This window comes from Mauremys reevesii, linkage group 2 (assembly GCF_016161935.1).
Source record: "Mauremys reevesii isolate NIE-2019 linkage group 2, ASM1616193v1, whole genome shotgun sequence".
In the NCBI taxonomy this organism is placed as follows: Eukaryota; Metazoa; Chordata; order Testudines; family Geoemydidae; genus Mauremys; species Mauremys reevesii.
The window spans coordinates 187292510-188445942 of NC_052624.1; the positions used below are offsets into that span (position 1 = coordinate 187292510).

General features: G+C 41.8%; 3 protein-coding genes and 4 long non-coding RNA genes across 24 annotated transcripts; 4 read left to right on the forward strand and 3 right to left on the reverse strand.

Annotated features, from left to right (window-relative positions):
- Positions 1-79074: 79074 nt before the first annotated feature.
- Positions 79075-88623, forward strand: LOC120399380. The gene is made up of 3 exons (XR_005595117.1): positions 79075-79268; positions 83785-83959; positions 87397-88623. It is a non-coding gene; the product is annotated as an uncharacterized LOC120399380 (long non-coding RNA).
- Positions 88624-91612: 2989 nt separating this feature from the next.
- Positions 91613-272008, forward strand: LOC120399379 (myelin basic protein). 3 transcript variants are annotated; one of them, XM_039527581.1, is made up of 9 exons: positions 91613-92259; positions 129007-129082; positions 183279-183384; positions 235561-235991; positions 259575-259679; positions 261099-261134; positions 261796-261828; positions 265078-265203; positions 269076-272008. In XM_039527581.1, the coding sequence occupies exons 2-9, from the start codon at positions 129032-129034 to the stop codon at positions 269130-269132; spliced, it is 945 nt and encodes a 314-aa protein (XP_039383515.1). In that variant the 5' UTR covers positions 91613-92259; positions 129007-129031; the 3' UTR covers positions 269133-272008. The 3 variants fall into 3 exon arrangements, with proteins under 3 accessions (XP_039383515.1, XP_039383517.1, XP_039383516.1); XM_039527582.1 differs by lacking the exon at positions 91613-92259 and adding an exon at positions 93029-93243; XM_039527583.1 differs by lacking the exon at positions 261796-261828 and having other exon boundaries at positions 91637-92259.
- On the reverse strand, positions 237983-269159 carry LOC120399381. Its single transcript, XR_005595118.1, has 4 exons — positions 269040-269159; positions 250159-250305; positions 240904-241017; positions 237983-238069 (listed from the first exon to the last, which is right to left on the reverse strand). It is a non-coding gene; the product is annotated as an uncharacterized LOC120399381 (long non-coding RNA).
- Positions 272009-282927: 10919 nt separating the features above from the next.
- On the reverse strand, positions 282928-475920 carry ZNF236 (zinc finger protein 236). 9 transcript variants are annotated; one of them, XM_039521523.1, is made up of 34 exons: positions 475880-475920; positions 460487-460560; positions 457267-457409; positions 455188-455352; positions 451569-451747; positions 444688-444812; positions 442199-442371; positions 436549-436695; positions 423999-424070; positions 411768-411971; positions 410454-410682; positions 403542-403814; positions 399283-399486; positions 394448-394592; positions 392189-392449; positions 391613-391863; positions 390824-390925; positions 378252-378403; positions 376754-376857; positions 361572-361723; positions 361182-361394; positions 359746-360028; positions 359038-359141; positions 352710-353075; positions 350583-350728; positions 347184-347427; positions 345078-345257; positions 339705-339860; positions 328574-328761; positions 324379-324510; positions 316044-316238; positions 309733-309862; positions 283998-284174; positions 282928-283662 (listed from the first exon to the last, which is right to left on the reverse strand). In XM_039521523.1, the coding sequence occupies exons 1-34, from the start codon at positions 475903-475905 to the stop codon at positions 283535-283537; spliced, it is 5823 nt and encodes a 1940-aa protein (XP_039377457.1). In that variant the 5' UTR covers positions 475906-475920; the 3' UTR covers positions 282928-283534. The 9 variants fall into 9 exon arrangements, with proteins under 9 accessions (XP_039377457.1, XP_039377463.1, XP_039377462.1 ...); XM_039521529.1 differs by lacking the exon at positions 475880-475920 and adding an exon at positions 470430-470536; XM_039521528.1 differs by lacking the exon at positions 475880-475920 and adding an exon at positions 469235-469349.
- Positions 475921-478996: 3076 nt separating this feature from the next.
- On the forward strand, positions 478997-772505 carry ZNF516 (zinc finger protein 516). 7 transcript variants are annotated; one of them, XM_039521536.1, is made up of 7 exons: positions 478997-479014; positions 551680-551729; positions 688690-690713; positions 752485-753966; positions 760274-760378; positions 761282-761349; positions 769213-772505. In XM_039521536.1, exons 3-7 carry the CDS (start codon positions 688811-688813, stop codon positions 769270-769272), a joined length of 3618 nt encoding a protein of 1205 aa, XP_039377470.1. In that variant the 5' UTR covers positions 478997-479014; positions 551680-551729; positions 688690-688810; the 3' UTR covers positions 769273-772505. The 7 variants fall into 7 exon arrangements, with proteins under 7 accessions (XP_039377470.1, XP_039377469.1, XP_039377468.1 ...); XM_039521534.1 differs by lacking the exons at positions 478997-479014; positions 551680-551729 and adding exons at positions 633233-633319; positions 652196-652282; XM_039521533.1 differs by lacking the exons at positions 478997-479014; positions 551680-551729 and adding exons at positions 637391-637519; positions 652196-652282.
- Positions 555047-557008, reverse strand: LOC120396565. The gene is made up of 4 exons (XR_005593229.1): positions 556979-557008; positions 556645-556797; positions 556311-556368; positions 555047-555534 (listed from the first exon to the last, which is right to left on the reverse strand). It is a non-coding gene; the product is annotated as an uncharacterized LOC120396565 (long non-coding RNA).
- Positions 772506-833762: 61257 nt separating the features above from the next.
- LOC120399571 lies at positions 833763-854602 on the forward strand. Of its 2 annotated transcripts, none has more exons than XR_005595233.1 (3): positions 833763-834095; positions 835190-835436; positions 854287-854602. It is a non-coding gene; the product is annotated as an uncharacterized LOC120399571 (long non-coding RNA). The 2 variants fall into 2 exon arrangements; XR_005595232.1 differs by lacking the exon at positions 854287-854602 and adding an exon at positions 836019-836462.
- Positions 854603-1153433: the final 298831 nt, after the last annotated feature.

A 1153433-nucleotide genomic window follows, 5' to 3' on the forward strand; every position in this document is an offset into this window, starting at 1 on the left:
GTAATTAAAACTGTCATAATGTTTATATGCAAAAGTTGTGCATGTAATCTTTATGTTCACATTTCTTAAGTCTTTAGTCTACTTATATTTTCAACCTTAATGTAATACTAGCATAATTGTTTTATTGATTATAAAGGGGAATATCTGAGACAAATTGCTTTTAAAGGGAGGCTTTAGGCATTTGATTATGATCCTTCTACTTAATAGGACATCAAACCAATACTAATAATGTTATCATTGTAATTTTAGATAAGCAGCAGAAAATCTACCACAAGAATGTTTTAAGATTTATGAGTTGATGCTTTGGCATGCTGATAGCAATTCAATAGCTGAATAATACACAACCTTTAATGATTGCATAATATGAGAAATATGCTTGCAGTTTATCAGAGAGGATTGAACTTGGTCCTTCTCATGGATATGAATTGTTTTTTATGCAGTACCATTCTTCTGAATTCCCACAGTTTGAATGAATGTTTACCTCTAACCCTCCCACAATAAATCTTCTATATCAACATTCTTTTATGTCATATCTCCTTTGTTGTCTTTGGCAATAACTCTTTAAATGATACTGAAAGCAAAGAACGTATAAATAAAATCCGGGAAATTCCAAGGAAGCAACAGAGCATTTTGTTTGCCAAAACCCTAATTTTTTTATGTGACAATCTGTTTCTGCAATTGTTTCATTATTCAAAAAGATCCATTTCTAAAGACCAAAAAATGTAGGGGCAAAAAGAGAGACACTAACTTTCTTTGAAGAAATTTCCTGCCACAACCTGCCACTTTCTGTAAGAATGAGGTAAAGAAAACATTAAGACATTCCTGTTTCTTTGTGCTCCCTCTTGATGACTAGACACTATGGAAATGGGTGCTAGAAAGACACACTTACTTCACATGCTAGCCCTATCCTATATATATATATATAGGGTGTGACTTGTAAAAGGAAGGGTATGACCGATTCCTGAGCTTAGACTAAATGTATTGACAAGTCAGAAAAAGGGCATACCTTGAGAGAATCTGCCTTAAAGGTGGAGAATATAATATATTATTTACTTATTTTATTATATCCTATTTTTTTGATCCCAGAATTGAGTCCCATGTCCCAGGTTACACAGTGGATTGGTCTGCTACTCTTTTAATCTCTGCAGACTTGTTTTTAAACCAATTCTAGACTTTGTTACTAATGTACATTATTTTGATGGGCTGACCCTAGTGTTAGTATTTGACATAAGTCCACTTCTCAAAGCCACATTGCAGGAGAGGAAGGATGGCCTAGTGGTTAGGGCCCAAGACTAGAACTCAAGAAAACTGGGTTCAAGTTCTTGCTCTTGCATGGGTTTCCTATATGATGATAAGGAAGTCACTTATCTCTATGCAACAACACCACTTTCCTAATTCTCTGGTAAGGCTAAATACAGTAAACATTGTGAGGTGCTTTGAAACTATGAAAGCCGTATAAGTAGACAGAATTAGGCACTTTTTTTTCGGGACAAGTTTCAGACTGCAATGACAGGTGTGTTGCAAATTGGTTCTCTGCTCACATTTATGAGCTCTAATTTCACACACACACACACACACACACACACACACACACACACACACACACACACACACAAAATAAGTTTCCCACATCCATATTTACAAAGTGGAAGTGAATAATACAAAGATGTCTGGACACCATATTTGAATTGCAGAGATCTCTGTGTGAGCTTGGAAGCTTGTCTCTCTCATCAACAGAAGTTGGTGCAGTAAAAGACATTATCTCATCCAGCTTGTTCAGCATTTTGACCCTCTCAATTTCCTCTTTTTCGGTAATTCCAGAACCTCTTCCGGGAATTTTTTTTAATTCTAATTGAGTAAAAAAGATTCTTCCCCCTCCCCCCCCGCTCCAGACACACACACACTCTTTAACACTGCAGTACAGAGGAAGTTGTTCATAAGATTTACAAAAAAAAGGTATCTATGATCATACACATTGGAATCCCTTCAGATTTTTTGAGGACTATGAATGAATGGCCAAATAGGCATAAAATATGCTAAACTCTGTGTACATTTGGACCCTACAAACACTTCTTCACCTGCTTAACTTTATGACCATGAGTAACCCCTTTGATTTCAACAGCACAATTCAGAGTAGTACAGTGAAGCATGTGCATATGTGTTTGCAGGATCAGGGCCTTGGAAACCATTTCATTAGTGCACTCCCCACATCATGGTCTCTAGCAAGTTCTCAATCTGGATAGTTTTAGTTCTCATCTGATTTTCCTTTGAAACTCTTCAAACTTTTCTGTCCAAGTATTTCTCCATTGCTAAAGAAGTTTCCTTTCAAGCAATACACTTTTATCATTAACATGCCAAATCTCTGGCCCTTGGGTGGGGGTGGGGCTGGTACAGGAGGGTGGAATTAGTCTTTGACCACAGAGAAAGATTTGTAAAGGGATAGCTTTTGTGTAGCCTGGAAGAGAAAAGGCCTCTATTAGCCATCTCAGATGCCAAATCTTGGCTGACCTGTGACATCAGCTCTTAAAGATGAGAGAGCATAAGTTGTCATTAGTGTATGTTTCAGCCTACTGACACTACCTCCTACCTGAAATAAAAAATATACATGGAAGTACAATATTTAGAGAAGAAGCAAGAGAGACCAAGGAACAACTCACTTTGATTGTGGCTTCATAGTGCCCTTTGAGTGCCTTTCAGAAAAAAGAAAATTCTCAGGTTCACTTAGGAATACATTCTGGTAAACCTTTATGCCCAGGCAAGTCTCTCTGTGGGATCAGTTGTTCAGTAAAATCCTGAAATATCAATATGAACTAGCAATGGAAGAAACGTCTCCATATTCAGACTAAACTCAAGGACCATAAGTAATGCAGAACGCACTGCTGAAACAGTGGGCCAAATTCACTGCCAATGAAAGGGGGTAAAACCCCACACAAGTTAGTGGAGCAACACCCATTTACATCAGCAGTGAAGTAGGTCCTATATCTAAGAGTGATGTAAAAATTTTTGCATGTAAAAGAAATGTGTTCATTTGGACTTTTTGCCCATCTTGCAAAAAGGCAACAAGCTCAATTTTGCACCATTAAAGTCACTGGTCTTTTTTCCATAAATTTGAATAGGAGCAAAATCATTACCTTTTGACATGAATGCTTATGGTTTTCACACCTGGTGAAAATTAAACTTGAGTCCAAGTAGATAAATTCCAATTGCCCCGACATTTTTTGCTGGCTGACTTTGTACACATGGGATTTGCAATCTTCATACTCAAACTCAGGACAGGATGATAAAGAGAGAGATGGTGTTTTTGGAAACAGTATCTTGGGGAAAACATCTATGAACCGTTTTAGATCAGTTTTCCTATTAAGTGACAAAGATCTGCAGTTGTTATTGTTTCATTTTTGGACACAGAAATTAAAAAAAAATGTGTCTTTGGGATTTTGTTGTTCTACTTGCTAAATTAATCAGAGGAAAGCAAATCCATCTGCCTTCTGAACAAAATACTTCTCATTCCAGTCACTCACCTGTTCCCCCACTCTGGTGATGTGCCACTTATTTCTTCTGCTAGTTCAAGGCTTAAAGTGGCTGAGCTGTGAGAAGAACACAAGTCACCCATTAAGGTCAAAGGTTCTGAACAATGCTAATTTTAGGGACTTGGTCAACAATTGCATTCAGAGAGTCAGAGCAAGTCCTATTGCACATGCTAGTTCATTAGGGACCCACTCCTGCAAGACGCTCAGCACCTTCTGCGAGGTGTGGCACACCCTCATTTCCCATTAAGATAATGTACCTAATTAGAGCCATAGACAGAGACTATACTTTGAAAGACAGGAGTAATGTGCACAATTAGAATTAGAAGAATATGTCACAGTCGGCAGAAGGAATTTTAAGTATCAAGTCACATAAGTGATAAGGCAACAATGACTTGATCATAATTATGGCCATGAAGCCTTTTTATTATAGCATGAAGCCTTTTTTAGTGCAGTAAGAGGTCAAGAAGGCCTATATGGGTTGTGGTTAATGTAAAATTTTAAGCTAGTTATTACAAATATGTTCAGCTAATGGGCCAAATTCTGCTCTCAGTTAGACCAGTGTTATTCTGCTGATTTCGGTGCCAAACCGGGCCCTAAAACTTATGTTTGTAACATTTGTTCTCATCATAAATGCTACAAAACACTACAGTGGAATTAAGGGGAAACTACAACTGCGACTACCAAATCTGTTTTAGACACTTCATTTATGAGGCCAGATAAAATTACTGTTAACAGGCTGACAAATACCCAGTTGATTCATGAATATCAGAGCTTAGGCATCTCCTGATTTTATGCATCTTTATCTCAGTGCATCCTTGAATTATTGGATAACACAAAATTAAATGATACTGAACTGTCAAGTTCAGGTCAGAGTATATAAATATACAGGGAATAAAGTGGTATTGGTTAATTCATTACTTTTATTCAATCTGTTCTCCTTCATAGTCGTTTCAAAGGCTTCCTCTACATCTAAATTTATTCCTGATGCTTTACTCATTATTTTCCTTCCATGAATGTCATCGTAGTGTGCCAAATTCAGCTCTGGTGAAACTGGACTCAAATCTATTGAACTCAATGGGGTTTACACCTGCTAAAACCAGGGCTCAATTTAGTCATATAACTTTAAGCTAAACGCCATATCCAAAAATCCATGCACCTACTTGGACAAAATTATTATTACCAAACAACTATGAGCTGTTCAAACTTTTCCACAGTAAATTGGCTGCTAGTAAATTGGCCATTGTGTTTATTTAAAAGGTTACTATTTCTTTGAGTGGTATATGAAAGATAATCTATTAGGTGGGCAAATAGTGGGCTCAGCACAAAAAAGAAACAGGATGAAGTCTGCAGTGTAAGGGATGAAACTTCCTTTTACAAAGGCATATAATGGATCTTAAATACCTTGGGATAACGCAATGCACTCTAAAGGTCTGGGGCCAATTCAGCCCTGGCTTTGAGCTCACTTGAATTGGGGTCTGGCCTCAATTCTGCTAAACTATTAAGCATCTGATTAATTCCATCCCTGTTAAGCACACCACCTAAGCACACGCTTAACTTTAACAGGTCTCAAGCATATGCTTAAGTATTTTGCTGAATAACAGTCCCTGCCCTTTGTGCACAACTTCTTAGAGGGACAAGTGGCATTCAGGCACCCGAGATTGAGCAATAACAGGTCTGTGATGCCCTTAGATGTCCAGGGCTGCACGCGCGCTACATTGACTGGCTCAGCGTGTGTCTACCCTACGCCGACAGGTGCAGGTAACCTGTTGAACCCCATTCGTGATGGGGATCAGGGATTGCAATTATTCCCCGTGAACGAGGAATTCCCAGTAAGTGCGGGTCATAAGCTCGCATTGATTAAGTTCCTGCCCTTTGTACACAACTTCTTAGAGGGACAAGCGGCATTCAGCCACCCGAGATTGAGACTAAATGTGGATTGACACATAGGATGCGTGTAATGCTCCCTCCCCATCCTGGTTGGAGGGAAGCCACTCAGACTAGTCCTGTTGGGTCAGGACCAGAGTCTGTAAGACAGTCGAATAGTTAATACCAGGCTTCAACCTGGACTGGGTCACCTCAGGTAGTCAGCCCTCACCTACAGTCTATCAGGGCTGGCTTGGCCTGGGCGGAGCTCAGGCAACTACCAAGCAAACAGTCTTTCAGGGGCTGGCTTTAGCTGGAGTGGAGCTCAGGCAGCAGTCTTTCAGGGGCTGGCTTTAGCCTGAGTGGAGCTCAGGCAGCCAGCAATCAAACAGTCTCTAAGGTGAGTGGTGAAGGAACTCCTATTCTGGGCTAGAGCCTCTTGCACCGGGTATGGGGTCCGCCACCTGGGGTGGGGTGGTAAGGAGACTGTGGCCCACCTGACTCCACTGCATCCCAGCCCAAGGCCCTGGCAAGGGCAGGATTGGCTGCCCCTGTGTTGGCGGGGATCCAGCTACAACATGCCAACTGAGCCACACCAGGCTCTGCAGCCGGCTGCTCCGTGGCTGTCCTTGGGCTACTTCCTGCCTCCCCAGGGTTTGGTACCTGAGGCCTCCAGGCCTCTTCCAGCTCTTCAGGGTAAATGGCAGTGGATACTCCGGGCCAGTCCTCATTCACGCTGGGGGATCAGGAACTGCCAGGCACAGTTTCCTCTCGGGGCCTCTGGAGAACAGACCGAGCGTCATCCTTCATTGTAGGCTCTCCCTCAACTGAGCTGCCGGGCCGGCCTTTTATACTTCCGGCCCCGCCCCGGTACTTCTGGCGAGGGGGACGGGGTGATCTAGGCTCTACCCTCCAAAGGACATCTAATGCTCCCTCCCCCTCCTGGTCAGAGGGAGGCCATTCAGCCTCACTACAATGATGTTGACATGTTTTGCCTTAGCTGTCAAGTAGAGTTTAATGGCAACAGCTCCTGGTTCTGTGTCTGTACATAACTGGTACAATTTTGGACAAATCCAGTGCAAAGTAAGTGACTTAATCAGGAATAATTTAAAATTGAGCATAGTATTTATTACTCTGAGTAACCCCATTGAAGCCAGTGGGACTACTTGGGGTAATAAGCACTATGCTCATTGGTGGATCTGCCCTTACATTTTCTTAATAGAGAAGGACCAAAAATATCCCAGAAATCTGAAGGTAAAGGAGCACTTCCACAAGTGCTCTGTAATTTGCATCACATCCAGGTTGATGACCCTGTTATGTGATGCCTATAGAAAATTCAGGCAATTGTTATGGTCCATTGTATCCTTTTTAACACCAAAGGCAGATTCACAAGACTCATCTTCAAAGATTTAAAATGACAGTTTAGAAGAGAATTAATGAGAAAAACGGATTTGAGCAATGCTTTTCCTGAGTGCCCCTATTAATCATCACTGCCGAAATTCACTTAGGCTCCAGGGCTAAAGAAGTTTATTTCAGTGGGAAATGATGCTTAGCTTTTCTCTATCACTGAGAACATTTACTGCATTATTAAAAGTCAGTACTCTTTTATATTTTATTTAATTATGTAAAAAATAAAGAGATAACAATTATTCCAGACACTTTGCAATACAAATCTACAATGGTTAATAATAAAATCAATCCATGTCTGAAAATTAATAATGGGATGCTGTGACTTGAGGAAAGTAGGGTCAGTGAAAAAAAGAACCCAAGAAGTTATATATTCTTCCCTCATCCCTTTGCCCCTAACATCTAAATCATGTTTACAGATAACAATCTTAACTGAAGGCAAACTCAATTAAATTTAGCTATATTAGTTTTGCCAGATGTACACTCCAGACAGGCATAATCTAGCTGTTTTAGATATTATGGAGAGCAGTACCTCAGTGTAGTTAAGCTTCCATTGTAATGGCCAATTTTAGCCTTTCACTTTTTGTACTGATCCACTTCTGTACACACTTACAGTATCTGAAACTCAAATGACAGACAGATACAATGACTCTCTGCCTGAACCTTGAATCTTCTGGTTTTGTAAATGTCATTATTGAGAGAGAAAGGTGGGGGGGGCGGGGTTTGGGAGAAGCAAGGGGCGGGTTGTGTGTGTTCTGGTCAGGAAATTGAAGTGTCTGGATAGTAATTGTTTAGAATACATCAGGTAAAATGACAGAATAATACACTTCTTTGAAATGATAATAAGTGTTGTAGCCAGTGGAGAACACAAATTAATATTAAAGCAATCTTTTTTTAAAAAATCAAAGGAATAAGCAGCAAAAGAGTTATGCACTGTATAACTGTGGCTGAACAATCATAACCAGAAAGTGTTCACTGAGCAAGAACTTCAATTTATTCCTTGTTTTATACTGCAAATACTCACCAGCCTCTAAATAACAATGTCATAACACCCTGAATGGAATGTGTTTAAAAGTTCAAAAACAGACTCTTCATAGCTATACCACTCATTCAGTACTCTAGATGACATAAGAGTAGCAAAAGGCTACCAACTAAATCTGATCATTGTTCTCTCCTTGAATTGACTGGTTACAAAACGCTTATAAGTGATGGAGGTCAGTTGTGTAAGGGTTCCTTGTTTAAAAACAAAGCAAGCTCTGCATCTTTTTTACTTTAGTTTTAAAAATCAGGGACTATTTTGAACGACAATTTGACCAAAATACAGAGTCCAGTTTGGTGATTCCCAGGATCTATTTATGTCATCCTGTCTTCTGGAAAATTATTTTAGAATCTTCATCCAACTCTAAATGTTACTCAAACATTCTTCATTGTTGTTCAGTTCTGTTGTTATCCAACAGAATGACATAATCACTAACAACATATTCCATTCTTCAGTTCTTATTTTTGTAAGTAGTTATAAGTCACAGCAGTTCCACTGATGCTAATGGATAGAGCTGGTTAGAAAATATTTTTTGCAAACATTTCAAAGGAAATTTCCATTTTTCAAACATTTCAATTGTTTTATTAGTAGGAATAAGATTTAGTCACATGAGAAAGGGTTGCAGGATCTGTTCCTCTGTTTAATTTCCTTCATGTAAATCAGCCAGTAAGAACATCATGGCAGGATGAAGCTTCCAAGTATTTCTCATTATTTGGTTTTCATACAATAGACAGAGTGAAATAATCTCTGAAAGACAGAGGGAAAGGAACTTCTGTGAAGTCATATGGCCAAGTTCTGCCCTGACTTATATACCTTGTGTAACACTGTTGACGTTTTAATGAGGTTGTAAATTACTGAAGAATTTCCCATCATGTCAGCAAGGGGGAATAAAGCAAAGTGAAGATTATTTAGGGGTTTTCTACTTGGTGAGGTAATGCACTCTGCAGGGGTGTGCTATCTAACGTGCACTAACATTCTGCCCATTAATTGGTCTGTGTAGGCCCTGCTGGAGCACTTTAATGTAGTCCTGTTTGCAACAGTGCTACCATAAAGCATACTAGGGAACCTTTAGTGTGCACCAGCAGGGTCTACACAGACCATTTAATGTGTAACATTAGTGCACTTTAAAAACTGCAAGACCTTCATTCCCCTACCATGTAGACAATGCCATCTGAGAGATAGTATTTAACTCTGTTCTTAGCAGTACAAGATTTTCTACAGTGAGGAAATCAATTCAACTGACCAAGAAAAATCCGACAGTTGCAAAATCCCAGAAACCACATAAACTCTAATAGCATATTCCAGTAGTGCCCACTGTATTGAAAATAACTCACTTCAGTGAAAAGCAGAAAAGAAGCTACAAGGCTATGAGACTAGAAAAATGTGCTCATCCTATGTTAAAAACAGATTTTACACAATATCTTTTATTTAGGAACTATATGGGGTCAATTTTATTATAAGAATGTATTGGAAGTACTGATTATAAACATGGCATATGTGTGAGGTATAATTTTAGCAAAACAATAAACAAAAATTAGAACATTTTTCTTTAGTCTCAGAAGCACAACTGACTTCCAGCCTGGTCGCTAGGCAACCCAGCAAACTCAGCTAGGCCCTGTGAGCCTTCTCCAAACTCTCATGCCTCCTAATTGGGAAGGGAACCTGCAGCCTACTACTTGAGTCTTGCAGAGGCTGCACAGCCTGCAGCTGCATTTGCCCTGCTCCTGCTTCCAGTCCTTACTCCAGCCTGGCTCCCAATCTTGACTCAGGATCCAACCTTTGACTTGGTTTCTCAACACTGACTTCAGTTTACCTTTCAGATTGATGTCCTAATCTGACCCCAGTTCTGGCCTGTCACTTGGCTCCTTGACAACAATTCCAACTTCACTCTCAGCCTGGTGCTTGATTCCTGGATCTGCGCTCACCACTACTCCAAATGTCCACTACAAATACCAGATACCGTCCTGCTGCACCAACTCGGTAGGATGCCCAAGCTCCAGCAGGTTATACAGTAACTCCTCACTTAAAGTCGTCCCGCTTAACATTGTTTCGTTGTTGATCAATTAGGGAACATACTCATTTAAAGTTGTGCAATGCTCCACTCTTACGTTATTTGGCTGTCTGCTTTCTCCCAGAGCCTCCCGCCTGCCAGCAGACCCTGCAGATCAGCGCCTTCCTCCTCCTCTCCCCGCCTCCTGCCCCCGGCAATCAGCTGGCTTGCAGCATTTTGGAGGGAGGAGAGAGGAGTGAAGACTTGGAGTTCCTCCCCCCTCCCTCTCCTGTCTGCCGAATGTGGCAATCAGCTGGCTTGCGGTGTTTAGAAGGGAGGGGAAGGAGGGGGGAAGAGCCAGGATGCAGTGTGCGAAGTAAAGGAGGAGGAGGTGGGGGGGAAGAACAGGCGGGTCAAGAGTGGGGGCTTGGGTGGAGTGGGCGGGCTGAGGGTTGAGCCCCCCACCCCTGGTGCTTGCAGAGTAGGGGAAGCTGCCCTGGAACCTAACCCCCCCCTATTTACATTAATTCTTATGGGGAAATTAGATTCATTTAACATTGTTTCACTTAAAGTCACATTTTTCAGAAACATAACTACAACATTAAGTGAGGAGTTACTGTAGATTCTAAAGCCATAAGGGACCAGTGTGATCGTATAATCTGACCCATATAACCCTGTATAACACAGGCCATAAACTTCCCCAAAATAATTTCCTTGGAAAGAGAGCATATCTTTTAAAGTTAAAGCAATACTGAGGCAGAATTAGAAGAGAGATTTTCTTAATATTCAAGATGGAAAAAGTAGTCTTGAATGCAGTTGTTCTTTTGAAAGGAATGTGCCCTCTGAGACTTCCACAAGACTGAGCCAATATTGAGAAGCTAGTGTAATTTACTCCTATCATTCACCTTTCAGAGCTTCAGAAGGTGCTGAAAAAAAGATAGGAATATCATTTTCCAAGGCTTGTTTTACAGTTGAAAACAGCAGAATGAAAATCAATCAAAAAGGAAATTCATGCATGTCATGTTTTGTTCAAGCAAAAAATTGTTAAACATCCACATATTATCAAATATGTACCTGTATATTTATACATTGCTTGTATTACTCCTAAATAGCTTTGCAAGCACATGAGGCCAGAGATCTGATTTCTGCTCAGAGCTCAACAGTTAAAATAACAATTTGCAGAAACCATGTCCCCTCCCCCTCTTTTTGCAATGGTGCTATCTGCTGCAAACAAAATTATTTCAGTTACATCAGCACAATACCTATTAAAGTCAATGAGAGTTGCATCTATATAACTGACAGCAGAATTTGAACAAAGATATTATTTAAATGATTTTTTTCTCTTCCCTGCATAATTTTCTCTGATTGGGAAGGATCTTTGGTTCAGCCTCAAATTGTCTTCAGTTTCTGGCCTGAAGCATTTTAATGAAAGTGGAGTAGGTCCTCCAGAATTGTGGAGGTGAAATATCAATTTCAGCCTGGCCCATCTCGATAATTACTTTGTCCACTCTAGCTTGTTTATCATAATTACACAGCATTAATATGCTTATCCTGATCTCTTCTATTGCTTACTGGTCCTTCTTCCCTCTCCTCTCTTCAGATAATCTGTATCTTAAAGTTAATATTAACTTTGACTGTTCAAAGAACTTCTTATTTAATTCAAGTCTCTTGCAGACTCTTACATTAGAAGTTTTGGTGCATTATGTTAACTTTTTAAAAGCTGTGGTTATACACACTGCTATTTTTCTGTGGGTGGCTATGTAAGCAGGTACTATTCTCACCCCACTTCTAACATTGTTTACACACAATGGATCTGGCCGAAGCTTTCCCCTTTTAAGGTTTGGCTTTACCTTTAACTTAAATAACAACAAAACAAACATAACCCTCAGCCTATGCTTGGTTGCTCTTAGGGTTTTCCCTGTAGTACCCAACTGTCTCTGCCCCTTTTTCCTGCCAGGTCAGAGCTAATAGGTCCTGCCAGGTGTCATAAACAGTTAGTTAAGGGTTAAATTCTCTTTTACCTGTAAAGGGTTAACAAGCTCAGTAACCTGAGGAACACCTGACCAGAGGACCAATCAAGGGACAGGATAATTTCAAATCTCTGTGGAGGGAAGGCTTTGTCTGTGTTCCTTGTTTGCTCTGTGTGCTCTCTTTGGATCTAAGAGAGGCCAGACATGTCTCCAAGTTCTCCTGGAGTATTTCCTACTATCCAGTATAGTGAGTATTAGAAAGGTGAATTAGTCTTATAATTTGATTTCTACATTTGCAATTGTGTGTTTGCTGAAGGAAATTCTTTATTTCTGTTGCTGTTACTGATTATTCTGAGGAGGAGGGAGGGGGAAGTCTCTCCAGTTTTTATAAGTTAGACCCTGTATTTTTGCATCCTGGTAATACAGAGAGAGTGTACTTTTTTTCTTTCTTTAATAAAATCTTTTCTTTTTAAAACTTGATTGATTTCTTCCCTTGTTTGGATTTTCAGGGGAAGGGGAGGGGGAAAAAGTGAATCCCTCTTTGTTTGATTCAAGGAGTTTGAATCAGGTATCTCTCCTAAGCACTAGGAGAGGGGAGGAGGGAAATGGTTTGTTTCCCTTTGTGTTGAGATTCAGGTTTGAATCTGTGTTCCCCAGGGGAAGTTTTTGGGGGACCAGGGAGTGTGTCAGACACTTAAAACTGACTGGTGGCAGCGAGAACCAGATCTAAACTAGGATTTTAGTTTAGAGGAGTCCATGCAGGTCCCCATCTTGGAACCCAAAAGCTCCGAGTGGGGGAGAAAACCTATGACACCAGGTCTGGCTGCATAGGTGATTCAGCAAAAATAACTCCATCTCTTTTAAGAGTTCAGAACTTCATTTTTGAAGGCTGTCAACACTGAAGAATCACAGAGGAGATTGGAAAAAGAAGCTGATCTGTGCTGCTTTGAGATTAGTTAGACCATCATCTGGTTTATTACAAATCTGTTAAATTTAAAGCCCAGTCCTACAAACACATACTGATGTCTACCCGTTGTGAATAGAACTGACTTTCCATAGTTCTTACTACTCACAGTTGGAAGAAATCATAATGCCTGGTAGTGAGTGAATGCAATATCAGGCATAGGCGGCAGGTTCGTATAATTTTTGGTGGGGCCCAAAATGGTGCGCCCCCCCCCCACGCTCTCACCCTGTAAACTGATATAAAATGAAGCTACAATGCGTCAGCACCACAAGATTACAAGGGTCAATTAAAAGTGGAAAGTCAGAAGCAGCACTTGCCTATTAATACCTAATATACGGTATTAAATTTTGTTGCACCTGTTGTGACAAAGTGGGAATGTTCTTAATGTTTTCTCTGAATACTGTGTAGGTGCCTCAGTTTCCCCTGCAAAGTGCCAACTGACGGTGTTGGGGACAAAGAGATCAGGTGGCCTCCTTGTCAGGAAGAGACACAAAGGCCAGATGAGGGAGTGTCAGTTTGGAGCTGGCTGGGGAAATCGGGAGAGGCCCAGAACTTGGGTCTGGGCTCCCCACCCCCCAAGATGGACCTGACTGAGGGGTCCTGTTTTCTGTACTTACAAGCTCTGTTTTAGACTGTATCCCTGTCATCTAATAAACCTTCTGTTTTACTGTCTGGCTGACAGTCACATCTGACTGCGGAGTTGGGGTGCAGGGACCTCTGGTTGCCCCAGGACCTGCCTGGGCAGACTCGCTGCGGAAAGTGCACAGTGTGGAAGGGCATGCTGAATGCTCCGAGGTCAGACCCAGGAAGGTGTAAGCTTCTTGCCCTGGAGACAGCCTGCTCCGAGAGAGGAGGCTCCCCCAGAGTCCTGACTGGCTTTGTATGGAGTTGTTCCAAAGCATCACAGCATCCCCTTCCACACCATGCGCTTCCCAGAAGTCCGCACAGGCACTGACACTCCCTCCTCTGGCCTTTGTCTCTTTTCCAAGCATTAGGAGGCCACCTGATCTCTTTGTTCTCCAACACCTTCAGTTGGCACCTTGCAGGAGAGTGGCCCAGGCCATCAGTTGCCTGGAGGCAGGGTTGCAGCCATTCTCTGTGCAGATGGCATCACACTGGCCCTCTAGGGCTTTACAACAATCACACCCCCTTATCCCACCAGCTAGAGCCTTAAGAAATGCATTGGGGAAACTGAGGCACACAGTATTCAGAGAAAACACCTGTATACAACCAGTTACATACTTTGAAGGGTGTAAAATAATCAAATATTGTGCTCAATACAATGATACTCCAAACTGACCACCAAATTTAAGTTGCATGTTTTTCCCCTCAGGTGAGGGTTCTGGGGTGGGGCTGGGGATGAGGGGTTCACAGTGCAGGAGCGTGCTCGGTGCTGGGGGTGCAGGCTTTGGGGTGAGGCAGGGCTGAGGATGAGGAACTTGGGGTGCAGACAGGCTGCCCCAGGGCTAGGGCCAGAGAGGACTCCCCATCACCACCACTGGCAGCAGCAAGCTCCAGGGGAGGGACCCCTCCTGCCCCCCATGGCACACACACTCTGCACATGCTCCTAGAGCCCCTCTCAGGTCCAGAAAGCTCACTCACCTCCCCTATGATGGGTACTGGGGGGGGGCACAGGTGGCCTTCTATGTTGCTGCCCCTCACCATAACTTCACTGTGGATGGGGGATGGGGCTGCACCTTGCCCAGCATGGGGCAGAAGTGGGGTAGGCAGGGTGGTGGCTGGCTATGGGGTGGGGGAGCAGGGTGTCATAAAATTCACCCAAGCCCCAGCTGCTCAGGTCTAGGAAGCCTCCCTCTCCCATCCCTCCTGTGGCGGGTGGGTTGGTGGGTGCTGGGGGAGGGGTCATTGCCTTCACCTGTGGCTTCCTGCCTCCCCTGTGCAGCCTGCTGTGCCTCACTGGGGGTAGGAGTAGGGGCTGGGACTGGGGCTGGGGCAGGGGGGGAATCATAGGGTCAAACACTCAAACATAATAAAAAATCATAGGGTCAAACACTCACGGAAGCCCCAACAGCTGCTAAGGTGAGTGATGTCTGTCTCCTGGCCCGTTTGTGTCCCCTCCAGGTAGGGGCAGGAGAGGGGAGGGGAGGCCCCCTCCACTCCCCTCCCCCTCCTGAGTGCTTCAGCAGTAGTTAGCACATTCCTCTTATGCTAATGCTGCAGCCCTTAGGCTACCGGCAGCAGCAGCAGCAAAGGAGAGAGAGAGACGCTGTGCGCTCTCTTTACATTCAGGCAGGGAAACTCCGGGGAGGGGGAAAAATCTAGCTCCAAATATTGGTGGAGCAGAGCCCCTGATTATGAATATTCCTGGGGCTTTAGCTCCAAGAGCCCATATAAGTTGGCGCCCATGAGATCAGGTGCTTAGAATGGAAACTTCTTGGATTAGGCATCATGTTGTCCAAAATCTTTCTGCTGGTGGTATCAGACTCAGATGATGAAAATGAACATGCATCGGTCCACTCTGTTTTGGATCGTTATCGAGCAGAACCCATCATCAGCATGGACCCATGTCCTCTGGAATTGTGGTTAAAGCATAAAGGGACATAAGAATCTTTAGTGCATCTTGCACGTAAATATCTTGTGACACCCAGCTACACCATTGCCATGCAAACACCTGTTCTCACTTTCAGATGACATTGTAATCAAGAAGCGGACAGCATTATCGCCTGCAAATTGTAACCAAACTTGTTTGTCTGAGCGATTGGCTGAAGTAGGACTGAGTGGACACGTAGGCTCTAAAGTTTTACATTGTTTTATTTTTAATGCAGTTGGTTTTTTTACTTATTTCTATATTTGTAAGTTCAATTTTCATGATGAAGAGATTGCATTACAGTACTTGTAGGTGAATTGAAAAACACTATTTGTTTTTTACAGTGCAAATATTTGTAATCAAAACTAAATATAAAGTGAGCACTGTACACTTTGTATTCTGTATTGTAATTGAAATCAATATATTTGAAAATATAGAAAACATCCAAAAATATTTAAATAAATGGTATTCTGTTATTGTTTCAGCACAATTAATCGTGATAAATTTTTTTATCGTGATTACTTTGTTAAATTGCTTGTGAATTTTTAAAGTGCATTTTGTTGATTAGTACTGAAAACGTCTCTTGTTCGCCTTCCCTGACCGCTGTCTATTTGTTTCTTTGTCCTTCCTTAACTGTGAACTCCTACGGATACGAACCATCTCTTCTGGAATCTCTGAAAAGAGCTTGACATTAGTTATTACTAATAATAATATACCAAAATATGTTAAATGTAACAATGGGTTTTACTGTACATCCCTAAATGGCTGGGAACCTAAGGCCTCATCCAAAGCCCTGAAATCAATGGGAGTCCATCTAATTACTTCACTGGGCTTTGGATCATAGTTACCTGAGAAACAGTCTCTCTCCCTGTACAATATTGCTGCAATTGAGGTCCACAGAGGCCTCAAGCCGGACGCCCTCATTTTAAAATGAAGAGAGCTACTGGCAGTGTGTTCTCCATGAATTCTCAGTTTTGGAATTCTTTGCCTTACTTTTCATCCACTGGATTTGATAGCCTTCTTAGCCCATTGTAACTTGAATTTTTTTTTCCCCTGGGAATTTGGGACTGGGCATGCTGCAGTCAGAGTGGTTTTATTGTGCCTGCTACAGAAGGGCTTTTATTACTATGTCTACTGGTGGGTATTGATTTCTTAAAGTGAGATGACCAGGCTGTTTATATGATATTTTGAACAATCATCTCTGTTTCTTTGCATATCACTGCTAGGACTCAAATGAATTGGGCATATCCTCTCGCCTTTTAAGTTCCTTTTGAAAACCATGCTGTCTCACTTCTGCCATGCTGCCTAAAGTGAATTTTGTTGATTAGTACTGAAAATGTCTCTTGTTCCCCTTCCCTGACCGCTGTCTACTTGTCTGTTTGTCCTTCCTTAACTGTGAACTCCTACGGATAGGAACCATCTCTTCTGGAATCTCTGAAAAGAGCTTGATATGTTGTAGATGCTACCACAACTAAATAAGAACACCGTGAACATTAAACTATGTAATATAGATTGGGTGTTTATTGATTTATATATTGGAATGATCAATAATTAATACATTCAATTCTTTATATTCTTAGTTTAGGCATGTGATTGAGTCCTGAAGTATTCCATTCTGGGTCAGGGCAAGAAGGGGTTAATGGTCCGCTCAAGGGACAGTTGTTCAATCTCTTATTTACACTTATGTAGTTCTTTTGTGGGTAGTCTCATTCAGTTCAATGGGTGCTACTCATGTTAGCAACAGTTGCACACCTGAGGATTATGGAACCAGTACTGGAGTTCAGTTTATTATTTTTGTGTATTTTTTAAGTAGAAAAAGGAGTCCAGAGGAAAGGTTTTGTCAGGGTATGGTGCTCTATAGATTGATGCTATCAGCTTTATTCACAACACAGGGGAAAATGATTGTTTGACAATGACAAAAGACCCACATCAGAAATGACTCATGTGTGTAAACTTTGATCCAGAGATAATAGCAATGGAGAATAAATGTCAACTTAATAAGAATCTGTTTTCTTTGAGAACCAAATTTTTAATAAACCTCTAAACACTTAGTAGGCAACATGCATCTACTGGGCATTTTCTGCATTCTAATCCTCACACAGTCAGTACAAAACCCAACTTGTGCATGTCCCACAGGCATTACAGGTACATTTTCTTTCAGGGGCAAATTGATAATTTGGCCTTTAGAATTTCACATGTCTCTTGGTACGTAGGAATCAACAAAACAATCAGATATGAAGGGCCTCTTAGAATCATAGAATATCAGGGTTGGAAGGGACCTCAGGAGGTCATCTAGTCCAACCCCCTGCTCAAAGCAGGACCAATTCCCAACTAAATCATCCCAGCCAGGGCTTTGTCAAGCCTGACCTTAAAAACCTCTAAGGAAGGAGATTCCACCACCTCCCTAGGTAACCCATTCCAGTGCTTCACCATTCCCTGGGTGAAGTTTTTCCTAATATCCAACCTAAACCTCCCCCACTGCAACTTGAGACCGTTACTCCTTGTTCTGTCATCAGGTACCACTGAGAACAGTCTTGATCCATCCTCTTTGGAACCCACTTTCAGGTAGTTGAAAGCAGCTATCAAATCCCTCCTCATTCTTCTCTTCTGCAGACTAAATAATCCCAGTTCCCTCAGCCTCTCCTCATAAGTCATGTGCTTCAGCCGCCTCATCATTTTTGTTGCCCTCCGCTGGATTCTTTCCAATTTTTCCATATCCTTCTTGTAGTGTGGAGCCCAAAACTGGACACAGTACTCCAGCTGAGGCCTCACCAATGTCGAATAGAGGGGAATGATCACATCCCTCGATCTGCTGGCAATGCTCCTACTTATACAGCCCAAAATGCCGTTAGCCTTCTTGGCAACAAGGGCACACTGTTGACTCATATCCAGCTTCTCGTCCACTGTAACCCCTAGAGTTACACTGTTACCCTTTTCTGCAGAACTGCTTCCTAGCCATTCGGTCCCTAGTCTGTAACAGTGAATGGGATTCTTCCGTCCTAAGTGCAGGACTCTGCACTTGTCCTTGTTGAACCTCGTCAGATTTCTTTTGGCCCAGTCCTCTAATTTGTCTAGGTCTCTCTGTATCCTATCCCTACCCTCCAGCATATCTACCACTCCTCCTCTTATCCTTAGAGCTTTCACTCTTCTCCCTAACTTGTTACTTATAACATTTCTAGGCCTGGCAAGAAGTTCCATAGGGTGACCAAAATTCTGACTTCACAATATTTCCCTCTGCAGATACCCTCATCAGTGTAAAATTGCCAGTGTAAGGGACTGGACCTGTATGTGGAATTTGAATGTTTTAACTTCTTTGGCAGCTTTGTTAGTCACCTATCTATACTCTCCGGTGTTTTAAGCTGCACAGTCCTGGTTTTGTCTGGTATTATTGTGGATGCATGGAGGATGCCATTTTGCAGACTGTGCTGATCTGCCGGCACTGGTGTGACCTCATGTCCTTGGTGCTCTGCAGTATGGTGTCCTCAGTGCAGGGTGAAATCACACCAGTGGGGGTGTGGTCACACAGGCAAGGGTGACTTCATACCATTCTGGAAGCCCTGTATTTTGGGGGTGCATCAGTGGCCTACCTACTTTAAGGAAACATGGAAAAAAACACTGTAAGAAATGTAAGTTTCTTCGCTCAGAAAAGTTATCCTCTTGACCGAGTATCCTTGTATACATTCAACACATGCACAGTCATTTTTCATGGACTTTTGCACTTATAACTCCTCTGAGAAGATACCATATATCTTAAATGACCTGAGCAGAGGCATAAGTTCTGAATTTCTTCTTTACTTAGTGCCACTGAGATTAAAATGAAATGAAGAACGGAAAGCTTCCTTGACGTGAAATAAAAATCTATGTGGAAATTGAAGTTAGTAAGTGTGACTACTATTTACAAAGTCATCCTGGAGAAACCTCTGTAATCCACTCTGAATGAAACTAGTATTAGATAAATCCTTAACCCCTCCCTCCAACATGCCCAAGTTTCAATAGAATATATTGACATTCACTGACAGCTCAAGTACCCTTCCAAACCATTTATAGGTGCCCAGCCAGATAATTCAGGTTGGGATTTTCAAAAGCATTCAATTTTGGCTTAACTAGTCCCATTGAAGCCAATGTTAAAACTCTAACTGACTTCACTGGGCACAGAGTTAGGACAATTCTGTGTGATTTTGAAAATCCCATACTCAGTCACTCTGGGTCTGAGTTTCCTTATCTGTAAAATTGGGGATACCTACTTACATAACTAGATGTCATGAGGCTTATTTCATTGATATTTGTAAATACTTGGTATACTTGGACAGAAGGTGATATAGGATTATAGGGTATGTCTACACAGCAAGGAAGAATCTGTGGCTGGCCCGTGCCAATTCAGGGTGGCAGGTCTGTGTAGACTTCTGGGCTCAGGCTGGAGCCAGGCTCTAGGATCCTGTGAGGTGGGAGGGTCCCAGAATTCAGGCTCCAGCCCAAGCCCAGAAGTCTACGCAGCAATGAAACAGCCCTGCGAGCCTGAGTCAGCTCGCATGAGCCAGCCACAGGTTTTTCTTTGCTGTGTAGCCATACCCATAGAAGAGGGAAATAGGCACATAGGGATAGGGGCAGGGATTTCAAATGCACAAAGGATATTAAATGCCCTCTTCCCCTTTGTGCCTTTGAAAATCTCCCCCTTGCCCTCTAGGAAACAAACTTTAATCAACACAAAGAGATGTCAACATTTGAAATATGATAGCACAGCTTGCATGGTGAAAATTAACAGGAATATTTGAGTGCACCCTTATTCCTAAGTGATTATGAAGAAAATAGTATGCAGAGTCACAAACATAAGCATGTTCTGTCCATCTTGGAGCAAACACAGAACCATGCATTAGAATATTACAATTAGAGCTGGATGAAATATCTCTTAAAAATCATTAAAATTTGAAATCCTTTTTCATCCCACTAGTTTTTGAAACAGACCATGCAAAAGGGGTTGTTAGTCCTTTAAGGACAGGTAAAGGCTCAACACTTCTGTTACTATCTTGTCCTGCTAAGGAAAGGCATTCTAAGGATGCTAGTTCCCAGAGGAAGGATAGAAACTGTAGGATGGAAACAGTGCATGATGGGGAAGGGAGCAGGAATGTAAAAAAGATTCATTTGCCATAGTGTAGAGATATCCTTGGTGATAAGAGGAGGAGAAGGAGCTGCTGAAGCAGCTGCTGCTTTCTTATAAAGCTTTCCAGTAACCAGTCCAGGCCAGCAGAGAGGTTCCTAGTGGAGACAAGGAACAATCCCAGCAGAAGATGTGGTGAAGTAGCCAGGGAGATGGCCTGAGAGATAGGCAGGCAAACATGGGAAGTGGCATTGGGGAAGAAAGGGAAGCGGGAACAATGGAGTTTGGAGTGATTAGCTGCTTCACAGTGACTAGCTGTTTAGGAAGACAACTAGAATATTCACCAGAGATACTGTGTGATTGACAAAAGATGTTACTGCCGATAAAGGGAGAGCCACAAGTAAGCAACATCAAACTGCAGCTCCTTTCCTTCCTTGCCTGGATATTAACTACATTCTCATCTACTCAAGGAAGTTCTATAAAGTCTTCTTAAAAAGACTCCAGATGCAAAGCACAAGCTTTGGTCAAAGTCACTCTGTATTAGTGTATTATCTGCTCTCAATTGGAATTCTACTCATCAATAAAACAGCCTCCTATTTAAAAAAAAACAAAAAAAATAGTAGTCTCTTTGGCAGGAGTACAATCATATATGCTATGCATTTTTTTCTTAAACACTAATAGAAAGAAAGAGAATAACATTTTCTAAAAATCTAGGGGGAATATTTAACAAAACTTTGATAACCATTTCACATCCCAGAAAGGGTCACAAAAACAATTATACTTCAATGTATTTCTCAGCCATCAGTTTGATATGCATTTGGTTTTTGTGTGCACTAAAGGAGGACTGTTAGATTTGGATTTTCTGTGGTTTATTTACTTTCTGGTGAATTCTATTTTTCAATGCAATGTGCCTGGAACAGGTGTCCACGTCATAATTCTTTGAAATTACAACAGGACTAGTTGGCCAAGTGTAGGCCACAAAGCCAGGTGACCAACGGCAGGCCTCCAGATTAGATGACATCAGTTCTAAAGAAGATACTGTCTGAAGCAGTCTGTGGCATTAAAGAAAGAATAATGGAGGTGTCAGACTGTTCCTCCTCCAGCTGAATTTTCTTTGTGACTTTGAAATCTGATTATCTAATTTTATCTGTGTGGGATTCTTTCAGCATTCTGCAGTTAGATGCCTTGGCTCATCTGAAACATTCACCTAAAGCTGTCTAAAGCATTCATCTGTGAATACTGAACAGTATCCACTTACTGGGAAAATGTTCCTGTTGTATTTTAGTTCTGAATCTTCTACTTCACAGTTTCAAATGATGAAAGAATAATTGGAGCAGGGCGACTGGACCTTGGAGCAGCACCACTTTGGTGCCCTATCCACTGGAGTGCAGAGTCATTCTCTCTTGCTCTCTCTCTCTAGCCCAATGATATGGGAGAAGCCAGATCCAGTCCCCTTGCTCCAATCACTCTTTCATTATTTATCCACAGTTGAACAGCTTCAATAGGAGAGACTGAGAGAGCCTGTGACGGGGTGTACCAGCCCCAACCACCAGCTTTGCAGGCTAAGGAAGCCCTGCTCCTCCGACTCTGCAGGATACGCTCAGCCTGGAGGCAGAGCATAAAAGGAAGCAGCCCAGCTCAGTCTCGGTAGGCTGCTGAAGGGGGAGGACGCAGACTGCAGGCGCTCTCCAGGGAGCTGCTACAGGCTCCTAGTACAGAGCCACGGCACACAGAGTTCTAGATGGACTCCAGGCTGCCTGATGAGCCTGGAGAAGAAACCACCGCTGGCAGGAGCTACGCCACCCAAGGACCCTGGAGACCAGGGAGAAAGTGTAGGAGCAGCCTAGGGAACTTAGACTCCTGTCCGGTGAGTGAGCCGGGGAACCAGTCAGCGTGTTTCAGGAAGATCCCTACTGACTCAGTGGTGAGCATCACTGCCAGGGCCCTGGGCTGGGACTCAGAGGAGCAGAGAGGGCCTGAGTTCCCCTACCCTGGCGCCACATCCCTCTAAGTAGCGCCCCATTTCCCCAATGGACCAATAGGCTGCACAATCCCACAGAGGTGGGCTACTCTATTGACTCCAGCCATTAGGCTGTGCTACCCTAGGAGGAAGAGTTGCTTTATTGACTCCAGCCATTAGGCCACACTGCCTTAGGAGGAAGGGCTGCTTTATTGTCATTAGGTCATACTACCACATTTGATAGTCAGGGTCATGAACGAGGGACTTAACCGGCTGCTATACAGTTATTTTCTCCTTCTCCGCACCATACGTGACCTGGCACCTGTGACAGAGTGTACCTACCCAGTGACAAAGCCCCACACCGCAATACCCCATAGCTCAGTAGTTAGAGCATTTTCCTAAGTTTTGGGAGACCCCTGTTCAACCCCTAACTCTTTTCGGGCATCAAGGCCTCAGGACCTGCTCTGATACCAAGCAACAAGTCCCACAGAAAACCAGTAAGATGCAATTTAACTAAGTACACAGATTCTCTTGTTTCTGAGACAGCAGCGGCTTGTTTTGTCTTTGATGTTCTCTGTGGTATCTTACAGAAAATGTGAATTAAGTAATCTTTATAATGTCCAAGTAGCATTCTTGGTGAGTTGCAGCACTACATTGAGTTGAGAAATGTCAGGTACTTAAGGTATGCAGAGACAAAAGCAGTGGCAACATTGTCTTCTGTAAATTTTCAAGAAAGGAAATTGCTATTGTAGATGAGTTGGCTTTGTGGATAAGAGCGTATGTTATCACAGAGAAGAATGATATGTTCTCTCATTAATGCAACCATATTGTTTGTGGTAAGAGATACAATACTAACCACTTCCTTTGGTTAAAGATTCTGTAGAATTGAACATGAATGAAACCAACAGGGTTCTATAGAAGTTACTCCTAAGTATAGAACTTAAAGAATTCTACATCTTTTTTGAATCTTTTAAATCAATCGGCATTCAAGAGCAGAGTTACTAGGAACTGAGCTAGTTCAGCTAGAGTCAATTAAGTTTCTCTTAAATTATACAGGGTGGTTTAAAAATTCTGTAGAAAGGATCACACTGCATGTGTCTTCTGTACATCAATATATCAAGCTTAACATGCATGAACCACATACATGAATTTTCTTTGTGCATGGTCTTAATCCTAAAGAATGGACAAATGTAATGGTAAAAATTGACAGCTGTCACAGGGCAAAGCTCCTCTCCCGCTTTCTTCCACACAGAAGCAGCACAGATTCCAGTGGTTGTGCCTCCACTGTATTCTTTTATTTTAAGTTCCCTCCACCATGTCCACAACAATCCCCATACAGCAGTCTATTTACAGTGCCAACAGTGCTTTTTGGCCCTCTCCCCGGGACCTGAGTGGCTCTCCTTTGAGCCCACCATGTTACTGAGCTCAACTAGCCCTAGTCTCACCTCTCTCTCTCTCTCTCTCTCTCTCTCTCGCTTTCTCTCTCTCTCATATATGATCCTGGCACATCCTTCCTGCCTCTTTATCAGCCTTGGGCTGATGGGGTAATTGGCTCCTTAGACCATCCAGCAGGCCAGCCTGATTGTCTAATTGTCCCCATCAGCTTTCTCAATGGGAACTAGTTAACATCCGAGTGGTCACACTGCAGGCTTACCTGTTTGCATTCTGTCGCAACAGCACAAAACTTAATAGCATGTGCAGTATTTAGGAAGTGTGTAGGGTATAAAAATCTATAAGCACTTGATAGCATATCACAAGACTTACAACTGCTATTGACATAGTGCTGTCTGTTTCTCAAAACCATCAGATATTTGTATTGGGCTGAATTTGAGATTGACTGTGATGAGTTGTATTGGTAAATGAACAGCATTTAAGTATGAAGCTAGCTGAGGGACTGGGTGTATAGTATTAGGGAACAGAAAACTTTCAGCCTCTATGCTAGCGGTTCTCACATTTTTTCATATTATCAGCCAATTCTTAAGATATAGAAACACACCACAACACACCGATGCTGGAGCTTCTAGAGTGATTGGTTACATGGGGAAAATGTTAACCTTGTATTAAGACAAAATAAAAATAAACTCTTTAATTTCTCGCTTGTAAAATGGTCTCAAACATTTAGCAGACATAAAAACAACTCATCCACACTTAATGGAATGGTGGCGATTTTTTTTCCTTTTTGCTATTTGATTTTCCCCTTCAACAAAAACTTTCTTGTCATTGTTCAGTGGGTGAGTAGAATATTTGAAAGGCTTTTTTTCTGCAACATCCATTGTGTACCTCTATTTATTTGTTCCCCCGTGGTGTATAACATTATTAGAAGTGAATCGCCTATTGTTTCTTTATGGCTCTCTGCTCTAAACCCTCCAGGTCTCTTTACAGTTTGAATCTGTTCTTTGTAATTCCTTAAGTGTTGGTGTCATTACCAGGCTTAATTCACAACAAAGAAAGGCATGATGGAACCATAAAGGGTGCAGAATTCATTGACTTACTTTTAGGTGTTTGGCTGGTTAAACAGGTTTTTGAAAGTGGAAAGCCTAAGAATCTTAGCTGTAAGTAGGAATCAGTACCACTGTGGTAGAAGCACCATCAATCATGAAAGGCCATGTCTGTGAACCACAGCTTGAAAACAGAGGGGCAAGGTTATCCTTGTGCTAATGTGAGGACTGGTGCAAGACTGAGAGGAGGCAGCTTATGCTTCCTAAATTTTGTGGCTGAGGGAGCTAGTTCATCCCCTGGTACAGACCCCTTGCTGCTTGTGCTCCTTGCTGCTGTAGCATATGCCAGAGCCTTGCTGCAACAAGGGTCTTGGAGCCATGGGGAATTTCCAGGGTGAAGGACTTCCCCAGTCTCCCAGAATGCCACCTGCACTGTGGGCTGCTGTGGAGGCAGTGTAGAGGGCCACTGTGCTGGTGATATTCGTCTAGAAAGCCTTAACTTGCCATACAGCATACCTTGTGCTATAGGGCAAGTATGTATCTGACCTCATTACTCTACATCATATTGGTTTATAATCTTCACTTTACGCTATTGGTGATCAAAAGTAATTTCCATCTGATGCCTGCATGAAAGAGATTTGTGGTCACAGCAAAGTTCCTCCTTGTTAGGTGTCACAAAACCCACCAAGGATTTAACAGGAATGTCTCCCTCTAGCTCTGGATTAAGTCAAATGGACAAAGCTTGACCTGTCATCATCCCTCTAGTAGCTGTTCTTTGAACAGACAGAGGACTCCAGATTCCAGTGTGGTAAACCCCAAATCTTTAGTCAGCACTGAATTCACTTTCCATTTTTTTAAAAAGAGGCTACAACTAATATGAATATTTTCAAGGCTTGGATTTTCTCCACAGCACAAAGCTGAATATATTAATAGTAAACTGTTTTTTTTATTCTTGGGGCTCAAACTGAGTCATGATAGCATTTATTCCATTCTGGCACATCTTCATAGATTTTAAGGCCCATTATCATAACTTATCTTGACTTCTTGCTTAACACAGACCCTAGAACTCTACTCTGTTTTCTGCATTGAGGCCAGTATCTTGTGGTTGAACAAGAGTGTATCTCTTAGGAAAACAAGAAGTCTCGATTTAATGACTCCAAGTGATGGAGACTCTACCACATCCCATTGTTCCCACTACCCCATTGTTACAAACATGCACCTCATTTCCAGTTAGAATTTTTCTAGCTTCAGCTTCCTGATGTTGAAGCTTGTTATGCCTTTTGTCTGCTACATTAAAGAGTCCTCTAGAATTTAATTTGTGTGGACAAAACATGCAGCTGCAGCTATACCAACTCTGAGGGACTTTGTAAAGTTAAAATCTTCTGCTCAGCATTTGGCCCATGTAGCCACGTTAGAACCACCTGGAATATAGAATTTTCTTTCCAAGAAAAATGTCAATTTAAAAAAAATGCATTCCAATTTGGGACAAAGTCAAAAACTTGACCTTTTTTAATGGGAAGGAAAATCTAGAAAAAAATATTTTGGGAGAACTGAAATAGAAATTGTTTGGCTACCTGGTGGACAGTCTGGGGAGTCAGGGAGCCCAGGGAACCTGAGAGCTGACCAGGGAGGCTCCTGGCAAATTTGAGGAGATGCCCAGCTAGGGAGCTGGCTTTCTGGCTGCCTAGGAAGCCCCAGCAGCCTGCCAAGCAAGGAACTGGGCAGCATGAGGAACCTGAGAACCCACCAGGAAATGAGCTGAGGAGCCCAGGCAACTTGAAAGCCTACCAGGCAGGCAGCTGGGCTTCTCTGGTTCTCCTGAAGCCCACCATGCAGGAGCCTGGGAGCTGGGCAATCCCAAAAGCCTGGCAGCCCACCATATGGCTAGCTGGTGAGTGGTCTGGCAGGAAACCAAACATAGAGGCAGGCTGGTTGAAAGTATTGGTGGAATTTACACACTCCTGTTGGAAAATGTTTGACCAGTTCTAACATGTATAGGAGAAGGAATCCTTCCCACAAGCCACAAGGCTGCTCTGTGGCATGTACTCTAACTCAAAGACTGAGGTAGGCTCTGTGGCCCCTAACATAGCTCCCTCAATGCATGGAAAACAAGAGGATCAGTGATAGATTCCCTGCCCCTGCTCCTATGTGACATCCTTACGTTCAGCCCATCCCTTGTGCCATGGAACTACATTGTTCTGCTGTCTGAGGAACCTATGTATCAACCTAGATGGGGGCTGGATTTTAGTCTAAATCCATAGAAGAGGTCCTTATCTCATACTATGTTCCAGCAACACAAGACCTTGGGGTGCCCTTAGGACTTAGAAGGGAGTAGGTATGTTGGAAGTCTATAAAGAAACTGCACTGTAAAGTCCATTTCCCACAATAGGAGTATATGGCAATAAAGAATCCACCTGGAGAGAATGGAGGTCTAGGAGAGTCAAAGGAAGGAGAGTAATGTTGGTTGCAAGGGGGTAGTACTGGAACGTTCTTTTAGCCAGATGAAACACTGAATATTCTCATGTTCTTAAAATTAAATTATCATACTAAATGCCCTTGACTAATGTACTGTATACAGTTTGAAAGAACTGTAAGCACAGCTTGGAGCCTGCTGTATGCGGCTTTAAAATATAAATGTTCTAAAATATAACCTTCCACTCTGCAGAATGTCACCAGGAACATCTGCACATCTTCAGTTCCCTCTAATCTGATTACATTTATGGCAGTCCTGAAACTCAGTGTTTTATAGTGACAAAGGGTTTCTTTCTCAACAAATACAATTCCTGAACAAGGAAGGAGATCTGGTTTCACATTTGATCATTCCTCTGCTGGAGAAATACTCCAGCAGAATGACAGCAGTAATTTTGTCATCAGAGCATTATTCTGTGTAGCAGCATTTTAAGAGCCAATTTAAGAGCAAATAAAAGCAATTATACATTGTTTAAAATAAGAGGGTGGGGAAGCTTCTGATTCTCCCCAGCACTTGGAGTCATGTGATTATGCGAGTATCTCAGCTTTTTTTTTTTTTTTAGTAAGTTACTAGCCCTTGTGGTTGCAGAGAGAAGTTTGAAAACATGAACACTAAAGGCTCAAAATCCAGAAGGGCATATAAAAACACCCATATTTTATTTGTACAAATCTCATGAGTTTTATAACAGGGTAGTCTCTTACCTTTGAAGGGTAATGAGGACTGACGCTAGCCAACCCCTGTTCAGGGTCATAATTCTTCAGTGGCCCAGGAATTCTGGAGCAGATGAGGGCCAAGGGAATGGCAGAGGTGGATGCTGGGGAGAGGGGAAGTGGTCCCAGCATAATAGTTAGGGAAACCTGGGTTATTTTTTCTTTAAGAGCCTGGGACCAGGAGCCTTGTAGGGTAAGGTGGGGCAAGATTTCCCTTTCTCTCAGTCAGCCAGGACATGGTCTGGGAAAGAGAGCTGTATGTAATCTGTTTCTTCCCTCTTCTCATAAGTGGGGGACATGGGCTGGAAGAGGTTAATAGGTCCCCCACCTAAGGAAGAAAGGACTGAGATGGTGAGACCCGGCCTCCAATTTGTGGCAGAAGGCTGAAAGACTCCTGGCAGAGATGCCTGGGAGGAAAGGACTTTTGTTATGAAGGTTGTGTTTTGCCTCCTGTTTGTGTGAAAGACTTTGCTGTCAGTTCAGATGGAACTGGATGAGGGTAATTTTAAAGGGGCCCGCTGGGAGAAGTTGGCCGGAAGCAGAGCACGGCCCCGCAAAGGAAGGCTGTAGGATTCCTTGACTAGAAGGAAAAGGTTTGGGGTTTGGAAGGCCAATAGAAACTGTTCACAAAGACTCAATAAATGACACACACACACCCAGAACCACAAAGGGAATGCTGTTTTAAGTACTCTGGACTGTTTTTGGGAGACTCAGGAGGGAACTAAGGGAGGGGCACCTGCAGAACCACCCGTGACCATTGAGAGGGCATGATCTGGAGGTGGCCTGTAACAATTTTCAAGACAATCTCATGATTTCAGGGGATGGGGGCTGACTCCTGATTTTTGAACACTTAGGGTTGGCAATACTGTAATGATAATAAAAATAATAGCAGTAATAAAGAAGCTACTGATGCATTGGGATAGCCTATGAGCCTCTTACTTCTGGAAATCCAGCTTCAAAATCTGACCTTCTACAAGTGATGGGTGAGTTTGATGGCATGTAAGTCCCCACACACAGTCCGACACACCCATCACACTCTCTACCAAGCCCCAAGACCTGGAACTGTAATGGTATCACACAGGGGTCAGACTGTGGGCTACCATAAGTGGAGGTTTTCTCAGCTCTCTGCTGACTGGTGAAATATAGATGGTCCAGCTCTCCATAAGAAATAATTTAGGTTTTTATAGCATGCCCATCATGGCGGTAAATGATTGTCCCTTTTTCTTGGATGCTTTCACCAGAACTGATATGTAACCACTGTACTTAAGTCTTAATGCCACAAGATGAACATGAGCATTTCATACCTCGCAAAGCTCTTGTTTCAGGGTGTGTGTAAAATCAAGCAGAGGTCACTGCATTGGTTTCCATGTGATTTGCATTTTGAAGGTTTTCCTTTCAGTCACAAGGACTAGTAATTTTATTTATTTGAGATGCAGCCACCAGGAACAACTGACAGCTTATCACGCGGCTTCAAGCCAGCCCCTTTCAACTGCTGGCGTGGCAATGCATATCCATTTTGTGGTACATTGGCAAAGATGAATGGTAATTTGTAGAGTGCCTAGTTCAAGCAAATGATATTAGTCCATTACTTTCATGTCTGAATTAATTCACCATTTAAAATAAAGGATTTAAAGTTTAGAAAATTAATTTTTCCTCTGTAGCAGACATCTCCAATTACTGCTTCAGTCTTGTAATGTTACTTCAGGGCCCAGTCTTTCTCAGATTAGAGTAAACTGCAATATTGTTATTGAATTCAATGGAAGCAGATGGGGCCCAATGGATCAGATTCTCAGCTGGGCCCCAGAAGCACTTGACAAAGCAGCAGGGAGGGGGCAAGGAATCATGTGCGTCTCATCCTGGCCTCCCAATGCTGGAGCCAGTTCTGTGCTGGCTCTGCCCTGACATAGTTTAGAATAGTGGTTTACAAAATGGCAGAAAAACTATCCTATGACTCACTATACCTCACAAGACTTTGTGAGTGCAAAGGGTTGTGGGATTGGGTTCACAAGACATCTTTTTCGGCCCTATTAGGGGTTTAAAATTTGAAAGTGAGAGTCAGATGGTGCTCTTGGAATGGAAGTAGGACTGGTTGACAACAGGCATCAGGAGCCATTCTGGCAGCCAGGCAACAAAGGGTCTCAAGAAAGCCTTTTCTGTCAATCATACTCCATGAGCCAGGGGCTTCACACCACCCAAGAATGTCTCTGTATTGAGGAAATCCTCTACCATGCAGGTTGGATGGGCTTAACACTTTTTCCAGTACAAATCTTGAGAGAGAAATACAGAATTTATGGTGAATTCACAAATTAATTTACAATGGAAACATGGAGTAACTAAAATGGCATAGACTATTGTAATGAATTAGTGTTTTGTGTGCTTCTTTTGTGGGTAGACTCAGGAATTGCTTAACTGTAGCAAACTATAATGGAGACTTCTTTATCTGCCATGTGCTCCTGGAGCAGAAGGAATTTGGGTTGGTCAAGGCACACAAGTAAATGAGGACAGAGGCAAGGATGGATTTAAGTGTGTTAGGGTTTGATTTAGATTTCTGATGAGATGTCAGATAACACAGGTTCAATCAGTTCATTAATCAAAGTGATGGGAGAAGCTGCAGGACTCCAGGCACAACACCCTGAACCAGCACCCAACACTCCTCCTAGGGGGAGTCCTGTGACCATGCAGGAGGGGAACAGTGAGTCCAAGGTTGTGCCTGAAGACCAGCATGTATCCAGCCCTCAAAGCCCGCACAGGAGATACCCCCATTTGTCCCCTGTTGACTGTTTTCCACAGCCATTTCCCTCTTACATGGTGAGGGTTTCCTCCCTTTTCTGGGGGATGGGGAGATCAGTTCTTCAGTTCTAAAAAATATACTGTCTGAAGCAGTCTGTGGCATTAAAGAAAGAATAATGGAGGTGTCAGACTGTTCCTCCTCCAGCTGAATTTTCTTTGTGACTTTAAAATCTGACTATCTAATTTTATCTGTGTGGGATTCTTTCAGCATTCTGCAGTTAGATGCCTTGGGGAGATCGAGGCCAAGTATATGGGATTGTATGCAATAAAGTTTTAATGTTCTTCAGGGAATCTGATCCATTCTGTTTTTCATTCACAGTTACTTTTTTACAAAAACTCAGAGTTTTGCTATCTTTACTCATTTCACTAAATGTTATTTTTGTTGACTAATGTATGGATCCTTTGTTTGGGCTGGAAGAAAGGGTAATTTTTTTTTCTTCAGCTTTGGTCCCCGCCAATGGGTGCTTCAAGTCATGTAACTTGGTTCAGGGCCAGATCTAGGTTTTTTGCTGCCCCAAGCCAAAAAAAAAAAAAAGAGCGGTTGGAATGCCGCCCCTGAAATTGTGCCACCCCAAGCATGTGCTTGATTTGCTGGTGCCTAGAGCCGGCCCTACTTCATTGTGGTTGTTTGATGATGGATTCCAGTGTAGGGAAGTAGGTGACAACTAGGAGTGTGCGATCAGAGGGGGTTTTATTCTGTATTGAAGCAGGTTCTCTTGGGACATTTGGGTGGCCCATTCCATGATGTATTGAGGGTTATAGAGGACGACTTGTTTGCTTCCTGGGCAAATGCAAGAATGTTGCTTCCTTTTTCTTTATGTTGTGGAGTTTCCATTTCAAGTGGCTAAATTTGATATCTTCCGTTGTTATATGTATACACTGCATATGGTAAGCCAGAGACCTGTAGAAAGTGCATTGTGCATGGATATAACATAACTTTATTAACTGGAGAAGAAAAAGAAAAGCAGGGCCGCCCAGAGGATTCCGGGGGCCCTTGGTCTTCGGCGGCGGGGGGCCCTTCCGTTCCGGGACCCGCCGCCAAAGTGCCCCGAAGACCCGCGGCGGGAGCCCCCCGCCGCCGAATTACCGCCGAAGCGGGACCCGCCGCCCGGTCTTCGGCGGTAATTCGGTGGCGAGGGGTCCCGCCGCGGGCCTCGGGGCACTTCGCGGCGGGTCCCGGAACAGAAGGCCCCCGCCGAAGACCGGGCTGCGCTTCGATGGCGGTGGGTCCCGCTTCCCCCCTCCGCCCGGCCCCGGCCGCCGCTTCTCCATCCCCCCCCCCGCCTGGCCCCGGCTTCTCCCCGGCCTCGGCCTCTTACCGAGCGCGTCGCCGGCAGGGCCTGAGCTCCGTCCCGCTCAGAGCCGCGTGGTGAGGGGGCGGGGCTGGGAGCTCCACGCCGAGCGGAGGCAGCTGCCCCGCCCCCTCCCCACGCCGCTCTGAGCGGGGCGGGGCTCAGGCCCCGTTGGAGCTCCCAGCCCTGCCTCCTCACCACGCAGATCGGGGCGGGGCTCAGGGGCTCGGCCGGAGTCTCGGCGCTTGATGCGCCGAGGCTCCAGGAGAGGGGCGGAGGCGGGAGCCTCCGCTCTTCTCTTGGGGGCCCCTGCGGAGCCCGGGGCCCGGGGCAAATTGCCCCCTTTGCCCCCCCCCTCTGGGCGGCCCTGAAGAAAAGGGAGGATAAAGTTCCCTGTGGGTATTTGACAACACCGAGAACAGAAAAGTAACAGTGCCACAACTTACTGAACAGCACTAAAATGGCCCTTTCTCAACTCTGAACCCCAACCCAAAACCCATGACCATTTTGAATCCTGGGGCTACTCACAGTTAACTGTTGGAAAGTGCCCTTGTCTCTGCACACGATCACAATGTCCAGAAATAAGTTGTAAAAGTTCTTCCCAATGGCTCCAATAACTGTTCTCAGAGTCCTTCAAACACTGACTAATCACCCCCAAACTGCAGTCTGACTAACGGTTGTGAACCGTAACATAAAATTAAAGAACAATAACTTCCATTTAACTGAGCAGATATCCTCAGCATAACAATCACAAACCAGAAGGTGTTATATCTGAGGAGGTGCCCTCTCGCAATTACCCACAACAAATTATTACCAAAATGACCATCTAAAGACCATTAGCAGGAGGGGAACTAAACTGTGTACTGAAACACAAATGAGTGGGAAAATTCCCTATGGTATTTTTACAGCAGCTGTGCGGGGTGTGGCACTTTACTTGGGACCAGGCCAAGGTCACCCTCTGCCTGCCTGCTGCTGTTAAGCTATACAAAGCACACAAGATCTTTTACAGGGGAGAAGGCAAAAATGCTGCATTTACTGAGAATACAGAAGCTAGCATATGCTTTTCAATCACACACACATACCATGCACACAGTCCCGCCAGTCGATGTTTATAGTTACCAGCCCAGAGTCTGGATCAATCTAGTGGCCAGCCAGATTGGTCGCAGAGGGGAGCCGGGCTCTGTCAGTCATGATTAGATGCTCCTGGAGTAGTGGCAAGATGAACCCAAAGTCCCATGGCAAAGCACCCTGTTCTTATAGTCTTTTTTCTCTGTTGAAGTTTATGGATTTTGCTGTGTCAATTTATAACCGGTTACTCCTTAATTGGTGTTATCTTTTGATGTAAACGTTCCAAAACACCTCCGAGAGGGTCATCCTGTCCTGGATTTGGTTTAATGAGCCTCCACCTCAGAGTTGTCAATCTGCCCTTCCTCAATCATGGATGCGCATGGATGGTTCTCTGGCATCAATATGTGCCTAGAGATGTGTCCCTACTGCGTGGTTCTGTAGTGGCAGGCAGGGAGAGGCATACCCATTTGCGAGGGTCCCACTCTGTACACTGTCATGTGTCCAATAATCTTTTCTCTTTCCCAGCCAACTGACCCATAATGCGAGGTAACCAGAACGATCCCATGGCCAATTTCGGTAGTGGACTGACTTTCCATAGCTCTGTCTCCACAGATTGTTGATGGGCAATTTTGATAATTATTTCTCCTAATAACAATTCAGGCTTAACCCTGCTGGAGACATACTGTATCCATTCATGTTTATATGTATCAAACAGAGATCTTTTTCGTTGTTTTAAAAGATGCTCCAGCACTTTAACATTGCCTGATGTTACCCAGAACATTTCATGTTCAAGTGATGCTAGACTAAGAATTTGCATTTCAGTGCATCCCAGGGCTAAGGCAGTTCTATCTCCCAATTCCAGCTGTTCTTTGTATAATAGCTAGGTGGTGGTGGTGTTTAACCATTTCTACAGATTCCATGTCACTTTCAGATTGCCTAAGCCTATTTGCACCATATCCATATTAGCATCTGCCTGTTCGTGTATAAGACTCTCCTGCAGTTGTGATAAGGCACTCAATTTATTTCTAATTACCTCTAAATCTACTGTATTCATAATCCCTGCTCCAAAACCAACCCCTCCTAATATGGTGCCTACAACATCTCGCTTAGATCGACGATACAGGCTTCGGTGTGTCTTTATACATGCTTTCAAAATAGGAAGGGCATAAGGCAAACATTTTGGCTCTACTCTTGACACATTCAATTGGGTCCAATCCATATTAAAGTTAATTTCTACTAACAAAGGATTCAGAAGGACCCTTATGGGGTCACTTTGTGTTACAAACAACTTGGGTTTCTTCATCCTGATCGGGGTGTTCCTTTTAAAAGCAACATCTTTGGTCCAAGTCTTAGTGCACGTGTCTGGAAACCAACGGTTTGATTCTCCACTGGGTATTGGACATATCCTGCTATGACCATTAGTATTGTTCCTGTCTTAACAGGCTCATCCCACTGATCTGGTAGTCATGGGTAGTTGGCACTCCAGGTCGTGTCCCCACAGGGACCCTCTATTTTAACCCCTATTTCCCAGTGGTTTGGTATTTCTGTGATGTTTGTAAGGTGAAGCTTGAGTCCCACTTCCCCTTCCCAGGCATAGATATCAGTATTCCCTAGCAGTCTCAGAATTCGATTTGTATTTTTATCATACCATTCTAAGAGGATCCCTGGTTCCTAGATGGGGATACACGATCGATTAGTTAGGTGGTAATTATCCTTGGCTGGGGAGAGATAGCAGTGGGCTTCCCCAAGATATCCTTAAATATCTGGGACATGCAGGCCCCCAAGAATGGGGACTGCCAAACCTTATACTGAGGTTTCATGGATTTGGAAGTAGTAGTGGTCGAGCAGCATCTCATGTTCTGAATCCCAGGAGTCCTTTCCTGTAAAAAGTCCAAGACATTATTAATCATGCAAAAGGTTTAATTTGTGAAACATGTACCCAATTCAATTTTCCATCCTTCTCAATACGGTATTCCAGTGGGCTGAGGCGGTCCACTATGGAATAGGGGCCTGACCATTTTGATTCCAGGGAGTGGCCCCTTTTTCCCAATTTGAGGTACATAACTTGATCCCCCATATCCCATAGGCTGCTTCAGTATGCTTCTGTGCATGAATTTTTTTATTCATTTGTTCAATAGCTTGATTGACCCTACATTGCAGAGTGGTTTTGTCTTCTTGTAGCTGCTTAAGCCACTGCAAATGTTCATGCTGTGTTACATTAGGGGTTTCCCCCGATCTTGTATTAGGTGGCTAGGGTCCATCATAAGGTGCATGGAGTGTCCAAACATAATTTGGAATGTCTGGATTTTGGGTTTTAGTCTGCTGCTGCTGCTGCAGATAGCTGCAAGGATCAGAGGCAGCTTGTCTGGCCAATCTTTTCCAGTGTGGTTTACTACCTTCGGCAGTGCCTCCCTAATGGTGTGGTTCATGCGTTCTAACTGACCTGAGGATTGGGGTCGGTATGATATATGAAACTTTTGTAAAGCTTGTAACATTCATGTGAAAATTTCTCCCACAAAGGTGCCCCTCCTCCCCCCATTATCGGAATCTGTTATTTCAGAGGTACCATATCAACACACCACCTCATTAAAAAACTTCCTAGCCACCACCTTGGTGCTGTTGGTTTTGCTAGGAAATGCCTCTACCCATCCTGAAAAAGAATCAGTTATTACCAACAGGTATTGAAATCCTTCTTTACATCTAGGCAACTTGTCAATAAAATCAATCTGGACCCTATGTCTGGGCCCGAGCCTCCATTGGTGCATCATGGGTTGCCAGTGAGGAGGCTGTGCTTTATCCTGTGCACACCGAATACAATTCCTTACCCATGTTCTAACATCATCCTCCAGGGTTTTCCACTCTGCAACTTGTTTCACCCTATTCAAGGTTCCCTTTACTCCCTCATGCATGAGCTGATGGACTATATTAATCAGTTCTTGCCTCTCCTCCTTTCCTGGAGTTTGGTGATTTACAGCATCATCCATTGGCTCAGGGGCCTCGGTGGGGGTGCTTTTGGCTTGGCTTGTAGTTACAATTGCTATCCTGTGTTGCGGGCTATGTTATCTACCCGACTGTTCCAGATGGCTTCCTCGCTCGTTCCCTTGTTATGGGCTTTTACACGCCAGATTTTCAGTTGTTTAGGATTCTCTGTTACCCACTGATAAATCCACTTCCATTCATCTAGATATGTAATATCTTTACCATCTGCTGCCCTCCACTCATTTCTTTTCCAGTCCTGCATCCAGAACTGAATTCCATTTACACAGAAGTCTCTATCAGCGTAAATATACACTGGTCATGGGGAATGCTCATTGTTTCAGAACCTGATGAATTGCATGTAATTCAGCATGTTGGGCTGACCCATGGTCCAGCTGGCCCTGAATAACTTCTTATCAAAATTGATAGCTACATATTTTACACACTTTTTTTCCATTTATCACCATTGCACTTCCATCAGTGAACCAAATATGCTTCTCTTTCCCTACTGTATCCAATTCCTCCAGTGGAGGTGCTTCTACTAAAGCAATTCTTTGCTCCAGAGGGATCTCTGGACAGTCGTGTCAGTTTCTTTTCTCAATTAAAGCATGTGTTAGCATGTCTGGTTTAAACACTGTTTCTGTGTTCACCCCAACCCCTCTGTTAATTGAAATCAGAGTCCATTGTGCCATTCGGGTATTAGAGACTTTCTTTTCCTGATAGAATGCATTTTAGTGGAGTCTGAATAGCGATTGGAGCTATTCCTCAAAAGATTGCACTGCCCAGACGGCTGCCAGGCATTTGCATTCACAGGGATCAAAATTTATCTCAGCTCCTTGTAACTTCCTGGATTCATACACTACTAGAACCAATTTTCCCTCCTCATTATTTTGTAATAGTGTAGCAGCCAAGGCCGTATTGTTGGCAGCCAAGCAAAGAACAAAAGGCTGATTCATCAGGGAAGTGTAGTGCCGGAGCTGGGAGAGATTTTTGCTTTAGGAGCCTTAAAGCAGCGTCCTGCTCCTCTCCCCATTCCTATTTGGCCTTTTACTTTAATAATCACCACAAGGGGTGTGTGATTTCAGCATACTTGTAAATGTGTGATCCCAGAAAACTGAAACCTCCCAACAGTACTCTCAGGGAGTGAGCGTCAGTAGGAGCCGGCATTTCTGCTCAGTCTCTCACTTTGCACTGGTCTATTTGCCTTCCTTCTTGTCCGATAATTATACCCAAATATGTAACTTGGGGCTGCACCAATTGAGCCTTATCCAAGGCTACCTTAAATCCTGTTTCTTGAATTAATGCTAACACTTTCTTAGTTATCATCTGTGTCTGTGCCTCAATTTCCCCAAAGACCAAAATATCATCCACATATGAAAACACAAATGGTCTATCTTGTGGGCTTAATCTGTCCAGCACATCTACCACATGCCTGTGTGCGATTACTGGACTATTGTGGTACCCTTGGGGCAATCGACAAAAAGTCCATTGCTGTTCCTTCCTAGTAAAGGCAAACCGATCCTGTGAGTCAGGGTGTAGAGGGATAGCAAAGAAACAACTGGCTAAATCAATTACTGAAAAATATTTTGATGTGGCTTGGACCTTTTGTATGACCTGTGTCATGTCTGCCACAACAGGAACCAGGGGTATTGTACCTTTTGTAGTCAATCCTATTGTACAATCCTTCTGTAGTCAATTGTTAGGCACCAGGACTGGCCGTCTGCTTTTAGTACCAGCCATACAGGGGAGTTGAAGTGAATTTGTTTTTCAGATTGCTCCCTGTTGTTCCAGTTCCTGGATAGTTTGTACCAATTGGGCCTCTGCCTCCTCTGGGTAAGAATATTGTTTCTGGGGATGCACTAATTCCCCAACAATTTTTACACAGGCATTAATTTTACCACAATCTGTTTTCTTTTGAGTCCAGACCCAGGGGAATTTCTGGCGCCATTCTTCAATTTGCTGGGCCGATAATGCTGCAACTGGTCTCCCTTCCCCTTTTGCTAGTAATATCTTTTGGTCAATTTTCCCAGAATGGGGAGGGGGAATATCAACTTTCCATAAGATACCCTTGGGCATATCTATTACTATATTATTGGTGAACAACCAATCTGAGCTCAAAATGATTTCATCAGTCATGTCAGGAGTTTGGATAAGGTCCCCGAAGGTTTTTAATCCTTGTACTGAAAAGGGGACCTGGGCCCATTCCCAACCAATGCTGGGATTACCTTGGAAGGAGTTCAGGGTTACCTGTTTAATCTGCCTTCCTGCTTTTGGAGGGTTTTAAATTAGAGACACAGTGGCTCCTGTGTCTATTAAAGCTAATGTAATAGGTAATAATTGGAGATATACCAATCTTGTAGAACTGGAAAGGACCTTGAAAGGTCATTGAGTCCAGCCTCCTGCCTTCACTAGCAGGACCTATTTTTGCCCCAGATCCCTAAGTGGCCTCCTCAAGGATTGAACTCACAATGCTGGGTTTAACAGGCCAATGCTCAAACCACTGAGCTATCCCCCCCCTCTGCAGTGGTGTTGATGGTGGGGGTGTGCTGGGGTTACACAGTCTTACATAAGATTACTCCCTTATGGATATTCTGTAACCTTGTAGCTTCTCTAACTAAATCAGATGTGGCTGCCCCATCCCACTGTGTACGGTTGGCTCCGTACTGCATCAGGGTTTGCCAGGCTAGTTGGTGGATGTCATTATCAGTTAGCTCTCTCTCTCTTCTCCCCCTTCCTTCTGTCTAGGGGTGTTGGACTGATCTTGCTGGAGATCTGGGTATATCTGATCCCCCTTCCAACCCCTATTCCCTCGTCCTCAGGACCAACCCCTAGCATATCCTCCCTGGTTCCCAAATGATCCCTTCTGTACCACTTTCATTTGTATATGTAACTGCTTGTTCTATTGCTGCCACATAAGAGACCCTTTCTTTCTTTCTTTCTTTCTTTCTTTCTTTCTTTCTTTCTTTCTGTATAGTGGGTCGTGGTCCAGAGTGAGTGGTTATTTGTTGGACCAATCCCCTTAGTTCCCCCCAGGGCCACCCACGGGGGGCGGGGGCAAGTGGGACAATTTGCCCCAGGGCCCGGGCCCCGCAGGGGCCCTGCAAACCCTGGTCGAGAATCCTTTCCCTGGCTAGAGGGGCATTTTTTATTTTTACTTACCCAGCGGCGGTCCGGGTCTTCGGCGGCACTTCGGCAGTGGGCCCTTCACTCACTCCGCGTCTTCGGCGGCAGGTCCTTCAGTGCTGCCGAAGACGCCGAGTGAGTGAAGGACCCGCCACCGCTGAAGACTCGGAGCGCAGCCCAGTGAGTACAAGTGCCGCAGCGGGTGTCGCTTTTTTTGCGTCCACTCCCCCACTTTGCCCCAGGCCCCCTGAATCCTCTGGGCAGCCCTGATTCCCCCAGGTTAACTGGGAGATTATCCTGCCAAACTGCAAGTTTACCAGAGTAATACGGGGCCAAAGAGGCAGCGCAATCTCTTAAGGATTGAACACTGAGTGCTAACTCTTCTATCGGGGTGGCACCATTGACTGCCACCAAGCCAGCCATTAGTTGCATCAGAGCCCATCAGGTTAAGTAATTCTCAGGGTCCTCGTTAGGCTCCTGGGTGGAGGCTACAGTTGGTGCTATGAAGTTACGCCTGCCTATTCATTCCCCAAATGTTGCCATCAGGGCCAGGAGGCCATCGCTGTTGGTGACTGCTATCCTATCCAGGGTGGGTCTAATCTCTGGGGCCACACATACCGCCATGAGTCGGTAGACTTCTGGGATAGTTAGCCCTTCTCTGCCTGCCAGTAAGACTGCCTTGGTGCACCATCTAGAAAAGGTGTCTCGGTTCAGGGTCCCCAAATAATCAGCCATTGCTTTTAAATCGGTGGCTAACATTGGAACTGTAGTAACAGTCGTGCTACACCCACCATTTACAGGGGTTGTCACCATGCGTCATTGGATAGCTGCTCCCAGGCTATGGGAGTGGGAGTGCACCCATCATGTAGACATTCGTTTGGATTATCCCAAATGTCTCCCTCCCAGGTTTCCCTGGGGCCCCATATTTCTTCCTCCCAGTCCGGGTTTCCCCTGGACAGTGTTTGAACCCATTCTCCTGCTGTCACTGCTGCAACCTGCCAGGTTGCAAAGTCTAGCTTCTGCTTAAGCTGCTTGATAATTGATTCACAGTGGTTATGGCTTGCAGGAACACTGCTTTGCTCTAATGTTAGTTTCTTTACCATGCCCTGTAGGACCTGGTTTTCTCTTACAACTTTGTCTTTTTCCTCTACCTGTTCCAGTAATCCCTTTTCTTTTGTTTTCAGTTCTCTCACGGTATCTTTAAGCACATCTAATTGGCCGTGAACCCCCGTAGTCATTATTTTCAAGTTTTCTGCATGTTGCTCACTCACACTGAGCTTTTCATGCAGTGCTGTGTTTCTCTTCTTGGCAATGGCCAGCCGAAGGAACACCTCATTACAGGCTTCCCACAATAGCCAGAGTGCAGCCAAATCCTTTTTTGCTGGGTTTGAAGGTTTATAAATCAACAAATATTTTTCCAATTTATCCTCAAAGTCTGCTATTGTGTGGACATCGGCTATTGCTTGTTCTGTCCATGAGCTGTGGCCAAATTTCTGCAAGATTTGTTTAAAAGGAGTGATCTCTTGCACAAATGGCAGCTTTTTTACCTCTGCCTGAGTATTGTCCTTAAAGGATTCTTTTTGTCTGAAAAGATATTTGGTTGTTATTCTTATCAAGATCTTATGTTTGCCCATGCCAGTGCCAGGGCTTACAAGTTCCTTTCTTCACCCTGTTGCCCATGCCAGTGCTGGGGCTTATGATTTTTACCGGGGGTGAAAGTCACTTAAAGGACTTACCGGTACTCTGGAGACCTTATGAGGGGGCGGGGCCTTAACCAGAAGACGCGGGGCCTCTACCGGAAGAGGTGGGACCTTTAAATCCCCAGGCACTTTAAATCAGCATCGGAGGGTGCTCCCGGCTGCCACCACCACCCCGGGGCCCCAGCCTCCAGCGGAGCTTTAAAGGGCCCAGGGCTCTGCTGCAGTAGTGGTAGCCGGGAGCCCCATGTCCTTTAAATCACTGCCAGAGCCCCACCTCCACTACCCCAGGGCTCCAGCAGCGAGGCTTGGGTGGCAATTTAAAGGGCTCCAGAGGGTAGCGGCAGTGGGAGCCCCGGGCCCTTTAAATTGCCACCTGAGCCCTGCTACTGGAGCCCCAGGGTAGTAGCAGCAGCTGGGGGCTTGGGCAGTGATTTAAAGGGCCCGGGGCTCCGGCTGCCGCTGCCACCACCACCCCGGGCCCTTTAAATCATCCCCGGAGCCCTGCTGCCAGGGCCCTGGGGTAGTGACGGCGGGGCTCCGGCGGCAAGTTAAAGGGCCCAGGACAGTAGCGGCAGCTGAGCCTCTGGCCCTTTAAATCACCGCTGGAGCCCGGCCACCACTAACCCAGGGCTCCGGCAGGCTCCGGGGACGATTTAAAGGGCCTGGGGTGGTAGTGGCTACCGGAGCCCCAGACCCTTTAAATCGTCCCCGGATCCCTGCTGCCGGAGCCCTGGGGAGGCGGTGGCAGATCTCTGGTGGCCATTTTAAGGGCCGAGGTGGTAGCAGCTGCCAAAGCCCCGACCCTTTAAATAGCCGCCAGAGCCCCACTGCCACTACCCCAGGGCTCCAGGGACGATTTAAAGGGCTCAGAACAGTAGCTGTGGCAGGAGCCCTGGGCCCTTTAGATTGCCACCCGAGCCCCACTGGCCCTTCCCCAGGGCTCCGGCAGCACGGCTCTGGCAGCAATTTAAAGGGCCTGGAGTTCCAGCCACTGCTAGGAGCCCCAGGCCCTTTAAATTGCCGCCAGGGGAAGCAGATCCGCCCCGGTACAGCGCACTGCCTCTTGCCGGTACACCGTACCAGGGCGTACCAGCTTACTTTCACCTCTGATTTTAACCCACTGTGGGCCAGAGGGAGAGACGTTAAGCCTCCCTCTGTATTACTTGACCTACTACCACTGGTTCATACACCAAATATAAAAAACCCCTCCCAGGGATCAGAGTGAGAAACCCTAAGTTCTTCTCTTGTGCTCAGTCTTGCTACAGTTGAGGGTGTATGCACCTAGAATTCTTTGGTTTGGAGTGAGGATCTCTACGTCCTGCTCCTCCTACTGCCTGATCATACTACGACCGGCGGGTATACCCACCTCCAATTATTTCCCCCCCAGCAGTCCTGGGTGGAGAGAGAGATGCTAAACCTCTCCTATTTCTCAGCCCTGCTACGACTGAGGGTGTGCATACCTGTCATAAAAATTCTCAATTCATAAAATACCAACAGTGAATACAATATTAACCACACCTGGTTCCCTGTTTACTGCCCGGTATCTCTATGACTGGGAGTGTGCACACCTGAATGATCAATCACCTTTAAAGGTATGGTATACCTTCTAAGCAGTATTGTCAATCATTACAGCGCATATTCTCTTCCCACTTTTGCAATTCTCCACCAAAAATGTTATGCTATACAAAGTACATGAGATCTTTTATAGGGGAGAAGGCAAAAATGCCACATGTACTGAGAATACAGCAGTTAACATATGCTTTTCAATCACACACACACACCATGCACACAGTCCCACCAGTCGATGTTTATAGTTACCAGCCCAGAGTCTGGATCAATCTAGTGGCCAGCCAGATTGGTTGCAGAGGGGAGCCGGGCTATGTCAGTCCCAATCTGATGCTCCTGGAGTAGTGGCAAGACGAACCCAAAGTCCCATGGCAAAGCACCCTGTTCTTATAGACTTTTTTCTCTGTTGAAGTCTATGGATTTTGCTGTGTCAGTTTATGACCGGTTACTCCTTAATTGGTGTTATCTTTTTATGTAAAAGTTCCAAAACACCTCCGAGAGGGTTATCCTGTCCTGGATTTGATTTAATCAATTGTCCTTAGGGGTGCCAGCCTCCACCTCAGAGTCATCATTCTGCCCTTCCTCAATCATGGATGCGCATTGAAGGTTCTCTGGCGTCAATACATTTCTATAAGTGTCTTCGCTCCTCCTTTCTTGACCATCTTGTTAACAATGGCCTTCACACCTTATCTTTTCCTGATGCATGCATTCCTCATTCACACAAACAGTCTTTTACAGAGACCTTTGAAAATACAAACAGCATCATTTTATATTGAACAAAAGACATTGAAAATTAACTCTTCCTAAATCTTATAATCAAAACAATTCACATTGGGGTCCAGGCCTTCAACGTTCCTCTAATCTACATAACATAGACACAATACAGGGTCCTGTCTCTTACTAACTAAGCTATAAAAGAAAGAACTAAAAGGGCCCAATTTGTAATGTGTATGGGAAACAGAATCCCATAGTCCCAGAGGGTCATTCCTTTCTGCTAGAATGAGTGAGGAGTAACCTTTTCAATGGATGTACTCACTCCTTTCGGTGGTCAAAGCATGGGGATGTGACTGCCATCAATGGTTCCCACGCAGTTCATAAACCCCATTCTCTGGAACTCTCCTATAATGCCTGGAACTTAGGCACTGGCAACCACCCAAGGGTAAATGAAAGTACTGATAGCTTCATAAACCTGCACCACCATGTGTCCAACAGCAGACTTCCCCATCCCAAAGTGGTTTGCAACTGACCAGTAGCTGTCTAGTTTTGCCAGCTTCCAGAGGGAAGAAACCACCCACTTCTGCACTGGTATTGATCTACTGCAGTGGCTCTTAATCTTTCCAGACTACTGTATCCTTTTCAGGAGTCTGATTTGTCTTGTGTACCGCCAAGTTTCACCTCACTTAAAAACTACTTGCTTACAAAATCAGATATGCAAAGATAAGTGTCCCAGCACACTAATACTGGAAAATTGCTTACTTTCTCATTTTACCATATAGTTCTAGAATACATCAATTGGAATATAAATGATGTACTTGGTGTATAGTAAATAGAACACTATAAACAAGTAATTGTTTGTATGAAATTTTAGTTTGTACAGACTTCACTAATGGTTTTTATGTAGCCTGTGGTAAAACTAGGCAAATATCTAGATGAGTTGATGGACCCCCTGGAAGACCTCTCCATACCCCCAGATTGTAACACTGGTTGAGAAACACTGGTCTACAGAACCAAGTATTTTGCCCCATCGTTCTGCAGCCACTGGTCATCATACCAAGCTTCCAGAACAAGGTGATCCCACTATACTGTGCTGATTCTCCTCATCCAGAAGTGGTGGTTCACCTATGGACATACAGTCACAAAACTGGCAGTTTCCTGCATCTGAGTGATGGGGTGACAGCGGATCAGTCACGGTCCCCATCACCCATCTTCAGCTTCTGAGAAAGATCCGAGTCCATTTGCCCAAGATTCTCACCAGTCACATACTGCATAAACACACACATTTGTCACACAAGAAAGAGCAGAAACACATCAGTCACTTGCTCCATGTCTTTTGTCAAATTGGGCCGCAAAGAGGGGTGAGCAGGAACTTCCACTGGCAAGTATGTGGAGGCAGCATACAGTACCAACACCACACTGGAATGAAGTTCCTAGAGTATCTTCTGTGATGCACAGAACCCTGAGATACAGCCCCTGAAATATAAACACCAAATGTGAATACCAAAAAGGGGCAGTGTGGATGAGGATATGCAACTTATACCAGTGTCCAGCACAGCACAAGTGGATCAGCACTGGTATGGGGTACATGTATGAGTAGATACATGGGTACATACACAAGTATGTGCACCAGTGTAAATGTAGCCATAGCCTTTTCAGTTCTGCTACTAAACTAAATGTGCTGGGTAGTCCTGGTCCTCCAGGTTCCAAAGAGGACCTTTGTGGTCAGGAAATTCTCTCTCCCTGTCGCATTACAAGGGGAAGTGATATTGAACAAGGCAGTGACATACAAAGGTTCTAGGAAAAGCTTAGACCCCTGGAAATTCTTCCTTCAGGTAAAGAGAGGATGAAAGGGGACAGCAGGTTCCTACTTAAGTCTGAGTCACTGTTTGTATGCTGGCCCCTTGGAGCATTGCTCCCATATTTATTGGGGAGGTAATGGGGTTTGATTATGACAGAGGCACACAGGAAGTCAAGCCTCTACAAACTGTTTCGTTATCTGATAACCAACCCATTGGGTATGGGTGGCCTCTGCTGTCTGGCCTAAAAACAAGCTAGTGACTTTTTATTGTAATCTAAACAGTAAATGTGAAAGCCTCTTTAACAAAAAGAGTTTACTTTTCTCTTAGGAAAACACTCTAGTGTAATAGGAGGTGACTAAAAGCAGGGTCTATCCACAGGTGACAGATACTGCATGGGTTATTCTTTACAATAGGTGTTCTAATGTGATATGAGAGACTATATTACACTGTTAAGAAATATCATTGAATTGACCTGGAGTGTCTTGTATGTCTGCTCTTTGGATTTTGATACAATTAAAATTCAGTCTCTGAATTAAAAGGCCCTCAAGCAGTTACCTCCTTTGTAATTAGAGAAACTGATCAAAGTCTGGATATGCTGCCCATGGAGGCAGACTGCCACAGTGCAGTCAGACCAGGATGGCCTCATTGTGTGGATTTTATCAGTTTTTGGTTTTATTTTCTGCTATATATAATATCTAAAAAATACTATATGTATCTTTTCTGAAAAGCTGATTCTCATGTAAATCACACGCAAATTCAAAAGCAACTGTATCCATCAACAAAAGAGTCTTGATACACTTGCTTAAAGCTAAGCATGTGCTTGGGTCTCATCAACTTCAGTGGCGCTTATGCCCACACTTAAAGTTACAATTATTTATCTACCCAAGGAGCATGAGCAGATTGGTGGATAAGAAGATGCCATTTTTATGTAGTCATTCTCAGAAGCAGAACTTCACTTCAGACCTAAAGAGCCTAGGAGTGTGTCTAGACTAGGGAATTTTGCACTGATGTAGTTACATCAGTGTAGTTACACCAGTGCAAATCCCTACAGTAGACACTTGGCACCAGTGCAAAATGGACCTTGCACAGATGCAGCTTACCCAATAACGCAGTTTACATTGGTGTAACTGAGATGAGTATCTGGCTCTGTGTTTGGAGAAACAGCCAGCAGCAAGTAAACAAGTTATGTAACCATTCTCAGAACTCTGGAAACACCAGACCACTGACGATGACATAATCAATACTGTATTACTAATGCAAAAATCAAAAGTTTTTAAAAGTTACCTTACATTGTCACAACCTGTGCCACCATGGACTTCACAGATGTAACACTGCACACCATGGCTACTCAGAATTTCATGGCTGCAGCAACAGGCATTAAAACCACATCCTCCTGCTCCAAAAGCACAAGTCTCAGCCCCTTACACTAAAGATAATTTCTTTTAACTGTTAGCAATATGGAGTCTATGCCACATGGAGGAGCAGTTCTAATTCCATGCAGTATAGGGCAGTGGACACACACAGATAACAATTTAATTAAATACCACAGTGCAGTTGGAAAGACTAGCAATATTTGCCACATTTAAAAGGATAAAATTGGCAGTAATTATGGATGACTCAGTTAGTGCCACCTATAGTTAAGGTTACCCAACACTTCCTATTACAACCTTAATTCTGTCATTTCCTAACTTCAGTCCTTGACTTTGCAACCTTAACATTCTTTTAATATTTTTGTAATAAGTATATTTTATGAAATTAAGGTACTTGACTGCCTCACTTTTTAGAGTTATGGATTTCATCAGATATTAGGAGCAGCCAATTTGAAACATGAGGGCCATATTCTCTCATTAGTTAACAATACACAACCATTGTTATAAACAAAACCTCTAAATATTCTAAATACAGCATTATTTTTTGACACCGCTACTAGTCTCCTACAAAAAGTACTGTGCTACTCAGATTATCCCACACATAGATGAAATAGGATTCTGAGTGAATAGCCATCAGTTCTACTTTGAATACAATAATCTTTCAAAGGTTGTTTTTATTTCAAACTGATTTTTTTTGCATTAGAGTGTAGTTTTTAAATTAGTTTAACCTTGAGATTTGTACTGCTGCATATACATGGTAAACAAAGTACTCCAATGAATTATAAGACTTCATGTGTCTGCTTTTTGGATGCAGGGTAAACAAGATTTCAATCAAAGTAAAAATTATTACAATATGCATAATCTAGTTCTACCAGAGATAGGCTCAAGGTAGGAGGTTGAAATCCACATCTGAACTCTCCAAATATGTTCTGGTTCCCACTCATCTGATTGCATTACTGGGTGGCTGGTACTTGCCTTGGGTGTATTGTGAGGAATTAGACCAGAATTTGCAATTCTTCAGCCACCCAAGAATTGCAAAACAGTACCAGCCCTCCCAGGGCTCCCCAGAGGGGGGGGAAGCAAGTGGGGCAATTTGCCCCAGGCCCCGGGCCCCACAGGGGCCCCCAAAGAGAATATAGTATTCTATAGTACTGCAACTTTTTTATGGAAGGGGACCCCAAAATTGCTTTGCCCCGGGCCCTCTGAATCCTCTGGGCAGCCCTGAGCCCTCCCACGGCTTATTGCTCTTCTTCATTACCAATTTTAATTTTTTAATGGAAGGGGTCTGATGAGCAGAGGTTGAGAAAGATTAATGCAACGTAACTTTCCTCTAATAGTTTCTTTTCTCCTTTTACCGACATCTATTTTCATAATGGAAAGAAGCTCTTTTTACATATTTACTTTGAATATATTTATTTTTTTCTAATATTCTTCTTTCTCATTTCCTCCTCTCTCTTTCATTATGATGATTTGGATTACCTTCTTCTGACTACCCCCAAAAGCTCACCTACCCTTTCATCAGCACTTTATGGTTCAAGTACTTCCAACTCACTTTTTATTATAAAATATAAATTTGGAAGTGTGAATCTGTGGAGAGTCATTTGCAATATAGTGATTTTAGTATTTGTAACAGAAAGTAGGCTAAAATGGTTAAATATCCACAAATGAGCTCAAAGAAAACAGGAAGAAAAAATTGTCTTTTTTAAACCCCACAAAACAGCAAACAAAACTTAAGTTTATTAGCAGTTAGAAGGATACTTTTTATTCTTAAATCATCTACCTTTCCATCAATTTTTCCATGGTAAAAATCAGCACTAAAATATTGAATTAATCTCTTATCAGGTCACTAAATATTATCAAACCCACAATAAACCCTTAGACAAATACAATATGATTGCCCAGGAATAAAGATAATAGTAGACAAACATGCAAAGAAATGATCATATGTATCTGCTAAGTGGTACATACAGTAGCCTAGATTCTCTGCTGTTCAAGCTCAAAGACATCTGCCAGTATCATTCCTAACATTGCCCAGTTAGTTGAACCTAGAACTGAGCCTATGTGAAATATTAATTTAATTTGCATTGACTGAATTTCTTTGAGTTTTTGTGATATGAGCAGGGTGTGTTCTTTATTCTTTCTTGTTATGTTCCCAGCTCATTTCAAGAAGTGAAGTTTAATGTTATAGTTCAGATTCCTTTGCCACTTAGATGTGACAGTAATAACTACAGTAGGTTTCACATGAATCGAAATTTAAAAGCTTGGTAGTGACAACAGGTCATGAAAGGCATCGCTTTGCTATCAAGCTGAAGAGAAGTGCCCCCTTTTTTCCATGTTGTCATGTGTGCTAACAAATTGAACAGAACCAGCATAGCTTTCTCTGCTGGGCAAAGAGAAAGAAATACATTCATCTCCATGCTCTATTACTTGACAGTGATTAAAACCAATGGATGGTTATCAAGCTTTGGACAGAATAATGCCACTGAACTACATTAGCTGAGTAGTACGAAGTCTTCTCCCATGAGTCTGATACACCTGCAATAGGAAAATAGTATCCATTTATTACCCAGGGGCTAGATTTTTATTTTCAAGCAGGCCGTCTCCTAACAGCTGTGTCAGTTTCTTCCCTCATGCTTACTAAGCATCCTTGCAGCCAATTACCAGGAGTTCAGTATAAACAAAACGAGGAATAGAAGTTAAGAGGGAGATTATTATTATTCTATACATTCCTTAAGGTGTAACCCTGCCACAAAGCAACTGCTGTGGACTATTATGACAAAATGGAATTCACTTTTAAGGGTATTAACTGTGACATGTTCTATCTCCATAGCCTTCACAAATCAAGCCTATAACCCGCTGTTGGAGAAAAGACTGACATGACTTCTGATCCTTTTATGCCACAGGGTCCTCTTCTTTGTTATGGTTCTGTTGTTTTCCTGCACTGGGGAACCAACTCATACAATGGATAATGAACGCAATGCCTGAAACCTCTGGCTGTTGAGCCATATTAAATATTATCTTTGTGTGTAAGTGGCAAGAATCTGAGGCCTCATGAGGTGTTCAAAATGAAAATTCAAGTTATTAATAATATCTCAGAATAAGGCAACCAGGATTGCTAGATCTGGTTTAAGGCAATTTTCTAATTGCAGTATGTTACTCACAAGTTCTTCTTTGTTTGTTCAGAACTTGTGCAACCTAAAAGACTATTTATAATTAGGAAATTGAATATAATTCTACATTGTTAAATAATCATGTTCATAGTTCATGTTCCTCAGAGAAATACCAGCGGCCTGTTCACCGCTGTGTTTTATGCTGGTACAGCTCCAGTTACATCAGTGTAAAACTGAAGTAATTGTGGATCAGACCAAATAAAACCTGATCTGTTTGAAACATTCCTTTTAATGTGACATTAGGGGCTCTAAGGTGCTTTAAAAAATCTATGATAACCACTTAATTTCTGTTTAGAATCAGATAATTCTTATTCTTTTGTATCAATAAGTAACTCTTGCCAAAATCCATGGATGAAAAAATTATTTCATTTCTAATCATAATCATTAAAAGCGAGACTGAATTTTAGCACCATCTGAAAGACAAAATACCCACCACAACTCGTAAGAGGTTATGCTGGTGGCTTAGCCAGCCAGCAAAATATAAATTAAACAGCAATTATTTTCTAAAAATCAGAAAGTGTTTTATATTGTGGGTTGGTTTTTTCAGTAATCTGTTAACTAAAGACTTTCCAAACACAGCAGTTTAAAAATAAAGCGCACACAAACCATGAATAAAGTTGATAAAAAGGTAGTCATTTTGTAAACCTTAAGGCTTATAAAGCAGAATTAGGAGTTTTACTTTGCTTTTCTCTCTGCTTTGTATGTTGGCCATTGAATTTGGTTTTTACTACTAATAACCTTCAAAATTACAAACACGTACCCAGCAGTATAACAGATTAATGCTACACAAATTAATTTCTTACTAAAATCCAAGCTCTGAAATGTAGACCTCAAAATATAGTATGCCAGGTGCTTTTTTCCTTTGCTGGGATAATGAGGAGGAGACATATTACATATCTCGATCTACATTAGTTACACAAGGAGGGAGTATCTAATTAAAAAGAGGTGATAGAATGTGATAAATTCAAATAGAATGTATGTCTAATGTACAGTTCTGTAATAATTAGAGGTCTCAATATCTGCTTACTGAAGCAGGGACAAATATATTCATTCTAAAACCACTAGAGTCTGACTGGTAAATGACTAGTTAACAGTTCTGAGAGCTCTACTTTTCTTTGGGGCCAGCAATGGCAGATGGGTCTGGCTCATAGGCAGAGTCAGCGGATAAGAAATAGTCTTTAAATAACTACAGGAATCCAAGCCAAGCCAGCAAGCCAGGGGTCTCTTATGAACACACACTCTCACAAAAAGAGATCCTAAGCTGAAGTTCAGTGTGCTTGAATCCTATACAAAGCAAAGTTCAACCCCTGCCTCAGCCACTCCTTCTCTTGAGAATTCTCTGAACCAGCTGGATGAGGAAGGCACCTGCCAGCAGGAAATCACAAAAATGACCACGGTATATATATGGCTCTTAGTTCTCAAAAGAAGTGTGAGGTGCATGCAGATCAGACCACAGTTGGTAGTCAATTTCAGCTCCCCAAAGGAGTAAAATATTACTAAACTGAGCAGTGAATCCTTCTCTCATTAGGCCCGACAAATCTTCCATGGGCTGGAAAAGTAGATCAAACTGAAAAGCAAATTGTGGGTGTATAAATGGACAACAAGAGTATTGAGTTATGATATTACTAACAATGTTTGGAAGATTTCATGCTGTGGTATTAACCAGGGTACAATCTGGACTGAAAGCTGTGTACCTGCAATTCTCCAACCTGGGGTGCCTTTTACACTGCTTCGCTGTGACAGCAGCCAGTCCTGGTCTGATCACACACTGCCTCCAGCAGGTAAATTATTCTCAGCTATGCTGTATGAGTGCTTTGATCAGCCACTCTTGAATTACACTGCAGAGTAACACCAGCAAATTCCAAATCCCAGGCTTCCTTCCCCCCCCCACCCCCAAAACATGTGTTTTATACTGCCCAGCCCTCTCCTGGACAATACAAGCACATATAAAATCTGTCATCCTTTTATCCTACATGGAGTTGCCCAAACACTTCAATCCAACCACACTGGTTTAGCTAAAACAATAAAACAAGTTTATTAACTATAAAAAGATAGATTTTAAGTGATTACTAGTAATGAGGCATAAAAGTCAGAATTGGTTACAAAGAAATAAAAGATAAAACAGAACTAATACCTAACTTAACAAGCTAAGTGAATTCAATGCAGAAGTCTCTCTCACCACATCCATCAGCAGTCTTACTAGCTGAATTCCTTTCAGGCAGGATCCCTCCCTCAGTACAAAGCTGTTTCTTTGTTCCTCGGGTGATATGGCAGCAGTGGGTAGAGAGAAAGGGAGGAATGACCTGGGGTGTCGCCCATTTTTATCCTTTTTCCTCTTCTTTGAGAATCATCTCCAGCTGGGGTTCAGGATACAAAGTCTGGGGGGGATGGGAACCTCCAGCTGTTTCTTTACCAAGAATTTCTCACTCACTTCCTTTTTTCCTGCCAAAGAATGGCCACTTAACCAGGTGATGGTCTATTTGATTTCATTGACACCTGGCTGAGGTGTCAGTTTGCCTTTTGTCTCAGAAGAACTGGTTTGTGGCTGCTTCCCCAGATTTGGAATATGTCTTAGCAACATCATCATCGTAGAATCTTATAACTTCACATAATGTTGCTACACATTTTACCAGGACAATAATGATAACAAATCATGAGTTTTCAATGATACTTTACAGGGCTTAATTTGTTCAAAATTTATTATAGTCTTGAAAAGGAGGTGAACATAGGGATACAGACCCTCACACATGCTTCAGCGTATAAACCAGGGGTAGGCAACCTATGGCACGTGTGCCGAAGGCGGCACATGAGCTGATTTTCAGTGGCACTCACACTACACAGGTCCTGGCCACTGGTTTAGGGGCCTCTGCATTTTAATTTAATTTTAAATGAAGCTTCTTAAACATTTAAAAAAACTTATTTACTTTGCATACAACAATAGTTTAGTTATATATTATAGACTTATAGAAAGAGACCTTCTAAAAATGTTAAAATGTATGACCAGCACGCGAAACCTTAAATTAGAGTGAATAAATGAAGACTCGGCACACCACTTCTGAAAGGTTGCCGATCCCTGATATAAACCAACTTATAGCTATCAAGCATTAGGATTAAACTTTCATTAAGGGCAGGTTATCCCACATCTGTCTACCAGGGGGTTTCTTGCATGTTCCACAGAAGCATTTGGAGCTGGGCCACTGTTGGGCACAGGATACTGGACTAGATAGACCTCCGGTGGATACAGTATGGCAATTCCTAACTCAAGACACAGTTTATATTGTGGAATCCTTCTCAGACTTTCCTTCCCTTTCCTCTCAGGGGAAGAGCACTGGCTGAAGCGCCAGGATGAGCAAGAGGGATGCAGGGAGCTCCTTAATAAGCTCTGACTCTCTCAGTCCCTTCAATACTGTTGTGTTCTTCCCCTTTGTTCTGTGCACTCACCCATCCCCATCTTTCACTAGCTTAGTCCAGGAGGAAAAGAAGGAGCAACTGACTGCAAAATTGAATGTTTCCTTTTTCAGTGAACACTAATAGTGGGGGGGGGGGGTTCCCTCCTTAGATAAACTTTGACTCTATGATGAGTCTCACAGGAGTAAGACATAACAAGAAATCATGGATTTAATAATAATGTGTTAAATACCATTCCTCTTTCACTTGTTTTTTTTGTTCCATCATTTCTTATGTTTGTACTGTCCAGTTAGATCATATATTCTGTAAGGCTGGGACTTTATTCTCATGTTGGTCTCTATATAAAACCAAATGCATGCTAGAAATATTAAATACATTAGACTAGGTTGCACCACAATGACAACATTTTTATCAACTTTTTTCATGGTTTGTGTGTGCATTATTTTAAACTGCTGTGTTTAGAAAATCTTCAAGTAACCGATTACTTAAAAAAAACCCCACAATATAAAACAATTTCTGATTTTTAGAAAATAATTGCTTTTTAATTTATTATCTTTTACAGGCATAACCTCTCACCAGCTGTGCTGTGTGTTCTGTCTTTCAGATGGTGCTAAAATTCAGTCTTGCCTTTAATGATTATGATTTGAAATGAAATCATTTTTCATCCAGGGATTTAAATGGATATTGGCAAAAGATTCTTATGGCATAACCGCAAAATTCTGTGATGATCATATTTGAATGACTGCAGCTGCTAGTATGTATTTAGGTAAGCACATAGCTAGAGAGAGCCATGAGTGTATTTGGACCAAAGACTGAAACATCAGTGTGGAAATTATTTGTATTCTCCTGAGTAACATTCTCTTTCCAGTGGGATAGAGCAGAGCTACCTGGCCTCAAGGGCAGCAATGAATGACCATCACCTTAGAGTCTGTGCCACTGGAAAATATTTGGGTTTTTAGAACATTTTATACTCCAGCATATTGATATCTGCCATTTTGTCAAAAGAACTGGATGAAAAATTGTGCTTTGTGTGTGGTGCCGGTTCTGGAGTCTGTACATGAGGTCATGAATTGTCAAAAATGTCTGTTGCTTAGAGTCTTCTTACTACCTGCCAACTTTCACATTTTGGGTTTTTTTCCCCTTTCCTTTTTTTTTTGTGGGGGGCGTGTCTTATGCTGCTCCTGGAATTACATCCTGTAACTGCAGGGGAAGCTGATTACTAAATAAAACTCAGGGACCAGGTGTAAATAAGAAATGAGTGATGGAACAAAACTTCCAAATCTAAAACTGTGTGTGGAAGTTTCAGATTTGAAGCACCAAGTTCTGCTTTGTTTCCAGTTTGGATTCAAAACCATAGGGAGTAGGTGCCCACTCTCCAGTTCAGTAGGAAGGGGGGAGAAGTTCTCATTCCTCCTCTGACCGCATGCTGACAGCCTCCATCCTATTGCCCAGGGATGAGGATTTGCCCCAACTTCTCTTCCAGCAAAAGGACATCACTCTGTGTAGGAACAAGCCCCATAACTCCAAACTAAAAAGAACTTCAACTACATAAAACTATTGGCCTAACACCTCCATTAGCAGCAGCACCACTATTCACTTTTAGGAGAAAGTCAGTGGCCACGGAGATGCTTCTGTGCAGGCTGGTGCTCTGTAGCTTTTAAGGATTGGAAACGTGGAAAAGCCGGAGGGACAAACTTTCATCTCCCGACCCTGCAGAAAGCACTCTGGATCCAAACTTCCCCAAAGTCAGAGGGTTTAAAGATGAAGTTTTGTTTCAGGTCATCTCTAGTTACATTCTTATTGAAATAAGATCTGGATTTTATTCACAGCTATGCTACTGACCTGCTGTGTGAAGATGGGCAAGACATTTCACCTCTCTGTGCCAGTTTTCCCCTCCCACTCTTTAAGAACATAAGAACGGCCATGCTGGGTCAGACCAAAGGTCCATCTAGCCCAGTATTCTGTCTTCTGACAGTGGCCAATGCCAGGTGCCCCAGAGGGAATGAACAGAACAGGTAATCACCAAATGATCCATCCCGTCGCCCCTTCCCCTTTGTCTTGGCTATCCTTCAGGGCAGGGCTGTCTATTACTATTTGTTTGTACAGTGCCTAACACAGTGGAAGGGGCTGATCTTGGCTCTGGCTATAAGCATTACTGTAAAACAAATAATACAATAATAAATTTAGGCCCAGATAGTAATGTTATAATTATTTTTTCCATAAAGTTTGCAGGACAATTAGGTGTCGGGGGGGTGTGGGGAAAGGCTTGTGTTCTTGTCTCTGAACAGCAAGCCTCACCATATTAAACCAACACTTTAAAAAAAGGAGAGTAGATGAGAGGAAGGCGAGGAGGATAGAAGTCCACTTTCAGTCTGTGGACTTATGAGATACAGAACGATACTGCAGGGTTGATGTCAGCTACATATAGAGATTTCCCCATGTCAGTTTTGATTGAAATTATAAGCTTTCTCCATTTTACAAATCTCAAAATGCACTGCAGATTGTTGTCGTTATGCTTTCCAGGAAGCAGAAATCCCCTGGGGGCGGGGAGGGGGAATATGCCGAGAGCAACACAATTGAACGCCTTAGGTTTAGCCCTGCTGCATTGTGGGAAGATGCTCCATGAATCAGTATACCTGCAACAAGCATTCACTGCCCTCTGCCATAGCTAGCATTTCAAAATCACTAGCTGTTGCTGAGCCTCTTAAGAAGATTTCTTTTTAAAACTCTTCTTTCTGCTACTAATGCAATGGAAGCCAATGATGATGCTAATAGTGTCAGGGCCATGAAACTGTACATAGCATTTGAAAAAAACTGCAGAGAATGAGTATTTCCCAGGAGAGAGATGAACTGAAATTGGCCTTGTAAAGGTAGCTTCAGCCACTTGAGTAATAATAACAAAAAATCCCTTTCTGTCAAGTTAAATAGAAATGCTGGAGACTCAAGCTCCATGTAAAAAAAGCTGGCTTCTTGCTGTTTAAGAGAGAGTTGAAGTAACCGAGACAATTGAGGGGAACTTTTAGGATAACTCTGCAATTACTGGAAGCTGGCCTTGACCTTTCTTTATTAAGTGTGCAGATACCAAATTCTCTCTCAAGTGATGGTAAAATGGTTGAAACAACACCTGAAATTAATGCTTCAGGTAGGAAAACAGTGTATGCTAAGTAGAGCTGAATGAATATTTGAAAGCAAATAACTTACATGATGGCTTAAATCTCATTTTCTTTTCAAGTAGTGTCCATGCACAGATCATCACTTCCTCAAATGTTTGTTTAAATTTACTAAACAATTTTTAACAGAATGAATTCTTTGTAAACAGTTTGCTATATTTGATCAGTCTGATTCAAAATTCAGGCTGTTGCTTATTGGTGATTGATAAGATAAGGCAATGATATTGTTTCTGTTGCCTGATCAGTTTATCATAAAACATACTGGGTCTGATTCTGCAAAGCATGCAACTTTAACCATGTTGTTAAGTTACGCTTCAGTCACTGGCATTTAAGCACATGTTTAAGTGCTTGGCTGAATGAAGACAGGCTTAAGAACTTGCTGAAGTGCTTTGGTGGATTGGGGCCACAACTAGAAGGGAGGCATAAAGAAGCCAATGCGCTTTTGAGTCCCTCAGGGGAAGAAGACAGCTGTATAGGGACTGGCATGCAGGGGCGGCTCTAGCTTTTTTGCTGTCCCAAGCACGGTAGTCAGGCTGCCTTCAGCAGCGCACCTGTGGGAGGTCCGCCGGTCCTGTGGCTTCAGCATACCCACCGAAGGCAGCCTGACTGCCGCCCTCACAGGGACGGGCAGGGCGCCCCCCGCGGCTCACCGCCCCAGGCACGCGCTTGGAGTGCTGATGCCCGGAGCCGTCGCTGCCAGCATGGGTACAACATTTAGGAAATGTTATATAAGCCTTGCCTGAGGCATCATTCATAGAAGAATTAAGCAACTCTTAGATGTATTGGCTGAGCATGCTGTTGAATTTTCTCTTGTCTCTTGTCACAGTCAGACAACATAGATGCAAATACATGAGCATTCCCAGTAGCGAATTATGAGGTTGGATCTTTTGCTGGCATGATGAATTGCCTTTTGTGCCAGAGCTCTGACAAGGGATTTGGAACCTTGTCCCTTTGCTGTGTCAAGCAGTGTCTGCTCATCTATAAAACACTAGTGAGAGTGATTGTCAATGGGTATTTTAAATTACCCATCTGAATACCAGAGCAGACAAACTTAAAATATGCTTTACACAAATAGGAAATCACAACCATTGATGTGCTTATGGAAAGTGACTATAAAATGGAATATAAAAGTGAATAAGAATGGCTGAAACCAATTATTTTTTAAACGTGGGTGAACACTCATAGAAAACATTTGCAGTATCTGCCCAGCTCTACTGCTGACTGTGGTATTTACTTGTCCCTCGGATAGAGATCAAATTTTGGTTATTTTGCGGGGCAATGGAGAGGCAGAACAAACAATGTAGTTTCATAATAGATGCAGGTTGATCTTTCCACTCCTCAGTTGGCCCATGCATCAGAGAAAGCAGCGTCTGGTTGGTTGACTTCTGATACAGTCTAGTTGCTAGGAGATGCATCATCAAAAACTACAGGTGGTCACATTTTTTTGTCAAATGTTTGTTTCTGAGGAAAACACCATTTTGACAAAAATGAAAAATTATTATTTAGGTCAAATATTTTTAGTAAAAATTTCAAAACACGTTAGTTCTGGTACAGGAAACACTTTTGCTGCTCTCTCTTCCCTCCCTCCTGCCCCATCCTTCTCTATCTTTTTTCCCAATACGAGGAAAAAAAGAAAATGTTATGGCTTTTTTCCCCACTAAAACAAAATGTTTCAAAAAGAAAATTTTGTTCAAAATTTTTTAAAAATACATTTCACGGCATTCCAAATGAAAAGTAAATTTTGCATTTTTTTAAAAAAATACTGTGAAATATACATACAATCTCAAAAGCCAAGAGCTGCATGGGGCCATAGGGCAGAGGTTCCCAAACTGTGAGGTGCACCGCCTTAAGGGGGCATGGAGGAATATCGGGGGGGGGCAGCGGGGCTCCGACCAGCCCCCGTGGAGGGGGAGGGAGTGCCACCAAGCCCCTCCTCTCCCCCAGCTCTGCTCTGGTTCCAACCCCAGCCATGTCCCCGCCCCCCCAGCTCCGCGTCTGGCCCTGTTCCCTGGTCTTGTCCCCAGCCTTGGTATGGCTCCTCTCCCAGCCCTGCACCATCCCCCAGCCTTGGCCACTGGCTGCAGCCCCACTCCCAGCCCCACCCCTAGCTGTGGCCCTAGCCTCAGGCTCCTTGCTCCTGTCCGCGCCCCCTCCCTCCCCCAGAGCCTGGGTGCAGACCGGGGTAAGTGGGGGTATGACCCTCAAAAGTTTGGGGACTGCCGTCATAGGGACTGAAATACTCTTCTGAGAGAACAGGGACTAAAGGCTTGACTTGGAAGGCACAAAGTGTCTTCAGCTCCCATTGTATAATTTCAACAGGAAGTGTTTTTCCAGAAACATTTTTCTTCGCCCAGCATTGACAGTTTGTAGTGACATGCACAACACCTGCAAAGAGTGGCTTCAGCTGTTTTATTCCAAATGATGGAAAACAAATTAATGACTAAGCTGTGAAAACAAAACACTCTGAATTTTGTCAAAACAGAGTAGTTGTTCCAGCATCCTTGTAAATTAGATTGTATTGGAGATACCAAGTTGTGCCAGAATAGCAACAGGTAGTCGTCATTCGTTTAAAAATGATGCCTCATTTTCAAACAAGATTTGCATGAGCTAGTATAATCCCACAGCATGAGAAACTGATGTATACAAAACTAAAGACCTACTCTGATATTAAAATATAATAAAGGCATGACTTGTGATTAGTATTACCATTGCACCTTGGATCCCCAGTCATGGTCAGGACCCCATTCTTCTGGGCGATGTACACACAGAACAGTCCCTGTCCCAAAGAGCTTACAATCCAAGTATAAAGCAAGACAACAGATAGATAGATGGGGAAGTACAAGTAAACAATGAGACAATATTGGTCTGGATGAGAGGCAGTAGCATCAGTGGCCTAAGTGGTGGCTGGGACACTTGCAAGCAACTTGACAAGGAGGGTTTTGAAGGAGGATAATAAGGGAGCTGTTTATGGGGAGAATTGAAGGTGCACGTACTCCAAAGGGTCAAGGCCATAGTTAGTGTTTGTGGGCATCATGGTGTTTGTTTTTTAATGATCATCCCTAATTTGTTTTCAAGGAACACTCATGTACATACATTTATGTACAAGAGATTTTGATTGTAAGGGGTATTACATACGTTACTCGGGGGGGGGGGGGGTAAAATAGGGGAGTGGTGTCAGTTACCAGTCTGTATTTCCTGTTATATAAAATGTAAGCTGGTTTGAGTTGAGTTAGGGGAGCAGGTTATTGCTGTCAGAAAAACCATCATTGTTCCCCAATAGGTCTTTCTACAATAAGTTCTAATATTCTGCATGCTACAATATGTCCTTTTCTTTGATTACATCATTGTCTCATGCTGTGGGATCCTGACAATTCATGCAAAAATTGTGCACTATCTACATTATTAAGAACATGACAACCACCTGCTATTCTAGCACAGGCTGCTGCCTGCAGTGCAAACTAATTCACAATAGTATAGGAACAGAAATTCTCTCTGAACAAAGTTCACATTGTTTTGTTTTACACCTATTTGGTTGTTTTTTTCCCACCATATAGAATAAAATATCTTTCTTTGCTCATCCTTTAAAAAATATTCCTTGTGCATTTAATTGCAAACTGCCTATATTGTATGAAGAAAAATTGTACAGAATAATGTTTCTTCATATTTTTTATGGTTTATAAACTCAAACTTTAAGGTCAGAAGGGACCATCATGATTATCTAGTCTGACCTCCACAGAACTTTACCCACCTGTTCCAGTAATAGACCCATAAAACTCTGGCTGAGTTACCGAAGTCCTCAAATCATGATTTAAAGAATTCAAGTTACAGAGAATCCACCACTTACACTAGTTTAAACCTGCAAGTGACCTGTGAAACATGCTGCGGAGGAAGGTAAAAAATGCCCAAGGTCTCTGCCAATCTGACCCAGGGGAAAAATTCCTTCCCAACCTCAAATATGGTGATCAGTTAGACCCTGAGCATGTGGGCAAGACCCACCAGCCAGATACCTGGGAAAGAATTTTCTGTAGTAACTCAGAGCCCGCCCCATCTAGTGTCCCATCACCAGCCATTGAAGATATTTCTGCTAGCAGTCACAGATTAGCTACCTGCCATTGTAGGCATCCCCTCCATCGTACCATCCCCTCCATAAACTTATCAAGCTCAGTCTTGAAGCCAGTTAGGTTTTTGCCCCCACTGCTCCCCTTGGAAGGCTGTTCCAGAACTTCATTCCTCTGATGTTTAGAAACCTTTTTCTAATTTTAAGCCTAAACTTGTTGATGGCCAGTTTATATCCATTTGTTCTTGGGTACGCTTTGGTGCTTAATTTAAATAACTCCTCTCCCTCCCTAGTATTAATCCCTCTGATATATTTATAGAGAGCTATCCTATCTCCCCTCAGAATTCTTTTGGCTAGGCTAAAGAAAACTTTAAAAGCCTTTTGACCATTAAAATATTTTATTGGAGTATATGGAAGATATTTAACAAGAGAAAAATAACCATAGCCCAAAATCACATGAAGGTAGATAAAAATTTAGTCTGAAAGTGGGAGAGAGAGTAGAAGATAAACAATGGATTATTATACATGAATACAAACATTTTCAGAAAATGGAATCTGAAGATCTATATGTTGGAATCAAAACTCAATAGTTTTTAAAGAGATTGACAAAGTTTTCTATGTGTTGTTTCAGACAAGGATGAAGACAGAGCCCAAATCAAATATGGATGTTCTCAGTAAAAGACCAACTTTGACAAAGGATAAACTATTATGATTCCAATTTACAAAGCATTTCTCACCTGGGTAGGTTTCTAGTGCTAGATTTAGTCATTGGCAACTGTTCAGCTGGGAACTGCTTTTCCAATAATTTACCTCTATTACTATAAAAATTGTTGTCTGTTACTTACAATATTGTCCCCTTAATATATCTTAGTAACTTGTAAATTTATACTGCTTAGGTTTTTGTTTTGTATTTGTTTGTTTCATTTTTGTCAAATTTAATTAAGGTGGTCGTCAAGTTCGCTCATTCTCTTCTCAGCTGCAAACCTTAGAACTTGTATGTCTTCAAAAAGACCCCGTGCATGTGTGGTTTTTATTTGTTGTACAGTTAATACAAGAACAATCTTTTTTTTGAGAAATGTCTCCATACACTGAAAATCCTGCACTACCTCCATACTTCCATGGGTTCTGTATTTTTATTTATATTATCATAGCATGTAGGAGTCTTAATCATGGGCCAGGACCCTTTTGTGCCAGGAGCTGTACAAACACAGACCAAAAAGATGGTATAAATATATATAATAAATATATTAAATAGATAAAAGGCTACAATCCCATTGACTTACATTGAGAGTTTGGTGCCTAAGGGTATGTCTACACTGTAGTTAAACACCCACAGCTGGCCCATATCAGCTGACTCAGGTTTCCATGGCTTGGGCTAAGGGGCTGGTTATTTGCATTGTAGATGTTCAGGCTCGAGCTGGAGCCTAGCCCAAATGTCTACACCACAATTAAACAGGCCCTTAGCCTGAGCCTTGTGAGCCCAAATCAGCTGACATGGGCCAGCCACTGGTATTTAATTGCAATGTAGTCAAATCCATTGTGACTAAGACATTTTACTAGGGTAGAATTTTACTAGATTGTTTATTGGTAGAACACTTAGAACTGTGAAACTGCATTCATAATTTCAGTCTTTTGGAGAAATCACAATTTTGATAATAGCATACTTTTGTGGAACATTTCACTAGAAATATTGACAATTTGTAAATCCTTAGCCACATCTAGCAAAGATTTTCTACAATGTAAACTGCTTCTGGCAGAAATAAAAATAATAGGAAAAAATAACAGAAAAGTCATTCCCTGTTTTTAGAAAGTTAATAATATTGAAACAGATGGCTTTCACTGGCTGCCATATTCCTACTTAAATTTCAGATAATTTAACATCTGTTTCAATCTCTTAAATGTTAAGGAAGGATTTTTATATTATGAATTTAAATGCAGAAAAGAATGAGCAGCATGTTGAGATTTGTGCAAATGATGTTGAGAGGGAAGATTTTTTGCAACTCTGTTCTGTCTTTATGAAATAATTAACAAATAACTTTAGTAAATTCACCACAGTTTAGCTCGGAATTGTCTCTATTGGTTTCTTCAAATTAGTCCTTTTCATTTCATGAGTCCAAAAGGAAAAAAAATCATGTATCCCATAACAAAAGTGGAAATATAATAAGAGACGTTTCAGTTTTATGACAGCAATAAACCTATGAATCCTTTTAAGTGATGAATTTCATGTATTTGCATAAGATTGGGAAGAATAGTGGTTTCATAAATCTCAATGTTTTTGGTAATGTCATCCACCTAGTTTAACCCATTTGCTCCTCGCCAGTTTCCTATAATATCCCAAGTCAGACCTGTCATTACAAACAATTTTATCTGTAAAGATCAGTGTGTAAGTGAGAGAATGAGTGAGAAAATATACTAGCAGGGTGTTGTTAAACAGAACATTCTTTACATGAGGCATATCCACCTATACTCGTGAAGGACTCTGATGCATCTCTTGAGTCTTCAGTGTACATGCTTCTCTCACATTTTATAACAATTGACTTTGGTACCAATGTCATAGTAGCAAATACCCTAGCATCTGACTGTAGTGCGCAAAATCTAAACACTAAAAGTGTCATTCCTTTACCCAAATATAGCAGATTTTTATACTACATTTACATAGTTAGTGTTGCCCCTTCTTTCAATACCAGTGTCCTGTTCTCACACCATTGTCTCTCCTCTGCCAAGTGGGAGCAGATGTCTGAGGCCTTGCAGATCAGCTTCTCAGTGGAAGAGAAACCAGTGATATAAGGACAGGGTATATTCTAAGCATAATTTTTATTTACATATATGCAACAAAACACACTTGGTCTATTTACATGTGTATAAACCCAGACAGGAGGTGGTCTAACAGAATGCAGACAATCCCTTCTTTCATGAATCTTAGCCCAGTGTCCCGTTCTCAGAGAGCAAATCAGTCTCAGAAATTGACTCTAATCAGAGACCAAAGCAGAAAGCAAATGTTCCAGCTGCTTAGACAGTTCCCTCTGCAGGAATTGACATTGACAGCTACCTCTCCTCTCAACAGAACTTTGCATGTGACAAAAGTAACACAGTATGTCTTCCCAAGACTGAACATTTTCTCATAGGCTAAAGAAAAGCACTTGGAAGACTATCTATGTGCAACTGTGCTACCTGGTGACACCCGCCATAAAGATAGCATGACTCACTGTAGGGTGAATTATAGCCTGGTACTTTCATTGCATTCATTAACCTATTAAGTCAACATTTCCCAGATACTTTTGTAATGATCCTCATCTAGTCCTTTTTGTTACAGAAACACAAAGCATCGTGCTATGTGGAATTCTATGGGTTCAGCCACACAATTAGGATTTTATGTCTTTTTATTACTCCAGTTTCATTGATAACAGTTGGATTTGCTAAATAGGACAGTAAAATGGATTGCAGTTCCTAAAGCAGATCATATTAGTGTACCATATTGACATTTACCTTTCTAAAATGTGACTGTTTATGTAACATTATATATGGCCAATATTTTCAAAAGGAGCCTAGAGTTAAGCTCCTAACTCCATATGTAGGCACTTAATAAATGGCCTGAATTTTCAAAACTGCAGAGCACCCAATAGCTCCAACTGATGTTAATAGAAGCTGCTGAATGTTCATTACTTTTGAAAGTCAAGCCACTTATTACAGTGCTTAAATATGGAGTTAGGAGCTTAATTTTACGGTCTTTCTTCTGAAAATTTTAGCCCATGTGTTTGTATCAGAGACATACTATATAAATTAACATAGGAGTAATTTATATAGAGAGATAAAACAGGTCAAGGTTTTAAAGTATGAAACAGAACTTAATAAACTCTTGCCTTCTCCCTGCCCAGTCATTTTGTAATAATAACACGTTTCTTTAACAGAAACCTTGCAGTACCAAATACAGACAGCAGAGGGCCTCAGTAAGTTGTGCAGACAGCCAGGTTGAGTCCTAATGCTGTTACCAAATTGGTACATTACAATGGTCTGTTTGCTGCAAATAAGCCAGGTTGCAATAAATGAAAAACGATTCAAAGCTGAACCAAGAAGAACTTTAAAATTCAAAAGTTTAACTGATTTTTAGTCATTGCTAAGAAAATTTGAATGGTAAATCTAACAAATCAATGACAACTGACTCTTTCTCCCATACCATCAACAAAGTCCAGACTAAGAGTTTGTTTGACTGAATGATTTGCCCAGACAGTTCTTATTACAGGCTATGGGTGTCATCTCACCCATCTTCCATCATGCACTATATTGTTCAGAGTCATCTGAATCAAATTCAGTTTTGTTTGCATTGTATCTTTATTACCTTTTTATATCCATTCTCCTGTCTGCACTCATGTCCATGTGGGGCTTGGGTTCTATCCAAATCCTCACCTCTCCCAAGAGAGGGCAAGCCAAACGAAAGAGCTTGTGTCATCTACCTCGTTCTGTCCAAGAGTCTTAAAACCTTGCTTTAAAATTTTCCTATTCACTTTAGCCTATGGCTCACATTAAACCCCACATTTCCCTCTACACCTCCCATTACTGCCACCTTCCATTCTGTTACTATAAGTGGTGTGCAAAGATATATACTCAGATCTTCTGTTTTTTATATATCAGCTTTCTTTTCTTTTACTCATCTTTGTGCATCAAAGTTCTCACTTCTATTTTTATCCTTTCCTTGCCTCTTCAGTTGCTTATGACACTGTGAATCAATTTCCTTGACTACTTGACACATAGTACTTTTCTCTCTCTGCACTCTTAATGATTTTCTTTCTACTTAACTGACCAATCTTCTAAGATATCCTAAAATTATGATGTTTCTTTCAATTATCTTCTCTTGCTGGGTATTTCTCACAGCTCTGACTTGGGTCCCTTACTCTTTTCTCTTTAACCTCTCCTTTGTGGTAACATAATTTTTGCTAATGCCTCACTATACCGTTTGTATGCTGATAATACTCCGTTTTATTCCTCTCTCTTCTGTCCTTTCCCTGTTCCTATACTAACCACATCACCATGGTACTCAAGCACCTTCCCAACATGTGAGCAAGATATCCATAGTTCTGTTTTGATCCATACATTATTTGTATTGTAGTAGTGCCTACAGCCCCAGTCATGGATCTGTACTACTGTACAAAACCACAAGTTGGTCCTTGCCCCCAAAGAGCTTGTTTTTTGAGGCTAGCCAACATAATTTGTCTGTCATTTTTAATTTATCTTTTACCAACAATTATTTTTTTAAGAACATAAGAACATAAGAATGGCCGTACCGGGTCAGACCAAAGGTCCATCTAGCCCAGTATCTGTCTACCGACAGTGGCCAATGCCAGGTGCCCCAGAGGGAGTGAACCTAACAGGCAATGATCAAGTGATCTCTCTCCTGCCATCCATCTCCATCCTCTGACGAACAGAGGCTAGGGACACCATTCTTACCCATCCTGGCTAATAGCCATTTATGGACTTAGCCACCATGAATTTATCCAGTTCCTTTTTAAACATTGTTATAGTCCTAGCCTTCACAACCTCCTCAGGTAAGGAGTTCCACAAGTTGACTGTGCGCTGCGTGAAGAAGAACTTCCTTTTATTTGTTTTAAACCTGCTGCCTATTAATTTCATTTGGTGACCCCTAGTTCTTGTATTATGGGAATAAGTAAATAACTTTTCCTTATCCACTTTCTCAACATCACTCATGATTTTATATACCTCTATCATATCCCCCCTTAGTCTCCTCTTTTCCAAGCTGAAGAGTCCTAGCCTCTTTAATCTTTCCTCGTATGGGACCCTCTCCAAACCCCTAATCATTTTAGTTGCCCTTTTCTGAACCTTTTCTAGTGCTAGAATATCTTTTTTGAGGTGAGGAGACCACATCTGTACACAGTATTCGAGATGTGGGCATACCATGGATTTATATAAGGGCAATAATATATTCTCAGTCTTATTCTCTATCCCCTTTTTAATGATTCCTAACATTCTGTTTGCTTTTTTGACCGCCTCTGCACATTGCATGGACATCTTCAGAGAACTATCCATGATGACTCCAAGATCTTTTTCCTTACTCGTTGTAGCTAAATTAGCCCCCATCATGTTGTATGTATAGTTGGGATTATTTTTTCCAATGTGCATTACTTTACATTTATCCATATTAAATTTCATTTGCCATTTTGTTGCCCAGTCACTTAGTTTTGTGAGATCTTTTTGAAGTTCTTCACAATCTGCTTTGGTCTTAACTATCTTGAGCAGTTTAGTATCATCTGCAAACTTTGCCACCTCACTGTTTACCCCTTTCTCCAGATCATTTATGAATAAATTGAATAGGATTGGTCCTAGGACTGACCCTTGGGGAACACCACTAGTTACCCCTCTCCATTCTGAGAATTTACCATTAATTCCTACCCTTTGTTCCCTGTCTTTTAACCAGTTCTCAATCCATGAAAGGACCTTCCCTTTTATCCCATGACAGCTTAATTTACATAAGAGCCTTTGGTGAGGGACCTCGTCAAAGGCTTTCTGGAAATCTAAGTACACTATGTACACTGGATCCCCCTTGTCCACATTTTCTTTTTCGATGCTCACTTTTCTTGCTATCAGAAACAACTAGAATAAAGGGAGTAACTCCTGGAAATAGGCTGCCTAAGTTCAGTTATACCAGTTCTACATTGGCACGCCTCCATGAATTCATAGAATCATAGATATGTAAGACTGGAAAGGAATGTCAATAGGTCGTCCAGACCTCTGCCCTGAGCCTAGACCATCTCTGGCAGGTATTTGTCTAACTTATTCTTAAAAACCTCCAATTTTGGAGATTCCACAACCTCCTTGCTCCAGTGCTTAATTACCCTGACAGGTAGGAAGTTTTTTTCTAATGTCTAACCTAAATCTTCCTTGCTGAAATTTAAGCCTATTTCTTCTTGTCCTGTCTTCAGTGGTTAAGGAGAACAATTTATCACTGTCTTCTTTATAACAATCTTTTACAAACTTATGTCCCCAGTCTTCTCTTCTCCAGACTAAAAAACAACATTTTTTTCAATTCCTCATAGGTCATTTTCTAGATCTTTAATCATTTTTGTTGCTCTCCTCTGGGCTTTCTCTAGTTTATCCACATTTTTCCCAGAACTAGACACAATACTCCAGTTGAGGCCTCATCAGCCTGGAGTATAGTGGAAGAATTACTCTTCGTGTCTTGTTTACAACACTCCTATTAATACATCCCAGAATGGTGTTTGCTTTTTTGCAACAGTATTACATTGTTCACTCATTTAGTTTGTGATCCACTATAACCCCCAGATCCTTTTCTGCAGTACTCCTTCACAGGCAGTCATTTCCCATTTTATATTTGTGCAATTGGTTAATTCTTCCTAGAATAGTACTTTGCATTTTTATATTGATTTTCATCCTACTTATTTCAGACCATTTCTCCAGTTTGTCAAGATCATTTTGAATTCTAATCCTGTCTTCCAAAGTACTTGCAACCACTCCCAGTTTGGTATAATCCACAAACTTTATGAGTACTTTCTGTTCCATTTTCCAAATAATTTATGAAGATATTGAATAGAACCAGACCACAGACAGATCCCTGTGGGCCCCACTTGATGTGCCCTTCCAGCTTAATTGTGAACCATTTATAGCTACTCTCTGAATATGGCTTTCCAACCAGTTGTTCACACACCTTACAGTAGGTTTGTCTAGGCTATATTTGTGCAGTATAAGAGAAGAGCATGTGAAACAGTATCAAAAGCCTTACTAAAGTTGAGATATATCACATCTACTGATTCCCCCCATCCACAAGGCTTATTACCTGTCAATAAGGATATTAGGTTGGTTTGACACAATTTATTCTTGACAAATCCATATTGACTGTTACTTATCACCTTTATTTTCTTCTAGGTGCTTACAAATTGTTTGTTTGTTTGCTCCATTATCATTCCACAAATGCAGACAGAAAAGTAACAGTATCTGGAAAAATACTGAAAACACTTTCACACACAATAAGAGGACTCTCAAATAAGATAAGGAAGGTTATATTACTTCTGAATTTGGAACTGGTGTGACCACTACTGGAATACCATGTCCAATACTGGTGTCCACACTTCAGTAACAATACTGATAAATCGGGGAGCGTTCAGCTAAAACAGAATGATTCCAGGTTTGGAAAACACCCTGGATGGGGTCAGGGATCAACTGGAAGCCAGAGTCAGGGAGAGAAACAGATAAGATGAAGAGGTGGGGACAGGACTGGGAATGGTTGGGGGACTGGGATGGACAGTATGGGGCACTGAGACTTCTCCTTGCTGGGTAAAGAGAATGGGAGTGGGATATGAAGCCTGAGGAGTGGAAACTGGGACTCGTAGGTGAGGAAAATGGAACTGGGGCAAGGATCTGGGCATGGGGAAGAGATAAGAGTGGGACAGGGACAGGTTAGAGGGGAGGGCAGAAGGGGATCATGCTTGAGGTGAATGGGCAGAAGAATTTGTGCCTCCTAGAGCACACTCTACTCCAGAATCCAGCATGGAACTCATGATTCCTAAGTCTCACCATTCATCTGATGTCAGCAAATACCTGTGAAATCCTCTGGCAAAGTGCCACATCCCCATCTAGTGCTGGCCCATATATATAAGATAACCTACTATTGCTATCAGTTATTCTCTTAGGTCCATGAGGAAATTCTGTCTTCTGAGCAGGGTTTGAATAGTGAACAGTAAAAAATGCTTGGGGGCCACATATTGGACAAAGATTATTCAAAATATTGAACAGCCGCTCAGTCAGTGCACCATCCATTCTGTGCACTGACTGAGGCAGGGGCCCTGTGGAAAAGAAAAAAAAAAAGAAAGAAAAAACGGAGGGAAAAATCACACGATGATGTAATTAAAGACTGTATAACAATGCATATGACAAAGCGACCTTAATTCTGTAACTTTTGAATGCTTTACCTGGTGACTTTAATAATGTTCTTTTAATCTAGGTTATTTTCTGTGTGTAATATATACCTTAACATACCAGAGAGAAAACAGACATTTCTCAAAAGTCGAGTACTTTCTTATCTTAAGACAGTAACGGGAGACAAAAACTCTTCCCCATTATCACCAGCTTCAATAAGGAACCATTACTCCTGTAATGCGCATGTTCATGTAGGGGCACAGTAGATTATCCAGGGGAATTTTTGGGATGTGGGGGTGGAAGGAGATATAGTTAGGTCCTGAGCCAATATGTAGATATACTGCCATCAGTAATTGCAAGATGTTCCTTGGGTAAAACTCACTGCCGGCAACATGCCACCATCTCTCCTACATTAGCTCCCATTAGGGATGTAAGAACCTAAAAGCGAAGGTAGGTTTGAGGCTTTACTGTGTAGTGACCTCCTCTGTTGTGGATTGTATTTGCACCTTCACCTCAACATGGTGCCCACTGGGGCTGTCCTAGGCATTTTTGGCATAGACCCCTAAAATGAGCAGAAGGGTGTAAGTTTTGCTGAGGGATGAAGGGAATGAGCTGAATGGAGGTGAAATGAGCTGGGGAAGGGATCTGCGGTTGTATGTGTGCAAGCAAGTGGGAGGGGAGGTGTGTGTGGGGAATTGGTGAAATTAGCAAGGAAGATGGTGATTTTTGAGGGTGAGGGTATCTGGGTCCCAAAACTTGGGGAAGGGTTGTGGGGAGACCTCTGAATTGGGTGTTCTGTGGCCAGAAAGCAAAACTACTTCAGTCATGCTTTTCTGATACATGGAGGTTGAATAAACGCTGTCATGTCATATCTCATGAATACCTGAATTTCGAAATGGAAAACTTGGCTTATTCAGACCTATATTTGATCTAGGGTGAGATTTTCAATATGGGAATTAGGAGCCCAGCTTTCATAGATTTTCAACAGGAGTGAGGCAACTAACTTGATTTAACCATTTGAGTATTGGGCCTACATATGTTGGTAGTTAATAACTGCTGAATTAGAAACATCTGGATAATCATTAGACCTCATAGGGTCTGGCAGAGGCCTTAGACCCTGGGAATATGTTAAGAGAAGTGAAGAAAACAATTACTTTAGTAGGGAGGGGATTATAATTGATTTCTAGTGAACTCTGTTATGTTTTGTTATAATTATTTTTACTTTCATTTTTACACTTAGTCTTTTATTTATGTTAAATTTCCCACAGTTAACTTCCCAGATACAAAACTTGAAGCACTTACCATATGGTAGTGCCACTCACCCTCTTCACCATCCTCTCTGAAATTGGGATTGACTCCAGCGTGAAGTGTGTGTTGCTGGTACAGTGCCACACACACACTAATTGCTGCCAAGTGACTGTCTCCTTTTATTTGGCTGCTGTATAAATTATACCTAGTCTGAGTCAGTGCACAGCAGTTGCTACACAGTGGTCACCTGGACTGCCGGATTGACGTGTAGACAAACTAGGCACATGCCTAGTGCCCAAATGCATGGGGATAACCCCAGACTCATAGGTCAGAATCCTTCTCCTCTGCCCTCACCCTGACCACCCACAGCAGGACCCTTTGCCCTAGCACCATAATCCCAACCTTGTACAGATGGGAGGCCTCTGGGTAAGGGGAGGAAGAGGTTGGCCTCTGAGAGTGAGCCCACCCTGCAGAGCTGAGCCTAGCTCCCTGTTCCGGGTGTTGCAACCTGAAGCATTTGGTCACAGCGCCACTCAGGTTTGACAGAGAAGTAGCCAGGCCAAACCTGTATGGTTTTGTGACCTCACATAGCAGGTTGCAATTAGGGTTGCCAACTTTGTACTCACACAAAACCAAACATCCCTTCCCTGTCCCCTGCCCTGCACCTTCTCCAAGGCCCCACCCCCTGCCTACTCCATTCCCCCCCTCCCATAGTTCGCTCTCCCCACCCTCACTCACTCACTCATTTTCACCAGGTTGGCTCAGGGTGTTTGGGTGCGAGAGGGCATGAGGAATCCATCTGGGGGTGCGGGCTCTGGGGTGGATCCAGAAATGAGGAGTTCAGGGTACGGGAGGGGCTTCAAGCAGCTCCGGTCTGAGGCAGTGGGTTGGAACATGAGAGGTGGTTAGGGCTCCGGCTGGGGGTTCGGGATGTGGGGTGGGGCTAGGGAAGAGGGGATTGGGGTGCAGACGGGGGCACTGGGCTGGGGGGTGGAGACGAGGGGTTCGGAGTATGAAAGGGTGCTCTGGGCTGAGGAAGAGGGTTGGGATGTGGGAGGGAATACAGGCTCTGGGCTGGGGGTGCGGGTTCCGGGGTGGGGCCAGAAATGAGGGGTCCGGGGTCTGGGCTGGGGTGTGAGGGCTCCAACGGGGAGTGTGGGCTCTGGTGTGGGGCTGGGGATGTGGGGTTTGGGGTGCAGGAGGGGCTCTGGACTGAGGCAGGGGATTGGGGCATGGGGGGGTGAGGGCTCCAATGGGGAGTGTGGGCTCTGGGGTGGGGCTGGGGATGAGGGGCTTGGGGTGCAGGAGGGGGCTCTGGACTGAGGCAGGGGATTGGGGCATGGGGGGGTGAGGGCTCTGGCTGGGGGTGCAGGCTCTGGGGTGGGGCTGGGGATGAGGGGCTTGGGATACAGGAGGGTGTTCTGGGATCAAGGGGTTTAGAGGGTAGGAGGGGGATCAGGGCTAGGGCAGGGGATTGGGGTGTGCGGGGGGGGGGGGGTGCAGGCTCCAGGTGGCACTTACCTCAAGCAGCTCCTGGAAGCAGCCATATGTCCCCCGTCCGGCTCCTATGTGGAGGTGTGGCCAGGCAGTTCTATGTGCTGCCCCGTCTGCAGGCACTGCCCCTGCAGCTCCCATTGGCCACGGTTCCTGGCCAATGGGGGCTGTAAAGCCGGCGCTTGGGGTGGGGGCAGCGTGCAGAGCCCCCTGGCTGCCCCTATGTGTAGGAGCTGGAGTGAGGATATGCTGCTACTTCTGGGAGCCATGGCAGACAGGGAGCCTGCCTTAACCACACTGTGATGTTGACCGGACTTTTAATGGTCTGACTGGAGCTGCCAGGGTCCCTTTTCGACCAGGCATTCTAGTTGAAAACCAGACACTGAGCAATCCTAGTTGCAATGCCACTCACTCAAATTTGGCCTGGCCAATCCCCTGTCATGACAGAGGGGTGGCCATGCCAAAGCTGAGTGATGCTGTGGCCACACACGTCAGGTCACAATGCCTGGAGCCTGGCCTAGCCCTCCAGGACAGGAGTTGCTGCTGGTGGTGAGTGTGAGACTGGGAGAAGTTGGATGTTTGGTTAGGGCCCAGTGAAGGGTAAATCCATCTCTGGTCACCTAGTGTAGGCATTCACAGGCACAATCTCTGATACTGCCATTTCCACTTACATTCCTTTAAAAATGTCATGACAGCAACATTTTCAAGACATGCCTCTACCATGTCCCTTTTGGCAGGTGTAGCTCACTTATACCCCAATTTCACTCTCCTGTTGAGAAAATCTAGCAGGCACCAATTCTTCTTGCTCCTGTTAACCTTCAATTTAGTGTCTTAACCTCTGGAAATTTAGATTTTGGGAGACAGAAGTGCTGGGCAATCATAATTCCACATGAAGGCAATGGGAGAAACAAGGGTTCAGCCCTTCATTAATGTGCAATGTAACGGTAGCTGGAACACATTCTTATTTACGTTATGTTCATTGTTTTATCTGATCAGTGACAGAGAAAAATAGTGAGAATGAACAGAACACAGGCATGATCTGCTGTGAGAAAGAGCTTCCACAATGGGGGGAAAAATAGGAAGCACTGAAAAAAAAGACATGTCCTATGATGTTACCATACTGCATATAGAATCGTAGGACTGGAAGGGACCTCGATATGTTTTCTAGTCCAGTCCCTTGCACTCAAGGCGGGACAAAGTATTATCTAGACCATCCATGACAGATGACTGTCTAACCCAGTGGTGGGTAACCTGCGGCCCACGGGCTGCACACAGCCCATCAGGGTAATCCGGTGGAGGGCCACGAGACTGTTTACATGGACCGTGCGCAGGCATGGCCACCTGCAGCTCCCAGTGGCCGCAGTTCATTGTTCCCGGCCAATGGGAGCTGCGGGAAGCGGCGGCCAGCCCTTCTCTGGATTACCCTGATGTACCAAGTGTGGCCACCACTGGTCTAACCTGTTCTTAAAAACCTCCAATGACGGAGATTCCACAACCTTCCTAGGCAATTTATTCCACTGTTTAACTATCCTGACAGTTAGGAAGTTTTTCCTAATGTCCAACCTAAACTGCCCTTCCTGCATTTTAAGCCCGCTGCTTCTTGTCAGAGATTAAGGAGAATCATTTGTCTTCCTCTTCCTTAGAACATTTATTCTGAAATCTGTTTTTTGTTTGTTTGTTTTTTAATCCTTCCAGAGCACAAAGCACTAGGTCAGAAAATGAAGTGAAGTAATAGAACATATCTGCAAAGCTTGAGCCCAGCTGTAAAATCTGAATTTGATTGTTGTTGGGAAAAAAATCTCATTTCAATTGGAAAATCTAAAAATATTTCTAACAAGTTGATATGGCAGCAGGTGTATATTTATCATGGGGTATATTTATTTTCATTGCCTCTGTTTTTCCCTTATTGTGTCAGCTTTCAGTAGCTAGCAATAAAGCAGGGCCTTGCAGATTTCTGTCCACACAGTCACTGTAGCTTTTGTTCCCTTAGCAACTGGAGAAAATGTAATATAATCATGCCTCAGATAAAAAGAATATACTTCATTTAGTTTAAAACCCGAGTGAACACATATGAAATTCTCTCATAAAAATAAATTACACAGCATCTTTTGCTTTCTGGTTTCTAGCTATATTAGCTTCAAACAGTGCTTAATTGAGAAGTATGTGACCAAGAATAATATGCAGGGAAAGTTTAAGTCCTGATAGAATTTCATTATATTTATCTAGAATTGTGCTCTATCCAAGAAAATAAAAGTATTTTATAAAGTCCCTAGTTCTAATATCATCATTTCAAGATCTTTCAGGCCTTCCACTGTAAAGCTCCATTTTGGTGGCCTTGATAAAGTTGCTCTGACCAGAAATTTGACATGCATGGTCTTGGTCTAAAAGTACACTTTAAAAAGGGTTGATAAGCAAAATATTTAGCCTTTTTTTAAGTTGTAGGTGTGTAAAACTAATCAATTTTGTTATTTTATAGTGGTCACCAGCCAATGACTGCTGTAGTTATTGTTGCTAGAACAGTTTCTGTTCGATCAGGTTTTCAGTTGTCCATACTTTCTGAAATTTTATTGGTTTAGTTTCAAGGTGATTTTTTTTTTAATTTGGGCAAAACACTTCTGCTTTATTTGAGTATGAGCAAAATGAAATGTATACTTTTTCCATTATCAAATATTACCACAAGAAAGTCTACCTCCTTGCTCTTTCTTCAAAGACCTCTATCTCTTTCACATACATAGTCTTCTACTCACCACTGGGGACCCTGGCCAGCCTCCAGAAGAAGATCTTGGAGTTTGTCTGGCTGGGACTGCACTGAGTCTCTGTGGGTGTCCTGAGCATCCCTTTGAGGGAAGGCAGACAGGGTCTGGGCTGCATCTGCAGCCAGGACCACAACTTTCATCTTCAGGCCGGGCTAAGTCTTGGTTAAAGTGCAGGTAGCATGCTGGCACACTCCTTCCTCGGCTGCCTCCGAAGGCTCCAATGTGACTGGCAGCTCTTTCATCTCCACACAAGAGGTCTCACCTGAGGCCTCTCTGAGCTGCTGGTCATTTAGCAGGACCTCCTCAGGAGCTGACAGCTAGTTTCAGTGACTCAATGACCTCTGTAGCAGCTGCTGAGGGAAAGAACCTCCTCCTAGAACCCCTGCTACACAGTCCTCATCTCTGTGTGAGGTGGTGGAGTCCCACTTGGTGCACCAAAGGTTGGTCCTGTCTAGTACCACAGATGCTGAGACCTCCTGGAATATGATCAATGGGACTGACGTGACCCTACATTATTTGGCCAGTACATGGGGTTGTCCTCCAACGTGTGAAGGCACCCTTTGTTCCTGCTGTGATGCTGGCAGACCAGGTCATGCAGGGTATTTTCAGGTCAATTAACTTGTGTATTAGTATAGATCAAAGTGAGTGTTGAAGGTAGAAGAGTGTATTTGGTGTTTTGACTTCATAAAACTAATGGAACATTACATGCGTTGTTTTCTCTTATCTATATCTTGTTATGATGCAGCAGCAAACATTTACCTTGTGTATATGCCTTTAACTAAATAACCCATCAAAAAAAGCCTTGCAAATTAATGAAAATCTTTTCTGTTAAAGTGCTAATTTCAAAGCAAATGTCCATTGTGTGTGATGACCAGAGCTCAGAGCTCAAAGTGCATTTCTCACTCACCATCATCAAAGGAAAAGCTCATGTGGGTATGTGGGTAGAGACACTGTCAGCTTGCTTTCTGTCAGAAGAAGTTATAAATATGGATTCAAGGAAAGATCATTTCTGAACCGTTTGGACTCTTACAGGGAAGTGTGCTGTATGCAAAGCAGAAATCCCCAGAGACAACCTGGGTATCCTGAAAAGACTTTGGGGAAACTGGCAGTTTATTACATCACTGTCACCATTTGGAGTTACAAACTGTGATTCACCTGTGTGTATATTTTACCTGTTCTAACCTCTCAGTAACTCTCATTTCCTTTTAACTACTAAACCTATAGTTAGTTTACTATAGAATTGGCTGTCACGTTGTCTTTGGCGTAAGATCCAGAGTGTTGGGACTTGGGACTGGGAGTTTGGGGTGTCTACCCCGTTTTCTGACGGTCCTCTGAGATAGGCATTCACGGTCGTGAGCCACTCCAGACAGCATGACACCTGGTTTCCTCATTTTCCTCAATCAGGCCCTGCGGGAGGGTGCTCCCCGCTCACCCTTCACCCCTGGCCCTCCAGAACTCACCATCGGGCCCCTAGCCATGCCAGCAAGCCTCCCTGGCCACCCCAAACATGCCACCTGAGCCAGCTGCACAAAATCCAGTTGGTCCCACCTCTGAACTGTGCCCAGAGAACATCTGAATGGGCTCATGGGTCACACCATCTACTTCCTCACCCTCATGTTCTGCCCTGACACCAAGTGGCAGGACCCGTTAACACCTGAGGAAGGCAAGGAATCCTGGTTGCCCAGTCAGTACTCCACTCTGGTTCTACAGCCCACCTGAGATATTAGTTGGTGGCTCCTCCATGGAGCTGTGAGCATGGGCATGTACCTGGCATGATTCATGAACACTCACAAGATCTGTCCCCTTTTGTGGTCAGAAGAACACCCAAACACACATCATACTTTCTGGCTGCACTTCTCTCAGCACCTCCTCATTTATGCATACCCCTTCCATGACCCTACAGAGGTGCGGGACTTTCTTGTCACCCTCCTCCTGGCACTGGCCAAGATGGCCATCCATCAGTCCACAAGGAGGAGGCTGGACAGGCTATTGACTGTGATTGTGGAGCCTATTTCTGCTTCCTTGTTCAGTCACGTCTCCAGGCAGATCTCCTCTGGGCAGCATTGAGTGACTCTCTAGATACCTTGAAGGAGCAATGGGTGCTGTCTGTGATTCTCTGTTTGATGTCCCCTTCCGCTTCCTTGATTTTCAGTCTTTGACCTCATTCCCATTTCTGTTTTTTCCTTTTTTCCCTGTGCCTGACTCAGTGGTTCCTCCCCTTAATTGAGAGTGAGGGCCTTTAGGTTTGGACTGGCCTGTCTATTTCCAGTCCTTCGGATAGTGCACACAATCTTCTGCAGCCATCAGGAGAGCCTACCCTACTATTTATATAAACAAACATGTTTTGGCTTGACCTGCTTTACTGACCCTTTGGGACTGATCCTGCTTCGATCAAAGTTAATGAGAGCTCTTCCATTAGGCCACACCTAATGAGAGTGCTGGGCCTGAGACAGGTATATTGTTAGGGTGACCAGGTGTCCGGTTTTGGATGGGAACACCTGGTCAAAAAGGAATCCTGGGGACTCTGCTCTGCACCGCTGACTGGGCGGTTGACTTTCTGGTTGGTGGCACCGCTGTGCTGCACAGCAAAGCTGGCAGGCTCCCTGCTAGCTGCTGCGCCGTGCGGCTCCCGGGTTGGGAAGCAACTGGCATGTCCAGCTCCTAGCCTTAGGGGCAGTCCGGGGGGTCCACATGCTGCCCCACCCGCAGGCACAGCTTCTATTGGCTGGGTCAGGGCAGGGGAGGAACTAGCATAAGCGTGATTCACGAGCGCTCATCAAGTGGCTGTTGAGGGGTCGTGTGGCGCATGCCCCTCCCACTGCTGCCCAGCCCTCTTCTCCTTGCGTGGCTGGGCTCAAGCTGCGGTGCGTGCCCTGAGGTAAACCGCAGTCTGTCTGTTGCCCCATCGCTGGCACCCAGGAGTTCGAGGTATGTGTATCCCCATCTCCGAGTGCTGGCAATGGGGCTGCACCCTCATCCCCCTCACTGCATCCCTCCTCGTCCCACCCCCCATCCCCCTCACCACATCCCTCCCTCATCCCATTCTGTCCTGCCCTCCACACCTACCCATCCCAGCCCTGTACCCCTTACAGTGCTCTCCCACCCATCCTCTCCATCTCCCAGAGCCGCCATCCCCATGTCCCTCACCCCCCACAGCCCTGCATCCCATTCACCTCCATATACTGCTACACTCCCATTATGTCCCTATATGCCCCTGTGCCCCCGACATCCTCATGCACCTGTAGCCTTCTGCCTCCCCCTGCATCCCCATCTGCCCCACATACCCCCCCCACGCCCACACCTCTCTCCTTCACTGCCCCCTCTCACCCCACCCTGCTCTCTTCCTTGGCCTCTTTCCCTCCCCATCCTCTCTCCTCCACCCTCTCACCCCCATCTTTTCCCCTCCAGCCCACGCTCCTCCCTTCCTGGTTGGGTGATTCAGGCAGCCCCTGGAAAAGTGTATGAAAAAGTGTCACTCTATAGGCAAGTGTGTGCATGCATGCATTGTATGTGTGTAAGAGACTGTGTCTTTGTGTAGGGAGGTGTGTGTATTGCCGCATGTGTGTATACCTATGTGAATAGAATTTGAAGCCTAACTCTTTGACTTTTATTCCTTTTGCTGGCGTGTGCACAAAAAATGATCACATAAAATAAGTGTATATTCATTTCATAACAAGTTTTTAAAAGAGCAGGGAACTCTAAAAGAAATGTATTATTTCTTTAAAAGTGAATGTTGTTGACTTGTATTGCAGAAGAGGCAATATATCATACATTTCTCCCCACCTTTGTCTAGCTACATTATAAACTCTTTGTTGCAGATGCTCTCTTTTAATGTGTATGTCCAGCATCTACCACCCTGGAGCCCTGATCTTATTTGCGGTCTTTAGGCACTAAACAACAATTGTAATACTAAATAATGTGGAAGTATATCTTTAAATATCAATATTTTATGCCCAGCAATGGGCAGGCGGTGATATCAGACATTCTTTGTCTGAGAAGATAGCCATTACTTTTGTTTCATCTGTCACAGCTTTCGTCCAACAGGGATTCATTAACATGCTCTGTTTACTGGAAATAAGATTTTCTTTCAGATCCCTAACTGCTGAGTCATTTTAACTTTGACCACAAAGTCATAGTTCTTTACATGTACAGGAATTCCTCAAATACATATATATTGCAAGTTCTGGCAAGATTTTCTGCAGACTTACAGGGCTAGCTGCTCCTCTGATCTCTTTCTGATCTGAGGCTGTCTACACTACTACTTATGCTGGTATAACTTATGTCACTCAGGGGCATGAATAAGGGTGCCTGGCCCCTTTCAGGAGAGTCTGGGCCCTATTTACCACCAAGGACTTCTGTAAGGTGAACGAGCCCATCTCTACCACCTGCAAGTAACTAACTGGTGGCTGAGTGGCAGCTAATTGACTAACCAGCACCTGGGCCTGATGAAATGCTACAAGAGCTCAGTTGAATGAAGGTACTGAGGAGAGGAGGGTGCCTGTTTGCACATTGCTCTAATTTGAGGGGAGAAAGGACTGAGTTGGGAAAAGGGACTAGTTAGGCCAAGTTGGTTGAAGTCCTTGGGTGGCCTAAGTTACAGGCCAGCTCTAAGAGGAGAGCTGGGACTCCTGATCCAAAGAAAGGGTGATCATTTACAACCCAGCTTCGGGAGGAGGGCTATCATACTCCTGAATATGAGGGTAAGCCTAAGTGAACCCTTATACAGACCCCAGAAGGGCTGGGACTTGATGGGTTAAAGAAAAGATTTGTATCCTGTAATAAGAGTTAATAACTCAGACCTCCACAAAAAGGGAGTATCTGTTTGAAGTACTGTGGTCAGAGTAAAGGGGAGAGGATTGAAAGCAGTATACTGGGAAGGGAATGTTCCAGGGTGGTGGCTTACCACAAGTCTACATGTCTGTCTTACCTAAAGCTCTACCATCCTGTGATGGTAGCCTAGCTTCTCCAGCAGATACTGTTAGCAGCAGGGCCAGCACCAGCTCGGCAAGCAGGTGCTTGGGGTGGCCAAGGGGAAGGGGTGGCACTTCGGGCTCTTCTGTGACAATTTGGTGGCGGGTCCCTCTCGGAGGGAAGGACCTGCCACTGAATTGCTACCAAATAAGAAAGTGGCGTGGTGGAGCTGCCACCAATCACAATCGCAGCTTTCTTTCCCCCCCCCCCCCTGCTGCTTGGGGTGGCAAAAACCCTGGAGCCAGCCCTGGTTAGCAGGGGCTCCAGGTCTTTGTCTGGTTCCCCTGAACAACTAATCTGTCTTGATAGTTCCTTTTTAAACCTAGCAGTAGCTGATCCTTATTCTTCTCTGTTCCTGGGCTTTGACCCTTTGTGTGAAAACCAGTCCTGTAGGTTCAGCAAAAGATTAAGCCAGTGATTCTGGCATTGTCCCTTAACAATTCTCAAGTGTTTGCTGAGCAGTAGCTTATCTTATGCTATTATTTTTCCTTCCTGCCTGTTCTTCCAGATGCTCTTGTTAAGTTAAACCAATATAGTCCTATAGAGAACTCTGATAATCAGGCCAATATATAGTCTTCACAAAAATATTACAGAGCATCTCCAAACCCATCACAGACCTCTATATGATAATTACATGTAAAATGTTTCCTTCAGTGGTTTTGCTCTCTGCCATCATTTTGTCATTTCATCATCTTTTACTACAACAACATAAATACCTGTGGGTTCAACCTGCTTTCAAGATTAATTGCATCTATATATTCCACTCTGTTTAATGAAGACAGGAAACCTTGCCAGCTGTGTGAATTTGCATTTAAGGTATCTAAGATCTGTAAGTACCAGTTTGTCATGCAGTGTATGGAACCAACTTCTATTTAGTGAACTTAAACAGATGCCTTTGTTTGGTCTCCTTTTCTCTCTCAGCAACGGAGGCTAGTAGTGGCCCAAAAATTCTTTCTTCTGTATTTTTTTTCTGTCTAGCTTCTATACACTTACTGCAACAGTATTTATTGGCTTCTAGTAACGAGTTCTAAAGAGTTCTGTAATAGCAAGTCTTTTGGAGGCAATGGTCACTGTGAAATTCAGTGCTAGGCCCATTGTGCCACTTAAGTCTTACACTTATTCCTATCAGCACCTATGTATGCTGATGTGTCTATGGACTTCCTTCAAGCCACAAAAATGGTCTCCAAATGGGTACCTCATAGGTGCAGATTAGAGGGACTTACATTGATGTGCCTCTCTGTACAGCAGCTCTGACCTGTTTACAGGGGTGAGCTTCACCTCCCTCAATTCTTCCCACTCATCCACCCCTCCCCCACCACACCATATAAAGCTTGATCACTTGGGCTACATATGGGTGGAATAGACTACACCCTCTGTGAACAATGGAGCAAAATAGCTTTTGTGGTGGTTGGTATTCTGACAGTAGAGCCTTAGGTAATGCCTACGCTACCACTTAGGTCAGCAAAACGTATATTGCTTAGGGATGTGAAAAAAAACATTCCCCCTGAGCAAGAAGTTTCGCTGGCATAAGTGGTAGTGTGCACAGTACTATGTCAATGAGAGAGCCCTCTCCTGTTGGTGTAGAGCGGCTACGTGAGCAATCATGCAGGTGCGTCGGTACCGCTATGCCACTGTAAGCTCTCTAGTGTAGATATAGCCTTGATTTTCACTGCTTTGCCCTGGTGTAATCATTTTAACTGCAAAGTGAATGCAAAGGTCTGTTTTGTACAGGTGTAAATGAGATGCAATAGAGCACTGGGGCTCAGGAGAGCTGGGTTCTATTCCTGGCTCAGCCATTGGCCTGCTGGGTGACCTGGGGCAAGTCCCTTCTCATCTCTGTGCCCCCATTTCCACATCTGTAAAATGTGGATAATAAGTGACTTCCTTTGTGAAGTGCTTTGAGATCTGATGAAAAGCACAATAGAAGAGCTAGGGGTATTATCTTGCAGTCCTTGGGCAGAAAAACTTCCTACTGATGTCAGCAGTAATTCTGCCTGCTTAAGAATATCCAGTTTGGGCCCAGATATGCCCCTATGATGATTTCTAGGAGACTGGGAGCTCTCCTATCCAGTTTCTATCTGTCAAATGTCAGCGTATGAAGTCAGCACTATTGTGTTACAGGGAATGGATTTCTTCAGTTAGTGAATTCACCTAGACTAACTCCATAGCGCCCCGACACCAAGTGGCGGGACCTCTTGCCACCTGTGGAGGGTGAGGAGCCCCGGTGGGCCAGCCTGTACTCCACCCTGGTCCCGAGGCCCGCCGGGGATATCAGCTGGCGGCTCCTTCACGGGGCTGTGAGCACGGGCGTGTACTTGGCGCGGTTCACCCCTGTCCCGGACACCTGCCCCTTCTGCGGCGTGAGGGAGACCCTGGCGCATGTTTACCTAGAGTGCGCCAGGCTGCAGCCCCTATACCGGCTCCTCACCGACATTCTGTTACGTTTCTGGCTGCACTTTTCCCCTCACCTCCTTATCCATGCACTCCCTATCCGTGGCCCCACAAAGTCGCGGGACCTCCTGGTCAACCTCCTCCTCGCCCTGGCTAAAAAGGCCATCCACGTGACCAGGGAGAGGAGGTTGGCCGACGGAGACTCCTGCGACTGTGGGGCTTGTTTCCGGTCCCTCGTCCGCTCACGTCTCCGGGCGGAGTTCCTCTGGGCGGCGTCCGCTGGCTCCCTTGACGCCTTCGAGGAGCAGTGGGCGCTGTCCGGGGTTCTCTGCTCGGTGTCCCCATCAGGCTCCCTCCTTATGACCCTTTGACCTCACTCCTGTCCCTGTTCTTTTATTAGTTGTCCCCCGCACTTAGTGGGTTTCCGTGGCCCTGTGGATCCTCCCCTTAGGCTGGGGGGGGATCCGTTAGCATGGGGCGGGCTTCCGCCCGCCCCCTCTCCCGGATAACCCAATAGTACAATTGCTAGCTATGACTCTTACAAGTATATCCAAGACTGCAAATGACTAGGGCCTTCGTAGTGACAATGCTGTGTGACACACACACTGCAGTAAAAGGCAACTTAGCTTTCTGACAGGAGCCAAATCTAGGGAAAGGAGACTAATGCCTGGTTATCAGGTTTCCAAACAAAGAAGGTATTTAAGAAAATGAATGCTAGGTACTAATCTTCTGTGATTTCTATCAAAGGCAAAGATAAAACAATTGCCTCTTAAGGTTTGGGCTGATACCCCATTCTTAAATCCCACCACTGAAACAGGAAGCACCAGAGTGTATTAAATCTTTACTTAGGTACCTAAACAAATGACCTGCTTTTCAAAGGTGTTGAGTACCTGCAGCTGTCTGGGAGCTGTGGCTGCTCAGCATCACTGAAAATCTATTATATAAAGGCACAAACTTCAAATCAGGCACAACACTCATTAAAGTGATCCTCTTGGCACTGGCTGTTTTGCCTGAATAAGGATTTCGGGACTGGGTCTTTAATCTCTATATGATGTTGTTGCAATCTGTCTTAGGGAGCATCACAATGATCACAAAAATACGCATAACTTTTATGAAATATTTCCACAATCCTTCAAACTTTGAACAAACTAGGCCCTTTGCTAACCAGCTCACCACAGGGCCTGATGCCGATTTCTCACACCAGTATAAAACAGAGGGGTTACCATGGCAGTCCATTCAGTTGCATGCATCAGTGTAAAACTGATGCGAGATCACAATTGGGCCTGTACAGTTTTCCTTTTATGTAGAGCCTGACATTCTTGGTCTAGCATGGATAGTCATTCAGAGTTGCTTACTATGGGGCTACTCATCAAGATGTTTTTTCAGTTCTTTAAACTGAGAAGTTATTCCTTGGTCTAAAATCAGTTATATGCCGATGAGTTTTAATTCATTCTTTGAGTTTGTATGACACGTAATTGGTCATGATGAGGCTGAAATACTACGTTTCAAAACAAGTCTCATCTATACTGTCCTACAGAAGGACTAGGTCAACCATTTTTTGCTGTCAGTAGTTAATCATCCATTCTGGTGTATGCATCTGTATATGCAAATTCCACTCTCCCTCCATTTCCCCACTCCACTTTCTCGGATTTGCACAAAGAAACACTTTGTACTTAGACTTCAGTAGTCTTGACGAGACAGTTAATTAAGGATACCAATTTTTTTATTGATCACATTCTGTTTAACATTTTCAATAATTCAGATATAGACATTTATTATGGTCCATGAAACTGAGGGTACAAATGATATTTATAAGGTATTAAAAATTGCAATATGCTGTCTTGCATGCAACAGGAAGGAAACAGGAGGAAATGCTCTTGCCTTGTAGACCAGATACACAGAACATGGATGGATGGCTGAACATGTATGCTGCCTTTTCAGATAGTGACCTTGGATGGACTGACAGCATTAGCAGGACTATACAGGACACTATTACAATATATGAATTCAGTCCTGCAAACACTTAGAGGTGAGTAACTTTACAATGGGAGTAGCAGTGATGCCAACAGGGCTACTTCATGACTAAAATTAGCCCCCTGCATAAGTGATTTCAGGATCATAGAAATGTAGAGCTAGAAGAGACATCAAGAAGTCATTAAGTCAACCCCCCTGTGTTGTGATAGGACCTAGCAAACCTACACCATTCTTGACAGGAGTTTGTCTAGCCTGTTCTTAAAAATCTCTGATGATGGGGATTCCACAACCTCCCTTGGAAACCTATTTCAGAGCTACCCTTATAATTAGGTTAGATATTAGGGAAAACTTTCTAAATTTCCCTTGCTGCAGATTAAGCCCCTTACTACTTGTCTTAACCTTAGTGGACATAGAGAGAAATTGATCACAGTCCTCTTTATAGCAGCCCTTAACATATTTGAAGACTTATCATGTCTCTCCTCAGTTGTCTTTTCTCTAAACATGCCCAGGTTTTTTAAATCTTTCTCCATAGGTCAGGTTTTCTAAATCTTATCATTTTTGTTGCTCTCCTCTAGACTCTCTCCAATTTGTCCACATCTTTTCCTAAAGTGTGGTGCCCAGATTTGGATATAGTACTCCAACTGAGGCCTTATCAGTGCCAACTAGAGTGGGACAATTACCTCCTGTGTCTTACGTAGGACAATCCTGTTAATACATCCCAGAATATCAGACTTTTTTGCAGGTGCATCATATTGTTCACTCATGTTCAACTTGTGATCCTCAATCCCCACATCCTTTTCAGTAGTACTACCACCTGGCTAGTTATTTGATATTTTTTTCCTGCATAAGTGAAGTACTTTGTACTTCATTGGCTTTCATTTTGTTGACTTCTGACCAATTCTCCAGTTTAGCAAGTTCTTTTTAAATTCTGATTCTGTTCTCCAAAGTGCTTGCAACCCCTCCTAGCTTGGTGTCATCTGCAAATTTTATAAGCATATTCTCTACTCCATTATCCAAGTCATTAATGAAAATATTGAATAGTACCAGACCCAGGATTGACCCCCTAAAGACCTCACAAAATACACCCTCCCAGTTTGATAAACAAGTATAGAGTATGGTCTTGCAACAAGCTGTGCACCCACTTTATGCACCCACCTATTAACTTTATCTAGACCAGTGGTCCCCAACCTTTTCGGCTGGCGGGCGCCAGCTCAAGGACCACTGCGACGGTGGAGCACCCACTGAAATGCCGCCGAATTTCGGCGGCATTTCAGTGGGGACGCCTTTCGATGTCACTTGCCGTCGACAAGCAACATCATCGAGAGGCATCCCCGCCGAAATTCGGGAGCAATGCCTCTCGATGACATCACTTGTCGGTGACAAGCGTCGTCATCGAGAGGCGTCCCCACCAAAATGCCGCAGCGTCATTTCAGTGGGTGCTCTCCTGGGGGTCAGGACGTGGGCACATTAAGATGCCCCCACGGGCACCGCGTTGGGGACCCCTGATCTAGACCATGTTTCCCTAATTTGCTTATGAGAATGTCATGTGGCACTGTGTCAAAAGCCTTACTAAAATCAAAACATTTCTCACTGACTGCTTTCCTCCATCTGTTAGGTCAGTAATTCTGCCAAAGAAGGAAATTAGGTTGGTTTGGCATGATTGTTCTTGACAAAACCACACCGGCTATTCCTTATAACCTTCTTATCCTCCAGGGGCTTACAAATTGATTTTTATACCTGGAAAGATGCAGGAAAAAATATTAAGTTAGGCTAACTGGTCTATAACTCCTTGGGTCCTCTTTGTTTCCCTTGTTAGGTGTTGTGTGCCCATCTTCTGGGACCTCCAGGGGTTCTAAAGATAACCGTTCCAAGATTGCTTCAGCCAGTTCCTTAAGTACCCTAGGATATATTCAAGTTAGCAGGTTCTGGTTCAATTTCTTTAACTTGTCTAAACAGTCTTTAACATGTTCTTTCCCTATTTTGGCTTGGATTCCTGGCCCCTTGTTGTTAATGTTAATGGTGTTGAGTATCTGGAGACCATTAACCTTTTCAGTGAAGACTGAGCAAAATAGGCATTCAACACGTCAGCTTCCTTGATGGTATCTGTTAGCTCTCCTTCCCTGCTAAATGGAGAACCTATGCCTTCCTTCATCTTTCTCTTGCTCCAAATGTATTGAAAGGATTTTTCTTATATCCGTTAATGTCCCTTGCTAGGTCTAACTCATTTTGTACTTTAAACTTTCTGATTTTGTTCCTGCTATTCTTTTTTGTTGTACTCCTTAGCGTTTTCTCCAGGCTTCTGCTTTTTGTAGCAGCCTATCTCCACTTCACGGAGCAGCCAGTTATCCTTCCTCATATGGTGGTGTCGTAGTCATTTGTAGTTGGCTAGCATCCTTCATCCCAGATGTCTGCATGTACATCCTTTCGATGAAGTCCTTGTGCTCCTGGATACTATGCAAATGAACCATCTCCTCCTGCAGCTCTCTTACTTGTTTCCTGAGTGACTCCACCAACAGACCTCACCTGATGGTTCCCTTTGCCTGGATTTTGTTGGTGGGGAAATGCAGGCCATATTCCCATCAAGATTAAGCCTGGGGAGAAGCCTCCCGGGGTCAGGATGCCTGTCTGGCAGGGGACCCCATAGATGCAGGCAAACTAAGGACTAGGACTGGTGTTGGTGAGATGCTATTTTTCTCCCATGCCAGATTCTCCCTTGTAGCGCACCTGCAAGTTAAGGAAACAAACACAACCCTATCCCCCTCAGCTGGCAACTCCCTTAGTCTCCCAGATACCTTTGACTTGCCAGCCACTAGAAGCCTGCATGTTTTTTAAAGCCTGGGCCCCACACAGTTAGAATGGGTGGCTCAACATCCCTTACTCAGCCACCTCTAACCACTGGCCTATTCAATCACAAGGGGCATTGCTCTCATTTCAAAAGAACTCCTACTAGAAAGCAGCGGCTAACATACCTAACTGCAGGGCAACCTAGCCCAGACAGTCAGCAACCAAGTCTAGATTCTAAAACACAGCAACCAACCCAGCTTCCTACCAAGTTTCATGGCAAGTTATTTGCATAGCACAGCAAGTGCTATTATTTTCTCCCCCCCCCCCCCCCCCGTTTAGGTCTCAGGTCTCCAGCTGTCACCTCTCCATGGGCAGAGACCTGTGTCCTTCTCCTTTCAGCCTGGGAATTCAGACTTGCAGTCTCCCTGCAATTTCTTATGTTTATCCCAGCAGGTCTGATCTTAGTCCAGCACCCGGGCTGGATTACCCAATAGGCAGACTAAGCACATGCTTAGGGCACCAGCAAAGCAGGGGGCACCAAAAAAATTAGATTTTTTTTTTTAAATTAATATTTGATATTTCAAAAAAAGCATTGAAGTAGTCATCATGGGAAAAATCAGAACTTTGTTAAACTTCTTTACACTCCACTACACGCTCTTCCCCCATGTTTCTATTCTCATTTTTATTACTTATCTTCACCTAAACCAGGAGGACATCCTACTAATGTACATTGAAATAATGCGAGGAAATTGGAGACTGTAACTGATCATCCTACTCCTGATGGTAAAACAGACATTGTTCTAGATGGTGTGGATGTGTCAGGGACTGAACCTGCTCAGGCTGTAAATAATAGGAGATAAGATCCTGGTATGTGGGTTGATTTCAGTACTGATGATGTAGCTTACTGGATAGATTGTGGACCAAATCACTGTCAACACCACACTGGGGCATTTGAGAAATCACGTCGGACTTGATGGCAAACAAACAAGATATTGTCCAAAAAATATGTTTCAGCATGAAAGCGAATGGTGAGAAATACACTCGAGAATGGCTACTGTATTTACCATCAACAGGGTCTGTGTACTGTTCTGTTTGCAAACTTTTTGCATATAAACCTTCAACATCCCGGTTTGCTGCAGATGGATTTAGTGACTGGCGGAATACTGTTTTAATTGAACAACATTAAAATAGCACTATTCACAGAGATTCAATGTTGACATATTTAAATCAAAGACAGGGCTTTGGACTGACACAAAAATTGGAAGAACAAATTAAAGAGGAGCGTGAACACTGGCAATATGTCTTGCTGTGTGTTTATAACTGTTATTTAAAACATTAGCTGAATGTAGTCTGCCTTTCCGGGGATCAAATGACACATTTGGATCATTGCAGAATGGAAATTTCTTGGGATTATTGGAGCTTGTGGCTCTGTTTGACCCATTTTTAGCAGGCAAAAGTAACCCATCATACTTATCCAAGACAATATGTGATGGACTCATTGGTCTAATGAGTGACAAAGGTCGTTCAGCTATTGTGGATGAAATAAGTACTGCTGGGTACTTCAGTTTCTGCCGACTCTACACCTGATTTTTCACATATTGATCAGTTGAGTATTGTACTAAGATATGTGTCTCCCACAGATGGAAAACCAGTTGAATGAGTTATAACATTCCTCAATTTGAAAAGCCACACTGGTGAAGAAATGGCAAATCAAGTACTGCATTCTGTGACAAGTTTGCAAAATAGATTTCTCAAAGTGCAGAGGTCAATCTTAGGACAATGCTGCCAACATGTCAGGGGGTTATCGAGGAATGCAGGAGAAGCTCTTAGAACAGAACAAATATCCCATATTCATACCATGTGTTGCACACTCTCTCAATCCTGTAGGCCGCAGTGCTGTTGGTGGTTGTTCGGTGGCAGTAAGGTTTTTCTCAACAGTCCAGTTACTTTATACGTTTTTTTCTGCCTCAACACACCGATGGGCAGTTCTTAAAACATATTTGGACAATGATCATGTGTTGAAATCTCTTTCTAATACTCGCTAGGAGGCACATGCAGTGGCAACAAGTGCAATTCTGCAGTCCTCCTCAAAGATTGTGGATACATTAGAAATTATAGCTGAAGACCAATCACAAAAGGGAGAAACTATACGAGAGGCAGAAAACCATTGGAAACAAGATGCAAGAACTAGAGTTTGTATTCATGTTGACGATGTGGAATGAAATTTTACACTTTTACCATACAATTCAAGCTCCCCAAGAAAAAGAATTGGATTTGAAAACATGTGCAGATCTCTATCAATCATTAACTGACCACTTACACACTTTGAGGCATGATTCAAAGGGATAGCTCAGTGGTGTCAGCATTAACCTCCTAAACCCAGGATTGTGAGTTCAATCCTTGAGGAGGCCACTTAAAGATCTGGGGCAAAAACCAGTACTTGGGCCTGCTAGTGAAGGCAGGGGGCTGGACTTGATGACCTTTCAGGGTCCCTTCCGGTTCTATGAGATAAATATATCTCCATATATTTGAAGACATATCAAAAGATATCTTGCCTGATACTAACTACAAAGAAGCCCAGTCCCCGGGACCTGAGCTAATTCAGGTTGACCTTCTATACCAAAAGTCCTTTCTTTATCTGCTGGACCTCTTAAACCTGGTCTGAACCAAAATATGCAATTTCCCCCAAGAGGTGGTATTTTTCTGGAGTTATCTGTCCTGGATTTTGCAGTAAGTCCCCCTCTCCCTTGATTTTTAGTTCCTAGAGCAAGCTTGGTAATCCTCCCCTACCAAGGTACAACACCATACCTAGCTTACAAATATACTATTTATAGATACAGAAGCTTGAATATTCCTGGGCCTGCAGCGTCTAGCACACTTCAATATAAGTCTTTCTGTGCTTCTATAAGAAATTTGTGCTTCGAAGGAGTGTCATCTGTCCCAATTTTAAAGTTACTGAACTTTAATTTATAAAAACGGTGAGACTGTTTGTATGTTCAACGGTAAACACGCAAGTCTTTGCAAGATGGTAGTCAAACTTTCCTCATAAATATGCTTCTAATTACAAGATTTAAATTGGGGGAGTATTCATTTTTGGGAGAGATTTTTATAAGGTGTTTTAAGTCAAAGTAGTATTCAGTGTTTCCTAAATATAAAATGAACAGAACTTTTGCATGGGCTAATGTTTGAGATACTTCTACCTCCTCTTTTTCCTTCCCCAGTTTTACGATCTAGGATTTCCCCCCCCCCCCCTTCATCTCATGGTGGTGATGTAGTATTTTGTTTTGCTGGCTTAATTTTTAGCATGCTATAATGCTGCAATTTTGATATTAAAGGGCTGCATTATGAACCCATTACTCCCAATAGAAAAAAGTCGTCACACTGGCTTCAATGGGACTAATTGTGCAAAAATTGCTCATTAATGAGAGTGATGGCTTCACAAACTGATCCCAAATCTTCAAAGGCTACCTTACCCCCTGTCTAAACTGCTTCTGCTTGCTTTTATTTATCACAAATGTTTAGGTAACATCTCTATTTGCTGTTGCAAATAAAGTGGGTAATGATCAGTACCACTAAAAATTATGGAATTAGGAGGGCTGCGTACCCTAACTCTCCACCTGTTAAGGCCTACACATGGTACATAAGGTAGGACAAAGACCCAACTAGACGGACAGCAGAAAAATAATAGCCTAAAGGAGCTCAGATGTTAAAGTGTGTGACTGTGACTTCCTGATTTTGCAATTCTGAGTAAATTTGCAAAAATAAAATTGCTTGACTACACCTTGGTTACTTGATCTCTTGAATATATTTCATAACAAACCAATTTTAGTCATGTTTATTAAGATGCTACAGGAAAAGGTTCCATATATACCAGTCTCCAAAGAGCACTCCTATGCAACATTCATCTCATGCAGAAGGTATGCTACCCAACTTAGATATTTCAGCTGACATTATTTATATGATTTTGTAAGTTAGCCATTTCTTTACACGTTACTAAACTCCAAGCCCTCAGTTTGTTCCACTTCCCTAACTTGTTTTGTTCCTTCCTTATCTTTGTTTTGGATACTAGCATTCCAGGTACTGACTCATGAAGCTACTTCCCCAGCTTGTACTAAGATATAGATTGGTTCTATCTTAATTTTTGACAAGTTTCCTATCTGCTTGTGCCAAATGCTTGCTTCAGCAAAGGCAAGGTACTATGGGATACATAGCATAAATGAACAAGATCATGGTATAGGCCAGTCAAGGTTACATCACTGTTGTATACACACATGGAGTATGCATTAAGCACAAATATTGGATTATGTGTATATGTTGTGCAGATAATACATATTTATTATATATATTTATATGCCAGCAGCATATTAGTCAACTGGCCCCCAACTCAGGCTTGGCTTAAAACTTTTTTTTTAAATACACTTTGGGTTTTGATTTGCTTTCTAGTTTTTTGACCCTTTAGGGTCAGTGTTTTAAAACTCTTCTCTAGACATGCAAGGGCTAGAAATTTGCTGAGCCTCTCATATAATAACAGGATGCTTAGTTCTGGAGCTTTAAGAAACACCCCATGCCCTATGAGGCTAGCAATAAAACTATGACTTATCAACACTGGATCCTGAAAGCAGTAGTTCCATTACACTCAATCTGATTACAGGTGGTGTAGTGAGTGGGATACATATCTGCTGGTGCTGCAGGGCCTTGATCCTAACATGAAAGATCCCCTGTGTCTGGACAGTAAATGCATTCAGTGTGTCCCTTGAAGATTTGCACAGACCGAGCACTATGCAGTATGTGTGCTTTATTTACTACAGAGCTGAGATCTATTCCAATCCTAGCCTTTTTGCAAACCTGTGTGTGTTTCCTTTAAAGGTGAAGTATATCATTTCCCTTCTCTCCCCCACCCCCGTTTCCGCTTCCTTACACACTGCACTACCTCTGACAGGTATCAGAGGTTTCTTCTGCCTCGCTTGCCCAGCCCCAGAAGGGCTTATCCCACTGCATGGGCCATTGCTTTCATTTCCCATAATGCTCTTTGATGCTCAACTACACTATACTCGAAACGCTGAGCAGCGAGCCAGGAGCTTCATCTTGTCTGTGTCTTTCTAGTTCTTCCTGGTTTGGAGCGGCGCGGCAGCCCCGCCCCGCCCAGCCCTGACATGACACCCGCGCGGCCCGCCTGAGCCCAGGTGCAGCACTTTACCCCGGCTGGAGCGAGCCGGCGGCGGCGGGTGACTTTACCTTGCAGCAGGAGGAGCTGCCTGGGGGTGGCTGCGGCAGGCAGGCGCCTGGGCTCGCTACCACCTTGGGAAGAACCTGGGCGACAGCAGCAACGCCGGCAATTGTATCTCAAACCCACAAAGCCGCAGCTCCTGGCTGAGCGACGGAAGCGCCCAGGGTTTGCTGGGGGAGTGAGGCGCTTCGTCCCTCCCCTCTGTGGCGGCGGGTGCAGCCTGTACCCCCCGCTTGGGTGGGTTGCTGCGGGGGGGGTGTCTCCCCCCCCCCGTGTCGCTCTCCACGTCGCCTCTCCGCTGGTGGATGCCGCAGACCCCGCCGGAGCCCGAGAGGACGCGCTGGGTGCGTTGTTACTGTTTTTCATGGCTTTGGCTCTGCTCAGCCCCGCGGGGGGTGGGGGGGATGCCCCTGCCCGGCGGCGGGGGCCGCACACGTGTCTGTTGTCCGCCGCGATGGGCTCTTCATTAGCAGCGGGCGGGGGGAGAACGTGGTGGGTCTGTCGCGGGGGACGGGGGTGGTGTTTGCCTCGCTGCCCCCGTGCAGAGACCTCCGCCGGGGGGAGGGCGGCAGGGGGAGAGGCCGGCCCCTGGGATGCCTGCGCGCTGGCACAGGTGTCCCCAGCACCGGGCCGGGCAGGTGCAGGTGCCCGGCTTCACTTCCCTGCTGGGCGGCTGCCAAGGGGCAAAGCACCGTGCTGGTGTTCCCGGGCATCTGGCCCGCTCCTGCGCTGGCAGCAAAGGTGTTTCCGGGGGGGGAGAGGCCGCCAGCCTGGCTGCGGGCCGGGCCGGAGAAGGGGTCCGCGCAGAGGGGACGGGAGGGCAGGTCCTGGCCCGCTGCTCGGCCCGGCGTTACGCGGGGTGTGTGTGTTAGGAGCGGGTAGCGGCCCCAGACGTGGCTCAGGCTGAACTCGTGCTACGCTGCCCGCCCCACCAGCATTTTCGGGTTTGCTGTCAAACCGACTATCCGGCCCCTGCACCACCTCGGGGCGGGCCCGGCCATACGAGCCCGAGAGGCAGAGGGATCACGCCCGTGGATTTCCGGTTTCAGCTCAGGGCTGTGTCAGGACCGAGTAAAAACGAAACAAAACAAACCCCATCGCCTAGTGCAACCAGCTGCAGCCCAGCCGCAAGCGCCAGCTAATGAGGGGGCGGGGCCTCCCGCCTGCCACCGCTGCCCAGCTCACCTGGCCGCCTCCGGCCAGCCGGAGCTTCGCCATGCGCTTGAACTTTACTTGATACTTTACTTACAAAGCTACTGGGCTCCGTAGCAGGAACGTGCTTGTCCCGCCCTCGCTGCTAGCTGCCGAAGGGTGGTGTATCGCCCAGTGTAAGTGCATTTGTGGTTCCTTCTGTCAACACTCGCAGGAAACGCACTCCCTTTTGGGGTCTTTGAATGCTTACATGGTGGCCATTGCTCTCTCTCTTGCTGTCATCAGTGTTTTCTGTTTGCGTGTTGCACTGGGATCTCTGGTAGGGTGAGCCTCTATAGCAACTCTAGTTCATTGCATTGCTGTCAAAGCTCTCACTCGAGGATTTATTTGATTTTTGTAAGTGGCTTATGCATTTGTAGCTGTGGACTTGGCAATTTTAAAGTATTTTTGTGTTAACCTGTTCGTTCTGTAGCAACAGTAGGTGTGTTGATCTTACACTTACAAATAAGTAGCACACATATGCAAGAAGTCAATGTGTGATTTTTCTTTTATCCTTAGAGAGGAAATGATAAATGTGTATACTGTTGTTTTAAATCAAATGCAGAGGGGAGTGGATAGTGCATTGGGAGCATCCAATCCAGTCTTTCAGCTGATCAGATATTACATTTGAGGGTTTGGTGTTCCCCCCTCCCCCCGCCCATATGGAGAAAGTTACCAAAAGAAAGTGCATAATAAAATCACCAAAATCAGAAACACCAAAGACATGATCCTGCATCAGTGGAGGTTTCCCCTCTCAGTTTAATGGGAGCAGGATTGATCCTCAGGTGATAAGAATATATTAAAATGTATTCATTTTATATGGATTTTTACAATATTAGTTTAACATTTCGATACTGCTGAGATTAATAAGATGTGTGGAACACTGCTAGGTCACTGTGGTTTGTAAAGTGGTGTAGCTGTTGGACAGCCCAGCACAAGGACTTGAAATTCATGAGTGGGAGGAAGAGGTTGAAGTGCTCAAAGTCATACAAGATGTATAATAATGGACCAGTAAAACACATCTCTCTTACCTTAGAACAGTATCGATTTGTGTTGGCAGATGAGCTGAAAATAAAAGAAGACATAAAAATATCTCCAAAGTAGTTAATTGGCAAGGAAAATGTTGGCCACAGCTGTCAGGAGTGTGGATTATATATTTTTCATATTTTAAACTAATGAGCATTGAGAAAGTAGATGGGTAACTGGGCAGGTGGATCTATGGGTTGTACAGATTTTACTGAGAGCCAAGAGAATATAGTATAATACTGCACATGTGACAATTAGAGGATCAAAAATGAATAAAGAACCATTTAAATTAGTGCCTTAAGTGGACTTACATTAAGCTTTGATTGTATTAGACCAGGGGTCGGCAACCTTTCAGAAGTGGTGTGCCGAGTCTTCATTTATTTACTCTAGTTTAAGGTTTCGCATGCCAGTAATACATTTTAACATTTTTAGGTCTCTTTCTATAAGTCTATAATCTATAGCTAAACTATTGTTGTATGTAAAGTAAATAAGGTTTTTAATATGTTTAAGAAGCTTCATTTAAAATTAAATTAAAATGCAGAGCCCCCCGGACTGGTGGCCAGGACCCGGGCAGTGTGAGTCACTGAAAATCAGCTCATGTGCCGCTTTCGGCACATGTGCCATAAGTTGCCTACCCCTGTATTAGACCATAGATCAAGCAGTTAAAGGAACCTGATATGTCATGAGAAAAAGACAAAGATTAGCTGTTTGTTGTTTTGTCATGACAAACAACTCTGCAAAGGTGGGAGAAACTCCATAAATAAAATATAATGTTATTTTATAGGCCAAGTGAGGCTAATAACAAGTACAACGCAAAGGACAAAAGGGAAAATACTTAAGTTCATCATTCACCCTGAAAACCAAAAAATAATTGAGGCCTAGTTTTGCAAAAATAGTTGAATTACCACAGATTATAACAGTAACTAGTCACAGTTTGACTTGGCATTGTTGCCTTGGCTCTTTCCCAAAATCTACCATGTTATGCTTAATGACTAGACGTTCCAATATGTTCTTGTTTAAATCACTAATATGCAAACTGAGCTGTTTAGTCTTGGATGCCAATGAGAATTCTCAGAACAAACTTTCATTCCTAAATGGTGACTCCTAAACCCAGCTCCATGTGCCTATTGAATGAGATGCAATGCTTTGGTTCATAGTCACCTAATCGCTTATATCCTCTTCAAAAAAACACAGGTACCGTAATTACAATAAGTACCCGTCACCACTCCCTCCATATATAATACTTTTCATCCATAGGTTTTTAAAGTGCTTTACAAACATGGGCAAGTATTATTTCTGTTTTCACTTATGGGGTAACAGATGTTAAATGATTTGTCCAAGGTTCCACAATTACTCAGTGGCAGAGTCAGGACTAAATTTCAGATCTCCTGACTCTAAACTCTATGATCCGTGCAGTAGGCCTCAACTACAGCTGTCACCAAAATATAGATATGAATAAACTACAAATGCGCACAATCACAGTGCTGCATATATTAAAATTTTTGCCAAATACTTTAGACTTGCAAATTTAGTGACACTGGTACTGATTAGATTAAATTTAAAAAAAAAATCATCTGAAAAAGAGAGAGAGAGAAGAGAGATTTCCTTGAAAGATATTAGTGTTGCAGATAACCGAAACCTAGATAACTTAGGATAGGGTTGTCTGAGATCTCTGCAGATTGGATCTGCACTGTGATCTGGCTCGCTTTTCAGTTACAGCTTACTGATTGTTTTTCTTAATACTATCGTGTATTGTCACTGGTGGAAAGATTGATTGGCATTGTGATTTTTATTTCCTTTTGCTAGTTATGAATGTGGTTGAGTAACTTTTTAAGTTTCATGTCTAGTTCAGTGTGTACATGTAATGGCTTTTATTTAGAGATGGGATGGATATATTGTTTTTACTCACTTTGTACACAAATTCCAAGTGAATCCTAAAACTAGTGAATCATGTCAGACTAAATGATTATAGTAACATCTGCATGCAGCATGGACCATTGGCATGCTGTGTATTTTTGAAATATTGGTTTGTCCTTGTTTCTTAATGCAGTGGAATACTGTGTTTTAGGGCTTGAAGGAGCCATATCAGGAAAGAAAGCAGAAGTGGGGTCATCATTGAAAAACTAAACAAAGAAGTGAGTTTTGAGAGTTTGCTAAAGGATTAGAAACTGATTGCATTATGCACAGGATCCGAGAGGGCATTATTTATTATTTTTTAGCCCAAAACGGTGCTAGACGGTACACAGTACAGGTGAAATAACAAAGTCCCTGCCCTGAAGAGTTTACGATATAAGGCTATGTCTACACTACACACCTTTTAGCGACACAGCTGTCAAGAAGGTGTGAGTAACAGCAGGAGGAAATTAGTATTGGGGGAAAATAGATGATGGCATCTATCACATTGGTAGTTCATGTGCCAGCAATGCTCCTCTGCCATGTACATTGGCCAAATCGGACAGTTTCTACGCAAAAGAATAAATGGACACATCTGACATCAGGAATCCTAACATTAAAAAACCAGTAGGAGAAAACTTCAGTCTCTCGGGTCACTCAATAACAGACCTAAAAGTGGCAATTCTTCAACCAAAAAAACCCTTCAAAAACAGACTCCAGTGTGAAACTGCAGAACTGGAATTAATTTGCAAACTGGACACTATCCTTTCATGTATTTATACCTGCTCCTGTATTTTCCACTTCATGCATCTGATGAAGTGGGTTCTAGCACACGAACACTTATGCCCAAATAAATTTGTTAGTCTCTAAGGTGCCACAAGGACTCCTCATTGTTTTTGCTGATACAGACGAACGCAGCTACCACTCTGAAATTAGGGTAGAGGTAAGCATATATTTAAATGCTTTGTTGATTTGAGGCCTCAGATACTGGAATGATGGGCTTGGTAGAAAAGCCTAGGTAGATTATATTAAACCCTCAGTGATATATTTGCAATAATTTGTTGTATTAATGCTCATCCTGTGGGGCATGCTAGCTGCTGCAAACAGTTTAAAATGCAAGACAATTCAGTGGTCAATATAAAAAGCCAAGCAGTTTTTTTTGAGACCCTGATCAAATTCCTACTGAAGTCAGTGGTACTCTTTCCATAGACTTCAGTGGGAATTGGATTGTTGTTGTTCGTATTACGGGAACACCTAGGGCCCCCAGTCATGGAGCAGGGCCCCATTGTGCTAAACAAAGACTGTCCTTGACCCGAGGTGCTTGCAATCTAAGTGTAAGGTGGATACAACAAACAGATTGGGGAAGCACAAGAAAACAGTGAGACAAAACTGATCCACATGATGAGCACACCAGCTGCTAAACCATTGTCAAGTTGTTTTGTAGGCATCATAGTAGATGGGAATTTTTAAGGAAGGATTTGAACAAGGAAAATGAGGTGGCTTTGCAGATGGTTACAGAGAGCAACTTGCATGCATGGGGGGCAGCATGAGAGCAAGAGCAAAGGTGCTTTGTTTGGAAATTAACAGATGGGTGGTGAAGGCCAGTATCATAGGCAGAGCAGAGTTGTGAGTAGACATCTTGATAGTGTACAAAAGATGGTAGGTGGAGCAGAGAGAGGTTGTAAAGAGCTTTATAAATTTAGGGTACGGCTACACTTGAGAGTTGCAGCGCTGGGAGTTACAGCGCTGGTCGTACAGCTGTGTAGGGAAAGTGCTGGTGTGTGGCCACACTCACAGCTACCAGCTGCAGTGTGGCCACATTTGCAGCATTTGGGAGTGATGCATTATGGGTAGCTGCACCCAGTGGGGTGCAGTGTGACAGGGACCGGGGGAGAGAGAGAGAGTGGATTTTTGGAGCCGACACTGTGTATCAACTCCCTGCCTTGCAAAATCAGAAAATTTTCCCGACCCCTTACTCTTAATTGCAAACAGCCTGCAGACCAGATAAGCAGCTGCTCCAACGGACTCCCTTTCTCTCCCTCCCTCCGCTGTTTCTCTCGTCAAGCAAACACTCTTCCCCGTGCCTGCCTCATTCACAGCAAGGTAGTGGGTTTATCTCATTTGATTGTTCAGTCAGTTACAGATTGATCACGGCAAACAGGAGCTGTGTTTGTTTTTTAGATAAGCAGCTCCCGGAGCCCCGAGTTCACAACAAAACAAAGGGAGTAATTTAGTTAAAAGCATTCTGGGATATATCTTTATACCCTGGAGGCCAATAACAGCGCTGGTGTGTGGCCACACTTTACGACCAGTGCTGCAGCACCAGCGCTGCAATGCTTATACTCCAAGCAGACCCAGGTGTACGGCCAGCGCTGCAGCCTGGGAGTTGCAGCGCTGGATGTGCCCTGCAGGTGTGGACAGTTACTAAGTTGCAGCGCTGGAAAGCCTCCACCAGCGCTGCAAATCTCAAGTGTAGCCATACCCTAAGACATAGTTTGTCTGATGTAATAGAGAAGAGTGAGTTAAAAAGAGAAGTGACGTGATTGAAGCAACAAATCTGAACAATGACACATGCAGCAATGTTTTGAAAAGATAGAAGTGGCATAATATGAGATTGTCAAAACTAGAGAAAAGGAAGTTGCAATAGTAGACACACAAGATGATGATGAACTTGGATGAGAGTTTTAGTTTCGTGGACACAGAGGAAAGGCCATAATCTTAGAGGAGTTATTCAGGAAAATGCAGCAAGATTAACACACAGCCTGAATGTGAGGATTGAGTTGACAATGACACCCTGATTGACAGGGAGGATAGTGGGCATTTTTTTTTAATGAGTGTCATAAGCATGAAAGCAGCAAAGAATCCTGTGGCACCTTATAGACTAACAGACGTTTTGCAGCATGAGCTTTCGTGGGTGAATACCCACTTCTTCTTCTTTCGTATTCGCCCACGAAAGCTCATGCTGCAAAACGTCTGTTAGTCTATAAGGTGCCACAGGATTCTTTGCTGCTTTTACAGATCCAGACTAACACGGCTACCCCTCTGATACTTGATAAGCATGAAAGTATGTCTTCTGGAATGGTGGCTGAAGCATGAAGGGACATAAGCATTTATATGTAGCATAATATCTGGCAGCGCGACTGCTACACAATTACACAAGGCAGCCTGTTCTCTCTTTCTGGTGATGTAAATAAGAAGTGGGCAGCATTATCTCCCATAAATGTAAACAAAGTTGTTTGTCTTAGCAATTGGCTGAACGAGAAGTAGGACTGAGTGGACTTGTAGGCTCTAAAGCTTTGAATTGTTTTGTTTTTGAGTGCAGTTATGTAACAAAATCTACATTTGTAAGTTGCACTTTCACGATAGAAGATTGCACTACAGTACTTGTATGAGGTGGACTGAAAAATAGTTTCTTTTGTTTATCATTTTACAGTGAAAATATTTGTAATAAAAATAATATAGTGAGTAGTGTACACTTTGTATTCTATGTTGTAATTGAAATCAATATATTTGAAAATGTAGAAGAACATCCAAAAATATTTAATAAATTTCAATTGGTATTCTATTGTTTAACAAGATGGTTAAAACTGATGATTTTTTTAATTGTAATTAATTTTTTAGTTGTGTGAGTTAACTGTGATTGATCTACAGTCCTAGTGTGTGTGTATATATTTAACCATTTATGAACATTTGTTTGATATATATATATATATATATAATTTTAAACATTTCTCTCACCTTAGAGAGTTGCTATTTTGTGTATAGGCTATTTCTAGTCACTACTGCAAGATTTTTCACAAAACTGCACAGTAATGTTTAAACATTTTAAACATCTAGGAGTTCTCATGGCTTTACAGATAAACATTTAATGGATGTTGATACAATGTAATTTAACTATTATCCACCAAGGTAAAAATGCTGTGAAAGAAAAGTATCAGATTGCATGTTTTTTGTTTTTGTTTTCCTAATTAAATATTAATTTTATTGATCATATTATGTTGTAGACATTTTTATAAAGTCAAAACTGAAATCTTGGGCCTAAACCAAGGTGACTATTTTTACCAATAAAGACTGGATAATACTATATCTGAATGATGTATCTTTTGGTCAGTGAAAAATTTATATCCAAGTGTCATTTAATATTACAGGCCACACCTGGGTGGCATAGTGGCTAAATGTTTAATCTCTGTAGACATGGGTTTTGAAAGTTGCTTAGGTCACAAATATTGTACAAATTAAACCTAGTGTCTAATGGGTTTTTGCCCATATCATAAATAAGGATGTAAATAGCATTTTTAAACATTTAACTGATACAATTTTAATAATTTAAACAGTTTCTTTTTAAACATGGAGTTCACAACATAGGTATAGGAACTAGGGTTGTGGGTGTGTGTGTGGGTGCTAAAGCACCCCCCGCACCCGTAGTTCCCGTGCCTACGACGTCAGTTCCATAGCAATGGTCCCGACTCCTAACAGTGCGAAACCTAGTTCCAGATATGCTATGAAATGGTATTGCTGTGGCATTTTTAATGTGCACATTAGGCATTTAAACATTAACTGAATACGTTACTGGTAACCCTGATGCTTATCGGTTAACCAGTTAACATTTTACTTCCCTAATCACAAAGCCACCTGAGAATTTGGCGTGATATGAATTTTCTGCTCAAAACAGTTTAGAGTTCTACAGGAACATTGTAGGTCAGGATTCGAGTGGATTAGCAACACACTATGAAAAAACTTCTCAGCAAGGTCCTTCGTGTTTTTAGTGCTAGGCAATGTTAGTGTATGGCTTTCATTTTAGTGAGCACTAAATTAAGGATGTGGTAAATCCACTTTAAAAAAAAAAAAAAAAGCTTTGTTGAATGCAAACTATCAGATGTTGTGATAAGACATCACCTAAGACATTGTGCATTTTCTTTGCCTCTGGAGAATCTGTTTTGCTGTATTAGTGTTGCATACAGAAGTTCCTCTGATCTTACCTTCTGATAGGGAGAGCAATGATCTCAAACAAAACCATAATGGAAGCCCTTGTGTCCATAGGTGGCGTGTTATGAGCGTGTGGTGCTCTACCAATATTTAGGAACATGGGCCCGGCTACACCAATGTTTGGGCTTACCGTGCTTCGGGAGATGCTGGATGTAGGGTGGCCTGGGAGGGTTGCAGGGGACCTGGTGCTGGCACCAGCAAGCAACCCAGCCCCAGCCTGCCCCGCTCTGCTTCTCCCCGCCCCGCCAGCTCCCAGCATCGCTCGGGGGAGGGGGCAGAAGCTGGAAAGAGGTGAGGCGGTGGAATGGGGGTGGGGAGGGGCCGGAGCAAGGGTGGCTGTGGCTGGGTCTCTCGTTGCTGCTGGCACCAGGCCCCCCACTAACTCCCCAGGTCACCCTGGACCCTGCATCCCCCTGAAGCACGGGGCCCCCCAAAGCACAGGGCGGGGTGGTTGCCCCGGTCTGTCCTATGGATGGGACAGCTCTGCTTGGATCCGTTCTGGGCACCACCAAAAATTATACAAACGTAGCACCATACTTGTGTCAAACTTCTGCCTGATTGATTGGTTTTGAATGCTATGTTCAGCTGGACTGAGGCTGAATATATAGCAATATCAGGTTCTCATCTGACTTTACCCTCGCTGTTTTTTGTTTTTAGTTTTGTTTTTAAGAATGCCTGAACAATTCTAAATAACTTCACTATTAGTAGATTTGTGTTCATAACAAATACAAATTGGGGATTCATCCATATGCTTTTAGAATAAGACTGTGAAAGCTAATTGGGTAGATGGAAATGTGTCAGTTCTGTTGGCTCTGTTGAACAAGGAATTACACTCTTGGCAAGAAAAAATTATTTTCAAACCTCTCCTAACTATGTTAAGAGCTGATCTTATTAATTGCTCAGTGCACCCTGTTAGCACGCTCAACAGGTATCAGTCAGCCTCGTGTCTGTTTGCTATGCAGCATACTTCCAGTTGTGAGATCCTCACTGACTGAGGCATGTGACAGGTAGATCATAAATGCTTTAACCTTCACCCGATAGGCCAGAATGCAGTGTCATACTCATTTGTATTAAAAGACTCAGGTACTGTACAGGTACAAAGGAAAACATTCTTGGCCATGAGGAAATTACAAAATAGGATTATTAAGCCAAAAGTTGTTGTGTTCTACTTAGTTTTGGTATAAATTGCTGAACACCAGAATGTTTTTTAATTTTTTTTTTTAATGATTGGTTTAAAAATCTTGGGCCAGATTTTCAGTTGTTATCAACTGGTGTAGCTCCATCTGTAGTCTCATGTTAGTGGCAGTAAGCATGAAATCCCAGCTCTGCCGTCCGGTATAATTGTACGTCTTGGACACAGCCCAACAGAGCAACTTTTCAAATGAAGTTGAAATAATTCTATTGATGAAGTTTGAAGGTTATATGGAAAACTATACTTCGCCATTGATTATTTCTAAAGACAGAGTAATGTTAAGGCAGTAGAAGGGGAGAAAACGAGAGATGGTAAGTCTGAAAAGGTAAATCAAATCAGGGTTTTTCTCTCTGTCACTCACACAGAGAGAAATACACAATATGGAGCCTTTTTTTCTAATTTACTAACCCATAATACTCAGTTCTGTTTCCTTGTTTTATACCTTTGAGAAAGTAGGATTTTCTTTAAAACCACTTGAATTGTATGTTTGTTTTTTGTTTTTCTTTTAAATTTTTGAAAGTGTTAGTGTTTTTCAGTCTTTGGAGTCCAAAATCAGTGTTTGATATCCTGCCCTTGCAGACAGGTGGAGTTAAGGATGTAAGCAGTTTTTTTTTTGTCTCTAACTATTATGATCCTAAAATGGGGGAGGGAGGACAAAATAAAATTGCAGTGAACACTTTAAAGAATAATGTAATAAGTTGTTGGTGTATATATTAAAGGGCTCAGCATATTATGTATTTGTTAGTACATTTGCTAAATTGAGTTCAAAATTTTGGATCACAAGTGAACATGGATTTGGACTTGGTCTAATCCCTATTTAAAATGTATCACAAGTTGGCACAGTCACACAGTTTGGTATGGTTAGCAGTATTTGATTTGTAACGGGCGGGAGAGGGAGCAGGAGCAGGGCTGGTAGAAGAGGGTGTATTATAGGTCAGCATTAAGATGCAATTGTAGAGCTGTTCTCGAGAAAGCTTCTGCATCACGTATGAGCACTGTATCTGGTCTTAACTTGTGCTCTTGATCCTTCATTTTCATGGAAAAGAGGCTGTTCGGTAGAAAAAAAGAAAACATGAATTAACAACAACCAAAGATTCTTACAAGTTCCCCATGATTGGTGATGCATTTTTTCACTTGTTTCATTCTGATCTTTCTTGTGAGTACATGCAGGAGAGCATGAAAAGTTAACAAACTAATTAGAATAATTTTGTTCTGACTTCAGATTTTTTCTTTAGATTTAGGATTTGTAAAGTGCAAACACAAAGTATAATTGTTTCCAAGAAAATATATATATTTCCTTGATATGTAGAAGGAATGAAACAAAGCCTATACACAGGCTCCGAGCACCCTGCCAGTTGTTTAAAATTACAAAACCAAACACAGTCAAACTCGCCTCTTCTACTAAGAAGCAGCATATAAATACTAACATCCCATTCACCACCCCCTACCTCTTTTTCAAAAGCCAAGTGAAACAAATGGGATCTGTAGCATGTCCTGAAAGTCAGCCAATCAGGCTATTTCAGATCAGGGGTGGAGAGGGCATTTCAGAGCCCTAAGGTCCTTACAGAGAACACCATGCCAGCTGCTGCTCCTCTGTAATATCAAAGCAATTCTAACATGAGTGCAACCACCTGTGGCAGTGTATCATGGTGTCAGAGGCCATCTGTCAGGTAGGCTGGTCCAAGGTCATTTAGTATTTCACTGGTCAAAACAAACACCATTAAAAAAAATCTATCTAGAAGTTCACAGTTAACCAGTGCAAAACTCTGAGGGCAGGTGTCAGGTGCTTTCTGTGGAATGCCCTGCAAATCAAGTGGGCCGCTGCCTCCTGTACCAGTTCTGGCTTCTCATTTGATTTAAGATGGAGTTCCATGTAGACCACATTGCAGTAATCTAATGTGACAAAGGCACAGGTGATAGTAGCAAGATCCTCATCCAAAACAAAAGGCTGGCCCTGCCTAGCCAGGCACAGTTTGTGTAAAATGCCTTTCTGACCTCTTCTGGCATGTGACCTTCTAAGTGCAGCTGTTAGTCTTGACTAGGGTGACCAGATGTCCTGTTTTTAAAGGGACAATCCTGTTTTTTTGGGACTTTTTCTTATATAGGCGCCTATTACCCACCACCCCCTGTCCCAACTATTTTAAGTTGGTCTTTTAAGCAATTAGTCATTGAAAAATACTATAATTAGGGATTTGATGTCTGGACCTCTGATCAGCTCCTCAAGTAATTTAGTTCAGCAGGAGTATCTGTACAAGAATGGACATGAAGCAATAATTATGAAAAGGCCTAGTTTTGATTATATTTGCCTGGCGTGATTCATGAGTCAGCAGCACCTGTTCTTCCTTTCCTGAGGTGGGCAGCTTTTCAGTGTTGCCTTTAGAAAAGCAGAAGGAGAATGAAATATTGATATTTTGTTCATGGCATTTTTTTTTTTTAAGTTTTAGTTTCAGAACTGACATTTAGAAGAAAACATAACTTTATTTACCAGATACTTTGCCTCTTGTTGGGGAGATTAGCATTGTACTCTTCAATATGCTTCCTCTCCAAGGTTTGACCGAAGTGGTGATTGCTACTGTATCATTTCCTGGGGGCTTCTTGTTAAATAATATTTGTGGTTGCTGCAAATAGAATCTTTCCCAACACTGACTTCTTGAAAGTTTTTATCTGCACTATTGCTTTGCCGTCAGTTGTTTGTGGAAAGTAGAGAGATATGTACTGAAGTTTTTGCATAGCTTTCATCAGTACAATCTGACCCAGCACTATTCACCTGGAGAGTATGGAATAATTCTCTTCCCCACCTCCCTCTTTTTTTTTTTTTAAGATAACCTTGTCCAGTAGATCAGGGCCTGAAATGAAGAAAACAGAGCAAACCCTCCCGGAAAACTTACCTTCAAATTAGCTTTTTAACAGCATGTCAGTAGCTCTTTGAACTGTTGCCATTGAAAAGCTAGTCTTAATTTTGGCTTGCAAAACAGTAATACTGACTTGTGAACTGTGGGTTGCAGTCTTTTTTTTTTCTTTTTTTTTCTTTCTTTCCCTGCTTGACGAGAATCAGATGATCCTATATTAAAATAGTATTACAGTTTATGTATATGTTTCTCTCGTTCCTGAATGATAGGATCTCTTTAACCAGTTGACTGCAGGTGGAATTTTAATCCCCAGGGGAGACTTGAACTAGTAGCCACAAAAGAAGAGTTGCAGTTGTATTGTGTGTGCTAGAGAAATCCATATGTTTTATGTATGGTACAAGTTTTGGGGAGAGGCTCAAATGGTATTCCTCACTGCTTGTAATCATGATTTGCTTTGCAAGGTCTTTTGTTTTTCATCTTTTCTGTATAGTGTGGTATCCCTCTGCGGGGCTTCAGTGAAAAGGGAAAGACACACTTAATAAAGATAACATGCAACAGCAACAGAGATTTATGCCTATTGATGGAACGTAGTAGTGTCTGGTACATTTGATGCAGACCACAATGCTCAGGATTCTTAATATATTTTTAAATTTTCCATAATAGGAGAGATGTCATTATCAATTACAAATAGTATAATGACCATCTGTAGCCTTTCCCTTCTTACGGTGTGGCTCGGATTTTCTATTTGTATGATTGCTGTTCCACTGAGATGATTTTTTTTGATTCAGAGGCATAGCCATCCCCAGGCATTACAAATAATGAGCTAATCCTGGAAAATCATAATATTGGCTTAAAAGTCATATTTTTTTTAAAAGCAACAAAGAATCCTGTGGCACCTTATAGACTAACAGACGTTCTGCAGCATGAGCTTTCGTGGGTGAATACCCACTTCTTCAGATGCAAGTAATATTCACACCGTAATATTTTTTTTAATGTTTTGGGTTCTTTTTATTTGCCTTCTGGTTTTGAGCCTTTAGGTTTATGCTTTAAAACTTTTCTCTACAACCATGAGAACCTAGAAACTTACTTTAACAATGAAAACTGAGATTCTCATGTAATTGCATCACCCAAGAGCTGGGGATTAGAAGAAAAACACCAAATATCATGAGACTCAATAAAATTGGGAGTTGGTAAAGCTGAACTCATTCTGTGGTCTGAAAGAACAACCTCCTGCAAGGTGCTGAGCACAGCTTGCCTGGTACTGAGCATCATCAATTCACAGTGATTACACTGACTGCTGAGCATGTCCAAAACCTCACAAGAGGCACTCTGCACCTTTCAGGGTCGTACCTTAAATGTCAGCTTCCTCTTGCTCCTTGATAAAGTTATCATTGTTCATGGGCTCAATTTATGTATTTTGTGAAAGTGATTCCACCACATGATCATAGTCGAACTTTTGTCTATGCGTGATTATGAACTACATTGTAGATGCTCATTTTATGCCATGCATTATAATTTAGGCTACGAAAACCCCCAGGTATTCAAGTCGTGGTGGATGACATTTAATGAACCTTAAAGTGCCATCTATAAAGTTAGGCTGTGAATATTTCATGACATTTTTCTCATGGTAACCTCCCATGAGAAATGACCGGATGGTTACTAATGTGCACTATAAAAGGGGTTCTTAGAAATGTAATTGCAACAGACAGATCAGAGATGAGATGGAAAGTGAATTAAATGATGGACTCAGAGGTTATTTTTATTTTAAAAGAATGCGCTTTTTGGAGTTATCTTGTAGTATGTTCCAAATCTTAGTGCATGTGTTTCTCTGATTCCCGAAGTCTTCACCACCAAAATAGATATCGGATTAAAACATTCAAAATAAGGACTGCACTTTTAGTGGTGTAGAGGCGGGCAGAGGGAAGGGCAAGGTGTTAACATATAAAAATTCTGTGACAGATTTAAGGGCATTTTATAAATGTTCATCTCCTCTGTTTTGCTATTTTGTTTTGCCACATAGATTATTTCTGAAGTATGAAATTGCATGGAATACCAGAGCTTGGGAAAGAAAGTAATAATTTTATAATCATGTGCATTGCAATAATATTTGTGGCATATGACAGAGGGGCTAACCCTTTAGTGCCTTCCTCATGCAAAATAATCCCATTGATTTCAGTGTGACTACATGCATGAGTAAATATTGCTCGCATGAGTAAAATTAAGCACAGATCAGCCCATAAATATAATTATGGACATAATGAGACCAAAATCACTCTGATATCTCTGAGTTTTAATTATGGGGTTTTTTGTGTATATAGAAGAAAGATTTCGAGCATTCGTGTTTACAGTCAAACGACGGTTCTAGATAGATTACTAAAGAAGAGTGAAAAGCATCTGCCTTGCTAGTGAGGTATCAATTTACTTATGATACTAAAGGTAAAGATCTTATGATAGGTTTTTTTTTGTTTTTGTTTTTTTTGTTTTTTGCAATTGCAGAGGTGTTAACCCCAATGCTCCGGTTAAATTCCAACTAGATAATTACATTCTGCCTACTTAAAAAGTCCCTTTGTGGCATCAGTTGAGTAAGGTGATAGTCGTTTTCTCTTCCAAAGTTTCTTTCCATCCCAAAGATGGCTGCATTTTATCTGTAAATACTGGGATCCTCTTGCTTGAAAGGGATTAACTAAATTTAAATATTTATCCTTACTGAAAGTGGCACAAATGACAAACAGGGCCCCTTATTAAAATAGCAAATAGACAAATACTACAGTGTTTTACAATAATCATCCAGAATGTTATATCTGACATCAGAGATGAGATGGAAAGTGAATTAAATGATGGACTCAGAGGTTATTTTTATTTTAAAAGAATGCGCTTTTTGGAGTTATCTTGTAGTATGTTCCAAATCTTAGTGCATGTGTTTCTCTGATTCCCGAAGTCTTCACCACCAAAATAGATATCGGATTAAAACATTCAAAATAAGGACTGCACTTTTAGTGGTGTAGAGGCGGGCAGAGGGAAGGGCAAGGTGTTAACATATAAAAATTCTGTGACAGATTTAAGGGCATTTTATAAATGTTCATCTCCTCTGTTTTGCTATTTTGTTTTGCCACATAGATTATTTCTGAAGTATGAAATTGCATGGAATACCAGAGCTTGGGAAAGAAAGTAATAATTTTATAATCATGTGCATTGCAATAATATTTGTGGCATATGACAGAGGGGCTGACCCTTTAGTGCCTTCCTCATGCAAAATAATCCCATTGATTTCAGTGTGACTACATGCATGAGTAAATATTGCTCGCATGAGTAAAATTAAGCACAGATCAGCCCATAAATATAATTATGGACATAATGAGACCAAAATCACTCTGATATCTCTGAGTTTTAATTATGGGGTTTTTTGTGTATATAGAAGAAAGATTTCGAGCATTCGTGTTTACAGTCAAACGACGGTTCTAGATAGATTACTAAAGAAGAGTGAAAAGCATCTGCCTTGCTAGTGAGGTATCAATTTACTTATGATTCTAAAGGTAAAGATCTTATGATAGGTTTTTTTTTGTTTGTTTTTTGCAATTGCAGAGGTGTTAACCCCAATGCTCCGGTTAAATTCCAACTAGATAATTACATTCTGCCTACTTAAAAAGTCCCTTTGTGGCATCAGTTGAGTAAGGTGATAGTCGTTTTCTCTTCCAAAGTTTCTTTCCATCCCAAAGATGGCTGCATTTTATCTGTAAATACTGGGATCCTCTTGCTTGAAAGGGATTAACTAAATTTAAATATTTATCCTTACTGAAAGTGGCACAAATGACAAACAGGGCCCCTTATTAAAATAGCAAATAGACAAATACTACAGTGTTTTACAATAATCATCCAGAATGTTATATCTGACATCAGTAATACCAGTGTTTTGGGCCCTTCCTGTAGAATAATGTCGTATAAAGGGCTATTAACACTCAGATTTCTGGAGAAAGAAAGTCTAATAAGCTGCCATCAGATAAAACCAAGGGATACATTCAAAGCATAAAATTCTGCCGCATTCATATCTTTTCCTTTTGCCAGCTGTATTGCCAGAACCAAGGCCATCTGTAAGAATGAAATAAATACGGTTGTCACTGACATAATGATAATTCATAGCAAAGAGCCCAAAATAGGGGAGTGACTAGCAAGACACTCGGAAGTAGGACCAATTCATATGAAGTACAGAAGATTAAAATGATCAGCAGCAAGGCTGAGGCAGGAAATTGCTGAGTCCAGATGGAGAAAAATTCTGAGGAGTGTTTGTTGCCAGCTGGCACATATAGCATGATCCTGAATTGCTCTGGCTTAATGTTAGTCATGACACACTTTTACTTGAAAATCAAGTAGAAGCATATTTAGCTGTTTTATGTTTCAGTCACAACTATGCAGGATCACTAGTGTATATGTCTGCATGTATTTATATGTAGATAGAACACTTGCTGGAATTTTGATGTGTGTGTTTGCCCTCAAAAATGGTGAAAGAGATAGGAGTGGGGATTTATATTTATAAGCAGTATGCTGGGTCTCACGCTTGTAGCCCAATTCTCTGAACACATGTTCGTCTGTATTCTGGGTCATAATAATGAATCCTCTTCAGCTTGATTTATGCTTTCAAAATTAATTTGTTTATGGTCAGTGACATATAGACGCTCTCTTCTGATTAGAATAAAATGTCATAAAGTTCAGAAACAATGAAAAATGAACATCTGGTTGGCAAAAATAGCATGTTTTGAGTCTTTTGTCTTTGGTTGCTGTTAGGACAGTGATACAGTTATCTGAGGGCTGGTCTGTACAACACAGTTATATCGACATAAGGCAGCTTATACTGACTTAATTATGTCTGTGTCTACGCTGCAACTTTCCTCCCACTGATGGATGTGCCCTACTACGCTGACATGACAACTCCACCTCCATGAGAGGCACAAGGCTTATATCGGTGTAGTTAGGGTGACGCAGTGTCTGTGTAGACACTGCCTTACTTACGTCAGCTATTCTCTGTCTTGTCAGTTTCACAACAGGCGCTCCCCTGGAGAGCTGGTTGGCTTCCCCACCCCAGCTGCCAGCCAGGGTGAGAAGCCTGCACCCATACGCTCCCCCATCCAGAGCCTGGCAGCCTTGTCAATTTAGGTGAAATTGATAGAAGCCAGGGAAGCAGGACTTCCTGGGGTTGAGAAGCCCTTGGGGGCTTCCCCTCCCCCTTTACCCACCCCCAGTGGGGAACAGGGTGGTGAGATGCCCTGGTTGGCTTCTGGGAGCAGAGAGGGGGCAGCCCACTGGGAGCCTGTGGGACAACTGGACTCCTGGCAGGGAGCTGCTGGCGGAGCTAAGAGACAGTGCTCTCAGCTTCCCACACTGCCCCTCTTAGGTTGGTGGGCGCACTCCTGGTGAGGATGCGCACCACCGACCCAAGGAAGGTGGTGTGAACATGCACCCAGGAGCGCCGGAACAGGCAGGGCCTTGGGGTCATGGCCCATCACTTTTAAAAGTGAGGACATACTGGTCATAAAGACGAGTGATGGGGGAGGCGGGAGTGGGGGATTGGGCCTTGTGGAGGCGGGGGAGAGCAGCATGAGAGGGGGCATGGTTTGGGCGCCGGTGGCCTTCCCAGCTTTAGGGAGCTTCCACTGCTCCTGTATGCGCCACTGCAGTAATTACTGATATAGGTTGACTTACGTTTCTATTGTAGACGTACCCTGAGAAAAAAATCATAAAATGAGTCATCTTGTCAGTATTAGAGAAGTGTGAAAAATCTACAGTGAAATCTGCAACTGCAAAACTCACATCATGGTTGTGTGACAATGGTAAAGAATCAAATATTGTTTCTTCTAATGCTTACCCAGGAATTTTATTAGAATAAAGAAAATAGGAAAACCTAAAGTAACTCTTTTTCCTCTGCTTCACTTTAGATCTTTTCCTCTACAGCTCCTACTCTTTGGCTTCCTGCTACTGATTTAAAAAAACAAAAAAACAAAAACGGTGCAAATATTCTCACACTTGTTTGTTTAGCTAAAAACTGAGGACAAGTTGGTCAAAAGATTTGTGAGACAGAACTTTGAGGAAATCTGGACTGATATGTGGGTTAGCATTTAAACTCTTCAAAAATAGCTGTTTCACATGTTTTTGATGCAAAAAAACAAGTTAAACTTAATAGTTTTGTCTGAATTACAAAGTGGATTTAAGAGATATGAACTTGTGTGAACCCAAGCCAATTAAAATGTTCATAGGAAATCCTACAAAGTGAAACTGCTATGGTTAGTACTACTCAGTTTGCTTTATTAAAAAAGCAAAATGCTTTTAATTAATACTTTTCAACATCTTTATTTGGCAAGAAAAGACCTATAAAATATTATGTGCTGTAATGTATGAGGTATAATAATATCTGGGGAAAGCTTTGGGAGATTTTAGCCCACCAGCCCTAAATGTATGAATAATTACATACATTATTGGTAGGGAATTTACTGATAGTGTGTTTTTGGAAGAGTGAATGGAAGGTGGTGAGTAGTGGTATTAAATGTATTGGATAGTCTCCAAAAATAAAAGAATTAATCTATTAGCATTATCCAGACAAGAGCTCCCATGCAAAAATAATGTATGGTTTAAAAATATCAAATGCAAAATATTAAGGGCAAAATTGCGTACAGCCAGGCAGTGCACAAGGGAAAGCAGAGGATGCAATGAGCCTTTGCCCACCACTGCAAAGGGGGCTATCCACAGTGTGTCTGGAGAGCAGAGCCCTTGCTACAACATGCTTCCCAAAGTAACCAAACCCACTGAAAACTGTAATACTCCTGTTTCCAGTAATATAAAATATATTTTAAAACCATTTGACAATATCTTGGAAAAAATAGTACAACTTCATAGCTTGCAAATCGATCAACCTCATTACAGTTAATAACTGAGCTGTTTTATGGAAGGTTCTGCACACTAATTGACTTCCCTCTGTGTGTCCCCCCCCCCCCCGACAGTTGGAATAATAATGCATAGTTCATACAAGTGTTTACGTTAGTTATCAGTTGTTTCTGACTGAAGTATCCTGTATCGATACTTCAAAAAAAGAATGTGCTGTGTTATTGGTCTAGGAATTAGTATTAACATGCACTGCTGCTTGAAAAGTTCAGAGCTTTATATTATTTTATTGCAAATATTTGCACTATAAAAAAGATAAAGAAAAGAGTATTTATCAGTTCACCTCATACAAGTAGTGCAGTCTCTATCGTGAAATTCTACAAATGTAGAATTATTATTTCTTTTTACATAATGGCATTCAAAAACAAAACAATGTAAAACTTTAGAGCCGACAAGTCAAAACATGAAGTGACATATGGATGCTTAGTGTATCTGACATGTAAATACCTTGCAATGCAAGCTACAACAGTGCCATGTGAACACCTGTCCTCACTTTCAGGTGATGTAAATAAGAAGTGAGTAGCATTATCTCTCGTAAATCTAAACAAACTTTTGTCTTAGTGATTTGCTGAACAAGAAATAGAACTGAGTGGACTTGTATGAGGTGAATTGAAAATTGCTATTTATTTTATTTATCTTTTTACAGTGCAAATATTTGTAATAAAAATATAGTGAGCACCGTACACTGTGTATTCTGTGTTGTAATTGAAATCAATATATTAGAAAATGTAGAAAAGCATCCACAATATTTATTTATAATAAATTAAAATTGGTATTCTATTATTTAAGTGCGCAGTTAAAACTGAGTTGCAACAATAATTTTTAATTAGTTAATTGCAGCTAATGCATGTGATTAACACCAAACAAATTAAATGACAATCCTGGTACATACTGCTGAACTGTTCTGTCTACGCAAAGTTAAGTTTCTGGGTCAGGTGAGTCATTTTGCTGTCACTTCTGTCTCTGGCGCACCTTTGCTAATTGCCAAACAGGAAGCTGCCTTTGAAGTACATTCATGTACAACTCTGGGTATGCCTTGTGTTACCAATTACTGCAAAGACAGGTTTTCTCTATGTTTGTATAATGAAATATTAATTGAGAAGGCTGCCATGTTCATTAGGGAGCCTTATGCCACCCTCCTGGCCTAAGAAAGGGGAAACGAGAATATACTGTTCTTCATCTGGAGAGAATTCATCCTCTGACAAAAGAGGAAATGGGAGGAAGATTTGAGAGTCTTGCAGATATCTTGGGTTTGTTTTGTTTTTTGTTTCTCTTTATCCTCTAACAGGTGTTAGATCTCCTTTTGAGCTCTCAGTATGTTAATCTCAAACACTGTAAATCTGAGTTAAAATGGACTAAGGTGTGAAATGTTAGTAAATATCTTGCTGTCATTTCAATTTTTTCCCATTTTCTCTGATGCTTTTCACATTGTCTATGAAAATTCACATTTCCAGCAAATGGAAGTGCATGTGGCTAGAATAGATATATTGGGTCCTGACAGAAGTATATGACTGTTGTAATAAACCATTTTAAAATCTGGATTTTGCCATCATTTATTGATGTTTTAACATCTGTCCCATGTGATCACATAGGTATATCCTTATAGCACTTGAAAATAGCAGTCTGACAGTTACTATAGTATTTACAGTGTATCAGACTTGTATATTAAAAAAATGAACCTTCATGTTTTGGACTCAGGTCTATGCTGTTTCAAAAACAGTACATTAAACTAAAGGATATTAAAAGACTGAGGTTTGGACCTAAATATTTCTTCTGCTGGGAAGGAAGCATATGGTCCAATATGCTCCAGCAATGTTTGTAAGCACTTTTCTTAAAGACAATGTGGATAATATACTTTGATATTTATTAAACAAACACACTTCAGCATGGAAAGATCTTTTGGCCTTAAAGATATCTTTTTCAAGTAGTGTATTAATAGTTTATAAGGGAAGTAACATTTACGTAAGATGGTCTGTGTTGCTCTTTTTAATGTCCTAGCATAAAGAGATTTATATTTATGGTCAAGTATAATATGTTTACATCAATGTTGCTGAAAGGTGTTCGGTGAAAACTTCTCCTGAAGAATTTATTTTTAAAAACCTTGATAAATTCATAACACATACTATATGAAAAAATATAAATAATTATAACATGGAAAAGAGAAAAAAATTAGAAACTAAACACCAAGGTTGTTTCAATATCTATGAGGCCTATTATCCACAGTTTGTGGAGGGGAGGGTGAAGGGTTGAAGGAAGAAAAAAACAAAGAAGGTATAAAATTCCTGCAACTGTCACTGTCCAACAATTTCATTATAATTCCACAGAGTATCATCTGTAATTATGAGAGAGACTAGTTAGATGAGCTAATATCTTTTATTGGACCAACTTCTGTAATTATGTTTAGATTGTCAACTACACATCATGGTAGTGTCACTGAAAATGCCATACTTAAAAGGGAACAATTACATGATCCTCTCCATGTGAGGCATGTAGGGGGAAAAAAAATTCAAAAACCAGCTAGCTGATGCCTTAAAAACGGAGGTCCTATCTACTTTGTATATGCCATTACACTTCCTGGATGACCTAGTGGTTGCCCCAGTGTTCTCTGCCAAAATCTCCCCTTTTCCACTATTGTGAAATGTGGTTTCTTCTTTCCACAAGTGTGTGAAATGGAGTGATGTCATCCAAAAGATACCAAAATCATTTAGAGTAAGATACTATATATTTGTATATAAGTCTGAATTTGTATATATTTGTATGAGAGTCTGAATTTCTTATCTTTTCAGGTAAATTGTATTACAGTATATGCTTGGTCTAGTTCTTGGGAGGAAAACATTTTAGGTCCGGCCTTATCAGAGCTGAAGGACATGTTATTTATTAATAAACATTTATATTACAGTAGTGTCTAAAATGTAACCAAATCAGGGCCTTATTGTGCAAGTCACTGTACAAACATAGTATAATACTTGTCACTTCTGAATTACCCCGAGCTTTGCTGCCACCAAGATGGGAAAATCCTGGCCTTAACTATTCATATTTCTGGCATCTCTTGCATTACATCTAGAATTACCCATTTTTTCCCTTTAAAGACTGCTTTTTTTTATTTTAACTTTGTTTTCAGTCAAATATTCATTTGATGAAATGATGGATAATGAGAATTTCCAGTTAATTGAATAAGGAAAAAATCCCTCTGTACTGCGTGAAATAATCCAACAGCTAATTCAAGAAGGTGGAGATGTTAGCGAGGAACTTGCCCTATGGGCAAATTATTCGATAACTGCTCATTATGAGATTTCCTTGTACCTTCCTCTGAAGTGTGTGGCACTGGCCACTGATCAAAGTAATTGCTGAACTAAATGGACCACTGGTCTGCTCCAATTTGACAACTTTTCTACTATACTTGAGGTTGTGATGGTGACACAATTCTGGGGAGACCATTCCGAATATTTCCTCCTTAACTTTGCATGATTTAAACCTCCTCTAAAGTGATCTCTGCTCAGAAAGAAGGGTATACAATTTAAATTCCAAAATCCTCTCAAGTATTTCCCGTGTGCTGCCAGTCCAAATATTAGCCATCTGAGCCCACCTGGTCCCCAAGAAGCCACCCAGTTTGGGATATTTTTAAAATTTTCTTTTCAAATCAGTGTGGGTTGTTTTTGGGTTTTTATGTATAGAGAATATAGTTTTTATTATATAAAGTTACATCTGTAAGAGTACAGTATCACCAAAATGTAGACACAGCTTGCACATTTTCTTGGCACAAGTTCATCCACATCTATTTTTATCTTATCAGAGTTGAATATAACAGCATCAATATCTGTTTCCGTTGGGGTTCCTTAATTTATCTTGGGAAAAAATATTTCTATTTAAATGTACCCCTCCAAATACCTTAATTTTTCTGTGGTGACTGTTCACCAGGGTGGTGAAGGGTAATAAAATGTAGTCTTGCAACTCTCCACTCTGATTCATCCATATCAGACCATGATGAATTTGAAGTCTATACAGAGTAATATTTACGATCTGATTCTTGAAAACACTTATGCATTTACATAACTTTACTCCATGTCCATAATCCCACTGAGTCACATACGCAAGCATGTGGGAACCTGCAGATTTGAGCCTTAAATTTACACACCTGATTAGACTACTATTCAGGGATAATATTAAAATACTAGTTAGAAGCATCTGTGCCCTGAGAATTGCAGTTAATATATTTTAAAACTTAGATGACTTAATGTGCAGTTAAGATTGAAAAAAATATATAGTGTTGCTGCTTTGAGATTCATTCATGGTCATTGCAAAATAGCTTCAGAGTTTACTTTTTATACCGAGAATATATACAAAATTAACTTTATTATATCTGATATTATTTACAGACCTCTGAATCTATCATTCAAGCCTTGGGATTTTTTGCAATGATGATTGTTCAGACTCCACTTCAGTGTGTGTGTGAAAATATTTCCTCACAATTTGTAGTTAGAATATCATAATCTCAAAAATGTGGCACTGCTGTATTTCATTAAAATACTCTAATTTAGATAAAAACCAAGAGAAGCATTTGCTTTCTAAGATGCCCTCATCTGGCTCTTTCAATAACGTTGTAGCTAAATTTTAAAGTGACACTTGTTTTGGATGGCTGATAAAATGTTTTCTTCCCTACCCTAAATACCCATTTAATTTCAAAAGGCTTAAAATGGGCACTTTAACAAAAGAAAACTTTCCAGTTATTTAAAAAAGAATAATATTTAACCAAGTGTTCCACCTGTAGAGTATACTGAGGTCCTTCTCTCACTCTTGTTTTATTTTCATGTTTCTTTTGCTTGGGTAATAACATGCTTGGGCGTGAAGTGAGCTTCCCATCAATTTTTTGTTTGTTTAGACAGCAGAGAAGTGAGAGTTGCTGTGGTTTTATTCTTATGGCATTGTTTGGATATGGCTCCATGTGGGGAGGCTATGGGGTGGCATGTGTGATTTCCTCTACAAATTAGGGTGTTGGTCACCTCACTGACAATCCTCAGCTGCTATAAGAAGCACCTTGCTCCTTGCCATACCATCATTGTTTCTAAGCTGGGCAGCCACTGTGCTGTAAGGGTGATGTCTTGGAGTTGAGATAGTGGAGATGCAGACCTGGGAGAAGACTGCAAAAGAGTTCCCTGTAGCCTCATTATCTTCTGCACTAAGATTTTATGTGGCTGTACAGAAGAACTGTTACTGAGGCCAAAAGTCTTCAGCTAATATGCCAGATGGTCCAAACTGATTCTTTCTGACTGATGCAAAGTTAATCAGATTAGAAGCTCCTTTTAGGAGTTTTAAATGTTCTGAAACAAAATGCATCCTATCCATACAGAACGATGCCTCTGCAGGGTTCCAGTGGATTGTTTTCCTCTGTTTGGGTTCACACCGGTTCTGATTGGGGGTGTGGCCATGTTGGTTTCCTGATATTTACTACCTGCAGTTCTAATCTTTGGGGCCTAAAGCATTATGAGCATAGGGTCATTACTGGGAGGCATCAGCAGTTTTTGCTTCAGAACGGGAAGGTGCCAGGTATCACTCTTTAAATAAATAGGCAGAGATCTGTTGCCATTTCAAGATGCCATTCCTTGACACTGAAGGGATTGCTAATTATAGTGCACCTTGAAGAAAGAGTTTTATATCATCACCAGCCTACTCCCATGAGTATCCCTACTGACTAGTACAATTTGTGCCTTAAATTTTAAACTTCTTGGGGGGAGATAGAGAAATACACAGGCTCTGTGTTGCACAGCACAAACCATACTCTGAGTGCCCAGTAAATATGATTTCAGTTGTTCCAATGTATTATTTATTACCTGTGGCAAGAGTTGTGCTAAGAAGTTGTCACATGAGTTTATCATCGTTCATTATTTATTACTCAACAGAAAACGAATGTGCTTCAAATTAATGCATTATGCACTTGCACGGAGCTGTCATCTTTTGTTACATAATTACAAGCATACCAATCGGAATGACAAAGTAACATTACCAGTAAGGGCAACATCACAGGGCTAAATTAACACTCTCACTATCCGTTTAAAAAAAATAATCTTTCAGATTTTGAAATGGTTATTTGAGACCTCTGTGCTATGAAGACCTTACATACATGCTTAACTTTATGCAGTGTCAGTAATCCCATTTAAATCAGTAGTGCTACTTATGGTGTGTAAAGTTAAGCACATGCTTCAGTCTTCCCAGAATTGGGGTTTTATATGCTCATATTTCTACTAAATGTTTTAGAAGTAAGGATGACAATAAGGATAAGAAACATTCTTTATATTTTAATCAGCAGCTTTTATTTATATAGCTACTGAAAACATGACCTTACTCAATTAAATATTTCTTCTGCCTGAATGAGGACTGAAGGATGGGATCTTATATATGTTCCTATTCACTTCGGTTTATTTTGGTGAACGTTCATATGCTCATACAAATTCACGTACATGAATATATATTTATATATGTAATCAGCACCGTACATTTTCATTTTTAATTGTCCATGTTAGATTTTGCAGATGAATTTTTTCAGAAGACTCCAGTTTTTTTCATGTCATAGTTAGGAGGAGGTCCATGATTATAGCATGTTTTTGCTAATCAGCTGTGTTGCTTTTGTTTCTTAGGCTGAAAAGTGAATCTGTCTTTAGTAATGTTCTCTTTAAAAATCATAGTCCCTTAGGTATACGTAAAAAAAATTATTGCAGGTAGGTATATAAAAATATCTGATTTAGAATTTAGTATTAAACATTTGCGTTCATTTATGTATGAATACGATCAGGTGAAATCTGATCATTTTATAGTACTTCAGTTCCTAAGGTGGAGGAAATAAATGTAACACAATCTTGTCTTATTTTGGCCATATGCTTGTCTCCCTGAGACATTAAAAAGAGAATTAAAAACATAAGTGCAGAGTTATGGGTTTACTCAAAGATGACTGATTTCAACTTTAGTCATGTTCCTGCAGAACCCAAATACACAACCTTATTTAATTCCACTCTCAAACCATACTCCTGAATTTCTGTATAGAGCTTTGCTCTTCTACTATGCAAGATTTTTTTTCCTTTTTCTTTTCCATTTCCTTTGTATTTAATCAGCGTACATTAAACAGCTAAAACAATTTGCTGAAGAAATGATCCACATTGGAATCATGAGCTCATTGCTTAGTAGTTGATTTCAGATGATTCCATGTGCTTATCAAATTGTATTTTCTCTTAATTTGATTAGCTGCACAAGCTAACGGTCTATGGCCATCTAGATCATTTCATCCTGCATATGGTTTCTTTCATTGTCGTTAGCCTGCTGGTCATGTTGCATATTTGGTTCAGTTAGCTCTCCATCAATCTATACATTGCTGTTCATAAAATACACGGGTGTGTGTGTGTGTGTGTGTGTTCTATTGCAGTAGAGCCTATGGACCCAAATGAGACTGGGGCCATATTTGTGCTAGATACACTAAAAACAGACAGTCCTACTCCAAGAACTTACTTTCCCCCACCTTTGTTTCCCTTATTTACTTAGGGTACGTCTACACTACGGGATTATTCTGATTTTACGTAAAACAGATTGTATAAAGTCGAGTGCACGCGGCCATACTAAGCACATTAATTCGGTGGTGTGCATCCATGGTCCGAGGCTAGCATCGATTTCTGGAGCGTTGCACTGTGGGTAGCTATTCTGTAGCTATCCCATAGTTCCCGCAGTCTCCCCCGCCCCTTGGAATTCTGGGTTGAGATCCCAGTGCCTGATGGGGCAAAAATCATTGTCGTGGGTGGTTCTGGGTAAATGTCGTCAGTCATTCCTTCCTCTGGGAAAGCAACGGCAGACAATCATTTCGCGCCCTTTTTCCCTGGATTGCCCTGGCAGACGCCATAGCATGGCAACCATGGAGCCTGTTTTGCCTTTTGTCACTGTCACCGTATGTGTACTGGATGCCGCTGACAGAGGCGATACAGCAGCGCTACACAGCAGCATTCATTTGCTTTTGCATGATAGCAGAGACGGTTATCAGTCGTTCTGTACCGTCTGCTGCTGTCATGGGTGCCCCTGGCTGAGGTCGGCCAGGGGCGCAAAAGACAAAAATGGGAATGACTCCCCGAGTCAATCCCTCCTTTATGGTATCTAAAAATAGAATCAGTCCTGCCTAGAATATGGGGCAAGTGTACTAGAGAACCAGAGAGCACAGCTGCTCCATGTCAGATCCCGCAGACATGATGAGCTGCATGCCATTCACAGGGGGTGCCCCTGCAACAACCCCACATGTTGCTTCCCTCCTCCCCCAGCCTTCCAGGGCTACCGTTGCAGTGTCCCCCCATTTGTGTGATGAAGTAATAAAGAATGCAGGAATAAGAAACAGTGACTTGTTAGTGAGATAAAATGAGGGGAAGGCAGCCTCCAGCTGCTATGATAGTCCAGGCAGTACAGAATATTTTCTTTACACATGAAGGGCGAGGGCTGATGGAGCTCAGCCCCCAGTTGCTATGATGAAGACGGTTACCAGGCGTTCTGTACCATCTACCCAGGCACCCCCGGCCGACCTCACCTGAGGCCAGCGAGGAGCACTCACGGGCTAATGATGAGGATGGATACCAGTCCTTCTGCACTGTACCGTCTGCCACCAGGCTGATGATGATGATGGATAGCAGTCATATTGTACCATCTGCCACCAGGGAGGGGGGAAAAGGATGCTGCAGTTCACTGCCGCAGCATCGCGTCTACCAGCAGCATTCAGTAGACATAGGGTGACATTTAAAAAAGTCGAGAGATGATTTTTTTCCCTTTTACTTCTGGGGGTGGGTGGGAGGGGTAAATTGACGAGCTATGCCCTGAACCACCCCGGACAATGTGTTTGACCCTACAGGCACTGGGAGCTCAGCCAAGAATGCAAATGCTTTTCGGAGACTGCAGGAACTGTGGGATAGCTTGAGTCCTCAGTACCCGCTCCCTCCCTCCATGAGCGTCCATTTGATTCTTTGGCTTTCCGTTACGCTTGTCACGCAGCAGTGTGCTGAGTCCCTGCTGTGGCCTCTGTCTGGAGATTTTTTTTAAAATGCTTTGGAATTTCGTCTTCTGTAATGGAGCTCTGATAGAACAGATCTGTCTGCCCAGACAGCGATCACATCCGTATGGTCCATGCTGGAGCTCTTTTTGGATTTGGGACTGCATTGCCACCCGTGCTGATCGGAGCTCCACGCTGGGCAAACAGGAAATGATATTCAAAAGTTCGCGGGGCTTTTCCTGTCTACTTGGCCACTGCATCCGAGTTCAGATTGCTGTCCAGAGCGGTCACAGTGGTGCACTGTGGGATACCGCCTGGAGGCCAATACCGTCGATTTGCGGCCACACTAACCCTAATCCGATATGGTAATACCGATATTAGCGCTGCTCCTCTCGTTGGGGAGGAGTACAGAAACCGGTTTAAAGAGCCCTTTATATTGATATAAAGGGCCTCTTAGTGTGGACGGGTGCGGCGTTAAATTAGTTTAACGCTCCTAAAATTGGTTTAAACGCGTAGTGTAGACCAGGCCTTAGACTGTAAGGCGGAAGCAACATTCAAACAGGATGATAGATTGCAAATGTCACATTAGCGCCACATTCTTCCTTTGCTTCCTTTGTTCAGTGGTGGTGGTGTTTCTATCTATGACTGCCAAGATAAGGCTTATCATAGCTTTATTTAAATACTTGACCTATATTGAATTGTTCCCTTAAAAGGTTTTTACTATTCTTTATGTAACAGAGAAAGGCAGGAAATGGATATTAATTTCTTCAAGTTATGCCTGGCTTACTGTAGTAATCATCATATACCAGATTATTCCTTTACTCGTTCCTTTTTCTCACCAGAGAACTATATGTGTAAGGTCTGACTTCTAAGGTATATGATCCCATGTCCCCTCCAAATGTTTTTAGAATAATGCATTTAAATACAGCTTTAAGTTTAGGTGTGGGGTTCCCTCCCCCCCCCCCTTTTTTTCTTCTATATTGCATTTATCCTCCTATTTTCATTTTCTTTTTCTTTTCTAGTTGTTTACTCCCATCTCTCCTCATACTTTCTTCCTATGTCCTTGTTCCCATTTCTCTCTGCTTCTACTACCCTCTCAAGCCTATCCCCATTCCCCCTGTTTCTTTTTCTGTACCCTAATATTCTTATCTTCCTCATGCCTAATCTTGATTTTCCTTCTTAACCTCCTATTCCCACACCTGTCCTTCTCTTGTTCATGTTCCAAAGGAGAGACTCTCAGAGCTTAGCACCAAACCATTAATTGTAGAGTAGAGGCCTGTTGGAAGATCACCTGATCTAGAATCTTTTTAATGCTGTCAGTAGTGTTTGCATTGATCTCCTAGCAGTGGAGAAGTCAGGTATTTTTTATTCTTTTAGAACTGTCAGCAGCCTCTGCTATGCTGTTGACCATCTGTGAACTCTAACTAGTGTGAACATGATTGCTCTTGAAGGTAACACAACACGCCCACCATTTTACACATATTAAAAGGGCCAGAGACAATCCATGTAATCTCTGTGCTTGGGGAAGCACATGGACTGCTGTTCCTTGGGACAAAAATCAACCAAAGTAGCTGTGACTAAAGCCTAATCTTTCCTGTGTATTGGCCACAACAAGGAATAGTCCCCAGTCCCTTCTCAAATATCCAACTGTAGTAGTGGAGTTTTCTGTCACACCCCGCCCCAGTTTAAAGTTGAGTCTAATGGCACAGTTTAGCTCAGAGTTGGTTGAAAGGTGTGGTGAGGTCTCAGATTATTAAAACTTCACAGTGTACTAGTAAATATACTGTAGTGTAATGAAGTATTTGTCACAAGGAATGAAAACTAAATTGTTAAGAAAATGCCGTTGGTGAGTGGAGAGTGCATATTTTTTGTAATTTATGTATCTTTCCTGAAGATAATGTTACTTTCAGTGCATCACATTACCTTCAGTTACACACCTGTGCCACCAGTGACTGCAGGTGTCTTAAATGTCACAAATGTTTTCTAACAGAAAAACATGCAAGCATAACCACATTAGCCAACCAAAAGCTATAGTCTAAGCATTGCGGTTTAACCTACATAAACACTATTTAAGTTGAAACATAGCAAGAAGAGAGAAAATGAGACATAAAGGTTGACATTCCATCCTTTCATGGCTTGTCATTGAAGGAGGCATTTTATATAACATTGTATCTTATCCCCAGACACATCCAATAGCAAATTAAGGACACTGTCACTATTGAACCCTAAAATGTTAATTGCGTTTTATATAATTTGAAAATGTTAGTCCCGAGGAGTTCTTTGATTGACATTAATTTCTGTTGTTTTGTATTGACCTTTTTTGGGGGGGCATGTGTAAGTATATATGTGTACAATAAACTCGTACAAATAGATTTTATATTCTATTATTCGTTTGTCACAAACTTCCTGTTAAACGCATTTTTCTTTGTTTATGCACATTTTTGAAAAGAGGAGAGAATCTTTCTGAAATTAATGAGATTTGCTGAAATAAGCCAAGTGATCATGATCTTGTAATATAAAAATGCTTTGAGGATTTACTAAATAAGTCAGCTGATTTTGACTCGGGTCGTATGTCAAAGCAATGACTGAACAATCTAAGTGGTGTTTTCAGGATTTTACCCATGGTTTAATTCTGTGCTGAACAGCGTACTTTGCTCTAGTAGTTTCCCAGGTATCAATGTATATAACATTCAGTTTGTGAATACCTGGAGGATGAAGGGGTGGTCATTAGCAGCCAGCATGGATTTACATTCCAAACCAGTTTTATTTCCCTCTCTGACAGGGTAACTGGTTTGATGGATAGGGGGAATGTGGTGGACATAATACACTGGGACTTCAGCAGGGCTTTTGACACAGTCCTACGTGACATTCTGATAAGTAAGTTGTGAAGAAGTGTGGGCTCGATGGAACTACTAGTAAGTGGATACAGAATTGGTTCAACAACAACAAAGAGTAACCATTAATGGAATGATGTTGGATTGGAGGGAGGTCTCAAGTGGGGTTCCACAGGGATGTGTTCTGGGTCCGGTGTTGTTTAATTTGCAGATGACCCCAACCTATGGAGGTTGCCAACACTTTGTAGGATAGCTAAAATTCAGAGGGATTTTGATAGATTGAAGAACTGGGCTTTAGACAACAAAATGAAATTCAACAAAGACAAATGGAAGGTGCTACACTTAAGGAAGAAAAACCAAATGCACAATTACAGAATCGGGGATAACTGGCTTTGCAGCTGCATAGCTGAGAAGGACATGAATCAGCAGTTCGATGCTGTGGCAAAAGAAGCAAATGCAATTTTAGGTTGCACTAACAGAGGCATAGTAGGCAAGTCATGGGAGGTGATAGTACTGCTCTACTTGGCTTTGGTTAGGCCTCAGCTAAAGTACTGTATCCAATTTTGGTCACCAATCTATAGAAAGGAGGATGTAGAGAAACTGGAAAGGATCCAGAGGTGAGCAACAAAGATGATCAAAGGGACAGAATGCAAGCTATCTGAGCAAAAGCTGAAGGAACTAGATATATTTAGTTTGGAAAAGAGGAGATAAAGGGGGGATATGATAGTGGTCTTCAAATACTTGAAAGGCTGCAATTAAAAAGATGGAGAAAAGTTGCCACAGAGGGCAGAATAAGAGGCAATGGGTTCAAACTACAGAGTAGCAGATTTAGATTAAATCTCAGGAGAAACTTCCTAACTGTAAGAACAATAGGACAAGGGAGCAGACTGCTTCGGGAGATTTTGAAAACGCATTCACAGGAGGTTTTCAAAAGGAGGCTTGAGAGCAATTTGTCTTGGATGGTTTAGAGACAACAAATCCCTGCATCTTGGCAGGGGGTTAGACTACATGACCCTTGTGGTTCCTTCTAACCCTTATATGAATATTCTTTCTACTATAAGCAATCAGTCTACATCTCTTTCTCTTCTTCTCAGCTATGCTTGCCTAACTCACACTCTGACAACCAATAGGAGGTACTTGTTAACATCCAACTGTCTTCATCCCCTATGCTGCTAGAAAAATAATGCCTTAATTGTTTCTAAAATTCCATAGAGAGTTTATATTAAGGGTTTGATTGGTAATTGGAAAATGTTTGTGTTCTATGGGTATGGATTTCCAGCTAAGTGAATGCATAGGAAATTTTGTTTCATCCCTACAGTAAATGATATGGAATTAATTACATGGAAGTTGTATTGGTTGATCACAGGATGACTATGAGCCACCAATGTGATGTGGCTATAAAAAAGGCTAATGTATTCCTAGGATGCATTGGGTGAGGTATTTCCAGTAGAGACACAGAAGTGTTAGTATTCCAGATGAAGTCTTGCCAATGCCTTGTATAATGGTACAATGTGCAATTCTGGTCTCCCATGTTTAAGAAAGATTAATTCAAACTGGAACAGGTGCAGAGAAGGGATACTAGAATGACCTGAGGAATGGAAAACCTATTTTTATGAGAGGAGACTGAAAGAGCTTGGCTTGTTTAAATTTTGCTGACCAAAAGAAAGCTGAGAGGAGATATGATTGCTCTCTCTAAATACATTAGAGGGATAAATACCAGGGAGGGAAAAGAGTTATTTAAGTTAAGCACCAGTGCTGTCACAAGAACAAATGGATATAAACTGGCCATCAACAAGTTTAGGCTTGAAATTAGATGAAGGTTTCTAACCATTAGAGGAGTGAAATTCTGGAAGAGCCTTCCAAAGGGAGCAGTGGGGACAAAAATCCTATCAGGCTTCAAGACTGAGTTCGATAAGTTTATGAAGGGGATGGTATGATGGGACTGCCTATAATGGCATGTGGCCCATCAGCAGCTGCCAGTAGCAAAAATCCCCAATGGCTAATGATGGGATGCTAGGCTCTGAGTTACTACTGAGAATTCTTTCCTAGGTGTCTGGCTGGTGGGTCTTGCCCACATGCTCAGGGTCTAACTGATCACTATAGTTGAGGTTGGGAAGGAATTTTCCCCTGGGTCATATTGGCAGAGACCCTGGGGTTTTTTCACCTTCCCTCTGCAGCATGTGGCACAGGTCACTTGCAGGTTAAAACTACATAAGAACATAAGAATGGATATACCTGGTCAGACCAAAGGTCCATCTAGCCCAGTATCCTGTCTACCGACAGTGGCCAATGCCAGGTTCCCCAGAGGGAGTGAACCTAACAGGCAATGATCAAGTGATCTCTTTCCTGCCATCCATCTCCATCCTCTGACAAACAGAGGCTAGGGAAACCATTCCTTACCCATCCTGGCTAATAGCCATTTATGGACTTAACCACCATGAATGTATCCAGTTCCCTTTTTAACGCTGTTATAGTCCTAGCCTTCACAACCTCCTCAGGTAAGGAGTTCCACAAGTTGACTGTGCACTACATGAAGAAGAACTTCCTTTTATTTGTTTTAAACCTGCTGCCTATTAATTTCATTTGGTGACCCCTAGTTCTTATATAATGGGAATAAGTAAATAACTTTTCCTTATCCACTTTCTCCACATCACTCATGATTTTATATACCTCTATCATATGCCCCCTTAGTCTCCTCTTTTCCAAGCTGAAGTGTCCTAGCCTCTTTAATCTTTCCTCATATGGGACCCTCTTCAAACCCCTAATCATTTTAGTTGCCCTTTCCTGAACCTTTTCTGGTGCCAGTATATCATTTTTGAGATGTGGAGACCACATCTGTACGCAGTATTCTAGATGTGGGCATACCATTGATTTATATAAGGGCAATAATATATTCTCAGTCTTATTCTCTATCCCCTTTTTAATGATTCCTAACATCCTGTTTGCTTTTTTGACTGCCTCTGCACACTGCATGCACATCTTCAGAGAACTATCCACGATGACTCCAAGATCTTTTTCCTGACTCGTTGTAGCTAAATTAGCCCCCATCATGTTGTATGTATAGTTGGGGTTATTTTTTCCAATGTGCATTACTTTACATTTATCCACATTAAATTTCGTTTGCCATTTTGTTGCCCAATCACTTAGTTTTGTGAGATCTTTTTTAAGTTCTTCACAATCTGCTTTGGTCTTAACTATCTTGAGCAGTTTAGTATCATCTGCAAACTTTGCCACCTCACTGTTTACCCCTTTCTCCAGATCATTTATGAATAAGTTGAATAAGATTGGTCCTAGGACAGACCCTTGGGGAACACCACTAGTTACCCCTCTCCATTCTGAGAATTTACCATTCATTCCTACCCTTTGTTCCCTGTCTTTTAACCAGTTCTCAGTCCATGAAAGGACCTTCTCTTTTATCCCATGTGTACTAGTGTAATGGTGGATTCTCTGTAACTTGAAGCCTTTAAATCATGATTTGAAGACTTCAGTAACTCAGCCAGAGGTTAGGGGTCTATTTCAGGAGGGTGGGTGAGGTTCTGTGGCCTACAGTATGCAGGACTAGATGATTCTTATGGTCTCTTCTGACCTTGAAGTCTGAATTACTGATTTTTCATTTAAAAATCCTTTAAACCAGGGGTCCCCAGTGCGGTGCCTGTGGGCACCATGGCACCTGCCAGGGCATCTAAGTGCACCTGCGTACTGGCCGGCGGATGAGCATCTGCCGAAATGCCGCTGACAAGCTGCGTCATCCAGAGGCGTCGCTGCTGACATACCGCCAAAAATTGGTAGCATTATGTCGGCAGCGATGCCTCTGGATGACACAGCTTGTTGGCGGCATTTCAGCGGCAACTCCTATTGGCATTGCTGCTTGATGGTGGAATTTCAGTAGATGCTTGTCCACCGCCACGGTCCTCCGTGGCTTGTCGTCTGGCACCTGCCAGACAAAAAGGTTGGGGACCACTGCTTTAAACAGTTTTACATAAAAACATTCTGTGGTTGGTTGTGGCCTCTGAACACTTTGGAGAAACAGTTAATTTTCCCTTAGTCTTTTTGGGTATTGGCCTATGATCCACAAATATTGTTATGAGAAAGATAAGCTTTCAGGTTCAAATGCACACAGTGAATAAACAAAGCAAATAATCAGTTAAAAGCTGGAAGTTCAATTAAAAGTAAGATTTGAGTCATCAAGTATTGTTTAAGCTACAGTTCATATCCCCCATGTTCACAAGTGCAACAGTGGGAGCTGCTGTGTGATGAACAATCTGGTCCTTAAACTGTAGCTGGGAAGATCTACTCAGGGTTCATTTTGGGGACTGTACCAGTCATCTCAAGTATGCCCAACAGATTGGGAGTTACTATGGCTTCAGCACAAGGGAAGGAGGTTGGGTTCTGTTGGTGGAAAGAATCAGGCCTATGATATCCAGAAGGACCTGAGAATCTTCAGATCTTTGCAAAGGTTCAGATGCTTCCAGAAATGAAAGGCTTGAAAGCAGCCACCCTTTTTTTTTTTTTTTGCATCGTTATCCTCTCCAGCAATTCTTCTTTTCCACTAAAAATGGAAATCCTGAGCAAAAATAATTCCAATGAGTAATTCAGCATTGAGAGACTCAAGACATTCAACCCCATTTCAAATCACTCAGTAATCTCAGAGATAAGGCCACTCAACTCAGGTCTTGTCTTTATTAGGAGTGTTCTTACCTCATGTTAGCTAACACATGGCAATTAACAAAAGTTAAAATCCTACTGAATATCTTTCCAGTCAAGGTTGAGAGGTCAAGCAAGGCAGTTATAGTTTTAACATGTTAGCAGGTCAAGGTAAATCCTGAAGAGCTCACTTCTCTTTTCCATCAACATGCTATCACAGGTGAAAACTGTAACTGCCTTATCTTGACTAGGATTTAACCATGTTGGTGACCCTGTGTTAGCTACGAAAACACCTTTCCCTCCTCCTCCCCCCCCCCCCCAAGTGAGGCCGCACCCTGAAAGATAATGGGAGTTTAATATCTAACTCATGTAGGCTGCTTTGAAAATCCCAGCCTGGAACTGTAGAAATACTGTGTCACTGATAACTGTAGCACAAGAAAGGCCGTTTGGTAGGTGTGAGAAAAAATCACTTTAAAAGTTCCAAAATTTCTTTTGAAATCCATGTTTAGTTTTTCAAAAATGTTTTGTTTTTGTTTTTATTTTAGTTTCTGAAGAGCTGAGTGGCTTGCCATGGGGAACCATGTAGGAAAACGAGATCAGAGCGCTGAGAAGCCTATTAAGGTAAGAGGTGAAAAAAAAATACTACAAGAGGAAGATTATAATATCAAGAAAAGTGTATGTGATGAAATGCCAATACACTTGCTAAGCTTATTGTTACTACTATTATTTTATTATAATAATTATATATACACCTCTACTTCGATATAATGCTGTCCTTGGGAGCCAAAAAATCTTACCGCGTTATAGGCGAAACTGCGTTATATCGAACTTGCTTTGATCTGCCAGAGTGCGCAGCTCTTCCCCCCCCCCCCGATCACTGCTTTACCGCGTTATATCCGAATTCGTGTTATATCGGGGTAGAGGTGTATATAATTTCTTAAAAGTGGAAAAAAGCCCCCATGCAATATAGTGAAAAATGGGGTTCTGCTTTAGTGAATTTCATGATAAATGTTGTATCTTAGCATTCTGCATGCCTGGAATGCACACTGGATCTGAAGCCAGCTAGTTGTGGTGGGGAACGGACTCTGAGACCTGAAAGAATAGAAATGCAGCACATATTTAAGAAGCAATGTGCTGAGTAAAATGTTACTTGTTAACCTAGCTAACCTAGCATTTTGTCAAAGTCACTAGATTTAACTATCATACCTTTAATACGGGAACTATATAAAAGACTGATAGTAAATAAGAGTATATTAGAAATGAAAGATTGTAATGAAAGCTGAGATTTTCTCCTAATCACATCACTAGGAGCTAGGACTTTAAGAAAAACACCTAATACTGTGACCCAATAAAATCAGGAGTGTTGGCCACGCAATTAAGAAGCTCTACAGAGTTTGTTGATACTGGTTATTTTCCAGAGAGGGGTAATCAAAAGCTTTCTGCTTTCTCATGGTGCTTTTTTGTTGTGTGTGTTAAATTTGACTGAGAAAAAACAGAATGCACAGAAATGATTTTATCTAGGAGAAAAATTAGTGTTGTTCCCTTTTTGTTAGTTGCTATTACTCATTTTGACACCAGAAAGGCTCCAGTGTACAAACTTTCTCCAGAAAATGACCATACCTATTGGACAGGTGAGCTGTACAGCTTCATCTGGAGGAATACTGGTATTTCACATTGTTATGGAACAAGTGACCAATATGCCCCCAGAAATAAGAGTGGAAGTTGTAAAGAGATGGTCAGACTTTCAATATGTCCTTTTAGAAGGCAGGGCTAAGTGGTCAGAACATAAGTAAACATGCTGGAGGGAAGAGGGAGAAAATAGAAAAATAGTACTATCAAGAGGGGATTGTGCTGCTTTCTTTACATGTAGCCATAGTTGATGTGTTTATGCCGTGCCTAGCACAATGGGACTGTAGCCCTTAGGTTCAACTCTAATACAAATAGTAACAAGGTGTTCGACCCCATTGTAGTTGATGCATCAACTACATGGATTACTGCTTATTTTACTCTTTAAGAAATTATGTTGTCTTAATTTAGCTAGGTGAAGTCCACTCATGTAGGCACACTGCACGAGTGTTTTTTTTTTTGTTGTTGTTTTTTTTAAAGCAGATATGTGGAGACTGCTGATAAGGAAAGGAGACGTAAGGTGAATGAGCAGCTAGAATGTTGTATTTCTTATAACTCTTTAGTTTATGGATCACCTTTCCTTCCTGAGTATTTGTAGTTACAATCAGAGCGTTGAAATTTACTTGCAAAAAAACCCCTTTTGTTAAGGTGGCGTTAAAGTTGTTGCTGTTCAGCAGTGAACTCTGCCTGCCATTTGGAATGTGGGATTTCAAAACCCATACTCAAATATTAGAAAACGAGAAATGTTCAGTTAAGATATCTCCATGCATCTCTGAAAACAGTGTTAGCATTACTTGAAAAGACAAGCTTGAGACTTACAAAAAAAACAGGAAATGCCTGGTTAAGGTACTGCTATGCACGCAATGCAGCCAGACCATTGTAACTCTGCTCCATGGCAATAGGAACTGAAAACATCACAGTACTATACCCCTTGTTAGCAAAAAAAAATCTGTTTTGTTTTGTTTTCTTTGCACACTATAGTTCTAAATCTAGTCTCACTTTCCTACAATCCCACAATGTGAAGTGCAGAGCAGTTGCTATTGGTTGACAGAGATAAACCTAGAGATACTGAGCTTTTTCTCCTGCCTTGCTGTTGCACAACCACAATTTAAAAAAAAAAATCTAACAATGCATTGGTGGATTTCCAAAAATTAATTTCTTGCAGCTTTAGGCTAATTATATGCCATGTCCAAAAGAATGATGCAACAAGAAACTGTATCTCACTATCTGAACCCCTTCAGCAAACGAACTCAAATTTGCACCACACACTCTACTCTAGGTTCTGAACTGACATTTTGATTTTTTTTTCAAGATGATTTCACAGTGTATATTGGTGGGTTTTTTTGTTTCTTTTTTAAAGGGAGGTTTTAAAGAGAAACCATGTTTAAACTTTAACTCTGGGGTGGCTACTTGCATTCTTGTAATACCTTTATTGACTCCAGTCACTAAGATTTTGTTTCCTTTCAATGAATCTGGATATTTTCTAATGACTGAAACTAGGGGGATAGAGCCATAAGATGATGATTGCATCAAACTACTGTAGTCAGACCAGAAGACTTTCAGTTAGGCAGATTCCCAGGAGACAATTTCCGTACTTTGACATTAACTTGAAAATGTTGCAGTTAATTTTGTCTTATAAGTGCACCATGCTAAAAGGTGTAATCCATAAATAATAAGAGGAACTGTATGAGTAGAGTTGGCAGAATTCCATGTTTTTTAAATAATTTCAGTGGATAACATCAATGTTTATTTTTAAGTGTGTTTTTTTTTTTTAAGACTTGTCTGTCTTCCCCACAAGTGTGAAAATTATGGGATGAGGGTCAGACATTCTCAATAGACATTGAGATTCAAGAACTTAAAGCTTTATAAACTGTTCAAACACAACAACATATACTAAGTAAATATACTAAGTCAAAATATACTAAGTAAATATTCTTAAATCAAGAAATCATTAGTCCACGTATAACAAGCCTAATTTAAGTGTCTAAAACACTGCATTTTCTCAAGTACCGTTTTTCTTTCTTTACGTCTGTACATTTTGATTTTTATCAATGGAAATATTTTTCGTCAGCTTATGCGTACAGTGAAATCAACGTTTACTGATAAAAATCTAATCCTTCCAAGCCTATATATGACTTACCAGCTGCATATGAAAACATCTGGTATAAGTGGGATAAAACTTTATAATTAAACAATATGTATATTTACTCTAATCAGTAACTTATTCTGCCTCATCTCTCTTGTTAGTCTCTTATCTGACACCTGCACTTGTACAGTTTTTGTAAGATTACAGTAAGTTATTCAATTTCTCTTAATTACTTTTACTTCAGTGGAAGCTGCTGGGTGCTTGCTGCTTTTCAAAATCATGCCATTTTATTTATGCAACAAAATAAAGATTTAGGTACCCAGTTTTGAAAAACCTTGGCCTATCTCTATGTGAATATATTCAGCATTGGGGAGTCTTAAAGAATGGACTTTTCTTCACTGGCCTGAATTTTACCCAAGACTCTGAAAAATAACAAGGTGCTGATGAAGTGGAGATTGCTCTGGATTATTGAATTTGTATTGGTCTTAATTCTGAGCCATTATTATAGTTCACCTTAAATTGATGCCATTAGTACAGCTGCAAACCACAACAAACTCCGTCTCGATAACTGCTAGTAGCCACCCTTAATGCAACATTGGCTGAATTTCCCACTGATGACTCCTTTTGGCTTCCCCAGAGAGTAAGCACATCATCATCTCCTCAAAGCGCATGGCCCCTGTTAGCACATTAGGCAAAGTTCTATCTTAACTTCACTTCCCTCATGATTGATAGCTGAACTACAACTGGAGGTATCACATCACCTGGCCATTCTCATATTCTTGATAGACTGGTTGAATACGTGGTAAAGTACGTTAGCTTGAAACTGTGACAAAATAAATCAGATGATGCTTCAAGCCTCTAGCTTTGCCTGAGAATTTGGGGGAAATTTGTTTGTTCCAGTACATTAATTTTTCACAGGCAGAAATTTAAAACAGTTGTAACAGTTTACTTTTTTTTTTTTTTTAAATCTACCAACAGTCTGTTTTACCGGATCTCTAAGTCGTGGTTTTAAAATGAAATTTTATAAAACGTTAATTCATACCAGAGAGCAAGACATCCTATGTTCTTTCGAGAACTGTTTGCAGTGGTTTATGAAATACTGCAGCTTATCGGAAAAATCATTAATGGCTAGATTATACTTAAATATTTTAACCCTGTGCAAGGGGTGGTAGATAGCAGCACGGCTCTAGGAGCACCACTGAGAAAATGGTCCCTGAAAGTGTTCCCAGGGGCAGTAATTTGCTACTGTCCCATACCCGTAGCAGATTTCTTCCCCTGTCCCATGACTCAATCATGTTGGCTGGTGCATCATTCCTTTCTGCCCACTTTGCACCAAACAAGAGAAGTACTTAGGGTCAGCCCTTGTTTATCAAACCCATACACACTTGTGGCAGAGATGTGAAGAGGCTGTGCAGGGAGGTTGAAGTGGGATTTACACCCTATGTAGGCTTGGCCATGATGTGTTCCTTGTAACTTCTTAAATTGCATGTTAACTGTCTTAAGTGTACAGGTAAATTATGAAACAAAAGATGTTGCTTCTGACTACCTTATCTGTCTATCTCTGTTCAAAGACTGTGTTCCACACCAATGTCTCACTAAATTAGATAGTTTGATTAGATGGTAAACATTTCCAAGAAATGCTAAGAAGTTATCTGTTTTCACTATGTAAAAAGAAATAACTCAGGTTTAAACTTCTTTAACTGAGTTAAGTATCGATCTTCCCACTACTGAAGCACTACTCATTTTCCATTGCCTCCTTTTCTTCTCCCCTCTCTCTTACCAGTTTTTAGGAGCTTTACCTGCCATGTGCTTTGTTTGAGCCCACACCTGCTTCCTGTTGAAGTCAATGGAGAGCTCTGCAGTTGAGGAGGAGAGATGAAACCTTTGGAAATGACTGGATCAATATTATAGCTGTACTAGCCATTTCATAAGCATTGCAGATGTACAAATGAAAGAATTAACACACTATCATTTCTTTTACCTCATTTCATGCTTTTCAAGTTGCCTAAGACCCAGACCAGCTGTGTGGTTTTACCAGGTGTTTCCGCTTGGTGTGCAGTACAGTGTGGCAACCTGCAGAAAAACAGAAGCAGCATTTTGATTTTGAACTTTATTTCTTACTGTTAAATAACATTTTTGTGGAAGAAGTAAAATCAACAAAAAGGATGTATTATTTTTCTTTAGTGCAAGAGGTATTTGAAGAAGAGATTAAAAACATTTTGGGAATGTTATTTTAATATTTTTTTAAGGTAAAGCAGTCCATATAAAGAATGTGTTTGGCTTCCTGATTTGGGTACTGTTACAGAGCAATTCCTACTCCCATGCATAAAACAAGCGGGGCGCAGATTTGACTCTTCAACTCAGAATACAAATAGAAAGTTTGACTGAGAAAGTTTATAACAATATTTGTCCCTTCCCCGTTCTGCATGGCTGTGGGTTTTTCCTGTGGTTTTGCTGTTCTTTGCAGCAATGGGGTGCATATAATGGTTTATTCTTTTTTGTAATTGGAGGAAGTGATTTAAAATATCCCTCATTTAAACAAGTATTTTCCTTTGAAAGCACGAGATAACAGAAAAATAAGTCAGGAGGATGAGAGACTGGATTAAAAAAATGTAAAAGAGGAGGGTAGAGGAAGTTGTCTGTTTTGAGATTTAATGGGCATTTTTCACCAATGTGTGTCTCAGCTTATTCTGAAAAGAGAAGTCGGTTGGGAGTGGAGTGGAAGAAAAATGCTTTTCTTGGGATGGAAACAAAGTCCCAGGCTTATCCAGTGAGTGAACTAGGAGTATGTCTACGCTGTGTCTGGGAGTGAGGTTCCCGGCCCAGACTTTGCAGAGACAAAAATAGCTGTGTCAACAATGGGGCTCAGGCTCTGAAGCCTGGTTCCTCCCCGAGCAGCAGTGTCAAAGCGCTGTTTCCACTGCTGCTATTAGTGCACTAGCACAAGCCCTGTTACCACAAGTCTTTGGACCTGAGCTGGGAGGCTCGCTCCCAGATATAGTGTAGACATAGCCTACAGTGATATGGGCTTAGGTTTAGTGTGGCTAGGGTAGCGAATTGGGACTCAAGAAAACTGAGATTCTCTTCTGGTTCTACCATTGAGCTTGTATGTGACTTTGAGCAAGTCCTTTCACTTCTCTGTGCCTCTGTTTCTCTTTCCCCGTTTTATCTAGCCTGTCTGATTAGATTGTAAGTTGATCAGGGCACTAACTGTCCCATTATGTATTCATGGTGGAGTGCTTAGAGCCGTCTTGACTGGGAACTACTGTAATACTAACCAGGTGATACCATATTAGCATAGAAGTGACTATGCTAGGTACCAGCATGAAGCCTCTGAGAACGTCCATTGTGTGGTAGTTGTTTCCAGGGCCTGAGCAGACTCAGGCTGAGCTGGGTGCTTGTGCAGTTAACTCAAAGTGATGTGCCTACTCTCTTGATAAATCTGACTCCAAGGCTCTGGTTTGGCAAGATACTTAAGCACATGCCTAACTTAAGTGTGACAGTAGCCCTTCTGAAGTCAATAGGACGGTTCATGTGTTTCACTATCTTGCTGAACTGAGGCCTGAGTGCTTATTAAACTTTATAACCATTGGATTGGACAGAGATTATCATTATTATATATTTATTAGTCAAGTATCCTTAAATATGCTAAGTGGCTCACATATACCCGTAAAAGATATGGCCCCTTCCCCAAAGAACGTACAATCTTAGGCCTCAATCTTCCAATGAGCTCTGTTCATGTGAACCCCATTGAAGTCAGTGTGGTTCCATGTAGAACAATTTTCAGGATAGTTAGCGGGGCAAGAAACCTGATACGAGAGAGGAGCAGATATTGGTAGAAAGTCAGAATTTAAGTGTCTACTGTTCATCATAATTATTATTTATTAATAGAGTTGGCTGATGCATTCTAAAATGTGCAGTATTGACAATTTTTCATCAATTTTGAATTTCAGTGAAAAAAATGGGTACAATTTTTAAATGAAATTTGTTGTGAAGACTTCATACTGCTTTTCATCCAGCTCTGACTATTAATTGTTAATAACTTAGGACATGATGTGGCTGAGTATGCAGGGTTGTAAAAGTAAGGGGAGAAACCAGCCATAGTTACAGTCTTTGTGGTTCCTTGTGTGGAGGGGGTAGGGCCATTGCCTTGTCCTCCCATCCCCTCCTCAGTTTGTAGAGTTGACCAGCTGCAGAAGGAAGTGGCCCACTTCAGTCTTGTAAGGGTTGGTGCATCCAGCAGCTTCCCCTTGTGGCATTATGTCTCTTTAATGCAGAATGCTTTCTGCTAGTTCCTTTTAGCTTTGAAATGCCCCCACTTTGGAGTCAGATGGATGCCTTTTCAAACAAGGGTGTAATGACATTTTTCACTTGAATCAGTAAGGATATGGAAGAATTCAGGGTTTACACAGAGCCACATTTTCTGGTAACTTCACACCGGAAAATAATAAAAGCAAATAATGAATGAAATGTACAATGTTTTATATTTGTGAATCTTAACAAGGCAGGAAGTGGTGTGTGCATGGCAAAGATGGTGTGAAACAGAGATCTGGGGGTGAGAAGCAAGGATCTATGTCCCTCCCCATATTACTTCAGTGTACCTTGAACACTCTAGTGCAAGGGTTCCCAAACTTGGTTTGCAGCTTGTTTAGGGTTAGGCCCTGGCGGGCCCCAAGAGACTTTGTTTACCTGAGCATCCGCAGGTACGGCCGCTTGCAGCTCCCAGTGGCCGTGGTTCGCCATTCCCAGCCAGTGGGAGCTGCGAGCAGCCGTACTTGTGGACGCTCAGGTAAACAAAGCATCTCACGTCCCACCAGGGGCTTACCCTGAACAAGCTGCGAACTAAGTTTGGGAACCCCTGCTCTAGTGGTTCTCCGATCAACATGCTATGTTACATGCTGGAACGTGTTGCAGTACCTTATGTGAAACAGAGTGAGCAAGTCAGTGACGAGCAGGAATTTTCCCATATATAGTTGTTAATTTTTAGAATGTAGTTTTTAAAATTGTAAAACTAGTGCTTCATTACTCCCTTCTTAAACTAGTATCTAATTATTTATGTAACTAGTACAAATGTTACAAATTCTCAGTGTGAATCCCTAATAAGCAGGCTTTGCACAGGGGTTATTTGCAGCCAGAGTGAGAGAGAATATTCACCTCATCCCACAACATGGAGCAGAACTGTTCTATGACTCGTGCCATCCTCCACCAGGTGCAAGGTTGACTGGTGTATCTATGTCTCTAGAACCATTCTCTTTGTTACTGCAGATGAAGCCCGTGCTGACCTGGGTATAGATCCCCTCTGTACAGGGGCTCTGCAGTTTGCCCTGACTCTCCTCCCCTACAGTGGAATTTACTGTTTCTTCTGCTTTTCATGCACCCATACTGGGGTAGGGAGAAGAAGAATTTGGGCCATATTATTTCTGTCTCCTCTGAACTAAATCTGCTTGAATTTCTGAGATATTACCATCAGGAGAGCTGAGTCAGTATAACTAATGTTTAGCTAGATTCTGCATTATGCACCACGATAAAAATCTCAACCTCTTCTAACTTCAGGGCTTACAGTATGGCCATAGCTAGGAAAAAATGTTTTAACTTGTAAATTCAGCAAATATGGCATGGAAGTCCGTGCAAGGGAATAAATATAGAGACGCCTGCACACACTGTAACTTTTTTTTCCTAACCATAGTCACTCTTTAAAGACTGATGTTTAAGGTTGGACAAAGAAGGGTGTCTTCACGTAATTAGTATTCTTTGTGTACTCAGTAGATTGATTTTTATCTGCTATTGCAGATCTGAAAACATGTTTGTTTCAGTTCTAAAAACCATGCCTTCATTTATGAGTGTCTTTTCCACTTTGAGCTGTTAAAAAATGTTTTGCGATATTTTACTTATTAAACTGCATGTGGGTTTTCCCTTCCCTCTACTGTAAGATGATGGGAACAAATTTGTTGGTGTTAATTGAAAAAGCTTTTGCAGAAGGAGATTGAGTGTTTAAAGCACAATGTTATAGGTTATCTTCAGTACATCTCAGTGTAGGCCAGCAGACAGGATTGGGAGTCAGAAGTCTTGAGATTTACTCTCAGTTCTGCAACTGACTCAATATATGATGTTAAGTAAGTCATTTAGGTCAAAAAGTGGCCACTGCTTTTGAGTGCCTCAATTTTTGGGTGCCCATTTGAAACCTCTTGAATCATAACTTCAGAAGCAATCAGCACTCCTCACTACAGTAGGAGCTCCTGCTGCTCAGAATGCCTGAAAAGCAAACACAGGGTGTCTCAGGCTGGATATCTAAAAACTGAGAGAGCCGGAATCAGCAGCCACTCTGAAAAAATTGGGCTTTAACCTCTGTGTGCCTTCCTGTTCCCTATCTGTGCAAATATGGTTAATATTTACCCACCTTTTTGAGATACGTATCTAGTCTCTTGTGCCTATAGATTATAAGGCAAGGTGGGCAAACTTTTTGGACCGAGGGCCACATCTGGGAATAGAAATTGTATGGCGGGCCATAAATGCTCACAAAATTGGGGTTGGGATGTGGGGGGGGGCAGGGTGAGGGCTCTGGTTGGGGGTGCAGGCTCTGGGATGGGGCCAGAAATGAGTTGAGGGTGTGGGAGCAGGCTCTGGGCTGGGGTGGGAGAGTGGGGTGCGGAGGGGGGGTGAGGGCTCCAGCTGGGGGTGCGGGCTCTGGAGTGAGGATGAAGAGTTTGGGGTTTGGAGGGTGTTCTGGGCTGGGATCGTGAGGTTTGGAGGGCGGGAGGGGGATCAGTGCTGGGGCAGGGGTTTGGGCGTGGGGGGATGAGGGCTCCATCTGGGAGCATGGGCTCTGGGGTGGGGCTGGGGATGAGAGATTTGGGGGTAGGATGGTGGGGCTGGGGAGAGGTTCCGGGGTGTAGGCTCCGGGTGGCATTTGCCTCAAGTGGCTCCCAGAAGCAGTGACATGTCCCTTCTCTGGCTCTGCCTGCTGCACTGTCCGCAGGCACTGCTCCCGCAGCTCCCGCTGGCTGTGATTCCCGGCCAATGGGAGCTGCAGGAGGCAGCGCTTGGGGAGGAGGCAGCATGCAGAGTGGAGCCCCCTGGCTACCTCTACATGTAGGAGCCAGAGTGGGGCCATGCTTCTGCTTCTGGGAGCAGCCCCCGATCCTGCTCCCCCGCTGGAGCATCGGAGTGGGGCAGGCCCCAGACACCGCTCCCCAGTGGGGGCTCGAGGGCCAGATTAAAATGGCTGGCAGGCCGGATGCGGCCCGAGGGCCGTAGTTTGCCCACCCGTGTTCTAAGGCCAGAAGGACCACTGTGATCACTTAGTCTAACCTCCTGCATAACACAGGCTGGATAACTTCCATAAAATAAAACCTAGGGTATGTCTGCACTGCAGCAACAAGGTGTAATTCCCGGTGTGGGTAGACAGACTTGTGCTAGCTCTGCTCCAGTTAGTGAGCTAAATCTAGCAGTGTGGCTGTTGCCATGAGGACAGTGGCTTGGGCTAACTGCCTGAGTCCAAGCCTGTCCAAGTTCAGGTGGCTAACTTGATTTGCTGTCGGTGCTGCAACGTCCACACTGTTATGTTTAGAGTTCTAGCTCGAGCAGAGCTAGTGCAAAACTGTCTTACTGTACTGGGAATCACACCTTCCAGCTGCAGAGTAGACATACCTGTACTGTCTAGGGATCACTGTGTTTACCAGTTACTATGTTTCTTAAATTGTTTATAACAGTGAAGTAAATTTATTCAAGGAGCATTGCATCTTCAGAGTTGCCTTATTGATTCAATAATCACTTATGTGAGGTAACTTGAGAATAAATAGAGCCCCCCCCGCAACTACTGTCACTTTAACAGTAACTTTTTCTGACCATAATTATGGTCCTCTGTCTTGACTTCTTTTCTGCAGGACTACTATAACCACTACTGTACACACATTTTCTGCAGAAATAAAAACAGATTATTTAAATGACAAAATGTACTCTATGCGCCTGATTACTGAAGTTTATTAACTTAATGAAGTTACCAATATAAACTTGAATGGAGTTATCCCCAATTTACTCCACCAGGAAATCAGAATCGAGCTGTGTGCATGTGTGATCTAAAAGCCACTGTGAGCTAATAGGGATTTTACAAGAGCTGCTGGTACAAACCCATTCTCTTGATATTAGAGAAGTAAAATACAGATGACGCTAATGGTTGAATAAAATTCAAAGGATATTTACTTTTAAACTTGGATCTGACGTCTAGGGCTTGATTTTCCTCCAGTGAGGATTTTGCTCTTTACTTCTAGGGGAACAAGATAGGGTTTTTAGCAGTGCTTATTCAAATAGGCCTGATTCTGTAGCCCTGCTCAGTTAATTTGGATCATTCACAGTATTACCCAGTGTGAGTTCGGATTGCAAAATTGGGCTCAGTGTTGGACAGGTCCTAAGGTCTACACATCATTCATGATGATAATCTTTTAGATGAGCAGATATCCTGATTTACCAGAAATGTCACAGTTTAAAGGGACTGTCCCAGCTAGTTATAATGAAAGTTGTGATCTCTTGTTTTTTGTCATAATTGACCTACTAGATGTCTGTCACACTCTCCCACTTCTTCTTCTTCTCCCACTCTTCCTTCCTTCCTTCCTTCCCCTTTACCTGCCTGCTAACTTTTCTCACGATTACCCGCATCAGCTTGTGTCTGTACACCCATTTCCTGCTACAACCAGCTGCCTCTGGGCTGAGCCCAAATGCCTCATCTTCCTCTTTGTGGTCTTCTTCCTGTGACATTTAGAATGCAACATCATATTTTGGCTTATGGGGTGTCTTGGATGGTTCCTCATAAGCAAAACCATAGTTACGTACCCGGAGAACAATGTGGAGGCAACTTGCTGATGTATAGCTTGTATAGTTTGTATAGCTGAGCTTGTTGTCATGGTTAAGGGAGAGGCAGGAACCACTGCAGGCAGGGCTGGTGCAAGGATGTTTTGCCTAGGGCGCGAAACTTCCACCTTGCACCCCCCTATGCCCCCACCCTGAGGTGCCCCCCTTGCGGCAGCTCCCCACCCTCCACCCTAAGACCCCCCCCACCCCTGCCCCGCCTCCTCCCCAAGCACGCCGTGGCTGCTTCACTTCTCCCGCCTTCCAGGCTTGCGGCGCCAATCAGCTTAGGCACCGCAAGCCTGGGAGGTGGGAGAAGTGAAGCAGCCATGGTGTGCTCGGGGAGGAGGCGGGGCAGGGGTGAGCTGGGGCGGGGAGTTCCCCTGCATGCCGCCCCCCACCCTTACTTGCCGCAGGTGGCCCTCCCCACGTTCCCCTGCCCCAGCTCCCTCCGCCTAAATGCCGACAGCGACCGGGGTGGCCAAAGATCTGGCCGCTGCAGTCACTGCCGAAGAAAATGGTGCCCCCCAAATCCCAGTGTCCTAGGCAACTGCCTAGGTCACCTAAATGGTTGCTGACTGCAGGAGAAATTTAGAGGGAAAGTTGTCTCTCTAAGGAGGGTATTTCTCTTTGTGAAAATGTTCTACCCAAACCAACCTCCTCCCACCTTTCACAGGGGTATGAACCTTATGCAGGTTCATACCCCAGTTGCCAAAACTTTCTGTGTACTCAATCCTGCCATGATAGGTTGCTAGCCCAAGCTATTAAAATACTCCTTTATTAATAGTGTGATATATGAAGTTCTAGAGCAGGGGTCCCCAACGTGGTGCCCGCGGGCACCATGGTGCCTGCGGGGGCCTCTAAATGCGCCTGCATCCTGGCCGGCAGTGGAGGATCCACCAAAATGCCGCCGAATTTCGGCGGCAACGCCTCTCAATGACGCTGCTTGCCGCTGACAAGCGGTGTCATTGAGAGGCATTGCCGCCGAAATTCGGCAGCATTTCGGTGGATGCTCTACCGCCACCACGGTTCTTCGTCTGGTTGGGGACCACTGATCTAGGGAATCTCGGGATCTCCCCAGACAATCCACCAACATTTAGGTTTTGTGTCATCACAACAGTTTGTTTCTCTTGCCTCATATCTCACAGATACCTGTGTGGTGCACCCTCTTGCACTCTGTAAATTCTTATTTCTGCTGGGCCTTTCACATCCTTATCTGCTCGTTTATTGAATTTATGGTCTGTTGGTTGGCAGTACATAGCTAGCTGATCAAGAGAAATAAAAAAAAAAGTTGATCTATTATCCAACCAATAGTAGCCATTAACTAACTGCAGGCAAAGAGCCATGGAACTCTTGAAGGTGCCAGCTGCTACCATCTTACTCCTTTGGCTCCAGATTATTGACTTTGTTGTTTCCTGCTGAGCCACACCAGCTGACTCATCAAAAGTTCAGATGTGTCCCAGAATCCTCTTCATCAGATGCTTCAAAGGAAGTTTCAAATAAAAACAGTTGATTAGCTACATGCTTTGCAAAACGGTCTCTAGATATCTCTGAAGCACAGACTACCTGTGCATTACTAACTGATTTTCCCTGTTGAAACTCACATCAGATGTGTAGCCAAGCCTTAGAACTGCAAAAGGAAAACACATGCACTATAAATACAGCTTCAAATGTTATTACAAATTAACAAAACCATAGAAAGCTAAAGTTTATAATAAATGGAAAACAGTTCTGCTTTAAAAAAACAGAAGTTGAATGTCTGATTTGCATGGTGGATATTAACCAGCTTTTGATGATAAATGCTTGTAAGATCTGAATTTTGGGTGAAACTTGCCTCTCTGTAGAAGAGCAGCACAAGGCCTGTAATAATTGGAGATATACCTATCTCCTAGAACTGGAAGGGACCTTGAAAGGTCATCGAGTCCAGCCCCCTGCCTTCACTAGTAGGACCAAGTACTGATTTTTGCCGCAGATCCCTAAGCGGCCCCCTCAAGGATTGAATTCACAACCCTGGGTTTAGCAGGCCAATGCTCAAACCATTGAGCTATCCCTCCCCCGCTCTTCCACCTAAGCTGAATTTTGAAAGTTTAAATGTTACAAAGGCCTTTATGCTGGCCCTCTGCACAGGAGTAAGTTTCACCGTTAACAGCAGGGCTGTTGTGCTGTCACTGAGAAGGTTAACCCTTTTTAAAAAAAAAAAAGTGTTTGAGGACCAAGAGTCTTTGGCAGGTTTTTTTGTTTTTGTTTTTCCACTGTAATAGATGACAAGAATTATTGTGATTCACAGTTCTACGTTTTTCATTTCAGTTCAGAGACATGCACTGCTTTAGGTACTTGAAGTAGGAGCTACTGCTCCTACCTTTTTTTTTTTTAAGACAATCTTTTAATCCATTAAGGTCTTCAGGAGATCATCTCTACAGCTATACACCTTAGGAGGTGTGCAGAGGGAAACCCCATTCCTGTAGGCCCCAAGGAAAATGAAAAGTTCCAATAGGTGTCTACCCTGCTGAGCACATAAGCTCCAGAGCCCTGGTTCTGTGGAATTTGAAGCTCTTCTGGGAAGATGCTCTTTAACTTCCCTCCCCGCTTCCACCCAGCTGCCCCTTTGTTTCCTTTCTGGTCCCCTCCACAGTTACCCTGAGAGATGGGCCTGCAATTTCAGGCTACGTCGACATTTTTACAGAGCCACTACTGTGCGAAAGCTCCGCTAAAGGGGGAAACCCGGGGAACTGCTGGCTGGGGGCTGCCTTGGTCAACCTATTGTAGCCATGCAGCCTGGAAGCCTGATGGGGGTGTGTGGAAGGACAGAGTACCCCAAAGCTAGTGCACAGGCACAGTTTCTGTGCAGATCCCTTGCCCCTCCCCCCCATCCATGGTTTTTTATGATTGGAAGTAGCCTCACTCCCTGGTGAGTCGTACCATCTATCCTGGTGTTTGACTGGACACTTAGGCCAAATGCTTCCTTACAGTTACTCTGTCTATTTACACTAGGAATGAATTTGGCCTCATGGTGTTCTGTCAGAAAATCCTGATTCTTAATTAAATACATAAATAATTAGTGCTGTGTCTTCAATGTAACTTGTTTATTTTTATGAGAGCTGGTAGCTGAGAGGGAATCAACTGTGGGATTCTTGGCTGGCATCTGAGAAAGTGGGGGAAGTGTGTTTACATCTAATTAAATAGATTTACTGTGAGAGGGAAGTGCTTGGCACTCCATGGTAGATGAGATGCAGAGTATAGAATGGATTTTTATATTAACTCCACACCCATAACACAGCAAATCTAATGTGTTTAGGAGGGTTGATGATCTTTGAGGAGCTGTATGTCATAGGGAAATGCAACCTAGATGGAGCTACTATAAGGTGGGTGCAAAACTGGTTGGAAAACTGTTCCCAGAGAGTAATTATCAGTGGTTCACAGTCATGCTGGAAGGGCATAACAAATGGGATCCCGCAGGGATCAGTTCTGGGTCTGGTTCTGTTCAATATCTTCATCAATGATTTAGATAACGGTATAGAGAGTACACTTATAAAGTTTGCCGATGATACCAAGCTGGGAGGGGTTGCAAGTGCTTTGGAGAATGATCTGGACAAACTAGAGCAGGGATCGGCAACCTTTCAGAAGTGGTGTGCCAAGTCTTCATTTATTCACTCTAATTTAAGGTTTCGCGTGCCAGTAATGCATGTTAATGTTTTTAGAAGGTCTCTTTCTATAAGTCTATAATATATAACTAAACTATTGTTGTATGTAAAGTAAATAAGGTTTTTAAAATGTTTAAGAAGATTCATTTAAAATTAAATTAAAATGCAGACCCCCCCGACAGGTGGCCAGGACCTGGGCAGTGTGAGTGCCACTGAAAATCGTGCCATAGTTTGCCTACCCTGAACTAGAGAAATGGTCTGAAGTAAATAGGATGAAATTCAACAAGGATAAAAGCAAAGTACTCTGCTAGGAAGGAACAATCAGTTGCATACATAAAAATGGGAAATGACTGGCTAGGAAGGAGTACTGCGGAAAGGGATCTGGGGATCATAGTGGACCACAAGCTAAATATGAGTCAACAACGTAACACTGCTGCAAAAAAATCAAACATAATTCTGGGATGTATTAGCAGGAGTATTGTAAGCAAGACACGAAAAGTAATTCTTCCGCTCTAGTATCAGAGGGGTAGCCGTGTTAGTCTGGATCTGTAAAAGCAGCAAAGAATCCTGTGGCACCTTATAGACTAACAGACGTCTGTTAGTCTATAAGGTGCCACAGGATTCTTTGCTGCTCTTCCGCTCTACTCCGCGCTGATTAGGCCTCAACTGGAGTATTGTGTCCAGTTCTGGGCATCACATTTCAGGAAAAATGTGGACAAATTGGAGTAAGTCCAGAGAAGAGCAACAAAAATGATTAAAGGTCTAGAAAACATGACCTATGTAGGAAGATTGAAAAAACTGGGTTTGTTAAGTCTGGAAAAGAGAAGATTGAGAGGGGACATGATTACCGTTTTCAAGTACGTAAAAGGTTGTTACAAGGAGAAGGGAGAAAAATCATTCTTCTTAACCTCTGAGGATAGAACAAGAAGCAATGGGCTTAAATTGCAGCAAGGGAGGTTGAGGTTGGACATTAGGAAAAGCTTCCTAACTGTCAGAATGGTTAAGCACTGGAATAAATTGCCTAGGGAGGTTGTGGAATCTCCATCCTTGGAGATTTTTAAGAGCAGGGTTAGTCAAACACCTGTCAGGAATGGTCCAGATAACACTCTATCCTGCCTTGAGTGCAGGGGCCTGGACTAGACAACTTCTTGAGATCCCTTCCAGTCCTATGATTCCATGATTCTATATACGGAGAGATTTTAGGTAAAAAAGCCTTAGATAATGAAGCAGAATGTGGCCGATATTTCCACTAAAATTGAAGAAATAACGTGTCCTGCAGTGCATGGCAAACTGATCTTGTGCTGATTTTTCACTCTTCCAGGAATCAGGTCTGCATACAGATAAAACACATTGATTTTTTTTACTCTGGGCTGGACCATCAGTGAGTGTAAATCAGCACGGTCAACCAGAAATGCAGTGGAACTGTGTTGATTTACAGCAGCTGAAGATCTGGACCTGTGACTTTTAATGTGGGTTTTGGTCAGTCACAAGGTATTTCTGTAGATACACTTGCCTTGGTAAAGTTTTTTGTTTTTTATCCAGGCTTTTCATTTAATTTTTGTCTTTGAGGGACTTCTTCCTCTCACACCCTTCCAAAAGAGGGATGAGTCTAATGTTTAAAAAGAGGCGATGTTTCAGATTCTTTCAGATACCTGTCTGCTTACTAGTGATAATTAAGTAGATTGGTAGCTAAACTGAACAGAAAGAGAATTTCTGCTCCAAAATTAAATAATCCACGTTTCCCTCCTTCTTTTCTTTGGCTCCATCCTCTGTACTCATCTGAGACTATTTTTAGGGGAAAGAGGCCCTCTAATGTAACCTATACTTGAATTTCTTTGTATCCCTTCTGACTGTTCTCCTCTCCCCCCCCACTCCATTTTCTATCCTGCTGTGCTGTATTTCTTCTCCCTTTCTGTTACTTGCTTGTTTTTACCTTTTTTCTCTTCTCTTTCCATATTTCACCTTTTCTTCACCCCCCACGATATATGCTCTATACTGTCTCCTACTGTTTGATGGCTTCTGCAGCATCCTAGGAGGTTTTCCTTCACATCCCATGGGAAGAGCTGTCTTCTAGCTCATTTTGCTGCTGCACGTGAAGGGGAGGAGCTGAACATGATGAATTGGGGGCTCAGTTCCACTCTTGATAACCACTGTAGTTTGGGTCAGTTGGCATGGGTTCATTGCCCACCACTCAACACTAGCTTCAGCATAATGGAGAGTGTTGCTCAATTCTATCCCTGCATAGCTCTTTTAACCACTTAGGCTAGTAACTAGGGTCTGGGGGTGGTAAGGAGGAACAGAGCTGGTTTCTTCCTCCAGAGGTCCATCTGGCTAGCTAATTGGACCAATCACTGAGTCAAGCCTAAACCAAGCCTCTTGCTTGGATCTCGGTTTCACTGCTTGGATACCTGTTGCTTGGGGAAAGGCAGCAACCATAAGGTTTTGCAGTTCTCTTGATTAGAGGCTAATGCAGCTAATTTAAAACCTTGAAATGGCTCACAATTGATTTTTCCCCTTGAAAGAAAGAATCAGGTGCTGCCTAGGTACAATGAGAGCAGGCTTAGTGACCTGACCTAGGTAATTTTGAATCATTACAGCATTAGTAGCAAGATGGTACAATTGCAGCCTAAGAGTTTTTGGTATATTAAATCTGTGGTTCTCAACCAGGGGTCTATGTACCCCAGGGATATGTAGCGGTCTTCCAGGGGGTACATCAACTAATCTAGATGTTTGGCTAGATTTACAACAGGGTACATAAAAAGCACTAGCCAAGTAGTACAAACTAAGATTTCATACAGACAATGGCTTGTTTATACTGCTCTATATACTATCCACTGAAATGTAAGTACAATATTTATATTCCAATTGATTTTATTTTATAATTATATGGTAAAAATGACAAAGTCTGCTGTGACACTTTGGTATGTTTGTTTGATTTTGTAAGCAAATAGTTTTTAAGTGAGGTGAAAGTAGGGTATATGCAAGACAGACTCCTGAAAGGGGTACAGTAGTCTGGAAAGGTTGAGAGCCGCTGTATAAGACGGTTACGCATCTTTGTAACTGTTGCTCTTCGAGATGTGTTGCTCATATCCATTCCAATTAGGTGTGCGCGCACTGCATGCACGATAGTCGGGAGATTTTTACCCTAGCAACACTTGGTGGGTTGGCTGAGGCGCTCCTTGGAGTGGCGCCCTTACGGCGCCAGATATATACCCCAGCCGACCCAGCGCCCCCTCAGTTCCTTCTTGCTGGCTACTCTGACAGAGGGCAGGTTTGGAATGGCTATGAGCAACACATCTCGAAGAACAACGGTTACAAAGGTGAGTAACCATCTTTTCTTCGGGTGCTTGCTCATATCGATTCCAATTAGGTGACTTCCAAGCCTTACCTAGGCAGTGGGGTCGGAGTGAGATGTTGCGGAGTGAAGGACCGCTGAGCCAAATGCAGCATCACCCCTGGACTGCTGCACTATCGCATAGTGGGCGGCAAAGGTATGCACCAATGACCAAGTCACTGCCCTACATATCTCCTGAATGGGCACATGCGCCAGGAAAGCAGAGGATGAAGCCTGAGCCCGCATGGAGTGGGGTGGTAAGATGCGTAGATGGGACACCAGCCAAGTCATAGCACTCACGGATGCATGATGTGATCCAGGACGAGATGCGCTGGGAGGAGACCGGAAGGCCCTTCATCCGGTCTGCCACAGCAACAAACAGCTGTGACGTTTTCCTGAAGGGTTTCATTCGATCAGTGTAGAAGACCAGGGCCCTACGAACGTCTAGGGAGTGCAGCTGTTGCTCCCGTCGAGAGGCGTGCGGCCTTAGGTAGAAAACAGGGAGGAATATGTCCTGGTTGACATGGAAGGCAGACACCACCTTAGGGAGGAAGGCTGGGTGGGGTCGCAGCTGTACCTTGTCCTTGTGGAGCACCATATACGGTGGTTCCGATGTGAGTGCCCTGAGCTCAGACACGCGCCTCGCCGAGGTGATAGCTACGAGGAAGGCGGTCTTCCAGGAAAGATACAGGAGCGAGCAGGTGGCCATCGGCTTGAACTGGGCACCCATGAGTCTGGATAGGACCAGGTTAAGATCCCACGTAGGGACTGGTTGTCGAATTCATGGGGACCGGTTGTCGAATTTGTGGGAACAGGTGCTCCAACCCCTTGAGAAATCTGCTGACCATGGGATTGGAGAAGACAGAGTGCCCGTTTTTGCATGGGTGGAAAGCCGAAATAGCTGCCAGGTGCACCCTGATGGAAGATATTGCCAAGCCCTGCTGCTTTAAGGACAGGAGATAGTCCAAGATGATAGGTACTGATGCCTGTAGGGGGATCGTATGATTCCGGGCGCACTAGCAGGAAAAATGCTTCCACTTGGTCAAGTATGTGGACCTGGTAGAGGGCTTCCTGCTAGCCAAAAGGATCTTATGGACTGAGGTGAGAACAGCACAGCTCAGACTGATTTAGCCATGCAGCATCCACGCTGTGAAGTGGAGAGAGTGCAGGTTGGGATGGCAGAGTCAAACGTGATCCTGAGTGATCAGGTCTGGCTACAGCGGGAGTGGAATCGGGGTGTCCACCAACCACTGTAGGAGAGTGGTATACCAGGGCTGTCTGGGCCATGCCGGGGTGACCAGAATCGGATGGGCTCTGTCCCTGTGCAGCTTGATTAGGACCCTGTGGACTAGCAGGATTGGAGGAAAGGCGTAGTCCCCAGCACTGCCTCATCAGGCGAGGATGAAGAAGATACCCCTGGGACTAAGGTCCTGTGTGAGGTCCTCTTGTGGAGGATCTTGTTGCTCAAGGTCCATCATGCTAGGAGTGTGGGCCTGCATTGGCACTGGAGCAGTTGCCTCAGAGCCTCCCTGGGGAGGGCGAGTCACCGTCGCCTCCAGTACTCGGGGCTCTGAAGAGGCGGAATGGGAAGCCCCTGAAGGGGAGCCCCCTGGGCTTGATGGTATGCCCAGGGGATCCAAAAGGACCACTGTGGGTGTTCGTGGCCCGGGTCCAGGCCTCCTTCTAGCCACTGGCCTGTACCGCCCTCGCCCTGGTCCTGGGCATGTTAGCCACTTTGCGAGTGCAACGATGCAGAGGCGGAGGGAGATCGCCTAGGCAGTGCTGTACGCGCTGGTGCCGAGTACCCTGGTGCTGTACGGTGCCGTGGTGCCGAGGACTGGTGCCATGAGGCAGAACGGTACCGAGATGTCGATTGGTGCCTGTATTGGTACCAGGAGCCTGATCTGGATCTTGATGGTGACCCTGGTGAGATCGGCGTCAGGATCAGCTTCAGGTTGAGTGCCGCTCTGAGCGGTGCCAGGAGTCGGAGCGGTGCCGGCCATAATGCAATTTGGATCTCCGCGAGCCGGAGTGGATTCGCGAGTATGACCAGCGCCAAGAACGAAAATGGTGCTGGGACTGCAAGCGACGCCATGATGGATGCTGGGAAGAAGAAGATTGAGACCGGTGTTGTCCTTATGCAATCACCATCGCTGAATGAAGGAGGGACGGCTTTCCCTTCGACAGCACTGTCCATGCCGGAGGTGTTGCTGGCTGCAGAGGACTCAGCTCTGTGAACGCGATCAAGTCCTGTGCCGTTGAAAAGGTCTCCGGTGTGGAGGGTAGTCTCAGCTCGACCGCGTTGTGCACCAGACTCGACGGCCCCTCCGGCGCTGGAGTCGACAGTGCAGGAGCCAATATTTGTCCTATGCGCCCTGGCAATGGATGTGGCTCCAACTGTGGTGCGGGAAGTGTCGGCGGCTGTCGCACCAACAAACAAGAAGTGGCTGGCACCTGCTTGTGCAGCTGCTTCTTCTGGCTCGGAGATAGAGACCTGTGCCATGGTGGTGGAGGTGCCGGGGAGATCTGGCACCGCGTTCGGACTCTACCAAAGACTCGCAGCCGGGGAGATCTGGCACCGTGAGTCTTTGGTAGAGTCCGAACGCGGTGCCAGACCAGTCAGTGCCGCGGGGGCATTCAGTACCAAGGATGTAGGTGCCAAGTCTCAGTGTGTGAAGGAAGGGAGCGGGCTAAGTGCTGCCTCCATAAGGAGCTGCTTCAGTCTAAAGTCCTGCTCCTTCCTGGTCCTCGGCTTGAAGGCTTTGCAAATGCGACACTTGTCTGCTTGGTGGGATTCCCCCAGACACCTTAGGCAAGAGTCATGGGGGTCTCCTGTTGGCATCGGCCTCTGTTAAGCCGACCAGGGTTTGAAGCCCGGAGACCCAGGCGTGGGCCTGGGTACCGGGATAGGGGAGAAGGGAGAAGACCCCATTCCCTCCTGCTAATTAAACTATAACTATACTAAATAATTCACAACTATTAACAACTAATCAGAAACTATTAACAGGTACTAAAGCAAATGCTAGAGAGAGTAGAGATCAGCTAAGCTGTGCTCCACGGTTCCAACGACCATCACGGGCGGTAAGAAGGAACTGAGGGGGCGCTGAGTCGGCCGGGGCATATATCCGGCGCCATAAAGGCACCACTCCCGGGGGCGCCTCAGCCGACCCACCGAATGTTGCTAGGGTAAAAATCTCCCAACGATCATGCATGCAGAGCGCACACACCTAATTGGAATCGATATGAGCAATTACTCAAAGAAGAATAAATATTACAGCTTTGGCAATTGTAACTGAATCCTCTGCAGGTATCAGCAATACCACAACTGACATGTTTTTTTATGCAATTTTAGTAAAATAAATCTAACTAAATATAAATAAACGTAGTGCCAAATTCAACCTGGGGTTTGTTCTGCTAGAGGGCCCCGTTGTCAGAAATAAACCAGGGGAAGAGGTTGTGATGGAACAAAGCAACTACAGGTTCCCTTATTCCAGTGCTTGGGGCCAGCATTGATTGGAATAGAAATTGTTGTGTGCCATTGTTCAGTGCCTCCCTGCAGTAATTCCTGCTCCTGGAAGGAGTTAAAGCCACCCCCTTTCCTTTATGGGATCTCCGAGGCAGGGTAACAGTCAAACCACCACCTGCCCTCTTTCTCTCTCATGGTACGTTCTCTGACTGGGGGAGCATTTAACCTCAGTGGTGCAAATATAATGCATACCTCCCTACATCAGGTTTTCTGATTCTGTCCCATCTACAGTATTTGGCATAAATATTCACACCATAATGTGTTTGCAGTAATGCAAAATTCTGCTTATGCACAAGGGTTACTAAGCTACAGTTGCTGTAGGAAACAGAATTTTGAACTCTAATGTCTGTGCATGTAAAATTGCAACTCAGACATTGCATTAACATAGGTTTTCCACATGTAATTATTGTAATCAGAATGCTGTGAGCTGTGCATAAGCAAAAACAGAGAGCCTTGTGCAAAAAAAGCAACAGCTCGCAAGAGCTAAGCAAACCCCAAGAACCTGAAAGACGTCCCCTGCAGCAGCTGGAGCAGCAGCAGTAGTATTGAGGACAGGAGACAAAATCCAGCCTTTCCACGTTTCCTGATCTACTTGAGAGATGAGTGTGTGCTCGCTCTCGCGCTCTCTCTCTCTCTCTCTGCGCCAAACTGCCATAACATAGCAAAAGTGCATGAGCTGCAGTCCCATTGGTATAGATGAGAATGTGCTGTTGCTGGCTGATCATTTGCTGAGGAATCCACAACTTGGGAATTCATTCTCTAGATACAAAGCTAATTCCCCACTTTCCCCTACCCCAACTCCGCCCTAACAATACTGGGAGGCGAGAAGGGAATTTGTTGGGATGGGAGGGTGGCATGAGACTTTAGGTTATTGGTAGTGGATTATATTTACTTATGCTTCTGCACTTCAGGTATATTTGGGCATTAATTTTGTTGAATTTTTAAATTCTATCAGAGATGCCTAGAGCTTATGGGTATATACTCTTTATTTAGTGTGTGTACCTAAATCTATAATAGCAGCTATGTATTGTTATAATACTGTGAATAACTTTTTTTTTTTAATTCTTGTGGAACTAAGCAACATTCTTTGTTAACAACAGAGAAGTAATATAGCTGTGTGACTTAATAATTAATGGTGCTTAGTGGGACTTAATGGCCAGTATTTGTCATTGTCATGTCAATCAATGTCATTTGTCATCAGCGTGTAATATAATCTAGGCAAAATTCTTCTCACCAATGGCAATTGATCTTCCCCTTTAGTCATTTCACTAACAGTATCAGTGTCATAAAGGCTGGTATGTTGATTTTTATGCCTGGGATGGTAAATGTACCTGGCACTTTGCCGCGCTGTTGTTCTAAGGTATTGTCTAGTTATTTTTCTTGCCTGGATGTGAGATGGTATTGTCGTGGTTCAGGTCTAACTGCACTTCTGGGCCCTTCTGTGGTGTCTCTCTCTCTCTAAGAGCACCCCTTCCAGGTTTGAGACCGTAACCCTTTACCAGGGTCCCTGGAGTGGAATCCTGTGATTCTCCCACTCTTAGACTGAGTGCTGGGCTTCTGTTCTCCATGTACCAACTGTGAATGCTCAGCAGTTTTTTTCCCTTAGGGAGCTTGGACCAGTGTGGAATGCAGTGACCCAAAACAGCCTTTTCTAAATAAAGTGGTGTTTAATCTCAGCAGTAGGAACAAAGGATAAGGAGAGAAAAGGGTTCTTAACACAACACACAGAGTCTACATGCATATTTTTCTTAGCAAGAATCGCCCCATTGGTAGTCTTATAGGTTTATCTTCCCAGATGCCCCTACTTCTGGGGACTGTGGTTCATTCTCCTTTCTGTCAGTTTTTGTCTCTCCCCCTTGTGTTTCAGGCTTGTCCATTTATCAGCCCCAAAGTTCATTCTTCCAGTTTCCCACATGGAGGCCCCCTGTGTATACCACCCCCCATTCCTGGGGTTATCAGCCAGACAGGTGACCTTAGCATGATCTGAGGTAAACTTTGAAGGAAATGATGCCTGTATTGTCCCTTTAAATATGGGTAAATGGGGCTTTCTGAAATGCCTGTCCCCTTTCCTGCAGAAATTCCTGCTGGAATTAAGCCCTGGTAGTTCTACAATGACTAGCAAAATAACAGAGGGGCATATAATATTCATAAAATATTACAGGCAGCTCCCATGTCTTTCACAGGTAATGTCTTCATTTAGTTAAACTGGCAGAAGCTCCTGCGGGTGCCTGTCCGATTAGAGGAAGATCATGTCCAATTATCAAGTAGCATTGTGATTTGTGTAATCTGTTGAAAGGATGTAGTGACTCTTATAGCTATTGGATTCTATTTACATTATTTTTGTCTCTTTGCAGAAGAATATATTACATTCCAGCTAACACTTTATTCTGCAGCTGTAGGCTGCCTGTACTTGTGTGCCTGCTTGTTCCAGATTGCCTTGCATGCTCGGTTTTGCAGCTGTGGCTGGTCTGTCATTTAACTGCCAAGGCATTTTAGTTAAATGATTTCCTTCTCCTGCAACAACTAAAAGGGGCACAGTTCTGTTGTTGGACAGCTTCCCAGGTGCACTAACCAGCCAGCATAGACTGAACCCCATGCTATTTAGTAGTACTCGAGTAAAGATGCAGAAATTTTGTCATATCTTGCTAGTAATCAATCCAAAGAAATATGAGCTGCTGTGCTCACTTAAGGACCAGATCCTCCCTGTTATTCTGTGGGTGGTGTGTGTGTGTGTGTGGGGGAATTGTTCCAGGCTCTGGAGCCTCTCTGTGGCCGCTACTGGCCTGAGGCCACAGAATGCCCTTCTGCCCCCTATCTCTTAGTCTGTGGGAGGCATTGGGGTTGGAGCAGGAGAAGTTGCCATTGGTTCCACCAGCATCACCCCAGCTACCCTCTCACCCTGATTATCCTTGCACTATTCCTCAGAGCCTCATTATGTTGATATATGGGGGGAGTCTCTAAGGGTATGTGTATGTAGCAAAAGCTGTGAATGAGCTAGTCTACCTGAGCTAATGTGAATCCACCTCATATGGGTAACATACAAGTGACGGCAGCTGGCTTTAGCATGAGTAGCGCAAACCCAGCGCAGACCCTGGGTATGTAATCTGTTTGCTAGCCCACTCTGAAGCCTGAATTGTTCTGACTTCATTGATATTGTTACCCAGCTTAGGCAGCTTCAAGCTAGCTTGGGTGGGCTAGCCTGTGAACCATTTTTTGTTGTGCAGACCTACCTTACAACTCCTAAGTACCCCGCTGTTCAGCCTCACAAATCCTGTCCAAATCCAGCATATACACTTCATTGGCCTCTCTTTATTTGTGGTGGCTGGGGAAGGGCTTGTGCCCAACACATTCATTATGCTTTATTTGCCAACCAAGTTACAGTACAAAAGCCTTTAGTTAATATTTAAAGATCACTTTATTTTTCATGGCTAGAGATGACAGTTTTTAATTGGTACACCTTTAAAATATACCTTCAGATTGGGGTCACAAATGTTGTTATACACAGCCCTAGTAGGCCTAAAATAGGTCACAAAAATACCCACCCGTGGAGCTAATCAGCGTGAAGTACATGTGTGAATAGAGTTATAGAGAGTGGGCTTGGAATTAGTAAGGATGTTTTAACGTCAGGTCTTCTACCCTGAATGTATCAGAGCATGAGCTTACATGCTGAGGTTTCTTTATTCTAGGTCACAGGGTCTCAGTCAATGATTAGCTGATCAGGTGTACTAAAAATTATCTTCTGGTCAGATACTGTAGTAAGAGGGAAATGGGAAGAAACTACTATAAATCCTATCAGTTTTTTTCTCAGCCATATTTTGTTTGTCCGTCTGAGAAGTAATAAATATCTGTATTGTATAGGATATTTTCTTAAAGAAAGAGGTAGACATTAGGGTGTTCATGTTCTAGAAAATATAAAGCAGCATATTTTTCTATTTCACATGCACATGAGCACATGCACACATCGAGTAAGGCACAGTCATATGTAAGGGATGGACTAGATAACTTCATGGGCCTTTTTCCATATCTAATTTTTAGGATTCTGTGATCATCATCTCCACTGAGGCAGTACACCTAGACCATCCCTGGTAGGTGTTTGTTGAACTTGTTTGTTAAAACCTCCAGTGACATGGATTCCACCATCTCCCTTGGCTATCTATTCCAGTACTTAACTATCCTTAAGGTTAAGTACGTTTTTTTCCCCCTTCATATGCAACCTAAATCTCCCTTGTTGCAGATTAAGCCAATTACTAACTTGACCTGCCTTCAGTGGATATGGAGAACATCATCCTCTTTATAACAGCCCTTAATGTATTTTGAAGACTGGTATTGGTTCCGCCCCCTCAGTCATCTTTTCTCGAGACAAAACATAACCCTGTGTTCCTCATAGGTCAGGTTTTCTAAACCTCTGATCATTTTTGTTGCTCTCCTCTGGACTCTCTCCAATTTGTCCACACCTTTCTAAAAGTATGATGCCAAAAACTGGCCACAATACTCCAGCTGAAGTCTTACCAGTGCGCAGTACAGTGGAACATTTACCTCCTATAGCTTATATATTGCACTCCTGCTAATATGCCCCAGAATATTAACCCTTTTTTGCAACTCAGTCACATTGTTTGTTCATATTCAGTTTGATATCCGCTACAATTCAGAGAACCTTTTCTGAAGTATTGCTGTGTAGTCAGTTATTCCCCATTTTGTGTTTGTGTATTTGGCTTTTTCCTTCCTAAGTGTTACACTGTGCACTTATAAAAAAAATTTTTTCAGACCATTTCTCCAATTTCTCAAGGTCATCTTGCAACCCCTCCCAGTTGGTGTCATCTACATGTTTCAAAAGGATACTTTCCGCTCTATTTTCCAAGTCATTAATGTAAATATTGAATTGTACCAGACCTGAACCCGGTAGGACCCCACTAGTTACACCCTCCCAGTTTGAATGCAAACCTTTGATAAGTATTTCTTTGCATATGATTTTTCAACCAATAGTACACCCACTTTACATTAATTTCGTTCAGACCACATTTCCCTGGTTTGCTTAAGAAAATGTTGTGTGGGACTGTGTCAAAAGCTTTACTAAAACCAAGATATATCATGTCTACTGCTCCTGTCTAAGAAGGAAATTAGGTTGATTTAGCACAATATTTTTCCTGACAAATTCATGTTAGCTGTTACTCATCAGCTTATCCTCTAGTTGTTTGATAGTTTAATAATTTATTCCAGTATCTTTCCAGCTATTAAAGTTAGGCTAACTGGTCTACAGTTCGCTGGGACCTCTGTTCTCCTTTAAAAAAGAGATCCTATGTTTGCCCTTCTCCAGTCATCTGGGACCTCACCCATACTCTGTGAGTTCTCAAAGATGGCTTCAGCTAGCTCCTTAAGTACCCTAGGATGGATTTAGTCAGGCTTCCCCTGACATCTAACTTCTCTAAACAGTCTTTAACCTGTTCTTTCCCTATTCTGCTTTATGTTCCTTTCCCCTTCTTGTATGTTAATTATATTAAGCATCTGGTCACAATTAATATTTTTAATTAACACTGAAGCAAAATAGGCATTGAACACCTCAGTCTTTTTGGTGTCATCCATCATTAGCTCTCCTTCCCTGCAAAGTAGTAAATGCCTGTTTCTGTTTGCTCCTGGTATTACTGCTGCTTCTCTCTTACGTGTGCCTGGATCTTCCATTGCCATCAAGTCTATGAATTCTGTATATTACTAAAACAGGGGCCAAATACTGTACATTTTTACAGTAAATCAAAATTTCTGTATTTCCCAGGTCTGTCTCTTGTTTTGACTCTAAATATCTGGGCAGTATTTCCAGAGGCAAATTAAAGCAGGGACTTTAGGGGCTGCAGCCCAGGGCCCCGGCTCAAGGGGGGGCCCCCACAAAAATAAAACACAGATGGCGATCTCTGGGTCGCTAAAAGGGCACTCAGGCTGTCTGCTTGCATGCTGTTGCCCCATGCCACTCCCAGAAGTGGCTGGCTACTGGCACATCTCTGTGGCTCCAGGCAGGGGAGGTGGCTCCGCGTGCTGCCCTTGCCCCCAGCATCATCCCCACAGCTCCCATCGGCCGGGAACCGGTCAACGGGAGCTACGGGGGCAGCACTTGCAAGCACATGCAGCTCATGGAGACCCACTCCCCTCCCTGTAGGGGCCGCAGAGATGTGTTAGCAGCCAGCTGCTTCTAGGAGCGGAGTGGGGTTATGACATGCAGGCTCCACTGGCCAGGAGTTGCCTGTGGTAAGTGCCTGCGCCTCGCACTCCCTCCCTTACCCCAACCTCCTGCCCCAGATCAGAATCCCCCTCCCCACCCAAATTCCCTCCTGCACCCCAATCCCCTGCCCTAGTCCCCTCCTGTACCCCAACCCCCTGTAGCAGGTTAGAATCCCCTCCTGTGCCCAAACTCCCTCCCCAACTGCACGCTCCCTCCTGCACCCCACTTCCCTGCCCCAGCCCCCTCCTGCACCAAACTCCTCCCAAGGAAAAAGACTTGTATACAGGGGCCCCACAAAATCTAATAGCCCCAGGCCCAAAGGAGAATTAATCTGGCGCTGAGTTTTTCATATCCTCCTGAACCACAGTATATTATAAGAGTGCTTCTTTGCTTCCTCAAAAATTTGCCCTTGAGGCATTCAGGAGGGGTGAGAGCAATTTTTGTATTATGAAACATATGTCTTGCTATTTGAAAGATATGAAAGAAGAATGCTTTCTTGCCATGGTCTTGTTTTGTGATGCAGATGAAACCTGTTAATGTAGTAGAGAAACTGTCCCTATTTCCAGATGAGTAATAGTGTCTATTTGCAGATGAATCAGCTGTCACCTGGGAGTGGGAGGCACTCCCAGGTATGATATTTGAGTGAATCATTTCCCGGACACGCAATCCTTGCCTTAACTCAAGTTCATAGTAATATACAAGAGAGAGAATTAATTGTTTTGTTTTATTTCTTATACTTTACAGATCTAAAAACTTGTTCATTGTTGCTAATGAAGAACTAAATTTGACATAGCATGTTGCTAGTTTGGAATACGTTTTCATGATTTCTCTTTTTACTTGAAGTTTAGGTAAATATTAACATGATTTCATTTGTAAACTTTGTCATTCATATTATACTGAGTCTATACTGTATTACTTAATGTACATACCAGAAGAGGGCAGCCTTCTCCACAGGAGGCCTGCTTTAAGTAATGGTTTGGAAACAGAAACTTTTGAATTCAAATCCCAGCTCTGACACTGGTGAACTGTGTGGCCTTGGCAAATCCATATGTGTCTGTATCTCTTTCTTTCTCCATCTATGAACTGTGAAGAGTATTATTTTCTTATCCATCTAAAAGGGTCTATCTGAGGATTAATTGATGTTTGCACAGTGCAGTCTGTCAAAGGGTCAACTAAACATTGATGGTGAAGTTGGCTAAAAATAAATCATTAGAAAATCTGTCTGTCTCTGGGGACCTGCCCAGAGTGAGCATTTATACAGCACTTGTAATTTCATCCTTGGTAATTTTTACCTCTGAGACTTCCCTATTCCCTTCTGAGAGATGTGGGAGTTTCATTGTTTGTGCAAAAGTGCTAACGTATTCCATTTAATATTGCCACTTTTGTTAACCTTTCAGTCGTGTGTTGCAAAGATTATCTGGAGACTTAGATTAATCTGTTTACAGTCATACAGTCTGTAATCCTCTGTGCTGTTGCATTTGGTAACTGTAGCTGAGAGCTCTGCCCCACGCTCTAACAGCCACGTTATCATTTTATCAGTCTTGTTTCTCCACTGAGTTCAAAAAAACAAAACCAGAAAAGTAAAACACTGGTTGGTTTTGCATGAGTCACTGATGTGATGACCTTTACACAGAGGTCTCTAACATTTTTGTTCCCTAGGCATTAACCATGCTGCCCATGCGAAAGTTCTTCTGTGTAGGTAGGTAGTAAGGTTATTAGTAAGGTTATTGTGACAGTCAGCTTCCATCATTTGGAGTCTAGAGTCATGATTTTCACTTCTGGGAGCACCACAAAATGTCCCTTTCTAAGCCCCTGCTCCTGCCATTAAACCTATATGTGCAGTCCTACTTTCCTGTGATGAGTCCTGTTGAAACCAGTGGGGCTCGTTGCAGATGCTGGCATCTGTCTGGATATATCCAGTTACAGGACCGGACCTGACTGAGTACCTGATACAGATGTTGAGAGCAGGCCATATTGCATCTGGAGGAGAATTGGGTATCCTAATGTCTCAATAAATATTATAAAACTACAGTATAATTGCTCAGTTAAGCACGGCAATCTTGCTGATACAGAGGCACCATATGGGGAAATGGTTACATCAGTAAGGGCTTATTCTTCACCTGACACTGGTTTCTGAAGCCATCTTTATAAAAGAACCGTATGAAACCAAAAAGGGAAGTAGGGTTGGCCCTCTCTATCCATCTTGCTTGTTTGCTTTTAATTGGCTCATTTTTCTTATAATGAAGTGTTCGGTGGGGAGGGTTCTGTTGCATTGTTTGCCTCTTTATATTAGGAGGGGGCATCTTATATTACTGATCCTCAAGCATCAAAATTAATCCAGACATTTCCCAGAATAGTGCACGACAGCTGGAAAAATTCAGTAACACATCTGCTCTTTAAATGTGCATTTTTTCTTTGTAGGGTGGGCTTGTTGGTTGGGATTTTATTTTTGTCACTTTATTTCAGTTTACAAGATTATCAGTTTAGTTCTACATGGCCCATTGTAATCACCCAATATTCATCTAATCTGCTGTTTATTTAATAGTGTGTAGTTATATGTTTTAGTGCGAGTGCTCCTGGGCTCTATGATACTTTTCTTGTGTGTATGGTAAGGAGAGCAGGAATAGGCCCTTACATGACCTAGCCAGACCCAAATCCAGACCCTGTGCTTGTCCATATTGCATTTTGTTATGGCATTCTTGTTTGCCCTTAGTGCCTGGATCCTTAATCCAGTGAATTCATTAGAAGTCTAAGTCGAAAGACTGTAAGCTCTTTGAGTCAGGAAGTCTATTTGTATTGTTAAAAAAGTGCTTGTAAATAGGTAGGGTTTACAAACACAGAATAGGTATGTTAAGGAACCTCAACGTTAAAAGAATATTAATGATGCAAAGTCAAGCACTCAAAAGTTAGGAAATTAGAGAAATACAGTTGTCAGCATGACATCAGTTCAACCCCATCATGTATGCTCTATGACGGGGTGGGCAAACTTTTTGGCCCAAGGGCCACATTGGGGTTGCAAAACTGGATGGAGGGCCGGCTGTGCCTCCCCAAACAGCCTGGCCCCCGCTCCCTCCCCCTCCCACTTCCTGCCTCCTGACTGCCCCCCTCAGAACCCTGACCTATCAACCTCCCCGTGCTCCTTGTCCCCTAACTGCCCCTTCCCGGGACCCCCTGCCCCTAACCACCCCCTGGGACCCCACCCCCTATCCACCCACCCTGCTCCCAGTCCCCTGACTGTCCTGACCCCATCCACACCCTCGCCCCCGACAGGCCCCCTGGGAACCTCCCAGTCCCCTGACCACCCCCACCCCGAACCTCTGCCCCGTTCAACCGCCCCCTGTCCCCTGACTGCCCCCCCGGGGTCCCCTGCCCCTTATACAACGCCCCGGTCCTGGCCCACTTACCATGCCAAGCAGAACAGCATGTCTGGTTGCCACGCCGGCTGGAGCTAGACACGCCGTCACTCTGCTCGGCAGGAGCACGCAGCTCCACTGCCCAGAGCGCTGCCCGCGTGGCTATGTGACTCTGCGGGGGAGGCAGGAACGGTGGGGGAGGGGACGGGGCCTAGCCTTCCCAGCCGGGAGCTCAAGAGCCAGGCAGGATGGTTCCATGGGCCAGATGTGGCCCATGAGCCATAGTTTGCCCATCTCTGCTCTATGATAATTTTTAACTACATGGTCCCATGCTGTTTTTTCCACATGTCCCCTGCTTCATTCAGTGACTGACTAGTCAATTCATTATTTCTGTCACATTTAATACACACTATCCAAATTCTGTTCTGAATACATAATTACTGATTTCTTCATGGGTGTTTCTATGGTCCTTTGGCCATATTATGTGAGTGCTTCATAAGCATTAATTAAGTCATCTTCCCATTTTACAGGCGGAGAACTGAGGCAGAGTGATTAGAACAAAAATTGTCTTGAGACCTCTAGACTGATTTTTCTGCATACTTTGGGCATTTTATATGTTTGAAGTACAGATCAAGTTGATTTCAGTTGCATTTGTGAGTGCTCAGCACTTCTGCAAATTTAGCCCCAAGTATCTCACATTGGGCATCCAAAAAAATGAGGAACACAATAGAAAAATCTGTCAAGTATCAGAGGGGTAGCCGTGTTAGTCTGGATCTGTAAAAGCAGCAAAGAATCCTGTGGCACCTTATAGACTAACAGACGTTTTGCAGCATGAGCTTTCGTGGGTGAATACCCACTTCTTCGGATGCAAGTAGTGGAAATTTCCAGGGGCAGGTGTGTGTGTGTGTGTATATATATGCATATATATGCAAGCAAGAAGCAAGCTAGAGATAACGAGGTTAGTTCAATCAGGGAGGATGAGGCCCTGTTCTAGCAGTAGAGGTGTGAAAACCAAGGGCGGAGAAACTGGTTCTGTACTTGGCAAGCCATTCACAGTCTTTGTTTAATCCTGAGCTGATGGTGTCAAATTTGCAGATTTGACTGCTGAGCTTCAGTTCATCTGCAAATTTGACACCATCAGTTCAGGATTAAACAAAGACTGTGAATGGCTTGCCAACTACAAAAGCAGTTTCTCCTCCCTTGGTTTTCACACCTCTACTGCTAGAACAGGGCCTCATCCTCCCTGATTGAACTAACCTCGTTATCTCTAGGTTGCTTCTTGCTTGCATATGCATATATATGCATATATATATATATATACACACACACACACACCTGCCCCTGGAAATTTCCACTACTTGCATCCGACGAAGTGGGTATTCACCCACGAAAGCTCATGCTGCAAAACGTCTGTTAGTCTATAAGGTGCCACTGGATTCTTTGCTGCTTTTAGAAAAATGTGAAAATTTTTGTTTAAATTCCTTGCCCACCGTTACACAAGAAATCTGTAGCAGAGGCAGGGATAGAATCCAGTTCTCCAGGGCAGGAAACCATCTTTCTCTTCCTATAATTCCCTACTTTTTCATTGCACACCTTCCAACATTTGCCACAAATGGAGCAGAGATCCCACAGACTGAAGCCTCATTCCTTACACAGTCCTGATTCATTTGCGTTCTGTCCATCCAGTGCAGTGAACGAGCCAGAGGTCCTATGGAGGGGGGAAAAAGTATATATGATCATAATGCATATGCACCAGGAGAGAGCATTATGGTTGCACGGATAAGCTTAATTCTAGCATTTGCTAACTTCAAGTGCTTGACTTTGCAACCTTAATCATGTTCTTCTAATGTAGTTTGTTGTTGTTTGTTTGTGTGTGCAATTTCCTATTTAAAAAAATAAAAAAGCCCTGCTTCCCATCCCCAAATGAAGAAAACAGAATTTCCATCATGAGGAACCATATTAATCCACAGATTGGGACATCACCAGGGCTTAGACCTTAAAATCTACAGCATGGATCTCTATCACTTGAGCTAATATAGGAATGCTATTAGTAGTAGGCTGTTATCCTGTATGTGAAAGAGGCTGGAAAAGAGGATGGGACATTTTGTCAGTGTGTTGCAGAGAGATTTGCTGACAGCAGAGGCATGGTGAGAGTGAGGAGTCCTGGGTTCAGTTCTAGGTTATGTAAGGGAGTGTGCTACAGTGGTTACAGGCCCATTTACCTGTCTCTGTACCCGTCTGCTCATAACCACTCCACCCTGGCTCCTGTCCTCTTCTTCTCTTATCCACCCCTGCAGCTCCTCCCTCCCACCTACCTCCTTTCCTACCCTTCTTCCCCATCAGCTCCTATCCAACTCCCCATTGTGGCTCCTGCCTCCCTCCCCTTCTGTTCCTATTCCAACTCCTTCATCTTTCTCCCTACCCATTCCTCACCCCTTTCTGGATTCCACTGTGACTGTCTCTCTTTTGTGGTCAATGTCCCCACTGCAGAGGAGGCAGCAAAGAGGAGGGAGCAGTTTTCCTGCTCTCGGTTCCTGTGATGCCACAACGGCTCATAGCAGCTGGAAGCAGAAATTTACCAGGAAAGTCCTGCTCAGCTCCTGCATCCCTGGGCTAGAGCATGCTCAGCCCTGATTGAATCTTCTGAGAATTTAGCTGCCAAACTCTGACTTAAAGTCCCTACTGAGTGTGTGCAAACTGCTATTTTTCATAGGGTTAAAACTTAGCCTAATTTGTGTGTGTGTGGGGGGGGGGGGGGTTCACAGGTGCAAGGCAAAAGGCACATCCCTCACACAAGGGTAGGGATTCTGCCAAATTGAAGGGACCCGCCTCAAAGTATGGAGGCACTAGAGTTTCTCAGTGAAAAGGTTGTAAGAATTTGAAAATGGGGGAAAAATGATGTATTTTTCTTTCATCTTGTTCTCAGAAACAGCTGAACTGCTTTAGCTGAAGCTTTTTTATTTTATTTTTTTTAAAATCACTTGGCATGGAAAACTTTATCCAACATGGCTAAAGTTTGGCAAAGTTCTGACCTGCTAAGAACAGGGTCTTATAACGGGGAGTGTCAAGCAATCTTTACTATATATGCAGCAACCCCTTGCTCCCTTGTGCCAGTTACCTGTGCCACAGAGCTGCTACATTATCCCTCACCTTTCCCATGAAGTTGGGCAATAATGTGCAGAACCCTGGCTTTTCCCAAACCAAATACATTAGCTAGCATAGCCACATGGGTATGCTGGAAGAACAATGCTGCATGAGTATAGGTCTGCCCCTGGGGTAGTGTCAGTATGCCCCTTTCTCAGAACTCATGGCAAAACCACAACTGAGCCCACAGAGTGTAAGCTTTATAGACCCAGTCTATACTTGGGACTATGTAAACTTTAAATAATAATTTTCCAAGGCGCTCTGAAGCCATGGCTTATGTGCAACACATCAATTTTAAATCTTAAGAGTATATTTTTTTCCTTTCGAAAAGTCTGATCAGAAGCTCATTGTTGTTAATAGAATGACTCTCACTCATCTGAGGAGCCTTGGTTGATGTCCTAAAACTTTTAGTACCAAACTGCAGTTAAAGTACATTCTGGCTATTTTCTCATATTCTAATAACTTGTTTTATTTAAACGTTAGTGACAACGAACTGTGTTGCTCATATGTTATGGTTCAGACTCCTGACATTTGCCTAAAAAATGTTATGGACTTCTGCTGTGGGAGAAAATCTGAGAGACCTGACACCTTTTCTGATCATATGACTATTGGTGAGCCTAACACACTGTTACCTAAGGACTACGCTCCTGCACCTGTGTGGAAGAGCGCCTCTGAGGGTACGTCTACACTACGGGACTATTCCGAATTTGCATAAACTGGTTTTGTAAAACAGATTGTATAAAATCGAGTGCGCGCGGCCACACTAAACACATTAAATCGGTGGTGTGCGTCCACGGTCCGAGGCTAGCATCGACTTCTGGAGCGTTGCACTGTGGGTAGCTATTCCGTAGCTATCCCATAGTTCCCGCAGCCTCCCCCGCCCCTTGGAATTTCCGGGTTGAGATCCCAGTGCCTGATGGGGCAAAAATCATTGTCGCGGGTGGTTCTGGGTAAATGTAGTCAGTCACTCCTTCCTCTGGGAAAGCAACGGCAGACAAGCATTTCGCGCCTTTTTTCCCTGGATTGCCCTGGCAGATGCCATAGCATGGCAATCATGGAGCCTGTTTTGCCTTTTGTGACTGTCACCGTATGTGTACTAGATGCCGCTGACAGAGGCGATTCAGCAGCGCTACACAGCAGCATGCTTTTGGTTTTGCATGACAGCAGAGATGGTTACCAGCCATACTGCACCATCTACCAATCCATAAATTGGTAAAAAGATGATGATGGCTACCAGTTGTTTTGCACCATTTGCTGCTGTCATAAGTGCCCCTGGCTGCTCTTAGCCAGGGCGCAAAAACAATGGGAATGACTCCCAGAGTCAATCCCTCCTTTTTGGTATCTAAAAATAGAATCAGTCCTGCCTAGAATATGGGCAAGTGTACTAGAGAACCACTGTATCAGAGAGCACAGCTGCTCTGTGTCAGATCCTGCAGAAATTATGAGCTGTATGCTATTCACAGGGGGTGCTCCTGCAACAACCCCACCTGTTGATTCCGTTCTTCCCCCAGCCTTCCTGGGCTACTGTAGCATTGTCCCCCCACTTGTGTGATGAAGTAATAAAGAATGCAGGAATAAGACACACTGACTTGTTAGTGAGAAATGAGTGGAAGGCAGCCTCCAGCTGCTATGATAGTCCAGACAGGACAGTAAGGAGTGTGGAGGAGAGGAGCCCAGCATCCCTCTGCTAGTCCAGGGGCAATTGAATCTTTTTTTTACACATGAAGGGTGGGGGGTGACAGAGCTCAGCCCCCTGTTGCTATGATGACGATGGTTATCAGCCATACTGCACCATCTACCAGGAAAAATTAGGGCCAGGCGCCCTTGATCGACCTGACGGATGCTAGTCAGCATGGTTACTAGCCCTTTTGCACTGCCCCATGTGCCAATAGGCTGATGATGAGGATGGGTACCAGTCGTTTTGCACCATCAGCCACCCATGGCGGGGGGGGGGGAGAGCAAGGATGTTGGTGTTCAGTGCTGCAGCATCGCGTCTATCTGCAGCATTCAGTAAAGATAGGGTGACATGTAAAAGAGTCAAGAGAGGATTGTTTTCCCTTTCACTTCTGGGGGTGGGTGGGGGGTGCGTAAATTGCCGAGCTATGCCCTGACCCACCGCGGACACTGTGTTTGACCCTAGAAGCATTTGGAGCTCAGCCAAGAATGCAAATGCTTTTCAGAGAGACTGCAGGAACTGTGGGATAGCTTGAGTCCTCCAGTCCATGAGCGTCCATTTGATTCTTGGGCTTTCCGTTATGTTTGTCACGCAGCAGTGCGCTGAGCCCCTGCTATGGCGTCTGTCTGGAGATTTTTTAAAAATGTTTTTTAATTCGTCTTCTGTAACGGAGCGCTGATAGAACAGATTTGCCTGCCCTTACAGCGATCACGTCCGCATGGTCCATGCGGGAGCTCTTTCTTTATTTTGATTTTTAACTGCATCGCCACACGTGCTGATCTGAGCTCCACGCTGGGCAAACAGGAAATATTCAAAAGTTCGGGGGGCTTTTCCTGTCTACCTGGCCACTGCATCCGAGTTCAGATTGCTGTCCAGAGCAGTCAGTGGTGCACTGTGGGATACCGCCCGGAGGCCAATACCGTCAATCTGCGGCCACACTAACCCTAATCCGATATGGTAATACCGATATTAGTGCTACTCCTCTCGTTAGGGAGGAGTACAGAAACCGGTTTAAAGAGCCCTTTATACCGATATAAAGGGCCTCTTAGTGTGGACGGGTGTGGCGTTAAATCGGTTTAATGCTCCTAAAACCGGTTTAAACGCGTAGTGTAGACCAGGCCTGAGACTAGGCTTCCATGAGTTTGAGATCAGAATTTGGTTCTTATAGTTTAAACCTCCCTTTGCTTAGATTTCCTGACTACTATGATAGAATATCAACTGAAGTTGTTTCAGAACACAGTGTTGAGGATTTGCTAGACAAAATATCTCTTTTTTTTTTTTTAAATTGCTCTTTGTGTAATCTCCAGTTGAATGTGGTGGTGGGATTTAAAATGTGAAAAGTGGACAGGTCTCTTAGAAACTGATAAGATACCGCTGTTAGAATAAAAGATACCACAACCTGCTGCCAGTGTAAGTTAGTACATGTAGCTGTTTCTGCTGCCTAATCTTAGTGATCCTAGTCCCCAAAGCTTTAATCATATCATACTTTGAATCCTTTTTTGTGTGCATAGGTAGTAATGCCAGAGGAACGTGGCTGAATTTGTGTTTGTTTACCCACTGTGTGGAGGCCTTTTGAAGCAGAGAGAGACCTTTTAGGCTGCAAAAGCATCAAAAATATGTTTTCCAAGACCAATTGTTTGCAGTTCTCTTTTCTCTTCCTTCTGTACCCCTTTGAATTACAGAACAAAAGAGCATGCCTTTTTATGTTACAGCTGTATTATTTCTTTAGAATATACTCAGAACTACATTTGAGTATCTAAGGTTCAAATTATCTGATGCAACTCCATTGACTTGGAGAGAGAAGGGAAACAGAGTTACTGACCTTCAATGGAATTTAAAAAATTGTGTGTGTATTATTTGTTTTGAGCAGTCTAGCTGTATGTCTCTCCTTTAGAAAGAATAGACCATGCTAATAATGCTAAAAATCACTTTTTGACCAACCCTACTTTGGTCATATGAAAAGCAGGAAAATCAGTAGCTGGTAGTTATCGAACCTGCTGCATTTATAAATAAATGGCAAGATTTTCAAAAGTGACTTGTGATTATGGGTACCTCTATTTTGGGGTTTGCCCCCAGTTGTGACATTAGAAAATGATCTGATTTTCACAAATACTGTGCACCCAATGTCTGAAAATCAGGCCCCTCCTTAGGGTGTCTTGAGTGCCTAAACACTGAGATGCCCCAAATCACTAGTCACTTTTAAAAATCTTGACCTTAGCTTTTGATTGTGGAGTGTGCAGTTTTCAGTATTTCCTCAATTGTCTATTTAAGGAAAAACAATTCAACTCATTTATCTAAAACTGTATCCATATTAATATGAAATACGTGAGGCAAATTTTCAGTTGGCATAAATTAGCATATATATACTAGGGGAAAAAGTCTCTATTCTAGGCAATGGAGATATTTCAAGCACTGTCCATTATTGGAAAATGTGGAACAGAATATCATTCTTACCAATTGACATATTCCAACATAGGATACGAAATGAAATTTAACTAAGTGCATTATTGTCAGCTTTTATTAATTAAAGGTAAAATGTTTGCCAAATCTTATATTTACGTATTTATTAACGGTACGATCTGGATGAATTTGATAGCTTGGGGTTCACTCTTACTTAAGCAAAACTCCACCTGATTTCACTGAAAAGTTTTGCCTAAGTGAGGGAATCCATCGCTGAGCATTTTTCCTATGACATTATTACTGTGACTTGTTAAAACACTGTGGGAAGGGTTGGATCAAACAGAAATATCAAGTTAAAATATGCAGCAGATATTTGTATTTGCTACATGCCTAATGTTCTTCATGTCTCTCTCTAGCATTGTCTCAGGGCTTGTATAGGTTAGGACTCAAACTTTTGTGGGTAATTACATTTTATATAGCAATAGATATAGAGATATAGATGCTATATAGATAAATATATATAGATATGTCTTATCGGTATGAAAAAACCTTTTGTACCACATATTTATATTTTTGGGATCCCTGAAAGAATTTTCTAGGTGTTTTGTTCCCTGACTGTGAAATTGATTGAACCAGTAAAAGCAAAGAAGTGATGAGCCATTGCATCCTGTTAGCTCACCAATTTATGCTTCAGTGTCACAGCACGAGGTATTTTAGTCTACAATGTCCTCACACTGTGTACTGCAGTTCTTAGACACAAAAAAGAAATGGGAGCAGCTGTAAGTAGCTGTAATTTTGTTGCTGTTATTGATTTGTCATAACCTGAACATAATTTTTTGTTCTTGGGGTTTTATATTTCAATTTCCTCCATCTTTTTATAAAGCCAGATCACATTAGTCATTTTTGGACCATTTAGACCTGAATTTTTAATGTATGGCAAACGTCGTCATTTTGCTATTTTCCCCTCTTCTAATAATCCTGATGTTGATGCTTTATCTGCCTAACTGTGGCACACATACACTGTCCTTTTAGCCTGTTCTTTTTGGATAAGGCTATTGAGAAGTTTGTGGAGTGACAACTCTAGATGAATTAGGGTGCTCAGATTTCTGTGACTGCTCTCAATCCTACTTGATATATTCAGATTGCACTGGTCTCAGTGGTTGATGATCTCCTAGTGAAGAGTAAGTGTCAGAGAGTCTGAATGGACATATTAGATTTAATCAGCAGCCTGCAATATACCATTGATTTGACTCTGATCCTGGCTGGAAGAAAGATAATTGCTTTTGGTATTTGCTATTACCGTTCACAGAGATCCCAGATAGCGGTATTAAAGGCAATTGCTCATCCACTGGAAGAATGCTCAGGAGCAGTTTCACGGAGTCCTTTGCTGTCATCTCTCTTGTTCAGTGTGTATGTAAGGCCACTAAAAATCATTTTAAGGCAATTTGGACTGCAGTGTTATCATTCTGCTGATGGCCCATGGCCTACACTTTCTTTTCATCAAATGTAGAGGGCAGAGTATTGTTACTCAGCTAAAATAAGGGCTTGCATGAGAACAAACTGACAAAGACTCAATCCAGATAAGATGGAGAGTATGGTTGGTTGGTGGAAGCATCCAGGTGGCAGAAATGCCTGTCCACCCACTTGGTATAGGAGATTATCCCACCCTTTATAAAAGAGGTTCATTTCCCCAGGTACACTTAGAGACTTTTGTGACTAGAAATTCCTGTTTCCACTTGCTTTTCCCCAAAATATTATGGCCATTTCTCTCTGATGTGGCCCTTGATGCACTCAATCCTGTGACCTCCAAATTAGATTGCTGTAAAGTGCTCTACATGGGCCCTACCTGTGAAGCCCACCCAGTCACTAGAGCTGATGCAGAACAGAGTGCTTGTTTAGTGATGTTAGTCACAGGTCACCCATTACACTGGCACGCCAGATGTTGCACTGGTTCCCTATTCAATTCCAAATACAATTTCTGGTGCTGATATTGATCTTTAATTCCCTGTATGGTATGTGCCACTTCAGTTAAAAACAGCTGATGTGCTTTTGCTCCTTGTCCATGGATTTGAGCATCCGTGGTGGCATGTAGTGGACATGTAGCTATGTGCTACAGTGAATAGCACACTGCGTCCATGCTGTGATGTGTAGCTGAGCATGTCAGGCAAAGGCTTCAGCTGCTCCCCTTTGCCAGAGCCTTTCACTGTGGTGAGGAAAGGATCTGGTTGTGGGGGAGGCAGTGGGGAATGGCTACTTATACCCATGTTGGGGGGGCTACCCAAGTACATATTTTACACAGCCCCAAAAGAAGCGTGCAGTGTAGATGTAGTCTTAGTTGACGGGGGGGTCTCCACTCTGATCCTCAGGAAATCATGTAAAGTCTATCTATTGCTCAGTGCTATGCATGAGGGTATGATGGTGGTTGTTTGCATCTCTGCCTGTACTTGTTTGGGGGTTGAATTTCTTATGATTCAGTTGCTATTAATCAATTTCCTTTGTATGTTCTCACAATTTATGCATATAGATATACATATCTATCTATCTATCCATCTATATAATATATCCACAAAAGGTTAGCATATTGGAGAAGTCAATATGCAACAGGGTAATAGGGGACAAAGTATGGAGGCATACTGTAGCAATGATGGAAATTATGTATCGTACTGACAGTGATGAAGGGAAGCAATTTGCCTAGGAGATGGACTTGAGCAGTTTTATTGTGGCTTCTTGGTATCTTTTAGAACAAAAATAATTTAAAATATACTAACTCTATCTTCAAAGGTTTGGGAAGATGTCCCTTTTCAGCATGTATCACAGCTGGTCTTTGTGATACCATAGAGTTTGCAGTTACTTTTTGTTTGGAGTCCTTTCTTTGAATTTGGGTTGTTGGTGAAATTAGCAGCTGTAGCACCACAGTGAGGAACATGGGATTTAAATGCAATGGGGAACTGCAATTGTTAACACTGAGGAACTTTTTTGTTTTGTTACATGGTATGCTTGATGAGGTTTTTTCACTCACCTCATACAAGGCTTTATTGATAGTGGCATTCACCACATATACTGTGGATGTCAGTTTTGATCTGATGGACAGTTCTGAGATTTCACTGGGGGATCTTGAAACTTGGCTATGTAGTGATACCATAGCTAATTAGGCTCAAGTGTCTGCAGTTGTGCGGCATACAGACTTTTAGAAGTGAAAATCAGACTTCCCAGTGAATGAAGAGAGAAGGAGATTACACCAGAAAACTATTTGGGAATGATGGTGTGGGGGGAGAATTCAGCGAATGTGGTTTACCTACTGTTTAAAACAAATTCCATTATTTCACTTTTCCTGCAAATTATTGAGAGAGACTGAAACTCATCATGACATTGGAGGCTTTAATGACTTTCAGCAAATATCCAAATACTGAACTAAACCTGAGAGCATTAGAAATATCTTAAGAATGCAAAGCATTGGTAAGAATCTGAGACTAGAATTCTATGTAAAATGGCAGAAGATATCACTGAGACAGAAATAATGTACTGGTGTGGAGTCAGTAAACGTTACCGTGTGTGGGGGGGACGGGGGGGGGCGGCACTTGGTCTTATGTGATATCTGTAAGTGTCTATATTCAAAGAAATGTGGGATTTTTTTGAGTTAGTGATGACAGAATTTGAAAGTTTAACATCTGAATTGAGTTCATTGGATAAAGAACCAGGGGAGATCTGACCACTATTTCAGGAAGGCCATCTAGAAAAAAAGATTCCTCTTGTTTCAGGTAAGACCACAATAACAGTTGGGACCAAGTTTAAAACTGTTCTGTGATCCTGGACTGCACACCTAACATTCATCACAAAACAGATGTGGGTCATCTTGAGGTTCATGGACATCACTTTGACTGAAGCATCAGGGAACATTTTTCTGGTATTCTGTGAACAGGGCAAGTATTAACAGAGACGTTTCTTCATGAGGAATGTAATTTATAGACTAGTGAAGAAAGATGGCGATAGTACTGGCAAAGAAAATAAAACTAGCATGTACAGTCTCATAAAAGTGCCAAATTCTAGAGCTGTTTACGTCCCATATAATTTCTATGAAATGAACATGTTTGTCACTGATGGAGCCTGTTCCTCAGAAATTGCTCAGGCAGTTCTCAGAAGCTCTGTGATGTATGCCTCTTCACCCACATTGTTGTTTAGTGTAGAAATAGTACATAGCCATGACTCCAAAGATTATTTCTGGAACTCATTAGCAATACATGATTGAATCTGTGCAGGCAGTTGATTATCAGCTGAAAAATGTTCAAGCTGCACTGTTAGAGATGTGGAAAATATTGAAACCAACATACTCTGAATTGCATACAGGTATTACCACAATGCTAAATGATGTGCAGCCCTATATTTTGATTTTGAGCCAGTCAGTTTGGTATATGTACTTGCTGAAGTGGACTGTCAGGAAGGTCTTGCCAGAATGCTTCAACTGACATGTCTGGCTCAGTTAGAATTCTTGATACAAGTTACTTTTGTGGGTGTATTCTTTTTGATACTATTGGGATGGCACAAGAATTAAATGTATTATTTGAATTCCCTGAGATAAACAAGTAAAAAGGTTGATGATGAAGGGTAGGGTAAAATAAAAAAGCAAAATACAAATTCAAAAATTGTTTCTTCAGTACATTGCTGGATACAACACTCACTAATCTTCTGAATGTTCTCATCTAGTATCTGAATTCCAAAATTCATACATTTTGGTGTTCTTCGCAGAAACAAATCCTGTAGTAATCTTTCTGTGCATGAAGTGAGAGGAAAGTGTGGAGCTCTCAGGAAAAAAAAATGGACCAAACTAATATCCATTTAGGTGTAGATACAGAGCTGGCAACATAACTACAAAATCTTTCTAAAATGAGCCAGACTGCAAGTTCACCAGGACAAGAAATCCTAACATTTCCACAGGAAATAAATGTATGGAAATAAAACAGATGTAGCTGTGTTGTACTGCATGTTTTCTGTCTCTGTCTTTTACTGTAGCCTCTGCAGAATGAACCTGTTCATAGCTTACACTGGTAAAAAGACATTCCTCACTGAATCAAGGAAGATTCTCAAGATTTGCACTGATAGAAGCAGAATGTTAATTCTCAAATACATTTATTTATCAGACTGTAATACATAAAGCTATATCCAAAAAAGCACAGAAGTTCCATATCACTATTGAAATTGCCTGGGTTGGTGGTTTGCAAATACTTCATCATCCTGACAAATTCAAAATGGGCATGGCCTCCTTGCTGATCGAGCATCACCCAGATCCATCTCTAGCTAGGTCCTCAAGATGGTCCGGCTGCGTATTAAGTTTATATCTATCACTGGTGATAAATTACACCTCTGAAGCTTTTGGTGATGATGTGATTGCTGGCCTGGTAGCAGCATTCCTCTGTAAATGCGCTTTGGAATTTGTTGGAATTCATTGCAAATATTTTTAATTTAGTAATTTAATATTTTTCGACTCTAGCCATTTTCAAAATAAAAAGTTGCTTATAAAAATAGAGAATGTTAATTTACATTTAATGCATGGTGGGATGTGAACACGGTGGGGCAAGGCAAGGATTTTTTTTGTTGCGGGGACAGAAGGAGTTTAAAAAAAAAATTGCAGGTGTGTGAAACTAGGAAAATATTTAACATAAGTCTGGCTCCACTGCAGCTTTTATTTTGTGTACACGTTCATTGAAGCTAGTTCTGCTGGAATAGATGCTTCTTTTTTTAAAACTTTCATAATAGGAGATCATCTGAATAGTTTTCAGAGAACTCTCTTTCAGTTGAATGTAAATAAAGTATATTCAAGGGTTTTGGTTACTACCATCTGTCATGACCCATGGGCATTGGCTTGTGTGTTAGGGTCTCTGTAAAATTCTGGAATGAAATTTGGACTTGTTCAGATGGGACATAACAAATGTATATCAATTTTGTCTCAACAGTCTATGTGATTTTGCTCTCTTGGTCATAGTGGAATGGAGCACGGGCCCCAAGACTTTGTGTGATTGTGCATAAGTGAAGATTAACCCTGATTCAGGAATCCTAAGCATGTGCTTAAGGCCATCTCTGTTCAGAAAAACACTTTAACCACATCTCAGATTTAATTCATGTGCTTAAAGTTAAGCAGATATTTAAGCACCCTTCCTGAAGAGGGATGCTGTCATGAATCAGGGCCTAAATGTTCCACCTTCTGTAAATCTCATCCTAAATGGGGGAGAAGGCTGTAGGTCTTATAGAGCATTCATACAAAATAAGCATATTTTACCCCTGTCCCCCAAATTGCATTTTGAATCTAACCTGAAAGTCACAGTTAACTTCAGTGGAGTTATAGTAGAGATGACATATATAATGTACCTTTATTTTAAAATCTACCACAAGCACTTTGTGGCCATGGATGAAGGAATCCCTCTAAGCACAGCTCAGGCAACGTGAGGGAATATGTTTTCACAGTTCTATTCATTAGATCAGGTGGCATGTTAGGACACCAGAATGGGGAATTAAAACAGCTGGCTACAACCAGATTTTAAATTCCTTCTCTGTAATGGAAAAATGCTTTTAGAGCATCTGGTCCACACGGGACCATTCTGTTTTTATACAAAGCTGCAAATTTCACTTATGCCAGTAATCAAGTGCTTTACTAAATAGTCTTATAAATATTTTTTATTTAAATATTATGTAAAATTTAATTTCCATGTTTGTGAAAGAAGTCATGTCATGCAGGTGTACTTAATGCTTTCTGCTCTGCCTTGTGCTAGACTTGGGATCTTGTCCGGGTCCCCGTCTAGGGCCTTATAGAGCTGATGTCTGTTGATACCAACTGTCTGTGCTTGTTCCTAGAAGAGGTTCAGCACAAATAACAATGAAAACTTAGATTCCACCGACTTGGAAACCTGAGGGCCCCATTCTCACATTCTGGGGTGCAGTTGAGACCAGTGAGAGGTTGTGTCACCACTTGTATTATAACGCTGAATGCCTCAAAATGCTTCTGCTACTTGTGGCTCCCTGCCTGGGACATGCACATAACTAGCAGCCACCATGTACTCTCTGGTCGGTATGCTGTACCGCTCTGATTCAACCAGTTTGAATCCAACAGCCTGCCATCAGTTATCACAGATGCATTTTTGTCTTTAACAGACTTGGTTCATATTAGACGGTGACCCCAACACTCGCCTAATAGTGAACTGCCCCAGACGTGTGTAGTCTTGTTAAGGCTGCCAACCCTGACTGAAGCTATTCTGGGAGATTTTATTTCCCCAACATGACGTAATGTTGTTTTCTTAAAATCTCCAGGATTGCTTTCAATCGTCAACAGGAGATTGATGCCAATTCTCAGAGACTCCAGGCCAATCCTTGTCCAGCTTTCTCCTGCAACATTCAGAGAGATAATAAAATCTGTTTGATCCTTTAAGGAGACAAAACCCACCAGCTTGCCATGTTAACTGGATTTGACATTCACTTTAGTACAAACAGAGCACTGTTGGTTTAGATTAATAGTAAATCAAGTTTGGTAACAAAAGAAGATTACATTTTAAGTGAGTTAAAGTATAAGAGAGAAAGTTAGAAATGGTTACAAGCATATAAAAGTGAAAACACATCTAAATCTAAAATTTAATTTAGCAAGCTTTAGTTCAAGGTTTTGTATGTAATTTGAAGTAAACACACATTCCTTTGTTTTAGAATAGGCCTGTTTAAAAACTTTTGCTGAGCCAAGGCTGTCTGGTTTTCAACAGGCAACATCATACAGGGGAATTCATAACCTTTACATATGACGTTGCTGCATATATTTACCCTGGTAGTATTGGCTTGTGAGTTATTATTTTTCAAGTGATACCTCTCATGACATTCCAGTGTGCAATCCAGGTCAGCGAGGGGCTGTGTCACTCCTGCCCTGTGATCTTGGGTGCCTCCCAATGCTTTCCTTTTGTAGCATCCAACTCACTCACAAGCAGCCTGCCAGCATGCAGATCACATCCTGAGTGACTCTGTTTAACTACAGCCCTGGTTCAGCAGCTCTGATCCCAGTGGCCTGTTCAGCATACACGCTCTGGCTTCCAGTAATGTTGGTTCTTCGAGTGTTTGTGTGCTCATGTCGATTCCAAGTAGGTGTGTGTGCACCACATGTACAGTTGTCGGAAGGTTTTTCCCTTAACGGTATCCGTCTGTTCGGCTATGGAGCCCCCTGGAGTCGTGCCTTTATGGTGGTGTGTATAGGCCTCTGCCAATCCACTGCCTCTTCAGTTCCTTCACAGGCGGTAAGATGGTTGTTGGAGCTGCTCCCTTCTCTTTCTACGGCAAATGATCCCCTTGTACTTTTTCTCTTTGTACCTGTAAATAGTTAACTTAGTGTTTAGTGTTTTAAGTAGTTTACAGAGTTAGATAAGTTTCTGTTGGGGTTTCATCCACTGCGTTTTCCCCTCCCAGGGACCGGGGCATGCCTCAGTCTCACAGGTTCAAACCAGGTGGGTCCTGCCAGAAGCCTATGCCCAGGGGCAACCCCCACGACTCTTTTTTAAAGTGGTGGGCCTCCTCCAAGCAGACTGACAGGTGCAAGATATGCAAAGGCTTCTGCCCAAGAACCAAAAAGGAGAGAGACTTTAGGTTAAAGCTACTCCTCATGGAGTCAGCTCTCTGTCCCCAGCTGGCACAGCTTGCGTTGGACCCTAAGCCCAGCACTTTGATTTGGAGAGCACTGGCCTTAGTGAGAGAGACTGCGGCTCTGAAAAAGGACTCTGGGTCCAGAGATCCTCTGCACTGCCACTCCCTGGCACCGAAGACCTTCACCATGGTGACTTGTCACCACTCGCACTCAGCAGTACCCCGCTACTACAGAGCACTCGCCAGTGCCATGCAAGAACCAGAAGAAAGCTGAGGGGTGGGGGTGCTTGCCCACAATTAGAGCAGGAGTATGCTATCGGAGTGTGTCCTGCACCTAGACACTCAGCCCCATCTCTGGCTAAGCCAGCACCATCAACTCTGGCCTTGCAGAGAGGTCCGTCGAGTCCGGAAATGGTGGACACTCCGACATGTGAGAGTCCAGTAGAGGAGCTGGATCTTCCATCTGCCCCGGGAATGTTCAAGATGGCCAGGCACCTCATAGCTATGACAGCTCCTCAGTGCCGTACCTTCCAAGGGCAAACTGGCCATGATGCAGCACTGGTCGCCGTCCCCTCGACACTGCTCCTTGGTACCACCCTGTTTGGCACTGCTGTGGTCCCTGGGCTCAGAGTCGTCTTCCGGTTCAGAGCCAGAGTCGTATGTCTCGAAATGGAGCTGGCACCGCTTGCAGCACTGTTCGAGACAGGAGGAGGGACAGCAGTTCAGCATGATGCCCTGGCCACCGCAATGGCAGGTGCTGACGCAGTGGCACTTCTGGACTCCGTGGCCGTTCCACCAAGCTCTGGGGCTGGGCTCCAGATCTCTGTTGGCTGCCTTGGAAAGGTGGGATGCCCCAACATCCTGTATGGCCCAGGAACCACTGTGAGCCTCCAATACCAAGGTCAAAGCCACCAATGAGACCAGGGCCAATACAGCCCCTGGCGCCGTGCAAGAGACATCAGGCAAGGAGGCATAGAAGCTGAACCTCTTCAACCAAAAGGTCTGCTCTACCAGAGGGCTCCAGCTTCAGATTGTCAACCAGGAAGTGGTCCTCAGCAGCTACAGTTTCAATTCTTGGAACACTCTAAGTTTAAGGAGTTGCTCCCAACTGAATCCCAGTCAGAGTTTGGGGCCATCATCGAAAAGGGCAAGGTTATAGTTAGGACCTCCTTGCCAAGCCACACTTGACTCAGCGGGCTCGGCAACCTGCACAACGTTGACCGCTGTAGCCATGTGAAGGAGCTTGTGGCTGCAGGCTTCGGGCCTCCAGCACGAGGTCCAACAGACAATTCAGGATTTGCCCTTCGATGGATCAGGGCCATTCTCAGAGAAAACGGACCCCCAAGTTCCACAGTCTCAGAGGCTCACGAATGACATTTAAAATCTGGGGCTCCATTCACCAGCCCCACAAAGGAAGCATTTCAAACCTCAGGTTCCCCCACACTTCTATCCTATTTATTCTAGACAGGATAACAGGAAGCAGGGCAGAAATAATAGGAGATGGCCATCTCCACCCTCTTCCAACCAGAGCCAGGGCTTGGCAAGACCGTCTTTGGACCCCGAGCAAAATTTTTGAAGATATATCCGGGGGCAATGCACCAGGCATAATCCTGGATCCTTTTCCCCTGTTTTGTGAACCATCTATCTCATTTCTACCATGCCTAGGCCCGGATCATGTTGAACTAATGGGTCTTACAAATGGTAGAATTGGGATATTTTCTCCAAATCTGTTCCCCCGTCCCTCTTCAGGGACCCTTCTCATGAGCAACTCCTCATATAGGAGGTGTAAACACTGCTAGAAGATGGAGCAATAGAGGAGGTCCCTCAGGAATTCGGGGCAAGGGATTTTATTCCCAATATGTCCTAATCCTGAAGGCCAAAGGTAGGGTCAAGCATATTCTAGATCTGTGAAACCTCAACATATTCATGAAAAAGCTGAAGTTCTGCATGGTTTCAATGGCTTCCATTATCCCCTCCCTGGATCTGGGGGACTGGTACGCTGCCCTCTACTTGAAGGATGCATACTTTCACGTGTTGATAGTCCCGTCCCACAGGCGGTTCCTCCATTTCGTGGTCAACACCATTATCAATTTATGGTTCTCCCCTTTGCGCTATTGGTGGCTTCTTGGGTGTTCACCAAGTGCATGTCGGTCGTAACTGCCTTCCCGAGTTGGCGACAGGTACAAGTACTCCCATACCTAGATGACTGGCTGATCAAAGGCCATACCAGAGCTCAGGTGGAGGAGCAGGTGACCCTGGTAAGGTCGACTTTTGACAGGCTCAGACTGATACTGTATGTGACACATTCAACTCTAACCCCAACTCAGAGGATCGAGTTCATTGGAGCTCTCCTAGACTCAAGTCAAGCCAAAGCATTCCTTCCGAAATCGTGTTTTCTGATTATGGGTGCCATCAGAGAGGACTTACAATAATACCCCACTACTACAGAGCGAAATTGGCTGAAGCTGCTTGGGCGTAGGGCTGCTTGTACGTATGTAGTTCAGCATGGAGACCGTGGCTCCGACCTCTTAAGGCCTGGCTGGCCTCAGTATACAGGCCAAACGGGACTGTCTAGACAAGATAGTCAGTCATTCTTCCTCCTCCTCCAGTTATCGAGTCCCTCCTGTGGTGGGTCAACCAGCAAGCAGTGTGTGCAGGAGTACCCTTCTTCAGGCCCCAACTCTCGCTGTCTCTAGTCACGGATGCAATGGGATGGTGAACACACCTAGGAAGACTCAGAACTCAAGGTCTCTGGTCCCAGGCAGAGCTCCCTGACATGGATGTGCAATGAAAGTTAAGAGCAGTTCACTCTGCTTGCCAGATGTTCCAAACCATCTGGAAGGAAGATCTGTATTGGTATTGACTGACAATACAACAGTGATGTTCTATATAAACAGACAGTACGGTGCTTGCTCCTCTTCCCTGTGCCAGGTTCATGGAGGTTAGGTCCATCAATGGCTATTAGCCAGGATGGGCAGGGATGGTGTCCCTAGCCTCTGTTTCCCAGAAACTGGGAATGGGCAACAGGGGCTGGATCACTTGATGATTACCTGTTCTGTTCATTCCCTCTGTGGCACCTGGCATTGACCACTGTCAGAAGACAAGATACTGGTCTGACCCAGTATGGCTGTTCTTGCATTGCAAGGTGAAATTCTTCCCACAGGTTTTTAATACATTGCTGACCAAACTTTCAGGCCAGGATCTGCTCCCAAGGGCCACGGCTGTTTCTTTCATCATCTTAGATATTTATGCCTATCAATTTTATAGTTCAGTCACCCTTTGAAATGCATTTTCCTGCAAGTGACCCCTAGGGAAAGTTCTTGCAAGCTGAGAGCAAGAAGGGAGGAGGCTTCAAGCTGTTTCTTTTCACCTGTGTATGCTGCAGTGCAGATTTTCTTTATCTTCTTTCTTTCCCCTCTTTCTGTCTGAGGTTTCTGTTTACAGCCTAATAGGCAAACTGAGGTGCACACACATCCCATTAAGACCTGCTTGACTAGTCCTTCCTACATGGGGCTGCATGGGTTCGAACATGTGCCACCAGCATAATTCAGGGAGAATTCATAACTCTGCATATAATGTTGCTGCATACATTCCACTGTGATGTTATTGACCGGTACATTATTAGTTTTCAAATTATACCTCCCAAAGCATATTTTGTGCAAGGTGAGAGTACAGGATTCTTTGAATCACACCCATGAATAGTCAGCCCTTGGCATATCTGTTGAGACTGTCACGAGATGCAAATTGGAATATGGGCATCAGTCTACTAGGAATTTAGATACGTTCCAGCAGCTTGTTTCATATTAGCCACTGAGAAGCCATCAGATTATACTTCATTACTGACCTGTGCCAAAAGTGGTATCCTCAAAGTGAAGTATTCTGTAGCTAATTAATTACTAATCCAGTGAATCATCCAGTTCTTTGTATGGAATAGCATTCTCAGTGATCAGCTATTTGAGTAGTTTAATATACTGTCTGCTCTTGAAAATTGGGGTAAAAGCCTTTTGATGTTTCTTTCTCTCTTCTCTTTTTAGCTCTTAATAAACCCTTTCCAGAAATACTTAATACTGCATTAGTCATTCTGGGCCCTTTTCCAAATATTTGGTCATGCATGCCAGACTTCCTATCTGCATGCATCTGTTTTGAGTACCTGACTGGTATATACAATGCCAGTACACAATGCTATAAGGTGGGTGTTTATGATTGTCATTATTATTACTTAGCTGTCAATGAGGCACATAGCAATGAGGTTAGCACGGGAACTGAATGCACAGTATGCTCCCATTACAGAACTGTCAGTTTTAAAAGTTGTTAAACTAATCTTAAGGTGAAAACTTTATAAAGTTCACACATAAAATGAACAAGTTTTTGCTAAATTTCCTAAATACATATAAAATTTCTTCTTGATGTTTTGAGAGAACCAGTTTTATCAGGTTAAACGAGATCAATGAAAAATGAGCTGTTTTTGGCCGGTCTTACTCCTTATTAACAGCTTATTTCAGTAGCACCCAGAGGCCTCCATCTTGATGGCCCCATTGTATTAGGTGCTGTAGGAACACAGACGAAAACATGGGGCAAATCCTGGTCTTCTTCTAGTTAATGTGAGTTTTGCCAATGACTGACCTCACTGCGGTCAGGATTTCTCCCATGATTTAAACTCTAAAGAGGGGGGAGGGATAGCTCAGTGGTTTGAGCATTGGCCTGCTAAACTCAGGGTTGTGAGTTCAATCCTTGAGGGGGCCACTTAGGGATCTGGGGCAAAATCAGTACTTGGTCCTGCTAGTGAAGGCAGGGGGCTGGACTCAATGACCCTTCAGGGTCCCTTCCAGTTCTAGGAGATAGGTGTATCTCCATTAATTTAATTTAAATTTTTACAGTCTAAATGGACACGAAAAACAGGGTATGTCTACACTGCATACTAAGCCCAAGATCCTCTTCCTTCCCTATATAAATCAGGCAGACTCGGGTCAGCAGGCACTCAGGATCCAGATCCTGGGATCCTGCTAATGGGGTGGGTCAGAGCCTGTGTCCTACTGTGACTTGTGTCCAAGCCCTGTCATTTTGTGATGCGGCTGCAGCTCAAGCTGCAGACCAAAGTCAGAAGGTCTATGTAGTGAGGTACGGATGCGTTAGCATGTCTGAGAGACCCGGGCCCAGTTTACAATGTAGTGTGGACACTCAAGCATTGGCTCAGAAACACTGAGGGTATGGCGACGCTGCTTTAGACATCCGCAGCTGGCCTGTACCAGCTGACTTGTGCTACGGGGATCAGGCTAAGGGGCTGTTTAATTGCGGTGTAGATGCTCGGGCTCTAGCATGAGCTCTGGGACCTCACAAGTTCCTAGAGCCCAGGCCCCAGCTGGAGCCTGAACTTATGCACCAGGGTTAAACAGCCTGAGCCCTGAGAGCCTGAGTCAGTTGGAACAGGGCAGCTGCAGGTTTTTTAACTCTAGTGTAGACGTTCCCTTCATCCACAAGCCTGGGCTCCGCAGGCCTGGGTTCATGGTGCTGTGTAGACATGCTCCTAGTAATGGACAAAATCTGTGCAGAATGTCAAAGGCCCATATCTTCCTAGTTACTGTGTGGTGGTTTCTCCCCAAATCATCCCCTTATTCCTCATGTTCTCCCCTCTGTCCAGGTGTCTCAGACACATTGTCGTGACTGGGGGGAATGAAAGGAATGTGACATCACATATTACAATTGTATAAATATTATTATCGCTATTGCTGTTCGTTTGTATTACAATGTTACCTACAGGCCCTAAACAGACTGATGTCCTATGCTGCTAGGTCCTCCTCGGACCTAAACGAAGAGAGAGTACCTGCCTCAAGGAGCGTGTAATTTTAGTTTTTTACAGTATAGAATATTGGATTACAGAAATAAGAGAGAGTGAAGACAAGTAATACAACCATGTTGCTGACAGTAACCATAACTATCTAAAATGGCTTCCAATGAAGGGAGTGGGGGAAAAAAAATTTCTTTATAAAATAATCCCTGGTGGAAAATGCAGAGCAGATGCATCAATTTGGGTTTACCACACATAATTAGAAAGTGACAGAAAGAAGAGGAGCTTCCAGTGAGCTGTTAGATTGCTCCAAACTCATGAAAATAGTAAAACAAACAAACAAACAAAAAAACAGTGGTTTATTTTCTATATATTCAGTATATATGCATGCATGTGCATGAAATTGTAAAAGCACTGTTTCATCATTTACATAAGAATGTATCCATTTCATAAAAACATATTTAAGAGAAATATATTTGTTTCAGAGGGGTTTGGGTTTTCTGGTTTTGGTTGGTTTTTTGCTGATGAATAATGTCAATAATATTCCTTGCAGCTGCTACCTGAAATGGTATATCTAAAGAAGTATTTGTGTTACAGGAGACAAAAGTGGAAGAAGTGGAGGAAGTGGAAGAAGCTGAAAATAAAGCAAGCCCTAAAGCAGCCAGACTAACCAAACAACCCTCAGAAGATAATGAAGTGTTTGGTATGTATCTGAAGAACTGGAAAATAAAGTTTGCACTGTAGCACAGTAGTGTACTATTACTATGTAAAGAATTTATTCATATTCTTTCATGCTTACAGATCTTTCTTATACTAAACATTTTCTCCTGCTTTAAGACTGTGATTAGGAAAAGAAACAATGGTTTTGTGGCAGTGTAAGTCCATTAAAGCCAGTGATGATGATAGTGTGGAGAATGACGTCAAAGGTTTTCAGCCAATGGATCTGTGGGCAGCACTGCTTTCTAGAGCAGGAACTTTAGGAATCTGGGGAAATTAAGGCAGCCTTACTGCACCGGTTTTAAGAATTTTGGAGAGTTCTAACTAATTGTGAAATGCAGCATGGAATTCATTATTCCTAGGGTGTAAAAGGAGTAGAAACTGAGTAATTAAATTTCTTTTACTAAATGCGGAAATGATGCATTTGATAATTTAAACCTGCAGTGGATAAAATTAATTTTCAGAGTCAATTCTTCAGTCCACTGTAAAGTCCTCTGAAGACTGCCACATCTGTTTTCAGGGTGTTATTACTGCCATGGATGCTCCCAGCTTTCGTCTTCTATTCTATCTATGGTTTCTGGGCTTCCCTAGAGAGTTTCATCGGGGGCGGGGGGGAAATGCAAGGGGGGTTATTATAAGAAAATGAATTCTATCTCAGTGTATGTTTGGTTCTCTCTATACTTGTTTGTTGACAGAACAGCTGCAAAATTAAGCGGTGTTCCTATCATCTTAGTTTAAGAATCCCCTATAGCCCTTGTAATGCTTGTGCAGTCCTATGGTGTGCATGTCTGTCTTACGTTTAAGTTAATTTTGTCACACGCTTTCAAGCCATTCTATTGGGGCTGGGGCTTGGTGCTGATGAGTCCGTCATTGCTGGCTTACTAGGGATATGGGAGTAGTGTCGAGTGTGTTCTAGTGGATCCAAGTGCTCTTGGAGAGAACTCTTTTTGGAATGGGTCTGCACATGAGATGCCTGGAAAATGTAGCTAATAAAATTAGCCTCTCCTGTAGCTGGGGGAAGAGATTTCTGAGCAAAGCCTCTCATGTATTCCACATAAATCAGTGAGCTAAAAAGAGCTGGCTGCACCCTTTATTTTAAAGAAAAAAATTTGTATTTATTCAGGTGTCAGCTGTTTGTTTTTTGTCCCCCCCACCCCAAGAATTAGTTAGCTTATTGTTATGTTTAACCCAAACACTGAGGGCACCCAAAATTACCAGTTGGTACTTTTGAAATATGTATGCACCTGGCCAAGATTTTTCCAAAAGAATCAGGTAATTTTGGGTACCAAAACTTCTGTAGGCCGAACTTTGAGGTACCTTGAAGGATCCTGATTTTCAGAATTTGCTGAGCACCTGTCCTCTGGAATTGGGCCTCTTGAAGATGTCTGCAGATGGACATCTGAAAACTTGAAGCACCCAGAAACCACTAGTAATTTCTGAAAATATTGGCTATATATCTTGAGTAGAACTTCTGTTTAAAAAAATGCATTCAGTTGTATCTTTCTTGTTCTGTTTAGATCTATATTATTGGTTGTTTGCCTTTATTTTATTGTTTGTAAAAAGGCATAAGTTTGAGTGACTTGCAACTCCTATTTAAATGATCCTCCCAATGGCCCCCCATTTTCTACGTGTATCTCTTGCACTTGTGGACCTGTTATAAACAACTGTAGAGAGTACAATACAGTTTTTGGAAACTTAGTCTTGTACAATTTTATGAGAGTTTGTGGCACTTACAGCTCTATTCAGGGCTGGTTCCAGCGTTTTTGCCGCCCCAAGCGGCCAAAAAAAGCAAGCAAACAAACAAAAAAACCGCGATCGGCGGCACTTCGGCGGCAGCTCTACCGCCGCTGCTTCATTCTTCGGCAGCAGGTCCTTCCCTCCGACAGGGACTGACGGACCCGCCACCGAAGAGCCGGACCTTTCGATTGGCCACCCCAAGCACCTGCTTGCTGTGCTGGTGCCTGGAGCTGGCCCTGGCTCTATTGAATTCATTTGACTGTACGTGAACTTTTGCTATTGGGGAAGAAGTGTGAATTAAGGGAAGCAGCATTGTCCATAGGGGACTTGACTGGGAGCCAAGAAACCTGGGAGCTATGCTAGTTCTGCCACGGACCTTTTGTGTGAATTTCACTCAACTCTCTGCCTTAATTTCTGCTCCCACCATTGGTCTGTCTCATCTATGTAAACTCTTCAGAGTGAGACAGGAACCGCCTCTTATTATACATTTGGACCATAATCCAGTTGGGCTGTTCACACTGGCCAGGTGAAGAAGGCAAACAATGCTGCACCCTTTCAAAGGCTGGAGGAGCAGCGCCTCTTGTGTGTTGTTTCCCAGAAACTTTGAAGAAAAAATTGCCAGACAGATTTCCTTCCTTGGAATTATATAGTAGCATGATTCCTCCCTGCACCTTCCCAATGCAGACCAATTTCTAAAATGCATAATACAGTTCTTAGAAAATAATGATAAAAAAGACAATCTTAGGGTGTGTGTTCCCTGTGTTTGTCATTCTTTGTTTTTAAATATTTAGATTACAGACTCTGTTAACATTTTTTTACTCCCACAATTTATCTAACCTTTATTTCTTGCCTGTATTTCATAGTAATCAGAACAATAGAAATGTAGGGCTGCAAGGGACCTAGAGAGGTTTTCTAGTTCAGCTACTTGCATGGAGGCAGGACCAAGTATACCTAGACCATCCATGACAGGTGTTTGTCTAATCTGTTCTTTAAAACCTCCAATAATGGGGATTCCCTTGGAAGCCTATTCCATAACTTAGCTACCTAGTTAGAAAGCTGTTCCCAGTATCTAACTTAAATCTCCTTTGCCATGGATTAAGCTGCTTTTGTCTTGTCCCTGTCTTCAGTGGACTTGGAGAACAGTTGATCACAGTCCTCTCTGTAGCAGCCCTTAACATATCTGAAGACTGTTATCAGATCCCCCTCAGTCTTCTTTTCTTAAGATTAAACATGACTAGTTTTTGTGACCTTTCCTCATAAGTCAGGTTTTCTAAATTTTTTGTTGTGTATTGGTGGCATACTCTGAACGAAGGACTGAATTTTAGTTTTAATACACAGTCTTGCATTTGAGTGTTTGCTTGGAGGGACCACATGGCAGCAGGAGCCCCATAGGAGTTTTGGCAGAATTCTTCCTCCAAGGGAGTTTGAACACCTTTGCCACCTTTTTAAAGGGTGCAGCATGTAACTCCCAGCCAGCTCTCTTTCCCTCCATGGCCTCAGCCTCATCCTACCATTTCTATCACCTATATCAGTGATCCCCAAACTATGGGGTGTGCCCCCATGAGGGCATGGAGGAATGTTTTGGGAGGGTGCAACGGGGCCCCGGCCAGCCCCCACTGGGGTCAGGGAGGGAGTGCCACCCAACCCCGCTCTGCCCCCAGCTCTGCCTCGGCCTCATCCTCCAGCCGCAGCCCCACTCTCCAGCTGCGGCCCCAGCCTTGGCCCCTGGCTCCTAGCCCAGCTGCCAGCCTTGACCATGGCCTGGCTGTGGCTCTACTTCCAGCTCTGCCCCCTGGCCTTGGCTCCCTTATCCCAGCTATGCCCCCTCTCCTGGCCCTGGTTCCTGACCGTGACTCCTGGCGGGGGGTGGGGGAATGCAGAGAGGAGTAAGGGGTGGCACAATGTGAAAAGTTTGGGGATCACTGGCCTATATAAAGAGGCTAGCAAAACTGCTGGCTCTAGGAAGAAACAGTAGCACTGATCCCTTGTGGTTGACCCCTCCACAGGAATGAATGGGTGGGGCTCCCCTTCCACCTCCTCCCATTTGTACACATATGCAGAGCCTGCCACATTCTGACTTCAGGCAAGTCGTTCCAAAATCATAGGCTGGCATTCATAAATCAGCCACAAGGGGGCAGTACTTGCCTTTCCCCTGGAGAGTCCAAGTAGATAATCGCATATCGTTTAAAGCATTGCATTAGAGACTTGGAGTTCCTGTGTTCTAGGTTCCCCTTCTCTAAAATAATAAATATATTTTGTTACACTAGGCCAGACAGCATTATGTTTAACCTGGAAAGTAGAGAATGTTCTATACCCTTTATAGCATTTGACATACAGGATCGTTAGGACAGAAATGCAGTAATTTAAGTGAAGAGTTAAGAGAAACCTTTTGTGGCAGTTCAAGCATTTTTGATTTTCCGTAAACCTTTTTTTCTCTAGAAGGTTCAGTTAGCTTGAATTTGGCTGGCCAAATACAACATAATCTGAATTTTTTTTTGTTTCTTTGATCCTTGTCAGTTGGGCTTCATACAGAGGCACGGGATAGGAGACTACACTGACCTCCTTGACTGATAATCCACTGCTGGGAATGGATAAGGTTTAGGTGTTCATTCCATTTCTGTTATATCCGTTAGAACCGTTTTGATGTGAATGCCCATCAGGAGTCGTTGATTCATTTGCAGAGCCCAGTGGTGCTTTACATTCCTTCCAGTCAGAAATCACTCTGAGTGGTTATTCTTTATTCACTTATCTTATGGTAGTGCTGAAATGCCTCCATCAGCATTGGGGCCCTGTCATGCTGAGCATTGATCTATATAAATAGAGGTAGACGTGGTCCATGTGCAGAGGGCTTACCGTACAGGTAGGGTGACTGCTCCAGCATCTGTTGTGGATGTTGCAGGTGTATATATATTGGCGCTCCAGAGCTGCAGGCTTTCAATGAACAGTGAGTCAACCACAATAGGGAAACTTTCAAAAATGTCCATAACTTGCCTGAGCCACATATGCTCATTAAATTATGGTGTCTCCCTGAAATGTTGACTTAAATGCTCTTTTTATGGTGATCTGCAGAGTTTCATCTTTTCATGCAAACTACTTAACATGTTGTATAAAGCCAGACTGAAAGCTATTTGGAGGTGTGCTACCCTGAGTACACCTATTCTGTTGCTCTCTCTATCTCTTTTTATATTCAACTTAGATAATGTGGTCTCTTTTTATTTGAGCCAGCCAATAGGAAAGCTATCTTACATGAAAGTTCAGTACACATAAGATGGGGGGTAATGGTAAACATATGGAGAAACTGACCAGGAAGTGACTGCTCGCTCAAGTTCTAATGACTGAGTAGCCTGAGGGTCTTATTCGGGCCATACTCTTTAGGATTCCCAGGTGAAAGCAGTGGCCCAAAATGCCTTTAATCGTTTGCTCTCCAGTATGACTCTGTCACACCTAGGCTAGACTGAGATGCATTGTACTGGTGGGTTTTCCCTTGGCCTCAGCTTGCAAAGAATTAGAATAGAGCGAAAACCAGAATTTCCATCTTGGGGAAAATTCTGATATTTTGACATTTGTTTTCAATGTATGATGAAAAGTCAAAATTTTGACATTTTTCCATAGAACAAAAAGTTTAAGGAAAAAAATCATTTTGGAAATGTCGAAACAAAACATTTTGATGTTCCTGAATCAAAACATTTCACTTGGGTTTGTTGCAAAAAATCAAAATATTTTTTTTTTCTAGTCAGTTCAGAATTAAACTGTATCTGCCTAAAATGCCATAGTGCCTCACTGGAGTTTTAGTTCAGGAGCCACATTCCCCTAATCTTACCTAAAGGCCAGGCTCCGTGGCTGGACTATATCTCCCAGGGTCCATTGTGATCATGTGACTCCCCTGTTGCCATATGGCTCTGTCAGAAATATTTCAGGGTCAAGCCTAACTGCACCAAAACATTTCATTTTGATGCTCGTCATGGAAAACCAAAAAATTATGGCACAATTTGAAATTTCACCAGGGAAAATTTCAATTTTATGGAAGCTACATGTTCCATTTAAAAAAAAAAAAAAAGTTGACAGAAAATTTCCAGTCAACTCTACAAAGAACATGTTTGCTCACCTATGAAATAGGGCAGCCTGATAATGTAAGCCTGTAACAGCCGTTCTCCCCAGTGTGTACTACCTTCCTGTTTATTTCTGGTACAATTTAAGGTATTTATATGTAAAACCCTATATGGTCTTGAGAACCTGCTCTATCTACAATGCTTCTCCTTCTACCATGTGGCAATTACAGTTGTCTGGAATGTTCGTGTTTCCTCTCTTTCAGGGGTAAACTCCAAGCCAGATGGTAACACATTCTAAGAGGGGGATATGATGAGGTCTATAAAATCATGACTGATGTGGAGAAAGTAAATAAGGTGGTGTTGTTTACTCCTTCTCATAACACAAGAACTAGTGGGTCACCAAATGAAATTAATAGGCAGCTGGTTTAAAACAAACAAAAGGAAGTATTTTTTCACACAACGCACAGTCAACCTGTGGAACTCCTTGCTAGAGGATGTTGTGAAGGCCAAGACTATAACAAGGTTCAAAAAAGAACTAGATAAATTTATGGAGGATTGGTCCATCAGTGGCTGTTAGCCAGAATGGGCAGGGATGGTGTCCTTAGCCTCTGTTTGCCAGAAGCTGGGAATGAGTGACAGGGGATGGATCACTTGATTACCTGTTCTGTTCATTCTCTTTGGTGCACCTGGCATTGGTCACTGTCAGAAGACAGAATACTGGGCTAGATAGACCTTTGGTCTGACTCAGTATGGCCTTATGTTCTTATGTGTCCATCTCTGAAACACAGTCCTGCTTGAGCCTCACCAAAGCCCAAGTTGAGTAGCTTTCTGGGTACAATATATAAAAATATGAGTGGTCATACTGGGTCAGACCAGTAGTCCATCTAGCCCAGTATCCTGTGTTCCATCAGTGGCCACTGTCGGATGCTTCGGCGGGAATGAACAGAACAAGGCAATTATCGAGTGAGCTGCCCTCTGTCATTCAGTCCCACCTTCTGGCAGTCAGAGGCTTAGGGACTCCTAAAGCATGGGGTAGCATCCCTGCCCATCTTGACTAATAGCTGTTGATGGACCTTTGCCCACAGCAGTAGATTATAAGTACCTCTTACACATTAGCAAACTGGTTGACCTAGTACACCCACAATTTGGAAATATAATGCATGCATAAAATATGTGTTCACAAGATTCTCATGTTCACACTTCAGCTCTTACAAGAAAACCCCCAAAAGAGGAGACCAAGGGAATCCAGCAGTATACGTTAACCTACCTGAACAATCCATTTATCTGTGGACTGTGTTGTTATGTACTGGACAAAAGCTGTGAGGTTATTGCAGTTCACATTGACCTTTCTGGGAAGCTTGTCTTATCTATTGTAAACATAACCAGCCCTGGAAAACAAGCTGTGACTCTAATGCCAAGTGATGGCAAACTAACACAAAAATTTTCTGGTGAGACAACCTATAGTTCTAAAGCTAGATGTTATCAGCATGACACAATTCTTCTATTTTGCTACATTATAAGGTGAGTGTGTACTGATGCTTGTATTCAAGTTGTCCATACATTTCCACCCTAAAGAGTGTGGGGCTTTTTGGTTGTGACTTTTACAGAGTTTTACCTTTCTGACTGAAATTTGGCATACTTGCTCCCTATCAGAAACTTCTGAAAATTTAACTGAAAACAGTGGAGTCACTGTCAATCACAGAGAGAGTGGGAGGATGGGGACGGGGAAGAGAAACTGCAGACTTTCTGCCAGAAAAAAAAATGCAAATACTGTGCTTTGACCACAGTGGGAAGAGATGGAAAATTGAAATTTGGCACAGAAAGATTTTCCTCCTCATGGCTGCATCTATTAGTGCTTTAGTGAAAATGAGGTTATTAGAGTTTAAAAGCTAATTGACACATGAACATTAGTTTTCGTTTGTAATAAAAATAACATCCTGCCAGCATTCCATTAGCACTGCACATGCAAATGGGTAAACTGCACATGGGTAAACTGAGTGGAAATTTTCATTGAATAGACTTTTTTCCCCCAGTACTCCATTTAGATTTCTGCATTCATACATAAGGAAATTGATCAGAATTAGCTAGCCTCTAACTCTGCCTACTCAGAAAATGTATTTGTGCAAGCAAACAGCATTTGCGTTTGACTTGCCAATTCCATGTAGACATTTTGGTGAGTGCACATGGTTTTGCATCAATACTACTGATGCATATATACAGTCTGTTTTGGAAACTGTGGCCTTATCTGACTCAGTCTACATAGTATTTGTGTAACTAGTCCATTTCTAAGGAAATTTCTGCTTTTTAAAAATATATTGCAGCCTTAAAATAAAATGGGAAATACTTAATTTTGCTCAGTAGAAACATACATACAAGGGGATACTGATATCCAAGGATTTCGTTTTTGGTTACTTATTATAAAGGAGACCTGCATAGGATATGATTGGTTAGTAACTATCTTTCATGAATTCAGATAAAACTCCAAGGACATAGCCAGATTCTCACCTGGTGTTCCTGGGAAATGCTTGCAGGAATGGTAGCTCCACCTGCCTTTGAAATAGGGCACCTTGCACCTCACTCTATTGCTCTACATTTGGTGCTCTTTGATTGGGTTAATGGTAAATGGCACTTCTGTGATCCTCTTGATGTTCAGAGGTTTTATGGGAATCATGGGTAGACACTGGAAACTACTCAATTCTCCTCTTTCTCCAAGAGTTTTCTCTGGGATAAAAGATTTTGTGCCAACAGTATATAAACAGTATTACTGTATTTCCAATGGGCCAGAAGGGCTAAGGTTTAGAGAACTGTACCTGAAGAGAGACATCCAGCTGTCAGGAAAGACACACAACTAGTTAAAAGATACTCATGGTTTTTTTTTCCATAAATATTTCTGTGTTCCGGTTTGACTCAATTGCTTGTTCAGTTGTGGCTCATTTGATGGCTGTCTAATCTCCTGGAGAGTGCCCTATGCACATGTTGACTTAATAGGCCAGATTTTTAAAAGAGGACTCTAATTTTGTACCTGCAATTGGTTGTGGGCACAAATAATTGTGGGCATAAATGATACAGTAATTTCTAGATATCTAACTACCTGATAAGTGAATTCAGTCAGTTAGTGGTCTAAACACTATCATTTAAGTCCATAAGATTGCATTCAACCTCAGTTGATTTGGGGCACAAAACTAGAGGCCAAGCTGAAGGCACGTAACAGTTTGACCCAATATGATTTTTCCTTCTCCATCTCTCACGTTTGCATGTGTATTAGAAGTTTTGTATCTATGATTAATTGAATATCCTTGGCAGTTCTTGCTAAACTCAATAGCATGTACGGTTGTTAAGCAATTAAAAAAATTAATTGTGCAATTAATCGCACTGTTAATAATAGAATACCATTTATTTAAATATTTTTGGATGTTTTCTACATTTTCAAATATATTGATTTCAATTGCAAAACAACACACAGAGTACAGTACTCACTATATTTTTATTACAAATATTTGTACTGTAAAAAAGAAATAGTATTTTTCAGTTTACCTCATACAAGTTCTATAGTGCAATCTCTGTATCGTGAAAGCTGAACTTACAAATGTAGAATTATGTACAAAAAAACCCCTGCATTATAAAATAAAACAATGCAAAACTTTAGAGCCTACAAGTCCACTCAGTCCTACTACTTCTTCAGCTAGTCACTCAGAAATACAAGTTTGTTTACATTTGTAGGAGATAATGCTGCCCGCTTCTTGTTTACAACGTCCCCTAAAAGTGAGAACAGGCGTTCACATGGCACTGTTGTAGCTGGAGTCGCAAGATATTTATGTGCCAGATGCACCAAAGATTCATGTGTCTCTTCACTTTCAACCACTATTCCAGAGGACATGCGTCCATGCTGATGGTGGGTTCTGCTTGATAATGATCCAAAGCAGTGCAGACCAATACTTTCATCATCTGAGTCAGGTGCCACCAGCAGAAGATTGATTTTCTTATTTGGTGGTTTGGGTTCTGTAGTTTCTGTATTGGAGTGTTGCTCTTTTAAGACTTCTGAAAGCATGCACCACACCTCAGCCCTCTCAGATTTTGGCAGACACTTCAGATTCTTAAATCTTGGGTCGAGTGCAGTAGCTATGTTTACAAATCTCACATTGGTGCCTTCTTTGTGTTTTGTCAAATCTGCAAATGACAGAGCCAGAAATAGAACCCACAGTCCCGTGCACCTCTGGTCCCATGCACTATCCACAGGACCAAACTGCCTCACTTGAATCAAGTTCAGTATCACGGCTTGTTAATGGTACAGGATGTAGACGTTTATATTTCTTTGATTTGTAATTTTTGTTGTGCATTTTTGATCATTAAGCAACATACACATTGTTTTACATTTCGATTGGAAAGATGTGAGGGTGAGAAGATTTTAAAACAAAAATAAAATCAGGTTGGCAGTATCCCTTTAAGGAATAGTCCACAGTGTGAAAAAGTTTGGTTGAAAACAAACAGTGGGCTCCACAGGGAGCAGATGTGAAAATGCTGGCCAGGTGTAAGCAGAGAGTGAAGGAGGCATGTGAGAGTTCTGAGAACAGCAGCCCTTCCTTGTAAACAACACTTCTGAGCTTCTCTGCATGGTTCTGGGAGGCACAGCTAGCACTGCCAGGGAATAGCAATCCATGAGCTACTGTCCCAGTCAGACTGGGTAGGATTGTGAAGTAGAGACTGGGAAATCAATGGCAGCCTGGAAGCAGAAGTCTAGAAGGAGCTTCGAGGGTCCGCCCCTCTGAATGGATGCACCAAAACTTGGAGGGTTGGAAGAGAAATGTTTTGTGTGCGTACACACCTCAAGCTCTGTGCAACCACAAGACTCCAAGCCCTGCCGCTTAAGAACTGCAACTGACCCCTGGCCTCAGGGGATATAATGTCTTTGGGTTTTCAAATGTTTCACACTTACAGATTTTAGTAGTATTTTAAAGAGGTTTGACCTATGGAACAGGATGAGTTGGCCCCTGCTTTAATTCCTTAAGGTAAGACCAATAGCCTGGCAGAATTTGTGCTCAATTCTGAGGGCATGACAGTGTCCCTTTTAAGCACGGTAAGGAGATATACAATAGAAATCCATGTCTGAGGATTTTATTTTTAACAATGAAAATAGAAGTGAAAAGAACTAGTATTTTCTGCTACACACACTGGTACTTGTGTAGAAACATCCTGGTAGTGACAAGACTGCAGTCCCTTACAAGCCTTGCAAGTATCACAGCAGAGCCCTGATAATGCTCTCCTTTATTTCAGTGTTCAGAGCAGGCTCACTCTGTAGTGCTTTCCCTATGCTTTCCTTTTCCATCTCCAATGAAATGCCTGGATTTCTCAAGGTCTTTTAACACCCCTCCTTAATATGGGGCTATACTTTCATTCTGATATAAAGCCACTCCATCACAACAGGATTTGTAAGTTAGTCCCCAGCTGGTTCAGACTCTGTGGTGCTAGCATACTGTGAAGTTCCACTGTGATTTTTCTCTTTTTGCTTTTGAGGCATCTTAAAATAATAACAACAACATAACCAACAGAACTGCAGAGCAGAACTGTAGACAATGGAAATGGACCTTCCTTAGTTCCACCCTGTTTGACTTAGACAGGATGAAAAGTTTTATCCTAACACACACATCATGTATGTGGCATTGCCCCCCAAAAAAAAAAAATCTTTGCGTTAACTAAGATTAATGGAAATTGGCAAAAAAGTAAAAAGGTTCCATCATAGATGCACTCTCCCTAATTTCTATTTAGAAGTTTTTGATTGAATTTCCTTGTTGATTTTTTTTAACTTACTCTTACTTAAACTATTCCTTCAGTGAAGAGTATATGGCTAAGGAAAGCAACAGATTTGTGTTACATATACTAGACCAGATCCTGATGTGGTGTAAATCAGCATAGCCATGCTGCTTAAACAATATTTGATGCCTAGAAAACGTTTCCTTCCTTTATTTTTCCACTTGATGGGATGTCATGGATGTAAATCCGGGTAGAGGTAGACCCAGCTGGCCTGGTTCATCATTGCACTGCTCCCATTTTACACCAGTGTGTCTCTGGAATAATGAAGTGATTAGTCAGGCTCTAGTATTTAACGAGGAAGAATCCAATCTTAGATCTATTGTATATCTGGCTCTTGGGTCTTCTAAACCGTTAAGAATAGAGTCCCTCATTTCTAGTGTTACAGGATAGTTCCAAAGAAAGTAGGGACATTCCATTTCCCAGCTTGCAAATGTTTTGCAAAAGAGAGCCAAATGAATAATTGTAAATTCTCTAATCCAAATATGTTCATCTATTTTGCAGAGCTCTATTCTTGAACTTTTAAGAATCTCTAAAGGCCAAATGCAGCTCTGATTTGAATGGGTGGACTTTACTGAAATCAACCACAAAAACGCAAAAATACCAGGGTTGAATTTGGTCCAGAGATTATGTATTTTTGCTTCTTCATTTGGAGTTCATCCATTTGAGAGGACAAAACTTTTATAATGTTTCAGCGTAGAAGTTAACAAGATGATATCAAACCACCATAGGAGTTTTCAGTTTTTGAAACACATTGATCTATCACTTATTTTTCTTTCCAGCTGTGTTTTCATTTCTCATCTCTTCAAACCATCTTGCAAATAATCCTGTCATTTATGAAGTTACTGCATACAGTGTGCCATCACTGCTTTGTTCAGCCCTCCAGGTTTTGCAGCTAGCCTCTGAGCACAAAGACATTATCTTCAGAGTTGCTTGAAGAAAGCTTCCTTTATAGCTGGAGTTTTGAATGTAGGCATATTTCAGGCATACCACATGCAGATTCAACAAATTATCCCAAAAAATCAGTGGGTTTTCAATGCAAGCTGAAAGGAGAGCTTTTGGTGTATGCATGCACTCATCCTTTCTCATCCTGCTTGAGGAATTTAGAGTATGGGAAATCAGAACAAAAATGGGCATATGGTGGTATCATGCTGATTTGTACTAATTAAATTACCAATTTAAATTTTAGTTCAATGTTTTCTATATTTTAAGTGTTAATGTTCCTAATGTGCAAAAGAAATACAGTAAGTCTTAATGTTAAAATTTGCACCTTATTAGCCCTCCCATACACAAGAAACAAAACTAGAGGAAAAACTACATTATGATAAGATTTTAACGTAAAATGCAAGTCTTCAAGCATAAATATGGAGATTGTTAATGCCTAAATTATATTGTTGGGTGAGGTTTTATTTTTGTAATGATCACTGTGACCAGAAGTAATTATATTTGCTACTCACTACTAAGACTCTCTAGTAGCAACATGAAAGCAGGATGATCCATTAAGCGGTGTGATCCAGCAACTGCGGGTTCTCCTCGGGTGCTGCCTCTCAGGTTGTAAGCATGCCACCCCTGCTCAGCAGGTTGTCATGCTGCACTGTGGGCTCTGTGTTTTGACCGATTCCCAGTGCCTGGTTGAATTCCTCATGGTGGGGGAAGGTAGCCAGGCAATTCCCCGATGTACGATTCCCATCCTTCATTTTGCAATGGGTGGTCTTGAGGCACTTAACTCACTCCCAGCCTTGATTGCTGGTCTGGTGGATCCCCAACACCGCCAGCTTCTTTGGTATGCTTTCATAAACATGCTTGTTTCTTGTGTTCTTGCCAGAATCATGGCTCCCCTCTCTCCATGTTCACCAAAATCTTGGCATGTTCTTCTGGTCAGCTAGCACGGGGGACATCTTCTCCTCAGTTTTTGAACAAGGTAGTCTTAACTGTGCTTGCAGTGGTGCCATCTGTGTGGAAAGGCAGGGTTAAACACTGAGCATCTGTATTTGAACCTGGATGTTTCTTCTGGTTGCAGGGAGTTGAGTGGAAAGTTTGGGGAGAGAAGAGCCGGGACATACAGGCCCAGGGGGTTGTGGGATAGCCCTGACAGACTCTCTCGGAACGGGAGCCTGGCAACACAGGCCTTCTGCTACATCCCAACTGCAAAGTGAGTGGGCTTGGAAGCGTGCTACAGCGGGATGCAGGCTTAGATCCATATCCCTGGGTGAGCCAGCAGGTCCGTGTTCTGGAACATGTCAGAAGGCTTTGTGTGTGGACAGTTGAGGGGTGGGGGCTGGACTTAAACCTGAATCAGTTCCTGGGTTTGCTATGCAGTGTAGACATTTTCTAAATCTTCCAGGGGTGTCTCATGGCTAAAGAATCCCTTATTTCCTGAGCTTAGACTAGTGGTTTTCAATCTTTTATTTATTTGCAGACCCCTACAAAATTTCGAATGGAGGTGCGGACCCCTCTGGAAATCTTAGACCTAGTGTACAGACCCCCAAGGGTTCATGGACCACAGGTTGAATACCACTGTTCTATGATAATGACACCCTTCTGTGGCCCCCTTAGACATAGTCTGTGGACCCCCAGGAGTCCGTGGACTACAAGTTAAAACCACTGGCTTTGTATTTTCTTTGTTAGCCAGTTTTGGTCTTCCTGTCTCAGACCAACTTGTCTCCTTTGAAAAGTTGTTGCACAGCTGGGATGATCATTAAGCAGTTGGTTGATTTGATTGCGAGGCTAAAAATTTTTATTAAAAAAACCATCCATTTCTTGAACAAAGTTTTTGTAAAACTCCGGAGTGGTTGTACAAAATAGAGGCAAAGTGTGGTCCGTGCACAGAGAGAGAATAAAAATAGGTTGTCTGGCAAGATCCCAAGGACACTTCACTTTATTTCTCTATAATAAATGGCATTACATGATTTGAGGTGACTATTTCTAGTATGGTTAAAGCTCTCTGATATACATTATATAAATTTTTTCTTATTATTTAGGATGGTTGTTTAAGCCCAGTAACTATGATTTATTAACCTGGGATGGGAGAACTTCTGTGGCTATGTCTTTACTGCACAAGAGGGATGCTTTTATTGCTGAATAACATGCATTAGCTATTTCACTGTAAAAGCCTAGTGGAGAAAAGGCATTATAGTTTTTACAACAAGGCAGTTAGCTAAGGCCAGTGCTATACCCCCACCTGGGGCTGACATCTCTTACTTAATATCATGATTAAAACTCCAGTGTCCTGTCTGCGCTAGTATTTTACAGCAGCATAGTTAACACATGGTAGTTATCCTGGAGTAAAAACTCACCTTTTTGGCAGTGAAGACCAAGCTTAATGTACTGTGCTTAGCTCTAGGGCAGAAAAATGGAAGTGTCTTGCATATTTCATAAGCTTCTCCTGTAGCTGATTTACAAGTGTTGCTGAGAGGCTCCAAAGTAAGCCCTACCAGTCCTTTTGTTGCAAGGATGGTAGCAATGATATAGGGCTTGTCTTCATTGCCTGTCTGGCTGGTTGGGGGTTATAGCCCTCAGCTTGAGTTATCACAATTTGTCATCTGCAACCACTCTGTGCTGCTAATACAGTCGCTCTGTGCAGTTCGTGTTATTTTGCAGTTTGGCCACATTCTCACCCGAGTTAGGTTGACTGAAGAGGAGATAACTCTGTAGTGAAGACACAGATTGTGCATGATCGAGGGCTTGGAGGATTTGAAGTATGATGCTGGAAGGAGTGACAATGCAAATATCAGAGTCACTTATAGGTTTATACTGTATAGTGTCAGTGTCAGTCTCTCGCAGAAGTTGTGCATGATACCATATTTTGCCAATATCCTATTACTTAAGAGTCAGGCTAAGGAGTTTTACCGAACAATGCAAGAATCTATGACCTCAGAGCAATTGGGATTCCTGAAAACAAATAGATTGGGGAATAAGAAGATTACATGCTTTTTTGGAAAATAGAACACAGCCGAACAACCTTGGAACTTGTCTTCCAGCAAGTACGTCTGGGTTATCTCTTACTCTACCCAAAGTGATTTTTATATGTAGGACGTAATCTGTAATCCATTGTAGATAGAAAAAGATAAATTCTTCATAATTGGCTTTCTGTAGCCATCTAGATTGCATCATAAGGGCTCAATGATCTTTCTAGCTTTACTCAGGCAAAATTGATCTAGAAGGTTCTGGTCCAAGTTCTGTAGGAAATGCTTTAATATTCTAAGTCCCTAGAGGAAGCCTTTATTCTTTGAGCCTTTATTTATGCTTTCTAGAGAACCTGAGAATGACTGTCTCCTGTAAAACCTGATGAGAAGTGGGAATGTTTTACTGCAGTTGGGCTGAAATGAGACAGAACTAATCTCTTACAGCATTTTTAAAAATTGAACATTATTTTTTCTGGGTCCACAGCTGCTCAGCTTTTTCTTAACAGTGAGCTGCACTGGCTGGGTCATTACAAGAAATAATCTCCCATCACCTGTTGAGTATGGGCCATCCACCCTGATGGAATTGGCATTGTTAGCACTACAAAAAGTAATTTTTACCTTGTTGACATTCCTACCTTCTTGTCAACTGTTGGGAATGGGACACATCCACCATGATTGGATCATTGACACCCCCCCAAACACTTGGTAAGGCAACTCCTCTCTTTTCTTGTATTATATATTTGTGTGCCCACTGTAATTTTCACTCCATACTTCTGAAGAAGTGGGTCATAGCCAACGAAAGCTTATGCTCTAATAAATTTGTTAGTCTTTAAAGTGCCATAAGACTCCTCTTTGTTTTTGCTGAAACAGACTAACACGGCTGCCCCTCTGAAACTCGTCACCTTTCAGGTATAGTTAAAGAGGTGCAATTTTTTTGGGTAGACAAGGCTTTAGTTTCAGTATTAGGACTTGTCTACATAGGGAAATTGGCAGAGCTATACTGGCATAATTATACCTCTGTAGACATGCTTGTATAAATTTCCTGTTTGAACACTCTGTTTTGTGATAATGAATGGATGAATTAATAATGAAAGTTACTTTTATTCCAAAATAGTGTCCGGATAGGGAAAGATAGCAGTATGGCTATAGTGATAAAATTATACCGCTATTGTCCTGCCAGTCAATTTTCTTGTAGGCAAGACAGTAAGTTATATTTCTGGCCTGATAACTGCCACTTTCTTTTCATTCGCTTGTGATCTTTCTTCACTGTGAGTGATATACAATTATATTTGAACTGGCTTTCTAGTTTTTTAGTTAACATTTTTCTCCACCCACTTTGTGCTGCTTAACATATCGAAAGGAAGATGCCCTCATAGTGTGAAAATACATGACTATTTATACTTAGGGTTGACTAGTCGAATGCCCGGTTGAAAAGGCACCTTGGCAACTCCGGTCAGCACAGTTCAAAGGCACATCTTAGTCTCTTTGTGTGTGTGGAGTGTGTGTATGTGGCTTTTTATCTCCCTGATTACTATTATTAAATGCTTTGGGCCAAATTCTGCCCTCAAATTCACATGCAGTGTTTTGTGCTTTTGAGTGCAGTTATATTTAAAAATAAATAAATAGAGATGTAGAATTTTTTTTATTCAAGTTGCACTTCCACAATAAAGAGATTACACTACAGTACTTGCAGGAGTTGAATTGAAAAATACTATTTATTTTTTCTTTTTTACAGTGCAAATATTTATAATCATAATATAAAGTGAGCGCTGTATCCTTTTTTTGTGTTGTAATTGAAATCAGCATATTTGAAAATATAGAAAAAATACAAAAATATTTATAATTTTAAATTGGTATTATATTTAACAGTGAGATTAAAACTGCGATTAATTGCAGTTATTTTTAATGTAGTTAGTTTGTTTTGTATTAATCGCTTGAATTAACTGCAATTAATTGGCAGCCCTAAAAATTTACACAGTAGTTCTTTTGATGATGATATTTTATAGACTGCCTCAAATGACAGCACCATAATGAATAAGGATCTCCTTGGGAAAAATAAATAAATAATGAAAACCCAGACCAGAACAAAACAATGCCGAGGGACAGATCCTGCAAAGCTTATACTCGGCCTTACCTCTGTGAATAGTTACATTGATGATATTAAGATTAGTCTGGTGAGTAGCAGTTACTCTTGCAAGTTAGGGTTGCAGAGTCAGGCCCTAAAATCTGTGAAACCAAATTAACAGAAACAACTAATCTCTCTAAAATAGAGAAGTAAATGATAAATACAACTGTCCATAATTTCCATTCCAAGTTTGTCTTATTTCCTAGAACTCACAATGTTGCAATCTCTGCCTGAAGCTGAATCACTCTGTTACTGAGGGAACTTTCAGCTGGGATTAGAATGTGACTTCTTGTTTTTGGATTGGGTTAGTGGAATGTACTCTGGTGATTTGTAATGTGATCGTTGAGTTGTCAGAAGTAATTAGACAAAAGGATATCAATAGTCACTGGAAAAAAACACTTCTCCTGTAGAAATGTCACAGAAATAGTTTAACCTTGAACCTTATTGCAAAGTACAAGTGATTTTGTAAAGTGTTTGGAAGGAAGTCTTTTTTGTAATTGACTAGTAGTAATTTACATTGTGACTTTGATTAAGCTACTGACAAAGTGGGTATTTACCTATGAAAGCTTATGCTCCAGTACATCTGTTAGTCTTTAAGGTGCCACAGGACTCATTGTTGCTTGCTACAGCAAAAATAATTCCTCATAATGTAAATTAAGGTAGTTTGAAATGATTTTATCATTAGGATCATGGATCTAGCTGTACATAATGATTTCCCTCAAAGTTTCAAGAAATTGGTATTGACTTGCCATCTGCCTTCTCCGCATGTAACAGAACTTTTGGCTAATATGTCATGGCTGAATGTGCAGATTCAAAGGAAGAGAAGAATTAGCTAAGTGAAGAACTTTTAGTTAATTTTTAAAGCTGTTTATTCATGAGTAACTGGCTCAGTTGTGGAAATTCCTCTTCTTTTGAATCTGCACACACTATAATACTTAGCTTTTAATATAGTACAGTACACTCTCACAATCATCTCTCTCTGTGTGGTATATATCACTATTAGATAGTATTCATCTGATCTTATGTGGTAAAATTCTCTGTCTCTATATCTGGGTGATATAACCATTTACATATATGTCCACATCACCAAGTAGAAGGGGAAACAAAAGAGGTTTCACTGAATTAACTCTTTAGAAAGCCTTCTTGGTATTTATACAAGATAGTTTCTTCAATATTACTCCAGTAAATGTATTCCTAGTTCTATTATGCTCTTTTAAGGGACTAACTGAAAAGCATTTAAGAAAGCAAGGAACTAAAGCAACGTTGGTAATGGGATATGATATAATTATTATAGCTGCATAATGAAACTAGCCCTGGTAAGTCCTAATAACCCTACAGACACTTGGCTAAAGTGAAGGGATATTTTACTAGGGGCGGCAGAAAAAGAAAGGTTGCACATACCCTGTATGGTGGTTTAAATAGTTCCACTTCTTGGAGTGATAATCCCTATATGAATTCCAACCAAGGGTGCACATGAACGTCATGATCAGAGCTGGAACAGCTTTGTAGAAGTAGTGTCCATTGACCCACACGTGCATTGTGTTGTCTGTGTGGTCTCATCTGAGGCTATAAGAAGCCGTGCAGGTTGATGCCACTCCAGTTCCCTCTTACCACATCATGCTCGCTGGCAACCAATGTCTTATTCCAACAAGACTCCTGGCTCCAGTCGTCTGGGTTCCCTAAAGAGGTCCTGAACACTCTTGAGGACCTGGCCTTTGATAACCAGAAACTTTTTAGTGACAAGTTGGATGAATCCCTACATTCCCTCAAAGATTCTTGTGCTACTCCATCGTTGTTTGGCATTTGCACCCCAGCTCTGATCCAGGCATAGCAGCGGTCATCCTATCACCATGAATTGCATGCAGCTTAGCGTAGAAGTGGCATGTTTTCGGCCCTGCCCTGGACCTTCCGTTTGCTGCTTTGGTTTTCTGGTAGGCTTGTCTGAGCTCCTTAACTTTCACACGGCACTGTACTGAGTCCCTGGTGTGGCCTCTCTGCATCATGGCCTTGGAAATTTTTTCAAATGTTTTTTCATTTCGTCTTTTGGAACGCAGTTCTGTTAGCACGGAATCCTCTGCCCATACAGCGATCAGATGCAGTACCTCCCGTGCAGTCCATGCTGGAGCTCTTTTTCGATTCTCAAGAGACTGCATTGTTACCTGTGCTGATGAGCTCTGCGTGGTCACCTGTGCTGGTGAGCTCTCCACGCTGGGCAAACAGGAAATGAAATTCAAAAGTTCGCGGGGCTTTTCCTGTCTACTTGGCCAGTGCAGCTGAGTTCAGATGGCTTTCCAGAGCGATCACAATGGTGCACTGTGGGATACCGCCCGGAGGCCAATACTGTCGAATTGCGGCCACACTAACCCTAATCCGACATGGCAATACCTATTTCAGCGCTACTCCTCTCATCGGGGAGGAGTACAGAAATCGGTTTTAAAAGCCCTTTATGTCGATATAAAGGGCTTCATTGTGTGGACGGGTGCAGGGTTAAATCGGTTTAACGCTGCTAAATTCGGTATAAACGCGTAGTATAGAACAGGCCTTAGTTTATGGAGGGGAGGAAATGAGAATCAATAGACAGAAAACTGGTACATCCTCAAAATGTGGTGGTGTGTTGAGACCAAGAGGAAGGTAAGCTCATCCTGTGTCTGAATAGGGAAAGGGCATCTAAGCCAGTTGTGTAAAAATAGGGATATCTCTCGCCACCCTAAAATAGAATTTTGCCATAAGAAATCCCATCACACACCCAGCGTACAGTTAGTCTATAAGGTGCCACAGGACTCTGTCGCTTTTTACAGATCCAAACTAACACGGCTACCCCTCTGATACATGTTCATAGTGGTTATTTCTGGCCTTAAAATGTATCAGATCTATACAAATCCTGCCCCTATTTTTTTTTTAAATGTAGAGTTTTGACCCTGCTTGCTGATACTAGAAATAGAGCACCCATTTGGCTTAATCACCTTCTTAAAATAGACAAAAAAAACCCTCTCTTTTGTGCAAATGAGGAGAAAATTAACCTGGAAACGAAAATTTCATCTTTCTTGTGTCACTGTAAAAGTTTAATGGAGTACAGTTAAGAAATGTGACAGTCTCTATAGAAATATGAAAATAAACGTGCTTGTAAGTCAGAGTCAAGCTTTGTACTTCCCAGTTCTTCCAAGTACTTGCACCTTAAAAATTACCTTTTATGTACTATACAAGAAAATCGTTTATTATAGAATCAGAGGACTGGAAGGGACCTCAAGAGGTCATCTAGTCCAGTCCCCTGTACTCACGGCAGGGCTAAGTATTATCTAGAGCATCCGTGATAGGTGTTTTGTCTAACCTATAGTGCAAAATCAAATTTTATAATCTTATGTCAAGATGCCTGTAATAAAGTGTTTTTAGGGTTGTTAAATTATTTAAAAAAAAGTTGGGATTATTTGCAGTTTTAATTGTACTGTTAAACCAATTTAAATTTATTATAAATATTTTAGATGTTTTTTCTGCATTTTCAAATATATTTATTTCAATTACAACACAATAGGAAGTGTACAAAGCTCACTTTGTTTTTTATTATAAATATTTACACTGTAAAAAACATAGAATAGTGAATTTTCAATTTACCTCATACAAATACTGTAGTGCAGTCTTTATCGTGAAAGTGCAGTTTACAAACGTAGAATTTTTTTTAACTTCACTCAAAAACAAGGCAATGTAAAACTTTAGAACCTATAAATCAAAGCCTAAAGGGGCATACAGATGCTTAGCATATCTGTCACGTAAACACAGTAGAACCTCAGAGTTATGAACATCTTAGGAATGGAGGTGGTTCATAACTCTGAAATGTTCGTAACTCTGAACAAAATGTTACCGTTCTTTCAAAAGTTTACAACTGAATATTGATTTAGTACAGTTTTGAAACTTTACTATGCAGAAGAAAAATGCTGCTTTTAGCCCTCTTAATATAAATAAAAACAAGTACAGAAACAGTTTCCTTACCTTGTCAATTTTTCTACATTTTCCCTTTATTTTTAATAGTTTACATTTAATACACTATGGTACTGTTCAGTATTTGCTTTTTGAGGGGTCTCTTTCTGATTGTGTAGTTCCAGTTCCAAGTGAGGTGTGTGTGTGTGGTTAACCAGTCAGTTGGTAACTCTGGTGTTCATACCTGAGGTTCTACTGTATCTTGCAATGCTGGCTACAATAGTGCCTTGAGAAGGCCTGTTCTCACTTTCAGATGACATTGTAAATAAGAAGTGGGCAGCATTATTGCCAGTAAATGTAAACAATCTTGTTTGTCTTAGCGATTGGCTGAACAAGAAGTAAGACTAAGTGGACATGTATGAGGTGAATTGAAAAATACTATTTTTCTTGTTTATCTTTTTTACAGAGCAAATAAAATGAGCACAGTACGCTTGGTATTCTGTGTTGTAATGAAATCAATCTATTTGAAAATAGAAAAACATCTAAAATATTTATAATTTGAATGGGAATTCTATTGTTTAACAGTGCAATTACAACTGTGATTAATTGTGACTATTTTTAATTCTAGTTAATTTGTTTCTGTTAATCGCATGCATTAACTGCAATTAATTGACAGCCCTAGTTTATTTTATAAGTTCCATTCTGGATACTGTGCAAGTACCAAAAGACCCTGAGAAGCTGATATAACCATGCAAAATGAACCAGAATGATGGAAGATTGTTTGAGAGTGTTCTGAATTGTGCATGTTTTTCTGCCACGTGGATTCAAAATTGGCTAAAATGCCCTAGGGCGCCAAAAAAAAAAGTGTGAAGGGATAATAAGATAATGAATTAAAGTTAAGCACAGGTGCTGAAATGCTTTTGCTGGATTGAGGCCAAGTGCTCGCTATCATGCAGGATTGAACCTTTAGGTAACTTCATTAAGAATCTAGAAGAGGGAGTAAACCTTGAACTGAATTGATTATATGAAATTGCGGGGAAGCTGCAAATACCAGTGGAGGGAGAGAAACAATACAGAGGGATCTAGAGAGATTAGAAACATGGGCAGAAAGTAGCAAAATGAGATTCTCCTTGGAAAATTGAAACTAGTATATGTAGGGAAGAACAATCCAAAAATACATACTCAGTGGAGGGTAATCTGATTGTGAATGAGATCTGCAGGTCATGGTGAACAGCAGATTAGACAGGAGTTTGCAATGCATTGTGGCTGGAAAAAGGCCCGTGCAGTTTTGAACACTATACAGAAAGGCATCCCGCCATGGGGCAGGCAAGTTCTTCTCTATACAGGTTTGGTGTGACTGGAACATTGTTTTATATAGTTGAATTGTTAAGTGGTATTTTGCTATATACTGTGTTACTGCACTGTTTCATGCTGTATTCTGCAGAAGAAAAGTCACAGCTCTGCGCCCAATGGTATACAAGGGAACAGAGCCTGATTAAAAGAGTTTCGTTAGTATGAAAATGTGCTGAAACAGAGTGGAACTGACAGAAGGAATTGTCCTCCCCAGTGCATGTTTCAGGGCCTCTGTGTCTATGTGCTGCTGGAAGTTTAGGAGTAGATTGAGTGGGTGAACTGCTCCTCTCCTACACTGGTTTTGGGCCATTTGGATCCACACTGACACTTTGCCTCAATATAATGCCTCTTAGATTATGGTGTTGCTCTTTCTGGTTGGAAAGACTCTTTAGTAGATCAGAAATACAGAATCATAGAAATATAGGACTGGAAGTGACCTCAAAATGTTGTCCAGTCTATCCCCCCCAGGATGAGGCAGGGTACACTATTCAGAAATTTAAATGAGAAACTTAAAATGTTTTGAAATAATTTATTTAAATCCACTTTTAAGTGGCCCCAGGATTTGTCCTGTTGACAAAATTACTCTAACTCAGAGTTTTCCAGTGAGGATTGTATCCTGCAATGAGCCTTGGCACCTATACGGAGCCTCGGTGGGGTTTGAAATGGGTGCAAAGGGCCAGCCTGTGTCATTTTTATTGCAGGAGTGAAATGCAGGTAGGTCGGTCACAGATGTCAAGGCAGGTTTAATTTGCAGAGCTGATAACCATTAATAAAGTGCAATGGCAACCTGTACTCTCACGAACTTGCCAGCATCATGGATATAATTTCACAAGGATGATCTGTTTTTAAAAATGTAATCAATGTTTGAGACAGATCATTTTTTCTTTGCAATCACGTATAAATGTCTTTGTTTTCCACCAATTAAAAAATATGTTTCTGTTAAAACTTTCCATTTTGTCTTCAGACAAGAGAAGCAAAATAGATGATAGTGAGAAAAATACATATGAGTAAAATATGCAATTCTAGTAAATAGAGTATTTAATTGGAATTACATTTGTAAACTGACCGTAACAAGTTAGCATCAGATTTTTTTTAATTGAACAAACTAAGTATGTAGTGTAGCCACTGTACATAAAAATACCAGTTTCTATTTCTGGTTGTTTAATCTAGGTCTTTCCCATCAGGTGGATCTATATTACAACATTTCAGATATGTTGATCTCCTTTTTAATGAATAGTGCATAGAGAATGTACCTATCCATTTGAACAGACATATTGCCAGAAATTAAGTCATACATGTAAGTCATAGACTATTGAATGAGGTCTCCCTTTTGTAATGTAACTAGTGTTACTTGTATTCTATACAGTTTCATTTGCTCTGCTCCTTTTTCATTAATGAAATTGAAGCAGATAGCATTACTTCTCCACCCCAGTATTAATCTATTTGTGTATTATTTAAATAGCTGGTAGTTTTTGAAACTGTTCATCACTGTTTGACAGTTCTCCTGGGTGTTCTTTTTTTAAAGTCTTTTGGTTTTCAAGTACTGTGCACTGCAATCTAATATCAACTTTTCATTTTATATATATATAGGCTGTAGCATGTCCTGCTTGGCTTCAGAATTACTCACTATGGCTAAATCCAGCCACGTTAGACTTAAAGATGTGGTTTCTTCTTCTCTCTGTCCAGAGTGGTCTGTGTACGAGGTTACTACATGTTCATTCTTCACACAAATGAGTCAATCGGTTTAATTAAAAACCTAATTCTACCACACTAGAATTAATAATTTCCCCACAGTAAAGAAATTGCTAAGGTTCTTTTGTTTGTTTGTTCTATCTGTAATAAAAATTAAAGATTGTTAGTAACTCCCTGATCCTTGCAGTGGGAACTCAATATGAGTTTTGTCTGAATAGGGACCAGTGGCTAGTGTTTAAAACTATAAAAACGTTGAAACAATTTAAAATCTTATTCTTTTGTGTCCCTTTTAAATTTAACGTTATGGGGCTGGAGCCTCAGTGCCAGTACTATACCCATTGTGGCTAAGGGGAGGACAAAGGTGCTCTATGCCATCTTTTACAGCCCCCCTGATTTGGGCTGGTTGAGCCCCTGGCACAACTTGGAGCACTCATAGAGCTGCTTCTAAATTGAACGCCACTTCAACAGCCCACAAGGGGCCATTCCAACAGACAGGCTCTGGTGGAGGACAAAGACACTTTTCTTCCAACTACACTCTACTCCTATAAAGGAGGCTTTCCCAGGGGTGGTAGGGAGCCATTTACACTAAGCAGGGAATCCAGAGATTGCCAGTTTTGCAGTGCTGGAGTTCAGGGGATTAATGGCTCTGATTTGACACCTCTTGATCTATTGAGTCATCTTCTGTCCTCTCTCACCAGTTTTATATGAGTGCCCCATCATTGGCCTATGGGGTGATGCCATTGTGCCGCTCTGGGTGCATAGGGAGATGTGCTATGTTCTGGTGGAACAACAGATGCCTTTGCTTCTACCCACCCCACTTGTATTCTCCTCACTAAACAGTGTGTGTCCAGACATGAGGCCAGACTCAAGTGTTGAATTAAGCAGCACTCGAATGCTTAGTTTCTCTGTCAATGAATATCTGCACAGTAGTGGTCAGAATGAAGAATTTGTGTTTGTTCTTGTTCTGATTCTCTTGTGATGGACATCTAATACAATTAATTTTCTGATGACATCCAGCTTTAGGAGCCAAAGTCTGGCTCTTACTCAAACTTTTCTTGGTCTTTGGAAGTCACTGGAATGGCTATGGCATACCGCTTGCATTTTAAGTCTCATTAGGTAGTATCTTGCTTCAGGTTTGTAATTTAAATAAAGATGAGATGCAGAAGTATAGTTAATTAACAATGTGCTACCATATCCACTAGTGTGCAAAACTGATGGAAAAAATAGAAGAATGTCACAGTTTAGGGCAACTGCTCTTGTTTCCCCTTTGTGGTCCATCAGGGTACCCACTCTGAGGCTCTGGTTCCCCAGCTGTAATCTTACTCACACAAAAACCCTTGCGTCTCTCTCTATCCTGACTAGGGTATTTTCAAGCTACATAGTTCCCTTCCTACATTGTGAATCCCCCAGCAAGTCAGGCTGTCTCAGCAAGCCTGCTATCCTACTGGTTACTTTAGCAACCGATCGTGCTTGGCATGACGGTGCTAATTTCCTCTCTTGCATCACTTTTTATTTTTTTGAGCCCCTCCCCCCCAATTAATCCTCTTGGGTTGATTGGATAATTTAACCAACATTATTCCAAGAGCAGAAATTAACAGCTTCTGCTTTGCTGCCAGCTCATCCCTTCAGATGAGTGTCAAACAGAGCTTATTTTGAGTGGGGGTGTGAGGTGGCTGTGAGGTTGGATCACAGAAACCCCCTTGGGAACTGCCAACTGATGTGCCAAGACTACTTCTGCCCCTGTTTTCCTGCCCTGGCAGCTTGGGACTTCATGCCCTGCCTGGTTTGAGCCAGACCCGCTAGTCTGCTGCAAATTCAGACCCAGGTCTGAACCCCGTCCCCTAACAGCTGTAGGCTTAAACTGAAAGCAGCTTAAGAAGTGTTCCTGTCTTTAACATTCAGATGCCCAACTCCCAAAATAAATCTGTTTACCCTGTATAAGCTTTATACAAGGTAAAACTCATAAATTGTTTGCCCTCTATAACAATGATAGAGAGAGATGCACAGCATACACATACATACAAATAGGATGAATAAATTCAGTAGATCATAACCTTTACAGAGATATGTTACATGGCATATGTAGCATAAGATCTATTCCAGTTATGTCATATATACATTCATAAGCATATTTCCATAAAGCCTCATGGGGTGCAACGTCACAGTGGGTAAGGTGGTTTGTTTGTTGAGGTATTTTTAAGTTCTGTCTGACTTTATTGCCAGAAGCACCCTGAGTCAGCCTCATCTAGGTTGACAGAAAAACCCATTTAACAACAGTTAAAGATGCTTAGCTTATAAAGAACATTTCTCCTGGGTTTTGAGCCAGGAAGAGCTGCTGTTAAATGTCCACTGGATTTTTTTTCCCCCGACTATTAGTTCTGTGATGTTTCTTTCTTCAGACATCTAGCTGTTTCAGTTCTTCATGTACTACACACAGAGTAAGCATATTTTGTCTGATTCTGAAAGCAAGCACATTACACAATTTACAACTAGAGAAGTGGGGAATTTTTATATGCTTACAGGAAAAAAAAAGGATTGTACAATTATGTGGTATGAATTTATGTTAGTGGATAAATAATGGACCTGATTCTTCTCCAATTTACTCCTGGTTTGAGGATTGTGCTGTGTGTGGTTGAATACTGACTATGGCCATGGGTAGAAGGATTCCACTATCTGGCTAATTCCATTCAGACTAAAAAAAACAGGAGTACTTGTGGCACCTTAAAGACTAACAAATTTATTTTAGCATGAGCTTTCGTGAGCTGCAGCTCACTTCTTTGGATGCATAGAATGGAACACACAGACAGGGGATATTTATACATTCAGACTGTCTGTCTACTAGTTGGCAGACACAATACCAGCAAGTATACATATCCTAAATGGGGAAGGGAAAAGTCAGATTAAGGACAGCTCTTATCGTAGACTTCACAGTGGCTAAGGTTAATTGCTACAAGTTTGATTTTTTTTTGTTAAAGTTTTAAGTTTATTTTATACAGGACCCATTTAAAAATTACAAGGGGAACATAATTAATAGCCTTTATTCTATGGTATAAACGTGGTCAATTTTTAAAAAATTTTTGATTTTGTTGCAGAATTTTGTTGATCTAAAATTCATGTTGAAAATTCTCAATGAATTTTCTAAACAAATGTTGACAAACACTTTTTAAAATGTATTCATTTCAAAGTTGTGGACAAATTTCATTCTCTGTTACTTTATTTACTTTATCCCCTTATTTTTCTAGAGGAAAAAATCATTTTTTAAAATTGTTCACAAAACATACCTTTTATGACCAGCTTTGCTCTGAGGCTTTGGTTGGGTCTTATTCTAGGACTTGGGGCCAAAAATTTTTAAAAGTGACCTCAATTTTTGGATGCCCAATTTGAGACCCCTTAAAGGGACCTGATTTTCATAAAATGAAAATTGAGCTTTTGAAAGTGTCTTAATAGAGCTCCCCAAACTATTCAGTTTTGAAAATCTTTTCCTGTAATTTTGTTTGCTTGTTTTCGCCACTAGTTATAGTTCTTGACTCTTTTCAGAAAAGATCATGTTCATAAGTTATTATTCAACAGAAGCCCAATTTTAATGAATATTCTTACCTTATTGGATCAAGCACTGTGAATTCATTGTGAGACTGAATGACTTGAGTACCAAGATCTTGCCATTGAGTATATTTATGCCACAGTGTTTAAACATGCCAAGGAGGATGAGAGATTGCTTTTCCAATGTGGTAGCCATGTTAGTCTATATAAGCAAAAAGAACGAGGAGTACTTGTGGCACCTTAGAGACTAACAAATTTATTTGGGCATAAATTTTGTAGGTCCAAACCCACTTCATCAGATGCATGCAGAGGAAAATACAGTAGGAAGATATATAACTCACACCCACACCATGAAAAAATGGGTGTTGCCATACCAGCTATAGTGAGAGTAATCAATTAAGGTGGGCTATTATCAGCAAGAGATAAAAAACTTCAAAAACAGCCTCCAACGAGAAACTGCAGAATTGGAATTAATATGCAAACTGGACACCATTAAACTAGGCTTGAATAAAGACTGGGAGTGAATAGGTCATTACACAAAGTAAAAACTATTTTCCTGTGCTAATTTTTTCCCCTACTGTTACTCACGCCTTCTTGTCAACTATTGGAAATGGCCCATCCTGATTATCACCAGGGGCGGCTCTATGTTTTTTGCCGCCCCAAGTACGGCAGGGAGGTGGCTTTCGGCGGCATGCCTATGGGAGGTCCGCTGGTGCCACACCATCAGCGTCCCCACTGCTGAATTGCCGCCAAAGCTGCAGCACCGGCGGACTGCCCGCAAGCACACCACTGAAAGCTAGCTGCCTGCCTGCCGCCCTCACAGCAACCACCAGGCTGCTCCCCGCAACTTGCTGCCCCAAGCAGGCACTTGCTGTGCTGGTGCCTGGAGCCGCCCCTGATGATCACTACAAAAGTTTTTGTCTCCTGCTAACTTTTTCTTTCATTAGTTTATAATTTTACAGTTACTGAGCTTTGAACTGTAGATTTCATTTTGAATCTTCTTTGGTCGGCTTCAGAGCTGAATATTTTGCATTTGCTTTTGTGACATGTACAGATCTGAACACTGCCTGCTTGTGGTTCAAGCAACAGCTAGTTAAAATTCGTGCTTGAAAATGCCTAGAAAACATTAGCTGGACTTCCCTGTTATCCTTACCTGAATAATCACAATATTTCCTAATTGGGAATAATGTTACCTGAAACAATTCATGTTTGAACTGGAAAGCCAGTCATAACAGTTAAGAGGAAAGTTTGTTCATGAAGAACTGCCCTGCAAGCTAAACAAATGGGTTAAAGATGATGCAATATTTTTTGATCGATAATGGTAATAGTATTTAGCACCTACCTAGCACATTACAACTTCAGAGCACTGAACACTCAATCATTAATGTGGGATTCTCTGTCAAGTAATTTTTACTGTAACCAGGAGGTTGGAAGCATTCTGTCGCATGTGGTATGCATCACAGTTAAGTGTGGGAGGAAAAAAAGTAACCCATGTGACTTGTAACAAAACATAAGTTAGCTGTGGCATAAGAAAAGTAAATGTCAAGTTACATGGAACAGCCACAAATCAGGCTATCCTATTCCTTTCACTTCGTTGATGCAAAAACCACATTTCCTGTAAAGATAACTCATATTTGTCAATTGGCTTTGGAATTATCAGATAATTTGACAATTTCTGATTTTGACGGAATGGTGCCAACTTTACCAGAGAATTTGGCTGTTTTTACTCCTATTTCATGTACACTAAAAATATTTTCACTGTTTTATACTTTATATATTAGATCAGAGTCATAGAAAATCTCTCTATTTAGAAATTAGGTGGATGTAATTTTCTTCTGTTCCTAATATCAAGTGTCTCTCCTAGCTTCTCATCTCTGCCTGATGTGCCTCTGTTACATAATGTAATGAAATGAGCCATCCAGAAAAGCAAATATTGAAAAAAGGTTTGTTTTAGGACTTGCCTCCCATTGTGCTTGGTTCTTTCTGATGCCATCTGAAAAGCAGGTGTCCAGATAAGCATGCACTTATCTGCACTCTGAACTGCTTATATGTTTTTAAACAAAGAAATATGCTGTTTCTGTGTTCAGTCTCTGCTCACTTGCTCTTTGACATGCACATACTATGAGACTGACACCACAATACAGTGATTGCCTTCTGAATTAGATTCCATACCGTCCTAGTCCCTCTGGCTTCTGCATTGATTGATATTTCTGTGGTAGCTCAGTGGTGAAGTTTTATCACTTCAGCTTATTTGAAGTCACTCTTTATGATGGGCATGACCCAGAGTTCATTGCAATAAATGGAAGGACTCCATTGACTTCAGTAGGCTTTGTCTCAGGTTTTGTTTGCATAATGAATGTTTTCTTTTTAGCTCACCTCACAGAGTTAGTGTTTTTTGCCAGCTTCTTCACCAGTGTTCTCCAAAAGGGTTACTGTTTCCACAGGTGCTATAATGATTAGAGAAATATACATTGTTAGAATTAAGACTAAATGTCAAGCGTAAAGGTTAATTGCACAGTTTTTGTATCTTGCTATGTTTGGTGCCTGCAGTAAAAGGTTTTCCACTGTTGTGATGTTTATTAGATTGTAGATTAAAATGCCTCCTCTTAATTTAACACAATTGCTCTACCCACAGTAATTTAATTAGCAAGACTTTGATAACAGTTTGACAGCCAGACACTTTGCATGAAAAACACAGTAATTCCAGATGCAAGCTGATTCTCCACTAAACGAAACTGGTTAAAATTTCCTGATGGATTTGATAACAAAACAGGCTTAGTTCAAGAAACAGAAGAGAAGGATGAGGAGTTTCTCTATCAGGGTGGACTAGTCAGGAAGACTCGATTTAATCTTGGATTTCTACATAAAAGTGCATTCTTGTTGGTTGTTATAACCTTAATACATATTCTTCACAACTCAGAGATAGATGTAGGTTTTATTTTTAGAAGGTACACACTATACACATTTTTCAAGTGATTTATTTTGAAAACTTCAGATTAGTTTTACAGCTATATCAGAAAATGTATGATTGTTTGCTTCAATTACCTTTGGTAAATGAAATAACCAGATAGTTCACCTCCAAGTGACTTCATAAATATTTCCAATTCAACAGGTTAATCGTTAATATTTGGAGAATTTTCTTGCCATGCTGTATTAGGAGGAGAACATCACCAGACAGACATTTAAATTGTTTTATTTAATTAAAACAACAGCATTATGTATTCTGGTTTTTTTCTTCAACAGCAAACATATAATATTTTAACAAAACAAGCACATAAATTTTTGAATTTAAACATTCAAGTTTTTTAAAATCAGGTTTGTTTTTGTTAAAATTGTTTTTAACTAAAATAGTTAAATAAAATATATTTTAAAAAAAAACAACCAAAAATTACATCGACTGTGTTAGCCAGGTCAACATGAGAAAGTTAAAATATTGGCTTCTGCAGCTAACTCAGTCGTCTTCACCTTCATTTTCCTGTTTGTTCATAATCTGGAAAAGAAAAACAAGCTTTCCTGATTTTTTTCAGGTCCCAAACAATTTCTCTGTGACAGTGCCATCTATTTTTTTTCACAATTTTGTTCACAAACTGTCATCAGATTTGGCCAGTTCTTGATATAATGCTCAAAACAGTCAATATTGAGTTCCATCGCACGTCTTGTGGGAGAGTTAGCTTGGTTCCTCGCACTTTTTTTTCGAGCAGTTGCTGCAAAGTGGTTGTTACAGAAGTCTGGTCCTGAAGTTTTTTTGCTGCAGGAAACCATCACAGGACCTAACCAGATCAGCCACACCATCACCGGTTCATTCACCTGCACGTCCACCAATGTAATATATGCCATCATATGCCAGCAATGCCCCTCTGCTATGTACATCGGCCAAACTGGACAGTCTCTAAGGAAAAGGATAAATGGACACAAATCAGATATTAGGAATGGCAATATACAAAAACCTGTAGGAGAACACTTCAACCTCCCTGGCCACACAATAGCAGATCTTAAGGTGGCCATCCTGCAGCAAGACTTCAAAGAGAAACTGCTGAGCTCCAGTTCATCTGCAAATTTGACACCATCAGCTCAGGATTAAACAAAGACTGTGAATGGCTTGCCAACTACAGAACCAGTTTCTCCTCTCTTGGTTTTCACTCAACTGCTAGAACAGGGCCTCATCCTCCCTGATTGAACTAACCTCGTTATCTCTAGCTTGCTTCTTGCTTGCATATATAAACCTGCCCCTGGAAATTTCCACTACTTGCATCCGAAGAAGTGGGTATTCACCCACGAAAGCTCATGCTGCAAAACGTCTGTTAGTCTATAAGGTGCCACAGGATTATTTGCTGCTTATATATGGTTGTTTCTGGATGATGGGAATTTTTTTTTCTTTTTGCTACAGGTGATATAGTGTGGCTATGTGACATACATGATGTGACTGAAACACTATCATTGGCAGATAACTCTGAAACTATTGAAAATGATGATGATCTTGAAGGTGGATAGTCTTCAGAATCCTGTATGTTGAGGATGGATTCTCCTAAACAAAATAAGTCAGTGCAGTTATTAAATTATTACCGTACTGCTCATTTAATATTACTCATTGCATTCACTGACACTCAGTACAACTTTAAAGGTGAAATTGTAAAAGGAAAATCTGCCTATTTCAGCTATTTATTTTTTTATCACAACTGCATCTAAATGATAGTGCCATAGAGTAACAACATATTTTTGCTCAAACATGAGAATTCAGGAATAGTCCTGAAGGAAGACAGGCAGTCCTTAAGAAAGAAATATGGAAAAAAAAAGTTTACCAACCTGAAGATCCTGCATATTCAGACATGTTCCTTGTGTAATCATTCAACTAAGAACCCAAATATGCACACACTGGTGGACGTATTTGTTAAAATGAGTAGTTACTTTTTAGAATTTTGCCATTTATTTATTTATTAAATAAAAAAAGGAAGCTTGGGTTCCTTGTAATCTCTTGATTTCAGGAGTTGAGACTTTTGACACACAAAATCATGAGATCATGGCACCTCTGTCTTTAGACCTATCAGAAAGCATCATAGTAAGTATTATGTTTAATTGGATCAACTGTTGTTGTGCATCTGATTAATGTAGGGAATCATAGAATCTCAGGGTTGGAAGGGACCTCAGGAGGTCATCTAGTCCAACCCCCTGCTCAAAGCAGGACCAAACCCAACTAAATCATCCCAGCCAGGGCTTTGTCAAGCCTGACCTTAAAAACCTCTAAGGAAGGAGATTCCACCACCTCCCTAGGTAACCCATTCCAGTTCTTCACCACCCTACTAGTGAAAAAGTTTTTCCTAATATCCAATCTAAACCTCCCCCTCTGCAACTTGAGACCATGACTCCTTGTTCTGTCATCTTCTACCACTGAGAACAGTCTAGATCCATCCTCTTTGGAACCCCCTTTCAGGTAGTTGAAAGCAACTATCAAATCCCCCCCCTCATTCTTCTCTTCTGCAGGCTAAACAATCCCAGTTCCCTCAGCCTCTCCTCATAAGTCATGTGCTCCATTCCCCTAATCATTTTTGTTGCCCTCCGCTGGACTCTCTCCAATTTATCCACATCCTTCTTGTAGTATGGGGCCCAAAACTGGACACAGTACTCCAAATGAGGCCTCACCAGTGCTGAGTAGAGGGGAATGATCACATCCCTCGATCTGCTGGAAATGCCCCTACTTATACAACCCAAAATGCCATTAGCCTTCTTGGCAACAAGGGCACACTGTTGACTCATATTCAGCTTTTCATCCACTGTAACCCCTAGGTCCTTTTCTGTAGAACTGCTGCCCAGCCATTCGGTCCCTAGTCTGTAGCAGTGCATGGGATTCTTCCGTCCTAAGTGCAGGACTCTGCACTTGTCCTTGTTGAACCTCATCATATTTCTTTTGGCCCAATCCTCTAATTTGTCTAGGTCCCTCTGTATCCTATCCCTACCCTCCAGCGTATCAACCACTCCTCCCAGTTTAGTGTCATCTGCAGACTTGCTAAGGGTGCAGTCCACACCATCCTCCAGATCGTTAATGAAGATATTGAATAAAACCAGCCCCAGCACTGACCCTTGGGGCACCCCACTTGATACCGGCTGCCAACTAGACATGAAACCATTGATCACTACCCGTTGAGCCCGACCATCTAGCCAGTTTTCTATCCACCTTACTGTCCATTCATCCAGCCCATATTTCTTTAGGAAGGAACCTAATAACTATTTAGAATTAAAATCTATGGTCCCTTGCTCCGGGGTAGTCCACCACATAGGTGTCGACTCCGTAGGTGCACTGTGGCTGGAGCACCCACTCACCCCCCCACCTCATTTCCCCTGCCTCTCTCCCCCCCCCCCCCCGAGCGTGCTGCCAAACAGCTCTAGTAAGCTCTGGGAGAGAGGAGCAGGCACATGGCGTGCTCAGGGGAGGAGGTGGGGCCAAGGTTGGGATTTGAGGAAGGAGTCGGAATAGGGACGGAGTTGGGGCGGGGACTTTGGGGAAGAGGTTGGAATGGGGGAGGGGCAGGGGTGGAGTCGGGATGGGGTGGAGGCAGAGGGGTTTGAGCACTACTGGTGCCAGTAGACATTGGCGCCTATGGTCCACCAGACTGAGTGCCCTGGGCTCCATTCTCTTCTGAGGAGAATTTCAAACTGTTGATTTTCATTCTGAATCAGAATGAAGCCAAATGTCAAAATATTGAAATCATCCACAAAATGTTAATACTTTTCTCTATCTAGCTCTAATTAGTATATAAAAGTTCCAATAAGTTACAGCTGTTGGTATTTTGTAAATCATTATGGACTTACAGAAATGTATCTGTTTGTTTTTAGTTTATTTGCCCAATGGGTGTGTTTATAAATGTTAGTTTATTTTTTTTAGGCTGCTGTCTGTTAAATAAATTAGTACATAATATCTATTTAAAAAAATTCTATCGTCTTTAAGGTTAGAATAACCCACAAAGTGTAGGAGGGCTTTTAAGATAATTGTACTTAATAGACTTGGAATGACAATTAGGTCATCACTGATTTATTTTTTTATTTAGGCTGTTAAATTAAATGCAAGTTACTAATCATTCCCTGTGTTTGTGTGCTTCAAAACTGATTTCATGAGATGAGACTGAACTAAAATGTGAACCACCTCATTAGACAAATCTCTTCATCTGCCACCCTATATTGAAATATAATTTTATTTATTTTAACAAGAAATGCCTGTCCTAATTTCTGAGCACCCAGCGGGCTTGTCTACACTGGCACTTTACAGTGCTGACAGTGCACCAGTGCTGGGAGCCGCCCCTCATGGAGGTGGTTGGGTTTTTTTTGAGAGCTGGAAGAGCTCTGCCGCGACCACACAAGCCATGTTAAAGCGCTGCCTTGTCCAAACTGGCCTATCAAGTCTCACTTAAACCTCTAAGTAGCCTGAACTGGTTTTAAACTAGTTCAGCGAACATGGTTTTGGCCCCAGTCGCTGCATCTTCACCAGAAAACAGTTCTCCACTTTTTTGCAAAAGTGCAGCTGCACTGGTATTGGCAGTGGTATAAGCACTGGCATAGACAGGGTTCGAGCATATTCAGCACTGTATAATGGTCGTGCTTTCATGACACTGTGCTGAAAATGCCCTGTCTTCACTCTTGCACACATCATTGCTGGCACTGATGTAGCTGCCATGTGGCTGGAGATGGGCATTATATTTTTTTTAGTGTAGACAAGTGTGGATGGATGAGGGTTTTCCGGTGATCAAGAAAAGTGTGGCGGTAACTTAACCAAATTTCTACCATGTGAAAAGATACTAATCTGAGTTGATCAATAATAAAGGATAATTCTGAAGTCTTTTAAAGACTAACGGGGTACCTTTGCATTAGTTTGTAGCTATAAGTGGCTAGGAGGAACTTACAGGACTAAGAATTGGAAAATATCTCAATTTTTAAATTTTTGTTAAAAAAAAATTTCATTGTACTCTCACAGTTAATTCTTCAAACCCATATTAGTTTTCTTGCGGTATATGTGTTTTTTATGTTACACTGAAGATGACTTTATACATATTTGAAAAGCAAGATAAATTATAAAGGTTGGTTTTTTTTAAATAGCAGTAACTCCCACTAACTGGTACAAGGCTTGGTACTGTGCAAGCAGTTTCTCACTCTTAGAATGCAGTTACTGAAAAGCAGATATTGTGTGAAGTACCATCGATCACTGCCTCTGTTTTATACAGTTTGTCACCATTGTTCTTCGTATAGCATTGAGTCACATTTAGAACTATAATACAGATTGCAAGTGTTGGGGGCAGGGAAAGGAATGTTAAAATAACCCCCTTGTTTTTTAAATAATTGTATATCAATATATCTGTGTCTACATAGAAAATATGACTAACTGAAATAGCCCTCTCATACAGTAGGCTAGAACGGGCTTACTTTATGTGTATGTGTCTGTATACATGTGAATAAAGGTGCACAATACTCTTTGCAGGTACAGTGACACTGAATTTCAAAAGGTTTGCAATATCTGAAGTTAGATCTGAAAGCTTTTAGACAGAAGTCTGAATGCTATGCTTGCCTTTTGATTAGCTAATGAAGTGAATGTGAATCTAGGCTGTACACATAGTTTTACTTTTCAATAGGTTTTGGATCCCATATGCATCCCCCCCTAGTTTATTCTTAGTGAATACCAGTGACAAGTAAACAATTTCTAGTGTGTAGAGTTAAAAGCCTTGCAGGTTGCATTTAATTAAACAGTCTGTTAAACAAAGGTCCAAGATGATGCACCACGGTCCCACTTCTTGACTTGTTTCTGTAGTTTTTTTTAGTTGATTTTTGGCTTCTGTGTCAGACTGGTATTCCTGCAATTCTGATGACCACTTGGGGCTCATTGTATTTATCATCTGGAGGCCTTTTGTCTTATTGTTCTTTCTCAATTTATAACACCTTTGTGGTATGTTCTGGGTTCAGATTTCTCCATTTATGTTAGATTCAAATTATTTGTCAATATGTGACATTAATTTAATCAAATTATTTTCCTATAGGCTTGCTTTATAGTTTTGGGGGGTGTTTTTTTTGTTTTGTTTTTTGCCTCTCACCGGTTTTATTTTCCTTCCATTTGACAGATATTCTGCTTGCTTTGACTGCATAATTTACCATCACTGCTTTCTGTGTACTATACATAGTTTTATTTCTCTTGTACTAAGTACACAAAGTTAAAAAATAGTTACTGTGTATACATGCTGCAGTTGGGCTATAAACATTACTTACTATAATGTTGTACATTTGGATGGTGGGTGGGGAAAATTATGCCTAGCCTGAGAGCCTGAAAAATCTGTTTCTTTTAAAAATGAAATATTCTTAACCTTGACAAGATAGAGCATCTAAACTGTCTTCGTGATGTTGGTGGAGAGGTTTGATTTTGGGAAAGAGTAGTTCTGCATTCATATATTATAAATGAATAAAGTGATGTTTCCTTCCCTGCTATCCTCCCCCCACCAAGCAAAGTTGCATGCAGATTGACGTAAGCTGTCATCTTGCATTGAGAATCCAGTCCTGCTCCCCCTAAGTCAATGAAATAATTCTATTGACTTCAGTGAAGCAGGATTGGCCCTTGAACACTTAAATCTCTAAATTTGGTTAAATCTCTAACCACATAATTCATGTTCAGCAAATGCAAACGTGGAGACTCATAAAAATGTTGTAAAATAAAATTATCAGACAGTAAAAGAAATATTTAAATAAAAAGCTAAGGCAGCAGTATAAGATCCCTGAGTAATTACTAGAGCAAGACCAGGCCCATGACAGTCTGTAGCTTCTATAATCACCCAAGTGGGACTGAACATATTGACAGCAAGTGGAAAAAAAAACTTGGACACAATCCATCCGAAGAAAATAAATCCAAGTGCATTCAGAAGAAAGTAAAGGGAAAAGGAAGAGTTAGCAGTTGAATAAAGCACTCTGGCTAAGTGAAGTTAGCATGCAGACTTGTTAAGCAAGCAGAGATGACAGTTAGAAAAATGTCCTTTGAAAAGCACACCAGCATTCATTCACAGTTTTTAAGGCCAGAGGGAACCATCATCTAGTCTGACCTTTTCTCTATCACAGGCCATCGAACTTGCTCATACTAATTGACACCCAAATGTTACAATGAGCAGGAGGTGGGGGATCAGGGGCAGAAGATTGTGCTCAAGCAAAATATATGCACCAAGGTCATAGAGTGATTTCTTCTAACTTCCAGTGTATTGTTGTTCTTTACCTTGTGTCCTTGCCCTGAAGAGCTTATAGTCTAAAAATTAGCTCACCAGTAGCTGTCACGGTGCTTGTTACTTAGGCAATTACTTTAAACGTTGTGGTCACTGCCCACCAGAGTTGTGTCTCCAGGATCAGAAATAAGGAAACCTAACCAACTTTGCTTCTGCTCACCTCCCATGCCACCCGTTTTCAGATGTAAATGGTTGGTTATGCACTGTGGCTGAAACTCGCCCTTGCGGAGAGGACCTGTACAAGGCTACGCACCACTTTTGTTTCACTCAGGCCCTCAAAATAGGGCTCCAGTGAGGCTCAAGTAGCACATAGGGCTTGTGTGGGCCTAGTTCACTGGGGTGAATTTCACTCCATGCAAACAGTGGCAGTACATGGCAGGACCCACCTTAAAAATATGCACTGTGGTTTTGCCACTGTGACGGGCACAGAAAGCTTCTATCTACCTCTTTGTGTACCTTGTTGAAGAAGAGTTGTCCTAAGTGATTGAGATGGTGGAGCTCTATTTTCAATTGTGGAGGGTGGGGGTGGGGGAGGAGGAGAGGTAATTAAATCATGTATAGTGTTAGTAAAGCTTTTGTAGGTTCCTTGGGAAAGGCCAAGAAATAAGGTATATTCTGTGTGTAGGGAGAGAGGGGGAACAAAGAGCTCTTAAAAAAAAATCTAGTTGAACAGGAATATGTTACCTCTGTGACATCAGCTGCCAGGGAGATCTTTAGAGCCGATAATGGGAATGTAATTAGAAGATGGACTGGTAATACTGTGGCTATTTATAGACATGTAATGGACTGATACACCATAGAATTGGAAGGCATTGTGTGAAACGTTCATGTAACATCTCTAAAGGAGGCCAGTATCACAGGAATAGATCAGAAATCCAGCTTTTTAACATTGCCTAAATGTAGACTTACACAATAGCCTAACGACACTTCTGAAGAGTGCACAATTTAAACAAAATATGTTCAGAAAGTACACTGTGTGCCTAGTGGGCAGTGGGTATGACTGGACAAACAATACACAGTTTGTATCCACATTTACATTTAAACAAGGGAACATGTAAGGTTTCCATGACAATTTAATCCTTAGAATGTCACTGAACTTAATTTCCAGATGAAAATTAGGTATGTATGAGGTAAGAGGGGGAGATTGGGGTCTCCTCAGAAATGGGGTTGAATGTACTGGTTTTAATCAGGAGGGATTTCAGGGCAGGGCTGTTGCGCGCATAGGGATAATCTGGAATGTTGTCTTGAAGAGGCTTGTGAGAAGATTCTTCCGTATGGTGGGGATCAAGGTTTTTGTGGGAGTGGTTAAACTGAAAGGAAGTGAGATTGGAAAAAGAGTTTATTGGGACAGTTTGGAGAGTACATTGGGACCAGGATTTTAAATGGGAAGAGGTGGCAGGAAGGATTGGCAGATGGTGGGGGAGGTCAGAACAGAGACTGGCTGCTTGTCATGGGAGGGTAGCAGAAGGGATTGAGAAACTGGAACATTGCATATTGTACTTGTCTTCGGGGTGGGAAATCCAAACATTTAATATTATGTGAACATAGGATTTTGTGGTTCATGATAGAAATATTTTTAGAATCTTCTGTATCCTATGTAAGTGCTTTGATTCCCTGTTCTATGGGAAGAAATTTATTTCAGGAATACAGGCAAGTTTATTAGTACTGAGTTTTGAATGGTTGAATTAATGTTTCTTTCCCTTGCCTTTTAGTCATCAAAACAAATAGTCCTCTCTCTCTCTGTCTGATATCGCTCTTTTCAAACATTTCATTCACAGTTCTCTTCTATTATTTAAATTATTTCTGTAGAACATTCTATTTGTCCTACGACGCTGCCAATTTTGATCAGCTCACAGCTGCTTTAGCCATTTTGTATTCATTGTTCCTTTTGTTGTAACTTCCTGTTTGTTTTCAGGTATTGTCACTTCTGATTTTAGGAATGCATTGAGGCCACTGTAAAGAGATTGCCTCCTGCCTAAAATAAATTATGGAGATAGGCTTTACAACTAACATACCTTTTTCTTAGGCAGCCAGACATTTTAAATCAAATTTAGTATCAGTTTTTGAGACATCTGAAAAATGTTGCCTCAAATATTAAGTCTTTCCATAGAGGAAATCTGTTTTTCCCCCCACTACAGTATATTCAATATTTTCAGAAATCCTTTAAATAAATATTGTTAAGGGGGGAGGGAAGGGAGAAGAGAGAAGAAAGAGGGTAGATTTAAAATCTCCCCTATATTACCTTCAAAATTATGTTACAAAGAGTCTTCTAGATTTTACAAATCTTGGGAATTTACAACCATCAGTGTTGAGAAATGTACACTTTAACAAAATATCCACTGTTTGTGGTAGGACTTGCAATATTTTTGTTCCCTCTGCTCAATCTGCAACAGCAATTAACAAAGTCTAAAACCAGAGCTATGCTGACAGACTTGATTATGCAGCTACCAAAAGAAATCTTGACAAGCCAGGTAGGGCACTATGGCAAAAAACAAAACAAAAAAAAACCACACATCCCCTCTCCCTACACAATAGTCAATAGGATGTGAAATGGATCATATACTGCGGTGCTTTGCTCCTTGTGGCTTGTGGCTCTGTGTGGAGGGGCATTTTAAAACATGCTGGAATGGATAATAGAAACCACCCAGTGGCCTGATGGAGAGGAATCTACACCCCTTGCCCCCAAAACTCATTTCTTCATGTTGGTCATAAGGGATGGCATTTGCCTCAAAATGTGTAGAATTTAGCTGTAGAGGCAACAGCCAGGTAACTTCAACTCAATTCAAAATACAGAACAATCCCCTCCCCTACTTTTTTTTTAAAGTATAAAATCAATAAGGAATAAGTATTTTCAAACTTCTAAGAGCAAAAGCTAAAAACTTAAATACTATTAGAAGTTACTTGACTATCTTTTCAGAAGGCTGATCTATGGAATACTGTTTCCTGTTTGTTTTGTAGTTTTCCACAGCTCTGCCAATGGTCTGTCCTCTGTAAACAGAGGGGAGGCATCTTATGTTTCAGTAATGGATGTAATATATATTTCTTGCATATATCAGTCCCTTAATTTCTAAGATGACATAAATGTTTTAGTAACTATTCTACGTTTGTCCTAAAATGACACTTTGACTTGCTTTACTGCCATTAGCAACAAAGAATCTTGTGGCACCTTATAGACTAACAGATGTATTGGAGCATATGCTTTTGTGGGTGAATGCCCACTTTGTCAGATGCATGCCATTGGTAACTGGATAGCTAAATGTCCTGAAATTCATAACTAATAAAGGTGACTATAGGCTACAGAATCATTTATAATGTGCTTTTAAACATCTCATTTGTATTCCTTCAGAATTGATATACTATAGATGGTTTTAAATTGACAATCTAACTAACATTTTTGTCATTGTAGACCTTGTTTCAGTTTTGAAGACCACAGAGAGCATATAATCTTGCCTCCTGAAAAGTTCTGCTTTGTTTCCAAGGGGTTTTATAAGGTGTCTATCATACTGGTATCTAATTATTGACAATTTTAGACCACCCTTAAATCTGAACTCTTAAAAAAAAAAAAAAAGGGTAAGTTTAGTTTAGTATAGTTTGCTGGTTTTCCTTAGACTATCTTGGTATCAAATTAATTAGGTATTTGTGCAGCAGCCTAGTATAACTACTGATGTGGATCCCAGTAACTAGGCTATGTAGCCAAACTGGTACTTGAGAATTTTCTGGCTGGTACTCTACAAAGCTAATCCCTAGGAGTCTCTGTGCTGGGCCATGTAAAGTCTTGGCTTTCTGTACTGGAATTTAGAATATTCTTTTGCCATATTACCTTACCTCTAGACAGGCACCCGCAATTTCCATTTACTTCAATGGGAGTTTTGCCTTATCAAGGACAGCAGGGTATGGGCCTACATCTGCTTGGTATTTTTCTCTAATTGGCATGGAAAGCAGTGGCATGTTAGGATGTGTCCAATAGGTGCATTATGCCAAGCAGGTACCTGGAATGTTCAGCAGCAGACTTGGAATTAAACATGCTAATATATTCCAAAGCTCTACAGAGCAAAGCTAATTGTGACACCTGGACTCAAATATTAAGGGCTTTGGACTTTTGTGGGCTGGGGAGGGGAGGCAGCAAAATGATCAGAAGGATCTGTGCACCAGTAGCAGGTCTCAGAGGTGCATTGTGCTTGAGACAGGCACAATACCCCTAGGACAAATGTACATATTGACAGTATATTATATAACTGCTACACAGGCTCTATCACATGCTTCACACTGCACAACCCAGCATCATTAGCTGATGTGGCAGCGAGGCAGAGAAATGGCTCCACTGTTTCTTGCCCTGTCTGAGATTCCTAGCACCACTGTCGTCTCTAGAATACCCAAGTTATTTAGTGCTGGGAGTGCAAGGATTTTTCTTGTGCCTGGTCTCTCTGCATTCATGCAGGGCTAGCCAGTCTCGCCCTAAGCAAAGCAAGTTAATTTGTATTAGTTCCCCTAATAAAAGGACAGCTGCTTTGGGAGCTACACCGGGGGAAAGGGGAAGAGGTGGGAGAATAGACTGTAGCACTAGGGGAAGCAAGGCTGCAGGCTGTAGACCCCTGCTGCTCCACTCTTTCTTCAGCCAGTCATCTCAGTGATGAAGAGCTCCATACCTGCAGGTTGCTAAAGACTGAAGCTCTGTTCCTGGTTGCTCACAGACTCAGAAGGAGGAGAGCTCCTCTGTAGGTTGGGGATTGGCTGGAAGATGAATGGAGGCTGTCAATCATCTGGAGAGCCAGCCAGGCAGCACTACTTCAGTGTGCTGAGCTGCCAGTTAGTTATCCAAAGGTGGTCAGCATTTCTGAGACCTCTGGATAATCCAGATCCTATTATACAAAATGTGTAGGGCAGTCATTGGAATCTACTGCCACAGAATGTCATAAGCTAAATATTGTGGCTGACTGTAAAGAGGGTGGTCATGAAGTGAACCAGCCAACAATATATGGGATCCTGGTCCAGGACTAAGGCTCCTAGGTATCATGGTAATACAAATAATAAATCGTAATTGTTGTAGCTATGAAAGCTAAGGAATGAGCCACATGTTTGATACTGCAATGGGTAAAGGGATCGGGAAGGATATTTTGGCTTAAGTGCATTATGGGGTATTCCTCACCCTTCATCAGGTGTTGATCACAGCCACCTTAGAAGAACTAATGAGCTGGGCCAGCATGGCAGATCTTAGAATTCTACATTCAGAAAACAGATTCCATCGAATTTCTGATAACTCAAAATGGTCGTCTTACTTATTTTATATACTGCATGGCTCATAATCTCCGCTTCATGCTCTGCACAAGTTGTGCCTCCATCCCCGGTGCTGCTACTCCCCACACTTCAATCTTTTCTCTTCTGCTACTGTCCCCCAGCCGTTCGTGTTAATTCCACAAGAGTTGCTCTCGCTTCCCATACCAGTGGCCTTCTTTATTTCACTTCCAGAATAGCTTTCCTATATTCGCCAGCTAAGGACTGGAGGTATTGACAGCTTACATTTTTAATTTGTTGTGGTTGCATCATATCCAGGAATGACAGAGTTGTGAAATAGATTACATTTCTATTTCATTTTGTAATCCATGTGATACAACATAGTGTTTCACAATAGTGCATTTAAAGCCTTGTAAAGTAGCAGCTTTTAGTGTTTGTTAGAAATCAAAGGGGGAAAGAAAAACAAACATGGTGATGGCAGTAGCTTTGATCTTGTTGTTAGTTTCACAAAGTGAGAGTAAAAGCAGATATACAAATAGCAACATTAAAACTTTTATGAAGGAAGAAAATGTCAGGATTCCAAGAGGAAATAGCCCATGTGCTGTAGGAAAGCAATTACCATTGAAGAGGGCTTTAACCTAGTTTTATAAAACCTGGTGTTATTCAGACAGTGTGTTTTATGGACTGAATGCAATTAGGGATTGAGAGATCCCCATTTTCAGTTCTGCTTCCTTTTTTCCTTCCCCCATCAATCCAAAGTGAAAATTTTAATCCGAAGTGCAGTTAATCTAACAAAGATTGCTGATCTGGGATTAGATCAGGAGACTGTCTGATGGTTGGGGAATCAGCTAAATGAGCTAAGCTGTGCTCTTGAACAAATGTAGTCTATAGTTTTGTTAACAAAATGTTTAAATTGTTCATTATTAGAACTGTAGAGTGTACTGGACTTTTCTGGAATGAAGGACTCTTAATCCAGAGAACCCATGGTGTTGAAGAGTCTTTATGGCCAAAAGGTATAGCACTTATTTAAATGGAAGTTTTTAAACACTGGTAATACCAAAAAACTACTGGCACCCCAATGTATATATGAAATGTGCATGAGAAATCCAAGCATGTCCATTTCTAGTTACCCTGAATATAACATACAGCTATGCCACCGTCTCTCCTGCACTTGGGCAGTGTGCAAATGTACATTATTCTGAACTAGAACTCACTTATGCTTTGACGTCTAGGGTGTTTAAAAAAAAAAAGCCACATCTCCATCTTACTTCCAGAATAACTTTTTAGATATTTTTCTTAACATTATGCATTAAACTTGCATAATGATGGCTTATTTTGAAAAAAAAGTTTAACTATGTGGGAAATACTTCCAAAAAGTAATACACAGATTATTTTTGAATAATTTGATCGTTCCTTAGTTACTTTCTTGTGCTTGTCCATCTTAAAAGCATTCATTGACTATCCTGTAACTTGTTTTGATGCTGGCAAGGTTTGCAATCTGGCTATTCAATACAAGGTCAGTAATGCATTGAGACAGAGAGAGAGAGAGTGAGCATGTAAGCATTTTTTATTTAATACAAGTCAATCAAACTATTTCTGTAAGAAATTCTATTTATTCCAATAAGCAACTCAATCTTGCAATATAAAATAAGAGTATGATCATTAAACACTGTAAATGATGCCCTTTGCTTACTCTACTGTGGGAGGGCTCTTATGTGTGAAATATTTACGATAAATAAAAAATATATGTTCTGTTAACACAAAACAACAATTCTGTTTGAAGCTAGTGGGTGGATAAAATTCACTCGTTAAAGTTTTTTAAAAAATCTCTGCGGGTTGTATGGAGAGCTGCCACATGCCTCTCATAGATTCCAAATATATGCCATGGCAAATCCCACTAGCTTCAACCACAGGCTTTTTTGTTTTCTGTGCTCTCCTTTGTAACCCTAAGCAAACAGTGTGAATGCCAGAAGTATTTAGAAAACAAGAAGGATATGCTACAGACCAGGCCTACACTTCAGAATTCCACTGCGATATCAGCCACCCTGTGGGCATCATTTTAGATCTTCATTGTAAGTTGACAGCGGACATAGTGAACTGACCATGTGAAACAATGCAGAGTGCTTAAGGTTTCCTGCAAGCTAGTTATTTTGAATTTAATCTAAGATGATGAATTGCTTTTAGTTACAGAATTAAAATTATAAAAAAAAAATCTTTACTTTTTCCCCAGGGACTATGTTTTAACTTTTTGAATGCCTATTTTATTTAAAATAGTAAGTAAAGGCTAGAATGTGTTTCCCCAATGCAGCTAAAAGGCAAGTGGAAAGTTCCAAGACTATTTTCTGGCTATTGTGGTCTGTGCCTGAGTGTTTAGAATTGCATGCTTTGTTTACATGTAGATGGTCAGTGCAGTTATGTAAAGGCCTAGGACTCTCTCTAATTGTAATAGTTTGTAGTATTTAATGCGATGTACTGCGTTGGATTTGCAGAAGCATACATAAGTCTTTACTGTAGAGCATATTTAATTGTTTTGGAAAACAATTCTCAAGTAACCTCAGCACAGGGATTATATACACTTTTTTTCTTATTTATGCTGTTTCCTGCTCTTCAACTGAGGAGTGGTAGTGTGTGCGTCTGTGCATGTGCACATTCTACTTTTATAGTAACTGTAAAGTAATTTTTCACTAACCCTGCAGCATGCGAATCTCTGCTCTCTAGAAGAGTGTCCTTATCAGCCGTAGTGGAGGTATATGTATGGTCACTCCACAATGTTTTTTGAATATCCATGATATTACAAATCTCTCTGCTCTGCTTGGCTACTGCCCTCTGAACCTCCCCTGTTTGACTACTGCCCTCCAAACTCCAAAGAGTGTAGGGTGAGAGAATTTTAACCACATTTCACAAACAGTAATTTGAAGGTACTACTTGTAAATTGCTTGATCTTTGGAGTTTATTGCTGGATGTGGTTATTCTGACAGATTGAATTTTCATCTTACATTTTCATCTAATTAACCATTGTGAATGAAAATCATAGTGGCTGATGATGTTTGGTGACATTTCTTATATTTGATAGGGTTTGTCAAGTAAGAGGGGAAAAGGCTATTGATGCTGATAAACCAAATAAAAAATACTGATTAATTTTAATCCCATCACTATTATTTAAACTGTGGTAGCTTCCAAATGATCCAGTCAGGAAGAGACTGTGCAACACTATACTAGATTCTGTGTAGTATGATCTGGTCCCCGCCCCAGGGAATGTACAATGTGTCTGTATGCCAGTTTCATCGAAACTGACCTTCCTGTACAATCTGCTTAAGGTACAGCCCTCAAATATGAAATCTTGTCAGTGTGCATGGTCATGTTATGTTAAGTTTGATGATTACCAATATCAGAAAGAGACAAAGAAAGAATAAAACTGTAGAATCTTTTCCTTTTTTAAAAAAAAATCAATTTCCCTGTTCCCGCTCTGCTGCACATCTCCAAGAACACTACTTTTTATTTTTAGTCAATAATTAAATTGAATAGCTGGCTTTTAGCCTTTAAAATGGAAAAACAAATGAAGCCTTGCTAATTAATCTACTACATGGTGTGTAGTAGCAATAATTCCCTCAGCATCACCCTCAGACCTGTATAGTTAGCAACTTATTTTTATAAGAGATCCCTTGTTATGCTGAGGGATGACCTATGACTGTCCACAGAGAAGAGAAATATAATCTACAATCATCTTGCTGGATACATCTGTGAAATTTGATAATACTGCTCATGTCTTCTCAGAGAAGCTGCAGTGCTGAACAGAAATGGCCTGGACCAGCTGTGGCCCTTGCTTTCGCACCCAGCCTTGAGGGCTGTCATTATTATTCCCCCTCACCTACCTAATAATCTCACAAGCCTCAGTCATCTCCCCCTTATTAATCAGTACTTCTGTATGAAGGGCTGGTGAGCCTAGCGGTATGCAGTGGGCACCAGCTCTGTGTTTTCTGTGTCAAATATAATAAACAGCACACTTTTAGTGCTTAGCCAAAGGCAACAATTAGACGAAGAACAGCAGGCTAAGAGCTTGAGGTGATGCTAGCAGAGAGAAATACTTTGAAGAACTTGCCTTGACATTAGCATTACTGATATGCTTGGGCATAGAGCTAGGTAGAAGAATGCAGAAACTTTTTCAGTCTCAATTCTTTTCATTAGAATTTTGAATTTTTGGAAGAATTTGAGTACTCTGTAAGCTGGCCAAATAGGATTTTTGAGAAATTTGTTGCAATTTTGAAAAGCCAAAGGTGTGTGTTTGTGCTCCACTCAGCACTGTTTGCAAGATCAGGCTGCCTAATGCCAGTAGTGTATAGAAATTGCAGTATTACTTCCCTGTTTCTCAAGTCTTTTTAGAAATCGGCATAAAAATGTTAGATACTGAGAGAACAAATGTGAAATTTTTAATTATGCTGCTCAGGCTGGTGGATGCATAATTATACTGACCTAACCCCCCCAGTGTAGATAGTGCCATCGACCTACTGCTTCTTGGGGAGGGGTTCTCCTGTCAGTGTAGGTAGTGCCTACATTGAAACGCTGCAGTGGTGCACATGCGGTTGTATTATTTCAGTGCAGACAAGCCGTTAAATCACTTGCTCAGCCATACAATAAGAAAACATTTGGATTCTGACAATCATGCTCTTCCTAAAGAATTAAATAGAGATCAGATCAAATGCCTGTTCTGAGAGTGTAATTAATATTTCATGATCAGTTCCCATGATTAAGGCTAAGATTTTGTCATGGATATTTTTAGTGACAGCATTATAAATGCTGGATGCAAAGCAGGGTCTCGACCTCCAGTTTGAGAACTCCTGCACTAGGCCAACAAAGAGTTTTTGAAAATCTCTCGCTTAAATTTGTTTGCCTATTCCAAATCTACTTTTCCCCTTACAATGTTGTTAAACAAGAAACTAAATCAAATGAGCAAGTTCAGCTCTTTAAGGTAAGATAGGAGCAGTACTGCTTGGTTGTAGAGGGTACCTGATAAGTATGTTTGGAAGATGTAAAAATACAGCATTGCTCCAGGAATTGCTGCCTCTTTAAAAAACTGTTCAGATTTCTCCTTTTCTGTACATGCTGGAATTCCTACAGCTCTCTCCCCCTTATTTTGGAAGTCAACACAATTGGTGCACAACCTTTCAGGAGTGTTCAGAATGCATTGCCTACAGTCACTGGCCAGTTCCACTGGCCCTTGCTGAGAAGTGCAGGACCATAATTCCACCTCCTTCCTACTGCTTTCGGGGTGGTTGCTCACCAGGGCGATGCAGGGGGCTCCTTACGCCCATCTCCCTTGCACAGCCACATTGTCACAGTCTGGCCCGATATTTTGTTTAAAGTAGGTATTGTAATAATCTTGGGATAAAGTCTATGGAATGCTCCATGCCATAATTATAGCCAAAATTACCATATTTTGCAAAAGGATTCTCTCTTTTTTGGCAAAGATTATAAGGCTTCTTTTTTTCCTACACAATATATCTTAGGTTACTGCAGCAAGGAAAAACTTCTCTCTTTCACTACTGTAAGTGGCACATACCATTTCCCTCACCTGAAGGAAAAAAAGGAAAATCAGTGTTACAGCCAGCTGAATTCATGATGGAGTATTTTTCTTTAATTTTAAACTTGTAGCTTTCTTATAAACCAATACTGAAATGCAGTTTAGCAGACCTTTTATTAGTAATTCCATAGATCATACCTAATAAGTAGCTCTGTCATTAATATATATTATCATATACACAGACTTTGGAAAAGGAATTCATGGCTACTGTTGATTAATATTGCTCAAATATAGACACTATATTTTCCATTGTACATTTTTGCTGAACATTTAAATGGGGTTTTTACACTGTAAAAATGTAAAGGAAAAATTAAATGCATGATTTCATTGCTAAACTAAAAGCATACAGAAAAGATTTATAACTTTTTATAGCTCACTGCTTATGTGTTGAGAGAAGCTACTTTTGTGGCACAAATGCCCTTCTTTGTTTCTTACAAATAACTGTATTCATTGACACAAAGCACAACTGTTATAAAAGTATTAGTATGCAGATGCTCTGCTGTTTTGTTAATGCATTTAATTAAATACAATATCACTATTGTCTTTCTCCTTAGTTGAATTTGTACGATGGTATAGAATCTAAACCAGTGTTAAATAATTTAAAATTAGTTATTGTTTCTGTTGCATGCAAAACCACATCTTGCTTCACTCCATCAAGAAAGCTATGGTGATAAACTAACAAAATCTGGTAAAGTTTTGATCCTTCAAGGCACCAATGTGTAAGTACCCTGGGAATATTCAGCATAAAAATAAATACACTGCAGAAAGCAAAAGAACATACTGCAATATTTTTAATAAACAGGTTTCTTTTTTCAGTTCAGAAAGCCTTAATTGATCATTGCGGCTGCTTAAATATTTTATCCCTGAAGACAATTCTTAATCATTTTTAAGTGGAGGGAAGAACTGAACTTCCTTTCTAGCTAGTTGATGTATTTTCAATTCAGGTAATAGCCAAAATTGCATGCCTTACACATTAGCCTTCTCCAGGAAGTTAAACTGTAGCTTATTTACTAATTTATACTTGTCAGGTTATAATTTGTTGTAGGTCTGTATTTGCAGATTAATTCTGTTATACAGATAAAATTACTCCAAGCAGATGAATTTTATTGCCCAGTGTTTGCAATATGATCAGTTGTGCCTTGTTCTGAATCCATCCTTATTAAAACTACTTTAATAAACTTTTTTTTTTAAATAAAAGAAAGATAACCCCAGAATGCTCTTCTAAAGTGCTGGGTTGAATCAGCAAAGGGCAAGCACTTAGAAAAGCACACATCACAGCATAGTCAGATCCAGATCCCTTCTCAGTGCAACAACTACCAAATCAAATTGTGGAATTTCATGAGGTAATCAAGACATCAAAAATACCATATACCCAGTTATTCCTGATCCTACTGAAGTCAGTGGAAGTTTTGTCAATGACTTGAGTTTATTTCCTCAGCCTGATCCCAGCTGAATAATCACTTCTAATAATGTTGCTTTGCAATCAATCAGAAGCCTCATTTATTTCATACATTTCTTAAAAAAAAAAAAAAAAAAAAAGCCCGAGTTACTAATTTACTACTACTCTTCATTGGAAATTAGCTTGATTTTGCAGTACATAGTCTACACCAACTCACATTTTTCAATGGAAGTGGGAGCTGCTGAGTGTCACAGCATGGGTAGACAGACTTGAGCCAGTGCACTAAAAATAGCAGTGTGGACATTATGGCACAGCTGGAGCTTGGACCCAGGAAGGTCAGCCAGGGTGGCTTGGCTCAGGTAGCCAGCCTGAGCTGCCATCAGGGCTGAACCTTTAAGCTGAGCAAGTGTAAGCCTGCCCATTGCTGAAAATCATATCTCCCAGCTGCAGTGTAGACATTCCCTCTGACTTCCAGATAGCATACTGAAGCACATTAGAATGTAACCCAACTTAGAAAAGTTGGCATGAGTGTAATGTTTGTCATTTTACTAAACAGCAGCAGGCTGGGCCCTTCACTGAGGGTGTGTGTGAGGGAAAAGGAGGGTAAGATGTTTCTTACAAGCAGACCTGTAAGTATAACTAACACAAGAGATAAGACTATGTGGACGGCAATATGATTAGCCGAAGTGAAAACCTGTTTGCATTCCCCCATCACCTCTTCAATATGTGGCTTTTACATTTGGAAGAAACGGGGGAACAAATCAGGCAGAGAGAGGTTTTCTCTTTAATGTACAAATCCCCATTGAATCTGAGCTACACTACTTAAAGAATGCTAATAGACTCATACCATGGGAGTTCCATCCTGTACAACATTGAGCTTAGAGTTAGAAAAGTTGTAATGCCATGCAGAGAGGGGTTTAAGTGGAAATACAGCCCTGTACAGTGGTCTTTAGAAATAGTGAGAAGAGTGGTCAATATAAAGAATTTCTCACCTTACATCAAGTACAGATATGGCAATTGGAGACATTGACAATAAAGCAGAGTTATCACCTACAACATAAACATTGAGGTGATTTGATAGGCTATAATTGCAATCATTTACAACACATTGCAGCTATAATAATAATAATATAATTGGAGATATACCAATCTCCTAGAACTGGAAGGGACCTTGAAAAGTCATTGAGTCCAGCCCCCTGCCTTCACTAGCAGGACCAATTTTTGCCCCAGATCCCTAAGTGGCCCCCTCAAGGATTGAACTCACAACGCTGGGTTTAGCAGGCCAATGCTCAAACCACTGAGCTATCCCTCTCTATTTTTGTTAACCTATTTCCAAACACTTTTTTAATTATAAACATACTGACCACCATTCTAATTTTAAAACCTAAAAGAAGTCATGTAGTCCCAGTGCAAGTTAAATGTGAGAACACAGTTCAGTTGCAAGTTAGATTAATTCGCTGAAAGGCATTTGGAGAGAGAGAACATATTCTATGGATTTTGCATGAAACAACTCTCTCAAGGCAAGTGAAAGAAAGCAGCATTGTTCCAGTGATCTGTTTTTCATAGGCCTGTATTCATATCTCATTCTTGTTGTTTGTAGGAGAGGCAGATGTGAACCAGAACAATGGGACCTCCACTAAGAGCACAGCGGTGACAGACTCCACGGGCACAGCAGACTCAAAGAATGCCTGGAAGGAGGCCAACCCAGCTGACACGGTTGGTCGCCCCCACTTGATCCGCCTCTTTTCCCGAGATGCCCCAGGAAGGGAGGACAACACCTTCAAAGATCGGCCCTCAGAGTCAGACGAGCTACAGACCATTCAAGAGGACAGTGCTGCAACTTCAGAGAACTCGGATTTGATGGCTTCACAGAAACGCTCCTCTTTCCGGCACGGATCAAAAATGGCAACTGCAAGCACCATAGACCATGCGAGACATGGATCTCCAAGGCACAGAGACTCGGGTCTACTTGACTCGCTGGGCAGATTCTTTGGAGGTGAAAAACAAGTTCCCAGGAGGGGCTCGGGCAAGGTGAGCTCTGAGGAATAGAACAGCTACAGCAACATAAAATACAAATTATAAAAAGGAAAGGGTGGGAGAAAAAAAGAAAGGTGAACTAGGTAACCACCATAGAGCAAGAGTTGATTCAGCTAGCAGGAAGGTATTACATATGTCTGATATGATGTTTGGCTTCAATAAGAAATACAATAGCATAGCACTAGAAAATGTTATGAGCTTGCGACAGAGCACATTTATCAGTTTCTAGGCAGAACCACTCTTCCAGTGTCTGGAAATGAAGAGTATTTATAAATCAGGGTGTGGCTCTGGAGACCTTCCTGAGAGACTTGTGAACATTTTATAAGTGGTGTATTATCTGTATATTGAACAACTTAGGGACAAGCTTCAGGCTGCTTTTGTAATTTTTTTTTTCTTTCAAGACCATTTTATCTCAAATGTTTCTCAAAATTAACAGGCACAGAAGCATGAGACAATCTTATGACAATTCTGCACTAGTACTGGGGATGAACTTGAAAATGGGTCTTTTTCCTTCTCTAATTTCTATGAGTGATTCTTTTGTTGGAGTCTGCCTCACCAGCCTGTATTGTAAAATCAGCACAGCTTTGTAAGACATGTGAATGTGGTTGCTGTTGGGATAATGTGTCAGAAATTCTCCTGAACCATGAACTGCCTATGGTCAAGCTATTTGATCCTGAGTGCAAGGGAGGAAGGAATAAATCACAATTGTACCTTCAAACATCTGTGGATTGAATACCAGAACTTCTGTGACCTCTTGACTGTTAACAATTATGAAATTTAGCATAAGAAAACATCTCACTCATGCAGGAAACAGGTGGTCAGAGATGTAGAAAGTAGTGTATACTCCTGCCTATTCCAGAATTAGTATTCAGTTTTATAAGGGTGCTGATATTTCCTTAAAGCTTTGGTTCCTTGATCTGTTGTTTGAGCTTAAATTTAAAGTTTGCATAGTCTGTTGCTGTATGAATGTAACAGATGTGGGTATGTCTTGATTTGTGTTTGATCTGTTTTTTGCTACAATAATCTAGAGTGGGCACTTTGCTTTAAGAAAATATCACACTGGTGGGTAGCCGAAGAAGTGAAGTTCATCCCTATGTGCCATGTAGTATAAAATACTCACTTTGGGGGCAGTTTCTTATAATCCTCTTCCAACAGCAGGTTATTACTTGCAAATTTTCATTGAGGGGAGTACCACAGACATGTTAAATTAGCTAATAAACTAAACAGCTGTAATCCCATTTTGTTGTGCAGAGCACTTGAGAAGTTCAGATTATAATAAAACCATACTCATCAAATCACAATTTTTTTTAATCAAACATACTTACTGTACATGTGATGTGTAGCTTGCATTAATTTCCATTAGCAATATGGCCTAGTGTGTCAGACACTGGACTGGGAGTCAGGTTCTATTCCTGGACCTACCATTGACTTTCTGGGTGATGATATTAGGTGAGTCATTTAACATCTCTGTTCCTCTATCTGTAACTGAGGGATTATAATGTTTGCCCACCTATGAAAAAGCTCTATGTAAGGGCAAAACATTACAATGTTGTTTGTGCAGTGAGCAGTCATTGTCTTGCTGAGGGGGAAATTCTTTTCTTAGAATCCCTTGGTGAGTTTCTTTCATTGCAACAGGCATGAGTCACTCCTGATATTGATGGTGATTTGAAATGGATTCTTGAATGTGGTTGGCTAGCTTCAACTCTTGCTATTAATGTGTAATTACAGCATTGAGTTATATAAAGAGAATTAATATACTGGTTTTTAGATATCAGGGGATCAATGTAAAATAGTATTAGAATCTGCATGCAGAAAAAATAAAGCAGGTATTTTTTGTGTAGCAATAAAAATGAAATCAATTTTCAGTGGTGGTGGTAGTGATCTAAATTGGGTGCAAATTGTAGATTCCTGTATTTACCAATCATTGGAATCTATTTACCTTGAGGAGTTAGTATATAGTCGTGTTCTAGACAATGAAGTACCTTCTCTCTTGTATCTTGGTTGATCTTCAGTGCTCTGTCAGATTAAGGGCAGGAATGACTGGAGTGGAAAATCTCAACAGCAAACAGTGTCTGCAGAGCAAAACAAAGCTTTCTGCATGAGTCCAAACAATTTTTAAGCCATGAATAAAACTGCTTTTTTAAACAAGTGCTTTTAATGTTTTAAAGTGCTGCCTTACAGAGTTAAGCTGTAAGCACATAGGAACTGGTATCTTGGCCAAAGTCAGTGATAATCTTTGAACTACCAACACTGACTTCTAGTGCCAAAGCATTTTGTTGTTGTCCTCAGAAACAATAACGCTGATGAATAAAAACCATATTTTAGGAATCCACTCCAGGAATCCAACAAGTTCCCCGGCCTTTTGTTTCAATTAGGGTTTCATGAAGCTTAAAATCAGTGTCATACAGTCATCTTAAATAGTTTGGGTGTCAGGAAAGGTTTGTGCTCCATATGCTTGTGTATAAATAAGAGGAGATCTAGATGTCTGATATTCTCATTTGTACGCAAACCAAAAGAAATTAATTGCTGAATTATATAGAATGGTAGAAAAAGACTGAGTGCACCCTGAAAGCATTTTTAAAAAAAAGCCCAAAAGAACTCAGGCCATTTTCCAGATTTGCTGTGTAAGATATTGCAGAAGATGCTTCCTAGAGTGAATTATAATGTATTTTGGGGGCTGTGTTTATGTTGCTTGAATTAGTTTTGTAACAAGTGTGCAGCTTTGTGCGTTTAAGAGCTATTCTGCTGCTGCCTTTGTTGTGGTCTCTCCCCAGCTATTGCCATCCCATGCACCACTAGGAGCATATATCTGAACTGCCCACACCAGTAAATACTGGAATGTAGAGAAAACAGTTGTTCTTTGTGCAGACTGAGGGCTGACATTCAGGCATAACACATTATAAATTCCTCATGGAGGCATATTCTTCTTAGACCAATGGGTGACAAGTACATAATGTTCTCTATTGTTTAAAGAGAGGTGGGATGGGAACAAAATAATATCTGTTTTGTGGCCTCCAGGGAACGAGTTCTCCCTTACCCTGGAATTTTGGAGCTGTGTTATGGAAGGTGGGAGTTCTGGGGGAGTAAAATAAAAATAGACCCTCTAGAATGTAAGGAGAGATTGTCTCCTTTCAATGGCAACAGCTGTGTTTGCCATTTTTTTTCTTCGTTCTACCAAGATTTTTGATAACTGAACCATATCAATCTCACACACATGAGTTTTGTATTTTTTTTTAAGTAAAAATAATCCTCATGAAGCCAGTGTTATGTAATCATGTAGGGCCCGGATCTGCTGTGCTTGTGGCACAATCATTATCACTACTGGTGGAGTAAGGCTAAGTAAGAATGACAGAATCAAGGCCCTACAAAGATACTCAAGGTTTTTCCCAATGCCAGACAGTTTCTTTGAGGTGTTAGTGGTAGCTATTAGTAGTGTTTCCTTTTTCATCTCTCTAGAATTTAACAGGGCAAATTTCAATTTTTAAAATAGATTAAAACAATTTGGAACAGTCAGGATGATCAGATCTGTCCAATCCCCATTTAAAGTTTGTGCTTATAAAGTGTTTTTTCAAAAGACTAAATTTGTAAATTACATTATCAGAATTTTTATTTCTTGATTTTAATGGTGAAATTATTTTGTTTTCTACCACATCTTGGATTGTTAGCCAGTAAATTTTATACCCCAAACTTTAACATTATCTGCTAGCCTAGTAAACTTGAACTAGGTTTGTATGGTATGGTGGAACCTATGAAAAACACCTTAAATAACAACTCAAGGGCCAGACTTGATTACTAATACAGACTTTGGCATTTCAAAGCCATTTGTATCTCCTGTTTGCATTACTGCTCAGTAAGTACACATTTTTACATTCACACTTTCTCATGTGCTATCTGCATAGGGCCTACATTTCTCATATAGCCAAAGGAAGTTACAGGGGTGTAACGAATACAGCATCAGGACATAGGATTTCCTTTCCCAATGCGTGAAGCAGTATATAGAGTGTTTATTACATTGAGCTCATCGATAAATTGGGCAAAATGGTGGTTTTAATACTGCAAACAAAGTTTGTTCACCAAGCAGAATGCCCAGCAGAAATCTTCAAATAATAAATGTACATAGATTTGCTAGAATCACGGCTATTTAATTGTGTTCTTTTAACAGAAAAATCCTTTTATTCCATATCTCAATGTGTAAACCCCACCCTACTGTCTCTTTTGTTCAAGAGTCTAACACAATACACCCAGTGCACTGAGGGTCTGGAAAAATATCAGCTCAGTCTATGCTTGTTCTAATTTAAAGTTGTGTTATCATAATGAGCAACAGACTTCCAAAGTATAGGAAATGCTCAGATTGTAATTATTTACTGTGACCTTCCTCTTAATTCTTAGCTGTCTTGGGGGGGAAAATCCTCTTGTGTTATCCACTGTTTTTGTATGCTGACCTCATGTATAAATGATGGGCTTGTAAAAACAACAACAACAAAAAAGTATTTGATGTATTCAATGATACTAGCTTTATGGGGGCTGTAATATAACATGATTTTGTTTTCATCTTTTGCTTTATATGTGCTTCAACATTTATATTCATTTATTAAAATCACAGATCTGGTGTACTAATTCCTTAGTTTGTTTTTAACTATCTTATTGTATTAACAATGCAGCTAGTACCTTTAATTTTTACTCATTATACACTGTGATACATGTGAAATGGTCGCCAGCATCAGGGGACAGAAAAAGATAGATCCACCAACTTAAGCAGCTTAACAGTCAAAACTCATTAATGAGAGAGGCTGAATATTAGATTTAGCTGAGCTCAAGGAAAAAATCAGTGTGAATTAGGAATGTGTACGTTTTTGGTGAATATCATGGGACTATTGATGTTCAACAATTCATATTTCTAATTTACCTTCGTCAGAGTAGGATTGGGTCCTTATTCGGTAAAGATTGCCATCTCAGCACACTGGAGTGATTGGTGAGGGAGTTGGAGGCACTCTTGGTGGAACATTCCAGAGTTATTTCTCTTTGGAAAATATTAAAATAGTGAATATATACTCAGCAAAAGAACACAAAGAATGATCTACAGTGGGGTTCTCGGACTTTTGTACTGGTGACCCTTCACACAGCAAACCTCTGAGTGCGACCCCCCCCCACATTAAAAACACTTTTTTATATATTTAACACCATTATAAATGCTGGAGGCAAAGCGAGGTTTGGGGTGGAGGCTGACAGTTCCCAACTCCCAGTTTGAGAACCTCTGATCTACAGTGAATAAATGCATGTTGTCTGGGCTGCCACTTCTGGTTAGGGTTTCATATCATTTGTAACTTTGGTGCCAGCACCATTTCAGATTTGCTCTGTAGTTGTCTGGTCTCTATTTTTATATTGCAAGTCAGAGGCAATTCTCATTATCATGTATTAAATTACACAAAACATTACATATTGATGGCAACTACTGCAAATTACCAGACAAAGGAAAAGATATGCTGCAGTGTACAAAAATGTAGCACAAGCCAACAACTAAGGAGAGCAGGGACCATGACAACTGCATTTTGTTTGTGCCTATGAACCATTTGACTTGTATTATTAGAAATTGCCAAGATTATTACCCAGAGCAAGTACTATTTGGAAACCAGACTAGAGGAGGAGGGGTTGAAAATCGAGAATTGTTTGAATGGATAATTTTGAAAACATGAAGTGACAGACTGCAAGAGTCCATTTGGCTATACACACATTTTACATTTGATCTAAATCTATGCTTCCTGCTCTGTGAATTGTTTCCTCTTTCTCTGAAGCTCAGCAATGTATTCCATAAGCTATTCTTTGACACAGTTCTGCCCGAACAACCATTATACTCTTCAAAAAATTTTAAGGTCTGTCTCTCTTTGTCTTGAGCCCTCTGCCAGTAAAAGGACCTTCTTCATCACATCCCTCCAGAAGACAACATCCTCTCAGATGAATCTGTTCTAAAAAAGAATAAACTGGCCTCTGTTAGTATCTGATTGGAACAAAGGCTTTTCCTTGGTCACTCTTGTTGTCAGATCAGCGATGACAGCTTCAGCACCTGAGCCAGGGTATTGGGTAGAGGGCCTCTGGAACTCATTCTGATGTTTTGCCAGATGCTGGGCCTGTCCAACTTCAGGAAGCAAAGCAAGACTTGACCAGGCCCTGTCACCCAACCAAGCATGAGGATATATTGATTTTATTTTGCTATGATATACCCAGCGTTTGAGGCATTTATATTTAAATAAATACAGAGAACCCTCCCCGGAGCAACAGTAACCTTCCTATAAGGTGAACAAACTATACACACAAAGGGTGAATATCACCCTGTGCAGAGGGCTTGGGTACAAACTAATCCCACTCAAGATCAAATGGTGAGATTTATGTGATACAAAAGACTTCTTTACGCAGGAGTGAATTTCACCCACTATGCACTAGAGGGCATCATATCATCCAGTACGCTCTTTGTTCCTTAATTCAGCCATAAATTTGCCCTACTGTTGTAGTGTAGACTAGATTAGACTGCCTTAAATTGTATTTTCTACTCACTGGCCCAGCTGACCCGGTATCTAACTATAGTAGTTCTTTATTATTTGCTGGGTCCCCAATTTTTATAATCAATTATTCTTCTCTCAGATGCCACAGCACCTTCCATCCCAGGATCGCAAAGTGCTTTACAGAAAATGACCATATCTGCAGCACTCTTGTGAGGTAGATATTATTAACCTATGGAGAAAACTCAGAGGTTAAATGACTTGTCCAAGATCATGCCACAAGCCTGCAGTAGTCAAGAATCCAGACCAGGTTTCCTGCCCTTTAGTACCATGATTGTAGGTATAATTAGCAAAGTTTTCTGGCATTCATTTGAAATTTTCATCCAAGTTTTTTACATGCACTGTTTTATAAAACTCTGAAATTCCAGGCCTTAACCAGGCCCTCATAATAATACCCACTGTCCAGCCAGAAATGTTGCTTTTCAGAGCTACTCATTTCATATTTGAGTAATTGAGTTCAACTTTCCATCCAATAATCTTTTTTCCTTTAACTCTTTTACTAGGACCTCCATGCTGTTGCAAGTTTTCTCTGTTGAAGCAATTTGACAATGACCGTGAAATACACTGTTACATTGTGTAGAGAAAGATAGAATGCTTGATCCCTACCTGTTTAACAAACCCCTTCTCTCTAGTTCCCCTCTTTCCTTTACAGTTGTCAAAATACCTTTGGGCAGCTAAAAGCATAAGCAAGTTCTCTCCAATATTTTTCACACCCTAAAACCACATGGATAGTAGAAAACAAGCTTGGGTAAAACTAGGTAGCTGAAATATGGGGGGCGGGGGAGGAGGCGCGTGAAGGTAGAAAAGCTATGCTAGCATTTTCTAGGTGCCAGGTTCAACTCTCAAACATTTTCTGGATGAATGAATTATTCAAGATCCATCACAAAGCAACAATGTCCAAATGGTTCACAAAGCAAATATTAGAACTTGTGGTGTCTCATGTAATCCTCAATGAACTGTAGAACAACACAGTTCAGTGAAAATGTGACTCAAGATCATCACTATTACCTTTCTGCCTGTCTGTTTCTGCAGTCAACTGTATTACTGTTTACTCTGTCATCATCTCTCTCTATCATTTATTCTCTCCACCTATCTTTTTGGCTCTATCATTATCTTTCCCAGGAAGATAAATATTCATTACTGGGCTAGGACTCCTAAAGTCATCTTATTTCTCTAGCAAATGACCTGCTGTGCCACCTTGTGGAAGTCACTTTACCTATCTGCCTTAGTTTCCTCAAACCAGGATAATATCATGCTTACCCACCTCACTGGGGAGTTGTGGGGCTCAGTGAGTTAATTTTTGTAAAGAAGTGAAAGATGAAATAAATTATACAATTGTTAACTCTTTATTTTATGTCAGTTTCAGGCCAGCAGGTGGAGAAAAGAAAAGCATCCTGCTGACACACTGAAATACTATGCTAGCAGTGTCTTCACTAGATTTTTGTCAAAGGCAAACCACAAACATTTGTGGAGTGTCTAGAATAGCATCTGCAAAGGTGTTAGCTAACAAGTTAATTGGCACTCAAGTTAAAATGAGAGCACCACCTCTTGTCTAAATGTACCCATAGTTCTGCAATGCTGATATGTAAAGCAATAGGGGTTCAGCCTCATCTAAAATCAATGCCATCCCACTGTTTGCTCATTAAGGGAGCTAAATAACAGTCAGGGGGTGAGGCTCCTGAAATGCAGTACCAAATTCTACTATTTGCAACCAACATGAATGCTGATCCCATTGTCACCTGTGCCCAAGCCTTGGGGTGGCAGCAAATTTTTGGTGCTGCTAAGGAGACTGGGCCATATTTTCCATGAAGGAAATAGGTGTTCTTATCAAAAGGTAGTGTGTGCACACTGAACACGCTGACACCTGAATTCACATGTTCAAAATGAGTATTTCTAATCTGCATCTACCCACCAGGCAACCACGAGTTTGTCAAGGTAAGCACTAAGTGAAGGAATGACTAAGGAGCTCAGGTTTGGGCACCAAGTTTCACCCTATTCACACACGCACAATTCCTCTCTGTAAATCTCTATTCAGGAATCAAGGATTTGGCATTATGTTTTGAGGCGGGTCTAATGCACGAAGTTCAAATCTGAATCTGAACTCTCCGGAGGAGAATTTGGATCCAGGGTTTAATTCAGTTAGCTCAGATTTAATACAATGTTCGAACCAAACTTCCCCAAACTTCAGAAGCATGTTCTATACTGCTGTATTATAAGTTAAGGTGAAATTCACCCCTGTGTAGAAGACCAGCATAAATCCTGTCCACCACTTAAACGCCTCAGAGCTGATTTTATTTCATTAATCACTATCAATATGAACTTGGGTTTAACCATTAGCTACTGCACATTTCATAAGCGGGTTTGATACTAATGGTAGAGATCCAGGCAACTTGTTCATAACTTTTACTACACTCTTGGGTAATATCACATATTAGATACTTGTTGCCAATAAGCAATTCCATTGTTGCTTTCATTCTGAGTGAAGGCCATAACCTTTACTCTTCCTGTTTGATGAACTTTAGATCAGCAGTTTTTGTGTTTCTTACACATACCATGATGGAAACACAGTCTGACATTCTTTTTAGCAAATTTTTACCTTTCAAAACAGGATCATCAACCAACAAAAGGAAGAGATTATATAGTACACATAGAATTAATTGTATACAAGAGTAAAAACACTTGAATTCAACACTTAGACTCACTCTGAATATATTATATTCTTTCAATGTAAGATGGAATCTCAACTATATATATTCCTGTATGGCTCAGAAAGACCTGAGGGGTTTTTAATTTTCCCAAATTGCACAAAACACTCACCTTAAGCACCAGAAAGATGATTTGGATTCATTGCACTGCTTAATGAAAACAGAAAAAGACCAACAACTTCCAGTCTGTAAGGATATTACTAACTCCAGCATAGCTACTTAGATGGTTTTTACCCGGTATTAAGAACACTTAAGTGATTTTCTTAATCATGGACATTGTCTGCAAAATTTTTTCCTAATCTTCCAAAGAAACATTAATGATACAATAAAATAGACTAAACTGACGGTAACTTTGGGGAAATCTTTTAAAGTACTCGTTAAGAATGTTCTATCATCAAAGATGGACACTAATCATCACTTGATTATAACAGGCTTCTGTAGTGTTTCCTATCACACAAGGTGTGATAACCCCACTGGTCCCTTTCATTACAGCAAATCTGTTGAGTTCAGTATACTGTGAGAGGTAGCTTTCCTTTGATTCACTTTATTAGGTATAATAATCCATTCTCACATTTTCTTTAGATAACATTCTGGTACTTTCCCCCCTGCCTGATTCACTTGTGCAAGTCTCTCTGATTTGGAAACCAGGAGGAAGGAAAGATAAGTGTAGCTCACCCTGACTTTTATGCAATTTTTTCCCCAAAAATGAACCCATCAAAGGCCTACCAAAAAAAAAAAAAAGCATTAAAACTTCACTCCAAAGCACAAATAAGTTTAGCAGAGATCTCTGTGACAAAGGGTCTCACTAGCCCGATTGAGTCCACTGATTATGATAGTGCATAATTCTATAACTTGTAAATGCTATGGATTTCATCAATTGTACTGAGACCTGTAACATTATTGATACTGGATTTGGGGATGTTTTCAGCCATTCAGGAAGCACCCACTGAATTGCACAGAGGGGGGAATATTTTAATAGGTAAGTTTAAATGACTAATGCTGAATACCACCCACAGACTTATTAACAGGTACATGCTGCACAGAAATCTGTTTAACTCAGTATTTGCTGTGTAGTTCAACCTCTAACATTTTAGGTCAAATATTAGTCTTCTGAAAATCAAGCCACTTATTTAGAAGGGCCCTACCTTGGATTTAGATACTCTGCTTTTAGCCACAAACTCAAGTTGGCATGTGTCCCTTGACTTATTGTGCTATTGCCCCTTTCATGGCTTTTTGGCTATTCAGGAACTGTCTTACACCGTGTTTATACAGTGCCTAGCACAATGGGACTCCAATTTCAGTTGGGGGTCTCTAGATGCTACTTTAATATAAATAATAATTCTATCAGCTTCTTGCAGAATATACACAACTCTATTAAATAAACAGGCTTGCACTATGAGGTAATCTAACCTCTCTACTTCTACTCAAGATTCCCGTTTATGCATCCAAGGACTGAATTAGCCCTTTTGGCCACAGCATCGCACAGGGAGCATACGTTCAGCTGATTATACACCACAAATCCCAAAAATTTTTTCATTATTACTGCTTCCCAGGATACAGTTCCCCCATCCTGTAAGTATAGCCTGCATTCTCTGTTCATAGCTGTATACGTTTGTTACTATTAAAACACACATTGTTTGTTTGCACCCAGCTCAATGAAAATAACTAGTTCATTTCCATCCTCCACATGGAGAAACTCAAAAAGTAAACAATAGCATACATTGTGAAAAGTAAATTAGATTATAAAAATGACTTCAGTTTTCCTCATCTAAATTCCAGATGTGTTATTTATACCAAAGGTTAAAAATGGTTTTAAAATTAATTTAAGCCTGATCTTCAGAATATTATTGCCACTAATACATTTTAAATATTTACAGATAATTAGGGGTTTGATACTACATTTACTTGCCATTATTTATTTATTATGTATTTATAGGAGCAATCCTGTTAACAGCAGTACAAATTTTCAAAGGTACAAATGGCAGTTCACTCCCATTAAAAGTTTTTGTGTGTTTGAAAATGTACTTTGTTGAACTGCATGAGTAGGCATTGCAGGATTTATCGTCATGTTTGTACCAAGGGAAGTCAGACAAGTATTTTGTGGAATATGTTTTAGTACCACCACTTATATGCCTGCTACTGATTATGATCAAACAACCACAAAAGGATGACAAGTGCTAGTAAGCATAGTATTGGTTTCTCGGTGAAGTGTTGAATAAGACAGTGAAACGGATGTGATATGTACACTAACAGATTATGGTTTATAAACCAGCGTAAATGGAGAGCTGTTTTATGCAAATATTAAATTAAGCACCCATTTTACCTGAAAATCCTACTGTGTCATGGCAGAGGTATAAATACTAAATTAGAAACTTCCTCACTTTGCCCAAAACCCAATGTGATTGAATGAGGATGAACCCTTGATTCACAGTACTGTGTTGAAAAGTGGGTTTTGCTGTTTCTCTAAGACAGCCCCTGGAGTATGTTAATGTGGGCAGTGTCAATACATAAGTTACAGGATGGAGGTAAATTTTTAGCACAGGGAGGACATATAATGGTAAGACTGCTGTTAATAATTAAAGTGCTTGTCTGTCAATTTCCCTCTGCAACAAACTCAAGGTTATTTCTTTCGGTCTGTCTGACTAAGAGCCCAATTATACAAGGTTGTAAAGCCAATATTCATGAAATTTAAAAGAAACAGTGGCAGAATGCAACTTTGCTGTCTGACACAAAAAAGACATTTTACTGCTCAAATCTGCACGGGTAATTTGTAGCATGAAACTAGTCAAACAGAGGGACCTTTGCTTTTCACCTCTCTCTGGAATACAGAGCAGGGTTCATTCACTATGATCAGCTAATTGAGGCCCCGACACCAAGCTTCCTGCGAATATTGGGGAATGGAGTCTTTGGGTATGCCTACTCTACAAGCACTATGGTGGCGCTGCTGCAATGTAAATGCTTGCTGCAGTGATGGAAGGGGTTTTTCCCACCCCCTCGAGAAGCTTAGCTAGGTTGACAGAAGAATTCTTCCATCGACATAGCAGTGTCTACACCAGGTCTTAGTTTCGATTAACTATGTCTCTCAGGGGTGTTAATTTTTCACATCCCTGAGCAGGGTAGCTATGTTGGCCTAAGTTTTTAGATGTAAACCAGGTCTCTGTTTCTTAATGCGCCGTTTGGACAGAAGGCTGCCTCTTTGTAAAGTATTCAGTGAGCGTAAAACTCACACACTTCTCTTATGTCAGCAAACTATTTTAAAATGTACCTGCAAGCAAATGGCCAAATCCCTCTGAGTTTACAAAGCAATTCATTAATTCAAAGGGTCTCAATTCAAGACTAGACTTTGTGAACATGTACATTGAATGTAACATACGGAAACTAATCTTGCCTTATTAATGATTACCCGAAGAGCTGCAAGTGGTGCACAATATTAAAACTGATGTAGAAGTTTAACATTTATAATAGGTATGAGGCATGGAAAATCCTGTGAAATTGCCTGATAAGGTGCTGCAAACTTTAACTGGTAATCTGTGTGTCACAGCTCCATCTAGTGATAAAGACTAATATCACACTGTATGGAGTGGAAACTTCCGGTATCACAAGGAAGCAACAAAGGGTAAATATGGCCTCTTTTAAAAATATCGTTGATGTACAGTGTGCCCTTCATATTTATTAGGTTTTCGTATTGGTGCCAATCACTTCAATTAGTGCATAGCACCTACTTCAAAAGTAAACTAGGGTATTGCAGTCTTCAGCATGTATTGATATAAAACTCATTGACTGGATGAACTAATTTAAAATTGTATAACAGCAAGAATTAAGTAAATAACTCAGCAGGGTTATTTCTTTTTTTAAACACCCTCAGACAATGCACTATAGCCTTTCAGTGAACTGATTTTCATTGGTTGTAGGTTTTGTTGTTTGTTTTTTGTGATTCTAAAAAATGGTTTTCCAATTTTACTTTCTTTTTCATTGATTTTGAGTCTTAGAGCCTGCAGAGTAATAAAAAGCATAAAGTGCAGCTCAGAAAGGGAGTAAATACAGTAGTTTACAAATGCACCCTAAATTAAGAGGAAATAAGGTAATGAATTACCTGTTGCTTCAAATTTAGAATAATATATTTACGGAGGTTAATACATGAAGAAAGCGTTGCATCTGGAAAACTGATAAACACAAGTTGTTGAACTCTGTCACAGGACGGTCAGCAGGAACAACAGCCTAGTTCCTGGTTTTAGGTCCCATGACTAGCTCATCCCTCTTAAAAACGACCATATCAAAAAAACTAACCATTGTAATGAAATTTTTGGCACTACAAACAGCAGAATCTATGTCCATAATACTTAATTTGCTGTATACTTTGCATGATATCCTTTTCAATAAACCAGATTACTGGCATATGCTGTATACCAGTAACTGATTATAGACCTAGATGGTGATTTACACCTAATTTTTAAGTCATTATTAACATATAGAAAATAAGTAATCTTATTCATGACAATTTCCACAGCTCACTTTCTAATTCCACTTTATTTACTCTGCAAAGAACCAGGATTTTACAAGCCTCTAGCCAGTGACATCACATATACCACTGCAGAATGTCTAGTTAAGTCTAATTAATGAAGGCTTGGAGGTTGTTTTTTTTTTGTTTTTTTTTAAACTAGATAACTGCATGATAAAATCATAGCAAAATGGTTAAAATATAATTTAGCTCAAGATGGAGGAAGGGAGCTGGGAATGATTTAAAACAGTGGCACTTCAGGATTCATTTTGGGACATGAAACATGCTTGAGCACTCATTTTTATTCCTTGGGAGTATGAATAAGTGAAGCTTTGCCATTTAAATTCCTACCTGCTGTCTCTTGTTCATAAGGACTGAATATAAAATATAGAGTGGTTACTTACCTTGTGGTAGCTGTGGTTCTTTGAGATATCTGCACACGTGGATCCCAGTCATGGTGTGTGGTGGCCTCAGTGCAATAGCTTGGAACATTTTCACTAGTAGTGTCCAATAGAGGTCATGCTTGTTCTCAAGTCCTCATGATCCGCCTCCTAAGGGCACAAAAAACAGTGACTTCAACTGCCACTCAGTTCCTTCACCACCCAGAATCCATTGTGTAAGATTCTGAATTGCAAGAAGGAAAGTGGGCCATAGGAGCAATATGTCCAGACTTCTCAAAGAACCACAGTTACTATGAGGTAAATAATCACTCTTTCTTCTTTAAGTACTGCACAAGTGCATCCCAGTCATGGTGATTAGCTAGCAGTCACCCTAAACTGAGGTGAGTGCGAAGAGTTAATTGAAAAGACTGCAGAACCTCCCTTCCAAAATGGGCAACCAATCGAGAAGCATTCATTAACAAATAATGCTTTGTAAATTTATGAGCTCAAGTTCTGCAAATCTCCAGTATTGGCTCTCAAACTTAGATATGCAACCGATGTTGCTTGTCAATGAATTAGAATGTTTAAAGGACTTATTAATATCATATACAGTCCTAATACAATCAGATGCCCATTTTGAAAGCTTTTGAGATGAAATAGCCATCCCTTTAGATTTATTTCTATAATCAATAAAAAGTCTTGAAGTCTTACAAAAAGATTTTGTTTTATCCAGATAGTATAACAATGACCGTTTGACACTGAAGATACACATGTAATTTAACTTCAGCTGAGATGAATGAGGTCATGGAGAGAAGACTGGTAAAATAATAAACTGATATGAAAGTCCAATAATACTTTTGGAATGAAGGACAGATGATGTCTCAGTCACCCTCTCTATATGAAAAGCCTTGTAAGGAGGGTTTATAATTAATGCTTGTAGTTCACTTATTCTACTTGCTGAGGTAATAGCCACCAAAAATGCCACTTTCATTGCCAAAACTGCTGAATTGGGAAGCTTGCTAGAGATTCAAAAGGGAGTTCCATTAGAGAAGAAAGCACTAGATTTAAATCCCATGTTGGAGCAATCTCTCTTACAGGACTAACAACTCGAACTAAGCCCCTCAAAAATCTGCTCACTGATGAGAGAAAACTGAACCCCCTTCCACTGGTGGATGAAATGCTGAAATCACTGCCAAATCTAACTAAAGCAACAGATAGACCCAAGTGCTTTAAATGTAATAAGTAATCCAAGATTATTGGAATACAACACACCAAGAAGGTATGTGATCCTAAAATATGCCCAGAATAAGACAGATCACTTGCAGAATATGTTATTTCCTGCTCTGAAGTTAGATATTCTGTACTGCTGAAGAAAATTATCTAACAATGACATCCAGAAACCATCCAAACAATGAGATGTAGTGACACTGGATTTGAGTGTAGGAGTAGGCTGTGATTTTGCGATATGTCATTCTGAATCAGCAGCGTGGCAAATTGTTGACTGGACACTATTAGAAGACCAGAGAACAAGAACTGATGAGGCCAATTAGGAGCTATCAGTATAACCCAGGGGTAGGCAACCTATGGCACGTGCGCCAGAGGCGGCACGCGAGCTGATTTTCAGTGGCACTCACACTGCCCGGGTCCTAGCCACCGGTCCAGGGGGCTCTGCATTTTGATTTAATTTTAAATGAAGCTGCTTATACATTTTTAAAACCTTATTTACTTTACATACAGCAATAGTTTAGTTATATACTATAGACTTACAGAAAGAGACCTTCTAAAAACGTTAAAATATACTACTGGCACGCAAAACCTTAAATTAGAGTGAATAAATGAAGACTCGGCACACCACTCCTGAAAGGTTGCCGACCCCTGGTATAACCCAAGCTTTTTCTTGCCTTATCTTCCTTAACACCCTTGGAATTAAAGGAAAAGTAGGGAAGGCATACATCAAATGGTGTGACCAGCAAATTGTGAAAGTGTCTGCTATGGATCCCAGATTCTTTCCTGTTCAATAACAAAACAGACACTTTTTGTTCTGATTCAAAGCAAACAGGTCTGTTTAGGGAAACCTCCACTTTTGGAAGATTTGGTCCAGTAATTAATCTTTTAATTCCCATTCATTGAACAAGGTCACTTTTCTGCTTAGTGAATCTGCTAAACCATTGCTCTTCCCTGGAAGATGAAGAGTTGTCAGACTGATACAATTCTGGATACATCATTCCCATATAGAACACAGAAGGTCTGATCTTGCACCTCTCTGCCTGTTCATATGGTATGGATAGGCACTTGGTGAACATCCTCAGAGCAGATGAAATCCCAAAGGGCAGTACTTGGAATTCATAATTATTTGCTAAAGCCACAAATTGAAGATACTTCTTGTGTGCAGAATGTGTCGACACATGAAAATATGCTTCCTGCACGTTGAGGGTCATGAACAAATCCATGGGTTCTAGAGTGGGAATAACTGAAGCAAGAGTTACCATACAAGACTTGTCGTGCTGAATGTATTTGTTTGGATTCCCAAAATCTAAGATCGGACACCAACCTCCTTTATTTTTTTATATGAGAAAAATAGAAGCCCTTTTCCACAAATTCTTCAGGTACCTATCAACCTGTCCTAGGTTGATTAAGTCATCTAATTCTTGATGTACCCTTGGGAGAAAAGGGATCAGTTATGGGTGGGAGGCAGAGACTGAAACATAACCATCTTAAGAAGTTGAAGGGCCCATTGATCTGTGATGATTCCAATACAAGTCTCTTGGGAAAAGAAAAAGCAGAATAAAAAAGGAGGGAGGAATAGGTATTGCTCCTTGTAGATTAGTCCAAGATCCTCAACCATCGCATCAAATCTGATGTCTCTGTCTCTGTCCTGGTTGTGAGGTTACCAAAGAGGACAATAGAATTCATCTTCTCTTTTGATATCTTAATCTCTTCTTGGATTGGTCAAAAGATCTCTGCTGATAAAAGTATGAGAAAGTTTAGTATATCTTGAGGAGGAAGAACGTGGACAACACTGTTTCTTTCTAAATGCAGGTGTATATAAACCTAGAGATCTAAAAGTGGATCTTAAATCTTTTAATGAACTCAAGGTCTCATCTGTTTTAGTACTAAACAAGATCAATCCATCAAACGGCAAATCTTCAGTGGTTGTCTGTACCTCCCTGTATCAATCTGATAAAGAAAACCATGATGCACATCTCATAACAATAGCTTTAGCCGTTGAACAGACACCAGTATCAGTTGCATCCAGAGCAGCTTAAAGAGATTTTAGAAATCAACTAGCCTCCATAAATTGATCTGAGCTCATCTCTAATTTTGTAGGTAATTTGTCCTTAAAGTCAGATGTTTGTTCTATTGTAGATAATCATATTTAGATAGCATAGCTTGATAATTAGTTATTCTAACTTGCAGACAGGCTGATGAATAAATTTTCCTCCCAAAAGTGTCTATTCTGTTTGGTTTTCTCTCTTTGGGAGTTGACTTTCCCAATTGTTTCGACTCTTCATTTGCAGCAGTAACAACCAACAAAGATGGAGATGGATGAGTATATAAATACTCAAAACCTTCGGACGGTACTTGATATCTACAATCAGCATGTTTTGAAATAGCTGAAATCAAGGAAGTAATCTAAAGCTCTTTTTCTATTCTAAAATGCCTCACTGATAGGAAGAGCAACTCTATTTTGAGATGCTGGTTATAAAGTATCAAAAGTTTATGCCTTTTCCTGTGCCATTTCTTATAGTGTTTCCCCTTCTGCACTTCAATAATTCCTGAAACATTTTGAATTTATCAATTGTCAGAGGCACAGTAGATGAAATAGCCTCCTCAGGTGAAGAAAAAGAAGAAGAATGTGACATCCAGCTTAATCTTCCTGTTGAACTGATAACTCTCCATCACTAGAATGATGCTGTTCCTCTGTTTCCATAAACTGAACAGGAAATGATGTGGCACTTGAAAAATTGAATTAGTTGATTTACACATATATGGCATTTACTGTGGGGGAACTTACCCTGGATCCTGCAGATAGTGCTACCACAGAGACCAATATGGCCAAGGTTGTTGACCATGTGGTAAGACACATTCCTTAGTGTCCCCCAAATTGGATGAGAGTAATTAGAATTTAAACCCTTAAAAGCTCCTTTGTATTATCTTTTCTGTTTTTATTTTCTTTTTGCTGGCTTCTTAGGTGGAGGGCTCCCACTGCAATTTGATGAGAATCCTTCAATTGATAGGACAACAGATTTTAAAATTTGAGTAGGACCTCTACTCACAACCCTACTGTTCTGCTGATGAAGAGAAATCTTTCTCACAGGTATTTTTGATCTTTCATGGAGAGGAGATTTAGATGGTGCAAAACTAGAAGATTTTAACAATGGTAAACCAGGCTCTGGAGTTATTCTGATATCCAAGGGAGATGTAAACAAATCTTTTAGTGCTGTGGAATCCCCTTCAAAAGACATCTGAGTTGAGGAAGCCTGTCTCAGTTATCTGCTTTGAAGGCTCTGAAATGCGGAAACTGCCCATGCCGAGTGAGAGAGGTGAGGGAGGTAATATCTTTTATTGGACCAACTTCTGTTGGTGAGAGAGACAAGCTTTCGAGCCACACAGAGCTCTTCTCGTCTCTCTGATGACAGAAGTTGGTCCAATAAAAGATATTCCCTTACCCACCTTCTCTCTCTAATATCTAACATGGCTACAATTATACTGCAACATGCCGAGTGAGAAGCTCTCATCAAAACCAGTGCTTCTAAAGACTGCCAAGGAAGACTGTAATTGATGCACTGGTGCTAAGATGGATGGTTTCGGTAAGTCCTGAGTCATTGTTTTAGGACTTTCATTTCTATGTGCTCTGGCACTGATTTCCTCTGTGCTGACTTCATTGAGTTTTTTAGGACAACTTTCTCCTGCCAGGCACCAGAGATAGAGAAGAGTCATAACAGATTTAGTCTCTCACTTTTCGGACAGCGGGGATTTCTGACTGCTCCAAAATAATTTGCAAAGCCTCTCTAGGTCTTTCTGTTGCTCTTGAGCTTGGTGTCACATCTCTGGTGACTAGATCATAAACAGATTGTGTTGGTAGAGAGCAACTTCCTCAGCATCGTCTTGGCTTAGGATCTGACAGTGCCCTTGTACTTTTCCATGAAAAAGAACTTTCACCTGGACTGTCACTCTTTCTGTGTGAGCATTTTAGAAGATTTACAGATCACATGCTTAGCGACAACAATAAAGACACTTACCATGAGTGTCCGTTAGGGGAATGGCACTCCCTTCCCCCACATAGAGGGGCATAATTTAAAGCCTGGGGAATCTCAGTTCTGCCATATCTCAACTAAAATCCTAATACACTAATTAAAACAGAAATAAAGTTAAAATGTAACTCTCTTCCTTTAAAAAAAAAAGGAGGTAACATTAGGGTTAAGTCTACACTATGAACTAGGAGTGTGATTTCCCTTGCTTGTGTACACATACTTGTGCTATCTTGACAAGAGCTAGCACAAGTATAAATAGCAGAGTGGCTGCAGCAGCACAAGTAGTGGCAGCAGAGGCATGGCTTAGCTGTGCTGAGTATGTACCCACCCATTTCAGGTGGATTAATACTTGGAACAGCTAAGCCAAGCCTCTGCTGCCACTACTTGTACTACCGTGGTTACGCTGCATGTGTACATAAGCAGGGGAATATCACATTTATCTTGTAGCATAAAGGCAGCCTAACACTGTTGAACACGAAAGCTACAATAAATAAAAAGTAACTATCCAAATTAACTAAATAAAATGGGGACACTATTGTTCTGGCTGTTCTGCCTAGGTCCAACCAAAGGAACTGAGCGGTGGATGGCATCACTGCGCTCTTTGTGTACTCGGGACAGGGAGTGCAAGGTTGTGAGGAGTGTGACCCCTACTGGACACTAAGAGTAAAAGTGTTCTGAACTACTGCGCTGGGGCATCCACACACCAGGAGTGGGATCCACATTGCCGGTTTGGAAAAAAATAATCACTGTTTGACTGTGATCCTTTCTTTATTAGCTACAGATTTTAAAATAAATAACTTCCTCCCCGACCTCTAATCTCAAATGCCCTTCATATATTCTGTTTTCATTCTTCCTCTCTTTGCATATGAAAAGTTTGCAGTAGAATAATAACCACTTTATCTTCAGTAACATAGCAGTAGAGGCAACTGCAACGTCACCTGCAACACTTCTTCTTCCTCTTTTTCACTCCCAGTGGAGCATAAGGCGTCAACCATTCTCCTCCATTCATTTCGTTCTTGAGCGAGGCAGCAAATTTCATCCCACTTCATTCCCATGCCTTTCATTTCCTCTTCAATGGTCCTTCGCCATGTCCCCAATGGTCTACCTCTCCTCCTTCTTCCTTGTGGTGTCCATCGTAGGGCAATATGAGGGTGTCTATCAGCACCCATTCTTAACACATGCCCCAACCATCTCCATCTTCGTTGTTTGGCTTCATCCACTATGTTGTTAATGCCCGTTAATCGGCTCACTTCAACATTGGTGATACGCTGGGGCCAGTGTATGTTAAGAATTCGCCTAAGACACCTTCCTTCAAAACCCCGAAGCCGACTTTCTATCTTCTTGTTGGTCCTCCATGTTTCCGCCGCATAAAGCAACACAGAGCGGACGTTCGACCTGTAGATCTCTACCTTGGTTTTCATTTGCAAGATGGCCGACCTCCAAATGTTCTGAAGTCTATAGAATGCAGTTGCTGCAAGACCGATTCTGGTAGATATCTCCTTCTGAATATTACCATCAGCTGATATGTAACTACTAAGATATTTCAAATCGTTCACGTCCTCCAATTCTACGTCACATACTACTGTCGTCGTCGAGCTGGCTGTTTTTACTTTCATTGTTTTGCTCTTACTCGCGTGGATATTAAGTCCCACGCATCTTGCTGCTCTACCTACTCAATCAGTCTTCTCTTGGAGGTCCATCTGAGAGCTTGAAATCAGGGCGATGTCATCCGCAAAGTCACAATCTTCAATATGACCAGAGGGTCCCCATGCGATCCCTCTTGGCCTATCTTCGGTGGCTTTCCGCATCACCCAGTCTATAACCACAAGAAATAGGATGGGCGAAATAACACATCCTTGTCTAACTCCCGTTCTCACATGGAACCACTCGCTCCGCCGTTGCTTGGTCCCAAGCCCAAGATGTGAAAGGAGGAGGGTTGTGCGTTGGGTTGGCAACCCACCACGTAAACAAAAAAAAAAAAAAAAAAAGTGCCACAGAAACGTCAATCAAATCTCCAGAAATTCACAAAATCGTGGGTAGCCAGCCAGAGATGCCAAATATGACAAACAGGGATCAAAGCCGAAAGGAAGTCCCTGTTTCGATGGAGTCTCTGGTTAAACCCAAAAAACCTGCAACACTAGCCAGGGAAAAATAAGAGAAAGGAGGTTCATGGAAGCGATGTCCCAAAAACAAAGAAAAGTTTAATTTGGAACATGCACTGAAAACAGCAATCAACCCAACAAATACGACCACCTATATTTGTATGCTGCTATCCTTTTGGTTTAAAAAAAAAAAGTCATGTAAGCTAAAACTGGACATTCTAACATTGTCATAGCCTTAAGTAGGCCATTTTTCATTCACTGCTAGCCGTTATTTTTCTGTCACCCTGTAATATGAATCCATAGCTCTGGCTATCACCTAAAAAGTGGAAAAGTAAAGCTAATTGTGGGAGGAAGTGCAGGATGATTGCATAATGTTATAAAAATCGCATAGTCCCAATAAAATCCATTAAAGTCCTACTTTTTAAGTGGTATAATCATATACACCATCGGCACGGGGAGAGCAAACCTAATAAATATTGAGCTGAACTTTCCTGCAATAACTAATTTGAAACTCGTTTTTCCTAAGGATTATATTACATGCAATACACATCATTATAGCAAGAGGAACAATGCTTTTTATTTTCATTCAGATTAAAAAAAAAAAAACTCCCAGCCCTGATAGGTTGGGTGATCTTTGGCAAACAACAACTATGGGCCAAGACTTTTAAAGATACTTTGGCAACTAAAGATGCAGATAGGTGCCTAGTGGGATTTTCAAAAGTGCCCATTCATCCCCATTAGGAGTTAGACAGCTAGGTGTTTTTGAAAATCCCACTAGGTGCTTATCTGCATATTTAGGTGCCGAAATATCTTTAAAAGTCTGGCCCAGAGTGGTTAAGTTATTTGTCAAAGATCATACAATCAGTCAGCAGCAGGGCTGGGGATAAAACTCAGGAGTTGGGTCCATGTCCAGTGCTTTGACAAGTAGATTACCTTGTCTCATTAGATAGGTTATATAGAAAGGTTGTGTGTTTTGCAGTTAATGACAAATAAAATCAGAGTTAACTCATTTGTCTATCTTTTCATATTATTTTAGAGACTCTACTTTTTTTCACTGCACAGATATGCTTGATCTTAAGTGAGTAGCAAGAAATGTACCATCCTTTATCGCCACTAGATATTCAGGGAAGTAGTCATACTTGGTGGGACCTTTATGTCACCTTCTTTTCAGGGTTTTCGCTATTCCCTGGTGATTTAGTTTGGTTCTGTTGGAGTTTCTGGTGTGGCCTTTGGATATTATGTTTATCAAGAGGGAAAGCTGTACCTTCTACTGTTCATGAATTTAACATTGATCAGTCACATCTAACTATCCTTATTTCCATCCTTGTGATACTAATGCAAGATGTAGCACCAATTGCACATAACGGAGCAGACACCATTTTCACATTTATCACAGGTAACTGTGTTGTGCTAATTAGTCTCTATGAATTTAATAGCCTTGTTCGCTCTTGTTCTGCCTCTGCTTTTTGGATTTTTCTCATCATCACGTGAAGCACTGCTGAGGCGACATAGTGCCATCAGTTGCACTTACGTCTCCTCAGCCTCAAATAGAGCTGCTCTTTCATTGACAGACTGTTCGAAATTTGTGCTGCACATTAGAAATGAAAAGAGGTGCTACTCTGCTCATTACTGCTGTGGCACAGAGATTGACTCCAAGACCTAAGAAGCCTTTCTCCACCTCAGTTCCCACCTCTAATTTTATGATTCCACTTATAAGGAAAGCAAATATTTAACTTCTGTTACTGAACCACCTCAGCCTAACACTGGCGATATTGGACTTAATAATGTTAAAGGTAGGTGTGTGTGTGTGTATACAAACACACACTCACTCAGATATGGACACAAGATGCATATGTATTACTTAACTGTGCTGTTCTATAAAGAGTGCATGGGCTTTTATAGCACTAAAGACACTGGATCATAAACTCTGTAGATTTCTTATGTGTTTTACTGTCAGTTTTTTTCCCCTTTTCTTTTAGTTTTATTCTGAGAGCATGCCTCTTGGTGTATTTTCTTTTCAAACGGTCATCATTTATCTTGGTCTTCTCAGTGCACTTACTAATATATCCACCCTGCATTTCAGGACATACATGCAGCCAGAGCTAGCCATGTAGGTTCCATGCCCCAAAGGTCTCAGCATGGGCGGCCTGGTGATGACAACCCAGTAGTCCATTTCTTCAAGAACATCGTAAGTTTCTCCTTCCCTTTATGGTTCTCTAGCAGAGTTAAATGTAATTTGAGATTCAATGGCAGCTAAACAGTACCTGAAGGTTATCCATTTTGTTGCAATTGAGACTGTAGATAAAATGTTCTGTCTCTGCCTTTGAGGGAATAATTATATTTTTTTATATCCAAATTATTTTACTTTGATATTACAACTTCTAGTTTTGTGTAGCAAAAATTTTCTGGATGGAAGTGGGTGAGTCTTCCATTAATGTGCTGAATTTCCAACATTAATCACTGATACTATCAAACAGCTTTACCATTTGCAAGTTCTTTATTTGCCTTTCTTGAAATAAGGCACTTTCAAATTTTTGTTTTGTTTAAAAAAGGTCAGTGGTGCTTTAGGCATAGTCCATTTTAAATAGCACTTACTAGATTTAATAAATTAATTCTATTCTAAGAGAGAAGCTAGACTCAGGCATTTCTTTTCAAGGCCTAAACAAAAAAAGCCCAGATTTGATTCCCTTCCCGAGTGATGCTATTTGAGGAGAAGGATTTTCTTCAGCTTTGAATCTGGATATCTTCATACGAATATGAAAAAAAGAGAACCCACACACAAAATCAGAGAAACAACTATAGAGCTGTATCTCCCTCAAACATTCTACGAAATGGTATCCCTGAGTACTGTGCAAAGATATCATCAAAAACTTTGCTGCCTGAGCCTAATAATACTTGAAAGCACTTCAGAATGCTTCCCACTAGAGAGGTCACCTCAAATGTATCACAGCTGTGAAATAATCACTGCACCACAGATAATCCCTTTTCTCTTCTTCATGCTCTTTGAAGCAGACCTTTCCATCTACTGAGGCCCAAAAGTGGGACAAAGACCCAAAAGAGAGACGTGAGAAAGATAATATTGCAAGAAACCTTAAACAGCATAGGCAAATGGATTTGGATTAATTAATACTAGTTCTATTAATATCAGCTCCACCAGATCAACATTCCTGGTGTTAATATTTTCAGTCAGGAAAGGAAGGTACCACCAATGTGTTGTAGGATGGAGAAAAATTGAGTAGGGGGTTGGACTAGATGACCTCCTGAGGTCCCTTCCAACCCTGAGATTCTATGATTCTATGATTCATACCTAAAATGACGAACATATAGTGCGTGCACTTAAAAAGTTCATTCCAATCCTAAACATATTATTGGCTCTAATATATTTTTCATTTTTTATGATGGGGAATACCCATAAAACTGGAATTAACTTTTAAAAATATGTCCACTGTATATTCTATTGAGAAAGCTGATAGGTATTCTTACAGCAATGTGAAGGTAGATGAAATCAGACATTATCCAAATTATAGGATGAAGAACAAACCTTTGATGGTTGTACTGGATCTATTGCTGCTGCTGTTTTATAATTTTTTTTTCTATTGTTCTGTAGGTGTCACCTAGGACACCACCCCCAGTGCAGGCAAAGGTAAGTGTATTCCCCAAGATCCCATCTAATTATTGTGGTTAAATATGTACCTGTTCATCTGGCCATTTTAGTTTACTCAGTGTTTAGAACAGGGGAGTAAGAGTCAGGAGACCTGAGCTCTATTCCTGATTTTAACACTGACTTGCTGCGTGACCCCAGGTTAGCCATCTGTAAAATGACAATAATACTGCTTGCCCACTGATCTAAAGCATGTTGAGATTCTTTCATAAAAGCTGATAATTAAATGTAAATTATTATTCATAATATTTTAAAACATATTCTTCAGCCAAACCCTGAGAATATCTATAAGTAGCTGGTGAAATTACAAGAAGATCCATGTGGTTAATTGTAAGTAAATTGAGTTCTTAAACCAAAGCTGGTAAAATAAATTTTGCAAATAATTCTAATTGTGAATTTTGTCTTGTTTTTCCATTCAAATAATCATTTAAGAAACTTTTTGTATTATTTAATTAACTTTATAGATCAAATAATATAAATTGTGAATGTTGGTTTTAATAGAATGACTGTTCACAAATGTATGCGTCTATTATTTGACCAGCTCTGTTCGCTGTTTCTTTTTTCTTTTCTCTCTCACGTATCTTGAACATCCTTTGTTTCATGGTGATCATCATATCACTGTTTCTGTTTCTTACATATGCAGGGGAGAGGATTATCCCTCGCCAGATTTAGCTGGGTAGGTGATGAATGTGCTTTCATTCGCAGCCATTTTGGTCTACCAAGGCCAAAGTATATCTTTCACCATTGCCTTTCGAGCCGCTGCAGCAACTTGACATTCATGTTTCGGTCTTGATTTTGGTGTTTGTTTTGCTTTATTCCTTTTGATCCACTTTCCCCCTCCTACACAGCAGTTTGTTTATGGTCGTAATTTTGTTGCTTGCTCTTATCCAGAAGCTTGTCAACCTTACAGTGACATAATCTCTTTTGCTTTAGCACAAATGGAGCACGTCTGCTGCATGGCAAAACTACCTCTTTTCCTTTAAGGCTCCTGGAAGACTTAACTGCTTTGTCTTTTCTTTTTGCGGGGAGGGGAAGAATTAGGGATAGGGTTGAAAGAGCTGGGGAACTTTTTACATAAGCCTGATTTTTCTATATGCTAATATTGTCTCTGGTATGTACATTTTGGTCATATGTTTTTGCAGTCCCTTTTAAAAAGAAGAGATCAATATTACTGCTTATTATGTAGGCTCTTTCTACAGTTATGTTTTAAAACACGGACAGTGTTGAGTAGCAGAGATGCACAGTTATCTCACAGCTAACTAAATCCTATTTTCTGCTTCACTACAGCTTGCATTACACACACGGGCAGATTATTATAGTGTCTTAAATGGTATATTAAAGCTTCTAAAATGCTAAAGGTTTCTATCAGTATAGTTATTTCCTAGAACACAAAAGTTATTTTGTCAAAAATCAGAGGTTTTGTGTTCTTTGTGCTCATAACATGGTAGAAATCATTTAACCAATGGGATGGCTGAAGAGTCTAATGTGTGAATTCTTAAAATCACACTGTCAAGAGTTTTCTCTAAGGTTTTTCTTATTTATTTTTGAAATTCTCCATTAGGCTTAAATCCTGGAGCTAATACTCAAATAACACTCCCCTTGAAGTCAGTAATATATGGGAATTTTGAAGGACTAAGTTTTGGTTTTGGAAAGCCCAATCCTCAATTTCCACCTACAATGTAATAAGGTGAATGGGAGTGAAGGGCATTCAACACTTCGCAACATCAGGCTCAATATTTGTAACAGCCTATTAAAAGACTGAAAAAAACCCCAGTTCTTTTGCTAATTACTTTGCCTTCCATTTGACAAACAATTTATATAGTTTTTTTATTTTATTGCTTCTGTTCTTGTAGTAGGAACAAAATCTTGAAAGAGGCTGAGCATCAGGTGAAAGCGTGCTCAGTCCTTTCACAAGAAGGTCCTATCTAACTCAAGTGTTGGTGATGTTCCTCACCACACAGAATTGGACCCACTGCGATAGGACTGGTGGGGTCAGCAGAAACATTAATAGCTTTGGCAACACAGCAGTGGACTTCCCAGCTGTTGGGTATGGCATTCTCTCTAAAACATTAAATCTAGATTTGGCAGTGGCTCTGTTTGCATGACTCCCACTGAAGCCAATGCAAGTTCTGAAGGGCTGCATCATCAGGTTCACACAGTAACGCAACTGAGAGCTGAGAGTATTAAAAAAGTGCAGAACTGAATCCAGAGCAGGCCAAACCTATTGAGATGAAGTGGCATTTTGCCACTAACATCAGTGCAAGCATGATCAAGCCCAATGACTTCGGGGAAACTGCTGCTACAGAATATGGGATTTAATAAAAGTTAAGAGATTTAGAAACGAAGGATATTCCTTGCCAAGTTTATAACAATTTCAAACTAGGTCATCTTGGCAGCAACTCTTATACACAAATAAGTTCAGATAGTAATTTCTACCTTCTTTATTAACTTGATCGATAGCTGTAATTTTGTATCTGAACAGACCTGTGAATGTATTCATTCTACTTTATTGTTTAACAACAAAAGGCTATCTGAATGGATCAAATACAAAGTTGGCTCTTAGAACAGAGAGAAAAATCAGGAAAGCAGGATTCCGTATCAACTTCACTCGTGCTTTGTGAATGAATTAGGGATGCAAAATTGCCAACACACTCTCACTGTCCTTTGATTATCTGTCTCTTGCCTTTCAACTATCTTTTAGACAGACCTTGCTACTTCCTTTGCTCCAGAACAGTTTTTCTCAAATTATGAGGTTTCCCCCTTGGGGAGGCTTCAACCTTTTTCAGAAGATGTACACTGAAAATCAGGGAAGAGGGTATTCTTTTTTCCATTTCTTATAGGAATTATTACTGAGGACTCTGCAAAAGCAGACCTGTTTGTTGAAGGGCAATTGGGTAGTTCAGGAGACAGGATAACAAATTAGGACTTTTTCCCCCCCCCTTACTGCTGTGCTACTCATTTGATTCCACGTTGACTCCGAAAATCTTTACTATTTGGCACCTTGTGAACTGATTTGATGGTCTCTTAATGGATACATTTTCTCATCACATTTGGCAGCAGGAGAGTATCGATAGTTTCCATAAACAGGCCAGTGAGTGATTAGGCATGGACAGTGAATTGCACTATAGCTTGCACCTGGAGGTATCTAGTGCCTAGGACTTTCAATCTGGTAACTTTAATAAGCATTAAATTCATTAAAATAGTATTTAAAAAAATCCAAGTTTACAGTTCTATTTTTGCTGAGCCTAAAGTGGAAATTACTCAGCAAAAAAGTAAACTGCTGCCCGGGATTGCCACCAAAAATCACAACTTGTAAACAATGTCTTCAACAAGAGGTTGGTGGGAGGTGTCTATCCCTAGCTGTATAAGGGTACAATGTTTGAGAAACTCTGTTCTAGTATTCCTCTTCCTCCTCAGGCAGTTACTTTGTAATAAAACAAAATGACTTTCACAAGCAACTTTTTTTCACCAGTGATCTTAGTACTTAAGTGTAAGTGTTTGAAAAGCTCTTGAAAATGTAATGTATACTTTTAGGAGAAATTCAGCTGCATGTAAAATCTCCATCTTGATCAAGAGATTTTTGTTCTTCCTACCCTTTTGTGCTATTTGGTATTATTTTCTAAAGGGGATAAAACATTTTTAAGTCAATAGGTTTCTTTTTCAAGACTCACAGTTGTATTCTTCCTTTTTCATTTTCCCTTTACATTACACATTTGACAGTACAACATTCCTGTTCTGATTATTGATTTCTCTGTTACAGACCAAAGTTTGGGACTCAGATTTCCATGTTGTTCACTATTTAGAATTTTTTTCCTCCCACACTTTCAACTACTTGACTAAGTTGAAAGCATTACATTCCAGCAGTCGCAAATGAAGGTAACTGGTGTGAACAACACACCTGAGATATCTGTGATCTCTCTTCTAGGGAGGTGAAGGACACAAGCCAGGGTATGGAGGAAGTGGCAAATTCTCCGAGCATAAATCTGCTTATAAGGGACATAAGGGATCATACCATGATGGCCAGGGCACTCTTTCCAAAATCTTTAAACTGGTAAAGTACAAGTAAACTTACAATAAGTGAAAAATTGAGCCTACAAAAAAAGCATAAATGCCTCTCTAGATCAATCTATTTAATATCAGTCACATTCAAATATTCTTGAGTAAAACCTGTCTTGAGTTACAAAAAAAACTGAGCAGATACTATGTTTGTATGAAACCAAGTTGTGCTTGACATTGTTTTATATACCACATTCACAACTGAACTCCAATAGAAATGTACTGATTTCTGATTTGATTGATCATGCTAATCAAAAGTCAGGGGATCAAATCCTGCTCTCATTGGTGTAAGTGTGGGAGTCCTCCTTAGATATCAATGAAGTTACTTTGGATTTACATCAGAATATCTAAGAGTAGAATTTGGCCCCACATTTTCTTCTCTGCAACAATAGTAAAAACATATTTGTAATATGCCCCAAGATTAACTATCTCTGGGTCCCTAACAAACATTTAGAATAAAAATAAAAAGGCAGTGTATGGCCAAATAGTTTCCAAAGAAGGGCGGCGGGAAGACAAATGAACAATCTAAACTGATTACATCCATATCCAAACAAAAAATAATATGAGACCTTCATTTTTGTTCCTCTAAGGCCAGACACAATGATTTCCCACTACTAGTGTTGTGTTCTCAGTAAATAATGCAATCAGCAGTGAGGCTACTTTCCAGATGGAAAGTAGAAAAATGAATCATTTCCATCTCTAGCATATCCTCCAAGAACAGACACAGCAGCACTTTCACCAGTAGTCATAATTGAAATAAGCCTACATAAGCCAATAAAGAGATAAATATGTATGTCTGCTTTAGTGCAAGATAGTACATAGACGTGTGGCACTATGAAGAGAAGTTTTAATTCCTCTGTGGTGCATGATAGGGTATGTCTACACTACGGGATTATTCCGATTTTACAGAAATCGTTTTTTAAAAACAGATTGCATAAAGTTGAGTGCACGCGGCCACACTAAGCACATTAATTCGGCGGTGTGTGTCCATGTACTGAGGTAGCGTCAATTTCCAGAGCGTTGCAGTGTGGGTAGCTATCCCATAGTTCCCGCACTCTCCCCTGCCCATTGGAATTCTGGGTTGAGATCACAAATGCATGATGGAGCAAAAACAGTGTCGCAGGTGATTCTGGGTAAATGTCGTCACTCAATCCTTCCTCCGTGAAAGCAACAGCAGACAATCATTTTGCGCCCTTTTTCTCTGGATTGCCCTGGCAGACGCCATAGCATGGTAACCATGGAGGCCGTTTAGCCTTTTTTCACTGTCACCATGTGTGTACTGGATGCTGCTGACAGACACGGTACTGCAGTGCTACACAGCAGCATTCATTTGCCTTTGCAAGGTAGCAGAGAGGGTTACCAGCCCTATTGCACCATCTGCTGCTTTGGAAATTGGCGATGACTGTTACCAGTCATATTGTACTGTCTGCTGCTGTCATGGGTGCTCCTGGCTGGCCTCACTGAGGTCGGCCGGGGGCGCATGGACAAAAATGGGAATGACTTCCCAGGTCATTCCCTTCTTTATGTTTTGTCTAAAAATAGAGTCAGTCCTGCCTAGAATATGGGGCAAGTCTACTAAAGAACCAGAGAGCACAGCCACTCCAGGTCAGAGCCCCAGATATCCCGCAGAAATGATGAGCTGCATGCCATTCTAGGGGGTGCCCCTGCAACAACCCCACCCCTTGCTTCTCTCCTCCCACACCCCTCTTGGGCTACCATGGCAGTTATCCCCCACATTTGTGTGATGAAGTAATAAAGAATGCAGGAATAAGAAACACTGACTTTTTAGTGAGATAAAATGAGGGGGGAGGCAGCCTCCAGCTGCTATGATATTCCAGGCAGGACCTCTCCATTACTCATTAAAGGGTGTGGGGGGGAGAGGATCTCAGCCTCCAGCTGCTATGATGAGGACGGTTACCAGCCCGATTGCACTATCTGCCAGGACTGAATCTCCAGGACACAAAGCTTAAAGAAGGGAATGACCAGGAGTCATTCCCATTTTTGCCCAGGCGCCCCCGGCTGACCTCACCGAGGCCAGCGAGGAGCACTCACAGGATGATGATGAGGACGGCTATCAGTCATATTGTACCGTACCGTCTGCCACCGGGGAGGGGAGGGGAGAGGAGAGGCTGCTGCTGTTTAGCGCTGCAGCACCCCGTCTACCAGCAGCATCCAGTAGACATACGGTGACATTGAAAAGAGGCGAGAAACGATTTTTTTCCCCTTTTCTTTGGGGGGGGGGGGGAGGAGGGAAGGGTAAATTGATGACATATTCCCTGAACCACTGGTGACAATGTTTTTGACCCTTCAGGCATTGGGAGCTCAGCCAAGAATGCAAATGCTTTTTGGAGACTGCAGGAACTGTGGGATAGCTCGAGTCCTCAGTCCCCCCTCCTTCTCTCCATGAGCGTCCATTTGATTCTTTGGCTTTCCATTACGCTTGTCACACAGCACTGTGTTGAGTCCCTGCTGTGGCCTCTGTCTATCATAGCCTGGAGATTTTTTCAAATGCTTTGGCATTTCGTCTTCTGGAATGGAACTCTGATAGAACAGATTTGTCTCCCCATACAGCGATCAGATCTAGTATCTCCCGTACGGTCCATGCTGGAGCTCTTTTTGGATTTGGGACTGCATGGCAACCTGTGCTGATCAGCGCTCCATGCTGGGCAAACAGGAAATGAAATTCAAAAGTTCGCGGGGCTTTTCCTGTCTACCTGGCCAGTGCATCTGAGTTCAGATTGCTTTCCAGAGCGGTCACAATGGTGCACTGTGGGATATCGCCCGGAGGCCAATACCGTTGATTTGCGGCCACACTAACATGGCAATACCGATTTCAGCGCTACTCCCCTCGTCGGGGAGGAGTACAGAAATCGGTTTTAAGAGCCCTTTATATCGATATAAAGGGCTTCGTTGTGTGGATGGGTGCAGGGTTAAATCGGTTTAACACTGCTAAATTTGTTATAAATGCGTAGTGTAGACCAGGCCATAGTTTTTGACTTGGAAGGAGCTTTAAGGAAAGTAATGAGGTTCTACACATGTCTAGGGAAAGCCAAAAGAAGCATTCACAGTTGGAGTCTGATTTTCATATTGGCCCCAATCTGCCCCCCCCCGTTCCCCCCCCACACACACACTTGTGTCATCACTTGCATAAGAACTGATAGATACAGTTAAGATTTTGTTATTCCCTTTCCTGTTAATTTGTTGTTTTCTAATTATATGCAAAATGGGCCAGATATTCAGCCTTCAACCTCATCCTTCCACAAACCTGTACCTATACTTTACAGGTGCTACCACTTGAGCTTGTCCTTTAAAAAGGCTCACAATTGTGCAATTGCAAGTGTTAATGTGGATTTTGTGGATGCAAATAATTATACTCCGGCATGCTCAGCTATTAGGCTATTCACAGGGTATATGCCCATGTTATAACTTTTCCAAAGGGTGTGCACCTTCAAAATGCAGGGATAGCCCCAGGTCAAGTTTCTTTTTGTCACCGTCTTTACCAGCAATCTCAATTTCCCTGGCTTCACTTTAAGACTCCACTCACTGGAAACAAATTGTTATTACAAAAGTGCTAGCGATGGAGGTGCTTAATTAGAACTCATCCTACTTGAAAATTCAATTATCAAAAGTGATCATCCCTTTGAAACAAAGCTGAAATTTCAAGCATTCAGTTAATTTAGTGATATAATACACAGGCTTATCTAAAGATAGTCACTAGAAACAATGGACTCTCGACTGTACTACCAGTTTATAATACTGGAATCTAGCTTTTTAGAATTAGAATGTGTGTGCGCGTGCACACACGCACACACACACACACACGTACCATACCTTTCTAATCAAATTGATTTTATTCTTCTTTCACAGGGAGGATCTGGTTCCCGACCTGGATCACGGTCTGGTTCTCCAGTTGCTAGACGCTGAAGTTCTAAGACGTCATTCAAGGACCATGCACTCTGCTTCATAAGATAACTGCCTAAAATTTTAATAATAATTGCAAGAATTACATAGATAGAAACAATCTGTTACTTAATGTCATTTGAGTTGTGCATGCATTAGGATTATATAAACTTCTATTGGCAATCCCTGACCAACAGTTGAATGAATGAAACACACAAAGTAGCTTTATTTGCTATCTTCATTTTTTAAGTAAAATAGCAAGATCCCCCACTTTATTCATTCTTCTTCAGGATGTCCCAACTGCATGATAGATTTTATTTATTTTTTCTCCAAGCCCCACAAGTCTTCTGATTTTTTTTCACTGAACACCACAATTGCAAATGCAGAACAACTGTCTTGGTTTTTGAGCACTGCCATTAAAGGATTTCTTAAACACTGCTGTAAAAACATGTGCAGAAGTTGCAAGGACTGTTTATCCGAACACTTTTTATTTGGGTTTATTTTTGTTTAATGTCACTTCTCTCAGAATATTTTACTTTTCATAACAGGATTAGGCAGTCATGGAAAGGTTTAATAAACTTTGGGAGTTCAAGGTATGTGAAATGTGGGAGAGGGCAGCTGTTACAGTATCAATGAGATGTAAAGCAATAGTAATAAGGAAATTCCTTATTTTTACAAATTGCTCATCACACCCAAGCCATTAGAATTAAGTGTGGCCGAGAGAGAGAAAGAGAGGATTTCAAACTTGGGTTAGACTAATGTCTTACAACAAAACACAAGGAACATTCCCAGAGAAGAAATATCTAAGATTGCACGTGACCACTGCATGTCACTGTTGCTCCATGCAGACACTGCTACAACAGCATTTCTTTAGCAGTTAAAGAATAAAACAAAAATAGTCTAATTTCTGAAAGAAATAAAGCCCTTCAGCATTGAGATTTCAGATAGTCCTGCACATCTCAAGTTAGAATTCTTACTAGTTTTCTTGTTACTGCAGCAGTGTTAAACTTGGTAAGCTTGTCTTATGACAAAATAGATGCCTTTAATGGCAGTGCACCAAAGCAAACTACTAGTAAACTACTGTGAACATTTAACTGTTGCATTGTAGTTGCCTTATAGAAATTAAATCTAATTCATTAGTTAGCGTTTAACATTGTTCACAAATCTACTAAAATGTATACATGTGGCAATGGTATTTCCAACCATATGTAGGAAAAAAGCTCTTCTGAATTGCACTATTTTCTAACAAATGTTAATATTTTGTGAGATTACCCTCCTTTACTGATTCAGTGTTTTTTATTTTAGCATATACATTGTAGACTATATTTAATGCTAAGTTGGCACTCAGTTTCAGCTACATTACTAACTGTCAGGAGTAGCCAATGTTAATGCCAACTGACACATACCATGTGTTGTTAATTCTATTTTGTCTCTAAATCTACTGTAGATTTAAAGCACTGTCCGTTAATATGCAGTGGTGAAAGATGAGAGGGTAGGAAAACATAGAAACAAAAGAAATGGAAAAACAACAAAATTGTTAAACACACACCTATTACATCTTCCTTATGCTATATTGTTGTCTGGCTATAACTGGAAGGACAGGAGACGGTGAATATGGTTTAACCAGGCTGCAATTTTATTAGATGTCAGGGACTACCCGTCAGATAAAAGTGTACAGTGCAGGTAACACCATGATCATTTCAATATTTTCCTGGGGACTTCTGCCAGCCCCCGACCCCTTTTTTTCCATCCTGATCCCCAGCCAGTCCATTGCTGGGACCTTACCATCATCCCACTCTCAAATGAGGGTTAAGGTGGGCTATAAAGAAAGATCCCAGTCATCGGCATGCCACCCCTCCCTCCCCTCAGCCCATTCCATTTCTTTAACAAACACCTCCTTTAAGTTGTTTATCAGACCATTTATATGATCACTGTATCCCTTCCCTGTGGAGTGCCTACACTGGACATCTGCCCCATACTTACATAATGAGTTGCGACATCATAGCCTAACTTCCTTCCCTACTCACCATTACAACACCGCCACCCCCGGCCACTGCCCTCCGGAACATGCTGTGAGGGATGCAAAAATCTCCCACTCCAGTTTGGCTAATCTGGTGGTGAGGGGGAAAATTCCTTCCCAGCCTCCCAAGAAAGGAGTGGCTAGTGCAGTGCCCACTGTGATACTGACCAAACCTGCTTTTTTGCCACATCCAAGGTTGTGAGGCTGGGTGCTACTCCATCTGGTCCAGGGAAAAGGGTCTTCTGCTGAGCTTGCCCTTTATCAACTCCCCAGCTTTTCCGGTCCCTGAGGGATGAGTCAGCATTGCAACACTGACCCACTCTGCTTTTGCAGCAGTATATGTGCCTCTCCCCCCTACTCCCCAAAAGTGAAATACCCCTTCCCCTGGCAAGCTGGACCATGCTCCCCCCCACCCAAACTGTGGTGCAGTCATTGGCTATGTGTATTTTTCTATATGTAGCTTCACTCAGATGTATACTCCACAACACAATAGTAAATTTAATTTAAATGTGTACTATTCACAAAAGTGTAGGAATACAGCTTTTAAAAACATTCATTAGTGAAAGAAAATAATCAACTTGTAATGACATTTGGACCAGTTTGGCTTTTTTAAGCTTTATAGAATACTGTATGCATATGTGTGTTTTTCTGTAAAATAACACTTTTGGTAACAGGTAAAAAATAGAATAAAAAATTAAATTAAAAAATATACAATCTCTGCATGAATTATGTGAAAACTATGTTGATTTTTAAAGACAGCCTTCAAATATACTTAATGAAAAGGTGTTTAAGGTGATTTCTGAAGGTAAATACTTTTTTTTCCCCAAAATGTTGCTTCATGCTGTTTAACAAGACCTTCCCGCCCCTCGCAAAAAACAAACAAACCAACCACCTTTTTCAAAGGCTGGTATACTTCTTGTTTTGCCTTCTCTGAAAATGAGACCATCAAGATATTTTTCATACATTTAAAAAATATGGTTTACCTCACTATTATAGATAATAGTTCTTTATAAGCTTGAGACTGAAATCCACTTCCTCTTCTCTATGCATCACAAGAGACTGGGCATCTACACTACTTCCAAGCAAGGGGGTTTTAGTGGGATGGAAGAAACCAGGATCTGAAAGTAGGCATGTGTCCACCCTTCATTCCACACATGGAGGGAGAAGTATAAGCCAAAAGAAATACAGCTCTGAGGCTACACTGGTGGCCATCAAGCAGCTCTACTGCCACATCATGATCTGGAAAAGGAAGGGAGGATTCCTACCCTTCCACTTCTTTGGGAAACCTTCCCGGCAACTAAAATGCACAACCTGGCTCTTCAGGCTACAGCTGGGAACTGTTTTCCCCTTCCTTCTGAAAATCCTGCTCTCAAATTCCAGGAAAATGCAGACAAAAATATGGCTTGTGAGACAGTCCATTACATCACTCACAAGAGGCCTGAATCTCCAGATCAAATACCCCTGAACTGTGGTGATCTGTCCTTTCCTCATTCTTCCCTCCCAGCACTGGCCTCAATCTCCAGCTCTTGTCTTAAGTACATGCCACCTGCTTCCTCTCATCTCATTCCCCCATTCATCCTCATCTACTACAGTTCCCTTGTTAAATCCTCTGACTTCACTGTTTTTCACCTTCTCTCTGACTCTCTCAGGTCTGGATCAGTTCCATAAATCACTGGTACAGTCAGCCTCTTGACCTAGTCTTTACTTACAACTACTCTCTGAGTTATCCCTTTCTGTCAATTAATTATTAGAGAGGGTATTACTTCATATTCTTTAATATTGCTCACTTTCATGTATAATCCTTCTAAAATTGAATTCGACTTCAGTGGCTTTTATGGAGACGCCAAATCATACTGTCATAGGTCAAGGCCACCAAGGAGTCCATGTTTGAGGTGGGATTAGAAAACATGTTCTCAAATACAATGCAGCATCTGATACTATTAAACTGCCCTTTTCTGGGCAGAGGTCACATAGGCTGCTCAGCAGAGGAATCACCTTAGCTACAGGGAGCTAGCTGGATGACTGTGGTAGCCTTCAGGGGTGGCTCTATGTATTTTGCCGCCCTAAGCACAGCAGTCAGGCGGCTTTCAGCAGCGGGCCTGTGGGAGGTCTGCTGGTAATGCGGATTCGGCGGCATGCCTGTGGGAGGTCCGCTGGTCCCGTGCCTTTGGCATACCCACCGTCAAATTGCCGCCGAAACCGCGGGACTGGCGGACCTCCCGCAGGTGCACTGCCGAAGGCAGCCTGACTGCCGCCCTCACGGCAACCCCGCCCCCCGGGGCTTGCTGCCCCAGGCATGGGCTTGCTGCGCTGCTGCCTGGAGCCACCCCTGATAGCCTTGGGCCTCTAATGACAGTGTTGGAAGTGCTGTCCATGAAGCTACAAACTGATCATGAGCCTTTCCCTAAAATCAAGGGAAACATGGTCATGATTTTCCCAGACTCCAAAAAATAACCACAGGGAGCTGTAGGTGGTGGTATATAATAAATAATCTGATCATTAGGAAAAATTGGGGAGAGGATTTAAACCCTTGCGATCAGTTGACATATCCCAGACTCTTTTTATAAGGAATTTGGTGAGAAATTTACTTTTAAAAAAATGCAAGTGCTGAGATCATTCTCTAATTTCTAGGTCTTGCACATTTGGGGGGATAACAGGAGATGCTGCAATCATGGGCTCTGCAGGTCCCACAGCCCAATTCTGCTATAGAGACCCATAGCCATGTTCAATTTATACCATCCGAAAGCTCACTATGGACAACTGTTTTTCAATGACAGAAGTATTCTGTATTTTAGCTGATTGGAGCACTACATTCTGTGTATTAGACAAGATGGTAGAGACTGTTCTGAGTCATAGAATATCATTAGATATCATTAATGACAAATGATGAGATTCAAGTTAATAGTGAATTAAACATTTCCTGATGTAATAAAGGTGATGGAAAAATTGTTACCTGATGATTTCCAATGTGGGACTCACTTCTCCTCCAGTCTAATGCATTTAGGCTGTTTCTCTCTTCCTGCAAATATCAGAAGCAGTTCAGAGTTGTCCACAAGACACTGGGGCTTAGGCATGTTATTTTTTCTGCCCTCATGCTGGAGTATTTCCAAAGCTGTATGAAAACACTGGATTCTTACTATTAGCTAAATACAAGCTTCTTTACTATAAAGTGTGACCATTATTATTAAAGTTCTGTTTATAAAGAGTTGATAGTTAATAATGTTTTGATATATATTTAATCAATTGTTATGGATTATTTTAGAGTTCAAGAGGTTGCTTATAACCATCTAATATCATCTACCATTTTTTTAACATGTACAATGCATCTGATGTCTGTAGCATGCTTATAACATGTATCAATCATTTACTATCCTTTATAAACAATTTATTAAATTAAACTCTAAGTGCAACCCAATTCTGTATTTCTTAACTGTGTTAACTATACACACAGACTCTTAAAAGGCCATTATACTGATCATCAGAGACATCTCAGGTAGGGCAGACTGGGAAGAGGTCCCAGAAGGGAATTCACTAGACAACAAATTTTCCCTTCTGCATCCTGACTTCTTCCTCAGTCTGAGGACTGGGCTACACCACTGCTTAAGTCGATATAACTTATGTCACCAGACACGCTGCAGCTGTGCTGATGTATCACTCATGTAGACTTACCCTGAGATAATTACAGTGAGCAATAAGGGAAAAAATAGTAGGAAAGCAGGAATAAGCAGGATTAATGGTTTCTACTTTCCCTAATATGAGTAGCATAGGTACAGTATATAACAGCTTGGGGCCCCTTTCGGCCAAAGGATGCTTCTGCAGCAGAGTCAGGCCCGCCGACGAGGAGGCAATTGCTCAGGGGCCCCTGGCCACCGCCACTGCTGCAGTAGCAGCAACTATGAGTCTTGGGCCCTTTTAAATCACCCAGATGGGCCACAGGGCTCCTAGGAGCGCGCGACCGCTCCGGGGCCGGACCTCATGGGCCAGCATAGGGTTGGTCCCAGAAGTGAAGGATTTGTCACTTCCCCCTGGGTTCCACCCCCACTAAGGATGGCCCTGGCATCCAGAATTCCTGTTGGCAGGCCTGAGCAGGGTGAAAGTCAAGCTTGCAGTACTTCATAAGTACTGATGGGCAACAATTTTGCAAGATTTTCTTTGTGGTGGCTAGCACCCCTTCTGCCCCGGAAGTTCTGATGGAGCATGCTGAAGGAGTTCTGACTCTTTGGGCAGTCTGTTTATTTGCATCTAACATGCTCCAAGTGATCTGGGTTTTAGTCCCTCAGCCAGATGAACTAAATTACTCTGGATACTATTTTCACTTTCCTTTGCATCTCCTGTTGAAAATGGTTCCAGGCCTATAAAAGGAATCTATGAAGCACTGCCACACGCAGTCTAGCCCGTGGATTAATCTGTATGCATGAGACAAGACTAACAAAGAGCAGTGAGAGAGGGAGGATGCTCACTTCCATGACACTCCAAGAATCGCTATCTGGAAATTGCCAAACATTTCTTGTGATGGAAATTCTTTTGCTCTCCTTATATCTATCTAAATAACTTTTAGATGAATGATGCTATGTGAGGGGATCAGCAATGATGACAATCTGTCTGACAATTCTCAAAGTCAGAACTAAATCCAGGGAAACTAATGCAATGCTATAGAAGTTGCTTGACCTAAAGTGGTTGCCAACGTTTTCTTAAAAAAAGCAAAGACTGCACAACAGTTGTACATCAAGATCCTTAAACTGACTACTTTGTCTCTCCTCTCAATTTATTTAATTTAATCTGTTCCATTATTTCAGTGTTGGCATGCTCTCCTGCTTCTTCATGGCCTGATTTTCAAAAGTGTTCAGTGCCTGCAAATCCCCCTAAAGTCAATTGGAGCTGCAGGTGTTCAGAACTTTTGAAAATCAGGCCATTATACTTTGGCAATTTGTGTCCCTTTCCTTCTGTGGCCATATTGTTTCCAAAACACAAAGATATTATAGGCAGCAGTGTTCAACAAAACTTTCCCCATTGTTGGTCTGTCGTGGGATACCATGTCTGACCATAACATGCTCATATGTAGAATTATCATACCCAATTGGTGCATTTAGATCTCCCATAAGAATAACTGTTATATTTATTGATCTTGCCAAGGCCACTCTGCCATCTTTCACAGAAACCGTGTTTGACTTGTTCATCGCTATAATTTATTGCACATAACACTGAACTGTCACAAAGCAAGTAGTCAATATGTCTGAGTTTACAGGTTCCTACTTCTTTGATGCTTTAGTAGCTTCCTTACTCAATAACAAGCCTATGTCTTCCTGCTGTTTGCTATCCTCTCTTCCAGAATAAAAAAATAAAGTCACACTTTCCAATGGTAGTTTACCTTGTCTAGTCCATCTCATCTCATTTCAGTCCAACTAGACTTAAGCCAAAGAATTTCATTTCTCTGAAATAGTCTACCGTGTTGCAAAGTAAGCTAACATGGCAACTCCCAATTCTTGTCTTAACCTTAGCTGTAAAGATATCCCATTTCAGACAAAGAACCTCCTTGGGGATTTGATTTTCCCTCAATTGACAAGATCAAATGACGGCTTCACCCAGAAAGAGCTTGACCACATTGCCATTAATAGGCATTGCAGAAGATCACTGTTGAACACCAGCGTGTATACGAGTACTGATATTGGAAGTGACAACCATCTTGTTATTGGGAGAATCAAAATAAAACTAAAGAAGGCACTACCACATAAGGCAGACAGCATGATACTCAAAAACCAGTAGTTCTTCTTCAAGTGATGGTATTCCACTGAGGGTTATGCGCATACGCCGAGCCAGAGCTTTTAAAAAGTAGTAGTGTCCGGTGATCCATACACGCACCCTTGTTTTGACTCATGATATCGACCAAGGTGATTAATGGCAGGGTGGACTGACTGCGCTCTCAGTTCCTTCTCCCCACTGCATGGTCCAAGTCAAAGCTTCTGCTGTTCTCTCATCCTTTGTGAGGCACTTCACAAACTTTGCATAAAAAACTGTTCTTTTACAAAGTTAGCATTTTATTTTTTGTAGTACACCCCTACCTCGATATAACACTGTCCTCGGGAGTCAAAAAATCTTACCGCGTTATAGGTGAAACCGTGTTATATCGAACTTGCTTTGATCTACCAGACTGTGCAGCCCCCCGAGCACTGCTTTACCGCGTTATATCTGAATTCGTGTTATATCGGGTCGCGTTATATTGAGGTAGAGGTGTACTAGTTTTTACTGTTAGAAGCAGTTTTCCCTAGGATTTAAGGAGCTTGGGAACACTGCTTCGGTGGTTTCCCATCAGCCCTCCCCACTGAGCACCCAGGCCTGGGTACTGGATTAGGACGAAGACAATGGGGTTCAAGATTTGCGCTTCCTGCCCTTGCTCATTTTCGATCAGTGATGACCACCAGCACTGCCTATACTGCTTGGGGGGAGCCCAGCTTGTGTCCAAGTGCAGTATCTGCCTCTTCTTCCCTGCCCGTACCTGGGAAGGCGGAGTTCTTTTACCTTAAGCAGCATCACCACATGGTCTGCTGTCATATCCAGGCTGGAGACACCCCTCGCATCCCCCCCCCCCCCCAGTCAGACGTCGGCCTGAGCAAATCAAGGAGTGCACCTCCTACTGCACAGCTCCAGTCCAGTTCCACCAGTACCAGGTGTTATGGACCCCATGCTGGGGTCTAGCCATGAGGCAAGGAAGCATGTGCATAAGCATGCCAGAAAGTCTTCCTCGAGGCCCAAGAAAGACGCTGCATCATCCATGAGTTCCAGCCACCGAGAAGCAGAGAACAATAATGGCAGTTTTTTCAATGAAGTGTGAATGCAGCCTGGACTACAGTAAGAGTGAGAAGATCTAAGAAAGAAGAATGTAAATATTAAAGAAGAGAATTCAACAAGAATAAGATGGAACTAAAACAGTTATTCTACAGCAAGAACATGGGGTCAAAGACAAGTAAGTCAGAAGATCAGCCAGAAGAAATAAGTGAGAAGGGACAGAAAACAAAGCAAGAGAAGCTGAGAAGGCATGCTAGCGAGGGGTTTCCAAAAAACTTTTTCTAATATCCTATGAGAGGTACAATTTTAGTCACAGAGAATGGAACATTTCTAGGCTGTGCTCAACTACCCAGAACCACTAACAGTGGACTTACTAATATCACTAAGAGCAGTTGCTTTTGAGGAAGTAACTAAGGTCATAAACCAACTAAGGAGTGATAAAACACCAGGCTGTGGTAAGAAACATGCTAAAAGCTCAAAAAGAAATGATGTTGAGTTACATATCCAGGTTGTACAGAATGGTTTTGGAAAAGTAGACCTTTCCTAACTGGAGAAGAGGTGTTATCTGTGAAATCCCTAAAAAGGTGGATTAATTTATTTGTGATAACAGGAGATAGGTGACACTCCAATCTGTACCTGGAAAAGAGTTTTGCATTATCATTTTGAATAGGATGAAAACAGCTGTTGACAAAGTACTCAGAGATAAGCAGGCTGGATTTTGATTTGATAGGTCATGTTCAGATCAGATTTTTACCTTGAGAAGACTTATTGAGCAAGGTTTAGAATACTGGCAGAAGACGGTTTTTAACTTCACTGATTTTTCAGAAGTGTTTGATAGTGTTCACGGACAAGCCTTCTGGAAGATCCTGAAACACTATGGAATTCCAGCAGATTGTTAATAGGATAAAAGCTTGGTAGAATGAGTCTGCATGCTGTCAGAACAAAAAATGGCTTAAGATTGTTACTGGTGTAAAGCAAGGTTGAGCACTATCCCCACTTCTGCATTGCTATAGACTTTGAGATGAGAAAAGCAACAGCTGATGTTGAGGCCACTGGCATTGTCTGGACAAGAGATGAGCTGCAGGATCTAGTTTTTTTCAGATGACAAAGTCAGACTGGATATTAGCTTTGAGGAACTGAAAAAAAACTCTTTATGAGTGTAAGAGTAGAAGCTACCAAAATGGGAGTTTGAGACCAAGCGTATGGAAATAGGAGAGAATATGGTCAACATTGACAGATAAGTGAGTGATGGAGAAGAGTACAAAAGGTTTACGACTGTTTTCTTTTTAAATCTAGGAAGTAAAGTATTTCTGCTAATGGTCAGCTCATAAAAGAATTGAGGGCAAGAATTGGCAAAGCCAGTGGATCAATTACTTGTTTGCCAAACACCTGGAAGAGTAGCAGGATACAACTACACCTTGACGTGAGATTGTACAATGGTATTGTCCTTCCAACATTACTGTATGCCTTGGCAGAATCTGGCAGTAGTACACAATAAGAAGCTGAATGCATTTCACCAGCATTGTTTGAGAAGGATTTTGGGAATTCATTGGAGCATAACCAACGTGGCATCACTGCACTGCACAGGTCAGCAGACTGTGGACTTAATCAGCTAGAAAACACTCTAGTGGTTTGCCCATGTCATCAGGCTACTCCATGGGAGAAGCACAAGCTACATCTTAGATTGCATTCCAACTGGATGGAAAAAAGAAGGCATGGAGGAGAAAGTATGACCTATCCTAGAACAATTGAAAAGGATGTTGCTATCATGGAGACAACTTATGATGGACAACAGTGGGAAAAATGGGTTGCCTCATGTGCCACTCCTACAAAAAAAAGTACTGTTTCTGGTAACTCTCAATCACTGAGCACAGCCATTAGGATTTTGGATTGATTTGTCCACCCCCACAGAAAAAGTAGAGGGACTCCCCTCCCACACACTTGGCTGCTCTGACATCTACTATCACAAACTTCTTCCATGCCACCATGGTCAGGAGGCTCCATGGAAAATACATGCTTGGGCTATACCACATTTTCTGCAAAAATTTCACAACTGCAGCCTGCCCACTCAGCCCCACAGCCTGTACAGTCTCCAACCCTCTCCAGTATAAACCTCAGATGAAATGAGAATCACTGCAGGGTTCTGGAGAGGCAGCTCAGTCCCCTCTACTCTGTGGAAGTGGAAAGAGCCACAGGCAGCCCTCCATGCACAAATCCAGGCGGTATGATTTGGGTTGAAGTCAGCATTTAAATCACAATTAGGAATTGAAGCTCACAACACATAGGGTGATAAACTAGGGAAGGGATGAGTTCTCTCCTCTGCTGAATACTATTTGGCTGAAGATAGGTTGGCTTCTTGCAGAAAACTATTTACATTGTGATGGCTTATATCTACAATCTAAAAAGATAGAAACAATCAAAAATTGCAGGATTCATGATATGATTTTTTTTCCTAGTGATTTATTCTTGTTTATGTTAAGGAGGATTTGAGAGTTTCTTCTTTGGAGGTTACCACTGTGTATTCCAATAAAAGATTCACAGTGTCTCTCATACAAGTCTCTTCCAGGTTGGGTATAGAAAATACAAAATATCATAAATGGGCTGCAGTAGCCAATTAAGGCACGGTCATAAAATGGTGTTCATATCAGTTTAAAAAAAACAACTTAAAATACAAGAGTAAAAATAGTAAGACAAGGCAAAATTAAATTGATTTATTGCTAATAACTACGTCTCAGCTATCAACGGTGTCTGATGCTTTTACCCAGAGAGCCCAATTGCCACAGTAAGATGGACTACGGCGTCTAGGACACAAGGTTTATTTTTGATCTTACCTTTCTCTAGTGTGATGCTGGTAGGGCATGGTCCACATTACATTTCTTTATTTTAGCAAGAAACTTCCTGAACAACCTGATCTTGCCCTGGACACCAATGTAATAGTCACAACCTCGTCACTACTACAGAGCATCAGCAGATATAATGCATTTGGAAGTTTCCAATTCAAACTTATCCAAGTAATCTGGAGCAGCTCCTATGTTTAAAGGAAGGACATTAAACACCTTTGTGTCAGGCAGAAGACATTCAAGGCATGATTCTAAAATATATATTGTATCTTATTAAAAGGATTAAAAGGATATTTACCATAATTGGCATGACTCTCGCTATTGTGGTGGGTTGAGAACTCAAGAAAAAAAGGTAAGTCTCCCTATTTATTTGTTACTTACTATCTTACAAATATCCACTCATTATGTGATTGGTATATGATCAAGAGTCTTAAAGCATTGCTCTCTGAAAAATGACTACGTATTTCAAATGACACCTCCTTATTGAAAAGTTCTGCTTATTTGCAACCTCTTGGTTTCCAGCAAAAGGTTGCCATTATCCAGAAGTTACCAATATGTGTAAGGCAGGTTTGCACGGGCAAACAACTTATCTGGAATGAGATGCACTGCTGAAATGAAAGGAGAACTTCAGTCCTCTATGTTTAAAATTGAGCTGCATAATTTTAGTCATCCACATTTTCCTTGAAATAACTAAGAATATCCATTTAAAATTGTCTTTTAAAAACAACATACACAAAGCAAAGTTGGAAAAAATTAATATTATTAACATTTCTGACTTAAATATTTCCACATAACAAAAATGTTATTTTTTTGTCACCAGCTATATTACTTATATACATATGCAAAGAGTTAACAAAAGAAATAAGAGATTCCCTATCAAAAACAACAGTGATTTCTTTCTTCAGGAATCTGAAATGACTAGGTTTTATAGCAGACAAAGTATAGATAATATTTACCAAAAGGGGAAAAAAGTGTTTTTTGGATCTGAGAGCAAATAAAAGGCGATTATTTTGCAAAGGGTAAAATAAAACCCAACTCTATTTTACATTACAATGAATCCAATATTGATCTAGAAGTACTCATATGAACTTGAAAACTTAATGAAAACTTCCTGCAATTGGGATTACTATTTACAAAATATACTGATCAGCCACATAGAGGCCCATATATTTTTATATATACATACATATATATAACATATAAATAAATTCAAAGGAACAAAGTAAAAGTAAGCAAAGAGCTTTCTGTCTTTGGAATGTATAAAACATGACTTAAGTTTTACTCCAGTGTTTCTTTGTTATGAATACACTTAACAAGTGGCAGCTTTCAGAGCAGTACTAAGGCTATGTCTACACTTACAGCGGCAAGTAGAGTAAAGGCACTACACGTGTAGCTACACGCCATGGCGAAAGGCAGGTGGCATCCACACTCATCACTAAAGTGAGTAGCTACATACTGCTGTGTGCAGGCAGCAACGAAAAGGCTCTGGCAATGGAGAGGCAGTGGGACACTACCTACAGAAATTAGCAACATAGACATGGGAGGCCGTGCTTGGATTTATACCCTGAGGGCTGAGTTGTGTAGGGCACTCTACGCTACTCACCTAAACCATGCCTCACCATCTACACTGCTATTTACACCCCTGCTAGCTGGGGATGCTGTGTCTCTACTCTACCCACTGCCATAGCTGTAGATGTACCTTAAGTTAACTAGGTAGTTTTACTGAAAAAATAATTTAAAAAAACCAAAAAACCAAAAATAAAACCACACCCCCCCCCCACCACCACCATGGTAAAATGCTTTCAGAATAGATGCATGAGAAAATAATGATGCTTTTACAGATTCGGAACTAAAAATCTCTACAGTACAGATTACTTTTATGTTAATTGAGGTGACCTGTACTGCAGCTTACTTCCCATCTGCTATTAAAATGTACAATTTTAGGTTACCTCCCAACTTTAGAATATGGCTTGTGCTTTCCACAAATACTCAAGTATCTGCCTGCTGATCCTTACAGCAAACCTAAAAACGGGGGTGTTCAATCAGTTTAATCTCTTTAGTTTGGATTTTCTTTGAATATTTATTGCTGAATTTGAAGCCTCAGACATTTTGAGGGAAAAAACTAATGACTGTCTCTACAACTGGAATGGAAATAGCCCGGTCACCTCTCAAGAGATTAGCTACATAAATACCATTTAATGCAAGGGCAATTCACTTTCCAAAATTCCTCAAAAGCACCAAAAGAAACTAAGAACAGACTTTTAACACTTTACTGTGCATTGTAAAAATTAATTCTGTACTGCATGCATCTCTATCATAACACTTTTCTTTCTAACCTCAAACATTTTTGCTATACATTAAAAAAATAAAATAAAAAAGTAAATGACAATTTTCATGGTTTTCCCATGAAGTTACTTTTCATCTTCTTTACTAATACAAGGGAATCACTCTTTCCTGATATGAAGTTCCAGTTAATTGTTCAACTAGATATACTGTCTGTGGGTTAGAAGATGAAACCGCATGTAGTATTACCTGAGTTCATTGATTTGTAGACAACTTAACACAGATTAATTGATGTTTTTTCAATATTTTCCCACAAGCTTACAAAAACAATGATTCTTTTTAAGTACTTTTTGTAAATAATTAAAAAAACTATAATATATTATTCTATTGTTAATATTTTCAATGCTTGAAGCATCAACTGTAAAATCCATATGCTTTACTTTTTTCAAAACATATGTTGAGAAATTCAAGTCCTGAAAGCAAAGCTTTCAACTAAGGTGTCATCGAAATACATTGCTTATACTCTGCCATTCATTTGAAGATTCTTGAACAACCTCTTCTAAATTCAAAGCACGATTAATATCTTCCCCTTCTTGTTCTTGCTGACTGGCAGATTCTTGTATAGTACCTATTGTAATGCAACAGAGAAAGAAAGGAATGACTAATACAGATAATGTAAGACTACTGCAAATACAACAAAAACAACGAATGAGGAAGATGCACAAATTACTTTGGTTCATAAAGCAGAACATGTCTTTGAAAAGGAAAAAAAAACAGTCAAAGGGAATGGAGCATTTCACTAGAACTGGATAACACCAGTTGTGCAAAACTGTATATCATCTTCATTCTATGTTTTAGATTGTCCCCACCTACACTACAGAGCCAAAGGGATACTGAAGCCACTCACTGATCCCTGCTTCAAAAAAATGTGCGCTTAACATTAATACGTATCATGTTACATACCAGCATAGCCATGAGCTCGTTTCATATGGAGTTTCATATTGCTTTTCTGTGTAAAGCCCATTGCACAGTAATCACATTTGTAAGGCCTCTCTCCCGTGTGCTTTTTCATATGCACCTGAAGGGCACTCTTCTGGTTAAAAGCTTTATCACACAGTGTACACTGAAATGGACGTTCCCCTGGACAACGGAAAAATGTACTTAGTAACTTTTCAGGTAACAAAACTACATGGGACAGAATACATTTATAATCCTTGAAGAAAGCCTTAACATTTCTACTTTATATTCATGATTTTGTTAAGTTTGACAAATTTATGTTTTAGAATACCAAGTGATAAAAAAGCTTACAAGTTTGATACTTTTTGCCCTACCTCAGAAAGGTAATATAAATTAGGCCATTTTATTAATTTCTACAAAACTGAACTACTCTCAGACTTGAAAGTTGTGCCATTAAAAAATCATTTCTGCTAGATTTGCAATAAAATACTAAATGTGACCCATGTCCTTTGTGCCAAGAGGTGAATGATCTCCATACAAGTACACCCCTACCCCGATATAACGCTGTCCTCGGGAGCCAAAAAAATCTTACTGCGTTCTAGGTGAAACTGCGTTATATTGAACTTGCTTTGATCCACTGGAATATGCAGGCCCACTCCCCCGGTGCACTGTTTTACCGCGTTATATCCGAATTTGTGTTATATCGGGTCGCATTGTATCGGAGTAGAGGTGTAATATAAAAGCAAATAAACTTTTCCCTATTTGGCTAGACTTGTTTTTTTATTTACAAGAATAAACTCAATTTCAATTAGAACTTATTCATTTCTAAACAAACTTATATACCCCAAACACACCATTACTTAGATGGTAGGTCTACACACATTTTGTTTTTTTATATTATATATAAATTATAGCACAGTGCTATAGCTCTGCTATAGTTAATGTTAAGTGTGTGTATCAAATAGTTTGTTTTCTTTAACGGTTTATGAAGCACCTTTTAAATATACAAATGTAAAGTATTTTTCTTATTGAAGAGTGCAATCAACGAAATCTTATCTGGTAATTTTCTGTTAGTAGCTTCCCTCTTCATTAATCACTAATGGGTAAATGCTACCCCAACCAGGGTGGATAAAATCTGTAATTTTAAAAATTGAATTTTTTAAGTTAAATCTTTTTTTTTTTTTTTTTACTTAAATTGGATTTTTGTTTAAATTAAATCATTTTTCTTTAAAAAAACCCCTATTTTAAATTAAAACATATATTAAAGCCCAAACTTACTATAATCTAGTAAAACCATTTAAATTAAATTTTTAAAACATATTTAAGCAGTAAATATTTGCTGCTGAAGTTTTAAAGAAAGTCAATCAAGTCTAAATCACTGGCTAAGCACCTGGAACCAGAGTTTGCCAAAATGCTAAACCAGGTATAATCTAATTTAAGCATCAAGACAACCTGATATAATGCATTAATTAATCTTAAGAGAATATGTCTACGTTTTCCTTTAGAGAAAGATTTCCATTTGTAGTCTGGTCATTTACTAGACCGGGATAGGCAACCTATGGCATGTGTGCCAAAGGCGGAACATGAGCTGATTTTCAGTGGCACTCACACTGCGGCTCCTGGCAACCAGTCCGGGGGGGCTCTGCATTTTAAATTTAATTTAAAATGAAGTTTCTTGAACATTTTTAAAACCTTATTTACTTTACAAACAACAATAGTTCATTTATATATATTATAGACTTATAGAAAAAGATCCTCTAAAAACATTAAAATGTATTACTGGCACACAAAACCTTAAATTAAAGTGAATAAATGAAGACTCGGCACACCACTTCTGAAAGGTTGCCGACCCCTGTACTAGACTATACAAGTGGGCTGAATGAGGAGAGAAGCTACACAACAGAAAGACAATTATCAGGTAAATTACATATTCTGTTGCGCAGCTTCTCTCCTCATACATCACATACAGAAGAAGCGAGCAGTGAATCACAGAAGTATGGGGCAGAACAAGCAGAGTTTTAATTATTATAGTAGAACAACAGGCAGGAATGACAAGGCATTATGTGGGAACCAACTCAGCTGCAACTTCCTACCAAAGGAAGCAAAGGAATGGAAAAAACGTACTTTTAAAATTGTCCTCAGACTAGGCTCATGACTTGTGAATAAGTTCTGCTGGTTGGCTAGCATACCAGCTGGTGCATGATTTTAACATCTTGCCTGAGGCAATTCTGAGGCCTTAAGGCCTTAGCATTTTGGACTGAATGAAATGAAAAGAGACACATGGCACGTGAACTCCATATGTTTGAGGTATCTTTTAAGTCCCATGAAAACCCATTTATGTCATGCTCTTCCAAAGGAATACTAATGGTTCGAACAAAATGATGGAAGAACTATTTCCAGGAATAGTGGAAAAAGGAACTTACTTGAATAGAAAATTGTCTGAAGCTACAAACGTAATTTTATATTGTGGTTCTTTTAGAGACAGGGGAATCAATTCCAAAAACTACCTATTAGAGGTAATGAGAGAGAGTCAGAGGCCTGGTCTACACTACACGTTTAAACCGGTTTTAGGAGCGTTAAACCGATTTAACGCCACACCCGTCCACACTAAGGTCTGGTCTACACTAGGCGTTTAAATCGGTTTTAGGAGCGTAAAACCGATTTAACGCCAAAACCGTCCACACTAGGAGGCACCTTATATCGATTTTAATGGCTCTTTAAACCGGTTTCTGTACTCCTCCCTAACGAGAGGAGTAACGCTAGTATCGGTATTAACATATCGGATTAGGGTTAGTGTGGACACTGATCGACGGTATTGGCCTCCGGAAGCTATCCCACAGTGCACCAGTGACCGCTCTGGACCGCAATCTGAACTCGGATGCAGTGGTCAGGTAAACAGGAAAAGCCCCGCGAACTTTTGAATATTTCCTGTTTGCCCAGCGTGGCGCTCCGATCAGCACGGGTGGTGATGCAGTCCGAAATCAAAATAAAAAAAGAGCTCCCGCATGGACCATGCGGATGTGATCGCTGTAAGGGCAGGCAAATCCGTTCTATCAGCGCTCCGTTACAGAAGATGAAATTCAGAATCCTTTTTTAAAAATCTCCAGACAGACGCCATAGCAGGGACTCAGCGCACTGCAGCGTGACAAGCGTAACGGAAAGCCAAAGAATCAAATGGATGCTCGTGGACTGGAGGACTGAAGCTATCCCACAGTTCCTGCAGCCTCCGAAAAGTATTTGCATTCTTGGCTGAGCTCCAAATGCTTCTAGGGTCAAACACAGTGTCCGCGGGTCAGGGCATAGCTTGGCAATCTACTCACCCACCCCCCACCCACCCCCAGAAGCGAAAGGTAAAACAATCCTCTGACTCTTTTACATGTCACCCTATCTTTACTGAATGCTGCAGATAGACGCGATAGTGCAGCACTCAACACCAACATCCTTGCTCCCCCCCCCGCCATGGGCGGCTGATGGTACAATACGATGGAAATCCATCCTCATCATCAGCCTCAGCTGATGGTACAATAAGCTGGAAATCCATCCTCATCATCAGTCTCAGCTGATGGTACAAAAGGACTGGTAACCGTCCTCATCATCAGCCTATTGGCCCTAATTTTTTCTGGTGGATGGATGGTGCAATATGGCTGGTAACCATCCTCATCATAGCAACAGGGGGCTGAGCTCCATCAGCCCCCACCCTTCATGTGTAAAGAAAAGATTCAGTTGCCCCTGGACTAGCAGTGGGATGCTGGGCTTCTCTCCTACACACTGCTTAATGTCCTGTCTGGACTATCATAGCAGCTGGAGGCTGCCTTCCACTCATTTCTCACTAACAAGTCAGTGTGTCTTATTCCTGCATTCTTTATTAATTCATCACACAAGTGGGGGGACAATGCTACGGTAGCCAAGAAAGGCTGGGGGAAGAACGGAATCAACAGGTGGGGTTGTTACAGGAGCACCCCCTGTGAATAGCATACAGATCATAATTTCTGCAGGCTCTGACACAGAGCAGCTGTGCTCTCTGGTTCTATGATACGGTGGTTCTCTAGTACAGTTGCCTATATTAGGCAGCACTGATTCTATTTTTAGATACCAAAAAGGAGGGATTGACTCAGGGAGTCATTCCCAATTTTTGCTTTTGCGCCCCTGGCTGATTGGCCAGGGGCACTTATGACAGCAGCTAATGGTACAAAACGATGGAAGGTGCAATATGGCTAGTAACCAATCTTGGCTTTTGCGCCCCTGGCTGATCGGCCGGGGCACTAGCAGCAAATGGTACAAAAGGACTGGTAGCCATGATCATCCTCAGTTCCAATTTATGGAAGGGTTTGGATGGTGCAATATGGCTAGTAACCATCTCTGCTGTCATGCAAAAGCAAAAGCATGCTTCTGTGTAGCGCTGCTGAATCGCCTCTGTGAGCGGCATCTAGTACACATACGGTGAGAGTCACAAACGGCAAAACAAGCTCCATGATTGCCATGCTATGGCATCTGCCAGGGCAATCCAGGGGGAAAAGGCACAAAATGCTTGTCTGCCGTTGCTTTCCCAGACGAAGGAGTGACTGACGACATTTACCCAGAACCACCCGCGACAATGATTTTTGCCCCATCAGGCACTGGGATCTCAACCTGGAAGTTCCAAGGGGCGAGGGAGGCTGCGGGAACTATGGGATAGCTAGGGAATAGCTACCCACAGTGCAACGCTCCAGAAATCGACGCTAGCCACGGACCATGGACGCACACCACCGATTTAATGTGCTTAGTATGGCCGCGCTCCACCCGATTTTATAAATTCTGTTTTACAAAACCGGTTTATGCAAATTCGGAATAATCCCGTAGTGTAGACGTACCCTAAGAGGCGGAGGGGAGGGATAGCTCAGTGGTTTGAGCATTGGCCTGCTAAACCCAGGGTTGTGAGTTCAATCCTTGAGGGGGCCACTTAGGGATCTGGGGCAAAAATTGGTCCTGCTAGTGAAGGCAGGGGGCTGGACTTGATGACCTTTCAAGGTCCCTTCCAGTTCTAGGAGATTGGTATATCTCCAATTATTACCTTTATTATTACCCTTTATATCGATATAAAGGGCTCTTTAAACCGGTTTCTGTACTCCTCCCTAACGAGAGGAGTAGCGCTAATATCGGTATTACCATATCGGTTTAGGGTTAGTGTGGCCGCAAATCGATGGTACTGGCCTCCGGGCGGTATCCCACAGTGCACCACTGACCGCTCTGGACAGCAATCTGAACTCAGATGCAGTGGCCAGGTAGACAGGAAAAGCCCCGCGAACTTTTGAATATAATTTCCTGTTTGCCCAGCATGGAGCTCCAATCAGCCCGGGTGGCGATGCAGTCCGAAATCAAAATCCAAAAAGAGCTCCAGCATGGACCGTATGGATGTGATCGCTATATGGGCAGGCAAATCTGTTCTATCAGAGCTCCGTTACAGAAGACGAAATTCCAAAGCATTTTTAAAAAATCTCCAGACAGACGCCATAGCAGGGACTCAGCGCACTGCTGCGTGACAAGCGTAACGGAAAGCCAAAGAATCAAATGGATGCTCATGGAGGGAGGGGGGACTGAGGACTCAAGCTATCCCACAGTTCCTGCAGTCTCCGAAAAGCATTTGCATTCTTGGCTGAGCTCCAAATGCCTGTAGGGTCAAACACATTGTCCGCGGTGGTTCAGGGCATAGCTCGTCAATTTACAGCCCCCAACCCACCCCCAGAAGTAACAGGGAAAAAAATTGTCTCTTGACTCTTCTAAATGTCACCCTATGTCTACTGAATGCTTCTGGTACACGCGATGCTGCGGCACTCAATTGCAGTATCCTCTTTCCCCCTCACTGGTGGTAGATGGTGCAATATGACTGGTAACCGTCTCTGCTTGTCTTTTGCGCCCCCGGCCGATCTCAGCCAGGGGCACCTATGACAGCAGCAGAGGATACAGCACAAAAGGACTGGTAACCGTCATCTCATAGCCAATTTACAAGGGTATGGTAGATGGTACAGAACAGCTGATAACCATCTCTGCTATCATGCAAAAGCAAATGAATGCTGCTGTGTAGCGCTGCTGAATTGCCTCTGTCAGCGGCATCTATTACACATACGGTGATAGTGACAAGAGGCAAAACAGGCTCCATGGTTGCCATGCTATGGCGTCTGCCAGGGCAATCCAGGGAAAAAGGGCGCGAAATGATTGTCTGCCGTTGCTTTTCCGGAGGAAGGAATGAGTGACGACATTTACCCAGAACCACCCGCGACAATGATTTTTGCCCCATCAGGCACTGGGATCTCAACCCAGAATTCCAAGGGGCAGGGGAGACTGCGGGAACTATGGGATAGCTACGGGATAGCTACCCACAGTGCAACGCTCCAGAAATCGATGCTAGCCTCGGACCGTGGACGCACACCACCGAATTAATGTGCTTAGTGTGGCCGCGTGCACTCGATTTTATACAATCTGTTTTACTAAACCGGTTTATGTAAAATCGGAATAATCCCGTAGTGTAGACGTACCCAGAGGCATGGCTAGTCTTCTATTGATTAATTTTGGCATCTGATACTCAAATGGAGAGTCTGATGTGCTACATACAGAATACCACTAGGGCTGGTACCCACATTTCTTTTGTGCTTGGTTGTAGGGCTCCTATCGACCATTCTAGAGAAACAATAAGGTAGCTGAGATCACTAGAACTTTGTGATTATTATTATAATTCCCTGCTACATAGTTTCTTACATACTTCTGGAACAGCTGGTACTGGCCAATGCTATTGTCAGGATTTTGGACTCAGTAGACCATTGGTCTGATCCCATATGGCCATGTTTGTGGGGAGTGAGGTTTGCATTATTATTTTGGGGGGGGGGTGTTCAGAGACACCACTGAAAGTTGCTGAAGTGAACTAAAAGGACGTATACTCAGATTTTGGAAATTTGTTTTCTAGATAGGCTCCCCACCTTACAAAACTTGCTTACACAGTGAATACGCAATGGTCTAGAATGAGAATTAAGTTGACTTTCTGCATGTTATTTGTACTTAAACTGCCTGTTGGGATTCCCTCCGAGACTTCTTTCCACTCAGCTTCCCAAGAACTCAGTTCGACTTCAGATTTTTTCACTGAGGTATTTTTATTTGGCATACAGCAAAGCTACACTGAGTTGATCAGACTCAAGAGTAGTGGGTGGGTATAGGAAATACTACACATTCAAAGTTACACAGAAAATCTTTTCCTTTATATAGATTTACACATTATATTGTATTTACTATATATTGTATCACCCATTTTGGAACTGGCTTGGTCACTTTGTAGGAACCAATCCCTGTACAGCATGCTCTGTCCACATGCTGACTATTTGGATATGATGTTGGAATTACACTAATTTTGCATTATATAAGGTGTGTGGTTCCACATTCTCAGAAGGAATTTCTGCACTTCATTTTGAGAAATCCACTCCGCGAAAGAAGCCAATGTACAACACCAGCAATCCTAGCTATTGGAGATAAATGGCTATAGATGACCACTGCCAAGAAAGCAGGGGCGGCTTTAGGCACCAGCAAAGCAAGCAGCTGCTTGAGGCAGCCCATTTGCAGGGGCGGCAGCTAGCAGGGATCGAGACTGGGAGCTGAGAACCAACAGTGGGCCCCGGGAGCTGTCGTTCCTTGGTTAGCTCCCTGCCTACAGAACCAGACCTGGAGCAGAGAAAGAACTACATTTCCCAGCATTCCCTTGTCCACTACCAACAGGAAACGGGGGGAGGGAGTATGGTAGCTGAAACCTCATGCTGCAGCTTGAGCTCACTGCTAGAGCGGGATGGCACTGTGAATGGGGAACAAGTGTGCCCAAGGAGTAGAAGGCTTTGGCCCAGATATCCCCTTCAGAAGACATCCCCAGACTGGCTTAGGGATACTTGTGTGACCTCACCTCGCAGCCCCCAAAGAAGGAATTAGGTGGACTAAACGGACAGTGCACCTCTCCATCTGAAGCCTAGCAAGGGAGGTACGTGGATCCCACTAGAATTTAAAATGAAAAGTAAGGGATGGGAGGCTCTACTGGACCTGGGCAGCTTTAGATACAGTAACAGGCACTTAGGAGGATTTCCATTTCTGGGCCATGGAAGCAGAAATTGACTTTTCCTTTCCAGATTTAGCTAATATTCAGAAAGGGAATCTAGCACCTGCCTTCCAGATTTGAACACCTCAAAATTCAGAAGTGCTCAAGCTCAATTTTGGCAGCTGTTACTTCATTTCTCCCAAATCAAATATACTGATCCACTGTAATTTGCTGTAGAAAAAGTAGATAAAATTGAGCAAGAAATGCTTCCCAGTGGTTTTTAGGACTGGAATTGCTATTTTCAACAGCCATTGCCTTTTTTTTTAAGTTGTTTAAAAGGTAAACAGTGATATTGCATTGGCAAATTCCCCATAGAAACAAAGAGTGGAACAAAAGAATAATAAAGGCACCTTGACTTTTCCTCATTTATGGAGAACAGTCTTATAATATGCATCCAGATATCCTCCAATCACACAAGCTGAAAATTGTTGCACTTTACTGCAGTTCTGTAACCATAGGGGAACCAATCCTGTCTGTGTTCTGTGCACATCCAAAATTCCTGCTGAATGACCCGCCCTGGGAGCAAGTCACCAGTGACCCAGGGCTGGGGCAGAAGGAGGGTGCAGGTGGGGGAGGGGGGGAAGAGCTGGGGCAGCAGGGGTGGGGGGCACTGGTGGGAGGAAAGGAGGGTGCCCAGTGCTGGTGCATCACGAGGGTGTGTGTGAGCCCAGACCTGGGGTGCCAGGGGTGCGGGTGGCGGGAGAGCCCAGGGCTGGGGCGGCAGGGGGGTGCGGGAAGGGGGAGGCCCAGAGCACAGAGCCGCAGAGGGTGCACATGGGGGGGGGGGGAGAGCCCAGGGCTGGGGCAGCAGGGGGGGGAGCCCAGGGCTGGGATGGGGGCAACCAAATTGTATTTTGCTTGGGGCGGCAAAAAACCTAGAGCCGGCCTTGCGAGAAAGGACTGATGCAATGAAGCTCTGGATGAATGCAATGAATCTTTTCCATGATGGTAAAATTATGGCCAGAGATATGTCTTCGTCCCCTGCGTGAGCAATTCTCTACATTTGGTTCAAAAGTTTCTCTTGATTTCAAAAAATTGGTAGGTATGAATTCTCTCCAGCAGCTCTCTAGTTATGAATAGGTCTGCTTCACTGGACAGGACACTGACTGGCTTGTTGTGTAAGTGTGTATCTTCAGATCTATGCCTGTGCTGTGACTACCACCAGTTTTTTCTTAAGACTGGAAGCAGCAGGTGGATCAGAAGAAAGAGTGTTGTGCAGGAATCATGAGCGCTCCCTCACAAATGCTTTTTTTGTCTTTGTCATGCTGACAATTTTGTTGGCTTGGAAGAAAATGCATCTAGATTTCCTTGGAAATTTCTGCTTCAGATTTTTACTTCCATTAAGGCAACGGTCTCTTCTTGGACACCTCCAGTACTGGTAGCGACTGATGGACTGCTATGCTGGCTTTGACAGTGAGGTCAGAGGCCACTGTGCTATTTCAGCTGCTAATTTCTCTAATGTTCTTGGAAAAGCAACTCACCTCTAAATTTGGATGCACAAGATATTTGTTTAAAGATGACTGATTGCTATTCATGGGTATAATATTGCTTCTTCTAGCTGCCAAGTCAGAAGCCATTGCTCATCACAGATCACATCAAAGGTTTGATGAGGTCAGCACATGAGATGTTCAACTCCAGACAAGGATTATACTTCTAGATGAACCACCTGTTTGCCATCAACTAGGTTTTCTTTACTAAGTATATGAAAAACCTCTGGTGTGAATGGCTATAGTTGAGGCTTTGAAACTGCTGCACTGTATATCCTCTCTCTTATGGTCCTTTGGAAAAAAGCTCCCTTCTGAAGATGTGCCTGTCTTTCACTGGGGAAGCTATTGCTGCACCAGCCTTAGGTTTCCAAAACATATGAAATGTCTTTGTTATATAACATTTAGATTAAAATTTAGTTTTGATCAGACATCTTCATTTGGATCCTAAGATGTTCTTAACAGAGGTGGCTAAGAAAAACCGTCTATTTAATAATGTTTGAAAGAGAAGATACTTTGTTGCAAGCCACTGTCCTCTTGTCCGGTCTTGCACGTGGTGGTGCATGTGGTACTTCCCTAGGCTGTTTACATGCTACTGTCCTGGCCTGGAGGACTACTCAGCTGAGGAGGGATACTGGTACAAATATTTCAATTCAATTGTAGAAGTAGCTTGCTAGATGTTCCCAGGAACATGAAAGGTTGCCTGCCTGCTCCCCCAGGATAGCTAACACCCAAGTACTGTAGGAACAACCTAGCTCTCTCAGGGCTTTACTTAGTAAATCAGGATAATTTTGAACATAGAAAGGGATTTCTCACTTAACCATTGTAATCCCATGATGGTGCAGCTTTGTGGGGAGTGGAATCTCACAGTCAGCATGGATGTGTCAAGAAAAAATTGTGTCAAACCAACTCAATAGCTTTCTTTGACAGGGTAACAAGCATTGTGGATACAGAGGAGGCAGTAGACGTGGTATATCTTGACTTTAGTTAAGTTTTTGATACTGTCTTGCATGACCTTCTCATAAACAAACTAGGGAAATGCAACCTAGATGGAGCTACTATAAGGTGGGTGCAAAACTGGTTGGAAACTCGTTCCCAGAGTAGTTATCAGTGGTTCACAGTCATGCTGGAAGGACATAACAAGTGGGGTCCTGCAGGAATCAGTTCTGGGTCCGGTTCTGTTCAATATCTTCATCAATGATTTAGATAATGGCACAGAGAGTACACTGATAAAGTTTGTGAACAATACCAAGCTGGGAGGGGTTGCAAGTGCTTTGGAGGATAGGATTAAAATTCAAAATGATCTGGACAAACTGGAGAAATGGTCTGAAGTAAATAGGATGAAATTCAATAAGGACAAATGCAAAGTACTCCATTTAGTAAGGAATAATCAATTGCACACATACAAAATGGGAAATGACTGCCTTGGAAGGAGTACTACGGAAAGGGATCTGGGGGTCATAGTGGACCACAAGCTAAATATGAGTCAACAGTGTAACGCTGTTGCAAAAAAAGCAAACATCGTTCTGGGATGTATTAGCAGGAATGTTGTAAGCAAGACACAAGAAGTAATTCTTCCGCTCTACTTCTGCGCTTATTAGGCCTCAACTGGAGTACTGTGTCCAGTTCTGGGTGCCACGTTTCAGGAAGGATGTGGACAAATTGGAGAGTCCAGAAAAGAGCAACAAAAATGATTAAAGGCCTAGAAAACATGAGGTAGGAGGGAAGATTGAAAAAAAAGACGGTTACTCACCTTTGTAACTGTTGTTCTTCGAGATGTGTTGCTCATATACATTCCAGTTAGGTGTGCACACGCTGCGTGCACGTTTGTCGGAAGACTTTTACCCTAGCAACACTCGGTGGGTCGGCCGGGCGCCCCCTGGAGTGGCGCCACTATGGCACCGGATATATACCCCGGCCGACCCATCCACCCCTCAGTTCCTTCTTGCCGGCTACTCCGACAGTGGGGAAGGAGGGTGGGTTTGGAATGGATATGAGCAACACAACTCAAAGAACAACAGTTACAAAGGTGAGTAACCGTCTTTTCTTCTTCGAGTGCTTGCTCATATCCATTCCAGTTAGGTGATTCCCAAGCCTTACCTAGGCGGTGGGGTCGGAGTGAGATGTGGCGGAGTGCAGAACCGCCGAGGCAAAGGCTGCATCATCTCTGGATTGTTGGACCAGAGCATAGTGCGAAGCAAAGGTGTGGACCGATGACCAGGTAGCTGCGCGACATATCTCCTGGATTGGTGCATGGGCCAGGAAGGCGGCTGATGAAGCCTGAGCTCTGGTAGAATGGGCGGTGAGATGCCCCGAAGGAATGAGCCAAGTCATAGCACGTGTGTATGCACGCCGTTAACCAAGAGGAGATCCTCTGTGAGGAGACGGGCAGGCCTTTCATCCGGTTGGCCACTGCAACAAATAGTTGGGGGGACTTGCGGAACGGCTTTGTCCGATCAATATAAAAAGCGAGCGCCCTACGCACATCTAGGGAGCGTAGCTGCTGCTCCCGTGGGGATGAATGAGGCTTCGGGAAGAAAACCGGGAGGAAGATGTCCTGATTGGTATGGAAGGCCGATACCACCTTTGGGAGGAATGTGGGATGTGGTCACAACTGCACCTTGTCCTTGTGAAAAACAGTATACGGCGGGTCAACCGTAAGAGCTCGAAGTTCAGAGACCCTCCTCGCCGAGGTAATGGCTACTAGGAAAACTGTCTTCCAGGACAGGTATAGTAGTGAGCAAGTGGCCAGTGGTTCAAACGGAGGAATTATAAGCCTATTGAGGACTAGGTTGAGGTCCCAGGTAGGGTGGCGTACCTGGGGGTAGAGGCGCTCGAGTCCCTTACGAAATCGAGTAACTAAGGGGTGTGAAAACACTGAGTGCCCACTTTCCCCTGGGTGGAGTGCGGAGATGGCCGCCAAGTGCACCCGTAAGGACGACAACGCCAAGTCCTGCTGCTTGAGGGACCAGAGGTAGTCCAAGATAGTAGGGATGGAGACCTCTGAGGGAGAAGCATTTCGCGCCTCACACCAGCAAGAGAAGCGCTTCCACTTGGCTAGATATGTGGATCGAGCGGAAGGTTTTCTGCTACTCAAGAGGATATGCTGTACCGGAGAGGAGCAGCGTAACTCTGATACGTCTAGCCACGCAGGAGCCACGCCGTGAGATGGAGGGCCTGCAGGTCCGGGTGGCGGAGATTGCCGTGATCTTGGGTTATGAGATCCGGGTGGAGTGGCAGAGTAATTGGGCTGGCAATGGAAAGGGTGAGCAGTGTGGTGTACCAGTGCTGTCTGGGCCACGCTGGCGCGATCATAATGAGATGCGCTTTCTCCTGGAGGAGTTTTAACAGGACTCTGTGAACCAAGGGGAATGGTGGGAAGGCATAGAGCAGTCGGTGCTTCCATGACATGAGGAACGCGTCCGATATCGATCCCGGTGAAAGACCCTGGAAGGAGCAGAACACTTGGCACTTCCTGTTCACGTGAGACGCAAACAGGTCTATGTGGGGAAAGCCCCACTTCTGGAAAATCGCATGAATAACATCTGGTCTCAGCGACCATTCGTGACACAGGAAGGATCTGCTCAGTCGATCCGCTAGGGTGTTCCGAACCCATGGGAGAAAGGATGCCACCAGGTCTATTGAATGGGCTATGCAGAATTCCCAAAGACGGATGGTCTCCTGACAGAGGAGGGAAGATCGAGTCCCTCCCTGCTTGTTTATATAATACATGGCCGTTGTGTTGTCTGTCAACACTGAGACACAACGGCTGTGCAGGTGGTTCTGGAATGTCTGGCACGCCAGGCGGACCGCTCTTCTGACAAAATGTCTCTTCTGACATTGATGTGAAGCGTTAATTCCTGTGATGACCAAAGGCCCTGGGTGCGAAGGCGTCCAAGGTGAGCTCCCCATCCGAGGGACGATGCGTCTGTCGTCAGGGATAGTGAGGGTTGGGGCGGATGGAACGGTAGCCCTGCACACACTTGGGATGGGGTTAGCCACCAGTCCAGGGAGCGTAGGGCACTCGGTGGAATGGTGAGTATTGTGTCCAATGGGTCCCTGCCCAGACGATAGACCGAATTCAGCCACGTTTGGAGGGAGCAAAGGCGGAGCCTGGTGTATTTGGTCACATAAGTGCAGGCCGCCATGTGACCTAGAAGGCTGAGACAGGTACGAACCGAGGTCGTGGGGAAGGTCTGCAGACCTCGTATGATTGCTGCCATTGCCTGGAATCGAAGCTGAGGCAGGTAGGCCTTGACTAGAGTGGAGTCCAGGGTAGCTCCTATGAAGTCTAGCTGCTGAGTGGGGACCAGAGTGGACTTTTCGGTATTGAGCATCAGGCCTAGACGCGTAAATAGGTCCCTGACGATGCCTACGTGGTGCTGGACTTGCGCTTCAGAGGTCCCCCTGATAAGCCAGTCGTCCAGATAAGGGAACATGCGAATCCCCCGTTGGCGGAGGTGTGCAGCGACGACGGCCATGCACTTTGTGAACACCCTTGGGGCTGTGGAGACGCCAAAGGGAAGTACTGTAAATTGGAAATGTCGATAGTTGGCTACAAAACGAAGATACCTCCTGTGGGGAGGAAAAATGGCGATGTGAAAGTACACATCCTTCATATCAAGGGCAGCCTACCAGTCTCCAGGATCCAAGGATGGGATAATGGTCCCCAGGGAGACCATGCGGAACTTCAACTTTGTCATGAACTTGTTGAGGCCCCGCAGGTCTAGGATAGGCCTGAGGCCCCCTTTTGACGTGGGGATCAGGAAGTAACGTGAGTAAACCCCCCTGCCCCTTTCCTCTGTTGGTACCTCCTCTATTGCTCCAATGGTGAGGAGTGACTGCACCTCTTGTAAGAGGAATTGCTCGTGAGAGGGGTCCCTGAAGAGGGACCGGGATTGGGGGTGGAAAGGCGGGGTTGAAACAAATTGGAGGTGGTATCCTTGTTTTACGGTGCGTAGCACCCAGATGTCTGAGGTCAGTTGGGACCACGCTGGGAGGAAGTAGGAAAGGTGGTTGGAGAAGGGAGGAAAAGGATCCTGTCCAGAAACTGGTACGCCGTCCTCGAGCGAACCTTCAAAAAGGTAGACTTAGGACCCCCCTGAGGTTTGGAAGGACCATGGTTTTGGCCCGTCTGGGGTCCTGACTGGCGCCGACGCCCACCTCGACCGCGTCGCCTAGAAAAATCTTGTCTGTGCCTAGGCACGAAGTACGGACGGTAAGGTTGGGGGCGGAAAGGTCTGTGTTGGGTCACGGGAGTATGCATGCCCAAAGTGCGTATGATAACCCTATTGTCCTTTAAGCTTTGGAGCCTGGGGTCCATCTTCTCTGAGAACAGACCTTTCCCATCAAAGGGCAAGTCCTGGATCGTATACTGTAACTCCGGTGGGAGGTTGGAGACTTGCAGCCAGGAGATGCGCCTCATGGTGACACCGGAGGCCAGAGTTCTGGCTGCCGAATCGGCCGCATCTAAGGAGGCCTGAAGGGAGGTTCGAGCCACCTTCTTCCCTTCCTCCAGGAAAGCAGCAAATTCTTGGCGTGAGTCCTGTGGGAGTAGCTCTTGAAATCTGCCGAGCTCTGCCCAGGTGTTAGGACTATACCGGCTCAGTAGTGCCTGCTGGTTTGCTACCCGGAGTTGTAGGGCGCCTGCAGAGTATACCTTCCGACCGAGCAGGTCCATTCGCCTAGCCTCTTTAGACTTTGGGGCTGGTGCTTGTTGGCCATGGCGCTCCCTCTCGTTGACCGATTGGACAGCTAAGGAGGAGGGAGGAGGATGGACGTATAGGTATTCGTACCCCCGAGAGGGTACCATGTATTTACGCTCAACACTTTTCGCTGTAGGGGGGATGGAGGCGGGGGACTGCCATAAGGTGTCAGCGTTAGCTTGGATTGTTTTGATAAACGGCAGAGACACTCTGGTGGGAGTGTCTGCGGACAAAATGCTGACTACTGGGTCTTCCACCTCCGGGACCTCCTCCACCTGCAGATTCATATTTAGTGCGACCCTCCTCAGGAGGTCCTGATGGGCCCTTAGGTCTATCGGTGGTGGACCCGAGGAGGAGGTCCCTGCCACTGCCTCATCTGGTGAGGAAGAGGATGAAGCACCTGGGACGAGCAGGTCCTGTACAACCTCTTGGTCCTGAACCGGTTCCTGCCCGAGCGATACCGGGGAATTCGGAGGATGGGCTAGCGGGTCATCCATCTCAGTCAGAGGCGGACGGCTAACTGTGGCCTCAGGAGCATGGTGCTCCGACAACGCAGCGTTGTCAACGCAGCGGGAGGCAACGGAGCACCTTGGGCCTGGTGGTATGCCCAAGGCGTCCAAAAGCCCCATTGTTGAGGGCCTTGATCTGGATGCCGGGCTTCTTGGAAGACCCCGGCGGGGACATCCAAATCACGCTCCTCAGCGTAGTAGCTGTCCACTCGGGACGACACCGATGTGTGTCTGGAGGGCCAGGGAGGAGCAGAAAAGCCTTGGGCAGATGTGCCAACGGATCTTGTTCCCCTACGCACCAGGGATCGGTGCCATGAAATGTCTCGGTAGCGAGAGAGAGATCGGGACCTGCGACCGAGCCGGTGCCGGGAGGTCGACCGAGATCTCGAATTCTGGCGTCGTGAGTGGCTCTGGGAGGTACGGTGCCTGGAGCGGTACCGGGATCTGGAGCGGTGCCGGGAGTAGCGAGCCGGGGAACGAGAGAAAGATCGGTGCCGCGAGTCTGACCAGTGCCGTGCGACTGAACGGTGCCGGGACTGTGAGCGGTGTTGAGATCGGCGATGAGAGCGGGAGCGTCGTCGAGACCTGGAGCGTCCGTGAGACTGCGATCGTGAGCGGTGCCAGTCTGCTGCGCTGACAGACGGAGGTCTAATCAAGGCTGGCTTGCCAATCGATTGGATCACCCTCACCAGCGGTGCCGGGGGTGGAGGCAATGCCGAGTCTGTCAGGGCGATCAGGTCTTTCGCCGCTGCGAATGCCTCCGGTGTGGACGGTATGGTGAGCTCTACCGCGGCATGTGCCGGGGAGGTCACCGGTGACGGACTCGACGGCCTTTGCGGGGCCAGAGTCGGCGGTGCCGGCCTAGTCGGCGCCGCGGCGGGTGTCGGCGCCGGGCGTTCTGACCTAGGCGCACTCTCTGGCCTCGATTCAGGTGGTGCCGAGGCGGCAGTGGGCTTCGCTCTCTTTACCCTTGGGGAGAGGGAGCGCCTCGGGCCCGATTTTGGTGCTGGCGATGTCCGGTGCCGAGAGGTCTTGGGTAGACTGGTACGGCCTGGTGCCGAGGCGGTGCTCCTAGTCTCCGACTGAGCAGCGCTCAGTGCCGAAGATGGAGGGGTGAGAGCCGCCTCCATGAGAAGCTGTCTAAGTCTTATGTCCCGCCCCTTTTTAGTGCGTGGCTTGAACGCTCTGCAAATGGGGCACTTAGCAGTTAAGTGCGATTCCCCGAGGCACTTCAAACAGGAGTCGTGTGGATCTTCTGTTGGCATCGGCCTGTGGCAGGCCGAGCACGGCTTGAAACCCGGGGAGCCGGGCATGTGCTCCGGCACCGGGTGCAGGGAAGGAGCTAATCCCCGAACCCCTCTAACTAATACTACTCTAACTATACTATTAAACAGTAAATATAACTATATAATATATATAAGTAACTATATACACAATAATGAACGAGAAAACTACAAGGAAGCTAGGGAAGTGGAGGTCAGCTAAGCCGCGCTCCACTGTTCCAACGACTGACATGGGCGGTAAGAAGGAACTGAGGGATGGATGGGTCGGCCGGGGTATATATCCAGTGCCATAGTGGCACCACTTCAGGGGGCGCCCGGCCGACCCACTGAGTGTTGCTAGGGTAAAAGTCTTCCGACGAACGTGCACGCGGCGCGCACACACCTAACTGGAATGGATATGAGCAAGCACTCGAAGAAGAACTGGGTTTTTCTGTCTGGAAAAGAGAAGACTGAGTGGGGACATTATAACAGTTTTCAAGTACTTAAAAGGTTGCTACGAGGAGGAGGGAGAAAAATTGTTTTTCTTAACCTCCGAGGATAGGACAAGAAGCAACGAGCTTAAATTGCAGCAAGGGAGTTTTAGGAAAAACTTACTATCAGGGTGGTTAAATACTGGAATAAATTGGCTACGGAGGAATGTGCAATCTCCATCATTGGGGATTTTTAAGAGCGGATTAGACAATACCTGTCAGAAATGGTTTAGACAATACTTAGGCCTTGTCTACACTACAGGGAAAAGTCAATCTAAACTATACAATTTGAGTTACGTGAATATGGATTCTTCCCTGCAGCCCACATCTGTGGTAGTCACCTCATCTCACCCTGCTCCCTGAGCTGGCTAGACAGAATTTTCTTCATCTTTAAATTCTCTCTCCCTCTCTCCTTCTGAAGTGCTCAGAAGCTCCTGCCTGGGCTTTTCTGCATTCGAGTCATGGCTCCTGGAAGCAAAGGGAGGATTTGACTTATGGATCCAAATCTGAGGCCTGTACCCTGGGGTCAGCTTGCTGTGAATATGCAGTGCAAGATTTGCCCTTTGCAGAACCTGTAAATGCTGCCATAGGGAGCACTGTTTGCATAGCCTGGTGTTTGAAGACATTGCAATCCTGGAGACAAGGTGCTGCAGCAGATTGAAACCACCATGCTGCCAAATACCTGCTTGAGGGTGGGCAGATAATTCACTATTTCAAGAAAATGAATAAAAATTAAAGTTATAAAACAAAATTGTCAAGAGAAACTGAACCACCAGTTCAAGGCCAGGGCTTTGTCCTGGGCCCTCCAGCAACACAATGCACCACCTCTGAATTGTCCCTCACTTGTACATTAACCCATTAGTGATGAACGATGAGAAATATAAAGTACATCTTATAATAAAATTCTTTTACAGCACTTACCACCATAAAACTTGAGACCATTTTTTTCCTATTTAAGTATAGTAATTAAAGCCCTGAGAGCTATTCTCATGCAAATTCTACATATTAAAATGTCATCTGAATGACACCTGATAGACACACAGACTTCCAGCACTTCATCAAGAAGACTGTTCCTATAAACACTTTTTTTTTTGTGGCATTGCAGAACAGTCCTAATTAGAAGAAAGCAATTTTCTCAAAATTATATTGCCTAATTCATCTATAAACACCTTTGGAATCTCTGGATGTCTCTATTCCAAGTATTCATGGGCTTCTACTTGGTGAACCAATCACATTTCAGACTACTTTAATTTTATTTCTTCATGAACTCCAAGTGAAATTGTAGCTAGAAACCATATAGAAATCTAGCTACTTAGACTAGAAAAAAGGCCAACAAGCTAAAATGGAATAAGAAGCCCAAAGTTCCCTTTTATTCTGGGATATCAAGAAATATCAGAAATAAAAACTTTTTGTCTGATAACATCAAGGAACTTTTTCTATTGGTCCCAATTGAAGCATGAATGGACACTGTTGCCTAGTTAATGGAAAAGGATGGAGGAGAAGGAGTTAGTATAGTATGGAGTGAAACTGAATAGAAAAAGTTCATTTATTTCCAAAATTCACTTATCTGAGACAATTCCAGTTCATGTCACTCAAAAGAAGGATGAAACGTACTCAAAAGGGACTGAAGGAGGGAATAAGTCCACACAGCACAATTCAAGGTTCTTATTAATTGGGTTTGTGTAAAATGGTACTGTAACTAAAACTGCAACTTGAAAAATCAATTAATAAGGAGTATAGCAGTAGGAATATACTACCGACCACTTGACCAGGATGGTGAGTGACTGAAACGCTCAAGGAAATTAGAGAGACTACAAAAACAGAAAACCCAATAATAATGGGGATTTCAACTAACCCTATGCTTACTAGGTTACTCACTACAGGACAGGATGCAGAAATAAAATTTCTAGACACAATTAATGACTGCTTCTTGGAGCAGCTAGTTCTGGAACCCACAAAAGGAGAGGCAATATTTGATTTAGTCCTAAATGGAGCATAAGATCTGGTCCAAAAGGTGAATATAGCTGAACCACTTGGTGATAGCGACCACAATGTAATTTAATTTAACAATCGGAAGGCAGAAGGGGGGGAAGAACAACAAAAGAACCCACCATAGTAGAATTTAACTTCAAAAAGGGGGAACTATAAAAAAAATGAGGGAGACAGTTAAATGGAAATTAAAAGGAACATTCAGAAGAGTTAAATGCCTGCAAGCTGCATGGAAAAAAAGACCATAAATACAGGGTAAACTAAATGTATACCCAAATGAAAAACAAAAACAGTAAGAGGACCAAAATAATACCAACATGGTTAAACAGCTGAGTAAAAGACACAGCTAGAAACAAAAAGGCATCCTTTAAAAAAATGGAAGTCAAATCCTACAGAGGAAAATAGAAAGGAGCATAAAGTCCAGAAGGTCAAGTGTAAAATAATTAGGCAGATCAAAAAAAAATTTGAAGAGCAAATAGCAAAATACACAAAAACTAACACCAATTTTTTAAAGTACATCAGATGCAGGAAGCCTGCCAACAATGAGTGGGGCCACTGGACAATCATGGTACTAAAGGAGCACTCAAGAAAGACGAGGCCATTGTGGAGAAGCTAAGTGAATTCTTTCCTTTAGTCTTCATTGCAGTGAATGGGAGAGAGATACCCAACCCTGAGCCACTCTTTTTCGATAAAAAATCTGAGTAACTGCTGCACGCTGAGGTTTCAGTAGAGTATATTTTGGAACAAACTGAGAAATTAAACGGTAATAAAATCACTAGGACCAGATGGTATTCCCCCAAGAGTTTTGAAGGAACTCAGATATAATACTGAAGAACTCACTGTGGAACATAACCTATCAATTAAATCAGCCTCTATACCAGATGACTGTAGAATTACTCACATAATGCCAATTTAAACAAACAAAAAGGCTCCAGAGACAATTTTAGCAAATAAAGGCCGGTAAGCCTAACTTCAGTACCAGACAAACTGGTTGAAACTATAGTAAACAACAGAATTATCAGACACATACATGAACACAATATACTGGGGATGAGTCAACATGGCTTTTGTAAAGTGAAATCATGTCTCACCAATGTATTAGAATTCTTTGAGGGCATCAACAAGCATGTGGACAAGGGTGATCCAGTTGGTATAGTGTATCTTGATTTTTGGAAAGCCTTTACCAAGATCCCTCACCAAAGGCTCTTAAGCAAAGTAAGCAGTCAAGGGATAAGAGGGAAGGTCCTCTCAAGGATCAGTAACTGGTTAAAAGACAGAAAGCAAAGAGTAGAAATAAAGGGTCAGTTTTCACAATGGAAAGTAGTAGTAGCAGGGTCCCTCAAGGAGCTGCACTGGGACTTGTGCTGTTCAACATATTCATAAATGATTTGGAAAAGGAGATAAAAAGTGAAGTGGCTAAGTTCGCTGATGATACAAAATTACTCAAGACAGTTAAGTCCAAAGCTCACTGTGAAGAGTTGCAAAGAGATCTCACTAAACTGGATGACTAGGCAACAAAATGTCAGATGAAATTCAGTTTTGACAAATGAAAAGTAATGCACACTGAAATAATCCCTACTATACATACAAAATGATGAGGTCTAAATTAGCTGTTACCACTCAAGAAAGACACCAGTCATCATAGCTACTTCTCTGAGAACATCTGCTCTATGTGCAGCGGCAGACAAAAGAAGTGAATAAAATATCAGGAAGCATTAGGGAAAGGGATACATAATATGATAGAAAATATCATGCCACTATATAAATCCATGGTATGCCTACATCTTGAAGGCTGTGTGCCATTCTGGTCACCCCATCTCAAAAACAATACATTAGAACTGGAAAAATTATACAGAAGGGCAACAAAAATGTTTAGGGGTAGGGAACAGTTTCCATATGAGGAGAGATGAAAAAGACTAAGACTGTTCCGCTCAGGAGAGAGACGACTAAGGGAGAATATGACAAAGATCTTTAAATAATGTAAGTGTGGAGAAAGTGAATAGGGAAATGTTATTTACCCCTTCACATAACACAAGAACCAACGGGGTACACTCAATGAAATAACATAAGGAAATACTTCACACAATGCATAATCAGCTTGTGGAACTCATTGCCAGGGGATGCTGTGAAGGCCAAAAGTATAACTGAGTTCAAAAAGGCATTAGATAAATTCATGGAAGATAGGGCCATCAATGGCTATTAGCCAAGATGGTTAGGGACATAACTCATGTTCCAGGTGTCCTTAAACCTCTGACTGCCAGAACCTGGGAACGGACAACAGGGGATTCATCACTCTATAATTGCTCTGTCCATTCTCTCTGAAGCATCTGGCACTATTTACTATCGGAAGACAGGATACTGGGCTACATGGACCATGGTCTGACCCAGTATGGCCATTATATTCACGAATATACCCGAAAGCCTGATGAAAGCATCTTTGTTTCCGGATCTTGGAATTATAATCTAAGCATCTGAATCGGTAAAGAAAATTGAAGAGAGCATTTATACAAAATAAATGTAGTTGGTCACTTATTTTCTGTATTCCCTTTGCTATTTCAAAAATTAATGTCTGACTATTAGGGCTGTCAAGTGATTAAAAAAAATAATCACAATTAATCGTGCTGTTAATAATATAATACTATTTATTTAAATATTTTTGGATGTTTTCTACATTTTCAAATATATTGATTTCAATTACAACAGAATACAAAGTGTGCAGTGCTCACTTCATATTTATTTTTTGTTACAAACATTTGCACTGTAAAAAAAACTTCAATTCACCTCATTGAAGTACTGTAGTGTAATCTCTATCATGAAAGTTGAAATTACAAATGTAAAATTATGTAAAAAAGAATAACTTCACTTAACAAAACAGTATAAAACTGTACAGCCTACAAGTCCACTCAGTCCTCCTTGGTCAGCCAATCACTCAGACAAACAAGCATTCAGTACTGGGGGGAGGAGGGAAGTAAGCAATGACTTGTGCAGGAGGAGGGCCTGGGAAGATAGTAGGTGACAATGGGGAGGAATAAGCAATAATTTGTGCAGGAGGAGGGTGAGGAAGGTGTCTTGTGCTGCTTCTGGAAGGGTGGTTTCTGGTACTGGGCTCACCAGGCTTGACTCCTTTTACTGAGCTAGGTGTGCTCCCTTCAGCTGAGTGAGCCCTTGTTTGCAAGGGAGGGTGGATTTTACTTCAGGGACTCATCATACTGCAGGGGAGGAGAGGCTGAGCTCGCCAGGCCCACGTTCGCTATGGGGTACCCCCAGAGCGAATGACCGGCTAGGGCAATGGGGCACGATGCAGGGGGATTGGTCCCGTGAGTGAGGGTCCGGCCAGGAACAATAGGGTACAGGCTGGCTAGGGTGACAACATGTCCTGTTTTGGCCAGGACAGGCCACTTTTTCAGCTGTCCCAGCCATCCCTACTTTTTCACCAAAATTGGGCATTTTTTCCTGGCTGCAAGGCAGAGCAGAGGGTGGCAGCTGCTCCCTGGTGATCAGCTGAAGGCAGCACTGCCTGCCAGCAGGAAAGTGGAGAAATCCGTTGCTGGCGGGCAGTGCTGGCTTCAGAGCTGACCCCTGGGTGGCGCAGAGCTTGGGGGTGGGGGGGAAGAAAGAGAGATCAGCCTCAGCCAGGGGAGGCGCGGAGGTCAGGGGTGGGGATCAGCCTCAGCTGCGGGAGGTGCGGAGCTCGGGCGGGGGGGGGGGGGAGAGATCAGCCTCAGCCAGGGGAGGCGTGGATCTCGGGGGTGGAGGGAAAGGAGCAGCACTTCCCCCCCCCTTTTTTTTTTGCTCTGCCAGCGGCACTCCCCCCATCTCCCTGCCTGCCATGTGTCCTGGTATTTTCTTCCTCTTTTCTGGTCACCCTACAAGGGAGAGCCCTGGCCATCCTGTTTTTACTTTAAAAAATATGGTCACCCTGGGTGGGTATGTGGGTGTGTCAAGATCTCTACTTTGCTGCTGGAGCTGGGATGAGAACCACTTCTTTCTCTGAAGCTTATGCTCCAATACTTCTGTTAGTCTATAAGGTGCCACAGGACTCTCTGTCACTTCTTTCTCTAGCCTCTTTTCTTCCCGCTCTGTGGTGGCAGCTTGTGTTACTGCGCCTGACCAACAGGATCTCCAGAGCAGCTCATGCTGCCCTCCCGCCCAGAGGGTCTGCAATTAACATGTGTTAAAAAAATTAATGCATTAACAGTAGTTAACTGACAGCCCTAATGACATTTCCTCTTATCAATACAATCTCTGCTCCTCTGTTACTTGCTAGTTCTGTGTTGGGAGCACACTGCCTGTACTTCCTTTCACTCAGACCTTTTCCCCCTGTCTTCCTGTTCACAGAATGTAGCATCTGCTGAAGACTAGCTTCCATACAGGCCATTTCAAGATGCAGTTTTAGATATACCATGTAGCAAGAAGTAATGGGCTTAAATTGCAGCAAGGGAGATTTAGGTTGGACATTCAGAAAATCTTCCTAACTGTCAGGATGGTTAAGCACTGGAATAAATTGCCTAGGGAGGTTGTGGAATCTCCATCAATGAAGATTTTTAAGAGCAGGTTAGACAAACACCAGTCAGGATGGTCTAGATAATATTTAGTCCTGCCATGAGGGCAGGGGACTGGACTAGATGACCTCTCAAGGTCCCTTCCAGTCCTATGATTCTATGTAAATTAGACAATTTTACACAAAATTTATTAAAGACAGCAGTGCCCAACCTTTTCAGCTTGAGGGTCAAACATTATTTTAAAAAGGTTAAGAGACACAAACTACTGAGGGGCAGAGAATTGTTCCACTCCCTTACCAATACTCAGGCACCACAAAGGGGGGGAAATAATTTAAAAATCCCATGTTGGGATCCTTCCACTATGAGAAAGTCCCTAGAAAGCACAGAGTTATCTCCTATATCTCCCTCCCTGCAGCCTCTGGTGCAGAGGAGCCTGCAGAGGGCAAGGAGAGGGTGGCTGCAGGCTGCACTCTGGTTATCCCTCAGGTGGTGCCATCATCTCTAGGGAACTACTGCCATCTGATCACCTAATGCAAATTAGAGACAGAGAATCAGGGAGCTATAACTAGAGGTTGGTTCTCAGCTTCTCCTCCTTTTTCCGCTCTCCTTGGCTGCCCTGGGTATCTAGCTGTGTACAGGAAAGGAGCAATCCTTTGCTAGAAGCTCCCCTCTGCTTGGGCACAGTGAATCAAGCTTCTGCCCTGACATCCTTAGGCCTCCCACAGCACAGCAGGTAAGCAGGAAATTGAGTATTCAGTTAGTAACTTACTTCCCAGTTTTTGCAATCCAACAGCCAGCTGGGCTGCTACTGAGCAACAGGTAGAGGTGAAAAGACAGCAGCTGCTCAGAGCTCATGCCAGAGCTGATTGTAAGGCCTTGTCCACACCACCACTTAAATCGACATGTTAAAAAAACAAAAAACAAAGACAAAAAACAAAAAAACCCTGAGCAACGTAACGTACATCTACTTAACGCGGTGTCTACACCACGCTATGTCTGTGGGAGATGCTCTCCCATCAACATAGCTTCTGCCTCTCGTTGAGGTGGATTAGTTACGTCGATGGGAGAGAACTCTCCCGTCGACTTACCATGTCTTCATCAGAGCTCATAAATTGCAGCGGCGCCGATTTAGAGCAGTAGTGAAGACAAGCCCTAAGATGTAGAGGAGGCAATGTAAGGCACCTGTAAGTGTGGTTCCTCCAACCTGTCTCCCTGTAGCAGGAACCTGAGTCACAGGTTGGACATCACTGAATTTAAAATAAATTAGTGTAAATATTTTCTTGGAGAATATAGTACAAGCTATATAAAAGAAATCATGTACTTACTGCCTCTACAGTCTTGGAAAACAATCCATCACGGAGTAAGACACTAGTATTAAGTTTGAGGAAACAAATAATCTTTGAATGACAATGGAGTATGATTCATAGGACTGAATTCATGTAGGCAGACGGTGCCTACTTTGTGTGTGCACCACCACTGGCAGTTCTTTTTCTTTGCTTTTTGCTGTGTTCAGATATTAAGGGCTCTAGCTTTTCTCCAACAATCCTGAGACCTAGAAGTTTTTTTATTATTATTATTTATGAAAACTGATATTCTTATATATCCATATGAATCCAGGAGCAGCTTTCAGTAAAACATTAAATATCACAAGATCCACAATAAAATCGCAAAAGCAGGCAACAATGTAAATATTACCTGTGTGTATGCGGCTATGCCTCTCCAGCTGACTTGGTTTAGCAAAAGCCTTTTCACAAGTATCACATTTAAACACTCGTGGCTTCTGGGAACTTAGTGAAGGTCCAGCCTGATGGGTTTGCATGTGCTCCTAATCAAAATATGGAAGAGGAAATGGCTTTATAAATTCATTTTTTAACAAACATGTTTGTTTATATTTTTGGACCAATAGCAGAAGGCTTTAGTCATCAATAGAAATAAGAGTGAGGAAGATAGAAGCTGATATTCTGGTCTTTAAAAATGGCAGAGGTCATTTTCTAAATGAAATCTGAGTAATGGTTGAGTGATGTAAGAAGATGTTCTTTGTCATTCCATGTAGTTTATATACTTTTGTTATCACAGTTAACAGGCTAAGCATTCATCTGGCATTTGAGAAGTCCATTCTCACACCCAGAAGGCATATTTTTGAGCAAATGAGATTCAGCCTTCAACATTTGGTTCACTGTAGTTATTAATGGTGTTTATAATAGGTATTTCTGAAATACACTGCAAATGGTGGATTTTTTATTGCTTTGTGTGTTAACTGAACATATGGGGTAATCTTGTACATATTAGACAGCTGAAGCAAAATAAAGCCATCCATTTGTGCGATACTATTCCTTGTAATTGTTTCTATGTTTTCTTTAACCAAATCCCTTTCCTCCTCACTGTTTACATCTAGAACCCACAAAAAGGGTTTCTAACAGAAGCAGCTTCTGGGATTCTTGTAGTATTCAATACAATGTCAAATTCTGCCCACAGATATAAGCAAACAAAACTTTATAGGACACAATTTTCAACGCTTCATTTTTTACATATTTGATCCCACATGACTCATCCTTTTAACTCTTCTCTGATGCTGTATATGCATGGGCATGCAGGCACATTAAATAATATCAGGAATAATGAATCATCAGGGATGATTAATCATTTTGCACACCTTGATGCTCTGGTTCCACAAATTACATAATCCACTAAATATGATCACAACTAATTCTGACCATGCAATGCTTAAGCTCCTCCTATAAAGACTAAAAAAATTCATATCTGATAATTTTGTCTCTGTTAAATAGCATCTTCAGAACTTCTGGAGATTAATTAGGTCTTCTGCAGAATTTGGAGACAGCTGAAACTTGTTGCTTAACAACTACACCTATTTTGTCATGCCCATTCCATTTGGCCACCAGATGAATGCTTCCAAAACAATAAACTTGAATCATAACTTGCTAAAATGGGATGAAGGATGTTGACAAATTGGAGCGGTTCAGAGAAGAGCCACAAAAATTGTTAGAGGTTTAGAAAATATGCCTTATAATGAATGACAGACTCAAGGAGCTTAATCACAGAAAAGATTAAGGAATGACTTGATTACAGTCTATATGTACCTAAATGGAGAAAAAAATATTGAATAATGGTATCTTCACAGTCTGGCAGACAAAAGTATAACACAATCCAATGGCTGGAAGTTGAAGCTAGATAAATTCAGACTGTAAATAAAGCGTACATTTTTAACACTGAGAGTAATCATTGGAGCAGTTTACTAACACCTAAAATCAAGATTGGATGTTTTTCTAAAATATATGCTCTGGAGATTATTTGGAGGATGTTTGGGCCTATGTTATGGTGCAGGTCAGACTAGATGATCACAATAGTATTTTTTGGCCTTGGAATCTACGAATCTATGAAATTAACATCCCTTGATTAAAACTGCTCGAAACATTTAAACAGCTATATAACTGGACTAAACCTTAGTCAATTGGGCAGGATGGACAAGTGAAGATGCTGTTTAGCAGAAAAAAATTACACAAAACATTTTAATTTTCAGCCCATCGCATCTTAATTAGTCCCAACTCCGTGACTTCTGAGTAGTGAGCAGTAAGAATAAAATGACTATTATGAAAAGATATAATCAGAAAAATGTATTTGTCATAAATATAAATAATCCCAAGTAGTTATCATAATGGGTTAGCCTCCCTGACAAAAACAGACATTTAGAGGCTCTTCTGGTGTAGCAGGGAATTTCTATACTCAAGATGCTGATATTTACCTAACAGAATTGGATGTGATCTCTTCAAAGAATTAGTTGCTTAGAGGTGATCTAAGATTTTCTTATACTCTCCCTTGTAAGCCTTTGTACCAAGATGGTCTGGGCCACTTGCAGATCTAGGCATCTGTCCCCCACTTCTGAGATGTCTTGCTCAAAAAAGTATGAGTTGGCTGTATTTCCATGGGTGAATAAATCCACTTGTGGTATCCCCAAAATCTTTTTGGTTTTTATTTGGAATACTATTTTGTTCAGGGCCCATTCTGAGGTGTCTCTCCTCCAGCAGCAAACCAGGTAGCCTTTTGATGTGCAGGAATCTTATGAAAATCTATTTTATTGTATCTGCTGAACTTTTTCTAGTGTTTCATTTTCAGAGGCTAACTCCTTGCTTTTCCCTGGGTATGTAGATATGCTATTGTTGTGGTGCTGCCCAATTGATTAGATGCCCCAAGCCCTTTGTGTTCAAATGTTTGGAATTAAAAACAGAAAAGCTAAGTCATACTTAGTTTTTTTTCCTGTTCTGGCCAATATCCCTGGATTGAAAAATTGTTGGACATAGGCTCCATAAACGTATATGCTCACATTGGCTTTGATCACCTTGCAGTATGACCTTGCATGAGGCGACTATGTGCATTCTTCATTTCTTCCACCAAACGGAGGTAACTTGGAGGGAATCAAATTTAGTGACTACTGTTCCTCACTGTTTTACATTGAGGTCAAATGATTGGAGTGGTCTTTTATACAGCCTTGCCCAGGCAGGATCCCAATACATGACACCAGTGGTAATAGACAATGTATACTGAATTGCTGGGACTGGATCTCTTTGAATCTACAAGGTTTTATCTTGGAATTTAACTCCTGGGTTAGAACAATTATGTCCCAGACACATAGGGGGTATTTTCTTTCCTAGGTAGTATATTCTCTGGAATTCGATTCAGTATACTTCAGGTTCATGATGTAGCCATGTTCCTAGAGAACTATTTGGGCTCTCTGTATTGCGATCATGGAGATCTGACTCTTATCAGTATGTTATCCAGAAATAGCTAACAGATGGGTGCCTGATGACCACCTCCCTACTGGCTTTGTGAAAAATCCTTGGAGTTAACAACAGGTGAAAAGAAAGTGTTTTAAACTGGAAGTGGTGTCTTATCTATATGTAAATAGAGAAACCTGCAATGACAACCTCCAAACTTGCAGGTATATTTTTACCGGCTCTTACATGGGGAAATAGTCTCCTGAAGAGAATGCAACTGTTAACATTTCCATTCTGAATCTGGATTTCTTTATATTTGTTGTGATGTTTGTGGTCTAGTAACGCCCTCATTTTGGGATCTGTTTTTTACCATGAAGTCATGGTAGAATCTTTCTGGTAATGGGACAGTTCCTTTGGCCCCAAGTCAGAGAAAATACAGCACCTTTGTTGTTGTTGTTCTTGTTGAGATAGTTTGATGTTTACCGGGATTGAGAGAGGGAATGATTATGAAAAAAAGAGATTGAAGTTTAAACTAATCGATGAGTGAACCCTCACTGCAGCACAGGATTTGTCTTGTTTGTTGAGGCTGTCAAACTGGATTGGAAGCAAAAGAAGACTGCTTCCCAGGACTTTTACTGACATGCAGTTCTTTTTTTTTTTTTTTTTTTGCCAGTCACCAGATGAGAAGGACCTCCAGTGTTTCTGTTCCAGGCATCTACTTCCAGTGTTTCTGTTCCAGGACCATCTTTCTATTGGTTTCCATATTTCTTTTGGAATATGTTCCTTAGAACAGGGCTAAAGAACTACTTCCTGTAGCTGGGATTGAACTCTTTCTCTGTGGTTCTTAGAAGAATGAGACAGGGAATGTTTGTATTTTCCTATATTCTCTGCTATTTTCATACATGGGTTTCAAGTATACTTTCATCAGAAAACACAGGACCTGCTTTAAGTAGTTATTTGCTGTCCAGTGTCTGAGTCATATTTGCATCCTAGCAACTGAGGAAGTTAGAGGCCACAGCCTCACAGGAAAATGCATTCAGGTGTGTTCTATGAAGGATATGGTTACTGTAATCTCTCATTATGAAGAAACTTTACCTGGTTAAGGGATCTGCATAAGGTTGCTCTAGCACAAAGGTCGGTAACCTTTCAGAAGTAGTGCGCCGAGTATTCATTTAGTCACTCTAATTTAAGGTTTCGCGTGCCAATAATATATTTTAACGTTTTTAGACGGTATCTTTCTATAAGTCTATAATATATAACTAAACTATTGTTTTATGTAAAGTAAATAAGGTTTTTAAAATGTTTAAGAAGCTTCATTTAAAATTAAATTAAAATGCAGAGTCCCCCGGACCAGTGGCCAGGACCTGGGGCAGTGTGTGTGAAAATCAGCTCACGTGCCGCCTTCGGCACGCGTGCCCATACGTTGTCTACCTCTGCTCTAGCAGATCAAATGTGTGCCACAGCTGCTTGTATCAAGACAGTGACAGATTCAAAACTCTGTTGCAAAGTGAGCTTTCAAAGAAGCCATCTCTGTATCTGCCGTTGAGGTCAGGGTCAGATTCCCCTTCAGACCAATAAAATTTTATAAAAATCTCATTAGGTGTTTACAAATCCTCTTGGTTTTAAGTGAGACAGTATCACTTACCTAATTATATTCTCCAGATAATTTTGACATGGCAGGTTTGCTTCCCTTTACCTGGCCGAATACCCGGCATTTCTGCACAGGGTAACAAAATAGGAAGGGGTTAATAGTCTTTCCTGCCTGTCCTGTTCCTTCTTTTCAAGTTTGATGCAAAAATAGCTGTTTTTTCTAGAAATAAGCCTGATGAGTAGTGCAATCTCAAGTTTTTTATTTCAAGGTTTCTTCCTTTTGACATTGCTCAGCTTTTTGTGAAGGTCCATGCCTTGTGTTTAAGAATGGAGTGCCTTTAAAAAGAAAGTTAAGCTAGTAACAAGCCAGTTTCTCTTCCCCATCTACCTCCAAGGAAAGGAAAATCTATTTAAATATGATTGTCTGACAATTTTGCATGTTTGACAGCATGTCTGCCTGTTTCCCCAGGCTGGAGAGTACCCTCTTTAGTATTAGTATTAAAGTAGGGACTGCATGAGTTTTGGTAAAGTTATCTTAAAGAAGAGCTGTTCTTATAGAGTGGAGGTATTGGCATTTACCTCAGTCTGAAATGTAGAAAGATCATCTACATCAGAAGTGCAACAATTTTGTAGATGTAGCCTTCCTGATACCTGTACTGAATGCTCCATGCTTGCTGCTGAAAAATTCTTGCTGTGCTAGAATTTTTCTGGAACATTATTTATATGCCATGGTTTTATGAAGGTCATCTGTGGACCGAGAATAAGTCTGGCAGAGCTCACTCTTTGCCGAGGAAAGGAGGGGAACTTCAGAGATGAATTTTTGCCTTTTAGGAGAGTATTTGTTAACCTAGCCACATACAGCAGCGAAAGGGAGTGGCAAAAGAGCACTGAGAACAATAATTAGAAAACTCCAAAGTAAAATAGTATTTACTCCTCCTTGTAAAGTCCAAATACTATGAGACTGCTCACTCTTTCCAGAAATTCTGAAAAAAAACACTAAGACAATAGTAACAAAATAAGGAAGTTAAAAAAAAAAACACTTTGGAAAGCAGGAGCTTTCATACTTGCTATCTGCCTTGATGCAGAAGGCAGAACAACTGAAAGTCAAATAGACCTGGGTACTAAGCCACAAGCCTCACCGGTCTCCATATTCTGCAAAGAGAGGAGACACCCAGAAGTCAGGACTAATGGAGATGGTCTGAATTAGATCTGCAGAGTTAAAGTTAATTTCTGTTTCAATACATTTCACCTACAGAATTAAACACCATTAGAAAACTGAAATATTGAATTAATAGTCTATTTGAAAATGCAAAACAATATAATTCCCCACAAATATATTTGTTTTGGTATTTTTAATAATTCTAGGGGTACTACCCCACAAATATATTTGTTTTGGTATTTTTAATAATTCCAGAGGCACTATTATTTACATGCCAGAGTATTTCAGTAGAGATCTGCAGTACAAAAAGATATATCTATTGCTACAGAGAGATAAAGAGAGCGTGCGTGTGCAAGAGCGAGAGATTTTTGCATAGAAAAGCTCATGCGATGCCTGTCTTGCGCCCTAATACCAAAAAGGAAAGATTAAGCAGATGACAAGTATCTTTAATTCATTTACATGACTAAAAATCTAGAGCAAAAGAATGAGTGAACATATTAACCGGGAATTATGTTATTACCAAGTACCTTGAGATGTGTTGCCCGTTTGAAGGCTTTATTGCAAACATGGCATACATGAATTCTCTCCTTGCCATGAACCTCTTTACTGTGGTGCATTAACATCGTGGCTGAAGAAAAGGTCTGACTACATTCAAAACATTGGTGTACACGGCCCTCCTTTTCTTGATTACCCTTAGTCAGGTTAGAAGAAACCTCAGCCACCTGTAAAAATTTATAAAACATGATTATACATTCAAAATTGGAGGAGGACACTCTCAGAAATCAACAGATTTATGTTTTCTTGTTATGTACTCTAATCTGATCAATGTATTTTCAAATGAATCAGATGAGCTGGGCACCAAACATCAATAAAAAGAACAGAACAAGATTAGGGGGAAATATAAATTTGTGTTTGGTCATTCCTCCTATGCCTCTGGCAATTTTTTTAAATGCAAGATTCACTAAATACATGCAATATCTGAAAATAAACAGACAATATATTGTGGTATTAAGGGTACATGGTGTGCATGCAGTCAAATCTATGGAGATCTAATTCATAATATTCTTTAGGTAGAAGAGATTTTAAAAATCACATATTTCAGTACTGGGAAGAAAAAGGGCAAAGTAGATAATTGCTGCTTCCTAAATTGTCACTAAAACCTTCCAAAATATATAAATTGTCTTACAGGATAATTTCCTTTGACTTATGTCCCTATCAATCCACTACAGTGGATTCCCTCTCTGTGAGCAAAGACTAGAAGGAGCTCAAGCACTGTGCCTGAAAGGTCCAGGCTTATATCCTAACTACCTGGCGTCCCACCAGGAGAGTACTTTCAAAGCCATAAACAATAACTCAGATTAAATATTTAATTGTGAATTATCTTTTCTGTGAACTACTGTATGTACACAAACTATCCTTGAAAGAGTATTGGAAAAAAACAAGATGTAGTCAACTGCTAGCCTTGGGAGAGTCCTTATTGAAAGAGACATTAATCAAAAATATCGGGTAAGAGATTTTCCAGTCCTCATGCTATCCTATTCTCCCCACCTTCCCCAATCTATTTATCACTAGGGAAGATAGTGAGAAGTAAGACTTATCAAGAGTACAAGGGTAGTAATTTAGAGAGAGAGAGAGAGAGAGAGAGAGTGTGCATGAGAGAGAATATCAGAAATAAAGTACATTTTGGTGAAACCAAGTCAAATGACATGCCTCCAGCTTTCATCCAGACCACACCACTCGATCCATTGTCTACAGCCAAGCTCTACGATACAATCGCATTTGCTCCAACCCCTCAGACAGAGACAAACACCTACAAGTACTCTATCAAGCATTCTTACAACTACAACACCCACCTACTGAAGTGAAGAAACAGATTGACAGAGCCAGAAGAGTACCCAGAAGTCACCTACTACAGGACAGGCCCAACAAAGAAAGTAACAGAACGCCACTAGCCATCACCTTCAGCCCCCAACTAAAACCTCTCCAGCGCATCATCAAGGATCTACAACCTATCTTGAAGGACGATCCATCACTCTCACAGATCTTGGGAGACAGGCCAGTCCTTGCTTACAGACAACCCCCAAACCTGAAGCAAATACTCACCAGCAACCACACACCACACACCAAAAACACTAACCCAGGAACCTATCCTTGCAGCAAAGCCCGTTGCCAACTCTGTCCACATATCTATTCAGGGGATACCATCATAGGACCTAATCACATCAGCCATGCCATCAGGGGCTCATTCACCTGCACATCTACCAATGTGATATATGCCATCATGTGCCAGCAATGCCCCTCTGCCATGTACATTGGCCAAACCGGACAGTCTCTACATAAAAGAATAAAAGGACACAAATCAGACGTCAAGAATTATAACATTCAAAAACCAGTTGGAGAACCGTTCAACCTCCCTGACCACTCAATTACAGACCTAAAAGTCGCAATATTACAACAAAAAAACTTCAGAAACAGACTCCAATGAGAGACTGCTGAATTAGAATTAATTTTCATATTGGACACCATCAAACTAGGCTTGAATAAAGACTGGGAGTGGATGGGCCATTATACAAAGTAAAACTATTTCCCTATGCTTATTTCTTCCCCCCCACCAGTTTCTTACATCTCCTTGTCAATTGCTGGAAATGGGCCATTTTCATTACCACAACAAACAGTTCTTTTTCTCTCTGGCTGATAATAGCTCACCTTAACTGATCACTCTCCTTATAGTGTGTATGGTAACACCCATTGTTTCATGTTATCTGTGTGTGTGTGTGTGTGTGTGTGTGTGTGTGTGTGTGTGTGTGTGTGTGTGTGTGTGTGTGTGTGTGTGTGTGTGTGTGTGTGTGTGTGAAAGAGAGAGAGTGTGAGATACACACACACAGATAACATGAAACAATATATCTTCCTACTGTATTTTCCACTACATGCATCCTATGAAGTGGGCTGTAGCCCACGAAAGCTTATGCTCTAATAAATTTGTTAGTCTCTAAGGTGCCACAAGTACTCCTGCTCTTTTTGCGGATACAGACTAACATGGCTGCTACTCTGAAACAAGTCAAATGAGTGGCCATTTTGGCAAGTGGGAGAGTTGATCCATAGTTCAAGATCACAAAGGGCAACGAGGTGGTCGGGTCAGGTGATGGATGAAATGGGATAGCAACATGGAAAATGAAGTCACTAAAGATGATTGGAGATCAAGATGAGGGGGAAAGGTAGACATCAAAATCAGAGAATAAGGTATTTGGGGAAGGATTGGGGCAGCAGATGAGAGCTATAAGTAGCTGAAGGAAGATTGAAGTCTGATGAGTTCTACTTGAAAGAGGAGTGGGAGAGAATCGAGAGACAGTCTTCAGGAAGAGGAGGAATCTGACACTCTCTGTATCATTCTTTGGGTAGGATATACAGTGTGGAGAGAGAGAATTGATACCTCTATACTAGAACACAACTTCAAAGGTCAGGGATGTGGGGAGTAGGAAGTGGACAGGACTGTGGTATTCTTTTGTAGAGGAGTGAAAAAGGGAAGAGAAAAACAGCGGTCTTAGTAAAGAAATTGGGAGCGTATGGGACCCTAAGGGACAGGAAGGGTGACAAAGCAAGGTGTGATTGGTGAGGAACAAAGGGCAATGTAGACGGGGCAAGGCTGGGTTAGATATTACTTGATGCAAAAAGAGAGGCATTATGGGATGATGGCAGCAGTGAGATGTGGAATGTCATGGAGTTGCAAGGAGGCTGTGAGGTGAACCTGGCAATGAGTGAAGGGAGAAAAAAGAATGGAAAGAGAAATTGTGATGTAGGGCAGCGAGAAGGGAAGATAGGGCGGAACAAGAGGGTGTTTGGAACAAGGTAATGGAGGACAACTATGATGAGCATGGTTGCTAGAAGTCAAAAATCAAATAAGTAGTGAAGCAATTTAAAATGTGTGTGTGGCAGGAAAAATCACATGAACAGCCAAAAAGTTAGAGCAATGAAATTCACTGTATCAATCAATTGGGATAATGAATTCATGCAAAAATTATTAAGTGACAATTTATTATGAAGAAAATAGAGGGCAATGAAACAGTTACAAATATGGAAAATCAAGTGATCAACTGATGAATCAAGATGCAGAGAATGAGACGATCAAAGGGATAATGAAGTGCTGAATCATTCAAAGAGCAGCCCACTAAATGATGAATTCATTAAGACACAGCTGAGAGGGCATCTTCAGAGACTGTTAGTATCTAAAACTTTCACTACTGAAAGATGGGATGACACCATTGAGGAGGATAAGGAAGCTGTAGAGATACGCTCCTCAGGTCCTTCAATCCTGTCCCCAGAACTCTTCAGAGATAGGAAAGATGGCAGCAGTAGTCCATTAACTCTGGATGGGTGCAATGTCCCAGCAGTGGAGACTGGGGAAGCTAGCTGTGAACAAGAGATGAGATTTTTCCACACACACCTTTCCCCAACCCGGGACAAATCTATTGTTCCCAGTGAAACAGATTTTAATGGAAAATCTTGGGCAGAGAGAGAGAAAAGCAGATACCTGGTGTAGATGGGTCCAGGCCATTGACAACCTTGAAGATTAGGATCACAACCCATAAATTATTCCAGTTTTGACCCACATCTCCTTATTTGGCAGTTTACTATTTTGCTCTATACAAATTTCTTTAAGATTTGATTATCTCTTCAAAGTAACAATGAAATGGAACAGTCTTTTCTGCCTAGATCTGAAAGATAAGTATTACTCTTTTTCCTCTTCTTTTTGTAAAAGTGTATGACAAGAGGATTAATAACACTACTACCCACTGACACAAAACGGAAATGTTGTTTTTGGCTGTGGCCCAGCCTCTTGATGCTCATTTTTTGGTTACCTTTAAAAATCTTTTTTTGTTTCTCGAGGCAAGGTGAGAGCATCTTCTTGGATGAATACGACATTACCCCCAAGTCCAAGCTTTATATTCATCTCAGAACAAGAGGTGAAATCCAAATGGCATAGTACTCCTTCATACCTTTTAGTCTAAAAACCAATGCTTTTTCCAACTGCTTGAGAGGGTAATGGATGGGGACAGCCTACTTGCTAAACAGCATTTTTTACTGAGTGGTTTCTGAAAGCTGAGGAAAATGGGGGAAACTATTTCCCAAAACGAGGGGGAAAGGTCAAGAAGGATAAACAAAAAGAAGTGTCCCTGCTTCCTTAGGAGGAATTAAAAGAGGAAAGCTTCAGGAGAACTTGAATTGCTGCATCTAGCTACTGATGGGAGGCAGAGCTAGCAGAAAGCAGAGTACTGCGGGCTTAAGCCCAGAGTTTACTTCCAAAGCATTCAATCTTCCTACAATCTTTGCACACAAGGGGAAGTTCCACAATAATTGATTGATGGAAGCGTTATACAAAATTAACTTTTCTGCATAGATACTTGAAAAAATGTGGGTAAATGACATCAGGTGATACCAGTGGACCAATGGCAAGTCCAAATATTGTACCATAGTTCTAGACAACACAAAAGCAGAATTGGGTAGGTAGTTTTGAACAACAGCTTTCCTCTATGTTGTCTGGGATATTACAGTCTAGATCACCCTTCTTAACGATCTGCTATTTTAAACCAATTAATAATTTAAGTGGAGACTGTTGCATATAATCCTTCCCTTGCGTAACCTCAAAGCATTGAGAGTCAAATAGCATTTTTACTGTAATCAGACTGTAACTGTGAGAAATTCAATACCCAATAAAAATGTCCTCATCAATTTAAAATATTTCAGTGTAGTTCTTTTATTACTAACTAGTACGTAAGTGTTTTTAGAGCTTTGAAAGAACCTTGATGGCCAAATGTAAATGCCAGATTCAGTTTGTTTAGTCCGCAGAAGAAATTCTAGATTGAAACAATCTGCTAAACCAAAGTAAAAGGTGCTAACCTGTGTCTAGACTAAAGAAGAGGTCGACATTAGGTCTGGGTTAGCTAAAACATTTTAAATAATCGGGACCTAAACTCAACCACTGAAATTTCCTCATCTAGACAAAGCCACAAACCCTATTTTTCACATATAAGGGGAGATGATGTGTGCCAGAATAAACATTTTCTGTGATGTTTTCTGGATTAATGTGTCAAGTACCACCAATGTTCTCATAATAAGCCCTCAATTTTGCAAACGTTTACTCACATGCTTAACATTAAGCCCATAAGTTGTATCACTAATACCTGTGGGACTACTCAAGTGCTTAAAATTAAGCAAGTGAGTAAGTACTTCATTCTATTAATAAATAAATAAAAACAAAACAAAACAAAAAAGGATTGCACCAAAGCGAACTACAATATGAAAAGCTTGTTCTCTGTCCAGTTTCTTGAATGCAGGTAGTCTATTCCCCAAATGGTAAGATGATTTTTAAGATTTCTTAAGTGTATAGAAGGTTAGCACAGTTAGCAAGGGAGAAAAAGTTAATTGCCTTTTATAGAGTAACCAAGGAGATTCAGGTTTATCAATGAAGAATAAAAACTGATACTTATGAATATTAGGAAAATTAATGTGTCATCTATTTGATAACAATATCCATCTATTTGTCTATTTTTACCTAACAGATTTTTTCCCACAGGTCTCTGGCTTGCATGATTTATACAAGAAATAACTAATTTAGTGAGAGTGATCCCCCACCCCCAATGGCTATGAGCAATAAGTGAGGTAAGAGGGAATGACCCTGTCATACTTCAAAATAAGGAGGAGGAGAGTAAGGCCTCACTTAGAAGAATTCAGTAAAAAGGCATTTATGTAATAGAAATGGATTTTTAACCTTGACCAATACATGTCTTTATGTTCTGGAAAAGAAAGAACACCGGTGATTAGATATTTTGTGTACATTCAATGGCAATTCCAAGCATACATGTGTATCAGACGTATGAAGGTACACAAAGTTCTGGTGTAGTCTGTTTCTATCCTTTCTTTAGCAAAGACCACTTGCTCAAAAGCAGAGTTAGAAAGTGACGCACCTTTTACCAAACAGAATTCACAATTTTTTAAAGGATTTGGAAATGAGGGCACGACGTGTCCATAAACCTGTAGATTGTACAAGTCACAGGATCTTTTCTATTTCTTTTATTTCTTCAGCACAAGTAAAATTTTCAAAAGTTTTAGTGACAGAGAGGTTGAAAGCCCATTTTCAAAAGGGATTTAGGCACTTAGGAGCCTACAAGTGAAATGGTTAAAAGTGCCTAAGTCCAATTAAAATTCAATTGGATTTAAGTGCTGAAGTTACTTAGGCATTTTTAAGAATTTTGCCCCACTTTTTTTTTAAAAGGAAATAACTTGAGGCTGCTTGAGAACTCATTTTAAAATTCAGTAATTTCTAGAATGAGATAATTGACTCAAACATGACACAGCACATATTAATGTATATGAAATTATTTAGGATAGTCATGGCAAAAGAAGATTTATAGAATTTCAATAAGAACTAAACTAGAAAACAGAAATGGTAGATTAAGTTTACTAAAGTCAAGTGCAATGTAAAGCACATTGAAAAGAATAGTTTAAACTGTAAATATACACTAATGGGTCCTAAATTAGTTGTAACCTCACAGAAAAAGATTGAAGTGTGGGCAGCAATACCAAGATGTCAGCAATGGTTAAATAAAAACAAACATGATGCTACTGTAACCTGAATGAAAAGGGAAATAGAGAAAAGTATTATACCCAATAGGCAAATTGCTGTTACAGTGTGACCTTTACTAGTGTGTTCAAATTGGTCACCTCATCTCAGAAGAGACATGGTAAGGGAAAAGAGCAGTGAAAGTTATTTGACACACTGCGATGGCGGAAATCATGCATACATTGAAAAGGCTAGGATTAGTTTGAAAAGAAGACGAGTAAAAGGAGATATATATTTGTATTTTGAAAGCATCCATTTTTAAAACAGAATTTTGGACACTACAAATATTCAAAATCAAATTTAGACCATAATTTATGCACCTTGCAGCAGTGATTATGCATGGAACTGCAGAAACTACATGCATAAATTATGTTTCTTGCCACCTGCAATATTAAAAATCTAAGTCTATATGAATTCTAAGACAAAAGCAATGGCAAGATGGAAGTTATGGATGAGAATACATGACAGTTATTCATAGTCAGTACATTATAGGGATGTTGTAATTCTCCCAAAACCGATCATTATAAAGCCAGGAAATTAAGAGTTAAGATTAAACTTAATGTTATGAATCGGCAATGCATAGATACTAAACCTTAACTTGCCTTGTACTGATGTCATACAATTATCACACTATTATGAGTAAGGTATTTTCATGGTTGTGGTTCCATATATGATTAAATTCGTTTTCAAATAATATACTTTTTATTTTCCTCCCTCCTTATTGTAATTTGATACAGAATTGATAGAAAACTTGCTAATTAATCTTTTAAAAATTCTTCAAAATGTAATACATGCACAAGATTTAAGCAAGTTTCAAGTATATGCAAAGTCTGGAGAGTCTGTATTATTCTGTTATTAAAATCACTGAGGAGGTTGGAGGGGGAAGATCTGGGAAGGGGACGAGCTTGGAGTGCCAACTTTCTTTAAGGACCCATTTTAAAGCCTGAACTAGTTAATAGATTTACTTGGAAATGCTCATAAAATTTATTCTATACTCAAAAAGTGCTGTACTTATCAAGAAGATATCAGGTATTTTTTCATAGTTAACGAAGAGCCTGAATCCCTGCTTTAAGTGCAAAATCAACATAGTCTTAACTATAAAGCTACAGCCTCCATAATAAGCTACTTTAAGATAAAGTTAAAAAATTATATGAAACTCTCTGCTTCAGGATAAACAGATCATTTTCATATCTGATTAAAGTCATGTTTTTATACATAAAAGTACACAAATAAACTACATCTACCTGATATGTTATTTCATCAGAGTTTGTAGATGCTGAATGTGGTGCATGGCTCACCAGTATGACTTGCTGTGAGCCCGAACCGCTTTGGCTGGAGAGACTAGAATCTGTGAGTAAAGCAGGGAATTGCTGACCCTATCAAAATAAAATTATTCAAGTGATTGTATTTACAAGCACAGTCAATTGTCATAATTAACCAGTAATCCTAAAAGAATTATAAAATGGGATTAAATAGAAAATCCTTCTATCATTCAAGACTACTCTTTTAAAAAGATTACTTCAAACATCAGTTTGAACAAATCATTAAAAAAAACCTAGCGCTTTCAGGCCAATGGGGGTTAAAAATATATCCAAATAAGCATATCAACTCTGCTAAATCCACATATCTTAAAGTGTCACATTATCTGAAATTAAACCACAATGTATTACTGCCACCTCCACATAGCAGGAAGTCACCAGACCAATGGTATAATACATTATATCATTACATATTTTGATATACCATTTGCATGGTATATCATGCCAGATATACATTTATAAGTTGTTTGGTAAGCCCACCATTTTTATTTTTCCAACTCAAGATAACTATTTTTCATGCAAAGCTGAAGAGATTGGGGGATATCTGGGAATGTAGTCGCCTCCACAGACTTTGTTTCACTATGTTTAATCATTGTGTGTGTGTGTGTGTGTACGTACTCACACTCCCCTAATCCATGGAAAATAAATAAGCAAACAACTTAGTCCTAGTTCCGCAAAGACAGAAGCCAGCAGTGGTTTTCACATATTAAGATTGAAGGGAAATGTCAATCACAGAGGAGCTGGCTGTACACTTGGCCTATGTACAACACCTAAATGTAGTCACTGATATTAACATCTAACTTTCAAGGACAAAAAATGTAATTCAGCTAAAAATTATATGAAGAGGTAAGTTATTGCTAAATGTGCAGATGGTTCTGCTTTGCTACCAACCACTGAAGTCCTTTTTAATGTGAAGCAATAGGGATTTTTTCTTCATACTACTTGCTAATGCACCTTTAGCTCTATTGACATATTGAAAACGTTCCTAAACCATGGCTCATGAACCACATGCAGATAGTGTTGGAGAGCCAGATGGTCACATAGTGCTGGCGTGCAGTGCTTTTTCCAGCAGCTAATTTATTTTAAAAAGATAGTTACCAACTATAATAAATACGCTCCTATTATTTTCCACAAAAGAAACAGGTGTATTGACACAGAAATTATGTGGTCACAAATGGATGGACAACAGGTTCACAAGACAACATACTAAAAGTCTGGTCCACGTTACAAAATATTTTGGAGGCCTGGACCTAAAGTCACTGATTACTATGCACTAGCATTTTCAAGATGAAAATAAATATCTTATTTAAGTCTCTATAGGTTTATTCACATTCACAAATACTTGTTCCTAGAGGAAGGTACACTGTGAACCTTTACATATTTAGTCTTCCATCACTATGTCACACTGGTGTTTCTCCTACTAATTTTCCTAACTGGATATGAAATGGAAGAGGCCACTGGGATTTACTGTTAAAATTTCAAAAATGTGTTCTTGTATTGTGACTAATTTGTCTAATTTTGATTAAGCAGAAATCACATTTACAAACCCAGTGAACTGTCTCTTGTACAGCAGTGTTACAAGGAGGATAGGAGCAAGGAGCAGAGTTGTATATCCTACAACACATGGAAAGAAGTTTCTTGCCTTACAGCAACTGAGACTCTTTGACAGAATGTAGACAGTGTCAATCTCACTGTAGGTGTGCATGCAACTGACACACACCAGACCAGATTATACTCAATATGAGGGTTGCACAGGCATCCTTGTGCTCCCATCTGAGGGATATATGGCGGAGGGGTCAGGACACTTCCTCAGTTCCTTTGCAATTCAAAGCCCACATTGCAGACTACTCCGAAAAATGGGGATGGAGGGTTGATCACGGGACCACACTGATTACATCATCTCAAAGAACCACAGTTACTGTACGGTAAGTAACCATTCTTTTCTCTTCAAGTACATTGTGTGTCACTGTAAGTGACTAGCAAGCAGTCTCCTCCTCGGATGGTGGGAGTAAGAAACCACACAATCAAAAGCTATATCTACACTTATGATGGTGTGTAAAGACGACCCATCTAGCATGGGTGTAAGTAGCAGCATAGATGGCAATGCATGGCTTAGGTGAGCAGAGTGCCCTACCTACACAGCCAAGATATATAGCCTACACAACTCGGTACGTGCCCAAGCAGTGCTTCCCATGTCTGCACTGCTATTTTTATTGTCCCATTGCCTCAGCCTTTCTCCGCCACCGTGAAAGGCTACGGCAGCGAGGAGGTAGCAGGGAACAGCTCAGACAGTGATCTGCTGCTGGAGCCTCTCACTGTCATGTGTAGCTATACCCTGCAGTGTCAGGTGTGAACAGAGCCTGCCTTTCACTGCAGCATGTAGCTACACATGTAGTACCTGTATTCTATACACTGCCCTAACCAAAGATTGCAATCCCACTTTTGGTGTCTGCCCTGGCTATCATGTCAAGTGCATATTTTTTAAAAGATCAGAGTTACTCCACGTATTGCTTTGAAAATCTCTGAGATCAGCACATTTCTGAAGCAGGCCAACTATGTTGCCTGTGCTGTATTCAGCAGCGCTCCTTTTTGTTCTGCAAATTTGACACCATCAGCTCAGGATTAAACAAAGACTGTGAATGGCTTGCCAACTACAAAACCAGTTTCTCCTCCCTTGGTTTTCACACCTCAGCTGCTAGAAGAGGGCCTCATCCTCCCTGATTGAACTAACCTCGTTATCTCTAGCCTGCTTCTTGCTTGCATATATATACCTGCCCCTGGAAATTTCCACTACATGCATCCGACGAAGTGGGTATTCACTCACGAAAGCTCATGCTCCAAAACGTCTGTTAGTCTATAAGGACTCTTTGCTACTTTTACAGATCCAGACCAACACGGCTACCCCTCTGATACTATACCCATAATAAAGATAAGGATCCATCATGACCTAGAATGCACAGTGTGTTCAGAACAAAAATAAGCGGCACACCATGGTACCAGAAAAACAAGATAAAAAGCTAATTGGTTGAACCTAGTTTCAAATGAGGAATACGGTTCCTTTTACTGGTAATCAAGTAGGTTATAAAAAGATTGCTTTAGAAGTAGAACTTTGGAGAGCACACCTTCTGTATAAGGTGAATGTAACACTTCCGTATAGGACGGCTCTTTTTTGAAGATTGGTGTCAGATAGAACCTTCTTCCTGTACCATATTAATAAATTTGACTGACATTGGGTTATTTAGTCTCTTGACCAACTGACCATACAATTTATCAAAAATGGCATCATCTTCAATATCAAAAGTTTTGATAGGTTCAATACTGCAGTTGGTGACAGTGTAGATACTGTCAGTGACACCTGTTTGCTTGGTGCAGTCTTCTTTGCTGTCATCTTGGCATTACCTGCCTGCTGGATGGTGCAAATTTGACCAGTATGGGGGTACTCGAGCCTAGATCTTCTAGGTCTCATGTCACTCTCAGACTGTTCTAAGAGATGGAGCTTCAGGCTCACATATCTTGACCTTTAAGATGAGTAGAGAACGAAAGGCAAACCAAGCACCTGCTGCTTGGATGAATTATACCCCACAAAAACAGGCAACTGCTGTGTCCATCTTTAAAAAAAATTAGTCTGTCAAAGGATGCACAAGGCTTGAAGCCTAGAGGTTTTGACTCCACCATCTTGAGGTCTTTGTATAGAGGGGTATGTCCTGGGGGGATGAGGGGGAATGGGGATAGAGTGTTGTATAAGGGGATCAAATCAAAGAAATTCAATCTGGACAGGGATATGCAGTTGAAAATTAAAGAACTAAAAGCTGTTATAAAGATTGGTTCCATTTTGCTGCCACGGGCAGTAAGAGGAAACTCAGGGAGAGTCACGGGAACTCCTGCCTTCATGCCTTCCCATGGGAGCATGAGGCGGCATAAGCTGCAGCTCCACGTAAGAAATTTTGTAATGGTTCTAGGCAACAATGTGCATACTGTTAGCAGCAAAAATATCAATTGCATCTTCATCTACTGTGCGTAAGTGGTAAAAATTACTTTCTGAAAAAACATTCAGATACTCCAGTCCCTTGAGATTGTATTATTACTCTACCAGAAGAGCAGAACAGTAAATTGCACTAACCTGTGAAGTGATATTAAGTGTAACTGAATCAAGACCACTAGATAACATGCCCTGAGTATCAGCCAAGGTCAAGGTAACACTACCATCTCCTCCAACTCCTGACGAAGACATTACTAAGTTCTGAGCAGAAACTGTGGATTGAGACATGGGTGGTGTTGAAGGAAGATTTCCACTTGACGTATTAAGTTCTGCAAAAAATAAAGTATGAGCAACATTAAAAAAAGAAACATAAGCCTCAATCCTAACTACAGGGCTACTTTATTTTAGGTGAATAACTTGAGTGATAATTTCTTGCTTGCTAATTCTTTACTAAGACTTGGTGGCACTACTGCAGATCTTTCTCCTCTTTTAGTCAGAGAGGTGGCAAACAACAAGAAAAACAATGTATTTGTGTGAGAGCTTTGCACTGTGCTGCATGGACATGGGTCCATAACAAGCAGTATAACTGAAGACAAGTTTTCAATGTTAGGTAAACACTATGGAATACCCTACCACAGGAGATTAGAATGTGTCTTCATCTGATCACCTTCAGAACTCAGAGGAAAAACTCACCTTTTTCAAAAGTCTACTTACACCAGAAGCCAAGATGTCAACAAAATTTAAAGAAACACAAAGAAAGAAAATTCCACCACAAAACAAAAACCAGTAAAAGTGACCAAACATTAGGATAGCAAGAGCAGAGGCAGATCTTATTTTTCTGTATAAAAGGCTCAGATATCATGGTGAGATGTGTCCACTCTAATATAAAAATAATAAAATAATAATGTAATTCTGTAAACATAAGAACATAAGAACGGCCGTACCGGGTCAGACCAAAGGTCCATCTAGCCCAGTATCTGTCTACCGACAGTGGCCAATGCCAGGTGCCTCTGAGGGAGTGAACCTAACAGGCAATGATCAAGTGATCTCTCTCCTGCCATCCATCTCCATCCTCTGACGAACAGAGGCTAGGGACACCTCTGTTCGTCAATTAGTTAATGCATCTGTTTGCAGAACAGGCCCCAAAAATATAAACCTACATTAGAACACATTACAGTATATGAAAATAATAGAAATTTAGTGGCTTGAAATAGCCACTAGGTAGTTCCAACACCATCTATATAAACAAGCTGCCTAGTCATGAACCAATTTATTTTGAATCTGAAATAACTGATGATATGAGAAAGTCATCCTCAAGGCTGAAAACATTCTATTGGCTGCCACCTTCCTGAACAGTATGATGCACAGGTACTACTTATTAGTCTGCAGTGCACAGAATTATGTTTTAATACCTACTATTGTTAAGAGAAAGATTACTTTGTTCATGAAGTTTTAGACCTTAGATTTATTGAGAAAGTTCAGCCCTGTATGGTATAGACCTTTATCCTGATGTAACACCAATGAACGCTCCATGACAGAGTGTTCAGAAAATATTGGAATAATCTAAAAGCTGCACTGCCCACCATCTAAATCTAATGAATTCATTTATAACTATTCAGAGCCAGTTCAGACACTAAGGCAAAAGGAGATGTTACTTACCTTGTATAATGAGCCCCCCAACAATGCAGGACTCCACTGGAGGTGTGCACATGCACCTTGCACATTTGATTGGAGATTTTCAGCAGCAGTGCTCCTTCAGTGCATGTATGCACCTTAGCCATCTTCGTGCCCTGTACTGGGGATACTTAGGACTGATTGACAAACTATCCTCAAGTTCTTTTCTACCACAGAAGAGACTCTGCAGCTGAGGGGAAAGGAGGGCGGGTAGTCGAGCACCCATAGGGAGACATCTTGAAGAACTCCAGTTACTGTACAAAGTAAGTAACGTCTCCTTTTTCTTCGACTAGTATCCCTATGCATGCTCTACTTGAGGTGACTCTCGAGCAGTACCCTCTGAAGGAGATGGGCACTTCAGAACCCAGCCTAGAACTGCAGAACCAAATGTAGCATCTGTTCTAGAGGCATGCACCTAGGCCTAATGTGTTGAGAAAGTATGCCCGTGTAGCAGCTTTGTAGATTTCTGCAACAGGAACATCTTTCAGTATGGCAATGGACATAGATTGAAATGTAATAAAGTGGGCTATTACCCTAGTTGGACACGGCCCATTAGCAGCTGTATATCAGGAGAGGATGAAGATGGAAACCTATTTAGAAAGTATCTGGGAGAACACTACTGTTCATTTAGCTCTGTCTGTATAAGATATGCATAGTCTCAGCCCTGGTCTACACTACAGTGAGGTTGACAAACTGGTTTATGTCAACCTAACTACGGAAGTGTACACACTACAGCCTTGCTCCCACTGATGTAAGTGCCCTACTACACCAACATCATAACTCCACCTCCACAACTATTGGCTGTTATTCTTGTCAATTTCACGTTTCCATGTCCCAGCTGGGCTGCTGCCCGAGCTCCCCACACAGAGCCAAGCTGCCCCCAGAATCTGGGCTCCCCACTCCACACCAAGAATGTGGGTGCTGCTCTGGCTCTCAGATGGGAACCCAGCTGCACCTAGGCTCCCTGCTGGGAGTCTGGGGGGCTGCCCCGCTCCCACTAGGGAGTGGGGAGGCAAGAGCCCAGACGGCTTCCCTGCTTCCGGCAGGGAGGCGAGAGCCCAGGCAGGGCCACCAGGATCCCAGCAGGGAGCAAGGAACCAAGAGTGTGAGGGGGAGGACAGCTGATGGTGAGTGGGGAGCCAGGAGCCTGTGGGGCAGCCAGGCTCCTGGTAGCAAGCAGTGAGCAAAACTGAGAGCCCAGGCTCTCAGCTCCACAGACTGCCCCTCTTAGGTCAATGAAAGTACTCCTGTTGAGGATGTGCACCACCGACTTGGAGAGTAGTATAGACCTGAACCACCACAGTAATTATGTAAGATGTCTATGGAAAAGTTATGATTTGCTGAATATGATTATCCTATTTGTATGCATGCATCATTTTTGTATCTGAAGTTATGAATATTAACTATGTACCTGTATTTCAAATGTTTGCTCCTGTGGTAGCACCAAAAGTTATTTAGCCAGCACACTGTGAAGGAACTATCCAAGTTGAATGGCCCATCAAAGAACACAACTCACAATGAACCATGGAAGACACTTATCTACTTAATAGACTTTCCTGTGAACATTCTAACTAGGGTAGGAGTAATGGCCTCTGCTATGACTAAGCAAAGCAGGCATGGACATGTGACTTGCCCATGTGACTCCAAACTCCATCTTGTTACCTGCATTTTTCCACAAACTGGCTTTGTTTGAAAAAATGGGTTTCCCTCCACATGGCAGAAGCTATGAAAGGCCCTGGAGACATCTCCATTTTGTCTCTTTTCTAGTCTAAATCTCTGGACTATAGATTTATACTCACGGGAGCATTCTAACAAAAGGACTGAGGACCTTCCAATGATCTGGAAACAACCAGAGACTTAACAAGACAGCACTTTATTCCATCACTGCTACAAGCCTGATCCAAGAACCTTGTAATTATTGTATGTATTTGATTCCTTTAACCACTTTTAACTCTCACCTTTCTTTCTTTCTTTTTTTTTTTTATAAATAAACCTTTAGATATTAGATACTAAAGGACTGGCAACTGAATGATTACTGAGTAAGTTACACCTCTACCCCACTATAACGCTGTCCTCGGGAGCCAAAAAAATCTTACCGTGTTATAGGTGAAACGCGTTATATTGAACTTGCTTTGATCGGCTGGAGTGCGCAGCCCTGCCCCCTCCGCCTTCCCCGGAGTGGTGCTTTACCACGTTATATCCGAATTCATGTTAGATCGGGTCGCATTATATCGGGGTAGAGGTGTATATATTGACCTAGGCCAATGTGGCTGGTCCTTTGGGATCAGAAGAACCCTTTGTTGATTAAATTGGTTTTAAATAACCACTCATCATTAAGTCTAGTGTTTTTGGTGGTGATACAAGGACTGGAACACCTAAGGAGACTGTTTTTCTGACTTGTTAGCCGTTGTGGTGAAACATCAGTTTACTTCTGTTACTGGTCTAGTATATCTTGTGGAAGAATAACCACCAGTTTTGGGGGGTGTTTGCCCTATTTCTCAACAGTTTGTCCTGAATTTGTCACTCTCATTTGTGACTCACTGGGGCACAGTTACAAGCGGTATTTGCCAAAAAACATTTTCATGGAAAGATTTAGAAGCTGTGACAAAGTTCCTCCTCTACCTTGGTGGGTCCTGCACTTATTGGTGGATTGGATTACCTCAGAGATTCACCATGTGGGTCAGGAAACAGCCCAGAGATCTTCCCCTCTGGTAGAAGCCACAGTCTAGGTCAATTCCTTCTGTGTCTGATCAGGAGTTGGGAGGTTTGGGGGGAACCCGGGCCCACTCTCCACTCCAGGTTCCAGCCCAGGGCCCATGGACTGCTGCTGTCTAGAGTGCCTCCTGGTACAGCTGCGTGAAGCTACAACTCCCTGGGCTACTTCCCCATGGCCTCCTCCCAACACCTTCTTTATCCTCACTACAGGACCTTTCTCCTGGTGTCTGATAATGATTGTACTCCTCAGTCTTCCAGCAATACGTCTTCTCACTCAGCTCCTAGTGCCTCTTGCTCCCAGCTCCTCACATGCACACTACAAACTGAAGTGAGGTCCTTTTTAACTCAGGTGCCCTGATTAGCCAACCTGTCCTAATTGATTCTAGCAGTTTCTTCTTAATTGGCTCCAGGTGTCCTAATTAGCCTGCCTGCCTTAGTTGGTTCCAGCAAGTTCCCGATTATTTTGGAACTGCCCGTTACCTTACCCAGAGAAAAGGGATCTACTTAATCTGGGACTAATATATATGCCTTCTAACACTCTCTGTAGCCATCTGGCCTGACCCTGGCACAAAGCACACAAGAAGCTAATGGCTCTAAGGGAGATTTCATTAGAAAATTAAGAACTAAATTCAAACCCCATGTTCACACTTAGGAAGAGAGTTGATAACACTTCGACGAATCTGGAAGCTGAAGGATGAGCAAATACTGAAAAACCTTCCACAGGAGAATTAAATTCTGTGATGACTGCTAGGTGGACTTGAATGGAACCTAACAAGAGACCTCCTTTCTTCAGAGTGAATAGGTATTCCAAAATCTCCAAGATGGAGAATCAACAGGAGAGAGGTGATGGTAAGTGCATCAGTGGTAAAATCGCTTCCATTTCTGAAGGTAATTCATGGTACAGTAAATCCTCACTTAAAGTCATCCCATTTAACATTGTTTCATTGTTACGCTGCTGATCAATTAGAGAACATGCTCATTTAAAGTTACACAATGCTCCCTTGTAATGTTGTTTGGCAACCGCCTGCTTTGTCCACTGCTTACAGAAAGAGCAGCCCAATGCAACTAGCTGGTGGGGGCTTGGAACCAGGGTGGATGGCTGCCCCTCTATCAGCTCCCCGCTCCGCTAAGTTCCCTGTGCGCAGCTGCCCAGCAGGCTATCAATTGCCAGCAGTTCAGCTGTCCCTCCCCCAACTGCCATGTGCTGCTCCTGCCCTCTGCCTTGGAGCTGTTCCCGGGAGCCTCCTGCTTGTTGTGCAGGGGGAGAGCTAAGAGGGGGGCTAATGTCATGGTGTCCCCCTCCCCCCATCTCTATAGAGCAGGGACATCTGGGACACGACAGGGCTCAGGACAGAGAGAGCTTGCTGGCAGCAGCTGCTGTCTCAATTTGCTGATCTACTTAAAAAGGCAATGTACTTAGAATGGGGTCAGCATACTTAAAGGGGCAATATGCATCTCTTTGTCTCTCACAGGGTGCATGTCTCTGTCTGCCATGCTCTCTCCCTTCCCTCCATTTGTGCTGCCTTAACAGCTGGGGCTCAGCCGAGTGCTAGTTCATCAATTAGCACTAAGGCATTCCCTGGGAAATATCTCACCTTCTGATTCCACCACCTCCACCAAACTTCACTGCTGTGTACAGTATTAAATGGTTTGTTTAAAACTTAGTGTGTGTGTGTGTGTGTGTGTGTGTGTGTGTGTGTGTGTGTGTGTGTGTGTGTGTGTGTGTGTTATATAGTCTTTTGTCTGGTGAAAAAAATTTCCCTGGAACTTAACCCCGCCCATTTACATTAGTTCTTATGGGGAAATTGGATTCGCTTAACGTCGTATTTTTCAGGAACATGACTACAATGTTAAGTGAGGAGTTATTGTAGATTATTTTCTGCTATTCAAAAAGACTTCTTGATCCTCTCTAGAACAGGAGAGTTCTAATCCCGAAAGCCATCTAGGTACCAAGTCTTAAGCCAGAGAGCAACCAAGCTGGGGTGACAAATGTTCCCCAAATCCTAAGTGATGACTGGCTGGGAAAAGAGATAAAGAAGGGAAGGAAACTATACCTGTCTTGGCCAGGTTGATGCAATCAAAATGACCATGGCTTTGTCCTATTTGTGTAGAACGCTGAAGATTAGCAGCATTGGAGGGGAAGGTATATAGGAGACTCTTTGACCAGGAAAAGAAAAAGCGTGTCCCCAGGGAATGGTGACTGAGACACCTTCTCGAACAGAATTTTGCACATATGCGGTTGGCAGTACTGGAAAAAAGGTCTATTGTTTGGAAGATGCCAGGTAAGGAAAATCTGCTTTAGTATGGATCTCTCAAGTTCCCACTTGTGATCTGAGGTGAAGTGTTGGCTGAGGTCATCAGCAACAGTGTTTTGGCAGCTGTAAAAATAACCTGTTGAGATACAGGTATGGTGGACTATACATCAGTTCTATTACCCGAGTGCCTCAGAGCACAGAGAAGGGGATCTCAACCCCTGGTTGATTTATGTTGTACATACTGACCCTGTTTGTCATTAGACAAACAGAATGACCTTCTGGTAAGCAGATTGTACTGCCCTGAGCTCCAGAAAGTTGATATGTAAACTCCTGGGCGGACTATCTGCATGGGATAACATGGTCCCATAGAGGAGTCTCCCATTCTCAGGTGAATGCATCCAAAACTATTGTGACAGTAGGAGGCGGATAACTGAAGGGAATCCCTGAGCATACCTTGTCTGTATTCTTCCACCATTCAAGAAAGACTAGCACACGGCTGGGAATAAAGAGCAACTTGTTCTAACTCTCTCTGCTGGGAGGGTATAAACTGTCTTGAGCCAGGCTTTGAAGCAGGGTATATGTAAGCAGGCATGTAACGTGACAATGTACACACTGCCACATGACCGAAGAGCTTCAGGCATGATCTGGCAATGGTGTGGGGGCTTATTTGGACTTGAGCTATTAAGTATGTCAGAGCGAAAGACCTGCCTTCTGGCAGGCAGGCTATGGATGTCATGGCATCGAGAGTGGCCCCTATGAACTCCATCCTCCATAGAAGTAAGAGGGGTCCATTATGCAGTACCGAGGTGAAGGTGAAGCATGTGGAAGAGAGACATAGGAACACCCCTTGAGAAGCCAGCTATGTTGAAGTACAAACTGCTGTAAAGAAAGCTATTAAAATAGAGGTAACAAATTACTCTCCATTGGCAAAGCTCTGAGGCAACTACCATCATAACTTTTGTAAACACGCAGGGTGCAGAGCAGATGGGCTGCAAAGGACGACTCAATACTGACAGTGGTCCTGACCTATGATAAAGTGTAAGGCTCTCTTGTGAGAGGGCTGTATTGTGACATGAAAGTACATGTCCTGAAGGTCAAGGGTCACAAAACAGTCTCCTGAATCTAGGGATGGAATGATAGCAGCTAGCGTTACCATCATGAATCTCTGTACCGTGATGAAGGTATTCAGCATGCTGAGATTTAGAATTGGCTTCCACCTACTCTTCTTTTTGGAAATCAGAAAATAATTGGAATAGATCTCTTCCTCTATGTTAAGTCGGAACTTGTTCCATGGCTCCTATGTGGTGAAGGGAGAGAACCTCTCATGTCAGGAGAGGTTCATGAGCTGGATTCCTGAAAAGGGACCAGGAAGAGAGACAGGGAATGCAAGAGAATGAAGTTGCCCAATGTTATAACCTCTAAGAGCCATCTATCAGAAGAAATCTGCTTGCATGAGGTTCAGAAATGGGAGACAATCCCCAGAAGTTGGGAGGAAGGAAAGGGCAGAATAGTACAGCAGCAAATCTGGATCACGGAGATGTTTGTGACTCTCGACCAAGGCGTCAAAACAAACACTTTGTTGATGGTGGCTACTGAGTCAATCGTGGTGCAGCAGTTAAGAATTTCCCCCTCTGCATTCAGGGTTTCTTTTTAGGTGCTTCTGAGGTGCTGTGATATGTGGGAAACTGAGCTGATCAGGATCTCTACGCTGCCTGAGCCTGACTAAATCTCCTCTTGTTTGCAAGTGTATTTATGCCCAGCAAATGAAAGGTTGCCCTGAGTCCTTCAGAGAATGCAGAGACTTATCAGAGAACTTGAAAAATAATTTCAGATGATCAAAGGAAAGGTCCTCTACAATGTTCCAGACTTCACACGGAATTCCAGAGGATTGCAACCATGAGACTTGACACACGATTAGAGCTGTGGAGATGGATTTAACAGCACTTGCCAGCGGCATCGAGAGAGGGCTGTAAAGCTGTTCTGGATAGATGCCCTTCTGCAACAACTGCCTGAAACTGATCCCTAAGTTCCAAACTACTGGGTGGCAGGATGGCAACTGAATAGCGATTCTGACCAAAATATCTATGAGCTCATGGAACATTAGCCTTATCATAAGACGGTCTTCAAATGGTGCTGCCTGTGTCGTTCATTCACTGCATCCATAACCAATGAGTTAGGGGATGGGTGGGAAAATAAAAATTCTGAACCGCCAGCTGGAACTTAATACTTTTTGTCTGCCCTCTTAGCTATTAGAATGTCGGGGGGGGGGGGGGGGGAAGGGGGAGAGAAGTGAGGTGGCAGTAGCAGGGACCTGCCAAATTGTCTTAGCGGGTTTAACAATGTCTCGTTTATGAGGAGGGCTACCCATGATGAAGATAGCATAGCAAGGATGTCCAACAATTTAGGTTGAGTCTACTAGACTTCTTCCAGGGATATCTGAAGAGTGGCTGCCATTCTTTTCATCAAGCCTTGAAACTGAAGTTATCCACAGGACATGGAAGGAGCATAATAGCTTCATCCAGGAGGATCTGGAAATATTTGTCAGAGTAGCCTCATCAACTCTCCTGTTTTTCTAATGTTTCCTCATGAGGTGGGGATTGCTGTTGGAGAATGGAGGGAATCAGGGAATGAAGTCCCTGACATTCCCTGTGAGCGCTGGGTGCCTTGGAGAATTGTTGGCAGTATGCAGCCCAAGGGTCCCAATATGGCCATTGGAAATGAAGGCACATAAGGGAATGAGGCAGGCATCCAGGATTGTCATACTAAGGACGGTGCTGAGGAAGGCGAAGCTGCACGAGCCGTGAAATATCCCTCAATGTAGCATGTTCCAGACAGTGTGATCTAGACAGATAATCATAAGAACTCGAACAGAAATTTGAACATCTGAGAGCACTCATCTGAAAAGTTTAATGGAGGAGCAGATGAAGGAGGAATGATGATCTGTTTGTATGTATGTATGTATGTATGTATGTATGGACACATGGAAATCATGCAGTACAGGTGATAGGTGAGGTACTAGAGATAGCAGAGGATGCCATACCAGGAGTCTAACTGAGCTTAATAAAGGAGATGTAAGTTAATTGGAGACAAAAATACCTGGAAAATCTGAACTCCTGTGGTACTGGGTGAGGTTGCACAGGAACCTGATGGGCTGTGGACAAAGACGCCTGCTGTACTAAGGGCAGTGCCAGCAGCGTTGATATTCGCTAGGTACCAAAGACACAGCAAATGCTGCAGGCAATACCAACTTCTTCAGTGAGGAGTCCCTACAGTCTCTAGTACTTCAGTCATGCTTCGATGGTACCAGAGGCTTCAGTACCAATCATTGGGTACCATGTGATTTAAATGAGCTCAAGGACTGCAACTTAGAACCTTTGGTACTGAGATCTCTTGAACCTCCTTGGAAGCCTTTAAGGGGCATGGGGTCGCAAGTACAGCAGATCTCTTAGAACTATGCTCTTTCTAAGGAGTTTTAGTACTCCTTTTCATAGAAATCTTTCCCACCTCACTTGCAGGTCTACCGGAGGCTGATGGGGCAATATGGTCGCTTGGAGGCCACTGTATTGGTGGGGAGTCTCTGGGCCTGGACCTGAAGCCAGATGATGGGAGCACTCCATCATGAAGAGGTGAAGTTTAATCTCCCTACAGTGGCTCTTAAAACTAGTGCAGATTTTGCACTTTGAGAGCACATGTGTATTCCCAAGGCAGCGGATTCAGTGGGAGTGGCTGTCATTAACTGGGAAGGACTCCAAGCAAGTGAGGTAACATTTTAAAGCCTGGGGATGTAAGCATGCCCCAAAACATAAAAGGCTTCTGAAAATGGACACCCCTGTGCAAAGGGAAGTGGAGGCAGCAAGAGGCCAAAGCCTCGGCTAGTGGAAAAGATCCCAAAAGAAATAAAATGATTACCGTAACTATAAAAATAAAACTAAAAAAGCAACTAAGAGGCAGGCATCTGCACAAGCGAATACTACTGAACTCTCTGCCTCTGGCCACAGCAGCTGAGAAGGAATTGAGGACAGTTCATCTGTCGCAACGAGGATGGGTAGGGCGCATGCGCAAGCCAAACAGCACTGCTGTCAACAATCGCCAATGGAAGGTGCATGTGTATTTCAAGTGGAGCACCCAGAAGGATGCTCTCAAAGAAGAACTGCCTGCTTATAATTACAAAGGACCTGCATCCACTAGGGGAAAGGAAAGCAACAGGGACCTGCCACACCAGAAACAGTCAGTAAATTTCACTTTTCTTATAGGAGTATGAAGTATGAACTGCTTCATATTTACAAAACAATGTGATAAGTCCTATGGGAAATTTGAATCATGACCCTTTTATCACTGTTCCTTGGCCACATGACAGGTTCCCTAACGCCTCCAATTTAATAGGAAACCTCTGTGCATTATTCCTTTAACTATCTCAGTGCAACAGTTTTAGATGCACTCCCTTGTTCTCCCTTGCTCCCTGTCCTGTGGGGATGAACATGAGTGAGTCAGGTGAGAGAACAAACAAAATCTTGAGCTTTGTAATCAGAGAACTAAATGAATTTAACATTTTAGATTTACTGAACTGGCCCAGCAACTATTTTTCCACACAGAAAGTTATTTCTCTTATGAAATCAATTAGTGCTTACCTGAAGCGTTCAGTGATGTACCCTGAGACAGAAGTTGATCATTGCTTATAGTTAACGTAGCACCTGTTGATTGATTGCTAATTGATGGTGTTGTCAGTCGTAAACTCCCATTCAACTCATTACTTCCAGAAGAATTATGCTGAATAAGATCTTGACCTAAAAGAGAAATTCTTCTATGACATCTGGAAACTCCAGAAAGCAATTTTTCTGCTAATGTACTTAGTTCAAACAAGTTCTCATTAAAAAGTACTAGGACAAATAGTACATCCAATCAAAAGGATTAATTTTGTACTTGGGGCAATATTAGTAAGGAAGATTATGAAATTGTGGATTTTTTTTTGAAGTATACTCCACTACTGTAGGAATATTTTTAAAAGGAGCAGTATCAAGTGTTTTATTACATATCAAAAACACAAGACAATTCCAGCTAAATGTGCAAGTTTCCTCAATTTATTAAAATGTAATTGAAATAAATCTATATTACGAAACTGATTTACAGAAAGGTGAAATATCATCAGAAAATGAAGAGACAGTTCATTAGTGCCTGGGAACATAAATAAATTGGTTTGCACAAGTGAAGATTTTCAGATACCAGGCAGACAAATTTTTGTACACTTAACTACTGAGCTCACTAATATTTAGATATTCATGAGCAAACATGAAGTCTCATTTAGTTAGGCCCATGAAATGTACTAATGAAGCCATGAGACCCAGTACCCGGATCCAGAGCTTAATTGTTGAAAATCTGTCCTTTGATAAAACAGGAACTAACCTGTTCTGTAACTGTTGTTCTTCAAGATATGGTGCTCATGGTCATTCCGCTACAGGTCTGTGTGCCCAGAGCACCACAGCTGGAGATTTTCCCCTTAGTGAGACCCATCAGGGTGGTGCATGTGCCCCCTGTTGCCTCATACTGCTGTGCATGGTATAAAGCAGGGGTCCCCAACATGGTCCGCCAAGGCGTCTAAGTGCGCCCGCGTACTGGCTGGTGGCCAAGCATCCGCCAAAATGCCGCCGCCAAGCTGCATCATCCAGAGGTGTCGCTGCCGAAATGCCGCTGATTGACATTGCTGCTTGTCGGCAGAATTTCGACGGATGCTCGTCCGCCACCACGGTCCTCCGTGGCTCGTTGTCTGGCGCCTGCCAGATGAAAAAGTTTGGGGACCAGTGGTGTAAAGGATGGAGCCGTCCTCAACAATGCTTAGTTCCTTTTTACTGGACAGACTCCAATATAAAGGGGAAGGGGATGGGCATCATGGAATGGATATGTGCATGCTTCTCAAAGAGCAACAGTTAAACAACAGGTTAGTAACTATTTTTTCTTCTTCAAGTGATTGCACATGTCCATTCTACTTCACAAGCAGTTCAGTTTGGAAGTGGGATCGGAGTCTACCTGAACAATAATGGGAGGACTATTCATCCAAGTTTGGCATCATCTCTGGAATGTTGATACGGCATAATGAGGTGCAAAGGAACACACTAATGACCAAGTTGCAGCTCTACAAATGTCTTGTACAGGCACCAGATCTGTTACACTGGTAATGTTGTAGCACATTCTTATACAGGAGGAGATTCATGACGAGTTTCTCTGAGTTGAGACCGGAAGAACCTTCATCCTGTCTTCAAATGCCACAAACACTTGTGATGACTACCTAAATGGTCTAGTCCTGTCCAAGTAAAAAGCTAATGCCCTCATGGAGTATGCAGTCTCGCCTCACTCTTATGAGAATAGGGTTTAGGAAAGAAATTTGGTTAGTATATTGCTTGATTAATTAGAAGTGAGAGACTAATTTTGTCAGAATTTTCAGATGTGGACTAAGTATAGATTGCCCTTGTAAAATACTGTATAAAGTGAGCCAGCTACTGAGGCTTGTAACTCTAGCACCCTTCTCACAGAGTTAACCGCCATCAAAAAAAGCTACTTTCACTAACAGAAGTAACAAACAGGTAAGCAGCGGTTCAAAAAGTGGACCCATACACTTTGTTAACACCAGATTTCAGTCCCAAGAGGGACAGGATCCTCTGCTTGGGGTTATAACCACTCCAGTCCCTTTAAGAATTTGAGTGACATTGGATTGGAGAAAACCAAGTGATGAGCAACTGGAGGGTGGAAAGTGAAGACAGCTGCTAGGTGAACCCTGATAGATCTAATGCTGTTTCAGGTTAAATAAAATAGTCCAGAACAAGCTATACAGAAGCCCAGTCTGGTGAACCTCCTTTCTGCTATGACTACAAGGAACTTAAGGAGAACTTAAATAGGTAACTGTACATAGCAGAAAGCTTTCTGCTATTCAGGAGGATGTTTTGTACATCCTTTGAACAGAACTCCTGAGATGTTAATCATGAAGCATCCAGGCCACAAGATGAAGAGCATCTGGGTTGGGATGAAGTGAGTGACCACAGTCCTGTGCGATTTGGTCTGGTTCTGGAGGAAGTGTAAAAGAAGCCCTAGTTGAGAGGCTCAACAGACTGGAGAACCAATGCTGGCAAGCCCACACCAGTGCTATGAGGATCTCACAAGCATGATCCTGCTTGATTCTAAGCAACACTCTGGTAGGGAGCAAAACCAGAGGGTAAGCATACATTAGCTTGTCTTTCCAGAGTAATAGGAAAGCTTCTCTCAGAGACCCTTGAATGTGATCTGCTCTAGAACCAAAAAAATTTCCTGTTGTGATAAGTTGCAAACAGGAGTATGCGAGGAACGCCCCAGGTTTGAAAAATCAGTCTTACTAGATCTGGACAAAGAGACTACTCATGATCTCTGTGGAAGATTTGCTCAAGGAGTCTGCCAGACTGTACTGAACACCAACGTGGGACACTGAGGTGAATCATGTTGGTGATACAAAACTCTAAAGTTGTATCATCTCTTGATGATCTGATCTGGCCCCTTCCTGTCAGTTCACATACAACATTGCTGCTGTGTTGTCCATAAGGACAAGAAGAGTCTTTTTCTTGATGTGGAGAGAAAAGCCTGACAGGCAAGATGAATGACTCAACTCTCTTATGTTTTTGGACAGCTAAATCTTAATGAGATCAAAGACCTTGAGTCTGTAGATTCCTCAGGTGGGCTCCCAACCAAGAGAAGTGTCTGTAACCAGAGTCAATATGGTTGTGCAGACATGAACAGAACTCCAATATATACATTTGTTGGATCCATCCACCAATTCGTGGTGGCTACAATTCCTATGGTCATTCGAACCAGCATATCTAGTGATAAGTTGTAGAGTACATTGAAATCACTCACCGATGCAACTTCCTTAAAATAACTTTTGGCATGCTGAACCACATATGTACATGAGGCCATGTGATACAGTAGTCTGAGGCAGTTCCTTACAGTTGTGACTAGATGGACCTTCAGGTCCAATACAATGACTAACATCGTCTGGAATCTGGTTTGCGGGAGGAAAGCTCTGGCTACAGTAGAATCCAAGACTACTCCTATAAACAATATTCTCTGAACAGGAGAAAGACTAATTTGTCTTCATTGATAAGCAGTCCCACAACTCTAAAGATGGACTAGATCTTGGACACACGGAATTCTACCTGGCTCTTGGAGAGACCTCTCACCAATCTGTCATCCAGATATGGAAATACTTGTACTCCTGTTTTCCTTAGGAATGCAACCACCATCCCCATGTATTTTGTAAATACTCTAGGGGCCACAGATAGGTCAAAAGGCAGGACTGTGGCCTGATAATGGGAGTTATTTACCATAAATCTTACAAATCGCATGTGGCTTTGATGGATAGCCACATGGGAATGTGTGTCTCAAACTCAAGGGCAGCGTACTAGTCCCCAGGAAGGGAATAATGGATGCTAGGGTCACCATGCAAAATTTTGTTTTCTTTATATATTTTGTTCAGCTCTTGGCAGTTCTAATACGAGTCTACAACCTCCTTTTGACTCTGGAATTTGAATGCAGAATGAATAAAACTCTTTCCTTCTGTGGAGAGAAGGGACCTCTTCTATAGCTCCCAACAGGAGAGCCTGTACCTCCCAACAGGTGGACCTCCTCACGAGAGTAATCCCGGAAAAGGGATTGGGGGGAAGGACGGGAGTGAGGTATAGAAAAAAACTGGACGATGTAGCCTAACTCCACACTGCTTAGGACCTATTGATCTGTGGTAATATGGGTACAAGCTAGGATAACCTGTTGGAAAAAACAGGGATAGGAACTGGTGTCAGGCAAACTTGGAAGCTATCCTCGACAAGGCAGTCAAACAGATTGCTTGGCATTTCCAGGCTGTCTAGAAGAGCTTATTGAAGACAAAAAAGTGAGGATGGTGGCATCTGCTCTGATGACTTTTCCCTTTCCTCCTAGACAGGTTGCGTAATGATAAAGGATGCGTAGTACTGGAATGACTGACGATGGAATTGCTTCTTTTTAGAGAGTGGAGTATAAATCCCCAAAGCTTTCAGACATAACCACAGAGTTCTTGAGACTGTGAAGACGATGGTTGGTGCCTCAAAAAGAAGATTCTGAATAGTCTCTTGGACCTCCTGTGGAAGACCCGATGATTGAAGCACAAACAACAATACACTGTTATTACAGATGCTCTGGCTCTGGGCTGCAGAGTCTGGACCATCCAAAGCAGCCTGTAGCGAGGTCCTAGCCAGCAGGTTACCCTCTTCCAATACTGGCCTCCTCCGGTAACTTGTCCACAAACTTAAGAACATTGTCCTAGAGGAAGAAATCTTATCTAGGCAGCAAGGCTTGTTGGTTTGAGATACGTATTTCCAGGCCAGTAGAAGAACATTTTTTTCCCCTCCAGCTTGAAATGCAGACATACCCAGAGACTGAAAAAGCAAAATAGCTATAGTAATATAATAAAGGAGGGGACAGAGTCTAATATGACCATCATCAAAGCAATGCTATTCACCATTAAAAAAAAAAAAAAGATTTGTGAAAGCTATCTTTAGTCTTGGAGAATCTAAAATACTTCAAACTAAAGCCATGTCTGCACTAGGAGTGCTTTACGAGTAACGGTGTACAGTATATTATCCCAGCAAAGCACTTCTAGCATACACACAGCTATACCAGCAAAGCCATACTAGGTGTAAGTATAGTAAAACCAGCCCACACAAACAAAACAAGATTCATCAGTGAAGGCACAGCTTTGGCCAGTAGAGCTGCAACTATGCTAGGGACTTTCTCCAGCATAGCTATGTCAGTCAGGGATGACATTCTTTACATCCCTGACAACATAGCTAAGCCAGCAGAGGTCTATAGTGTAGATATAGCCTTAGGCTAAACTTGCAGGCAGTGGAAACAAATGATTTCACCCTCTAATAAAGTTATCCAGCAAATGTTATCGTATAGCTAGCATTTTGGATGGGAACTAAGAATGATTGACCAGTGATAAAAATACTAACCAGATATGGTGAGGGTAATTTCTTGCGGGCTTCCTGATGAGTTTGTAGTGGTGGAACCAGCAGCATGAGCTAGAACTTGACTCAAACTTGAGTTATTTATGGTCAATGTTATCTCATGCTGACCATTCGAAGTGGACACCATACCCTGTGAGGTCATCACTTGAGAGAGATCTTGTGCACCTAAAATATAAGTTGGGAGGGGGAAAAAAAAAATACATGACAGTACTTTTTTTGTATAATTAATACAGATCTTTAAAAAAATATTTGTAAACAACCAATAAAATCTTGGCCTTTACAACAATACTAAACCGTTTAAAGTTGTGTTTTGAATAAGATGTTGTTGATAACCAATCTTTACTTTCCCAAACTTTTAGATCTTTTTGGTAACCAGTCTTTGTGCTGCAAGTTATAGTACACAGCTATAATTATATAAAAATACAACTCTGCAAGATACAATGACAAGCTTATTTTATTGTAGCTGGACAGCTAATGACAGCTATAGTTTTAGTACCTCTATTCTAAAACCCATTTTCAATTTTTCCAATTTCAAATGCTTTCACCAATGTTTTCTAGGCAGTTCTTTGCTAAGAGATTGCATGAATTTTCAAAAATAAAACAAAAACAGCTGGGCTTTTTTTGAGAATGAAAAAAAAAGTGAAAAACCACCCACACTAACCTCAACAGCTGTATCAAAACAACTGGAGGTACAAAGTTGTAGTTTGACAGGGAAACCACCCCCACTAAGACATGACTTTGAATATACTGGGGAAAATCAGACTTATTTTTCCAAAATTTGTCATGAACCTTCAGAACTACACTTTGTGTATAAACAGTACTTAACAACTACTAACCAACATTCCAAATCAAATGAGGTTACACCGCACATAGCTAAAAGGTTACTCTGGCTGTTTTCATTCTATGCTTTTAGTTCATTCAGGATAATACAGTTACTGAGGGACAATCTACACTCATTCCTTTATTTGCTTTCTACAACCAACCCTCTGTATAACTTTTCATGAGTGATGTACCCGAATATTTGGATTCTAATATCTAAACTGTATCATTACATGTATTTAAATTTGGGTTATTGCAGATTATGTACTATATGTATCTTATGAGTTTTTAAACCAACTTTGTATTTGTGGATAATCCAAGCACTATACCCAGATGTACAGACAATCTTTTCTCAACCTGTGTATTACATAGTTTTAACATTAGCTTTAATACAATTTTTAAATCTGTTCTTATCAGTTTAATTATTGAGGATAAACATGCAATTCTAAAATTATAGAAAAAATGTGTATTACATGAGAAAAAGTATGTGATCATGTAGACTTCAAAACACACAGTCAATCAGTTAAGTTGTAACTAAAGCTGGTTGAAAATTTTCCAACAGAAAAAGATTTCCATCAAAAATAAAATTGAAATGTTTTGTGGGAAGATATTAATTTCATGAAAACTTTATTTCATCAAAGTTCAAATGGCTAGTTTTGATCAGGTCAAAACATTTTGTTTCAACTTTTATGATATTATACATTAAAATACAATATATCAAAACAAAGTTTGAAAGTTTTTACCTTATTGAAACTAAATGTTTTGATAACATCAAAACGAAATGTTTCAGCATATTTTATTTCATGAAAAATTCTGAGATTTCGACTGTTCATCCCAATTCAGAATGGAAACAAATTTTGAAATCTCATTTTCTATGAGACAGAAATTTATGTGCTTAGCTATGCAGCCTCTATGTTTTCTCAAACTAGTATTGTTGATGAAACTGTTGTTAACATTTTAGTAACTAATTTGCAAATACAATCACAAAATTAGAGGTCAAAGTGTGCCTGGAAAATACGAGTAAATTTTTAAAAATCAGGCCCCAGATGTTTATGTTGTACAAACAGAACTCTCTTTATGGAGTTGTGTATTTTATCATCAAACTTAAAGCAGCAATGCATTTAATATCAATATAAATTTAATTTATTTAATGAAGTCCAGAGGGATAAGAGCAAGTTAACCAATACAAAGATTTCTATCCATAAATGATTTAAGAATTATGGCCAAAAAAAAATAAAAGGCAAGAGAAAAGGGGCTATTAACACTTCTTACCATTACTGTTAGTTGATAACACAGAGTCTTGCTCAGACAGTGGTCCTATCGTCATATTAGCTGAAGATGTAACTGTTGGCTGTAAAGACAAGCCTGATATGGGCTGGATAACCACATTAGCTGGCACCGTGCTGTCTGTTGTCTGGAGGGAGTTGTTCTGTGGAGCCATACTGGGATCCCCAGTTAGATGCTGGGCAAGTAAGTTACTCTGCTGTAATGTCTGCTGTAAAATACTGGGATCAATCTGAAAACCAAGAGAGTCAGATATGGATAAGTAAAGTTAATATAAACCAGAATTCCAGGTGACAGTCTTAAAATGCCTTTAATTCCCTCTGCCTTTTTAAACATCAACCTTTCCTTTTGATCTGGACCTTGCCATACTTACAGGTCGCTTATGAAATCTGGTGCAGAATGCAGCTGATGACTTGTTACGCAATGATATAGGATTAAAAAACCTAACACCAGTTCCTAAGCAATTACCTTGGCTTCCTAGTTGTTTTTAATCCAATTCAAAGAGTTGCCTATGAACTACTAAAGTCATAAATGGTTTGGGCCCTGGCTAAGAGTGCGCCTCTTTCTCCAGGTCTGCCACAGCAATTGAGATCAGCAAGTTTGAGCAACTGTAACAATCATTAGATTAAAACATGAGGGGACTAGTTGCAGGATGTTCTTCTTGTTGGAACTTGGTATTTCCTCTGTATTGCCTTTAAGACACTTTCCTCAGTCCTTTGACAGAGAAGGTGAAATGGAGTAGAGGAAAAGGGTGGACCGACAGTAGGAATAACTTATTTTTCCATCCTTGCTAGAGTTATTATATACTTACTTTTGTGTTTTATTAAATTATGTACATCCACCCTCAAGCTTTATAAATTGGTATCTTAGATAACTTTCAAAATTTACTTTTTTATATTTATATTGATGTTTTGATAACATCAAAATGAAATGTTTCAGCATATTTTTTTTATTTTAGGGCTGTCAAGCGATTAAAAAGATTAATTGCAATTAATCGTGTGATTAAAAAGATTAATCGCGATTAATTGCGCTGTTAAACAATATAATACCATTTATTTAAATACTTTTGGATGTTTTCTACATTTCAAATATATTACTTTCAATTACAACACAGACTACAAAGTGTACCGTGCTCACTTTATATTTATTACAAATATTTGTACTGTAAAAAAAGAAATAGTATTTTTCAATTCACCTAAGACAAGTACTGTAGTGCAATCTCCTTATCACGAAAGTTGAACCTACAAATGTAGAATTATGTACAAAAAAATCTGCATTCAAAAATAAAACAGACAATGTAAAATTTTAGAGCCTACAAGTCCACTCAGTCCTACTTCAGCCATTCGCTCAGACAAACAAGTTTGGTTACAGTTTGCAGGAGATAATGCTGCCCACATCTTGTTTATAATGTCACCTGAAAGTGAGAACAGGGCTTCACATGGCACTGTTGTAGCCAGTGTCACAAGATATTTATGTGCCAGATGCGCTAAGGATTCTTATGTCCCTTCATGGTTCAACAACCATTCCAGAGGACACACGTTCATGCTGACCATAAGTTCTGCTCGATAACGATCCAAAGCAGTGCGGACCAAGAATGTTCATTTTCATCATCTGAGCCAGATACCACCAGAAGAAGACTGATTTTCTTTTTCCGGGTTCTGTAGTTTCCGCATCTGAGTATTGCTCTTTTAAGACTTCTGAAAGCAGGCTCCACACCTCGACCCTCTGACATTTTGGATGGCACTTCAGATTCTTAAACCTTGAGTTGAGTATTCTAGATATTTTTAGAAATCTCACATTGATGTACCTTCTTTGCATTTTGTCAAATCTGCTGTGAAAGTGTTCTCAAAACGAACATGTGGTGTGTCATCTGAGACTGCTATAACATGAAATATATGGTAGAATGTGAGTACGACAGAAGAGGATACATACAATTCTCACCCAAGGAGTTCAGTCATAAATTTAATTAATGCATTATTTTTTAACGAGCATCATCAGCATGGAAGCATGTCCTCTGGAATAGTGGCTGAACATAAAGAGGCAAACAAATGTTTAGCATATCTGGCACATAAATACCTTGCAACGCTGGCTACAAAAGTGCCATGAGAATGTCCGTTCTCAGTTTCAGGTGACAATGTAAATAAGAAGCAGGCAGCAGTATCTCCCGTAAATATAAAGAAACTTATTTGTCTTAGCGATCAGTTGAACGAGAAGTATGACTGAGTGGACTTGTAGGTTCTAAAGTTTTACATTGTTTTGTTTTTGAGTGCAGTTATGTAACAAAAAAAAGCTACATTTGTAAGATACACTTTCATGATAAAGAGATTGCACTAGAGTACTTGTCTGAGGTGAACTGAAAAATACTCTCTATTATTTTTACAGTGGAAATATTTGTAATAAAAATACTATAAAGTGAGCACTGTACACTTAATATTCTATGTTGTAACTGAAATCAATATATTTGAAAATGTAGAAAAACATCCAAAATATTTAATAAATTTCAATTGGTATTCTATTGTTTAGCAGCACGATTTTTTTTTGGGTTAATCACACAAGTTAACTGCAATTAATCAACAGCCCTAGTTTATTTATATATACACTGTATTTAAGGATATGTAATTCAGATTTACATATGGGAGTTCTTGTTGTATGTTTAAAACCAATAAAACTACACCAAGTCCATTTTCCCCACAGTGTGTTCAAAGTAAGCACTGAAAAGTGGTTGAAGCCAAGAATTTTCTCTTCCTTTTTTTAAACAAACATTTCTTCTGGATTATGTTCACAACTTTGTTGTCAAAAAATTAAACAACAAATCTAGAGATGGAGGGTGCTGATCAGTGCCAGCTTTAGGACGTGCAGGGCCCGATTTGAAAGAGCTGCCACCGAACTGCCGCTGAAGACGGCGGCAGTTCGGCAGCAGCTCAATTGGTTGCTGCTGTTTCCGGCAGCACTTTGGCAGAGGGTGCGGGGGCCCTCTTAGGCGCAGGGCCCGATTCCCGGGAATCGGGGGAATTGCCCTAAAGCCGGCCTTGGTGTTGATATAATGCATTTTTCCTGCATTAAACAGGAGAGCACTCCGTGAAAGACTGTAAACAGGAGGAAAATTTGAACTAAAGTGCTTTGGAAAACCAATGTTTTTAACGGATAAAAAGCAAGTTATAAAATTTGCATAAAATTTTCAGAAAAAAGGCCACGGAAAACCAGAAACTCTAAGTTTTATTTTCAACACACACTCATATATACAAACAAAATATTTTTAATACTGTACAACATGGAATAATTACACACTATACAGTGAAGTGAAGTCAATAGGGCTCTGCCAGGGCACAGGTAGTCTACACACAACACTCCATCCACTCTTATTAATAGAAATTAACAGTAACCTACCTGTAATGTGATGTTGTTAATACTGGCAGCATCTATTCCAGAAATTTGAACATTCTGCCCAACCAGATTAGTAGCAAGCTGTAACTGTATGCCTTCAAGGGTGGCCAAGCTACCATCTGTCAAGGACACAGTTAAGTCACCTCCAGCTACCAAAGAAAATAGTCATATTATAATTTTTTCTTTATCATTATTGGTCTCCTTTTTATCCAGTTTTTTTTAAATGAAATCATTCTGAAATATCTAAGTATTTGCAATTCTGTCAACCAAGAAAAATAAATTAGAGTCAAGTAGTCAACGGTCCATTTTTTAAATTTAAAACAAATATGCATAATGCGTTTAGAGGAAAAAAAATCCAAGTATTTAAGCAGTGACCAGCTTCTTTCATAAAGTAGAATAGTTTCAGAATGACTTTGGAATTCTAGACACAAAGGTCCAAATATTTCAATATTTTCAGCTTTTGAACATACACCCTCTCTGGATGTACGGGCGAGTCTCATCTTACGCGGGGGTTCCGTTCCGTAGTTAGCGCGTAAAGCGAAAACCATGTATAGTCAATATTACATAGAGTTGAATGGCGGGTGGAATCGCTCACACTACAGGTACAGTATTAAAATTGTTATTTTTCTCTTCCTCCCCCCCCCCCCCCTCCGGACCACATAAAGCTGAAATCGTGCATGTTAAATGAGCGTAAGATTCAACAGACCTGTATCTTTTAAAAACTATACAATACATAAAAAATGTCCTTTCAAAAGTCACATAAGAACCATTTTAACAGCCAGATGGACTGCCATCTGTTCTGCTTTCCCTATTTTCAATCTTTGTGCTGCCAGAAAGATAAATTTGCTCCCACTACATCTACAGGAAATACTTGTGGAGTACGAGGCAACCTGCAGCACCAGGGGTTCGTGAGGTTATTTCATGGGTGGGGTCGTGAGCTGTCAGCCTCCACCCCAAACCCCACTTTGCATCCAGCATTTATAATGGTGTTAAATATATAAAAAAGTGTTTTGAATTTAGAATGGGGGGGTCACACTCAGAGGCTTGCTATGTGAAAGGGGTCACCAGTACAAAAGTTTGAGAACCACTGGCTTAAAAGGTTCATTACTCCATTCTGAGGTATATGAATATTCTGAAGGCCCCTCTTTCCACTCAAGCAAAACTCGAAAGGATGTAAAACTCCCACGAATTGAACCTGCCAATTAATATTTACCAATATTGTGTGAACTGAAACCAGTCAGTTTCACCGAGTTCTATGCAACAGGCTAAGATCCAACCAGACAGGCTAAAATGATGGTGGTTACAACTTGATGGATATGTTAAGCATTTAAGAAAATGGAAGTAAATTTGTGGTAAGTCCTTGCTTATAAAGAAGGTTTAATGGGCAAAATTTTCAAAAGTGCCTTAGATGCCTAAGTCTCATTTTCAAAAATGCTTAGGACGCTAGCATCATTTATTTCCAATAAGACTTAGACTCCTAAGTGTCCAAGTCGCTTATGAAAATATTATCCTATACTTATGTTAATTTCTTCTGCATTGCTCACTGTAATATTTTTGTTAATTTTTGCTTTGAACAATTAACTGTAGGGAGGGATCTGTGTAACTGTAAAAGTTCTGTATTTTAAATGTTGTTTTCTTCATATCCTCAACTAACGTAAATGAATTTTCCTTTCTTTATAACCTAACGCTTAAGGTTAAAAAAATATATTTTTAAAATGAACGGTGTACATAAAACACTAATTTTCTCTTATTTTACAGGAAAGAGCAATAGAATTTAATTAAAATAAACCGGAATGTGGAATCTCTAATTTAGGCTTCTATTTCATCTATATTGTTCTAATCTTTGTGTATAGCACTACTGCAATGTCACAACAACATGAAGAGCTTTTGTTTTTTTAAATCATAACTTGAATATGTTCTCTACTCCCCTAAGAATAATGAATCCTTAATAGACAGACTACATGCTATCTTCACTGCTGAAAGCATCACTTTATGAGGAAGAGTCAAATAATGGCTTCAGTGGAAGTCTTATCTAAATAAGAACTATAATTTGTCTGTAAGCTTTCTCTAACAGAAATCAGAGCTTAGTATTTTGGCTAACTAAACCCAAATGAAAGTATTCATTCTTACCTGACATAGAAGCAGGAAGGATTGCCTGGCTCACAAGTCCTTGCTGAAGCAAATTTTGATCAAATTGACCTGTCAGAACAGAGTTATTCATGATAAAAACATTGGGATCTGTCGTGGAAGAATTAAGAAGATTCACTGGTTGTAATCCCTCAGCAGATGTACGGGTAACAGGCTTCCTGACCCTCTTGGTTTCTGGTTTATAGTGACACTGTATGTGCGTTTTTCTGCGTCCTGAAGTACGAAACCGTAAGTCACAGTGTGGACACTTAAATGGCTTTGCTCCTGTATGCAGACGCATATGCACTTTTAGACTCCCTTTGGTAGAAAAAGAATTACTGCATACATGGCAACTGAAGAGCTTCTGACCTGGACAACAAAAGAGAGAGCAAAAGAAGAAATAATCAATAATTACCAGTACTGTATAACAATGTAAACAGTCAGGTTCTAAACAAATATGAAAAGAAAGTTCAATTTGAAGTATTGTTAAAAAGATATTGGACATTTCAAAAAAGCTGAGGTATGTTTGGTCTCACAAGAAGTCCAGAATCTTTTCCATTTATGTAGGTAAGTATAATGAGTTGTTGTATATCTGCCTTTTAAAACAATCTCCTTTACATCCTCTCAACAGATTATTTCCAGATCCTGGAACCATGAAGGAACCATGTCTTCAGATGGAAAAGTTCTAGATTCGTCCTGCAAGAAGTTTGGAGTCAACTGCAGGGTGATTGGTGGACAGACTGCCATGAGCATGAGGTAAGGATACTATATGTCGTGGCCATGTTGGAGCAATGAGAATGACTCTGGCCCATTCCACTTGTACCTGGTGAAGCACTTTGAACAGCCGGGGAAAGAGTGGAAAGGTGTAGAGGAGAGGTGCATCCCATATAATGAGGAGGGCGTCTCCCAGAGATTGATGACCCAGACCCGCTCTTGAGCAGAATAGTAGGCACTCAGCGTTTGCTGAACAAATCTATGTTCAGGAATCCCCAGCAGTTCAATATGTGTTGTAGGGCTCTTGTGTCTAACTCCCTCTTGTGAGAATCTCCTGTTCAGTGAATCTGCCATCGTGTGCTGGTATCCAGGTTGATATCTGGCAGAGATGTTGATGCCATGCTGGATACCAGCTCCACAATTTTAGCGCTTCTGTGCACCGGGATTGGGACCTCACTTCCCCCATCAGCTAATATAAAACATGCAGGCGATGTTGTCCATCACTTCTCTTATGGCCGTCTGATAACTGGTAGAAAGTGTAAGCATGCATTGTGGACTGTACATAATTCTAGAAGTTAATGTGCAATCCGGATTCTGAGGGGGACCACATACCCTGTACTGTGTAGGTCTGTAGATGTGCTCCCCAACCAAGTAGGGAGGTGTTGTTCATCAGGATGGAGGAAAGGTTGCAGACATTTCAGGGTTGCATCCACCAGTCTAATAAGTCTTTGACTTTGAGTGGTAACGAGAGAGGTTTGTGCAGGCTGTGTCTGTGGGGTATGTTCATTGTTTGTAGTCATCCCTGCAGGCAGCGCATGCATAATCTGGTGTGTTTTACCACAAACGTGGCTGCTTCCATATGACCAAGCAAATGTAGACGAGTTCTGGTGGAAACCTGTGGGCTGGTTCTCACAGAAGAGATGAGAATGATTATCATGGAAAATCTGTGAGCTGGGAGGAAGGCTCTGGCCTTTATAGCATCCAGTTTGGGCCCAAATACAATTCAGAGGTTGAACTGGTGTCTGTCATTTTTTGCATGTTTATCTAGTGGGCGAGTTTCGAGAAAAGATCCATTGTTCTTATGGCTTGGAACACATCGACTCCGGACAGAGCCTTGATGAGGCAGTCATCTAAATATGGGAATATTATAATCCTTTGTTTTCAGAGATGCATTGCCACCACTGCGGGGACTTTGGAAAATACCCTGGGCACTGTTGAAAGGCCAAAAGGTAGTACCTTGTATTGGTAATGGTCAGACCCTGGACAAATCTAAGGAACCATCTGTGGGAAGGGTGTACGGTGATATAGAAGTATGTATCTTGGAGGTCGAGGGCCAAGAGCTAGTCCCCATTCCAGTGCTGGGATTATTGTTGATAACAACATGACCATATTGAATCATGTAGTTTGACAAATTTGTTGAGGCTCTTCAAATCTAGGATAGGTCTCCACCTGCCAGATTTCTTGTGGATTAGAAAATAGTGGGGATAAAAACCTTTCCCTGTGTTGGAATGGGACCAGTTCTACAGCTCCCAGTCTCAGAAGGTGGTTTACGTCTTCTTGTAGAAGCTGTTTGTGAGAAGGGATAGGGTGGGGGGAAGGAGTGAGGAATAGAACTGAATACCTGTTGCTGACGATTTCCAACACTCACTTGTTTGACAACAAATCATCTCCTTGTCATTACCACAGATGTCGTGCTGGATCAGACTGGTCTTTTTTGTCCTCTGGGAAACGTTGACTGAATTCAGTGAATTCTGAATAGTTCATATGATTATATTTGGCTAGAACTGCTTCATAATTAACAATGTGAAACTGGAGCATAGCTGAGGAATACGCCTTGCGACTGTCCCTGTGAGATAGGATTGCCCTGGAGTGGTGTTGCCATCCTCTCTCATGGCACCACACTGACCACAAGGGAGCTGGGAATAAGATGGGAAAATAGGAATTCCATGTCCATTGCGGGGAAATAGTACTTTTTGTCCACTTGCTTAAAGTCAGGTGGTATTCATGCTGGGGTCTGCCAGATTACCTTGGCTGGGTCCAACAATGCGATCTTTGCCAATGTGGAGTTCTGTAAGATGATGAGCAACTTGTGTTGTAGCTGTCTAAGTTCCTCCCGTGGGACTTGGAGAGAGTCTGCAATGCTGTGGAACAGTTCTTGAAAATGTTTTAAATCATCAGCCAGTGTTGGAGGTGGTGACATGATGGTCTCATCAGGGGATGAATTAATGTTCACTGGTGGTGTAACATCTTCCTCCATTTCTTCCTCATGCTCATCTAACAAATCTGGGTCTGGGTCAGGAGGCCTAGAGACTGATGAGGATGGACAATGGATTTGTGCCTGTGTTTGATCTGTTGGCAGTTTGGGAAAGAGTGACCTATACGTGGCCCAAGGGTCCCAATAGGGCCAATGTGTAGGAATTAGCATATGGGGTTGCATTGATAGGGGTCCATACCAGGGACCTGGTTCAATTCAGGTCACTGGCTGGGTATCGAGGGTGGCAGTGTGATTCTGTGTGTGGAGCCTCTTGATACGATGGCAAGGTGCAAGGAGCAATGGAGTATTCCTCCTCACTAGAGAAGGATAGTGTCATGCTTACTGCTGAAGGAGAATGATGTGGTATGTGTTGGGTCTCCAGAGGAGAGGCATGAACAATGGAGAACTCGGTTTGGAGGAGCAGCAACTCTGGGGTATCAGAGACGATCACGTCTCGCACGCATCGGAACTCTTGCAGTACTGGCAGGAGCAACCGGTGGTTGTGTGTATTGGTGCAGAGATTATGGATACTGTTGGCACCAAAGGTGGAATGCTTTCTGTTGAACCACCAGTAGATGGTGCCACATGATTCACAGGTGCAGAGGGTTTGGACAGTGCTGATGCACTCAAAGTCGTTTGTTTAGTTGAAGTGGTCAGTGCCAATTTTGAGATCCTTGAACTGTCCTTCTCTGTCCCGAGTGACAGTATTCCTTTATGTGGTCCTGCCTTGGACCTCTCAATAGCACCAGTACTGCAGGTGACCGGATGGTCATAGGAGCTAGGTCTCGTCTCCAAAGATATTCAGGCTACGGCTCTCGTAGGAGATGCCTTTCTTTGAGACAGCTCCTTGATGGGTGAGCTCAGGGCCCGTGACCACTGCGGGGAGAGAGAGAGAGAGAGAGAGAGAGAGGGGTACTGGATCCAGGATCTGAGGCTGGTCTCACTGAGCTCTCCATTAATAAAAGTTTTAGTCTCAATTCACGGTCCTTTCTGGACCATGCCTTCAATTTGAGGCAGAGGGTGCACTTTTTTTTTAATAAGTGCCCCCTCTCACTCAGCATATGCATCATGAGTGACCATCACTCATGGAGACAGGGAGGAAAGAGCAAAGGAAAAAAATGTGTTTTTTTTTTTTTAAGTTTATAAAGGGGAGAGGGAAGAGAGAAAAATAAAAGAAATAGCCAATAACTACGAACTTGCAACATAAGCACTAATATTACTAAAGGTTCTTGGACAAACGAAGGGCTCTGCTAGGGATCCCAGACCAAGGGCAGTTGAGAGGGATCTGAAGGTGGTTGGACCACACAGCGCTATATGGACGCCGCTCACAGCACGAAACAGGAAATGCTACCAAAGATCTCTGATCCCACGCACAGGGACGCTACCACACCTACAGTGGAGCACCCACAGGGACACTATTCGAAGAAGAACTTGCAGTAGCAAGGCTAGAATCAAGCCAACAACCATTATGGATGGTAAGAAGGAACTGAGGGGGCCCAGGGCAGCTCCACACCTTATACCTGCATGCAGTTGCAGGTGGCAGTAAAGGGCACACTAGTGTCCTGACAGGTACTGCTGAGAGCAAAAAAATCTGTGATAACTGTGCACACATTCATGTATAGTGGAATGAACATGTGCAATTCATTGAGAAGTAGCAGCATGCTTCTGGCACACTGTTGCTCAAGTGAGGTACTAACAAACTCCCATACTTTACAATGTTTGTTCTTTCCTATCCAAACAAGAACTGCGGGCAGCATAGTATATAGAGACACCCAAAGCACAGAAGAATAACATTTCAGACCTCTCTAAAACTGACTGAAAGAAGGATTTCAGCCAATCGAGAGGTTGATGAGTGAACCATGACTACTGTTTGGCCATTTCCTCTGACAAACTCTCAAACTAACTCCTGAACAAGTTAAACTCAGTTCTTTACGGCAAGACTAACCTGCTCCCAGACACTCTGGGGTTGGCCCAATCCACAACTCTTTACAACTGAATACCGAGGCTGTGGAAGGCTGTTCGGCCTAGAATTGTTACTAGTCAAGATGTGGCTTTAACTGATATCACAGGACTATTTATTAAATTCTTGAATGGCAACTCAGACTTCCACAGATTATTTAGGGCAGGATTGTATAGCCTCAACAAGGAGGTTGTCACTTTTGTTCAGTGAAACAAGTTTGGGATAACATTCATCAACACAGATACTGTCTGGAGTTTGTTAGACAGTGGGGAAAAAAAAACTGCTCCCTTAGAGTGAAAGGTACCTTCATAAAACACGATAATCTTAGGTTATGACATTATAAACCACTTGGGTCACTTTCTTACATGGTTAGAAAGAGCATTATTACACAACATACTGATTCTGTAACCATTACTTCCAGGAGTAATAAATTACTTCAGAAGTGGCTGTATGAATAAGTTGTAAAAGTTCAGCCATGACAAACTAATACAAAAAGATACTCAGAAAAAGTTTTGTTAATTCATACATCTATTATGGTAGAAGTCTATTAGTACAGGTAATTACAATCTACTGACGCTAGTCATGGTAACACACTGCAATTATTGTAATAATTTAGAAAAAGACTATTAATGCCAGCCCGAACGCCTTCTGCAGAAAAATGGCCCAAACACTTTCTACTTAGTGTTCCAAGATATTTAAGTTGGTTTCATTTTTAAACTCATCAGACAAGAAAAAGTACCTTCTGGCCCATGAGTTGTATAAAGAAAACTTTTCTAATATAATCCCCAAACCCTGCCCTTCCTGCCAAGAGCATCACTTAGGGCTTGTCTTGACTATCAGGGTAAGTCGACCTAAGTTATACTACTTCAGCTATGTGAATAATGTAGCTGGAGTCAACGTAGCTTAGGTCGATTTACCCCGATGTCTTCACTGCGCTGCACTGACGGGAGATGCTCCCCCGTTGATTTACCTTAATCTTCTTGGGGAGCTGGAGTACTGGGATCGACCGGAGAGCGCTCTGCAGTTGATGTTTGGATCTTCAGTAGACCTACTAAATCAATCTCCGCTTCATCGACTGCAGTAGTGTCTATCTCCCCGTAGTGAAGACCAGCCCAAAGTGTTGGACTATTCCAGCAGGTATGAAAGTAAAACATATAGCCATGCTTTGCTCATATTTCCCTGACACGGCTTATCATAAACCTTTTGATACATATAATGTTAAAACAATAGGTTTTATCAGTGATCACTATAAAAGTTATTCTGGACTCAAAAGTGTTATCTAATGTTAACATTGTGCTTTTAATAGTGAAATATACCATATCCTCCAATACCTACAGATAAAAGAGCCCATTAAGAAGATAGCTAATGGGGCTGCAAGTACACAAGTTCAAACTCCTACTGACCTGTGTGCGTTTTTACATGGCAATCCAGAGTAGACTTCACAGTAAAACTCTTTCCACATTCATCACATTTATATGGTTTCTCCCCAGTGTGGATACGAACATGCCTAGACAAAAACATGTTTTCTTGAATATATGTGTTGGTTAGCGTTCTTAAACAAACATATTAATTTCCATACCAATCACTTTGTATCTATTATAGATCTTTAAAAAAAGTTTGGAAGTACTTAAACTTAAATGTACGGTTATACTACATACTCAGAGCTCTTGGAAAGAGGGTGTTCTGTTGGAGAAGGGGGATTTTTTTTAAAGATTTTTGCAATTCTTTTTCATTCTCCAAATAGTTTTTTTCATATACACCAAAATTTTACTGCAATAAAACCCCACAATGTTACCAAACACCTGCATACAATTATTCATTGTTAGACTTTTAAATTAATAACTTAATTCAGGGAAATGGAAATGTGAGAAGAGAGCAATTGTGGTCAATTCTAGAGAATGAAATAGCAAGGAAACATTACAGAGACTAATATGTGTAAATCACTTTAGAAATGAAAAATTGCTATATAACTGCTAGTGATTCCCCATAATGCATAGTGAGATAGACAAACGTGAACTTGGCTATAAGAAGTTTGACAAAAAGCTAGTACTGTTAAATGTCCAGTAAAGAACTTAATACACCCAAAAGCATGACCCTCTGCTTCGCCTTACCTGACTAAATCACTGGGTTTTTTAAAGCTTTTGGGACAATAAGTACAACAATTGGCGTATTTGGGCTCCGCTTCCAGTTCTGCATGCTTATCTTTGATCTCACTGATTCTGTCCTTTTCCGCAGCAGACTGGACAAGAACTTTTTCTGAGACTGTAGCACTTTCTCGAGGTCTAATTTTTGCCAGTTCTGCTGTTTCTTCCTCGGTGAAAGTGATGACACCAGGACGAGACTTTCTGGAAGCAGTTCTTTCAGAATTTTCATCATCTTCTTCCACACATACAACTATTTAAAAACCACACAGAAAATCAGTTTAATCTAACCTGCAATTACGAACACTAACACGCCTTAATCAAAATCATAGTTATTGTCTGATGTGTTTATATGGCAGAGCTGAGGCTGTTTGGTGTCTTAACTATGCAAGTTTGGGTTACCTTTAAGTTTAACCTTAAAGCTAAATGTTCTGGTTTTATAATGCTTGTTTTTATGATAAATTACAACATCTTGATAATGAATTTTACACCAAATTACTGATCAGTTTTCTCAACCTTAACTCCACTATAACACAGCTATATTCCCAATGGGAGACTGCCTAGTCTAGAGAACAGAGCTATGGGAGAGAGTACACTGGATTCTAACTCTACCCACATCAAAAAAAATTGTTAATTAAGTCTAAGATACAGAATCTTTATAGTTAATGAATTAGGAGCTAGAAAGAACCCTACATGACTTTCAGATTTCAAGCAGAGTATGCAGGCTTGATGTTCTGCAGAAAATCATTTCTTTACTTATACTTAAAAAAAGGAATTTTTAGAGTAAAACTGCACTTTAAAACTCTGTAGAAAATACTAAAAATACAGAAAGACCCAAAAAATCCACTCTTGTGGGATCTTGACTTTATGGAAGTGCCCACACACATTTCCAATAAAAAGTGAGTTTTTTTGCTGCTATATGATATGAATGAAAATAACCCTTTTTTTAGCTAGAGACTGGAGCCAGAAAAAGAGTAGGTTGACAGAATGTGAAAGGAAGATCTTATTCAAAGCAGAAATATGAAAAATATTCTTACAAGTCACTTGATATCTGCCCCACGAAACAATTTTTAATAAATTACGGTAAGGTGCAAAGACCATTAATTACATTGGGATGGGATACCATGTATAGATGTATTGTAAACTATTGCTGGGTTGAATGCGTCAGACCTGTTCATAAGTGTGTTCTGTTTCCTCTACTAGTTAATGTAAAGGAGCAATTTTACTGGCTTATTGGGCATAGTCTTGCATTTTGAAACAAGAGGGCATAAATTATAGTGCTAATATCACATGAATGCAATTTTTTGATAATCATTTTTGCCTGGTTTGCAGTCAAGGCCTATTACAGTTTAAAAAAAAAAAAAAAAAAAAGAAGAAGAAGAAAAACAAACAAAAAGGTTGTTCACCTCCTCCTCCGGCCTCTCCAGTTGCTGCTACTGCAGAGGAGACCGTCTGGTGTTTTTTCATGTGCTTTTTGCAGTGAACGGTTGTTCGGAAGCTTTCATCACAGAATGGGCACTTGTAAGGCTTCATGCTCATATGAGTTGCCATGTGCCTGGTAAGGCTGCCATTGGTAGTGAAAGCTGTATTGCAAATGCTACAGCTGAATGCTTTAACTCCTTAAAGTAACAGAAAAAATAATGTATTTTACTTGTCTGATTCACCTACACATAGAGAACATTAAGAGACAACAGCAACTTCCAAAACGGAAGTCATATAAATAAATATGTATTTTCATAAGTGAGGCTTTTGTGTACACCAGGAATAAACACAATATTAAAAAGGTACTCCATTACCTGTGTGAGTCTTCTCATGTGATTTAAGAACTCCTGAGGAAACAAATCCACGGCCACACAGCTGGCATTTATAAGGTTTCTCACCAGTGTGTGATCGCACATGCTGCTTCAAATGGCTGGATTTCTTAAAACCCTTGTTGCAATAGTCACATCTGTTTAAACAAAGAAATGGTAGTTTTCAGGTTGTGCTATATTGACATTTATTATTACCTTTTATTTGAACTCTACTGATGTAAGTCATTCTTGTTTAAATGAAGGAAAACGGCAGTGTAAGTGTACTCCTATTCTTGAATGTATGTATTTTACATCATGTGTCCTCAAAGTTTTTCAGATTTTGTGAAGTTATTATATAGGGAGTATTTGACCACCTCAGTTTAGTACAAGCAGCTTTGATATAATCAGTAGTATTTTTTGTTTTGCTATGGTCTAGTAAGATAATGCCAGCAAAGCAGCTAAAACAATTCTGTAGGTAAACATACAGAGATATTTTCCAAATATACAGTTTTAGAAAGTATAAATTCCTCAGGTATAGACATGTGGTCACCAGGGGCTTTCCCTGTGGCCATGACAGCCTCCTGGGTGGTGATCGGGGGTGGGGGCGGCAAAGCAGCAGCTGCCCTTTCCCCCTCCCTATTGCTCCTGGATGCTCTGCCCTTCACCACCTCTGGAGACAGGTGGGACATACAACGGTGACGGAGCAAGCAGCGGGGGTGGGGGGGAGAGAAACAGTGGGCACAGACCCCAAGCACCAACCCCGGATGCCAACACTGACCCCTAACCCTGGCCATGTGACAGCAGCTGCGAACCCCAAGTGCCAACCCTCAGCCCAGTTGCTGACTCTGGCCTCTGGTGGGCGCGGGCTCTGGGCACCGATCCCTGGGTGCATATCTCCAGCACCGATTGTAGACTCCAGCAGGTGCTGGAGCTGGGCACCCACCCCCAGTCCTGGTTGTGCGGTGTCAGGTTCCAGTGGGTGCTGTCCCTGGGCACCCACCCCCAGTCCTGGTTGTGCAGCAGCAGGTGCAGATCCAAAGGGCAGGCCCTAAGTGCCAACCGCCAGCCACATGGCATAGGGTGCTGATCCCCTGTGTTAGACAAGGAGCACCAATCACACAGCAGCTGGCTTCAACGGGTGCTCGTCCTGGATGCCGACAATGAGCCCCAGTCACACTGCAGCAGACTCCACAGACTCCAAGCAGTGGCCCTAGATGCTGACCCCTGGACACATGGCGGGGGCGCTGACCCCCAGCCCTGCTCACACAGCAACGGATGCTGGTCCTGGATGCCAACCCCTAGCTCCAACCATGCAGCAGCAGGTGAGGAGCTCCCTGGACACGTGGGAGTTGACACTGATCCCTTGGCCAAGTGGGAGTAGACACTGATCCCCAGCCCTGCCAACACAGCAGCAGGCACCAACCTTGGCCTCCTGCGAGTGCTGGCCCAAAGTGCCGATCATCAGCCCCAATCACACGGCAGCGCCCCCCCAACCCTCCATCCAGGTCTTAATTTGCCAGGATTTGCTGTGAAAAGTGATATTAACAAAGACACAAATATCACTTTTCACAGCACACTTAGCACCCCAATGCCACCCTGCCTTCAGAGCTGGGCACCCACCAGCAGCCACCACTCTCTGGCTGCCCAGCTTGAGCCCTGACACTTCTTTCATTACAAATTAAGCACTGCCCCTATCATTTACTGGGGGGAGGGATAGCTCAGTGCTTTGAGCATTGGCCTGCTAAACCCAGGGTTGTAAGTTCAATCCTTGAGAGGGCCATTTAGGGATCTGGAACAAAAATCTGTCTGGGGATTAGTCTTGCTTTGAGCAGGGGGTTGGACTAGATGACCTTCTGAGGTCCCTTCCAACCCCTGACATTCTATGATATCCCTAGTTCCCGCTGCCTCTCTGGGCTCCCCACCTACCGCCCCATCACCCATGTGTCCTGCTGCCTTCTCCCCATTGTCCTGAGCTCCCTTCCGTGGCCTCAAACCCCAGGCCTGGACCGCTCCTTGCCTCTTGACCCTAGCACTCCCCACACCACGGCACTGTGTGCGGTTGCCCACATCACCCACCCATAAGGCCCTGTTTAGTCCTGGTTAAATCCACATTACCCTGCTTCCCCAAATATAGAAATCAAAATACTCCTATGTACCCGAGTGCCCCAACAATTGCAGAGATATAAAGTTTTAAAATTGTCTTGTAAACACCATAAATCATAATGCATACTCATTCCCTTCTACATATTGCTACAATTCAGCCAGAGCTGAATTACATAGGTGTGGTTTCCTCTCAAGTCACAAAACATTTTCATACTGTGTTTACATCTCCTACTACTGTAGCTCCATAAGCAGCTATTGGTCAATATCATCATCATCAAGGTCACTGCGTGGCATTTGAGTAGGCTGAGATTGTTTGTGGCAGAAGGCAAAAGACTTAAATACACAAATGGATATCAGAAAGTTTTTCAAAAAATCAGCACCAGAATGTGACCCTGAATGTGATATAGAGATGGTCCCACCTCCTGCTAAGGAAAGCAAAACATGGATGGAAGAAAAACAAACATTTCAAGACGAGTGGTAAAAGCAGTTTCTTGTATTTCTGAAGTTGTCTGATTCAGTTTCTGAGCAAGCTGAAGTGTGCACTGTTTGTAAGAGAGAAATTAGTCAAATCAAAATTGATGCAATGCAACGTCAATATACCACTAATGCACAGGTACTTGAAACAGAACTACCATGAGGTGCAAACTGTTACATGATGCAAAACCCAAGTTCAAAATACAACAGCAGCAGCTCAGAGATTTTTTTTTAATAAAGTGGATCAGATTTGCGTGGCTACTTTTAAAGTTTCACTACTTTTGGGGAAAGCAAGGAAACCATTCAGCGATGGAGAACTACTGGAGAAAATTGTTCTGGTCGTAGAACCAGAAAGTAAGCTTTTCAGAGAGATACCACTGAGCAATGACACATTACAGAGGAGCACAGTTGTGAAGGTGTTTTATGTCAAGTGAGCCTCAGAGGTAGGCCAACTGGCAAACACATTTTTGAATGTGTCCAGGACAGAAAAGACAGTTACCTTTTTGTAACTGGTGTTCTTCAAGATGTGTTGCTCATGTCCATTCCATTGTAGGTGTGTGTGCTCACCACATGCACCGGTGCTGGAATCTTTTCCCCTCAGTGGCATCTGTAGGGGACTGGCTCTGGTGCCCTCTGGAGTGGCATATGTATGCACCAGTATAAAGGGGGATGCTGGCTCCCCCCCCCCCAGTTCCTTCTTGCCAGAAACTCCCAACAGTGGGGAAGGAGTGTGGGTCATGGAAGGGAAACGAGCAACAAATCTTGAAGAACGTCAGTAACGAAAAGGTAACTAACTGTCTTTTCTTCTTTGAGTGCTTGCTCATTTCCATTCCATTATAGGTGATTCCCAAGCAGTACCACCTGAGGCAGGTAGGAGTTCGTGGATGTGTCGACTGCAACACAGCTCAAGGGGGTCTCTGTGATGAAACCGGTCACACATCTCATGTGAGAACAATTTACCCTGATCGCGAGGGTGGAAGGCTGATATGGCTGCCAGGTGCACCTTGACCGAAGAGCAGGCAAAGCCCTGGTGCTTTAAGCGAAGCACATAATCCAGGATGGACTGCAGAAACAACTGGGTTGGGGAGATGTTGCACTCCAATGCCCAGCAGGAGAAGTGCTTCCACTTCGCTACATAAGTCGCTCTGGTGAAGGGCTTACAGAAGGCTCTCTTGGAAAGCAGAATCTTACTAGAACAGGCCTGTTCCCCCGGGTTCAGCCATGAAGCATCCAAGCTGTGAGGTGGAGAGAGGTAAGATTTGGGTGCAGGAGCCGACTGTGGTCATCTGAGAGCAGGTCTGGGTGGCAGGCCTGTAGCCACGGGGCTGCCACGGCCAGTTCCATGAGTGCGCTGAACCAATGCTGGTGAGGCCACACTGGGGTGATCATGACGACTCACACCTTGTCCCCCTTGATTTTCAACAGGACTTTGCCAATAAGCAGAATCAGTGGAAATGTGTACATCAGGTCTCCCAACCATGACAGGAAAAAGGTATCAGAAAGGTTGCCCCTGCCGTGGACTCTCGAAGGGCACTCCTTCCAGCACCAACTTCGGGTCAGTCCACCACTGCAGAGAGGTGAGTACTTTGGGGCGACCGTGAAGACCTTGTCCAGGGAGTGCCTGGACGGGGAACAGACTGTTGGCTATCCATATTTGAAGGAGGTGCAGTCTGAGCCTCGCACAGTGGATGACATATGTGCATGCTGTCATGTGACCCAGTAGTCTGAGACAGATCCAGGCCGTGGTGAGCAGATGTGTGGTGATGTTGGCAATTAGATCTGACATTACCCAGAATCTGTCGTCTGGCAGAAACGCTCTGGCTCGGGTAGAGTCGAGAACCGCTCCAATAAACTATCCACAAGACCAGGATTAATATTTATTTTTGCTCGTTTATCAGCAGGCCCAGTGCTCAACAAGTGGCTTGCAAGCATCTCGATGCATTGGACCCGGACAGGTCCCTGATGAGCCAGTCGTCAAGGTACATGTAAATTTGGATACCCCGACATCTGAGGTAGGTCACCACCACCAGCATGCATTTGGTAAACACAACTGGCGTTGTTGCCAGGCCAAACGGGAGCACTGCAAATTGGTAGTGGGCAGTCCCAACCATGAAACGTAGGAATCATCTGTGAGCACTGAAAATCAGTATGTGAAAGCAAGCATCTTTCAAACTGAGGGTGGTGTACCAGTCTCCTGGGATCCTGGCAAGGAATGATGGAGACCATATGAAACTTCAGCTTCTTGAGATACTTGTTAAGGTTCCACAGGTCGATGAGGAGCCGTAGACCTCATTTGGCCTTTGAGATAAAAAAATAGCAGGAGTAAAACCCCATTTCCCTTAAGTGCAGCAGGACTTCCTCCTGGGCTCCCACTCAGAGAAGGCCTTGTACCTCCTGGGTAAGCAGATGCTCATGACAAGGGTCCCTGAAGAGGGACAGGGAAGTGGAGTGGGAGAGGAGGGATAGAAATAAACTGGAGGATATATCCCCCTGCTACTGTGCTGAGGACCCACTGGTCCAATGTTATAGAGGCCCAGGCAGGGAGGAAGGTGACAGGCGGTTGGAAATAACAAGGGAGCAGGATCCAGGCTGGAAGGTCGCCCTCGAGCACACACTCAAAATGCCTGCTTACCACCCTGCTGGAAACAGGGTGGAGCTCAAGTGAGTGGAGAAAGCTGGCTGGTTGCCTTGCCGGTGCTTATAGCCCTTGCCCTTTTTACAGAAGGGCTCTGACCAAGGTTGGCTGCCGAATCTATGGGTCTGTTGCAGCTTAAACCACCTCCTTGCCAGCTCCAGCATGTATAGGCTGGCCCAGGGTGCGCAAAGTGGCCCTTGAGTCTTTCAGGCCATGCAATTTTGCTGTCTGTCTGCTCAGAAAACAGCACTAGACCATCAAATGGAAGGTTTCGGATGGACTGCTGAACCTCCGTTGAAAGGCACGACAATTGCAACCAAGACACCTGCCTCATTGGCCCAAACTATGGCCTTGGCGATTTCATAGAGTCTGCCACATCTGAGGCAGCTTGGAGGGCTGCCCAGGCTAATGCCCTACCCTCGTCCAGGATCACCAGGAATTTCTTCAGCTGCTTCCTCCAGCAGCGTGTCTAAGAACTTGACCGTGGACTGTCAGATATTAAAATCATAGCAGCCAAGTAGGACCTGGTGGTTGGCCACTCAGCTGGAGGCTGGAAGTAGAACAAATTTTTCTACTCAAGAGATTGAGCCTCTTTGCCTCCTTGTTCTTGGCATCAATCCCGGTTGGTCTTGTCTGTCATGTTGATTGGCTGCTGACACAACTAGTGAGCTTGGGGCAGGGTGGGTATAAAGATACTCATACCCCTTGGCAGGAACTTGGTATTTCTGCTCTGCCCACTTGAAGATGGGTGGCAGTGAGGAAGGTGTCTGCTACAAGGCCTTGGTGATTTTTGCCACCCCCTTGTGCACAGGCAGTGCCACCCTGGCTGGAGCTACCACACTAAGTAAGTCGAACAAGGAGTCCGAGGGTTCTGCCAACTCCTCGGCTTCCAGCCCCAAGTTGGAGGTGACCCTCTTTCAGAGCTCCTGGTGAGCGTTGGCATTGTCCCAGGGAACTGGGTGAGAGGGTCCTGCTATTGTCTCATCGGGTGAAGACGATGAGGAGGCAGGTACAGGTGGGTCTGCCAACTCCGCCGCCTCTACCACGGGAGCCTCATCCAAGGCTGGCTGGACCTGGGGAGCCTGCTCTGACTCCATGTCCGAGTTCGGGGGCGGGCGGTAGACTATTGCCGACAGTTTGTTGGATGCCCCCAAGGCCAACCTACGCCCCTGAGATGGTTGGGGAAATCCCTTCGGGTTTCAGAGTTGCCAAGAGGCAGGCCTCTGGCCATGTGGCCATGCTGTCACTGGTTGCCCAGCAGGGAATGCCGATGCCCGACAGCTGGCCCTGGCCCATGGGCAGGATCTCCTCCTCACTGTCAGAGCACGAGGAGAGGGATACATGTCTGGGGGACCAGGCCAGTACTGAAGCCTCCTGTCTACCTCAATCCTTTCGGCCCTGGCCCCGAGCCTCTGTTGAAGATCTGTAGGAAAGCAACGGATCACGGTGCCATGATCTCGGTGACCAGTGGTGGTGTTCAGTGGATTAGCGATGGAACCCTGGTGATTGATGCCTTATGCTTCGCTCGTGGTGCCACTCTGTCGAGCGGGAGTGGGAGCATGAGCCGGCCAATTGACGAGTCGGAGACCATCAACATGCTCGCGGTGAGCCGTACTGTTGTTCCGGCGACCAGTGCCATGGATCCAGAGACCAGCATCTTGACACCGCAGAGCTGTGCCCTGTGCTGGGTGAGCAGCTAAGACACTTCCAGTACTGGGGCTCTGAGCACTGGTGCCATGCCTCTGCGGGTCTGTGCCAGTCCACTGGTGATCACCACTTCGAGCCCGAGGAACGCTGCCTGGAGTCCCTGGACCAATCCTGGGGACTCCAGCAGGCCCGTGGGCTGGTGCCGTTGCTCAGGCGAGCATTGATGGGGCACCTCCTACAGTGAGGAGCGGTGCCGTACTGATGGGGACTGTTGGAAGGGTTCCAAGGCCAGTTTACTCCTCGAACGGGGTACATCCGTAGTCAGTGTGGGTGGCACTGGCAGGGACAGGATGTCTTTTGCGGCCAGCGTGGACAGCACCACCAGGTGCCGAATAACTCTGCCGCTCCCTGGGGTGGCGGGCAGGTCCTAGACTGGACTCGGCTGCTCAGCAGGAGTCAGGGCCCAACCTCCATCTGGCGAGGAAGAGCTGCCCCTCGTGGGTCTTTGCTCTCCTCCAGTCCTCTCCTTTCCCTTACGGGGCATAGGAGAATGTCATCTCCCAGCCTCTCTTTACTTTTTAGCTGATATCAAGGATGGGGAACGGTGCCAGCAGCACACTCCGCACCAAACCCATGGTGCTGGGAGCAGAGTCCGCCCTGGTTGGCTTTGAGGCCAGCATAAGGGCCGACTCCATAAGGAGTGCTCGGAAACTAATGTCCCGCTCCTTCTTGGTCCGCTGTCAAACTCTTGCAAATGCGACACTTGTCGCTAATGTGGGTTTCCCCTAAGCACTTCCCCATGGAAGCTGATTGATCACTGACTGGCACAGGATTTTTTGCAGCACTCACAAGGTTTGAAGCCCAGGGACCAGGACATGCCCCATCCCTAGGCTAAGTCCCATTTGGGACTAACAAACTACACCAAAACTACACTAAAGGAACTATAAAACTAACAATTTTATAACAGCTATATACAAAAAAGTTTGCAACTGGGTACAGTTGAGAAGGATAGGCTTGCCGAGGCAAGGAGACATTACGGCACCGTCACTGGTGGTAAGAAGGAACTGAGGGTGGGGGCAGCTGGCGGCGACTCTTACACTGGTGCTTATGCGCACCACTTGAGGGTGTCAGAGGTAGTCCCCTACAGATACCACTAACGGAAAAACTTCCAGCACCGGTGCATGTGGCAAGCACACACATCTACAATGGAATGGACATGAGCAAGCACTCGAAGAATGGAGGAGTGCCGTGTTAGCTTTGACAATCTCTGTGGCTTGACAGCTGATGGGGCAGCACCTATGGAAAGTGCATGAGTAGGGGTGTTGAACCGCTTCCAGAAAGGTGCACTCAAACTTTTTTTGTTTCACTGTTTTGCCCACCAAGAAGTACCATATATACTCATTCATAAGCCGAATATTTTTGGTAAAAAAGTGATGCATCAAAGAGCAGGGGTTGGCTTATAAACAGGTCTACACCAAAATTTGATGGATTTTAAACTCTATGGAATCATTGAATTGAATATCTAATACATTGTCATTTTGTTTACCTGGAGCATCTGCCGGTATGGAGCCCCTCAGCTCCCAGTGGCCGTAGTTTGCCGTTCTCAGCCAATGGGAGCTGTGGGAAGTGGTGCCAACCGCGGCCACTGGGAGCTGAGGGGCGCCGTGCCTGTGAAGGCTCCAGGTAAACAAAATGTCCAGGCCCGCTAGTGGCTTACCCTAACAGGCCAGGAGCCAAAGTTTGCCAACCCCTGAAATATAGGGTCGGCTTATGAAAGAATCATACAGTTTTTGCTATTTTTACCTATCCATCTTGGGGGATCAGCTTATAAATGAATGGGCTAATGAACGAGTATATACGGTACTTGCCAGCAAGGCTTCAATGAAAAGTATGGATTGAATCCATAGTGAAAAAATGCATCAACGCTGTCAACAAAGGGAGATTCGCAACTCTGAGCGAAATGAGCTGAGATACACACACGGTGCTGCTGAATTACAACCCAGTCCGCTGGCTTAGTTTTAATTACAGTGTACAGAGGCTGTTTGAGCTCCGAGAATAGTTGTGAAGTTTAGAATAAAGTTTCACCAAAAATAAAGTGCCAAAAGCTACAAGATCCAGAAGTACATGGTTGCCTGCTCTTTTTGAAAGAGTTACCACCAAAGCTTGCTTCCTTGAGCCTGGAGCTTCAAAAATCTCAGCTAACTATATTTGATAGCATTGAAATAATTAATATGTTTAGACTGACAATCACCGACATCATCCAGCACCTACAAGAGGAACAAGACTTCTCAGTTTTTTACTAGCTTAATCAGTTTCTCAGCTCTCAGAATGAGAATGTGCAGCATAAACTTGGCTTAGCTGTAACCAAATACCTAAGTATCCTCTTGGAGCAACTTGAAAATCGTTTCAGTGAGGGAAACTTTTTCCGTCAGTACACCTTTGTGACTGATCCATTCAACAATTCTGGTCAGGTTCTTTGCTGCAAACAAACTAACTGCCTTGCAAAACAGATTAGCTTCATTTGACTCTTTGGATTTAAGCTCTCTCAAGTTCCTCATGGTGAAAACGTGCAATGATTCAAGAATGAAAATATACTTCAGTCAACCCAGTGTTACAATACAGCAGTTCTGAAGTAACATGTACATGTTTGAGGACATCTACAAGCCCCTAGCTAAAGTTGCTTTGCTTTTCTTATCCCTGTTTTCACTACTGTGCTGTGTGACAGGGCATTCAGTCCACTGCATTTTCTGAAGAAAAAGTACCGAAACTGCCTCACTGATGCTAACCTGGAAATTTCCCTTCTAGTTTCACAGGGAACCTGAGATCCTGCAGACTTTTCATTCAAAGAACTCCTGAACTTTTGCAAATAGTCTGTTCCACACAATAGATGTGTTAAAACCCAGAACTTTAATTTCATTATCACACTGTATTACTAAAGTACAATAGAACAGGATTGTGTTTGTTGTTACTATTATCATTATTACTGGATTGGATTGATTTTTGTCTGTTTCTGAAAGAAAAGAAATGGACATATTTGCAGATTTTTTTCATTATTATTTGGACTTCTATTATGTCAAAGCATTTTTAAGTTTACTTCAGAATTGTTGTACAGACCAAAAAAGCAAAAGAATCAACAACAAAAAAGACAAGAATGTGCAAAGCACCTTATTTGTATTTCTATACTGTTTAGGTCCAGTAAAGAATAAAGACAACTGAGCATTATTTAATTATTGAGTCTATAAAAAAAATAACTACATAAATAGAGTACAATGATTTGGATATAGATATATAGATATATCTATATCTATATATATATATGTGCATATTTATTTATTTTTCCTAAAGTTAATAAAGTATTTTAGGAAAAAAGTGTCAGTGTGCCCATCACCAATAATTAGTGGCTGAACTCTGAGGCCACCAAAAAATTTGTTGGGAGAACTCTGATCTAAAATGTCTCATCCCATTAGAATTACCTTCATGCTGCAATGTATTTGTTACATTCTTTGTGCTAGACTGATTCCTCTGGGTCTTAACTGCAGGAGCTGATAACCCTTAGACTGCACCCTTTGGATGGGTTCTATCTATTGTTTAATAAAAATATCCTTGGTCTTTTGGTTTCTCCAAATCCCATCTCATGTAATTCAAATCCTTGTCCACCTTAGGGCTTGTCTTCTCTACGGGGCTAAGTCTACCTAAGTTACACTACTCCAGCTATGTGAACAATGTAGCTGGAGTAGACGTAGTTTAGGTCGACTTACCCCAGTGTCTTCATGGCACTGAGTCAATGAGAGACACTCTCTGGTCAACTTCCCTTACTCTTCTCGGAGAGCTGGAGTACCGGGGTTGACCGGAGAGCACTCTACCATCGATTTAGCAGATCTTCACTAGACCCGCTAAATCAATCGCTGCTTCATCAATTGCAGCAGCGTTTATCTCCCTGGTAGAGGAGACCAGCCCTAAGTTACCTAAAACAAGTGAAACAGCAACTTAAAGTGGGGCAACAATGGTGGCATTTTGTCCAGAATCATCAGGAAACAACAACAGAATTCAGCTCTAGCACAGACACACACAGTGAGCTTGGACAAGTTACTTAATTTTTGTGTTCCTCAATTGGGAAAGGAGGATATCCTTGTGAGGAAGAGTAAGTTATTTGTGAAGATTAATTCATTAGCATTTGCAATGTCCGTTGAGAGTGGAAGTAGATCAGGTTAAAATTTTACATACAAAAAGTTTTTCTGATCAAAATTGGTCTTTTCTGGAAACTGAACTTTTCACAAAAAATTGTCAACACATGGGAAATCTTCTTTTGTGAAATTTACCATGCTATGCATCAGTTTTGATGCATATCATTCCATTGCTAACATTTTTGTATGCTAAAAACATCTTTTTTGACAGCAAAAATATTTCATATTGATTTCACACATTACCTTAATTAACATTCCAATTATTAAAAAAAAATCACTGAAAGTTTCATGAAAAACATAAAATGGGTTTATTTCCAACCCGGTGAAACGAAACAGTTGAACTTCTCCCCCAAATTGCCTTTTCTTGTGAAATTATAGTTAACTTGCATTTCTACAATACCTTCCAATTAGAGCTAGTAACAAAAACAAAACAAAAAAAAAAACCCACCAGAGTTCTTTAACATACAAAAGTTTACAACCTCTGAAAAAAACAAACACACACACTCCCTTGACTCTGAAAATGCTTGCCAATCACCACTCAATTTCAAACACCCCATGTCTTCACTTTGAAGAAAGGTGATTGAGAAGCAACCACCTATTTAAAATAGGGTGTACTTGTACACCAGGGACATCCTGAGCACATAACATTCCTGGTTTTAGACCCTTTTTTTGGTGTTCCTAGCAAAGTGGCCAGGGCTATAATCCTATCATCTGCTCTACAAAAGGAGTCAACTTGCCACTTCTGCATACTGAATTGTCAGCATCTTCTGTATGGGTAATGTGACTGCCATCCAATAGTACCACAGGTTATGTATTTTGCACAGGTTGCACCCACATTTATCCTGTTATACCTTTGCAAGGGCAAAGGAAATTTATTTGCTTATCTGTACAATAAGTGGAGTTCTTTGAGATGTGTTGTCCATATATATATACTTTACTCTTGGTGTGAAGGTGCCCCACGTATTTGTGATCACAGTCTTCTGGCCAGCAACCTCCGCTGGGGCTACACTTGCTCCTTGAGTGTCCTCATGGTCTGTAACAAGGGCACAAAGAGCAGTATGGCCCAACTAGCTCTCAGTTCCTTCTCATCACCCATGGCTGTGAAAAAGAGTGCTTAGTGCCTACACCTTAACACACTTACCTTAACTGTTTTTACTATACTTCTTGCAGTTAGTGTTAGATTAGAATGAGTTAGCTTATTGACCTGTAAGCATATACTTTTGATAGGTTTCACATGCACCTTGAGTATCATCATGCTCCATACCAAGGGCATAAAGGACAAAGGAGCCCAATCACCACTCAGTTCCTGTACAGGAAAGTAATTTTTCTGTCTTCCATATTTTTAGACTATATATATATATATATATATTCTAATTCTAATCAGGCTAGGCAGCATCTTTTATTCTTGTGTATTAGTATTATATCATCCATGTTGTGGGAAAGGGGGGGGGGGAAATCCGAATTTTTTAAAAAGAAATATTCCATTTTGAAGCACCAAAGATGGAATGAGCGTGCGTGCGTGCGTGTGTGTGTGTGTGTGTGTGTGTGTGTGTGTAATATATATATATTACACACACACACGCACACTCATTCCATCTTTGGTGACTGACAAAGCAGTAACCTAATCTAAGACGGTTACTGCTCAGTCTAATCAGAGAGATCGTAGTACAGCTTTGCCAAAATAAGGATATGACCTTGATGCTTCAAAATGGAATATTTCTTTTTAAAAGTACGGATTGTCCCTTCCCCCACAAGTGGCTGCCTTACAGATATCTGTGATAGGAATACTTCACAAAGAAGCTGCGGATGCTGCCTGAGCCCTATTAGAATAAATCTGAACTGCAAAAGTCTAAACTAGCCATATCATAAGAGGACCTAATACAACCAGAAGCTCATTCAGACAGCCTTTGGGCTGAAATTAGATGACTTTCATTTGCTCAACAACTACTATAATCTATCTCAAGGAAACTATGAACTGATTAGTTCTTTGTAAATAAAAGGCAATGCTCCCCCACCGGAGTATGCAACCTAGCTTCTCCTTTATTTGAGTGACGTTTAGGAAAAAATATATGATTCAAATGAAAGTCCATAACCACCTTTCATAGGAATTAGAGTGGGGACAAAAATAATTTCAGAATGAAATATTGTATAGGGTGGGTCTACCATGAGGGCTTCTATTTCTCCAAATTCATTTTCCTGACATAACTGCAACCAAAAAGGAGGCCCTCATCAACAGATGTAGCAAGGAACAGGATGTCATGGGTTCATAAACAGAGGACTTGCACATGATGCTCCACATGTGCCACTACAGCCCCAAAGGGATGAATTCATCACCAGTATGGTTCTGATTGGAAGGTGGCACAAAAATAATTGCAAACGTGACTGGAAGGATTCAACCACCCTAGGTTCATCATTTTGTAGTATTAGGAATATCCAATGGATGTCTGCTCAGAATGTAAACCTATTTTAGCAAATCTTGCATGCAACAAAGGCCTAATTTTGGGATGGGAGAATAGGGGACTTAGATCTTTTCTTAATGGAAGCTTTCACAGGCAATCTACCTTTTTTTTTCCTCCAAGGAGTGATGCTCCTTATTCTCAAAAAGCTTTTTGTCTGTGTAAACGTGTGGGACTCACTGCTGCGGCGCCTCCTGCTGATTGTCTCAGGGAATGAGCTCATCCAGCCTCCCGAGAGCCCTCTGCAGTCTGGTGTCCCACTGCCGCTTGGCCCCCATGTCCCTCCCAGGATGCCGGTGCCGCTGCCCCCTGGGGAACCCCCACCCACTAGCCCTACTTCGCCTCAGTCTTGGCTACTGCCCAGTCTCCATCTAGCCCCTGTTCACTGGGGCAGACTGCACTATAAGCCATTCATCACAGGCAAAGGGGTTTGGACCTGCTGCCTCTGGCTACCCGAAGGCTGCCCCTGGAACCCAGTACCTAATAGGTCTTACCAGGCCTGCAGCCTGGGGCTTTCCTAGGCCGGAGCTCCCTGGCTCCCTTGGCCTTTCCCCAGCCCTGTTCCACTCTAGATACCTGGTTAACCTCCCTGCAGCCAGGCCCTTCTCTCTGAACGCAGAGACAGACCGTTGAGCTCCTGGCTCCCAACCTCTTATATAGGGGCAGCTGAGGCCTGATTGAGGCGTGGCCCCGCTGCAGCTGCTTCCCCAATCAGCCTAGTAGCTGCTTTCCCTGCCACAGCCCTCTCCCAAGGCTGTTTTAAGCCCTTCAGGGCAGGAGTGTGGTAACCACCCCGCTATAGTCTGTCTTACCAGAGACAGAAGCTGGATCCTTGAATGATAGACCTCTGGAACTGACAAATCCTGAGCTCACTGAAACACTCATAGAAAAAGGTGGAACTTGTCCAAAGAGTGGGACTAAAATAGTAGGGCACTTCTGCAGTCAGTCTTATGGAGCTGTCGGACAAAAACATCTGCAAACATACTTCCTTGGCTTCTGAAATCCTTTTCAAGAAAAAATTATGGACGATACATTTGCTGGGGATATGGGAGTCCCTCAGACAAAACAGGATAATAACCTAACTAACCCACTCTAATTTAACACTAACATTTACAAGACATAGGAAAAACAGTGAAGGTAAACACAACAAGTCATGGACACTAGGTAGCTCCATCTCATAGTCATGGACAGTGAAAAGGAACTGAATGCTGATTGGGGTGTTCTGCCCTTTATGCCCTTCGTGCAGGCACACAGGGATCATACATGGTTCTGAAGGATATTGCTGACCAAAAGACTCAGATCTCAAGTGCAGAGAGCACATGCACACCAGGAGTGGAATACGTATCTTTACACACATGTTTATGGACAAACACTCTAAGGAATGTATGTTCCCACAGCCAGCTTACTGAAATCTATTTGGAATAGTTCTCAGTGAGGATTCTCCACCGCTTGAAGTTTTGTTCAGAATGTTGTATTAACTTTGTTCTCTAAGGTGAACCAAATGATCATCAAAAAGCCTTCACAACGTATTTTTTATATTGACTTTCTACAAAGTCATTGATCAATTTTTAGATGGCACTGCTTGTTTCCAAAGCACTTAATGGTATTGGTCTTGACTACATTTAAATGGTAGTAATGTAAGAAAATAAGCAAATCAAGTGACACAGGCTAAAATGAAATATAACAGACCTGTATGAACGTCTGCTTTGATCTTCATTGTCCTCAAGAAACTGGGGGCGTTGGGCATGCAGTTCAAGTTCTTCTTGTGATTGATCTTGTATGAGGCGAGTAGTCTAGAAATCAAATAGAGATCCAAGATAAATCTTAAATCCAGCAATACTAAAGTCAAGGCACAAAAGTCTGTATCACAGACTTGGGGCAAGTGTACATCTCAAGTATTCAACAGAAATGGTATAAAAGCATAAATTTATAAATACACAAATTCTCTAAGAATTTAGACAGTGGATCTAAACATTAACAATGGACCAGCACTCCTCTACTGTGAGGCAAGGAGGGTAGCAAAAGTGCAGAGACAAAAGGGCTACTGGGGCTTACAAAACAGGATAAACAGAGCCAGTACACTACAAATTTGCCCTCTCACTGGGAGTTCCAACTATATCAAATTTGCAGTCAGGTCTTATTGTTTGGGTCATGTAACGGGCAAAATCAAAGAGCAGTCACTCTACATAGCCCTTTTATAGGACTAATGACAGCATTGCCTCACAGTGAGGCTGGTACAGCATGAAATTTGAAGGAAAAGGAAGCTCTAATGTAGATAGCTAGAAAATACTCACCTAACTCCTCTGGAGCTACTAAAACCCATCTTTTGAGGTGAACTGGGGGGTTTTCACCTTACTCTGCAGCATGGGTCACTTACAGGTTTAAATTATAGTAAATGATGGATTTTCTGTAACTTGAAGTCTTTACATCATAATTTGAGGACTTCAGTAATTCAGCCAGAGTTTAAGGGTGTATTATAGGAGCAGGCGGGTGAAGTTCTGTGGCCTGCATTGTGCAGGAGATCAGACTAGATGATCTTGATAGTCCCTTCTGACCTCAAAATCTATTAATCTAACTTCGCAGTTTCTCAGGTCTTCTGATCCCCACCCAACATTCATCATAGGAGGTTACGATGTGGTTGTATATTATGCAGTTTTATAGCGCAGCTATCAGGAAAACAATCTCAAAGTAGTTACAGCACGCATTCAAGTAGGATACAGTAAGGTAATGCTAAGATTATATAATGAAAAAGCATGTCATTTGCACCAAAAAATTTAAAAAAAAAACCCTGAGAAACATTTAAAAGTCTAACCCATAAGAGTTGTTCCATAAATTAGCATAATTAATTTCCAATCTGCCTATGTAAGGTTTTTTCAATGACTCACATTAAGTGTATCCATAGCATACGCGTATCTTGATTTTTAGATTTAAGAAAGGAAACTGCCAGAAAATATAAAATAAAGTGACACATTTTTATATTCTTAAACATGTGGACAGGGAAACTTATTATTTTGCGTTTTTTGGTTTTTTTCCAGTTTGTTTTGCTTTTGTTGTGTCTTAAAGAAAAATGACTAAGCAAGAAAAGTCTTCTTGAATCTTCCCTCATTTTCTTGGTGCTTTTCATGACCATCCCCTCACAGCCTCACAGAATGAACAACAATATATTCTATCTTTCATAGATACTCACCACATTAATAGTCTCTGGGTTAGGAACTTGAAGCAGATTTGGTTGATGGTAACTTGTTGAAAGAGCCTGAGACTCAAGTGTGCTTGAATCCTGTAGTTGCTGTACAGCTGAAAATTGATTCTGTTGATTGTAGCTATCATTCACTGTAAAACCTGTCAGAAATTAAAGAAAGTCAAAAGCCCAGAATAATGGAAAATGTGTAAAATGGGACAAATAAATAGTGCACTACTTATTTAAACAGTAACTTAAAAAAAAGATTAAATAGTAATTTACAGCAGAAAATTACAACATTACACTCTTCACTAGTAAGCATAAGCAAAATACATAAGCATTCTGGGCATCTAATAAATATTCACAATAATAAGGTTACTTACCATTAGCTGGAGTTCTATTAGACAATCTCCTCCATAGAACAACAGTTTGAAGTTTCTTCAAGATGCCTCTATTACCTCAGAGCCTTTGAAATTTTGAATTTCTTGTAGGTAAGCATGCATGTGTCAAACAGGTTGACCCAGCTCCCTTTATCCATGTTGATATCACGCTCCCTTACTTACACTGGAAGCCAATCACAAAGATGCAAAGCTCAGAGGGGAGTATGGCGGGTGAGTGGAGGAGATGACCCAATAAGAGAACTCCAGTTTCAGATAAAGTAACCCCATTTTCTCCTACTTTGGATCTCCTCCACATATTCCCACTCTTTAGTTTATAGTAAAGTAGTGCCTTTTAAAGGCAAGTTGCAAAGTAAAAATAAAATTGTGTTTATGTACATTACTGATATATAAAGATGGCCTCAAAGATGGGTTTTCTCTGTGGTTTTTCTTTGGTAATATCAGATTATAACCTTCCTCTTTGCTGAAGGAACAAATGGGACAGTGCCATCACAAAAGGCTAATTGAAAGCCAGGAAAGTATAGCTCAGATTTCAGCCTGTTGTGTCATCAACATCAAACATAACCCTTTAACAACAAAACAACCAATAACAAAAACAAGAAAAAGAAGACAGGATCTGATATTTCTAATATAAAAAACAAGTACAAATTTTTGGTGGAAAAGAATCAGGCCATAATTATGCATCATTAAGGAACAGCAAAGGGTACAATTTTATTTTTGCTGTGCAGTTTGCCTTTAATGGACAACAGATGAAGATTATGAAAATAATGCAGAACTGTACAAGCATATCAAATGACCACAACAGCATCAGAGCCCAAACAGCAATGCTTACAAAATGTTTGCAGATTACTAAGTATCATTCAATGGGATGTGCCAAGTGAAAGCAGAATTTTCCTTCCAGTCCCTCGTACGGTAGTTCTCACAACAGAGAAATACAGTTATCGGTATAGTAAAGTCACAAATAATTGTACGTAAAACCTGCAACTGGCTCTAGTTTATTTATAACTAAGCACTCAGTGTAACTGTGCAGCTTATATAACTATTTCTTTCCTAGATCAATCAAGGTTGGAAGAAAATATGATTCAATAAAGTGAAATTCAGATGAATCTCCAAGAAAAAAAGGACATAACTTCCGAACCACAACTCCCTCTTTTTTCTAATGGTCAGCTTGCTTAACCGAGGCTGTAGATCATTTATTCACCTGGCTGAGGTAACTGCCAGACTCAAAAGGTACCCTGAAGAACAAAAAAGGTACTCTGAAGAACAGTATCACAGGAGTTTAAAGTAATAATAGAGAAGATTGTTTGGGATCAAATTTATATCTGATAGCAAAAAAAATGTTTCAGCAAGAACATATTTAAGGCCACCTTTGAAAAGAACAAGAAATTCAAAAGCAAAAATTATGACCGTTAGGAGAACTTGCACAATGTCTCCCCCCATCCAAAACCCCCCTAAACAGTTGTTAAATATTCCAGAAGAGACCACCTACAAATCCAATCAAGCCAAGATGAGGTAACACAGTATCTTTTTCCCTAGACAAGGGTGCTAAAATGTCACTATGACTGAACATCATCCATTTCACTTCATGGTTTTACAGTAAAGGGATTATGGACATCCTGAACAATTTCCAAGAAGTCCTGAAAAAATCTCAATGTTTCAAACAAAGTGCTCAGAAGGAAGATCTGTACAATGAAAGTTGTTGTTTGGTCACATTGAAGTATTAGGCCTTGCTTGTGAAAGAAGTTCTGGACTGAATATAAACTGTTCTGAAGATGCTGAAGGTATCTACTACTACTGTACTTCTACAGTGCATCTATTTTATAGATAGGGACCGTAAGGGATGAAGCAACTATGTGTCTTACCAACCATGTCTACGCATGAAGTCTGTGACAGAGCAAGAAATAGAATACAGATCTCCCTGACTCTCAGTCCTGTGCTATAATCAAAAGACCATACTTCTCTCCTAAAGAAACTTACATATCTTCTTCCTTCACCTGACATGGAATAGGGGATATTTGGAATTGAGTAGAGTCACAGGGGCCTATTACTGGAGAATCCATGTTTGCAGTGTGTTGTACCGTGATGGTCTCACGATATCAGAGAGACAAGGTGTGGGAGGTAATTTCTTTTATTTGGCTAACTTCAATATCTATCTCCTAGAACTGGAAGGGACCCTGAAAGGTCATCAAGTCCAGCCCCCTGCCTTCAGTAGCAGGACCAAGTACTGATTTTGCCCCAGATCCCTAAGTGGCCCTCTCAAGGATTGAACTCACAACCCTGGGTTTAGCAGGCCAATGCTCAAACCCCTGAGCTATCTCCCCTCCCCACGTTTTGAGTTTACACAGAGCTCTTCAGTCCCTCTCAGTCCTGGATGAGATGCTATACCACTTGCAGCATGACGATCAACTTGTGAAGCTTGCTCTTTCTTGGCTTGAGGACATTGTCCAAGAAATTTTCTTTCACTTCCACATGAAGTTATTAAAGAAACACTCTGGAAATCAGTTCATTATCAGAAAAAAAAAATCTTGCATTAAGGACCACAGACAAACTATAGTATCCCATGGGAAATATGGCATTTGAATTTTCAGTCACGATCTGGAATCTTCACTTCCAAAATTGACATCCTTTAAATGGTAACAATTTTCTGGCAAAGGACTGCCTCTGAACCTCCAAAGATGTCTTCAAATGAAGAGGAATGGAGCATTCACATGTAGAAGCTATCAAGAAAAACTCAGTGCTTCATCATTCTTGATGTTGTCAAAACCAGCTCAAGTGAATAATGGATTATGGTGCTGGCCTATACTGCCCTCAGGGGAGGAAATCAAAACTCTTTAAAAAGTAAATAGTAAAAGGAAGGAAGTCTATCTGAACAAAACAGGCATCCTGTAAAAGGCTGTGATCCCTACAAGAAAAATGTAATGTATGATCCTGATAGGCCTCTATAGACCCGCATAGGTCTATGTCTGTTCTCTGACAAATACGAAGGGTGGTTGGTTGTTTATTTGAAGTAACAATTACAAAAATGTCAGAACACTCCAACATTGTTTTATTAAGAAATTAAACATTTAACCAATATATTTTACAAGAATTATAGCCTATAAATACCAAGGAAAGAAAAGAATGTCTGGGGGCTCAAATGTCCTACCTAATTGTCAGGAAAAAGTAACTTAGGAGCATGAAGCACAGATGCAGACATAGGGAGAGGGTCGACCAATTTAACGCATGCATCCGCGCATATGCTTACCTACCTGAAATTCAAAAAAACTGAAGGGCTCCAGGATCTTCAAGGAAACTTCAAAGAGTTGGGAATCTGTGGATGAGATTCCAAGTAGAATAGGAGAAATCTTATACAAATGAGATTTTTATTACGTTTTATAAAACACGTTGAGCAGCATAAATTTCTGTGGTAAAAATGAATATTACTAGGACTCCAAAAAGATAATTTTTTTGTAAAAAGCATTTACCAATCTATATTTCCCAAATGACAAGGAGCACACAGAAACTGAAGCATAAATTACATAATACTTTGAGATGAAAACTGTGTAATTTCTCAATTTGAAATGAATGACCAAATTGGAAAATTAACAACTGGAGAAAAATCAGTAATTCTGCCTTTTTTTCCATTTGGAAAGATCTCAGATGGGATGGCCAATCACAAAATTCCAATGGACTGTAATGGATCCAGATTGGGCCTGTTTAATAAATTTAGAGACATTAATACCTTCTCTCAACTCTTGTTTAAAATGCATTGTAATAAAGTATCAAAATCAGCAAAACAAAATAAAATATCCTAAACTGTATAACACACTGAAGTAATAAGAGGCAGTTATGTTTTTATAAAGGGAGCTATTTAACTAGACAAGGAATCAAATTAAAAACTGGGGAAATGAAAAACAATAGTAATTCAAATCATTTATGTGTAATTAGGGAGCATCAATAGGTATTATGTAATTAAGGTTGAAACTAAGTGACCATAAGTCCAAATTTTAAACCACTCCTCAGTCACAATCAGAAACTGATCATCTTCAAGTTTTGCATATCACATTCTACATTCCACAGGTATTCTTCTGGAAAGATTTGTAAATATCAGAAAAAAAAATCACATGACCCATTAATGACTACAGGCCTTACAGTTGCATGACCTCCATATTTACACTACAGATTTAAGTCGAGAGCGGGGGGCGGCTGCCCGGGCTTCTCACCTACCCGCCAGGAACAGCACCCTGAATGGGGAACTGGGCAGGCACAGCCGGCTGGGAGCAGGGGGCAGCCAGGCTCTAGCTGCCCAGCTTTCTTGCTCCAGCAAGAGCCCTGAAATTGACAAGATAGCCAACAGCCAATGTAAGTAAGGCAGTGTCTATACAGACACTGTCACCCTAACTATACCGACGTAAGACCTATTCCTTTTGTGGAGGTGGAGTTGTTATGTCATTGTAGTAGGGCACTGTTAGGATATAGATATTCAGGCCTGTCTGCAAAGGTCTATACTTTAAAAAAATTAGATGTATTCTTATTACTTAGCTAGTTATAAAGGTATAAAAGAAAGAATCAAAATCACTGTCTGCCGGTGTAAGGCCTTCCCTTACTGTGACAGTTTGAGGCCTTGTTCTTAGGCTAAGGCCTTCAGCTAAGCAGCTGAGGCCAGCCATAAACTGGAAAGTGTATGGTCACCTCCTTACATTCCAAACTAGTCACATTAAAATAAGGTGCTATTGGGCTGTTAGGAATATTAGGACAGGATTGTATTCCTATCACCTCCAAAAAAAAGGAAAGAACCTAAAAAATGTAAAAGGAAACTTAAGTTTAATAGCATTCTGTCTGGCAAGAACTCACTTATCAATAGCTGGAATGTAGAAAATCCTCATTTCTGTATTGTTCTATCACTGCAGTCTCTACTTCCCTATTGTTTGTCTGTATAATCTCTGTCTTTAGTTAAATTTCAGTAATTGTTTTTGTCTGCTGTATAATTAATTTTGTTGGGTGTAAATCAATTAAGGTGGTGGAATATAATTGGTTAAATAATCATATTTCAATATGTTAAAATTGGTTAGTTAAATTTCAGTAAAATAATTGGTTATGGTATAGCTAAGCACAGCTCAAGTTTTACTATATAGTCTGCAGTCAATCAAAAAGTAGGGGGGAAACTGGAACAGGGAATGGGGGTGGGGGAATTGGAATCATGTTTTGCTAAGGGGGAGGAACGGGAAGGCTCTGTGGTGTCAGAGCTGGGAAGGGAGATACTAAGGAAGGAAACTGGAATCATGCTTGCTGGAAGTTCACCCCAATAAACATCGAATTGTGTGCACCTTCAGACTTCAGGTATTGCTCTCTGTTCATGCAAGAAGGACCAGGGAAATGTTAGGGGGCTTATTTCTTCACCCTCTCAGGCACTTACATCAGTAGGACAAGACAGTGGTCTGTACTTAGGTTAATGTAAGCTGCCTTACGTCAACCTAAATGAGTAGTGTAGACCAGGCCTGAGTCAGAAATAGGGGTAGGAAACCAGGTGGAGTATGTCAGGGCAGAAGTCTAAGATGAGATATAGCAGGGGGTAATAGAAGACTGGGGACTAGGAGATACATGGAGAAATGGCATTAAGTAGTGCTCCCCAGTCTCTGACCGAAAGACACTGGAGAATATGGGATAATGACAAGGGAGATGGGCAGGGCAGGAAGAGGATCCCATCCATGAGAGGTTGAAATGAACCTAGAGGTACAGAGGAGATAAGGCATGAAATGGTAGCAGGACAGAGAGGACAAAAGGATACATAGGTGCATACAAGGGACTAAAGTGAGGTGTTGAAAGGGTGTGGCATGTTTCAGAGATAAGAAGAGAGATGCATGCAAGGAGACAGAGGAGTACAGAGTAAATAGGTGGGACATAAGAGGTATTGGAGGAGCCCCCAGGAGATATATCTGAGTTGAGAGGGGCAAGAACAGAGGGAACAAAGAACCAAAAGGGAAGGAAGGAAGGAGTTTATCAACCTCAGAAACTTCTAAAACCTTTGAACATTAAAAGTTTGACCTCTAGTAAAAAGTTCTTGAAGTTTTCTATGTGGATAAGAGCCTTCCTGTAATTATCTGCATCATCCACTACCCACCCTTTATCCCATCCAGGTATACATTTCCCCATCACACACATCTCTCTTCTGGACTTGCTGAAATTTGCAAAAGATGAGCCCCATTTTGGAGGGCCTTGTAAAAGAACAGAACTTCCCTTCTGCAGACTTTATATGACAGCCATATTAAAAACTTTTGGTGCTCATTCAAAGACATGACCATGTCTGAACAAAAAAATTATTTAAAAAGAAGTTCCAATGGAGTCTAGAGAAAATACGGTTACCTACCTTTTCATAACTGTTGTTCTTCGAGATGTGTTGTTCACGTCCATTACACATTAGGTGTGTGCGCGCCGCGTGCACAGACGTCGGAAACTTTTACCCTTAGCGGCTCCCGTCGGATCAGCAGGGGAGCCCCTAAGAGTGGCGCCTCCATGACAGTGCATATATACCCCTGCCGACCCAACCCCGCCTCAGTTCCTTCTTTCCAGTGACTCCGACAGAGGGGAAGGAGGGTGGGAAGTGTAATAAACATGAACAACACATCTCAAAGAACAACAGTTACAAAAAAGGTACGTAAGCATCTTTTCTTCTTCGAGTGCTTGTTCACGTCCATTCCACATTAGGTGACTCACAAGCTTACCATAGGAGGAGGGTAGGAGTCATGGAACAATTGATTGGAGAACAGCCCTGCCGATTGCCATGTCATCTCTGGCCTGCTCATTGACCGCGTAGTGGGCTGTGAATGTGTGCACCGAGGATCAGGTGGCTGCTTTACAGATCCCCTGGATCAGGACCTGCACCAGGAAAGCTGTTGAAGACGCTTGCGCCCTGGTCGAGTGGGCCGTGATCGCCGGGGCTGGAACCTTGGCGAGTTCGTAGCACACGCAAATGTAGCCCATAATCCATGACGATATATGCTGCGCCGAGACCAGAAGACCTTTCATTCTGTCAGCTATGGCGACAAACAACTGCATCGACTTGCAGAAAGGCCTAGTCTGCTCCAAATAGAACGCCAGGGTCCTTCGGACATCCAGAGTGTTCAAGCTACGGTGACTGGGGTCCATGTGTGGTTTAGGAAAGAACACTGGCAAACAAATGTCCTGGCCCATATGAAATCGGGAGACTACCTTAGGGAGGAATTTAGGGTGCAGCCTGAGTTGCACCTTGTCCTTATAAAAGACTGTATAAGGAGGTTCCGAGGTGAGGGCTCTCAACTCAGACACCCTCCTTGCGGACATAATGGCTCCCAGGAATGCCACCTTCCAGGAGAGGTGGAAGAGAGAGCAAAAGGTGAGGGGCTCAAATGGAGGGCTCATGAGCTTGGAGAGTACCAGATTTAGGTTCCAGGGTGCAACCGGCGGGTGCGAGTAAGGGAACACCCTCTCCAGTCCCTTGAGGAACCGCACTGCCATGGGGTTAGAAAACACCAAACACCCGGATTCACCCAGGTGGAACACTGAAATGGCCGCCAGATGCACCCTGATCAAGGAAGGGGCGAGACCTTGATGCTTGAGGTGCAGGAGGTATTCTAGGATGACTGGAATGGTGGCCTGGAGTGGCTGTACCTGCTTAGACTCACACCAGCAGGAGAATCTTTTCCACTTAGCTAGGTAGGTCCCCCAGTGGAGGGTTTCCTACTGCCAAGGAGAATTTGCCTTACCGAAAGAGAGAACTGGCTCTCCATAGCATTCAGCCACAGAGTTTCCACGCTATGAGATGCAGAGACTGCAGATCCGGGTTGACCAGATGCCCACAGTCCTGCATGATGAGATTTTAGTGCAGGGGCAGGGCAATCAGGGCAGCCACTGACAGCTCTAGCAGGGTCGTAAACCAGTGTTGATGAGGCCAAGTGGGGGCGATCAAAATTATTGTTGCCTTGTCCCTGCGAACTTTGAGGAGGACTCTGTGGATGAGTGGAAGCAGAGGAAAGGCGTATTTCAGACTCCCGCCCCAAGGGATTGCGAACTTATCTGTGACTGAGTTAGGGCTGTGGTTATGGAACGAACAAAACTGTGGACATTGGCTGTTGTCCTTGGTGGCAAATAGGTCCATTTGGGGAAAACCCCACTTTTGGAAGACCGATTGCAAGATATCCAACCTCATCGACCACTCGTGCATGCAGTACGACCTGCTGAGGCAGTCCGACAGCTCATTCCATGCTCCTGGGAGGTACAACGCTTCGAGATGGATGGAGTGGGCTATACAGAAGTCCCACAGGAGAAGAGCCTCGCGGCAGAGGGGAGAGGAGCAGGCTCCACCCTGCTTGTTTATATAAAACATGGTGGTGGCGTTGTCTGTCAGAACTGTCATGCTGTGACCTTCCAAAGTAGCGTGAAAGGTTTGGCAGGCTAGACAAACTGCCCTGAGCTCCTTCCTATTGATGTGGAGCAACACTTCATCCCTGGACCACAAGCCCTGTGGCCTTAGGTCCCCTAAGTGAGCCCCCCAGCCGAGGTCTGACATGTCCGTCACTAGTGTCAGAGCAGACTGCGGCGCAGTGAAAGGGATACACTCGCATACTACTGGCCAATTCACCCACCAGCGCAGGGAGTCCAACACATGGGCAGGAACCATCACAACGAGGTCTAGGGGATCTCTGCCTGGGCGATACGATCGGACGAGCCAGGCTTGTAAAGTCCTGAGCCTCAGCCAAGCGTACTTGACCACGTAAGTGCACGCCACCATGTGCCCTAGGAGCTGCAGACAGCATGTGACTGTAGTAGTGGGAAACCTTAGCATTGATGGATGGCCAGGAATCTGGGTTCCGGGAGGCTCGCTCACGCCTGCCCCGAGTCCAGCACTGCCCCGATGAACTCCAGCCTTTGAGTTGGTATCAGGGAAGACTTGGGCACGTAACGAGAAGCCCCAGTCTGAGGAATGCGTCCAGGGCCACCGTTACATGGGAACAAACCTCCTCTTTGGACTGACCCGCGAGGAGCCAATCATCGAGGTACAGGTATACCCGTATTCTCCTCTTTTGCAGAAAGGCTGCCACTACTGTCGTGCATTTCATGAACATGCAGGGGGTTGCCACCAGGCTGAGTGGGAGAACCATAAACTGGTAATGGTGCTGGTTTATGGCGAACCGCCAGTGAGCAAAGTGAATGGCGATATGAAAGTATGCGTCTTTCATGTCCAGGGCAGCGTACCAATCCCCTGGATCCAGAGATGGGATAACAGTGCCCAGGGAGACCATACAGAAGCGGACCTTGACTAAGAATTTGTTGAGCCTGCAAAAGTCTAAAATGGGCCAAAGGCCCCCCCCTTTGCCTTGGGATGAGAAAATAAACAGGAGTAAAACCCTTTCCCCCTTAGTTCCCAAGGGACTTCCTCCACCGCACCTGCCTCGAGGAGCGACTGAACCTCCTGCATAAGGAGTTGCTCGTGAGAGGGACAGGGAAGGAGGGTGAGTAGGAGGGAAGGAGAACTGCAGCATGTATCCCACTTGTACCGTGCATAAGACCCAACGATCCGATGTTATATGGGACCACGCATGGGAGAAGTGGGACAAGCGGTTCAAAAAATATGGGGAAGGATCTGGGAGCTGGGTTGGTACACTGTCCCCGAGCGCACCTTCAAAACCCCTGCTTATTGCCCGGCTGGGGCTTGCCCTGGCCCTGGCTAGGAGTGTTGTTCCGCCTGCGCCTATTGTCCCTGCTCCTGCCTAGGTCGAGGCTGGTAACCACCTCAGCAGTGGCAGTGAGGCTTGAACAGCTTCCTCGGAGTCGCCAGGGTGTGCATTCCCAACAACTTGAGGGTGGCCTGGGAATCTTTGAGGCTATGCAGCCTGGCATCAGTCTGATCAGGTCCTGAGGTATTCTGGACCTCTGGGCGGGAGGCCCAAAGCCTGAAGCCACACTTATTTTTAAACTGCCACCCAAGAGTTGAAATTGTGTCTGTTCAGGATCGCCTGCTGGTTTGCAATCCATAACAAAAGGACAAGGTCCAAAGCCCTCCTCTTCCTTGGGGGCAGGGCTTGATGACCATGACGCTTCCATTCATTAATGGCTGAGACAACCAGAGAACAGGGGGCTGGATGACAAAAGAGGAACTCAGAGCCCCTGGAAGGGGTGAAGTACTTCCTCTCTACCCCCTTGACTGTTGGTGTGCTGGAGGTTGGGGTTTGCCAGACCATCTTGTAGTTGGTCTGGATTGTGGTGGCACACACACTGCAGTGCCCCACAGCCTCATGGGGGGGGGGGGGGGGGGAGAGGAGAGGAGCTGCCCTCTCTCCCCTGCCCTTCTTGCTCTTCCATATAGGCAGGGGGCACGTCTGCGTCCTGCCGGGTTGATTGTCCTGATCTGGCACCGTGGCCTCCCTTAGCTGCTGAGAGGTGCTGCACAGGGGGGACGGACCGACGCGCGCGAGCAGCAAGACCTCGAACTGGGAGAGAGTCCTTGCTGTTGATGATAGCCCACAGAATCCAAAAGGGCCACTGTCGGGACCAGATTGGTGCCTTCTGCCTGGGTCCAGTGATCTCAGCCTCACACCATTGCTGGCTTCAACAGCTCAATGAGGTCCTTCCATCACTTCATTGGTACTCAAACCACTTAGCCCGGGGCTCAACAGGCCTGCGCCGTCGGAGCCACCGGTGCCGGTGTATGTCCTGGGGCCGCACTGCCCCTCTGAGTGCCCAGCCCCTTGGAAGGTGCCACTTTCTTATGCAGGGAGCGCCCCTTGTTGCCTTTTGGCTGCCCCTTCGACCATGCCGGAGAGGTCGAGCGGTGTCGGGGCCTGTCCTGCTTCCTCAGTGCCGCAGGATCACGGACTGACGCCAGGGCACTACGCACCAAGGACGCTGAAGCCGGACACTCCAAGGCCGAAGGTTGCAGTGCGGCCTCCACAAGCAATGGCTTAAGGCGAAAGTCCCTTTCTTTCTTAGTCCTGGGCTTGAACGCCTTACAGATCTTGCAGCGCTCAGTCTGGTGCAATTCCCCCAAACAATGGAGATGCGAGTCATGGGGGTCACTAATCGGCATAGGCTTGCGGCACAAGCCTTAAACCCCTGGGCCTGCGACATGCCCTGCAGCCCGGGGCTAGTGCTGGAAGCAACTTCCAACACTAACGAAGGAGACTTAGCACTTCTTAGTTGTTAGATACTTACCTACTAATAACTGCTACAACTGTGCTAAGGGATCATTCGCAAGCAAGAGAGAGAGTTGTTCCAACGCCGCCACGGAGGGTAAGAAGGAACTGGGGGGAGGGGGTCGGGTCGGCAGGGGTATATATGCACCGGCATGGAGGTGCCATTCTAGGGGGCTCCCCTGCCGACCTGACAGGAGCCGCTAAGGGGAAAAGTTTCCAACATCCGTGCCACGCGGCGCTCGCACACCTAGTGTGGAATGGACGTGAACAAGCAGTCGAAGAAGAACATGCAAAATTATTATGCTTCCTTTAAAAATTTATTTTACAGTTTCAAAAAGCTCCAATGTTAAGGCATCTAAAATGATTAGTTCAGGGATCCAGCCAGTTCTTAATGTTATTATCCTTCCCTCACTCACTCTAATACCACCAGATTACACCACTTGCCCAGCCTTGATAACACCCCCCCCCCAACATTTGCAAAAATACATGTAAACATCAAAATAATAAATTAATAGGAGATTTTTGACTTTTGCATATATTTTTGCAAATTTTAAAGGGCACTGCTATGGCAGTATGTAAATATGATAAACTAATGCTGTGCTTTTTCATCAATAATCTCAAAGTGCTTTACAAACATTAAGTAAGCCTCAATGCCTTTGTGAGGTAGGAAACATTACTGTTTTCCATTAATATGTTGTTTAGTTGAGACCGAAGATGCTATGAAGACTGCTCATGGTCACTCAAAACTAGGAACAGAATACAAAATGCCTGACTATAAATCTCATGCTGTAACCACTAGATAGAGATCATTTTAAAGGAAAACCTAGATAAGTTTAAATAGCCAAAAACTCAATTTTTTCAGATTACAAGGTCTATTTTCAAAATAGTTAAGATCAGGTTTTCAGTAGGTCTCCTTTTGTACATGCACGAATGGGAAAGCTAAATACATTGTTACCCATATTCTGTGTGCACAGAATTGAAGCTTTTAATAATTACTAAGAGCTGTAATTTTAAATTTTTTTAATCTATAACTAACCTTGTGATAACCCTTGCTGATCAAATGACTGTTGTGTTAGAGTTTGCTGTTCAAATTGATTGATGTTCTCCTGTAAAGCATGTTGGGATGTCACAAACCTATCTGAAATCAGGAACATAAATTCAAAAGTAAATTAATTAGGTAGATATACAATTAATCACAAATTTATTTAATATGTCATTATTCAAGCTTTTTAACTCTTTTTATTTTAAAATTATCTGTCAGGTGCAGTCCTGCGGATTTAAATCTTTAGATGGTGTATTTTTATTTCTTTTTAAGTTTTAATTTTTTTAATCAACTCTGTTGATCAACTGCGAACACAAACATCTCATTTAACCAGATCTACCTAACTTTCTGATACTGGCAACTAACACAATATTTTGTATTCTTTCCACCAACTGTGCACGTGTGCTTTGATAACACCCTGAAAAGTTGTGCTGGAAGATGGTGACTTAGAAAGAAAATGTTTGTATAAAGTATTACATAGCATATTTTTGTGATATATTGTTTAGATTTGTTTGCCAAATAGAAATGGGTATGGGTTAATATAAAATATCTTATATTTCCCAGTATATTTTACAGAATTATGCAGGGTAAGAAAAATTAATTCATTTACATAAATTTTAAGTAATTATTGTACACTTTTACAGAAAGTATATGTTTTTCTAAACCATTATTTCAGATGTCTTAAAACCAAATTCATAAAAGTTTTCAAGATAAAATAATTTAGAAACTTCACCTAAAACTGATTTTTTCTTTAGTATAGTTTTTGATGTTCTGAATATATACCTTCATCTTGCTCTAAAGATTGGTCAGTCAATTGTTGTCCCAGTCCTGTTTCTTCTGTGGCTACCACCTGCTGCTGGTCTAGTTCTAAAATAGCTTCCTGATCTGTTGTGACAGCTTCTGGCTGCTGCAGCTCATCACTTTCAATCTCTACTTGCATTTGAGTGGAAACATGAATGCTCTGCTGATCTACTGTTGAATCATCTATTGAAGCAGCTTGCTGGTGCTGCTGAAGCTGCTGTGCAAGCTCATACCTGAGAATGAAAGAAGAGATCTTTTATTAGCAAATGATGCACACACCTAGACACTATTTTAGCTCTTTATATGACATTTTACTATTTTATCATCATTTATTTGTACTCAAGTAGTGCCTAGGAACTTCAGTTATAGACCAAGACCCATTATGCTAAATGCTAACAAGGGCTTTTTCCTAATTCATTATGCCAAATTACTCTTTAACTCTTTTAGAACCCAGATAACAAAACATAGCTCCTAAATCAAAGCTAGGTTTCAAGGAAGCTTTAAGGATGAACTACTGCAATGTACTGAAAGAGTTTAAAAAAAAAGTTTTATACCTACCTATGAGTTTTCATGTGTTTTTTGCAGTTTAATGAAGTTTTGAATGTTTTTTGACAATATGGACACATATATGGTCGAAGATCATTATGAATCCCCATGTGTCGCCTGAGGCTACCACCAGTAGTGAAGGCCCCATTACATATAAGACACTTAAAAGCTTTCAATCCAGTATGAGTTCTAATATGCGCTTTTAACACTCCAGCCGAGACAAAACCTCTTCCGCACTGAGAACACTTAAATGGCTTCTCACCAGTGTGTGATCTTTTAAAAAAGATAAAAAAAGCAAACGCACAAATTGGGTTTGATTTCTCAATGTCATTAATAGCAAAATAAGAAAAAAACATAACCAAAGAGCACCTAACATTTTGTTCAACAAAACCTGAAAATATAAGTTTAAAAATGGTTATATAATGACACTTAAGCACATAAATATAGGCAGAATCAGTAGAAACTTCTCACTTATAACTTTGCCAAACTTAAAATATTTGAGCTGAAATTCTGCATGCCAACCTTCTGCCTAAGGCTGATTGTTAAGTATTTCTACCACTGGAAAATTTCAGCTAAAACAATTCCGCCATTCCCAAGAATGAGGTCAGGAAAAAATGCTGGTGACCTTTTTTTGACCTCTAGTGCCACCATGCTTTGGAGCAGGGTCTTGAAATTTTGCCAGGGTAGCCTTTATATCCAGGATATGCCTGTTGCTGTTCCCATGAAAATGCATGCAAATTTAGTCAAGTCTTTGAAAAATCTCAGTTTGCAAATGCTCAGTTGAGACTTGCAACTAAATTCCCTGAAGATTTTGTCCACAGTGAGCGTGCTCCAATTCATGGCTGAGTAGGCCTGGGCTGCTGTGAGCTGAAAGCAGGGAGACTCTCTCTTCTGTGTGGACACCGCCCTCCCTAACCTGGTTGGGTCCAGCAGCTCCCTGATTAAAATGCAGAGTCAGACAGGGATGAAGTGGGAGAGCAGATTGGGAGAAGGAACAAGGGCAGGGAAATGCAACTAAGAAGTGGGGTATTGAAACTCGGAGCCAGTGGGTGAAGGTGAAGACTGAGATCAGACAAGGAGCTGATGGGGAGGGAAACCAAGACCATCTGTGCAAGGAGACCGGGGCTTGTATGAGAAGCCTGAGTGGTAGAGAATGGAACTGGAACTAAGGAGACATGACTGGAGCAGGCACAATTTGGAAGTGATGGGGCACAAAGGATTAATCTTGCAGGAGAGGGGAAGTAGAATTGGCAGAACAGTATGACTACTACATCACACTCCTTATAGACCCTTGAATGGAATTCAATACTCCTGAGTCTCACCATTCCTCCATCAGCAAATACCTGTGAAACCTACTGCAAAAATGTATGTCTCATCCCCACAGAGAAGATGACAACCTACTATTGCTATAAGTAACTCAGTTAGCTCAAAAGGCAGAGGTCTGTGTAGTGGATCTAAAGGTTTCAACTCTGCAGATGAACCATGTGGGTGCCAATATGATGACAAATGAAAATTTGTTTTTCCGATTTGCTTTTTTTAAAAAACCAATACATTACACTCACCGCCCCATACACACCCCATACACACCCCATACACACAAAGCCGACCTTCAAAGAACATTAAGGTTGTAAAGTCAAGCACTAAAAAGTTTGGAAATGCCAGAATTAAGATTGCCTGTTTAACCTTATGGTCTTTAATTACATGATCAGATTTTTCCCCACAGGAATTATACTGCATGCATAATGGATACCCAAAATTATTTTTTGAATTGAACTTCAAACAACCAATAAGGAAGTATGCACTGATAACCACTAGCCGTGAACTGTGTGCACAGAAAAATGTGCATGCAGTTACAAGCCCAGTTTCCTTTTCTAATTTCAACAGTTAAACACATAATTCGCCCCTTTAACATAACTCACTCAATTCATACAGTAAATGTCCATACAACTGCTTGCAAATTTTTGTACATAATTTAGAAAAACCAGGCGCTTAAGAGTCAACAGGATAAATTCTGCACGAATATCCCCAAGCAACCCCACTGATATTGATGGCAGTGCACAGAGTACAAGTTAGCCAAAAATATGGACCAACCTGACTGCTTAAAGTTAATTCTGTAGTTTCACTAGCTATGGACAGCAAGATAGTAAAGTTGAAACCTTAGCAAGGAGTCCTATATAAACACCTCCCACAAATTATTCTTCCATTTTAACTGTCCTCACATTAAATAACTTTTATTAAATACATTTCCTTTCTCTTTTGTGTTTATTTTACCTGATATGTTGCTTAAGATGGCAAGATTTTTTATATGCTCGATTGCAGTAATAACACTTGTATGGCCTGTCTGCTTCATTTCCAAAACTATTATTAAAATAACTTTGGAAAAACTGGCTATTCCTTGGGATTGGCTGGATAAGACCTGCGTGTATAAAACAAAAAACAAAATGGGATCATTTGGTGAAGCTGCAACGGTATAAAGAGATTAAACATTTTTAAAAACAATACATATTAAATATATTAAATCGGTAGTAACAGAAAAAAACCTAAACATCTTTATAGTATCTATTTAATATTACGTGTGGTACCTTAGCTGCACAGTTCCTTCTAGCAGTAATGGCTCCTGCCCCCTTACAGTAAGCTGCAAATACAATCCTCTGAGTCCATATTAGACATTTATTTCCAACAAAATCCAAAATAAGTTCAATAAAACCCAATTTATTTACTAATTCACTACCAACTGACTGAAGTCCTATATACGGATCTTATTTCAGTCATTTCACATGACACTTTAATTAGCTAGATTTCATTTTGTCCCACTGCTGTGTAATTTTGTTACATGAGATTTAATTGGAAGAGTTTATATAAGTGATACCCCATCACTGCAGCACTGGTCTTCCTCACATTACATTAAACCTACATTTGAAACAGAGAATGGAAATTATCAATGCTTGTTTGCCCAACACCTACCTCCACTAATTGGTGGTTATCTTTTCAGTGCCATCACAAATTTATTAGGGAAAAAAACCAAACCTTATTTAAACAGATGCTGTTTATACACTGTACCCTGAAGACAGGCAACTTCAGCTCTGCAAAATGAGGAGAGTTCCTCCTACTAACAGTCCAAGTCTTAGTCTTAGAAAATTCACAAAAGAACCCTTCTCAAATGATGTGACAGAATGTGGGGTAGTAGCAGATTTATCAAGTAAAAAGGTCCAAAACCATTCACACATCTTTGAACTGAAAATAGAGTCCTGCGCATAGCAGTAGGGTGCAATCTTGTAAAAAGTTACTGTACAATTTACTTTTTTAGTAAGAGGCTACATAAATCTGTTTGTTCTGCTTAAATTCACAGAAATAGCTAGTTTTTGCCATCTTCTAGCTCAGGGGTTTTCAAACTTCATTGCACTGTGACCCAGTTCTGACAACAAAAACTACTACACAACCCCAGTGTCCTGTATTACTCTAGATTCTAGAATCAGGACTGGCACTAGGAGGTGGTTAGCAGGGTAACTGCCCACCCACCATTCTAGCTCTTCAGCCTGCCCACCCACCATTCTTCCTAACAGATGTTTTATTTCTCCCCACAAAGGAAAGTTTAGAGGGTTTCTTCTGCCTGGCTCTACACTGCTAACCTTGAAGGTAAAAGCATGAGAGGAGAGGAACATCCTTTGGGATTAAAAACAGCAGCTAAGAAGAGAATATGTGACCAATGAATTTCTTTTAGCACTGTTTTGTGTGTGGTGGGGGGGGGGGGGGAGAGAACCAGGAGAGGCATAAAGGAGATGATTTGGGTCTTCTAAATCAAGCAGGAAGTGCCTTTCCTGCTGTGTTGTTCCTAAACCTTGATAGAAGTAAAGTCTCTACTAAGAGGAGCTCAACAACGATAGATGACAATTGCCTCCTCCTGCAAACCTATCCTTGCCCCTCTCCAAAATAGTGCTTCTATCCCCTTTCTTGCAGATTAGGATCCATATCACAGTGGTATGGAGCTACCATATCAAATGTTAAACTGTACAGGTGGCTCCACACAAATTAGTATTTGGAGATCACACACACACACACACATACACACACACACTCTCTCTCTCGTGGAAAAGCACGTGCCCAGTCCACATTAGACCCATCACTCATGATACCACCGGCATTCATCAAATATTTGGAAAAGTAATGAAAATTCCTACTGTGAACACAGCCAAATATTCTCTAATTATATTGATAGTTGATCAGATGAATGAGAAAATGTTTGGAGGTAGCCAGGACAGACAAGAGACACTTTACCCAGGATGCAGAAACTTAACCAGATATTTTTGAGAACTTATTCTTTAAAACAACATTTGTTCCCAACCAAAAGCAGGAATAAATAGTATTGGACATCAGTCAAATTCAGAAAAATGACTGAAGTCCTAATGGCACTTTTTGGTCAATACTTTAATTAAAAATATCTGGACCCAAGAGCAAACAAATGAATAAATGAATGAAAGAAAGAAAGAAAAATATTTTCAACAAAAAATAAAACCTACATCTTTTTAATTTTCTGTCAAGAAACAGTTCAACCATACCACCAACACAGAGCAAAGACATTTGCAGCTTGGAATTTCTTGTCACCATTCACAGAAAAGAAAATGATAGTTCTCAGAACACTTAAATGTCACCAGAGGGAAGGTGAATGTGCCACCTGTTGGAGGAGTAGTAGAAGTTCAGATTCCTACATAGCACATTTCAAACTGGGTAACGTGCAAGAATTACAATATATCTGTAAAAAAACCCTACGCTTCCACGTATTTCACAATTCTTAACATTTAGAAATGTGCAATTTAATCAAATCAATCTAATCACTGAAGACATTTTAATTCCACCACAGAACAAAATATGTTTCCATTTCTTCTTTGGTCTAAAAAATAAAGTTACATAGTTGTATTTGAAATTCACTCCTGGCTGATCTGAATATTATACCCTATGACTAAATGTTTTGATGTAGTCTAACATGATTAATGTCAAGAGATTCTTAAAACAAAAACCATGTAGGAGGGTGTGGAATCAAAGGGAAAAAAGATTTTACAAACTGAATAGGCAAACTGTCTACTCTAAAATATTAGCGACCTGTACGAATTCTTAAAACCAACAGAAGCACAATGATCTTTCAAGACAAGCAATGATAACAGAGTAAGGATACTATCAAAATATTAAAAAAAGCAAATGCACTACTGTGTACAGAGTGGCTACCAATTCCAGAGTGGCTACCTATTCCACCAATTCCCCCGAATTGGGCCCCGCACCTAATACGGCCCCGTGCCCAATGAGAATCACTTCCCTGGCTAGAGGCGCCTTTTTAATTTTTACTCACCTGGCAGTGCTCCGGGTCTTCAGCAGCACTTCAGCGGCAGGTCCTTCACTTGCTCTGGGTCTTCGGTGGCACTTCGGCGGCGGGTCCTTCAGTGCCGCCGAAGACCTGGAGCGAGTGAAGGACCCGCCACCGAAGAGCCGCCGAAGACTCAGAGCACCGCCGGTGAGTACAAGCCCCACATGGATTTTTACATTTTTTTTTTTAAAGTCATCCTTGCCGGGGCCGTGCCGAAACTGTTCGAATTGGGCCCCACACTTCCTAAAGCCGGCCCCGGGCTACGGACAGCATATTCTGTGTTGGTGCTGGCATAGTTTAAGCTTGGTCTTGACTAGCATTTAAAAATGTGCTAGTCAAAAGCATTTGCTAACATGCTTTACAACTCCATCCAATGCCTTGTCCATAGTAGAGTTTTAGAACATGTTAGCAAACACATTTTAATATCGCACCTTTAAATCCTAGTCAAGACAAAGCTTAAACTATGCCAGCACCAGCACAGAGTTTGGCTGAGAAATAAGGAGCTGCAAATGGTAATCTATTGAAGTGAAGACTGGACACGGAAAAGAATTTGGACCCAAGTCTCTAAAAGGTCTTAAGTGTTACATTTAAAATGCACATGACTAAACAGGACTTTTATTAAATCTACCTTTATTATATAAAAAACTAAAATAGGATTGTAAAACTATGATATTATTGGCAGTTTCTCATTTAAAAAGAAGTAATTTGTAGGGTTTATTTTCATTAATAAAATAATGGAACCAATCTGATTGTTATGGCCATGTTAATACCTTTAATGTAATAATATTCTAGGTCTATAGTTAGATCTTTTTTATTCGAAACCTCACATGGTTATTGTATTCTGGTTGGAGTTTTGAAAATAATACTATGTTTAGTATATCTAGTTTAAGGTGGTCAAAGCAGAAAACTGTCCATCACTAATGGAGTCTAAATCAACTATATTTAGGTGAAAATGTAATTATATACATATCATATCTTGCCCACTGTCACCAACCTCTTATTTACAATACAATCCTTCATCTAAAGCTGAACTACTAACCTTTCCCAACAAAATGATTTAAGAAGGATAGCTCAGTGGTTTGAGCATTGGCCTGCTAAACCCAGGGTTGTGAGTTCAATCCTTGAGGGGGCCACTTAGGGATCTGGGGCAAAAATTGGTCCTGCTAGTGAAGGCAGGGGGCTGGACTCAATGACCTTTCAAGGTCCCTTCCAGTTCTAGGAGATTGGTATATCTCCAATTATTACCTTTATATAACATCCTATGCCAGAATAGAAAGATGCCACGTGAGCTTTCTAGAATATATTCAAATGTTATCGCTAATGAAACACTATTTCAACTGAGTTCCCACTTACACGAAATCCACTAAAGCCATATAAAATTATAACTGTATCAAGAATAAATGTGATTAGAATATGTTCTCTAAGCATTAGCTCAAAAAAAACCTAAAGGAAAAAAATGAATAAGTTTACCTTTTCTACACGGCATATTTTACAATTTTTTTCAGTTAAGCTTTATAGGGTTCTATCAATAAAAAAACGTTCTGTTATAAATTCATAAAGTACACTTTCAATTCAAATAGCTGACAGTACAGCTTTCTCTGCAGCTGCTGAACAGTTAATTGCAGTGGAGTTCTTGAATGAGTTTATAGACTGCCTTTGCCTAATAGTGTACTCTACTTGATTCATGTTCTAAACTCAAATTTCAGGATTACAATAAGCAAGTTACAGCACATACGAACTCAGTCTTCACCTAAATCAGTGATGAGTATGGGTTCTTGCAAAGGAATATCCGGTACTGGAACGCTGGTCTTTCCTATTCGAACTTTTGCAGGTTTACGCTGATGTCGCATCTTTCGTAATTCAGTGTGTTTAAAGTGTGAAGCAATGTGAGTCTTCCTGTGGCCAGATGTTCTGAACTTTTTATCACAGTGAGGACAAGCAAAAGGTCTAATACCTGGAAGAGATTAAAATATATTACTTCATGGTTTACTCCCATGTCCGCAGGAATAAAAGCTATGGAATCCAAATAGTAAAATCATAACCGTGTGTTTATAGAGACTGACACGACCAAATACGGGGAGGATGTGTGTGTTATTTTTCCTTGGGGAAGAGAGCAGAAATGGGAGATTCCCAAACTGATGGAAAGAGGGAGTAGTGACTATGTGGCACCCTCTTCACTATCAACTACAAGCCAGTAGGAATGCCTGAAGGGTGAATTCCATGCTAGAACACCACAGAAATTGGAATCTCAGAACTACTGCACTCAGCAGCTTTCAACTCAGGTATACAAGCTTCTACCAACTTCAGGACCAGCCAACAGCATTTTGGCACCTGAGGCGGGGAGATCAAATGACACCCCTATGCCCTTTCGCTTGGGCCAAAACTTTGAAAGGTCTCAATTCTGCCTTCTTCCTGTTCCACTCCTCTCATAGTACTGCTCTGCTACCTACCCCAATAAAGGAGAACAAACAACTTAAAATGGCTTGTTCAAAAATTTTAAGTAACACTTAACTTTCAAACACCTGAACAGCAAATGTAACTTTTCTTGTCTGCATAGTAAACACTGGCATATTTATCTGTTTGAATAACCAAAGTGGTGATTTCCGTGCCTTCTTGGTTGCAAAGATTTTAACTGCTTCCTGAAGGTCCACAGTCTGGACCAGCCTCTCCTGTGTAATTATGGAGCGTAGATGCGTTTTTATTAACTTCAGCTTCGAGAAGCTGCGTTCTCCACTGGCAATTGTTACAGGAAGTGTTAGAAGTATGTGCAGAGCATCAAAAGCATTTGGAAAGAGGGTGGTCATCTTATTTGTGCACATACATTCCAGAACAGCCTTTGGAGTTGATCCTGCTAAAATGCATCTTGAAAGGGCTTTCAGTTAATCACCTAAATCACTCGCATCAATATAGTGCATGTCATCATGTGTCAACACTGTCTCTAGTGCCCTGCATTGCTGGTGTAGGTCTTCTTCAGATATAGTGAGCAGTTTTGGAATATCATACAACATCCCAAATATACTGCTGTGTTCCTTGAGCTGCATGAAACGTTCTTCAACTGACTGTACTGCACAATCTAGCACCTGGTTAAAGAATTCAACTTTGAATTGTTGTTTGGGGTCTCTTATGGGATTATCCCATGCCTCATAATCAAAACATCATCTTCTTCGCTGACTCTTGTATTCTTGAATGGGTGGGAAATTAGCTTCAGATTTAAGTTCCTCTGCCAGCTTCTGTGCACTCTTCAGAGTGTTTTGAAATTCCTCATCTGACCGGTAAGACTGTAGGTATGACTTTGCTTTTTCCAGTTGTTCCATTGCTCCAGGGTCAACACCTTGGAGTCTCTTGCTTACAGTGTTTATTTCAAACAGTATGTCATGCCACAACACTAAGCCACACAGAAATTTGAAGTTATCTATCTTTCTGGTGATTCCATTTCCCTCTGCCACTGTTCTGCCATGAACAGTTCCTGTTATAGCATTATCCTCCAAAATGGCAACTACGGCATCATCTATCTTCCCGATTTGGTGTTTGATAGGCTTTACTCCACTCGACTTTCCCATCATGTGGCACTCAGTGGTTTCCGTGTCAGAGAGGATGTTCCCAGATGTTGCTTCAAAATTTGCCATTGATGAGTTGATTCAGAGAAAAATAGAAATAATTTCAATTACATTAAAAAATTCAGCAGCCTCAGAGAAGCTGATGCTGCATCACTGACCACCAAGTTCAATGAATGAGAACTGCCTGGGACAAAAAAAGTTCGAGGGTTTAACTCTCAGATCAGTGTCTACACTCCTCTGTTCTTTCCTCTCATGTTGGCACCATTATCGTAGCCCTGACCTCTCATGTCAGCTATCGCAATTCCCATATCTTCCAGCTTTTTAAGAAGCACATAGTATCATCAATGTCAATAAATTCTAGAAAATGCTCTGACAGTCACCATTGATGGGACATTTTCACTAGGTTCTGTTTTTGTTACAAAACGCACCATTAAAGTCATTTGTTCCATATGGCTGATGTCAGGTGTGCAGTCCAGAATAACAGAGTAATATCTTGCTGACTTCAGATCTGCCACAATCTTCTGTTTGACTTTTGTTACCAGTAACTGTATGATCTCACTTTGAATTGTTTTTCCAAGGTAGTGGTGTGTGTACATTTCTTGGATGGTGACTCTTTTGAGATGCTCGTGGAGTACATCATCAGCTCCACAATTTTAAGGAAGTTTCCACTGTTTGGCACATACAGCTGATCTGAAGTGCCACGCAGTGCTAGATTTTGGGTAGCAAGCATTCTCACAATGGCAATAAGCCTTTTCAAACCATTTGCCAGTAAAGAGACTCTGATACAATCTTCTCTTGATGCTGATCACCTGTGGTGGCTTTTAACCTTAGTCTCATCTCAAGCTCTTTCCACCTACAGAATGCTCTCTGGTTATTTGCTGCCTTCTAGCCAGATTTTTCCAGTCCTTTGTTCCTGTAAAACCCAACATGGCTGGAACATTAGACTGGAAGAGTTTGCAACTAAAACAGTATGCAGCATTCTGGGTTTTTGAGTATATAAGCCATGGCCTCTCCACTCTGTCACCATTGGGGATTTCATGCCAGTAATGTGTTGGATGGAAAGTCTATTTTCATTGTCTTTGGGGAACGTGAAATTTTTCACTTGCTGTGGCCCATGCAGTACAAGGAAGTCCCTCAGGCTACTGCTCAAATGGGTCCCCAGTCCTGGATCATCTAGACTTAAGGAACTAAGTTTCTAAGTTAAGCTGTTTCTTGCACCTCCACCAGACTCTTCTCTGATCTACACTTTTCTTCAGGAATGTGCATGGTTACATCCATTTGAGATGGATATATGGATGCTGCAGTAGCTGCCAGGTCACCTGCACTATGACTACCTGGAAAATCAGGCATCTCCTCACCACTCACATCCTCACTGAGGCCAGAAGGCTCATTGTGAACATTTGTGTCTATGTATCTCAGGAGAGCTCCTTCCTGCTTAGATAGAAAAGCTTCCTTTGCTTTCTCTCTTTTTCTGAATGCTGCCCCAGAGGGGTGTTTTCTTCTTTCACTCATGACTGCTGTTCTGTGCCAGCTATAGTGGCTCTCAACACCCAATTGAAGGGGACAAATAAGCAGGCTGGTAGCAGGGCCTGAGTGAGGGAAGATATCGCGTCTTAAGGGCCTAACTGGCTCCTACTACTTCAGTTGACTGCCTGTTCTCCTCAAGTGGGTTCAGAGAAGCAGCAGGAAACAGGAAGCTCCCTGAGAAGCTGGTATTAATCAGGCTCCTGAGGGTGCTAAAGAGGTAAATAAGAGGCACCTCCTCCTCTCTCCCCCTGCAGCTCCTGCTGCTTTTCTGTTATTCCTTCTCACCTTTTCTCCTGCCTGCCTGTTATGTCTCTTGTGCCCTCCTTCCTCCAGCACAGCACTCCACCATCTCTGTGCATCTAGAGCAGAGAGAATACATATGCACCAACAGCAGAAAATTTTCTACACTCTGGGTCCTAGTAGCACCGCCCCACAGTCTGGCACCTGAAGCGGCCGCCTCAGTTCGCCTTATGGTAAGGCCAGCCCTGATCACCTTCAATGATTCAGTAGCTTCATAATTCAAGTAAGAGTTGTTGTCTGGAAGCCTGGAATAGCTAAAGAACTGACCCTCCAGGTATACGTTCCAGGAGAAAATGAAAAACAAGAGTGAAGGAAGAAAACAACATAGGTGGACAGTTGTGGTTTAGCAGAGAAAAGGGAGTGAAAAAAGTCACACACGAATGAGAATTGGGACATGAACAAGTTAAAATATTTGGTGAATAAAAAGGTTTATAATACAAGAATTCAACAGGGCTACCATTTAAATTCTTATGAAGTTATTTGTCAGAAACAAAATACTTCATTCTATATTCGATATTTATGACGGTGCTGATCATCTTCATATCTACAAACCAAACTCTGTCCCCTATTCTTGGAGGACTTCTGAACATCATATAAAACCATAGGGATAACTCAGAAGCCTTACCTGTATGCAGACGAATGTGAACTTTTAAGCTTCCTGAGGTGGAAAAACATTTCATACAATACTGGCACTTAAAAGCTTTAATGCCAGTATGTGTTTTTGTGTGTGCTGTGAGAGTGCTCTTCACAGCAAAGGCGCGGAAACACTGGGGACACTTGAATGGCTTCTCATGCGTGTGAATTCGAATGTGGCGCACTAGATCACTGGGTTTTTTAAATTCTTTAGAGCAATATGGGCAAACATGCCATCTTATTCCATTCTCTTCACGTACAGAACCTGAAATAAATAACACTGAAATTAGATGTGCGCCTGTTTATATTTGTAAGTTAATAAACAGTCTGATAAATTGACATTGTCACTCAAAAGATGAGAATTAAAAATGAGCACTGAAGACTCTTGCCAAGACTTAGTAAACAAAGTGTAATGCACTTCTCAGATACCTTCCCCTTAGAGTAAATACTGCTTATAGAAATATGATTAAAATAATATCCAAGATAATCCTATTTAATCGTAGTTACCTGTAATGAAGGAGGACAAAATACACCTACAGTAACATTTTATTCTACAGTGTGGAGTGTGTATATGGGAATAGCATATAATGTATTAGCCATTTTTGAGCTGTATATTTGTGTTGACAGGATTTAAGCATAGCATACTCAATTACTGAATTGTTATACTCCTCACAGGATCGCTATAAAAAAAAAAGTATCATGATAATAGGTCTGCAATTGGGGACACGTAGGTTTTTGTTTTGTTTGCTTGTCTGTTTTAAATAGACTATTAAAAACAGTGTCCAGAATAACAGAAAGCTGGTAAATAGCATTGTTTTATTAGAAGTGTCAAATTCACTAAGAAGATATCAGAGAATGAATAGTCATTCCGAAAGCAGATTCCAGTAGCTCCAATGGAGGAAAGGTCTTTTAATACTTTTATACAAAAAAACCTAGAGAACACAATGTGAAGAATGTAAATGAAAGCTCTTAGATTGATTCTAAAGATCATGTGAATCAGCACCAAATCACCTTAATCTTCATAACAATATTATGCCCAATATCTTCATTTTCCATTAACAATTAAACTGATTTTGCCTATTTGTAAAAGTTTTATTTTGAAAAAGTTACTCTCTATTTTCTTTCCATAATCTCTTGCCAGACCATAAAAAAATCTACTCTAGTGAGCAAACTTATAAAATGGATTTCCTACACGTTATCTAATTTTCTTTTTTAGTACTTTCAAAAATATATCTTCTCTCTGCAAATTTTATCAGGCTTGCTATTATGATTATTAGAGTGGGAATTCCCACTCTAACCAAGCATATTCTTTTCCAGTACACTTATCAAACAGGGATACACACATGAAATAGATTGGCTACCACCATTAATAAATGAAGGTTATTTACTTGTAGCCAGAGATCTTTGAGATGACTCTGCATATTCACATTTATGGGTAATGAACCAAACAGTGCAGCCTACTAGTGGAACATTCTCCCAGCAATGCCTGTTGGAGCACACACACTGCTTTTCTGCCCCTCCCATCAGCTTTCAAAAACATTCTGAGGATGAAGCTATATAAGGGGGTGCTATGTCCTCTACGACCTCAGTTCCTTCCACTACTGACTCAGAGAAAGCAAGCACTCTGGGCAAGAAGGGAAGGTGGATGGGAAGTGTGATTATGCAGAGTCATCTTGAAGAATTCGGATTATAATTAACCTTCATTTCTTCTCTGAGTGGCTCTGTATATTCCCATTTATGGGTAGTTTGGCAAGCAGTGCTGAAAACTCAGGAGGTGAGTATAAAGTCCTAATTAAATAATGACTGAAACACAGCTTAAAAAGGACCTTGCTTCTGAGTTAGGAGAAAACCCCAGATCAGATAGACTGGCATGGTTCACTTCTGACTGGCGCTTGTGGTTGGAAAGAACTGAGGCTATAGAGGGAATAGTGCCCCTTTATATAGCCTCACTTTTTGTGAACACTTAAAGGCGGGGGCGGGAGAGAAAGCACCCCAACAGATGCTGCTTATGAAGGTTCCACCATTAGACTGCACCAGGTAGGGAACATACAGAGTCACTTGAAGAAAAATTCTCTCTTACATTAAGAACTTTCTGCCTAAAGAAATTCTACTTGGTGCACATCCTGAAAGAACTTAAGTCAACATACTATACATGTACCACTGAATTTAAAAGAATTTAGGCTACAAATTAGAATTTTGTTCTTTTTACATTTATAAAAGGAGAACAGAACTGAAAGATTAAATTTAAGCAATGTACTTTTTCACAGAAACAGGATTAATTCTTTGAACTTTAATCTTACATTTAAGAATTTTATTACTAATACCTTTCCTATTTTACCCCCTACATTTGCAAAATAGCCTTAATGTTTAGAATCCTGTTTGTAGATTATGTGTCATTCCCAGTGGCTCACTTTCTACTAGCTGCAAATACCAGCGCATCAGGTTTTCACAAACTTGCCTGATGCGCATTCAAATGCAGTACAATTCCCTTCTTTAAAAACAAGGTTCATATAACTGACACTTGGTATTTTTAAAGTTTTTCCTTTGTTCTAGCTAGCTTAAACAAATCAAAATTAAAATAAGTTACTTTTGATATTAATGTTACACTTTGAAGTACCTTGGTATGTATGAAATGGGCTCTACACACCTAATAGGGTTTTAACTCCCTATAAAACTGAGAAGCGTCAGACAACACTGGGATTCTCTACATAAGTAATGTATTTTTCAGTCATGCTTTTAGCTCTGGAGGTGTTCAGTTCAATCTCTGGTTTCAGCCAAGATGGAAGCCATTCCACATGCACTAATATGTCAGCAGATAATTTAGTGCTTGTGAGAACTGAAATTCCCCTCCCAGAGAGTTTAATAGATGCACTGGAACTTGGCTTTAGCCAAGCAGAACTTCAGCCACTCTGGAGAAGAGGAGGTTATTTATCTGTAACTGGAAGTTCTTTGAGATGCGTGGTCCCTATCTGTACTCCACCAAGAGTTATATGCATGCACCATGCATCCAGAGCTGGAGATTTTGACAGTAGTAGTGTCCATTGGTCTGCCCTTGCTCTGCCTCATGGTTTCGTCCAAAGAGATAAAAGGACAGGACAGACAACAATGACCTCAGTTCCTTCTCCACCACAAATCAAACAGATCCACAACAGAGGGGAAGAAGTGCAGGGTTGGAATACATATAGGGACCATACATCTCGAAGAACCTCCAGTTACAGATAAGTAATCTCTTCTTCTTCTTCAAGTGATGTCCCTATTGTATTCCACTGAGGGTGATTAACAAGCAGTACCTAGTTAGGAGGAAGGAGCTAGGAAGACGATGAAATCATGTAACGGAGAACGGCCTGCTGAATGAGGCATCCATCGTAGAGTCTTGCACTAAGACATAATGGTAAGAGAAGGTATATACCGAACTCCACATGGCCACCCTAAATATGTCCATAATTGGGAGATAGTGAAGCACAGCTATAGTCTATGCTTGCACTCTTGTACAGTGGACTTTATACGCCAAGGGGTGACAACAGTAACAATAACTAATAGCAAAGCATAATGCACCCCGAAATGCTTGTAGAGTTCCCTCTGAGTGAAGGTTACTTGACCTTTAATCCTGTCCGCTAGAGTGATAAACAATCTAGGGAACTTTCTGAATGATTTCATCCTCTGCAGGTGGAAGGCCAGGGCCCTGCAGACACTGAGGGAGTCAAGGTGCCATTCCTCCACTAAGGTGTGAGGCTTCAGAAAGAAAGCAGGTAAGTGTATAGGTTGGTTGAGATGAAAGAAGGATACACCCCAACTTTCTGCCAAAGGTTGTAAGAGCAGGGAAACCTTGTCCTTATGGAACTTAGTAAAACACTTCGCCTACCCTTCTTGCAGAAGTAATAGCTACCAGGAAGGCAACCTTCATGGAAAAGAGAGACAGGGAGCAGGAGGCCATATGTTCAAAGGGCAATTTCATCAACACCGAGAGGACAAGACTGAGGTCTCATTGCAGAGCGAAGGGTTGAACAGGCGGCTAAGTCTAGAGGAGGCCCTTCCAAAACCCAGTAGTCAAGCGATGCATACAGAGAGAGTGCCCCTCCACAAGGGGGTGCAAGGCACTGACAGTGGCTACATGAACCTTGATGGAGTTGAGAGGGAGTCCTGATGCCTTCAGGGACAGGAGATAGTCCAGAAGAAGAGGGATGTCCCTGTGCTCAGGGGCAAAATCCCTCTGCTGGGCCCACAGGGTGAAACGCTTCCACTCGGCCCTATAGGACCCGCCTCATGGATTACTCGAGAGGATGTCTTGTACTGCTGATGAACATTCCTGCTCTAGAGAAGATGTCTGTTCAAAAACCAAGTGCTTAGGTGAGGCATCTGCAGATCGAGATGCCTGATCCTGCCTCCATGTTACGTGAGGAGTTCCAGGAAAGCTGGCAGGAGACACGCCAAAACGCAGAGAAGGAGGGGAAACCAACAACAATGGAGCAATCAGAATGACCATCGCTCTCTCCTGTCTGATCTTGTGTGGACATGTGGCAGGAGCAGTAGGGGAGGAAAGTCATAAATGATTTGGTCTGACCAGCGGATGAACAGGGCACTGCCTTGAGAAAGGGTACTCATCTCCCCACTGCGGAGCAATACTAGGTGCATTTGCTGTTGGTATGGGACGCAAGAGGTCCCAGGTCAGAGTCCCCCAGATGTCAAAAAGGTCAGCAGCCATAGTGTCATGAAAGTCCCATTCATGGTCGGCCATGAATTTCCTGCTTAGAGAGTCCACAATTACATTCCAAGTCCTGGGAAGATACACTGCTGAGACCAGGATCTTGTGGGTAATGCACAAATCCTAAAGACAAAAAATTTCCGCACAGAGCACTGACAACATCATGCTCCCGTTTGTTGATGCAGGAAATGGTGGGGGTAATTGTCCGACACGATGAGAACATGATGGGAGTGAATGGATGGGAGAAATGAGTGAAATGCTCTCCACACCACCACCTGAATTTCCAGGATGTTGATGTGCATTCGGGATTCCTGAGTGTAGGGTTGTCAACCCTCCAAGATTGGCCTTGAGTTTCCAGGAATTAAAGATGAATCTTTAATTAAAAATTATTACTCTCCAGGAATACATCCAGCCAAAACTGGCAACTGTACCTGAGTGGTTCAAGTCTCTTGTGTCATGTGCTCACCCATGTGGGCGCCCCATCCGATGAGTGACACATCCATGACAATCATGCTTGGTGATGATGGGAAGAAGGGTATCCTGGTACAAACCTGACCTGGGTTTGTCCACAATTAGAGGGAGGAGAGAACCTTGGGGGCAGGGGAACTGTCAGTAGGAAGTCCTTGGTATAGTGCATAGGAGAATAGGCCCTCACAGCCACACAGTTGCAGGCAGTGAAAGCAAAGATGAGAGAAGGCGGTAATGTATGTGCAGGTCGCCATGTGACCAAGAAGAGAAAGGCAAATCCTGACCGAAACAGAAGAACCAGAGACCATCTTGGTAACTGGTTCTTGTAGGGTCTGGAACCTGTCCTCCAGTAGGTAGGCACGTGCAGAGACCACACCAATGTTGGCCTCAATGAATTCTAAGGACTGTGTGGTATCCAAACTTGATTTTTCAACCTTTACACTCACCCCAGTGAAGAGAGAAGTGTGAACAGCATGGAGGTCAAGACTCGAGCCTCCGCTTTGGATCACACTGCTATCAATCAGTTGTTGAGATAAAGGAATATAAGGACCCCTTGACACCGAAGATGGGTCCCCACTACCGAGAAAGCTTTGGTGAAGACCATGGAGCACCAGTAAGTCTGAACAATAGAATCCTGTATTGGATGTATTGAGGACCTGCCATGAATCTCGAGAAACATTTGTGGGTAGGATGGATATCTACATATCAAGAGCCATAAACCATATGCCCTTTTCTAGCAAAGGTATGATGGCTGCTAGGGTGACAATATGAAACTTTGGCTTGCATATGAAGTGGTTGAGATGACAGATGTCTAAGATCAGTCTCCACCTGCTCTTCTTCTTGCAAACTAGGAAATAGGTGGAATAGAACCCTGTGCCCTTGTAGGTCATAGAAACAGGTTCAACCATTCCCCCAGCAAAGGCTAAGCCATCACTCGTGACATCATTAAAATGGGGTCCTGACCCACAGTTTGAGAACTGCTGATTTACTGAATAGAGCCAAGTAATTTGAGATTCGAAATTGAAGGCTGACAGAGGACAAGACCTTGCGACCCAGAAGGTCCAGTCACAGGCCCTCTTTATTCACTGAGGTGGAGCGTGGGTGGTGTTGCCAGACTCACTCCATCGCCACCTGTGTGACCAGGGAATTGGGGGGGGGGAGGTGAAAGAACAGAAACTCAAACCCCTCTGCAGGTACATAGTTCCTCTTCTCCGCCCCCGTGGCGATGGGGACGTAAGTGGTCAGAGTGTGCCAGACAGTCCAAGTTGGTTGAAGAATGGTGTAGGGCATGAGATTCCTATTTTGGAATTAACCTTAAGTCTCTGCTTTCTACACAAAGAACAAGCAACATAAGATGACTATTAAACTCTGAGCCACAGGAGCTTAAGTATTCCTTGTCACAGAGCTTCAACCAGCTGGCACTGAAGCAGTAGCAGCAATGCCTTTACTGTACTGATCTTCAATCTGAACTAAGGATGAATAGGAAGAATCCAAACTTGGACGCACAGAATGGGGTAGAGAAAATGGAAACCAATGCGCACACAGAAGTTCTGTTAAAAACAAATAAATAAAGTGTTAGTGTTTTCGAAATTCCATAAGCATTTTATTGATATATCAATTGCATGTGTTTTAGGAAGTTCCTGTACACTACAGTGACAGGTGCTACAGAAAACTGTAAGATATTGTAGTTATTATTGCACAAAAGTTGTATGTAGAAAACATTTCCAACATTACCAGGCAAAAATGGTGACTTTTTCTTTATAACCTTTTTCTCTTTTTTATCCATCTTATCTGGGCTTTCTTGCTCTTTATCTTGTTCTGCATTATTAGGGTCAGCTTGATGATTAGAAAGATTCTGAACATCTGGATTTTGATCCTGTGTTGTAGGATTCTTAGCCTGGCTGCAGTCTGTAGGATGCGCTGAGACTGGAATTGAAGATAGCCCACTGTTTTCTAAGGCTTGCTAAGGCAAAACAAAACTAGAAGATTAGAAAAGAAAAACTACACAAATTATTCTAAATTTGCTCTGCTCAAACAACTATATAGGCGATTCAATACAGTTATGATTAAAGGAATTTAATCATGTTGTCTTACAACTACAAAATTTTAGCTGGATTTCAAAATTGCAAAGATTTAGAGATCTTTCCTGTACAAAGGTGGTAAACAGTCAATTTTTCACAGCCCTGAGGCTATAATTAACCTGAGCTAATTCTGTAGTGTAGACAGCCCTTAGGCTTTGATCCTATAATTCATTGTACCTGCAGAGAACCCCACTGACCTGACAGGGCTCTGCTCAGGGATAACAGCGCATGCAGAATTAAGGCCTGAATGTTTCAAAAAGGGGTTCAGATGAATAGTGTGGTTGGTTGGTACTCAAGAGAAGACAGACTAATACATAAATAATGTGCAACCTTTTCAGTTTGAAGACTGAACATATCTGAGAAAGATCAAGGGAGCACGACCAATATTTAAGATGAATATTTTCTACCCTGTTCTGTTCCCTTTCTGCCAGCTGAGCCCCTGATGCAACAAAGGAACCATTAAAAGGCAATTGGAGAGCAATGGGTTTGAGAGAGAGTCGGAGCAATGCGGCTGAGCCAAATACTCCAGCTTAAACATCACAGGGTGCAGCTCAGAGAACAAATTTTTAATTCATAATCAAATACAAAATTTCTTAACATGCTCATCATGGATGATCACAATTTAGATCCCTGAATGTCACAAGTGGTCCATGGACCACAGAAAAACAAAAAAACAAAAAACAAAACAAAAAGGACAATCTTAATTTAAAAAAAATATTTAGTGTCATTCACTTCCAACTAGTATTTATTGCATTCCAATCTGATCACATAATGGGGCCAAAGAAACATCTTGCTGCACTCTGCACACTATACTTTCATTACTTCAATTTTTCCCCGTTAGGCAAAGAAGTCAATTCAGGCATACAAACACCTTATTGTTGTAATCAACTGCTGATTTCACTATAAGGATAACAATTACAAAGACACTGTTGAATGCTAAACTACTTATTATGTAAATACGCCCTACCTGCAAAATGTCTCGATTGAGTCCTACTGCAATATTGAGTTGTTGGCCAGGTTGCTGGGGCTGGTTATTTTCCACTGGACCTGGCTCTGACAGCTCAAGAAGCTGCTGGATGACATCTGTTACAGCCTGTTGCCCTTGTTGACCTGCAGCTGAAGTTACTTGGTTTTCTGTCTGTTGAAGAAGTGGAGACTGAAAATGTGTGGCCTGAAATATACAGCAGTATATTTATAAAGGAAAATGAAAGAGATACGTATAAAGAAAGTTTGACTTACCAGTATATTTTCTTTATCTGAAATATGTCTGCTAATTGTCCACTGTGGGGATGTCCACTCATGTAAGACTGGGGAGTTTACAGAGCTGTCATTGAGGAATGCTGGTTCCACTAAAGGACTGCTCCTCTATTCTCCTTCCAGAAGGAGTTTTTTCCAAGCTATACAGCTATAAGTTTACAGCTTGAATTAAGTTTATGATAAAATATTGGCCCCTCACCAATTCACACAGCTTAGGGACCTATTTTGAATGACTGAATTTTGCAGGTAAGGGTACACAAAAAAGTAAATGTAATCACAAAAAATACTTCAAAAAGCTTTTTTTTGTATAAAAATACTTAAGTATTATTAGTAAATTGTCTAGCATATTTAATAAAAGTAATGATGCCTCAGTGATACATAGTTTCACAGTTAAACTCAGTTGTTAAGCCTTTGTGAAACAGAGACTATTGTATATGTGTGACTTAGTAATACAATCTACAAATTATATAAAATAAACTCTTTGTGAATAAGTGTATCATCATATTGGTAGACATACTGCTGAGAAAAAAAGTCAACAGTTGAGACAAATTTCCCTTTTCCCCTTGAAACCATGTAACAGGGCTGGAAGACCTGAGACACCCAACCCTGATTACTAAGAAGCCACATTTGGGAGAAATCAGGAGATTTCCCTAAAAAGATCAGCAGGAAGCTGCAAGCAGAGGGGAATGCTCAGGGATCAGAGACTGCTAGGAGTGAGCAGGCTCCAGCAGAAAGTCCTGGGAGTTAGGACTGAGTCCAGCCCCATAGGGCCTGGAGTGGTCTACCAAAGTATGGAAGCAAAACCTTCATTCTGCACGGACTTTTGGGTGGACTTTGTTTTGGGATCTTGATTTTTCTTTGAAGTTTTATTTAGGTTAATATATCCCGTCCCCAAGGGGAGAGATTTCTGATCAAGAGTGGAAACTGAGGCTCTCTGCCTGCAGTCTGCCCAAAATGCTGCCTCATATTACAAACCTCCTTAACCAATCCTTCATGTAGGAAAGTGGCCAACAAAGGTGAGCCATCTGGTCCCATCTCTACCACTTTTTTCACAACTTTTATTGTATTGTATAGAATAAGTTACTACTTCTAATACAATTACTTCATACTTAGGGTGCTTTGCAGATGTCCAGTGTCCCTGTCATTTGCTTTAAGCAGGAGACCACCTTTTATCACTTCCTGATGACAGATGATGCTCTTCTATTTATCTGGCACTTTAGTATTCAGCAGAAGCTAACAATTACTTTACTTGGCTCTCAGTCACTATAGTTGAGCCACTATATTTTCTGCCAGCAAGCCATCTGCAGTTTGTTTGTTTGTTTGTTTGTTTTAAGAGAGTACCTGTGGGCACCTGCCACAAAGAAAAATAATATAGATATGATCCAAAAGATAATTTTATAGATTTATCCTTACTGGGGATCAATTCTTCAGCTCCTTGCAGAAATATTTTGGTCTAAATGAATAAGCAAAACATGGTACTGATTGCTTTCTTCTTAAAAGCCTCACTCAGTTTATATGCCAAGTCCCTTGGAAAATCTCCTTTAACAACAATTACAAGGTTGTTGATTTAAAAACAAAACAAAACAAACAAACAAAAACTAGTCATACTACAGCAACATTCTTCAGACAAGTCAGGTTTATCTTTCTGATTTTGTTTTAATCTTCAATCTTCTGCCTTTATATGAGGAAGTTCATTCACCTTGTAATAAACTGTTCCAGACCAGAAAGTAATGTATCATTAAACTTCCACTCTGAACTATATAGGTAATGCCTCCTTCAGTTTCTTCACTTCTTTGCTTCAACCTCTTTTTACTACAAAAATTTAAATATCTTTTGAACAGAACAACAAAATAACAAAAATTATTTTCAGCATTGTAAGTCTAAAAATCAAATTTCTCCACCCATCTTGGCTCTCTCCCTCTTTCTTTTCTTCTTCATCTTAGAAAGGATGAAGAAGAAATCCAAGGACTCATTCTTCAGCTAATTTTATTTTTCCTTTTTAGAACTTGGAATAAAACAAACAGGGTGGCTAGCCTTATTCTTTCCACTTAACTTAACAATCTATTGGGTTTATCCACTTTTTCCCCTCACTGCAGATTCAGTCCTGTGAATATACCAATGCTTTTCAACCTTTTTTCATTTGTGGATCCCTAAAAAATTCTGAATAGAGGTTCAGACCCCTTCGAAAATCTTAGTCTGCAGACCCCCAAGGGTCCACAGACCACAGGTTGAAAACCACTCAAATATATTCTTACTCAGAGAGCTTTTATTTTATTTCCTTAACAAGGATTCCACAACATACATTTGCTGGCCATGCAGTTCTGTTCTTGGGCATACACAGGCTAATATTCATTTCTGTTCCTCAAGCAATGAGAAGCCACATTATTGCTTCAGGGTGCGCTAAGTAGAGTCCTGTCTGCATACTACCAAAGTGGCTTTAGGATGAATTTTTACTTAGTCTTTCACTGTAATTTTGTTTTACATTTTGAAAAGCTTTTCCTCCATGGCTCTTTCCATAGCTAAAACACTCTCTTGCAGACCTGATGGGGTAAAGACCTTGCCTTCATATTTTGTGATGATACCAAATAATTAGGGTAAAAAAAATTTGTTTCACCTTGCAGTTCCCTCCTTGGAATTGGATGAATAGTTCTGAATCAACATTAAAAAAGTGAGCTGACACTCACTCACAAGAATAGATATTTGTCACCCTGTTACACACACACACACACAGAGTTTATCTTTGTTCATCTTGTTGAGGACCAGGATGGCAAGATCCTTGCACAGATCTCAGTTTGACAGAAACTCTGTCTAAACAGATTAACAACAATAGATATATTCTTCATTTTGTACTTACTGCTGTTAGACCACAGAAAACAATTTTATACACAGAGGTGCAACAACTTCAGAAATAGTACTTTCTGGGAGTAGAATGTAGCAGAGGTCCGTAGAGGAGCAAGCAGTCCTAGATTGACAGCTTTATAAGCTGCCCTTTCTCCAGCAAGAGGAGGACAACCCTTCATTGAAGGGCTGGCTGAACATAATATTGAAGGAGAAAACACTCAATTTGACAACCTTTTCATACCTATTTAGATAGTATGTGTGTGCATGTACACCTATACATTAGACTAGGTGTTGTATATGCTGAAACATAGGTCATAATGTTTCAATAAAACCACAGAAAAGTTTTAGTTACCATTTCTATAATGTTCCCCCATTATATCTATAAAAGTGATGAAGATTTCCTTCCAGGCTGTAACTTGGATTGCTTATCATGTATCCAACTTATAATACACCACAAAGAGCCAAATATTTTATTACTATTTCATAATAAAGATGTCTGCCATCCATTCCTTTGAAGAATAAAAAAAGCATGGTATTGTTTTGCCTTTTTTTTCCCCCACTTTTTAAAAAAAACAACTTTTACTCTTTCCTGGCATAAAAACAGGAAAGAACTGTATTTGTCAGACCCTTAATCAACAAGGGTTTGTACCATTTACAAAAAAAAAAAAAGTGCATTTAGTGAAAGCAAAATTTCACAAGTGCTTATGCGAGTTAAGCGCCTAAGAGACTTAAGACCCAATTTTGAGAGTTGCAGCCCACTGCCTTCAAATTTGAGTTGTAGGTAAGAACATATAAAAATCAGCAATAAGGCCCTTCTGACAGTTTTACCAAGTTTTACCAAGAGCAAATGTATATAGCAGTGGCAATGCTAAGCAGGTGACTATGTGTCTGAAATACCTGCCCTCATCAATTGTTCTGGGGATGAAGTCCTGAGAAAAAAGTACAGTAGACTAAAGTTTCCCCCTCAATCTCTATCACTCAGTCTTTGCTAGCCACCTGCTCACTCCTGATTTTGCTCTGGTTGCTGAGTTACTAAATAGCGGACTCCTTTCTCTGTACACCTGCTTCTTTCTGGAGCACCCACTCAACATCTCTTTCATAATGAGGAAACAGCAAAGGCTAGAAGCAGTGTAAATTCAGACCACCAAGGTGCTCACTGACTGCTTAATCACCTGCTGCATAAAAATGGCTTCTCCTATCAATTAACGATAAGAGGGGGAAATGGGTGAGCAGTTAAGAACATAAGAATGGCCATACTGGGCCAGACAAAAGGTCCATCTAGCCCAGTATCCTGTCTTCTGACAGTGGCCAATGCCAAGTGCCTCAGAGGGAATGAACAAAACAGGTAATCATCAAGTAATCCATTCCCTGTCACCCATCCCAGCCAATGCAGTGATGTGATGTTTTGGGGGGAAGGATAGCTCAGTGGTTTGAGCATTGGCCTGCTAAACCCAGGGTTGTGAGTTCAATCCTTGAGGGGGGCCATTTGGGGATTTAGTTGGGATTTGGTCCTGCTTTGAGCAGGAGGTTGGACTAAATGACCTCCTGAGGTCCCTTCCAACCCTGATAATCTATGATTCATTCCCAGCTTCTGGCAAAGTTTTGCCTTGAGTATTGTTTGAAAGCTTTTGAATAATCTGGCATATACATACATGACAACTGAGTCTTATTCATACTAAGCCCTTGTCTTCCTTTAGCACCAAGCTGTCATGCAAAATATATACGGAATGCCACTTGCAAACCTAATGGACTATGTATACTGTATTCCAAAGCATTCTAGCTAAAATATCCTTCATAAGAAAGTATTTTCAAGTCCTAATTTTATTTCTTCTCTATAACAATACCTTTCTCCTCTCAGGTAATCTACCGTATATACTCATTCATAAGCCAAATATCTTTGGTAAAAAAAAAAGACGCCTCAAAGAGCGGAGGTCAGCTTACAAATGGGTCTACACCAAAATGTGATGATTTTAAACTCTATGGAATCATTGAATTGTATATTTAATACATCGTCATTTTGTTTACCTGGAGCATCTGCAGGCATGGAGCCATGCTCCAAGTAAATAAAATGTCCCGACTCGCTAGCCTGATGGCTGGGAGCCAAAGTTTGCCAACCCCTGAAATATAGAGTCAGCTTATGAAAGGGTCATACGGTTTTTGCTATTTTTACCTAGCCATGTTGGGGGGTTGGCTTATAAACAAATGGGCTAATGAATGAGTATATATGGTACTTATTCTTGATTATTTATAACTTCCCCACTTTCCACCAAACAAAGCTAGTTGAGCTTGTAGAGAATGATTCAACAAAACAAGTTAAAATCTGCCAAAAAAGTAAAAGACTGTTACTCACCTTTGTAACTGTTGTTCTTCGAGATGTGTTGCTCATATCCATTCCAATTAGGTGTGTGCGCATGCCGCGTGCACGATTGTTGGAGAATTTTTACCCTAGCAACACCTGGTGGGTTGGCTGTGGCGCCCCCTGGAGTGGCGCTTTCATGGCGCTGGATATATACCCCAGCCGACCCAGCACCCCCTCAGTTCCTTCTTGCCAGCTACTCCAACAGTGGGGAAGGAGGGCGGGTTTGGAATGGATATGAGCAACACATCTCGAAGAACAGTTACAAAAGGTGAGTAACTGTCTTTTCTTCTTCGAGTGCTTGCTCATATCGATTCCAGTTAGGTGATTCCCAAGCCTTACCTAGGTGGTGGGGTCGGAGTTAGACATCACTGAGTGCAGAACCGCTGAACCAAATGCGGCAGCGTCTCTAGACTGCTGAACTAACGCGTAGTGAGCTGCAAAGTTATGTACAGATGGCCAAACAGCAGCTCTATAGATCTTCTGAATCAGAACGTGAGCCAGGAAAGCGGCTGACGAGGCTTGGGCCCTCGTGGAGTGAGCTATGAGACGCGGGATCAGGACACCGGCCAAGTTGTAACAAGCACGGATACAAGAGGTGATCCATGAGGAAATGCACTGCGAGGAGACCGGTAGGCCTTTCATCCGTTTGGCCACTGCAATGAAAAGCTGGGTTGTTTTCCTAAACGGCTTTGTACGCTTGATATAAAAGGCGAGGGCCCTACGGACGTCAAGGGAGTGCATGTGTTGATCCTGCCGCGTGGCATGGGGACTTGGATAAAAGTCTGGCAGGAAAATGTCCTGGTTCATGTGAAAGGTAGATACCACCTTGGGAAGGAAGGCAGGGTGCGGGCGAAGCTGCACCTTGTTTTTGTGGAAAACTGTATAAAGTGATTCAGACGTGAGGGCTCTGATTTCAGATATGTGTCTCGCTGAAGTGATGGCTACAAGGAAGACTGTCTTCCAAGATAGATAAAGGTGCGAACAGGTGGCCATCGGCTCAAAGGGGGGCCCCATGAGTCTAGAAAGGACCAGGTTTAGGTCCCATGCTGGAACCGGTGGTCGTATTTGTGGGTCGAAACGATCTAGACCCTTCAGAAATCTAACAACGATCGGGTTGGAGAAGACAGAGGAAGCACGTTCTCCCGGATGGAAAGCTGACATGGCTGCCAGGTGCCCCCTGACAGATGTCGTCGCCAGGCCCTGCTGCTTCAGGAATAGGAGATAGTCTAGGATGAAAGGTATTGATGCCTGTAACGGAGGCGAGGCGCACTGCCCGTGCCAACAGGAGAATCGCTTCCATTTGGCCAGGTACGTGGCCCGAGTGGAGGGTTTCCTACTGCCTAACAGAACTGTACAAATTGTGAGCAGAGTAACTCCGATCAAGTTAGCCATGCAGCATCCATGCTGTAAGGTGGAGGGATTGCAGGTCAAGATGACAGAGGCGACGGTGGTCTTGTGATATCAGGTTCAGCCACAGGGGGAGTGTGATCGGAGCCTCTACCAATAGCTCTAGGAGTGTGGTATACCAATGCTGCCTGGGCCATGCTGGAGCAACCAGAATCATGCGTGTCTTGTCCCTGTCCCTGTCCCTGTCCCTTGCGTGTCTTGTCCCTGTGTAACTTGAGCAAGACCTTGTGGACTAGCGGGAATGGAGGGAATGCGTAGAATAGCTGGTCTTTCCACGGGAGTAGGAAAACGTCCGATAGAGATCCCAGAGAACGTCCCTGGAGAGAACAGAATACCTGGCACTTCTGATTGTTGAACTAGGCGAATAGATCGACCTGGGGAAACCCCCACCTCAGGAAAACTGAGTGGATGACGTTTGGGCGAATGGACCACTCGTGAGGCTGGAAAGATCTGCTGAGGTGGTCTGCCAGCGTGTTTTGGACCCCCGGGAGAAACAACGCCACCGGATGTATCGAGTGGACTATACAGAACTCCCACAGGCAAACGATCTCCTGGCACAGGGTAGACAACCGGGTTCCCCCTTGCTTGTTCATGTAGAACATGGCCGTGGTGTTGTCTGTGAGGACTGCCACACAACGGCCATGTAGGAGACAGCGAAACGTCTGAGACCCTAGGTGTACTGCCATCAGCTCTCGTACATTGATGTGTAGAGTTAGTTCAGAAGTGGTCCAAAGGCCCTGCGTTTGGTGTTCCCCGAGGTGGGCGCCCCAGACCAGAGATGATGCATCCATGACAAGATACAAGGAAGGTTGTGGGGTGTGACATGGTACCCCTTCGCACACCGACATGGGGTTCAGCTATCAACTGAGGGAGGTCAAGACCAATTCCGGAACCATGACCACCACGTTCAGGCTATCCTGACCTGGACGATATACCATTGATACCCAGGCCTGAAGCTGGTGGAGCCGAAGTCTGACATGTCTGGTTACGTAAGTGCTCGACGCCATGTGCCCCAGAAGGCCAAGGCTCGTCTTTATCGTGGAAGTTGGGAAGTTTTGGAGGCTGTGGATGATGTTTGCCATAGCCTGAAAACGATTGTCCGGCAGGAGAGCGCAGACAAGTCTGGAGTCTAAGACTGCCCCGATAAACTCTATTCTCTGGGTTGGTTCCAGAGTTGACTTTTCACTGTTGAACAGGATGCCCAGCGTGCGGAACATGCCTAAGGTGAGTCAGATGTGGGATCACACGTCTTCCCTGGTGCGGCCCCGAATGAGCCAGTCGTCTAAATATGGAAACACCTGTTGTCTATGAAGGTAGACTGCCACGATGGCCATACATCTGGTGAACACTCTCAGAGCTGTGGACAGCCCGAAGAGCAGGACAGCAAATTGGTAGTGTTCATGATTTACCACAAAGCGAAGAAAGCGCCTGTGAGGAGGGTAAATCGCTATGTGAAAGTACGCGTCCTTCATGTCAAGGGCGGCGTACCAGTCTCCAGGATGCAGGGAAAGGATAATGGTCTCCAAGAAAACCATGCGGAACTTCAACTTTACCATGAATTTGTTGAGTTTGCGCAGGTCCAGAATGGGCCATAGCCCCCACTTTGCCTTGGGGGATTAGGAAGTAGCGGGAGTAGAACCCACTCTGCCCCTTAGTTCCGATGGAACCTCCTTGATCGCTCCCGTGGACAGGAGCGTTAAGACTTCCTGTATAAGGAGTTGCTCATGAGAGGGGTCTCTGAAGAGGGACGGGGAGGGAGGATGGGGTCGGGGGTTGAGAAAATTGGAGAGAATATCCCCTTTTCCACTGTGCGAAGAACCCATTGGTCTGAAGTTATAAGCGATCAAAACATGGTGAAAATGGGAGAGACTCTCTCGAAATGGAGGGAAAGGACCCTGGATAGCGAGTGGTACGCCATCTTCAGGCACACCTTCAAAAAAATTTTCTAGGCCCCAATGGTGGTTTAGGAGGGCCTTGGTTCTGACCAGGCTGGTGGCCGGTGGATCTCTTTCTGCCACCTCAACCACGTCTTCTGTAAGTCATGCCTTGGAAAAGGGGGTGGGTAGAACCTTTGAGGCTGTGGTTTAAAGGGCTTGCGCTGGGTACCCGGGACATGCATCACCAGGGAGCACATGATGGTTCTGGAGTCTTTTAGGCTCTGTAATCTAGAGTCCGTTTTATCTGAGAACAGGCTCTGCCCATCAAATGGTAGATCCTGCAGGGTTTGTTGCAGCTCTGGCAGTAAGCCAGATACCTGAAGCCAGGAGATGCATAGCATAGCGACGCCAGGATCCTAGCCACAGAGTCAGCTACATCAAGGGAGGCCTGTAAGGAAGTCCTAGCCACCTTTTTGCCCTCTTCCACTAAAGCCCCAAACTCATCCCTGGACTCTGGCGGAATCAGCTCTTTAAATTTACCCATGGAGTTCCATGAGTTATAATCATAACGGCTCAAGAGCGCTTGCGACTCTGAGCTGAAGGCCCCCCGCTGAGCAAATTTTGCGTCCAAATAAATCGAGGTGCTTGGCATCTTTAGATTTGGGTGCTGCAGCCTGTTGACCACGCCGTTCCCTTGCATTCACTGAGGACACCACCAGTGAACACGGCTGAGGGTGAGCATACAGGTAGGGTGAGCATACTCTGGACGTAGGTGGGATAGAGGCAGGGGTCTGCCATATTGTCTTGGCGTTGGCCTGGATGGTGAGGATGATGGGCAATGCTACCGGGGATGTGGTGTCAGCTGAAAGGATGTCCACCACCGGGTCCTCCAACTCCACTATCTCCTCCGCTTGGAAGTCCGTATTACGTGCCACCCTACGTAGAAGGTATTGGTGAGCATGTAGGGTCTATTGGAGGGGGGACCCGAGGTCGTTGTGCTCACCACCGCCTCATCTGGAGGAGATGAGGAAGATGCTACAGGGGCTAATGGATCCTGTGGCAGGTCCAGTTGCGAGGGATCCTGATGCCCAGGATCCGCTGTGCCGGGGTCTGGAGCTGCGTTGGGGTGGGTGCAGATGCCTCCATACCTCCCGGAGGGGAATGACTGATGGTGGCCTCCGGTACTTGGGGCTCTGAATGGGCTGAGCGGGAGGCTGAGGATGGAACCCCTTGGGCTTGGTGGTATGCCCACGGGGTTCAGAAGGACCATTGTGCAGGCTCCTGGCTAGGGTCTTGGGCTTCATCCTGCCATTGATCCAGGTTACCATCTGCTTGGCCCACTGCAGGATAGGCTAAGCGGGACATGCCGTCCGACTGTGAAGAGCATGAGGCAGAGCATGAGGGCCAGGGCGGTGAGGAGCGTGCCTGTGTCGACTCTGCTGGGAATAGTGCCCGCACGGTGCCGGGCCACAGGAGAGCAGTGCCGGCACGGTACCGGGATCGACAACGGTGCCGATGGTCATGCCAGTACTGGGATCCAAACCTGGATCACGATGAAGACTGCCTGTGGGAGCAGTGCCAGGAGCGGCTTCTCGAATAGGATCGGCGCTCTGACCGGTGCCGGAAGCAGTATCGGGAGTCCGAACGGTACCAAGGTCCGGAGCAGTGCCGCGAGGCGGAATGGTGCCGGGAGTACGATCTGGCCCGTGAGTATGACCGATGCCGTGATAGACAAGGGTGCCGGGACTGCAAGCGGTGCCAGGACCTGCTCCGAGATCGGGAGCAGTGCCGAGTGTCCACACTCAGAGATAGTGGACATATTAGGGCTGGCTTGCCCCTACACTGTACCGCATGGGTGCCGGTTCTGTAAGGACGATGAGGTCCCTCGCCGTTGCAAATGTCTCCGGCGTCGATGGAAGTCGGGGCTCAACCACGGTGCGGGCCAGGGAGCCAGTACGCGCCAGACTCAATGGCTCTTCCCTCAGTGCCGGAGTCAACGGTGCCGATATCGGCACCTGTACCTTCGGTTGCTCCAGTGCCGGACGTGAGTCCAAGGTTGGCAAAGGGGGTGCCGGCGCCTGTTGATGAGAGGCAGCCCCCTCTGGCTTGCAAGGTCTCTTCTGCCCTAGGGACAGGGAACGGCGCCCAAGGTGCTTGCGCTGGACGGGGTGCCAGTAAGGACCGGTGCCGTGGGTCTCTATCCAAGTCTCCCTGAAGTGTAATACTCGAAGTTGCCACCGGAGCACTGCGCACCGAGGCACTCGGTGCCAGAACTTGGTGTGCTGAAGGAGGATCTGGGCTGAGGGCCGCCTCCACAAGGAGCTGCTTGAGTCTAAAGTCCCACTCCTTTTTGGTTCGAGGCCTGAAAGCCTTACAGATTTTACACTTTTCGGCCTGGTGAGACTCCCCGAGGCACTTTAAACAAGAGTCGTGGGGGTCTCCTGTTGGCATAGGCTTCAAACAGGCTGAGCATGGTTTAAACCCCGGAGCCTTGGGCATGAGCCCAGACGGCACCCAGGGAGGAAGGGGAAGGAACCCCTTCCAACCTACTAACTTTATTTACAAACTAATTCTACAACTATCGAGACTACAATACTATACTAACTATATAACTATAAGAACTAGAACAATTACCCAAACCGGGAAGTAAAAGGGAGAGTGGAGGACAGCAATGCTGTGCTCCACAGTTCCAACGACCATCACGGGCAGAACTGAGGGGGCGCTGGGTCGGCTGGGGTATATATCCAGGGCCATGAAGGCGCCACTCCATGGGGCTCCACAGCCGACCCACCGGGTGTTGCTAGGGTAAAAATTCTCCGACAATCGTGCACGCGGTGTGCACACACCTAACTGGAATCAATATGAACAACCCTGAAGAAGAATATATTTTAAAAGACAACTGCCTTTAATGAAGGTTGGATTTTTTTAAATTATAAAATGTATATATTAAAAAAGCATTTCAAAGTACACCTTCTGCCACCAGCTCTTATGCTGGGGCTTGCTAGAGTCCTGGGAAGGCAGCCTTGAAGTTCTCTTTCACAGTGCCTGCATTGCATAAGTCCTCCCTAATGGATGCATTCCCTAATGCATTTAGAGCCCCTTTATGGCACACTAATCATCTTACCTGCCCTACAGGGACTGGAGTGGGGTATCTGACATGCTTTCCAAGAGTTTTTGAATGGAGTTGTGTATACAGTTATCAGGAAACATTTATGAATTGACTCGCTATACTCCTAATTAACCATTTACAAGCATTAACAGATTTGCATTCACAAATTGAGCACAGCATTATATAAGGCCCTTTAATCAAATATCAACCCACCTTCCAGAAAACTGTGTGTTTGTTAATACATAATATTAATAAATGTTTGCAAAGTTCTAAAAGCTGAAATTCCCTTTTAACATGCCTGCCATCTCAGTATTGACACAAATAAATTAAGAAAATCTCTATACTTACATTCTTCCATTTATTATCAACAGGTTGCATCAGGTTAGCAGGAGACGTCATTAGAGGCTGAGCCACAGGATCCTACAAACAAAAGAATGGCAAAGACGGTAAGCTACTGTATTAAATGAAAAAAGATATCACTTAATATTAAGTGTAAAACTTACAAATAATTTTTCAACAACATCAAACCATGGCTAGAGTAAAAGAGACACTTCAGGGGTTGGATAAATTTCCAGGGATCTCTTAGCTAAATCAACCCCCGGTGGATCCATCGCCACTGCATCAATCCATGGTAAGTAGAGACAAGCCTTCACTCACTCACTCATTCATTCACTCACTTTCTCTCTCTCTCTCTCTCTCACACACACAACACATATTTGTATTACTGTTGTTGTTACTTCTTCATACTTCTTTCAATGCGTGTTGTTTTCGTTTTTTGACTGTCTATGCATTTCAGAATCTTTATTTTTCTCTTACTTTTAAATTTAATTCTTTGAGTAGTGAGTTCTAAAACGCCTAACCTGTCCTGGCTGGAGTAATTATCCCCACGGTAATTTTTAAAAAATATATATCTAGGTTTTTGGTTGCTGCTGGTGGTGCACATCTGCACATTATCTCGATATTGTGCACATAAAATTCTTTCCGCACATGGATGGAAAAAATTAGAGGGAACACTGATATAAGGCTGTTGGGTTTTTCTGCAGACTCAATAATAAAAAAATAATGTATAGTTGTCTCTATTCTTTACTAGACCTAAACAGAATAAAAACAAATAAGGTGCTTTCCTCGTTCTTGTCTTTTGCTGTTTTAGTTTCTTTTGCTTTTTTGGTTGCTTTTTTTTTTTTTTTTTTTTTTACACGATTTGCTAGCTCATAAGTCTGCTTCTTTGAAAAGTGATATTTGTACATTTGTTAATATTTTTCACAGCAGCAGACTTGCTAGCTAGCTGGGAGGTAGCGAAAAGTGATAACGTACAAATATCAATCTTCACAACAGACTTACTCAGCCATGGCAAGCTGGGGGACAAATTAAGCCATGGATGAGGAGATCCAGGGATGTCCCTAGTTATTCTGGGTCTGCACGCAGCCCCCCTGGGCGGGGGGGGGGGGGGGGTTTGGCTTGGGAGGCAGGGGGAACCACCCCCCAGCACTCACCAGTGGCGTGGCTGGGGCCAAGTCACTGCACTTCCCACCACCGGTGAGTGCAGGCCTGGCCCTGCTGCAGTGCCCCAAATTTCCTGGTGCCCTACACAGCTGCATACTTTGCGTATGAGTAAGGACGGCCCTGAGGAGATTGGTGTGGAAGTAACAGGGGCCAAAGGTGATGGGGGTGGGTTAGTGAGCCCATGGCCAGCACCCACTGCCACGTGGCTGGACACCACAGCCAGAACCCAAAGCCCAGTGGCCAGAGCCCGGTGACCACCACCACACAGCCAGGGTCGGAACGCATGGCTGAAACCGGGGTTGGAGAATGCAGCAGGGGGCAGGGGCAAATGGAAGGGGGTGGTTAGCCCGCCATCGCCCCCACTGGGTGGCCGGGGCTGGATCTGGATCCCCGCGGCCAGAACCTGAAACCTTTCAGCCAGAGATGGAGCCCGCCACCATGTGGCCATAACCCAGGGCCAGAGGAGGCAGCAGGAGCTGGGGTGGGGTTGAGCTGGGGGACAGAGCCAGGTGATGGCACCAGTCATCCCACCACCCCAGGGTTGAAGCTGGAAACCCAAGTCCCATTGCACCCGGCAAGGTGGGGAACTCAAATCAGCTGCCTTCTCCTCTGGCATCTGTGGCTCCAGAGGAGGGTAGGAAGGGAGAGGGGATGCTGCTTTGTCCCTGCCCCGCCCCGCCCCCCCCACCACCACCCAGGCGGCTGTGGCCACAAGAAAATAGAAACACTATCCTAAGATATGCCTTCCAGTAACCAGACAGTTACATTTACTGCCAAAGCAAGCTTCTTGGGTAGAATGTGTGTATGGATTTTTTTGTTTACTTGTTTGTTTTACTATTAATTAGCATTACCATTGTGCTTAGGACTGTGACAAACAAAGAACAAAAAATGGTCCCTGCCCCAAAGAGCTTATAATTGAAATATAAGACAAGAGACAACAGATGGATACTGACAGACAGTCCAAGGAAACAGAGAGAGATGGGATATATAGATAGATATCAGAGAGAGCGAGAGACAGAGACAGACGGACAGAGAGAGAATATCAACTCCTATCCCCAAAAAGATATAAGTGAATGTGATAGTTGCAGGGGAAAATATGCTTTTCAAACAGTATTCACACTGTTTAAAACAGAAAAGTAAATCCCTTGACCTTACAGTAATAATGTTATAACTTGTATAAACAAAAAAGCCATTTGGCTGCCTTTATTGTTATGTGAGCAATTCCTCTCACAAACTGCTTTCTAACATTCAATTTCTATCCCAACATTACCCCCAAAGCATACTACGAGCATTATATATCCAACTGGATTGAGACAAAATATGACAAGTCTCATTTGCTATGGTCATTTTTAGAACCAAGCAGCTATTACTAGGCTTGGTTTGCTTGGTTTTTCCCCAAATCCTTGGAATTCAAAATGCATCAAAGTAATATTTGAGAATTAGAGAGACGGAGTATAACAGATAAAACTGCAGGTAAACGTCACTTAAAAAACCCGAAGTTGTTAGGAACAGGAGGTTACAGCCACTCCTTGCAGAACACTGTCCCTGGACTTGCATCAGGTGAGTTGATAGTTCCACTGGTACTACATCAAAGACAAATGTCTACAGGAAGCTTATGTTCAGCATTTGGTGTCATACTACCAAATGTAGTAAAGGTCTTGTGTACAGTCAGGTATGAGGAGTCACGTAAGCTGATGATGTCATGAGACCATGAATCACAGGAAAAAGTAACGAGTCTGCTCTCAATATGCCCATAAGGTGATGAACACTTGCTGGATGCTAGCGAATTTTTCCTTTAGAAGGAACATCCTGGCTTCTACTGAGTTCAGTACTGCACCTATAAAATATTCTTTGTGAGGGAGTTGGAGACTAAACTATTCCATTTTATTTGCAGCCTCATGAGTGGAACAAGCTTCCAGTAGTGGCAAGGGCTCATATCAAGTCCTGTTTTGTCTTGTTTTTAAAAAGCCATTCATACCTGTGCACATACTTGTATATCTCAATATCTGAGAATAAGATGCCACTGTAACTAGGCATTTGGTGAAAATGACTGCTGACAGCCCAAAGGGAACAACCTTGAATTCAAAAGCATCTATCTCCTAAAGAAGAATCTCATTAATCTATACTGCAGGGGTGGCCAAACCGCGGCTCACGGAATGTATTTGGCAATTTTACAGTTAAAGTGTGGCTCGTGGAGCCCCATGCTCCCCTCTTTCATTCTCTGCCTACCAGACTGGGGGAAGAGAGTTCAGGGCTTCTGCCCTGCAGCAGAGAAGTGGGGCTAGGTCTTCTGCCAAAAATGACGGATGCTGAGAGTGGGGGGGCCGCAATTTAAAGTTTGCCCTCCCCCCACCCCCAACAGCTTGAGTGAACCTCCCCAGGCACATCCCCCCCTCTTCCTCTCAGTGGCCCCTTCCTGCAGCTCCCGGGTGTTTGCTGCTGCCTCTCCAGGCGAAGCTAACAGCAGGCAGCTGCAGGAAGGAAGCACTGCTTTAGCTCCAGGGGGAGGCAGCAACAAAAGCAGCAGCTCTCCCTGCAGCTCCCAACTGTTTGCCACTGCCTCGCCCCACAGCCACAGCTTCCCTCTTGCCGGCTCCAGCAGCTGCTGTGCAGGGAGGGGACTTGGCAGCACCATGTTACTGAGCAGGGCCAGCAAGCCTTGGCAAAAAACAGGGGGGGGGGGGTGTTATGTGACCTCATTTCACCTCTGGCTTCAGCCCCACGGGGCACGTCTACTGGGACTCAGCCTTGCTCCTGTTGAAGTTCCAAGACCCGACAGGCGCACTCCAGCTCTTGAACTTCTGAAGATTGTCATGTGTGTGTCAGAGGGTCAATACGTTTGACCACCCCTGCTCTAGTGGTTCTTCCTAAAGGTGAGAATCCTGAATTTTGATATCTTTAAATACCTGTTCAGGTTTCTGAAGTCCAGAAAGAGTCTTAGACCATCCACCTTCGTGGGGGATGAGGAAATACCAGGAATTTTGTTCTCAATAGATTAGGAAGACTCCTTTTATGGATTCCCTTGACAGCAGAAAGTCCACCTTCTATAGGAAGACAGTCTCATGAAATGAGTCTTTAAGGAGAAAGGGAGCGAGGAAAAAAGTGAGAGCTAGGACCTGGTGCAGAAGTGATTGGAACATTCATTGTGGGTGATCTCTAAAACTCAGCAATAGAAATCAAGCACCAGGTACTGTAAAAGAATGCCAGATGAAGACTAAGGGAGGGCATGGAAGAAAAATGGTTACTACCTCCACTGTAACTGTTGTTCTCTGAGATGTGTTGCACATATCTATTCCACTTCAGGTTTGTGCACACCAAGTGCACTGTAGCCGGAGAGTTTTCCTGAGCAGTACCCATCAGGGAAGCACGTGCAACAAGTATCGCCTCATGTGTCCACGTGAGAGAATAAAATGTAGAGCTGCCCTAGCATCCACTTCAGATTCTTAAACTTTGAGTTGAGTAGTGTAGCTATCTTAACGGTTAACTTTTTAAACAATATTTACATTCCTAATCTGCAGTGAAAGTGTTCTTAAAACAACCTGTGCGAGGCCATCATCCAAGATTGCTATAACATAAAATATATGGCAGAATTTCCATAAAACAGAACAGGAGACATACAATTCTCCCCCCAGGAGTTCAGTCTCAAATTTAATTAATGCAATTTTTTTTTTTAAACAAGCGTCATCAGCATGGAAGCATGTTCTCTGGAACGGTGGCCAAAGCATGCAGCGGCATATGAATGTTTAGCATATCTGGCATGTAAATACCTTGCAATGCTGATTACAAAAGCACCATGTGAATGCCCATTCTCACTTGCAGGTGACATTGTAAATAAGAAGTGGGCAGCATTATCTCCCATGAATTTAAACAAACTTGTTTGTTTTACCAGTTGGCTGAACAAGAAGTAGGACAGAGTGGACTTGTAGGCTCTAAAGTTTTACACTGTTTTGTTTTTGAGTGCAGTTCCATAACCCCCCCCCAAAAATGTGTATACACACACATTTGTAAGTTGCACTTTCACGATAAAGAAATTGCACTACAATACTTGTATGAGGTAAACTGAAAAATACTATTTCTTTTATCATTTTTACTGTGCAAATTTTTGTAATAAAATATAATATAAAGTGAGCACTGTACACTTTGTATTCTGTGTTGTAATTGAAATCAATATATTTGAGAATGTAGAAAAACATCCAAAATATTTAATAAATTTCAATTGGTATTCTAATCTTTAACAGCGCCAGTAAAATGGCAATTAATCACGATTTTTTTTTTAGTTAATCGCATGAGTTAACCATGATTAATCGACAGTCCTATTTCATTGTGAATGCAAAAATTCCAGAAAGACAGTCTGACAGTCTGTCAAGCTGATCTGCCCCTCCTCTCTCCCCTTCCCCTCAGGTAAAACATTGCTGTCATATTGTCTGTAAGTACTTGAACATACTTGCCCTTTCTCTGGTTGAGAAAAATCTGGCAGAAAAACTCTGAAAATTGCCCTCAATTACACAACATTGATGTGTATGGTTTGTTTGCCCACAGATCTTGAGCTTGCAAGGGACACAGATGTGCACCTCAGCCCAAGGAAGATGTGTCCATGACCGGAGTCATAGTAGGAAGGGAAGAGGAGGAGACAAAGAGACGTCAAACTGGACTCTCCACTAGTTCAAGGAAGATGGCACACTTGCAGGTCTGTGAATTAATGCATCCAGAGGGTGAGTTAATGGACAGTAGATAAATTTTAACCAGCCTTAAAGACATCTCAGGTATAGCTTGGCATGCTGAGTCACCTACATGCAAGCGGCCACATGTCCTAAAAGTTGCATCCAGTTTCTCATCATTGTTTGTGGATAAGGTTGGAGGAAACTGCATAATTCCAGGATCACTTGAAAGCTGACCTAAGGAAGGTATGCCACTGTTGATGTTGAATCTAGCAATGCTTTGATAAACTTGATTCTCTGCACCAGAAAGAGACTGTATAATCAGGCCCAGATGGTCAAATAGAATATGAATTTCTCTGATGCCTTCTGTTGTCTGGAATGTCACCAAATAAGCCAGTCATCCAAATAGAGGTATGCCTGAATAGCGATTCTGTGAAGAAAGGCAGCTACTCCAGCCATGCATTTGATAAACACTCTGGGAGCTGATGACAGACCAAAGGGGAGAAACCTCCTCTGGTGTGATGAATGGCCACACAAAGGCAGGCATCTGGAGGACCAAGAGCAGCATACCAATCTTCAGGATTGGGTGATGGGATGAAGGAATACAAGGATATTGTACAAAACTTTCTTATGTATTTGTTTAAGTTTTGTAGGTCTAAGGCCTGGTCTACACTGGGGGGGGGGCAACTAAGGTACGCAACTTCAGCTACGCGAATAGCGTAGCTGAAGTCGAACTACCTTAGTTCGAACTACTTACCCGTCCTCACGGCGCGGGATCAACGTCCGCGGCTCCCCCGTCGACTCCGCCACCGCCGTTCGCGGTGGTGGAGTTCCGGAGTCGACGGGAGCGCGTTCTGAGTTCGATATATCGCGTCTAGATGAGACGCGATACATTGAACTCCGAGAAGTCGATTGCTACCCGCCGATCCGGGCGGGTAGTATGGACGTACCCTAAGATGGGCCTTAGCCAGCATCCCCCCACCCCCTCCGCACCCCCATCCCCCCACACACTTTGATTTCTGTGTAAGGAAACGTCTCAAATAAAAATCTCTCCTCCGATACAGTGGGGAAGAACCACTAATATGAGAAGGATCCTGGTGAGGGACAGTGAAGGGGAACGGGAAGCAGATCTAGTTTTTTGCTGTAACATGTAGCCCAGTTCCACAGTGCTTAGAACACATTTGTTGGTAGTGATGGCTTTCCAGGCACCCAGGAAATCAGACAGTCTGTTTCAAAATGGAGGTGAAGAAGAAAAAGAAGATCCCCGATAATGAACATGTTGCTCTCGACTGAGCACTGCTCTGATATAGTAGGGTGCTGTTCCAAGGTTGAGATATGTGCTTCCTTCCAGATATGTCCAGCTATCTTTGAGGGTAACCAGATTGCCTCTGATTCCTGGAGAGGGGAGCTCAGAGTGTCAGTGCTAACGATGCCAATTTAATCCAGGGTCTAGAACAAGCCTGACAGTTTCTTTCATTAACTGCATCCACCCCCAGAAAATTAGAGCATTTTTTCTCCCATCCCACTCCTATCTCCTTGGCCGGAATGTAGTATTTTTAACTGTCAGTTTGCAAGGGTTTGCCATAAGGTGCATGCAGTTGATAACAGTGCCTCTTCAATCAGCAGGGCAATTTTTACCTAGGAGCTGATATTTAAAATGTCCACCAGGGAATGCTGAGACTCCTGAACCTCTTCTAATAGGATCTGGAAGGATTCCACCAGACATTTCTTTTCCTGGGAAGCCCTGAAGTTAACAGTGTAAGACAGTGGTGGTGGCGGCATTACCATCTCGTCTTGGGAGGAGTAGTACTTGGCTGATGGAGGCAAGCTTACATCAATCTGTGGCTCTTGGCCCTCTTGTGCCTCTCTTACTGCCAAGGGAGTATGTGGTGCCAGAGAATGGTCTGTCAGTGCCTGTGCATGATTATACAATGCCAATGGGTGTTAGGGTTTCTTTCTAGCCAGCACCCTGTAAAACTATTTACCAAAGTGCTCCCCAGGGGTTCCAGTAAGACCACTGGAGTAAGGGAAGGTCCCCAATGGCATTCATATAATTTAGGTCTAGAGCACTTGGAAGGCTCCAGAAGGTTCACTTCAGTAAATGGACTCATAAGGGTGTGATGGTATGGTACGGAGGGAGAGCCCTGTACCGAGACCTCAGAGTCACAAGTATCATCCCCTGGGCTAAAAGGCGGGGTCCCAGGCATCGGTGCCAGTACCGAGGGTTGAACATATGACACAGACTCTGGCTACTGCTGTCAGACCAGTACTAGAGAGGGGGCTCTAGTAGACCACCTTAGCAGAGGAGAGACCGGTTTATTCGAAACAAGAAGATACTGTGGGAAAAGGAATGTGGAGGGTGGTGGAGGGCAATGGTAGCCTATGGTCAGAGACTAAATCAGTGACGGAGATGGGAAAATGGATAGGTGCCAACTGCCAAGGAAACTTTGGTGCATGCAGTACCAAAAAGCTGACAAAGGAGCTTAAACAAGGCAATGGTGCCAGAGCATGGGGAGAAGACCTACGAAAGCTAAAAAGTGCTGTGATAGAAGCCACACTGTGAGCAGAAGACTTGTCTGCACAAGATTTCTTATGTGGTACTGACACCTCGATTTCCACTTCAGTTGGAGCCTCAGCAGTACTCCTCAAGGGACGCAACATCTCCCAGAAATGAGATTTACAGGGTGAACAATCCTTCTTGTTTCCCTGATGAAAGAGGCTTCTTCCTTTATGAGGTCTCAGCCTCTGGGGCTGCTGTCAGGGTTGAAGCAGTAATTGAGGCAGCACAGGATGTTGTGGCTGATGTATTCAGGAAAGCACACCCCGTGGAGAGAGGGAGTATTACATTAATAGAAGTTTCAACCTAGCCTTTCTGTCCTTCCTAGACCGGTCTTTAAACCATAAGAGACCCCCAGAAACTTTTGAACAAACCGTGAAATCTTTCTCTGGAGTCTGGACCTTGACTATACAATGACCAAGAAATTTGGATCTTGACAAAAAAATAATTGACTACCACTAGTGTAAGGTGTTGACCATCCTCCCAAAAAGATCTTAAATTTTTTTGAAATTGCTTAGAGCCGACATTGCCACCAAACCAATATTCTTATTGAAGGAAGTAGCATCCACTGTGTCCCCAGTCGGGTAGTCCTCTGTTTCTTGTGGGCCTCAGCATCCCACACATCAATATACTGGATGCTGAGTGGAGGTGGTGTTGGGTCCTGGTGCAGAGACACAAAGATCTGGGCTGGTGCAAGGTGAGATAGAAACTGATGGGAAAACTCCTGAAGTCTGAGGGTCTATTGGAATATGATTAGACTTCACATGATGAGACTTCAATGCCATGGTCAGAACCTAAAAAGACTCTTGTATGTAGGGTCACATTTGTAACTACACAGAACTCTGCATCAAGTCCTTCAAGGAGCCCAATATCTGAGAAGGGCTAAGAAAGAGGTTGAATGTTCCCATGTCTTCATGTAGAGAATGGCATAGGAAAGTCTCAAAGCCCCCTTGATGGTACTCTGTACCATTCATGCAAAGGTGTGAACCTCCACTGTGGGCTAGGAAGAGGACCAGGGTTTGACAAACAAGGCATGCAGAGAAGAGGCCAGAATCGGCACTGGAGTCTAGTGCTTATGCACAATGACAGAGAGGGTGCAAAGCATTCTCAGAAGGGACAACCCTTTGCACATAAGCACCAACAGGCTAGATATGCTGTTCTGGTGCCAATATAATAGTAGGAAATGAACTGCAAAGACCAGCACACGGGGCTCCTGCACCAGACCAGGTGAGGAAGTGTGGTGGTACTCCTTTTTCTTTTTCAAGGCTCCTCACAGTTAAAGTGTCACAGTCACAATAAAAATCCCACCCCTCCCCACATGGGGTTCCCCGGGTAAGCACCAGAGTTGTATATTGCTAACACATATATATTCATGGGAAAGGATCTAGGGATGAGTCAAAGGCATGAGTGTGGAGTGAAAAATTCCTTTGCAGGTTGCAAGAGGCCAAGGGGGAGGAAGGGAGAAAGGAACGGGTTAACTCAACGATTCAGCTAGGCTCAAAAATAAGGAACGAAACTGCAGCCCAAGGCCAACACACACAAATAAGCTCCCTGCTGCCTGATAACCTGAAGCCCCAGGCAGATTGGTAACATAAATCTGTCACAAAAGTACTTGCAGTTTTCCTTCCTTTTGGAAGGGGGTCCTTCAGCAATCTCACCCACAGTTGAAGAGTCTATGTCAATACCCAAAGGGAGAATTTGATGCCAGAATAGCCAGGGAAGTCTCCTTGGCAGTAACTCCAGTGGTTGGGACAGGAGTAGGTGCCAAATTAATCACTAGAGTAAAGGTAAGCAGGCACTGAGGTTGGTTAGACACTGGGACCTTGTCAGATGGCAATCATGTTTAGTAGCTTAGGTCTTGCTCTTGGGTTGAAGAGATCCACTAATTGAACCCTTGATAGCAGCTGGCGCCAATGCAGCCAACTGCCTCTTAGGCACAGAAGTGGGCCATTCCAGACAAAGTGCAGACCCAAGGGTAGTTTGCCCACCTTCAGTCTTTGCAGGCCAAGGGACATGAAGCCTTAACTGCTGTTCCTGTTGACTTCTGGGCAAAAATCTTACACACTGTAGACTGTGAAGGGAATCACATGCTGCCCAGGCATACTGGGCACCAGATGCATACATCCAACTCCAGAGCAGATGCTGGGCATGACATGCCCTTTAAAAAAAAAAAAATCTATTTTGGGTCTCAATGCCAGAAGATTCCCAAGCGCTCTGAGGGAATAAGGAGATTTACTCCTTTTTTCCTTCTAATTAACACAGATTAAACTATTCTATAGTAACTGTATACACTAAAAACCAAGAAAAACCATATATAACAAATTGGTCAGCTACCCAAAATTTAGGAGTAGCTCCTAGACATGAATAAGGTCACTTCTGTGATGGCAGAGAAGAAACTAGGGCAGTTGGGAGGGGTTTGAATTCCTATATTCAGACTCAGGCATTTGAACTAAGATGCCTCATGCACATACCCAATTAAAACTGTTCTGAAAGAGAGTTGCATATATTTGCTTATGGAGGTGCAATCTGACAAGTGGGAATGCAGAGGCTCTTGAAGAAGCATCCCTCTTATCTGACTCAGCAGCAAATGTCAGCAACAACAATCTTAGAGAGAGGGTCTCAGAAAATGCAGTTAAGCAGAATGTATCAAATACAAACAATGATATTTGAAAGAAAGTCTCATTCAGTTATATTCAGTGGTTGTCAAATCACAGAAATGTAGGGTTGGAAGGGACAGTAAAAGGTCAAGTAGTCCATCAAGTCATATTGAAGCAGAACCAAATATATCTAGACCAACCCTAGCAGGTGTTTGTATAACCTGTTCCTAAAACCATACAATGAAGAGGATTCCATAACCGTCCTCGGTAACTTATTCTAGTATTTAACAATCCTTATAGTTAGAAAGTTTTTCTTGATATCTAACCTAAATCTCCCTTGCTGCAGACTAAGCTGATTACTTCTTGTTCTATCTTCAGCAGACATGGAGAACAATTGATCACCATCCCTTTTGTTACAGCCTTTAACCTATTTGAAGTCTGTTATCAGGTCTCCTGTTAGTTGTCATCTTCTAAAAACTAAAACATAGCTTTATATATATATATATATATATAAAAACCTTTGCTCCTTTTATCATTTTTTGTTGCTCTTCTCTGGATATTCTCCATCTGTCCATATTTTTCCCGAAGTGTGGTGCCCAAAACTGGACACAATACTCCAGCTGCATCCTCAACAGTATCAAGTAGAGAGAGACAACTATCTCCCATGTGTTGTGTTACAAAAAAAAGGCTAATATTCTAGAGGTTAATACATCCAAGAATATTAGCTGTTTTTGTAACTACATCATATTGTTGGCTCTTATTCAGTTTGTGATTCACTAAAACCCCCAGATCCTTTTCAGCAGTACTACTGCCTAGCTAGTTATTTCCTATTTTTATTTGTGCATTTGATTTTTCCTTCTGAAGTATAATACTTTGCACTTGTCTTTACTGAATTTCACTTTGTCAAGCTTCTTTTGAATTCTAATCCAGTACTCCAAAAAACTTTCAACACCCTTCCAGCTTGGTGTCATTCATAATTTTTTAAAGCATACTCTCCACTTCCTCATCCAAGTCATTAATGAAACTCTTAAATAGTACCAGATCAGAACAGATCACTGAAGAGCACACTAGACACATCCTCCCAGTTTGACAGCAGACCATTGATGACTACTCTTTGAGCCATAACTGATGTCTCTCATAAGAGGAGAATATGAGGGGCTTGATTTGCAAAAGTGTTGCACACCCAGAATTCCAACTGAAGTTAATGATACTCAGCAAATTTGAAAAAATCAGGCCTGAAAGTTATTGGACCATAGGGTGGAAGGGGTTGCAAAAAGATATAGCTGTTTTCCCCTATGAAATAAAAGAGAGTTCATTTGGTAAGACATCTTCAGTACTTGTATGCTCCATCATTCATCTTTAACACATTTTCCTATTGCATGCACCGACTCTTCATAAACTTGAATTTTCTCACACTATTCTGTCCAAACATAGCTAGTTCTTTTAAGGCCTCAGAAGAAACACATAAGAAATATATGAAGAGTTCTAATATCATCTGAAGGAGAATCATATCTACTAAAAATATCCAATTTTATTACATTTTTAAAGTCACTAGCATAGCATAGGAAATAAGTTAAGTTTACCGTTGTAACATGAGATGCTTCTGTAGTAGTGCTTGATGAGTTCTGTGGACCACCCATATGCATCTTGCTGATGTGAGTATTTAAGCTGCCTAAACTTTTGAAAACACAGCTACATTCTGTACAGTTATAGGTAGGGCCATTCTTCACCTTAAGGAATAAAAAAAAAATATGTTTTTTTCCCCAAGATTTTCCAGTTGTAATTTTTTCTTTATTTATAAACACAATAAATATACTGTAGTCTTAGACAACTTTCTTTTAATGAGCTATTTCTTCCATGCTATTTACCTCCAGCTAACAGAACAATTGAGTATCACTTTTTGGACAAAGGCCATCATCATTTAGTGACATGACCATCATCTGTTGTCATGGGGAGCTTTTGTGGAACTTCAGGGTACATCTACCCAGTAAAGAAAAATCCATGACTGGCATGTACCAACTGACCTGGGCCCGTAAGGCGTGGGCTGCGGGGCTCTGGGACCCACCCACCCCACAGGGTTCTAGATCTTGGGCTCCAGCCCAAGGCCAGAAATCTACACAGCAACGAAACAGCCCTGCAGCTCAAGCCCCGTGAGCCCAAATCAGATGGTACAGGCCAGCTGCGAGTTTTTCTCTGCTGTGTAGACATACCCACAGAGAGTAAATTAATATGAAAAAGAAAAATGCCCTTGGCCAGTGTTTTTCCAGCTTTTTTCATCTCCATCTCATCCACGCATTAAAGCAATATTTATATAGAAACAAAAATCCAATAAGGCAGTTTACAAATAAGAACAAGGTACCTAACTGAAGAGGATAATCCAAGCAATGTACAGATGAAAGACTGGAAATGGAAAGCACCAAAAAGCAAGTGAGTTAGTTGTGATGCTTAGAGAATGCATCTGGTTTGTTTGTTTTTTTGTATTAGGTTTTGTTTTGGATGTTTTGTTTTAGGTTTTTTGTATTAGGTTTAGACTTTGGGGTAGTTTCTGTGTAGACCTTTTTCAAATTGTGTGTTCATCAAAGAATGGAAGATGGAGGCAGGGTGGACTTGGTTAGAGACAAATAGGGCTGCATGGAAGAAAGCACAAAGACTAAAATGAAAAGAACACAGGAAGGCGGGGGCAAAAAATGTAATCTTGTAGCTAGAACAGAGGAAGAAAAGACAAGATCAGAAAGGTAGGCAAGAGCTTATAAAGGATTTTGAAGGCAAGGACAAAAAAATTGATAATTAAGGTCAGAAGAAGCCACTAAAGGGATATGTAAAGAAGTTAAACATGGCTGGAGTGGTGGGTGAAGTAGATGTTCTGGTAGCAAGATTTGTACATATTGAAGGGGAGTAGGTCAAAATAAAGGAGGCCAAAAGAGAAGGAGGTTGCAGTAGTTGAAGCAAAAGACCAAAAAATAAGGACAGACAAAAATTTTAGCAGAGGAAAAGGAAGGATTTTTGAAGAGGATGTAAAGAAAATTGTTGATGGGATATAGCAACAATAGCAACATGGTAGGAGGAAAGGAAAGAATGAGCTATCCAAATTATCCCACTGTTGCACGCCTGTAAAAGAGTATGGAATGCATGACTGCCAACACAGTAAAGCAGAGGGATGAAGTTCTGCTTTTCCCATGTTGAGCCAGAGCTGGTAGCAAGATATTCAAGAAGAGGTATCAGAGAGAATAAGAAATACAACACTAAATGGAGGAAGTAAGACCCATGAGCCATCATAGCAGAGGTGGTAGTTCAGAGGGTCTCGAACTTTTTTTACTGGCGACCACTTTCACACAGCAAGCCTCTGAGTGGGACCCCCCCCAAATAAATTAAACACACTTTTTAATATATTTAACACCATTATAAATGCTGGAGGCAAGCGGGGTTTGGGGTGGAGGTTGACAGCTTGCCACCCCCCATGTAATAACCTCACAACCCCCTCAGGGATCCCGACCCCCAGTTTGAGAACCCCTGTGGTAGTTGAAGCAATGTGATCTGAGACTGGTCAAAGAGAGTGTGGAAGAAAAATAGGAGGGGCAAGTATACATTCTTGAGAAAATACGAGGGAATGTGAGAAAGAGAAAGTGAAGGATCTACCAAAGACAACACTAGAGGCAAGATCAGAACAAGGACTGCATAGCATGACAAGGCCTTTGGAAGAAAACGTTTCTAAGAGAGCATGATCAAATGATAGATTTTAGAATTGGGAATATGGAAAAAAATAATCAATAAATGGGAATGTTTTAGGAGGATCTCACAATAGCCTGATGCTATTGAAGAAACTCATTGCTAATAAAGTTTTTACAGATGAAGTGGTAAATAATGAGGACCAGTCACAGAGACAGATCTGAATAACTTGATCAGTGGGGCAGAAATAAAATTGCACGTTAATACAGCTAAATACAAGGTCATATATCAAACAACATAGAATGGTATGCCATATTTGTTTGATGGTGAACTGTATCCCAGAAAGCAGTGACTCTAAAAAGAACTTAGGGGACACGGTAGATAGTCAAACAAACATGAGCTCCCAATGTAATACTGTAGATAAAAGGGTTAACACAATTCTTAGATGTACAAATAGAAGAATAATAGTAGAAGCTGAGAGGTGATACTATTTTGGCATTGGTGAGACAAGTACTGTACTGGAGTGCCGTATCCACTGTTTTGCAGTCCATAGTAACACTCTCCACTTTTTTTTTTTTTTTTAAACACACAAAAAAGGCAGAAGAGTGATTTGAGGTCTGAAAAACACACCTCAATGAGAGACTTAAAAGGCTTAATCTATTTAGGTTATTTAAGCAAAGGTGACCAATGACGACTTTAACAATTTAACTACACAGTATATACTCGATCATAAGACAGTTCGTTTATAAGCCGACCACCCCCCGCCCAATGGATAAGTAAAAATGGAAAATGTTTCTGACCCATTCATAAGCCGACCCTATAATTCAGGAGTCAGCGAACTTTGGCTTCCCGGGCCATCAGGATAAGCCGCCGGTAGGCCGAGATGGTTTGTTTACCTCGAGCGTCCGCAGGCACGGAGGTAAACCTATGTAAACAAAGTGTCCCGGGACAGCAACTGGTGAGGAAATTTTTTTGGGGGAAGAAGCTGGGGGTCAAGGGAGTAACCCCTGTGACCAACTCCCACATGACCCCACTCCTAGCCCAGAACCCCCACACTTTCCCCATCCCATCCCTTCTCACCTTATCTGTGGTGGGCCAGGGAGGATGTCTCTGGCCTGGCTGGAGCTACTCCGGCAGGCTGGGCAGCATAGCCGCAGCCTGCTCCGGTGGGCCAGACCAGGTGGCATGGCCGCAGCATGTTCCAGCGGCCTGAGCTAGATAGCATGGCTGCAGCATGCTCCAGCAGGCCGGGCAGCGTGGCCACAGCCTGCTCTGGGGGGCAGGGCCAAGGGGCACAGCTGCAGCTGCTTTGAAGGCTGTGGGGAGAGCAGCGTGGCCAGAAGCAGACACACTCTGGCCCCACTTCTTCCCTTCTGGCTCTGCTAGTTGTGCTGCCTCTCCTTGCTCCCTCTGTTGCAGGGAGGGGTTGTGTCCCACCTCTCCCTCTCTATACCCGTTCATAAGCCGACCCCCTTCTCCGGTGCTTCCCTTTTTTACTAAAAAAAATTCAGCTTATGAACAAGTATATACTGTATATCAGTCTTGAAACACATACAGTTCCATCTGTGCAACTTCCCAGCGTAGATGCAGCTATCCCGGTATAACAGTGCTTCTGTTGTTACAGCTTATCTCCCTGAGTTTACCAAAATAAGCTACAATGATATAGCCACTTTTATACCAGGACAGATAACTGAGTCCACACTAGGGAGTTGCACAGAATTGTATTTGTTTCAAAACTGATATAGTTAAATTGTGTGTAGACAAACCCTAAATCAAAGTCTACAAGTAGCTAAACATGCAGAAGTCTAGCAGACAAATTGAAAACAAGATCCACTGGCTGGAAGCTAGAAAAATTCAACTGGCACAAATTTTTAAACCACCAGGATAATACACCATTGGAATAGTTGGACAGATTCTCCATCACCTGAAGCCTTTAAACCAAGATCAAGTTTCTTTCTAAAAAGATATGCTCAACCACAAGTTGCTGGGATCAGTGCAGAAACTTCTGGATAAAGTCATATAGCCAGTATTATGCAGAAAGTCAGACTACATGATTATAACGTCCTTTTTTAATTTAAGATCTCTGAATGTGTGTGTCAAGAGACCATAAAGAAAAAAGGTCAGAATGAGTTTGTACCTTCCATGATAGTTTATTTTGCTCCAAGTGTAACCCAGAAAGCCCCTTCTAATAGCTATCATTTATTTCCTGGTATTGATGAGCAGAGAGGTATTGCCTGGGTTTGAAATCTCTGCCTGGTTGTCTTATCTTATAGTTTGGAAAAGCTGCTGGTTATATCTTTACCCATTTGTATTTTCAATTATATCAAAGGCAGCTAGAGCCAAGGATAGTTTTTTAAAAAAATACAAATTGTAATAAATACAATTATCTTAAATTACTCAACTGATACATCATTAACCAATATACTCGAAAGATAAAGAGTAAATGAATCCTCTGCTACTAATAAAAAAATGTTAATTCAGATTAATGATTTTAGCAAAGTGTAAATTACTATATCAAATTGAGCAAAACTGATCAGTAAGCTCTGTTTTAGCATATAATCCATGTTGGGTGCAGGCAACAAGGTACAACATTGGAATACGATGTAATATAAATAAGGTAGTGTATCTATTGGGTTTCCGGGAAGTGGGCGGGTGGAAGCCCACTGCTAAAGGATCCCCCCCCCAGCCTAAGGGGAGGATCTGCGGGACCTCAGAAACCCACTAATTGCGGGGGACAACTAATAAAAGAACAGGGACAGGAGTGCGGTCAAAGGGTCAAAAGGAGGGATCCTGACGGGGACACCGAGAAATAGGGTAGTGTAGCGGGGTGGTCACCCACTCCTGCCCTGAGGGGCTTAGAACAGCCCAGCAGAGGGCTGTGGCTGGGGCAAGCAGCTCCCAGGCTGATTGGGGAAGTAGGCACAGCTGAGAGCCATGCCCCAAACAGACCACAGCTGGCCCCTATAAAAAGGCTTTGAGCCAGAAGCACAGACAGTCTCTCTCTGCCTTCAGAGAGAGAGGGGCCTAGCTGCTGGGAAGCTCAGGGTGTCTAGTGTGAGGCAGGGCTGGGGAAAGGCCAGAGGGGCTGGGGAGCTCCAGGCTGGCAACTCCCCAGGCTGCAGGGCCTTGTCCAAGGCCCCACAGAGGCACTGGGTTGCAGAGAGAGGCAGCAGGTCCAGACCCAACCTTGCCTATGATGAGTGGCTGACGCTGCAGTCTGCCCCAGGACACAGGGGCAAGTTCGTGACTGGCAGTAGCCTATGACTGAGGCGAGGTAGGGATAGGGGGTGGGGGTTCCCCTAGGTGGGGAGATCCTGAGACTGTGGGGGTATTGCCAGGGGGCAGCACCCCAAACACGAGGGACACAGGAGCCAGTGGCAGCGGGACACCAGCCTGTAGAGGGCGCTCCAGAGGCTGGAAGAGCTAATTCCCTGGACAACCAGCAGGAGGCACCGCAGGGGTGAGTCATGCATCGCTACAGGTAGATTAAATACTGAGAGGAAAAGGTTAAAAATTGATCAGCAGTATATTTAACAGCAATCATATTATTAACAAAATTGCATTTACCTCTGAATGAACTCTCTGTACATGAGACTGAAGATTGCCTTTTTGAGAAAAGGCTGCTGGACAAAAGGCACAAGCATGGGGTTTTTCACCAGTATGCTTAATCATGTGTGTCTGTAATGCCCCCTTTTGGTTAAAGGCTTTTCCACATTCACTACACGTAAATGGTCTTTCACCTTTAAAAAAACAAACAAACAAACAAAAAAAAAAACATAAATCCATTACCAATAATGACATTATGTATTAGAGAGAAAATGCCATCATAAGCAAAGCACATTACATGTACAGTAAGTCTACCATCCATTGTCATTGCATCTAATTCAATCACTAAACTGTCCATTTGTTCTTATTTGGATGTAGCGTGCTAGCATAGATTATTTGGTTTTCAAAAATATTACTTACAAAGTTACCTTTTAATGTTTGTTATCCAGAAAATATTTTTTCCTTTTTAAAAAGATTAGAATTTAGATGCTGCTTTCTAGTATACGAGGCCTTTTTTAGAGTGATTAGATGATCTAACTAGCAACTCAGATTTTAGAAAATATTGAAATTGCTTCCATGGCCCTACAGGCTAATTTTTTTTCCTGTAAGTGCTTGAAGACAGTGGCTAACAATGAAACAATGGTAACTATAGCACTATCTGGTGAGATGCTGCACAGTTATAAAGAATGCATTTTCTAAAAAAAAAACTGGATTTACTTTTATTACATTTGTACAGCACCAAAATAGTGTTTGGGGCCCTACTGTGTTATCTATTGATTTATCTACTGATCTACTGAATGAAATTAACCTTGCTTATTCAGATATGCTATAACTGATTAGAATTTAGTGACTAACCCATTTCACGGGCAGTCATTTCACTGAGATCATATCTTCTCTCCCCCACGTGTCCAACCAACACATACACACTTTTTATTCTTCCTAGTGAACTGCAAATTTCTATAAGTTCAAAGGATTTAAGGACTCCTGTTCTCTCCATGAAGTACAATCTAGTTTCTTAAACTTACATTAGAATATATACGTATGTAGAACAATAAATTCAAAACAGAATGAACTCAACAGGAAAATAACTTTTCAATTAACCTTCGGAAATACGACAATGAATTGTGAGACTACTTTTAAAATCAGTTGCAAGAGTGACCTCTTGTGTTTCTCTTCTGGATCTTCAATATATAAAACCTAAAACGGATATCCCTATTAAAAAGTGAACTAACACCACAATTCTAGGAGTAAGTTTGATGGATAATTCACGTTCCCCTTTTCAGTCAACTAAGCTGTCAACATGTACTATGGCTGTTATATTAAGGAGACTGGTACAGAGGGGAAAGGGTTGGGAATATTACCAATATGATTCACCTGTGTTCTCCTAGAAATTACAAAAAAAAGTTCATTTATTCCTGCTGTGTATTGTCATCAGGAATAAGATATTTACATGAGTATAAATAGTTAACCTCTGCAATTTTTGGTAATGACTGTATTTTGAGCCCAATGCACTGCAGAACCATGTTGAAATGTATATATTTCTAGCTCTGTTTTGCCATAAATAGGGCCCTTCAGTTTCTGTTTTTACTTTATTTAATTTTTCCCAGGAATGTATTGGTCTTTATTACTACAACAAGAAAACAGCTGAAAATTGGTGCAAAAATTAATTTTTCTGGGTAAATATCAGTGTTTATTTTGGTGGCCAGGAGGACAGAGGGAAGTATTCAGCAGATTAATGCTCTGATTAATGGAATTCAATGTGGTTTCAAATGTGTATGTGGTGGGCATTAGATTCATCAGTACATTCAAATGCACACATACTCCAGAGCTTGCACACACAAAATAAACAGGCATGCATCTTCTAGGCTAATATATATCCTTATTTCAACTGGCAACTGTGCATATACACAGACTAATGCATTATCATAATTCATATCTCATGCAATTTATTTTCATAATTACTTTTTATATATTGATACAAAAGTAGGGTGAAATCAGAAAAAAAAAATTAAACCTGAGTTTTTTCAGTAAAAATCAGTTTAAACTGATTACGAAGGATCTTAGCTACAAAATCCCTGAAAATATACAATATAGTGTAGCAGGCAGACAGCCTACAAGGATAGCTAAAGCGCTTTAACTGCCCCATTCATCTCAATGTGTTAAGTCTGAAACCTAAATATAAGAATGTAAACGTAAACATCTATTTATTTCAGTGTTGATAATTTTAGCAGAAACATCGAGCTAATGTACCTATCCTGCAATTCTAAAGTGCCTCCCACTCATCCTCCCTCCACCAACACCTTCAGGTTCACCATTGACAACTTCAGCAATGCCGTTATACCTGAAGCAATCAACAGAAAACACTTAAAATGTGGAAATGGCTTTAAATAAACAGACTTAACTAAAATAAAAATGAGACTCTATATTACTATTCATTTTTCATGTTCCGCACTTAAAAAAAAAAAGTCTGTGCAGCTGTTGAAATATCTCCAGTCTGCCTCACCACTTACCTGTATGTATTCTAACATGTCGAGTTAACTGACTTGGTTTTTGGAATGTCTTTCCACAGTGCGGACATGAATATGTAAACCCACTTCTGTCAATATTTCGGTTGTAAGATCTAGTATTGGATACCCTGGAAACATAGAGAAAGTAGTTAAAATAAAGACTTTTTATTCCCAGATTAAATATTTGAAAAAGATGACATTTCATCACATCTACTTTTTCTGGATTTAAAGTAAATTTAGGTCAGAAATGCAGCTTCATTAACATTGTACAGCTTGGGCTGTAGTTTTTTGCTAACATTATAGAACTAATCAACAGCTGCAGCACCAGTACTTTTTATTTTTTAACCCTTCTGCCTCCAACAGTCACTGATAATTTAGAATTTCTCTCTCCAATGACAGTGATGGACACTTCATGAACTATCTTAATACCTTCTTAGTGTAACTGGGTAGGTGTGGTAGAGGACACTACCCAGCAAACAACTTTGTAAAGTTGTGGTAATTTAGTAAGAAGAGAGAGAGCCTCTGTCACAGGATTAGGCTTTAAACACACCCTTAATTAAATGAATCTAGTTTGGTGGTGTCAGCTAGGTCCATATCTAAACCTCAAAAATTTGAATATCTGGTATTCTCTGATCAGGTGATGAATGAGACTAAGATGGTATGAAACTGTTTTGCAAGATTCTATTAATTCACAGTGAATAAAATGTCTAGAATTTTGAAAACAGCAATCATAATAGTAAGTGGCAGATGAGCAAATTCAGTTCCTGACCTGGTAAATTTTGCAAGGTTGATATAGCAACTGCATTATCTCTTCCTATTCTAAAAAAAAGTAGGCCCTTCTCACTCAAACGTGCTTACTTTAGTGACAAAACTAACTTTTACCACTTTTTACTCACGTTAGCTGTTCTGGTTCTGCTAGGCTAAGAAAAAGCAAGCTATATGCTGTTCCATTTCATGCATCATTACTACATCCGTCAATATCCATTGATAATAATGAGGTAGTAGTTGAATGAACAATTTTAGAACACGGTTACACACTAAAGAAGGGTTTAGCGTGGCCTTCAGACTAATGAAGAGAAACTGAAGAATTCAGATAAAGAGGGCCTAGATACTCACAACAACAAAATCAATCATCTGCAGTTTTACTGGTACTGCTGTGCGTTCACTTAATCACAGTACAAACTTGAAAATCTGAAAAAGGACAGCCTTTCAAAGATTTCTTTTAAGAAAATAAATAATCCTGAAATGCTGTCTTTCATTGCAGGAACCACATATTAGGTTCCTTATCCATCTGTATTAAGTAACTGTCCTTAGTCTTTAAAAAATTGCAAACATTACAAGAAGGTGGGGTTATTTTCGCAGTATAGTAACTGGAGTTCTTCAAGATGGATGTCCTAGGGGTGGCTCCACTTGGGGTGCACATGCACCTTTGACCAGAAGACATGAAGGTCTGAGGCAAACAATTACCACTCAGTTCCTTCTCTACTACAAAATCCCACAAAGATCAGACTCCAGAGCAGAGGGAAAGGAGCATCCACAGGCATGGATGTAGTTTGGGGGAGAGGCAATGTCTTGAGCAGGCACAGAATTTGCCATCACCCCCGCCGCCCACGCAGGCCCCACTGGCCTGACTGGAGCTGCCATTCCAAATATAGAAGTCAAGCTACACCTGTGCCCATAGGTTCGCATATCTCAAAGAATACCAGTTACTTACATGCTAAGTAATCTTTCTTTTTCAAGTAGCGTCCCTCTTGTTACTCCACTTGGTGACTTCTGAGCAGTACCCTCTGAAAGAGGTGGGAGCTTTGGAACCTGATCTAAAACCGTTTGAAGAACTACAGAACCAAAGGTAGCATCTGCTTGAGAAGCATTCACTAGGGCATAGTTTCAGGAGAAGGCGTAGACGTAAACACACATGAGCAGCTCACGATATTTCCTCTATAGCAGGAGTTTTCAAACTGTGGTTCAGGACCCCAAAGTGGGTTGCGACCACGTTTTAATGAGGTCACCAGGGCTGGTGTTAGACTTGCAGGGGTCTGGTGCCAAAGCCCGAGTCACACTGCTCAGGGCCGAAGCCTGAGGTCTAAAGCCCTGGGCAGCAAGGCTCAGGCTTCAGCCCTTGGTGGTGGGGCTCAGGTTACAAGCCCCTTGCCTGGGGCTGAAGGCCTTGGGCCCTCCAGCTGAGGTGGCGGAGCTCAGACTTCAGTCCCCTCCCTCCTGGGGCCATGTAGTAATTTTAGTTGTCAGAAGGGTGTTGCGGTGCAATAAAGTTTGAGAATCGCTGCTTAATAGCAGTGGCTCTCAAACTTTTTTACTAGTGAGCTCTTTCACATAGCAAGTATGAGTGAACCCCCCCCCCTTATAAATATATAAAAAAAGTGTTTTTAATTTAACACCATTCTAAATGCTGGAGGCAAAGCGGGGCTTGGGGCAGACCCCCCATATAATAAACTCATGACCCCGAGGGGTCCCGACCCCCAGTTTGAGAACCCCTGCTCTATAGCGATATCTTTTAGCAAGGCAACCGATGTGGAGCCATATCTGGTAGAATGGGTTATGTCCCTAGGTGGGCATGTACATTAGCAGCTTCATAAAAGAGATACAGGCAGAAACCCATTTAGGAAGTCTCCAGGTAGACAATGGACTTCTTTTTAGCTCGCTCCACAATAAAAATAAAGATACAAATCAACTTGGAGAGGCTCAGAAGGGTTTAATTCTGTCCAAATGTATGCCAGAGAGCCCTCTTAACATCCAGTTTATGGAGGGCAGCATTTTCCCTACTCTGATAAGGTTCCGAACAAAATATAGGGAGATGAATTGTCTGATTTATATGCAAGTCTGAAATGACTTAGGTAAGAACTGTGGATGTGGTCAGAACACCACCTTATCTTTGAAGAAAACGGTGTAAGGAGGGTCAACCATCAAAGACCTTAGCACACCAACTCTTCAAGCAGAAGTAATGGCCACTAAAAAGGTGGTTTTCATGGCAAGGTGGCCATTGGTTCAAAAGGAAGTTTGTGGATGGCTGCCAGATGGATTTTAATGGAGTCCACTTCTTTTCTTCAGGATAAGAAGTTATTCTAAACCTTCCAAAATGGACGAATCAGCGGGAGACAGATGTCAGTGAGCACACCACTGGTAAAATCTTTTCCTGAACTTAGGTTTTCTGATCTCCTTTTCAACTGTTAAGCAGGACCTTCTGCATCTGCTTTGAACAGGAGAGCTCTATCTCTACATGCCTTCCAGATCCCAGGCAAGCTTACGTTGGGGTGAAGAATGCTACCTAAGTCCTGCAAGAGAAGTTTGGAGGGTCAATGGTAAATTGATGGCCAGCCGAGAGAAGAAGCGGAGAAGGTGCCTTGGCCAGGCTGATGCAATCAATATGTGTGGGGTTATGTCTTACCTGACTTAGTTCAGGACCATGAGGATTAATAACATTGCAGGAAAGGCACGTGGAAGGTTCTTGGACCATGAGAGAAGAAAGGCATCATCCAGGGAACAAGCACAAGTTTGTGCATCTCCACTTGATAGTGATGGCAAAGAGATCTATTGTAAGAAAATTCCAGGTGAGAAACAGCAGTCTGAGTATAGATTTGCTGAGTTCCCATTGATGATCCTGTGCTAAGTATCTGCTGAGGTCATCGGCTATAATGTTTTGAGGACCAGGCAGAAAGACTGTTGAAAGAAGGCTACACCGAGCTATGCACCAGTTCCATACTGTCCTCTGTACAGAGGGAAGGAGATCTTGCCCTTCCCCTCCCTCCAGTTTATGTAGTACAACATGTCCTGTGGTCTGTTATTATGCAAATGAAAGGACGTACTGACAGCACACCTTACAATCGTAAGTCCCAGGATGTCAATCTGAAGGGTGGACTCTAGTGGCCCACCTGCCCTGTACACTATAATCCTGTAGGTGAGCTCCCATCCAAGGAGGGATGTGTCAGCAACTATTTTAATAGTGGGAAAGGGATAGTTGAAAGGAACCCCTAAATACACCTTGTTCAGATTCTTCCACCTGTCAAAGGAGACTAACACACACTGAGGGGCAGAGAGCAACTTGTTCAACCTGTCCCTGTTTGGGGGTGTAGACTGACCAGAGCCAGGCTTGGAAGCAGTACAGGTGTAATTGGGCATATGATGAAGGTGCACATTGACACGTACCCAAGGACCTGGAGCCAGAATCTGGTCGAGACCTCAGGACTTAATTGAACTTGTGTCAGGGTGAAGAACATGTCTCTTGGTAGACAGGCTCTGGATGTTAGAGTTTATAGGCACCGCTCTTGATACTGTATCTGTTGTACAAGTACGAGGGAGAACGTCACAATGTTGAAAACCGAGCCTTGTGAGTAGAGAGGTGGCTTTGTTTACTGCAGTTTGAACTTCTGTGTAATAAGGCCCCTTTTGGAGCCAATTGTAAAGATAGCGAAAAATGGTTTCTCCCTATTGAAAAAGCTATGCAGCAACTATCACCATAACTTTCACGAACATACTCAGGGTGGTAGACAGACCTAAGAGAAGGCACAATATTGACTGTGGTCCTGGCCCACTATAAAGCATAGAAACGTCTTGTGAGAAAGGCATATCGCAACAGAAAAATACACGCTCTGAAGCTTGAATGTCTCGAAATAGTCCCCGGGACCTAGTGATGGGATGACAGCCACAAGCGTCTCAATCTTGAACTTCTGAATCTTGCGAAAAGTATTCAGCATCTGAGATCTAAAAATTGGTCTCCATCAGCCTTTCCTTTTGGGAACAAAGAAATAGTTGGAATAAAATTCTCTTCTCCTTTGTATTGAGTGGGAACTGGTTCTATGGCTCCTAAGCAGAGAAGAAACAGAACCTCCTGTCTCAGGAGAGACTCATAAGATTTGTCCCTGAAAAGAGATGGAACAGCCTAATGTTATGACTTCCAATCTGTCAGAAGCAATCTGCTCCTACTAACTGCAGAAATGGGAGAAATGATCCCCAAGAGATGGGAGGATAAGCTCAACAGGATACCACCATTTCAGATTCCCATAATGTTCGTGACCCTCAACCAAGGCATCAAAAGGGACGCTTTACAGATGAGCCACCTAAGAGGAAATGGACTACCCAAAGGTGTCAAGTCCTCTGTGGGAAGTGGAAAACTAGGTTGTGCAGGACCTCTGAGCCATTAGAAACATAGACCTACTGAACCTCCTTTTGTCTGCAGACGTATACATACCCTCAAGCAAAGGGTCACCCTACACGCCTTAAAGGAATGTAGGGATGCACACCACAGAAGAGGAGGTCCATTACTGTGTTTTGGACCTCATGAGGGAAGACTGAAGAATGCATCATGAATGACTGCCGTAGTGGACATGGATCAAGCTGCTGTGTCAGCAGTGTAGAGGTAAGCCCATAAAGTCCACCCCAACAGGAGCTGTCCCTCCACAATGGCGGCCTGAAATTGCTTCCTGTGTTCTTGTGGGAGTCGCTCAATAAAAATTAAATTTGGTTTAGTTGATATGATTATATTTCACGGATCTAAACTGCAGGATGCAGACAAGTACGTCTTGCTACCAAATAAAGCTAAATACTTTTGGTCTCTGTCAAGAGGGTTGCTTTTGAATGATGCTGCTCATTCCGCTTGTTGACTGTATCCATCACCAGGGAGTTGGGGGCAGGATGAGAAAATAAAAACTCTGAGCCCCTGGCTGGGAAAAACTTAAAAAAAAAAAAAAAAATCTGGCTTCTTAACTTTGGGGATGGGGGAAGAGGGGAGAAAGCAGAAGTGGTTTGCCAAGCCATTTTGATCGGCTCCAACAGCAGCTCATTCACAGAATATGGAGGATGTAAAATTTCCAACAATTTATGCTGGATCTCTGGGACTTTTTTTAAGAGAACTGGGAGAGTCCACCACTGTCTTCACCAACTCCTAGACGTCATCCCCAATAGATAAGTGGAACATAACCGCTTTAACCAGAGATGATGATGAAATATTTGTCTGAAGAGTAGCCTCCTCCATCACCTCTTCTTTCTTGCTCCTCAAATGCTTCCTCCTGCAATGCAGATTACTGATGGGGAACGAATGGGAGCAGAGAATGCTGGCTCTGGTGTTCCACATGAGGACAGGTAGGACGTCTAAACAGACCAAACAGTCACTGCCACCACAAATTTCATATCAAAGGTGCACGGGGCACGTGCACACCTCAAGTGGAGCACCCACAGGAACACTACTCAAAGATACAGCACTATATATCAGGATCTCTAAACACATACTTCACAGATACATATCAACTGGAACTACACTTTATATTAATAAGCCCATAAATATTAAAGAAAAAAAATCACAGCCTACTCCAACAAGGAATTAAAAATAAAAAATACCATTTCAGTTCCTTTTACATTTCTAAACATCTCAATAAATTATCTCATAGAACTTGAAGTTAATTATGTCATTTATTATAATGCTCTTCCTTTGGCTTTTAAAGTCAATATTTATGTAAAGCTAGTGACCTCTCTCACAAACACAACAGAAGTTACCTGTATACGCTTAAAGAGACAAACTACAGCCTCAGATAGTCAGCAATAATATGGAAAATATAATCTCTCATAAGGGACTGGTAAGTCCACATTCAAGCAAAATTTCAAGCTAAATCCACAGTAGTTTTGCTTGATCACACTCAGCAGCATAAAGTCCTACAGCACTGCCACCTTCTAGTGCTAGGTCTTGAAGGTGGATGGAAGACCTTCATAAGGGTGCCCCTGCTGGACAATTCCCACTGTCTGTACAGGACCAGACACTGGCAGTCAATGACTGGGCCAGACAGAAGTAAATTCTTTTCAGGCTTCTCTATATTCTGCTACTGCAAAGGAGCATCCCTCATTACATGAATATGCATAACTTATACAATGATTCACACCTTATTTTGTAGTGAGTTTTCATGTGCTCCTTAAGCTGTGAGGAAGTCTCAAATTCCTTCTTACAGGACTTGCAGCTATGGGTCCTGCTTCCAGCCAATTCCTGACGATGTTCTTCCATATGCATGGACAGTTGGGTCTGCAAAGTAAACTCATCTCCACACTCTGAACAAATAAGATTCTGAAAAAGATAACAGAACTTGATTCTCGAGATCATGAAATGCTTAAAATATTACCATAAACATGGAGTGATTTAAAAAAAAAAAAAAAAACCATTCAGAAGCTACACCAGATCTAACTTTTGCTTAGTTCTGAAAAAGTGGGCTTTCCTCCTTGGACCCTCAGGTATGGTACACAGCAACTAAACACCAGCAGCTGGCTCAGGTCAGCTAATTTGGGCTCATGAGGCTTAGGCTTCAGGGCTATAAAATTGTGGTGCAGGTGTTTGGGTTTGGGGTAGAACCCAAGCTCTGGCATCCTCCCATCTTGTGGGATATTCCAGAGGTCAGGTTCTAGCCTGTGCCCAAATGTCTACATCACAATTTTTCAGCTGCAGCCCAAGTCCCACAAGCCCAAGTCAGCTGACCCAGGCCAGCCGCAGGTGATTTTAATTGCTGTGTAAACATACACACAGACACACAATTTCTCATGCCCTGAAATGTAAGGGTTTAAAAACCTTCCAAAACATGTGGAATTTTTTTTAAAGCTTTAATAATTTAACTCTGGATATTCTCATTATCTACATAAGTGTATAATCCTTTTGGATGCTCTTGGCCTCCATCATGTCTTGTAGCAACGAGACCCATAGATTAATTGTGCATTCTGTAAAATGAGTTGAAGTTGGTGCCTTTCAATTTCACTGGAAGTCTTCTTGTTCTTGAATTATGAGAAAGAGCAGGGACTTCTATCTGCCCTATCTTTTCTATACCATTCACTATTCTGAACAACAACTATCACTGTATCTACTTATCTCCTCTAAACGAAAAGAGTTTCAATCTCTTTAGTCACTCTTTATGTAAAAGTTTTTCCAAACCTCTAATTTTCCAAACCTCTAATTAGTTTTGTCACCCATCTCTGAACAAAAGCTTATGCCACTGGAAAAGGGAGAGAGACCATTAAAAGTATGGGTAAAAGTACACAACATTTCTTAAACTGGGGTTCCCAACACAAAAGGAGATCACACAAGGCTACTGTAGTTGGATTGCAGTATTGCCACCCTTTCTTCAGTGCTTCCTTCAGAGAGTGCCAGCTCCTGGCCCAACATCCAGCTCTGAAGGCAGTGCTGCCACCAGCAGCAGCGCAGAAGTAAGGGTGGCATGATATGAATACATCCACAAAATTTGCTCTTCATGCCATGACAAACCCATGAAAAATGTGTGATTTCTCCACAATTTAAGTAGACCCCTAATCATAAGGTTAGCTTCAGGAGCATATGTGCAGGGAGCAAGAGTCTGCCATATATTCTAGGTTCAATATGCTACAATATTCCTTATGGAACACACTGAGCATCAGCCATCAAAATCTGATTCACACTAACTTTTTGGGCCAATACTGTATTAATTAAGGATGCAGTCTTCAGAGACTACTAAAGGTTTAACCAGTGATTCCATAAGCTTGGTAAGTACTGTACTAGATCCATGTCACGGGAAGGTGGTTGTACGTGGGTGAGGGAGTCACCTACCACTGATGGTGCAGAGAGATGCCAGGATGAGAGGAAGAATGGTGTTGTGATTAAATCACTGCACTGGTAGAAGTTCCGAGTTCAATTCTGGCTCTGCCAGACTTCCTGGGTAAAGACTGGGCAAATCCCTTATTATTCCTCTGCATTAGTTCCCATTATATAAAATACACAGGGGTACTTGGAGGATAAATTCATTAGTGACTGGAGGCTCACAATACCCTCCTCTAACCCGGCTGATAGGCATCTAGTAAATGTTTAAAGCCCTACTTGCATGATGAGTTTTCATTGACTCTAGGGATAATCCATGTCTAGTCTAGGAGAACCCAGAGGCATGAAAGATGATGGCGCTTTGCTCTACTGAAACATCATAAGAGCCCTCATAGTTGAGGGACATGAATCAACACTACAGATTCCACACACAAAACCAGCATTGGAGCGGACTCTGCTGGAACTAACTCTGGAAGAACAGTTCATTATGTGAGGAATCACCTATATTATTTCCATTGGCTTCAAAGCCTCATTGGGTCCGTAACATTTCTTTCTTTCCAGACCGAGCTTTCAATTTGAGGCAGTGGGTATGCTTTTGTGAGATGTGTCCCTCACCAAGACAGCATATGCACCGCTGGCCATCACTCATGGGAATGGCCTCACAAAAGGAAAAGCACCTATTGAACCCAGGGATGGGGGCATAACCCCGAGAAGGGAGAACTGCCCAATTGGGAAGGGCATAGAAAAGGAAACCTACACTAAGCTAAAAAATATCAGGTAGTGAAGAGCAACGGAATTTTTTTTTTCCCCCACCAGGAGAAACAAAAATAAAGGAAATGGCTAATATCTACAAAATTATAATGGAAACACTACCATTACTATGGGATAGGGATGTATGAAGAGGTCCGCTTGGGATTCCACCCCAGACCAAAAGCAGTTGAGAAGGAACTAAGGGAGGTTGGATGGCACAGCACTATACAGACGCCACTCACAGCGCAAGACAGGGAGGAGCGCATGTGAGGCCCAGTGGGTACTGCTACTGAAGATATCTGATCTCAGGCACAGGGGCGCTATCGCACCTACAGTAGAGAACTCACAGGACACTACTTGAAGAAGAACCTAACATTTCAGAAAGTCTACAACTGGTTAAATTGGTGCCAAAACTATAAATGAAGCATAGGACTAGGCTAGAACCGAGGAAACAAAAGCAGAATTAAACATAATTGTGCAGAGAAGATCTTACGTTCTCTGTGGATAGCACATCTTTTTCTAGTTCCTAAATTTTAGTTCAAGTACATAAGAGATAGACTCCATCCTCCTCCGGCAGATTTTTACAAAATGAGCCTCTAGATCGCTATGAAGCTATCTCTAGGGAAAAGGTATCCACTAGGGAAGATGCATGCAGATCCAGTGGGCACTGCTATTCTAGAAGGTTCCGACTCTGCACTGCTAAGGGACTGAGTTCCACAGGTGAAATGAGGTATTTTTGAAAACTGAAACAAAGAAAATTTAGGTTTCTTCAATATCAAATTTTTGAAACTAGATGATATAAATAGCATAGAAGATTAAATAGATACAAGTCTTGAAATGTTATTTCATTCTCATCAAAAACACTTGCAAGTAAATATGATTGAAAAGCATCAAATAAGAATTATGAGTTTGATCCTGCTTTCAGATAACATGAATTTACAAAAGATAAATATTTTCTTGTTACTGCCCTTGACTCTCAGTAACCCATTTGCCAAATATGCAGGGATTCACTTGCGGCAGTTAGTGTATATCAGGTACATCCATTTTTAACTAATATTATTAAATTGGCTATGTTCTCCATTAAGAACTTTATAGCTCTGCCTCATTTACTCACCCTTCTGTGCAAAAGCACAAGCTTAATTTCTTGAGTGTAACATTCATGTCACATTCTTTCAAAAATTAAAAATGAGGTTAAGTATTACCTCTTCTTTCTCATGTAGCATAATATGAGCTTTGAGACTAGCCACTCTGGAGAATTTCTTGTTACACACAGGACATGTCGGATCTTCCCCATTGTGAGTACATTTATGAAGTGTCAAGTTGAACTCAACATTAAATGACATTGGACACTGGTCGCACCGATGAGGCTATTTGGGGAAACAAGATTAAGATAAATATATTAGGTCTAATCTTCTCACAGATATAGACTATAATATACACAATAATTCAAACAAAAACAGGTAGTTCAAAAACCTATCTACAATAATGACACAAAAATATCCTCCTGATTATTTTCTCTCATGGTCCCATGACCTAAAATACTCAACAGAAATTCTGACTCCCCAATTTTTCATAATTCCATTTGATTTGGGGGTGAGGAGGGACTGGCAAGAGAAAAGAGTGGAGACAAAAACTAAACCTCTTTCTAACATGTACATAATCCTGAACTCCTCCTCTGGGCTCAACCAGCCATCTGACCAGAAAAGCAGAGAGCATTTTAGAGAATTACTATCTTGCTTATTCCAAGGTTAACCGTGCTACTCTACAATTTTGTACGCCAAGGGTGGCGAACCTGAGCCTGAGAAGGAACCAGAATTTACCAATGTACATTGCCATAGTAATACATCAGCAGCCCCCCATCAACTTCCCCCGCACACTCCTCGCTCCTCCCACCCACCGGCAGCCCCGCCAATCAGCGTTTCCCCCTCCCTCCCCACACCTCCTGATCAGCTGTTTTGTATCTTGCAGGAGGCGGTGGGGGGTAAGAGGGGAGGAGCGGGGGCATGGCAGGCTCAGGGGAGGGGGCAGGAAGGGGTGGAATGAGGGCAGGGCCTGTGCAGAGCCAAGGGCTGAACAGCGAGCACCCCCGACACATTGGAAAGTTGGCACCGGTAGCTCCAGACCCGGAGTTGATGCCTGTACAAGGAGCTGCATATTATCTTCTGAAGAGCCGCATGTAGCTCTGGAGCCACAGGTTGGCCACCCCTGTTGTACGCAACATTTTTCATTCTTAAAATTGATCTTTCCTTGCATTTTGTTCAAAAACATTGCTCCTGTTTTTCATTCAAGTGAACAGATAATTTCCAAATTAACCACAGATTATTTTTAAATGTAGAATTTGAAGTTAAGACGCTATCAATTTTTTTATGAAACAACTGCTCTCTCAGCACAAGTGGGTTGATTTCCTGAGATTTGAAAACTGAGTAATAATTTATCTCAAAAAGACAGTTAATCTATATCTTCCTCACCACAAGACAAATATTAATGAATCGGTCCTCCCAACATGAAGTAGGAAAGGATTATTCCCATTTTATAAATTGAAAACCAAGGCACAGCAGTTAAATAAAACTGCTAAACTTACACAAGAAATCTATGTCAGGGCCTAGAATTAACCCAGACTTCCTAAATCTTAATACAGTGCCTTAACCCTCAAGAAGAATGAAGAATACTTGTGGCACCTTGAAGACTAACAAATTTATTTGAGCATAAGCTTTCATGGGCTAAAACCCACTTCATCCATCCTCCACCTGGTTTAGAAGCAGTTGAAGTGATAACTACATTGGCTACCATTTCATGCAGGATTTTGCTATTTCCTTTAATAAAATTAATTCTTTAAGGGGAAAAAAGAAAAAAAAGAGAAGAAGATAGTTTACATAAGGGAAAGTTGATTCTAATAAATCAGTTGGGTACAAATTTTGCCAATTAAATAAGAAACAAATTTCCCTATTGTTGATAAAGCGTAGTCAGTTTACTATCTAAAATCTTGAAGGAAAAAAAAAATCTTTTTACCAGTTTCTTTAGCCCACATATATACTTTGCGGAGACAATGGACTATCTGTGGATACCTTAGCAAAAACTGCTTCAACTGTGGATAGCATATCTGAAATGCTAGCCAATGCAAGGTTTCTTTCATTCCTTATAGACTGCACATGTGATGAGGGAGAAGTGAAAAAGAAGTGTTGTCCAACTATGTCTTCAACCTCACCTATTAAAATGCTGGATTTAACTTTTGATGTATTCATATTTTTTAGATTTTTATCTAGATTTACTGAAATACATACCTTGTCATTTCTCTCATGATCCCTCATGTGGCGCTGGAACTGTGTCACTTTTGAAAAAGATAGCAAACAGATCTCACATTTACGGAAGCTTGGTACTTGGTAGGAACAATTACTGTTCTCTGTATTCAGTGTCAGAACACCATCTGCAAAATAAGCATTAAACACTTTTGTACAAAGTTATATTTTCAATTTTTAAATTAGATTTGTTTAAAAAACAAACAAACAAGCGTGCACTGAAGTGGCGAAGACCCATGGAAACTTTCACAAGATTCTGTCTGAATTGGATTTGCAAGATCTCAGGAAGAGGAAGGAGTATGTTCCTGCTTCAGACGACTCAGATATTAATCACCATTCCAAACGTTGTATCTGCCTATCAATTTGTAGCTTTATGGCCATACTTTTCCCTTTATTTTTAAAATTGATTATCTCCCCTTTCTTGCTTCTGTACAGAAGGCCCACAGAAACAGGGGACAGACCAAAAGACTTGCAGAAAAGCTGTCAAATGAAAAAATTTCTCCTCCAATCTCTGTTATAGTGAATATATTTACTTTTAAAAAAATGGTTTTGGGTGACCATTTAAGACTGTATAGTTAGTAGTCCTGAATGTATAATACCATTTGTAAATGTGCACGTAGGTGGCTGTACAACGAACCTTCACTCTCCCTAAACAAGCATCAATAAAAATAAAACAAAAACAAAAACCACAAATGTAAAATCCTCAGACATGATTACAACACTACTGAATTTTATATATATATGCAGGCACCTCTTCTCCCCCACACATATGGTCACTGCAATTTCTCCATTTCACCAGTCATACCTTGAGAGTTGTGTAGCCAATACTGATTGTTCAAGATGGTTGAGAGACATGCAATCCATCAGAGTGTTCTTGCACTTACAGTCAAAAGAGAAGTAACACTTTCTATTGGCCGATCCAATTAAGACCCCATTCACCTTTCTTGCTGTGAAAACTCATAAGGTGATAGAAAAACCCTGAAATATACTTTGAGGTTTGTATATCCTGTTGCAGAAAATGGTTGGAGTATTATTGAATCTTGCTTTGTGCGTAAGCTGTTCTTCAAAATCGTTTTACCAAATTATCCAGAAAATGGAAATCTCAGCTTTAAGGAAATTTAAATATTTACATTTTGGGAGACATTACATGACTATAAATATTATCTTGTTTGTAAATAAAGCTTTGAAGGATCTTAAACCAGATGCTTTTTAAAAACTTGCTACTAAGTTTTTTCCGCTGAATTTTTCAAAAACAACCAACATACTGAACCCTAAATTGACTCATGATGTACTACTAGAGCACATCTTCTTCAGGACCAGATTTTTGTAACTATACTACTTCTCTTCCTATTCAAACAGAAGTGTGTCAATGATGGCAAAGAAATGAAGAGGAAAAATTGCTATTACTAGTTACAAAAGCATGGGATGAGGGATGAAGTGGCAGCTCCCCTTCTCCAATGAAATAAAGCTACTGCTTCTGATCTCCTGTCCCTAGCAGCTGACAACACATGAGAAGCAATCACTAAACTAAGAGACAAGAAAGAATCTAACAGGTTAGGACTTTTTCTCCTCCCCCTCCTGCCTTTTTTTTGTGGGAATGAGGGGGGGGGGCGGTAAAATAAAGGGACTTGTAAAGGGGCATTCAGAGAAGCCAGAACTTCTTGTGACATAGGGACCAACACGAGCAGCACATCAGTCTAGTCAACACTCGCCCATTACTGATCCACTTAAAGGTTCTAGTCCTAATCAAAGCAGCCCTAAAGGTCCTGATTACTTTAAAAAATATTTTTAATTTCAGGACCCTCACAACCCTCTGAAAAGGTTGCAGCTGAGGGAGGCTATGATAAAAGTCTATGGGAACAGGGTTTTTCATCAGTAAGACCTTGACTGTGAATACAATCCAATGAGAAATCGGAAGGAACTCAGACATAACCATCCCCAGAAGAAAAATGAGGACTCATCTCTTTGCGCTTGCTTTGCCACATCAGAATGGTGCTGAAGCACTGGAGATAAGCACTAAACAAATTATTTATATATGCAAAGTAATAGGAAGAGTGGAAAACAAAAGCCTTTGATTAATTTCTGCTTCACATAATTGTGTTATAACTAGGAGGAAAAGAATCTGTCTAGATATGACAAATCTAGCCTCTATAAATTTAAACCTATTGTATACTTTCACCTACAGATTCATCCAGTGCTGTAGAAATTCTCTGTAGCTTGTGAACATTACCAGTAACAAGAACTCTTTCCTTTCCTGAAGTGGTCAAAATTCTTAGAAAACCTAGCAGCACAGCTCCAATTACAAGGGACTTTTATCTTATTGTACTTGGAATAGCACACTTATTCAAGTGACATACAAAGATCAGTCACTAGTCAACTAGTCCTCGTAAATTCTAGTTAGATACATGGATGAGAGAGGAGAGAAAAGAGTAAGATAGCCAAATTATGCAAAATCATTTTTTTAAATTCAGCAGTGTTTTCTGCATGCATATCTCAACCATTATACAGTTAGTTATACAGAAATGTACTAAAATTACTTCCAGAATTAAATATGAGGATTCAATGTGCTGTTAGAACCAGAAACGCTAATGAAGCCAAATGTTATCCTAACAAGATTTTTTGTAGGCAAAATTCTGTTTTTAATTTTTTTCATTCTCACGAAGAAATAATAAGTAAAGTCAGCAGTCTCTTCATACTTCTCCCACCCCTCCAAAGCACATGCAGCATCATACCAAGACTTCAAGGGGGCACTCAAAGGGTGAGCACAGCCTTCTGCACTCAGGTTACACGGATATCTCCCCACTAAGCCTTCCCAGTGTTGGTTTATGGATCTCTTGATATTGTCCGATCACCAGTTTAGCATGCTCCCAATTCAGAACAACATGGTATTGCAGAACCACATCTTAGTACTTCACCCAAATCTAGTATGATTACATCTCACAGCTTGGATGGCTTCTTGATGTCTTCATTAGACAAAGAATGTTCTTCAGAAGTATAGAATATTTTACTCCAGAGCAAGAAATAGCCTGCAACAGTTACATATTCTGCAAACGGAAGCACTTTTCATCATGGGCAGTACTGACGGGTCACATTCCTTCTCAGTGGTATAATCCAATAATCTTGGGTTATTATATTTAAAACACTTGGACCCAGCTATTGCTTCAATTAAAGTACATTTGGCTGACAATATCAGCTTTCCATTCACCTGCAGACAGAGGTTCAATGTCTCTCATCAATTGGTGAGCAGACTTCTTAGGACCCTGGTTTGAGTTCTTCCTCCTGTAAGAAAGATTTAAATCCTTTTGTGGGAGCAAACTGCTTTCTTCTCTAATGGAACCCCATTTTGAACATTTATCAAGCTGTCCAATTCACCTTTTATCAGTGAAGGTGGCATACTTTGTGGCAATTACTTCAGCATACAGGAAAACTGATTTATAAGCATTAATGATTAACCCTCCCTACACGGTTTTTCATATGGCGAGATTAACTATGAAATCTCACCCATCCTTTACTCTAAAAGTACTGTTGAACTTTGTATCAATTTATTAACTCGTCAGTTTTCTTTCCAACACCTCACTCATCTTCAGCTAAAATTATCTCACACTTCCTGTTAGGAATCAGGGCCCACAGCGGAGCCAGGCTCCAGGTAGCCTAACACTGACAGCTGGTTTATAATAGACAGCCTGGTTAGCTACACTGATTGGTTAGATGAGCCAGCAGGCTGGCTCTCAAGACCAGCAGCAGCTTCTCAAAGCATTTGTCCACAGCTGCTATAGCTCCTGTGTGTGCTTGTTCCCAGCCTTGCCCCTGTCTTGCACCCAGCCTTGACTCACTCCAGGTAACCCGTTTCTGACCCTCAGAACCAATATCTTTCTGACAGAGATAACAGACACCTACAGACCTTGTAGGCCCAGATAACTGCCCTATAGGCATAGAATGCAGTCCTGCAAGCTCAAGTCATGCCACCTTTGGTGCCAACTCCCATGCCCCACGAGCCCAAGTTTCTCCTACCTGACAAGTTCAATGGCAAGCATGACAAAATCTGTGCGTTCCTAAGTCAGCATCAGCTCCTATTTCTGCTATGTCCAGTCGTACTCCACTAACCAAGCCCAAGTGGGACCATCAGCCTGCTTAATGGGGAGGCCCTGGTTTGGGAGTCTCCACTCCTGGAAAAATCAAGCCTGCTTTTGGGACAATTTGAGGTCTTCATTCAAGTTATGGTGGTGATCTTTTATGCTGCGAGAGCACAGCCAAAACCACACTTTGGGTGTTGCCACAGGGACAGCAGCCAGTTGCTAAATATGCAGTGGAGTTCTGACACTTGGAAGTAGACACTCAGCACTATAATTTCCTGCTCAACTTAAATGGTGAAATTAAAGATGAACTGGCACAGGTCAAATCCTTCTCTGGCCTCGATGCCTGACTCAATTTATGCATCAAGACTGACGACTGCCTGACCAAACATCACCCATAAAAAAGCTGGTCCTCTCAGCTGCAGTGCCCCCATCATCCATTACCCAAACCCATGCAACTCGATACGCTCTGGCCCCATCTCTCTGATGTGGAAAAGAATGGATGCCAGGCATCGTGGCTATGCCTATACTGTAGGGAACCAGGACTCTGCATCAGACTGCCCTGCCAATGCCCAGATCAGGAAATGCCAAGCTCCAGTTCTGATAGGTGTCTGGGCTGAGCTGGCACACTTCCCCTCTCCCACTGACCCACACCAACACATGTCCATCAGTACCCTGGTGATGCCCAATCAGCACTCAACATATCTCCCTCTCTGGCTCCAGCACACTGTGATGCCCAACACCAACCTAGAGGCCCTAGTGGACTTGGATGTCTCAACCAACTTCATGGATCTGGAGTTCGCCCAAACACACAATATCCCAACCCAGCGCAAGGATTCCCCCAGGTTAGTAGATTCCATGGACAGGTCACTCCTGTCATCAGGACTGGTCACCCACCACATGGCATCCTTATAGGTCACACTGAAGTCCTCCAATTTGGATTAATTCGTGGACTGCATTCATCAGTTGTCCTTGGCATCCCCTGGTTTGTTGCCCATGATTTGGGCAACTGCTGGCAGTCAGGCACAGTACAGTTTAACTCCCCATCTTGCCAACAACCCTGTTTACCTGACAGCCACCCCAGGACCAGCAACCCTTATCAGTCTATTCGCTCCTCAAAAGAATTTAGAGGTGTGGACAGTATCCAAAGGTGATCCTAGAAACACCCACAACCTCCCCAATGGCTCCGGGATTCTTGTTAAACATCAACACAATGCTGACATGTTCAACAAAACAAAAGAGAACCTTCTACCACCTTACTGCAGCTCTGACTGCCTTATTGACCTCCAGCCAGGAGCAGAGGTTCCCTTCAGGTGCATTTACAATAGAACCTCAGAGTTACAAACACCTCGGGAATGGAGGTTGTTCAGAATTCTGAAATGTTCATAACTATGAACAAAATATGGTTGTTCTTTCAAAAGTTTACAACTGAACATTCAAAGCTGTATTAAGTCAAACATTACTATGCAGAAGAAAAATGCTGCTTTTAACCATTTTAATTTAAATGAAACAAGCACAGAAGCAGTGTCCTTACCCTTGTCAAAAATTTTTTTTAAACTTTCCCCCTTTTTCTGTAGTTTATGTTTAATACAGTACTATATTTGCTTATTGTATTTTATTTGTTTGGTCTCTGCTGCTGCCTGATTTCATGATTCCAAATGAAGTGTGTGGTTGACTGGTCAGTTCATAACTCTGAGATTCTACTGTACTCCTTCTCCGAACCTAAACTAGAGGCACTCTGGAACTATCTTGAGGAAAACCTAAAGAAAGAGTTCATTTACCCCTCCATGTCCCCAGCAGAGGTCCCGCTGATATTTGTGGCGAATACATGTGGCTCCCTCTGGCCTGATGTGGACTATCAAGCTACAATCCAAACCCATTACCACTGTGATGCTATATGACTGAAGATGACCATTTACATCAGTGTTTCTCAAACTTTTGTATCAGTGACACCTTTCACGCAGCAAACCTATGAGTATGACTCCCCTTATAAATTTAGCATACTTTTTTGTATTTAATACTATTATAAATGCTGGCGGCAAAGCAGGGTTTGAGGGTGGAGGCTGACAGCTCACAACCCCCCATATAATAAACTTGTGACCCCGAAGGGTCACAACCCCCCGTTTGAGAATCCCTGATTTACATCATCGATATTACCACTGTTACACAACTGAAACAAGTCTTGTACAAAATGTATCATGTAAGGTGTCAATGGAAAAGTTACAATAATGTCAAGTGTGATTATCCTGGTTAAATCCATGTATCATCACTGTATCTGAAGTTATGAATATTGGCTATGTATTTGCATCTGTTCTTGGGGTGACATGCACAAGGTAATTTATATCCAGTCTTGCCAGCCCATTGTGAATGGACTATCCATGCCAAAAAAAATAAAAATTCTGCACACCATATTTTAAAATTCTGCAAAATTCTGCATATTTTATTTGTCAAACACCACAATATAATCATGCCAGTTTCAATTATTTGGTAATTTATTTCAAAATAACGGTCAGCAAGTATGTTTAACAATACAGACCAAAAAAAAAAAATTCAGGAAATGTTTTTTGACAAATAGATTCCTTACTAGGCAAATGAACACAGAACTTTGAGTAATTAACTTAAACTACAATACAGAAACATATTTCCCACACCCCTCAGAAGCAGCGCAAAGGCTTGTGGGAGTCAGGGGTAATGGAGGAGCTGAGGGAGAGGGAAGGAGCCTGAGAGCGAACCTGGAGGGTTGCTAGGTGTGAGTGGGAGAATTATGGAATGGGGGGGAAGGGTTGGGGGGCACGCGTTAGGGGGGTGGGGGGCCTCCACCATGCAGACCTTGACTGACTCCAAGCCTCTCCCATTTAGTCAGGTGCATCCCTGCACAACTGCTCCCCATGTGGCCCTGCAACGCCCCCATCCCTCCATTCAGCCCCTAGCTCAATGCTGCCACCCCACTAGCTCCTGAGCCGCCATCCCAGTCTGTCCTCCCCACTAGCCCTTCTGAACCCATCTGTGAACCCCCAGCACCTCTATGTGACCCACTCTGTCTGCCCCCCCGCGCAGTCCCCTGCATATCTGTACCTCCTAACCTGGCTCTACTGGCAGGATGTTGTGAGGAACGCAGCCGGCTGCTGGCTGTTCTGGTGCCACAGTGGCCTATGGTGGGCAAAAGGCAGAACTGTAGCACTTCTTGGGCAAAATGTATTTTCTGTGCAGAAAAAAAATTCTGTGCTGGACATGAATTCTGCGCATACATAGTGGCACAGAATTCCCCCAGGAGCAAGTCAAGCTTGATGGGCTACTAAGAAGAATCAACTTTCCAGACAGCTCTTCCTAAGTATGCCTAAGGGTATGGCTACACTTGCAGCTGTACCAGCGCTGGGAGTTAAAGCTGTCTTCGTACAGCTGTGTAGGGAAAGCACTGCAGTGTGGCCACACTGACAGCTACCAGCGCACTGTCATGGCCACATTTGCAGCAGTGTTGGGAGTGGTGCATTATGGGCAGCTATCCCAGCGTTCAAGTGTCTGCAACGTGCTTTTCAAAAGAAGGGGGTGGGGTGGAGTGTGACAGGGACCGTGGGAGACAGAGAGAGTAAATTTTTGGAGCTGACACTGTGTCAGCTCCCTGCCTTGCAAGTTCCAACTCCTTCCCCCACCCCTCTCTCATTCACTAAATGCAAATAGCCTTCTTTGTTTTTTTTCCCTCACAGACCAGATAAGCATCTGCTCCAAAACGGACCCTCCACTCCCGCCCGCCGCGCTGCTTCTCTCCTCAAGCAAATACTAACTGTGGACATTCCAAAAGGATCCCCCTGCCTGCCTCATTCACAGCAAACAGGAGCTGTGTTTGTTTTTTAGATAAGCAGCTCCGGGAGCTCCGAGTTCACAACAAAACAAACAGAGGCATCACAACAAAATAAAGAGTGTTATCTTTACTTAAAAGCATTATGGGAAGGTTCTGGAGGTCAGTTACAGAGTAGTAAGATTAATCACTGTTTACACTGGCACAGCAGCGCTGTTCTCTTTATTCCTCTCGTCGAGGAGGAGTACAACCAGTGCTGTAGCCAGGGAGATACAGCGCTGTATGTGCCTTGCCAGTGTGAACGGGGAGTAAGTTACAGCGCTGTAAAGCCACCATCAGCGCTGTAACTCTCAAGTGTAGCCCAGGCCTAAGACTGCAAGCAAAATATGTAAGGGCATGCAGTGTAGACACGTAACCTTGGAGTTCATCAGTAACTTTCCATACACGGGGTTGTGGGTTTTGTTTGGGACAGTAAATTTCCACACATATGGTAGAGGATATAAAAGACACCCGAGATCTCCATTTTGCCTCATTCCTGCTCCAATTCTCTGGACTGTGGATTTACAACTAAAAGGAGCATTTTCCTGCTTGCAGGTTGCCCTAGAGCTGCAGACTCTGAAAGCTCAGGCTTCTTAGGAGCCATGCAGGCAAGTTGGCTGCAAACCTCCTTAGGTTCTTTCAGAGCTTCACTGAAATCAAACCTGGTTTCTGTCCAAGTCCCATCAAAATCAAACCAATTTCAACTACAGACCCCCCTCTCTCCGCCCGGGGTTGCGCAAACCCGACTTACACAAATCTGCACTTACGGAAAAAGTTCCGTAAGCTAGAAATAGTTTTGTTTTTGGTTTTTTTTGCATAATGGTTGGGTATACGTTTCCGACTTACGCAAAATTCGAGTTACGCAAGGCATTCCAGTAATCAACAAGTTCCATTGAAAAAATATTTTGTCACACTTTTTCTAACAAGCTCTAGTTAATTTCCTTTTCTCTGCATAAATCTGCCAGTAATTCCATACTTCATTCACAGTTATACAGTAGATGCCATTTACTAGCAACTTCTTGGTTCCAAGCAAAAAGCTGCCAACAAACAAAAGGCCCATGCCTGAAACAGCCAAGGGGGAAAGCCCCTCAACCAGGGACCTGCGACCCACACAGGAGGTAACTGGGAACTCCCGCTGAAGTCTTGGTGCTGAAGGCTGGTAAGGGAGGCTGTGGGCAGGACAGAAGCAGAAAAGGTAGTACTGAGTGCCTTCGGAGTTGCACAGTACCTCTCTCTACACTCTCCGAGTTGCAGCCTACCATGGCACCAGGGGCTTGGACTTGGCACAGCCCAGTGCTTCCTTCCCTGCCTGCAGCCCCACAAACCGGTAGCCAAGGTTTTCCACAAGGAGCAGGGACACTAGGTCATCAAAAAGTTATCAATAAGCACCATGACAGTTGCTAATACATGAATCCAATGAACATTAAAGTCTATGGAATGGGTTCTTGACAAAAAAATTGCTAATAACCAAAAATTATCAGATCGGCTAATAACCAGCCTCTGTTGTATTACATGGCTTAATTTACACTTTAAAAATGCTAAGTTTCAGTTACAACTTTTTCTTGAGAAATATTGGTATATAGTTTTTTTTTTTATTTTTCAACTATATACAACCACCTGTAATTAACTGTCCTCAGCACCTCACGTTAGTCCTAAGTAATGTATGGGTCTGAGATCAAAGTATGATTTAAATGTTATTGGATATACTTTTATCATATCAAGGCTGAACGTCAGAATTTTCATACAGTTTGAATGTCTGTTTTGATCAGCTTGCATCATAAGCTTGATATTATAACATTTATACCCATTTAAGTTACCATTATTCAAAAACCTTGTGTATACATTTTAAGCGTATAAAGTACATGCACTGAAACTCATACAAATCCATACAAAAGCTATTACTGAACATGCACAGAAAACACACAGAGATAAATGCTCTGTTTTGAAAACACCAAAAGCAATTGTTACAAAACTGACTGCTGATCTGTATTAAAACCAAAACTGTTTGGGTGTAATTTTTTATTCTTGCATTACTTAGTTTAAAAACAGTAGAAATCCTCTCTTTAGAAAAAAAGGTCTGAGCATAACATTCTTTAGTACATATCTCGTGTTTCACAGCACATCATCACTGTTATTCCCTGCAAACCTAAATCCTAATCCTGCAAGGAGCATCACATAGATTCTACCTTGCAGAAATGGAATTTGGGTCCCAAATCTGCAAAAGTGCATTTAATTTTTCCATATAAGTAGTTCCATTTAGCTCACTGTGACTATTCATGCAAAGTTACACGTGTAAGCATTTGCAGGACCAGACCCATAGTTCTGATAGTTAATTGGAATAATTTAACTCCAGTATAAACATAAAGGGTATGCTATATGAATGATACTTCTTATAGCATTTCCTTGCCCAAAAAACCTGAACCACCACCAATTCTCATATTAGTTAAGTAATCATTCAACTGCTATAGAAATTTTTTATACTCAACTTTCAACATCATAATATGCATCTGAACTCTGGGTAGAAAGAACACATGATACATGCTCACCCTCTATTACCAAATATTGCATTTTATTTTATTTTAAGCCTGCATAATGAATACAAAAATGTAATATTTCAACTAAGGTAAGAGTTTAATTTAGAAAGTGGGGAGAGGGAAAGATTCAAGTATCGTGGAAGGCCCTGGTGTAAGAGAGCCCTTACACATGCAGTTTAAGTCTTTGCAGGATCAGGACCTAAGACACTACTGCAAAATTTTCTCAGTTCCTGTTTTTTAAAAAAATCAATATTAAATAATATTTTCAAAAACAAAGATTTTTAAATATCTAACAAAAATATAATATTTAAATGTAGGCTTAAGAACTTTTAAAGGGGTTTACAAAATTAATTCAAGGTTATCCTGCAAAATAATAAACATTTAGCCCACCTCCTGAAAGAAAGAAACAAAAAAATTCAGTTGCTGGATGACAGAGAGTGGTGTTGACTGTCTGTACATCAAAGGATGAACTCCCTACGAACTACTCTATGGGAGGGAATCTTTTATGCTGTTATTTACAGGAGCCTGAAATCTAATCCAACACTTTGAAAGTGAGTTGAGGCACAGACCTACCTGAGCATCTGTGCTAGTTTTTTGGGTGTTATGATCATGCTTTTCCTCTCTGGTTTCTGTGAGAAATACCCAGATTAAAAGGGAAAATTGACCACACAAAAGAAAACAGGGACATTGACTATAAAAAGTGCTATCGAATGCACAAAGCCAACTACCTGGAAAAAAAATCTGGTGTGGTCTAGTTCCACCATAAATAATCATAAAGGGCTAGAAGTAACAAGAGCAGGTAAAATGCTTTTAGGCAGAACCGTGTGGCTCTTATATTGTTTGTTTCCTTATGTACAACACACGTGGAATGACTGAAAACTTTCTTAAAAGTTATTCCTCGCAAGGAGAGCCCGAGGTCTAAGCCCGCATTGTACGGCGGCCTCTGTGGTGTATTTCAAGCCTGTATTTGTTCAGTTTGCGGGGGTGGGGGAAGAGCCTCATCTCCAAACTACCCCCGATCAGGCTCCTGCTCCGCTCGCCGCCCAGCCGGACGCTGCAGGGCCCGGGCACCATGGAACCACGCACCCGCCGGGGAGGCTACACGCCTCGTCTCGCTCTCCTGTTCGGGGGCACCAACCCCCGCACCCCGTTTAAAAGCCGCCCAGCCGCGACCCCTCCCCCCCGCGAGCGAACAGACACGGGCCCCGGGACGGGAGCAAACGCCATCCCCGCTCCCGGGCGCGCTGGCTCCCGGCTGACTCCGGCGGCCGCGCCGCTGCTACTGAACGAGCCAGGAACAGCGCAGGGCCGCCGGGCCGGGATCTGCCCGCTCAGTATCATTCCGCAGGGCCTAGCTCCCCCTCCCCCCACACACAATAGACCCGGCCTCCCTCCCTCCCCCCCATATCCGGGGACTATATGCGGGAGCCGGCGGAGGCTTTTCGCCACCCCTAAGGGCCCAGTCTCGAACCCCAGGGCGCGTATCGAGCCTGTCCGGCCGCGCTAGTTACCTGACTCGGCACCGGCCTTGCTGTCCTCCCTGCTGGGTTTGGAAGGCCGCCCCCTCGGCATGGCTGCCCCCTCCCCCCGCACGCTCGTGCGCGTGCGCGCGCACTCGCTCCCCCACCACACTGCAACGGCGGTGGCGGAGGAAGAGGCAGTTGAAAGGGTGGGGCAGGCGAGGAAAGAACGTACCGGCCCTATACACAGAGATTGAGGCGCTGTATGGAGATGCGCGAGACAAGTGAAACGCGCACGCGCGTGAACGGCGAGGGTGGGGAGGGAGGGAAATGCGCACGGCAAAGGCGCTTGCGCTTTACCCGCGCGAACGCAAAAGGTCTGAGGTCGCGAGTGAAAGAAAAGTGATTCTAGCGAAGGGCGGCGGCGGCGCATGCGCCCTACCCCTGGTAATGGGAGGGGGTTATGCGCGTGCACTCGCGAGCGGAGGGAGGAAGAGGTGAACGATGACGGATGGCCTGGCCTCTGTGACATCCGGGTACTGTGGAATTCTGAGAGCGGAGCGGAGTTCTAATCGCCAAGCGGCAGCTGTTGGGCGGCGGGGCAGGGACGGAGAACCTGAGCTCCCGCGCCTGCAGAAGGGGAGTGGCCGCGCGCGCACACGCACGTTACCCTTCCTGCGCTCCCCTTTGAGGCAGGCTCTGGAAGTCATGACACTAGGGGTAGCCAGTTCAGGTTGGCCCTATTGCTGGAGTTTCCTCGCGGGACCTAGTCTTTAAAAAGATTAATTCCTGGAGACTCCAGGACAAAATCCTTGGGGGCTGGTTAGCAACCTTCTGCTGACACTAGTATTGCCACACATTAGCCTGAGTCAGGCCCTCGTCCCCTCCCCACCACAAGTGGCTTAAAAGCAGGGTGTCGCAACGTTGGGCTCTTTTTCTTTGCCATCTAGGGTCTGAGAGCCCTTAAGGGGTGCACATGCTCCAGTTTTTCTCCACAGCCCTGACAAATAGAAACAATTTTTTAAAAAATGAAAACAGTCTCCCCATAATCCCTTGTCTGCAGGAGCTGGGGCTTTAAGAAACATCAATACAGGCTCACCCAGAAATCAAGTGGGCTGGCATCCCTTCAGTGTTTGGCTATTGATTTCTGATCTTCAAATTCAGCAAGAAGTTGCCCCTGAAACACACACATGCAGCTGCAGTGCACTTGACCTTCTGAGGGGAGAAGGGTATAAAATGTACTCACAAACACTGGAGTCTGCCTGTGCCTCAGTGATGAGAGGGATCCGCTCCCTTTTCTGCCTCTAAAATCCTCACAGCATAGGGTTGCCAGTTTTGGTTGGATGTATTCCTGGAGGTTTCATCACATGACAATCTTTAATTAAAAGATTAATCTTTAATTCCTGAGGACTCCTGGAGGGTTGGCAATTCTACTCCCATGCCAGTTCCACTCTGAAAATATTCTCCCCACTACCTCCCTGTCTCAACAATGCTGCCCTAAATCATATACCCCTGCCCACATATGGAATCCAGCAAGCAAGAGGTGCTTTCATCGCCCTTGAGATCAGACAGGACCATTAGATCATCTTGTCTGATTTTCTGTCTAATCCAAGCCATAGAATTTCACCCAGTTACCCCAGCATTGAGAGCTCAGCATTTGATTAAAGCATACTTTCCAGAGAGGTCTTGCCGGAGACCTCTCTCTCCCCCCCCCCCCAATCTCTTGGTAGTGGGTTTCAATAGTTATTCACCTTCACTATTAAAAATGTCTGCCTTATTTCTAATTTGAATTTGTTCAGCTTCTAACCTTTGGCTCTTGTTATGCCTTTCTCCATGAGATTAAAGAGCCTTTGAGTACCCAGACTAAAGGAGTATACTGTAATCAAGTTGCTTCTCAGTCTTCTTTTTGATAAACAGATGGACTTCCTTAAGTCTTACTGCAGGGGTCAGCAACCTTTCAGAAGTGGTGTGCCCAGTCTTCATTTATTCACTCTAATTTAAGGTTTTGCGTGCCAGTAACACATTTTAACGTTTTTAGAAGGTCTCTTTCTATAAGTTGATAATATATAACAACTATTTTTGTATATACAGTAAATAATGTTTTTTAAATGTTTAAGAAGCTTCATTTAAAATTAAATTAAAGTGCAGAGGCCCCAGACTGGTGGCCAGGACCCGGGCAGCGTGAGTGCCACTGAAAATCAGCTTGTGCGCCACCTTTGGCACGCATGCCAGGGGTTGCCTACCCTTGTCTTACTGTATGCCATTTTCTCCAGCCTTCAAATAATCTCAGGCTCTTTTCTGCACCCTCTCCAATTTTTAACATCCTTTTTAAATTGTGAACGCTAGAAGTGTATGCAGTATTCAGTACCAGTCTCACCAATTCCATATATAGTGGTAAATCCATCTCCCTAATAATCACTAATTTTCATACATCCAAGGACTGCATTAGCCCTTTTTGCCATTCCATCACACGAGGAGCTCATTTTTAGAGTCCTGCATGGATACAAAATTTGTGTCTGCATCCGATCTGCAAACATGGTCCACGGATGCGGAAAGCAGATATCCACAGATTTGCAGTGCTCTACTCATGCTGAGTTGCTTATCTACTGTGTCCCCTAAATCTTTTTCAGAGTCACTGCTTTCCAGGAATCAGCTAGTCACCCATTCTGTAGGGATGGTCTGCATTCCTTGTTCCTACATTTGTCTGTATTAAAACTTCTTTTATTTGAATATATGCCATTTATCAAGCAACCCAGATTGCTCTGTATGACTGCTCTGTCCTCATGATTATTTACCATTCCACCAATCTTTGTGTCAGATACCAATTTTAACAGCAGTGATTTTATATTTACTTCCAGATCATTGATGAAATGTTGAATAGTGTCCGGACAACTACCAATCCCTGCAGCTCCCCACACCCATTCAGTGATGGTTCCTCATTGCCCATGACTTTTTGAGATCTGTCCATTAGACAGTTTTTAATCTATTTAACATAGATCCATACAATAACAATGAAGACTATTTTTAACCAGAATGGCATGTAGTACAAAGTCAAGCACCTTACAGAACTCTAATTATATTACATCTAGACTGTTGCCTTTATCAACAAAATTTGTAACCTCAAAGAATGAAATCAGATTTGTCTGAATGTAACTGGGGCTTCTTTCCAGCAGGCTGAGTTTGCAATGTGTACACTTAGTTCCTTCTCTTCCCCTGCTCTGCCAATAGATCACATTTGGTGTTTAGCCCACTCCGGCTTGGTGGAATGAGGGAGAAGGGTTGAGTTGTTGCTACCCTTACATTGGATGCCTCTGGGGTGATTCCTTGTAGCTGCTCACGCTACACATAAGAAAGGCAAAGAGCAGCAGTGGCCTCTGGTGGCTGTAGGCTAGAACTGTGCTGATGTTGCCAGTGTTTGCAGCAGTAAACTACAACCATGTACGTTTGCCAGTGTTAGGGCAGCTGTTTACAACAAGCATCTGCTAACTTGACTGAGAAAAAATGCAAGAGGTGACAACTCTGATGTCAGTAGCCAAAGCCCACTCCATATGTTCTTTACCCTGAAGCTACTAGCCTATCATATCTTGCCATGGATCTCTTTTGAAAACAATTGCACTTCTCTTTCTTCTGTGATAATAATCTCAGCTTGAGCCTGAGACATTTGAAAACAACCAAAAGAGAAAGAGCTAAGACACTGCAACATTTAGGCTTTATTACTTCCTCCACATATGCACAGTCGTCTCTCATCAAGCACTTCCTGAAAATAGAGTTCTCAATAGAGTCCACACAGCAGCTGGGAGATGTAATTCCCAGCTGAGGCAGATGTACATGCACTAGCTCTGCTCAAGTTAGCCCTCAAAAATAAACGTGAGGCTGTGGTGGCAAGGGCAGTGTCTTGGGCTAAACAATCAAATATGTAACCAGGGGGTCAGGAGGGACAATATTCAAATGGCAGTTCAGTAGCCACTCATGTTGCTAAACCCATACTGCTATTTTGAGTCAGTAGCTTAAGCAGAGTTAGCATATATACTGGGGTGGCCAAACCGTAGTTCATGAGCCACATGTGGCTCTTTGATAGTTAAAGTGCAGCTCGTAGAGCCCCCCGCGCACACCCATTCTCGGCCTACCAGACTGTTGCGGGGGAAGCTCAGGATTTCTGCACTGCAGCAGGATGGTGGGGCTAGGGCTTCTTCTGTCCAGTGGGGGGGGGTGGGTCTCAGGGCTTCAACCCCATGGGGCACACGTGCTGGGGCTCAGGGCTTCAGCAGGAGCGGGGCTGAAGCCCTGAGCCTCAGTCAGCCCCTCTCATAGTGCTGAATCCCCGAAACCCCCCGCTGCCCAGGGCAGAAGCTCCTAGCCCCACCACAGGGCTGAAGCCGGGAGCCCCAGCAGATGCAGCCTGGCTCTTGAACTTCTGAAGATTGTATATGGCTTGGAGGCTCAGTAAGTTTAGCCACCCCTGACATATACATTTACCTGAGTGGGAATTACACCTCCTAGCTGCCATGTGGATATACCCTATGACATTATAGTATGATAGTATGCCTAGATATACTACTACTAGGAAACTATCTATTTTAACACAGGCCATGAGTATAGAGTGGTTTAAAAGAAAATTTGCTTTTAAATATACTAATGAACTCCATGTGGTTGCATTGGCAGTAGAAACTTGCTAAAGGCTGCAAACTGTAGGCCTGAGCCTATACCACTTAAGTCTATAGGAGTGTTGTTTTTTCTCCATAGACTTCAATGGGAGCAGGATCACAATCCTCTATCCTCACTGCACTATGCATGAAAGTTGGACGGGAACTGGATTATTGCTGCATTATTCTACTGTGGAGGCGTGGAAGATAATTAGCCCATCTACCTATCTGAGCTAGCAAGTATCTGCAAAATGTAAGAAGAAAGCTCTTAATGCACAGTATTATTTAGATAGGCAGTTGAGTTATTTTAAATTACAGAAATCGTTTTCTAAATGTTGAGGAGATAGTCTCAGTCACAGTATATCACACCCACAACATAAAGTGATGTAGCTGAGATCACTGTAAGAAATCTAAAAATGACTCTTTTAGAGGTGTTTCTATAAAAAAGTAGGAAACATTTTCTCCTTTTTAGAAAAGTCAGACATCATTAATTTTCTTTTAAAATCAAACAAACCTGAAACTGTACAATTGAACGTAGTTTCTTCACCTTGAATTTTGCACCAAGTAGTATGGTATATTAAATAAAGTTTTACATTTCTGTGGTGTTTTTCACATGAAAAACTGCTATATCCATATGATACAACTGAAACGCAGCCAGCTTGGGAATGGAGTAAAACAGTCCATTGGCATACAGTGTACTGCAAAATAGTGGAAGGAAAAATTTTGGCCAGTAATATCAAGGCAGTTTCCCCTCTGACAAGATGTGCCACTTGATAATTAATATCCACACATAGCAGAACCTTGTTTTTTAAGGTCTCATCCAAAATTTACACCCAATAAGCTTCGTGGAACCCCATTTATCAATCACAGAACACTCAAGGGCAAAATTTACCAAGGTAATAAAGTTCATGAAGTGAACAGAAATATAAGGCATAGTCAATAGAAGATCTGGATTACAGCTCATGGGTGCTTGACTTTAGCTTGGTGTATCTTCCCCTAAATTACAGAATATTCGTGATGAGGATCTCGCTCTCACTCTGAGGTACTAGTCCTGCAAATATGTATGTTCTTTATTTGATGCATGTTAGTAGTCCCTTTGCTCTCTGTGAAACTGCAAAAATGAGTAAATTAAATATGTCCTAAGTGATTGCCATATAGGACCCTTGATCTGTTAACCTATAGTTGGGGGTTTTTTTCCCCTTCATATTTTGTGAACCAAAACTTTGTTCACATAGTTTGTTTGGCGCGTTAATGTCTGTGGTTAGCGGTACTAAGATTTTGCCAAACCATGTCAAAAAAACTTAGTAGAAATCCATTTTCTTTTCTAATAATTTTAAAGGATAAAAAAATCAATGCTTATTTTAAAGAATGGTTTTCTATTTTTTACCTATTTGAATTTTCATGGTTGTAGGAAATTGTGGGAGTCAGGGTCAGACAATTATTAAATGACAGTAAACGTTGACATTAAAAAAAGTTAAATCTTTATAACCACTAAAATACATATTAATATCACATGTTAAAATTTACAAAGTATTCATATTCTTAAATCAAACTCTAATAAGTTCTCAAACATCTTTTTTTTATTTGCCCATCTGTAAGTTTCAATTATTATTGATGGAAATATTTTTGTCAGTCTGTGAGCTTGTGTACACAATGAAATCAATATTTACTAACATTTACTGATAAATATCTAATTGTTCTAAGCCTACATGTAGGACCTGCAATATTTCAGATGTTGTATGATTTCTTTTCACCTCAAAAAGGAAGGAATTTGTATTATTTTGTTAAAGTGTAAACTACAAACACTAAATTATCTGATTGCTTACTTCAAGGCACTTAATGACGTAAATAGACATGTTGACTGAGTGAGTTGGATAGGGTATAGTCAGCATTTGCAGGATATGCAATCCCAACAGGAAAGGAAACAAGGTTATAATGAGACAAATATTCACCATTTTAAAATTCATCATCATTTCAAAAGTAAAAAACTATATTCAACTCACTATCCATTGCTAATTCAGCTTTTTTCCACCATCTAAAATAATAATATTACCTGTTACACTGAGACAACAAGCTCATTTCACAGAAGCCTCCAAAGAGCTTTCATATAGTAAACTGTTGCTCTAATCCAGTGGGTTAATAATCTTGGTCTGAGGTTAAAGACACTGCAGGTGTGCATCTTAATTAGCTTAACTGGGTAGCAGGTGACCCTAAAGCATGGAGAGTGTGTCAGAAGGAAAAGTGTGAGTGTTGAACTGCATAACACCAAATATAGACACTGAGGAGTGAACTTTACTCATATTAACTGTCATTTTGGTTATATGCAGCTTCTATTGACCTGGGCCAGAATTCAGCTGGTGATGTACAGGTGAAAGGTTCTGTAAACAATTACATAGTTATAGACTTAACCGGAGAATCAAGAAAATTAACATCTTTAGACAACATTTTCTTAATGATACATTGCATAAATTGAACAGCTACAAGTGGTACCAACATCAAAACTTCCTAACTACACCAACATCCAGTCATATGAAAAACTCATAATACTACTTCACTGCTTTAATGTTCTGTCTGAGAGTTTAAAAGTATTTTACTAACATTCATTAAACTTCACAATAGCCCCATACGGCAACCTGTTTTAATGATAGAAAACAGATGCACAGAGGACTTTTCAAGAGTCATACAGAAGTTTGTGGAAAACCCAGAATTAGAATTCATGCATGTCTCCTAACTTTAACTCCTGTGCAATCACACCATCCTAATTCTTTCTTTAAACTCTTGTTTAGATCCTAGTCAACGGTATCTCCTGAACAATAACTATTTAAAGGGTTATAGGAATTTGGATTGGAAATACTTGAACTGTGTGACTAAGAATTTTTTCCTAGTTTGTCTATAACACAAATAAAGTACTCTTACCTTTTGTAAAGAAGAAGGATGTTCTTGTGGTTAACTAAAAAAATGTGATCTTAATTTCCAACTATACCACACTGCAGACAATCTTAATGTCCATATTTCCTAACTTTTGAGGGCTTGACTCTGCAATAGTTTTTTTTCTAAATATAATTTCCTCAATTTTTTAAAGGGTTATTTGAAAACAAACAGAAAAAACCAAATTCCTTTGTATGGAACTACAGAGTGCATCTTCACTGCAATGTAAGCCTACGCTTACTAGAATTTGAGTTAGCAGACCCTGGGTTTGTTAACCTAGGACTTGAGTGTGTACACTTATGTGTAACCCCAGATTAGGAATTGTTGAACCCTGGGGCCCAACTTGGGCCAGCATCTACACTGTATTATGCAGTCCCAAATCTGACCACCCATATCCCAGACTTCTTAGCACCCTCCCAAAATGTGGCTGCTCTAGCCCTTTATTGATGGTGCAGTGTGTGAAAAGCTGACAGTCCACCAAACTTGACTATGCAGAGGAGAAAGAAAGCCTACGGATGGCTCCCAGAGCATGAGTCCAGTGGGGTTGTATCTACGCTACAAAGCGACAGGACTTGAACCCTGGATCCCATCTTGACATAGACTTGGACCCTCGCTTAGTTGTGATTTGTGTGTAGACAGAAGGGGGATTGGGCTCAAGCCTTACGTTGCACCCTGGACTTGCACTGCAGTGTAGGCAGTGCCTAATTTTTGCCACAGCAACTCTAGGCTTGGCAGTTCATAGCCCCGGCACCTCTGGTTGCTGCATGGGTCATCAACATGGCTAGGCCCTTTAGATCCATAGCACATAACTCTACTACATATGTGAATGGAGTAACTGACAGCAGTAATAGATTATTACAGGGGTCAACAACCTGTGGCACGCAAGCTGATTTTCAGTGGCATTCACACTGCCCAGGTCCTGGCCACCAGTCCAGGAGGCTCTACATTTTAATTTAATTTTAAATGAAGCTTCCTTAAACATTTTAAAAAGCTTATTTACTTTACATACAACAATAGTTTAATTATATATTATAGACTTATAGAAAGAGACCTTCTAAAAACATTAAAATGTATTACTGGCACACAAAACCTTAAATCAGAGTGAATAAATGAAGACTGGGCACACCACTTCTGAAAGGTTGCTGACCCCTGGATTATTAGCTTCTGTGAGGACTAGCCAGTAGAGGTGAATGGAGATGCACACTTTGCTAATGTGTTTCATAGGTTTTGTAGGAGAGTATTCTTTAGTGGTTATAAACTCTTCTACCCCAGTCCTTCCTGACTGCCTCTTTCTGCCCCTATCATCTACTTGCTTGTCTGTGGCCCCCTTTGCCTCTACCTCTCCCCCAGAGCCTAGCTCTTCCCCTCCTCCCCCCACTCTATCCCCATTCTTCCCTGCAGTCTCTATTGCACCCCCCACCCTTATCATCCCCACTACATTCAAACAGACTAGGTGTGGGAACATAGCCAATGTTTCTACCTTCTGTCCCTTATTGTGCCTGGCAGCTGGAATGAGCAGTTGTAAGGAAAGTCATGTAAAGCTCCTGCAGCTCCAACTTGGAGCATGCTCATTGTGGACAGAATTTTCAGAGAATTTAGCTGCAAAACTCTAACAGGTGTCTACTGGGCACCTGTGAATTGTGGTTTCCAGAGGCTCATAATTTGGCTAAGTGTGGGTGGATGGGGGGAGGGGGACATTAAAAGGCACATCTCTCCATTAGTAGTGTCACACACACTCCTGCTCCAAAGCAAGGAGGCACTAGCACTTTTCAGTGAAACAGTTGTATGATTTTTTTTTTAAACAGAGACTAACCAGTGTATCAATTTAATTCTTCAGTACCACTGAAGCATTTTACCTGAAACTTAAAACAAAAAAATTTCTGGCAGACACCTACCCATGAAAAATTTCAGACTAGACAGTTAAAATTTGGCAAAAATTATAAGCAACTGAAGATAGGGTCTCATAACAGGAAATGTTAGGCAACCTTACTGTAGGTGCACTATCATTTCTGCCTAGATGAATAAGAATGAAAATAATCTGGTTAAGAAGTTTCAACCCCATCCATTAATTCCTTCAATTCTATCTCAAAAATAAGGAGCTTTAATATGAAAAACTGCTTTTCAGGTATTGTTGTTCCATGTATATTTATTTAAACTACAGCCATTCCAAGTTGACTCTAGTCTAATCATCTCCTTGTCTGCTTCCTCCACCAGCAGCAGGACTAGCACCTGTCAGAAAACATGGCTATCATTTGTGAAGGTAAGTGCCAAACTGCAAACAGTTTTAATTCACACTGCTGAAAGCAGTGACTGTGTATGCAAAATATGACACATCTGAGAAGTATATAACATTTGCCTTGTAGAAGGACTTGCCAAGTAAGAGAGGAGATAAATGAGCAACTAGACTAATGGAAATAACAGACTTAAAACTGAAAGGGATAGAGACCAAACAGAGTATAGTACCTAAGATATATTTGAGGAAGTGTACTAAGAATGGAAAACATCTAGCAGGGAGAGTCAGTGAAGCATGTAGCAATACAATTAATTATCTGGCGAGCTAGTTGAACAAGTTGTGAGAAGTTAGTGAAATGAATCATAATTAAGAACACCTGATAACTAGTAAAATAGTGTTTAGAGGGAAAAATAGAATCTTGCAGTGCTATTATCTTATTATATTATGCTAATATTTTGGATTCCCTCTGGGTGCTGTTATCTCTTCTGTTTTCATTCCATCACCTCCACCCACCTACTTCTATGCTGGGTGCAAGCAGATGTTCTTAGAAATGCAGATCTCTGGAGCAGCCTGTGATACTCTGTCCACTTTTGTTTCCTCTCGGTTGCAACTTTTCCAGCCCCCACATTGTCAGGACGTTTAGCCTTCATTAGCTGCGATAGATACTTGTGAATATTTCTGCCTAATTGTCAAACAGATTTTATTTTTTTAAAGGCAGTGGTAGTCATAGTTGATACAGTTACAGGTGTATACTATAACAGATCAATTAAGAGGTAAAAATCTTGATCAAGCCAGAGGACACATGAGAGAAGTACTACCTGAGTTTTCATTAAACAGATCGGCTGTATACATATCCTTATGTGTGTATGAGGGATGCAAAGGAGCTGCAAAGCAACCACATTTTCCAAGCTGAAAAGTCCCTTGTCACAGGGAAACTCTCAGCTGTTGCTAATCTGATTTAGTGAACTCCATCCCCACCCCCAGCTCTTATGCAGTGGGGGAAGCATAGCTGCAAGACAGTGCCCTTGAGCTGTACCCAGCTGGTGTGCATTAAAATAACCTCCACCAGTGTTTAGGGTGAGGTCGATCTGCCCTGAGAATTGTGGAGCTATAACTACCCTCTTCCTCACTCTTTGCTGTGCCAAGTGAATCTGAGCCCTAGTCCATCTTAGGTACTCTTATGGCCTCATTACTGCAATATCTTAGTTCCTCACAATCTTTAATTTTATCTTCACAATCCCCTGTGAGATAGGGAGGTGTTATTTTCCTCATTTCATAGGTAAGGAACTGAGGTACAGAGAGATTAAGTGACGTGCCCAAGGTGACACAGGAAGTCTGTAATCGAGCAAGGAATTGAACCCCATTCTCCTGTTTTCCAGCTTAGTGCCCTAACTATTGGACAATCTGATATAACTGGCTGAGGAAAGGTATCAGACAGCATCATCTATTGTCCCTCGATGTAGTTGCAATCCAAGATTCTCTATGGCTGGAGCTGATTAAAGTACAAAAGAAACAAGCTACACCTTAAGATGCTTATAACCCATGCTGAATTGCCATGGGAATCTTATAACTGTGATGCTGGCAAACCAGCTAACCCATACATGACCCTTAGAGGCTTAACAAGTGGCATTGCTGTTGTAATCAGGACAATTCACTTGTGTGTATCAAAGAAATGTTAAGCAGACCAGCAATCACTATCCCATTCATTTGTAGTAATAGGAATAGCGGTAAATATGCCTGATGGTATGTTAGATGGGGTGGGATCTGAGTTACTAGCAGAGAATTCTTTCCTGGGTGTCTGGCTGGTGAGTCTTGACCATATGCTCAGAGTTTAGCTGATGGCCATATTTGAGGTCGGGAAGGAATTTTCCTCCAGGGCAGATTGGCAGAGTCCCTGGGGGGTTTTCGCCTTCCTCTGCAGCATGGGGTACAGGTCACTTGCTGGTGGATTCTCTGCACCTTGAAGTCTTTAAACCACAATCTGAGGACTTCAGTAGCTCAGACATAGGTTAGGGGTTTGATACAGGAGTGGGTGAATGAGATTCTGTGGCCTGCATTGTGCAGGAGGTCAGACTAGATGATCATAATGGTCCCTTGTGACCTTAAAGTCTATGATTCTATGACTTTTATCATAGAGATGATATATAGCAACCCTTGAAGACTATGTTCATGTCAATAATCAACATTAGTCCTTATTGAATCGTTGTTTGCAAAGGTGCTAAAAAGAATGATGCATTCTGAGGGATCTGTGATCAGCACATTATAAGATATTCTCATATGCTTCCAGGATGAGATTTTATTTACATTTTTAAAGATTATTATTAATGTACACAGAAAATTACCATACAAACTCTTAAGGCAGCATGACCAGTCCTCAACAGGAAGGAAATTAGAGAGCTCACCATATTCTTAACTGACTTCTGATATCCAAATCTTACAACACATGTGGTACAATAACATCATGCAGTGATCTTATTCATGAAACGTTAGATTGAGTGAATGGGGTAGATGTGGTAAATCTGCATTGATAGATGCTTTTCTGTGTTCAAACATGAAAGTTATATTAAGAAAAAGGTGAAATTGAATAAAAAAGAGAAAAAAATACTAGGCTTCAAGACTCCAACTTAAAAAAAAAAAGGTTTCTAAACTTCTCACCTTTTTACTTCTGTTCAGTTCCTTCAAGCTACTTTTTTTTCTGATTCTAACATTAACACATCCCTGCCTCTCATGACTAAAAGCATATGCTAGTGCCATTTCAGCATACTGGGAGACCAGCAATACCAAGATAGTGGTAAGAATCTTTTAAATTTAGGTATTGAATAAAACCAAGAGGTATGTTTAATAGAGTCCATTTCCAAGTCCCTTTTCTAGATCTGTCACTGAACTGCCTGCTCCAAAATAGAGTCCATACATACTGAGTTTGAATATCACAATAGAATAACATTGTGTATTTTATTGATAAACACATTATGCATAATTCAAATATCATTTTTCCTAGTAGTCATGAAAAAAGCTTGAGTAGCTCTGTATGAATAAGAATGACTCAGTAAATACAGTCCACTAAAAACAGGCCAGAAAGAGAGAAACACAGTGCCCCTAATTTATGTAATCCAAAAGAAATACAGTAGTCCTATGTAGTCACATGACTCCAGGTGCTGGGGTCTCAAGAAAAATACCAGATATGGTGAGAATCATCATAAAATTGTGAGAAGTGACAGTACTGGAAAGAGGTTACCACAGAGCTTCTTCTAGAGCTTTTAACCCTTTCATGTTCTGTTTGAAATGCATTTTTCAAGTCTGTGCCAGAGCCAGTTTACAGTCCTTGAAGTTCAGAAAGGTTCCTGTTTGAATGAAACCAGTTTTATTTTGTACACTTATAACTGTGAGACAACAAGCAAGGACTGAGAGATTCATATCAGTTTGCTGAAACCATTTCCTCTTCTAAACCTGTGATCCAAAATATAAAAGTAATAATGAGAATACCCTGTAATTACAGAAAATAATGCAGTACTTGGGCCACTGGCATAACAATGCTATTCTGCATACTTGTGATCCAAGAAGGAAGTAAGAAATAGCTAAAAGTCTATGGTTAAGGCTCACATTCTGAAAGACAACAGGATTACATAGATAAGTATTGCTCACTGTAAGCATCCAGGGTTGCAGCATCCACCCCTAGACAAGTAATAATAAAATACCAGAAAGATGCCCCCTTCCCATCATTATTGGAACATACTTGGATATCATTGGCAGGGAACTGACTGGAATGTGGGAGAGGAGGTGTGATACATGGTGGGGACAGGGAAGTAGCTCCCTTTGATGGGCACGCAGCCAGCAAGTTAGCTGTAAAATCCCTCTTGGTCTGTTCTCTGCTTGCTTTACCTGTAAAGGGTTAACAAGCCCACAGGTAAAAGGAAAGGAGTGGGCACCTGACCAAGAGCCAATGGGAAGGTAAAACTTTAAAATTGGGAAAGAAACTTTCCCTTTGTTTGTTATTCTCTGGGCTGCAGGACACAAAGCAGTAATGCTGTAACCAGCTTTAAGCCAGGTATGATTATAGATTATCAATTCATACCTTGAACCTACTTATTTGGAGCCTCAGATATGTAAGTAAAATTAGGGAATGTCTAGAAAGACATGATTAGGGTATTTCTTTTATTTTTTATTGGCTTGTGGACTCCTCTGTGCTAACCCCAGATGCTTTTGTTTGCTTGTAACCTTTAATATGAACCCCCTAGAAAGCTATTTTGGATGCTTGATTTTTGGAATTGCTCTTTTAAAATATAGCAAAAGCCTAAATTCCAGATGTATTTTCTTTCTTTTTGTTTTTAATAAAAGTTACCCTTTTTAAGAACAGGATTGGAATTTTGGTGTCCTAAGAGGTTTGTGCATATGCTGTTTGATTAGCTGGTGGCAACAGCTAATTTCCTTTGTTTTCTCTCTCAGCTCTTCCCTGGAGGGGGGGCGAAAGGGCTTGAGGGTACCCCACAGGGAGGAATTCCCAAGTGCTCCTTCCTGGGTCCAAGGGTTTGGGGGGGAGTTGGTATTTGGGTGGTGGCAGCATTTACCAAGCCAAGGTTAAAGAAAAGCTGTAACCTTGGGAGTTTAATACAAGCCTGGAGTGGCAAGTATTAATTTTTAGAATCCTTATGGGCCCCCACCTTCTGCACTCAAAGTGACAGAGTGGGGATTCAGCCTTGACAGGAAATCACAGTACCTTATAGAAGAGCCTGCAGCTGATGGAGTTTTATTACAGAATTATACTTAGCCTCTAACAAAGACTGGCATTGTAAAGACAATTTCATATTAGTTTGTTCCTTTAGTTCTCAACAACTGTTACTCCACATCACATAACTATGTATTTCTGAGTTTATTAGAAAATGTATGGTCCCTGTGCAGGCAGTGCAGCTGCAGGTCACATGCAAGAGAAGTCCCATATAAGAAATTACAACCTTTCTCCCCCCACCTCCCATATCTGTGATTCTTAACACACCTTACTGACTTGCAATAAGATGCTTTTTAGCCATGACGTAGTTCTGACAACCAGTTCAGTGCAATCTGAAGTAACAGCCAAGCTAAGAGGAAATGTTAGTATTAGATTTGTTTGTTGTTTTATTTATGTTAATTATAAAGGCAAGCCCTAGGGATAGCATGAGTATGAACAATATTCAGTGTGCACACTGTGAGGAGGTGAGTGTGAATGCCACCTGGTTACAGCCAGGTGCTTCACTTCAAGAAGCAACAAGGAAAGGAAAAATGAGATATTTTGTTTGTTTTAGTACTCTGCTGAAGATTGCAGGACCATCTTGTGTCACGCATAATGCAAAAGGTAATAATGTGACACAAAAAGACTTATTGAACTCTTTAGTATGACATTAGCATTACCAAAGTAAAGTGCCAATAAACTTTTGAGATGGCATACAAAGATAAAATCCTGATACCTGCTCCAGCCCCTTTAGATTGGGTAAAAGGGCTGGAGCAACATGAAGGTGCACTAAGGATATGTCTATATTGCAATGTAAGTCCGGGCTTGTGCCTGGGCTCAAGGCAAAGCCCCCTTGCATCTACACTGCAATTGCACTAACCAACGGTTTGGACCCAGGGTCCCAGGATCCTGTAGGGACTGAGCTCAAGTCAAGCCAGGACTTAGGGTCTGAGCCCTATTGCTTTGCAGTGTAGATGCTGCCCTGGATTGACTCAGCTCCCGGGAGTCATCCGAAAGTATCCACAGTTCCTTGGGGCAACTTCCTTAGTTCTCTCTAAGCCAACAATCTGCAATGCACTCTATTGAAAACAGTGCTGCTTCCTGGTCACATGAGCACAGCCAGATTTTGGTGAATCTGTGGTGTGAGGCCAGTAAAACTGTGGACTTCAGCAAAAGCACCACGAATGACCACGCTTACCAGCAGATAGCTAAAAATCTGGCAGCTCTGCAGTTTTTTCAGACAGGTGATCAGTGCAGGAGTGAATACAGGAAGAGGCCAAAGAGTGAATACAGGAAGACAAGGGATAAGAATCATACGGCCCATGCATTCAGGACTCTTGAGCAGCTGGACAGGGCAACTAAATACCATGAAGCTTTACTTTCTTCTTCCACCCCTCTTGGATGGAAACTTCCAGCCTCACCCATAAAGCAAAGTGAGGGGTAAACATGTAAAGAAGAGAAAGGAGAACCTGGGGCCAGTGGACATGCACCAGTAGGTGGATCGGATTGGGTATTAACTCTTTCCTGACCTTTCTTTTTGGGTGTTTTGTAATGGCAGCTTGCTTGCACAAGACTGTGTGAGTGGTTTACTGTTTTAAGAGCTGTTTACAAATAAAGTTTTCAAGAAAGGTTATTGCTATCACTGCATAATATCATAATTTCAGGTAATAAAGCTAAAAACGTGTTGAGTAATTAAGCATTACAAAGCAAACTGTATTCCTCTATTTACGTAGGTACAGCAATTCAAATATCAGTAAATTCTATCTGTACAGCCATTGGACCCCCCAAACCGCAATCAAATTCATTTTTCATCATGTTCATCATGTCATGCTGACTTACATTGCATGGCAATCAAGATCACTCCTTTCCCAAGCACTGCCACCCCAAAAAAATAAATTAGCCAGTTTTTCCTCCAAGCACATTCATACAGGTACTATCCCCCCTCTTCAAATAGGCCAGGCAAGTCCATAATGTGAGAACACAAAGCGTCCCTTCCCATCACTTCTGCTGCCTGGATGCAACCAGTTTCCGTCGCGGTAGCTGCACTTTCTGGCTGAGGGTACTAATCCAGTGTCTTCTCGCTGTCATAGGTCAATTCAGGGGAAAATGGCTCACCTCTGGCTTTACAAAGGTTGTAAAGAGCATGGCAAACCACAGTAATGTGGACAGCATTGATTACACTGGCATCCAAATGGATTTGTAGACACCTCCAACGTGATTTTAATCTGTGCTTGTGGCCCTGCACCAGAAGTGGCGGTCTATATAGGGGACATCAGCAGCTATGCCAATTATACTGAGCAATATCTGAGAGCGAGTCTGCAATGCCAACTTACGCCTCTGCCTTCTGAAATCCGTCAGGTACCTTTGGTAGGATGGAAAAGGCCACCGAAATGTCCACAAGCACCTCACGGATGCTCTGCCAGCTTCCTCACATCGGAGTGAAAGTGCAAGCAAGAGAACTTTGTCAAAAGGCGCCTCCTCCATGTTGCTGGCTCTGGTAGCCGGGAATGCACAGAATAAAATAACTGCTCAGCAAGCTGTATTGGTGGGCAGTTCAGACTGCCTATAATGTGCAGGGTGGGCAGTAGAGTTTTCCCACAGTGCCCCGAGTTCCTAAGGGTAGAGCAGCCACATTTTGGGGGTGGGGAGGCACTAGAGGCTCTGGGATATGGTTAACTTGACTCAGATCTACACACTGCAATATGGATGCCAGAGACCCTAGGTTCAAGCACAGGTCAGAAAATTCTAAATCTAGGGTTACATTACAATGTAGATGCTCAAGTCTGGGTTCTCTAACACAGGTCAGCTGACTTGAGGCCCACTAACCTTGGGCTTACATTGCAGTGTAGACATACCCTATAAGCCCAGGATCTGACTGGGAATCGCCCCTGGCACAGGCACTGGGGAAGACAGCCATAAGCCTGCCTTCTGAGGACCCCGCTCATAGGGGACATGCTGGGGTGGATATATTGGGATTGGGGCCACATGGTCCCACCCATACAGTAATCTGAGGAGGTTTCCATAATGTAGACTGAGGAGTTTCTAAATTAGACCAGGGGCCACAGAGCAGCCCAGGACTGAGAGAGCACAAAGGTGGCTTAAATCCACCTTTAGCCCCCCTCTGCCTAGGCTGAGAGTTCTATGCTGTACTGCTTAAGGGGCAGCACAGCATCTCACTCAGAGTTGTCACCTATAGAAGTAAATTGTGTCTGGGGGAGAAGGGGAGAAATCAAATTATGGGTCCTGCTCCAGACATAGTAAATGATTCTGGAATAACTGCCTAAAGGTAGTTATGTCAGTGCTGTCTCCCCCTAAGAGCAGTAATAATGACCCTTTTCTAGTAATTTAATTCTGTGCCTTTAAAAAAAACACTGCATCACACTTTACATTGTTAACATACAAGGATAGTTTCAATACTTTTTTCTCACTCCAAACATGTTATGTTGTTTGTTGTTTAACAGATGACTAAGCATGCATGTTGTTTAAAAAAAAAAAGACACTGCTTTTATTTTTACTTTAATTTATCTCTGATTATACTAGAAAATATTTCTTATTCATCTGGGTCATACTTCATTTCTGTTAGAATTTTATAATAAGGACTCTCAGTTGTTTAAAATCTTCATATAGATTTCATATGTCACCTCACACTCTTGAACCACAGGATGATGAATCACATGTGGAAAAAAAACCCAACAAATCTTCTCTTTTATCTTGTTCTAAGACACATAAATATAATGGCAATGAGTGTTCTGTAAAAACCTGGATGGATGGATGGCTCATTGGATACACAGATAGATATATAGATGTTTCAGTTATGCATACTAGAGAGCACATTGTTTCCCCTTTTTGGCTTGAGTGGTTGGCAAACATTTGGAGCCTTGCAGGGTTGTTTCTGTTAGGAGGACAAAATTGTTAGTAATCAGATGTTTCTTTGATGCAATCATGGCACTGACTTCCCCTCTGCCCAGTGGGTGCTCAATCCCCCCACCGCCCCGGCCCCACCCCTCCACAACCTCTGGCCCTGCCCCTGCACCACCCTCATCCCACCCCTTCCCCAAAGTTCCTGCTCCACCCTGCCTTTTCCCACCCAGCCACAACCACTTCCCGCTCCCATTTCACCCCCTTCCCCAAGTCCCAGCCCCTTGCCTGCCTCTTCTTCACCTCCTCCCCTGAGCGTGCCACATCCCCATTCCTCCCCCTCCCTCCCTTCCTCCCGGAAAGTCCTAAGCGCCACCAAACAGCTGTTTGGCGGCTGGGGGCAGGAAGCACTGGGAGGGAGGGAGAGGAGTGGGGACACGACATGCTGGGGGGGAGAAGGAGGTGAGGAGGGGGGAGCTTGGCTGCCGTTGGGTGCGGGGCGCCCACTAATTTCCCGGTGGGTGCTCCAGCCCCAGAGCACCCATGGAGTTGGTGCCTATGGGTGCAATGCTGTTTATTTACACAGAATGTACACAAAGTCGTGTTTCCCTGAACACAATAAAAACAACCAGAAGGAGGCAGTTTCCCTGTTCAGAAATGGTCTGCCTTTCCAGAAAGTATTATGCCCAAATGAAGCTCCATCTCTTGGCTTCCTCCCAAGGCCATGCTCCCCACTGGTTCTCTCACTTTCTTCCTCTCCCCTCCCCACAGAGCTGTAACTAATCAATCTGCAGCCCCTGAATTTGCAAACAGTCCCCAGGGAAACTCCTCCATCAACACAGTGTAGCTTCTGATTGGCTTTGCCATACAGTGCCTTGGGAGGCGGCTTCCTATTCTTTCAGCTATCACTATACAAAAGGGGCATTTAACTGCTTCTTCCTTTTAGCCTGAATAAAAGGTGGTTAATATCTCCCACAGACATTTACCAAGTCAGTGACTGATCTATAGAGCAAAGACATGCTTGATGGCAGCCATTAACACCTTCCAGTGTAACAATATTCTGCACCTTAACCAAATCATTATTGAGATGAACCTCTGCTTATAATAAGGGCCAGATCTTCACTTGGTGCTATCTGACTTACACCAGATGAGGATCTAGACCTAAGTATCACAACAGAATAAACGTGGAGAGCCAAACTCCTCTGTGTTGCATTAGTGCAGTTCAACTGCCATTTACTGGAATTGCATTATGGGCCTGCCAACTCTACAGTTGCCAGGCTTTCCCTGTAGACTACAGGTTTGCAGACCTTCCTATACGTCTGCAGTGAAATCCCCTTCTGATTGGTTATCCCTCATTAGGATGTGGGGGAAATAGTGAAGGGGAGCCAATCAGAGCTGCTTCATGTGCTTAGGGTCAGCCTGGTCACTGGAGAAAACTAGAGCTTAGAGCTGGCTGGAAAAGAGCAGCTTGCTGCTGGTTCTGCAGCTACTGCTGCTTCTGGCCCCTGCCAGACCTGGAAGGCAGGTTGATGTCCCTCAACTGTTGCTAAGTCCCCCCGCCCCTCTTCCAAAGCCTAGGACAGAATGAAATATCCTTCTATTCTTGTCCATCCTCTGAGCACCAGGAAGAAAGAAGCTGGAGCCACTGTATTGCAGAAGGAGTATGATGAGCAAAGAGGGCCAGTGGATATGGGAGGCCAAGGGACCGGAAGGGAGCAGGACCACCAATAACTCTGAAATGAGGACAGATTTCAATAGAGGGTGGAGAGGTGGCAGGATTGATTGGGGTGGGGTGCTTGGAGAGGTCAGCACCAGGATTAATTGAGGTACCCTCTGTGCAGGTGAGTATAGAATTAATGAAGGAGCCTCTATATGAACAGGAGGGAGGAGAATTAATTGGAGAGCCTATAGGATTGGTGGAGAGCAGAATTAATTGGAGGTGCATGGGTCATAGAACTAACTGCAGAGTTTTATGGGTATATTGACACAGCAAAGAAAAGCCGGCATGCCAGCCGACTTAGGCTTGCAGGTCTCGGGCTGTGGTGCTGTTTCACTGCTGTGTAGACTTCTGAGATGGGGCTGGAGCCAGAACTCTGGGACCCTCCCCCCTCGCAAGGTCCTAGAATCCAAGCTCCAGCCTGAGCCCAGAAGTCTACACAGCAGTGAAACAGCCCCGTGAGCCTGAGTTGGCTGGCATGAGCAACCATGGGTATCTAGTTGCTATGTAGACATGTGTTGGAGAATAGATTAACTATGGGGCTGTGCTGGAGGTATAGAATTATTGTTTGTGGTGACTGAATTAATAGATGGTGTTCTAGGAGGCAGAATTGATTGGTTTTTCACAGGGAGAATAAGGTAATGAGGAGAGTGGTGAGACAGAATGTATTGCAGTACCTGGATGCTGAAACCAGAAGCAAAAAAATCAAACTGAAAACAATATGCAGATGTTGAACAATGAGGGCAGTTAACCATTGGAACATTTAATAAGGGATGTGGTAGATTCTCCATCACTTGAAGTTTTAAGGCCCCACTTCATCAAACACTTAAGTGTGTGTATAAAGGGAATCATTGGGATTTTAACATAAGCATATGCTTAACTTTTAGCATAAGTGCTTTGATAAATTGGAGCAAGAATCAAGACCGGATATCATTTTAAGGATATATAGTCTAAGACAAGCACAAGTTGTTGGGCTCAGTGCAGAAATTACTTGATGAAGTTATACAGTTAAGGCCCTACCAAATTCACGGCCATGAAAAATGCATCATGGACCGTGAAATCTGGTCTCACCCCTGAAATATGGTCTTTTGTGTGCTTTTTCCCCATACTATACAGATTTCATGGGGGGAACCAGCGTTTCTCAAATTGAGGATCCTGACCCAAAAGGCCAGAGGATTGCAAAGTTATTTTAGGAGAGTTGCGGTAGTGTCACCTTCAGAGCTGGGCAACTGGAGAGTGCCGGCTATTGGCTAGCTGCCCAGGTCTGAAGGCAGCGCCCCGTCAGCAGCAGCACAGAAGTAAGGGTGGCAATACCATACCATGCCATCCTTACTTCTGTGCTGCTACTGGTGGTGGCTCTGCCTTCAGAGCTGGGTTCCCTGCCAGCAGCCACCTCTCCAGCTGCCCAGTTCTGAAGGCAGTGGTGCCACCACCAGCAGTGCAGAAATAATGGTAGCAGTACCGCAACCGCCCCACCCCCCCCGCGCGCACACACATCACTCCCTTTTGGGTCAGGATCCCTACAATTACAACACCATAAAATTTCAGATTTAAATAGCTGAAATCATTTGTGAAATTTACAATTTTTAAAATCCTATGACCAAATTCATCAAAGTGGACCGTGAATTTGGTAGGGCCCTATCTATAGTGTTATGCAGGAGGTCAGGCTAGATTATCCGAATAGCCCCTTCTGGATTTAAACTGTTTGAATCTGTGACTTCAAACCAGTTTTCTATTGCATTTTCCTTGTTGATGCAGTACATTGACCAGACCATCTAGTCCTTTCTTAAAGTCTCTGGGTGTTCCACATGTAAAATGATGCTCCCTAGAGGTTTTGATTCAAGGAGGATGTCATTCATTATTTGAGTGTATTGTTGGTAGCGATTCAGTTAGTATGAGATCTGCAACAAAGTTAATCTTTACTTACTCTGGGTCAAATTTGACCCTGGCATAAGTGTTCACAATTTCATTTAAGTCAATAATCCACCTATGCCAGAAGTGAATTTGTCTGTAGTTAACTGTGCTTTTGTTCTGAGCCAGCATTATTTTCCCCCGAAGAATGGGCCAGATCCTCAGCTGACGTAAATCAACATAGTTCTATTGCATTATTAAAATATATTTACTTATCCTGAAAACTATGCTCAATATAAATGGTTGGAATAAAAACATCTAGGCAGAGGACGCTATAGTGATTATGTCATCCCCAAAATATGGTTGCTCTACAGCTGATTTGAGTGCAATTCCAGTGTAAAAAGTTTCTGGCCAAAAAAACCCCCAGAAACAAATTAAACCCCAACCTTGCCTTATTGTCAGAAATAATATTATTGTTAGGAGTAATGTTCTTGGCAAGTAATTTCAGATTGAGTACAATTTTTCAGCTTGTTCTGAGTGCAAACACAAAGAAAGTGAATTAAGGGTACCTCTGTTATTCAGCATCAGTCTCTAAAATAAAGTGCTCCTCTCAGTAGTATTTCTTCTTTTATATCGCATTCCATTCTTTTATGCACAGTGAAACATGAACTAAACCTAAAATCACATCTATGCAGGAGGAGAAAGAACACATGGTGGTAAAGCTTGTGCCCGTGAGTTGTAAACTCTGTCTATAACCCATGATTATAGTAAAATCTATTTTAAAAAGAACCAGGGAAGGGGGAAGAGATATTGCATACCAAACTGAAGACTGAAAAGGTGTCCAGAACAGAGGCAGGCAGGCAGAACAAAAAGTGGCAACAAAAACAGGAACAGTTCATGTTGCAGGATGAAGTGGATTGCACCCAGCTCCCCCACAGACTTCAGGGAGTGACTCTAAAGATGTGATGTACTTTCTGGAAGCAGATCTCCCACTGAATGAAAGTGATGGTCAGGTCACCATCCATCAAATCAGCAACAACCAACTAAATAGTAAATTTGATTATCTAACAGCAAGGAACACAGGGAACTGGTAATAAAGTGGATGAGGCAGAGAAACTGCCTGAAAGGTGGATACAAAAATCTAGAAGAGAGATGCAAATTAAAGATTCCTAGACCATGCTCGAGCCATTAGATAACCTGGAGAACATATCAAAGTGAAATAATATCCCTCCAGTCTGTAGTAGGAAACAGTAATTCAAAAATGACTTGCTAAAGTATGTGTTAATATTAATATGTTAACACTCAGGGTGTGGTCAGCCTATTGTGATAAGATAAGTTATTGTACTCATCCTAAGGGTCATTGTAGAAGTTGCTCAAGGGTCTTAATTTGTACAGAGTATTATTAGGGTTTGTCACTGCTGGGTTAGTTATATATGGAAAATGTGGTAATAGCTGAAATAAATATATATAATTTAATTAAAATGCATTAAGATAAATACAGAAAAAAAAATCTATAGATGAGCAAAAGTATGCAAATATGAAAGGAAAAGGCAACACAATTGGCAACACATTAACCTTTCTCTTGCAGAAAGTTGGAGGGATAAATAACATGATCAGAAGAATAGGGAGAGAGGAAGTTCCTGCTAAAAAGACAAGAATACAGGATACTCTGCTTCAGAAGATACATCTGACAAACACAAAACAAAACAAGTGCAAATAGGGTGGGAAAAAAATCTATTAGTCTTACTCCTGAGCCAGAGGAATAGTGGAATAGGAATAGCCAGGGGGAAAGCATTTCATGCAAATTTAGGGCCAGTCTGTAACAGAGTGTATGCACAAGGCAGAGGCCTCTAGGAACTTTTTTTCCATATGCCTTGCATCCCCAGCCAGCAGCCACTCACAACTGTAGCACCTCCGGGTACCCTTAGTAGGCATCCAGAGAGGGATAGGGAGGAATAGGCAGGATGTAGAACTAGGGAAAGTAGGCTGGTGCAGAGGGGAGCACATTGCACCATCCCATTGTTTCTGGGCATTGATATAAGTTGGAGAGGTTCTGATTTTTTCATTATTTGCAAATTGGCATGTACTATTAAAAGTGAAATGTGTACACAGTGATATGGAAAATTTGGGAATTCTACAAGCTGATGAGGATACCAAGCATTTGACCAACATCATATTTAAGTTCATATGCTTTGTATGGGATTCTTCCAGTAACCTGTGAACATGAGATTCATGAGAAATGCATTCTGATAAAATGTGGATGGGTCTGTGTGTGGGAACTAAAACAATATCCATAAATGCTAGGTACAATCTAGTGTACAATAAATTTATACACAATGCATTTGAGGCTGGATAAACAAAACAAAATAAGACAAATTTAAAATGTGTCCTGATGCAAGCTGCTGTCTTTCCTTTGGACTGGGAGTGCCCCATTATTAAGTGTGGCAAAGTTCCTCCTCTCCCTAGTAGGTCCTGCACTTATTGGCGGATTTCCTCCCCTCAGTGGTCTTCCCCTTGGATGAAACCCACAGTCAGGATCAACTCCTCCTATGTCTGATTAGGAGTAGCGAGGCTAGGGGGGAACCCGGGCCTGCCCTCTACTCCGGGTTCCAGCCCAGGGCCCTGTGAATTGCAGCAGTCTCTATAGTGCTACTTGTAACCGCTGCTTGACCGCTACAGCTCCCTGGGCTACTTCCCCATAGCCTCCTTCAAACCCCTTCTTTATCCTCACCATAGGATCCTCCTGGTGTCTGATACTGCTTGATTGTATGGTGTTTCCTCAATCCTCCAGTAGTACACCCTCTTAGTTCCTTGTGTCTGGCTCCCAGCTCCTCATACGCACTTCCTTCCTCTGACTCCTCCTCCCTTGACTGGCGTGAGCTCCCCTTTTTATACCAGGTGCCCTGATTAGCCTGCCCTGATTGGCTGCAGGTGCTCCAATCAATGTAGCTCTCTCCGGTGCGTTCTAGAAAGTTCTTAATTGGCCCCAGGTGCCTTAATTACCCTGGAGCAACTGCCATTTTGGTTCCCATGGTACTAGGGATTTGCTTAGCCTGCGGCTAACATACCTGTTCCTCAGTACTTTCCTGTAGCCATCCGGCCTTGCTCCATCACATAAGGGATACTGGTCTAAAGAACTAGAGCAGGGGTCGGCAACTTTTCAGAAGTGCTGTGCCGAGTCTTTATTTATTCACGCTAATTTAAGGTTTCGCATGCTGGTAATACATTTTAACGTTTTTATAAGGTCTCTTTCTATAAGTCTACAATATATAACTAAACTATTGTATGTAAAGTTAATAAGGTTTCAAAATGTTTAAGAAGCTTCATTTAAAATTAAATTAAAATTCAGAGCCCTCTGGACCGGTAGCCAGGATCTGGGCAGTGGGAGTGCCACTGAAAATCAGTTCATGTGCCGCCTTCGGCACCTATGCCATAGGTTGCCTACCCCTGAACTAGAGATATTAGTGGGCATCATAAAAATCCTAGCCCAGGACAGTATCTTAAGTAGTATTTCATTGCACCAACATGAAAAACTCAGAATTCCTGGCACCAACACTGCTCTTGGCAAGGAGTTAATTTTTATCTAAACAGAAGAGGAAAACCTGTATAAACGATCAAAGACGGGCTTAAACACAGAATACACAGTGCTGCAATGGAGGAAGTAATATGTGACAGACAGGAAAATGCAAGGAAAAAACAAAACAATGGCCCAAATTCAGACCTGGTGTAAGTGGTCCAACTCCATTGAAATCAATGGAGTTAAATTGGCCTTAGTTAATCTAGCCCTATTTATAGATCATATGGAACAATCAATCATTTTGGTAGAATATCTGTAAGGTGGACACAAACTCTTTCTTCTGGTTATGAAACTTGCAATAACTGCGCACACAGATTGGAATCCAAGACTTTTATTATATGGTTATTGTTCCAGCTTATTAAAAATGAATATTGAATTGTGTGCTTATATATAATTTAGCAAGCTATAGCACTCAATAGTTATGTATTATTTTCTTTTTTCAAACCAAGGAGCTAAGAAGAATATACATAGATGTTTTTATGTATTTGATATATTTAAGATTTGGTTTTGTAATAATTCTAAATCCCGTCATTTTATAGTTGTAATAGAATTTCTGGGAATGCAAACTGCAGTTCTGTTCATCTTCCTCTCACCCATTCCTCTCTTTAATTTCTTTCATCACAGCTTTTTAAAAACATTTTTTAAGCCTCCTGTGTGGCACATATGGTGGTCCATTAGCCATACAATCAAGGAATTCACAGATTTAAAACTCAGATTTTGTCTACATTCTACACATATTTAATGTTCTCTTCCAAAAAATTATTTAATCAGAAATATCCGTGACACTGAGATTATAGAAAGAGTTGTTATACTAAACAAAGGATTCCATAGCATTTTAAATTTGCTACATATGTGATTGTGTTGTGTCCCTTAGTCACATATTGGATCCCACATTTGGGCCTTGGCATCTTAAAAGATAGAATCATATCTATATTATCTAAGTGTGACACAGAGGCTTCTTGAAAAAGGACCCCCTGTTTTTCAAAAAAACCCTCTTACCTAATACCTGACGAATTCACTACAACAAATACATGTTTTACGGGATATTTATCCATAAAGAGTTACATGTAAGGTATCTACAGAAAGCACATAACTTGTCAATACTCATACCGATTGTGAGATGTATGTACGGGTTATATTTAGGAATAAGGTATTTTTACTGAAAATATACTCTATGGACGTGGAGTAGAAATTAGTCACCAGGATATAATTCTGGTGTTGACCCGGTATCCTAGAAATCCGTTTGCTATGGAAAAATGCAGAAAAACACATAATTTGTATTTTTACAGAGAATCTTTAGCTTTTACATTTTATTAAAAAAATAAAAACATATACAGTAGAACCCCATTTTTCCAAGCCTCCGTTATCCAGCTCTCTGTATTAACCAAACCACCAGCTGCCTGGGGCTGACCACCTGAGCCCTGCCACTGTCAGCTCCAGGTGGCTGGTGGTTCAGTTAATACAGAGAGCCAGATAATGGAGGCCCAGATAAACGGGATTCTACTGTATGTCAATAAAACATACTGTTCAACTGATACCTATATATATTGTGATTAGGGAAGCTAAAGTTCGGCATTTTATTTTAATTGTATAAAAACATGGATTTTTAATGTTTTTTATCAGAGAATTTTCAGTTCAGGATCCCTGGTGATGACCCATTCAAGCAAGAGGCAGTTGTGATCCCTCCCTATTCAACCAGTGAGATAATGCAAGCTTCGATTGTCTATCCTTGCCACAAAACAGTCAATGGAAAACCATCAAAGACAATTGCAAATGATCAAAACCACTTGGAGGTGAAAAGGAACATTACAATAGGCAGGGGATTGTCCTGGCTATGAAGAAAGAGAAAAGACAGTTTCAGTATAGGGAAAGATACTCTGTGTCCATTCACTGAGGAAGCCCCTTAAGGTGCAGAGGGCTTTCATGAACAGTTGAATCCTGGTTTTTATGAAAACATCCAGCTCTGCAATGGACTGAACTTTGGGGGAAACTCTACTTTATTAGATAGGAAAGGTAACTGGGGATACGTTTAGACCCAGGTTTGTATTTTATGCTGTTGTTTTGTGTAGTAACCAGTGTTTCCATCACTTTCTCTGACTTATAGGTAAATCTTTATTCTTTCTTAAATAAACCTACTTTTGTTTTATTGTAAGTGCTCACAGTGCTTTACAGAAGAGGTGGTTTAAGGTAAAATTGGTAAATTGGGGTCACTAAACCTTTGAGTGCAGGCGATCTGGAATTCCTGCCGTTAGCCAGTGTCGGGGCTGGATATACCTTGCATGGTGAAGTTAGGGCTGGCATAGCTCAGAGGAGACTGCTTGTGTTGTGTATTTGGTTGTCATGGTTTTTGTTCCTATGGCAACTGAGTTAGATTATTAGGGGATAGCCCAGCCAGTTTCGGCCGGTTGGGTGAGCTCTGTGTCTGTAAATAAAATGGTAGTTTTGTTAGCTGTCTGCTGTCTGGCCTCAAGTGATTTCTTCCTAAACCGGCTGCCCCCAAGGATATAACAAGTGGCGACAATGGATGGGATTCCGGTGCTGCTCCAGTAACAGAAGGAAGTAGAAGTCAAGGTAAAGAACAAACAAACAAAAAACCTGCTTGTTTGCACTGACTGTGAAACTAAAAATCATGGCTACTCTGACCAGGCCACTGGAACCTTTTGATGAGAATATAGAGCAGTGGCTTGTGTATACTGAGCATTTTGAGCTTTTTGTTATTGCAAATGACATTACAGAAGCAAAGAAGGTGCCAATATTCTTAAGTGTTGTAGGGGCTAAAACCTACTCCCTGCTACGCAGCTTACTACATCCTGTTAAGCCTGAGTCTAAATCTTACAGTGACATTGTGGAAATCCCGGGGTCCCATTTTTCCCCCAAACCACTGGTAATTGCTGAAAGATATAGGTTCCACAAAAGAGACCAAAAGGAAGATGAAACAGTTGTACAATTTGTAGCAATTTTAAAAAAGCTAGCAGAACACTGTGAATTTAAAGAGATGTTAAATGATGCCCTGCGTGACAGGTTAGTGTGTGGCCTCTACAGTGAAGCTATATGGAAGCGCCTACTGATAGAGGCTCAGCTTACATTACAGAAGGCTGTTGATATTGCTGTCTCCATGGAACTGGCTACAAGGGAGGCGCAATACATCGGTGCATCCCCTAGAGTGCAAAAAGTGTCACAAGAACCGACCCACAAAACGGTGCAATGTCAAGAATGTTATCGCTCTGGTAAGCCGGGTCACCAGGCATCAGAATGCTGGTGTAAGGACCTGGTGTGTCGACACTGTGGCAAAAAGGGACACATTGAGTGTGCCTGTAAACAAAAGAAAAAGAGGCCTGTGGTCTGGCCGACAAAAAGAGGAACCCTGCATACCCTAGAGCAGACCCAGGATGATCAAGGTGACACCTCATCGCAAGAGGAAGTGCCACTGCATGTTTTGTCTTTGGCAGTGGGCTCACATGAATACTGGGTAACCCTGTTGTTGGATGGCAAACCTATACGCATGGAACTGGACACCGGTGCAGCCGTCTCGCTGGTCTCCGAGACTGTGTATAAAGAAAAGCTACAGCATCTTTCGCTTAAGGAAACAAAAACTGTTCTGAAGACGTATACGGGAGAAGCTGTGCCCATGTTGGGCACTATTGATGTTAAGGTGGAGCTCAATGGACAGGCTGCTAAATTGACACTGTTTGTGGTGAGAGGTAACTACCCAGCCTTAATGGGTAGGTCTTGGCTTGGGAAGATTCAACTGAACTGGGCAGAAGTGCACCGGATGACTAAAGAAGAAACCAGTCTAACCCCTATACTAAGGAAACATGCTGCTGTTTTTGGAGATGATTTGGGAAGTATGAAGGGAATCACTGTGACATTGAACATTAAACCTGACAGTCCACCAAAATATCTGAAAGCCCGAACTGTGCCATATGCCATCAGGCCAAAAGTTGAAGCAGACCTGGAGCGCCTGGTCACCAATGGAGTCCTAATACCAGTTACCCATAGCTCATGGGCCACTCCTGTCGTTCCAATAGTGAAGAAAGATGGTCACTGTCAACCCAGTGTTGTGTGCAGAGCAATACCCACTTCACCGCATCGATGACCTCTTCGCAGGCCTGGCTGGGGGACAGAAGTTCAGTAAGATTGATCTGAGTCAAGCATATTTACAGATGCACATCGATGAAAAGTCCCAAGAGCTGTTGACTATTATGACTCATAAGGGGCTTTATCGATACTGTCGCCTACCCTTCGGAATAATGTCTGCTCCCGCCCTGTTCCAGAGGGCTATGGACCAGATCTTGTGTGGCTTGTCAGGAGTTCAGTGCTATCTGGATGATATCCTGGTCACTGGAAGAAATGAAGAGGATCACTTAAAGAATTTAGAGGCTACCCTACAAAGACTGGAAGAGTATGGCCTACGAGTTCGCAAAGACAAGTGTGAATTCTTCAAGCCCTCTGTTGAATATTTGGGACACATCATTGATCCTGCAGGTCTTCAAAAGGCACCTGCAAAAGTTAAAGCTATTGTGGAGGCTCCCCCACCTCGAAGTGTAAGCCAGCAGCACTCATTTCTAGGACTACTGAACTATTATGGAAAGTTCATCTCACAGTTAGCCACACTGCTAAAACCACTTCATGAGCTCCTTGGGCAGAACAAGGCCTGGAAGTGGACTGAAGCCTGTGATGTTGCATTTAACAAAGCTAAGGATGCATTGCTAAATTCTGAAGTTCTAACACACTTTGATCCATCCTTACCCCTACAATTGGCCTGCGATGCCTTCCCTTGTGGAGTGGGAGCAGTCGTGTCACACATTATGCCTTCGGGAGAAGAGAGAACTATTGCTTTTGCTTCATGCACTCTAAGCAAAGCAGAAACTAACTACGCCCAAATCGAACGTGAGGCATTAGGAATTGTTTTTGGAATTTGGAAGTTTCATCAGTACCTGTTTGGGCGAAAGTTTACTCTTCTCACAGACCATCGACCTCTGATGCCAATTTTTGGACCCTACACAGGCATTCCCCCATTAGCTGCTAGTCATATGCAACATTGGGCATTGTTACTTTCAGCACACACATATGAAATCAAATATCGGAAATCCACTCTGCACGGCAATGCAGATGGCCTCTCAACGTTGCCTTTGCCGGTCAAACATCAAGATAGTGCCCAAAAGGAAATCTTCTAAAGGGAGAGAATACACCCATCGCTGCTACTCAGATAAAGAACGCAACTCGCGTTGACCCAGTATTGTCCCAAGTTATGGACCTGGTGATGCATGGAAAATCTCGACAAACCTCTCCGGTCTCACCCGACCTTGTTACCTACATGTCCAGGAAGACGGAGTTATCAGTCCAATCTGGTTGTTTGTTGTGGGGGAGACGTGTCATTATTCCACCACCACTGAGATCACAGATGTTAGAACAACTACATTCCGGTCACTGTGGAATAGTGCGCATGAAGGAAATCGCACGAAGCTATTTTTGGTGGCCTGGATTGGACAGTGCTATTGAAGAGAAGGCAAAAGCTTGTATGTCATGTCAGGGTGTGAGGAATGCACCCCAGTGGGCACCCCTACACCCATGGGACTGGCCTGAAAACCCGTGGCAATGTATTCACATTGACTTCGCTGGCCCCCTTGAAGGAAGCATGTTCTTGGTGGCAGTAGATGCCCATTCTAAATGGCCAGAAGTCTCTATAATGCAGTCCACTACTGCAGAGAGTACTATCCAAAAACTACAAGGACTCTTTAGTCGTTTTGGTCTGCCAGAACAACTTGTGAGCGACAACGGACCGCAGTTCGTCTCCCAGGAGTTTCAAAATTTTATGAAGGCAAATGGGATACACCACATCACATCAGCACCATATCATCCATCCACCAATGGATTAGCTGAAAGATTTGTGCAGACAATGAAACACGCTTTGAAATCAGCAAGGGGACAACATTCCATTCAGAAGCGTCTGGATACCTTCTTACTTTCCTACAGAAACACACCTCATGCTACAACCCACGCATCCCCGGCCTTTCTAATGATGGGACGACAGCTGCGCACTTGCTTTGATCTGCTGAAACCTTCTGAACCCTGACAAATTGTGCAACATCAGCAGCAATATCAAGTCATCAGATGGGCACCCAGAGCAAAAGACCGAACCTTTAGCCCGGGACAGCCAGTTTTGGCTCGGAATTATACTTCCAGAGCTAAATGGTTCACTGCCACAATCATCACTCAGACAAGACCTGTTTCCTACACAGTCCGGACTGCAGAGAATCTTACCTGGCGGCGACATGTAGATCAGCTGTTGCCAGGTCATGCCAGTCCTCAGGACACATCTGCAGTTGAGTGGTCTGACTTCACCTCTTCTGGTGAGACACCGAATCATGAAGCACCTGTTCCTGACTGTTCTCCTCCATTACTGCCGGCGGCTGAGATACCCCTTTGCCCAGCACGAGCTGATACCACCTTCTCACCTGTTCGTGCTGTGGACCCTGAGCCCATGGTACTTTCGGGTGCAACAACACCAGAAGTTCGCCGTAATCCACCTAGAGACAGAAGGCCTCCTCATCGGCTGGATCTTTAGCTAGGGCGAACCCACGGTTATGGGGCAAAATAATCCCCAGGGTTTAGCCGGGAATGGAGGCAGTCCACCCTCCTTCTCTAGTCTAGTGTGTGTTTTATTTAGGGGATGTTCTTATTAGGAGGGGAGGAATATGTTGTGTATTTGGTTGTCATGGTTTTTGTTCCTATGGCAACTGAGTTAGATTATTAGGGGATAGCCCAGCCAGTTTCGGCCGGTTGGGTGAGCTCTGTGTCTGTAAATAAAATGGTAGTTTTGTTAGCTGTCTGCTGTCTGGCCTCAAGTGATTTCTTCCTAAACCGGCTGCCCCCAAGGATATAACAGCTTGAGTGGCTGAAACGCTGGTTGTTTCAGGGAGCTGACACCCAGCTCCCACAAGAAACTCTCTCTCTGGCTGGAGGCAGGGGTTAACAAGGTGGTTCACTGTCCTGGGTGCCTCAGGAACCACCACACATACTTTTGTAGTAGTAGCCACTGGAATCAGTGGATATTGACACCTGCCATGTAACAAGGCTATAACATTTTAAATCTTGCCCCAGATCATGTGCCGGAGGTGAGGAAATTAAGTCTCATCTAGGCTGTCTCAGACCCTCATTTCTGCTACATAGCTGGATATATTACAAACTAGCTGTCTATGACAAGTCACGTTCTGTTAAATATATACAGTAACAAAGTAATTGCCTTTCATACTCCGATTTCTACCTATAGTCATTCCACACATATCTATAGTCTAAATTCAGACATGTTAATACTGAAATAATAGACTTTCAGCAACCACTACTATTTATAACCTTAAAGCCTGTCTTTTTTGATCCTGGCTTGATAGCTAGATAGCTTTATAAATAATATCCCCCAGGCAAAGTACTCTAATGCTGCATATAAGAAACATTAGTAAATGTGATATGTGAAAATGAACTAAGATATACTGTTGGGTTTTTTAATACTATTTCTTTATATTGAACTTGTGTGACAAGAGGCCAAAACATTAGTAATACTTCAGAAGCATTTGAAGATAAAATAGGAAATAACCATTAAAAATAAGGTAGAGTTTACGTCATTTCAAGAGTGATAACATAGGTAATCTATCCCAGAGAGAGAGAGAGAGAGAGAGAAAGGAAAGCTGAATACAGGGTAGAGGAAAAAAAGAAACAGACTGCCTATGTGAAGAGTTCTCCATCACTCAGCAAGCCATTATAAGTCTAAATGTAATGGCGCCACAGGCATTGCCACTGCTATAATCAGGTGTGTTAGCATATTTATTATCAACTCTATTTTTAGGACTTTATAAGTCAATGATAAAAATTAGCTCTGGTCTGAAGCTTGATATATAGTGTAAGCAATTGGTATATAAGGTGAGCAATTTTTCATGTAAATAGATTGGATTTTTTTTAATATGGAGAAAAAGAAAAAGAGCAGCTTACTGGTTTCACAAGAGATTCCAGTGGTTCCGCTTATCTTTTCACCAGATAAGCCTGAGTGCTCATCTGCGGTACTGGAGGATTTTAAATTGTATCAAGACTTCTTGAGACAAATGGCATCATCTGTGGGTATTCAGTCTTGGTTTGTTCAGGAGAACACCCATAAGATAGTGGATATTTTTCAAACTTCAGCTCCTGGGAGAGTCGCTCTCCTTATGAAGCAATACTGGAGCTTGCCAAATCTCTGTGGAATACCCCAGTGTCTATAGTATCCACAGCTAAGCATACTGGCAAGATGTAGAGTAGTTTTTTTTCTCTCTCATCTGCTCCCTAATCCCCTGATTATGACTGAAGCAAATGAGAGAGTAAGGCAGGGTAGGTATAAATCTATTCCTAGAACAAAGCATCTAAAAAGGTTAGATTTGATAGGCAGAAAAGTATATTCAATATCCTCATTGCAAATGCACTTTGCCAACCAGCAAGCATTATTGTTTAAATATGACTTTGTAAATAACTTATCAGAATCCTCCAAGGAAGTACGTAAGACATTTATTACAGTGGGCTGTTTGGTGGCAGACAGCTTTACAGTCAGCACTGGATGAGGTAGATGCTTCGTCCAGACTTATGGCTTCAGTTTTGACAATGAAAAGGGCCTCATGGCTACAAAACTCCAGCATAGCTCCTGAAATTCAACATACCGTAGAGGAATTACCGTTTGATAGTTGTTTTTTGCTTTCTGAGAAAATTGACAAGACTTTACGTTCTTTTAAGGACTGCCAAGCTATTTTACAGTCTTTGGGGCTTACACCCAGGCCAAAGATATGTCATTTTGCAGATCACAACATCAGCAATATTGCCCTCAGCAATACTTTCATCAGTTGTACTACCGGGCTAGGCAGCAAGACTTTTCCAGAAAAGGACATAAATTGTAGAGGAGATGATCTTCTGGGTTTAATTTTAGTCAGCCAGCCCATCCTTCTCTACCTGCAGGGAGGCAGCCTATTTGACTTTCATATCAAGAGCAGCATACTAGTTGCAAATGTTTGAACTCTGTCTCCTCAGTTCAGAGACATTGTGTCTCACTCCTTCAGTGTTTGGGAAAGAACAACTATGGACAGATGGGACTGGGTTCTGCCATACAATTCCTGTTTTATAAGCCACTGCTTCTTCAGCAGGTTCAGACTTTGTGTGGGAGCTATAGAGGAGGTTCCTCATCTTCATCAGGGAATGAGATTCTACTCTCAGTACTTCCTGATCCCTGAGTCCAAGGGATGAGTGATATCTATCCTTGATCTCCACAAATACATCAAGTATATGAGATTCGGCATGGTTATCTGGCTGCTATTCTTCTTGCATTGAATCACAGTGATTGGTTTATTGCTCTGGATTTTAAGGACACCTATTTCCATGTGGTGATTTCCCATGCCACAGGGAGTTCCTGAGATTCCTTGTCTCTGCTCAACACTGTCAGTAAACTATTCTCCCCTTTGGCCTGTCATCCGCACCATGCATCTTTACAAAGTGTGTGATGATGGTAGTGGCCTATCTCAGAAGCAGGGGAATTCATGTCTTCCTATACCTGGCTAGTGAGAGGAACAAATCCTCAGTCATGTCCATTTCATGGTGGACTTTTTTGTTTGACTGGGGTTGATTTTGAACAAAGCAAAGTTGACATTGACTCCAACTAAAAAAAAAATGATTTCATTGTGGCCCTATGAATTTGAAGGCCTTTCCCCCACATGAGCGATTCCAGACAATTCAGCCTCTTTGTCTGGCTCTCCAACTTCTTCGACCAAGGTCCATGTATGCCTGATGTTACATGGATATATGGTTGCATGGACTTAGTGGTTCAGCATGCAAGACTGTGTCTTCATCCTTTTCAGTCATGGCTGAAGTTGATCTATTGCCTGAGCTGCCAGTCATTGGAGAGTCTTGTCCAAATACCCACAGAAATACTGGTTTCTCTGCAGTGGTAGGCAGAACAGAACGATGTGTTCCCTTTGTCCATACTCCACCAAACAGAACTGTGGTCACCAATGCCTCCACAATAGATGGGGGAGTGCATTTAGGAATGTTAATGGTTCGGGGTTTGTGGTTGGAGCAAGGAACATCATGTTGTATCAATGTACTGGAGCTTCGAGACATTTACAATCTGTGTCTTGCCTTCTAGGATCAGATCTGGGAGCAGCAGTTCACATACTCATCAACGATATCACTGCAAAGTATTATGTGAACAGGCAGGGAAGAGCCTGCTCCAACCAGCTTTGTCAGGAAGCAATAAAGTTTTGGCACTTCTGCATCAAGGAAGACATCATACTGACAGCCACACACATACTGGGCTCTCAAAACCAGTTGGCTGACCATCTCAGCAGGATTTTCTCTGACAACCACAAGAGCAGCACGGTGAAGTTCATTTTCAGGGAATGAGACATCCCATTTGTCAACCTATTTGCAATAAAGAACACCAAGAAGTGCCATCAGTGTTTTTCCCCGAGCAGGACTCAGTCCAGGGTCTCTAACTGCTGTCTTTCATCTGAACAGGAGAGTGGACCTGATGTATGCCTTTCCCTCTATCCCTTAGGTTATCCTCTAACTGAAGTTGGACTATGCCAAAATTGTAGTGGCAGGTTGGCCAAGACAAAGTTGCTTTTCTGACCTTCTCAGTCTGTCTGTTCAACCTCCTAAATCTCTTCTCCTCCACGACCTGCTAATTCAACATCATGGCCAGGTTCTTCATCAAGCACTGAACAATCTACATCTCATGGCATGGATGGGACTAGATGAGGAGGATGAGCAATGCTTGGAAGCAGTTCAGAGGATCCTGCTTAATAATAAAAAAGCATCTAATAGGTTTACTTATTGGGCTATGTGGAAGCATTTTTCAGTTTGGTCACTATCTAAGGGAATTCAACCCATGTTGGCTCATGTTCAGGACATTTTGGACTACCTGTTACATTTGACGTCCTCGGGTCTGGCTTTTAGTTCATTGGTGACGATCTTAGTGTTCTACCCCCCAATCCAAGGAAAACCGATTTTCTCAAACTGCATGGTAGTGAGATTTCTTTAAGGTATTGCCTGCCTGTTCCCACCCGTTAAGGAAGTGATCCCATTGTGGGACCTTAATACTGTGCTGGCCGACCTCATGGGTCCTTCATTGGAGCCAATAGCAACCTGTTCATTGTCTCTCCTCTCCCAAAAGACAGCCTTGCGTGGCTATAACATCTGCAAGAAGAATCAGAGAATTACAAGCCTTAATGGCAGAATCTCCATATACTCAGTTCTTCAAAGTCAAAGTGTCCTTGAGACCACATCCAAAGTTTTTGTCCAAGGTGGTTTAAACTTAACCAGGTTATTTACTTGCCTATATTCTTTCCTAAGTTGCACTCAAATGTGGATGAGCAGCTGGTGTTGGGTATTCTGTCTGGAAAGGACTAAACCATTTTGTTCATAACCTCAACCTTTTTGTCTCCTGTGCAGATCCGATGAAAGGTCAGCCAATGTCCATGCAGATACACTCCTGGTGGATAATTTTGTGTATAACCATGGCTTATAGAGTAGGTCAGACTGCATCTCCATGAACATTATATGTTCATTCAACAAGAGCCCAAGCAACACTGACTGCATTTCTCAGCAGTGTTTCAATATTGGACATTTGCAGGACTGCTACATGGTCTTCAGTGCATACTCTTACCAAATATTATGCTATTACTGCAGCATCTAGCTCAGATGCAAACTGTGGAAAGGCAGTTCTGCAGTCAATGTTTAAGTAGACTTTGAGCCCCACTGCCCATGGAAACTGCTTGTGAATCACCTGAGTGGAACACATGTCTGCAACCACTTTAAAAATATATATGGTTACTTGCCTGTATTGTAACTATCGTTCTTCAAAATGTAGGTGCAGATATGTATTCCACGACCGACCCTCCATCCCCTCTACATTGGAGTCTCCCACGTTTGATTCCAGTGTGAAGGAACTGAGGGTGATAGGGGTGGCACCATCCTTATATAGTCCTGAGAGGGGCTACAAAGGCCAGAGGGTGCAAGCATCGCCCTGATGGGTACTGCTAAGTAAAGTTCTCCAGCTTTGGTGCACTGGATACAAGTACACCTGAGTGGAATACACGTCTGCACCCATATCTCTAAGAACAACAGTTACAATACAGGTAAGTAACTGTCTTTTTTGTGCACATGGGTGAAATCCTGGCAGTAGTGAAGTCAATGGCAAAATTTCCATGGACTTCAATGAAACCAGGATTTCATGCATAGTGCCTATAGTGTCTGCAGAAGGGGAAAGTTAAATTTAGAGGGTCCATATTGGAAGCCACTTTTGAAAATCTGAGTTTAAATAGCTAAATTGTTCTGTATGAAATTTTGAAAGTAGTTTCTCAGATAGGAAGAAAGTATGGCCTAGGGAATAGGGCACTGGACTAGGAATCAGGATATTTGGGTTCAGTTCTTCTTTGTTCAGCCACAGGCTTTCCGTGTAACCTTGGGCAAGTCACTTAATCCATCCTGAGCTTTCGTTCCTCAATTGTAAAATACAGGGGTGTAGAGAAGACAAAATCCATTAGTGACTGTGAGGTGTTCAGATAGTATGACCATGAGGGCTGTATAAGTACTTAGATATTTAGTGTTGCCCCTCTGCCAAGCAGTAGCAGAATTTGGGGCTTTATAAGTCAGTTTTCCCATGTGGAGCAGAAATCAGTGACACAGAGCCAGGTATTTTATTAGTGTAATATATACTTTTCTTTTTTTAAACAAAAATTCCTGTTTCCTTGGACAGAGATGGGGACAGACAGCACACAGGCAATAGTCTCCTGCAGAAGTCTCAGATCAATCACGTCTGCTCTGCCCTCGCAAACTGCTGCCCTGTGCCTCTGTCTCTCTAGGGACTCAGCCAAAATTCACTATTTTACTTAGTGCCTTAGTCTAACATTTGTCCCTGGGATTTACAGTTGAGAAATTCTTAGTCCAAGGCTGCTCATGGACTACATGGCTCAGACAGGTGTGCCTGCTGATCCTTTGCAATACAAAGCAACCTCAGCACTTCAACTGCTGGAGGAAGGAAAGTGTTTTAACCCACATAATAACCTTAATGACTTTCTGGGTGCAGTTACTACATGGCATCTTAACTCTGTCTGTGGGGAGTTTCATCCTGGATCTGTATACATCAGTGACTCCCAATGGGCAAGCCATAACAAGAGATTCATCCCTTTAACTTCAGAGGCATTACAGATTTATTTGGCTGTCTGAGTCCACAATGCAGAATGATTACTTGTGATTCAATATTTTAAATGACAATTGCCAAGATACAATATTGAATAATAAGTACTAAAAAGTAGCAGCCATGCATCACAGCATCTGCTTTGCCAAACTGGTTTTCCTGCAGAATCAGGATTATTGAGCCATTGTTTGCAGTTCATTCTATTTTCAATGCCCATTCATATCATCCACCAAGGAGTCTTGGAAACCTATTGCAAATTAATGCATTTTTTGTTTCCCTCCTCCTTCACTCTTATGTTAAGTAAACAAAACCAACGGAAATCAAAATGATCTGAAACAAGTGCCAAAAGTGACTGCATTTGTAGACCTCTGTTCCCACATTATTTCAGATGTTATCTGTTATGTTCATACCACAAACAATGAAGAGGAAAACACTTGGAGCGGTCACAAAGGTCAATAAACATCTGGCTTATGAAGTATTGCCCTGCTGCCTGCATTATGTTCATAAAATTACTTTAGTCAGGAGAAAGAAATATAATGTACTGAAAATAAGTGGTAAATTCTTCCCCATCTCGAAGTGTGGGGGATTTACATGTGCAGTTTCTATTAGCATAAATCTTTGAGCATCAAAATGAAAATTTACCCAAAAACCTCCTGGAAGAAAGACAAACACAGTGTGCAGTTTTAAGGAGACTATCCTCTTCTCAGTGGGGGTAAAGATTTATGAGGGCCCTATATCTCCCCCAATCAGGAGCATCTCTTCAAGCACAACACTCCCCCATGTAGACAGAGGTTTCCTTCTGCCACAGAAGCAAATCTAAGATCCTCTAAATGCAGATCAACAATGGAACCCTGCAGCTCCGTGTGTTCATCTCATCTTTATATTCGTCCCAGAATTCCTCTTGTTTATCTCTCAGGCTATTGCAAATGCTAGGAAATTCTTGAGATTTCTTAAGGAGGCAGTCATCACCTGAACCCACTGGGAACTCCATTAAAGAACTTTTAAAGGAATAGTGCCATATTTATCTGTATTGTCTAGAATCAGGAACATAACTATGTTTATGACAAAGTCAATTTTTATGATTTCCATTATAGTACAGACTACATCCAGTTGTGGGCTTTTATGTTCTTTATTGATGTGTTTTGCCTGAGTAAAGAGTGCAGGATCGGACTTCTTACTGATTTTTTGAAAACTTCCACAGTAAAAAAGAAAACTAAATTCTGCAACCTCTATTCAGGGAAAATGCCTTTTGACTTCAAATAAGGATGTAGTATTCGGCTGTCCAAGAGAAATGCATGTAACATCACAGGAAAGGATCTATTTCAATAATTCAGAGGCCCAGTCATCCCATCATGTGCATGTATGCGACACCAAGCTGATTGGGCTCCATGAAAAGACTACATAAATATTAATGTATGAGCTCTAGTCCTCATGAAGTGTGAGTATAATCATGTAATCACTTACATGTATATAGTGACTTTCATCTAAAAGGAGGGGAATTGAAGACTAGTTCATGCAATGCAAACTACAAGGGAGATTCTTGTAACCTTACTGCAGCCACAAAATTAATCCCACATGGTCTAAATTTAGACACCTAATCCTTGTTCACCATCCCACATCCTTATTCTTACACTTTTCAAGACAACATCCTTATTATTAAACTTTGCCAGCGAATGAAGAGTATATAGGAAGACATTCTTGATATGTACCAGTAACTTCTAATGACACTTTTAGAATTTTAACATGCAAAGATTAGGTTTATCCCACTTCCTCCTTCTTGGCATCAGTTTATTGTCTTTTTTCCTAAATAGACCATCTGCATTAGCATTCTTGGTGTAACTGTGGTGGGGAAACTGAAACGAATATTGCTTGAGAGCTATACTACATTTTGGCATTCATGTCATGCATAATGATATAACCACAATCAGGTATTATGGTCAGTGACCACCTCAAATATCCTCCCTGACAGATAACACTGGTGTTTCTGTATAGAAGTTAGTCAGTGGGACTGGGATGATGCAATAGTTGCCATCAGGCAAATGTTAATAATACCCACTGTCCCTAGGGAAGCCCTCCTCTGGTGCTTATTGGTTGATTTAGCCTCCACCTTAGACAGTTCCTATCTGATCTAGCCACTTCTTAGCTAATACTACAAATAAGTCACCTCAGTCATACTTATTCCTCAATTTTCAGTCAGACTTCCACATAAAATGTTCCCAAACATCTTGTTCTCTCAACTATTCCAAAAATATATCACAATTTCATCATTATAGACCAGGGTGAATTTGTTCAGCAGTTCAAACACTTTTCTTACCATTCTCTGAAACATTGCAGAAGTGTTCTACATGCCAATAGCCAACTTGTAGGAAAAAGATAACAAATCTTCTTTTCTTTTACATTACTTTAAACTATTGTATGACCCACAATATCGGAAGTATTATTTAGAATCACGTGTGAAATTCACATTGCCCCTCCTTTCATTTTAGGTGAAAGAGTGTCACATAACTCGATGGAACACCCAGTTTTCAGAGCAAATGGACTACTCGTGTTGGGGGATTGAGTGATTGACTCATCTGAATGGTTAAGTGCCAGTGACATAATTTGCTGAGATGCCTCACACCAAGAATGCTTATTGGCAATTACTTCCTGAATTATATGGTATACTTTGATGCTTCTAATTAGTCTTCAGTGTCTGAAGTGCTTACTATAATTTTGGTAGCTACAAATACTCAGCTACTCTTTTTTTAAATCCATAAATGTTAAAAGATGCAATAAATTTGCAAAGAGGAATGAGGTTCCGATGCCTTAGTGTTGAAACAAAGAAGTGACTTCATGGAGAAGAGAGAGCACTGACAGAATGAATGTAAGACATATGAACAGACTTGTTAAAGACAAGCTTATTAAAACTAGTTAAGCCAAAATTTATAAATGTGAGTCCCCAAAGGTAGACACCTAAATCCATCCTTAAGCACCTAAATTAGTGGCCTGATTTTTAGAGGGGCTGTGTACCTGCAGCTCCTAGTGAATTCAATAGAGGGATGGCACAGGGCTTGATTAATTAGTTTTTATAAAGCATGCTGAGGCCTCAGGATGGTAGATGCTAAAGAAAGGCAAATTATAATTTATTTTATTCTTGCCCTTAGTAACATGTACAACATAGACCTAAAATCTTCACTCGCCAGACAAAAGACTCCGTTATTTAGACAAGTTCACCCAATGCCTGGCCACTAGTTGGCAGAAATAGCAGTTTTAGGCTATCCACCCAAACACATCTTTGACTGAAACTGAATCCTTGTTGAAAAGTCCAAGCAACTGTGCAGACACAACACCATTCAAATACATAAGTGCTAGTATGAGCAGCCAAAACTGCATGGATGCTTTTCAGTGGTGACTGGGGACATACAAAATTTCCACCCCAAAATGTCTAACTACTTAGGAAGCTTGGAGATCAAGGGTTAGTCGGAAGGGATGTGTTGTGCAAACTTGCCATTAAAGTGCCCCCTTGCGGCAGAGCTTGATGTTGCCAGAGCTGCATTTCTAGCGCCACCTGCAGGTCAGCTGTCTCTGTGCACAATTCAGCCCTCTGGTTGAGAAGCATCTACGTCCAACCCCCTTCAGGGCAACAAAACCTCTAACTAGTAATCAGAGTCTAAACAAATGTACCCTTCTCTGGGCTCTGTCTTCAATCCTCACCATCAGCTACTCCAGAGTCTTCTCCCCACCCTCACCCCCTGTTCCATCACTGAGCACTGGCCCTTCAAAATGTGTCATTTGAGTCTCTGCTCTCTTGCAGGATCTAGCTCAGACCCCTTCAGAGTAGTCCCTCTGCACCCTATAATTCCTCCCTTTCAGAATGAGCTTTCCCCATTTATTGGGACCAGATATCCATTAAGTTATCACCTGATGACTCCTAAATCCACCTCCCCAACTGAGAAACAACTAATTAGGTACATCGATTGCACCACCATCCAAACTACTTCACTATTAACTCCTTTCCAGCCCATAATGGGCTGTCACCCTATCACAGGATGTTCTATTTCTACTCCAGTATTTTGTTGGATTAACATCCTGAAATAAGAAACAGCTCCCACAGCCTTTTTCTCCTCATTAGGCACTCTCCTTTAGTATCACACATTCATACGTAGAGTGCCTTCCGTGGCATTTCTAAAAGGTACTCAAGAGTATCATGCACTGCGTCTGATGCTCACTGTGCTGTGAGATGTAGTGTGATCTTATCCTTATTGAGGAACATAGATAGGGGTATGTGCTCTAGCAGGTCAGACTAGTAATGCATTTAGTATCTTCTTTATTTTGTTTTGTTTTGTTTATAATGGCAAACGCAAAAACACAATTCTCCCAGGCCAGGAAGCCTGGGTACATACTCTTGTTGTGAGCCCAGGCGGAAGCTCATGCCACCATATCTACACTACTGTTGTTGCCCATGTTAGCTACATTAAAGCTAACATGGGTATGCCTACCTGTGCTACAATCACACCTTCACTTGCAGCATAGACAAACCCAGAATGTGAACGTGTTACCCTTGCAACATAAGGCTTTAACCGTTCATTCACACAGTGGTAGGTTACATTTAGATTTCCTATCTTAGTGAAAGTTTGCTTCCAAATAAATCATCAAATTTCTCCCCTATTCCCACCTCTTTTTTATAGTTGTTGAAAACACTGGCAGACTGAGGCAAAACCTATCAGCATTTTTCATGGCCTCCGATTGGATACATATGCCTAAAACTCTATCTGAATATTTCTCTACATGAGAAAAATCATAGTTTTAATTAAGCTTTCTTTTCAAATGGTGCCAAAACAGAATATTTTCTAGAAACACTACACTTTTCTTTCCAGCATGAAGTAGGATGAAAGACATTTGTTCTGTGCTTTCATATGCATTCTCTAAGATGATTTTGTGAAGCGTTCTTTGATAATAAAGGAACTGCTTGTTAGTGCAAACTGAAAACAAAGTGTCACTTGTCAGATTCCAAACAAGTACATCCTCAAATGTAAAATCCTCACATGCAAAAAATTTGTGCTACTGCAAAGTAAGAGTTGGGAGGTCAAGAACTCATGCATAGTACCTCTGCAGCATTAAATCAGCCACACTGAATATTCTGTATATTTTACAGTATTATACATTAGTAAAGAAAAAACATTAACATTTACATTTAACAAGTGGAAGAGGTGCAGAAAATACTATATGGGGCCAATATGGCTGAGTTAACATTGCCAGAGCAAACCAAACTTTTGGGATTTCCTGATTTTTACCGTGCTTGATCTTGTAACCTTAATGTTACACTGATTCATTTTTGCATTTTCTTTTCATTTTTATTTTTAAAAGGAAAAAAGAGAATTTAAATCAGGCATAAAAGACTTGTGCAGCTTCCAGGCAATGCTAGTTTTTGGAAGAGTACATGTAGGGCTCCATTGTGGTTGTAGGATCAGCCCAGTGTAAGGGGCAGTACATTGTTGTGCTCTCCTTGGAGCAGCCCTTCCTGTCTCCACACTGATCCCAGAAGGGAATAAACTGTGATAGATATCGGTGGAGTGGAGTTACACTGCCCAGCACTTTGGGAAGGAGACGCCAAGGCTCTTTCAAGTCCCAAACCCTTTCTTGCCATTCCTGCACATGGGGATACATATTTGTTCATGGAGCCTGCTCCCACACTGCTACCCATCGTGTGGATACCTGGCACAGATGCACACAGGGGCACCTTGTGTGCTTCTGAATGACCTGGAGCTTCCACAGTAACTGTGCCACAATTTGGCCTTTAGTTTACTGTGTATCAATACCTCACAGATTAAGGCCTTGATTCAGCAAGGTACATCTCTTATTTTAAATATGTGATTATTCCCATTGGCTTCAAACAGGATCTCATACTTGAAAGCAGAAGTTGGTCCTGATTCATTAAAAACTTAAAAAAAAAAAAGCAGTTCTATTGAAATATTTGGGTCAAACCATCATTAGGGTAAAAATGTTATTAATTATAGGTGTTGTTGTAAAGGCAGCTACTACATACTTAATATCTGTTATGTTAGTTTAGGTTGTTTTTTGATATATTTTTAAATATTCAGTTCCTATTTTACTATTTAAATATGCCAAATAATTACATGAATGGAACAAAATCAAACCAAATCCACAGCCAAATTCCATTCTCTGTAACGCTGGTGTAAATCAGGTGGGTTACACTGGACTTACTTCAGAGTAAGAGAGAACATTAATCAAGTGATCTCTGTGGGTTGATTGTATTTGCCATATTTGAATTATGTTTATATTGATTTATAAGACAATAATTGATTCTTCAGTCAATAGACTCTCTTGCTATTTGGTGAAAAGAACCATGCAGGGAGCCAGAAGAGAAACCAGAGCATAATTTATTTTATAGCAAATCATAATCCGTCAATTCATAGATACTACAACACTACTCCATTATCTTCTATTTTAGACCATTCTATCCAGGAAATATAGGCTATATCGGATTAGCAATGGCTCTGGAGTGAATACAAGGCTGTAATTCCCTTGACAGATTCTGCTGATGTCACTAACCACAAAAGCGAAGATTGAGCATTTTCTGAACAGAAAGAGTACTCAGACTGAACAGAGTGAAGTGATCCCAGAGAGAATGTAGCTATTTTTAAAAAAAACTGTGGGAAAATTGAGAACTTCTGGAAAAGTGGAATGAACGGTGCTGATTGGGGCCACTAATACAGGAGGCAGGAACTTTATACACTTTTTACACAACTCCACCAGTGCAACTAAAATAACCCTGTTATCAGAGGCTCTGAGCAAAAATAGCAGATCAGACTAGCCTTTTCTAGTGTGGTGACGGTTGCATAGATCTCATCCAGGAGTGGGGTATTTGACATGGTATCTATGATTAATTTTGCGTATACCAAATCAACACAAAGGGCTCTCATCCCATATGAACATCACCTTCCCTGCCATAGTCCATCTCCTCTTTACTGTTTTTTCTGTCCTCAAAACAAACCTTTAAGCACACATGTCTCTAGCTCCTATCCCTGGTTGTGGGAGCACATTCCACACTGTTCTGGTGCTGCTGGATCAGTCACTATTTGCAGTTTTATTCTCTTGCTGAAGTCTTGCCTGTATCTCTTGGGGGAGTCCAGGATTATTAATAGCCATTCAACTCCTACCCCATCTACCCAACCTACAAGAAAAGCTCAGAACTCCTTGAGACAGATCCTCAGCTGTTGTAATTTAGAATAGCTCCATTGACTTTCGTGGAACTACACTGATTTTACACAAGCTTGCCTCCCTATATTCACTCCTGCTTAACTTCTGCACATTCTCATGCCAGCAGCTTTCCTCATGGCACCATATAAATGGCTCTTTCTCTTAACAGGGGAAGGGTGAGGATTCAAGCCTTTCCTCCTGCATTCTAGCAGATAACACTAACAATCTGCTAGTCTCACAGGTTGACCTATGCACCAATAAGCTGTTCAGTCAGTGGAGCAGAGCTGCAAGAACAGCTCCCATTCAGCTTTTCATGTTAAAGGCCTGGTTGCTAATTACTGTTAATTCACAAGTACGGTTAAAACAACACTAGCAATGATCATGCTTAAAACATAGTTGTTCCTAGCATAGTACTAGGTCTGACTGCTGCTAGCACAATTCCAGCACACACAGGGATTTTTATTTTAGGGGGGACCACACTAGCCAAGTTGTGCAAATCCCTTTCCTCTCCTAATAATCTACAGATAACCTGGATTTATAACATGATTCGGAGGACAAAAAGAATCTTTGTCCCCACTAGTCAGCAAGAATGTACTAGCAGCAACTGAATTTAAATACACGAATTAGAGTTGTGGTTAGCTTTGTGTTAGCTGCAGAACTACAAAACATTTGAGGGTTTTCAGTACCTCCCTGGAGTGGAACATTTTTTTCAGCTGCAAACTCAGACTAGTTGTGAGCTCTGTTTCTAATTTGTACAAACAGGGTGCAGGATGAGACTACCAAACTCATTTCCACTTGGAAAGGGAGACAGCTTGTGAATACAAGATCTACATTCACTTGTAATTTAAAGGATTCGATCCTAGTCTGAGAAGTGAAAGTAAGTATTGTGTATCTTCAGAAGTGGAAGTTTTTTCCAAGCCTATGCAGCGGTACCGTATGGGCCTCCTAACCTTGCATTTATGCAGTACTTTTTGCCTTCAATTCATTTAACATACATTAGGGGCCAGATTTTGGCACCATTACACTGATGAGTAGTAGCTTACTACTCAAATAGTCCTATTCAAATGGGCTATTACAGAATAAAGCACTCCAGAGCATGAGGAAGGTATCATAATCTGGTTTTAAGGAATTACACCCCTGCAGAGTAGCAGAGTACACTGTACACTGTAATTAGGCCAGAATAATTCTACTTTCTGGCCCTGATGCTTGGGTCCAGCTGAGCTTCACTTGTTGCCATTCCTGAGGAGTGGTGGGGAAGTGGCTATATGCAAGTTTTATACAGCCCCAGTTTGGGAGGGGAAGCCAGTAGTCGATTCAGCCTCTGGCACAGCTAGAGCAGCCTTGTGGATACTCTAACTTGTACTGGCTGATAGTGGCCTCCAGTGGAATCATCTTTCTTGGTTACCATCCTATCAAGCCAGTGGCTGTGAGGGGTGGGATGTAGAGCCCTTTTATTGGTCCCTTTGCACCATCTCTATTGCATGTAAATGCTGAACTGGTGACCAGATTTTGATTCTTTAAATCTACTTTATTCCTAGAGCTTCGAACCTACACGGATTGCATGACAAAATAGACCCATTGGTATAAAAACACAAAAATGTTCTAGCTCCTCACAAGGAAACTCACATCATCATAGGTGTGAAATATTATGGTGTGAAATATTATCACCCCATTTTACAGAGAGAGGGCCACCGATATGAGATGACATTAGAACCCAGAACTTCTTGGTTTCTATGCCTTCACATAGACAACATCCCTCTTTCTAGTTTGAAAGTTTGCACTGTTTTTATGTTCAAATGTCAACTTTCTCATAGTGAATGATGTAATTTCCTTCTGTTGAGAGGCAATGTCATCCAGTGGCTAGGGCAATAGATCGGTTCTATTCCTGGCTCTGTCTCCATCTGATCTTGGACCAATCACTTCACCTCTATGCCTAAGTTTTCGCATCTGTATAAAACATGGATAATTTCCTTCCCTTGTAAAGTGCTTTGAAATATACAGATGAAATAATAAGAAATAATTATTCAGCATCTGATCTGTGTTTGTACAGTCCCTAGCACAATGGAGTCTTCCACAATTAGGTACTATGGAAATACAAATAATTAATTAATAATTGTTATTTAAGGGCTCACTCATAAGATATTACAACTCGCCAGTATTTGTGATCAATAATAATGGGATTTGTTCTGTGCCAGGATATACAAAGGAATAAACTAGTAAGTAAATACAGGGTGTAAATACACCATAAACTTGCAGAAGCATAAATCTTTCCCCACTTTTCTCCCTGTGTGTTAGGAAACTCCTTTTCTCTAACGCTATTACTTGAAGCAAAAAAGAATAGTAGTCACAAAATAAAACATCAATTAGTTTAAAAAGTGGAAAAAATGGAAAATGCTAAGTAGGTCAATTTTTAGCCAACAGACTCAACTTCTAGGGTCAGGAAAGGCTTCTGTCATATTTTTGTTCCTTTGCTAGGGAAATTACAGTCATGTCTTTGGGGCTGTGAGTTTTCCAGTAATGCCGAGACAAGTCATTTGTGTGTGTGCTATAAACAGCATTCCTTTTTTATCATATGACTGCAAGATGGACATAATGCATTGCAGTTAACAGTGTTGACTCATTCAACGCTTTATGCTAATACATTAATGTCATTCAAACAATACAACTGTCAGGTTCCACTTTTCCACCCACATTTTGTTATTTAATATGATACCTGCCACACACAAGAAGAGTTACTGCAAGTTGGCCCTGCTTATTTTGCAATCTCCGCAATAAAATGTTCAGACCATATACCTGAGAAAGAGTTTTCTGAAATGTCTCCTTACTTTGGTCAGCATTTCAGCTGAATGACTGCTGCATGTCTTTCAGAAAGATAAAGACTCTCATAATCTGACTGTAAAGACCATTTTGCTTAATCCAAGATGTAAAGTTAGCTGTAATATCAAAGATTGTTCAAGCCAAAATCCCGTACTTGAATAACCTTGAACTGTGAGAAAACTCACATTCAATTCTGATATTCACAGGTTGGGCACATTTTTAAAATCTATTTAATATTTTCTATTCTCCATTTGAATAACGAGATTGAGGGGATTAAGTACCTTAGATCCGAAGCTTTGTTTTTGTTAAAGTTATGTTTTACAAAATCTAATATCATTAAAATGTAAACTTTTTCCTGCAGTGTTGGAAGCCCCTTTCCTTAGCACCGTGCTAGTTCATGAGAAACACAAAGTGAAATTGTTCCATCTGGGTTCACAGTTCAAGATGGGTGATAAGCCAAACATAAACATCAGTCTTTGTGCCAGTTTGTGGGAGGCCCTCATGGGTGCTCGGAGGGATATGGGGACCAAAGAGTCTTCTTTTACTTGCCATTTTGAACAAGGGTCAGCTGCACTTACAGCCCTTGGACCCTCAGGTACAAGCAATACGAGTCTAGTGCCATTGGGGCTGCTACACATTCCACACCCACCAACAAGAACAGAGTCAGCCCAAGGAGCAGTACCTGCTACCTCTTTCTGAAGTATATACAGCATGCACTTCCACGGAGTCCTGGAGGCATATTCATAATATAAGGGTATAATCTGAAATAAATAATTTGAATCTAAGGTTCTGCTTTGCAGGACCAATCTACAGAGCCATAACAATGGGTCTTATCCTTGTTTGCAGATCTTAGGGTTTCCGCCCCAAAAAAATGTTTTGAAAGTACCTTGCATTTGGTATCATCTGCTCTCTTCCTTATGCAACAAAATTGTTCTGCAGAAATATTTTTATAAACCCCCTGGGTTAAATTCTATCAAGTGGCTTGATTTAGCAATATGAAGATGGGAGAACTCTCAAATATCTAGAAACAGGGAAATCATCCCAACTTTCATTTTAGTGGAATTTTAATGAAAGGCTCCTGAAAGTGCCCTCAAGTCCTCCTCAACATGTCATTGGGGTATTGGTTCAATGTCACCTGAATCTTTAGCACTACTTCCTCCATCTGTTTCTTGGAATTTTCCCATCCAAGCCAGCCTGATCTTTCTGCATTTATGAGACCTAATAGGACAATAGCACAAGGAACTTTAAGCCCAGTTTACTCTAGAAAATGGTTGTCGGCATAGCTATGTCAGTTTAACTATACCAGCAAACCCTCCTAGTGTAGATGCAACTTATACCACCAACAAAGAGCTTTGGCTGGTATACCTGCATGTACCATAGAGCTTTTGCCAGTATAGAAATGTTTCTGTCTCTCACACAGACACACACGCACAAACATAGGCTACATCTACACTGTGATCTAGGGGTGTGATTCCCCAGTTTGTACACACATATTCATGCTAGCTCTCATCGATCCAGTGTGAGTATAAATAGCAGTGTATCCATGATAGGGTAATGGCAGTTGTGAGTTCAAACCCACTTGAAACCAATGGGTACATACTCAGCATGGCTCAACTGTGCTTCTGCTGCCACTACTTGTGCTACTGTGGCTACACTGCTATTTATACTCACACTCACTCAATGAGATCAAGTGTGAGTATGTGTACACAAGCAGGGGAATCACACTCCTAGCTCATAGTGTAGATGTAGCCACACAGAAAATGACACCCCTAACGGACATTGCTATACCAGTAAAAGTTTCTAGCATAGACCTGGTCTTACTTGAAAAGATCCGGTCACTACCTGACTAGCAGCTATGACCTCAAATATATAATATCTTGCCCTTTGTCCAAAGGGCCTTTCCATAGATACATGGAATGTGATGTCTCCCAAATTCAGATATGTTACCGAAAGGTTAAACCATACATTTATGGTTGGTTTCATCTCAGTGATCCACTTCTTCAAACGAAAATTGCACAATTTTAAACAACTGGGGAGCTTTCATTGCCTGTTTCTGAGAAAAGAAAGTCTCGCTTTATATATAATTCTTTCAGACTGTTCTCACAAGAAACAAAATATTGTTGCTGTAAACCTCCCTGCATTTAGTACATTTGTTTTGGACTCCCTTATGAAATCTATCGGGGGGGGGGGGGGCGGGAAAGAGAGAAAACAAGTATGCTTTCTGTAGTTTAGTCATTTCAAACAGAAACATCATAGTCATTCTCTATGAATAAAAGTATATTTTCAACTCAAAACAGAGTTAATTGTCTTCTGCTTTTTACTGGAAGTACACTTAAATGTAGGGAAGGGTGTTGTTCCGATTAGAGCATGTACTGGAGGTAAAAAAAAACAAAAAACCCCACCTCTTTCTGGCTTTGCCACTGACTTTCCGTGTGACCTGTGCAAGTTATTTACCCTCTCTCTGCTTCAGTTTCTTCATCTGAAAAAAATTTTAGTGACACTTACTTCAGAAGGGTATTGTGAGATTAAATAGTGTTTGTAAAACATGCCAAGATCCTCAGATGGAAGGTGCTATATAAATATAATGCATTGAATCTTTTAAAAAATCCATTCATATAAGAAAATCACATACAGGAGCAAAGCTTTTTAAGAGGAGCTTTGGTATGCAATCTAGTCCTACTTGCAGCTGGGCTTAACTGTAGAATCCAGTCTTAAAAAAAATGAAACCTAAAAGCCATTTTAGAGAGTTGTCAGGGATAGCATACCTCGAGTTAGTTCTTCTTTCGGCTTATTTTTATTTTTGAGAGAGAGAGAAAATTGCTGGGTTGTTGACTGAAGGGTTGTGGGAAAAGTTGGGATTTCAGGAGAGATTTGAAGGAAGTCCAGAACTCCCAATATCCTGGTACTTGGCACTGCAGTTCAAACTTTCATGTGTGATGCCCTCTGACAATGTTTTTGAAACAGAAATTCCAGAGCATGGCAACAAACTAGATAGTCACCATGCGCATTTGCTCCTATTGTTACCGCTTGTATTTAAGGACAGAGGTGACAGCCAGGCCCAGTACAAAGCAGAAATAATGGAGTGGTGTCAAAAAGGGAGTTCACAATGGATGGGCAAGGAGATGGGCAAGGAGAGAACAAGAGGCCTCAGGAAGTTTTGTGATGCGGTTATGTGAGAGAAGAGCTGCCTTGTGGAGGTTTGAGGGCTACAGTTTCAATTTGTAATGACTGTATGGACTATAATGTAAATGTTTGGCTTCCCTTCACTGCATGGTATCCGGGATAAATGGTTTAATTCCTTGCCTTAGGCTTCATGCTCTAACTGAATATTTCCATGAATATATTTAAATCATCACTATTAGTTATAACATAGGGCAGCTAACCTATGATTCTGCTATAAAACATAATTCTAGATTTATTTCCAGGGATCCTGTTCCAGGATAATGCATCATTTTAACCTGTCTCTCCCAGTGTTTCATTTAACACACTGCTCTCAAATCCAAGTCAGAGAAGGGACAGGGCATATCAAAAGGAGGCGGCGGGGGGGGAAGGCACATTAGAAGTCGTCACGTTGTTAAGATAGACCTGAAATAAAATGGCAAAACTGGGTCCAAGTTGGTTGAAGTCCTGAAGCTCTGGATCTTTCTATGAAAGTGTCTGCAGGTACAGGCTTCCCTAACTTAACCCTGTTTATCATGGGCCAGATTGGAATGACTCAGCTGAGGAACTGCTCATTAATGTGAGGAAAGGTTTCACAATCTGGTCTATTATCTAAAACCGTAGTCAATCCTTGTGGAACTATTTTAGATAATAAAAACTGCAGAAACAGTCATTTAAATCATGAAAAGAAACCCTCCCCCACTTTTCCCATGATGCCTTTCCTATGCTGCATGTTTTATTATATTTACATGTTTGTTTTGTTTATTGTTATGATTTGTGTCTTAATTGTTTGGGAAGAGTCTGGAGTGCCCTGATGTGGGGATTGGAGGTGTGGGGGAGAACAAAAACAAAAACTAACTACCCAAAACTCAAACCTTTCTGAATATCAGTAAATATATCTATTTATGTTATCACAGAAAAACCTGTGATGTGTGTTACTGCAGCAATTCTATATATAAGTCCTACCTGCCACTACAGGATTAGTGAGGTATACAGCTGCAATAGCAGCAACACTGACATATTCACAAGTTGTTCAGAAATGCTGATGCTATCAAATACTGGGAGAATGCATATTTACGTATGAGCTGTACTTACGTATATCCCTACATATCTCCAATATGTCCTTATTGCATATATATCTCTGTATATATATGTACACACCTCGTGATTACATTATGGCTCTAACAGCCAGTGAAACACAATGGGAAAGGGGGGTATATCTGAATCAGGCATAATTCCTTCTCAGAGCTGCTCAGAAATTCATAGATTCAGGGATTTTAAGGCCAGAAGGGACATTACAGTCATAATCTTACTTCCTGCATAACCCAAACCACAGAATTTCACCCAATAATTTCTGCACTAAGCCCATAACTTCTGTTTGAGCTATAGCGTATCTCTATAAAAGATATCTAGTCTTAACATAAAGACTGTAAATGATGGAGAATCTGTCTTGTCTCTAGGTAAGTTGTTCCAATAGTTAATTACTCACACTGTTAAAAATGTACACTTTATTTCTAGTCTGAATTTGCTTCTCTTCAGCTTCCAGCTACTGCATCTCATTGTGCCTTTTTCTGCTAGATTAAAGATCTGTTTAGTATCAAAAATTTCTTCCCCTCCAGATAGTTCTAGACCATGATCACGTCACCTCAACCTTCTAAAGACCACTTACTGTATCATGATCAGCGGAACTGGAGTCAGGGGGCACATGAATCCTGGAGTGGTTATTACTGAGAGGGAAAAGGAATGGGTGGAGTTAGGCTGGAAGCAACTCAGCCAACTGGACAGAGCAGTGAACAGAGTTTAATAAAGTTCCCCTTGTTCAACTTCACCTACATTTCGGCTTCGCTCACTGCTAATGAAACATGGTGGCAACAGCTGAGTGGTGAGTTCTCTGAAGTGCAGCAGCTGGCAATATGAGCCATAGACCTTGGTCTGAAGACCCCCAGAGCCTTGGATTTTGCAAACACAAACCTAGCCAAGTGATGGAACTGGTGAAAGAAGGAGTTTGAGCTGTACACAGATCTGGCTATGCAGGAGGGTGAGAGGATGAAAGTAAAGCTGTTATTTTACCTATTGGGGAACAAGGCAGAGAGGTCTGCTGTACTCTGAAGCTCACCACTGTTTTGGGTCTCCCAGCAGTCCTAAGAGCCCTGGGGACTTATTCCTCCCCAAAGCAGAATGAATCTGTGGAGATTTTTCACCAGAGGTCTTCCAAGGTCATAAGGGACCACTGTGGTCATCTTGTCTGATCTCCTGTATAACACAGGCCATAGAACTTCCCCAAAATAAGTCCTAGAACATATCTTGTAGAAAAACATTCAGTTTTGATTTTAAAATGGTCAATGATGGAGAATCCATCACAACCCTTGGTAAATTGTTCCAATGGTTAATTATTCTCACAGGTAGAAATGTATGCCATATTTCTAGTCTGAGTTTGTCTAGCTTCAACTTCAAGCAATTGGATCATATAAAGCTTCTGTCTGCTAGACTGAAGATCTTATTAAATATTTGGTCCCCATGTAGGTACTTACAGACTGTAATAAAGTCACCCTTCAACCTTCTCTTTGTTAAACTAAATAGATTGAGCTCTTTGACTCTATCACCCTAAGGCATGTTTTCTAATCCTTTAATCATTCTCTTTGAACACTCTCCAATTTATCAACATCTTTCTTGAATTGTGGACACCAGAAGGGAACACAATATTCTAGCAGCAGTCACACAAGTGCCAAATAGAGATGTAAAACAACCTCTCTACTTCTACTCGAGATTCCCCAGTTTATGCACCCAAGGACTGCATTAGCCTTTTTGGCCACAGTGTTGCACTGGGAGCTCATATTCAACTGATTATCCACCAGGACCCCCAAATCTTTTTCAGAGTCACTGCTTCCAAGGATAGAGTCGCCATCCTGTAAGTATGGCCTTGTCACAGACTCTTGAGGTGACCTCTCGAAGGGCTTCAGCTTCTCCTGACTGGTCCCCTTAGTTTGCTGACAGTGAGGTCAGTTTTTGGCCCTCACCCTCCTTAAAACCTGTCAGCCTGTCCCTTCCTAGGCTCGTCATCTCTGCCAATCTCCTGGCTGTTTTCCTGGATGCAGCCTGGTGCAGGGCTGTCACCAGCTTGCTACCCTAGGCCTTCCTACCTCCCCTTCCTTCTCTGCTCTCCTCCCTTTATAGCAGGCCCTATTTCCTTTATTGGTTGCAGCCGTGGGTGCCTACCTCCACGATTGGCAGCTCTGGTTGTGATCAAGCTGCTTGCTTGTAAACAGGAAGGACACTCCTCCCCCCTCTGTCTATGTTCAGTATGAGGTTTGTAGACCCCATTTCAGGCCTGCATTCTTTGTTCCTAGCTCTATATATCTTCAGTCATATTGAAATGCATATTGTTGCTTATACCCAGCTTACCAATTGACCCAGATTGTTGTTTCAGTGATCTGTCCTTTTCATTATCTACCACTCCTCCAATTTGTTGAGTCATCTGCAAACTTTATCAGTGATGATTTTTTGTCTTCATGGGCAACTACAAAAGAAGAGATGAAAGCCTTATGAGTCACAACTATCCATGTAGTGAGACAACCGCAAAGGAAAGCAGGTGGCCAGAGTTTCGTACCCAGGGTAAGATGCAGTTATTCTGGGAGACAGCATGAGCAGGTAAAGGAGAAGTGCCCCACACTGAAAAGCATTGCAAAAAATGTGGCAACTTGAATCATTTTAACAATGTGTGCAAGAGGATAGGAAGATCCAGAAAGATTCAGTCAGACTTGTACAAGAGGGGGATGGTACATCAGGAAGCGGTGATGACATCATGACTCTCTCCTTGAATCTGAGAACAGATCAGATTCAGGCTGTTGGGACAAGAAAATAACCAGGGACAACAACAACCTCCACGTGTGCAATAATAGGGAAAGACCTGGTGCAATTTCAGCTGGTTAGTGGGGCCTCCTCCAATGGGATTACTTGGGGTGAATTGGACTCAGACATGCTTATTACAGAGAGCAGGCACAATCTGAAATGTTCAATGAGAATATAATGCGGCCCGTAGAAAAATGTGACTTCATAGTAACTAACACAAAAAAATAACAAGACAGCACTAACTGAAGTTTGTGGTGGTAGATGGTAAGCACCACAGACCCTTCTTGGAGAATGTAGCCATACAAGCCATGGATCTGATCAGGGTGCGGTGTCAGAATTTTATAGCTGCAGGCAAGAGGCAAAAGGGGTAGTCCTATGGACAACAGAACAATTCTAAAAGCATATGGGGATGTTTTCAAAAGGTGACAGGAGTCTCAAAGGAAAGCTGAAACTGGAAGTAGACTTCACAGTGGAACCTGTGTTCTTGCTGTGAAGGAAAATTCCAGTGGCACTATGTAATCCAGTATTCAAAGAGCTTGAAAGCCTTCAGAGCAGAGGTTTCAAAGTTCCTGCAGAGGCCAGTACAGCCTGGGTAAGTAGCACGCTGGTGGTAAAGAAGACATCAGGCAAATTACGCATCTGCATAGACCCAAAGCCATTGAATTGATCATTAAAAAGATGCCACTATCCACTGCCAACAATTGATGACATTTTTCCAGAACTTTCCAAAGCCAGAATCTTAACCGTCTGGTGTGAGGAATGGATTTTGGCACATAACTCTGAATAAAGAGTCTAGCATGTGTACAACCTTTGCAACACCATTTGGTCACTTTAGATGACTGTGCACACTGAAGGGCATAAGCCCAGCACCAGAGAAATTGCAGGGAAGACCCATAAAGTGCTGGAAGGGCTGCCTGGGGTAAAAATAATTGCACATGATATCCTTATTGTATGTGAAGGGAGCAATGATACAGAAACTGAACGAGAAAATGACAGAGAACTACAAGCTTTTCTGCAGTGATGCAAGGCTGAGAATATAAAACTAAACCAGAAAAAAGTGTGAAACAAATAGCATGACTTACATTGGTTCTCTGCTTACAGAAGACGGACTGAAAGTGGATCCCAACAAGATCAAGGCAGTCTGACAATCAGAGATAGTAGGCACTACAGTATGACAGGTCAGCCAAGGACCTACTGGCCCCAGAGACAGTCACTCCTGTAAAGATCCAGCCATTAGAGAGACACCAGAAGGAGTGGGCTGAAGATGTTGTGAGGGGTGCAGTGAAACCTAAATTAAACGAGGTGACTATGCAAGAGGGACAAGTGATCCAAAGGACTAGGAGACGTTTATGAACCAGCAGACACAACACCCAGAGAGAGCCTACATAGATCATCACAGAACAGAGAGACAGAGAACCATCCAGAGGCTCACCCCACAGCAAGGGAGGAGACTCTGCAAAGAGAGAGAGTTTGCTAGACTTAGAGACAGATGACAGAGAGACAGAGAGAGGTCACTCCTGGTATGGTTGCCTGTTGAGGAGAACAAACTATGTCAAAAGACTATGTAACCAGCTGAGTCTTTGGTAAAGATATGACTCCAACTCAGCTATATGGTAACAACCTCTGCCCAAAGGGACCTGTGGTGGTGGTCTGGGTGCTAATTATTCATTTTTAATGTGTACATTAAAGTGTTTGCAAAATAGGGAAGATGTATCATGGTAAATGGAACTGGAATCAGAGGGCAAATGTTCCCTAAAGGGGCTGTTATTGACAGGACACCAGGGGAACAGAGAATGGGTGGAATTAGGTTGGAGTTGTTTCTTCTCTGGCAAAACCAATGAACTATTAAAGAACGGTAGGACTTTAAGGATGCTCTATCAAAACACTTCAGTACTTTCTTAGCATTTTTTTAATTGCTAGTGACTGTGGTGAGTCATTGAATCCATACCTTGGCATTGTGGTAAGACTGATTTAATCTTTCCTAAGCTATCCCTTATAAGAACATCTTCCCTATTCTTGATAGTTTTGACATCTAGACTTAAATATTTCCCCTGATGGCAGAATGTACAATTTCCCAGTATCATAGGAGTAGATAGTAATTGGGAATTGGAGGGAGAGGCAGGGAGTAAATGAGCTTGCAGCACAGAAGACAGAACTTTTCATAAGAAAAGATCAGCAATATTGGTCAAATTCAGCCCTTGGGTGTAAGCAATTGCAGCTCAATGGGCTGAGTGAGTTTGAGTGGGTAATTCAGTTAACTCACTCTTATACATGGACATCACAAAGTCATAGACATTGTTATACTGCACTCATCAGAGTGCCTTAAAAACGAAGACAAGAGAGATAAGCACAGGGAATCAGTGCAGGGGGTGACAAAAGCGAGTTTAAAAATGGTGGAGTGAATGAGTGGCAGTGGCACTGGGAGAGATCATCAAAGAGGGAGATAAGCAGCTGAGATCCTGTGAGGAAACATATGCCTGAAGGTCAAGCAGCAAACTAAGCTGAGATACTTAACATGTGTTAGGGTGGGTGAGGACAGAAATCTGCTTTTGCCCCACTGAATTAAAATTGACTAGTTAAACCTTTTCAAGGGACAATGGCGAGGGGAGGGAAGTTAGTCATAACAGTAGCATTACATGAAACACTCAGGAGGCTAGCCTATAATTTTTCATTTTATGGAGGTTAGGAAGGGGCGGTGGAGGGAGTATTTTATCTGCATTGTTTTCCTTAGCATTTAATTTAAGGAATGACTGGAAAGTTCATGTTTTGCTGAAAGGGCTATTATTGAGTGGCACTGTCTGCTACTCAGTGAACTTAAAAAGATCACTTTTTTGTTTAGAAATAAAAAGGTGAGCAGTTTTCCGTAGTGCAGCCTACAATATGCTGTTCCCAATTTTCAGAAGCAGTGACTCTCCATTACTGTTTGTCAGAGAGCCAAAAAGTCTTGAGTGGGAACCATTTCTTACGTTAAAAATATATATCTACACCAGGCTGCTTTCAGCAGAATTGTGAGCAAGAGAAACAGCTGTCACTTCTGCAGGGTTTTTACTACTGCTAAATCCAGATTTCCATACAAAACTGACTGAAAATAATTTCAGAAAGAAGCAAATAAAATAAATAAATAAATAAATAAATAAAACTCTATAAGCAAATAAAACTCTTCCTGACCAAAAGCATCACTAAATGGCTGTGTGGGCTCAGAGTTCAAGCTTTCTGTTAGAAAAAGGAAAGTAGTTGGAGTTGAATTCTACTCCCACTGAAGTCACTGAATTCACCGTACATATACAAGGACAGGGGGAAAGGAATTCACCTTGTGAAAACTCTGCTATTGGAGTTTTCTATTTTCTTGCAGACATGTATATTTTATGTCAGTCATTTACTGTCTTCCCTATTGCTTTTTCTTGCACATGAATTCCAGTAGGAACACATACAAATAAGGACTTCAGGAATATCACAGCCAGACTGGACACCTCTCAAAATCTCCATCCAGAGAGGCTATTGCAGCTCTCTCCTTATGGCAGGCTGACAATACTGAATGTGATTATAGTAGATCTAGCCTGTGCCTTTCTGAAAAATAAAAATAATGCATGTTCAACCTCTAGCCTGATGTAGACCTTGTGTTAAAGGGAGCACATAGACCACAGTCAGTCTGCCTGCTGTGAGGTTCTTTCCCCCATACTTCCACATCCATACAGGCCTAAGCATACTCTTACCCTATATGTGGCATGTGTATTAATTTGTGTGCTTTGAGGGAAATGTATGGACCTGTAACAGGATGACAGAGTTCTTTTGTATATCTATTGTGTTAGGAAGTGCTGGAATCCTGCAGGGAGATTTTATCTACCAAAGGTACTTATATGGCCCCTGTTATCTGAGCCCTTCCAAAGCTTTAATATACAACACCTGTGCTATTATTCTCATTTTACATATGGGGAATGGAGGCCTAGACTATCTAAGTGACTCAGACAAGCTCACATAAGAAGTCTGTGGTGGAACCGGGAATTGAACCCCCCTCTCTCCAGCTAGCACCCAACCACTTTCCTCTAATGAGCCCTGATTTACTGTGCTAAGTTTAGCCCATTTACCCACTCTGGGCATAAAGGGGGGATGGGAAGTGGCCCCTCCGGTCATTGGAATCTAGGACCTGGGCCTGAGCAGTGAGGATCCTAGAAACAGCCAACCTTAGGGGAGAAAGCTTGGGCTGGAGTTTCAGTTGTTAGTAAAGCCAAACCCCAGGGAGGGGATGAGAAAACACTGACACACGTGCTGACAATTTTGGAGCAGGGTAGCAGGGATCACCACCTGCTCACAAACCTGAACTGTTTTGATGTGATTTTTTAAAACATTTTTTCCCATTAATGAACAGCAAAAGGTCATATTGCAAGAGCTCTCTTCTGGCATCATGTTTATATCCAGTAGCAACCACAGATTAAAGTGATTTTAGAAGAAGGCGCTGAATAGGAAAATAAATCAGCATTGGTGTCAGTTTGTTTTATTTCAATAATAGTCACCATGGAAACAAAGTCACTGACCTATTTCTTTTCATACATATAAGTAAACAATAGGGGTTCCAATTTTCATACATACAACTTTTAGTACCAGCAATTTACCTTACAGAATGTCCATAAAGTGCTATTTTATTGAACCTACATTTTTTTCCCTTAAGGCTTATTTTTATTTATTTTTCCCCAGTTTCCTTCGCCAGGGTTCTATTTTCTTGTACCGAGACAATGAAAGCTCAGCGCCATCATTAGAAATCCAGATTGCTTCTATTTTTGTTTTACCTACCTTGCACATAGGTGCAGAGAATCTAATGCTGACAGTGACTGTAAACCCCCAGTCAAGCAGCAATACGCCCAGACATGCATCTACTACCACTTTTGAATCAGATGAATTTAAGATTAATTAGTACTATGCCATTTTAAATACTGTACACCATTACTATCAAAGAGGGGCATCTTCCAAATGACATGCTAGCTCTGATAGAGTTGACACCTTCTTGCTCATAAGAGAACAGTCCTTCCCAATGCGGACATTCCCAACCCAATTTTGCCTTGTGACATTTCCTTTGCTGAATTTACTCATGCCAAAGGGTTTGAAATCTGTGTATATTTTTTGCTTATTGTATATTACTCCCATTATCTCTAAGAGGAATCACACGTGCTTATTACGCAAAGGAATATGTCTCTAAGTGCCATTAAATCACAAATGGAATGTTTTTAAACATTTGGCCCCCAAAGCAAGTGTGTATATATTACATACACACTGGAAAAGGAAAGTTCATCATAGCAAACACCATAAAACAGCAGCATTAAGTAGCATTTGTCTATTTCCTTTTAATATTTGGAATCACACACACATAATATATAATACACATTTGTGTATAATATATGATGATCATAAAAACAATTGTGTGTGAGAAAGAGAGAGAGAGATTGTGTATGGAAATGTTAAAAGAAATAGTGCTTAATGCCTGCTTTTGCCACTATGGCTTTGCCTTCTCCTTGTATTATCTCAATAACAATTACGTTTCTGGCACACTTGCTAAGTATTCTGGGCCAAATGCTCTTCTGGAGTAACTGTACTGAAATTCATAGGCCAATTTTTTCTCTCACTGAAACCAGTAAAAATTCAAGTGACACTGCAGTCATGTTACTCTAAATGTGAACTGTAATTATGAACAAAATTTGGCCCACAAAGCAAGTTGCATGGGAACAAATCTAAGACAAAAGAGAAAGTTCCTTTTTGCTTATTGCTCCCTGAGAAGTCTGACTACCCTATCAGTCACATGGATTGCAGGCTTAAGTTAATGGTCTATGAAAACTGTTTTGTGAACTCAAGTCACTCTTGTACATAGTTGTCCACACCACAGTCACTGTATGCATTTTGGCACAGCTGAGAAGTGGGTGTTGTCTGGGATATAAATGGTTATGAGAAGTATTACTTTTAGAGACACAAATATGCCCACATTTTGGCTGTTGTGATTTCTGTAATATGCTGGACAAATGTGTTTACAATTTCTCAACTCCTATTGCCCAAATTTACTTAAACTGCCTCAGAAACAGAATATTTAAAAAAATCTGTAGCTAATGCTCAGTCGATGAAACTCTCCTTTTAAAAGACATCCAACATCTCTTTTCCAGCTCTGGATTGAGAGCATTGACCTTAAAAATAAATAAAACATGTTCTGCTCCTGTTTTTTCTCTCTGTGTATCTCAGTGGACTGACACGCAGAGACTGATATGCAATCTTCCTTATTGGGTAACATTTGGCAAGTTTAACTGTTGCGGTCCAATAAAGGAAGTGTTCTGTAATGACATCTGCCTATTAATTATAACAGCAATGTAGAGTCTGGACATAGCAGCCAGCTTTTGGTATCAACAAGAAGAAGAAGTAAAAGCCTGAGCCTGAGTTTCTGAGCACCCTCAACTTCTGTTCATCTTAATGTGAATGGAGGATTCTTAATACCTTGCAGGATCAGGCTCTAAGAGCAGCAGTTCTCTCATTTCCCCTCCCGTTTTTAATACTGCCATTTTCAACCCAGAGCCCGAGCTGCTATTTGTGGTGTTGGTGTTGCTGCTGCTGCTGCTACTGCTGCTTTAAAGATCGGTTGATATGTGTTTCTCAGCTGGTCCGGGATCTATCATCAGAATGAGAAAATTAAATAGCGGTACCCCAAGAATTGGATTCTGGGCCTCAATTAACCAGTAGAACTCCCATGTGATATATTGGCTGCACAGTGTCCCCTCTTTAAAGTGCAGGTTCATTCAGAAAAGTAACTAAAATGGTACCATCTTACTCAAATGTTGCTCCCTGGGTATCCTGGGAGTTATCTTTGCTTATTTTGCTAACAAAAATAAGTTTCTCCTTGTTAGTGCTGCAAACTAAAATAATGGCTGTGGATTGGATGGGAGAAGCTATGTGAAATTAAGTAAGATGGTACCATGTTTACACAATTACTTTTCTGACTAAAAGAGGGTACACTGTATATCCAACACACTAAATGGATAATAAATTCGATTCTATTCCACCCCATACATCATAAACAAAATTGTCAGGTAAATTCTAATTTTAGAACTTAATTTGCCCAAAAGAAGATTTTTCTCAGTTTCCAGGTTGAGCTTGCTGAGATGGCAGTTAAAAAGAAACCTTTTTTGAGCTGATGCACTAAGCAAATTTGATACGGAAGTCATCAATAAAATCTTTAATATGGAACAAAACAATGTAATTTTAAAGGGTTACACATAAGACAATTGAGAGAACTAATCTGAGAGAGGGATCCATAACTAACCATGTGCAGAGACTCAAAAGACTAAATCATCATTCCTCTTCAGAACCAGTTTCCCTCTGACTTTGGACAACACCAATAAATTCTTGTGAGATCCTTCCCGCTCCCGCCCCAAGCAATGCAAAGCAGTATGGTGCGGTTCTACCAAGAATGCATAGAGCAGTGTGTTTCAACTCTCTGACAGTTTGTAAAATGATCACTTATCTGAGTTAACCTCCCTGTATTGTATAAAATTAGTGACCTCAAAAAAAAAAAGTCAATTGTATAAGGAAACTACATTTTAAAAGTTCAGCTGGAGGTACCTAATTGCCATTAATTTTCTCCACTCCCTGCCAGAATAAGCATTTTATAACAGCAGAGCTTACATTAGTCAGCCAGCAGGGCACTCCCTTGCATAAGGCCGAATGTTTCAAGCCTGGGTGCGTAAAGTTGCCCTGAAACCCATATTTAGGTGACTAAGTAAAAATGGGCACCTCATTTTCAGAGGTGCAGAACGCCCGCAGCTCCTATTGACATCAGTGGACTTTTAAGTGGTCATGACCTCTGCATATTAGGCCCCTTTTATTTAGACACCTAACTATGGGTTGCAGAGTCTAACCATAAAAACCCAGATTGGAACAATTTGTTCAAAAGGCCTGTCCTACACATTGCTTTTGTACTGATGTAACTATTTTGGTTAGAGGTGTGATTTTTCTACCAGAATAGTTAAAATCAATACATTCTCTAGTATGGATACAGTTGTATTGATATAAAGGTGCCTAATGCTGGTGTAGCATATTTCCCGTGCAGGAATATGCTATATCAGTATAAGTACTTTTATACTAGCATAACTGTGCCCACACTAGGGGCGTTACACTGCTTTAACTATACAAGCATAGTAAAATAGTACAGTTTTTGTGTGTTGACAAGCCCTAAGGCTAGAACTGATTTCCTGTGAAAAACTCTCAAAGCTGAGTTCAAATGTGCATTTTTCAGTATCACCAGATGGCGTTGTGGTGAAGTTCTGCTTTGCTCTTAGGAGAATGTAACTTTTGTGATGGCTGCTGTTATTTTGTCATATAACATATTATAATAACAATGTGGTTTGTGTTTTAGGAATTTATTTCATTAAAAGAATGTGTAATTTGATCATAGATAAACTAAAGATAATTCTCTGTGCAATCTCAGTGTGAAAGTAACTCAGCATGGACTGAACACAATCTACATTAAGGAAAAGACCACTTCCTGACAATGGTTGTTAGCAATGGATCTCTCCTAGGCTGCATCCACCTATCTATCCTCCCTCTGCCCCCACACGACACACAAACTGTTGCTGAAACTGTTTAACTGTCAGTGCAGATGGCAGTTTGTGGCCAAATTGGATCTATAGAATTCAGGAAATGGGAGACACAAAAAACTCAGAGGAAAATAGAGAAACGCCTCAGAAGCTGGGAATGGGGACAAGGTGAATTGGTTTGACCTGATTTGGCTTCAGAGAATTAAAAGTTGGTACTTTCCTGAGCTTCAGCCAGTGGCAACATCAGAATTATCATGTGTTATCTATGCATGTGTTATCTATGTCATGTGTTATCTATGCATGACTTAGCATATTCCAGAGAGAATCTTGATCAGGGTAGAACTCTGTCACTGGTTTATTTTTACTTTGTAATTCCTTTCTAGTCATTAAAGTTCTAATGTAAGGTATAGTATTCCTTGTGGGCATTTACTTTTATTAACAACTGATACATGTGCACTACAAGTAAATCCTAAAGCTAGGAGAATTGGTTACAGCTTGGTGACAGCAGGTTATAAAGTACAGAGTACCTATAGCAGGCAATCTTCTCATGGCTTTTGCCTAACTGTGAAAAAATCAAGAACTGAACCCATCTCTGAACCTTGATCTCCCAAGAGGCTACTAAAATGAACCAATGCATTAATTTATAAATTACAAAGGACAGCGTGGGTGGGTTTTCTTTTTTCTTTTATTTTTTTAAAGATTCTAGGCTGGCTGTTGACTTGTTTTTGGGTCTGCAGCCATACTACACAATTCAGACTTGCCAGTATTATTGTATAAAAATTTTTGATTGTTGATGTTCTCAAATAATATCTCCTTGCAGAAATACTCTCAAACCAGACTTTATACAGAAGCTCTTAGAGGCTCCAGAAGAAAAAAAAGCCAATTAGATAATAACTAATTAAAAATATTAAATATAATGTTTACCAAACAAAAGGGATATGGATAAGCACGCAGTATATCATCCCCAATTATTTCAAAAGAAATGCATCAGGTGGCCATTGTTCCATACCATAGTTTTCCACCTTTATGAAACCAAAGGAATTTTTGGTTTTTCTATGCATATATTCAGCATACCCCAGAAAGTGCTTTAAGTAAGAGTCAGTGGGTTACACATTATTTCAAGGGTCTATTCGCATATAAATGACATCTGTTTATTTTAAGGGATTATTCAAAGAGAAAGGACTCATACATATTTCAGTCCAATTGTAAAAAGTGCAGTATTGGGAAGGGGGGCACATTCTTTGTTGTTGTTTGTCCTTTACATGTGAAAGCCTAATGAATTGCCCATCGTATGTGGGTGCCCAGGGAGGTGAGAGTGGGGGTTGATACACACAGACACATCAGATGGGCCCGAGGAAATACATCTCCTTTTATACTCAGAAATGAAAGTGGTCTTTTACAAAGGAAATCTCTAACAGTTGATCCCTGATCCTTGTACTTGTTCTATGGGAAAAACCACATATCACACTAATGCTAGGGGTCTGAATTTCAACACTTGTATCTTACTGACACACATCAGTGTGTGATGAGTTTATGTCATCGCTTCATAACCAGTCATTGTGTGTTGACATTCTAATCCTACCATACTGTCTCCATGCATCCAAATCTAATAATGCCTGAAAAAACTTAGGGAATTTTCAAGTGTGCTGCAAGTTGAGCTCACAGATGCAGGGCAGTTATGTCAAAATTTGAACTGTTCAGCAGTCAATGGCAATCCTGGCCATAAACTGGTATCTAACTCTTGTGGCTGCCCAGGAACTTCGACAAGGAAGAGAGCACTACATCCTCCCTGACATGGCTGTTAGGGTCTTTTTTCCATGCAAGAGACTTGCAATTTCCCCAGTTCCCAGGAGATGACATACACCTTTCAGAAAATGTCTGTTGACTTCCCAACAGGACAGAAAGGTGTGGGCAAAATACTTCAATTCACCATTCAAATTTGTGACTTCCACTTGAAAACTGAGCATTACTGTGCTAAACCCTTGGAATTTAGATTGGATGAAGATGATGCACAGAAGAGAAGATGCATGAACAGCTCAGTGGGAGGAGGGTGAAAAATACACACCCAGCAGCAGCATTTTCTTTGTGGCCTAATACATGCAAGAACGTAATACAATGCCTTTCACTTTCATCTTTCTACATTGTCACTGATCAATCAGCATTTCACAGATTTTAGTTAGTAAAAATGTTGCCTTTTGGCACCCAGAAGCCACAGTGCTATAGTTTCTGCAACAAAAAACAAAATCAAGCCTCTATTATTTGTTTTGCTATGTTTATAACAGCCTTCCCATTAAGTGTGCCTCTCACAGCTCCCCTACACTCATTCCCTGTTGGACCTAGATCAGACACACAAAAGGTCAGACTGACTTTCAAACCTTCCTGTGGCTTGGCAGGCGCAGAAAAGTAAAACTTATAAAATCCTTCTCCCTGTTATTTCTTGAACAGTCCTATCTAAAATGAAATCCTCCAAGTAACCCTAACGTTCTAGCCACCCATCTTGAATGTCTGGCATGAACACAGGAGTCAGATTTGTCAGGAGAGGAGGTCTATTATTAGTTATTAACATTTATTCAGGTCAATATTTTCAAACTTAGGTACTGAAAGCTAGGCTCCTAAATCCATATTTAGGCCCTTCAGTAAGAGTGGTTGGTTTTCAAAGCACCTGCAGCTCTAGTAACATACATTGTAATTGCCTCCAATTTTTTAAAATTTTCTCAAGCTATGGAAATGTTCTTTGAGACAGTGTAGGAGTAGCTGATCTTGGTATTGTCAGCTGAACAGCAGTGTGCAAGTGTTTATAGTAAATGTCACAAGCCGCTCACTGTCTGCTTCATAGTAACTTTAAAAAACAACAAAAGAAAACAAAATCCACCTCGCAGAAACAGAGTAACATGGATACCAATAGCAATGGATGAAAGAAGCAAAATCCAGTCAACAGTCACTTTACCACATCCTCATAGCCAAGAAGACTATGAGGGTCTAAATGAGCTGTTATCACTCGAAAGAGATCTTGGAGTCATTGAAGAGTGGCATCAATGTGCAGCAGCAGTCAAAAAAGCAAACAGAATGTTGGGAATCATTAAGAAAGAGATACATAAGAAGACAGAAAATATCATATTGCCTCAATATAAAACCATGGTACGCCCATATCTTGAATACTGTGTGCACATATGGTCGCCCCATCTCAAAAAAGATATATTAGGAATTGGAAAAGCTTCATAAAAGGGCAATAAAAATGATTAGGGGTATGGAACAGCTTCCATGAGGAGAGATTAAAAAGACTGGGACTTTTGGAAAAGAGATAACTATGGAAGAGATATGATAGAGGTCTATAAAATCATGAATGATGTGGAGAAAGTAAATAAGGAAGTGTTATTTAGTCCTTCTCATAACACAAGAACAAGGAGTTACCAACTGAAATGAATAGGGAGTAGGTTTAAAACAAACAAAAGGAAGTATTTCTTCACACAACACACAGTCAACCTGTGAAACTCTTTGCCAGAGGATGTTGTGAAGGCCAAGACTATAACAGGGTTAAAGAAAGAACTAGATAAATTCATGGAGGATAGGTCCATCAATGGCAATTAGCCAGGATGGGCAGGGATGGTGACCCTAGACTCTGTTTGCTGGAAACTGGGAATGGGCGACAGGGTATGGATCACTTGATGATTACCTTTTCTGTTCATTCCCTCTGGTGTACCTGGCATTGGCCACTGTCGGAAGACAGGATATTGGGCTAGATGGACCTTTGGTCTGATCCAGTATGGCCCTTCTTATGGCTAAGTAGCTGCACTGAGGAAAGCAGTGCATCATGTCAATCACTGAGAGGAGCTGCAGTCAGAGGTAAAAAATATTTCAGAGCTCATGGCCCAGCTGCGGCAACCAGCACACTTTGGAACTGAATAATCAGCTTAGCAGCAAGCAGTTTCAAGCACAAACTTCATGTCAGCCAAGGTATGAGTCTCCACACTTGCACCAATAGGAATGACATGCTGAAAAGAGTGTTTAGCTACCTCCTGAACTAAACAGCTCTGAGTCTCCTGCTATCTCCGTTTGTTAGCCCCATTGTTAGAACCTGGGACTGTGGGGGTGGTGTGCTGTTAATACAGCTGCAGCACCACTGGAGGCTAGGGCTGGACTCCTCCAAGAGGACCCTGTGAGCCTGGCCTTGGCAGGAAGTACCGCCCAGCAGAACCTGAGTGGGGACCCCTCGCAGCCCACTGATTGGCTGGAACCAATACTTAAACCAGGAAGCCATGATGAGAAGCTGTCTGAGCAACAACCCAGACTGCTTGTCTGCCTCTGCTCCAGACCCTGCTTGTAATAGACCTTAGAATCCAGGTTCCAACCCTGCTTTGTCCTTGCTTCTGCTCTTTGACTGCGATCTGTAACCAGTGCTTCACCCTACCCGTCTCCTGGCACCTGAACCTTGATCTATCCTTTGGCCTATATCGGACTCTGACCTCCTAGTACCTGACTTGGCCTGATTTCTGCTCCAACCACTAGATCTGACTGCCCTTGTTCTGGTCGTGACACCCATAATATATGCAGAGAGTAACTTTTAGCTAAGACATAGCTCAGCTAGGAGGAGTTTCCCTTTTGGCTTGCTTGCTTAGAGGTCCCATTTGACTCAGTAATGAATGCAGGTCCTAAATGTAAAGTAAGTTAATAATGTAGCTGTTGGTACGTGGCTTGGGTCATATGTTTTGATGCCACTGGTGTGAAAGATTACCTGATTTGCACATGCAATGCCTGTAATAGTTCATAATCTGAATGTGCACTTTGCACATCTAACTTGCTTAAAGATCAGGCCCTGAATGTGCAGAGCACACCGACATCATATTCATCCACCAGATGGGGTACTCCACTTATTGGTTATCTGTTCTGATGTTTGGCATCAGTTTGCAGATACAACATGGCCACTCAAAGACACACCAATAAATCTTAAGCTTCTTGACAGCATGCTTCCAAGGCTGAACTCTTAGCTTGCCCTTTTTCCATTGTGTTTAATATAATGGAGGCGGAGCAGGCTTCAGACTTTGGCAGATGTAAAGGACAGAGATGAGCCCCTACTAGCCCCACTACGATAAAAATAAGTAAAACAGCTGGTAACAGGTGAATACTGTATTTCAGAAGGTCCCAGGAGATTTTTGAAGTGCAGTTATCTTGATTTCACCAGATAGTTTTAAGAGCTCTCTGGATTTGCTGCAGTCATCTGTTTGCTCACTCTACCAAATAAATGTAACACACAGCTTCTCAAGTAATGAAAGGTTAAAGCTGGCAGTGATCCACAGGAAATAGGAGTGTAAGGGTGAGTGTGTATTTTGAAATACGGATGTTACAATTTCCATTCCAGCTTGCAAAACAAACCCAGACCATGTCAGTTTAATGATTTATAAGCATGTCTTTAAAAATCATTTATTCAGTTTCTCACAATGACTCTCTGATACATGCAAAGTTCAGCAGTCTGCTTATTTCTTATGCTACTAAGTGGGCTGCTTGAGATTATATCTGACTAAAGGCCAGATTGTGGCTGCCTGTGTACAGGTGTATGAGGGGAAAAAGAAGTGCAAGGAGCCTTCATCTTATGCACCCGTTTAAGAAAGGAGCCACCACAACCTCAGTCTTTGCGAACCCAGAGCTCAAGGATATGGAGGAGTCAAAGCCCTGGCTGCCCTCGGAGGGTCTAGTCATGTGGGACAGAGCCATATCCAACCTCCCTCCTATGCTGGCTGCTGTCCTAGGGCAGACTGGGGAAGCGCATGTTGCACCCCGTGAAAGGGAGTAATAGCAGGCATTCTGGGGTGCATTACCTTAGTGCTTTAAGATAACAAGAACGTTTCCAGGACCTGTCACAGTGGGCAAGACCTTGTGACTTTAGTCCTCTATTCATAGAGGGATCAATCCTGCATCCCTGAAGTCAACAGGGCCAAAATTTTGAAGAGAGGCCACAGAATCTGCATGCACTGGGTTTTGTACGTCCAGCTCAAGATACCTTGGGCCCGATTTTCAGAAGTGCTGAACGCCCACAACTCCATATGAAGATAATGGAAGCTGCCAGGACTCAGCTCCTCAGAAAAATCAGACCCACAATGTTTCAGGTTAGGCACTCAAAATCAGTAGTGACTCTTGAAAATGTCACTGGAGGAGTTTTACCATTGACTTCAATGGGAGCAGCAGCTGGTCTAGACCAGGCACAGCACGGGCAGCAACAAGAGTGGGAGAAGAAGAAATTGAAACCCCAGGTGTAGGCAGAGGTGGAATTATTTGTGCTCTAAATGATGATAAACATGAAGTGAAACAAGGTAAGGTGCTTGTAACATTTTTTAGAGGATTAAACTTGGAGATTGTCATTTGTTTAATTGTAATACAAACCCCAAATGATCCTTAACATAACGTATCATCAGACTGCAGAGAGAAACTGTTAGCACATTGCTTTCCAGCTTTCATTTCAAGACATACTGCCAATTCTTTCAAGCTAAAATATAAAGGGTAATCCTCAACTGGTGTAAATTGTCATAGCTTCAATGAAGTCAATGGAGCCATGACAACACAAACTGAGGATCTGCCCCAAAGGGTTAGAAAAATTGCCAGTGGACCAGCACCAATGGCTGCTCCACAAACTAGATAATTTATATCAGTTTTTAGGTACCTGGAATTTGAAAGTGCTAACACTTAAAATACATTTTACCTTTAGCGCTTTGTGAGCTTCCAAAATGACGTTCTCAAAGTTTCCAAAAACCTGATAGAATACAATTTTCCCCCCAAACCTGAAACTATTCTCTTAAAAAACTTTAAAGTATTATTTTATTGAGAAATACTGTTTTTTAAAATGGAAATTTCTCACTGTGGATGTCGAAATGCTGATCTTTGCCATTAAGAATTCTGGCCTCTGAGTCTGTCACTTACTGAGAAGTAAGAGCTTTCAGTACCTCTCAGAAGACACTCAGCACCTTGCAGAACTGGCCCCACAGAGATTAACATCACAGTTTCAATGGTTACCATTGTATCCATCTCAAATATACCCTAGGGGTGTTTGTCACATCCTGTATCCAGAGTTAAACTGAATTTTTTCTATTATAGAAATGCCTATGAAGATTTTCATTTCTCCTTTTCATGTGCAACTGTTTACCCCACTTGCACAGTAAAGTTAAAAAATTAGTAAAAGCAGAAATGAAAATGATCTCAACGAAAACACTTCAATGGTTAAAACTGAGAGGGTTTTAGGATTAACTCTGGTTATAGTACACAGCAGCAGTCACCCTGAGGGGTAGAACATAGGATGGATAATGATTCAGAAGACATAGACGCAGAGACTAGTCCTCATTGGTTTGTATCACCAAGAGAATACTTGGATTCTATTCAATAGGAACATTTGCCAGTTTTGAGCTGATTGGAATAGATAGCTAGACTTGAAGAAGATTTATTAATCATTTGCTATGGACTGCATAGGGAAAAGTTTAAGTTCTCCCTGGGATCACCCACTGTACCTAAGATTTATTTGATAATTACTATATTTAAAAAAAAATTTATTACGAGGGTAGTGCTTTCCCATGCCACTTTTTCAACAGGTTTGGTACCAATGCAAAATGGGATGAGATGGTCAAACATGAAAAGTTTGCAATTCAGCTATTAAAATGTGTATTGGGTAAATGTTTACTCTACTGCATGTTCATTTATTTTTCTTTCGAACCTTTGAGTCTTCTTAATGCTTCACTGAGACATTAATTCTCTTTGGAAAACAGGACATGGGTAATTAAACAAGTGAGAGAAACTAGTTTATTCAACTGTCTGGAGATTCAAAGAACCAACTGCATTTAAAAGGAGTTAAATCATATTCAGTTGACACCATGCGGAATCAGGGCTTCACTGAAACTATAAGCATATTAATTCTATGGAAAATACAACTTAATTAACTGAAACTATCTTCTTAATGAAAAGAGAATTAACTTCTGATTGTTTATAGCATATAGTATTTGCTTGCTTTGTGTTATTTGGAACTATACCCACTCCTGTCGTTAGCCTGAGAGCAGCTCAGGACAGAGATTATGTTCTTTATACTGCACACTAATCAACTGTAAAGATCTGTGCATACTCTATGGGGCGCTATACATGACTGTAAACTTTTTGGGGCAGAGACTGACACCTTATCTAGGTTTATTCTGCACCTAGCACAATGGGCCCCAAACTGGCTGGCTTATAGATGCTACTGTAAAATGAATGCTAAATAACAGGTGTTTTATACGCACAATATATACTCCTACATTAAAGTAGCTCTAACTGTGCATCTAACTGCTTTATTTGCAGCAGCAGTACCTGGGAGTTACAAAGAAACATTGCCTGTCTGATCTGGACATTGTTTGATTGTTTGTTTGTTAAGGTTAGTCTCAGTTATGTGTGGAATGTTTCTATGGTCCTTGTTGCTTGGGGCAGCCAGTGCCTAACTTTACAATTATCTCGTTTTTGGAAAAAAGTTTCCTAGATCACTTTTAAAAATCTTTTACATAGCAATCGGTGAAATATGATACATACTCATTTCAATCCCCCCGCATCTGCAAATGTGATTGAAAATAAAAGTTTTTCTCTATAGAAACAAGTTCAGATTCAGTTTTTCATTTGTTCTAAAACGCTACGGGTCAGATTCAATGCTATACATATTTCCTTTTTATTACAAGTTGAGTGAGTAAGATAATGAACATTTCCATGTATCTTAGAATCCATCTGATTTTGGCACCTTTTAAACACTAGCACTTTCTGATCTACCTCTTGATCATGAGCGTGTTAATGACTTTCTAGAAATTCATGGGATATATTTTGACTGACTCTGGACAAAAGTAGTAAATGAAGAAATGTTTCCTAAGGGAGCATGTCTCCAGAGGCTTTAGAACCAATTCCAAATGCATATACGACTGCTGACTCTTAATTGGAAAATTTACACTTTTGACTGACTTCAGGCTTTAACCATTAAGAGAATATGTATTTAGGCCAAATTTTCAAAGGCATTTGCCTATCCATATCTATTTGTGCATGCAGACTAGGTGCTTAGATGTACAATTAGCTGATTTGCTTACACAAATAACTGTTTGCTTACATAAATGACTGTGTCTGCAAATATTGTGTGTGGGTAAAATAAAAAGCCCACTAATTATGTTCACCAGTACCCTAAAAATTTATGTTGGGTGTTTAATTGTGCATTTACACACAAAAAATCACCACTCCTTATTAATTTCTCCACATAATATCTCTAAAAGTCTTGTTATAGTTCCTTATATCTCTGAAACTGCTTCACTAATTTGATTGTTTCAGCAATGCCCTGATTCAGTAAAACACCTAAATGCGTGCTTCACTTCAATGAGACTTAAGTGCGTGCTTTAAGTTAAGCATGTGCTCATGTGCTTTGCTGAATTAAGTCCTAAATTATCTAGGTTTGATGAACTATTCTCCATTTTCCCTAACTTTTTAATAACACATTGTGAAGGAAACACATCACAATGGAAATTGCTTTAGAGAATGCAGCAATAAAGATTGTCAGGTATATTTTATGGTCAAGTTTCTTTTGTTCTCAAAGCAGACCTGAATGAGGGATAAGAAATTCAAACACATGCTGTGTATTTTGTATTTCCATAGTTGTTAGGGAAATGAGGGTCCTATTGATCTGCAGGTTTCTTAGTAGTTCTCCAAAAATGAAGTCTGTGACATTTATCTCTCTAGGAAAATGTATGGGTTGGCCTTTGAATGTTATTTGACAGGACAAATATTTATGTTTACTAGAACTGACCAACTTATTAACTCTGAATCACATTATTCAGAGAATAATCAATGTGTGGCTGGAACTCCAGAGTCCCAAGAGCTACTTCTAAAGAACATTTAGTCTAGGGAAAATCCTGGATGTGGTTTCTAGGACATTTGTCATGATTTCAAACTGGGATAGATAGATATTGTAGAGAAGCATTGCACGGATTAGTCATCAGCTAGTGTTCTTTAAGGTCTTGAGTGACACTCAGGCACGGCCCTGAGCAAGCAGCTGTGAGAAGTCACACTGCCCAGGGCATAGGGTTCCCAGGAGTCTGGAACACCTGGTCGAAAAAGGACCCTGGTGGCTCCGGTCGGCACCACTGATGGGGCCTTTAAAAGTCTGGTCGGTGGCACAGCAGGGGCCTGGAGCTAAGGTAAGCTCCCTGCCTGCCCTAGCTCCGCATGGCTCCTGGAAGCAGCCATCAGGTCCCTGCAGTCCCTAGACTCATGGACGGCCAGGGAAGCTCTGCGCACTGCCCCCATCCTGAGGGTTGGCTCTGCAGCTCCCATTGGCCAGGAACCGCAATCAATGGGAGCTGCAGGGGTGGTGCCTGCGGGCGCGAGGGCAGTGTGTGGAGCCTCCCTGGCCGTCCATGCATCTAGGGGTTGCAGGGACCTGGCGGCCACTTCCTGAGAGCCGTGGTAAGTGCCACCGGGACCCCTCACCTCCAGCCTGACTCCAGAGCCCACTCCCCCAGCTGAAGCCTGAAACCCGCTCCTGCACTCCGAACCCCTTGGCCTCAGCCCAGAGCTCCCTCCTGAACCCCAAACCCCTCACGCCCAGCCCCATCCCAGATCCTGCACCCCCAGCCAGAGTCCTTACCCCCCTCCTGCACCCCAAACCCCTGCCCCAGCCCGGAGAAAGTGAGTGAGAGTGGGGGATAGAGAGCGACATAGTGAGGGGGGATGGAGCGAGCGGAGGCGGAGCCTCGGTGAAGGGGTGGGACAGGGGGTGGGGCAGGGGTGTTCGGTTTTGTGCGATTAGAAAGTTGGAAACCCTACCTGGGCAAGGGATTATGACTTCTTGAGGCACAGTCCCTTCCCTAGTGCCTCAGTCCACTGTTGGACTGAATACTGTGCGCCATTCTATTCCTACCAGTGAGCAGACAGTGCTCATGGGGAGGGCAGACCATCATCCTGCCTCCTTCCTAACTGTGTTGGGAAAAAATTAGAGCACCTTAGGTAAGCAGTAGAGTTTCTAAACTCCCACAATTGCATGAGCTGCAGCTATCCCTGGCCCTCAGATATGATGCACAGAGAGGAAGAGAACACTCTTCACACCTAATCGTACTGTGCACCTACTAAAAGGCAAAAGTCAATGACCTAACTTATTTATAGAATGTTTTTGTCATTGCTTTTAAACTGACAAGTCATAGAATCATAGAATATCAGGGTTGGAAGAGACCACAGGAGATCATCTAGTCCAATCCTTTGCTCAAAACAGGACCAATCCCCATCTAAATCATCCCAGCCAGGGCTTTGTCAAGCCTGATCTTAAAAACCTCTAAGGAAGGAGATTCCACCTTATAGTCAGTTCATCCAGCCCATGCTTCTTTAACTTGCTGTCAAGAATACTGTGGGAGACTGTATCAAAAGCTTTGCTAAAGTCAAGGAATAACACATTCACTGCTTTCCCCTCATCCACAGAGCCAATTATCTTGTCATAGAAGGCAATTAGGTTAGTCAGGCATGACTTGCCCTTGGTGAATCCATGCTGACTGTTCCTGATCACTTTTCTCTCCTCTAAATGCTTCAAAATGTATTCCTTGAGGACCTGTTCCATCATTTTTCCAGGTTCTGAGATGAGGCTGACTGGCCTATAGTTCCCCGGATCCTCCTTTCCTTTTTTAAAGATGGGCACTACATTAGCCTTTTTCCAGTCATCCGGGACCTCCCTGATCGCCATGAGTTTTCAAAGATAATGGCCAATGGCTTTGCAATCACATCACCCAACTCCTTTAGCACCCTCGGATGCAGTGCATCCGGCCCAATGGACTTGTGCTCATCCAGCTTTTCTAAATAGTCCTGAACCACTTCTTTCTCCACAAAGGGCTGGTCACCTCCTCCCCATACTGTGCTGTCCAGTGCAGCAGTCTGGGAGCTGACCTTGTTCGTGAAGACAGAGGCAAAAAAAGCATTGAGTATATTAGCTTTTTCCACATCATCTGTCACTAGGTTGCCTCCCCCATTCAGTAACCCCTATATCCATCCATGACAGTACTCCACTTTCCTTGACCTTCTTGTTGCTAAAATACCTGTTAGAAACCCTTCTTGTTACTCTTAACATCCCTTGCTAGCTGCAACTCCAAGTGTGATTTGGCCTTCCTGAGTTCACTCCTGCATGCCTGAGCAATATTTTTATACTCCTCTCTGGTCATTTGTCCAATCTTCCACTTCTTTTAAGCTTCTTTTTTGTGTTTAAGATCAGCAAGGATTTCACTGTTAAGCCAAGCTGGTCGCCTGCCATATTTACTATTCTTTCTACACATCGGAATGGTTTGTTCCTACAACCTCAATAAGGATTCTTTAGAATACAGCCAGCTCTCCTGGACTCCTTTCCCCCTCATGTTATTCTCCCAGGGAATCCTGCCCATCAGTTCCCTGAGGAATCATAGAATATCAAGGTTGGAAGGGACCTCAGGAGGTCATCTAGTCCAACCCCCTGCTCAAAGCAGGACCAATCCCCAGACAGATTTTTACCCCAGTTCCCTAAATGGCCTCCTCAAGGATTGAACTCACAATCCTGGGTTTAGCAGGCGCAGGCCAATGCTCAAACCACTGAGCTATCCCTCCCTCATATCCATCCATGACAGTACTCCAGTCATGTGAGTTATCCCACCAAGTCTTTGTTATTCCAATCACATCATAATTCCTTGACTGTGCCAGGACTTCTAGTTCTCCCTGCTTGTTTCCCAGGTTTCTTGTATTTGTGTATAGGCACTTAAGTAACTCACTGATTGTCCTGCTTTCTCAGTATGAGGCAGGAGTCCTCCCCTCTTGCGCTTTCCTGCTTGGGCATCCACCTAGTATCCCACTTCCCCACTTACCTCAGGGCTTTGGTCTCCTTCCCCCAGTGAACCTAGTTTAAAGCCCTCCTCACTAGGTTAGCCAGCCTGCTTGCGAAGATGCTCTTCTCTTCATTTGGTGGAACCCGTCTCTTCCTAGTAATCCTTCTTCTTGGAACACCATGCCATGGTTAAATAATCCAAAGCCTTCTCTTTGACACCACCTGCGTAGCCATTTGTTGACTTCCATGATTCGACGGTCTCTACCTGGTCCTTTTCCATCCACAGGGAGGATGGACGAGAATACCACTTGTGCCTCAAACTCCTTTATCCTTCTTCCCAGAGCCATGTAGTTTTCAGTGATCTGCTCAAGGTCATTCTTGGCAGTATCATTGGTGCCCACGTGGAGAAGCAAGAAGGGGTAGTGATCTGAGGGCTTGATGAGTCTCAGTAGTCAAATGGGTGCAGAATGATTTAGAGCAGAGGTTCATTCAGTAGTAGTAGCTGCATTCAGGTGGTCCGCGGATAGTTCCCTCTAAGGTGTGTGCCTGGGTGGCCACATACAAGAGAATGACGGGCCAGCCACTTAATTAGTGGAGCCGTGCAGGCATGGCTCCACTAATTAGGTGCCTGGACCCTGGAGAAGACGCACATGTAAGGTGAGGTGGTGGTCTTGGGGGGGAACAGGGAATAGGTGGGAGGGACAGTGGGATGAGAAGAGAGGGTGGGGGGAATTTGGGACATGCAGGGCTGTGGCGGCCAGAGAAAGCGGTGACTTTCCCCAGCTCCAGGGCTGTGGCTTCCAGGGAGAGATGGCCCTCCTTCCCAGCCCCAGCTCGGGGGCTGCTGCAGTGGTGAAGAGAGGGAGAGAACCCGCTTCTTCCCAGCCCAGCTTGGTGGATCGGGGGTTTCCGTGGCGGGGGAGAGAGGGCACATCCATCACATTAGAAAAGTAAGACTACCGATATTAAACTATGAGTTTTGTATTTTTATTTGTAGAACAAAAAAAATTAATTATTATTAAGTTTTTTTTTTGTATAGTGCTTTTATCCAGAGCGTTTTACAATTGTTAGCTAACGGTACAAACAACATTTGGAAGGATCATTAAGCGGTCCGCCGAGATCCTCAGCAATCCTCTTGCCAGCAAGTTAAAAAAGTATGGATTGGATGAATGGACTATAAAGTGGATAGAAAGCTGGCTAGATTGTTGGGTTCAACGGGTAGTGATCAATGGCTCGATGTCTAGTTGGCAGCTGGTATCAAGGGAGTGCCCCAGGGGTCAGTTTCGTTCAACATCTTTATTAATTATCCGGATGATGGGATTAATTGCACCCTCAGCAAGTTTGCAGATGACACTAAACTTGGGGGAGAGGTAGATAAGCTGAAGGGTAGGGATAGGGTCCAGAATGACAAATTGGAGGATTGGGCCAAAAGAAATCCGCTGAGGTTCAACAAGGACAAGTGCAGAGTCCTGCACTTAGGAAGGAAGAAACCCATGCACCGCTACAGACTGGGGACCGACTGGCTAAGCAGCAGTTCTGCAGAAAAGGACCTGGGGATTACAGTGGACAAGAAGCTGGATATGAGTCAAAAGTGTGCCCTTGTTGCCAAGAAGGCCAACGGCATATTGGGCTGTATTAGTAGGAGCATTGCCAGCAGATCGAAGGAAGTGATTATTCCCCTCTATTTGGCACTGGTGAGGCCACACCTGGAGTATTGCATCCAGTTTTGGTTCCCCCGCTACAAAAGAGATGTGGACAAATTGGAGAGAGTCCAGCGGAGGGCAACAAAAATGATTAGGGGGCTGGGGCACATAACTTACGAGGAGAGGCTGAGGGAACTGGGCTTGTTTAGTCTGCAGAAGAGAAGAGTGAGGAGGGATTTGATAGCAGCCTTCAACTACCTGAAGGGGGGTTCCAAAGAGGATGGAGCTAGGTTGTTCTCAGTGGTGGTAGATGACAGAACAAGGAGTAATGGTCTCAAGTTGCAGTGGGAGAGGTCTAAGTTGGATATTAGGAAACACTGTTTCACCAGGAGGGTGGTGAAGCACTGGAATGGGTTACCGACAGAGGTGGTGGAATCTCCATCCTTAGAGGTTTTTAAGGCCCGGCTTGAAAAAGTCCTGGCTGGGATGATTTAGTTGGTGTTGGTCCTGTTTTGAGCAGAGGATTGGACTAGATGATCTCCTGTGGTCTCTTCCAACCCTAATAGTCTATGATTCTATTATTCTAATTTTGAAGTGGTCTGTGAAAAAAAAAAGTTTAAGAACCACTGAATTAGAGGGACTGTCTGTTCCAAGCTATGGGAAGCAGTTCTTTGGAACAAATCCACTTCCCCAGATCCCTTGCCCACACCCCCAGCTACTCAGGGTCCCCTGGCAGCAGAATTGGTATGGTTCTGCTGCACAAAAGTTGGGGTGGGAGGTTGGATTATTGGGGGCTGTGTGAGGAGCAGGGGCACATCCCCAGCACAGCATGGAGCTCTGTTCCACACACACAATGGTGTGCAGCTGGTGGGGGCATACAGACCAGGGAAGGGTGAGCTGGAGATCGTCTGCTATGTAGATCCTCCTATACATACCTTGCCCATTGTCTGGGCACCATGGAGCTCTGCTCTTTAGGGACCTGAGCCTAAGCCCAGTAAAGTCAATGGAAAGACTTCCTGTATTGGCATGCGGATGGCAGGGAATGGGTGGAAAAAGGAGAAGCTGAAGCTCCCATCCACTTTCTCCTTCATTCCTGTGTGCTGGAGGGAAGCACATAAGGGATCTCCAAGGCTACCTCAGTCACTGGACTGCCGCTGCTCTGCAGTCTGAAGGGGAGGATTCCTTGCCTACTGCCACACATCTGTTTAGCGCCTGACCTATGCATTCAGGTTGGCATTGGGCAGAGCATTGCCCTATATGCCTAATTCAACCTAAGACCTTACACAGAATATATTGAATGCCAAAGAGTTGCAAATAAATAGCTTAACAGCAGGGATGTCATAGAGAAGTAAATGATCTGGAGAGAACTGGACTCTCATATTATAGTCATGAGAAAAAAGTGTGCATGCTGGACCAAAATTTCATGTGATCAGTGCGAGCTAATTTACCTTCCAGATTACATTTCATTCACCTCCATTCTGATTCTTTAATATTGTCCACATCATCCACATTTTAAAACATGTGCAGATATAGTTTATTTTAGGTACAGAGTTATGATTGTGTAAATGGAGTAACAATTTCACACCTACAGTTCAAGACTGGTTCATTGCATTGCTGAATTTTTCCAGTGTACATATACTTTTATAAAATACAAAATGAACTGTAAGAAAGAGGTCTAGTTTGGGGAAACTTCTAGTATCATATTAAGTGGTATAGGAATATCTGCACCATTTATATGGATAACTTTCAAATCATAGTATTTTGGAGCTTAGGATAACACATCTCAGGTGCTTATTGTATTAATTTGAACTATTTGTTTTTTAAAGAGCCAAATCCCCAGGTCTTAAGCTTTTACTAATTCATTATGCCAGCAAATTTCTGTTGATTTCAATAAAAAATGAGAAAAGTACTCAGGATTTGGCTGTAAATATTTAATTAGTTTTGCACAAATGCTGCATCCCAGAATCTATCCATATGCTCTAGGCACCCTTAACATGACTTAAAAATGCATTACAAGTAACTCCCTCAAAGTACAGCATTACAGTTCAGTATAACCCACCATCAGCAAACCAGAAATCTTAAAAAGCTCAAGTCTTCCTTCCCCAGTACCCCCTACCAACAATTCTCCACCATTATAGTTAGCATTTGCCCACCCATCACCCCAATTTTAAAGGCCTATGGAAAACAATGAGTTTTGTCAAGTGCCTTGAACATCATCGGATTTGGGCTATTTTGGACTAAGAGGGGGTTGCAAATTCGATAGCTGAGGAACCCTGACAGAGAACACTTGGTCAGAAGCTCCTTCTCATTTATACCGATGGTGCTCTTGCTAAAATGATTTTAACAGAAATAAAAAACTAAGAAAAAACAAAAGAAAAGCCTCCATGAGAGAGTGCACAGCATGTGTCTGTGTGCACTGAAAGAGGCTGGAGCAAGACAGCAGTGCTGTAACAAGGGCGAAGTGAGTGAAGCACTTGCCTTGGGTGCGCAAAGCAGAGGGGCGCAGCTTTACCATGATGGGCGGCACTTCAGCGGCAGCTTTATCACCGCCGCTTCTTCGGCGGCAAGTCCCTGAGTCCCTCTCAGAGGGAGGGACCTGCCGCCAAATTGCCACCGCCGCTTCATTCATTCTTCGGCAACAATTCGGTGGCGGGTCCTTCTCTCCTAGGGGGACTCAGAGACTTGCCGCCGAGGAATGAATGAAGCGGCGGCGGCAGGCCCTTCCCTCTCACAGGGACTCAGGGACCCTCTGCCAATTGCCACCAAAGAGCCTGGAGCTGCCCCTTGCCTTGGGTGCAAAAATTCCTTGTTACGGCTCTGCAAGACAGAATAAATTGGCATCTGAAATCTGCACACAGTTCATAGAAATTTAAAAGTACATTGCAGAGAAAACAAAAGGCAAGACAGTTTCATTTGGCCTCCCTCATTTTCACCCACTGCGAGGCTCCAATGCACTTAAGTAGTATTGCCAAAGTGTACAACTAGTGTGCCTAAATGAGAGCATGATTTTCAGATGAGATGAGCGTCTATTAGGGCCCCTGTTCAGCAAAGTAGTTAAGCACATGCTTAACTTCAATGTAACTTGAATTTCAATGTGATTTGAGTACTTAACTCCCTTAGGCTCTTTTGAAAACCCAGCCCTCTCTGTAACTTTAGGCACCCCAGTCTGAATATGTTGGCTTAAATGATTTGCTTGGGAGACACTGGGCTAGTGAACAAAAGGTGTGAGCTTAGCAGGCAGCATAACAGAGTCCCAATTTTTGCTCCCACACTGTCTGGCTATATTACCTGAGACATGTCATTTAATCTCTCTGTGCCTCCAATTCCATTTCCCGTAGCAGATCTATGAAGTCTAACTAAATGGTGTCTATAAAAGGCTAAATAAGTATACATTATTATTAAGGCAGTCAGCAACAGAGGTGACACTCAAATTCAAGATTTCCTGTCTCCTAGGTCTGTGCTTAATTCCAGAGGCCACTATTACCCACTTTTCTAAGAGCTTCAGTTGAGAAGGAGACAATGGCGGGGGGGTTGTTTTGTTTTATTTTGTTATGTGTCATTTTAATATTTTTGTAAACACATTGACAATAAAACTATTTAGCACAAAGAATTATGAAATTAGCAAATGTTTTGCTAACTGAAAAACACAGTTTTGACCAACATAACTGCATTGTTAATATTTGTGCCACTCTCGTAAAAACTTACTTGCTTGTCATGCTTATGCATTTCTTTTTTTTTTAACTCAGTTGTCAGTGAGGATGAACCTACTGCACATTTTTAACATCTGGGATCTCAGGTAAAACAATCCTTATCCACCAATCGGACAGAGAAACCTTGTTAGTACCCTGCTAACAGGGTATCACATTTACGTCAGCAAGGTTCTGTTTCAGAGGGGAAAGGGACATAGGATCAATTGAGAGAAAAGGAGCAACACTTTCTATGGCCAGAAACAGATCAAATCATACGACAGGCTTTATTACTGGTGAAATCTATTTCCACTTGCTGCCACCCTCTAATTTAACAATAGATTGCATCATATGGTTCCTGCAATTGAGATAACTAGTTACCATCTTAGACTGCTTTACTTAAAGGGAGAAAAACCTAAGATAAAAAGCAGTACAAAGGTGATATACCTAACAATTATGTTTATGTTTTAAATCTCAGACAGTGCAATGATTTCTACTGTGTTGTACTGTATTAAGTTTAACATAACCCATGTATTCAATGAAGACCTAATTTGGTAGTCAGAATTTGTTTATGGAGGTCATTCTATGGTGCACTAAAACAACTACTGGGTTTGTTAGAGCAATTTTGTTCATACTAGAATAGTGGTTACCACATAAATGCTGTAATGGAAAAGCACAACATTTTCAAAGTGGAAAAATAAATAATAATGAACCTTTAGCTTAAAAATGCAATTTCTTTCTGTGTTCCTTTCTTGTAAAGACAAATCTACGTTTCAAAGGAATATTTTTTTACATATGGAAATGCTTATTTTGTAGCTACTGAAGATGTGCCAGGAAGTATTACAGAATATCATGTTCAGAGTTTTAGAAGCAAATTGCTTCTGCATACACTTTATCTAGCAGTTAGCTTTATGGTGCTCTTTACCTGTCTGTCAGAACTTCATCAGTTCTTCCCCGAATGCATCTAAAGCCTTTTAAACATAAGAGATATAGCAGCGCATCCTCACATGGTGTGTGCATATGCGCCATGGTAACTTGGCTAGCATGTAAACATAAACAGCAGGTTTCTGTGCATGAGACCCAATTATTAAATGTTTCCTTAATGAAAAGCCACTTTTGGAATGAGATGCTTGTGTCAGCATGAAAACAATGATTCTAGAATGCACATATCAAAGGACAAATAACAGAAGAGACTATACACCTTTAAAATGAGTTTCAGATGTATTGTATTATATTAAATTATATCACAACAGTGCTGGGAAGACCACCTTAGCTGTGAAGGATTTGGCTTTTCCATTATAAACATTGACTTTTAAACATCTCAGCAGCATTTTTAAATCATCACAGTGAGCTGAAACATACGTGGTGTCAACCAGATGGGAAATTTCAAATACATTTTTTAAGCCAGTTAAATCATTTTTTTTATTTGCAGAGAAACAAAACCTGATAGTAGGAATCAGGATGTACTTTTAAATGCTTCTTTGCATCAAGTTCCATACACAGAGAAGGTCTTAATTTTTATTCATTTATTTGTTAAAAATGGTAATTTTTGCAGTCAATTCTTAATCTAGACTTAGCCATTCTGGTATTTTTACAAAAACAAATTGTTTTGAAACTGCCAGGGTATGAAAGTTTGAAAAGCAGCTTCTGAGACTACATGGGGGCTATCCTCTGGACTCCATATCAATGAGAGTTTTAACTGATTAAGGGCTGCAGTCCTTAATGGCCTACAGTCACTGCTTTGATGAAGGGTTTTTGTTTTTTTTTATCAACACTGTTACCATTCACTCAGTCTGAGGCTGAGGAAGGGAAAACAGCTCTTATCTGTTTGTCATTTCTGTTGTATTCCTAATAAGTTTTGTTACTTATTTTTGGTTGCCTGTAACTACAGAGTTTTGTTTATCTTATTGGCATAATGCAAATAAGATTGCTGCTCCATGCCTTCAAGGAAATCATATAATAAATCATTAATTTCTAACTGCAAATAATACATCTGGCCAACCAGAGAGGGGCGCACTAAAACCCACAGCAAAAGAGGAAAGACTGTGGAGGGAGAACTATTGGGGACAGCTTGTAAGCAGCAAGGAGCTTCCTTTAGATGAAGACAAAAATGAAGCTAATGCAAATGTTTCAGGAAAACTGACTTCAAACACAAAATTGAGGGTTGCACAATTACAAAACGAAATATCTTATTAAAAAAAATTCCTTGGTAACTTAAAAAATCTAATGCATTTGGTTGAAGTTCACACCTACATTTTAAGGCTCTGGCGTAATTCATAACACCAAAATCTTTGATGTTTCATGCAAGAGAAAGCACAGTTTGAAATAGCAGGAGCCCAGAACTGCAGACATGAACTTGGATAATTTCACGTTAGGGAACCTATTCAGAAAAAATGTATGCCCCATTTGAGAGTCAATAAACCCCAAACTCCTGCCTGAAAAGCATTGCTCTTGGATTTTAATAGAAAACTCCTTTCCCAAGCCATTGTTTTCAATTTTTGAATTACTCTGAAGTGAGTAGGTGAAATGTAGCCAAAGGCAGGCAGAAAATCAAAGATTTCCCACTGAAATTGCACATATTTTCCAAGAGAAAATGTGTGAAGTTTTAGAAAAATGCCACTACACCATACCCTTTTGCTATAGCAGGGGCAGCTTTGCAGTCAGTATCACCTTTCCTCAATTTGTCACCTTCATGGTTTGAACAAAACCTCTGATTTTGATGGCAGTAACTGACTGATCTACTGACTTGACTGATCTACTGATAACAAAAAGGACACAGTTAACTAGGAAGGATATTGGGCAATGTTAAACAGGACAGGCCAAATTCATCCCTGCCATAACTCCAGTGAAACCAACCAAGTTACATCAGGGATAGCTTTAGTCCACTAATCCCAAAAAGATCAGAAGAAAACTGAAAAAAAATGCCATATAGGTTTCTCTATAAAATACACAACATAAAATGGCTGTGTTTGAGCAATAAAATAGGAGAGGTTGCCTATCGCATCATGTTATGCTGTTAGACACAAAGCTGAGTGCTGCAGCCAACCTAAAAGGTGATGATAGTTCAATATGAGCTAACCGCGAGTGATCCAGCAGTTCAGTTCTATTCACATTAGCACACAAACATATGGCTAAACTTCTCACTGAAGTCAATGGGCCTACTCACATGCTTAAGTTAAGCAGGATCAAGGTCTAATGTTACCATCTCTAAACATGACATGCCATAAGTGCCTTGTTATGATTAAAATGTGAGCCTATGAAAATTTGTTAGGAGAAAAAGTGTGAGAAAGAAAAAGATTTATTATATTTTTAAAAATATCTTCACATCACTAAAAATAGCTACAAGAAGAAATTTGAAAGATTCCTTTAAAGTGCAAAACTTGAACCAGTTATTCACCTTGATTTACTTTTTTCCAGCTGCCTTGCATTTCAGAATGAATATGGCCTTCTCCAGGCCATTTCTCATCTCTCCCTCCTACATCTCACATTCACCTCCCTTTGTTTGCCTTCCCCTTCTTCCTAGATCTTTACATTCCATTGTGAGGTTCCTCATCCTGATCACCACTTCTTTTCAGAGAAGGAGGATGATCCAGGGGTTAGTGTGCTCGTCTGGGATTTGGGAGAAGGGGGTTGAGTTCCCTGTTCTGTCACGGACTCTCATTTCCTCATCTAGTGATAATAGCACTTCCTTGTTGTGAGAATAAATGTGTTCAAGATTGTGAGGTTCTCAGATACTACAGTATTTGGGGCCTTAAATGTATCTTAAATAAACAGAGTCTCTTTTTAAAAATAACCTTTCTTCAAGAAGTAGTGCTTGGCCCACACTTCCCAGCAGCTCCTGGCTTTGTTTCAATTACAGTAAGCAGGGCTTCCTTCTGTCATCAGGGAAAGTGCTCGTAGGGTTGTTGTTCTTACCTTGACCAGAGGAGGGACAGATTATTATTATTATTGATATATAATAATTTACAAAGATTATAAGAAGGCAGGCCAGAGGTCTCAAGGACATTTAACCTAGGGCCCTGATCATGGCATTTACAAGACTGCCTGCACAAGGCCCCATTGAAGTCAATGGAGTTGCACTAGTGTAAAACCAGAGTAAATGAAATCAGACTACAGCCCCTAGGGCCAAATGCTATGTCCCTCAGAAGGTACAGCACAGGAGTCAAAGCTCAGGAGTGGGGCAAAGGTGGCTTTAAATCACATGTATGCCCTATAGATTCTGGGCTACTCTGGAGACCTATATGTCCCCTGCTGGTGTAAATTAGAACCACTCCAGGAACTGCTCTAATTTATGACAGATTTGCAGCCCAGAATAGCCAGTGTGCAGAGTGCCCCAACCGCTCTCATTCCTGATGAAAATTTTCCCATGTAGAATTTTTTTTGTGAACATGTTCCCATTTTTAGACCAGCACTAACTGGGAGAATTCTACCTGGTGCCATTCTGTTCCCTTTACTCTGCTGGTGTGACATAAAGAGGCCTTAGTGGGGACTAGAATCTTGCCTCTTGTCTTTGTATTTACTTGTAAAATACTATGCGCAACTATTGCTTTCATCTGATAAATAGTTATAATAATAGTGTGGTGTCTGGATATTACTGTGGCTACTGACCCCCAAAAGCAGGATTTCTTAACATGGCTTTCACATTTAATTTAGCATATTAAAACCAAAACTATAAAAAAACAAGAACCAACCTGCACTTCCATTACATTTAGCTGGGCTTTTCTTAATGTTGCAATTCAACACTGGGTCCTTTTGAAGAAAAATAAATTAATCACCCTGTTGCAATAATAATTCCATGGGAATCCCACAAAAGGCACAGAACACTTTCTTTGCATAATTTACTTTTTCCTCTGACTCATTAGAGCACATTTCCTTGGTACGTAACTGAAACCCAACACTTCTCATTACACACCTTGGGAGTATATAACTCCTAAAGAAGGTTTCCAGAGTATTTACACATTAAACATGTGTATTCATTAAAAACAATGTCTGAGGCCAGGAATAACTTATGCACTGACAACTTACAAGGGGTTTTTTGAACACCCATTTTTCTGTTATTCACAAAAATGTCTTCTTGTTACCATAGAAACTGACACACTTCTCAAAGAAACACACCAGTACACTCCTTTGTTTTTTGTTTTCCTTCCCCTCATAGTACCTCAAAGTACATCTGGGATCCTATTGAGTTAACAAATTGCAAAAAGAGTGATACAGAGATAAGTGACAGTTTACTGTCAGCAAGCCCAAAAATATGTAAGCAAACAAATTTGGCAAAATCCACCCCGCAGAGTTGATCTGAAGTTCAAACTAAGGCCCCCGTCATGCAAGCTGCGTTTCATGGGCAGATCCCAGTGCTCACATGGGCAGCTTTCGGGATTAGGGCCCTCTGTCCTCACAATCAGCATTGTAGCAGGATGAGTCAGAATATAAAGAAAATTTTCTCAAATACTCTAATTGGAAGACAGGTTCTAATTATTCTTAATAGGCAAGATCAATTGTCTGCATCACCAATTTTAATTGTGAAACTCAACATTCACATTAACCATTTTTTTATTTCCTTCCTGATTTTGTTCCATCTTCTAAATTCTGTCATCACAGCTTCACTGCATTATGGAAGGAAAGGGCTCTGACCAAGTGAGGTAGTTAAATCAGTCTGACCCTTATATTTTAATTATTTTTGTGGATTCGCCTCTCAGTAAAACATTGCATAAATTGAGATCCAAGAGACCAAAGTGAGGGATGGGGGCATAGTCCTCCCCAAGAGGGATTTTGGGTACATTAAACAATAGGAGGAATGCAACCCAAAATACAAGTTATAGCTATGCCACTATGTAGAAGTAGACATTAAAAGGTGAAAATGCCCAGTTTAACTATGAAGTAAGTAATGGTAATGTAAGGTATAAACCCTGGCTTTGATTTTTTGGTTCCTGCCTATAAGGCCCTTACCTATAGATGTTAAGATCACAAGATTTTTAAATGAATAAAAAAATTACCCCGTGGCTACCCATTAACCTTTTCTTATAATTACCTGATTCCTTTAATTAAACACTGAGTTGTGGAATTTTTTGGGGGGTGGATTTTACATGTAAAGTGCCTGATCTCTCACCCATGGAAATCAATGGCAAATCTCCCTTTGAATTCAGTGGTGCAGGATCGGGCCCTCAGTTTGATTAAAGGCAGAACCCAATATTTTCTGTGGCCCACTGGCTCTAAATTCTAAAGCTAACTAAAAATTGTATGGCAGTCTAAAACAAATAGTAGAACATTCACAATCAAAGTTTGTTGGGGAATTAAATATTGATTGCATTTTTCATTATAGTATCAATTTAAATAAACCCTGTTTGATATTGTTTCTGCCATTTATTTTACACAGTGGTTTTAAACATTTTGTTTTGCCATGAAATGCAATATTGACAATATATATAATTGGACTGTAGCAGTGTATGGCAGAGGTAGGAATTGGGGCTACTGGTAGGTTGGAAGGGAGGTTTTTGTCATAAGCAGAGGGTTTTGCAGGTGGAGGTCTGATGATGCCATAGGTGGTGGTAACCTGGAAGAATCTTTTTCAGCTGCACTGATTATGGGAGAGAAGGAATGCTCCCAAAGTGCAGCAGTGTGGCTTTGATATGCCTGTGTAGCATGGGCAAGTAACTTTAGGGATACTCATGCAGGAAAATGTCATAGAACTGGGGTGTGCAAACACAGTTTTGACTCATTTCAAACCTAATGGGACAGTGTGGGTTTGATGGCTTGATTCACACTCAAGGATTGGTTGGCTTTGTGTTCTTTTTAGCAGAGATTGTGAATAAAGGAGAGGCTAGGATGAGATAAATGACTGCATAGGGTGGATACAATTTTTATCTTTCTTTCTGCCTTCTCCTGAGAGACAGTGGGTGGAAGGAGTAGCAGCATATGGAGAGAGGGGACTGTAATAGAGCAAATAAATTCAGTCTTTCTTTATTTCATACACTGGGCCTAGCTCCTGGGGTTGCGGTACTTGCCACATAGTACTGACTTCCTTTTAAGTAGTGAAATATTGCCCTGATCATACAATTGAGCATGTGTGGGACCCATATTCATATTTTTTAAGTGATTAAGACATGGTAGGTAGGGAATCATGTAATTAAGTTAACAGGGAAATGTTACAAATTCAGATGAGTTTTGTAGAACCAAGAAATAATTTGTCTTACAGGGCCTTGAACTCACTGAGTGTTATCCTTAGAAGGAAGGAAGGAAGGAAGGAAGTGAAGATGTGAGACTACAGATGCATGAGATTTAGTAGTTCAGGTGTGAATATTTTCTCTGCTTTGATCTCCAGGGATTTGCTTGGCTCAAAGAAATTATAGGTCAAATCCTCAGGTCCTTACTTAGAAAAAACACCAAGTGCGTGTTCTAAACAGAGTTTTGCCCAAGTAAAAGCTGAGTGGGTGGGGGAAACATGTCCTATCATTGATAGGGAGTCAGTTACCTCTGCAGTACCATCCTTATCTTCTATGGAGGGCACTCTTCCAGATTGAGAATCCATGCAGGGAGGGAGCAAATACTGGATGGGCAGGCCTTTGTAGCATGTGAATGGGGCAAGAAGGCCTATTTGATGTCTATGGGTGGGGTGAGGAGAAAGAATCCCCTGCAATACCTAGCCATAGAGAACAGCAATGACCACCTCCCAGGAAAGGGAAGGCAGGGCAAATAGAGATGCATGTTATCCCTCACTGTGTTCACCTGAATTTATGTGGAAAGATAATAGAGTCTAGAGTTTTATTTCCCACCGAAGGGAAGAGAGAGTCTTCAAGAGCATACATGACCTAGGTATGTCCTCGGTAAGGTGGCTAGGCTGGAGCTGTACTAAAAGGGAGTGACTGGGAGGACACAGAGGTTTTGGAGCAGCTATGGTGATTTGTGCCTCTGTGCAGATAAACCCTGACCTTCTGAAGGTCCACATGGATCCCAGCATATTTGTGTGGTTTGAGGCTAAGCTCTAAGGCACATTACAAAAGGGGGCAAACCTTGCTACCTCCCTCTTGTCAGAACAATCAGGGAGAAACTCCTCAAGTGGATCCTAGCAGAACTTTCCTTCCCCTGGGCCCTTCCTGTGGGTTTCTTTGGACAAGGGGACAATCTGGTCCTAAATAAGGGCTTCAGGATTTGATATTTTGGTTGAAGTTTTAGGTTTAAACACTCTCCAGCACTCAAACTTAACCTTGTGGAAATCACAAAGGTCTGCCTTATTTTATGCTTCAACCATGCAAAACCATTAACTTTGCTATGGAATTTCAACACAAAACCATAAATCAGTTCAGGCTCACTCAGAAGGCTTGTGGAATTGGTGAACCTCCTCTGAGTTTTGAATTCATAAAAGAAAGCCAAGTGAATTTCATCTTGAACATTCCACGCAGCTCTGTTTAAAGGCAAATTTGGCTCATGCCTTGTCTCCCACCTTTTTCCAATATTTAAGAGCATGAGAATTAATAAGACAAGCAAACAAAACACCCCAAGTAGAATTAGGCACAAATTGCATGAACCAAGCTACTTAGTGCTATGGCAGAAAGAGATTAGCCTTAATACACATTTGTGTAATAACCTCAGGATTATGTTAGTAGTGTTTGAAATCCCTGTATGAAGAAAGAGTGAATAACTTCTTAAAGACTTGCATCCGAAGAAGTGGGTATTCACCCACGAAAGCTCATGCTGCAAAACGTCTGTTAGTCTATAAGGTGCCACAGGATTCTTTGTTGCTTTTACAGATCCAGACTAACACGGCTACCCCTCTGATACTTCTTAAAGACAATACTTTCTGTGGCAGAAAGTGTGCTCGGAACATTTTAATACAATAGGAATAGGAATTACTTGGAAATACTACAGTCCTCCTATCAGTAATGTCATCATGCAGCCAAGACAGAAGATAGTTAATACTGACATAGTGGGGCATGTATTATGTGTAACTGAAGATCTATTTTAGTATATATGTCTCTGGGGATTGCATTTTCAGTATATTAAATATGTTACTGTAGGTGTACGTGCATTTCTAGTATGAGTCACCGTTGTTTCGGTACATGCATGATATATCTGCTTTTTTTGTATAATATGTAAGCAATAAGCATCAGTAGAAAGTAAAAATGTTCAAGTTTTGAGTGTATATGTATTCCGATGGGGAAGAACAAAAATATTTTTAAGACACTTTCCAAACTGGAGGAGAAAAATCTAAAAAATGTTCTGTTCAACCCCATAGGGATATAATAGAGATGTCATCCTGACAGGGCCGGTGCAACCCATTAGGCAACCTAGGCGGTCGCCTAGGGCACTAACATTTGGGGGGGCGACGACCATGGTGGCTGGATCTTCGGCTGCCGCGGTCGTCGTCGGTATTTCGGGGTCAGGACCTTCTGCTGCCTCTGTCAGGGGCGCCATTTCGGGGGCAGGACCTTCCGCCGCCTCTGTCGGGGGCGCCATTTCGGGGGCAGGACCTTCTGCCGCCTATGTCGGGGGTGCCATTTCGGGGGCAGGACCTTCTGCCACCTAGGGCGCCAGAAAAGCTGGCAGCACTCCTGTATCCTGACCCCTTTACAGCACCGTTAAAATGTATAGTGTGGATGGCATGGTCCAGTTGTAGAGAAAGAAAAGCTGATTCATCTCTATTAAAGTTAGTGGAAAGACTCCACTGACTTTAATGGGAGCTGAATTTGGCCCATACTTAGGTCACACATGTTAATTATGTTGTAATTGGGTTGGTGAGGACAATGCATTGTAACCATGTTGCAACCCTGACTTGTTGTAGGGTAGCAAGCCCCTTAGGGTATGTCTACACAGTCTGCAGAAGAGAGCCTCCCTGGCTAACCCTCTAAAAATAGTTGTGTAGGCAGCATTTTGCTGTTGTGGCTTAGGCTGGAGCTCAGGCTCCGAAGCTTAGGGAGGAGTGCTGCTTACACCCCTATTTTTAGAGGGTTAGTCCAAATCTGTCAGCCCAAGCTGGCAGGCTCTCTTCCGCAGGCTGCATAGACACACAGGGTATCTCCCTCATGCAAATTTCAGATGGACAACAGCAGTCCCTGTCCCTGCTGGGCTCCCAGTCAAGCATGTTAAGGAAAAATTCTTCCATAACTTTAAGGTTTGTTTTGACTAAGAAAAAATCTGTTTGTTTAGGTTTTAGAACTTGTTAGCTGGCATGTTCTAGGTCTCTAGTGTAGACAAGGTAAATTGTTCTTTCGCACATGCTAGCAGGTTGAGTTGAAGACTGTTTTAGAATGTGTTATATGTGCTGGTTAACATTCTAAAAACACCCACCTTTTATCCTCGTCAAGAAAAACTCTTATATGATGTTGCTCAAGAGTTTAGACTTTATTAGCCTTGCTAAAATCTTTTCCTCTTTCTTAAAAAAAATAAAATAAATCACACTAAACAAGAATTTCTCCAATCCGCATTTCACTAAACCACACACTTTATAATCTCTCAATCTCTTGGCAAGTAGCAGATGCTGCTGCAAGGTGTTGTATTATTAAGATTGCATCATTTTTATGGCATATATTTCATTTACTAGCAAGTTATGAAAAATCATTATCAGCAATTTAAGCTCAACTACAGTTGACAAAAACAAATGAACAAAGAATATTTGGGATGGAGTATCCCTGCATTTTATATTGTATTTCTCTGCTAGTTGCTGGTTTGTAAAATTAAATCATTTGCAATGGGTCTCCCAGTCAGTGTGAATCAGTAACGTCAATGCAAAGCGCTGTGGCCCTGATTTTGGAAACACATACATGCTTAATCTTGTTGATATGAGCAGTCCTACTACTCCACATGAAAAAAAAAGTGCATGCTTATACTGTTAATGGTACACATTTAAATAAAGTAAGTTAATTTTTTGTAAAAGCTTGTGGTTCTCATAGCAATTAACTACTGTAGCTATACTGTACTATTGTAGCTATCTTGCAATATACATCCGTTAATATTTTAGGAGGAGAGTTTCATAAGTGAACAATGGAGTGACTTTCTGTCACACTTATACTCCTGTGTCCCTTAAACATGTTTGAAAATTCCATCTTTATTTTTTAACTGCAAATAATGGTTAAAATATCTGGCCTACCCATGTAATTCTAATCCTGCTTTCTCTTTTCAAAATTAAATAAAGAAACCTAAAGTTCACAAACCAAAAATTTGAAACAACTGACTTTTAAAACAAAAAGAAATTAATCAATTATTGATAATGCCTACAATACACTGAAACAGTGCCAGATGGACTGTGTGAAAGGCTATCTGATGGCAGGGAGTAGAAAAAGTATATATAATATCTCTAAGGAAACTGATCCAAGGTAAAAGGAACAAATAGTATACTTTGATGAGTCATTAACAAATGTTTTAGCAGAGGTGAAACTGCTCTATGCCAGCACTTTGTTAACAGGAGTGGTGCATCTTCATTTTGTGCTTATTCTGCACTGTTAGTGGAAAAATATTTCCACCACAGGAGCAGTGAGCATATGTAATGCAAACATTTTGACAGTGAATGTAAACAGCTTTACTGCATTTTAAACCATTAAATCAAGGACACAACTTCCATGCATTTGCAGATTGCAATCTTCTCTGACTGTAGTGAAGATGTGCTGCATCTGTTTTGTGTTTGTAATTCCATTCTGTGTTGTGTCACTTTGACTGGATTTAAAAATATATGGATATATGATATTTTTATTGTCATGGACACCAAAGCCATGCTTGTAAACATAATGGGGCGATTCAGTAGTATATTCTGAATAAACATCTTAAACAAATAAACAGTTGGATTGGGATCCTGACTCACAGCCTTACTCGCCTTCAATTTGTGGCTTCTTGCATTTTGATTTGAATCAATTGGCTCAAGCTATATATTTTTGGCTTAGCTCCTGAATGTGAGCCTCAGGGGAGTCCATTCTTGTAAGGCTGCCATAGCTAGGTGTCTAACATTGTTTCTGTCATGGGAAAGTGCATATAAAGGGTCTGTCCTGGAACACAACTTTTTTTCGAGCTACCCCATTCCCCCCACCCCCTTATCTTTTTACAGAATGGTTCTACAGGGAAATTGAAAGTATTCTTGAACAGGAAAGGAAGGTGTATGTCAGGATGGGCCCTTTATGTGATGGACTGGTGCCCCTGGGAAAGAAACAGCAACAAACGTGCGGTGCAGGCAGCATTTTGTGGAGGAGGAAAAGAAAAAGTTAGTTACCAATGACAAAAGAAATGATTTGTAAGGGAAGTAATGGGATTTCTTCAGATTAAAGGGAAAGTTTTCCTTCCTAATAAATTATTTCTCTCCCTTGTTAGTAAATCATTTCCCCCTCTGAATACATTTAATTAGCTATTCCTTTTAATTATTACTTGTCCAAGTGGATCTCAAAGGCTACAACTTAAAAGGAGCCCAACAGAACACTGGCAGAAGCCACCGCCAGCCATGTCATTCATTGGGAGACAATTATACTCTGACTTGCCTTTATAAAAATATACTACAGTTAGGGTCCAAAATGCTGCAGCAGCACCATTGCAAGCTGTGACACTTTGGGCTTATAGGAAAGGCTCCCATTGATTTTGATTGACTTTGGATCAGGCCCTTACTATGTGCGAGTGTGGTATGCTAATGTCAGAGTTTGCATCCTTAGTATACTGCAGTCTTGGAGAGTGGTTAATATGATGATGTGTTCTTAGTTTAGGAAAAATTGCCTCTGGACTATTCTTCCTTACCTGTGAATCTAACACATTACAGTATATCAGAGTATATTCCTCTTGCCCTCCAGCAGGAAACAAACTGGGAACACTCGTTTTATGGGCAAAAAGAGGTTTTGCCATCATGTCATGCCTGTAAGTGCCGAGCTGTGTTTTAATGTATAGCCCTGCCTGTATCCAGTATGTACAGACTTGTACATTGAGATTTATTTCTGAATCAGCAGCACAGCAGTGTCGCCTGTGTTCACAGCTGGCTTCTCCTGATATTTGAAAGTCACTTCCGGTAGTGCATGATGTGTTCCCTGGCTATTTATATTTGTCTATAGACTAGACATTAAAACTATTTGAAAATTTAACCTTAAATCTTTTGGAGTAGTGGTTTCATAGTGTAAGCACCAGAAGTCCCAGTGGTTACCTGATCCCCAGTTTTACCCCATTGCTCCCTCAATTGGCGTGGCTCCCTCTACTTTAAACAGCTAATTTGTATATGACATTTATAATATGCTCCTCACCAAAGTATCTAGGAGTCACTCTTTATGGGAAGAAAGCAGCCCTCTCTCCCTTCTTCACCATTTGAAATGTGAAGATGCTCTAGGGTTTATTTGCATTTAATGACCCAGAGCACACTGCATGCTAATTTTCTGAGAAAAGCAGAGGAGGATCTTAGGAGTCTTGGAATGTACAAGAATATAAGATCATGTGTGCTCTGGGTCCATAAACTGTACAGAAATTCTAGAGTGCCTTTGCATTTTAAAGGGCTAATATGAGGGCAGGGAAGGCTGCTACTCTGATCATCAAGAGGACCACTTGACTTCTCCCCAGAAGTCGGGGAGAGAGGGTACCCAGCCTTGCCCTAAAGCTCATGGCTGGGAAGAGCTTTTAGATTGTACCCTGAAATGAAGAACTGACTAACCAGTGGAAACAGGCTGTTGGGGAGCCCCTGTCCTGCCACTAAAGAGGGGAGTGACTAGCAGGCTGTCTCTCTGCCCTGCTAGACTTGTCATTGCAAAAGAAGGTTATTGGTAGGCAGAGTCAGGTGAAAGGTTTAAATCTTAATCAGACTTTCAAACCTTCAATGTGATTTGGGTTCAGTTGTACAAATCCGTCAAGGTTTGAGGAGGAGCTTAATTTAACTGAGCCAATTTGTCCAGTTAATTTAACTGAGCCAATTTGTCCAGTCTATTCAAGGGATTGATCACTCCCTTGAATAGATTTCCTTTAGTAGCTACACTTAGCGCCACCAGTTGTGGCCACTACTTTATACCAGCTCTGTAATCCTTTGCCTGGCTATATAGGGAATATCTTCCAAAATTTGATTCAGTGAAAATTTCAATCTGTTTGACCAGCTATAGAGCTGGTTGGTGAACTTAATAAATTCAGTGCAATTTTTCATCTTAAGTTTTCATGATTTTTCTTTTGTGAAAATTACTTCCCATGCTTGACTTGCGGTAGAGGCAGTAGAATGTCTCTACATCTCCATCCTATTAGCCCCCAGCCAAGGGGTGTGGCCTGAAGAGAGAGAGGGCCTGGCCAGAGGGCCTCTGTGCTCCAGCTATTAATAGCTGCCACAATGACTCCATAAGGGCTATTGCAGCCAAATGTAAGCCTAGCTTATGCTGATGACCAGATTGGTCCCTGGTCAACCCAGAATCCAGGGCACCACAAAGATTGCGCACAGCCAGCTTTAGCTCAGCTGCAGCACACAACTGGGGCCAATAGTTGTAATACTAATTAGTGATGGCCAATTAGGGTGGTCTCAAGAACTTCAGAGGTTGGTTGCAGAGTGGGTATCACCCCAGAAATTGGATGATTTATTTGAATCTTATCAACCCCTCTTGGGTTTTCAAACTAAGCAGGAAAATTAGCAAGAAGAAACTTTCCTCATAATTTTCTGATGCTTCCTTCATATGGCTGGTCTTAAAATCTCACAATAGTATCCTTTCATGTGGTATTTCAGCCATTTTACTTCCAGTCCTACATGGAAACAAGAAGGGTAGAAAGCAAGACAATAATAGTGGGAAAACATATCCAAATTTTTTGAAAATCTCCTGAATGGTTTAGTTTGAATTTAGTTAGTCTTCTAGGCAGAGGTTTGGATCAGGGCTTATTTTTATCCAAACCAGTCCATTGATCTACTGAGATAGGCTATTGTGACAAAGATCAATAATAAATAATTCATTATGAAATTTTCCATGTGTGGCTGGATACTGAATGCCTCACCATATCTCAGTTTCTTATCAGTCCATGGTACTTGTATGAGCCCCATTACCAGGATATCTGAGCCCCACAGTCTTTAATGTGTTTATCTTCACAGCAGTCCTGAGAAGGATGGAAGTGCTATTATCCCCATTTTACAGATGGGGAACAGAGGCACAGAGAGAGAAAGGGCCAGATGTTTAAAGGTGCTGAGGTACCTAACTGCCACTTACCTTTAAACATCTGGACCTATTTGACTTGCCCACGGTCATGCAGGAACTCTGTGGTAGAACAGGGAATTGTACCCAGGCTAGCACCCTAACCAGGGGACCATTCTTCCCCTCCTTCTGTGCCCTGGTGATAACACACACTGCATAACAGGTGGTTCAATTTACATTCCCCCCCCCACCCTCTATGGGGTCTGCTTTATTAAACCAAAGCAAGAAAACAAACAGTTTAGCTTGGCCCATCCAAAGCACAATCAGTTCCTTCTCTGGTCAGTGGGGTTGTACAGATCAGCTCATCTACTCTTTCAAAGCCTCACAAAGTCCTTCCAGCTCTCAGATGTCTGTTTTATTTTTTGCTTTGTGAGCAGAAGCAAGCTCACTACCACATTTTAATTGCAGTTGTTTAAAGAAGAGGGGGCGGGGAGGATTCAATATTGGATTTTCTTGCTGTTATTTTGTTTGGGATATTTTAAAGCTTGTCATTTCCTGGAGGAAAAAAGTTTAATGTGTCAAAATATATCAAGCTTTCTGATTTTGAACAGGGTTCACTGAGTTTTCTTGCTAGCTGTTTCAAGGTTCTGCTGCAAATTAAATCTGTTATGACCAGAAGAATAACTCTCATTAAATGGTAAACATCTGTGGAGAATACCTACAGTGTCCTTCCTTATTTTAAAAAAACAACTCAAGAAAATCCATTTTTAATGCTAGCTGTTGCTAGCTGTGTTAGGATGCTCTCCTTTTTTACAGTACTTGAAAAAAATTAATGTTTGCATAACAAATTAAAGAAATTCAGATTGTCAATGCACACCTCTGCAATATGTCCTCTGGGCTCTAACCTTACCCACAAATTCAAGGTCCTTGTTATGATATGAAAACTAATGAATCAGTTGAAGGAAGTTTTTATATTATGACAGTGTTTTAATGCTTTTTTTTTCTGATTTGAAAATTAGTTGTGACTGTGGCTGACACTATGTAGATTCTGTGAACTTTCTAGCTAAAATTAGTCTTTCCACTTGTGGATGTTATCGTAGAGACGTGGTGGTCTGAAACTAGAATCAATGATCTGAAACTCCCTCTTCCTTCCACACCAGCACCCAAACTCTGATGTTTGGATAAAATAAACTACAGATCACAACCATCCTGCCTTTGAAAACATGCCTATAATGGCTGGGCATTATGTATTAGCCTGAACTGGTTTTAAACTAGGTTCAGTAAACAGTTTTAGCCACCATTCAAGAAGCTCAGATCACTTTAGAGCAGTGGTTCCCAAACTTGTTCTGCCACTTGTGTAGGGAAAGCCCCGGTGGACCTGCCGCGTCTGCAGGTTCGGCTGATTGTGGCTCCCGCTGGCCGCGGTTTGCTGCACCAGGCCAATGGGGGCTGCGGGAAGCGGCGCGGGCTGAGGGACGTACTGGCCACCGCTCCCAGCAGCTCCCATTGGCCTGGAGCAGCGAACTGTGGCCACTGGGAGCCGCAATCGGCGGAATCTGCAGACGCGGCAGGTAAACAAACCAGCCCGGCCCACCAGGGGCTTTCCCTGCACAAGCAGCAGAACAAGTTTGGGAACCATAGCTTTAGAGGAAGCAAATACTCTCTCTCTCTCTCTCTCTTTCTCTCTCTCTCTGTGGGTGGGTGTATGTGAGACAGAGTGTAGGGAGTGAACAGGTGACCCTGCACTCTGATCACTTAGATGCCAGTTAGTTCCCCAGAGAAAGCTAACTGAGGTAATTAGAAAACCAGGCTGGTGGCCTGAGTGGAATAAAGAGCCAATTAGCCCTCAGTCCAAGTCTGAATAAGAGGCACAGGAAGGAAGTGGGGGTTGGGGTGGAGAGGGAGAACATGAACATGGCTAGTTGAGCCTAGCCACACAGAGACCTGAGGGAAGGGAGACCTCTGTTTCCCTCAGGTCCTGATGAGAGAGCAGAGAGCACAGAAGATATTCTAAACAGACTGTTGCACAGGGACTTTAATGGTAGTGGTGGAGGGAACTCAAAGTAAAAGGCCCTGTGCATGCACAACTAGTGAAGTCTGCACAGTTTCTGTGGGGCAAGAAGACAGGGGCAAAGGTGTGCCCTGTTGCTTACAGAAATCACTTCTCATCCATTGTAAATCCCTTTTCCTAAATCAGTTCTTTCTGAACTTTAATAGTTCCAGAAAGTTTCAACCAGATGACTCTCTTGATCCATGAATTGAGACAATACCCCTCCTCTTCTGTCTCCATGAAGTGCTTCATCCTACTTTTATGACTTTGTAACTCTTCATGTAATTTCCAGCCACTCACTCTGTACATCTTCCTTTAACTTCTTCTAAGTCCCCTCTTCATACTTGGCGGTTCTTTTCTCACTCATTCTTGGACAGGTCTAGATCTTTTCCACTTCACTAAACTCATCTTTACTATCTTTGTTCTGGGATATAGACAACTTTTTTTTTTTACTTGGGGGTGGCTAGAATTAAAAAAATAATCAAAATATAGCTGTTGGATGTTGCTTTAATGAGTTATTTTGTACCACGACTAAATTTGCCCACTATAAATGGGTTGTCGTCATAAGAAGATGAAAGGGTTTCAGCCTTTATGATGCTTTATGATTTATTGTGCATAAGATGTTACCAGATTGTAAGGTTTTCTGATGGTGTAAAGTCTTATGCTGCCTTAATATTAAAGGTAATTTAGGTGCTTATACTGCATTAAGGATATTTTCTTTTTTAAAAAATGCCAAAGGAATCCCCAAGAAATGAAATGCAACCCCCACCTCCCATTAATACATTGTTAAACAATTTAAAAGGGCCTAATCCTGCACCAATGAAGTCAATAGTTGATTTTCAGTGGGACTTATGCTCCAAGGCCCAGCTTTTTAAAGGTATTTAGGCATTGCACTGGTCTGTGTTGCAATGGCTAACTGATCTAGGAACCTAAATCTCATTTCCAAAAGGGATTTAGGCATGTAGGAGCCTCAGTCCCACTGGCAGTCAATGGGGTTTAGGCTCTTAAATTCCTAAATCCCTTTCATTGGCTTTCAGTGTTATTTAAGCTCCTAACTCACTTAGGTTCTTTTGAAATTTTTGCCCATAATGATTTTCTTTGATAAAGTTTAAAATACCCACATAATGTGAGCAGTTGTATAAAAAGAATGTATACTGTGTTGGATGCTTAGTCAGAAGGATATAGCTTTAAAATTTTCCCTGCATCTGTGTGTGTGTGGCTTCACCACACATAAATTATCTGTTTTTTCTTTTTCCTCTTACATATGGAAAAATATATGGAAATTTGAAAGATGAGAGAATATCTGACATTTGAACCAGTCTCTGTTTACTCACATTTTAGATTCAGGCTAGAAGGTAATTCAAGATTCCATCCAGATAAAAAAGCACTGCTGTGCAAAGTAAAAGAAAAGAACAACAAAAGTAAAAGCCCAGATCTTTAAATACTATGGAGCTGAAACTCTGTTTAGCATTCAAGAAACTATCTCTAGAAGAGGAAGCATGTTACTTGGTATCATATTGCAAAAGGCTGTTTAGCCCTGTTGTGCTCACTCAAAGCTACGTATTTACTTTTGTCACTGTGTAGCAGCGATTGCATTATATCCTTCCTGCCAGGACACCAAAGAGAAACAGAAGGTTAAGTATAAATGGGGGAGGGGAAAAGAAGGATGAGATGTGGCAAGAAAGAAGCAAGAAAGAGAGTAAATAACAGTTGAAGAGTAAGGAAAAAGGTCTTAACTTAGTAAAGAGTAAGTTATTAAGGAAACAGGGAGGAACAGGAGAAGATCAAATGTTGCATATTTGGGATTACTACTGCAATTGTGTTTCTTTTGCTGATGCCACTGAGGGCAAGATAATTTGATCAAAAGACAATAGATACATTTTTATTAAACATACATAAAAATGGGAGGCACAGAGTCTGAGTCTGTGGTGGCCTAGAGGAATTTCCATGATTTGGACCATGCATGTTGAATAGAAAACTTATAAAAAGTATCTCTCCCTAAAAGATAGTTTGCCAGAGTTTGCAAATATAGCTAAAGGAAGCTGAACAAAACAATGACCATCATGAAGGTCTGATCTCCAGGCATGCAAACTCTCACCAGACACCTTCTTGTGAGTCTTTCACCTCATTGGAAGAAGTGAGGGGGGCTTCAACGTCAGCGGCATCGCTTAAAAATAATCTGCTGGAGACAATTACAGCATTACCCAAAGCTAGGGTGACCAGATGTCCCAATTTTATAGGGACAGTCCCAATATTTTGGGCTTTGTCTTATATAGGTTTCTATTACACCCCACCCCATCCCGATTTTTCACACTTGTTGTCTGGTCACTCTACCCAAAGCCCACTGAAGTCAGTTGGACCAACATTTTTCAAAGTGCCAAGGGATTTGGGGTGCTTCGATGTTGGCTGTGCAACAGGAGAAAGTAAAGAGGCCTGGCACTTCCTAAAAATCAGGCCTCTGTAGTGGGGCCTCAAGCTGAGCACTCAAAAACGGAATCATCCAAGGTCACTAGTCACTTTTGAAATTGTAAGCCTGGGATGGTGTGTTTCATTTGACTTCAGTGGGGTTTGGAGCAGGCCCTGATTGCAAAGTATGACAATATATAAAGCATTCTGTAATGGCAGAGAGGGGAGAAGGACTTTCCAGCTCATTAAGAGTACATCTCAACTAGGATAAAAGGGTGTTAACTCATTTCAGCTGATGTTATAAAACTGTAGTGTAGACAAAACAAATAGTAAATTGACATGTGATAGCAGGTCTAGGTGAACAATGGCGGAAGCCATCTAATTTCATTTATTGGGTTTAGTGTGCAGGTGCTGGGTGATGGTGCCTCTGATATACAGTAGGTCAGATGAGATGATCTGGTGGTCCCTTGTGGCCTTAAATTCTAAAGTCTACGATTCTATGCATTAAGATATAGTTCACCCTGTCTATACCAGGGTTTTAAAATCTGTTGGCTAACACATTGTTTTTTAAAAAACCCTTTTTATCCTAGTCTAGACATGACCCAAAAAGAGCTTAAGGATTGGGTGGGGCTTGTGGATCTCCAGATTAATTCATGAGAAGGTGAAGTGCAAAAGGCAGCCAAATGGGTGCATGAAATTGCAACTACCACTTAAAAAAATGCTTTCAACATAGCTTATTGGGGGCATAGAAGACAGGTGGATCTATAGAATCAGTTGGTGTCAACAATGTGAGGAGAGTAGGGATTTCTGGGGATTAAAGACAGGAGTGAGAATGGAGCATTGTTTATGGAAAATCCGATTCCCATTCTACTGGAGTTTGATGTGAAGTGTGACCCAGTAGTCACTGAAAGGGGTTGGTGAATTCTGATGAAAAAGGAAAACAATCTCTGCTTTCAGTAACACTGAGTAAATCAGGAGTAACTTCATTGAAGTCAATGGGGTACTCTGGTGTAGGGGGAAGCAGAATCACCTCCAACAAGTGGGTTAATATTAGAGACTGATTCTTCACTGCCTTATATAGTTATTTACACCTATGCAAAGAGAAATAGAACTGGTTATAAAAACACTTCATAACCACATTTATCCTCTCACACTAGAGGTTGCATTTTACCCTCCCTTTGCAGAGGTGTAAATGACTATTCAAGGTGCAAGGCACTGGAGAATCAAACCCTGGTGTTAATAGGTCAGATCCTCCTCTGGTGTAAATTATCAAATGGAGCGATGCTGATTTACATCATCTGAGGATCTGACCAGTAATACTGCAGTCACAGAGTCTGATTCTCCTCTGCATTGATGTCAATGGAACTGCATCAATACTCATCAGTTGAGGACCTGGCCCATACCTCACAATGAATGTGTATGACACTTTAAAAAACAAATAAATGACAGTTTCCTGCCCTGAGGATCTTACAGTCTAACTGAGACATAACACAGCAAAGAATGACAGTAAACAAAGGGAGGAAAAGGGGGGAGGATGAAGGGAACAGTGAGAAATCATGACAAGCTTACTTTATATACAAAGGCCATTACTTCCTTCTCATTGTAAGGGTTTTGTTTAAACAGGGATGGGATATTGAGTGTGTATGGTTGCATTAAAGTGAATGTTGTGTATACACAAAGAGCAAAACCTTAACTGTCAATCAGGCTGTGAAAGGAAAGCACACAGGAAATTTCTGAGCCCAGTGTGTTACTCACTCTACAACTACCATCCTGCATTGATTCACAGCACTGGGCCCTCTCAATCAGCAGGCAGACAGGGAGTAGACTCATCCAGCCTGATTCGCCATTGCCCTGCCCCACAGTAAGTGGGTGTAAAACACTACCATTATGAGTGTGGTCCTTGTACACCCACTTGACCCTGGTGTAATGCAGGGTGACAGGGCATCAGGCCCATTACTACTTAAATGGGCACTATACAGAAAGCAGATTTTGCTCCATCCCCTATGTTTACATAGCTACATGGACAGCAATTAATAACCCAAGGGAACAAAAGAAGATAAGTGGACAGGGTGGATGGTGCTGGTGTAGTGACTGGAGCAGGAAGGCTGAGGAAAAGCAGCAAGTCTGTGGGCAAGATTTGAAGTAGGTGAAGGAGGCTCAGGGGATGTAGTTATCTTGTCAGACATTCATGCTAGGGAGAGAATTTTGAAGACTTCTTCTAAAAAAAATAACTCCTAGACAAAGGAACCCAATTCCAAATCCTTTTCTTCCCAGGATTGCCATACAGACCTGGTGGAAAGAATTTATTCTTTTGAGACAAAGAGAGTGGGTGTTGCACTACTTCTCCCCTCCTCTCCCATTCCCAGATCCACCACCAAATGGAACACCCCCCTGCAACAGTAAAAACTAACATTTTCTGCAGAGAAATTGCTAGGAAAAAATTAATGGAGGAGACATCAGTGAAGCATGGAACAGAGAAGAGATGGGTCATGAAGAGGAAACTGGTGAACTAGCTGTTTGTTGCCTTTTAGGGTATTCTCACTCAAGTGACATATTGACCTGAAACTCGGGGTTTGGACATGTTTGTTCACTTTCCATTTTCTTTACCTCTCTTGAGTATGGTTACAGGAGAGTGAACACTGCAAATCTGAGATCATTTTGATTTGAATTTTTCTTCCCACTTGATACTTAGGACTCAATCCTAATCCCATTGAAGTCAAAGGAAGTTTTGACATTGACTTCAATGAGACTAGGATTTGTCTGTAATGGGATCAATCTCAAATCCAGACTGATCTTTATTATATGTCTATAATATACAAATAGCTATCTGTTATCCCCTGTTCTGTGGGGAGAATCCTGGGCCTCAAGGAGGATTCACCCCCAAAGAAATACAAGTGGTATTTGCACCACTCTTCTCCACTGGAGATACTGCCAGTGAACGGCAGCTTTAAACTGTGGCTCTGTATAAGCCCCTCTGATTGAGGCTTCCCGGGGGACGTGGTGGATCAGTGTCTTGACAATGTCACCTCCACAGCCAGCGCTGTCCACGTTGTGACTACTCTGGTCAGCTGCATCATCTCTGGTAGAGTGATTGTGGGCACCTTGTGCCACTGTATCTCTCTTTCCACCAGCAGGGGCACTATGTATTGGTCATCTTCTGTCTTTTTGGTATCATTATTGTCAAGCAGCCATTGTTAGTGCAGCTCATATATTGCAGAAAGAATGTGTTGTTCCAAGCGATTGCACTCTTTTGTAGGGCAATATAAAAGTATCTTGCTCAGTCCAGTCTTTCTTAAAACACTGAAATGAATCCTTTCATATGATCCATTTTAAGGTGTAAGCCTGATTGTATTGTTTTAGCAAACATCTGGTTCTGTTGAAGATTATTGAGTAGCATTTGTGAAACATAAAAATATGAAACCAGAAACATATTAACTTTTTCCTGTTTTAAAAATATTTGAAATAATGGGATCAATCTGATAGTGTTCAGAAAGACCTCAATGGCTGGCAATTTGTAAAGGAAAAAAGCCAGACCCAGGTCTCCTTCCACCATGGAAACTTCTGGTAAGACTTGCACTTCTATATGTTTTTTAAATGTTATCTTTGCTAAATTGCTTTTTGCCTTCAAAATCATCTCTCAGGTGTTTTGTTGTTTTGCATGTGCTATAACGATCACAATTAAACAGTATATCAGATAATGTAAAATGTTGTAAGCATAGATGGGTCAAAGAAGCCATGTTTAGATCAGTATCTACATTAGGTTCAAATTTGGGTTTGAACAGATTAGGAATAGGAGTTGGATTTGATATATGAATTCTTGTCAGCTGTTTTTACAAGATTTCAACATCTAATGGCAGAAATTCCAACTGATCTCAAAAAAATTCTGTCAGTCATAATACTGTTTTATATCCCAGCAAGGTTAACTCACCATTCAGCTTTAGGGATGAAGGATGGTTTCCTGATTAAAGCACTGCACTGGGACTCAATATCTGTGGTTAGTTCTCTGCTTTGCCACAGTGTTCTTGTATGACCTTGGGTAAGACACTTGATCTCTATGTGTCTCAGTTGCTCATACATTAAAATGGGGATAATAATAATACTTCCCTATCTCACAGCAGGGATAAAGAAATTCATTAATGTTTGTGGGGTGCTTGGATCCTGCAGTGGGTGCTATGTAAGACCAAAGATAGGGAGGACATTGTGAGGGTAAATAATTTGAGTACCATGCAGTTTCCTGTGAGGGAATTTAGATGAGCTCTTAAAAAGCAAAGTTCTGTTCTGAATGGACACTGAAAGATTCCATAGCAGTTTTTTAGATGTAGGTATTGTCCCAGTGTCCTTGCTAAAATTTCCATAGCCTCTATTGTACAATTTGCTTGTGTCATTTGGTGGCTCTCCTACACTCCAGAGGTGGCTATATTTCAGTACTACCGCATGTGTAGCACATAAAGGGCCTTCTTAGGGTATGTCTACACTACAAGACTATTTTGAATCAACTTAATTCGAATTTGTGGAATCGACCTTATGAAGTCGAAGTTGTGTATCCACACTAAATACACTAGTTCGACTGTGTGAGTCCACAGTAACGGGGCCAGTGTCGACTTTGGAAGCGGTGCACTGGGAAGCTATCCCACAGTTCCCCACTCCCCTCTGCCCATTGGAATTCTGGGATTTCCCCCCAATGCATGCTGGGGGGGAAAATGTGTCGAGGGTGGTTTTGGGTAACTGTCATAATTGAACCATCAATCACGCCCTCCCTTCTTCCCTCCCTGAAAGCGCCTGCGGGCAATCTGTTCGTGCACTTTTCTGCTCAGTGACAGCGCGGGTGCCACAGCACTTTGAGCACGGATCCCGCTGCAGTTATGGCCATTGTCAACTCCTCGCACCTTATCGTCCACCTCTTCCACAGTCAGCTGTTGAGAAATAGGGCTACTTTTCAATGGTGCTGCGAGCACTGGTGGACCATGGGGGACGTTTTACCAACATCAACGTCGGGTGGCCAGGCAAAGTTCATGACGTGCGTGTTTTCAGGAACTCTGGTCTGTTTAGACGCCTGCAGGAAGGTAGTTTCTTCCCGGACCACAAAATAAGTCTTGGGGATGTGCAGATGCCTATAGTGATCGTCGGGGACCCAGCCTACCCGCTAATGCCCTGGCTCGTGAAGCTCTGTGCAGGCGCCTTGTACAGCGACAAGGAACTCTTCAAGTACCAGCGAGCAGTGAGCAGCGTGACCTGTGACTTTTCAGTTTCTTTACAGAGAAGCTGAACCTGCCCCTGTTTCTTTACCAAGTTACTGTTGACTAGCATCTGCAGTTACATACCCCGCCCACCCCGCTTCCCCAACTTCCAACACACGTTTAAAAATAAAATACATGTTCCACTGTAACTTTACAAAGGTTTTTTTATTGATGACTTTGCGTTACAGGGTTGAAACTGGGACACGGACTGTGCTGGGTAGGGTGTGCAGTGATGTAAAGACTGCCTGTAAACTCGAGGAATGACAGGCTCCTGCTCCCAGAGCGGTCTGCAGTGCCGGACTGGATGTTTCAACGGAGCCTGCCATCCCCCCTTTTTGGGACTCTGTGTGCGGGGGCTATGTGGCCTTTTGGCGGGGGAGGACGGATACAGATTCCTCTGCTGCGTGGCTCTGTGGTCCAGGACAGGGACCGTTGCATGAGATCTGTAACCCCCCTCCCCCGCTACAAAGTCACGTACCCCCCCACCCACACAGAACCTGCAAACCACCTCCCATACCGACCAGGGTGCGTACTGACTGCAGTGTGTGCGTGACCTGCTGCTGATCCTGCCCCCATGTCTGTACCCTGGTAAAGGTGATTGTCCTGTCCAATTACCAACCACATTCCCCCCCTTCAAACACAGTCTCCTCTAAAAGAACATGACGGAAACAGTAATTAACAGAAAAGTATTTTTTATTATCAACTAGACAGTTAGGGGATGAAACTGGGATGGGGGCTTGGGTGAGGCGGGAAGGAAAGGACTTCTCAAAATTTAGGGTATGAGAGCTTTTGGGTACTTGAGCACTCTGCTGGGGTGCAGTGACAGTTTTCACGGCCTCTGGCGCCCCTCCTTCTGGTTATTTTGGGTGAGGGGGGTATGGGACTTTGTGGCGGGGGAGGGCGGTTGCAGATACACTGCAGGGGGGCTCTGTCCTCCTGCCTGAGGTCCTGCAGAACATGCACAAGGCACCGGAGCATGTCCGTTTGCTCCCTCATTAGTCCAAGCAGCGTTTGAGTCGCCTGCTTGTCTTCCTCACACCACCTCTCCTCCCGTTCGCTGTGTGAGCGCTGGTACAGAGAGAGGGTCTCCCTCCACTGGCTCTGCTGGTCCGCCTCGGCTCGGGAGCAGCCCATAAGTTCAGCGAACATCTCATCCCGTGTCTTTTTCTTTCGCTGCCTAATCTTTGCCAGCCTCTGTGAGGGGGATGCTGTGGCAGGTCTGGAGACAGTCGAAGCTGTGTGATGGGAAAAAGGGAGTGAATTCCTTGCAAAGATACATTTTTGCGAACAATGAACACAGTCTAGTCTGTCTCTGTGAATTCTGGGTTGAGATCCCAGTGCCTGATGGGGCAAAAACCATTTTCGCAGGTGGTTCTGGGTAAATGTCATCAGTCATCCCTTCCTCCGGGAAAGCTACAGCAGACAATCATTTCAAGCCCGTTTTCCCTGGATTGCCCTGGCAGACGCCACAGCATGGAAACCATGGAGCCTGTTTTGCCTTTTGTGCCTGTCACAGTATGTGTACTAGATGCCGCTGACAGAGGCGGTCCAGCAGCGCTACACAGCAGCATGCTTTTGCTTTTGCATGACAGCAGAGATGGTTATCAGCCATACTGTACCATCTACCATACCATAAATTGGTAATAAGATGGGCATGGTTACCATTTGCTGCTGTCATAAGTGCCCTTGGCTGCTCTTAGCCAGGGGCGCAAAAGCCAAAATTGGGAATGACTCCCTGAGTCAATCCCTCCTTTTTGGTATCTAAAAATAGAATCAGTCCTGCCTAGAATATGGGCAAGTGTACTAGAGAACCACTGTATCAGAGAACCAGAGAGCACATCTGCTCTGTGTCAGATCCTGCATAGATTATGAGCTGTATGCTATTCACAGGGGGTGCTCCTGCAACAACCCCACCTGTTCATTCCATTCTTCCCCAGCCTTCCTGGGCTACCATAGCATTGTCCCCCCACTTGTGTGATGAAGTAATAAAGAATGCAGGAATAAGACACAGTGACTTGTTAGTGAGAAATGAGTGGAAGGCAGCCTCCAGTTGCTATGATAGTCCAGATAGGACATTAAGGAGTGTGGAGGAGAGGAGCCCAGCATCCTGCTGCTAGTCCAGGGGCAATTGAATCTTTTCTTTACACATGAAGGGTGGGGGCTGATGAAGCTCAGCCCCCTGTTGCTATGATGAAGACGGTTACCAGCCATACTGCACCATCTACCATGAAAAATTAGGTTCACCTGACACTGGGGGACCTGACAGATGCTAGTCGGCATGGTTACCAGTCCTTTTGCACTGCCCCATGTGCCAATAGGCTGATGATGACGATGGATATCAGTCATATTGTACCGTCAGCCACCCATGGCGGGGGGGGAGCAAGGATATTGGTGTTGAGTGCTGCAGCATCGCATCTATCTGCAGCATTCAGTAAAGATACGGTGACATGTAAAAGAGTCAACAGAGGATTGTTTTCCCTTTCACTTCTGGGGGTGGGGTGGGGGGTGCGTAAATTGCCGAGCTATGCCCTGACCCACCGTGGACACTGTGTTTGACCCTAGAAGCATTTGGAGCTCAGCCAAGAATGCAAATGCTTTTCGGAGACAGCAGGAACTGTGGGATACCTTGCGTCCTCAGTCCCCCCTCCCTCCATGAGCATCCATTTGATTCTTTGGCTTTCCGTTACGCTCGTCACGCAGCAGCGTGCTGAGTCTCTGCTATGCCGTCTGTCCGGAGATTTTTTAAAAATACTTTGGACCAGGCGTAACATTACAGTAATTCCCCTAATTAGATGCAGGAGTCTCCGAGCGAGATCACCCTGAGGACGGTCACTGAAGGAGATAGAGAGCGCATGCTGCGTGAAAGCCAGCACAAACCAGGGCCCTATGCAGCCGTGCTCGGGGAGGCAATGCTCCCTGAGTACCTCATGAAAGCCTCGCGCGGAAAAGTGTGCTACCACGGAGCACCCAATAAGGCAGCTCTCCCCAGGAACCTCCTGCGGAGGCTTTTCGATTACCTCCAGGAGAGCTTCGTGGAGATCTCCCAGGAGGATTTCTGTTCTATCCCCATATATAGAGAGACCTCCTTTTCACATACTTCAGATTCCTGTTATATTAAGAATAAAAGTTTACATGGTTAAAGCACTTACCGACTGCTCCTTCCCCTGATTCAGGATCTGGGTTAATGGCCGGGGAGGGTTGGTAGGGGATCTCCGTGACGGTGATGAAGAGATCCTGGCTGTCGGGGAAACCAGCGAACATCGCCGAGGAACTGGCCGTCGACACTGTCCCATCGTCAGAGTCCATGGTCACTGGTGGGGCAGTGGTGGCAGGCTCCGTAGCGTCTGTTTGCCGCTTTGATTTTTTGGTAGCCTTGTCTGGGGTCCTTGATTTTCACGCAGCGCTGCGTTGCATCCCGGCTGTATCCTCTGTCTCTCATGGCTTTGGAGACCTTCTCGTAGGTCTTTGCATTCCGTTTTTTGGAGCGCAGCTCCGAAAGCACAGACTCCTCGCCCCACACACCGATCAGATCCAAGAGTTCCCGGTCAGTCTATGCTGGGTCCCTCTTTCTATTCAGAGATTACATGAACTCCTCTGCTGGAGAGCTCTGCATTGCTGCCGGTGCTGCTGAGCTCGCCCCGATGTCCAACCACGAAATGAGATTCTAACTGTCCAGACAGGAAAAGGAATTCAAATTTTCCCGGGACTTTTCCTGTGTGGCTGGTCAGAGCATCCAAGCTCGGACTGCTGTCCAGAGCATCAACAGAGTGGTGCAGTGTGGGATAGCTCCCGGAGCTACTAAGTTCGATTTGCATCCACACCTAGCCTAATTCGACATAGCCATGTCGAATTTAGCGCTACTCCCCTCGTCGGGGTGGAGTACCGAATTCGAACTAAAGAGCCCTCTAGGTCGAATTAAATGGCTTCCTGGTGTGGACGGGTGCGCGGTTAATTCGAATTAACGCTGCTAAATTCGAATTAAAGTCCTAGTGTAGACCAGGCCTTATTCTCAGTTATGTGAAGGATACACAAATGCCTAACCAAACAAAATGTGGATTGGGTGCTTTCTACTTAAATCCTGCAGATAATTACCTCATCCACTTACCTGGAGCTACTGGTAGTAGGTGTGTTCCACTCCTGTGGGGTAGAAACATGCAGTACAAATTCCAATCCCAGCCCCAACTCTCATGTATAATGCTCTAAGAATAGAAGAATGTAGCCTGTGCCATGTTACTGCTGCCAAGCAATATCAGACATCACACAGAGTTCATTAGTCAGTTTAAAAGACAAGTCTTCTAACTGGAAGTTTGGTTTAAAATTATTCCCCAGTGTTGTTCTGGGCTTCAGATTGAGATGCTTGAAAATAAGTCATATCTGCTATTGTTTTCAAAAGAGTTCCCCAGAAATATAGCATGACTGGTTGCCAGGTATAAAATTCTGTGTTCTGACTATTTGCTCCTCGCAAATACAAAATGGCAATAATCCACCTCCCTCCATTTTAAAATAAGCAATTTAAATTATTTGTCATATTTCATTACTGGTGTTGGAAGAGAGATTGACATGTATAATTCTGTTATGGCTACTTTTGTACATCAAGTGTTACAAATTCATCATTTCACAATAGAATTATAGCATGGTAATTAATCACAGATTGTTGTCTCCTAACTGTCTTTCCAATTGTGCTGTTCTGACTGCTAAATATTGCAATCACACACATGTTTTGCTATGTATCTGTGAACTGAAAGCAGCCAAGGACCATTGGGTTATATTTTGAGTACCTGATTCAAAAATAAAAACAATCCAGTCTTGACACAATGTAAAGGTTAGATGCGAATACTATGCTTGTTTCTTGCCAAGATTTTTTAATTGATAAAATTGATGAAAGTATAAAAAAGAACATCTGCGTTGTATACCCACAGCAATATGAGCTGGATTTTTGTATATGTGTAGTTGCTCATGAAAATTAGGTACAGTCAGGGAAACTTTTTGAGAAAGTACTACTCTGCAGAAATACATAGCTGTTAAGATAAAAGCAGATGAGGGCCTTGCTGTCTCAGAGGATTGGTAATAGGATATGGCACCCTTTTCTTCCAGGTTGCTGACTTGAATCAAGTCCAGATTGTTAGTGACTGAAAATTGCGGAAGTACCATCCAATGTGTGTTCAGTGGCCTCTGTCAAATGGGCTTCTGGCTGCAGTCCAGTTTCTTGTAACATGTGTCCACCCCAGGACCACCCAAGATGGCATATTTGGGCCAGTCTGGGAAGATTTGTATGGACACTGAGAATGAGCTGCCCTCTCACCTCACTTCCAGGGTACATCTACATTGCACCTTGGAATAAGCTTCCTAGCCCAGGTAGACGGACTCACATTATCTGTGCTCAAGACAGCATGCTAAACATAGCTCTGCCAGAGACCCAGGCTAATCACCCGAGTTCAGACCCAAGGGATCAGGTGGGCTTGAGAGCCCAAGCTGCCGCCTGAGCCATAACATTCACACTGCTATTTTTAGCACCCTAAATTGAGCCTAGCTAGTGCAAGTCTGTCTACCAGGGTTGGTAGATTCCGTGTATATATACCCCTAGAGTCTCTGAACCAGGTCAGCGTATAGACAATGTGGAAAACTTGCACCCTTACAGTCTTTGTTATACTAGTTCTGTGGATAAATATGATTCTGATTTCTATAGCTGTCAGTCAGCACCTTTTACTAACAGTGCTTCCATTTTAAAGAGGTTCTTTAATGATGAAGATCTGAGCAGATACTATTTCTCTGTTCCTAAATCAAAACTGGTTTCTCTGATACCCGTCACTTCCCTTCCCTCTCACTTGTTCAACCACTTTCCCCCTCCTTGCACCATAACATCCTTATTTATTAATATCCTGTTTAAATAATGACATGAATCGAAGAATACATCAGCCCTGCTTCTGCCAGTAACATATTCTAGATTAAATGGCAAAAAAATTGCATTACCGTGGAGTTCAGATTGCTTGGTGGCATGTCACCTCTTTGCAGAATGCTAAGTTGAACATAACTCAAAACGTCTGAAAACCAGCATATGCCCAGTTAAGACTGCCCATGCAAACTAAACTCTGCCCCAGTATGCCCTGTTAACACACATACCTTTACTCTGCCAATCACACAGTTGCTGAAATGTTTGTACCCATTCACTCTCACCCACAGGATTCCATCTAACACTGCTAAAGGACAAAAGATGTGGAGAAGAAAAAAGATTGAGTGTACCACCTTCCTTCTGTTCCCCTGGAGCTGGCAGTAGCCAATGGGAATGATTTGGATACACTCTTAGTGCAGTCAGTGTGTTACACTAAATGGTGGAGGCAGTAGTTGGGCCTGCTTGGTAAAGATGTGTCTGAGATATGAGGACATGTGTGGATTACTTTGTGGTGTGTGACAGCTGTGATGATGGTATGAGATCTATGTTTAGCACCCTCTGATGAGTGTGAGCAAAAAGCAGGGCTGTATATGTACCTTCAGGATCCAGAATGCATCATTTCAAAGCAGTATTGTGTATGTCAGATAATTAACAGGGCACAGGCATTTTATTACAATGGGTATTGTCAGTAGCAAGCTGTGATATGAGAGTAGTCTAGGTATTTATTATCTGCATGCACATCAGGTAAAGTGAGCATGGTCAGTGTCAGGTGTAGCTACACTAAATGACGGAGGTAGTAGTTAGCTTTGTTTGGTAGAGGTGTGTTGGTGAGATCTGTGGATTACTCTGAGGTGCGTAACAGCTGTGGTTGTGATGTGAGGCAATCTCTGTTTTGCACACTATGAGGATAAGCAAATGGAAGAAGTGCATATTTACTTTCAAGCTGCAGTTGCATCATTCCTATGCAGAGTTATGTAGATTACACTATAAGGCTTCTATTACAAAGGATATTGTCAGCTGAGGTGGAGTAGGAGAGGACTCTAATGCTTTAATGATGGTTAAGCGAAAGTGTAGGCTGAGATGTCACCCTGTGGGCAAGTGTAAGATAGCTGTAAAAGGCTGTGTTGTGGATCTTAAATTGTACATGTGCGGTATCATTCTGCAGAGCTGGCTAAATATGTGAGTGTATGCCAGGATCTGGAACCTCCTGAATCTTATAGTGCCAAAGGCCAGTGTGAGTCTGTGCTACGTGCCTAATGAGGCATTGCTCAAAAGAGGGTAGAGGGAAGGTGGCATGAGCAAACTGTTTTTTCCCTTTATTTCCTTTAATAATGTTAGATGGAATCCTGTGGGTGAGAGTGAATGGGCTGTAAAAAGAGCTGAAGAGCTTATACATTTCAGCAGCTGTAGTGTTAGCAGAGTATGTGTGTTAGCAGGGTGTACTGGGGCATTGTGAAAAGATGGTTTTCAGTTTTGGTTTGAGCTTTGCTCAACTCAGCGTTCTGCCAGGGAACGACATCTCACCAACCTTAACTCTGCATTAACATCGTTTTTTGGCCCTTGAATTTCTTAGTTTTCTGAACAGGAAAAGATATGTTGTTGGTAGGTGTGAGTAGTCATTGAGGCTGTTGTGCATATCATGTCCCACACTTTTTATTCTAAGCCAGCCATCCCCCTCACACCCCGACACACACACACACCAGCTACCCCCCACCCAATGCCTGCTTTGGAACACCTCCCTAGCCGTGCCCTGACCCATTCACTGCATTCCTCCTTTACCCCTGGGCATAGTTTTGGAGAGATAGGGGAGCGTTGCCTCCCTCCAAAACTGCAAGCCTCAGGCAGGAGTAGAATTTGCCCCCCATAGCCCCAATGGTCTGACTGGAGCTGCCTCCACCCCCAAATATAGAAGTCAAACTACGCCTATGCCCCCACCCCATTACCCCCCTCACTGAGCCCCTCCCCCGCAAATGGGAAGCAAGGAATTCATCTCCCTGAGGTGTTCACTCCCTGGTATATATACCCTTCTATTGTTGTTACTTCCCCCTCCCCCCATATCTTGACTCATATGCAGTGTCTGGAGCAAAGCACAACCATGTTACAGTGGAATGGTGTTCCTGGTCATGGTTCAGAATGGTTGGAGGGTGATATTTGTGGCAGGGCCAGTGAGAGAAACAACAGAAAGTGTTTCTGTTCCAAAATACTGGACATTTTATGTTTGAGAGAAAGATCCATTAACCCCTGCCTAAAAGCTGTACCCCATCTCTGAGAAACAGTCAGGTGTCAGAGCTTGTAATGTTTCTATGCCATACATTACACATTCTCTGGTCAGCCATGAGCCTGCCAATTTCCCGATTCATTTTCTTCTAATACTTACTAAGGCCTGGTCTACACTAGGACTTTAATTCGAATTTAGCAGCATTAATTCGAATTAACCGTGCACCCGTCTACACCACGAAGCTATTTAATTCGACATAGAGGTTCAACTTCTGTACTCCTCCCCGACGAGGGGAGTAGCGCTAAATTCGACATGGCCATGTCGAATTAGGCTAGGTGTGGACGGAAATCGACCTTAGTAGCTCCGGGAGCTATCCCACACTGCACCACTCTGTTGACGCTCTGGACAGCAGTCCGAGCTTCGATGTTCTGATCAGCCACACAGGAAAAACCCCAGGAAAATTTGAATTCCTTTTCCTGTCTGGACAGTTAGAATCTCATTTCCTGGTTGGGCATCGAGGCAAGCTCAGCAGCACCGGCAACGATGCAGAGCTCTCCAGCAGAGGAGTCCATGCAATCTCTGAATAGAAAGAGGGCCCCAGCATGGACTGACCGGGAAGTCTTAGATCTGATCGGTGTGCGGGGCGATGAGTCTGTGCTTTCGGAGCTGCGCTCCAACAAACGGAATGCAAAGACCTACGAGAAGGTCTCCAAAGCCATGACAGACAGAGGATACAGCCGGGATGCAACGCAGTGCCGCGTGAAAATCAAGGACCTGAGACAAGGCTACCAGAAGACCAAAGCGGCAAACGGATGCTCCGGAGCCTGCCACCACTGCCCCACCAGTGACCGTGGACTCTGACTATCGGATAGTGTCGACGGCCGGTTCCTCGGCAATGTTCGTGGGCGGGGAAGATGAGGAAGGGTTTGTGGAGGACGAGGCAGGCGACAGCGATTATAATGCTGGTTTCCCCAACAGCCAGGATCTCTTCATCACCCTCACGAAGATCCCCTACCAACCCTCCCCGGCCGTTAACCCGGACCCTGAATCAGGGGAAGGATCAGTCGGTAAGTGCTTTAAACATGTAAACTTTTATTATTAATGGAACAGGAATCTGAACTATGTGAAAAGGAGGTCTATATATATGGGGATAGAACAGAAATCCTCCTGGGAGATCTCCACGAAGCTCTCCTGGAGGTAATCGAAAAGCCTCCGCAGGAGGTTCCTGGGGAGAGCTGCCTTATTGGGTGCTCTGTGGTAGCACACTTTTCCGCGCCAAGCTTTCAGGAGGTGTTCAGGGAGCATTGCCTCCCCAAGCATGGCTGCATAGACCCCTGGTTTGTGCTGGCTTTCACGCAGCATGTGCTCTCTATCTCCTTCAGTGATTGTCCTCAGGGTGATCTCGCTCGGAGACTCCTGCATCTAATTAGGGGAATTACTGTAATGTTACGCCTGGTCCAAAGTATTTTTAAAAAATCTCCAGACAGACGGCGTAGCAGAGACTCAGCACGCTGCTGCGTGACAAGCATGACGGAAAGCCAAAGAATCAAATGGACGCTCATGGAGGGAGGGGGGACTGAGGACGCAAGGTATCCCACAGTTCCTGCAGTCTCCGAAAAGCATTTGCATTCTTGGCTGATCTCCCAATACCTGTACGGTCAAACACATTGTCCGCGGCGGTTCAGGGCATAGCTCGTCAATGTTCCCCCTCTCCCCACCACCAGAAGGAAAAGGAAAAAAAATCGTCTCTTGACTCTTTTAAATGTCACCCTATGTGTACTGAATGCTGCTGGCAGACGCGATGCTGCGGCACTGTACTGTAGCATCCTCCCCCACCCCCCCCATGGGTGGCTGACGGTGCAATATGACTGATATCTGTCATCATCATCATCAGCCTTGCTGTAGATGGTGTAGTGCAATACGACTGGTACCCGTCCTCGTCATCAGCCCATAAGTAGACGGCCTGCTAACCGTCTTCATCATAGCAACAGGGGGCTGAGCTCCATCAGCCCCCGCCCTTCATGTGTAAAGAAAAGATTCTGTACTGCCTGGACTGTCATAGCAGCAGGATGCTGTTTTCCTCTCCCCCACACTGCTTAATGTCCTGTCTGGACAATCATAGCAGCTGGAGGCTGCCTTCCCCTCATTTCATTTCACTATCAAGTCACTGTTTCTTATTCCTTTATTCTTTATTACTTCAGCACACAAATCAGGGGACACTGCAACGGTAGCCCGGGAAGGCTGCGGGAGGAGGGAAGCAACAGGTGGGGTTGTTGCAGGAGAACCCCCTGTGAATGCCATGCAGCTCATCATTCCTGCAAAATCTGACACGGAGCGGCTGTGCTCTCTGGTTCTCTGATACAGTGGATCTGTACTACACTTGCCCCATATTCTATGCAGGAATTATTCTATTTTTAGATACCATAAAGGAGGGATTGACTCGGGGAGTCATTCCCAGTTTTGTCTTTTGCTCCCCCGGCTGATCTCGGCCAGGGGCACCTATGACAGCAGCAGAAGGTATAATGCAATACGACTGGTAACCATCATCACCTTGCCAATTTACAATGGCATGGTAGATGGTACAATATGGCTGATAACCATCTCTGCTGTCATGCAAAAGCAAATGAATGCTGCTGTGTAGCGCTGCTGAATCGCCTCTGTCCGCGGCATCTCGTACACATACGGTGACAGTGACAAAAGGCAAAACAGGCTCCATGGTTGCCACGCTATGGCGTCTGCCAGGGTAATCCAGGGAAAATGGGCTCGAAATGATTGTCTGCCGTTGCTTTCCCGGAGGAAGTAATGAGTGACTACATGTACCCAGAACCACCCGCGACAATGAAATTTGCCCCATCAGGCACTGGGATCTCAACCCGGAATTCCAAGGGTCAGGGGACACTGCGATGGGGTGGAACAGGGGCAGAGTTTATGCTTTCCGGATTGCCTGCAGCAGGAGTGCGCATGAGATAGGTGCTGTGCATGCTCTTGTTCACAGACACAGACTAGACTGTGTTCATTGTTCGCAAAAATGTATCTTTGCAAGGAATTCACTCCCTTTTTCCCATCACACAGCTTCGACTGTCTCCAGACCTGCCACAGCATCCCCCTCACAGAGGCTGGCAAAGATTAAGCGGCGAAAGAAAAAGACACGGGACGAGATGTTTGCTGAACGTATGGGCTGCTCCCGAGCCGAGGCGGACCAGCAGAGCCAGTGGAGGGAGACCCTCTCTCTGTACCAGCGCTCACACAGCGAACGGGAGGAGAGGTGGCGTGAGGAAGACAAGCAGGCGACTCAAACGCTGCTTGGACTAATGAGGGAGCAAACGGACACGCTCCGGTGCCTTGTGCATGTTCTGCAGGACCGCAGGCAGGAGGACAGAGCCCCTCTGCAGTGTATCTGCAACCGCCCTCCCCCACCACAAAGTCCCATACCCCCCTCACCCAAAATAACCAGAAGGAGGGGTGCCAGGGGGCATTAAAACTGTCACTGCACCCCAACAGAGTGCTCAAGTACCCAAAAGCTCTCATACCCTAAATTTTGATAAGTCCTTCCCTTCCAGACTCACCCAAGCCCCAATCCCAGTTTCATCCCCTAACTGTCTAGTTAATTATTAAAAATACTTTGCTGTTAATTACTGTTTCCGTCATGTTTTTTCACAGAAGACTGTGTTTGAAGGGGGGGTGGGGAAGGGGGTTGGTAATTGCATAGGACAGTCACCTTTACCAGGGTACAGACACGGGGGCAGGATCAGCAGCAGGTCACACACACAGTCAGTAGGCACCCTGGTCGGTATGGGAGGTGGTTTCCAAGTTCTGTGTGGGTGGGGGGGACGTGACTTTGTAGCGGGGGAGGGCGGTTACAGATCTTATGCAGCGGTCCTTGTCCTGGACCGCAGAGTCACGCAGCAGAGGAATCTGTATCCGTCCTCCTCCACCACAAGGTCACATAGCCCCCGCACACAGAATCCCAAAAAGGAGGGATGGCAGGCTCCGTTGAAACAACCAATCTGGCACTGCAGACCGCTCTAGGAGCAGGAGCCTGTCATTCCTCGAGTTTAGAGGCGGTCTTTACATCACCGCACACCCTACCCAGCACAGTCTGCGTCCCAGTTTCAACCCTTTAACGCAAAGTCATTAATAAAGAAACCTTTGTTAAGTAACAATGGAACATGTATTTTATTTTTACACGTGTGTTGGAAGTCGGGGAAACGGGGTGAACAGGGTATGTAACTGCAGAGGATAGTCAACAGTAACTGGGTAAAGAAACAGGGGCAGGTTCAGCTTCTCTGTAAAGAAACTGAACAGTCACAGGTCACGCTGCGCGCTGGTACTTGAAGAGTTCCTTGTCGCTGTCCAAGGCGCCTGTATAGGGCTTCATGAGCCAGGGCATTAGCGGGTAGGCTGGGTCCCCGAGGATCACTATAGGCATCTGCACATCCCCAACAGTTATTTTGTGGTCTGGGAAGAAACTACCTTCCTGCAGGTGTCAAAACAGACCACAGTTCCTGAAAACATGCGCGTCATGAACCTTGCCTGGCCATCCGACGTTGATGTTGGTAAAACGTCCCCTATGCTCCACCAGTGCTTGCAGCACCATTGAAAAGTAGCCCGATTTCTCAGCAGCTGACTGTGGAAGAGGTGGACGATAAGGTGCGAGGAGGTGAAAACGGCCATAACTGCAGCGGGCTCCATGATCGCAGAGCTGTGGCGGCCGTGCTGTCACTGACCAGAAAAGTGCACAAACAGATTGCCCGCAGGCGCTTTCGGGGAGGGAGGGAGTAATTGACGGTTCAATTATGACAGTTACCCAAAACCACCCTCGACACAATTTTTCCCCCAGCAGGCATTGGGGGCTCTACCCAGCATTCCAATGGGCAGCAGGGACTGCGGGAACTGTGGGATAGCTTCCCACAGTGCACCGCTTCCAAAGTCGATGCTGGCCCCATTAGTGTGGAATCACAAAGTCGAATTAGTGTCCTTAGTGTGGATACACAAATTCGACTTCGTAAGGTCGATTCCACAAATTCGAATTAAGTTGAATCGAACTACTCTTGTAGTGTAGACATACTCTAAGAGTTTTCATTCTTTTGCTGTAGCAATCATTCAGACACTCAGTCCAATCAGAGTCCAACCTCTCAAGTCACCAGTTAGATGCTGCAGAGTAGGCATAGACAATGCCTACAGAGGCCACCTCTCTCCACCCAAATCAGCCTGTAGTCTGTAATCTCCATGTCATGGTGTACTCCTTGCTGTCCTGCAAACTTCTACACTTTGTGATCCAGCAATCACCCAGAATCCACACATTGGAAACTCGTAGAGCGCACATTTCTTTCCCTCAGAGGTCAAGGTACCTGAGCTGTCAGTTCTAAACCTCTATGCTATAGATCTTTGAAACACCACATTAATCTGCCCTGAAATCAGGAAGCAGACACTTTCCCTCCCTGCGCCTATGTAGGGGCTAGTAAAATACAGATTTTCTTAAACAACCAATCCAAGGCTTGCCTACCACCAGTTCTCATGCCCAACCCTTCTGCAGCTGCAACCCTTCTTTCTGGCCCCGTTCCCACACAAAGTCCTCTGGATCTGGCTCCTCCCCACCTGATAACAAAAATTGTGGTTAGAATGGCTGCTGACTGTTCTCCTGTGTTCACAGTAAGCATCCCCATAAATTAAAGACACATAATCTGATAACAGACACAACTTGTATGAAGCAACCTGAGTTATTAAATCTTTATTCCACAGGTATACAAAGGTTTGGACTAGAAACGTCATTGGTGGGGTGTTCAGTGGGGTAATGGTATTGGCACGCTCCCTAGAACTACCCAGACAAGCACAAAGTTGCAACCCCTAGCTCAAATGACTCCAGGTTTGGGTCACTAACCCTGCCTTGCACCTTCTAAGGTGCACAGCCACGCAGATGCCTATTAAGCCCTGCACAGGGGCTCAGGGCTGCGACAAGGAGAGATACCTCTTCCCGCCGGCCCCAGCACAGACTTGCCCTGGACTTGTCGTGGCTGGGGGAGAGGAACCACTCCCTCAGTCCGGCCCGGCCCAGGCCTGCCGAAGCTGTCCTGGCTGGGGGAGAGGCGCCTCTCTTCTGGCCTGGAGCTGCTGCAGTGAGAGAGGGCTGGGGGGGAGTCCTCTCTCCCCACCACAGCCCTGAGGCAGCCTGCACCCCAAACCCCTCATCCTCGGCCCCACCCCACAGCCTACCCTAACCCTCTGCTCCAGCCGAGCCCCCTCTTGTGCCCCAAACCCTTCATCTCCAATCCTACCCCAGAGCCCTCACCCCTCCGCATCCTAACCCTCTGCTTCAGCCCTGGGCCCCCTCCACACTCCAAACCCCTTGTCCCCACCCCTACCACCTGAGTTTTGTTATGTGCACCAATATGGAGGTGATGTGTCACACATCATCTAGTGTGTGACACATCACCTCCATATTGGTGCACATAACAAAATTAATTCCGCACATAGACATAAAAAATTAGAGGGAACACCGGACGCAATCCTAACTATAGGAGTGCTGCTGCACCATTATGATTTCTTTTTAACAGCTGTGCTTTTCTTATTTGACCTCATCACATTTTCCCTATTTCAACCTTAAGCCACTTTCACTTAGCCAGCACTCAGGATCCTAGAGAAGAAAAATGCAGTCATTACTATTGTTATTTCATTATTATTATTATGAATCATGTTTATTTCAGTAGTGCCCAGGGACCAACAAAGAATGGGGTCCCATTGTGCTAGGCACTGTAGAATACATAGTCATAGAGAGTTTAAGGCCAGAAGGAACCACTAGATCATCTAATCTGGTCATCTGTATATCACAGGCCACCAACACCACCCAGCACCTGCCCACTAAATCCAACAATCAAAATTAGACCAAAATATTACAGCCCACCGGAGACTAAACTATTATGTGCCACAGGCAGAGAATAGGAGAGACCAAGGGGCACCATTCCCCCAAATGTCAGGAAAGTGATTAAGTCATGTATACCCAGCTAATCCCAGTAAGTGATCTGTGCTCCATGATGCAAAGAAAGATGACCCCCACACCCCAAGTCACCGTGAACCTGACCTGGGGGAAAATTCCTTTCCAACTCCACATATGGTGATCAGTTAGACCCTGAGTATGTGAACAAGAACCAGCTAGCTAATCAGTCCCTCTCTGAAGAGTTTACAATCTAAATAGGCAAGATAGAAAAAAGAGAGGAGAAAGGGAAATCAAATGAGTTATAAAGAAGCATGAGAGGAACCGCTTGAGTAATTCTGTTAAAGTAATATTGGACCCCGGATTTGCTGAGATATTGGTTTTTAGTTTAGCATTTTTAGATTGTTCAAGGCTAACAATTTTTGAAAGTTCTTGAAACAGTTTCCTAACATTTTAAATAACTTTACTATAAGGATAACAGCAAATGTTTTATGATCCCAGACTGGAGGTCTGACCCAGTGTGGTGCTGAGGATCTGTAATCCCATTGACTTCAAAGGACATTAGGAGTGCCGAGTAATTTGTAGAACTGAGTTCTTAAATGCCTGAGAAGTAAACTGTAATTGTTACCCTGTCCAAACCAATCAAGCTGATTTTTCCCTTCTCAAGTTGTTCATTCCTTTTACATGATAGGTCGTAAAGCACAAAAAAAGAAGAAAGTTAGCACTTTTGGGGTCTCCCTATAAATAAATCCATGTACTAACATTACAGCTGGTTGGAAAACAGGCAACATTTTTTTTTCAAAATTCATACTCATTTTTATTTCAGTTTTTTCAGGTTTAAATGGTTGAAATTTTGAAACTTTTTGAAATTTCAACATTTTTCAAAAATTGAAAATTTTCTTCCAGCTTTTTAGCTGGTCAAAACCAACCAATGAAAAACATCACTGAAAATGTTCAGGGTTTTTTGTTTTTGTTTTCTTTTGGGGGAATTTCTTTTGAAATTCAAATGTTCAACAAAAAATGTAAAAAAATCAAAATTAAAAAAATGTTGATCAGCTCTATCTGTTACTCAGCATTATTTTTCTGCCCGATTATCTCTCTTTCTCGCTACATAAAAACATGCTATTTTATAAATCCAGGAAGTAATCGAACAGCAGCCATTTAGATAGAATATCATACCAATTAGTAAATAAGAGACCAGTCTTGCTCCCATTCAGATCAATAGGAGTTTGATGGATTATTTCAATGGGAACAGAGTAGGCTCAAAGTTACTAACTGCATACAGTAAATGAAGAGAGGCAAATTCAGTTATGCAAGCAGACACCAGTTTTAAATTCCCAAGGACGGAGCATTAGTAAAATGAGTGCATTAAAAATATTTTTAAAAGTTTTCAAACCATGGACCTAATAAAGGACAGTCTCTTATTTTGCATTTTAAGGCCTGGTCTACACTGGGGGAGGGGGGATCGATCTAAGATACGCAACTTCAGCTACGAGAATAGCGTAGCTGAAGTCGACGTATCTTAGATCGACTTAGATTGACTTACTTTGCGTTCTTGCAGCGCGGGATCAATGGCCACTGCTCCCCCGTCGACTCCGCTTCCACCTCTCGCACTGCTGGAGTTCCGGAATCGAAGGGGAGCACGTTCAGTGATGGATGTATCGTGTCTAGACGAGACACGACACATCAATCCCTGATAGATAGATCACTACCTGCTGATCCGGCGGGTAGTGTAGACATATCCTAAGTGTCTATAGAGTTAATTCTTATGAGAGATGAAATTTCCAGAAAATATAAGGGAAGACTTATTTTAGCTTTGCAGAAAGTTGGATAATATAATATTGATTATTATGGCAGTAAAAACTTGCACTCATTCATACATTACTGTGCTGTTCATGCAGTACCTGCATACATTCAGATGTGTGTACTTGGTATGCAGAGTTTTGTTAAATCACTACACAGGAGATGGCATATCCTCATTAAAACCTGCAGGGCTTTTTCATAGGGAATAATGAACTTTTTATAGCCTTTTAAAACTAGCAATATCATTTAATGGAGAATTATATCTCTGCTATAGAATTATATAGATTCATTTTAAAATGTTATAGAAAGGCTATAATTCTTCATTACATTCTATAGCTTTTTATAATAAATTCTACAGAAGGGTATTGATTTTACCCCCTTACATTCTATAGGAGTTTTCTATAAGGGAATAGAGTATTGTAGTGTTTTCAAAGAGCTGGGTTTTTGAGAGTCCTTTTTCTCTGAGCCTAACGGCTCTTTTAGCATCAATGTTAATTAAAAACAGAACTAAGATAAAAATAGTTGTTTAGTTTCTAGTGTTCATTACTTGAGACATCATTGACTGTTAGTCAGTTGATACTAGTGCACTCTGAAACCTTCATGCTGATACATAGAGTGTTCCCAGCCTAGCTGATAATGTAGAATTAAGGAGGCAGCATGATAGAGTATAAGGCAAGGAAAAGAGAGTTAGGAATGGATCTGTGCTAATGTCTGCCATTTCTCTTTGTAGGGACTGGGCAAACAATTTCTTGTGGCTTTCACTTTTGGAGTGTATGTTTGGGGGGTTGTTTCAGGCCTTACATTTTTATAAACAAAATTCAAATTGCAAACTGAAATGCAATAAAAACTGCTAAAATTCACCTATGATGTAAAAATCAGATTAAATCCCAAATTATATATGATGTCAGTGTGAAAATCATGCATTGGCTCAGATTCACATGAAAGGTTGGTGAACTTTTCATTGAATCTGATCTGAATTTCAAGTTTATAATTAAACCCAAATCAGGAGAGTTTTATAACATTTTGATATCTCTATTCAGGGAATCCATCTTTCTCATTGACTCATGACCAAAGGCAAGTGACTAAATCATTCTGTGCCTGTATTTCTCAAATGAATACTGCCCTACCTCACAGAGCCATGGTGAGGCTTAAAACTTACTTTTAAAGCACCCGGGGTTCTTTAGATGAACAATACTGTAGACCTGAGGTAGTATGGTTCAATGAATTGGGAGTGGGGGACAGGATACGTGGGCTCTATTCCCTGCTCTGCTACTGACTCACTTTATGACCGAAAGCAAGTTATTTTGCATCTCTGAATCAGTCTGCCTATATATAAAATGGGTATAATGATACTTATACACTTTTTGAAACACACTGAGCTCAGGGATGAAAAGCACCATGTAAGGACTAAGTTTTATTGAAAGTACAATATTTTATATACCACCTATCAAACAATAGAGAACCTTGAACACACAAGAAAAGTATGAAAAATATGCAACAATTGTCACTCTATTAGGGCCAAATCCAGGCTTTGAATATACATGTTTACCAGTAAATCCAGGGCTGGGAGTGCACTCCAGCTCAGCTCCCTAAAACTAGTAGAGTTAATTTTCTGTAGGCTACAGAGTGGTATTCCAGGTGGGGCTTACAGGGTAGGTGCATGCATTATGGCACATAAATCCCCTGAAATTCTCACGACCCCCACATGCTATTAATTGATCAGATTACTTGTGCAGGGTAATATGAGTAATATGTGCAGACAGTTGTGCAGGAATTGTGTGAGCATTCCCAGGCTGGCTAGAATATGATGCCAAAGTATATATCATTTGCATCATTAATTTGCACCTATTTTAGGCTCAACTTGAAGATACTCCATGTTCTGAGCTTTGCAGGCTTATTTAAGTGTATATTTAGGTCAATACTAATAATTCTAGAAGGATTTCCAATTAAGAAGCATTGTGAGTTCTAAAGTACCCAATGAGCACTCAGGTGAATTAGGGCTAGTTCTACCATATAGGCATAGCAAGCAGGGCCGGCTCCAGGGTTTTTGCTGCCCCAAGCAATCGGCGTCTTCTCCACAGCGCCACTTTCTTCTTTGGCGGCAATTTGGTGGCAGGTCCTTCCCTCCAAGAGGGACCGAGGGACCTGCCGCCGAATTGCTGCCGAAGAGCCCGATGTGCTGCCCCTTCCCCTTGGCTACCCCAAGCACCTGCTTGCTCAGCTGGTGCCTGGAGCCGGCCCTGACAGCAAGAGAGGAGGGCAGCCCATTGTGAACAGAGAATAGAGTTAAAATCATAGAAATGTAGGACTGGAAGGGAACTCAAGAGCTCCCTGCACTGAGGTAGGACCAAGTATACCAAGACCATGCCTGACAGGTGTCTGTCTAACCTGTTTTTAAAAACCTCCAATGATGGGGATCCCGCAATTTCAATTGGAAGCCTATTCCAGGGCTGTATAGTTAAAAAGCTTTTTCCTAATATCCTAATATGCTGCAGATTATCCAATTATTTCTTGTCCTACTTCAGTGGACATGGAGAACAATTGATCACTGTCCTCTTTATAACAGCCCTTAACATATTTTGAAGACTGTTATCAGGTACCCCCTCAGACTTTTTTCTCAGAACTAAACATGCCCAGTTTTTTTAGCCTTTCCTCATAGGTCAGGTTTTCTAAACCTTTTATCATTTTTGTAGCTCCCCTCTGGACTCTTCAGTTTCTCCAAATCTTTCTGAAAATGTGTCACCCAGAACTGCACACAGTACTCTAGCAGAGGCCTCAACAGTGCTGAACAGAGCAGGATAATTACCCCAGTGTCTGACATACAACACTCACATTAATACACCCCAAAATGATATTAGCCTTTTTTTTGCATCTGTATCACATTGTTGACTCATATTCAGTTTGTGATCTGCTATAAACCCAGATTCTTTTCGGCAGTACTACTGCCTCGCCAGTTATTCTGCATTTTGTATTGGTGCATTTAATTTTTTCCTCCCTAAGTGTTGTACAGTAACTCTTCGCTTAATGTTGTAGTTATATTCCTGAAAAATGCGACTTTAAGTGAAACGATGTTAAGCGAATCCAATTTCTCCATAAGAATTAAATAGGGGGGGTTAGGTTCCAGGGAAATTTTAAAACAGTATAAGTTTTAAATAAACAATTTAATACTGTACACAGCGATGACGATTGTGAAGCTTGGTTGAGGTAGTGAAGTTAGAGGGTGGAAGAGGGTGGGATATCTCCCAGGGAATGCCTTGCTGCTAAATGATGAACTAGCAGTCGGCTGAGCCCTCAAGGGTTAACACACTATTGTTAATGTAGCCTCACACTCTACAAGGCAGCACGAATGGTGGGAGGGGAGACAGCATGGCAGACAGAGACAGGGACATACATCCTGTGTGTGGGAGAGAAAGAGAGATGTTCATTGCCCCTTTAAGTATGCTGACCCCACTCTAAGTACATTGTCCTGAGCCCTGTCTTGTCCCTATCCTGCTCTATATGGAGAAGGGGTAAGTGGGGGACAGGAGTAGGGGGGAGGAGGACACCCTGACATTAGCCCCCCTTTCCCCCTCTCCCCTGCACAGCAAGCAGGAGGCTCCCGGGAGCAGCTCCAAGGCAGAGGGCAGGAGTAGCACATGGCAGTGCGGGGGAGAGACAGATGAACTGCCAGCAATTGGTAGCCTACTGGACGGCTGCTGCATGGGGAACTTAGGGGAGCAGGGAGCTGATAGGGGGCTGCCGGTCCACCCTGGTTCCAAGCCCCCACCAGCTAGGTCCAACGAGCTGCTCTTCCTGAAAGCAGTGGACAAAGCAGGTGGCTGCCAAACAACGTTATAAGGGAGCATTGCACAACTTTAAAGGAGCATGTTCCCTAATTGATCAGCAACGTAACAATGAAACAACGTTAACTGGGATGACTTTAAGTGAGGAGTTATTGTACTATGTACTTATCTTAATTTAATTTCATCTTGTTGATTTAAGACCAATTCTCCGATTTGTCAAGGTCCTTCTGAATTCTAATACTGTCCTTCAAAGTGGTTTCAACCCCTCCCAGCTTGGTGTCATCCACACGTTTTAAAGCATACTCTCCACTCTATTATCTTAGTCATTAATGAATATATTAAAAAGTACCAGATGCAAGAATGACTCCTGTGGAATCCAACTAGGTACATCCTCCCAATTTGACAGCAATTGATAACTACTCTTTGAGTACAGTCTTTCAACCAATTATGCACACACCTTATAGTAATTTATCTAGACCACATTTCCCCAGTTTGCTTATGAGAATGTCATGTGGGACTGTATCAAATGCCTCACTAAAATCAAAATATATTATGTCAACAGCTTCCCCTCATTCACCAAGCCAGTAACCTGTCCAAGAAGAAAATTAGGTTGGTTTGATGTGATTTGTTCTTGACAAATTCACATTGGCTATTACTTACAGGGGCGGCTCTGGGTATTTTGCTGCCCCAAGCACGGCAGGCAGGCTGCCTTTGGCGGCTTGCCTGCGGGAGGTCCCTGATCCTGCGGATTCAGTGGCATGCCTGCGGGAGGTCTGCCGAAGCCGCGGGACCAGCGGACCCTCCGCAAGCATGCCGCCGAGGGCAACCTGCCTGCCGCCCTCACGGCGACCGGCAGAGCGCCCTCTGTGGCTTGCCACCCCAGGCACGCGCTTGGCATGCTGGTGCCTGGAGCCGCCCCTGATTACTTAGTGACCTATTTGCCAGAAGCTGGGAATGGGCAACAGGGGATGGATCGCTTCATGTTTACCTGTTCTGTTCATTCCCTCTGGGGCACCACTGTCCCAGTGGGGCATTGACCACTGTCAGAAGACAGGGTACTGGGCTAGATGACCTTTGGTCTGACCCAGTATGGCTGTTCTTATGTACTTATATTAACCTCTAGGTGCTTATAAATTGATTGTTTAATAATTTGTTCCAGTATCTTTCCAGATATTGAAGTTAGGCTGACTGGTTTATAATTCCCTGCATCCTCTATGTTCCCCATCCACCATGAGTTCTTGAAGATAATTGCTAACAGTTCCAAGATTGCTTCAGCTAATTTCTTCAGTACCCTAAGATGAATTTCATCAGGACCTGCTGACTTGAATACACCTAGCTCATCTAAATATTCTTTAACCTGTTCTTTCCCTATTCTGGCTTGCATTCCTTCTCCTGGCTAATATTAACTGTATAAAATATCTTGTCACCTACGTTCCCTCTAAGTTGTGTGGCTGTGCAGGAGGCCACCAAGGGCAGTGCAAGCGTGCACACTGCACTCAGGGGCATGGAGTGACGAGGGGGGTTGTGATGGGGGAGCTTGGGTTGTGCCTGGCTGCGGCGACTCCCCCAGCCCTGAGGCTGCGGCGGGGTCAGATGCCTCCCCCCTCTGCTGCTCCGGAGCTGCAGCGGGGCAAGATGCCTCTTCCGCCTAGCCCTGGGGCTGTGGCAGGACGAGACATCTCTCCTCCCTAAAGCCTCAGGGCTATGGCAGAGAGAGAGAGAGGACTCCTTCAGCCCCAGAACTGCTGTGACTGGGGAGAGGTGCTTCTCCCGCAGCCCAGGTGCTGCTGGGGAGAGAGAGGGCTGGGGGGAGTCCTCTCTCCCTGCTGCAGTCCCAGGCAGCCTGCACCCCAAATTGGAGCCCTCACCCTTCTGCATCCAAGCCTCTGTCCCAGCCTGAGCCCCCTCTCACACCCTGAACCCCTCATTCCCGGCCCCACCCCCGAGCCCACACCCCCAACCAGAGCCCTCAAACCCCACACCCCAACCCTCTGCCCCAGCCCTGAGCCCCCTCCCACACTCCAAACCCCTCGGTCCCACCCCCGCCACACATCACCTCCATATTGGTACACATAACAAAATTCATTCCACACTTGGATGGGAAAAATTAGAGGGAACATTGCTTGTCACAAACTTTTTAGTGAAGACTGAATCAAAATAGGCATAAACACCTTAGTGTTCTTGAGGTCATCTGTTGTTAACTGACTTTTCCTTCCAAATAATGGACCTTCACCTTTCTCCAGAGCTGTAACAAGGAATTTTTGTGCCCGAGGCAAGGGCCAGCTCCAGGCTCTTCGGCAATTCGGCGGCGGGTCCCTGAATCCCTGTCGGAGGGAAGGGCCTGCCGCCGAAGAATGAATGAAGCAGCGGCAGCAATTCGGCGACAGGTCCTTCCCTCCGATAGGGACTCAGGGACCTGCCGCCGAAGAAGCGACGGCGGTGGTGCTGCCGCTGAAGCGCTGCTGATTGCAGTAGAGCTGCACCCCTCCGCTTTGTGCGTCTGAGGCAAGTGCCTCACTCTTGTTACGGCACTGCCTTTCTCTTGCTCCTGATGTATTTATAGACTTCTTCTTCTTGCCTTTTATGTCCCTTGCTAGGTCTAACTCATTTTGTTCCTTATTCATTCTGATTTTGTCCCTATGTGCTATTCTTATGTAATCATCCATTTGTCCATGTTTCCACATTCTGTAGGATTCCTTTTTGATTTTCAGATCATTAAAGTGCTCCTGAGGGAGCTATATTGGGCTCTTATTATTCTTCCTATCTTTCCTTCTCATCAGGATAGTTTGCTGCTGTGGCTTTAATATTGTGTCCTTGAGAACCTGCCAGCCCTCCTGAACTCCTTTTTCCCTTAGATTTTCTTCCCATGGGACCTTATCTGCCAGTTCTCTGAATTTGTTAAAGTCTGTTTTTTTGAAGTCTATTGTCTTTATTCTGTTGCTCTCACTCCTTCCTTTCCTTAGAATCATGGAATCTATCATTTCAGGATCACTTTCACCCAAATTGCTTCCACCTTCATATTTGTAATCAATTCCTCCCTGTGAGTCAGAATCAAGGCTTAAACGGTTGTTCCTTGTTATTTTCTTCACCGTCTGAAGGAAGAAGTTGCCCCAATACATTCCAAGAACTTATTGGAGATTTTGTGTTTGGCCTTATTACTTTTCCAACAGAAGTCTGGGTAGTTAAAGTCCCCCATTACTACCAGGTCTTGTATTTTGAATATTTCTGTTATTTGTTGTAGAAATGCCTCATCTACCTCCTCCTCCTGATTTGGTGGTCTATACTATAGTTGACTCCTACTATGACATTGCCCCTGGTTTTCCCCCCTTTTATATTCACCCAGGGGCTTTCTATGGTCTGCCTTTCACTTCCTTCTGTACTCAGAACAAGTATGTATATTCTTGATGCATAATGCAACACCTTCTTCCTTTTTTCCCTGTCTGTCCTTCCTGAACAAGCAATACCATTATACCAATATTGCAGTAATGGAATTCTGGAAGATGGTGAATTAGGGGAGAAAAAAATCCCAGAAAGAAACAGATCCTGAGAAGAAAAGAGAAGCAGTGAAGAAGAGAAGAGAATAAAGAAGGAGGGGTGAAAAAAAAAGATAGGAGGGACTCGATAGTTCAGGGATTGGAAAGAGAAGAATAGAAACTCTCATCTCTAGCTTGCAAGGTCAAATCCTGCTCAGGTTACTGTAACCAAAATTTGTTATCATACTTTGGCTGCTGCTGCTACTGTTCTTAGTCTTAGCTGATGGGCATCCATATTACAGAAACCACCACCACCTCCACAAGTTGTTGATGCTTCATTGGTAGTCTCAGCAGGGAGGTGAGAGGCTGAATTAACCGGGAAGTGATCCATGATCCCTCCTAATCAGGGTTGGGCAGCGCGAGGACGCTCACAGTACCACTGCCCAAGGTGTAGTATCTTCGTGGATAAATAGAGAACTTGAGTTATCACTTGCTTAAAAAGGAGAAAGAAAGGACATAGAAATCCTACATTGCATCTTGTAATACTTCTACATTACAGCTGGAAGGGGACCGGATTTTCCATTTCACAGGAAATTCCTTGTTTTTTTATTTTTTTTCCATTCCAAAAATAGAACAAAGCCATTTTTTAAAAAAATTATTCAACAAAATGAAATTCAGAAAAAAAAAGTTTCAGATTGAGTGAAACTAACATTTTGTTTAAATTTTGATCTCGTTTAACGTTAAAGAAAAATTATATATAAGAGAATTTTGTTTTGAACATTTGTTCCTAAACAAAAAACCAAAATCTTTTGTTCCCAAAATGCCAACGCAGGAGGTTTTGACATTATTGAAACACTTCACTTTGTGTTTTTTCTAAACGACATTGTCAAAATTGACTTTTTAAAAATGTTTTGATTAGGGCTGTTGATTAATCGCAGTTAACTCACGTGATTAACATGTGATTAAAAAAATTTATTGTGATTAATCTCACTGTTAAACAATAGAATACCAATTGAAATGTATTAAATATTTTTGGATGTTTTTCTACATTTTCATATATATTGATTTATATTACAACACAGAATACAAAGTCACTTTATATTAGTTTTTATTACAAATATTTTCACTGTAAAAATGATAAACAAAAGAAATAGTATTTTTAAATTCACCTCATACAAGTACTGTAGTGCAATCTCTTTATCATGAAAGTGTAATTTATAAATGTAGATTTTTTTGTTACATAACTGCACTCAAAAACAAAACCATGTAAAACTTTAGAGATTACAAGCCCACTCAGTCCTACTTCTTGTTCAGCCAATTGCTAAAACAAACAAGTTTGTTTACATTTACGGGAGAAACTGCTGCCTGCTTCTTATTTACAATGTCATCTGAAAATGAGAACAGGCATTCGCATGGCACTTTTGTAGCTGGCATTGCAAGGTATTTACATGCCAGATATGCTAAACATTCGTATACTCCTTCATGCTTCAGCCACCTATCCGGAGGACATGCTTTCATGCTGATAATGCTTGTTAAAAAAATAGTGTGTTAATTAAATTGGTGACTGAACTTCTTGGGGGAGAATTGTATGTCTCCTGTTCTGTTTTACCCACATTCTGCCATATATTTCATGTTATAGCAGTCTCGGATGATGACCCAGCACATGTTGTTTGATTTACGAACACTGTCACTGCAGATTTGACAAAATGCAAAGAAGGTACCAATGTGAGATTTCTAAAAATAGCTACAGCACTCGGCCCAAGGTTTAAGAATCTAAAGTGCCTTCCAAAATCTGAGAGGGACGAGATGTGGAACATGCTTTCAGAAGTCATAAGAGAGCAACATTTCTATGCATAAACTACAGAACCTGAACCACAAAAAAAGAAAATCAACCTTCTGCTGGTGGCATCTGACTCAGATGATGAAAATAAACATGCATCGGTCCACTCTGCTTTGGATCATTATCGAGTAGAACCCATCATCAGCATGGACGCATGTCCTCTGGAATGGTGGTTGAAGATGAAGGGACATATGAATCTTTAGTGCATCTGGCACGTAAATATCTTGCAGTGCCGGTTACAACAGTGCTATGCGAATGCCTGTTCTCATTTTCAGATGATGTTGTAAACAAAAAGCGGGTAGCATTATCTTCTGCAAATGTAACCAAACTTGTTTGTCTGAGCAATTGGCTGAAGTAGGACTGAGTGGACTTGTAGGCTCTCAAGTTTTACATCATTTTATTTATGAATGCAGCGTTTTTTGTACATAATTCTACATTTGTAAGTTCAACCTTCATGATAAAGAGATTGCATTACAGTACTTGTAGTAGGTGAATTGAAAAATACTATTTCTTTTGTTTTTTACAGTGCAAATATTTGTAATAAAAAATAAATATAGAGTGAGCACTGTACACTTTGTATTCTGTGTTGTAATTGAAATCAATATATTTGAAAATGTAGAAAACATCCACAAATATTTAAATAAATGGTGTTCTATTATTGTTTAGCAGTGGGATTAGTCGTGATTAATTTTTAAATTCCTTGGCAGCCCTAGTTTTGATGAAAAAATTCTGTCCAGCTCTATGCTTGCCAGCTGGTCCATGACATTGATACAATGTGGGCCAAATCTTTTCCTTTAGTGGAGTTACTCATATGAATAAGGCAAGCAAGGTTTGACTCTGCTTTTACAGCTCTGCTTGTACAGAGGTTTTTCATAGTAACTGAGTCCCATAATATTTTCCAGAGCTAAGTGTTACAGTGTAAAATAGATGATTGTTTCCTAATACACTGAATTATAATTTTCATGAAGCTATCATTAGCGGTGGAAATAAACAGGTACCAACTGGCAGTCAGGAATAGCTCAAACATATTTTGTCTTCTAAATAAGCAGTTGTTCTCTAAGTATGTGGTTATCAGTATCAGGCAAAAACGAGATGCCTTTGACAAGGTATTAAAAGCATCTGGCAAAGGATTGAGATTTTTTTAATTTTTAATTTTAAGTCTAACTATCATTTGCACTAAAAGTGGACTGCAGAGGCTTTAAATATCTTGAAAAAATCAGGTGATCATCAACATTCCAGATGGGTATATTTTTTGACAGTGAAAGCTCTTCCAGCTTGCATTGTTCTATTGCAGCTTTTTTCAGTAAGTGCTCTGTGCATAAAAAAATGTGTGGTTTACGTGTTAAAAGCATAAAATATGTGTGCTTGGGAACAGGAAGAGATGTTCCCTGTTCTTCATCAAACTGACTTTGTCCTGTGCAGAAAGGCTATGCTCCTGCACAGGGGCATGCAACTCACGCGAATCAACAATAAATTTGGGATTAATTTCTTAGGAACAAGGATGGTTAGTTTGTCCTCTACTCAATCCCCTCGCACTAAGGGCACAGTCCTGCCACCTTTACTCAGGTTAAGGAGTACCTTACTCCATGAGCAAGCCTGCTGAGTTCAATGAGACTGCCTGAAGAGTAAGGTACTATTCAGAACATCAGCCAGGGTAAAATGTCATAGCTTCATTGGCTTCAGTGGAACTACCAAGATTTGCACAAGCAGAGGATCTGGTTCATTGTGAATAAGAATAGCAGAATCAGGCCCTTTGTGTTTCCTTTCTTTTGTTCTCCCTCTTTTTTTCCCCCTAGTCTTTTCTTTTCACCTCTTCTGTTTGCACCCAGGAGGAAAAACTTGTATAATTATTAATGGTTAGGATTGGGAAACAAACATTTTTATCTTGTTATCTATGCAGTCTCTGTTTGATTTTATTGTTGCCAGAGAGAGGATTAGACTCAATGCTTCTCTCTATATTCCTTTTATTTAAAATTTGTTAGAATAATATATGTTCCTGTAAAAGCACAAGATATGACCCAAACCTATTGGTAAATAAAATAATATATTTCTGAAATATGTCACACTTTTTAAAGAGGTGTTTTAGACCATAGCCAGAATTTTCAAACCTAAAGTCAGGTTCCTAAATCTATATTTAGGCATCTAAATAAAATTGGCTTCATTTTCAAAGGTGCCAAGTACATGCATCTCCCATTGACTTCACTGGCATTTGTGGGTGCTCAGCATACTGATAATCAGGCCAGTTTTATTTAGAAGCCTGACTTTTGGCACCCTCGGTATGAACATTTAGGCCCAGATGCACTAGCAACACTGCCACATGTGAGAGCCAGTTCAAGACATGTCATGACTCCTGCTTCAGGTGGACAGGAATGGATACAAGCATCATGATTTGATTCTCTCTGTCTTTGGACTGGCGGTGGATGCAGTCTGTTTCACTCTATAACCCCCATCCATGATGACTAATTGTAAGAGCTGCTATGTTGTTCCCTTTTTGTCTCTAAGATGAATACAGCATGCACAGTGTGGATGCAGAGTGTTGCAGGGTAAAAAATGATGAGTCGGGCAGTCTGACTCTGCATCATTGAGAGCACAGCTGCATGGTCACCTCCTGCTTCTACTCAGCAGCAAGAGAATGGTCTGAAGGCTTGAGCCAAAGCTCTCAGAGTAAATGGGAATCTTTCCACTCATTCAAAGGGCTTTGGATCAGGCTCAGAGAGGAATGAATAGTCTCTTTAGCTTGCTATCACCCTTAAACCCATGACCACTCATATATACTTGTTCTCTGCCTACAACCCACCTCTTACTTACCCTGCATAGTTGTGAGTAAGGGAGCAGATGCACACTGAACATAGGTTTCAATGTTAAGGATTGTGCCTGGTGCTTAACCTTTCATATGTCCTATGCATGGCCTCCACACACTAGCATCAAAGTACAACTTTGCCTTCCTGGCTGCATGCTGCTCAAAGTCTGAGAAGGTCAAAGAGGAAGATTTTCAAAGGTTTCCAACTCCTATTGACCTTCACTGAATGAAACTCATGGAATTTTACTGAGAGTCAATGAGAGTTAGGCACTTAGCTGCCATGTGAGCTTTTGAAAATATCCCCCGGATACATTTGTACTCCTGATTGTTGGGTGAAGGTAGAGGAATGGGAGTTGGATAGAGGCAAAACATTTCAAGGGGTTCGGGGATCCTCATTTCCTTACAGTCCCTTGAAAATCCCAGCCCAAGAGGGTGGCAGAGAATGAAGAGGTGGTTGGAAAATTTGGTAGAGAAATTGAAAATAAACAAAAAATGTAAAAATGTTTTCCATTTTCCAGGCACATTTACTTGCTGACCCTTACTAAGACCAGCTTGCTGTCCTCAAATCACTGTCCTCGGAGGAGGGAGGCAGACTTTTAAGGTGTACGTTATGATTGTCATCAAGTGGGGAGAGAAGAAAGCCTAAATTCAACTGTCTGATGCCCCTATTTCTTGGGAGCGGGGGAGGAATCTCCATATAAATTATAACCCTATCTATGGGGAAACTTTTGCTATTGTTATCCCAAGGGGTTAGATGTTCTCTTATACAAATAGGAATTAAGTATACACACATTTTTTAATACCTGAGAATTCAGTTTGTACTCTGAAATGACATAAAAGTGGGAAATTAGTAATTTCTCTACATGCCAGAATTCCACCTGCAGGCAGAACAATATGCAGTCCGGATCCTCCTACATCTGGTCAAGAACAGGGTGGTGGTGATATGAATCAAGATGAGTACAAGATGAGCCTTTAAGATCAGACTCAATGATCACGATGGTCCCTTCTGACCTTGGAGTCTATGAGTTTGCTAAACCGACACTAAAAACGATTGCATCCACAGGACAAAAGGATGTCTACATATTTGACTATAGTTTTCATCTATATTTCTTGCTTCAGACTGGACTAGCATACCCATGGAAATTACCTTTGTTATAATTTATACCAGTGGTCAACAACCTCTGGCACGTGGCTCGCCAGGGTAAGCACACTGGCGGGTCAGGCCAGTTTGTTTACCTGCCACGTCTGCAGGTTTGGCCGATCACGGCTCCCACTGACCGCGGTTCGCAGTCCCAGGCCAATGAGGGCTGCAGGAAGCCGTGGCCAGCACATCCCTCAGCCCGTGTCACTTCCCACAGCCCCCATTGGCCTGGAGTGGCCAACCACGGCCAGTGGGAACCACGATCGGCCGAACCTGCAGACGCGGCAGGTAAACAAACTGGCCTGGCCCGCCAGGGTGCTTACCCTGGTGAGCCGCGTGCCAGAGGTTGCTGATCCCTGATTTATACCAATCATAATGTTGTCATGATTACTGTTCTCAGCATCTTTGAAATTTAAAGCTATAGGCCCAAATCTCAGAATTCTTACTCAGCAGTTACTCAGTCCATACTCAAGCAAAGCTCTTAGGGGCAGAGACTGTATCTATATTTTTGAGAAGTTCCTATAATAATGGGGCCCTGATCTTGACTGGAGCTTTTGGGCACTGCAACAGAAATAACTGTTAATTATTATTAATGGGAATTTTACTCACACAAGGACTGAATAAATGCTAAGTGTTTCACAATCTGTACAAAACAACTGTTGCTTTTAAAATAAATATAAATATCTGGATAAGTATTATTTCTGGTACCAAAGGAATATAACATTTGGTACATGTTGCCCTCTTTAAAAACAACTTTTTGGTGAATATTTGTACTTGTGGAAAGTACCAGCCTGGAAGAAAGTATGCAGTGTTATTGGTAGCCAGGTCAGTCCCAGGATACTACAGAGAAAAGGTGGGTGAGGTACTATCTTTTATTGGACCAACTTCTGTTAGTGAGGGAGACAAGCTTTTGAGCTTACAGAGCTCTTCTTCAGGTCTGGTGAAGTAAGTTTGAAATAAGGTCCCTCACTGACAGAAGTTGGTCTAATAAAAGATATTACTTCACCAACCTTGTCTCTCTAAAGACTTGGCAGAGTCAAGTTCTATATTTATCATTAAACAGCTACAACCTGGGGGTCAGTGCCAGTCTGTTCCTATAGCCCGCCTACTTCCTTCAGACATGGTAGTATAGCTGAGTGGGTAAATAGTAATTTATTTAACCAATTTCACTTCATTTTCAATTTTGAAAATGTCTGTGGGTAGAGCTGGATGAAAAATAGGAAAATTTACATTAAAAGTCTCTTTTTTAGTCAAAATTTTGAAATTTGGAAAATTTTAACCAGCTCTAGTCATGATCAGATTATTTTTCTTTCATGTATTTGTTATTTAAAATATTTGATTAACTGTTTCAAATGTTGTTTACAGCATGCTCATATCAAAGCTCCATTGATTAGCTGTGATTGGTCATAGAAGTCACATGGTATTGCTTCTGTTCCCTAAATGGATGAGTGCAATCACAGTATGCAAATTTAATATTCAAAAACTCAATTAAGTGCAACTCAATTGTCTGAATGTTTATGACAAGTGAACACAAAAGAGGTGTGAACATGGCTGAAGAGAATTCATATTTAAATTTGAGCAAATAGTCACAGAAAAGCTTTGTATTATTCACCCAGCTACATGCTATTATAGCTATATACTTATCCAGGAAGACCTGCTTCTGGGTGTTATCCAAAGCACACTGGCATCAGTGGGAGTCTTTCTATTAACTTCAATGGCCTTTGGGTCAAGCCATCCAGGAAGGAGAAATTAGAGATACTGAGAATAGGTGGGATTTAAAGATGGGAAAGTTGAGGCACACAGAGTTTAAAAGATTGGTACATGATCACACTGTGGCAGACCAAAAAAGAGAGCCAAGAATTCCTAATTCCTGTCTCACGTCTTTAGCCACTCCATAATGCTCTTTCCAAAGTACAACATCAACAGGATCTGAACTTGCTTCCAGGTCTATATGTCCTTGTTCATTATAGGTGAAATTCATCCTGTGCAAGGCCCTCTGCCTCATTTAAAACCTGAAAATACTCTTCCAGAAGAGAGAGGCAAGGGCAAAATGGCTGCTGCACCACCGAGGGGTGCTCCATCATGGCCCCAAATGCTCTGGTCATGGAAATGCCATTCAGGGGAGGACTAGGAGATCAACAGTTATGTGGATCCAATAGCCCAGTCCCCCTACATTGTGTGTAAAGATGCTGAGGCTGCTATTCCAGCCTTAGTCCCAGATTTGAGCTACAGCAGGGCTGATCTAGGCTTGGGTATTAGATTCCATCCCTTCCCCTGCTGAGTTCTTCACACAAAGACAGCTTACTCAAGCTTTGTGTTGGCTGTGTGTGAATTTAATGCTAAATCAATACTATAACAAAACAAGACCCTACTTGGGCGGAGCAAACCCTTCTGTGCAGAATGGAACTCAGGGGGAAGAAAACTCCACAGGTTTTCCTCCCTGCTCAGGTAACTGGCTACTGGCCTGATCCCCAAACCTGGAAGACCCTCAAGACCCCACAGTAAGGTGACCAGATGTCCCAATTTTATAGGGACAGTCCCGATTTTTGGGTCTTTTTCTTATATAGGCTACTATTACCCCCCCCCCCCATCTCGATTTTTCACATTTGCTATCTGGTGACCCTACCACACAGAGGATTTGTGCTCTTGGCACCCCATCCACTTCCTGGCAGTACAACTCCAGCAGGCTCCCTCTGGCAATGATTGTTTCTGGGACTCCCCTCTAAAAGGATGTCCGCTGTGGAGAGGACTCCATGGAACAGGAAACCCAGCCCCTGGGGGATGCATCCACCAACCCTGCCCTCACCCAGTGCAGGGCTGCTCACCACTCATCTGCAGATCACCCCGCCCCCTCCTCCTCACCTCATGTGGATCTAGATCCTGCAGAGGGTCTCCACATGGTTCTGAGAAGGGAAGGCTGCTGCTGCCCCAGTGATCACTAACTGTCCCCTCCCACATGGAGGGTCCCTCTCTGTGTGGATTTGGGGAAACATCTGGATTGTTCTCATCAATATGTTTAACCCCTTAATCCCTACTAGTCACATATGTTCAGCAGTAAAGGAGATTTGAGTAAGTGCTAGATACCAGGATAATGGTATTCTCCAGTGGTGCTCAGAAGGACATAAATATAGTTCTCAAGGCAGATTTTTAACCCTAATGAATAGTGTCACATATGTATGATCCACAGTTCTCATTAAGATTCTTTTCTCACTGTCCTTTCCTTCACTATAGTTGTATTGTGAAATTTGCTTTCATCCTGCGTATATTCAGAGGGAGGAACAGACAGGTAAGTGTACTTTTCACATTGTCAGAGCAAGCTGTATCAGTTTCGGTTGTGTCTGATGGCCCTTGGCTCCTCACTGCTAAAGAGAAAATATTAAGATTAATATTCTTCACATGTTTTATTTATATTTACTGACCTTGCCTCAGTGAGTTTTTAAAGAGACACTTTCATGTTAAAATTCCTTATTTGTTTTACTAATAACTTAGATTATTAAAAATTAAAGACCTTTTAAAATCTAGATTTACTTTTCACCATAGTGTTTGTTTACTTTCTGCACATCATTAATGGCCTGAACATGCAATCTTCCTTGTGTGAATAATCTTTATTCACACAAGGGTGAATAAGGGTTACTCAGACAACTAAGGGATCCAGGATTAGATCCTAGGACTCCAGCCTTGCAGGCATTTCTGCAAGATTTACAAATGTGAGTAGTCTGAGTAAAACTGCTCATGCACATAAAAGTACTCATGTGTATGTGTTTGCATCATTGTTGGGCTCTGATACTGCAAACACTTAACAAAAATAATTTTACTCACCTGAGTAATCCCATTGAGATTAAAGTTCCTCCCAGGAATGAATGATTGCAGGATTGGGCCTTTGAAGTCCATGGCAAAATGCTTGTTCACTTCAATGGGTATGGGATGGGTGCCTTTCACTGTGACTGCTTGTCATGCTCTACACAACAGTGGGAAGTTAGGGCTGTAAATGATTCAGGGAAATATTTAAATCCAAACCAAAAATTAAAAAAAGCAAAATTATCAAATATTTGGTAATTAGGAATAAATCTAATTTCATGAAATCCTTTGTATAAATATTACCATGCTATTACTATTAGGCTTTGTGAAGAATTATATATTACACAGACACTCCATTTTGGGTTTAAAATATCTGCCATGCCCCTTTAAGAAACATGGGCCAAATCTTATAGTTCTTACTCAAGGATTTTTAATGGGAGACTGATGTTTTTGGCCCAAATTAGGGAAATCTAAATCCTCTCCTTGGACATCTTTGTATATTTATGATATGGAGATTTTCCACTCCAAGACTTCTTTTAACCCCTTTGATCTCTCAAACTGAATGCCTCTTAACTTCACAAATAAATTAGCCAGTCCCAACCTCATCTAGCCTTGAGACGTCAGTGGCTTTTTATCTTTTTTTTCCCTTTTCTTTCTAAATCTGCATCATCATGTTTTTCCATTGCCATGGCAATGCAGCTAAGTACACAGAGAAGTGCAACAAACCAACTGGATGTTAAAAGTTCGTGCAAAGATAGAATTACTAACTAAACAAATACTATTGGCAATATGGTTCCAGCAGGGATACTGAGGGTTCTCTCTCTTTATCTCTGTCTTCTTGAAATCCTATTACAGGTAAAAGTGCAAACAGTGAGATGAAAGCTTACACATCAGGGTTTGTAAAACAGGCATAAGAGAGGAAATCTGCATAAATTTGATATTACGGGTACATGAAAAAAAGTGGTGTTTGGTTCGAATTTTAAGCAGTTCTGGCAGCTTCTAATGAAAATATGGATGATTTAGCACTTCTTTAGTGAAAATAACCCTGCCCTGAACTTCAGATAGCTGTCTTATTGTTAATGAAGAAATGGTGGAACAAACAATCAAGGGCACAGTACAAGCAATGAATCAGGGAAGAGTTCTTTTCATTTAGCCTGATAACACTCTCCATATTGTTATGTGTGAAATGAATAATAATTGGCCCTTCAGTAATGCTGTAAGACAGCTACCTGCAGGGGCAAATTCTTTCAAATAATAATAACAATAATAATAAAAAAGTAAATAAACATGGTTCCCTTTTATGGTTTATAAAATAAGGTCTTATTTTTAGTGAAAAGCATTCTGATTATTCTTCTAGGAATCTTACAACAATGCCAGAGAAAGCCATAAATATTTTATAAAGAATGATAATAGAGTTTTCTGTGCTGAGGAAAAGTCAATGATTTTTTAAAAAGGGATATGTGATTATTTTCCAACTAACTGCAACAATGATGTGACATTAATTTTAATATTAGTTAATAAATATTGACATTAGTATTTAAATGAGCGTAATCAGGCTTTGGTTGGATATTGGAAATGTCATGATTTTGTTCAGCAATTTCATTATAAAAGCTTGACTATTTCCACTGATGCAATTATACAGTCTTTATGACAAATCTCAGTCACTTTTCAGTATAATCCAATTGTACTTTATAAGAATTGTCACTTATCTCTCTGTGTTATACCATGATCTCATCAACTTTACAATGTGACTTGGAAAATGAGTTGAAAATGCCAACCAGCCGCATATGGCATCTTCACACAAATTCAACTTTGATGCAAGATTTTTAGAACTATTGTATCAGGCATAGCAATAATCTGATCTCTTAAGCCTACTTTTGCCTTTTAGAACTCACAATTACTCAGAATGTTATTGGTATATGTTTTGCAGACACTTAGAAAATAAAGGTAGAAAGTATCTACTGGGTCATGTAGGTCATCTGAATCTGCAGCCATGACTCAAGCCAGTAGTCTTTATTCACATGAGTAGTACCACTATAAGCAATGAGACTTCTCATACGAATAAGAGCTGGTTTTGTGAGTAATAATTGTATATTCTCCAGTGCTTTGTCTTGGTCAGTTTTAAAGGTGACCTGAAAATGATTTTTTTTAATTTTGTCCTTTTAATACTTTTTTTATGACATATAAGAAAGGCCTGAGAGATTTTATTTTAAAAAGAAAGAAAACGTTTTTTTCTGCTTCTTTCTTTGCTTTAATAATATCAAGAATGTTAAGTCTGCTTTTTCCTTGTTTGGCGGGAGGACTTCTTCTGGGTGTCAGAGATGGGTGCTGTCTGTGCTCTCACTCTTTAACTAAAATGTCAGGGCTCTTCTAGCTTTAACAAAGACATATTTTCACCAACATTTCTATTACATGCTGAATTTAGATAGCCATTGCGAATAAAAAACAGAGTTTTTTGCCTATTATCTCCTGCATCCTCCTGGTCTGCCACTTCTGAGATTCCATCAGACAATGCTCTTAAGTTTGTCCTACATGATTTGTTCTTTATAAACCCATGAGGCTAAATTCATCCCTTGTGTAACCCCGCTGATTTGAATGGTGTTAGAACAGGGATAAATTTGGCCCAAACTGTTAATTGCTCATGACTCCATTATCCTCTGATCCCTTTCCCTCCCCCCTTTAATATTTGTTTCATTATTTTACTAGGGATATAAGTTAGATTTGTGGTCTAACAATTGCTAGAACTGCTTTTTTGTCCCCTCACCTGTTTTGAAGATAGGTATTTCATTGGGAGTGAGTTAGGTGTTTGCTTTTTCCCAGTCTTCTGGAGGTGACCTATGTAGTAATGTGGCTTTTCAATAATAATGGGAGTTGAAGCATGTTGATTAGTTTCTGCATGCTTGGGGCCTTGTCCTTGCATTCCTGGACCAGCCAAAACACTCCTTATGTCAGTAATCTCCAAAAAGAGCTTTACTTCTCAAAACCTCTTACCCCAAAATACCACTGTGGAAGGCCACAGAGTAACAAAATGGCAAAAAATGCAGAGGATCCTGGAGAACCTGGCTCCTTCAGAACAACTCCCCCCAAGCACTGAGCTCAAACAGAAATACTGGTGTACTTTAAACTGCATGAGAGCTGAGGGCAAAGAATGGTGACAATATGACCAAGGGAAAGCTGAGGAATGCACCGAAATGTGAATGTGGTGCTCCTAAATGAACACTTGAACACAACCTGATGCCATGCCGCCCAAGGAACTTTTTGCGATACGTGACAACACTAGGTCTTGGCAGCAGTTTTGGAGCGACAAGCTCTGCTGGTGATCAGTCAGCTGCCCTATCTCATTTTATGTGATCCTGGAGAGTCTTTCCAGGTGTGTTTTGTTTTCTGGTTATACAACCTTGTCTTCATGTTTCAAATTTACCTGGAGGGCTGAACAACAAATACCTGTAATAATCAATGGGCCAAGATAAATTTAGCAAAATACTCCTCCCTGTACTAAAAAGACCCTTTTGCCCACAAGTGGGATTCATCCTTATGGAAAAAATAATATTCCCACTGTGTCCTTCTCCTTTCTATTAGGAGTTTCCCCTGGGATGGGAACAGTGAGCTTCTTTATTTTGACTGTGGCTCCCTTGGAGCTCTGTTGGCAGATACTGGGTCAGCACATCCCACAACAGCTCTGGCCAGCATAACCAACTTTTGGAGCTGCTCTGGAGTTCAGCACAAGAGAGATTATGGTTGCTGTCTGGTGTGGCAACCTTGCAGATTTTCCACCTCAGACATCCACTTTCAGTGTTTACGTCAGCGTAAGAATTTAATCCTATATTTATAGCCAAACAGCACCTAAAACCGTCATAAAATTGTAGACAAACATAATACACATGCTTACACATACTCCATTACAAGTACAGGTAATCCCCTTGGTAGCAGTGAAACTAAAGTCTAAGTACTACCATTATAAAACCCAGTTTTACAGAATTTAAAACTAATCTATTAAATTTTACTCTTTGCTGAAACCTGCCAAGAAAGGTTTTGGTTTCAAGTGGAAACTGTCCAAAAAATACACGTGGCCATTTTAAAGTTAGGCAAGTACAGAAAAAAGGTAAATTGGGATACTGAATGGCTCTGGAGCTATGTAATAGGCTATGAGGCCTTTTATCTCAGGGTTACCACTTCAAAATCTAACTCAGGTTAATAGTGAAAGTTATTAACATATGATGGTGGTACAATGACCTCTATGTGAAATGTGTTTGGTGGTCTCAGTCCAGCTCCTAGTGGAGAGAGGTCCTCATATCAAAGACCAACTCCCAGGTGGCACCAATTTCTGCAATTGGTGACAGTCTCAAAAGTGAATCTGAGGACTAAGTGAAATGTGAAGTAATGCTCTCTCCCCTACAAGCATTCCTTGCAGAGCAAAGTTGAGGCTCGGTGGTAAGGCACTGTCGGTAAGTTTTTGTGACTACTATCTTTGCAGTACCTGTTGGTTAAGCAGAAGATGTCAGCCTCCAGATCTATCAGTATGCATTGCCCGGGATTCTCTGCTTGGTGTCTCCATCTAGATTCCTTGTTTTGACTCTGTGACCTACATTGCAGTCCCTGTTTTTCTAGGTCAGGGGAGGGCAAACTACAGCCTATAGGCCAGATCTGGCCCACCAGCCATTTTAATCTGGCCCTTGAGCTCCCACTGGGGAGCAGGGTCCGGGACTTGCCCCGCTCCAGCACTCCAGGTGGGGAGCAGGGTCGGGGGCCGCTCCATGCAGCTCCCGGAAGCAGCAGCATGGTCCCCACTCTGGCTCCTACACATAGAGGCAGCCAGGGGGCTCCTCTCTGCATGCTGTCCCTGCCCCAAGCTCTGCTCTCGCAGCTCCCATTGGCCGGAAGCCGCAGCCAATGGGAGCTGCAGGGGCAGTGCCTGCGGACAGTGCAGCATGCAGAGCCAGAGAAGGAACATGCTGCTGCTTCCGGGATCCACTTGAGTTAAGTGCCGCCTGGAGCCTGCACCCTTGAATCTCTCCCTAGCCACACCCTCCTGCCCCCCAAACCTCTCATCCCCAGCCTGACCCCAGGGCCCACACCCCCAGCTGGAGCCCCCTCCTGCACCCTGAACTCCTCATTTCTGGCCCTACCCCGGAATATGCACCCGCAACCAGAGCCCTCACTCCCAGCCCCAGCATCCCAACCCCAATTTTGTGAGCAGTCATGGCCTGCCATACAATTTCTATTCCCAGATGTGGCTCTCAGGCCAAAAAGTTTGCCCACCACTGTTCTAGTTTCTGTGACACTTCACCTCACCTGAAGGGACAAACTTTTTTTTGTTATTCCAGTGAGTTCCACCCTCCTCTCCCAGATTTAAAAAGGGTCACTCCTTTTGCAAGCATCATACTCACAAATTAGAAAGAAAACTAGAAGTTTACCAGATATGATTTTGTAGTCACAAATGGTTTCAGTTTCATCTAGGGTGACCAGATGTCCCGATTTTATAGGGACAGTCCCGATTTTTGGGTCTTTTTCTTATATAGGCTCCTATTACCCCCCACCCCCGTCCCGATTTTTCACACTTGCTATCTGGTCACCCTAGTTTCATCAGTGAAATTTGGTGATCACTTGGTCTAAGCAATCCTTTCAGGACAATTCTTAAGCACTTCACAGAGAGGCTTGTTGTTTTCTTCATTATTAAAAATGAGATCTAAAAAGAAAATGCACACAAAAACAAAATTGAAATCAAAACATTTAGGGGTGCACATGCGATTTCCATCAAAGTCAACAGCAATTTTGCAAGTTTAAGGCCTTTTGAAGCCAGTGTAAACCAAAAGCCAGGACATGGGAGGTTAAAGCTCAAACAGTTTTTAAACTGCCTCATTGTGCCTATGTATTGCAGCATGAACAACATAGTATGTTGTGAAGATAACTCTCAAATCCTATTCAGAGAAGCCTGCCATATAGATACAACAGGGCATGTTAAGGGTGGACTTTCAGCCTTAACTGTATAATTACCTAGCCATTGCTGATTAAAGCCAGACACCTAATGTTCTTTAGAATGTAGCTTTTTCTTTGTGGATGTATAGATCTGGGTTTTTTGTGCTCAGTAAATTTAATGTTACTATAAATATGTTTCAGTAGAAATCCGATCCATTTCTGCAAAGTAGCTGTAAAGTGCTACCATTCTTTCTTGGTAGCATTTTATACCCCTGGTGTACTTCCTTTGCACAGTTGTTAATGACTGTGCAAGGTGCAAGGTAATAGAGAATCAGGCCCAGAATATGTAAATGTGTTATAAACAGTATCTATGAGGTTAATTTATATTTGGCTCATGTTTCTCAAGGGCTATTAACAATATATTGCTTTGTATTCTTAGAAATCAGTGGTACCCATGTAAATTGGCATTGTTATTGAAATAACAAAAGAAATCCCCTGAAGGCCATTTAGAAGCAGTTTGTTGTAGCCAAGGCTCCCAACTAGTTTAATTGTACTCTTCCTGTTAGTTTGTTAAAACATGTATGCAAAGATATAAGGAATGACTGGAGAAAGCATTCAGTTTATAAATATGTGATTCACGAGTTATATGTGCCTTTTATTCTTGTTTCTCAGCTGCTGCTATTCAATGTACTTACATGTGCCTACAGCATTGATGTCACCACTGTCAAACAAATAATCGAAAATTACAGACTTTAAGACAGCATGAGCCTTCATTCCTTGGTTTATTGGCAGCTTGTGGTACATAAGGAGTGCGGGATTGGGCCTTACATTCCGAAGGACAAATTTTGTTTCATATTGTTAGAAAAACTAGTGATGATTAAGAATGAATACACAGGTGTGTGATTTATTACAAATGAAGTATTTTTTAGAGAGACAGAGTGTTTATTTTATTTTTCTATGTTATGAATTTCATGTTTTTGATCATTCACATAGCCTTTCTTCCAGATACATTGGGATAGATGTCAGCCACTTTAAATGTCATTATAACCCAAATTCCCCCACAGAAATATAAATGTTGCTATCAGGGCAGAATGTAATGTACAAATACTTCTTATTACACTGTAGTTTAAAATGTATTTTCCAATTACAAGAGTATATAACATTTTCTAAACAAATAGTCTAATTTTGTATACAGAGGCAGCTTTTCTAATAGGATGCCACAACTGAAAATTACCATATAATTCTTAAGGTCCACTGACACAAGCACATTATTAATCTCTTAATGAAAACATGAGGATTGAGCTGTGTTTTGCACCTTTTTTTACTTTTTACTAAGAGCAGGCAGCAGATTGTTTTGATCAATTGGAAACAATTAAAACAAAGTCTGTGGGGCTTTTTACAGCTGCATTTAATAGTGAAGACCAGACCCTTTACCTCTGATTAAACTGGTTGCTGTAATGCCCAACTATTTTTCGGTTTGTCTAAAAGTGGCGAATTGAAACTTTAAAACTTAATCATGAACTTGACTGAAAAATATTCAGCTGTATGTCAGTGTAACTATAAATATTCGCTATGTTTACTGTGTGGCATGCATATACATTTCTCTTTTGATTCTGAAAACTACTCTGATGCATTAAACTATGTCGGCTGGAGAATCAACCAGCACTACCTGTTTCAGCAGTGAATTTGAGTTAAATAAGATGGGTAAGAGGAAAGCTGAATACCCTATTTGCACATTAAAAGCTGATCATTAATCCTATATTTTAACTCTACAACTGTCAGGAGCTATTATTTCCCAAAGAGTCTGACAGTTCAAGGGATAAACTAAAGTGGGTCCCATTATAAAGGTCTATGAATAGACGTCAGAATAGTTTGTGCATCAAACCCCAATGGCTATTAAATGTGATACTTTAAGAATCAATTTGTAGCTAAATTAAGGCTGAGGGATGTGAATCCTGGGACAGATTCTAACAAAACAGGACATATAACGTATAGTGTGGCTTTTTGAATACAATTAAGCAGATGTAAAGATGTAAAGAAATGGTTTTTAAACCTTCAAACATCCATTGATATTCTTCCCCCTATGCTTGGAAAACTGTTTCAGAAAAGAGATCAAACTAGGTGATGTGCTGAAATATTGCCTTCAAAATTACGTTTTCAATTGACTTTAGTGCAGATCAGTAAGAGAGCTGATAGTTTACAAGTATTTGAGAACATACAATAAATAAAACCAAATAAAACCGAAGAGCTCTCTTTGTAGAAAATTGTAGTTTCTAACAGGACATCCTGCTGAGTTTTATCTGTGTTCATTAGGGTTTAAAGCTGGGATCAGCTAATTCCACATGAAAAGATCTGGGCACTTGCAAAACCAAATAAGGGGTGATGCTGTACTTAAGCTTATTAAGAAGTTTTAGGTTAACACTAAAACCTGTTTAAAATGGTTTGCTCATAAACAGTGGCTCTTTTCACAATACTGTACCATCAGTCTGATTCCTAACAGGAACAAACCAAGCTATGAGGAAATCAGGTAAAACCCATGCAATTGCAGCTAAGTTTTTAAAGTCCATGGACTTTGCTTCCACACCCTCAGCAATTAAAACCTTAAACATAAAAGGCTCCATTCACCACTGTGTTTCCCCAGTTTTATGCCACGGTAGCTCCACTGAAATCAGGGAATCGGGCCCTGTGTACATAAATATAAGAAGGGGGAGGACTGGAAAAAGATTGACAATTACACTTTACCAACAGAAATTTTGTAGCTATCATCAACATTTGTTTCTGTAACATCTTTCTATTTAACAGTATGCATGTCAAAGTACTGGAGACATTAGGGACCTTTATAAAAGTGTGATGATTTGTTTAAGATATAACAGCCTCTGTACTTAGAAAGTTAATTCATTATTTATTATTCAAAGTAGGTTGTAAATATAAAATTTTATGCATAATGAGGCCACAGATCATTTTAATAGCTGAAAATGGAACCCAACTTTTTATTTAGGCTATGGAAGAACAGAAAAGAGTTTATTACAGTAAATACTCATTCTTTATTCTGTTTAGAGCAAGCTGAGAAATGAATGGAAATTCCATAAAAGCCCCACTTCATACTTCACTGCTTATTACAGATTTTAATATTTCATTTGAGACAGCTAAAAGACCTGTACTATTCTGAACTATAATATCTAGTGAATCATTTTCTGTGTTTGATAACTTTGGATTAAGTATTTCTGCCTTTTTTCATACTGTGAAACACAATTAACTATTAATCACTGTACAGCCAGTCTCCTTGCTCAGCCAGTTCTAGTCTTCTTCTCCAGGATCACTGTCTGAATCCCATTTTTCTCCCTAGACCCAGTCACTTTGCTCAACCAGTTCCACTCCCATTTTGCCCCAACGCCTTGTCTTCTGTCCTCTTGCCCAAGCAGTCTCAGTTGCCCCCGCCCCCGGATCCTCATACTAGTCTCCCTCCCTTATCCAATCTAACTCCCTCCCAACTCCTTGTCGTAGTCCTTTTGCCCAGCCAGTCCCAGTTTCTCTCCCCGCCCTCCAGTCCCAGTCTCGCTAGATCTCTTGTTCCAATCTACTCTTTCCCCCTCCCTGGTCCAGCTTTTAGACTCCCTGCATTTGAATCAGACAGCTCCCTCCTCCTCCACGCTGCATGGGTGCCACTGAAAGCACAGGAGAGAGAGGCTCCCTGCTCTCAGTTCCAGTGCCTGGTCCCACCCAGGACCACATCAGCCATAACAGAGAAAGTTTGGCTTCATTCCTGTACCCTGGGGCTGGAGCATTCTCAGTTGCTCTGCAGGGTGGTGCTTGTGCAGTCTGGTTAGCAGTAGGAGATGCAAGAGACTTAAGGATGCTCATGAGCAGAGGTGATGTGTGGGGGAGGGAATGTAGGGACATATGCCTCTTCAGGATTGCTGCTTGGCTTGTACTTAGCATGCTCACATGGACTGAGCATGCTCAGTAACACCTGCTGAAGCTGCTGCCCTCACTCTGCCCCTCCCCCCAATCTGCAGGTAAGGGTCATCTTTGCTTATGATGATAGACTCTTAGAAGATTTTAGCTAAAATCAAAGAAGTCTCTACTGAGCATGTGCAAACTGTGATTTTTTTTCCCAAAGGTTTATACCTTGGCCAGATTAGGGCAGATTTTCATGGAGAGGACAAAAGGCACATCCTTGCCACAAAGACCACCCTCTCCCACATTCCAAAGCATGAGAGAGCTAGAACTGTTCAAAGAACAGGTCATTACAATGTTTTAATATGGGCCAAACTATGTACCGGTATTTTTCTCCAGACTCCTTCTCTGAAAGGACTGAACAATTTTGTCTGAAATTTTACAAAACAATTCAGCCTGAGGCAGACACCTCAGAATGTAAATTTCAGTGCTGAATGGTTTAAGTTTGGCAAAGTTATAAGCAGAATTTTAAAATGGAAAGAGGGAACCTTAATAATAGGGCACGCTACCAGCCCCTCCTATAATATATTTATTTATACGCACACAGAGGCTAAATGACTATATTGGTAGGTGTGGGTGTGTACACATACACATTCATAAACATGCCTGTGTACTGAAAATTTGTCTAGTGTTCAAAATAATTTGTTTACATGTGATCTCTCTCTCTGTCTCTGTGTATATATATATATATATACATATATATATATCACTGACTTCATTGGGAGCAGGATGATCAGTACTGTAATCTTATTAGAGGAAAATCGGTTCAGAAACCATGTCCTACTTTTGTTAAATGCAATAATGTAAGGTAGTTTACACAATTGACTGTTTATATTTTGACATATTAATTACTCATCTAGCTTGTGAAAATGGGTTGATTCATTAAAGAAAATCTAAATGTCACCATTAAGAAAACATTTCTTTAGAGGGCAATAAATCCAGGTATATAAAAATAGGCTTCTGTTTGTAACCTTTAAAAGAAGAAGTAACTGTTCTTACTGTCTTTCTTGTAGAGAGCCAAGTGCAATCACCACTAGAGGAAATGATTCAATTCAGCTCAGTTTCAGCAGGAAAGCTAATTGTAATGTGTATAAAATGTAAGAATATCTGTGCCTGCTATGCACACACAAAGGTTTTGATTTGCATAAAAACAGTGCTGAATTGGAGTGGAAACAATGAAAGAGTGTATAGGTAGTCACCTGCCCCACCATCCTGTCTCTGTCTACTGAAAGGGAGTTTTTGGTTTCATGGCAGAAACACAAATAAAGCATGAAGCTAAATAATTAAAGCCTGGCATTATGGGCCAAAGTAGTTTATTGTTATCTGGAGAGTATTTGTGCATTACCGACAAAGCTTATTTTGAAAGATTTTAACTGTTTTCCTAAGAGAAAATGTAATCCTGTCTAGCATTTGCAAAACTTATATTACACCAGGAAAAAAAATACCCAGCAACACAGCACATCTGCTTATCTGAAACCTAATATTGTTATTGTAAGGTTTTGTAAAACTCACTTCCTGTCTTTATACTTACACAACAGGATATTTAAATTACAAAGACAATGAAGAAGCTAGGCAAAATGTTCAAGTATTACTCTTAACATCAAATATATTGTGGTTAATTTGATACTATGATTCCTGATGAAGTAACTTGCAGAAATAATTAGTAAACACAAGGTCACTCCTAGAGTAGTGTTAATTAAACAAGCTATAATTATTAAAATCAACGAGCACACAGTTTAACCATTTTATCAGCTGTTCCACTATTCTGTGAAAAACTAATAACTTCCTATTATAATGCCAGCCATTAGCCCCAATACACTTAAGGGTCTATCACTGGTTCCCTTGTTAACTGGGTCTTCAAGGTTTAATATCACAGCTGTATCAAATAGCACTGGGTTGACACTTAGCACACGGCTGTGTTTGGATGTTACTCTTTCTAATACATCAAAATTAAACCACATCAGCCAGATCAGATATAGAAATAAAATTCTCATTTTCAGACACTATTTATTTGCTTCCTAAATCTGAACATGAATGAAGTTTAAGTCCATAACAAAAAGCCTCTAAATTAAAAAACAAACAAACTTTCCATCAATATCATTTTATTTATATTCAGTTTATATTGATGAAGCTATTTTTAGCCCAAGTGTCCTTATTTTTGGGCACTTATGATTTATATGCTTTGCCATCTTGGAATGCTAACGGGAACCAAGCTTGCACCCGTTTAACTGCCATTGACAACTGCCCAGTCTCAGTGGCTCTGTCTACACTAGATTGTCTTTGAGAAATCGCTTGCCATTGTACTATTTCCCCTGAAGCTCCTCTGGCAGCAGCAATGGTGAGAGAGTTAGGGTAGAACAAGACATAGGCATTTTTAACCATCTTGTCTATGCTAGACTTCTTTGGGGAATCTTCCACCACCGATTTAATGCCAGTGCAGCTCCACTAATGGTATTCTGTGATGTTCATTCAATGGTGGAATATTCCCCAAAAGAAGTCTACCATAGACAAGGTGCAGGTAGCTACTACAATTTTCGCCACTGTGTTGTCTAGATCTGCTCTCAGCAAGGTTAACCCTATTTAATTTTGAAAAATGAAACTGGAGGCTTCTTCATGATTTATTTAATAATAAACTGTCATACTAGTAATCTGTAGCTCTCAAAGAACTTTACAAAGTTTAAGTATCACAAAGCCCATTTCACAGCTGGGGAAACTGAGGCACAGATAAAGTAACTTGCTTAAAATCACCCAGTGCCAGCACTGTGAACAGAACCCAGGTTGCCTGACTCCCTGTTTTTCCCAGACACAACAGACTATCATCAAGCTACATTTAGCTTAGTTCGGTGTCCTAATGAGCATAGCTACACCATCTCAGAAGAAGCCTCACAGAGGATCCTCTCTGAATCACATTTTTTCCTCTTGCTCCTGGGCAGAGTAATTTGTTAGAGCCCTTCACTGGGTGTAGTAGCACACTCCCCTAAGCCCCACAGTGTTCAGCAATACTGGATAGCATATTGGAAGGGGCAGGCAGAGCCAAGGCTCCAACTACTCCTACCCGCTTCTTTCCCTCCCTGATCAGTGAGGGGAGGGATTTACTGGGCATACAATCCATTCTCTTCCCCCTGTGCCTGGACCCAAGGTCTGGGGATCCCTAAAATGGTCACAAAGGGAGCTGCTGGGAAAAGTCTCACTCCTCCTTATCCACTTGAGTTAGTGCCAGGCAAAATCTGTCCTTACAGTAACAATGATGAGCACTAAGGTAGGAACAAATCTTTTGGCTAAGATAAAGTGTATATATAGCTTCTGTTAGTATATATTTAGTATGACATTATACTTAGTTTAGTAAATGGATGCTATCTATACCTTATCTGTCACAGATGAAAAATATAAATCAATATAATTCATTCATAGGTTTATGGACCAAAAGTTCTCCAGGGAGCGCTCAAATCCACATAAAGGTTTTGAGGGCTACATTTTCCATCCATATCTATGATTTAGCTTAAGTAAGTGTAAAAATCATGTTGTTCTCTATTGACTACATATCTGAGGAAGCTGACATGCATAAATATGATAGTTAAGATAAGACACAACTTTAAGTTACATAAACTGGCCACACATCCACTTGTTTTAGACAAAGTGTAGGAAGAACTGTATGTGTGCTGAATCCAGTGAGTTTTGATCAGATAATGCCCTTTTTTGGAGATTTTCCACCTCACATTTGGAAGTCATGTGGATCTGGAAAACCACATTTCTTTGTAATATGGTGGGAAATGATTAAATAAGAATGTTACTGTCAGTCTCTCAAATGCATAATCATACAAGGTCTGGAAATTTACCAGTGAACTGCTGAGGGAAATTTTTTTACTCTTAATATGGACTAAACATATCTGGTAGTCAAGGAAAAAACACTTGGCTAAAGACCAAACAGATATTTCCTTTTCTAAATGTCCTTGTGAGCAAGTGCAAAAGTGAATGGGATGTTTGCATGAATGACTTCACTAAGACTTTGTAGAGCAATACTATTGCACAGTATTATAGCAGAAGAGTGTGCAAAGTAAAACTAATACAGCTATATGATTCTTTGTAACCACTAAGGGTCTGGGGTGGAAGGGACGCACAGATCGCAAAGTGTGCTGGGCCACTGTTAATGTTTTGTTGCATTGTCCTCACTGAGTGATGTCTACACTGCGGTTGGATGTGTGATTGCAGCATGTGTAATCTAGCTAGCTCAGGCACCAATAGCTGTGAAGCCACAGCAGCACTGACTTCAGTACAGGCTAGTCATTGAGTATGTATTCAAGGTATTAGGTGGACTTGTACTACCCAATCTGCTGCAGCTTCACCGCTATGGGTACCCAAGCTGTAGAGTGACCAGATAGCAAATGTGAAAAATCGGGATGGGGTGGGGAGTAATAGGAGCCTATGTAAGAAAAAGCCCCAAATATCAGCACTGTCCCTATAAAATCGGGACATCTGGTCACCCTACCAAGCTGCCTAGATTAAAGCTATTTTGGGTATCCCCAATATAGCCATTGCAGTGTAGAAATAGCTTGTGAGGCAGCACTATTAGCAGAACAGCACTGAGGAGTGGCTGTTAAGACTAACGGCAGGCAGAGATCATTGAGAAGAAGCTGGCCCACCACAGCACCAGAAACACAACTTTTGACATTGCCAAGCTGTCACTGGCAGGGCCACCACTAACCAACTACTCCTTGTCCTCCACAGTGTGTAAAAGCTGCTGAGGGCAGCAGTAGTTTACAATACATTTGCACCAGAACTTATGCTTCCCTCAGAGCGGAGTATATAAAATGCTATATTTCCTATGCTTTTCCCCTCTCCACCTGGCCATGCACAGCTGTTACTAATAGCTGACCTCTCATACAATGGGCACTGAGACAATAAAAGGGGCAGTGCCTGCATCATGAGAAAATGCCACCACATAGCCTCCTTTCCCCTCCATGAAATCCCTTGATTCACAATCTCGCTCCTCCTCACTAAACAGTAAAAGAGAATCTATGACCCTAAATTAGATACTGTTATTTTACACTGGGCTGGCCCTTAAGGGAGCTAGGCATCCAAATCACATTAAACTGGACACCTAACTCCTTTAAGTTCTTTGAAAAACCCAGCCTAAGTGTCTATGTAGGCAAACTAAATGGACTTGCCAATATGCATTCACACATATCTTTGGACATTAGTACCTGTTTTATTGAGAGATGGAATGTTGGCTAGGACAGCTTTAGCAACAACATTCTGTTAGCAGTTTGTTTCCTTTTTTTGGCAGCATTGTCACTACACATTATTTTGCCACATATTATGTTTATTACACTTTACCTCATTGAAATTAATAGGATGCTTGCCCCCTTTGATATCAATGGGATTTGGCATGACATTTTCATCTAGGAGGAATAATATTTTGCATATTGTGTAATATTACATGGAAACATATTGCATAGTAATAACAGTGTGATTAGTGATGCATCTTATGTTATGAGAACATTGTTGTACCAGTGATGTGGACAGCAGCTCTACTGCATATGATTTTATTATGCATAACTCTTTTACTGTGCAAAGCCTCATTGAAATGAATAGGACACTTGCACCATTGATTTTAATGGAATTTTTTGCAATAAAAATCATATGCAGGAACATTGTACACAGAAGGAATATGAGGGCTGCTGGTGTATATGAGAACTGTTTTATATATATTTATCTTGTATATATATATAGACTTGTATATTAATCTTAGAGGAAAAAAGCATGATGCAAATACAAATAAAATAGACGAGACATCAACCCACAATAGCAACATTCAAAATCAAGGATTCCCCTCTGTCTTTAAATTACCCTATTGTGCCTCTGCTCTCAAAAGCAGAATAAATTATTCTGGAATAAAGTGATTTTTGTTCCAGAGGAGAGTGTCCACACAAGGAGCTATTCCAGGATAGAGTCATTCATTCATAGACTCCAAAGCCCGAAGGGATCATTGTGATCATCTAGTCTGACCTGTTTAACACAGGCCATAGAACTTCTCCAAAATGATTCCTAGAGCATAGCATTTAGAAAATCATCTACTCTTGATTTTAAAATTGTCTGAGATGGAGAATCTACCACCTATTGCTCAGTAAGCTAGGCCACTCCATTTCCTTGTGTAATTGAGATCTCATATGAGTTCAGATGCTCTTAACATTACCCAATCTTTTGTTGCCTCTGATTCAGCCATATTCGCTGCCACACAGGTGCAACGAGATGACAAGGATTAAATAGCAGCCCAAATGTGGAATTCCGTTACATTTCCAAGTTCGTCAGGACAGCCTGAAAACTTACTTGAACAAAGTTTTTGTACTTAATAGGCAACTGTACTGTAGAGTGACTCTCAGCATAATACACCCTTTCTGTACTTATTTTAATAACACACTGAAAAGAAGTAAAGGGGATTAATCTGTAGAAAATAAAGAGGTAGAAGTGCATGCTCAGATCCTGAGCACATTGCACATTACTAAAATATCTTTAAGTCCTCACCACAGAGGTTTCTGAAAACCTAGCAGGCTCTAAGTAAGGCCTTTGTTGACATGAGTACCTCACTTGTTACAGAATGCTCTGGGTTTATTAGCTTTGGAGTTTAAAAGGGGAAAAAAAGCAAACGACTCTCAAATTCTGTAGCTAACTGACTTTAATAGCTCACTTCTGCCTTTCAAACCAAATGAAAATGATTACCTAAAAAATCTTCTGAAATTTCTGTTCAATATTAGGGTATTTTTAATGCTAGTAATTATGGGTATTTGTTTCAACTTCTTTCTCATAGTAGCAAGGGATAACTTAACTGGTTCACAGTTCTGAATGATGTAAAAAGATTTATGTTTTTTGAATGATTTATGTATAAATTAGGAGATTAGCCCATTTGGCACAAACATTCATAGAGAAAAGAAACAGTCTATCAGCAATTAAGAAAAAATCAGTGGTAAGTTTTTGGAAGAATTCCCATTCTCAGAACAGTTTTAACTAAAACTGTGCATATTTTTCATGACTTGGGTGTATTATTATTATTGTTATTATAGTACCATAGGTATTCATTGTGCTTTTACTGTTTTAAGTATGTAATATTATTTCAGAAACACAAACTACACTGTATAGGTTTAGAATAGATCTAAAATAATATCATACCTACCTACAGTACTTCAAGATTCCATGATTCGACTGTAATATGCTGGCAAAGCTATATTAATAAATGAGTTACAGCCACAAACATCTGATTTGAATACAGATCCGGTATTTGAGCAAAAGTTCAGAGGCCTTCAGATTCAGGGTTTTGGTTTGCCTCATTGTAAAGTTAGAAGCCATTTACAAAATTTGGCTCCGGCCTGAAATGGGATCTGCATGAATGGACATCTGTGCTGTTGTGGAGCCCATGTGGATCTGATTGCATAGCAGAGTCCTGGATTTCAAACACCGCTGAAGTTTGAAGGTGTTCAGATCTAGGATTCTGATTTGGGCATATCTCTAATTACTATCTGCAAATTTTCAAATTTACAGTTAGATCACACAATTTTGGCAAATTCAATATGTTATGCTAGCTTTTTTTCCCCTTCTCCTGCATGTCATTACAGGCCTTCATCTCAGTGCTTATGGCATATTATGTTACGATGCTAAAACTCCAACAAACTTCCTCTTAAACATGTTACTTCTACTATGTTGCTCTTGATATTGATGGCTATTTTGACCTTTGCAGTTCTCTAATTACTGAAGCTTTAAAATAGTACAGATCAGGTAAAATGTTCTCTTTTTGAAGTTCCTTTTTCCTTGCATGCCTGAGCTGAAAAACCATATAAGCCAAGATTATTAGAACACACAGACTATTGCATAAAAGTTGAGGGAAAATTTGACCAATGCTAGCAAAAACCATTAGCTGGCTTGTTCCACTTTTACTTCTGGGGGTATTTTTCCCCCATGTGATATTTAACTCAGTAGAGGATGGTACATACATGAGTTTCCCACACTGTTATATAAATTATTCAAAGCAGCCTGCTTATTAAAATCTACAAATGAGCATTTGTGCAATCTCTTTTCTGCTTTCCTTTAAGTGTATGAAAGATCACCAAATAATACACTGTTTTAATGGTAGCAATCAATCTGTTTGGTTTTATGATGAGAGTTATATTTGACATGTTATAGGTCATTTTAGTTGTTGTACTTTCTTTGTTCAGTCCAGTTAGAAAAGAGTACAAACACTCTGGTGCAATCAGTTATGCATGGGGGAACATAATAAGATTTTTTGGGGCTGAGAAATAGCCAATTGTTTTGCCTTTACAAGAGTGCAGCACATTAATGGTTCGGGTTCAGTCTGCCGAGCAATTAGCATATTGTTGTTCCATAATCAGTAGTCAGCATGGAAAGAAAAAAGACCACTGAAATATGACCTACCAAAGATAGGAACTCTTTAAAAACAGGCATCCTTACTGAATTTGTCTTTCTTAAAATTAATTCTAGTTTGTGGCCAAGTTCCTTGTATTTCTAAAACTATTATGGGCCACATCTGTGGAATCCCATATCTGCTATTTTGAAACCAGCTGCTGTTGAGATTCTTTCAGTTAAGCTGAAATTAAGAACAGGTTTGTGGGTTCCCTACCTGCTGTGAAGGTTTATAAAATTGCATATGGGTGAGAAAATGTGACTGCCTGGGTTGGAAAAGTTGGTATTTTTATATAGTACTTAGTATGAAGTTAAAATAACCATGTGAACTGAAGCTGTACTTACTTTGCAACATCAACTTTTTAAGCTTTCTTCCTCAATGCCATTGTAAAGGCGCAATTGAATAAGTGGATTTAAAACAGAATGTGAAATCTGGATTTAATTGAACCAAAGTGTAGAAATCAGAATCCTTCTATAGCTTAGCAACTGTGTTTATGTTAGAGGGGGAAATGACTGACATGACAGTTAAAATACTGATTCTGTGAGAGAGTTCACAAGATTAGTTCTGTCATAAAGAAAAATTAGGTTGATTATAATATGGGTCACACGGGGGCTATAGAGTCAACTCCTGCTCACTTTACTCATGTGAGTGGTTCCATTAAAGGCAATGGGATAACTCGCATGAGCAACGCAAGCAGGATTTGACCCACATCCTCACACACCCATGAAATAATAACTTGTCATTAGACTTGCCAAAAACTCTGGTGTGGTTACATGTTGAAGGAATCTTCAGATGTAGAAAGGTTGTGTACACACTTTAAGTTCGCCTAATGGAAAGTATTATTTCAAACTATTTGCTGGATTTATGCGTGACTAAACTAACAGGGCAGGAGAGTTTGACCTCCAGCTTATGCAGATTCACTTCACAGAACATCAGTATGTAAACCTATGCTGGATAGTGGATAATGAATTGGCATCGTACAAACTTCATAAAGGATCTGTCACTGTACGGCTACTAAAGAATATCCAGATTTTTGTGGCACAGATTACAAGTCAATGTATTTTACCAGAAAAAAATGTATTTGTTACTGATTGGAACCCTGTTTGTTTCACAGTGGAATTCAAGCCACAGATAGAAATTAACCGTGGTAGTAAACTAGCTGGTTAGAATGGCATTTAAGGAGTTTTAATTGCAAATAGTCAGAAATATTGGTAAAATGTTATTTTAAAACATAATCACTGATCATTGTTGTGCGCAATAATCTTTGTAGTTTCTCAGATATATGGTGGTATAGATATTCATATTTGTAAATTCTGCCTATACTATCTGTATTTCTAAATTCAGTAGAAAGAATCCATTTTAGAAAGGTAAATAATAGATAGTAGAAGTTAATTTGTTTTCATTGTTGTTGTGCCTTGTTTTAGCCATGGTGTACTTTGTATGCAAAAAGCCTGGGTTAGATAAAAACAGGAGATGAAGGCAGAGTTACAGACTGTAAAGCTGAGGGGTTTGTTTGGTAAGGAATGTTTTCAACAAACTTGATGAGAGATACCAAGAAAACTGCCAATTTGAATGAGTCCTGCAATGTGGAGGTAGAATCTTCCAGAGACTAGGGGCCTCAGGTCATCCCGATAAGCATTATTTAGATGTACTTTATAAATTTCAGAGGTATTTGTACCAAAAAATCATACTCGACAGCACTAGAATTAAATAACTCTGAATTAGCATACAGTGGAAACTAAAACAACTGACTCCTCTAGTTACAATTCATTGAAAGTATCTGTATATATGACACAAATATGTAATATTTAATCAAAATTTGGTTTGTTTGCCTGCCTTGAAGTTTTTATATATGTTTTCACCTCCCGTTTTTACAGCGACACGGCCTTTTATTCCTTGATATTCTATTATAGTGCTTCTCAGGAACCTTTCTTATCTAAACTTCCACCAATCATTCCTAAGGCTAAGTTATGCAGACAAGTCATTGCACAGATTTTCATCAAAATGCCATTTTCCTTAGCTTGAGAAAGCCTAGTCCCAAATGCTGAACAAATAATTTATTAGACTGTAGCAAAAGTAAATAAATGTTTTCCTGCTCCATGTATTTCATTAGCCAGACTTATTATACATACAAGCCTATAAATAGCAAAACATGTATTGAGCCATTAATATCACTGACAATCTCATACAAAATACTGTAATTTAACTAAAGAATTTGAAATGGGAGTACTTCTCTGGGAAGATTTCAGAAAAAGATAAAATTGGTAAACAGTGTTGATAAGCAGATTAATCAACTAGGATAGTGATATGTTAATAACCTATTTTAAAATTAACAAACATTTTCTCTACCTGAAACTTTTAGCAGTACCAGTGTGGTTATACTAATTCAATTTGCATATCTTTTAAGTATTTGAATTTGTATATTGTTCTTCTCATTTTGCTTTCTGAAACCAGAAATGCTGGAATCAACAGGGGGAAACATGACAAAATCCATTATTTAAAGTTACATGGACAGATGAACTCTAATAATGACTTTCTGCATGATTAATATACATGATTAATATTGTCATTAGTGTCTGTACCTCTTCTGAATTGGGGATTCCATTAATGTTGAGTTCTTCTCATCTACTAAACTTAAGGCCCAATTCTTCAGTCCTCCTTCAGAGACCCATTCCCTACTCTTTATTGGAGTAACCAGTGCAGGACTGAGTCCTATGGAAAGGAAATGTGGAAAATATTAAGGGCACTGTATAGAGAGGCAGGTCGCACAGCCCTGAGTGAGCTCACATTTTACTGTCTAAAGGAAAGAATCTATACAGACTAGAGAGAAAAATAGGCAGGTCATGAAAATCACATTTTTATGTGGAGGAGCTTGGAAATCTCATGCACCTTTCATTGCTCTAAACTGTCAATTTTCACCATATGGAAATTATTAGCCTAATACTGTAGTTTTAAATACTGCCCAGGAATGCTGATTTATAATGGATATTTTATTCTTTGAGTAAAGAAATGCTAAACTGCTATATAAACTATAACGATTAGGAAAATCTGCACACTGCATTGTGTGTGCCATTAGTTTTAAAGGGATGAATTCTGCTCTGATCTATGCTTATGTAAATCTGGAATAACCGAAGTCAGTGTCCTTATGGCAACTGGAGTAACTGAGAATAGAATTTGGCCTTGAGTTAAAAAAAAAAATCTGTAGGAAAGGTTAGGAAGCATAAGGAACAAAACACAGACTTTGGAATATAGATTATCTACCATGATGAAAGCATTTCAAAACACTACATTAAGGTGAACAAACTGCTTCTGAAGTATATACTAAGTGCATTTAAAAAGTGTCCTTTCTGTGTATTTAGACAAGCTATGCATATGCCTAATATTTTTCTGTGAATTAGAATAAAATTTGATTGTTCCAACAAAATACATCCCACTCAGGCATTCATGCTGAAACCAGCAACAATTGTCAATGACCTTTAACATGCCTGCTATTCAAATTAGTGCAGATCATTAATCACACATAGCTTACATTTTATGATTCGTGTATCCTTCATTACAAACTTTCTCTCTTGCTTGCTGCCCCCTCCCTCCCTTTTTTCTCTATTCCAAGTCCTCTGGTAATAACCATTGACTATTGTAGGGCTTCAGAACAGGATCGTACATTTTGGAAGCTGTCGGTAGTAGTTTCTGTCGCAAGTGCAAGAAGCTGGAGGGGTGACACAGCAAAGTCAAACGTTGCGCGCACAAATACCACAGCACTAGGTAACCGTTTTCAAGCGCAGAGCTTGATTGTCTGGCAAGAACCACGTTAGGGGTGGTTTGGACAGTGTGTTCCTCTTAACTGCTAGTTATTCCTAGGTGAAACATGGCAGAAAAGGAAAGCTCTGGGGTGTAAAGATAATACTAACCCGCCTCAGAAGTCCAGCATGGCAATTCTACATCGTCATGATTATTACAACAAACAAACAAAAAGCAAGCACTCACAACCCCCAACACACTCTAGAGATCTAGCACCAAGCTTCAGAAGATTAATTTAGGGTTTCCAGCCATAGACTAAACATATTCCAATTGCCTATGGCACACATACTTTGGGTGATTAAACTGAGCTTTGCAAACATACAGGAAAATAAGGTTTGAACTTTTCAAACATATGAGTGGATTATTTTTTTAAAAAGCCATATGGCAGATTGATTTGCTCAGAGCTCTTTCAACTCTTCCAGCGTAACTGTTGAACACCATTACCCTTTGATCTTGATTGAGGACTTTAATGTTTTTGTTACTGTGCATTTGAATAAATCTATAAATATTTTACCAGTGGAGTTAAAAAAAAAGGATGTTTCTAATATAAATGCATCTGGAGTAACTCCAAGCCCTTACATTTCAGAGCTTATATGTGGGGAGTGTATAATAGTTTGCAGAAACATAACTTTTCACACAAAACAATACACACACTTACATATCCACTTCTATGATAGCTTCCAGTAATTCAGCTCCTGAATGTTTTAGTCATTTGAAAGAAGGTGAGATACATAACAAATCTGATAATGATTCAGTCCTATTAGTGGAATAATTATTTGTATATGACTCATTTCGAGCATCTAGACTTTCCCCGCATTGTACCAGAACTTTGCTGATGAGACAATAGTAGATAGTGTGTGCATTTAATATAGGACAGACCATTCTCCCATCTGGGGGAAGACATCAACCTATACATTGGAGGAAGCCAACGAAAAACAACCGGGATTCGCCAAAGCCACGCTCGATCTTTGGTCTGGTAGTCAAAGCAGCCCCGGCTGGCCAAAGGGCAAGGGAAAGTTTGGCGCTGAAGGGGCCCCTGGGTTGGGGCTTGGCATAGAGGGTTTGCAAGTCGCCCCCCCGTCCGCAGGAGTGGAGCTGGCGCAGTGAATCATGTGCAGTTCTTTCCTTATTGCATTCAGCGCATGGTTTCACCTTCAGATTCTTGTTTGTCTCTGTGTCCTTTCCCAAATAATATTACCTTACGGGAACGAGGTAAGGCACAGGGTGGGGTGGAGTGGGGCAAAATCTCCGTAGGATCCTTTTCTTTTTTTGAGGGGGGCGGTTTGGGGGGGGGGATGTGGATCCTCTTAATACGCCCGTGGGAAAAACTTCGCTTTTCCAATTAATGGTTAGTCTTACTCTGCAATTTAAGGGATTTAGAAATGGTAACTTTGTACTGTTTGCCGAGAAAGAGATCATTGTTACTGCAGTGGTGGAGCTATTGGGGGAATTTATGGGCTGTATGAGCCTTTTGGCTTTGTACACTTCGTCAAAGGCGGGGGGGGGGAGTGGAGAGAGAGAGAGAGCTTGAATGTTATATTCATCCTTGAAGAAACAAAGAACAAATTGCCTTACTTTAAAGTAAAATGTTTTGGCTAATGAAGGTGGGTGATGGGACTTCAAGCTTTCGAGCCTCGAGTCGCTACTTAAATTATTAAGGGTTTTTGCTGGATAGTATTGATTCAGTATATGCATGAAATGCTTGATGCCTGGTGTGTGTGTGTGTTTTCCCTTCATTTTTTAGTTGCTCTCCCTTCAGCTGCGCGTATATAACTGAATGATAAACATTAAAAGAAGTACACAGCTTATCAAAGGAAGTTGGGGCTGGTGGGGGTGGAAAACAAGTATTCACGAATAGACACTGGAACGCTGAGAAGGGCTTGAAGGACAATGTGTAGCAATTACTTCCAGAAGATGAAAATAGCCCATGGGGTGGGGTGGGGGAGGGAGTTTAATGTTTATATTTTTAAAAAGGACACAGAGAGAAGGAAGAGTAGAAGTAATGCAATTCCAGACATTTTGTGCGATAAAAGCTTTCCTCCTTTCCCCCTTCCTCCTCCCACTATCTCCAGTGAAAATTAGCATACCAAATAGTTGCGATCCTAATTTGAATTAAGATGCTTCGACAAGTTTAAGAAACTTTGTCTGGCTAAACTTTGTGGAAAGAGAACAAGTTGGGATATTAACATAGGCTGAATGTGTATGGAAGCTTGTGTAGAATGACAGTCACTCTGTTGTTTTTGCTCTAAGATCAGCTAACCTCTGCAATTAACTACTCCCGAGAAACCCTGGCTTTTAAACTGAAAAGTGCTGGTTAGGAGTCAGCACCATTTGTTATGAGCGTTAATAAGCTCCCGGCAGTAGACAAGTATCTTCTGGGGAATGTGCATTGTGTGTCTATGTCCATTACGCATATAGCTAAAGAGGCACTTGGACCCTAGATGTTCAAAAATAAATTTGTTCAGACTTCTTCCTAAACATGAACCCTGGTCTTTATTTAATCCAGATGCAGGATTCCACCCCCAACCCCATATTTGCTGCCTTATTGTTGGTTTACATTTTCTGAAAAGGCGACTGGTGTAACCTGTGGAATTTGAAATGCAAATAAAAGCCTGTGGGAGTTGAAGCAGAACAAATCAGCATTTATAAAGTGAAAAAGATTTAATGTCTTTGAAACCATTGCAAGATTTTTTATAAGAACTGAATCGTGACGTCAAGTCGTTTGAGAAAGATTTTTTTTTGTAATGTCTGAAATGCGGGTATGTGAAGTGCTTACAGGAAAAACAGATTACAAGATTAACATCTGTTAACATGATCGTTTATCTACAGCCAAAAATAGGTCAGTCCTTTCTTAAGGAAATACGACTGCTGGGCGCATGATTAAATAATGAATTTAGACTAATGAGTTAAATACAGTCCGTGTGTGTTATAATCTGACCTGTGACAAAAATATTTAATTCAGAGACCTTTGGAGATCATTGTAAGGTCAAAGTCCCTTTTTAGGGAGAGGCACAACTCTCCCTCCTCTTCCTCCCACCCCTTTCTTCTTCTTTCCGTTCCTTATTGCTAAATGTTCTCCCTCTCCTCCTCCCCCACTGAAGTAGTAATGAATGTTTTCCATCCCCAGTATTGTTGAAGGACACCAACTCTTTCCGTGCAAATGGCTAAGTTTCCTAAGCTCTGGGGTTGTTTTGTCATTAACTGAGACAGTGGCAAAGAAGAATAGGAAACGCCGATGCAAAGTAGCTCTCTGCTTTGCATCTGCCTACCCCCCAACTGTGATTGACAGCCCAAGCCTCCAATCGCCACTTCTTCCTCTCCCTAGCACTGAGTGGGCTTGTGTTACTACTCAGACCTAGAACCAGGCTGCTTTATTTATTTACATATACCTTGGTGTGTGTGTGTGGATAGATAGAAATCTGCATCGGTACCTCAAATCTCATACAAGACAACCATATGCCTCTGTTAGGTCCATAATAATGAATATGTAAAGAGTCAGCATATGAGAAGATTTCAAGTAACAAGCTGAGACCTGCTGAAGGAGAAGAAATATAAAATGATCTCTGGCGTTGCAGTCATACCTATGTGAGGCAAATAGTGTATTGACGTCCAAGAGTTACACCCATTCTCAGGTCATCATTGTTTTAGCAATCTTCACTTTTTTTTAAAGTGACTGCAGAGTGCTCTTATGAAAATCACTTTGGGCCTTATGGAGCAATCGATTTTTAGACAGAATTCCTCATTGATTTCAGAGAAGATTGTTGCTGAAAAAGTAGAATGGTCTTTCATACCTGGAAGTAAAACAAAATGATCATGACTCAAACTTTTTGAAGTTTTTGTAATTTTTTTTGAGGGGGACACAGTAAATATTTAGTTCAGTGCGAATCCTTGAATTTAAAGCTCATTGCTCTAATAGAATAAAAATGCTGCTGACCAACAGTCTCTATGAATAATGGTCATTTCTAGACTACACAATAGGCACATTCAGTAAAGGAATGCCTGTCATGAACCATACCAGGTTTTGTGCTTAGTTAATCCTCTACCCCAACTTCACTCCAAATATTGATGTTATAATTTTATTTTTGTTTGGTGTATCAAGAATTTGCTACTTGTGATCCAGACCTTCAGTTAGAGTTTAGCATTTTCTGTGCTTAAGGGTGGATTGTCATTTATCTGTTGATCTCTTATGTTGTGTAACTGCGGTAAAAGGATCAGTGGGTTAGAGGTAGGACAGTTAAAGGACTAAATGCAACCCTTTGTATAAAACAACTGCCCAATTCACTCCGGAGATGGCCAGAATCACTCCTTGTAGACTATCAGAGGGGTAGCCGTGTTAGTCTGGTTCTGTAAAAGCAGCAAAGAAGACTTGCATTCGAAGAAGTGGGTATTCACCCACGAAAGCTCATGCTGCAAAACGTCTGTTAGTCTATAAGGTGCCACAGGATTCTTTGCTCCTTGTAGACGGAGCCCAGAGGATGTCCAAAGAGGAGCCTTTATTCTTTGGCCTTGTGCAACATACTTTATTTCATGCCTGCTACACTAAATGAGTTAACTACCAAAGGGTTTTTCATTAACTCGACTTTGCAGTCACATATTTAACTTAAAAAAAAAGAAAAAAAGAGTGTAACAATTTAAAAACGGATCTGAACAACACAGCGTGGAAGACTTTTACTCCTATTCAGCCTATTTTAATACCAGATTACCTTTGTGCCCCTCCTCTTCTCCTCAACCCCGTAGGTCTGGTGTTTTCAGAGAGGCTTGTTGGGATGGGAAAGGGAATTGCTCGACTTTGTCTTGACCGTTGCATTCCTGTGTTGCATTAATAGCCTGCATCGCCTGGAGGAGGCAGAACACGAATGCAACGAAGAATGCAGCGGCTTTAAGCCTGGTTGCTGTGGTAGGCGGTTTTGCAGGGCTGATGTGGCTGGAAGGTGTGTGTGAGAGAGGAGGGGAGGGTTTGTACCTGGGCTGGCCGCGCGAGGGGAGCGGGCCACCCCCAGCAGCAGCTTGTTGCTGTGTGTTGGGTGCCGAGGGAGGGAAGCAGGGAGGAGTTTGGCTCCGGCAGCTCTTGCATTCAGTTGTCCGCCTTTAGACTGTAGCCAGGACGTCACAGCTATGTACTGTAACACAAGAAGTTAAAGAGGCAGAGGGGAAACAGCCACCCCTCAACTTCCAGCCCTTAACAAAGGCAGAGGCAGGCAGGGATCTGTCAAGAGAACCCGGCGCCGAGAGGGAGGGGGAGGAAAACACAACGGGGGGGGGGGGGGTCGGAGGATCCAGGGAGGCGCAATTAATGGAGGAGGCACGTTTTGAGGAGGCGAGGGAGGGGGCAATTGAGCTCAGGCGGCCCCAGCGATGCCCTATTGGATTACGTGGGGATCTCGTTGCTGGTGAAGCATAGTGGCGTGCAAGGTAATTTACTTTCTATTTTAAACTCCAGTTTGTTATTGTTGAAGGGAAAGCTGGGGAGGGGGAGGACTTGTTGCAAGGCGTGGCGTGCCCAGAAATAATTACGTAAGTATTCAAACCGGCTTGGTGTTGCTGACAAGAAGGGCAGTTTGTTCTAATGGCAAGGAGGGAGTTTGTTGCTGACAATGTATCGATTTGGAAAGCTTGAGGGAGGGGGTGAGACAGAGAGAAACATCGCTCTCTGTCTGTGGACGGATGAAACTTGCTTGCAAGGAACCCAGATGTATTTCTGGGCGTGGGATAAGGCACTAATACAGTGTAGTTCTGCAAAACAAAGGGGAAGGATGGTAGCTGAATTGCAGTTTTCCTGCGTTCACATTACACTGTTGGGCTTTTTTTTTTTTTAAATCTCTGATAACACAGATGAACTGACACAAGTTCTGATTAGTTTTACTGTATGAGTGCGTCACAGAAAATCTTTATCTTTCAATATTATGGTGCCACTTTCTCATTAGTGAAGGGAGGACTTTTATAATTTGTTTTCAAGTGTTCTGTAGCTGGAATGCCCAGGAGACAATTAAAAGTGGGATCCATTTTTTTAAATGCTGTTAACTCCAAAATGTCACACTAAACAAAGGTACTTCATTTCATGTAGCGATGTCCATTAATCACATAGATGTGAAGTAAATACCATTTAAAATTGTCCTCTCAAGCTGAAGGCAATAATTATGTTCCTTTCCCCAGTAAAATCTTGTCTGTACAGTAATCAAAATGAAACTGTTTTCCATGTAGCAGATAAATACTTGTATAAGCTATTTAAATATTTTTGATGTTAAGGTAACATAGGCATCATACATATGCTTTGATTGCTGTGGAAGAAAAACAACCCTCATTTGTGTAGTGTTGCTTCATTTTCTGTCAACATGTCCTTTAGTTGTGTCAAAACAAAACCTGAAATTAGCTGTCCTGTTTATGCATTTGTGTGTGTGTGTGTATGTGTATATATATATATATATATATATATATATATATATATATATATATATATATATATATATATATATATATACACACACACACACACTCTGTCAGGTGGTGAGAAGAGATAAAGAATGGAATTTATCTGAGGTTTTTCTAGTAAAACTGGAAGCTGAAGTTGTATAGGAACACCTGTGGTGTAATTAGTATCACAGTTCAGTTATTCAAGGAGACATCTTTAGTTTCACAAGAATAACTGCCATAGCCATCTTGAATAAGCTCTGTGTAATAAAGTGATCTGCATGTATATTTGTTTTACTTTGAAATAGTGGTATTATGTATACCTTCACTAGTTCTCAGACATTAGAAAAGACTCTTTTCAGTTATATCTAATAATCTTCTGAATTCATTTGCAGGGCCTTGATCCTTTAAAGTCTGATGATGTGATATCCTGGTTAGCAAATATTATTACATATTCTGCATTACTAATGAAAAAAATAAACCCCCAAACTATGACCAGATTACATTAATTTGAAGTAGCTGAACAGTCTGATAGAAAAAAAATCTGAGAGAGAAAATTTAAAGATATTTGAGACTAACATGGTCTTAAAACACTGACTGATATAACAGATGGGTGTCCAACACTTGTTGTATCAACAAAGAAGTGGTGCTCATAAATTAGCATAGCTTCTTTCTAAGAGGTTTTATAGCTCATCATGACCTTTTAAATTGCTAAACATTACTAAAACAATATGCATCAAGAGCTGCAGTCTCTCACTGAATATAACTGATTATTACTCAGTACTCTGGGGAAATGAAAATAGTTTACATCACGAGTATTAATGCTATCTATTGTTATGACCTCAGTAACCGACTTGCTGCCTGGAATGGAGTTACAGCCGTGACATTTAACTTACATAGATTAAAGTTTCCTGACACTGAATATCACCTTTTAAAAAAAATTAGGTACATCTTATTTTTCTGTAAGTTGTCATAGCGCAGTGCCATCACCAAGATCTAACAAGACCAGTTATCATCACAGGAATAGTCAGTGAATAGATAAAAATGATTATGTCATCATTCCAAATGTTCTTTGCTTGTCAAACTTCCCTTAGCTGCAACTTTTCTCCATTCAGCTTTACTCCAGCAAACAGAGACTTTTTTTTTTTTGCAAATATTTCAGAATTATTTGTGAAGGAGGAAGGGGGACCGATATGCCTTGCTTGAGTGAAAAATGAGAACCCTTTAAAATTATACTTTCTTGGTGATGTTTGTGTAGCATACATCAGATGGCACAATGTCTGACAGACTGGAGGAGTATAATCAGATGAATGATGTCGATGCTAACTTTTGTAAACTTTGGGCGGTCTGTTTATTTAGCTTCGTTAAGGTCATTAAGTGCAGTGGGCCAAATCCTCAGCTGGTGTATATTCATGTAGCTCCATTGGCTTTAATGAAGTTACACCAGTTTATACCAGCTGAGGATCCAACCTGATTACTTTTACACTGTGATTTTTTTTTCCTGCCCCTGTGGAAGAAAATATAATTACCATACTTACTAAGGGCTTGATCCAAAGCCCACTAAAGTCAGTAATAGCTTTGGAGGACCCCAATACAGCAAAGACTTACTTATACCCTTAACTTTACACACCATTTAGTTAATTGGGATGATTCATAATGTGTTTGGAAAAAAAATAAAGCAAGTGTGTAAGTCTTTAAAGGAGCTTGGCTCAAGTTTTGAAATCCCATACTCAGATTGGAAAATTGTGTTTGAGGGTGTCCAACTGCATTATTTCTTAACACCATAACAGTAGGAAGCTGAAATACAAACTGATTGCATTCAGCAGGAAGAAACTTGCCTGAGCCTGTGCATTTAACTTGTAAAATGTGCTTGTTTACATTTTTAAGACACAAGTGTGAATGTGTAGATGTATGTATTTTAAGGATGAACATGTATTAGATTTCTACCAGAAATGGCATTAAAAAAACCCCACAGTTGCTCTTTTCATAACTGTGTATTGTTTGTCAGACAAGAATGTTTGAGCCTTATACTGTACTTGCTTTTGCCTATGAGCTCAGTGCTGTCCTCTGATATACATGTCATCTGCTCCTATTGACTTCAGTGGCAGTTGCATGAGTGTATCTCAGGGTAAAATTGTGCTCTGTATATTTCAATAGCGGAGATTCCAACTGTTTGGAACCATGGTAGCTTGGAAACTATGAGCTATCTTAACTTACTTTTTCTGTAGCCATAAACTGCATCCAGATAATTAATGACTGGATGGCAAAAAACACCACAAAGTCAAATTTATTTGATTAGGCATCTGCAATATAAATATTTGAACCTTGCAGCAACATTCCTTTTTCAAAGCAGACATCTTACATGATGTAAATGTTTATACATTTCAGTGCTAGGATAAAGCTGTTATGATTCAGTCACTTAGGGCAAAATTCTGTTTTTGGTTACACCACTGTAATTGCACAGTAACTCCACTGTAATCAATGCAGTTACTCTGGAGTTACATGGGCATAACTGAGAGCAGAATTTAGCCCTTAATTTCTTAAAAGAAAAAAATGGAACCTCTCCCTTTCCCAAGATTTGTACTAAAAACACTCTCAGCAGAAATGATTTTAATAACCTTGGTATTACTGAGCCTGCTGTAAAACATTCTAGCGGATCACAGTTCAGGAAGTAACATTGCTATAGCTTTCATTAGTGTTGTAGTACTTGAGTGCATGTGTTTACTTTCATTACCTGACTGCAATCCTGCAAATGTCCTGGCTCTTGGCTTGCTAAACCTGCTTTCCTGTCTGAGGCTACTGATGATGATTACCTAACATCGATGATTAATTTTGCTGTTGCTGTTTACACCTTAACTCAGGTATCAGTAGAGCTACATCAAAATTGGTACACATTTCCTATAAACAGTTTCTCCCTATGTTCCAGGAGCTGGTTTACAACAACAGTTCTTATACAAACAGTCTCAGGATATTATGCATGTGTTACTATGTTTTGAAGGGATATTGGCAAACTCTGTCTATTTACATGATGATAAAGTTACATATTTAGGTTTATTAATGAATTCAGTGGTCTAAATTGTTTAAAACCTTATGGGAAGAATTAACGGAGGCTTTTAATGTGGATTCAGAATTACTTGCATTGAGCTGAGTATTTCAAAAGTATTTTGATTTTTGCTAACCTTTCACTAAAATGATGACTTATTGGAAATAATTGAATTAGTATCATCAGTAGAATATTATATTTAACACTTGCTTAACAAAGTCCACATTTTACTATAGACGGCTATGGAAGCCATAGCCCAAATTTTGCTGTCATGTATACCAGAGTAAATCCAGTGTTACTCTGAATTTACACTGATGTATGTGGGAGCACAATTTGGCACATAGTGCTTAGCTTCTCATTAAAGTTGATACAGTTACTAAATACATTTCAAATCTTTCAGAAATGTGTATTGTCTATCTCTTATCTGTCCATTTTCTTTACATCTTCCTGTCTGGCGTTTGAGCTTTCCTTTCTACATGGTGGCTCTCTAGAAGGAAATGTTTTCCACCATCATATTTCCAAATTGCAAAGTACTGTAGTATAATTTTGTGGCTCCTGAAATTTTAAGGGCAGTTCTGAATTGATCTAGCTTTTAATCTTTTTTTTTCTTCTTCAAAATGAAATGGAAACTTAAAGGATGTACAATTACAATCTGCAACTATTCTTAGAATTCAGACATGTTTAGTATATATTACAGTGATGAAAACAAATACTTAACACACAGAGTAATGGCTGGATACAGGTAATTTGGAAAAACCAGTAGCATTTACTCCAGCCACCCTACATCTATTTCATATATATTCACTCTGATAGATTGCGTCAGTCTTTTTTTTTTGTCTGTAGCTAACAAAATAATATATTTCATGAAATTACTGAAAATAATGTAAAGAAGATATGAAAGATCTATGCATCAGACAGTTCTGGATCTGAATGTTTGCTGAAAATAAGACCTACTAATGTGTATTAGTGTTTTCGAGGCACAAGTACATATTTTTCTTTTCCAACAGGTAAAGTAAAAGGAACACTATTGAGTTGGCACGTCATTTTTGCTCATGTCAGATCAGGCTCCTTGATATGGCTGCACTATTATTAATTTTTTCCCCTCTGTTCATTTAAAAGGATGGTGAGCAGGGAAATGGTGTTAGCTTTCAGGACATACTGTGACAGACTGATGGAAATTGAGGTGCTCTTTTTATTTTTAATTTATTTATCAACCCTGATTTAAAACAGTCCTCACGTTTCAGAGTTTTTTCCAGTAGTATGACACTTTCCAAAATGTGTCTTGATCACAGTTATAGTTAAAATTAAAAACATTTTCTGTGCTTGTCATGTTAAAAATAGATTTTTTTAAAAGGAAATTATTCATGTTCTTTGTTTTAAAAGGGCAACATGTGTGTTTCTTCACCATATGGTAGCATTTAACCCATATTGTATGAACTGACTAGGAGTTGCATTTAAGTGTTGATTTATTTCAGTACTTCAAAATGTTCTTTGTCTGAAATCTAGTACAGTAAATGATGCTTTTAAGGTTGTGCAATGGAACGCTGTGTTTAGCAGTTGTGCTTTGCTGTTACAATGATCCTAGGTTAATGAGTAAGCGTTTTCTGTTTTTTTTTTTATTCTCAAATAATTTCCTTAAAAAATAATCCAGCTCCGAATGTTGAAATGATTTGTGGGAAGACTTATTCACAATAGTCAATGACACAACATGGTGTCAAGAGTTGCAGGGTGAGATGTTGCAGTCTCTGCTGGCTGAAACTAGAGCTGCTCCTTTGATGGTTGAGGATATGCTAAGCAAGACTTAGTTTTAGTGCCCCAATAGTCTGCCCACATTAAAAGCTGCATTCTTGTTCACTTTGGTCTAGACTGTGAAGTATGTATGTTGGTGAGCAGACCAGTATTACCAACCCCAAGTATTATTAAACCATCAGTCAGCCCCTCAAAAATCATGGGATTAGTTTAAAAAATCATGTTGTTGTTGTTGTTTTTTTTTAAAGAAAATGCATTTTGAGTTCTTTTGTTTGCTTTCTGGTTTTTGAGCCTTTGGGGCTCACATTTTCAGTCTTTGCTGCAGCCATGAGGGCTAGATACTTTTACAAAAAAAGCTGAAATTCTCCAATAGTTATTTGACTCCAAGAATTAGGACTTTAATGGAACACCAAATATTATTAGACTTGCGATAAAATAGGCAGAGTTGGCAACATTTAGTTACTTATGTAAGTAGTCCCATTGACCTCAGTGGAATTACTTGTATGAGTAATCAATTGCTCTCCAGTATGTGTAAGGGGCTTACAGTCTGTCCCTTAGTGAGGTCTTTTGTGGCCTTAAAGTATACCCTTGAGTAGAAAAATATTCCATCATATCTGTAATGGTGCACTGTATAAAAGATATGTTGGCTTCTTGTAGTTGCAGATTGTACTCTTAATAAATTAATTTGTACTATAGTGTTTGTAAGTACATGGTACACTTCTTTGATCATGTCATTGGAAGAGCTCTGTATAATACTTCTATTAACCTCAGTAAAATAAAACGTGAAATAGGATTTCCAACCTCTCTCTAGTGTTTTGAAACCATTGAGGTGTGCATTGGGGAGAATCTGCTCCTCTTGATGTCTCCTTGAATGCCGCTACAGGTTTCATATATTTTTATACCTGGTCCCTTGCAATGTTTCGTATTTGGTCCTCCCTATCATTGTTTAACAGCAATACCTTGTTGACACCATATTTAATGGCAATGCTAATGTTGATTTCAGGGACAACGTATTTCAAGGGAAAAAAGAGACAAATGCGTGTTCATTGATTTTCAGGAAAACCTGTAGGGACAGAATAAATACATGCTGCATGTAGATAAGCCCTGGTTCCTTTTCTTATTTTCTAGATGAGTTTTAACTCTGTAAGTGAATGCTATGAACCGTGATGCATAATTTATATTGACATTAACAGTGATACTAGAGGAACGTTTTAATGCCAGTTTGAGAAAATATCACAATTAATGTTGATAACCCTGGTCCCATTAAATTGAAATTGATTTTAGTAGAAACATCCATGCCTGTGGCATGACCATAAGTGGTATGATGAAATAATTCACTCCTTTTCATAATGCCAAGCATATTGGAGAGTTCATGTTATCATGAACAGTGCACACCAGGTGTCAAATTACTTGACAGATATACAGCTTCACTTCTGAATGGTTTCTTCCAATTAGAAAGTAACAGTTTTAAAGGGCTCAACAGAGGAGTGGGGGGTCTCTGAATTCTGTAATGTCAACAGGTGTGTTTTTGCTGCTGTTATTTATTCAGCTAGTTTTTAATGCGCCACAAACTATTTGGTAAATCTTGGGTAAAGTTAGAAAGCAATACTACATGGAAGTCATGGGATTAATGGTTTAGTGGTAGAGATTAAAAGTGGTCTCAGCAAATTACCCTGTTGATAGAGAAGCCAGAATCTGTTAATGGTATTACAAACGGATTGGTTTATCAGTCGGTTATTTTCTAGGTTGATTAGGGATTATAAATTGCTCTGTATTTGTACTACAAAAGTAAATTGTGTTGGGACTGCTAATATTCCACATAGTTATTTTAAATATTAAGAGCAATGTCAGATAACTTTTAAATACTTATTTAGATGGGCATCAGCTGTGGGCAGAATTTTCCAAAGCAGAGGCTTATAGTATTTGGGTACCAAATAGGTGACCAGACTTTCTGAGGTGCTGAGGAATGGAAGCTATAAATGCTTGGCATCTCTGAAAATCAGGCCATCTATTTAAATGCTTAATTTTAGTGCTGAAATTTTTGGCCTGTGTCTTTATTTGTTTCTTTGCAGACCCTTAGCATGTGTTGGGTGCTTCTGATAATCAAAATAATGTGCACATTCTTTTAAACCAGTGGTTCTCAACTTGAGGGTCCCAACCGTGGAGGAGGAAGGGAGTTATGAACAGGTGTCAAGGAGTGGTGATCACTCTGCCCTTCCCATTTAGCTGACTGGAAGTGGGGGGAGTCCTGAGAGGGAAGGGGCAGGAGTGAAAGTAATATTAAACTCTTACCCGCACGGGGGCTGGTTCCGAGCCCGCGGAAGGGGCGGAGCTGGGGGGTCAGCCTCCTCCAGCCAGCCCATCCACACTGCTTGGCCCGCGCCACCAGGGGCTCCGGTGGCGATTTAAAAGGGCCCAGTGCTCTGGCAGCTACCGTGGCAGCAGCGATCACAAGCCCCAGGCCCTTTTAAATTGCTGGCCCTGGGGCAGCTACCCCTTTTGCCCCACCCTGTCGGCAGCTTGGGGGGCACAAAAAGGACAATGACATTAAAGCGGTGCATACAGGCCGGTACCAGCTTCTTACCAGTACGCTGTACCAGCCTACTTTCACACCTGGGAGGGGGGTCTTGGTATGAACTTAGACAAGGGGGTTGAGGTATGAAAGAGGTTGGTTGTTTTAAATAGTGACTCTTGTGTGCTATATTCTGATTTTTAGACATAAAATTATCTTCCCATGAACTACTGGGTACATGTTTTTACCATTCATACTTACCTCATAGATCACTTGCTCCTCTATGCCTATGCATACACCACTTGGTGTAAACTGGCACATTCTGAGAGTCTCTCTGACAGAGAGGAGTCACAATGGAGTCCTTCAGATATTTGCTGCATCTTTCTATGCTTGTCTTGGGAGATACCTTTGCTTTCACTTTGCTGCCTTGTGCTGATCTGCAGTCTATAGGCTTTTCATTACTAGCCACATTAGGGAAATGCTGTTGTTCGCCTCTGGAAGTGAAATGGTAGATAAAGAAAATTGCCAAGTATGATAACTTCTTAGACGCGTCTGGAGCACTGCAAGGAAGATTCACACACTAGACAAAATCGTAATTGTTCTCTAATACTTTGGCTCTTACAAGAGAAGAAGGGGAGGATTCTAGTGCAAGCAGAGAAATCTCAAAGTGGTTTAGATGGAAAGCGGAAGATCAAGGTCACTGCATAGAAAGCTGGAGGTTAGGCTGCCAAATTTACTTCTTCTCATGTTAGATGAATGAATAGCTGCAAGGACATTGGTGAGTTGAGTAGTTTGAGGGGAGGAGAAAGGAGTGGAGTCCTTGCGAAGTGTCATAAAAGTTAATTCCTTGCCTTTTTCATACGAGTCTTTTTCTTCTTCTTAAAAATCTAATACTCCTGAAAATATTCAATGTTCTTAGTTATTTTGAAGGAGCAGGCCTCTTAGAATGATGAGAAGGATCAAGGCTTGCATCCTCAAAGAGTGTAGGAGGAGAGAGATGGTTAACCTTGCTCTTTTGGGTACAGCGTGTGAATTTTGCAACTCTGGAGGAGATCAGACACAGAGAGATCAAAATGAACACTGTGAGAGATTAGTTTTTCTTTGACAGGGTTCAGGGTAATGGCAGGAACAACAAGTCTGCCTGAATTTTGGCTTGGGTCCTATCTCTTCTGTAACCTAATTATGTAGACTGGGACAGGTTATTAAGCAGCATATGGGGACCCTTTATTTTCTCAGCCAATTCTAAGATGGGAACGGTGCCATTTGGGTCACATAAGTTGAGAGAGAGAGAACACAGTCAGGGAACCTTTGTCTTCTCTTTCCCCATTTCAAGAAGATGCGTGCTCTTCTCAGATCTCTAAATAAAGGGAAGAGACAAGGAGATATGTGACAGCTAAGAGCATATCAGACATCACGCAAATTTTTGTTGTTGTCCTTAAGTTTCTGTTTTCACTTTGGTTTGCTGAATGTATTTTAAGGAAGTGTATGGCACTTAAAAGGCTGAAATCCCTCTGCTTCACACTCTGATTTAATTTAGTCTACGCTTCTGGCACAATAATTCTTCATAGGACAATTGAATTTTCCTCAGTAATTTTGAAAAAGAAAATATTTACTACCTTTTGCAGAAGAAACACAAATATATTTTTTCAGCCCCCCTCCCCCACCAAAACAAACCAACTTTACCCCTATTTTCTCATATTCCTTTGGGGTTTGTGCGAACAGTGGTTGTTTAGCTAGAGGAACCCAAACTTCTCTCATGGTAGGACACACACATTCTGATAACATCTTGGAGCTAGGCCACTTTTGAAATTCTGAAGTTGAATGCACACAGTCACTCCTCTCATTCAGGATAAACTAACAGAACTCTGCCAAGATTAGCTGATGGAACTGTCAAGTTCTGTCAGCCGCCTCTGTTTTCCAGTGCGGAAAGCCTGCTTTGCTACCTCACCAGCTCTGCTCCTCACTCAGACAATAGGGAGCTGGGCTTGGGCAGCAGCAGGTAAAGGAAGAGAGGGAGGAGGCAAAGTGAGTGGGGTTTGAGCAGGGCTTTGGGGTGAATGGAAGATTTAATAGGAGATGCTTGTGGGTGGGATCCATTTCTATGTGGAGATGCTGGGGTGCTTCCGGGAAACCAGAGGCTCTTTATTTAGGCACCAGTGTAGAGACACTTGACCTGAGCTCTGTGGCACACCATGCAGCAGCATTGTGGAGAGCCAGGGAGCATTAAGTAGCTGTGTAGAGGGTGTTGTTGGATTGTCTTGTGTTTTGTATGCTGCCTAGCATGGTGAGAATGTGGTCCGTGACTAGGGCTCCTGGGTGTTATGGTAATACAACTGATACATAATAATAATGGGCAGAGTGGGGAGGGTGAGGAGTGGAGATCTTTGGGTGGGGGGCGGGAGTGGCGCATAGAGAAGGAGGGGCCAGAGCAGTGTGTGTGTGTGTGTGTGGTGGGGAGAATGGAGAGGAGTTCCACTTAGATTAACCACCGGTGGTTCATCAGAATTTAGATAATCTGTGACTCACTTATGGTTTGTCAGAGTGCACATAGATCTTCTCCCCACTGCTCCTTGCTCCTCACATACTACTTTCACATAGCCCTGCTCCGTCATATGCACCCCTGGTCCACACCATGACTTCTACTCTCTGGCCATATTCAGCTTTTAAACACTGACATAAAAATACTGAGTAGTCAGGGTGGGGTTGTGGGTTGAGGAAGCATATTGAGGCGTGGGGCTGTAGAGAGACATGAAGTGGCACAACGGGGGCAATCTGGGTCATGCACTGGAGGCTATGGGAGGAATTGGTCTGTGCCAGGGAACAAGGGGAAGGAGTACAGTTGGGATTGGGGGGCAGGGTATATGCTTATCTTGTATCCATCTGAATAATGTTTAGCATTTGCAGAGATTTCTTAAATAAGTTCCATCAAACAACAAACATTTTTATTTTGTTAACACCGGTTACAGTTGCTCAAGTGTTCATACTACCAACTCATTTGTAAGAAAAATCAGGAGTCGAGTCACTAGTTAAGTACACACACAACCTTTGAAATCTACAGTTGTGATTACCTCTTGCCCACATCTGCCGCTTCCCTTCACAACCCTAACTCTGACCAGAAACACTGACGGTTGAAAGAAGGAAACACTGGTCTTCCTCATAACATCATCTTAATAACATTGCTATAAACATAAACTATAACACTGAAAAACAATAAATATGATACAACCTTTTCCACTTAAAAACAATTCCCTTGATTAACAATCATCCAACAGAACCCACTTAAACCCAACCATCCCCATATACACTAAACACCTACACTTCTGCGTGACACAAGTTCAACATTTTAGATGATTAGAAAAGCTCCATTTCTAACCACTATGCTTGGTTGGAGTTAAATTATGATTATTTCTTATTTGTATTATAGTAGTTCCAAGTGGCCATGACTGAGAGCAGAGATCCATTGTGCTAGGTGATGTACATACACAAAGTCAGTCAGTCCGTGCCTTGAAGATTTGGTGTATCTTTTTTGTGTGCATGTGGTTATATGGCTTTGTTAATTTAAATGTGTCATTGACATTCTTTAAGGCATATCTGCTATCAAGTTAAATGTTAAGAAATAACTGGTAATTACCAAAGCCCTCTTTAAATTAGTATTAAACTATCACAAATTAAATAAAATCTGCATAATCTCAAAATTACTGTACATTTACCAAGCAGTTAGAGAGAGAGTGGTGAAATATCTGGCTCCATGCTGACATTTGAAAGATGTGCTGTGTGTGGAACCTGGACATTTGGCAATAATCTTCCTGGCATCAAACGCTATCTGGATGGTCATGCTGTGTAAATGGTTTTTGTTTTTCTCAAAAATCAGCTGGTGCCACACAGGGAGTGTGAGTGCCATCACATCATTCCTAGGACTTGTAGGAAAGCGGTAATGATAGAGAAGCCTTAACTGATTATTCTGTTGTTGTTGGGGAGTGCTTAGAAACTTGATAGATGCCTGAATATCCTGGCTGTCAAGGAAATGAGTTTACCAGATACCAGGAGGCTGATTCCATGCTTCATAGTGAAAGGGCACAGAGTACTTTTTAAAGAGCAGAAAGGGGGAAACATTTGGCTTGACTTGTTGAGTAGAATGCATTCATGTAGGCTCAAAGTGTTTGCATGCTCAGACGTGGTAGCATTGTGTACACTATCCTCCTACCGTTGTTCAAACTTTAATGGAAATTTTTAAACAATTGAAACTTTTTTTTAATATAATAATGGGGTATTAGTGGATTATACACATAGAAGTGAACCAAGGGTCATTTCTATATACAGTCGAACCCATTTATCTCGACCTCGGTTAACTTGCCAATCGTATTAAGTCGACGTTTTAGAAGTGGAACCACCAAACTCCCTCTTTGTCTTATCGGTTTCTCATCGGTTATGTCGATTCTTTAATCTCACCGAACCCTAATATCTCGAGCACAGAAGAGCGCTGGATTTGCCACTTACCGGTAAACTACTAACTCTGGCAGCGGCCCTGCCCGGCTCCTGCCGCATCCCTCCCCGGCCACGCAACTCCTGCCCTGGCCCCGCGTCCCCAGCCGCGCGACTCCTGCCCTGGCCCCGCATCCCCGGCCGCCCGGCTCCCGCCCCGCGTCCCCGGCTCCCCGCGTCCCCGACCCCCCGGCTCCCCAGCCCCAGCCGCCCAGCTCCCCGCGTCCCCAGCCGCCCGCTCAACGGCCGCCCAGCCCTGCGTCCCCAGCCGCCGGCCCCGGCCCCGGCTCCCAGCGTCCCGACCCACCGTCCCCAGCCGCCCGGCTCCCGCGTCCCCTCTTCGCCCGCCCGCCCGGCCCGCCGCGGTCCCGCTTCACCGCCCGCCCGCCTGGCCCGCTTCCCTGGTCCCCGCCCGGCCCGCTTCCCGGTGCCCGCCCGGCCCGAATACCCGGTCCCGCCGCCTGCTGCCCGCCCGCCCGCTTCCCGGCCGCCCGCTCCCGGCTCCCCAGCCCGCGTCCCCAGCCCGCGGTTCCCGCGTACCCGCCCACCCGGCCCGCTTCCCGGTCCCGCCGCGCCCGCCCGTCCACCCAGCCCGCCGCCGCCCGCCCGTCCGCCCGGCCCGCTTCCCGGTCCCCGCCCGCCCGCCCGGCCAGCCCGCCGCCGCCCGCCCGCCCGGCCGCCGCGGTCCCGCCGCGCCCGCCCGCCCGGCCCGCTTCCCGGTCCCCGCTTCGCCTGCCGCCCGCCCGCCTGGCCCCGCTTACCCGGTCCCCGCTTCGCCTTTTCTCGATCATCGGTTATCTCGACGCTTTTTGGCAAACCCCTAGGCCGGCGACATAACAGGGTTCAACTGTATTCTGTGAACCAAATGCAGATGGGAATAAACCAGTGCAACTCTCTGGACAGCATTTGGTTCAAATTCAGTGATGATGTAAATAGTGGTGTCAACTGCAAATTGGGCAGAAATTTGTGTATGTTGCAAAATAGTGGAATTTGTATCAATTTGGCATTGATTATGAGCCAAGTTTTCTGTTCAGGTACCCTAGATTTATATTGGTATAACTCCATTGACTTCAGTAGAGTAATTGAAATTTACATCTGTATAAGTGAAATCAGCATTTAGTCCAAGGTCTGCAAAATGAGCATAATCTATATGCCAGGGCATAGAAGATGCACTGGGGGCAGGTAGCCACTTGTAGCAGGAAAACTAATTAACAGGAAGAGATAAGATAATGGAGGACTCCATGTTTCAATGTAACTTGCATCATCCTCAGCACTCCCAGATGTAGTCCTGGTGTAAGCAAGGGCAAACTTTACTTACTCCCTTTTTCATAGGTGCTGAATTTGGTTCCCATAGAATACAAAATCAGTGTAATTTAAACTCACTTTCTGATTGTAATTCTGATCTCATTTATTCCAGGTCTGTAACTTACACTACTACACAGATCACTGCCGAACTTGGCCTGTTTGTGTGAGCACATACTCTTCTGTGTGCATATGCATACAAAAATATAACATTCAAGGGCTTGATTGTGTAGCCCCTACTGACATTAGTGAGTACTTACTACTCATATGAGTAGTCCCATTGAATTCAATCGTCAGTAACGATTGCACAGGCCTGTCCTAAGTGGGGGTAAAATTGCTCAGTAGTACTTGGATTGGTATTTCCTGCAAAAAGAGCTTTACAGGCTATACTCTTACAAGTGTGAGATTTGCATGTTGTTTTCACTTCTACCACCAGCATCAGCAACCATTTAAAAATGGAAATTGAGGAATGTGTATATAAAAAATTCATACCTAGTACATAAAAAAATATGATCTGTTGTTACACAGTTATCTGAAACTGAGTAAAAGATAAAATAAATATTCCTTTTCTTCCCTTTTCCCCTCTCCCCAGGCCCTTCCCTCTGTCTGGCCAAATTTCTGTCCTTGGTTACATGCCGACAACCTCATTGACATTGAAATTGCAGGGGTGTAACTAAGGGTAAGTTTTATTCCTCTATGTATATGGGAGGTACATATGTGTGCTATGTGAAACAGGTGTAGGAACTGGTTAGATATGAAAGAAAAAATGGCACATGAATGAAATGAGAATCAGAAGAGCCATGGTAACACTGTTTGCCTAAAGATGTCATCATGGCACAGAAATGCTGAATATTTTCTTTAGTTGCTAGAATATGACAAAAGAATAACTTGTTAAGTAACATCAGAGAAATGTACTTGCTCAGTAGACTAACAGCAAATGTACAATACAGTAAATGCCAAAGGCAAGGATTCAGTTTAATAGTGACTTATGAACCCTGCAGTAGTTAAGAATTTTGCTTTCCACATCTCATGTCTTGATAAAAGAGCAGAAGATTTGACTTTTTTTTTACCTCTCTAAGAAACAGTTCCACTTTACAGAAGATGTGCATTGGTTTTGCCAGTCTTTTTTTTTTAAAGACTATACCTGGACAAACTTCCTAACATTGAAACTTTATAACTTTGTGTTTTGTTTGCAACATTGCAATTGTTACAGTTTATGGGGACACACACACACGTCAGAGATTTATTGTCAAAATATTAAGGTGTGTGGTGCTAATCAGAACCAATAGGTGCTCTGACATCTTTACATTTCCAGTTAGGTTTTGAACTTTTGGGCTACTAAATTTTATTGTCCTTGTTAAGATTCACAGTCAATGGAGTTAGACCAGGAATTCATTTAATTTTTGTTAAATATTCTAGGGTTTTCTAGTTTGATTTTTAGATTAGTTTAAAACAGGTTAGAAATTAAATTGGTTTAAAATCTTTGGCTCGGGGCATCCATACTGCCACCATTTTCAATCAAAATAATTGCCACCAGTATGAGGCTTGGAAATGCTTTCCATACTTTAATAGTTTTGCCCTGATATTCCACCCTAATCCATGTAGGCAGACACTAGTGGCCACTGGGTGGCCCCACTGAAGTCATTGCAAAGGTTTGCTCACACGGGTCATCTTGCACAGTCGGAGGCTTGATTTCAAATGCAGCCTGAGAGTCATAATTGGCCAGTTTTTGAACTCAAACTCATCACACTGGTTTTCCTGATCTTTTTAACTTCCAGAGTATTTGAATGTGAAAAATGGGTGATTTACTTTAAATAGCAAGACAAACATAGAAGGAAAACTACCTGTTATCCAAAAAGACTATATTTTATGCATGAGTGTAATCTATCCATTAGTTTATGGCTCCAAAATCTTCCTGAAAGTGTCACAAATCCACAGTGTCCCTGAGTGCTAGATTTAATATTTGAAGCTCAAATTTAGTTTTAAAATCTATAAAACGTCTGTACTCATGCAGCTCCCAACCGGTTGTGCTTTCAAAGAAGCTCAAGAGCCCAGATTATTATTTCCAGAGTCAACTTTAATTTATGTTTAGTCAAATGGCTCACTATCCATCTTCAAGAGTTACTGTCAACTTGAAAAATCACATTTGCCTGAACATTTTGTACCTAATGTAGTTAAAAGCATACTCCTTACAACCAAGACAGAGCTTTACAGGGTTTAGAACTGTGGCCTTAGTGCAAATGATCCTTGGGTCCAGTTCTTCCACCTGGAAATCTGAAGGAAACTAAATCATATCTATGACAAGGGCTGAGCCAGTAACTCCGTATGGAGAGTGTTTCTCAAAGGAGGTTGTGCATTTATTAGGGAAAAAGTGGAGAAGAAAAATAATTTGGATGGGGGCGTGTGTGTGTGTGGGGGCATTAAATAACAAACATAGCAAAATGAAATAAAAATCTGGTATATTAAATAATCAGACAAACTGTACCAGTGGCCCAATTCTGATTTCTTTGCCCAGCTACCCTAAATGCTGCAGCGTGATGGCATCAGTGATCAGGTGGAAGTGAGTGTGGCTCAGTTGTGCTGGTGTGACTCCCCTACCTGAATTCACTTGCAGCAGCAGCCTCTCTGTGTCCTAAGGAAATGCCAGGATGTCCTCATCCACATCCTTGATGCTGCCTTCCCATGCACTCTTAAGGGGCACATCACTCCTGAGAGCCTCCACTCCCTGATGCACTCAGGAACCATCTAGATGCTGGAATGAGGTGACAGCCAGGAGACCTGGTCACACACACAATACCTGGGATTACTACAGCTGAAAGGAGTTAGTAAGAAAGTTATTTTTCTCAGTTTATTTTGTTCATTTATGCATGGTCACTTTCAGTTTCTTCTGTATGGTAAATTTCTTCATTGCTGAAAAAATCCTTATAAACATTGATAAGGAAGCAGAAAAATCGTTTTCATTTCATGTTTTTAAAGAGATAACCCCTGTCCTCTCAAATTGTAAGGTGCTTTATCAGAATCAGGATTTCTTTTTTTTTAAATTAGAGACACATTCAAAAAGTTTCAGGTGGCGGAGTCCCCTCAAGCTTTTTTGCTGACAAGGCTTCCTTGCTTGAGCAAAGTTGAATTGCTTTTATAGGTGCCATCCAAAATGGCTGCTTAAATCCATGGGAATTTTGCATGAGTCAGTCACACCCATTTTTATCAAAACTACACTCTTATTGAGATTAGCCTCTGTAAATGCCAAAGACTGGAGCAAATGGAGATTCAGGCTTCATGGGATGATGAAATATATGCAAATTTTAAGCACATAAGCAAGATTGATGCATTTGTTTAATCACATTTAGAGATCCAGGGGCAGATCAGAGCATGGAATTTGCCCCTCAGTTTGAATGGAGAAAACTGTTCATGTTGCAAACAAAACTGAAATTCAAATCTTGCAAAGATTTACACACCTTCTTACCATTTCAAATTTGTTAGTAGCCCCATTGACACTTCAGTGGGACTATTCACAGTGCACAAAGTTAAGCAGTGTAAGTCTTTGCAGTGAGTGGGTCCAATTTCTTTTTAACCCCTTGACACTGGGAGTCATGTTTGTTATTAAGTATGATTCTTATTGCTAACAATGTGCTATGGAGACACCACCATTCCATCAAGTTAACATTGATTTGTATTATGGGGCAAAAGACATAACTGTCCACTTAAACAACGAGGAGTCTGGTGGCACCTTAAAGACTAACAGATTTATTTGGGCATAAGCTTTTGTGGGTAAAAAAACTCACTTCTTCAGATGCACACAACTGTCCATTTAACACCCAATGCATTTGATGTGGTTTTTTTTAAAGGGAAGAATTAAATATCAGTGCTATTTAAATATGGCATTTTCCATATCTACTACTTGAGAAAATGACCTACGAAGGAAGGCTGAAAGAATTGGGTTTGTTTAGTTTGGAAAAGAGAAGACTGAGAGGGGACATGATAGCAGTTTTTAGGTATCTAAAAGGGTGTCATCAGGAGGAGGGAGAAAACTTGTTCATCTTAGCCTCTAAGGATAGAACAAGAAGCAATGGGCTTAAACTGCAGCAAGGGAGGTTTAGGTTGGACATTAGTAAAAAGTTCCTAACTGTCAGGGTGGTTAAACACTGGAATAAACTGCCTAGGGAGGTTGTGGAATCTCCATCTCTGGAGATATTTAAGAATAGGTTAGATAAATGTCTATCAGGGATTGTCTAGACAGTATTTGGTCCTGCCATGAGGGCAGGGGACTGGACTCGATGGCCTCTTGAGGTCCCTTCCAGTCCTAAAGTCTATGAATCTATATTTAGATTGAGAATGTTGCAGACATACTCAATGGGCTGACACAGTCCTTATTTTATTCACCATTGGTTTATTTCCCAATTTATTTCTGTCAGTACATGAGTAAAATTTTCAAAACCACTTAAGACAGCTGAATCCCACTGACTTTCAATGGCTCTGTGTACGTTATGAGTGAGGTATGTTTCCTCTGATCACTTATACTTACTCACGTTAGCTCTCATTAAGCTAGCACAAGTATAAGTAGCATGAGCAGCAGCAGTGGAGGCATGGCTTAGCTGTGCCAAGTACATACCCACCTGTTTCAGGTGGGTTTGTACATTGGATGGCCAAGACTCTGCTGCAATTGCCTGTGTTACTGGGGCTATGCTTCTATTTATACATGCACTAGCTTGATGAGAGTTAGCATGAGTAGGGGTGTTCTCACATGTACCTATCTTGTAGTGTAGATGTAGCAAATGAGACTTAGGCTCCTAAACCATGCAGGTGCTTTTGAAAACTTTACGTCCATACACTCGAGTGATTCAGTGTTAGCTCAGCTAAAGTAAACTTGTTTGTGGTGGGTATGGCCATTTTGCAGAGAAATCAGCCATCTGAAAGCTCCATCAAAGCATTTCTTACTGGGCTAATCGTGGTATCTAGGCTGCAAAAACTAAATTAAGAATCACGTTGGGCCAGATTGTGCAAATTATACGCGGCCCTGATTAAGAGGTGGTGTGGAGCTGCACTTCTCAGAGGGAACTCCAGGCAGGGTTAAGGCCTCAGGAGACAGTCCTTCACCTTGCACAACCCCGCCACACAGAGGTAGTGTGGTGCAGCTTGCTCCCACTCCCCAGCTAGCTCTGCAGGTCAGGTAAGGACAGCATGATCTCACCTCCTCCCTTTCCTGTCCCTGTTGGGTTGGGTTGGCTTGTGCCTTTAATTACAGACCCATAGGGGAAGGGACTTCAATTGTAACCTGTCACTGTGAAGGTGATTCAGGCTTTGGAGCCTCTTGTCCTCCCACATCTACATAGAGACAGGAGACAATTTAGCCCATTCCCTTTGTCTGCAAAGGATCCATCATCTCTTGATATAACTTCTGTTACTTAATAAGAGTTTTTTTTTAAACATGCAAAATCCGTTCTTCAGCTGTTGTAACTGAGGGAAGGCCTTCTTAAAAGAGGGGTTCTGGCCTTTAAATGGTCAGGCTCTGGCTTAACTTGATATCTGGTGTCAGAGTTCTACAGCTCATGGAGTTTCACAGCAAAGCAAGAACATCCTGTCCTCAGCTCTGTAACATGAAATCTTGGGCATCAACACATGTATCATTCCTAGCAGAGCACTGTCGTCTCACTGGATCCTGGATGGAGAAGCAGTTTCAAAGATAGCTAGGCCCTAACCCAATAAGGGATTTGAGGATTCAGACCAGGATGTTGAAATGAATGGGGAGCCAGTTGAGTAGCGGACACAGAGATTGCATGTTACCTTGACAATTAGTGGACACATACTCTTAATAAAGGTCAACCAACATTCCAATCATTTTCTTAAAATGTCGTTCTCTTCCTCTCAGCAATACTGCTTTCTTATAGGGTTGATATTAAGCCAATTTCTTGTTAATCCAGGTGCCTTATTTTTCTCATGTACTGTGACATCTAGGTGTCTCTGAAGTTTGTGTCCGGTAAGAGAGATGTATGGGTAGGTGGGTGTCGTTAGCAGATTAGTGGCATTGGAGCTGATGATGTGTTATGAAATGAGCTAGATCCTACATAGATTTTTGAAAAGGAGAGGAAAAAGGATTGAACTGTGGGGAGGCCAACATGCCCATAAACATGGTAAGGCCAATTTTATGAAATTAACAATGAATAGTGAGATTTAGCCAGTCTGTACTTACTCCTTGGTTATTTGAAAAGATGACCTCCGTTGTCACTGGCAGGTTAGACGTCTTGCGGTTATTGGTGCATCAGGAAATCCTGACTTCCCTAAGGGCCTTTGAGTATTTAAGAGGCAACTATCGTATATTATACATGTACTATTGATTTAATAATCTGCAGGGGTTTTTAAAGCCAAATTAAAAAATTGAGCTTGTAGGCTGATTCAGATAAACTAGGTCTCTATTAATGCAAAGGGATTAAAATATAACTGTTCAGTATTTACATAAACATCCATTATATTAATGTACAATAGACAATTTATGCAAGCCATCCTTGAGGGCTTTCCTTTTCTTACTTAAATTTTAAGAAGAATTATTGACTTCTCTGGACAAGTTCATTTTATGTAAAATGTCATTGTTTTAGTGCATCAGGTGACTTCTAGTAAGTAATCAAATTACTTTTCCGTACATATAAGATCTCATGACTGTAATGGCACAAAATCAGAATGAAGTGTTTTGTTTCAGGTTGGGTTTATCTGAATTGAGGTACTTCGGTTTGTCATACCAAATCAAAATGTTGCATTTTGACTCAGTTCAACATTAAACTGTCTTCCCCGACATGAAGCCGGATGAGGACTGTAATTCAGGCTCCTCATGCCTCTCTCCACCCTATGGGTCAGGCTCCCATGCTGACTAAATCTCTTGTGATGCACTATGGGTGGGACGAGGAGGCACCTGACCTACAGCTTTCATATGAGGCATTGCACTGATTCAACAAAACATGGTTTCATGTTGAACTGAATCAAAACTAAAAATTTCCGTTTGACTATGTTGAAATGTTTAATTTTGATTCAGGAATGTTTTGATACTTCCCAATGGAAAGTTTTGGTTTTCTATAACAAATAAACATTTGCCACAGAGAGACATTTTTCACCAAAAATTTTGTTTAGTTGAAATCCCAGTTCTCCATTGAAAAACAGCTTTGATGGAACATTTTCGAGTTGCCCTAGTATACTTTTTTATTTAAGAAAAGATATCTGAGAAATCTTACTCTGCATGAACGAAAACTCATAAAATACAGCTGATTAACTTAAAGTGGCAAGAAAATATTAGGGAGTTGGGGGCTGGGGAGGGAGGGAGAAAGTCTGTATTAGTGTAATTGTTATTAAAATTAATGAAATAAAGATTTCATAATATTGAGTTTATAGCATGCTATGCCTACCTTAGTAGGGCTTGTTCTTTTACCATTTAAAGTCACAATTGTAATTTCAGTTGCAATATGTCAGTAAGGTTGAGAGAAGGTATACTTAATATCTCTGTTCATCAGACTCCATCTTGTTGATCTTTAGTGCACATATACCTAATTTCTCCAAACTTGTCCTATATCAGTGCATACAAGTGGCTTTACTTTTTACCTTTGTCTCTTACAGCTAATGTAGATAAGAGAAAATCAGGTTTTCTTCTTCTGCTCTTTAGACCAAGGGCATGCTGCCTTGATTAACACAGTAGTTTCCTGACTTCAGCAGGTGGAAGTAGGCCTCTTAGTGGTTATGCAGAAGAATTGTAATTTGCAGTTAGACTTTTAGGCAATTATGCCTGTCTGCCTTAGGGTTATAAAAATCACCAGCTCAGTGGGTTTTATCCGATTTTTATCAGGTTCTTTTTTTTCCCCATGTGGCTCTGAAGAACAAAACATGTATTTGAGAATATGTTGATACTAGAAACATAAAGCTATAATTTCAGTTGATAAAAGAAAACTTCAGTTATTCTTAAAAGTTAAAAGGGAAGTGATGAAACACTAAGATTCTTGGTGTGCTGATAAAGAAATTGCAAGAAAGTTAGAAGCCTAGAGAAGAAGGAGGGAAAACGGAAGTCATTGGTGATTGGAGATAGGGGCATTATGAGAGGGTGAAATCAACTGTTTGGATGTTGAAGAGAGGGGAATCATTAGAATGGTCATCTGTTATGGAGGGCTTTGTTTGCTAGAATGTAGACATTTCTGATGGACAGGTAACATGTTTTTAAATAAAGATGGCTAGCTCCTCTTTGAGTCTACACGGTGTTGAAGTCACTGAATGATTGTTTCTTACTCTGATGGTTGTAAATGTAAGAGCTGCTGATTAATATGTCAAACAGGTGATTTATATTGTGTGATTGCCAAACATCATTGAATGAATTTATCTGACTCAACGTACCTGTAGTTGAAAGAAGTGCTAGGAAATACGTGTTGAATGAAGTAAACAAAAAATTTATTTTCAAGTAAAATGTACATATTAAGTAGCAAGATGTAAATAGCTTTTGAGCAGTTCTTTGACACCAGTTTCATTTAGGATCAGTGTGGCTGTTCATTTTCAACACCCCAAAATGGAAAATACCTGTTAGTGATTATACAATAAAAGTTGCAGCCTTCTTTTATGCTAATAGCATTACCCACAACATAGCAAAAATGGGCAGTTTAAAGAAATGATTGAAGCACATCACCCTGGATAAACTCCTCACATGCCTACTACTACATTCTGCCAGTGAAAAATCAGAGGAAAAATTAAAGGAAGAACTGTAGAAATAAACACTGACTTTATGCAAGAGAACACGAGAAATGATTCAGTAATAGCTACAAGTATTCATACAAGGGGGGAAACAAGCACTCCCACTTAATAGTATCGATTCTACATCTGAAAAGAGAACTGCCAAATCCTGTGTCCAATTTGTTGAAGATGTCATCTAAAAATACAGGGAAAGTACGATGGGGTGGTTTTGGCATTTGCTTAAATGACAAAGATGATAAAAAAAATTAAAGAACTTCTCAGGTGCAGTCATGCTAACTTCTGATATACAGGTGTCAGTACCCTATTTAAAGCTCAGTGAGAAGGTTTACAGGTTTTTCCACCACCACCATCAGCCTCATGGTCGGTTGACTGAAAAAAGGAAATTTGATGCCCTAGTCTTCCATTGACACATTTTCACTTTATTTTTGGAAAGCAGCATGCATTTTGTAAGGTTTTGTGATACAGCTCTACCCTCTATAATGAGACCCGATATAACACGGGTTCGCATACAGCGCGGTAGCAGTGGGGCTCGGGTAGTGCTTTAAAGGGTCCAGGGCTCCAGCTGATGCGGGGAGCCCCAGGCCCTTTAAATCACCACCGGAGCCCTGTTGTCGCTACCCTGGGGTTGTGGCAGTGGGGCTCGGCAGGCGATTTAAAGGGCCTGGGCTCCCCGCAGCGGCTGGAGCCCCGGGTAAATCACCACTGCAGCTCTGCCACCGCTACCCCGATATAATGGCGTTTCACCTATAACGCGGTAGGGATTTTTGGCTCCCGATGACCAGGTTATATCGGGGTAGAGGTGTACTTTATTACAGCTAGGAAGGCTACACAGATTACTGATTTAGGCAAAAACTTTCGGGCCTGGGTGCCTAACATTAGACTCCTAAATCCACCATTGTGCACTTAAGTGTAAGTAGCCTGATCCTCAGAAGTGGGAAGTGACTACAAATCCCATCTAAGTCCATAGGAGCTGCAGGTGCTCAGCACCTCTGAAAATTGAACACTTTTATTTAGGTGGATTTAGGAGCCTAAATTTGAACACCTGGATTTGGAAAATGTTTACCTACTGGTAACCTGTGTTGTGTTTCTTGATGCAATAAACTATTATAAAAATGTTAGCACCTAGATTTGAAAATTTCAGCCTTAGTTTCAAAGAACTTTAAACAGTGCAGTTCTTGTTTACAGAAAATTAGTAACATTTGATTACTCCCAGTATTTTAAAGCACTGTCTTTTGGGAAAAATGTGCAGTTACATATGGAAGTTATTGATTTCAACTTCAGTTAAACAAAATGTAGGACACAATCCTGTCAACACTTAATACATGTGAATAATTTTAAACACGAGTAGTCGTATTGGACTTAATGAGATTATTCATGTGGGTGAAGATACTCAAATGCATACATGCTTGCGGGATTAGGTCTTGGTAAAGTGTCAGTTAATGACTGATAGACAGCTATACAGCTTCATTTTTCTTTGATTAATTTGAACAAAAAGAAACAAACTTCTTTTTCAAATATATGGAAAGCGTATCAGTGCAGCCTGGCACCAATCTAAACATTCAGTTTCAAAATGAAAATCATGTTAGCTCTTCCATTGTTTCAGTAGGAGGAAAAAATATCTGGAAATAGGATGGGGTTTGGATTTTTACATATTTCACCACTTAGTACAATAAATACATTCATAGACCTTTACTAAAATGTACCTTCATGGTATTCTCTAAATATAGAAAATATAATGGATGTAGTTTTTTCAGTAGCAGTGTGAAAAATAGAATCCTTAATAATAATAATTTTAAGTTATAATTCTGAAGTGCTGACTTCACCATACTGAGCTACTTAATGGTTTTACATAGAGCCATGAGACGGATCAAGCTTTTTCCTAATGCAGGGCACTTTGATACACTATAATTTGAGTGCATCAGTTATTTATATGTAGGCAACGTACAGCAAAACATGTGGAAATGTTATGACTTCGTCTTTAAAAAAAACCTGTTCATAAAATAGCAGTTTTAAATACATCCTGAAATACCACGATACAATGTGTGCAAAATATGAGCTGCAGAACACATACATTTCCCTGTTGTTATTAACTTCTAACAGAATTCACTCATGTAATTTTAAAATGACTTCCAGGTATTAACCAGAATGGTTTAATAGCTTTAGATACTTTTTGGCTTATTCTGCAGAAGAGAGAGAGCAAAACGGGTTTGCTCTAAAAACTTGGTCAGTAATTCAACTATAGCAGGTCAGAGCCTTTTCTCTAAATCATATTTATTTGTATTTTTGTATATGCGTTTCAGTGGTGTTTATCACCATGGAATCTGATTACACTTTATACAAACAAGTAAATGAGAGAGTATTGTAAATCACAGCTGCGATTTCCTAGAGGAGCCCTAGAGAGTTGGGCACCTAACTCCCTTAGCCTATGTTGACAATCCCAGCCTACATCTGTGTTTGTGTGTGTACACACACATATTATAGCATATGACTATCTGATTAAGCTTTGCCATATTAATTATAGCAGTTGAGGAAGCAGCTGCTACTATAGTTAAGGTTCAGTTCCATCTCTTATTCTAATCTCTCTGGTTCAATTGGTCCTAATTTTTACAAGCAGCTCCTTGGGGCTGCAATTTTACATGCTTTTGCCTTAGCTCATAGACGAGGTTTTTGACTTTGAAATTTGACTGAAATTTGAAGGGAGTTCTTTTAGGGGAGTATTCAGCATGAAAAATATATACTTTTACCATTTTTAAAAATGGGAAGACTCCCATTGGCTTCATCAGGCTTTGGACCAGACTGTAATTCCACTCAGATATTTGTCTCTGTGGTGACTAAGAAGGTTTGACAGTAAAATTTGTCAGCCACACCTGACATTTCTAGAGGAGACAAATCTGAAGTGTCTTCGCATAGGTATATGCAAGAATGACTGGCCTAGAGAAAGTCAACAGGGTTTGCCTGTTTTCCTTTTCTCATAATAGAAGAAATAAGAATACAAATAAAAGAAAAGTTTTAATCTGTGGAACTCATTACCATAATATATGGTTGAGACAAACAACTGCAGTTACACTGTCTAGGATAGAAATTAGGATCGAGATTCATACTTCAGGACCTATGTCAACCACTAACTGCCTGGAGTTAGGAAGATATTTCCCTCATAAGCATGTTATTGTACAATTTTTTTTATTGCTTTATGCCTTCCTCTGAATGTAGGTATTAGCCACTGTAAGTTGAAAGGATTCATAATTAGAGAGTCCAGAGGTCTCATATTATGTCACTGTTTTTATGTTCCTAAGTAATATTCTCTTTTTAGGAAAAGTGTAGACTTTTTCTATGTATTACTGTTTGTGTTACTCAAAAATCTTTTAAAAAAGAGGTCATCGCATGCAGTTGCAAACTTTATCTCAGTACCAATTGTGACATGAGGACAGCACTTGATAACTTCCATTGTTTTTGGTTTTACTTTTACATATTAGTGCTGCCAATAAAGGTCCAAGGATCCTCAGCTGGTGAAAATCAGGGTAGCTCTGCTGATGTCAGTAGAACTACAAAGATCAGCGCCAGCTGAGGGTCTGGCTCCTCATGTCCTAGATTAATTTCTAATTTGATAGTGTTTCGTGTCTGTATTTGAGACTTTTATAGTGTACTAGAAACATGCACTTTTGTGTACTTGGGAAGTAACAACATCTTGCACTGAAATATATGCCTCCTACGTTTTATTGAGGAATAGCAGCACTAGGCCTCGAAGTGTTACACAGTCTTTTCCAGAGAGGCCAGAGCTAAATTATTTTCAATCATCAAGATGCAACAAATAGAAAGGGGGCAGATTTGATGTAGCTTGCTTCTACATTCACAGGAAAGTTAAGTTCTGTACTATCAGAATAGTTTCCTGTTTAAATTGTTGGGTTTTTGTTGCCCACAACTGGAATTCAGATAAAGCAAAATCCAGCTATTTCTCTCTGACCTTGACATGTGTTTGTTTTTCTTGGCACAGCTGAAAAAAATGTTAGAACAAACTTCATATTAAGACACAAACAGAATAATTAAAAACTTTTACATGGATGTGTAGCTTATCAGTGGCTGTTTACCTTTCATTAGATCAATGCCTCTATAAAAAGAATTATAACACTCCCAGGAATTCTTTCTGGAGATGCTGGAATAAATGTGTAAGGGTCTGTGATTTTTTTACTTGTTTTTGTTTGATCATCATGGAGAATCTCCCTGGAAAGCTTTTATAGTGCTGAGTCAATAAGAACAACTTTTGGCTTTAGCCTTTGTTCTCTGTTGTTCTATATGTTACTTTGATTGAGGAGTACCACCAGTGCATGACAGCTGCATGTTTTCCTTTTGCGTTTTCACCAGTAGAGAACAATAATAATATGGAGATAACCTAGTTATAAAATGCATGGATATTATTTCACTTATTTGAACCATAGACTGGAGAAATGGAAATATGAATCTGTAAAACAATGCATCCGACGAAGTGGGCATTCACCCACGAAAGCTCATGCTCCAATACGTCTGTTAGTCTATAAGGTGCTGCTTTTACAGATCCAGACTAACATGGCTACCCCTCTGATACTGTAAAACAATAAGCATTCTTCTGATAAAAAAACATTTTAAATTAAATGAACTTTCAATGTAAGTATTTCTGCACTGTGCTAAAGATCTATGTTGTGGTTTTATGCCTTCAAGTTTAGTCTGTTCATATCACAAAAGGATATCTTAGTGGCTTATATTTTTGGTTTGCACATACCTTATAAGGAAGTGTAAGGTGATACAAACTGTTCTTTCCGTTGCTCCCTGGAATAAGTGAATGTGTACAGAGCACAGCACAGTTTCAGTTTCTGAAAAAGTATGAATCAGAAAATGAATTAAAAATTTGAATCTGCATGCAGCAGTCACGCACAGTGCAGTTGAAGCTAAGATTGAATATAAATATATGTTCTTGCAGTGTAAGTAACTTTAGTGTAATATCACGCAGCCTAGCAACAGTTCGACATCAAGATGGCTCATTGCCTTAATTAGCTTCTAACTCTATAGGTGAGGCAGTAAAGTGTTCTGTAGTATACAGTATCACAAATGGATCTTATACTCATAAATGTTGGTCACTTTTACAATGTTAGTATGGACGGCAAACATGATTTCTTACGGGAAATTAAAAAATCATAAGTATAAATCTATAAGCATATGAAATTATCTGTGCAATTTGTTTACTTTAAGTTCTAAGAAAAATTATCATGCAAAAGTGGAAAGAGCAGTAAAGACAGGTTAATTGTATATAGTGAAAATAATTTGAGCTTTTAATCAAAAGCACATCTACTATAACTATTAGTTTGTATTGCTCATAAATGTACACATGTATTTTACCATGTGTAAACTACAGTATTTGGAAATTCTTGTATAGATGTTCTGTTAGGAGAATTATAAACAAATAAATAGACTGATTACAAAAGGGAAATTAATAGGAAAAGATCAAATAATTAACTTATTGCAATGAATAAGATTTTTTCACACTGTTACATAATTGGTCACTGCCTTGCTTAACAGGATTGGTCTAATAGTTATAACTAAAATATCACTTACTTGATGGTATTTGTAAAATAATGTGTGTGCCTTTAAGGGAAAGTGAAATCAAATGATGGTGTTAGACTCCAAATATTCAGACCTATACATGAGTCACAGTGTTTCAAATAGAGAAACTATTGGTCAGTTACAGTAAAAACCCAGAAGAGAAAAACATTTAGATATGAATGCTAATTACCCCCTCTTTTTAAATAGTTTAAAATTTTTTAAAAGTAGTGTATGCTACACTAACATACCATTCATATCAACAATATACTAGTGCTCAGGTGTAAAAATACTTTGTAACTACAGTGCATTTGATTGAAACACAACTGCTGTGATTTAAGGCTTTCTTATGTGGCTGTAATCTTATCTGGCTTTTCAATAGGGACAATCACAATAATGAAACAATGATGCCTGTTCAAAGTCTTCGTGAAACACAATTAAAATAGGTTTCAGAGTAGGAGCCGTGTTAGTCTGTATCCGCAAAAAGAACAGGAATACTTGTGGCACCTTAGAGACTAACAAATTTATTTGAGCGTAAGCTTTCGTGGGCTACAGCCCACTTCTTCTCTAAGGTGCCACAAGTATTCTGGTTCTTTTTACAATTAAAATACAGAAACAAAACAGGTGACAGTTGCGGTGGAAGACATGTACATGTTCTTCAATCTGTTCTGGGTATACCAAGGGTGTTCAAAATGTGTCCAACTGAAGGGTTTGTGTTGGCAGTTTGCTTAGAGATTGAGGGCTTCCACAGATTTGCTTAAAAAGAGCGAATTCCATCTACCCTGGTCTTAAATAGGGGTACTCCCAGTGCATTGGATAAAGATGGACTATTGCACGCTGGATGCAGTAATGCTTTTTATCTTGCAGCTCCCTGTTAAACATAAGAGAGCCTTGAATCACATTGTATTACTCTGTGGGCCACCCATGAACAATACCAACAGCTAGAGCTACGGTGCTGAAAGAATTAGAATATACAAAGGCCTGGACCAAAACCAGATCTGCATGCAATCTTGTTCTTGTAGGAAGAGGGTGCTTTAAGGTTTGGAGTTAAGGCACCCTGTTTAGATAAACAAAATAGCATTAAAGGTTAGAGAAGAGAGAGAATTCTTCTTACTATATTGGGGCCTGATTCTCTGGCTGCTGTGCATATGGAACTGTCATAGAAGTTAGTCTAAAGTTAGAAAAGGACCCTTATAGTTTTAGAGTATAAAAGGGAATACAGTTATTTTAAATTTAAAATATTCTTAATATAAAGGAAGATGAAAATGGCTAGAAAAATGGTTCGTTAGAGAGGAAAGGCTGAAATGTTTTTTCTAATGCTGGTGTAGTGACTTCACGGAAGTCAATGTAGTTACTCTGGATTTACACCCAAGTGACTGAGATTATAAAAACTAAAACTGTGTGTGTAGGTGGTGGGAGGGTAGGAGCTCCTGTGAGCAAAGGACTTTGCCACTGGCTCTAAGACTAAATGGGTGCCCCATGACTCTGATGGCATAAGGGAGCTAGGCTGTCATAAGTTCCCCATAAGTTCCCTGCCATCGTAGGGGAGTCTCTACCCGGGTCCAGTGACACCACCTGGAGAAGTCCTGGGTGAAAGGGTTTTTCCAGGGGCATTTCTGGGAGAAGAAGGTTGTGGCCAGGGCATGGCCATTCTTTGGCTATTCCTGGCAGATAGACATAAGTTAGAGCAGCCTGTGATCTGACCTAACCTCTTTCATGGCAATCCTGTCACAGGGAAGGTGCAAAGGTGACATAAAATCACCTTCCGATCTCTCTCCATTCCCATTTTGGCCCATATTCCAGGTGGCCAGTGTATGGTCATCCCCTTCCTGGAATTGAAGTTAGTTACAAACTAGAGGACAAGATGAAGTCCAATCCAAGCCTTTTCTCCAGGCTTGGCTACTCCTTGGGTTCACAGTGCACTGTCTGTGCCTGATTACCAAGTTCCCTGTATCAGGGTAACAAGTCTGAAGCCTGCTTCTTCCCTTGTTGTGCCCTCCATGCTCAATATTGTTGGCAGGTATTGGCTTCAGCTCCTGTATCCAGGGAAGGCTATTAATGTCTTCTTGCCCTGGACCGCGATGGGGTTTGTCCATCCCAGCACAGCTCCACAGCTGTGTAGCTTATGAGAGTGGAAGAAGTGACTTTTTCATTATTTTCCTTTGTATGGCAATACGGAATTAATGATAATATCCTATTCAATCCTATTTATAATAGTGAGATTATAGTTTTCAAGGAAAATTGTGGTAAAACAAAATGATCAAGGCACCTTTACTGAAATTCAAGTAGTCAGCATTACACAAGCTTGTCCAGGTGAAGATAGTTTTTAAATTTCATCTGTTTTACTATCTAGTTTTACCTGCGGGTAAACTTCACACTTGGATGGCTAATTTTAGACACCTGATCTACATCCGTATTTGGAAAACTAAAGTAGCTTGATTTTCAGAGATTCTGAGCATTCAGAGCGCCTATGAAGTCAGCGGGAGCTGCAGGTGCTCAGCAATTGTGAAATTCAGGTCACATTTATGTACATGCCAAAATATAGATTTAGGTGATTAACGGCAGGCCACCTACATTTGAAAATTTTGGACAATGTGCCGTTACCTTCTGAGAAAACTGTTATACAGATGAAATAGAAGAAGGGGTGGAGGAGTACATTTTAACAGTGTTGCCAACTCTCTATGATTTCGGAATAGATGGTGATTTTCTGAAAGCCTCAGCTTCTGGAATCAAATGATTACAAGAGAATCTCAGTTTTAATTTGAAACAAAAAGTGAGTCCTAGACCTCATGGTTGTGAAGAAAAGCTTGAAAACATGCACTGAGTGTACCTTCAAAGCTCAAAAGCCAGCTAGCAAATAAAAAGAATAATAAAAGAAAATGTATTTTTTTTAAACATCTCATGAGTTTTAAGCCAGTCATAATTTTGGGAAGCCTGACTCCTGATTTTTGAATGCTCAGAGTTGATAACATTGTATTTATTATTTGTAATGTGCATGAGATGCTGATTTTAAAACATATCTGAAGGTAGGTGCTGTTTATCAAATAAAATCTCCATCTTGTTAATAAATAACATTAAAAACACACAGAGTTCTGGAAGGGCAGTGTAAAGCGTATCAGTAGTGAAGTAAAATGATATTTTTAATTTCCTAGTAAAGTTGTATTTTAAGAGTGTGACATTGAAAGGAATCCTACTAGATTACAAGCTGGAACAACATGTTTTTATGAAAAGAACCTCCTTATATTTAAAAAATAAATGATAAAGAACTCTCACTTGGAGACCCTGCACACAATAGTGGTAATGTCTCTTATATTATTTTTGTAAATAATGCTTTCCCCCCCTTTTTTCTGATTTTGAAAGATTGTGTAATTTTTACATAATATCTTTACATTATCGTCACAAGTAAAGTAGATTTTAAGCAGTGACTTTGACAAAACTACCATTACCTAAGAAAGTAAATATAGGTGTGCTTATCTAAGCGTGGAGGTGGTTTTAGTCTAAGAAGGTGAAAACCTTTTTAAGTATTAGCAAATACTATGGCTGCCTGTTGAAAACTTGCCAAGATACATTTGGAAGTGTCTTTTTATGCAAATATTTTCAATTTGTTTTATGTTCGTTATTATAATCAACTTTTTAAAAAAAGTATACTGAATAAAGTTGGGAGTATTTTGATCCTTTTTATACACATACTCTACAGTTAGTACTGAAAGTAAAGTAGATATGGGATGTTAAAGGTATTATATAAAATATATGGTGTATTTTGATAGTTTGAAGTACTATGTAATGATAGTACAGCTAGTAATTTATATAGAGATCAAGAATTATACAGTGCAACTAACTATTAATTATTTACTACTCTCTCAGATGTACAAGTTTATTAAAAGTAATGGGCAGGCCATAAACGGGTGGCACAGAAAAGTGAAAGCTAATAAAAGTCACGTAACATAAATAAATATGATGATGGCGTTTAAATATGTAGCAAAGACAAACTGCATTTGTGTGTTAGGAATAGAATCACAAAACATCCCATAATGAATCAGTCATGCAGTAATCTATGCTTATTTGTTGTGTAACAGGTTTAAGGATTTAGTAGTATGGTTCAAATTGTACTCTTAGAGTTAAAGTCACCGTTAGATTGTGCCTCCCTGGTGGCAAATCTACCAGTTTAAACATCAGCCTAAAGAGCACTGGAGCATTTGTATTTATAGAAAAAGTAATGTGTGTGATATATATGCACATGACTTTATTTGTACAAAGTTTTTGATAGGCTTTTAAATCAAAGCTGTAGCTGTAAGAGCTAGGACTAGGTAGACTAGATGGTGGCTAATCCCTTTAAAAAGAACACATCAGTTCTGAGATTTGCCACTAGAAATCCTATACTGTAATTTGATGCTCTGCATGGCCAGCTCTTTCTCAGTTATTTATGTATTAAAAAGATGTAGAGAAATTTTTTGCTTGCATCTTGTTGTGCCTGACTTCAGATGTGCTGTTATTCTTCTTGCTTAACACTCTTAACCAGTAGCCCAGATTCTGCTATACAACAATGTAGCTAAACAGGTAAGACTGTCTGTAACCCCAGGGTTCAGAAAGGCAGTGGAAGGTTCTGCTTGAGCTGCTTAAGCTTCCCAAGAAATCTGGTTTGCAGTGTGGTTTAAAGTAAGCATCAATTATTTCACTTTAGCTAAGGTTTCTCAGAGGAGCCAGAGAGTAGCAAAGCTGTCTTTATCTGAAGTGACAAAGCTTTATTCTTCAAGGAAACTGAGTTTAATGGCACTTGATTATTGCTTCTTTCATGCCATGGCTACCTGTCTGTTTGTTTATTTTATTGGTTCAGTAAGAGATAAGTTCTGGCTAGGCAGCGGAGGAGTTTAGTTTTACTCTGGGGGCTGGATGAGATGAATGGATGTTTTCCATCCATTAGCAGTGCCCACTGATGAATGGAGAAACTTTGACTGAAAAAATGAAGCTTGAGTCCATAATTATAATTTGCATTGAAATATTATTGGAAGTCAGATTGTACATTTGGCACTGTATAAAACAAATCAGAGTCCCTGCTCAGAGGAATTTACATTCTACCCAGACTGTGGCAATACAGACTACCCACATATTACATGCTGGAAGAAGCATCAAAGCTGATGTGATGGATCTTGTTTTGGAGGAAGACTTCATGGAAGAAATGTGTTTTAAGGAAGTAGTAGAATGATGGAAAAGAGGTTATTTGATGCCACAGGGAAAGGTCAATGTAAATGCAGTGTAAAAATATGTGAGGATATGAATGGGAGAACAGCACAAAAGGGAATAAGACAAGATGAGAGATTTAGGTAGGATGGAGTTTTGCAGGGACTATAAGCAGAAGAAAGGAAGCTTGAACTTTTTATATGAAAGATGTTTGAATGGGGCAGTGGCATGATCGGATTGATACGAGAGTTGAATGATTTTAGCAGCAGCATTTTGAATAGATCCAAGAACAAGATTAGAACAGGATGCCCAGAGAAGCTGAAGAGAGAAATTGTTGTTGGCCTCGGGGAAGTTGAAGATATAGTACTGTTTTCATCAGTGATGAAGGAGGAAGCAAGTTGAGAAGCGTAGTTTTAGATATTAAATTCGAGATGGGCAGTTGGATACATAGGCTGGAGCACCCATGGGAAAAAAATTGTGGGTGTTCAGCACCCACCAGTCATTGGCGGCACCACCCATCAGCTATTTGGCAGTTCTGGGAGGGGCTTGAGGGAGAGTGGAGACAAGCGAGCAGTGGATGGAGGCCTTGGGGAGGGGGCAATGCAAGGGCAGGGCCTTGGTGGCGGAGCAGGGGTGGGAAGAAGTGGAGCAAAGGTGAGGCCCTGGGGAAGGGGCAGAGTGGGAGCGGGGCCTCAGGTTGGAGCAGGGGTGGAGAACTCCCGGGGAAAAGTAAATGTTGACGTCTATGGTTGGAAATCTAGATGGTGTTGACCAAGAGGCATTCATGGACATGCTAAATTGGCAGAAAGGAGGGATTTGTTATGGGGGGGGGGGAGAGAGAGATTTAGAAGGAAGGTGCCTTGTTTCAGGAAGGCATGTAAGCATGCATTTAAGTGTTTTTTTCCTGAATAGGGATGCTTTTCTGACTTGGGACCACGAGGAAGTAGTTGAAAAAGTATGAGTGGATAAGATTCCTTAGGGAGAGCATAGAAGAAGAAGAGGAGGGACTACTCCTGAGGATATGAACAGATTATGGGAGAGGAGAGGAGAGGAGGAGGAGCTTCCTAATGAGGCACTCAGAAGAGTTGGAAGAACTGAGAAAGCAGAATCACAAAAACCGAGGAAAATGGAGTGATCAACAATGTCCTGAAAAGGAATAATTCTAGTGAAGGGGTCCTTAGACGTGGGCAGGACGAGGATGTGAGCTACAATTTCAGAAGTGTAGAGAAAGTGGTTGTTGAAGGCAGACAATCCAAGAGGGGTTTAGTGGACAGGAAGGGGAAGCAGCAAGTACATATGGCACAGTCAGTAAGCGTGGGATCAAAGGGGGCGAGGTGGCAGCTGGATAGGATTGTGGGTCACAGGAATATTTCTTAGGGTAAGGGCTATAGGGGCCTGCTTTGAAAATTGAGGGAAATAAGCTAAGAGTGTTTTGCATGCGTGAGACAAAGGAGGATACATACTAAAATGAGAGGTTCCCCTACATAGATGCTTCTATAGAAAAACACTTTCTATTGGTGAAGAACAGTACTGTATTAGTCATTCTGTTAAGTTCTCAGCTCTGGTGATAAGAGCATTTTAGAAACTTGTGGTGTGATCAAATTTCTACAAGTGGATAGTTAAAAATCTAACTACAGTGTTACTGTAACATGTTTCATGGTGCTTGCACTTTTTACTCATTAATGTTTTTAGTGTGTCATCATGTATGTAATACCTCTTTATCGCCAAGGAAAACAATCAGATATATCCAAGAAGGTGTGGTTTTACTTTACGTAAGAACTTGCACAGTGGACTTTTTTTGTGGCTTATATGCTTTCCTTTGTGAGTGGCAATATCAGAATGTTTTGTGTCAGATAAGCTGGTAGAGTCAAAATGAACAAAGCACAGGTCAGGGGGTGGTAAGCATAGGGGCTTAAATCTCTCCTTTGCCTACCCCTCATCCTGGTGCTGTTCAGTGTACAGCTCTTCCCACTGCTCCAACTTATTGCGGCCATTAGTAGCCACAGGAGGCCAAAAATGCAGCCCAAGATTGGCCTGGTGTATGGCTGTCCTAACTATGTCCCCTTTCCTTCTGCTGGCAGCAGAGAGGGTGCATGGTTTAAGAGCCCTTGACTATTTCAGGATCATTCCTGCACTTGGGTAATCTTCCTTGGTCAAGTTCTGGCAGTGCAGCGCAAAGCCACCTCATTGCACATGAGGACCTGGTCCATAGATTTAATGGTCTTTGAATAAACAATCTTCTGCTGCACCACCTGTGTTGTGTACAGTCTTTCAGAATCTTCATCTGTTTTCTAGCAATATATTGCACTTCTGTTCACATTCATGATATTTGGACTGGGCAAATGAGAAAGGGAGAGAGAGAGAGGCTGTGTGTGTGTTGGAGGTCGAGTGCAGTGTGTGTGTGTGAGTGTGTGTGTGTGTTGGAGGTGGAGTGCAAAGGTTCAGGAAAGAGCAATTTGGATAAAATGTTCCATAAGAACATATTTATAAGCAACTGATAGGATTCCTGTTTCTCTCATTCCTTGATCCTTTTCAGTGATGTTCTGCGTAAATTGTTTAGCACTTTATACCAAAATAAAACATAGTAGACTGATAGCTGAAAAGTTTGATTTCAGGTTCAGTTTCTCCTCTCCAGGGTTTATTGTCACCAGGAGCTTTGCAATTAAAAAATTGTCAACTTGTGTTTCAAATGTATTTGGTATACAGGACTCTCACTTTACACATTTTCTCCCTTTATGATGATAAATAAATAATGTCCCTGTTGTATAAGCAATTCATACAATGCAGTAACTTTGTTTTGGTTACACAAGCTAGAGATGAAATGTTTGCTTTTCTAGACTAACGATGATAGAACAGTGCAAGGTTCAGTATATTTCATAATTCGATTTTAAACATGCATTATGTTGAAAGCGCTCCTATGCTGTGATGATGGGAGCTATAGATAACCCTAAAATAGATTGATTAGATAACAAAACAACAATAGGTGATTCTTGGGTTTTGAAAACTACCGTTGAACCCAGGAACTCGCAATGACTCATTAAATCACTAGTAATCACAGATATCTTACCAACTAATGCTCATAAAATAATTACATTGTACTTGTCAGTAATTGCTCTTTGTAAATATACACTGATATATCACTCATTTTAGCTGTAGATGCAAGTAATCATCAGAGGTACTATATACATTAGCGATAACTAGGTCAAGTTACAGTCTTTTGAAAGTGCTGGGCGTCTCCAAATTCGCATGCTCAGGGCCTGATTTATCACTGTTACTCCAGGTAATTCAGAAACCAAAATTGGTATAAAATAGAAATAATGCAGTGGAGCATCCTGTACATATAGGGCCAGATTCCCTGCTTGTGTAAATTTGTGGAACTTGGTTGTCTTCAATGGAGCAACAATGATTTACAGTAGCTGGGGATCTTGATCCATAGAGCATATAAGAAATGTTTGTGTTTGGAAGGGGGGCATACAATGAACATTTGGCATTCATAAGATGTCGATTGATGTAGTACAAATGATAATAAAAAATATTAACTACAAGATCAGATTAAAAAATCTCAGAAAAATAGACCAATTTTGTACTTTTGAAAAGCTTATTGTAAAAAAACTTTCAAGAAAACTGATAATGTGTTTTTGGTGCTGTGTATTCTGAGATTAGATTTTTATGTTGACTTTCTGTGCTAAATAGTGCTACCTCAGAAGGTAATGTTTAACAGAATGTTTTTATGGTTTACTACACATAATTATCTCTCTTTATATTCTAGGCCACAGTTCTTTCTTTTTGATGATGGGATTTTTTTTTTAAAGCTCTTTCACAAAATGGAACTTTGAAAAGAGATAATTGCAGTCAAGGAATTTGTTTGTCTTTTGCAGTTTCTGGTCTAATAATAGGTGGAAAAAGTAAACTAACAGCTTGCCACTGCTGCTTTGTGACTTTAAAAATCTTTTTTTTATTACACCCAAGATTTAATAGCTAATCAGACAACAACATTGTAATCTTAAATCTGTTAACAAGTTACTGGCTGGCAATAACTTGATATGGTAGAATCATTATTTTGTGTTTATTTGAGCAATTGGACATATTAGGTGTGAGGGTTACTGATTACTTACCTTGAATTTCTTAATTCTCTCTGCATAGCTTATCTCATGGTAACTTATCTTAGAAATAGCCCTATAATTTCTGTTAACCTGCTGTAAACATAATTGCAGTTATTATTATTATTAAATTTTCACTGTGTTGTAATATATGGTTCTCTGCATTCAGGGATGCAGCATGCTTTTATTAGGTAAGTCATTATTGTTATGTACGTATATAGTACATCTGACCTTGCTGTAGCAAGGGCATCAACATATATTATAAATAGTGTGACCAGATAGCAAGTGTGAAAAATTGGGAATGGGGTGAGGGGTAAGAGGTGCCTATATAAGAAAAAGCCCCCAAAATCAGGACATCTGGTCACTCTAATTATAAATCATTGGATCCAGTTCCCTATTGGTGTAACTGCTAGTGGCATTAGGGAGAGATCTGGCCCATTGTGACATGCTGTTGTTTCATTTTAGTTGTAACTGGTACACATTTCTATGCCACTAAAATCTTGACTCTTGATGGCACAATGTTTTTTGATTTTCAGTCATAGGTCCAGATTCTCAGTTGATGCAAATCATTGTAGCTCCACTGATGCCAGTGGAGCTATTCTGACTTACACCAGCTGAGGATCTGGCCCTTAATGTGTACATGTGTTCACAACATTTTATATTGGGCAAATCTGAGAGGAAATAGTAAGAGTGTGTGTGTGTGTGTGTATGTGTGTATATATATATATATATATATATATATATATATATATATGGTGTATCAATGGAACTACAGCAATTTACACAAACTAAGGATCTGGCCCCTATTTTTCTTCAGTAAGTGCAAAAATAATTTTATTTTCGACCATGGTGCTGCAAATATCAGCCTATCTATAGTACTTTTGTGCATTTAAAAAAACATCCAAAGTAAATCATGAAAATACTCCTCCTGAGCAACTTTGTGTCAGCATCCAGGCTGACAAATTTTGGATCTCTGCAATTTGAAAAGGCCAAGTTATAAACCCTTGTAAATTGGGTTTATAATGGAAGTCCTGATGAGATAACATTAAATACAAAGCAGTATTGGGTGCGGTAAAAATTCTGTGCATGTTTTATTCACACACATGCATGAATAGACAGCATCAATGCCATTGATTAGAATAAGAAAATACTGTACAGTATTTAGGTGGATTTGCTCCTATTTGGGAATAAATTGTTTTATTTTTGCTTTGATATCAGATTTGGGGAGGTTTTTTTTCCATTTTTTAGTTTCAGTACAGAACATAATAAAGTGGCTTCCTTTGGTGGGGTTTAGCAAAATAGGAAACGGGTACATTAATGTCCAAAAAGTAAAGTAAAGTGGACTCTTTTCCAAGACATTTATTAAAATTTAAAATGTTTATATTCAAAATTAGAAATAATTTCTATAACACACCAAAATATCTGCTTTTGACTTCCTAATATAGATCATTAATGACCCTAGGGAAAAAACCCACATCTGCACTAGTTCAGTTCTTGGCCTTTCTAGATCTAATCAATAATCACATTGTGTATTCAGCTGTCTATTTTTTTTCTCCTGTGAGGTCAAATTTAACTATTAGTCTTTATATTTCAGAAGAAGGACAGAGACTGCCTTATGCATAATAATATTGGTTTCAGTGTTTCCTTCTGGGTCTAAATTGTTATACCCTCACCAAATGAGTAACTGTTAAAAGGTGTATTTCTATTTAAATATTTTATCTGAAATGTAAGATGCTGTCTTCCACTCCTCTGCTGTGTACGGAATCTTTGGAAAACTCTAGGAAAGTATGTTGGTCATGAATGCAAAAAAGTTTGCTCTAGTTTTAATGTACACAAGGAGATTTAAACTGATCATCGCTCTTGTGTACTGCGGGATGAGAAAGTGGCAACAAGAGGTAAATAGGTGCAATGGTTCTTGCTGGATGATAACGCAGCTGCTGCAGTAAAGCCATGTTATGGTCTACTAGTCGCATTTGGGCAGTCACCTCAAATTCAAATTTCTTATTTAGTTTGGATTAGAAAATAAATTAAAGGAAGCCATTAGATTTATATATTAAGTTTATTTTCTTCTCCTGGAAGATTTATGCCTTTTCTATTTTGTCCTGTAGCCAGAAAAAAGTACTCTTGAAAGTGGCTTGCCTTTAAAATAAACTTTTTTTAAATTTTAGACTGTAATGTAGTGGGCTTTAGTACCTGTCTTAAAATAAGGGGGTATTGTAGTCAATTAAGTCTTGTGATGGTGGCGTTTTGTGATTTTTATGTGTGTGTGTATGTATGTATGTATGTTTTTTCCATGGAATTATTACTGATACTAGTTCCCTTTTATTCGTTTCTTCATATTAGAGTGGAAATGTAGTTTGTTCATAATGGATTATTGATTGGTCTGAGAACAGCAGAAGCCCCAAGGCCTTGTCATCAATGGTACTTACTCTCCCAGTAGTGAATGCATCACTTCATGCAGCTATTTGGGACCCGTGTCTGTGGAATATAAGCCTGTAATTGTTAATCTTGTTCAGAACAGTTTTTAGGGAGAGGAACTCTTTATTGTTGTTGTGGTCCCCCCTCCCCCATTTGTTCAAAGAATAGTCCCTTTGTTTTGGTGGTAAAATAAGCTTGTGCAGGATGTTAATGATGTATTTTAATTCATTGCTTATAATACTACAGTGTAACTAATAAAGAACATTTCTTTGTCTCCAAGAGGACAAACATGCACAGTACACTGAAACACAAAATATGTACTGAGTGGGTGACAGCCCTGTATTTCTCAACATACCCTGTAGCAGTGCACAAGAATAACCTTTTCATAGAACTGCTTCTTTAGAAAGCACTAAAAACTGGGTTATGGACTTTTTATTGTTCTGATGGCTTTTGGTTTGAGACACATCACCTCTTTGCAGATACCTAAGCCTTTTCAGCATTAGGTGTCTTTATTATCTTTTTATATATATATACACTGCACTCCATTTATAAGAATCACTGATATGAGAATCAACTGCATATAGTGATCAAACCTACTGGGACAAAATCATTCCTCTACTATAATCGGCTTATAAGAATCAAATAATCCAGGACAGAAGTGATTCTTATAAAAGGAGTGTGTGTGTGTGTGTGTGTGTGTGTGTGTGTGTGTGTGTGTGTGTGTGTGTGTGTGTGTGTGTGTGTGTGTGTGTGTGTGTGTGTGTGTGTAAGATATACACACTTTCATCTGCTAAGGGTGTGGTGCTGATTCAGAATGGCCTGACTCTTCTTTCAGAGGCCTGGCTGTCCATTGGAGGCCTGCTGTGGAATGTCATTAGATCAGAGCAGGAGAGAGACATGGAAACTTATGACATAGTCAAAGAAGCTCAAAATAATGTGTCAGTGTTAGAACTGCAAACTTTTCAACACAAAAGGAATAGACTCTTCAGCTTCAGGGGGAAAAAAGAACAGAGCTATTAACAAATACAGTAAAATGCTACTCTAGGATTTAAACACAAAGATATAAGCGACTTGAAGTAAACTCAAGTAATAGAAATGCCTGGTTTATTTTTCTAGCAGCCTTTTTAACTCTCTCATTTCCAGTCCTCTGTGGCAATTTTGGAAGGGTTAAACAACCTCAAGAGATTTCTGCTTTAAATAATTAAATACTTTTAAAAATTAGAAAGCCTTCCTTTATAACTGATTCAATGTTTTGGATAGCTTTTTGGCAGAATTAACTTAGATGGCTCTCAGAAGATCAATGCAAAGTCATGTTGCCTTTACCTAGTGCTGGTTTACTTTGTAAGCCACAGAATGCCAGGATTTCCTGTGAATTCAAGGGTAGGTTTACTATTTAAAGACACACACTTTCTTCCACCCTCCATCTTGGTTGAAAGAATGTTATCTGCTGAAAAGAGAGTAAAAGGGATATAGACAAATGAAGCTGTCCATAAAAGGACTAAAGAAGGCATTTTCAGTAGGACTTTTGCCCAAGTAAGAACAGCAGGATCATGACATTGATCAAAACAATATAAAACTAACCATTGTAATGTTCTTGCAGAAGACTCTAAATCAGGGGTCGGCAACCTTTGGCACGTGGCTCACCAGGGTAATCATCCTGGTGGGCTGGGCTGGTTTGTTTACCTGCCGCGTCCGCAGGTTCGGCTGATTGTGGCTCCCACTGGCTGCGTTTGCCGTCCCGGGCCAGTGGGGGCAGCGAGAAGCGGCGCGGGCCAAGGGATGTGCTGGCTGCCGCTTCCCGACGCGGGAGCCACGATTGGCCGAACCTGCAGATGCGGCAGATAAACAAACCGTCCCGGCCCGCCAGAGTGCTTACCCTGGTGAGTCGCGTGCCAAAGGTTGCCAACCCCTGCTCTAAATTCTGCTGTGAAATCAATGGGGATGCATAGGTGTGAGGCCTATAATGTGGGAGTATTTCAGTAGTCTAGTATCATTGAGGCTGCAATGGTGGAAATTAAAATGGTGGAAATTTCTCTATCTCTTCTCCTCTGTTTTTAGATACTTTAGTTGTCTTTTTCTCTTATAGTGAATGCCCTTGAATATAAAAGTCTTTCAGTTGTCTAATTTGAGCTTCCTGAAAACTGGAAGGCGTGGTTGCTGAGTTATCACTCTTTTGATACCTTCTGCTTCTTCACCTGAACATATTTATATTTGCTGTGTAATATTGCTCTGTCACCAGGAGGATCCCTTCTTCACACAATCATGTGCCAGCATTTTTTGTTGTTGGAGAAGTGTACTGGAGTGATGATCTGCATTATATCCAGAATCCTCTAGGACAGTGGGTCTCAAACTTTTTTACTGGAGACCCCTTTTACACAGCCAGCCTCTGAGTGTGACTCCCCTTATAAATTAAACACACTTTTTAATATATTTAACACCATTATAAACGCTAGAGGCAAGCGGGGTTTGGGGTGGAGCTTGATAGCTCGCGACCCCCCCCTTAGGGGTCCCGACCCCAGTTTGAGAACCCCTGCTCTAGGAGACATGATGAGCAACATTTCCACAATGGATTCTGTGCTCCTTTCATCCAGGGCTTGGAATTCACATATCTGAAATGAAAATGTCTTCTTGCTTGAAAACATTCACTGTAACTTCCCATATCTGATTCTTTTCTGCAGTTTTTCTTGCCAGTGGAGACCTGTCCCTTCATGTAATGTATGGTCACCACAGTCCACATAATACAGTTTTTAATAGACTGGTTCACAGTTTCAGGATGTTGTAAAAGAAGTAAATAACCTATCTATCTAAGCTTTGTGAAGCATTTGTCTGTATGTAAGTATTTTATAGCCATCAGCCATGAATTTGGGCTTAGGTTTCATATATATATATAGTATCTACTCCATTGTTTTACTTTTTTCCCCACCCCTCATCAGTTTCTAAACTTATTTTTCAGAAATATTTTATTTTTCATTAATTCTTTCCTGGCTGGCACAAAAGGGCTGTAATGGTTGTCTAATTGGCCAGCTAATTAAATCTCCACCATGGAGCCAAATACCTTCATCCTCTGCTCCCAGCATGTGTAGGTGGCATGGTGAGCAGAAGTTTGCATGTGTCTGGGGAGTTGCTGCTGGCATCACGGAGGCCCTGTGTGACGGAGCAGGGAGTGGGAAGGATTGACCTGGGGATGTCGCAGAGGAGTTTTACTGGGACTGTCTGCATTGGGGATGGGCTAGCAAAGGGTGACTTCACTTGAGCCTATAAACCTGAGCCAGGAGGGGGGTTGGGGCCAGGTGACACTTCTGCCTGGGAAACTGGACAAAGGCTGGAGGAGGGGCTGGGTGAGACTGCTGGAGGGGGTTTCAGTTTGGAGCGGTCTGGGGAAATGGTGGGAACCTCAAGGCTGTGGTCTAAGATCCCTCCTCCCCCTCCTGAGGGACCTGACTGAGGGGTCCTGGTTGTACCTACAAGCTCTGTTTGGGACTGTGTTCCAGTTGTCTAATAAACCTTCAGTTTTGCTGGCTGAGAGTCACAGTGAATCGCAGGAAGTGAGGGTGCAGGGCCCTGACTCCCCCACACTCCGTGACATCCTGATCCTGCAAATATTTACCCAAATGCTTAACTTTAAACACATGACTTATGGCGATGGCACAACTCAGCTGCTTAGTTAAGCACATGCATATGTGTTGGTAGGGAAGGGGGTCTAGAGCAACTTTGGAGCAAGCTGAAAGTAGCATTGGGGACAGTAGGGGAGCTCAGTGGTGGTGTAATGTCAGCCTTACCCTAGATTCCATACCAAACACAGCTCAGCTGGACCCAAGGATCAGGGCCTTTAATTCTCTCTTAAAACAGTAATCAACCATAGTGAGTTAAAAGCTGGTGGCTTCCACCTATTGCACCAGGCTAAGTGTTGAGCGAAACAGTTAGTCACTAATAATCGGAATGTTAACTGAAGCGTCTAAGCGTAGTTTTTTCTTTTTCTTTTTTTGATTCAGTCTTGAGGCATTGAAGCATTCTTTTCAAAGTTGATATTTTCATTTTGAACTCACCATTTCCTTCCTTCTTGGTGGAGAACAGCATTGTTGTTCTGCAAAGAGTCCTTCTAGCAATGTGACAATCAGCATAGCACTCAAACAGTTAGATGAGAGATTCTGAGATTGTTCATCTACAGTATGTGTATGTACTGGGCATTCAGCCTTCCAAAGCCTCCATGTGACACAATGAGCCAGCCTCTATACAATAAAGGAAGAAGACTGAAATTAGAACTGGTTGAAAAACAATTTCCATCCTGCAGGAGATACTGAGATATTGTCTCATTTCAAATTGGGACAAAGTGAAAATCTCAAATTTTTCACACAATAATTTGAAACATTTCTGGTAAAGCTGAAATATTTTGTTTCAACTTACGTTGTATTACAAATTATAGCACAAGTTGAAACGATAAGGTTGAAATTGATCATTTCTAGGGCTGTCAAGCAATTACAACACAGAATACAAAGTGTACAGTGCTCACTTTATATTTATTTTTTATTACAAATATTTGCACTATAAAAAAGAAAAGAAATAGTAGTTTTCAATTCACCTCATACAAGTACTGTAGTGCAATCTCTATCGTGAAAGTGTAACTTACAAATGTAGAATTTTTTTGTTACATAACTTCACTCAAAAACAAAACAATGTAAAACTTTAGAGCCTACAAATCCACTCAGTCCTACTTCTTGTTCAGCCAATGGCTAAGACAAACAAGTTTGTTTACATTTATGGGAAATCATGTTGCCTGCTTCTTATTTACAATATCAGCTGAAAGCGATAACAGGCATTCGCATGGCACTTTTGTACCCAGTGTTGCAAGTTATTTATGTGCCAGATATGCTAAACATTTGTATGCCCCTTCATGCTTCGGCCACCATTCCAGAAGACATACTTCCATGTTGATGATGCTTGTTAAAAAAATGTGTTAATTCAATTTGTGACTGAACAACTTGGGGGAGAACTGTTCTGTTTTACCTGCATTCTGCCATATATTTCAGTCTCGGATGATGACCCAGCACATATTCATGTTATGAACACTTTCACGGCAGATTTGACAAAATGCAAAAAAGGTACCAACGTGAGAGTTCTAAAGATAATTACAACACTCGACCCAAGGTTTAAGAATCTGAAGTGCCATCCAAAATCTGAGAGGGACGAGGTGTGGATCATGCTTTCAGAAGTCTTAAAAGAGCAACATTCAGATGAGGAAATTACAGAACCCAAACCACCAAAAAAGAAAATCAACCTTCTGCTGGTGGCATCTGACTCAGATGATGAAAGTTAACCTGCATCGGTTTGCACTGCTTTGGGTTGTGGTTGACGCATGAAGGGACAAATGAATCTTTAGGACATTTGGCATGTAAATATCTTGTGATGCAGGTTATTTAATAAATATTTAATAAATGTTAATTGGTATTCTATTGTTTAATCAATTAATTTTTTTGAGTTAATTGCATGAGTTAACTGCGATTAATAGACAGCCCTAATAATTTCCCATCAGACTGATGAAATTGATATATTCCAATGAAACATTTTGATTCTGTTGAATCAGCATTTTCAGTTGGAAAATTTTTGACAAGCTGTAACTGAAAGGATGGGTGATTGATTTTACATAAGTAACTTTTTTTCTTCACTAAAGAAAATGCTATAAAAATTAAATGTGGAATATGCCACAGCTGTGTGTGGGGACAGAGGGAAATCATGGGCATATGAAAAAGAGGGACTCCTCTCTCTGCAATAGCAATTGTGTGAGTGCCCGAGACCCTACATGCAGAGAGAGGAGCGAGGGTTCCTTTCTTCTTTTGTAGCTGTAACATTTTTCTTTTGGGCCTTTTCCTTGGACTTTTCTCACATGACTAAGGCTATGTCTATACACCATAGCACAGACTACAGGGATGTGACTTTCAGAGTGCACCAAAGAGATGCACTCTAACTGCTGGGTCTGGAAGCTGCTAGTGTGAAGGAGAAGGTACCTAGTTCATCTTATTGTAGTCTTGTTTGAAAAAGAAGTATGTTAACATGAACTAGGTACCTTTTAGATTGTGCCAGCAGCATCTGTATGGGGCGGTTACAGCACAGCTCTTTGGTGCACTTTGCAATTCACACCCCTGTAGTCCATGCTACAGTGCAGTGCAGACAAGCCCTAAGTTTGTCTCTTAAGCATGTGTCTTTGGACTTTCAGACGGGCAGCAGAAGCACTAGAAAAGCTTGCATTACTTTCCTCTGAGGGGGTCCATCTCAAAAGGTTGATAGTTTGGGGGTCAAATATGTAACTGTGACCCCTTGGTGCCAACTGGCAGAGGGAACAGGGGATGATAGTATTGTACAGGAATCTTTTGAGGCATATGTATGCTGAAGGGTGGCATGTGAGATCTCTATTGAGAACCAGAAGCCCACTGGGCATCATAATCATTGTGAATATTTAAGGATTATATATCTATACAGAAAATTACATTCTTAAGGTCTTGGAGTTAAGGCAGGTCCCCAGGAGGTGAGGTGACATACTTCAGAAAGGTCCTTTCAGGCAGCAGATTACAGACATATCTCCCTGTCCGACCACTGGAATATTCAGTGCCTCACATGTATGCCTATTGAAATACTAAGCCAGGGGCTAAATAAGAGATTGAAAAACCTACAAGAGAAGAAGTATACAGGGGAGTGGCCTGCTTATTAATAAAGACAAGGAATTGTTCTGGTTTATCTAGGAGTGAAAAGGAACATATGAGGTCTGTCACATAGGAGGCAAACGAACCACGTGCTTGTCTCATAAATGGAGGGTCAATGCCAAGCCTTGCAGTAAAGCGCGGCAAGGATTTTGGGTGAGAATTACTTTACAAGACATGAGAGTATCTTGGTAATTAAGTCTAGGCTCTAGAGTGCATGTTATGATTTTATTTTATAAGTAACCATTTTGTTTCCAATACTTTTACTTGCTACTGTTTGAATCGCTATGCTGTGTTTAATACACTTACACTTGTTTTCAGTATAAACATTGTGACAGGTTGGATCACAGAAACCCCCTTGGGACTGATGTGCTGAGACTACTTCTAACTCGTTTTCCCTGCCAGCTTGGGACTCCAGAACCCTGCCTGTTTGAGCCAGGCACGCTAGCCTGCTACAAACCCAGACCCAGGTCTGAACAACGTCCCCCAAAAGCTGCAGGTTTAACTGAAAACAGCTTAAGAAGTGTCCCTGTCTCCAGCACTCAGATGCCCAGCTCCCAATGGGATCCAACCCCCAAATAAATCCATTTTACCTTGTATAAAGCTTATACAGGATACACTCATAAATTGTTTGCACTCTATAACACTGATAGAGATATATGCACAGCTGCTTGCCCTCCCAGGTATTAATACAAACTCTTGGTTAATTAATAAGTGAAAAGTGATTTTATTAAATACAAAAAGTAGAATTTAAGTGGTTCCAAGTAATAACAGACAGAACAAAGTGAATTACCAAGCAAAATAAAATAAAACACACAAGTCTAAACCTAATACAGTAAGAAGGGTGAATATAGATAAAATCTCACCCTCGGAGATGTTCCAATAAGCTTCTTTCACAGACTGGACGCCTTCCTAGTCTGGGAACAATCCTTTCCCCTGGTACAGCCCTTGTTACAGCTCAGGTGGTAGCTAGGGGATTTCTCATGATTGCAGCCCCCTTTGTTCTGTTCTACCCTCTTTTGCACAAGGCAAGAATCCTTTGTTCCTCTCTGGGTTCCCACCCCTCCTCCTAAGTGGAAAAGCACCAGGTTAAAGATGGATTCCAGTTTAGGTGACATGATCACATGTCACTGTAAGGCCATGGCTACACTTGCAAATTTGCAGTGCTGCAGCAGGGTTTGAAAACACACCCTCTCCAGCGCTGCAAATTGCGGCGCTGCAAAGCGCCAGTGTGGTCAAAGCCCCAGCGCTGTACGTTATTCCCCACAGGGAGGTGGAGTATGGACAGCGCTGGGAGAGCTCTCTCCCAGCGCTGGGGCTTTGACTACACAGCGCTTTGAAGTGCAAGTGTAGCCATAGCCTAAGACTTCATTGCCCACTTGTCAGCCCACAGGCATATAGGAAGACTTACAAGTAAACAGAGCCATCATTAGTCAATTGTCCTGGTTAATGGGAGCCATCAAGATTCCAAACCACCATTAATGGCCCACACTTTGCATAACTATGATAGGACCTCAGAGTTATATTTTATATTTCTAGTTTCAGATACAAGAGTGATATATTTGTACAAAGAGGATGACCATACTCAGTAGATTATAAACTTTGTAATGATACCTTACAACAGACCTTTTGCATGAAGCATATTCCAGTTACATTATAGTCACACTCATTAGCATATTTTAATAAAATCATATAGAGTGCAACATCACAAACATATTTGAGTGCTCTGAGTTAAATGGAGCAATGAGCTGAGGTGGAATTGATAAGCTAAGATGTGTTGTTTCTTTGGAAGCAGTGAATCTGTGAATACTGGAGGTCTCCTGTGGATCAGGGGCTGGACATTCCAGGGAAGTGATCAAAGGGCTCAAGGGTTGGGGTATCCCAATCGCTAACCTGTAGAGTACTGCAGGGCTTGTAAGGCCTGAAGGGACATGCTTGGGTTGCTTGTGGCAGGTGTAGTCAGGGAGCTGACCCATGGTAGGCACAAACATGGCTTCCTCACACTAAGGGCAGGTAGTAGCGAGGTTCCTCACAGCCCTACGTATCCCAGAGAAGTATCCCAGTAACCAAGGGCCAGATTTTCAAAGGTGTGTAGGTACCTAAAGATGCAGATAGGGGCCTACTGAGATTTTTCAAAAGTGCCTAAGCAGGTTAGGCACCCAACTCCCATTGAAATCAATAAGAGTTAGGCACATAGCTTGCATAGATGCTTATCTGAAACTCTTGATTCAACAAACTGGTCTGGAAATTTCCTGAGAACAGGTTTTCCCTTTACTTGGTCCCTGTCCAACATATCATTTTGCCATTGCTTCCAGGCTTGGAAAAATTAAAAATAATAGGGCGATGAGTTTGAAGCTCAGGACAAGTTTGGTTATGGTTCAAGTTGGGTTGTTAATTTATTTGAACTGTCATTACTACCCTATGTGGGGTTTTTCTGGCTTGTTTGTACTTTTGGTACATCTTTCTGGTTGCCCGAATGACAGCCATTATTTATTTAGCCAAGCATGTGTCTTGTGGGGCTGTCCCTCAACTCAGTCCTAAACTGCTAATTTCAGGGATCAGCAGTTCAGATGCTCTCTTTGCAAACTTATTGCTCAGCTAGACATTTGAGCTCTTGATCGGATGTGATTTTTCCTCTGATAAAGTAGTACATCAGTTCTGGACATAGTCATAATATAAAAATGTGTTTTATTTGAAAGAAATGGAATTGAATTTCAGACGTGTTTCTTGCAGATATTTGTAGTTGTATTGGTCCTCGAGGAAAAGGTAGATAATATGTTGCTTATCTCTTAAAACTATAAACAGTTAGTAACCAAAATTAATTACCCTGAAGATCTAAACTGAATTGTTTTTCAGAAAATGAAAAGTTAAATTAGCTTAAAAATAATTAGTGTTATTACCAGGGAATGTAACTGAGTGCCTGAGATGAATAATGTAATTATTTTAGATTGTGTTAGATTTATATTATTCATGATCAGACTACATTTTTTTCACTTTCCAGTTCAGAATAATCTGAGGTGAACAAAGTGACAAACCTTAGACTTTGCAACTGTAAATCTGTTTCTTTGATTTTTGCATCAGAAGTCTCCAGTGAAAACTTTGTATGTGTGGTTGTAGTGGTGGTGTTTAGATCTGGCCACATCTTAAGAAATTGCTTTGTTTTCTTACTACTGAAGAAATGGATTGACTCCATCCATTAGTGCATACAGTATTCTTTCTTTCAGATAGAACTTGCTGTTCAAACTGATTAAGGGGGCTAGAAATAACTAAGAAACTTTTGATTTGTATTTATAAGGGGACTGAAAAAGCTTATCTTATAATGTTAATAATGTTGTTTCTCTTTTTTTGTGTGCTCAAGGTGGAGAGTTGATGGGGAAATACATCTTGTGTAGCTGAGATAAATAAGAGATCCAGTTTTAAACACAGTTATTACTATACATACTGTCGTGCAACAGCTTTTAAAATTCCATTTGTTCATCACTGACCAATGTGATTTTAATAACTAAGGCCCTGCTTCAGCAAAGCATTTAAGCATATGCTTACCTTTAAGTTCCATTGACATAACTTTAACAACCATTAACATCAGTGAGCATTTAAGCACATGATTATTTACTTTGTTGAATTGGGGCGTAAGTCTTGGATCAGTTTTTTTTTTCATACTAGATGCCCAACAGGAAATCATCATCTTTAAATATACAGAATACTTTGTCAATCTCTGGTTTCCCTTTTAATCAAAATGTGGAGTGCACTGCAGTCTGCTTTCCTGTTACATGAAATACACCCCACATCAAGCACAGCAGAACTGCCCGCAATACAATTTAATGTAATTTTCAACAGGGGTACAATATTATATAAAGAAAGTCTCCAGAAAAGTCTTTTATCTCTGGGCAAGCAAATATTTTTAAATGAAATTATATATGACTCTAAAGCCACAGATTTAAAGTGTAACAACCACTTCAAGAAATGGTTTCCTAATGTAAAATATATATATACACAGAGACATATAGATTCTTTCTCTCTCTCTCAGTTTTGAAATAAGAAATATAGGAATGTTTAAAAATAGATTTTCCTGTTGTTGAGACTTTATTCATACTATTTTTTTTAGGGGGGGAACCCCATGGTGCACACACCTCTTTTAAACCATGATGTCCTTTGTCCCTGTGTATAAGTCATTCTTTTTACCCCCAAATGATATTTTAACTAATGTTGCTTTGAATGCTAACCATTTAAACTAAAATTGTGCATGTTATGGAATATGAATATAAGCTAATGCTTATTATTAAAATAAATAAAAGTATAATATGTTTTTGAAATTGTGTCTGGTGACAAAAATTGCCCAAGGAAAAGTATAAATAGTTTTAAACATATTGAAGAATCTACTTACACAGTTTCTGTATTTTTGTTTTTGTTTGTTTCAGGTGCTCATTGCCATCCGCTTACAGAACATACATGAATAAAGTGACACCCCAGACTCCTTTGAGCAATTGATAGAGGAAACTTTAACCTGAGAATGAAGAGATAAACACTCAGCAGAACCGTATGATTGAAACCACAACCCAGCCCTCTGCTGTTGGACAAGGCTTTGTCCTTTTGCCCTGTACAACCGATGTTGCAGTAGTTCAGATGGATCGCAGCAAGGAGGCAGAGATGGAATTACGAAGATCCTCTAGTCCTAGCAAGGTAAACAAGAGCGACATTGATGGAGACAAGTCCATGTGCCACAGCTGCTGCATCTGTGGCAAGAGTTTTCCTTTTCAGAGCTCCCTGTCTCAGCACATGAGGAAGCACACAGGAGAGAAGCCCTATAAATGTCCTTACTGCGACCATAGAGCTTCCCAAAAGGGCAATCTGAAGATACACATTCGGAGTCACAGAACAGGCACTTTAAGTCAGGGGCATGAGGTGGAGATGGGAGAAGCACAGCTTGGAGAGATGGGAGTCTCAGAAGGCCTTGACGGATGTACCAGCCCCACCAAAAGTACATCTGCCTGCAACAAGATTCTGAACGGGGCAACTCAGGCAGACAACAGCAAGATTTTGTTGAGAAGCAGCAAGAAGGAGGTTGTCACAGAGGCACCACCTGCAGAAGATTGCAAGCTACCCACTTATCAGTGCACCTTCTGCAAAAACAAGTTTGAGAGAAAGAAAGACCTGGAACAGCACCTACATCAAGTCCATAAGCCGTACAAATGCAGGCTTTGTAGCTACATGACATTAAGAGAAGAGACACTGTTAAACCATATAGAGAAAGACCATATTACAGCTCAAATTCCAAACGGGGAAGCTTACACCGAGAATTGCAAGAGTGAGCTGAATGCAGGGGAATTTCCTTGTGAAGTCTGTGGTCAGGCCTTCAGTCAAACCTGGTTTCTCAAAGCTCACATGAAAAAGCATAGAGGATCATTTGATCATGGATGCCACATTTGTGGCAGAAGATTTAAAGAACCCTGGTTTCTCAAAAACCACATGAAATCACACGGTCCAAAGACGGGGAGCAAAAACAAACCAAAAAATGATTTAGAGCCCATAGCCACTATTAATAATGTGATTCAGGAGGAAACAATTGTGACTGGCTTATCTCTGTATGAAGTTTGCACCAAGTGTGGGAATCTGTTTACAAATATGGAAAGCCTAAAAGCACACAATGCTGTTCACTTGAGAGCTCAAAGAAGCAGTACTGAGAACAAGGCTGAGGGGTTAATTGATGGAAGCCTAGATCCATCTGTAAATAAGCAATTTTTCTTACAGTGCCTGAATCTGAGGCCAGCTGTAGGGATAGATAGAGTTACAAGTGGACAGCCTGGAAAAAGGGTAGCTGAGCTGGATCCAGTCAGTAGCTACCAGGCCTGGCAGCTGGCCACCAAAGGAAAAGTAGCGGAGCCTTCTGAGTATGTAAAATATGTGGGATGGGATGAAGTCCTTGCTGATGCAGATGTGACTTATGACAAGGATAAAAGAGAATATATTCTTGTCAGCCAGGAGAAGCGCAAGCGAGATCAGGATTCACCCAGCTCCTCCAGCAACCCCAAGAAGAAAAGCTGTGTCAGTGGGCGCTTGGAGAAGAACAGCAATGTGCAACAAGGAGAAAACTGTATCCTTGCCCAGAGCGACCTGGACTACAGACCCTCCTCAAGGCAGAGCAGAAGGGCATCCCAAAACAAGTCTACCGAGTGCTTTGAGTGTGGAAAGATTTTCCGCACCTACCACCAAATGGTGCTCCATTCGCGGGTGCACAGGAAAGAACGCAGGAGCTGCAGTGAGAGTGGGACCATTGCTCAGCCAGACCGGTATGGATCCAGCAGTGAAGAAGGGGATTCTGGTTCTGTTAGTGGGCCAAGCACTCCAGGCTCAGCGTCTGCCCCAGAAGATTCTGTGACCTCTGGAATGGGTGAGGAGGGTGCTGAGGACAGCTCTGAGGAAGGAGTATCTGAACCATCACTAGGTAAGCTCATACACAACATTTCTCCCCCCCCCTTTTTCCTATGTTACCTTTTCTTTGTCTCTAGCTCTTTTAGATCCCATGCCTCTTAGCCTCCTGGGGCCTGAATGTGAGACATAGCAAGGAGCAAAGGATCAAAATGATAGATGAGTAAAATACCATAAGAAGCTTAAAATTAATGTGGATCAATTCTGTAACCTAATTAACATTGTTTATAGTCTCAGCTTGATGATTCAACATTTCTGATGTAAATAATAAAAGTGAGCTCACAGGAGGTCTTTGCAAGATACAGGTAAATTTGGATTTCAAATGAAGGACAACTGAGAGGTAGCTTAGTTACCCCTAGCAACGCAGTTACCTCTGCTGTTTGCTTCAGTATCTCTGCTGTTAGCTTCAGTATAGCTGTATCTTTCCTGGACATCTCTGGGCCCAGTTTTGCCCTGATTTACACCCTTTCTGCTATCAGTATATAGGGGTAGTTAGAGCACAGTTTGCCTGCTGTAACCTTGAAGCACATAAACTTGTTAATTGCTAACGAGAAAGGCATTCCTTCCTCTTTTCTTTTTCTGTGCTCTGCTTCCCCAAACTTGTGTTATAACTCTAAGGCTATAATTAATCTCGCTGGATTAAAGCAGTCCTCTGAGTCCAACTCTAGCTAAATGGAACAAATTATTCCCCAAATAGCAGCAAAGTAAATATTTAAAGAAACACTAAGCACTTTCGTTTCATTTTAAATTTTTGTTGTTTACTCTCCTTTGTTTATAATACCCTGTTAGAAATGAGAGAGAAACATTTCTTTCCTTACTAGCCCTCTGCTTTTTCCATTTGGCAAACAATGACATTTCCCCCCATTTTCTTTTTCTTTCATGAAGAAGTAACTAATCCCGGTTTTGTAATGTTTAACTTGTTTTCAGGAGCATCAGTGAGGAAGTCACCAGCACAGTTTTAGGAATTTTTTTAAAAGATATTAGTTAATGTGTACTTCCTCATTTGGCTAATGAATGTCACAGAAGAGGAGCAACAGGTTCCAGGATCATGTATTAAGTTATATATTTGATCCTTATTGACAGCAGTGATGATGTGGTGTTGGATATATTTTTCCACTGGACATTTCCCATCAGATTATGATCATTTTAAGAGAGGTCAAAGTTTGAGCTGAAACTACAAGGCATATCCCTTTCTAAATGTAATGCTTAGATCCTCCTTCCCTCTCCTCCCCACCCCCCGGGTTGAAATCATTATAAAAATCAAACCCTTTTTTTGATCTAAAATGTCCTTTTTGGGAACAAAACTTGTCTTGGGTTGATTTCACTGTAAGTTGTCAACTTTATTAGCTTCACTGAGACTTAAGTCCCAGATGGGCAAATCAGGGACACATTAGATTAGAAGGTTAAGAATTTGACTTCGGTATTTCATTAATTTATGTGCTTCCCTGCCCATTTTAAAAACCACAGCTCTGGTAAGTACTAGTGACCGATCAATCTAAGTATTTATGTCATGCTCAATAGTAGGCCCAAAATTTGGTCTGTCCATTTAATGTTGTATTTATGCAATTTTAAAAAAGTTTCTGAAAGTATACTCATTGCATTCATGTTAAAGTCCATTGGGCACTGTCTGAAATGCTCCTGTACAATTGATTCAGTATGTAATTACTGAAATGCAGCTTCATTCAGGGTGAAATGAGGCTGTGAAATTCTACCAGTGCAATGCACAATACCTTTGTGGAAACAGTTGTGATGGAAAATCATCTCCCCAGAGACAGGCTCAAATCAGCAAAATTCCTTTCATACAATACTCAGAGTAAATTCTTCTTCTGTACTGTTCTTCTTAATCATTTGATTTTAACCATATCTCTTTCCTATCTCAGTTCAACTTCTGAATGCTGATCTCAGAAGTGAAAGCATTTTAAAGTTACGCAGCAATTTCTCCCCTAATAACCCAGTGCCAATAGGAAACTCATTTTCTTTAGTTGGCAAATTGGTTCTCACCTTCCCTATTGAACAGTGAGAAAGTCGCAAACTGATCAAGCTAAATAAAGATGAATCTCAGTAAACAGATGCATTTGCACTGTTTGTGTGCTTCATTTTATATTCCAACACATCACATTTGAAAAGCTAGTTAGCCAAAGGTCTACCGTATAGTTAAGGAAGTTTCTTGTTGCTACTTCATTGTTAATGCAGTTTATTTAATATTTACTAGTGATATCAATGAAATAAACATTTTTCACAGCTGATAAAGATTTCCAGTTGAAAATAAAATAAGTAGAACACAATCATTTTTAGGCCAAGATTAGTATCTTAATTTCCCTCTATTTATACCTCTTTGGTAAGGCAGTTTAATGGATATGCCATTCAACTGTTTTATACTGTCACCAGTTTAGAGATAGAGGATTGGGTCATTCTGTCCATCAGGCTGTATGTATACTTTGTTCAGATAAAGGAATTTTAGCCCTCTTGAGGTTGCTTATTCAATTCATGAGGCTTTCCCGCCTCCTTTATGAACTAAAACTTGAAGTCTATAGAGTATAGGCCAAATTCTGCCTTCATTTACAACCAGACAGCCCCATTAAAATCAAATGCTTTGTTATGCTCTTTAAATTGTCTTTTGTCCTAGAAGTGTTATGGTTTGCTACCCTCTGCTGAGGCTCTTCTAGTTAATCTCACAAGGTCAGGTGGCCTTTTTAGTCAGTAGCAAAGCTCTAGCAGCCATCTTCAATAGCTGTAAGTGAACGATGTTCTCAATTTTTACAGTTACTTTTTCCCACATTCACTTTACAGTGTTATTTTTACTCAGAATGTGGCTGGGCAAACCTCGTGGTGCTCATGAGACTATTTAAAATTACATTATTTACTTTTGTTTTCACATCTTAACTTCCTTTTCCCATAACTTGCATATGTTACTGTGGGATTGCAAGCCTGAAAGGCAACAGGGCCTTGATTCTGCAAGAGGGCTGAACATTCTGTCCCTGGTCCAACATAGCATTTAAGCACATAATTAACTTTAAACATATGAACAGTACAATTTAGCTGAGCATGTGCTTTCTGGGTTGGGGCCAGAATGCATGGCACCTCACAGAATTGAGTCATATTAGAGGGGCAAAAAGCATGCACCAAATGCAAAATAGCTCTGAGTCTCTCAAATACAGAGCGTTCCTACCTTTCACTTATCCTCTGCTAAGTGACTAGAGTCACATCATTCTTTCTCAGCCGTGTGCTTTGTGTTTGCAAACCCAGATTACCATCCATCAGAGGCTCCCAAACTGGTGTATGGAGTATTTATAGCTGCATAGACTTGAAGGCCTGAAGGGACCATCATGTAGACTGACCTATTGCAGCACTGCAGGCCACAGAACTCCTTCAATAGGCCCTTACCTCTGTCTGAGTTACTCAGATCCTCAAATCTTGGTTTAAATTTTTCAAGTTACAGAGAATCCAACATTTACTGTAGTTCAAACCAGCAAACTGATGATGGTCTGTGAAAAACTGGCAGGTCACATGGTGTTGGCTCTCCTCCTTTTATTCAGCTGTTAATCATTTTAAAAGATGACCAGAAATTGCATTCCTAATATCGTTTTTCCATGTAAACGGTCACTGCAGTTGCCATAGGAATGTTATGCAAAGGAGAGGGGAGTGGTCAGTGTGATGGTCAAAGGGAGAAGAGGTGGCCCATTAGCTATACTGTCCGTTAAGAAGGAACTGCACTATGAAAAAATACAATCTCTGTGCACCGTTTGTCAGTGGCATGAATGGCACCAACAAATAAGGTTATGTCAGCATTTCCGTTATGGTGCATTTGAAGCTGCCCGAGCCAGGTGCAAGCAGCTGTTGCTCAGCACTTGCATTGACTTCAGCTTTTTTTTTTTTTTTATTAGTTTCAGATCTTAACTAAAAGTGGTAGGTTAGGGGTCATGCATCATTTCCATAAAAGTACAGGGAGAAACAATCTCTATTTTTAGCCCATCTGCTTCTCCCCCAAAGTATATAATTTGGTGAGCCAAAAGGAAAAAAAAAAAAAAAAGTCAGGACATGCAAGATAGTGTCTTTATTTTTAGGCAGAAAGTGGTCACCCTAGTTTGATTCCCCCCCCCGGGCAGCCCTAAAGCACAAAACAGGCAGAATTATTGCTCTCCATATCAAAGTGATCATTAAAACAAAACAGTATGGGAAGACACCTGCCACACCATTCCTTCCCCATTAACTTGTGATCCAGCTAGATCTCTGTCTGCAGGTAACTTGGTGGTGGTGGTTTGGGGTTTTATTTGCTTTTTTGTGTGTCCTTTTGAGCTTGATCTCTGCAAAGACCTTGCTATGCCCCTGCCCTCCACCCCCCAACAACAACAACAAACAAATAAAAAAACCCAAAACTAGTGTCATGTTTGTTTGAAGCTTAGAAAGTGTTACGACATCAGTTTGTTCATTAAGGTATTATGGGCTATTTCAGTTTTGAAATCTAGAAAGAAGCCTCAACTGTGACAACACGACTGCCACTTGGTTGCAGGTGGGAAAATGGGGAAGCAAGTTCAAGTAGTTTTAATTTAACAGTTTACAGAGCAACAAGCAAGCCGCCGAACAATATTTTGTATCCTCCACTGTAGTGCTCAAGGGATTTAGTGAAGGAAATAAATTACTTCCCCCATGTACACATTCTCTCTCTGAATGAAAAAAGTTATAAAATAACTGTAGAAAACTAGGATTTTTAACTATTAGAGGAGGGGGAAGTTTTATTATTCTAATTCATCTTTTTCCAAGAAAGGGAGGAAGAGGAGAGAGATCATAGTGTTTGAGTGGGAACCCTGATTCAAGTGGGAGAGTTTCTCCTACATTTAATGTTTTTCCCCCTTTCTCTGCCTCTACCTTTTATGTATCTTGTCTTTTTCTCCCAGCTTCCTCCAGCTTCTTCCTACATTTTAAAAAGTGACTCCTTTTTACTGATGCTTCTCATTGTAGCTGATGCATCCTGTTGTTTGTTATTATTTATTATGTTTGTTACAGTAGTGGCTGGGGGCTCACTGAGAATGGAGCCTCAGTGTGCTAGGCACTGTATAAAAAGAGTAGTAGGCAGCAGTTCCTGCCTCGGAGAACTTACCATCTAAATAGGTAAGACAGACAAAGGATGGGGAAGGTTGGAGCAAACAGCCAGTCTGCACAGGCGACAGAATGTTTAGTCAAAACTGTAGAAAATACTCTGATAACATCATTTGTGTTGGGAAGTCCCTGCTTAGACTACTTCAGCAGCTTCTTTGCTGGCTTCAGTCTCTGACTCCCCCATACATGCTCTTTCCCCAAGGGCACATGAGTCCTAGTGCTCTCGTAGAGGTCTCCACTGTAAAGTTCTGGGGCCAGGCGCTGCACTGAGCAGCACAGTGGAGGTTGTGAGGGAAAGAGAATGCTGAAGAGGATCAGTGAGGGGCGGGCCCTTCAGACCTACTCCCAGACTAGCAGGGTGTTTTGCTACTGCAGTTAAGAAAAAAACATATAAGGGTAGGACATCACATCACTACTGTTTCATGTTCAATAGAGATGAGAGAATTCAGAAAGAGTTTACAAAAACAAAATCTTTAGGATGGCAATGGAAGCATGTCCGGCAGCAGAAGCACATCCTCTCCTGGTCATATAGTTATACACCTCTACCCCGATATAACGCAACCCGATATAACGCGGGTTCGCATACAAGGTGGTAAAGCTCTGACACGCTGCTCTAAGCAGTGTGTTAAGGGTGCTGGGCCAGGCCGGGGCCGAGGGGTTCGATAAGGGGCAGAGGGTCTTGGAGGCGGTCAGGGGCTCCCCCCCTCAGGGTCTGGGGGGCAGGATCTGTGGGATGGCACTTTTGGGGGGCCTGCAGTCCCAGAGTGGCCCGGGGAATTAGTGGGGGGCCGGGAGCAGCCCGCTCCGCTTCCCTCGCTCCAGCCCCAGCCGTGTTGCTCAGGGGAGGAGGCTTGGGGGAAAGGATCCCCCTGCACTCACCAGCAGTGGCAGAAGTGGAGTGGCCTGGCCCCAGCCTGCTCCACTCTCCCAGCTCCCAACCACAGTGCTCCGCTTTCCACTGCAGGTGAGTACGGGGGGAGGGGGAGACATCCTTTCCCCAACCTTCCCGCACTCACCGGCGGCGGGAAGTGGAGCGGGCTGGGGCCGCGTCACTCCGCTTCCTGCCGCAGGTGAGTACAGGGGGGGGTTGGTGGATAGGGGTCGGAGCAGTCAGGGGATGGGGGGTTGGGTAGGGGGTGGGGCCCTGGGGGTGATTAGGGATGGGGGTCTCTGGAGGGGGTGGTCAGGGAACAAGGAACGGGGTGGGGGGAGCAAAGCAAGTTTGATATAACGTGTTCTCACCTATACCGTGGTGAGATTTTTTTTGTCTCCCAAGGACCGCGTTATATTAGGGTAGAGGTGTAGTTGATAGTTATAGACTAACCTGAACATTCTTGATATCAAGAAGAAGAAGTTGGAGCTCTTAACCTCTCTCGATTATGGTTGAAGTTCTAGGCACTGGAGAAGTGCCTGTTTGTTTTAGTTTTTAACTTGTCCAGTGGGATTTCTTGGAGAATCAATGGTTAGACACTGTTTTATGTAATGTCTTGGTTAATGAACTGAAACGGGAAAAACAACATATTAATTCATGTACATTAGGAGATGTGGCAAACAACACTGAGCACACAGCTGTAATAAAAAGAGACACAACTGATAGCATATGATATCTATAAATTGGGGTACTTGGGAAGAACTATAGGGAAATCTCTGAAGTCTGTTGAAATTCTTTAGAGTAGGAGAGATTTTTGCAGGAACCGAATGGGAAAATGCTAATTATTTTGGGAAAAAAAAAAGAAAAGAGACTAATGACCACTAGTCTTTTGGGAGGTTAGAAACATGAGCCTGAAATAAAATGAGATTCAGCTGTGAAAATTGTAAATTAATACATTTTGGGACAAGTGGTGACTTCTTGGCCCCATTGAAGACAGTGTGAATTTCTCAGGATTTCACCCTAGTAATCTAACGATATATGCAGTGGGAGAGAAATATTTGGAAAGCAGTTATCCTCAAAGAGGCATGGGGTAATAATGGCTAATAGAGCTGGCTAACAATTGTTTAGGATGGTCCAAGGAAGTGTAACTAAAGATAATGGGTTGATACTGAGCAAAGGAAAATGTAGATAATATCAGAAAAAATGTGCTCATCTTTAAATATGAGAGCCCCCCCCTCCAAGTGATAAAAGCCTTATTTTTTTAGTTATTTAAAAAAGTTTAATCAATTTGTATGATTGATTAAAGTTAGGGAAGAAGAAATGAGTTATTGGTGAGGGCATATGGGGAGATAATCTACAACATATCTGCACATACAAGTGCTCTTTCTGTCTTGCTGCGGCTGAGGTGTAAGCAGATGCACATGTGGCTCTGTATGCCCCTAATTCTGGCCCAGGGCTTCCTACCTCCCTGTAAGGAACAGGGTATTTCAATGTGGGATACTTTTGTGTCAGGGTTTTTAAAGTTCCGTAGAATGCATCGATGGGATCTGGCAAAGCCCAAAAGGTGTGTTTAGTTTCAGGGGCGGCTCTAGAAAGTAGGCTGCCCCAAGCAGCGCGGAGCGCTGCGCCGCCCTTCCCCGGTCCCGCGGCGGGTCCCCTCTTCCCGCGGCTCCGGTTGAGCTCCTGCAGGCATGCCTGCGGCAGGTCCACCGGAGCCCGGGACCAGCGGACCTGCCGCAGTCATGCCTGCGGGAGCTCAACCGGAGCCGCGGGAAGACGGGACCCGCCGCAGTCATGCCTGCGGCAGGTCCGCTCGTTCCGGGCTCCGGTGGACCTGCCGCAGGCATGCCGGCGGGAGCTCAACCGGAGCCAAATGCCGCCCCCCCTGGGAAACGGCCGCCCCAAGCGCCTGCTTGGCGCGCTGGGGTCTAGAGCCGCCCCTGTTTAGTTTGCACTAGAGGGGTGTAAATTCTAGAGTATGCTATCTTATTATGCACTAATTGGCCTGTGTGGATCCTGCTGGCGCGCACTATAAGTTCACTAATGCACGTTAATGTAGTACTCTTCGAAATGGGGACTTTTAGTGCGCACCATACAGGATCCACATGGGCCAGTTAGTGCTCAACATGCCAGTGCACACTAAAATTTACACCACTGTAATGTGGATGAACGCACTGAATAGAAAAGGCCTGTGATACTAAAATTAGCATAACAATACTTTAGCTGTATTGCCAACCCTAAGCATATAAAAGTCATTCCCTAAATGTCATGGTAATGGATTAAAAATCATGACATTTGAAGCAAAAATAAAGTTGGGTCTTTTGCTTTCTTGGGTCACATTTTCAGCGCTTCCCCTCAAGCATGAGGGTTAGAAACTTTTTTCTTTTTCCAGTGAAAGTTGAGATTCTTATGTAATCAGTTGACTGGACTTGTGATAAAAATCACAAGAGTTAGCAATACTGCTTTCTGTTTTCTAAGAGATTCCTAATAAATGGCAAGACTAGAATTGATGAAGCTTAAGGATTTGCCATGGAAAGGCAAACCCTTAAGAGAACCTGAAAAGGAAAGGATAGGGGAATGACTGGACACTAAACCATTTGTGCACGAAAACATCTTAGACTTCCACAAAGTGCAACAATTACAAATAAGGACAATTCCAGTAATTTAGATTAGTTGTATACAAATGAAGAAGAAAAAAGAAAGCATAATGCTACAATTGCACAGTACATCAGCAAAATCTGACAATGTCCGAGTTGACTGTCAGTATAGAACACTTCCCCCCCATGCACACTTTATTAGCAAAACTGATTCAGAACCACACACAAAAGGGTGATTAATGCCACTACTTTAAAATATCACTGCAGGTTGATGACACACATGTAGATTAGAGGGGTTAAACAGAGGCCAGGGCCCAAGTTCTTTGCAGTCACTCTTGGCAAACGAATGAAACCAAGATTAGATCGGTATATAGCTTGAAACATGGTTGATTCTAAACATTTCAAGAACTACTGGTGCCACCGGTTTCTCTTTGGCACAATTCTTGTTAACACTTTGAGAGCACTATTCCAACACACTCAGGAAGACAGTGGTATTACTGCATGGCCTGGAATGTGTTTGCAAATCATAGATGGCAGAGTGCTATTTGTGAGCAGCATTGGGCCAGAGTACCCCTTCATAGCAGAATCTTAGAGCACCCCTTTTAGGAGTGTGGTATGTTGCTCCAGACCACAGTGGAAATGGTCATAAATGAGTATCTTTCTAGTGTTACGGCCAGTGGTCACAATTTGCTTCTAATTATCCTTGGATTACCAATGGTTAATGTGAATAGAGAGAGGAGCTGAGAGGACCGAACAAAACAGAAATGAGTGTTTTGCACCAAAAGGGAATGGATGACAAGGAAAGGTTTGGTAGATAGAAGCACTAAAGGGTGTTGGTGAGAGAGAAGAGGAGCCAGGGAAAGTATATAGGAATGGCTAATCCTCCAATTATACTGGCTTTAAGGTCTACATGCCAAATTGCTTGGCCTTCCCTTATTTTAAGATCAAGATAGGAGCTTGTAGCAGATAATGGAAGAAGTGATTGATTAGAGCTGAACAAATACACGTTGAGTATTGGCCTGCTAGCTGTGCTCTGTGTAATTTTATGTATTATACTGACATCATACAAACTAATCTTTACCCTGTAGGCATTTTGGGTTATTTCCACTGTGTTTCTGATTGGCCAAGTTCCTTTTTTCTAGGTTCCGTTTTACAGAATCCGAGGCACTGTGAGTAGATGAGCTCAAAGTATTTGCATACAATACAAGTAGCTTAAATTCCTCTCACAGTGGAGCAGATAATGTGGTACAGATAATATCTGGTCCAGTCAAGTTGGTGCTTTTTGGCATGCTGGACTAGCTGTGGACACCTCAGTAGTTAAATGACTTTCTTTCCCAGAAATTAAATCTTTCTTGCTGCTCCTAGAAAACTTCATTAGCAGCATTTGGAGGTTATAGATACATTAATAATAGGTTTGCTGCTGTGACTGTTCTCCCATTTCTTGCACTTTACCAAACTGCGGTAGATGATTTCACTTGAAGCATTTAGTTATAATTGGTAAGTTGTGAAAGAGCAGCCAACTCCCAAGCACACCCTCGTAGCCAAGGGTGGGACTGCAGGCCTCTGCTTCAGTTTCCCTTCCATAGGTTCCCAGTTATCCACAGAAACTTTATGTCCAGCAACAAACTCCCTTCTTGGGGCCTGGTTTATTAACATAAAATGAACCCAGAGTAAAGTCAAACCCAAAGTAAAGTCTCTCTTCCATCCTCGTCTCCCACTGGGAGCAGCCCCTCCTCCCAGAGGTTACTCTGGCTCCATCTCTCCACTAGGCACAGTTATCAACTCATCCCAGGCTCTGATGATCCAGTCTCTTCCTGTGAGATTGGGGGTTGCATAGACCCCCCATTCTTGGGGCAGTGTTTGCTGAATGCTCAGGCTATTTGCCAACACAGCAGCTCTCCTCTCTCCAGCTTCCTTTTCCTGTTTCCCTCTTTATAAGGCCCAGGTGCCTTCCCTTAAGCCTAGTTGGGCAGCAGGTAGTCAGTCACAGGTGCACTGCTTTCTCTTAAAGGGGCCAGACAGAGGGTTTCTTTTTATGCATTTCTTTTTGCACACAAAGGGCCACAGTTAGGCTAGATAATTTCTGTAGACCTGTGCTATACTGCAGATGAAGTGCTGTGATGGAGCAGCATGTTTAGCTGGAGCACATGGGAGCATATATCAAATGAGGCTGTAGATATTAGCAATTCCATCCTTTAGAAAAAAGTTGTACCAACACATTAAGGGATTTCCTAATCCTTGCAGTCATATGTGTTTGAAAAGAGAACTAGGAAAGTGAGGGTATTGTGAAAAGATTTGGAAGACAGTGTAAGAAAATTTTACTACCTAGACATGTAAGATCATACCAACTCTATTGAAGATGTGCTAAGCACCACTAGATCTGAATATAACGCCAGTAGCTTCTGGATGTAACTTCTGGAAAACATAGAGACAAGGTCTCTTATTGGACCAACATCTGTTGGTGAAAGAGACAAGCTTTCGAGCTACACACAGCTCTTCTTCAGGTCTGGGAAAGGCACATAGACTGGAGTTACCTGCATTTAAAGATTAGTCATGTCTACATTATTTTGTATGGCCAGCATCCATTCTTTGTTTACTGAATACTCTAACATTTAAAAACAAAACAAAACATTGTAGAGTGAGATTCAGAAAAGCACAGATGGCAGTTAGCCACCTAACTCATTTGTTCCTTCAAAAATCTCCCCCTTTAGGTTAAATCTATTGTATGTATTTTGATCGCTGGTGTATGTGACTTTTTGCTCTTCTTCAGCAAATGTTAATGACATCTGCATACATGCATCTTCAATTTCTGTATCCAGTTGGAGAATAACTTACTTGACTTCCTCAAGAACCTCGCCTCTTGATCCTTAGTCCTGTTGGATTGTGAAAGTCTGTGTAGCAACTCTGGATTTGCTTATTACTGGGCTTTTGAATGTTTCTATTACAGCATGCTATGTCACTCAATGTGACATTTATATTTATTAAATCATGTCCTGAAATGTGGAGGTAGATCTGATTAAGAGGTTCCCCTGTCTTGCAGTGTTTTTTGAGAGACAAAAAACTCCCCAGCTGGTGAAACCTGTTTCAGATAATGGAATTGATAACAGTAATGTTTTGAATCTGATTTCCAAATATGTCTGTAGCACTGCAGCTTCTTTTAAAGGGTTTCTAGTGATCTGTAAATAATTGCTGACAAAGGATTTGTACAGATGCCTTTGATGTTAGATTTTTTGCTGCTCTTAATATCCTGGTTCACAATTTGCTTCTCATCCACCTTAAATCCAGACTCAGGTCTTCTTTGTTAGTGCTTTAGATTCAAGAGTGGGTGCAGTGTGCCTCTCAGTGGATGCAATGGACTAAATTCTGAATGGTTGCAAATGATGTAAAGTTAGTGCAGAATTCAGCCCAGTGTCACCCAATGGTCAACTTTTAATCAAAAGTTGCCTTTTACAATTATGGTATTCACTGGGTACTCATTCTTGCCTTTATTTCTCTCTCTCTGCACCTTTTTCATAGCACCAGTCACCTACCCAGATCCTGTAATGGGATGGATATCATCATAACGCCCATTTTGGGCCCGGGAAACAAGCACTGACTGGTGGGCATTGTGTTTGTGGTGTGTGGACGATTCCCAGTGGCTGCGAAACAAACTGCGTTTGCGCACTTTTCATGAAAAACTGACGACTTGCTTGCCCTGCCCTGAAACGCCATAATACCAAGATGAGAGCAGCCCTCACAGGGTTGACTTGCGTGTGGGCAGGCATGGATGATGCTTTGCTGCAATGGGATTCTAACTGTGGGGCGATAGATGGAACCCATATCCCTATCTTGAGGCAAATCACCTGGCCGCTGATTACGCGCAGCCAGACACCCAGGATCAGCCAGTACAGTGTGTGTGCTGTTGTTGTGTTGATGAACACCAACCCCCTTGATTGACTCCTGTAAAGCAACCCCTCTCCTTCGAGTACAGCTACTTATGCAAATAAAGTCACTCTCATTTAAAAAGCATGAATTCTTTATTTGGAGGAGGGGGGGAGAGGGGAGGAGGGGGGGTGGCTATATAGGGGGCTGCATGCACTCCTCCTGCTGCTCCTGCTCTCTGCTCTGCCAAGAGCTCAGCAAGGCGGAGCATCACACAGCAGCCCCAGCCCCCCGCCCCGCCACCGCCACCGCTGCCGCTCGCCCTGCCACCGCTGATTTTTCCTGCCTCCTTCCTGCACCTCTCTCTCATCTCGGTTGTCCCTCCTGTCCTCCTCCCTCTCCTCTCCTCCTCTTCACTGGCCTCCCTCCTCTAAAATAAAAACCACGTCTTCTCCTCATTCAGATGAGCTCTTTCATTGCGTGTAACTTCCATAATATCCGAGAACAGCTCCCAAGTCTCTGGGGCAAAATCAAAAAAAAGGCTTGCTAAAAAAAAAAACTGTTTATTTTGCAAAGGTACACACACTCAGAGCTCTTTCAGGGCGCCATTCTCTGGAATAGTTGCTTGTGAGGGCTGGGAGTCTTCCTTTTCTTCTTCTTCTTCTTCCTCCCTGCATAATCCTCAGACATGGCAGAGATTACAACCCCACCTCGGAATCCACGGTCAGGCTTGCTGCTTCTTTTTTTTTTTTCTGGTAGGCTTGTCTGAGCTCCTTACTTTTCACTCTGCCACGGAGTCCTGCTGCTGTAGCCTTTAGCCATAGCCTTAGAAATTCTTTCAAATACTTTTTCATTTCTTTTTGTTCTCTGAATCCTCCCATATATATCAGATCCATCCATTCCCGAGAGGTCCATGCTGGGGCTCTTTTTTTTCTCTCAGAGCAGCATTGTTAACTGTGCTGATGAGCTGTGCGTGGTCACCTGTGATGATGAGCTCTCCACAAATGAAAAAAAGTCAAGGGGCTTTTCTGTCTCTACCTGGCATGCATCCGAGCTGAGAATGCTGTCCAGAGCGGTCAGTGGTGCAACAGAAGATTATTTTAGCGTAGATGGATATCCACTTACTCTGCTCAGACAACATATTGTCCTTTCTGAGTTATACCAGTATAAGTCAAGAGTACTTCCACTGCAGTGAATGGAATACACTGGTGTAAAACTGGAGTGAGAGCACTGTGAAGCCCGTTGTTTTCAGTTGTCTCTTAATTGCCTACAAGACATTGCAGGACCTGCCTTGGGGACCCTTGGAAGATGCAAAGTTGAGAACTAATCTGTGTTTGAACGTAGTGGTTTTGGAGGTGACACCTCTAATATTTGTTACATCTTTTGATGTCTGGGTTGTTTGAGTATTATGCTGTAGCGAGGTGAAGACTGACCGGTGCAGCGCCTCCTGCTGGTCGTCTCGGGAATTAGCTCTCCAGCATATAGAGTGCCTCCTCCTGGCCAGTGTCTCACCTGCAACTGGCCCCCATGTCCTTCCCACATCCTTTACCTTGGGGTACTACCCCCTGGCAGAACCCCCACACTCTGGGTCTCCCCTCCCAGGGAAACCCCAAACCCTCTATCCCCACCTTGCCTCAGTGGCTACTGCCAGTCATCATCTAGCCCCCACTCACTAGGGCAGACTACAGTCTGTAAACCACTCATCACTGGCAAGGAGGGTTTTGGACCTAAAGCCTTTCCCTGCAGGCAGGTATCTCTCTTTAGGCCTTGTTCAAGGCCTGCAGCCTGGGGAGTTGCCAGGCTGGAGCTCCCCAGCACGTCTTGCCTTTCCCCAGCACTGCTCTACCTCTGGTACCTTGCTCCCAGGCAGCTAGGCCCTTCTCTCTCCACTGCTAGAGAGAGACTGACTTAATGCCAGGCTCACAGCCCCTTTTATAGGGCCAGCTGTGGCCTGATTTGGGGGTGGCCCCAGCTGTGGCTGTTTCCCCAATCAGCCTAGCCTTTTCTCTCAGGAGTGGGGTAACTGCCCCGCTACATATGCCTTGGATCTGCTTTACTCTTTGGATCAGATTTACAGAATAGAATCTCCCATGGCTTAAACACTGACATGAAGGCTCACTCTTTTGGCTCATAAAATTTCAGGTTTGGGGTTTTTTTATGCTACGATAATACTTCATACACACTCTTCATAATGCAACCTTGAGTCCAGGTTCATTATCATGCACCAAGATGGCTTGTTAAAGCCTGCTTAGGACTCTGGCTTAGATTTCTTACTGTAGAGTTTGTGACTATTGCTGTTGTGCCATTTCTTTTTGATACATATCTATGAATTACTCTAAATGACAGTGATGAACTGGTAGAAATGTAGACAATTGTTTTGATGGTGGCTTTGTTTTTCATGTCTGTATAAAGAGTGGGCTTGATGCTACTAGTTGCTGAACACTCTGGCCCCAATCCAGCAAAACATTTAAGTACTTACTTAATGTTAAGCATATGAATAGTCCCATTTATGTCAGTGTTAAGTGCTTTCTTGGAGTGCTCAGCACCTTAGGACTTTGAGTTTGTAGTCCCTTAGGGTCAAATCAGTCTTTGATTGCATGTATGTAATCTGTGGCCTAATTTGACCATAATTATTAACACGGTGTTGGTCAACTTTCTTTTTCATTTTGGGGAAATGGAGTTCAAGGAACCAAAGCATGCCTCAATATTTGCACCTCTATTTTTTAGTTATAGCTGTTGGAAGTTACTTCAAAGGTAAGACAATAAGCTACCTTGACTAGTTTAAAATCGTAGTAGTTGCACCCAAACATTAATATAAGTTATACAGTGCCACTTACAGTTCCTGAAATCTATTTAGTGCAAGTTTTCTGTAAAGAACATGCCAAACTGGAGGACTAAGTTCCCTGGAGAATTGTCATATTAACACTTGCTAAGCCAACAAATACGACTACAACATATTGCTGTTAACAACAAGGAAAAGGAACATTTTACATATATATTTACAATGCAAAACTTCCAATTTCTAATGGGTAAGTATCCATATAGCAAAATAAATAAATAAATAAAAATAAAAAATTGCCATCACAATTTGATGCATATTGGAAACTCCACAGAACACAAGTTCAGTTAGACATGGAGAGTTAACCACTTTTTTCCCTTTAGAGGTGATCTGTCCAGATCATGGCTGAAACATGTAAATAGTTCATTTTGGGGAAGCTTACACTAGTTTGTAGATAAACAGAAGACTTTGATTTAGTAATTGGTATATCTCCAATTATTACTATCTCCTAGAACTGGAAAGGACCTTGAGAGGTCATTGAGTCCCGCTGCCTTCACTAGTAGGATCAATTTTTGCCCCAGATCCCTAAGTGGTCCCCTCAAGGATTGAGCTCATAACCCTGGGTTTAGCAGGCCAATGCTCAAACCACTGAGCTATCCCTCCCCAGTTCAAGCTATTGGCTTTCACAACCCCCAAATTATTATGTTTTAATTTTAAAATTTCTTGTTACTTTAAATAACAAAAAAAAAAAAAAAAAGGCAAAGTAGTAGTTAAGTCCCAGGTCTGAGAACAGATATCAACTGAACTGAGTTTGATGCCAGTTCATGATGGTATTATTAAACTATTGTGTAACCACTAATATATAAAGTCATAGTAGTTCTAGAAGTATAGTGAAATTCCAAACAAGACAATTTTTCCCCCTCTGCATGGATACAGAAACATTGATTTAAAACTGAATTTAGAGTTAGTTTATAATTGTAATAAAAGACGCTCCTAAACCTTGTGCTACTTCGAGATAACAGATTCCTCAGACTGTTGAAGGCACTAGCTCTACCTGACAGCACTTCAGAGGTGTGTGTTATCTCAAAATAGCATATGTCTTGTCATGTCTTATTGCTTAAATAGCATTTGAATCAAGTTGCTGTCAGCAAAAATTAAATAAATAATAATAGGAAAAAAACCTGAAGAAAGTCTGGATGATTATTTGCCCTACATTGTGGAAATTTATGAGTTTCTTTTTTTTCCAGAAATGTAAATGTAAAGTTTAAACAATACTACTTTTCCCCCTTCTGTGTGAAACAGTTTGCGTGTATTTTAACAATAAGGGCCAAGCGCAAATGCCATCAGGCTGAAAGATGAGTATAGAGTGTACTCTGGGCGTTCCAGGCTAGTACTGGGTATTCCAGGCTCACCATTTCAAAACTCTGATAAAACATGAGTTCACATAGAGACAGCCAAAAATGTTAATCCTTCAGAAGCTTTAAATTCTTTTTTGTGTGTGTCAGACCTCTGTAATTCTTTGTGCAGTTAAAGTATTTTATGTATATGTGCATACATGATACCATCATACTAAAATTGATCAGTTCTGTTTTTCAGCTACTGGATACTTTTTAAAATCGAAGGGGTTGTACAAACCATTATTAATTCATCTATGAATAACATCCCTTTTCTTCTCCAAAAATGTTTTTGTTCAGAGAACAGAAATGAAAACGGTCTACCTGGTTGGATAGTGTTAGTAGCAAGGAAGTTTATTTAGCAGATTCAGTATTGCCAACCCCAAGTATTTAAAAATCATGAATCAAGGTCCCTCCGCCCCCAAAGTATGTGACTGAATTCAATCACAAGATTTAAAAGAATAAATTTGACGTTTTTCATTTGTCTTGTGCATTTTGAACCTGTTGTCTGTACTTGGGCTATGCTTGCAAACTGTTCTCTACATTAATGAGGACCAGAAACTTTTTTTTTTTTAAATGAAATCTGAGATTCTCATGAAGTCTCTTGACTCCAGGAGGCGGGGCTTGAAGTAAAACACAAAACACAGTATAAACTAAAAATAACTTCTGAATGGATTAAGGGCAGGGCACTCAAAAGCACTCACCGTTACCCTAACTCTGCTCCCACTGAAGTCAATGGGAGTTTCAGAAGTGTCAGGGTACGTCCATACTACCCGCCCGGGTCGGTGGATAGCGATCGACTTCTCGGAGTTCGATATATCGCGTCTCATCTAGACGTGATATATCGAACTCCGAACGCGCTCCCATCGACTCCGGAACTCCACCACCGCGAACGGCGGTGGCGGAGTCGACGGGGGAGCCGCGGACTTCGATCCCGCGCCGTGAGGACGGGTAAGTACTTCGAACTAAGGTACTTCGAGGAATAGCGTAGCTGAACTTGCGTACCTTAGTTTGACCCCCCCCCCTCAGTGTAGACCAGGCCTCAGAGGGAACAGAGTTAGGCCAATAGTGAGTGCTTTCAAGAACCCAAACCTAAGGGGGCTGGTTCAAGTGTTCAATAGACTGCTTAATGTTAGGAATAAAAGTACACTGCTGAATCAGGGTCATAATAGTACAAGTATACAAGGCTCCATCTGTCCCCCAACCTACCCCAAGGTAGGACAGCAGGCCCTGCATTTGGGGGTCGACTATATTTCCTTCATTCCCTTACCATTTTCACATGTTGCCCTGAGCACACAACCTGAATAAGTCAGTTGCGTACTGGTTTCTGTGATTCAGCCTTTATTCAGTAGGTGGTAAAGCCTTTTTAAGCTGTTAATTAAACAAATAATGGATCCTTCTCTTCTGTAATAGAGAATTCAGGAAGTACAGCTTACACAGCACAATGCACATGCATGGAACACATTAATTCTGAAAACTTTCAGTCATAATACTTTGCAGCAGTCTCTTTTTCTAAGTTTATTTCACACTCACATTGAGAAGCCTTGAAAAACTGGTCAGACAGCTGAAAACCAATTGAAACTTTAATAGGAAAGATTTAAATTTTACCTGCCAGAAAACAGTTATCTGGGATATTTTGATTTGGGGGAAAAAACGGATTTAGACTTGCAGGTAAACTGGGAGGATTGAGATATATGTATTTGAGGGGCATTTGCCTTTCCTCAGATGACAAGCATGTTTGGAAGGGATACCCCAAATCTCACTAGTTGTATAGGAAACACAGGGTCTAGGTGGAGGTTCCCATTTTTGCTACTTTATTTATAAAAATATTGGTAGCAATTCCGCCCTACAATTTTATTTTCCAAATGAGTTACTAGTTTTCATCTCCTGCATTATCAGGGCACAAGAGCCTAATAAAATGTTTAATAAATTGTTTATGTACTAGCCAAAAACTACACTGTCTGACCTTTTCTTTGTGAGCTTTGTCACAGTGTGTACCTTATTTTAAAAAAATCTCCTTTAAGATAGTGGAGGCCAATGCTCAGTGGTTTGCGCATTGGCCTGCTAAACCCAGGGTTGTGAGTTCAATTCTTGACAGGGTCACCTAGGGATCTGGAGCACAAATCAGTACTTAGTCCTGCTAGTGAAGGCAGGGGGCTGGACTCAATGACCTTTCAAGGTCCCTTCCAGTTCTAGGAGATAGATATATCTCCAATTATTATTAAGATGTGTTGAGTAAATTGGAATATTTAATTTATTGGAATCACTCTCAAGTATTTATTCTGTGAGACTGATGCAATGCACAAAATATTATGCATTATAAAGTATGTATTTCGTCAGTGTCCAGTTTCACACATTACTTTTGAAAGTTTCCAAAGAGGGAAGAAATAGGGTACTAATATGGATATGCAACACTGCAGGTCAGAATAGGCCAAAAATAATCTGCACATTAAAAATCCATGAGACTCACCAAACTTTAAGAAAGCTAAGAAGAATATTGTGTGCATTTAGAAAAAAACAGTGTGTATATGTAGAGAGAAAGAGCTGATGTTTTAAGGTTTAGGGCTTCATCCAAATGTTACACACTGAAGAATAAACAAACAGTGTAAATCTTTCAAGCTCATTAATACTTCCAGATAGACCTCACATGTGGACATACCTCCAAGGGTTCATATTGGGTAACAGAAAGTATTCAGAAGTACAAGCTAAAAAAATTCCTTCATTACAATAACAATAATTATCCTAACTAGGAATTGGTTTCCTAAACATAATACTAGTACATTCTGATTTATGTATCAAAACTGGCATTCAACGTATACGCAGGAAAGTAAAACTTCCTTTATGTAAGATTTATTTTAACTCATGAACAATGGAAAAATAAATCTAATTTCAGACCTGATTCTCTCACTTTTACATGCAGACATGGGATTCCCATTGAAATTATTGGGAGTTAAGTATGTGGAAGGACTGCAAGATTGGGGTCTTTTTGAGGCAAAATGTGGTCTGCATTTATATGAGACGGGTCAAATTCTGGGTCTGTTGAAGTCAGTTAGACATGGAGAGTTAACCAGTGACTCTACTAAGTATGTTTTGATGCTCACATACGAAAAGAAGCTCCAGTACATTTCTTTGTACAGAGGTACAGTCCACAAGTGAAATCCTAACCTAAGGTCTTGAAAACTTTGATAGTCTTTGGTAGGCAGGGCCGGCTCCAGGGGTTTTGCCACCCCAAGCAGCCAAAAAACCAATAAATTAAAAAAAAGAAAAGAAAAGTTCGATCTGCGGCAGTTCAGCGGGAGGTCCTTCGCTCCGAGCGGGAGTGAGGGACCCTCTGCTGAATTGCCTCCGAATACCTGAAAGTGCCGCCCCGCTCCGGAATTGCCGCCCCAAGCACCTGCTTGATAAGCTGGTGCCTGGAGCTGGCTCTGTTGGTAGGCTATGAAGAAGAGGGTCCTAAAATATTTTTTTAATTACTGTCAATATTACTTTTTATTTTATTGATATTACAGTAAGGCCTTGTCACCTTTGTCATCGACATGCCCTTCATTTGTTTGTTACACCCAATTGTATCAGGTCTTAATTTAGATAAGAAGAATATCCCTGTACTGGGGAGCTTACCATCTCTTTGTAGAACAGATAACATAATGGGACCCAGTCTCACTGGGGTAACAGTGATAGGAACATGCTGTGGCTAAGTAGAATAGCTTGGAGCACAAGTTTGCAGGTGATGAGTATTTATATCCTAAATCCCACCCTCCAGGAGATACAATGATATCAGTAATTCCTGCTGGCTACTAATGGTCAGCAAATTGCTGATGGCATCACAGCAAAACCGGATCTAAATGAGGACAGAATAGTGGTTTTATGGAGTTGTGTGAGAAAGGTGTTCCGCACATAAGGGGCATCATGGAAAACATGAAGGTGCTTGTTGCAGAAATGGCAAAAGCACACTGTCGGGGCAGACAGTGCATGTCAGAGAGGTAGGCAGTAGGGGAGAAGTTAGGGGTCTGTAGGTGACAGCCACCATGTGGGAGAGGGGAGAGAAGAGTCTGTTGTTCAGATAAAGAACATGAAGGAGAGGGAGGCGGTGGAAATATTAGGAACAAAACAGGAGTCCAAAAGCCCCCCCACCATGTTTCTCAAAGGTCTCGGGCAAAGTTTGTGGGAGGAGAGCCCATAAGTGCAACTGCCAAGGGTGTGTCCAAGAGGAAGAGCCAGGACTCAGTGAATTCTAGGTGGCAGAGGAAGTGAGACATGAAAAGGTCATACGTTTCTTACAGATGTAGTGAGGTAGGTAAAATGAAAGGGGACAAGGGAGGGAAGTTAACAAGAGGTGATAACAGCAAATTAAAGTACGTAAATCTTTATAAAATCACCATGTTGGTTGTCTTCCTCTGTTTGACTGTATAGTGCTTTTTCTACTAAAGGCAAAATATTACTTTGTTATTCATCATTGAATAACATCCGTTGCAAGCGTCTTGAGGTATTTGATTTAAGTTTGAAAAATAATTTCTAAAAGGACATTTGTAATTTTAGGAGTGTGTTTCATTTTTCTTGGTGTGTTGGACTGTTTATTTTCCACCAAAAATGTTATGGAATAAAAAGACAGAAAATGATGCAGGTTCAACCTCTCTAGTCCAGCAACATCCGTGGTCCGGCATGATTTTAGTTAGCCAGATGTCTGCTTATCGTGGAAGGGGCCAAGTTTCCCGTGGTCCAGCAAAGTCCTGCCAGTCCTGGTTCTCAATGTTCTGTGCTGTTATTTAGCTCTAATTTACCCCTAAATATGTCTTCTAAGAGACCAGCAGGTAGTGGTAATGCTGCTAAGCATAAGCATGTGTCAATATCCATACAGCAAAAGGTAGAATCGCTTCAGAAATTGGAAAAAAGCACATTGGTACGTGCCTTGTGTGAGTTTTACAATGTAGGGTCATCTATGGTGTATGATTTGAAGAAGTAAAAGAATCAAATCCTTAATTTTTTTTGCTGAAAGTGACAGTAAAAAGAGTATGAGTGTTCATAAGACATTGAAGGAGGGAAAAAGCCGCAATTTCAGGCAAGATGATGGTGGCACAAGCAAAAATATTCCACAAAGAACTTAACCTGCAGCATGTGTGAGACTATTCGCAAAGATGGCATCAGAAATTTAAAACCAGGCATGACATTAGTCTACATCATGTGTGCGGTGAAAAAAGAAGTGCAGATACGGAAGCTGCCTCTAAGTGCATTTACAAATTTGCGCAGTTAGTTGCAAATGAGAAGTTATCCCCAGAGCAAGTATACAATGCTGACGAAACTGCTCTCTATTGGCATTGTATACCTAAGAAAAGTTGGCTACTGATGCAGAGGGGCCACCATCTGATATGAAGGAGTCAAAGGAAAAGGTAACTGTCCTTGGTTGTAGCAATGCAGCAGGCACACACAAATACAAGCTCATGGTTATTGGGAAAAGTGTGAACCCAAGGGAATTCAAACGGGTGAAAATATTCCCAGTGATATATCGTGGCAACAAAAGGGATGGATAACGACTAGTCTATGTCTTGAGTGGTTTGAGAAATATTTTGTACCGGAGGCAAGAGCCCATTGCACCTCAGTCTGGATCCGAAGTGCTAAATTGTGCTGATTCCCAACAATTGCTCTGCCCATCGTAAAGCAGATCTGCTTCTCAGAGATAATGTGGTGGGACTGTATTTACCCCCAAACTGTACCTCACTGATTCAGCCTTGTGATCAGGGTATCTTACAATCCCTGAGGTCCGAGTTTATGCACCAGTTGCTAGTATCACTTAATGATAGGAAGAGTTTGACAACATCTAGGAAAGAATTTAACCTCGAGGATATGATTTGGGCACTAGCTAGAGCCTGGGACAGAGTAACTCCATCTACTCTAACGAACGGATGGCACAAATTGTGGCCAGCCCTAATGTTTCAGGACAGTCTTGACATCAATGACGAGTCCGAGTTCACTGGATTTCAAGTGTCTGAAAACCAAAAAATTGTTAGTGAGTTAATGAGTATGCCAGAGGTATGTCCTACCCTGTAGTGCTTGAGCTGGCCAAGGATTTGGGAGAGGAAAATTTATTAGACTGGATGGAAGTTGACAAAGATACACCAATTGCTAGTCAAGTGACGGATGAAGAAATTGTGCAAATGGTACAGCAGGGAAAAACCAAAGATAACAAAGAAGCCAGTGATGGTGATGAAGATGATGATGAGGATGTAGCACAAAAAAATTCTATAGATAAATGCATTCAGTTGACAACAAATGTAACAGAAGGACTGGAGCAAAGACATTTAAATTCTAAACAAGAGATCATGTCTCTCTACATGATACAAGAAAAACTCATTAAAGAAAAACCAAAATACATGAGACAAGCTGAGCTGGAAGATTGGTTAAAGGTAGCAAAGAGGAGCAGTGAGTAGCACTTTACAGTAAAAAATCCTGTTGCCTCCACTTCATCTACCTCGGATATACCTACAGTGCAGAGACCAGATATAACTCGCATATAATATGAGTTAGCAGTTCTTGTCACATCACTTTGGAAGCAAAATTCAAGCATCATCTTAGGTAGGTAAATTATAGATTTACCTGTATTATTACCTATTTCTTTTTCTTATTATTTTATGTTTTTTATGCTTTAGCTACTTGTGCCAATACAGTAAAATTGTGTAGCAAAACTAAACTTTGTCATGAAGAAAACCGGTAAGCCTTGGCTAGGCGGCGTTGCAAGTGTTGTTCTGTTTATTTGCCTTGGTGAGATAAAAATAGAGACCCGCTTGGTATAATATTGACCTCCCGTGGTTCGGCAAATTCTTTGGTTCAACACTGGTCAGGTCCCAAGGGTACCGGACTAGAGAGCTTCAACCTACATGTTTTCCAAGATGCAACACAAATAGATCAAACATGTTTTATTGGTCATGCATATCCCTTACTGGATACAATGCACAAATGTACAAAAGTTAAGATGTGTGGAATTATAAACTAATCACACCCTGCCTATTTGTCGCTTAGGATGGACTTTTAAAACATGACAATTTAACAATTGGTATGGCTGGACCTGTGTATTCTTTGCACATCATTTTAAATGCATCACTAAAGACATGTAACTTGCTGGCAAATAGATTTAATGGAGCATTTATGTATGTTATATTGAATGAACTTACAAATTATTCTTGCAATGGGTAATTCAGAAGTTAATACATTGATTCTTGACACTTTTTCCCTTTGCATGTATTTAAAAATGAGGAAAATACAATAGTAGTTATTCTCACCATCACTAATGAAACCAACTCTTCTAATTCATGCCCACTGGCAGTAATATTTTCTTGTTATGTATATTTTAAATTGTTATTCTTCACATTTTCTGTTCTTTGTTTTGGTTTAACTAGCTTAACAACATAGTGAGATCTAATGTTGAGTGTCATATTCAGAGGTGGTTCTACTCACATAGAAAGATACATTTTCTATATTTCTCTTCTTACCCAATTACATTTCATTTAAGGGGCACTTATATGAAAGCAGAACCTTCATCTATTCCTGCAGAAAGCTTGCATACATGTGACACTGTGGTTTATTTGTTTAAGAAACTTCTAATGATACCTAGAGAGAGAGTGAGAGACAGACACCCACACCCACACACCCCCCCACACAAAAGGGGGAAGCAGCAACAGACTAGGAGATTTCTTTCCTTCTCCTTGTCTTGTTTAAGGAGTCCTTGGAGCTGAGCTAGGAAGGATGAAGAATTCCTCTTCTTTTGAAAACACTGGGGTATTCCCCATTAGTTTTGAAGTCTCTGTGTTCACTGTCAGACAGATGTTGTATGAAAGCTCTTAATTCTCCTTTACTCTGCATTGTGGTTCTCATCTCTTTTTCTAGTTACTCCCCAGGATAGTTGAAGGGAAACTCTTTCCCCAGTATTTCTCTGTTTGAGGGGTTAATTGAGTACTACAGTGTAACTGTAACTCAGCAAAAGTTGAATGGAAAAATGGGAATTTCACAATAAAAGGAAGAAACTTTAGTGTAATTTAAACTTTCTTCCCTTTTAAGTTAGATGTTCTTACCTGTCAGGGGAAAAGTAGCAGTTATTGCATCTATACAGCTTAATTCAGAAAGAGAGACCAAATCTATCTACTGTTTCCTGACAACTGGTTGCCATTAGACCTCTGCCAGTCAACCTGTGGCTAATTAAATTTGTCACAGGTGCAATAATAATCAGTTGGTAGGAACTGAGAAAGTATGGGCAAATCCAGTGTAGGAAATCCCTACAGCAGAAGTCAGGGGGTTCAATTCAAGTAGGAGGTCAAGAAAGCATGATGGAGATAAGGCTGTACTAAAATTCCTTGACCTGAAGTCACAGGGTTAGTTTCTGATCTCATTTATACTTTAACTTAAGTCAGTTATTGAGCATATCCAGACTCAAAGGGCTAGAGTCAGTGAATTTATTTGGATATACAATGGTATAACGGATCTCAGAGTCTGGCCCCTTGACTTTGGATGGTTCTTAAAAGTTGAGAAGCTGTACCTTATTTTTCTTATTTCTATCATTAACTCTTTTGATGACTTTTATCTTCTCTTACTCTGAAAATTCACTTGGCAAGTTTTTTGTAGCCACTAGCCGGTGATTTTATAAAAGAAACACATACCCAAACCATTCATGTGGTTCTTTAGAAGTGAAGTAACTTATGAATAGTTTCACATTTTTTACAAACAAAATGATATTGAATTTACATAGTCATTTAGTTTGAAATAGCTTGAGGTTTAATGGCAAAAATCATCTGTCACACTAAACTGAGAGCCATAGTCCCATTAACTTTTACTAGTTCTGAAGACTTTGGCTATTTGATTGCACTATGGGAATTTATGAACTGCTGGCAGTTTCAGGTTCGACGAAGGATTCTGTTCCTTCAGCCCTGATGTAAGTCCTCTTAGGTGAGATCCGCTTGACTTGTGTTTTCTTTGGGAGTCAAGAATAGGGCCCTAGATGTTTTTTTTTTAAAAAAAGGCAAACTATTAGAAATATTTTTTATTTTTATTGTTGTTCCTGGGAAATTTTGTGATGATTATAAACAGTGCTGGAAATATTCATTCCACTCTAATGAGATTTCTCTGAGTGAGTGCCATCAATTTCTGCAGAACTTAAGCTTTTTTTAAAAAATGGTCTCTAACCCTTATGGTTGTGATGCATGTAAACTGTGTGGATCTGAGGAACTGCTGTGTTCATAAACCTGCAGAAAAACATTTCTTAGTTCCTCCTTGGAGAAATTATCAGCTTCACATAAAATCTGGAAAGCAAAACAAAACAACAAACCCCTTCCCCCTGCCCCAAGATTTTCAGTCTGAAAAAACATCAAATTCCTATTGCATTAATTCACACAGTTGTTAAAACCAAAAATAACTACTACAAAATAAACTCCCTCTCCAATCAGCTGAGCTAATTACATGCTGTTTTTCACAGGCCTCCTTTAAGAAACAGTTTGCATTTTTCACAAAAATATCAAATCTTTTTTTTTTTAAAGAGGAAAGAAAAAGCCAAGTGACATATTCACAGAATTATTTCTAAATGGAATGTTTGTCAAAGTTTCCCATGAAATGTCAGCTGCTCTTTAAACATTGCATGAAACAATGGAACTACGGAGTAAAGAATAGAAAACAGTATGGAGTAGAACTATCAGTAATACTTCTGAATAAAAAACAGTGGGCAAGATTTTCAAACATGTGTCTGCCTATTTGTGGACATATAGTTCTGTGTATTTATACAAAGCTGATGTGGATGAGCACAGTGGTTGTTTTGTGCATATGCAGAGTCAGTTTGCCAGGCAGCTGGCAAGCACATGTATAAATAACCAGATATGTGTGCATAGAATATTTGTACATGTAAATGCATTAAAACTGTGTGTGTGCAAATGCACAAAAATCTTTGAAAATTGAACCAAATATAACCAGTACTGTTACTGTTCTCAGCATGCACCAGATACCATGAATTACTGCTGAAAAAAAGGGACTGGATGAACCATTCAATTGTGAGCCCACATTTAAAGTTCAGTGGTATCTTAATGAAACCGTTTGCCAAGCTCCATTTCAAACCATAAATAAAACAACCCAGCAAATGGTTACTGCAAACTGAGAAGCATTGTGAAAATCTGTATATTTCCAAATGTTCTGAATTATGACCTTGTATTCTTTGTTATTTATGGAAATATGTTACTTATGCTTGCCAGATTATGAGAGTGGCTGCCTATTTGTATATACATTATTTTGGGGTTTGCTTATTTGTTAGCAGATGTATTTTCAGCTTAAAGCCGAGTAAAAATAGGAAAGATGGAAAAGACAACATCCTTACATTAATGACTAGATGTGAGATTCTTAAAATGTTTTAAACATTCAAAACAAGTGAGAGAAATAATAAATGGCTGGGAAAGCTTTCACAAATAAATGACTGTCTTCAAAGCTTCTTTCCATATAAGGCTCAGATTTAAGATATAAGCATAACTGAAAGGAGCTGAAATATGTGATCATTATATACTAATAAATAGCTGCCTTCTTACTGTGCAGTAACTTTACATTCAAGTCTAAGCTTCCTTTTAAGTGCAGTTAGCATTTGTTTCTTCTGTTTTATGGCAAGCAGATTACTTTTACATCTGGCATCTTGCTCAAACATAAGGCAACACTAATTTGTATAATTAATATACCAATGTGTTGCCATATTTCTTTGCTGACCCACACTAAATACTCTGTTGATCTCTCTGTATCTAGCAATGGAATTGTGGAGACACTGTAGTCTCTCCAGGGTGAGGTTTGTGAGGCTTCTTGTCATAAAACAGAGTCCATCTCTCTCTCTCTCTCTCTCTCTCTGCATTTTCGCCCTACCCCAACTTTGCCAATTCACCTGTAGTTTCTCATGTAACAGTTTTCCAATCTTTCTTCAACTATCCTGCCCCCAAAATAGTTGAAATCCCAAACTTGTTCTCTTCAGTTTGTCTTGATGCCTCTATCCATGCCACAGGCTCAGGAATAGGGTATGTGAGAATTGGGCCCACAAAGTGTAACTACAGGCCATGTGGAGCTTAACATGTTTATAACTACTGAAAGGGAGGCTGACCACTATGTACAGATGGTTGTAAAATATCTAATACTTACTGTGAGGAATGTATTTTGGGAAGTAGAGATGGGGTATGAGCTTTTGTATAAGTGGTGAGGTGTTGCTGTTTTGTCACAAGAGAATGTTAATTAGTTTCTGGTAAAGTAAGTGGTACTACCTAGGTAGTGGGTTGGTGAGTGAGTGCTTGTGACAAGGATAGGGCCAATACCTAATGGTCTTGAAATCCAAATGACTGGTATAAGCAGGCTTCAGAGTCAAAACAAAGGTAAACTTCCAAAGGGGGGAGCGGGAGGGAGAGAGGTTTAAACTAATAGTTCAAAAGCTTGCTTCAGTCTGGTTTCTTCATTAATGTAATCAGAGAGGTCCGTCGTCCCCCCCCCCCCCCCGCACTGCTTCTCTCAAGCAGATGCTTCAGAACAGCACATCCTACAGAAAGAGTCACCTAATGTGCTACAAATGAGTCCAACCAGACTTCTCTCACAGGCCTTACGCTTCCAGTATTTCTTGTACTTAGGGAAACAGCCTTAAAGCCAGCCCCTGGACAGGATTTCTATAACGTTGCATTCCAGTGAAGGAAGTTAATATAAGGCTCTGACCCATGTCAAGCAGGGATTTGCGAAGACTCATGCTTTCTACTGCCTGCCCTCCATGTTGCACAACAGAAATGCTGTATTTCTGCAGTGTTTGGGCCTTATGAGGCCACGGCAGGCTTCTCAGGATTTGGCCTTACGAGAGTATAAATACGGAATGGCTTGCCTAAACACCACAGGTGAAGATTAGTTGTTGTTAGAAGAAATAGGCAATAGATTTTCTGTTTTCAGACATCCCATTCTACTGAGTACACTCTTCAGACTGTTATTTCACCAAGGGATTATTCTGACATCATAAACCACACAAGGAAAGCTCCGGGAGAGGGGGGCTTTGGCCTTAGTAAATCCAAGATGAAATTACACCCCTTTGTAATACCTCTGCAGTATGTGCTTGTACTTAGAGCTCAAGATGCTGTCTCCTTCAGTTCAGTGACTGTGAACTGTAAATATATTGCCCTATATTATAAGGCAATAGTTTGGAGGATTGTTAGTGGTTAGAAAATTGCTGTTTGGTGCATTACCCTTGATGCCAGTTTCAAAGCTGTGCTGCCAGTTGCTATCATTGGAATTAAAAGACCATCAGTCAAGTAAGATAGCCAGGTAGTTGTTGCATAAAGAATGAATGTAATGTAGGTCATTTTGCAAATTTCAATTCCTCAAGAGTCCCATATAGTTTATAAATATGGCTCTGCATCTATTACCTCTTTTAAAAAAATTATTCTTAAGTAAAGTGTAATATTCTAACCTTGGACTATTTTTAGCAAGGCTCTTCATTTCTCATTTGCAGGCTAAAGACATTTTATCAAAGAAGTGACATACTAGATGCTGAATGCAAAATATGTAGCGGGAACAAAAGAGACAAATGCACTTTTCAGCCCTGCAACTCATGAACAACCACGCTTTTAAGAGACTTAAGAATGAAACATCAGGTTTAGATTTAGCTGGTGTATTTTATTCTTGCAGGTAAATTGTGCAAAATAAGCAGAGTTGGTGAGATGAAATGCCCTTTAGACAGTTTTGCTGCTTCACTGGGATGGTCCTTGGGGTTTTCAGTAAAAGTTCAGCTTTTATTTCAAGATAATGCTCATCCTCATCTCACCTCGTACAGCACTGAAGGAGTCCTAGAGGGAAATATTTCCCTTCTTCATCTAGGAGTGCTCTTCACGGTTACTACTTCATTGTTGACTAAAAGCAGGTTGAAAGATTTGAATAATAGGCTGTAACTCAAATGGATAACCTCTATCATTTATTCATGATGGATCTCAGAGTAGCCAATATCTATCAATAGTAATGTTTGTATCCTTCTACCATAGTATGACAAATAAGAGGTACAGTGATTGAGAGGCTATAGATGACCTTATGGTCATTTTATTAATTCCTCTATCTGAGTTTAGAAGCTGTTCATTCTTTATGCCATGGAACCACAGGGTCTTCAGGAACCTCTGCTTTCCATAGCTGGTAGAATGCCCTGAGTTCTTTTCATATGATCTATTTATACTCTTTTGGTCAATCCTCTTTCCCTTGAAGTCAATAGGAGTTTTGCCAGTGACTTAAATAGGAACACAAACTGTGCATATTGTATAATGCTCAGTAGCTAATGTAGATTGTGACAGGAGGGAGGGTTTGTTGTCATCTGACCGGAGAAGGGGGGCGCTCTGAGGCAGCATGCATCATTTAAGCCAGGGAAAGGAAGAGAAGCTCTCTTGTTCCTCCCCCTTGCATTAAGCCTTGTTCATATTTGCATAGTCTATAAATGCAGATACTAGGCTAATACAATGTTAAAGTTGAGCTATTAATCACAAAATCATAACTAACACATCACATAGGCTCTGCTATGAAATGCTTCAGATGTGCATCTAAGGTAATACAAAAGGTTAAAAATTCAAACATGAACCAGTTGTACACAATTTAACCAGTCCACACACAGTCTTACTAGAGTAGCATTACTAAAATTAAAGAAAGCTTTTAATAACGAAAATTATTTTGCACTCGTGTTGCTTATTAATCATACTGTTTTTTGTTAATGTTTTTGTAAGTGCAGTGAATGCAGATCTACGGAGATCGAGATCAGAATGTACAGATAGATTCACATGTGGTGCATGTTCATAAACTACAATCAAACTAGAGAACAAAATTCAGTCAGATTTAGAAAATAAAGAACGTGCTGGACCGCCTCTTTTTCTGGTAGGATTCAGAAATGAGAAATCATCCCCTATCCACTCCTGTAGCTGAAAGAGAATTGATTCCTGTAAAAGTAACCCAGATGTTAATGTGATATCAGCAAAACATGTGAGCAAGCAATATATGCTCTCAAATAAGACCTAGGAATCTTAGCTTGTAGTTCCCAGTGTGGAGACTTGTTTACACCAAGTCCCACTGTATGCCAGTGTTTCTCCATGTATATTATTAATAAGTTTCCATGGCACCTAGAATCCCTGTAATGGACCAAGACTCTGGTGCTAGGCACTGTACAAAGAATAAGAATATGGACCCTGTCCCAGATATATTCACAGTCATTTCAGTCACACACTAATCAGGAAATTTGTTTACTCAGTTTCTGTCTCAATCCAGGGAAAAAGATGGGGGAAATCAGTGACACATCTCGGAAGTACATAGAGCATAGATCATTCCTAATATTGGTAGAACATCAGGATAACTACAACAAGACATCTATCCTTCCAACAAGACACCTTAATGACAGTTCAAGGCCCTAGAGAAAACAACCATGACTCCAGTTGACGATATGGTCCTGCATGTTCTGTATCGTCCTGCATTTCTAAGACGTGCCAGACATCTTGCCAGCATGCCCACAAAAGATCAAGGCTCAGTTTACTAGAAATGTGGCGGTCTCTTGGGCCAGCAATAGAAGACAGCTGCCTGGGGTTCCCTCTGTATGTGAAGTAAGCACTATAACAATAGCCTCCATATTCCTGCTTCTTTGCCATGCTTTTTGATAAAACTATCATCAAAGAAGTGGTCTTTTTTTCCCCATACCCTTATCTCCCAACACATACCTCCAAAATTCTTGTTGGTTTTTATTTTTATCTAGTTCTGGTGAGGGCCTTTCCAGTTTGTTTGGGATGTGGCAGGAATGCTGGAAAAATTTGTATGTGGGGGTGTGCTGAGAGCCATTGAATCAAACTGCAAACCCTGTATATAATGGAAACCACTTCAAGCCAGGGGTGCAGCAGCACCCCGAGCACTGCTAGTTCCAGCATCTATAGGATGTAGCATGGGACAATGGTTCACTTTGGTTACAACTATTTGCTGTCTTCAGCTTTCTTGTTGTTGCCAGTTGCTACCCAAATCCGATCAGCCTACAGTTGTGATGAGCAAGATCAAAAAATTCTATTTTGGAATATCTTTCCTGTGGCCTGGCTGTATCAGTGCAGACACCTACCCTTCAATTGTTTTCCGCAAAGAAGTGGTGTGTTAGTATGTTAAAATTAATGTTTACTCTGAGTTAAATAGCAGCTCTGGAAGCTTTCATCTGCCTCTGAAGAGAAGGATGAGGAAGTATATTGGCTAGAGGGAAGGAAAATCTTTGGTTTCTGTTTGTTGCTTCCTGACATGAATGGGACACACTATCCATCTCCTACCCACTGTAACTGTAGGTAAAAGATCCCAGCTCTATGAAGAATATGTACAAACCAGATGGAGACTTGCACTTCTCCTGATTATAAAGACAAGTAGAATCATTCATAGCTATGAGAATGATGTCAGCGACCCATGGGTAGTCAAAACATTGTGCTTTGATGCATGCTTAAATCAGTAAGAAAGGCAGTTCATGTTTGTGCATGCTCAGAACACAATTTAAAACTATGGCAAAGTAGATATTTATCATTTTAGAATATGTTCTTAGTTAAAGACTTTAAAACCAAGTTGCTGTTGAGTTATCTGAGAAAATAAAGGGTCATATCTTGCTACAGTTGAAGTCCAAGGCACAAAACTGGCCTAGAGCACCTGAAAATATTCCCTGTTTCTCTGGAATTTTGTTTTTGTTTTTGTGCTTAAATAACCCCTAAATGGATTTTCTCACTTTCCAAAATGTCTTCCTCAGTGTTGAAATCAAGTATAAGAAGTTGGTAAGAACCTTATAAGAACCAACAGAAATAGGGATTTAGAATCCAGTCTGTCTTGCCTCCGACATATAGCAGAACGCTGCTCATTTACATAAATGACTAAAAGATCTACTGCAAAGCACTGTACTTTATGAATTAATGAATAAGCACAATGAAGATGTTACATCATAAAAAGTTCTTTATTAATTGATTTTGAGTATTGCAGTTCTTTTCCTGTTATTTCATAGTATATTAGTAACTGGTGTTTAGTGTACTTTATAATGGAGTCTTAGGCCTGGTCTATACTACAGGGTTAGGTCGAATTTAGCCAGGTTAGGTTGATTTAAAAATGAATGCGTCCACACAACCAACCCTGTTCTGTCAACCTAAAGGGCTCTTAAAATCGACTTCTGTACTCCTCCCCGGAGAGGGGAGTAGCGCTAAAATTGACTTTGCTGGGTTGAATTTGGGGTAGTGCGGATGCAAATCGATGGTATTGGCCTCCAGGAGCTATCGCAGAGTGCTCCATTGTGACCGCTCTGGACAGCACTTTGAACTCCAATGCACTAGCCAGGTACACAGGAAAAGCCCCAGGAAGTTTTGAATTTCATTTCCTGTTTGGTTAGCCTGGCGAACTTAGCAGCACAGGTGACCATGCAGTCCCCCCCAGAATCGTAGAGCATAGAATGTTTCTACACTCCCCGTATCATCTCCATCCCTGAGGTTATCGCAGATTAGAAGGTGCACTTACGATGACATGATTTCCGAGCTCATGCAGTCCTCCTGCACAGATAGGGCATAGCTTAATTCACGGAGGCATTCAGTGGCAGAGGCCAGGAAAGAATTAAATGAGCGCGAAGAGCGGGGGCAGGACACGACGCTGAGCCTAATGGAGGAGCAAACAGACATGATCAAGCATCTGTTGGAGCTGCAGGAAAGCCAACAAGAGCACAGACTCCCACTGCATCCACTGTATAACTGCCTACCCTCCTCCCCATGTTCCATAGCCTCCTCACCCAGATGCCCAAGAACGGGGGGCAGAGGGGAGGCTCCGGGCACCCAGCCACTCCACTGCAGAGGATGGCCCAAGCAACATAAGGCTGTCAGTCAAACAGTTTTGATTTTTAGTGTGGCTACAATAAGCAATGTGGCCTTGTCCTTCCCTCCTCCCACACCCCACCCGGGCTACCTTGTCTGTTACCTCATTTTTTAAAATTAATAAAGAAAGAACACATGGTTTCGAAACAATAGTTACTTTATTTCGAAGGGGAGAGGGTGGTTGGCTTACAGGGAATTAAAGTCAACAAAGGGGGCGGGTTTGCATCAAGGAGAAACACACACAACCGTCACACTGAAGCCTGGCCAGTCATGAAACTGGTTTTCAAAGCCTCTCTGATGCGCAGTGCACCTTGCTGTGCTCTTCTAATCGCCCGGGTGTCTGGCACGAAACAATTGTCTGCCGTTGCTTTCACGGAAGGAGGAGCAACTGACGACATGTACCCAAAACCACCGGCGACAATGTTTTTGCCCCATCAGGCATTGGGAGCTTAACCCAGAATTCCAATAGGTGGCGGAGACTGCAGGAACTGTGGGATAGCTACCCACAGTGCACCGCTCTGTAAGTCGATGTTAGCCACGGTAGTGAGGACGCACTCCGCCGACTTAATGCGCTTAGTGTGGACATACTGTATAAAATTGATTTCTAAAAATCGACTTCTATAAAGTTGACCTAATTTCGTAGTGTAGACATACCCTTAGTAACATGAAACCTCACTACAGTCTCCTACTCTTAGATGTTTGTTGACAAGTGCAGTTCAGTCAGCAGTTTTGCACATGTGTGTATGTGTGTGTTTGTGTGTGTGAGAGAGAGGGAGACTTATTAGTTGTCTAAATCAGCAAACTGTGGATTAGCAAAGTTCTAGTGTAATAGCAGTATGGCAAACACTTAAGCCTTTAGGTAGGTAGTTACAGTCTTCCTGCGTGTGGGTTTACCATAATAGTGCTTCTATAATTAAGCATCTGTTAACATTTTCATTATATAAGCCCCTATTTTATGTATAAAAGCAAAATGTATTTTAACCAATTTTATAGGAGGCAAACATATGAAATTACAGGCCTGTTTCTCCTTTCACACTGATATAGATTGGGAGTAAACTGGAGTGAAGTCTTTGTTGTCAGAGTGGTGTAAAACTGGTGGGAGAGCAGAGTCAGGTTCCAAATTTGCCGTATGAGTGGACTGGTGCGTCTTAGTGTTTCTTAAAATTTGAAGTCACAGACACTGAGATTTAAGAATTGCACCTTCTGCTGTGGGCATTAACTAAAGGTTTTTAGTGCTTTAATTCTGTTTACTGTTCTAATGCTTGTACAGTTTGCTGTTTGTTTTTTTAATTTTTAGAAATTATTCCAAAGCCTTTGACTGGATCCACTGTTATTTGTTTGGTTAAATTTCATCTGATTAAAGCTCCCTGAATAGTCATTAACATCATATACCAAGAGCAGGTCTGTTTTCTCCATGCTAGGGTGATAGTGGGGTCACTGGGAGATTTCTATACTATAACTTTTAATCCAAGTTACAGTGCTACAGGGATGTTTCACTGCTTAGCATAGTTTGATGCACCTCAAAGTATCTTCGGATCCCTTGGGGCAGTGTCTCATACATTTCCATTCCTGACTAGTTATGGTCAGTGGGGAAGCACTATAACAATTTCAGTTATTTCATATCCGGTCCAAAATATCAGCTATTTTAAGATGGAAACAGGCCAAGAAACCCATCAAGATCCAGCTCCTATGAATTAGTAGTACCAACATTTTTCCTTTCAAATATTTGTCTAACTCATTTGTACATACATTTATATTACCTGGTCCTTTATAATTCATATGTCTTCCTGCAAGAATAAATGCTTGATGCCAGAAATTTCACACCTAAAAATGAGAATGTGTGAAAATGTGTGCAGTTGTGCAGATGTATGATAATTAGATAAGCTCTTTGAGGCAGAGACCATCTTTGTGTCTGTGTTTGTACAGCACCTACTACACTGGGGTCCTGGTTCATGAGTGGGGCTCCTAGGCACTACCGTGATATAAAGAATAAATAATAATGAAATGGATAGGCCACCTACAGGGTCTTACATGTTGGGGAGTTAAAACCCTGACTCTCATATCAGGTCCCAGCTGATACCTGAGGAAACTGCTGCTGCTGCTGTTTCAAGGGTAATTGTAAACAGGTGGCCATGCTTCCGAAATAAAGCCAGCAAGGAGTAATGGTTAGCTGTTTGTCAGAAAGTATATACACCTCTACCCCGATATAACGCTGTCCTTGGGAGCCAAAAAATCTTACCACATTATAGGTGAAACTGCGTTATATTGAACTTGCTTTAATCCGCCGGAGCGCGCAGTCCCGCCCCCTCCCCCCGGAGCTCTGCTTTACCACGTTATATCCAAATTCGTGTTATATAGGGTTGCGTTATATCGGGGTAGAGGTATACCTTAATGTATTCCCTTACAACTCAGTCCAAGGGGAAGTTCAATCCTTTTTGTTTCTGTTTCAAACCCTGGTTCATAAAAGTATTCATTTTGTGCTAAGGATTGAACAAGACCTTGTTGATTCCTTTGCCAGTACAGTGTCACTGCATTGACCGGCGGTTAGGAGTCACTTTTCTGAAATTTGGCCCTAAATGTCCACATCATTAAGGTTTTATTAAAAACGGTGGATCCTGGAAATACTGTAGACTTTTGGTGCCTTTTTTGCCTATGCCAACAAAAAATTAAAATCCTGCAGATACGTGGAATTTCCACATACTAATTCCACTTGAAGAAAGTCCTCATGAAGTACGTAGCACTCCATGCATTCTGTCAAAGGATTTTGAATGTGCCCCGTGTGCCCTGATACAGGGGCAGGGCTCTTTGTTGGTAGAAACATCTGTTAAGAATTTTAAATGGATGAAAGCCTGAAGAAGGCTCTTCCTCGATGACGGTTCCATTTTGGAACTCTCATGGGAACTGAAAAGAGCTAAGTATTCCAAAGATTACTCCTGCTGCCCCTGAAAAATGAAGATCAGGAGATTTACAGGGAGAAGGAGCTTGCTTCTAACAGACCAATGGTTTTAAGAGTGTCCTCCTTCTGTTAGCTCTGTGATTAAGGGGCCAGAAGGTGCTTCCTCCTCTTCCATCTCCAACCCACAGTCCGCTGGTAAATTATAACATTAGTTGTTGACCATACAGAGGCGATAAACTGTGTGGTGAGATTAATCCAGTACTAAGGCTGTAAATAACTCCTGTGGGTTCTGAGGCCCACAATGAAAGGTCTGGACCAAGGATAGGGAGTATTAGAGTACAGGACAGCAGTTCATTTGTTCTACCCCTCAGCCAGCTCCACAACTCCCCGAAACACAGCTGCTTCTTTATTTTAGCCTGTCTTGGCCTATCTTTAGAATAGGCTATCTCACTACATAGTTTGCCTCATCCACGGCTTTCCACTAGTTCATGTCTTGGAAGTTTGTAGATGGACCATACTGAATATGGGGATTTCTTTTGAGGGGTAGAGATTGCCACAGAAACCCAGGTGGGAGCTAGGGTCCTGGGCTTTGGGGGATGGAAGACAGCTTGAGAGGCCACTCAAAGGGGAGGTGAAGGATTTTATGGGTGTTTTCAGTTTTGAGGGCAATTCCAGCTCCTCCAAACAGACTTCACAGGTTCGAGTTCATTTAGCGCACCCACACATCTTGCAGGGTTCACCCAGTCCTATGGGATTCCCATCTTTTTAATAGCTCCAAATTAAAGGTGTCCAATCATAAATCACTGGGAAATTCTAGCTTAAGAGGGATAGGAGAGACAGAGAAGCACCCTTGTGTATGTCTTCACAGGCCATGTCAGTTCCTTTTAATTTGAATTCTAAAACCTGTCAGACTAGCATTTGGAAACAGCGAAGATTCCATTTTTGTGCTTTCAGTAATATCTGAAATGTCTCTTTCTAAATTTAAAAGAAGTTCAGAGTTCTTCTGAAAATTAAGAATTATTCCAAGAGATAAATATATTTAAAAAAAAATCTTTTCGGGCAGAGCGATGTTTTCTTTTGTATATCACCATTATTTCACTGAAAATCATTCAAATTTTTTGTGATTCAGTAATGGTGTACACAAAGTATTGCTTTGTTTCTGGTGTTTTTTTCAGCCTAGTAACAAGGTGAGTCAGATAATAACCTAATTAGGTTATATAAAAACAATCTCTCTTTTAAAAATGCAGTTTATGACTCTTAACATTATATCTAGAAGTTTGCCACCATTAACAATGGATCAGTTTCAGACTTGTACTGCATATAAAAGAAATCTGACTACATTTTAAGGAAGCTGGAGATTGTAAATATAGAACAGTATCCCAGTAACCTAATAAAGATATTTTTGGATAGACAGAAAGTAGTGTGTTTTGTAGAAGAGCCAAAGCAATACTTGTGCTGTAGACTTTATAACATGTTTGAAAACATAGTGATTTGTATTTTACTGCAATGTTAAAAGTACACCACAGTCATTAAATATTTAGCTATTGTCTAATGCGAAGTTATTCAGTGTAAAATTTTATTTCATACTCTGGTCTAATACTGAGTGGCTTGTTAGCTTTTTAGCACAAGTGACAGTAAAATTTTCACCTATGAATTACTGATGGAGTTTAACTGAAGTCTGAACTTCTTTATACTTTAGTAGAGAGGAGTAAATGAAGAACTGTTGCCTCAAGCAAGTTCTCTCACTTTTCATGAACGCACACACATACAAAACATGGAAAACATCACAGAATTTCAAGAGATCTTTTAAAAGAATATTATGAGCAACTGAAAAGGGAGAATGTAAATTGTTATTTATGTTGCAGTGCTACAGATTTGAAAACCAATTTGAGGCTCAGTTATACTAAATTTGAGCAGTGCAGCAGGTACCTCAGGAAGGAACACAGAAAACAAAGATTCAAGCAGAAGAGGTGGAGGAGGAAAGCATCAATGCAAGACTCTTAGGAAATCAGAAAAGACCTAAAAGACTGATTCAACAAATCATGCTCTGCTAACACCTCTTGCTGAAGCTGGACAAAACTTTTTTACAGAAACCCTTTTCAGCAAAAAAATGCACATTTGGGACACTAAAACTTTTTGAAAAATTGTGTCAATTTTGCCAAGTAACTTTGCTTGAAAAAACTTCCAAAAAACCCAAAAGGTTTTGTTTTGACATTTTCAGACTGAAACATTTTGACTTTTTAATTTGAAGTGACTTTTTGGTTAGAAATTTCCTTCAAGCTTATTTTAAAAATTAAATGTTAAAGAAGCTAAAAAGCTAAACAAAATATTTCATTTGACCCCCCAAATAATTTTTTTTTAGGTATGCCCAAAATTTTGAAAAATGTTTATTTTGAGTTGACCTAAAACTATTTTTTTCCAGAACTGCCAGCAAACCAAAAAATCAGTTATTCACACAGCCATACCTCTTAGTAACCTAATGTACCACAAGAACTTCAGCTGCTGAATTCTGAACTGGTTCTTTGGAGGGTGTGGTTAGTAGCTGCATTTGAAAATGAATCTCAAAAGACAATAGAATATCCACCGGCAAAAGCATGTTGTTCCTTAGATATTAGAACTTTCTCCTGGGATTGAATGTGTGTTTATAAGGCTTCACTGGCAAACAAAGGCAAGATGAAAACTCTTGCTCTTATTCTTGTGAAAGTCCTTAATTTTAGGGGAAAAAAGGAGAGAGAGAGAGAGATTTCGAAAGGCTACTTGGAGATGAAAAAGAAATTATAGATGATGAGTTTGGGAGTTCCAGGATTTCAGTAACAGAGTAACAAAAATAAGACATTGCTGTAGGAAGTCCCTAGAAAGCTTTGGCTCCACTATGCTGTAATTTTTCCTGGCAAATTGCATATGTTTTGGAATAATAAAGCTGCTGAGTTTATTAAATCTAAAGATCTATCGCCTGTGCTAAGTCTCCAGGAAACTTTAGAGAACACTGTCCAACAAAGTGAGGTATCCTCTCATTTACCATAATGCCAACACATTCTTCTGCTGTCAGAGATGATAAAACATCCTTAAATGGTGTATTCAGTGTTTGCTATTTTTGTTTGTTTACAATTCATTAGGCATCTGTTGACAGCAATGTTATGAATTTCTTACTTGATTATGAAGTATCAGAGGGGTAGCCATGTTAGTCTGGATCTGTAAAAGCAGCAAAGAGCCTTGTGGCACCTTATAAACTAACAGACGTTTTGGAGCATGAGCTTTCGTGGGTGAATACCCACTTCGTCGGATGCATCCGACGAAGTGGGTATTCACCCACGAAAGCTCATGCTTCAAAACATCTGTTAGTCCATAAGATGCCACAAGGCTCTTTGCTGCTTTTACTTTTACTGGAAGCATCTTTAAGGATACCTGTTTTTTTTTCAGAAAGTACTGTATGCCTGCCTTCTGAAAATAAGGACTTTTTTAATACGTCTCAGGTTGGGCACCTAAAAATGGAGGCACAACAAATCACTAGTCACTTTTGAAAATGTAGGCTGTGTGGGCCACATGTGGTCTGTCAGGGTAATCTGCTGGTGGGCTGCGAGACAGTATTTACGTTGACCGTCCACAGGCACAGCTGCCCGCAGCTCCCAGTGGCTGTGGTTTGCTGTTCCCGGTCCATGGGTGCTGTGGGAAGCGGTGGCCAGCCCGCGCCACTTCCTGCAGCTCCCATTGGCTGGGAACGGCGAACTGTGGCCACTGGGAACTGTGGGCGGCTGTGCCTGTGGATGATCAATGTAAATACTGTCTCATGGCCCGCCAGCGGATTACCCTGACAGAGCACTTGCGGGCTCACGTGCCACAAGTTGCCCACCACTGATGTAGACTCTGGAATAGAAAACTCCTCTCACTACCCCTTTGAATTTTTGCTGCAGAATGAGGAGTGGTGCTAGATTGAAATCCAAAAGTCTACAAGTTTGGTTTCAGATTTAATCAAAAACACAAAATCACTTTTTTTTTCCTGATTCCAATTTGGATGTAGCCAAAATCTTGTGAGATCAGTGGATTTTGCAAGACTTCTGTCATTTGAGGCCAACATCTCCTTTCACAATAGTTTGGTGCCTTGGAACACTTGCTCTGATTTGGCATCCCCAGTCCCCAGCCTAAACATGATCTGGATGCAAAAATCAGGTAATTTCTGCTCATAGTTCTCTGTTCTCTTATTACATCTGCTATCTTTTATTCATTTGTTTGCCTTTCTATTTTAGTTACTTATAACTAAAGGTTTGTCCTCTAAACTGTATTTACCCAATTACTCCTTAATAATTCTCTCTCAGTTTGAGCTGTGGAGGCATTACTAATTTTTTAATTTGTGAGCACCCTATATTTCCTCCCTCCGCGCTCATCTCCTTTTCCCTTTATTGTATTTTTCTGGTATTTAGCTCTAGTATCTAAACTACTAGAGTTTAAATTGTATTTTCTTGCACTTAAGTGTGTGAGAGTTGATTACCTTACATCAGCAAGGAATGGCTCTGTTGGAGGAAAGATAGAGATTGGCATTACCTCATTCTCCTACTAGCTGCATGAATTAAATCCCCATTTTATTTATATTGTTCTTAACCAGTGCAGCCATGAGCTGAAATTGAAATCTCCTTAGCATCTCAATTTTCCTTAAAATTAGACACCTTTCATTCCCGGTGAAGATGCTCCTTCCTATAAAGTAGATAATGCTTTTACCCATTATCCTCTTATTAGGCCATTGATTTCAATTAAAAATCAGTGATACAATATTGCCTATTATGTAGAAGAGAATATCTAAAATTCTCTAGTTCTTGTCTGCATGTCTAATTACATCCAGGAATCATCTCTGTTCCCCAGACCAAATACAGCCTCAATTATAAGTAGGGCTTGATTTTCCCTTAACTTCAAGAGTTACGTTTGCACCTGGGGTGAATTTGGTTCTTTTTGTTAAATAGACCATATTAAAGTAGTCTGAGCTGTAACACAGAGAGAGACTATTTTGTCATATTTACAAGAATGAAGTGCTCCCCCTCTGATCAGAATACCCAATATAATATTGAGAAATGACTTCCGTCCCAATAATTCAGGATTATTAATTATTATAAATCAGCATTTAATTATTCAGAGCATAGAGAATTTTCTCAGCCCCTTGTCTGAGTTCAAGAATTATTTAGCAATATCTACAATAAGCAAAGGTGTAACATGAAGTACTGTGAGATACTTTTGTTCCCTTTCTCTGTCCCGCTGGTAAGTCACACATTTCAGCATGGCAAAAGTACTGTAATCTATCTAATGGTGAAGTATAATGGAATAATATTCACAAATATGTCACAATATTGCTATCATTGATTTCAAATTCTAGCCAAGAACTCATTTTAGTCCAAAAAGGCTATGAAACATGGACAATTCCCTTATGAATTTATCCTGGAGAGGATGCAAAGTTGTTAGAAACCTTAATCATATTTGGTGATGTTATATGGCCATTGAACTCCTCTAAAACAAGTTTCCTTATATTGTGTTAATATATTCAATAAGGATGAAACCCTCCCCAGTGCAGAGGGCTTATCCAAGGTCACTTGCACAGTGATTCCACTCCCAGTTTAGGTGGTGCATAAGGCCTTGAGAGAGCTCTCTGCATGGGGAAGAATTTCACCCCAAAAGGATACAGCTACCTTTTGGGTTTGCTGTACTCGGAATTGACAGTCACCTGAGTTGGAGCCACATCAAGATCGTTAGTGCTTCGTCTTGCTTCCTATATTATTAGCAGAGTAGAGCAGAGGGTTTGAAATTCCCTAACTTTAGATGAGTGGCTTGCAAAAACATGAAAAATTCTTTGTTCTAGAAAAAATCACTTAGGGCCTATCCCTCAGGTTTAGCTAGATGATTACCCTTTATAAATTATGCAAAATAACATAATCAGCGTGGACCATAACTCTCTGCAACGTTCCTCCCTTACTGCGACAGTTAATTAGATTTGCATCACCTGTATATATCTAGTGTAATCACTAATGCATTTCTGAGCCTGAGACATCTTTACCTTTGTAACTTCTCACGATGCTTTCCATCCATGTAATCTGAAACAATAAAAAAAAGATTAATAAAGAAAGGAAAAAAGTAGTAAAAGTTAAGTTGCCTGTTGATCTGTTAAAAATAACTTATAACATCCTTCTTTGTAGACACTTATTTCCTTCGCATATGTAACAAAAGTACCTAGGGCCAGATTTTCAAAGCTACGTAGGTGCCTAAAGTTTCAGATAGGTGCCTAATGGAATTTTCAAAAGCACCTAGGAATACCTTTGAAAAGTGCCACCCATCAGTAGCATGGGGGGCGGCGGGGGGAAGGGAACTTAATGGGGCCAGTGGTGAAGGGGGGTAACCCTAGCATGACACTTGCTAAGGAACACCAGATAGCTCCTCCACCCCTCCCCCTTGAACAGTCTGGCACCCATTGGCCAATTGGGGACAAGGGATGCTGATTGTCCTGCCTCTTCCAGCTCCAGGATGTAGGCCACGTGGTTCTCAATTATGTTTATTCATACACATTATCTACCCATAGCACCTAGATACTGTGTAGACTGGAGTTTTAGCAACACATAAATAGACAGATGTGTCAAGCTTTAAAATTCAATTACTACATGTTTTGTGCAAAAAAGTTTTGGTTCCATTGGATCCCCCTTGCTAAGAAACCAGAGTGGAGAGTAAAAGTCCATGAAGTCTCTGCATAAGTGCTGCTGCTTTTCAGTAGATCTGAAATCCATGTGGATCTCAGGCTGTTTGTTGGAGCTGAACATCCCTGCCTGTGCCTTGGTCATCTGGTTGAAAAATGCAGAAAAAACATTATTTTAAAAACGTGCACAGCATTTTTTGTCCCATTTTCAAAAATATTCTACCATATGGTTAAAAAGGAGCAACCGGTTTTTGCAAAATAAATAAACATTAAAAAAAATTGATGAAAATGTTAATGAAAACGTATCAAAAACTAGAATTTTCTCTACCAGCTTTACACCCAGGAGACAAAATTGCCACTTCCCATTCAGTGCCTTCATTGGGAGAATCAGGGAAAATCAGAGAAGTTTCCTTTATGAGCCGCCTTCTTCCTCTGACCCTCACTGTGTGCTTTCCCTAGGAAAGGGGAAGGTTGGTCCTATCTTCTTATCTAACTATGAAAGTAAGTTTGCCCAACTGTTTTGTTTACTTATCTGAAGTAAATTATTAATTCCTACCAACCTCCTCTCCCCTCATTCAGTGCTGTTTTGGAATTTAAAAAAGTAACTGTGGCCATCTGATTAGAATGCTAATAAGAATGCAATTCAGAATACCAATGCAGAAAAGGCAAGGTTTTGGTACATTTCTACTGTGTTTCTCTAAGGAAGAATATGGCCCTTGATTGCTCAGAGGGTTTTTTAAAAAAAACCAAAGGCTTAAATAAGAGGGGGGGTGGGGAAAGATTAATTGAAAATCCCTTTCCTGTCTACTTTTTAAGGGCTTAAATTGTGAGAAGATATTGGCTAACTGTTCTGAAATTGAGATAAAGTGAAAATAAAACATTGGATCTGAAGAAATATTACATGAAAAAATCAGTTTTTAAGAAATGCAGATACATCTTGGGTTGAATTCTACCCTTGGAGATGTGTGTGCAACTTCCATTGACTTGCATTCGTGTATCTTAGGGTGGAATATGTTAAGATGAATCTGGAAGATATTGTATATTCCTTCTAATTTCCACTTGTTGGCCAAAGCTTGATATTCTGTCAGTTACAGTTTCCAAAGAAACTGGGACCACACACAATGCAAATTGAAAGACTGTGATTTGGTTTATAAATTGTGAACAGGTGCCATCTAGTGATATTTTGAGTAAATGCAATGTATAGTGGGCATGCTGGAGACAGCTGTTCTCCGAATGAATGCCAGCATCTTATTGTATTACATTCTAAACAAAGACCATTTATATTATCAAGTGTTCCTTGTCCGGAACATTATAAACATTTAGCAGTTCTAAAAAGTTTCAAAACAGTTGAAGAAATGGCTTTGCCTTTAAAAACTGGGGCCAGTTGTTAACATTGTATGTGGAAGTTTTTAAACAAAATCATACTGTTTCAATACAGAGTTATAATTTATTAGGTTGGCAAAAAGCTCTTAAAAGGTCACTTATCACTACTGTCTTTCAAAGATTTCATTATTCCCCACAGCTGTATGTAGAACTGTCAAACCTATCCTTATATCACAAGCATCCAGTTTAAAGGATGACACATGGTATTGTAATGGAGTTTGTACATTGTTAACCTAATGCATTGACCCTGTGTTGATTAACTACAGCCAATGCAATGTTTGGAAACAACAGAGATTCTATATTCATACTGAGAGGCACCCATAGTAGTGGAAACTCAAATGGGAAAAATACTGGCACATGATACCCAATCCGTCACTCCTTACTTGAAGAAGACTCTCACTGACTTTCAGGAAGTGATGTCAGTGGTCGTTTTGCCTGAGTAAGGATAACAGGAGCTGGCCCATGGACTAAAGTTTCCAACTTGCTCTAACTCTTTTTTTGATTTATTTTAAAAGTAGTTTAAAGGGCTAGGATCAGCACAAAAAGCCAATAAAAACCCATGTGCAAGGCCTCCAAGGAGGAAAGCCTGAAAGGTGGACGGTTCTCACAAGAGTATAGGAGTTAGCTTTGTTCAAAAACTGTGTAGTTCTGGGTGGGGAAGGGACATGGTCAAGGCAGCTGGTTGGTTGATTCATTGCACTCCCCAAGTGATTGAACACACACCCCGCAGTGGCCTCTAGCTACAGAGCTTCTGTGGAACCTAAAGCTGTTTCTCCCTACCACCATGAATGGAAACTACCACCTGTCTGTCCTCCTTCAGAATGAACCCCTCCTGGGATCAGGTGACTCGGTGAGGTGTAATTAAAATGTTGGCAAATCAGATCCACAAGTTTCCTTTACAGTGTTGTTAATCATGTCTTTTGTTTTTTATGCTTCGTTTTGTTTTTATATAACAGAAGCTACTTTAATGCTTCTTCAGTGCTGGGCCGTTGCCTGTGGGAGGAAAATACATGTATTTGTTATGAGCATGTCTGCAGAAGTTGTAGGGAAGGATGGATTTACAAAACTCAGGTGATCTAGTTGAGGAATCTAGTACTAAATCATCATGGCTGTCAACTTCGGTATCTTAAGCCTCTATTTCTTTCCCATCAAAGAGCACACACTAACACATTCTAGGTTGCTATTATGATTTTAAAAAACTATACAAACATGTATAATGGCCGTGGAAATAAGAGATTTTATTTGTATGCACTGCAGTCTCGTGATATAGATACATGACAAATTATATTATAACTGTGCTATTTGGGAAACTCTGTGGTTTTTAAACTGTGTTTGTGACGGGACAGAGTCCACTTGTGTTGCAGATGGACTGAGAGATTTGGACTGTAAAACTTGAAGTCATTTAATTACATGTTAGACCCTGACTTCATGTGGAAGAAGTATACTAGATTTGATTACATTGCTGTGAGATACATAATTTAATTTGTGAAGATATGTAACCTCATTAACCTACATATAGTCAGGCCTGCTTACGCTGAGTCACTTTAGAAGCCACATTTTTATGTTGATTAAAGAAAAAAATCCGATTACCAAGTCAGTTTTGTATACAGTTCATGTTATAAAGATTAGTTACCACCTAAACCTTACGTAGCCAGACATGCAGATAAACCAAACACAGATTAAACAGGTCTGAAGGAATATACTTAATGTGAATCTGTGTGCGCCAATGTATGAAAGGATTTAAAAAACATTTTATTGATACTGACATTGCCTCACCTCCATCACTGCAATAGTACCTTTTCCTACTCTTCTTCCTCCTATTATACCCTGATTGATGGGAGAAAAGCGGGGTAACTACTTACCTTTTCAGTTTTGGAAGATCTATTCCATGTATAGCAACTGTCTTCCTCACTGATGATGATAATATTTAAAAATCTGGATTATATGGGCCTATTTCTTAGGCTTGCTCTTTTTTAGGCCTTTCCCTGGTCGTCTTGATATCAGTGGGGTTTTGCCAGTGGGAGCAGTCTGACGCCTCAAATGTGATTTTTTTTTTTTTGGTACGTTGTATGTTGAAGTACACCTCTACCTCGATATAACGCTGTCTTCGGGAGCCAAAAAATCTTACCGTGTTATAGGGGAAACTGCGTTATATGGGACTTGCTTTGATCCACCGGAGTGCGCAGACCAGCTCTCCCCCCTCCCCCCCCGGAGCACTGCTTTACCGTGTTATATCCGAATTCGTGTTATATCAGGTCACGTTATATCGGGGTAGAGGTGTATGTTGATAACTGGAGTCTATGCCTTAAGACTGATGCAAGCAATCAAAAGGGGTCAGCTTTCTGTAGTACATCATTTTCTTTTTTGGTAGCATTAATTGTGCTCACTCCCCTTTTCCTTAGAGTTTTGCATGTTTAAAACAACTGAAAGCAGTATCTGCAAGTGTTACACCTCTTGGGGTGAGAGGTCAAAATATAGATAATGTTTGCCACAATTCTCCTCCTCCTGTGCCCCTTCTCAAAAACAAAAAGGGTCAGAAATCCAAGCCACTTTCCAGCTCCTCTGGATATGTTTTTGTCTATTTTTTAAAAAAGGAGAACTTCCAAACTAAACCAGCCTGTGGCAGTGTTTTTCAGCATTTCCTTTGCTTCTCTCGCACTTAAAGCTTAAGCCTTGTTACTAATTGGAATACTTGGGAAAATTCCTGAATTCACTGTGCAGTAGTTCAAATACTGAAAGTTTTACAGTATTCACAACAATCCTTTATCTCTTCCTACAGTGGTGAGTCGTAGAACTAATTATGACTCACTGCTGAGCTGTAGAATTAATATTTCATTGTATATAAAACTTATTTTAAACATGATATATTGCTACCAACCTTTCCAAATTGCTAAGAACTTGGGAGCTTTGAGTAAGTCAATAAATTCAGTTTCTCACCAGCATTAAAATTCACCCCTCAATTTGAAAGAAAAATTACCTCAAAATAAAACTTTAAAAGTGCAGTTCACCCCAAAATAATCCCCTCCTCTGCTTTCTTGTTCATGGAGGATTCTTGTAGATTCTAGGATTCTTTGTTCATTAGCTCTTAAAGGGGATTACTGAAGTTGCCAGTAAATGGCTAATGTCTTTGGTGATCTCAGTCAGGCTGTCACAGAGTTGTTTCATGCTTGGGCTGAAAGGCCCATTGACTTTTTTAGAAACGCCACACATAGTTATTGTTGTAGTTTCCTCTGTTCTTATACAAAGGAGCAAGGGAGGACGCAGGAAAGAAAGGAAAAGGAAATTCAGTTTTACCTAGTATTTAATCAGCCAATGGAATTTACTGGCATACAAGCTCATCAGGATGAATACTGTGGCTGGAGACAGAGCCTTTTACCTCTAGGCAACTGGTTCAAAGGCCTAAGTCAGTGGTGGCTTAAAGTTACCCAGTGAAGGTTTTCTATGGCCTATGTGCAATTAGTTTGGTTTGAATTCAGTTCCTAGTGGATGGCTGTTGCCATTACCACAATGGATACTTAATGGCACCCTATTTGGCAGCCTTAGCAGAGAGGCCAAAGTCTTGTGTTTGTAGCCACTTCCTCTCAGATCTCCCCATTTCCCACATTGTTCCCCTTCAGTCCATCCAAAAGACAGCTGCTAAAATAAATTTTTCATCCATCCACCACCTCATCTGTCAGACTGCCTGTGAATCCTTCCTCTGGCTCCCTGTTGCCTGCTGTATCTGGTTTAAACTTCCCAACCTTACCTTCAGAGTTCAGCTCAGCTCTGCCCAGGCTGCACCTTGGATCTTGTTTCTTATCTTGGCCCTCTGATCCCTGTGTTTCTCCAGTGATGACATCCTAACCATCCCATTGTTTCTTCTGATGTGTCTTTGCTCATTCATTTTGTGCTCCATGGAATCCCAGTGCGCTTGTCACTGCCTGCCTTCTCATTCAAATTCTTCTAAAGACTAGCTTCTTCTGTGAGGCCTGCAAACATTGAGCCGCACCAAGCAACTGCCTTCTCCATCTCAGCGTTACAAAACTGGGGAACAGCTGTCAGCAATAAGACTTTTAGAAAACGTAACATTCCATGTTAACACTTTGCTCTGGTGTTACTATGCCTTCCTTAGACTATAGGGCAGGGGTTCTCAAACTGGGGGTCAGGACTCCTCGGGGTCATGAGGTTACTACAGGGGGGGCTCATGAGCTGTCAGCCCCTACCCCAGACCCCACTTTGCAGCCAGCATTTATAATGGTGTTAAATATATTAAAATGTGTTTTTAATTTATAAGGGGGAGTCACACACAGAGGCTTGCTAAGTGAAAGGGGTCACCAGTACAAAAATTTGAGCATCACTGCCATAGGGTATGTCCACACTGCAGTCAGAGGTGAGATTGCAGCATGTGTAGACATACCTGAACTATCTTTGATTAGCTAGCTCTTAGTGTGGCAGCATGGGTTAGGTGCTCAAGTACATACCCAGGGTCCTGGGCCTGTGCTGCCGCAGCTTCACTGCTATTGTTGTTCAGCTAGCTAGATCTAGCTATGATTGCCCTATAGGCATACCCAGTGAGTGCCTCAGGGGCAGGATCTGTATTAGTTTGCTTAGTGCTGTACAAGACACAAGACACAAACAATTCTTAACAAATAGTAATTTGTCAGCATGCAGCCTGAAATACAACTTTGACACCTATTGGTTCTTCTTGCTCAAAGTTGACATACATTTGGTGGGGCCGTGTGGAATGTCTGTGTTGTCCTGTGGATAAAGGACTTGTTTTTCCAGGTTTTTTAACCTGGCATCTTTCACCAACACCAAGCTCTCTTACATCCTATTTTGTATAAGTTTGGGCTGTATTGTCAAGCTTCCTGGGACCATGACCCAGGAAGCTTGACACTATCTTCAGTAGGGATAGCTCAGCCCATAGGGTCCTAAAAGCAAGAATGTAGAAAATTGTAGTTTGAATTCTCCCCTACTTCCTCATCTTCTGTTTCTGGGCTTCAAGGTTTCCTTTTTTCTCCTCTTTGGCCAGGGATTTGGCTGCTTTTTGGTGTGGTTACTGACCTCCCCATTCCTATTCTTTAGTATTTCTTGACTCATTCTTCCAGTTGCTGCCATGCTTTCGCTCTTTGGAGACTCACTTAGAGCTACCTGAAGGACTTAAATTTTTAGAGATGCTTTTTAACATGAATTGTCATTTCATCTTATTGCTTTGATCCTCTTCAGTCATTACACTCCATCATGGTGCTGCATTGACTATGGATATGATCCTCTGTCCTAAAATGGCTGTCATGTCTTGTACCCAGTGGAGCCTACAACCGATATTGCTCTTGCTTGTTATATTTGTCTCCAAAAGTCTGCCATCCTTGCTATCCACCAGCTGCCCTGTCATGGTTCTGACTGTCTTGATTCCTTTCCTGTCAAAGCCCCTTATTTCCAGCCAGAAAAGAAGCAGAAATAATGGTGTCGAGACCTTTTGGCAGCATGCCTCCTACTTCCCTCTGAAGTGGTTTGGTTTTGTCAATTCTGTAATGCCCTTGGCTTTTGGTAGCAAGAATTAAGCATTTTATGAGTCTTTCCACACTCCTGGCTTGGAAAGCCTCATTAATTTAATAATACACCTCTACCCCGATATAACGCTGTCCTCGGGAGCCAAAAAATCTTACCGTGTTATAGGTGAAACTGCGTTATATCAAACTTGCTTTGATCCACTGGAGTGCGCAGGCCCCCCCCCCCCGCCCCCGGAGCACTGCTTTACCGCGTTATATCCGAATTCATGTTATATCGGGTCGCGTTATATCAGGTAGAGGTGTATGTTGTAAGAAAGAACAAGTGGTGGTGAAGTAGCCAAGATTCTGGCATGTCTGAGTGTTGGCACCAAGAAGATTAACCAGTGTTTGGTTGTCTATTTGGAGTGCCTACACAGGCAGGCTGCCACTTGTTAAAACAAAAATTGAGTCATCATTTTCCATCTCCACTGCAAACATTTTTTATGCATCTATACAAACTGGATTTTTCTTTCCATGCCTGAATTATAAAACCAAACCAAATCCCGCCGCTAATTTAGTTGTGCATCCTGCTGTGTTATTGATCCTATGCCCTTTCATTCTCCTCCTTATTTGCACCAAAGCTAATGAGCAGGGCCAAACACAAAGGCATACCTAGCTGCTGCACAATGGAGAAGTATTGTGCTTAGGTTTGGGACCAGCTTCTTAATTTTATATTGTATTTCTGGTAGCTGTGGAATTGCCTCTAAACTGTATTAGGGTCAGATTGCTCTGGTCTTGCCTAATCACTTTTATTTTTAAAGGGCATTAACTTATTTGCCTGACCATGTGGTATATTTGATATCCTGTACATGTTCTTACAGTGTCTGTGATCAGGAAAATTTAAGGCAATGTCAGATTATACAGTTTTATTTTGTCTAGCAAAATATCTGAGTATATTTGTATTCATGATGTATATATGTATTCCTATTGTATCTCTGTTTTGCCCACGGTTGTTATATTTATTGTTTACTTGTTAAGCACCTTCACTGGGCTCAGCCCTGTGCAAGAGATAGAAGGAGAAATGGTTCATGCCGTGGGGAACTTACAGTTTATATTGACAATGTGCCTCAGCTCTGACCTGGAGGGACACATCTAGGGGTGAGATGTAGTTAAGATTCCATACTCATTGAGTCCTTGGACTCTTTCCTGAGATGTCAACAAAGTGCCAATTTGTATCAGCTGTACTGGTGGTTTCTGCCCTGAGTTTACTCTAGGGATCAAGGAAGGCTGGTCTGAAGTTAAGGCCCAGGACTAAAAGTCAGGAATCTTGGTGGACAAGTCACTTAATCTCTCTGTGCCTCACTTTTCCCCATGTGTCACCTAGTGCAATTAAGAGGGCACTGTTGGTGAGGTGCTCCCATACTATAATAGTAAGCCATATGTCTATAAATAAATACACAGGTCACTCAGCTGCTGCCACGTGATGATTCTAATTCATCACTTACCCTAGACTAGTGGCAGAGTTGAAAGGGCTGGTATCTCATTACCAGTTGTCTGAGCCGTCCATTTCCCCAACTACATGGATTTTCTAAGCATCATGGTTTAAAAACATAATTGAAGGCATGACACGGATACTCCATAAAAATAAAAACATAGCGATCCCTGCACTCTGTGGGGGCAGTGTAGCCAGCTGTGGCCACCTCACCATTCAACCTGAGTAACACACTCAGCTATAACTAATGAACATAAAACTCTACCCAGCCTCTCTGCTGGACACTGTGCCAGCGATTTCTAGGACACAGAACCCCAGAACACACTACTTTGAAAATGGGAGGCTCTGGGACAGTGTTTCTCAACCTATTTACCATTTTGGGCCCCATCCAATACAACCTTTATGGCCCTGAGGGTGTTACATGGGCCACAGCTGTGTGCTGATTGGGCTATAGGTTGAGAACCACTGCTCTGGGGCCTCAGCACAAAGGTTGCCAGACTGGATGAGGCCCTTTGGTTTGAAGGTGACGGTAATAAGGAAGCTATTATGTAGGGGGAGAATAGAGCTTACTGTATGTAGGGTTTCTCCTGAAAGCCTCTGGAGTTTTGTCCTTGGAAGCCTGAAGGGTCAGTCCCCTAGATAGCTAAGTAAAATATTCCATAAGGAAATGTATATACAAATATCCATCAACACGCACAGTCAACACCATATCCATTTCTTTACTCCTCCTGGTACCTTGGCATCATCCTCTCTCTTCAGCCTGCTAAATTTTACACCCACGTTTAATTGAAAAGTGGGTGTAAAATTCTTTACAAACAATCTTATTATGCCTGAAAAGCAGATCAGCCTGGTACCATTTATGTCGACATTTAATTGTGCCACAAAATTGGATGCCAGTTTCAGGATCCTTTTACAAAGGTGACCCGTTAAGTGTGACATAACTAAAGTGTTATGTCTATGCAAAGTAATCTGTGGTCTTACTGAGCTAGGGAATACCTTGTGGAGGGGGTTCTTTTATAAGGTGTAATATAACTGATCTCATTTTACCATAGAATGGCAAGTTTTAATTAAAAATTTATCAATGTTTTCCAATCAGTTCTGAGGCCTTTCAGATTTTTACCAAGATGCGAGCCTCATACACCTAGCATCTCTGAAAAAAAATATCTCCATGTGCAGCCTAGAATTGAACAAACTTTATTGAATTAGTCTGCTGGTTGCCTGTTCATGTTTTCTGCTGCCCAGATTGTAAGAGCTCAGTAGGTTTTGTTTTCACAAGCAGCAGGTGTCCTCCCAGACAATGCTGAAGAGATTAGTCAGATTCAGAATCAAGAACGTTATGAGTTGTGAATTCTGTTGGCATTTTCTCATTCATCTTGTGGAATGTTTCACAGTTCTGTTGAGAAAGTGAAGTGAACAATATAATGGGTCGTTTAGCCATTCATGTACTGGGGCTATGGTTATCACAGAACCTGGGTAATGCAATATTTAAAGTGTTTGACAGCAAGAATAAAAAGTGCAGTTTGTGGGTGAAGCTTGAAGTTGCAGAGTATAAAATAATAAAATAAAACAAATGGCCCTTTAGAATAAATTTTGTGTTATCCTTCAGAGACTGGGGGGAAATTTATGAAAAAAAATGTTCAAGAAACACAACTGGAAATAATGTGGTCCTAATAAATGTGGAATTCAGAGCTCCAAGCAGCATTCATTTAATCCTCATGGCAAGTGTGATAGTACAACCTACTTTGAGATGGGAAGAGTAAAAATAAGGAAGCTAAACTGTGTCATAGAAAGATTCCAAAAAGACTTCAAATTGAATTGTGCAGATAACTATTCTCTCTCCCCCCGCCCCGCCCAAGAAATGTTGATACAAAACATGTATTTCTTTTTTCTCTGTACCTGTAGAAGCATTGGTTTTCTTTGTCCAGGCCCTTTACAAGAAGTATTCAGGTTAAAGTGGCCAGTAATTTTCATGTCTTCTTGAACTGAAGTTTTCAGTCATGAGATTAAAAAGTAAATAAGAAGTCAGTTCAGGAAATCTAACGAGTAAACAGTCCAAGGTACCACTGGAGACCATAAACAATCAGTAAAACAAGAATTAAAAGACAGCAAGTTTGCAGGAATATGCTAAAAAATATTATCCTAATGTGTTTATGCTAAGAAATATAAAAGAAATGTACCCATTACCCATGTCTCCACATTTGCTACAAATAAAAACACTTGTATTTTAACTAATCTTTGGCTGTAACAAAAACTAAAAGACATTCTTCAAGTTCTCAACTACTGTAGTAAAACACTGAGGCAACATCCCCAACTGGTAGCCCTAGCTAGAGATATATCAATGAAATGTAATAAGGAAAAGCCAGTATGATGTAAAATAGAAAGTCCTTCTTCACAACTAGATAATCAGGGAATATGTAGCTGAGTGGAACAGTTGGAACTTGTTCTTAGATTCCTGAGCTTTGAATCCTCAGAGTGTTATTTCAGTTTACATTGCCGTCACTCCATGAAAAGGAGTGCCTTAGTGAGTCAAGTGTGCTGAAGCAGACTGACCAAACTGTGTATCAGTAAAGGCCTGAATCTCAAGAACTATGGTCAATATATGCAGTATAAAGACTTAATAGCCAAAAAAGTTAGCCATTAAGTGTCACTTCCAAAATTAGTACAAGAAGGAAGTGGGGGTGGGTGAGGGGTTGGTTAATCCTGTCCCTTGTGCAGCTCAGTACTACCCTATTAACTGCTAGTACAGTCATTCCAGCAGTGTGTGAGGACTCCAGTTTAGTCCTTGTAAGTCTGCATCCCTATATAAGGACAAGTCCAAACTTTGCCCCTGTAAAGGGTCAGTTGCCTTCCACGTGGCTAGGAATAGCACTGTGGTGCCCTACTTCGGTTTCCTCTCTTCGGGGCTCTGTAAATAAACTCCACCAGTCCAGAGTCCTTAAAACATTTCCCTTATGGTCTAATTTATTTATGTAATCATTTATATATTATTCATAATAACGTTTAGTCATGGGGCTTCTCCCCTTCACCTAGAAAAGAGTCCTTTTCTCTCCTGGGCCTCTCCCCAGCCTTCCCACCTGGAGTCTTTTCCCCCTGGCATCTCAGTCAAACCTGGGGCTTCTCCCCTTTTTTCAGGAGAGGATCCAAGCCTTCCAGCCTCACTCTGGTTCTACCCTGCTTTTGGCAGGCCGCTCCCGGCCTTACCTGGCTGGAGTCTTTTAGTCCCAGAATTCTCAGAGCCTCCTGCAGGCTTCTGTTTTCCGCAGCCTAAGTCCTGCCCACTGGGATGGGCACCAGGCTCAGCAGCAGCTGTCCCTGGTCGCAGTAGTCCGGGAGCATGCAAAACACTAAGGCTGGTGCTTGCCCCGGTGGGCAGGGCTGGGGGCGGTATAGCTATGCTGAAGGAGCTGCCCACAGGGGATGCTGGCTCTTGCAACTGGTGGCCAGATGTGTGGCTGCTTTTACTGCTGCCGTTCCCGGTAGAGCCCTGCGGCTCCTTGGATATCCGCTTGATATCCGTGGATATAAATTTGGTATCCGCGCAGGGCTCTACTGGTAATAGATGTCTGTCTGACTACACTTTGGCCACAACTAGATAAGATATTTGGGTCCAAAAAACTTACTTTGAAATTGCACAACTCCAGTAACCTACACCTTTTACTGTTGGAAGCAATGGTGTAGTCCAAGTTCAAAAGTTGGCCTAGCAGTTGATTATTAAAGAGAATCCGAAAAAGTGAAGAGCAGTTCTGGAAGCACATTTAAAAGAGTTTATAAATAATTTTGAAGTTTTAGCAGCATCTCAACAACAAGGAATAGAGGTTATATTTATGCAAATTAAACACATGCGCACATATGGTGTTCTTGAAATATGTTGCCTCTTAGAGTTTAAAAAAAAATGTAATAATTCTGAGGAGAAAACTTATGTCACTGTTTGAAGTTACAACTTTCCCTTGCAAACTGTCCTACATTTTGTTTTGGAAATGAGAGGCCATTGTATTTAAGCTCAAGTAGATATTGAGTAGGCCTCAACAGACGTATCTTTAACATCACTGTAGCTTTTTTCCCCTCAGTACCATGATGTCTCGTTCTCTTTTTCCTCTGCCTTCCCTGGCCCTAGAGAAAGAAGAAGATAGGAAAGAAAAGCCACATTTTGCATTCCACACAGTGCGATACTGTCTCCCACCCCCCTACCAGTATGCTAGAGAGGGCTGTGGTCTGATATTGCTAGAAAGACAAGTGAGGTACTGAGGAGCTGCCTCTTCTGCTTGCGCAAGCTCACTAATAATGGTTGCATTTAAGCTCTGAAAGAGAGGATAGCAAAGGAGAGGTTAGAGATGGTACAAACAGGAAGAGAAGGCAGATCCTCTGCAGGTGGAACAGCACCCTCTGCAACAGGGAACACATTTACGTAAGAAATCACATCCCTGATGACAGCCTAGTCAAACCTGCAGGACAAACCTACTGCTAAGCAGGATCATGGGACTCAAATGGCTCTATAAGAAAGCAAGTCTGATGATGTATTGGGTAAATATGCATGAAAAGATCAGAATTAGTCTATACCTGTTTTAGCATCTGTCTCCAATGCAGTTCCGGTCTGTGGATATTAGCCTTTTAAGGTTTTTGACTTGTTTTGCAGAGAGATGGGAAACGCCTAGCAGGCCATCCAGTCTATCTGCCTGCCTAAACTGTTAGCATGTCCCCTTTTAGCCATCAGTTAGCCAAACTATATGTACTTAACTCTTTTAATCTTACTTCTTAAGTCCTTTCCTCCAGCCCTCTAATTATTTTGTTGCAGTTCTCTGAACTCCCTCCAGATTGTCAATATTTTCCTAGTAGACTGTTGTCCGGTACTGTGTACAATATTCCATGTACAGTAACTAGAGTGATGTAGACAAGGATAGTTGTGCCATCCTGTCCCAAGATGTGATGCATCTGTGTTTGCAGCCCAAAATTGCCTTCACTTTTTTGCTGCCATATCCCATTCTATTATATTCTACGTAGGGGATTATAATGTGCCCATCACCATGATATCTAAATGTTGGGGTAATGCGTTAAGCAACATTACTAACGTGTCTCATGCAGCACCTTCTGCCCATGGGAAAAATATTTTTTGTGCTTGTTATCAGATGCTGTTATTTGTGAAGGCTAGGCTGAAGAAATGTATATTACAAACTCATATCTAATTTGGGGTCCACTTTTTCAGCATCAGTGCTTTCCAGATTTGTCCCTTCCACTGGCCATCTGTTTTTTGGGTAATTTTCCCTTGCATGTCTTAGCTTGCATTTTTTTCTGAGATGAATCTCATTTTATTAATTTCAGCCAATGTTTTTATTCTCTCTCAGTCCATTGCTTTATTTCCCTGTTTGCATTGGTTTTTACAACTCCTCCAAATTTTAAAACAATTTACTGAGGGTTGTGGTGGATTCTTCATCACTTCCAGTTTTTAAACCCAATATTGGATGTTTTCCTAAAAGATCTACTATCGGAATTAATATGGTGAAGTTCTACGGCCTGTGTTATACAACAGGTTAGACTAGATGATCACAGTGGTCCCTTCTGGCTTTGTAAATTAAGAATCTATGAAAAAAAATGGATGTAACCTGAAATTTTAAGTTAACATGTTGTTTAGTTCCACTTCTGGATACTTGGCCTTTTATCATTATCATTTGTCAGCAGCCAAATTTCAAATTATATGATAGAGTCTCACTTGGACATGAATACTATCAGATGCTTTACTAAAATCTAAATACATTACATTTACCTCTTTTCCTTCATCCCCAAATTTTGAAATGCTATCCGAAAAAGCAGTCAAATTTATCTAACTAGTTCAGTTCTTTAGAAACACGTGCTTCATATTGATCGTGGGTTCATTATCTTCAGAGTTTTAGTCTGGTTTCGGAGGCTTTTCCTCATTTTACAAGAAACCCTATGAGTTAAAACAGATGTACAACCCATTCTGAATTTTGGTTTGGTGGGGGGCAGAGTTAGGGAGGGAATAAGGGGTGTGTGTGTGTGATTTCCATCTACTTGTGTAAGATGCATAATGGAGCACAGGCAATGGCAATTATAAATGATATATTCCTGGAGAACCATTCTAATCCCAGAGTGTTCTTATATTGCTAGACCCTGAATTCCCATAAAGATAAGTGTTTCATGCATTCCTGCTTTACTCTCCAGTGGTCTGTGATGTCATCAATATTTAAAATTATGCCTAAGCTGAGGGCGTGAGATAATATCCGCAGCCACCTACCAGCTGCTCCATACAGAATCCTTCCTCTCCGGTTGCTGGCCAGCCAACAATGACAGACAAAACGTAGCACTGGTGTGATGCTTTGTAGTGCAGAAAGTCCTATGCAGATGAGATAGTTTAAGTTTGACTAAGAAAGAATGACTTAAGATAAAAAAATGAGAGAGAGGTTGATGGAGGGAGAAAAGAAAACGAAGGACTGCTATGCCAAGAAATGTTTCTATGGCAAATGTGAAATATAGTCCCTCAGGATCATCCCAAAGGCATCCCATTCATGGCTTTTTGCTTTGACCAGGCCATAATAAAATCTCAAACATTTCTTGTGACAGTTATGCCTGTGTTGCACTGACTAAAGTCATATTTTATACCAGTGATTTAAGGAGATAGTTAGTATCCTGTTTCAGTTGGGGTGGAGGACTGGGGATCAGGCAAAAATATTAAATTTTTGTTTTACAGCTGTTACTAGATCAAATACTGTCTTCTATATACCCATGTACAGAGGAAGAATAGGCCATGACTCACTTCTGATTGGTTACGTGTGTTTGCAGGGTTGCAGTTTAATCTGAATATTAGTAGCCGAAGAGCCAGTGAGAAGTAGTCTGGGGATTAGAACAATGTCACAGCTGTGTTTTGCTTCACACTGACCTGAAGTATCATTTGGACCTACATGTGAATAATGGCAAAACATTGTCTATATATGGCATAGATTTTGGCTTATGGCTTATGGAAATGCTCCTGAGCCAACCTGTTAAAATTGCTGCTGATATTTTGCCTAAAGTATCCATCCATCCTGCATATTGAGGACATCCCTTATGCGGTGTGGAATCTGTTAAATTGTATCCAAAAAGAAGCTACAAAGACCAGTTAAATGCAATGCTTTGTACTCATCCTGAAAAGGATCATACATCATAAAGCAGTGTGGGCTGGCATGCCTTGTTTTACCTCTGCATAATAAACCCCTGGAACTCATTGCCACAACATATTATCGAGGCCAAGAGCTTAGCAGCATTTTAAAAAAAATGTAGACAGTTATATGAATAGCAACATTCACAGTTTTATTAGTTAGGGTTAAAATGGATGAGCGATATGAATCCTCCTGCTTCCAGGCACAGACCAACCTCTAACTGTCTGGGATCAGGAAGCAATTTGACCAATGGGTAGAGTATTCTGTAATCGTCCATTATGGGTTTTTTTTGCATCTTCTTCTTAAACTGCTTTTACCAGTCAATGCCAGAGAGAGGATTCTGGATCAGACGAGCCACGACTATGATGTGATATGCCAGTTACTAGGGTCCTAAAAATAAGCTTTGTCCTGGATTTTTCATAGTTATACTTTATTTTCAGGCTTAAAAAATAATCAGACTCCTCCTTTCTGGTTCTCTCTCTTATAAACACACACACACACACACCTTTTCTTTTTCTGTATCTCCTTTTGTGGTCTTTTTGCTTCTCGCCTGTGCACTTTCCTGATCACCTCTCCCATGACAATGCCGAATAAGCAGGCCTGCTCTGATTGCCAGTGATTGATGGCAAGAGTGGCTTCCTGGAGTACTGAAATTTTCATGTCAAGCAAAGTGCCGCCTTCTGAATGGGATGTATTCAAAGGCTGGTGAACACTGAACTGTGGGTCCAGCTGAGCTGACCTAGTTTGCAGGATTTTAGAGACATCTTGTGAGTTAGTGGGATTCTTTTAGCGAAAACATGAATAATTGGAATGTTTAGGAGAAGCTCTTCAGCGGTGTTGTGGAGCTATGACCCTTTACAGCAGCTGAGGATCTACCCCTCGGAGTCTTCTCTTTACCTCCTGGTGTACCATACCATATGCCAAAGAACACTTCCCACCCGAGGTGCTGACCTAACAACTGTGCATTAGTTAGTGTGTAAATGATTTAATGTATTTCTTCATTCTGCGCTGCATTTCTCACCCAGGCAATCCTCTTTCCCTGGTAGCTAAGCTGCACTAGTGTGGATAGAAAGATCAACAGCCTACTCCAGAGCTCCCATCCTTGTGTCTGTAACATTTGTTATTAGGTGGTTTGGAAGAGCTATCTTTTCCTCTTGTTCCCAGGCTCCTTATGGTTTCCCAAGTCCAGTCCTACATTGAGTATATCACTACTCCAATGCTAGTTCAACTCCATAACCTTTGCTGGCATAACCAGTTGTGCCAAAGTGAGATCAAATCCAAGAAGTCTCAGACGAGCACAGAGCTTTGCAGTAGTAATGGGCTTCTATCCCATGTGTCCATTTAGCATCCTAATTCATTTCAGATTCAGTGGCAGCCAGTGTTTCCCAACTCCACAGTCCCATTGAGCAATAGTTCCACAGTTTGTCTTTCTTACTGTATGTTGCGCTCAACTTCTCCATTAGGCTGGTGCAGTCTCTATTGATTATCGCTACAATTGAATGTTTTATTATTTACTTTAATTTATTATTTAGCATGTTGGTCAAAGGACCTCACTATTGGAAGCCTAAGATCTAGTTCACAAATATTTGACAGATGTGCTTTGAAAATAACACAGATGTGCAGTGTCAAATTTACATTCCTGCAGCAGTGTCTTTGTTTCAAAGTATACATTTAGCTGGTTGTGTTGTTCATGTGCTTTCAGAAGGCCTTCCTCCCTGTAACACAGGAAAAACAAGTTTTCTTTTTCAGACTTTATTCCTTTGAGAATTTGAAAGAAAAATTATCTTAATAGAGTGAGCATTCAACCTTTATAAGACTGCAAATCTATGGGTTATTTTTAACCTAATTATACTGAATTAACAAAAGCTTAAGACTTTTTGCCTGAATTAAAGCTGGGGCTAAATAGACTTTATTTGCAGTGAAACTTCAGCCTAAAACATACTTTTTACATTGTGCAAGTTTAGAATAATGCCTATGGCGCCAATGTTATATTAAACAACAGTGCTTGATTTTCTAAAACATTGGCTTTTATGAGTTGATGTGAGAGGATGTGCAACTATAGAACTGCTCACTCATTCCCCATCGTCACTACTCCCCCAGTTATGGTGATCACTTTGGATTGTTGACATTTTAGATGGAACATGGTCCCCTTACACTTGCCTAACAGTGGCTCATTAACTCCATGTTAATTGAAACTGAAAGTTTGTCAGATGACTCAATTCTGTTACATGTTAAATGGATTCAGTGAAGTAAGCATTACTGCTGTGATGAAAACCTCTGTGGAATTGATTGTGAACTGATCTGGAGGGATTCAAAGACTTTATCAGTAGCTCTTAAAGATAAGCATTTTGAGAACTATTGGAGTTTAGGAACATTCTAAGTAATCTAAATCGTACTGTTTTTCCCCTGAACTTCTATAAAATCTACCAACTATGTTCCATTTCTGAACCATATCTTAGATAAAATATTACTTTCGTTGCATGTCTGAGGATGGGAGGAAGGATGGAAAAAAGGAAAGAGAAAATTGGAAATTCTGTTTTAGTTAGGTATTCTAGGCATCCATACCAATCAGAAAATTCAGCAATCACAAGCATACCTAAAATTCAACACAAACATAAAACTATGTTAAAATAAAGTTGCATTTGCTTTTAAACTAACAAAAGCCAGGAAATTCAGAATTTAGGCTGTCTTTACCTCATTCTATTATACCTGGGTATTGCAAAGGTCTCTGTTAAGAGAAGGATTTATGGTATATGCCATATGGGCTGCAGTGCTTATATAAGACCTTTATATGCTAGGTTTCAGTGTGGAGACGTTTTTTATGGCTGAGTTATAAACCCTTTGAAAATAGAGGCTTATAATGGAAACAGTGACAGACCTTTAACTAGTTCAGGCTTATCTGGCTCCATTATCTTTATTTTTGTTAAAGCATTAAATGGCTGCATATTTGTTTATCTTTCTCTCACTCTCTGAATTTTAACAAGTTTGGATTATCAAATTGTTCTTCCTTTTAAAATGTCATGAACATGCATCATTAGATAGTTTATCCAAACTTCAGAGTGGTGCTTTCAAAGTAAATTGAGCTATTGTGTCTTATTACAATGATTTTCTTGGTTTTATAATACATTTAGTTTATAGGACACTAATAACAGAATAACTTCCTAAAGTTTGCTCTCCCCGCCCCCACCTCTCTCTGTCTCTCTGTGTCTGTGTATCTTATTTTAATCTTGAATTTGATTTCTTGATTTTGACATAAGTTGGTAATTTTGTTTTTTGATTGTCCTGTTCAGGTAAAAAGCCATACCACTGCAGTTTTTCTGAAGAGGGGGCACCAATGGTAACATCTCAGGTAGAAGAGCTTCCTAAATTTGGAAGTGACAATGCCAGAGAAAAAGATGCCAATGAATCTAAACCAGAACTATCAACTTTGGTATCTACCCTGGAAAACAATATCAAACGGCCCTTTCCAAAGTATGAAGCTCAGAGAAATTCTTCAGACTTAAAGATGCCAGTGTTTCAACCTAGACAAGAGCTTCCCTGCTCCAGTAGTACTGCTGACTTTGCTTCAGGAGTGGGCCAGACATCTTTAGATGCGGCAGTGGACTTGAAAACCTCATTGGAAAAGCAGGCTAGTCAGCCTAAAGAAAATTTCTCAGACTTGTGCAGGGAGTACCCTGTTCTCGAAAAAGGGAGAGAGGCACAAGATATGGTTCCACTAGATTTAAGTGAAAAATCAACGAGGGCTGATTCATGCAATAAGGGTTTTACCTCATCTTTGCAGGCTGATTTGATTGTCCACCCATGTCCTTACTGCAACCATAAGACCTATTACCCTGAAGTCCTGTGGATGCACAAAAAAATTTGGCACAAAGTCAGCTGTAACTCGATGGCTCCACCATGGATTCAACAAAATGGATTCAAGAGTATAAAAAACAACTTGGTTTTTCTGGCAAGAAGTGGACGCACTGGTCCTCCTCCATCCCTTGGTGGTAAAGAATGCCCACCTTTGCCTGTTGCCAGATTTACACGCACTCAAGTACCAAGTGCGTTGCCAGGATCCAAAAGCAATTCTTCCCCTGTTGGGATGACTACAAAGCCTGGTAGTATGCATCAGTCTAAGGACAGCCATTCGTTTGGCCACTGCGGTCCACGGTCATCAGGTCTTGATGGGTACAGGCAGCCCAAATCAAACCATACCCAGGAGCAGCACAGCATAGCAGCACAACAGCCTCAACTTAAAGCTAAATATGAAGTAAACTCCAAACTGATGCAAGCGGGAAGCTTTAGTAGAAGCCTAACACCCACCCAGACAGTCGTCTCAAGGCCCACCTCACAGCCTGCCAACAGTAAACAGGTGGAGAAGTATATGATTCCCCAAGGAAGTGCTGGTTTTCACTCTTCAAGTAAGCATTGTGCATCTGACCCCATAAAAGCCAAATTCAACCCACTGCCTCAGTATCACCCTCTGTGTAAAACTGAGCAGTACAGTAAACATGAAGATCCATCAGTGCCTCAACGGGAATCTCACACCAAGGCAGGAAATGAGATGAGGACGTTGGCAAACTGCACAACAGGAGCAAGAGCGAGTCCACTAATGCAGCCTCAGCCTAGCACAGCAGGAGCTTCTCCAGCTTTACACTCCATCAAACAAGAACCAGCATCAGAGGGGCACGAGAAACGTTTGGACATTTTTTTTAAGACCTACATTCCAAAGGACCTTGCTTCGTTGTACCAAACCTGGGGTGCCAATAGCCCTGTGCTGGATCATGCAGGTAAGGCTTCTACATGCTTTTTGTTTTGGTTAATTATATTGTTTTCCCATTTTGTCCTTCAGGCTATGTCTACGCTATGAGCTTAGGGTTGTGATGCTAGCTCTCATCTAAAAATAGTAGTGTAGCTGCTGTAGAACAGGCAGTGGCAGTGGTGGCACATGCTAGCGGGCCTGATTACATGCCCTGGTGGTTCAGGCAGGTTTGTACTGGAGTAGCTAGCGTGGTGCTGCCACTGCACTGCAGCTGCACTACTGTTTATAGTTGTGCTAGCTCAATGAGAGCTATCACAAGAATGTGTACACAAGTTGGGAATCACTCCTCGCTCGTAGTGTACATGTAGACATAATTGATAACTCTGTTACTCAGAATATTAGCAATGTTGAGTGGGTTTGAGTAGATTTCCTCGTGTACAGTAGGATGGTAGATTCCCCTTCCACACACTGTGTGACATTTCTATCACAGGTGAAATGTATTTGTTTCATTGAGTGTTACCAGTCCTTTGTCCCGCTGCTTCACGTAGGCTAGAGTTACACAGATGTTCTGTCACACTAAGATCCTAGTGATCCACTGGTCCTGGCACAGATCATAACTTTTTCACTTTGGGCAAAATAAACATCCTCTAGGGCTTAATTCCTGATGCTATTTTGGCTATCTTGTTCAGTTTCCTCTCCACACAGTTTTTCCAGGAACAGATAGACATACTTACACATCTTTCTAAACAAAGAATCCTAAGATCTTCATTGTCCATATCTTTCAAAAGAAGACAGTCACTTGGAAAATATTACTATCTTGGGCTGTTTGTATGTGTCTAATTTTACAAAAATGTATCTGTCAATTTACTTTGACAGGAAGAGCATATGTGTAAATAGCCAATTTAAAGTTCAGAGGCTAATTTGTTTTAATGTAGTTTTACAAGCAGCATTAAAAAAAGTACCGTGAATTTCCTTCCATCTGTTTCTACCCTTCCCCACCCCTCCAAAAAAACCACCTATTTTGTTTTGAAACTAATCACCACCGTCTCTCTCTGACTTCCTGCCAGATTTTGCTTGTGTCTGTGGAAACTGAAGATTTACTTTTAGGGAGGAAAAAACCCTGGGAGCAAACGTTTTTTTTATAAATTTTAAGATTTTTTTTTCACTTTTCTTTCAGTAGGATCTGTGCAACATGAATCTTTCTAAAATGAATTTAACTGAAACAGAACCCCCTTTGTCAGATCTTTACTATAGGAGCTCAAGATTTTCACTCACGGAGCTGAAAGGAGCTGGGCACATCATCTGTTAGGGGAGGAAGTAGTGTAATGCTTTCTGTTTTGTCAAGTTAGAGTTGCTAGATTTAAAAAATGTAAAACCAGGACAGTTGTAGCTACGGAAGAGGACCGCATAGAGACAGTTTTGGTGGAATGCCTGGAAGGGTGTACATGATGATTTTAGCAGTCATGGTGTGGCTGGGGAAAGAAGACCCATACTGCTGGGTTACAGGCTTGCTGGGAGGTTTTTTGGGAGGCAGGATGGCAACATGAGTCTGCTCAAGACATGGTCCTAGACATGCACATCTTGACCAGCCTGTTGTCTGTTTTGCTTAATCAATTGGTAATTAATAGTACTAGCTCTCTTCATAAAACACTCTGAGATCTATGTATGAAAAGTGCTAGATTAAGAGCTTGGTGGTGTTCTTCTTGACTGGCTGATGTTTCCTTCAGTTGGCCCCAGAGTGTAAAAAGGTTTACAAAAGCTGGCATTAAGCACCTGCTCTTGTAAAGCAGGAGGGGAACAGGGACATTCCCTGTTTCTAGGAACACATTGTCACAGTAGCTTGTTTGTGTGTCATCTATGCTCAATTTGTTGATTAACTACAGGCTATTTTTTATTTGGCCCTCTCTGCTCATAGGGACATTTTCTAAAAAATTTCCACTGCTACTAATGCCAGTTCAGCTCTGCTAATGTTAGCAACTTTGGGTACCTTACCTCCTGGTGACATTATTTAACATCAAGTCATGTAAGACTGCCAGGAATGACACAATAAGCTCCCTCCCAACTATGCTAGCCAAGATGGAGAGGAACATGAGGAGTACCATGAACTTGACATTAATGACTGCAGAAACCAGATGAGGCACAAAAAATATTGGGGCAGAGCCAGGCAGAGGAGGAGTTCTATAGGAAGGATTTACTTGCCGAGCTACTTTTTTTTAAAGTAGGATTTTACTGTGTAAATACTGCTTTGGGGGAGATTTTCAAAGGCACATATGGAAGTTAGGTGTAGTTTGTCTTTCAATGAGAGTTGGTTGCCTAGCTCCCATTTGTGCCTTTGAAATCTCTTCCTTAACCTAGAAATGTTTGTAATGGCCAAGTTTTAGAATTTTGTGGCCTGGTTTTCTTGTATGTGGCCTTTGAACAGCTTTCTTAAGCTCATTCTATATAGAATTTGCAGGTCAATGAATGAATGAATGAATTGGCATGGCACTGTATATTTTTCAGAGGACTAAAGGTAAAACTGCTGCACATGAAAGGGACAGAATTTCACCTGTTAGAATAACATAGCAAAGCCCAACTCAACTGTTCCCTCAGTTACATGCAGTCAGTCCCAACCGAGGACAGAATTATCTCAGTGAGTCTTTATTATGCATTACACAAACAAGGCTTCAATTCGCCAAGAGAGATTGTGTTACCATTATGAAGAATTTAGGGATGTTCTGCCAATTACATAGGTTGTTCCTAAGCCTCTTAATTCTGGATATTTAGTACAGTACCTCATGCAATAGATCAGCCTTGATCACAATAGAATATTCCATTTCAGGCATTTTGGTGTGTGTTGGAGCATGTTTGTAGCTGGATCATGTTTGTAGCCTTTGCTTTTATATTTTAAATTGGCTGTATCTGCTTACATGAGACTCGTGCTCAGTTCTGTTTTCTGCTAGTAGTCTGGTGTTCCTTCGATTCTTTGGAGATAAGAGTTGAAAGTACTCCTGTGGTACTAGTATTAGACATTAGGGCTTTTGCATCAAGGCCTAGATAGTTTGATTACTGCTTAAGGAGAAGAGGGGTGGTTGTTTTTAATTAAGTTTGGTAGAGGTTATTTTTCTTTTTTATTCATAGGGTTATTTACAACTATCATGGTACTAGGGAGGACATATTACAGCAGCAGGTGCACCCTTTCCCTTGGGATTCCCCTGAGACCAGCTCCGAGTGCTGGTTTCACAGGAGCTCCCATGAAAATAGCCACTTTCATTTGCATCACTTAATTTCCAAACACCTGTGGTCATCTACCCCCCTCTTATTCAAGTATAGTTTATCCTGAGAGATGATATCACAGAGGCAGTATGTTGTGACAGTGGTGTCCATCAAGACAAAGCTTTAAAATACCGAAAGCTTATGATCTCTCTCTTAAAGAAATCAAACAATGACAAAAATATGTGGAAGTAATCTGGTTCTTCCATCTTTTTTTAAATAATAGCCAGAAAGCAAACCGGAAGGGGTAGAGAGAGATGCTAAATGAATTTTTAGGCTACGTATTCATGTACAGTAAGCTAGCTGGCAGAGTTCACACTGTGTAAGAAAAAAAATACTACAATGGACCCTCTCTTCTAGAAGTGTCATGTTCAATAGGCAAATCACTATTTGTGCTTAAAGCAGTTTAAGCTCTCGAATCTTAGCACATAGCAGTTAGCCATCATTTAAAATGTTTTCACACATGATCTTCATTATGAGGTGAACTGATATGTTTTCTCCCCTTACTAAAATGTAAACATTTCTGGGCTGGTTTCCACAGCTGGTTAGCTAAATGTTATTTGTATGCAGCTAGACATAAAAAACAAAACAAAAAAAACCTACCTGTTCTGGTGCTGAGGTTGGCTAAAGCTTTAAGGCAGAGATATGGAGCAAAGATGTGGCTAGAAATATTGAACCCAAAATAAATGTTGTCACTAGCTATGTGAGTGCACAATATAGAAGATCTGACCCTGAAGTCCTTACTCCGGCAAAATTCCTGATTTCCTCAATAGATTGATTGAAACAGGACTTTTTACTCAATCAAGATTCCTAAGATTGGGCCCAGAATGGTTAGCCAAAAGAACTTCAGGTCCTGCATTAAAACCCATTGACATCAGCGTGAGTCTTTCCATTGTTTTCAGAAGGCTTTGGATTAGGCCTTAGTTTCTGAAGTGGCCAGGATAATAGACTAAGGCTGGACAGGACCATTAGGATCATCTGTATCATACCCTAATGAGTGACTCCCATTGACCTTTAACATGAGTGGCATGTGTGGATTGATGAGAAAATAAACCTAAATTGTTCTTCCTTGCTGTGACTGTAGTTGTTGTTGGTTATTCTACAATAACACTTAGAGAGACCCCAACCAAGATCAGGGGCCTATTGTCCTAGGCATCAGAAGAGCCCATTCCTGTCCCAGAGAGCTTACAGTCTGACTAGAGGAAACACGCAAAGGCTGAGAGAAAAGATGTATAGTTATCTCCTTTTTACTAGTGGAGGATTGGGACACAGAAATTTAACATCTCCCTCAAAGCCGCATAAGAAATCAGTGGCCAAACTGGGAATTGAACCAAGTCTTCTGAGTCCCAGTCCAGTGCCTTAACCATGAGATTGTCCTTCCTCTATATGAGATGTATTTTGACTTAGTCCCAAAATGGATGGTTTGGAGATAACAGCACTGATTTCATGGGAAACCTTAAAGCACTGCTTTTAGCTTTGGTCTCCGGATTGCAGCCATAGTTACTTCTGTATTGTTGGGGACAGATGCTAATAGGGTTTTTATAGTCTGTTAGCTAGAAGCTAGAAAATATGCTAGACCGCTGCTAGAAAATCTGCTTTAATCTTTCATAGATCACGGGGAAAGTCCTGTTCACTTTACTGAAATGAAACTCCCAGGGAATCAGTGGGAGTTTTGCCTAATCCTAATCATAAAACTTAATGCTGCTCATCTTTACTCATACAGAACTTCCACTACTGATTCTCTGGGAGTTTCATGTGAGTAATGGTGAGCAGGATTAGGCTTTGCTAAACCAGTGTGGTTCTGTATTCTCTCCCTAGAAGCGATGTGTTGGAAAGGAACATATTTGGGGGTGCTGTAATGAAGAGAGAGGAAGTACTGGTGCAGCAGGTCTTTTGAACTAATTTTATAATGAGCCAATTATTATTAGTTATCATTTACATGGTAAAACTGGAGGCCTCAACCAGGCTGTACAAAGAGTGAATGACAGCCTGGTCCCTAATCTTCTTTGCCCTTTTTTTTTGTGGGCATTACACCAACCGTATACATTTTGGACATATCACCGTTTCTTGCTATAATTGATTTAAAAGTGTAATTGTGCTTTTTTAAACAATTGTCACTTTTTTATTAGAATTTTTAGTTTTTTTTCCTGTGCATTGGTCAATTAAAAAAAAAAAAAAAAGAGCTGAACCTTCACTGACAAACCCTTGAGAATTTGCTTTAAAAGCCCAGGCATTCCAATGGTAAATTAAACATCAATTCTTCCCTTTTGAGGAGGGCTTCTTACCAAAATAGAAAAGATGTTCAAACATTTTAAAGAAATGCCCAATAAAAGTCAAATGTGTCTTTTTTGATCAGCAGCAAAAAGACAAAGACCAGCCCTTTAAGTCAGATACTGTAAACTGACCTTTGGAAAAAAAGGAGAGGTTTGAGTAGTTTTCCACAAATGCTAATGGCCTAGAAAACATGTTTACCAAGGGCTGGTAGAAGGCTGCTGTGTCGCTACTAGCTCAAAATGTCCGGAATGACACTTTCATTCACAGATGTCTTTCGTCTGTGCCTCAGAGGTCTGAGGTCAAAGCAGCACCGGCAGGCAGGTAAGCAGGGGCTAAAGGTTTGATCAGTCTGTGATGGCTCCACTCACTCTGTATTTGTCTCCAAGGTATTGCAGCCCGGGGGGGACATTCGGGCTCTGGTTCTGCTCACTTCCTATTATCCATGTGACTTGTCTCCGCCACGCTGGAGTCACTTTGATTTGCCTGATGTACTGCTTGACAAAGCTGGGTGATGGCTGAAAAGTGGATCCAGCTGCTCTGAAAAGCGCACACCTGACATGCCAGTCCTGGTGCGGGCACATCATGGGGAGCATTTTTTAATTCAATGTAATTTATGCATTCTTGCAGTCCTGTGTGTGCCTGGCCTGTCAGCCAGTGCCTAGATGAAGGCTGACAGTTGTCATCCAGGGCCTGAAGGTAGCCTCACATAATGACACATTAGACATACTAATGATGTTTTCTTCTGGCATAATGTTTTCTTCTCAACTTTCCGCTCCCCCTCCCTTTCTTCTCCCTCCTATCTACCACAGGGATGCTTAGGACACAAACACGCCAAGGAGACTATGTCTGCATAGAATGCGGAAAATGCTTTAACCAGCACAGTCACTTCCGGACTCATATGAGGTCCCACACAGGTATCTTTTCTCACCAGTTTTTCATTTTTTTGGTTTTTTTTTAACCCAACTGACAGAATGTTGAATTTAGTTTTACCTCCCATACTAACCTAAATAATTTAAATATTTTCCAATATGCAGTACCCTAGGTTTTGATTTTGATTGATATTGCTCTTGTTCTCTACATGTTCCATACCTGACATTCCTCCCCCCCCCACTCCATTAAATTGCAGTGCATTTGAAATAAGCCTGTTTGCAAATGCTTTATTTTAATTAGAGAGTAGGATACTCAGAAATGAATATGCTAATGAATTCTGTTGCCACCAGCACAAATTGAAATCAGAGTAGCCCCTTTCAGCAGAACATAAGGCTTTGTTTTCTTTCATCATTGCTATTAACTGGAACAGTTTTGTATGAAAACAGATCCTCCTCAGACTGGCCAGTTATAAACTCTAAAATCCCTGTCAGCCATTTTTACCCTAGAATGATCTACTGTTGAGAACGTAGCCCGCTAAAGCTACCAGTGTCAAGATACCTCATAAGCATTACATGAGACAGTGAGACTAGCGGGTTCTCTTTGAGAAGTGTGAATGATGCATACATAAGCCAGTCTGATGCAAAATGACAGAGGCCAAATGGTAAGTAATGCAAGAAGAGGGTCCCTCTACACATACACTGATAATTAATGTTGTCAGTGATTGCTTTCTTCAGCACCGAAGTCTGAATTAAAAAGGGCAGTGCCCCTAGGCTGCCATTAGCACACTCTCTTACAGTAAGTGTTACGGTAAATTGGTATTTTCCGGCCACAGGCTAGTAGCTGGTGTCTTTTTTTGAATGTGGTTAATCTGTAATGGTCTCAAATAATGTACACACACTAACGAAGCTTGAATGTTCATCTGTTAACAAGCCCCCTTGTTCCCACAGTGGTATTTGAGTCTAATGGACTCCGAGGTACTGAAGTTCACACCACCTCCGCAGATGCCCCAAAACAAGTATGTTTTACAATTAATTGGGTGTTTGGGTTTTAATGTGGTAGCTGGGAAAAAGTTGCACAGTGATACTCATCAGTAAAGCACTGACTGTTTTATAACAAATATGTAAATAATAACAGCGTTGCTTTGATTTTTAGATCCTAAACTTTTTTAGCATTTTACCAAAGACTGTTACATATAGAAGACAGTTAATTGTGGGTCAGATAGTTAATGTGTAGGTAAAGATGTTAACAGTGTATTGGGTGTGGGTGGGAAGGGTAATTGTATAATGCACAAAATGGTATATAAGTGTAAGATCATATTTTAAGACTCGCTAGAGAGAGAGAGAGATTTGCTTTTACACCTAAAAAGTTACCCACTGCAAGAATACAAATAACATTTGGTCTGTGTTTTTCTGAAGAGTATTCCTATCGTGATATCCTGTAGCTGATACCTTTGAAAGGCTCTTACCTTTCAGTTTCTGTGGACTCTGTGTGGTGGTGTGCTTTCCTGTTTCTAATGTACAGTGTTTCCTGTCTTGACAAATACTTTTCAGTTCTCTGAATTGGGCTTTTTATGTATTAAAATAAAACAAGCCACTTCATCTACCCACGCCCTTCTTCAGCCTTGGCAAATGGGCTGTGGGCTTCATCTTCTTATAAGCAGTTCTCACTCAAATTTCTATCTTGAATGATGGCTTTTTACCTTTTTTCTCCCTATTTTCAGTTTTTTTTATTGCCACAATATTCTAGTCCTTCCCTTCCCACTAAGCCCCTGAAAACAGTGTGGGCCAAATTTAGCTTTGGGGTAAATGGGTACAATTCCATACCAGCTCTGAATGTAGACCTTTATTACATTTAAGGACCTAATCCAAAGTGTCATTAGAGTCAATGATCCAAAACCATCCCCACAAGAAGTCATATCGGAAACCACAGTTTCATGCAGTTCATATGGACTTCATGAGGACTCTTAATAGTCTCCTCCATTGTGTTGGCCTATGAGGTAAAAAGGCTGGAGGTAGTCTGGAAGCCCACTCACCGTCACAGCAGTGTGGTGTGCCACCATCAGTCCACTGGGATAGCCAAGGCCATCTCTATAAAAAAACTTTCTTTTAGTGCTAAACCAACCCCAGGTCAGTAGCGACTCAAAGCTGCTATTATCTGATGACCACTCATTGCCCTGTGTGAAATGGGTTTGGTGCTCTCAGCCCATTTTTCAGTTTTCATATCACTTCAACAATCACCATAGTTGATCCTAACTGGTATCTTTGTTGGTAATCTCAGCAGAGGCACCAAGGATCGAATGGGTCATGGAGACTGAGCCCTGTCCCCTTTAGAAGAGGTCTCTCCAGGTTATTGTGAGGTGGGCTGAATTGCTGCTACCCATGCTGGTCCTGTTCTGTGGATAAACTCAGGACTTCCCTCTCCAGGGCTGTCAACATGCCACCTTTTATCAAAAATAAATTCATATGAGGAACTTCAGAAAAATAACAAGCAACTTTGTTTAATGTCTCTATGAAAGGGTTTTGTCAACTACAACAAGACCCATCACTAGAAACATAAACACGAATCCATGTATGTCCTTGAATTTATTTTTATCCTCATGACTGTAAAGTATCTTCCTCTCACAAATTCTATTTTAGTAATTTAATGAACGTATGCCTTAGTGATTAAAAAAAATCTCAGTGATTGTAATAAGATTCATACATTGTAGGGCTTTGAATTGAATCAGGAATCACTGACCTTTTAAAACTGAAATGCAACTCCTGTTCCACAAAGAAGATGCTTATTTTTTGTGAGAGGGGCAGGGGAAAGGGAACATAGTAACTGCAAGGGTATGCCATAATTAGAGAATTACATATTGAGATTGCAGATGAATTCAGTCCAAAAGTGTTCTGCTTACATCGATGATCCATTAAATTGGTAGAAAGGCATGACTCCTTGATAAAAGTATTTGAGAGACGGTGAAACACTGTGTGGCTCAATGGGGGTCTTTGGTGAGCTCTCATAAATTTATTCACATAAATTTAGCAAACCTAAGCATCTTTAAAATGTGTGTGCTCTTGGATCTCTTTCGTCTCTTTACCTTTTCTGACTTGTCCCAGGCATAGATCAAAGATTTTGAAGGCAATGCTTTTTGAAAGAAAAAATAAGATTGCAACTGGAAGTCTATTTTAAAACACAGACAAATTGTAAAAAGGTCATTTCTAGGAGTAACAGCTTACTTGTCTTTGCAAACTCATGCTGTCCTGCAATTTATTGATTAATTTCTTCCATGGCACATTTAGTTCGCTATTGTAGTCTCAGTCAGTGTTGGTCTATCTTGGTTGTAGCAGATTGAGCTACAATATTTCTCTATGCAACAACTTCCACAGCATCGGGCAGAGGTGAGCTTCACCAATTTCTCAGTCTATTGCCATTCAGTCTCTCTTCCACAGAGGTTCCAGTATGTTCACCATCAGCCACAGATAGTTCTCTTCCTCTTCTTTGTCACAATTATTCTTTAATTTCAGCCTTTGTTTCAGTTTGTCAGGCTTTGTCAATTAAAATGAAAATGTTCTGTCGTCTATTGTCTGTGTCCTCAGAATAAACAATGATTTTATACCCTCCCCCCCCCCAAATTTCACCTGTAAATCCCCGAGGTTTTAGAGAGTATAATTTAATTTCAACCTGTAACTCTGGGAGCTTTTAAAAGCTTAGACTGTATTGAGAACAATGCCTCCAGCACTCAGACAACACAATTATTTCCCAATTAAAATATTGTCACTCCACTGTTTTTTTTTTTTAAATTGGAGATGGAGCTATTCTTAGAGAGTTTACAGTGTAGAGTCAATTCAACTTTCAGCGGTGCCATACACTTGCTCCCAGCAAAAACTAGTAACCATCACTTGCAATAGCTTTACAATAAAGGTTTTTCACATTTTCACATTTCATATAATGTTGCCTCCTTACAGGTAAGAAATCTTCCCTTGAGCATTATTTAAAGTGGAAAAAATTAATTTTGGTGTAAGACTGTATACCACTGTTCCCCGACCCTTCTGAATTCAAACAATGAAACTTTTGAAAAACTTCCCCTTATAAGAGAGAGCGAGAGCAGGTTCTGCCATCCCAAATGTAGCAGTTTACAATAGTGTTACTATTATTTGGGGAGGTCTTTGTAGAATAATTTAAAGCCAGCACTATCACGCATCTAAAATTGGTTGTCTAAAATTAGGTACCAGAATACATATTTAGGCACCTAATTTAAGGTGGTGAGCAACCAGTTTATTGGGAGCTGCAGCTGGTGACCACCTTCTGAAAATTAGGCTGCTTACTTAGGTTCCTTTATAAAGGCTATAGGCACCCAAGTTTGACAATTTTGGCCCTAGCCTATAACTTTATAAGGGTTTCTTGTGTCACCATCAATGAAGAAATATAACCAAATGAAATATAGGAAATAATTAGGTGGGTGCCTGAGTCATAATATTCTTTCTTGCTTCTATCTGCTTTTGCATGACCACCGTCTAAAAACAAATTGACATTTTCACCAAATACATTTCCTAAGTACCCTAGTATAGTTCCTAATCTTTTACGAAGGACAAAAAATACACACTATGTAACCTGTGTTAATACAGGCGGTGCAAAGTCATGCAGATTTGCTTGAAATGCTGCCATATTAAACGTTGAATATTCTTATAGATGCTAAATATCTGAATATATCCATAATTAAGATTGCATATTCCACAATGAATATGTATCGCATTTGGAATACTCTAAATAGCATTCCAAAGACATGATTCAATAAGCATGAATTCTGGAAGCATACTCCAATCACATGATGGGTGCAAAATGAAGCCAGTTCCCTTTTGCAACAATCACTGTGACTGTCTGAATAGACAGATTTGTGTACCACCATGACTTTAAAGGCAATGTGTTTCATAAAGTGTCAAGCGATGGATTTCACGGGTAAAACTGGATCCTGTGGCATTGTACTCAAAGGCCAAAGTCTCAATGAATTCTATGGCACAGGAACATCCATAGTCTGCCTTAAAAATGGCATCAGTATTGATAGCAATTTCTGACACAGATACTGTTCATTTAACCCTTCCTGTTTCATTTTTAAAAACAACACATGATTATCTACCCTGTAGGTTTCACAGCCCATCTTTAGTTCTATGCTCAAATATTTTGTTTATACAAAATACTCTAGAAAATTGTAAAGGACGAGTAGTTGCTCTCAGGAGGTGTGATTTGCAAGCTGGATGACAAGATCATGACTCCTCATCTAATTGGGATGATACGTGTAATTTAAAGCATCTTTACAGTACTTTAAGCATAGGCATTAAGTCCTCTGCTCAAGTATACTGATTTGTACAACTGAAACAAACAGTTTTAAAAAGCTGCTGACCAGAAAAATATTTGTCATTGGAAATCTCTCTGTCCAGCTACTCCTATGGTGCTAGAACCCACTGGCTATCATACTTTGCAAATGACAGCAGTGTATATAGCTAGCACAGCTCTTGAAATCCTTTTAATTTAAAATACGTTACTAAAATTGGTTTTACAATGGAAGGCCATGCAACCTCAGTATGAAGATGTAGCCATGGACCCTCATTATCTTCAGCATAGCTATATAACAAGTTTTCTGTAATGTTCGGTATCTATCCTCCATAAATGCAAATAATCAAACTTTTGAGGGATGACTGGATTGTTAGGACCAAGGGGGAAATGCAGCATTATGTTGTTAGAGTTTGGGGGGTGGGGGGTTGGGGAGGGATTGCTGCTTTCTTTAGTGTGTTTTTATCTTTCTTGCTATACTACCTTACCTATCCTAGAGCACTCAGGACAAAAATATTATTAATATTTTTGACTTCTTTATTTTATACATTTCAGATTTTAATAATGGCAACTAAAAGTCCTGTTTATAACATTTTGCTCACACATGAAATGTCATGTCCCAGTTTCTTACTGAGTTTTTTTTTAAGATCATGATTAATAGTTCATTTCACATTATTGCAAATGTTATTTTTAAATAGTTATATTGGGAACAAGAATTCCATTAATCAAAATAATAGATAATGAACAAATAAATGGCAGCCTAATTTGTCTCATTCATGGATGTGGATTATAATGCAAATAATCCAGGAATCATGTAGGTTGCTGCTCTTGAATATGAGTATTATGCATATACTGTATGTCTTTTAGTTCACAAACATCACAGATGACTTCTGTGAATGCAGCTCTTGTCCCAACTTTTTCCCACTTATCTGCAAACTGAAGGAGGCAATCTTTCCAAACTGAAAGTTGTCACTGTGTTGCAATATTTTTCAGTAATTTAACACTGATTTATCCAAATATAGGTTCAAAAACCTGCAAGGTGCCATCATCTTGTAGCAGAACACGTGAAAGTCCTCACAAGGGAGATTTGGTGTGCAAACCAGTTTTGATTTGGTAGCTTTATGTTTTGTCTATCTAAGACATCCTTCTCCTTTTCTTAGGCTGGCTGGAAAAAAAATCGAAAAATGACGATAAATCATCTCAGCCACGACAGCTTGAAGTCGAAGTATATTATATCGATAACTTACCCTCCCTCTCCCCCTCACCGATCGATCCGATCCGGCTCGATCTCGATGCCGCCGCCGCCGCCGCCGCTCGGGAGCGGTGGAGTTCGAGAGAGATGAGCGGATATATCGATATCGATAGATGAGAGACGGATATATCCGATCCGAAAAAAATCGCGCTACCGCCGATACGGCGGGTAGTGTAGACGTAGCCTGAAAAGGAGTTATTTTTTTCCACTAGTGAGAGGCGAACCCACCATTTTAAATGGCAAAGTTCCTCCTTTGGAAGAAATAGTTCCATCTCCATATGTTAAAAAATGCCAAATGTGCCACACACCAGCTGGGGCAGTGCCCACTTTAAGGGCCACATTTTTAGCAGCAGCTTTTAATATTCTGCTTGCAAAAACATATTTGCATAATTGTATAGTTCTCAATTTTTAGCAGATAAATCCATTAGTGGACCGCCATCTACTGAATTTGCATGTGCAAATGCAGGTGAGCAGGCACTTGTGTTTGAATATTTTTGCGGGCATAACGTCAAATGAAGCTGACTGAAAAGCACTGAGGTGCCCTAAACACTGTAGTGCTTACAGGGTGTGACAGTGCCTCCCTCTCCCCAATCTAGAGTGACTGCGTTTTCCTACAAGAGTTTGAAGTTTCCTTCCCCACCGTGAAGAAATAACATTTTGTGTGATCTCTGCTCATGTACTTTTTTGCTATTTCTCTTAAGATGGAAATTGTACACTCCCATTTTTACATTCACATTTGCTGAAGGCTGAAATTTCCTCTCCATGTAGGAAAATTTGACCCTTAGGAGTGGTCGTCTTCTTTAAACCTGTAATTAGGAGAATTCTGCTAACTTGGCCTGTTGGAAGGGAATTGTCAGCCTCTCCCACCCACCACCACAGCTCTTGGTCCCCTCTGTAGTTTTATATCTTGTGGGAAGATGATAACCCCTTTCATGTTACTGTGCTACTGGTGGCACTCTATCTGTGGGTGGATTGCAGCTGGACCTTTAGGGCAAACCTTCCTCCCCAAGTACTGATTGGTTTAGCTGTGCTACAGAATTACCCCTAATTGCATCCTCAGGCCAGGGTCTTTTTTACAATTCTTACCCAGAGAAACTGGGGCAAGATGTGTCCCTCCCTCCCAGCACAAAGAATCCTCTCCCATGTTCCCCAGTGTATCTCTGGCTGGTTCAGTGCGAGATGTTTTAATGATAGTGCTTTCTCTTGGAATTGTGGCTCTGTCTCTCAGGCATGATGTAGCCGTGCAAAAATGTAAAACATCTTTCTTAGTTTACTGCAGGAAATTCAGCATCCAACTAAGGAAGTTTTATCACATCTCTCGTTCAGTTACTATTTCCTACATTTCAAATATACTGCAGCCTGTACAGCAGCTTTTTTTTTCTTTAATTTTGTTGCAAATCTTTCTGACTTACCCCAAACTTTGACTGGTAAATGTCATGAATCTCGGGCCAGCTTTAATTAGGAATTTTCTAAATCTATTAACAAAAGAGATACACTTAATACATTATGTCAACCAGAGCTGGGCTTTCTTTAGCTATTTCCAAGGCTGCCATAGGCACAGCTTGAAACTTGCTGGGATTTTCCATGGGTGTCGTATTTTATGTCGTGCTAATATAAAATGGTCTGTTTCACTTCATCAGGACTTTAGCTTCAGGTTAATGTATTTATGTAAGATTAATCTTGCCATGTTGTTTTAGTCATCAGGATTGTAAACTGCATTGTTCATACAGTGATTTCTGAATGCCATTTTAAAGCTTACCCTGGGACTCCCATTTATTCCCAATTTTATCTTGCAGGTCACTTGATTTTTTAGAATATCCCTTTCTGCTTTTCCAACATTGTAATTATTTATGAAAATTGGTAAAAATCCCTCACAGGTTTGGACAGAGCTATGTTAAAGTTTTGCCTGTCTTTTCTCTCTCCTTCCGTGGCCCTCATATTCCCCTTTTTTAAAAAAAACAAACCTATTGTTCAGTTATAAATCCCTTTTTGTTACTGCAGAATTCTGCTTTTTGGAGTCCTTCCTCTCCCAGCCATTCTTAACCTTTTCTTAAGTGCTCCTTCAGTCACTATTATTTGCTATTCTAGTATGTCAAACAGTTTATAGGAGCCTGACATGCTTTGCTCTCACTGGAGATTATTAAAAAATAACTCTTTGTGATGTATTAGGTCAAAATTAATGTGCATAATGCTAAAAAATGTAGCTCAAATATGCATGATGGTTCTGAATAGGAGCAGAGATGTAGTGTTAATAGGAAGATTATACTTAGAAAACAAGAGGAAGGAATGAATTTTTCTCTGTCTTTTTTCTTGTAGGGGAGAGACCATTCCAATGCAGATATTGTCCATACAGTGCCTCTCAGAAAGGGAACCTAAAAACACATGTACAGTGTGTGCACCGGGTACCCTTTGACAACAGCCAGTACCCTGATCGACGATTCCAACAACCACAAAGTGATGATCCCAACAACCCTATAGAAGAACAGCTGGAAAACTTCCCTACAAGCCATCAAATCTCTGGAGTCACTGTGCTAGAGTGAAAACAGTGCTCTGCTAGAATGGAGATGCCTCTGCACTGTTAATCATTTTAAAATAAATGAAGATGCTACACAAGATATATATAAATTGACATACTAATCAGTCCCATGGTTCCTTATTTCCTTTATAATAAACAGTGGAGTTGGCAAGCACTGTGGCAGTGCAAGGCATCTATATTAATCAAGATAAGTTTGAGACACTGGAATAATTAAACTATATGTGATTTGGACAGCGTGAAGAATTTAAGTACTGTAACAAAAACCTCCCTGATGCTCAGAATGACTATTTGATACATTTGAAAAACAGCAGTGGATTTGGGGGCCGAACAAGTATTAATTAATGAAACTGCCACTGCTTGTCATGAGGAAAAATAAACTTTTAAAAAGGAGGACGGGGAGGGGGAAAGAGGTGGCATTTGGTGCTTTGGAGAGCAGTGCTTGATGAAGGACTAAAGAGGAGACCATCATTCTACAATGGTTTGTTTCATTACAGTTTGGGGACCACTTGCATTTCTAAATCTCTTGTTCTTGACTGCGCACCATTAATAGTATGTGAATATGGAAATTGAAACACTTCCACAGAAATGCTTATATTCTGCGTTGGAAAAGAAAAAGCTGGTTGAACACTAAGAAAAATAGGCTTTGGTGTTTTACTCTCAGGACCTTTTTTGTAACAGGGCTACTTTCTTTGACCTGATCACAAAGGAAGTCTGCACGTTTTAAAAAATTATTCAGCTGTTTAAAGCCACTGATCTGTACGTTTTTAATAGAAAAGGAGTCGCTGAACAAGTTCAGGCTGACCTAGGCCCTTAGGGTACTGGACGCTCCTGTATTTTTGTTCAGCAAGCCAGTTACCCTTCCTTTCTGGGCTTGGTGACATTTTGAAAAGATGAGTAACTTCTTTTGTGGTGGCAGGTTAATGTTCATATAATGTGTCATGTCTTGTACTTGGTTATCACTGGTGGTGTTAGGAGGGAAAAAAGAGCTTTATATACCTCTTCTACAGTAACTCTTTTAAATGCAAGTTTTCAAGGTGGAGGTTGTGGCACATAGGTTGGTAAACCATGCAGTGTAAGCAATTTAAAAAAATGTATTCCACAGATATAAATATTTTCTTTTCTCATTGCTGTGACACTGTGTGTGATGGTAATATTTCTGAGAGTTTCAGATTTTGCACATATAATTTTATGCATTATCAAAAGTTACTGCTGCCTTGAAAGAAAATGTTCTGTGAAATTTTTTGCAAAAGCTTTACTAGGTGTTTTTTTTTAATTGTAACATTTTGTAAAGGCAGGAAATGGATTAAAAAAAACTAGCATGCTAATTATATTTTTCAAAAAAAAGCAATAATTTTACATGTACAGAAATGATGCTAACCTTTAATACCGGCAAGAGCAACAGTTTACTTAATACAATAATGGAATAGTGCTGTTTTTGTAGTAAATGGGCTTCTGACACAGAGATTTGTTTAAAAAAACAAAACAAAAAACATAAAGCGTGATTTTTCTGTTCTAACCATTTTTTTTGTTTGCTTGGGTTTTTTTTAGGGTTTTTTTTATTTGTTTTGCTTTGTTTGTTTTTAAACCTAGTCAATAATTGGTTCTGGCTACTACTTGTTACTTGTTGTGAATTACTTGACAGTTCTTGTTACTTTGCAACACTTGCAAAAATGCAAATATAACTTTCATATGTAATTTTTTTTACTAATTTTTTTCTCATACTTTTACACCAGATGTATACCAGAATTCTCTGTAGTCCTGGTGTAGTTAGGAATGTCTGTGCAAATACTTATAAGTGACTGTCATTGACTGTTTTGTAAAGTTATTTTGAGGGAAGTCGCCAGACACATTCCACTGTGTGTACACACACAGACACATACACGCAAAATTGCTGTGTGGATTAATGATCATCATTTTGGGGTTTGCACTAGCTTTTTTGGTTGCTTTCTGAGTCATATTTTTCTTTGATGAAAGTAATGATGACAGTTCAGGAATGCACGAAAGCTAGTTGCTTATCTTATTTGTTTGTGTTTTAGTTATTAAAATCTCTTCTGTACCCAAAATGGCATAAAAGTGTAGTGTACATTTGTAATTTTTTTTATTTTTTCCTGTTTTGCAAGCTGATGTGGAAAATCATAATTAATATTTAGAGCAGATGTTGCTTTCTGGAACCTTTTTTCCAGAATACCTGACAGAGGCGAGGATAGTGCTGTCACTGCCATTACCGGGGTACTAATCAGCAAAGTTACAATCATAATTTAGCTACATGAAGAACAACAGTAAGGGAAATCAGTTTAAATAATTATATGCTTTGTATAGCACAGAAATGAGATTTTCACATAATTAAACAGGAAATGGGAGGAGTTGGTGAGAGAGAGCCAACCTTGAAGACCAGCCACTTTCAGATGTGAATCCTAGGCTTTCTTGTTCCTTCTTTATCATTGTATTGTATTGATTTTTTAATTCAGTTAGACCATAGTATTTAAAATGATTTGTGTTCTTTATTTATTTAGTTAATTGGTTTTGATCAGCTTTTTTAAACAGCATGATGATTTTTTAGCATGACACACTCCTGTAAGCCATCTTCTGACTGTTACAGACTTTCTACTACCTCTACCAATCTACTGTTTCCTCCCCTTAACAGGGTTTTACAGTGTTGCAGTCTAATGTAACTTAGCCAATAAAGGGTATGATTATCTATACTGCAGATTCTCAGTGTATCTGCCAGCCCTCTTTTTTTCTCTCTCTTTTTGCCTTTATTTTTCGTCATACTTAAAAAAGCAGGTGACAGAGAGATTTTTTCTACAGTAAATGTTTTAGATTGACCAAAATTTTGTCAGACTCAAAGTAACCTCTTCTTGAAGATAATCAACTAGTGTATTGTTGTGTTTCTGTTTGCATCCTGGAATTCTTACTGTCAAAAATGTATGACTAAATTCTTGCATGGTTTTAAAAAAAAGGGGGGTGGGAGGGAGCAAATCATAAAGCCAAAACAGGTTTTAGTTTTGTGTTTCAAAACCACTTAGTGAAAAGCTCAGCACAAATTGCCATCCCCACCCCAAGAAAGACACTGCTTACATGAAAACAGCTAATTAAAGGAAATTACCCTTTAGAAAGTATCAGCTTGTATTTGTCAGTCAGGTAAAATCTGTCTCTTGAGTGATCTCCAGGCTTTGACAGTGTGTACGTTTCATGGTAATCTGTGTAAGTGTGATACCTTCTAACAGTGCCTCATGCGGCATACAACACTTTTATATTTTGGAATGCACATATACATTTGTCTCAGTCAATATTTCAGAGTATATTATACATTTTGGACTAGTTTGTGAACCTTTTACTTACATTGGTATGCATGTGCTCTCAGATGCTCATTTTTGGGAGTAAGGCATTCACAACCTGGCCTGTACATTTTTCTCTGTACTCATGTATTTAACTATAGAAATATTTGTGCAGCCCTATGAAATGATGAGAATGCATTGACACATTAGGAATTTCTCTTTTGCAATTCCCAAAATGTGTGATTTAACTAGCCTACGGGGAGAGAAGGACTGGAGTGAAGAGTCTGAAGCAGGATACCATTTCACAGTTGATTCTCTGCTGTTTTTAAATTTGTTGGATTGCAAGTCAAGAAGATTGTTCCTCATGTAAAAAAACATCAGCCCAGTTTTTGTAATTCATCGGTTTCATACAAAGCAATCCATTGTCCTCCAAGTCACTTATTGTGTTTTTTGCTTTCATCGTACAGTTCCATACTGGTCAAATTTTGTCCTCTTAGGTAAAATTCCTACTGATTTCAGTGGGAGCTTTGACTAACGTGTGCTTGTTAGGACCCAGTATGTTTCAGAAAATGTTAGAGGGACACTAAGATAAAACAGAAATTTTTATAACGCACGCTTACCTCTTTTATTAAGAACATCATATATTGGAAGACACTGTGCATTGGGCCAGCACAGGTTCAGAGGGAAGCGGAATGACTCGAGATACCTCCCCTCTGTTCATGGACCAAACATTTACTGAGTGCCTGCACTCTGCTGAGAGCAAGACTGCTTCTTGCTACTGCCTTCTGGGGCACTACGCACTGCAGAGGGGACAGGAAGAACTGTAACTGCAACCCTATATCATCTCCACACAAGAGAGCAGAGCTGGCTTACCACATAAGGGTGTGTATGTTGACATTCCCTGAAGACAATTAGCAGGCTGCAGGCTGGGATGTCAGCTCTGTTACATTAATTACTATATTGCAATTGGATTGATCTGGGAAGATTTTTTATCATCTGTCACTGCGGGGACCCCAAACTAACGAAATTGACCTCTTTAACCTTCTCAAGGTAAAATGTAATCTTGATTTATTTCCAATAGCACCTGTCATGTGTTAGGCATTTTCCAAACAAAGAAAAAGGTACAATCCCTTTCCCTAATGATCTCACAACCTAAAGATAGACAAAAAGATAGGGGGTAGGGAGTAGCAGCAAAACATATATGCAGTTATGTTAATGGAAATACATAGGTATTAAATAAGATAAGTATTTCCAAATTGCTTCTTATAGACTTGTTGTCAGTGTGAATGAGAGGTTTTGTTGTGGGGATAGATAGAATAGCTCAGTTCTTCAAGGTGTTGAGTAAGAAGCAGCAGCAGGACTTGGCAACAACTTGGATGTTTGAGGCAAGGAGAAGGATGAGTCAAAGATGACCCCCAGACTGTGGGCTTGAGTAAGAAGGAGAATGTTGACCTTATCAGAGGAAGGGGTTAGTGGAGAGGGTTTAGAAGAGATAAGGAGTTTAGTTTTGGCCACATTAAGTTGAAATTGATGGTGAGATATCCAGGAAGAGTTATCCAAGATACAGGACTATATGGGGATAAGATAAAAATGGTGGAAAGATAGAGTTGAAACTGAATCAATAGAGGTTAGCATGGGAACTCAGAGTGGTGAAGGTGTCATGAAAAGTGTAGTCAACAATGTGAAAAAGCAGTAGTGATGTCTAAAAGGATGGGGATGAAGTAGAGATCATGAAACTTAGTTAGGAGAAGGTTTGTCTGCCCCAACCTACTTTATTAGGGCCCCCATCTAATTATGAAATAAAATAGACAAACTGGAAGCAACAGGAATCTTCCAACAGTTTAAAGCTGATGTGTCATCTTATCCTGCGAGACAGGTGCTCATTGCCTGAACCTGAATTATTTTGTGACAAAAAATGAGAAACACCTTTGGGACCCTCATTTCCTTGATTGGCAGACCATCAAAAGATATGACTATGTGTGGCCAGGGAAAAGCTGATGTTGTTATAGTAGCTAAGACTGAACTGAAAGACTTCTCCAGTCCCCAGAGAGTTCCAAAAAAATGCATCTTTTACAGAAATAGGCAGACTCTGACTAGCCCCAAAGCAGAGAACACTTTAGAGGACATAATATTTTTTAAGCAGGTGTTGCATTGCAACAATCCTTTGAGGCTGCTGGAGGATATATGTAGATAGCACTCTCCAGGATACTGTATTTGTAGTTCACATCATAGGGTATTGCATGAAAGAGCTGGGGATGCCTCACACCTTTAAGAAAATAATTGTACTATTAAAATGGCTTCCCACCTTCGTGATTATACCTTTGAAATTCTTACAACCACATACTAACATTATGGTGAGCAGCAGAGTGGCATGGATGGCTTTATGTTTGTGCTCCTGGAGAGAGGCTCTATTACCTGTGTCATCAGTATTTCCTTCAAAGTTGAGTTACTCTTGAAGAGGTCAGAAAATGATACCCATCTTCCTTTGCTGTGAAATGAGATTAGTGCATATAGCTCATCGTCAGCCCAAGCACTGTGCTATAGAAGATCCTCAAGGGAAGGAAGATTATCTAGGCAGAGGAAAAGGCTTTATTAGTCTTGTAAGTGGCCCATTTTCAGTTAGGACACAAGAGGCAAAAGAATGTGTGCCAGCTCTTTCTAAATCCACAGTTCAGCAGCAACCCTAGGAAGCAGATTCCTCTAGTTTATGTGGAAGTGGCTTTGGATAACAAGTAGATAGCTTGGTTCCTGCCACTAAGGTATTCCATAGAATTCCACTGTGGTGTTCTGAAAAACAAATTGATGTGTAAAGTGAGAATGTCAGAGAACCTATGAAAACAACATGGGACACATATACAGGAGAAGTAAACCCATGTTTACAGAATGGGGAAAGACCCTTAATTCTTACCACTGTGGGGTTAGTTTTTATGATTTGTAAGGATCATTAAAGGAAGTATTGTTTGATCCTTCCTGTTGCCCAGGGCCTATCTGCACTGTGCTTCAGGAGAGAGGGTTGACCTCCAGAATCTGGGACTGAAGCAGTGAAGAACCCTCCATATTCTATTCCCATGGACTTGGGTGTCTGGCAGGCAAAAAGCAAAAGGGGACGATAGTGAGCAGCCTAAAGTACATTACCATATAAAGTGTCAGAGATACCCCCTCCCCCTCCAGTTCTAAATAAGGCCTTCTATGAGGGAAGAGCTGAGTTCTTCTTGTATTTGATTTGGTATCTTCTTGTTTCATGAGCTCTTTGTCCTTTCAGCAAGGCCCAACTGATGGACAACAAAGGGAAATCCTCCAGGTACTATGGTGTCTGAGCGATTTTTAGACAGATACTTTGGAACGTTTCCCCGGGCTTACTCAACTTCAGCCAAGCATTTTGCCTGCTATCATCAAACGGGCAATGAGTGTAATAATACCAGGCTCAGCTTGTGCACTTTAGCTGTGCACTTTAGTACAGCTGTAGTGGCTAAATACGTATTGATACCTTCGTGAATTCTGCTGAGCAGGAGACTAACCTTTTCTACTTTTTTTTTTAATATGGGGGAGGATTCTACGTATTTGGTAGAATCTTGTCAGCATTGTTCCCTCCTGATACCACAAACCTTTGTGAAAGCAGAGCTACAGCTGCTGGCACAGTAGTCTGCCCCTCTATATGTGAGTCAATGATGGGGTGTCAGCTTAACAGCTAACAGTGTAGTACTTAAGATTCCATTGGTATGTTGAGGTCAGAGCTGAAGTTTGAGGATGGAGACCTTAAGAAAGCCTGGCAAGACTGCAGCATGGGACAAGCTTTACGAACCCGGGAATCGCTGTGCTTCTGGCTGGTTTTGGCATCTCCCTGGGTTGGAGTCCCTGGATGCTCCTTGAGATAGTTTGCCCCTGATTGCTCCTTGTCCTGAAGTGGGTGGAGGGATGTGGTTGAGTTCCTGCCCCTGGCTGCTGCTTGCCCTGAGCTGGGGATCTCTCTGACTCCAGCTATCAGCTGTGGATGTTCTGTCTGGACTTGCTGTCTCCTGTCTGGGTGCTGAGTTCTTCCTGCCCCTTGCTCACTAGGCCTCCACCCCTGGTTCTGCCTGCCCCCGGCTCATTCCCTTGTGGCCAGGGAGAGGTGGCTAGAACTCTGCCCCATCACTCTAGCCTTAGCTCCAACTCAGTGGCCATGGGATGGGGTTTGCAGGATTGTGTTCTTTATGGTTATTGTCATCCCAACCAGGTCTCTCTACAGTTAGACTGAGGACTCCCAAGGAAAGACTTCCTAGAGCAGCCCTAACTATAGAGTGTGTCTCATCCGCTCTCCACATCAGCAGATTTCAGCCACTAGCTTGGAGTGGTGCAGAATCTGGCTGAAGCCAGGAACATCCCAGCCAACTGGGAAGACTTACCAGGCTTGTCTTGTGCATGCTGCCCCTTGCAGGGCCACACTAAGTTACATGAACTCAGGCCAGTGATCTTGGGATGGCTTGTCTGAGTAAGTGCCAGCCACTGTGCAAGTACAGACTACTGCAGAATTTGGCCCAAGTGTAGGCAGGGGCAGCAGTATGCTTCAAGAAGCCTGCTTTTACCTTTTTTTTTTTTTTTTTTTCTGGAGACATGTTGATCTGAGCACTAGGAATAAATCCAAACAGACCCAAGGGAAATTCAGGTGAATTCTCCATTTGTCGCTGCTAAAGATAATTTGATGGATGATTTTATAGATCCGTCCTTTTGCTCAGTGTTGTAGGTGATGTTGGACAAAGCAATTTACCAGTTCAGGGCAGCAGGAAGGACAGGCAGTGAGCAAGAGTCAAAAAATGACATAGGCTTTTCACTCGCTGCCAGTAAGGCTGATGATTTACTTCATAGTGCACTGTTTATGGGCTACTCCATTTTTTACACTGTGTCCAAAAGTTTTAGTGCCTTCATAGAAAGAGACACCAAAGGTATTCCCTGTATAAGGTGCTCAGATGGCTTTTGTATGCCCCAACAATGCAAAATGATGTGAGGAATTACATGAGGAGGAAACGTAAAGGAAGCAGTTTGAGAAACAGCAATAAGGTCATTGCTAGTGCTAACTTTCCTAAGCATGAAATGAAATTCTTTTGTCAAGTGAATTTATTCTCTGCAGGGATAAAATTAGCTACCATTTTAAATCAACAGCAACTTTAAAAGAGACACAAAGGTAGCTGTAGTTATCACTAAGCCACATGAATTTAGTTCTTGGAGTTGTACTCTGTGAGTATTTTGAAGAAAAATAGTCTTTTGCATAACTTACTAGATTTTTTGAAAAATAAAAGTAAACTCAAATGACTAGAAAAACATTCCTTGAATGTTGTAGCCAGGAATTTGTTGCATTGGTCAGAATGACTCCAGTAATTTGAACTTGCGAGAAATAGTTGAACACTTCATTGACATCCTGGGAACAGGCATCATTATAATATTAATTGCTGGTAGGCTTTAAATTGACTTGACCAACGTTCTTACAGAAGCTGGTTTGGAGAGGTCAAATCAAATACTTAAAAAAAAATTCTTAAATTCCTTGGCAGCTGTGCCTAACTGTATTTGGTAAAAATCGGAAGAAGCTTCTGAGTGACTCATTGGACAATATGTATTTTTAGTTATTCTCCAGATCATTTATAATGCTTCGTTGGGGACAATAATTTTTTGCAAGGTTATAGAGTTTCTATTATGTTTTAAAGGTCCATATTTGGATTACAGAGCTGCTGAGCAGCCTCAAGCAAGATAGACACCGTACAAACACACAGAGGCAGTCCCTGAAGGAGCTTACAGTCTAAACAGAGAAGACACAGAGTAGTCAAAAGAAGTATTAGCTCCATTTTCCAAATGTAGAACTGAGTCAAAGAGATTTAGTGACATCCTAAAATCACTTAGGAAGTCTTTGACACAGCCAAGAATTGGACCCATATCACCTGAATGCCAGTCCAGTACCTTAACTACAAGATTATCCGATTCTCTGAGGTCTGATTCCAAAGTCCTTCCTGAGGTAAATCTGCCATTTATTTCCAATTAGTTAGTTAATTCCAGGGTATTGAAATGCCCTTGCAATTTTAATCTAATCTCATGGGTGCCATCTCAATGCAAGTTATGCTCACCTAGAAAAAATAATAAACTAAATTCTAAAATCTGCATTACAGGTCTGTCGCATCTTACGCGCATTTAACATGCACAATTTCAGCTTTACGCAGTCGGCAAAAACAAAAAAAAGAAAAATAACAATTTTAATACTGTACCTGTAGTGCGGGCGATTCTGCCTGCCATTCAACTCAATGTAATTTTGACTATACCGGTTTTCGCTTTACACGCTAACTGCAGAATGGAACCCCCGCGTAAGATGAGACTTGCCTGTAATCTTAAGGACGAGAAACAAACCCAGCCATGCTCCAGGCAATGTTGGGGCACAATGTCTGTGTTGTTGATGATGTCTTTTATATTTAATTTTCTTCCTTTAGTGGATTTATTTCTCCACTTACCATTAATGTCATATTATAAAACAAAACCGGAATCTACATCTTGGTTCTTGTAGTACAATCTGCCCTACATAAGGGACAGTAAGTTGCTGCACTGGTCAAGGACCGGCCAGGGATTTCTTCCCTTGTCCCACCTTATTTCAGGGGAATAGCAATCTATTACTGATCCCTACCAGTACCAGATTACTACCTCTCCCTCCAGCAGCTTGGCTATGTTGGTTGATGGTTGGGGAAGGAACTTTTGGCTCCTCCTACTCTCCTCCCACTTGTTGGGGGAAGACTAATGAGCATGTAGTACTTACTTATCCCTAATACACTGGACTCTCAAGTCCTGGGAGGCCACAGAGGGGCTTGCTAGGAAGTCTGTACAGCTGCATAGAGTGAGCTACAGTCTGACCCTTAGCCATCAGGGAGTGCATAAAGTGCTAGATGTGAACATTTGCATTTGACCAGGGCTAGGAAGGGATGGTTACTTGCTGTCCTACAATACTTAATGCAGGAAGGTCTTACCCAGGCCAGGGATCCCTATGTTACATTCTTTCTATACTTCCAGAAGCTACTTTATATAAAGAGAAAATAAGAATGAGGGCCAGCAAGGTGGTGCTGCCACTGATTGCTCTAACTTATCTATGGGAAACTTTTTTTTCCCTAGAATTCAATAGAGAAAGTTTAATGCTTAATTTTTTTTAAGTCCTTACTTTTTAATTACACAACATATCTGTGAACAAACATATCACTTTTGTCCACTTTTATCTGGAAGGGGGTAAGATTTTATTTAAGGACAGACATTAATAAACAAAAAGAATTAGGACTGTCAAGTGATTAAAAAAATGAATCGCAATTAATCGCACTGTGAAACAATAATAGAATACCATTTGTTTAAATATTTTGGATGTTTTCTATTTTTTCAAATATATTGATTTCAATTACAACACAATATAAAGTGTACGATGCTTACTTTATATTTATTTTTTTATTACAAATATTTGCACTGTAAATAACCAAAATAAATAGTATTTTTCAATTCACCTCATACAGGTACTATAGTGCAATCTCCTTATCATGAAAGTTGAACTTAGAAATGTAGAATTATGTACAAGAAAAACCTGCTTTCAAAAATAAAACAATGTAACATTTTAGAGCCTTCAAGTCCATTCAGTCCCACTTCTTGTTTAGCCAATCGCTCAGACAAACAAGTTTGTTTACATTTGCAGGAGATAATGCTGCCTGCTTCTTGTTTACAATGTCACCTGAAAGTGAGAACAGGCATTCTCATGGCACTGTTGTAGCTGGCGTCGCAAGATATTTATGTGCCAGATGCGCTAAAGATTCATATGTCACTTCATGCTTCAACCACCATTCCCAGAGACATGCGTCCATGCTGGTGATGGGTTCTGCTTGATAACCATCCAAAGCAGTGCAGACTGATGCATGTTCATTTTCATTATCTGAGTCAGATGCCACCAGCAGAAGGTGGATATTCTTTTTTGGTGGTTCGGGTTCTGTAGTTTCCACATCGGAGTATTGCTCTTTTAAGACTTTTGAAAGCATGCTCCACACCTTGTCCCTCTCAGAGTTTGGAAGGCACTTCAGATTCTTAAACTTTGGGTCGAGTGTTGTAATTATCTTTAGAAATCTCGCATTGGTACCTTCTTTGCATTTTGTCATATGCTGGGTTATCATCCGAGACTGCTATAACATGAAATATATGGTAGAATGTGGGTAAAACAGAATAGGAGACATACAATTTTCCCCCGAGGAGTTCAGTCACAAATTTAATTAACACATTATTTTTTTAACGAGCATCATCAGCATGGAAGCATGTCCTCTGGAATGGTGGCTGAAGCATGGAGGGGCATATAAATGTTTAGCATATCTGGCACGTAAATACCTTGCAATGCTGGCTACAAAAGTGCCATGTAAATGCCTGTTCTCATTTTCCGGTGACATTGTAAATAAGAAGAGGGCAGCATTATCTCCTAAAAATGTAAACAAACTTATTTGTCTTAGCGATTGGCTGAATAAGAAGTAGGACTGAGTGAACTTGTAGACTCTGAAGTCTTACATTGTTTTGGTTTTGAGTGCAGTTATGTAACAAAAAAATATCTACATTTGTAAGTTGCGCTTTCACAACAAGAGATTGTACTACACAGTACTTCTATGAGGTGAATTGAAAAATACTATTTCTTTTGTTTAACATTTTTACAGTGCAAATATTTGTAATAAAAAAATATACAGTTTGATTTCAATTACAACACAGAATACAATATATATGCAAATGTAGAAAAACATCCAAAATATTTAATAAATTTCAATTGGTATTCTATTGTTTAACAGTGTGATTAAAACTGTGATTAATTGTGATTCATTTTTTAATCATGCTTAATATTTTTGAGTTAGTCACGCAAGAGTTAACTGCGATTAATTGATAGCCCTAAAAAGAATATGAGACTTATCAAAACCCTATAAAATAATCCTTCTCAAACAAGAAAAAACATTGTAGCCTGTACCGTATTGGTACATGGCATCCATGTACATTTGGAGTAATTCTACTGGCATCACTGAGTATCACTGAGTGCAGAATTTAACTTCCAGTCACTAATGCATTGGAACTTAACTGTGTAAACATACACATGTTATTTTATGAAAGACCGGGAATAGAATGGGGATAGCAAAATGATATTAGTCCCTACATGCTTGTAACCAAATTGCACCACCACCAATTTTAAAGCTCTATTCCACGTTTAAATCAAGAAATCTGCTTTTAAACTGATGGCGTTTTTTGGCTCCTAGCATTTGAACTAAAAAATTTTCCTCTGGCAAAAGGGCCCATTTAAAAGTTTCAATCTGAAATAAAATAGAGCCTAAAAAGGTGGAGGCAAACCGGTTCAGGCTTCCTAATGAATCACCTGAGTAGAAGCAATGAAAATGATACTTTAAAACTCTTAAAAAGAATTGGCTTTACCATGGAAATTATTTCAGTTCAAGTAAAAAAGCAATACTAACCATGGGGGTAAGTGTCATTGAAATAGTCTTCTTTTTTTTTCCCCCCAGAAAAAGGCTTGAATTATACAGTTGGGAAGCTACATAACTAGGGAAGATAATTCAGCAAGGGAATTTTAAGTGAATATTGGAGAATATTCACAGAAATTGAGTTTTGAACTCTTATATTAGAATATTCACACAAGAAGCCTGATTTCAAAGGTGACAGTCATGCAGTCAGGGAACAGAAACAAACCCTTTGACGTATGTGTCCCATGAAAACAACTCTAATTTTGCGTATCAATTCATAATTAACAGCCACACACCTCAAATTATTCAGAGAAATTGTGTCAACTTTTTAAAATGAGTAACCTAAGAATATTGCGACCTGTTCACTGACTTTACAAACAGAAAACGAGACAAAAATAATCGAGTTGTTATGAATTATTTGCTCAGTTCTAGTATTTTAAAAGCTGTCATGCCTATTTTGAAAACATGTCATATGATCAAGCTTAGCCAATATCACCACCAGGGCCCACTAAAGTTTCCTCAGGACCTGCTCCAACCCATCCTGTGGTCAATGGAGGCCCTTACTTAGGGAACTACCTTTCTCTGGCTTTACATGATGGCAATGTGCAGCTATGAGGATGGCACTCATACATTATCATCTGGCACAGAGAAAAATATCACTTAAGTCAAACTCAAGAATTATCTCAAAATTTCATATAAACCCAGGTTTACCCATTATATTGCTTAGAATACATATGAAGTATATGGCCCCAAAGTTATCTTTGGTTAGTGCCAGAGCTAATAAAGAATCCTTACATTCACTTTCCTTCCAACAACAGAAGACTCAGCTGAATGCAGAGATGCGGGGCTTTAGGAAGTGCGGGGCTCAATTCAAACAGTTTCGACGGGGCCCTGGCAGGGATGACTATATTAAATAAAAAAACATGTAAAAAACCACATGGGGCTTGTACTCACCGGGCGGTGCTCCGAGTCTTCGGCGGCACTTCGGCGGCGGGTCCTTCCCTCGCTCCAGGTCTTCGGCGGCACTGATGGACCTGCCGCCAAAGTGCCGCTGAAGACCCAGAGCAAGCGAAGGACCCACCGCCGAAGTGCTGCCGAAGACCTGGAGCGCTGCCGGGTGAGTAAAAATTAAAAAGGCGCCTCTAGCCAGGGAAGAGATTCTCACTGGGCGCGGGGCCCGATTCGGGGGAATTGGTCTAAAGCCGGTCCTGCAGAGATGTCTGCTGGGAGAAGAATCCTCTGCCAAGGCCATAGCAGAATGGTTGTGAGGAGGCTGCTCCAGGTTGGAGTGGTTTTTTTTTCATGGTGGAGGAAGGTCCAGAGGATCCTAGGGCACTATCCTTTCTGAAGCCATCTCCCATCCTATTCCCAAGAACCAGTGTAGGCTGCTATGCAGGAAGCTCCTGTGGAGCGATGCAGAGCACAGTGTTGGGGTGTGTTCATTATACACACACACACACACACACACCATGTTCTCCCGACCCTCCTCCCTTGGCTGATGGAACTGTAGACATTTTACTCCCAAAGGGCCTTCTGTATCTGTGGAGGTCTCTCTGCCTACATGTCTAAATACTAAAATGATGGGGGGCTATATAAGTATCTGAGCACCTTGCAATCATTGATGGATTTTTCCTCACAGCACCCCTGTGAGGTAAGGAAGGTATTTAATAACTTCCATAGAGTTTAATTCTGTTTTAGTTTTAAAAACCCTGTTCTTTAAAATTAATAATTGGGAGGTAAGTGAACCGTTTCTACTAGCAATCTATCCTATTGCTCTATCTAGACTTTTATGCCAGGGTATCTGAGTGCCTTATGGTATCCTATAAATCTGAAAGGAAATCTAAATACACACTGGCCTTAGCACAGGTAGCATTATTGTTCTTTATAAGTATAGTTGTGATGGGGAAAATATGCTGAACAGATGAACAGCATTGTGTCCTGTGTGCAGTCAATATAATAGCTTACAGGTGAGGGTTCTGCAACCATGAAGCCATTACGTAACCTCTCTACTGCTACCCCAGTCACACTATTGTAAACAATTCCATTCTTCCTGAGGAGCACAGTCAATGTGGCAAGTCTTGGTTGTGATATCCAATAGTCCCCCCACCCCCATCAAAGACTTTGAAAACCCAGTCAGAACTTTAACTTTAATCTGGTATTCACTGGGGTCCAGGGCAATTAGTAAGTGGACTGCTGCATGTTGCACGAGTTGCGCCTTTTTAAGTGTCAACGGTTTCATTCTGAAGCACGGAGTGTACATTGATAACCAAGCCCAACAGTCATGAATGCATGGATCATTTTGAGCAAGGCATTTCTGTCAGGAAGAGAGACATTCTCTGGTAGATAGAGGAAGATGGTTTTGTGTCTGTTGCTATTAATATATCCAACACAAGAAAAGAGTTCAGAAGGACCCCATGGTTATATACCCCATGATTTCTTGATTGCTCCCTACTGAGTGTGATGGAATGGTGCTGGCTAGTTTTGAATATTTTCATTTTCCAGACAACATCACCTGTGTCTTATCCAGATCTAGATTCAACCAGTTACTTTTCAGCCAGTTGCTGATTTCATGTAGGCTCTGGAATAGGTGGGAAATGGTGGACTGTGATGTAGAGATGGGTGTCATTTGTGTATTGCTAGCATCGGAGTCTGTGCTGTCTTAATAGTCCTCCCTCGGGGGAGTGCCAGTGATCATCTGTTCAATCCCAATCATTTCAGCTGTACTGTAGAAGATGATCTAGCACAGATTCTGTCAGCATTTTAATGGAATGTCTTAATTATCACCATCTTTGGAGAAACAAATTACAAAGTTAGAGGTAATGTTTGGTCCATAAGAACTTGAAAAAAATTAGAACAGTCTGAAGATAAAGGCATCTTATGGGTGGAAAATAGCCCTTTGCTATGGTAGCTTGAGGCCTGTTTCTGCTCCTACTGAAGTCAAAGAAAAAGCAGCCACAGACTTCAATAAAAGCATGAACATGCCCTCGTTCTGTATTTCCAGTGCTTATTGCCTTTACTACATTTGTATTCTTATATTTGGCTTTCAAAAGTCACAGGGCAGTATGAGCTCCCTTTCCCCAATATTACCATAATTATCAGGCATTAATCACCATTATAATCTTGTCATTGGGCAAATCAGTTACTTTAAATGTGGTCCTTCTTGCCCCCTAATCAATTCAGTTTAAAAAAAGAGCTATTTCATTATTTTGTTCATTCCAGTTGCTACGGAATGTCCAGCCTAGTTCAGCCTTCACTTATCCCCTATACTTCCCTTTTGGACAAGGCAGGCTCTCTCTCTCTCTTATAGTCTTTGCATTCCTTCCAAGTTGATGCACATAGTCATTTGTAATCAAGGCTGTAAATTGTATTTAAAGCTGTCCAGCACTACCCATGAGTAGCTGAATCATAAATGAGAGTATTGTCCCGCCTGTGCGCTTATTTACCCTTCCATCCGTAATAGATCCTTTCATTTGTGCTCAATTAGTGTTTCCACTCTTGCATTCAGTCCCTGAAAGTTTCCACTCTTTTCTTCAGGTCTTGAATGCTGATGGTGTGGTAGACGGTTGCCTCTAGCCCATAATTTGTTTAGCTCTTTTGTGCAATAAATTTCACTTGAAAAAAAAAGAAGTTTATTTGTTTTGACAAGCCCAAACACGATGGCTGTATTGTGCCTCTAACATGTCATAATGTAAAATAGTCCCTGCAATTAGCTCTTGGTATTACTGCTCTGGAATAGACTGCTTAATATTTTTTTGACAATTGGAAGCTCAAACCGTAATGCTCCTGTAATACAAACTCATATATGAGAGGGATGATCCTTTTGCTTTTGATTCAGAAGAGAGCCAAGGTGCACCAATCATATGTCAGAAGCAGTCATTTTTAGAACAGAACCTCACAGTGTTTAAGTAAACAGAGTACTTTTCCTTTCACTTAAATGCTATTATACTTAGTGGACAATGTGGATTTCAACAGTGAGCCATTTCCTATGGCTCCTGACTGTACTGTTGTCCTGTTTCACAGGTCAGTAAAATAACTCCACTAGGATTGTCTGACGTCAGTGCAGTAAACCTTCACAGTGCTGCTAGCTGCTCCTTGTTAGGTATTATAACTCTGTTGGGACTTGAGCCTGATGCAAAATATGTGGCTCCTTATATTTGTAATCGTTTGTTCCATTGCTACTGCATCTTTTTACATTTGCTGATATCTTGGGGGGGGGGTCGGGGAGGGGAGGTTAAAAAGAAGCTTTCCCAGCTCAGATAAATGTTTCCTTTATTCTTCAGCTTCCTCCTTCCCAACCCCATTTCCTTTATTTTACAAGAAGGAAAAAAGCAAAATGTAAAGCAGATTACCCACTCCAACTTCCTTGCTTTGGATTCAAAACAGCAAATACAATATATTTACACTCCTTTTTTATATGATCAGATAAAATTTATTTCTCTCCTGCTGTAAAAGTTGCTGGTTCTTCAGAATCACTGTTCAATTACATTATGAATATATTCCTAAAAGAGGATTCTCTTTCACTGTAAACAAAACTGGCTTCTTTTTTATCCCATGAGTTCTTGGATATTGTTCACCATTTCCATTGTAGGTAGAACAGAATCAGTCTACTTAGAGCAGCATCTCATTTTCATTTACTGTATTTGGAAAAATCATAATGAAGAGTCAGCACTTAAAGAGGTGAGTTATGTAAATCCTAACTTTGCTTAGTAACAATTTAACCAAACTGCATTTTGGGGGAGAGAATCTTCATAGAACTCTACCCCTAAATCTCATCAGCAGGATATCAACTGACATCAGGATTAACCAATAAAAGCTCCTGTTACAAGCATTACATAATCAGAACAACTGCTCATTGGCTGAGCATTCCTTGGAGGTATAACACTGTTTCTATCACCTTCTTAAAACTGCCTATTTCAAAATTAACCGTTTCATGAATGCCAAATGCAGCCACATTATCTTTTAAATATAGTAATTTACACCTAGGGAATTCCTAATCTTAACGCTTCCCTGTAATTAGTATACAGTTGAAAAATGCTTCAGACGCCATGTTCTTGCTGATTCAGTGATCTGAAACTTTTAAATGTGGAGATCTTTACAATCCTGATAGTAAATTCCCCAACGAGGCCTATGTAAATAACACATTTGTGGTGCTTCATTGAAAAGCATTTGCTATGTGTATATTTTTTGTGGTGTTCTCTTTTACAAGCACCTTTCTTGTCATGGGGCCCTATTTGTCTAACTAGTAAATCATAGTCCAAATCTTAACATTTTGTCCTGAAAAGAGGGTCAACGTGTGCTGCTGATATGGATTTTTCCACATAAATTGACCTTGTGCAGCATTTCTACTTAGTGAATTATAATCAGTAGAGAGAGCCAGACATGTACAAATCTCAGTGGCCTCATTTTATTACATGCACTTTAAGGACAGTCTGTTAAGGTGGAATTTTGCTTGGATAGTAGTTAACAAGGACACCAGCAGACGAAGTCCAATAGAACTGCACAGTTTGTACAAAAATTTGAAAAGTTCCATAGCTGCAACCAGTTGTGAAACCAGTGTCACCCCCATGTGCCCCTTCTACATATGAACACCTCACATATATAATTACACATGTAATTATACTGTCACACATAGAGCAGTTTGTGGCATGTCTATACAGCGTGCAGTAATCATACCCTTTGGTGTTGCTGTACTGGAGTTTTTTCAGTGTTGGGCATTAGTCAGGAATCAGTAATTCTCCCATAAAAATTAATTCCAAGTAGAAAGTAAAATTCTCAGTCCAGAAGGGAAAAAAATCCTTTAAAAAATAAATACCTACCTGTTTTTATAAATATGTATGCCTGTACAGATATCAGCATGAGTATGGAATGCGTAGGTGGATTGGTTCAAATGTCCGTTTCATTTTTATTTATGTATACAGTGCCCCAAGAAGCACATAGGCTAAGTGTGTATGGACAAAGAGGTTTAGATGGAGGTTAGGGAAAGGGAACAAGAAAAGGAAATATTTATACACATTAATGAAGCAGCATTTCAGAAGTGTGCTTTTAAGCGGGATTTAAAAGCGGAGAGGAGATGAGCCTTGCTGATGACATCAGAGAGGTCAAACCATGTATGGAAAAAGGAAGAGAGAGTCTCCATTTAAAGATGTTATCCACAACCAGAAAAATGCATGTGATAAGTGAGGGATAGCTCAGTGGTTTGAGTACTAGCCTACTAAACCCAGGGTTGTGAGTTCAGTAGTTGAGGTGGCCATTTAGGGATCTTGGGCAAAAATCTGTCTGGGGATGGGTCCTGCTTTGAGCAGGGGATTGACCTCCTGAGGTCCCTTCCAACTCTGATATTCTATTCTATGCTGCTTCCAAGCTATTTCAAGGCAGCCTAGCATTTATCCCACTTTGATATACATCCTTTAGGCACCTTATGGCATACATTGAACTGGAGTTGCCTGCAAGCAAAGCACAAGTTGCAGGGATATAAAAAAGCCTCTTATTTTGTCATCCTCAAAATAAAACTGCCACTATGTTGTAAACTCTCACTGTCCTGATCCCCAAATGTCTAGATAGTGCAGAAAATACTGTACATTACAACTCACACTGGCTGGACACCTCTGGGATATCTTAAGTCAAAGGTGAGATTTAAGGATGGATTATTATGATTTTCTCAGTAGAAATCAGATTATTACCATTATTAGATTGTGGATTTTTTGTATTGAATATACAAGCATTTGACAAAGCGCTACACTATAATAGTCTAATAATACACATTTTGAACCATAAAATTATATTGAGTCTTAAAAAGTTAAATATGTCACTATTAGGGTAGAGTAACATAAAATTCAGTTTATAATATTAAAATTCAAAAAATGACACAATGTTATCAATCACGTTCCCTAGTAATATTAAACTTACCTCATTTTTCTTTAATTTTTGCATTTTTAGTATAATAAATTGAGATTAAAGCAAAATCCTCATGTTCAAGGTCTCTTGGTGGTGAGTGGCAGTAAAGTTACACATAAAGTGATAAGAAAACAAATCATACAAAAATCTAATATTTAATAACATTTCAGACAGATTACGGAGATTTAAGACTCTGAACTGTAATCAGCATTGGAGCAGTGCAGACATTCTAGTAATTACAGAGGGAACACTTTAGTCTCTTTTGAAATAAATGCAGATCATCACCACAAGGCTTGAAATAAATTGAATAGCTATTGAAACTTTGAGATTTTCTTTTCTGAAGGATTCTTATTTTGCTCCCAATGGCCTTTTGTGAACTCTCAAAATATTTTTCTTTTAGCTGAGAGGAGACTGACAACCTTAGGATTCGTTGTGTGTATGCACGCTAATATTATTATGCATTTAAATGTGAGCTTTGGCATTTCTTCAGTAAAAAAAAAAAAAAAAGTGAAACTTTCAAAAATATTTCCCTGTAAGGGCTTTAAAATGCCTGGATATGTGTTCAGCCATTTTTCTGTTGGTTTTTTTCGAAGTCCCCACACTATAAAAAGTTGCATTTTTATTCATCTAATAAATGGGGAAATTCTTTAAAAAGTTTGTTCAATTGACAATGAACTGATGGCCAAATTACACAATAATACAAAAAAAAATTGAGTTAACTGGTCTCTCTCTTTGCACATACTGTACATATCAATTACTTAGTGATGCATTATATGGAATAATCTTATTCAGCATGTCAAACTTTTCAACTCAATTTATAAATTCAGCTGCATCAGCCTCTGCATCATTTACAACAAGTAATTGTTAGCTTGTCTAGAAACCAGTGCCTCTGAAGAACAGGATAGACTTATTGTATGTGTTATACTCTGGGACCTACTTTACACTGTGAACAAAATGAACGCAATGAGTTCCACACAATAGAACTAAATATTGCATATTGTATTCTGAGCCTTTTTCTTTCTTTTTTTTTTTAATATTGTTTTTATTTTGTGCCAGTAGAGCTCTCCGGTCTTGAATATGTCAGTGTGCCTTGAATGTGCAGTCACATTCTGAGGTATGTCTTTGAACTCTTCAGTGGTGCTTTGCATTTCTTTGAGACCTTTTATGGGGAGGAGATAGAGAAATATGGACAAAAATGCTGTGAGGTGGTCTCATTATTTCTATTCCACTATAAAAAAAAAATCTTGTTAGACAGGAAGACCTCTGGTATATAGTATATTCAGCATCTCCTCATGGCTTCATACTGATATTTGCAGACAGCATGGGGTAAGGCTTACCAATTTAAAATGGCCAAGACAATAGTTCTGTATCTGTTCTGAACAAAGAAATTATCATCACCAGCTAACCATTATGTTGACAAAAGAATAACTTGGTTTCCGATGTATATTTCACCCTTGGCCTTTTATCGTTGAAACATAACACAGAGAAAGGGAGGATAATCATCTGTGATCAGCAAAATTAGAACCCTATCCTGAAGCCTTTGTTAAACCAGTAGGAGTTTTGTCTGTGTAAGGATTGTAGGTGGGGGACTGCATTCATATGCCTTACTTATGGGCAGGGCCAGCTTCAGCTTTTTTGCTGCCCCAAACAGCAAAGAAAAAAATTAAGTAAATAAAGCCGCCATTGGTGGCACTTCAGTGGCCGGTCCTTCCCTCCGAGAGGGACTGTGGGACCTGCCGCTGAAATGCCGCTGAAGATCCGGATGTGCTGCCCCTTTCCATTGACCGCCCAAGCACCTGCTTCCTGCGCTGGTGCCTGGAACTGGCCCTGTTTATGGGGAGTAATATTTTACTTCTAGAGTAGTCCCACTGCCAAGTACTGTTCCATGTGAGGCACTACTAAGGGAATAAAGTACTACTCCATGTAAGGTGGTAGAATCTGGCCTGTAGTACATTTAATACAAGAAAAGCTTGTTCAGTACCGTCAGAGTAACAGCACTTACATCACACAGTCAGCCACTTCAGTAACATCAGGAAAGAATTCTAGGTGTGTGTACGTCACAAATCAACTGGACATAATTTAAAAATATTTATGGGGGGATTTTACAAAAGGCCATTTGGGTTACAAAAAATAAAAAAGCCAATAAAAGTTTGGAACAGAAGGGTATTCACAGAGATGTAATAGTACATTTTTATAATGGTTTCCTTTCATTGAACTTACAGTTGAGCAGTTTTCAATTCTGTATGGGTTGAAGAGAGTATTGGGGAAGAGAAAAGAAAGGGGACACATTTTGATCTAGTTTCTCTATAATAGTTGTATAATTATTTGCCATAGTTGTGGTTACATCCCTTTCCTTAGCAACTGTCTGTGTTCATCTTTAAATGTGATGAGGGATCTGAGTTTACTACCCTGGTTCATTCCTTGTAATAACACACATAAAATGTAATGCATTAAACAAGTTTAATTTTTAAAATCTATCTTGCACATGTCCCTTTGACAGGAACATTCCATGAGCAGATATCTTTTCCTACTGCTTGGGCCACAGTCTCTGACAGAGATTACTTTATAACCTGAAGTAAAAGTATCAGTATAAAATGTAAGATTGTATACATGGGATTTCATCCAGAGTGCTCAGCCAAAAGAAATATCGACCACTGCTAAATCATCCTAATGAGTTAAGTATTGTGTATGGTTTTGTTACTTTAAGCAAATGTATTCATATTTGCTTTTAAAACTATCAAGGATTGGTCTAGGAAATTTTTCAGTGAAAGGAGTGTGGATGTATAGATATGTTTATAAAATTACATAGGCTTATTTTGCTCTGTGGCAAAAGAGTTAAGCATAATTGTTCAATGAAAGAATCAAAATGTTCGTGAATAGAAAGTGTTTTTCAAGCATTAGCCATACGGGTTTCCCATTTATTGTACAAAATAATAAACAAACTTCATTCCTTTTTTCTTTCTTTTTCACTTTAATGCCTTGCCACCTTTATCAAATCCATATGTTGCATAGAATCGGGCACTTTCATTTGAAAGCGGGGCTGTAAGGAATTATACATACAGGGTTAAGGAAAATATTTGAATGGGTTCCAGTTTAAATGGGGGTGGGGAAGGAAAAAGGGAAATGGTACACATCAACTTGGGCTGACGGCGTGAGTGTCAAAACAAGAGCTTTCTATAGGCACACCTAGAACTGCCTTAGTCTTTATATTCGACTTCTGATTTCTGTTGGTGTAGGGAATAAATAACTACTGCAGTCCATCCATAAATGTGCTCCCTCCCATAGGTCAAACACAGGGCCGGCTCCAGGCACCAGCATTCCAAGCTGGTGCTTGGGGCGGCATTCTGCAAGGGGCGGCAGTCCCCCTTGTTTTGCCCCCAAGCAGCGCGCTGAATTGCTGCCGCGGGTGGGGGGTGGGGGGTAGTCTGTGTGTCCTTAGGGCAGCACGTGCGTTTCCGCGGTGGTGGCAATTCGGCGGCAGCTTCTGTGTTTAGCTGTCCGGGGAGGCTTCAGCTAAACATAGAAGCCACTGCCGAATTGCCACTGCTGCAGAAACGCGCCTGCCGCCCTATGGGCACAGGGACTGCCCCCCCCCCCCCCCGCCCGCGGCGGCAATTCGGCGCGCTGCTTGGGGCGGCGAAAACTGTAGAGCCGGTCCTGGTCAAACACCTTCCAAATATCATGCTCAGAACATGCTTTCTTGTTTTTAGAAATGCTTTCCACTGTCTCGTATGCCACCTCTGTGCCAACCAAAGGTTCTCCTGCCCTGGGGGAATCCTCAGCTGAACTCTTGGAGCAGCATAAGGGATGCATTTTGAGGCCTAGGACCTGGCCCTTACTTTTGAACAAGCAAGGTTCCACAGTGGTTCTAGTCATGGCCTGTTTGCCTATACAAATGCTAATAGATTGTATTGACTGACTGGATTTGATGTTTTTCGTGAAAGCTTCAGGAGACAGTCCGTGAAACAGTGGCCACAGGTAATGGTTCTAGCAGAATGAAGGAATTTTCACTGTATACGGCAGAAAGTTTTTGCATAAGTTAAAGATCAGTGTCATCGTAGAATGTATTTCTGTCAAATGTTCAGTTTTCCCTTCTCCTTTAACGCAAACACTGCCTCAGTAATTAGAAATGAGTTCTGGGATTTAAATGTATATTATTATATTATTCCTGCCTCTCCTCTTAGACAAAAGTAAATGTCAGTTAAATTATTCCAGCTCTATGCAAAAAAGGCCTGCTGTGGCATAGGTTTTGTCTGAAAAGTAGAGATCTGTAAACTTCGAAATGATGGTATTCTTTTTTTTGTTCTTATAGAAGGCACAATATGGCTGTTTACAGCAGTTGGGAAATCAGACAACAACTAAGAATGTCACTGTGTTCTCTAATGTGATGCTTTACTGTGAAAGTTCAGGGAGAGACACTAGTGATAGAAATAACCCAGCAGATATTTTCACTACTTTTGACACTTATAATAGCTTTTAAAATTATTATTAAGATATCTTAGAGGCGAACCACAAAGTTTGAGTAAAATGAAGAAAAGAGAGAGAACTTAGTTATGGACTATATGCACATGCCTACAAATTACAAATGCAGCTATGTGTTAAAAATAACATATTTGGCCATCACTTCCTGCTTCATTTCTCTTGTAGGGAGCTGTCCTGTGGTGAAGTCAATGGGGATCTGCACAGCTGCCATCACCTGTGCAGAGCTCATTGCAGAACCTCTTCTTATCTATACCTATGTCATTTCAAATCTTATCTCACGTTGATTGTAAACTTCATGTGGCAGGGATCTGTTGTTCTATTTGTCTGTAAAGTGCCTCCATATCTGCACTGTAGCATTGTGTACATAATATTAAAATTATATGTCTTACGGTAGTGCCTTCAGGCCTCAACAAAGATCAGGGCCTCATTGCACTAGGTCTTGTGTAAACACATAGTAAGAGGCAGTCCCTATCTCGAAGAGCTGACAGTCTAAATAATCAAGACAGACAAAGTGTGGCAGGTGAAGCACAGGCACAAAGAGGTGAAGTGATTTGCCTAAGGTCAAATAGCAGGTCAGTGACAGAGCCCAGGTCCCCACTGGACCATATTGTCTCTAGTAAAACTGCTGTGTTCAGAATGCTGTTTCCAATACAATAATTGAGAATATCAATTCACAACCCCTTAAAATAGCATAGAGAGTAAAATTTAAAGTTCTATCCTGCAGAAAACATTCAAGATCTTCTATAGCCCAACAGACTGTGATAGGTCTCAGAGAGTGACTGTGCAACAAACTGATTAAATCAGGGACAGGCTGGTCTGCTAAGTGGGGTTGCTAAATAAAAAAAAAACCCTTCATGTCTCACCAGGAATTGTGGCGCAACTCTAAGCAGAGCAGTACTCATATGAAGACACTCCCTGCTTCTTGCACCTGGCAGCTTTGAGTGTAAGACTAGGGTCTTACAGCCCTAAGTCTGGATGCATCCCAGACTGCAGCTACAAAAGGAGAAGATAGACTGGTCTTGGATAGTTATAGTTTTTTGGGGTTTTTTAAAAGTACCTATTGTAAGGAGGTCCTTCAATCCCCCTATTGCTGCATGAATCACCTCAGGAGGAAATCTGTAGCCCAACATACTCAATATCATCTCTCAGCATCTAGGTGGGATGACTGTGCTCTGAGGTAACAAGTATGACTATCTCAGTCCAAGCAGAAGCTTCTTCAAAACCAAAATCTCCCCCTACTGAGCTTTGGCATGAGGGAATGATTCAGAACTGTACCCAGGCCCAGACTGAATCTTAATGCCAGTCCTGCTTCAGAACCTCAGATCTTAAAAACTCAGAGATTTTGGGAAGGGTTGAAAGACAGCAATGGATCCTAATTTTATAGTGCAGTCTCCACTACTAAAGACAAGTATTTTTGGTTTGCAGCGGAAAGGTGGCCAAAATTGCATTTTATTTTATTTATTTAGTTGATCTTATTTGATTCACATTCTGATACTGATAGCAGCAATTAAATCAGACTGGAAATGCAGTAAAAACACCACAATGACTGTTCTGTGCATCCCAGATCTGACACACGAGGGACCCTACTCGCTGCTCTTTTCAGATCTGACCTCACCAATGGCTCATCACATTAACTAACAAAGACAGACACTCTTCTATATCACTTAGCAGCTTAAATATATTAATGCTGACAAACTTTTTATTAAAAGTCCTTTTAAGTTTAATAGTTATGTAAACTAAGTAACAAGTAAAATGATCAAAGTGACTTCAATGGGATCTAAGCACCATGCTTTAAAGTAAGCGTGTGCTTAAGTTCTTTGCTGAATAAGGATAAAATGTTGAATCAGAGCCTAAGTGAAGGAAATGCTCTTCCATTATAAATGTTTACAGCTGGTGTTTGGTGCCCCATGCAAAATGGGTTTGGTGATGTCAATCCAATTCCTTTTGTGCTTATATCCCAAAAAACACCACGTATATTGGCACTTATGGCATTCTTGTTGGCAGTCTCAGCAGAGTAGCCAAGGGCTGAATAGTCTTGGAGATGGGCAAAGGTTGAGAAACAATGGAGAAATGTGAATTGACACTGTATGAACTGTGACTAGTCTGTAGAAGAATACAGAAGTCTAGCTCTTCCTTGAGTACTGCGATGGGTAGCTTCCTTGAGTGCTGCGATGGGTAGCTCAGTGGTTTGAGCACTAGCCTGCTAAACCTAGGCTTGTGAATTCAATCCTTGAGGGGGCCATTTGGGGATTTAGGTGGGGATTGGTTCTGCTTTAGGTGGGGATTGGACTAGATGACCTCCTGAGGTCCCTTCCAGCCCTGATATTCTATGATTCTACTTGATCATATCAATTCCATTCTAGGTGTGTGCATGCATGGTCATCAGAGATGTTTGCCTTAGCAGTATCCATAGGGCTGGCAGTGGCGCCCCCTTGAGTGTCACACCCATGCATTGGTATATTAGGCACCATCGGCCCTACGTCCTCTCAGTTCCTTCTTACCACCTGTGGTGGTTAGTTGGAGTGCCTTTCCTTGCATTGCAAGGGCTAGCGATTTCATCTCTTCTGACTTTGAGCCTTAGGGCCTTGTAAATAGTTTATAGTAGTTAGTGTTAAGTAGTTGTTAAGTGTAGTTAGTAGTTAGAAGCTAGAGTCCCGGTGGGGACTTTGCCCCAGGCAGGGCATGCCCCGGTCTCCCAGGTTTGAGCCCTGTGCGGCCTGTAACAGGCCTATGCCTGCAAGTGACTCAAACAGCAGCTGTCTCAAGGGCTTAGGGGGAATCATACATGAAGGACAAATGCCATATTTGTAATAACTTTTGGCCCAGGACTCAGAGGGAGTGGGCTATTCATTTGCAGGCTCTCCTCATGGAGTGTGCTCTTTGTCTGGCTTCCGAGCCATCCTACCAAGATTCTCCAAGTACCTTAGCCTCAGTGTGCCCCCCAGCACCAGGCTCCACCCAGCACCGCTCCCCATTGCTGGTGCGAAAGAAGAAAGCAAAGAAGCATGGCTCCCCGGCACCAGGCAAGAAGGGCCATAGGAAGGGACCCAGTTTGGGCTGCCTGGCCACTCCGGAGACACGCATCCATGCCTCCTCGGTCAGGCCCTTAACCCCTGACGGCACCGAAGCCTTCCCAAGCTCCCCTGGTCCCAAGAGAGCAGCATGTGCCGCAGGAAATAGTAAAGGCTCCCTACAAGGGCAAGCCAGCCACTAAGACTCTCAGTGGGCAGTGGAGTGCCGCTGATTCTCTGAGACAAGACAATGCTCTCCACCTCCGCACTGCAGATGGCCAGAGGCGCAGCCCAGACTCTCTGGGGCTCGCCCACAGGCACCAGCACCGTGATCATGGTCCCTGCCATCTCAATGCAGATCACCTAGAGGGAGGAGCTGGTCTGCATACTACTGACACCATTTGCCCTCCTGCCCGTTGTCCTCTTGGTGTAGGTCTGAGTCACCTGCCCCGTAGGAGTGCTCCCCATCATGTCTCCGGCCCCCCAGCAACAACACCAGTCTCCTCGATACTAGCACCAGTCCTCTCACTCTGGGGACCGTGGTCTCTGAAAGGGGATTCCTCCGGCATGAGAGGGCAGTTCAGCCCCTCGCCTAGACTGCACCGGTGCGATTAGGCACCCGAGGCTGTGTTGACATTGACAGTGCTGCCTTGGCAGCATGGCCAGTAGCCAGTGCAGTGGCCTTATTGGAGCGCATGGAGAGTGTCGGTCATGGCAATGCCCCCTTGACACTGCTCATTTGCTGTCACTTCAGAGCAACAGCTGGCGGCACCAGGTTTGGTGCATGAAACCCACTTGGAGGCCCACCCCTGATGATGCCCCTGAGTCTTCCTCAGCAGTTCAGTCATCATCTTCATCCCCAGACGAGGTGGTCATGGGACCCTTGAGGGCCAGCTGCTGGATGATTTTAAGGAACACCAGGCTCTGCTTCGATGGGTGGCTGAGAATTTGGGCCTAGAGGTGGAGGAGATGGCCGAGCAGGTGGACATCTTGTTCAATGTCCTCTTGGCCTCTCCCCCAGCACGTATTGCACTAAGTGCATGACGGGGTCCTAAAAATTTGCAAGGCCCTCTGGCAACCCCCCTTGTCCATCCCTCCCATTTACAAAAGGGCCAAAATGAAATACTTTGCCCCGGCCAGAGGGTTTGAGTACCTTTATACCTATCCACTTCTGGTCTCAAAAAGGACAAGCAGGGGCACACTAGTTCAACTCCCAAAAATAAAGAGGCCAAAAGACTGGACCTTTCTGGGAGAAAAATTTATTCAACAGCTAACCTGTAATTCTGGGTGGTGAACCATCAGGCCCTCTTGGGCAGTACAATTTTAACTCCCTCCATAAGTTCAAGGAGTCCCTCCCTCAGGGTCTGGCCCACAGATTTGGCACCCTGGTGGAGGAGGACACTTCAACGGCTAGGTGCTCCCTCCAGATGGCATGGGATGGAGCAGACTTGGTTACGTCGGTGGTGTTCACGAGGCACAGCTCCTGGCTTCAGACCGCCGGCCTGTCCCAAGAGATGGAGACCTCTATCCAGGACATCTCATTCGATGAGAACAGTCTATTTTTAGAGCAGACTGATGCGAGGCTGCATGGGTTAAAGGATGCTTGGGCCACCCTTCGCTCTCTGGGCATGCATATGCTGCAGTTTGCTCAGAAGCAGTTCTGGCCGCCCCCGCTGCCAAGGCCTTGGCAGCCTCGTCAAGGGCCTTCAAGGAGAAGGGATAGAGACACGAGCTTTAGTCATTGCCGCCCTTCCTCTTCCCGCTCACCCGCACAATCTGGCCTCGCATCCTGGGGACCAGAAGCGCTCACTTTGAAGGTGCACTCGAGAGCAATGCCACAGTCAATTCCCCAGATCCACCTTGTTCTTTCCTCAACCTTTTTTGTCCCTACTGTTCAGCCTGGTCATGGGTCACCTCAGATCACTGGGTGCTGGACATAGTATCTCAGGGCTATACCCTGCAATTTTCGGCCGACCCTCTCTCCCACCCCTCTTCTTCCTGATCCCTCTTCAGGGTCTCATGAGCAACTCCTCATCCAAGAGGTCAAGAACATCCTGCTCCATGAAGGGAAAAGGTTCTATTCCCGCTACTTCCTAATCCTGAAAGCAAAAGGGGGCTTCAGAGCCATTCTGGACCTGCATCGCCTCAAAAATCTCAGAAAGTTGAAGTTTTGCATGGTCTCTCTGGCCTTCATCATCCCCTCCCTGGATTCAGGAGACTGGTACGCCGCCCTCAACTTCAAGGTCACAGACGTTTCCTCCATTTCATAGTGTGTGAACACCATTTTCAATTTATGGCCTTTCATCAGCCCCAAGGGTGTTCACAAAATGTCTGGCGCCAGTGGCTGCTTACCTGAGATGTCGAGGGGTCCAGGTCTTCCCGTATCTCAATGATTGGCTCATCAAGGGCAGGTCTCAGGAGCAAGTGCAAGTGAGCCTCAATCCAGTGCGTTCCACCTGCCACAACCTGGGCCTATTAATAAACAAGAAAAAAATCCACTTTAACGCTAGTCCAATGAATAGAGTTCGTTGAGGCGATTCATGACTCCACGTTAGCCAGAGCCTTCCTTCCTGATCAACCACTCAGTCACATTAAGGCTCAATAATGCTGTTTCTGCCAGAGGAAAAATGTAATTTGGCTTAATTTCCAAATTCCAACAAAAATATATATTGATTCTACAATGCAAATGAATTATGTTTCTATTTTTATCTGAGACCTTCCTAGCATGTACTGATGCAATAATTCAATAATTTTCTTACAACTTCCAATAAATTTTCCCCATTTGGATCCCTGCTTAGCCCAATAAATCAAACCTAGTAGAGGCATGACTATAAAAGGATTACCGTGCTAAGGGTACTTCATGTAATCTGTGCCTATTAATTGTATCAGAGACCACCTTTTGTTTGTGCTCCCATTATAAATCCATTTTGAAAGGGCAGTTTGTCTTTAATGGGTTAACTGATGCCACATTAATAGAGAAGCTATAACATGACAAGCAAATATAGTTTAATGCATCCTACTTTGAATTCAGAGTTCATATGTATTCCAGACAAAAGGCCAAACAAATTTACAACACTTCATGCATTTCTATAGAGGAGCATTTTTACTGAAGGATATGTAAATATTGCACTAATCAGAGGTTCTGGAATTCCAAATGCCACAAAAGGTTATGACCTGAAGCCCTGCTAATAGATGACTGAGGGCGTAGACTAAGTAGTTCTGAATGACAGCAACCACAGGGTGTTTTGCATGAAAAGTAACCTCTAATAAATGACCTCTGCTTTTTTCTTTTCAAATCTATGACAGTAATGAATATGAAAGGGGGAGCGGTGTACACATCAAATGTTATTTACACCGAAACAGAGCAAAAATGGAGTGTAGTGTACAGTATGTACTGGCTTCAATTCAAATATAAAACAGTGGGTTCTTTTTAATATTTCAGCAAATACTTCTATTGACTTCACTATTCACTTGTAGGAAAAAAAAACAGGCTGCAATAGTAAATACCCCCGTACAAAGGTAAAGCTATTAAAATGAACACTTGTTTTTCAGAACTTGTTGGGTTACAGGGTCTGGATGAAACCTCTTGGAATGCTGAATGAAGCTTTCATGTTAAGCTAACTTGTGATCTTTAACTAGCTAGAGGGTTGTGTCTTCTGTGGGGGATGAGCAAAATGAGGATGTCCTTTGTAATGTGCTTTGAGATCGATTGATAGAAATGGTATATAAGAGCTAGGTTTTATTATTATTATTTTATTTCAAATAAAATACATCTGCTAGTAGATGATATTTCTACTTAGGCATTTGTAGAAAAGGATCCCGGACATTCTCCCATAATCCAACCGGAGACAGAGCTGGGCTCTTGAATGAATATTGCAATTTTAACAATTCTGTCCTAGCGAGCTGCAAATCTTTATTTCATACCTTGTCAGAGAGAAATTAGAGATGGAAAAGAGCAATTATCAGTGGTCATCTTGTCCATCTTCCTGCCAGTGCAGCTGCAGTTATATTCCCCAGTGCTTTGTTTAGCCTAGTTTTGCTTGAAACGATTTGCAGTATGTCTGCCACTACTTCTATCTCCTTTCCTCCTATGCTTCCACCGCACCTAGGAAGGGCAGGACATTGAAAGGCCAAGCAGAGAGGTGCTATATGTCCTGTGCAGTGCAGAACTCTGCCGTGCAGTGCATCTTGCTGTAGTTGCTGGAAGGTGGGGTGGAGTGGACTAAGGACACTGTGGGAGATGGGATTTTACCACTTAAAAGCTAGTTAGGAGCCTACTGGTGCAGATAGGCACCTAATGGGATTTTCAAAAAGGCCTAGGTGCCTGACTCCAATTGATTTAAAATCGGCTCCATAGGCCTAGACAAAGCCACCAATGTACACGGAATGCCCCAAGCTGCAACTACAGCCCTTGGGCATTAATCATGGCAGCAGGTTACTGGGCTCTGCAGCTTGCCTCCAAATCCATCTTAAGTCTCTTGTGTGAGGCTTGCTTGCTTGGGATTTGGTCATGTAAGAGTATATGGAGGCAGCATTTGGTCCACTGGGAGACCCTTCCACAGTCTAATAGACTTCACAGTTCAGGAATTTTTCCTGTTATTCAGCCTAATTCTTTCTTTGCTTAATTCCATCCCATTACTATTTAGTTAGTTAATTTTATACAGCTGTTTTATTTGTAAAAGGCACTTATGTTTATTCAGGCATTACTACCATCGTCTTCAGTGGCAATTTTACCTGAGTAAGGAGTCCAAAATCAGGTCTTAAAATGCATTCCTCATAAAATGTATAGAACTATTCTGTATTTACATGTTTATATAATGCTCAATCCATCAGGTAAAACTTTTGTTGCCTTAAACCAACCTGCAAGGATGTGCTCTGTGCATGTGGGGACTGGATGGCCCAAAGAAATAGGCCGAGAGACATCTTTTTATCATATGTATCATTTTTTAACACCACACTCATTACCATGGTATCTGAGCTCCTATTACATACAAAGAGCCTTTCATATTTAGGTATTGGTGCAAACCCAGACCAGATCAGTAGAGACTGGAAACCCCTCATTATTTTCTGAAGAGTTTGCATTAATGGAATGACTGGGTGATCTCATTGCAATTTTTAGTAAGTACTCAGGTGTTAGGGAGGTTGGAAAGAAGGCAAAGTCCTTTTATTAACTGCTCAGGACATCTAGTTAGGGTTCCTGAAATATCTAGTTCAAATGTAGTATGCTCAGAGAGTAAACACAAGTATTATTATAGTCACTCCCATACTAACTTTGCATGATCTCATGAGTGAGGTCACTTTCTTCCTAGTAAGTGCATCCCAGTTTTTTAGCTCCTTCAGTAACTAATTCTTTGTCAGGTTGACATGTTAGCTTCGAAGTAAAATCAAAAGTATCAAAGTAATTGAAATAGTCACTTATTTCAGCCTCACTTATCTGACTGATTTTTCCAGGACTGGTGTCACAGCCTCACAGTTGTCTCACTGTTGCCTTGTGCTGTACCTGTCTCTTTGTTGTTTTGTTTTGTTGTCTTTGACTTATACTTAGATTGTAAGCTCTTCTGGGCGGTGACTCTTTTTTTGTTATATGTATGTACAAGGGAGTCCTGATCCCTGAGGGGGGCTTCTAGACACTACTGCTTTGAATCAAATTTTCTCAAATCCAACCATTTATTTTTGCTTTCCTTTTCTTTCTCTTCTCCCTGTGTGGTCATCGTATGAATGTAACTAAAATTAGCTTCCCAGTGATGTGGAATACAAATACCTGCACTTTTGAAAAAGTATAGGTCTTATTTTCTATCCCCTTCCACCAATGTGACTCCAATGACTTACTTTTGTTTTACACTAGTTTGACAGGAGAGTCAGGTCATTTAATTTTTAACTTCTCCTTTCTGGAACATTCCTTCTATTGCCAGAAGTTGTGGGTGCAGAATGAAACTCTTAACAATCAGCTCTGCCTGGCTCTGGCTTTACTGCAGGACCGTGAGGGAGGGCGTCTTTTATGGTGTAGAAAAGAAGCAATTAACAGTTTTACTATCCATTTCATCCTCTCAGTTTTTATAGTAAAGAGAGTTGTCATCATTTTAGGATTATTTTACTTGTATCCATTTTGTTCCACTATTTTTAAAAGCTCATTTCCCATGTAGTACTTCTTGGGTTCTGCCCTTTTCAATCCCTCAAGTACCATGGAGAAAATGAATGCCGTGGCCAACAAAATGAGCAAAAAGAGAAAGACAATGACAGACTCATCTTTACTAAAGCTCAACAACTGTGTCATAATGTCAGCCTCTTCTTGCACTTAGGGAAAGTGAAAACACCACAGCCAAGTCTGCTGTTTCCCATTTATAATCATGTCTTTACTTTCGGCAGACCCACTGGCCCAAACTTTCCTCATGGTTTCACCGGCTCATCTCCATTGATACCCATGGAGTTAAATCAGTGTAAAGATGTGATCCAAATCCCTTTGAAACCAATGGAAGGAATCCCATTGACTTTAGCGGGCTTGGCTACTACAGAAGTGAATATTTTCAGTGATTCTTTACCATTGTCATAATACATTAACTCTTTAGTCCTTCAAAAATTTCTGTGAGGTAGGTAACTAAGTTGTTGTGCCTATGTTACAGGAGATTAAATGAAGTACAGAGGTTGTGACTTGTGCAAGGTTTTAGGGGGAGTTAATAACACAGCCTGGATTAGGATGCAGATGCTTTTGGTTCCCAGTCTTGTGATCAGATCACTAAACGGCACCCCCTCTAATCATTTGTATATATTTAAATTTCCTTGGAAATCCAGTGTGAGAAATGGTCAGCAAGTGAAAGAGAAAGATCTGGGGGAGTAGGAGTGTATGTGTGTGTGTGTGTGTGGAATTTGGAGTGTGGGAAAGAATGAGCATCTGAAGAAACAAAGGAAAAAGAAAACAAGGTCAAAATTAAGGGGTATGGTAAATGTGTGACAGAAGAGAAATAGAGGGGAAGGAGAGACTGAAAGAATAGGGATAGAAGGGGAAAATGTAACACAGGACAAGAGAAGACTCTCAAGGACTGGCAGAGATGGAGAGACAGCCTGAACAAGTAATCTGCTAATGAAAAATTGAGAGGAGGGGGAAGGGCAGGGACAGTGTGAGGAATTGGAAGTAAATATATGTAAATTAGTCTAGAATAGCAAAATACTGGTCTTTCCTGGGCATCCCACCTATGTTCCCTCATTTCAGTTTTCCTTCCTACATATACTAAAATTGTCTCCCTTGGCTCCTCAGCAATATTTGCATGTAGTTGCCCCTGTGAACATATCAGCTGTCGAAAAGTGGAAGTCAAATCCTAGTGAGGCAAATAGAAAGGAGCACAAACACTGCCAACTTAAGTGCAAGAGTGTAATAAGAAAAGCCAAAGAGGAGTTTGAAGAACAGCTAGCCAAAAACTCCAAAGGTAATAACAAAATGTTTTTTAAGTACATCAGAAGCAGGAAGCCTGCTAAACAACCAGTGGGGCCCCTTGACGATGAAAATACAAAAGGAGCGCTTAAAGATGATAAAGTCATTGCGGAGAAACTAAATGGATTCTTTGCTTCAGTCTTCACGACTGAGGATGTTAGGGAGATTCCCAAACCTGATCTGGCTTTTGTAGGTGACAAATCTGAGGAACTGTCACAGATTGAAGTATCACTAGAGGAGGTTTTGGAATTAATTGATAAACTCAACATTAACAAGTCACCGGGACCAGATGGCATTCACCCAAGAGTTCTGAAAGAACTCAAATGTGAAGTTGCGGAACTATTAACTAAGGTTTGTAACCTGTCCTTTAAATCGGCTTCGGTACCCAATGACTGGAAGTTAGCTAATGTAACGCCAATATTTAAAAAGGGCTCTAGGGGTGATCCCGGCAATTACAGACCGGTAAGTCTAACGTCGGTACCGGGCAAATTAGTTGAAACAATAGTAAAGAATAAAATTGTCAGACACATAGAAAAACATAAACTCGTGAGCAATAGTCAACATGGTTTCTGTAAAGGGAAATCGTGTCTTACTAATCTATTAGAGTTCTTTGAAGGGGTCAACAAACATGTGGACAAGGGGGATCCGGTGGACATAGTGTACTTAGATTTCCAGAAAGCCTTTGACAAGGTCCTCACCAAAGGCTCTTACGTAAATTAAGCTGTCATGGGATAAAAGGAAAGGTCCTTTCATGGATTGAGAACTGGTTAAAGGACAGGGAACAAAGGGTAGGAATTAATGGTAAATTCTCAGAATGGAGAGGGGTAACTAGTGGTGTTCCCCAAGGGTCAGTCCTAGGACCAATCCTATTCAATTTATTCATAAATGATCTGGAGAAAGGGGTAAACAGTGAGGTGGCAAAGTTTGCAGATGATACTAAACTAGTCAAGATAGTTAAGACCAAAGCAGATTGTGAAGAACTTCAAAAAGATCTCACAAAACTAAGTGACTGGGCAACAAAATGGCAAATGAAATTTAATGTGGATAAATGTAAAGTAATGCACATTGGAAAAAATAACCCCAACTATACATACAACATGATGGGGGCTAATTTAGCTACAACGAGTCAGGAAAAAGATCTTGGAGTTATCGTGGATAGTTCTCTGAAGATGTCCACGCAGTGTGCAGAGGCGGTCAAAAAAGCAAACAGGATGTTAGGAATCATTAAAAAGGGGATAGAAAATAAGACTGAGAATATATTATTGCCCTTATATAAATCCATGGTACGCCCACATCTCGAATACTGTGTACAGATGTGGTCTCCTCACCTCAAAAAAGATATTCTAGCACTAGAAAAGGTTCAGAAAAGAGCAACTAAAATGATTAGGGGTTTAGAGAGGGTCCCATATGAGGAAAGATTAAAGAGGACTCTTCAGTTTGGAAAAGAGAAGACTAAGGGGGGACATGATAGAGGTATATAAAATCATGAGTGATGTTGAGAAAGTGGATAAGGAAAAGTTATTTACTTATTCCCATAATACAAGAACTAGGGGTCACCAAATGAAATTAATAGGCAGCAGGTTTAAAACAAATAAAAGGAAGTTCTTCTTCACGCAGCGCACAGTCAACTTGTGGAACTCCTTACCTGAGGAGGTTGTGAAGGCTAGGACTATAACAATGTTTAAAAGGGGACTGGATAAATTCATGGTGGCTAAGTCCATAAATGGCTATTAGCCAGGATGGGTAAGAATGGTGTCCCTAGCCTCTGTTTGTCAGAGGATGGAGATGGATGGCAGGAGAGAGATTACTTGATCATTGCCTGTTAGGTTCACTCCCTCAGGGGCACCTGGCATTGGCCACTGTCGGTAGACAGATACTGGGCTAGATAGACCTTTGGTCTGACCCGGTACGGCCTTTCTTATGTTCTTATGAAAGTTCATCAAGGGATGAGTTAATTACAGTTAGACAATTATAGCTATGGTAACAGCCTAATCTGGAAGAATGAGTGTGGAGTCAGTAGTTTTTGAGTTCTGATCTCAGCTGTGGCTGTGACTCTCTGGATGGCTTTAGATAAATAATCTAGGGTGAGACTTTCAAAGGAATTTAAATGCCTAAAGATGCGGATGGGTGTCTAGTGGGATTTTTAAAAGCCCGTAGAAAGTCCCACTGGATATCTACAGTACTTGCATCTTTAGGCCCATACAGTCTTAACCTTTTTGACTGAGTTGCCTCAAAATAGGGCCAATAATCCTTACCCTACCTACCTGACCGGGTAGTTGGGAGGATTAATTAATGTCTGTAGGGAATGTGTAAACCACTGTGCAACATGTGATGATTGTTACTAACTTTCATGACAACCTTGCAAACTCATAGTTTCTTCTTTTCTCTAAAAAGGAGTAAGGAGTAAAATTCTTGGAATATGAGGTTTTGGTTTATGGTTTCTCAAACCTAGTGTAAATCCATAAGACTTTTCTTGCTTAAATATGTTGGAACTGGGTAAATAATGCAAAATACATTTTGTGAATGTTCAGTCCAATTTTTAATGGAATTAGCTTCAGCTGCATTAGTGCCACTTTGATGCTTGCTTTCTGTGAACATTTGTGTGATGGCATTTTTTTTTACTGGCACAAGTGCTGTTGGAAAGCAGGTTTGAAGCTTGCACAGGCTCGTATTCCTGTAAAGCAAATCTTACTTTTGTTCTAATGCAGTTTTTGGATAAGAAACATTATTATAAGAATCACACTTGTGAAATCATGGAACAAAAACAATACCATGTGGCTTATGTTATGACCAATCACAACTAAGCAACACATCTGGAATTTAAAATTTGCAATAGCAAAGCCATCCTGATCTTTTCAAAGATATTCAGCTGTCCAAAAATGATTGAAATCACCTACAGCTACATTGTGGCCTCAGCCTAAAGTGGCTGTGCATCCCTCTGCATGATCTCATAGGACCTACTTGGAATTCAGATTCAAAGGTAGGCACAACAATAGACAGATGTTTGCCCACCCAAACTTTTCTTTTCTAAGGGCCTGATCCAAAGTCTGTTGAAATTTTCCATTACTTAGGTGAGCTTTGGGTCAGGATTTCAATGAGTCCTAACCTGTCCCCATTGAAGTCAGTGGCAAAACTCTAACTGACTTCAACAGAAGTCCAGCAGACTCACCATTTTCAGGTACCCCTTTGTGGCCAGAAGTGTTGCCACAGGGCCCTCCCTCTGCTCCTTCTCTTTGGGGACCCTTGAGAGGGCCATATCCCTCTCTAGGGGCAATCAGCAGCCCTCTCCTGAAACTGAGTCAGTAGCCCAGCATCATTCAAAATAGTCGCCAGTGTCCCAAACACAAAGGCCCTCATAGTAATCTCAGGTGCATATCCATCTCCAATCCTCCTGTTATCCACAGAGACTGTATTCTGCTCAACAGAAGCCTAGCCTTCCTTCCTCTGTTCACATGTGCCCTATTCTGAGAGGGAAGGTGGCATATACACTACCCTTCTTCTGAAAGCTTCTCCTGATTGGCTGGGAGAGAGGGGAGCCCTGCACCATCCTATACTACATGGATCCTAATCCCAGGCCCTTAAAGTGACAGTGTCCTGGAATCTTCCCATTGATCTTCTAACTCTGTGGCACCACCTCCTCTCTTCCAAACACACTTAGGAAAAGTAAGCTCTTCACCAAAGGCTCTAGCAAAGTAAGCAGTCATGGGATAAGAGGGAAGGTACTCTCATGGCAGGGCCGGCTCCAGGCACCAGCATTCCAAGCTGGTGCTTGGGGTGGCATTCTGCAAGGGGCGGCAGTCCCTATTCTTTTGCCCCCAAGCAACGTGCCGAATTGCCGCCGCAGAGGGCGGGGGCAGTCTGTGTGCCATAGGGCGGCAGGCGCGTTTCTGCAGTAGCGGCAATTCGGCGGCAGCTTCTATGTTTAGCTGTCCGCATTGGCTTCAGCTAAACATAGAAGCTGCCACCAAATTGCCGAAGCCGCGGAAATGCGCTTGCTGCCCTAAGGGCACACGGACTGCCCCCGCCCTCCACGGTGGCAATTCGGCACGCTGCTTGGGGTGGTGAAAACTATAGAGCCGGCCCTGTCTCATGGACCAGTAACTTGTTAAAAGACAGGACATAAAGGATAGGAATAAATGGGCAGTTTTCAGAGTGGAGAGAGGTAAATAGAAGTGTCCCCCAGGGATCTGCATTGGTAGATTCATAAAAGATCTGGAAAAAGGGGTAAGCAGTGAGGTGGCAAAGGTTTCAGTGATACAAAATTACTCAAGATAGTTAAGTCCAAAGCAGACTGAGAAGAGTTACAAAGGGATCTCATAAAACTGGGTGAATGGACAACAAAATGGCAGATAAAATCAATGTTTATAAATGCAAAGTAATGCACATTGGAAAACATAATCTCCCCATAGATACAAAGCGATGGGGTCTAAATTAGCTGTTACCACTGAAGAAAGAGATCTTGAAGTCATTGCGGATACTTCTCTGAAAACATCTGCTCAATGTGCAGCGGCAGTCAAAAAAGCGAACAGAATGTTAGGAACTATTAGGAAAAGGATAGGTAAGACAGAAAATATGATAATGCCACTATATAGATCCATGGTACACCCACATCTGGAATACTGCATGCAGTTTTGGTCGCCCCATCTCAAAAAAGGCATATTAGAAAAGAAAAAGAAAAAGGTACAGAGAAGGGCAACAAAAATGATTAAGGATATAGAACAGCTTCCATATAAGGGGCAATTAAAAAGACTGGGACTTTTCATCTTAGAAAAGAGACGACTAAGAGGGGACATGATAGAGGTCTATAAAATCATGAATTATGTGGAGAAAGTGACTAGGGAAGTGTTATTTACCCTTTCTCATAACACAAGAAGCAGGGGTCACCCAATGAAATTAATAGGCAGCAGGTTTAAAACAAACAAAACAAAGTACTTCTTCCTACAATGCACAGTTAACCTGTGGAACTTGTTACCAAGGGATGTTGTGAAGGCTACAACTGGATTTAAAAAAGAATTAGGTAAGTTCATAGAGGTTAGGTCCATCAATGCCTATTGGCCAAGAAGGTCAGAGATGCAACCCGATGCTCTAGGTGTCCGTAGGCCTCTTTCTGACAGATGCTGGGAATGGGCAACAGGGAATGGATCACTCAGTAAATTGCCCTGTTCTGTTCATTCCTTTTTGAAGCATCCGGAACTGGCCACTGTTGGAAGACAGGATACTGGGCTAGATGGACCATTGGTCTGACCCAGTATGGCCATTCTTATGATTTATGTTCCAGTTTCAGCTGGTTTCTGAACCTGTGCTCACACCAGCACCCCTGGAATGGACTTTTCTTATCCCTATCCCCCTTACGGTTAGTGGGCCAGTACACCCTGTTATAGGGAGCAAGATATTTGCTTGTAATGTGAAAACCTAGCAACACATTAAAAAAATAATCATCAAACAACTCTCTCCCTCCTTTAGTAGGAAAAAAAATAATGCTATTCCACTAACTTTTATTAATTCATATGTATTCACATAGTTGTTACCTAGTTGCCATTTATTGTAGAGTGTCTGTTCTTGCATGTGGTACCCCTGTGGTATATTGTCAGTGTTTCTGGTTGCAGCAGAGGGAAGACCCATAAGGTCACCTTTTTTTCGATCAAGTGAGGTGTCAGAATCCCTTTATATGTTTTTTAAAGTTCTATAGTCATACTTGGTGGTAAATTTCTTGGTAGCTGAGCTCTCTTGTGAGTATTTTTACTCTGGTTTGCAACATAAAGACTATAAGAACATTAGCGGAAGGCATTTTGAAATAGTTTTTATTCCTTGAAGTGTTTAACATTCTCTATAGTACTGAGTATCAGAGGGGTAGCCGTGTTAGTCTGGATCTGTAAAAGCAGCAAAGAGTCCTGTGGCCCCTTATAGACTAACAGACATATTGGAGCATGAGCTTTCGTGGGTGACTACCCACTTTGTTGGATGCATGAAAGCTCATGCTCCAATATGTCTGTTAGTCTATAAGGTGCCACAGGACTCTTTGCTGCTTTTACAGATCCAGACTAACATGGCTACCCCTAGAGTTGCTACCTCTATAGTACTGATAAATCTCTTTTTAAAATGTGGCCTACAAAATAGACCCATGGTCCTTTCTTTGTTATTGTATGTTTCTTTGACTTTACACTTACAATGAGGGCATTTAAAACAGGAATCTTTTGGCAGGAAAGGTTATGGCATCATAAATGGGTATCCATGTGTGGTACCGAGTGGTATTTTTACACATATACTAGTTAAAATTAAAAAGCCTGGGGCCAAGATTTTCAGAAGTGGCTAGTGATTCTGAGGGCTTCAGTTTTTGGGTGTGCAACTTGAGATTCCTCAAAGGGGCCTGATTTTTAGAAAGTGCTGAGCATCTGCCCTCTGATAACTAATCCCCTTTAAGCTGTGACCAGCTGGACACCCCAAAACAGAGGCACCCACAATCAGTAGATTGCCTTTGAAAACTGGATATCCAGAGAGGGGCACTAATGGTGTGAAGTGCATGGAAGGGGGAATGGCAGGTCTGAACTCTACATGCTTACCCACTAAACCAACAGATTGCCAAAAAGTCATCTGCCAAGGTATTAACATTGCTCCAAGCAGCCTCAATGCCTCTCCATGCTTCCTACTGTCTCCTCCTTGGGGGACATAAGGTACACTACAAGCAGGTGGGAGTAAACAAAATGGCAGCACAGCTCATGAGAGAATGGGGCAGGGGAAGAACAAGGAACTGTATGAAGTGATTGCTTGGGAATGACACCCCTATGGAAAAGTCCTGAAGAATTTTACAGACAATAACATTTTCTACATGTTTTGGAGCATTCTGTGGAATTGAAAAGTTGTATCCCTACGATAGAACTCCATAGGATGGTTAGAAAGCAAAAGCTTTAGAAAGGATACTGATAGCTATTAAATGCTAAAGGTTTTTAGAGTCAGTTTTAGAGAAATCTATTGGTTTAATTCCTCTTAAATTTTATATGATCTTGACATAAGGCAAGGTTCCAAGCTAATGCTGGGTGATTTCACACCATTCTCAACAGCTCAGAAACTTTGACAGGAAAATGAGAGGGAATCTCAAGTTTGTGGGTGGGTGGGTGGGTGGGTGGGGAGGGGGTTGGTGTAAAATGAACATTTGGGATCAAGGTGATACTGAGGTAAATGGCTAATTGATCAATAATATGTTGACTGTATTGCTAACCTCAAGCAGGGAAAAATCATGATTCAGGTCCCCCTAAAAATCTTGATTTAACCTGGGATTTAAGACTCAGGATAAAATCATGAAAGTTAGCAACAGTGGATGGAAAATGATTAATTAAGAGGAGTTAATAGAACACAGTCTTCTTTCCTTAGAAAATATCTTTGGAGAAAGTTTTCTGGTGATTATTTTACAAAAGAGTATTCACATTCACAAAAGGTGTTCACATTGCAGATGCAAACTTCCTGCGGCTCTTCCGCAGTCACTGTATAAATTCAGTCCCCTTTCATACATAGCCTACATCACATGTCAGAACTGAGCTGCCTATAGTCAAGTCTTTCTGTAACATTCATCCCACGTAGCTATCATAGTATCACTTACAACATTGTCCCTAGTTCCTTCTGTCATTTACCCAGCTATGGCTAGTTGTTTTCATCATTAATCCTTGAGCTGGAACTGTGTGTGTGTAGGCTAGAATAGCAGAAACCACCTATTGTATTGAATTGTGTGGTGACTTTGTTATGCTGATAGAATTCCAGTAGAGAGTAGATGGAGTTCACCTACCCCAAAGAAGGCCACCACCTAAGCTATGGTCTCACCTATCCTAATATTATCATATTGGGGAAACTGTTCTTAGGGGGTGATGGTTTACCACAGAAGTCCTTTTCCAATATGAAGTAAATGAATAGATGGGAATAGTGGCTCCTCATATCTAAAGTTCAAAACAAAAAGGAAAAGTAGTATTTTGTTATCTTTTCTCTGACTCCTATATAGTTCAAACATGCCTTCTGATTTATACAAACAAAATTTTGCATTATTATTAGTATGTATTTAAGGCAACAGAGCTATTATGGTTTGAAAAGTGGCTAATGCTCAGTTAATTTTCAAATATGCGTATATTTTCTCTGGCTCTGTAGAATAGATCAGTTTACACAAATATGAACAATTATGAGTTTATATTTGTACATTGTGTGTTAGTCTGCCTCAAGTTAAAAATATTGAAAAGTTTTTAAAGTTCCTACATACATGCCTACTAATTAGATCACAACACTTCTGAAAGGATCATAATATGCATATTAAAAAGTTCTTTAGTTTCAAGGGAGCTATTATAGTTTACTGGTAAATATGCACCAGTGCCTAGGGAAGAAATTAAATCATGAAAGTTAAGTAACCTTCAGGGACTGAGTAAAATTCAAAATATCAAGACGGTAAGGGTGAAAATCCAGTCTGACACTTCGTTACCCCCACTCTCATCTGCCAAGGTTTCCAAAAGCATGTGTGATCTCACTTAATGCATTATATGTGCTGCTTGCAATTCTGTGGTACCATGGCATGTGTTAAAGACCGTGTCAGTCAAATTGGATTTTCAGCTATGAATTCCTTGGAGTCTATGGATTTAAGTCAGAACTTAAATGTTACTTAAACAAGGGGATTTTTTTTTGTTTGGTGTGATTACTCACAAGATGCCAACACTGCCAATACCAAACTCAGGGAAAACTCTCATTGAGGTCAATAGGCTGCATAAGAGCCGAGAAAGGAATTCAGGGTTTTGTTCACTATAATTAGAGATGGGCCTAAACCAGGATTTTGAATCTCAATCCCTTTAAATTTCAGGAGTGTTCAGATTTTAATCCCTACACCTACATTTGCTCCTCTAGTTTTTTATTTGATCCAGAATCAGAATCCACTTATTTTCTGGTTCTGATTTGCCAAAATGTCACTAAAACCTCCCACAAGAGTTCAGTGACATAGATTCCAAGTCCGATGCCTAGTCTAGTTCTAATTTAGGTCAGGATGTTCTGAAGCATGTTTTCCTAGCTCTATATCTCATCCAGCCAAGCAGTGGAATGAATTACCCAGTGACTAGGTGAACTTGGGGCTCAGATGAGACTCAATCCAGACTGAGATAATGTTGGGGGGAAACAGCCAGAAGACTTGGTGGAACTAATCTTGGCAACCCTCATAGAGGAAATGTGAATTGTAAATGGTGCATAATTTGGAACTGTTATTAGATTCTGGACTGTTCCTAGACATCCTTGTAGCAGCTGTGACCGATGGTACTTTTTTCTGTCTGTGCCTGACAAGACAAGTGCAACTTATTCTTTCCAATGTAGACCCTGGCACAATTATTCATGCCTTTGTCACCTTACAATTAGATTTCTGTAATGCACTCTACAGGGGCCAATACCTTGGAACCATTAGGAAGCCTAAGCTAGTGCAGAATGCTCTTTGTTACTTATTAAGTGGAGTTGCATGTTGAGAGGTCTGTACTGATTTTCAGTAAGCTTCCAGGTGGAATTCAAGGTGTTGATTTTCACCTATACAACCCTAAATGGCTTGGGGCCTGGTTATGTAGCTGATAGCCTCTGTTCCTGTGATATATTTCCACAGTTGAGATCAGCGAAGGTGCTCAAGCTGTTATGCCCTCAATATAAGTGAAAAGTAGTTGCTAGCATGTCATTCTTTGTGAGGGGTCCCTAGTTTTGTAACTTACTCCTCACATTGATCCACCACAGCCTGGATTTGTTAACTTTCCAAGAACATTGGCAGGCCTATCTTTTTCCTTCTCTGTGTTAAGGCTGCTGAGGAAGGTGTGGATTGAGGGGGAGATATTTATGGGTGGTTCTTTGTCTATGTTTATATTGCAATTTTTAATTTATGGTGTAGGCACTCAGAGCACTGGAGGGGCAGCTATAAATATATTTTAAATATTTTGAATGAAATAAATAAACATGTTAATAGGGTGGTAGCAGCAGTATAGTTCAAGTTGAGACTTTTTACTAATCAATTTACTGATCCTCTCCAAATTTCTGTCTCCCACTCAGGACTGACCTCAGTGTCTGCCACTGCCCCTTTGGGGAAGCAATATTTTAAAAGTTATTCAGGGTGAAGGTTGGATCTACAGTGTGGCTCAAATCAAGCTGATGAACAAGAAAAGGTCATTTGCATATATGTAGCAACATTGGTGCCCTTTTGAAAGCCAGAGTGTGCACAGGCAGACTAATGCTAGAGTAACTGGGTGGCTCAGACTGTAGTCATTCAACCCATACAGCACTCCTGCACTGTTAGTTCAGTTTCTGCCTCTAATAGCTTTCCGAAAATCTGTGTTATGTGCATGAGTTGTGTTCTGCAGTGGTTCCTTTTGGTAATTTAGCCGTGAGAGCTCGCCTTCTGATTTTAGTGCTGATATACTAAAATGCTGTAAAATCCAGATGCACACTCAGATTTTACGTAAAAATAATTGTCAAGGAACGTACCATTAATTAAATGAAGGGAAGATGAAAGACTCTAGTAAGCATCAGCATTAAGGTAACATAACCATGCCTGATGCTCCTCACTTGTTTCCTGAACACTGGGACTGAGCAAGATCAAAGAAAAGCACGTAGCTGCAACTCTCATCAGTGACAGCATAATCAGAGGGGTTGCTGAGCATCAGGAAATGGATCCATAACAGAGAGCACCCTTCTAAGAGCTGATGTAAGGTCAACATTCACTGATGTGGTGTCAGAGGAACTGCTGTACATCAAAACCATAATTTATGTTTACCATGAAAAACAAACACAAAAACCAAATCTTAACTTTCTACAATAATTTGTCAAATCTCCACAATTCAAGGGTTCACACACGTCAGTTTTACCCCCAAAGTGCTATAGATCCTACTCCATAAAAGGGGGACAAAGGAAATGTCAAACACTAGAAACATTTTCGTCTCCTGACCCTTTTTAAAACAGTCATAGTTAATAATTCCCCATTTCCCGCAAACTGCTATAGACACATAAGAGCAGGACACATTCTACAATGAATATTTTAAAGTGATATGCTAGCCCAAAAGACAGAATATTGAGGCCCTCGTAGAATGGATATCCTGATGCAGTCTGGGGCTATACCCTCCCCCCCTCATATTTCTGTGTCACATTAGGACACGGGTAGAGCACGTTGGGTTATTCGGTCAAGGGTTCCTCAGATACAGCCCCACCAATAAGGAGCTGATTTTAATATTCAAATTACTTTAAACCCATATACATAGTGAGATTTTCTTGAAAACTGATATTCCACAATAAGGGCTGGGGTAACATTGGGAGAATACGCCTTAAGGCCATTCACTTCTCTCTGGGCTATTGTGCCAGGCTGTACTCATCTGCATGAGTGTTCTGATTCATCTGAGAACATCCCATTAAGATGAATACGCCACCTTATACCTCTGCTATCCTCCCATAATGCAGAGGGTTGTGCAGAGCTCCTTTTACACTACCCCTGCAATGGAGCGTAGCCTGGGGCTCCCCTTCGCTCATCCTTGCTGCCTCCAGCTGCTAGATATGCTCCTTATAGCCCCAAGGTTACTACCTTCCTTCCTTCCCAGGGCCCTCCAGCCATGCTGGGACCATGTAGGGGCCAGAAGGAGGCCAGAGTTCATAGTTGAAGAGCACTGAGGTGTTCCCATGAAGCTTTCTTATGACCTCTTGCATGTGCCTCCCCCATCACTCCCTATCACCACTTCCTCAAAAAACAAGGAAAATTCACTGCCTTGAAACTTTACACATTTACACAGAATTAAAGTTGACTGTCAGTGCCTTATATCTTTCCAGAACACCAAATGTACCTATACCTAAACCTCTGAAAAACAGGAAATGCAGAGCTAATGTATGCACTAGCCCTGCCCTGCAAACTTATCTCTGCCCTCTTTGAGCAGTGCTTTATCCCACCCATTGACACACAACCTAGTGTTCTGTCCTTATAGATCAGGGGTTCCCAACCTGTGGTACATGTATCCCTGGGGGTATGCGAGACATCTCAGGGGTGGGGGGGTGGTATGCAGGAGAAATTGTATAATGGCAGATTTTATTTATTTTATTACATTTTTCATAAGAGGAATGTGGGGAGCAGCAGGGTGGGGAGGGGCCTCATGAGGGAGAGGGGTGGAGGAGAGGAAGAACCCAGGGAACGGTGGGTTGTGGGGGGCTTGCAGGGGAGGGAGGCGGAGGAGAGGAGGGACGTGGAAAGTGGTGGGGACCTCTGGGGGTGAGTGATGGAGGGGAGGAGAGGAAGGGCTCAGCCACTCAGCGGCGGGCGGAGGGGCCTCAGGGAAGGGTGGAATGGGGACAGGAAGAGGTGGTGCACAGGCGTCTGTTGGTGAGTTGGCGGCCCAGGTGTCTGTTGGTGAGTCGGCGGCAGTTGTGTCAGGAGAGGCCTCCCCTGGCCTATTATACCTGCTGCCTCTGAGCACAGGTTCAGTTGCCCAGCAACTGTCCAATCTAACTGAGCTCAGAACTTAGTCAGGGTTTTGTTCTGGTTGTATACGTTGTACTATAACTACATCTGTACGTAACAGTGAAATATGGACAGATGGCTAAAGACAGGTAGTGTTAAGAAGAACACACAAAGTATCAGTGATGAGAAGGTTAGGGGTATGTAGGAAGCTGGTTGATCTGGATGGGAGTATGCAGGCAGAAAAGTTTGGAAACCTCTGTTCTAGATAATATGGAACACCAAGGGGGTACAGCACATCGGCACAGTAGCAGAAATTGTCAGATCGTGTCCTCAGCAAGGGAAAAGTTGCATTTAGGGCAGGATTAATGAACACCAGCTGGCTACATCTGGCCTGTATTGAACCACTTCACCTAATTTGCACAAACCACCTCAGGGCTGCCAGATGTTAGCAATCTTTGGCCCCTTTTGTAAGGATTCCCTCTGGAACATCGCCTGCATGCCTTTCTACCCTGAGGTGCACAGTCATGTGTGCTATCAGACTGCTACAAATCCCCTCTGCAAGAATAAGCTATTGTGCTCCTCTACTTGAATGTGCACATAACTCAGCACAGAAATTGGAGATCTACGAGCCCTTTAGGTGAAGCTACACCTCTCCTTATACCATAGTGTGGGCTGAGGCAAACTAATCCCTGTGCTAGTCAATACCGCTTCTCCTAGCACAGTGAAGGGCAGTTGGCATGCATGCAGATGAATGAGCGCATACAATTCTGTGAGACCCAACACACCACATAAAATGGCACATTTATTATAGGGCAGCCTTGGCTGAAGTGTACATACTGTACATGACTAGTGGCCCTTGCCAACTCCAGAGGGCAGAGTTAAGATTACAGGGTGGCGCTGGTAGATGCCTTAACTCTGAGTTTCCTGGTTTTCAGAGGTTTAAGTGTAGACACATTCAGTGTTCTAGAAGGGTATGTAGCACTGGTTGTGAAACTTAATTCTGTGTTGACAAGCTTTTGGGCAGTGAATATTCCAATACATGTAGGTCACAATTCTCTACTGCATTATAGCTTGTCATTTTCACCTGTGCAAAGGAGGGGATTAAAATGATACCATTGGTGTGAATGGAGAATTCTGATTTAACACCCACTTTGAGGAGTTGTTTAAAAGCTATCAAGCTGCAATACGATGGCTAATCAGTGGTTACTAAGGGCAAATACTATGCTGAGACTGCTTTTAAAAGAAGCATCAGTGCATAAATGCATATACATGTTTATAAACTTGTGCTTAACTCACCCTGGTGTGGGTGAAGAGGAGTTGATTAACCTCCCCATGCTGTGCTGGAGAGATTTTATCTCTGGAGAGAGCAGGTGGCAGTATTGTAATGCCACCAAAAATGGCAGTTGTAATTAATAGCTAAGTCTCCATAGATGTCCCATTATATTAGGAGAGGCACTCACCCTGGCCAGCCCCTCCATTTCTGGGCTGTGTTTGTTGGCAGAGCAGAGATTGTGAGTTGGTCCCCAATAGTTTGGGCACCAGGCATCTGAAGCCTGCATTCTGACAGAGGTTTCAGCACCTTCACCCCATTCTGGCATTTAGGCTTGCTGTCAGAATGAAGCGTGCATCCTGGGTTCCCCAGGCTATGAATCAAACACTATATTTGAAAAAATTGGGTTAGCATCAAAATAATTAAAAACCACGGAGGACAGACCCTGTGTAGGCCAAACCCACATGCACTGTAATTATTTCAGCCCAGTAAAAGATAGCTCATCATTTTTGTCTAAATAAACCTATCTCCCCCTGAGCCTATGTGACCCAGAAATGACACAGGCACAGGACAGAGTGTATTATTCTCCTCCAGCTATTTTCACCAATTTTAATCAAAAGTAGGCTTCCATAGGAAATTAGGAGGAAAAGAGATAAATGTCCTTCTTTCCTTCCCTCAATCCTCTAGCCCCACTGCCACTCTGATGGAGGGAAAATGTGTGTTGCTGCAAATCCTTTTCTTCACTCTTCTCTTGCAGAGAAGTTCCTAAAATAGAAGATAACATCTCCCTCAGCTAAACTGAAATTTGTTTGAAAGAATAGTCTTTTTCCAACATTAACTTAACAGGTATCACTCTTGATTCAAAGAAAATAAGTGGTTTCCATTTCAAGGGCTTTTGGAGAGAGGGAGAAGCTGGCAATGCAGTGAATGGTGTGTGACAGCCAAGAAGGTGGGGAGGGTGTTGGGTTGAGTGGGGGAGTTAGAGCCATTTGCATTAGTAGACTCTGGCAGCAGTTATCAAAATCCCAGATGTCTCTTTGCTGATGTATGAGTAATGACACAGCTTGATGTTTATGGACAGCTTGTGCTCTCACAGAGAAGGTGTAAAGCAGGGCTGTCACTCTCTTCTACCACAAGATGTCACTAGCACTGCTTGGGTGCTGAATGTGTATTGACAACATGTCGCTGTTCATATTATTAGCAGGGTGCCTTTAATTTTTTTTCCTTTTTGTAGATGGCTGTGCAGCTTCTTTATTGATAGTGATGATGCAAGAAAAAAAGAGAGGGTCTCTCTCTCTCTCTCTCTCTCTCCCTCTCTCTCTTTTTTTTTGGTCCAAGCATGTTTAAATCACTACTGGCGCTTTGAAGACTGGCTGTGTGACCTAATAAGGGTAGAAAAGGGGGAAAGATCGGGGGTAACAAACAGGCCTTGGTACGTGTGTATAGATGATCACAAGGATAACAGACCATACTCTCACAGTCTCACATCGTGGTTAATAAACTTTATTCATGACCTTAATCCCAGTTTATTAACTTTAGAAATAACGAGTTGTGCAGTAATTGCAGGTGTTAAGGGAGCAGTGGGGATTTTTTTTCCTAGAGGGTATCAAATTCTGTGTTATTATATATGCACTAAATCTCCATTAAAGGGCTCTCCGTAAATGTTTCAAGGCTATGCCAGATAGAAGGGTACTTCATCTTGGTTCCTGAGCATGATATCATCTATTTTAAACACTGTGCAATAACACCTGCCTTATTTATCTCTCTCAAAAAATATGGTGGCTAAACAACAGCTTTTTTTCTTTTAAAGGAAAGCATAATGTACAATTTTGCGGCAGAGCGGGTGTATCATTCATTAGTGGGTTTGAGTTAAAACAAATACTTTGTACATGGGATTAGGCACTGCCATTCAGAAGGTGGCAAAATAAGGAAACCAGCTGCAGGTTAGAACCTCACTGAAGTAATCTGTTCTCCTTCTCATTATTTCCCTTTCTTTATTATAAATCACACTCTTCTGAACCTGCAGGGTTTTCGTTCACATTCAAATTCACACCAAACTCATGTTTTAAAGTCCATCTTTAAACTGATTGCTCTGACAGAACAGACAACTTCTAAAAGATGTCTACATGCTTATCTGCATATTGTGTCTTTCTGTGAAAGTACTCAGGAGGATATATACGTTTATACAATTGGTGTGAACGTTTTGAGAGATAAATGTGTCATAGTAGCCTCAGTCTGTAGTGAAATAATGTACAAGAAATAAGTCAATGGTTGCTGAGGATGTTCAGCCCACTGAAGGAGATGCTCAGCCTATTGCTGGGTGCGGCTATTAGACTCTGATCCAAAGACTGTTGAAGCCAATGGAAAGACTCCCATTGACTTCAATGGGTTTTGGATTGGGCCTTTATGGGCCAGCCGTAAGAGGTCAAGATAGCAACAGGTGTAGCACAGGAAAACAGAATGGAAGGCTGTCAGACAGATATAAGCTAGGACCAGTGACGTGTGAACCTCCAAAGGCATTGTTGATGTTTGGGATTAAGATCTGTAGTATTAATTTTCAATTTTATATTACCTGGTTAATAAATACTTTTTTCCAGGAAGGAGCAAACTGTTTTGGAGAAAATAAGGAAAAATCAGAACAACTGACCCAAATCTTTGTCCGTAATTGGAATGGCAGTGAACCTCAACTCTTTAGGGAGGGTCTGGAAACTTAAAAAGTATTACTTTGGGCAGGATTCTGCACTTTTGCAAATTGCAAAATACCTAAAATGAGGCTTTTCTCACAGTATTCCTGACCCACCTGAAAGCAGGAAGTTCTTGAACTTGTGTGTGTATTTCAATCTAATTTTCAGACTGCAGAGGTTCAGAATCCTCTTCAGATGAGTATCCACATTTTCTCTTTTAATGTTCGCCTGCCATTAGATGCTTTAGAGTCTGATCCTGTGACCTTTACTGACACAAGTAGTCTTTACCCATGCATATAGTGCTGTTAAAGCCAATGAGATTACCCACCCAAGTATGAACTAGACACATGAATAAGTATAGCAGAATCTGGCCCAGGGTTTGTAAATGAAAACTATTAGATCCAATAGACAGGCCATGTGTCTGGTTTAGCTCTCAATTTTATTCATATATCCATTACTTAAATGAGTGAAATAATAGACCTGCCTAGAGTAATAACCTCCCCACTATCCCATTACATTAGGCCTCAACAGCTTGTATCCTTGTACAGCAGCCTGCGGGATGTGGGATTAGCTTGCCAGTGGCACAGCCACAATTTATTTTTGAGGTGTAGGATTTTCTGTATGTGTCCACTAGATAGCACAATAAACTTTCTTCTTTTCTTGTCGAAAAACTTTTTTCTCCCACCCAAAGAGCCATTAGCCATTAGCCTTTCAGTCTCAGAGTAATGGGTCTTCAAGAAAAGATCAAAGTTTCTCAGATAAGTGTTCTTTTACACAATGTTACTGACACTCCACTTTGTAAACTTTTTTTTTAAAGGACATATAAACATGCCAAGTGAGATGGATAGACTGTCACTTTTTTCCTCTTTGTGTGTGTGTGTGCGTTAACTGCTCAATGAGTATCATGGTTGGGTTGTACTGATACAACTGCATGGCCTGTCTTCTGTAAACAGAGTGGGGGGAAAATGAGGCATGTAAGAAGTAATGCCAAGCACAATTGTGTTACAGGAACAACTCTGTAAACTCTGATCTCACTTTCCCTTTGATGGGAAATTCCTGTCTTGTCTTTCTGAAATGAGATGGGGGTTTTTGCACTGAAATCAATAAGAACTTGAGATAAGGCTTGGATTCAAATATATATCCTATTTTTTTACAACTCAAAAGTTCCTTAGATTGTCTCCTGAACATGAAAATAAAGGGACCAGAAGATATTCTCATTGATAACAAGGAGTTCAATGCAGTTATTGCTTTTTTTCAAAAAAAATGGAGGAAGAGGAAAAAATTATGCCAGAGAATTTTGATGCTACATGAGTTAGTTGTTTACACTATGGCTAAGTCTACACTTGGAGCTAGAGGTGTGATTCCCAGTTCATATAGACATACATGTGCTAGCTGTCATCTGACCTAGCATTCTAAAAATAGTAGTGTAGCCATGGTAACATGGCCAGCGGCAGTATGGGCTAGCTGCCCCAATATGTACCCCCACGGGGTTCAGGTAGGTTTGTACTTGGGGTGGCTAGTCTGTACCACTGTTGTTGAGGCCCATGGTACTGTGGCTACACTAGTATTTTTATCATACTACCTCAGAGGACACCTAGCATATGTCTATGAAAGCTGGGAGTCATACCCCTAGCTCATAGTGTAGCCATAGCGTAGCCATAGCCTTAGGGAAAACATGATCTAATGCAAGGATTGGCAACCTTTGACACGCGGCCCATCAGGGAAATCTGCTGGTGGGCTGGGACGGTGTGTTTACCTGCCTTGTCCGCAGGTTCGGCTGATCGCAGCTCCCACTGTCTGTGGTTTGCCGTTCCAGGCCAATGGGGGCTGCGGGAAGTGACGCAGGCTGAGGGATGTGCTGGCCGCCGCTTCTCACAGCCCCCATTGGCCTGGAACAGCGAACCATGGCCAGTGGGAGCTGCGATCGGCCGAACCTGTGGACGCAGCAGGTAAACACACCGTCCCAGCCCGCAAGCGGATTTCCCTGATGGACCGCGTGCCAGAGGTTGCTGATCCCTGATCTAATGCTTAAAGCAGATGATTGGGGTCAGGAGATGTAGGTTCTATTCCCAGAACTGCAACAGCTTTCCTGTAGCAGACTTCCAATAAACTCTCTGTGCCTCAGTTGCCATATCTATAAAATGGGTATTAAATTAGAATAATATTTACCATGTGAGACTTAATTAATTAATGTTTACAAAGTATTTTGAGATCTTTGGGTGGGAAGCACTATAGAAATGCAACCTATTATTATTATTTTTCCCCAAGGGCTCCCTGCCTTTCCAGTTACCAAAGTGATTTTTATTATTAATTGATGCTTAAAACTGAGCTAGAGACTGAACCGTCTAGTCCCTATATTCTGCCATTAGTGTATAGGAAATATGAACTGTTGCACCACTGTCTAGAGATGAGCTCAGGGCCAAAACCTTGAACATGAACACAAACTAAAACTGTGTGGTTTTGGTCAGATTCAGAATCTAGATCCAGATCTGATTTTTCACAGCTAGTACTGTTTGTAATGGAATGGGCCAAACCCATATCCCAGATGCTAACACCCTACACAGAGTGCTCACAGTACAGATCTGGATCCAAATTTTTCAACTTGGGCCTAGCTATAGTGTCTCAATCAGGGCCTCTGCTTGCATGTAGTCTAGCTCAAAGGTAACTATTAGAGAATCTGTCTTGGTAGCCTGGTTAGTCCTTTCAATCCTATTTTCTTTTGCAGTCTTCTCTCATTCTCCTTTCCATGCCTGTAGGGTTCCTTCCCTATCCCAGTGTGCCAGGCCCCCATACTCTCACCTTTCAGATCTTTCCTCAAAACACACTTCTTCCACAAAACACACACAGATCAATTCATATCAGTGAAGGATACTGTCACCCAACCATTAACAAGACACTAAAAAAAGAGGATGTACTAAAATCAAACCTTCCTTTGAGTCTCCCAGTGATTTGCCGGTTGTCTTTCTCCTTGGCTGGAAATGTCTCAGGGCAAGGACCATGTTGTCTTCTGTATTTTGTACAGTTAGTTCTGTAAAATAAAATAAACAAATGATTTCCCCCTCACAACATTTAGAATAAAGCAAAACACATCTGTTCTCAGGCTGAAGACATTTATCATGGGGTATATTCTACACTTAGCATGAATGTGCTACTCACAACTATACTACCTGGAGCCCTGAGTCCACTGAGGTGGCTATACAGGACTAGCTCTATTAAATGCAAATATTTTGAGAGTATGTACATTTTATGTCCTTTCTTCTGGAATTTTCCTACTAGAACAATGCATTTTCTTCGTTTACTTTTCTGAGGTTTACAAGGACAAGAATTTGCACTGCACCTTTGAAATGGGGAGAAACAAAGGTGCCATCTAGTCTGTATTAAAAACTTCCTACAGACTAACTTTGTTTTTTCTGTAGCCATAGGCAAGATTAGTGTGACATCAGATCTGATCTGTTAAGTGCTACATCTGAGCTGTTGAATAGCCCATTGCTCAGCTTCTCATGAACATTTTTTCAATTCTGAGTTGCTGAGTGAGCAAAGCATGAACCGTCAGCTCACTGCTGGGACTTCCTCTAGAGGCACTTGAGGTCCTAAGAAAAATGAGTTGGAAGGTCTCAGCTTGGTCCCTAATGAGCAGCAGCAGTAGATCACTTCACAAAAAGGAGCCACGCGTAATTGGCATTGATGACAGAAGCCTCACCAGCAGAGACTCCAGGCTTTGCTGGACTGAGACAGTGTGCATTTAAAATCACCTCTTGACCCGAGCCCAGAAGATTCCTCCAGGTTGCAAGGATGGAAGCAGTTGTGGGCTAGAGGGAGATGTCTTGATAAATGTGTGAGCCAGTGCAAGCCATCCTAATAATTGTGTAAACTATGCCACTCTGTCCCAACCGTTAGGATATGTTCCTTGAGATTGTTAAGGGGACTCCAGGCTACTAATTTTGGGCATCCTCCCTCTTTCTCTTCTCAATGCAGCAAGCCCACCCTGGTGAACCAACAGCCCTGATCGAGTACAGAGGCATGCTCCATGCATCTCCTCCTGATGGAGCTGGCAGAGAAAATTGGACACTGGGACAAACAACCATAAATCAGGACTGTCCTGATTAAATCAGCCATGGCTGGCAAGTAAGTTATTAGCCGCCTGTGAAACTAATTGTGATAGTGATACACTCAATTTTGCTGTGTCTTTCAAACACCAGTTGTGATGGGAAACAGCTGTTGGGGGGGGGAGGGAGAAAAAGAAAGAAAGAAAGAGAGAGAGAGCTTCAGATTCAGAATCATAAGGTTTGTCTTCTCTATTCCCTTTCACAAAAGCTCTTAGATTCTCCTATTCTCCTCTAGACAATTACCCACAGCAGGCGGGGTCAGTCAGGGTGAACTCACTGTTGCATTTAAAGTTCATCTGCTGAAGGGGGAAAAAAGAAGGTGGGGGGAGGAATCCTCCCTATTAATGGGTAGAAAAAATGGCAGGTTTAAAATAGGATAGTAATTCAGGTTAAAGTAGTACACAAATAAATAAATGGCACTAGACATTGGTAGGAGAAAAGATATTGTTCAGCCGTATTATTTGATGGTATGCTCCATTCATAATAACTCAGGTGAAGGGATAGTAAAGCTTGTGTTGGTTTGATGGCTGGTCCATGCAACTGTTATGGTCAGTTTATGTAGAAAAGGGGGGGATGTTTTCTAATAAATACAAGGGACCAAGGGACCAGTCCTTCTCCCATGGGACTCTGTGGCAAAACTTCCATTTAATTTATTGTTGGCCGTTTGCCAATACACCCCTTACTTATGTCCAGGCAGCTCCAGTGAGATCAATGGAGTTATGTGATGCACATTGATGAACATGAGAGCAAAATTTGGCCCAGTGGATCCTATCCCTGCTAGGAGGGTTGATTCATCAAATCAAGTCAAGTCTGAGGCTTTGTCCATATGAACAGTTAGTGCATGGCAAGCTGAGATGTAAATCTTCAGTTCACTAGCCTACCAAGCACTAACTGCCTGTATGGACCCTGCTGCCGTGCACTCAAATTTCCCTAATGTGCTTTGATCTACCCTGCTTTGAAAGGGGAGTAGATTGAAGTGCACTAGGGAACTTCTAGTGCACAGTAGCAGTCCATATGGACAGTTAGTGTCTGGTATGCTAGCACGAGAGAGATTTACACCCCACCTTCCCACACACTAACTGTTCATATAGACAAGCCCTGAGTAAAAATTTAAAAGGGATGTTGCCTATCATGGGTCAGGGCATCAGACAACTATTAACTGCCTGCCCCTATGGGAAGTTTATTTCAAGGTGGTTTTATGCCTGGCTCTGAAACATCTGTGATTTGTCACTTTTTGAGATAGGATACTGTAACTTATTGACCTCTGGACCGATCCAGTATGGCAATTCCTGTGTTCCTAACTTCATTTCCATTTTTCCTTCTGGTCTTGTATTTCTCTGCCTCTGTTTCTGTTGGTGTTTTTTTTTTAAAGCTGTAGTTATAAATGTGTAGAGAAAAGAAAATGCATTAGCTAATAGCAAGGCAATGTTAAGCAGTTTAACTAGTTTGAAAGAGAATGAGAAGAAAACCAGATCTCTCAGGTTATAATATTTCTGGCTTCCTGTTTGTAAACCAGAAATGTTTATTTTCAATGTCTCACCTGACAATTTTTTTTCAACGTCTAATGCTCGTGTCATTACATAACGGATCATAAATGATGTTGATCATCACCGAAAAACAAAGTAATCGAACATTTTCTTGTTTTTAGTATTTTGTTTTGTGGAGTCAGGTGTAGTTAGGAGGTCAAATCATCAACCTTTCAGTAATCTTAGTTCCAGTTTGTAGATCCTGATGTTAAACTTTGTTCATGTTGATTTTTTTTTTAACAGTGGCAAATGCTGCTGCTTAATTTAGCACACCAGCCATTTATTACAAGAGATTCAGACATTGCTTTTTCTGAACAGAAAGGTGACAGTGCAATATAAAATATATGAACTTAGAACATTCACATTTATTGTTTACCATCAATGGTCAAATCTAGCAATAGTCCATTTTGATTTTTTTGTGTGTTAAATTTCACATTCCCGTGGAGTTAAACTTCCTCCAGGATAAGATGACCTGAAGCAGATGGGTATTAAACACTGTGAGTTTCAACTGTAACCCTGCTAAGCTGGCTGGGTCCAAGGTTAATATAGTGCTTCAGTTGGTTTTCTGATCTGAACTGCAGCAAGTGTGGGGGCGTACAAGTGTAGGAGTGCAATTTTCCACAGTTTTGAGATGCATGGTTGCCCATTCCAGCTCCTCCCCCTCCTGTAGCTAAAACTGAAACCAACAAAGTGTGAATGATGTGCACAGAAGGTGCAATCCTTATTCCTTGACCTGAAATAAGCTCTGACGAGCATAGAGAATGGGAAGGCTTTGAGCTTTGCTGTACTCCCCTGCCCTCTTCTATCAAGGGGCTCATTTGGCATCAGTATAAATTGCCCCCTGTTCTGAAAATAAGGGAGGAGATGGAAAACAGCTATTTAGCCAAAATACTGGGTGAAATTCTGCTCCTGCTCACACCAGTGTAAATCAGGAGTAACTCCACTGAAGTTGGTGGTGGAACTGCTATTCTTGAAGCAGATCAAATCAATTTGCTAGCTCTAAAAATAGGGGAAGAGGTAAATCTACCATTTGTATAAAAACCGTATCACGTGTTTATCATGAAATCACTGTATACTGTATATAAAAGAACATCATGAATGTCAGGCTTTCCAATTTTTTTCTTAACTGATCATCTTCAGATAATAGGAAGATTTTATATCATTTCATTTGGAGGGCACCTGCCTTACTCAGAATAATGAAAAATTAAATAACTAAAAAATAAATGCTGCCCTATCCCAAATCTATGCAGAGACCATTCAACTTCTTGATTAAGGCTCCATCTGGAGGCAGCTACTGCACTGCCCCAGGCACATTCCAGTAGTGGGCTCCAAAGCAGTGCATGACATTTAGGGTGGGTCGCTGGTGTAATTCCACGGATGTCAGTAAAGTTGCATCACTGATATATATGGCCCAGTGAGCACATGAGTATCTAAACAGGAGCTATAGGACCTCGTGTCAAATTTTAGTGCTGCCACAGATCATTTGCTATGATAAATTTGCGTTAACAGGCAGCAGGATGTCAAACAGCACCTGATATAATTTTCAGATAAAGACAAGGCAATACTGTACCAGTAAAGCATCCTTTTAGTGAAAACTGCATACTCAAAAGCATTTACTTTCTTCTGTTAAGAAATATGCAACCATCACAAATAATATTGCTGACCAAAGCTTCAGGTAGTATGCATGGTCAGATCCCCCACATCTTTCATACTGTAGGTGAATGATGAAAAGGTGCTGAGTTTTCAGGCCCTGAGTCAGCAAGGTACTTAAGCAGGAACTTAACTTCAATGGGACTGCTTCTCTGCTTAAAGCTAGCCATGTGCCTAAGTATGTTGCTGAATCAGGGACTAAGTTGTAAAGATTTCCTTGTATGATGCATGAAAGATTAATGCTCCTATTTGGCATGTAAGTTACAAGCATCTTTTAGATTCAAATCTTTGCAGACAGAAATCACAAGTAAGCTTAATTTGAATAAGAGGGTTGCTTTAGTGCAATAGTAGGAATATATAAAACTTTTTGTAGATGTATTGCTCCTGTAGTTACTATAGTTTTAAAAATTCTATTTATTGATTTTTTTTATTTCCCATGATCTTAGGAAAAAATATATTGATGATTACACTGCATATTCTGCATGAGTTTTCATACTGTAGCACGGCTATAGAAGCCTTTAGAATTGTACATTAGATGAAACCACCACTACTTCTCTATACTGCACCTGTAACTGCCAACTTTAACTGCCTGGGTTAGGAAGAAATCTAAGACCCAGTACTATAGTGAGCTACAGACACAGTTCTCATTGCTGGATCCAGGCTTATGCTTATAAAAAACTTATTGGTGGGTTAGCAAATCAATTTAATTGTGCGGTGACTAAATAAAACACATTAGAATTTAATGAAATAAAATAAGTTGTTTTTTGCTCATCGGTATTTGGATACATATTTATGAATGTGTAAGTAAAGGAACCAGTGTCAATAATGAGAGCAGACGTGATCTTCATTATACCAAGGATAGGTATAGAGCAGTCAGTCAAGATGCTGCAGGGTAAATTTACCCATGCTGGCCCTACAGTTGACTTTAGCCATGTGTCGGAAAGACACTAATCTTTGGGCAGCACATATTGTTTGGTGTAGGACTCAGTTGGATGTAGTTTGTGAATTGTATTATAATCAGCTGTACGCAGTGTGTTTCTGACAGTAAACTAGATCTATCTCTACACATATGTGTATTCCTGGTATATATGCAAAATGAAAAACCAGGGCAGTAGGCATGATGAGGGTCGGGTATCAATATATGAGAGGGCTTTGGCAGTTGTGGGGAGACAAAAGAATATGCACACCTGGCCCTCTACAGCTAAGCAATGCTCCTCTCAGTTCTTCATTACTACTACATAAATTTGACTCCTTGTGTAGGGGAGTGCTGGCACGAGGACCTGTGCCATTCACTGCAGAAAAGGATGCTTACACATATCAGACCCAGCAGTGGGGTGGACTTTGAAGCACTCATGTGCTCAGTCAGCCAACAACTCCTTCAGGTTGCATGGTTTTACAAAAAAATTGGACAAATCACTGGTTAAGTCGGATGTCTATAGTAGTGATGGGTCAGCCAGAAAAGTTGCAGACTTTTGGCTCACATATTTAGCCTAAGCAGATCCAGGAATATCTTTTCAATCTGAAAATAGAGATGAAAATTTTAATGGATAGGCTTGCTCCTGAGATTTACCATACTTTCTTGTTTCAAGAGGGACAAATACAGCATAAGAGCAGACTCCTTTATATTATGATTCTGCTTCTAGTTGAAATCAGGAAGCGCAGGAGTACATGTGCACACTGCAACCTCAAACCAGCTTTGTGTGTTGGTCTTCTCTTTCATCTGAACTAAAGCAGCCCATCACAGCCCTCATTTTGTTCCAAAAGGACAAATCCTATCTCACTCTTTATGGCTGTGGATGCAGTGGAACTGATCTATTTGTTCTTTACTGGGAAGAGGGGGTGAGTGGAACCCATGAGAAGGATTGTGATTGGTGTAGAAAACCTGCATTAGATGTGAAGAGGTTAGGGTTGCCAGGTGTCCGGTTTTCAACCAGAACACCTGGTCAAAAGGGGACCCTGGCGGCTCTGGTCAGTACCGCTGACTGGGCTGTTAAAAGTCTGCTTGGCAGCACAGCAGGGCTAAGGCAGGCTCTCTGCCTGCTGTGGCTCTGCGCGGCTCCCAAAAGCAGAGGCATATCTCCCCTCTGTCTCCTAGGCATAGGGGCATCCAGGAGGCTCCGCATGCTGTCCCCCACCCCAAACACTGCTCCGCAGCTCCCATTGGCTTGGAACTGTCTGTGGATGGGGTAGCACACAGAGCTGCCTGGCTGCACCTCTGCGTAGGATCCAGAGGGGGGACATACCACTGCGTCCGGGAGCTGCTTGAGGTAAGCGCCACTGGCAGCCTGCACCCCTGAACCCCTCCTCCACCCCAGCCCCCTGCCCCAGCCCTGATCCCACTCATACCTTCTGAATCCCCCGGTCCAAGCCCGAAGCACCCTCCTATGCCTCAAAATCCTCATCTCCAGCCCCACCCAAGAGAGAGCACCCCCAACTGAAGCCTTCTCTGGAAAAGACTTAAGCCTGTAGTTGGGCTGAAACCTGGCCTGAAGACTCTGGGTGGCTTAGACATACAGAGCTCAATGTATCCTAACTTGGGTGGGATCACATGTGACCCTTCTGGAGTGCTGAGTCAGAACAAGTAGATAGCTCAGTCCTGGAGTGACTCTCAGCAGGGACAGAGAAAAGAAAAGACACTGCTATGCCACACCCAACCACAAATAGGTGTGCCAGAAATAAGTCCACTTTTACAAGGATGTTCCCTTCACTTGGAAGAGCTCCGTTTTACAGAAACCTTGTGCATGACCAGGAAAATTGGCGTGGGATAACTTGGAGAGAATGAATGTCTGGGCCAATGAATATGTGTCTATAGGGTTATACTAGCCATTGCCCTCTGGCAGAGCCATACAACCAGAGCTACTCTGGTTGTATGGCTGCAGCAAAACACTCTGAAGGAAATTCTACCTTCTCTGACCCCCCAAATGGTCATGAAATACTCCAGTGGCAGCCCATCAGCATAGGCTGTGTCAAATGGAAAAAATGCCAGCCTCGTAGTGACTAACTGAAGTGCTGTTTTGTACTCACATTTTCCAAAGAATGGCTTTATCATTTAAAATGATAATACAGAATGTGAACTAGAACAATGGGTATTTTGAAACCAGAAACTAAATAAATGGCTCCCTACTATTGCTTAAAATGTGGTTTCTTAGGAAGAGCACATCAATAGCGTGACTGGAGTTTCGTAAGGATCTTAGGCACACAGATGTAGTACACATGCATGGTAGCTGAATTGACAAGACAGACCATGATGGCTCCAAAGGGTCAATAAAACATGCACCATGAAGGATTTACACAATAGACAGTAATGACTTCTTTGGAGCTGTTACGGTCTATTGGGTCAATAATAATCCACTTTTTAAAGAGTGCCAAAATATGAATTTACACAACAGGCCATAATGGCTCCTGATCTATCAGATAAATGATATGAATTATCAGCATTAGTGCCCATACTGCAATGCACATTTAACTATTATATTGTATAGGGTAAATAATGCATGCTTCAAACTATATATTCATTTTCAAAAAACTGATTTCTAACAAGATCTTAAGAGGCTGCAATTTTGTCTTTAACACAAGTTATTTCAATATTATTAGATCATAGATAAGCAGTTATCAAGCTAAACTATTTATTTCTTAGCCTTTTGTTTGTTTATTTTACCAACTTAGGTCTCAGGCCTGCAAACCTTTTCTCAAAGTAATACCCTTTGTCGCCCAATTATGCCTGTTGACTTCAATAGGATTACTCAGGACTACTCACATGAGTAGTGGTTTTCAGAATATGATATTTAACCAGTTTTGATGTGAAAATAAATATTCAAGACTAAAAATCTTTTAAAATAACATGTTCTGTGTAGATCCAGCTATCAAACTGTCTACGCAGAGAAAGAGAAAAAAATACTTTCATGCACTATCTCATCTTTACAAATAAACTATAAACTCTGAAAATGCTTAATTTATACCAGCGGGTGGCGACATGCAGCAACAAGCTCCAAATGGTAACAAAACTTTCCAGCAAACAATGAGAAAACACAAGGTGCATTAAAATGAAATATGAATTAAAGAGGGAAGGGGGAAATAATGAAAAGTGTCCATCAACATTACGTATGTTATGCTTTTGTCTAATCCCAAGGCAAAAAGAGTAAATGCAAACCATTAAAGGTGAAAGTTTTCCTTGCTTCTCTGCTGAATTTATTTTAGTGAGGATAGAACATTTGGCTTAGTTGTAGAGTATACTTTTAAATTAAAAAAAGAAAATCATATTAAAAATAACATGAATGGAAAGCTGTGAGAAAACCCTCTGTACAGGAACTGTAATAAACATAACAAAAAGGACAGGTGTACACAAGCCTATGATGCTGTGGTGAAAAACCACATAAACTTACTTATCCAAGTCTTTTCAAATATAGGGATGAATACTTGTCATTTTGCAGCAATTTGTGACTTCCCTATTCTCTTTAGAAACAGTATACGCACAATCCAGTATACTCACCTGAAGGTCCCTTTCCTTAAAAAAAGCATACTGTAGTTTGCACACTCAAGAGAAGAAGCCACTGGTCTTACGTCTTAAAAGAACAAAACAAATTAGTATTCTATTAGGCTGATGGGCAAATAAGTCTTTATTTTTTTCCTGATTTTTAAAAAAAATATTATTTAAAAAGGGGAACTCTCCTTCCAGGATCCATCTTCTTCCATGTCTATTCTGATATAGTTAATAGATATTTTGTCTTACTCTGACTGTGTATGGGGTGTGTGTGTGTGTGTGTATGGGGTGTGTGTGTGTATGGGGTGTGTTTTGTGTATATAGAACTCCTTACTTTAGACTAAATGCCCTTTGGAAGAATTTGGGTGTTTGCAGCATCTGAAGTATGATAACTTAACATAGCAAAAAATAGGTCTCAGCTTGAAAAATAGGGAGCAGAGAACAGAATGACAATATAGAAATACTGAAGATTTTTTTTTCCAGTTACCGTGTCTGTTTCTTGCAACTATCTACAATCTACAATATTGACTGGTTTATCAGACAGCAGGTATCTCTATCAGTCTATCTTGAATTGTCATCCGACAGAAGATTAAATGCTGCCTGCCTCCTTCTTGTGATTTTCAGTCTTCACATCACAAAGTTTTCAATCAAATTTCAGCACTGTACATTTAGCTTAGAGAACTCAGAGTACTTATCTTCCTAAAGCAGGTGACTTAGACCATGTTTACCTTGTACAGTTCCAAGATATCTCTCAGCAAACCTGTCTGCATTTAGGCCTTGAAATGGTTCCCAAGTTCTTTTTGCTTTTCTGTTTCCCTCCCACTCTCTCTCCATAACCAGGCTACTGGCCAAACAACAACAAAGATTCTGAATTACAGACAAGTGCCAGTTTTCAGAAGAGTTATACCAGTGCAGCAACCTTGTGTTGTTACTTTTTAAAATGAAAGCAACATCACCATACACAGTATTGTTCTGTATAGCTTCCTCATTAATAATCTTTTGAATGCACTTATCACCACAGTGGTTTCAGCTCATGAATCAGCTCAGCCCTGAGAAGGATGTCAGCTGTGCTCATTTCTTGGTTTACATTGGATACCTGAGGAAGCTGTGGCCCGTTAGGTATCTCAAAAAATAAACTACAGCTCCATTTGTAAGGAATTCAGCACAGGCAAGCTGACAATGAAAAAAGGACTTTTCCTGTTAATTAGCATATTTTCTGAATGTTGTTCTTATAAACAGACTAACTAGATTTTGAATAAACATAAACTTGAGACTAGAGAATGCTGGAACGAAATTATCAAGAAAGACAGGTTAGAATTTTGTGGCGTATTCTCTGTTTAAATTAATTATAATATAACTAAAATGACTTTGCCAAGGTTTCACAATAAATGAAGTCAGGAATTCCAGCCAGAGTCCTAATTCCCAGTCTCTAACCACTAGATATTTTGGGCCAATTTATCTGAGCTGTAATCAATGGAGGACCAAAGATGAGCTCTCTAGCCCCACTCTGACCCCTTTATGACAAGTAAAAGGGCTGAAGTGTTATAAAAAGGACTTAAAAGCCCTGGTTCTGGCCAGGGAAAAATTTCTCTGGTGAAAGAATTGTGAAAGATAGCTACAGGATGTCTTCTGAAGACCCCCTGTAGTGAGGTAGAGTAAACCAGAGGGTGAGGGACCTCTCTCTGAGCCCAGATGAGTGGACAAAGCAGTACCAGCTCCTCCCATGGGAAATCAGGAGGCAGGACAGAAAGTATAAAGGGCAGGTCCTGGGATTCAGTTGGGCTGCAGCTGCCAGAACAGACAAGCACCTTCTGCCTGCTCCCAAGCTGGGAGACCATAGAGGAGCCCTACCGTGCTCAGAACTGGCCAGAGCTGCCAGCTGATCTGAGGCACTGAGTCTCTGGGACTGCTGCTGGCCCCCTATCCTGAGGAGATGGAGGACCCCCACTGATCCAGGTACACCTTGAGGGGAGGGGAGGAAGTGGCCCAGGGACAGACAATCCCTACGTGGATGCAGTGCTGCTGGAAACCTGGTCAGCGTGTTGTGGCTGGATTCCCTGCTGACCCAGTGGCAGACCACTGTGCCATTGTTAGGACCCTGGGCTGGGATTTGGTGGAGTCGGGTGGGCCCAGGTCCCCCTGCCACTCCATCCCTGGGATAGCAACCTCCCCACAATAAGCCTAAAGGCCTGTGTTTGTTTGTCATCTGCCTGAGCCAAGACATCAGGCAAACTGCTTACTGCTCTGCCCTGCCTCTGGGGTCAAAGAGATCCCCTCCTGAGCCCATAGACTGTTTGGTGCCCTGCCTGGCCTGAGCCCTTGGGCCCTAGCTCACAGACTGCCTATTGCCCTGCTCCTGCCTGAGGGCCAAAGCCCACTGGCTGCTCATTGTCCTGCCCTGCTTGAGGGCTGGAAGCTTTTAGACTGTTTGACTCTGCCCTGCCTAACACTTGAAGGGGTTGGGTATATATGTGATTACGTATCCTACAAAGCTCTCTGCTCGCCCACACCATGCCTCCCTGCTTACAATGCTATTTTTAGCAGTGTAGTGTCCCTTTTCCTCCTTGTTTCTGATGCGGTCTCCCCTTCTCAGGAAATGACTCCCCCATGTCTGGCAGGGAGGAGTCAGCAGGGAAAGGCTTGGGCACTGAAGACTTTTTATCTGCCATATGGATAGATTCTGGCAAGGGGGAAAAGCTCCACCAGCTCCCCTTTGATTGAAGCTTTTCCCTGCCTGCCAGAGCCTTTCACTGATCTGTAGCTACACACCACAGTGTGGATGCAGTAGGCTTCTCACTGCAGCATGTAGCTATGCATACCCTACATGCCTCTGCCAGTGGTGTGCAGTATACACATAGCCTTAGCTGCCCAACACATAATTTCCCCCCCCCCCCCCAGAAGTGTGAGGGTAGGTGGAAGGTGACTCTTGTTGGGTTAATGTCCAGGTGGTGGTTGGTGTTGGTGGCCTGTGACATACAGGAGCTCAGACTAGATGATCTTGGTGGTCCCTTCTGGCCTTAAAATCTCTGAGTCTGATTTTGTGCTCCCAGATTGGCTGAGAGGTAGGCCAGTCCCCCGTTCCAGTTTATGCCTGGCTGTGCAAAGACCCAATCAGATGCTCCAGTAGCCTGAGGTCAGGTAGGTGCAGCGTTGCCTTGACCACTCTGCCTTTAATCCAATTTGGATTACAACAGCCCTTTGACACTGAAGGACTTCTATCAAGAAGAGGGAATCCTCAAGATGCAGAATCCACTGTATTTAGTCTGCTTTGTACTGCCAGTGCAACACTAAGGAGAGGTAAGCAACATGAGAACTGGCCTAGCTGTTTGTTCACGAATGCCTGTGACTCTTATGTAATGTTAATGAAAATTATACGAACACATCAAAGGGGGAAAAACACTGAAAATGAAAAAAACAGCGACTGACCATTGTTAAACCTGTGAATTGACTCTGTAAATCTAATTTACTTTCTGCGCATGCAAACTGATAAGTAGATAGAAGTGCTAGGTGTGAAACATAATCCACTTGATGTTGAACATGGAAAATAGTTATAACTTTGTGTCAGTTGCCTCTTTGTCTCTCAGTGGCAGATCTTTTCTTCCTCTTCCACAAGCACACAACTTAAAAAATATCTGGAGCCCAACTATGGGGACAGGGGTGGGGTACACACACCCTCTTTCACATCAACCTTACATAAACTCCCCTTGGACATTCTGTGGTGATAAAGATCCATGGGTGAGGAGGAGGAGGGCCGAATAACAGGCTGAAGGTGCAACTATTTTCCATGGCATCATTTCAGACATGAGTTAATATGGATCCCAGCAGCATTAACTGCCACTGGTTCCCTCACCATACAGCAAACTAACTTCCTCTCATTAGGGTTTTGAAGGCACCCATTGGAGCTATGGAGATTCTGAAGCAGTTGAGACATTCAGGACTGTAACAAAGTTGTGCAACACATATGGTTCCGATGATGACTCCAGTGTCTACTGCTGCACATGGCCTCTTCATAGATGTTGTTGGCCTCCATGACTCTCAAGAGATCTGTGAGTTTTGGGGGATTGAGCCCCTGGCCTGTTCCACTGGGGGGCAAATCCATGGCAGCAATCCCTAGGGATATGATCAGGTAAAGATCTGGCAAATCCATGCTCATAGTGTACGGGACTTGACACTGGAAATAACTCCTGTATGGGGATGATCTAGGCCAGGCTTTCTCAAACTGAGGGCTGGCCCCATTAGTGGAATCTGGACAATGCCTGTAAAGGGCCTGAAACGTTTCTCTCTCTTTTTTTTTATTTACAAGCTTGAAATTAAGAAAACGTGAATGGGTATCTGGGATTTTGTTTTGTTTTTATCCCCTTCGTGCATTTTCCAATGTACAGGAGGGCTGCAGTGACTTCTCTTAGCTGTTAGGAGTCACTCTGGTGCCAACTTTGAAGACTGGGAGTCTGTCTTTCCCCATCTGCTCTCAGTGCTTGCTCTGCAGTGCAGGTGCCCAGTCAGTGGAGCCTTGCTGGTGGGGAAGGAGGAATCAGTGGCTGGCTGCTTCAGGGCCTTGCTGTTAAGGAGGTGGGAGAGGCAGAATTAGGTCTGGTGGGGGGACAGGCTAATAGATGGTGGCTCAAAAAGGAAAAGACTGGGGGAAGAGAAAGAGAAACAGAAACAGGCTGGTGCACTTGAGTCAAGGGAAAAGGCTCCAAGGTGAACAGTCTGGGGAATGGGGCTATAATGAGGGGTGAGAGGGATGAGAAGAAGCTGAGGGGACTGAATGATGTATTAGTCTGGGGGACTGTTGTGAAGGGTGAAGAGGGATTGGAATAAAAAAGGAACAGGCTGGGAAGATGGTGGCTCTCCTGCAGCCCTTGTTACCCTCTGAATCCCTGTATTTCCATTTTGTCCCCCTTGAGATCCTGTTCCCTGTGGGACTTGTAGATCACTCTTCAATTTCAATTCGGGTCCATTTCCCTACCTCTGGATAAGTTATGCACACAGAAACATGCCCCTCCATCTCTTTAAAACATTTCATGGTAAATTTATTATACTGGCACCTTAGGTGGAACTGGCAGCACCACCTACAGCTAATGTTACTTAACTCTTCCCATTATAAGACCTTGTTTTCAGTTGCTTATAACTTTACCAAACTTCAATAGTGTGTGTGTGTGTGTGAGAGAGAAATTTTCCATGCCTGGTGTCTGCCTCAGCCTTTTTTTTTTTTTTAACATTGCGGCAAAAATAGTTCATCCAGGGGTTGCCTTTTGCCACCCCCTGTGAATATCTGCCCAAGTTTGCCGCCTCACTCCAGGGGGCCACTGTGGCACTAGTCACAGGAACTGAGAGCAGGGAGACTGTCTGTCCTGTGTTCAGTGATTACTCTGTGGGTGCCCAGGGAGAAGGAATCCTGGAGAGAGGAGAGGGGTTCAGAGATAAGCTTAAGATAAGCTGTGGGGGAACAGGCATAGAGGCTGCTAGGGGCAGGTGGTGGGAAGAGTCAGAGATCAGGCAGGGCTTCTGTGGAAAAAAAAATGTGATCATTATAAGTGTGTGAGAATTTTTGATGAAAATGACCCCATTTATCAAAACCAAACTTATCAATTTTGATAACTTTCCCAACTCAAAAAACATTTTTGGAAAAAAAAAGTTTCAATATTGTTGAAATGTCACATTGCAACATTTTCAAAATGAAAAAATTTGTGTATTTTCCTTTTAAATGACTTTCTGTTTTAAAATTTAAGCTAATTCTAGTAACAAAGTTTTTTAAAAAAATAGTCAAAATCTAAATGATGTTTCAAAATTATAGAAACAAAACATTTCAGTTGACCCAAACTGAATTTTTGTGTGCGTGTGTTTGTTTTGGATGTTTGGTTCATGAAATTTTTTTCAGATTTTTATTTTTCATCCCAATTTGGGATAGAGAACTTCAAAATTTCTAAAATTTTCATGAGATGGTAAAACTGTTTCCCACCCAGCTCTAGTGATCGTGTAATTAAAGATTGTGCATAATGCATATGTACCAGGTAACTTAATTCTGGCATTTCCTAACTTTTGAGCGATTGACCTTGCAACCTTAACATTCTCTAAATATATTTCATATTCATATGCTTTAGTATTGCAATATTTAATTAATAGTTGATATAAGAGAAAATATTCACAATCAAATTGAAGGATGTGAGCTAATTATCTATAAATGGGATCTGAAAGCAAAAAGTCTGAGAACAAGTGGCTTGGACCACAGTGCTATTGTTTGTATTGTTATCAGTCTGATGGAGTTGGTGTTTCTGTAATAAAGTTGTTTGTAGTTTAATATTTTGCTCTCGTGTTAGCACCTTTCCTTTTTGATTATCAAACGAAACAAACAAACAAAAACCCAACTCCCCCTACCCTGAAGCAAACTAAACAAAAAACCCAAACCAAACAAAAAAACAACCAAAACCCAAAAACAGAGTACGATATTTTTCATCCTAGCTTGGGTATTTTTCTCCCAATATCCCTCTAAGTAAATGCACTGAACAGATGGAAAAAGTGAGGTACAGAAAGAAAAAATGAATGGAGTGAATCTTGTCTTACAAATGATCAGTTCAGATGCATTTATCAATCAGGAACACTGAAAAATAATGTGGCATAACCTAGGAATACATACCAGTTTTTAGAAGCTTTCCTAAATCTTTAATGGAAGCGACTTACTTTAAAATGTAAGTTTTGTGAGGTGATGATCCCCATATTCACTTCAGTACTTCAGAAAATGTGTTAGGACATGGTTGAGGTATTTCAATTTGATAAATAAACTAAACTGTGGTTAATTTTTGAGAATGTTTTGTGTCACGGTGCTAATTCCCTATTCATTTGATTGGGATGCAATGATTTCACGACAGTGTCAGTACAGGTCTATGGAAAAAACATTATGGTGTCAAAATGAAATGAAACAATGTTAATATGTCTATGGAAACTGTGTTACACTGCCAAATTGAAACATAACCCTTAACTCAACCACCTTGAGACTTGGCACAGCAGCCCTGTCAGAGGACCCCACAACACTGGGTGATTTTTACAACAGCACACTGGGAAACTACAAATCTGGGTTAAATATTACATGAGGTTAGGCTATTTCTTTTGTTCAACAGAATCACAACTGTATAGCCTTTCCTAGTGTGCTGCAATGCCTCAAAAATGGGAAGAGGCTGGAAGTCTCGTAAAGAGCACTCTGGCAGCTTACCTCAGACTCCTTTTGGCTTTCATTGCTTTGCAGCCCCTCTCATTCTTAATGTTGTATAGCTGAATGCTTTTGGGTGTGAAACATTTATTAAGTTTTACAATGTCCACAGCACCTAACCGACATCTGGGACATCTGAGCTCAAATTAAGCAATGTTCTCAATCTAATTTGGATTCTAATTCCACCAGAACAAAACATTTCTAGTAAAACTAGAATTTGAATATGAACCGCAGTCTAAGGAGCAAGGGAATACAATAGTAAAAAAGAATGATAAACACTCTGATAGCAAAATACCTCTTCGGAGGGAAGGCATTATTATAATTATTTGCTTTACTGCCAGCATCTGTTGAGTTATAGAATCAACTTCTCAGCTGTAGTTTTCTCTTTTTATTTTGGTTTATGTTCCTGGACATTTTGGTTTATGTTCCTGGACCACCTTTGAAAAATGGCAATCCTTGATCTCTTGCCCCAGGGCTAGGATTAGCAGATGTCCTTTTGTTTCTTTTTTTTTCTGTCTTCCATCTTCAGTGTCCTTCATCTTCTAGCAGGAGTGTTCACACTGAGCCTGTGACAGGTATTTCTCCATTTGATCGTATAGTGATGGAAAGGCTGAGACGTGAAACCCTCAAAACAAGCCCCTCTCCTAACCTATTTAGTAGGTGGTGGGAGAGGATGGCAACTGCATTACCTGTACTTCTGGGAATATTGGCAAATCACATGTGGATGTCACGAAGAATGATCCAATAGTTAGGGCACTGACCTGGGTCTCGGGAGATCTGTGTTCAATTCCCTGCTCTTCCATAGACATGCTGGGTGACCATGGTGGCTTAGTTTATCTCTGCCTCACCTCAGCTCTCTATCCGGGATGATAGGACTTCCCAGAGGTCTTGTGAGGATTTAATATTTGTTCCCAATTTGTTCTTTCCTTTAATCTCAAGGCTGAAAGTACATGTTTGAATGTTATGGATCCAAGTATGCTGAGCATTTCTTGTGAGGGGCTAAAGGTCCTTATTCCCATTGACTTTAATGAGAAGGGAGCTGTGAGCACTTAGCACCTCTCCAGAGGAGCTCTCATATATATATATGCACACCTCTACCCTGATATAACGTGACCTGATATAACATGAATTCGGATATAACACAGTAAAGCAGCAATTGGGGAGGGGGGGCTGCGCGCTCTGGCTGATCAAAGCAAGTTCAATATAACACGGTTTCACCTATAATGCAGTAAGATTTTTTGGCTCCTGAGGACAGAGTTATATTTGGGTAGAGGTGTATACTGTGACAGAGTCAGTCCAGATAGCTACAGAAAAGTGATAGAAGGCAGATATATTAGCCTCAGATTAATCAGGTCTCTTTTCCCTGGGTAAGGTAACAGGGGCGGTTCCAGAACAATCAGGAACTTGCTGGAACCAATTAAGGCAGGCAGGCTAATTAGGACACCTGGAGCCAATTAAGAAGCTGCTAGAATTCATTAAGACAGGCAGGCTAATCAGGGCACCTGGTTTAAAAAGGACCTCACTGCAGTCAGTGAGGGGCGTGCGAGGAGCTGGGAGCAAGAGGTGCGCAAGAAGCTGAGAATGAGTAGGCATACTGCTGGAGGACTGAGAAGTACAAGTGTTACCAGACATCAGGAGGAAGGTCCGGTGGTGAGGACAAAGAAGGTGTTGGGAGGAGGCCTTGGGGAAGTAGCCCAGGGAGTTGTAGCTGTCATGCAGCTGTTACAGGAGGCACTCTAGACAGCTGCAGTCCATAGGGCCCTGGGCTGGAACCCGGAATAGAGGGCGGGCCTGGGTTCCCCCATCCCCCAACTCTCTATTTTATATAGGAGGAGTTGACCTGCCCTGTGGGTCCCACCAGAGGGGAAGGTCTCTAGCCTGTCCCCTGACCCATTAGGTGGGCCAGCAGAGTCTGCGGGGGATTGTTCTTCTTTTCCCCACGCTTGCCTGTGATGAGGTTAGCCGAATGAACTGCAGTTTTGTGCAACTAACAAAAGGAGCCAAACTGAAGACTGCCAAAAACCTCTGAGGCGAGCAAATCTGCCAGAAAGTGCAGAACCCACCAAGGCAGAGGAGGAACTTTGTCACTATATATATATGTATTTGTTACAGAAACTCATTAAGTTTGTAACTTTCTGTGTGTATGTATATATGAGTTTCTGTAACAAATTCTTCTTCACTCACCCAACCAATCATGCCAATAATTATTTTCTTCTAACCCTCTTATGCCCACCTCAGCCAAACACAACCCTTAAAAGTCGGGTAGAATAGACAAGCCAGGAGGTGTGCCCAGACAGTCAACAGACTCAGACAAAGAGAGAAGTGATTCCTTAAAGTGCATCTCACTCATGGAAAATACTCTGTTGCTAGCCCCTTCTCACTTAAAATGGGAGTCTTCAGCTGCTGAAATATTATATGGCAATGTGTTCTCTGTCATAGAAATTGTGTATAGGGTGCCCATGACCCAAACTATTTAGGGCGTTATAATGTAGGTCAAAACCAGCATCTAGAACTGCTCATAGAAATGAAATGGAAGCCAGAGCAACTCTTAGAGATCAGGTGTAATTTGTTCCCTGAGAGAGAAACCATTAAGCAAGCTGGCAGCTGTGTCCAGTTGAAGTTCCCTAGGAGCCTTCAGATGTAGATCACATTGCAGTATTACATTTGAAATTGGCATTTGGTACAAAATGTGGCAAATGCTGTATTAAGGTCACCTAACCCTTCATATTCTAACACGATTTCCCATTTGTTTTTTCAAAGAGCCCACAATTTGCAACAGGGACTTGAAATTTGACTGAGGGATAGTTGTGGGGCATAGAAGTGCCTTTTGCTTGTCCTGCAAAAATCCATTCAGATTTAACCAAAGATATATATATATCTGGGGTGTGTGTATAAATTAATTGTTCAACACCTTTATACAAAGGGTTTCAAATGGTTATTCATAACCAATTATATAAATGAGGTTTGCAGTTTATTGTGGGCAATGTGTTGTGCAGGCAAATGGAATAGCTAAATTTAAGGAATGTATTGCTTAATGTGACACTTTAAACAATGAAGGTATCAACTGCTATGTTTTTAGAACATCCTTTTTAGGATATTCACTGAGCTAAAGAGATGAAAGAACAATGTGTCTGCCCAAACAAAATATTTTCTGTATGCCTTTACAGTGAAGTGCAAATGAAAACTTGGTCCCACTGAAGTCAATGCCCAAACTCCCATTGACTTCAATGTGATTTCAGCCAAAATTTCCACATCTAAGGCCTGGTCTACACTAGGAGTTTATGTCAAATTTAGCAGCGTTAATTCGATTTAACCGTGCAACCGTCCACACCAGGAAGCTAATTAGTTCGACCTAGAGGGCTCTTTAGTTCGAATTCGGTACTCCACCCCGACGAGGGGAGTAGCGCTAAATTCGACATGGCTATGTCGAGTTAGCCTATGTGTGGACGGAAATCGACCTTAGTAGCTCCGGGAGCTATCCCACAGTGCACTACTGTGTTGACGCTCTGGACAGCAGTCCGAGCTCAGATGTTCTGATCAGCCATACAGGAAAAGCCCCGGGAAAATTTGAATTCCTTTTCCTGTCTGGCCAGTTTGAATCTCAATTCCTGGTTGGACATCGGGGCGAGCTCAGCAGCACCGGCAACGATGCAGAGCTCTCCGGGAGAGGGGTCCATGCAATCTCAGAGTAGAAAGAGGGCCCCAGCATGGACTGACTGGGAAGTCTTGGATCTGATCGCTGTGTGGGGCGATGAGTCTGTGCTTTCGGAGCTGCGCTCCAAAAAACGGAATGCAAAGACCTACGAGAAGGTCTCCAAAGCCATGGCACTCAGAGGATACAGCTGGGATGCAACGCAGTGCTGCGTGAAAATCAAGGACCTGAGACAAGGCTACCAAAAAATCAAAGCGGCAAACGGACGCTCCGGAGCCCAGCCCCAGACATGCCGCTTCTACGAGGCACTGCATGCCATTCTCGGTGCGTCTGCCACCACTGCCCCACCAGTGACCGTGGACTCTGAGGATGGGATAGTGTCGACAGGCAGTTTCTCGGCGATGTTCGCGGATGGGGAAGATGAGGAAGGGTTTGTGGAGGACGAGGCAGGCGACAGCGCTTACAATACTGCTTTCCCCGACAGCCAGGATCTCTTCATCAGCCTCACAGAGATCCCCTACCAACCCTCCCCGGCCGTTAACCCGGACTCTGAATCAGGGGAAGGATCAGTCGGTAAGTGCTATAAACATGTAAACATTTATTTTTTTAAAAACAGGAATAAAAGCTATATGAAAAGAAGGTCAATACATATGGGGATAGAACATAAATCCTCTTGGGAGAGTTCCACGAAGCTCTCGTAGAGGTACTCGAAAAGCCTCCACAGGAGGTTCCTGGGGAGAGGTGCCTTATTGGGTGCTCCGTGGAAGCACACTCTTCCGCGCCAGGCCATCCTGAGGTACAGTGGGAGCATTGCCTCGACCAGCCTGGCAGCATAGGGCCCTGGTCTGTGCAGGGATTCACGCAGCATGCGCTCTCTGTCTCTCCTAGTGACCGGCCTCAGGGTGATCTCGCTCGGCGACTGCTGCATCTAATTAGGGGAATTAGTGTAATGTTACTATTGGGAATGCTTCACTTTTCCTTTGCATAACAATAAGTGTCGTTTAACAGCCACGTGGTGGAGGCTGCAGAGGGGAAGCATACAGGGATCTTTCCCGGGGACAGCCGCGAGGGGCTGGAACAGGGTCAGAGTTTATGCTTTCCAGATTGCCTGCAGCAGGAAGGCACTGCTATACATTAACTTTTAAGCAGCCTAAAGTTTACGGCTTACCAGGCCTGGCTGCTACACGGATTCTGCTGTCCTGCCCCACTTGTCTGATCTCCAGTGCAAGACCCCAGGCAATGAAAGCGAAGGCCGAAAATTCGAACTTGTCCTGAGAGCGCATGAGATAGGTGCCGTGTATGGTCTTGTTCACAGAAACTGAGTAGACTGTGTTCAGTGTTCGCAAACATTTATCTTTGCAAGGAAATCACTTCCTTGTTCCCATCACACAGCTACGGCTGTTTCCCGACCTGCCCCGGTATCCCCCTCACAGAGACTGGCGCAGATTAGGCGGCGAAAGAAAAAGACTTGGGACGAGATGTTCGCTGAACTGATGGCCTGCTCCAGAGCCGAGGTGGCCCAGCAGAGCCAGTGGAGGGAGACCCTCTCTCAGCAGCAGCGCTCATACAGCGAACGGGAGGACAGGTGGCGGCAGGAGGACCAGCAGGCGACTCAAACGCTGCTTGGCCTAATGAGGGAGCAAACGGACACACTCCGGCGCCTTGTGGATGTTTTGTAGGACTGCAGGCAGGAGGAGAGAGCCCCCCTGCACTGTATCTGCAACCGCCCTCTCCCACCACAAAGTCCTGTCCCCCCCTCACCCAAAATAACAAGAGGGAGGGGCGCTAGGGGCCGTGAAAACTGTCACTCCACCCCAGCAGAGCGCTCATATACCAAGTATCAGAGGGGTAGCCGTGTTAGTCTGGTTCTGTAGAAGCAGCAAAGAATCCTGTGGCACCTTATAGACTAACAGAAGTTTTGCAGCATGAGCTTTCGTGGGTGAATACCCACTTCTTCGGATGCAAGCAGTGGCTATACCAAACAGCTCTCATTCCCTAAAGTATGAGAATTGCTTCCCTTCCTGGCTCACCCAATCCCAAATCCCAGTTTCATCCCCCAACTGTGTAGTTGAGTATTAAAAATAGTTTGCTGTTAATTACTGTTTCCGTCATGTTTCTTTGCAGAAGACTTTGTGTGAAGGGGGGGGGAGGGGTTTGTTAATTGTATAGGACAGCCACCATTACCAGGGTACAGACATTGGGGCAGGATCAACAGCAGGTCACACACAGAGTGCAGTCACTAGGCACCCGGGTCACTCTGGGAGGTGTATGCTGCCCCAGGGTCTGAGCGCCTGGCATCCACAAATGGCAAGGCAGGCTGCCCTTACCATGCCCTTCCACCCTAGCCATGAGTCTCTCCGATGCCCTGAGCCCCAGCCAGAGCCATCATCCCCCTACACCTACTCACCCTTCCCACACACCCCTCACCCCTTCCTGCAAACCCACCCCTTCCTGCACACCCTCCTGTAACCGTCCTCCCCCCCAGAGACCGCTGTAGGAGCAGGAGCCTGTCATTCCTCGACTGTAGAAGCGGTCTGTACATCACTGCACACCGTACCCACCACAGTCTGCGTCCCTGTTTGAACCCTTTAACGCAAATTCGTTAGTAAAGAAAACTTTGTTAATTAACAATGTTCCAATAACTTTATTTTTAAATGTCTGTTGGAAGGGGGGAAACCTGGTGAACGGGGTATGTAACTGCTGAAAAAAGTCAATAGTAACTTAAACAGGGGCAGGTTCAGCTTCTCTGTAAAGAGACTGGACAGCCATAGGTTACCCTGCTCTCTGAGGAACCTAGCTTTCAAAGCCTCCCGGATGCACAGCGCTTCCCGCTGGGCTCTTCTAATCACACGGGTGTCTGGCTGAGCGTAATCAGCAGCCAGGCGATTTGCCTCAACCTCCCATCCCGCCATAAATGTCTCCCCCTTACTCTCACAGAGATTGTGGAGCACACAGCAAGCTGCAATAACAATGGGGATATTGGTTTCGCTGAGATCCGAGCGAGTCAGTAAGCTCCTCCATCTCCCCTTGAGACGTCCGAAAGCACACTCCACCACCATTCTGCACTTGCTCAGCCGGTAGTTGAAGAGCTCCTTGTCACTGTCCAAGATGCCTTTATAGGGCTTCATGAGCCAGGGCATTAGCGGGTAGGCTGGGTCCCCGAGGATCACTGTAGGCATCTCCACATCTCCAACAGTTATTTTGTGGTCCGGGAAGAAACTACCTTCCTGCAGGCGTCTAAACAGACAAGAGTTCCTGAAAACACGCGCGTCATGAACCTTGCCCGGCCACCCGACGTAGATGTTGGTAAAACGTCCCCTATGGTCCACCAGTGCTTGCAGCACCATTGAAAAGTAGCCCTTTCGGTTAATATACTGGCTGGCCTGGTGGGCCGGTCCCAGGATAGGGATGAGAGTCCCATCTATAGCCCCATCGCAGTTTGGGAATCCCATCGCGGCAAAGCCATCTATGACAACCTGGACGTTTCCCAGGGTCACCACCTTTGAGAGCAGTAGGTCAACGATTGCGTGGGCTACTTGCATCACAGCAACCCCCATGGTAGATTTGCCCACGCCAAAGTGGTTCGCTACTGACCGGTAGCTGTCTGGTGTTGCAAGTTTCCAGAGGGCTATGGCCACTCGCTTCTGCACACTCAGGGCTGCTCGCATCCGGGTGTCCTGGCGCTTCAGGGCAGGGGCCAGCAAGTCACAGAGTTCAAGGAAAGTGCCCTTACGCATCCTGAAGTTTCGCAGCCACTGTGATTCATCCCAGACCTGCAGCACTATGCGGTCCCACCAGTCCGTGCTTGTTTCCCGGGCCCAGAATCGCCGTCCCATAGCATGAATGTGACCCATTGCCACCATGATCTCCGCGGCGCGGGATCCTGTGCTTTGTGAGAGGTCTGTGCCACTCTGACACTTCATGTCCTCACCGCGCTGCCGGAGCCTCCTAGCCGGATTTCTCAGCAGCTGACTGTGGAAAAGGTGGACGATAAGGTGCGAGGAGTTGACAACGGCCATAAGTGCAGCGATGATCGCAGCAGGCTCCATGCTCGCAGTGCTGTGGCGTCCGCGCTGTCACTGACCAGAAAAGTGCGCTAACAGATTTCCCGCCGGCGCTTTCAGGGAGGGAGGGCGGGCGTGACGGTTGAATGACGACAGTTACCCAAAACCACCCTCGACACATTTTTCCCCCAGCAGGCATTGGGGGCTCTACCCAGCATTTCAATGGGAAGCGGGAACTGTGGGATAGCTGCCCAGAATGCACCGCTTCCAATGTCGACGCTTGCCCCGTTAGTGTGGACTCACAAAGTCGAATTAGTGTCCTTAGTGTGGATACACAAATTCGACTTCATAAGGTCGAATCCACAAATTCGACCTAAGTTAAATTGAACTACTCTTGTAGTGTAGACATACCCTAAGACTAGTCTAAATCTACTACACATCTGATCTTTTATGAATAGAATTCTGTTCCCAGAAATTATCCATACTTTCCTATTTACTGTTTTTGCATCTATAATGTTCCCATCATGACTACACGTGATTTTATACAACACATTTTGCTTCCTTTTTTTCAGTATTGCACATACTGCCTTCATGCCCCAGAAGTTCAAAGAGTCATGGCATACAGTTAAAATACAGTAATACAAGAATATAAAGATCACTTTTTATGAACTTTACGTTTATTGCTTAATAAAGTGAGTGAAATCCTGGCTGTGTTGACTTAAGTGGAAAATCTGCCATTGACTTCAGTGGGGCCAAGATTTCACTCCACATCTGTAAAAAAATATTTAGCATATAAGCATTCTAAAAAAATACATATGTAAAAGAAAGAACAGAAGACAGTGCAAAACGTAGTTGCCTCAATTCTCCATAAAATTCTTTCAAACGTCTCTCAGTATTCTAAGTCATAATCCAAACTTCTGGCCACATAACAAATAACAGTCCTTGGAAATGAACTGAAGAACTGTAAAGCCATTAAGAAAATGTTCCATTAAAGAAAGAATTGAAGTTTCCTGTGGGGGGGGAAAATCACAATACATGTACTTTCACATGCTCAGAGAAATGATAAAATGTTTATAGTGCTTGTAATTGGTCTCTTTCAATTTTAAAATATACTTTTTTTTTTAATCCAGATACATTTCTCTGCCTCGCTTTGTGGTACCATTAATGAAGTCTGTTTTTTTTTTCAGTAGCAGTAGGCACAAAATGATATGCTAAGAAAACGTAGCATTGAAACATGATAGATTGATGGCAATCTAAACCCCCAAACTGGAGGATCCATCAGATGGGACCCAGTCCTGTAGGGTACTGAACACCCTCAATTTTGGCCCATCATGCAGCAGTAAATAACTCACATAGTAGGTGGGATTATTCTTCCTGCCAGGTCATATCTCTCCATGTCGCTATCCAGGCCATTACAAAGTGTTTGAGTGTTTTGTTGTATATTTCCACCTCTTTAGATCTCAGTTAATAGTTATGCATGGCTTAGGCCTGGTCTACATTACAAGTTTATCTCGAATTTAGCAGCGTTAAACCGAATTAACCCTGCACCCATCCACACAATGATGCCCTTTATTTCGATATAAAGGGTTCTTAATATCGATATCTGTACTCCTCCCTGACCAGGGGAGTAGCGCTCAAATCGGTATTGCCATTTCAAATTAGCATTAGTGTGGCCGCAATTCGATGGTATTGGCCTCCGGGAGCTATCCCACAGTGCACCATTGTGACCGCTCTGGACAGCAATCTGAACTTGGATGCACTGGCCAGGTAGACAGGAAAAGCCCCGCGAACTTCTGAATTTCATTTCCTGTTTGCCCAGCATGGAGAGCTGATCAGCACAGGTGACCATGCAGTCCCAGAATCAAAAAAGAGCTCCAGCATGGACTGTACGGGAGTTACTGAATCTGATCTCTGTATTGGGAGATGAATCTGTTCTATCAGAACTCCGTTCCAATAGACGAAATGCCAAAACATTTGAAAAAATCTCCAAGGCCATGATGGACAGAGGCCACAATAGGAACTCAACACGGTCCTGCGTGAAACTAAGGAGCTGAGACAAGCGTACCAGAAAGCCCAAGAATCAAATGGACTCTTATGGAGGGAGGGGCGACTGATGACTGTAGCTATCCCACAGTTCCCGCACTATCCGAAAACCATTTGAATTCTTAGCTGAGCTCCCAAAGCCTGAAGGGTCAAAAACATTGTTGCAGGTGGTTCAGGGCATATGTCGTCAGCTCTCCCCATCCCCCCGCCCAGTGAAAGCAAAGAGGAAAAAAATCCTTTCTTGCCTTTTTTCACTGTCACTGTATGTCTACTGGATGCTGCTGGCAAATGCGGTACTGCAGCACTACACAGCAGCATCCCCTTCCCTTCCCTTGCAGATGGCAGACGGTACACTGGCCTCAGTGAGGTTGGTCGGGGGCGCCTGGGCAAAAATGGGAATGACTCCAGGTCATTCTCTTCTTTAAGTTTTGTCTAATGGAGATTCACTCCTGCCTGGAATATCATAGCAGCTGGAGGCTGCCCTCCCCTCCTCCCTTTGATCTCTGCTTGCAGAGGCAATAAAGTCAGTGTTGTTTCGTATTCATGCATTCTTTATTACTTCATCACACAAACAGGGGGGATAACTGCCATGGTAGCCCAGGAGAGGTGGGGGAGGAGGGAAGCAATGGGTGTTGTTGTTGCAGGGGCACCCCCTAGAATGGCATGCAGCTCATCATTTCTGTGGGATGTCTGGGGCTCTGACCCAGAGCAGCCGTTTGGCTCTCTGGTTCTTTAGTAGGCTTGCCTGATATTCTAGGCAGGACTGGCTCTTCATTAGACAAAACTTAAAGAAGAGAATGACCTGGGGAGTCATTCCCATTTTTGTCCATGTGCCCCCGACCGACCTCATCGAGGCCGTCCAGGAGCACCCATGACAGCAGCAGATGGTAAAGTATGACTGGTAACCGTCATTGTCAACTTGCAAAGCAGCAGACGGTACAGTAGGGCTGGTGACTGTCTTTGCTAACTTGCAAAGGCAAGGGGATGCTGCTGTGTAGTGCTGCAGTACCGCGTCTGTTAGCAACATCCAATAGACATACGGTGACAGTGAAAAAAAGGCTGAACGGGCTCCATGGTTGCCGTGCTATGACATCTGCCTGGGCAATCCAGGGAAAAGGGCACGAAATGATTGTCTGCTGTTGCTTTCATGGAGGGAGGATTGACCGACATTTACGTATAACCACCCGCAACAAATTTTTGGCCCCGTCAGGCATTGGGATCTCAACCCAGAATTCCAATGGGCGGGGGAGACTGCAGGAACTATGGGATAGCTACCCACAGTGCAATGCTCCTGAAGTCAGCGCTAGCCTCAGTGCATGGATGCAACACGGCCGAATTAATGTGCTTAGTGTGGCTGCGTGCACTCAACTTTATACAATCTGTTTCCAAAAATCAGTTTCTGTAAAATCGGAATAATCCTGTAGTGTAGACATACCCTTGCTTAGTGTAACTGCAAGGAAAACAAATTCTGTCATTGTATACCAAAGGGAGAGAATGGAATGAGGGAATCAATGGAAAACTCCCTTTCCAAACCTCCACTTGGCTTTTCTAGGAGAGTTCGTAGCCAGTCAGCTTGTGTGATGTAAACAAGCTATCTCCAATAACAAATACACTTGACCTGTTATCTTATTAGTGTGTCGCCAACAGACTAGTCTTAAAAACCAAAGTCTCTTTTGACATCTACAGATCATGACCTTTTTGATTGGTGTATGGCACAAGTAGGTCAGTACCAAAAGTCCCACCAGAGTCCCAGTCAGATAAGATTTTTCATATAAGAATGTATGTATATGTATAGCTTTTTCTGTAGCAACTGTCAATCAGGTCACATGTTAAATTTTTTCCATTCTATTATTATCTTTTCTACTGTTAAACTAAGATTTAGGTTTTGTTCTAATTGTAAAAGCACATATCAAATGTTTCCTTATTTCTTTTCATAATACCATGGGAGAGGGTGTTTTACCTTTTCTTTTGTAAGTTAACATAAGTAGAAATTGTCAATCTGAAATTGACAGGTATTTGTTACAGTCAACAATGCATTGTTCACATTTTAGTTCATCCACCAACACAGGCATTGCCTGTCAGATGTCACAACAGTGTGGAAACTTATTAAACTATAAAGAGTAATACTATAATATAAAGAATTGTGGGTAAAAAATCTAAAAGTGCGTCTACTGGCTTGAGCTAGCAAAGTTTGTCTTTAGCTAAGCTAATATAGCACTTATCTGCATATTCCAGGAACCTCATGCTTCCACTGCCAGAGCTGCCCTTATGACTTATGGGGGCTCAGCTACCAAATAACAGTAAGATGGAGGTAGAGGTTTGGCAATGAGCTTCCTCCCCTTCAGTTTTATTGCTGGAGTGGGGGAGGAGGATCAGAGATCAAGTTGTAGCAGTGATTTTTCTACCCCACTGGAAGATAGGGAGATTGAGCCAGCCAGTGAGCTATACCGCAGAGCACCCACAATGTAATGACCCAAGCAATCACTTGTGTTTTTTTCCATTTAAATCTGTCCCTAGCCACCAATGAACTAACTATGTCAATTATTAAGCCATTCTGCAGCTTGTGTGCCTAGCTGAAGAGATGTGTGACAGCATCCACTGGAATGGTACATGGGAAAAATATGCATTGACCAAGCCTCCTCTGGTATTGGTAGTGCCTAAATAAATTGTGTTCTGGAGATGGGCCTGAGCCACAAAACAAAACCCATATTTTATATTCTCTCTCCATCTCCTGCAAAAAATGTGTCAGGGTTGTTTGGATTTGAGGTTCTATTTGGGGCTCAGCTCTAATACGCAGAAAAACAAATTTTGTATTTGTTTGGTTTCTCCATACAGGAAACAGATACTTTGTCAGAAAGAGTTTGGTGGGTTTTTTTTAAGATTAAGAGAACAAAACAAGGAAGAAAAAGGTAAAGTTTCTATGTAAGAACACGTGTATCCCCTCTGATGGTCTTCACAGCTTTCTGAGAGCAAAATGATTGCTGCACGCTGCACAGAAGGAACTGAGAGGGCCAAGATGCCTTGGGCCCTGAAACCCTTTTTTACAAAGGAAAGAGAAAGGTGATGATGATTCAACAGATTACAAGGCAAATGGTTTTTGCAATCTGAGAATACTTAGCGAGGTCTGGGTGTGTGCATTTGCATGCACACGCATGTGCAGGAATAGGAGCTCATTGAGATAATTTTCATCTTTTGTTTGTGGGAGTCCCTCCTTTGTACCTTTGCTTCCTGCCAGAGAAGGGAAAACAAACAGTTTCTATAGAAAGTTTTCCTTCTCCTTGAGGGCTGTTAGAAATCAAGATTTCTAGCTGGATCTCAGATATGCAATATGACAGTAACAACGTGTGAAGTGATGTGCAAAACATGCACCGTGAAATATTTACTGTTGTTCAATGAAAAAGACAATGGACAAAATCTGCTTAACGACCATTATGTTTCTCCTGATCCAGGGGCTTTAGGGGCCAAAATGCCCTGTCACCTAAATTAGGTCAGCCCAAGAGTTGCTCTAGGTTACTCCAGCTGCAGCAGTCTCATAGGGATCACTGCACTGGCTGAGAATTGAATGTAATTGTCACATCTCAACCAAAGAGAGGTTGTATCACCATCTGCCCTATAATCCCGGGTTCCTCACAATGCTTTGCTGTTGTAGCTCCCCACCTGGGTTACTCACAAACAGCTTGCCAGCAAGCAGGTCTGTGTGTAGCTGGTCCAGAAGCTCTAACCCAAGAAGCCTGTCAGCGACACTCCAGTCAGCCTGGTTTCCACCAGCCTTGGTTACTACTTTCAGGGTGACTCCAACACACTCCCAGTCCCAAAGTTTCCCAAAAAAATCTGTTCTGCACTGTCCAGCCCTCTTGTGGGCAGTTTAGATATTAAAGGTCTGTTGCCCCTGTTAAGGGTCAATATTCAACAGTTTGCTACTTTTACTGGAGTTACTAAATGGTTCAGTTTAAACACAGCATTAGATTGGTTTAGATTAAAAAAACAAGGTAGGATTTTAGATGAATTCAGGTATCAAGTGTTAAAGTCAGAAATGGCTACAAATGAAATAAAGATAAATGCTTTCTAGTGGCTAGAACTTAGTGAGCTAGGCTTTGTTAAAGGTAAAAGCCTTACCCCATGTTCCCAGCAACATGGCTGACCAAATTCTCAGGTCTGGATCTCCCCCCATGGTCAAAGCCCCGGTTCCTTTGTCATCTTAGGTAAAAGAGAGAGCAAGCTTGGGGTTTGCTGCCCCTTTCTTTTGTAGTCCAGTTAACCTTTGAAGTGGATTCTTCCAAGGGTTACCCCTTGAAGCAAAGCTTATTCAAATAGTAAAAAAGGAGACATGGAGTCAGGTGAAGGAGGCTCCATGTTTTTTCTTCTCACGTGTGTTTGCTGAAATGCAAATTTGTTTTCTTTCCTGCCATTTCCCCTCTCTAGTGTTTCAAGGACCCTTCTATGTAAATTGAGGCAACACACATTTCTTCACACAGAATATTTCTGTTTGGGTAGGGTTCTGGTTTTGAATGTATGCTAAAAACATCATACGGCGGGAGGAGAATGGGGGCAGGGTTCATAACTTTACATATAATGTTGCTACACACATTTCACCATGATATTATTGATCAGTGAGTTATTAGTTTTCAGATGATACTCCACATGGCATATTTTGTAGAATTTTACAATAGAGTGTAGGGTGTGAATACAAGGGTGCAGTTGGCCATGGTAATGTAGTGCACTCTATCCCCCTCCTTCTTACCCAGCCATGTCCCAGCCTACTCTTCTCATGGATAGCTTAGTGGTTTGAGCATTGGCCTGCTAAAGCTAGGGTTGTGAGTTCAATCCCTGATGGGTCCATTTTAGGGGGGGGGGGACCTGTCAGGGACAGTACTTGGTCCTGCTAGTAAAGGCAGGGGACTGGACTTGAACTTTCAAGGTGCCTTCCCATTCTATGAGATAGGTATATCTCCATACATTTGATTTTTTTCTCACCTCTGACACTCCCCCTATATGGGCATGGAGAGCAACTGGTGTGGACCCAGCTATGTGTGCTTTAATCATGCAAACTGAGGATACTCCTATGTCAGGAGGAATCCTCATATGCCCTTTTAGGGCAGCTTTTGGGCCACTTTGCACTACTCGAGCAGTGCAAAGTGGCCATGGTCTGAAGACTGAGGTCAATGTGTTGTTTTTTCTTTGTAGTCTTTGTAAAACAGACAAGGCCAAGAGATAGTTTTGACAGGACTTTCTGTGCTGTAGGAAACAAGGTATACCAGTAAGAAGAAAAGCCAGAACTTTGTCCATCTCCAGGCTGGAATACAGCTGTTGCAGAAGAATATCTGGACACCTAAGATTCAGACTACACACACATAAATCTGTGTGAGGAGATATTACATACAGTGTTTAAAAGGCCTCCACTATCAAACAAAAAGAAGACTATTATTTATTGTAAATATCAAGACTTGAAATACCCAGTCAATGAATTGCATTGCATTTTTATTTGAATATGTTACCTTACTGTTGACTAGTTGTCTGAAAGGACACAGTTGGGTAGAACTGACCAAAGTGGTATCTGTTCCCAATACTTTGAGCCAACCACTCTAGGCAAGTTGTCAAGAAAGGAGTTTTTATTTAAAATGGAATTCTTGTAAAATTTAAATACCTATGTTTTTAAATATACCAGCACTGAGAATTAAGGAAGGAAAAGAGGAAATTAAAACTGACAAAGGCGGGAGGTCTGGCAGGTTGGTTTCCCACCAAATGACCTCAGGTGGGAGATAGGAATGCATGAAATTACCAAGGAATAAAGAGCTTTATAGTTCCTTGTTCAGTCTCAAGTGTCCCACACAATCAATAATGTGAGGGGTAATAGCATATGTAGGGCAGGGAGAGGAAGGGAGAATGGTGAGAATGTGTCTAGAACCAAAAATATTCCAGTTCCTATAAAAAGCTATGGATAGAAAGGGCTAGTTACAGATTCAGAATATGTTTATTTCATTTTAACCTTCAAGCCCTTATACAGAGGGATAGTGTCACAATGTCCTTCCTAACCAAGAAAAATCTAGCTTTCTTAGGACAAAATATTCATAGATAATAAATTGACCTCTCCTGGTAAATTGGGCATGTGAATGAAACATGAGGAACTCTTGATATAAGAGTGGACAGTTGGGTTTCCACAGGCACTACACAAGCTTGCTTTTGTCAGATTATCTGTAACATCCCCGTTTGGTTATGCTATCTAAACATAAATTTTTGTTGCAGAGTTCTCCCGATTTAAGCTACTGCATGTTAAACTCCAAAGCTTTGAACAAATAGCCACATTTTCACTTGATCCAAACTAAACCCAACATCTGAATGTTTTAGCTTTGCCCAGTGCTGTGTTACTCAGGAAAAAAATGTTATTAATATGGTATATTAACTTATATGATATGAAGTTTGTGATATTTTTACTTCAGAAAGTTTAGATCATGCCGTACATGCTCTATTGTACCAGGAAAACATAACATTGACACTTTCTGTAATTGTGTAGATGGAGAAGAAAGAGAAATTAGCCAGGTAGTGAAAAAGAAGAAAGCCATAGGTAACAACTTGATTTCAGTTATTAAAGTGGAAAAGGAAATAGAACTCAAACATCAAGATTATAGAACTCTTCTATCTGATCTATTTACATCATCAGTTGGTTCCCCAATAGGTACTCGTATATTTTCAGTTGGGCTAGAGTTTATTCCACTTCATTTCTCTCTTGCTCTCTGGTTTTCCCTTGCAATGTAAATGAACTTTATTCATTGGCGTCTGTGGCCTGGTCTACGCTACAGAGTTAGGTCGACATAAGGCAGCTTACATCAACCTAACTCTGTAAGCCTCTACACTAAAGTGTAGCTCCCACCAATGTAACTTGCCCACTACACCGACTTAATAACTCCACCTCCACGAGAGGCATAGCACTTAAGTCAATATAATTAGGTTGATGCAGTGTCAGTGTAGACACTGCTTTGTTTTCATTGACTTTTGCTGCCTTTCAGAAACCATCCCACAATGCCCCACACTGGGAGTTAAATTGGTGCAAGCACTCCTGGTAAGGATGGACACTGTCAACACAAGGAATATAGTGTGGATATGTAAAACTGAGTCAATTACTGTGATGGTTGTATGTCGACCTAACTTGGGTTGACTTCATTTTGTAGTGTAGGCTTGCCCTGTGCTGTTGCATCATTTGCATTTCTGCAGCTTAGAAAATGCTTTGCAGAGCAATTTACCTGTACTGAAGAATGTGGTGCTTCTTTTAACAGCAATTTTCTGTCTTACAAAAGGAAAGCCTGTATGTTGAGTAAGGGCTCTCCAATGGACTGGATATTATTAACCCTTGAAGAGCACATTATTGAACATGGAATTTTCTGTTGGGAATTTGCCCTGTGCTCTTTGAAAGAACCTCAGAATCTCGAAGAAAAATTTCCAAGAGCTAACAGGAAGACCATATTAGAAGACAGCAGTTCAGGCAACAATTTATTTTTAAAATATTTCAAATTTTCATTGATTTTTTTCAACATATAGAATATGGACTAAATTGAGATAATATAACTACATTATATTAATTGTTATATTATGTTACAATAAGTGCATTATTTATTTATTATTTGTTAAGCTCTGATTTGGGTGACAGTCTATACCTTGGGGGAGTGTACTGTAACCACCATATTCCTCATTTTCATATAATTGTGATCTTACCTTACAATGCCTGCTTAATATGTATCAGAGGAAAAGTTAGGATCTGCTGAAAGTCATTTCTCTATCCATATATGTGTATCGTTAATGCATATGAAGTTATAAGAATTGTGTTACTAAAACATGCTGTAAATTGGGGAATCAGCCAGATATTAGCTCCCCAAAGACAACAACAAGGAAAGAAACAACACCCGGGTGGGGTGTCAAACAACCCATCAACAGCCATTGTCCAGCAAGGGAGCTACAATTCAATGGCTCACCTACATGAGACCACTCACTCACTCACTCACTCATGCCCGTCACCCCAATCGGGGTATGGGCCGCCAACCACAGATCTCCAGAGTCTTCTATCCTGGGCCATTCGCTCTAGCTGGTTCCAGGTATAGCCCATTTTTTTGCTATCAGCCTGAAGGTTGCGTCGCCAGGTATTTCTTGGATGGCCTCTTTTCCGCTTGCCTTGGGGGTTCCACCGCAGTGCCTGTCTGGTGATGTTGGTTGGCTGCTTGCGTAGTGTATGTCCTATCCAGCCCCACCTTCTCCTTCTAATTTCTTCCTCTGCTGAGAGTTGACGGGTCCTCTCCAAGAGGTGGATGTTACTGATGGTGTCTGGCCAGTGGATCTGGAGAATCCTTCTGAGGCAGCTATTAATGAAGGTCTGGATCTTCCTGTTGTTCTATTCCTGGTGGTTGTTTTGGTTGTCCTCCAGGTTTCAGCTCCATACTGTAGGACTGATTTCACGTTGGAGTTGAACAGTCGAATCTTTATTGCCAAAGACAGCTCTCTGGAGCTCCAGATGTTCTTGAGCTGTAAGAAGGCTGCTCTTGCCTTACCAATCCTTGCTTTGATGTCTGCGTCTGTGCCACCCTGCTGGTCGATGATGCTACCTAGGTAGGTGAAGGACTGCACTTCTTCCAGGGGGCGTCCATTCAGTGTGACTGGGTCGTTGCTGATGGAATTGATCCTAAGGATCTTGGTCTTGTCCTTGTGGATGTTGAGGCCAACCTGTGATGATGTGGCTGCCACTACGTTGGTCTTCTCTTGCATCTGCTGTTTACTGTGCAAAAGGAGTGCAAGGTCGTTGGCAAAGTCCAGGTCATCAAGCTGGTCCACAACGTCCACTGGATTCCATTCCTACGCTCGTAAGTGGATGTCTTCATAATCCAATCGATGACTAGGAGAAAGAGAAGTGGTGACAACAAGCGTCCTTGTCTGACTCCGGTTCGCACCTGGAAGCTGTTTATGAGCTGCCCTCCATGGATCACTCTACAGTGTATGCCGTCATATGAGTTCTTGATCATCCCAGACCTTTGCTGGGATGCCATAGCGCTGAAGGAGCTTCCAGAGGGTCTCTCGATCCAAGCTATCGAACGCTTTCTCATAGTCAACAAAGTTGATGTACAACGAGGAGTTCCACTCCATAGACTGCTTGACTATGATGCGGAGCGTTGCTATCTGGTCCGTGCATGAACTGTTCTGCCGGAAACCTGCCTGTTCATCTCGTAGCTGTGGATCGACGGCATCCTTCATTCTCTCTAAGAGGACTCGGTTGAAGACCTTCCCTGGCACCGACAGGAGTGTGATTCCTCTATAGTTGGCACAGTTGCTGAGGTCTCCTTTCTTGGGGATTTTGATGAGGTATCCCTCTTTCCAGTCAGCCAGAATCACTTCTTCTTCCCATATCTTCTCAAAGAGGGGGTACAGCATTTCCACTGAAGCAGCCAGGTCTACTTTCAGGGCCTCTGCTGGGATATCGTCAGGTCCAGCCGCCTTCCTGTTCTTCATCATGGTGATGGCTTTTCTGATCTCATCTCTGGTTGGTTTATCGCAATTGATTGGGAGGTCCTCGTTGGCTGGGTCGATGTCTGGTGGATTAGGTGGTGCTGGTCTGTTCAGGAGTTCCTCAAAGTGCTCTGCCCATCTGTTCATCTGTTGTTCTATTCCTGTTATAGACTTTCCCTGCTTGTTTTTAACGGGATGTTCTGGCTACATGAGACCACACCAGGGGAATTGCTCAACTTTGCCTGGAGACTCAGCAATGCCCCCAGACATGTCTGGACTTGTGTTTTCCAAGCACATGGATTGAGGGTATAAAACAGACAGAGTGGACTCATACTGGGCCTTTTCTCCTGACCCCACCTATGCTGCAAGCAGCTACGACACTGAGAAGGCGGGCCAATCTCCTCTCTTGGAGTCTTGTCAAGTTTAAGGAACAAACCTGTATATTAAGGACTGCAATATCCAGTGGGGTGAGAAACTGCTTAATCTAGATGTTGCCCAGTCTAATAGGGTTGAGAGTTTAGACTACGTATTTTTATTTTATTTTGGTAGCTATCACTTAATATCACTTAAAATCTACCTTTTTTTTAGTCAAAAAATTTGTTTTACTGTTTCTTTCCCAGTGAGTTTGTATGACGTATGTGACAAGTCTGCTCAGGTTTGGCAATGGCTGGGGTATATCCACTTTCCATTGATGAAGTGGTGAATCAGTTAATAAATCTGCATTGCTTGTCTTGAGCAGTGCAAGACGGTATATTCCTGAGGTAAAGTGCTGGGAGCTGGGGGAATTTGGCTGATGCCTTACTCTCTGTGATTCATGAGTGGCTCTGGGAGCATTCATACAATCTAGCTAGGTGTGAGGCTCCACATGCTGTTGTGCTGAGTGATCACAGCAGCTGGAGGGGCTTGTTGCTGGTCACTAGCAAGACATTGTGAGAGACGTAGGCATAAATATAGAGACAATCTTACCCCACAGACAGTCTAGTCCATGCAATCTGCGCCATATCCATTTACTTGTGCTACTATAGCAATACTATTCTCAACTTGGGTATGTCTGCACAGCACCTGGGAGATGTCTTTCCCAGCACAGATAGATGTACATGCCATAGCTCAGCTTGAACTAGTACCTAAATACAGACGTGTGGCTATGGTGGCACAGGTGCTGGGAGGACCTAGCCACCCAAATACAACTCTGTTTAACCTCTTGAATATGAACTCAGGCTAGCCCAAGATGCCATTCATGCCATGGTGGCCTCACTGCTATTATTAGTGTGGTTGCTCAAGCAAAGAGAGTGTATTTCTCTCTACCTGTTCTGGGAATTACACCTTCCTCCTGCTGTGTAGACATAATCTTTATGTTAAGAAATGGATTAACCTTTGTCAGTAATTTACTGCCATGTCAAAAATTGAATGTTAAGAAGCCCTAAGATTTGCCTTAGACCTACAATATGATTTAAGGGGCAAACATTTCAAATGTAGTTTCCATTTTTGGACCATTTGCACAGCTTCAACATCTGTACTTTTTGAGCATTATCAAATCCACAAAATGAGACACATTCAAACCCACTTGCAGTCCCTACACACCTAACTTGTACAAATAGGGTTGCATATATAAATTCCATGTTGTTGTATTCAATAGTAGATTTGGAAGTAGTTTATATCAAAAATGGAAATCTTGTTTTGAAAAATTTGGCCTCATCACATCAATTATAGAAGGAACAAGAAGGTAAATTTAGGTACCCATAAACAAGGACGTAGCTATCTACAACATGAGACCAAATTTTCAAAAGTGGTACTAATTGTGGTGTCTTAGTTTTTGTATGCACAACCTGTGGCACCTAGAACCTGATTTTTAAAAAGTGCTGGTCACCCACAATTTCTACACATTTCATTTGGAGGAGTGGGTGATCAACGCCTTTGAAAATCAAGCCCTGGCATCTCAAATTGGGTGCTTGGTTATAGAGGCACCCAATACCTAGACACTTTGACAATGGTACTTGGACACCAGATTAACTGATGAGTTAATCATCTTGGAGAGTTTTCTGAAAAAAGAGGCCCAAAGAATTCTCGTTGAAACCACTGACTTCAAAGGAAACCGGAAAGAGAAATGAAAAAGTGGTAGGCGATATAGGACCTTCCCTGAGGGAAAAATACAAATGTTAATCTTCCTGGTGAGTATAAAGCTCATCTTAAAGCACAATTAACTGATTCAGAGGCTGAAAGGAAAATTTGCTTCCACATTCTTAGTTGTATATAGTACACACAGCATACTACATATTTATCTAGCTAGTAGGAGTCCATCAAATACAAATGTAGCATACATGACAATCCTTCATTTCAGCTCTAATACAGATGGTTATCCCCATAATAAATAAATAGCCAGGCTGAGAATCAAGAAAGGATAGGAAAAATGATAAACAAAAGCCAAGAGGGAAAAAAAATACTGGTGCAGATGATTTTGTGAGACACTATTTTATCTACCTCTCCTTAAAACCTCATATGCTAAAAGCACAGTGGGATAGCACAGCCGAGGAGCACTTAAAGGGGAATACAAATATGGATAATTGCTACTAAAACTACCTGTTAAACACACACTCACATAATATCCTGTCATGCAGGTTCAGTCCATTGGGGTCTTCCAACCCCAAGAGCTATATCCCTTTCCTAAAGTCTTACAGTAACTGCCATTTTGATATTTAGAGCTGACTGGTGTATAATTCCATTTCACTACAACTTTCAGGGTTTCTAACTTTGTTTTCATTCTGCATTGGAACAAAACCTTCTGAATGTTTTTGTGGAACGGAATTTGTGCTGGAATGTCCATTTTCTGCTCAGATAGGTCAGGTTTTCAATTCTGCTTTCTCTATCTCTTGTCAGAAGTGGCAACAGAGAACCTCAGAAACCCTTTGGATGAAAACTTCATTGAAATGGATACAGCTCCATAAAAAGTTTTAGCTTCAGTGAAGCAACACATTCTAATGAACCAACTAGTTTCATTGATAATATTTTTAAAATAGAAAAAACTTCCAGAAAAGAATGTCCCCAAAATAGGCATCTCAGAATGAGAGAGGCTATACATTGTGTTTGAATGCAGGTATGACCACACCCTTTCATTTTATTTACATACTTGTTCCAGTGCTCACCACTAACCAGACATAGATCAAAAGATGTTGCCCACGCCTATGTGATGAAAGGATTTGGCCCAACTGCACTTGCTTAGATGTTACAGCTAATGTTATATTATCACTTCAAAATATATATGACATATCTAGAGACAGCTTGGCATAGATATAATGCAAGATTATAATTTCATCTCACACAACACCTTTTCCATGCGACAATGAACTATACAGCTTTGGGTTATTGGCAAAAGAGTGTGGAAGATGGCCATGTGTCTTTGCTCTCTCCTTTATCTATAATTTTTATTCCCAATCTTTATCTGACTGCTTAGTAGTCTTACCACTAGTATTTTCAAAGCCTCCACCTCCTTCTGTTCAATAGGCTACATATAAATGAGGAGACAAAGGTAGATATTAGTGTCCTCTGAGAACCCTTTGAAGTCTGCATACAAAGGCTGTCAGTCAAGTCAGGGAGTGCAAAATGAAATAGTTTTTGCTGTAAATCAAGACAATGAGCTTCAAGATTCACCTGCAATATTTTCTGTGATTTCAGGATATTCCAGACAAATCTAGTGATCTAGGTGGCTCCTATAATATATCATAGGTGCTTTACATCAGAGAATGAAATGGTCTTGTGGTTGTCAGTGGACTAGAATTCAGGAATACCGCATTCAGTTCTTGGCTTTGCCACAGGTTCCCTTGGTAACCTTATGAAAGTTATTCACAGGGAAGTTTTCAATGTCACAAATGGTAATTAAGCAACCTTGAACAAGGCAAGTGCCATGGAAAGATAGTCTCCAAATGGCCACAGATAAATGGTGTTCATGTAGGTACAGCAGGACTGTGTAGCATACAGAATTTCCATTGATATAAATAAGAGTTTCACACAAGAATCATGTGTGGAATTCCCCTTAGTGTTTGCATTAGTGAAAAATACCCTTACTATCTCTGTGCTTAAATTGTCAAATTGGGATTTAATATATAAGGACTAGATCCTACAACCATTACTTGCTTGAGTAATCTTTAGGCACATGACTTCAATGGGGCTACTTGCATGCATAAGGATTACTCAAACAAGAAAGACTTGTACAATTAGCCTGCAAGGTCGTAAGAAACACGTCTGATTTTCTGAATCTAAGATATCTGTATGTTTGTTTTAGCAACTTGTCCTTAACGTGAACAATGTAAACTACTTATTATTAACAATTTATTAATTACCTCACTCTACCTGAAAGTTCAAAGACCCTCCCTTAATCTAAGTGCATCATTTCAAGTGGGTAAGACTATCCATAGAAGCATTTGTCATTTTAGGGCCTTATTTAAGCAATGAAAATATTTCAAAAATTGGTTTGAGTCAAGACTCATAGGTTCTCTTGCTTGGTTCCATTAGTGGCTTACAATGAAATCTACCACTGGTTGAACTTGAATGAATGCCATGCCTAGGTTTTCATTTTCCAGTACTAACTACTAGAGCTTGATGGATTAAGTATTTTATTAGAAATATTTCATAACATTTTAAAAATATATTAATCCAATAATTTAACTTCACATAAGTAATATTAGTCACTAAATTGTAGCGTTTTTGCTAATAATTCATCCAATATGTTCTGGAATATTTTAACATTAACTTTACTCTATTCATTGATTAAATCATTGACAAATATTTTTTCAAAATTATTAATGCAAATTTACTGACTACTATCCACTCCTCCCCCTTTAATGTATTTTTGGTCATGGCATGGTTGCAAGAATGAGATTTCCTATTTCACAAACATCTTCTCTGAACAAGTTAGAACAGCAAGATACTTGAATGTGAGGTGATATTTCAGTGGGATTCAAAGACATGTTTTGTTCCATGATTTACTGTGTATTCTCAGTAAATTCATGCCACTTCCCATTTTTGGCAGTCTTCTTTCCTGGTACAGTGGGGCAGATTTCTGAATGAGGTTGATGAGATTTGTAATATATTCTGAGTTAATTTAGACAGCCGGTTCTTCCCCTCAACAAAACTGCGTCCCATATACAAGTCAAATCTGCTTTTTTCCTTGGGCAATGATTTATTTCCCTCTTAAATTGGCTGGACCAGTTAGTTTTTTATTTTTATTAAGTCACACTATTCTTAAATGAAACTATTGATTTAAAGTCAGCTTAGTGAGGATTTAATTTGTTTTCAGGGGATTAGAGCAGGTAACATGGGATAATTTTACAATAAAGTAGAATAGAAGCATTCCTTCACATTACCCTCACCTTTTTTCTTGCCAGACTGCACAGACATTACAAATTTTCAAGTAAATTGTGGAAATACATTCATAAATCAGGCCTAATTCCTCTGCCTGCTTAAGGGCTATTCTAAAGAATGTTTTCCTTTTTGACCTTGTCCCTGTTTGTCCTTCCACTGGCAGTCAATGCATTTGATGTTTTTTACACACACGCATACACACAAAATTCTGTCAGACCTGCCAACACTGGGAAACTGTAAATAGGGGCATTTGTGGAGGAAAAAAACACAGACATATCTTTTATCTCTGTTGAAATACATTGGCTACAGAGAGCTTTCCAAAGAGTTAAAAAATGGCAACTGTATTGCAAGCCAAAAGAGGGACAGACTACTATACATAACTATCATATGAAATATCCTTTCTCTATATAATTATGCATTAGTCTTTTTTTGGACCAAATCTGTACAAAACAGCTATTTATCCAACAGTTTCAGGGGATTACCTTGCTCATTTGAGATCTGCTCTCATTGCAACCGCTCATTGACTTGAATGGGGTTGTACGCACTGTTTGGATTGCCTGTTCTTTGTTGCTGTTGTTCGGTGAATGGGACATCCTTGCAAGAAGCCACGTTTGGCAAGATTAAAATACACATAGTTCTGCCACTCATTGTACTTGGTGAAGTTCCTCCTCATCTTGCTTTATCATTGTCTTTAGTGCACATTCACTCTGCCTTGTGGGAAAGCAGGCTATAGTCAGCGCTCATGATGGCCTTGAACCTTTAAGTTCCCACTCAGTCTCCCTTACTCATGCTGAGTAGTATCCTACTCTGAAAATAGTCCCACTGAAGCCAAAGGGTTAGGTGCAGTGCAATGTACTACTCAGTGTGAATAAAGAGGACAGTGTTGGATCCTTACTGAGTGAAACTATCAAAACATGGCTCTTTGGAATAATTAGCCATAAAAACCTGATTGTATAGTGCTAGAGATTGGTTGTTTAGGCTAGTTTTGAATCCACGCAAGCACTGTGGTTTGGAAAGTTCCGCTCCAAATCAAATAGTATGTGTTCTACTTAGGAAAGGCTTAAGACAATGTAAAAGGGGGGGGGGAGGAAATTAAGGTCTATGGATTGCACATAGGGTAGCCACTTTTGGAAGGCTGGCTTTTGTGGGTATTCTTCTATCCTGAATACATAGCACCAGAGTTGATTTCAAATGAACAGCTCTATTGTCTTGCTGAAATCATTTTACCAACTCACCAGTGTGTTCAGCTGCACACATAATTGGGACTGGATGCAACTCAATGCCTGTTTTTAACCTTGCGACATAAGATAGCATGAGAACATGGGTATTAGAGAAAGGGAAGGAGATGTTTCTTGGAAGAAGCAAGTAAACCAGGCAGATACTCTCCCTTTCACTACATAAGAACTAAATATCATTATTTATTTATTTAAAGGGAGAAAACATATTTTCTCCCACATTCCACTCCAAAGCTTTATGAGATCCATATCTGGAATCCAGAGCATCAGAGAATCAATCTATTAGGCTCTAGTCAATTGTAATAGTGCACCTGGGATGAAATTTGGGCTCCATTAAAGCCAGTGGGATTTTTGCCATTTGTTTCAATGGGGCCAGGATTTCATCATTGGTGTCTATATTCATCTCCAACCCTATCCAATGTATAGGCTGACCTCTGATGTGGAGTAATGGTGACTAAAAACGTCGCAGTCTACAGTATACCTACACTCATGGCCATCGTGATATGACCTAGAACTCCCCGGTGTCAATAGTTTTGGCTAAAAACGAAATGATTTCACAGTTCTAGAAATAATCCTCCCAAAGGCAATATGCACAATGAGAAGCAGTAGCAGTAAAAATGAGGTCATAGGGCCTATATTTTTAGCCATCATTGGTAAATATTTTCTAAGTATTTATTAACTTTATTTTTTGTAGGTTCTCTTTCTCACTTTGTAAAATAAACGAACAAAACAAAAATCCCTTTTGTAAATACTCATTCCTCTACACTGCTTGACTGTTCAAAGACCTCTGTTGAAAATGTATTTCCCATTGTAAATACTGCACCCCTGTTACTTCCTCATCAGTCAAATCAACCCCTTAATGGGATTCAGTTAAAAGTTTCTCATTGCCATAAATCCAAAAGGATGTTTGGTTATTTTTTTGTAAATAGTAAAAAAAACTAAATCACAGTGGAACTTTTGCTGTTCATCTACTTAAGGCCACTTTGCATAGGATATTTTAGGCTGAAAGGGTGACTAGAGTGCACCATTCGGAGTGGTGCTATTGTTGCTTGGTTGTTTTTTCTGCTACAAATACTTGTCTAATTTTTTTTATGAGCATTTATGTAAGTTTCACCTATTGCTATCCCTGTTACATTATTTCATATATTAACTACTTCCTGTGCATAGAAGACATTTTGCTTAAATTCCTTTGGGTCTTGACCCTTCCTTAGTCTAAGCTCATAACCTCTAACTTTTGTGTGTCTGTGTGTTTGAACATCAATTGAATTGTCTTAGTGTCAGATGAAATGAATGAAAAGGTCATAGATATTTCATTTGAGATCTGAACTTAGATAAAAATGCAATAGATTTTGTTTGTGTGCGGGGTAGGGACAAATGGAGGCTGAAACTAAATTTCCCATACTTTGACTACTGATGAAAATTGAAAATAGTAAGTGTACTAAAAGGCATTTATCATGACCCAATGTGCCTAGTACCAAATAAATAAAACTGTTGCTGTCTTGAGAAAAAGATAAAGTAATCTATGTCACATTTTTTTCAGACATAACAGAGTTTTACAAGGCAAATGTTGATCCACTTCAGTTTCACACAGTCATAGTATGGAAATTTGGGATGGCCAAGATCATTTTGTATAATTTCAAATCCACTCAAATATCTTAGCTTTGAAAGTTTAACATGAACTCAAAGGTTATTAAGTTCTACTTAAAGATTGTAGAAAGAAAGAAACAGAGAAAAGATCCACTGAAAAATTAGGATAAAAAATGAAGCACTCAACCTGCAAAGTGAAAAACACAGATGCTGGAGGAATTGTATATAAGAAGAGATGAGAAAAGAGGGGAAAAAAATCTAACGAAAATACATTATATGTACAATACACTGTGTGTGTGTGTATGTGTATGTATATATATAATAATAAGGAAATGTCTTCTGTCAGTCCAGAGTTAGGAGATGACCTAGGATTCTCTTTGGGTATAACATACACACATACATATGTGTTGCATCACTCTACAATAAAACTCAGGCTTTAAATTACAACAGGAAAAAAGATTCACAAGCTTGAACCTGCTTTGTAAAACCTGTGCAGACTCATAATACTGAACCTTGTGACATTTGACCACTTCTAAATGCCATGTCCCCTCTAAAGTAAATCCTTAGAGGTGCAATATTACCTATAGAATACCTGCCCACTCCCATGCTCCATATGCCAACAAAACTCCCATTGTCTTTAATGGAAGTTTTGCCTCAGTAAGGGATACACATTACAGGCTTAATGTTGTATGTGGATTATTGAAACTTGGGTAACTTAGTGCCCAGTACTCAGCATTGCAACTTATAACTGAAGTCTGCATTCCCTCTCCCCTCAAAAACCACCCCTGCATTTTTATTCTCTGAAGATTAATCACAATAAAAGATGTTTTCTTTAAACCAAGGTATGCAGCACATTTCTCCTTCTCTCTGGCTGATGTACTAATGTGTAACTGTAGGGTTTAATTTTGCTTTACATTAATCAAACAACAATAAAGGCCATAAAAATCCCAGTAAGAAGCATTTTAAGTTAAGATCCAAAGCTAAACACCCTGGGATTTTGCCTATTGTCTTGTCCAGTCCCCCTGTAAAAAGAACTAGATAGCATGAGAAAGAGAGAAAAATTGAGCCCATGTTTTTTGCATAGAGATGGAGAAAACACATAATAAATTAAGGGGAGAAGGGAGTGAAATAAAGGCCAGAGGTAAACTATGTTTAATTGTGTGAGCTGCTCTTCCTCATGTGGTTCCTGCCAACTGCTGCTGCTATTGCTACCTTCCTGTTTTAAGATGAAAGCAATGATGGTAGACACGTGCAGACACACAAAAGAACCTATTTGGACTGGCGTGTCAGCTCATCTTTATCAAATGTTGCACAGGTATATTTTGTTGCCATGCTTCATTACCTCAGAATGGCGTGCCTGAAATGTTTGTCTCTTCTATAAACCCAATAGCTTTCCCAGAGAGTCACATTTAACAAAGCAATAGACGGGTACTCAGTTGTTAGCATCCGTTTATAAAGCCAAGGCAATTATACACACATGGAAATATTATCACCACCATATATATATCTACTTTATATATGTAGAAGATGTGTGTATATATCCATACATACACACACCGCACAAGCAATACCTAATATAATAGTGTGTATGTATGTATGTATATGCAGGAATAGAGTACAAGAAATGAAGGAAAACCAAATTATCATTATTGAACTAAAAGACGAGGTTAAAAAAACCTTTCTGTAAAAATCCTAATCAATTAAAGTTGAAAAATGTGTGTTTTTAAAAAGGAAAGAACTAGTGACTATTTTACTGTGAGTATTTTATTTACTGGCTTCATCTCCATCATCATTGAGGGGAAAGAAAAAACAAACCATGGATCACTTCAGTCTGGAACTAATTTTAACAGTAGTCTAGTTTAAGGTAAGAGATAATGTGAGTCAGAGGGGGATCCTCACAACAGCTATGTGAGATAGGATAATTTTATTAGCATATTACAGATGGGCAAACTAAGGCTTGGAGTTTTCGTATGCTGTGTGCAAGGTCACATATGGAGTATGTGGCAGAGCCAGGAACGGAACTGCCATATCCTGATTTATAGCTGTGATTTAACCTTTCGGCACATACAGCAAATTTAAGCTTCATAAGTGGTGTAAATGAGCCAGAGAATTCCATATCATATTTATCTGGCTATTGTTGTCACTGTTGCTTTCTATTGGCTGGAACAAAAACTACACAACTGTGAATTGTTAGCCTGCTTCTGCTAACTAGCAGTTAATTAAAATTTGCTTTTCACTCAGGCAATAGGGACTAAGCTATTGAAACAGAAGGATGTATCAACATGAAACTTAGAGGGGCCATGGTGTCACATCATAGTAACAATATGGAAGTTATTTGACTGCTGTTTTTACAACATATCATCGTTACTATAACACACTGTCATAGAAATATAATTCTTTGGTTAAAAACAAGACAACTAGGAGAGTACATTTTCTAGAATACCATCAACTGAGGTCAAAGTTCAGATGCCTGTCCCCTCCCCCGCTTTCCCTCATATGACAAAAACTCTAGCATTTAGTTGCACCTTTTTCACTTACAGGGACTACAGGGAGATCATAGTGAGTAAGTAGCAGGTTTTCAATTTTCTGTGATCATATTCGTAAATAAAAACATACTGTAAAGGTTAGACTGCAAACTTTGGATCTATCTGAACTTTCCCAAATTTGTCAAGTGTTTGGATCCAGTTTGTTTGTTTGTGTTTGTTGTTTTACCTATCTCTAGAGCTAACAAACAGATACACTGGGCTAGAATTTGCCCTCTTTTGTTGTCAGTGGCGTTTCAAGGGGTACAAAAGGAATTTGCACCTCTGCAGTCATGGTTCAGTTCTAATTTGAGGAACTGTTAGTAGGGGTAGATAAGCATGGCATGGATAAAATAGGAACATGTCCAAGATTTGAAGTAAATCTTTTTGGAGGTTTGAAAAAGAGTAGCTAAAGTAATGTCCGAGTCTAGTCAAGAGTGAAAGTGCCACGGTACAATGAGAGGCTGTTCCTGCAATATTTGTGAATGGATTGGAAGTGGGAACTATTATATTTTTCATGATAAGCCTGTTCTTGTGATATTCACAGCCCAATTGAACAGACTGAAATGTTTCAGTTACTTTTGATAAGATCTGGAGCAACAGCTCAAGCAATGGAAATGCCAATTTTGAGGTTTGCTGATCCCTAGTAACTATGTTCTGCCTTCCTAAATTTGTCCTGTAGCTTAATTTAGGTAAAATGATTACTCTCTGTATTAAAACTGTGGGGTACTGATTTAAACAAACTATTGTTGCATTTCACTTCAAGGGCAGCAATGAATAAATTTTATGAATAAATTTGCTCACATATGTATAAATGTTTGTAAGTTTGGAACCTAAGGCCCTAATCCTGCACTGAGTCCTAAACCATCTGTGATGGAATGTACCTGCCCCCCCCACCCCACAGGGGTTAACTTTGCATTGCAGGCTGGGGAAGCCAAGCCCCTTTGCCTCTGCAGGGCATGCTCAGCCTGGAGGGGAGATATAAAAGGAAGCAGCCCAGCTCAGTCAGGGCAGACTGTTAAAGGGAGAGGATGCAGACTGCAGGCTCTCTCCAGGGAGGTGCTACAGGCCCTGTCCCCAGAGCCAAGGTACACAGAGCCCCAGACAGATTCTAGGCTGTCTGACGAACCCATAGAGGAGGCTGTGCCTTCAGGAGCTACACTGCCTTAGGACCCCAGAGACCTGTGGGAACTGTGGACCATCGCCGGCAAAGACAGGCTAGGAAGTAGCCCAGGGGACTTAAACTTTGCTTTGGTGGGTGAACCAGGGAATCAGTCAGTGTGTTTTGGGAGGATCCTCAGTGGAAAGTAACCTCACCACTGCCAGGGCCCTGGGCTGGAACTCGGAGGAGCAGGGAGGGCCACACTCCCTTGAGTGGTGTCCCATTTTCCCAAAGGTCCAATAGGCCACACGATCCCACAGAGGGGTGCAACTTTCTTGACTCTGGCCATTAGGACATGCTGCCCTGTGTGTCAGGGTTGTTTTATTGACTCCAGTCATTAGGCCATGCTACCCTGAGTGGAAGGGCCACTCTACTGACTCTAGCCATTAGGCCACACGGCTGTGTGTAGAAGGGCGGCTTTATTGACTCCAGCCACTAGGCCATACTACCACGTTTTATAGCAAGGGTCATCAGCATAGGACCTCACTGGCTGCGGTGCAGTCTCTTCCCTTTCTTTTGACCTCATGTGACCTGACACCCCATGATGGGTGTAACACCCATCCAAAAATATCATGAAACTAATGTGATGTTTGCCACAGTCACACTGGTTGCTCTGCTTGTATGTGATAAACCCTTTCCCCTTCCCTTTTTTCTCTTGTCTAGTTATGCTGTAAACCCTTTAGGGCAGAGGATACTACTGTGTATTTATAAGTAGCCTCACACAATAGGGCCCCAGTCTTGATTTGTCCTTTGGCACCATTGTAAGAAACGTGACTGATAATAACAGGGACGGCCCCTGAACCACTTGAAACCCCAGTGATGACAGCGGCACTCTGCTTGGGTGCTCACGTGGTTCTCAGTGCGGGATCGGGGCTTCAGTTTGTAAAGTACTTTGAGAGGCTTTAAAGGTTTAGCAGCAATTAAAATAATGGAATAAAAATCAAGGAGGGGGGAGGGAGGAGGAAATCAGTTGGCACCTAAAAGCGAACATACAATAAGCAATGAACACATCTATGGTGAACAAAACTTGTCTAATACATTTGATTACTTTTAAGAAAAACAAATGACTGAATCAGGCCCTTTCTGCAACGAGCTGTCTTATGGGTAGAGCCTCTTATTGGGACTGACTGCCCTGACTAGCGTCTGCTTGCACATAGATCGCTGCCGAATCAGGGACTGATTTGTTAAAATCAGCAACACCATGGATGTGGGAGGTGTGTTTGTGTAATAAAATATATGAAAATCAGTATGAAACATTAGAAAAATGCATTCAGATGGGCTTAGAAATGAACAATGTGGGTTGACAATTGACAGAATGAAACAAAAGGTATTTGTAAGAGTCAGGCTAAGGTGGGGGTGCACAGTGAGACAGTCTTGGCCAAATACGATTGCCTCACAAGGGTATAAGAATCAAGGACAGATCATCTTGCTTAGGAGAAAAGGAATGATTTATAATGCCACTGGGTTGATGATGGGGATGAGGTGGAGGTGTTCAATCCATTTGGCATATTTTTTATTTTTATTTTTTTTGAATTTGTATTAGTTCCTAGCTTTAGAGGCTTAAAAAATCCCTTCTTCTGGTCTATTTCTCTCTTTTATTTGTCTTGCTATAAATCTCTATAAGGCAACTTAGGTTGAGTGAACTCAGGGAGAAGGAAGTAGTGGGGGGAATGTGGAAAATGGAGTGGCTGTTATTTCATGTAGCAGAAGAAAGAAGCAATACCTTGGAGGTGAATGATAGATATTATTATAAGACAGTTGTAGCTCAGGGCAGGTGAGAGGTGTGTTAATGAGGCGCCACCTCCTGCTTTCTGACAGATGACTGTCATTGTTCGAATGCTGCCATCAGACTGATTAATAACTGGGTTGTCCTGCCCTGCAGTTGCAGCACACCATCTTCATTCTTTTGCTGATTTCTCTAATCTGCTGACCTGAAGATGACCCAATAGAGGTGAGGTGGAGCTGAAATTAGCATTTTACTTCCTATAGAACAACAGAGTAAGATTCAAAAGCAGAAAAACTAGATTGTTCAAGAACAAAAATCCCAGACCCACTAAAAGAACCCACTTAGTGTTTAAGACAGATATTTTAATAAAGATTTCAATCAATTGTTCATGCTGCCATACGCCAGGTCAATTTTTCCTATATGGAAAGACATAGAGGATCTTCTTAGAATACATAAAGACATGTAGAATACACACCTGATCATGGTGGTTTGGATCTGGTGAGGAACGTGAGCTGAAATCTTCGGAAATTGCTTGCTTTACTTTTAGAACATCTCTAATGTTCATTAAACATATTCGTACAAGATCAAATAGTAAACAGTGTGTTTTGACAAATAAAATACAGGGATGTTGTCCTGGATTTTTGTGGAAAACTATTATTGTGTGGAGGATCTTCACCTCAGTAATTCTTCAGGATTTTCTCTGCTTTCTTCATTTAAGCTCTTCTGAAAGCAATGGTATGGAACGTTTACCTTTTCCCCCTTGTGTACTGTGAAGGTATTAATACTATTGGAAACACAAAGCAATGAAAGCTTCATGTAATAGCCAGCTTTTGCTCCAGTGGTAAACTCAAGCTTGTGGTACACAACAGCAGCTAATTAGTATTTTTATTTGCAGGCTTTTTGGAGCATCAATTAGCTCAAAGGCTGTATGGAATCATTTCTGCAATACCTGGTGACAATGACTCATTTCTTGTATTCTGTAATTATTGAGATTGGCAATGGCAAGGTTTAACACACTCTTGCCTTCTTGCTACATCTGTCTTATTATGTGAGCATCACACTGGGTTTATAAGTTCACTGGTAACCAGAGTGATGTGGCAATGGCAGAAGAATGATAATATTCTACACTGATATCTTTAAATAACTTCATAAAAATGTGTTTTTAAATGTTTCATCCTGCAGTGCAGGATTTCTGTTGTTGAAGTTTAACAAACAGGCGTAGCTTTCTGTCTTTCACAATATCCACCACTAAGATGGCACTTTATCATTATCATAATTTATTTTATCATTTGTCCTTTTATCGTCTGATCCTCTCCATGGGTTTTCATTGGTGACAACTCCAAGTGTTCAAAAAGCATGAGTCAGGCCTCAGGAAATAATGATTTTTATTATATCCTTGGGGGCAGCCGGTTTAGGAAGAAATCACTTGAGGCCAGAGAGCAGACAGCTAACAAAACTACCATTTTATTTACAGACACAGAGCTCACCCAACCGGCCGAAACCGGCTGGGCTATCCCCTAATAATCTAACTCAGATGCCATAGGAACAAAAACCATGACAACCAAATACACAACATATTCCTCCCCCCCCAATAAGAACATCCCCTAAATAAAACACACACTAGATTAGAGGAGGGTAGACTGCCTCCATTCCCGGCTAAACCCTGGGGATTATTTTGCCCCATAACCGTGGGTTCGCCCTAGCTAAAGATCCAGCTGATGAGGAGGCCTTCTGTCTCTAGGTGGATTACAGTGAACTTCTGGTAGTGTTGCACCCGAAAGTACCATGGGCTCTGGGTCCGCGGCACGAACAGGTAAGGAGGTGGCATCAGCTCGTGCTGGGCAAAGGGGTATCTCAGCCGCCAGCAGTAATGGAGGAGAACAGTCAGGAACAGGTGATTTGTGATTCGGTGTCTCACCAGAAGTGGTGAAGTCAGACCACTCAACTGCAGATGTGTCCTGAGGACTGGCATGACCTGGCAACAGCTGATCTACATGTCGCCACCAGGTAAGATTCTCTGCAGTCCGGACTGTGTAGGAAACAGGTCCTGTTTGAGTGATGATTGTGGCAGGGACCCATTTATCTCTGGAAGTATAATTCCGAGCCAAAACTGGCTGTCCCGGGCTAAAGGTTCGCTCTTTTGCTCTGGGTGCCCGTCTGATAACTTGATTTTGCTGCTGATGTTGCACAATTTGTCAGGGTTCAGAAGGTTTCAGCAGATCAAAGTAAGTGCGCAGCTGTCGTCCCATCATTAGAAAGGCCGGAGATGCGTGGGTCGTAGCATGAGGTGTGTTTCTGTAGGAAAGTAAGAAGGTATCCAGATGCTTTTGAATGGAGTGTTGTCCCCTTGCTGATTTCAAAGCGTGTTTCATTGTCTGCACAAATCTTTCAGCTAATCTGTTGGTGGATGGATGATATGGTGCTGAGGTGATGTGGTGTATCCCATTTGCCTTCATAAAATTTTGAAACTCCTGAGAGACGAACTGCGGTCTGTTGTCACTCACAAGTTGTTCTGGCAGACCAAAAGGACTAAAGAGTCCTCGTAGTTTTTGGATAGTACTCTCTGCAGTAGTGGACTGCATTATAGAGACTTCTGGCCATTTAGAATGGGCATCTACTGCCACCAAGAACATGCTTCCTTCAAGGGGGCCAGCGAAGTCAATGTGAATACGTTGCCACGGATTTTCAGGCCAGTCCCATGGGTGTAGGGGTGCCCACTGGGGTGCATTCCTCACACCCTGACATGACATACAAGCTTTTGCCTTCTCTTCAATAGCATTGTCCAATCTAGGCCACCAAAAATAGCTTAGTGCGATTTCCTTCATGCGCACTATTCCACAGTGACCGGAATGTAGCTGTTCTAACATCTGTGATCTCAGTGGTGGTGGAATAATGACACGTCTCCCCCACAACAAACAACCAGATTGGACTGATAACTCCGTCCTCCTGGACATGTAGGTAACAAGGGCGGGTGAGACCGGAGAGGTTTGTTGAGATTTTCCATGCATCACCAGGTCCATAACTTGGGACAATACTGGGTCAATGCGAGTTTGCCTTCTTTATCTGAGTAGCAGTGATGGGTGTATTATCTACCTGTTCAAAGTAGAAGATTTCCTTTTGGGCACTATCTTGATGTTTGACCGGCAAAGGCAACCTTGAGAGGCCATCTGCATTGCCGTGCAGAGTGGATTTCCAATATTTGATTTCATGTGTGTGCTGAAAGTAACAATGCCCAACGTTACATACGACTAGCAGCTAATGCCTGTGTAGGGTCCAAAAATTGACGTCAGAGGTTGATGGTCTGTGAGAAGAGTAAACTTTCGCCCAAACAGGTACTGATGAAACTTCCGAATTCCAAAAACAATTCCTAATGCCTCACGTTCGAGTTGGGTATAGTTAGTTTCTGCTTTGCTTAGAGTGCGTGAAGCAAAAGCAATAGGGTCTCTCTTCTCCCGAAGGCATAATGTGTGACACTACTGCTCCCATTCCATAAGGGGAGGCATCACAGGCCAATTGTAGGGGTAAGGATGGATGAAAGTGCGTTAGAACTTCAGAATTTAGCAACGCATCCTTAGCTTTGTTAAATGCAACATCACAGGCTTCAGTCCACTTCCAGGCCTTGTTCTGCCCAAGGAGCTCATGAAGTGGTTTTAGCAGTGTGGCTAACTGTGAGATGAACTTTCCATAATAGTTCAGTAGTCCTAGAAACGAGTGTAGCTGGCTTACATTTCGAGGTGGGGGAGCCTCCACAATAGCTTTAACTTTTGCAGGGGCTTTATGAAGACCTGCAGAATCAATGATGTGTCCCAAATATTCAACAGAGGGCTTGAAGAATTCACACTTGTCTTTGCGAACTCGTAGGCCATACTCTTCCAGTCTTTGTAGGGTAGCCTCTAAATTCTTTAAGTGATCCTCTTCATTTCTTCCAGTGACCAGGATATCATCCAGATAGCACTGAACTCCTGACAAGCCACACAAGATCTGGTCCATAGCCCTCTGGAACAGGGCGGGAGCAGACGTTATTCCGAAGGGTAGGCGACAGTATTGATAAAGCCCCTTATGAGTCACAATAGTCAACAGCTCTTGGGACTTTTTATCGACGTGCATCTGTAAATATGCTTGACTCAGATCAATCTTACTGAACTTTTGTCCCCCAGCCAGGCCTGCGAAGAGGTCATCGACGCGGGGAAGCGGGTATTGCTCTGCACACAACACTGGGTCGGTTCTTGTGACACTTTTTGCACCCTAGGGGATGCACCGATGTATTGCGCCTCCCTTGTAGCCAGTTCCATGGAGACAGCAATATCAACAGCCTTCTGTAAGGTAAGCTGAGCCTCTGTCAGTAGGCACTTCCGTATAGCTTCACTGTAGAGGCCACACACTAACCTGTCTCGCAGGGCATCATTTAACATCTCTTTAAATTCACAGTGTTCTGCTAGCTTTTTTAAAATTGCTACAAATTGTACAACTGTTTCATCTTCCTTTTGGTCTCTTTGTGGAACCTATATCTTTCAGCAATTACCATTGGTTTTGGGGAAAAATGGGACCCCAGGATTTCCACAATGTCACTGTAAGATTTAGTCGCTGGCTTAACAGGGTGTAGTAAGCTGTGTAGCAGGGAGTAGGTTTTAGCCCCTACAACACTTAAGAATATTGGCACCTTCTTCGCTTCTGTAATGTCATTTGCAATAACAAAAAGCTCAAAACGCTCAGTATATACATGCCACTGCTCTATATTCTCATCAAAAGTTTCCAGTGGCCTGGTCAGAGTAGCCATGATTTTTAGTTTCACTTTCACAGTCAGTGTAAACAAGCAGCTTTTTTGTTTGTTTGTTCTTTACCTTGACTTCTACTTCCTTCTGTTACTGGACCAGCACCGGAATCCCATCCTCGTCGCCACTTGTTATATCCTTGGGGGCAGCCGGTTTAGGAAGAAATCACTTGAGGCCAGAGCGCAGACAGCTAACAAAACTACCATTTTATTTACAGACACAGAGCTCACCCAACTGGCCGAAACCGGCTGGGCTATCCCCTAATAATCTAACTCAGTTGCCATAGGAACAAAACCCATGACAACCAAATACACAACAATATTTTTTAAAATATACTTTATTTTCTGGTTTGAATCTTTATGGCTAATGTTTTCAAGATTTTTCTCTACAACCGTAAACCACAGAGTTAAAAGACTTTGGCTGGGCTGGGGTGGAATGGAAATCTCTGCTCCAGTTTTGGCCAGCCTCATTTACATTAATTATGGTGGAACTGGGCAAGCTACGCCTGAGAGTGAATGGGTCACCCTGAATATACAGACAGCAGATTCTGGTTTGGGAACGGGACTCAGGTTCATGGGAAAAAGTGTAGGGGGTTCTGTTCTAGAGACCAGGAGCTCTAGACCAGGAGAAGAGACTCTCTCCAAGGTTTCTGTCTTGTTCTAGACTCCCCAACTGGAGATTCTGAACTGAATGTAAAGTGACTGTGGGGCTGGACCAGGTTGAGCTGATGGTGGTGGTGCAGAGCTAAACTTGGCAGCACTGTCTTAATGGACCTGCAGCAGTGGTGCAGAGATGACTTTACAGAAACAGACAAGGCAGCTACAAACTGGAGTGGGCCATGGTGTGTTGGACTCCTCTTCCCCTGAGTACCATAGAGTCTAAATAGACCTGTGAGTATGGATTGCTTTGTGACTAGGAGTTCTGGAGCTCAATAAGATGGACAATTAATACATTAGAACTATGGTGTTGACTGTATTCACTGATTTGTGCTTTGCTCATTTTGTTTTACGTAAATACAAATATATATGGTTATTGTGTTGCTCTTGCTTGGTTTTTCTCCCTCCTTCACCCTGCCTCCCAAATTAAAGGTATTTTTGGTTTCATATTCCCAGGGATTCTTGGATGCTTGTAAGTAGGGATGAACCACCAGCAAAGGTGACTACAGAGGTTTTATTTTAATTTTCCAGAGCCCAAAGTAAGGGTGGGACAGTGGGTGGGGGGCTTGAGCCATAGTTTTATTCTTTTTTCTAAAAGAATTTCCTGGGGTCCGACTCATGATTTTTGAACACTCGGGATTGGCAATACTGAAAACAAATGGAGAAGATCAGATTATAATCAAAACTCAAAAGACAAGAAGAGAGTGAAGGGTCCCCCTCATTCTGACTCAATACAAACAGATTAGACCCAACCCTTTTTGCTTCCATTGGCACCTGACAGAAGACTGTACAGCCATGAGGGCTAGAAACTTAGTTTAGCAATAACACCCACCCTGATATTGTCCTTTAATCCTGGATGTTTCCAGGATTTGGAAACATCCATGGAAACTTGTTATAAAATCGCATAATCACAAGAGTTGGCAACATTGATTTTCATTGTTATCCTCCTACAGGGTAAGTGCAAGGCTCCCCAGCCCTCAATTAGCCATGGCAGCACTTTCTTCTCTTGTATGGCTTCCACTGCAGGGTTGGAAGAATATCTGGGAGACTTAATACTTGAGTTTCTCAGTGATCCATGTCTGGACTGAGAAACAGTACTAGCTGGTCATCTGGATTATCATTCTGTGTGCTGAATTCAAGTGCTTCATGGACCTCTTCTGAGCGGGTTACTGTAGAAGTACAGCAGCCAGTTTCTCCCTATATATGGAGGCTACGTATTCGGATATAAAAGATGAGAATCCAAAACTAGAATTCAGCAGGCTCAAGACTTCAGGTTCAAATCTCTAGAACTGTGAATCATGATTTATACTTTGAAAACAGTATATAAGCATGAAACTTTTTTTTTTTTTTTTTTTTTTTTTTAAAGATCACAAAATGCTTACTTAGGCATTAAGGTAAAACCAAACCAGTGAAAAAAGAAGTAAGAGATTGATTATAAGAAGCAAGTTGCCAATTAAATACTTCAAGTACCTATGTAGCACCTTATTGCAAGCTCTTTGGTGCAGTCATTTTAAAATGTTATCTCTGTGCTAGTAAGCACTAGAAAAGCAACTCTGGTGTGCAGACAGTCTACAGTGGGTAACTTTTTGAGCATTCAAGAACAAGTAGAGATACTGATCCCACCTTGCCCAAAACTGCATGTCTGTAACAAATTTCTCCACTCCCTATAGGACCTAGGCAAAATGATAATTTTTAGGAACAATTATTTAGTGCTGTGAGATCCACATAGAATACTTAGTAGACTGGTACATAACTCTGGCTTAGAGACACCAGAGATGTCCATAGCACATAGTATATAGCTCCATGGGTGAAAAACATTGTATAAATGTTACCATCATCATTGGCACAACAGTGAGCCACAAATGTCTTTTTTTCTTAGATGACTGTATTGCTAAAATATAGCTTTTAATTATAAAAATATTTATTATGTCTGCTATGAGAGAAACCATCCCTGGAGCCCAGGAATTAACACATTATAAGTGGGCACATTTAAAAGGGTGGTTTGGAGTTCTGTGAGATAGAAAGAGCTACTTTTAAGCTCCTTGAAGTAACTGCTGTAGAGATTTTCCCTTTAGCTAAAGCATGCTGTTAAATCAATTCAGCTACATAGCACTATGTTTGAGTAACATTAAAGGTTGGCTTTAAACCCATAAAAGTCAGGAAATTCAGGGTTAAGGCTGAAAATCCTGACTGCAGGTCTGGTCTCAGCTTGTGGCCTTGTGCCAAAATAATAACAATAATGCAAAAAAAGTGGCAACCTCAATTTTCAGACTCAAATATGATTTTTCCTGGAGCTACAGCAAACACTACTGAAAACTCATCCTTCGTTGCCTGAGAAATCTGCAGTCACTGGTGTCTTTCTATAAATGGAATAGGTGAGACCACAATAATTTAATCCCTGTAAAGTGGCAAATGTTATCAGCGATGGTGATGCCCAATAAAAGGTCCTTAGGATTCCTACCTTAAGACTTGTATTGATAACCTGGTGTACTAACTCTACTAGTAACTGCTGTTGCAAAACACGAAACACAGTACATTGTTTAGTATAACTTCTACATAACCCAAAACAGAGGAAGAGAAACTCAATTTTTTTCTGAAAATGTCTCTTTTCTCCATTGTCTTCTGGAACTCTGAGTACAGGAAGGCAGTTCCAGATGGCGGGAAATGCAGAGGAGAGACTGTGTGAACAGAGACCGAAAGAGAGGAATTTAGTACTAGGTGAGCAGTATGAGCATGGAGGAATGAGCTGGGGAAACTTCATGGAAAGAATAAAAAATAAGGGGTGAAATCCTGGGCCCTGCTTAAGTCAATGGCAAAACTCCCATTAATTTAAATAGAGTCAGGATTTCAAAACCTCAGCCCTTGAGGGTCCATTAGCAAGATTGTCACCACAGTCTTTATCTGAGTGTCTTGTCATAGTTCCACTTAGGGTTTTTTTAGCTTCCCTTGCTGTAAACGTTTATGAAAGTTCCACCTTCCATCTTACCTGTCATGCAATTCACTGTGGCATGTCTTCCAAGGCATCTTATTTTACAGAATGGTTTTATAAAGGGCATCTCAAGTTTTAGCTAAAATGTTGAGAACGGGTTCAATGTATCACAGCTCTGAGCTGATAGAATATGTCGGAGTCTTGCTGCTAACCAGCTATTTGTTGCTAGTTTCATAAGGAAATTGATTTGGCATATTTAATGTTGTTTCTTTATTTTATAGGGAATGGACTATTCCCATAGCGCTGTTATAAAATAGCATGCGCACACACACACACACACACACACATATGCTATTTTATCTCACAGATTTACAACTGTGCTATTCCACTAGGGATACATTTAATGTAGCATGTCTATGTATATGACAATTACTTTCACATGACTCACAGACCACCTCACAACTCAAAATTGCCCTTTATGTGTTACCAGAGAATGCTGATTACCCTCTAATCACTTATTAAAGCTTCTTCTTTTCAGGGGGTTAAAAATGGAAACATAAGCCAATGCTCATAAAAATAAATGGCAATGTAGCAATGTCTATTATCTGTTCCTCTATTAACTATGGTTTAGAAGTCCAGTGTCGCATGTTTCTCCTCCATCCTTTCACTTGCTTATTAAAACAAAAGAACCTTTTTCAGGGAGTAATTTGAACTTATAAATGTATAAGTACCCTTATAAATGGATCGCTGGATGTCATGAATAATATTGCATTGATCTAGCTATCCTTACATTGTATCGCTGATCTGCACTGGATAGAATTCGAACCATGTAGCTATGTTGCACAGGCCCTATACTGCTAACAGTGATTCTCCTTTTGTTGAAATGCTAAGTGTTATGACTTTTTTAGAACAGGAGATTCTGAGTTCTAAATGTGCTGCCACTTTGAAGTTCTAGAGATCCACTGTGTGCAACATGAAGAACAGTGAGGAATCCGAAATCTTACATGACCACAGATTTGCTATGGTACGCTTCCAACTTATTATAATAATGGAAGATGATAGCAATTGTGGTTTTTGCATTAGATTTGAAATTCTTAGAGTCCTTAGAACTGCAGGTTTTAGGCTTGGCTGAATCAACTCAACATTTTGTCTTTCTGAATTAGATAAATATGCTTCCATTTAATTTACTGTGGGAAAGCCTTTAAAAGCCTGATCCCTTGACACATTTGGTGGTGGTAGATTTCTGCACCTGGGTTTTTGGCCTAGGTTACATTATGCTGGCTGTCCCCTGGTCTGTCATTCTTTATCCCACAGGTGACTGAATTTCAGTGATGAGGGAAGTTATTTTTCTGCTTCACCTTAGGGTCTCTTTGAATTAAAAGAACAATATAAATGTCAGAGGTAGTGCAGAATTTTATACCTGGTAAAAACATCCTTGTTTTTAATCTAACTTATAATGAAAGTAAAACTAAACTGTAACTTTTTTGTGACTAACTTTTTAACTTGGGGAATTAATTTTTGAAACTCAAGTGAACTGTCAATGTCCCAGCAGCTCTTAAAATGAGTAGATGAGTCTTCATCTACTTGCAGGGCAACAAAATTTGTCCTCACCATCTCTGCATTGATTGTAATGGGCTTCTGTTGCCAAGAACTTGCAATTTGTCACTAACTGGAGTGCATCACCTATGCTCCAAATGCCAGACTGATATTTACTAACAAGGTTTGCAGGTTAGATCGTTACACCCATATCCCCACGGGCACACACACTTCATGTTAATATTTGAGTCAGTGCTTGGATTGCTTTTTCCCCAGCACTTGCAAATGGCAACGGGAAACTGTACTAAAAGTTGGTATTAAGTAACAAAAGTAGAAAATGCTAATACCCGATTAGCAACACTACATTTTCTTTAATTTTGTGGAGAGCGAAAGATGTAAAATTGGAATATGGAGTCTGAACCCACTCCCTGCCCCCGTGACTAGTGAGGAAGGATGGTTCAGTGATTAGGGTACCAGCATGGACTCAGGAGACCTGGGTGCAGTTTCCTGCCCTGCCACAGACTTCATGTATGACTTTGCGTAAGACACCTAAATCTCCCAATGTCTCAGTTCCCCATCTGTAAAATGGGGATAATAGCACATCCCTATTTCACGGTGGGGTTTTGAGATACTTAGATACTCTGGAAATGGGAGCAATAGAAGTACCTAAGATAAAAGTTGGTTGGGGATAGCAGCAATGTTTGCAGCCACGTTCAGATTCTAAGTCCCACTAACATCCAGGCATGTTAGAGTCTGATAGCTTTGGTTTGAATCCCCAGCCCTAGTTTGTTTTTCCATTAAATTTATTAGAATAGCTCTGAATCTGCCAGAATTAATGGAGCCGTTTCCCCATTGCATCACTCCAGTGTTATGTCAAGGGCGTTTTAAGTCAATGGAGTTACACCAGTGCAAAAGTGGAGTATACAAATAGAATCTGAATGGAAGTGATGATTCTTTAACCAGTGCATATTAACTTCTAGACTTCTGCACTCCTCAGACACCAGGACTCAAAGGATAATTGTAATTTTAAACAGTGGTAGACACAAACAGCATGCACCAATACCATTATTATTATTAGTGTTTATTATTTATTTGTCTTCTGTAGCCCCAGTGATATGAACCATTGTGCAAGAAGCAAGACAGCCCCAGCCCTCAAAAGCTTACAGTATAAATATGTTTGGTTTGCCATTAAAAAAACAACCCATCTCCACTCTTTTATGGTATAATTTATAGGCTTTCCCATAGCCTCCATCACTGAGCTGTTGGAGGACCTCACAAATATTACTGAATTTAGCAACCCAACAGTGTGAGTTAAGAAAATATTATTACAGGTATCCCCATTTTACAAAGAGAAAGTGAAGCAAGGAGAGATTAGGTGACTTGCTCAAGGTAACACTGAAAGCTTGTCACAATCCAGCACTTTGATCACCAGACCATCCTTCCTCCACTGAATGTAGGCTGTGTGTTTGTGCCCGAGGATTGTCAGCTTTTGGCCCTGATCCTGCCATTCAAGTCAATAGGGCTCTGTGTGTGTCATGGAGTCATAGAGAGTTTAAGGCCAGAAGCAGGGGCGGCTCTAGTAATTTTGCCGCCCCAAGCAGGCAGGCAAGCTGCCTTCCGCGGCTTGCCTGGGGACGGTCCGCTGGTCCCGCAACTTCGGCATGCCTGCGGGAGGTCCTCCGAAACCGCGGGACCAGCGGACCCTCCGCAGGCAAGCCGCGAAGGGCAGCCTGCCTGCCGCCTTCGCGGCACCGGCAGAGTGCCCCCCACGGCTTGCTGCCCCAAGCACGCGCTTGGCGTGCTGGGGCCTGATGCCGCCCCTGGCCAGAAGGGATCACCAGATCATCTAGTCTGACCTCCTGTATATCACAGGCCACCAACACCCCCAGCACCTGCACACTAAATCCAGCAGCCAACATTAGATCAAAGTATTACAGCCCACTGGAGACTAGACTATTATGTGCCACAGATAGAGAATAGGAGGGACCAAGGTGCACCGAGGCCTGTGGCTCCTCCAATGGCAGGAAATTATTAAGTGAGATATATCCAGATACGCCTGGTAAGTGACTTGCACTCACATGCTGCATGGGAAGGTGAAAACCCACCCAAGGTCACTGCCTATCTGATTTGGGGAAAAATTCCTTCCCGACCCCATATATGATGAGTGCGGCAGTCCATCTACATGCTATCAGTTGCAGGATCAGGGCCTTTATTTGCACCTTAATATGGCATAGGTTCTTTGCAAAAATTAAATAGGAGTGTTTTGGAATGGATGCCAATTGCTGACAAGCTTGCTATAAAGTGATTCCCACCCCCACCTGCATATTATAAAGTGGTAGTAAATGGAGACCATCATCTCTCTGCATTAAACAAATAAGGAAGCTGCATTCTGAAACTCGTAAGTCAGCACCAGCCTTTACCAAATAATAACAGCAATGCTGCTGATGATTTTATCTCTCTCTACTAGTAGATCACAGTGACTGAGCGACATGGGAGGGAGGTGCGCATGCGTATATATGTGTGTGGGGGCGGAGGGGGAGCATTTTTCATTATTTGCTCCAAGAGCGACAAGCATTCCTGGAAATCCATGGAGGCTCTTGATAATCTTTTGCAGGTGGTCAGATTTTAAATATTAGAAAGAAGTTAAATAACATTTTAAACAGGAAGATATACATTTCCTCTGTTTGTTTTTATTCATTTACTCATGTAATGTATCTTATTTGTGTCACTTACTGGGATTTTTTGTAAAATCCCAATGGATTGATAAACCTTTTTTAAAAAAAAATAAAATAAAACTGATTTGCAACTCTATAAAACCCTATTTCCAGTGCACAGAGTACACCATGTGCCATAAAACATCAGGCATTGTTACTGAGACTCCTGTCTGCATATTCAACAATGTCTGGTGGCTTCTAGAAACAGAGATATTGAGATTTAATGTAAATAAATGTTAACTTTTATTTCATATTTTAAAATCGTATACAGATATGTCATTTTTCCTAATTGGCATTGTAGTGGGGCGAATTGCCCCACTCCCTGTGAGAGTGGGCTGCGGCAGGCCAGGGCGCCTGTGCAGACAGTAAGCCAATCAGAGAGGGGCTTATTGAGAGCCAATCAGGGCCCAGATTAGAGACAGCCAATCAGGGCCAGGCTCAGGGGTATATAAAGGCTGCCCAGAGCAGGAGCAGTCAGTCTGTCCCAGGCCTTCGACAGGGGAAGGTCAGTCTCCAAGGGAGGAGACTAGCACCGCGGACAGCGCAGTGCTGGCCATGCTCAGGGAGGCTAGGGAGCTTGAACCCGTAGCCTGCCAGGCTGCAGGCCCTGAAGGGAAGGGCCTAGCGGGTGCAAGGGGCCGTAGGGGAAGTGGCCCAGGGAAACAGACAGCGGAAGGGGAGAGAAGGACAGCGAGGCTGATGCCAGAGGGTCCCTGGGCCGGGACCCAGAGTAGAGGGCGGGCCTGGGTCCCCCCCCTTCACCCTTTGCAGTGCACCCAGCCATTGGCTGTAGGGAGCGGCCATCTTGCTACGCCAGATCCCTGACAGGAGGGATTAGACTCAGAGGGCGATTGCACATAGTGATTGGGGTGTGAGACCACTGAGCACTGACCCCCCCGGAAGGGGGCGCAGAAGGACTAAGGTGCACTGCCGGAGGACAGTGGCCTCGAAGAGGACGCCGCCGAGCACGGAGCAACGCGGGTCCAGAGATAACAGAGGACAGAACAACGGACGGGACACCACCAGGAGGAGGCGCTCCACTGGAATGAGCTAATTCCCAGAGTCACCAGCAGGAGGCGCCGCGGGGGTGAGTCCCAACCCGTTACAGGCATACACACAGGAACAATGCCACAGCATTACTTACCAAACCCTGTCTGTGAAGACTGCAGTCCAATCAATGTGCCCTGTAGAATGCCAACTGTGTCTAGTTCTCATGGGGAAAAAACCTAAAGAGTTCATGGTTCTTATTAGAGATGGGCCTAGGAGGCAGCCTTCAGATTTAAACTTGGATCCCAATTAAAAAGCTGGTGGTCGGGTTCTTCTCCCTCCTTCCCCGCAAGAGCATTCTGCTACAAACACTGGTCAGGGTGCATGTCCAAAGTGATACTTTATAGATCACATGCAAGAAATGTACTGATGAAAATACACATGATGAAGTTCTCCTGCTCTAATTGTTTTAAAATAAAGTTATTCCCTTTTCTTCCAAAACCTAACCCCCAATTTTTTTTTCCTAAAAGGATTTTCTGACTCTCTTCAAACAGTTCCATGTTGTGTATTCTGCAGTGTTTGCCCACGAGTCTGCCTTTCCAAGTATAGAATGAAAGGCAACATGATCATACACCAGTTGATTATTTGAGAGCATGGTTTCTCCATGACTAGTACTTCTGAAATGTTAAACCAGCCATGTACGTTTGGTATATCCACCTCTCATGTGTGCCATGCACAAGACAGAGTGTTCAATGAAAGGCTAATTATTTATATTATATTTAAGTTTATACAGTGAATTGTTTAGGAGTTAGGGTACCCAGGGAATAGAACCAGACAATGGGAGAAGTGAGGCTGCAGGAACTAAGGAGGAGCAGAGAATAGCAGTATTTAGAAAGTACAGAGAGGGGTTCTGAGGAATACATGAGATAAACAGGAATCAACCATCTATCTTCCCCTGCCCTGTAACTGAATGGCAGATGATGTTCTAAGAAATGTCTACCACATGCTAAAAATCTTAGTGTCTCTCTCCTTTTGGACTCATGATAGAACACTGAAAATGGTGGTGATGAAGGTGATATCCCTTGAATTCTCTAGACTTGATACCTTTCGGCAGTTTCTGGGTAATATTCTAGTGCCCTGAATAAGATGGTTCCCATCTTCTGAGACTTACCCTGGGCCTACCATTCTGATGCAAACAGAAAAGATCATTGATCACAAACAGGAGACACAAGGGTTCTGGCAATCCCACAGTGTGGAGAACACTTCTACTGAAAATGAGATCAACCTTTGGGGCCTGTCTGAGAATACATTGATCATGCTGCTTATATTATTATTTCAGCACAAACAGAATTCTTGGCACAGTACAAGCACCCTGTGCAGGCTATCCTTGTGCAAAATATCTTTGCCTCAAAGCTGTGAGAATCCCAGATGAACAGTTAATTCCTGAGTTTAGTTTTGTTTTGTTTTGTTTTATTTTATTTTATTCTAATGTCCTTTGTTTGCTGCTTGTGGTAGTCATGGAAGACACACGTTTTGTTAGAAACAAAACTGGAGGAAGTCCATAAAACAGTGTAAAATACCTTTGCAAGAGACAGTGGCAAATTTAGACTTACAGAATTAAATGTACAAGACCACTTAACTGAAGAGTACTGAGAAAAATTTACTTATGGAGCCTGATATTACTTGCACTGGTTTTGGAAGCAGGCAGGCCAATCCTAGCTCAGACCAATAATAAGCTACTGAATCAGCACTGGAATTAGAGGTGACAACATAGCTAATTAAGATGATACAATCTACCCCTCCCCCATTAATGAACCCAGACTAGTTGAATTGTACATATAAGACATTGTGCTTATCGAATAGATTGTAGAGTGGATGGGGTAAAGAGAAAATTCAGAAGACACTCCCCCCATCAGAGGCGCAAGGGCGATGGTCAAAGGTGCAAAGGAAACAACTGGATCAAATGAGAACAATCAACTAGAAGGCAAAAGAATAGTGCGTAGTAGAAAGGAAGGATGGGCTCATGGTTAAGGCACTGGGACTGGGGTTAATTCCTGGCTTTCCTTTGTTACACTGGGCAAGTCACTTCATCATTCTGGGCCTTGGTGTATGTTTAGAATGTAAGCTCTTTGGGGAGTCACTGACTCTTGCTGTGTTTGTACAGTGCCCAGCACAATGGGGACCCATTCTCGGTTGGGGCCATATATTGCAATACAAATTTTAAATTAATAAATATCTATTAAGTCTTACTCTGTGCACTGGACTTTCTGGCTCTGTTCAATGGTGTGGGGCATGCTCTGATCTTTGTTCATGATGCAAGAGCTGATCTAGTGGTCATCACTTAAAATTCCCTGCTCTAACATTGGCTGCTAGCTCTGTGACATGATATGGGATAGGTTCTTTCTGCACAATGCACAAGGCAGGTAACATCAAACACATTAACACCTCTGGGGTATGTGAGTTGGGGGATAGTTTAATTTCTTGAATAGGATGCTCTGTACCTTCTCAGCAAAAGGTGTAGAGAGACTGTTGGGGTCAGAAAGGATTAGGTCACCAGGTATTCCCTTTATTTTTCTCGAATCACTTAGTCTTCAAAAGTAGAGTGCCACTCTTCCTTTTATAACAATTTTAATGCAACTCTGTTGTCCATCCTGCTGTCTAACAGGATACTCTCTTGTAAATAAGTTTACTGATTCTTCTGCATCAAGAAGATTATTTATTTAAAAAAAAAAACCTGACTGGTGTTTGACTACTTAAAGTATTACTGTTATCAAGCTGCTTTTCTAAAATGAGCTTTTAGAAAACTTCTTTTCATGGTATCTCATAATTAAACTTCAGTAAAGTCGCAAAGTGATAACGAGAGTTCTGCTCGGTTTTATGAGGCAATAATCTAGTTCCTGAGTGGATGAACCGGAGAACTTCCTCCATTACATGGGAATTGGGTAATTGCTGGGAAATCCAGAGTTATGTGTCTATTGCTAGTGTGCTGTAAACCTTTTAAAATAAAGTATGTGGGCCCTCCCTCTAAAATGGATCAGATGGAAACAGTGGATCACAATACTCTGAACCTTGGGGCAATTGGGATCCTAACCTGAATCCCGATCCAACTTTCACAGCTGGACTGTATCCCTGTAACTGGCTGAACCAAACCTCCTTATCCAACCAGCTGTGAAGTTAGATAAATGAGGGTGTTTTTGTAGCTCCGGCTCACTTCTAATTAAAAGTGAAATACTCAAAATAGGTCTTATGGAAGAAATGGAAGCCCAAAAGCAAAATGAAAATTAAAGGTCAAACTGCAACTTAGCAGCTTGATGCAGAGCTGGATTTAATAACAAAAAAAATCCATTCTGAGAAGGAAAGAAATAATCAAAATTACTGAATAGATAAAAGACAGAATGGCATAATATGTAACAGCATCCTCTGTAATATAAGTCAGGGAGAGAGGGTTCAATAACGTAACAAAAATAGAGCCAATAGTTTACAGGCAACAGACGAGAATGTGGATACACTTGGAGGCATCTATGGTTTGCTAAAGCAGCAATGCAAAATTATATTGAATTTAGAACAGAATCTTTGACAATACAGTTAAAAAAAAACCCTGTGCCACTGGATTTAATTTGAATTATTCTTGCTTCCTTATAACATTTAAGTCAAGCCCAATATAATTCTACATTCTCAGCTCCAACCAATCAGAAGATGATTTATTAATTTTTAAATATGTTTAGGTTGCCTTGACATTTGGATAATATTGTTTTCTATACCTATATACTTGTTTGACTAGAGAGCGAGCAGATATTGAATCTTTAACCAGGTTTTGTATTAAGTCTGTAACCAGAAAGGTAGTACTATTACCTTTCCATTCCTTTAAGGACAACTGAATCTTCCTTTCATGGTTAGTGCAGCATCATCAATGAGTCTGAGTTGTCTGCATTCAAAAAAAACTATCATTGCTATCAGAGTTTTGTATATTTTAGCTATAAGAATTTCCCAACAATCATGCTAAACCACAAGCTGCCGTGTCATGTACAGTGTGTGTGTGTGTGTGTGTGTGTGTGGCCTATTTAGCTTTCCTCGCTGATCCTAGGCAAGGCAAATAGCCAAAGAAAAGTGATGACTGCATTTCATGGTAAGAACAACACATTAAAAATCGCTAAATTAATTTAACATTTGCAAGGAATGTTGGGGGCTTCATCAATTAAAATATGCTGGCAAGCAGGAAAAGATATTTTCCATGTGTGTGATGTCTTCTCTCTCCCCCGCTATGCTCAGACAAAATTTGAATTTTAGTTAAATCACAACTTAACTTCTTTGTGTAGAGGGGTCATATTAAGGTCAGTTACACAAGTATATACAATCACAAGCTGTCTCCCTAATTCTCAGGTATGCACATTGCTACCCCACTGAACTCAATTGACTCCCTGCTAAAGGAGGTCCTTCCAGGCCAAGATTGAGAGACGTTGGTGAGGGCAGTTCTGGGAAGCTTCCATTACCACTGCCATGTTGTACTTCCTCTGTGGACAGAAGCCTTCAGGCTTCAGAGCTGTCCATCCAGAATCCTTTGTGAGGGCTTAAATTCACTACATAATTTTTTTTTTTTTTTTTTTAAAGAAAGAACTCTAAAGCAGGGTAGTCCTAGAAGGATAACTGAGGCTTTATTAATTAATGCAAACCTCTTTCTGTTTGTCCAAAACATCATGTGTTGTCACAGTTCTTACTTTCCCAGATTCTTCACGTTATCCCAGTCGCATGTTCCAAAACCACTGAAAAGGCACCATGAACCTTTTGACAGAGACTGGCTTTTGTCAAACAAAAAGCATTAACGAGAGAGTTTTCCATGAAAATTTTGCCCGCTCCTTGACAGGTATGCATCTAGGGATTACATACCAACATAAACCTTTGGAGATTCTCCTTGTCTTCAATAATGATTTAAAAAATAGTGCTAATAGACGTGTCCAGGGTAACTGAGAATTACTGAATAATGTGTTTGGCAGCCGGTGGGACCTAAGTTTTTTTTTTTTTTTTCCTCTTCCAACTTAATTTGTATACAGTAAGGAGACTAGTATTATAATTGTATCCAGAGTGTGCTACCAGGAGGAATACTTCCAGTCAAACTTTTCACTCTCGCTATTATCTTATTTTATTTTTGTTTGATTGCTTGCCTCATAGTGATGGAATATGTGTCCTAGGAGTGTGGGGGTGCTGGTCTGAGATCATATGTATATCCATTAAGGTCAGTGGAAATTGACAGTACTCAGAACAATCAAGCCTTGAGAGACAAAAAAGAGTATCAAGCTTTCTGTGGGAAGGCCTTCAGAACTCCACTGGTATCAGTGGGAGTTCTGCCTGAGCAAGAACAGTGGGATTAGGTCAAGTGCCTATAATCCTGACATGTATGTTTTTGTTTGTTTGGCTGGTTTTTTTTACTAATTTTTACAAATTTCCATACTACTGTACTATTTAAGGGTCAGATCCTCAGCCGCTGTAAATTGGCTTAGTCACTCTTTTTTGAGATTATGGATGGTGATAGCAGAAGAATGTTATATTGTTGTTAGCACATCATGGCGAGAGGAAATGCTGCTTAATGTTTCAGGTGTTTTAAAGTTTACTGCCAAAATTCCCCTTTGGGCTGAAATCTCTCATGTTTAGTCCTAGCCCCCCGAGGAGTTGTTTTAAAAAGTTCAGTAAAATTCCATTTGATTTTTCCTGCAACAAGTAGGTGTGGAATTGGTACGTTTCCCCAACTATTAAGGAGTTTTCCATATGCTTTACATTTTTACTCAGATAACCCTAACAAGGTTTTTGGTTGGTTGGTTTTTTAAAACTTCGTACTTGCACTGTGGATGAGGAACGCTGATAAGCAAGGTAGATCAGATAAAGTGAATTTGACATGTTTTGAAGAAAGGTGGTTTAGAAATGATTGGGTATTACATGATTTCCCACTAGTGTTTTGACATATAGAGGTGCAAAGCTCCAGAGAGCTGTTTGTATCCAGCTCCAGTAGATCAGTGGGTATCACATAACTATTCACAAAGAATCCATTACCAGCAATCCCATTTTCCTCCTTAATCTGCCACCTCTATTTTTTTTTAATGCATGGTCATTGCAGTGCACATTCAAATAATTATTGCATACCCTAGGGTTTTCTACTCAGTTTATTGTATCCTACAGCAATTGCAAAATCTTAAGTGGGCAGCAGGGGCATTTTAAATGTAGGGGGAGAAGACCTAGAGAGCATGAAACTTGATTAAAATGTGCAATCTGGTATTAGTGTTGGTACATCTAATTGAATGTGATCATTCAACCAGCCCCTTCACTTAAATGTACGGGGGCTGTGTGTTTTTTTTCTTTTTCTATTTCAAGTAATTATATCCCCCCGCCCCCAAAGTTCAGTGCCGAGATCTAGTAAAAATTGCACATCTAAAAGTCAAGAATTTCTAAGTTGCTTTGCAATGCAATCATGAGTCCGTGACATTGAGTGTATTGTACCTGATCCTGAGCTGATGTAAACTGAGGTCAGTGGAGTTATGCTGATTTACAGCAACGGAAGCAATTGGCCCAGAGAGTATATCAAGCCTGCTTTGTCCACAAGATCCTGGACTTATCAGCCTTTGGGAGACACAGTGGCCTGTCTTCTGAAGCAGGGACAGAGCTGGACTGATAGACTAAGCTTTAATTCCTGGTGGGTTTGCAATGAGGGAGGTTGGGTTGGGGCTGGAGGATATTTTAAATGTTGTTGCTAGGCCATAGTACATGTGTTGTTAACTGAATTGTAAATGTAAATGTTAATCTTGCATAGAGCGTTTAATTCTAAAAGCATTTGGAGCATGGGATCAATGCTGTAAAAGTCTAAATGAGTAAATTCCCTAACAGCATATATGGTCATAAAAAACACTACATGTATACAAGGGACCAGAGTTACACCTGCAGTGGATGTCATAACTTAAATTTCCTGACTCTTTCTGCATGTGAAACCTCAGTCTTGCCTTTGCTTTAACAGGGTGCCTTTTGCATTTAGCCTATTGTATAGGTGGAAGAAGAAGATGAAGTTGGTAGTTTAGAATGTCAAACAGTGGTTTCAGTTTGACAATAAGGTTCAAAGAGATTAATTTGAACTTGGCTGTTTACGTTACTGATCTACCAGCTGGATTTGTGGCATTAAGATGTCAATAGTACAACAAAATCTAACTTACAGTTTCATCACTGACATCTTTGGAAAGTACAGATGATTGCCTTCTTACACATCAAGACATATTTCTTTAGGACAGAACTCTTTTGTAAGCCTCCACCAGGAGGGGGAAGAAGAGAGGTGGAGGGGGAGTGAGTCTGGGTGTGAAGGTAATTAGAAACATTTCTAATGGTTTATATATTTTATTTTATTTAAACGAGGTCATCCACATGGCATAAAAATCCTGATTTTCCCAGGGCGCCCACCTTGCTCTGAACTGTCACTAGAAAAATGTCTTGGATAATAATAAACTGTCCTGTGTCTCTTTTTTTTTAAATGCGTCAACCTTGAATGGGGCAGTGCTGACTCTTGCAAGGGCAGCCAAGGAGTTGATAATGAAGTTTCTTCAAAGAACCCCCACCCTGCAATACAATGTGTATTAATCAAAAGTAGCCAGACCTTCTTTTGATCTGGATGCTGTGGTGAGTCTTTTGGCCCAGCAGCTGTTAGATGCAGTGTCAGTTAAGATGCTGCAGATCTGGCTAGCTAGTCATTAATAACAGGGGGAAAAAAGATAGAAAGAAATAAAGCAAGTAAAAAACTGCATCTGGCTTAAGTATTTTATAGATTGTTTCAACTGTTTGGCTTGTTTTATTAATAAGTAGCATTTTAATTTGTTCTGCTTTCATAGTCTCTCTTCGATCAAACTAGCTGTGCTCATATGAAGGTTCTCTCAATGCTGGAGGCCGGGCAGGAGGAGTAGGAAGCTTTCAGGGGTAAATAATGTGAAGCCTGGATGCAAATAGTTTTGCTTTGGGGAAAAAAAACCCCTCATTTTCACTTAAGTATTCTTTAAAAGCCTTTCTCCTGTGTTCTGCCTCTGTAGCAACCCCATGAAGTCCTGCATCTTTGAAGGAAATCACAATTTAATCCTTTGGTTCGGCACGTATTGTCCCTTAATGACAGGCATTACATTTCCACAGTACCATAAATCAAAGCTAGAGGCTGTTTTAAATAGGCTGCAGATGCATGTGGACATTGGCTTTTTAAGTGGCACTTTGCTAGAGAGACAAAGGGGGAGGGTTTGGAAATCCCATAGCATAGTCTCCAGGATAAGGGTTCCCATTTTCACCATATTTTCATTTCACCAGTGTGTGGGTTGTACACTGAGACCTGTTTAGCAGGGGAAAATGCTTTTTGACTACAACCTTTAAATGGTGTAATTGGAATTTAACTGCTCCTATATTTTTTTCACCCCATGTGGGAGTCTGGAGCTCTGTTTACAAGGTGTGTCATATCCTCTCTACTCTTGACTTCTTCTCCCTCCTAGCCTCCCCCCCCACATTACCCCCACCCTGATTTTTTTTTTTTATGTCCTGGCCAAATAAGCAGAAAGAGACTTTTGAAGGGAATGCACATAGAAAGACTTGCAATTACTGTCCCTGACTTCACTGTGAAAACTTTACAACGGCCCTACTGAAAAATCTTCCCCTACCCCTCCCACTCCTTCTAAGAGAACGAAAAAATCCATCAAATTAACACATCAATGAGTTGATTGTAATCTCCAGGGTTCAGTGTAGCACTTTCTAGCCTCTCAGACAGGAGGCCAGCATGATTTATCAATGCAAACCTAATAGCATCAATATGAATCTAACTAAAAATCAATATTTCATTACCAAATTGTTAGTGAGAATGAAGAAAAATTGCAAGAGTCAGAGCATTCTCTAGGGTAGGAGCATCTGGAGTTCAATGTGACAAGATGAGTGATGCATGACTCGGGGCCTGGGGAAGGACACTGGGAGGACAGGCCACTACGTAAGGCCGAAGACTCATGAAGAAAAGCACTCCTCACTTTTTTTTTTAAGCTTTCTCTAAAAAGAAAGAAAATGTCTGAGAAGGAAAAATGGAAGGCACTCTGCTATTTACTAAAACTGATGCAAAGTAGCACAAATTACTAAATTCAAACAGACTAGTCTGTTTCTTGCACACACAACTTATCTTCAGGGTGTGGCAAATACTGAAGGAAAAATAAATCCAGTGGGCAAGATTCTGACCTCATATACACAGAGTATAAATCCAGAGTAACTCATTCAATGCCATCACTTTGGATTTATACCCTGTATAGATGAGATTAGAAATGGGGGATTATTTTGGATTTACACCCTGCTGAGTCGAGGCCAGAATCTGGTGCAGAAAACTCACTTAAAGCCTGCAGCTCATTGTTAACTCATTCTGTTGTGCCTAGGCACTTCAGTTTGCTTGGTTATGTCAGTCTGAGGGCACCTTCAGAACCAGGGCTGAAAATGTAGGGTTATAGTGTATTTGTGTAAATTCCAACTGAGATCTGACTGTAGATAAACTGAAATCTTTTAACAAGAAGGCAGCAGAAATCAAAACAGCATGTTTGCTAAAGCAACCTAGTATCCCAGTAATTAATGCATTTACTATTTAAGGAAACAGAGTAAGAACTGCAAGGAACAGTGCCAGAAGTAGGCTCAAAGCATAACGTAATATTGATTGTGTCTCTGGTCTGTCCTAGCATTATAGTCAGAAGTTAGGCATACAGTTTAATAAACTGAATGGAACCACAAAAGTACTGAAACTGAGCTTCAATTTGAGTGCAACTTCTCAGATAGCATTGGCTTGTTCAGATTTTGTTTGGGGGAAAGTATATAAAAGTGATTGTCCCATTCTATTTAGAACCTTTTGGCTCAATCTGGATATATGACGTTTATCTGCTTTATCAGTTCATGTTGTATTTAGAATCTGAATCGCTTTGTTGAGAGAGGCCACATGATGGATGTTGCCAATTCTTCTGATTTTAATCACATAACTTGTGATCTCTTTTGTTTTTCTTAAAGCCCCAGCTCCTGCAATTGGGTGATTATGTGAGAGAATCAGCTTAAAAAAAAGTTTCTAGCCTTCTGGGTTGTAGAGGAATGCTTGAAAAATTGTGTACTCTAATGGCTCAAAAGCCAAATATAAAGAGCCTCAAATCTACCATCTACTTTTAAAAAGTCTCATGATTTTTAAGGCAGTTCCATGAATAGGGGGAAGGTAGCATTGACTTATGATTGTGAATACTTGGGTTAGCAATACTGGAGTCATTGTATTTCTTCTTTGTCAGGATAGACTTAGCCAATCTATATGGTCTAGGGAGTGAGCACAAATAAGCAGAAGACATGTTTCCATTTGGCTTCTTGGAGAGAGTCTCCATGTTAGCTGACTTTACTGCTCAAAATAAAATTTCTCTTAGCCCCTGTGTTTCTAATTCTTGCAGGAAGTAATACATAATTATTCTGTATTTCCCATAGGTGCTAGGAACTGTCTCATTATTTTATGTTTTAGCTCAGACAGTTGTTTCAGTTCTGGAAGGGTAAATTTCCACTGAAATCAGAATTTACTTCTTACATCGGGAGAGAAGCCCAGTGACTGTATATTCTTGACAAAGGCCTAAACACTCCATTAATGACTTTGCAAGTTACTGGAAACTGTCTCACTATTAGAAGAATTTGATGATGCTTCCATTTTACAAGGCATTAACTGTAACCTGGCCTGAACGAACTCAGAGGCCAAATCTCTTTTCTGGCTCTCCCAAGTTTTGTCTGGAAGATGAGAGCTAAAGAGATGAGTAAATGGAAACTGTAGTTTTGTGGGATATGGAGGGTTTTACTTTTTGGAGAAAGAGTCCTAAAAATTGTTACTTGTCATTTTTATAAAGATTTTATTTGTGCCAAGAGCACTGGATCAGTACATGTCTATGCACTCAAATAAAATGCATTACAGTCAATATTTTTCAAGACCAAAAGTCAATGTCACATTTAGCCCAGAATATGGTCATTGCCAAATTAACAGGAAGCCTCCATAAGCTGAATGTTTGTATTAAATTTTCCAATTTTAAGTAAAAATGAAGAGTCTAACACCCTCCACCAAACAGGCCATCAAGCTTTTTACAGTAAACTATTGTTTAACCCTTTTCCCTCATTCCTTCCCACCTCATCTCTCATATCTCTCTTTATGTCTCTCCCGCTTCCCTTCCTAGAGGTCAACAGGGTCTTGGCCTCAGAATAACCATAATTTACTTTACTTTATATTGTGTTTCAGAAGTTGAGAGAGAGACTGGGAGCCTTTCAGTGTAAACACAAATCAATTATTGTGGAGACAGTAGCTTTCCTGGCTTGTGGAGAGTGGAGGAGGAGGAGAAGAGCAGAGAGATGAGTCAAAAGTTTTATTTGATCTGTTAACAATGTTTCCTTTTATCCATTTAAAAGCCCCATTTCCTGTGCATGGAAACTTTGAAATTTTCCTTCTTTAACTGAAGGGAATGGGAAGCTGGGGTGACATTTTTGTTGCTGGAAAACAATTTGAAAATGGAGTACAGGATCCAATTGGAGAAGACTATTAGATACCCAAACAGAGGAGAGATTTGCATATTCACAGCACACTTATTGAGAAATATAGTACTTATGCTAATCCTTGCACTCAGAGTGATTGACAAAGGCTACCAGCCATTTCAATAAAATATCTTATTTTCTGGCTTGCATAATATTATATTACAGTTTTGTAAACTGAAACTTCTTTCCAAGGTCAGAGATCAGCTCTCACATTTAAATTGAGTTCCATTTTGATGAACTGGTAAAACAGCCAGGAGGGTAGGTAGGGCCCATTCAAAACTGAATCTTTCCAGGTTCAACTGAACAGGAGCCAAAATCAATCACTGCTGGTTGGACTTTTCTTGTCCCTTCCTACCAGATGTACTGATTCCAAGAGACTACAAGAGGTGGTAGAAACCTGGTGGTTGTCAGCACCTGCCATAGTCACATGTTGGATATTTGAAGTAATACTGCCTTGTCACTGGCTCTTTGCAGCACTCCTTATGTATTCATATTGTCTACGAAGATAAAGTAGCACAAATGGCTACATTCAATCAGACCAGTCTGTGTCTTTCACCACTTCTAGGAGAGAACATGGGCATCAAAGAAATATGTGGTGAAAGTTTAAGCTATTAAAACACCTGGTTACAGCTTCACTGCTAGATAGCACTATTTCTCATTACACACATCAGAAAATACTTTCCACATACCCTACACGCATTCTTTCTCATATCATTTTGCATATTGAATGAATAGTGAGAAACTATCATCTTGAAGTTAACTTCTTACATCAACAGGGAAGCCCAGTGACAATAATAAACAGAATCTTGCTGTGACTGCATGAGTATCCCTTTTCATAAGCATTCACACCACTGAAGTTTTGTTCATATAAATGAGCTTGGAAAGCAAATTTTGGGCCTATACCATAAATTTACTTCAACATGAAATGAAATTCAATTCATGACTACTTGAAATATGTTTTTTGTGGAAGTATTTAATAAAAGTTAAGTTTTCCAATCAGGGAATACAAATAGTTTAATGTGATATAGATGCAGTCACACAGCTGTAATATCTCAACATGAACATTGAATGCTCTACTGTCTCAGTGAGAACAGTTCACAAGCAATCAATAGGCTGTAATTTATATGCAGAACAGTCATGTAAACTTTTTGAAAACAGAACAGTTGTTTTCAGTATCTCTTTGGACTACCCACAAACAGGAACTGAGGCTCAGTTCACCTAGTTGTTTGCTGACTTTCACTAATGGCTTCCATGTCATTGCTATCTTCCTTTCCACTTTGGATTGTTCCATGGGGGAAAAAAACATTCATCTGGGTTCCTATCCTCTGGTCTTTCCTCTCTTTAAGTTTTCAGCTCATTATTATTATTCTCTTTATTCTTCTTTCACTTTTTTATAGAATATTTTTAAAAAGTCTCTTCTCCTCTCTTCTTCTCCCAATCAGTTCTTTTCCATCTTCCTTCCCAGCTGCATGCCATTATCCCTGCTGTATTCTAATCTTTGTCTCCCTAGTGGCCTAAAATGATCATCTCTTTGTACCTTCCGATTCATTAATTGGCTTTGAAGCCTCTGATGCCATTTTTCTGTATTTTGCCTTAATTCTGACCATTCTACCACAAATGTCTGTTTTCATTCTCCAATTTTTCCTGAGCTTCACTTCTTAGACTTCCTCTCTCCCATCGGTAGATGATATTCTGTCCTTCCCATTTCTTCTCTATAGCCAAGAACATGGGCCTAGCACTTTTGCTGAGTGATTCTGAGAGTTGGACTTTCCTTTACAGCATACTCACACAGAATAGCCAAAACATTATTTCTACAGGGATATTTTGTTCTGAAGATGTTTATTTAGCCCTATTTTCTTTCCATTAAACAGATGTCAGAAAAGACTCAGTACAGGCCTAATAAAATGACCTTAAATTCTGATACTCTTTGGCATTTTATGTATTTATTTGCAGATCTGTAAGGCTTGTGGATAAAATAGATGCCTGTTAAATGTATAGTGTGGCTGATGGTAAAAATGGATTCTTTTCACAGGTTTGTTCTTTACAACCAAGCAGTCTTAAGAATTTTGCCATTTACATATCACAGTATAAAATTTTTTCACAGTAAATCTGCTTAACAACTTTATTTATGGAAAATGACAGGTGCATTTTTATGACACCTAGTACTTTAGGTCTTAATTTTGACAAAATTGTTGTTTTATCCTCCAGTTATATATAATTAAGTTTCAAATAGCCACTGTGTATAAAAAGTTTAGGATTGTGGATAAAGTCTAGCATTGGTATTTGAAGGATTAATGTATTAGTATTTGTGTATGGTTTTTCTGTGGGCTTTTCAATGCAAAATAACATGAGATTTGACCTTCCCGAAGTATTTATTTTCATAGATGGTGAATCTACCATGAAAAAAACAGACCTTGTGTTATTTTGGTCCCAGATACTGCTTTCTTAAGCACTAACTAAGCAAATGAAAAATATAAACACTTGCATATAAAGACTTGCATTTATTTATCTCTTGGTTTTGGTTTACAAGACTCTAAATACATAGCCCAATTGCAGGTCCTCTCTGAGCTCACTTTATTATTTGTATCGTGACAACACGTAGAGTGCCCAGACAAGGATCAGTGCCCCATTATGCTAGACATTGTATACACATAATGAAAAGATAGTCCCCACCCCAAAGAGTTTTCTGTGATAAATGTATTGCTAAACTATCTGCACCTCTTTGACTGACAGACCATGTCTAAAGTTGTGTCCTTAGTCTCTGAGCTAGGGCAAGTTTGACCTCTTCTGCTCTTACTGAACTCATCATGTATCACCTTAGAATGGTTGGGTGATGTACTACAGCCAGTTGCTAGTGCAGTTCTCACCTGGAAATGCAAAGAACCCAAGAAGCACCTTCTTCCAGCCCCCACTGCTTCCTCTTTCCTTGCCCTGTTGCTGCCCAAGTTACTGGTTACTTGCCAGTCCTAGCCCAAAAGCACTTCGGAATTGCTTTTTCTTTCTCTCACTGCCTGTATCTCATACTTTCTCTTGGGTTTGGGGATGGGAATTGATTGAATCAGGAGTGGAATTCTTAAGAGTAGCATGTGTACAGCAAGCGATAAGGGCAGGCACCAGCGTGGTTCAATCATCCTCTGCCAGTGTTGTGGTGCTTTTCAGACATCTAAGTCAGGAGCACCTAACTGGCAAGGCCAGTGCAAGGATGTTTCATGCCCTAGGTGAAACTTCCACCTTGCGCCCCCCCCACACCCCTGCCCTGAGGCACCACCCCCCCTGCGGCAGCTCCTCACTCTCCGCCCTGAGGCCCCCTCCCGCCCCAGCTCACCCCTGCTCTGTGCACGAGCACGAGCACTCCGAGCACACCGTGGCTGCTTCACTTCTCCTGCCTCCCAGGCTTGCGGCGCCTAACCCGATTGGCGCTGCAAGCCTGGGAGGCGGGAGAAGTGAAGCAACCACAGCGTGCTCGGGGAGGAGGCGGGGCAGGGGTGAGCTGGGGCGGGGAGTTCCCCTGCATGCTGCCCCCCCCTTACTTACTGCAGGCGGCCCTCCCCGCGCTCCCCTGCCCCAGCTCCCTCCGCCTAAATGCTGGCGGTGACCGGGGCAGCCGAAGATCCGGCCGCCGCAGTCACTGCCGAAGAAAATGACGCCTCCCAAATGCCAGTGCCCTAGGCGACCACCTAGGTCGCCTAAATGGTTGCACCAGCCCTGCTAACTGGGCACATAGGAGGGCTCCAAATACTTTTGAAAATCCCCAGTGAGTAGCCAGGTCCTTAGCCATTTTTCTGACATCTGTCCTTTGGGACTGTTCATCGTCTAGAGCACTCAGGGGAATTAGGTGCAACTAACAAACTTTTCAGAAATATCTCCTGAGCCCAGAAAGGTGTTGAGCTCTGTTTGGAGTTTATGGCAGGCCTGTTGCACTATACAAGCGTTTGACCATTCTTCTGCTAATTGAAAGTTCTCTTTTTCCTACTGCATCTCAGTCCTACTTTCTTATTTATTTAGAACAGTCAACCACAACATCGGATGTACATCTTAAGCACCATGCCCAGTACACTGCGAACTACAATAGCCCTAAGTTGGAAAAACACACTGCTCAGATCAACTGCATTGTTCATCCATGCTCAGTAAAGTAGACTTGTAAGTCTGTAGCCCCTGAATTGTTATGAACTAGGTGGGACCCATTTCTGAAAGCTGTAGGACCCTGTAAAAGGACCACTGTATCATCAAAGGTGCCGCTTCAGCCTAAGGAAATGTGCATCAGCTGAGGTGCCATAAGGAATCTGAGTTCTGTTCTCCTTCTTCCACTGACCATTCTCAAGTCTCTGCACTTCTGGGTCCTTATTTAGAAAAGCTTCATATCATTCCTATCCATAAGGGAGTAAGTGATTTACCAAAGGTAACAGGCCACAGCTGGGAACAGAACCAGGATTTTTGCTGGAACAAGCCCATAATTCACTCGACCATGAGACCTGTCAGAAAAATTCTTTGAAGTTTACATGCTTTAGTTATATACACAGTAAACAGGGCTACTCATGCTTACATACCTTTTGTCAAATCTCTTCAGATCTACAGATGAAAGAGCTATGTAAAGTCAAAACATTATTGTCTATTTTAGTAAGACCTAGGAGGTTTGAATGACTAATTTTATCCTTTGGGTTAGGCCTTGGTCCAAGCGTTAAAAGACCTAGGTTCAACCTATGGGTCTAGCACATATTTGCTGTGTGAACTAGGGCATGTCACCTAACCTTCCTGTTAACATCAGTAGACTGGGGTTATTAAAACGTATTTCTCCACCTGATAGTTGTGTGATGTAGAACAGCTCTAAAGTAAAGTACTTATTACTACTTGCCTCCCACAGCTTGGAGGAACAGAGAGTACTGCATAGGGAACTCAGATACTTTTCACTCTCTCCTATTTTACTGCCTTCTACAGATCCCAGATAGGGCAATCTCAGAGGACACAAGTAGAGAGTGGGAAGGGATGCAGAATGCTAGGTGCAAATATCTTCTGTGGAGAGAGAGGATTTAAAAACAAAATGAGGAAGACAACATTCACCATATTAGTGGAGGTTTCAGCTTCTACTGAAGGAGGTGACTCAGTGGTCTAACTAGCACCAGTTCAAATCTAAGCAAGATTGGCTCAAACCTCATCTTTAAGGTAAACTGCAAGGAATATATTTTATTGTATTTTTATTGTCAAGTTAGATCTTAAAACGTGAACTTCTGTTGGCTATGTGAGGGTGCACATGTTAAAGATCCCACAACAAATTTTGTAAGAGCAGAGGTTTGCCATAGGGTCAGATATCCTCCTCCTTCCTCTGCTATGCAGCAGTCTATGTGCCACTTGGGTGCTGCTTTCAACCATGGAGATGGGTGCAGTTCCTGAGTGGTTTATGCATCAAATGTGTAAAGAACTTTGGGATGAAAGGTGCCTATTTAAATGCAATTCTTGGAGATATTACTTAATTGAAGAACACTAGTTCAAAAAAGCAGAATCCCATATTCTGCTCTGTCATCTATCCACTTAGCTCAAAAGTGGAAATGAGAAAGAGATTGGGGTTTTTTCCTCCTTTTCGTTGTCTTAATAAGATGACCATGAGTCAGCAGGACTCTATTTTTATTTACCTACTCTGGCATACTAAGATAGGTGTCAAACTGTTGGCAGAAGAACATCCACTTTTCTTGGTCTTGTTCCACTCAGCTTCTAATATGAGTTCCTGGGACTCCATACGGGATTAATCTAAAGGGAGACAAAAACATTAACCAAAACAATAAGGATAATTAATCTGTGTTTGAAAGGGATAGTCCCCCGCCCCCCCTTAGTCAGCCAATCTTTAGGCACAAATGCCCAAACCTTTTCCCTACAGTGAAGGCTGAGAGTTTTACCCACCCCCTCTATTTGCCCCTGTTTAAAGTGTTGTCATCAAGGACTGCCTTATATGTTACTGCAGCACACTGTTGTTCCAAGCTAATTTCAGATCAGCTAAAACCATCAAATCAGCCCCGTGAAGTGAGCCTGGAAAGACTCCATTCCATACTAAATTCTTCACTTTTCTTAATTTTTATATTATCTGTCTTTTTTATTTTGTTGTTCATTATTTATTTATGGCTAGCTGGGCTGTATCAGAAACGGTCTCTATGTACATATGCATGCAAAACCCATTGCCACACTTATTTTAGATTCTCTTTTTTTTCACTCCCAAAGAGCTCTCTATATCTAGTGAGAGCTCTGCTTAATTAGTTATTTAAATGATTAGAGAAATGCTGTTTCTTTAACTTCTAACTGCGACAAACACATATGAAACATACCGTTGGCGGCACTTAATCAACAGCAGTCAATTTATCATTTTCACAGTTTTAGTGAGTGGTTATGAATCACTAAAATCACAGGTATTGTAGACGCAGTGTTGTGGCACTATCATTAACAAATATACAGTGCACAGAGGGATGACTTGGTAATTGAGTGGGACTAATAAGAATACATCATTTAGCTGTGTGTGACAAACTGTGCCTCAAAACACAAGCATGGAAAATTCACGTTTTGCTTAATAAATAAATTACACAGCCGATGTATTATACATAATTTGTGTCCTCATGGATTTGAGTGATATATAATGCATGGTCCAAGTCATTTATTTATTAAGACTAACTATATATATTGTAGGTGGGGAATTTTAAACTCTAGAGTAAGACCTGCCTAGGTAACTGTTACAACTACTGAGTTTGATTGGGCTGCAAATGAGGCTGTGCATTTGGGGAGTTGCAAACACTGGCCCAGTGTTTCAAATGTTACAAGCTCCAGCATGTCTATAAACTTCAATTGCATACACTTATTTCAGGCAGAGGAGGAGAAAAATCTCAAGGCTGCATAGAAAGGTTCTTTGTGTGTACTTTACTCAGTGAAGAAAGACAAAGTACTGTCTCACCTAATTTTTGTTTTAATTGAGGCAAGGAATACAGATGCAGCGGGAGGATAACTGGTATCTCTTATGTACTGGAATTTTACACTGGGGGCCCATCCAGCCCTTGAACAGGTCAAGAATTCCTGCAACCATTGTTAGAACACCACTAGCCTCCGTGAAGTAAATAGCAAATCAAGCCTCTTTATCCAATAAGCATTTTTAAGAAACAAGTTTGAAATATTTGGCTGATAAATACTTTCCAAATAGCTTTCCTTCAGTCACTTCAGAGGTTTTCAGCCAAGTTGCCATGGAGCCGGCCCTTCCTGTTTTCCTCAGAAACTTATGAATTTCCCCAGTTTGCTATTCTCCCCTCAGGATTGCTCTGATCTAATCTGCTCGTTTATTTCCTGGGCATAGATTCCAAGGCCAGAAGGGACCATTGTGACCATCTACTCAGACCTCCTATATAACATAGGCCAGACAACTTCTCCAAAATAACTCCTAGCGCATATATTTTAGGAAAAACATCCAATCTTAAATTTTCAGTGATGGAGAATCCACCAGAACCCTTGGTAAATTGTTCCAATGGTTAATTGCCCTTACTGTAAAAATGTACACCTTATTTGTAGACTGAATTTGTTTAGCTTCTGTGACAATGCACCTCCTTTGTCACATCAGGACTCTCTCCTTCAGGTGTTGTGGGGAACCTGGGGTAAATCAGTCTTACTCCAGAGGTTTAATTCTCCACATTGGTTTATTTACAGTGTAGGCTCTAGGGCTGGATCGAGAGGCTTCTTTAAATTAAAAAAAATGCCTTTCCTAACTGCCACTGTAGTATTGCCTCTTTTATGCTGGCTACTAATTGCTAGATACCCTCTCTAACCCACTGTGGGCCCAGCTGTGCTGGGAACCAAGGCCATCTCCCTAAAGAGAAATAAACATAAGATTTCCCTCACAGAAAAAAACAGCCCTTTACCCAGGAGAAATCTTTTCCCCTTCACTGCACACAACCCTCCTGCAGCTTGCTTCTCATCCCTCCTCTTTTCCCTCTCACTGGAAGAGGTTTTTAAAGGTCACAGGCTGCCCTTAATTAGACACAGGTGTCCTTAATTAACCTGAGGTAATCTCTTTCAGTTCATAGGAAATAAGGCTTTAACTATTCTAAAACTGATATACCTGCCTTCACCCATCCTTCTGGAACTGTCAGGTATGACTTGGTCACACTTCAGCTTTCAGCCTCTGGATGGTATTATGCCTTTGTTTGCTAGATTGAAGAACCCATTATTAAATATTTGTTCCCCATGTTCATACTTATAGACTGTTATCAAGTCACCCCTTAAGCTTCCTTTTCTTAAGCTAAACAGACTCAAATATCTCAGTCTATCACCATAAGGTATGTTTTCTAGTCCTTTAATCATTCTTGGGGCTCTTATCTGAATCATCTCTAAATTTACAACATCCTTCTTGAATTGTGGGGACCAGAACTGGACACAGTATTCCAGCAGCAGTTGCACCAGTGCCAAATACAGAAGAAAAATAACCTCTCTACTTCTACTAAAGATTCCCCTGTTTATGCATTCCAGGATCACCTTAGCTCTTTTGGCCACAGCATCACACTGGAAGCTAATTTTCAGCTGATTATCCGCGATGACACCCAAATCTATTTCACTCACTGATTCCCAGGATAGAGTTTCCTATCCTGTGCAATTCTGGTTTGCTCATTTCAGGAAAACTTAGTTTCTTCGTCGTGGCTAATTGACATCTGGTCTCATGTTGCTCACTTTAGGATTACTCAAATATGGTCCAGCTCTTCAGCAACTGGCCTCACAGAATTCTAGGTATCAGGAGACACAACAACCTTCCAGCAAAGTAACCTTTTAAAAATTGAACCTTAATGTTAACTTTAAAATAACTGCACTACAATTAATAAACATCAAACATTTCAATGATGTCCAGATGCAAAATAGCAAACAGTCTGTTCAGTTCCCCCATTGGCCCTAGATGTAGCAAGCAATTTCCTTCTTGACTACTCTCAACAGTGTTTCCTGCAATGTCTTTAACCTTGCATAGAACAGCTCTACAGCTGAGAGAATGAATCCCACTTCTTTGAAGGAGAGGAAAGGGAAACTGAAACTTTCAGAAAGAGGTCTGTGTGAAATGTTGCGGCACTAGCTTATGTTTAAGTACAACCGTGTCTAGAAGTAGGAAAGGTATGAGGCTGGAGGACACTGCGAGGACTTGATGCTTTTACTAGTTTACAAAAAAGATTCAAAAAGAGAATAAAAATTTCCCAACCAGAGTACGATAAACCATTCCAGCGCTGAAAACTTGCAGTAGTCTTCAAAGGCCTATTAGGGTGTCAGATGTCTTGTTACTTATGTGTGTCAGATTTTTGGAATAAATCTGGAAACCTCGAGAGAGGCCCAATCTGCAAAGTTTGGATATAGATCAAAACTTCTCCAGAGGTGTCTTGTATCTGAGATTTTGGTTTAACATAATCTCTTGCTGGAAACTTGGCCTTCGCTTTTTCTTGGTTTCAGGTTTTATCATAAATTGGAAACGTAAGCCGGACTCATGGAGAGGATTGCTGAGTTTTATAAACCTTTCAGTGAAGTTGGGCTACTTTTTGAGCAAATCAGGGCTGAGTTTCAAGTGGCCGAGGGAACCTGAACTAACTTATGTTTTCAGGAAGTAATTGGAGGAGGGGGGGGGGGGAACAATTGGATGAATTGCAGTGCTATGATGAGATCCTACCATCCAGTTCCTCCATGAACACTAGGGGAAAATATACAAATATCAGTATAAATCTAACTTCATATCCAAAAGTGAAGCAACTTAAAGCTCAAAAATATTGAGCCAATGCAGCGTTTAATCCAATGGAGTCAATGAATTCTAGTTAAATCAGTATACAGGGGCATCAGGAATCTCACAGCTCGGTTGGATATTTTACCACTTCAGGCTGGGTTTGAACTGGTTTCTTGAATGGTGTCATGCCTTGTCTTTAAGCAGGTGGGATAAATTCTTCTTCAAATTACCTTGTACCTGGGGTCAACTTATATTCATCTGCCTCAGTGGCTTAATTTGAATGAGATATTGAGACAAGACTGTAATTAAAAATAGTTCAATATAAATAGGTTTGGAAGGATTAGATTTTTATTGGCAAATACTGGTAAACATTGATTTCACTGAATACATACTCACCAATAGAAAACATTTCCATTGATGACAGAAATGTAAAGAAAAGCAAAGTAAAAAAAAAGCTGCAAGAGAACTCAGAGTTTGATTTAAGGCTATTTATTTTGTAAATTTTGAAACATGATGTTGACACTTTGTATTTGAAAGGTTATAAAGCTGTAACTTTTAGAATCTCAGTGTCTTCTGTCATTAAATAATTGTCTGGCCTGCCCCCTATGTATGTGCAATTGTGAAAATTTAAATTGATAACTTGAAAAAATGCTTAAAATTAAACATCGATATTCTTCTTCTTAGTTCCTCCTTGAAATGCTCATCCCAAGGCTTTCTCACCTCTCCTTTCACTACCTGTCCATCCCACTAGAGTTCTCTCTCCCCATAGAGGCACTTGGGCCAAAATTTCAAGAAAATAACAACTAGCTTTTAGTGCCTTGATTTAAATATATATTTTAGCACCTGACTAGAGACACTCAGGACTTGATTCTTTAAAGTGCTGACCTTTCACTGCTCGAACTCAACTCAACGCTACAGGTGCTCAGCAGTTCTTACTTTACTGGCAGAGTTAGCTGACTATCTCTGCATTCCACATCATGTGACAGGATACTGTCACATTCATTAGAAATACCTAAACTAGACAGGATATTAACAGCTAATCAGAGTAGTATTTAGGTGCTTTAATCCGAGGCCCCCTAAAAAAAACCCTCCCAACATTGGTCACAAACAAATGTTTGTGAAAGGATTGAATGAAAACCTGGCATTCTACCCTTTGCTTCATGTTACATTATGACTTTTGCAGATAATTCTAGGCAGCTGGGTGGGTTGTGTATCCCTCTTCCAGCCCAACCCTACTCCAAAGGAAATAGTGAGACACAGGACAAGACACTGCATTAATGACAATGCATCATCCCTACTTTTAAAGTTTCTAACAAGCCAATGAGCACTGAAAGAACCCTTGGTATACTACTGAAGTGTGTGTGTGGGGGGGTGGGGACTGATTAAAGCTCCTCGATAAGAAAATATCCTTGATATAATTTGAGTCAGTTCACTCTGCTATTCCATTATTAACCCTACCAAAGCCAGGACCTGGATTGCTGTACACTTCCCTGCTAGAATTTAGTCTCCCTGATCCCTCAACATTAAACCTATGCTAACAGGATGAAAGATAAAAATCAGGAACGGATGTTTAAGCCCCCGCGGTCACTGAGATAAATTAAATAATTTAAATTGACCTAGGGCCTATGTGTAGAATAATCCTCCACTTAGATGACCCAGTGATTCTTAACTCATTTCCGAGTCTATATCCAGTCAGTGTGAAAGTGTTAATGTTCCTGTATCACAGTACACTGATTACACTTATCTTTTTCATACCCAATAACCAGAGACAATGATTATATTATTCATAAGATATTTTTACCTGAAGTAATAAAGCATGCAGCTTTAGTTATTATTTCCTTATCTGTTTTTAAACTATACCTCTGTCTCTAGCCCAAGGATAACCCTACACTTTATATTAAAAAACATTCCTCCCTGGCACTTTTCCCCACCCGCCCACATTTATCCTAAGGTCGAATAGTATCAGCAGCAGCCAGTTTATTGTGAGCATCTTTGTATTCTTTGGGGAATGTCATTCCTGTACAGTTGGCCAAAACACCAGTTTTTTTTTTAAATTGAAAAATAAAGTTGGAGATGGTTAGTGTTGGTGAAAGAGCTTAGATCAGCACCTCCTCACTAGTCAGGTAGGATACAAGATCAAAATAGTCTGTGCTGCCTCACCATATGCTGATCTAGTGCTCCAGATGGGCCAAAAATCTGAGCCAGTCATGTTTCATGAGCATTTCTTTCAGAATCCCAGCAACCCTTAGTATGCAGCTGGAGCGATACACATTCTAAGCAGTAGGTGAGACAAACTTAATACTTAAATACTTCCTGATACAATTACATGGGAACAGTTACATGCTACCTTATTATCCAGGGCAATAAAAAGTACAGGTGAGATTCTTGTAGGTGACGACTCCTACCCCCAAATTCTCAAACCCATTTAAAATCATTTTAATTTTCTTTATTTCATCTGGAAGATGATTCCATGTAATAACAGCCAGGGGCAGCTCTACGAATTCGGCCGCCCCAAGCAGGGCAGCACGCCGCAGGGGGTGCGCTGCCGGGTGCCGGTCCCGCGCCTCCACGGGACCTCTTGCAGCTGGTCCGTGGCTCCGGTGGAGCTTCCGCAGTCATGCCTGCGGGAGGTTCGCTGTCCTGCGGCTCCGGTGGACCTCCCGCAGGCATGACTGCGGGAGCTCCACCGGACCCGCCTGCCGCCCTCCCGGGAAAATGCTGCCCCACGCGCGCGCTTGGCGCGCTGGGGTCTAGAGCTGGCCCTGATAACAGCATGGTGAAAATATGGTGGCAATTGGTGCATGAGTTTGGAAACATTTAAATAAAATCTGTTAGTAGAGGAGCTGTGTCTTTCTATTCCTCCCCTCATTTTCTTTGCTTACTGTAAAATGTTTTTCCTTGGCATTTTCATGCAGTGAAGTAATTTTAACCCAAAACATGGGGGGAACAAAAGCTCCATAGATGAGTTCAGTTCCCCTCCTTCCAAAAGCCCGCCAATGTTATGGTTTATATTTATATAACAAAAACATGTAAGGGCTTTTCTACACTTCAATGTTTAGTTATGCTTGAACACATTAATTAGCACACGTTAACAAACACAAGTGTAAATCCTGGTGTAGACCCTACCTAAATGTTTGTCCTGGGACATACACACATGTGCCTAGTTGTGTTAAGATGACTAGCAACACAAGTTTGTCCTGTCTGCACAAGAATGTACCAGTGGGTTACTTAACACTAGTAAAAATAAAACTGCAATTTCAAGTGTTAATGTTTGTGTGCCTATGCATGTGCATAGAGCTCTGTCTGTGTCCCTTACCCCAATATTGGGTGCCATTTCTGAAGACACTGTGCTCAGTGTTCATTCTCCCCAGTAAGGGAGGTCTGGGTCACCTCCTACCAGTGCAGCTGATCCAAACCGGAGATAGCAAAGGCAACATTTAACATAAGCTCTTTGCATGATGTACGTAACATCATGCAACAAAGGGTTTGGGCAACAGCTATAACCTAATCGTTTGACTGTCACAAGTTTTCAGTACAAAACCAAACTGAAACCACAAAACTCAGCCTGGATTTCAGTAATATAGACAAAATATTGTTCTTATCAAAGCACAAAGAGCTTATGTTCAATAATTAATTAATTTTATTCCCATTTCACAGAAACCAGAGCCTGGTTTTAGCTGCAACCTGCAGCTCTCTACCATACCGATCCAGTCACAGATCCCTGCATTCCTATATGGCGGGTGACATTTTGACCTCTGCAGCCACCTCCTTAGATCCATCTACAATAATAATGCCTATTGTGTACAGAGAGCAAAAAGTGTTATGTTGCTATTAAGATAAAGGTTCATGGGTCCAAAAATTATGCATGGAACTGGACTGTTTCACCGTGCTCAGATTGCAAATTAGCTGAGTTTTTTGCTTTGGCTATAAATGTTACTGATAAGAATCTTTCAGAGCTCTACCTCTCCTTCTTCCATCACCAGGAGAATGGGGGGAGAGATTGAAACTCTTGGGACCAAGGGGGTTTCTCAAGACTACAGCAGGAAGAAACTATAGGAAGAGGAAACCAGTTTGAAAGCTGTTGGGAAGTGCAGTTTGGCACTTTGAGACAGTAGAAGATAAGGGTCAGTAATGCTTTAGTGTAGAGGATGATGACAGAGCTCTATTTAGTTCTGTCCTGGCACAAAAAGATAGCTGAATTAATTCATTTTTAACCATGTACAACACACATACACACAACTAGCCAACAAAGGAGCAGAAAGGTAATATCCTGGCCATTTGTTTCTGTAATTTGATCATATAACATAGGGATTATTATTTTATAACTTAAAAAAAAAATCAATGCTATTTTCCACTGATGCTCATCAGAGAGAAAAAGACCTCGGCCTCATCCAGCAATCTTTGCCCCCTGTGAGGCATCATAGCCTTTGCCTTCTTCCCTTTCTTACAGGGATATAAATTAATATCTCATCATTGACCATAATATGCCCTGTAACTGTGTTTATTATTGCTGCATATTTTAGACAGGTGGTAAGTATTGGCACTTTTTATTATGCTGATAAACAATGTTGGACTGCCAGGTAAAATGTGTTGTCAGGGGTGATTTCTTGCCTCCTGTGGATTTTTATCTAGGCTCATGAAAACCTTGAGCACTGAGGCTTTTTTGCAGAGCTTTTCCACAATAATACCACAGTGACAATTCTTTCCTTCTTTCACTGGAATTTGTGCTAAAAGGGTGAGGAACAGAGGGGTAAGGGATTACATGTATAATCCCCCACCCCTCCCACACATACACCATCCAGGTAAAGCAAACAAAAAGAAAAGCTTAACTCCTAGAATACTAAACACAAGCTTATTCAGGCTTTGTACCCTTCACGCTTCACGTTAATTCTTCTTCCCTCCCAAATACTTCTCCTTTACTCACTCAACAAGAAATATAACTAATCTCTTAAAGATTTTTTTTTAAATCTCTGTTTTTGTTAAAGGTAATTGCTTAAGGACAGGGGGAAGATAATTATTAAAGTCCCTTTAATTTTTTTTCTAATTTAGTGATGTTCACATATTCTGATATACTCTGGCCCAGAGTATACCTTTGGGATCTACATGCAGAGAATTCCCTCTTTCTCTAGCTTTCCCCTTCCCAAAATGGAAGGAGGAAATTGGCTGCTTCCATGGTGATGTTGCCTCGCCTCCCCCAGACTCTGCAAAGGGCCCTCTGTGGGTCTGGAGATATATTAATAGGAAAGGAGTTAGCATAAGCAGGTGGCTGCGAGTTGGGGGGAAGACTTAGAAGGCTGGGGAAGAGAGACATGCATATGGAGATAAGCCTCACCTCCTCATACTATTCAATGTCACTTCTCTGCCACCCTCACACCCCCAAGCAATTTTCCTTCACCTCTTTGGCCTCTCTTCTGCTCCTCATATTCCTGTCTTCTCCTGTCTATCCCTAAATATAGTGGCAGCCATTTTTCCTTATTGCAGCACGGCTTTGGTCCTGTTAAGAGCTCCATGAAAAAAACTGCTCACAATGAGATATTTGCTGTGCACATCAACAAATGTTATCACTTCTACAAAACCCAGAAACTATGGTACATATTCCTGAGTGCTGTCCACTGGCACCTTGTCTATTAGCTCACAGACATACCTTGTAATAAGTCTTATTGAAAACAAGGGAAGTTTGTGGCCATCTTTACTAAGAGTAGGTTCACATCTGCATGCAGAGACTGCAGAGAAATGGTGGCCATTTTGCATATCTTCAACTCCACTGAAAGTAATGGGAAATATCAGCCATTTTGAATAAGAGTTCACAAAATAGAAGGCAGGAATAAGAATTAAAAAAACCTTCAGGTATCATTAGTCTCATGATAGCTGGCAACACAGCTTTCTCCTAGTTGAAATTATTTTTTCATATAAGCTCTTCTAAGGAAGAAGGTTTAGATCCTGATGTTGGCTAGTTCTGTACTGCCCAAGTATTAATTTTATATATATATTAAGTCCTTCATTCTTAAAATGTTATGGATGAATAAAATGTTTCTATTCTTTGTATGCCAAAATCCTAAGTGTTTTGTAATTTTGATAATTTACACTTTTGAAGAACATTATTTATTTCTTATTGTGATCTTAGGGGGTTTTTTTTGTTGTTTTTTTTAATATGGAGCTTCACTTTTTCCTTTTTCTGTAATCCTTGCTACTTGTCTCTGAATGACTGCATGAATGTAATTATTTTGATATGATCAAATAACCTTTACTAACGTATTTTATATTGTAGATGAAATCTGTTTAATTGTAAATCTTTCACGTATTTTTACTGTATTTAGAAGTCTTTTACTAATTTAGCTGCACCACTGCCTATTGTCATGCATGGTTGAAGGTGGGAGTGGGAAACGTTAGCAGCAGTAGGAATGAGTAAGCTAAAACCAAGTATTCCTTTCACTTCCTTGCAGGATATTGTGAAGCTTGCAAGGTGTTACAGGACTAGCCTTTCAACAGAATTGTATGGAAGATTTAGTGCATAAGTGTTTTTTTTGTTTTTAGTTACATTCGCATTTCTAAATTGCCCCACTGGAAAACTGGTTTGAAATGGGACTCCTGGAGACTTTCTTTAGTACTCGTCCCTACAAACCTGCAGGACAATTTTTTTTTTTATTAAATGGATATGTGAAACTGAAGTTATATCTTTTGTTTCAGCTTCTATGATTGTTGTATCTTTAAAGTTTAAAGCAAACACATTACTTTTGGGAATAAATATTTTTGGCTTGTGAAAACATATGGGAAGCACAATACCTGTCGCAGTATAATTCAACATAGTGCTTCATGCATGTTCCATGTGGGTTCACAAGTGAGTTGTCTAATTCTGGCATTATTCTGTAGTGCAAACATTGCTCTGAATGGAGAGAGAAAGGGAAAGAGGAATGGATATAGCATTAACTTTAGAATCGGATATACTGTGTTTGTGTATTAGTGGAGATTTGCTGGGAACCCTCAGTGGACGCACAGGTAATAGTCCTGGAACAACAGTGTGTAGTAATAACCTCTTTAAACTGCCAATTAATTCTCTGATGTCCCTGTGTTAAACAATGACAATCCAAAACCTCCATGTGGGACCCAATCCAAAATCTGAGGTCTCTTAATAATAAGAGGGTTCTGCCTGCTATTCTCTATGGCTTTGGTGCCCACTTTGGCAAGAAGAATGAATCTTCCCTGCCTGTCTCTGTGTCATCTGATAATATGTACCCATCTATGTTATGCAGACACTGTGGTGAGCTACACTAGGACTCATCTATTGATCCTGTCTCTTTAATGAGCAAAACCAAAACCCCGAATGTGAATATCTCTAACACTTGGGATATTTAAAATTCACATCAGAATTCTAATGTCCAGGACCAATGTTGATCCTTTTTCTAACATTATAAGAATTCTGCAGCTGGTACTATTATAAATAAGTTCTGGTTATCTGGATATATAAGCAGTTAGCTCTAGCAGAAATGCTTATTTTCAGCTGTAGTGCAGAACTTTTTTGATGCTAAGCTTATTTCATCCTTCAGAGTTAATACAGCTCTCTCCCGCCGCCCCAAAGTGTGATTATCCTTGAAAATAGAATCTGTTTTTATGCTTTGGTGATATTCTCAACCCTGTTTATTTACTCGCTCATGAACATTCAGGTGAGTGACTTTTACTAAAGTTCACAGAAAGGAAAAAATTAATTAATATCAGTGCAAATAATATTCACAAATCTTTTTTGGGTAAGAAGTGCTTCCATGACTACATTTCAAGCTTTTTTGTGTGTTGGAGGAAGCAGAGGAAAGAGTGAGGTTGTTTCAAAGGAGCAGAAAGAATAAGAAATATTTTTAAAGATGAGCAGCTAATATATGGGAGAAGTGGTTTGGGTGAAGGCAGGGTAAAAATGTAAAAACAAAAAAAACCTCCTAAGAAAAAGCAAGCACTAATCATTTTCTCTTAAAGAAAATTAGGTCATCTAGTCAGAATGGAAACAGTGACCAATCACACCGGGCCAATGGCAGTTCATTAATATTTAGAGGCACACGTTTATGCACAATCCAAAGGCTATAGCTTGTCCATATAAAGTACTCATTGAACAATTAAACACAGTTGAAACAATCACAACTTAGCAGGTAACTTACACAGAGATAAAGCAACTAAAATCACTGAATAACTTATTCACTGCAAATGCTATGCCTAGCTCTATGGATAATGTTGCACTTGGCCTCTGTGCTCTGTTGCGCTAATTGATGAGCCTCGTCTCAGTACCAGAAGTTCTTAGCTAATAATTTTAAACAATAGCTAGCCCTTTTTGATTTCTAGTTTCTATGATTCCTATTACCTATTAAGTTACCTAGTTCATCTTCCTGTGAGTTGTTGAAATTTCTTTTTAGTATTTTTCTGAGACTCATTAAAAAAAACACAAGTTGATGATGGGCCTTCTATGTTGCTGAAAATAAAGAATACTATGAGATCCATAGATTAAAGGAAATATATACATTTTTGTGGCTTTGCAACTCTAATTAAACCCCATAAACTCCATCTGAGATAAGCAAATGAGGGACTGAATGTGTCAAAATGGGCACCCAAAAACAGAGACACCAACTTTAAAGACAGCTTTGGATAGCTTTGCCGCTGCAGTACTGAACTGCTTCTAGTCCAATTCGTTTTATGAAACCAATTAAAGTACTAAATATCTGTGTCCATGCTGAATCGTATTAAGAATCCCTTTTGGTTTTCCCTGTATCCACACTAGCATTGCCTACACTGTTTCAGACATAATGCTCCATTAGTACTTATTCAACAGTTCCTAGATCATTCTTCAAGAACAGTGCATTTTGGGAAACTTTCAGAGGCCACTATGTACTGTGGAATAGCAGTGGGAGGACTAGTTTAACAATTTCAGCTAGTCTGTGTCCACAGTGGAGCTAAAACTATTGAGGCTAGAATGACTTAGGTTCAAACAGTATTTAGCCAGGCTGAAGCATACTCTACTTGGGATGCTTCTTAAAATGCTTGGAAGCTAATTAAATCGGTTTTATTCATAGACAATAAACAATATATAGTAAGGTAAATTTGTCAGGTGTCAACAAGTGTAACTGACTTATCGAAAGTCACACAAATCAGTGGCAAAGCTGGAAATAGAAACTAAGAGCTACAACTCTATAGAGTTTTATACTTGATCCATCACCATAGTATCTGAGTGCCTTCCACACAGAAGCAATAGGAACAACAGTGTCACTAGTCATTAGAGAGTCATGGACTCTCAAACCTTTTTATTTCCCCACCACTGCCTCTGTATCTGAAAAGTTATTTCATAGTCCAGTAGATTTTACTACCAGGAAAACTTCCTAGGAATCAGCCTGCTGATTTTTTTTTAAAGTATTAATACATTGTACATACACAGAGCTCTGTCTTCATTCCTTTTCCATTATTATAATTCCTTCTACCACCTTAAAGAATAACTCCTTCCTCCTTAGTGTTGATACACTTCAATCCACCAGATGTCAGCTGTTAAGAACTTCTGTGAAAGTGAGATTATGCTATTCCAGTCCTGTTGTGTGAGCTCAGCTGCAAGGAGTCCACTCTGTTTGCAAGTAGAAGTACAACATTATTTTTATTTTAGAAGATGAGATTTTTTTAAAATTAACAGTTGGAGCAAAAAATTTTATTTTATAAAAATGAGAAGGTTTTCGTTTCACAAAATACAGAGAATGAATGAATGAGAGGTGCCTAAAATTCTTCATATGCAACACATTCATAATGAGTCAACTGCAAAATGAACGATTTAAATAAAAACGACATAAAACATGCAGTATTTTTGATTACATGTATTTTCAATTTTTCTTTAAATCTGTAGAAACTGAGGAAAGAAGATGGGCCATTAATTCCTTATTTAAGTGGATTGGAGCTTCGTCAGCATTCACATACATTGTATCTATTTGATGAATTTCAGTTGATAGAATGGTACCGGTCTGGTACCTTTGCAATCACTATAAAATACAGATGCTTTACTAGATCAGCATCTGAAAAACAACTGCAAAGAAAATTTCCACATTCTACCCAGTACCCCAGTCTGACTCCATTACCTCTTGAGGGAAAGCCAAGAAAAACAGTTAGGCTTTGCAGCATGACCAGATCAATACACCTTGTCTCTTGTGAACCAAGGAGAGAAATGAAATTCCAGAACTGAGGACCCCTTATTGGAAATGTTCCAAGGACAAGCCTCCTCCTATTTTATTTTAGGAGACTAAGTATAAATGTGTCCTCATAAGAAAAAGGTTTTTAAAGATTTCCAGGATTCAAATGATTTAGGGATTTAAAGGTCAAAATAGACACTCAAAAATGCTTTGGAAGCCAGTGCATCATAAGCACAAGTGTATGTCTCTGCTTACGAGAAACATTACTGAACATGTGAGTAGTTGTATTCAGTACGAGCAGGAGGTTCTGAATGGTCTTTATGCACGGCCACTGGTAGAGCTCAATGCTAGTCTCAAGGTTACTAAGGGGTTGGTTAGTGCAGCAAGATCAGTGGTGAAAAAATGGAAGGTGCAGTTGTGGATCTCTGATTGCTTCTGAATGGTAAGGTAGCAGCAGCTGTCAATAAAACCCTCAAATTGCAAAGCTAATACACTCTACTGTAGTACCCAGGTCCAATGAAATCAAGACCTAGAGCTGTGTGTCATCTGCTTACCGTTGCCAGGTATCTTTCTCCTACAGGGTTCTTATCTACACGCTGAATAGAAGAGGTGACAGAATAGAACCTCATGGAAACCATGAATGTGAGAGCCCTCTGAGCAGATTGCCCAGTGCTTCTGTGGGATCCCTCAGCACAGAGGAGAGCTATCAGAACATGCTTGATCAACTCCATCTACCATTCAAGGGTTGTCATCTTAAATGTTGCTTTCATGTATGATACTTAGGTTGTTGCTCTGACCTGCACTGCAGTATTAAAACAAGTCCTTTTTTGCACACACAATATTTTCTCCTAGACCAGTAACAGGAAAGAAAAAGAAGACAGGATTGACCAGTATATTAACTCATATGATCAATTTCCTCTGAACTATTAGGGGAGAGCGAGAGTGTGTATTTAGAGCATCTGCAAATGACCAGAATGTTAGCTGGAAATGGCCAGGCAACAGTCCAAGCCAGCATTAGGATTACAGAGAGAGTGAAAAGCTTGTTTTTGCTGAACCAGTAGTTTTATCCAGGTTACATTCCAGGTGTTACTTATTTCATTGTTGTACATCACATAATTAATTTCCTCTACGTTTGGAGGCTCTATTTGGATAGCAAGTTTCCCACTGAGACTTCACCCAGGTTTTAGTTTAATTCAGCTAGTGCCGAGCTCCCGTGCTTGTGGGGTTTTTTTCTCCTTCTAGATGTAACTCCTAATATTCAAAACCAGGAAGTATTGTGGTTAAAAGCCTAATGGAGAAGCTGGCTCTGATATACAGTATTCTCACCCCACGAGAAATCTTGGAAATGGTGCATGTCTACGGTAACTAATGCAGCCTGCAATGATATATGCATTCGTGAGCTAAATTGATGCACATTGCTGGGTCTTGATGACCTCTGCTTTTTATTGTCCATTTCTAGTGTTGTTTGAGTAATATTATGTAAGTCTGGAAAGTACTTGTGGCTGCTTCAATCCTCAGTATTAAAAAGTCACATCTCAAGCTTTTTCCTGTGGCTGGAGTATTATTTGAAGCAAACGTACAAAAAAAAAAAAAGGAGAAATCTATTATACATTTCTCTTTATGGGAATGATTTAAGCAAGTCAGCAGTTTTGCCGCACACTGTTTCCTTAAAAAGGTAAATAACTGGTGCTCCACTCAGTCTCGAATTTCCAGAATAAAGGACGGATTACAAAGCCAAGGCACAGGAAATAAGGCAGGTAGATAGAGGTACTACATTAAACTGGAAAAACTTTCTGCTAGCTATCATATCCCATGCTGTTGTGTATAATTATTAACTGCAAAATAGCACAGCTTGAACATTATTATTGCACATTAAAGAACATTTCACTTATAATTATGGAATGAGAAGAAGTGCTTACAACTCACCTAACCAAGCATTCATTTTACACTTGGAAGAATTTGTGGGTTTATTTTTTTTTAGAAAACCTTCTTCATTAAAAATCTGCAGATATGTGACTTTCTTCACCAACTCTCAGATTACTTATTTCAGTGTGCCAGTAAATTGTGACAACTTAATGTTAGCTTTTTAATGAAAAAGCAACACACATTTTTCTGAGTAAGAAAATGGACAGTGAAAAGGGCCATGGAGGATACTAATCAATAATAATACATAGGGATTTTCATCAATAAGTCTCAAAGTATCATTATCCCCATTTTACAGGTGCTAAGGCACAGAGAGGGGAAATGCCTGCTGGATGACCTTAGGAAGGACCTGGGGTGCTTGGAATAGAACCCAGCTAACCACAGTCCTTGTCTAGTGCTTTACCCGATAAGCTGCACTGGCTTCCCCCTCTAAGCCTTGTGCATTTCTACATTCCCTATCAAGGGAAGAATTAATGGTGCAATTGTATTAACAATAGGGGCTAGGATTTTTCAATGAACCAAAGGGATTCATATGCCTACATCCTTAGGCGCCTTTGAAAATCCCATCCAAAAGCAATGTTAGGGTGCTATGTACAGTCATTGGAATCCTTATGGTGTTTTGTGTGTGAATATTTTGTAGATAATGCCAAATTTTAACACCCTCCATCCCCATTTTTTATTAAATTAATGTACAAGAAGATGCTCTGTCTGCTTGTGAGTTTATTTACTTTATGCTAAATTATTATTAGAGATTTGCTATTACAGTAGAGATTACATATTTCCTTAGTCATGTTTCAGTATGGCCCAGGGGCCTTCATTGAGACTCATGGGGCTAGGTATTGTACAAGCACCATTTAAGAGAGAGTCACTACTCCAAATTGCTTACACTGTAACTATCCAAGGCAAAGGGTGGGAGAATGGAAGTATATTATCATCATTTTACAGATGAAAATTTGAAGCATAGAGGAATTAAATTACTTGTCCAAGGTCACACAAAAGTCTGTGGTGGAGCTAGAAATATAACCCAAATCTACTGGATTTCAGTCCAGTGTTTTAACTGCAATCCTTCCTCACTAGGTTTCTTTTTATACTTACAACTTTAAAGGCACTTAAGGCCAGATATTCAAAACCTGTTATCTGCTGTTAAACCCACAATTTGACAGTGAAAATAATAATGGGCTCAAGTTTGCACACACAATTCTTTGTGTGGGGAGTTTGTGTCATTTAGAGCTCAAAGTACTTGACTAAAGCCAGAAATGAGGTACTTGGATATCAAAATTGTTCCTGCAAATAATTTCAAGAGTAATTTTGCAGCCACAAATCAAAAGTCCATTGAAGGCCAGGCTGGGTGTTTGTTCATTATTTAACAGCTAGTTATTGGATGGTGAGATTCTCCAAATAAACTAAGTCAGTCATTCAGCATACAATTAAATGTATTTATTTCAGCAACTGCAAGCTTGTTTAAAATTGTAGAAAATAGGAAGGGCTGAAGGAGTAATCTCATTGGTTAACTAAAGCCAAACCCATTAAAGAATAAGAGCCCTCTGAGCTCAAAACTATTTGGCCATGCCTAATTGTCTATGCAAAAATCCACGTTTTCAGTAGAACAGCAGATTGCAGGATGAACTAAAAACATCCCAGCCAGTCTAGTAAATGGCCTGCACTTCAGACTGGCATTTGCCTCACCAGGTTAAAAAACAACAGGCCACTTGCTACACAGATGAAGGTGAAAAGACCAGTCTGACTGTGGATAGACTAAATAGTTTTGGATGAAAGTGACAAAAAGCCAGGGCTGTTATCAACCATGTTTATAGAGAAACATTTCCTGTAATCTAGTCAATTTGCCTTTGGTGTTGCACCTCCCCATGCATCAGAAGTATGCAGTTTTCTCACAACTGTAAAGTTTGTCATGTGCTATAGTAATATCATACCCATAGATTTAGGGATGGATGAAGCACTTAAGACAGATGGTCAGATACTATGGTGATGAGTATGGTGTAAAAACAGACATACAATGTGATATCCCCTCAACTCCAAACCCACTGAATCTTCATTTATTTTTAGAAGTAAACTGGAACCAAAACGTTTATGTGGGTTTGAAACATTTTGATTAAGTAGGTTTTGTTTAGTTTTTCCATTTCCAGCCAAGAGTAGCATTGGTAATGGTAAAACACCAAAGGGCTATTGGCATAATACTTCTGTCTGGGACTGGAAATAAAAAATTGTCAGTTAGCAAATGTTCTCATGGAATTTCCGAACCAACGTTACACTCTTGGAAGATTCATATAGTTTGGAGAGGATTTAGATAGGAATTTAAACTTTTGAAATCTGCTTGAAGTCTAAATTGGATCTTGATCTGAATGTTGCCAATATATCTTATGGTCAGCACCCAAATGCTCATCCTGAATGCCTTCCAACTTTGGTGTGTTTTGAAATCCTGAATCAGGACCCAAATTTTTTATCTTGTGCTCATTTGAAATACTGAAGTGTTCAGATAGTTTAGTTATAATTTATGCTACTAAATAAAAGAATGAGGCAAACCAGGTGCAGGATTACTGAATTCTGAATTTTACTGAACTGTTGGACGCATAGCGTTCAGCTGATAGTAAGGTATTGCTATGGCTGAGCAAATAACTTGTAATGAATTATTAATTTGATGAATAAGGCATCTTTTTCAGATCACAGAACATCCGTGAGCAGACTGAAATGTGCTCAAATCTAATAATTTTAATTTATTTAAGTATCTTTCTTACAGAATTTTTTTACTGTATGAATTGATCACTGTTGTTCAAAATTCAAGCTATTGCTTAGTTGTAGTTGGTCAGATGAGTCAGGTGGTATTGTTTGTTTCCTGACCCCATCAATGTGCGGTCACTGCTGATGTGGATACTATGCCTGCTAATTTAAAATTCAGTTTCCATGAATATGTGTACATGGTATTTTGAAATTTGTTTTCCATTAAGATTTTTGCCAGCAATACTCATTCAGTTTGTGTGTAAAGCTAACAGGAAAGGCGTGCTAACATGGCTGAAGCCAAATCTTGTAAAAAATGTGAACAGGCAGTAATTATTCACCCAACTGTAGATATTGGCAATCTGTTCATCAATAATGCAGTGAGTGAGGAAACTGCTCTAATGAATATGCAATATCTAATATTAAAAATAAATTTTGGGTTATCTGCATGACAATGAATAACTCCTAATGTCATTGTCTAAGAAATATGTGAAAGGAGAATTTATGGGAGAAAGTCCACTCTGTTCTGTAGCAAAAACAGATGTTCATTAATAAAAAGGCTGACCATGGAGCATTGGAACTGCCATCTGGATGGGATGTTGCACAGGATTTCCCCCCGACCCTAGCAATTTGTCCCATGCCATTCTGGGGGTAATCAGATAATTATTTTTATGGCTTAGATGGAAATATGTTAATCCTATTTTTCTTTCCTTTCCTTCAAATAATTTATCTCCTCCTTCTGTTTTTAAACAACTTAATAAAAACTGCCAGCCATAAAGCATTCCAAAAAGTTCCAGGAATGTCAAACACGTTAATTATAATGATAGCAGCCATTTTCCTTGCAATGTGGTCTAGTGGTTAGAGTAGTCTATCTCTTTACATTCTTTTGTCTGGCATATTGCAATATTATCCAAGCAGTGGACTGGGAGTAAGAGCTAATTCTTTTTGTTTATTATTTGTATTATAGTAGCACCTTGAGGCCTCCCATCAAGATCAGCTCCCCATTGTGCTAAGTGCTCTACATATGCGTAGTAAGAGAGAGTCCCTAACCCTGAAGAGCTTACAGTCAAAGACCCCAATCCTGAAAACACTTAAGCAGGTGATTAACTTTAAGCATGTGAGTGGTGACATGTAATAACAACACTTTACTGTTATATATTGAACTTGTGTTAAAGTTAAGCACATGCATTAGCCATTTCAGTGTTGGAGCCTAAATAGACAAGACAAAAAAGTGAGTAAAAGGAATTATTATTATCCTTATTTTACAGGGTGGGGTGGGGAGGATAGGAAGAACAGAGTCCCAGAGAAATGAAGTGACTTGCCCCTACTCACAAAGGAAGTATATGAGAAGGCCAGGGTTTGAATCAATATGTTCTGAGTTCTAGCCCATCCTTCTTTCCATCTCTGTGTACAATTTTTTGACCCTTAACCATTCTACTTCGGTTTGCTCATCTAGAAAACAGGAACGGAAATGCTTACCTACCTCTCAACAGTATTGTGAGGCTTCGTTCCTATTGCAATGTTCTTTGAGATTCTGGGATAAAAGGTGTTGCATTGAGTGAAGTATTAATATTGTTATTAAACTGTGTAAATGTTTCTGCAGGCTAGTATTAGGGAGATTACAACCAAGGAATGACTTATCTCCTATAGATGCTGGACAATTACAGGTATTTATATGTACTTAACATGCTTAGACTTCACTTACTGTTTTTACATCTTCTTCACTCTACCAAGCTACCAAGATCATTCTATCCTTACTTAGCAACCAAAACAAGAAATGACTTGATATTAAGGGTTGCCCTGTTCAGTAGTCACTACTGGCTGCCAACAATTCTTCAGTATACTGCTTATTAATTTTCTGCAATACATTGTTCATTGATATTGCTTTTATTGTGGTACCGCACCTCAGCTATGAAAAGAGGACATGAACCTTTATCTAGAGCTAATGGCACTGCTGCCAATGCTGCAGGGAGACTGAAGAGCAATGTGACTAATAAAACACAACCAATAAAAATATGAAGGAAAAAAATGTCCCTACTAGTAAGAAATGCATATTCCAAGTGCTTGCACAGCGCCTGGAGCTGTTAATCATCACTCCATAGGCACCCCTAAACAACTCTAAACAACGGTTAGGAAAGGATCAGATGGCTGTTTAGGGGACTCAGTAGAGTGGTATTTGTTTGATTGGCAGATAGCCATGCTTGCAAGGTGCATTATGAATAACAGCAGTTGCTGCTGAAATGTGAGGCTGAAGGTTTACTCCATATTGTGTCATAACATTCTTTTCCACCTTACCAGAGTGAATAAAAGAGGGATGCAGGTTGAATATCAACACAGGCCTGGGCATGTGGAAAGGACCCATGTAAAGAGCAAGCTGCAGTTGACAAAAATCATTCCTCTGGCTGCTTTACTAAGGGGTTTCTTCAGAAAGAGATCATTTGTATAACAGATTAATAGTTTCCTCCTATGTTTCTCTCCTGCATTTTTAGTGGGAAAAGTTTTAGAAACACCATTTTTACTCCACTATTGCATGTGTGACAGGGTCAGGCCAGATGGCTACAGGAGAGTGATAGAACGCAGATATATTAGCTCCAGGTTAAGTAGATCCCCTTTCCCTGGGTAAGGTAACAGGGAAGGTTCCAGAACAATCAGGAACTTTCTGGAAACAATTAAGGCAGATGGGCTGATTAGAACACCTGCAGCCAATCAAGAAGCTGCTAGAATCAATTAAGGCAGGCTAATCAAGGCATCTGGGTTTAAAAAGGAGCTCACTTCAGTTTGTGGTGTGTGTGTGAGGAGCAAGAGGTGCAAGGAGCTGAGAGGGTGTGCTGCTGGAGGACTGAGGAGTACAAGTGTCAACAGACATCAGGAGGAGGTCCTGTGGTGAGGATACAGAAGGTGTTGGGAGGAGGCCATGGGGAAGTAGCCCAGGGAGTTGTAGCTGTTGTGTAGCTGTTACAGAAGGCACTCTAGACAGCTGCAGTCCACAGGGCCCTGGGCTGGAACCTGGAGTAGAGGGTGGGCCCGGGTTCCCCTCCAAAACCTGATCCAACACAGGAAGATCTCTGAAGCTAGCAAAATCCGCCAATAAGCGCAGGACTCATCAAGGTAGAGGAAGAACTTTGTCACACATGTTAACTTTCCTTCTCATCTTTGAGCTATTAATCATAATTTTTGTAACCTGTATTTCCCCGCCCATGACCCACCCCCTTAAAATTAGTTAGCAGCTGACATTCTTTTCCTTGGACTGCTCCTGTCATGGGACCTTTTTGCCAACTGAGATGGTGCCAGGAGGTGTCTAATATAAAGTGCTATTGTGAGTGACTGAGGCAGCTAACCTTCTGTATCTGGATGCTATGCCTGTCCACTGGCCTAGAGATTGTAAGCCATAGGTCTGCTGTCAAGCCTGTTTTCCAGCATGGCATTACAAAGCTTTGTCAGTGTGGTGCTGACTTGGTGCTTATCTATCAATTTGCAGGAAGTAAAAAATTCCATGTAATCATCATCAGTCATTCATTATCAGCCACTTTCAGCCCGCTGCTGGGCAAAGCCTCTTATGCTGCTTTATTGCCTCATGCTGAAGGGATTTTTGCTAGAAGAACTTTGCCATGTTTGGCAAGCAGGGCCAGTTGGTGAGATTGTAACACTGAGTGTACCAAGTGACTATCCCCACTGACTGGAATGAAAAAGGAGAATTTACCAAGAGTTGTTATCACTTATGAAATTAGTCAGCCTTTACCAAAACTCAGATTGAGCATAGAAACTTTTGAATGCTTGTGAACAGTGGGTGAACTTGAAAAGATTTGGCATTTCCAATTCACACAAGCATTCAGAAATTTGTAGACTTAGCCAAATCTCGATGGGCTGGAGACATTGAGAGATTACTGTTGTGTGTTGGGTCTAGCTTCAATCAATCTTTTCTTTCTCTCTCTGCCCACCGTCCCCCTACCCGAGCCAAAAAAAAAAAAGTGCCACTGTTAAGACTAGTTCAGCTCACTGATACAAAAAACACTGGGAGCGCTAGTTTAGACAGACATCATGGTTCTTTTAAATATTATGCTGATGAGGTCTGCTCTGAGTGAGTATGGATGATACTGTGTCTAAAATATTGGGAACAGCCAGAGACCAATCTACAATAGGGTTCCCAGTGTTACTAACACTGGAGGAACCCTAGTATTGACAAGGCCTTAAGGTGCAGGGGAAGCATGGTGGTTTTTATTCTCCCAGTTATTATGAACGTGTGATGCTTGTTTTTGTTTCATGGGCCAGATTTCTAATGTTGTTTAGTTGCCTAAAGGTGCAGATAGGCCCCTAGTGGGAGTTTCAAAAGCAGCTACGTGCCTAACTGCTATTGATTTCAATGGGATTAAGTGTCTAGGCATTTTTGAAAATCCCACTAGGTGTCTATCTGCATCCTTAGGTGCTGAATTACTTTTGAAATCTGGCCCCATGTAAATGAAGTTGTTTCTGAAACCTTGTTTCTGTTTAACTACTGCTCATATCACTGTTTTAAAGGTACAAAGATTTGTAGTTGGCCTGAAAGATCTGCCTTTGAAGTACATTAATTAGCTTTTTGGGGCAGGAACTGTCACTTACTATGTCTTTGCCCAACACCTAGCACAGTGGGGTCTCAACCTGGTTGGCCTCTAGGTGCTACTCCAATATAAATATTGATAATGAGGATAAGAGCAGTGGTACATGAGTGTGTGTCTAGCTGTAAGTAATTAAACCAAATTAGCATAGGTGGCAGAGAACATGAAGACAAGCTATTCTGGTGGACCCTGTGCAGCTGTCATGGGTGATGTCCGCAACACTTTTTGGGTTTTGGTGGTAAAACATGAGGGAAAAAATTCTTTAAAAAACTTGTATTTTTCTCTTAAGAAATCCTTTCCTCCCCTTCAAAATACACCCTCCATGGCCAAAAATTACTTTCAAGTCAAAATGAGTTTACCTCTTTTTACAGTGCAGGTTGCTTTGCAGTGAAATCTTCATGGAAAATATGAAAAAATGGTCACCTCACAGCTTTATCATTTGTAGCATTTACCCCGCATAAGTCCCAGTCTGAGCATCCAAAGTGGGATTTGGATATCCTATATAGATGCTCACATATGAACACTGGGCTTCCGATCTTAACAGTTTGATTCCTTGTTTTACATGATAGAGGTTTCATCTGATTAACATTCCCTATCACTATGGAAAATAAAGGTGAAAAATTAAAGGACATAATGAAGACGTAAAAATGCTTTGCCAATAAATAGTCCCTTAACTGTTTCCTTGTTATGAGCTTCCTCTCCTCTGGTTCACTCTTCAGAGCAAATAAAACAGCTCTGTGTGTTTGTACATATGTACTGTAGCTGGATGGTGAAAGTAGTAATACCTGCCTGGTTGTAGGTTGTTGTACAAATAGGAAAGTCAGACCATTGTTCCTAAGGCTGGAAACCTGGATCAGTTTATAATGTTTGTAATGTTGTACATGCTAATATCGGACCAGCTGAAATTCAGCACTTAACTGAGTTTTCTATCTTATTCATCTCCTTACCTTAAAGCAAAATTCAGGGCCTGTGAACTCAGGTGAATCAAAGCTGAAGAACATGTCCTCACGAAACTGAGATTTGCAAGTGACTATTTAATATTCTCCTTGCCTCATTCCTATAGGAATTTAGTTGGATAGGTTTCTGTGTAGCCTCTAAAAAAAAACAGGAGTACTTGTGGCACCTTAAAGACTAACAAATTTATTTAAGCATGAGCTTTCGTGAGCTAAAGCTCACTTCTTCGGATGCATAGAATGGAACACACAGACAGGAGATATTTATACATACAGAGAACATGGAAAGGTGGAAGTATGCATACCAACAGGCAGAGTCTAATCAATTGAGATGAGCTATCGTTAGCAGGAGGAAAAAAACTTTTAGAAGTGATAATTAAGATGGCCCATAGAAGGTGTGAGGAGAACTTAACATAGGGAAATAGATTCAATTGGTGTAATGACCCAACCATTCCCAGTCTTTGTTTAAACCACAGTTAATTGTATCTAGTTTGCATATTAATTCAAGTTCAGCAGTCTCTCTTTGGAGTCTGTTTTTGAAGTTTTTTTGTTGCAAAATTGCCACCTTCAAGTCTGTCACTGAGTGGTTAGAAAGGTTGAAGTGTTCTCCCACTGGTTTTTGAATGTTATGATTCCTGATGTCAGATTTGTGTCCATTTATTCTTTTGCGTAGAGACTGTCCGGTTTGGCCAATGTACATGGCAGAGGGGCATTGCTGGCACATGATGGCATATATCACGTTGGTAGATGTGCAGGTGTACGAGCCCCTGATGGTGTGTCTGATGTGATTAGGCCTGAAGCAAATACTCACCAGCAACCGCACACCATACAACATAAACACTAACCCAGGAACCTATCCTTGCAATAAAGCCCGATGCCAGCTCTGTCCACATATCCATTCAAGTGACACCATCACAGGACCTAATCACATCAGACACACCATCAGGGGCTCGTACACCTGCACATCTACCAACGTGATATATGCCATCATGTGCCAGCAATGCCCCTCTGCCATGTACAACTAAACTGTGGTTTAAACAAAGACTGGGAATGGTTGGGTCATTACACCAATTGAATCTATTTCCCTATGTTAAGTTCTCCTCACACCTTCTATGGGCCATCTTAATTATCACTTCTAAAAGTTTTTTTCCTCCTGCTAACGATAGCTCATCTCAATTGATTAGACTCTGCCTGTTGGTATGCATACTTCCACCTTTCCATGTTCTCTGTATGTATAAATATCTCCTGTCTGTGTGTTCCATTCTATGCATCCGAAGAAGTGAGCTTTAGCTCACGAAAGCTCATGCTTAAATAAATTTGTTAGTCTTTAAGGTGCCACAAGTACTCCTGTTTTTTTTTGCGGATACAGACTAACACGGCTGCTACTCTGAAACCTGTGTAGCCTCTGTTAGTCTAATTTTACATGGTCACTTGGATGTGTAACTTGCTGGGATTTCCAGATTATTCTTTTAAGAAAGCGATACTGCCTTTTATTAAACCCTATTCTTCAATTTGTCTCAAAGCCACCAGCATGGCTGAAAATGAAACCTGAGTACACAGTGGATGGCGGGAAACTCAGGGGCTTTGAGAACAATGTTGATTCTCTTCTCCCCCTTCCCCCCCCTCCCCCCCGAATGGCTCACCTTCATAGATTATAAAGCCAGAAGGGACCGTTGTGATCATCTAATCTGACCTCCTGCATAACACAAGCCATAGGATTTCCCTGAATTAATACCTGTGTGAACTAACATATATCTTTTAGAAGTCAACTTCTCACTTCCCAGTATATGAAAGGGTCTCCCATGACACCTATAGACCTTTCATAATGGACAGATTCTTCCAATGATCTAGACAAATTGGGTTTTCCTGGGTGGTGCTACACCACTCAGAGCTGATAACAGAAGACCCCAGAACTGTGAGATTACTTTTGCACTTTGATGTTCCAGGAACTTGTGCATCTTCTGCTTTATGAGATATACTTGGCCTAGGGGAGCTAAGTGGAAGGATGAGGGAGAAGAGAAGGTGCATAATGGTATGGCCTCCAGCACTATTATTTATGACAGTATCCTTCCAGCAATCTGTGCCTGCATAGGGTGAAAGCATGGTTTCAATTCTGCCCTTGAAACATGGATTAAGCAATGTTGCTAATACATATTTGTCCCTGCGGCTGTCAAACATTTCACTGATACCAGACTCTGTAGACAGCTTAATAGCTAGGTCTTCTGTCAATGTTACTGCAGCAGTGTCTCCTTTGCTTTAAGATGCTGTTCAGATTTATTCAAGCAATAGGTGTAGCCTGATACTTAGTAAATAGAAGCACCTGGCTGTATACCGGTATCATCACCATTAGCTGACATCCCAAGTGACCAGATGAAATAGACTCTGGAAACCAAGTGCTGAGAAGAATCCAGTGAGTGGAAGTTGGAAAGATCATCTGTCCCATTCCTATTTTATGCCTTCAAACAAAGTTACATGCACAACACGTTATTGTTCTAGAAGTCTCTGAACAGTAAGTACCATCCCTAGAAGTTGGAAACCTGTGTATCCAACAGTATTTGGACAAATGGTTTTATTATTGCTGTTGGCACTGGGTTTTACTACCATCAATTTAATAGCTAAAGTGTCCCTGGATTTTACATACCATTGCTAACAGAATTCCATTTCTCTGGTTGTTATGCTGAAATATTTTGTGCAAAGGTAAGCAGTGGAAAGTGTAGTGGTATGTGTCTGTACACGACCACAATCCTTTGACACCTACTAAATTTCTGGGTACTATTGAATGATGAAGTTATTCCAGGCCGCAGCATTTCAGTTCATATACTTGTGGGAAGGGCGGACAATATTTGGATCTGCAATGCTGTCATAATTTCCATAATTGCCACATGTTGTTAAGGGATATAAAAACCTAGCTGATTGACTGCTTCACTTCCTCTTTATTAGCTTCAGCTTCCTAATCAGCTAGCTCTTTCATGACTACTTCCCATTGGAGCTGATGTTTTATTTCTTAAAAGGTTTGTAACTAGTGATGGGAGAACCATCTCGAACCCAGCCCAATCCCATCCAAATTAAAAGTTCAGAGAATAACCCCCATAGAGGTCTTTGTTCAGCTAACTCAAAATCCATGGTGACTTCTTAGCATATCTAATTGTCTTGATGAGCTTGACACCATCTCTAAAACATATGCACTTTGTGGTTTCTCTGGGCTCATGGTGCATTTTTGGATGCTTCCCACCTGGGGAAGCTCCATGTTCTTGTCATATTCAAGCCAGCACCCAACCTCACCAAGTAGAGAAGTCTTGAATAAATTTAAGAAGCGCATCCACACTTTTGGGAGATTATTTAAACTGAGAACCAAGCACCCGGATCTTTTCAGAGTTCTTTCCCCCATGGTTGTGGATTTCTGTCTCTCATTGATAATGGCGGCAAGGCTTAATGCTTTAATTTATTCACCATAAAATATATTTGGATCATTCTTTAATAGAATTCATACCATATACTGTTCTTCTGCATATTGAATTCTCCAAAGCATTTTGGGATACATTTCCTATGATACATTGTGATGGGACATCCGCCCCACACTGGCCTGTGAGTGGTTAACAGAGCCCTAGGGAAGCTGCGCAGAGGCAGCCAATTATAGAGGGGCTGCAAGGAGCAGCCAGTCAGGGCTGGGCTGGCAGAGCAGCTTCAGTCACTCTCTGGAGATTGAGGAGGGAGAAGGACTAGCTGCCTTGCATGCTGAAGGCAGCAAGCACCCTGGAAGAGCAGTGCTGCAGGCAGAGACCCCGGGAGCTAAAGGCAGCTCCTGTCAGGCTGCAGGGATCTGCAGGCTGAGGCCCTGATGCAAGGGCAAAGAGGGGAATTGGCTGGTGGAAATCTACCTAGGAGTCGGAGGGGACACAGCAAGTGGCAGCCATATACAGGGTCCCTGGGCCAGGACCCGGAGTAGTGGGCGGGCCCAGGTTCCCCCTGCACTCGCTACTGAAGAAGTGGCCAGACACTGGGCTGCAGTTGCCACTGAGGGAAGTGGCTGGGCAGCAGACTGCAGTTTCCCTGGAAAAGGGGAGTACAGAGTATTTCACAGCTGAGGGCTGTGTCTGGAAGAGGATGCTGTGGTCCTTGAGGTGCCACTGGTCCCGGAGCAGAAGTGATGGTGGGCAAGACACAACCGGGAGTTGGTGTACTAACCTGTGGAGCTGATCCACAAGATGACCAGCAGGAGGTGCTAACATGGTAGGTCATACCCTGTCACATACATATTACACAAATTAAAGGTGCAGGGATCAGCAACCTTTGGCACATGGCTCACCAGGATAAGCCCCCTGGCAGGCCAGGCTGATTTGTTTACCTGCTATGTCTGCAGGTTTGGCTGATCGCGGCTCCCAGTTTGGCTGCATTTGCTGGCCCAGGCCAATGGGGGCTGCGGGAAGCAGCGCGGGCCGAGGGATGTGCTGGCCACAGCTTCTCACAGCCCCCATTGGCCTGGAGTGGCGAACCGTGGCCAGTGGGAGCCATGATCATCTGAACCTGCGGATGCAGCAGGTAAACAAACCTACCCGGCCCACCAGGGTGCTTACCCTGGCAAGTTGCATGCCAAAGGTTGCCGATCCCTGTTGTAGTGTATTTCAAATTTTTTAAGATTTCCCTCATCAGTAATAGTTACATGAGCAATGATGCCTTGATAAACACTTGGGTGGTAGATCTGGTAAATTACTTGGTGTCTCTTTTTTTTTTTTTTTTTTTTGCTGTACACACCTCCCTCACGCCCCCGGGTTACACAAACCCAATTTATGCAAATCCGCACTTGTGGAAAAAGTTCCATAAGATAGAAATATATATATATAATTTGCGTAATGGTTGGGTATACATTTCCGACTTACGCAAAATTCGAGTTACAAAAGGCGTTCCAGAATGGAACGCTTGCATAAGTTGCGGAGCGTCTGTAGTTTTAGAAAAAGAGTACTTGTGGCACCTTAAAGACTAACAAATTCATTTTAGCATGAGCTTTCGTGAGCTACAGCTCACTTCTTCGGATGCATAGAATGGAACACACAGACAGGAGATATTTATACATACAGAGAACATGAAAAGGTGGAAGTATGCATAACAGGAAAAGTCTAATCAATTGAGATGAGCTATCAGCAGGAGGAAAAAAACCTTGTTCTCTGTAGCTGTAGCTCACGAAAGCTCATGCTAAAATAAATTTGTTAGTCTTTAAGGTGCCACAAGTACTCCTGTTCTTTTTGCGGATACAGACTAACACGGCTGCTACTCTGAAACCTGTAGTTTTAGACTCGTTCTTGTCTCCAAGGACTTGAAAAACTTAGCCCTGACCTACATTTCAGATTGTCTCTCTATTGTGTTCCGCTTTGCCCACTTCCCCTTGCCAACAATGCTAGCTTTAATGTCATCTTAGACTCTATCTTTATCTATGCTGGCACACATACTTGAGTACTGGACTGTGTACATGCTCATGCTTGCGCTCCATACCTGACCATCCACATTATGCTGTGCTGGACCGGGGTATAACCAGGCATGCTGGAGCAATTTGTATAGTGGGGGTTCTGAGAGCCATTGAACCAAACTGTAAACTCTTCATATATTGGAAAGCACTTCAAGCCAGGGGCTGCTGCAGCACCCTGCACCTCTAGTGCCATCACCTCTGGGTATAACGCTGTTCACGCTGCTGCTGCTATGTGATATTAGCACTACCATTTCAGGGGTGGTATACCAGGGTTCAGTGTAGATAGGGAGACATTCTAGGAACCACTTTGCTGTGTTGCTTGTATTGTCCCTCACTTTCACACATTTGCAGATTTCAGTTCCCAATCACAACACCCGTCACTGTTATTCCCTGACAAACTGGGTGGAAGATATGGAGCAATGGCAATGATTTGGTTTTGCTCTTTATTGAGGAACAAGTGGTCATGCAGTGGAGTAGATGATCAGCAAGATGCTGGATGGAATTTGGGCAGAATTTTTGGAGACATTGAAGATGGCTGATCTTTAGGGTCATTGACAACTCATTCAGCACACATGGTACGGATACAATGAATGCCATAATTGTCAGGGTATACCCTTGAGTAGACGTGTTCCTACACTATAAGGAACACAGTATGGTTGAGTTTCAGTTGTGGAGGGCGGCAGACAAGTTGTAATGCGGCCATTGTGCAATGTTTTTGTCTTCACCTTTCGTGCACACTTGCTTACAGACCACTGTTACTGGGAGCACTCAATCTCTCTTAATGATCTTATGAAGATTTGCTTGGGTGAGGGAAGGAGATATACAGCCATTTTAAAAAAAAATCTTTGTGGCAGTGCTAACTTCACTTACTGGCTCTTATAGAGCACTAATCCCTTCTATCATTGAAACTGGTTAAGGTTTTCTTGGGAGTGAGGAAGGGCTGTTTATGCACAGGGTAGTGGCAGATACTGTCATTGTCCGCATTGTTTGAACCGTTTGATTTTTCCGCATGTGAACTAAAGCCATAAACACGTTCAGCTATCCCTTTTCTGTGTTTTAAAGTTCTGCTTCATTGAAAACTAGCAGTGCTTTTTGTACACACAACACTAACTGCATTTTCCCCATCCCTCCTACATATCCTTGGGACTTCGGATATTTTTGAATCTGGTGAGCAGGGGACAGACAGAAAAGGGTTTGCAGAGTCATGGCACGAGACAGTTGTACACCATTCCATTTCATGTGCTGTGAATGGTGGGGCCCAATCCCAAATTTGAAAACATCTTCAGTGCATCATATTTAGGAAGGAGGGGATCACACACAAGCCAAGGAAATGATAACATTTATTACAAGTATGACATGGAATGTGTAATCGAAATATATTTTTTAAAAGAAAAGGTCAACCAAAAATCTATAAAACATTAAGGAAATGCCACTGTGAATGCTGGCTCAATATTAATGTCTCTACACCTATCTCCTTGTCCTCCTCTTGACATGCGGGGGGGGGGGGGTGGAATGATGGGGGAAAATCATTCTTAGGAAACATCCCAAGTTTTCCCCATGTGGGTCTTGAGGAGCAGGCACTTGGTGAGGTTCCAGGATTACCGCAGGCTCAACGTTCCCCTCCTGGGTGCTCAAAGGCAGGTCCTCCCTGTGAGGAGTTTTGGATACCGATGGAGGGTGGAGTCCTGCAGGCTCCATGTTCTCCTCCCCATCTCAAGGAGTGGAGTGTGTATCCTTGAAAGAAGATCCTCCAGCTCAGCGTGTCCTTGGTGGCAGTTCATGAATGAATGCAGTAGCTATGGCAGCAGATGGACTCTGAACTCATTCAGCTACCAGTTCAATGAGCTTCTCTATTAGATAATGCTCCCATTCCCTATGGCATGCCTCCTGCTTCATGAACTGGTTCATCAGTGTCTCCTGTTGCTGAAGAGTCTGCTCCTCCTGTGTCCTGAGGAATTCAAACTACTCCTGATTTCTCTTGTCCATCCAGCTCTTCCACAGTCCTTCTCCAACTGCCTCTGCTGTCTCTGGGATACTGCTCCTACCCTCTTGGTGAAGTTGTTTCCTTCTCGGGAGCTGAAGATACTGCCAATTAAAGACAAACGTGGCATTATATACATATTTTTTTTTCTCTTTGAAAGAAGCCAAGAAATCTCCCCATGTAACAAAGCTTTGTCAGAAAAGGCCACAATTTTGATACTTTTCAGCATTCCAGGAATGCAATCTTTAAACTATCCTTGGTTCTCAGACACCTTTTGCAGCCCATGAAGAATGAGCAGAGACTAGTAATGGTAAGGAAATGTTTTAATGTTTAAAAATGTCTTAAGTGATATATTTGGGGGAGGCAGTTCTTTTGAGGGGCTGTGTTAAACAGTTTGCAATGCCTTCTTTAAAGGCTGGCCATTATTTAGAGAACATAGCAGTTGTCTTGGTACTGGAGTAGAAAAGAGAGGTGTCTTTCCAGTCCTGTGGAGAAGATCCAGTAATCTATAGCAGAGGTTCTGCTAATGGACACCTCTATACATATTGCTGAATAGAGAGGTTTGGTCAGCTATGAAGAGAGACCAAACAGATTTGCACAGCTGTTGAACCTCAAGTTCACCTGAAATTTGCTGATATGTATTTAAAATATGTATTTTGCCGCCTCAAGCACGGCAGTCAGGCAGCTTTTGGCAGCATGCCTGCGGGAGGTCCACCAGTCCCACGCCTTTGGCGTACCTGCCGCCGAAACCGCGGGGCCAGCGGACCTCCCGCAGGCGCGCCGCCAAAGGCAGCCTGACTGCTGCCCTCCCAGCAGGCTGCCCCACCATGGCTTGCCGCCCCAGGCATGCGCTTGGTACGCTGGTACCTGGAGTCGCCCCTGCCCAGGTTGTGCAGCATGGCTCAGTGTGGTGAAAGGCCAGACACCAGGGACAGAGATGGTAAAATAATTGTAATCTTCCAAGGGAGAAAGGAATGCTGTGACTAACATTTCCTCAGACAACCAAAGTGTTCTACAACTGTTCTGTTCCCTCCTTCCTGGGCTTAACCCTCCAACTCCAATGCTGCCCCTGCCTTCCACATGCCGTCTCCTTGTAAGGGGACAGTAAAATCAGGGGGTTGGGAGAAGCACTGAAATTACATAATCTTCCAAGGGAAAAAAGACAGATGTAACTAACTTCAGACAACCAGCTATACATTTCTATAACTGTCAGGTCCCCAACTGGGACCTTTCTTCCCCAGGTCCAGGCATCTCTGGGATCGTCACTGCCTGGTTGCTGGCAGCCACAGGGGCACAATGATTTTTCGTTAAACTGTTTTTATGACACAGCTTTAGCCAAATGCATAACAGTGGTTTATCAGAAATCAATAATATAATCTGATTTAGAACTGTCTTGCTTGGAGACCATTTTGCGATGGAGCGGAGTAGGGGCTGGATGGATGGGGGAAAGTTAGAGGAGTTTGGTGAGGGATGAGGGTGTGACAATGCCATGGCTTCAGCACCAAAGTTCAAACAGACAGAGTGATGCGTGGCATATTATCCAGGGAGGGAAAAATCAGTGCACAGGAATTCAAATATCTTTGATCTTAAAATCAGGAATTTAACACTAGAGCAAGAGGGGATATTGGCAGGGAGTGTGTGTGTGTGGGCATTGTAATTTACCAGTGGTTCAGGGTCCTCCTTGAGTTCATCAGAAGGGGGCTTCCTCAACCGGCACCTGTAGATAGACATGCTGAATCATATGCTCCTCATCTTCTGGGGCATCATTCACAGTTCCTGTAGTCTTCTCACCCAGGCTGTCATCAGCATCCTATTGGACAATGAAGCATGAGCCACTTCAGCTTTGTCCTAGGAGCCCTTGACAGCACCTAGTCAAGCTTCTTGTAGAAGGGGCATGGAGGATGAGCCATCCCAGCACTGGGCCAGAGTCTGTTGAATGCCTCTGAAATTACCCAGTACAACTGTATGTTTCTGCTCTCTGCGGGGAGTCATGGAGGACTGTGTCCTCTGACCCAGACTGACCAGCACCAGGGTGTGGTCAGTGGGACAGTAGGCTGCCCTAGGAGCAGAATCCATCATCACCTGTATTGATCTGGAAAGTGTGCAGCAGAAAGCTGTTCAGATGTGATCAGTGCAGCTCACTACTACCGCTGACAATGTGGGGTAGGGACCTTTTTAGATTAAATAAGAGTTAGGAAGAAAATCATTCATTGCCTTGTGGGAATGTAGGGGATGGACTATTGAAACCTGGGACTTGTAGAATTGCTAGTGTAGATGTACCCTTAGTGTCCTCTCTCACTCCTACATTCTTGCCTTGCTTCATACAGCCGTTTCCTCATTTAATGACCTATCAGTACCAGGCACATCCTTCCAAAAAATCCCCTTTCTTCCATTGTGACAGAGTAGATGTGTAATATGTGGAAATACAATATTTTTATTTTCTTTCTCAAATATAAGGGAACTCCTTCCTCAGGATATCTGAGTTTGCCTTGACTTTTTACGTTGTCTAAAATGTAAGCTCTCTAAGGCAGGGAACTCTCTTGATATTGAAAGCATAAGAATGTGGATGGCACCGACAGGTTCTTTTATATTAAGCAGTGTAGTGAAATTGGCACACCATTTCTTGAGCCTTTAAGTTCTTTCACAAACCTAGTTACTTTTGTAAAAGATTATGTTGAACCGAGGTGTCTGGAAGAAAATCTGGGCAGGGCACAGGTTCATTATTTGGTGAACTATGAAGGAATGCATTATTTAAAAGGAAATGAAACAAAATAGTGTGGTTTATTGTGGATGACCACACTAGGCTGGTGAGGGCTCAAGCCTGAACTTCCTCTCATGCAAGCTATTGTGCAAACTGAAGAACAGCTGGCTAGGCATCAGCTTACCTGAAAACTCCTCATCAGTAATTTCTGAACATCTCATGTTTTTGTGTACCCTTAATATTCCATTTGGCATTTCCCACATTACCCTTCCCAAGTCAGTCCTTATTGATCTTTGCATCCTTCCCATTCAACCTAAACTGAAATCCAGCAAGTCCCAAATTATCATCCACCCAGCTCACCCATTTCTTCTTCCTCTTGAAATTTAGAAACATTAGCTTACCAATCAGAGAACAAAACCAAGCCACATGATTTACTTGACCAATCATAAAGACTAATCTAATTGGGAATATCAAATACTGGAACCAATACTGACAGAATAGTTTATGTGCAATTCATAGGTTGAAATTGGTTTACATGAAATATTTGTTGGACAACTTCAAATAGCAAACAAATCTGTAAAAATGCAGTTTGTTCATGGGCTACATTGATGAGAATGTTAAATTACACAGTGCAAATTTTCCCAGTGCCATCTGCTGTTACAAGGGAGACCCTGAAGACGCTGCTGATGCCAGTGGAAGGAACCCAGAGCTCCTGCACCCCTACTGTAAATGAATATTGTTTAAATGAAATGAGTCATGTGGAACAAGGCAAATGGTGGAACCAACATTGCAGATGGATTTGAAGATGCATTGCCAGCATATTTGAGATAAAAATGAATTTTAAGGTTTTGAGATACTAGGAGAAATAACCAACTAGTACAGGGATTGGCAACCTTTGGCACGCAACTTGCCAGGGTAAGTACCCTGGCGGGCCAGGCCAATTTGTTTACCTGCCATGTCCATAGGTTCAACCGATCATGGCTCCCACTGGCCACGGTTCGCTGCTCCAGGCCAATGCGGGGTGGCAGGAAGCAGCGGACAGCATATCTCTCGGCCCACGCTGCTTCCCGCAGCCCCCATTGGCTTGGGATGGTGAACCGCAGCCAGTGGGAGCTGCAATCAGCCGAACCTGCAGACACGGCAGGTAAACAAATCGGCCCGGCCCACCAGGGTGCTTACCCTGGCAAGCTGCATGCCAAAGGTTGCGATCCCTGAACTAGTACCTAAAACTCTCACAACATACTAATTCTAAAAATAAGATTTTAACTTATTGAAAACTGAATTTGAAATTGCATTATTTCACCCAAAGTTTTAAACTTGGGTTTCTGAAGAAAGACCTTTCTCCCTTTCCACCAAAAAACACTATGGTCCCTTTGACTTGACATGACATCTGTGTCACTCATGGTCTCTAGCTCTTTCTTTTATGCAAATCCAGATCTGCAAGTTGGGTATTCTGAAGTGTCAGGTGTATATAATGTGAGCTTTTTTGTAGATCAAATGACATTTGTATTCTGCTTGATAATTGTCCTGCACTGTCTAATGCCCATGAAGCTGTAGGACCAAATTTGGTTTTCTCAGGCTTTTCTGGGGGAAGAGGACAAGTGTTGAACGGGGATTTTTGAGCTGAAGGCTTTGTTGGCATTGAGTCAATTTGTAAATGGTTATTTTAATAGAATTGTTATTTTGTATATGTACAAAGACTTTTGATTTGCACATTTGAAAGTATAACTAAATTCTGTCTTCAGACATGAAGATACATTTGCTGAGGTCAAAAGGAGTTGTTTTGCGTTCATCTGAGAGCAACATTTTGTTCCCAGATTGTAACTTAAACATATTTTTTATCTGAAGTACAATGTTGCAAGGGCTGGTATGAGATTTATTGTGATGTATTAAACCATCTGTTCCCAAGGTCTGTGCTTCAGAGTCCAGTACTAGCCAATACGTGTGCTGCTGAGTTTCTGAATCTCAGAACTCTTTTTTTTTTTTTTTTTGCCATTCTAACTCAGAAGGAATAGAAATATCCCTAAGGTTTTGTTCACTTGGAAAGCCGATATACCAGCGAAGTCATGAATCGGCTGGAGTGGAGTTCAGCAGCAGGGAAGCTTATGGTTGATGTGTATATTATTTTTAATTCCTGGCCAGAGTCTTGATAGCCAATGACTAGAATTACATAGTTAGGACTACACTACCTTGCTGTAGAATTTCTAAGGGTATGTTTATACTACCCGCCGGATTGGCGGATGGGGGTCGATTTATCCTGTCTAGTCTAGATGGGATAAATCAACCCCCGAGCGCTCTCCCGTTGACTCCTCTAATCCACCGGCGTGAGAGGCATGGGCAGAGTCGACAGGGGAGTGGCAGCTGTCCACTCACCGCAGTGAAGACACTGCGGTGAGTAGATCTAAGTACGTCGACTTCAGCTAGCTGAAGTTGTGTAACTTAGATTTCCCCCCCCCCCCCCGCCCTGCCAAGTGTAGACCAGGCCTAAGACTCAGCAGGGGGGGTGGGGGGGGCGGGAAATGAATGTACCTATAGCAGGGGGAACTAAAACAAACCTTCTTCTATTGCAGTAATTCTTTTAGCTTACATACTTCATAAACTCCAATTGCATTTTATCACCTCCCTCCCCCACAATTTACAATCTTATATACATGTTGATAATAGCAAAATAGAATGTGCCAGAGGCTTAGGTGTTTTGTGACAGGTTGTGAAGCACAAAATGGAATTGGAGGTAAGTTTATTCCTAGAGGAAAAGGGCAAGTGTCAAGCAGCACATCCATGTGCTGCTCCGATGGGATCCTGGAAGAGAACCCTTGAAAGTCAGCCCTGCTTGGCTCCTTTGGTTCTGACTATGCAAATCTGAATGTCCCATAATAATCAAGGAGGAAGAATGTGTGTTATGCTTTCAGACAGACTCCTGTATCTGCTGAATTCCCTCCTGCCACCCTGTCCTGTGCACCTGACACAGTAAAACCAATGACTTAGATCTTGGTTCTGAACAGGAATAAGTCCTATGCACTGACCCATTAGTCATAATCATAATAAGATCATCAAGTCCATCTTCTCTCAATCTCGCATTTACTTTTCTCTCAATCTTTCCTCCTCTTTGATGTAAATTGACTCTTTTTCTTAAAATAGAAAGAAAGGAAGAGTCCCAGTGGTAAGCCCTCCAATTCCATGGCCATCTTTGCCTTGCACATCCCTATGGTGTTGTGCTTCAGGCTTAAATGCTGCAGGCAAAGGATACATTCTGGAGTGTTTAAGAAGAGTTGATCCATCTTCTGTGGTGCACAGGGCCTCTCTAGAGTTGGGCACCAGGCATACACATCTGCCAGAGCAGCCTGAGGTAGAAGGCTAGCAGAGAGAAGCTCCTTTTCTAAAAGGGTAGTAAGGAGGGGAAGAAATACCTGGGTAGAGAAAAGAGAGTAGGGTTAAGAGATTATTCACAGAGGCATCTCAAGCCCAGCTGTACTCTCACTTAAATTAGACCCATAACAACCCTTAGGCAAATCTAGAAATCATGGGCTGCATGCTCAGTTGGTGTAAACTGGCATAGATCAACAGACCACATTGGAGCAGTTTATACCAGCTGAGAATCTGGGCCTATGACTTAGATCCTTCCTGATATATTTTCTTTAAAATAGCAGATTCATTCCTTACTGGTGCAGGGAGTCACACAGCACCTGGCCCACCATAGGGATCTTCACTCTGAGGAAGGGAGGCCAGACTTTTCACTACTTCTCCAAATGTGGGATGCATTCCTTTTGGAGGGCAACTTTAAATTATGTTGGGATGACCCATGGAAGCTCTGCCACCAATAGTTGATGAGAGGATGTGCTCAAGCAGCACAGAGTGGACAAATTAACCAGAAAAGGCCAGTGGAGAATTCCCCTGGCATTCCAGGAAAGCTTGGCAGACACAAAATCAGCAGAGAGAGGTGTTTGGGAAGGACAGGGCTAGTATCCAGGGGTGGGGCAGAGGCATAGTGGAGCAGAGCTCCTCTATACCAGGGCTTCAGTGGTGTAATATTGCTGAGGGAGCTAAGGAGCAGCTGTAACTTAGCTTTCACTAGGGTCAGGAAGTGCAGGATCAGGGAGTTATAACTGATTTACTTTGTGTCCCACCCTGAACCTGTGCTCTGCTCGGGTGAGCCAATAACCCAGCCCTACAGTGCTGGAAGCTTTAAGTAAGTCTGTATGTGCCAACACTCCAAAAGTACAGTACTGCAGAATAACAAGTTAATATAAAAATAGATTGACAAGAAGGCTCAAATGCACATATTAAGTGTTAGCTGTAATTTAATCATGCTTACAGCTGACACACTGAATTTCTGTGGATAAAGAACCCTGTTCATAATTAATCACAGCACTTGAGGGTCTATGAGGATTTAGAAAAATTCATGGGTGCTGGAAAGTGGGGAGAGGCACAGGATTGGAATGAGCACATTTCACTGTTTTGTGGGGCTTTAGGAACAGGCCTGTGAGATATACAAAGAGTGAAATTCCTCCCAGTGCTAAGGGTTGCAGAAGACTCTATTCCACACAAGTCCCACTGGAGGCCCATATTAAGGACGTAGTGGTACATGGTACCTTGGGTGGGTCCTCTGCATTGGGTGAATTCTACCCAGACTGACTTCAGACACATGTTTGCACAGCTTTTACAGTTGTGTATGAGCCTCACAGTTCTGAGTGGCCTGGAGAAGAAGCTGAGAGAAATCTATTCCATATGCTGGAAACTGAAGAATGAGTTACAGAAGTTTCAAATTGTAATGGAAGAAAACACCGGAGAGGTACTGTATTCGAACTCCACACACAACCCGAAATTTGTTTATGCTAAGAAACTATGAAATAGTTTACAGAATTGACACAATGCAAAAGTACAGTGTTGGAAGTTTAACACAATACTGAGGCCTGGTCTACACTTGGGGGCGGGGGAGAGGGCGGCCGATCTAAGTTATGCAACTTCAGCTATGTGAATAATGTAGCTGGAGTCGATGTGCTTAGATCTACTCACTGTGGTGTCTTCACTGCAGTGAATCAACTGCTGCTGCTCCCCCGTCGACTCTGCCTGTGCCTCTCGCGCCGGTGGAGTATGGGAGTCAACGGGAGAGCGCTCGGGGGTCGATTTATTGTGTCTAGGCTAGGTGCAATAAATCGACCCCTGCTGGATCGATCGCTGCCCGCCAATTTGGCGGGTAGTATAGACATATCCTGAGATGAACTGGAGCAGAATACCTACCTCTTAGGGCACAAAGGAGCTTCTCTTCCCTCTTGAACTGTCTCTTTGATTGCACAAAGAGTGTGTCAAGCAGGACTGCCTTAGAAATGAGTGAGAGATCCTGAGAGCATCTCCAAGATTTCCCAGGGTATCTCCCTGACAAGTATATTGTCTGCATAACTGAATTGGGTCTGCTTGTGCTGCTTAAGGAATAATGTCCTCTGATATAGTCTTTATCTTCAAACTCTTAGAAGTAAGGAATATTACAACGATAATATGAAATGTTTTTAAAATTACCATGACTACTGGCTATAAAATTGTACAGGAAATAGATTGCAAAACAAATGTTATATATGAAATTATTAGATAATTTCTGGAAAGTGGACTTTGAACATACAATCACAGCAAAACTGGTGCTATTCATATGCAGATGTTCAATGTAAGTTGAGCTTTATTCAGAGGGGTTTTTCCCCCTGCATTTTGTATTGGTGCTACTTTGTTAGTTTGGCTAGCAGCCTGGAATTATTCTTCAGGTGCCTGTGAAAATGCATAGTAAAATCGGGATTGATATTTTTCATAAGCACAAATTAAGGCTTCCATCTCCAGTAGCACTGGATACTGCAGTGAATCAAGGTAACATTACATCAGTGCTAATGTTGGCTTTGCCCTGTAAAATATTTCATTTGCATGCTCTAGTTTAAAAGGTAGCAATTCTGAGTGATGGAAACGTGTACGGTACAGTCTTGGTATAATATCCAGTATATTGTGCTTTTGGGAACGAACCAGGAGCCAGGAGTGCTGACAAAATGCTTGAACACATGATCCTATATTTACAGTACAGTATCTCATTTTTAATAGAACTTATCAAGGAAAATATTCCAAACAAGGTACTCATGCCTGGCCTGATTCCTGCAGCTCTGGGAATTAGTATTCTGAGCAGATCTGTAATTTTAGATTTCTATTTTAGCTGGTTTCCCACCATGTAATTTTGTTAACTTCACTACCTAAAATCCCTCCCCTTCCCCCATTTTCTTTTAAAATATATTATATCTGGCCTCTTGAATGATTATTCAGTATATATGATATTGTAATTTTGAAGTGTGATCATGTAATAGGTGCCTTGGTAATCCTGTTTTGCCACTTTGACTATGAATTCACCACAGGGGTGGGTGTGTGTGTGTGTGAGTGCGCGCATGAATGCGCCTGTGTGCGCACACAATCTCAAACTACTCTGCTATCCGTATATTTTTTTAAACATTGGTTTTATAAGGGTTCCTAACTGCCCCTCCTTTTCCCACTCCCCAATAGAAAGCCCAAGGAATTCTCATGGCTGTGGGCATTTCCAGCTTACAGATGGTAAATCTCTTTTGATGGCTGAAAGTGGGGGTGGGGAACACGTCAGCTTTTACATGTTGGAAATACATAAAAATAAAGATAAGTAAGGAATGGAAGACAAAACTACACTGGCTATCAGGGTGAAGTACTGAGAACTCCCTGATAAAATGAAGCAATTCACAAAACATTTACCAGTGCTTTTAAGAACTGAGAATTTGTCAAGTGTTATGAAGCAATGAGCAGCCAGCAATAGACAGAAAATGTCTTCAAAGAAAAGTACCCTGATGCTAGCCAAAAATCTGTGCAGAAATTATTCCTGATATTATATTTCCTAGTGATTTGAATGTAGATTTGCTCAGATATCTATGTATCGAGGGGAAATGGTGCTTTTACATTTTTACTGAGAATACTCAGACACTGAAATATCCAAAGGTTTCTCTGACTGGTGAATGCAAAAAATTATTCTGGTATCACTCCTGTGACATTGGCAGTGTCATTGTGTGAGACTCTACTGCATCTTTATCTTGTGGATATGATTTATTACCAACCTTGTTCAATAGTCTCCCCAGAACATATCATTGCCTGCTAGTGTACTGGTGACACCCTAACTATTTACCTCCTTCGGAGGTATTATTAGAGTAAACTAGATGCACACACATTCAGCCAGATTCTCTGGCACTTTGTGGTGTCTTTTGCTGCACTGCCAATAGATTCTGGCTGAAAACCCAGCATATCTGGCAAATGGAGGGCAAAGGGATCCTTCAAGAGGTTTTGATAACACTACCTTACTTGCAGTTAGCATAGGGCGGTGTGACTAGGAGATATGGGGCATAGCTGATCCTCAGGCTGTTCTAATTTATACCAGTGGACTGGCCCTGAATGCAGCAACCCCAGGACTGGGGGGATGCAAGGGTGAACTGTGCTATTTGCGGTCTGGCTGTCTCCCACCTTTAGCATTTAATCCTACTGAGTACAGGAGTTTAAATGGCAACCTGCTACCCGTTTACCTGGACACCTGCTTCACAGCATTATGTGAGGCGATAATCTGCCATGTTAATAATGCCAAGAAGTGCCACCGGACACATTAACCCTTTCAGCACTCTGGTGAGTTACATGTCTTACCCCCATCTGCAAGATGGGGATAACTAAGGAAGAGAGTTCAAGTGACTCTGCTACAGCCACCCATCAAGTTGGTGTCAGAATCAGGATTAGCACTCATGAGTTCCTAAACCTCATCCCAAATGTATTCCTTTAAATCTGCCTGAAGGAGCAGTTGTCACACTTTTTTACAATGGAAAACCATCAAAGTCTTTCTTTTTTGACAACTGCGATATGAAATAGTGGAGGAAATGCATAAAGATATGGTCTCACACCTAATGACTTTGTACTGAGGTGGGAATCGAAACAGCTCATTAGTGATTTAATGTGTCACGTTCAAAATCTATGGGATGTGGTTTAGATTGACCCAAAATTGAGACACAGAAGACTGTTGGTTTGATTTTTGTTTTTAGAGAAACTAAATGGAACTGTAAATTTTAAAATACACTGAGGGCTAACTGTATTTAAAAACATGGGCTTTTAGATTTTTATATCTATTTAGAAAATATTTTAAAGCTCTATTATCAGCAATTCAAAATAAACAGTACTTGGATTGGCTTGCAGGCTGAAGAATGAAAAAGATACTTTTTAAAATATGTGTAAGAAATAGATGATAAAATTTCAGGTTATTTGTCAGCCAGAAGGTCTAGAAAAGGTACTCTTCTATTCTTCTTATTGTCTAGTTCAGGCCTCAGTAAGTTGCCTATATTTTTTTTTCTAGATTTCTTTTTTTTTTTTAATATCTTCCCTCCCCCCACAACTATTCTTAAAGCAGAGAGAAAAAACCCACAAGCTGTATATTCAAGTCGACAGTGATGAAACCTTTGTTCTTTACCCTTCACGACTTTATATAAAGACACGTAAAGGATGGATTCTGTGATTTAATTTGTTCTAAAAAATGAAACAATACAAAAACTATGTCTCTGCCTTTTCCATTTGGAGTAGTTCTGAGATCCCCTTGGAGATTTTCTTGAAAGTCTCTGAAGATATATGAACCTTTCTATAATGTGCTGCTGAATTCCTTTTGTCTTTCCTATAAATGTTCATACCTGCATAATTTATGCTTATTGTAGCCATCAGACTGGGTATCTAAAGATTATGGCTAGGGATTGTCAAACTTTCCAGGTAAACTCTTTTTTTGATTGGAAAATTGGGTTTTTGACTAAATACTTTTTTTCTGCAGATTTTTTTTGTCAAAACATGAACACCCAGAAAAAATTGAAATATTTTTGCCAAAAGCCAAAATGTCTGAATTTAGAAACGCTGATGAAGTGTCTTTTGGGAGTAGTAGTTTGGTTGCGTCATGTCTCCAGTCTCCTCTATGGGCCAGACTCTATGGCCTCACTACATCTCCAATGTTGCAACAGTCTCGCCTAGGATGCTCTGCCTTCCCTCTCCAAGGTGCATCATGGGAGATGTTGACTGACCGGGGAACCTGGTCTATAGAGGAGAATGGGAGCATGAAGCACCCAAACTGTAAGTTCTGAGGCAAAATGGCAGCATTTCTAAATAAGAATATTTCAGATTTTTGGCTGAAAATTTTCTGTTTGAGCTGTATACAGCTAAAATCTCTTTATGAGCAAGATTCTAATTTAATGATATTACTGTAACATATTCCTTTCCTTAATTAGTTAACCTGATGATGGTTTAACAACTTCTAATCAAGAGCACAAGCACTCTGAAAGAGAAGCTTTTAGCATAAATTCCATCTCAATGCTGACACTTCCTTCCCACAGCTATAGATTTCATTTCATCCAGAAGAGGTTGGAATAGTAGGGGGGGCGGGAAATGTGAAAAGTTGGTCTTTCCTTTTACACCTTTGTCCTGAACACTCAAGTCAGCTAACCAATAATAAATAATATAAAGTTTTGTCCCATGGGTCACATCTGCTAGATAGACAAATGACATATCCAAAATTCCATTTTATTATGTTATGGGGGATTGGTAACTAAAGTTGGTGGTTTTTTTTTTTTTAAATTTAAGACATGAGCAATGACTTGTGATAGTAGATTTAAAGGTGAAATTGAGGCCACCACTGTTGGTGGCAATTCCTTTTATTTATATCTCACTGGGCACTTTAAGAAGGAAGAAGGGGGAAAATATTAATTGCAGCAGGAACAGTGGAAATCAACTCTGGGAGAGTTCAGTCTGAACAGGCTAGTTCACTGATTCAAATTACAGTTCGGCCTATAACAGAACTAGATGCACTGGGCGACCATGGCTACTGTTGATTGAATCATCCTCAGAAGAGATCTTTACATTGGTCTGAATGGTTATTTAAAAAAACAAGTTATTCTCGTGACATTTTGAATCAGATCTGATTAACATCGCTGAATAAACTGCCAGCTGGGATCAATCCAAGAAGTTCAAGTTTTGGGATTTTAATCTGAACTAGTTTGTGTAACATTGTATGATACAAAAGAATTCCTCATGAGAACGAACATGTCCTCAAGAATGATTTGTGTCAATATTCATTCAGCTTTTCTTTAAGAATGAGATTTAGTCAGTCATTAAATTGATATGGTGTGACATTAGCAATTTTGTCTGCTATATTCACCATGATTTTTCCCCTTAATCCCAATTAAATGATTGAGTTAGCTGCACACTTTTCGGTGATATGGGATTTTTTGCAATTTAGAAAAAAAAAGTTCTACCAGTATTTATCTTTTTTTTAAAAAAAATTTGAATTTTTTTAAAAACAAATGGTAAAATAAGGTCAGGGAACTATTTCTAGTTTTCCTAATGCATACTTTAAAGCCATTCTTAAATTTGCTGCATGCTCTCTTTTTGGAAGCTTCGTTCTTGACACAGACAATATTTTTTCTTGAGCTCTTTCTGATTCTCTTGTTTTGTCCCTTGGTCGTGGTTCCTGGAGTGGAATTGCCGTCGCACACAAGTTCTGTGGGAGGTATATTTATTCATAAACAGCCAAACGTTCAAAAGTTGTGTCCATTTGGGTGCCTCCATTTTTACGTGCCCAAATCTGGTCTTATTGGGCCTCATTTTCTGAGCTGCTGAGCTGCCAGGGACTTCAATTTCAGTTATGGGTGCTCTAGACCTTTGAGAATCAGACTCAAGATATAGCAAATTGGAAACCCCAAATTAATGATCATGACAGTTTTTGCCTTAGATTTTTGTAGTATCAATCTTTCATGCTTGGGACTTCCCAGTATTTAAAATAATAAATTGTATTTAATATTGTTAGTTACATACTGAATTGCTTTACAATTGCCTCAAATTACCCATGTGGCTTATCAGCTAATCAACTCATAATCTTTCCCTCTACAATTATTCTCAGGAAATGGGACATCAATGTATCTAAATGTGTTTTCAGGGAGCAGATTGCAATTCCATATTGGCAACAAATCTTCCAAATGCTGTGTCCTCTTCCGTTCTGCCAATCAGGTATTGTTTTACTGGTGTGATCTGATCACTTTCAAAGAAAGGTGTGGTTCAGGTGATGAAATATTTCACTGCAAGGACTGAAACAAAGAACTCATTTATGAAGGCAGGTCAGGTTTGTTCGATTATTTGAGCTGATACTCCATATGTGTTTGTATAAAGACCTCAGACAATGGGGTCCCAAATCCTTTTGATAACTCAGGGCACTACTCTAATACAAATACTGCATCATGATTATGCTTTTTCATTCTGTTTTCTGTGTTCATTTGAATCTGAAAATTAGGTACAAACTCACATGGACCAGAAACACTGTGAACAAAAAACCTGTAGTTCCATGAGTTCTGTAGAAACCACCTCACTGGCTGGAGACTGTGCCTTGTTTAGTATGTACTGGAGGTTTAATGCTATGATCTTCTCGCTTTTGTGAGGTTGTGTCAAAATATTTGGATATAGTTCATGTTGGGAGAAATAACAGGGTGTTCTCTTCTTGTCTGTAGTTTGTTGTTGCTGCTGCAGAAATGGACAGATTATACCCACTGAAAAGCTATCTACTGTACATGACTCTGCAGTGACTCCTTGCCAGTTTGTTTGGAAACTGCATGTCAAGATCATAGTCCTTGAAATTGCACTTCTTATGTGGCATGTTTTCATGGCAATGCCCTCTTTATAGAGAGGATTCTAGAAGTTTTCTGTGCATATCCATCAATGGTGTACACTATCCGGGAGGGAAAAGCCTTGTGTTCTATGCAAACTCTTTTCCAATCTCCCCCATGACTCCTCTTCACCAGCTATATGTAAAATCAGCCTTGGAATCAAAACAAAGAAACATAGCAAATAAAGCTGTGTAGATTTGGACCCTGGTATTTATTTTTACATAGGCACTGACTGGGCCAGTGCAAGGATGTTTTGCGCCCTAGGCAAAACTTCCACATTGCGCCCTCCCTCCGCTGCACCCCCGCCCTGAGGCGCCCCCCACTGCGGCAGCTCCCCTCCGCCCTGAGGCGCCCCCCCTGCGGCAGCTCCCCCCCTCTGCCCTGAGGCACCGCCCGCCCCAGCTCATCCCTGCCCCGCCTCCTCCCCGAGCATGCTGTGGCTGCTTCACTTCTCCCGCCTCCCAGGCTTGCGGCACCAATCAGCTTAGGCGCCGCAAACCTGGGAGGCGGGAGAAGTGAAGCAGCCATGGCGTGCTCAGGGAGGAGGCGGGGCAGGGATGAGCTGGGGCAGGGAGTTCCCCTGTGTGCTGCGCCTCCCTCCCCACTTGCTGCAGGCAGCTCTCCCCGTGCTCCCCTGCCCCAGCTCCCTCTGCCTAAATGCCGGCTGCGACCAGGGCGGCCGAAGATCCAGCTGCCGCGGTTGCTGCCAAAGAAAATGGCGCCCCCAAAATCCTAGCGCCCTAGGCGACCGCCTAGGTTGCCTAAATGGTTGCACCGGCCTTGGGCACTGATAATACATTAGGAGACAATTAAAAAGAGTCATTTGACATATTTGTGTTTAGACTTTCCTAAACAGGAAAGTTTCTAAATGAGAATTTCATTCCCATTGATGTAGTTTTCTAAATGTTGTTTCAAAATAATTCAAAACAATACATTAAAAGCTTTGTAATTCAGAAAATATTACTGTGACTGGTTTTTCACATTTGATTATTGACCACTGCTGAGAAGACAGGATTCCTGTATTTGCCATAGGTAGATAAGAGCACCAACACTTTGGTTCTTTAGCCCAACAAATAACTCCCTTTAGTCCTCAACTAATTACCAAATAGATTTTCAGTAGTCTAAAATCTTCAATCAAATCATAACCTTAAGCCTTTGGCTAATTTTTTCCCTTCCCAAATGAGAGCTATTGATGAGGGTGATCTCCCTGGTTTAGTCAAGTGATATTAATGTTAATAAAAGTAAGATTCAGCTATTGCTCTATTCTAATTGCTTATATAACATACTTCTAGTGCTTCCTCATACATTTGTGCTTACAGCATGACTATCAGTTAATATCTGTTGTGATAGACTTAGGCCAGTTGTGAACAGCGGAGTAGTAGAAGGGAGATATACTGGCCACTGGATAAGCAGTTTTCTGTTCCCTGAGTGACTAGAGCAGGGGCTGCTCCAGGCTAATGAGAACACCTGACTCCAATTAACCTGCTAAGAGTCAGGTGAGGCTGTTAAGCACCTGACTCTAATTAAAGCTCCTCTGAAGCTATAAAAGGGCTCACTCCAGTCAGGCCAGAGGAGAGGAAGTGCGTGTGTGCGAGCGAGGAACTGGGAGCAAGAGGTGTGCAAGAAGCTGAGAGTGAGTAGGCATACTGCTGGAGGACTGAGAAGTACAAGTGTTATCAGACATCAGGAGGAAGGTCAGGTGGTGAGGACAAAGAAGGTGTTGGGAGGAGGCCATGGGGAAGTAGCCCAGGGAGTTGTAGCTGTCACACAACTGTACCAGGAGGCACTCTAGACAGCTGCAGTCCACAGGGCTGGAACCTGGAGTAGAGGGCGGGCCCAGGTTCCCCCCAAACTTCCCAACTCCTGATCAAACACAGGAGGAATTGACCTGGACTGTGGCTTCTACCAGAGGGGAAGGTCTCTGGGCTGTTTCCCGACCCACAGGGTGAATCTGTGAGGCGAGCAAATCCACCAATAAGCGCAGGACCCACCAAGGTAGAGGAGGAACTTTGTCACACTGCGTATAGCATTTCAGTACCTTGGTTATGACAACATTAGTTATATGCAGTATTGTGGTATGGCAGAGCTAAATTAGTCTTCCAGCACCCTTTTGTATTTAGAGTTTCTCTCAGACTTCCTGTCTTTGTTCTGATTTCATATTTCAATTTGGGACATCAGTACATGATAACCAATTTAAAGATTCCAGCATCTTACCGGGCTCTCATCATGTGCTACATTAAGGGAAGCTTTTCTCAGATTTGTGAACTTACTTGCCCATTTCTCAATGTGCAGTTGTAACATATAGCATTTGGGTAGTTAACACATGAGATCTTGTGAGATTTATTACAACATCCACAAGATCTTGGGATAATTCCCATGCTAACTGTGCAATGACTACTGTGTGTTTCTCCACTGTAGCAAACAATGCATCATCATTTCTCTTTCCTCATAATAACTATTATGCATAACAAAGCTGCTTTCCTACTTTCTGTTCTTTTGTATCCTCCTGGAAAATATTTTCAGTGTAAGACCAGCAGGCAGGCACTGTCTCTTTTTTTCTTTCTTTGTGTCTTGTACAGGACCAAGAACATACTCAGTGCTTAACAAAGAACTAGAGAGAGATGTCCAGCAGCAAGATCTTCTGTTTAGTCTGACCATCCACACAGAAATAAAGGCATTTTTTCAAAGATTTAGGTTCTGAGTTTGAAACCCTAACAGGAGACTTAAAGTTTGAAATAATTGAGTTTACATTACAGCTAAACCGGGAAATGATTGAAAGCTGTAGCTTGCAAAGCTTTTCAGACCTCTTTCTGCCATCTATCAACAGGTTTGTGAAACATGAACGTTTAAAATATCCATACTCCTATTCCTCAGCAAAATTACTGGGCAAGTAGTGTCTAGGGTAACTCCAGCTCTCTGCCAGCATCCTAAACTCTTCATAATCAGGTTTCAGACTGGGAATATAGTATAGAGACAAGTCTAATGATATTGGTAGATGAACTCTTTATAACAGCTGACAGAGGGAAAACCTGTATGTTTGTGCTATTGAATCTCTCAGCAGCCTTCAACAACACCAACCCCAAGGTGCTGCTGATTCACTTACAAGACCAAGGAGGACTGGATAATCAGCACTAAGCTGGCTTTGCTCATTCCTCTTGGACAGATAACAGAGAGCCCTCTCCTGTGAGATATGCAAGTTTTAACCCTAGCTTCTATTTTTTTCAACATATTTGGGAGATCTGTCACCAGTGATACAAGTATACAGCTGCATGTCTGTTTTTGCAGATGCAGTGAGTTTAATCACCCAGATGTCCCCATACCTGAGAGAAATAAGCACATGGATGAAAGGAAGCTGGATCCAGCTCATTCTGGGTAAGACAAAGTGATGCTGGCAGGGAAAGGGAATATTTCAAGGAACTCACCTTTTATAAAAGGCTTTGCCCATCAATTATCAATTTGATGCACAGACTTAAGGTTCTGTTGGACTCTTTTTTACTCCATAGTTATGCATATGGGAACAGTGGTGGGAAAAGCCATCATCCATCTTTGGCTAGTTAGAGTATACTCATTCCTCTTGAAAGATGACCTAATAGCAGTGACCACAAATTATTTTCCTCTGTTGCATCACCTCAGAGTACTCTGCCTGGGGTCAGTTGTGAATAGCATATGGGAACTGGTACACTATGCAGCAACCTCTCTTTTAGTCAGGGAAGACCAAAGTGAGCACTGCACATCAGGGCTCCACATGCCAACTGTAAAAGCTAAAGCTCAAACTTTGACATATGATCCAGAAATCAAAAATAACAGTTTCAGAGTTGTCAGATAGCTCGGGGGGGAAGGATAGCTCAGTGGTTTGAGCATTGGCCTGATAAACCCAGGGTTATGAGTTCAATCCTTGAGGAGGCCACTTAAGGGTCTGGGGCAAAAATTGGTCCTGCTAGTGAAGGCAGGGGGCTGGACTCAATGACCTTTCAAGGTCCCTTCCAGTTCTAGGAGATTGGTATATCTCCAATTATTACCTTTTTTATTACCTTAAGATGCCTTCAAATCCAGAGACTGAGTTCATAAATAAAAGCATTTTATTGAAACTTTCACCAGATTGATCCATGTGTAACCTTACATTTAACAAGACATACCAAAAGCTCTTGAAAGTCTAGGATCAGGCAAAGTAATGTGCTCAGATAGTCTACCAGTAAACACTCATGGAGAAAGCATAAGTTTAGTTGCAGAACTGTTATTAGCAGTGATTAAGCATGCATTTGAACCACCAAAACTGCTCAGTTCATTCTGTGAAAGTGCTACTGCACTACTGGGCAATCCTAATAAACTGTTCCTCCTATAGACCCATCGCTCTGTTCACTGATCTTAAACCTTTGTCTTTTTTTACTCACTGAGGTGAAAGGTGTTTGTGTGCAGAGGCCCCCCCACTTACATTCTCTTTAGACTTTAGTGTAGATTTTCTGGGGGACTAAAGTGGTGCATAGGCCTTGTGAGATACCTCTGCACTTCAACTCAAAAGATTCCTACTAGTAATAGGAGACATTGTCCACATAGGTCAATCAAGATTTTTCTTCCATGCTGCTCCACTGCTGATAATTTAAGAAGACTTTTCTGTGTTTATTCACCACAAGAATTTGATAACTCTCTAGATTTGTCCATTAAATTGACTTGGGAAAACCTTTAGATTCATTAGAATGGAAATACTTGTTGATTGATCTAAAAAAAAAAACCACCCTCAACTTTGGAAAGACCTTCATAAAAATTGGATTAAAATCTTGGATAATGCACTGTTCAGGTTTGTACCTACTAGTAATTTAAACTCGGCCTTTTTGAAATGACACTGGGGAACTAGGCAGTGCTGTCCATTATTCCCTTTTCTTTTTGCAATTGTAATTGCACCTCTAGACTAATTTTTCAGCAACCAAGAGTTGCTTCAAGGAATAAAAATCAGAAATGCCACAAATTTCATTTTATTCTATGCAGATGACATATTGATTTGCTCCTATAATCCCAATCATCTACCCATAATCCTACAAACAATAAATCAGTTTTACATTAGTCTCAGTTAATGGGGATAAAAATGAATGACTTAACATTGAGTATACGATTGCTGATCCTACTTCAACAAGGAAATGATATTAAAAAAAGATTCTATTAGGTACTTAAGGATAACTATACATAAAACTAAAAACCAAATATTATTTTAAAAATTGTCACTTCTCTGACTAGAGACATAATTATTTATTGGATGCTCTATCTTTCCTTTGACTTTGATTGGAAGAACAAGTCAATCAAGATGACATACGTTCCATTTTTTTTATGGGTTTCAAGATCCTTCTTTGTTTCTGCCACAACTTTTTATTTGAACATTTTCATGTTCTCCCTTGTCTGGGCAACTAAAAGACCCAGGGGTTGTTTCTCAGTCTTGCAAATACCATCAGAAAAAGGTGTTTTGGCACTTCACAATGTTTACACTTTTAGCAGTACACCTCAGTCTATTGTACCTTGGATCACTAAACACAAAGGTATAATATCTAAAATGATAGATGCAAAACTGACAGAGGGTATTCCTGTACTTGATGTGTGGTAGCATAAGAAACAAAGATTAACCAGGAAAGCCTACATGCTAAAATTTATGATAAATACCTGGGACAAAAACCTCATTCGATTCAGCATGGGGCTGACAAATGTTTTTTCCTTCCCCAGTGACTATTCTGTGAACTACTCAATGACCTCAGTCCAGTCATTTGACAGGAATTGAAAGATGGAAAGAGATCCCTAACTCTAGGTGAAGCTTTTCAAGGTCCAAATATCATATATGTCCTGGGACTTCAGTAATTATGCCATCTGCAAGGATCATCCCTTTTTCATTTCTATGAATAGATATACCACTAGCAAGGGAATCTTTGGTCTAAACATCAAATGAACAGATTCTACAGTAGAAAAGGACTACTTCAAATACAGTTTTAAAAGGAATGTGGTATCTTTATCATGCAAGTTTATTCTTAAATTAGACAGTTTTAGAAAAGACCAAGTTAAAATTTACTAAACTCAGAAGTTGAATTTTGGAATGGGATTATTCTGTTTGGAATGAAATTTGAGCTCTTAATATTCAAGATAATTATTCACACTAAATATACATTGATTTTTCTTTAATGTGTTACATCAGTTATAATTAAATCCTCAAAGAATTGCTTCATTTCAGACAAATTTGTCCTCTAATTGTCAGGGACTGTGTGTTGTATACACTGTAATATGAAATAAAAATGGGTATGTTGTGGAAAGTCTTAAATCAGACATTTTAAAAGTAGAATGGCAACATTTGTAATCCACATAAATGAAACACAAATATATTTTGCTCCAAATTTAATTTATCCTCCGATGGTCCCTTACTAAGAGCATACCTTTACTAGTAGCAAAAAATAATATGGCTATCTTCTGGACATTGTTACAACCATCTCACACAGACACATGCAAGCTATGCTACTACTGGAGCGAAAAAATCATCAAAATGAAAAGTTAAAGAGCTTTCATATGGAAGCTCATTCATTGACTTCACAAAGACCGTAACATTTTAAATGTTAGCTATATTTTTCTAAACCCCAAGCTGCACCCCCCCTTGCTTGAAGTGATTTCCATCATATACAGGATTTACAGTTTGGTTCAATGGCTCTCAGCACCTCCACTATAAAAATTGTTCCAGCAGCCCTGGTCAGGTAGTGTTCAAAATCCTGCATTTCTGCTTACTCATGGCCATATACTGTATATAAATGAAGGATTTCAGTCACCAGCAGGGGCAGCTCTAGGTATTTTGCTGCCCCAAGCACGGCAGGCAGGCTGCCTTCGGCGGCTTGCCTGCAGGAGGTCCCTGGTCCCACGGATTTGGCAGCATGCCTGTGGGAGGTCAGCTGAATCCGCAGGGCCAGCAGACCCTCCGCAGGCATGCCGCCAAAGGCAACCTGCCTGCCGCCCTCACGGCGACTGGCAGAGCGCCCCCCGCGGCTTGCTGCCCCAGGCACACGCTTGGCATGCTGGGGCCTGGAGCCGCCCCTGGTCACCAGGGCCATTAATCCACCATCATGAGCATCACATTCAATTTTAAAAAGCTTATAAATGCAAAGAGAGAGTGGGCTCAATGGGTTAGTGTCCTAGGCTTTCCCTTCCTAGAATTTGGTTCAAATTTTGCTTTAAAATTCTGTCTGGATTAGTTTAAAAATGGATTCTCTCTTCAGTGGAAAGCCACCTCAGACAGTGACAATTCAGAATGATATATTCCTGATGACGTATTTCACTAAGCTTGGGATGCTGCTGCATGCTGAACTAGCTGGAGTTTCTTTCAGGGCCTGGGGCTTCATTGCTAGATCCAGAAAATCACAGTAGTTGAGACTAGATGTTACAAATTCATGGATTACTATGGTCAGCTATGAGCCCAAGTGGAATGGGCAAAACAGCAGATGGAAGTGGGTATTTTTTTACCACATTTGGAAAAGGTGTCTCTGTGCAGTCCCATATTCTTATTAGAAGCAAAGTCCTGTGCCATTTAAAAAAAAACATATAACCTTTCATCGAACATGACATCTAGCCCATGTTGAAGTAGATAATGCAACAATTAAACAGCCATCCATGATTTACTGTGTATATGAAACGTATGCAGGACTTCAAATGCAATACTCATTGGTAAACCTTGCTCTGCTTTGTTCATTATGTCAACTCCTGTAACCATTGGTTAAATTAACTTGCTATGTAATCATGACCGTGCTGCACAGTTTGGAATTAATTTCCAGTAAGCTCTTTTTGACAGTTGAAATAATTTTGCAGGCTACATTGTCAAAATTTTCCTCTGCAAGGGTAATATTTTATGTGTCTCTTGAGTGTCCTATAAACTCCCACTATTAATGCTGTGTTAGTGGTGATAGTGATGCATGATAGCATTGAAACAGCATGTGCTACTACAATGTTTTAGGGTTGTAAACCATTTTTAAGCAGCATGCTTTGCAAGGCTAAGTCTAGATAGTGTAATATAGCACTGCTAATCATATTGATCTAATTAAATTGCAGCTAGATATGTTGTTCATGTCATTTGTCTACATTAACATTATGTAAACCTATTCAGCTTGTCCATGCCTTTTATATACAGTAGAGTATTTTCTAAATACCTCTTTAGAATTTAGCCAGTGTTGCTATGATGTACATTCAGTCCTTCTTATGGGAACAGTGGAGAGAGGGTGGTTGGATGTCTTAAGGGATAGTGGTGGGGGAAGCCCCCTCTTTTTAAAAAAAATACTATAGCAAAGAGCTTGAGGTGCTTCTAAGACTTTTGCTTTAATTGGGGCTTAGAAAATGTTTTCTTCTTTCTTCTCTGATCACTTGTTAGATGGCATCACCTGTTACAAATTCAAAGCACCAGGCCATCTTTAATTATTAATTTTACATGCATCATTTTAGGGCCAGATTCACTCTTATTGGTTCAGAAGATCAAAACTGCACCTTGTCACAGGATGGATCTCCTTCACCTTGCTGCAAACAGTCCTCATGTTCTCCCGTGGCAAGCTGAACACCATGTGCTTTATTTATAGTGTGCTGTACAAGCATTTGTCCCCCCAAAACACAAGACTTTTTCCTTATCCACACACACAGCGTGAGAGGGGGAAGAGATCTCATCTTCCCTGAGATCCTGGGCTTCTCTAGCCCTTTCTTCCTGGCCTTCCCTTTCCTCTCCTTCTTCTTCCTGTCTCTCTCTTTTAACTATCCCCAGTTGATGAACTGAATCGCTTTAACTGGGTAATCATCCAGTCCTTAACCATTGATCTCCCCAATTTGGTCCATGTGGGAATGCTTGTCACGTGTACAGAGTGGTGAGTCAATCTTAGGCTATTCATGCTCTGTCATGCACCGCTTACGTGCTTAGGCAAAGGGGTATGTGTGTGTATGGGATAGATTCCCCCCCAGGAGAAAGCAGAAATTCTCCCCACTGATTATGTGGTGTCTGGATGCCGGCAAACCCTCGACGCTGAGCTGGAAAACTATTAAAGGCAGGCTAATGAGTAGAAAGCCAGGGGACAGCACCACGTTAGGGGTAATGGCTGGCAAGTGACTGGGATTCACTGAATTTGGGCTGCTAGGTTGGATCATTAGCTTCCCAAGGATTAGCCAGGTACTGAGCAGGGATGCAATATGAATGCTGATCAGTGTCCCTTCCTCTCCACTGCTACTCTCCCACAACTGTTCTGTGGATAGGTGGCAGTGTTAACATCCACCAGGGGCTCCATAGAAAATTGTTTGGCAGAGAGGGCTAGGGATACACTGAGTCAGTACATCCTGTCCTCCCTAACCATGGCCCTTCTTGGGAAGCAAAGCCCACTTGTATGGCTGCCCTCATAACACTGAAGTTCCAGCAGCAGATGGTATTTCCAACTTTCACCTAACTTAAGACTCACTCATTTGAATGTTGTCTGAACATATCATCCTCTTGGTTTTTTTTTCTTCGTTGTTATTTTAAATTATAGCACATATAAACTTCAGCAGGAGCTGGCTAGTTTCTAGGGTTGGCAGCTATAGGAATTCCTTCTTCTTGTCTCTAATACTAAGACACTCCGACCGCTTTTATGGTCTTGGTTTGAAGTTAGTAGGATTCTTCTGGTCCAGTTGCTAGGATGAATCAGCTGCATTGCTATGCAGGGTCATAGCAGCTGACACAATGTCCCAGGGAGAACATGACCACTTTCCTTCACAGCAACTTCTCCTGGAATACTGTCCACCACTACTATCTTTCACAGCTGTTTATGCTGGCTGTGATGTATTTTGCCCCAGGAGTGCAGTTATATTACAGAAACTCACAAAATTGGTTGGGAATGAGGCAAGAGACTGAAATGTGGGTAGTCATTATACTTGAGCTACTTACGATGTGGTCTATTTTATAAAATAACTTTACAAATTTTTAAATTCAAAATATCAAAATGTGAAATTTGTCTTATGAAAATTAAGCACCTTTTAAATAAAAAAAAAGTTTGTTTTTACTGCTGATGGTTTAAACCAGTGCTTGAGCTGCTGAAATGGAAAAGTGAGAGTTCCTGCTCTCTGCCCTTGGTTGCCTGCTGGGTGTTAGAGGCATTTATGAAAACAGAACTGCATAAGGAAAAGTGAGGAAGAACAGTATTTTAAACTCTTATCTTATTTTCATTGGTGCAATATCTGTATCTATGTCAGTAGAAACAAGAACCTGAGACTTAAATTGAAGAAACTAGTCAGTTCCAATTTCCATTTCCCTTAAATAAACACTGGACTAATGAAGCATTAAATAAAGTAAAATAATATTTTTAAAACAAACCAATTTCAATTAATTTAACTTATTTTTTCTAAGAAACTGAGTCAGAAGAGCCACCTACATTCCCCGTGTTAGCCTAACAGCTTCTATGCCTTAGGAACTTTAATTGCTATATTTAGGTAACTGTTGATATTGTTGTTAGCAGAGGATTCCCTTTTTTCTTCTTCTTGGCTGTTGTCCTATCTCACTTATCACTATCAACTTACAGCAAGCAGAATCCTGGGTGCATTGATAATGGAGGTCACTTGGAAAAGACTCTCTTTATAGTTGTATTAAAAATAATGAGGATTTCCTTAACTCTAACCTGAGGCCCCTAGAGGTCCATTTCAAATCATATGTACAGTATGACACCCATGTCTCTACCCATGTCTAGCAGCAGAAGACCTGTATTGCAGAAAGGACCTAATAAATCACCAATTGAAGTAAATGGAAAAACTCCCACTGACATCATAGGCGTTGTATCAGGACCCAAAAGAGAATGGGATTGGAACTGTACTACAGAGAAGGCAAGAGCCTCTCGGTTTGTCATGGAGAACAATAACAAAATATGCTTGTATGGGATCTGGAGCAAAGCCAGAGAGAAGCTGCTGTCATCTCTACGCTGGTGTCCTTTCTTGAACTTAGCACAATCAGCTGATCTGCATGAATGTGATGTGTTTATGGCACCAGTTATAAGTGGGAGTGATAGTGGCCTGACAAAACCAGATGGCATATTGTACAAAAGCAGGTTGAAGGGAGTATGGGGATTCAGTAGAAAATCTTAAAACTCATTTAATCAGAGCTTCTCTTGCTAATCAGGATACTTTCTGAGAATCTTGGCAATTGTAGAGTCTGATCACAAACCAGAGCATATGAAAGGGTCTCATTCATAAGCACTTTATCTTCTCAGGAACAAGTCGATACGCCTTTATTGTTTAATTTTTCTTTCCTGAGAACTGGGCAGCTGACATTTTTTCAAAGTCCCTTAATTTGTAGGGGATTTTGCGGGAGTCTCAAAGCCCCATTAACAGTATTTTTCATCTGGCTTTAGGAAGAATATATTTTAAAATGGTAAAAGAAAGAGACTTTGAATGGCTTCTGATAACTCTCAGTTTAAGCACAGCTATAAAAAGAAAATAAAAAGGCAATTAGAAATGGAATATTTCTCTTCCTCCCCCACCCCACCTAATTTGTCACTATTTCTTGTAGCCAGGTGGAAAGATGAGCCTGCAGGAGCCTGTTTCTTACCACAAAACTGGCTGCCAGAAAACATCAGAAACTGACATGGTAGTGGTTGACTAATTTTGTTCAATTCTGGCCAGCCCTCAAATAACTCCTGAGCAAGTTTTCTAAATCAGATAAAAATATGTAATCCATAAGTACTTTCACAACCACAGAAGCTATTGGGAGTCAGGAAGAGCAATAAGATTCCATTTTTTCTTAGGATTCAACCCTCAGTTAGCAGTACCCAGGAAATGCACTCATATTGCGTTAGAAATATGCATAGCCAAATATTCTAAAGGATCACTAAAAATGGGTATGAAACACATGCAATATACATATTTGCATGTGCAAACAGACATATGTATGTATAACCCACTAGTGAGTGGGTTACAGGTCTCCCTCGGAGCCCAATCCACACAGAACAACTATCAGCACAAGAAGCTTATGCTTTTAGCTATGGAGGTCCCTAGTCAATCCCTGGTGTGTCAGCCAAGATGGAAGGCATCATGTAAGTGGAGTATCTTCTGAGATTCAAACTGCTGTGGACCTCAGATGCTTGGGATGAACTTGCTTTGATTAGAGGAAGTATGTACCTCTTTGGTCAGTGTTTATGGCAGGTCCCCGTTTGTGCCCAATCCACAGAGGATAGGAGTCCATGTAGCAACTTATGGACATCCCTGTTTCAGTCTTTGGTGTGTTAGCCAGGATGGCAGCTGTCAAACATACAAAAAATGTACAAGCAAAGAATGTGCAAGCAGATGATTGCTTATAAATTTTATACTTTATGTTTAGAGGACTTTTTAAACATTTGACCCATTAAAGTGAATGCTGTACTTACTTCACACTCAAGTTATAGATTTCTGCCTACTTTAAAAGTAGTAATTTGTTGTAAAAATTAGTCTTCACATCCCCTCCCATTGACAGAGATGCAGCTATAGTATGCAGAAGTGGCTTCATTTTTGGGGTGGTTGAGTAATTCTTATCCTGTGTTTATTATGGTTATTTTGAGGTCAGATGGAAGCAATAGTGGTTAGAGCAAAGTCTGAACGTCAAGACTGCTAGGTTCTATTTCCCTCCGTTGGGCTGACTTCTTGTGGGCTCTTAAGGGAAGTCATTGACCTCTCTTTGCCTCAATTCACTCGTCTGCAGTACCAGGACTATAGTAGTTATCAACCTTAATGAGCCAGAATTGGATAGTTCTATGACTGGGGCCCCAGCTTCTGTAGTCACATAAGTGATTATGGTCAGAAGGGAAGGTCAGAATCTCAGCTTTCATTTTTTAAAGTAAGTCTCTAGCCTTTCATGGCTGCAAAGATAAGCTTGAAAAAATGACTTGAGACTTACAAATGCAGTGACGTCTGACTGAGCCTGCAGGCAGCCTGAAACAATAGCTATGAGCAGCGTGAACTATCCCTTGCACCTGAGTGCAGTGCTAACCCATTATTCTAGGAGACCCTGCCAACACCATACTGAAATGGTCTCTTGAGTGCAACAGTAGAAGAGTTCAGTGTGCCTGTCACACCTACCCCTGTGCTGGGGTAATTACCTATCTTTCCAGATGGGGAGAGGTGACCTCTGCTGCTCCCTAACTAAAGAGGACCCATGTTGCTGCCTCTGCCTCAATGTGTATGTATGTGGGGGATGAAGGGTTATGGTCGCCGGGGGCTCCATATTGTTATGTGCTTACAGCCCCAGATTCCCTTAACTGGCCCTATATAGTTGTACCATAAGGCACTTTGAGATATTTGGATGAAACTGATATGGACATTTTGCTATATGAGTGCAAATTATTATTATTAAAAAGGGCAAAGGAAGCCATTGGTACTTGCTTTACTGTGTGTGTGTGTGTAAAGTTTTATTTATTTATTACACATGTTTATACAGCAGCTAACAGAATAGCATCTGAGCCGTAAGTTTAGTGAAAAGTTCACAAATCCATATTTCACGTGAGCCATATGCTGCTCTGAAGGCACATAATTTACAAACCTTTTAAGTGATTGTGCTACCAACAGTGCACATTTCTGCTCTCAAGATAAAGCCTCAGCTCATTCCATCTGATCAGCATCTTATTCTTCAGGCAGGTGTTATGATTTCTCAATTTTATCCAGATGGCAGCTGATGTGGAATGGAGAGACTGAGTGAATAAAAACAAATGCTGTGAGAAGAGCCTGTGAGCCGGTGCTTCTAGGGTTACTGCTAGCGACAATAGATTTAACGCAGCCATTGTTCATGATTTGTGAGTTTATTAGACCTAAATGGTTAGGATTATCTCATCAAAGTATAACCATCAGGGAATCTGATCGAAAATACCTCCTTCTCCCCCCTTAAATGTATTGCATTTGGTTCTAATTCATCAGCATTTTGCAGTTCAACTCTCTTAGTTGTATGCATGTGTATGTGTCTCTGTTCACGTCTAGAGATGGTTCAGCAGTCATTCTTCCTAATAAACCTTTGATCTGTTGAAAGGTAACTACAAAGCTTGTAGCCGAGGTACCGGTGCAATGAGAGTTTCAATATGTGTGTGTAAGAAAAGACGGGTCCCATGGGCTATCTCGCTGAGCTTGTAACAGCTAATTGGGCCTGTTAGGGTCAGCAATTAGCTCTGAGCTATTCAGAACTCTTGACAGTGCCACCTTTATCTGTAAACCAGCTCTTCATTGAACAACAATACCTAGACAATCAAGGAGCTCACCTAGCATAGTACAAAAGCAAGCTGTGCTGCTCAGTACAGGCCGAGGCCTTTACTGTCCATGGAATTATATCATTCCACGATCAAGCTGCAAGTTGAATAAAATACTGCTGGGTTTTGATGTACAGCACAGAGCAGTGTGTCCATTACATAACTACTAAAACTTGCTTGATCCTTTTTTTTCCCTCAGGCTCATTAACAACTGGAAGGGCTCAAAGAATTCCTGTTTTCAAACTACTTTAAAAAGGATTCAGCACGCTGTGCAGTAGCTGTTAAAACGAATCTGAAACATATAGAATAGGGCAGATACTTAACATGGTGCCACAGTTTATCTGCTAGATTTGGTGTATCCGCTGTTGTTATTTAGTACCTGGCTTTAATAAAGGGAATCCAAATGGAAATTCTTCACAGGAAGCTGGATAGCAGCCACATTGATAAGCGTTCAAACTGGGAAGCACCCTTCTGCCTTGTTTTCCATTTCCGTTATTTGAACATTCACTTCCAGAAAAATCCATATCTTTTAGTTGGCTCTTAAACAGGCTCTTATTATGACACTCATGGGCAGAGCAATTCACAATTTGTAAAATAACCTGCTGCCATGTCAGATTAGATTATGTGCCATCAAATTATTTAAATCTTCCCAGTTACATTTGTTCCACAATCTGCTCTCTCTGTCTTGAGACCAGTGTTCCTGCACTTTTACAAATTCTTCCCCTTTGGGTCACTCATTTTTTCTGGTGGCATAATTGACTCGGAGAACCTTTTATAAGACCACACAAAAAAAGAGAGAGGAGGTGCTCCATGTACATTTTATGGCTTTCCTGTCCAATGACTCTAATGTCAAAATTGCTACAACCTTCCAAGAGAAATGCTAAATCATAACGTGGTAAGAAAGGCACCCTCGACAGGTCTGCGAATGACAGCTCTATAATTTCAGCATTATTTGAATACAATGTAGAAGTGCCTTATATGTTTAAGCAGCTTCATTTTACATCTGCTTTTTAGAATAATTGATTCATACTTGTCTGCACAAGCTTTCAATAGTTTTTCTTTTCTTTCTTACTGTCTTTGTCTAACTCTGTTATTTTTTTCCTCTTTGACTCCCTTGAATATTTTTGTTTTGTTTTTTCCATAGTAGTTATTTTCCCCATAAAGATCCGAGAGGGTCAGATAGGATCTGTGCAAGGCTGAGCTCGTGAAACTGGTCCTATTTACCCTGATGCTTATTAAAGACCCTGCAGAGTGACTTGAGTTATTTATGTGTGTTCTGCTTAGTTCAGCTACAGAGCAGAATTTGCTGAAGTTTACTGTCTTCTTCATAGCTCAAGAAATTATCATGATTATCAAGTAAGTACATAGATAATGTGATCTGTTTCAATGTTGCCTACAAAAATCTTACTGTTATTGTGAAAATCTGTGTGTGTTAGTTGGTTGGTATCCTTCAAAAACAAACAAAAAAAACTCCCAAAAAAACAAACAAACAAACAAAAAAATAAACCAACCCCCCCCAAACCAAAACAACAAAACAAACTTGCAAAGGTCCCTGCAGACAACTTTGCACCAGGAGATAGTGACTTCACACCCAAATAAAACAAAAAGTGTATATTCCTCTATTTTTTGCCATGGTGTTTCTGCACCATTGAGCTGACAGCTGAAATCCTGCCCCACTTCCTCTGTGTCTTATGTCAGATGCAGGCCAGCTTGGCAGCCAGTGAAAGGGTAAGAGGAGCAACATAGGCTGGGAAAAATGAAACATTTTGCAGTGTGACCAGGCCTGCTAAAACTGTGTCGTGTCAAAAAACTGAGACCTGGCAGATCACTATGGATGTAGCTTTGCTTTTCATGACATATCCAAAAACAGTGTCTTGCTGGTTTGATGCCAAACTGCAACTGTAACTTTCATGGGTGACACACCACTTATTAAAATGGAATAAGGGCTGTGTTTTATAGTCAGGGCTAAATATGAAGGCATTGTGAAATTGAATTAATCCTCAAATCTTTTGGTGTAAATTCCAGGGTCCAATCATATTCATGACTGAATACAAGTCAGAATATGAAACCAGATTCAAAATGATAAAATCACTTACATCTTTCTCACACCATCCTATGATTCTGCCTGTGGTTTTCCAAAGCAAACTGTCTGGAGAGCATGCAAGAGGCATCTGGGTCTTGATTCTGACTTCATACTGTTGTAAATCAGGAGTAGTTCCATTAAAGTTAATGGAGTTATAATGATCTAAATTCCATGCAAAGCGAGGTCAGAATCAGGCTCTTTACTGTGTTTCTCACTATGAAGTATTTCTCACTTTACTGTGTTTCTAATTTCATGGCTAGGGAACTGTACAGGAAGGAATGTGGCTGGGAGGGAAAATAGATGAGAATGAAAGAAGGGGAGAAAAAATCTTTGGAAAAATATTTTAGTAAGGTCTGAGTGTGCAAGCATTGTACAGTCCTTGAGGAAGTGCTGTATTGTTTTTGTGACACAGGTTCTTCTCTTTAGGGGAGCTGTTTGCTCTTTGCCTTAACCTCTCTAACTAGAATCAATTCTTGGGCTGGAGTTCCTTCCTGGGAACCGGGCTTTAGTGTTTGGATTGAGATTCCTGAAATAGGAGTTTGCCTGCATGCCACTTGTGACTTTGTCTGTTCCAAGAGCATTGTGTACAGTGTAAAAAAAAATAAAATAAAAAAAAATAAGTGGGAGTAAGAAAATATCCAGACTCTGTCACTGATTTTTCTACAGTGGGAAATTGACCTGCAAGGCCCTAACATCTGCTACTCCTCAGCAGAGAAGCAACCACTGTTATTTTAAAGTGGGAGTTTTTGAAAGTGCTCAGTAATGGTCTACATCCATTCCTAGGGAAATTAATGGTAAAACTCACATTGATTTCTATGGGAGCCAGAGCTGCTGAGTACTTTTCAAAATTCCACCCTTTTATATGTTGAGCACTGGCAGCGTGGTCAGCATTGCACAGAAGATGCAGTGTAGATCGGAGGTAAATTTTCAAATGACTTAGGCACTCAGGAGCTTAGTTCTTATTTACAGTAACTTAGAAACTTTTGGAAATATTACCCCAGAACTTTACATTGTTTTGAGATCAGTATGGGGAAAGGGCTGACATTGAGCTGGGATGTATTGCCATTCTATCCTAGCTGACACATTAAAATATTGCCCATGGATTTCCAGTATTGCCAAATGATTGCATATTTTGATTGTATTTTATTGAATTTTATCTCCTAAAAAGGCATCCAAAGCTAGGGATGGAAACTTACTCAGTGTTTGTAAATCAATATAAATAACTGCAGTTCAATAAAATGAGGAAGAATTTGACTTCCTAAGTAGAAAAAAAATGACTGAACTGAGCTTCATCCTTTTTCTCCTCTGCTTATTCTTCCTCGGTTATTAGTAATTCATCTACAATTTGTTACAGCCTATCCTGTTACTATTCTGTGTCTTCCAGTAACCACTCTTTGTCATAAATAGTTATTGCCAGCAGAGTTGCACCCTCCACCTTTGGAGCTTGGGTTTCTACTTCAAAATCCCACACGAGAAGACAGGCATTGGCACTCAGAAATACACCTACATCCATATGGCTGAAGTCTCTTCACTTCCCATTAATGAGCCCTATGTGAGCACTTTTTAAAATAGGAAGTATTCAGGGAATTTAAAGGGGAACCCAAATAAAAATGTTCAATAACATTTAGCTGTGATTTCAAATCTCCTGACACCCACTATATTTGTTTCATTATAAGTCTCTTCCACAAGCTATTCTGTTGTACAGTAGATGTGAGAATACACTGTTTTAGTGTTCTCTACATAAGTTAATGTAGACAGATGTGGAATGACAATGCTGGTCATTTCTTTGTATCACCCTTCCTGCCTCAGTGCCTGATAACACTTGGTATCATGAAGATTGTGAATGTCATGAAAATATTGGGAAATTTCCTATGTGACTGTACCTTACAATGTATGGTATCCACAGCAAACTTCCAGAGTGAATTACCTCTAACAAAATATGAGAAAATGAAGTCAACGAACAAGATGGCAAGATGCCTAGTGTTGGGGCTTTGAGATAAAACTATGTACAGCCTGTGGAGCTGTGTGAAACAAAGATCTCTGTAGATACAGTCATAGCATATCAGACATATGGTTAGACAAAGCCAAAGAAGGAAATAAATAAGAATTTGAAACAATATTGTAAAATTATGGACTAAAATGAATGGTAATCAAATCTTCTCCATTAAACCCTGCAAAATATAGTTTCAGGATTTGGATATTTAGATGCTGGTAAATTATGCAAGGGGGGATGTGTGTGTGTGCTAGTCCTTGCCCTGAAGAGCTTTATCTTTTCACATATGTTGCAGAAAAGAGCTCCAAACTTGATTAGAGCAGAATATTTATTTGTCTCTGCCCCTTATTTTCTAAAAGGTAGAATATAACAATATTATATATGTTAATATGATTAATATTGCTATTCCATATAGTATACAGCATCTGGTTGATCAGTGATGCTACCCTCCTCACGTGCTCTGTTGCCTCTGCTGAATTCTGCAAGTGCAAGTTCCATCTCCAGGAGTCTCTGCTGCTCTTCTCCCTTCCCAATGAGAAAGAGGCTAGGGACCATATTCCCAGCTGGCATAAGCAAGTGTCGCTTCAAGGTTCTTTCATGCCATTAGCCAATTTTTCTTTTTGAGTAGCTCAATGATAGTGAAGAGTGCATAGACGTGAAGAGGAGGGAGTTGTGGAAAATTTCTAGTGTGTTGTAGTTGTACTTGAAACATCTTTAGGTTGAAATTCTTCTCTTAGATATGTCCATACGTCTCTCCTTGCTGTGTTGTTGGAGAAAGGGCTTGGCAGACTTACACTAGAGTCAACACAGTCAATAATGGGTCAAATTTCCATGGCAGTCATAGGCATGGAGTAACTATCAGCCAACTGAGAACCTTAAAGCCTGGGAGTCAGGTGAAGACCCCTGGTAGCTCTATGGTAAAGTGTTTGGTGCCTTACCACCTGGTATTTTCTAGTTCTGCTGCTGTTGCTGCTCAACTTGACTCCAAACTATTCTGCTGCTATGGGTAATCTGGATGGCTTGGGAGCCACAGAAAGTCACAGGGGCTGAGGGAGGGACCAGTGTTTCCAATATTTGGGACAGTTTACTCCAAAACAGAGGGTAACACTCAGATATTGAATGAGCCTAGCTGGATCATACACAGTAACTTGCACCTTTTTTATATGTGTAAGAAAGTCAGTGAGAGTTCCATACATGCACTGGAATATGGAATTTGGCCCTTATTAAAATTCATGGAGCTTTTTTAGTGCAAAATCATCAGCCTAGTGAAGGAAGAAGGAAAGGATGATAACGGTAAATAATGCTGGTTAAGAGGTCCAGAAGAAACATTCAAGCTAGCAATACTGCATGTAACTCATAGTCCACTATGCAGCTTGAGCCAACGTGTACAAAGGGCCAGTATTCTTAGACTGGGGCGGCTGACCTAGCCACTAATCTGATGTCACCATTTAACAGTGTTACTGCATGATGCTTTCAAGAGAATGGGTGTACAATAGGTGTCGCCTAGCATCCAAGAACAATTTCAGTATATAATACAGGTCACACAGTGGTCTCAAGTTTCAATGAACTAATCAGGACACAAATTGTGTGGGGTTCAGTGATCACACAGTGCTTAAGGTGCTTGCAAGAGCTCTGATTTATTCTGAGTCTGGACCCCTAATTCCAGTCAAAACTCTTAGTTCAACATTGTAAGGGAAAGGCATTTAGGGAGAAAAGAGGAAAAGGCAATAGTCTTATAAACCAAGAATTAATCTGTTTACCCATCAATGATTTTGAGCAATTTTCTTACACAAGTTAAAAGATATATTTCTCCCCCCATAGCTCAGATTAGAATCTGAGTATACAGTGGTGTATGAAGGGTTTGTTTCCTTTATAAGAGTACTCACTGGAGGCTTTGTTTTCAGGATGCATATTTTGTCTGGGAAGTGTAGCTGCTTCACCATTACTCTCCCCCAAAGCCTGCTGGTTACATCTCGATAGAAAGTAGGGTTCAGTGCAATCATTCTATCGTGAAAAATGTGTAGTAGCAATAGAGAGTGCTACTGAGTTCCATCTTCCCTGATCTCCCCATCTTATCAGTTGCCCATAATTTTCTCAAAAAAGTTCCTTTGGAGTTAATATTTTCCATGCTTGGTCTCAGTGTCAAAATGACTTTTAAAAAGTAAGTCTGAGCAAAATTATTGAGGTGGAATTATACAAGCAGGAAAAAAATACCATATCTGTCCTATATGTTCTGATGGAAATTTTTGCACTAGCATAGTAACTAAAAAATGGCAGAGTCCAGAAACTTCAGACTTGGCTTGCTTGTATTATCCTCAGTAACTAAGAAAAACAATTCAGATTAGAAGAAGATAATTTCAGTATATTTAAAATTCAGAATTAAAATGATAGTGTATTATTACCTTGTCAACACATGAGCACATGCTTACCTTTACTCAAATGAGCAGTCTCAACATGTTTTCAGGATCACAGCCATTGTGGCTTAAACTTGAAACAGCCGGGATGTGCAATATGGCTAAACTAACACAGTTCTAGAAATTTTTCGAAAGTTTTCAATTTTTGAATGCTTGAGATTTTAACTTTACTGTTGCATGAAAGACCAGATTCATTGCTACTGAAGTCAAACAAAAGACTTCCATTGATTTAAATGGGTGCTAGAGTGGGCCTTAACATAAGATAATTTTTTATTAAAGACATTATGCTGCAACATTGAACTCAATGAATTTTTTCCCCATTGACTTCAGTAGGCACAGGATTGGTTTCTTAATGCATGTGTCTTTATAACACAGTTCATCTTCTGTGATGGTAATAAAAATAGGCTAAAGAATCATAACATCCTTGTACTTGCTGTAACTCCTTTGTATGATATGGTGCCTCTAATATTCTACTATTTTGAATCATAAAGTCTCTATTCACACTGGGCTCCTGCAGGGCCGCTCAGAGGGGGGGAAAGTGGGGCAATTTGCCCCAGGCCCCGGGCCCTGCAGGGGCCCCCACGAGAGTTTTTCGGGGGCCCTGGAGCGGGGTCCTTCACTCGCTCCGGGGGCCCCGGAAAACTCTCGCGGGGCCCGGGCCCCCGGAGCTTCTTCGCTCCCGGTCTTCGATGGCCGGGGGTCCTTCCTCTCCGGGACAGAAGGACCCCCCCCGCCGCCGAATTACCGCCGAAGCGGGACCCGCAGCCGGAGTGCAGCCGGGTCTTCGGCCGTAATTTGGCAGCGGGGGGCGGGGATCCTTCCGTTCCGGGACCCGCCACCGAAGTGCCCCGAAGACCCGCAGTGGGGGCTGCACTTCGGTGGTGGGTCCCACTTCGGCGGTAATTCGGCAGCGGGGGGTCCCGGAACGGAAGGACCCCCCGCCGCCAACTTACCGCCGAAGCAGGGCCCCCTGCCGCCGAAGACCCCGGGCCCCCGGAATCCTCTGGGCGGCCCTGGGCTCCTGTCCCATGTTAATCTGATATTCATATAATTTAGACAGAAAAGAGACTGTGATGAGTCTCCCATGTAATGTATTCAAAACTAGCATCCTGCTATTGGCAAACTTGCCTCTACTTCTTGCCTGCCTGTTATAGCATAACCAGATGTTTTGTAGTTCATGTCCCTCTGCACACCATTGCAGATACCTCTTTCTGCAGCTATCATGTCAAAGAGCCATCATTCTGAAATACATGAGGAATATGTGAAAAATGGGCATAAACCAAGTTAAAACAAAATTTTAAAATAGAGAACTCACTTTTTAAAAAGCATGAGGAACAATATTATAGGTTTTTATAGAACCAATTGTACTGCCATGCAGACACTATAATGCATAAGAGTAGAAGGGGCGGGGAGAACAAAACTCAGCCCAACCCTAAAATAATGAGAGGTTAATTCAAACAACCCCCTAGATCACAACACCTAAATATGTGGACATTTAAAATACAGATCTGAGAGGGTTTTTTTACTTGTGCTGTTTGTCTAAGATACTGATATGCCCCCCTCCATCACTGTCGTATCTGAGCAGCTTATACTCTTTATTATATTTATGCCCATTACACCCTGGTGAGGCGGGGAAGTATTATTATCCCCATTTTACAGATGGGAAGCTGAGGCACAGAGAGACTAAAGCCTGATCCACAAATCTACTTAGGCGCCTTGGTCTTATTTTTAGGCTTCACTGCAATCCACAAACAAACTGGTCAGCTCCTGCCTAACCATGTAGGTGCCTAAATGCGCTCGGCACCTATATTTCTGCCTGTGGGCATATGTCCGGACACCTACCTCCCACCTAAGCCCCAGAGTGATCCACAAACTGGGGGAAGTTAGACATTCATCCATCTTAACTCATGGCAGTGGGGCCGATCCAGGCCATCTTATAACTTTTAGTACTGCAGTTACCTGGGGTGTGTGGGAGACAGTTTCAGTTTCCTCCTCTGCTGGATCAGGCTTTCCCACACCTCTCAGGAGAGTGCTCTAACCAGTGAGTTATGGAGTATTCTGATGTGGTGTTCCCCAGGGCTGACGAGAGGGGAGGAAGCCAGTACAAATTACTGGGGCCCAGCGGTCCGGAAGGGGGCCCAGGGACCAGCTTCTCCGGCTTCGTCGGCCCTGTTTAGCTGGTCCACCCTTGCTGGGAGGGGCCTGAAAAAATTTTTTCACCGGGGCCCCAACCCGGTCTTGGCGGCCCTGGTGCTCCCTCAGTCTTTCCTGTTAAAGGAGTTCCACTGCGGCTAAATGCTCTCCTGAGATGTGTGGGAGATGGATGTTCAAATCCTTTCTCCCACTTAGGCAGAGGGGAACTGAACCTGGTTTTCACATCCCAGGCAAATGCTGAGACCACTGGGCTAAAAGTCATAAGGTGTATAGCTAGGGTTGCCAACTTTTTAATCCCACAAAACCAAACACCCTAGCCCCGCCCCTTCCCTGAGGCCACATTCCTGCCCTGCCCTTTCCCAAGGCCCTGCTCCCCACTCACTACATTTCCACTCCCTTGGTGGCTCACTCTCCCCCACCCTCACTCACTTTCACTGGCTGGGGCAGGGAGTTGGGGTGTGGGAGGGAGTGAGGGCTATATCTGGGGGTGTGGGCTGTGGGATGGGGCCAGAAATGAGGGATTCAGGGTGCAGGAGGGGGCTCCAGGCTGGAGGAGGGGGTTGGGGTACAGGAGGGGGTGAGGGCTCTAACTGGGGGTGTGGGCTGTGGGATGGGGCCAGAAATGAGGGGTTCCAGGTGCAGGAGATGGGTCTGGGCTGGAGGAGGGGCTTGGGGTACAGGAGGGGGTGAGGGCTTCATCTGGGGTTGTGGATTCTGGGGTTGGGGATGAGGGGTTTGGGGTGCAGGAGGGGGCTCCAGGTTGAGGGGTGGGGCAGAGCAGTTCAGGGTGTGGGAGGGGGCTCTAGTCTGGGGTAGGGGGTTGGGATGAGGGCTCCATTTGGGGGTGCAGGCTCTGGGGTGGGGCTGGAGATGAGGGGTTTGGGCTGAAGGAGGAGGCTCTGAGTTTGGGGGAGGGCTCAGGGCTGGGGATTGGGGCACAGGCTTACCTCTGGCAGCTCCCAGTCAGTGGTGCTGCGGGTCTAAGGCATGCTTACTGCCTGTCCTGACTCTGTACTGTGCCCCGGAAGTGGCCAGCATTTCCAGCTCCTAGTCGGAGGCGTGGCAGGTGGCTCTGCGTGCTGCTCTCTCCTGAAGCCACCACTCCCACAGCTCCTATTGGCCGTGGTTCCCAGCCAATGGGATTGCGGAGCTGGTGTTTGAGGTGGGGCAGTGCACGGAGTCTGTGGCCTCCCTGCCTAGGAGCCAGACCTGCTCGCTATTTCTGGGGCACAGTGCGGAGCCAGGATAGGTAGGGACTAGCATGCCTTAGCTCCGCAGCACCGCCAACCAGACTTTTAATAGCCCAGTCAGCAGTGCTGACTGGAGCCACCAGGGTCCCTTTTTGACTGGGTGTTCCAATCAAAAAACAGACAGCTGGTCACCAGCACCTCTTCCTCTGACTGTTCTGTGTGGAATATGGCATACACCTAGCTCATTCTCATATGAAATGACTTAGGTGTCTAAGCCATCTGACTCAGGAAAGGGGTCCTGTTCATGGATCCCAAGCAGAGATCTCTCTGCAGCTTTGACTTAGGTGCCAATCTTTCTGTGAGGGGTGGGGCTTAAGAGATACCCTTCTTGTCCCATTTCTCATTGACCAGTCTAGATGACTTCCTGCCTGGCATGCTGGGTTTTATGGATCACAGTCTTGAGCACCTACTCTCCACATCCATTGTATAGGGATCTTAGCTGCCTAACTCAGGTTTTGTGGTTCTCATTGTTTATCCTCTGATTTTTTAGGCGCCTGAAGGTTAGGTGTTGCAATGCTCAGCATCACAATGCCCAAGTCCTTTTGCGGGTCATGGCCAAAGTGACTTGCCCGAGTCATGCAGAATGTTTGGAGTTGAGCAGGAATTGAACTCAGAATCTTCCATGGCCCAGGCTTGTGTTCTAATTACTGGAACATCCTTCCTGACTGTTCATCTCTTCAAATAATATCACAGTGTTAAGCACACAAATAATACCTACATATTATAATCTATTATTTGTTTTTGACAGATGGAAGCTATCTGTCTATCTTAGGCAATAGAGAGCAAGTGGGACCTCTGACTGCCCTCATAGGAGTTGAGTCTAGAGTGAGGTAATAGCTTGAGACCCAATGAAAGGCAGTAGGAGTTTGTGAAGTCTGTTGTCACAGAGTTACACAATGTGACAGTTTTAAGCCTGTTTGAACATGAGGAGCACCAAACTATATGAGGAGTGCTAAACCTAGTTACTAACTTGTTATAGAGACTGATCCAAGCTGTGAAATTCAGATCCAGTTTGAAACTTCCCCACAGTCTGAGAGGGTTTGGATGAGGGGTTCTGGCTCAGACTCTCCTCTCCTTAAAATGAAGAACTCCAACAACCCATCAGGTTCTGCACATCCTGTGAGCATGGAATGGCTTAATTAAAATGCGATGTCTCAATACAATTCAATTGCAGAATGAGCTAAAAGCTAAAGCGGAGCATTTAAGGGGAACAAACACAGTTATATACACACTGGCATGATTGTCCCATTTGTTTGTGACATGACTATGTATGATGTAACCTTCCAGTCTCCCTGTGTGATGACAGACATAACAAAATAACCCAGAAGATGGTTTCCTGAGCACAATCAAACATTTTCAGGGAATGCTGGGTAAGCGTCACTTCTTTGTTGGCTACTCTACTCTTTGATGCTCTAACCCAGTTTGAATGGCCTGCATTAATCCTCATACTTAATGATAGAAAACTCAGTTTAACCTTGCTGTAAAGTAAGTATTTATACATATCTATGAGAGAAATAAAACAGCTTATTGATTTTACATCCATTTTCACTGCAGTAATTAAAATGTACCTTTGCAGGCTGCAGAATAGTAGACTGTATGTATTAGGCCAAAGAAATGCTCTTCCATAGGCCTTCTTATATATTCCTGTTGTCCACTGACATGTCATTGAACAATGCCAGAGGTTACATATGCTTTTCACAACCCATCTTCTCCTAAAGCCAAAGAGGCTTGTAGTCATCATCATGGTATATTGTAAAAATACTGCGTCAAATTCTACATTATAAATCCTCACTGATTTCACTGAAGTTCAACATTCAGTATGGTTAATGAGGTTGCATAGGTGTATTTGATTGCAGAATTTAGCCCCCAGTGTTTACAAATAGAGACCAAGATTTTCAGAAATACTTTAATCTTTCTATTCTCTGTTTGCACAGTGCCTAGCAAAATGGGGTTCTGACCCTGGACTAGGGCTCATAGGCACTACAGTGATACAAATAAATAAATAAATATATAGATTTAAATTCTTATTTAGCTGCCCTAACCAATTAGTCTGACTGTTTCTTTTAAATCCTGAGCACCCAGCAGCTCCCAGTGACTTCATGTGTAATTAATGGAACTAAGAACTGGGAGCTGCTGGGTGCTCAAGGCTTTTGAAAATCATGGTAATTACTTACAGTTCTTAACAGTTTGTTCATGTGGGGGCAATGGGGATGGAACGGTAAAGTGCAGCAATCAGTTGCATATTAATTGGCCTGTGTAGACCATGCTGGTTTAAACTAAAAGTTCTCCAGTGAGTGGCAATGTAGTGCTCTTGAAATAAATAAATACATAATTGTGATGATTGTTTTGACAGTATTAGGTAAATGTGCACTACAGAACTTTTGGTGAATGTCAGCAGGTCTACACAGCCAGTCAGTGAACAAGATGTGTGTATTACTGTAATGTGTAAACAAGCCCAAAGTAAGGATTTAGGACTTTAAGCACCCATCTTTGAAAATCTTGTCCTGAATATACCGCTACCTCGATATAACGCTGTCCTTGGGAGCCAAAAAATCTTACCGCATTATAGGTGAAACTGTGATATATTGAACTTGCTTTGATCCACCGGAGTGCGCAGCCCCGCCCCCCCGGAGCACTGCTTTATCGTGTTATATCCAAATTCGTGTTATATCAGGTGGCGTTATATCGAGGTAGTGGTGTATTTAGCCCACAAGAAGTTCTGGCTTCTGGGATTCTTAATTTATCCACAGAAAGATAGATAATTGGTATGATCTGAAAAAGGCACCTTTTGAATCTTTCTAGTATGAAATTTTCAAACCTTAGCAATAGCACTAAAAGATGGCAATTTGTTAATTAGCTTATCACCCCAGCATTATTAACTCAGTTCCCTTGTACCCAAGCTCTGAAGTACATGCAGTTTTGCCCATTATATGAGGTGTCCTCAGGAAAATGAGGGGTTCAGAACATCACTGTAAAAATGTTTATTCCACAAACATTTGGCTGAGTATATGAACCAATATTGTAACAGCGTTCCTGTTGAAAAGTAAAATATCTACCATGTTAACATAACTGTATAGCGTTGCAGAATAGCTTTGCTCTGCCTTAATAAATTGAATATTCAGGCTTTCCTCTAGAATTGTCAGAGTTGCTGGTGTATTGATTAACTAGGGAGATTATATCTGCATAAGACTTGATGCATTCCAACTTGAAATATTAGGAAAACATGCTACCTTTGGTTATGTACTGAAAAATAATTTTTTGTTGAAAACCAAAACTTAAATGGAACTGAATTTTTCTGTGAAAAATATTCTTGTCAAAACCCTGTTTATTGTTTAAAAAAATGAAAAGTGCAAAACTTAGTACAAAAGTGCCTGTAAAACATATTTCTACCACATGTGGATGTCTTACTTCCCACACAGAAACTCCTGAGGAGGACAGGGAGTCCACTGCCTCTATAGGACCCTCCCTTTCATCCCATAGAGTACACTATGTGGGTTTGGGATCCATGATGGATGGGTAGGGCTGGAAGCCGGTTGTGTTGAGGACTGCAGTGAATGAGCTGAGAGCAGAGGTAGGCTTACACATTGTCCTCCCTCTGACTTAGTGGAGAATCCCTGGAAATGAAAATACATATTGCCTTCAGACCCACCCTGGGAGTGCCCGTGGCACCCACAGCATGTACTCAGATAGTGCATCTCCAATTAACCTATGCTGACAAGGGCAGGGGAATGGAAATATCAGGTGCCTTCTCAGACCTTCCCCAGCACCTAGACAGGCCCCTCTGTGAATATAGGACCGATATAGTGGTAGGGAGAGGAGATTTGGTGGGTTCAGTGGAAGGAGTGGACTAGTCAGGATGGGTCCAGGATAGGGTGACCAGATGTCCTGATTTTATAGGGACAGTCCTGATTTTGGGGTCTTTTTCATATATAGGCTCCTAGTACCCCCCACCCCCTGTCCTGATTTTTCACACTTGCTGTCTGGTCACCCTAGTCCAGGACAACTGCATGTCACCCCTTCCTAATCCCATGGAACATTCAGAGAAAGCAATACAAAGGAGCACAACCATGGTGAATCCCTTGTAGAATGGTTAAAAGTGGAAATGTGCAAACCCAAGAAATGGGCATGGGGAACATAAGGTGCTAAAGCTCCTTGTTGTGGGTTTTAACATGGAAAGGAATGAGTGCTAGCTACCTTGAAAAATTAAACCAAGTTATATAGAAATAACTTAATGCTGCTCTGCACAGTAATAACTTGTTATTAGCAAAAATCTGTACCTCAGTGAATCAAAATATAAATGTTTCCATGAATGTAAGCATGTAGGGGTAGATCATATTTGCCTCTGATTGCAAGAGGATTGAAAAAATTTGAACACTTCATTCTTCATACCCCTTACTACAAGTTCTGCAGTAAGCATAAAAGCACAATATTCCCTAACTTAGTATCTGCAGTTGTTTAGTCTCTTCATTCGTCGTTTGTAGTAGGGATGGTTGAAAATTTTTCATAAAAACTGTTTGTTGACAGAATATTGAGTTTTTGACCAAACAAACTTTTTTATGAAAGTGTCAAAAAAAACCACCCCACAACCATACACCCATTAACCAAAACTTTTTGTGTGGATGAAAATGAAAACATTTCAATTGAGAAATGCCACTGTGGTGTCTCGTGTGAATTGTATAGAGTGTCTCATGCTACCATTCTCTTCTATGCACTCAGATCCCTGATCCAGCAACATCTGCCATGATGCACCATGGTCAGATGACTTCCCTGATCAGTGAGTCAGGTTTTGCAATGGGGTGTGAGAGATGATGCCAGGAAGCTTAGGGTGGGGAGGGGGTTTAGGACACAGGGTGAAATGGAGGACAGGACTCTGGGTGGGCAGGGACAGGTGGAGTAGAGATAGGACAGGGCACAGAATGCGAGGGGCAGACAGTGTAACTTACCTGCTCACCGCCCATCCCAGGGATACCCTCATCCTTGGGTTCATCCAGGGGAGATCTGCTGGAGATCAGGCCTCACTGTGGGCTCCCACCAGGCTGCCCCTACCAGGCCAGGTCCTCCAGCTGTATGGTCAGTGGTTAGGCCTCTGCACATGTGTTACTGTGTGCAGGGTGCACACCTTGTGCACCTTGAAGATATGCATTAACAGTTTGATAATGCACTTTGATCTGGTCCTCTTCAGTGCACATGTACCATTAGTCTGCACTATGGCAGGTTAGTGCGGGATAGATCACACTCCAACTTGCTGAAAATCTGTCACCCTAGACAGCTGTGCCACCCTAGGCAGCTGCCTAGCTTGCCTATACCTAGACTGGCCTCTGTGCATAGTATGCTTCAAAAAGGCACTACCCATACACATAATGGCATGGGGGGGGAAGAGTAGTCCCCTCTGCCCTCCTATTAGTTCCGCCACTGCCCATGATGCACCATAGGGAAGAATGCCTGGCACATAGGGAAGAATGTGGCATGAGACACCTAAATGTTACTTCCGTGAGGCACTATAACATGTCAGATGAACACAAATTAATGTCAAAATGCTCCCATATAAAATGTTTTGACTTGTTTTGATAAATCAAAATGCTTCAGTTTGGGTTGGCCTCACCCAAACCAAAATACAGAAAATCAATTTGGGGACTCAAAATTGTCCCATGGGAAAACTTCAGGTTTGCAGAAACTGCATTTTCTATTGAAAAAAAAATTACATGATAACTTTCCAACCAGCTTTTCTAGTGTCTAAATTATCCACAAAAAGCCAGTAGTGTTGTCTACAGCTAATTGACTGTCTTTGTATCGTGAGTCATTTTTTGGCTCGGGAGTCTAAATAAAGCAAAATTTTTAGAGCTAGGGTCCACTTAATTTCTTCCTCTTGCTCTTTTTTTATCACGCTGTAACAATTAGATTATGATTAGACTAAATAACTGCAATGTGAAAACACTGCACAATATTTTGTATAAATCCAGGTTTAAACGTACATGTTTTTCACAAAAGCATGTGCAGAGATTCAAACTCATGCATCAACATACGTACTGGTATGTCTGTAAATTTAAAAACCTAGCTGATACAATTTAGTGAGAAACACATTTCAAAAGTAGAGCTAGAACGGAAAAACAGGAACAAAACTGTGATTAATAATGCTGATTACCAAGTCAGACTTCTGACCTGTACAATTTTCAGAGTATTTTTCCCTAGTAGAAATAAGAAAAATAAGAGAGAGGAAAAAATCCCCCCTCCCCCTCAAAAAAAAACCCCAAACAAAGAAAAGGTTGGCATATGACTAAAGCTGGCCTAACCTTATTATTTAGGTAACTCTAGGTGATTTCCATTGGCCTTGTAGTACAGGCCATTGAACAGACATACAGTAACTGAATTGTTTCAATGTATCCAAATAACATTGAAATAGACTTAATTGTTGAGCTGCAGGAAAGAACATGTGTCTCCAGAGACTATTAGTGTCATTTTAAAAGCTAAATGTATCATAAAACCTGTCTTTAACAGAATAAAATTGTACAGACCAACACAATTTTAGTTAATGTTTTCCACATTCTTGTAAAAAAAATGTGTTGGCTGTAAAGCTAAGTTCATAACATTATTAGGAATATTTCAATACTGCGCTTTTCTATGAGTTTGAATCTATTGCCCTTACTCCCCCTGAGTAGCACTTTACCCTGTGAGTAATCACACTGAAATCAGTTGGGCCTACTCACAGAGCAAATTTCTACTTAATGTGAGTAAAGGTTAGAGAATCTGTCCATACATTTATTTTTTAAAATTACAAGAATATTTGCATAGAAAGACACAGGAAGAATAGAATAGTCTGATTCCACTTGATAAATATATCTCACTATGTTTGCTTTGTAATGTTGTTTTGCCTGAAAATTGAAACCGAACTCTGCATAAGGAAGGATGTTGTACTATTTGGGAAGAATAGTGAACTTTATAGGAGGTTACACTGATGTGGATTGCTGGTGGGATTTCATCAGCAGTTAGATTTTTGTTGATGATGTTCTTTTGGGGTCCCTCTTTCTGATTTTTTATATATATTTGAACATTACATAAGTTGTAATGCTGTCTGTTTAATAAGCTTTCTTTGAATAAAGGAAATAATAGCAGAGCTATTCCAAAATAGAAAAAGTAGAGAGAGTTTAAGCAATGCTTTTTATACTATAAAAGAAACAAAGGGGTATCTCTTTCTTAGATAAAAGTTCAAAGTATAATGGGGAAAAATCAAGAGCAGAGATAAAAAGTGGATCAACCCTGAATAGAGGGAACAAATCTTTCTATTTATCGGTCTGATTTTTTTCTACTGGAATTATATATCAACTATCAAGGAAGCTATTTCAAATAACTTAGGCTAACATAATTGTTATTTTACAAGTTTAGTTGCTATGGAAATGCATGATGTAATCCACTCTTACCATCACAATCAGTTTATTTTTTCATACCTAGACAGTATTTCCCCCTCACTTTTCAATTAGTCCTCTCCAACACAGGAGACAACTATCCTGTGTAATTTTTTTGGAAAAGCTCAGAATCCAGACATAATTACCCATGTGTAGAAATACTGGTGCTTTTCCTGAAAAGTTAGATTTTCTTGCAACTGCTACCATTGTCCAGCTTTTCCCATTAGACCTATGTATGAATGGAAACAACTGTAATTTCTTCATTGCTAGCTATTAAAATGAACTTGAATCATGTAAAACTTCTGGAAGAGAGACATTACGGTGACTAAAAATATTGTTGAAGTCTAACTTGGGGATGATTTATTTGGTTCTGGTTTTGTGATAGGAAAAGGGTATGTGCTAACACAGCAGTCGACATTTAGAGTGAAATTCATCCTGCGCAGAGGTCAAATACCAGGGCTGTATCACTCAATTCTTGCTTCATCCCCAATTGAGGATTTAAGTAATGCATAGCCCTGATTCTCAGCTTGGGCATGAATTTCATCCATAAAGAAGGAAGTCCATGGAAGCATGAAGGTAGAATATATCCTCCCCCCTTAAAGAAGAAAACGGCCCCTAATTTTTCTGGGTTACTGATGGAACAGTATAGCAAGGATCAATGTGCAGATATCTTAGAGACTATAGGGTATAAGCTGAATTTTGTTAAACCTAATTTTCTTAGTAAGAAGGCTGTGTGATACAATCTAAGAGCCAAGAAATGCAACATGCACGCTGATGCTTTATTGTGCATGCCAGTGACTTTAGGAAATTTGTTACCTGTCACATCACACTCTTACCAGACACCCCTGTAATACCTGGTCCCAGATGAATATGCTTAATGCACTAGCAGCTTTATCTCAGTTATTTCTTGATTAGTAAGGTTGTGTCAAAAAGCATAATGCTACAGTTTTACCTAACAATTAAATATATGGGACTGGAGATAGGCTTCGTTTGTGTGTTTTCAGACCTGCTTGAGACTTTGAAACAAAATTCTAAATAGGAACCAACATTTCCTACAAATTATGACAGAATTTTCAGAAAATTTTCAAATATGGGAACGTGCAATATGGATTTTCAGCTTCATTCTAATTAAACAGCTGTATTAAAGATTTTAAATCCTACAAGCAATAGCCACAGCAATCTATATTCCTCAAGAGAGTGAGAGATGGATTTTTCCATTCATCACTGAACATATGCTCCTCAAAATCCATGATCCAATGACCAGGATTGTAAGATTTGGTAAATTTGAAATTATTTTTCCTACCTGGATCCCACTATTTTTATAAGGTGAGTCATGAAGGTCCTTCTTGCTCTTGTGCAGGAAAATTTTTTCACATGGCACAAGTTTTTGTTCATTTGTTCATTTTCTCTTTATAGGAGAAAATATCCCTCAGACTAGTGTGAAAGTTGATAAAACTACCAAAAGAACCATCTATTCTACAAGTACATCTTTTAAAAACATTAGTTTCTAGATTCTGTAAAAATACTATGCAAACATATGATCTCTTACTGGCTCTGCAATAAGTAGCTGAAAAGATGCTGTTGACAGATAGTTTTACAATCTACCAATCCATCAACCCTTACTCATGCAGGAAGTCCCATTCAAGTAAATGGGACCAAGCACAGTATTTAAGACAACTCACATGAGTAAAGGTTGCAAGACTGGACCCTGTCATGGTAAGGTATTTTTGAACTGTTCACACACTGTGCTAATAATGTGAAAATTTACTGCAAGCAAAGCAAATCATGGATGATTTCCACATTTTGGTCACATGGTTTGAGCTGATTAGTGCAGAATCTAATTTGCTCTAATCAGTCCAAGGTGGATAGAATGTGAAACAGATGACCTTAGATTTTAAGAACAGGTAAATCTGCCTATTTGAGGTGAATAATAACATTTACTACTGATGGGTTTTCACCTTGTCCCTTAAAATTACATCAGGTAAGAGCTAAGAGTTACTGGTGATAAAAGTTTGAATTCCCCTGTACTATATAAAAGCTCACCTTCCTGTCAGTGCCAATTTTGAACCAGACACATATACAAAAACAAGACTTAGGTGCCTATTAAATACAGCAAGTTTTAATATACCCACTTGGGGAGAAAAATTCCACTAACATATTAGAAAGGAAAAGTACAAATCTGTAATATAGCTCTAAAAAAGAGAATTTAAGTGAGGGAAGAGAATTTCTCTTCCATACATTGAAAAAATAGAGAAAAATGTGTAGTGGTGTGTGTTTGTTGTTTTGTTTGGGTGGTTTTTTTGGAAACACGATCTACAGAAGAATATTAATTAAACCAATTTAAAATTAAAAATTCAAGTCTCAACGCCAGTCATCAGCTGGTGCCATGTGATTAGGCCTGATAGATTTTTGTCTTTTTTGAGAGGTTATACCAGTCTGTAGTCTTTGCAGGTGTAATTTCTTACAGGGGAAGAAAGAAAGTGGAAGTTTGCCTTCACTCAAACAAAGCTGATTTCGTATGTGTGGGAAAGCTATCTACTTTCCTCCCAAGACACACTTCAGTGAGAAAAGATCAAGTGTCATTATTCCTTTCAAATAAACAGAATTATGCATTCTTAAAATTAAAGGTGATCTGTTTTATATCTCAAGGAATAATCCCACATTATTTTTCTATTAATGGGACTAACTCCTTCTAGTACCTGAGACTCAGAGATGCTAACTTGTACCTGTCCTCCTCTGAGGATCTCCAGTAACGTTTTCTAAATTGTTTTCCTAGGCCAAGCTGAAATTAACATGGTCTTCAAACAGATCTCTGGAGATGTCACTTCAGACAGCACTGTGGGTTTCAAGCAGCAATATGGAGATGTCACTTTTCCCTTACTAACTGCTGCAGGAAAAACTACCCATTTTGAGGGAACTGGCCCCATACTTTATTACAAAATTGTTGATGTCCCCTTCAGTGGGCTTGTCTTCACTAGAAAATTTAAAAGATGTTAAAGGAGTCCTGTTAACTAACACCATGATGACCATACCTTTGCACTATGTATAACACTGGACAAAGTCATGTTCAAGAGTATGTCAGCTAGTCACAGTTAAACTCTGGCCCCAGTAGGTTGACTCACAGATAGCTAACATGATGTTGATCATGACTTATCTCTGTCTACACTGACTGCAAAGTCATGGTCATTGTTGTGTTAGTTAATATGACTCCTCAAGGTCATGTGCTGACTTGACATAATTTTCTAGTAAAGACAAGCCCATGAGGCTGCAGGACTCATACATCTTCACTCCTGATATCCTCCTGTATCTCAAGCTTTTTTTGTGGTTGCATCTTTGGTCCAATTCACTTTTAATAATGGCTAGAATGGTATTGGTCTCTGGACTAGTTAAAAAACAAGAAGTGTTGCTGTAATGCTGAGAGCATGAGCCACAAGTTTCAGGCCAGACTGAATGTTTGTGTCTGTTTCTTACTGTACAATCCTAAAATAAAATAAAGGTCTTATGATAACAATACAAATAAATCCTTATGTCTTGCTTTTATAATGTCTGTTTCCATCAATTATTGATTTTTCAGGCATTCCAGCATTCATTGTGCATAGATTTATATTACTAACAAAAATCGTCCAACATGTGTTTCCATTGTGTGTCATCCCACAAGTATAACTGGTGTTTGGTAGTGCCCCCTTTTGTAATTGCTTTTGTTTTAAATTAAGAAGTAATTAGAAGCCCACTAATTTCAATCTAGTCCCCATGGGTCAGGACTGAGATCACTGGCAGAACAGTTAGAAAGCATGAATTACACATCTCCTGTTCCATGATGGCCAAGTTTGCATTGGCAGTAGGTCAATAATTTCTGCTACCGTCAGTGGCAGCCTTTTAAGATAGCACAAGGATGCAGACAGTGTTCATTCATTCTTAGGCAAGTGCTGGTACTGGGGATAAGTTTTTTCTAGTTATGAGTAATAGAAAAGCAGGACACATGAGATGGCATGAACCACTAGTCTTTGCTGCACAAGGGCTCTTTGGCATGGAGATGGAGGCCTCTGTTGGCTTGCTCCCCACTTCTGAAGACTGATGGGGAGGCCACTATTGCTCTGCTTTTCTTTTGTGCAGACAGCAGGATCCCTCCCCCCAACAGACTTTCTATCCATCCCTCTTAATTGTCTTTCTTCCCTCCTGCTGCAAGAGATATACTTTTTTTCTGTGTCCCTGATTACAAGGAGCTATTTAATCAAGGCATGGGGACTTGATAGTGAGTTGATAACAATGAGCTTTATTGATTGTCTGCCTTGAGTATTCATGCAGCATTGACTAAAATCTAGTCCCAGCATACAATATGCTCTGTGTGAAGAGTTTGGTGGGTTCTCTATGGGACAGTCTCCAAATGGTTGTTCCAAGGTTCTGTCTGGAATCTGGAAGGGATCTCCACTTATAGCCCATGAGGCCAATTTTCTTCTTAGAGAAGCTTTTTGGGCTTTGTCCGGGATCCAGTTTTTCTTGGCAAGGCTTCTGACTTTTTTCTTGGGAGCAATGAAAACTTTCCCTAAAATGCCCTTCTCTGCCTTCTGGCTGAAGTATGAGACTGATTCTCTTCTTCCCCAGTGAAGTAGTAGATCTGTGAAGCATAGAGACTAGGTAACTGGCTGTCATGTCAAGTTTCCTAAAAATACTTTCCTGTCATGTCTCACTTGTTGGTTTGTATCAAAGCAGAATCTCTGTTACTAGCTCCATTGCACATCAGGGTTAGAAAATAATTTAATTAATGGGGGGGGGGAAGTGTTAGTTAACTCAAAACCAGTCTATTCCTCAACTCTTCTCTCCATCCCCCACCCCAAGACAGGCTCATGATAACACTTATGCTTCTGTTCCATTTTTTTGATTTTTTCCTACATCATAGATACTAACTACTATGTTCTTTAATTTAACAGCTTCTGCTACACTGGGGAGAGTAACTTCATTTTCTGGATAGCAAATTGCTGTATAATGCAGTCCCCACACAACTACAGTTTTGCTACTCTGAAACAATTCTATTTCAGTAAATGTACAGACCACCTCACTAATGACTCAGTAACTGGATTAGTGTGTAGGCATGGAGGGGTCTCTGAATTTAATTGGGAGTGTTCCAATCAGAAGGAACTTGAGGGCTGAAATCCAGCCTCAGAGACTACAACTCCCATGATGCCTTGGGAAAGAGAGCGCCTTCTGCTGCCAGGGGATGCAGGTAGAGCATGTGATGAGCTCCATCTGGGTGGGGTTGCTCAGATGACCAATGGAGTGGAGACAGCTTGTGAAGTTCTTTCCTAGCATGGAGCTGCTAATAAAAAGTTAGAAGCTGCTGCTGAGAAGATGCTGGGTCTTTGACCAAGCAGGGAACCATGGAGGCTATGCTGGGCTTCACTGGAGCCAGTACAGAGACTGTTGCTGGGTCCAGAGCTGAGTGAAGGCATCCTGAGTAACAGCCTGCTATGTTGTCTGGAAAAGTGCTTGCTGGGGAAGGGAAATATCAAAGAGACTTTTAGGGATTTCCCTGAACCTGGGAAGAGACAAAGTGATCTTGTTGTCTAGGATCCAAAGTTACTGACCTCTGGTTATAACAACTCCCATCTTCAGAGGGTTTGTTCAGCTTGGCAGGATCTCAAGTTAGAGTTGCTCTGCCCCTTGTTGCCTGGGTTGGACTGTTTTACTGGACCAACAGAGTGCTGTTCCCACCTTCAAGATCTTTGTGCGCCAGAGCAGGTGTTTAGAACACTGACATTCAGAGGAGTGTACATTCAGGGTGGGGTAAATGGTGCCAGTTTAAATGTAAGTTGATTAAATTTCATTTACTACTGTAAACTGCATTTAGTAATTGATTTATTGAAGTGCCTCCTACTGACTTACAGTGGGTTTGTGACATTTGAATTAATCTCAATCTGTTATATCATGGCTAGGCAACCTATGGCATGGGTGCTGAAGGCAGCACGCAAGCTGATTTTTCAGTGGCACTCACACTGCCCAGGTCCTGGCCACCAGTCCGGGGGGCTCTGCATTTTAATTAATTTTAAATGAAGCTTCTTAAACATTTTTAAAGCCTTATTTACTTTACATACAACAATTGTTTAGTTATATATTATAGACTTATAGAAAGAGACCTTCTAAAAACATTAACATTTTTACTGGCACGTGAAACTTTAAATTCGAGTGAATAAATGAAGACTCGGCACACCACTTCTGAAAGGTTGCCGACCTCTGTGTTATATCATATTTTCTAAATTGTTAAGTAAGGGTGTGTTAACTCTAATCTAACAGGATATTGGTTGTATGTTGTTTATAATTAGCACTTTTGAGTTAGGTCCATTACAGATATAAGTTCAGGTTTATTCCTGGAGGCTCCCAAGGCATTCCTGTGAGGGTGTACAGGGCCCAGCCAGGTGAAGTCACCGCCAAGGTTATATAAGTAAAAGGACTGCAGCAGAGAGTTGAACAGAGGATTCCCTCCTAGCCAACATTACCACTGGGATACTCAGGATCTCCTTTACCATCAACAACATTAAGCACCTGGGCACACAGGTGAGAGTTGCCTTCTCCTGAGTAAACCAAGAAGACAAAGGGGGCAGGGTTACAGCTGTTACTAGTACAGGGATCGGCAATGGGTAGGCACCCTGGCGAGCCAGGCCAGTTTGTTTACCTGCTGCCCCCAGGCCAATGGGGGCTGCAGGAAGCCGGGGCCAGCACATGCCTCGGCTCGCGCCACTTCCCGCAGCCCCCATTGGCTGGGAGTGGCGAACCACAGCCAGTGGGAGCCGCAATAGGCGGAAACAGTGGACACAGCAGGTAAACAAACTGGCCTGACCTACCAGGGTGCTTACCCTGGTGGGCCGTGTGCCAGAGGTTGCCGATCCCTGTACTAGTACAACAAATTTTTTTTATAACCAAGCTACTCCATTTAAAAAAAAACCAAATAGTTCACTAGTTACTGTGTTCTGACACCTATCTAGTGAGCAATTCTTTGGCTAGCCGGGAATAGAGTAGAGTTGCCAGTTTTGGTTGGATGTATTCCTGGTGGTTTCATCACATGACATAATCTTTAATTAAAGATTAACCTTTAATTCCAGAGACTCCAGAGCAATCCTGGAGGATTGGCAGCCTTATAACTGAGATACTTGTCAGCACACCAACCTGGCATTGGTTGACATGGTACAAAGTCAGTGCCCACCTAGGAATATCATTGTTATTATGCTTCATTGCATGGGCATTTGGCACTTCACAGCTGCAGTAAGGAGAGAACTCAGGCCCTAAGTTATAGGCTCCTACCTCTTGAGGTAAATGAGAGTTGCTGTTAGCAGTAGAGGACCTATGGCACACAGATGAGCAACTCTGATTCTGTCCAGTTTAGGGCATGTATAGATACACCACATCACTAACCAATACAATACATTACATTGTATAGTCTGCAAGAGCTATTTCTTGTTCCAGGTGATTGCTCTGAAACACTCAAGGGAAATATACCACATCTGCAATGATGACTGCTGAAATAGTTGGGTTGGTTTATTTCGAGAGTTCAAATTGTTCTATAACTGTTTTTTACTCTGTGAATGCATTTGGAAACTTCAGAAAAATAACTACAAGACATAACGTAACTGAAACCTGTGGAAAAACCTGTTTAAACTTAAGACTCTGCATCTGCACTGCAGTTTCAGGATTTAAATCCCAGTATATGTTTCAACCTCCTGCAAGCTCTGATAACTTTCCTTTTCTGCTGCTCCTTTTGCTCTCAGCAGCTTTCTCTAGCCTGGCTTTAGTTTCCATCATTGTATACTAAATATACTAATCATACTGATTTCACCTCTCAGACTCAGGGCACGTCTACAGTGCCTTGCAGTTCCAGTTAAGGGGTATGAATAGCAGACACCTAAGTGCTTGCTGCACTGTTACTACCTGTGAGGACTCTGTGAGCATGAATGTAAAGGTTCCTAGTTCACATTAATGTAATCCTGTCAGAAGAGAACTATGTTAATATGAAGCAGGAAACTTTTAGTTTGCACAGCATCAGGGCCAGTGCAAGCATATTTTGCACCCTTGGCGAAACTTCTACCTTGGGCACCCCTCCCCCTCCCCTCCCCCTAAAGCATCGCTTATTATAAACTTTCAAAAATGAATACTGCATAATGTGGCATTGTTCATTAGATTAATATAAGGGGGTCAGAGGAGATGATCACAGTGGTGCCTTCTGGCCGGGAGGAACCTATGAGCAAGGAGGAGGCTGAGAATGCCCCCAGCTTTCAGGGTCTTTAAACGTTCCCAGGCTCTGAGTACTTCACCCTCTGGGGGGGGACCCAGGGGCAAGGAGGGCAGAGCCAGGCTCTCCCAGGGGATCAGAGCTGGCTCTCCGCATTGGCACAGTGCCACCGGGGAGGGGGGTCGGTGTTTGGAAGCGGCACCTGTGCCAGCCCTTTCCCCTCTGTCATGCTGCGGGGTTTAGTTTCACTTTCCCTCGCCCCAGGAGGTGGCTGCGCCTGGCCGCTGGTACGGTGCTTTGGAGAGCGAAGCTCACCTGAGCTCAGGACCGCGTCCTGCCTCCCCCAACGGCTCCATCCCTCGGCTGCACTGGTTGCCGTGCCTGGCTGGCTGTCTCCTCCTTGCTCCACTGCAGGCTCCCACTGACCGTCCTGCGTGGCGCCCCTTGCTGTGGGGGTGGGTTTGTTATGGAGGCCTCGCTCCCCGTCCTGCCCCGCTCAGCTGACTCCCATGATGCTGGACACCGCTTTTTGGCGCCCCCAAATCTTGGCACCCTAGGCGGCCGCCTAGTTTGCCTAGTGGTTACACCGGCCCCGCACAGCATCCACAAAGGGGACTTACAGTGCACCACGCACTTTGGCGCTCACTGCTATTCACACCCCAGTAGTATGAATGGCAGGGCAGTGTAGACAAGCCCTCAGAACCTTGTCATTATCAGAGGAGTCTCTGTGTTCAAAATGGAAGGATAATAATTTTACCAGCAGCATTCTGTGTAACCTTGACAATCATTGCATACTTTTATACTCTTCTTTTTCATATCTTATACTTTGTTGTAAAATTCTCGGGCTAGATCCTTAGCTGGTGTAAATTGGTGTAGCTTCATTGACTTCAATGGACCTATGGTGAATTACTTCAGCTTAGAACCCGGCATCTTTCAGGAATCCGTGGCTATAGGTGTATGTGTATATGTGTGTACACAATGTATATGTATGTATAATGTGATTATAAAATTATATTTTTAACCAGTTCATACTTTTTGCTCATTTGACAGCTCGCCTGAATGCCGAGTCCATGATTGTGAAACCCATCACTCCAGAGAGCTGGAATGTGTACGGTATTTCCAGAACAGTTCTCTGGGACTTGCAATTATCTATGTACAGGTATGAGGCAGAGTAATATTATGTAGAGTACGTGGCCCAGATCATTGGGTGAGGCTGAGAAGTGCATAGCAGAGCTTGTGGGGATGAGGATGCAAAGGTAGCTTTAAGTTCCTGGGCTGGTTGTGTGCTAGTCTGGTACCAGAGTGTAGGTTAGTGCTCTAACTTGCACTGGTTGCCAGTGGCAACCAGAGATGAACAGAGGCAAAATGATATGAAACAGGGATACCTTGTCCATGCCCTTTCCCCAAGCTGGCTGCAAGGAGCCATTATACTAGCTGTATTCTACTAGAATATTCTCCTTCGGGATGATGTGCCCATGACCAGGTACATTTTAGGGGCGCTTTGCACCAGGAGTGGGGCTGAAAAGTTGGATTTGTGTGTGTAACTCATAACTCATAACATGCTCATACCAATATTAGAAATTTAATTGAATCAGGGTTTTTCTGACCAAGAAGGAATCTTAGTGAAACAATTCCTTTAGGAGATTAGGAAATTTTAAATGGTTTGGGCCATGAGTTTGCTCATAGGTGTGGAGTTAATGATGCTGTTCTTTGCAGCCACAATTTCCAAGGTATGAAATAAATACTTCTAGATAGTTTAATAATACGGCTACTCTCTTTTTGTCACAGAGTGGCACTGACCCTTTAAGAGGGAAGAGGCCAGTGCACCTGTGAAAGGCCAGCTGACCTCCAGTTGGACTGGCTCTTGCGGGGGAGGGAGAAAGGAGGGCTTGGTGACTCAGGTGAATTAATCAGGAAATGGGCAGAGAGAGCAGACATGGCATTTTCAGTGCTTGGTCCCTGGGGCTAGGGAGACAGGCCAAAAACCAGGAGGCCTGCTCAGGGAGCAGGAGCAGCAGGAAGTTCCCTGGAGGGGAGGCAATGGGAATGTACTGCGGTGGTGGGGAAAGGCCTCCAGGGAGAATGTCCTGGGCTTGGGAGGTGGTGCTCAGTTGAAATCCAGCTGTAGATCCTGAAGCAGGAGGGATTGAAAGGCAAAAAGGAGGAAATCCCCTGGGAGCTGTAGCCTGGTTCCAGAAGGTTCCAGAAGCAGTTTTGTTGTTCTGCCTTACGTTTGGATACTAAAACTAGCAGAAAAGAGATGCTGGGTGTGTCAGTGGGTCCTTTGTGAACTGGGGAGAAGGCCAGCTTGCTCCAATGTTCTGTTCTATTCTTTATAGATTCTTACACTGCCCTCATCACCGGAAAGTGGAGCACTTTCCAGCAGTGCAGTAAGTAATGTGACTAACTTTAGTTCTTTCTCTCATCCTCCTCTCACTCCCCTCCGAGGGGGAGGATTATGTACAGTGTATTGTTTTGATTTGGTAGGTTTTTTATTTTATTTTATTTCTGTACACTCTGTTATGTGTTTGATTTAAAAAAGGCAGGTCAAAGGAATGCACCTTGCTCTTAGAGTGGAAGGGGATGAAGTTTCTGATGGTCCTTAGCTCTTGTAGGAGTTTGTTCCACAGTCTCATCCCAACCTCCAAGCAAACTCAGTTCCTGACACAATCAAGATGATTCCATACATCTGCATTGTTGTGACTTTTGGGATATCTGAAGGGTTGTGAATTAATGCTTAAATTTAAGGACCAATCCAAAACCCCATCTTTGGAGGGAGTCTCTTCTGGCCCAGCTTTAGAATCCAAATACAAGACTAAAACCAGGGTGATTTTTGCTTTGTCTTGGAAAAACCAAAACCCAGCAAGTGACATTTTCGCAAAATCAAATCTAGATGCGGTTGCCAAATTATCTCTCACCTTTATTTTATTTACTTGTTTGTCTACATGCTTAATACAGTATAATGTTGGTTAGGATGGGCAGATTGGAATCTAGCTTTCATTCAAAACTCCAATTATTAGGAAGCTTTTTTTTTTAAAGTGCTTATAGATTCAGTAAACATTTTATTTCCATTTTCTTTGTTTCCCCACGACTGGAAGCGAAAATACTGAAGTAGATTTCTATTGCAGTGGCAGCTAGAGACCCCAATGCATTGTTAGACACTGTATAGATAAATAACAGAGACACACATAGATGAACATAATTTGTTGGGAAATAGTCAAAATGTTTTTTGTAAAGGGAAATCATGCCTCACCAATCTACCAGAATTCTTTGAGGGAGTCAACAAACATGTGGACAAAGGAGATCCAGTGGATATAGTGTATTTAGATTTTCAGAAGCCTTTAACAAGGTCCCTCACCAAAGGCTCTTAAGCAAATTAAGCAGTCATGGGTTAAGAGGGAAGATTCTCTCATGGACTGGTAACTGGTTAAAAGACAGGAAACAAAGGGTAGGAATAAATGGTCAGTTTTCAAAATGGAGAGAGGTAAATAGTGATGTCCCTCAGGGATCAATACTGGGTCCAGTCCTATTTAACATATTCATAAACGATCTGGAAAAAGGGATAAACAGTGAGGTGGCAACATTTGCAGATGATACAAAACTACTCAAGATAATGAAGTCCCAGGCAGACTGCAAAGAGCTACAAAAGGATTTCACAAAACTGGCAACAAAATGGCAGATGAAATTTAATGTTGATAAATGCAAAGTAATGCATATTGGAAAACATAATCCTAACTATACATATACAATGATGGGGTCTAAATTAGCTGGTACCACTCAAGAAAGAGATCTTGGAGTCATTGTGGATAGTTCTCTGAAAACATCCACTCAGTGTGCAGTGGCAGTCGAAAAAGCAAACAGAATGATGGGAATCATTAAGAAAGGGATAGATAAGAAGACAGAAAATATCCTGTTGCCTCTATATAAATCCATGGTACACCCACATCTTGAATACTGCCTGTAGACGTGGTCACCCCATCTCAAAAAAGATATATTAGAATTGGAAAAGGTTCAGAAAAAGGCAACAAAAATGATTAGGGGTATAGAATGGCTTCCGTATGAGGAGAGATTAATAAGACTGGGACTTTTCAGCTTGGAAAAGAGATGACTAAGGGGGGATATGATAGCAGTCTATAAAATCATGAGTGGTATAGAGAAAGTAAATAAGGAAGTGTTATTTACTCCTTCTCATAATACAAGAACAACAAAGGGTCACCAAATGAAATTAATAGGTAGCAGGTTTAAAACGAACACAAGAAAGTTTTTTTTCACGCAACGCACTGTCAACCTCTGGAACTCCTTGCCAGAGGGTGTTGTGAAAGCCAATACTATAACGGGGTTGAAAAGGGAGCTAGATAGCTTCATGGAAGATAGGTCCATCAATGGCTATTAGCCAGGCTATTAGCCAGGATGGGCAGGAATGGTGTCCCTAGCCTCTGTTTGCCAGTAAATAAGATTGGAAAATGTTTTCCTTTGTAATCAGGTCAGAGTGAGAATGGCACTTTCTAACATGCTTTGTATGCTAGGCATTTGTAATCTCATTTCAGAATTGAAAATTAAGAGCCAAATTCAGACCTGGTGTATCATAGAATATCAGGGTTGGAAGGGACCTCAAGAGATCATCTCATCCAACCCCCTGCTTAAAGCAGGACCAATCCCCAGACAGATTTTTGCCCCAGATCCCCAAATGGTCCGCCCAAGGATTGAATTTACAACCCTGGGTTTAGCAGGCCAATGCTCAAACCACTGAGCTATCCCTCCCCCAGTAAGGGGTTATCCTGACAATTCAAACTCAAATCACCAAACCCCTGTACTGCGCAATATACTGGGTTAATGGGCTACACTGCTTAGCCATACTAAACTATTTTTTTAAAAATATGGTTTGGTTCTGCTTAAAAGGGATCAAACTGGGATTTCGGGTGAAATTCTGGTCCCATTGAAATCAATGGCAAAACTCCCATTGATTTCAATGGGGCCCTGTTTTTACCCTTGGTGCCTAACTCAACTTCTAGTTCAAACAGGACTTAAATCTAAGAAGTCATATAGCATGTGTTATACAGGGGGTCAGACTAAATGATCACTGGGTCCATTCTAACTTTATAATCTATGAATCTCTGTATCTTTACTGCCCCACCATCCCCTCCTTTCAAATTATGGGGAACTCCAAACACTGACTAGCACCTTTATGGTTAAGACACTTCTGAGAACTGCCAGTATGGATCAAAATTTACTGTGTTATATTTATGGATCATGTTTTTTAGCCCAGATTCAAAGCAAGTTGTTTTTTTGCTTTTTGTTAAACCTGGATATAACACAGTTTTGTCCTCTCACACACACACAGCACTAAACTGTTGTAACCTAGTTGCCCCCTGCTGTGTTAAAAGGACACATGGCAGCTTGAAATCGAATTTATTTAAAAAAATGAGTTAAAAGTAGCTACGGGTAATCAGTGTTACCAACTCTTGTGACTTTATCTCATGGTAGGTGGTGTTTTTCTTCTGTTAGAATTAGATTATCCCCTGAGAATCTCAACTTTCATTAAAAAAGTTTAATGGCCTTTGTAGTTGTGAGGAGAAGCTTAAAAATGTGAACCCTAAATGTTTCAACACCCGAAGGCAAATAAAAAGACCCCAACATTTATTATTTTTAAGATCTGATGATTTTTAAGACAGTCTCATAATTTTTGGGGTCATGACATTCGATTTTTGAATACTTGGGGTTGTCAGCACTGGGTACCAAACCTGCCACTGAGTGCCTCTGTCAATTTTTGTCACTTAAAAAAAATCTATCTCTCTCTCTGTTGCTGAGTGAAAGATTCACTCAAACTAAGGAAACTGATTACACAGGAGAAACAATGAAGCCAAACACACACAAAGTGCTGTCAATGCACAAGTTAAACTAAAAATGTATATATTTCTCTAATCTCTTTAAATTATAGCAAACAAAAGTGTTGTTTATAACAGCAAGTAAACAAACTTCACATAAAAATATTATTTATTTTTTAAATTGACGGTGTTGCTAAACGCAACTGTGCATACCACAGTGCATTTCCTACTGTAGGCGGGAAAACAAAACCATAGAAATTAGAGATGAAGGAATCTAGTGGATCCTCCATTCCATTCCCTGGCATCAGAGGAATGTTCTCTACAGTGTATTTTATAACACTTAAGGCAGAATAGAATCCAGCTTGTGCTTACATTGGAAAACATGTGGTTTTTTGTTAGTAAAGTACAGGTTTATAGGTTTAAGACATGTAAGGAGAATTTTGGGCAAAAATCACACTTGAATTTAGTAAGGCCTCAAACTGGTCCTTTGTACTCACTGAACCCATTAATGGAAGATGAGAGTGTGACGGGTTGGACCCCTTGGGAAGCCACCTGATGTGCTGAGATACCACTGAGTCTACCTGTTCTGCCAGCATGGGCCCCCCTTAACCTGTCTTGCTGAGACAGGCTATTAAAACCTCCTCTAACACACACACACAGGGAGGGCCATGCCCAGCTGCAGGTCAGCTCTGGGAAGACTCAACTTAAGGATCTTGTTCCAGCACTTAGATGTCCACCTCTCTTGGAGTGCAGGCCAAAGATATATGAAATGTGCCCCCTTCCTCAATGTGGAGAGAGGAGTGCACACTTCTTGTCCCCCTCCCCACTTAGAGATTACAGAAACTGGGTTTACTAATAAACAAAACACATTTTATAACTATAAAAGGCAGATTTTAAGTGGTAAAAGGGGTAACAAACAGAACAAAGCAGATTACTAAGCAAATGAAATCAAACACGCAAACTACGCTAGTTTCATTAAAGAAATTGGTTACAAATAGCATTTCTCACCCTCACCTGCAAGCAGCTTGCAAAGTTTCTGTGGTTCAGAGTTTGTTATATTCCTTTTCAGACTGGACCCCTGTCTGAGTCTGGACTCCCCGCTTGCCTTCCCTTTTGCAGTCTTTCTTCTTGGGCAGACGAGACAGGCCATGGAGAGGAGGAGTTTGCCTTCCTCCCCACCCTTAAATAGGATTTACATAGGGTGGGAATCCTTTGTTTCTCAAATGTGACCCCCCCCTTCCCTTACAGTGGAAAGATACAAGAAGTCCCAGGTAATGTTTTAATATCAGGTGACAAGACCACTTGACTCTGTAGGATCACAGCGTCCATGAGTCAGTGGCCGTATGGAGTGTCCACAGTAAGGCCAAGCTTTTCACAGTCTATTGTTCTCGCTGGTGGGCCATTCGCCCTGTCTGGTTTTCCATTGTTGTAACTGAAGTGTTAGTAGTGGGTGTCACCCAAAGTAGCAGAGTTGAAATATAGATACATAGTCAATATTCCTAACTTCAGATACAGAAATGCTATAGACATGCAAATAATATGGAATGACGTGTCACAGAAAGTTACTCTAAAATAGCTAGAATAACTTTTCTTGGATTCATGTTCCCCTGCTGGGTGCCTGTCTCCTTCTCTTCCCAAACTGTTCTTGCTTGTTTTTCTTGCCAGTACCTACAGTAGCCTCATGTCAATAAGCCCTTCATCAGCAATTCTCATTTTCAATTTTTTTTATGACAGATGTGACTCTGGAGGCACTCCTTGAAATCTGATGGGCTAGCTGCTGCAGGCATAAATGTCTTTCCACTTATCTGCAGGACTTAATCCATTTTAACCACTGTAAACTTTTGTCATTAAAGGGATACCATCAACCTGCCATCTGTAAATGTCGTAGCTACTATTGCCTACAAATAATTCCTAAAGTTACTAGCTCAGAAAAGGATCAGAAAAAAAAAGTTTTTCTCTATTTTTTTTTTTCAGTTTGTTTTCTGCCTTTGACAGCACTTTGTTTATAATCAATTTCATTATTTTGGAGATGGCTGGGCAAGAGGGTATTTACTGATAGCAGCAGCGGCAAAACTGAATCTGAAGATGCAACAGACAGCAGTGTACACAGAGAAAGAGAAGGGAGCTGGACATGCAGGCCTGAGTATAGTCCTGATTCTGCAAACACTTAAGCACACTCAACTTTGTTTGCATGTGTAGTCCCATTGAAGATTGGCTATGATGGGATCAGGGCCTTTGTTTGGGAAGGGTGCTCTCAGATCTTCAAAAAAGACTTCACAGGGGAGCAGACTAAAAATACTTTCATTTATTTCAATGATTCTTTTTAAATGTAGAAGTTTCTGTCACATAAGTGAATTGTTTCAAAATTAGTATATTTAAAAAATATGAAGCTGATAATTTCTTTTCAGTGCTTCTCTGGGCAAAACTCATGCTAACTTTTGAATCCACAGTAGCCAATAATAGTATTTTGTATAAAATGTCTTGCTATTGATGAAGAGAGAGAAAGCAACCAAGACTGAAATGAAAATGATTTTTGATAGAGGTTTGTGAATCAAAGGTCATTAGGGCTGTCCTTTTTTTGCTTAGAAACGTATTGTTGCTGTTAAAATTTGTGCAGAGTTTTTTTTGTCTTGTTTTGTTTTCTACAAGTGTTAAAAAAAAATCCTACTCTGACATGAATTGGCTAACTCAGATTTGCTGCATTTTTCCTGTTACAATGTTGGGCCAAATTTACTGCTGTATAAGCTCGTGAGACTTGATGCCATCAATCTGATTCCATTGTTTTTAAAGGTCTTGTGTGGCTTCTCAGCATTTGACTTGTTGCCTTTGAGCTTGGGAGAATTCTCCCCAGGAAGGACATCAGTGGACTTGAATATAAATTCAGCATGTTTGATATATGGCCATCAGCTGGAAGCAGGATACACAGCCCACATGTGTGCTTGTTGTGTCTGTGTGTGCTGGGGGAAGAAGGGAAGGGATAGACTCTCAAGGAAGCAGCAAAGAGGAGGCCTTTCCCCTCCTGACTTGAATTGGGAGAAGATGAGATATGTAGCACCTGGGAACTCTGAATTTCTGCTGAACAGGGCCCGACAATAATGTTTTCATTTATTTATTTTAACAAGTGTGCAGAGAGTGGGGGGAGCGTGCGTGCGCGGGTAGGTATTTTTTTCCTTTTTTAGAGTGTAACTTTTATACGTCATTGCCTAAGTGCTAATTCAGCATCAGTTGAAAGTATATAAATAATATGCATGTATATGTTCATCTAAGACTTTGAAAACCAGTAAATCTAAAACCTTTCTTGGGCGGACTTCAGTTCTCAGGACAGGAGCAGTACTTTTGAACCTCTGTAGATTATATAGACCTGTGATTTTTTCAGTCCTTTTTCGTCTGTGGACCCCTAAAATTTTTGAATGGAGGTGAATTTTGAATTGGAAATCTTAGACATGGTCTGCAGACCCCTGGTTGAAAACCACTGTTCTATGGTGTAATGACAACCTTTCATGGACCCCTTAGACATAGTCTGGGGACCCCAAAGTGTCTGGAGACCACAGGTTGAAAACCACTGATTGATATAGGTGATGTTTGTCAAGGTGGTCTATTTAAAACAGGTACCAGCTTTTTTACTGCAGTGCTGGGAGGGAGGGGGCTGGTCATGACCCTCTCCTATCTCTTCCCCACTTGTTAGCCTGGGAACAGTGCATCTGGCTAGCAATATGTTCTACCTTAGGATGGAGCAGAGTATGTTTCTCCCTTGCACAGGCAGCTGGGCAGTAAAACTCTAAACTGCCCCCTTAATAGCCATAGTCTTGCCCCCACTGTTTAAAGGCTTTATTCTGCTGCTTTGTTCATGCTGAGTAGTTGAGGACTGTTATGTTATAGAAGGTGCTGCTCAGTGTGAGTCAGTTAGAATCCTGAGGAGTTAAGGAGATGAGGTTCTGGTGCACACATTTCTTATTTTGTGGAGTCAGAGTGAAAGAGTATATGTGGTTGTCTATGCTTTGCAGTACATCACAACTCTCTTTACCTTCCTTGGCTCCAACTGAATTCCCACTTCCCAGAGTTAAATGATACCTTTTGGCCTTGAAAGTGCATCATTCCTCTCTGAATGTTCTGGATAGTAGCCTTTTCAGGTCATTTGTTCTAATACAGCTTAAATCTTTGAAAATATGTCAATGAATTTCAATACTCAGACATGTAATTAATCTTCATACATCTCTGGTAATGCAAACACACCTGTGGGATGTTTTCTATTGAAAACATGAAGAGAGAACCTGTAATAAATCTCAGAGTGATAGCTTTATCATGACTGACAGAGCTGCTGGAGGCCTCATCTTTATGAGTATAATTTGGGAGTATATAAAGGAGAGATTGATTTCCACAGAACCTTTTCTTTTCTCTAGTATTTATCCCTAGTCTATATAATCCTCCGTCCATTATATGTTATATAGAAGAATAATACTTTTTTTTTTACAAGTCAACATAGGTCAATGTGAACACAATATAATTTAGTACCTTGTAGATGGGTAAGTTCCAAAACAGAATGCTGTGCACAATTTACCAATGAGTTACTGCTACAGTTCTTCCTTGTCAGGACTTGTTGTTATTCTGGATCCTTTGGAAACAGAAGTTTAACCTTTTGAACTATACCAGCTCACGTTGGAAGGTGAGGAAGAAGTGTTTTGAAAGTGAGTCTCTGGGGGTTATTAGAGGTGACTGTGAGCCGAGCCTTGGCAACGTATTTTGTATAGGAATTAGAATGAAAATCACTTTTTCATGCTGATAAATTGCAATAATTTCGCTCCATATAATGTTTAGTACTCAATATTTTCAGCAGGTAGTAGCCAAATCTTTCTTGTCTTACTTATATGAGCAGTTTCATTGATGTCAATGGGACTACTCATACGAGTAAAGTGAGAAGAAATTGACCCATTCTAATGAATCATCACAGTATTCTTGTGAGACTGGATATGTATAATTACCTCCATTTTATAGACGGGGAAACTGAGATATGAAAATTTAAATAACTTGCTGAAGGCTTGTAGCCCACACTGAATCTCCTAAACCAGGCTGCCTCTGAATAATCTTTTCCACAAATTGGTTATGTTTGAAGGTCCTTGATACCCTGTTTTCTCAATGTCATGACATACTATACCATTCTTTATGAAGTATGATGATGCATCACTGTGTTGTGTGACATGACTATGCAATAATTCCACATGATAAGGAGGAAAAGTGTTGATGGTATATTTGCCAATTATAGAAATGCAACATCAATGGAAATGAGAGGACTTGAGTGATCTACAAGAACACAGATCATCTTCCTTCTATTATTAACTTTTTGCCACTTTTATTCAGATCAAGATCAGCAATAGATATTTTTCATCCTTACTCCTTTTGTTTAGGAGCAACACAAAAAGAGGAGAACATAGCTCGATCACAGTGGAGATAACAATCCACAGTTCATTTCTGTAGACTTCAGAGATATATCAGATATATAAAGGCAAAGGGAATTTAGGTCTAAGTGAAATAAGAGTATTGCAATGCAAACAATTATTTACTTAATCGTCATTTCCATTTAGAATATTATTTAAATGGGAATGTTGTGTTGAAAGTGTGACATGATTAAACAAAAATGACCAGTTGATCAAGAGCCTGGATTAGGCTACATCTGCCATCATCTCAACAGGAAGAAGCTTTCTGTGTTCTTCAAGGATGTTATGCTCATCTGTATCACACCATGCAGATTACTTGAAGGAACTGGTTGCCAATCTTATTTGTGTGTGTAATAAATAAATATAGAATGCTGTGATTTTTCAAAGAGAAAAGTTCTGCCTAGTTCCTGGTAGAGTGCAGTCAGATGCTGAGCAATAAGACAGTCTCATACATGCACCTTAAGCTTGATTTGCACCACCAGAGTAGCTCTCATTTAGGCCTCTCCATAATTGAGATTATTGAATTGTAACCAAATGTGTTATTTTCTGATATAGTGCTCTATTGGCAACTCACACTCCAGTCTGAATAAAGGACAATGCATAGCTTTCCCTTTTGCGTTAGGGATGCACAAGCCATTTTCCTGTGACAGTTGAGCTATGTTGGCTGATGTGCAGGGGGAGGGGGCAGAGCTAAAGATCTGGCCACTCCCTACATCATTACATGGAATAGGTTGGATTCACTCATGGCACTGGAAGAAACTGGCACAGAACCCCAGAAAATTCTGGAAAATTCTCCCAGAAGGGATTGCAGGGTCACAAGTTAAGTGCAACCTCCCCTTCGCATAAGTGTTTTTCGTCAAGCACTATCCTAAAAGTTGGTAGCACTTTCTGTGAAAGGACATGGCTAGGGCAGCCTTTAGCAGCCTCCAGTGACAAACTGTTATGGAGCTCCCAGTGGAGATTAAATCTTCCTTTCCTTAGCAAAAACCCTGAGAGGAAGGCAGTGGTCGAAATACTGCCTGTTGTCATTAGGGATACATTTATTCCTTTGTTGGAAAGGGCTTTATTGGCACAAGAAGTTCCATTTGCCCCTCCCTACATCACAGGGATGTAATGAAGCCAAGTTTTACTTACCTGCACATCATCATATATTATTGAGGTAGGTATGGACTAAACATGGTCAGGAAAGAGAAGACATTTTTTTTCTACCTGAAGAACTATTCATTGCATATGGAGAAAAGCTTTGTAGAAAGGAAGAAAACTATACTGAAAGTAAAGCATTATGCAGTTCAATAAAAGGTTGCCCTACCCAATCAAACAAATACAGTTTGCCACTGTGTGTAAAGAGGGTCTCTTCCAATTTAGCTATTTCCATTAATGTATGAATATACTAATCAATATTAGACATTGCTTAGCTTCTCGGGATCATGAGAATCCTCTCTTTGGCAGCTGCTTTAGTTTGTGGGGACTAAATCCTGATAAGGTGTAAATATGGCCTGATCTCCCTCCTGCCTTCCCTCTAAAAAGAAGCCAGTGGTGATAAAAGGTTAGATTTAAGACAAATTTAATTACTTTTTCTCATTGTGCAAATGGGTGAAACCACAGGATCATTCCAAAACCCATGATGTATTAGAAGATCATATTAACATCAATCTTGAATTCATACTGTGAATTTTGGAGTGGATAGAAGTCCTGCAATTCAATTTAAGCCTGAGAACGATGACTACCATTTAAATAAAAAAAATTGCTTACTAAAAAAGCTTTGTTCTCTCCAAGTCTGGGTTAAGAACCATAAGCCTATGGAAACCAATTCAGAAAATGAACATGGCTGAATCTTCAGTTATGATTTTGTGATTATTTATTGTTTATATGTTAACAGCAACTAGAGGCCGCAACTAGGTTCCGGGTCCCATTGTGCTGGGCACTGTAAATACACATAGACGTCGTTTACGCTGTTACATGTAGCTACACACCAGAGTGAAAAGCTGGCTGTGTCCACACTGTGGAATGTAGCTGCATGTGGCAGTAAAAGCCTCTGGTAGAGGGGAGGTAGAGGGGAAAGGCTCTGGCAAATTCCCACTGCAGAAGCCTTTCACTGCTGCAAGGAAAAGCTGAGGCTGTAGCTGTGGCGGCAGACGGGAGCCTCAGGGCTTCGGCGGTGATTTAAAGGGCCTGGGGCTCCAGCTGCCGCTACCGCAGCAGAACTCTGAGCCCTTTAAATCACCACTGGAGCCATGGGCTGCCGCCGCTACCCCAGGGCTCTGGCAGCGGGGTTCTGGTGGTGATTTAAAGGGCCCAGGGCTCCGCTGCAGTAGTGGTGGCTGGGAGTCCTGGGCCCTTTAAATCACCACTGGAACCTCAGAGTTCCTGGCCACCACTGCTACCCCGGGGCTCCAGCAGTGGGACTCTGTGGTGATTTAAAGGGCCCGAGGGTCTGGCTGCTGCCGAGAGCCCTGAGTCCTTTAAATCGCTGCCCTGGTGGAGCAGAGCAGTTTGCAGGATGACTGGAGCGGCTTGTGGGACAGTTGGTGGAGCGGAGCGGTTGGCAGAGCGGAGCAGTTTGCGGAATGGCTGGAGCAGCTCACGGGATGGCTGGTCGAGCGGAGTGGTTGGTGGAGTGGCTCACGGTGAAGGCTGCAGCAGAACCCCATGGAGAGGCGGGGCAATCAGCCTCGGACCACGTAAGGTGCCCCTTAACACCGCTGCGCCCCCCGCCCCCCTGGGCTGGGAGATAAAACTCTGCAGATAAACTTTTGAACTCTGGGGCTGCACTGACCAGGGACAGAGACTTTTGGGTTGTCAGACTTTTGGAACTTTGGGTGATTTTTTGGGTTGCTGGACTTAAGATCTTGAGGGGGAAAGGATACTGCCAAACTTACTTGGGGGGGGGGGGGATGTCTTTTGCTCATGGTCTGTGTTATGAATCCTGTTTGTGGTGTTTCCCCAACATAATGCCGCATTGTTTCCCTCCTTTATTAAAAGGTTTTTGCTACACTCAGACTCTGTGCTTGCGAGAGGGGAAGTATTGCCTCTTAGGCCTGGTCTACACTAAGACTTTAATTCGAATTTATCAGCGTTAATTCGAACTAACCGCTCAACCGTCCACACCAGGAAGCCATTTAATTCGAACTAGAGGGCTCTTTAGTTCGAATTTGGTACTCCACCCCGGCAGGTGGAGTAACGCTAAATTCGACATGGCTAGCTCGAATTAGGCTTGGTGTGGATGCTAATCGAACTTAGTAGCTCCGGGAGCTATCCCACACTGCACCACTCTGTTGACGCTCTGGACAGCAGTCCGAGCTTGTATTCTCTGGCCAGCCACACAGGAAATGACCCGCGAAAATTTGAATTCATTTTCCTGTCTGGGCGGTTTGAATCTGACGTTCTGGTTGCACATCGGGGCGAGCTCCGCAGCACCTGCAACGATGCAGAGCTCTCCAGCAGAGGAGTCCGGGCAATCCCAGAATAGAAAGAGGTCCCCAGCATGGACTGACAGGGAAGTCATGGATCTGATCGCTGTGTGGGGCGAGGAGTCTGTGCTCTCGGAGCTGCGCTCCAGCAAGCGGAACGCGAAGACCTTCGAGAAGGTCTCGAAAGCCATGAAAGAGAAAGGATACAGCCGGGATGCGATGCAGTGCCGCGTGAAAGTGAAGGACCTAAGACAAGGGTATCAAAAAGTCAGAGCGGCAAACGGACGCTCCGGAGCCCAGCCCCAGACATGCCGCTTCTATGAGGCACTGCATGCCATTCTAGGTGGGTCTGCCACAACTGCCCCACCAGTGACGGTGGACTCCGAGGACAGAATAGTGTACCGGGACAGTTCCTCCTCAATGTTCGCCAATGGGGAAGATGAGGAAGGGTCTTTTGAGGACGGCGCAGGCGACAGCGAACCCACTCCCGCTTTCCCTGACAGCCAGGATCTCTTCATCACCCTCACAGAGATCCCCTACCAACCGTCCCCGCCCGTTAACCCGGACTCGGAATCAGGGGAAGGATCAGGCGGTAAGTGCTACAAACAGGGAAACATTTATTTTTTAAGAAACAGGTATATAAAAAATAGAAATACTATATAAAAAATTTTAAATATCAAACTATACAAAAAGTAGGTCAACACATATAGGAATCGAGCAATAATCCTCTGGGGACAGTTCAAAAAAGCTCTCAGAGAGCAGCTGGAAAAGCCTCAGCAGGAGGTTCCTGGGGAGAGGTGCCTTATTGGGTGCTCCGTGGAAGCACACTCTTCCGTGCCAGGCCATCCTAATGTAAAGGGGAAGCATTGCCTCGACAAGCATGGCAGCATATGGTCCTGGTCTGTGCAGGGCTTCTCTTAGCATCCGCTCTCTCTGAGTCCGAGTGACACGCCTCAGGGTAATGTCGTTCTGGAAGTGCTGCATCTAATTAGGGGAATTAGTGTACTGTTACTACTGTGAATGGTAGACTTTTACTTTGCATAAGAATGACCCTCGCTTAACAGCCACGTGTTGGAGGCCACAGAGGAAAAGCATACAGTGATCTTTCCCGTGCACTGGCGGGAGGGGCTGCAAAAGGCTCATCCTTTCTGCTTTGCACATTGCCTTTAGCAGGAGAGCACAGCTAACCACTAACTGATAAGCAGTATGTACTGTAAGGCTTACCAGGACTTTGTGCAAGAGGATGCAGCTGTCTTTCCTCGCTTGCGCTATCCAGTGCAATGGCGCCGCCAATGAGAGCGTATTCCGAAATCTCGGACTAGTTCTGAGATCTCCTGAGACTTGGTTCCCTCTTTGGTCTTGTTAACTGAAACTGACTAGACTGTGTTTACTGTTGGCAAACATGTATGTGTTCAAGGAAATCACCTACTTTTTCGCATCACACAGCTTCGGCTCCTTCCCGGACTGCCCGGCATCCCCTGCAGAGGCTGGCTCAGATTAGATGCCGAAAGAAAAAGACTAGGGACGACATGTTCCAGGAACTGATGGCCTGCTCCAGAGCGGAGGCGGCAGAGCAGAGACAGTGGAGGGAGACCCTGTGTCAGCAGCATCGCACACACATGGAACGGGAGGATAGATGGCGGCAGGAAGACCAGCAGGCGACTCAAACGCTGCTTGGTCTAATGAGGGAGCAAACGGACACGCTCCGGCACCTTGTAGATGTTCTGCAAGACCGCAGGCAGGAGGAGAGAGCCCCCCTGCAGTGCATCTGCAACCGCCCTCCAACGCCAAGAAGTCCTGTCCCCCCCTCACCCAAAGTTACAAGAAGGAGGGGTGGTAGGGGCCGTGAGAACTGTCCCTGCACCGCAGCAGACCGATAATGTTCGAGACAACTCTTGCGCTGTAAATTTGTACAAGCTCTTTCCTTAGAGCATCAACCAGTCCCAACTCCAAGTTTAAACCCCCCACTGTGTACTACATTATTAAAAGCGGTTTGGTGTTACTCACTGTTTCCGTCACGTTTCTCGTGTCAGAAGACTTTCTGTGTGTGTGTGTGGGGGGGGGAATTGTAATTGCAGTGCATAGCCCACAGTGCCATGGTACAGACTTGGGTGCAGGGTCAACTGCAGGGCACACACAGACTGCAGTCACTAGGCACCAGGGACAGTCTGTGTGGTGTATGCTGCCCCGGGTCTTTCCTTGATGTGTATGCTTGTCCAGGGTCCTGGTGCCTGCCATTCCCGAATGTAAAGGCAGGCTTCCCTTCACATGCACTTCGACCGTAGCCACGATCCTCCCCGGTGCCCTGAGCCCCAAAAAGAGCCCTCATCCAGGGGCAGATACTCACCCTTCCCCCACACCCCTGACCCCTTCCAACGCCCAAACCCACAGCCGTCATGTTAACCCCTATCCAAAGACGGCACCCCTCACCCCTTCCTGCAAACCCACCCATTCCTGCAACCCTCCCCCTACATGCACAACCACCGTAAACCGTCCCCCACCCCACAGACCTATGTAGGAGCAGGAGGCTGTCCGTCCTCTTTTGGACAAGCGGTCTGTACATCAGTGCACACCTTACCCAGCACAGAATGCTTCCATGTTTCAACCAAGAAACAGAAATGCAAAGTCAACGAAAGATTTATTATTAATTACTGAAACATGTCCTTAGTTTTAAAACGTCCTTTGGAAATGGGGGAAACTTGGTTTGTGATCAGGCTCTCTTAAAATCAAGTGGACAGTCACAGGTTACCCTGCTCTGCGAGGAAACTCGCTTTCAAAGCCTCCCTGATGCACATCGCTTCCCGCTGGGATATTCTCTCGGCACGGGTGTCTGGCTGATCGTAAACAGCAGCCAGGCGATTTGCCTCAACCTCCCAAGCGGCCAAAAAGGTCTCGCCCTTGCTCTCACAGAGATTGTGGAGCACACAGCAAGCAGCAATAACTACGGGGATATTCTTTTCGCTGATGTCCGAGCGAGTCAGTAAGCTCCGCCATCTCCCCTTGAGACGTCCGAAAGCACACTCCACCACCATTCTGCACTTGCTCAGCCGGTAGTTGAAGAGTTCCTTCTCACTGTCCAAGGCGCCTGTATAGGGCTTCATGAGCCAGGGCATTAGCGGGTAGGCCGGGTCCCCGAGGATCACTGTAGGCATCTGCACATCCCCAACCGTTATTTTGTGGTCCGGGAAGAAAGTACCTGCCTGGAGGCGTCTAAACAGACCAGAATTCCTGAACACACGCGCGTCATGAACCTTGCCCGCCCACCCGACGTTGATGTTGGTAAAACGTCCCCTATGGTCCACCACAGCTTGCAGCACCATTGAAAAGTAGCCCTTTTCGTTAATGTACTCGCTGGCCTGGTGGGCTGGTGCCAGGATAGGGATGCGAGTCCCATCTATAGCCCCACCGCAGTTTGGGAATCCCATCGCGGCGAAGCCATCTATGATGACCTGGACATTTCCGAGAGTCACTACCTTTGAGAGCAGTTGCTCAACGATTGCGTGGGCTACTTGAATGACAGCAATCCCCACGGTAGATTTGCCCACGCCAAAGTGGTTCGCTACTGACCGGTAGCTGTCTGGCGTGGCAAGTTCCAGAGGGCTATGGCCACTCGCTTCTTCACACTCAGGGCTGCTCGCATCCTTGTGTCCTGGCGCCTCAGGGCAGGGGACAGCAAGTCACACAGTTCAAGGAAAGTGCCCTTACGCATCCTGAAGTTTCGCAGCCACTCTGTGTCATCCCAGACCTGCAGCACTATGCGGTCCCACCAGTCTGTGCTTGATTCCCGGGCCCAGAATCGCCGTTCCACACCATGAACGTGACCCATTGCCACCATGATCTCCACTGCCCGGCGTACCCTGGTTTCTGAGAGGTCTGTGCCACTCTCCTCACCGCGCTGCCGGAGCCTCCTTGCCCGGTTTCTCAGCAGCTGACTGTGGAAGAGGTGGACGATAAGGTGCGAGGAGTTGACAATGGCCATAAGTGCAGCGATGATCGCAGCGGGCTCCATGCTCGCAGTGCTGTGGCGTCCGCGCTGTAACTGACCAGACAAGGGCGCAAACAGATTTCCCGCCGGCGCTTTCAAGGAAGAGAGGGAGGGCGTGATTGACGGTTCAATGACGACACTAACCCAAAACCACCCTCGACACATTTTTCCCCCAGCAGGCATTGTGAGCTCTACCCAGCATTCCAATGGGCAGCGGGGACTGCGGGAACTGTGGGATAGCTTCCCACAGTGCACCGCTTCCAAAGTCGACGCTGGCCCCGTGAATGTGGGCTCAGAAGTTTGAATTTGTGTATTTAGTATGGATACACAAATTCGACTTATTAAGGTCGAATCCACAAATTCTACTTAAGTAGATTCGAAATAGTCCTGTAGTGTAGACAAGGCCTTAGAGATGCCCAGGGGATGGTATATAATTGTCCCAGGTCACTGGGTGGGGTCTCGAGCTGGTTTTGCATTGTGTTATTGAAACGGAACCCCTAGATACGGAACCCAGCCCTTGTTGCTGCCAACTCAGATGGGCAGAAGGGTTACACTAGTGTCTCACCATCCACATTGGTACTTATAACTGTGCTAGGGGGATGTACAGTGTCTATCCTCTACACACTGCTGTAAGTGTAGATATAGCCATAGTGAGAGACTGTTTCTGCCCCCAGGAACATATACTCTAAATAGACAAAACAAATGACAGGAGAGAAGGACTATCATTATCCATATTTTACAGATGCAGGACTGAGACACAGGGAGGTTAAGTGATTTACCCAACATCACAAAGGCAGTCTGTGACAGTCCTGGGAGCTATGAATGCCAATCCACTGAATCCAAGGCTGGAGCCTTAACAACAAGGCTATTCTTCCTCTTGAGTGTAATCTAACTGTATGTTTAAAGGTATTTCAATAAGACACTTGCATATAGAATCAGAGAAGCGTAGGACTGGAAGGGACCTCAAGAGGTCATCTAATCCAGTCCCCTGCACTCATGGCAGGACTAAGTATTATCTAGACCATCCCGACAGGAGTTTGTGTAACCTGCTCTTAAAAATATCCAGTGACAGAGATTCCACAACCTCTCTGGGCAATTCATTCCCATGCTTAACTACTCTAACAGGAAGTTTTTTTACTAATATCCAATGTAAACTGCCCCTGCTGCAATTTAAGTCCATTGCTTCTTGTCTTATCCTCAGAGGTTAAGGAGAACAATTTTCTCCCCTCTCCTTGTAACAACCTTTTATGTATTTGAAAACTGTTATCATATCCCCTCTCAGTCTTCTCTTCTCCAGATTAAACCATCTTCCCTCTTCAGTCATGTTTTCTAGACCTTTAATCATTTTTGTTGCTCTTCTCTGAACTTTCTCCAATTTGTCCACATCTTTCCTGAAATGTGGTGCCCAGAACTGGACACAGTACTCCAGTTGAGGCCCAGTGAGCACAGGGTAGAGTGGAAGAATTACTTTCCTGCTAATACATTCCAGAATGATGTCTACTTTTTTTGCAACAGTGTTACACTGTTCACTCATATTTAGCTTGTGACCCCAATTAGTGTTCGTGTTCAAAAGTGACTTGCCAATCGCACTCTTTTTTATAAATAGTCAAAATGTTGCTTGAGAGAAGTGTTCAGCTTTGGTAAGTTGCATAAATGTAATCTGAAGAATAAATTGGTTTTGTCTTCTGATTTAGATTACAAACTCTTTGGAGAAGGAACCATGTATCCTTCTAGTAAGTATGAACAAATAATAAGAAATAACCCAAATTAAAAAGCTGAGTTACTAACCCAGTATAATGCTTCCAGAAGAACCTTAGTCAACAGTGAGTGCTGGTAGTTAAAAAAGATGGAGTAAATATAGCAGAGGTTCTGCCCTGTTTGAACTGCAGAGCTGCTCCATGAGCTTAGTAAAATCACAAATGCTTTGTGAATCTTTGACCCAGGTTATGGCTCCATTAGTGGCTTTGGCCCATTTTTAATTAGCTGATATGTGCACTATAGTTTGCTAATAAAGAGTGCTATGATTTTGCTGTGAAGTCCCACCTGAATGTTACACTTGCAACATCCAACATTACGTGTTCTGGGCTCTTCTGGATCATCTCCATTTTAAGTGGGAAAGCGTGTAAGAACATCCGAGTTCAATGTAACAGACATCATGATACCTGGAGCTCTCCTAGCTGGTGCTGTAGCTCATCAGGTTCTGACAGATGGATACCCAAATTCTCCCTGTAATTAATTGTGTGCTAAGGGTCGATTAGGATGGCAAATGATAGCCCTAGGCCATAGATTACTGGGCTCCCCATGGCCCCGGAAGTATTAGACTACCAGTGAAATAATTTCACTTTAAACTGTGTGACTCAAATGTGAGCAGTATTGAGAGAATAGGTATGTAAAAAGTCACCAAAGACAGCACAGATGAAGGTTTTTCAAAGGGAATTATTTTTAATCACTAATTTCCTATTCTATATTTTATATGCTTGTCACAGTGTGTGTGTGTGTGTGACATAAAAATGAGAAGTTGCTAGTTTTTTGCCTATATCGTTGCTAGGGAAAACTTTACAAAACACGAGATTGGGTATGTTTTTAAAATCCCTCTTTCCCAATAATAAAATCACCATTGAAAAGGGGTGGTGGCAGACAGCTTTCTGAAATGTCTGATGAAATATAAATGTGAAGACCTTTGGCTTATGAAGTGTGGGACACTAAAGGGATGGTTAACAATGCCAGACCATTTTTTTCCTAAATTCTATAGCTGTTCAAAGGAGTAACCAAATTCCTCCTCTCTCCCAGTCTCCCTACTGTCTGGCTTCTATTTGCTTGTTTTACATAAGTTTCTTCCTCTGGGAAAGATAAACTGAACTGCTTGTCCTCCCATAATAATGTTGCATATACAGATTAACTAGGCACTGGATTTTACCAAATCCTAGGGGACTCCTTGTCATAGAGAAACACCAGACTCATGGCTAATGCAAGTGGGACTGCCAGCTCTACTCAACTCATTAAGCTGACCTTCTCCTAAAATCCCCAAATGGGTGTGGTGTGCCCCCATGAGTGAGTAATGCTAGTGTAGTGTTCCTGTTATATTAACTGACGTATACATCCAGCCATCATGCTGACTGGATACTAAGCACTTTACAGCCCATCTACCTCTAAGTCAATGCTATTTAAGGCTAATCACATACTAACTGCATATCCCAGTGACAAAGCTGCATCCCCACTCTGTCTGTATTGATCTCCCATCAGTCATTTGTAAGTGACCGTGCTAGACACGGCCCTTGGGCATTTTTCCAATACAAAAGCCACTTAACATTAAAATTGCAGGATTTCTTTTGGCTATTTTACAAGCCTTTATCAAAACCATTTAAAAACCTACCTTTAATCATAACTACTCTATGAATTTTTTTCACCTTTGACCCATGATCCCTTTAAAATAAGAAGAACATTTGTGCACCATAGTGCCCCTGCTCTGGGTTTTATTCATTGCCTGAGGCCAGGCTGAAGTGGTGAAAACCTACTGAAAAGAGAGCTTTTCACAGAAGCATACACATGTTTGCTTCATTCTTAACAACACCATTTAAAAAGGTGACCAGGTTGTTGCTATATCCTTCATGAGTCAGATACCAAACGTTGCCTTCCTTCATTTCTTTCAAATAATAGAGTAATCCTGACCTCCTCCATCTTTCCACCCATCCTTTCAGTTGCTTTTCCCTGCAGCACATGTTTTCATTTCTTGGCGTGGAGATTGTATTTGTTTTGCACATACATGTGGAGTGCTAAATTGATTCACATTACTCTACTTTACCTCTTACACAATTTTAACAGAACATATAATTTACATACTGTTTAGATCACTGCTGGATTTGGTTCAGGAGTTTCCATAGGCATTGTCCCAGCCATGCAGGAAGAAAGACAAGATGCAAGAGCTATGGTTTAATTAGGCTGCAATTTTATTCACTTATCCGGGAAATACCTGGCAATAAATTGTACAGTGAAGGTCCTTTCTTATTAATTTCCACCTATTTGTGGAGCACTGCCCCTCTGGGGCGCACCCTGTTCCTGGAATCTCACTGTTGTCCCTTTGTATGAGGTTTAAGGTGCTAGGGAAAGGGGGTTGTCTCCTAGACCTCCTTTCCTCTGCTTCCTTGAGGGCTGCTGTCCTCTAAGTCCACTTCCAGCTCTGGTTTATCAGGGAAGTAGGCCCCCTTTGAGATGATTACCTGCACTGGACACCTGCAGGTAGCTAAGTTACGAGAGCTTGAAACTTGCCTCCTGACCTACTCAACTGGCTTCTGGAGCTGCTGTGGGGAAGGCAAAAAATCTCACCACATTGCAGACAATCTGGTGGTGAGGGAAAAATTCCTTCCCAGTCATGAAAAAGGTATCTAGCGCAATGTCCACATCAGACCACAAAAACCCAGTCCTATTCTGATCCCATGCCGGGGCAGGGGTGGCTGCTGCTGCTCTGAGGTAAAAGGGGACTGTATCTGGTGGGAACAGACTATAAATACCTTCCCTCACCCAGGTGACAGTGGGCCAGTGGCCCATCTGAGACATCTCTGGTCCACTCCTGGCTCAGACTATACCTCCTAACCCCGCTTCTTTAGCCCAATGGAGAAAGGAACCCTTAAAGGAACTCTGACCTCTCTTGTTCAGCACTTACTTTTTAAACATTACTGTAATCTAGTCCATGTTGGCCTGCCAAGCTCTTAGGGTACGTCTACACTACAAGACTATTTCGATTCATCTTAATTCGAATTTCTGGAATCGACCTAATGAAGTCGAAGTTGTGTATCCACAATAAATACACTAATTCGACTGTGTGAGTCCACAGTAACGGGCGAAGTGTCGACTTTTGAAGCGGTGCACTGTGGGAAGCTATCCCACAGTTCCCGCACTCCCTGCCACCCATTGGAATGCTGGGATTTCCCACCAATGCATGCTGGGGGGGGGGGAAATTGTGTGGAGGGTGGTTTTGGGTAACTGTCATCATTGAACCGTCAATCACGCCCAGCATCCCTCCCTGAAAGCACCAGCTGGCAATCTGTTCATGCACTTTTCTTCTCAGTGACAGCGCGGGCGCCACAGCACTGCGAGCAAGGATCCCGCTGCAGTTGTGGCCGCTGTCAGCTCCTCACAACTTATCATCCACCTCTTCCGCAGTCAGCTGCTGAGAAATTTGGCTAATTTTCAATGGTGCTGCGAGCAGTGGTGGACCCTGGGGGACGTTTTACCAACATCAACGTCGGGTGGCCAGGCAAAGTTCATGACGCGCGTGTTTTCAGGAACTCTGGTCTGCTTAGACGCCTGCAGGAAGGCAGTTTCTTCCCGGACCACAAAATAACGCTTGGGATGTGCAGATGCCCATACTGATCTTAGGGGACCCAGCCTACCCGCTAATGCCCTGGCTCGTCACGCCCTATGCAGGCACCTTGCACAGTGACAAGGAAGTCTTCAAGTACCAGCGAGCAGCGTGAACTGTGACTGTTCAGTTTCTTCACAGAGAAGCTGAACCTGCCCCTGTTTCTTTACCAAGTTACTGTTGACTAGCCTCTGCAGTTACATACCCCGTCCACCCCGCTTCCCCAACTTCTAACACACATTTAAAAATTAAAGTACGTGCTCCACTGTAGCTTTACAACAGTGTCTTTATTGATGACTTTGCGTTAAAGGGTTGAAACTGTGACGCACACTATGCTGGGTAGGGTGTGTGGTCATGTAAAGACCGCCTCTAAAGTCGAGGTTTGACATGCTCCCACTCCCAGACCGGTCAGCAGTGCTGGACTGGTTGTTTCAACGGATCCTGCCATCCCTCCTTTTTTGGACTCTGTGTGCAGGGGCTATGTGGCCTTGTTGCGGGGGAGGACGGATACAGATTCCTCTGCTGCGTGGCTCTGCGGTCCATTACAGGGACCGTTGCATGACATCTGTAACCCCCCTCCCCCGTTACAAATGCACGTACCACCCCCAATGACAGAAAACCTGCAAACCACCTCCCATACCAGCTAACCGCCTACTGACTGCACTGTGTGTGTGACATGCTGCTGATCCAGCCCCCGTCTCTGTACCCTGCTAAAGGTGACTGTCCTATGCATTACACTACCCCCTCAACCACCAAACGACCCACCCAAGACATCTAACACAGCGTTGTGTAAAAAACCATGACGGAAAAAGTAAGTAACAGAAAATTACTTTTAATAATCAACAACACAGTAAGGGAAGGACTTTTCAAAATGTAGTGACTGATAGCTTTTGGGTAATTTAACACTGTCCTGTGGTGCAGTGACAGTTTTCACGGCCCCTGGTGACCCTCCTTCTTGTTATTTTTGATGGGGGGGGATTGGAGTTTGAGGCGGGGGTGGGCGGTTGCAGATACAGTGCAGGGGGGCTCTGTCTTCCTGCCTGCGGTCCTGCAGAACATCGACAAGGTGCCTGAGCGTGTCCGTTTGCTCCCTCATTAGTCCAAGCAGCATTTGAGTCGCCTGCTGGTCCTCCTGACGCCACCTGTCCTCCCGTTCGTAGAGTGAGCGGTGCTGCTGAGTGAGGTTCTCCCTCCACTGGCTCTGCTGGTCCGCCTCGGCTCTGGAGCAGCCCATAAGTTCAGCAAACATCTCGTCCCTTGTCTTTTTCTTACGCCTTCTAGTTTGCGCCATCATCTGTGAGGGGCATGGTGGATCAGGTCGTGATACAGTTGCACCTGTGTGATGTCAAAAAGGTAGTGAATTTCTTACAATGATACATTTTTTAAACAAAGAAACATAGTCTACTCGGTGTCTGTGAACAAGAGTATGCACAGCACCTGTCTCATGCGCACTCACTAATGGAAAGTTCGAGTTCTCTGAATGCGCTTTCATTGCCTGGGGTATTGGGCTGCAGATCAGAGAACCTTTGCAGGAAAGAAGAATTCGTGTAGTAGCAAGGCATGGTAAGCCAAACACTTTTGGATTCATAGAAGTGAATGTACAGCTCTGTCCTCTTGATGCAGGCAATCCTGAAAGCATAAACTCGGCCCCTGTTGCACCCCCTCGCGGCTGTTCACTGGGAAAGATCCCTGTATGCTGCCACTCTGTAGACTGCAGCACGTGGCTGTTAAGTGAGGCTTCTTGTTATGCAAAGGAACAGTTAAGCGCTCCCATTACTAATAGTACCCCAATTACTCTAATTTCATGCAGGAGTGTGCGAGAGATCACCCTGAGGAGAGTCTCACGGGCAGAGAGCGCGCATGCTTGAAGAAAGCCACCACAACCCAGGGGCCTACTCTGCCATGCTCGTGAGGGCAATGGTCCCGGAGTTCCAGCTTATAGCATGGCACGGCAAAGTGTGCTACCTCGGGGCACACGATAAGCTAGCTCTGCCAAGGAACCTCCTGCATAGACTTTCAGATTACCTCCAGGAGAGTTTCCTGGAGATCTCTTATGAAGATAAAAGTTCCATCCCCCTGTATGTAGACCTTCTGTTCTCCTAATGTCTCTCCCTGTTTAGTTACTAAAAAAATGTTAACTCGTTGGTCTTAGCTGCTTTTAATAAATAAATGTTAACTTGTTTAAAGCACTTACGGACTGATCCTTCTCCCGATTCAGGGTCTGTGGTAACGGCTGGGGAGGGTTGGTAGGGGATCTCAGTGAGGGTGAGGAAGAGATCCTGGCTGTCGGGGAAAGCGCCGTCGACTGCCTCGTCCTCCTCATCTTCCCCGTCCGCGAACATCTCCGAGGAACAGTCCGTCGACACTATCCCATCCTCAGAGTCCACGGTCACTGGTGGGGCAGTGGTGGCAGACCCACCGAGAATGGCATGCAGTGCCTCGTAGAAGCGGCATGTCTGGGGCTGGGCTCTGGAGCGTCCGTTTGCCGCTCTGAGTTTCTGGTAGCCTTGTCTCAGCTCCTTGCTTTCACGCGACACTGCGTTGTATCCCGGCTGTATCCTCTGTCTCTCATGGCTTTGGAGACCTTCTCGAAGGTCTTTGCATTCCGTTTGCTGGAGCGCAGCTCCGAAAGCACAGACACATCGCCCCACACAGCAATCAGATCTGAGACTTCCCGGTCAGTCCATGCTGGGGACCTCTTTCTAGTCTGAGATTGCCTGGACTCCTCTGCTGGAGAGCTCTGCATTGTTGCCGGTGCTGCTGAGCTCGCCCCGATGAGCAACCAGGAAATGGGATTCAAACTGTCCAGACAGGAAAAGGAATTCAAATTTTCCCGGGGCATTTCCTGTGTGGCTGGTCAGAGCATCCAAGCTCCGACTGGCGTCCAGAGCGTCAACAGAGTGTTGCACTGTGGGATAGCTCCCGGAGCTACTAAGATCGATTAGCATCCACACCTAGCCTAATTCGACATAGCCATGTCGAATTTAGCGCTACTCCCCTTGTCGAGGTGGAGTACCGAAGTCGAACTAAGGAGCCCTCTATGTCGAATTAAATGGCTTCCTGGTGTGGACGGGTGCACGCTTAATTCGATTTAACGCTGCTAAATTCGATTTAAAGAGCTAGTGTGGACCAGCCCTTAGAAAACAGTTTAATTGGGAACAGTGTAGCATTTAAGCACAGTTCCATAAGGTCTCATCCACAGTGGAGTGCAAACCTTTACTTGTTGAACTAGTTTGAAACTTACAATGCATCTTAGGTGGGCCTTCTTTTATTTCAGTGAGGGGATTTGTTGGTATATATGCCAAAGAACTACTCAGAGAGACAAGGTGGGTGAGGTAATATATTTTATTGGACCAACTCTGTTGGTGAGAGAGGTAAGCTTTTGAGAATACACTGCACATAAAGAAGGACTCAAGCAGGCATTTCGTCTTGAGTTTCACCTTATCTATTTTTTTTCAAGTATTTTGATTTGTGTCTCATAAAATGCATCGGTTACATATATACTGAGAATTTCCTACAGGATGTTAATGGAGTAGCGTACAGCAAAAGGTCAAAAACACTGTGACTGATCCTTTCAGAATAACATCCAGGAAAAGCTTTCCCTAAAAAAGACAAAGTATTTATAGCAACAATAGGAAAATACAAATGCAACTTTGGGGTTCATTTGTCTAAATCAATGGTTCTTGAAGTTTTTAATCGAGCATATCTCTTCTTAGGACTCAGGCCAACTTGTAGAACACCTCTCACTCCTACTTCAAATTACATATTTTCTGCAGGAAATAAAGTGCTTGGCTATCTGAAAAGATAGTAGGATACTATACCATTGACAAGATTGAAATAAACTCACTTTTTAAGGTGATGCAGACAGATGCCCTGTTGCATCCCTTGTGTCTGGCAGTATTGGTATGCTCCTGTTGGATTTTAGCACATTTACAAATTTGATCATGATTGAATTATACATGATTCATAATTTATTGAAAAGATTTTTCTTTTCTAAGAAAAGACATGAAGACAAGCAAAAGAAATGGCAAAGAAATACTGAATGGAAAGTGGTGACGTTGGGATTTCTAATGTATTTGTTCATGAAGCATCTGGAAACCCTAAAAGAAAGCTAGGCTGGGACACAACTCACAGCAATTGTCATTTCTTGGTGTTTGACAGATCTTGCTCTATGTAACCAAAGCAGCAGTTCAGGGATCACAGTCTGAGAGCTTCTGGTCTAAATGTGGTTTTGTGGTAATTCTTAGAACTGGGAGATAAGAAGGCACACTCTAAGCCATACCAATTGAACTATGCACTAGCCCAACTTTTATACAAATATAACTCTTTTTAATTCATCTGGGTTTAAATTAAGCATGTAAATAATTGTATTTAAACTCTGACTGAATAATAATCATTTTCCCATGTATTCATGATGAATATCTTTCCAGAAGGAAACATTGGTAAATCTTTAACACTAACCTGGGTATCTGTCCTCATTTTTTAAAAAAAACAGCAACAAAGTTTGTTACATTATATAAAACTTTATTAGTATTGAAAACATAAAAGGGAAAGAGGAATATAGAAAAGGAAAAAACCCTTACTAAATGTAATATACAAATACACAAAATATGTGTGTGAATACACATAAAATACAGAGATAATGGTGCACTATGAATTGTTTTAAGATATAATTGTCTAGTGTACTTTTCTCCTTACATTACATTTTTATTATTGAATTTACCTGCGAAAGGAGTCAAATTAAGAACGCTAAATACTGAAGTCCTTCATTCATGCAATAGATGCAAGCAAGGATAGTGGCATTTCATATTTCCCATGCCACCAGCCTGAGTTCTAATCTGGAAGGTCTACTTCAGTCTCCATGCCCATTCAGTCCCTTGATCTCACTAGATGTCCATTAGCGCTAAATTTGCATGTCCCTTAGGACCTAGACTGAAACCACTAATTCATTTAACAGGGGCTATCAAACAACTGTCAGGTAGCAATAACTTTTGGACACTACTGATGTGAGCTGGAATTGATCCAGTGACCTAGAGGTAGAGAGCTCTGTATCTCATTACCAATTCCTTGAGCCATATGAGATTAATTAAATTTAAAAAAAATTATATATTGGAGAAGTCAAGTGACCCAAGATGGTAGGGAGTCCCTCACAGTTTATCCTTGTTCCAAACAGAGAGACTGAAGGTCTCTGTGTGAAATGCTGAAGTTACAACTCAAAAACATTCTAAAAGCAATATAGAAAGGTTTGTTTCCTCACTGAACAAATGGCTTCTGTGCATAAAACAGTAAATGATATTAAAGCTGCTATGGAGGACTTCCAAGAGAGAACCTCAGAAAAGTGCTGGGAGATGCAATATAGGGAGATATAAATAGCAGAGGAGATAAATGGAGGGGGAGTAAGGACACAAAATAGGGCAGGGAAAAATAAAAAGTTTTTCGGTACAAAGAAATGTAAAGGAAACTTCAGGAAAATAGAGATGCTGACTACCAGCATGTGCATCATGCTGCTCACAGGTGATGAGAGGGGGGAAAAAGAGAAGCTCTGTGTTCCCTCAAGGGAATGAGAGAAACTTCTATGTCATCCCCACTCCAATTTCCTGGAAATATTGTGGCGAAGTATTGAAGACACCAGACCAGAAGGAGTAAGTCTGCTATTCTCTCCTTAAAAATGCCAGGATGAATTATAAGGAACTGTCATCCTCCCTTGAAGAAACCAGAGAAGGCCGCTCAAGAAGATAATGGCAGGTAGGGAGGGTCTGCTCCCCCCCAGAGAAGTTTCCCCTTTCCCAATTCTAAGCATATCCATTTCTGAGCTTAAGTTCTTGTCTTGTTCTTTAACAAAAGAATTAGTAAATTCTCATTACCCAGAATCAGTTGAGGCATACCTAAATAAAGTGTGTGTGTGTATGTGTGGCTGCATTGCATTAACATTCCTGAACACAAGCTTTTTAATGCGCTAATTTTAGGAAGACAAAGTCAATGTTCAGATGGTAATTATTTTGAAAGTAAATTGATCAATTTGTCCTAAGCTCCATGAAGATGAACTGAGGTCAATCCACTTTGCCTATTAAGATTTTGAAGATATCTGGTTGGATTACTTTCACAGTTTTCCACTGGGATTTAAGGCAAGAAAAGAAAATACTGAGCTTTAATATTAGACTTTAGGAAAAATAAACTTTTAATGCATCTGCAATCTGCCCTGTCTCAGCAAGCTGTCCATGTAAATAACCTCTCTGTTATTAGCTTTTAGCACAGTAGCCCTCCCTGTGGAGAAGATAAAATGGTTGCTAACTAAACAGCGTTGAACATGCTTGACTCTACAACCTTGGTGTGTGTGTGTGAGGGGGGTGTTAATGTGAACTGTTTTTAGTACTTGTGAAAGGTTACCTGGACAAATATAACATGCATAGAAATGAGACTGTAAAAAAATTGGAAGTACTCTACTCAAGCCACTCTGGCATTTCAAAACTCCACCCATAATCTGAGAATAGTTGATATTTTTATGCTAAAATTATCATCAATGAAATATTTAACATTTAAATAGTAATAGTTAGGCTTAGGGTTAACACCATGTTGAGATGAAGGTGAGGTTCATACCTCTCTTAGAGCTATTGTTTCGGTCTGTATGTACTCAGTGAAGATAGCATAGCATTGGATCACATGAGTTCAGAAGTTTTCTTTGCCAACATAAAGTTTAGAAGCTTTTTATTATTTTTTTTTAAATGAACGATTAAATTCTGCAGAAAGTGCGAAGAGTTGGCATGGAATGCCATGGACTAGTGACTTAATCTGGCTGTATTTTAAAGAAGCCTTATTGAGGGTGCAGGAACAAATCATCCTGATGTGCAGAAAGAATAGCAAATATGGCAGGTGACCAGCTTGGCCTAACAGTGAAATCTTTGGTGAGCTTAAACTCAGAAAGGATGCTTACAAGAAGTGGAAATTTGGACAGATGACTAAGGAGGAGTATAAAAATATTGCTCGAGCATGCAGGGGTATAATCAGGATGGCCAAGGCACAACTGGAGTTGCAGCTAGCAAGGGATGTGAAGGGTAACAAGAAGGGTTTCTACAGGTAAGTTAGCAACAATAAGAAGGTCAGGGAAAGTGTGAGACCCTTACTGAATGGTGGAGGCAACCTAGTGACACATGAGGTGGAAAAAGCTGAAGTACTCAATGCTTTTTTTGCCTCGGTCTCCACAAACAAGGTCAGCTCCCAGACTGCTGCACTGGGCAACATAGTATGGGGAGGAGGTGAGCAGCCCTCAGTGAAAGAACAGGTTAAGGACTATTTAGAAAAGCTGGACATGAACAAGTCTATGGGTCCAGATCTAATGCATCCCAGGGTGCTGAGGGAGTTGGCTGATGTGATTGCAGAGCCATTGACCATTATCTTTGAAAATTCATGGCAATCGGGGGAGGTCCTGGATGACTGGAAAAAGGTAAATATAGTACCCATATTTAAAAAAGAGAAGAAAGAGAACCCAGGGGACTACAGACCGGTAAGCCTCACTTCAGTCCCCGGCAAAATCATGGAGCAGGTCCTCAAGGAATCCATTTTGAAGCACTTGGGGGAGAGGAAGGTGATCAGGAACAGTCAACATGGATTCACCAAGGGCAAGTCATGCCTGACCAACTTGATTGCCTTCTATGATGAGATAACTAGTTCTGTGGATACGGGAAAAGCGGTGGATGTGATATATCTTGACTTTAGCAAAGGTTTTGATACAGTCTCCCACAGTATTCTTGTGACCAAGTTAAAGAAGTATGGATTGGATGAATGGACTATAAGGTTCACAGATGACACTAAGCTGGGGGGAGAGGTAGATACGCTGGAGGGTAGGGATAGGGTCCAGAGTGACCTAGACAAATTGGAGGATTGGGCCAAATAAAATTGGCTAAGATTCAACAAGGACAAGTACGGAGTCCTGCACTTAGGAAGGAAGAATCCCATGCATTGCTACAGGCTGGGGACCAACTGGCTAAGTAGCAGTTCTGCAGAAAAGGACCTGGGGATTACAGTGGACGAGAAGCTGGATATAAGTCAGCAGTGTGCCCTTGTTGCCAAGAAGGCCAATGGCATATTTGGGCTGTATTAGTAGGAACATTGCCAGCAGATCGAGGGAAGTGATTATTCCCCTCTATTCAGCACTGGTGAGGTCACACCTGGAGTATTGCGTCCAGTTTTGGTCCCCCCGCTACAAAAGGGATGTGGAGAAATTGGAGAGAGTCCAGCGGAGGGCAACAAAAGTGTGGTATCCAAAGAGGATATCACTGATTGTAATCTCAAGAGTTTATCAAGATAGGGAATAAGTTTTACCATTTCTATTATCAATGCAGTCATTGGTCACAGGAATGGAATAGCACTGTACTGTTATCTGGTCTCATAATCTTTGTAATAAAAAAGAGGAATCATAATTTTAAAGGCTCATATTTTTAAATATCAGTGAACTCCTGTCATGGTATCCTGTGTAATCAAGAGAATTGTCTTACATATTCATAGTGAGAGAAGCTGTGTAGGTCTAAGGATTCAAGAAGTAATACTATTGATTATCCAGAGATCCATTCTATTATTGGAAAATCAGTTACTTGGGGATCAGACATTGATTGCTCAGGAGTCTTAGATTTCCCTGTAATATTCATTGGGCCTTCTGCAAATTCAAAAGTCTTTGGAGATATATAGAATGTGCCCACAAGGCCAGACATATGCCATCTGTATAGTTGTATATCAAACTAATAGAGATCAGTGAAGAGATTAATACTTTTAGTTAGGAAAAGTATATTTGCCAACTATTATGTTGTTTTTCTAAAGAGACACACTTGGCAAAAATAAGGAAAGGCAAAGAAAGGAAAGGAAAGGAAAGTGCCTGCTCTGCAGAAAAGGCAGAGAAGGAACCTAGCTTTGTTGGAAGAAGGCTTTGTTTAGTCTTGCTTACCCATTGTAGTGTATAGTACTTTGTCTGGTTGCCACTCTTTTTTCCCCTGTGAGCTGGTGATGTGGGGAAGATTTAAAGTGATCGGCTAGTCAAAGGAAATTATACTGAAAAAAAATACAGTGGCGTATTAACCCTCACTTAATTATTATGATGCATTAAGATAAGATTCCCTGTCCATTTAAGAGGCCTTCTTTGCAGAAGACTTCCTGCCCTGCAGAGTGAATACTATTGTTTAACAATGAGTTCCTGGGTGGTTGGGAGGAACAAAAGCTCCCTTTTTGTAGTGAAAGACTTTTAAGTAGACAGGATTGTACCTTATTCTCAAAGTATTTGTCTTAATAGGTATAATAGTATATCAGATATTTGAAGAACAATGTGAAATCACGTAATAATTTAATTACTACTTCAGGATTGTTCTCAGCTAAGGTAGTTCAGACCTGGAGTTGAATTTCCACATTTACCACATATAGTTGTCCCTCAAACATATACTAATTGTAGAGGCTTATTACCCAGAAGCAGCAAAGAGTCTTGTGGCACCTTATAGACTAACAGACGTTTGTTAGCATGAGCTTATGTGGGTGAATACCCACTTCGTTGGATGCATGTAGTGGAAATTTCCAGGGGCAGGTATATATAAGCAAGCAAGAATCAGGCTAGAGATAACGAGGTTAGTTCAATCAGGGAGGACGAGGCCCTCTTCTAGCAGCTGAGGTGTGAAAACCAAGAGAGGAGAAACTGGTTTTGTAGTTGGCAAGCCATTCACAGTCTTTGTTTAATCCTGAGCTGATGGTGTCAAATTTGCAGATGAACTGAAGCTCAGCAGTTTCTCTTTGAAGTCTGGTCCTGAAGTTTTTTTGCTGCAGGATGGCCACCTTAAGATCTGCTATTGTGTGGCCAGGGAGGTTGAAGTGTTCTCCTACAGGTTTTTTTATATTGCCATTCCTAATATCTGATTTATGTTAATTTATCCTTTTCCGTAGAGACTGTCCAGTTGGCCGATGTACATAGCAGAGGGGCATTGCTGGCATATGATGGCATATATTACATTGGTGGACGTGCAGGTGAATGAGCCGGTGATGGTGTGACTGATCTGGTTAGGTCCTGTGATGGTGTCGCTGGTGTAGATATGTGGGCAGAGTTGGCATCAAGGTTTGTTGCATGGATTGGTTCCTGAGCTAGAGTTACTATGGTGCGGTGTGCAGTTACTGGTGAGAATATGCTTCAGGTTGGCAGGTTGTCTGTGGGCGAGGACTGGCCTGCCACCCAAGGCCTGTGAAAGTGAAGGATCATTGTCCAGGATGGGTTGTAGATCCCTGATGATGCGTTGGAGGGGTTTTAGCTGGGGACTGTATGTGATGGCCGGTGGAGTCCTGTTGGTTTATTTCTTGGGTTTGTCTTGCAGTAGGAGGCTTCTGGGTACACATCTGGCTCTGCTGATCTGTTTCCTTATTTCCTCGTGTGGGTACTGTAGTCTTGAGAATGCTTGGTAGAGATTTTCTAGGTGTTGGTCTCTGTCTGCGGGGTTAGAGCAGATACGGTTGTACCTCAGTGCTTGGCTGTAGACAATGGATCTTGTGGTGTGTCTGGGATGAAAGCTGGAGGCATGAAGGTAGGCATAGCGGTCGGTAGGTTTTCGGTATAGGGTGGTGTTAATGTGACCACTTATTTGCACCGTGGTGTCTAGGAAGTGGACCTCCCTTGTAGATTGGGCCAGGCTGAGGTTGATGGTGGGGTAGAAGCTGTTGAAATCGTGGTGGAATTTTTCCAGAGTCTCCTTCCCATGGGTCCAGATGATGAAGATGTCATCAATGTAGCGTAGATAGAGAAGGGGCGTGAGTGGACGAGAGCTGAGGAAGCGTTGTTCCAGGTCAGCCATAAAAATGTTGGCATATTGTGGGGCCATGAGGGTGCCCATAGCGGTGCCACTGATCTGGAGATATATATTGTCAACAAATTTGAAATAGTTGTGTGTGAGGATCAAGACACAGAGCTCACCAACCAGTTGTGCTGTGGCATCATCAGGGATACTGTTCCTGACAGCTTGTATTCCATCAGTGTGTGGGATGTTTGTGTAGAGAGCCTCTACATTCATGGTGGCTAGGATGGTGTTTTCTGGAAGGTCACCAATGCATTGTAGTTTCCTCAGAAAATCAGTGGTGTCACGGAGATAGCTGGGAGTGCTGGTGGCATAGGGTCTGAGTAGAGAGTCCACATATCCAGACATTCCTTCAGTGAGAGTGCCAATGCCTGAGATGATGGGGCGTCCAGGATTTCCGGGTTTGTGGATCTTGGGAAGTAGATAGAATAACCCTGGTCGGGGCTCTAAGGGTATGTTGATTTGTTCCGGTGTTAGTGTAGGGAGTGGCCTGAATAGATGGTGCAGTTTCTTAGTGTATTCCTCAGTGGGATCTGAGGGAAGTGGCCTGTAGAATTTGGTATTGGAGAGTTGTCTGGCGGCGTCCTTTTGGTAGTCAGACCTGTTCATGATGACAACAGCACCTCCTTTATCAGCCTCTTTGATTATAATGTCAGAGTGGTTTCTGAGGCTGTGGACGGACCCATGGGAAGGAGACTCTGGAAAAATTCCACCACGATTTCAACAGCTTCCACCCCACCATCAACCTCAGCCTGGCCCAATCTACAAGGGAGGTCCACTTCCTAGACACCACGGTGCAAATAAGTGATGGTCACATTAACGCCACCTTATACCGAAAACCTACCGACCGCTATGCCTACCTTCATGCCTCCAGCTTCCATCCCGGGCACACCACACGATCTGTTGTCTACAGCCAAGCACTGAGGTACAACCGTATCTGCTCTAACCCCGCAGACAGAGACCAACACCTACAAAATCTCCATCAAGCATTCTCAAAACTACAATACCCGCATGAGGAAATAAGGAAACAGATCAACAGAGCCAGACGTGTACCCAGAAGCCTCCTACTGCAAGACAAACCCAAGAAAGAAACCAACAGGACTCCACCGGCCATCACATACAGTCCCCAGCTAAAACCCCTCCAACGCATCATCAGGGATCTACAACCCATCCTGGACAATGATCCCACACTTTCACAGGCCTTGGGTGGCAGGCCAGTCCTCGCCCACAGACAACCTGCCAACCTGAAGCATATTCTCACCAGTAACTGCACACCGCACCATAGTAACTCTAGCTCAGGAACCAATCCATGCAACAAACCTTGATGCCAACTCTGCCCACATATCTACACCAGCGACACCATCACAGGACCTAACCAGATCAGTCACACCATCACCGGCTCATTCACTTGCACGTCCACCAATGTATATACGCCATCATATGCCAGCAATGCCCCTCTGCTATGTACATTGGCCAACTGGACAGTCTCTACGGAAAAGGATAAATTGACATAAATCAGATATTAGGAATGGCAATATAAAAAAACCTGTAGGAGAACACTTCAACCTCCCTGGCCACACAATAGCAGATCTTAAGGTGGCCATCCTGCAGCAAAAAAACTTCAGGACCAGACTTCAAAGAGAAACTGCTGAGCTTCAGTTCATCTGCAAATTTGACACCATCAGCTCAGGATTAAACAAAGACTGTGAATGGCTTGCCAACTACAAAACCAGTTTCTCCTCTCTTGGTTTTCACACCTCAGCTGCTAGAAGAGGGCCTCATCCTCCCTGATTGAACTAACCTCGTTATCTCTAGCCTGCTTCTTGCTTGCTTATATATACCTGCCCCTGGAAATTTCCACTACATGCATCCAACGAAGTGGGTATTCACCCACATAAGCTCATGCTAACAAACGTCTGTTAGTCTATAAGGTGCCACAAGACTCTTTGCTGCTTTTACAGATCCAGACTAACATGGCTACCCCTCTGATACTTATTACCCAGAGTAGCTCCACTTAAGGCAACAGAACTACTGGGTGCAAGTAAGCACTGTGTAACATGTCTTTGCTCAACAGAGCTTTCAATGTCTCTACTTCCCAGACTGAGCTTTTAAAACCAGCATTAGATGAGTCCAAACTCAACCTTTTGTTGATAGTAAACTGAGGGTAATAAATAAAGCAACACATAAGCATTAAGGGGGATGGCAGTTGTGATTGTATTTCTTTGTGTTATCAACAAGATAATTAAAGATCCTGTGGGTCTGAGGTCAGAGCATCAACTTTAAAAACGAAACAAAACATCGAATAAGGCCTCTGGGAACCTTAACAACATTTAAATAAACAAATTACGTACTTGCTAAAAATAAATCAACATATTCTAATGCATAGAGGCTCATAGACGGTATAAACAGAAAAGAAGTATTGGATCATTGAATTGTATCCTTGCTAATGCAGTGTACAGTTCTCCTGATATTATTCCATCAAATGAGTGTGCCAGAACAGGGAGCAGAAAAGGAACAAGAACAACAACCTCATCCCTATTTGCAATTTGTAAAACAACAAAACTATCTTAAAATCAAAACAAAACAAAACAATTAGAGATTCATAGATTCTAAGGCCAGAATAGACCACGGTGATCATCCAGTCTGACCTCCTGTATAACACAGGCCATAGAACTTTCCTAAAACAATTCCTTTTAAACTAGAGCATATCTTTAAAAAAAATCCAACCTTGATTTATAAATTGCCAGTGATGAAGAATTCACCATGACCCTTGGTAAATTGTTCCAATAGTTAATTATCCTCACTGTTAAAAAAAATAAAATGGGTGCCTTCTTTGCACTCTGAATTTGTCTAGCCTCAACTTCCAGCCATTAGATCTTGTTATTACTTTAACTGCTGGATTGAAGAGCCCTTTCTTGATTATTTGTTCCCCGCATACATACTTACAGACTGTGAACAAATTGCTCCTTAACCTTCTCTTTGGTAATTCAAAGACATTGAAGTCCTTGAGTCTATCATTATAAGGCATGTTTTCTAATCCTTTAGCCATTCTTGTGGCTCTTCCCTAATTTATCAACACCATCCTTCTTGAATTGTAGGGACCAGAACTGGATACAGAATTCCAGCAGCAGTTGCACCAGTGCCAAATTCAGAGATAAAATAACATCTCTACTCCTACTTGAGATTCCCCTGTGTATGCATCCCATGATCAAATTAGCCATTTTGGCTACAGCGTCACACTGGGAATGCATGTTCAGCTGATTATCTAGCATGACTCCCAAATCTTTTTCAGAGTCACTGCTTCCCAGAATAGAGTCCCCCTATCTTATAAATATGTCATACATTCTTTGTTCCTAGATGTATACACTTACATCAAGCTATATTAAAACACATATTTTGGTTTGTGCCCTGCTTATCAAATGATCCAGATTGCATCATATCATTGACCTGTCCTCTGTTATTTATCACTCCCCAAATCTTTGTGTCATCCGCAAATTTATCAGTGAGGATTTTATGTTTTCTTCCAGGTCACTGATGGAAATAGGGCCAAGAACTGATCCCTGTGGTCCCCCTATAAACACAGATGTTCAATGACGATTCCTCATTTACAATTACATTTTGCAAACTATCAGCTAGTTTTTAATCCATTTAGTGTGTGCCATGTTAGTTAAAGTAGCTATAGTTTGAATGAAGTGTGGCTCTTTTCATAAACCTTCCTGGGTGACTGTAGTCTTGGAAGGGAGTGTTTGGAGATGGGAACACATTCTGAAAGAAAAATCTCACTATTACAAAGGGCAGGTTACAGAGAGAACTGAGCCACCTTGTAGATGTTTCTCTTCTGAGTGAATATTATTTAGTGTGTATGATACATGCTTCAAAAGTCAGACTTTCTCATTCAAAATAATCCTACCAATTGTAAAAAAAATAACCATTTAGAAAAGAGAGAAAATCACATAGAATAATGAGCATATGGGAGAAACAACTGGGATTTGGTAAGAGATAGTTGATTAATCTAGGGTGGGAAAATCTAAATGACACATATAGAATTGTATTTATCCAAAGAATTTGCTAAAAAAAATAGAAGAAGAGAATAAAGTATCAACTATCCAGGTCTCGACACACTTTGTTGTCAGATGAAATGTTTATAAAACTCACAATAGCCTCCTTGGGCTTAGAAGCATAACAACAGAAATGCAAAGTTCTGCTTTTCTTCATATCAGAACATCATCTCCTCTTTCTATGAGTATCAAGTTTGGGAGAAGATGCTTGTTTGCCTGTGGGAAAGATGAAGGGTGCTACAGAATATATGGGAAAAAGTAGATGACATTATTTTTAAAGTCTCTTTTTTTTTAAACATCTCTTGAATATTCAGAGATTTTTGAAGACTACAAGCTGAACTAAGTCCTTTCTTGCATTTCTAATCTTTTCAGTCTATGAATACATCTGGGGTATATTTTATTTCTATATTGCCATTCTAAATATCAGCAATGGAATCAAGTTGCTAACATTTTCAAATATATTTGTAAAGGATATTTTCTGTTTTATGTGTGGGTGAGTTATTAACAACATGCCACAAAGTTTTGTCGTCTTGTTGAACCTCTGGCAGAGGCTGGAAAACACCAGTTCATATGAACACTGAATGGCATACTATTTGGTTTCTAAATTTTTCCATAAGACCACAGTCAAGATAAAACACTGATATGTCAACATCACTAAACCACCATCCTGTCTGGTACAATTGACAGCCTCTGCTCCAGTGGAGCAGCAGTAGGAGTTGCAGGTTGGAACTGAAGTACATGGGCAGAGCTGTGTTAGGAAGCTTGCAGGGCTATAGGGGCCAGTAACAAGGCAGCTGGTCTATCAAATGAAACTGGTCTCAGCTCTCCTGTTCCAGTCTGTGTGCTCCTGATTGGGCCAGTTAAGAAGGCAGGGCAGCATTTTGTGAGCTATAAGAGGCATGGTGAGTAAGAGACCCAGAGACAGAGCTGACTGGAGATGAGGAACAAGCAGGAAGTGAGAGCTGCCAGAGAGAGATGGTGGTTTCTGGGAGAGAGCTGAAAGCAGGAAAGGAGCAAGAGGGGCATGCTGGATGGCATCCTTAAGCCAGAGAGCCATGGTCAGAGTCCGGAGAGAGCTGAAGGCAGGAGGATCAGCAGACTGCTGGCTCTAAGCTGGAGGGCAGGAGCTAAGGACCAGAGAGGGCTGAAGGAAGGGGGAGCAGTAGAAGTATTAACCTGCTGGCATCTCCTTCTAGGAGAGCTGGAACCATCAGAAGGCCAGGGGGAGTGAGGGGTGCTCTCCTGGCAGAGAGGCTGTGGGAGCTCCCGCTGGGAAGGGCAAGGTTGCACACCAGAAAGAAGGATTGGGGTGGCTGTCCTGGCAAAGGGACACAGGAGGACTGACAAAAAGAGTCCAGGTATGGGGAGAACAAAGCTAGGTTTTAAAGTCTACATGCACTGCGGTGATATTAGGGTGACCAGACAGCAAGTGTGAAAAATCGGGACAGGGGGTGGGGGGTAATAGGAGCCTATATAAGAAAAAGGCCCCAAAATCAGGACTGTCCCTATAAAATCGGGACATCTGGTCACCCTAGGTGATACGGATTACATTTTGGGACTTCTGGGTTATGGATTTTTGTACTATGTGTTGTTAAACTATGGTTATGGAATAGATATTAAGCTAGTATGGAGTCACTGGGGACCTAAGAGGAAAACTGAGGTGAGGAGCCACTTGCAGGGCTCCCCCAAGGGCACAATGGGGCACAAAGGAGGAGGCCACAGGTTTACAAGGGCCACTCTTGAGATATGCTTAGCACCTCATCTTCCCCTTTTTAGTACCTTACTTTCATGAATATTACATTCCCTCACAAAACTTTATATTTAAAAAAAATGTGAAATGTGCACTACTAGTTTTGTATCTTATTATATCCATTACTACTCCTGTGCTTATTGTCATTGCGTGACATCGTTAATAACAGTTTGATTACAGCTTCCTTCTTTATATTTTTTTAAGTTAGGTGTTTAGATGTTTAAGATTGCTACAGCACTAAGACTCAGCAAAGCTCTATGACAGATTTTTTTTAAAAAGCATAAAGTAATACGAGGCAATTCTGTCCTAGGGAAAAAATGATGTTCCTCTTCTGCTTTGTGATGTCCCAGAACCCTTAGGAGGAATGATAGTTTTGTATTAATTTCTTTTTTGTTGTTTATTACACACAGTATACAGAGTGATTGCTAATGTTGTTTGTATTGTGGTAGTGCTTAGGGGACTCAACGAGACTATGACGTACTGTGCTAGACAAAGTAAAATCACATAGTGAAAGAGAGACAGTCCCTGCCCAAAGAGCTTACAGTATAATCAGAAGAAAGCTTGGAAGGGAAAATGGGTGCAGAGAGAAGTAGTGACGTGCCAGTATCACACAACAGGTTGGTAACAGAGGTGGGAATAGAACTCACGCTTCCTGACTTTACATCCAGTGCCCTATCTCCTAGGTCATACATACCCTTTTTGGAAATGCATAGAAATTAATTTAATTCATTATTGTTTATATGTTGAAGGACATTACATGCACAGAGTGCTTTTAAAATAGATTATTTTTAAATTCTAGACAAAGAACAAGATCCCTGCAGTGAACACCTTATACTCTTAAGATTTCCATTAAAGTTAATGTTATCCTGAGAGAGGGAAGAAAGCAATAAAAGAATGCTATTTAAAAAAAAACAACCCTACAGAAGCCATATTGTAAGATGACTTAAAAAATGTAACTAGTAGTGGCCAACGGTGACCCCAGTGAACAACTGAAATGATAATGAAAATTGTATTTACATTTGATGGCACATATTATAAAAACACATTAGTCTCTTGTAGGCACCTAAATCCCATTGAGTGTCAATGGAATTGAGGCTCCTAAGTGCCTAAGTCACTTTTGAAAATGATACATAGGCTCCTAAGTGACTTAGTCTCTTTTGAAAATTTCATCTTTTATCTCCTTCATAGTCTCTTTATTATCTTCTATTGTAATTTCTTGGTTTTTCTGCATGGGACACTTGCTTTTTATTTGTTTTTTCTTCAGAAATATCCTGCATTCAGTCCCATTGTCTCTGATCATGCAGTGAGACCTGCACAGACTTCTGGCACAGAGCCCTGTAGACCTCACTGGGGCTCTGTGCATATGCAGAGGACACACTGCAGGAGCAGGGCTATGGGCATGTCCCAGTCCAGTGGAGCATGCAAACATGCGAGTAGTCCTTTTGACTCCAGTGAGACTATTCAGAGGCTTAAAATTAATATGCTTGAGTGCTTTGCTGGGCTGGGGCTAGATTGCTCAGAAGCCTTTATCCCAAACCAACCTAATTTATTTCTTTGAAAGGGTTATTGGTTTAGCAAAAGGGGAAGCAGTATCTGTGATATATCTTAATTTTAGTAAGGGTTCCTACACAGTCCCACATGACATTCTCATAAGCAAATGAGGGAGATGTGGTCTAGATGAAATTACCACAAAGTGAGTGCACAACTGGTTGAAAGACTGAAAGGGTACTGAAAGGGTAGTTATCAATGGCTCACTGCTAAACTGGGAAGGTGTATCTAGAAGGGCCCTGCAGGGGGCAGTCCTGGGTCTGGTACTATTCTGTATTTTCATTAATGACTTGGATAATGAAGTGGAGAGTATGTTTATCAGATTTGCAAGATGGAAGGGCTGTAAGCACTTTGGAGGAAAAGATTAGAATTTAAAATGACCTTGATAAACTGGAGAATTGGTCTGAATTCAACAAAATGGAATTCAATAAAGACAAGTGCAAAGTACTAGAAAGGAAAATCAAATGCACAGCTACAAAATGGGGAATAACTGTCTAGGTGGTAGTACTGCTGAAAAAATCTGGCGGTTATAGTGGATCACAAATTGAATATGAGTCAACAATGTGATGCAGCTGCTGAAAAAGTCTAATATTGTTCTGGGGTGTATTAACAGGAGGGTTGTATGGAAAACATGAGAGATAATTGTCCTGCTCTACTTGGCGCAAGTAATTGGAGTACGGTATCCAGTTCTGGGTGCCACACTTTGGGAAAGATGTGGACAATTTGGAGGGCGTCCAGAGCAGAGGCGGATTTAGGTGTTCTGGGGTCCCACCCCCTTTCTGCCCTTCTGCCTGCAGCCCCACCCCTTTCTGCCCCTTCCCTGGGGCCTGCTCCAGTTCCACCCAGGGTCCCCCCCATTCCACACACATCCACTGAGGCCCCCAACCCATTTGCTCCTTTCTCCACCCCCGACCCGCAGCCCCAAGACTGGAGAAGCGCTGTCCCTACGCCATGGCCTCGGGGCACAGAAGGGAGTGAGAGTTCCTCCAATCCCAGGGCTGCAGCAGGGGTCTGGGTGCTGGGGCTTCCCCCACCACCCCTGAGCTTCTTCTGGGTACCAGGGTGGGGGCATTGGGGCTTCTCCCGCCCTGCCTGCCCGGCGCTTCTTCTGGAGAGGGGGGTCATGTGCAGGGGCTTCCCCTGCCACCCTGCAGCTTCTGCCAGGGATGGGGGCGCTGGGTCTTCCCCCGTCCCACGGCTTCTGCTGGGGTGGGGGCACTGGGTTTTCCCTTGGCCCATGGCCTCTGCCGGGGATGGAGTTGGTAGGGGGTGCTGGGTCTTCCCCTGTCCTGCAGTTTCTGCCAGGGATGAGATAGGAGGGCGTTGGCAGCTGCCCCACCTGCCCAGTGCTTCTGAGAACTGCGGGTGGGCGCTGCCACTGGGGTTTCCCCTGCAGCCCAGGCTGCCCCTGCCACCCCATGTTGAGGACAGGGTTGAGGGGGCGCTGCCTGCTCAGCACTTCTGAAGACCGGGGGCAGGTGCTGCTACTAGGACTTCTCCCTGCTGCCCTGTGGTGGATTTCTGCTGGAGGAACACCCATTTTTCTGGGCCCCCTAATTGGCCGGGTCCCCTGGGCACAGGCCCTGTTGGCCCCGTGGATAATCTGCCACTGATCCAGAAGCGAGCGATAAAAATGATAAAAGGTTTAGAAAACCTGATGTATGTGGAAAGGTTAAAAAAAAACTGTGTATGTTTAGTCCTGAGAAAAGAAGACTGAGGGAGGACCTGATAACAGTCTTCAAATATATTAAGGGCTTTTATAAAGAGGATGGGGATCAATTGTTCTCCATGTCCACTGAAGGTAGGATAAGAAGTAATGGGCTTAATCTGCAGCAAGGGAGATTTAGGTTAGATATTAGGAAACACTTTCTAACTGCAAGGCTAGTTGAGCTCTGGAATCGCTTCCAAGGGAAGTTGTGGAATCCCCATCATTGGAGGTAGGTTTTTAAGGACAGACTGGACAAACACCTGTCAGGGATGGTTTAGGTTTACTTGGTCCTGCTACAGTGCAGGGGGCTGGACTCGATCACTTCTCATGGTTCCTTCCAGCCCTACATTTCTGTTATTCTATGATTTGTATTTCTTGTCAAGGATGAAAAATATATACATGCTACTTGTGAGTACTTGCTCTTTGTTGATATTGCACTGCCAAAATTGTAAAGCCAGGAAAAATAGAATATCTTGGCTAATTTGTATACCTCCCTGCTCAAAATGTATATATATTTTCAACAATTTTATAAATAGGAAACTTCTGGTGTTTTATTTCAGAAACTTCACACTTATGTTTTTGTGCTTAATTCCTGGTGTTCTTGTATTATGGTGATTTTTTCTGCAAAGACTCAAGTATCTTACAAATTACACTAAGATTAAACTAGATATTGCTAATGTATTTTAAACAGTTGTTAAATTACCAAAGTTGGTTGATCCCTTCCTTGAAATTTGCTGATCCTGCCTTTAAATGCTAATCATGGCTTCTAGGTTATTATTTATATCTTTTAAATCTTTTATATCTATACACGGGTGCTTTTATGAAACCTGGCATAACTTATTCTAAGAACAAAAGCATATTTATATAAGTGACACTGGGAACTGGCTTGGCAGGTGGCTGGCACTTAGTCTTAAACCCTGAACATTAGAAATAGGTATTAGGAACATCTGCAAATCTGCATCACATTGTGAAAAAGGATCTTTTTCTAATTGTAAGTTTATCAGCCTCAAAAGTTCATTAAATTGGTAAGAGTCACAAGGTTCATGAGCTGTGCAAATAAAATGAAGTTCTATGGGTGACACCGTGCAACAACTATCATGAACAGGAGATAAAGAAATGCACTTTCAGTGACCAGGGTCTGCCTAGAGTTCCCTGGGAGGTGGCACAAGGAGCTTCATGTGCCTGCTTAACACAGCCCATTTGAGGGCCAGGCAGAATAGCAGCCCATTCCTTCTGGGAGCATGGAATTCCAAATGGAGTGGGGAAGATATAGCCCTCATGCACAAGCCAGCCAGTGGAGCTGTCCAGCTGCCTGAGGTAGCAAGCTGTCACATGGGCAGAGAGGTAGTGGGAACCCAGCCTCTGAAATCAACAGGGCTCTTCACAGAGTAAGGTTGTTTTTTGGTGGGACTGCTGGTGGAGTAAGGGGCTACGCAGAATTAAGGTGGCCAAACCAAGGAATAATAAACAGAGGAGCCTATTGACTGAAGTAGGAGCAAAATCAGTCTTGAAGTTTGCAGGGTAAAGAAGGTTATTCATGGTACAAAGGATTGGTTCATTTCTATGGCCTGTCATCTTTTATTTTATTTATTTATTTTTAATTTCCCAGGACTTTATCGAGTTTTATTCAAAAATTAAATAACCGGAGAAAATTGGTAAAAGCCAAAAACAAAGGACAGTTGGGTAGGGAGCCGGAACCAGCAGCCACCATCATCTGACTGCTGCAGATAGCAGGAAGATTCCTCAGCTATCACCTGACGAGTATCCCACTTCCTTCGCCTCCCATCTCATTCCCCCACTGCAGAGAGGAAGCAGCTGGGGCCACAGTGAAGGGGTAGAGTTAAGAGGGAGCTGAAGGCTTCAACCTGTGAATACTGTGTCCCTCCCACCCAGCCCCCTGTCAGACAGAGTCCCCTCCTGACCCAGCATGTGCTTCAGTGTGGTCCTCTCTGCTTGCTTCCCCTGCACAGGCTCTGTCCAGCAGGAAAGCGGACAGGGCACTGTGCCCTGGGGCTGGGCTGAAGGACTGGAGTCAGTAGGTGGCTCTTTCAGGCTGGGAGGCCAGTACTCACAGGGTTCAGTCAACCACAAAAGAAGGTGCATCCCATCCTTCTCCATTCTCATATCATTGTTTAATAGCAAGTTATGGAGCTAACACAATCTCTGTGTACAACACCTCTTTTTAATTTTAAGTTGAATGGCCGTATTCCAAGGGAAAAAGTGATCTAAATGTCATTAGCCCAAGGGAATGTAGGAAAATGTACATTTTGGAGACAGATCAACCTGTTAAGTACCAAATGGAAACCAAGAAGAAATTAATTAATTGAATTGATTCATGAGTCCCTCATTTGTTATTAATAAAAGGTTGCATAACAATGTGTTGATGAGGCAGTCATTCACCTTGTATAGCACAGTGTTCAAGGATAAAATTCACCTGAGTGCTGCAGATTGCCCACCAAGACCACGTACAACACTTCTGACGTGAATTATGGGATAAGTGGGTCATAAATGATCAGCATAAAGCTTTGTATGTGTCCTCTGCCCTGGTGTGAATTTGACCCTAAGGGAGGAAGTAGGGTTCAGAGTGGAAGGGAATTGATCTAATCGAGCTATAATGTCATGATCACTAGTAATGTCAGACTCCTAGTTGCCCTGTAACTCCCACAAACAGCTAATTTTTCCATTTTCTGTCATATTATGATGATTGATAAGGGACCCTTTTCCAGCTTGACTGTGTCTAACAGTATGTTTGTACAGAACCTAGCACAATGGGTTCATGAGCCTTACAACATAACCAAAAGAAAAAGAAAGGCTTTTTAAACAGCTGTGTTTAGGAGCTGGTATCGTGTTCTTCAGGATGCTTCCTAGAAGTGCGTAGAAACAGAGATTTTATTTTCAGATATCAAGATGGTGGTAGTAGTATTAACTTTGCAGAATTTTTAGTTTTGCTTTAGAAATAATATTTTTCTAAATCAATTTTTAACTTAATTTTTACAAGCCTCAGAGGGATCTAAAACTTTTTTCAACTTTAATTGTTTCCTCATTTCTACATATGATGGTGATATGCTATAACATGTCTTAGCATATTATAAAAATACACCTCTACCCTGATATAACACAAATTTGGATATAACGCGGTAAAGCAGTGCTCCAGGTGGCAGGGCTGCGCGCTCTGGCGAATCAAAGCAAGTTTGATATAACGTGGTTTTACTGGTAACGCGGTAAGATTTTTTGGCTCCCGAGGACAGCATTCTATTGGAGTAGAGGTGTATATAAATCGGTATGTACATGTTATGTTATTTTTATTGACAAAAATGTCTTGTGACAGTAAGAACCAAGGTGTCTGGTCTTTTGTTGTTGATAGTTTAAAATTTAAGTCAACCTTTATTTCTGCTCTGTATGTTCTCTGTACTTTAGATGTATATTATGCTCTTCATAGCACTCTGGTTGCATTTTATTATTAATGGTTCCCAAATGCATTTGCTCTGGTCAGTCATAATACCCCAGCCCTCCCTCCTGCATCCCAAACCACTCATTCCCAGCCCCACCCCAGAGCCCACACTCCCAGCCAGAGCCCTCACCCTTTCCTGCAGCCCAGCCTGGACCCCCCTCCCGCACTTTGACCCCCTCATTTCTGTCCCCACCCCACCCCAACCCCCTGCCTCAGCTCGGTGAAAGTGAGTGAGGGTGGGGGAGAGCGAGCGACGGAGAGACGGGGGAATGGAATAAGCCGGGACGGAGCCTCAGGAAGGGGCATGGCTAGGGCCGGTGTGTTCGGGTTTCTGCGATTAGAAAGTTGGCAACCCTAGCTGCAATCTATTCTTTTAAATAACAGTGTTTGTTTTTTATTTGCTTTTGTTTTGAGAGCACTTTGTTTACCTGACTCTCTAAAATTACTTGAACCTAGCAACCTTAGCATTGGGCACTACGTGTGGTAGGCTGACACAGCACCTCTGTACTATGTAAACCCCATTTTGCAGAAGTAAATGTGATTGAAGTGGTTGCATAAGCCTAGTGCTAGCCCTCTACACTGGGAGAATTTTACTCTCTATGAAATAACAAAGAATTTGGATTCCCCCCTCCTTTTCAGCAATTATTAATAATAGTTTTTCTGAGCTCCTGAAGTTGTGCATGTCTGAATGATCCGCGAAGAGTAGGAATACTCTATGTTCTAGGAGAAGATCAGGTCATCAAGAAAAATAGAAAAGACTCATAATATTTTCAGGATCAGGATTGTTGAAAAATGTTCAAAAGAGCTTGAGGAAGGGGAAGAGGGATATTGGATTACCACATCCACTGTTACATCTTCTAAGACTGCCCTTCTTTACTCTTTTCCACAAAATCAGCTCTCTCTAGTAACCCCTAAGTGATATCTGTTGTACCAGCTCAGCCCCAAGCCTGCTCTCCCTCTTCTAGCTCCCAAGATTCTCTAGTAAGTAACCTTTAGTCCAACAAAATAAGCTACTGAGGGTATTTGTGAATCATGTAACTCCTGAGAGATATAAAGAGAAAGAAATGGAGAGACTGCTCAGAAATGTCATTGTATTTCTGTTTACTGCTTTATTCCTAATTTCTAAAACACTGGCTGGAGATTGTAAGAAGGCCAGATAGTGTTGGAAGTAATCCTGGGTAGTCAGTACTAGTTTAGTGAGGCCAGTTAGGCCACAGAGCATTGCCAGATTTGCTCCTCCCTTAAAAATTTTTGATTCCATATTTAACTATCCAGAGCTAACCATTAAAGACATCACACAGCTGACAGCAAAGAGAGAGGGGCAAGGAGGAAATTAGGGTTTCCAACAGAAGGGAGGGTGGGACAGTACTACTAAAACAAAAATCTGGACTTTATGGCCATAATTGTCTGGCAATGCAAAGGTATTAGTAAACCCCAGGATTGTTTCCAATGCGATATCATATCCACTACTGCTGCCTGCCAGTGTGTTAGTAGTAAATCTGAAGAGCCAGGAAAATAAGTAGTGCTTGTCTGCCTGCAATGAAGGTCTGGCCTCCACTCTGCAGCAGTGAATGCCATTTGCAGAGAATTAAATTATCTGCTAAATATCTAAAACATTCCTGTGAGAGTAAAAGCTCTTTGCTTAATTTCTGGGGGTGGAAGGTGGGAGAAAGCTTGGATTTGAAGAAAGGGATAGTCTGAGGGTATAAATGAATAGGAAAGAATTCCTGGAAGAAAAAGGACTGATTGGCATTATTACATCTGGTTCTCCCAGCAGCCAGTCCAAACCTGGCAAGAAAGCATGTTTTGTTCTTTTCTTTCTTCTTGGGAGGCATAAGAGCTCTTATGCCATGCCCGTCACTGTGTTATTTGAATATGGTATCAAATAGTTGCCCCTGCTTACCCCTAAGAGGAAGAGTCCTTAGAGAATGAAGCCAAGGAGAGGCAGAAGTAATACACAAATATCATATTGTTTTGTGAAAAGGAAAGAAGCAAAAATCTGACAGGTGGCAGATCCACAGGCTTGTGAATTCAAACAGAAGATGCAAGAGGCATCTAGAGCAGAAAGCTTGGATTCTACCTTATGTACAACCAAGTGCTTTTTGTTGTTGTTTTTTGTGGTGATAGTTTTCTTCTCTTTGCCATCTGGTCATGAATTCCTCCTTGTGTACTGAGGGTTTGGATAACATAAACTAACTTCACCTCCTCTTAACCCTCAGACTGAACATTTGGGATGGTTTGAATAAAGGTCTGCTAACAGAGTGATGAAAAAGGAAAATCCTCTTACTTGTCAGTTTTTTAACATCTCTGAACTTCTGCACACAATTTAAAATATTGTGTATTAGTGCTGATTGCTTTTTGAAAATGTGCTTCTCCAACTGATTACTTTTCCTAGGATTTAATTAATAATAATAAAATACCTATCTATATTAACTGTTAATATACATCTGGGTTCCAACTCATTTTGTAGAACTAAACTTTCTGTTGGAATAACTCTGTCAAAGTCAATGAAGTTATGCCAGCAGAAAATGTGGTCCATAATATCTGATGAAACTCATAGAAAATAAACTAGTAGATGAAAGCCCATGCTGTCAAAAAGTCGTGTGTCTATAAAATAAAATAAAAAAAATGGCAGAAAAAAAATCCCAGTGATGTTTGAATCTGATGAACTGTGCCAAGTAAGCCACCATCTGTTCAGTTTCCCTCAAACAACCAATGAAACTGTTGTATGCAGATTAGCTGTAGAGAAAGAGTGATGATTGGTTGAGTTACTTCTGATATCACAATGGTCTATGACTGTTTGCTTGGCATGGCATGGATACATGCCTTGATACCAGAGCAATGTATAAAACATTTAATTTGTGAATACCTGGAGGAGGAAGAATCACTAGAAGCCAGGATGGATTTACTAAGAACAAATCATGCCAAACCAGCTTAATTTCCTTCTTTAACAGGATGGTGGATGGGGGAAAGCGGTGGACATAATATACCTGGACTTCAGCAAGGCTTTTGACACAGTGCCACATGACATTCTGATAAGTAAGCTAGAGAAATGTGGGCTTGGGGAGAACTACTATTAAGTGGCTACAGAATTGGTTAAACAACAATAAAAAATAACTATTAATGGAATGATGTCAGGTTGGAGGAAGATGTCAAGTGGGGTTCCACAAAGATCTGTTCTGGGTCTGGTGTTTAACGTCTTTATTAATCACCTGGATGTAGGAATAGAGAGCATGCTTATCATATTTGCAGATAACTCAAAGCTGGGGGAGGGTTGCCAACACTTTAGAGGATAGAGGTAAAAATAAAAGGGATCTTGATAAATTGGAGAACTGGGGTATTGATAACAAAATGAAGTTTAACAAAGACAAATGGAAGGTGCTACACTTAGGGAAGAAAAACCAAATGCACACGTACAGAATGGGGGATAACTGGCTTGGCAGCAGCACTGCTCAGAGGATCTGGGAGTTGTGGTGGATCACAACCTCAAAACGTCAACAATGCAATGCTGTTGCAAAAGAAGCCTATGCAATTTTAGGTTGCATTAACAGAGGCATAACATGCAAATGACAGGAGGTGATCGTACCGCTTAGTCAGCGCTGGGTAGGCCTTAGCTGGAGTACTGTGTCATGTCCAGTTTGGTTACGAATGTATAGAAAGGATATAGAGAAACTGGAAAGGATCCAGAGGTGAGTGACTAAAATGATCAGAGGGATGGTATACAAGGTGAAGGAACTGGGTATGTTTAGTTTGGAAAAGAGATTAAGGGGGAACATGATAGCATTCTTCAAGTACTTGAAAGGCTGACATAAAAGAAGAGGAGAAAAGTTATGCTTTCTTGCCACAGAAGGCAAGATAAGAAGTAATGAGTACAAACTACCTCATAGCAGATTTAGATTAAATCTCAGGAAAAACTTCCTAACTGTAAGAATAGTAGGATAATGAAACAGACTGTCTTGGGCGGTTTTGGAGGCTTCTTCATTGGAGGTTTTGAAAAGGAGGCTGGATAGACATCTCTCTTGGGTGGTTTAGACACAACTAATCCTGCATGTATGCACAGGGTTAGACTAAATGACCCTTATGGTCCCTTTTAATCTTATGGTTCTATGATTCCATGCTTTACTATGGTTGAAAGCCCATGCTGTCACACAGGTGCAATTCATAAAGTCAAAATGACTGAGGACTTAAAAACTGAATGGTAAAAGACTGCAAAGCCAAGTAATAATTGAACCTGGTAATATTCTAAACAAAGAGAGTTCTAAACCATGCTTGTAGGTGTTTCCATTTCTTCACATTGACTCAACAGACATTCTGGACTTCAGAGTGACACCCAGACAGAATAAAAATCCTGGAATCTTATTATATAGATGACACCCTTTTAACTCTACTATTCAAAACTTAGTATGGTGAATTTTTTTTAAATATGAGTACAATGTATGAGAAAAGGCACTGGCTGAGACCTGGAACTATTGAGAAAGGTATTTAGTAAGTATTTTACTGTGTCAACATTTATTCCAATTATAATACTTATATTTCCTCTTAGAACATTTTCTTTTGAATAAGTTTAAAGGGAACTTTCCATTGAGAATGTGCTAATCACAGAACAGAGTAGGATTCTTTGGAATGGTGTAAATTATTAGAAAAGGGATTTCAAGGAAAGCTGCAGTTTTGATGATGTGCATGAGAAGAGAAGTTTTTGGGCGGATTCCACCCAATTTAGTCTAACAGTGTCCCTGTGAAGGTTCTGTCTGTACAATTTTTGTGTGTGTGGATGTTAAGATATGTGTCACTTAGATAGAGGAACAGTATTCCCTTGAGGTGACTGACTTACACACATCTTTATTTAAATTTTGACTCAAATCATCATTTTTCAACCAATTTAGGGGTTATAATATCTGCAGTTGACCTTACATTACAACCTGTGAACCATCCTGCTTAATGTGAAATTACATCATGTAAAAAATTCCCTTTTGTCCATTATCCTGGTCATGACATTGACAGGGTTCTCAGAGAGTCATGGGACTGTAAATTAGAAAGGGAACTAGGAAGTGAGAAAGGTGGGAAAGATAGTTTTAAGGCTAGTGTGGTGATTCCTTATATTCTTAATGCCACTGCAAGATCAATGTGAAGAATGGGCATTAGGTGTTTCTTCCTGGCACCAAGTCAAATGCAGAATATTTTATGCAAATTGAAATATCCTGTTCCGAGAAATAATAGATCTGTAGTGATTTCATTCCCATGTTAGAGCGGGAAGGTTTACATTGAAAAGATGGTTTGGCCACAACCACTGCCACTTGTTGAGCACAGAAGGAATACCGAGAAGAAATTAATTGTATGGCATTAGCTAATAGCAAGCAGCACATATACTAGAGGGAGGTCACAGACAAAAATCTGATAAGACATAATTGATGGTTCTGATTTGCTTAACTAGACATTGAAAATTATGGGAGAAAATGAATGTCAGAGCAGAGGGAGTGGAAGTCAGAGCTGAGACATGTAACATATTGTGTAGTGTGTATTTGCACCAACACCCTCTATTGGAAAGCATGTCAGGCCTGTTTATTGTTTCTGCCCAGTTTAAGGGAATGTACAAAATCTAGGCACATAATCATGAGTTTGAAAAGGAGACCATGATAGGCACATGATCGTGAGTGTGAAGATGAGAGCTATTAGTAAAGCTGAGTTTGCATAATGGAGAATAATGGGAGATGAGCTATCGGCCATACTGGAGTTACTGACTGTTGGAAAGATGGGATGTTTTAGGGAGAAAGATGAGTTCAGTCATTGTCATGTGTCATTGTTACCACTGCACTGCTACCTCATTTATGATCTCGCTGAGTGTACTCCCTCAGGTGTTTGGCCTCTTGTCCTTACCTGTCCTGAGGTGGAGTCTCACAATTCTTCCACTCTTAGACTGGGACTCAGGAACACTACTCCCTGTATATCAATTGCTTATCATCTTGCAGGCCTGATGGTTCAGGCACCTGCTTGATCCTCTCTTCAGGAGATAGTGACCAGTGATATTGACCAACAGCCTTCTTAAAACAAAGTGTTTTATTTAGAGGTTGGAACAAAGCATCAGAGAAAAAAAAGGACTTAAAATTTTTAAAGCATCCTACATACATAACTTCATGTGACCTTATGCTCCACTCTAAATAGAACTACACACACACTTTCCCCTTCAGTTACAGGAACAGAACTGAACTACCTCGTGTTTTGTGAGAAAATAAATATCTTTCTATGGACCTCTCCCACCCTGGTCCCAGCAGACAGCATGCCCTGCTATGCTTCTGGCTCACCTGCCTACCTTGAGTGAGACTGCATCTGACTCTCTAGTAGAAGAGAGGCTCTGTTATTCCAGCGGAAATCAGTTATCCTATTACTCAATGGTATTCTTCGTTTCAGAGCCCAGGTGTCCTCAGACTGTTTTTTCCTCTCTGATAGGCCAGAGGATCCATTCAGGTTATATCACGGAGATTGCTCCAGTTTCAGCTACTCCATTGTTTGGATGGTTGAACCCATTCATTCTTAACAGTTTGCAATCATTGGTTTGATGACTGTGTCTCCACTGTGTGTAAGGGTATTTGAAATTGACTGAACAGGTGGAGTGCCCTCAGTCCCACATGTTTGTCTAACAAACAAACTTAGAAATCAAGCACATAAATCACATTTTGAATACAGATCAAATATATATCGTTAATACAGAGACATCTGTGGCCATCTATTGTTACACTGTGTTTAACAAGTAGCATTTGGCTACATATTCTGTGCATTTGCTATGCAATGATGTGCTGCTATCAACACTTTAACTAGGGCCCCTCCAAGAAAATTCCCTTCCTTTGTGATAAACCTGGATAGCATGTGTTTGCAGAGAGAAGAGGTGGCTGACTGGGGAATGTAACCATTTGTTTTCCCACTTAAGCAAAAATGCTTTCTCATCTCACCAAGGAGGGAGGCAGAAGCACTTGTCAAACACACTGATATTAAGCTGTGATTTGCTGAGAATGTTTATAAATTGCTCTAAAACAATATACCAAGTTTACTGATAGTACTGCACAGAGCTCAGCCCGGGGAAATTGAAATGAGGCATGGATTAGAGATTTTATGCAGGGGTCCTTGCCTGGGACTTTTTTTTTTTTCAAAAGATACCTATTTCTATTTGCTGTAACATGGTCCATTCCAAAGGCCCAAAAATTGCTTTTCAGAAGTATTTTTATGAGGTCCATGGATTCTGTGTAGCAGTAATATTTAGAGAGGGGGTAACTCTACCAGGCTTCCCTTCAGTTTGACAACAGAACTTTAACAAGAGGTGCCTAGGAAAAGCCTACAAGAACTCATCCAACCATCACTGCTCCCCAGGGTTGCTCTTTTATTAAAATCTGTATATTTTATTGTCGTACTGGATCAGAGCTGAGGTCCATCTAATCTGGAGTTCCGTCTCCAACAGTGGCTGGCACCAAATGCTTCAGAGAGAAAGATTGTTAATGTTCTCTTTGGATACATTTTAATGGTTTTAATGCTTTTGCCCTGAGAGGTTTGTTAGGGCTCTACAGTTCCTCCACAAGGCTTGGGTGGGAAACAATCTTCCCATCCTGTGAGAGTCTTTTAAGATTTTGAAGTGTTTTTCCTTCCCAACTAGGAACGAAAAGTCAACATCTCAAAAATGTTGGCAAACTAACAATAAAAAAAATTAGATTGAGTCAATCAGATTCATTTTGTTCACATAATTTCCAAATTTTTTGTTTTGATTTGATCTTTTTAATCACATTTTTTATTATAAATTAACTAAAATTTCAAGTAAAAAATGTAGTTTTAAAACGGAAAATAAAATTTTGTTTAGAGACATTTTAACCATTTAAAAAAGATTCAGAATCATGAGATTCATCAAACCCGACTCTTTCCCATGAACATTTTCTGTTTTGGCAAATTGGCAATTTCTGACCAAAAAAAAAAAAAGGAAAATTCCTTGCCAGCTCTACTCTCCACCTCTCTGGTCATTTTCTCTTTCAATCTTCTGCCTCTACTTCTCTACCCCCTGTCTGAGGATGGTTGAATGCATAACCTCTAAAAGCTGCCCAAACTGCTCCCAAAGTAGCCAGACTGTTTATTACAAAGAAGCTTTAATGCTCTCAGTATTACTTAGACTGAAAGCAAAGCAGTTTTCCAAACAAGTTTTTAAAAACTGATTTCCCCCCCTGTTTTTCATTAAAAAACAGGAAAAATTCAAGCAAAGAAAAATTTCCCATGAAAAGCCATTTTTTATAGGGAAAAAATATTATGGAGGAAAAAAAAGTGACTAGCTCTACATATATACCAGGAGAGTGAGCAAAGAGGGAGACTGGGAGTTTGTCTTCACTGCTAAATTAACTCAAGCTTTTACTCCCCTCAGCACACACACCACCTTCTCACCCGAGTGTAGTGGTGCATTCAAACTCAGCTATTTTGTAAGGTTGTAGGCTAAAGCTCGAGTGCCACTTTCAGTTGGTCTGGTAACTTGCCCACTTTGCAGTTGGGATGCAGGCTAAACCATTTGAGTGCCAATTGTCTTCCAGTGCCTTCTACCCATTCACCTCAGGTGATCAAGAGAGTTCTCTCTCATTTCACTGGAGTACCTCAGCTAACTGCAGTGCAAAGAAACCTGGGATATGGCCCCAGAAGTCCTAGCAATTTACATGGGTGAGTGCAACTCTAGTGAGGACACCGTAATTTGCGTAGGGCTTTGCAGAGCGGCTGCTCACATTCAGGTACCAATCACCTCAGTTAATTCTACAGTGAAGACCTGCCCAAGGAGTTGGAACTATTGTGTTCTCCTCTTGGAGCTGCCACTAACTCATTGTGCAATCATGGACAAGTCACTTTACTGCTGCACCTCTGTTTACACATCTGCTGTATATCCCTCCCTATCACCCTGGAGTGATGGGAGCCTGTGAGTGATGGGAGCCAGTTAATTAATTGTTTGTAGTAAAGAGCTTGAGATTCTTGGATGAAAAGTCCTATAGAAGTGCACCCACATAGGCTGTCATACGGCCACATGTAGAATGTGTGGGGATGTTGTGGAGTGAGATATATTCTTTCCTGCTGAGAATCATTTAAGAGGAGAAGAGGGAATGTGTTGAGTGATCCAGAACTGGTAGTCCTGGCTGACAATTTTAAAGTGGGGCTTCCATTAGGATTGCCAAGCTCCCTGTGTTTTGGAGATATAGAGACATAAACCTCTTCCTGGCTGCCATATCTGCTTCTTCAGGTCATTGGCACCCAGTATTAGACTACTCTAAATTATGCCTGGGGACTGGCCCACTATTCCCCCCCACACACCCTGCAAAAACACCAAACCAAAACAAAAAAAACCTTGTGCTTTGAACTCCTTGATGAAAAACAAGGGTTGGAGATAATGTTCCCAGAGGTAAATGACTACAGAGCATGCAAGGCAGTCGAGAATCAGGCCTGATGCTTCAGAACAGGGAAACAAAATTGAAGTTTCAATATGGCTGAAGAGAAGCACCCCCACCTTCTATTGCAGGGATCCTGCCTAGCCAGCTACTGAGAGACTTGGGCTGCCAGACTCTAAAAGCACTGGAAAGCAGACTGAGGGCAAGAACAATACGTGAGTGGGAAGAAGAGAAATACAGCATTGTTGAACAAAGATTCATGGACAAAATAATTTTGAATTATCTGGAGAGAACAAATTTAATTTTACTATGGCTAATGAGTTTTGTAGTATTTCTGCTTTGGGCAGCTGCTCCATAGATCTCTCAGTTTAACAAAAAAAAAATCTTTATCCAGATGATAACGTTTGCTAGGATGTATAGGTGCTTGCAAAGTCCATTCTGTCCCTGAGGTTAAGTATGCTCCTAAATTAGTAAGTAAATTAGACACAGTTTGTACCGAAGGGCACATTGTGCTTTTTACATTAGTGTATCTACACAGGTATTTTCTGTCTTCATACAGTACACCGTCAGCTAAAAGTCTAAATTTTATTGAAACACAGAACACATGGTGTCATTTCAAGGACAATACAAACATATCATGTGAAAGTTTCAAAAATTTATTTCTTAGGGCTGGTCTTCACTACAGGGAGATTGATGCTGCTGCACTTGATGCAGCAGGGATCAATTTAGTGGGTCTAGTGAAGACCCACTAAATCAATGGCAGAGAGCTCTCCAGATGACCCCAGTACTCCACCTCTCTGAGAAGAGTAATGGAAGTCCAACGGAGAGCGTCTCTTATCAGTGCAGGGCAGTGAGGATATTGGGATAAGTCGACCTAAGCTACGTTGACTCCAGCTACATTATTCATGTAGCTGGAGAAGCGTAACTTAGGTCAACTTACCCTTGTAGTGAAGACAAGCCCTTAAAGTAGATGTACGTGCTATACGCCAGTTCTCAACTGACCAATGAAGAATGACTTCTAATTCTTCATTCCTGGCCTATGGTTACAGCAAGTCAACGCTCTTATTATGCACCAGGTTCTGCATTCTGTTCTCCCCTTCATTGGTGTAAATCCAATGAGGTCAATGGAGTTGCTCCAGATTTCCATGGCTGTAGCTCAGAGAAGAAAGAATTTGGCTATTTGTCTTCAGTCTCAATAGTTTGAGATCATTAATCTCATCAATAAAACAGGAGTTAGAGTCACGTGAGTAGGAGAGAAGGTAGATTATGAAAAAAGCTGGGTCCACTTTGCTTCTAGTTTATAGAATTTAGAATGTTGATGGGGATGACTTACAGGGAGGATATTCCAGTGTTATTTGTATTCTGGGGCAACCATGAAGTTACACTTCCACAGCATGCTTGCAGGAATTTAACTCATAGGAGTATATTTGTCTGACGAAGTGATAGGGAACCTCAGTATGTCAGACTCACTGATGTCAGCAATAATCTGGCAATGAACAGACTGTGAGAGTATTGTAGTTAATGATGGCCCCAGTATGTCTTTGAGCTAGTTAGGATCTCTTTTATATTCAGTGAGATATAGTTACTGCTTAAATAAACATTTATGTCACTAACTGCCGAACCTGGTGACAAATGTTTTGACCTCTTAGGGCAAAAAGGTTAAATATAATTACCTCTATGTTCTTAAATGATAAAAAAGTGGTAACATCTGTGCACACTACTGTGTATACAGCAATAACAGTCGAATGTTAACAATAACACAATGACCCACTCATGTGGATGTCATTGCCTTTACCTGAGTCTCTCCAGCAGCTAGCAAAATAATTCTTATTCACCAAAGACTAATTTTCACATTTAAAAATCTTTATTGTGGGTCTAGTGCAGTAGAATTGCCTTACACAGTAGGAAACCCATACTTAAACTGGTAGTATAAGTACGAAGAAACGCCTCAAGTCATGATCAAGCTGGGCGGTAATTCAGGCTTCTGCAACTACCAATTACAGTCAAAATCCAGCAGATGGCACAAGGCATCTCAGAATGAAACTGAGCATGCTCCCATTTCAAACTCTTGTGAATTGGATAGAGATGGAGAAATGAAGTCACATTAGGGCAATCAAGTCTTTTTTTTAATTGAATCTTCACCGACTTCACACACATCTCCCTTTTGAAATATTGTGTTTATTGTTTTTATTTTATTAACTATTATTGTCTATTGTTTAGAGTAGCAGACTGGTAGATAGGACTACTGGATGCTGTTCCAGACTCTGCCACTCACTCATTCTGTGACTTTGGAAGAGGCATGTGACCTTTCTCAGACAGCAGGGCACAGTTGTAATACTTTTAGGTGATCCAGTATTGCCAACCTCAACTGAATGAAAATCATGGGTTTGGCACCCCAAAATCAAGAGATGTAGAAAAATAAGAAAATTTAGCTTCTTTTGATTTGTCTTCTAGTTTCTTAAGCCTGGTCTACACTAGGCGTTTAAACCTGTTTTAGGAGCGTAAAACCGATTTAACGCCACACCCGTCCACACTAAGAGGCCCTTTATATCGGTATAAAGGGCTCTTTAAACCGGTTTCTGTACTCCTCCCTAACGAGAGGAGTAGCGCTAATATCGGAATTACCATATCGGATTAGGGTTAGTGTGGCCGCAGATCGACGGTATTGGCCTCCGGGCGGTATCCCACAGTGCACCACTGACCGCTCTGGACAGCAATCTGAACTCGTATGCAGTGGCCAGGTAGACAGGAAAAGCCCCGTGAACTTTTGAATATTTCCTGTTTGCCCAGCGTGGAGCTCCGATCAGCACGTGTGGTGATGCAGTTAAAAATCAAAATAAAGAAAGAGCTCCCGCATGGACGATGCGGACGTGATCGCTGTAAAAGCAGGCAAATCTGTTCTATCAGCGCTCCGTTACAGAAGACGAAATTCAAAATCATTTTTAAAAAATCTCCAGACAGACGCCATAGCAGGGGCTCAGCGCACTGCTGCGTGACAAACGTAACGGAAAGCCCAAGAATCAAATGGACGCTCATGGACTGGAGGACTCAAGCTATCCCACAGTTCCTGCAGTCTCCGAAAAGTATTTGCATTCTTGGCTGAGCTCCAAATGCTTCTAGGGTCAAACACAGTGTCTGCGGTGGGTCAGGGCATAGCTCGGCAATTTACGCACCCCACCCACCCACCCCCAGAAGTGAAAGGGAAAACAATCCTCTCTTGACTCTTTAACATGTCACCCTATCTTTACTGAATGCTGCAGATAGACCCGATGCTGCAGCACTCAACACCAACATCCTTGCTCCCCCCCGCCATGGGTGTCTGATGGTGCAATATGACTGGTATCCGTCCTCGTCATCAGCCTATTGGCACATGGGGCAGTGCAAAAGGACTGGTAACCATGCTGACTAGCATCCGTCAGGTTGATCAAGGGTGCCTGGCCCTAATTTTTCCTGGTAGATGGTACAGTATGGCTGATAACCATCGTCGTCATAGCAACAGGGGGCTGAGCTCTGTCAGCCCCCACCCTTCATGTGTAAAAAAAAGATTCAATTGCCCCTGGACTAGCAGAGGGATGCTGGGCTCCTCTGCTCCACACTCCTTACTGTCCTGTCTGGACTATCATAGCAGCTGGAGGCTGCCTTCCACTCATTTCTCACTAACAAGTCAGTGTGTCTTATTCCTGCATTCTTTATTACTTCATCACACAAGTGGGGGGACAATGCTACAGTAGCCCAGGACGGCTGGGGGAAGAACAGAATCAACAGGTGAGGTTGTTGCATGCGCACCCCCTGTGAATAGCATACAGCTCATAATTTCTGCAGGATCTGACACAGAGCAGCTGCACTCTCTGATACAGTGGTTCTCTAGTACACTTGCCCATATTCTAGCCAGGACTGATTCTATTTTTAGATACCAAAAAGGAGGAATTGACTCTGGGAGTCATTCCCAGTTTTGGCTTTTGCGCCCCTGGCTAAGAGCAGCCAGGGGCACTTATGACAGCAGCAAATGGTGCAAAACGACTGGTAACCATGCTCATCTTTTTACCAATTTATGGATTGGTAGATGGTACAGTATGGCTGATAACCATCTCTGCTGTCATGCAAAAAGCAAAAGCATGCTGCTGTGTAGCGCTGCTGAATCGCCTCTGTCAGCGGCATCTAGTACACATACGGTGACAGTCACAAAAGGCAAAACAGGCTCCATGATTGCCATGCTATGGCATCTGCCAGGGCAATCCAGGGAAAAAAGGCGCGAAATGCTTGTCTGCCGTTGCTTTCCCAGAGGAAGGAGTGACTGATGACATTTACCCAGAACCACCCGCGACAATGATTTTTGCCCCATCAGGCACTGGGATCTCAACCCGGAAATTCCAAGGGGCGGGGGAGGCTGCGGGAACTATGGGATAGCTACGGAATAGCTACCCACAGTGCAACGCTCCAGAAGTCGATGCTAGCCTCGGACCGTGGACGCACACCACCGATTTAATGTGTTTAGTGTGGCCGCGCACACTCGATTTTATACAATCTGTTTTACAAAACCGGTTTATGCAAATTCGGAATAGTCCCGTAGTGTAGACGTACCCTTAGCTCTTAGGATACTTGTATTCTAGCTGTTCACACCTGTGAGACTTAGAAACTTACTTTTTTTTCAAATGAGAGCTGAGAGTGTCACCTAATCACTTGCCTCCGGGAGTTGGGGCTTTAAGAGAAATACCAAATATTTCAGTACTCACATTAAAATCATAAGAGATGGCAACACTGGTGACCTGGACTATATATATGCAAAATATGCAAATGACCATTGTAAACTTCACAAAACTATGCACTTAAAATGTGCTGCTGTAGTATGTATAACAATAAGTAGGTTTGGATTACATAAGGAGTAATTTGTGGGAGAGCAGATCTGACACTGTACTTTGGTATATCACCAATTCACTATCATGTAATACCTTGGTTTTTACATCTATCACCAACATGTAAGAGAATCAAATCTGCACAAGAATAAAAACTTAAAATGAGATCTCATTTAGTTCAAGGTCATCATTTCCACAAACTGCAGCTGTAATATACTGTACTCATTAAATGGTATACCCAATTTCATAGGTAAACAAAAATAATGGTTCAGTTATACAGAGATTATCTTCCAGTTGCAGAAATTCCAATGAGTACATATTTATCATTAGTCTAGGGATATTTGAGGAGGTGTTAGGCTTTTCATAATGTCCTGCTTTCTACGTTCAAACTGATAACTTTTTTTTTCGTTTTTAGCCAAAATGGCCATAAGCTCCATTGACAGGAAAATAAGATTAAGACACAAGCTATCCTTAGTTAAGATGACTGTCCTTCTCCTACAGTCTTTGCAGGTGAAAGTGATGCTGCCCCTTGTTAAGATGACTGCCACCTCTACATTGTTTCCCATGAGGTGGAAAGCAGGCCAGCCTGAGGGAAGATGGTGGCCATTTATTCACCAGTTGTGGGCCAGAGAGGGAACCTGACTACATGGAGGTGGGGGAAATGGCAGTGGGGACAAGAAGGAGGCAGTATGTTTGTGAGAGGGGAGAGCAGGCAGGGAGAACGTGAAGGGGAAGTTAAGTGGGGCAGGAAGACAGAATGCGAAGTAAATAGAAGGGCAGGCAATGTTATAAGACAGGCAAGAGGACTGTTGGGTGCAGCAATATAGAGGTTTGTTTATGCTATCAAGTTTTAATTACTGTTTCTGAATTTTTGCTGAACACCGTTTGCCCTTGTCTATGATTTCAATTAAATTATGTCTGCACTCGTTCTGCTACTCTGATTAGCAGCAACAGGTAATTTTCATAGTGTAGGCAACAACCGAGGAAAAAGAGGGAACATGTGAGGGACAAGAGGTTGGGTGGGGGAGAGACTGTGGAGGGGATGGTCTGGGATGGGGAAGGAAACAGGATGGTGATGGGAAAGGGGTATGGAGAGGAATATAATGGCAGCCTCCTGAGCTCAGAAGTTAGAGAGTCAGAGAATCTCATCTCAGAGTACAAGAGGGAGGAACTGAGACTGGGGGGACAAGAGGTAACTCTATATGTACATTTAAGACTGAATTTTCAATATGAAATGATCACACATGAGAGGTCCTGGGGCCAAATTTAGGCTGCTAGGTAAGAGAGTAAAGTCCAGGACCTCCATGGTAGCATTCTTTGAAATGCTTCAAATTCCATGTTCAGGGCCAGGAAGACAAGCAAAACTGTGCAGTCTCAATGCGTGGATGAGACAATGGTGTAGAGAAGAGGGTTTTAGGTTTATTAGGAACTGAAGAACATTTTGGGAAAGAAGCAGCCTATACACCTAAACCAAAATGGAACCAGACGGCTGGCATGGAAAATTTAAAAGGTTTTGTAGAAGAGTTTTTAAACTAAGAGCTGTGGGAAAACTGACAGGTGCAGAGGAGCACACGGCTAGGACAGAAACATCCCTTTGGGAGGATTTATTAAAGAGGATACTCTATATCCTAGTAAAGAGGAGAGGACTGAAGTTGATAAAGGATAGGTAGAAAAGAGTCCTATGCAATTACATCACATGAAGGCAGACAAATAAATATTCACAAGTTTCATAAGTGCTTGTATACAAGCACTAGAAGTCTAAATACTAAGATTGGTGAACTTGAGTGCCTGGTATTACATGAGGCTATTGATATAACAGGCATCACAGAAACTTGGTGAAATGATAATAATCAATAGGACGTGGTAATGCCAGGGTACAAAATATATAGGAATGAAAGAGTAGGTGGTGCTGGTGGGGATGTGGCACTATATGTGAAAGAAAGCATAGAGTCAAATATAGTAAAAATACTACATGAATCAAACTATACAATACAATCTCTATGGATAGAAATTTAATGCTTGAACAATAAGAGTATAGCAGTAGGCATATACTACCAACCACCTGACCAGGATTGTGATTGTAACTGTAACTGTGATTGTGCTTAGGGAGATGAGAGGCTACAAAAACAGAAAACTCAGTAATAATAAGGGAATTCAACTATCCCTATATTGACTCGGTACATGTCACCTGATGATGAGATTCAGAAATAAAATTTCTAGACACCATTAATGACTGCTTATTGAAGCAGCTAGTCCTGGAACCCACAAGGGGAGAGGCAATTTATGATTTACTCCTAAGTGGAGCACATGATCTGGTTCAAGAGGTGAATATAGCTGAATCACTTGGTAATAGTGACCATGATATTATTAAATTTAACATCCTTGTAGGGGAAAAATATGAAAGAAACCTACTACAGTAGCATTTAACTTCAGAAAGGGGAACTATACAAAAATGAGGAAGCTAGTTAAAAGGAACAATCACAAGAATAAAATGCCTGAAAGCTGCATGGAAACTATTTTAAAACACCATAATAGAGGTTCAAACTAAATGACAAACAAAAAACAAAAACAGTAAGAGGACAAATAAAAAAAGACCACCATGGCTAGGCAACAGAGTGAAAGAGGTGGTTAGAGGCAAAAAATTCCTTTAAAATTGGATGTCAGATCTCCATCAGGAAAATAGAAAGGAGCATAATAAATTCTGGCAAGTAAATGTAAAAGAATAATTAGACAGGCCACAAAAGAATTTGAAGAACATGCAGCAAAAAACACAAAAAACTAACAGCAATTTTTGAGGTACATCAGAAGCAGGAAGGCTGCAACACAATCAGTGGGGCCATTGGATGATCAAGGTGCTAGAGGAGCACTCAAGGAAGATAAGGACATTGTAGAAAAGCAAAATAAATTATTTGCATCTGTCTTCACTGCAGAGGATGTGAGGGAGATTCCCACACCTGAGCCATTCTTTTTATGTAACAAATCTGAGGAGTTATCCCAGATTGAGATGTCAGTAGAGGAAATTTTGGAACTGATAAATTAAACAGTAATAAGTCACCAGGACTTGATCGTATTCACCCACGAATTCTGAGAGGCACTCAAATATTAAATCACAGTCATACTAACTGTGGTACATAGCCTATTGCTTAATTCAGCCTTTGTACCATATGACAGACAGATACTTAATAGAACACCGATTTTTTAAAAAGGCTCTAGTATCAATCCTGGCAATTACAGGCTGGTGACAGATTGGTTGAAACTGTAGTAAAGAACAGAATTATCAGACACATAGATGAGCACGATCTGTTGGGGAAGAGTCAATATGGCTTTTGTAAAGGGAAATCATGCCTCACCAATCTACTAGAATTATTTGAGAATGTCAACAGGCATGTGACTAAGGGTGATCCAGTTGATATAGTATTTTTAGACTGTCAGAAATCCTTTGAAAAGTTTCCTCTTGATTAAAGGAAAGGTCCTCTCATGGACCAATAGATATGGAATAGAGGAATATGGTCATTTTTCACAATGGAAAGTGGTAAATAGTGCGATCCCACAAGGATCTGTACTGAGACCAGTGTTGTTCAGTATTAATGATCTGGAAAAGGGAGTGAACAGTGAGGAGGCAAAATTTGCAGATGATACTAAATTACTCAAACTAATTAAGACCAAAGCTGACTGCAAAGAGTTACTATAATGGGGTCTACAAACCCCATTCTGAGCATAAACAAAGGGGGGAGGAGAGTCTTTCCTGTTTACAAGCAAGCAGATTGATCACACCTCCACACTGCTGCAAGTCATGAGGAAGGTACAGAGAAGAAAGAGGAAGCAGAAAGGGCTGGGACAGCAACAGGGCAACAACCCTGCATCAAGCTATGTCCAAGAAAACACCTAGAAGACTGAAGGAGACTTCAAGCCCTAAAACTGAGGGCTGAAAGACTTAATTATAGGTGAGGGTAGGTCCATCAATGGCTATTAGCCAAGATGGTCAGGGATGCAACCTTATGCTCTGAGTGTCCCTAAACCTCTAACTGCCAGAAGCTGGGACTGAATGACAGCGGATGGATCACTTGATAATTGCCCTGTTTGGTTCATTTCCTCTGAAGCACCTGTCACTGGCCAGTGTTAGAAGACAGGAACCTGGGCTAGATGGACCAATTGTCTAACCCAGTATGGCCATTCCTACGGTCTTATGTTCACACAAGTTGATGAATGTTGAAATATTAAGAGACAGGCCAAAAAACTATGCAATGTATCACTTTTATATTAGCCTCATGATTTGTGGGGGAGGATCAGACTCATGATTTGATCTCTAAGTAAGGACTCATGATACTACACTTGAGATAAGTTTGCCATAGCTTCTATTGACTCACCCAAGACAAGGTAACCTTTTGGCTCCTCCGTGGAGAATCACAAGGCTCCTGATTATTACCTTAGCTGAAGTAATATGCAGGAAATGCACACATTGGTCCAAATTTACCCCTCTCCAAGGTAGAGCAATTCCATTAAAGTCAATAGAACTGTGGCGACTCAGGCCAGAGTTGGAAGTGGATGAGTGAATCTTGTGAGAGGAGGGGGACACAATCTTGTGAGAGGAAGGGACCGACAATGAGAGCAGAGACGATGAAGGCAGTTTCTGTAGATTCAGGAGGAAGCAAAATTTAAAAAAGAGACCCTTAGAATAAAAGGTAAGATGTAATGGAAAACCTTAGGAAACACAGACAGAGAAGACATCTGCAGTGAGCAGGGCTAGTGGTGAAGGAAGGGGAGACACTAAGCACTCTGCAAAGAAAGCCAGCAGCGTTTTCTCTCTTTTGATCAGAATGACAGAAGCAAGACAATCTGCTGTTTGTGTAGCTAAAGTGTTTGCAGTGGGAAGTGGGATGCATACACATAGAAGGAGCATCTGCTCTGAGAAGACTCTTACAAAAATAAAACTGCAATAATGCAAGAGAAACATCTGCACAGCTCGCAGCACACCACCAGTAGTTCAGTTTGGGAGGGAAGAGGAATGACACAAGTGAGAGTAGGTCATGGGATGCACTTTTTCAGAGTGGTATGACCTCTCCGGATCCTCCTCTAGTCACACCCATGTTAAATGTTAAGGGAATGATTGGCAAATTGCCCTTTAGGTGATGCAACCTATGGCTGAAGAAACATTGAAAGAACAAAAAACGCACCATAATTAGTTCACTTATTAATTCATCTTAAATTCAAAATCAGCCAATGTACTTGCATATGCACATGCAGGCAGAGTGTAGGGTACATTCTTTTTCATTTTTAGAAACTCAGAGGTTTTAAAGAAGTGATGGAATAAACAATTCCAAAGTGGCAAGATTTTTTTCCCCTAAGAGTCCCAAGGTTATACAAAACTTACCTAGTAGTAGTGTCCAAAGGTTTCAGTGCTGTTTTGGCTGACAAAGGTGGGCAGAATCCACCTCTAACTGGCCAGTCTTCTTTGGTAGTCTATTGACTATATAGTATATCTATTCCTGTAAAAACTAAGCTAAAATAATGTTACGGAATCATTAAGGAAGGGATATATAATAAGACAGAAAATTTCATATTGTCTCTATATAAATCCATAGTATGCCCACATCTTAATACTGCATGCAGATGTGGTTGCCCCATCTCAAAAAATATATATTGGAACTGGAAAAGGTTCAGAAAAGGGCAACAAAAATTATTAGGGCTATGAAACGGCTTCCGTACGAGAAGAGATTAAAAAGACAGACTTTTCAGCTTGGAAAATAGATGACTAAGGGGGACTATGATAGAGGTCTATAAAATCATGACCAGTGTGGAGTAAATAACAGGAAGTGTTATTTACTCCTTCATAAGAACTAGGGGTCACCCCCATGAAATTAATAGGCATCAGATTTAAAACAAACAAAAGGAAGTATTTCTTCACACAACGCACAGTCGGTCTGTGGAACTCTTTACCTGTGGAAGGCAAAGACTATAGCAGGGTTCAAAAAAGAACTAGATAAATGGGCTGGGTAGGCATTGGCCACTGTTGGAAGATAGGATACTGGGCTAGATGGACCTTTCGTCTGACCCAGTATGGCCGTTCTTATGTTCTTAGGTTGCATTATTAAGTGTGCCTAAAAATTGGAAATGCCAACAATAAAGTTGCTTATGTACCCTTGGCCTTTCCAGCTTGTGCATATATATTACACTATAGCCTTTGATTACATATTTTCCATGACAATGCACACTTTTTCACTACAAAGCTAACTTACCCACATGTGCATGAGTAGTGCAATGTTTCTTGTGTGAACACATTATTAGCTTAACAAAAAAAAAGTAGATATCTATTGCCTATAGTCAGTCTGCAATTTTCAAAGGATCATAACTTGGCCAAATCAAAACTAGTTTTCACCAGAATACTCATAAGCACTTCCTAAAGTGGACGATTTCAGCTTACTCCCTCCAACCATTTTGACTTTAGAGCTATTCAAAAAAGCTTGAAAGAATTTTGAATTTTTTTTTTTACTCTTTTCTGACTTGGTAACGGTTGTGCTGTTTTTGCTCAAAGTTTATATACACACATAAAAAATTTACTTTTAAACAGAGACAAAAGCTTGTAAAATTTCAGCCTGAAAGGCATAAATTTTCAAAATTTCTAAATAAGAGGAAATCAGTGTTAGAATGAAACACTTGTGTAAACAACCTGTTATGGTTACTGTTGATTCTGCTATAGCAATCAGACACCTGATGGATTTAGTTGTTTTACATTATGTATAAGATTTCACAGCTAGAGATCAGGATCCATTGACCAACGTTATGTATAGGCCTGATCCAAAGACCATTGAAGTCAATAGACATATTTTCATTGACTTCAGGGGCTTTTGATGAGGTCTTCAGGGAAGCTTCTGAGAAGCTCAGTATAGAACTTTTAAAAGATAGTGGGTGATATTCTGGCCCCACAGGAGTCAATGAAAAATCTCCCATTTATTTCAGCGCCTACAGGATTTCACCCAGTGTGTGAATTCCCTGATGATTTGCAACAGCAAATAACTAATACTGTTCCCAGAACTGTGCATACATTTCACCTGATATGATTAACTATGCAGATACAAAAAGCAGACATACTCTTTTCTGCTTTGCTAGGAGCAGCACAATACAAGGTTAATAAATGTGCCATGAAAAGCCGCTAGTATAGACACAGTTATACCAGAAAAACTACACTTTTACCAGCATAGTTTCTTTCACTTGAGAGGACTTGAATAAACTATCCCAGCCAAAGTGCAGCTGTGGCCATACTAGGAGTGCTTTGCCAGTATGGTATACTGGTATAGCTATACCGGCAAAGCACTCAAAATGTAGACCTAACCTATAATAAAATTAAAAGCTGTTAGGAGCACCTGACTCTGTGTCCCATTGTCACTTTGTGTAAATGCAAAGGGATCTATTCACCTCTCTACAGAATATGCTTAGTTCCCATTGATTTAGGATGTTATGTATATCACTCATATCCTGTGATGGGAGAATAGAATCACTCTAAACTTACATTTTCATAACAACAGTGTCCACCAAATGCACTCCAGTCTGGAACATCACCTACCATTTCTCATGGAGAATAATGCCTGTAGCATGTGAGAGTTTTCAAATAAGATAGAGAAGGGTAGTTTCACCATTGATGTTATGGTGTAGGTAGAGGAGAGTATTAAAATTGAAAAATTTCAGCCCTCAGGTCAGCAGAGGCTTTTTCTCTTCTCTTTCTTCCCATATACTTTTATATCACATTCATCTCAAACTGCAGAAAAGGCTGCTATTGCTTAGCTTCTAGATTTTGGTTCAATAGAGATGGCAAAACCAAAGAGAATGTCTGGGTGTTGTGGGAAGAGGGGGGTAAGGTATAGTTTTTATGTACTTATTTTAGCCCCAGTGAAATGTGCAATATGTTATTTGCCTGTTGCATGGAGGAAATAAAGCACAGCTCAAATGGAGAATTACAGTAGCAACAATAACAGGAGTACTTGTGGCAACAATGTATAAAAAACAATTAACACTGGCTAGCATAGAAGTCGTTAATTTTTGGTCAAGAAATGTTAATTCAGCAGATATATTATTGCCTACAGTGTTTTGGGTGGGGCAGTAGTGGATGGGAATTGTTGTGGCAAGTATAAAGAGCTGCCACTGGCCAAATAATCTGCTCCTAGAAAAAGGCATGGTCCATTATCCCTGCTGAAAACAGAGTGACAAATTACTGTAAAAGTACTGTACTGCAACTGAAAGAGGCCAATAATGTCATGAATTTTACAGGTACAGTGAACCATAACAATATGTTCTAGTACTACCCTGTGCATGCTACAGTGCTTTATGGTATAGATCTTTCTACAACATTTGCGATATAAACAGTGTCCTTTGTCAGAAATGTACCTCAAATTAGGACATCTGGAGAGTGCATTTGCTAAGGCCTGGGAGACATGCTGTCCTACTTTCAAGAAGCTACACAACAATTTGTAAATAAGACATCAAGACTCTGCTTCATATCTCACCTATATTAGTTTTACATCAGTGTAACTCCTTTGATTAACATGAAATTACTTCTGATTTATATCATAATCAGGTCCAAATTTTCTCCTGTGAAGATTATCTCTTCAAACTGTTTCCTGTGGCTCATCCATGCCCTGACCTGCTGATGCTGCTTCTCTTTGATGACATTAGACATTATGTATGACCATATGCATATCCCACAATATAATGCTATCTTCCATGGGCATACTATGTTTCCCTTCATCCTTAGGAGGCTCCCAAACACAGGAATGACCTTGCCTGCCATTAGAGAGACAAGATGGGTGAAATAATACCTTTTATTGGACCAACTTCTGTTGGTGAGAAAGACAAACTTTTAAACTTACTGAGAGCTCTTCTTCAGCTCTGTGTAAACTCAAAAGCTTGTCTCTCTCACCAACAAAAGTTGGCCCAATAAAACACGTTATCTCACACACCTTGTCTCTCTAATATCCTTGGGCCAACACTGCTACAACAACACTGCATTGTACTGCACTGAAATGCAACAACCGCTGGGATGGAATGCAGAAATTGTTTAACCATTGTGATAAAGTTCCTCCTCTACCTTGGTGGGTCCTGTGCTTATTGGCGGATTTTGCTAGCCTCAGAGATCTTCCTGTGTTGGATCAGGAGTTGGGAGGTTTTGGGGGGGAAACCCAGGCCCTCCCTCTACCCTGGGTTCCAGCCTAGGGCCCTGTGGACTGCAGCTGTCTAGAGTGCCTCCTGGTACAGCTACACGACAGCTACAATTCCCTGGGCTACTTCCCCATGGCCTCCTCCCAACACCTGCTTTGTCCTCACCACAGGACCTTCCTCCTGATGTCTGTTAATGCTTATACTCCTCAGTCCTCCAGCAGCACATCCTCTCACTTCCAGCTCCTTACGCACACCTCACTAACTGGAGTGAGAGCCTTTTTATACCAGGTGTCCTGATTAGCCTTAATTAATTCTAGTAACTTCCCAATTGGCTACAGGTGTCCTAATTAGCTTGCCTGCCTTAATTAGATCTAGAAAGTTCCCAAGTGTTCTGGAATAGTCCCTATTATCTTACGCAGGGAAAAGGGACCTGCTTAACCTGGAGCTAATGTGTCTACCTTCGACCACTCTCTTGTAGCCATCTGGCCTGACCCTGTTACACCATACACAACAGCATTGCTGAATAGCTTAGGAAAGAAAATGAAGGAAAATACCATATCCAGCAGAAACTTCAGAGTGAATTTATGTAGGCAGAATGTATAGCAGTTAACCAAATTCAAATTTGGATTGGATGCTAGGGAAATCATTGCACAATGATGATCAAAGGACAGAAAAACTGCAGATAGGAGCTGGACTGATCAAGACTTCTACAGATATCTTTGATTTAATCAGGAGACATGATGTTCCATCAAGGGTTACTTGTAGGAGATGTTTTACTAATAACAGAAAATCTGTTAATTGGCATCTTACAACCGGTTATTATGCATTTCCCAGTCAATATCTGAAGGAAGAAGGATAAAGACCTTAGCTACTATTGAAAAGCCATTGAGCAAGGAACATTTTTTCCTTCCCTACCTACTTTTGTGTATCTACTACCCTTTTGAAAGAAATTAGCGTTGTTAGCGCTCACCCAGTGATTTATAGGTGAAAGCCTTGTATAATTAGATAGTTTCTGAAGGAAACATTTTAGAACTTGAAGGAAACTAATAAAACTGTATATCTGATTCAGTGATTCATTATTATATGAATTAGAATTATAACAATAGTTGTCATTTCTACTGCCTTCCATCCAAGGGTCTCAAAGTGTTTTACAACTATTGGACTGATTCTCTTGTAAACTAAAACTACTTTACACAGCTCTGACAATGGGTGTAAATGCCAATCAGACCCACTGAGTTTACCCTCACAACACCTGTGTCAAGTGACATAGTATTATTAGTCCCATTTTATAGTGAAAAAACATAAGAACAAAGAGCTTATATGACTTGCTCAAGGTCACAAAGGATATTGGTGGGACACAGCATGAATTTGGAATAAAATCCAAGTCTTCCCACTCCCCAGTCTTGTGCTCCATGTAACAAAGCCTTCTCAACAGCTGAACAGTCTGTAGCACAAGACCTATTTGAGAACAAGAAATGTCGGTTTAGTCAAAGGACCATTCAAGTTCAGAGATATTAGTTACTAACATTTGTGCAGTAAAAGACGTATGTTGAGAAATTCAATTAATCTGTCCTGACCTCCATCCCAAATATATGTTTTATTTATCGACTATATTAATTTGTAGTTGGTTTGTTTGATATTAGACTCTATTTTCATTTGCTTTCCGAAAGGAAAAATGGAGCTATAACATTAATTTCCTGTGTCAGTGGAGTAACATAGGACAGGGATATAATCTCTGAAAAAAATTGCAGTGGAACAGGGGTACAATTTTTTGGAACTCTTTCACAGATCATGTCACTGGGTCCAATAAATAAAGATCAGTCTCTTCCTAAGAGCAGCAAAGAGTCCTGTGGCACCTTATAGACTAACAGATGTATTGGAGCATGAGCTTTCATGGGTGAATACATTGCTGGCATATGATGGCGTATATTACATTGGCATATATTACATTGGTGGACGTGCAGGTGAATGATCCAGTGATGGTGTGGCTGATCTGGTTAGGTCTTGTGATGGTGTCGCTGGTGTAGATATGTGGGCAGAGTTGGCATCGAGGTTTGTTGCATGGATTGGTTCCTGAGTTAGAGTTACTATGGTGCGGTGTGTAGTTACTGCTTCAGGTTGGAGGGTTGTCTGTGGGCGAGGACTGGCCTGCCACCCAAGGCCTGTGAAAGTGAGGGATCATTATCCAGGATGGGTTGTAGATCCCCGATGATGCGTTGGAGAGGTTTCAGCTGGGGACTGTATGTGATGGCCAGTGAAGTTCTGTTGGTTTCTTTCTTGGGTTTGTCTTGCAGTAGGAGGCTTCTGGGTACACGTCTGGCTCTGTTGATCTGTTTCCTTATTTCCTCACCAATGTAATGTATGCCATCATATGCCAGCAATGCCCCTCTGCTATGTACATCAGCCAAACTGGACAGTTCCTACGTAAAAGAATAAATGGACACAAATCAGATATTAGGAATGGCAATATACAAAAACTTGTAGGAGAACACTTCAATCTCCCATGACACACAATAGCAGATTTAAAGGTAGCCATCCTGCAGCAAAAAAACTTCAGGACCAGACGTCAAAGAGAAACTGCTGAGCTTCAGTTCATCTGCAAATTTGACACCATCAGCTCAGGATTAAACAAAGACTGTGAATGGCTAGCCAACTACAAAAGCAGTTTCTCCTCCCTTGGTGTTCACACCTCAACTGCTAGAAGAGGGCCTCATCCTCACTGATTGAACTAACCTCGTTATCTCTAGCCTGATTCTTGCTTGCATATTTATACCTGCCTCTGGAAATTTCCACTACATGCATCTGACGAAGTGGGTATTCACCCACGAAAGCTCATGCTCCAATACATCTGTTAGTCTATAAGGTGCCACAGGACTCTTTGCTGCTTTTACAGATCCAGACTAACACGGCTACCCCTCTGATACTAGTCTATTCCTAGATTCAGTTGCTTCCTAGCGCTCATGTATCCCACAATAATATTGCCTGAGAATATTTACTAGGATTTTTAGGGCAAGGTTGTATAGCTTTCAGAGTGTTTCCCTAAATAAAGTATCCCCCACCACCGATGTTCTGTGACACAGAACTGTCCTTTAGAAGCATTGATGTCATTTTGAAGATCATCATAAATTAAGAATTATGTGCATGTCAGAAAATGATCCAGGATCCCCATGCACACACTGCAGCACTTGTTGTGTCTAGGCATTTTAAGAAATATGACTCAGCCTTCTGTTTCCTAACGTATTCACAGCAGGTACTTCAGTGAACTAGAACTAGATCCAATAAGGTTAAAAATTGATAGAGTCCAGGAGGTTCCTTTAACTAGGGTGCTAAATTTTTATTTCTTTAAATGCTAAGGTGGAGAAATCAGGAAAGGAGAAAGGCAGGTGTAGCAACATCAGCAGCCCTGCTGGCAGAGCAAACAACAAATAAAGCTGGCAAAACTGCCTTATACGTATCACTTTCTAAGCAGTAGAAAACAGTGAACAGGTTATCCTTAACAATGCTTGCTTTATTTCATTTCATTTTATTTATTTATTTTATTTTGCAGCTACCTATACATTAGATCTCTATTAACTAAAGACAAAAAGGTGAAATGATCAAAATAGACATATGTAACATTGCTTCCTCCTCCCTTGATTTACCAATTCCATTTTTTACCATAGCTGGCCAGAGCTACACTGATACAGAGAAAGTGTGAACATCTTAAAGTATGAACTTTTGGAAATTGACTGTATAACAATCAGCTTTATATCCTAAAAAACTGAGTTGTTAATGCAAGTTTCAGTGCTTGTTCAAAGTGTGAGACAGACAATGAAGTGGACAAAGACTCTTCAGAGATTAAACCAAATTCAGAATGGCAGCTAAAGTAGGCCAGCAACAAATACTCTTGCTGACTCTAAAGCAGACCTGGGTGATCTGTATCAAGTGACAGAACATTTACCCATTTGTCTCCTGGTCAAAAGACATGGTGATCTGAAGCTGAAATGGTCACCCTAATGGTGATTCTAATGTGGGTAATTTGTGACAGATTATCGGATTAAGATTGGATGTAAATTTGCAGTCCTTTGTTTTCTTGCCAGATTTATTTTATATTTCTTATCTTCTTTGTCTCTGGGTAACTATAACTGAATGCATCTTTAAACTGTAAATTGTAATTTTGTTGTCAGCAATAGAACTTTAATTTCACATGATTATTAGAAAATTTCTCTTCTAGTCTGTGCATTTTGTTAACAAGAGGGACTTGAATCAATTGCAGGCCTCCCCCACAAAGCTGAGGACTGCTTGAACCTGTTTCAGTGCTCATTGTGTTTCATTTGCTAGCAGAAGGAGGAGAGAGTCTCTTTCTGTCATCTCTTTTTCTCCTCTCTCACACTCTCTCTCTGTATCTTAGGCATGTAAGCATGTGCCTAATTTAAACATGAGTAGTCCCATCGGTTTCCAGAGTCGGGACCTCAAGGCACATGTGGGGTTCTGGCCAGGCTGGCTTGTATATGTTGTCTTATTTGGAACTACCATAAAAAAGGGAAGACCTGTGTTTTCACACCTCTGTATGAACAGATATTTCCATAAATAAAGTGTTGCTCTCATTGTTTGCTATTGAAAAACACAGGATAGTAAATGAATGTAGAAAAAAATGAGGAAAAATATTGCAGAGAAATATCCCTTTGGGGGAAAAAGGAGGGATTTAAAGCTGCCTTAAGGCAATAGCTGAGGATTCCTTTACTGTGGGGGAACTCTCACCTGCATAGGTATTATCAGCCCCACACTAGCATAGGAGCATACAGGGGCAGGCCTGTGTACAGTGCACTCAGCTGATCCTGTTCAGCGGAGTGGCTCCTTGGGAAGGAGTCCTCTGGAAAATATAGTATGTGATTGTGTAATTAAAGATGGTATCAAAATACTTGTACCCAAGGGGATAGAATTACAGTTGGACAGGCAACCTTAAGAATTTAACAGAGCTTGTTTTTTTGAACAAATGCCTCAACTGAATGATCTCACTGCTGTAACCTTTATCTTTCCCTCCTTATCCCCTTCCTACTGTTCTGTTACTTCATCTCATTGCGCTATGTCTGAAATCTTATCATATGTTCTTCAGCCTCTGGACTTTTAATCTGTAATGTATAATGTGTAACTCATTTTTGAGGGCTAAACACCAATATATAATAATAGAAATTCACAATGTGAAAAATATATCTGTAGTAGGAATTGGAAGGGAAGGTGATGCGGTTAGACTTTTCTTCCTGACTTCATAAAATAATTCTATAAAAGCATAGGGATGATGTGATCCTGGGTATGGTTGGTTCAAGGAGGGTGGTCAAAGGTGCTTTATTTTTCTACTTATATCTCACAACACACCACAGACATGGTGTTATTAATCAGTACCACCATAACCTGTGGCATCTATTGCTTAAGTAACACTAGTTACTTTACAGTAGGGATGTGCATCTGCAGTACACCTTTCTGCCTCTTTACCTCTTGTGCTGCCCCAAAAGGAGAACAGAATCAGGTAACCTTTCCAGACCCATGTGAAAAACAATAAAACCTCATCAAGCCAGGGCTTGGTTAAGCATTTATACTTGGTGTATTGTAGTATATTACTTGCTTTATTACATGATTTCAGTGCCAATCATTTCATGTGCTATTCCAGTGTGGCACTATTTAATTTGCGCTCTCTCTCTTTCCCTTTCTGTATTTTCACCCTTTCTAACTAAGATAAATTCTAAACAGTTGTATCTAGAATCAGTCCCTGGTGCAGGCCCAAAAGTTCAAGTTTGGAAGTTTATTTCATGCACTGTAAATCACTATCCCTCTGTAAGCATTGCATATGGGACTGAGAGTTCTTGGAAAAAGCTTAGCATCGTCTAACTTTATTTATGAAGATAAGCTTGGTGGGAAAGAGTTTCTGTTTCGAATTGTGTGATTTTTATAGGGCATACCAGATTCTGTAACATTTGCACCTTAGCAACCAGCTAGCAGAGTTCCAGCATGTAGAAACCACAGTTCATTACCAGAGAATGAGGTGTGAATCCCCAGGACTCATTTCTGGTCCCATTTATGACTCAATTGATAATCACATCTGTAATGCATACCAACATTTCAAGACAGAGGAGGGTATGCATCCTGTTTTATTTGGCTTGGGATATGTCACTCAATGGTTGACATCATAGGTTAGCCCCGATCATTCGAGCAGCCAGTAATCATAGAGATCTTCAGGACATGAGGAAAATGTGAAAATTGAGCTTTTGGAAGTAGAATTTTAAAAAACAGAAAGAGTAGGAAAAACTGGAATCAGATTGGCTTTGTACAATAATGATTGAATGAGCAAGACAAACACCAAGAATGCAAAGGTACTACAGTCAGCTCAGAGATCCAAAGTTCAGAAACTGACCCAAGGCCACGCTTGAACAGAAGCTAGTAGAGAATGATGCAAAGCTTTCACACAGAAACTTATCAGGTTTCATTAAAAATCCAAAACTCAGGTTCATCAATGTTCTCTCAGTAAGCGTGGGCCAAATTTTTGAGTGAGCCTAGGCTGATTTCTGATTTCAGGTGAAAACATTGCAATCTTTGCTGTTTTCACATGGTTTTGAGCTGGTACTGAGCAACGTATAGTGGGTTTGTCCATTTTGCTTTGAATTTGGCTGTTTGTTCAACTCCAAAGCTCAGTGGATGCCAACAAAAACTCAGGTTTTCATGAACCTACTCCATCCAAACCCACTGAGTTTTGCTCAGCTCTATGAGCAGATGGCTATATTCAACCATGAGAATCACCACCAGGGGCGGCTCTAGAAATGACGCTGCCCCAAGCAGCGCGGAGCGCTGCGCCGCCCTTCCCCGGTCCCGCGGCGGGTCCCCTCTTCCCGCGGCTCCGGTTGAGCTCCTGCCGGCATGCTTGCGGCAGGTCCACCGGAGCCCGGGACCAGCGGACCTGCCGCAGTCATGCCTGCGGGAGCTCAACCGGAGCCGCGGGAAGACGGGACCCGCCGCAGTCATGCCTGTGGCAGGTCCGCTCGTCCCGGGCTCCGGTGGACCTGCCGCAGTTATGCCGGCGGGAGCTCCACCGGAGCCAAATGCCGCCCCCCCGGGAAACGGCCGCCCCAAGCGCCTGCTTGGCGCGCTGGGGTCTAGAGCCGCCCCTGATCACCACCCATCCTAATGGAGAGAGGAAATAACATTTTTCCTTACAACTCTTTCTGCTGGTTAATTTAAGATGTGTTTTAGGATGTCTTGAGGATTTAGCTCCCCAATCCTGTAGTGTAGCAATTATAATAATACTACATGAAAGCAGACCTCTGAAATGCCATAAGTTTAAACTTGGACTATCCAAGTTTGCCTCTTCATAGTAGTTTATTCCCTTGAATGTTACATCTTTGATGCTACCTTGAGCATCCTGATGTAATAACTATGCCCTAACTAGGTACTCTTTGTGTTACTTGCATAAGGACCAGTCACAGTTACATTTCCTGCCCCAATAGAAGCACAAGAACTATTTTCTCCACATGCCCCAAAGAAGACAGGAAGAGATAAGATCATGGCCCTTCCCAGGATGTGTTCATCAGAAGAAGCAGTCTGTGTCATCCTGAAGTGTAGTGAAGCTTATATGCACCTTGTTGGCTCCAGGAAACTTGGGAAGGAATTGTTCCATCCTGAGGAACAAACCGTCCCTATGCACCTCCCCCAACTCATGCTGTTCCCTAAAAAGGCATGATCTAACCCCAAGCCATTTTTGAGCAAGAGGAGAGTGAAAAAATATATTTAAAAAAAAATTTGAACAGACTTACAAATGGAATCAAGATGGGCTCTTTTTCTAAACAATAGGCTCTAAGAATTGTTTTGGGGAAGTTCTGTGGCATATGTATACAGAAGGTCAGACTACATGAGAACAACAGTACCTTTTGGCATTGGAATCTATGATGTTGCTAGGGTAGAACAAAAATTTGTCATGGAAATAGTCCTCATTGAGGAACGGTATATTTGTGTTTGCTGATGCAAGTTGGCTTTGATTTGACCAAGTTATGACTCACTGAGAATCACACTGTACATTTTGCATGAACTGTTTTGTGATGAGCACAATTCACCTCTATGCAGAGACCTGCACAAAGCCTATGCACTTGTTAAGTTCCTCTTAAGCTCTCAAAATACCCTTCTTGACTCTATGTTAAAATTCTTTTTGAAGAAGATAAGGGGAGATTGTTTTAAATGCATCATCCAGGTTGGGATCTTTCTTCTATATGCTAATGCTTAAATTATGCATGTTTATCTTATTAGAGTGGCATTTATATCTTGCTACATGGATTTCTGAAAACTATTTTAATTTCTCCTTTTGGACCCAATTTTCAAAGATGCTGAGCATCTGTTGTGAAGTGCAGAGCACCTCACATCTTCTGCTGCAGTCAATGTGAGTTGAGGTCACTCAACAGCTCCCATGATTAGACACTTTGTGACTATGGTATGGCTTTCCTGGGGTGTATGGGGTTGTCAGGGAGGGGTAGTACCTCTGATGGGGGAGCAGTCGTACTCCTAGGAGTAGCTCATCCACTTTGGTCCCAACTTGACACCCAGCTCTCAGCTGTGGCTCCAAGTAGCTGTCAGCATGCGACAGTGGCCACACCTCAGAAACCGTCTCGACTGGCAGGCTAAACCAGGTGAGGGTAGCCGATGAGTCTAAGACCCTCGGTGAGTTAGGGCCTGTCTACCCATTGCATGTGAAGGCTGGATCCGGCTGACTGAGGAAACCTGGTTCAATGGTCAGGAAGGTGGTGAGAGCAAGCGTTGTGGAATGCTCAAGAGCACAACAAGACACGTAGGCGTCCTGGTCATCCACTGCACCGTGCCCTATCTCCAGCCATCTCGACTCTTGTCCTGCCACTGGATACAGATAGGAACTGAGAAGAGAGAGTGAGGTTGACGTCACGCAACTCTCTCTCACTTTAATCCAATTCACGTGCTAGTCTCAACATCATATCAAGTCCTGTGGCGATGAGCGAGCGACGAAGCAGCAGGTGTGGATACACTGGGAGCTGTAACCGCGGACCTGCACACAGGCGGCTCAGGTATAATGTTCATTCCTCACTGACCGAAGCAGCAGTGCTGCTCGGCGTCTTCTTGAGTGACTGAGCAGCCCTATTCAGGATTGCACTGCTCACCTCCGTAGAATGAGGAGGGGGCTAGAAAAGGTGCCCTAAACATTGCCTGCTTCACCTTACCCTGACCAGCATACCGCGGCTGGCGGGGATCCCATAAAAGCGGTTGAACAAAAACAAAACTTAGAGTGACACCGATCACCATTGGCACATGGAATGTGTGCACGCTACTGGACAACATCACGGCAGACAGACCAGAGAGAAGAACAGCACTTGTCGCCAGAGAGCTCGCATGCTACAACATTGACATTGCAGCCCTTAGTGAAACTCGCCTTGCTAATGAAGGACAGCTGTCCAAGTCAGGCAGAGGCTATACATTCTTCAGGAGTGGCCACAGCAGTGAAGAGCGTCGCAAATCTGGAGTTGGCTTTGCCATCAAGAATCATCTTGTTCGGAAACTTGCCAGTCCCCCCAAGGGTGTGAATGACTGGCTCATGACAATGCAGCTTCCGCTTCAAAAAGGAAAACAAGCTACTTTGATCAGCGCATACACTCCCACAATGACCAACCCAGAGGATGTGAAGGATAAATTCTATGAAGAACTAAATGCTCTGCTATCATCAGTGCACTGCACAGACAAGCTGATCCTGCTTGGTGATTTTAATGCAAGAGTCAGATGTGATGCCGCAGCCTGGGAAGGAGTCATAGGGGAAAAATGGAGTGGGAAAGTGTAACAGCAATGGCTTGTTACTGCTGAAAACTTGTGCAGCACATGACCTTCTGATCACAAACACGGTCTTCCGCTGAAGCTGAAGAACAGCCGCATCACTGAAAATCTAGCGGAAGACCTAGAGAATGAGCTTGCTGATCTTCGTATTGAGGATGACGCTGAGAAAGACTGGGAGCGATTCCGCAACACTGTCCATACAGCTGCATCGAAGATATTGGGGCCCTCCACACATAGGCGGCAAGACTGGTTTGACAAAAATGATGCAGAAATCCAGGCCTTACTTGCTGAGAAGCAGCGCCTGCATCGTGCATATCAGAACGACCCGTCCTCAGCGGCAAAGAAGACCGCCTTTATCAACGCTCGCAGAACAGTACAGAACCGACTGCGCAAAATGCGGGACTTGTGGCTGAGCACCAAAGCAGATGAAATGCAGGTGTATGCGGACAGGAATGACTATAAGCAGTTCTATGAAGTGCTCAACACACTCTATGGTCCACAGTCATCTGGGAGCTTTCCCTTCCTGAACTCTGATGGCACTGTGCCCCTTACAGAGAAGACACAGATTCTCCAGAGATGGGCTGAACATTTTGAAGCAGGAATTTAGAGACGCGTCCATCGTGCACCTCTATAAGAGGAAAGGCAATTGCCAGGTATGCGACAATCACCGTGGAATCTCGCTGCTCTCTACAGCGGGGAAAGTTCTTGCATGGGTTCTGTTGAACCGATTGATCACTCACCTGGAGCAGGGCTTACTGCCAGAATCACAGTGCGGCTTCTGCAAGGGACGTGAGACTATTGACATGATCTTCGCTGCACGTCAGCTACAGGAGAAATGTCAAGAGCAGAACTCTACACAACTTTTGTGGACCTCACGAAAGTGTTCGACTCTGTCAGTCGCCAGGGCCTGTGGAGGATCATGTAGAAATTCGGCTGTCCAGACAGATTCATACGAATGGTACGTCAATTTCATCACGGTATGATGGTTCGTGTCCTGGATGACGGTGAAACATCTGAGGCCTTCCCAGTCACCAACGGCGTCAAGCAAGGGTGTGTTTTAGCACCCACTTTGTTCAGCATGATATTCTCTGCTACTCTGACTGATGCCTTTCAACACTGCACTGAAGGAGTAGGCCTGAAGTATAGAACTGATGGGAAACTATTCAATCTGAGGTGACTGTGTGCCATCACCAAGGTGAAGGAAACTGTACTTCGAGACTTTCTCTTTGCCGATGATTGTGCTCTGAATGCTAGTACAGAGCCAGAAATGCAAGCCAGTATGGACAAGTTTTCATCTGCATGCAACAACTTCGGTCTCACCATTAACATCAAGAAGACTGAGGTCATGCACCAGCCAGCTCCCCACGCTCCGTACGCAGAACCGTCCATCACTGTAAATGGACAGAGACTTCAGGCAGTGGACCACTTCACGTACCTGGGCAGTACCTTTTCCCAAGCAGTGTCAATCGATGATGAAGTAAACTGCAGAATTGCTAAAGCCAGCTCTGCATTTGGCCGATTGTGCTCCAACGTCTGGGAACGTCGAGAGATCAGCCTACCAACGAAGCTGAAGGTCTACCGAGCAGTGGTGCTTCCAACTCTGCTGTATACCTGCGAGACGTGGACTGTCTATCGGAGTCATGCACGAAGGCTCAATCACTTCCACATTTCCTGTCCGCGAAAGCTTCTAAAAATCAGATGGCAGGACAAAGTGCCCGATACTGAAGTCCTTACCAGAGCCAGTCTGCCATCAGTTCACACACTGCTGATGAGAGCCCAGACCAGATGGGCCAGACGTGTCGTGAGAATGTCAGACAAGCGCATTCCTAAACAGCTCTTCTACGGAGAACTTACCCAAGGAAAGCGCTCCAGTGGAGGACAAAAGAAGCAGTTCAAGGACACGCTGAAGACCTCTCTGAAGTCCTTTGAGATTAACACCGCCACATGGGAAACCCTCGCACTGAACCGTCTAGCATGGCGCAGCCTCATTCACCCAGGCAGTAATACCTCTGAGGCGAGGCTTACTGCTGAGGCTGAAAGAAAGCGTGAGCTGCGCAAGTCCAGAGCTGCCCACACATCATCGACAGTGCCATCACATGTCTGCCCGACATGTGACAGGACATTCCACGCCCGAATCGGACTGATCAGTCATCTTCGGGCTCACAGAGCCCGGTCATCGAACGAATGAGTTGTTGAGGTCTTCATCGACAATGATGGACGAACATCATCATGGCTTTCCTAGCCAAAGGAATAGTTATTTTCATGGCATTTATAATGTGTCTCCCAGAGTTTCCTTTGCAGACTCTTTCTGAAATATGAGGAAATTTCAGCTTGCTGTTATGATGACAAAGCCCTAGACCTTGGCCATTGTAGCTTTCGATATCACAAGACGTACCCAGTGAAATCATAGTCTTCCATTATTTGGTTAATTTTCATTAAAACGGATATGCTGTAATGACCATGAAATCGCAAGTATGGTTTTCTTATTAGTGCTACTTAGGAAGAGCATAGAAGATAGCTTGCATATTTGAAGTCACTAATGGCTTTTTGTCCTTGTTCTCCAAAGAAAAAAATGTAGAGGATTGTCTATTAAATAATTGCTTATATGATAAGGACTCTATTTGTTAATTTATAATTGTTAACAATAATAAACACTGTTGGTCAACTTTTAAGCCACAGTGCACAGAACAGGGCAATATTCTTTGAGGAGGCAGACATAAAAAAGGGTTAGGATTTCCTGTGATCGGCACCATTCTCTACCTTCTGCTTGAACTCCCCACCCTTCTGTTCTCTCCTCTTTATATTTTTTGCCCAATTTGATGTTGGGATAGTGTTTCTAGAGATCTGCAATGTCATTGTACAGCAGGGTTGTCTGGGGCCAGCCCCTCATCTGGTATGAATTGGCATAGCTTCCCTGAAGCCATTTTTATGTTAGCTGAGGATCTGACCCTTTATTTTTTCTCTGATCTCCACTTCCAAAATGACTTTATGGCAAGAATATTGGCTGGCTTAAGGCAATATGTGCTGCCTTTTTAACATTTCCTCAACAAGGGGACCGTAATTTCTAGGGTCCCTATGCTTGGGATTTTTAAGGTACATCAACAGTCTTACCTTGCTGGTGCCTCTCTTTGATAGAAATATATGCTTGTGATTTACCAAAGATCTATAGTTTTGTGTCTTCATTAAATATCTAACTCTGAGAGATGCTACTGTGCTTCTCTGAGTGGAAGATCTGCTCACCTCAGCCTGAAGTGGGAGAGAGAGGCTGCTAGCTAGATGATCCCCTTTATGGTTGACCAGGACCAGTTAACGCCATTTTAAACATGACTTGCCCTGTGTACACCAGGTGCAAAGTTCTGCTTAAAACTGTATTAGTTAAAGTGTATCAGCTAACATGTTGGTTTTCCTATAGGCCCAAAGAGGCAGTTTTTTCTCAGGCATCAGCAGCAGGACTTTTTACCGAATTCCAATCAGTGACACCTGTGCAAGCCCATAGATGACAGTGGGGTTGCACATGTGTCACTGAAGTCTTAATTTGTCCAGAAAAACCTTTATTGCTGGTGATGAAGAAAGAAGGAAAGAACCCAGTTTGATTCTCGGATCCCAGTAGGAGTTTGCACTTTGTACTGTCGCAAGACTGAATGAAGCCAACATTTTTATCATCTTAAAGATATTTGCTGTTGTGAGGCCTGGTACAGCCAAGAAACACACAGCGCAACTCAATCAGCAGAATATATATGACCATTTTGATGAAATTCTGGGCTGGGTATGTATCCGTCCAAACCCACAATATATGTTAGAGAAGTCTGAGGGCTGCTCTAGATATGTCTGCTGCTAATGCCCCCAGGGAACCATTATGGAACCCCCTCGGTGCCAGCTTCAGGTTTTGTGGTATAAGAACTGCTTCACCTGCTCCGTGCCACCAGAGGAATCCTCAACATTAGGGTGATCCTCCTGTTGCTAGCTATGCTACTTTTAGGGACTACTTCATGTCACTAGGGTGGCAGGCAAAGCAACCCTAATACAAACAAGGACTGGGGTCAAAGTCAATAATTTAGATTTTAAATTTGACATATTATCATCTATTTTCAGCATAACTGTTTTATGTATGAATCCTCCATTATTTATCTAATTTTCCTTTTCCCATCCACTTCTACCAGTCTGAAAAAAACCATCAATTTAAAACTGTAATGATTTTATATACAAATGAAAGGATAAGCATTCTGCTCCTTACATGTAAATCTTATTAGCTGCCTTCTGCCAGAGTTTTGGTACATGCTGTAATTGACAATTATAGTCAATAGTGGGGGAACTATATATAAATTGGCCAGTTTTTTTAAATATGTTCATTACAGCATTGTATCTAGTGGAATCGTACATTCCAATCTGATTAATGGAAGTCTGTGCTTCCTCTGGTCACTTTGGTCTGAGCTTTTGTTGGGCTAGAGCATTGTATGCTGTGTAGTGTAGCTGTTGTCAGTTGCATAACTATTCATCTGCAACATTAACAGTAATATAAGGCTTAGCTTGAGTGACAGCTATGTATTGAGAATCAGTCTGTTTAGCTGGCCGTGTGATGTAAGTAAGGATGACTAAGCCATGCACATAAACAGAATTCACCATATGATATTGTTTCCTTTGCATTTTTCTAAATCTTTTGAAGTTGAGGAGGGAGAATGACAGAGTGTATGAAAGCAGCACCACTCACAGCTCAGCAGTCAGTCAGAGTTTGGGCTTTGAATTACAATATCTCTGCCAGATGGACACAGATACCTATGAGGATGCTAGGACAAGATGCTTCCTAGAGAGGCCAAGTGACTCAGTACATCTGTAAATCGAAAATTAGAAACCTGATAGCTTAATTGTTGTAATTTCTAAAATTTAAAGAGATAGAAGTGATTTTTCCTGTTGCTTTTTCTTTTCTTCACTGGAATATGGATTAGAACCATATTCAGAAGGCTCATTTTTTCTTGTCAATCAGTAAGGGCAGCCAGTCAGACCTCATCAGTGTAATAATGGATGTTCAGAGTGAATTAGTTACCCTCATCACATCAGAGGTGACACTAAAGAAGGGAGGGGAATACTTTATGGTCTGTGGTGTATTCACTTCTGTAGAGATTTGTCCACATCTGGAAAAGAAGAGAAGTGTTTTTTTTTCTCCGTTATGCTCTGCCAGTTCCAGCATGAACTGAGGTAGCAAGGTTGCCTCTGAACTGGTTGTAGTCTGGCCTATGCATGCCAATGAATGCTCCCCAGTGTCAGCATTATTAAACACTTTTTATTTTCCACTCTCCTCAGTATCTCCCTCCCTGCCATTATCCCTTTATACTTGACATCGGAAGTAAATGAGAATCTGGGTGCAATAAGTCTGCTTCTGATAACATTCAGAGTATTATTATTATTATTATTTATTATTTATTTATATTATAGTAGTGCCTGGGGGCCTCAATGCAAATCAGGATGCCATCAAGGCAGGCATTGTAAATAAACATAATAAGAGATGGTCCCTGTCCCAAAGAACTTACAATCTAAACTGAGTAGGGCCCACATCAGTGCCAGTGTGGTGGAGCTAAAAGAAGCCTCTACAGATTTGCACATGAGTGGGAGGTTTGTGGGGAGGAAGAGTCAAAATTATTAAATGCTCAAGCAGTAGCTTCAGCTACAGTTTGACACGGACTGAAAGGGGAATGAGGGTGGATTAAATAGCAGCTGCTTGTGTTTCAATATAGATGTAATGGCAGTTGCTGGCAACCTGTGAGGACATGTGGCAGAATATAACAACTTTATGCTCCCAATTATGTGGACATACAGAGAATGAAGTCTAGTAACACTTTAAAGAATGTCAGCACAAAAACCAGAGTTAGAACTGACAAAAGAGATCCAGACAGAGAGATCAAGCCTCAGCTTAAAGGAATCAATCTAAAGATCAAAGTGTTTCAGGGGATGAGAACAAGCATAAATGGAAAAAGAATGGAGGTGACATATTATCTGGCCAAGGAAGATTCATAGAGCTTTCTGATGGATACTTCAGAAGGAGGTGAGAATGCTGGCCCTGATTCCCAGCTGCACCCAATATCTACCAGGTACAACTGGGAGAGGTGGAGGGGCAAAAAGAACTGTTTATGTATCCCTGCTCCTACACTTCTGCACCACCACCCCTTCTGCCATTGCCTCCCTCCAGACTGCTCTGAAATAGGCTGATTGGCTGTTGCCCTCAAGAGCCAGCACACTAGTTGAGAATGATCAGTGTTGTACTTCTCCAGACTTGCCCTGTACACCAGACCTGCCCGATAACTAGGGGCTGCCAACGGGATTGTGACCTATGAGCCAAATACTCTGGTTTTGTGTCACTTAGGTTCTCCACACATTGGGGAAATCCCCAGCTGGCAAGATCTGCAGGCTTTCTGGCCTCTTTGCAGCTCTGGAACAAGGCAATGGGGCCAGAACAAAGAGGATAATCTGACCCAATGTCCTTGGACCACTTATCTTATAAGGGAGAGAACTGGCAATCTGTTTGGTAGCAACATGAGAGCTGACACACATCTAGGAATATGTTTTTGAACATTGTGCAGATCACAAGTAAAAGGAATCTGGTGAACTTACTGTGGTCCCTTGTGAGCTCTTTTCTACATCAGAAAAAATATGCATGCAATCTATGCTCGGAAGAGGTTGAAGGTACTTATGTTCCACATTGACATACACTGACAGGGCCTTCTGGAAAAGTTTGCATTTCACCTGGCCACTGGGTACTTGTCTCTCACTTGTGAAAAACTTCCTGTATCAAATCCAATGAAAACACTGAAACAGAATGTCATATTCATTCATCTCTAGGCAATATCTACAAATAGGACAGACTAAATGATATTAAGCAGTCACCAAAAAACTCAATGGCCAAGATTTCCAGAAGCAACTAGTGATTTTTTAGTGCCCCGGTTCCTGGGTGCCTAAATTGAGACATCTTAAAAGGGCCTGGTGGAGTAGTCAGCACTTTCTGAAATGCTCAAAAAGGGCACACAAAATCATTAGTCACTTATGGAAATCTTGGACAACAGTTTGAACAGTATAAAGGTGATTAAAAGTAACTCTTATAATTAAAAAACAGTCAAATGATTATTGTTTTTTATAAATCAATCTTTTATGACAAATTTCAGTTAGGTAGTTTTTATGCCTGAGATATAAACTCTTGGAACAAGCGTTTATAATGTAAACTCTAGAAGACCTGTAACTATTCTGTAAGTGTTATGAATAATTTTATCAGTTAGAGTGGGGGAAAATACAGCACAAAAGAGATTTAAAATTATACTTTAAAATAAAAGCTGTAATATGTTCTCCAATATTTGTGACCCATCATACTCACTTTCTGCAAACATGCATGTGACTGAATTTTTGTTCACAAGAATGTTTGTACAAGAATTTTAAGTATTGCACTGGAAGCAACTGGAGGTTTGTGTGGCCTTTTTGAAGTCCATTTGTGAGTGGGAAGGGTCATTTGTTCTGGTCAGAGCCAATACTAGAGGGAGGATGGTTTGTTCTTAAAGTAGCAGTCTTGGATTGAGATATGGGTTAAATTCCTGACTGTTGCACAGAATTCCTCTCACCTTGGATAAATCCCTTATCTATACTGCAATTAGATACCTGCTGCTGGCCTGTGCCAACTGACTCGGGCTTGCAGGGCTTGGGCTAAGGGGCTGCTTAATTGAAGTGTAGATGTATGGGTTTGGGCTGCAGCTGGGATTCTTTCACCTTGCAGTATCCTAGAGCCTGGGCCCTAATATCTATACTACAGTTAAACAGCTCTTTAGCCTGATCCCCAGAGCCTGAATCAGCTGGCATGGGCCAGCAATGGTTTTTTAATTGCCATGTAGCTATACCCTCTGCCTCAGTTCCCGATCTAGCAAATGGAGATAATAGTGCTACCTGTTTCCCACCCTTTGTCTGTCTTGTCTACTGAGATTGTAAGCTCTTTCCACTGTGTAATGGAATCCTGCCATAAAACTAACAACAATGCTATGTGACCTAGGGGACCAAAGACATGGTGCACATACTAGATCACAAATGTCAAATACAGTCAGCAGGGAACCAGCTGAGCGGCGAACAGCGAAGGTTAACAGAGGCAGTTTGCCTGGGATCTGTCCGAGAGGAGGTACTGCATTAGGGGGGCTGTGCTGGTGAGTGTGTGAGTGTCTTTTGCGGGGACAGTTTGTCAGTTCGACCATGTGCTTGATTGTTTGAAAAGTGTGAATTGGGAGTGCTTAGTTCCAGGTGGGCCTTGAGTGGGCCTGAGTGTTATAAAAAGGCAGTCAGCAGCGAACCAGCTGAGTGGTGAACAGCGGCGGCTAACAGAGGGAGTTTGCCTGGGGAGAGCCCACTGAGGCTTTCATCTTGCAGGCTTCTCTGAGTAGTTACTGCAATAGCTGAGGAAGCTCTTTGAAGGAAGGAAATATGGATGGTGAGCGTCAGGGGTGGCTCTAGAAATTACGCCGCCCCAAACAGGGCGGCCGGCTCGCCGCCCTTCCCCGGTCCCGCGGCCGGGGCAGAAGTGTCTGCGGCGGGTGCGCTGGTTCCGCGGCTCCGGTGGAGCATCCGCAGGCATGCCTGCGGGAGCTCCGTCCGAGCCGCGGGACCAGCGCACCCGCCGCAGTCATGCCTGCGGGAGCTCAAGCGGAGCCGCGGGAAGAGGGGACCCTCCGCAGTCATGCCTGCGGCAGGTCCGCTCGTCCCGGGGCTCCGGTGGACCTCCCGCAGGCATGACTGCGGAAGGTCCGCCGGAGCCAAATGCCGCCCTGCCGGGACAATGCCGCCCCACGCGCCTGCTTGGCGCGCTGGGGTCTGGAGCCGGCCCTGGTGAGCGTTCAGCTGTTGTGCCATGTTTGTCTTTCTTCCACAGGACAGAAGCGACTTTGTCTGTACAAATTGCAAACTGGTCTCCATATTGGAAGAGAAGGTTCAAGGTCTGGAGAAACAAGTATTGACCCTGTGTTAGGGTAGGTCTATACTCACCGTCCGGGTCGACGCGGTGAGTTCGACTTCTCGGAGTTCGAACTATCGTGTCTAATCAAGATAGTGTCTAATCAATTGTGTCGACTCCGGAACTCCACCACCACGAACGGCGGTGGCGGAGTCGACCTTGGAGCCGCGGAGTTCGACCCCGCCGCGTCTGGACGGGTAAGTCAGTCGAACTAGGGTACTTCGAGTTCAGCTATGCTATTCGCGTAGCTGAACTTGTGTACCCTAGTTCGACCCCCCCCCCCCTTAGTGTAGACCAGGCCTTAGATAAGAGAAAATGAAGATTTCCTGGACAGACGTCAGGATATGCTTCTACAGGCACAACATTCTGAAGAACCAGACCAGGCTGCGCAGCGGGAACACAGGGATAGTGCAGAAATTTGATAGGCTGTGACTCCAGAAGAAGAAAGAGGAGTGTCCATGTACCAGCAATGCAGATACAGGTGAGCAACTGTTTTCATGTTCTCTCCACAGGTACTAATGCAGAGAGTGGACTAGATGCTACATCTGAGGGAAGGGAGCAGAAGGAGACTGATTGGAAGGCATGAAATGCACTGTCCTATGGATGGGGGTTCTACGACCACCACTCCCAAAAGAAGGAGGCGGGTGGTGGTGGTCGGGGACTCCTTCCTCAGGAGGGCTGAGTCATCTATCTGCCTCCCCGACCGGAAAAACCGAGAGGTCTGCTGCTTCCCAGGAGCTAGGATTCGTTATGTGACAGAGAGACTGCCGAGACTCATCAAGCCCTCTGATCACTACCCCTTCCTGCTTCTCCACGTGGGCACCAATGATACTGCCAAGAATGACCTTGAGCAGATCACTGCAGACTATGTGGCTCTGGGAAGAAGGATAAAGGAGTTTGAGGCACAAGTGGTGTTCTCATCCATCCTCCCTGTGGAAGGAAAAGGCCCGGGTAGAGACCATTGAATCATGGAAGTCAACGAATGGCTACACAGGTGGTGTCGGAGAGAAGTCTTTGGATTCTCGGACCATTGGATGGTGTTCCAAGAAGGAGGAGTGCTAGGCAGAGACGGGCTCCACCTAACGAAGAGAGGGAAGAGCATCTTCGCAAGCAAGCTGGCTAACCTAGTGAGGAGGGCTATAAACTAGGTTCACCAGGGGAAGGAGACCAAAGCCCTGAGGTAAATGGGGAAATGGGATACCAGGAGGAAGCACGAGCAGGAGAGTGCAAGAGAGGAGGGCTCCTGTCTCATACTGAGAAAGCATGATGATCATCGAGTTATCTTAAGTGTCTATACACAAATGCAAGAAGCCTGGGAAACAAGCAGGAAGAACTGGAAGTTCTGGCACAGTCAAGGAACTATGATATGATTGGAATAACAAAGACTTGGTGGGATTACTTACATGACTGGAGTACTGTCATGGATGGATATAAACTGTTCAGGAAGGACAGGCAGGGCAGGAATGGTTGGGGAGTTGCATTGTATGTAAGAGAGGAGTATGACTGCTCAGAGCTCTGGTATGAAACTGCAGAAAAACCTGAGAGTCTCTGGATTAAGTTTAGAAGTGTGAGCAACAAGGGTGATGTCGTGGTGGGAGTCTGCTATAGACCACTAAACCAGGGGGATGAAGTGGACGAGGCTTTCTTCCGGCAACTAACAGAAGTTACTAGATCACAGGCCCTGGTTCTCATGGAAGACTTCAATCACCCTGATATCTGCTGGGAGAGCAATACAGCGGTGCACAGACAATCCAGGAAGTTTTTGGAAAGTGTAGGGGACAATTTCCTGGTGCAAGTGCTTGAGGAACCAACTATGGGCAGAGCTCTTCTTGACCTGCTGCTTACAAACTGGGAAGAATTAGTAGGGGAAGCAAAAGTGGATGGGAACCTGGGAGGCAGTGACCATGAGATGGTCGAGTTCAGGATCCTGACACAAGGAAGAAAGGAGAGCAGCAGAATATGGACTCTGGACTTCAGAAAAGCAGACTTTGACTTCCTCAGGGAACTGATGGGCAGGATCCCCTGGGAGAATAACATGAGGGGGAAAGGAGTCCAGGAGAGCTGGCTGTATTTTAAAGAATTCTTATTGAGGTTGCAGGAACAAACCATCCCAATGGGTAGAAAGAATAGTACATATGGCAGGCGACCAGCTTGGCTTAACAGTGAAATCCTTGCTGATCTTAAACACAATAAAGAAGCTTAAAAGAGGTGGAAGATTGGACAAATGACCAGAGAGGAGTATAAAAATATTGCTCAGGCATGCAGGAGTGAAATCAGGAAGGCCAAATCACACTTGGAGTTGCAGCTAGCAAGGGATGTTAAGAGTAACAAGAAGGGTTTCTTTGGGTATTTTAGCAACAAGCAGAAAGTCAAGGAAAGTGTGGGCCCCTTCCTGAATGAGGGAGGCAGTCTAGTGACAGACTATGTGGAAAAAGCTAATGCTTTTTTTGTCTCTGTCTTCACAAACAAGGTCAGCTCCCAGACTACTGCACTGGGCAGCACAGCATGGGGAGGAGGTGACCAGCCCTTTGTGGAGAAAGAAGTGCTTCAGGACTATTTAGAAAAACTGGATGAGCACAAGTCCATGGGGCCGGATGCACTGCATCCGAGGGTGTTAAAGGAGTGGTGGATGTGATTGCAAAGCCATTGGCCATTATCTTTGAAAACTCATGGCTATCGGGGGAGGTCCTGGATGACTGGTAAAAAGCTAATGTAGTGCCCATCTTTAAAAAAAGGAAGAAGGAGGATCTGGGGAACTACAGACCAGTCAGCCTCACCTCAGTCCCTGGAAAAATCATGGAGCAGGTCCTCAAGGAATCAATTCTGAAGCACTTAGAGGAGAGGAAAGTGATCAGGAACAGTCAGCATGGATTCACCAAGGGCAAGTCATGCCTGACTAACCTAATTGCCTTTTATGAGGAGATAACTGGCTCTGCGGATGAAGGGAAAGCAATGGATGTGTTATTCCTTGACTTTAGCAAAGCTTTTGATACGGTCTTCCACAGTATTCTTACCAGCAAGTTAAAGAAGTATGGGCTGGATGAAAGGACTATAAGGTGGATAGAAAGCTGGCTAGATCGTCAGGCTCAACGGGTAGTGATGAATGGCTTCATGTCTAGTTGGCAGCTGGTATCAAGCGGAGTGCCTCAAGGGTTGGTGCTGGGGCCGGTTTTGTTCAATATCTTCATTAATGATCTGGAGGATGGCGTGGACTGCACCCTCAGCAAGTTTGCAGATGACACTAAACTGGGAGGAGTGGCAGTTGCGCTGGAGGGTAGGGATAGCATACAGTGGGACCTAGACAAATTAGATGATTGGGCCAAAAGAAATCTGATGAGGTTCAACAAGGATAAGTGCAGAGTCCTGCACTCAGGAAAGAAGAATCCCATGCACTGCTACAGACTAGGGACCAAATAGCTAGGCAGCAGTTCTGCAGAAAAGGACTTAGGGGTTACAGTGGACAAGAATCTGGATATGAATCGACCGTGTGCCCTTGTTGCCAAGAAGGCTAATGGCATTTTGGGCTGTATAAGTAGGAGCATTGCCAGCAGATCAAGGAACATGATCATTCCCCTCTATTCGACATTGGTAAGGCCTCATCTGGAGTACTGTGTCCAGTTTTGGGCCCCACAAGAAGGATGTGGAAAAATTGGAAAGAGTACAGTGGAAGAAACAAAAATGATTAGGGAGCTGGAGCACATGACTTATGAGGAGAGGCTGAGGGAACTGGGGTTGTTTAGTCTGCAGAAGAGAAGAATGAGGGGAGATTTGATAGCTGCTTTCAACAACCTGAAAGGTGGTTCCAAAGAGGATGGATCTAGACTGTTCTCAGTGGTACCAGATGACAGAACAAGGAGTAATGGTCTCAAGTTCCAGTGTGGGAGGTTTAGGTTGGATATTAGGAAAACATTTTCACTAGGAGGGTGGTGAAGCACTGGAATTGGTTACCTAGGGAGGTGAGCTCCTTCCTTAGAGGTTTTTAAGGTCAGGCTTGACAAAGCCCTGACTGGAATGATTTAGTTGGGGATTTGTCCTGCTTTGAGCAGGGTGCTGGACTAGATGACCTCCTGACGTACCTTGCAACCCTGATATTCTATGATTCTATGATTCTATGAATACTTCTAGTAAACAATTCACAAGCAATCCTTTGATCCACTATTGTGAATAGCAAAAGAATTTTAAAAAATCAGTATTTGCACAGACAGTTTACAAAAAAGGCTAAAATCACAGTCATTATATGTTCTTCACCCAACTCTTGTATCAATATAATTAGATATTTTCTTTTCCCAACTGTGTTAACTTTTTATTATATTTTTGTTTACTGGACTCTTTTTCTGACAGGAATATTTCTTTAACCAGAGTGAGCTACAAAGAGAAATTCTCTACAGTGTTTTATACCCCAAATAGTACACTCTTCAGCCTTGGAAAGTAATGTACCAGGTCTGGAAAAATTTTGGTGTACTTTAGTGGTTAGAAAGCTGTTTCAAATTTAGTGCTTCTCTTCTCTGGTGTAGAATAGTAAATATTGCTTTGCAGAAACCTCTGAATAATTTGAACTGTAGGAATGTCCGCCTCAAAGGAGCCATGTATTATGCACCCATCTTCTTGTTTCAGTTTTCTTGTCTTCTTCTCAGGGGTAAGAAGGGATCATTATAGTGAAATCTGCCTTTTGGAGTGTGGGATATGTCATTGAAACAGCAAATAGTGTGCAAGCTGAGAATATTTACAAAGTCAGTAAATATTCTGCTTTGCAGCTACCTCTCAGGATCCCCATCCACAAGTTGTGAACTTTCAACCAAAAGGTCTATAGGCTATTTCATAATGAAATGTTATTTTTTCAAATAATTGTAAATACATTTTGGTGGTCTATTTAAAGTTGTGTCTACCAGTAGGTGGGCAAATTCTCATCAGATGGGCTCACAGACGGCTCTTAACAAGTTTTCTTTCTTCTGACAATTGCAACTTGTTTTGTACACAAATTTGCCATTTTAAGTTCACACATAACATATGGCCCAGATTTTTAAAGCAATTTGGGCGTTGCTGTGCTCAGCATTGCAATGCCTAACTGATTTAGGATCCTAATATCATTTTTCAAATTTAGTCACTTAGGAGCCAAAGTCTCAATGGCAGTTGATGGGATTTAGGCTCCTAAGTGCATAAATCATTTTCAGAAATTAGATTTAGGTTCTAATCTACACTGAGTGCAGCAACACTTAAATACCTTTAAAAATCTGAGCCAACATGACTTCTCTTATCCCAGTGCAATATTGTACCTGAAATTCATTAAGGCTAAAAATTCAGCCCAGTTTAGAGAGCTCACACAAGGCTTATGCACTACTTAATTTCCACTTAAACCCTTGTTATGAACAGTCTAAACAAAGAGAAACTAGAAAATAGAGCCCAGGATGTCTCTGGTGTTTGTAATAATGATTCTTTTGGAATACACCCACTGCATGTATAATGGGACAACAGGCTGGGCAGAGTACCATACATAGCAGTGGTTCAAATGAACAGCTGGAATGATCATCAAAAACTTTAGACTCTGGCAACTAAAGTAAAACGATGACTATGCGTTTCCTGGGTAACTTGCCAACTGAATGGCAATAGGACATGAATTACAGCTGGAATTATCATAAAAAGTCCTGGAAACAAAATTTAGAAGTCCACCCATTCCTGCCTCAGGCACTTGCCAGCTGAGTGGTAACTCAAAGGAATAATTGAAAAATATCAGAAAACCTACTAACAAAAAACCTGATAGGGGCAGCCCACATCCACCTTGAAGCAAATTGGTTAGCTAAGCATTAACCAAACCACAGAATTATAGCACTTTTACTGTCAGTATACAATATACCAGATGTATCCAGCCCTTGATTGTTTAAGAAAATGAAGGAGGAGCCAGGAGAAGACCTTGCCTGAGTTTATCAAAGAGAAGAAAATATGTCTAATAATGCTATCATACAATTATGCTTCGGCCAATGTTCAGAACATTCTTGGGCAGAATTATTCATTAATAACACTATATCAGTGCTTGGTTGGAAAAATAAGCTCTGACATGTTCATTTCTTCCTTAGCCAAGTCACCAGTGATCTGAAGATTTTGGGCTACAACCTCAGCTGGTGTAAATTGGCAGGACTTGACTGAAATCAATAAAGATGCCATTGACATCAATAAAGTCACACTGATTTACAGTAGCTAAAATACTGCCCTCTACTTTCTTTTAACCCTCCCTCCACCATTCTTGACTCAGGAGCTATCCTATATAATCACTGACTAGAACTGGGAATGTTTAATTCATGATTTGGTATGGCCAAGTATTAAAATGTAGCCTATATAGAGCATATGGTCTTCCTCTGCCCTTTAATGTTCATTTACCATATAGCTAATGCAATCTGCTGCCATTGTGCTATGACGCATTGTAAGCTCTTAGAAATATAATAAATGAAAGACTTTTAAAAAGTGCACCCTATATGACCTAGAAAAAACCATGTACAATGTTAGGTTTTGATAGTATTCATCATATTATTGACCCTATATTGAGATGTGTTAAACAATCCCAGTGTAATTAAGGCACAGTTTACCTGCCTCAAAATGGCATCAGGTTACACAGAGTTAAATGGAATGCCACAAACCTAGCTGAATCCCAGCAGGCCTTCACTACCTCCACTAAAATATGAGATCACTAGTCTATATGTTTCAAGCTGAATCATAACAAATATTTTGTGTAAGAGGAGACATGAATGCAACATCGTACTATGAATGCACCATTGTTTCAGCCAGTATGGAACTGGCATTTTTTTTTATTTATTCTATAGCACAGGGTTAATCCTACAGTTAAGCAAAATTATCTCTAGGCTCATTATGGTTCTGGAGTTCAACATACATGATGTGAATAACAAACAAGGAAACAAAAAGGTTCTGGGTAGCAACATGGATAACATGCACCATACATGATTCTTAGTTGTTCTAATACCCTTCTGCCATGGCTGACGGTAAGTGAGTTGGCTGAACAGATTTTCCAGATCCCTCTGAACATTCCTAAATTACTATACTCACCCAATTACAGTCCTCAGGGGTCACATTTCATTTTCTGAAAACTGGTAACAGGCCACCAAGGCTGTTGAAATGATGTGGGTATCCAGGCAACTATTGTGCTGTTGGATTAATAGAGCAAACACTTGTGTGGCATGATCTCACGTTTCCAAATAATCTGCCTCAAACTGGCGATCATAAAAGTTTACCTTATAGTTACTTATATTTTCAGTCTTGTATGACTTGTACTTTCCAGATGACAATCTTTATTGGTACTTCTTATTATCCCCCAGCCCCAAATATAATTTATCCCTTGGTGTATACATAAAGACATTTAGAGGTAAGGGGGTAGAATTCTGCTATTTCCTCTAGAGTCCTTTTCTTCACTAAAGCTCAATACTGTTCCACTAGGCCAATTAGATACGGAAGGTTTCTTTTGGGTATTTAAAATAGATAGTATATATAACATAGACTTTAATCAAGGATGTAGTCTCACTTTTGGTGTGCATGTGGGTGAGGTGAAAAGGGAGCAGAGGACATATACATATTTCTCTTGTTGTCTGAAAAATGACAAAGAGATCTCTGAAATCCTCCAGATCTTTATTTTAGTGAAATGGATCATAGCATTTCCTGTTCGTCTGGTGCCATTAGGGAACATTTTTAAAAATGTTGACCTAAGCAGTGGCACCAGCATCATAAACAAATATGAACCTAGTTTCCATTGAACAGTTACATTTTCTTCAGACAATCAATACATTCTGGTTAGCAAATGCTGGAGAGACTGCCAAAGGGAAAAAATTGTGTGTAGCTGTCACATTCCTTCAAGAAAATTCAGCAGCAAAGTGGCTATGAAGAAAGCATTGCATCTCATTGGAAGCAGTACTGTGTTCCAGTTCTATCCAACAGTTTAGAGTACTCAAGGAGTTAATGGAGTCCATAGTGGAGTGTTTGCTTTCTTCTGTTTGAAATCAAACATCTGATCTTTATCTGAGGTGACAGGTTTAATGCCTTTCTTCTCTGACAAATTTTTAGCCGAAGAGGAATGCAAACACATATATCGGTGTGGTTTTATAAGTGCTCATCTGAGCAAGCCAATATTGGCAGCTTGTCCTCTAATAAACAGCAGAGCCATGAGCTGGTGCCACTTGCTTAAAAAAAAAGTATATCTGTACATCATTTACATGGCTTTACTTTAGCTCTGTCAGGGGTTAGGTACTTTGACGGAGCTTTAGGCTGGGAAGAGTATCACCAGGCAGAAATGCTGGAGTATTTCTTTTCTCCTTCTGCTTCTTTTTATTTTGTATTTTAAGTGAATTTAGTGTTCACAAAAGACGCTCAACTGGAGACTAAAGTGCCCAGCTTATTCACAGAGCAGGAACAGCAGCAATGAAAGCTTTCCCCCACAATCTTCCACTAATGTATCTCATCCCTAATTGGCAGAGGCTTCCTCTGGAGTACTTCATTCTCCTTATGCATTCTATACTCTGCTTTTTGAGACTGTGAACAAGTCTTCAATTAGTGCCGATTGTGACTGTGAGCTTTGTCTCGTGGGTATGGATTCACTGTAAAAGAAGGATTGAGAACAACCACCAATTTTGCATAGGCCACTGAAGACACATTAAATGGTAATAGGCTTCAATCATTGCCATCCTGCACCCTCATTCGCCTGAGCACAGGAGCCAGGGTGGCAGGCACAGATGACTTTATTCTACCTGCACTTTCTTGGGGGAACCAGTGGGGAACTTATGCTCGGACCATGGGCAGCTGAGAACAATAGGGGTGCTAGATGCTCTTCCCACCTTCATACTGTCCCAGACACGTCACCTATACTAGGGGCTGGGATAGAAGAACTCAAACCAGTTGAAAGGGCTCCTGTACTGGAAGCATTTCTCCAGGAGCTGTTTCCACTAGCTTTCAGACCCTATCTACCACTGCACTGGAGAAAAAAGGGCAGATCATGATGGAAAATCGAGTCCTTGGGAAGTTTTTGAATTGGATAGTGAAAGAAGGATCTAAACCCTGTCAACTTCCTGGAGCCATTTAAAACCAGATGTTTTCTAATCCATGAGGTACATCAAACAAATTATCCTTTATATTTTAAACTATATATGAGAATAAGTGCATATGGATATATGAATGAATAAAATAGAAATGTATGGTTGGGTTATAACATCCTAAACAATACCTGAATTAAAAATTAGTCTAATTCTCCTTACACTGCCTTACACTTTGTGTGATCATTTACACATGTATCTATAGAGGGTATAAAATGCCATCGGTTCAGCATAATAAAATTTGACAACCACTTTGCACTCCCAATGCTCAGATATAAATGAACAAAGTAAAAAAGCAGAAGAGAATCAAGGCTTTTCAAAGTTCTGGTTTGGGCCCAGCTTTAGTTATTTCAGACTTGTTGCATATCTAAACAATTAATCTTTTCCTTCATATTTTCTCTCTTTTTTGTAGTTGCTTCCATTACACATTTGCTGTCTGTCACTCAAGTCACTTGGTCTTGGTCCATGATGTGACCAGTGGAGATGATTATAGACAGGTGCTGTGAACACTTCTGTTTGAGGAACTGCATAACTCATAAGCATTTCTGGCAACTTTGAGATATTTGTAATGTTTAGAAATCTCTCTCTGGGCTATGAAAATAAGCCATCATTTTCAAATGTGATTGTTTTTATTTAGATCTCTAAATATGGATTTAGGAGTTTCACTGTGGGAACCGAAGCTAGAATGTCTTGGCCATAGACTATAAGAATTAAAATATTGTTTTCAGACAAATCCTTGAAAAGGTTAACTTATATGATAATTCACTAGTTCTACCAGGTGGTAAAATAACATCCTGACTTGAACAGTCCTGTTAGACTTGGTTGCTCAGATACTCCTGTGATGAGTGGGGCATAAATGCTTAGATGGTAGCTAGACAGAATCTAAACATAAACTTCATGATTGTATTGTACCAGTCATACAATATCACACCAGAAGCACTCACCCCAGAGTATCAAAGTAGCACTGACAGTCACCTCATGACTTCACTGTCACCAAAAACAGGACTGTTGTGGGGAGAATGGGGTCTGAGAGACAGGTGCTGCCTGGGGAGCAAGAAATCATTAGGGACTGGCTGGAGTTGATTGTATTTGGGGGCGAGAACCTTGGTTGGAAATTAGGTTCATAGGTTGTGTGGTAGGAAGAAAGACTAGTACAATAGGGGCAAAAGTGGAATTGTTTGGCTGGGCTAGGAAAAGATGGTGAAGGTGAATGCAAAAAGGAATGGTAGAGAAAATTTTGAATGATTATAAGGGGTTTTGCAGCAGAGGAATCATAATTCACTGCTCCAGGACTGCGTCTCTGTCTCCTGCTCTAATCCATCTGAAGAAGCAAAAGGTGAGGCAGGTTAGGATCTGCTGGAGAATAACTAGCATCTTGAAGTACTACTGAGTCTGCTGTAGGCCTTGTTTGTTGGAACTTTTCATGAAGTCATTTTTCATTCAGCCAGATGGTGTGTTTCTAATATACTTGTTGTTCTCCCACTCTGAAGTGAATTCCCTGAACCTGTCTCCATGGCGCCACCCATGGATAAATCTGTTGCTAACACCCCAGAGAAGCTGTCCTGGTATGTGTGACTGTCTCCACCTTTTCCCAGCCACTCACCATCCAGCCCCAACTGTTTGGCCTACCATGGCTACAACTCAAAGAGAAGGCCATGTGGTTTAGTAGTCTGCACACAGGAACTCCTGAGTTTTTAATTCAGGCCCTGCTACCGACTTACTCTGTCCCCTGGAAAGAGTTCTTTTGGCCAAAATTTCCAAAATAATCCACTAATTTTGAGTGCCTCAAACTATGGGTGCTCTTAGCGCTGCATCTGAAATGAATGGGAATTGTGGGTGTTTGGCACCTCCAAAAATCAGATCACAGATGCTTCACACTAAGCACCCAGAAGCAGAAGCACTCCAATTAGTGGACAATTCTGAAAATGTTGCCCATATCTTCTTTGCCTCGGTTTCCCTATAGCACAGGGATAATGAGACTACCCTGAATGGTTCCTGTAATACAGTGAGTGGCGAATGCTTGGCTATGGCTCCCTGCTGGCAACTCTGAGTAGTATTTCCTCTTCCTTAATGTGGGAATTTAACATTATTAGCACCAAATGTTCCATTGTTGCCTGCAGCTCCAACTGCTCTAATCTACCCAGTTGGTTCAGTTAGAGTATGTGTTTTCTGCCACTCAGATTTTACCATCTTCCTTTAAAAAAAATAATCACAATTGAATTTACATTAAAGAAACTCAACACAGACATCAGAGTCACATCAGTTCTTTCCATTCAGGCCTCTACCCACCACCCTATTACTCCCATTTTAAACAGAATGTTAAGGGCTGAAATGCAAATCAGTTATTTTTTTTCAGTCTTATTCCCACAGACTTGGAGCCAAGAGTGAGTATAAACTGTACCCTGACAGCACATTGAAAGGATAAAGTTACATTACTCTGTGAAATGTTGTCCCCTGTTTCTTTTTAAAGGAAGTGGGTTTACAAAATGGAAAAAGGCAAACAAAATATCCAATTTATTTTAGTGCAATCTGAAAACTCCACACCAACCCACACAGTTCACACCACCTTCCACTTAACGTGTGTATAAACATTCACACTCCTGCTATTTTCCTCCAGATGCCCGTGACATTAGCCAAAAGAACACAGATCTACACACATACACAAGAGAAAAGGAAAGAAAAATACAGGCTTGCTGATTGACATCTAAAAACTTTGTTGTCTACCTAGAAACATGGTAATTGACATGTCTACGACAGGACTGCCTGACCACATGGATTCCAAACAATTACTTTCCTCAGCTGTTAGATTTTCAAACGTGATCTATAGAGCCATGCTGACAGTAGATTTTCTGCCAGAAATAAAGGTGGCCTGATTCAGAGAATAATTACTGTATGCAAATGAATGTGATTTTCTTCTGCCCTTTTATGGATGACTCTGCTTTGCCATTCATCAGGGCCACAAATTTCATTTGGTAGGAGACGGATTTAAAGAGACAGGCGCCTCTGGAGCTTTGTCTTGGACTTACTAAATCCAGGCTTAAGTGTCTTCACAAAGAGATGTGCATATGTTATGAAGGGGCTGGCAGATTCTGACCTCCTTATCTATGTATTATTGCTTAGAAAACTATTGAGAAAATATCAGACTCTCTGGCCTTACAGTATATGATAGTTTTTGCTGCTTTGAATAACAGTCTCTTCTCAAAGCAGAGTTATATGTAGTTTAGTATGGCCTCTGGTGTGTTTCTCTCTCAAACAGACCTTTATTATGTTTACGTGTGTATATGTCTGCATGTAGGGTGAGGGAGGGACAGAGAGCTATATTTTTTCTGACTGCAATTAATTAATGGCTATCACGTTCAGAGATGGCATCAGTGCAGTAACGGCAGAAGCTGCACTTATAGCAAGAGCACTTCTTCACATTGTACTGTCTAAATGCAAAACACCTTGTGCTGATGAGAAAGAGAATGTCCCATGGTCTTGGTTCTTCTGTGTCAATCTTGGTCTGATGGAGTGCTGAGTGTCTCTGTGACAGTACAGTACAGAAGCATGGTTTTAGTGTCTAACCATATGCTCTCTCTATGTGTTTATGCATGCTTGTATACATGGTAGGTAGGTAGGTAAGTAGAAGTCAGTGTGTTGTCATTCCCTGATGTTGGGCACAAGAACATGATGGCGTACTCACAGGAAATCTGTAGTACATAATGTGTCATTGTTAATTCTGCATTTGCTCCCAGCATGCGGTGTGTATCCTCCTCTTTCGAGTGTGGAAGAAAGGAGAATGTGAGTGTTATAAATGGAACAGGCCCATCTGTCAGTGGGCTGTCTTGTTACTCATATTGTAACAATATACTGATGTCAGTAGATCCAGAACACTTTTTTTCCAGTGTCACTCAAAAATAGAGAAGAGAGATTGTGAAGTTTTTGTGTACACATACGGCATGCACCACTAGAGGCCATCATACACTTCCCTAAATAAATGCCAATTAGAGCATTCCTTTTCAGGGAGAGATGGGACCTTGGTCTCTGGCATTCCCTCATCTAGGTATTGATGCTTGAGTTAAGTGACCAGTCCCTGGGCTCAGATAGCTGTGCAAAATATTTTTTCAGGAGAAAAGGCCAACCAAAACAAACCAACAAAAATAAAAATGCTTTAGGCCCATTCATAGAAATTGTAAAAACTGCCTTTCACTTAGGGAGTGACAAGGTGTGCATCAAAGCAGAGACTGCTCAGAAATGCATTTTGTTTGTATGTACCCTGGATCCATCAAGAGGAGCTGTGCAAAATACTTGCAGTGGAACCTGAAACCATGGAGCACTCCCTTGCTTTCAATTTCTGTTGCAAACTTGAAGCATAGACCACTGTTCACTGATAGTGTCAATAAAGTTAATTAGCATTTCAGACAGAGGTGGGCCTGAACCAGAATCCAAGATCCAAATATCCCCAGCCTGTGGGCCAGATCCTGATACATAGATTTGACTTCAGTGGAACAGCTCATGGAGTAGGGTGTTATTCAAGATGAGTAATGGTATCAGAATCAGGCCCTTTGTGGCTTGAGGTAATCTCTACTTGCAAGCAAACTTAGCCCAGTTTTGAGTGAACCTGTGGCCATATAGGTTTTCCATCTAAATCAAGTTACAGTTATGGTTTGGAGGCAAAGCTGGGTAAAATTTAGTTCAGTTAAGTGACCCAAAGTTAAGCTTTGGGATTCAGAGCTAAACCTGGAAGGCGAAGACCCCATGAGCCAAAACTAAAGATGTTCACCTAAAGCCCTGTGATGTGACACCTATGAGCTTCACACAGTTCTGATTGTCAAGCTGCACTTTACTCATGTAGCACATGTACTTACAATGAGGAGAGCAAGGTTGCTATGGGCATTAGCAGAAGTGCTAGAGAGATGTACTTAGGTTGGAAGGGGAAGTTAATTATCGGTAGCTAAAAAGTAAAACTTTCTAAATTACTGGTTATGTTGTTCCTATGTTTGGGAAAAGAAAACCAGTTTAAAAAATGTTTCTTTGCTCTGGTGTGGAGGCAGGACTATAAGTAGTTTGTGGAATACAATGAAGAAGGATACAATTATAGGGATTTTATTTCATTTAGATGAAAGAAAAACATGGACAAATATAATGAAGGAAGTGATCAAGGAACCAAGTCAATTAAAGGAGAAAATAATTTTCCATCCAAGCCCATACATTCCAAGTATTGCTTGTTTAAAAAGAAGTTATTCAAAATTCAAGTATGTTCAGATCCAGGGCTGAGGTTGCAGAGATAGAAACCAGCTATGAAGTTGTGATCCAGATCTGAATATCCTGGAAGTCGTGTGCTCAGATCCAGTGTTATGGTTCCAGTCAAGCCTTGACAAGGATAATGATAATCTGACATTATGCTATGTTAGTAATGAAAATGATTCAGTCAGGAGGATGATTCACATTCAAAACTTGAGACCTCCATCATCAGCTCATCCGGTTGTTAACTCTCTGCCAAAGATGGTCATGGGTTTAGACTCCCGCTGGGATTTTGTGTAGCTTTGTTGTGTTACTGTGGGTGGAAACTGGTTTGAAATTGCTTCCCTGATTACATGTTTTATAGCTGTTACAGTAAACAAATGAATCCAGTTTAGTGTTGTGCAGCAGTATCCCCAAACTCCAGTGGGAAAGCCCATCAGAGGTTAGTTAGTTAGTGCCTTCTTGGCATCTGTTCTTCCTTTCACTTGTATAAGGGAAAAAAAGTAATAAGAAGAGCTTGTAATTGGCCAATTAAAATCACATGGTATTTGGTTTCTTCCTTAACTGGCTGGTCTCATCTTTATAAATGGCAACCAACCAAAAGGAATTTGATCCCATCACAAATAGACAAGGATGTGAGCAGTGTCAAACAGAAATGGGATTCAGATTTCACAAGAATGCTTGTGTGTATTTTCTCTCACTACTTACTCATCTCCAGTAATAAGATAAAGCATGAGAGCTTCCTCTTCTTGAGTATGGGTTTGATCTAAATGAAAGAGGTTTGATTTAGCTATGAGGGATATTACTGCCTGTTTACCTCAGTCCTCTTTCGCCGTTGAATACGGCACAGGGACTTAGGCAGGCCATTAGGTGTGGGACATACTCAATGTTTTTCTTTCATGAAATTTTATTCTGTCTTTGACATTTTGTAGATCCCTGACTTTTTGGGGGGTGCGGGGGTTGGTGGGGTGCATGCAGAATCCTTCCAGCTGATGGCCTCCCCACAGTGGAATTCCTATCAGCCATAAGGTGCTGCTCCTTCAATAAATTTTATTTTAACAAGTGCTTAACCATAGCACTGTTTAAACAAAGTTTATTGAGGCTGAGCAAACTAGCAGCAGGAAAGATATCATAGGGCATCCTAGCAGTCCACTGGAAAATCTGGGTTGGAACCTACAAAATAACCAAGATAGGATGTAGGGAATTGTGTTAGAACTCCAGAGAAATGTTTTGAAATATATATTTTTTCTTCCTGCACAGGTCTAAAAGATCTTTAGGGCCTTGTGAAGCTGATTAGCCCAATGGTAAAGGGGAGGCTTTGTGAGAGGAAAAAGGCATTGGTTTCAAAGCTGCTTTTCATTGCTACAAAAATTCCAGGCAAAAAGAGAAAGTTGATCACAAGAAAGAACAGGTAAGAGTTTGGAATTGACTAGATTTGTTTGGCTGTGAGATTCTTTATATGGCTATAAGCCCCTTCCACTGACTCACCTTGCTCACCTCATGCACTCTCAAATATAACTGTGTAATCTGGCGAGTCGGGGCTCAACCCTCCTGCAGACCGGAGGGGAGCCACACCGACTCGCTCCTTGTCCCCTCTAAAGGTGGGCGACAAGAGTCCGGGGTTTGCTCAACCCTACGCCTCGGGCCCCCTGGAGCAGGGGCCGGGCGGCAATCAGTCTCGCGAAGGTCGCAGGGGTTCAGACCCTCAGGCAGGGGCTGACCTCAAGGCACACGGTCAATAAGCATACGCCCCGACCCTCGATCAGGGCGGGCAGCAGGACAGCCGTCCTTGGGCCCAGACCCTTCTAGCAGGGGCTGGACAATCGCATGGGCCATGTAAGCCCCGGCCTCTGGAACAGGGGCGGGGTGACAGCAAAGTCAATAGAGGCCCCGGCCTCTGGAACAGGGGCGGGGCGACAGCAAAGTCAATATAGAGGCCCCGGCCTCTGGAACAGGGGCTGGGCAACTGCAAAGTCCCTATGAGCCCAGGCCTCTGGAGCAGGGGCTGGGCAACTGCAACGTCCCTATGAGCCCAGGCCTCTGGAGCGGGGGCTGGGCAGCAATAAAGTCAATATAGGCCCAGGCCTCTGGAGCAGGGGCTGGGCAGCAATAAAGTCAATATAGGCCCAGGCCTCTGGAGCAGGGGCTGGGCAGCAATAAAGTCAATATAGGCCCAGGCCTCTGGAGCAGGGGCTGGGCAGCAATAAAGTCAATATAGGCCCAGGCCTCTGGAGCAGGGGCTGGGCAGCAACAAAGTCAATATAGGCCCAGGCCTCTGGAGCAGGGGCTGGGCAGCAATACGCAGAGGGCTCAGACCCTTAGGAGCAGGGGCTGGGCAGCAATACGCAGAGGGCTCAGACCCTTAGGCAGGGCTGCAGCAGCAGTTCAGTTTATAAGCCCAGGCCCTAGTTCAGGGCGGGGCAACAACAAACAGAGGGCTCAGACCCTTAGGCAGGGCTGAGCAGCAGTTCAGTTTATAAGCCCAGGCCCTAGTTCAGGGCGGGGCAACAACAAACAGAGGGCTCAGACCCTTAGGCAGGGCTGCAGCAGCAGTTCAGTTTATAAGCCCAGGCCCTAGTTCAGGGCGGGGCAACAACAAACAAACAGAGGGCTCAGACCCTTAGGCAGGGCTGAGCAGTAGTTCAGGTAGGCTTAAGCCTGAGCGCTGGGGTGAGGGGGAGACTGCCACCCGTGAATGGGGTGGCAGGGGGAACACAGGCCCGCCCACTCCACTGTGTTCCAGCCCGGGGCCCTATTAGCGGCTCTCACGGCCGCTGGTCGGTGGGGTCCAGACCGAAACACACCGACATGGGTACCTCACTGTCCGTAGCCTGACAAGGGTCGGCTATCCCCGGGCTACACTCCATATCCCCCTCGGGGCCTACCTGCACACTTGTATCCGGTTCGGGCCAGCCAAAGGCCCTCGGCTCGTCCGGGTCTGGGCTTGGGGGGAGGTCTGGTAGTGCCTCCGGAAAGTCCGGCCAGGCCTGCTCCGGCGGTTCCTCCGGGAAGCAGGGCCGGGGAAGCTCCGGCGGCTCCTCTTCGGGGGGGGCGCAGGGGCGGTCCGGCGGGTGGTCCCAGTACCTGTCACGGGGCGGCTCGGGCGGCTCCTCCTCCTCGTAGTGGGCGCGGGGAAGCGGAGGCCAGTCTGGGCAGCTGCCTTGGTTGCTAGAAGGCTCCCGGTCAGGAGCTCCCGCCGGCACGTCTGCTCCCGGCGGCTGCTGGCTCCTGACTGAGCTCTGGTGTCTTCCTTTTATACTTCCTGTCCCGCCCCTTGACTTCCGGGGGGCGGGGACAGGAAGTGGTGTCTCAGCCCACTTGGGCGTCTGGCAAGGAGCTCCCTCTGCTGGACCGGAGGGGAGCCACACCGACTCGCTACACACACCCCCCCTCAAGTCTGGCTCCCGCCGATCGGGGCCAGACCCGTCCATTCCCCCAATACGGGACATGAAGTCGGCGTTCGCATGGTCCTTGCCAGCCCGGTGCAGAATAGTGAACGCATACGGCTGTAAGGCCAAGTACCACCTCATGATGCGGGCATTCTTGTCTTTCATCCGCGTTAGCCAGGTGAGGGGGGCATGGTCCGTGACCAGAGTAAACGGCGCCCCCAAGAGGTAGAAACGGAGGGCTTCGCAGGCCCATTTTATGGCCAGCACCTCCTTTTCCACCACCGCGTAATTCCGCTCACGGGGGAACAGCTTACGGCTTAAGTACAGCACGGGGTGGTCCTGCCCCTCCACCTCCTGGGACAGGACGGCCCCCAGTCCTACCTCGGAGGCGTCGGTCTGTAGGACGAACCGTCGATCGAAGTCCGGGCTATACAGGACCGGTTCCTGACAGAGGCATCCCTGGAGGCGTCGGAAGGCTGACTCGCATTCTGGGGTCCATTTCAGTTGCCGAGGGCTGTCCTTTGTTAGCAGACCGGTGAGGGGTGCCGCTATGGAGGCAAACTGTGGGATAAACCTCCTGTAATACCCAACCAGGCCTAAGAACTGCCGGACCTGCCGTTTGGTGGTCGGGGTCGGGCATTCCATTAGGGCCTGGACCTTTCCCACCAGGGGTTTTACCTGCCCCCTGCCAACAGTGTACCCCAGGTATGTAGTCTCCTGCCAGGCGACCCGACACTTCTTGGGGTTAGCTGTCAACCCTGCCTGTCTTAGGGACCTCAGGACGGCCGCGACCCGGGGCAGATGGTCTTCCCACCGACGACTATAAACGACCACATCATCCAGATACGCGGCCGCATAGTCGTGATGGGTTTGAAGCAGGCGGTCCATCAGCCTCTGGAAGGTCGCTGGGGCCCCGTGAAGACCGAAGGGCATCCGGGTAAACTGGTACAGTCCCGTCGGGGTGGCAAAGGCGGTCTTCTCTTTAGAGGTCTCCTCAAGGGGGATTTGCCAGTACCCCTTGCTGAGGTCCAGGGTGGTAATAAAGCGGGCTTCTCCCAATCGGTCCAATAGCTCGTCCACTCGGGGCATCGGGTAGGCATCGAAGCGGAGATGGCATTCACCCCCCGGAAGTCGATGCAGAACCGACGGGTGCCATCAGGCTTGGGCACCAGGACTATGGGACTACGCCACTCGCTGAGGGAGGGCTCGATGACCCCCAGGGCCAGCATCGCTCGTACCTCTTCCTCGACCGCTTCCCGCATCCTGTAGGGCAGCGGCCGGGTTGTCTCTCGGACCACCTTTCCGGGCTCCGTTTGGATTGAATGGCAGACCAGCGTAGTGTACCCCGGGACGGCGGTAAAGGTCTTTTGGAAGGCCCGCAGGAGACACTTGGCTTGTTTGAGCTGGTCCTCGGAAAGTGACTCCCCAAGCAGGGGAGTCGGAGGGTCGTCTGGTTCAGGCACTCGGGGGCCCAGTTCCGGCTCGGGCGGGTACGGGTTGATTAAGAGGCCCTCCCGGTCAGACCACGGTTTTAGTAGATTTACGTGGTACCGTTGAGTCGCGTTGCGTCTATCGGGTCGGCGTACCTCGTAATTGACCGCTCCCACCCTCCGGACGACCTCATATGGTCCCTGCCAGCGAGCCAATAACTTGGATTCGCTGGACGGGAGGAGGAGTAGGACTCGGTCCCCCGGCTTAAACTCCCGGTCTCGAGCCCCCTGGTTATAGGCTCGCTCTTGTTGCTCCTGGGCCTTCTTTAAATTCTCCCGGGCGAGGGTCCCGGCTTGGGACAAGTAACCCTGTAACTGTAGGACATATTCCAGGAGGCCCTGGGCCGGGGAGGCCGACTGCTCCCAGGTCTCCCGCATCAGGTCTAGGAGGCCCCGCGGCCGGCGTCCATACAGGAGTTCAAATGGGGAGAACCTCGTCGAAGACTGGGGGACTTCCCGAATGGCCAACAGCAGGGCTGGTAGGAACTGGTCCCAGTAGCGGAGCTCCTCTGGTGGGAACTTTCGCATCATCCCCTTGAGGGTGCGATTGAAACGCTCCACCAGTCCGTCCGTTTGCGGATGGTATACTGACGTACGGAGCTGTTTTATCCCCAAGATGGCGCACACTTGTCTCAACAGCCTAGAGGTGAAATTGGTTCCCTGATCTGTCAAAATCTCCTGGGGGAGTCCAACTCGTGCGAATATTTTTACCAGCTCTTTGGAAATAGCCCGGGCGGTCGTGCTTCGTAGCGGGACGGCCTCTGGGAACCGGGTGGCGTAGTCGACCAGGACCAAAACGTACCGGAATCCGGCCGTGCTTTTCGGCAGGGGTCCCACAAGGTCCATGGCAACCCGCTCAAAGGGTGTCTCCATGAGTGGCATAGGGACCAGGGGTGCTCGAGGCACTCCTGGTGGAGCGGCGAGTTGGCATTGTGGGCACGAGCTACAGTACTTCTGGACGTCGGGATAGATCCCTGGCCAGAAGAACCGCCCCAGGATCCTTGCCAAGGTCTTTTCCTGCCCCAGGTGCCCGGCGGCCGCACATCGTGGGCCAACTTCAGTCTGACCCGCCGGTGACACTGGGGGACTAATAGCTGAACCTGTGGTTCGCGAGTGCGGGAATCTCGGTCTATCCGGTAGAGTCGGTCGCGGCGTAGCTCGAAGTGGGGCCATTGGGCTGCCCGTTGGGGGTCCAGGATGGCCCCATCCACCGCTGCGAGCTGCTCGTAACAGTGGCCGAGCGTAGGGTCGGCTCGCTGGTCGCGGCAGAAATCGGTGTAGAGGTGGGGGTCCCGGGTGGGTCCCGTTGGCCCCTCCGCGTCGTCTGTAGCTGCGGGCTCTCTCTCAATGGCGTCCCCGGTGGACTCGGGTAGGGGCTCCCGGGGTTCCGCTTCTAGGGTCGGTGTAGCTCGAAGCACTTCCTCGAAAGCGGGCCAGTCCCGACCGAGGACAACGGGATACGCCAAGTGGGGAGCAAGGCCAACGGTTAAGCTCCGGGTGACCCCCGCGACCGTCAGGGAGACTCGGGCGCTGGGATACGGCCGAACATCGCCGTGAATACACTGCAAGTGTATCGGTTGCAGACTGGGGTCTGCTCGGGGTCCCAAGCCCTGGCGGACTAGTGTCTGGCCACAGCCGGAGTCGATCAGGGCCTCGACACTCCGGCCCCCAACAACCGCGTTGACGGTGAGTTTAGGATGCAGGGCCGGCCGGGCACGGTTGTGTCCTGCCCAAACCTGTCCGTAGCTACAGTCCATGTTGGGGCAATCCCTCTGGAGGTGCCCCAACTTCCCGCAACCAAAGCACGGACCGAGCTCAGGCCGGTGACTCCGAGCGGCCCTTTGGACTGGACTCCGGGGCGGGCCGCGGCCCCGGGGCTCGGGACTGGGGCGGCCGGTCTTGTTCGGGTCCGGCTTCCTGCCACCGGGTTCGAGACTCCGGGAGCGAGGCGTGCGGCCAGGCGGTCGCCGGTGCTCGCGGGCTCCCCCTTTTCTCTGGGCGGGCGGCCTCGGGCTTAGTGCTGGGCCGCGGAAGGGTTGGCCCCGTCGCCGTCTCGGCGGCAAGGAAGTCTTCCATAAGTGACACCGCCACCGCGAGCGTCGCCGGGCGATGGCGGAGCACCCAGGCCCTTCCTCGGGAGGGCAGGATGCTAACAAACTGTTCTAAAATGACTTGTTCGGTTACTTGTTCCGCGGTCCGGTGTTCGGGGAGGAGCCAGCGGCGGCCGGCCTCTTTTAACATCTGTGCTACCGCCCGCGGCCGGGCGCCGGAGGGGTACGTCTGGCCTCGGAATCGTTGCCGGAATGTCTCGGGGCTGATGTCCAGTGCGTCTAGGATAGCCGCTTTTACCTGGTCATAGTCGCGCGCGTCCTCCGTCGCTAAGTCCCGGTATGCCGTCTGGGCCGCCCCGGTCAGGTACGGGGCCAGCAGTGTGGCCCAATGCTCCCGGGCCCACCCTGCGACTAGGGCCACGCGCTCAAAAGTGACCAGAAAGGCTTCGGGGTCATCATCCGGGCCCATCTTAGTCAAGCGGAGGGGAGCCGCCATCCGGGGGTTCCCTGCCCCCTCGCCAACCGGTCCTCCCGTGGGGCGAGGGGGGTTGACCAGGAGCTGTTGGAGCTGGGTCCCCAGCTGTTGGAGCAGCTGCTGCTGCTGCTCCATCTGGGCCGCGTGTAGCTCCTGGGTGAGCCGGAGGTGGGCGGCATCCCGCTGCTGTTGTTGCTCAAGCTGTGCGGCCTGCTGGTGCTGTTGCTGCTGCATCTGAGCAGCCTGCTGCCGCTCTTGGCCTTCCACAAGGCGCTGAAGTAGGCGCTCCACATCCATGCTTGGTCCTCGGGGGGGGGAGGTAATCCTCTCCCCTCTGCTTTGTTACCCTTGCTCACAGGGTAGGAGTTCGTCAGTGGGCCTCAGAGAAGGCACTAGTGTAATCTGGCGAGTCGGGGCTCAACCCTCCTGCAGACCGGAGGGGAGCCACACCGACTCGCTCCTTGTCCCCTCTAAAGGTGGGCGACAAGAGTCCGGGGTTTGCTCAACCCTACGCCTCGGGCCCCCTGGAGCAGGGGCCGGGCGGCAATCAGTCTCGCGAAGGTCGCAGGGGTTCAGACCCTCAGGCAGGGGCTGACCTCAAGGCACACGGTCAATAAGTATACGCCCCGACCCTCGATCAGGGCGGGCAGCAGGACAGCCGTCCTTGGGCCCAGACCCTTCTAGCAGGGGCTGGACAATCGCATGGGCCATGTAAGCCCCGGCCTCTGGAACAGGGGCGGGGTGACAGCAAAGTCAATAGAGGCCCCGGCCTCTGGAACAGGGGCGGGGCGACAGCAAAGTCAATATAGAGGCCCCGGCCTCTGGAACAGGGGCTGGGCAACTGCAAAGTCCCTATGAGCCCAGGCCTCTGGAGCAGGGGCTGGGCAACTGCAACGTCCCTATGAGCCCAGGCCTCTGGAGCGGGGGCTGGGCAGCAATAAAGTCAATATAGGCCCAGGCCTCTGGAGCAGGGGCTGGGCAGCAATAAAGTCAATATAGGCCCAGGCCTCTGGAGCAGGGGCTGGGCAGCAATAAAGTCAATATAGGCCCAGGCCTCTGGAGCAGGGGCTGGGCAGCAACAAAGTCAATATAGGCCCAGGCCTCTGGAGCAGGGGCTGGGCAGCAACAAAGTCAATATAGGCCCAGGCCTCTGGAGCAGGGGCTGGGCAGCAATAAAGTCAATATAGGCCCAGGCCTCTGGAGCAGGGGCTGGGCAGCAACAAAGTCAATATAGGCCCAGGCCTCTGGAGCAGGGGCTGGGCAGCAACAAAGTCAATATAGGCCCAGGCCTCTGGAGCAGGGGCTGGGCAGCAATACGCAGAGGGCTCAGACCCTTAGGCAGGGCTGCAGCAGCAGTTCAGTTTATAAGCCCAGGCCCTAGTTCAGGGCGGGGCAACAACAAACAGAGGGCTCAGACCCTTAGGCAGGGCTGAGCAGCAGTTCAGTTTATAAGCCCAGGCCCTAGTTCAGGGCGGGGCAACAACAAACAGAGGGCTCAGACCCTTAGGCAGGGCTGCAGCAGCAGTTCAGTTTATAAGCCCAGGCCCTAGTTCAGGGCGGGGCAACAACAAACAAACAGAGGGCTCAGACCCTTAGGCAGGGCTGAGCAGCAGTTCAGTTTATAAGCCCAGGCCCTAGTTCAGGGCGGGGCAACAACAAACAGAGGGCTCAGACCCTTAGGCAGGGCTGAGCAGTAGTTCAGGTAGGCTTAAGCCTGAGCGCTGGGGTGAGGGGGAGACTGCCACCCGTGAATGGGGTGGCAGGGGGAACACAGGCCCGCCCACTCCACTGTGTTCCAGCCCGGGGCCCTATTAGCGGCTCTCACGGCCGCTGGTCGGTGGGGTCCAGACCGAAACACACCGACATGGGTACCTCACTGTCCGTAGCCTGACAAGGGTCGGCTATCCCCGGGCTACACTCCATATCCCCCTCGGGGCCTACCTGCACACTTGTATCCGGTTCGGGCCAGCCAAAGGTCCTCGGCTCGTCCGGGTCTGGGCTTGGGGGGAGGTCTGGTAGTGCCTCCGGAAAGTCCGGCCAGGCCTGCTCTGGCGGTTCCTCCGGGAAGCAGGGCCGGGGAAGCCCCGGCGGCTCCTCTTCGGGGGGGGCGCAGGGGCGGTCCGGCGGGTGGTCCCAGTACCTGTCACGGGGCGGCTCGGGCGGCTCCTCCTCCTCGTAGTGGGCGCGGGGAAGCGGAGGCCAGTCTGGGCAGCTGCCTTGGTTGCTAGAAGGCTCCCGGTCAGGAGCTCCCGCCGGCACGTCTGCTCCCGGCGGCTGCTGGCTCCTGACTGAGCTCTGGTGTCTTCCTTTTATACTTCCTGTCCCGCCCCTTGACTTCCGGGGGGCGGGGACAGGAAGTGGTGTCTCAGCCCACTTGGGCGTCTGGCAAGGAGCTCCCTCTGCTGGACCGGAGGGGAGCCACACCGACTCGCTACAAACTGAAATGTAGAGACAGGCCCTAAAATCTGGATCTGGATTTTGCATTTTATTCAGTTAAGCCTATTGCAACTATTTATTGACGATAGTGTCCACTGTATACCAAACATTCAGTAAGGAAGGTCTTTGCTGCAGGGAGCTCACACCCTTAGAACAGACAGAGAAGTAGACAGAGAATAGGAAAAGAGGAGCAATAGGCAATTTACATAGAAGACAGCTTGACTCACCATAAGCCGCATGGCAGACGTGGGTATTCAGGGAAGATTTAAATGGGGACAGGGGAGGCCAGGGCCTTGCAGGTGAGCTCAGAAAGGTCACCCCATACATACAGAGTTGTGTGAAAGAAGCCAAGAGGTAATTGTGGACGAAGCTGACAAATAGGCAGACAGGGCTGCAAACATTGGCAGAGTGTGAGTTCATCTCTCTAAACAAACACCTTTGCTGTGATCCTATTTTTGAAAGATGGGAAATTTATATGAGATAAAGCAAAATTCACTCTGCAACGTGACTTTTGGTACAGAGATTTCTATGGAATTTGAAACATTCTGGTTTTTGCTGAATTTTCCCAAATGAAGCCCAGCTCTTCTCCTTCTGTTAACCACAATTCCTAACATTTCCCCTTCCTTTCTCAAATGTCCCAAGCTCCCCCACATTCCCAGGCAAGCGCTTTGCCAGTTGAGGAGCAGCTACGCTATTTCAAGCCAGAGTGTTTTTTTTATCCATTACCCATAATTCTTTAAAGCGGACAAAAGATTTCTGAAACACACACTGAGACACACCACAGGAGAATAGTTAAAAGAAAATAGAGCATCTTTTCAGTCAAAACATCCTCTGGTATCTCTACATAATGCTTTATGGCATATGACAGAAAGAAGATGACATCTCTCATCACTAGTCAAAAATAAAAACCATGTCAAGTAAGAATTGCCTTTGAAAAAAAACTGTACATGATTCCCATGGTCACACGTCCTGGAAATTTGCCCCAAAGGGAAGGGGGTAGGGGGAAAAAACGATTATTGATTTCCTCATTGGGGATGTTATATAACCTTCATATTTTATTTAAAAAATTTACTCCCACTTTGTGAAAGGCCCTTTAACGTGTTGTCATTTTGTAATACAATAGTTCTCCGGTTCTTTCTAGCCCCTTCTCTCCTGATGTGCTCTCTCAACTGTAGTTATTTTCTTTCCTTAAAAAAAATACTTCTGATAAAATATTTGTAAGAGTTAAACAAAAGGATGCACTTCAGTGCAGCATAAGTTAGTACAGCGATCAGACAGTGCTCAGAACACATTGACATATTTCAAGCAAAACATGGGAACGCTTCAGTTAAGAATCTTATTTTTTCCTGAGACGACTGTTCAAGGTCTTTGTTTTAAGAACACAAAACATTTTTTCTCATAATAGTAGATTCCAGCTGTAGGATGCCTCAACTTTTCCTTCCCCTGTCCTTCTCTTTTTTCCTTTTCCACCCTTCCCCCTCCTCCCACCATGTCTCCTCCTGCACACACACTCTCTAACTTAGCTTTTTGTAGCGGCTGCCCCATAAGAAATGCTATACAACAGACCTGGTGCCTGTCACCGCTTCCCATCACATGCCTGGTAATTAAACTCTGGCTGATTTATTGACTGACAGCCAACAAATCCCAACCCAGTTTTTATGATATACATACTTCCCCAGGCTAAATTCACTCAAACAACAGCCCAGCAGAAAAAGGGGAGGGAGAAAAGAGTGAAAAAAGCAACACACATACAGAAAAAAAAAACTGGTATTAGTAGATGAAGGGAGACATTTTGCACAGAAAAAAACTCAGAACAACATCTCTTTCAAATCCAGACTTAGGTAGAGAGAGAGAGAGAGAGAGAGAAAAGAAAGAAGTAGTAAACATCATTACTTCAGCTTTAAGATTCATTTGAAATGTCTCACGTACAAAAGAGCTCTGAAGGGGAAAACAAGATGTGCTTGCAGCTAATATTACAGTCAAGTTCCAATTTTACCTAAGGGAAAGCAGCTTTATTAAAAGTCATGACTGAAATTGTGTGACAGGTGCCAATATTCTCCACCCTGACAGATGTGTCAGTTTGCGAATGCCATTTTCTTGTCAGCGGTCCCTAGATGGAGTTGCTCCCATCACCATTTGTCTCTCTTCCAGCTAGATCACACATGCCCGTCGCTTGCCTCCAAGCTGCGCTGCGTTGTTTGATATGTGGAATCTTCACAATGAGACTTATTAAAAGACAGTCCATTATTTTTATTTAGAGCATTTCCAAAACAAGCAGAGTGCACACAGAGATAATTTTAAAATCGTGTGGCGGGTCATCTCCAGGCCAGGGCGGCTCAATTTGAAATGCATAAGAAAGCAGTATCTCCCCCCGCAACCTCTCCCCATACCTCAGTTCATAATGAGGTTGATATGAGTGACATTTAACCCTTGAAAAATAGCCCTTAGAGTCTGCAATAACTGTATTGCCGTATACTACAGAAGCAGTTCAACATGAAGGATTAATTCTGCCCTGATTTTCCCTAAATCTTTTTTTTCCCCCTTGCCTTGCGTTCTCCTATTTTGTTACAGGTGGGCTTTCACTTTGCAGCAATAGATATAAAATACTCTTGATCGGCTGTATTTATGGAGCCTTTTCCTCCTCCTGTTGGTTTCAAACACAAAGAAAAATGGTATCTCTCAATCGTGCCTGGTATGAACAGCAGGTAAAGCTGCAGCAGACTCCTCTTCAGCCTCTGACGGAAAATTATTACAGATGAAATGATTCTGTAATGGAAATGGTAATAGGAAAGTTTCATTCTAAAGGATGTTTGTGCTAACACGAGAGGCTATAATATGTGATGGATTTGGATGCAGGGACAAGTGTGACCTCAAACTGAATTTTACTTCATCATTTCCAGATGGGAGAGGGGGAAAAAATGGACAGCACTTCCAAACATTGCCAGATCAAAGGGCTTAGAATTCAAGGTCATTAATATGTCTGCTTGTCCAGCACTAGGTGGTACAGTGGATTGCTGCTCCAGCATTTCTTTTCTAGAGACATGGTTTTAAATCCTTCTTAGGCCACAAATGGAACTGAGTTGGGTGATCACTCCCTGTAAGCATTTGTGCATATAAGAAAAGAGGTGAGGGCTAGGTTGTGGCTAACCCTTTGTGGGTGCACAAGTTGGGAATAGTGTAAAACAGCTTTTACCTCCCACACAGAGGACAACCTCAGTCCTTGTTCTTGTGCTGCCTGAATGCAAAAGACTGGGAGAGTCTGGCTCTGTTAGCTGCACCAGAAACTCCATAGGGGCCAGGAGCTGAGCCTGATAAAAGGTGTAACAGTGGCCACTGAGTGGTGTCCTTCAGCATTCCTGGAGACATTGCGCCGACTGGTAAATGCCTGCAGGTGGAGTGCTTCTGTACACTTCTACTGTGGGTTCTGGCTTTAAAATCACTGTGTTCTTAGATAGGCAGAATTGTCCTTAGAATCCGGAAAGAAAGAAAGAAAGAAAGAAAGAAAGAAAGATGGTATTCATGTTGCTTAGTGCACTCAGTAGAAGGCACTCAGTTACCACTGTGGTGTGTGTAGTTATAAGACCCTGAATAAAATAGAATAGAAAAGCTTGACTATTAGGGCCAAATAATGCAAGCCTTACTCACATGAGTTGTTCCATTGCACAATCAAGCCCTACGGGCTTTCAGGATGCCTGACTAGAACCAGTGACTAATCCTTCATTCACTTCCATGAACACTGTCTGAAGTCAACCACAGCACATTATAAAACAATGACAAAATGATATTTCCAGATTTCAGTCATGAACTGGAAACTGGAGATGGACTGACACTGGAATATTTTTCCTCCACTCTCCCCAAATAACATCTGCAAAGCTGAACCACCATGCTGAGAGCAACTCCAGAAGGGATTACATCATGGCCCCAAACAATCAGTAATTCTGGGGTAGCCAGGGGACATACTGTACTGTTTCTGTGCTATGGTGTATATTTGCGTTTCTCTCCTAAGCATGTCCACTGGGAGTAGTGATAGACAGGGTGGGGTCAGAGAAAGTGAGTGTGAGAGAGAGAGAGATAAGCATGCAACTTGTTTGCCTGATTTATTTCATCCTGTTGTTTAATTGTTTAAAATGTGCCCTTTCATATGGCTCTGGAAGGCACAAGTGTATAACTTAACCAAAACACACACACATTTGCCTTTTTAAACCAGAAGAAGAAAAGACAGGTCCCTCTCAAACACCAGAAAATAGAGATTGTTTTGCACTCTGCCCTAAAAGTCAGCAAACTTGTGCTTCATAACACTGCACATGGGAGAAGAAATGAATTCCAAACCTGAGGACCTTTCACTGAGGACACCCTACATCTCTGACCAGCAGATTTTAAAATCAGGTGAGCATTAGTTTGACTACCTCAGCAGCCTATAACAACTGTGGCAGTATACACACACACACACACACACACGCACGCATCTGCTCAGGCAGGACCAAGATATGTAGTTCCAGTTGGCAGCAAATTCTCACTGAGAACAAAGAAAGTTTATAAAACTGTGGGCGCTGTCCTTTTTATTTGTTGGGAGGGGAGGAGATTATTGCCCATAATAAGTTCTCTAGGCAGGCATTTGGGATTCAGGAAGAGAGAGATGTTTCTGTTCAACAACTACAGTGGAGTGAACGGTGGCACAACGAACAGCCGTGGCCAGAGCGAACAGTGAGCAGCTGGAGGAACAAGTAAGGTGCCTTCTTGTCCTCCACCTGGAAGGTGTACTCACGTGAAAGCACCTCTGAACTCTGAGTCTCCACTGACCAAAGACAACACCAGTGAGCGGGGTGCGGTGGAGGGAAAAGTGAGGGGCACGGTAAATAAACATTTGTTTGTTGGACTATATTTTAGTCACTTTGCTCCAGAATGCTAGATTTGTGACTGGGAATGGAAACTTATATAAATATATGTTTCCTAGTAGGCCAAGATTTTTAAAATGCATTATTTGCCAAGGTTGTTATCTCACATTGTTGCTATCTTGAGAGGTCATTATGTTGGGGAGTTTCTGTACTAAACATTTGTATTATTATAATTAATTTTTACATAAGAATGATCATACTGGGTCAGACCAATGGTCCATATATCCCAGTATCCTGTCTTCCGACAGTGGTCAAGGCCAGGTACTTTAGAGGGAATGAACAGAACACGTAATCATCAAGTGACCATCCGCTTTTGCCCATTCCCAGCTTCTGGCAAACAGGCTAGGGACACTCAGAGCATGGTGTTGCATCCCTCCCATCCTGGCTAATAGCCACTGATGGACCTATTCTCCAGGAATTTATCTAGTTCTTTTTTTAATCCTGTTATACTTTTGGTCTTCACACCATCCCCTGGCAAAGAGTTCCCTGGGTTGACTTTATATTGTGTGAAGAAGTACTTCCTTTTGTTTTTTAAAACCTGCTGCCTATTAATTTCATTGGGTGACTGCTAGTTCTTGTGTTATGTGAAGGATTAAATAACATTTCCTTATTCACTTTCTTCGCACCAGTCAAGATTTTATAGACATCTATCATATCCCCCTTAGTCATCTCTTTTCTAAGCTGAAAATTCCCAGTCATTTTAATCTCTCCTCCTGTTTCATACCCCTGATCATTTTAGTTGCCCATCTCTGTACCTTTTCCAATTCCAATATATCTCTTTTGGGATGGGGTGACCAGATCTGCACACACTATTCAAGGTGTACACATACCATGGATTTATATAGAGGCAATATGATATTTTCTGTCTTATTATCTATCCCTTTCTTAATGATTCCCAACATTCTGTTTGCTTTATTGACTGCCGCTGCACATTGAGTAGATGTTTTCAGAGAACTATCCACAATGACTCAAAGATCTCTTTCTTGAGTGGTAACAGCTAATTCACATGCCATCATTTTGTATGTATAGTTGAGATTGTTTTCCAATGTGCATTACTTTGCATTTATCAACATTGAATTTCATTTGCCATTTTGTTGCCCAGTCACCCAGTTTTGTGAGATCCCTTTGTAACTCTTCACAGTCTGCCTGGGACTTAACTATCTTGAATAGTTTTGTATCATCTGAAAATTTTGCCACCTCACTGTTTACCCATTTTTCCAGATGAATATGTTGAACAGTATTGGTCCCAGTACTGACCCCTCAAGGATACCACTATTTATCTCTCTCCATTCTGAAAACTGATAATTTATTCCTACCCTTTGTTTCCGATCTTTTAACCAGTTACTGATCCATGAGAAGACTTCCCTCTTATCCCATGATGGCTTACTTTTCAAAAGTCAATTTAAATTAATTTTTTTTAATTTATATTTTTTTAGAAATCTAGACCTGTTATGCATTTTGGTGTAACTTGCATTATTCTTATGTTAAATTTGCATCATCCTAACAAAACATTTACTTTATTCATATCTCTTTTATATATCTCATTGGTCCTGACACCCCCCCCCTGTAAATTCGAACACCCCCACTAATTTCAGTTCCTGGGGAAACCACTAGCTGTTTCCCTTCCTTCACCAATCAAACCCTCACCTTTTAACAGATTTGAATTAATAAAGTTATCCGACAATCTTTTCACCATCCCTTTTCTTTTCCAGCTCTTCTCTTTCTTCCTCTTTTATTCTTTCCTGACCCCCCAAGCCTGTCCTGAACCACTCCAAAGCCATAAATAGAAAGCCCCAACTTTCTGTTTTAGGATTTTATTCCACGCGCATCACCATCATGTCTGAGCATCCTGACTAAGCCATGAGGGCACCCAGGGTGACAATTCTCTGGTTTAAAGAAGAGTGGCCTAGTAGCAGGGCATTTTCATAAAGGGCTTTTCACATTGGAACTTGTTTTCTCCTAGTTCCAAGATAATCTTAATTTTTAATCTTTGGAACACACTGAAAGGTAAACTTATTTTCCCAGGCTTTTCTCAGGCTGAGGGAATAACCGGAAGAATTATGGCATCATATTCCTTATAGATGGTTTTTATTTGTTATAGATGTATGGCTTTATTACATTATTTTTGTAGAGTTAATGTATTGTTTTGTTATATCATCATGCAGCTCTGTGGTCTGGCTAGTAGCATCCTTGTACTTTAGATTTTGTATTAAGGATATTTTGGTGTGTTTTAATATTTGCATGGTGCGCAGGCACTTTATTAAATCTGAAGAAATCTATTTCCAGTCCTTTTCCCCTCTCCCATTCAATCTTGATCCAGTCCTTATTCCTGCTGCTAATTATTATCAACTAGAAAGTGTTGCCACAGAAGGTCACTGTGCGTCATGACCCCACTCCCACTTATCTTGGAGTGAAGCTGGATCGCATGCTAACCTTCCATAACCACCTGAAGAAGGTAGCTGCCAAGATGAAGACAACAGTCAACCTGGTCCAGAAACTGGCAAGCAGAAGCTGGGGACCATCAGTGTTATAGACATCAGTGATGGCCGTGTGTACTCCATAGCCAAGTACTGTGCACCAGTGTAGACCAGAAGTAGCCATACTCAACTTGTTGATGTCCAACTGAACACTGCAATGCGGTAGATCACTTGAACTCATAGGTCAAGCCCAATACCTTGGCTGCCAGTGCTGTCGTGCATTGCTTCCCCATCCATTCGCCGCGATGCCACAACCCTTCAGGAATGCCAAAGGATAGTGGAAAATGAATATTTTCCCATCCACCAGGACCTTAACAATGCCCCTTACCACCACTTGAAGTCACATGAGCCCTTTTGGACCCATGCATTTAACCTTCAACGATGCAACTTCAACCCTGATGAAGCTTGGAAAGACAAACAGAGTCCACAAGAAGTCAACAAATAAACACCTCATGAAAGACCCAACACAGATGATCCCTGGCTTCAGTATCTCATGAAGCTCATGGGTAACCCTAAACTTCATATGCACAAACCATGACAGATGTGGATACTTGCTGCACAAATGGAAAATTAAAGACTCTCCAGTGTGTGACTGTGGTCACCCAGAACAGACCATGGAACATATAACAACTCAATGTCCGATTCACAAATATGAAGGAGGCATCACAGCAATACATTCTGCTACTCCAGATGCAATTATCTGGCTTAGCCATCTAAATGTAAAATTATAGTTGTTGCTCTACATTTACGTCAGCCATACAAAGAAGAAGATTATCAACTTGAATAGTAGCTTTGGCCTAACAGAAAGGCTAGAGGTCATACTGGCTGCCATTCCACCCCTGAACTACTGCATTGTGCTCTAGGTCAGCATGTTTGCTGCACGAATGCCTGTTAGTTAATTAAGGACACTCAGGCCTGGTCTACACTGGGGGGGGGGTCGATCTAAGGTACGCAACTTCAGCTACGTGAATAGCGTAGCTGAAGTCGAAGTACCTTAGCTCGAATTACTTACCCGTCCTCACAGCGCGGGATCGACGTCCGCGGCTCCCCCGTCGACTCCGCTACCGCCACTTGCTCCGGTGGAGTTCCGGAGTCGATGGGAGCACGTTCGGGGTTCCATATATCACGTCTAGATGAGACGCGATTTATCGAACTCTGAGAAATCGATTGCTACCCACCGATCCGGCGGGTAGTGAAGACGTACCCTCAGTTCTTTGCTATGGCTGTTGAGTTGGGTTATGAAGTGTAGGCGTAAACCATGCTAGAAGAGTGTGGGTCTTTGTCTCCCTCTAGTGGCTAATCCTTATAAAAGGCTTGTGAGGCTGCCACTACTTCTAGTCCTTTAACTTGCATAAATAGGGCCCTGGCTGCTAGCACTGACAGTGGCTCATTTTATAAGTTGTTCACCCTGAACTACTACTGTTTCTTTGAAGCCACCTCCTTGAACTTATGCCACACAATGTGACATTGTAGCTGATGTTCAGAGATGACTGTGCTGTGTTCCTAACCCAATAGCACGTAGATGAGGGCTGCATTTATTTGACTTTGATTTAGTTTAGTTTTCTCATTTTTCCAAGTAGGGCAGAGTGCCAGCAGAGTTGATTGACTAAAGGCCCGTTTCTGTAAACATTTATGCACATGAGTAACTTTATTCAAGTGAGTAGACTGATTAAAACCACAGCTCTTTCCAAATGAGTAAAGTTATTTACATATATGTTTGCAGGATCAGGACCTAAATGTACACAATGTGGGTAACACATAGTGAGAAGAGGATGTGGTGAAGGAGAACAGTGGCTACAGGAACAGCATTGACTTAGGCCATACAAAAATCTACCCATGTGAGTAACTTTTCTAAAACTTTCCTTTCACGTACATAAAGTTGCAAATATGCTTAAAACTTTTTAGCTCTGTGATCTTAGGTTAGGCATCCTGTTAGTTCATGGAGCCAGGGTCTGTTTTAATGGTTGATTTGACTATAAGTGAAGGTGCTTTTAATTGCCATGCCTTGTTGATATAAATTATAATAAATTGTTCACATTATTGACATCAAAGAGATGTTAATTTCATGGAATTTTATAATCTTTACCATATACAAGCTCACCAGAGTCATTCTTGACAGTAAAAAGTAGCTTTTCACACTAGTGAAAATGGAAATGCTGTCTTCACAAAAATGAAAAGGCACTTTTCACCTGCAAAATACTGGCTTTCAGCATGTGGGAAAATGGATATAATTCAGATGGAAATAATTCAAAGGAAAACATTTGCTTTCCGTAAATGGCTTCATCACCGGTAAAGATCTTTGCACAGCTCTATTTACCTCCACAGCATATTGGCAGGGACCTTGAGGAGTGTGTCCCCTTCCTCTGGAGCACTGAGCAGGGATCATCTGTTAGGACTGGGTGGGCATATCCCATATGATTTATATCCTGCAATTGCTGGTGGATGGGAGGGAGGAGGGAAGACAGTGGGCACATTGATGGAACTTGGTCTTTACTGTCTTCTGTTTCTGTGCCTATATGACTTCTGGTGCTGTAGTGTTCAAAGTGACTACATTAAACAAAACTGCTGACATCTCTGTTGGCAAAGGAACCACCCCTGTTTGGGGGTACCTGATTTTTTTCCTGTACCAGCTTGACCCGTCTCCTTTTTCAGCTGTGATGCAAGGGAAATGTAGATTGCTGTATGTGTTAACACTGTTGGCTTTTATGTCTCTTTTTTGCAATCATTTAAAAGGATAACACCTCATGTGAGAAACAGCTGTTCAGATTTATTTCAAGTGAAGTAACGCTGTTTTGTATACATTTTTTTTTTGCTGAGATTGTATGTCTTCAGACCCCTCAGAAAATAGAAATAATTCCCAAAAGGCATTGCGTTTTTAGGTATCAACGAAAACTGGTAGTTGTTTTTTGTTAGTTTGTTTAGAACTCCTCACTGATAATCTGCTGTGACAGATTTAGAGGATCCATTCAGATGGACTCCTTCTAACAAAGGTCCCAGTCCTGCAATTGGATTCATGCAAGCAATGCTGCTTCCCCCGCAATCCCCCCATGGACTTCACTGCATGGATCCTCATTGAAGTCAGTGGGGGATCTGCTCATATTAATCTACTTTCAGGACTGGGGCCTAATTAGGCTACTAAACAGGTATGTTTTAAAATCAATCTGGCCAGAAGTATATATCTGAACCACAAAAGATGAGATAAATTCCACAAGATTCTTTACTTGGAAATGAGCAGAAAGTGATACTAAGGGTATGTCTACACTACGGGATTATTCCGATTTTACATAAACTGGTTTTGTAAAACAGATTGTATAAAGTCGAGTGCACGCAGCCACACTAAGCACATTAATTCGGTGGTGTCCGAGGTTAGTGTCGATTTCTGGAGCGTTGCACTGTGGGTAGCTATTCCATAGCTATCCCATAGTTCCCACAGTCTCCCCCGCCCCTTGGAATTCTGGGTTGAGATCCCAGTGCCTGATGGGGCAAAAATCATTGTCGTGGGTTGTTCTGGGTAAATGTCGTCACTCATCCTTCCTCTGGGAAAGTAACGGCAGACAATCATTTTGTGCCCTTTTTCCCTGGATTGCCCTGGCAGACGCCATAGCATGGCAACCATGGAGCCTGTTTTGCCTTTTGACACTGTCACCGTATGTGTACTGGATGCCGCTGACAGAGGCGATACTGCAGCGCTACACAGCAGCATTCATTTGCTTTTACATGATAGCAGAGACGGTTATCAGCCGTTCTGTACTGTCTGCTGCCATTGTAAATTGGCAATGAGATGACGGTTATCAGTCGTTCTGTACTGTCTGCTGCTGTCATGGGTGCCCCTGGCTGAGGTTGGCTGGGGGCGCAAAGACAAAAATGGGAATGACTCCCCGAGGCAATCCCTCCTTTATGGTATCTAAAAATAGAGTCAGTCCTGCCTAGAATATGGGGCAAGTGTACTAGAGAACCAGTGTATCAGAGAACCAGAGAGCACAGCCGCTCCATGTCAGATCCCACAGAAATGATGAGCTGCATGCCATTCTAGGGGGTGTCCCTTCAACAACCCCACCCATTGCTTCCCTGCTCCCCCAACCCTCCTGAGCTACCGTTGCAGTGTCCCCCCATTTGTGTGATGAAGTAATAAAGAATGCAGGAATAAGAAACACTGACTTGTTAGTGAGATAAAATGAGGGGGAGGCAGCCTCCAGCTGCTATGATAGTCCAGGCAGGACATTAAACGGTGCGGGGGAGAGGAGCCCAGCATCCCGCTGCTATGATAGTCCAGGCAGTACAGAATCTTTTCTTTAGACAGGAAGGGCGGGGGCTGATCATACCAGCCCCCAGTTGGTATGATGAAGACGGTTACCAGCCGTTCTGTACCATCTACTGGGAATGACCGGGAGTCATTCCTATTTTTACCCAGGCACCCCGGCCGACCTCAGCCAGGGGCACCTTTCCGGGGGAGGGGGGGGGGAGAAATTTATGAGCTATACCCTGAACCACCCTGGACAATGTGTTTGACCCTACAGGCATTGGGAGCTCAGCCAAGAATGCAAATGCTTTTCGGAGACTGCGGGGACTGTGGGATAGCTGGAGTCCTCAGTAACCCCTTCCTCCCTCCATGAATGTCCATTTGATTCTTTGGCTTTCTGTTACGCTTCTCACGCAGCACTGTGCTGAGTCCCTGCTGTGGCCTCTGTCTGGAGATTTTTTTCAAATGCTTTGGCATTTCGTCTTCTGTAACGGAGCTGTGATAGAAAAGATTTGTCTCGCCATACAGCGATCAGATCCAGCATCTCCCGTACGGTCAATGCTGGAGCTCTTTTTGGATTTGGGACTGCATCGCCACCCGTGCTGATCAGAGCTCCACGCTGGGCAAATAGGAAATGAAATTCAAAAGTTCGCGGGGCTTTTCCTGTCTACCTGGCCAGTGCATCCGAGTTCAGATTGCTGTCCAGAGAGGTCACAATGGTGCACTGTGGGATACCACCCGGAGGCCAATACCATCGATTTGCGGCCACATTAACCCTAATCCGATATGGTAATACCGATTTCAGCGCTACTCCTCTTGTCGGGGAGGAGTACAGAAACCGGTTTAAAGAGCCCTTTATATCAATATAAAGGGCCTCGTTGTGTGGACGGGTGCAGCGTTAAATCGGTTAATGCTACTAAAATCGGTTTAAATGCATAGTGTAGACCAGGCCTAATTTCCAGAATGGTGTGCTCTGGTAGTATGAGATATGGAATTTACTGAATGTTGCTTGTGCCTTTCTATAGTATCATATTCACAGCTGCGATGATGACAATAAAAAGTTATCTAATGAAGCAAGACAATAAAAAAATAAAAGTCCAGACAAAAATCTTTGAGATAGTGAAGCTAAGGCTGGAACTCCACAACACTAACGTAATGGTCAAAATGGACAAAAATATTTCTTTAAATGGTCAGGAAGATTAGTATTATGCATAAACAGAAAAGGAATTCAAATATCTGAAACTATAGAAGTTCATGGTTAAAATGCCCAAACCACGTTAAATCTGTCCATTTACAGACAACCTGAGAAAATCTGAAAGTCAGACTATCTTACCCATCCATTACAAACAGTGTCTTCTTATCAGTGACCACAAAAGCTCTATTGACTTCAATGGGTTTGAATGCAATGAATTTGGCTTAATAAATCTTACTAGCAACCATCCCTTGAAGTCATTGCCTAACATCTGTCTCAGGTTCCTTTTAAATATAACCTTAACTCTGGATTTCCTGGCTTAGAATGCTTGTTTTTTTGATAACTACGACTAGGGTGACCAAATGTCCCGGTTTTATAGGGACAGTCCTGATTTTTGGGTCTTTTTCTTATATAGGTTCCTATTACTCCCCACCCCGTCCTGATTTTTCACACTTGCTGTCTGGTCACCCTACCTACAACATGTTTGTAAGGATTTTAACATTTCAGTTACTGATCTGTCACTTCTCACAATATTTCTGTGACCCTGAAAAGCTTTTTTTGATTATTTATAAAGGGATTTCCGAATTTAGTCTAGTATTTCTTTCCCCCCAGTGGCTGTACATAGTAACTAAGGCAATTTGGCTTTAAAGGTGAAGAGATACAAGGATAGCACCAATAAAATGTTTTTAAAAATCTAAATAATTTTCTAAAAGATTTTCTCTAAAATGTAGCAGAAGCAAAATATGTGATGGTGTGTTGTTCTGTAACTTGTTTGGGAAGACCTCAATAACACACTTATGGTTTGTCACTTATGAGTAATATGGCCACCACCAACTCATGAATTTATATATATCCTAAAGTGCACCATATATATTAGTGTATAGAACATATAATAGTATAGATAAATGTATGTGTTACACACACACAGAGAAAACTATGTTAAAAGAACCTTCAAAGTCAAGCCCTCAAAAGTCTGGAAATGCTAGAATTGAGGTTGCGTGTGCAACCCTAATGAGGCCTGCTTGAGTGTATGCATTATGATACAGTCTTTACTTACGCAATCACTTATTGTTTTTTCCATAGGATACCTGGCTTACTCAGTGCACTGGATGGATGGTGCTCACTTAGTGCGAAGCTATTTAATATTTTGTTTTCTCCTTGTTGCTCAATGTATGCAGCCTGTGTCTTATTTACTGCATGCTATTCAAACCTATTCTGAAGATAGGAATTATTCATTTCCTTATGGGCATTTCTGTGGTGCTCATCACTGTAATAGACTCATAGACTTTAAAGCCAGAAAGGACTTCTGCAGCAGCTGGTATGCCTGGTGCAGGGGCCGCCTGAGCTGCGCCAGACTAGGCGCACTGGCTGCAAGCAACCATAACAGGGAAAATTTGGGTTTGCCCCAGCCTCTAGTCTGGAGAGAGCATCCTCTGTTATTTTGTGGGGGAGGCAAATGCACAGTTTGGTCAGCACTAGGAACTGTGAAGTAATGGAGCATGCTCAGTGAGGATGGAATCTTGGGTGATTTTAGCTGCTAAAATCTAAGACGTTTCTATTGAGCATGTGCAAACTGAGATATTTTTCAGTGGTTTCTGACTTGGCCAAATTTTGGCAGGTTTGCACAAGAACAGCAAACGGTACCACCACCCTTCCAAACTTCAAGTCTCTGCTCTAAAGCAGGAGAGTGCCAGAGCGTCTCAAATAAATGGTTGCCAGAATTTTTTAAAGTGTAAATCAATGCATTTTTGCCACGCCTCACTCTTGGAAACAGCTGACCTGTTATGACTGAAATTTTCCAGAAACATTCAGCTTGAGGCAGACCCAGGCATAGAATATTTCAACTAGAACAGTTAAAGTTTGGCAACATTATAAGAAAATGAAAACAAGGTCTTATAATGGGAAGTGTTGGACAACCTTAATAATAGGCAGTTTTAGCAGCCACGCCTATAATGATCTTGGTCATTGCTTGTTTACTACTTGCCTGTGTAAGGCACGTGTATTTATTTACAATACATACAATGCAAGCAGCTCCTTCCCTCTGCACATTCCTTGGACCCCAATCCTGCAAAAATGTGTATATTTGCTTAACTTTACACACATCAGTTAATTCTTAGGGGCAGATTCTGCCCAATGGTATCCACACTGCTCCTGCTGAAGTCATCTGAAGGAAGAATTTGGCCATTACAGTGCAAATTCTTCTCACTGCATTTCCCAGTGTTATCTCATGGGTACAAGGAAATATGAGATTTTTTAACTGATATATCAAGTCTTTGAGATACCTTCAAGAAAATGCAGCTGGAGAGAATTGTAATGCTCAACTATTTGCATTTTGTGAGATAGACAGGTGGATTTTGTTTATGTCTCTTGCTGCCCCCGTACGTCCACATAGTTTCCTGCATTGTTGTTCCTCACTGAGCTCACTCTACAGTTCATCTTCCAGCTACTTTATCATTACTGAATCGACAGCCCCTACTCTAGATGCCCTATGCCCCAGGGAATCTACGTCCCTCAGAAAATGATTTTGCCTGCTCGGTCTGTCAGGCTCCTTCAAATATCCAGTTCAGGCTGCTAATGCCCATTTCTGCTCCTTCTACTTAGATCCTTGGGCTTCTCTTTTGATCTGTGCCTTAGAACCCAGTTCTACTGCTGCAGCCTCTTCCAATTTCCTTTCTACTGTTCCCTGATCCTGCTGTTGCTGTGTTCTTCTGCCAGTGCAGTGGGACTGCACCTGATAGGCTGTCTACTGAAGAGTCAAATAAGTAAGGGTTGTTAAGAGCCAAAAGCAATGACATGGTGAAAGCAGTTGGGGGGCAGTACAATGACTTGAGGGAAAAGAGGAGTAGGAAGAGTGGAGTGGCTGTTGCAGGGGAAAGAGAGATACTGAGCTAGGGTGGAAAAATGGGGTTGAAGTGGGAAACCTGGGGCAATGTGGCATACCAAAATAAAGTGTCTTTCTCTCCACTAGAGTCTACTGAAAAGCATGTTGGACAACAACATACCATAATCAAGCTTCAGGTCTTCACTCCCAATTTACTTCAGGCCTGTCATTTTCCATCCCTGAGAATAATTAAGTTTATAAAGAGCCTTAGGCTCATTTGGCTTCTTAGTCATGATAAATCTTATCATGCTCCCCCATCTCTGAAGCAGCACATTTCTCTTGTGCTGCCCCAGGAAAGAATAGTGTTCTTAAGGCAATCGGTTGTAATCTAGTCAATTTTCTTTTGTTGGACTGAGGCCATAGCACAGTACAACCTCCAAATGGGTCACTGAAGGCGTTCCTCCTATGACCTTGAAGTTTTGATGTATACCTATGCCTTTGACTGGAAGTGTGAAAGTTTTCTTTATGGCCCAGTTTGGAGACATGGATTTCATACTTTTCAATCAATGCAGCTTATTAAGGGTAGTCCTCTGTGGTGCTTAACATCTTCAACTCCTGTTCTCTTAAATGGGAGTTGAGGGTGCTCAGTATCTCCTGAGAGGCACTCAGTAGGCTGCAGAATCTTTAGCCTTAGGTCCTAAATGACTTCCGAGAATAGTTTCTAGGGCTCATAGACAATTTTCTAAACAACTTTTTTTCAGAAAAGTGTTTGCTTTCCATGGAAAATTTTGACTTTTTATTAAAAAAACAACAAAACCAACCCCTCAAGTCCCCCCCCAAAATTTTCAGTTAGGAAATGCCACCACAGTGCCTCATGAGAGCTGTAGTTCAGGTGCCATATGCCTCCATTCTCCTTTGTCACTGACGTTGACATTTCCTGGCTGGACTAAATCTCCCATGATACACCATAGCTAGGGGCCTCCATGATGCACTGTCTCTGCTCAGCAAGAGAAGAGACTGTGGTGAATCGAGAGAGAGAGAGAGAGAGAGATAGACCAGCCAGGGAACCCAGCCAATAGAGGAACATGAGGTCATGAAGCTCTCGAATTACAATTCCTATGAAACACTGCAGCAGCATTTCTGAATCACAATTTTCAATTTTGGCTGAAAGATGACCATTTTCAGTTTTCAATGTTCAATTTTTCACCCAAAGTCAAAAATTTCAGTGGGGAAAAAAATTGCATTTTCTGACCAGCTCTAATTGAGTTAAAATGCTTAATGTGGATTGCTTGATGTAATTAGACATATTCATTGAAACAGTCACTGTTGTTTTACTTTCAGCAATGTGAGCTAAACCATGTCTATCTGAAATTGGTAGTTAAACAGAGCCAGATTTCTAGCAACTCCAAGATAAATTATAACACTTTTTGCATCTTTTAAATAAAAATATTTTAAATAAACTAAATGAATGTCCTGTCCATGAAACATTTGATGCTTACATTTTACAATGGAAATCTACTCCCAAAACTGCTGCGGTTCCCTCCCCGCCGCTACCCCACTTCTCTTCTCCTTTGCCCAGGCTCCTCCTGGACTAGTCTGATACACCATCCAATATTGAAAAATACTAATGTGATTATTATCTTAACTTAGTTTTTAAACAGTTCACATTGTTCACATTGGATATAGAATTTTGTTTATACGCATAATAATTTGTGAACAAATACCCTAGTTGGGTATGTATTTTTATAGTATTATTATTTATTATTTGTATTGCAATAGAAGCCCCAGTAATGGACCAGAAGCCCATTTTTCATTTCATTTTGAGGCCCCAATAATCTCATTTCCCTATAAAGTGTATGAAAAGAAGAGTAAGATGTGCTCTAAATGGTATTCTCTAATACAGGATCTTTCAAGTGGTCTAGATACAAAATCCCTGATCCCAAACCAAGTCTTATGATCAGCTTCTGCATCAGATCCCATGCTGGAAAAGTTCCTGTTTTCTGGACCCAGTTCTAATGCAGCCCAAAGTGGCAGAAATCTCCCAAGAACAGCTGATCTCATGAGCCAAAATCTTGAGAAAACAGCTGATAAGATTTCAGTGCCTTGAAACCCGAGCTTTGATTCAGCCGCAAACCCCAGCCTAATGCAGAGCCAAACACCTCCTTCAAAAACTTGGTGAGGATGGAGGAATAGAGATTTGTCCCCTTTCTCATTTCATTCAGAGCATAGTTTTTGACTCTTCAGAATGTTTCACAACCCACACCTCTCCTCAGATGTGATATCTTAGGGATACATGCATTCCATTTATTATTACAGCTTCCATAAGGAGCAAAAGGAATACAAGACCTGCCTCTGGAATCTCCAAACACAGAGCATATAGCTATGTTACTACCTCAGCTTTATAGCTGCATTTTATTATCATTAATATTTAGAAAAGAATAGAATTCTAAGCTTTTATGTAAGTCTTTGATGGGTCAAAGCTGTTCTCCTAGAGTGTCCCTGACATCTCTCTCCCCCTGCGTATCACGCTGCCTAGCAGAATCTTCTCCAAGACTCCTTGCCGGCCTTCAATAAGGACAGTATGTGTTGTGTAGCAGCTGCAAAAGGCCTCACAAATGCTGGCTGACAAGAAGTGACAGCTCTGTATATCTCGCACTGGCACTGACAGCTGACAGATGGATACCACTCACACACAGAAAAAAAGCCCCCAGGATGATTCGCCAACATTACTCTCTGTTCATAGGGGCCACATTTGATTGAGTGCTGCTCAGAATAATAAACCCTTGTCGATCCGTTGCAGAGCCAGTTTGCTCACAATGTCCTGATTTTTTCCCCCCATGAAACACGTACAAACATATAAACCTAAGCCTGGCTTTGTGTGTGTGGGGGGGGAGGGGTTCCCTCTAGCTTTGTTTTAGGGGGAAAAGAAAAGCTACCTAGGTTTATGCAGCTGCTTGTTAGAAATAGAGAGCTATCAGTATATAACTTAGCAATATCATGCTATGGTTTTGCTCCTTGATAATTCCTTCATCTCCCCAATCTGTTTGTTATTATCCTTCAGATTGTTTTTATTCCTTTCCATAAATCAGCCCATCTTTAAAAGCATTGCTGGTTGGTTAGTCAGAAGACAGTAACATAAAACTGGACAAGGATGCATGTTGATGCAAAAAGCAAGGGAGGGAGAGAGAGTGATAAACAAAAAGAGACATCCATCCATATGGATAGATGGATATAGACAGAGAAGAGGGAAAAAAGGAAACAGAAAGAGAAGGTTTCTACAATCATAGTAGCTGAAATCTTCCCAATATGTTTCTCTGAAGAAGATGATTTCTCTAGCTTGTGTTGTATCTCTTCTCTTGCACAAATTGCTCAATTATTTGTACCCCAGGAGGTAGGTAGTATTGCCAAAAGTCATTTTCTCTTGGGAGAAAGCATTCTCTGTGGTTGGACTCTTGCAAAACTGCAGAATATAACTTGAATAGAAGACACACTCTTAAGGTTAGAGCAACCTGACTGAGATAAATGAGAAGAAAGAATTCACTTTTCTATGGGATGGTTAAAGCATCTAATAATAATGGTAATTCTTAGCACTTAACTAGGGATTTCAAAGCACTTTACAAGAGTGAAAAATTATCCCCATTCTTCAGATGGAGAAACTGAGATATAGAGAAGCGAAGGCCTACTTTTTCAAAACTATTCACTATTTTTGGGTGCCCAGACTATGTCACATAGGGCCTGATTTTTGGTGCTCAGGTCCTCTGAAAATCAGGCCCCTCAGATTTGACATCCAGAAATTGAAGCATCCAAAATTAGTGGACACATTTGAAAATTTAAACCTAAGGGTTTAAGATTTGTTTACGGTATTCATAGATTCATAGATTCTAGCACTGGAAAGGACCTCGAGAGGTCATCGAATCCAGTCCCCTGCCCTCATGGCAGGACCAAATACTGTCTAGACCATCCCTGATAGCCATTTATCTAACCTACTCTTAAATATCTCCAGAGATGGAGATTCCACAACCTCCCTAGGCAATTTATTCCAGTGTTTAACCACCCTGACAGTTAGGAACTTTTTCCTAATGTCCAACCTAAACCTCCCTTGCTGCAGTTTAAGCCCATTGCTTCTTGTTCTATCCTTAGATAGGCACCTATTAGGTTTTTTGAAAGCACCTTGGCATCTAAACCCATTGATTTCATAAGGAGTTAGGCACCTAGGCACTTTTAAAAACACTAGTAGGTGCCTATCTTCATCGTTAAGAACCTGAATACCTTTAAAAATGTGACCCTAAGGGATTAGCCTACAACAAATCAGAGACAGGCCTGGGAATAGAAAACAGTTGTGAAATCCTGTCTCCATTGAAGTCAATGGCAAAACTCCCATTGACTTCAGTGGAGCCACAATTTTACTGAGATCACCTAATTTACAGTCCAGGTAATGGACTACCTATTAGACCACCGGGCCGGCTCTAGACATTTTGCCGCCCCAAGCAGGGCGGCATGCCGCGGGAGGAGCTCTGCCGGTCGCCGGTCCTGCAGTTCCACCGAAGCCGCGACTCTCCGCAGGCACGCCTGCGGGAGATACACCGGAGCCGCGGGACCAGCGGACCCTCCGCAGGCATGCTGCAGGAGGTGCCCTGCCTACTGTCCTCCCAGCGACCGGCAGAGCGCCCCCTGCAGCATGCCGCCCCAAGCACGTGCTTGGCGTGCTGGGGCCTGGAGCCGCCCCTGCAGACCACTGTGCTTTAGTCTTTGGCTAATATGGTGGAATCAGAAGCGGAGGCTGTATGACCATCATTAGAGAGAAAGAGGTTTCAGTCAATGAATTCTATTTAATGAAGAAGGCTTTGTTCCTTGGAAACAGTCTGTAGAAAAAAAAATTGGTGGGGTAAACTACTGTAAGTATTTCACATTTATAGAAGTGTATATAACAGGTGTGATCCACAGCCATTGGCGTACGGGCTACGACGCTCTATGGCAGCATCACCACCAAGGGAAGGTAGCACTACGTTGAAGCCATGGCTCCACAGGAAGATGTACTGAATCGTGACATCCTCAGGATATCCTGGTCACCCCCCACTCACCCAGAGCCACCTGTTTTAAAAGCAGCTCTGATGCCCACATCCCGGGGTTGTGCCAGGGGAAGCCAACAATACCTAGGAGACAATGAAGACTATTTTGTCCATAGGTATGCACATAGGATGACCAGATGTGCCAATTTTATAGGGACAGTCCCGATTTTTGGGTCTTTTTCTCATATAGGTTCCTATTACCCTCCACCCCCGTCCCAATTTTTCGCATTTGCTGTCTGGTCACCCTAAATGCACAGTACAGCTCCAATTTTCCAAAGCTGACGGGGAAAATTAGGGTGTTCTAAAATTAGTCAGTGGGGTTAAAAAAGCCTGTGGGTGCCCCTAACCTCACAGCAGTTTGAAGAGGGGTCTTCCCAGAGTTTGTACTCAAGGCCTACAAGTCTGGTATGCAGTATGGGTCTCAAGCCAGCCTCCACAGCAATAGTCCATCATGAGCATAAACTCTAAAAGCTCCATGCTCTTTAGTAAAGGGAGATTATGTAAAGGCAGATTCTACTCATAACAGTTAAAGGCCAGATTGAGAGCAGGCCTAGCACAGGCAGGCAGGACACAGGGGTGCATAAGAAGCCTGTAACCTTGTCTGACTGTGCAAGAGTCTCCCACAACAGCAGTCCTTGTGGTCACCATACTCTGGGGACCACAGGAACTGCTTACTTTTTCTCACTCTCTCCCTTCTTGTGAGCAGGATGCCCCCCAAAGGGGTGGAGATGGGCAGTGACGAGGTGGGATCATGAACCCATTCCCCATTGGAGTAGGAAGAGCAATCTTCTTGGAAGAGATTGTGCACCCCCAATATGCCTGGAGAAGCCCAAGGAGAGATTGTGTCTACTGAAGACATTAACTTCTCTAGTACTCATCCTGTGGCATTGTGACTCCACCCTACCCCCTATGCAGGGCTTAGCCCTAAGAATGAAATGCAATCTCATACCAACAATACAAACATCAAGTCCAATATCAAATGAAAGGCAATTAATGCAGAGACGAATAACATCACCTCTTGAAAGAAAATCTTTGCTTTGCCTTTCTAAAATGGTCCAAAATTTACTTTTGCATGGATGCCACAACCCACCAAGGAAAGGGAGGGGCGTTGGTTCACCCTTCATATGTGACAGAATAGCCCTCTTTTATATCTTTCTCAAATATACAACTGAAGAAACATTATATATTAATATTTTAGCTAACAATAGCTATTCTAGAGATATAAATGTAATATCTACGTGACTTCCTCAAAGTGGAGGGTGGGAAGCTGTCTTTAGTGTTAGCAGGGTTTGTAGATTTGTCTGATACAACAGATGCATGTGGCAGGGAAAACAGAGGTGAAATGTACCAAAAAAAAATTCTGTCAGTATCCTACAGGCCAAAGGATTGCTTGTAGATAATCATGGATTAATTGTGAATGTAAAGAAAGAGACACTTTTTTTTATCAAAGCTGTTGCCTCAGGGCAAACTCCAGTGCCATGAAAGCCGAAATGTTTTCTTTTATCAGAGTTCCTTTTCTGGCACCTGAAATTACTTCTTTCATGTCTCATAGTGAGGAACGAGGGAGCACACAGCTCCCCAGAGATGAGTGATTGTTACCATGGTCTCATAACATATTGGCAGCCTATGTGGCATCGTTGAACACCTGTCACTCAAAGAGAGCTAAATGCAGATGTGGCATGAAAGCGTAAGTTCAACCACTTGGAAGCTTCCCCCCTCCATCCTCCCCAAAACACATACACACACACTCTCTCTCTCTCTCACACACACACACACACACACACAAACACACACAAAACCTCCACCGCCACACATATGTGAGTGCACTCAAACGTTATCGGCCTGTTTAACGCAATGAACCTGTATTAGCATTTCTGCAGGGCAAACACAAGTAAACAGAAATGTGCTACAAAAAAATGTTTCATACAAATTCTTTTGCCAGTCAGGCAGACAGAGGTTGCAGCACATAAATGAGCCAATTCCCTTGATCTGGAAGTGAACTAAGACCTTTTTAATGAAGAATCCAAGGGTGGGAGGGCAGAGAATGGAGGGCTTTTTATTTAGTTCCTGATTCTTTCAGGCTTTGAGCAACTCAAGCCACTATTGTTCTAAGAGAAGGAAAATGGGGGGGCAAGTGCTGAACAGTGACAATCTGAGACATGCAGATGAAATTTTATTTTAATAAAAAGATTATGCTCTTGAAATTGTTTGGACATTGTCAGTTTGATAGTCCTCAGAGTTTTAGGATTCGTATATTGGTAAATGGAAAAGACATGCAGAAGGAGATTGGCAGGAAGTTGGGTATATAGAATGGGATGTGGAAGAAAATATATTTATCTTGTGTATGTTTGTGGAGAGGGTTTTGAATACATGTATACGTAAGGATAATATGTAGGTTGAGGTGAACTGGATTTGCTCATGTGAATGATCTAACATTTTTGGCCAGTGAGATAGAATGTATAGTGCAAATGATAGAAAATGCAAACTTTTTTTTTTTAAAGCAAATTGCCAATTTAGCTCCTAGGCTAAAGCAAACAGTGCACTGCCATTTTTTTTAGAGGGGAAATATGACAACAAGCCCAAATGCGTTCATCTTAGATTTGCAAATGCATCGCTTTATTGAACCATTTGTCCATTCTTATAAGCTGATTTATAATAACTGTAATGTGATTCATCATGTCATCTTGTAAATAAATGTGACACTTCATTAAACACAGTAATCAAATTTAAGCAGTCCCACTTTCATGTTAACAACTGAGATCTTTACAATTCTATTGCTCTGGAGATACTCATACTATGCATCAAGGAAAAGAAAAAAGAAAAACAAGCACTGGTAGATTTCTTAAGAGATGGTTAAGAAATAAATATACTTTTAATAAGTAATTAAATGAAATTAGTAATTGTCAGAAATTTATTGTAACCGAGTTTTTACAAGACAGTCCTGTTGGGGTGTTTTATGCTAATAAGGTTTGGACAGTTGGAACATCTTGGAAAATCTGTTGTAGGACTAACAAAACGCTTTTAGAGCCTGCATTTCAGAAGGAAATTTTTCATGCTATTTTTGTATTTGCCATCTGGAATGACATTGCAAGCTGGCAAACACAAGAATAATGTGAGATATTTCCATCACATAGAGTTACTTACAGATTCATCAGGGAATGTAAGCATCTGAACATCAGTCAGATACCCATAATTATCCCAACTTTGACCTGCTTTGAGGGATCAAGCAGCCTCTGTATTAAAATTAGCTTTTTTTTTTTGTTTAGAAAATGGTTGCATACATCTCAGGAGTGATATGCAGTGAAGTGAAGCAAATTTCAGAGAAGAAAACTATGACTGAAAAAGTAATGTACTGTATGAATATACACTACTGGAAATATTTTTTATTTATATCTTGGCTTCTAAATGATGGAATCCACTATTTCAGTGTTAATTCTAGGTTGTGGGTCAGATTCTGAGCTGATGTAAATCAACCTGGCTTCATTTACCTCATTAAAACTATGCTGATTTCCATCAGCTGAGGATTTGGCCCTTCTTCCTATATATTCTATATTCTCAACTGGGCAACTTTAGGTATTTATATTTATAATTGGAGATATACCAATCTCCTAGAACTGGAAGGGACCTTGAAAGGTCATCAAGTCCAGCCCCCTGCCTTCATTAGCAGGACCAAGTACTGATTTTTGCCCTATATCCCTAAGTGGCCCCCTCAAGGATTGAACTCACAATCCTGGGTTTAGCAGGCTAATGCTCAAACCACTGAGCTATCCCTCCCCCCATCCCCCCAACTTTCATAGTCCATATCCCTCCCCCCAACTTTCATAGTCAATAGCTCAGATTGGTAGTATTCGAGTAGAGACCACTGAACGCAGAAGCAGTAAGTTCAGGGTTTCAAATTGAGAATTTGGATTTTTTTAAAAAAAGGAACACACTTTTTCTGCTGATAAATGTGCCCAATATTTCAGAACAATATGAAGCAAAACCCTTGCTTACCTTCATGCTATCCCAGAAGTTCTCAAACTGAGGTTCATGACCCCTCAGGGGGGTCACAAGGTTATTACATGGAGGGGTCACGAGCTGTCAGCCTCCACTCCCAAGCCCCTCTTTGCCTCTTGTATTTATAATAGTGGTAAATATAAAAGCAATATGTTTTTAATTTATAAGGGAGGGTGGTGGTGTCACTCACAGGCTTGCTGTGTGAAAGGGGTCACCAATACAAAAGTTTGAGAACCACTGTGCTATCCATTGTTTTACTCTGTTAGGGATATTCTTACAGTTTACCTAGAAACTGAAATCCACTCAAATTTGGGGCATAAAATATCAAATGAGACTGTGCTGTCTGAAGTTCATTTTCCAGCTGTAGGCTCCCCCTTTAAACACTGACTTAGGGCAAAAAATTTTAACACTGGGTTTCACCACAACCTAAGATTGTTAAATATAACATTGTGAGTAGACTGAAAGGGAGCAACAGATACAATGAAAGAAAGGGCAAGGAAACAGCAGGAGTTTTGAAAGGTAGTGTACGCTTAGCTCCCAAAATGGAAAATTCCTTAGTAAGGGCCTGTTCCTGTAACATGCAAAACAAAGCCAATCATGATAGAAGCTATTGGAGGGCACTTACCTTTCAGGAGGTGCCCAGCATCTTGCAGAATCCATATATTAAACATCTAGTTTAACATTCTTAGTGGGAGAATGGAGGGGTTTCAGCAATTGAAAGCAAGAGGTTGGAGAACAAAAAGGGAAGGGAGAGAAAAGAGGGGAAGGAAGTAGAGCAAAAGAATATGAGATGGTGATGAGCTAGCAAAATGAGAGAGAGATTGGACCCTGGCGCCTATCTTTCTCAGTTTTCATCACAGAGCATATTAAAACAGCGTGCAAAAGGAATATGCTTGCAGAACTTGAACAACATATTAGAAATCTCCTGTGTAGGCAGAGTATACAGCATTATCCCTGCATTTGTGGATTGCAGCTAGGGTCGATTGTGGGCTGCTGCAGCGTACGTATCCCATGGAAATACCTGAAATAGGGAAGTGATTATATAAAAGAAGCGGTAGTCAAAGGTCTATGAAATCTCATGTGATGGGATGGACAAAGCTCACACCTGACAAAGGTCAGAAGGGGTTAATAGTCTGTCATGGAGGCTGAAACTGGCCAGACTCTCAACTCCTGCCAAATCTGGAGGAAGTGTTCTTCAGACTAAGATATGGAGGAACGAAGGAAGCAAGATTCAGAACTGAGCTGCCTTGACAGAAAGAGTCTGGATTTGATGAAGCAAAATGGACATAAGTGGGGGCGTGCTGAAGATCCCATAGCCAGAGACGCTCTGAACTGCAGCCAAACCTGGGGAGTCGATTTGAACTGATCTTCATTGTTTTACTATCTACTAACTTGTTAATCAAGACAAACCCTAAGAAGAGAATTGACAGTGTTTGGAGTGTGTCTTAGAATAGGTGGGAAAGCTACTTTCACTTGTACAGCACCACACTGACACACCGGAACTCTAGAGTGAGCATAATACAAATTAGTTTTAGGCTGTTTTAAATTATTCTCCTTGTAGGTGACTGATGTGGTAATGTCCATATCACTTGTGTTCTGTATTGAAAAAATATAACTCCAGGAAGCCTTTCATCAGCAAATTGGTCAAGCTTCAGCAGCAGCAGTTTTGTCTGTAACACCATGTAGTTGGAGCTATGCATACTTTTTGTTAGTGCCACTTCCTACCCTACTAAGTATTCCTTCCTTTCTCTCTAGGCTGTGACTGCCGGGTATGGTTGTATGCTATTTGCTAATATATAAGGTACCCAGTATGGAGCAGTGTGAGTTTAGCTGGCTTCTTGGTCTTGCCTTTGAGCAGTTACTATGAACTCTCCATCATCATGGCATGTTGTCATGTGCAGTCATTCTGAGGCAGCAAAATTACTATAGAATAACATGACCATTTTGCAGTTACATGGAAAAACACCCATTCCCTTTATATAGTCCCCACTTCTCCAAGCCCTTGTTCTATGCACTGTGCTGAGAGAGCATTGATTACACTTACTTTTAAAATAGTTGGTATTGCTGTGCAATGCATTTTATGTCTTTATAGGGCAGAGGTAGGCAACCTATGGCATGGGTGCCAAAGACGGCATGTGAGCTGATTTTCAGTGGCACTCACACTGCCCAGGTTCTGGCCACCGGTTGGGGGGGCTCTGCATTTTAATTTAATTTTAAATGAAGCTTCTTAAACATTTTAAAAACCTTATTTATTTTATGTACACCAATAGTTTAGTTATATATTATAGACTTATAGAAAGAGACCTTCTAAAAATGTTAAAATGTATTACTGGCACGCAGAACCTTAAATTAGAGTGAATAAATTAAGACTTGGCACACCACTTCTGAAAGGTTGCCGACCCCTGTTATAGGGAATACAACCACCATGCAGCTGATAGCAAAATAGAGAGACTGAGCCCTAATACAGAGAACACTGAAGCTGATTCTAAATATTTTTGGAGTAGTGGGGCCCAGGATAAAAAACAGGGAGGATTTAATGGGAGTTAAGCTAAAGAGAAGAGGGGCAACTGAGGTAAGTGTAAAGGAAGAGAGAGAATTAGAAGGAAAGAGAGAGGGGGAGTTTTGGAGTAGGGAGCGAGGCTGGGTCTTGGTTAGATAGATGGAAATGTTCATGGATAAACCTTAGGATAACTGGGGAGGTGTGAAAACCAGGGAGAAATAAGGAGGCTTTCTAGTTGCGTTACTTGAGGTTTGGAGACCTCCATGCAAGTTTTAGTGTTAGTAGCAGAAGACTATTTCTGAAGAGTTTAAAACATCTTCCATGGTAGACACATTTCCTCATAAAAGGGCTAAAGAATGGGAAATGAATGAGTAAAGCCAAGATGGTCAAGAAATAACTTCAGGGTCAGAAAGAAAGCCTTTGGGCACTCAAGTTAAAGGGTCCCATGTCACTACAAGGACTGTAAAGTATTAGCTTGTTATGTATTTTCCCAATTATATAGGTAAATTAAGGAGAATAGATACAAGCCATCATTCTATGACAAGTGCACTGATTATAACAGAGAGGAGGGGTGGTAAGAGCCTATTGAAGAAATCAAACTGTTAAAGAATTGCTCATATTCCCAGCTACATGAGAATGCAATTTTCCAGCTATATGATGAGGGTAAGATGTATTTTAGAGGAATTGAACCATATGTGATCTTTCCAAGTATGAATGTATCTTTGGGGCTTGGGTTCTTGGTAGCCTCTGTAAAAAAAATTCTAAAATGATATGTGAAAAAGAAAAAATAACAGACAGGATCCCTTGAGAATGTGAGGTGAGAACTGGAAAAGTTCTCATAGATAGTTATTTACCAAATAACACCTACGCCATATCTTGCAGACATTTTGGTGCCATTTAGACATCTCCTGAAGAGAGATTCAGAGTTTCAGTGGGCCCCTCAACAAGATTCTGCCTTCACTAATGTGAAGCAACAAGTTACCAATGCAGGCACGTTGTCGCATGAAAAACGGTAAATAGATGCATCCAAGTGGAAGTGAGGAGGTGTGCTACTGAAAGAAAGGAAATTAGTCTTTTATGCATACAGGTCTCTCACATCCACAGAAATAAACTGTGCACAGATTCAAAAAAGAGATGTATGCAGTTGTAAGAGGCTGTGATTGCTTCCATCAGTGCGCGCATTGAAGAAAAGTTAGAGAAATCTAACCATAAGTCCTCAAAGGCAATCATAAAAAATCTTGCAGCAGCATCACAAAGTATGATGTTGTACCTATAAAATGCAATATTATGGCTAATATCAAAAACCAGGAAATGCTAGACCAGTCACTGGTCTATTAAGCAGATTGCTTCTGACAAGGCATGAGAACATGGAGAAGTTATTGAAGTACAATTAATTTAGTCATGTCCCGTTTAACTGTGTCTGAGAAGACATTGACAGAGCTAAGGTTTCAACAAACAGTGGAGAAATATCAAAAGTTGAAATATTTTAACAAAAATGGAAAATGTTTTTGTTAAAATGGTTACTATTTTGTTTATAAACATTTTCAGATATCTGGTGACATCTAAGCAAGCTTTTGGGTTATTCACACTGTTAGAAATTAAAACAGCTGATTGGCCAAAAGAAAAAATGTTTATGTCTGCCACAATGATAGAGTTCTGGACATTCCATGAGGAATTAACAATTATGGATGATCTGATCTTTAAAGGTGAAAGACTTGTAGTACCACAAGTACTGAGTTCTGAAATGACAAAGGTCATTATTTCAAGACACATGGGAATAGCTGAGTGAAACACAGGGCCAGAGACTTGCTGTTATGGTCTGGAATGAATGTACAAATTGAAGAAGTGGTAAAATGTCCAGTTTGCTTGAAGCATCTCATGCCAAATAAATGACCCCTCTCAATGTGCCACCTTGGCCATGGCAAAAGGTGGCATCAAAGACCTTTTCACAGCACACACTTTTCATTATCTGCTTGTTATGAATCACTACAGTCTTAATATTTTGAGATGGAGCGACTGAGAAATGCAAACATTCCACAGTGATCAGTTAAGTACAAAGGTATCTTTGCCCAACACAGAATACTGTACCTGAAGAGCTGGTATATAATGAGTCCTGGTACAGTGATTCCACAGGGATGCCAACAATTTGCAAATAGCTTTGATTTTTATCACACCACACTAGCCACAATCAAATCTGGCAAATGGAGAGTAGACTGTGAAAAGCTCACTAGGAAACCCAAGAGACCTTGCTAAATAGAAGTACAGGAATTATATCAAATAATGCCATGGGATCAGATGCTTAGCTTTGTGATTCATTGTTTCCATTTGATTTATTCTTCCACAAACCAGCAGCTAAAGCCTCATTGCAGCTATAGTTCAAGACTAGGGTGACCAGATGTCCCAATTTTATAAGGACAGTCCCGATTTTTGGATCTTTTTCTTATATAGGTTCCTATTACCCCCCCACCCCCCATCCCGATTTTTCAAACTTGCTGTCTGGTCACCCTATTCAAGACAATCTTAAAATTAACCAGAGCACAAGGCCAGATATTACAAATGGAACCTACTGCCTCACCAATTTTCCAGGTCTAGGTGAGTGAGTATGTAGAATCATGATGGTCAAGATGGCCATACCTTGAAGTCCCCCTCCACACACGTCTTATTCTGTAGTTATTCCACCTGGAATATTCTGCCTCCTTCATTTTTTTTTCTTTTGAACCAACTGCTGAACAAGGCTGCATCTTCTGCACATGGCTTTATGTTCATTAAACCAGTGACTGGCACTGTTCCATGTCTGGCTGCTGAAACGCTGAGAAATATGGTCTTAGACTGACTGAATATACATGATGCTGTCAAGCATTGCTGCTTGGTGGCATTAATATTACTATTATTTATTATTTACATATTTAATGACCTTATTGATATTATGCACTGTTAGCAGTACTAATTACAACACAATAAACATAATTTATAAACATAGTTTATAGGGGTATACATAATCAGCTCTTAGTGACAATACCTGAAACAGCTGTAGAGATATTTTTTATACCACAGACCATTTTAAATTGCTATGATTGTGATATAAGTCTGTTTTGATAATTTTATGCATCAGCAAGTGACCTATATAGAATCATTTTTGTCTTTGGCTGAGAACTGATCAAAGCTATAATTATGGTGTGATTACCTTGTTTTTAACTGAAGTTAGGGAGAAAAAAGACAAAATCTCACGTACAGAAGATTATGCAGCGAAAGAAAATTCCAGCTTCCCTGACTGCATGTTACTTATCTAATCTAATCTATAGAATATTTTCTGAGACATGTTGACTGTCTTCTGAACACCCAAGCAGTGGTCAGTATCTTCCAGGATTTGGCATAATGTTCTCAAAAGAAAAGCTTGGCCAAAAGTGTCAATCTTTTATATTTCAATTTAGGCACCTAAATCTATATTGATAATGTGGCTGTATTACAATTTCAAGGAAATCTTTGTAAGGTAGATAGGAGTGAGGGAATTCATGTGAGTCAGATCCTACCCATAGCCTGCCAACTTCTGCTATGGCTAACCAACTGTCCACCATTTCTTTCTGCCTCAACCTGTGGCGAAGTCTCCAGGAAGACTAGGAGATGGGAGGAATGACTGACTTTTCCTTAAGAGAGAAGGAGAAATCTGGATAGGCAAGAAGCCCTCACATGCCTGGTTTGGGAGAACAACCAGGCTCTTTGGTATAGATAAAAACTATCATTATAACATTACACATCACTGAAAATTATGAGGACCCAAAGTTTTGAGGGTCTCTTCTAACATATGATAGTAACTGCTGAGTGAGCTAATTGGTAAGGGAAGTCAGATATGAATCAGCACCAGTCTGGTGTTTGCAAAACTACAAGATATTAATCAGCTTTTGCAGTTGTAATGAAGTAGACTGGCTCTGTTACTGATGCCATGGTGGAAAAATCCCAGCGCTGAAACATATGAGGTGATGTTAATATCCAAGGGGTAAACTGAAAATTTGGAATATTCAAACCAGACCCCAAAGACAGGTAGTTACTGGTCCTATAGAAGCTCTCTTTGTTTCTCTGGGAAAAACTTGGAGAGTCTATCACTGCCAAAGAACAGCAGCTGTTCTAGTGAAGCTGAAAACCTTATGTCTATTGAAGCCTCCTAGGACTCAATGTGGACTCCAAGACCAACTGCAACACCTGCTCATAGAAATCAACCATGAAATCACCATAAATGAGGTCTACATACTAGCGGTAACATAAACTTCTCAGACGCACAGGAAATAGCAAGATGCTCAGATAAACTAAGCCTGCATTTGTCACTTTCTACATGGAAATAAAAATGAAAATATCTCAGCCATTCTCCAGAATCTTCTGTGTAAAGTTGGAAGATGAATGAGTTCCCGGGTAGAACCAGCCATACCAAAAGTGGGATGTCAACATTATTCAGGCAAATCTTGAAGATATTTGCCAGATTCAGGTGATGCATCATGATAGAAGTGTGAAGTGTATAAGCTTTATACAATTGCTTTGGTGTTGCTCAACCAAGACCTCATACAGGGGGAATCTGAATGACTTTTTCTCTCCAGGCTACCTCAGTATAATGTTTCACAGTGAGAACCAAGAAGATTTACAAATGAAGCCTGTAAAATGTGTGCCTAGAGCCATTCGCTAGGCTTATTCCCTTTAAGGAGAATACTACTCATGGGTATTTTTAAGAGCACTAGCTCAGTTCCTTCATCCATCCCCTTATCTCTCTGTATGGAGCCATCTTCCATTTATACCAACAAAAATAACTATTAAAAAAACAAGGCACTTTATCTAAAAAATGCTCAAAGGATGGACACTCATTTCCCTGCCCTCAGGTAAAAAGTTACACACATCCACGAATGACAGAAAATGCTTACCACAACCCTCTCCCCTCCCCTGTCCCAAAAATCCCAAACTTAATGCCACCACACAAACCATAACCCAAACTAAAGCTAAGAATGAGGGACACTTTTCTAAGCCTAGATGTGTGCTGTGAAAAAAAACGTTTGTATATGTTTGTTCTAGTGAACTCTTGCTAGCAAAAAATGGTGTATGAAACAAGAAAGCATTGTAAATATAGCCCATGCTGGATGTATTCACTTGACAATTTTGAAAATTCTTTGTGAATTTTGGTGTAACCCAACTAGGGAATCAAAGCCATAATATCCGTCACATAGCAAGAACAATGAACTGTGAATAACTAATACTCAACATTAGTTAAGGTGAATAGTTCACAAACAATCTATAGGTTGAAATATGTTTGCCTAAACCATTCAGCAACTAATTGTAAATAATGAAGAGAACAGATAGGTGAGGTAATATCTTTTATTGTACCAGCTTCTACTGGGGAGAGAGACAAGCTTTTGAGCTTACACAGAGCTCTTCTTCAGGAATAATGAACACATTCATAAAGATCTGGAGTGTGTGTTTTTGGGACATTCTGGAACATTAATGAATAGCAAAAGGGGCTAGATTCTAGAACTGATTTTAAAAAAGAGAGACATTTTTTGTAAATATGTTAATAATAAAAAAAGCCTGCTAACAGCTCTACTAAATTCATTGAGAAAACTTTACCCCCTTGGAATAGTTTTCACCTCTCCACTTACTACTCCTGACATCTAAACAATAAAAGGAAAAAAGACAAGTGGCTATGCTGCCACCAGTGCTTTTATGGACTTGGGACACTTCATTCTCCACATACTTCTGCTTGTGCAGAACCTATTTTTATGTATTTAAACAGGATAGTTGTGGGTATATAACACATCCTGTTTTCTGTACTTTGGGGTACAACTCCATATGAACTTATTTTTTGCTCAGAGTAGGATGATGGTGATTGCTATATACATCTTGCACATAGGGTGAAAGCCTAGCCTCACTGAAGTCAGTGGCAAAATTCCCACAGGCTTCAGAAAGCCAGGAATTATGCATAATATGTGTTGTAAAAATTGGGCCTACGAATTTATTTTAATTGTGAATTAATTGTAAAAAGTGAATAGAAGTTAGTGAGCTTTCACAATAACCTATAACAACAAATGTTATGTCATGATAATCTATAATAACTATGTTAAAATCATGCTTGATAAACAAGAAAGTGTAGAACCAGAAATCAGTGAACCAAAATTGGTGTGTCAGAAACTAGACCTAATTGGTAGACAAAATAATGAGGGGCTGCCCACCATTCCCTTAATAAGTCCAAAAAGAAAGAGACTTTGGGGAGAAAAATTGTCTGCTGGAGTGAGCTTCACCATCCTGGCTGACACCCCCACCATCGCCTGGGAACCCAGGCCTTCATAGAACTAATCCTGAGAGACATCCTGACCAGAACGGGCTAGAGAGAGGGACCAAAATGACATTGCCATGTCTCCAGCTCATCTCAATTAACTTCTCTTTTCCCCAAAAGGACAGTTATTACCATCTTCAGTACCATTGAAGAGACTGTCAACCATGGCTTTTTTTCTTCCAACAACTCTCTCCAGCTAAAGGGAAAGAGAACAAGGGATGTTAAAATGAAAGCCTTTTAAAATACTTTATAGTTCAAATGCTAACTGTTTTACCTTCTTTTATTTTTTAATGATGTGTTTGCCATGGTACTAAGCAGACTGAGTTCTCTCTGTATACCAGACTTGAATCTTGTTTAACATTGTTTAATATTGGACAGTGACTGGGTTATGTTAACACCTTTGGCCCATATATTCCATCTAAATCAATACAACATGTCTTCAATCAGGGAAAACAAAGAAGAACAAGCTATTTAAAAATGCAGTCAGATTTATACCAGTAAATACATCATTCAGCCTGGTACAGTATTCTCAACATTGATTCTAGGAACCAAAACAAGGAGGGAAGAGAGAAGGATGAGGGAGAAAGCTGGGGAAGTAAAGAGAAAAGAAGAGTAGAAAATGAAGGCAAGGAAGAGGGAGAGTAAGAAGGAATATTGAAATGAGTGGGAGAAGCACCTAAGAGGACAGACCAAATAGAGTGTGGGCCTCTTATCCTGACACACAAAATAAGCATCTTGATGGATTTACAAACAACTGTGGATTCAAAAGTATGACTATTTGGCCTGTGTCTGGTGCTACAGGCTATTCCACTAATTTGACATGCTAAATATAAAATCAGTGTGGGAATAAATGACATTATGTTCAGTAAAATAAATATTTACATGTATGATATGACTTTGGTTAGTATAAAAATAAGGACCAGAACAACAGAGGTATTACAGAGGTATTACAGGTAAAACAGAGGTTTTACAGTACTCATAAATGTAGAGCACTCTTTCAGTAACACCCACAGATGACAATATCAAATAAGTATAAATGGCAAGTTTTTCTTAACTGCAACTTGCTTGGCATAATTCTGAAAACCAAAATCTGACCTCCCTCTCCTCTACTGGGAATTGCTAATTTATGAAGATTTCCACCTGTGATATATGCAGAAGTAGCTCTGAATGGAGCTGTATATAGTTGAACGTAAGTGTAATTATATGTAAGTACTATAATTTTATTACCATGATGCTATAGCTATTGATTACAGATAATCATCTGAAGTCTACAGATATGGTTGTGTAAAGCTGACAGTTGGTATCCTCTCTTAGGTGACATCTATCTGTGCTGGAGGAAAATGAAATCACATTTTAAAGCATATGTAATAGTTTTGTTTAAATAGGTATCTTATATACAAAGGATGAATACTTTACTCCACAATCTTGAAGTCAGGTTTTTCTCTGAAAAATGACTGTAAAAATGGCACTGCAGGGTTCCTTGTTTAGTGTTTGTCAGTGACTCCAGATCAAATGTGCACCGTTCAAAGGTAAAAGGTTTATTTGTTCCAATTGATACTCTATTTAGGATCTGAAAGTCAAGCTAGTTTCTTTCTTGCTTATGCATCGTTATTAGTAACAAAGACTCAGGAGAGAAAATTCTGCTATTACTTACAGCCTGTACAATCCCACTCTTAAGATTTGGCCCTCGGTTCCATCTGTGCAACCTGGTTGTTTTTCATTCAAATCATTATCAGGGTATGATTTGGCTCTGCAGTTGAAACTTAATTAATCATCACCTGCAAGGTTGTTTGAAACGTTTTGAATTTTGTAATTATGATTTAATTTTTTGTGACAATTTTCAATGTAAACATTTCAAAAACATTGTGAAAATGTTTGAGAAAATGTTCATGAAAATGCCATTTTCAACCAGTTCTAACCTTCTGTTATTGTTCTATTAGCCAGATTAGGATTTAGATTAGCCTCCTATAAATGTGCAGGCTATGCCATGCTAAGAGAAGTAAAAAGTAATAGACAATTATTTTTGTCATTCAAGTCAACAATTCTGACCCTGAACACATACTATTTGCACATATGTTGAGTAAGAAGGTATCATTTTTTCATGGTCACATTTCAAACTATACTTTAAATATTCATTACTTGTGGAAATTTGGGAGAGGGAAAACACACAGACCTGCAATGTTGTTCTTCCACAGTTATCTGCTGAGGTTTTCAAGGGTCTCTGGATACATGAGATTAAATGCTGCCCTGGCATGTAAAAATCTCTCTGAAGTTAGAGAAGTGCACCTGTAAATGCCAGAGCTTCATAATTCCATAGACTTCATGACTTCAGATGGGGTAGCCTGTTGTGAAAAAATAAAATCAATACAAGACCTACCATGAGCCACCAAGTCTGGGAGAAATGTCAAAAAGGGCAGCTCCAGGGATGCTGGATAGCGACACAGGGTCTAAAGCAATCCTGAGCACCAGAAGCCAGATATTAGCACAGGATCATGGACCACTGGATCACCCAGTGTGAGTGTCTAATGTGTGGGTGCATATGTGTATGTGTACATGTATCGGCGGGTGAGGGGTGTAAGAGCTATGTAATAAGGTGCATTTGTCATTTGACTTTGATTGCCATACCCACCCTCCTACCTATTAATCCATCTCATTTAGGTCTGCTTCTAAAATCCTAAACCTCTCAGCAGATTAACATAGCCACCAGTTAGGTGTTTCTTTTAAATGCCAGGGAAAATATTTCCTCACCAAAATGTGGAATCCACCACCTCTACCCCCACATACACACCCAGTGGCCTGAAGTCTAGGATAAGGTAATTCAGTCCTGGAGAAATGACACATTTAAAGTCCAATATCTTGCCATAGGTGCAGTGGGATATGGTGATGGATGTGGGTGTCATGTACCAATGGAAAGGGCAGGGTCCCAGCTTTCAATGGGGATATACAACATTTGCTTATATGTTGACATTATTATGTAATAAAGCCATTTTGATAAATTTGTATGTGTTTCTAAAATTTATTCGTTATAATTTTCCTCTTCTCCCTGAGACTCATCAAACTGAAGGATATGGATATGATCGGGTATGAAGAATAGGACCCATGAATTTTTTAAAAACTTTGTCTAAATTCATTTTTCTCTAAAATACTTGACGTGCACAGTATGTAATGATGTAGTATGGTATGAAGATCGCATTGATTCGTGTTTGAGATCTGTATAGCTCACTCATGTTTTCATCACTTGTGTGTAATGCATTCATCTTGAACTCCTGCCACTAAAACCTTGATATTACACCATGCCATGATGTAGTTTCAGTACATCTCTTTCTCTCATATATTTCAATATATTTCATATACACACACATCTCATCTCAACTATCTACGTGTATGTGTGGGCGTGGGGCAGGTGTATGTAAACTATTTTAAAAGGATTCTGCAAGTGTGAGAGTTAGAACCCTGGGATGCAAGGAGATGGAAGCCATTTGATAGGCTTGTGTGTAGGAATTGACGCTTGAAAAGCAGGAGTAAAATGGATAAAGACCTTGTAGCCTCCCTCTCCCAAGAATTTCAAGAAGGACTTGAAAAAGGGCCAGATTTTATGAGTAATTTTTTTCAGTACTAAACGCTCAGCCCTTGACAGCTCATTGTAGAATGAGGTAATTTTAGGATACTTTTGCTATAGGTTGTTTAGAATTATTTTATTCCCTGCCCTTTCTGCAGCTGTACTGAGTGTGCCCTCTACTTGTAGAGTATCTTCACTCAAAGAATCTCTCTTTGCCCACCGCAAAGAAGCCTGGCTCATTACAATTAGTTACACTGCCTCTTACTATCGATTTGTAAAATGCCCAAAACAATGGGGTCCTGACCTTGGTTGGGTCTTGGCTCTACTGTACTACAAAAAATAATAATGGCTGGTTCCAGTCATGATGTCCTGCCTGGAAGCACAGTCCTTCACGGCACAAACTGTCTGCTGAAGGTGGTGACAGTCTTAAAGAAAAGAAAAGAAAAAAAACCCATTGCTTTAAAAAACTTCCTAACTTCTTAATGAGACCAGGCAATGGCAGAACATGAATCCATTCCCTGGATGCTGCTGCAACACAGATAGGAAATTGTACTAACCTAACCCATTCTCCTTACCGCCTGCAGACTGTAATGGTGGAGTCCTCCTGGATTCGTCTCACACTGAAAAATCCAGTGAAACATCTCCTTTGGGTTGCTAGCCTAATTAGAATATCCTGAATTCCAATGTCAAAACCTGGCCAGAAGCCTTAAAGAGAAACCTCAGACTTAATAATGAAATTAGAGTAACAGTGCAACCACTGAGAAACTCTTCACACGGGTGGCTTGTGTGTATATGTTTTAAGGAACCTGTTAAAGTGATGACGCTGTTCTTTTATTTCTGCTTACATACTCTATGGTAGTGAATCAAATATAGGTCTTAGAATCAGCATTCAAACCTGCTCACATGATTTACTTTTAGACTTTTACATTTAGCTCATTGGAACATACAGATGTGCTAAAATGAAAATAGGGCGTGTCTCATTTATGTTGCTTTTGTCACGAATGCAATGGAAAGTTGTGGAAAGGATCACATCATTGACAAATACATTCGTGTTCTTGAGCATGAAAAATCTAACAAAATCAGGAGATGGGTCACATAATAAAATCTGGGGGAATCGTACTATGTGTCTCCCATCAACAAATAACTGCTGGTTGTTTTTAAATGCTTGGTGTTTTCTTAAACATCTTCTCAGTTTGCTCTGCTTGTAGCTGCTATGTGCAGTGCAATGTGGTCAGGAAATATTTCTTGAAATGTCCATCTCAAGCCTTAGTATTAACTTTCCTGCGTTATAATGGCCTCAATCCAACAAAGCACTTAAGCATGTATTTAATTTTAAGCAAGTGAATAGTCTCATTAAAATCAATTGGATTACTCATTTGCTTAAAGTTAAGCATGTGCTTAAGTGCTTTTCCTGGATTGGGGTCTAGGATTACATACACACTGCAGCTGGGAGGTGAAATTTCCAGCTCAAGTAGACAGACTCCTGTTAACTTTGATTGAGCTAACATGCTAAAAATTGCACTGTAGCCATGGTGGCACAGGCAACAGTTTGAGCTAGCCACCCGAGTACAGTCCTGTCCCTGATCCTAGGTACGTAGTAGGCAGCTAACCTGAGCCACAATTCATGATATGGCTAGCCTGTTATTTTTAGCACACTAGCTCAATCCTCACTGGTATGTAGATGTCGACCCGAGCTGGAAATTACACCTCCTGGTGCAGTGTAGACATGTTCAAAGTGGATATTGTGGTTCTGATGTTCACACTCTGAAGAGCACACTGGATTATTACATCTGCTTTAGCAATGTAAGTGGACCAAAGACTATCAGCAGGCAAATACCAGTTTAATATTTTACAACAGGCATCCACTCTAGTGCTGACTTTTTCCTTTTAAAATTCCTCTTAAAATGTTTTATCCAGGCCTCTTTTTATGAGATGTTAATAGAGTCTTTAAATACCTATGGGTTAGTTAAAAACTTCCCTTCGAAGACAGTGTCATTATTGTTGGGCCCGTGCCGCTCTTTTGGCATTCATCAGCTGGAGGCAAGTGGGTTGTCTCATGGGGAGTTGAGAACTTGCAGGTTATCACTTTGATTAGCTGCTGCAGGCAACTGGTGGTTACTGTAATTGCCTCTGCAAGTCTAAAATGAATATACATTTCCTCTGACAAGGAAACTGGGGGAATATATGCCGAGTGGAAGCTTTAGGTACCTATAATGCCATGGAGATCAAATTAAAAAAGGAGAGAGAGAACCTGTTGCTATAGTACTTCATTAATTAAACATCGATTTAGAAAATACCATGGCATTGACAGGTTTGGGGCTTGGCTGCTGATGCTGTTTGGCAGTGACAAATCTTCAAGTGGGTTAAAATGTAAGTTTCATAGAAGATAATGATAATGTGGTAATTGGGATACTGCTTCTTTAAAATATTAGCCTAAATTAGTGTGCATAGTCAGTCTAATGACTTAAGTATTCTTTTTGAGTAGATCTTTTACAGTAGTTCACTCATTAGGCAGCCAAGTGTAGGCAGTGCTCAAAGTATCAGGGAAATAGTGGGGTACTCTGAGAATATTGTAGTAGGGCAGGTTTGGGTTGGAGAAAAGCACCTGAGGGAAATGAGAGAATAGGAGGGAGCCCTGCAGATCAGATCCAAACAGATCTCTGCATACCCTGCCCTGTCTCTCTCTCTCCCTTCCCATTTTGATTTACATTAGCTTTCTATTTTATTCTTTTAATCTTAGCATCATTCATTTTCTTCTTCCTCTTACAAAACTTGCTAGTGTGTATTTCTTCAGGAGACATGCCAATATTGGGTTTCGGCCATGGAAAAAGTGCAGGAGCTCAGCTCCTGGCAGCTCCAGTCTCTTTAAACATTGACAGTTTGTGAGCTGAAATGTGAATTCCAGAATAAGCTGTTTCCAGAGTTGACTGGCTCACTGTGCTTTTGGCAGTCAGAGCTTACACAGTGCACTGTCCAGAATCTAGAAAATTCTAGAGAAAGAAAAAGAGGATACACGCTGATAAAGTACAGAAGGGTTCTTCTTGTACCATTTAGCCAAACTTGTTTCTGTCAAATGAACCAGCTATCTTTAACTTGCACGCCACCAGTGGAATCATTATATAACTTGTCATTATATAACTATAGACAAGCCAAGGACTCTAATTCTTGATTTTGGTTCATTCCAGTTCAAATTGAGCATTGCATGAAGGTTTGTGTTGATGGATTCATATTTTTTTTTTGCCCATCCCTAAAGTAATCTGACCCTTCACAAGTATCAACAGACACTCGATAGTAAAAAAAAAAAATAGCCTACATTGAACACTAAATTCAGTGGGCCAAGTTCTTTTCTTGGTTACATGAGCACAACAGCTCTGAAGTCAATGTGGTTGCACCAGTATAACTGAGAGAAAAACGTAGCCCAATACATTTAGGAGTAGCAAGAAAATAAAATTAAAGACTAAAGAATACTGATATTGTCTTCCCTCTGTTTGCAGACATGTCTGCCACTAGCGCTGCTGGGAAGAATAGTAGAAATGGGGAAGAGAAATAATATGTCCCTAAAATTTGATTTGATTTGAATTTCTTAAGTCAATACATCATTTTGGGGAATTACCCCATCGTGTTTTCACTATGGCAATGGCATATTCCACTTGGGGAATTTAGAAGGGGGCCTTCATGAAAAGTGCTATGTTTCCAAAGATTTTTTTTTACTAAAGTAGAGGATTCAGTCTACATTCTCTTTCCCTCTCCTCTTTTCAAGAAAATGAGTTGGCTGTTTGGCAATCACGTTCTTTAGGATAAAAGTGGTGTGTGTGCTTTTCACACATTTTCTGCATAAATATTTTGAGGTTCCTGTAAAACAGGACAACTGTTTTTTTTATTCTTCATGAATCAGCCCCTATGTTTGAAACAAATCGTTGCAGCAACAAGGAATGACAGCATGACAGCCTGGTAGGTTATTAATGGGAATGACAGCCTGCAAATCAGAAATCATGGCAGTGCATCTGTATGAACGGCAATTTGTGCTCAGCTGAATAACCAGGAAACCCAGAAAATCAGAAGAGGTTGGGGGAGAAGACGAATCAAACATACATTTTTAGATATCCCAAACTACCTGAAAGTAATTCGCAAGGTGGGGAAACGTCAATGTTCAAAAGTTTGCCATCGCCAAATACTCAGGTTCATGTCAGCCTATTTCTATGTACACTCAGAATCTGAGACTGGACAAAAGAATGAAATGAGTGAAAGAACAAAAGTGCTTTTCCCCTCTTACTTTTCTAAAATTGGGAAAGCGCAATCACATCCCATCTACTTGCTTTGTGCCAGATTACTAACTAGCGTTGTTTCAGAGGCTGGATGCAGAACTGGGTAAACTGAAAACTGAAAAATTGTGCAATTTTTTGGTTAATCTCAGTGTGATTCATAAATGCAGTTTCATTGCCTTGTCTATCCTTAGTTATTTTGTTCTGTATCAGAAAATAGCCTTTTTATTTCTTCCCTAGGACGCAGTGGGAAGAACTGGTGCAGTTTAAAAGGTGACTCTACAGGATCCCAGGGATATTTTAAATCTAAGTTCATGAAGGAATGGGGTATTGCACTACAGAAGTAGTACTTCATTTTTTAATGTAAGACACAGAGGTTTCATAATCTTCCCTAAGGAGGTTGAGTGTGGCAATTTTGCATATCATTCCCAATCCTCTTTCCACTGCTCTGGAAATGAGGGTATCCCACTTCATCTGTCTCTTGAGGGAGTCTGTTTCAACACCTCATTCCTCTCTTCCTGGGCCTAAAGATCCCAGCTTTTTTTTTTTACTTTTTTTAAAGCTTTTGATCGTTTTTGAGACTCAAACAATAAAACATACAATAGAAGGTATTTTAATGCAAAGTAGAAAACTTTGGTATTTATCTCTGTAATCGTAGGTTTTCTTTTGTTCTCATCATGCATTATATTTAGATCCTGAGAAATACTCAGTCACAGTGTTCCAGATGCCCACAGAGACCAGCGAGGAAAGAATATTTTCCTGTGAGTTGGTTTGATTATTATTTAAAATAGATTCTTTTACTTGGCATTATCAAAAATGCCGTCTGTGAATTTCATGTTTTAGTTTTCTTTTAAATGATACAGTAGCAATTCTCCATCTCGTCTTCATCAGCCTCTGTGTTTGATTTGCACTAAAAGTTAGTGTGCTGCTGTGGGTTATGCTCCAGGCAGTGCTATAATTTTGCTCTTCAAGTTGAAAACAAGCTCATGCCTTTCCGAGTAACTTAAAAAAATAAAATAAAATAACCAAAAAGAAAGACCCTGTGGGCTTAAAAGCATTTTTATTTCAATTCAAAATATAAACAAAAGCGATTTCAAAATGGAGTATCAAGAAAAATAATCCTCGTTCGCAATTGTTACACTAAAATTGTCCACTATGATCCGATATTGTGAAGACACCCGTGCAAATATGGGTGAAATAAAAGCAGACATATGCTAACACGAAAGAATGAAAATTGTTCATGGTAAATTATGACCCGTTTGGAAAAATACAGCCAGACATGGGATTACAATATCTCAATCCATGTGTAGAGCAGATATTTCTTTACCCACATACAATTGTTACATTTGTGTAGCGCCTTTCATCTAGAGGAACCCAAGGATGCATGATGTATCACCAGCAGCAACCAGGATGAGTTTAGTCTTAAATAAAAACTTTCCCACTTGCCTCAGAATGTACTCATGTACGTTTCAGGTAAAGAGTTTATGACTATTTGGTCTATCAGAATCATTTCAGCTCATCTCTGAATGTGTTCCAATGTCTAACTGAACATAAAAAAGCCCCCAAAATCATCTCTACTCAAAATTTGGAGAACATAAAAATTATGGAAAATAAATTGTCTCTTTTTGTTCATCTCTGATGGAAATCAGTATTGTATTCTGCTGAATATGGGACAAAGTACAGGAGAGCAGGTATTGTCTTTCACTTTTGTTTGTAGTGTATTTTTACAAATATAATTCAAGTCGGTAATGCCTGAAAGCTGTAACGTGGCAACTAGTCAGTGGCTTATTTGAAATGGATGAGTGGTCTCACTTGTGCTTCACTGAGAGAGGCAGTGTTGCCTACTGGATAAAGCACTGGGCAGGGACTCAGAAGGCCCAGTTTCTCCTGGCCCAGTCACCTTACGCTAGTCACTTCCCCTCTCTGTGCCTCAGTTTTCTCCTGTAATATGAGGAAAAGACTCTGCCTTCCTTTATAAAGTGCTTTGAGATCTACAGATGCAAAGTGCTATAGAAGAACCAAATATTTTTACTATTATTTATTAGAATGAGTAAAGGAAAGGTGATGGTAGCACACATTTCCTCACACTGGGCTGCCAAAGACCATCAGAGCTATATTCCAGAGGCGAGGCTAAAATCCTTCTTGTGGGTCTCCAGCCTTAGCTTTCACCTGATCATATCTAGGCTGGAGAAGTGGTCTAATGGGCTGAACACATGCCTGGGAGCCTAATTTGACTCATATTTCACAGAAAATGTGCCATGTAGTGAAATGAAAAAGTAAACTCTCTAGAAAAGCCAAGTAATTTTATTTTACTTTTCAGGCATTAAGTTGCTTCTTTATTACCAATAAGACAAAACTGCTACTTAAGTTTTTGTTTATAATTTCCAATATCCAATATGTCATGGACTAATCTTCAGAGATTGAGGATGTGATTAATAAAAAAATGAATCTAGCTGAGCCTCAATCTCTTTCAGGAACGCACAAAGTGGGAGGTAATACAATGGAACCTTTAATCATCTAGCAGCCTCTAAAGAAAGCCAAACACCACAGGCATTATTCAAGGTCCACCAGGACATAAAATTGAATCTGGCAGCCCAGTAACATAACTAGAGATTAAGTAATGCCGGGTCCTCTCATCCTTACGGAGCCATGAAATACGGACTCAGAGCAGATCCTTTCTCTACTTGTGGCCTTGCCAAATAATCCTAACAAAGGTTTTGTCAGTGTCTTCAAATATCATTGATGCAAGATAGTTGAACAAATAGTAGATACAGAAAGTAAGCTGCTGTGTTTATATTTATGAGATAAATTCTCACAGCTAGAGATGGGCCTGAACCAAAACCACAGATCAGAACAACTCAGAATGTTAAGAATAGTCACATCCAGATTTGCTGCCGATCTTTGTGCTTGACCCATAGCTCTAACCAAAACTCAGATCCAAAATTAACAGCTCAGATCACTCTCTGTTCATGATCCAGAACACAGGATTGCCACCTGTGGATGGATTTTTTTCTCCCATCATGACCTCTCTTCCCCCCACCCCTTTTCCCCTCTTCCATAATACAGATACATACTAGGGTTAGGAGAGATGTGCTTTTATGAATTTTCAGATTTGCTAATGAAATTATATTTTTATGCCAAGGTTGGGATCATGATATCAGTTCACAGTCAGAATTCAGTGATTATTCAAGAATGGCATTGGTGAAAAAAGAAGCTGGAGATTGGTGATAGGGGGAAAGGCTGTAAGATATCTTACTCCAGACTCCATAAATCTTGTCTGCAGCTTGTCATGAAGGTAAAAACATATTAGACCAGGTTCTTGGTCCTGCTCTGGAGAAACGGCTTGGAGTCCTCATTGGCTGCAGAGCAAGAGTAGTTGGCATCTCCAGTCCTAACATTCCTTCAGCCCCTGGCATATTGGGAGCAGTGTGTTCCAGCTTTTCTCAGTTGGTAGATAGTCACTTTGGAGACCACTGTCAACTGTGCAGTTTAGAAAAGCCCTAATCTGTTTTAACATGTGCTCAGGTGGAGCCAGGCATTGAATCAGGGAACCCTAAATAGTTCTCCAATGGTCCCTCTGAGATGCAATGAGTACATCTCATTTTTAGCAGACAATCTGGCACATTGCATTTCTATCTGTCCCCATAAATTAATAGTCAGCTGGAACTAGCCAAAGACCTTTGTGTTATCTAAAAATCCTTCCTCTGGCTGTACGGAAGAAGGAAATGGTTAGGTCCAGTGGTTAGGATGCCGACTTGGGAAGCCTGGGTTCAATTCTTGTTGCACCACAGACTTCCTGTGAGATCTTTGACAAGTCATTGAGTCTTTCTATGCCTCAGTTCCAGATCTATGTTATGGGGATAATGGGACTTCCCTATCTCCCAGGGGTGTTGTGAGGATAAATACATTAAAGATTGTGAGGCACTCAGATACTGTGGTAATGAGGGCCAGATAAGTACATAAAATAAATAGATATTACTTCTGTTCTAGGTTGGACTCAGGTACAGTTATTGTTACAACTTAAGGTTGACTCTGTCCCATAGAAATATGGATGAAATTGGCTGTCTTCCTGAGCCTCAGGGAATTTGAAAAGTGATTTTGGGGTTCAGTACTACAGGCTTCATAACCTGCAGCATCCTTCCTAAGATATAGCCATTATTTCACTGAGAATTATGGATCTACTGGGGGTTGTATTGCATTAGACCATAATTACTGTCCACTGATCTGATTTTCTCAGCAAAAAAATCTCATTGTATAATCATTTCAGTCACCATTTCAGTTTATAATAATTTCAGTCTCCAGTCCTCTACGCTGCATACTGTACCCCAGATCATAAAGATTTTAAATAGATTTTTTTTCTTGGCATTATCAGAAATGCAGTCTGTGAATTTCATGTTTTAATTTCATTTTAAATGGTACAGAAACAATTTTTCTTTTTCCTGTGTCTCATTGCGATAATGTGTTATGGGTGAGTTCTCAGTTCACTGTGTACCTTGTTATCTCATTGTATATTTTTGTTTTTGTTAAATGTTTTTTATGATATTGTGACGGAGCGATTCTGGCGGGACCCAACTGAGCGTGCCAAATCAGGACCAATTGCTCAAACAGGGCAGTCACAGCCCTAGGCTGGGGTTTTTCCACCTCTAAGGCAAACCAAACCAGCCAGACAAAAAGGACTTTGGTCTCACCCCACTGGCTAACCACAAGTCACACAAGCAATTTCCTTAGACACTCCAGTCTCCCAGCATCACCACCAGTGCACTCGTCCTGGGGATGAATGGTTATGAAAACCAACACCCCAATAAAAGAAAAAGGTTCCCTCGATCCCAAAGGACCAAGCCCCAGACCCAGGTCAATATACACATCAGATCTTATCCACAAATCATGCTGTTGCCAATCCTTTAGAATCTAAAGGTTTATTTACAAAGGGAAAAAGGTAGAGATGAGAGGTAGAATTGGTTAAATGGAATCAATTACATACAGTAATGGCAAAGTTCTTAGTTCAGGCTTGCAGCAGTGCTGGAGTAAACTGCAGGTTCAGATTAAGTCTCTGGAATACATCCCCCACTGGGATGGGTCGTTCAGTCCCTTGTGTAAAGCTTCAGTTTGTAGCAAAGTCCCTCCAGAGGTCAGAAGCAGGATTGAAGACAAAATGGAGATGATGCATCAGCCTTATATAGACTTTTCCAGGTGTAAGAATCCCTTTGTCCTCACTGTGGAAAATTACAGCAAAATGGAGTCTGCAGTCACAAGGACAAGTCTCTGCATACTTCGCTGAGTCACAAGGCGTGTCTGCCTTCTCTCCATGGGTCAATTGTGTAGCTGATGGTCCTTAATGGGCCATCAAGCCAGCTATGCAGGGCTAACATCAGCTTGTCTGGGACACTTCCCAGAGGCAGAGCATAATACAAAATACAGACAGTACAGAGCGAATACTTATAACTTCAACTACAAAATGATACACAGACATACAGACAGCATAATCATAACCAGCAACCCAGAACCTGGTCTTAGACACCTTATATGACCCCCTTTACTTAGGATTTGGTGCCACTACAGGACCTTGGTTGCAACCCATGTTCTATATGGTTCCCATTTATATCAATAACGTCACAGATATATAAATGTCAATAGAGCTTTTTCAGTTATTGGTTAAAAAACCAAAATATTTCTCCTTCCCAAACTTCCACTGGTGTTGATCTTGACTGGGAACGGACAAGAATAGAGAGGAAAATAAGGCTTGAGGGAAGCGGAGATAGGAATATATGCAGCTGGAATATTTTTTCTTTCCTTCTCTAGAAACAGATTTCATACCTTCTCTTTAACCGGATGTACTTAGAAACCAATTCTCAAAATCCAACAGGCCATGGATGCCACAAGCAAGGTCACTGGAAATTATTGTGTGAAATAAATTGTGTGTATAGAGTGAAATTATTATGACTTAGGAATCTACAGTGTACTCCCTGACTTCTGAAGTAGTATTTTGCACTTATATGATGCTTCTTATCCCAGGATTTAAAAACACTTTGCAATGACTTATACTTTAAATATGAAGAAAGTAAGGCACAGAGAGGTTAAATGACATGTCCAAACAGTGAGTCAGTGGCAGAATAGAGATCAATGACTGAGACAAGCGAATGTTACTACTGATAAGGAGCAGGAGAAATATATGGCAATGAGGATGCCACATCTTGTGTTGCTTTCGTATTCTGTATATGCACCTATAGACCTTTCAAAAGTGTTATAGGCCTCAGATGCAGACTGACTACTGGTGTATCATACTACTGGTGTATTGTACTTGCTGCAGATTTCTTGGCAGCAGAGACATCTCTGGAACTGAACAGTCTCTGAATAAAGAAATTGAACTGTGTGATGTAGGACGTTCAGGAAAAGAGGGAACTTCTGGTTGTTTATTTCTTCTGATTCATGCTCTCCATGGCTATTTTATCTGAGCGAAATCTGTGTGCAATGCCCTTAGCTCTGAAACACACAGAGAGCCCTAGTGGTGCAGCATTAGATTCCAAACTGATTATTTTTATAGCACCTACCAAAGTGTAGAGCTGATTGTGGATTTTTCCTGGGAAAGTGCCGTTATGTCAACACTGAAACTTTGGGTGGAAATACACAGTTCTGACTAGACTTTTTCTGGAAATGTCTCTGAGCTGCAGGATAGAATTTCTGGCCAAAACCAGAACCAGAGGCAGAGCAACGACTTAAATTGGGTCTCCCACATGTTAGGTGAGTGCTCTAACCCAGACCTATTGGCTGCCAGGGAATGATCTCTTGCCTTTTTTTTTCCCCCACAAAATTTTTTTATATGTCACTCCAGTGTGGAATGAAAACAAATTTCAGAACCTCAAAATTTTTCATGAAATGAAATTCTTGTTTTCCAGACAGCCTTACTATTGTGCTAAGGAATTTGCAGGAAACACATAAAAGATGGGTCCCTTCCCCATAGCGTCAACCATGTCCTTAAGTCTTTGCTAGATCAGGATCTAAACAATGAACTGCACAGACAGTGAGCATATATAGGCTTGGAAGGATTCGACTTTTATTGGTTAATGTTGGTAAATGGCTATTTCACCTGACACACACAAACCAATGATAATAATTTAAATTTACAGATAGGCAAAGTAAGAAAAATGCTTCTTGAGAACTTATTAGAGTTTAAGGCAGTTTACTCCATGTATTTTGACATGTGATATTGACAATTCGTGTTTTAACTGTTGTACAGTTTAAAGTTTTGAATTGCAGCATCTACTATCATTAAATAATTATTGTCTGACCCTCACATACTTTCCCATAACTGTGAAAATTTAAATTGATAAAAATAAAAATTGCTTAAAAAATAAACATTGATATTATCAGTGAACATTATTTTAAAAATGAATTTTGCCAAGCCAAGTATATAACTTACACTAAAAATGTAGGGGGAGGAACAGATATGGGTTACAGAAATAGGATTACCTGGCTACTCAGCGTAGGCACATGCACATCTGAATAATTCAGTTGTTGTGCATCTCTTCCTGTTTAACAATGCGAACTTTTTAAAGATGATGCTGTTGCTGAAGTGTTTTTTGAGTAGAGACTGGAGGCTTTATGAATAAACTTTGGAAGGGCATTGCAAGCAGAAGGGACAACAGAGAAGAAAGTGAGGAGACCATTATAGAAGGAGACAAAGGTGTTACAAAGCTGGTATCATTAATAGAGCAGAGTGGGTTAGAGGTAAGCACTTTGCTAAAGAAAATGTGGAGAGGGACAGCACATTCAGAGAAAGTGCAAAAGAGAGTGGTAGATGGCTATGCTGTATTGTTTACATTTAGAGAAGTTGCATCAGTTTAACTAAATGCAGTGGCGGCTCCAGGCACCAGCGCTCCAAGTGTGTGCCTGGGGCGGCAAGCCGTGGGGGGCGGCCTGCCGGTCCCTGTGAGGGCGGCAGTCAGGCAGCCTTCAGCGGCTTGCCTGCGGGAGGTCTGCCAGTCCCGCAGATTCAGCGGCAATTCGGTGGTGGGTACGCTGAAGCCGTGGGACTGGCGGACCTCCCGCAGGCAAGTCGCCGAATCCACGGGACCAGGGACCTCCCGCAGGCAGGCCGCCGAAGGGTGCCTGACTGCCGTGCTTGGGGCGGCAAAAAAGCTAGAGCCACCCCCGACTAAATGTGTTTAAAACCAATCTCACTAAACTGGTGCAAACCCCCAATGAAGACACTTAAATTGGCTTAACCCTCAATTAAACTTGTTTCACTTAATATAGTCATTTATCAATGCAAGAATTAAATGGTTTAAGTGCATCAATTTAGCAGTTTAACCAGCTATTTTAATTTGATTTAAACTGCTGCAACTTTTCTAAAACAGACAAGCTCTTTATCAGAACAGAAGGAGTCTTCCTAGGGATGAAATTGTTGCATGTTAGATTGATGTCTAAAACACATTTATTCTGAGTGTGATAACTGCTTGGTTACGCTGCATCGCATCCCACTATTTAGCTCTAACCTACTGAGGAGAATGGACTGTGTTTGTTACTCCAACCAGTATTTTGTTCATTTTGGCTTTGTCTACTTTAATTTCCTGTGTCTTTTTATTAGGTGGCATTAAAACAAGTAGTCGTTTTGTTGCGATTAAATGGCCTTCTCTCCTACCAGTATTTCCCTGATTCCAATGTAATTTACATCTCAGAAACTCTGCTCATTTGCTTTTACCTACTGTGACTTGAGTAACCAGAGTCCCTGTCATAACACAATCTCTATTTGAGGCATTCCTCCATATTTTTGCCTTGTCAGAATGTTTGTCTTTTCTTCTCAAGCCGTCTCTGAAAATCTCTTCACTTGTGTTTGAGTTTTCTCAGATCTCCTTTCAATATCCCAGGGAACTAAAAGGCAACTTCTACACGTTAACCTCTCTGACTCTTCCATAGAGATTGAGTGTGTTATGTATATCTAACTCCTGATTGCTCGGGGCATCTTGTGAACCATCTCTTAAGGTAGGGGCGGGCAAACTTGTTGGCCTGAGGACCGCATCGGGTTTCATAAATTGTATGGAGGGCCAGTTAGGGGAGGGGGTCATGGCCTGGCCCCTACCTCCTGTCTGCCCCCCCCCCCGGAACTCCTGCCCCATCCAACCCCCCCATTCCCTAACATCCCCTCTGGGACCCCTGCCCCATCCACACCCCGCTCCCTGTCCCCTGACTGCCCCCAGAACCCCACCACCCCATTCAACTCCTCCTCTCATTCCTGACGGCCCCCCCTGGGATCCATGCCCCATCCAACCACCCCTTTTCCCTGTCCCCTGATGGCCCCTGGAACCCCTGCCCCTGACTGCCCCCCGCCACCCCAACCAACCCCTCCTCCTTCCTGACTGCCCCCCAGGACCTCTGTCCCCATTCAACCCCCTGTTTCTCCCCTGACCACCATCCACCGCCCTGCCTCCTGACCACCACCCCAAACTCCCCTGCCCTCTATCCAACCCCCCCCCCCATTCCCGGCCCCCGTATAATGCTGCCTGGAGCACTGGTGGCTAGCGGCGCAACAGCAGTGCCACCCAACTGGAGCTGGGCTACGCTGCCGCCGCCACCACCACGC

Coding starts and splice junctions, on each gene's coding strand:
- ZNF516 (XM_039521536.1), top strand. CDS start 688,811: ATGATTGAAACCACAACCCAGCCCTCTGCTGTTGGACAAGGCTTTGTC. Junction 760,379..761,281: donor TCATATGAGGTCCCACACAG/GTATCTTTTCTC, acceptor TTGTTCCCACAG/TGGTATTTGAGTCTAATGGA. Junction 761,350..769,212: donor CCGCAGATGCCCCAAAACAA/GTATGTTTTACA, acceptor TTTTTCTTGTAG/GGGAGAGACCATTCCAATGC.
- LOC120399379 (XM_039527581.1), top strand. CDS start 129,032: ATGGGGAACCATGTAGGAAAACGAGATCAGAGCGCTGAGAAGCCTATT. Junction 183,385..235,560: donor AGAAGATAATGAAGTGTTTG/GTATGTATCTGA, acceptor TGTTGTTTGTAG/GAGAGGCAGATGTGAACCAG. Junction 261,829..265,077: donor CCCTCGCCAGATTTAGCTGG/GTAGGTGATGAA, acceptor TCTCTCTTCTAG/GGAGGTGAAGGACACAAGCC.
- ZNF236 (XM_039521522.1), bottom strand. CDS start 468,334: ATGATCATAACACCCAAAAAACTAGCACAGATGCTCAG. Junction 316,239..324,378: donor CTGATGAAATAACATATCAG/GTAGATGTAGTT, acceptor AAATTTTTACAG/GTGGCTGAGGTTTCTTCTAA. Junction 284,175..309,732: donor GCATAGCCGCATACACACAG/GTAATATTTACA, acceptor TCCGTTGTCCAG/GGGAACGTCCATTTCAGTGT.